Raw genomic sequence first — 1,153,433 nt, 5'->3', positions numbered from 1 at the left:
GAGAAGAAATGGACCATTTAAGTCTCCCAACAACACAGACTCCAGGATTTTTATCCCACTGTTTCTCGCATTGTATATTCCATGATAAATCAAAACCCCACTAATAGAATAATGTCCAAGTTATGCTATAGCTAGTCTTGGCCTGGTCATGTAGACTAATCATCTTCAACTGTGTTTTGTACCCTTCCTCAAAATTTCTTATTGATTGAATGAAAAGCAATTAGAAAATACCTACTAGCTAAAAGAACAGAGGAAGGGTACTGAAGATGCAGACAGTGTGATTTTTTTTCATAGAACTGGGAGAAGTGTCATTGAGTTATCTGATATTTTTATTCCTATTAGAGATGAAACAATATGACAGGCTTAGTAATCCCAATTTCATGCATCAAAATGACATCATATGATGCTTGAAATAATGTCAGGGGCAGCAAGAGGTGCCAGCCCAATGGGGTGAAATAATAGCGATTCAATAAGACATGGTTTTAATTTATGTAAAATGGACACTTCCAAAGAAGGTCCAGGGGTGAGATTTAAAGATAAAGGAAAACCAGTGACATTGGTCTAAGAAACTCACAAGTAGTTTGAAAGTAAGACAAAGCCAGCAGTTTGAAGGAATGGCTAAGGTGCCACCGTGCTCACAGCATACCGAGCAGAGAACAAGGCACTGTTTTTTTTGTGTGTAGGAAACATTCATCTCAGTGGCTGATTAGGGGGTATCTGGTGAGTCTGTCCACCAGATATAATCATCACCTCAGGGACAGCAACCTGTGGTACTCATTTATGATCATCACCAATTTCTAAATACAGGATCCAGGAGTTTGCTAAACAAGTTGAGATTCAGTTGGAGCTCAGAAGAGCAACCCACAGTGTGAGTTCATTCTCACTTAGTGGCAGAGGGAAGGCAAATGTGGATTTACACAAAGTGAGAAGTTCTGAAACTGCAGAAAATTCCCTTGCCTTAGTCTTCAGGCTAGTGGGGGACAACCCCTATGTGGTGATCTTCCCCCTGTCTCCTACCCCTCCTAATTAGTTTATCCAGACAAGTACTGCTCAATACAGGTTATTAAAATGCTAAGTTTAATGTTTTGTTGTTTAGCCGTCCTTGAATAGTTGTCCTGGAAAGTCTTTCTAAAAATGGGCAAAATGTTTGGTACGTTTCTTTCTCACACACGTAACTCAGAAGTGTCTCAGTAGACTGTTGGTTTTTTTTCTGCCAAAGTTCTCCAAGAAAATTGCCTTTGGTCAAATACTAAGCATGGAAGACTTTGGCCAAAAAGTCTGATATTTCGTAAAGTTAAGGGATTATCATGGAAATTACTTGATAAACTATGCTAAGATTGATATTAATGATGTCAGCTATAACCTGTCAGTGTCACAGGTGTGGTTGGTAGCACCGTCTGCCCCTGTTTTGCCATAATAAGTTTGCTTTTCTTTGCTTTATAACATTGACAAACTTACACAATTTGGGCTGAAGATTTCCATGTCAGGTGTCTGCCCAAGGCTGATTATTTTGAAAAACTCAGTTCAGCCATTCCCAAAAATAAGACTAGAGGAGAATATGTTGGTTCTGACCATGCCTAAAAAGCTGTGGCAAACTTTTCCTTGAAAAGCTCTAGAACTCCAGTGCCTTAAATGACAGATGTAGCATTTTCTGGGGTGATGAGGCTGAAAGTAGAGAGGAAAAGCTTCATGTCAGTAGTATCACTTCTGTGGTTTCACTCAATGCTGAGCACATACGATCAAGTCATAAGCCTCTAGGAGAGCACATTTTGCATGGGTTCTGAAAGGACCTACTTAAATGCAACAACAGTTACATATTCCCAAAATCTACCTCTGTACAGGCGATTTTGCACCTTGGGGTTTGACAAGACTTTTTGCAACTAGAGATGTGTGCCATATCTGATCTAGGTAAGGGCAAGGAAAACAAAGAGTTGAACCTGTATGGGGACAAGGGTAAAAGATTGAGCAGAGGAAAAATAGTAGGGCAGAGAGAACATAACTGTTTTTAAGCTTGTGACTGGGGGGTGCAAAGACCTGTAAAATCACCAACATCAAACCTGATCAAAAGCTGAAAAAACAAATTACAATCTAGGTTTTCTGACTCACATATGAATACACTGACAGCAGTCAAAGTAATCAGAAATATCATCTGAAATATCTGCTATTTCGAGGTGGTGGTTGGCCTTTGACCATTTTAGTTATTTTTTGATAGGACAGAGTGGGAGTCTGTGTTGTGAAGAATCAGAAGGAAAGTGGTTGTAGGGTTGTGATCCACTACTTCAGGCATGGGTTTAAAAATCGTATTTGCCATTAAAAATAAAATTAGTAAGAAATAAATAGAATAGCAGTGACATTAAATTTCAGAATTAGATTGGAATTGGTACCTAACCAAATCTTGAAGTAGGTGGACCACTCAATTTAGAGACAAAAAAGTCCAAGCCCCTACCCTCTGGGAAAATTCAAACCTATTTCCATAGTGTCTGGCTGAGGCCAATGTCTATAATACAGTATTTGCCTGTAAGCAAGTACATGTAGGAGAGAAGGCTGAAAGGGAGATCCTGTTTTGTTACACCAGAGATATCTGGGGTAATTCAAGTGAAGTAGGAAGAACCCCGTTTTTACAGCTGCATGACTAAGTGAACAATGTCACTAAGTCCATCATCTCCAGAGTATATAAAAAAATAAAAAGTAAATGAGGACAGTCTCTTGAAAGTTCTCCCTGTTTTTACTATTGAAATTATATAACACTTAATAATCCCTTCTTTATTTTCAGACTTATTTGCTAGGTCCAAGAATTATTATTTCTTCTTGGCAACAGCAAATCCATCATTCTCTAATTTCCCCACCTTGGAAATTGCATTTTTTATTTTATAGTTGGCATCATCCTCAAAAGAAAACAAACAAGCTGCTAGTCAGTGAAAGAAAGGAAAAGAAACATTAAAGAAATGGGAAAAAAAAGTCTTCAAAACATGTTTAGTCCCATCTGGCCCTAGAAAAACATGGAAATGGCTGATCAAGTACTGTTTCCAGGATGGGCTGCCTTTCAAGGGAAACAAAATCTAGATATTTCTATGTCTAGACCACAGAAGAAAAAATGCTTTGGTGCTAATTAACCCATCAGTAACTTACAAACCCTGAGTGCTGCTCAGCAATATATGTAGGGAAGTTAGCAGATAGTTGCCAAAGGAAGTGTGGGAGAGTTCAAACTGGGAGTCAGGAGATCTAGGTCCTACTGCTTACTCTGCCCCTGGGTTGCTCTTTAATTTTAGGTGCTTGAACAGCTCAGCTTGTTTCTGCCTCATTTTTCCTCTCTGTAAAGCGGGGTTATGGCATTAGTGTCCCTCCAAGAGGTCTCTGATACTGAGAGATAAAATGCTGTGTAACAAGTGCTAGATCTTGCTCTCTTATATGGTATGTTATTTATCTGGCTATTCCCTAAATAGAAACCACAGTCTGTAAGGTTGTATGTTGTAGTCAGAATTTAAACAGTCACTGAGTAAGCACTCCTTTAGTAACAGCTATATTGCTGAAAGGGTATATGTATCAGAAAACAGTATATTCCTTGCTTCTCTCACACCGCATGTGCTCAGATAGGAAAATAATATGTTTGTTTCCAAGGGAGGTTTAAAGGGATGTACTGATATGAGCCCCTCAGAAATGTATTAATTATGCTTTAGGCTGATTTTTTAATGACTAAAGCCTGCATACCATGAGCATGTCCTTAAAAAATATGTAGTTTCAGTGTGGATGAAAATTAAAAAGTAGAAATAATATTTCACCCTCAGGGAGGTGCTGTCTTTGATTCTTCCCGTGCTTTTCAGCCCATCCCTTCAACCACCTGCCATTCTGCTGGTTGTGAACAGAGTGGAAATTGTGCCCATACGGCTGCTTTGGTCTAGAAATAAAGTGATCATCTGGTATCTGAGTTTTACCTCCTGCTCCCCTGTCAGCTCCCTCTAATGCCTTGGCAACCCTCCCATTCCTCTGTTACCACAGCTGCCAGCTCAGGCCTAGCTGTATCAACTTCGCTGACTGCATTACCCCCTTTCCCATTTGGAAACACATGTTCCTCATCTGTTTACATGCCACCTTTTTTCCTGGATTGGGATGACCTTTCACAAACTGGGGATTCCAGAAACTGCTAGGGAGGAAAAAGAAGTTGGTGAAGGCTTTTTCTTAGTGATGGCAAAGGGGAACTCTGTGTTGCAGCTTCAAAACTTAGATGAATGTTCAGTAACACAGCAAGTTAATTAATGTGTACTCAGGGAAGAAACCTGGGAGAGAAGGTTCAGCATCTCTGTACCAGGCAGAGAGCAGCTGTGAAGTATCAGAGCATTCCTGTCCCTCTGGATGGACTGTTGTTCCTACAGAACAGTACCATGGTGGCAGTGTTACCTGTTTATCAGAATTGGCAGAGAGAGGAGTAAGGGATGGGGAAATATGGATTAGAACAGGTGGAAGCAAGAGCCAGAATATGTGCAGTCTTTTTCAGACCTCATGCAGATTTCTCTACTTTCTAGAATTTAGCGTTTCTTCCACATTTCTAGACATTTCACATTGGTAAATTAGTTCAGTGTATTCCTTTCACCCACTGATGTTTAGGTTGTCACCCGCTTGATGGGTAGCTTGAGAAGTGCCCAAGCAAAACTTTACAATCCCACCAGGCTGACTTGTCAGTTCAGTGAGAATGCTGACTTAGATGTTTAAATAAGTAGTGGTACCTTGAAGTTCTAGGTTCGCCTGGTCAAATCTACCATGCTTCTCTCTATCTTTTTTTTCCTTTATATTGCCTCTTTTATTCTCTCTCTGTCTTTTTAAAGCGTATTTTTATCCTTCATAATGTAAATCTGTATTTTCATTCATTCTCATTCTGTATCTCTCCTCTGCTTCCATGCACCTGCATCTGTTCCTACCCATCTTTGTCACTGAATCACAGAGTTGCACAGAGTAGCTGAGGTTGAATATGTCTGAAGGTCTCCAGTTCATTCTGCGTGTGTCCTGGGTTCAGCAGTAGCAGTCAGTTTTTCTCCTTCTCAGTAGCTGGTGCAGCTCTGTGTTTTGACTTCCAGCCTGGGAACAGAGCTGATAACACAAATATTTTTAGTTGTTGCTAAGTAATGTTTACTCTGACCAAGGACTTTGTGAGTGTCATGCTCTGCCAGGGACGAAGGGAGGCCAGGAGGAAGCAGAGACAGGACACCTGACCCAAGCTAGCCAAAGAGGTATTCCATACCACAGCACATCATGCCCAGGGAGGTAACTGAGAGTTACCAGGAAGGGCACGGGCTCTCTTCTAGGAGTCGGACTCGTTTCAGCAGGTGGTATCGTATTCTCTTCTCTTGTTATTTTCTCTTATCATTATTATCATTGGCGGTAGCAGCAGTGGTTTGTGTTATACCTTAGTTACTGGGATGTTCTTATCTCAACCCGTGGGGGTTACATTCTCTCGATTCTCCTCCCCATCCCTCCAGGAGCGGGGAGGAGGGGGGGAAGGAAAGAAAGAGGGAGAAAGAGGCGGTGTGAGTGAACAAGCTGCGTGGCTGGGTTTAAACCACGACAATCTGTTCAAAGCAGGGTCAGCTAGAGGAGGCTGCTCGGGGCCGTATGTGGTTGTGTTTGCATGTATCTAAGGGTGGAGACTCCACAACTTTTCTGTGCACCTTTGCCAATGTCTGACCACCCTCAAAGTAAAAAAAAGATTTTTCTTACATTTTAATGGAACTTTCCACATTTTTGTTTGTGCCCGTTGCTCTTTGTTCTGTCAGTGTATGCTTCTGAGAAGAGCCTGGCTCCAACTGTTTTGCTCCCTTCCATCAGGTATTTATACATACTGGTAAGATTCCCCCTTTCCTTTGATAAGATCCTCCTTTATTTTTTATTCCCTTAGTTGGTTATCATATCAAATGAGACAGTGAGAGGGCCACTGCAATAAAAAAGCCCAAACTACTGGCCGACTACAAGATAAGACTGCCTGGAGTCATAAGACCGTCTGTGTTTGGGAGACAAGTGCTCCAAGGCAAAGGGGAATTGTCAGGGGAGGAAATAGGCTGAGCAAGGGCAGAAGTTCTCTGCTGGACTTCTCTGACAGTAGTGACAGGGAATTGAACTCCGTATTCAGCTTAGTATTGGCTTGAAGCTGCAGAAAAGGACGCAGTACTAGAAAAAGTCTTCTCGGAGAAAAGAAGCACTAGACATAAAGGCAAATAGCTTAGAAGGGAACAGGGTTAAGCGTCTTCTTGTTTGAGAGAAGAACAGAACGTGGGTTGTTGTTTCCATAGAATAGGTTACTGCAGCTATCTGGACAGTGGCAGAAGTTTGTAGTTCATTTGGGGGACACAGGGAGAGCAGTATCCAGATCCTAGAACATACTCCTCTGCTGACAAGAATTTGAAGGGAGCTTTGATAACAGAACTTTGATAAAAAGTGGCATTACAGGGTGCAGAAATGGTGCAAAAGGGTGTAAAACACCAAGCTGCAACATTTAGGCTTAACTTTACATCTACTGCTATAGTGTATTTCAGCATTTCATACTATCTCTTGAAGCTAGTCTCCTGTCTTAAGATATGAGAATTATTTGCCCTCTCCAAGGACTTTGTAAGTTCACAGCAGTGAAACCTTTAAATCATATCCTGCTAATACTCATTCCAGGAGTGTGAACAAAGCGTGAATTCCAGAAGAGACAGTAATAAGGGAAGTCAAGTCAGCTGACCTTTTAAATCTGGTAAGCAGATTTTTAAAAACATGCTAAAATTTGATAATATGAAGGAACTTGTTAGGTTTCAGAGTTTTGTTGTAACTTATTTTAACTCCTGAGACAAATACAGCATACCAGCATATTAAACTAAACCTGCATAAAGCCAGACTGTCAAATTAATGGTGATTTACAATCTGCAAGATTATAAAATCACAATTAAAGAAAATACAAAGTTTGAACAGTCCAGCTGTGAGTTCAGCTTTGGTCACTCAGAAAACTGACTTTTGTTCTTATAATTCCAAAAGCATTTTCTTGTCTAAATGAGAAACATTTGTCTTAGATTAAGATTGAAGTGTAAAACTTCGTAGTTGAAAATGGAAATGTTTTGTTATTCTTTGTATTTGGAGAAGAGTGGAAAGACCATCTATTCACAGTGTGTTTGTGTTTGTAGTATGTATATATTATGAATGTAAACCCTCACAGATTTCCTCCAGCCACGATTGTGCTAACAGCTGATTTTTGGTTCAGTAGCAGAATATTTTAAAAGCCAGATCTAAACTGAATTTTCAATTTCATTAAACACCCAATGTGAATAAATGATGGGGGGGTTGTAGGTCAAATTAACATTATCACAGCATTTTAAAGGAATAGGTAAGCTGAGCTGAATGACTAGACTTGAAGAATGTGGACAAAATCAGCGAGGAGGAAGCTTTGGGCTCTGAGATAAAAAAGGAGTACTCTCCCTTTGGCTTTTTCTTTGCCTTTCGTACAACTGTCACAGAATGCAGCGTTCTGTTAATGCTCAAATTAAATGTTTGAAAATGAAATGCAGGAAAATAAATATTTTCTCTGGTTTTCCCTCTAAAGTAAATGAATTCCTACTGACTAGCTTTTAATAATTTGAGTGGAAGGAAGAAGATCCACCAAGCAACAGCAGTCAGTAGTGATTTCCCAACTATGTACAGAGAGCTGGTATTTGATATGTGGTTGAAGAAGCCTCATTAAATATCCCATGTCCTAGAAACTTAGTATTTCCTTTTTTTTCTCTGAAAATACAAGTTATACTATGCTATATAACTTTGTGGCATCATTCCTATTAATGTTGTATCTCATTATTATAGAACATGCAGCTGTATTTTAGAAGAATATTTTTTTTTCTTTCCAAAAACTGTTAAGTAGTCACAGTGAAATTAAGGAGACTACGTTAAAAAAATGAAGTTACTTCATCTGATATTGAAAAATACTGTGTTTTGCTCATGTAGGGTTATTCTGTTAGCTAAGTAAAAAGGTGAGCAATTTCTTTCATATAGCAACCCTGCTCATAAATCCGTTTTAGCAACAAGTTTGTGTAGGTTTATCATTTCCTGAAAGATGAAAGCGTATTGCAGAAGAATTTGGAAGACAGGTTAGAGATTGTTTAAATGGTTTGGTAAGTGGCATTCTAATCTGATGATTCCTACTGATTCTGTTGGAACCAGATTTTGTTGGAAGTAAAAATAGGCAGATTCTGTTCCAAAAATATTTTTAATATCTGTTTAAACAAAATACAAAATGTTACACAGAATTCATGATGCCCCCTATTAGTATTCCACCACTGTCTGTTCAAACCAAGAAATCTGGAGGGGAGACTGCTGAACAACATCATGAATTGTGAACATACATATGTATTAGAATTCTCACCAGAATTATTCAGATCTCACTTTCACATGTGTATGTTTGGAAGAATTATCTGTTTGACCAGTAAGGTGAAACCATGTGACTTGGGCAACCATCACAGTAGGAGGAATGCAAGTGTAAAGCAGTAATTTCAAATAGATTGTGACCAACTTACAGGTCACGTAAATTTGCCTAACTTGTTCATGACATTGAAGGTCTCTACAACATGTAAACAGACAAAAAGTGCTAACTTAGTTTAATTCATAGTACTTTGTAAATAGTCAACAGAATCATAGAATCACAGAATGGTTCAGGTTGGAAAAGACCTTAAGATCATCGAGTTCCAACCTCCCTGCCATGGGCAGGGACATCTTCCACTAGACCAGGTTGCTCAAGGGCTTGTCCAGCACTTCTGAATGAAGACCAACGTTCAGCCTCATCTGTGCAGGCTGATAAAATCTTGCTGGAAACTGTTGTGGCTTACTTACTATTTACAAACTCAGGTCCTTTGTGTAGTTCTGATTTTCCTCTCTCACACACCTCACCAGTGAGGTGCTGCAGTTACTTTGTGAACTACTGAAACTGAGTAGCCAATTTCTTAGTACTCCAGGACCAGCTAACATTTGCACTTCTCTCATGTTTTCCTGAGTGCTAATGTCTATTTTTCTGTTTTAAATACACCCAATGATTGTACTGTATAAGACTCGTTTAAGTCACATTAGCATCACTAACAGGGACCCCTCCATTTTACATTAAGTAGTCTGTCATTAACTTCTTGAGTACCCAGGTGCTGCAAGGAGTGTGGTTTGTCTTTTCACTTTTTTGGTCTGTAATGTTACTAATTTTATTTGTGGTGTCTGGCAGAGGTTTAGAAGTTGATAGGATGTAGTTCTGTTGAAACAACTTCATGCTTTCAGTAGTGTGGTCCAGCCATTTTGTATCTCTTTATGATGTCCATTGGTTTCTTTCCCCTACCCTGCCATTTGCATACCCCATTCTATGAGTCTATGATTTCCGTTCGTAATGTAAATGGCGTGCATTTGTCTGAGAAAAAAATTCTTTACATAGCCATGGCTCTGTAAAATCACCATGTTATAGTTCATAGGTAGCAACCCTGTTGTGAAATGCTGTAGAAATATACAAATGCTACTTTGGGATTTCGCTACACTACTTACTGAACTGTTCAGGATCTTTGCCTTTCTACTTGAATAACAATTTCTGACAGGTTTGGCTTTTTTTTTCTGGCTTTCTGGGAGATAAGGAGAGAAAGACAGCATGCAGAGGGACTCGAAGGACTGAAGTCAAAATGATTTTTCCAGTCCTGGTTCACTTGGAGGCTGTGAGGATGCTTGGTTGATATTGCCATCGCATTTCCTAAGGCACTCCCACTGCAGAGTTGCTGAATCTACTGTATTAAGATGGTTATCTAGTTCTAAAGGAAATTTTAAGCATCTGAGTTTAGGTTTCAGTTATAATATAAAAATGCTTGTAGAGAAATAAACACTGCAGAGCAAATTACCAGATGGTTATTTATCACTCAGCATGCTGAGTTATACATCAGTGGTTTGCATGGGCATTTCTGCCTTTGAAACATTTGTTTTGGAAACTCTTGCTCCATTTTGAAACACAGAAAAGCACATAATCCTGTTTCTCATTATTGCATATTCTTTGGCATTGTCATTAACACTGCTTGAGTGCCACAGTGTGGCTGGTGCCCTTCTATCATGAGGAAAAGCAGTTCTGGTATCATGCTGTACCACATGTTTTCTCAGTGGTCAAACTACTCTTTTTCTCTGTCTCTCCTTTGTATTTGTTGTTTGGGCTCTCTTTGTAGCCTCTCAGTTGCACCGGTATTCTCTACAAAACAAAGAGTGAGGTCCTGGGCTGCTTGAAGCAGCCAGAAGTTTTACTTAGATGTTAAAGGATGTGTGAAAGAGGATTTTTCCCCATAGGGAGAAGTCCTAATAAAGTGCACTTATTTTTGTTCCTGTTATGACTGTAGGGTAAGATTCTTTCTGGCTATCCTGTGGGACTGGGATAGTGCAATGGAAAAAGCAAAGAAGTAGAGTAAGATCTGGGGGAAAAAAAAAAAAAAAAAAAAAAAAAATTCTTCCTCTGTTAGTGCTGAGGAGGACAAAATAGGTGTGTGGTCAACCTGAGGAGGTTTGTGCATGAACTATCAAGGCTTCTAAAGAAAGCAAGCTCTGATAGCTGCACAGCATCTCACTGAGATTGTAGGTCTGACAAAGATGTGTAACATTTTGCTACTCTTGTGACATAGTACCACATCTCTGGCAGAGATATTCTCACAGACTTTTTGGTAAGCTTATTTATCAGAGATGCCAGGCTGGGGGCTGTGAAGCCAACCTGAATCAGAAACTCATGGGTTTTCTTGAGTTCCTCGTGGGCCACTACTGAGCTATTGTGTGTAAAATCTCTAGGATCCATAACTCTAGATCTGCTACATTGTACCAAAATGGACACCAGACACAAAATGTCTGTCACATTTGGAATTTCCTTAAAATCTTGAAGACCTTGTTAATTTGTTTGTTTGGTTGGTTGGTTGTTTGGTTGGTTGAATTTGGGGTTTGTTTAGTTCTAGGCTTTATTAGAACTCCAGATAGGGTTTGCCACCATAATAAAGACTACACCCCACAGTGATTATTTTGCAAGATAAAAACTATCTAAGATAACAATTATAATAAAATTATAAAAAAATATTAAACCCCAGGTAATTTTAGTTCATTTTGACTTATGACAATAGCTAAAAAAGCACATTCATCTTTATGTAACTATACTTCAGTGTGGCAGATGTGCAAGGAGTGGTCATGGTATCTTGTCTGACTGACTAAACAGTTCACTTTGTTTGCACATAGAATAAATAAAAACAGTTTTGGCCCAAGATGAAAATGGGTAGAGCACAGACTGATCTGTTGCCTTTTCTGCAATGGGATGTTACTAATAAAAAACAACAGTTAGAATTACTCAACATTGCAAATTCACAAATATTGGTTGGATAATCTTAGTTCCCATTAAAATGTGCCCTTAACATCATAACACATGCATTGGAATTCATTGGTAAATAAACACTTATATGTGATTAAGCAAGCCTACAGGAATGTCAGTCTACCTTTCATCATATTTTAGATTTTCCATAATAACATTTTGGCAAGTAAAAGTTGATTTTTGTCTCCATAATTAATGTGCTTTGGGATGATTAAAGGCATATGAAAATCTCTGATGAGAGCAGTCAAACTTCCCCTGTTTGTTTGTCCAGCTCCATAATAGATTGAGGAGAACTCGCAGATCCATGGTCACTGTGTTCTGGCGGAGGCTCACAGCACAAGTCTTAACTATCATGGCTTATGCTCACTTCTAGGGTTTACTTTGGTGGCCATTTTGATTATATCCGATATTGAGCCTATATTTTTATTCCACTTTTCAGCAGTTTGTCAATCGTAGCAAAATAAATATCTGACAATTCAGAAAAGCCTGCAAGTCTTCCTAGAGGTTGTAGGTACATCACAGACCCAGATTCCTGCAAGGACTGCTGCATCAGGAATGTCTGCTGTTGTAGCAGGACAAGAGAGAGGAACTGCAAAAAAAGGCTGTTGCTTGAGAGGCGAACAACAGAGAAATTCCGGTGGGCATACCAGCACCTGATATTAATCACATAGAACTAGGTGAACAAAACCAATCAAGCAATGCACTAAGAGAGAAAGATGCAGGCACACTTCATAAATCTGTAATTCAAAAATTAGTTCAGCATGCATTCTAGGCTGACATTCAGGCCAGCTTATTGTATTCAAAGCTTTTTCTCTCTCTTAATCTGTGCCTTTGTAGGGTTGTGTTCAGCAACCACTGATACAAACAAATGGTTAAGGTAATAAAATAGCTTGGACTAAGCTCATCCTGTAAAGGAACTGCTGATGCTTAGTCTCTGAGAGTGTTGAGAGAACAGAAAATTGGTGGGATGATAGGTTGGAGGAAGACACAGGATGCCTGTTGTGTGTATTGCTTCCTACTCAAGTTCTCAGCTGGATGCCATATCAGGAATGTACTTTTTCAATTGGCCAGGAGAGTCGGTCCATTTTTCGTCTGCAAGTAGTTGTTGGCATGTGAACCTGAAATCAAAAGAAATAAAATGGAAGAAGCCAAGTACTGCATGTAAGATTCAAAATATAGTGCTACAGACACGTACAGCATTATATAGTTAAGATATTTTTGCAGTGTTCTTATAATACAATAGAGAAAAATAACTGGCCCACACAGTTACCAACTCTGTATCTGTTGTTAGGATTTGGTGGAAGAAGTGCAGTTATCCATCAGCAACCTGATTCTGCTTCCCCTGAAGTTGTATGGAGTTTTGCCAATGGCTTTAGTAGGTGGAAGAACAGCATCTGGGAAGCTACAGATGAGGAAAAGCCAGCATTTGAAAAGTTATTGGATAAATGCCACTGTCTAAAGGGCGGTGGGTGGCCCAGAGAGCAGGAGTTTCAGAGAAAAGAGGTAGAAAATGGATACATATAATTTTGGGAAAAAGGTCTTGTATAAGAGGAGGGTTTCTGAGGGACATGGTATGTCTGATCTTCCTGTTGACTAGTGACAATGGAAGGGCCCATTGTATAAGAAAAAAAAAGAAAAAAAGAAAAAAGTAACAAAGCCTAGGTCTGAGTTTTGAGGTGTGTTGTTTCACAAAGTGTTGGTATCAGAGAAATGCACCAAACAAATGAAAATGGATTTGGATGACCAGCTGATGTTCACAGCTGTTGGCTCAAAGGAGCCAGACCTGAAGTAGGGGTGTAGGAAAATAGGTGCCTAGGAGGTTTTTCTTCATATATCCTTGTTTCAGGAAAAATAACTTTCAATCCCTGTAGACTGTTAAGTCAGGTGACAGTCTCTGTCACTTGGCATTAAATCGTTCCAAGAGGACTGCACATCAGTACTCTCCATAGCCCTGTCTTTGTCAGTATTGACAAACCACTGCATCAGCTTCCTTGTTGCCATTCCCAGGATCATGTGTAAGAGCTCTTGCAAGCATTTGGAAAACTGGCATCTTAATGTGCTCCCCACTGAGAGGAAAGTGATGCTGTAGTTATCATCCTGACAAGGGGGCATAGTAGGTGGGGAAGGGGGTATATGAGAACAATTCACACATAAACAAAATGGAATCATATGCTTGACTGTTCAACCATCTTCACTGATTTCCATTGGGTGGCCTGCTAAGAATATCAGGAATAGTGGTATATCAATTTAGGGTATGTTTTCTTTCATTTGCAAACGAGAATTTCTGAAATGGGTACATCAGGAATGTATCAAGGCCATGTTAAATTCTTCTTGTCTGTGATCCATGGAGACATAAGGGAGATACCTGCTGGATACACATAGTTTCACTAATCTTCACATAGTAGTCAAGACTCTATTAGATAAGGACAGGGAGACCTGAACAAGTCTGGTCTTTGCAGCAGTGCTGTCGCCATCAGAAAAATCTGCTACATTCACTTCAGATCCTGTATGAGAAATCATGGATAGGCTGTATTCATGCAGTTTGTATATCTTAACTGCTATTTTCTTCTTACTGTGGTAAAAATGGGCAATTGATTACAAGTGCAGTCATCAACATGAATATACACAGTATCATCATGATGGGAATGGTATAGGGTAACACAGCTCCTGGAGTACCATTATTAGATATGTGAAAAGAGACTTGAAGGTGCTGAGTATAACAGTGGAAGCCTTTGAGAAAGCAGAAAGAGACAGGTACTTGTATAGTGCAGGAGCATTATATCGGCAACCAGGGAAATTGACAGACTTGAAGCCCAGCTCTGCCATTCTCCTTTCTAATGCTTGGATGCACTATTCTACATGTACATCTCATTTTTTTTTAGAAAACATAGCGGTATCTGTTGTTTCTGAAGTCTTTGTATTTCTAGTTTGTGAATCCTGAGATAAGTGGGTATGATACAAGTTTTGAGGTGGGTCTGAAACTGTTGTTTTAACAGACAACCTGCTTAAAAAAACAAAGCAAAACCAGCATCTCATTCACACTGGGCTGTTGGCTTCCAACATCTTCAGACATGCAGTGAATTAGAGAGGCCAATATCATAGCAAGGTTGAATCCTTTATGGTTTCAACCAGGGGTCAGATGGCAAGATCAAGGTCTGAAACCTAAGCACTCTGCTTTTCTGATGTTTTCCTTTATTTCTTTTTGCATGTTTGAATGATTTCATGTTATGTATGTCTGCTGGCAAGGATTCAGGAAGAGATAATCAAATGACAGAGCAGGCAGTAGTACTGCATTATCCTTCTCAGATTAAGCTGTTTGGAAATAGCAATATATATTACCACTTGCAACAGGAGAGGTAAGAACACAGGATACAAACTTCACACTCTTTAAAGAAGTACTGTATCAGTCCACAAAGCTATGTGCTAACAGCAGAAACTCCTAATTCACTTTTTCAGCATTCACAGAGTGGGATATGTGGAGATTTATGTACCAGACGACCTAAATTAAGTGATAGTCTGTTGTGGTTTAAACAAAGCCACACAGCTCGTTCACTCACTCCCCCCCCCTCACCCCCCCTTTCTTTCCCTCCCTCTACTCCTGGAGGGATGGAGAGGCGAATCAAAAAGATTTGGCTGACTTTGTTTAAGCCATGACACAGTCTAATACCTCTGAATGGCCTCATGCCTTTCATTAAACTGGTGGATCACTGAAGAGCTTTCTGTATATCATCCCATTATGCTTATCTGCCAAGAAGCTTGGCTAATATATCAACCAGTTTTATAATGGAAAATCAGTTTGTATATGGTAAAGAATGTGTGTTTTCTGCTTCCCAAATGTTTTGAATATTTACAATTAAAAGGTATGTATCTCATCTGCAACCTAGAGATCAACCACAGCTGGGTAGATGAGCATAACAAAAAAATTGGAAGGAAGGGGGACTTCTATCTCCTTTTGGGATCCTTCCAGGAAACACACATCTAAGCACTTCTATAAACCTATCGTATCAGAAAAAATATCAGCACCAATTGCATTTCAGCCTCTTCTACAACCTAATAATTGTGCTTTTTTAGGGACTTATGAAGCTCTTTTTCAACTTGTAGTCACTGTTTAATATGGCTTAATAGCTTTTCCAATTTGTCCTGGTTAAATCTGATATTTGTGCTGTGTGTGAACTGCAGATACACAGATTTCATACTGTGTATGCAGCTTGTTAAAGAGCACCATCTTGCAATACTGACTGCAATGTTGCAAAAGTCCTGTGTTACACCAAAGAGTATGGGAAATGCTTTTGCTATGAAGTCTCAGCTGTCTAGGTTTAGATGCACAATGCACACAGTTAAGGCAACACTGAGCACGAGAAACATTCTTTATTCTTTACAGACATGCCTCCTTCTTGAAAGCTGTTTGCTCCATGGAGTTTACCATACTACTTTGGCGCCACAGTGGCTGCCTGAGAAGTAAGTCCTCTAAACTTACTGATTTGCAGGTATACACACTAATTAGGGAGAAGTGCTAAGAGAGTGAAGTCCACATTTTGCTGCTCTTGGTGATGTCCTGCGCTGAGCAAATAATCTGTTCAGCCGGCACAGAATTGGCTTCGCAGATACATAGTGTCAGAACTGTATTTGCTTCTGCAAGGCAACCGAAACTAGCACCCTAACCCTGGTTTGGTCAGATTGTATGGATGATTTCAGGCTTTTCTCAGTTTAGTTCTCTTACTTCCCATAAAAGGTTCACCAAGATAAACTGGAATGAAGCAGAAATATATCACAATCCAGAGTTTTAATTTGTTTCCACAACCAAATTTAAGTGCTTTTGAATTCTGATGCTGCACCAGGTGTCCTGAGAATGGTACAGAGGGCTAACGGTAGAAGGACCGTGTGAGTATCCCTGGCAACCGCTCTCTTGTCAGTGTATTCTTCTGTATATCTGCCTGTGAGGAACTGTGCTATAAACAGCATAGCTTTCATACAGACTAATCCTCTTCTCTTTACACCACCTGTGCCGAACATGCCTTTATGCACATGCACTTTCACAGGCCAACTCAAGGTGGATTAAAAAAAAGTTAAGACCAAAACAATCATTATTGCTGAAAAATGCTAATCAAGATTATCCAGATTAGCCAAATTGAAAACTAATCTAGAATAGGAGATACATTTTGAAATAGAAAGTTTAATATCCTTTTGAGTCAAAGTGACAACATATTTGGAAATATAACCTAATTATTTTAAAAAATAATACATTGCAGACAAAGCTGACAGTGCTTCAGGTCTTGGGTGCTTTGTTTTGGGGTTTCTTCTCCCTGCTTTATTTGGTTTTTGTTTCCTGTAAACCATAAAAATATTCTTTTTTTTTTGCAGTTGTGTTTAGTGTTTGCAAAAATACATATTTAAAAACTCTTTCAAGAAAAATGGGAACTGACAGCAGCATATCCAGGAGAGACATACTTGGTATGTTAGGAATTATTTATTTTTGGTGAATTGTAGTTGTCCATGAAACTAAACACAACTTACATTCCATCTAATACGGTTTGTACTTTTTAAAACAGTGAAACTAAGAATATCAACTTTAGGATAGAAAGGCATGGCTTTATATTAAAAATAAAATGTCAGAATGTTTATATCTCAATAGGAATGTAAATTTTGCCTTGTGTGAAGAGTCTTCCTGCAAAACAACATGGTAAGGGTGGGTGTAGTTTACATGGTCCATAAGTTTCCTTTTTACCTTTCTCAGACTCCAGAGCAGCAGTTCAGTTGCTTTAAGTTCATAGTCTGAAAATAAACAGAACCTAAGAGTAATATTCATTACAGTATTTGATTTAGCATGCCCAATATTGACAAATTAAATTATGTAGTGTCCCTGAAGACCATCTCATGAACTATTAATGAAAGTACTACAGCACTACAGCTAACACAGTGGTATAATGACCTAGACTGTAGTCTCACGTACCCCCCTGTTTTTTTTTAATTTGAACCTCCCTTTACTGTAAGGGTTTGAAGCATGCATCCATTGTTTTCCACTGAAGAGCCATGCAAACACAGTATCCAACCACACATACATGTTCTTTGGTTCACATATGAAACATATGAAGTTGGATTCATTGTTTTTGTTCCCTGGGTAACTTCCACATGCATTTTGTTCTGTGAGGTCTGAGAGGAGGGGTTGTTGAGGGAAAACTGGAAGCAATACAGTGTAAATGTGTATTATAAAGTCATATTGCAAAAAAATTGTATGTGGCAAACAGCAAGTTCCTTGAAATTATGCTTAGCTTTAAGCACATGAATAGTTTTTCATACAAAATGACCTATATCTGGTCTTACACGAGAGGAAAAAAAAAAGATGGACCCCAAATTAGTAGCTAAATTTTGCTTTATAGCCTAGAATACTTATTCAGATGCCAAGTCTGCTAACTGTACCCCACCTTCAGTACTTGGCTGAAAACATTGATAAGCACTGCAAGTAGAAAGTTTTATGCCAAGCAACCCAGCCACAGCTTAAGGAAAAAGGAACCTTAGAAAGGGATAAGTAGAACCAGACTCTGATCCTATTTCAGTCTCTGCTTCAGAGCTGTGCATTTCTCCAGGAATTTTAAGACACTGTATATGACCTTATTGCAAATCAAGTACTGTGATTAAATAAATAATAACTTCAAGTCTTTTTGTTTCCTTTTTTTTCAGTGAAGATGAAAAAGAATCTCATAAAAAAAGAAACTCCACACACTTGATAAGGTGAGGGGAAAGCCTATCACTTGACTAAAATTAAGACAACTTTCTACTGGTCTTTACAATGGCTTTGATTTTTGCTTTTGTGATGAATGAAGAAGAAATTTGATTTAGCTTTTCCAACCTGCACTGCCAGAGACTTATGACAAAAACAGACTTTCAGGAACCCATTTGAAGGAAGTATAATCCACTGGATCCGTAGGATTTCTATGGTTTGACTGAGAAACTGGCATTTGCTGAATAAATGGGAGCATAGACTCTTCTATGGTCCAGTGGGAAGAGTCACATTCTTGAGTGATTCAGTGCTTACCTGTGAGAGCCAGACAAACACCTGGATGCCAGACCAAATTAACAAATGAGCACAGTTTATACAGGAAGATGAATTTACCCTCCTTGTTTTAAAATAATTTCCTGGCCAAATAGTATATGGAAACAGCAATATTTAATCAATACTGAGGAACAGTGGGGAGCACTGGCTAGCAGGTTTAAGGGTCTGTACTTACCTGTTTGTTGCAGGGCTTATATGGGCACATGTAGTTTGCCTGATTTAGATTCTAAGTTTTATTCATCCAGCTGGGAAGCAGACATGTACAGTATTATTAGGGTCATGGAGTAAGGAGGGACTGTAATTTCATTGTCCTAAAATTCAGACTTTTCTTTCATTTCCTTTTCTAACCTAAGGGGCAACTGACAGACCTCCAAATTTTACAGGAGAGAGGGAATTCATTTGAGCTTCATTCTTTACCACAAAATTCACTCATATTATCACAAGACATATCTCAGACTCTGGTATCAATTAGCAGATCATTGCTGTGGTTTTTAAGGAACCTCTGTCCACACTAGATGCAGCTGACTGGCATTTGATGTTGGTCAAGTGCTGCTGGTCTAACTCTTACAAGAATTACTCCTCGGAACTACTTGAACTGGGGCCAATAGCTTCTTACTGGCTTCAGCTGAGAGTGATCTGATTTTTATCTGTCTGCTTTCACTGCAGTGAGAAAAATCATGGTGCCCTGGCTAAAATGGCTCTTCCAAGATTTAACCACTCTAGTAATTTTCAGGGATAGGATTTAGGGATTCACTGCTTTCTAAAGAGAAGGGGGTCAGTAAAGTTTTGCCATTTCAGGGTAGCCAGGTGCTATGCAGAGACTACTTCATTTTTGTTGCTTCTAACTCCCTTTGTAAGACAGAGTAAAGATCCTTAATAGCTTCCTGCATGCAACTAGAGAGGGAGGAATCAGGTTTCCGAGATGACCCACTCGCCATACCCAGTGTGCAGGGGATGTTACAGTTCTAAGAATGAAGAGCATCTCTGCAGTGGTTTGATTCCCCAGTACTAATTGCTTGACTACATGTCCCACTGCTTAGGTTATGTGCTGGGTACCAGAACAGAGGCATTTATTTCTAACACATTAGAAATAAAATACTTTTTTTTTCTGGAATATTCCTGTAATGTTGTGTGAGTCTCCCAGGAAACTCAGTAGACTTGTTTTATGTCAGTATGTCCCACCTGGTTTTCCTCTTCAACTGCTGTGTGATGGAGCGATTCTTTGGGTCAGTCCCTTTTGGATAATCCTTCAACTGCTTTCAGGTTTATGTTTCCCATGGCACATATTCTGGGCTCATAACTTCTTTCCCCTCTAAATATTTTTATCTTCTTTTGTGCATAAGCAAAAAGATAAGGAAACATTTAGCTCTGACAGTTACTGGAATTTCTTGCAAATGCATTCCGCTTAATACCTAATGCATTTCTAGGTGATTTGCCTGTGAAGATTTTTAGTTGTTTGATGGAGTGTATCTGATAGATTTTGAGGTTGCATGTTCATCTTTTAAGATGGAAATAACGTTGCTGGAGAATCCTACTTCTAGGTTTTCAATAATGGAAAGAAAGTGCTTCTAAGCCAACAAACACAGCTAGTGCATTGCCAGTTTGTGGCATTATTTTCTTCTAGACTGAAATTCTTACTCATGCAGATTACTGCTAGTAATTAAAAACTGCCTCCTTTATTTCCTTTGCTTTTAAAGTAATGGTTGGCTTGGGGTGTCTGAGGTTTTCACCAGACTTGTCTTTATTTTGTCATTACTAATTTGTTTTCTTCTAAGTCTGGACAATCTTTTATTTCTTACCTGCAGATAGATTGATCTTAAAGAGGCCATACAATCCACAAAAAAATGCATAACACGTTGCTGTGACGCTTCTTATGCAGAGTCATTATACTGGGTTTATGTAGACTTTTATTACATGCAAGGCTGTTAAATGCCCCCCTCTTAAATTCAAGGTTTCCTAAGAGATCCCTTTATAAGGCTCTATTTTCATTTGAATTAACTTTGCCAAATTTGAGCTGTTTATACGGATATTTTCCATGTCTGTCTTAGCCTGAATTTTTTGTTTTAATGTTTCAGATTAAATGGCACAGATGTTTCCAAGAACAAGATTAGGGAAAACTGCATTGTTTTTCTCTGTTGTTTATTTTTTCAAAAGTCCACCAGGGATCTCTAGAGTCTTTCATTCTCTGGAGCAGAGATTTGAAACATTAGGATAAGAGGAAAGCCATGAGGAGGAGGAGGTGCAAGAAGAAATGAGATGGAAACAAGCCCTTAGGGATGAAATAGTTTATCTAAACAATGCTCTCCTGAATGTTGCTTTGAACCTGTGAGCCCCAAGTGTTTTTTTTCCTATGCTCTCAGCAATTAGTTCTGAGACTTTTTGGAAAATTATTATCAACCTCTTTTAGGGTCATGCTGGTGTCACCTGGGCAGTCTTCATTCTGGTGTTTCCTGCTTTGGTTTTTGGTGTGTTTTTTTTTTTTTTTTTGTTAGGTTTTTTTTGTGTGTGCGTGTGTTTTTTTGTGGGGTTTTTTTAGTGCTTTGAATTATAACTAACATGATTTCAACTGTTTTTCCTTTTGTATGGGTATGCATGTAGTTTATATCATGAAGGTATTCCAAATGCAGTTAATGCAGTGCAAAGTTGAAAAAAGAAATGTACTTCTGTAGAAAGCTTATGCAGGTGGGTTTGGAACTAGGTGATATTAAGGACCTTTCCAATCCTAACCAATCTGGGATTCTATGATTAGTGCAAGGGCTGAAGCAACACAAAAAGAATAGTAGTGCAGAAGGTGGCAAGGGCAATACAAAACTAAACAAAGGAGAGATATAAAATAATTGTTAGATTTTCTTAATATAAAGCTATTATATAGCTATAGACTCTGTAGAAGGCAAATGGAAGACTGAAAGTAGGGCTGATATGGGGAGTTGTTTTCAGATGGCTCTTTCCAGCATAAGGGGTTGTAATGTCATCTGTAAATCAAACTTTCTAATTCCTGCAACCACCTCTGACCAAAAAAAAAAAAAAAATTCTTTTTTAAGCTCTGACTTATGCTAAGTTAACAAACCCCAGTGTGTATCATTTTCATAGGGGACATTTTCTTACACTGAGTTTTCAGAACAAAGAATCTTTATTCCTTTGCAGGCAAAGACTTTGTATTTTGCAACGTCACATATTCTAGTCAACAGAATGCCACTGTGTGTGCAGAGCTTGTTATTTTTCTCTGGCAACTATGAGTGATACACATGGTTCAGTCTTGTACCCTTCACTAATTAGAGTTGTCTTCCAAAATAAATGTCAAAGCATTAGCCAGGGAAAAACAAGATGGAGAAAAAGCCCTGTTCTGTAGTTCAGTTTTTAGGATGAATAGTGTAATGGTAAATAAATTTGTCAAAGAAAATTGTTTCACAGATCTAAATAGATCAATAATACAAAGACAATTCGGGGTACTTATTTGTTTAGAGCCCAGGAACTTCATTGTTGTTACACGCTGTAGTGGTTTTACCCCAGCCGGTAACTCAGCACCATGCAGCCGCTTGCTTACACCATCTTTTCCCCCCACCCTGGGTGGGATAGGGAAGAGAATCAAAAGAATATAAAACCCACAGGTTGAGTTAAGAACAGTTCAATAACTAAAATAAAGTAAAATATAGTGATAATAGAAAGAATACCAGCAATAACAATAATGATGATAAGAAGAAACAACAAGAGAAGACATGAAAGCTCAGAAAACACAATTGCTCATCACCCACTGACCTATACCCAGCCTGACTCGAGCAGTGATTAGTCCCTTCCAGGTAACTTCCCCCAGTTTATATCCTGGGCATGACGTGCTGTGGTATGGAATACCCCTTTGGCTAGTTTGGGTCATGTGTCCTGTCTCTGCTTCCTCTTGGCTTTTTGTGCCACTCTTCACTGGCAGAGCATGAGACTGAAAAGTCCTTGATCAGGGTAAGTGCTTCTCAGCAGCAACTAGAACATTGGTGTGTTATCAGCATTATTCTCAGACTTAAGCCAAAACATAGCACTGCACCAGCTCCTAGGAAGAATGATAACTGTTACAGCTGAAACCAGGATACACACATCTGCTAACTTTCTGCAACCTTGTCTCACATAGTTCCACATGACTGTGGGGAAGAAAACTGGTGCTTACAGAACATTTCCCCTTCATGTAGTCCAGTGTATTTCACAGAGCTGCATTGCCACAAAGCACAGCCAAAGGTCAGTAAAACATATTTCCTGTGAGGAAGATCTCTGAGTCTGAAAGAGGTTCAGGAACACATGGAGGCCAGAGTTCACACCTATTGAATACTATTTACTAAATCAGATGCAGAGACAGGACCTGCAGCCCTAAGAGCATAACACCCGCAAGCAAAACAGTTGTGTTCCATAGTTGCAGTAGAGCAGCTGCTCTCAAAGTTGCTCAGCCTAAGGGTAGACTATCTAGATGCAGTGAAAAAGACAAGCCTGAAAAACCCTAAAGAAGGAAAGCAAAAAGGCTGGGAAGAAGTCATACTGAGAAAGATGAGGCAAAAGGCAGGAAGATTGAGGAGACATGGCAAAGACTCCATACTAGTCCCAAGAAAAAAAGATAAGATCACATAACTAAGCGTGCTGTCATCATGCATATGCAGAACCAGACCAATTTTTTTATTATTATTTTTATTCATTTTGGAACTTTACACACATGTAGTAGAGAATGAGCCAAACATTCAGTAGAGTGTGTAGAAGGGTGTTTGTTGCATTGGGTTGACATACATGTACATGCAAGTCGTATCTGTAATATGCATTTTCAAACGTAAGATTGGAATGGGCGTAAAGTGGCAAAAGTGGAATATAATGTGATTTTTTGTGATTTCATCAGGAAAATATCTTTATTTGTACATTTGTCTTTATGCTTTTGTACAAATATCTTTATTTGTACATTTACATATTCTTCCCCATGCTCTGTAAAAGGACAAAATAGGCTGAAGGTATATTAAAAAAAACACTTTCTAGTATGACAAGCAGGAAAGGTATCTGACCACTGCAGTTAGGTGTAACACCATCTGAAAGATAACGTACCTGGGTAAAAAGCACAATGGGATATTCTGGAAATGGAGGAAAAGGCAGGCTATTGGGGCCACCCTGTTTGCTGCTTCTGTCTTGTCCATCTGGCATGGAGCATGGTTAGTTTCAAGTCCTAGAATACTAAGTACAACACAGACTCATCCTGTAAAGCTGTCTTGCATCATCTGCTGTTGCTCTGCTCTCATTCTGGTTGAGTAACTGAGAAAAAGCAAAGAAGTAAGGAGTGTGCTTGCTTATCTCCAGATCAGCTCCCTTGCCTGTTTTTGTATTGGATTAACTATCTAGGAAGATGGACTAAGAATTTAACTCATCAGAGTTAAAAATCATAGGGCAGATTTTGCTTTTAAATCAAATATATCTCTTTGGCACAGAATGCTATGTCTCTTAAAAGGATCAAGATAAAATGCAAGCCCATTCCCTCCTCCCATTTCCTTCTGTCTCTCTTTTTCTCTTTATAACTTACTAAAATGAATACCAGACAGTATCCTTTGACAAACGGGCAGAGCTTCCTGTGGGTCATTTCAGAAGCAGTTCTCAAGTTCTCATGGGAAAATCAGATTGCAAGTGAGCAACAGTCCACATAGAGTCTAGTATTTAAATAAATTCTTAGCATTTTGTCTTAACATTAGTATCTAGCAAATACAGTAAGTTATTAAAACAATATGGAGAATTTGAGACTGAAATTGTTTGTTTATAGGGAGCAACTTTTATTTGGTTTATCATATGCAGGTACTGTTAGTGTGTGAATAAGAACTAAATTTGCAAAGGGAAATGGGTGCCAAAACCCTTTTTTATTGAGATTTGAATACCTTAAACTCAAATTGAAATTCCCAGCCACAGTTCTTAAATATATTGGTTTTGTATATAAATGTTAAAAGATACTCCAGAGTTTTTAATAAAGATGTATTCCTCTAAAGCGATAAAGGATCTGGGTGTAGGGTAGTAATATGTGTTCTGTTCAGATGTTTTTCCCCAAACATTTAGGAGCAGGAGAATAGCACTCTCTAAGCCCCAAATTGTTCCCCCTTCCAATCCAAGCAGTCCCCACTCCCTTCTTCCAGATGAATATACAAAAGTTCACATCCAGGCTTTTTTGCCATCCATCAACTCATGACAGACAGTCTAGAAAATAGTGTGCCCTAAATGTCATGTAAATGTTAGTCTTAATCAGGCAGCCAAATTCAATATTGTGCTACAGCTAAAAATGAATTAAAGAACCTGCCACACACACTTTAAAGAATTTCCATAGAAAGGAAGGTTTAGGGAAAGTTCAAATGCACAGTATAAGTAGAACATAGTCATAACAGGATATGCCTTTTGTTAACTGAAAAAAATGAGGAAGAGTCAACATCCGAAAGAAATTACACTTGTTTAGAATGTTATAGTGGGGGGGAATCCATTGATACTAGGTGAGAAGGCCTACCTGTACTCCCTGGGGAACATGGAAACAGGATAAACAAACAAACAAAAAAAAGACCACAAATACAACCCAAAAGCCAGAACCATCTCCATGGCACATTATAGGAAGCTAAGAAGGCTTGACAACTCAAGGCACTGTGAATAAAGAGACAAAGTAACAGGGAAAGCCTTTTCTATGATTTCACTTCCACATTATCAGCAATTCCCTTTGACAAAAATTGGCCACAACCACCTTTTCCTTTATCCTTACCCTTTGGCACTGTGTTAGTGATGAGTGGCTGGCTGCTTTCATAGTAGAGCTACCACTGTAGCAGTTAAATCATTCTCTGTTTCTTAATGGTCTATACTGAACTTTGCAAACAACTAAGACAGCTGTCTTAGAAATAATTGTACTATATTCTGAGCAACCCAATGGTTATCTGAAGGGGCAGGTTTTCTCGTCTAGCAATTTGCAGTTCCAGCTCCAGAGTGACAACAAACAGCACACTGAAAGTCATTTATTGTGTCTCATTAATTTCCAGGTCAAAGCTCCAGCTGACCTGTTACTGAGTATGTTTTTTCAGTGTTCCCCATAGTCAGCTCCAAATGCTTTTGTGTGGCATGCATGACACTTCACCCTTACTATGAACTGTTAATCGTGCAGTGTGATGCCTTTCACTTGTCTTCCAGTCAAATCTACTGGCTGGTTTTGGTTTGTTATTATTTCCTCTTTATTTACTTTATTTCCTCCTGGTACATTGATAATTAGGTGACATTCGGTACGTCTGCTGACCGCTTTTACTAGCTCTCTGGATATCACTATTATTTACAAACTGTTTTGGGAGTGGAGCTCAACAGCCTTGCTCTGATTATAGCTTGAAGGCTTTTAGAAGGTTCATTATCTTTAATATGTTCAGTACAGATGGTAATATATTAGCCTGCCAGCTGTCTGAATTCATACTTCTTTTTTAATATAGGCATTTAACTAAATATCTAAACCTATTATCATACAATTTGTTTTTGGTAGGGAAAATGAGAATTAACAAAGTGATTTCGTTTTGTAAAGAAAGTTGATATCCCTTTTTAAATGCCAGCAATTAAGAATTAAAGGTTCCTACTTGTTATTTCCATTTGGCAAAAACAATCTGATGGTGGTAGGGTACATATTTGATGCAGTCCTGCTTATGGATAAAGGACATACCTAAATCTTGTTCATCTGACCGTATTTGAACAAAAGCAGTTATTTGGCCTGTAGCTCCATGCCTGTCTTTCTGGTAAGCTGCAATCTAAAAAGCTGGTGCTTTGCTATTCTGTTTGCCTCCTTTCTGTTCTTCTCCTTGCTGTTTACAGTACACACCTAGGGCCAAATCCATCTGCAAATCCCAATGTTTTCTTTTGTTTTCTTTCTTAATAGAAGGCCACTGAAACTTGTCTGCTTTTGCCTGGAGTGTAAGTGGCCTCTCCCAGTTGATTAGTTATAGAGAGGTTTGTGATTTCCTTTAAATCACAGACTTACCATGTAGTGTCTAATCAACCAGTGGTATTCTGGGCAATTGTGAAAGGGTTTGCCTATCAGTTTCTTCCTGAAGCCCAGACTGACACAGATTTTAGATTTTCTAAATGGTTGAGTTGATTTCCCACATAATATAAGGACTTCTACCACTTCTAATATCTCTTCAGTATCATGTAATTCCAGAAGGAAAATTAGGTTCCAAGCCAGGATCCCTTCCAAATAATTCGCTACCTTTCAGTCAGAGAGTTGTTTTGGGATTTCAGCAGTCAAAGGAGCTAGTCATCCAGCTCACTCAGTCTGGGAATAAAGTCACCATCACTTTTTCTCTGCTTTCTGGCTATAATAGTGTCAGAGATAGAATGGCAAAATACAGTGGCAAAAGGCAGGTTTGTTTCCAGGTCCTTTTAATATGGATCATTGACACAAAAGGCTATAGCTCTGGCAGTGCTTCAGTGCATCACATTTGTATTACATTGGCAAAGCTGACAACTCCCATGAAACTACTAGGCTTATATTTGTGTCATCCAAGCTGTGATAAAGTTAACTCCATCTTAGTGTAGTCCTTCCAGGCAATAACTGATAAAACAGGTCATTAAAAAGTTCAAAGCACCTATTTTTTACTCAGAGTAAATAAGTACCTATTTTTTACTGATGCTTGCATTAAAAATACTTATTTTTTTACTTGATTCAAGTTTCCCAGTGTAAATGATACTGATATTAGGTTGAGAATATATTGCTGTTTTGAGAGAGGTGGGAAAGAAGTAAGAAAACTTACCAAGTATTAATTTGGCAATTCAGATTTTAAGTCTGGATGCAAATATTGACTGCCTCCTGTTACTTGCTACCTATGCTCAGCCTCTGAATACGAAGTATGCTTATCCGAAGTTTTTTATGCGATGCATATAATTGTGTGCAGTCATAACTTTCCTCTTTGTATTTTGTGAATATTTTTACTGTTTATAATGCAGACCTGAAACTCATCCTTATTTCAGCTGATACATTCAGAGGTTTGCCTCTTGGCTGAGATGTATGATATATGATCAAAAGCTAGCTTCATCCACCTCCAGCCATTGGGTTGTTCAGTATTGTCCTATAGCCCTGCCAGTAGCAATCATAGCTCTTCCTTGCCCTCCTAAGAAGACTTCAATAAAACAATACTCCAGAAGCAATTCAGAGCCACTATTGGCCTAATTCCTGGTTTATTTAGGGGGACTTTATTCTCCTTTGATAGAGTGAAGGGTCACAGAGAATCAAGGTAAGTTAAATTCACTTTAAGGTTTCTTCCTAGTTCTTGAGGGTCATCAAAAGATTTGCAACTGGATTATTCTCACATGCCTTGTAGCTCTTAGGAATCAAGTAACTTCTCTGTTTTCTCTGCCTGAATAAGAAAGATGGTGCAGCTGTGTAGACTAACAATATACCAGGATACTTTTAATAGCAGAGTATGAGAATTTGCACTTAAATGTGGATTTACACCTGTCTGCAGTTAGCCACATCTCTCCCACTTCTGACCTTGTGTCTAGTTGACACCATTTTGTAGTTACAGATACAGAAGGCAGTAAGGTGAAGCAATGAATGAATCCTGAGTCTGGCCAATTTCCCCCTGGTTCTCTTTTTCCTCTTTCTTCCTTCTCTGCTACTGGTCCTGCTCAGCTAGCATGATCTTGAGCTAGGCCTTCCTAATCCCGGTACTGCAGTATGGTAACTATCTTTGTCCTCACTAGAGAAGAAAAAGCGTAAGGATTTTGCCTTACGCTAAACCCCACTTGCTTCTGATTCCCTTTTTCTTGGCTTCTGACTGGTCATGGGTCATACTACTTAACTCTACTTGTAGACCTGGAATCTTTGTACTTTGGTGAAGCTGTCAGTGTTTTCCTGTCCTGTGGCTGTTCCATTACATTAACCACGAAGTTAGGCAATATCTAAGAAGATGAAGAAATACCAAAGAAAAAACCTTATCAAAGCTCTGCATGGGTGACTCATCTAGACACCAAAACTATCTATGGAGAATAACAGGCTGAATAACAGGAGAGTATCTGCTGTCAGTGAAGCAGAAGTGGGAGTTGCACTTGTTCTTGCTAAAAGGCAAGAACAGCATCCCTTGCTCTGGCATAACCTGCACAATAGTAGATTTATTAGTCCTCTCTTTGCCCACCAATGTTCATATGGCAGTTCTGTCTTGACGTGCAAGAAATGGCATGACAGTTGCATTCAGAAGATTCTATACAACTGGAATCACAACAAGAAGGAGGCACAACAGCTATGTTTTCTCCTGAACATATCTTTTTCTCAAATTGTAATTTCCTTTTCTGTCCTTGACTCCTAATGCTTGTGCCTCATAAAAGCGTTGACAAGGTTTGAGAAAGACTTGTGTGTTCTGGTGTAGGAAGACATTATCTGATTGGCAAAATAAGTTAACAGTAGAATATCTAATTGCAGGACCCCCATCACCCAACATTTTTACCATACACAGTACAAACGAGATTTGTTAATCTCTCTCTTACAGGATCCTTCTGGAAGCAGTAATATTGTATGAGAGGTTCAGTGTGAGTGACTGTGAAAACTACAGCAGTGCATTCCTTGCATTTTGAAGAGATCCCAGTTTGCTTGAATTTATTATAGAGGACTGTTTCTGATGGCACATACCATGAGTCCCATTAGGCGGGCCATCTGTAATAAGCTCCTAGGAACTGATAGCTATGAACATTACAGTTTCCAAAGCAGAAAGTTCTTCCTGTTAGTTAATACATTTTTAACACAAAAGGGCATTTGTTACATGTGAGCCTTTGGCAGTAACTTCTTAGCCACCTTTTCCTGAACTTCTTTCAGTTAAGAGTTGCTTTCTCAGACTAAGGCTAAATTACTTATGAACACACAAACAGATATTTTGTTAATGCTTTGGATATTAGTGTGAATAATACCATGGCCGTAAGCAAATTTTTTGTTGGGTTTTAGACGTGTGAAAGAACAATAAGACCAATGATTTAAAAAGAGCTTATTTATTGTAATACTTACGTTGTGTCTTTGCAGAGCTTGCTATTTTTGCCAAATAAAAAGCAGGGAAATTCTCAAAAGCAGTTTAAAATAATAAACTTGTCTTCAGTCAGGAACAGATCCCATCAGCATATTGGCTTCCACTTCTGTTTGGAAAGGAGCATTGCTGTACCAGCTGCCATTCTTCGGATATGAGTTTCCCATGAGTTTTCACTGTCGGCAGTCTGTAAGTTTTGACCAGATCTTAGACAGTGACACTTTTGAAATTAACAGCTTCTGGAAGAGTCCTGAGGAACAACATTTACATGCTTTACACCTTGTATGACAGATTAGCATAAAATCTTGACCTCCTAAGGCTAGCTGTTTTCTTCATTCCAGCAGAAGTCACTGAGAAAGGAGAGAGAAGGTTAAAAAAAAACCCCAAAACATATATGTATATGGGGTATATATATACACACCCCCATTTCAGACTGTGTTGGTCTTTTTCTCCCAAGAAGTGAAATTGTCTGTAAGAATTCACGTAATGCATGTACATCATTTCTTGACTTCATATTGAGAACTTGCATAGGATGGAAAACAAAGTGCGCATCTGTGTTAAGAATGTATGCTTGTCCTGAGGAACTTTGTCACAGAAAGAACCTTCAGCAGTGTTTGACATGGATGTGAGCTTGCTCTGCAGTGTATGCTTCCCCAGATGGCATTTTGCTGCTGTTGCAGTGCCCCTTGGATTCTGTTTTCTTGGACCTTAACAGGTTTACCACAAACACGTCTGACAATAAAGCAAGCCACTTGGATGTAGAGGTGTCCCATGCTTGAAGGCTACCAAGCATCTTGACAAAAGTGCTTGGTATAAAGAATGGTAAACAAATTCCAGAAATGTGAGCATAAAAGATGGTCTCCCAATAAGGTTTGTTTTGGGCTCATGCCAGGAGATCTGCACACATCTGAAGCACTGCAGCCATATTCCTGTATCTAACATGTCAGTTACTACCTTGTTGCATCCCATCTCTAGCAATAGAGAGCAAAACATGATGACTACAGGAACCTCAGCAGCATACTACCCAGAAAGTGGGATGTTATCAAGAAAGTGGGATGTCACCTATAGTGCAAAAAAAACCTGCCTTCACTTTCTTCCTGCCTGGAACAAGTGGCATCTTATCACAACTAACTTGCTGTTCCCCTTCAGGATAGCTCAGTAGAGGATGTTGCAGATTTTACTTCCTGTCTGCGGTGCTGTGTCAGACTTCATACAGAAAGATTGCTGTCCCTAACTACCAGAGATTCAGACGTAACTCAGGCTTAGAGCCAGATGGAATCTCTTTGTTTCAGTCTGAACCATTAGTAGGGCTCCAGGGTGAACTGTTCTCTCATAGACATGTGCCGACTCTTTTTTCCTTTATCAGATTGCAAACAGGCTCAAAACCTTGAGGAATTACTACAAGAATGATATATGAAAAAGAAAGAAACCACAGGAAAATGTGCATGTGCACATTGGCAAAATTGCTTAGAAATGGAAGATCAATCAAAAATGCAAAATCATACAGTGACAACTTTTAAGCCATTTTTCAGCAGAGACCTACAATACTCATTCCTCTTCCTTCTGGGATCAAGCCAGGTATGGTGAGCAGAGCAAGCTGACTTAGGGTATGGACTCCTCAGTTCTTTTCCAGAGCTCAGGAAAATCCTCAGGATCCTGCTGTTAAGCCAACAGCAATAGCACTACCCATGTATTTGAACAGAATATTTGGATTAGACCCCCGATGAGCTCAGCCAAATCAATTAGCATCTTTGCTATGTCTGATCTGTATTTGGTTCAGTAATACTTCTTATCAGGGAGTAATGATTAATGATCATAATGTGGTTTTGAAATTCTTGAATGAAAGCATTTGCATCAGTACAATGTCTAAATATTTTAATGAGTTTGTATTTTTTCTCAGTGCCAGTATTTTGTACATTGTAAACTCTTCAGCACAGCATGAAACTCCAATCCCATTAAATTTTATTGAGCAACTTAATAAAATGAGTTAAGTTTCAAAAAGAAAACAAAACTTAAGTATGAGCATAAAGAACAGTTTTGTAAGCCCTGTAAATCCATCCAAGAGTGTCTGGGTGGGTATGGAGCCCTCCTTACTTCATTAGTGCAGGCTACCCCTCTGGACACATAGGTGTTAGCCACAAAGAAATAACTACAAGAGAGCTTCTTATTTCCTGTGCAGCTTCTATTATAGCAGTAGTTTACTCTACCACAGGCAAACCTGCATTAGAAAGCACTCCATGTACCCAAAGCCTGACTTGCAAAGAGAGGTATCGAAGGCAAGGAATGTTAAGCGACTTTATGGCTCCTCTGGTGAGGTTGCCAGAGGAATTGTCAGCAATCCTAGTCTGTGAATGGCTTTTGCCATTAGAGTGTTTTGTGGCACAGAATTGGTCTGAGCCTACTGAGTCCGCATTAAGCCATCCGGCAGTATGCCAAGCAAATTCAATAGGTCTGGGGTCAGTAACCTACAGGCAAATACAAGTAGTGCTCCCAAGTTCAAGTGCAATATTTACCTTTTAGGAAGACTCCGTATCTCCTTCTGAGATAAATGTGAACAAGTAAAAAAAAGGTGTTTCATAGGTATGAACCTTTCCCAATTGGCTCTATTTTTAATACATAAACAGTCTCTTCTCATAGTTGCTTCTAAACTGTAAGATCACAGAATTTGTGGGCTTCTTTGCTCATAATGATATCCTGTGATACTTAGATAGAGGCAGAAACAGCTAAAAATAGTGGAACTCTCCTCTGCTCAGCCCTCTAGGAAAACATTTTGATAAGCCCAGGAAGCAAGCAGGAAGGCTTAAAAAGGAAAGTAAGACATACCTCTCTGGATCTGAATAAACATTAGGAAAGCATGGCTAAGAAACAGACCACGTTTAAGCTTTTATTTTATATTGATCAATTTGCCTATCCAATGTAAAACACATGTCATAATCCATTCAGGTAATAAGAACAAGGAATAATCTCTTTCTGAGATCTTGCTGCTCCCTCTGCACTCACATATGGCAGGTGATCAGACTTGCTTTACATTTTGTTGCTCAGCAGTATACATCAGTAAGTCTGCCAGGGAGCTACTGTTTTTCCTTCTAGCATTTCCACACTGAGACAGAATTATCTGGACACAAAACAACAAAAAAAAAATCAATTTTATATGGAGTGTTTATCGGTGCCCAAAAAAAAAGAATGTGCTGTGGCTCAGATTATCCAGATGCTCATGATTTTTGGGTGCTGTACCCTTAGGATGAGTAATATAATAACCGTAAGGTGGAGGAAGGGGTTAGAAATTGGGGAGCTGATTTTCTGGGAGTAGGCACTATTCCAGGTTGTATTTCAAGTGTGTTAACACCATCTAACTTCAGTATCTAGCTTAAGTGCTGTGCCTATTGGAAGTTTGGTGCCTACAATGTGGCAGAACTGTAAGTTTCTGATTACTTCTGCAAACCCTGTCCCACAGTTTTTGGTGTAGTAGTAAAAGTGAGAATGGACCCTTGCTTTGCAGCCCTTTGTATGTGTGGTGACAACACAATAAGAATTTTTGTACTTTGATTATTTTTGGTGGTATTTTATTAGCAAATTCTCTTCTTTAAATTTAGGACAACTTCCAGTGTCACAGGTGAAAACTGAAAGGTCTGTACAAAATCATGGCTAACTATGTGCATGTTAGTTCTGTGAATCACTGGGGTTTGTTTCCGTGGTTTATGCAGTGTTTAAATATTTATAAAAACAACAACAAAAAAAAATCCACACCAAACCAAACAAGTACAACCTAATTCTCAGAGTGATTTACCATGAGTACTGTGAGCAGGAGCACATCTACAGGCTAGTGCCCTCATTTTTCAGGCCTGCCTTGAGAAAACTTACTGTTATATAACTCAGGGCAAAGCTGGATAATGGCTTACCCGTCAGGAAAACACAAAATATCATACGCTTCTGTGAAGTTTTGGAAGGCTTCCCTTCCCTGTGTATTTTATGTTCTGTTTCCTGAGGAGCTCAAGTAACCAGATACCATGCCATACCTTGGAATGTGATTGTGCCAATGTAGCAAGCAAATGGCTGTCAGACTGCAGGCACTGTATTCCTTATAACAACCAAAAAACCCTAACCCAAACGAACAAAAAACAACCACCCGAACTCCTGAATTCTATCACAGTATTCTAAGGACATTTTTCAATATGATTGTTTTCCAACAGGCAGAACTGGAAAACATTGAAAAAAAAACCAAGTCAGTATATTTCAGTCACGGCTGAAGTAAACTTTGGTATTGCCCTGACACTGAGTCCTCTCCATAACTTCAGTTGCATATATGCTTCTTCACCTGGTTTCTTATCTGTCAAATGTGAAGCATACTTTCAAGGTGGTCACTCTAACACTTAGGGTTTTTTTAAGGATAAAATATATTTGCTAAATATTGCATGTTTAATAAGAAATTGAATACGAAGTGGTCTTAAAATACTTTTGACTGCATAGAAATAGCTAAGAGTTCCCAGTATAAGAGTACTCCTTAGGTCATGGCTATTATTTTGATCATGGAACATATGGAAAACTCATCTTCATGTATTCACAAATGCTGTAATTCACTGTAGCATTTGTATGGGCCTGGTACACTCTGTGTTTGGTCAGACCACTCATCTCGATTACATACCTTTTCTATAGTCTAGGTTGGTGTGGGAGAAGCATGCTTAACAGGCTGAGCAAAGTAAGGGACTGACTCAAGATTGCTCAGAAAAAAAAAAGCATGTTCAGAAAAGGCCTGGAGTAGAAAAAGCAGAGCTCTAGCCTACCTTTCCAAGAATTCTTAATGTCAAGTGAAGCCTGGAACTAGAAAAACATTTTAGTACCAGCCAGCCTGTTATATACTTAAAACTGTTATTTTACGGGGCATGAAATATTTTTGCCATATTTGTAGTCATTTTTTCTTGTTGGTGCCAATTCAAATACATGCTTCCTCTTCTGATCTTTGTTACTTACTCCTGACTAGCTCCCTGTTCATAGCTTTCCTTCCCCTAGCCTGCATTTCTCAGGGGCATCTCATTTTTTACTCATTTTTCCCCTTGATATTTCACTGATATTTTTTCCATAACATATAGATAATTTTCAAGTTATTGGTTTCATCTGTTCTTTCTTTCTGGTCTGTACTGACTTTTCATCACTTCCATTCATTTATTATGTTTTTTCTTATCAACTCTGTCTTCTGTTTTTGCCATGTGGAATCTGTATTTATGCCCTGAAGTCTCTCATTTAGTATTTTTCTACTCTGTCTAAGGAAAGTACAGTCACAAGATAAAAGGGCACTTCTGTCTCATACATTCCTTTCCCAGGAGACCAGGATTATTCCCATCAGTGCAGGACTTGACTTGTTCCTTTCTGATGTCAATTATATAACAAATTTTCAAGCCCAGTTTTCAATCCCTGAAAAAGAAAGAACAAGTCTCATCTCAAGTATGATTTTTTGGTAATGACCTAAGAATTGTTTGAGGTGGTCATCTCAGGTAATTAGTTGGTTAGTGGTTGATTAAGGGGGTAAAGAAAATTAATGGAAACTAAGGGATAATCTAGAGGAGTAATAGTCAAGAAAGCTGTTGACAAATAACTGTCATTTCCCTGGTGTCCACATGGACAGCTTCTGATTTCAGTAAGTTTTGTTTGGATGCTATTTTGCTACTGTGAAGATTTTGAAGCTGTTGTGCAAGTGTATTTTTATTTTAACCTACTGAAATGGGCAGCTTTGTGTCCCAAGCAAAAAACATCTGAGAATTCAGGTTCTGAAATTTATCCAGTTGCCCAATGTTAGTAATGATGATGACTGAAGATACTCATATCTTCCTTTTGTGTTTCAGAATCATAGAATCATTGAATGGGTAGGGTTGGAAAGGACCTTAATATCATTGAGTTCCAACCCCCTGCCATGGGCAGGGACACCTCACACTAAACCATGTCACCCAAGGCTCTGCCCAACCTGGTCTTGAACACTACTGGGGATGGAGCATTCACAACTTCTTTGGGCAACCTGTTCCAGTGCCCCACCACCCTCACAGTAAAGAACTTCTCCTTATATCTAACCTGAACTTCCCCCTTATATCCAGAACTTTCCCTGTTTAAGTTTTAACCCGTTACCCCTTGTTTTATCACTACAGTACGTGATGAAGACTCCCTCCCCAGCACCCTTGTAGGCCCCCTTCAGATACTGGAAAGCTGCTGCGAGGTCTCCGTGCAGCTGTCTCTTCTTCAGGCTGAACAGTCTGAACTTTCTCAGCCTTTCTTCATACAGAAGGTACAATCTTACTCAGTTGTCACAAATCATCTGTATTTCTTGTAATTCCAGTTATCTGAAAACATGTAGTAATGATGAAAGAATTAAGAATGACAGTGATTCCCTCTCCTTTCCATATGGCCTAGGAAACTGATGTTATAAGGAGGGTGAAGGAAATTGCAATAGAAGTATGTAAGAGAGAAAGTACATGAAAAGGGAAAATATTGCTTATGTTTAGAAGGAATGAAAAATCTCTCTGTACATCTCTCTGTGAAGTCATTACTGTAATGTCAGTATTACATGAAGCATTTTCAGAACTGCAGGACTGTAATTTTATTGGCACCATTGCAAATGCACATAAAAGGACCCACCTGTAAATGTTAGTTTCTTTTCTGGAAAATAGGCTACGTGTGCAGATATTTTAAAGAGTGCTGACAGAAGAAGGTTGTTGCTTGAACCTTCATCTACAATATGGAAGTGGCAGATCCTGGAATAAGTGTAACAGTAGACAGAATGCTCTAATTTGTGCTGATTCTCTTCTCTTACTGAATTCAAGGAGAGATGAACATATTCAACTTTAAGATGAATCCTGGAATAGAGTTTATGGGGAGGAAAAAAAATGCATTCCTCTCTGCTTTGTATCAGATTTTGTGGCAAGACTAGGGAGATGCTTAAGTATTAAGATGTTAATAGACATAAAGGATCAAAATTCATAGGTAATTAAAAAAATCCTTTTGCATCTGCTTCTGATGTTAGGCACACATAAAAGTTTACTGATCAAACATCTCCCAGAATATGTGTTTTCTGAAGTATAACTTAAGACTGTGTTTGTGTTGACAGAGGTACTGCCCTTGAGAGGTGCTGAAAGCCCCTTGGACTTGAAGAATATCCTGAATTTCCACTATCTTCAGGAAGAAAAGAGAATACGCGGCACCAGGTAAGAAGTAAAAGAGACCTGATTTACTGTACAAAAAATGATAAATCCTGAGATATATCAAGGGGGTTTGCATTTCAAACTCTTGCAAGTCCTTATGAGTTCAAAGTGAGGTTTCATTGTTCCTTAGGTAAAAACTCTGAGGAATATGCCTGTCATTAAGCCCTGAGTTAAATATATTTTATGAGACCGTGATTGTATTTGTATTAATTACTCTCTTGGTCTTACATATGTTCATGATGATGCAAATTATTCCTTTTAATTCCCCTACATATTTTAGTTTTAAAGCCTGCATTAGCAGAAGTGCAATGATAGGGCTTTAGAGACCTGAAATGACTGAATTTTACCCTTTCTACTCTTTTCACCTTGTGTATGTGATACTGCTAATATTGCTGACATTTATAGTAATTAAGGCAAATTGCTCCACATATTGGAAAATCTCCAGTGTGGAAGCTGGCTACATAGCTGACCTGTTCTTAGTAAAGGATGTGGAATTGCACCAACATAAATACTGATACAGGTTCTTTCAAATAAGGGCATCTGACAGACAGCAAATATTTCTTTTGTTTGTGGACAGAAATACAGCTCAAGAGTGTGTTAGGATTTCTGAATCTAAGTTTGGCTGTGTTTTGTCAAGAATCATCTCTAACAAAGTATGAATTATACACCAAGTATAAGGAGTTGCATCAGACTTTAGCCTGGAAGGGAGTAGCAAAAAGTATATTAAAAGCACTGGTAATTGATCAGTTAATGATAAAACATGTTTAGGTGTTAACAAAACCCTTTGGTTGTGGCCTAGCTAGCATGAAGTTAATCCACCAGTAGTTCTATACTTCATCTTACTGTAGAACCAAATTGCTGACATCCTAAAGCAGAAATGGATGTCAGAAAGGCAATTACATATGGCTGAGACCACAGTGTGTTAGAATTAGCTGGACAAAAAGCCCACCAATCTTAAACTGATGCAGGAAATAAATGCATAACTTTATCTAACAAGTGGAAAAATTGATGTTTATTAATCTGAATGTATCAGGAAGATGTGGTAGTGTGGTAGCTCTGTAGTAGAGGATTGGAACTGGACACAGAGGTCACAGGTGGTGTTGGCTGACACCTTGAATTCTGCAAGCCATTTGGGAAGTCCATGTATCATGCTGGCTCTTGCAACGAGGTGGGAGGGCAGAGCAGAACTGAATGATGGTGTGTGAAAGCTGAAGTCAGACACGGAGGCAGCAGAGCAAGTGTCTTTCTTGCATGGATAGAAGTCAGTGATGGCTTTTTGTTGTTGGTTTATTTGGGGGGTTTGGTTTGGTTTTTTTTTTTTTTTTGCTTGCTAGCATGAATACCAAATGTCAAAGACCGTGAATATAGAGGTAGCTGTCTATGGCCACTCCTGAATATGTAAGTAAATAGTAGTTAAGGATAAATGCTTGAGACCTGAAAGCGAACTAGTGATTCTTTAGTTAGTAGCGGTTCTTCGGCAAGTAGTTGATACTTTGCCTCTTCCCAGTAGAGACAGTGGAGGAAACATTGTTGTCTGTCCTGCAACCTGACCTCTCTTCATATTCCTTCCACACAGTCTGCAAGAACAAAACAGGCTGAGCCTGTAAATGGAAAAGCTGCTTTTGCATATCATCACTACTTGATAGAAATAAACAAAGCCTGTTCTCACTCACAAAAGACTTATGGGTATTTTCTGTATAACAGAGTTTACAGTGCATATGCATAAAAACCTAGCACCCATTTTTGAAATGCAGGTAATAAGAAACAAGTTTCTTTATTTGTGTCCTTAAGTCTCTAAGACACTTCATGAAGAGTCTCCAGTAAGTTGATTCACAGTAGCATAACAGAAACCTTCCTTTGAGCCCCTCAGGGAATTAAGAACTGCACTGAGAGTAATGAATAGTATTGCTTCCTATGGGCTGACATCTCTTCCTGAGAGATCACTGCCTCTAGGAGTGTTCTCCAGGTTTTCCAGGCAAACTCTCTTCCACACAATATGTGGTTACTGAAAGCTGTCCTCACATGGTCTGTGGGATTTCCCAGGCAGCCATTCCTGAAACTGAACTGGGATTAGGGAGCAGCTAATTTAAGAGCCCAGCTACTGTGTAAAATAAATTCAGTTCTGTCCCCAGTGCTTCCAATTTTAACTTTTACACTCAAGTGGTATAAATTATTGCCCCTACCAGCCGAGTCTGCTGTCATGCACCTTTGTGGTGCTTAAGAAAATAAAATAAAAAGGTAGTAGAGAACCATCACAGAACAGCAGGAAAATGTTTCTCAGAGCTCCACAGGTGTGGAAGCACATCATACCCTGTCCTGCCCAGCCAGCAATGGATCTAGATGATGAGGAAGATGTCCTTGGCATTGGCTCTAGGCTGCTGTTTTACATGTAACGGTAGCTGGCCAGTAGCTGTGACCAGCACTAAGACTGCAGCTCTGACTACATCAGAAGTTACAAAGACAAAGCAGTGAGCTAGGGATTTGAATAAGGTGGATAAAGTCATCCGTTTGGTTAAAAGATGGGTCAGCACAAGCTCTAGCACTTGGAGACTGTGCTACAAGGTGATTAACCTCTATGCTGCCTGAATGAGAAGAGAGCAACTGTGTTTATCTATGTTTGCACCTGATTACACCACAAGGAAAAATGCAGGACAGGCCTCGTTCACACCCTCTCCCCTTGCCTATACTCCTCAAAGGCCAGATGTGGCCAATCTTTTCTCCGTGTAGGATGAATCTGGAGGGTAGCTAAATAGAGCTGGAGCTCTGGAGTTCTGCTGCCCCAGTCCTGCCATGGGCTGGTGGGAATGTAAACAAGGGTGGGAAGGAGAGAGCTTCTGTCAGCCACGAATCTATTCTCAGGAAGGTGGGAAGTCTGAGAGCCAAAAATATTACAGCATTGTCTTTTGGAATTGACCAAACATGTGCAAAATCACTATCCTAATGATAAACAGTGTTAAAAATATTGGCACTACATGAATCCAGCCTCTGTAACAAAGGGGTTTCAGTTTTGTTTGTTGGGTTGTGGTTTTTTTAATAATTGAAAAAGCAGCTCATATCACATTTTTCTTTATCACATCTTTAAAGTCTGTTATCCTGCACCCCTCTCTGGATTGCTGTATGCTGAAAGAAATGGCTCTTAGCACTATTTTCTGTAGAACTGCAGTAGACATGAATACCAAACAACTTCACAAAACCACTAAATATTTGGCAACCTTCTAGTCTACTGTAATTTTTAAAAAATGCTCAAGACAAATGTTTATGTTAAGGGGGGAAAAATCCTGAGGATAGAGCTGTTAGTTAATGGATAATTTCAGCTTCCTTATATAACCCTGTTCTATAAGCTGTACTTCATAAAGAGTGATTACTCTTCTAATCAAACTTTCCTCAAACCTTAAAAAATATTTAATTGTGTATGGATGCTGCTCTGGCTTTTCTGGCATGTTACATACAGGACGTCTGGCCAGTTCTCTAGTCTTCTCTCAGATATTTTACTGATCCAAAATATTTTCACCAGACACCCTGAAGTGGAATCACAAGTTTGCCAATTTCCATTTCATGTATCTTCCTCTGAAAACTGAAAATTACAGCTCATGAGCACTGACGATTTGATTGCTCAACATCCAAACTTAACTCACTGGAACAAAATAACAACAAAGATCCAGATGATGACTGGCCTCTATGAGACAAAATTGCCTGAAAAAAAAAAAAAGTTCCATTATTTCCAGCTCAGAATTTAGGCTAATGAGGGAATTGGTGCTCTTAAACCACTGATAAAGTACAGGTCAACAGTTATTAGTAGGCCTTCATCAGCAAGATTATTACATTATTACACTGACATTTCCCTGAACCTGCCCAGGTCTCCAAAGCAGAAAAACAATTCTTGGTGTCTTTACACTGCGTAATTTTCAATTTTTTCAATTCTCTGAGCTCCAAGTCAGCATTTTCTTGAGAAATATATATGTCAGAAGAACAGTTCTCAACAAATGTCTCATATTCTGATTTCCTTGGACTTTACAGCAAGATTTAAAATGCTGTTGAAACTCCCCCAAAAGAAAAATGTGTGTTATAGTATTACAGATGATAATATAGTCCAGCCTGAGTTTTTAACTTCTAACCAGTGCTGAGAGCTTAAGCAATCTTATATTACTAAGCCAGGAAGTCTAGGCAGAGCTTTATGAAAATACGGCTGAATGACCTGTTACGGGAACCAGGCTCTGCAAGGGAGTGTTTGTCAGTTTGGCAATGTAATGGTCCTGCAAGTTGGTTCATTGTTCACTAAAGCTGTAGCCTGTGACTTGAACATCTTGTCCTCTGGAAAGGGATAATCTTACCTAGATGCCAAATAAGGTGTGAGGTCCTCATATTGAAAGGATCTGCTCTGGGTCAAGTAAAAGTCTTAAATTCCTTACCTATTATCCTCTCTTCCCAAATTCATTCAAGACAAATGCTGATCCACCACCCCAGCCAGTGGTTTCTAAGAAGCTTGTCCTTGTTCATTCCTAGATGGGGCTACATGTTCAGGCCATTTCTTTTCTTTCCAGAAAATCTTCTGGATGGAAGGAATATGGAAAATGGGAGAGATCTGTGGCTTTAGTAGTAAACCACACAGGATATATGATGCTAAGGTAATCTGACTCTGGATGATAAAGATCCAGTTGATGTGATGTTGCAAGAAGCCCTCCAGGAAGCTGGTAAAGATTATAGCTAGGCCAGGTCCACTACTCCGAATATGATTGCTCAGAATTACAGGATATTTAGAATTGAAGCCCAAGGAGGGACTGTTTTAGGAATCATTTCAGGTTTGTAGAACGGCAGAGTGAAGTGATAACCACATACAAGAATACCACATTGTAACTAAAGCCCAGAACTTCCTCAAATTCAGACTTTGGCTGACATCTTTTGTCCAAACTCATGCTTTGACTTGGAAGGTGCTGCAAATCCCCATGTAACTGTAGTCAGTGAGAGTTTCAGGAGCTGGATCTTCTAGGAACATCCCTGCTGGGCAAAGCAACAACAATTTTCAGGAAATAATACAGGAAAATGAAATACCTGTAGAGCTGAAAGGTGTGTCAGGTCAGGAGTGCACTCTCTGGACTTATTTATGGTAGTAGCCCAGCTGCCTCTGGCATTCATGAGCTCTTGCACCAACCCAGTTCCTCTTGAAGCCTGAAAACTTTTTCTCAGTCGTTGCTCAGTGTAATGTAACTACCCCACCAAGAAGCCAGGCAGGAATTGATAGTGAGTGTATGGGAGATTTCCAGTTATTGATATCCAAACATGTTCTGAATAGTAAGCTTTACATAGTGAATATTGTACTTGAAGAGGAATAATATGATGACTAGCGAGGGAGGGACTGTAAGCCCATGGGCAATCATCCAGAATTGGAAAGGAAGGCTTTTATAGTACTGTATATCAGTTTATAAATATCATCAGAGGGTTAAAGTAACTTCTTACAGACAGGTCATAAAAATAAGGGAGCCCTGAGGGGTTCCAGGAGCAGCTTTAGTCGTGGGAACCTAGTATTTTTATTTGTAATCGGATACAGTCTGCATTAGTACAGCAGCCTCTTCATTTTGTGCAGTATAAAATGGGAGGTGGACAGTGTCAGTTCTGTCTGTGTCATCCCAGCAGGTGCTCTGTGCTCGATAAAGGGCTGCAGTCCTAAAGACTACCAGCCCAGCACGTTTCACTGAGGAAAGAATGAGACACTACTTTAAAATGTTAAAAGCTGTTATTGCCAAAACATGATCTAGAGAACTATAACAGGCTCTGTGTTCAGGGCAAAAGCAAGATGGATACCCTGCATCCAGCTGTCTCCTTTTTCTGCTATTGTGAATTTCTGCAAGGTGTGTGGATGCAAAATTATGAAAGTATAGTACAGGCAAATTTATTATCTGGTTCCAGGTGGCCTAGCTCTTTTCCATTCAGTGAACTCATTCAGACTGATTCTTTGGCCCTGCTACTCCAAACTGTCAGCCTGTACCCCTCTTTGCACAGCTATCAGTGTCTGCGCAGCAGTGGAAGGTCTTGCCATGCTCCTACCCTGGCCAGCCTCCTGGACTGAGCTCCTGCTCCTTGCTTGAAGAGTGCACACAGGCAGGATCAGGCCGCCCAATAAAAAAATAAAAAAACAACAAATTGTATGGGGGATCATTGCAAAGCACCCAGCTGGAGGTTTGCAGCTACTAGGAAGCATTACTGTATCTCAGGATACAGTATTCGCATTGCGTTTACAAAGGGGTTTCATGAATAAAAGCAATGAGGATTTTTAAATCCGAGTCGGACTATTTCTCCCCCTAATCGCAGAACGGGCAGATTGTGCCTTCTCCCTCCCGCGTTGTTTCAGTCTCCACAGAGATGCCCGCAGGCCTATGCCGCGGGTGAAATCCTGCAGAGCGCCGGGGACGGGCGAGGCGGGCGGACCAGAGCCCGGGTCCCGGCCCCCCACCGGCCTTCCCCGGTCGCCCTCTGCCGGCCGCCTGCTAGCCTGCTGATCTTTGGCCGTTCCGTATTTCGCTGCTGTTAGCCATCAAGGGGGAAATTACACATTATGGGGAGGCCGGATGAGAGTCGGTGACCCTAAACCACAAAACAATGTATTTTAAAAGGGTTTTTAAAGCCAGAGCTTTAAAGTACACTGCCTGAAGTTAAACATTTAGATGCGTGTTTAGGCATCAAAGTAAACAGGGGGCTGATTTTTAAGACGTGTGGAACAACTTAAGGTTTCCACCCAGAGGCTGTATACTTGTTAATTTCCTCTCAAAATCTGGCAGCCTCTTTAGATCTTTAGGAATGGAGTTGCAGTTTCAGCAATCCAGAGAAGCCTGAGAGCATCCTTCAAATCTTTGCTGACTAAGGAACTCAGGGCTTAAATCCAGAAAAAAAACCTGAGGCCCCTATTCTGAAACAGCAGGCATACGGGTGCCTGTGTTCAGGAACAAGACAAAAACAAGCAAAAAACCAATCAAACAAAAAGCAGGTCCTCTCTATTTTCTCACTTTCCTGCCTTGCCAGTCTCGTAAGGCTTTCCTCAGCATTGGAGTTTCCACATCACAGCTAGATCCTTGAGGATGAGTGTACTACCTTGGGAGAAGACAGAAGTGGGCTCAAACCTCCTAGGCTTGTGGGGCTTCTCCTTTCTGAGCCTGTGTTCCAGTCCTTATGCTGCGATAGTAAACAAAGTATGGTTCTCCCCTTTGTCCTAAAGAAAACAATAGCAGTAACCCCAGTTGTGAAAAGTGACTGATCACATAACTAAAACCATGAGATTTCTGCTGCTGTTGCATAACTGTGTTAGTGGGGGGGACTGTAGCTGCTCCTCTCTTTTGATCATTTATGTTCACCTGGCTTAGGCAGCTCTTGCTCCCCTGGCCTCCTGCTGAAGGAAGAGTTTGCCCCCAGTAAGCGTAATTTCAGCAGAGCGTAGCATGAAGTCGTGGTGAAAAGTGTGCTGATTAAACCCACCACTCAGTAAGTTTTTTATTATTAAGGGTATGACTTCAAGGTGGGATTCAGTACTGCAGATTGTGCAAATGATGGGGTTAAGATCTGGAAACTAGGGGTGGGCAAGTGCCATATGGTGATGATGGCTGAGGCCCACAGGTGTGCCACATCTGGTTTCCTGCAATCACTGAGAAAGCTGCCCACTGCATAAGCAGAAATAGCATGAGAACAAGGCAGAGAAACACCATCAAAAATGCTGCCAACAGCAGCGCCAAACACACTAGACCTTGGCTTATTTGTATCACTGCGGAAGATAAAGTGGTTATAGAGCATTTGTCTAATTTTGTAGCATTTTGATATATGACCTGCATAAGAGATAGTGTGGCCAGGAGGGCCAGGGCAGTGACCATCCCCCTGTACTCAGCACTGGTGAGACTGCACCTCAAATACTGTGTTCAGTTCTGGGCCCCTCACTACAAGAAAGACATTGGAGTGGGTCCAGTGAAGGGCAACAAAACTGGTGAAGGGTCTGGAGAACAAGCCTGATGAGGAACAGCTGAGGGAATTGGGGTTGGTTAGTCTGGAGACAAGAAGGCTCAGGGGGGACCTTATCATTACACCTACCTGAAAGGAGGTTGCAGTGAGGTGGGGGTCAGTCTCTTCTCCCAGGTGACAAGTGACAGGATAAGAGGTAATGGCCTCAACCTGCACCAGGGAAGGTTTAGATTGGATATTAGGAAAAATTTCTTCACAGAGAAGGTGCTCAGGCATTGGAACAGGCTGCCCAGGGAAGTGGTGGAATCATTGTCCCTGGAAGTGTTCAAAAACTGTGTAGATGAGGCCCTCAATGACATGGTTTAGTGGTGGACTTAGCAGTGCTGGGGTAATGGTTGGGCTTGATGATCTTAAAGGTCTTTTCCCAACCTAGTTGATCCTATGATTCTATGATTTTTGGCTCAGGAACTTCTTGCTCTGTTGAGACATGAGTGAAACTTCAAGCAGTGGGAGCACCACTGAGTTGGGCCTTTACTCCACAGCAGTTTCACAAGCCTTGGATGATGAATGTGGAAAGATGAAGGATATTATCCACAAGCAATAACAAAAATGTCAGTCATGAAAATCTTTCAAAAAACTTACTAGTTTTTCAAAACTAATAGGTGTCAGATAATGAAAATAGATTAGCATAGCATTTACATACTTCTGTCTCTTAAAAAAATTACTGTAATAATCCTTTCGCAAAAAAATGCAGTGAAGGGTGTGACAGACTATTATATTTAGGTCACACATCCAGAATATCCTTCCATTATGTTGTATCCAAGTATATGATTAACACAATTCCCCATGTACCATACATAGTATGCCAGAAACAAAAGGTGTCCACCTCATGTTCTGGTTTTTAGTGTTAAGTTGAACTTCCCTGCAAGACAAGAGAAGGTGAAAATACATTATTTCTACCTTATTTTCCTAGGTGTCTTGGAGCAGTTCCCTGTTTGGTTAGCCCCTGGAATCATCTTCTGATCACTTTTCTTCTTCTACTCTCTCTGACTGAAACCTTTCTAGATGTCTCCAGCCCCCTGGTACCAACTTTTCTCTTATTAGACAGCTAGGTAGACCTCTGTTGCAATTCCAGGTTACTTCTGGTCTCAATGCCTGGTCTGTCTTTAGAGCCATGCCAGATATCACTGATGGATTTAGCCACAAAGTTTCATTTAAGCCATTTCATAAAGGCCTCAATGGAACCCAAGTACTTGAACCTCCCACAGCTGCTTTTCCAGATCTAGTAACAGCATATTAGCTTCAGTTCTCCCAGGGCAAGCATTGCTGATACAATGAGCATAGCTACAAAGATAACTGCATCGTCATGGCCCCTGTCATCTAGAAGGCCTCCTGGATACAGTTTCCAGTCAAGAAAGAGATCACTAATCCTTGCTGGGTTTAGCACTCAAGTGGCTCTCTTTTCTGGACACTGTAACTGTTAGCTAGCAGTGCTTCCATTCAGTGCTTCCTTTTCTACATCATCTGCATCCAGGGATACTGGGTGCCACACTAAGTCTAGCAAAATGGCTCCAACTATTCCTCAAAACTGCAATAAAGCTGAAACAATACAGCCAATACTTTGATGTTTCTTTCTTATTAAATCCGTGAAAATATGGCTCTTACCAGCACTGGAAATCTTCCCAACAGCCTTCCTGATAAAATGCAATATTTAATTGACTAACAATGTCGGCATTTTAAAAACACTTTGCAGAAAAACGTGAGAAGATGGAATGTCTTTTCCCATCAGTACAATTAGTTTCTAGGTGCCTAGAGATGACCTGTGTCTGCACAAAGAAGGATCATGAAAGGACACCTAAGAAAATGAAAAAATAGTGCATTTGTTGATCAAAATTAAAAAAACAAACACTCTTTTCTAGTGGGCCAAAAAGACTTGAGAGGCAGACAAAGCAAATAATTCCACTCATTCCTCCAAGACAAAATATAGATCAGTGCAGACATTGTGCTGAAAAGAAAGTTGTCCAGAAATATTTCAGGTTCATAGTTTTGTAGCATTCTCTCCAGTACAGGTTCCCTAGTGTTCATTGACTTAATGTTTTAGATTGATACTATGAATTACCAATCTTCACAAATTTTATTCTCCATAAGATGCTGCACTAAATTTCTAAGATCTTGCACAGCCCAGTTTGGTCCTGTATTTCTTTCAGCCTTGAAAGAGAAAGGATGACAGCTCTGGGAAGCTGTACTCTTAACAGCCACAGCATACACACTCAGAAAGACTTTTAGAAATAACATCTGGCAGCACTGAACTGTGCTGTATCCATCAATTCGTAGAATCTATCCCAAGACATGGAGACAGCAGAGACAGCTCAAGAAATGGGTGGTATATGTTGAGGACAAGACATAATAGGCAAGGAAGATAAGTTTATTCAAGAGATGTCTGAGCCCTGTACCCCTGCCTCTGCAGGTGGGAATTTCTCTTTAATTCTCCAGATTCAAACCAGAAAGGAGCATTTTGTCAGAGCCCCATGAAGACAGTTTGTGTGAAATCTTTATCCATGCCATGTGACTTCATGATCAGGCAAAATGCTTTTGATCTCATTCAGTAGAAACTCAGACCACACGATCTGTTAGATCCATTTTTACATCTCGCAAATGGATGATAATATGCCACCAGAAAAAAATATGACAAATCTGTATATATCTAGATAATAATAAAAGAATCTGTTGTGACGTGATGCATAGTTCATATTGGTATGGCTTTTACATTGTAATTGCTAAGAAGACTTCAAAAGAATATCCATGAAGAAGATACAAATTAAACCACTTTTGTTAGCCATTTGTGGTACTGAAAGGGCCACTTAGGAACTCTGCTTGTAATAGATCTCCCAAAAAGCTATGAAACCATCTGTGCCACATAAAAATACATATCTCAGAGAAGGAAAAGAGGAAGGCTATTTTAGAGAGAGATGTAAGTCCTTCAAAGGTTTTTATCTGGAGAAAATCTTGACGAAGTCATTCTGAAAGGCAATGCTAACAGTAAGAGTAAAATCCAGGTCTCATAATCCCCATGCCAAAACTGTACCTCCCGTATTTTTCATCCTCTTAGGCACTTTTAGTAGGTAGCTTCTGACTGTTACCTTGCTGATAGCTGGGCACTTGTAAACTTGGTAGAGAGAAAGTAGTCAGGCAATCACTGCTCCAAACATATTAGGAGAGTATCCGCACTAAAAGTAAGAGAGCTTGTTAGAAGATCTGAAAGTGATGACAAAGTTGATGTCTTACTTAAATCAATTCTGGAAGAAAGAATCATCCCTTGGCAATTACTTTCTTCTTGCTACTTTCAGGCACAGCATGAAAGAGGCAATTGGTTTCTGAGAGCCCCACACAAAAAATTTTCATCTCACAGTTTAGTTGTCACTTCAGATGTCACTTCTACAAGAGTACAAGACTGAGTGTGTTCTGAATACGAAAATGCATACTTACATGATGTTAAGATGATAGCTAATACCACCAGAACTACTGTTTCTACTGCTGTTCCTAAGAAGGTGTTTTAAAATCCATTGATCAAAAAAGCTATGTCTCTCTATAACCAATGCTATAAAGACCAGCTATCAAAAATCACTGTCCTTGAAATCCAGATTTGCTGAAGGGGAGACAGACAGCAATGCTGGTTTAGGAGGAGCTCCTTCCATCTGTGGAGGCCCTTTTTTCAATCTAAGTTGTTTTAGTACAGCCAGCATTTTTCATGTGACTTTCATGATACAGATTTCAAATAGCTCAATAGTGACATTTTAATAGTTTTTATCAGTAAGCAAGGGGATTATGGGCAGAACTTGTGGCTTAGTGCTGTTCCACACAAATTCCAGATTATGGCTAAAATTCTGTATTTCCCAGCACTAGTTTTAGCTGCTTGTATCAGTCATTAATGGGTTCTCTATAAAATCTTTCAGATTGTTTTCTGTTTGTCATGTAACTTTATCTTAAGGTATTAGCAATACTTTGCATGTGTATAGTGCTTTAATCAGCAGGCCTTGGGGTCCTTTGCTGAAAGATCAGTTTCTTTTGCTCTGAGAAATTGAGGTATTCTAGGACTAAGGCAATTGCACATCAGACAGTGAAGACAGAAATTCATTATTTTGCTTTAATAAAGCTGGCACCATCCTTTCTGTCTGTTGGAAGGAGACCATTTTTTGTGTGAAAAATATAACAGACGACCTAGGAATAAACTTTGCAGTAGAATGTATGCATGCAGAAGGGCCATATTCATATTGGTAAAGTAGCACTTGATTCTGACATTCTCTCACATTTTAGTCCTTGATTTTGTTGTCCTAATATTGTTATTTCTGGATATTTTCTTTAATCGAAAGTTCTACATACATACTGTGCCATATTTTCCTAGTTTTAATCCACTCAAGTGAATTATAACAGCACAAAACTGGAGCAACAGACCTAGACTGTACAAACAGATCTTTGTTTTGATGTCAGTGAGTCATAAAACAGTACTCAGAGGAAGTTTCAAAATATCATTTAGTTATTAGTTCAGTGTGCCACTGATAATTACCTAGAGACTTCTGAACATTTTCATAGTATGAAGCATCTCTTGATAGAAACTCCAGTTCAGGAAAATGTTACAGCATGTTCTTAAGTCCCACAGAAGACAAAGCACATGCTTTTCTGAACCAGGGCCAGAGAGACTGTCTCGTTCGCTCTTGCCCTCCCGTTCACAATCACATAATATCTGTGTACCAACTCGAAACATTGTATACATGGAAAAATGTGAGTGTTCCATTACAGGCAGTTAGGTATAAGTGGTTCTGTCCGTTCTGAAATAAATTAATCATCCTATGTTTTTGTTTCATTTGCTTCTCCCATCTGTTTTCTTCCTCTCTCTTCCAGCTTCCTCTGTTTTATCAGAGTTTCGTGGTTCAACTGAGATCAGAAGTTGGCCCAGCATGTGTTTGTAAATTTTATTGTATGTGTCTTAACATGGGTTTGTTCAGGGGTTGTTTTCTATTTTTTTTTTTTTTAATCTCTTTCTCTACAAATGGATGCAAGTCCTAGGCTTTATGGTCTCCCTTTTGTGGGAAGTTGTAGCATTTTTCCCTGTGGGTGGTCAAGTGAGGAAGGCCGTGTTAACAGAAACCTGACCGAAGGAGCTTCTCTGAGCTTGAGAATCCATTAAGCTTCCAATTTTGTGGGCAAGACCTGCTTGATAGCCAGCCACATTTAGGGGGCAGAATGTTGGGTCTTAGTGAGGCAAGACTTAAAGGCCTTATGCCCCCCATAGCTCCTACTCTAGTAGCTCCACCCTAGAGTGAACTTTGCACCATGGTCAGATGGGGCAGTTTTATTTGTTTTACTTAGGTATAGATACCCTATTCATGTAGCTCTGAATACAAACACTTGTCAAAATAAATTAAATAGACTAATGCTATCCACAATAAAACAAAAATTTTAAGTCAGTGTTTTCATGACATTTTTAATTCAAACATTTCCGTATGGCTTAACCTGTACAATAAACAACTGGTTTGCTTCTTTTCTTCATCTGCTATGAGGGCATCTTCAATATAAAGAAAAATGTAGCAAACCAGATATGTTATAATTCACTTGGAACATGATTTAAAGTTTCTGAAGGGTCACACATTTGTGCCCTGCTTGACTGTTCTTGCTAAAAATCTCCTAGTTCGCTGCACATGCATGACATTTGAGAACTGTTGTAGGTCTGTAGAGCAGCTTGATGTGTTCCAGAACTGAACACACTTGTAACCATCATATGCAAAGCCGTAAGTCTCACCAGTGCATTTGGAAAGCAGAAAGTTTTCCAGTCCAACTGAGAGATCTGATTCTGTTCATACTTCTGCTAGAAACTGAAAGTAGCTCCACTTAAAATCAGCAAAACTGTTACACTGGAGTAATATAAAAATCAGACAACAGTTTCTAGGCTTAACTGTCCTGGGTTCAGCAGTAGCAGTCATTTTTCTCCTTCTTAGTAGCTGGTGCAGTGCTTTGGTTTTGACTTTTGGCATGGGAACAGCACTGATAGCACCAATGTTTTTAGTTGTTGCTAAGTCATGTTTACTCTGACCAAGGACTTTCTGAGTCTCATGCTCTGCCAGGGAGGAGGGGAAGCCAGGAGGAAGCAGAGACAGGACACCTGACCCAAACTAGCCAAAGAGGTATTCCATACCACAGCACGTCATACCCACTATATAAACAGGGGGCAGTTACCCAGAAGGGTGAGATCACTGCTTGGTCAGGCTGGGTATCGGTCGGTGGGTGGTGAGCGGTTGTATTCTCTTCCCTTGTTATTTGCCTTATCATTATTATTATTGGTGGTAGCAGTAGTGGTTTGTGTTATACCTTAGCTACTAAACTGTTCTTATCTCAACCCATGGGAGTTACATTCTTTTGATTCTCCTCCCCATCCCTCTGGGACTGGGGGGCGGGGGGAAGGGGCAGGAGTGAGTGAGAGGCTGTGTGATTCTGATTTACGGCTGGGCTTAAACCATGACAATTCTTTTTGGCGCCCAACGTGGGGCACGAAGGGTTGAGATAACGACAGATCTGACTGGAGTGTGTCCAATCATATTTGTGATAAGCATTCATTGTTTCAGATTTATAGTCACTTGTCACAATGCTGATTTATTGGCTCTCAAAGTTATTGCTCTTGATCTCAACGTTTCGGCATGTCATACCTTACTTAGAGCTGGTATTTGCTGTGTTAGTGTTTATCAGCTGGGGGTCTTGGTCTAAGGTTCTTGTTTCATTGTACTTTATGGTAATGACTTGTAATTCAATAGACTCGTTGATCATGAAACTGATCTGGCATGTGTTCCCAGTTTGGTCACCACCTCTATGCTTTGGAAGGTATATAATAGAAGTATACAGCAATTACACGTCTTTTTTTCCCCTCCTCAGGTGGTCAGCCTGTGAGGGAGACATTCCCAAACACTCCTGCAACAAGTACAGCAGCTACACCAGCCCCAGTGACAACTACAGCAGCTACTCAAACTCTGACTACAACAGATAACACAGCTACTCCAACTCCAAGCACAGCAGCTACACCAACCCCAGCGACAAGTACAGCAGCTACTCAAACTACAACTGCAGCAGACAGTGCAGCTACTCAAACTCCGACCGCAGCAGACAGCACAGCTACTCCAGCTCCAAGCAGAGCAGCTACACCAGCCACAGTGACAAGTACAGCAGCATCATTTGAGAGTTCTGAAGGTTTTGAATGGCCTTTGGGTACCCTTGAGACCTGCCTGCTGATTGTGATGGGGATCAGCATGTTGGCACACACACAGAGTGTGTTTACCCACGACCATTTCGTCTGATCTTGAAAGTTAAGTAAGTTTGGGTCTTTTCTAGGATTAGACGACGATATAGGAGGACCATCAAGAGATTTTCCCTGGGGCTGGACAGTCATGAGTGGCAGGGTGTGCGGGATTGTATGGGCAAGTATCTAGTTCATTGGGCCCCTCCAGTGCTTTGGAAGCATCGGGGATGGAAGGCAGCTGTATGGAGTCACCAACGACAAGTTGCAGAAACTGCTGAAGTGGAGGGTGAATTATTTTGAGCCTGGTGGGCCCATGACACTTCAGGCCATCAGGGCAGAGATGCAACGTATAGATGGACTCATGATCGAGGGCTGGACTTCTCAATGGACACTATCATCCAGGTTATTCATGAGTGTGAAACATGCTGCAATTAAGCAACCCAGGCGGTTAAAGCCTCTCTGGTATGGAGAATGAGGGCTGAAGTACAAATATGGGGAGACCTGGATACTGTCCTGGGTTCAGCAGTAGCATTTTTTTCCTTCTTAGTAGCTGGTGCAGTGCTGTGGTTTTGACTTTCAGCCTGTGAACAGCGCTGATAACACTGATGTTTTTAGTTGTTGCTAAGTCATGTTTACTCTGCCAGGGAGGAGGGGAAGCCGGGAAGAAGCAGAGACAGGACACTTGACCCAAACTGATCAAATTGGTATTCCATACCATAGCACGTCATGCCCACTGTATAAACTGGGGGCAGTTACCCGGAGGGGTGAGATCACTGCTCGATCTGGCTGGGTATCAGTCGGTGGCTGGTGGGCGGTTGTATTCTCTTCCCTTGTTATTTGCCTTATCATTATTATTATTGGTAGTAGCAGTAGTGGTTTGTGTTATACCTTAGTTACTGGACTGCTCTTACCTCAACCCGTGGGAGTTACATTCTTTTGATTCTCTTCCCCATCCCTCTGGGGGCGGGTGGGGGGAAGGTGTGGAGTGAGAGAGAGACTGCATGGTTCTGATTTATGGCTGGTCTTAAACCACGACAATAGCATACTTCAGTTTTAGCAGTAAAACCATGGCAAAAACCCCTTGAAGGTCGCAAACCTTTTGTTTCTTGCCTGATTCCACTTGACCTTCTCTTCAGCCATTTTGACTCTTAATTCATCCAGACTCTTGCGGGCACCCAGTACTGGTTTCATTCTGTCATTAGAGTCAATGTTCTCAGCTATTATTTTTTATTCCATACTGTCCAGCAAATACCCCTTCTCAATTTGCTTCAGTGTGTTTCCTCTTCTATGCTGTTGGTTACTGCAGTCAAGTTATTAACAGCAAAAGAGAATCCCTACTTTAATTTCTTATACATAGTCTAGAATAATTTTGAGTTGCCGTTACTGTCCTGCCTCTAGTAAACCTAGTCTGGCTTGGCAGCACCGCCCAGCTAGTAATCAGTAGGAGCTGGGAGCAGTCTGGCCATGCTCTGTGGGGCAAGAGCCCCCAGAAATCATAGCTACTAGAGAAATCAAAGTTTTTACTATGTGCAAAATGTGTTTTTTAAAATTGCTTTCGCAAAGGCAGCAAAAAGGACTCCTGGCAGGATTAGTTCTTCTTCTGCCAAATTTTGTATACATGCTTTAAAGCAATAAACAAATTGCATACAAGAAATGGCCTCATATTTTTTATATGTGGGCAAAACTTATTTTCCCCTAACTTTCTTTTCAGAAACAACTGAACCATGACTCTTGAAATTTATAAACACATGAATAACAACAGCCTGGAGCAAACACCAGGCATGGAAAATTTCAGTCAAACTTGTAAAAGTTTAACTGAGTTATAACAGCATCTTATAACATGAAATGTCATAATGTCTCCTAATAACAATAGAATAATGGTGAAGCAAATCCAGTATTTCTGTAAAGGGTTGATTAGGGAATGAATAACATCACAGAAGGAATAAATGGAAATAAATGAATGGTGGATAGTAATAGGTAGTACACACATGTTTTCGAAAAGTTTAGCAATCACTTCAAAGTCTGCTTTAATATATTCTCTTCTAATCCTAAGAAATGTTACTGGTAGATTCAATAACCTTTTACCTAATCTACCCTTCAGAAAGAAAAATATAAACCACACTGGAATGTTGCAAAGTGATGATAAAGTGAGGAATGCGTTCAAACACCCAACTGTTTTCATGGGTAAGGGGTAATATCTTGGGTCATCTTTTGCCTTTGTCATTCCAGTCTTACATTTTTTTGTAAGCCAAGCTAATGTATGGCAGCTAACTCTGTGGCAGCCACTCCCATTGCAGTGGTAAAAGGTCCCATTCCTGTCATCCAAGGCAAAGAAAACTCCACTGCAAGAAACAATTGCCTGTTTCCAATGCATTGTAATATATGGTTTGTTATATATGATGACACTACTGGTGTACATCTGGCCCGTGGCACAGATGAATCTCTCTGAAATCCTCTCTTGCACTTGGTGTTCCCATGTGTTTCACCCATGGTAGGTGCATCCTCTAATCTGTTGCTGAAACATGAAGAACAGATTCCCTTTTTTTTCTCTCCAAAATGAGTTTTGTGTCAGAGTTAAAAATAACTAGTAATTCACAGAGTTTAATAGGCGCCAGCTGAAGTTCTTTGTCTGGCAGCCTATAAGTAGTCTTTCCTTCTGAGGGGCAACATGTGTTAACAAAGATGGGATAATCATTTACTCTCATGGTTTATACTATACCCACACTGTAGCTTATGAAAGGTCATCAGTCCCCGTGGCTGTCAGTCCATAAGCTACAAAACACTGAATTTGCCTGTTTCCTGGGACCTGCTCTTATCTAGGATTTGGGAGTAACACTTTACACAGATTTTTGGTCCCTCTTTATATCTGTCTGCAATGCAGATGACTCATATGGATGTGCATCTGTGTGAAAGAGACTTCGGCCTTCTCATTAGACAGTTCTTGGGTGGAATAAAGTAAACTTGGCATAGTGGTATACCTTCTTTCTCACCTGTTCTTGGAAGAGCTATTTTTGTCTTTAGAGGAGTATCAGATCAGGCTTGTTCTTTCCAACCATTCTGTTCTATCGGCCAAATTTGCTCCTTTACCCTGTAATGCAGGGTTTTCCCCAGATTCTAGAGCTTTATTTTAATGGACAGAAAAGAAAAAAGGCAGTAACACAAGCCTCTGTGCAAGCAGCTGTGAATCCAGCTGGACCTCAGAATAGACACTGGGGCAACTTTCAACATCTTCAGCAGTAAGAAGTTAGAACATACAACAGTATAAAATAAATAAATAAATAAATAAATTTCTTCTGTTGAAATAGAAAAGGAGTAAGATCCAGTCCACACAGGGTACAGTCCCTTATGCAACATTGCCTGTCTGAAAGTCTTTATGAAAGCTGGTGCTTTGTGGTATTCCAAATGCAGAACAATCTGACAAAAGAGTAGAAAAGCATATTCCAAGGAAAGGAATGTAGTTATATTTAATTCCCTGAGAATATTTCTCTAGGTTTGGGCTTAATTTGTCCTCCAATATACTTTTCCCCAAAAGGCTTAATTTAATTTCATACTGTCTTTAGCATGAAACAGTGGAATGCATCATAATATTTTCCCACTTGCCAAGATTTGCTTTTCCAAATATGTCCACTTATTGAATAAGGTAAAACCAGATTGCTGTCTAGTTGGGCAGCAGACATGGCAGATATGTCTTCAGAAACTGCCTGGTAAGTGGCTCAGACACTCTGAATCCTACATGGTCTAACATCCAAGATACTGAGGGAGAGACAATGATATTCTAAGGAGTATTTATCAATGGAGAGCTTCCAAAAAATGGGTTATTTTTCACCAGGCTGATGAGCTACTGAACTAGCCAGACATGACACAATACATTTCAACCCATCTTCCAGCCAAGATTTGTTAATTATCTCTCATTTATTTATACTATGATTTTTTATTTTTTTTTTTTTTACAATTGGACATGTTCTCACAAAAACCTGCATATCAGAAAAACAAGTACTTCATGTCAGCCAGTGTTGTTTTTTTCCACTGTCAACTGGAAAACTGCTTTTTCTGTTAAATATTTTAGTGTTATTTTCAACCTGATCTAATTTTTATGGCAGAGGGTTGTGTTCCTATTGTGTTTTGTGTTGTATAATTAAAAAAACCCTACACAGAGCATCAGGTGGTCTATACAGTAGTTGCTGCACACAGTCATTGTTAGTGATCACTACCATTTCAAGAGCTGATATCCTGACAGCCCTAAGGACTGCGCTTGATTTTACCCAAGGAAAAAGTCAGGGGAAAGGACTGTGGCTATTACTTAAAAAAACACAAACAAAAAAATAAAAAAAAAACCAGCAAAAAATCCCCAAACAAAACAACACAGTAGATTTAGAATAAGCAGCAATTATCATCTTGATTTTGAGCATTGGTTGGTCGAATTATTAACCTTAGTGCTTGTTTCTGCCTAAGGAAAAACATGGCTTCTTGCTGGAGAGTTCTGTGTATGTGCTTCTCTTTCACATTCTTTTAAAGCCTGAGGCCTTGCTTTTGGTTTCTCTTACATTTGGGTTTTACTCTAGCAGGCTAATTTAAAGAAATATACATCTGGTGTTAATGGGTCAGATTCACCTATGTGCACCAGGAACATCAAGCAGCCATTAATCCAGTATAAATTGTTATTTAACCCAGATTTACAGCTGCATATTATCAGTAGACTTCCCCTCTCAGCTTAGTTGTGATGCAGCAGTGTTTTTCGAAGTGAAGGTCATGGTCCCCTTGAGGGCTGTGGAAAGGATCAAAGAGTAGGTTGGAAGTTGCAGAAGAAATGTTGTTAATTACTACCAGCTCTAGCTGCGGTTCTACTGGTTTTGCTTTCACTGTGGTGCTGGTGCGAGTAGTCATCCTGTCCTTCCTCTCCGCTGTCAGCTCCTCTCCTGCACACCAGCCTCCGGGTGGCTTCAGTGTGAGCCTTTGGAGCCACACCACCATGAACCAGATTAAGGAGTCAACCTGGTTGATGAAATGCTCTGCCAAGCAAACATAGAATCATAGAATAGTTAGGGTTGGAAAGGACCTCAAGATCATCTAGTTCCAACCCCCCTGCCATGGGCAGGGACACCTCACACTAAACCATGTCACCCAAGGCTTCATCCAACATGGCCTTGAACACCGCCAGGGATGGAGCACTCACAACCTCCCTGGGCAACCGATTCCAGTGTCTCACCACACTAACAGAAAAGAATTTCCTCCTTATATCCAATTTAAACTTCCCCTGTTTAAGTTTTAACCTATTACCCTTGTCCTGTCACTACAGTCCCTGACGAAGAGTCCCTCCCCAGCATCCCTATAGGCCTCCTTCAGGTACTGGAAGGCTGCTATTAGGTCCCCACGCAGCCTTCTATTCTCCAGGCTGAACAACCCCAACTTCCTCAGCCTGTCTTCATACGGGAGGTGATCCAGTCCCCTGATCATCCTCGTGGCCCTCCTCTGGACTTGTTCCAGCAGTTCCATGTCCTTTTTATGTTGAGGACACCAGAACTGTGCACAATACTCCAGATGAGGTCTCACAAGAGCAGAGTAGAGGGGCAGGATCACCTCCTTCGACCTGCTGGTCACGCTCCTTTTGATGCAGCCCAGGATACGGTTGGCTTTCTGGGCTGCGAGCGCACACTGAAGCCGGCTCATGTTCATGTTCTCATCGACCAGCACCCCCAAGTCCTTCTCTGCAGGGCTGCTCTGAATCTCTTCTTTGCCCAGTCTGTAGCTGTGCCTGGGATTGCCCCGACCCAGGTGTAGGACCTTGCACTTGTCATGGTTGAACTTCATCAGGTTGACATCAGCCCACCTCACAAGTGTGTCAAGGTCCCTGTGGATGGCATCCCTTCCCTCCAGCGTATCAACTGGACCACACAGCTTGGTGTCATCGGCAAACTTGCTGAGGGCGCACTCAATCCCACTGTCCATGTCAGCGATGAAGATGTTAAACAAGACCAGTCCCAACACCGATCCCTGAGGGACACCACTCGTTACCGGTCTCTAGCCGGACATTGAGCCATTGACCACAACTCTTTGTGTGCAGCCATCCAGCCAGTTCTTTATCCACCGAGTGGTCCATCCATCAAATTGATATCTCTCCAATTTAGAGACAAGGGTGTTGTGTGGGACAGTGTCAAACGCTTTGCACAAGTCCAGGTAGATGACATCAACTGCTTTACCCTTGTCCATCATTTCTGTAGCCCCATCATAGAAGGCCACCAAATTGGTCAGGCAGGATTTCCCCTTAGTGAAGCCATGCTGGCTGTCACCAAGCGCCTTGTTGTTTTTCATGTGCCTTAGCATGCTGTCCAGGAGAATGTGCTCCAAGATTTTACCAGGCACAGTTGCCGGTCAATTGCTGAGCTGAGTAGCTCGAGAGAGGACGCCTTTAACACTGGAGCGGGGGAGAGCTCAGCGTCCAGGAGCCTCAACTCAGAGCAGCCAGAGCCACCGAGGGAGCCTCAAGTCCTCGACAGGACCTGCCCAGGAGCCGGCAGCTCCGCGGACGAGAGCCGCTGACTCACAGTGGGCGGAGCCAGGATCAACAGCACCAACCCTGAGTGGTTAAAAACCTGCCCCAGGGAGCGCGAATGAACAGAGCGGGCAAACAGAGCGGGACAAGGCAGTTCGTGCGGGCAGGCGAGCGGGATGGTGAGCACCCGTCGTATGGCCAGGGCCCGCTCTGGGAGCTCTGCTCTGGCTGCCCCGGATGTGGCCAGCGTAAGCACCCAGACAGAGCCGATGAGAGGGGAGGCTGCAGTGCAGAGCTCGGAGTGTAGAGGGTGCCTGCACTGGGCTTGTGAGGGAAAGGTGCACGATGGGCAGGGCTGTGCTCGGTGCTCCCTGGTGGAGGCCCTCCTGCAGCAGGGGCTGAGCTGTGGGATGCTATTAGCGGGCTGCAAGATGTCAGGGTAGCTGAGAGGAAGCAGGGCTGCTTGCTCCAGCCCCATACTGTGCGGGGCCCTCAAGCTTCCCCTCCAGTTCATGAAGGAAAGAAGGAGGCCACCAACCCGGGAAGTTGGGAATTGGTGACAAAGAAAAATAACAAAAGAAGGAGGAAAAGGACAAATAAAGGCAAGGGACTTCCTCCTAAATCTGTTGTCCCCACGCAGAACTGCTTTGCTGTCCTGCAGGAGACTAACGAGGAAACACACTTGCACCGCAAACAGCCGGATTATGCACGGGTAAAGATCTCTACTGGCGCTACAAAGAAAACGCGGCGGGTCATAGTAATAGGGGACTCTACTTTGAAAGGGACGGAAGCACTCATCTGTCAGCCTGACCCTGTCTCCAGGGAGGTGTGCTGCCTACCAGGGGCGCAGATCAGGGATGTTACAGAGAGGCTGCCTGCTCTAGTAAGTTCCACGGACTATTACCTGTTCCTGGTGATCCATGTGGGTGCTAGGGATATAGGTAGTAGTAGACTGGGGACCATAAAGAAAGACTACAGAGCCCTGGGAGAGGTGGTTAGGGGCTCCGGTGCTCAGATAGTCTTTTCGTCAATTCTCCAGGACACAGGGGAGGACCAAGAAAAAGCTAGGAGGACTGGCCAGGTCAATAGATGGTTAAAAGGGTGGTGTCATAGTCAGGGGTTTGGGTGTCTTGAACATAAGACTGAAGTTAGTAGGCCAGGTCTACTGGGAGCTGGTGGAGCTGCTCTGGTAAAGAAGGGGAAGAACAGTTTTGGTAGGAGGCTAGCCAGACTGGTCAAGGAGGCTTTAAACTAGATGTGTTGGGGGAGGGGGGCATCATTCCATCCCAACACACCCAGTCAGTTGCCAGCACCTACAATAAATGCTCGGAACAATGTAGATATATTCCAGCTGCTCCAGCCAACGAGCCGGCTTCAATTGGAGCTCGTCTCAGATGCCTCTATACAAATGCCCGTAGCATGGGAAACAAACAAGAGGAATTAGGGATGTGTACACATCTATGGGGGTATGATATAATAGGCATCACAGAAACATGGTGGGATGGCTCCTATGACTGGAGTGTTGGAATGGAAGGTTACAGGCTCTTTAGAAAAGCCAGGCCTGGCAGGCGGGGAGGGGGAGTTGCCCTTTATGATAGGGATAGGCTGGAGAGTATGGAACTCTGTCTGGGGACAGGTGAGCAGTTTACAGAGAGCTTGTGGGTCAGGGTTAAAGGGAAAACATGCACTCTGTCACAGCCAGATCTGTTTCCAAGCCCAGTTCACCATGCAGGCACAAAGTATGAAAGTGTCTGTTGGCTTCATGCAGTACAGGTAAGAACAAGCAGCTCTGCAGAGGGGAATACACAAGCTGTGGACAGCAGTTTAAACAACATAGCCACAGCTGGGAGCATGTAGTGTCAGATCATTCAGGCTGGGGGAAAGAGGATGCTGTTAACTACTTGCTGCAGTTTTTAGACTAGCCAGGAAACTACAAATGGACTTTAGTTGCAGACAGTTTGTCTGCATAGAGGATGTGAGTATTTAACTAATACAACATATATGAACAGCCATTCTGGGTCAGACCAGTGTTCTTATTAGCACTGTATCCTGCCTCCAACACGAGCCAAGAAGTACACAAAGAAAGCAAGCATGCATACTACTTTCCCTAAATACCCTCCCTGCTGCCAGCCACTTGCAGCTCAGGGGCTTTCTGAGCTACGTATAGTTGAATTTAGCAATCCTCAGTGGATTTCTCGTCTATGAATTTCTGTTTCCTCTTGAACCATGGAAAAGTTTAATATCTGCAATGTTCAAAGACAGATTATGCCTTCATGTAGTAACAGCAACAAGTCCTTCCTTCTCTGCCCTGGAGTAAATATCTGTAGCTCATTTATGGAGTTACACCAGGACAGATGAGCCAAAAGGTGTGGATGGGATTGCCACAGTTCTAGAAGGTTAAAGAAAACTGGTTTTATTCAAAAGAAGTAACCTGATCAGTGTGTACATGAGTAGTCTCTTCAAGAACTTGAAAGACCCAATTGTTTAGCTGGTGAGCATAGGCTTATCTTTACAGACTTCAATAACAGTAAATGGCAATTGAGCTTAGCTTTGTAAGTGGCTATCTACTGGCTTGTAATGTCTGCTTTTGCTGCTGGGTGTGTTTTGTTCAAGGGAAGTGAACAACAATTAATAATAATTGCTCCGTGCATGATCATCGTAAAATAAGAAAGCGCATAGCTTAGAATGGCAGAGCTCTCTGGTCATTGATCAAGTATTTCAATATTCAGAATTCACTATTTAACTTCTGCTCATTGGATCAAAGCTCTGCCAGCTTAATTTCAGCCACGGAGCCGTCAAGCTTTTGTGCTGACCACATGTTGCAAACAAGCTGTACAAATTCTTCCTACTGATGCATTTGTCACTTTCTAACAATGATTATTAATTGGATAGGTATACAGTTGTTGTGGTTTAAACCAGCCATAAGTAAGAACCACGCAGTCTCTCTCTCACTCCCCACCCCTGGTGCTCTGGGAGGGATGGGGAGGAGAATTGAAAGAATGTAACTCCCATGGGTTGAGATAAGAACAGCCCAGTAACTAAGGTATAACACAAACCACTACTGCTACCACCAATAATAATAATGATGAGGGAAATAACAAGGAAAGAGAATAAAACCGCTTACCACCCACCAACTGATACCCAGCCCGATCGAGCAGTGATCTAACCCTTCCAGGTAACTCCCGCAGTTTACATAGTGGGCATTACGTGCTGTGGTATGAAATGCCAATTTGGTCAGTTTGGATCACGTGTCCTGTCTCTGCTTCCTTCCAGCTTCCCCTCCTCCCTGGCAGAGCATGAGACTCAGAAAGTCTTTGGTCAGAGTAAACATTACTAAGCAGCAACTAGAAACATCAGTGTTATCAGTGCTGTTTCCAGGCCAAAAGTCAAAATCACAGCACTGCACCAGCTACTAAGAAGGAGAAAAGTGACTGCTACTGCTGAACCCAGGACAACAGTGTGGGCATAAAACCTGTCCCATTTAGCTTCCAGTTTCTATAGGTTGTTGATTTGGTTTACCAAGTGTTGGCTGAGGTACATCTTCAGCAGAATGTAGGAGCTTTCCTTTTGGTAAATTCACATCACAGCCTACATTCCTAGCTCACAGTAGCAAAAATATGCCCTTCAGAGGCTTATTTATTTTTTTTTCTCTTACAGTGTGTATCTAAGACTGAAAAGCAGTAGTAACCTACATGACACACTTGAGGTAAGAATCTGGGAAAGCTCAGAAATACCAGGCTGATGATTTCTAAGTGCATCTGAGCTGTGACATGATAGATGTGCATGTACAATGAGTACTGGAGAGGAAACATATACCATAACATGCACATCAGAAGGTGCTGTGGTTTAGCCCTGGCAGGCAGCTCAGTTCCATCCAGCTGATCACACACTCACCCTCCCTCTTTCACCCCAGCAGGATGAGAGAGAGATTTGAGAGGGCAAAAGTGAGAAAACTTGTGAGTAGAGATAAAGACAGTTTAATAATAAAGACAGTCAGCTTTTACTGCTGAGCATGGCACCATATAATCTGGAATATCCCTTGGGTCAGCTGAGGTCAGCTGAACTTGCTGTGTCCCCTCCCAACTCCTTGTGCACCTCCAGCCACTTGCTCGTGGGGCGGGGTAAGAAGCAGAAAAGGCCTTGGTTCTGTGTAAGCACTGTTTTTCACCACAAATCTGAAATATAGCACCATAGGATCTGCTAGTAAGAAAATTGACTCTGTCCCAGCCAAAACCAGTATAGAAAGTCTATATTTTCTTTGTACACTGGACTGGGAATGCATTGATACGCACATCATCTCTTAACACTTTGACCGCTGGGAGGTCAGTATGTATCTTAAACATTAAAGAGAAAAAAAATTAAAAAAAAGAGAAGTCAGTAGCTAGTGTTGGGTAAAAGCCATGGAAGTGTTAAGATGTTATCTTCACCACTTATCTTTTATCATCCAAGTCAACTAACTGATTCCTCAGTTTCACGAATACTTCCTGTGAGTATTCAGAGAAAGGCTCTTGGGGAGCTTTATGCAGAACATTGATGCTCTCAGTTGCTCTTAGAAGAGCTGCTCTGTCTGCTCTCATCAGGGGGAGAACCTAGGAAGGCCTGATGTTTTAGGTGTATATAGTCGGGCAGTTTTCCCCCCCTTTTTCAGGGGGTCTAAGTGACCGAAAATCAGAGAGATTCAGTCTCCATATTGATTTAAGCGTTTTCAAGATTGCATGTGTGTTTCCAATATGATATAGTTGAATTTAATCTGTGTAGTATGTCTGTGTTTAATGGCACTCCAGTTTCTCTATGTGATTAATATGCAGCACACTTCAGCAAGATACGTCAGAGTCCTGTAGTAGTGCACTTAATCTGTGTAATGGTAAAGTTGATAGTGGATTAGGGCACTAGAACAGAATCAGAAAGATACAAGTTATCTTTCCAGCTCTGCTGCTTAGCTACTGGGGGATAGCTGGAGTGTTGCTGTCCTCCCAGTGCTCACTTTGTTTTTCTTGTGTGTAGAGTTAGGGTAAGAAATGTGGAGCCATAACCCTTAGTGAAGTGTGATGATGGAAATTTGAGAGAATACTTTTGTGCATTGTGGACAATTTGCATAGGCTCTCTGTCATCTGGGATCTAGGATAACTTCTCATCTGTATGCTCCAGGTAGTACTCTCGCTGCATCCTGACTCCCAGTGATATACAATCACTCCTCCTTGTTAGAGATGCAGGGAACTATGGGTGTGAGGGATTCAGGCCCTTTATCTGATGGGTTGTGCATACAAAAAGGTAGCATCCCCTGCCATAGCAAACAGCTGTCCTTTTGGTAAGTATTCTGTGACAAGAGGAAGTCCTTATAACCTCTGGGACCCTGTTCATTCCAATTGTGGACTCTGAAGAGCAGTGCACTTGAAAAGGGCACAAGGTAACAAACCTTTTGGATGCTGGAAAATAATGTCTATCTACTGACGGTATATGCCTTTTTGTGTTTTTACCGCCTTTGGTCCTGTCAGTCTCCTTCAAGGACCAGGTCTGCCTTCTAAAACCTGAAGAACTTTCAAACTTATCTTCTAATCATAGACCTTTTCTTTCAGTCCTACCAACCTAGGATGTTTCACATGTGTTCACTTGCTCCAAACTGCATTGACACAAGGTGTAAGACAGACAATAAGCAGGTCTGCAGTTTTGAGATCCAGTGTCTCACCAGAGCTAGACATGGAATCTTCCCAGCTCTTTATGAGATATTTGATAGCATTCTGAAATCTCTAAGAACTCAAAGAAGGAGTTTATGAAAAAAAATGTTTTCTTGATTTTTTTAGAAGTTTCTAGACTGTTTTATCTGCAGATTCTATCTCTGTTTGAGATCCATAGTAGCAATAGGTAGGAGAGTAAGAAAATTTAAAATCCTCAGCACACTTCAGTCCATTTTCCTTTAAAATGCACAATACTCATGCAGAATACTTGATGGTTGGCGTGACAAATTGTAGATTTTAACCATATCTATTTGAGATAATTCGCATAACTTACATAAGGTTTGATAAATTCTATATACATTTGGGAGAATAATGATGTTTTTTTACTCTGTGCCTAAGTGGAAAAAGTTGAAGAAATATTATTTAGATTCAACTTGGAGGGCTCAGGAAAATAGAAACAACAGACAGGTGTTTTTTAATTACTCCAGGTGTTTCATTTACTCTGAAAGAAAACATTTGGATTCATTTGTTGTCATCATCATCATTTTATAACAAGGTTTTTGCCCTTCCTTACTTATAAGGTAGATCTTTCTAGTGAGTAAAGGGCATTTTAAAGCCAAAAGTAAAAATGTCAAAGCAGACCACTCTGGCTCTCCCAAAACAAATATTTCATATAAAGAGAACTGGAGAAATAACCTTCAGAGTTCTTTCATCTTGGCACATATTTTGGGTTGTTTCACTTCCTCCAGAGCTCCATTTCTTCTATCACACCTACTGCTCACTGAAAAGAAAAACAAATAAACAAAAAAAGAAAAGCCCAAATCTATTCAAAATACACTTGTCCAAATTCATGTCAGGAAATCCCTTTTACCTTAGCATTATGTTCTGAAAGCCTGCTCATGCAGGTACTCCATACCGTAATGATGTAGATTCATTACAGAAGTTGTTTAAATTGCTTTATCGTTGTCTATGTATATGGGGACATGCTCTGTGTGATGACCCAAAGGATCCAAACAGCTTTTCTGAAACTGCAGAAGTGTTTGTGCAGGAGTATGCAGCTGCTGCTTTGCACACAGGATCCACAGAGTTGCTTAGCCAAAGTTTTGCATCATGACTAATAGCATCAGGTAATCTACCTATCATCAGCTACCTGCCTATCTGCTACAGTCAATGACTTTGAATCAAGTGTATTTAAGGGAAGAACAAGTAGGACAGTAACATGCTCTGAAAGAAGCCAGCCTTGGACTGAGGGCAACAGCGTATGTTTTGCTTGAGGAATACACCAGCATTTCTAGGAAGATCCATTCCAGAGGAAAATTCTAAGGCACCTGGAAGCAGCTTGCTAGATCTGAGAGAAGACAGACCACAGGCTGTATAACTGGCTATTACTACTGAAACAAACCAGTTGTTATCACTAGATACTGTACCACAAATGTTTCTTAAGTTCTACCCTTATAAGTGCAGCTCTTAAAACTGCTATTTTTTCATGGAAGTGCCTGCTAGACTTGCCATATTCATGCTCTCCCATTTGTGGAGGTTGCTCCATGTGTGTGGAAGAAAGGAATCGGATAGGAAAGACAGGGATTTCTAGAATAATTAGTACTTTCCTGAGCCCCTATTAAATATGTGCACATTGTGCATCTCCTTCAGCTCTTGGCCTAAGATGAGGATTTCATGCTTCATTTACAAAGCATTAAAAGGCCCCCAGAGGATCAAAAATGCAGACATGTAGTTTGAAATAACTGGGAAACAATGATATTTTTTCTCATCTGATTATCTTCATTTTACATAATAAAATGAGAAAATGTTTTCAAATGGACTTATTTGGAATCAGAGTAGATGCAGAATGTGTCATTCGTCTGAGATGTAGAAACTTTTGGACTTACTTAGGAAAACATTGCTTTAAAGGGAGTTCCTCAGAAGAAAGCAAGTAAATGTCATTTAGGGGAAAAAAAGCATATTGCGGCATAAATGATGAAATATGATTGCAAAATGTATAGCTTTCTCTCGTGGATCTATTTTTTCTCGTTGGACCTTCTACACAGACCTGGACATATCCCGGACCACAATAGCTGATCTTACTGAAATGTGGGAAAGGTTGTAGTGGGTTTGGGTGTGGGAAAATACGTTCCAAAAAGGAGAACTTCTTGCTACTGAAATCAGACTTACAAAGTTCTGATCTGACTCAAATTCTCAAGAGTGAAAAACAAGTATATTGGAAGCCCATGAAATGAATGGCAGTCTTTCTTTTTACTTCACTGACCTTTAAGAATGACTTTGAGGTTGAAATCCTGCCCTCGTAACTTCCATGGTTCTTGGGTGAGGTCCACATAGAAGTGTTTACTACCTCTGGAACATTTCTCCAAAAAATGGGGAGCTTCCCTGTATTTGCCACATACTAACCCCATTGATGAAGTGGAAAGAGAACTCAGACAAATTTACACTGAATCAAATGTATTTATTGATGAAGGTACTTTGAGCAATCCCAGTGAATGTCTGCATCCCTCCTACCATAATCTTGCAGGTGCAGAGGGTTTTTTTCCCTGTGTTTAATTCTGCGTAAGGAATTTCTGCCCACCTCCTCCATGCGGCTATGTGCAGGCACAGCAATCCACATGGTTCACTGCTCCTCATAGGTCAGCTGTAGGTTGGAAAGGTGTCATGATGTTTTAAAAGGTAATGTGACCTGGTTTTTATGCTTTGGGGTGTGAGTAAAAACATGGATACTTTTTGTAGCAGTCAATTATTGTATAAAAAACAGAGACTGAAGGCTGCATTTTCTCTCTTAGGTTTAAGCAACTACAGTGGCAAACAGAAAGAAAACCTCTGTGCATACACTTTTGTTAGGTTCATTCCTTACCACTTCTGTGGCTACTACAGAGACCGTTATTTTTCTGGTTTCAGTACTGAAGCTGTACTTCAGAAATGTATTAAGGTCCTAAATATAAAAGCAGAAATGTGTCAGCCTCAGCCCTCCATTCACTTGATCCCCACTAGCTGAGACAGCGGTTCATATGCTTCCAGTGGTTGTGGTTAAAAATGCTTTTATTTCTATCTAAAGTTGCCACCAATAACACAGGGCCCTCTACCAGCACTGTCACAGGGTAGAAGTTCTTGGAAGCCATAATAACATGATTGTTTCTCTTCCTGATTGTATGATTATTTTAACCTTAATTATAGCTGTTCATTTATTAAAATAAATAGCTCAGGAATATAATAAGTTTTAAATTCCAGATGTTGAAACAGACCTTTTAGTTTCTTTGTGCGCATGGTTTGGTGGGCAATTTATTCTATCCATTTTCCTTTTTTTTTTTTAACTTAGACATGTGCAATATATTTTCCAGCTATGCTTGGGAACTATGCATGGAGCTGCCACTGGTTCAGTAGAAAGCCATAACAAAAAACAAACTTTGACTTTTCTTTAATAGCACAGACGACCTATGATATTTATTGTTTTCTGATTCAGATAATGATGGACAAAGTATGTGTGAGATTGCAGCTGTGCATCTTAATTTTCCACCTGTCCCTTCATTCTTTCTTTAGGGAATTGCCTGCTTACCTCTTTTCCCTGAACTTGGCTTAAATGCTTATTAGTGTCTTCTATGCCTTCTCCCAAAGGGATGCTACTTCAGAGAAACATCACAATCACTTTAACAGCCTCCTTTCAGTTAAGAAACCTCCAATACTCTTCCAGTTCTGAGGAGACACGGGAAAGGGGAGGCATTCTGCAGCAGCAGAGAGATTCAGCCATGTTAGTTGACATCCAGGGATGATCCAGAGCACAAGTTACACAAATGCATAAATCCTTATGATTTTAAACCTTTTTTATGCATTATTAACTCAGACTAGAAGGACAATAGGATTACTGAATCCAAATGAGCTCTTTTAAAATGAATTGTCTTTCTTTTGTAGTTTTGTGCTCTTTTGTGTTATCACATCATCTCACACATCAAACCAAGCTAATGGTTTTCTTGCATTCAGTGCTGCAAAACATATAATGAAGCCCAGTCCTAGTAGTAAGAAGATAAGAGACAAAGGAAACAATATTTTGCATCTGTGAGGGAAATGGGACACAGAAATATGAATGCCTTGATTTTCACTAGCATTTAAAGTTGGCAGTATACTTGTCTGGTCTTAAAGTGGATAATAGATCACTTTAAAACCCCACTTTAGTACTGGAATAGTGTAAAATATCCTTGTAAATCAAACTAAGGACAGGGTCTTTTGACCATTTGTCTTCTGACCAATACTGTAAAACTCTAGTGTGGCTTTCCTGGATGTCAACAGGTTTAAATAATCAGGAAGAGTGCATATAAGGTCTGCTTCAGATAGCTTATACATGTGAATGCCAGTGGACTAATTATGACATATAAATATTCCCGTATCCTAAAAATGGCAAAGCCTATTAATTCACTCGAAATCACCTTGGAATTCTGAGGCCAATTTCTGAAAGGAGCCAATGAGTTCTGCTTCAGGATTTAAAAAAACAAATGTGTTTCCTTTCGAAAGGAAAAAGAAAATCTTTGTGAAGGTGTGGTTGGTCACAGTACTACCCTCTCAACCTCCGACTCCTGCTTTTCTCTTCATGATGTTCTCCTGCACACAGACCAATTGTCAGCACATTCTGAGTGTGTTATCCAGGTTCCAGCATACTATAAAATGCTCCTAGAGGAAAACATAGAGGAAACTATAGCTGAACATTTTCAGACTCTGTTACAGAGCCTTCAAAACAGGAGAAATGCCAGTATGCTACAGTTAAATTGGCCATCCTATATTATGCACCCTGTGATCTAGACAGATCTGATCCACAGTTCACAAGGAGTCATACTGGGAGAGAATAGATTAAAGGCAAAAAACAAAAAGAGGCCAAGGGAAGAGTAGAAGCTTTCCTAGCTTTTGTTGAGGAATGGCTAATAGGAATTGTAAAAGCTGGCCTTGCTTCAGAAATGTTTGCTTGAAGTTCCAAATTGTGATAATGCTTCACGAAAAATATTTTAAGCCTTCTACTTAGAAGCAGTTATGTGTGTTTGTGTGTGTTTGTGTTGTGGGATCTACATTTTAGTTCTTCGCCTTGAAACAGTCCTGCTTATGAAGAACTACTCATATGGTAACAATATTGGTGTTAAAAGTGAGGTACTGAAATGCTTGTAACCTAAAATCAAAACTAAAATGTCTAGATATAAAGACAGGCAGAGGGCTTCTCTGAAAAAAATAAGAAAGTTACTCTGAATAATATCTAGCAAAAGATTCCCTTTCCACTTAGACAGTAAATAAACGAGAATGAAAATAGCTGCCACCCACAGGTATGGCAAAAATAACAGATTCCTGTGACAACCATGAACAGATGCGTAACGAAACCTTCTTTCCAGGGTTTGCAAAACACTGCTTTAGGGCATCAATAGCTATGCAGCCTGGAGTGGTTGCTGATGTTCTAATGAATACCACACAAGTGCTACCAACCACCAGGGAAGTTGCAGATAAAGTGATTTCGTGTGAATCCCTTCCCCTCCCTGTTTTGCACACATCAGCTGCATCCAGTCCCATGCAGGACTTTCTAAATTGCAATTGCATATTGTGCTTCCCCTGAAATGTGCAAGCCATCTGCCACAACTCTGGTTTTCAGCCATTTCTTTGTGAATAGGCACTTATCAGTGTCTCTTATTATTTGTACTTTGAGGTAGGCAATGGGGAGTCCAAGACCACCAACGCAGTCTTTGTCTGACCAGATGCATGCAGAATTATTTTCTATAAATAGCTGAAGAAGTTTCTGAAAACCACGTTCCTATTTATATTTCAATTGGATTTTTCATTAGTTCTGGCTTGTGTATTTGGTTTTTAATGTGTCAATAAATAAGAATAGTGAAGTATTGTAAGCATATCATCAAAAAAGTGCTAATGACTTCAAAGAAAAAAATCTAGTATAAACTAAGGGTGGAGACAGTTTGTAATTCACTATAAATGTACGCTAATGTTTTTAGCAAGTGTTTTGAAGTATGTGAAGTACTAGTAAGCAGTACTTTTTTCCCTCTGTGAACAGCTGAGATGGCCATCATTGATATATGGGAGGGCAAAGGACAGTTTAATTTTGTTTCTTTTGGTTTGGTTTTGAAGAAAACCATGCTAAAGAAATGTCCTTTTTATTCCTTTGGCCTACAATGGTTTAGGACTTCACCTGCTCTCCTATAAAGAATTCCATAGCCAGTAATTCTAATCCTCTAAACACTAACTGAAAACTGCCTAAAAGCCAAAATAAGTCTTTCTTTTCACATATTGTCTCAGTGGAGCACAGCTGCACTGTGTGTAGTGGACAGAAAGGTGATCTGATGCACATTTCCTTTGTTCATGAGCATAAATATATGCATCTACACCACTTTTTCCCACAGAAATTATCCTGAATATAGTAGAAAAATAAATATGCGATTCTCTCACAAAATGGAAAAGGTCTCAATAATTCAATAACGTGAAGTATTACATTGATAGAAGTGTCTGACACTTCCCTTTTGTTGTGGTTTAAACTCCATCGGCAAGTCTGCCATGCAGTCTATACGCCCCACACCCCAGCTCCCGGAGGGATGGACAGGAGAATCGAAAGAATGTAACTCCCACTGGTTGAGATAAGAACAGTCCAGTAACTAAGGTATAACACAAACCACTGCTGCTACTGCCAATAATAATAATGATAAGAGAAATAACAAGGGAAGAGAATGTGATACCACCCACCAAAAATGAGCCCGTCCGAGCAGAGAGTGTGCCCTTCTAGGTAACTCCCAGTTAAATCCTGGGCATGATGTGCTATGGTATGGAATACCTCTTTGGCTAGTTTGGGTCAGGTGTCCTGTCTCAGCTTCCTCCCGGCTTCCCCTCCTCCCTGGCAGATCATGACACTCACGAAGTCCTTGGTCAGACAAAACATCAGTGTTATCAGCTCTGTTCCCAGGCCGAAAATCAAAAACAGCGCTGCACCAGCTACTAAGAAGGAGAAAAAATGACTGCTACTGCTAAACCCAGGACAGTATCCACCCGTTATTCCATACCATTCACATCATTCTCAGATCCCACATTTTCAATAGACCATCGCTCTTACATATATGTACATCCACATACACACACAGACAGAGAGAAAGAAATCATTTCTTAGTGCATGGACCAATCCCTATAATGCTGTCGAGTCCATTCGGTCCATGATGTCAGGTTCCATCCCTTGTAACAGTCTTTCAGAGCACGAAAGGCTGTGTGCAGTGTTGGATTGTTGCCTGCTGATGCTGATCATTCCTTCACTGCAGAACTTGTCTGGTTCTATCAAAATTCATTCTCTGTTGGGATGATGGTTGGAGGGAAGTCAGGGCCAGTCGCTGGTGACCTGAAGACGTCTAGTTGTTGGGCTATAAAAGTATTACACAGCAGGCAACAGCACACAATTAAGTTCATTGGCTGTTTTCCCCTAAAATCAAATCCCCTTGAGGTATACATCAGATTTCCCCATCTTCCCGCATTACCCACCAAGTATATCCGGGTCCCTGAGCAAAAGCAATCCCACAGGTGGGTTTGCCTTTACCTGAAGCAGGCATAACCCAGACGGTCTTCCCCAGCAAATTCTTCATGTGCACCACAGGAACTTTGTCACCCTCTACAATATGTGAAAGTTCTGACTGGGCTGGGCCAGCGCTGTTGCAGATCCTCTGGTGTTGACCAACCAGGTGGCCTTTGGTAAATGTGTATCCCAACGCCTGAAAGTTCCCCCACCCATTGCTCTTAGTGTGGTTTTTAACAGCCCATTGTACTGTTCGATTTTCCCAGAGGCTGGTGCATGGTATGGGATGTGATATACCCACTCAATGCCATGCTCTTCGGCCCAAGTGTCTATAAGGTTATTCCGGAAATGAGTCCCATTGTCTGACTCAATTCTCTCTGGGGTGCCGTGTCACCACAAAATCTGTTTCTCAAGGCCCAGGATAGCGTTCCAGGCAGTGGCGTGGGGCACAGCGTATGTTTCAAGCCATCCGGTGGTTGCTTCCACCATGGTAAGCACATGGCGCTTGCCTTGGCGGGTTGGTGGGAGTGTGATATAGTCAATCTGCCAGGCCTCCCCATATTTGTACTTCAGCCATCGTCCTCCATACCAGAGAGGCTTTAACCATTTGGCTTGTTTAATTGCAGCACATGTTTCACACTCATGAATAACCTGGGCAATAGTGTCCATTGTTAAGTCCACCCCTCGATCACAAGCCCATCTATATGTTGCATCTCTGCCCTGATGGCCTGAAGTGTCATGGGCCCACCGGGCCAAAAATAATTCACCTTTATGTTGCCAATCTAAGTCCATCTGAGCCACTTCAATCTTAGCAGCTTTATCCACTTCTTGGTTGTTCTGGTGTTCCTCAGTGGCCCAACTCTTGGGTACATGTGCATCTTCATGGCGTACCTTCACCACCAGGTTCTGCACCCAGGCAGCGATATCTTGCCACAGTGCAGCAGCCCAGATGGGTTTACCTCTGCGCTGCCAGTTGCTTCGCTTCCATTGCTGCAACCACCCCCACAGGGCATTTGCCACCATCCATGAGTCAGTGTAGAGATAAAGTACTGGCCACTTCTCTCGTTCAGCAATGTCCAGGGCCAGCTGGATGGCTTTCACTTCAGCAAGCTGATTCACCTCCTTCAGCAGTTTCTGCAACTTGTCGTCGAGGACTCCATACGGCTGCCTTCCATCTCCGATGCTTTCCCACAATATGGCAGGACCCATCAGTAAACAAGGCATACCGCTTTTCACTTTCTGACAGTTTATTATATGGGGGGGCCTCTTCAGCACGCATCACCTCCTCCTCTGGTGACATTCCAAAATCTTTGCCCTCTGGCCAGTCCATGATGAATTCTAGAATGCCTGGACGACTGGGATTTCCTATTTGAGCTCATTGTGTAACTAGTGCAGCCCATTTACTCCATGTAGCATCAGTTGCATGATGTGTAGAGGAGACCCTGCCTTTGAACATCCAGCCCAGCATGGGCAAGCGGGGTGCCAGGAGGAGCTGTGCTTCAGTGCCAATCACTTCTGAAGCAGCTCAAACCCCTTCATAGGCTGCCAGTATCTCTTTCTCAGTTGGGGTATAACTGGCCTCAGATCCTTTGTATCCCCGACTCCAAAAGCCGAGGGGTCAACCTCGAGTCTCCCCTGGAGCTTTCTGCCAGAGGCTCCAGGTAGGACCATTATCCCCAGCTGCGGTGTACAGTACATTTTTTACATCTGGCCCTCTCCGGACTGGTCTAAGGGCTCCTGCATGAACTATTTCGCGTTTAATTTGCTCAAAGGCTTGTTGTTGCTCAGGGCCCCATTTAAAATCATTTTTCTTCCAGATCACATGATAGAGAGGGCTTACAATGGAACTGTAATTTGGGACGTGCATTCTCCAGAACCCCACAGCACCCAAGAAAGCTTGTGTTTCTTTCTGATTAGTTGGTAGAAACATTGCTGTTATCTTGTTGATCACATCTATAGGGATCTGGCAACATCTGTCTTGCCATTTTATTCCCCAAAATTGAATCTTCCTGTGCAGGTCCCTTGACCTTACTCCATTTTATGGTAAAACTGGCTTCAGCAGGATTTGGATTATTGCCCTCCCTTTCTCAAAGACTTCTGCTGTATTGCCCCACACAATAATGTCGTCAATGTATTGCAGGTGTTCTGGAGCTTGCCCCTGTCCCAGTGCAGTCTGGGTCAGTCCATGGCACATAGTAGGGCTGTGTTTCCACCCCTGGGGCAGCCGGTTCCAAGTGTACTGGACACCCCTCCAAGTAAAAGCAAATTGTGGCCTGCACTCCGCTGCCAAAGGAATTGAGAAAAATGCATTGGCAATATCAGTCATGGCATACCACTTGGCTGTGTTTGACTCCAGTTCATAAGGAAGTTCTAGCATGTCTGGAATGGCAGCACTCAATGGCGGTGTGACTTCATTCAGGCCACGACAGTCTACTGTTAGTCTCCACTCTCTGTTAGGCTTTTGCACTGGCCATATGGGGCTGTTAAAGGGTGAGCGGGTCCTGCTGATCACTCCCTGACTCTCCAGTCTATGGATCAGCTTATGGATAGGAATCAGGGAGTCTCGGCTGGTGCGATATTGCCGCCGGTGCACTGCTGTGGTTGTGATTGGCACTTGTTCTTCGACCTTCAGCAACCCCACAACAGAAGGATCCTCTGAGGGACCAGGCAAGGTGGACAGCTGCTCAATTTCCTCAGTCTCCAAAGCAGCAATACCAAAAGCCCATCGGTACCCTTTTGGGCCTTTGAAGTACCCCCTCCTGAGATAGTCTATGCCGAGGATGCATGGAGCCTCTGGACCAGTCACAATGGGGTATTTTTGCCATTTCCTCCCAGTCTGGCTGATTTCAGCCTCCAGTACAGTCAACTCTTGGGATCCTCCTGTCACTCCAGAAATATAAATGGGTTCCACCCCTTGACAGCTTGATGGCATCAGGGTACACTGTGCACCAGTATCTACTAGAGCCTTATACTTCTGTGGGACTGATGTGCCGGGCCATCTGATACACACAATCCAGTAAATCCGATTGTCCCCTACCTCCACCTGGCTGGAGGCAGGGCCCCTCTAATAGTCATTACAACATTGGACACATTAGTCTTGTTGAAAGGGATTATTCTTTGTTATCACAGGAGCTGGAGTAAAATCAGCTCTTCCGCTCCATCTGGGAACCTGCTCACCAGAGACTGAAGCCGCGGCTCTCATGGGATGATCAGCCTTGACCCTTGTTCCCCTCTTCAATTCACGCACCCATCCCTCCAAAGCTGAAGTGAGTTTTCCATCCCACTTCGTCATGTCTTCTCCGTGATCCCGCAGGTAAAACCCTAGGGTGGCCTGTGGCGTATACCTTCTGTATCTTCTCTCTTGAACAATAGGACACCTTTTGTTAATAGCTGAGACGTGTGTTGGTACACGTGAAGAGCTGGATAAATCAGATAGATCGTCCCTCAATTGTTTGAGATCCTGGGACAGTTTTTCCACAGCTGAGATGATGGAAGGGGTGAGATGTTCTTCGAACTCTTGGAGTTTATGAATCATTCCGTCCACTGATAGTGGTACTATGTCATTCCATGTTACTGTTGCCAATGAATGGGCATATGATGACGGTGCATTCCATGTACGTTTTCTCCACATGGGTCATGTACATTAGACTTCATCTGGGTCTATGGGTGTATCCTGGTTATTCGGCTTGATGTGATAGATCATCTCTACGATGGCTGATACCCTCAGAGACTGGATGCCTTCGTCTAAAGCAGCCCACTTGGCCGAACTACTCATAACATCGTCCTTGTATGGAAACCTTTCTTTCACAGCTGCCAAGAGCCGCCTCCAAAGACCGAGGGACTTTTTCTCTCTTGCAATTGCTTTGTCAATTCCCCCTCCTCTAGCAAGTGATCCCAGCTGCTTGGCTTCCCTACCTTCTAGCTTGTGACCATCGGCCCCATTGTCCCAGCATCGGAGCAACCAGGTGATGATGTGCTCCCCTGGTTGACGGGTAAAATCTTTTTGCATATTCCATAGCTCAGTTGAGGTCCGAGGTTGAGAAGTCACCTCTTCTTCTTCTTCGTCATGTGATGATGACTCCTGATCAAATGCAGGACCGGGTGGTGAATACATTGTTTCTTCATCTTGCTTCACACTTCTTGACTCTTTTTTGCTTTTCCTCTTGCGTACAGGGGCAAACAATATTGGTACAAATTGGCCCTCTGGTTTAGCTGCATTGATTATCGCTGTGGTTTGAGTAGCAATTGTACTTGTGGCTGGGGGTGGTGTAGCTGCTGTGCTTGGAGCTGGAGTAGCTGCACTGACTGTTGCTTTGCCCTCATATCCAGGGACATTTTTTGCCTTTTGAAGGTGCTGGGTGGTGTTGAACAAGGCCCTGTAAGCATAGGCCAAGCTCCAGCACGTTGCCATGATTTGTCCATCTCTGGTATGGCCAGACTGACCACACACCTCCTTTAAGTGTTTTACTAATTCTTACGGATTTTGCACTTGTTCAGTGGTGAAATTCCAAAGTACTGGAGGGGCCCACTGACCTAGATACTTGCCCATACTATCCCACACACCCTGCCACTCATGGCTGTCCAGCCTCAGGGAAGATTACCGTAAAGTACAATGAGACAAGAACCTTAGCCCAAGCCCCACAGTTGAAAAACACTACCACAGCAAATACTGGCTCTAAGTAAGGTATGATATACTGAAACTGTGAGATCAAGAGGAACAACTTTGAGAGCCAATAAATCAACGTTGTGACAAGTGACTATTAATCCAAAACAATGAATACTTGTCACAAGTACGATTAGACATACTCTGGTCAGATCTGTCGTTATCTCAACCCCTCGTGCCCCACGTTGGGTGCCAAAAAGAACTGTCATGGTTTAAACTCTTATGGCAAGTCGGCCATGCAGTCTATCCTTCCCCACCCAACCCCACCCCCCCTGCCTCCTGGAGGGATGGACAGGAGAATCGGAAGAATGTAACTCCCACAGGTTGAGATAAGAACAGTCCAGTAACTAAGGTATAACACAAACCACTGCTGCTACTGCCAATAATAATAGTGATAAGAGAAATAACAAGGGAAGAGAATGTGATACCACCCGCCAAAAACGAGCCCGTCCGAGCAGAGAGTGTGCCCTTCTGGGTAACTCCCAGTTAAATCCTGGGCATGACGTGCTGTGGTACGGAATACCTCTTTGGCTAGTTTGGGTCAGGTGTCCTGTCTCAGCTTCCTCCCGGCTTCCCCTCCTCCCTGGCAGATCATGACACTCACGAAGTCCTTGGTCAGACAAAACATCAGTGTTATCAGCTCTGTTCCCAGGCCGAAAATCAAAAAACAGCGCTGCACCAGCTACTAAGAAGGAGAAAAAATGACTGCTACTGCTAAACCCAGGACAGTATCCACCCGTTATTCCATACCATTCACATCATTCTCAGATCCCACATTTTCAATAGACCATCGCTCTTACATATATGTACATCCACATACACCCACAGACAGAGAGAAAGAAATCATTTCTTAGTGCATGGACCAATCCCTATAATACTGTCGAGTCCATTCGGTCCATGATGTTAGGTTCCATCCCTTGTAACAGTCTTTCAGAGTTACCAGCTCTGTTCCCAGGCCGAAAGTCAAAAACACAGCACTGCACCAGCTACTAAGAAGGAGGAAAAAATGACTGCTACTGCTGAACCCAGGACACCTTTGAAAGTTGCAGGTTTATTTATGTGTATGAAAATAAGATGAAAAATCAAAGAATCATAAAATAATTTGAGGTTGGAAGGGAGCTGTAAGAGCAGGACTGAATTTAAATTATTGCAGATTGCTCATAGCCTAATCTGGTTTAAATATCTCCAAAGACAGAGAACCCTCAACTTCTTTAGCCATGAAATACAGTTTCTTCATTCGCTTCCGTATTTTAAATGGGAATCTCCATGGCCAGATTAGTATTTCCACAGCGAATCTAACTTTTCATATCCATTACCAGAATAGCACAGTTCAGCTCCTTATTCAGTTAATTTGGATTTTCCTTTTTCAGACAACTTCAGAGGAAGTTATCATGTCAGGCAAATCCATGTTTATTAAACATAGTCACACAGATAGGCAATAGATGCAAACCTACAAGCTGAAGTATGACTAGTCAGACAGACTGATTCTAGAAAATACCTTTCCAAAAGTCTTCATAATTTTTAAAGCAAATTGTAATTTGCTTTTCACAAAAAATCGAAACTGTTCACTCAATTTTGTTCCCACTTGTTGGAAATATTTTAGTAAATTAACTTATTCTTTTGAAAAGGAAGAAAAAAAAAAAAGCACAGGAAATTAATTTAGAAGTTTTAGGCAGAAACTGAACCTGAGTTTTAAGGTTATCCCATGACTGTAATGCTCTGTCCAAAGAAATAAAATGTTGTACTTAACAGTTTTTCAGGTACTTCTTACCTGAGTGCAGTCTGGAGAACACGTTATTTTAGAAAATTACAAAACCAGGTTGGCTGCTTACTAAAAGGGTCATCCAGTTTCTCAGTATTTCTTTCTTAGCCTAGCAAGTGTATGATGGAATTACCCATGCTGGCATCCATCCAGCACCTGAAGGCTATAAAACCTATGATGTAGCTTGTTTCATTTAGCTGATACAGGACTTTTCTGTAAGGTATGTGAGTATACAGCATGGGATAGTTTGGGGCTGTATGTCTTATCCATAAAAATGTATGTAACTTTGCAAATAATAGTGATAATTTAGTAATAATCCCAAAGCCTCACTGTTCTTTGTTCTTTCACAAGCAGCCAGTTGTACTAAAACCTGCGAAAAGAGCAATAAAAATGAGAGAAATTTCCATAGATGTCTTGCCAGAGGCCTGCATGCGTTACAACTCAATCTGTGTTTCTGTAATCCGAAACAATACAATGCATGCCTCAGTAATACAAAATTAGAACCAGAGTAGCCAACAAAAGAGAAGATCAGTAACGGAAAAGTAGCCTGAGCCACATTTAGATGCTCACCTTCAATTTGTGAACTAGTCTCTTAATGAAGGTCTCATTCTTAATTTCCTCATTATCCTTAATAATATGTCAGGAATAATATTTCATTGTCCGTAATGAGGATCTTATTTATTAATTAATAAATGTTTCATGAATAGCATTTCTGCACATTTGCATTCTTTGTGTCATAAAATTTCCTGCAGTAACCTCAGCTCTGCCCATGTAATCTCTGATATATCCTTTGGAAAAAGCCAGCATTACTGTGACAAGTCTGGGGCTATATATGTTATCAGTAAGCATGTATGTACTCTTTGACAAGGTTTCTACAGTTAAATTGTATTATTGTATATATTGTATTATAATTGTATAATTGTATTATAATATGTATATTATAAGTTCTTCCTGCATTCTCTCAGAGTCAGCCTTCTACCTTACAGCAGTTGACATCAGCTGAAGGAACTTCATTACCTACCTCTCTTTGAATCTTGGTTGAAATCAGTCACAAAATTCAAGTGGTTGAGCTGGGCAGACAGACTCATAGGCCTAAAACCCAAAAATTTTTCAGTTTCTGGGCTTGCAAGAAGACAACTGAATCAAGTTCTAGGTGTGTCCAGCTGAAGGCATGGCTTGGCATTCGTGTATGCATAAAAATTGATCTCAGATGTTATAATGCTGACCCCATAAACGTCCTTCTGTGCCATCATGATTCTCCTCTTTTAATTTGGAATGTCCCTGCCTATGAAATAAAAGCAATATAGAGGAGTAGCAGCTCAAGATTGTGACAGCCCAGAGGTAAAAACTTCATGGAGTTTCGTACTAAAATGTCATGTATGAGTGAATAATTCCTAATGAAAATCTTACCCTTCCTGTTCACTTAGTGTGAGGTAATATAGTTCAGGCAGGAAGAACTTTGATTTTTTTTCATCAATATAATTTTTACAGACTCTAAAAAAATCTGGTCTGATACTCTTGACTAGAAAAATCAGTTTCCTCACACACCCTCAGTTTGGGTGCCTACACCCAGAACTGCTGAGCTTGGAGCGTGTTGAAAGCCTCAAGTATCTTCCACTGTTTCCCCAGGTCAAAGAGTCTGGACAGGTTCAGAAAGCATCAGATCTCCAAAAGTAAAGATCTTTAAGTTTCAAGTTTACATGTGGCTTGTTTTAAACCCTACTGCTATATCCTGTAAAACTAGATGTGCTGATACTTCTTTATTGGCTTGTAAAACTTTATTATCCCTCCCAAATCCCAAGAGTGCTGTTTACTAAGCTACTAGTTCCTACTTTGCAAAAGACACCAGACACCTATAAGGAAAATTCAGCCTAGGAACCAAAGTTTGTCAGCTTATTCTGAAGTTTTGGCTTGAATTATGATGGCAAAGAAGATGCTGTTAGCATCAAAACCGCTGCAGTTTAACTGCTGATTAAGAAGCCAGTGGCATCTGTTCAAGCACCACCTCCATTCATGTTACTGTCATTTACTGTTACTACCTACTCATCTGTGCTAAAACAGCCTATATGTTTGCAGTGAGAGGATTGTTATAAAGTTGATTTCCTGAGGGCTTCTAGGGTTGTTTCTGATGTTTTGGAGGCATAATTAAGGACAAGATTCAAGTTAACACAGGCTTACGTGGTCATTAGTGAGGATTTTGATGAGTGATAAATCCAGGCCTTCCCTAGACTTAGTCAACAAAGTACAAGTTATCAGAGTACTAGAGTACTCATGTGACTACTGCCAAATTCACTAGTGCTGGCCAAGGAGGTGAAATAGAGCTGTCCTCCACCCCCAGGCAGGACAATCAAGGAACAATCAGCATCACAGGCTGAAAAGAGATATAGGAGCTGAACAGCTGACATGGCTTGATTCTAACATGGGCTGATTCTGAAAACAGCATTGCTTTTAACAGGGAATATGATCCAAAGCAGATAGGAGTTTACGCTATTTGGCAAAGCAAAGGAGGTAACAGTCCCTAATGTTGGGAGGTCAGTTGTCCAATAGCAGTAGTTTCAGATTTATCTACCAATCTGTTAACTTGTTAGAATGTAAACTTTCTCCAGGTACTTCCTTTTACGGGCTGTATTGTTATCCCTTTGAAAAATGGTCTTTGCTGCAGTCTGGAGGAATCTGTAGGAAGCAGAATACAGGCTGAATGTTTTAGCAGCAGAGAGATGTGGAAAGTTTGGTTCTTTTGTCAAACCTTAGCTTTTCGATGCTGAATTTGAGTAATTTTTGTTATGTTTTGACTTCTCTGACATTGTTTTTTAGGTGTTTTGTATTGCATATACTTGAGTTGCTGGTGTGGCTGAAGACTCAGTCACAATAAAAATCTAATGGTTTGATCACAATATCACAGAATGGTTGAAGATGGAAGCACCATTGGGGGTCATCTAGTCCAACCTCCCTGCAGGGTCACCTACTCAGGATTCTGTCCAGGTGGTTCTCATCTCCAGGGAAGGAGACTCCACAACCTTGTGGACAAGCCTTGGTAGTCTTTCCATGACATGTCTGATTTGAGCCCCTGCAGACAACAAACCTCTCTAGACAAGTGGTTGGGTTGGCAGATGAGGTGTCTCTGCCTCTGGAGCAGGAAGTCACCCACAGCAATCACTTGCCGCTTCTTCCATTGACCTGTGTGTCTAGGGTCCAGGATGCTGGTCACCAGGGACATCAGGTTTCCAAGAGCCATTTTTTTTAGTAGCCAACACCTTTCTTGGCCGTAGCTGTGCATCTCTTGGGGCTGATGTGCAGAGACAGCAAACATTCTCATAAAATGAATGTTTCCATTCTTTTCAATGTGGACAGAAATGGTGAATAGACTTCATTAAACTTCTAAATCTCCCAGTATTTTTTAGAGCATGATTCTCTTTAGAATGTTGTAAAGTTCTGTTCACCAAAAACAGTAATAGTAATTTTTATTCCTTTTACCACCTTTCTTCCCATAGTGCTTCAGAGACTGATAAACTAGATGCAACGAGTAACCACAACTGAAATGCAGCCAATTCTGACGTGAAACACAGCAGTTATAAAATGGCAAACAGTAACATTTACAAATGGGTTAGGAGAGAACAGAAGGAGTAATAGTATATGCAAGTGAAAATTCAGGAGGAATGTAAGAATACAAACCAGGAATTTGGTCAGTATATACCGTATTTAAAGCTTATACTAAAAATAAGAATTGCAGGGAAGTGTTAGTAACTAAATGTTCTCTTAATGCTACATTCAACTGGTTGACAAGTGTGCTCAGTTTGTGATGAAAGCAACTGAAATGTTTGACCAAAATGTGAAACATTAGGATTTTGTTTCACACTACACCTGTTTTTAGGAAATTATCATTATTTTTACCAGGAAGAGCTATTCTATGCAAAATAAATAGCTATCCAGGAAAAGAAATAGTCTTGAGGAGTTCCATCAAGTTCAGGCCAAGGAGGACTGTGTGTCAGTGAGCACTCTTTTTCCCTGTTGCACCTCATCCACAGAGAGCGGGATGTGACACTAACTTATTGATACTAGGGCACACAGTGTCTTGATGGTTTTCTATATTATACCTCACTATCCTTTAAGGAAAATGAGGTATTCAACCACCCATGCTTTAATTTGCAACTCTTACTGTAAGAGGCATTAGAGCTAAGGTTTCTTTCAGTAAGCTCTGCCTTGTCTGTATTCCCTTATATCCACTTGTGATTTCCCTGCAGTACTCTTGGGCAACATAAACATCTCCCTGTTCAGCCTGTGAAATCTCCCATTTCCCAACAGCCTCATGGAAGTGTGTTGGGTTTAATTATTTTCAGCAAGGTAACATTGGGGTTTAGACAATGTAGACCCAACTGTATTGGTCTTTTCCTGACAGTTCTGCTTTAACCACTTATCACGTTTTTGAGGTAATGTTTTGCAGCCCTGGTGTAGGGCCCAGTGATGCCAGCCCATGTACAGACGTCCAGATCACAGGCCCCATTCATCAGTAGGTCTGTTCCAATGGACAGAGTAAGCTTTCCAAACTGGTGAAGGAACCTGGCAGCAAAATGATGCCACGTACAGCAAAATCTTGACTTCAGGTTGAGGTAAGACTTTCCAGGGTTGTACATCCATCTTAGCCTAGGTCGGGCTCAGCAATAGAAGCAGACCTGTACCCCAAGCAGTTTTTCCTGAACACCTCAGGGCGTTAAGCCCAAGGGAAGGCACAGTGCTGTGGAAGGGAGACCAGGGCTGAGCATAGCTGCTCCCCTCCCACATTCATTACCCACCTGCCTCTGCTATCAGTGGGGAGTCCACTAGGTACTCTATTAGGGAGAATATCACAATTCCTATGTTAATCTCTCTCCTCCTGTCCTCTGAGCTGGCATTGTCTCTGGAAGCTGAGGAACACCTCCAGAGCTGGCCGGGGAGGGAGGGTGAAGACGGGAATTGCTCTACTGCTGATGCAGGGTTAAATTTTGCCATTATCTGGGCTGAGGACAGAAAAGGATTTTTTGGCTTTGTTCCTTCCCTCCATCAATAGGACATTTAATTTTGCATATGTTGCTATGAAATCTGGAACTAGCTTTCTCTAAGCACTAGATCTTTGTGGTTTTTTTAAGTTCATGATATTGTTTAGCTCTCGTGACAAAAAGCTGGTGTAGTGTGTAGCCTGAAATTCAGATGGATACTTCATGTCATTAAGATTATTTTGCTATTAGTCCAGCTAAAATGTGAGGAAGCAATTTAGCCATTTGACCCATATTAGACCTTCTGATAGCCATTATAATCTCCAAACCCAGATGTCTCAGACCAAATAGTTTAGCAGATGAACATGCATTTCACAGGAAAAGCATATTGTTCAGGCTGTGTTGTAGGTGTGATGGGAAATGTGCTATTCTGGTGTCCAGCTAGCACAAAAGCCAACTTTGCTCTCTTTGCTGCATTGACATTCTTCAGCTTCTTTTCCACATTTTTTCTGTTTGTTCAGACAATGTGAATCTTCAAATGATGGAAGGATGCCTGCAGCCTGCTGGATAAACTGGTGTTGTTGGCAGTTGAGCCAAACACTTTGCTATAGCTTAAAACTGCACCAGGAATCCAAAGAACTCAAATGCCTGTACACTCCAGCCCAAACAGACATTGTGTAAATGTTTAGTCTGAGGTATTTTATTATCTTGTTTCTCTTCTATTTGAGAACCAACATTTAACCTGTCCTGGATTTTTTACTAACATTTTTTCTGCAGTGATTGAAAAATGTAGTGAAGTCAGTTTGCTGAGCCTCTGTCCTCCTAGTCACAGTGAAAGAATCAAAATTAAGAAGTTACCTAGGTTGAAGGGTTGGGAAATTGTTGCTGCTGCTGTGGAACCTGGGATTTGTGTGGGGAAAAAAAATAAAATCTTTCAGGCAGAATATGTTCAGATTTTTTTATTATTATTTTTAATTGTTGAGAATTTTATTCAATATGGACAAGAGAAAACATTCTTCCATGAAATGCTGGGGAGGTTTCAATGGGCAGCTGGGAAACGTTACAGATCAAATTAAAACCTTCTGAATTGGATTTTTCATGGTGGTTGGTGATTATTACTTATTACAGTACATGTTAAATTGCCATTGCTCACTCCTGATGATTTAGCTTACATATTCACTCTTGAGTAGCTGAAAGGTTTGAGCAGCAGAATTGATTCCACTTGGAAAGAGGCTTCTAGACTTCAGCATATGATGTATGTTTCTGGTCAAGTATTTCCTGCCTTGCCTGGCTGGAAGTTTTTCTTACAATGAGAGGGCTTGAAAAGAAGAACTCATTGTTATTTATTGCAGAGATGTGTGGGTGCTATTTTTTAGTTTTACTAGGTGACATAATGATGTCTGTCTTAAAATAAATTTTTTGAGAACTTCATTTTCACAGACATTTCAGATCAAATCCAGATGAATCACTGGGCCAGCAGCCACCCCTAATACCTGAGACCATTAATTTCAGGAGAATTGCATCAATGTTCAGTTTGCCCAGGAAGCAGAAGATTCAAGATTGGTAGCCTAAGTTAGGATGTTGAGTTGCTATTTAGGTTATTCAATTCCCTTATGGTGAATTACTCAGTGCCAGTATAATCGGAGTACCCAGCCATGTATCAGGGATCCAGTGAACCAAATCTCATTTGTCCATATTCCTCTACAGTGCATCCTTGTATTTTATGACTGTGGTGACCAATAGTACCGAAGCTCATGAGCTTTCGGCCTTACTTGAATATATATGTTACCAAGAGATCCAAAGGAGAGGAGCAGACTCCTCATTTGTTAGATTGCTATGCTAGAAGTGCTAGTGAAAAGAAAGGATCTTCAGCAGCATAGGTTCTGATGTTCATCAAGTCATTTATTCAATAGTTTGGGACTAGAAAGCCACAATTTGCATCACTAATGGCCTTTCACTTTGCTGTAAGGTAAGATTTGACAAATACTTCATCAGTACTGTTTGTTAAATCTGTATTTAACAAGTTGAGCAGAACTGCAGAAACTTATAACAAGTATTAAAACCAGCATAAGAATATTTTGAATCTTCAACCAAGGTGGATGATTTCTCTATCCAACAAAACTTTCCTATGGTATAAGAACAGGAAGGATTAAGAACATGAGCTTTTTATTTTTATGTTTACAAATAAGATGGCTCTTCCTTGTTACTCAAAACCTTTAACCCTCTAAACCTTACTTCTCTTAACATTGTAGAAAGCTATTTTCATTACCTAACTTACCAGAAACACAGAAGCTTTGAAACACAGGGGTGTTTTTCAGACAGGGTAGGAAAATTCACAGGCAAAGTACTGCCCTGTTGGGTTGAGAGAGAAAGGTGTTTAGCTCTGTTGCTATGTCACATGATGGAGGAGCATGAGCCACGTGTTTTAAGAGGATGCTAAAGCCTTTCTTGTTATCTTCACTAAGTAAATCCATGCTGCTAGCTTCTACTGCCAAGATGGATTACATTGCTAAAGTGTACTCATCTAGGTATTGACCCAAAGGTCTATTAAAACCAGAGGGTTCTCCATGTGGCCTTCAGGGGAAAGAAAATACATAAAAAAAAAAAAAAAAAAAAAAAAAAGTTTGAAAATTTTCTTTTTCCATACAAACCTGGTCAAATATTACAGAATGTGTTTTTTGAATTTTCTTCAAAATTTGTTAATGGATGCTTAATACAAAAGCAATCCAGATAGTTCTGTGCCTTGTTTTATGCTACATATGTTCAAAAATTCCCATAAAGCAAGGCTTAGTTACTTGTTCCTTTATAATCATATAGAACCTCCAAAAAATTAATATTCTTCCCCTGTTTGCCTTAGTTGTAATGGTTTTCCTTATGGTCTGAGAGTTAGGATATATGGCTGTGCATCTGGAAACTTTTTCTACTTATCTCCAAGATCTTAGTACAAATGACACTAACAGGCGACCAACCAAGGAAATTATGATGCTTGGACTGTGTCTTTGAAAAGGATGTTTTGAGTGATGCATGATTATAATTTTCCGGATAGCATTCAGATGTCAGAACTGGCAGTTGCTTCCCCAAACAGCAGGTGTTCAAGCTGTCAGACAAGATGGTAATAAGTACCAACAGAAAATTTAGTGAGGAATTCGGTATAGCACAATGTCCATGTTTGACAACATGCAGTGAAAGTTTTATTAAATCCACAGACTGATAATAACAGATACTGAACTCAGCACTGAATTTGGTAAAGTCAGTAAGTGTTATGTATGAATGCTCCATTATTCCTCATTAATATGGCAAAGACTTTCTCAGAGCAATCTCCATATATTTATCCCAGAGCTATTCCAAGTGGGCACTCTTGTAAACAGCCCTGAGACAATTATCTGTCCTAACTCCTAGGATTGTCTCACTGCAAACTAAAGTGAAGAAAAAGATTGCATCAATATCTGAACTGTTCCCCTGAAAAGTTTTGAGGCATAGACATGGGTACTGGAGGCAAGTTTACAATTCTATGTATTTTTAACCAGAGTAAGGTTACATCTGGGTGTAACCTTTTGTATTACAGCTCAGACAGAGATGTCATGGGACATCCCTATGTGAAAAAAAAAAATAAAAAAAAACCCACCAAGAAACCAACCCAAAAATGAGCTTTCAGGATGTCTCTGGTTTTAGATTGTAGAAAAAATATGGGTCTTGTTCTAAGCCGCTGATCCTTCTGACAGACCTGTGCTCCTATTCTGACACATACATATTCACTTAAAATATACATTGTTGAAATTTCTTCCAGGACAATATTAAGCTAAAAAGGTGAGTGATCCTGTCCTGGGTTTACCAGGAGCCGTTTTTCTCCTTCTTAGTAGCTGGTGCAAGCTCTGTGTTTTGACTTCCAGCCTGGGCAGAGAGCTGATAACACCGATTGTTTTTAATTGTTGCTAAGTAATGTTTATTCTGGTCAAGGACTTTGTGATTCTCATGCTCTGCCGGGGACAAGGGGAGGCTGGGAGGAAGCAGAGACAGGACACCTGACCCAGGCTGGCCAAAGAGGTATTCCATACCACAGCACATCATGCCCAGGGAGGTAACTGGGAGTTATCCGGAAGGGCACTCTCTCTTTGGGGGGGTTGAACTCGTTCGGCGGTGGTATCGTATTCTCTTGTTATTTTCTCTTATCAATATTATCATTGGTGGTAGCAGCAGTGGTTTGTGTTATACCTTAGTTACTGGGCTGTTCTTATCTCAGCCCGTGGGAGTTACATTCTCTTGATTCTCCTCCCCATCCCTCCGGGAGCAGGAAGGGTCGGGGGGGGGGGGGGCGGTATGTGTGTGAGTGGACGAGCTGATGGATCGGTGTAAACCACGACAGATCCAAAGAAAATGTGCTTGCTCTCCAAAATGCTGATTGTTCCCTCACTTCAAATATTGACATTTGTCTGGGTGCTTCTCGTTGTTTAGGTTGTCCACAGACCAATTTAGCTGAGGCTAGCTTGCCAAGAAATAGGACATTTCTCAGTAGGAAATGCTATAATTGTAACCACTCCTTAGTGCACACTTTCTGCCTCATTTCATTTCTTTATTGTAATCAGTCTATGTAACTTACAAATTGTCCTGGGTTCAGCAGTAGCAGTCAATTTTTCTCCTCCTTAGTAGCTGGTGCAGCTCTGTGTTTTGACTTCCAGCCTGGGAACAGAGCTGATAACACCAATTGTTTTTAATTATTGCTAAGTAATGTTTATTCTGGCTAAGGACTTTGTGAGTCTCATGCTCTGCCAGGGATGAGGGGAGGCCGGGAGGAAGCAGACACAGGGCACCTGACCCAAGCTAGCCAAAGAGGTATTCCATACCACAGCACATCATGCCCAGGGAGGTAACTGGGAGTTACCCAGAAGGGCACGGGCCCTCTTCTGGGGATCGGGCTCATTTGGCAGGTGGTATCATATTCTCTTCCCTTGTTATTTCCTTTATCATTATTATTATTGGTGGTAGCAGTAGTGGTTTGTGTTATACCTTAGTTACTGGACTGTTCTTATCTCAACCAATGGGAATTGCATTCTCTCGATTCTCCCCCCCATGCCTCCGGGAGCAGGGTGGGAGGGAGGGTGGGAAGGAAAGAAAGAGGGAGAAAAGGGGGGAGTGAGTGAATGAGCTTTGTGGCTGGGTTTAAACCACAACAGTTCTTTTTGGAGCCCAATGTGGGGCACGAGGGGTTGAGATAACAACAGATCTGACCTGAGTATGTCTAATTGTATTTGTGATGAGCATTCATTGTTTTCGATTAATAGTTACTTGTCACAATGCTGATTTATTGGCTCTCAAAGTTGTTCCTCTTGATCTCACAGTTTCAGTATATCATACCTTACTTAGAGCCGGTATTTGCTGTGGTAGTGTTTTTCAAGTGTGGGGCTTGGGCTAAGGTTCTTGTCTCATTGTACTTTACTGTAATGACTCGTAATACAATGGAATCATTCATCATGAAACTGATCTGGCTTATGTTCCCAGTGTGGTCACTACCTTTATACTTTGGGAGGTATGTAATAGAAGTGCTTAGCAATTACACATCTTTTTTCTCCTCGCGTGGTCAACCTGGGAAGGAGACATTCTTTTACCCTCCCAGCCCAGCCCCGCCTCCACCCCCACCCCCACCCCCACCCCACCCCCCACCCCCCCCCCCCCCCCCCCGTTTACAGCATCATTTGAAAGTTTTGAAGTTTTTGACTCTCCTGTTAAAACTGTTGAGACCTGTTTGCTGATTGTAATAGGGATTGCCATGTTAGCACGCATAGAGAGTGTGTTTTGCCCACGACCATTTCATCTGATTTCAGGAGTTAAGCAGAGTCAGGTTTGGGTCTTATCTGGGGTTAAACGGCGATATAGGAGAACCAAGAGATTTTCCCTGAAGCTGGACAGCCATGAGTGGCAGGGTGTGTGGGATAAAGCTGCTACCTGAATGTCACCACACTACACAGTTCTGCCTTCATACTAATGTTAAGTATGCATTTTTATTAATTTTTTTTACATTAATTTTCTTTTGATGTTTGGGTGTGCCTTACTAGATCAATATAGTTCAAAGATCTGTTCACTGGTGTGTTACTTGAGGGTTTTAATTCACTGCTATGTGCTTGGTGTCAGAGAAAGCCATTAGAAGCAGCATGTTATATGCAGATTACAGATCCATAGTCGGACAGAAAGTTTTAATTTTAGAAAAAGGTTTCTTTCAGTCTAGTTTTCACTGTAGAATGACTGAAATATCTTGAGAGAAGGAAAATTCTCAGAAAGACTTGCTAAACTCAAAACATATCTTAATCTGTTCTTATTGTGTGGTAACTTTTGCTTTATAATTGCTTTATAATTTCTATAGTTATGTTGTCATTTCAAGGGGCAGCTTAATGGCACAGAAGAATAGAGATAGCAAGGAAATTATGATTTGATTCCAGAAAAAGAAAACCAGAAACAGAAAGTGATCAAACACTGGAGCAAGATGCCTAAAGAAATATTAAAATATTAAAATCTTCATCCTTGGAAATATCCTAGATTTGGCTGGACATGATCCTGAACAACCTGTTCTAACTTCAAAGATGGATCTGTGTTTAGAGGAGACTTGGACTAGATGACCCCAGGAAGTCCCTTGCAACCTAAATCATTCTCAGATTCTGAGAATATTCTGCTCTTTTGTCTACAGTTGGATAAGCAAGTGCTATCATACAAAGGTTTATAAAATCTGACATTTTCAAAGATAGAAGTAAATTATAATCATAATTTTTTCTCTCTGAATGTTACTTACAGTGAAACATAACATAACATTTCACAGAGTTACTATAGACTTAATTCACTGTCATTTATTTGTACCAGGGAGGTCACTACTCTCTCTTCCTGGCTAATGGACCTAACTCCTTTGGCATTGGCCTCCACTTTCCACTGATTTTTCTGGCACTAAGCTAATTAAAATAGCATAGATGAACATCCTAATAAGTGGTTCTTTCCACCTCCCAGCACTGGAAGAATCTTCCTTACTGCCTGCTGATAGTGCTTTTCCTTGTCTCATTCTAAATCTCCCAAAAGACAAGATTTCCACTACTGCATTTGCCAATCTAATTATTAAACAAGAAAGAGAGCTCAATCTCATGAAGTTTTCCATAATCCTAACTTAAATTTTGCCCTCTTATCTTTTCCTGTTAATCTTACTTCTGTCTCACATATTATATAAATATACCAACCTCACTCTTTGCGTTTAAATATTTCTTGTTCTTTTAGCAGCTTATATGTTATCACCTTCATTTTCCTCTGGGTATTGCTCTTCCCAACTATTCTTTGCTTCTCTAAAGTCTTGCCATCTTTTTGATCACTGGGCATGTGGAACTAAGTAGCTCCTTCAAAGCCCATATGTACCAGAGCCAAGAAGAATTTAGGTTATTTTTCCCTTGTTCTGTGATGAGGTACCTCTGCAAAAACAGGACAGAAGTGCATTTAACATTCCTTTCCTGAATCACACTGCTGTAAAAATTTATCATCCACTGTTCCCATTAGGGTTCCTTCAGCATTGCTGGCTCCCCATGGAATAGTCCCACTCTGTAGGTATGCTCTGGGATGTCAGAGATGATCCTTTAAGACAGGTTGTAAAAATTACTAGGTTCATATTTCTCATTGGAAAAACAGAAACTGAGAATAAATGTAGTGAAATGCTCTATATGGATTTAAACCAGCCAAGACATGAGATCTGTCTCCAGCACAGCCTTCCTTTCAACCTATTTCGAACACTAATAGATGCTACCTCCATGCCATGCAACTGTATGAAAGTCCAGACTATACAGAGATTTTCATGCAGCTCTTAACTCTCATCATGTGTCATAAAAAGGTCACCTGATGGACATGGGACCAAATGAGAAATACTTCAAGCATGTGAAGCAAACAAGTGGAGAAAGAAAGAAGAGAATCAGACTCATTGTGGGAAGGAGGAGGAGGGAGCAGGCCAAGAAAATGGTAATTCCCTAATGTAAATGCCCTATATAGCACTCTCGCTCAAAGTTCACATAATTAACTAACAGCTATCCACATTCTCATTACCTTTCATCCTGCCAGTCTATACTCCATCTGGCTCCAGCCCTGAGGAGACCTGCTGGCTGTGTGTCTCTCTGTGTGTGCACAGAAGGACCATTTGTACCTCCTCATCTTTTGGGTACTTTCTTCATTCAACATTACCAGGAGTATGTTTCTGTTTAGCTAGGAAAAAAAAAAAAAAAAGTTATATTTCACATTGAGGGAAAAGAAAATAAATACATTTAAGTTGCAAGAAGAAAAAATTCCACTAATTCAAAATAGTCTGATGGCTCTCTAAACTCAAAACAGAAGCATGGGAGTTTTGCCCACCAGTACAGAGATGTGAGTCTGAATCACCAGAGAGGGAGGCCAGGATGCCAGCAAAGCTCTCACTACATCAGGAAAAATATGGAGCCCTGTGCTAACTGACAGTTCATCAGTCTCTGACAGTAATCCACCCACAGAAAAAAGTGCTGGGCATCTATGTTTTCTGTATTGGCTGCAGTGAGACACACAGGCAGTCTTGCAAACAGATAAATATCTTGCAGTCCACAGAGGATGTTACTACACAGTTTGAACTGTGAAACACTGAACCTAGTGTCCATGATTTAGAACCCATTTGACCTGCAAGACACTGAACCTAGTGTCCGTCATTTGGAGTCTGATCTATATCTGCTTCTGTTTATCATGAAACTTGACTGTAGAATCTATTAGATGAAACAGCCTTTATTAAACGTCTAAATAACCACTATGCTGCAGTAACAAGCCAGCCACGTCTGTCCAAAGCCTGGGAAAAGCAGTGCTCAGTTCAAAACAGTGCTTTTATTTCCAACTTTTTAACAGAGACCAGCTTCTAAATATGATATCTTTTTGCTAGTGTTTCTGGAAGCCAACCTTTTGACCATTTTTCTTTGGCATCTACTATTCCAGCAAAGAATGATCTTAATAATTTTGTATAGAGTTGGTTAGTTTTTCATCTCACATTTATTTGAAAAGCAACACTTGTGAATTGGTCAGTGTTTCCAATATATTTCATCCAACATTTGCATCTCCAAAGTTAAAGCAATAAGGATTTTTCTTGTGGCTTTTTATTTTTTAAATTCTTTTTTTAACTGGGCACATCTGAGGAACAACACAAATTTTGCACTTTAGCCTCCCTGTGTGCTCTTGTCCTGCCATATGTTTTCCATGAAGGTTTGCACTGACTTCTCTGCTTGGCCTTTGTGCTGAGTGACAGCAAAATGGCTTCCTGTCAGTGAGCAAACGGGTTGTGGTCTTTTCATTCTGTCTGTCATCTGTTCACAAATTAAAAGTCCATGAAATTGAGGGACAGATTTCATAAGTTGTACCAGAGCTCTAGACCAGGCTCCTAGGCTCTGCATCAGAAAATATACTAAGTAAGATTTTTAGAAAAACTTCTGCTGATCCTATATCTCTCAGGTTGGGTGAGGGGAAGGCATCATTAGGTACTCTGAATGAACTTGATTTTCAGGAAATAACAGATTCTGAAAAGGGTCTCCTTTAAAAATATATCAAAGTAGGAAATTCCATTCAAACACTTTTTTTAATAACCATTGTTTTTCTGTCTCTCTTTTGTCACTACCTGTTCAACATTACTAGCATGTTCAATTCTTCAGCTGTGGAATTTCCACACATAATATCTAAACATCAGGTGAAAAGTGATATCTAGTGATAGGACAAGGGGCAATGGGTGTAAACTGGAACATAGGAAGTTCCACGTTAACATCAGGAAGAACTTCTTTACTGTAAGAGTGACAGAGCACTGGAACAGGTTGCCCAGGGGGGTTGTGGAGTCTCCTACACTGGAGATATTCAAGGCCCGCCTGGACAAGTTCCTGTGTGATGTACTGTAGGTTACCCTGCTCTTGCAGGGGGGTTGGACTAGATGATCTTTTTAGGTCCCTTCCAACCCTTGGGATTCTGTGATTCTGTGAAAAGGTTATGTCTTAACAGGATCTTAAAAAGATGCTTTCCTCTACATCAAGTATCTCTGTGCTGTAGGAGTAAGCATCCTGATAATTGACATAGACATGAATGAACATATATTTTACTTATGAAACTATCATCTGAAAATACCAATACAATTTTTTATAAAGGAGTTGTCGTGGGTTCAGCAGTAGCAGTCATTTTTCTCCTTCTTGGTAACTGGTGCAGCGCTGTGTTTTGACTTTTGGTCTGGGAACAGCACTGATAACACTGATGTTTTTAGTTACCGCTCGAATGTTTTACTCTGACCAAGGACTTTCTGAGCCTCATGCACTGCCAGGAAGGAGGGGAATCCAGGAGGAAGCAGAGACAGGACACCTGACCCAAGCTAGCCAAAGAGGTATTCCATACCACAGCACGTCATGCCCAGGATGTAACTGAGAGTTACCTGGAAGGGCTAGTTCACTGCCGGGTTGGACAAGGTATCGGTGGATGCTCGATTGGGGTGGGGCGAGTTATCGGTCGGCTGGTGCTGAGGTCTTGTATTTTCTTCCCTTGTTATTTCCTTTATCATTATTATTATTGGTGGTAGCAGTAGTGGTTTGTGTTATACTTTAGTTACTAAACTGTTCTTATCTCAACCCATGGGAGTTGCATTCTTTTTGATTCTCCTCTCTGTCCCACTGGGGGAAGGGGGAGTGCAAGAAGCGGGGGAGTGAGTGAACGACTGAGTGATTTATGGCTGACTTTGTTTAAACCACGACAGAGTTATCTTTATTTCCTTGAGAATTCAATATTTTTTTTTTCAAAAAGATAATTGTCTAGAGATAAAAATCTTATTAAAGCAAGATTTTCCCATAGGTTGTAGTCTCTGTTATTATTTTTCTAATCTTTATCCTTTTGCCAAAGGAAAGTGAAATATCTGCAGTTTATCATCATGGAGCAACAAGCATTTGGTTGCTGGGAGTGGGGAGGGCTGCCTGGAGCTGCAGGGCAGGGTGTCATCAGGCCTTGGTCAATCCCATTGTTCCTAGCCAGGGAGCAGGCCAGTCTGGGAGGCATCTGGGGACATCCCCATCCCTGGGCATCAGGCACCTCTGTGGTGATATGACAGGTCCAAGGCCAAACTGGAAATATAATCCAGTGAGTAGGAGTCAGGATAAGATCTGGTGAGAGTAACTTGGGCCAAACACAGCCCAGTGATCACCAGACACATCCATTGTGATGGGCAGGCATGAGTCAACTTATGGGTCAGGGCCTGGGGACCATGGGCAGGCATAGGCTGTGATGTGGTGGAGGCCATAGCTCAGGCTGGGGCCAAGCAGAGCTTGGAACAGCACCTACAGGGAGGAGGTTCAGCTCTGGCTGAGTACTTCTCAGGATCAGCAAAGGATCAACTCCATTCTCTGTAAGTCAGTCCTGGGCCCAGCAGCCAAACCTACAGGATGAAATACGCTATCACGGCACTTACATTCTTTTTTCATAGATAATTGAAAATAGTATTTTTACAAACCAAAGAAATGTCTGTTTCTAGTGGAGACTGTTCATTATTATTCAAAGAAGATCTAAGGCTAGGTAGCCACCTTGATGGTTTTTTCAAGGGGTGACAAAATTAAAACAAAAGATTTCCAATTGCCTACAGTGCTTCTCCATGCAGCACCATGAGACACAACGTACGGAGACTATGTTGTCCTAAGGATAGATAATATTGTGTATTCCATATATCTTTTTAAAGAAAATGTTTCTGACAGGTCAGAGGGAAAGGATGAGATGGGCTGACTGATGTGGTCACACTAAAAGGATAGAGATTATTCAAAATTCCATAAGGAAGATACTAAGATTCTATTTACTACAGTTTAACGACCTCTGCATTGCTTACTAGATACAGCAGGCTCTTTCCCCTCTCAGTCTCTGCACTGAATTCTCAATTAGAGCATTTCTTGAATAAAACCAACAAGATTAATACTAGGGATTTGACTTTTCTACTGTCTTTTGTAAGGGACATAAACTAACATTCAGCTGGGCTCTTTGAAGCTGAGAAGCCCCACCTTGTTCTTCATAATTTCTTTAGTACAACAGAAAGGATCGCCATCAGTCCATGTAAAAATGAAATAGGGTCCTTACACACAGATATTGAACTTGAAATTGATCATTTCTGACATTAGCAACTTAGTGCTTATTGCAGCACCTGAATCTTTGCTGTGTTGAACATCTACCATTACAGTTGCCTCAAATATGTAAGCAGAGATCAGGCCCTAAAATAAAACAGAGACCCAACTATACTGTCCCCATCAGGCTCTGTTCTGTCCTTAGAAATGAGCTTGTTCTTTCTCATATTCTGTTTTCTCACTTCTCCGTCTTGAAAACTTTTCCATTATGAACTCAGATAATAAGTTTAAAATTGTGACTTCTGCCCAGCAATGACCTGTTATGCGCAGTCTCGCTGTAGAATGGGAATAAAAATCTCTCTTTCTGGAAGAGCAAATTTGATCTTTTTCAACTCATTGCCATATATTTTTTAGCAAATTGAGGCAGGGAGGAGTAGAAAGAAAACTATTTGTTCAGGCTTTTGTATTGTATTGTCAATATAGCAGGGGCCCTGGAAAGCTTAACTCCTGAGAGGTTTGCCAGAAGTATCCTTAAAGAAAACAGTGAAAGAACTAATGATGTCGTTTCATTCTGGAAATAAAGAGGCTTTGTGTTACGGTAATATGGCATCCTTATAGACCTGGAGATAATATTATTTATGGTAGTAAAACCTAGTTCTTACTTGGCATTTTCTCTGACTTGGTCTCTGTTTCAGAAACCAAGTCTCTCATGTTATTACCAGTTGCAGTTGGAATAACTGAGATACTGGCTGTAAACTGCTTGCAAAAGATTACACCAAACACTAGCAGTAGAGCCAGGACCAGAATTTGAGACTTGTGGGCACTACACTTTGCACAGAACAGGAAGCCATGCTGCCCCTGCGAGGGGATTGACACCACCATCTGAGAGCACCAAATGACAGGGTCTATTTCTCTGGGGTAGATTTTGCAGAAGCACTCTGCTCTCCCTCCCGCCAGCCACAGTTTTACTACTGGAGTCAGAGGGAGCCCCTATCTTCCATACATCTTCTGTGTAGCAGTATCTATTACTAGGGTGCCAGTTTGCCTTATTCACTGTGAGTGACTCCCACAGGATTACATCTCTGCAGCCGGAAGCCCCTTCTAAAATCCACTTTGGGATGAACTAGCTGCTTTGCAGGATGTAAGAGTCTCCACACTTAGAGGTAATACACCAATCCTGTTATACCAATAATTTATGGCTTATTTACAGAGCTGTGTTTCCTGTGCAAACAATCAGTCAAGGTTTAGTATATCTAGTTGTTGTGTGCTTCTAAAAGGGAAGATGGTTAGCTTTAGCGTCTCGGGTTTTTCTCCTGGCTTCAAAGTAGCCTGAATCTTCCCTACTATGGGAAGGTCAGAGCCTCAGTGAAGAACCAGCTAGCATGTTTTAAAATGCTAGAGAGGAAGACCTTTGAAGCTGTTAAATGTCTCATCTCCTACTGACAATGTCCAATACATGCCTTCCTCTCTGCTAAAAAGAAGTCATCCGCACAGCATCCTTTAAAAATAGGGATAACAAAAGTACTCAATACAAAATAATTGTTCTTAATAACAATTGTTACTGCCTCCCTTTAATTCACTGTAATTTGAACAGCTTTAGCCTTCTTTTCAGTCTTGAAGGAAGTAAATTTAAAATTACCTCTATCCTGACATTTTGCGTTTGGGGGCTATTTATGTTTGGAAACATGAGTGGCTGTATGACATTGAACTGAGTTGAGCTCTAGCTATTCCAGTATCTTGCAACCAAAAACTGACAAAAAATCAGATGTCTAGAGAAGGACATGAGAAAGGGGCAACTTCACTCTAATTGTTAGCATAGTCATGTTTTCTATCAGTTTGCAATTCAGAGACTGAAGCAGAGATGATACTTTGTTAAAGTTCTGTCAGTAAAGAGGGTTGAGGAGACATTTGGTCTAGATGCAGTGCAGTCACGTGACTAGTACATTCATTGCTTGATGCTATATTGCTTTCTGTTTAATTCATATATTTTTTTCTGCAGCTCATATAACTTTGTGAATTATTTTTCAAAGAGCCCATTCTTGTTACTTGGGCACGGTAGAGAATTTTACTACAGCATGAAGAATTTCTCTGATCTGATGTCACCTAACTCAGAAGTACTTTCCCTTTCATTCCAACTACCTATTAGCAATGTTTCCAAAAGATGCCAAAATCAAATTCTGTACATTTCATGCTTAAATAGTTATCAAACATCTCTTGAAAAGGAAAAAGCTTAATGGCAAATAAACACCTTTATGGTAAGTTCTTATCAGTATGTTCAGGTTTTTTTCAGGAGGACACTTCGATATTTTGCCAATTATGTATTATAATCTGGATATCCTGGGCTGCATCAAAAGGAGCGTGACCAGCAGGTCAAAGGAGGTGATCCTGCCCCTCTACTCTGCTCTTGTGAGACCTCACCTGGAGTATTGTGTGCAGTTCTGGTGTCCTCAACATAAAAAGGACATGGAACTGCTGGAACAAGTCCAGAGGAGGGCCACGAGGATGATCAGGGGACTGGAGCACCTCCCGTATGAAGACAGGCTGAGGAAGTTGGGGCTGTTCAGCCTGGAGAAGAGAAGGCTGCATGAAGACCTCATAGCAGCCTTCCAGTATCTGAAGGGGGCCTATAGGGATGCTGGGGAGGGACTCTTCGTCAGGGACTGTAGTGACAGGACAAGGGGTAACGGGTTAAAACTTAAACAGGGGAAGTTTAAATTGGATATAAGGAGGAAATTCTTTCCTGTTAGGGTGGTGAGACACTGGAATGGGTTGCCCAGGGAGGTTGTGAGTGCTCCATCCCTGGCGGTGTTCAAGGGCAGGTTGGATGAAGCCTTGTGTGGGATGGTTTAGTGTGAGGTGTCCCTGTCCATGGCAGGGGAGCTGGAACTAGATGATCTTGAGGTCCTTTCCAACCCTAACTATTCTATGATTCTATGAATACTGCAGGGGCTGCTCTTTCTTCTTCATAGTAAGACCTGCAACTGCTTCTCCTAGTTGCTTAAGAACTAATCCACTAAAATTGGGGCAGTATGTTAAAGTTAATGATATTCTGTGTGATTAACTTCCTGAATTACCTGACCAGAAGCACAGTCTAGTGGTAATGTGTCACCTATCTAAACAATCTCATTGGACTAGTGGCATTGCTGGGAGGAAAATCTCCATTCAGCTTAAATCTGTAGGAGTGACTCCTACCAGTTTGATTGTGGTGCCAGTAGGAGGCACCCAAAACCTGAAGAGAAGTTACAGGTCAGCAAAGGAGCACCTGAAGAGCAGCACAAAGGACTTCCCTTCAGTACAGCCAATAAGGCATGTGAAGGACTGAGACTTCCTACTGCTACAGCTCAGGAAGACTAATAACCTCCTGACAACAGAAAATGTTAAAAATACAAATACAGTTATTCTTCCATTTGATTTGATTTTCTTTGATTCTGAAATCAAAGCACCTGATTTAGGTGCTTTGATTTCAAAAAAATGTTATTTTCATAGCTGCCTTTTTAATATTACTCATTACCTTCCTGGCTGCTTTGCACATTGTTTTCCTTTTCATTTAAGACATATTGCTTACACTGGGAGAAGTTGTGTAGCCAAGTTATTTGAGAACAAGGCCAGATGGCAGGAGTTTCAACATCCAACATGCAGTTTGCCACTGATACTGTGTATGGCCTTGGATAAGTTAGCTAGTAGCCCTGCATATGAGATCCCACATGCATTTGTAGAAGGAGTAGAAACAATAAGAGTTACCCTATGGTAATATTCTGTGTTTCAAAGATTGCACTGAGCATAGAGTGCTCAGTGGTCCTTTGCAGGAGCCAAGTGCTTCTGACATTAGCAATAACAGAAAGTAGGACCCTGACCTCCCACAACATCACTGGTATACTGGCACAGTTACACACTGCAGCAGAACCATCCACCTTTGTGTTGTCATTGGATTCGATATGAAAATGTAGCATAGAAAAGAGAGATTAAGAAGAAAGTGGCGTAGGTAGGGAGTAAGTATCATGCTGGCCTGCTTCTCACCCACATCATTCTCCCTAGAGGAAATCAAACATGACTTTTGCAGACACTAGCCTCTTAGTTTAAGTGCCTTGTGGTAAGCTTCATTACAGCTGTTGTTGGATACCTGTGCTTAGGCTTTGCATAATTTTTTCCAATGGAATAATTCTGTAAGTAAAAAAATTAGAATGTTTGTTATATTTCTTGGAAGATTTTATATATATATACAATAAAAGTAAAGTTTTCTAGCTGCAACATAACCAGAAGCCAGATTGGTTTATACAGTCCTACTGATTTTTTTTAACTGAAATTATCTTCAAACTCAAAGAGTGTGGTGGGAGATTGGTCAGTGTCTGATGAGTTCTGCCAAGCAAGTGTCTTGTGCTTCAGCACAGCAGGTTTTTAACCTGAAGCACAGTGTTTTCCTCTGTGTATTATCCCAAAGCTCAAGTGACTCACAGAAATGAGCAGGTCATTTTATACATAGAGAACTAGTATGCAAAGATTATTGAATAAAACACTTTCTTTTTTATCTTAAATTTAAAAAGTGTATTCTTCGTTTTGATTGTAAATTGATCCACAGCACCCACATCTGTATAGCTGCTAACTAAAAGTCACCGAGCAAATATGAATTTCTCAGCATGAGGATGTTGTAAAGGTTTAAAGCTGAATTATTTTCCAAGAGAACCAGTCCGCCTTTCCCCAGAAGTATATATTGCAGTCCATGAAGTTTTATTAAAACATGTAACCAGCTACTTCTACTTGAAACTAAAAAAGAAAGTAAGAATATCTCTAGGAGGGTTGTTTTGGGTTGTTTTTTTTTTATAATGAGACTTTCCTTTAAACACAATTATCAGAAAAATAGTTTAAGGAAACATTTTCTTTTGTTCCATGTTATTTGTGCAAAGCAATGTGTTACGATAAACATCGATCAGAAAGATGAGGCAGGGAATCCTCTATGGTAACTTTCCTATGGGCTTTTTGCTCAGGTGCAGGAAAGGTAGTGCTTATGTTTTGAAAACACAATTCCCTAACTGTTTCAGAAAAAAACAAAAATCAATAGTTATATCAGATCCCTCTGCTCACATTGCTTATTTCTCTTGTAGAAGCACCTGTATTTAAAATCCACTCTGTGTGTTATCCCTGTGGTGAAGACAGAAGGATTAGTATTGGCAACATTTTCAAGCCTTAGTTGCCTAGATTTTTAATCATCTAAATATGTGGCTTGATTTTTGAAGTACTGGACACATGCACACATGCATACAGACATACACACAAGTCTTATTGAAGTCAGCTGGAGAAGCTGGGTCAAAAGCAGTTTAAAAAAATCAGGCCACTTATTTAACAGTCTAAATATGGATTTATGAGACTAACTTCAGACACACCCAAGTCTAGTCTTAGCTCTCACAGATACTAGTATATTGTCCCAGCACTGTGTGTGCTACACACATCAGACTGGCTAATTTTTAAGTCTCATTCCAGAGCCACACTTCTCTAAAATTAGGCTGGATGAAAAGAAAACTGTTCAGGAGAATTATTTCCATAAATTAAAACCAAGAATTATTATTATTGTAGTTCTAGGAAGGAAAGGGTATTATCTTCCCTCTGCAGTAACTGGAACCTAAATACTGTTAGCTTGTGAGAATTATAAAATCAGTTTTCTCTTTTGCTTCTTTTAAATGCTTACTGAAATCAGTGGGGCAGCCTATGATTATTTCTTATAAAGAGTGAGGGAATTGCCAGACAACCCCTGCTGTGCTTCTGCAGCAGTGCTTTCAGGTCCAGGCTTGAGATAAAAATGTGACCTTACCTGAGAGGCATTAAAATCAAGCACTGAAATGCTTTTTACTAAAATGTCCCTGTGAAAGCTGATATCCATGAGGTGCAATTCCATTGATTAGCACCTGAGCAGGTGTTTGTCTACCATGGGAGTTCATGCAAACATTGGGAGGGCAAAGCTTTCGCAGTGCCACAAAGGTTTGATTTCAGACCTTCTTTTCTATCTTCAAATCTGTGACATAAAGTTTGTGTCAGGAATGTGTAGAAAGCTGTTTCGGTCTATGCACATGTCTCATATAGTTCATGTATATTCAATGAACTATTTGTATCTCAGTTGACAGCACAAAATAGATGACATTGACTTCAAGAGGGAATTCTTGAAATTATATTTTGTTTGGATTTTAGCTTCAAAGCTTTTTTCTTCATCTAGCATCACACCAGCTGCTAATTCTGTTTATCAACCACTGGTGAAAAGCATTTCCTTTACTGATGATTTGACTTTGTCCACAGACACTGCCTAGTGTAGGACAAATTAAATTTCTTCTTCTCCTTCAGTGGAAGGATCTATGTGTTCTCAAAAACTAGCACAGTTCATAGTCGAAGGTGGTCCAGAAAACATACATAGGTTTGTGTGTTTTGATTTAGCAAGATATTTTATGGTTTAGCTTACTCTCAGCTACTTTTAGACCATCTTTTCTCTTACACTTTACTTTCTTTGTAATAGAGCATCTCCGGGAGGGCTGGAGTAGAACAAAACAATTTGGTGGAAGGTAAGAGCACTTAACCATGTAAAACTTAACAATGTTTTTATTCCTAACATTATCTTTTGGAGAGCAATTTCTAAAACAATTGCTCTGAGCTGGCAGACATGAAGATTATTTTAATAAAATCTGATGGCAAGGTCAGCTGGAAGATACAAAGTCATCCTGGACAAACATAACTATCTTTGTTCTTCTTTCATATTACAAAGGTTATAAATGTAGGGATTCAGCCCTTTTGAAACTTTACAGTGTAGAAATCTGTTATTTGGGATGGTATTAGTCTAGATTTGTACTAGTTAATGGAATGGAATCATGCACTTTATGTTCCACTGAACAAAGTGCAAATTCAGCTGTCATGACTAACTCAGATAAAGTTTGTGTGTTCCCTCCTTTTTCTCTCACCCCTTACCACAGAGAAGCTGGTCAAGGCAGAGGGCACCACAGGGCTTAAGGCAGCTGCTCTAGAGCTTTTGATCAGTTCTGAAATGGTTCTTCCACTCTCCCAAGGCAACTTTGTTTCCTCTGACTTTTCAGCACACCATTTAAAAAGCATGATCTAAAATTATATGAGTGCTGAAAAAATAAAAGCTAAAATACAAACCAAAGAAAGATTTCCGATGACTGAGTCCACACAGAAAAACATCTGTATGAATGTCAATAGTGTTTCATAGGCAAGCTCCTTTTAATGTCCTAATTTGCATTATAAAACATTTCAGATACTGTCAATTCCTTCTTTGTTTCTGAAAATTACCAGAAACGTACATCTAATATAGAATTTTCACTAACACTGATTTTGCTCCACTGCAGGATGGGTTTCCCTGCAATTATTTCTATTGTCTAGCTTTATCTTTCTCATCCTTTTCTGCAGTGCCTCCCTTCCCAGATGCTCCTTACCAAATCCGTAAACAATGAATGACTAAGTGGAGACAGACTAGTAGCCACTCTAGTCTCAGAAAATAAATAGCAGCAGAAACTAAATTTAGCTCTGAGAATAATAGAAGTAAGAAAATAAGAAGTGAAGAATGAAATGTGCATGCCAAGACCACAAAGGAAAACTGCGATTTTTTTCTCCAGACACCCAGTAACAAAAGCTTCAGTAAACAACAATGGGAGATTCCCAGTTCACTTAAACAGCAATAATGCCAGAGTCCAATTTTCTGGATAAAATATCAAAACAGTGGAAAAAAGGTACTTTTTCCTCTCTCCCAGATCTTAATTATTTTGAAAACAATAGGCGAGAACAAGCAAGGTGAACTATCAAACAAAAGGACTAAGGCACAGGGAGGTACGAGATTTTTGGCTGGCTTCCTACTAATGGCTTTCTGCTTCTAGATGCATAAATGACTTATCCTTTAGCTTCCTACCATGATTCAGTTTCTTCTTTTTTTTCTGCATCAGTTCACTCTCCATTCAGTGTCATCACCCTGCTACTTCCTTACAGTTATGCTGCCTTGTCCACAAGAATATTGACAGTAAGTATGCCGTCTGGTTATAGAAAACAGACACTGTCAAGAAAGTAGGGTGGACTCTATGGGGAGTATACTCCAAAGTGAAGAAGTGAAGAAGTGAACTTGGCAGAATGACGCTGATGGCACTCCGCAAAGAGTACAAGAAACCAAGGATGATACAATCAAACAAGAGCATGGGTACATGCAGAGGATGAAAGTCAAATTACTTTGAGTTTTTTCACTCATGCAAACAATTAACATATCAGTGTAAGGTTACCTCTGGTACTTTCCATCATCACATAAACAGGCTGTCTCACAGTCTGGGAATGATCTGGGAATCATCTGAAAAGCAGATCATTTAAAATAATTGTGCCAACACTGGACAGTGAAGCAATAAGAAAATTTAGATTTGTGAGGAAGGGAGGATTTTGAGTTAGTCACACTATAAAAGGATATTAAGCAATGCCTCAAAGATGCATAGGAATTGGAGATTGTGTCAGAAGATGAGATGCAAGAAAGGTCATTTGAGGTGAGAAACAAATCAACATTTTTCTAAGATCTGGAAGGATCTCACCAGGATTTTCAGTCCCTGGCTACCTTCATCAATAAGGATCCCACTAATATGGAATAAAATTTCACATCAGATATTTTTGGCAGCAGGACCGAGGTTATTCAGTCATAGGGACCTGCAGATCACATGCAGTACAAAGCCGTTTATGACATCTGCAGGTGAGGGATTTTGTTGTGGTGGTTTTCTTATTGATTGCTACAAAAAAATTACAAAATTGAGTATAACTGTTATTTAGAGAGTAAAAGAAATATGCACACAGGTAGGCCTATGTAAAAAGCTCTTGGACGATGTGGTGTAACTCCAGATTTGGGGGACAAGGTTGGTTACATATTTCCATGCTCACTGTTAGAAGCAGAATTGGTAGTAGATGCCCTGCTTATGGGCACACTAGGTTTGGTACAAACAGAGAGAAGAAAACATTCCTTCTTCAAAAAGCCTTAAAGCTTTGGGTTTTGTTCCAGTTATAATATAGAAGGTTCTTGAACACATTTGAAGTTAGGCAAGCTAAAGCCTGTTTCTTACAGGCTTAGCAGCTTGAGTTTTCTATGGGGGTCTTGGACAGTGTTGATGTAAATTTACTCTAATTTACTCCCCTCTTATACGGTGATGTGGTAGAAAAATGCTTCTCACCATCATCAAAAAGTAGGCATATAAAACTATCTGCCTGTCCACTTACTCAGAGCAGTATACTTTGATTTCTCTCCTAATCTCCCCTGAATCCCCAGCAGCACACTTCAGCAATGTCATTCTTTCCTCTGTTATTTTCTAAAAAGTATATCAAGTCTGGACTTCAGCAATATAGTGTATTTGTATACTTCAGTATATAGTATATTTGAATCCTGAATATAAATATGGGTGAATCAACTGATTTTTCTCATACATATGAAGAAAAATAGAAACCTTTACATTAAACTATATAGAACAATAAATCAAGTAAGCTTGTATTGTTTTACTGAATGATTACATGCAGATCATGCTAAAAATTCTGGGTTCCTTCTTACATGAATTTGGTTTTCTGAATAATATTTACTTGAATTGCTTTTATCCAGAGCTTTAATTCATACAGTGCTTGGTCCTTTTCAGAAGTCATTAAGAAACATCTGAATCTGAAATTTCCTTAGTTTCCTTAATAGTACCAACCAAAAAACTCACAAATTGCAAAGGGCACCAGCTTCTTTCTTACCAGCTTCAGGGAGAGTCCACCACTGTTCCTGTATTTTTTTCAGCATCTCTGGGCTGATGTCATCATGTGTGATGGTAGCGAAGAATAGTTTTTCTCTATCATGTAATGCACTCTAGCATGGTAAAGTTGAGGATTTTAACACTGAAGCTTCATCTATGCTTGGGAATAGTTTAGTAAAGGGATTTGCTTGATCTTCCATGAAATGGAGTGCTTCAAGGATCAGCTTCTTCTGGGGAGAACAGTGATACCAATCTTCAGCACAGACCTTGCAGCAGATTGCATGCAGAAGGCAGATACATGGCAAAGAGATGTTATTGTGCACACCAGCTGAAAATGCACCTACTTGTCAGATGAAAAGAGGCCTCTTGCCTTCATTGTGTGCTTTGTCAGTAAAAGAATAGTTGACGTTGATGTTATATAAAAATGTGAAATTACTGCATGTCAAATGTCAAAGTTATTGCTTGTTTGAGAGGACACCAGAAAATCCATATGTTTCAGTCTCGGGCTGCACATGAATGTGTTGCCAAACTTGTAAAACACACTGCTGATGGTGTTTTGTCAGCCAGGGATCCTGTAGATACAGGATTCCATCCTGCTCCCACTAAAGTTGGAGTTTGGGTCATTTACTTAAAGGCTGAACAGTAGCACCAGGATATCATGACTTACATGGGGTTTTGAGATAGCACTAAAGTATTGTTCATGACAGAAATACAATTCTGTCCCACCCCTGCACCTTATTCTGCTTTCCTGTGATGCAACCTTATACAATTCCTACTTGTGTATGTTCCTGCACTTCCTATTGCAGGAATTTATTTTTTATTGTGCTTTAAGGGTGTCAAGCAAAGGGCTCTGAAAACTCATTTCCTTTGGCTTAGCAGTGGTTTAGAAAAGCATAACTATATGAGCATGAACAGAATTTGTCCTGATTTACAGATGATCTGGCCTAGTAAGTAAACTGCACTGGAGTTACACCACACTCCAGTAAAGCCGGTGGAGTTGCATCAGTGTAGTTGAGAAATGAATGTTCATTTATCATTCCAGCCATATTTTTCATCTACTGCTGCCTCTGAGCTGTCAGCTCTTTCTGCCTGGGAATGTTTAAATCCTTTGTTTTCCTGAGTACCTAAACAGCATCCAATGAGCAACACATTTTCCCACAGATATTTAATATTGATTAGGTAACTCAATTTAAATTTTAGAACTATGAAAGTTTGGAAACATCTGCAGACATTGAATAAAGTCTGTTTTCTCTTCCATAGTCTGCTAACAGCTGGAATCCTCAGCCTGAAAAGCCTTCTTTGTTCCCCAGGTTTCCATTACACATACACACTATCCAGGCCTATGAAGGAGGGACAATTCTTATTTTTGTAGAATATGTTTGCCATTTTCCATTTTGCTCTTTTCAGACCTCTCCTTGTCCAATAAATGTTACGTTGTTAAAAACATTCTTATTTTTCCCTCTGCAGCTGTATTTTTAGTACAGATACTGGGCCAAAGTTTGGTTTTGCACCAAATTTAATCCTGTCACACAAAATTAGCTTCAGCAGGGTTTCTCTAGATTTGTATTGAGGCATTAACTTGTTGTTCGTCTCTCCCATGGAAGCTGTAGAACAAATCGGACATGTATTAACCACAGTACCTGCTCATAATTTTATCAGTAGCACTGGTGAAGAGCTGTATATTCCCTTCTATACCCCTCACCCTCTTATCTGTAAACATAAAGTATGTTAAGTGAAGATTTATAGACCTTACTCTGCAATCTTTTATTGACCATAATTATCATCTTGATATGTAACTTCACTGATGTTCCTCTTATTTTCCATGAATAGGCCTATCAAAAACTGGTCTTGCATGCTGGGCATGTTATTAGTGCATGAAATTCTTCAGCAATTTATATATTACATAGAAAACATTTGCTTTTGAGTATTTATCAATAGTCTCACCCTAAATCCTTGGAATAATAGCAGTGTCTGGTCAGTGTCTGTCTTATTTTCACCAAGGAAGCAGAATTATTCTCGACATGTAGTACTTGGTTAAGGAATCACTGAGTATAGATAAAAATGTCTATGAAACTTAATGATCCCCACTTCCTGCAGATATATGACAGTATTCCCAAACCTGGTACTAAAATCAAAAGATTGAATCACAATGTGTAGATATTCTTTGTTCTCTCAATTCTACACTTGTATAAAAAAAAAAAAAAAGAAAGGGTCTGTAGAAGGTTGCTTAGTCTACCCTTTACCAAAGGCAGGAGGAACTCTACTCTACCCTGCTCTACTCTACTCTACTCCACTCCACTACAGTACACTTCACTACACTACACTGCATTATACTACCCTACTCTAGACAGCACAACACTACACCACACCACACAACACTGTGCCATTCCGTACTATACCATACTATACTATACCATACCATACTATATTTTAAGTTATTCCTGACAAAAAAAAAAATCCAGCTTGATACTGAAAATGTTCCATGAAAACTCTGTGGCTTTCCCATGACATGTGTTACAGGGTGAAATAAGTCATGTTTTGAAAAGATAACCTGTGTCTTCTCTGAACCTCTGCCTTTTTTCCTGCCACAGTACACTGTGGAGAACAACATATACATCTCCTCTTTGTAACAACTTCTCACTTTTTGGAGGTTGTGCCTTCAAAACATTTTTTGTTAGACAGACAAAAAGATAGTGATAGTCAAGGCATTTTGACTGAAATGCGGAGCAACCTCAATTTAAAGAACTGCCTTTAGGAGACTGCGGTGAATTATTATAGAAAAAAACCAGAACAAATATAAGTGGAGCATTTACCTGCGCCATGCTTTTAGTCAGACTTCTCCACAACCTGGAAAATTAGCAACTATAGATTGACTAGAAGGAGATCTTTTTAAGGACAGACAAATCTGGATCACATGGGCAACAATGTGCAAAACTGGTACTGAAAAGTGCCTCAAAGTCATGTGTCTAATTAAAAGAGTGGGAGATCAGAAGTAGTCCTACAACAAGGGATATTGATTAACTCAGGTATGTAAATTTTTCTGGAATGACACCACCAGGAGCAAAATAAGAATAGCATTCACTGATGGCCAAAGCAGTTAAAAGGCAAGTTTCCTAAATCTTAAATCTGTTTCCACTGAGGGTCCAGGTTAAGGACAAGGTTCTAAGGCATTTTTTATCAGTGTAGAACTAATCTTTGCAGAAATGTGTTTCCATTAAACCCTTGCCTTTCAGTTTGTGTACACAATCCCTTAATGGAATGACTGCTTATCAACTAAGCTCAAGCACAGATTTTAAAAGCAAAGCTACTTCTTTACTATCAAGTGGATATGTTGTATGAACATCACATTTGTCCTGCCTTTCAGGAGTATGAGATAACTCATTTCAAAGTGACATATTCAAAAAGATTCCTGTGTTAGCTATTTACATACATTTAATTTCCTAAAGCTTCCTCCTATTAATTCTAGGTATTGCCCCTCCTCTACCTTTTTACATTGACAGTATTTTTCTGGGTCATAAGCAGAAACGTGACATCTCTGGATTTTATTTTATTCCAGTCAAGAAGAGCACAGGAGCACAAATAAATTATAACTCTGAATAATACTAGTTATAAAAGAATGCCAGAGCTTCTTGGCGACCACATTTGTGAGCCAGAGCCAGAGAACCAGAAACTAATGTCTAGTAAAAGATGTCAGATTCAATTCTTGCTGCCAATGTCTGGCACGAAAAATCTGCTCAGTAGATGGTTTACCTCATATGACCCAGTTGGCACTCAGAGCAAGAATGCCTAATCATCAGGCAGATAGTGCAGGTAAATTGTAAGGAAAGCAGGTAGTACTTCCCATACGTCCCATTTCTTGCATACTATTGTTCTCTGGATTTTAACACTAGCCATTTATCCATAGAAGTACTGTCAGGGGTTTATAGAAACCTCAGTCTGCTTAAAATAGTGAAATACTTGGGATTTGAATCATTGCTGGCAGTGGATGCTAGCCCAGCGGATTCAAGAGAGCTTCTGCTCTTCTTCACTGACACTGTATCTCTTTTACTTCATTTTCATAAGGGTGTATAATTGTAAAGTGCCTGTATTTCTGTGAAAAGAGTAAACTCTCTTTCCCTCTGGCTTCCCCAATTACAGATGAGAGACCTTTTTAGAATCATAGAATTGTAGATTGGTTAGGGTTGGAAAAAGACAATCTAGTTCCACCCCACCCCACCCCACCCCCACCCCCCCCCGCCACAGGCAGGAACACCTTCCACTAGACCAGGTTTCTCAAAGCCCCTGTTTTCCTGGTTTGCTATCTCCTGAAGGTGATTTAAACTCCACAGAGTCTGGAGGGGAGTTCTTTCTGTCTCCCCAAAGCCACAGAGACCTGGGCAAGAAAGTGATTTAATCTGCTGCACCGGTTGAAAAACGTATGTGTAACAATACTCCTCTAAGGGAAAAAGGCCAAGGGAGGATGCTGGTCCACCTTTTGTAAGTGCAAACAAGGCTGACCATTCTCATGATAGCCAGCCAATGCCTGAGTGACACTGTTGTGTTTTAATGGATGTCTGCAAAGATGATTTACTCTCTGCCTGGTAATTGTGCCCCCTACTTCCAGAGCCAATGCTGAATATTGCCAGAGGACCAGAGAGCAGGAGCTGCCTGGGACTGACTGCTTCTAGTCATGGAAAAGGTCAAGAGAAGAGGGAGCTGGAATGCATTTTCTTGCACCATCACCGTTGCCATAGAAAGGGGCTGGACAGAGATGGCAGCTTAGACATGCATAAGCCTCAAAGCCCACCATAAGCTGCCAGTGTGCGTCTTTCATTGACTCACATAGGCACGCCAAGCAGTAGGTCTGTGGCTGCATTGTCATCTCCCAACACTTTGCTAACCTAGGCAACTATGTGGCCTGTACCAGCAGCAGCACCAGCTCTGAAGCTGAGCAACGAAAGCTGTATATTGAATTGGACAGTGTCATTTTAAGGGTCAGAACATACGATCTCTGTCAAATACATGAAGCATAGTTAGCCACATCTTAGCTCTTGTTCTAGAAAGTTGGGAGATTGTGTGCTAGATTTTGGTGGCCTATTGGAGCTATCATTGTTCAGCCCAGAAGCAGCATTGAGTTGGTCCTTACCTGTACTGACTGTGATGGAATGGCTTGAGAATAAAACTGGCTAGCAAGTTTATCTGATGAGTGGCTAATTAGCTCTTCATCAGATAGGCAGTAACAGGAGCTCATATCCTAGAACTCTGACACCAGTACCAAAGTGGTATCTATGAGTGTATGCCTTAGATGGCCCAATAAATTAAGATGGTATTTTTAAAATGTCATTTCCCTTGGGCTACATAGAAGCTATTCCCTGCACAATAAGCTCAGCATGCATGAACTGTTAGAGCTTGGCAACTCCCCCAAAAAGTCTGACAACAAATTAAGTCCGATCTTCACTACTTACTCCTGAATAGATCTCCATCAGGCACTGCATTACCTTGGCTAGTGAGGCCAATCAGATGTAGTTGGCTATTTTTAAAAAGCAGATACCAGAACATCTGTCTTGCCCTTCTTGACAAAAGAAGGAAAATGAAGTGCAAAAAAAAAAAAAAATATAATTCCTGGACCCTTGGTAAAGTAACAAAACAAGCAGGTAGAAATTTATACCTACTTAAAAGCCCAAATAATACCACCTGAATTCTCTGAATAGCATTTCATTAACTTTCCAAGGCAGCTCTAGTAAAGCCAAGAGATCAAATCAAAGCAAGAAAAACATCCCCGAAATGAAGCAGAAGTCTGACCAGTTAACACTGACTGGCAAAATATTAATCAACATCAAGTTGCTCAGTACTTGTATTGGTCAGCAGGGTACCATTCAAATAATTTCTCTATGATGTCCAAAATGTGCTCTGCTTTGGTATCAGCAGCTTCTGTGGTCATAAGGGAGGCCAGTCCTCATTAGGGCTGCCATACTGTCCTGGGTTTACCAGGGGCCGTTTTGCTCCTTCTTGGCGGCTGGTGCAGGCTCTGTGTTTTGACTTCCGGCCTGGGCAGAGAGCTGATAATACCGATTGTTTTTTGGTTGTTGCTAGGTGGTGTTTGTTCTGGCCGGGGACTCTGTGGGTCTCGTGCTCTGCTGGGGACGAGGGAGGCCGGGGGGAGGCGGGGACGGGACGCCTGACCCGGGCTAGCCAAGGAGGTGTTCCATACCATAGCACGTCATGCCCGGAGGGGGAACTGGAAGTTACCCGGAAGGGGCAGGCTCTCGCTTCTTCGGGGGGGTCGAACTCGTTCGGCGGTGGTATCGTATTCTCTTGTTATTTTCTCTTATCAATATTATCATTGGCAGTAGCAGCAGTGATTTGTGTTATACCTTAGTTACTGGGCTGTTCTTATCTCAACCCGTGGGAGTTACATTCTCCTGATTTTCCTCCCCATCCCTCCGGGAGTGGGGAGGGTCGGGGGGGGTGAGTGGACAACCTGTGTGGATTGGTTTAAACTATAACACCAACACATTTAGTCCAGCTGGCTGGAAACATGCCATTTGTAAAAAAAAAAAGAAAAAGAAAATGTTTTCAGTGCTGGTTGCAGTGTTCACGCCTGACGACATTGCTGACTGAGTTTGCAACTCCCAGATAGCAGAGACACAATTTTCAGTTTATAAAATCTGATGAATAAGCTGTCCCCTGGGGTTTGGCAGGACTTACTAACTGCCTGAGATCTGCTGTAACTTTCTCCACTTGGCCTAAACTCTTTGATACGGGATGTTTGCAAGTTACGCAACTAAAACCCATCTTTAACCACTCAAAAAAGCAGACTTGTTTTAGAGACTCTGAAAACTGCAATTCTATCAGGAGCATATGGGGACACTTGCCATGATAATCAAGCCATTGTCATAAATGAGTGCTCTAGGCACAGAGGTCTGGGGAAAAAAAGGCCAATAAACTGAACTGTATCATTTGTAAATGACCTGCCAGTGGCATTAAGTTGAAAGCTAGGAGATAGCAGTTTGGATTTCATTCATTAAGATTTGCATGCAACTATTTTTCCCATCTGCTGTTTAACATTATGGAGCAACTGCAAGAACTGTTTTTAATTAGTTTGGGCTCTATACTTTGAGTGCATTTTTTATGAAGCATGTGTTTGGCTAATAGTTGCAATTTCATCTTAGCGGCCTCTTTGATGACATGCGCTTTTGAAACAGATGCTTGTGCTGATGGAGTGACATGTTCCAGGGTTAAGTGGACCCTCCCAGACATAGCTCAGGCTGCTGCTGGGGTCACTAAACTACTTTAGTGGTTTTATTTTAGCTCAGTGAATGACAACCCTTCTGCTAGGGTTAGCTTCAGCCACATTCTTTTGCTTCCTAAGAAACTTTTCCTTACTTTACCATGCATGCAGAAGACAATGTTATAACAACTCAGTCTTGACTAGTTTTCTTTTTTTCAGAGCCATTATAATTAACCATATCCATAGTTCAAATGTTGGTCTGATTGCCAAAAAATAATACACAGCAGCAAGTGAATATTGTTAGTCAAATTTTCATAAGGCAGAATACTCTCCTTGTTTGCAGCCATCTCTCATGAAGAGATGGATGCATCTCCATTCAGTACTTAAGAAAGCTTGCAAGAGAAGAGCAGTCCAGCTGCTTACTCTCAAGTCTCCAGGGACTGGTGTTCAACTCAGTTTATCAAGGCCATATTCTTATGCTGCTTTGTCATTTGATCTGTTGGTGCTTCAGATGCCTCTCTATATAATGAGAATACTACAGCCTCCCTCATCTTACAATCTGTTAAAGTGTAACTTTTCGAGGACTGGGAGGCACTCTAATGGTAGGAAGTACTGTAATTTTACTCCTGTCTACAATCTGGTTTGTCTATGCTTATGTATATCTCACTTTTAAGCAAACTTGCTCCTAAGGAGTAAAAAGTGTCATTCAGAATTAGCAGTTATCTGTCTCCAAGGCTGCAAGGAAAACTCACCATTTGCCCTCCAGGTATTTGTCTGTTCCTCTTCAAGTCTTCCTTTCAGGTTGTTTTGTATGAGAATAAGATGAAAACATAGCCATGTAAGTCTGAGGTCCTTGTCATTGTCCACTTTGTCACAGTGTACAAGTGCTGTATTTCCTAGAATAGCTACCTTTACTTCACTGCTGTAAAGCAGGTAATAGCTAGTACTCCTTTCACAGGTAACATTACTTACTGCTTATGAGGTGCTTTTTGGCAGTGGCTTTAGAGGAGCACTAAAAAAGTTTCCTCATTTAGCAAAGGAAACAAAGAAAAGAGTACAGATCAAGAGCATAATGCCCATTTTTACCTCTTAAGTAAGATTTAAATAGAGTATAGGTGCCAAGTCTGGGTGTGGAATCTTTGTTAAGCGCTCACATCTCTAGCACTTCCAAGAAAGGGTGTCCCAAGTGCTAACCCTGTTTCTGTATATGCTCAAGGCAACTTCTGATTTGGCAAGGCTCATCCAACCCTAGATCTGCTGTTGAGGAGTTCAATCTGATGTCTCTGACAGTTCGTATTGTAGCCTTCTGCTATGGTCTAATTCATCTGTCATTTGTAAACTGGTTTTGGTAGGATTTATGTATAGCAGGTCAAGCCAAATTGTAGTGTTAATAATGCTACTGTAGAAGCATTAGCAGATCTCCCAGGTTTACTCCTGAGCAGTTCATCTAGTTTACCTGAAATTCTTGACAGAACACGTGTTTCTTCTACTCCTAGTTGATGTCCAGATATCCTTTTGGCAAAAGCAAAACATCTGGATCTCCTGAAGATATTTTCAGTATCTTCTCACCAGACAGGCATTTCTTCCTGTAGGGCAAAAATACTACTGATTAATTTGTCCTTATGCAAGGCCACAAGTATTTCTTGGGAACCAGAAGCCACCCATCTGCATCAAAGAAGACACAGAATACATTTGGAAGATAATGAGCATACGGTTGTAGAAATGGCAGGTTTTAAGATATAGAAGGCATGAGGCTTTGTGTCAGTACTTCAGGAGATGGAAACGAGGGGTCAGAAAAGAAAAGGAGGTGTTACATTCCAGTTCCCTGTAACAAGCAATAAATAAAAAAAAATAAAAAATCTGATGTTCAGGTTACCCTATATTTGTTAAGTGTGGTGATCAGTAAACTACAGATACAGACTGAAGACTGACATTTTGAAATTCACTCAATTTATTTAGAGAATGAGTAAAAAATACTCTTAGTCCCAGCACCTGCTGTTGAATTCCCCTTGTTTTCTGCGGTTTTACTATTACATTTTCTAGTTTTAAAAGAAGCGAAGCAGACTAGGCAGAAGATATTGTCTAATGCTCAAGGTAAATAAACTGGGAATATTTTCCCAAAGTGGGAAAATTATATCTGATTTTCTGTAATAGCAAAGAGACTAAATTAAGTAAGGCTTCTAACAGGAAAAGTAAAAAGTTGAATAGTACCCATTTAAAGCAAGTGTCCAAAATGTCCACAGAATCGTAATGGGAGTTTCCCCTCTCTGGAGATATTCAAAACTCACCTGGGCACATTCTTGTGTAACCTGCCTTAGGTAGCCCTGCCTTGGCAGGGGGGTTAGACTAGATGATCTCCAGAGGTCCCTTCCAGTCCTAACAATTCTGTGGTTCTGTGAATCTTTTTGTTTTATTTCAACACAGAATATGGAATATTTGCCATCCAGAGGGACCTTGACATGCTTGTAAGGTGGACTGATGCCAACCTTATGAAGTTCAACCATGACAAGTGCAAGGTACTACACCTGGGTCGGAGCAATCCCAGGCACAGCTACAGACTGGGCAGAGAAGAGATTCAGAGCAGCCCTGCAGAGAAGGACTTGGGGGTGCTGGTCGATGAGAAAATGAACATGAGCCAGCTTCAGTGTGAGCTCGCAGCCCAGGAAGCCAACCGTATCCTGGGCTGCATCAAAAGGAGCGTGACCAGCAGGTCGAAAGAGGTGAACCTGCCTCTCTACTCTGCTCTTGTGAGACCTCACCTGGAGTATTGTGTGCAGTTCTGGTGTCCTCAACATAAGAAGGACATGGAACTGCTGGAACAAGTCCAGAAGAGGGCCACGAGGATGATCAGGGGACTGGAGCACCTCCCGTATGAAGACAGGCTGAGGAAGCTGGGGCTGTTCAGCCTGGAGAAGAGAAGGCTGCGTGGAGACCTCATAGCAGCCTTCCAGTATCTGAAGGGGGCCTATAGGGATGCTGGCGAGGGACTGTAGTGACAGGACAAGGGGTAACAGGTTAAACTTAAACAGGGGAAGTTCAGATTGGATATAAGGAGGAAATTCTTTCCTGTTAGGGTGGTGAGACACTGGAATGGGTTGCCCAGGGAGGTTGTGAGTGCTCCATCCCTGGCGGTGTTCAAGGCCATGTTGGATGAAGCCTTGTGTGGGATGGTTTAGTGTGAGGTGTCCCTGCCCATGGCAGGGGGGTTGGAACTAGATGATCTGGAGGTCCTTTCCAACCCTAACTATTCTATGATTCTATGATTCTATGAATATGAATAAATCTTAATTTATGCAGTAGATTAATTACACATTTTTAATGTGAATCAGATCTTTCAGTTTCTGTACTTACAAAAATCACCTTTATTGGCCCCACATGAGACCATGGTGCCAAGACCACCCAGTGATATGGCTTCACTTTGAAGAATGGGGGAAACTGTGTAGTCTTAAATTCTCGTGTAAATGCTGATTCTCAAATTTCTAATGTACAGAATAGGAAGATGGAAACTTATAACACTTTACAATAAAAACACCCTTTGCATCTAGAAGAGAAAAAGTCACTTGTGAAGTCCCTTCTGGATTTCCTTATGCTTGCCTGGAATGTCCTCAAAAGGGAACAAAATCTCTCTTATCTTAAAGGCAATTATCATATATCCACAACTTCCAGCCTAGGGCATTAGGTGCTTAAGAAGCTACGTCATTGAATCCATTCTGCTGTTCAGGAAGGGAAAGACCTAAAACAGGAAAGGAGGCTAGTACCATGTTAAACTACTTAAGAGGTCAAGCAAAATCTGACTGCAGCCAGCAGTGTTTGGATTTTTCCTTTGGCTCAGAGAACAAGCTGTAAATCCTCCAGCAAATGTGTACCCTACAAGGGGCAGAGGAAAAAACATCTGCCCATACTGGCAGCCATTTCAGTCTGCTCTTGTTGCCAAGTTCCTAAAAAGTGCCCAGAAGTACCTAGTCTGATGCACAGGTCTCCTGCTTTTCCTGGGCTAGTGGTTTCATGTCCACCCCAGACCCTTACATATTAATAGTGACATGGAATATGCAGAAAGAAGTAGAAGAGCACTCAGGAAGCATTTGCTTGTCTTTGTCCTGACAAAGCTGCACCTCTTATGTTAGGGGTTTTATCCCAGCTTGAAGGAGACTGCGGAAACCTTGAGAGGGAGAGCAAGCTCCCCACTCTTTGCTGGTTTGTGTCCAGTCCACAGGCTGAAAAATCAAGTATGTTCTAGCTTTACCCTGAAGACAGTTTTTCTACTTGCAAGAAAAGGAGATAAGACTCTCAACGAAGAGCATAAAACCAGCCCGTTTCCACTGCATTCAGTCTCTGTAGAAAAGCCAGCAAAGCAGGAGGTGATGAAACTTCCCTGGAGAGCATGGCAGCATTGGAAACGTACATGGCATAGGGAGGGGTGGTTGCGTTAAAATTTGCTGACCCGTGTTTTTCCTGTGACTATATATCAAAATACAGACATAGATTTGTGTCTGTGTATTTTTCAGTCTCCAAAGCTACAGAAGTACAACATTCATCAGTAACAACAGGGATGGACTTTCAACAGAATCAGCTGTTCTGAGACAAAATGGACTCATGTCATAGATGTGGGGGAAACTTTTTCACTTTCATATACTTGTGGCTGTACTACAGAATTCAGCTAGGGCTGAATTCTGACAGGGTAAAGCAAACAAATACAAGAACAGCATGGTGCACTGAACATACTGAACTTTACAGCTACCTGCACTCATGACATTTTTAGTGTTTCAATATGGTCTGAGATGGCAGCAAGCTGCAAAAGGGATGGAAGCGGTTTTTCATTTTCCTCTGAATGTGCTATCTATGAACCTGACTTTACAGCAAAGAATTTAGATTGGAGCTAGTGCAGGTATTTGGCTAATACACTGGCTTCCTGCCTTCACCTTGGGCTTTTTTTTCCCCTGGACTTAGGAAAACTCCGCAGTCTGCTTAAAAATAAAGAAGTCGTGACACCTAGCGGTGAGTTAAACACCAATAACTTCTAGCTCCTTCAGAGTTCACTCTTATTTTCCATAGGCATGTCGTTCTAAGTCAGATTGTGATGTGAAAGGTGTGGCCATTACCCATAAGGGTAATTACCCATGAGAGTCATAAGACTCTAGACATTTAGGCAGCCCCTCACCTCTTTTATAGTCCCATGCAGTGTGTGTGTATGTGTGTGTCTTGTAACAGACTCCTGTGATTCTGTGCAGAAACCCTCACTCCTTAAGGCCCCGTGTCCAGCCCCTGGTTATGCTCCTTTTTGAACACGACATTTTGAATAGCCATTTATGCTGAGATCAGGTTAAGTGCTTTGACTTTGGAGAGAAAGGGAGCATGACAGAATGCTGGCATAAGACCAAGTGGGAATTTCAGGCTTATTTTCTTGTCAAGTAACTATTAATCAATGCTGGTTTTAGAAGGTGACTCAAAAATGTATTGTATGGCATGCAGCAAATTCCTGGCAAGCAATTTAAACTGACTCAGTTGCTGGCAAATTCTTTTGCTATTGAAGACTACTCAGAGTCTGCCTTTGTCAGCAGCAGTCAAAAAGTACATACTGGCTGCGATACCATGACAAGAAGTCACACTGAAAAGCAGTAAACCAGTCTAGACATGTGTAAAAAAGTTGCAGGTTCTTTCCAAACAGTGGCAAGCCTTAGAGATGTTTGGTTTTGTTTGGCTGGGTTGGTTTTTTTTTTTAGGGAAGCAGAACAGTGATGAGTTGTGCTAGTGGTAACTAGGCTGCAATCACCAAATGGCAAGCTTTCTTGGCTTGTTGAGCTGGCTGTTTGGGGACCTGCCATTTTTTTATCATAAGAATGAGCATCAGTGAAAGAAATTTCAAGTCAAAACATCACTGCATGTTGTTGGGAAATTGGGTGCATGCTTCTTTGCATCTGTAAGAGCTGTTAGCAGTGCAGCCAACCAGTTTCATGTCCATATTTGTGCATGCTATATCAAGCATACTTTCCATTGCCTGCAATGAGACAAACTCCTTCCTCCTTCTCCTCTGTCTTTCAGAAGAGATGCATGATAAAACTACGTACTGTAAACAAAAAATGGAAACTAGATTACTTGAATATGCATTATTTTCTTCACCTAAAGATTCATTTTACCACATATCTACATTTATCAGTACCTGTAACTTTCCCAGTTGCTGTTTTGGGTATAATTAACACTTCTACCACCAAAGTGTCTGGATATAAGGCAAGTGAATATAAAAACATCAATTCTGTCCATAATGTTCCAGTTTCCACCCCTTGAATCATCAGCATGTGACCTATTCTCTGCCAACATTAATAACCATTGCTCATGGCTTTCAAACAACTTAAACTATTTAAAAATTGATTCTGTGTACAGTACCTTATAGAGGAAGTATTTTGTGTAAGAGAATAAGTCAAACTGACTAGTGGCTACCCACAAAATATGACCATCCAGTAACAAAATTAATCATTTAGAACTAGTTGGCAAATAATGGACATATTGTTGGAGAAAACATTAAGTGGAGATCAGATCCAGCAACTGGGAGTCCTGGGTTCTCTTTTGTGGCGTTTCACGACACGGACTCAAGTTGATGCAGAGACTCAAATCCTCGTTTATTGTTACAAAGCCCTTTTTATCCCCTTGTTTGGTACTTTCCAACCTGCACATACGTACCACGTTCAATCTCTTTGGCCCCTGTGAAACCCTCCAGGTAAATAGTCCAATCATAATGTTGCAGACCCTCTCACAACCCCCACATCCTCTAGCCTCCATCTGAGATTCCCGCCACAGCTACATCCGGGCCCATCCTCCCGAGGCTTGCTCTTCGACCTTCCTTGTCCTTCAACAACCCAGCTCATCGGCCCAGGGCTTGTTAAGCACTAAGGCCTCAGAGCTCACTCCCAAACTGTTCGCCTTCACTCCCCACACTCTTTCCACTGTGCCATATCTTTCCCATGCTGCTCTGACATCAGCAGGCCTACCTGCAGTGGTGTAGGCAGCTGCAATCCCCATCCATCCCAAAGCACACCATTTACTTTTTCATAGTGGGCTGTAAGCTGTGGAACTGAAGTGCCCTGTTTGGTTGTCACTCCTAGAAACACTTGCAGTCATGAGTTGGAGCCCATAGGCTTGCTAGTTTATGCTTTGCCTTTGTTTTGCCCTCTGTAAAATGGAGATGGCCACCAACTGATGCATGACAAACTTGTTTGAATCCCTGATATGGGCCCACGGCTAGTATTACTTCAGTCTTCACTGCCGCTGCCATTGCTGAAGAGTAACAACACAAAATGGAAAAACAGTACTAATGCTGGCAGCCCAATAACCTGAAATATGTAATGCAGTCCTGGACAGAACAAGTACAACATCTGGTGCAGCAGAAAGTTAGGTTCTGCTAAATCTTTGAGTGCAGCTTTTTCCATTTTGCATTTGTCATTGCTGCTACAACTCCAAACAGACCCACAACAGTCAGAAACAGCAGTAAATCTTTCTGCTTCTAGCCTTTCTCTATAAGAAATATCTTGACAGGTTTATAAAGGAAGGGAACTTGCACAGAACTTAATGTGGCTGTGCTAGCCTGTGAGGCAAAGTTTTTGGACAGCCAGGCAGAAGACATGATTTTGGGCTGTAGGTCCAACAACGGTGATGTGTTTGATCATTTTTGTGCCAGGCAGGACATTGTGCTACTGTCTGTGTTACATGGGTACACCAGAATCTCTGCTATCTCTTGTTTCTGCATTTCCACGATTCTCCTTCTGACAGATAGGGCATGACAAGAGCTGTGAGGTATAAAGTAGCTGTCAAAGTCAGCGCTGAGGAGTAAATATCTAGGCAATATTCACTCGCATAGGACTTAGAATATTCGTCTAGGATGTGCTTTTTAAGATAGTCTCTGTATTGAGTGCAGAGGAGATAGGTACGGTAAATCTTCAGTGTATCAGACTCACTTGCATGACTAAGCCTGCAATCACAGAATCACACAATGGTTAAGGGTGAGAAGTGACCTCTGGAGGCCATGTAGTCCAAACCCCCTGTTCAAAGCAGGCTCAACTAGAACAGATTGCTCAGGACCGTACTCGGCTGGGTTTCTCCAAGGATGGAGACTCACAACCTCTCAGGGCAATATATTTCAGACCTGCATCACCCTTGCAGTTAAAAAAAAAAAAAACAAAACAAACAATCAAAAAACAACGAAAAAAAACAAACAAAAACCCACCAACTTTCTGATGTTTAAATTCTTTCAATTTGTGCATTTGTGCCCGTTGCCTCTTGTCCTTCCACTGGAACCACTGAAAAGAGTCTTGGCTCTATTTTCTCTACACCCACCATATCAGGTTTTCATATTTAAAAATTCCCTCTTATCTTTCTCTTCCCCAGGGTAAATAATTTCTGTCCTGTCTCTCCTATGTCAGATGCTGCAATCTGTTTGTAATTTTCGTGACCCTTCACTGGACTGGCTCCAGTATGCTCATGTCTCCTTCATACTCAGGACCAGTACTGGACCCAGCACTCCAGATGTGGCCTCACCAGTGCTGAGTAGAGGGCAAGTACCACCTCCTTAGACCTACTGGCCACACTCTTCCTTATGCAGCCACCGACGATAATGGCTGCCTTTGCTGGAAAGCACATTGCTGGCTCATGTCCAACTTGTCCACTGAGACACACAGGTCCGCTATTTGACATCTAGTTGCATATTAATGGCTACTTCCAGCTGTAGTTTTCTTCAGCTTCCTGGATTTAATGGTTTGAACTTCTTTCTAATAAATGGATGAACATGCCTGGTCTGTTGAATAGCATGGATGGTTTCTGCATCAATGCCATCTAATTATCCAATAGCCCTGAGAAGTCTCATAAGGCCTCCAGACTGCTGACCAGTTTATCAGACTGGATGTATACTTAACTGCCTAGAGCGAACAAAAGCAGCAGCAGGTTACTGTGTTTTCTGTTGAACCAGGGTGATACCAAACCTCTTGCTATGCCACAAGCTTTAACATCATCCTAACAACTGCAGAACAACTTAAATTGAGGGAGGAGCTGCTTTTCCTAGTAATCTGGTTGTTGTCCTTCTTGTAGACCAAACAATGACGTGTTTTCTGCATAGGCATTTGGGCCATCTCTCAGGCCTACATTTCTTAGCCCTACTACAGCAAGGAAAGCTCGCCCTTTCACTAGTAATGGAGTTAAATTCTTCTGCAAAACCACAATTGCATTCTCCAGAGAGCAACAAAAGTGGGCACAGTGGGTTAATACTCCAAACCCAGCAAATATCCCTAACCAATGCTCTATGTCATCACATAACCTAGATTTCTGTCAAGAATTTGGGTGTTGTTTTAGATAACAAAATATGTGTTCGTCACTAATCTTCTTGAACATTTGTTTAGCCAGAAACTGTCTCTGATCAACCCTTCATGTAAATAGGTCTATGCTTCAGACAGAAGTGGTTAAGATGTTATTCCAAGTACTTGCATTATATGGAATCTCCCCTTCACTCTAACAAGATAAATTTAATGACAGGCTCAGTATTGGTGGCTGTACTTCAAAGACACTTATATTCAGTTTAAATTTCAAAATTAAGTAAAAATTTATCTTGAATCAAAGAGGAAAAGTATTACCTCTAAAAATCTACCATTTGTTCCTACTCTATTTGAGGTTTCAATATCAAACACTTTTGCATCTGGCTAGCAAAGAACTGAAAGGTTTTTCTTCTTTCATTACCAAATGACAGCTGCTGCACTCATTGCAGCTGAACACCCTGGAAAGGTTTCCATTTATCATTTAATTTTTTACAGGTATAGAATCATAAACAGCAATGAAAGAAAAACAAAAAGAGAAAAATAAGCTTTTATTTAAGGAAAATAAATGCTGCACTGTATTTTCTGAGCTACTTCTGGGCACAATTAGTACATTTCATTTATGTTTGAACATGCAGTCACATACACTATAAAAAAATTTATGTGCAGAATATTGGTGGAATAAGTTAAAACATGCAGTATCGTACTTCTTCTCACAATAGCTGGTCTCTTCATGCCTTTTTGTTTCAGAACAAAACAACAAGAAAACACTTTCAGTCCTGCCAGTCCAGGGGCAGTGCGTGAGTGGGGAGCAAGACTCTCTCAGAGTTATCACTGCAGCTACTTACTGGCTGTGAATCTTACCCAAAGTTCTTTGTCTCCATTTTCTCATGTGTGAAATGTAAAATATAGCTAAGAACTAGCCAACAGCCTAATACTTACTCACTGCTGGGGAAGTTAGTTCTTCACAATCAAAAAGACTTAATGCCTTGATTGCTTGAAGGTTAATCCAAGACTTTAAACTGTCTGATAGGAATCAGACAGATACAAGGAGCCTCACATTTGCAATAAACACAGCCATTAGAAATATTTATCATCGAGTTAGAGCATTGAAGATTAATCTCAACTGTGCCAATTCCAGAACACAGTATCTTAATTGTATTACATATTTTGGACATTGTCCTGAAATGCTTCTGAAGATTGTTAGAGATATGAAAGAGTTGAGATATGGTTTGGGGTTTGATTTTTGTTTGGGTTTTTTTTTAATCTGGCTTTCAGTTTACCCATGACAATTGTTTTAAGAATTTCTTACAAAGTCCTACATTCAGTAGCTGGGAAAATGGTACAGAAAAGGCTGTTGATAGACATACAGAGTAATAAGAAAAGGACAGAAGCTAGAAGGAACAGAGTAAGGGGAAAACAGACAACTGCACTGCCTCTTAATATTTCAAATGCCTGGAAAGCTGAGAAGAAAATACAGCTTCTTTTATAGGCGGACAGAGAACTTGGTAGCTTTAGAAAGGTGACAGCTGCTATAAATGGCATGGCAGGTGCTGCTGCTTCTTCTCTCTCTTCTTGACAGAAATGTTCCTCTCAGCAAACATGCCGCCATTCAGCTGTGTTTTAATGGGTTTAATGTATTTAATGTAGCTGTATTTTAATGCATTTTAAAGCCAGACCTGCAGAGATTGCAGCCAGAGAATCAGAAATGCTGACAAACAAAATGAGCTAAAGTCAAGCATCCACTTCCAACTCCAAAAGCCCTTTTCAATTTGGACTTAAGTCCTGGCATACTGGAATAATGACTGATTAAGTCCTTTTTTCTGCCAAGTGCTGTTCTGCAGCCACTTCATTTATGCAGTTTGTTCTGCCACGCTGCTGTCATGACAAAGTTTCATTTAGAGATAATATCCTATTAGTATCTACAAGTGATTGAAATCCATAGAAGTCTATATTGGTTGTCTGGAGTTGTTGGAAATAAGAAAAATCTAGCATGTTACATAAACTTGTTTTGAAAGCAAAAAGAAATTAGAAGCAGATAGGCTGGCTGATATAAAACAGGTTAAAACAGTTGTGACAGTGAGTATTTACATCTATTGAAGTCATGCAATGATTAGAACAAAAAAAAAATGGGAGGAAATGTTTGTAGCTGGAGCCACCAAATGTGTCTTAAGTAATGTTCATGGAATGTGGTTGTCAGCTTTCATGTTTTTCGCATGAACAAAGGATCACTGAACAGGGGCAGAGGAAAACTGACTGGGAAAAGCTAATGTCATCATTCTACTGTATCTCAAAGGGATCCGCCATTATCCTAACATGCTTCCAATAGAAGCTTGTTCTGGTGCTAAACCTGAATTTTGAATGGGTATACTCACTGAGAAAAACTCACCTGGGAGCCCTCATTTCTTGAGTCACACTCTGGAGCATATTCACAGACTTAATATTTAACAGCTTTGGGGAGAAGAATGCCAAAGGTACCAGCAAGTAAGGTGTTGAACATTTTTTTTCTAAAATAGAGCTAAGAATCCGGAAAGCTTCAAGGCTCCTTTTTAGGATCTGAAAACTCAGTCTTCCAGGATTCAGTATTTCTAGACTTCAAATATATGTAGAAATTTAAGAAGGCAAACAGAGCCAAATACCTCCAAGTCTGCAGTCAAGTTACTTTTGTTTTGCTACTGTCAAAATGTAACATTTAGATTCTGGGGTGGTTTTATACTTACTTTTCCAAAGCCAACTTCAGGTTTCCTTCTGAGGTGGTATTATTTAATTTCTCCTCTTCATTCCATCACTCTCTGTCGTGGTTTAAACCCAGCCACACTGCTCGTTCACTCACTCCCCCCCTTCTTGCCCTCCCCCTACTCCCACAGGGACAGAGAGGAGAATCAAAAAGAATGCAGCTCCCACTGGCTGAGATAAGAACAATTTAGTAAACTAAGGTATAACACAAATCACTACTGCTACCACCAATAATAATGATGATAAAGGAAATAACAAGGGGAGAGAATACAACACCTCACCACCCACCAACCGACACCTCGCCCCACCCCGACCGAGCACTGACCAATACCTAGTCCAACCCCACAGTGCACTAGCATTTCCAGGTAACTCTCCATTACATCCAGGGCATGACGTGCTGTGGTATGGAATACCTCTTTGGCTAGTTTGGGTCAGGTGTCCTGTCTTTGCTTTCTCCTGGCATTCCCTCCTCCCTGGCAGAGCATGAGGCTCAGAAAGTCCTTGGTCAGACTAAAACATTTGTGTTATCAGCTCTGTTCCCAGGCCGAAAGTCAAAACACAGCGCTGCACCAGCTACTAAGGAGAAAAACGACAGCTACTGCTGAACCCAGGACACTCTCCGATTTCCATCCTAAAGAAAATCATGACTGTGAAAAGCTCCATAGTTCAGCAACATCCGAAGAGTAGAATTGCCCCAGAAGGTCCAATAAACTGATGTTGTAGAAATGGGATGGAAGAATCTGGATTAGTTGGAAATAGGAAATTGACCATGAAAAAACTTCTCTACAATGGAAAGAGAAGTAAGCTGGACAATGACCAGTTACTTTAAATATTCTTCGTTTTTTTCTGAAGTATAGTTTGTTGGGTTTTTTCCATTGTCTGCTCTGTAATGGACAGAATTTAATCTACCATGGTTTTCATAGCAAGCCTACATCTGGAGGACTGTGTAAGTTCCAGTTGCTCTGGATGTTACTGTTTCAATGAGTAGATATCTACAACATATTTATTAAATTTCTGTTAGTTTCAGTGTGGTTTATGAGGGAACCAAAGGAGTTATATGATTTTAGAAGGGGATGGGGTGGAATATTTACTTACAGTAGTACTGAGTGTCCTGCAAAAAACTGAAGTGTTGTTAAATACAGACCAACCAGACTGGACCTGAAACTGTTTACAAACAATTGCTACTAAGGTGGAGGTTTGAAGTGGTCAGTGCTCAATGTGGTCTTGGTATGGGGGACACAGTGTGGGAAAGTAATTAGTTTTCTCTTCTGTAATGGATGTTATATGAATTTATTTCACATTTGTTCTGTACACAGTATTGATAGTAAAAATATGAAAAAGCTTGATACTGTATTTCTAAGGACCTAAACCACTGGCCATTTCTAAGTATCTTTTGAGTATTCAAGCTGCCTGAAATCTGACTATGCATCCAGCTTTTTCAAAAGGGCCTGTCTCTCCAATAAGCCTCTCTTTCAGTGATCCAAACCAAAATCCTGATTCCAGCTGCCCTTGTTTTAAGGACATTTCCATGTCAATAACTGAATTTTGCTGCATTATCTTGCCCACAGAGGCACACGATCATGTCTGTCTACTGCTTATAGTAGGCACTTCAGTTTCTAGGAGCTGTGCCTGTGTCAGAGGGAGCAGCCAGACTGTTCTCAAACTGTGTTCAGGGTCACACTGAGGAAACACCTTCTTGGAAGCTGCCTGCCTCTTTGTTCCTTTCATCAGTCTAAAATAAATGTCACTGAAAATGTCTCATTCCTCTTTGTGTATGCAAAGACCACAGGAGCACTTATAAGTCAGCCTCTTTCAGATACCGCGTACAAAACCAGAGGAAATAACAATGTTTGGGTCTCTCAAGAAAATCCAAAATATCCAGATTTCTTTGGCAGACGTTCTTACTTTGTTTTTTCAGGCTGAGAAGCATGGAAGTACCCTTTCCACCTCTTTCCACTTCCCTGCCACTTACAGATTTGAGGCTGATGATGCTTGGACTCAGATAAAATTTAGAAATGAGTGGAAAAACACATCCAGCTGACCCAAAGGGAAATTACATCCTCTACCTGTTACTGTCTTCCTCCCCATGTTTACCTTCTTTCTGCAGGTAAAGTGACTCACTACATTCTTTTGCCATTTACTTACCTTCTGTTTTCCCTGTGTGCACAGCAGATCTCTGATGTTTGTGGGACTGTTCCAAGTTCAATAACATTTAATTTTCTGGTGGTTATAAGGTTCCTCAAACTCCAGTCAAGATCTGGAGCCAAAAGTGGGGGAAGTTTGCATAAAATCAAAGCTCTGCCACAGCCAAGTGACCCGTAGAGCTCATTAATAAAGTTCTCCATCATAAAGTGTGATTTTCTATGTGGGAAAAGTCAGCTTAACTGACTATAAACTGTTGCTGAAATTTTAGCTGGAATTATGCACACAGTCCTGGCTGGTGTAAGCAGAAAATATTTACACAGACATTCATTGTCCTGACCCACAGACAGAGTTCAAACAAACACTGATGGGAAAATGAAATTAGGAGAACAGGATATTGTCCTTCATTCTCTGCATTCAGGCTACTCAGATGGCAGAATCTGAATTTTATATGGCTTTTTTTTTTTTTTTTTGGTCATAAACAAGGTCAAAATGATTCCAAGGTTGGATCTGAAAAGATTTCATACATGGATGTTTAATATTCATAACATTTGCCAGAAGGATGACCCTAAATGTTGAAACTTTGCATTCATCTACAAAATAAGGAAAGCAACGGAGGTGAACAATGGAAGCATATGCAGAGTACCCTGTTAACATGCTTCATGTGCTCCTCTGTGTTGTGCTATGGTGATACAGAAAACAGCTGAAGTGTTTACTTTCACTAATAGTATGGATGATTCTATTTTTCTCTTTAATTATTTTTTTATCTTCATCAGCCTCCATGCAGGAAGTTAAATCTGGTATGGCAAAAGAATTTAGAACTATAAAAAAAGTTTTTGGCTTAGTTGGGTGTTGTGGTTTAAGCCCAGCCACTCAGCCGCTCGCTCACTCCCCTCAGAGGGATGGGGAGGAGAATCGAAAGAATGTAACTCCCATGGGTTGAGATAAGAACAGTCCAGTAACTAAAGTATAACACAAAACCACTACTGCTACCACCAATAATAATAATGATAAGGGAAATAACAAGGGAAGAGAATACAACCGCTCACTACCTGCCGACCGACCCCTACAGACTGAGCAGTGATCTACCCCTTCCGGGTAACTCTCTGTTTACATCCTGGGCATGACGTGCCGTGGTATGGAATACCTCTTTTGTTAGTCTGGGTCAGGTGTCCTGTCTCTGCTTCCTCCCGGCTTCCCCTCCTCCCTGGCAGAGCATGAAACTCACAAAGTCCTTGGTCAGAGTAAACATCACTAAGCCACAACTAAAAACATTTGTGCTATCAGCGCTGTTCCCAGCTCAAAAGTCAAAACCAAAGCACTGCACCAACTACTAAGAAGAAAAAATGACTGCTACAGCTGAACCCAGGACATTGGGCAAATGGAAAAGTTAGGGAGAAAAATTTATTTTGGAAAACTTGACATGGAAAATAAAAATGAGGGTTAATGTAAGCATTTATTCTGTCTCAGCTAGCATTATTTCATTCAGTGTTTGGTTTAAAAACATTTTTAACATTATAAGTATATGTAGATTTCAAATTTAAAAGAAAGAATATAAATATTTCTTTTTAAATGTTCAAATGAAACATGCATGAATAAGGATGAAACATTGGCAATGCTATATACCAGCCTTACAAACAGCTCAAACCTGTGATTTCTCACTTGCTTTCTTTTCTTTATAGCAAATAATTCTATCCAGTCTCAAAAATAATCTATAAAGGGATCACAAAAGTATAACCTTATCCTTCATCAGACCCCTGTTAGCACCTGTCCCTCTCAGAAGGCATATATTCATTCCAAAGTCCAGTCCCTATCCTATCCCTCCAGAACTGGCAGCAGTACATTTCTTCATATCCTCTTTTCCATCCATACTTTCTTGATGTCAGTCTTCATCTCAGTTTCATAGAAACCCATGTTGATCCGGGACCAATTAACAATTTAAAATCTTGTCCATAGTCTTATTCGTTCCTCAGTTTCTGTCACATAATGACATACCTGCTCTGCACAATTGAAAAGATCAACAATGAAATGGGAATTATTGGTCTCCCGGAACCCAGCAGCAGGAAAAACTTTTCAGACTTTGTTTACCTGAAACATAGCAGCAATCATTGCTCTCCTCTCAGTAAAAACCTTCCTCGCCCATGTAGAAAGCATGCAACTTTCCTAACAGTAGCTTTCATCCTGCCCTTCAGAAATGACCAGCTGACCTTTGCAGCCCCTGCTTTCCTGAACTGCAATTTTAACATTAGGTCTAAATTTCTTCATAAATTCCAAAAATATCATCTCCTGTGTTGAACAACTCCACGCCTCAGTGCCCTGCAAGAAACCACACTAATATTTGAATTTTGCTGCACGGATCCTTTTCAGTCCTGTTGATCACCATGTCCAAAAGCCATTCAACTTTCCTGCCATGCAATTGCTTGTCCATTACTCACAGGTAGGACCAGCCTCAACCTGTTAGGATCCTGCAAGAAACTGAGTATCTAAATTCAGCTTTTTTTGCATTAAACCTAAACACAACTTTAGCCAATAAACAAAATCCCACTAGCTAGGACACCCAAAAATTAAGTCTGGAGAGAAACACACAGCTCACTACAAATAACAACCCACATGCTATTACATGGGACTTAGTAGGTTCACCTATCAACATGCTCTTCTACTCTCCCCTTTCCTCGACTGCAGCATAAGCTTTAATGATAAGGATGTTTTCTAAATATAGTACTGATTTGTACTAAAGAGTTCATACTACGATGACTCACTTCTCTGACACCAAAGTTTGATCTTCTTCCTTAGCTTCTTCAGGAACTAGTGTAAAACCAAGACTTTAACCATCTTTTACCAGACCTGTGATCCTAAGGCACACTAACCATTAACATTCTAACATCCTTAGCCCAGTTACTGTTTTCTGTCACAGGATGAGTTATACATTATTCATTGCTAAGAGAACTAGTCCTGAAACCAGAACCCGAGGCTTGGTAGGATCCGCCAACAGGCAGCTCTACTTTCCAAACAGAAACCAGATACCCAGATATGGTCTTCACTTTCAGGTAATCTTACTCACCCTGTCCTAAACCAATACTATCTAGCTGTTGTTGACCTCTCATCCCTTCTCAGATTGATAGAATCCAACACTCAGTTTATCTCTCTATGCTTTCTTGCACAAAAAAAAAGGAGCACTACCCTTATGATAGGCTTCTGGACAGACTAATAATGGCCACAGACTTCCAAATTAATGCTAAGCTAAGTAGCTTTCTATCATCAGCCCTGTTTGTGTCTCTAAATTCTGTAAGACCAATAAATTCCGGTCTTTGTCCTCTTCTACCTCAAATTCTGTCTGTGTAGCTGCCCGATGCTTTATCTGTAGTCCTTTCACACCTTAATCATTGACAGTTCATTGCTGGAAAATCACCCCTAAATGAAAAGTAAAAGGCTGGTATGATTCAGCAATAATTTTTTCTTTACTTAAAGCCTGATACTTCACCCAACCCTAATCTTGATAATATCATAATAATAATACTACCCATCCTCTTTTCAGTGCTATAGTATACAGACTACACTCTTCCTTGCCAACCTCAGCCCCCCCACAATGAACAGGATTCCTTAATACTCCCAGTTCTCTGTCCTTTCTTCCTCCCTAGCTCCAGCCATTTGTTTCATTACAGACCTATAAATTCTTGTGACAAAGCCAATCATCTTCTCAGACACCATGACAACCTCCAGGACCCCACATTACAAGCAGATGTCCCATCTTTGCCCTCCAGAATCCTAATCCTAACCACAACCAATACAGTCACCTTCATTATAGTTAGTCACTCCCATTGCCTCTAGGATGCATTATCAGATCTTCACTCCTGGAAAAAAACATCTGAAATATGGGCAATCGTGATACAATTCTACAGACTGCTTTTCTAAGTCCAGACCGTGTATCCAACCTCTATACTGCCTTTAATAATAACATTCTTGCCACCAGTTCCCATCACAACTAGCCAGAAGGCATAAGTCCTTGCCATCATCAGCCCTCATCCTAGACCCGCCACATTGACAAGATCTTGTAGTAAAGGTATTTCTCTGGTTTTTCCTTCCCCAAACTTCAACTGTAGCTACACAGCTCATTCCTCCACTCCAGAGCATCAACCCTAATCCCAGCCGTAAATGTAACCTTAACTGTAACCAGTTGCTTCTCTCTACCAGTGAACTAATCACCTAGAGACTAATCATCTCTCCACTGCTAGATGGACAATCCCTGAAATTAGGTTTAAATGACAAAATGCCAATACAAGAAAGTTGTCTTCCAGTGATATGTTTTGTTTGTTTGTTTGTTTTTAAACCATTGCTTGAAAACACATTTTTAAAGGTATCTATTGTCAGTTTTAACTGGGGTTTTGCTTGGAGCAGTGAGCTTTTGTTTTAGTGTAGCTTCCCAGCACTTTAACAAACCCTGGGCTAACAGACAACCTTTGTTTTGTGGCTTACTAGAGAAAGGGAAAAATGTAAAGGCTTCTTCAATATAAGGAATGCTATGCAAGGGTAAATACACAATCTCCACTAAGTGTACAAATGCTTTTCCAGATGTAAGCTGTATAGAGCTTTGTAGGATGGGACTTTATCTTTCCTTACATTTACATGTGTTGGAAGATACTTTAATGTATTCCAAAAGCATTGAATAAATTGATTTTAATCTGTAAAATTCTGCTAGGAGCACTCATTCCTTTAATCTAGTGCTGACTAAAAACTTGTGATTCACATTACTTTTAACAGGCACCAGAAGAAACTGCAAACGAGTACCCTATGAAAGTAACAACATGACGAAAAAATGTCTCAGAATTAACATTAACATTTCTGTCTATACATACATTTTTTCAAGAGCAATTGACTGGAGAAAATATACGCCACAGGTTTTCCTAATCATATTTCTTTTTTGGTAATGCAAAAAGTCATTCCCCAAGGGCAATGTCTTGTTCCCATTCAAGTCAAAGATAAAAAGTCTCTTGCGTTTCATGGGAACAACAGTATTCTAAAAATAAAAATGTTCCCCTGATAACCTCTAGTGGGTTTGTTGGGATTTTTTCCCCAAAACAAACACAACAAAGACAATGTTTTCATCATTTCCATTTCTGGCCTCAGGGTGTAATTCTGTTCCATGCAAACACAGCTTAGGGATATGTGAAGGCCCTTTATGTCATCTCATGCACCCTCTGGATTGCCCTGAGGCTAAATTGTCCCTTTCTGGTGGCAATTTACAGCTGTTTCTAGCCAGTATTATAGCTCAGGAGCCTTCATATAAGTAGGGGGAAAAGTTGGTAGTGTTGTACTGCATCACAGTAGGGGAAGCTCTTTCTTGGACTCTTGCAATTTCTCATCAGCCCTGGTATGCTGCCATGATTACCGCAGAAGACACTCTAAGTCTGTTCATAATGACTATGAAACTTTCCTGAGGATGGCAAGAAACAGGGCTGCCACAGAGAAAGGTAGAACACAGTACTAAACTTGTATTCCAGCTGCAAGCTGAAAGTCAAAAAGGAATACCATTACATGGATTCAGCAACTGGTCTACTAAGGCCACCGTGCTTGACTATCTAGCTGTAAATACTTCAGCTCTGTGCAGAGTCCCACAGAAGACTTTGTGACCCAGGCCTTCCAGGCAAGAGGGGGATGGATGTTTAAACTTTCTAGATCTCGCTTTAGGTAAAACAATGAACATTCCATTTGTGATAAAAGCGCCCTGTGTGCCATGGCCTTCTGTCTCATCTTCAGTTTACTCTTGCAGTTAAACAAGGCACTGAAGGACATTTCTTAATGTCTTTTGGAGACTTACTTTTCGTTCTGCATGAATATATAGTACTGCTGTTAGAGTACTTAGTGAGGCACTTAGCTGGGTGACCGTGCTGGGCTCAGCAGACACCATTTGAATCGGTGCTCCACAATTTGCTTAGTTATGTACATGAAGTGAGGGAGGGACCACACAAACACTACCTATACCTATAGAAGAGTATTGTCAGCCTTTCCTAGACTAACTTTACAATCATCTCTGCTTAAACAAATGGGTTACTTGCTGAGACAGAAGCTGAAACAGAAAGAGGTGTTTGCTTGTGTAGGTACCATACTGTTTCATTTTTTCTGTTTTACTTAAGGTGGATTGTCTTTCATAGCTGATTTTTAAATCAAAGTAGTGAATATGTGGGCATCCAGATTGCAGCAGATATTACAAGACCTGGGACACTCAAAGTAGGGTAGTTTCACAGCTGGCAAGGAGGCGTTGTGGTAGACTACAGGAAAAAGTGAAAGTCTAAAGTACTTTATGCAAGAAAAGAGAGGACAGGTGCTACCTCCCCAGCTTTTTGGAGAAGCCTTGCCCCTACCAGCTGGGCAAATTCTGGGAAGAACAAACCCCTCCACAACTCATAACTACCAGCACCCCACTTCCTCCTCAGCAATTTGAGCTCACAGGGCCTGGAGCATCCTTGTGTGTTAGCCCACATCCTCCTGTCCTCCCAGAAGGCCCTGTTGTTGGAAACAGAGCTTGGTGACAGACCCCCTGTGCTGACCGTACATTCTTGTACCCTTCTTATGTCTTGTGGGCACAGTGGAAGGGCAGAAGAGAACCAACATGATGGGAACTCGGATCCTTATAGAAGAAAATCTTGGCAAGAATTTCTTCCTGACTTTACAATGGGGGCACCAGAAGCAAAACAACTCTGTGTGAAGGACCTGTCCCTGCAAGAGACATGACCAGTGTGAACAGGCACAGGAAGGGCCTTGTACCTGCATGCAGCCCTGATGGAACCACATGTGTCTGAATGGGGGGAACACCATAGCTTGGTAGGACAGCTTTTCTCCTCCAGGGCCTTCAGGCAAATAACACAAGGTTTCTCCATCCTGGTATGCCTGCACTGTTTCTACTGGGTTGTGGTCCTGGCAGAAACACTTGAGGTGAAGATGGAGGAGATCAGCAAGGTCTGGAAATGCTGAGTCCTTCCAAAATTCTGGACAAGGCTACCACAAATGCTGCAGAGGCTGAAGCTCTGGGCAGCGTGCCCATGTCCCTCTTCCCAGCCCCTTCTTTCCTGTGTACCTCCCAGGCAAGGGGACACAAGGCTGGGGTAGGCTGGAACAAACATGGGTGTTTCCAGGCATTTGACATGTTTAGAGATTTACAGAAAAAGATATAAGAAATTATTGGCCACTTGGCTACAAAAATCAAAAATACTAATGCTCTTAACTTTGCCTGTCAGCTAGTTCAGCCATGGCTCTGTAAGGCAAAAACTCAGTTATTATTTTACCCAATATAAAATTCTGAGTATTATATTTATCATCCTCACCTTAAGAAAGACCGAATCTCTAGGATCTGAAATTATTAAGGGTGTGAATTCAGACCAGATATAAGGAAGAAATTTTTTACCATGAGTATGGTGAAACACTGGAAGAGGCTGCCAAGAGAAGTGGTAGATGCCCCATCCCTGGAAACATTCAAGGTCAATTTGGATGGGACTGTAAGCAACCTGGTCTGGTTGAAGATGTCCCTGCTCGTTGCAGGGGAGTAGGATTAGATGACAATTAAAAATCCCTTCCAACCCAAAGTATTCCTTAATTCTATGATTTTACGACTATCCATCTTTAAGTAGTTGAAAGCACCTGTCATGTGATAAATAAAGCAGCAAATATATATGATTTTAGCTGTTACTAAGGTAAACCTCTGGGAGCCCTTTTTCAAACATTCTTCAACATGGCCTATAAATTTGCAGCTAAAATTCAGGCCATTCAATTCCCATTCAAGCAAAAATTCATGGGATTTTCTATAAAAATAGAGAAAGGAAGAAGGAGAGTTAATACAACTGTGAAACATTTTCCTGCGTATACAGTAATGGCAGAATGTTTACATTAAGCTGCTGCATTTACTTGAGGCAACTGAAGTTTGAAGACAAAATCAAGTTTTTAGACACATACAAAAGTTAAATTATATGTATTGAATTTTAATAGTACCAATATATTGGTTTGTATAGCTATTACAGCTTTCGTTTAATTTAAAGTTTATTAAAATAGCTCGCATACCATTCAAGCATCACTTACACAAGTGCCCGGGCACTTGTAGGTCGGTATGTGTTCTTCACCAGTAGAGAGCAGCACTAGCCTAGGTATTCTCCCAAAGCAAACGTTGCTCTACTTCCACTAAAGTCAATGGAAGTTTCCTTCCCTATGTTTTTTAACTGTAAGACCTGGTCTCATTACTGAGTGTTTTGCAGTGAAGTAAAATTTAAGCGTATGTTCATTGCTGACAGAAATCTTTAATGACCACCCCATCACAAAGCTGCTGTTGTGCCTGTTTTATTCCTTCCAGGGTACCTTTTACTTGGAGACCCTCTAACATTTCTCACAAGATGCAGACAATACAGAAGTTAAATGTGAGTCTGACAGGCAGATGAACACGCTGTGTTGCTTACAGTTTGCTTTTTCTTTTATGTTGCTCTTCCATGGACTGACCAAGATGGGAATTGGGGAACTGCACTGAGTGGATAGGATTGTTCAAAGAATCACTGTCAGAAATTTATACAAGTGTGATTCAACATAATTCAATGGGAAGGTTCACTCTAATACATACAAAGGAAAATTGTCAGAATTTGTAATTATTTATACAGACCTGGGCTGAAGTTATTTACACAGTATTGGACTAAAGTGATGTGTACAGAAGCTGGGGGTATAATGGAATAAGGGAGGCCCTTCTGTTGAGTCATGAAGTTCAGAGTGGACCCCTTTGCTTTCTGAACTCCTTAGAGAGGAGTGTAGGTGTGGTTTGGGACTTCTAGTCCCAAACTTGGTCAACAGTTTATTTATGAGGAGAAGGGAGACCCTCCTTTTGAGTCATGAGGTTCAGAATAGACCCCCTTGTTTTCTAAAGTCCTGATGGAGCCTAGGTGCAGCTGAATCCAATCTTAGTCTCAGAGTTGGACAATGGCTTATGTCTAATACAAAAAATACAGGGAATAAGGAAATCCTTTGGCTGAGTTATGACGTTCAGAATATATCTTCTTGCTTTCTAAACTCCTTCTTAGAGAGGAGTCTAGATGTGGCTGCATCTAGTTTTAGTCTCAGACTTGGTCAATGGTATTCATCCAAAGGGTTACAAGTGTCATTTAGTAGCAGTTTGCAGTTTTAAGGTGAATTACAAGATTTCTAACAATTCTTGATTATTAAAGCTAACATACATGCTCTTGCAATCAAAAACCTAGACCAACACACACACACAAACATATATGTGTACATATGTATGCATATAAAAATATAGATAATATATTTTTACATTTATTTTAAAATTTATATTTTTTATATATTTATTTAGATTTTTATATGTATATATTCACTGCATCTTGAGTGCAGTGAAAATGCTCCTGTCAGCTTTCTCAGCGTTCCTCAGTGGGCGAAGGGTTGGGCAATGAGCAGAATTAAAGACCCAGGTAAACAGTCCCTCTGTTTAAACTCCCTTCAGAGTTTATGGGCCATTCAGAGGGAAACAACTGCTGAGGAGAGCTCAAAGGGTCTTTTTCTTGGGACCGCTATTTTTAGGGTCGTAAGATGACTGTCTTTAGTCTTCAGTGAATATCCATCCTGGCCTCAATTCTGTTTCAGTTGCACCAGCTGCACAACAGTTATGTCCCAGGTTGTCAGAGAATGACTGTTGGCCTCAACAGAGCTCCTGGTACAACTGGGGAGTCCCCAACTATCCAGATGTCTGTGTGTCTCTCCCTACCCTTGCTGGCCAACCAGAGGTTCTTGGTATGGCCATGGAATGCCCAGCCGTCCAGCTCCTTGCACCTGTGCAACGGCTGGGGCCTAACAAGAATTCCTGGGGAAAAAGAGAGGTCCAGGATAGGGGGGTGGGCGGGTGGCACCACCACACAGCCTTAGGAAGCACACAGGAAAACAGGGTCCTTGCCTTGAAACATATTCTATCTTACCTTAAACAAGTATGACCCATGCAGGCAGGTAGAGAATCGTGGCAAGGAGGTAAGCTGCAGATTCTGCACTGCTCTTCACAGAGGAGCATCATAGGAGGTGCCTTTTTCCTCCTTTCTACCTAGGGATTCACCAGCAAAACTTCCTTACTACCTAATTAAAAAGATGCAGTGAATTGCTCTAAATCCCTTGTTATTTCAGCTTTCACATTAATCCTGGCTTGTGTTCCTCAGACCAACTTCATCCCTATATATGATCCAGGCTCTGGGCTGTACCAGCCTCATCCTTATATATGACCCAGGCTCTGGGCTGTCCTTGGCTGGCCCTAGTTACCTCACTTGGGTTGCACGGGGCTGATAAGGTCTCTGCCCTACTGTCCTTGTTATAATGCTTGGCTCCCAGGTGTCCAAACTGTAGGGCACAGCCAGCCTTCACTGTGCCTTGACACTCACCCACCTCACAACAGCTCAGAATCTGCAGAAAAATGATACACAGAAAGATTTAAGTTTTCCTTTGTACATAGCCTGGGCAGTACTCTATCTCCCTGCTTGCATGAGTCCTTTTAGTTTAAGCTGTGGGGAGGGAGGAGTTGGTTGGTTTGGGGTTTTGTTTTTTTGGGGGTGGTTGGGGGTGTGGTTGGTTTGTTCAAGTGAGTGACAAGAGTTTTTCCAAGTCAGGCTGCTTTAACGAGAAGATTGTTTTACAAGTTATTCTTTATGTCACATGGTCTGTTCTGTGACCTGAAAAAAGTCTACTCCCACTATTTTATACCCAGAAATTCAAAACTGTAATAAACACTTTCTGGGCAAGAAGTAGTTATAGATTAGATGGCTTTCATAGCTTGGAAGCTGTAGTACCACTGCTTTAGCAGGTAGGCAGAGCTTTGTTAAGCCTTACAGGGAGTCTAGGTCTGGACAACAAAATGAGAGATTATAAAGATTATGATATTTTTTTCCACCAGATAGATCTGTAACTGTTGAGGTAACATCATTCCACTTACTTTGTTTTACTTCTCTTCTGGACTACAAGTTAGTTTACTTACAAACTTCTTAAACTGAGTTTTGTGCTCTAAAAGCCTTTGGTTTCATGAGACACATGCACAGATTTCCTGCCCCAGACTTTAAGGGTCGTCAAAGTTCAGCCTTCTTGCATTCTTACCTGGTAAGGGAATGCATCTGGCTAGATTCACTTTTACAGTTGCCTGCTGTGTTTCTTGCTAGTGCTGAGCCATGTCATTCTGTCACTTTGGATTTGGCTTATTATTTTCAATTATTGAGGTATATATAAAGACTTCCTAAACTTGTTGCATGCAACATCTTCTTCATGGGCACTGGCATTTCGTAGTGAAATTGGTCTTTCATTAAGGCTGTTTCTGGATTCTGGGTTGGCTTGTTGGTTGTTGGTTTTTTTTTTTTTTGGTTGAGAGATGTCAGCTCTTCCTTAAGAAAATAAGAGTGAAGTGTAGCAAATGAAAACTTCCTATCAGAAATTTGTTCGCTTAGAAATATGTCACCTTAACTTTTATGCTCCAGCCATGTCATTGTGTCTCCAAACATTTTTGGTTAACTTTTGTCCTCCTCAGCCTATGTGCCTCTTTTCTTACACAAGCAAGAAAAAAGCAAAAATAATTCATGGCAAGTGGGGTTTCAGACATGACTAGCATTAAGTTAAACCAAAGCTAAACATTTTTGGAAACCATACCAAATTGATTGTGTACATACACGCCAGTTATTTTTGTTTTAAAAAGTACCAGATGGCAAATCAAGAACTACACAGAATCAAAAAAATCGTAATTATTTATTGTAGAACAGTTTGGGGAGTTACCTTAAGTACAAAGAAGGTTTCAGTTCTAGCTGGGTCAGAACACTCTTGGAGAATGAAACACAGAAAAAAGACCAACTTCACACAAGCCAGTGCACTTCTTAAGAACACCATATGGTGAGTTACTGATATTCAAATCAACCCAATGCATACCATAGCATGTCAAACCACTGTATATCAACAGTTGAAGGTAAGTATTTAGCACACACAATCATGTTCCAGAAGGACATTGTAGCAGTTTGTAAGTGACCAGTAAGTATAATTTTAAAACAGAGTACGGTATAGTTTCTGCATAAAGCAGTATGTTTGGTAAGAGTATTTTGTCTATGGAGAAGTGTAACAGACATAACTTTACAGTAGATGCACATTACTGAGATTCTCTGAGGACCTATAAGGAATTAACACAGATGGTTTAGCCCAACCTTTCTGAGCACTGGCAAATGTCTTTTCTCTGGTTGGTGTTTCAGGCTGTTACCAATGATGGCTAATTCTCAGAGCCGTGTATATCTCTAAAGCACCCTGATAAGTGTTGCCTCATCATTGACGATATGGGCAGTAGTAGCATACCTTGAAGATGCCCCATCTCTTCCTCACATTTTGAGCTGTGTGTCAAGTATAGGCCCACTTTGCACTTTCTGTGGCCTCCTAAAAGTAATCCTAACAAATCATGATAGAAGGTTGTCCTGGGTTCAGCAGTAGCAGTCATTTTTCTCCTTCTTAGTAGCTGGTGCAGCGCTGTGTTTTTCACTTTCGGCCTGGGAACAGAACTGGAAACACTGATGTTTTTAGTTGCTGCTCAAATGTTTGGTCTGACCAAGGACTTTGTGAGTTTCATGCTCTGCCAGGGAGGAGGGGAAGCCGGGAGGAAGCAGAGACAGGACACCTGACCCAAACTAGCCAAAGAGGTATTCCATACCACAGCACGTCATGTCCAGGATGTAAACAGAGAGTTACCCGGAAGGGGTAGATCACTGCTCAGTCTGTAGGGGTCGGTCGGCAGGTGGTGAGCGGTTGTATTCTCTTCCCTTGTTATTTCCTTTATCATTATCATTATTGGTGGTAGCAGCAGTGATTTGTGTTATACCTTAGTTACTGGACTGTTCTTATCTCAACCAGTGGGAGTTACATTCTTTCGATTCTCCTCCCCATCCCCCCGGGAGCAGGGGGGGAGGAAGGGGGGAGTGAGTGAGTGGGCTGCGTGGGTCTGAGTTACTGACTGCACTTAAACCACGACAATGGTATACTGTACATTATACAACTTCTCAGGCCCACTTAGTCCAGTGATCTCTCTTCAGAGAAATAATAAAGACCTAGGAAGAGCTATAAATGGCTTCAAGGAAGTTATTAAAACTGTCAGCAGCTAATACACATTCAAAGGTCTGTTTGGGTTTTGTGAAGATAAAGCAATACCTACTCAGCATTTCCAATACACTGATTAGTCTGCAATGTGAGCGATTCCTATTGCTCTGTTAAAATAACAGTATCCTTTATTTTGAAAATCTGTTGCCTATGTATGTCATGGTTTAAACAAAGTCTCACAGCTCGTTCACTGCCTGCTCCCCCCTTCTTTCCCTCCCTCTACTCCTGGAGGGATGGAGAGGAGAATCGAAAAGAATGCAACTCCCACGGGTTGAGATAAGACCAGTTTAGTAACTAAGGTATAACACAAACCACTACTGCTGCCACCAATAATAATAATGATAAGAGAAATAACAAGGGGAAAGGATACAACACCTCAACACCAGCCAACCGATAACTCGCCCCACCCTGACCGAGCACCCACCGTTACCTCGTCCAACCCTGCAGTGCCCTAGGCCTTCCGGGTAACTCTCAGTTACATCCTGGGCATGACGTGCTGTGGTATGGAATACCTCTTTGGCTAGCTTGGGTCAGGTGTCCTGTCTCTGCTTCCTCCCGGCCTCCCCTCGCCCCTGGCAGAGCATGAGGCTCAGAAAGTCCTTGGTCAGACTAAAACATTTGTGTTATCAGCTCTGTTCCCAGGCCTGAAGTCAAAACACAGTGCTGCACCAGCTACTAAGAAGGAGAAAAATTACTGCTACTGCTGAACCCAGGACAGTGTACAAAAAGAATCTGACTCAATATGAGTATTTAGTGACGATGTTTATTGCATTCAGACACTCTGGGTTGGGTGGGGTATTTCTGAAGAGATTCCATTCTTAGCTTTATGCAAATGCTGCCTAATCACAGAGATGGGACATAGGTTCTTAAAACCATGAGGAAAGATATTACATTTTTATTACAATGCATCACTCTTCCCAGTGATGGAATCTAGCTGAGAAGAGCGTCTGGAAATTGCATAGCCTCCCCTTGGCTTTGGTTGTCTTAAGAAAACTCTGGGGTATATTGTAATCCTTGTCTGATGTTCCTTATGATATCTGAATTCTTTTGTTTTTGAGTAACAGTATTTCATCTCCTCTTTCATGATGGATATACATAAAATAATGGTTCTTTTTTTCTAGAAAGGAAAAAGAGAATGCCACACATTAAATGCTAGGCAAGTAATTGCCTATCTATAATGAGCAAGGACAGCTATTCCGCAAGTATTTTGCATTTTATTCTTTTCATAGGAATGCCTCTGCTCTTCCTTAAGGCCACCAGGCACAGCAGAATTTAGAAGTCTGTGCTATTTCTTGGAAATAGCATTCTTGCACGGAAAGGTAAATTTCTTGTATTACGGACACTCGTCTAAATGCTCTGATGTCTTGATCAAATGCCCAATAAAGCTAGAATTTCCATGGACTATTTGATCAGACCTGATAATAATATTTTTAGCTTGAAGGAATAAAAGCTAATAGCAACTCTTTTTTATGCAAGGCCATATATTTTCCTATATAATAAATAAGAATAAAATTCAACCTTATTATCAATGCAGTCCCATGTGTTTACCCCAACTGCCAAGCTACAATCCGTGGTACTAGGGTGATTTTTTCTTTTTTTCTTTTAATATTAACAGAGTGTTTATTTCTTTACCCTCTTTAAACTCTGCCTGATCACATAGTCCTTTGACTAAAGGAAATTACAGTCTGCAGGGAAATATCTGTGTTTTAATACTAGTTGTATGTCATCCAGGATCCCACTGGAGATTACATTATTGCTTTTCAATGGCAAGAGCTGGTCACATGGGAGGTGATGTTTCTATTATAATCAGCTGCAGAGAACTGGTGCGGGTGAGCTCATCTGCAGCTGAGTATGTTTGAACTTTTGCACCTTTCAGTACCTTTCTGTGAGCAGAGGAAACTCTCCAACTGGGATGTGTTAGAGAGTTAGTTTTCCTGTAAATGTTGAGCTCTTAGAAAATGGCCACAGGAAATCAACTTTTTAAAATTAAACTGAACTGGAGAATTACGTTGTCGATCACTGAACAAAGTAGTCTCATCCAGGTTCAATAGCGAAGGACTGTTTTGGTTTAAATATCCAGTTTGATTTTAGTCTTCTGTTCACAGAATTGCTCAAAAGACTATTAGAATTTATGTCTTATTACACAAAGCATATACCACTTACACTGTGGTCTACCATTATACTGGAAGTCTGCTGGGAGATGCTGAACACCCTCAACTCCTGTCTGAAGACTCAGGGATTGGTATTTAGTCAAAGCCTTGATAAACACATCACATCTGCTTCCCTGGAACAATTTCCAGGCGACATGCATTTTATTGAATTTCTGTGAGGAGTAAGTGAAAATCTAGTGGCACATCTGGTGCTGCCTTCAAATCGATTTACAGTAGTTAAATAGGTTTGAATTGGCACTCACTCACATGAGGAACCTGCTGTGCAGCTCTTTGCCCTCTTCACCCCAGTGACTAGTCTGTTAAACAATTGCTTTCACCCTAATGAAGATTTTGTTTGAAAAAAAAGATGACAATTTGCACATCGCTGAGCTTCAAGGCAGTTAATGAAATTAAAGCAAAGAACTCCCAGCACAGTAGGAAACCCAGACAACAGGAACAACCATTTAGGCAGCACATTTCTGTTCTCCCAGGAGCCCAGGCTAATTATCAGGGCCGGGTTGCATCGAGAGGGAAGAGGAGATGACAACACAGCAGTATTTTTCTGTACAGCTGCTCTAGTCAAATTCATTTATAATTTCTGGAGAAACAATGCTTTTAAAAAAGATTTATTCCCAGTGCAGGCTGGGAAGTGTAGATCATGGAGCCATGTAGTTGCCCTATCAAGTTTTCACAAGCATTTGCAGTGCTTGAAAAGCAGCCTAGGCAGTTTATCCAGTACCATCCATATGGGTCAACCTTGAGTAATTTTGGAAAAGGCTTACCAAAGAAAAAAAATTTTACAGAGGGAAAGGAGAAAAGCAGATCCAAGTCTGGAAACTGTCTCCACAATACAGACACTTTTTTCTTTCTCTTCTCCTCCCTACACCCCAATTTAAGTAAAAGCAAAATAACATTCCACAGTCATCAATGCATGTTCTCTTATCACAGTGTAGGCTTTGGGTTAACAGCAAACTTCCTGATCTTTCTCTATTGTCTTTACTAAACCAGATCATAAAAGGCAAGAAGGAGCAGTTTTGTCTAGAGCACTTTCATGAGTTAAAAACATTATTTTGTTCTTAAGGCAGTGGGCCAGATCTTCAAACATCTGGTTTAGTTCCTGCCTTTTCCATAAACTTCCTGTGTGACAAAATATATTTGCACTTCAATCCCCTATCTACTAGGCAGGGATTGTGGTGTTTTATTGCTTTATGGAGCTGGTCAGTTCATGGAGTCTTCGCAAATACCTGGTGGCCCAGTTCGGTGGAAATGGGACTTTAAGCTGTGGACAGTGGGTGATTACCTGATATTTTGAGTATCCAGTTCCAGCTCTATCACCGTTGTCTGTGGCTTGAAATTCTCTCTCTCAGTATTGCAGTCTGCAATATGAGAATAATGCTGCTTTCTTACTTCCAGTGGTAGCTGTGGGGTAAGCTCTTTGCAATGCTTCCTAGTGCTTAGACAAGAAATGTGCTGTAAGGGTTGGAAATTATTTCAATCACGTGAACCCCATTCACTAAGGTATCTTTTGTGTAAGAGAGTCCTTTCACTGTCAGTTTTGCTACTTCTACTCATGGAGCCTCTTCCCTGTTGTTTAGAGTATGAAAAAATTCATTCAGACTTCACACATTATTGTGTCCCAACTTTCAGATGCAAGATCCAGTTGCAACAGCGTGAAAGAGGAGGAATGAGTAAATGATGGTTGCAGTCTGATCTTGGCCAAATGCAGTTAAGATTTTATCTTAACAGTGGTTTTGGTGTCCAGGGAAAGACATTGACCTGTGGGAAGTCTTCCAGTTTGTGCCTAATTGGAATGCTGGCCTTTCGCCAGCAGTCCAACAGAAAGTTAAGTTGTGAAACAGGAGAAATATTTGAGTCAACTCCTGACTCAGTGTCAGACACATGGAGTGGTTGCAGGGAACTAAGTTTTCTTGCTATCCACCTTTCTTTTAAAAGATTTTATTGCTTCTGTGGCTTCCTGATAATTTTTTTAGCAAGATTATGATCTCAGCCCACAAAGCACTGGGAAAATCAGTCCTAGCTGAAAATGACATGATGTGAACTGACAAGTTTCCATGAAGTCTGCTTTTCTGTATGAGAGCTGATTGTTTGGAACAAATGCTGCAGACATCTCCTTTAGGCTGATAATTTCTGTTGTGGGTTAGTTGAAGAAAATGTTTTGAATTGCTATTCAGGACCATTACTTTCCCAAATGTAAATATGCTAGTTACCCATGTCTTCTAGCCATGTGAATCTTTCATTGAAGAACAGAAAGTATTTTCTCAAAGTTAGATTCAAATGTTGTAACAAACTGTTTATAACGTAGTATTTCTTTAAATGTGTGCCAGTCGTCTTCCTGCTGCCTTCTAACTGAAGGGGTATATTTGTCTGTAATGAAGGATTTCTTTTTCACAATAATGCAGGGTTCAGCAGTTCTGTGGAGCCCTGAGAAACAGCGTCAATATCCTCCTTGAGCCAAAAAACCAAGAGGAAATCAAGCAAGCAGGCTTTTGAGGAAGGATTTGGCTTTTCATTCCAGGGTTCTTAGAGCAATACGCATTCCAGAAGCCTGCCTGTTATAAATCAACAGAGCACACTCTGCTTTTTGGGGACAAGCATTTTCTAGTAATTTAAAGGTTAATATTTGGATTGATGAAATTATAAGCTTTCATCAATCAAAGTGTTTTGAAACAATGCATGAGACATCAGGAAATTATATGCATTATATTGTTATACTTTCACTAGAATCACACCACACAGTGGGGTTCCTCAGGATCTCACCCATGAGTACCCCAAAGTACTCTCTGAGACAAGAAATAATGAAGGCTTGTTTCAGGATTCCCCTTTGCCCTGGGGAAATAACCACTAATATTTTGTGGTGAGTTTTGAGAAGAAGATGATCAGATAATACAACACAGTACCTGCTTCTGGAAAGCAGAGTATGAAGAAAAGGTGGCAAAGAGGAAACACCAGGGACTGTGAATGTTTGAACAAATGCAGCTTGTATGTGATGGCAGACAAGAATCCCTTCACACCAGTCTAGCAATGCTTAGTAAGTAATTAAAGGGACAGTGGTCTGATTCTAGAGCAAACCATTGCTTAGGAGCTACCCTTAATAGACATAGTTTTTAGAAAATCATGTCTTTCACTAGAATATCCATTATAGAAGAAGCTTGTAATATGCAAACACGTGTGAGTCTTGGTAGCTGTATCAGCAGGTATAGAAAGAGATTACCTCCTTGCCTCACTTACAGCCTTAGGCTATTACTGCTACAGCCACGCTGCTACATTTTAATGCAGTTATGGTCTCCATAGACAAAAAGAGTAAAAAGGACCAGCTTGTGAAAAATCTATAAATCTCCAACAACTTTAGCAGTTTTTTCTGATTTATGTGAAGTGAGACTCAGGCCTGTGTTATACATCAAGTTGTTTGACTTGCACTGTAAAGTCTGGTGTAGAAAAAAGGAGAGGGTTTCATGAATTTGTTTCAGAACAATGATCCAGATGGCTAAAGAGATTTGGACATGCAAGAGTGGAGATTACAATGATGTGGAAATGTCTAAAGTGAAAAAATAAAGTAGCATCTTGAAAGAAGATAAAAAATAGTTTAAATAATAAAGCCTGGTGACAAATACTGTAAACAAGCAGTACTTTTACATCTGAAACTCAATGCAGAGAATTTCATTCTCAAATATAGGTCAGACTTCCAGATGCTTCCTGATAATATGGGAGTCACTCTGTGCCTGCATGCAATTCCTCACTTAGATAATGCCTAGGAAAAAAAATTATCTAAATTCCCAAGGCAGTTGACCCTGTGTGCAGTTGTGTAGGAACGAAATTATGTACAAAATACACAGATATTATCAGGGGCTTGTGTATATCGTGATTCCATAGTAATGGAATTTGCTGAAGAATTGTGGTCTTGACTCTTGCTTATTATTTGATGCTATACAAAAGCAAATGAGAAGGATTTTGGAAGTCCTCAGGGAAGTCTCTATGGTGGGCATTTTGCAGACATCTAGCAAGTGACAGTACTGTCCCTAAATGAACACAGACTACACACTGGGAAGATGCACCAGAAGGTATAGATCACAATAGTAGTTGTAATAGCTGTAACTAAAAGGAAAAAAAGAAAAAACGTGGGGAGCTATAGAGTGGATAGGTTTCTAGTCTGTATGAGTGTTAAAACACCTTTGAAAATGCCAGCCAAGTATAATCAGTGTACTAAGCTATGCTTTTAATGGTAGCTGTGAGAATGATGAATTCCTCATCATCTGAAATGGATCAAAGGTGAATTTGGAAAGGAAAATTCCATTTAGAAATGGTGCAATTAAGCATATCACTGCAGAGTAATTCTCTGTCTTCTACCCATGTTCATCCCACAAGCCCAGGCTGCCTTCCCTGAGAAGTACCCTCTGCTCTTTGGCTAGTTGCCAGAATTTCCAGCTTTTGCCATACAAATGTTGCCAATAGCTGAACACAACAAAGTATACAGAAGGCATAAAATTAATTTATAATGAGTATGAAACTAAAGGGCTTCTTCAGAGTGTTTGAGTTAATGCTCAAATATTTTTTTAGAAACCCTTCCTTTTTAAAATACAAATTAGAAACATGGCAGATTTCTAATATGCTGCTCCAGAACATCTCAAACCCAAATTCTTAGGTACACATAGAAAGTGAATGTGATAATTTTTACCTAATCATGGACACCAATATTAGTAACATAACTGAAATTTGGTAACATAGGTCATGTTCCAGAATCCTGGAAATAGGCCAGCCTATGCTGTGATGACATTTTACCTGGGAAAAAAAAAAAAGTGCTTTGTACAATGTTTTCCAGAAGTAATATGCAAAATAACAATCATGCATGTGTTGGTTTATGGCCCTCAATGAGTCCATAGCCTGAAGAGTTCTCTTGCATGTCCATGAGCTTATTTAAGTTGCACTAAACAGTTCCTATAGGGAAGTATTATGAGACCACAGATAAGACTCAAAATGAAATAAGCCTTTGCTATTTCTGAATAAGTGTATTAAAAAAATTAAAGTGATTTAAATTCTTGTGCACATAAAGGCCTAACAGTCAAACAGTTATTTCTGAGTTAAGAACTGGATCAAATCTGATGTTCAGTTTAAATCCAGTTATCAGGTCTAGGATTCATTCACACTCTGGATAATATTTTGTGGTGCTAACAGGGCCCCAGACCATTCCTTTCTCATTTTATTTCAATTTTTACATCTGTTTGTTGGTTACCTTTTGTATTGTACAGTTTCAGTGCAGAAACTGAAGAAACTGCAGCCACAGCATCCCACCAGAATACAAGTAGTCCTTGTGCAGAACCTGTCTGCAGCCCATGAAGAGGAAAATGAAGTCAGCGGCAACCTGGATATAAGTCAAGCACAGGACAGTCATGCCAAACAGAGTGGAAGTAAGTCATGTTAGTGGAACCTGCACTGGCATTCCTGTTTGGTGAGTTTGGCACTACAGTTTACAAGGGCATGCATTAAGGTTACTTTCCCAGTCTCATGGAAAGTGAACCTGTGGAAATATCCCTGCCTTATGCATGTTTGTCTGTATGTGATTTTATAAATCTGCAAAATGTTCAAATTTGACTGATAAGGTTTCACACTGGCACAACTCCACTAGATGAGTGGTTATCTGTCCTGCTATGACTGGGCTACTCTGTGTTTGGGGGTCACCTGACAGTTACGAAAAGTGAATAGAGTCAAGTTAAGAAAGCTAAAATTGGGGAGCAAATTATCTTGGGAAGACAAAATCCAAAGGTGCCTCTGATTTCATAGGCAGACCATGATCATACATTGGCAGAGCATGATCAGGTATCTTGTTAAAGGATTTCCAGACTCTTTCAAGATTGTACTAAGCACAGCCTAGTGCAAGAACTATTTGAGCCCCACCAGGAAAAGCTGAACCTAGAGGAGCACTGTAACAAGGACAAGGAATCCTACAGAATGAAGCAGAGGGGTATTCAAGAGTTAAAGAACAAATAGTGAATCAATTAGAGCCTGAGGGGAATTTAAACAGTACTTAAAGCTTTCTGAGGCCATAGGGAGTTTTCAGACTATCTATATGAAATTACGTTCCTCATTCTTGAACAGCAGTAGCAACTTTAAGGGTCTTTTTCCCTTCTTGGCTTTTTTCTTTACTTTGGGAGGAAGTGGCGAAAAAAAAGACTTGAGATTCTGTATAAAAGACTCGAGGTGCACAAAGTGCAATCTCCGGTTACGGCAAAAAGTCATTTAATAAAAATCTACTCACAAAACTTTTAAAATATAATTGGTCTTCTTGCACCTAGTACGTCAGAAGGCTGGTTTAGTAACTTCCTACTCTGCTCTTTGGAAACCTTCTTTTAGCTGTCATTTTGCCAGTATCATCTTTTGTATAATGAAGAACAAATTCCTCTTATCTATGAACTTATATAATTGCTCATTTGAACAATATATACTCTTTTAGGCGCCTTAGCATGATATGCTGTTTGTGAATGTAGTTAGTATCCAGTCTCCTGATAACACAAGTGTCCAGTGTATGAATGTGTTCTGTGCACTCAATCCAGATCAACTTAATTTATTTTTTTTTCAATGGTGAATAGAACATGACATTCTAGGGTATGTTTTATCACTTCATATAAAATGAACTTATCTCTTTTTAAATATCTTGACTCTCAGTTGAGGATCACATTTGTCTTTTTCATGTCTTCATGTCAGTCGTACCTCAAAGTTGGGCTATCAACCTAACATACAGGTCATTGCCCTCGGACACCTCCAGCTGATCAACTGCCAACTTTGAGAAATTCTGATTAGTCTTTACATTTTATTATTATTGATGTTCATTACATTTCCATTACTCCTGACTTGTTTCAGTCTTTCTTGTATGATAATCTGTTCTCTCCCCTTACACAATGCTTTGCTACTGTACTGAAAATGCCTCCGACTGTGTCATCAGCAGATTCCATTAATATGTTCCTAATCTTTATGCCAGTGCCATTCATGAGAATATCTTATATACTGAGTTCCATAAGCAGTCCTGGAGGTTTGTTTCTTAATCTTCCTTGAACATTCAGTGATAAACCCTTGTTCTACCTCTCCCTTACTCTCCTTGCCAAACCCTCTTATTATTATCATATTCATTTGTATTAATCCAGTTACAGTCAAATCCCTCCTCTAATGTGTTTCCCTTTTCTTGGGTTCAAGTTACAGAGGGTTTTTGTATCTCTCACTCACAAATTCCCCCAATTTTCTCGACATTCAGGAGTCTGACTTCTTCAGTCCAGCCTACTTCAATAAATAGTTCACTTTGTTTTATTAATTTTCTGCTTTTTGTTTATTTAAAATAATTTAATTTTTATTGATCTGATCTAACTCATATTCATTAGGCCCAAAATTATGCTGCTGTTGCTCTTCAGTCAGTTGGAGCAAAGACCTCAGTCTTTCCTCAGTAGCACTTCCCAGTATACTCGCAAGCTTTTACCTTCCCTGAGGTAAATGAAAAACATTACAACAGAAAAATAATGTATTTCTTCTATTAGAGCAGCACACCTTTCAGTTCATGTGATAGCAACTCTTTTTACCAAGTCTCTGATTTATAGCGTTGAAGAGGCTGATTCATTCAACACATAGTCTTTTCTTCCCAATGAAAAAACCTTAGTCTCACTGTACCTATTTCAGTGATTCCCACTTTTATTCTTTAAGGCTAGAGCCCTTGAATACTCCTGATAAATTTCCAATGGGGCAATTCAGGGCACAATTTCTGAGAAGACATAACAGAATCTGATCCAAAAAGAAAGGCAGTGAAGGTTACTGAGGGAGGTGAATTTTTATGTTATGAAGGGGTGTGCTAGTAATTGTGGGAAGAAATTCAAGTAAAAAATAATAATCAGGAAAAAGTATGCGGAGACCAAAATGCGCTACAGTCCAGAGACATCTTCCAAAGGGAATCTTGGAAGCAGAAAGTCCTTGTAGCTTTAAAAGAAGATTTGACAAAACAATATAATAGGATCTGCATTTTTAAGCTGGCCAGCAGAGATTTTTTCCATGTGTTTGTGTTCCCTACCTCTCCTCTTTCCCTGACAGATGTTCTACTCCTCATTAAATAAGGAAGTAACAGCACCCTTTACTGTTCCTAGGTTTTCACCCATAGTTTAACCCCAGGTTTCAAGTACTGATGCACTTCTTTGCACCTATTCCACTGAAAGTAATTCCAGCTAATTTCTGTCTTTTAGCTGCTTTTCCTGTCTGTGGCTCAGGAAAGGAGGGAAAGTAAGAAAAAATGTTACCTGCTGGTTAGCAGTTCTATGAATGAAAAGCTTATAGCACAGTTTGCAAGCTGTGGGTAAGACTCAAAAAAAAAAAAAAAAAGTTTTATTCATTCTGTTTAATATCATACACTGAAGTTTGAGGCACCAATGGTAGGTGATTGATTTTTGTAGAAATAGTTCCCGTATCTCTAATTTCTTTACAATCTTTCTGTGTGCATTTTTAGATTTACATATGTTCCCCCTTCAAACATTAGGCTGGAGTCATTCTTCATCTCCCAGGGTTAACTAATCCATCATTAGGTGGACCCATGCAGATCCGTATGAGATGTTTGCTTTTAAAGTCAAACTTTCTTTCATCAGCTTTTGACATTTTATTCACTCAGACAAGCTGATTAATGGTGTCAGCATTGTACATTTGCTTTGCAATAAATACCAAGCAGATGTTATACTGGCCTATTGCCCCATACTGAGCATGAATCCTGTGAGACCTTGCTTTTGATAGCAGGTCAGTTACCAAAAGGTCAAATAGTGTCCCCTAGCCTGTTTTATGCATGAATATGATATTGACTATCTTAGATATTTTGATTCAGGTCTTCTGGGGGGGGCTTTATATTAGAAGCACAGGGTCAAAACCTGACATGTCAGACTAGGCGAAACATCTGCTGACTGAAAGAGCAATTTTTTCTGTGAAGGTTTCCAGGTTGAGCCAATTGTCAGTTGCTGTCATTATACCTTGTATTTTCTCTCTCAGCAGGTATGCAGGCGAGGTCTATAGGGAGAACTAACGTCTTTTCATTGAGCCAATGGGATGGAACAAAAGAATGTTTCAGACACCAGGTCTCTTTAGGTCTGAAATGGAAATCACAAACTCCAAGCTCAATACAGACTGAAAAGGGAACAGTTCTTACAAAAAATCTGGGTAGAGTTCCCCTCGGATAACAGGAAATATTAGGAAGAGACAGTAAGCCATATATAAGCATTTCCTTCAACATGGGCTAAACTTGAGAAATTAACCTACTGAAGTAGAACTGCATCTGTTTGACACTGCCATAAGAGAATCAAGTTACGATGCAGATTTCAGAAATGGGCCTGTGCCACAAAGTTTGAGTCAGTTCTGAAGTATTCCAAGGTTCAGGAAGTCTTCAGATCAACTGCTCTTGGGCCTTTCTCACATAATTTACAAAATGGAGACTGTAAACCCACATTATCTGTTATCTTGGGGCAAAGATTTTGAATATACCATTCTTCCAGATAAAACCAGAGTTATTGTCTCCCTACCTTCTTAAAATCCAATAGAATTATTACTGGTATTTAATTTACTAGTGTATTAATTTTAATACACAAATGTGAAATTATTATTATATTAATTTTATATTCCCATATGCTTGGGTTTTTTTCCCTAAAACTCTTTATCCATTCTAGGTGAAAAGAAGACAGAAAATAGAAAAACTACACATTAATCCCATACATCTAAAACTTAATCTGTTTCAGTGGATGCAAGATATGAATATTTACAGTGCTCGCAGGTATTATAGCCATCTCTAAGGCTCATGGACTAGCTCCCAACTGAGTCTCTATTAATACTGAATATTTATGATATTTAAATACCAGAAGTGTGATATTATTTTTTTATGGCATTCAGTGTTTGAATGTAAGCTACTTTGGCTAGAATGGCACAATTATATTGACACAATTTTGCTATTCAAAAGTACATCTTCCTTTATGACTGTTCTTGTTCACATATTCCTGGGAGCTTCATTATTTAGCTTAAGTTGAAGAGAAAGGATTCAGCTCTGGAGTTCATGATTCACTCTGCTTTTGAAGGGTATGAGTAAAACTCAGTATTTCATTCAACTCTAAAAAGACAAACATAAAATGACAAAGAAATATAGATATAACTAGACCATCTTCTCTATTAAATATACTTTCTTGATAAGTAGACATAGGTTGTTTATATTTCTTCCCCTAATAACAGATGCTCTAGTAATTTGCATTTAATTAAAATAAGTCCTTCTCGGGCTTAACAACCAACACATTTTAAGCATGTTCATTTGAACTATTGGGAGTTTATATGCACAAAACCCCTAAAGGTAATAAGGCTTTTACTTATTGAACACCTTTCATATCCCCAGTGTGTCTTTCCCTGTGTAAGCTGAGTCTTAGTTGTGACTTAAAGTGTTTTCTGTCCAAATTCATGGCCTCCCTTTTCCTTGAAAAAGAATCTGCAAGCAAGAAAGCTATTGAAAGATCAAGGAATAAAGAGAAGAATCACCCTGAACAGAAAGGCACTTGTTCCTTCTGCCACTTCAAGTTACTGACTTCCTTGCAGTCTCCATGCATTCATTTGCATAACAGAGGTGATCATCTGGCCTATACTACAGCAAATTGAATATAAAACAGTTACCGAAATATGAAACATGTCCTAGGGAATTCTCTGAACACTGGCATACAAATGAAGACCTTAGTGCTGCCTAGGAATAATGGAGGTGACAAAAGAGAAATATTAATGTTGATGATTGACTCTTATTGTTACAACATGTATGAGAGGCTACAGCAGGATTTCACAGTCTTGGTGAAAGAAACATTTGCTTTAGTTCATCTCCCTTCTTCCATTGCTGTAAAGTTCTTTAAGAGACTGGGCTTCATATTTCAGTATATAACTTGCCACCAAAACCAGCCACATTTTTATACTGTCTTGGACTGAATTGGACTCAAAGCTGGGAGATTTCTGCTTACATTGAGATATAATCATGTACTTAACGACCTTATTTTTAAGCACCAAACCTCATGAAAAGGACCTCCTGATCTGCAACATTTTACTGGGCCATTCTGTCTAGAATATATTTCCAGTTTCCCTGGTAAGACACTATTTTCCTTCTCAACATAAAACCAGCTGCAGGCTTTTATTCCTAACATTTAGAAATGAACAGGGAAGTATCAACCACACTCCTACTCTATCTTTTTGAACAGGATTCCCCATCTTTCATTTTTGCTAGAGCAGGTTAGGACTCCATGCCTCTTCTGTCACTTAACAGAACTACTACACATACACACTAAGTCCAGGACTTCCTAGGAAAAAGGCACACATGTTACTGTGCTTGCTTTCAGAAAGCCTGTTAGTTACTGCTCTAACCACTCTAACCTTCCATTGTATGTTCAATACAGTAATCTCTTCCCCTTTAAGTTTGCCTGTAAGATACAATTTAGTGAATCTTATTCTTCTCATCTGCTGCAACTGGCTGTCCAAGTTCTCCATTACTCTCTTCAAATCAATTTTCTCTAACATTTATGTAAGTCACATCTCATTCACTCAAGGAGAGACTGACACTACTAGGTTGCGATCTCATCCAGCAACTAACATCTCTCTCATGAAGATGTCCTTAATGCCGTTATTTTAAGGACAAAACCTAACAAAAAGGCCCTCCTGATATGCAACATTTTGAGCCATTCTGTTTAGAATATATTTCTGTTTAGAATATATTTCTGTTTAGAATATATGAAGCACACTGGGGCATGAGTTGGCAGAGAAGCTGTGGTCTTGCATTCAAAGAGGAGTGTGTGTCATATTTGCCTCATATATCTGAAAATGGAAAGGGGCTAGGGAACTATTTCCACTCATAAATTTCAAAAAACACTAGAGCTGAAAACACAATGTTATTTTAAGAAGATGTGGGGCCAGGGAGTGCAAGTCTTTCTTCTATCTTTGGGGTTTATCAAACTTTCTGGTTGATTTGGGCCATATTTTAAAATTCATAATGGCCACATGCTTACTCTTTTGTAACATCTTTTATCTCTTTTTTTTTTTCAAATTTGAATTTTGATTCTTGTAAACTCTCACACAGTCATTGCTTGCCAGCATCCAAGTGCGGGCAACAACAAAACACAACACAAATTTCCTGGGTTTTATAGTAACTGGCGATGCTGTTCTCCAGGGATAAGTATTAGCCCTGTGCATAAAGCTTGGCTTTCATACAAAACAGCCCTATTTCTGCTTTAAATTTGATCATAATGCTCTTATTTTCATGTCTGTCTTTATTAGTATAGTACAATATTTCTTTAAAAGCTTTTAATATTTTCAGGCTTCCTCCCATTTAAAGTTATAATTCTCTGCTATTTCAGTTAAACTCTACACCAGTTTTCTTGAAGTAATTTTTGCCTGCAGTTCTAGCCCTTCATTTCATCAGCACCAGTTACGGCTGTCCATCAGCAGCACGTTACTTAAAGCATACAAAAGATATAATCAACTTTTTATCCTTGATCTGGTGTTTCTAGAATATATTTTCACATTTTGAGTCTCCCCTTTTCACTACAAATCAATTTACTCATCACAGTACTGATATGGTTGCAGCTCAGCTCAACTCAGTTTGCTTTGGTGGGACTACAACCAATCACACAAAAAAAATTAGGCTGCTCTCCAAATTCTTTATCTGGAAGAAACAGAGCTGATACCAATATGTTCATGCTCTGATTCACAACTTTAAGAGCAGGCAAGGTATAAACTCTTGAAAAAAATCAATTTATTTGCTATGGGGATTACTAGTCTCATTTGCAAACACAGAAGAATGACTCTATTTCTGATACAGAAAATTTTGCTTGAAGTTTTTCCTTTTGAATCTTCTAGACAGTCTTCCCAGGTCCCAAATTGTAGCATTATAGTCTCATATCAAGTTTCTGTTTAAATCTGAAGCTGCCCTGTAGACAGCATTAGGCACAAATATATTACAACTGAACATTATGTTGTTCCCTGATACTGATGTATGAACACAGTTTTTTCTTTAGGTTGTAAATAAAGACCTGGAGCATGTGACACTTAACTCCTCTCTTTCATCTTCATAAGGGTGAAAGAACAGGTCCTCTTAATTATTTTCCTAATTTCATAAATGTGATCTGTTCTCCTCAAGCATGTAAATGTATCAGTAAAGAACTGCATATTTTGAGGAGCCAGACAGCTAATTTTTTTCTAGTTACCACTGGTCAATGAGATTGGAATCAGAAATCAGTGTAAAATCAAATTATGATACAAACTGATACAGTGACTAAAGTAATTCAGAGGCAAGAATGAGTAAGGATGCGACCAGAGAATCAGAGAATAGGACTAGAAAAATATAGGCAAGACACAGACTTTGGAGGAGGTAAACAGATCATGAAAGGTTGTTTCAACCTGGGGATTGCATAGAGGAAACAAAGCTAAGAAAGGAAACTACAGTTCTGACAAAAATGTAAAATATCGAAAAGAATGTGGAGAACAATGCATTAACTGTAAAAGACAGAAGAAATGTATGGAAATAATGAAGCAGCAGATTCATGCTTCCTGGTTCAGCAAAATAGCTACAGACTTAAGTTTAAGCATTCTTTTAATTCCCACAGAAACTGAATCCTTGATTAAAATCCTGCCCATGCTTATGTGCTGAATTAATCCTATAGTAATCATAGTCTCCTCCTTCAGCTTTCACTGAGACATAGGATTCATTGCATCTAAAGTATTTAGACTGCTCAGTACTTCAAAATACTGCTTTTATGTAAGAGTATCAAACCTGTAGCTACAAGATACAATTCATCTTTAATATTTTTCTAACTGTTTTCATTTGAAGGATCTTAGTAGTACTGGGCATAGACCCAATAAACATGAACTTGTCCAAGGATAGGAGATGGTATGAGATTTGCCCTCATATTTTCCTTCTCTATATTACCATGTTGAAATAGGAAGAAAACAACTTATTTTTCCCCCCAGTATCCCTGAATTGTTTCACATATATAATGCAGTAAAATGTAAAAGAAAATTGTTCTTGGAATCTATGCCACCATTTTTTTCCTGATAATAACTTTACGCACATTAAAATTAGCAGACGCTTCTTAACAAAATAACCCTGAACTAAATGTTAAGTGTTTATTCTCATCTAAAAACATAAACCAATCAGCAACCAAATAACTCTACAGTGTCAAATAAATGTGCTTTATGTATAATCATGAGGTTCTTATCTGAGGTGAATTAAATATTAATCTTACATAAATATATTTGAGAATGAAGACCTTGGGCCCACTGTAGGAGAGGATCTGGTTCGAGACCATCTTAAAAATCTGAACGCGCACAAATCCGTGGGACCAGATGGAATCCATCCACGGGTCCTGAAGGAGCTGGCGAATGAAGTTGCTAAGCCACTGGCCATCATATTTGAAAAATCATGGCAGTCAGGTGAAGTTCCCGATGACTGGAAAAAGGGAAATATAACCCCCATTTTCAAGAAGGGGAAAATGGAAGACCCGGGGAATTACAGACCAGTCAGTCTCACCTCTGTGCCTGGTAAAATCTTGGAGCACATTCTCCTGGAGAGCATGCTAAGGCACATGAAAAGCAACAAGGTGCTTGGTGACAGCCAGCATGGCTTCACTAAGGGGAAATCCTGCCTGACCACTTTGGTGGCCTTCTATGATTGGGGGTGCTGGCGGATGAGAAAATGAACATGGGCCAGCAGCGTGCACTCGCAGCCCAGAAAGCCAACCATATCCTGGGCTGCATCAAAAGGAGCGTGACCAGGAGGTCGAAAGAGGTGATCCTGCCCCTCTACTCTGATCTTGTGAGACCTCACTTGGAGTATTGTGTGCAGTTATGGTGTCCTCAACATAAAAAAGGACATGGAACTGATGGAACAAGTCCAGAGGAGGGCCACGAGGATGATCAGGGAACTGGATCACCTCCCGTATGAAGACAGGCTGAGGAAGTTGGGGCTGTTCAGCCTGGAGAAGAGAAGGCTGCGTGGAGACCTCATAGCAGCCTTCCAGTATCTGAAGGGGGCCTACAGGGATGCTGGGGAGAGACTCTTCGTCAGGGGCTGTAGTGACAGGATGAGGGGTAACGGGTTAAAACTTAAACAGGGGAAGTTTAGATTGGATATAAGGAGGAAATTCTTTCCTGTTAGGGTGGTGAGACACTGGAATCGGTTGCCCAGGGGGGTTGTGAGTGCTACATCCCTGGCAGTGTTCAAGGCCATGTTGGATGAAGCCTTGTGTGGGATATTTTAGTGTGAGGTGTCCCTGCCCATGGCAGGGGGGTTGGAACTAGATGATCTTGAGGTCCTTTCCAACCCTAACTATTCTATGATTCTATGATTCTATAGCATAGTGGTTTTGTGTATGTTTCTGAGGATGAAATTAATTACATACATTGGCCTGAATTATATACAATCAATACCCATTCTGTAACTAGGACTTTGTTGTTATTCTTAAAAAAATAAATAAATAAAATGGGAACAAAGAAAAAAATGAAAGAGAGAGAGGAGTAGAAGGATTTTTAAGGAAAGCTATAACAAAACCTAGAAATCCCAAATGGGAAGAAACTGAGTAACCAAGAGCAACAAAAGCTAGATCCAACAGGTCTTTAGTATCATACATTTATCTAGTGCTACAAAGCGTACTACAGGATTCTGGAAGTGTTTGCAAGATCAAGCACCAACCATTCAGATTGGCTGTAGGTTAGCAGTAACAACAGTTAATAAAATCACGTTTAAATATCATGTAAACCACTGAAGCTCCAGAGATGTTTTCATTCTGTAGAAATCATGGTAACTTAAATTATGCACAATTTGTCATGGCTTTTCTTTGGCTATTTAATTTAAAATACTATGGAGCTATTTACTAAACTGAGTTTTCCAAAAAGCAGAATTGTGGCAAAGGAGAGCAATAACTTTTTCGACAGTTTCTGGTTTAAGTCAAATACTTTAACAATTAAAAATAATTAGGAAAATGTGGGGGTTAGTTCCAGTGTTGTTGTAGCTATTAAATTATAAAGCTGTATTTTCAATGAATAATATACTTTGAAGCCTGGACAGTTTAGAGTTGGCATGTTTTTTCCATGGCATATGTCAACCCTGCTTGCTGAGCTGGACCCAGAACCATGGGCAGGACACTGGAGCTATACATTCTGAGGTAAAAGGGCTACTTACCTAATGAACATGGAAGTTAAAGGTTTCCTTTAGCATTAAATGATCTTTTAGAGTAGCACCAACACATCCCTGTATTGTAAAGAAGTTTGCATTTTCAGTGTATCTGCTGGATGGTTCACTGTGTCAAGGAGTGTTAAATTAAACACGGCTTCACAAGAATACTAATAGGAACTAAAACAGAGCAGAAGAACTTATTCACTCTGGAGTGGACTTTACTCATGTTAAACTCTTGGAAATGCTAGAAAACATTTTGGCTGACAAGTATTCTGTAATTTAGTTTAGTTTTGAGTATTATATACTTCAAATTGTTTGCATACTTAAGTATGAATGTCTCAGCAGATTGCAAGATCTAACCTACATACAGGTTTTTTTAGAAAGCCCTTCCACAAAATTAATGTGCAAGTGAGGCATTTGTCTCTTGTTTTTCTGGTGTTAAGACCTCTACATTTATCAACCAAATTTGACTATTACTGCCGCTGTAGCTGTAATCTAAACAACTCTAAGAATATGTTTATTAAGCATATAGCATAGTTCTTTTGGCTGGAATTCCACCATAAGCAGTGGATTTTGTTTTCTAGAAAAAGAGGTAAAGTGATTTAATAATTTATTAGATAGCAGAGAGAAATTGTGAACCTGAGTACAGATCTGGACTTGCTCACAAGTAATTGTCTGGGAAAAGTGCTAGTAATAAACTTCAGGTGTCTGCTGACATCTAAAAGGAGACATAATTGGCCTTAGCTGGGTGGGGGGACCTTTGCATTTATTGTCACAGAAAAAATCTAGAGCATATGTGACATTTAAATATTTCAAGGATAAGGAGAAGGAGGTGCTAGCAAAGGCCTAATGTGTTAATATCATGAAGTCCATAATTTGTCTGCTTTAAATGCATTATTCATTTTCTTTATGTTCAGAAGCATCAACCTTTTCAGAATAAATTTTTATTTCAATTAGAGAACATGGGTAAGTAACTACAGAAAACGGAAAGTTGAAAATCTCTTTTGCTCATTTACAACATCTCCTGCCAACAAAGTCTCCCCTTAGCATTTTCTTCTCCAAGCTGAAGATGTCCAGCTCTCTCAGCTTCTTCATATGCATCATGTTCTCCACCCCTAACCATTTTGGAGGCCTTCTGACTGATTCTCTCCCATATGTCAATATTGTTCTTGTACAGGAGGGAACCAAAACGGGACACAGTACCCAGAAGTCTTATGAAAGATCACTTCCCTGGCACTCTTGTTAATACAGCTCTGGATACCGTCGGCCTTCTTTGCTGCAAGGGCACGCTGCTGACTTGTATTCAAATTGTCCACTAGGACACCCAGGCCCTTTTCTGCAATTGTTTCCAAATGATCCCCAGCCTGTACTGTTGCATGGGGCTATTCTTTCGCAGATGCGAGACCTTGCAATTGCTTTTGTTGGACTCCAGGAAGTTCACATCAGCCTGTGCCTCCAGACTGTGGAGCTCCCTCTGAATAGCAGCCCTGCCCTCCAACTGAGTTCAACTTTCAAAATATAACAAAAGAACGTAAAAGCTAGAGAGCCGTGGTGGAAAAGAAGCCCTGTGCATCAGAGGCCTCTCAAGGGAAATGAGAGAACCAGATGGAGATCATAGTTTCATTTACCTCTAGAAGTTACTCGCACTGGGAAGGAGACATTGCAGAAATGTTTAGTTGGCTAGGCATTTTTCTATCCAGCAGCAAGAAGTTGGTTTGATCATCTATCTTACCATCTTGAACAAAAATATTTGTGCTGATTTCTTAAGATGTGTTGGCAACTTGCCTTATGATATTGGCATCATAAGATGCTATATTTGCATTTGCTTCCCACAACACTTTAATTCTGAATGTCTTTTGATTTGATGACAGGGACAATTCTAAATCACATACTAAAATGGATTCTTTATTCCACAGTTGTGGTTCCCCCAGAGGAGATGCCTGGGACCTCTCACAGACAAAAATACGTAGTACTCTGCAGGTGGTCTATTTAAATTCATTTTGTGCTGAAATCTTCTGAGAAGAAGGAAGGTTCTGAAAGCCAAGGAGACCATCTGGATTTATCTAATTCTTCAGATTGTTTATGTTGCATAAAAAGCATGTAGCAAGACAAGCCATCCAAACAGCATTGCTAGTGGAACCATATTCCTAATTCTTTGGCTTTAGAGAGTCCATAAATCTTTAAGGCTTTTAGGGTGTATAACCTTTCATAGTTTGTACCATTTCTGTCAGGATGGTGTTCCCTTTGCAAAACATGTAACCTAGGGCTCCACATAAACCATTTGTGGTCAGCAAATATGGCTTTGGGACAAATGTCCAAGATAGATTAAGCAAATTTGGCATTTAGGAATTCTGCAAGTTTTCACACCCCTCTTAGAAATCAACCCTCTCACAGATGCAGATATCATTTTTAATGAACAAATAAAAACCTTTAGAACAGTCAAATCAAGGTAACAAAACACCCCACACAGCCTTCACAACAGAAAATAATGCAGGAGGAAACCTCTCTCACGTCAACCAGAGACCGCTATTGATTTATGTATTCAGATACTCCTGTTAATGCACCACACTACTAAGCCACAAATTATTCAAGGAGTGATTTTTCCAGTACACAACAAATGCCACTAATGATTAGTGATCTTAGGAATGTGCTCTCTCAAAAAGGATGTTATTGTAGTGATATAACTGCTTCATGTGACCTGTGGCAAGAACGTCTGTGTCTGGTGAATGGAAAACAAAGGAACACATAAACACATATAAATTACTTTCAATTCATCTTCCATTATGTGTTGCAGGGTGTCTTAGTGACCATTACATCTCACAAGTGGACTTAAACCAGCCTCAACTGAGATATTCTTCCATTATCTCTGCCTTCATTGGGGTCTCTTCGTCTGTTGCTAAAAAGATTACAAAAGGCGCAAAAATAGGAAATGTACTAAAATCCTCATGTTTAACTTTACCTAAATATATAAGAAAGCACCCCCTGGCAGCTGTGGCACAATTGTCGGCCAAATGAGTAAAAAGTGTGCGTCACAATTTTGCTCTCTTTAGTCTGAGCAACCAAATCTATTCTGGATTCTTCCATGATTTGTCACAAGTGGTATGGCTGGTATGCTCTGGCAGTGATATGGCTGGTATGGAAGGAGAGAGAATGCTGTGCCTGTTTCTTTGTGGGGAAAAAAAAAAACAAAAAACAAAACCCAAAAAAGCCTTAATAAGCTCTGAGCACAGACTTGGACATAGTTCAGTTTTCATCACGTTAATGAGGAACAGTAATGTTAAAAACAACTAGTAAACATCATCTACATAGTTCTTCAAGCAACTCTGTGGATTGGGAAAGACTGACTCCTAAGGTAGTTTTCCTGCCTTTTCAGTGGAGTCAGCACTGGACTTCACCACTGGCCAGGAAAGCAGTATCTATTTCACAGAGCTGTTCAAGAGAGGAAGGAGAGAATGATTTCTTCCTTAAGACACTTTACACAGTGGAACCACTAGAGCTGGCCACCACCAGGACATGGGGTTGACTTGCAATGGCCCTTCCACAGCAGAAAGGATGAACCATGAGGCCTGTACTGTCTGGGGAGGCTGATCTTTGGAAGCTGTGGAGTCCCAAGTCCCTTCTGCTTTGTGGTGAGAGTGGGTATGGTCACTGGAAGGCTGAGGAGGTTTCAATTCTGAAGCTGGCAGAAGTGTAAAATGGTGTCTGTGTGGGTGCTGCTCTTGTTCCCCAGGAGGAAGCAAGGCTGGGACTGTAGGTGTGTAAGCATGGACACAATGTTTCATCAGCATCTGAAAATTACATTTCTTTCATCTACCACCGAAAAACAGGTAACAAGGTGCTCCCTTCCATGATGACGATGATGTTACAAAGGTGATTCTTTGATCCTACCAGTGCTTAGGATGCTTTTCCCCCAAAAATATACTTTCTTGACAACCATGGGGAGCTATTTCAGTATGGTAACAGCTACCACACGTCTCTGCAAATGTACTATTTTGCTTTTTGTTATGATTCTAAGACTTGAAAATTTCTTTTTTAAAAAGTATCTATTCCCTATGGGTGAATTTATCCTCCTAAAGCAAGCCTCTCAATGGCATGCTATAAATGTTCAAAAGCTAGATAACAAGAACTAAAATTGCAGTGGCTTGGGACTTATCTACTAGCTGAATTCTCATGTGTATGCGATCTATGACGCCAGTTTATCCTTTTCTGTTAACAACAGCAATAGCTGTGCTTCCAGAAAGCTTTGCTTTTTCCAGTCAATTTTGCCTCACTTAATCTCTCCTTTCGGGGAAGAGGGAAGTTAAACACTCCTAGCCAACTCGTTAAGGAGGAGGGAGATGGAATAAAGAGAAGTAGGGGCCGCTTCCCAGGGACCCTGTTTCGGGGCCGCTAACCCCTACCAGGCCGCTCCGGGGGCACCGCCCGCCGCCCTGCGCACCCGTGCAGCGCCCAGGGCACGGCTGGGGCCGGGAGCCGCCCGCAGGCCCCCTCGGCCCCTCCGGCACCTGGGGCGGCCTCTCGGCGGCGGGAGGGGGACCGGCAGGAAGCGGGGCAGCGCCGCGCACCCGGAAGCGGTTGGGCCGGCGGCAGGGGGCGGCGGGCGGCGCGAGCTCGAGAGGTGGCTCGCAGGCGCGTCCCGCCGGCCGCCGCGGGGCTCAGACGCGGCCGGGCCCGGCCGCCCCGCAGCCCGCGATGCCCTCGGGCTGCCGGGTACGCCGCGGGGCATGGTGAGCCCGGGGCGGTCGCTCCCTGCGGGGACCCGGCAGGCGGCCTCGCCGCTCCGCCTCAGCCTCCTGCTCCTGCTGCTGCTGCCGCCGCGGGGCACCGGGGCGCAGAAAGGTGGGTGCGAGAGCGGGCGGGCAGGGCGGCGGCGGGCGAGGGAAGCCGACGCTCTGGAACATGGCTGCATGGCGAGGGGCGGGAGCCCCCATCTCTGGTCTGCCCCTCAGCGCGTGGCCCCACTCCCCGAGTCTGCTCCCTCACTGTCCAACAATGGGCGAAAGAAGAGCCCCGTTCTTGGCAACCCCCTTTTCTTCGTCCTCACTTCCCCCCTTCTGGGGCGGCCGCCCGTCGGGGAGTGTGGGGCTCTCCCAGGTGGGGGGTTTGACCAGCTCCAACCCCAGGGGGAGCCGGGGGCGGGAGGGCTTCACCCGGGCGGGGCGCTGCCGGTGGGGCTGGAGGCGCTGGGCTGTGGAGGTAGCTCGGGGACACAAGGGCAGTCTGAAAGCGGAGGGCGCGCTGGGGTTTGTCGTCCTGAGCCACAGCCAGCTGCTGGGGGTGGCTGCCCGAGCCGCTGATGAACCCTGGGTTCTTCCTCCGCAGGCTGTGTGTGAAGTGGTGTGAGCCAGGAGGGCTCCCCTTTATCAGGGGAGATTCTGATGCTCTGAAAATAAGTTTACCCGTGCCCAAGAGCATGTAGAAGTGTATATGGGGTGAGCGTCTGGAATGTGTGGTAGAAGGGGGCAGTTTGTTTGGCTTTTGGTGTTTTTTTAGGAGAAATCAGTGAGATTTGTCCTCCTCGGGTGGAAGCAGTTCGTTAGGCTTTAGCACTTTGAAAATTGTGAGGCACAATTTGGTCAATTCATGGCAGAAAATCAGAGGATGCCACAGTAACTGTCACTTTGATCATGCTTGGGAGAAAGCGGTGGGAGTAAATGTTTTGACAGCATCTCGAAACTTTCACTTGTTGAATACGGGGGTTAAAAGGAGAAATTTTATGGTTTTCGATTCCATTTGCTTCTTACACCGGTCTTGCTTCTTTTGGAAACTCAGCGCTTGTTTTTACATAACTTTCTATACATCTCAAAGAGAGATGGAAATGTCTTTGAATATCACGGACTCTGTATTAAAATGCACAAAGGGAATCAAAAAGTGTATGCGTTGTACTGTTAAACATATATTTCAGTTTATTTGAATGGAAAAGGTCAGAGATGCATCCACAGATCAAGCTAGTCAAGCTGACTTACCTTTTCCTCTTATTTCCAGCTAACTGCATTTAGTTTTAAGTATGTTCCTGTACACATATGAAGATATTGCTAATATGCATTTGACGTACCTGACTTTGTTTGTGTTTAATTTATGATGGAGGAGGAGAAGTCCCATTTGGTTTTGAGAGGAAATTGGGCAATTTTAACATTTAGCCTTTTGAAGACTGTGGCTGGGTGAGTCAGGTAGCAGCAAGGTGTTAGTTCATGCTGTAGGAGCATCACACTCCAAATACTAGTGCTGACCTGACACTTATCTGACCTTTCGGTGAGCAGACTGAGTTTGTTATTCTAGGAGAAAACTGAAAAAACTGTGTGGGGGAGGGAAGAGTCATAATTTTCCTCCACATTACTGAGTCAGATTGGCTCAGTGAGTAGTCAGAGGTGCACTAAAGGGAGTGGGACCATGCAGCAAGAAGTGGGATCGCATGGACAGCAGGCTTTTAGGTATGCTGTTCACTTTACCTTTCTGTACTCTGAGAAACTGCTGAAATTTCAATGTAGTGTTCCTTCTTGTTTGCACAGAAGTCTTGCTTTTGAGCAGGAGGGGAACCTCTTTATTGACAATCTTCATTTTGTTTGGTAACATAAAACAGAGCTTGTTTTAAGGTTAGGGTCTGCGGTGTTGTTAAATACAATGCTTTTCAGTATGAGAAACTGTTGGGACCTTCTAAGAAAAGCTCTGCTTGCGAGGGACTGTTTCCTAGCCAAAATGTTTTCATTTATCTTATTCCAGAGAATGTTGAGCACATATCCTGTATCTTTAAATGCTGGCATAGTTCTAATTTCATACAGAAATGAAACTGTTGTCTTGCTCATGAAGGGTCTGTCCAAAGCAGTTACTAAATTGGTGTATTAAATATATGCACAGGCTTCTAAAATAATGTGTTGATTGCCAGTGGAGGTACCCAAGGCCTAGAAAATTCCACAGTTAAAGTTGGTTTTGAGCTCTTTTATAAAAATGCAGTGAGTGATACTATGTAGGAACCTAGCCTCATTTGTTATGTTAGGGAGGCTGATCCTCTGTTAATAAGCAACTGTTCATTTTCTTTTCCACCATTGAGCAGTTCTAAGCCTCACATACTGCATGGTATTTAAATCTTGTTATGAAGATAGAGCATTTTCATTTCTCACATGCTTTTCTTTAGAACACCTCCCTAGTATGAACTAATTTAAAAATAACAATACAATATGGTTTTGGTCAATGTGAAACTTGTTTTGAATATTGGGTCAAGTGGTCCTCTTCCCCTTCCAGATAGCTGCAAACTAAGGAACGAAAAAGTCCAGGTACTGCTGTGCTTTCCACTTAGTAGCCTACAGTATTATCATGTAGGATTAGAATGCAGTTTTTTTCCAATCATGTTGAAAATCAGTGTATGTAGTTCAGCATTCTTTGGTCCATGTCTTGAACTTCAGTGTCTAGCTGTCTTGGAAAATACAAGCATTTTGTATGTGATTGAACACCTTCAGAAACACTGAAAAAGACTCAACAGCAAAGTACCCCATGCTGCGTTTCATACAGTCTAATGCATCAGGCACTGTCCAGCCAATGGCTGTGCAAGTCAGCTCTTGTGATTTTGATGCAGTTCTACAGTGACTTTGGCTCCTGGTTGCAATGAATTTGATATTTCAAAAATACTTCAAGTGTTTTATTTGTTTTACATGTAATTAAGCAAGTTGGCACCATGTAAGCTTCCAGATCTCTGTGGCTTGCATTTTGAGAAAGAGTGCTCGTAACAGAGGTTCAGCTATTGTCATAAATTTGGAATGGCCTTTTCGTTAGTTAAGTTGAACTTCTGGGGGGATTTAGAAAAACACAGCTAAAAGAAATGGCTGCTTAGCTTTCATCAAAGTAGAAGTTGAGTAATGTCTTAGTTATTCTGAAGGTATGAAGACTGTGGGGCAAAAACTTTGTCATCACACATGTAATTTGGTAGCTGTCTGTTGGAATTCCTAGTGGATACTGATTTGCATATAAAACTGGAATAAAGCCTTAAGTTACAAATAAACTTTACATTCTGTAGTTGATTCACAAGTGATTCAAAGCAGATTTGTTTGCAACCTTTCCTTTAAAAAAAAACCTAACTCCAAATGCTTGTTTTTGAATGTGATTCTCCTATTCTGTTCTGAACAAATACCAACCCAAGGAGATGTTATGTGCTCAAACCTCATTGAAGAAAGTACAAAAAAGTGATTCATCACTGTAGCTTAAAAATGTTTGCTTCAATGTAGCAAAGAATTTTTAAATGTGTGATGCTGGGTTACCATGATCTAAAAAGCTGAGTGAAAGAACTAATGGCTCTGTGCATGTTGAGCCTAATTAAATAGAATCATAGAATCATAGAATAGTTAGGGTTGGAAAGGACCTCAAGATCATCTAGTTCCAACCCCCCTGCCATGGGCACAGACACCTCACACTAAACCATGTCACACAAGGCTCTGTCCAACCTGGCCTTGAACATCGCCAGGGATGGAGCACTCACAACCCCCCTGGGCAACCAGTTCCAGTGTCTCACCACCCTAACAGGAAAGAATTTCCTCCTTATATCCAATCTAAACTTCCCCTGTTTAAGTTTAACCCGTTACCCCTCATCCTGTCACTACAGTCCCTGACGAAGAGTCCCTCCCCAGCATCCCTATAGGCCCCCTTCAGGTACTGGAAGGCTGCTATGAGGTCTGCATGCAGCCTTCTCTTCTCCAGGCTGAACAGCCCCAACTTTCTCAGCCTATCTTCATACGGGAGGTGCTCCAGTCTCTGATCATCCTCATGGCCCTCCTCTGGACTTGTTCCAACAGTTCCATGTCCTTTTTATGTTGAGGACACCATAACTGCACACAATACTCCAGGTGAGGTCTCACAAGAGCAGAGTAGAGAGGCAGGATCACCTCTTTTGACCTGCTGGTCATGTTCCTTTTGATGCAGCCCAGGATACGGTTGGCTTTCTGGGCTGCGAGCACACACTGAAGCCGGCTCATGTTCATTTTCTCATCGACCAGCACCCCCAAGTCCTTCTCTGCAGGGCTGCTCTGAATCTCTTCTCTGCCCAGTCTGTAGCCGTGCCTGGGATTGCTCCGACCCAGGTGTAGGACCTTGCACTTGTCGTGGTTGAACTTCATAAGGTTGGCATCAGCCCACCTCACAAGTGTGTCAAGGTCCCTCTGGATGGCATCCCTTCCCTCCAGCATATCAACCGGACCACACAGCTTGGTGTCATCGGCACACTTGCTGGGGGCGCACTCAATCCCACTGTCCATGTCAGTGACAAAGATGTTAAACAAGACCGGTCCCAACACTGATCCCGGTGGGACACCACTCGTTATCGGTCTCCAGCCGGACATCGAGCCATTGACCGCAACTGTTTGTGTGCGGCCATCCAGCCAGTTCTTTATCCACTAAGTGGTCCATTCATCAAATTGATATCTCTCCAATTTAGAGAGAAGGATGTGGTGTGGGACAGTGTCAAACGCTTTGCACAAGTCCAGGTAGATGACATCAACTGCTTTACCCTTGTCCATTAGTTCTGTAGCCCCATCATAGAAGGCCACCAAAGTGGTCAGGCAGGATTTCCCCTTAGTGAAGCCATGCTGGCTGTCACCAAGCACCTTGTTGTTTTTCATGTGCCTTAGCATGCTGTCCAGGAGAATGTGCTCCAAGATTTTACCAGGCACAGAAGTGAGACTGACTGGTCTGTAATTCGCCAGGTCTTCCATTTTCCCCTTCTTGAAAACTGGGGTTATATTTCCTGTTTTCCAGTCGTCGGGAACTTCACCTGACTGCCATGATTTTTCAAATATGATGGCCAGTGGCTTAGCAACTTCATTCACCAGCTCCTTCAGGACCCGTGGATGGATTCCATCAGGTCCTATGGACTTGTGCGCGTTCAGATTTTTAAGATGGTCTCGAACCAGATCCTCTCCTACAGTAGGCCCAAGGTCTTCATTCTCACAGTCCCTGCGTCTACCTTCTAAGAGCTGGGTGGTGCGGTCAGAGCCTTTGCTAGTGAAGACCGAGGCAAAGAAGTCATTCAGAACCTCAGCCTTCTCCAAGTCCTGTGTAGCCAGTTCTCCTGAAAGCTTCCTCAGGGGGCCTATGTTGTCCCTTGTCCGTTTTTTGTTTGCTACGGACCTGTAGAATCCCTTCCTATTATCCTTAACATCGCTGGCTAGGTTTAATTCTAACTGGGCGTTAGCCTTCCTAACCTGGTCCCCAGCTTCCCGGACAACATCCCTGTACTCTACCCAGGCCGCCTATCCTTGCTTCCATTTTTTATAAGCCTCTTTTTTCCTTTGAATTTTCCTGAGCAGCTCCTTATCCATCCAAGGAGGTCTCCTGGCCCTTCTGCCGCACTTCCTTCTAGTTGGGATGCAGCACTCTTGAGCTTGTAGCAGGTGATCCTTGAATATCAACCAACAGTCTTGGCCCCCCCTGCCCTCCAGGGCTATATCCCATGGAACCTTACTAAGCAGGCTCCTGAAGAGGCCAAAGTCTGCTCTTTTGAAGTCCAGGGCAGTGAGCTTGCTACACGCTCTTCTCACTGTCCTGGGGATCTCAAATTCAACCGTCTCGTGATCACTGCATCCAAGGCTGCCCTGTAGTACCACATTCTCAACAAGCCCTTCCCTGTTGGTGAGCACAAGGTCAAGCATGGCACCTCTCCTTGTCAGCTCCTCTATTACTTGCAGAAGGAAGTTGTCTTCCACACAATCGAGGAACCTCCTGGATTGCTTGTGCCGTGCAGTGCCATCGTTCCAACAGATGTCAGGGTGGTTGAAATCCCCCATAAGAACAAGGGCCTGCGAGCGTGAGGCTTTTCCTATCTGTCTGTAGAGTGCTTCATCCACAGGTTCTCCTTGATCAGGCGGCCTGTAACAGATCCCCACAGTCATGTCTCCCATGGCTGTTTTCCCTTTAACCCTGACCCACAAGCTCTCTGTAAACTGCTCACCTGCCCCCAGGCAGAGTTCCATGCTCTCCAGCCTATCCCTAACATAAAGGGCAACTCCCCCTCCCTGCCTGCCAGGCCTGTCCTTTCTAAAGAGCCTGTAACCTTCCATTCCAATACTCCAGTCATAGGAGCCATCCCACCATGTTTCTGTGATGCCTATTATATCATACCCCCGTAGATGTGCACACATCTCTAATTCCTCTTGTTTGTTCCCCAAGCTACGGGCGTTTGTATTGAGGCATCTGAGACGAGCTCCAATTGAAGCTGGCTCATTGGCTGGAGCAGCCGGAATAGATGTATATTGTTCCAAGCATTTATATACTTTTCCATGGCCTTGTGTTTTGTGATTGAACTGCAGTATTCCTGATCTGTTGTGTGTTCCTTGCTCCTCTTTATTTCCTCTGTGTGCCCTCCCCTTCTCTCCACAGTGGTCCTGCTCTCACCAGTGCTTGTCCATCTGGCAGTGCTACAGATTACGGTGGCTTTGGCTGTGGCCAGTCCAGAATCAGGCACGTGGTGATCCATTAGCCTAGCCTCTGCCTTTCTGTAGGACCTGGAATAGCTTGTGGTCATTCATGTGTTGGTGGCTGAAACAGACAACTGTGGCAACTGTTCCAACTTCCTGGCTACTGGCTGTACAGGGCTGTCTTAGTGCCTTTGTCACTGAAGTATGGCATTTTTCTCCCACTATGCTGAGTACAGATGTTCCTGGGACAGTTGAGAAGCCTAAAACTAGCTGTGTGTTTTTGTTAACTTTGTTTCCTTGAACTTTGTTTCCTTAAACATTGTTTCAACTTGCAAATAACTGTCTGTCTCTTTTGGTCACTAAGGTAACTTTCCAGTTGTGAACTTCCAAGTATCTAAGGGTGTCCTCTGACTATGGATTTGGAAGGGAGGTGTCTTGATTTGGGAAAAAAGAGAAGGTGGCTCTAGTAATATATCTATGAGCTGGGCAAGAAGGAGGGAAGGAGGCTGTAGCTTCTCCCTTGGTGTCCTGGAAGAGATTATTTCCTTCTGGAAGAGGGGACAGACAAGGGTTCGAGCTGCCAGGGTAGCCCATTGCAAGTGTCTTTTTTTTTTTTCTTGCTTCAGAGACTTCCTGGCGTGTAAATACAAAGTACCACCATAAAAACTTCTGCCATATGAGCAGTTTGCATGTATTGTCCTTCATGCAAGTGCTGTTTTCTACATTTGCTAAATTAGATTGGGTGGTGTCTTCTTGCCCTTTATATTCATTGTCCTTGGCTGGCCTCATCTTTGAGGAATAGAGTCACAGCCAAACCCATAAGAAATCAGTTTGATTAAAAAGACCCACAGCTCTTTAGAGGTTTATTATTCCTAAAATTAACTTGAGAATAAAGTGTTTTATGATGGGAGAGCAGCCCTTTGTTGAGCCATTTGGTTTTGCTAATAGGACAGTTTTACTTAAGAATGCAGACTGTTTTGATGGTGGAGTTGTGTGGAACTCTTGAGGATTCAGGGGTTAGGATTAGGCAGGAGTGCTGAGGCAAATCACCTTCATCCTTACTCTGAGAAGTATGGAAGAGTTTTTCAAGACTGCAGCTTAAAGTTCTGCTAGCTTAGCTGACATGTTGGATGATTCAGCTATTCTGATGCTTTTTTCACTTCCCAGCATTGTGTCTTGGAGGTAGAGGTAGTGAGGAGGAGGGGGAGCACTGTGTAGAGGAATGCTGTTCCTGGGGGGGAGCAAGCTGGTATTGGAAGTATAGATCTGCATCCAATGAAAATTCTTTCCTTTTGAAAACAGGAATCTCTGAAAAGTTATTTTTCCTCTTCCAATTAACTGAGCCTTATTTGAAGTGGTTAGGTTGGGTCTGCTGGGCAGAAGGTTACATCCATGTGTTCTGCAGAGCCATCCTTTCTGGGAGTTTGCTTGTAGTGCTGATTCTGATTCTAGCTTGCCTTTGGGAGCCTGTAGAGGTTGTGCTAGTCTAGTCTACTCCTCTAAAGAAAGCGGGAATTATCATTTTGTATAAATACTCCCAAAGTTCTCATACTTGATCTTGGAATGTATTACATTTTGCTTTGGATTTAAGCAGTACAATGCACATTGGTTTTATATATATGTATGTTTGTGTGTACGTGGCTATAAAAATTCTATCTGGGGTAATGGTAAAAAGGTTCTTTCAAAAGCTTGTATGCTGTTACTGTGTGCATCTCAAGATAGTGACCTTCTAGCATATTAGTGCAGTCTTTAGGAAAATTATTTTCGTGCTACTGAACAGAGAGGTTCAGCTTTCCAGATTTGGAGGACTGTTTTCTTATGTTCTTCATATAAGAGAAAAATAATCTGTCTCCTTTTTCTCCAGTTCTGTCACCTGCTTTATACTCTGGGAAATGATGCATTAGGTTTTTAATGTGATCACTGCTGTTCTGTATAGTTTCTGTCATCAGCTATTTAAGTGCTGCCTTGAATGCATCAGCTTTGATAGCTCAGATAATCTTCAGTATAAATGCAGTTCTTGTTGGAATTGCTGTTCAATGTATTTACCAATGTTTCTGCACTGGTTATTTTATCCATCTTACAAAGGGGTTTAAAATAAGCTATTGTGTGTCGCCCCCACTCTTGTAGCTGCACCCTATGCTTAGGGGAAGCAGTTAGGATTACCTGAAATTTGTTTTGTAGTCAAAGGATTTCCCCGTCCTCCTGTACTTTCTGGTTAAGAGTTGCTTTTAGATTGATTTCTTTATCAAATATTATTGAACATATGTGGTTCTTTTTATAAAATAGTGATATAGTTGAAACCATTGTCCAAACATAGACTGAATTTGTTACTAAACTGAGGTTTGGAGAGGGGAACAGTAGCAATGTGAACATAAAAGACTATGTAGTAGTTTGCATTAAAACAGGATCTTTAAAATTTTCAGTGCTGTTTTTTTTTATATAGAGTGATGTCTTTTAAGCCTTTCATTAATGTTTTAAGACTGTGAAATACCCAATTTTGCTAAGCTTCATGCTTTGCCTTCCATTATTTGAGGTGAGCAGCTTGAACTGTGCTGTGCATGTTTTATTGTTTATATTTGAACACTTTTTATGTTATTTGAATTAAAAATCGTACTTGAAAATGTGATAATGATTTGAGATTTGGACCACAGAACAACATTGTCTTTGAAAAAATACTTTTGTTAAAGAATTCTTTGTCTAGTGTTTGAAAAAGAAAACAAACCCCAGTCGCTGGATGAGTTTTAATAAGATAAATCCTTTTGAAGAAAAAGGGTTCTGGAAGCAGTATATGTGTATATGGGGGCTCAATATGTGCTTGTCAGATGTGCTTGCTGTTAATATTTGCTAATACAAAGAGGATGTTTTGGCCTCTTCACTGGTCTCTGTGAATGATAGATGTTCTGCATTTTGACTCAGTCATTATTTCTTACAGTTATTTGACTGCTGATATGAAGAACCTCTGTTCTTACTATCTTACCAAAAGTACTAAGTTTCAAGTTTTTTGCTGAATGAACTTCTGTCCTACTAATAGAAATTCCATGCGTCTAGTTTTTGACGGGTAACACTATGAGGAAAGTTCCAGTTCTGCACCACTATTATGATAGCACACATAGCTACTGCATTAGTAAATGTTTTTTTGTAAGCTGAATGAAGTTTATGGACCTAGTTGTGTCATTCTTGGCAGCAGTAGTATTGAATAATAAGGAATTCACCCATATGCCATAGATAAAGTAGGTGTAATTTTAAAGAATATCTTAGAAACAGTTGGTTTGGTGTGGTTTTGTTTTGTAAAATAGTTAAAAAATTTTCTCCCTCAAGATACCTCTCAATCAAGTCTGAAAACTTCCTTGAAAGTTAAATTTCTTGAAATATCCTAAATTTCATTTGGCTAGAATCATGACTAGCCAATTGTAAGTAGTTGTGGTATACAAGAAAACACACTTCAAAGGGCCCTTCTGTGAATCCATCTTTCTGTAAAATGGCCTATAAATTAGGATCAGAGAGGCTCAAACTTGCCACTTTTTTCTTTTCAAGTGGTAAAGTTTGGAGATTGTTTATTTATGTTGTTGGTTTGTTTGGTTTTGGTTTTTTGTTTGTTTTTTAAGGAAATGCTTTCTTTAAAGGAAATGCTTTCTTTAAAAGAAAGTTGCTTTCCTTATGCCAAAGTCTTCCACAGAAAGTGTATTCCATCAGTTTTGTTAATTGTAGTGTTAAAAAAAGGAAGGATATTTTCAGATTTTTTTTTTTCTGTTCTGTGTGGATGTCTTTGGTTTTGTTTAACATTTCTTACTGTTCAGTGAAAGTTTCGGATAAGTGTATTGCATTTTAACATTCCTGCATTCTTTAGGATGTGAAAAACTCAATTCAGCTCCAGCAAAATCACAGGAGACTACCTTATTAGCCATATTCCAGAGATGAGGCATCACTTATGTACTGAAAATGAAAATAAAATCAATATTCAGATCATCTGTATACAACTTCCCTTGTTAGTCCCCACTCTAAGCCTTCCTCCCAGATTTTTGAAGTTCTTTCCGAAGTTACTTTTTCAAGGAAGAGGTTTTGTCACCCAAGATTGGGATAGTATCCATCAGGACGAGGATGGCCAGCCACTGGTCAACAGTCTTGCTTGAATTCTAGGTATTGTGCATGAGGCCACATGAATTCTCATTTCAAACTTTTCTTCCTCACAGCTGTTCTTCATGTAGAACCATTTCTTTGAACAATACACTGTTTTTTTGGTTCTTTAACTGAAGTGCCATGGGAGATAACCATCTTATGTGTCCTTGAGGAACATTATTAATAGTGGGAAAAGTAACTTGAAAAGTTTGTTGTACTTCTGTAAGTGGTTGTGAGCAGATAACTCTTCCATTCCAGTTTCAAAAGTATGATGGTGTTAAAGCTCTCCAGTGTGATGCTGTCAGTTGCATTATACTAATACTGTTGATCTTGGTCTGGCATTTAAACAGAACTTGTAAATAAATGTTTTGTAACATTATTCCAGATTTGCAGAAGGTTGTTTTTCATCCCTGAATGTTTTTTTTTTTGTTGGTTTTTGTTGTTGTTGTTGTTTTGTATGGAGAAACAGGAATGAGGCAGTTGAAAGGTCCTCAGTATCTTGAGTGGAAAGTTGAATTAGAAAAGCAATGGAAACAGAAAGTGTATTGCAGTGATGCTGTTTCGCTTGGTTCCTTCTCAGAGTTAGGAGATTGTGACTGAAAGGATAGTTTACTGCAGTGAGCTAGCATGTATGTGGAGTGTGCTGTTCATGCCTGTTAGCCAGCAAGTCCACAAGGGTTTTCATAGTTGGCAGCTGTTGCATCTTTAGCAGGAGTGTAGCCAGTTAAAGTTGTATCTGGTCATTTTAACTTTGCTTCAGAGTGGTTGAGATGTGGGGGAAAAAGTCTTGCCTTGTTCAGTATGGTGGAATGAAGCCACACTGTTGCTTAATTTTTCTTTCACAAATCTGTGAGTTTTGTGAAACAAGGAAGCCCTGAACTGCATTATCTGTTAATTTCTATTTTTATGCCATTGTTCACAGGCGTCAGAATATGTTCTCTTATCACATGGGTGGAAAGAGAGATGACTTAAATTTCATGCTTTTGAACACACACTTATCAAGTCCAGTGGTGATCAGTTTTTGTTTTTTTCTCAAGTATATTTGAAAATACTCAGTAAAGCATTTCATTACTTAATTTTTAAAGAGCTGTTTTCAATGTCTCCAGTTCTATAACTCAAGGCATCCTTCCTGCTTTGAAGAAGTTATAGCAAGGCTGATGGGCAGGTTCAAAGTTAGCAGACTACTGACTTCCTACATACTTTTGTTACCCTTTTGTGGGATTTTGGCACTTAAAAATGTGTGATTTGAGTGTGTAAATTTAGTGTTGCCTTTCTAGTTAATCATCTTCTTACTCAGTAGTACATGCTGTTTGTTTTATTGTTTGTATTCATAGAGGGTCAAAAGTATGAAAATACTTTAAGGACATCTATTTAAGGCAAAATTAAGAATGAAGTTACCTTTCAGAAGAGATTGTATATTGTATTTCATGACTAGAATGAAGCCATGTTTTTCATAATGGGAAACCCCCTAACTGTCCCCATTATCATTTTGAACTTAGAGTTAAAAGTGGGTGTTGGAAATAAAGATGATGCTGTATGTCACCTACACAGGCAGTAGGAAATACTGGTGTAGAGATATGGAGCGTTAATTTTCATCAGTTGGATGACAAACTTTAAAGAAGGTTAGAAACTGATATTTAAAGTCACTGTTCTTGGTGCAGCTGCAGGGTGCCAATAATTCCAGCTGTTTTTTGAGATTTTGTTTTTGAAAGCATTGAGATGCCCCTGTGTTTTTTGTTAAGGTACCCAAATCTTCAGCTTCCTTCCTTCCAGCTTCTGTTGATTCCATGGTAGCTAAACATGATTTTTACCACTGGCTGCTGCTGTCTCTCCCTGTCCCTACCTTGTATCCTCTCCGTTGTGCAGGCTCCGGTGACTGAGACCCCTGTTGACCCATAGCTGTACCCTTACTCAGTAAAAGGCAGATAGGGTGATAACCTGGGTTATAAAACAGCTGTGCAGCTCAGCAGGAATTTGAGAAGCACCAGCAGTGCGCAGGGTGGGAAGCAGCAGCTGTCTTATAAGGCAGGATGGTACTGCAGCAGTGGTATTTAAATTGATGTATGCCACCATGGATCTGCAGTGTAGGCTGTGTGGTCTCATTTATGAACTGATAATGGAAGAGAGAAAAAGGTTACTATAGTGTTAATTTAGGATGTGAATTACTGGTACGATTGGAGAATTTTCTGCTTCTTTGTTGTCATATGGAAGACTTGTGAAATTGCATTTGGTCCTGGTGTGGTGAGGAGTGAGAAGACCTTACAAGAGATTCAAAGCTTGTTCTGACCATGACTGTTGCTTATCCTTGTTGAGTTTTGCATGACCATCTGTGGGTTATTTTTCATTTTCTTCATCAGCAGTGTTTCTGCTCTGTAGCACTTAGAGCACTGAAGCACAAGTTTATTTTTATGAAAGTGTTGGTACAGATTGCTAAGTAAATGATATGTCTTGGAAAGCAGGCAAGCTGCACATGTCAGACAAAAGACCGCATACAACATGTGCTGTCACTGTGATTTGGCATGGGCAGCAGATCAGGAGGGCTTCTGCATTATGGACCATCAAATGCAGAGCCCTCTTTCAGAGTCCTCGTGTAAATCATGCTGCACCATGGCTAGCCTGCCTTTGTAGGCTGCTTTTGCCTGCCTGCTGTGTAAATCATAGCTGTCCCTGGGGACTTAGTCACAGGCTCTGCAAAGGTCTTACAGATCTGATCGATCTTTTCTGTTTTGAAGTAGTTTGGTTAGTACATGACAGCAGAGGAGGCAAGTGCCTGTCTTACATGCTCTGATGATAATAATAATCTAAGATAATTTGTTTGTAAATGTTACCATATTTTGGATGTTACGTTCAGCAAGGCTAAGTGTTACTCTCTTTTGTAAAATTCAGCGTTGGAAAGCAAAGACTGCATTTCCAGAGATGGTGATTGGAAAGCTGTGTGTACAGATGAAAATGATAAAGTGCTAATTATGACTAGCCCAGCACATGGCTAGGATTTTTTATGAAAACAGTAAAATTTTGTTGTAATGGCATCTTAAATTTTGTACTTCTGCTGTGACAGCAAGAATCGGCCTCTATCTGGTCCCTCCGGCACTACTGAGCTGCCAACATTTGAAAGACAAACGGCTTATTGTGCTTTACCTTTCATATAGTTCCTGTCTTTGTTAAACTTCAACCTGTAATTCCATTACTTTTCTAAGGATGCTCCACAGCAAGTAAATCAATCCAGCTGTAATCCCACCTGCCCTCCTTGCAGTTGTACTGCGAGTTGCACAATGAGCTGCCTCAGACAGAGGAGCTGGCCGAAATCCAGCACTGTGCTGTAGGAATGGGTAGGGGCACTGGTTCATCTTCAGCCAGCTCAGTTACTGAAGCCAGTGTGTCACTTTTGTGTGGCTGGTCTTCCCAGGAAAGGGATGGGTTTCTACAGGCTGGGATTCAGAGTTGTTTAAAATGCAGATGCAAGCTGGCAGTGCTGGTGAAACCAGCAGTTGCTGATGTTCCCTTACTCCCACACTGTCCTGTCCCTCTGTCAAGGTAGGCATTGCTGTATGCAATGAACTAAATTAGGGGAGTGCTCTAAGTTAAAACTAACAGTTTGGTGTTTTTTTTTTTTAATCTCAAGTCCCTGGCCTGGTTTACCATGTGGCTGCAGAAGTGTTTACCTCCAGTACTAGGAAGGGTGTGAGAACAAGTGGCCAACAGCTAGAGGCAGACAAGGCTTGCTTTTGTCTGGCTGCACTAATTTAAAGTGCCTTCAAATGTTTATTGAGCAACGGCTTCACTTGTGGAAGTGTGGGGTATTTTATGTTGTGAAACATCTGGAATGGGGATGAAATTGATACGCGGATTGACTCCACAACTCGCTAAAGTTGTAAAGGAGGTATGCTTTTTATTCAGCGCTGAGGTGCATGGGGATAGCTCCTCCAAAGTATGCACAGCCAGGGTCGTTTTTCCCTTTACATTTATTCTCTTAAGGTATACATACGCATTACATTACGGATACGCCTATACATATTTAGTATCTATCCCCGCTTCGTATTATAATGAGCTAGAAGGTCCTTTGCGCCTGCACAGTGCCCCCCTCTGGTCATGGGCAGGGGTCTCAAGATGAAGTAAATGAGTCTTCCTCCTGTGGGCAGGGGTCTTCAAGATGAAGTAAATGAGTCTTCCTCTTCTTAAACTTTTCACCTTTTAATCTTCACACATGGCCTTAGGGTTTGGTCGGTATCCCAGCCATAAACCATCTGCTTCTCCCCCTTATTAACAGACTCAGGTGTCCGCTTTTCCTTGACAATAGTTGCTTACCAGTAGAACCAGACCTCTGCTTCTCCCCTTATCAGTAGTTTGTTCCTTTATTCTGCTTAGTAGGCATGACAGGTGTTTACAACAGACAATACTTTTGTTTAAGCAAGTGAATTCCTCTAACCCCCTTGTATATTGGTTAACCTTCTGCATCAAAATGATCAATTGAGTGTGTTACAGAGGCAAATAAATGGCATAAAGATGGACTGTGTGCTTGTGGGCTTGTTAAGAAAATTAATTCTGACAGAGGAGCTGATTCCTTTCTGAAGAACAGAAAGGATTCTGTAGATTTTGGTGGAAACAGCAATGATTTTGGAGAACTCAAATAAGGGCATTAGAAAATACCTGAAAAAAGCTGATTAGAATTTGATGTCTCTGTGGTCTTAATTCTCTTTACGGAACATTTCTGCTGGTCATGTAAACTTTCTTGCCCGCACTGAGGAAAGCAAAAAGTAGATGCAGTGTCTTATAGTTACACACTGATAAAAAGCAGGGAAATGCAGATCATAGGGGCTAAACAGAAGAGGAAAATTATAGTATTGTATTGAATGAGAAAGAATTGTGTATTTGGAGTTAAAATGAAGGCTTTAAAATATCTTTTTTTGCTTACATAACCATAATAGCTTGGGTTCTACTTTGTCATGGTTGAAACACAACCACAAAGCTCATTCAGTCATTCCCCCCCTCCTTTTTTTTTTCCTCCCTCTTTCTTTTCTTCCCCCTCTCCCCCCCCAACCCCCCCTGCTCCCAGAGGGATGGGGAGGAGAATTGAGAGAATGTAACTCCCACGGGTTGAGATAAGAGCAGCCCAGTAACGCTAAGGTATAACACAAACCACTACTGCTGCCACCAATGATAATAATGATAAGAGAAAATAACAAGAGAATACGATACCACCGCCGAACGAGTTCAACCCCCCCAAAGAGAGACCGTGCCCTTCCGGGTAACTCCCAGTTACCTCCCTGGGCATGATGTGCTGTGGTATGGAATACCTCTTTGGCTAGCTTGAGTCAGGTGTCCTGTCTCTGCTTCCTCTTGGCCTCCCCTTGTCCCCAGCAGAGCATGAGACTCACAAAGTCCTTGGCCAGAATAAACATTACTTAGCAACAATTAAAAACAATCGGTGTTATCAGCTCTCTGCCCAGGCTGGAAGTCAAAACACAGAGCTTGCACCAGCTACTAAGAAGGAGAAAAACGGCTCCTGGTAAACCCAGGACATACCTTTACTTACTTAAGAAACATTCAGTTACATCTTGTATATAGTCACAAAGTACAGAAAATCACAACTTAAACATAAATCTTCTCTGGAAACCCACTGGTTAAATTGAGTGTTCAAAAGACAGTGCCACATGTTAAAATTGAGATCAGTATTCTGATATGCGTCAGTTGTGCCTTATAGACTGTAACCTTCAACTGTCAGACGTCTCTATTTTAGCATTCTTCTCCAAGTAAGGAATGGGAAAGCATTCTCTAGTCTAAAAGATTAATTTTTAACATGTTTCAGTAGTGAGAACAAGATTAGCAGTTACTAACAGCAGCTGATCTCAGGGGGAAGAAGTTCTGATTAATTTACTTCAACAACTGTAGAGAATAATTAATCTTTTTTTTGGTGGGTATTAATAGAGCACTTAGCACCCACTCCTGCATGTGCAGTATCCTCTCATTTTACGAAATCTTACATTTTCTTTTCTTTTTATGTTTGTGTTGGTTCAAGTTCTGTATTTTGTTGATGTAAAGAACTTGGGTATGAGAAATCATTTTTAATCATCTGCTTGATCTCATCAGACATCAGTGAGCCATAGCTTGGGGGTCATATGTAATCTGTCTGAATAATTGATTGAGCCATTCAAAGGCTCCTGCAGAAGAGATGAATGGTGCTCCTGATTACAGTCTGAAAGCAGTCTGCTTTCTTCTGCCAGCTTCTTAAGAGGCATCCATGTTTCTAACACACATTTTGGTGAAAAGCTGAGCTTACTCATGTTTGCTGAGTGCATGGTCCTCAGGACACATGACACTCAATGCACATATGCAGACCTTCCAGCAAATATTAGGTGTAATGTGTATATGATCTGCTGCTTCTGCAAAGAGTTTTGTCTGTTCTGCAAGTGCAGTAGGTCTGTGGGGTGACAGAGGACTGAAAGAAAGCAAGACTCATTGAGCTCTAAACTGACAAGAGAAGTTGTCAGCTCATTCATGAATAATTGATTTAGGAATTGACATCTGTCTCTTCTGTGTGTTCTCAGAAACTCCACTCTCATGTACACAGATTAACAGAAACAAAAGATTCTGTGGTGCTTAATGACTTCAAAATAAATGAAGTAGCTAATGCTTCTATATATGTGACTATAGTGCTAAGACCTGTACTTTTTCTTGGAGAAATTGCTGAGTATTGCAGATTGCTCCACTGATAGAGGATTTATGTATGTGTCTCTGGAGTTGATTGGTGGTATTCATACAACTTTGCCAGAAATAATGAAGCATCACTTACCTAAAGAGATACCCTTTTATAGTACCAGTAAAATAAAACTAGGTTTCATTGTTCTGCAAGTTTCACTTGAACTGTGTTTTTTAGAGATTTCCAAATAGCTCCTGAATGATGCTTCTGCCCTTGGCAGACTGTATATTTCATGCCGGGTGTGCAGTGGTAATCTTTAAATTCTTCAGGCATGAAGTCTCTGGCACTTCTGCTATCACTAGCTGAAGTGAAACACACAACAAAATGAGATCTAAAATGTCCAGTCAGAATGAGCTGTTTTTAAAAATAAGCTTCAAAATAAGATGACGCTTGTAGATGCATTTAAGCACAACTTTTTTCCCCTTTCCATTTCTTTATAGTATGGCTTGACAGCAAGTTCTTCAGTATGGCTAGATTAGAGGAGTATTTTTCCTCACATATTCTCCAGAAAGCCTACAACAAAAGTGAGATTTGAGATTTGCATTTCCATTAAATTGTGTGAGGGGGGGTAGAAAGTTTTCCTTTCTAGCCAGTGGAAACAAGATGGATTGTTCCAAGCTACAAGAGGAAATTTGACATTTCTTAGTCATGTGTCTATAAAAGAAAAGTCTCAGTGTCTTCTTAAAACTTATAATATTTTATTTGCATTTTATCACCTCAGTATGGTTTTGGAGCTGTTTTCCTCATCAGAAAAGTGTGTCTGTTCCTCATACAAACGCAGAGCCAGTACTGTTTCATGCTTGAGACAGCCAAACAGGAAGCTAGTGAAGATGATGGTTTAAATCAGCAAACTAGGGAAGAGAATGGTTTAAGTGAATGTTAGGTATGGTCTTTCCTACTTTTAACTGGAGAAATTTACAGTTCAAGTACTACTATTTGGGACAAAGAAGTGACTCGGGCTCTCCTTTGTCTTTGACTTCCAGCAACATAGGCTTAAGATATAAAAGCTTGGGGGGTAATCAAAGATACATTATCAGATGCATTGTTGGTATTCCTGGTTGTAAGAAACAGCATTTGTGTGGTTACTGCACTCCAATAATAGGCACCTTCAAATGAGAAATAATTACCAAGTAATTATTCTACATCACGCAAGCATTTTTATTTTACTTAAATGCACTCAGAACAATGTATCTGCTTGTACAGGTGAAAGCTACTATGATTTCATGTTCAAAAGGGCACTTATTAGTGTATCTGTATAATATTTTCAATCTGTAAACAGTTGCTTACACCTGTCATAAGATAGGAAAAGCACAGAACTAGTTAACTGGCTCATAGTTTTTATTTAGGCCATAACCTAAAAATCACTGCTGTTTATGTTGAAAATCAGTTTTATATGTCTGCAGTATAAAGAATTTTGAAATACTAGCTACAAATATCACCATGAATAAAGAACTAGTATTTATTTGTTAGTTTTATTGTTAATATTAGTTCTGTGTGTTTTGTGTGAGTACTTGCTTGCGAAAAGCCAGTTTACTAGCAAAGGAATTGATATTTTTCTCGACTGTTAAGCATATTGTGACTAATAAGGAATCTGACATGTAAAGGTTAACTAACTAATAAGCCAAGGCCATGCAGGTTTTGAATGATAAACCTAAGAGCAAGTGAAAATTTATAACATGCCTTTGAGAAGAAACCAGGATTAAAATGTTACACAAAACGTAAGGTTTAAGTTACCTCTTGTAATATTGGACAATTGTTTCTCATCTATTAGACCAACAGTAATTTAGGAAAGTAATTTATCAGCCGTCACCCAAATGGAAATAATATTTGTCAGGGGATGGAACAGAGTGTTCTAAAGGAAACTGCAAAAATTTCATGAAGAAAAACATGGCCAAACAACAACTTTATAAATAGAAATTTTGATTTTACCAAAGCAGATACTCCAGTTACCTTTTCCAAAGAAGATTCATTATTTTAAGACTGCTAGCAAGAAAAAAAGCTGCAGTTTTGTCTGTTTGTGATTCTGTATGTACCAGCAGCAGTTTAGTGGTTAGAACATGGAGCTCTTTCAGTCTGCTCAGATTATAAAGAGAATAGGTTTTGTTAACAGCAATTAGATGCTTTTTCATTTCCCCCATGTGTGTTAGACTTACTTTTCTGTTCGGTCTTGGGTGAAGCACATTTAAGAATTTTGAAAATTAGTTATAAGTCTAAATATGTGTACAACTTTTGTTCCTAAAGTTTAATTTACCTTTTTGTGTTTAATAGAGGAACTAGACATACTAGTGTGCAATATGAAACACTTTCAGACTGACACTTTTAGCTGTCAAAACATGTCAATATAAATTACGTTGACCATTGTGAATTTCTGGTCATTGTGAAATCTTGACATGTTAAATCTGTTGTAATCACTTTGGAGGAACTGTGTGCAGAGGCATTTTGAAGGGTAAAATGGACCTACAGATAATAAGTGTATTTGGAGTGATGTTGAAGACGTCTTTTAGCACCATGTCTAGTCTGATTTTTGTCTTTCCTATTTTTGCTCACATTGTTCAAGATCCATTGTTCAAACATCTTTTAGAATAACATGTACAGATCGCAAAAAAAGAATCTCTGGACCTTCTTGTGTCAAATCTTGAAAATGATGATGTTGTTCCTGGCCTAGTCATTTCATGGGACTAAATAAATAGGTGTTTTAGCCTCCAGTGCTAACAAAAATCATTCAGAGATGTTATGAGGTGTATTTTGTGGGGCTTATGTTACTGCAGGTGTTAATTTTGATGGATGTGTCCTTGTGCTCTGGAATACTTAGTTGGATCGGTGTTGGGACCAGTCTTGTTCAACGTCTTTGTTGGTGACATGGACAGTGGGATTGAGTGCACCCTCAGCAAGTTTGCAGATGACACCAAGCTGTGTGGTTCGGTTGATATGCTGGAGGGCAGCAATGCCATCCAGAGGGACCTTGACACGCTTGTGAGGTGGGCTGATGCCAGCCTTATGAAGTTTAACCATGCCAAGTGCTAGGTCCTGCACCTGGGTCGGAGCAATCTCAGGCACAGCTACAGGTTGGGCAAAGAAGAGATTCAGAGCGGCTCTGTGGAGAAGGACTTGGGGGTGTTGGCTGACGAGAAAATGAACATGAGCCAGCTTCAGTGTGCGCTCACAGCCCAGAAAGCCAACCGTATCCTGGGCTGCATCAAAAGGAGCGTGACCAGCAGGTCGAAGGAGGTGATCCTGCCCCTCTACTCTGCTCTTGTGAGACCTCACTTGGAGTATTGTGTGCAGTTCTGGTGTCCTCAACATAAAAAGGACATGGAACTGTTGGAACAAGTCCAGAGGAGGGCCACGAGGATGATCAGGGGACTGGAGCACCTCCCGTATGAAGACAGGCTGAGAAAGTTGGGGCTGTTCAGCCTGGAGAAGAGAAGGCTGCATGAAGACCTCATAGCAGCCTTGCAGGATCTGAAGGGGGCCTATAGGGATGCTGGTGAGGGACTCTTCATCAGGGACTGTAGTGACAGGACAAGGGGTAACGGGTTAAAACTTAAACAGGGGAAGTTTAGATTGGATATAAGGAGGAAATTCTTTCCTGTTAGGGTGGTGAGGCACTGGAATGGGTTGCCCAGGGAAGCTGTGGATGCTCCATCCCTGGCAGTGTTCAAGGCCAGGTTGGACAGAGCCTTGTGTGACATGGTATAGTGTGAGGTGTCTGTGCCCATGGCAGGGGGGTTGGAACTAGATGATCTTGAAGTCCTTTCCAACCCTAACTATTCTATGATCTTGATAGAGTAATTTACAAAGAGCTGGTGGTGGTGGATGTTACTGAAAGGATGTTATTGCAAAAAGAACAGATAACTAATTAAACTTCTTGTACTACATAGAGACAGACACTCGTCCATATGTCCCATTCCACGCTTTTCGCCACCACCTCACTTGTATTCCCATTAACACAAGCGATTGCAGCCAACCCCAGGGCACATCTGTTCCATGGGGCAGTGATGATGCCCTGCGCAGTGAAGGGCATGGGGTGGTTTGCGAGGTCACCCCATAGCAGAGTCAGGGTGAGTCAGAGGGCTGCTCTGTCCTCAGGGGCCTCTGAGGGGCACATCCTGCAAAGCCCCACTGGGCAGCACCCTACATCTGTGGCGCTGTCCCACAGCCAGCTCTGCCTCACCTCCTGCGGCTGCAGGCTCTGAATCCCATTGAAGGGGTATAGCAGTGCTGGATCAACCTCACCAGATTTACTGTTGAGTAAACAGATTTATCAGTTTGCTCTTCATAATTTTATTTTGAGAATATACAATTTGTGCTATTTTTTTCCCATTTTTAAAGAAGTCTTCTTTAGTATCATTCCTGCAACAAAACAACGCACTAGATGTTTGATGGTGGTCATACTTGGCAGTTATTTTTCAGTAGAGTATTGGCTTTGTCTTTTCACTTTTGTACATTGTCTTTTCAATTCTGGTTTTTTTTCATTGTGCTGTGAATACAGTAACAGCTATAAAACTGATGTGCTCTTGTTTTATTGGCAGGCTTCTCCCTCCTTTTCAGAACCTGTTTTCTTTTGTACGTAGGTATTAAAGGAACATGAAATAGCAGCGACACTTCCCGTAATGTCTGTTCAATTTTTTAAGTGGTTATGGATTAATTTTATCTTGTTGAGGAAGTTGTAGCAGCTCTCTGGTCACCTATGGTGAGAAGCTAAACATTATGCAACATTGTTTGACTGATATTTCTCACAATTGCTGTTCCATCTGCATGTAATTTACCTTCGTGTTCACTTGCAATGTGATACTGCAGTTAAAAACCCAACAAATCCCATATCACTGCTGAAACCCAGGATGACTAAATCACCAGTGAAGCTTTGAAGATTAACGTGTGTATCTAATTTATTTTTGTTCTTTTGTAGGTGATGGATGTGGACACACCATTCTGGGCCCTGAAAGTGGAACTCTTGCTTCGATAAACTACCCACAGACATCTCCCAATAGTACAGTTTGTGAATGGGAAATTCGTGTAAAGCCCGGGCAGCGAGTTCAGCTCAAATTTGGTGATTTTGATATTGATGACTCAGATTCGTGTCATTCCAGTTACTTAAGAGTTCACAATGGGATTGGGCCCACCAGGACAGAGATAGGTAGGGGCTTTTATTATTGGTATTTGAAAGCTATAGACTGGTACAGAACTTGGATATACTGTTGGTACTTTTGTTTCTTCTAAAATTTCTCCTGTTTACCTGCTCTGTAGGTAAACTTACTGCATAGAGTAACTACTGCGTGTATAGTTAAGTACTTTTTCATAGCCCTAGAAAACTGTTGTCATTCAGTTGGATATTGGGCAGGGTAAGATCTTGCCTGAATATATCATACACTGCTTTGTACAGTGTGGATTTTGAGTCTTATGAGAACTGATGAAATTAAGGGTTTTTTATTTACAAGAATCCCCAATAAGGTAAAGAAAGGAATTTCAGTAAATCTGTAGTTAGAATTGTGTTCTTCCTGAACTTCATATCAAGGAATCATTGAATAGTTTGGGCTGGAAGGGACCTTAAAGATCTAGTTCCAACCACCATGACAGGAGTAGGGACACCTTCTACTAGACCGAGTTGTCCAAGGCCCTGTCCTACCTGGCCTTGAACAGTGCCAGGAATGGGGCAGCCACAGCTTCTCTGGGCAATCTGTGCCAGTGTCTCACCACCCTCACAGTGAAGAATTTCTTTCTAATATCTATTCTAAATCTACCTTCTTTCAGTTCAAAACCATCACCCCTTGTCCTATCATTAAATGCCCTTGTAAAATGTCCCTCTCCAGATTTCTTGTAGCCCCCCTATAGGCACTGGAAGCTGCTCTAACGTCTCCCTGGAGCCTTCTCTTCTCCAGGCTGAACAACCCCAACTCTTTTAGCCTGTTGTCACAGGAGAGCTGCTCCAGCCCTCAACATCTTTGTGGCCTCCTCTGGACTCACTCGAGCAGGTCCACGTCCCTCTTGTGTTGGGGGCCCAGAGCTGGATGCAGGACTCCAGGTGGGGTGTCATAAGAGTGGAATAGAAGGGGAGAATCCTTTCCTTCAACCTGCTGGTCGCGCTTCTTTTGATGCAGCCCTGCATAAGGTTGACTTTCTGGGCTGTACACTGCCAGGACACATTGAGCTTCTCATCAACCAACATCCCCAAGTCCTCCTCAGGGCTGCTCTCAGACCATTCTCCACCCAGCTTGTATTTGTGCTGGGATTGCCCTGACTCAGGTGCAGAACTTTGCACTTGGCCTAGCTGACCTTCATGAGTTAAGTGAAAATCTTTGAGGAGTGCTGTGCGTACCTTATCACAGTAGAAAACTAGACATCAGGGGCCAGTAAGTAAACTTACTATTGATGGTACTGCTAGAAAGAACAGGTAAGGAAAGATTCTCTTGTATGCCATGTAGGTCTTCTGTATGGGGAGGGAATACAGGTGCAACTGTAACTTTCTAAAAGTAAAGTGGTAAAGAAAACAGATGTCTGATTGTCTTTCACTGGTGACATGCTCATTTAAAATACACTTAGCATTGTTGCTCAGCAGATGACCTGTCTGTTTGGAATGCCAGAGTATTCCAAGTCACTGCTTTTTGTTTACTATTATTAAAGCATATGTAAATATCTGTCTTCTTGACACAATTCCTATATCCTAAAAAAATGATGTTGTGTAACAATGATAGCAGAACATCCTACATTTTGTTTGTGCATGCGAAAACTACATGATAAATGCAACACAGATCATATAATAATCTTCGATTCTTCAGACTTTCAAGGAAAACTCTCCTGTAATGTTTTTGGGCTTTTTTCTCAGACATTTCCCAATAGCTTGCAAAGGTCCTATAAACAGTGGAGAGGGAATTGCAAAACTACGAGGATCTTCATTAACAGAAAAAAAAAAAAAAAAAAGTTGTATATACGTGTTACCTGAAATGCCTTTCTTTTTATATGGAATTGTTCTGAATTGTTCATCTTGATGGTATTTTTACATGTCAGTCTTCAAAAGTTGTGCAGTTCAAATGTTCCCCATCTTCTGATAATGTCCATAGTTCACTGTTTGTGCTCGAGAGCAAATTGAATTTCATTACTATAAGGCAGGTTTTTTTTCAAATAGCAGTGTGACTTTATCATCTACATCAAGGTATATGTAGGGTTTAAAGGCCCTTGTCGGTTACTTTGCATAAATGAATTTTCATTCTTCCTTCACTAACGTTAGCTGTTATTGTACAGATTCGTTTTATTATCTTTATTTTTTTTTTTAATAAAGCTTTATCTGGGGAGAGAGAGAGAGATTTATTTCATCTAATTTGTTTTTGTTCCACTCAAATGCCGATCCACTAAACTGTGTCTTTTTATAAGAGGCCAGTGGAATGTTAGCTTTGTTAACCCTCTTTTCCAACTGTCACCTAGGTAAGTGCGTGTGAAAATAAGTATATGCTTGGAGCTGTTGAGCCAGACTTGGTCTAAAATAGGAAATACTGCAGTCCTTAAATGGCAAGGAATGTCCAGTTCTGATAAGTTTGTTATTCACTTTTACAAGTGACTTAGTGGGTTCGAGTAGGTTTTCTACTTCATTTGTCTCTCTTGACGTTCAGCTGTTCCCAGCTGTTGTAGTAGCACAGTATGTTGAGCAAATGTATGTGTTGTTCTGCTCTTAAAATTAAATCACAGAATAAACAGTGATAATAACAGTGTCAGATACAGATGATGCAGATTCTTGAATGTTCATGGTTGAAGTAAGAAACACTGAAGAGATTAAACAGTGACCTGAATTTGTTTGGAGAAAATCTAGATTTATTCTGAGTTTTTCCATTCAGGACTACTGACATGGTCTAAAATTAAAATACTTCTATTATGTAAAATCTGAAATTCCGTGATACTTACTTTAACCCAAAATGACTTGAAAACTGGCTAATTAGGTTAAAAAAAGCATTAGTAGTAAGTTAGTTCATTGATAAACAGAGAAGTTTTCTAATGAAGTTTTAAGGACTAGTTCTCATTGCAAGTCTTTTGAATATTTATCAATAAATCAAAAGAAGATACAAATCCATGATGTTAAGTTTGTCTCTAGTTTAAATAAGATCTAGAGGTGGTTTTTATTAGATTTCATCACAGTCCAGTCATTGTGCATCTACAGTCAGGTGTACTTATTTAATATAGACAGCGTAAGCCCAGACCTCTAGGAGCAGAGAATGTAAGCTACTGTGGGAATTCCCTCTTCTGCTGTAATGTTGCTGCACAAAAGTCCTTTAGTGGATTAAGTACAGACAAAATAGCAATATTACATCTTCTGCACACACCATGCAGTCATGTTTTGTCCATTTCTAGTGCCTGTTTTTTGAAAGGATTGCTAAAATTCTGTTGAGAGGCCAGGGGAGAGTTAGAAAATGATTTATAGTCTCAGAAGTATATGTCTCGCCATGAATCGAAAGGTATATCAGTTTACAGTTTGTCAAAGGCTGTATCTCCATGGCGCATGCACCACTGAATAGTTTATCCAAGCTAGATTTAAATGTCTTGCCTTGTGTATTTGCTTGAAGAAGGGTATAAATGCTGTCTTGAGGACAGTCTGACCTACCCTGAGAGCAGTCTCATACTGGTCAATTGTGTGACAAGATCCAGTGACTGAAAACAAAACTGAAAAAGGAGAAGTGGTAGTTGGAAAAATGACACAGTTCATCATAATGAATGCAGTTAATCACTGAAATATGATTTAAAGCAAAACATAGGGTCACTGTGGAGCCTTACTTCTTTGTTAACTGTTGCTGATAATCAGTTTAAGTAGTGAATCAAGGTAAAGTTATATTTGTATATTATAAATTTCATTAAACTATTTTATTTTTTTTCCATTAGAAAATACCCTTGCTATGTTCAAAAAATAACTGAATAAGTAATATTCAGAAAGCTCTGAATAATGATAGGAAATCATATTTCAGGTTTTTTAAAATTATATTAGTATTTGTGAGTGTGGTTCACTTTCTAAAGGAATTTGACATATCGTATTCATTTGTTATATTTGTATTTGTTTTGTATTATATTTGTTAAGAACTACTCCTGCAGGACAGCGTTATTCCATTCACTCTACTTTACTATTGTAATTTGCTTTTAGTTGAGAAGCGAGTCTGGCTTCTTTTTTTCCTATTTTATATTATAGTCAAATAGTTACTATGAAGAAAGCAAATAAATGGATGGCAAACTGAAACATATGCAGTGTCATTTGCTGCTGGTGATTATCCATTTGATTATCCACTGTAGAATTTTGATAGGGTTATAGATGGTTTACAGCATTGAGTGATCAAGGGAACCTATAGAACAGAAGCGTGGGGGGGTTTTTTGGTGGGGTTTTTTTGGTTTTGGTTTTGTTTTTCTTAATTGATTAATAAACTGATCAGTATTTTACTGAAGCTTCTAGTTAGTGGGACTGGGGAATTCATCCAGGTGGTGTTACTTGATAGTAATTTTAGGACTTTACAGAGCAAGTATTGTCAATATCTACAGACTGCAGCATCTCCATTTAAAATGTATTATTTTTGATCATTTTGGATGGCAAGAGAAGTATCCAGATGCAGAAGCTCTGTTAGATTTTAAAGATTTGATATAGATTTTATAGCAAAAAAGAAGGTGAACCAACTGGCAGTTTATATTAATGGTATTCACATATCCTTGTATGTTAATGATGAACTGGAGTGAATTGTGCTTGCTCTTGTCCAAAACTAAGGAAAATAGTTGATGGAAACCATGAAATAGTTGACAAGGAAGAAGTGCCCCAATAGCTGCAGGAAGAGAAGGGCTTTTTTCTCGCTTGCTTCTCATTGCACTAACTTGATCCTTTTCCTTGACAGATTTCTTGCAGTCTTTGAAGAACTTAGGGTGGGGGTTATGCATGCTACACGTGAATGGGATGTCACATTTATTTGCAAGTGTTAAGGGTCTGAGAGACACCTGTGGACAGTGGCAAAAGAAATGCATTACCCATATTCTACCATTTGCTTTAAATGGTCACTGACTACATTATTTAGTGCACATGTAGTTGTTTTTGACTATACACCAAAAGTAACATGAGCGTACTCTACAAATGAAAGGAGATGCTTATTACATATGTTGGTTTTGGTCCGTATCTGTTCTTCCACTTCTCTCTTTAGGAAAATACTGTGGGTTTGGTTTTCAAATGGATGGTTTAATTACTTCAAAAAGTAATGAAGTCACAGTACAGTTCATGAGTGGAACACATACTTCTGGACGTGGATTTTTTGCAGCTTATTCAACCACTGACAAATCAGGTATTTATAATCATTTGGTATTTTCCATGTGCTGGTAAAAGTAGAGCTAATAAGAAGCCAGAACTAATTTATTTATTTACACATTTTCACAAATTACCTTCTAAAAATGAAGACTTTTACTATGGTCTTCCTGGTACTACTGTGTAGGAAATTGGACTGTAAGTTACTGTAGCTTTAAAAAATTAGTATCAGACCTTACCATGGGTAGCAGAGGAAGAACAGAGTCATTTGTTATGAATTAAAGAGCTGGTTTAGATAAAGGACAAAATGCATTTATTTTTCAGGTAGTACTCAAGGTGGCAGATAAAGAATAAGTTTTCTTACCGAGCTGTATGTATTTGTACAGTCATGGAAAATTTTATTTCAGTAATGGTATTCTGTACTCCCTCAGCTCTTTAATTATATAATCTGCTGACTACTTTTTAGTCTTTTTGCCATTTCTGTGGGTTTTCTGATGCTTTTCTCTCTGTATTTTGCACTGTATATGCTGATACACAGTAGATGAAAAATGAAAGTATCAGCCATGGATGTAAGTAACATGTCACTCATATTTGTTCCCTATGCTGCCTAGTTTCAGTACTGTAGGACTGTTAAATGCTGAAAATGCAGGTCTGTTCAGTTAGTTTATAAATTTAATTTTTAATTTCATTTAATTTTGTGAAAAGAGCATAAGTTTGCATCTCTGAATTATCTTGGGCTCTCTGAGGTATAGCTATGAATTGAAACTAAGTTGCATAGAAAATAAATTTTTGTAGTATGTTCTTACCTTCTTATCTATGTCACTTTCTCAGTGGATTTCCCAGTTACTCAGGCAAATTATCAAGGTTATACAAGAAAATTTGGTAGGAACTAAACGTTTTTTTTCATTCTGAGACTTCTGGTTTTGTGTACTTTAAAAAGCCTACTCAAACTTGTTTTCTGTGTCATCCTCTTGACCTAACATGTTTTCTTTCCAGACCTAATTACCTGTCTAGACAATGCAAGTCACTTTTCTGAACCAGAATTCAAGTAAGACCTTTTTTTTTTAATCCGTTTCCCCCTCAGTCTCTTTAAGGAAGTAATTTTAGTGTTTCTGATTCAATGTTAGATATACCTGATGCAGCTTTGCTTGTCCAGAGAACTTAAGAAACAAACTAATCAGGGTTAGAGCTGGGTAATTTTGACCTTTGCACTCCTCCTTTCTCCCTCTGTCTCCCTTTTTTTGTTATTTACATGCAGTATACAGTAGAACTTTGTTAATTTGCATTAATGCATAGAAGCTAGTATCTTATTTCCATAGAAAGAATGTTGCTTTTATAAACATATATTACAGCAGGTATACACCTTGAATGCTGAAATTTATATTGCAGTTACCTAAGGAGCACTATGAAATGTGTTAAAAATTGCAAACCCATTTCACGGTTTGGTGTGAATTAATAGGGTTCTTTGAACACAGTGCTGTACCTTCTGATGGCAGAAGCTGAAGTCATTTCTGTGTTTTATCCTTCTCCATTTTCATGTAAAGCAATGGCAGTGTTTAAAACTGCAGACTTGTGAAGAACGTAGCTTACTTTTTGGAGATCCTAATCCCTGCAATGGTGAAATGTTTCAAAGTGCAACCTTTGCCTTTCTCTTTACTTTTCTGAAGTTCCAAAATAGGGCTCTAATTGTAGCTTCTGGCCTTATACCACATGTGCTTAAGTCTCTGAATCCCGCTATTTTCGAGGTACCTGCAATGTTGCTTCAGCTGTTGAACTCCAGTGAAAATGTTAATGGTTTACTCCAGTTCACTGCTAGATCTTGAAGATTTCTGAAGATCTAATAGTTTTTATATATGTAGTATGAAATGGCACCAGGACATGAACACAGGCTTGCATTAGAGGTGCAGATGTCTTTGCCTCTTGCTTTTCATGAGCTAGTGGTACTAACTGAATTTGGCCAGTTTTTTATGGTCAAAGCATTGCCAGGAATATTGTATAATAGCATTACTTTTCAGATGTATTAGTTAAAGATGCAAACCAAATAGAGATGCAGGTGTCTAGTTTATAAAATAAAATTTGTTAATATGGTTACCTATATGACTTTCAATTTACAGAAGCCATTCAGTCTTTATATTATAAAATGCTGGCATTATTATATTGAGACTAGAACTGTATTTTCAGATGAGACTTTTAAAAATCATCTTTAAATGTTCTGGTCTCCTCTTGTGTACTTCTCTTGCTGAGCATTTTTTTTTTTTTCTGCTTTGATAGGTCTTCAATCAGGATATATCCTTAAATAGTGATATATGAATGATAACAGTGTATTGTAAATCAAAAACACAGTGGCTTTTTTGTAGTTGCATGCATCTTTTTACTTGATATTTTGTTTTCTTCTAGTAAGTATTGTCCAGCTGGATGTGTGATTCCTTTTGCTGATATTTCAGGCACTATTCCCCATGGATACAGAGATGTGAGTAAAAATACTGTGGGCTCATGAGAGTTTTGCTAAAACACGCAGTGTATAATTACAAGTCGTTTATAGTTCTTCGTGTTAGTTCTGTTGCCTGGATTCTGGAATATGTTCCTCCTAAAGCTGAATAGCATGGTACTTGGTTTTTTTGCACAGCTGCTAAGTGCCCGGTGCTTCAGTTGTTGCAATCTCAAAGAAGTGATGTGGTAGAGACACTAAGGCCTGCTGAGAAAGGTGGATCAATCAAAACAATGTGTTCTACTTTCTCTTTGGTTTTGTTGGGTTTCTCAGGTTGGGAAATTCAGATTTATAGAGAACCAGTTCTATTAATGATGCCGTCTTGGTTCCGACAACTGTAATGCCTCTCTAAACAGAGGGTCACAGTGGTTTTCTTGATTTTTATTTGCAGCATGAAAGGTGAACTACTGTTTATGCTTGGCAGCTATAAAACCATTTTCAGAACAGAGTTAATGCTGCAACATTAATAGTTCTGTAAACAGGAAATTAAAATCTTTAATAATGTACAGTTCGCTTAGAACACTACAAAACCCTATATAGTGTTTTTCTGATGTAAGCTTCTACAACTGAATTAGCCTGCCGTAGGACTGGAGGGAGTTAGCTTTTTTTATTTCTAAGTGTTTTAAGAATTTAAGAATTTTGCTAATAATCTAATAAGATTACATTAAATCTCTTTGTTTACCTTAAAATACTCTTTTAGGAAGCCATTAGGTTTGACACAGAGGAAAGACAATTAAAAAACATTAATAAGCAAAAATTTTAATACTAAATACGAACCTGAAGTACGTGTCTCTGATTTTGTTTTGTCAAGCATTAAAATCGTAGGATGTCTGTTTAAATAATTACCCATATGTAAAAATGTCATTACAGCATAACTGTGTTACATGTTCTGGTCCACCGCATGTTCTTTCTAAATGGCTGTGAGGTAATTTTTGTAGCTAGTGACAAGATGAAGTTGATTCTCTGCCTAACATATTGGCAGTGTCTATGGGACTAGTGCTTGTTGGGATTATTTTTATTTTTTTTTTCCCAAAATCTGGGAAACTTTTCTATGGAGGAAAAAGGAAACCTAAGGAAATAAACATCTTGTGACTTTTCATATACTTTATTGCTGTGAATAAAAGGGCAGAGAATTTCGCAGAAGTCAGACTGTGTGGAAACAAATCAGATTGTCTGGCGCTTTAGACCACATTCCAGATACAAACTCTCATGCATCTCTTCCAAATGATAGCAGCTGCTTGCTACTTAAAAAATACCCTAAATCTTGATTCTTTTGTGTGTGTGACCCCAACGTCCACAGTCCTTGAGGATTTGAAGCTCTCATTGCTGACATCTTCTGGTGAGCAGGGAGAGGAGAGAGCTGCATCTACTGCTCTTATTTCCAGGGAACATAGGAAAGGAAAGAGGAGCTGCAGCACAAATGAGACAATTACATTTATTTAGAATCCTTTGGGGATATTTTGGGGGTGGGGAATAGGATTAGAGTTTTGAATGCGTAAATATACTGAGGAGAATTATGTTGGAAAAGTCTTGGTGAGCAGGTTTGGTTTTTTTTGCTGGTTAGCTTGAGAGATATGGGCATCCTCGCCTGCTGCACCATGCAGTTATTTCTAAAGAAGCCACAGTGGAGAAAGTTTTGTTTTTAAAATAAAATGAGAAAGAAAATCATCCATGAAGCCTTCCTTCCTTGGAAAGGACCTGCTGATTCCTTTTGTAGTGAGACTCTACAGCACCTAGTGGACTGGTTGGCAGAGCAGTGCAGCAGATGTGTTTACCAGCAACAGCTAGTAGTGGACTTCGTTTGCTCTCAATGGCACAGGTAGCCTGCAAGCCAGGGAAATGGAAGTGCCACTGTGACATTTGTTAGTGGATCCAGGCTAACAGTTTTCCAGTGAGAGCAGAAAAGGACAGGATGTCCTGCAAAAACTTTTTGTGTAACTGATGTCTATTGACCTTTACAGGCTAGGTAATCGGTTTCTTTAGAAGGAATTCATATATTTAGTGTGGGTTTGTGTGGATCAGAATGCTCTGTGGTTAAACCATGAGTTAAACAATATAACCCATCAGCTAACAGCTACAAAATCTGCAATGCATCACTCCTTAATTGTGAGGAAATGAATAAATATACTTTCAGTGTGCTTTCTATTAAAAAGTTGTCTATGTATTTATACATTCAACTTCTGTTGTCTAACATAGTAGATTTATTGTAGGCTGAAAGTCTGGCTGTCTGGCATTTTCAGGCTCATTCACCTTGCTGTTTGTTTGAGCTTATTTAATTAGACGAGTTATACTCCAAATACATCTGGACAAGGATGCATTGACATGTAGGACCTTCTTTTTGTGTTTTTATAAATTCTGTAATAAACTGAAGATGAATGGTTTCTAAATAATGGAGAGATGGTTAAATAAGAACAGTGTCTTAATGTAATAATAAAAAAGACTATGACTAGACAGTGTAGCATTTACAATATACAGTGTGGTATTTAACTTATTTACAAATCAGCATTGCATTTTCTTTTTCTCTCCTCTTCAAGTCATCATCACTTTGTATGGCTGGTGTTCATGCAGGCGTTGTATCAAATACTCTGGGTGGCCAAATTAATGTTGTAATCAGCAAGGGCATTCCGTACTATGAAGGCTCCCTGGCTAACAATGTCACCTCAAAAGTGTGAGTATATTTCCTATCTTCTCCTTATATGTAGCACCTTAGGTCGTGGTAGTGTCCAATTGTGGGATTAATTTCAGCTGGTGGAGCTGAGTGTTCCATGGACAGGTTTTCTTCTGGAAGCTTCTCGCAATGCTCTTTTGCTGTGGTGTGATTGTTTTATCACGTATTTTTAATCCCTACACCATAAAGATGAATTTTCCAAATTCTGCAAGGGGTAGGTTTTATCTTCCAAAATGCATGGCATGACCATAAAGTCCTAATGCTCTGTGGAAATACAATAATGTAATGACAACTTTCTAGCTGCAGGGAAAGAGCATGTCTTTTTATCTCGAAAGTCCCATGAATGAAAGCAGAGGAGATTGGTTCTTGTTATTGTGATTAGCTTAATTTAAAAGGGAAGCATTTTAATGAAGTCTTGGGTTTTGCTGGGCAGGTGTTTGTTTGAAAGCCTTTAAGTCTGATAATATCTCTGGGCTAGATTTCAGTTGGAAAGGTGCTTGTACTGAAAGTGCTGCCAACTTGATGATGGGAAGTGTTACTTTAATTGTGAAGTGCTTGTTTAGGCATTTCTGCATAGGTTTTGGTGGCAAGCAGTCAGGCAAGAAAAATACACTGAAGAATGGTTGTTTCATTTTTTTCACTGGCTACCACAGAACCCGTCTTCTTTTGTTCTCTGCAGGGGACTGTTATCGACTGGTCTTTTCACATTCAAGACGAGTGGTAAGCATTATCACATGTATTACATGTTGATACTTTCATACAAATTTTGTGAGTAGAAATAAGTAAGTGTGCAGGTGTTTTATTTCTTAATTTTTGCTCATTAGACTGCGTTCCTCACTAATGTGTATTTTTAATTACTTCCTCATTTGATGATTAATCATCCCTACATATATATATACATTGACGTATAAATTAAACCTTGCTTATCTGCAGAAAGAGATTCTTTCAGGTTATGTTTCTCTCTTATAGTCTGGTTTAAAGTGACTCCTGTACTTTAAACATATTGCTAAATCCCATAAAAATAAAGCATATTGTTAATCCCAAAATGATTCCTCAACTTTTTCCATTCCCTTTTACTTTTTCTCTTCCCATACTATTGCAGCTGAAAGCTATGAGATAGATTACTTATCTCTTGCTCAGGAAGGGCATCTCTTGGGCCTTGCTCTATGTGGAAGTTGTGTTCCTTCTTGACCACCATGTTTTTTCTGAAATATGTACCAGGTTGCTGATTGGTATAACAAGTGTTCCCCCTTTTTTAGGGCTTTACTGCTTTTCATGTTTTTACTTTCTAGCAATTTCCCTGGTTTATAAATAAATTAGGTGTAGTTTTCTAAATGAAAGGTAGCTTTTCTGTAAGTCACTTCTAACATCCATTCAAAGATGGCATTCAAAGTATAGTGAAATCAGTGGCCTTTCCTTAGTTTCTTTAACTAACAATATAAAAAAACCTTAACAAAAGAATTTTGTCTGTTTTCTGTAAGAATAAAGAGCAAAACAAAGAAGAAAGGGGGGAGGGGAATCATACACATACTCTTCAAAAGTAAACAAATACTTTTCCTAATATATAAATAAAAGAGATGCTGAATGGGGATATAGAAGCAGGAATCTGATGGGCAGGAGTGTTTGGAGATGGAAATGTATACAAACAAGACATAATGTTCAAGTAATTTCTCTCCCAGGCCCCTGTAAGAGCTAGAAGAAGGAATTGCATGTCTGGTGACCTTATGCATGGAGAATATTAAACACAGTGGTTGAGGCAAGGTTTATTGTTTAGTTGTCCTTTTTTTTTTTTTTGTCTGTCAGAATGTGATCTGATAGTGTATATAAAAGGAAATAAATGGCCTGGATATATGAAGAGCTAGGACAAAATGCTGAGCTAGACTATCTGGATTTCAGTCACACATTTGAAAAATTATTGACTACGACAGAGACAAGGTGCAGGTCTCGATTAAAATTTGTGTGTACTTGGGTGGCCTGGGAGTTTGCTGAAGGAGAAAAAAGATTCCATATTATGTTAAACTAGGTTGGGGGAGCTAACAGCAAAGGGGAAACCATGTTGGGTTGGTTGTTCAGGCTGGCGTACTGAAGGCAAAGATTGCTCTCTAGTGATATGTCTAGGGAATACATGTGTGAAGGGAAAACTGCTGTCACTACAGAACAAGATTTTAGCAAAAAGAAAATGGGATATCAAATAGCCACAAGGAAGTTTAGCCAGGAATTCAGGAATTTAGGAGATATTTTTTAGCCATCAGCAGGACGTGACATGGGAAGAAACTTTTAGTAAGAATGGTGACAAAAAATACAACTGATTTCAAGGATGTGTTTGAGCTCAAGGCCACGATTATACACAGCTTCCTACATGCTATGGTGTATTGTTCAAATTAACATTGTGATACCAAGGTGGGTTTAAAAACCAAAAAGTTCTGTGACACTAAAAAGGAATGATCCTATCCCTTTTTCAACCATACATGCTTCTAAACCATGACAGCTCCCCCAAAGCTTCTTGTGTAGTGCTCTGTGTGGGTGGTAACTGAGAGAATATCCACATGCTCTTGAGCAGACATAAATCATAGAACAGTCATGACCCCAAGTTTGGTTCCAGCATCACTGTTAGAAAGAAGAAAACTGTGTTTTGTTGGTAGTGTTATTATGGAATAAACTTAGATGGCAGTTTAGAATTTGCATGTAAAGTCTTAAACTCCAAGCAGGTAAAATCATTGAGTAACTTGAATTTTCATTTTGAATCCTCTTTTTCTCTTGCTCAGGTTGCTATGGGACACTGGGGATGGAATCTGGAGTAATCCCTGACTCCCAGATCACAGCATCATCTATTCTTGAGTGGCCTGACCGAACAGGACAAATGAACATCTGGAAACCTGAAAATGCCAGACTAAAAAGGGTTGGTCCTCCCTGGGCTGCTTTTATGAGTGATGAACACCAGTGGTTGCAGATTGACTTGAATAAAGAAAAGAGAATAACAGGTAAGTGAATCTGATCTGGCTTTTAAGCAGCAAAAAGTTTGGTTACTGACATCCTTTTTTCTAGTGCTTGGTCTTAGATAAACTCCAGGTGACGTTTAATTATAATTACAGAAAGTTGGTTCCATGTCTTAGCTAATACACTGGAGCCTGGAGTTGAACAGGTGGAGTTTCATAGTAGAAAACACCTCTTCCATCAGAATTTTTTGAAGTGTTTCTTTATTGGATCCTTGATGCTTCCCCTGCTGACTGTCTCCTTGGAGGTGCAAATCCATATCCAGTCAGTCCACTGGTACCTTTGATGCAGGTGTACTGCCTTATATTCCTAGGTTTTCTGTATTGCCCAGCGCGGCTGTAGTGAATCCAACAGTGGAATAGGAGCAGATGCACTGCAATGTGAGAGAGCAGCAGAGTGAAATGGCTGACAGGCTCCCTGTCACCTCCTTGCCTGAAGTAGAATTTGGGCTGAGAGCTGGGGATGGTGGGCACCTTGCCAGTCTATTGTGCTTTCCCTCAGCAAATGGACCCAACAGTGCAGACTGATACAGCCAGAGTCTGGGTTAGGCTCTGCTCCTTCACAGCGATTGTGGTAGACCATGACTGTAGGAGAGACAACTGGAGGTGCTGTTTCCCAAATCTGTTCTGGTTTGCTTCACATTTTGGGAGTTGTGTAAGCTCATGGTTTCCTATTCCTGTTGATGGCAATGTGGTCCATGGCAAGTAATGAAGCACTAGGCATTTATGTTTTGGGTTTAACCTCAGGGGTAGCCTTAAGTAATGGTAGTGCAGCTACTGCATCTTCTGTGTTGCCGTTAGTGTTTTCTGTTTTAATTGTCCAGAGGTGATTCAGTGTTGTTAATGGGCATGTTTGCAGTCTGACTTAAAGTGACTTTAGGTAGAGTGCTTCATAGAGTCCCAGGCTTTAAGACTATTGTGAAACATCCTCCTTTGATCAGTTTGTCTCTTTCGCAAGTGCATGAGTTGGTCTCTAAGCTCAGCTGCACACTGTGCTATTAGCAGCTTGGCTTCCTGTCATTAAGCAACTTGGGTTCACCAGCAGCCTTTGTTATTACCTCCCTGGGGACTGCTTGGATTTTACATTACTCCTCTAATTCCTGTACTAATAAGCTTTTACAGAACAGCTTTCCTGTGTGAATCATTGTGTGATGCTGAAGTGTGGGCTTTAGGAAGCTATGGTTCTTTCAGTGGTGCTTTGTGGGTGGCAGTACAAAAGCAGTGAGGAGCAGTACTGGAGACAGGAAGTGGGCCATGGTCAAATGAGCAGGCTGTTTGTATTAAAAAATAGGAGAAAAGTGCTTAGCAAGGTTGTTTCATGAGAATTGAAATATAAAAGTAAGTAAAATGACTATTAAGTTTTAGTCACTGTAGAAGTTTCAGACCCTGGCACTTTGGATAAACTTTTTGAAATGTAACTGGGCCAGTGGAGTTTCCAAGTGTGTAACTCTGGATTCAAAAGCTGATCTATTAATTTTTACAGGCTGGTACCAGTTTTTTGTCTAATGGAGCACCTTCATTTTCACAGGTATTATAACTACTGGATCAACCTTAGCAGAGTACTACTATTATGTGTCAGCATACAGAATTCTGTACAGTGATGATGCACAGAAATGGACAGTGTACAGAGAACCTGGCATGGATAAAGATAAGGTAAAAATACCACACACTTTCTAGGTATGTTCTATGGAGATTTCACGATTGTAAATAAGACTAATTCTGGTATGGTGAGGAAACATTAAATAACTTCCTTTTCCATATAATTTTGAATTATAAATGGCATCTGCATAGAAGAAAATATGCAAATATGTAAGAATTTGAACAGTCCTGAAATTCAGAAATTATTTTTATTAGTATTTGGGCATGAGAATATTCTGTACAAGAAACTTCTGTTGTCAGTGGTAGGCTGACTAGTAGTGTGTCCTTTTTAAGAATAATCAGATTTCTTTCAAAAGAGGTTGTATATTTTAAAATTAAGGCTTACTTTCTTATTCTCTTGTGGTTACAGAATAAATATTAGGGGCTGTATAATTTTATGTCTTCTATCAGTCTTGCTTTTTGACCCAACCTGACAAAGTTTTTTCTTGTATAATAGAACAGCCCTTGCAGAGCAGAGTTTTCTTAAGAAATGGAATGGGGTGTTCAGATTGCAACTGCTTTGCCACATAGAAAAACTACCTAATGTTACTGGCAAGATAAGATTATCTTCTCTGTGTTTACAGTTTTGCAGTATTTAATAGTAAAAATGAGAAGATTAATGTCCTGTGTGGTCTTCCCCATGGTTTGGGGGAGATTTTCTTGAACAGATGGGAAGGTTTCTTGGTAATCTGACTGGAACTTGAACTTCCTTCTTTTTCTTAAAATTCTTGGATGTAATTTACCATACTTCTATAGGCCTGCCATACAACATACATGTAAGGGTAACCTGGTAACTTTTTAGAAACTGGGCTTAAGCTGGTAGCTCTTTAGCTGTACTGGGTTTTCTTCCCTTTGCTGTGCATTATAATGTTTCAAGGTATAGGATGTAGCATCCTGTGGTGAAGTGAAAGGTTGAAGTATCTTCTTGTTTGTTATATTAAGAGGTTTTTGAACCCTGAACTTAACCACAGTAGGAAGCTTTTCTGAGAGGAGGAGACTTTACTGTTGGGGCTGGTTTGTCTCCTCGAACCTGCATGGTAACTAACAAGACTTGGTATGAAGTATTCAAAGGGAAAAAAAAAAAACCAAAACTCGAACCAAACAATCCAGGTCTTTTGCTAGTTTTGGAGTGCCCTCTTGTGACCGTAAAATAAAATACCAGCTTCAGCTTGTGAGCTGCCCAGATCTATTGAGATTTCTTGTTTAGTTTCATTGTTTTCTTAGAAAACCTCTGCAGCTGTTGCCTTTTAGGGTTTGTTTGTTTGTTTGTTTGTTTTTGTTTTGTTTGAAGTTCATGAAATGAAACACATTATGGAGCCTGAAATTGCAGGCAAAAGCTCTTCTTTGCACTCTTTGTAGTGTTAGGTACAACACATGAAGAATCAACCATGCATACCCACTAAGTGCCAGCTGTAGTCAAATGGCAGAATAAAAGGTTCAGTCTGGTTGCTGTCTTAGGCTTCAAAATAGTGGATTTTTCCTCTGTCTGACATGATCTTGCTTGACGCAGGTTTGCTTTGGATGCATGTGCACACAGGCTTTTCTCCCTTTGAGTATTAAGTAATTGCACACCGCACCAACCAGAAGGTGCTATTCCCTGTTTTTCTGAAAGATACTTGAAATTCCTAACATTGTGCAGGAGACCAGAAGCTTTTCCAGGGTTTTCCTGTAGTCTTCTTTGTAATTGAAGCCTGTCAGTACTCAAGAAAAGTTTTTCTTAAAATTTTCATATACGAGAAAAAGAATAAAATGCTTGAATTGGGGAAAGTACAAAACAAAGCTGCAATGTTGGAAAGGTTTTGTTTGACAGCACAGAGGCAAACAGGAGAGAGTTTGATTGTAAATGTAATTTCTCATGAAATGCTTGCCCTGTATTGAGCTCAGAAGCAAACTTTATGCAAAAAACCATGGCAGGGGGGTTGGAACTAGATGATCTTGAGATCCTTTCCAACCCTAACTATTCTATGATTCTAAAAAAAATTAAATGAACAAAAAATATCAAGCTGCAGGTAAAATTAAGTTACTGTTGTAACACTTGACATCAAAAGCTTGACTAGTAAAAGGCTGGAGTAAAGAACTGCTTTACTGTTACTTTCTTGAAAATTGCCCTTATTTAGGGGAAAAGTGGCTCTAAATTGGAACCTGCTCTTCCATGGTGTCCTGGGTTCAACTGACTGCTTTGTATTCTTCATTTATTTCCAAAACAACCCCAGCAGACTTATCCCTGCATTCAGTCTGCCTTTGTTCATTGCTAGTAAATGTATTTAAGAGCACTAAGCTTAAATTCAGAGTGGGACAAGTATCACTGAGAGCCACAGAACCATAGAATGGTTTGGGCTGGAAGGGACCTTAAATATCATCTAGTTCTAATCCCCTTGGCAGGAGCAGGGGCACCTTCCACTAGACCAGGCTGCTTAAAGCCCCATCCAGTCTGACCTTGAACACAACATAAACTGTAAATCTGTGCTTGTAAATCTGCACTGCAGTAGGCTGGGCAAGAACAGAGACTATATACTTTAAAGGCAAACACCTTGTGTTTGCGTACCTAGATTTTTAATATCATGAATGGGTCAGCAGTTAGTCTGATAGTGCTGCATTTGTATGTATTGATAAATACAAATGAAAATGCTGGTTACTAATTTCAGATGTAGAATCTCCAATACACTCAGACATGAAGTACTGCATTTAAATTACCAAATAATTTATTTTTGCATGCCTAACTAAACTGAGGTATGTGTCTATTTGATCAGTTGGTGCTTGAAAAAAATGCCTGTGGAAGGACAAACCAAAATTCTTAGGTGTAAGCAGCAGTAATGGGGTGTGTTTTTTGAGAATGGAGACACATCGTGTATGTGAGGAAGGCCTAGGCATGAGCTACTGCAGTCGTGTAACATTATGTTTATCTCTTTTTCTTTTTTTTTCCCTTTCTTTTCTAGGTATTTCAAGGGAACACTGAATTGTACCAGGAAGTTCGCAACAACTTCATTCCACCCATTATTGCACGCTTTTTTAGGATTAACCCCTTAAAATGGCACCAGAAAATTGCAATGAAAGTAGAACTGCTAGGATGTCAGTTTAGTATAGGTAAGGTGACTGAAAACCTTTCAACTGTGCAAGACAAGTAGTGAAATAATTTGGCAAATATGATATTGGGGGTATATTTTAATGGGGAAAAAAGCACATCTTAGCTGCATAATTCTTTTGTAACTGACACCTCTGCATTTCTTCCAAAATTATACTTAACCTGGAAAATAGCTCATTCAGGTGTAAACTAGGTAATTTAGAAAACTGATGTTTCAAAAGACACCAATCACTTGCTTTCCATGTCATTGATTCACATGGGGAATGGGGTTCCTCATTGTATAACATGAACAAAAACCTTTAGAGCAAACTGTTGCAGCTGTCTTCTCCTGAAAAGGAAACATGGAAAACTAGCAAATCTAACCACTTTTTTATGAAACTCTTTTCTTCTAAAGGCCGTGCTCCTAAAATCACCCTGCCACCTCCACCTCAGAACAAGAATGACAACAAAAACAGTGAGATCAGTGATGACATCATTAATTCAGTGAAGACTTCGTTGCAGACAGATAAAACAACTTTCACACCTGAAATAAAAAACACCACAGTGACTCCAAGTGTAACCAAAGGTATACATGGTTCAGCAGTAAAAATCTTTGGGAACTCCTTACAGTACCCTAGCATATATTAAGTGTGCTTTCTGAATTTAAATTTTCTCAACACGTAATAGATGATAGCAAGTTATCAGTCTTTTCTTTTTAATATTTACCAGTTTTAAATACACCTGTGATAAAAAATGAACAGTTGCATACTGTATGCAGAAACAAAACTAATATAAGTCATTCGCCTGGTTTCAGCTGGTATAGTTAATTTTCTTCCTAGTAGCTGGTATGGTGCTGTGCTTTGGATCTGAGAACAGTGCTGATAACACAACATTTTAATTTTTGCTAAGTAGCACTTAACCTTGATCAAGGACTTTTCAGTCTCTGATGCTCTGCAACTGAGGAGGAACACAAGAAGCTGTGAGGGAGCAGAGCCAGGACAGCTACCCCGAACTAGCTAAGAACCGTATATACTGTAGAACACGATCAGTGTAGAAACTGGGGAGTTGGCTGGTAGGTTCTGGTTGCTGCTTACAGGCTGGGCATTGGTCAGCAGGTGATGAGCAATTATACTATGCATCACTTGTGTTTCTTGAGTTTTATTTCTCTCTCCTTTTGTTGTTTCCCTTTTCATTACAATTATTATAATAATAGTAGTAATTTAATTTATTAAGTTTTTCTTATCTCAACCCATGGGTTTTATTTTCCACTGATTCTCTTCCCCATCCCACCAGGCAGGGAGTGAGCAAGTGGCTGTGGGGAGCTAATTATAAGCTGGGATTAAACCACGACAGTCATATTAAATATATAAATTCTGTCTTTCAAAACTTGTTCAAACCAAGTTCAGCTTCTAATTACTGAATAAATTTTGTCAGGAGAAGTGGCAACTCAGAGTTATTTAATTTGTTAAATTCTTAGGACAAAACACTTTTGACATAGCTAATATTTTATGGAGCATGAAATTCGAAAAACACCATCTAGCAGCATCTTGTTTATTATCAAAGAAAACAGTCAGAAAAGGGAGCAAGATCACTGCAGATGCAGGCACTGGTCCTTTAGATGGCAGGGGACAGGCAGACCCAGCATGGGCTGCTTCTGTTAAGGTATTGTAGTGACTTCTTATAGGAGGTTCAAACTTCAGCAGCTGCTCTTGATTTTCCTTGTTAATAATAAAATATATTGTTCTAACACAAACACCTCACTTGTAGTAGAATGTGTTGATTTTGATGACAAACCTTGCAAAAATAGCAGCTGTAGAAGAGCTAGATGCTAATAACATTTACACTGGGAGCATCCAGCAGGGTAGCTTAGCTGGGGGAATCTGGTGCAATGGATGCTGTACATGAACACTATATGCTTTACACAAGTAATTTGCAAATTAAACACTGATCTATGAGAAGCTCTTCTGTCTGACACCACTTAATTTAATGGCTTTCAGATGTGGCATTGGCAGCAGTTCTGGTTCCAGTGCTGGTGATGGTCTTCACTACTCTGATTCTTATCTTAGTTTGTGCGTGGCATTGGAGAAACCGGTAAATGACAAGATTAATGAAAGTGCTTTATATGAATGTTAGTGTGGTGTGGGGAATGCCGTGCTGCATGTATTGCTGTGGGAGCTACGCGGTCTGCCCTTGTTGTTCAGAACTGTATTCTCTGTGACTCACAAGGGCAGTGAAAATAGCTTTTTGTAATGTTCTCCTTACAAGTGCTTTTATTGAAAACTGGTTTCTCCAGTAGCAGCACTGGTGATGACAAGACAGGTTACTGGTGCTTCCGTGTTAAATCTGAGGACTAGCTACAGCCAAGGTGATAGTTGCTGAGTGTTAATTAATGCACCTTCTTATAAATACATGAGGTAAAACACCTCCTTTTTCTTCTTTTTCACAGCAAGAAAAAAACTGAGGGCACTTATGATCTACCTTACTGGGATCGTGCAGGTAATAAAACGGTTTTCTGAAATCCATTACATTTTTTGTTTGATATGTATTTCAGATTGCAGCAACACTGACAATTTCCACTAGCAGAAGCTTCTCTAATGCTAACTGATGCAGGCCTAGTGAGCACTGAATTTCTATTCTGGACAAACTAAACTGCTTCAATTCTCTGGATTATTACTACTTTTCCCAAAAATAGAAAAATGCTTTGTCTCCTGCTAGAGCTTACAGCTTCATATCTCCTTTAAGAAACAAACTACAGAACCTTTTCATTACACACATGAGGGAAAAAGTAATTTATGAGAATGTCTTTCTACATTTGATAATCATGTATTTGGTATTTTTTTTGTCCTGGAAAAAAAACGTTTCATCTTAGTGTATAAGGTCTCTCAAGTTTTGTCTGTCTTCATTGCCCTATGAAGCAAGTGGGGTTGTCTGCAACCCCTTTTATGCGTATCTTCCATCCTAGTGTGTTGTGCTCCATTAACTTAAGATCAGACAATTCCACCAAGCAGCGCTTAGCAAGTGTTCTGAAAATGCTTGTGCTACATACAGCTTGAAGGGCTGCTGCAGCACTTGGGGTTGTACTGTCTGTATGACCAGACTATACTTCCCTGTCCTCATGGTGAAAGTTTCCCCATAAGTGTGCTTGCTCACTGCAGTTTTAAGTAGGCCTTATCCTTTAGATGAGAAACTTTTTAATGACCTTATTTTTATTTATGACATGTCTGTTTCTGATAGGTCACAACATTGTTGTCTTAGAATAATAGACTCAAAGTGTCTTATATTTAAGTCATAATGATGGACATGCCAGGCTTTTTTTCCTATTTGCTTAAATTTAAATGTTCAGTATGGAGATCTGCTTAAAAGCAAATCTGTCAAAATCCACTATCATGATGTTGCTGAGCTTCTCCGTGGAACCTCTGTCCCCTCCAATCGAGCACCTCAAATTTTGTTAAACAGTGTTCTGCAGTTTTGAATCTCCCATTTCTTAAGTTTTACCTACAGGACAGTCTCTTACAGCTGGAATGAAATATGCTAATGGACAGCAAAACTAGAATGGCTCTGGCTGCTGGGGGGAGGGATGGAGGAATCTAGCACAACCACCACTCCCTCACTTCTCTCAAGGAAACATTCATGACCACAGTCACACCTTTTTGTTTCCACTGAAGTTAAAAACCTTTTTATTCAGGTTTTTGCAAATATTCGCTCATCAACTATTTTTGACAACGTAAGTTAGAAACAGGACATTAATAGCAAGAAGCCACGTTAATTAAATGTACCCTTGAGGTTATAACTGAGATTTATCAAAAATTTTATGTAAATATTCAATTTACAGATTGAAATAATGGCTGGCTTTAGTATTTGCTGTGTTGTATTTTATGAGTTTATTAATGTGATGAGTAACTCCAGCACTGCTGCTAATGGACGCTGGGGAGTAGACTCACTAGACTGCAGCAGTTCTACAGGCATTTGAAGGGGGAGCAGTCAAGCAGGCTGTTTGGGTGAGAGTAATGCTGTCACCTCAGAAAATGTTAAAATACCTTGTAACCTGGGGTTATGCAAATACTGGTAATTGCTGTAAAAATATTTTAGCAGCTTAAAATGCAGTATATATGCAGGCCTGGGTGTTGGTTTTTTTTTTAATCCCTGTGAAGGATGGTGGAAAGGAATGAAGCAGTTTCTCCCATCCAAGTCAGCAGAACATGAAGAAGCACCTGTACGCTACAGCAGCAGTGAAATAAGTCACCTAAGACCAAGAGAAGTCCCAACGATGCTGCAAACAGAGTCTGCAGGTACATTTTAGTGGTTTTGCAGGCCAGGAAACAGAAAACTAACTAGACATGCTAAAAAATGTCAGAAACTGGCTACATTTAATTATTTCCCGTTTGTTTGAGTAAACATAGGAAAAATGAGTAGTTCTGTTGGTAAGCACACTTAAAATGCAGGCTTTTTCAAAGCTGTTCTCTGAGTATCAAAAAAAGAACAGATTAATTGACTTGAAGTGTTGTAAATAACACTTTCTCAAGTTAATGCAGTAATTTTACCTGTATTTGGTCTTAAGCCCCATAAAAGGTTGAAGGATATTTTTCTTGCACTGGAAGCAATTTCACCTCATTAGTTTTATGCACACACACGAATGTGGCACTTGGTTCCCTACACCAACTGTATGGCTTATGTAATTCTTTTGATCTAGAAAAGGAGGAGTTCCTGATAATGGCATGTGCCCTACCCCTGGTGAACCAGTCATTAGGGGAAGATGACTGACACTGCCATCGGTTCTGTCCTTACATACTGATGCATACAGTGCGCAGGCGTGCAGGAGTTACAACTTCACGGCAAGGAGAATTACGTAGAATCATTGGGGTTGGAAAGGACCTTAAGATCATCTTAAGGTTCAACCCTCTGGCATGGGCAGGGACACCTGGCACTAAACCATGTCACCCAGGACTCCATCCAACCTGGCCTTAAACACTGCCAGGGATGGAGCTGAGAGGAAGAATTTCTTTCTTATATCCAATCTAAACTTCCCCTGTTTAAGTTTTAACCCATTACCCCTTGTCCTATCACTACAGTCCCTAGTGAAGAGTCCACTCCTTTTTCTGCCTGATCTCTGTTTTTACCCAGCTAGCAGGTTTCTCACTTTTCTTCAAAAAACTGACTTTGTTTTGAAGCAGATTTACAGCATGGGAAATTGCAGCTCACATGGGAAGAAGTGTAAACCTGAGAAATTGGGGTATTGCGGCTGTCCCCAGTGGCTTTATCTGTTGGGTGAAATGATCCTTTTTTCCAAAGCAGTTGCCACTGGCAGACAGACGGATTAACAATGTCTGTGATGCTACTGACTGATAGGTTGTATTTAATGTCACTGCAAAAAAGTAATTCCTTTAAGTGTGTTTTTATTTTGTTTTGCTGGGGCTTGCAACGCAGAGTATGCTCAGCCACTGGTAGGGGGACTTGTTGGCACACTTCATCAGAGATCCACCTTTAAACCAGAGGAAGGAAAAGAAGCAAGTTATGCTGATTTGGACCCTTACAGTTCACCCATCCAAGAAGTTTATCATGCTTATGCTGAACCACTACCTATAACTGGACCAGAATATGCAACTCCCATTATCATGGACATGTCCAGCCATCCCAACATACCTCTTGGCATTCCTTCTATTTCCACCTTCAAAACTGCAGGGAATCAAGCTCCTCCACTGGTTGGAACTTGCAATAAACTCTTATCTAGGACAGACAGCACATCCTCAGCACAGGTGCTGTATGATACACCCAAGGGGCAACCAGCGCCAGGTACCACTGACGAACTGGTGTACCAGGTACCACAGAGTGTGGCCCACGCCACTGGGAGTAAGGATGAACTCAGCTCATGAGTAAGGTAGAATGATGGCTTGTTTTTAAAAGCCAGTTTCATAAAGCTGATAGTTACATTTTTTAATTGCATTGTTTTGATTTTGTTAGTCTTAATACAATGCTGAACCAAAAGATGTGATATTCAAGGTCAGGAAAGCTGGTAATCCTGCGTTTCCTGAAGCTGTACATATAATTAATAGCTTGTCTCCTGGAAAACCATGGACAGTTTTATTACTACTGTACAATTGTCTGTCAGACATGAGAGAAGAACTCTTCAAGATTAGCTTCAGTAATTCATAGATGTGAATGATAAATTGGGAGAAACAGTTTAAAGTACAAAAGCCAGTAATTTCTTGCTAATGGTACTGTGGAGAGGCGGGGGAGTTGATGGGACCAATACCCAAAGCTTCTAACTTTCTAAGAGCTATATGCAATCACTGTAGTGTCCAGAATTTATTTTACTTTATTTAATGCCTGCACAACTTTGGACTTCAAAAATTACTGTCAGGACTGATGGCAAAAATCCTATTAATGGCATAACAGGGGTTTGATTCTGAATTAAGTTATTTCAGCTTTTGTTCACAGGATTAGGAGTCATCACCTGTGTGTTCCTCAGAAGGTTCCCACCATTTTCATTCACCTTCCAGAACCAGAACCTACTGCCTCTACAATCTGTTTTCTGCCTCATCTCCTTAAGCCCCTCAGTCTTGTTCCTTCCTAGGGAGCCAGGAGACATAAAACCATACAAGCAAACTGCATGGCAACTGCTTTTACATTTTTCTGTACTAAGTAAAGGCTATTCTGAATAGTGTCTGCCTCCAATTTAGGCTTCCCCGAGGGTCAGTGTGACTGAGGTGTTCGGGGTGACCAAATTCATAAAGGTTCCCTCTGTCCCCCAGTCTGCCTGTGCCAGAGTATCGGTTGCTGTGTGTTAGGATGTTAGCTTATATACAAAGAATGATATGTATATAGTTTCGTGAGTGCTTAAGGAAGCACACAAATATTCTAATGGTGCACAATTTGTGTTGTCATACACACATTTAGCACATATGGTATGTTTTAGCACAACTGAAAAACTTTAGCCTTAGGGCTTGTCTTATGATTATTCTTATTAGAAGTATAAAACCTTTACAAGAGAACCAGTACTGTTCCAAAGAGCGTCTGTCAATTTCAAAAGCATTACGTGGAATTTGTATTCTTTCAATATTCTCTGCTATGAAAACTTTGGGGTCCATCTTCTATTTGGGATAACTAGTTTTAGCTGGGTAATCATGAAAAGGAAACAATTTGAATGTCATATTTGCCATTTTTTATCTTGTTAGAAACAAAGCACAGCTTTTGAACCTAAGTAGTGGAAAAAAAAAAACCACTATAAAAATGCTTTATTTTAATTGTAACAGCACAGTTGGGAGGATGCTGAATTAATTTATACATGCGAGCCCCCCTACCTACACATTAGCCCAGTTTTATGGACTTCAGTGATTACTCTTTGTTTCTGTACAGTAATTCAAGTCAGCCTTACTTAACACCCTGGGTCCTTAAATCAGGTGCAGAAGAATCAAATCAAAACTCAGCTACTGTTCAAGAAGGCTGCCACCATTGTCTTACACCAGTACGGTATCCTACCTTATCACTTAAAGATTTGGTTGCATAGGAGCTATATGTAAACTCAGTAATCCAAAATTACTTGTGGCCTGTTATTAACAGCTAGAATGTGTTACTACATACTCTGTGCTGCCTTAAAGCCTAATTCTACAATTCTTTGATAATTCTCATTCATTAAGAATTATTTTCTGTTTGTTTGTTTAGAATTGGGTGTCTTAAGCCTAAATGTGAATATAAGTAAGGGTGGTAATAGGACCCATTCATGAAAAAGCAATTCCTTCCTAGGAATTCGTATTTTGATGATAGCACAACTTTTCCTGCTTGATAGTGCTAGTCTGCAATCTTTCTTTGTTGTCTTGCCTAAACAGGTAAGTAAGTAAGTGTTCTTGTCCATCAGCAGCAACTATGATTTTGAAATTATCTGAGCTGATTTTATTTGAAAGGTGTGACATACTTATTCCATTCAAGTTAAGAAAGCATTGCATTTTCAGACTGTACCAGGCTTAGGAATGTTAATCTACCATAAAAATAAATGGATGTGTTTAAGTCAGTAAATAAATAATGCTCTTTGATTTAGTATTTTCTGTAGGCCAGGTACAGTAGAATTGTGGATATACTGTAGGCTAAGATGGTGTCAGAATTAAACAGTTTCTCTACAGGGGCTTATTTTATGAACAACCATAATGCAGTTTCATTACCTGGGCAGCATGAGCTATTAACAGGAATGGGTGTTCTTAAGATTTTAAGTCCCTTTTTTGAAAGAAATTGGTCCCAAGCTTTGTTCCCTGCTGTCAGCTTTGAAAATGTTACCTGCTAGGGTTAAGCAAGTTTGAATGTGTAATGGTTGGGTTTAAAATGTATGCCACAAACTGTAAACACTGGTTCCCAAATGTAAGTTGTATGACACATTTCAGCTTAGAATTCTCCCGTGTACAATACAAACAGAGGTGCATTTAATGGGTCTCTTTTTCACATGTGAAGACATGTGGATATCAAATGTATGTCAGTCTTGTTTGGCTTGAGTATTCTCCCAGAATGTATGTTCTTACCTCAGCATGTATTGTAGTTGCTCAATATTTGTATATGTTGCTAGAACTTAGACTGTATAAATAGTGAGGGGGTTTTATATGTATGTTAAAAAGTATTTTAAATAAATTGTACATACGTATTACTTGGTATGTTTGCATTTAACACCCACCCTGTATCTAAATCATCTGTATTTTGGAAATGCAAGGGTAATTTATGAGTTGCCATATTACAACAGGGTTTATGCCCTGCCCTCAAGAGTGACCTTAAACCATTTCCTGGCAGCCATCCCTGGTCCCTGCTTCATCTCCCTGAGGGTTAAAAGCAATAAACTGACAGTTATCAGAGCCCTCCTGCAGGCTGGAGTCTGCTGCAAGGGCAAGTGATATTGACAGGAGAGAGCTTCTCTGGCATTGCCTGCTGCAAGCAGAATGTCAGGTCCAGACTGCTGTGTGACAAGAGGCAGAGGCACAGCGCAGGCAACTGCCCTCTTAATGTAATGAGAAAGTTGGGCTCCTGTCCAACATAACCCATTGCTTAGATGCAGAGACTTCCTAACTCCCAGTCAGCACAGCACCAGTAGAGGGACTGCTAGCTGATTCTTCAACAGATCAGGGCTACTTTCCAGTTACTAAAAAGAAGCTGCTTTTGCTTGCAAAGCTTTCCCCTGCTTGATCTTAATTCTAGTACTGCTAAATGGCTTAGTCCTCTGCTTGTCAAACAAGCTTGTCAAACAAATGTAACATGACAAGCAGACATGTCCAGAAAATGTGTGCCAGTGTGCCTGCAAGCATCCCTGCTTTAGCTGACCAGTGTTCCAGATGGACTGTTGTCAGGTGGGACAGCCAGCTGCGTAACACAGGGCACTTGCTGCTTCCTGATCTGTTTCTGCATCTTGCTACACATACATTGTGAGTGAAATGCAACCTGGCTGAAATAGTGCTGCTTGGGCTGGGCATCTTTGTGTTTTTCACATCATAGGTGAGGGAGGGGAGTTAAAAACCAACTGAAGCAAAACTATCTAGATTTCTGAAAATCTTTCAAAAGCAGGAACCACCCTTCTTTTACACACCTTAGTGTGCATAAAAGTCTCCTGACATACTCTTTTTTATTACTTTCTCACAGATTCTGTACAAAAATAGTGACAGACCATGAGAAATGATTAAGTTAAAAGGAGAAGTATTCTGTTCACTACACAAATACCACATTATTTCTACAAAGAAAAGTTCCTGAAAATATTTTTGTGTTAATAAATGAAATTTGTCCTTCATCCATAAAAGTAAGTGTTCAGCATTTGTACTCTTTGTGTTCTATTCTGATGAAAACATAACATACCTACTTACACTTGTAGTAAACTCTCTTCTGCAGTACTGGGCAATCACAGCTGTCTCATCGCAAGCTCTAAGAAACTCCTGCTCTGCTAAGACACATCAGATGTTTCTGTGCATTAAGACTTCAAAGAAATGCATACTTAGAAGGGGTGATGCTGACCTGTGAGGACACTAGCACTAGGGAATTTTACTGTGAAAGTCAGCTTTGGAAATTCTCTGTGCAAACTTTTCCTTAGGTAAGTCTTAAAACAATTATGGATAGTGTAATCAAATATACCATGGTTCAACTTTGAGAGATGCACAACAGTCACCTTCATGAAACCAAATCATCAGTAAGCAAATTCTGATTTTAAAATGACATATAGAGCTTGAAGCTGGTGTCAGTTTTCAGCACAGCCAGAAGTTTATACCAAAAACTGTCTCTGCTGTCATGTAAAATGAAAAGAAACACTATTGTTTTGCATACGACACTGGAAGAAAGATTCCTACTTATGTTCACATTTAAATGGCAAATGACTAGAACAGCTTTTAAGAGTAGCATCTGCATGCTGAACGTACCTAGAGTAACTACACAAATGGCTCGATGGTCAAATTACAGTAGAATCACAGTCCACCTTAATAGTGTTGTGATTCTTTTGGCTTTTTTACCTTTGTAAGTAGCTTTAAGCAAGACAAAGTCCAAAAGTCAGGATGCAATTGAAGGGGAAAGTGGAAGTTCACAGGTCAGGTTTCACACTAAAACAATGCCACAATATATAAAAATTATTTATAGACTATTATAAAATCTTACATTATTTTTGCAGTTCACTTGCCTTGCTCCTGAACATGCTGCAGCTTCACAGGGGTTTGGCACCAATGGTCAGAGTGCCAGTGCCAGAATCCATTTTGCTCAGGAAGGCTCCTTCATATGAACTATTCTAGTACTTTAGTCTTTCTGAAACAAAGGAAGAAAAAAAAAAAAAAGTTGGATTTTACTAGTAAAACAGAATCCATGCTTTATGTATCAAGCATCTGATACACATCTAAACCAGCTGATACAAAGGCATGGACAGCTAATTAAAATATTCCCTCTCAGTCACAGAAGTAGGTCTAGCTCAGGCCATTCTGTAGGTTTACTTTATAACCTCTCAAAAGTAGATTCAAAAATACAGTCTGTATTGCTGTGCCTTCAGGAACTGCGTGAAGATAATTTTTGTCTGTATAAAAAAAAAAACAAACCACAAAGGCAGCCTTGTAACTGAAAACAATGCTTTGTCACTTCACCCACCTCTGAGGTAGACCATACCACTTACTTACTTACATGTTTAACTGCTGTAATTATTATAAGGAGAAATTGCCAAAAAGTAGGATCTGGTAATGAAGTTAAGCTAATGCTCTTGCATGGAAGAATGGTCAGACTTTTGGTTTAATATCTCACCTGGAAAGCAGGATGCCCAGCAGCACAACTGCCTACTGCTGCTGTGGCTTACTGGTACATCCACAGTTAGTAGTGACCCCATTCCCTGTGTCTGGAAACTGCCAGAATCCTGTTGTAGCATCTCCAGGCACAAGGAACACAAGATGGGCTGTGCCACACTGCCTGGTCACCAGCACCAAAACAGGCACTCGGCACCACCACACACTTACTCAGGGAATCATGCAAAAGGTTTCATTTGCTACCACAAAAAGCTTCAGCAGTATAAAACCCACTACCAGTAATCAGTGGAAGTTCTTGCACCAGTGATTACTTCATTTCACATCAAGGAAAAAAACAACTTTAAGCATGCATCTTACACTGCCTCTTGCACACTGGGGATTACTTTCTTATGGTTGCTACAAGTTCTTGCATTATTTTTTTTTTCTGTTGTACCAGTAGAAGCACCGCTGCTGCTCTACAGAATATTGTAACACAGGTGTTAGTTCCCCCTGTAGCGGAGAAACCACCTGCAGATGGAGCTTTTGTGTCGAAAAACTGTTAACTGATGGAAGTATTTTGCTGTGAAAGGACATTAGCTGTTAACATGTAAGATAATACATACAAAATATTCTCCAAGTATAAACATTTCAAAGAATGAAAACTAGAGCATGTGGAAAATTAGAGCTATTCTTCCCTAGAAAGTAGCTGAGGTTTTTGTTTTCCCAGAAATCCCTGACTACGCTGACAAAGCAAACTGGACACCTGAGCTGTTTCTCAGCATGAGCAGCCGTGAGTCCACATTATTTTACTTACATGGTATATATACTCATGTATATCACGTTTCTCATGAATCTGCTCAGGAGAGGAGAGCAGGTGCAAAAGGTTCAGTGGAACAACTGTCAGAGTGCACAGGTCGACATTAATAGCTTTGAAAAGTTGGTCACAGTCCCTGGCCCGTCAATGACCGCAAGATTTTGCAGGCCTGTTTTCAGTGGAGGTTTGTAAGATGTAGTTGTTTAAAAGGTAAACCTCATTTAAACAGTTAAACGACATTCCTTGGTTGCCAAAGTCATGTAAAGCTATCTGGTTTGCATTTCATGAACTAAAGAGACAAAGAGTTTTTGATGGCAATTATTAGGAACAAATAAAGAATGTCTACAAAGAAAATAGAGCAGAGGGAATTTCAAATACTGAGGACCTTTAACACAGCAGGTTTTGTAGTTGAAGTAGATCAAAAGGCAGACAAGTTTCACACATATCTCTAAGAGGCAATAAAGTAATTAAGAGCCTGATGCAAATAAACCCAAAAGGGCAGTAATATTTTATACTCCCTCATACTTCAAGGGAAGCAAAAACTGAACCTTACTTTTACTTCTGCCCATAATGAACTCAATGTAAAGGAAAGCTGAAAATTGGACAAACCACTGAAAAACTCCTCAGTACAAGTAAGAGAACTTAAAACTGGTGTGGACCTTTGTACAAAACACACTCTAAAGAAACTGACCAGAAAAAATAAGAACAAAGGCCTTTTACAGTTATCTATGATTATCTGCATTTCAAGTTCTACCATTCAAGCTAAGAAAGGGTGCTACAGAGACAACAGGCTCCATGCAGAGGAGCAGACAGGTACCACCACAACACAGGAATGGCAAAGAGACTCTTCCTACAGGCTAGAAGGTGTGAAACCCAGGCAGCACTGAAACCAAGTCTAATAACTAAACTGAAGCCTGACACACCACAAGAACACATGGGATTTATCAAGTCTACTTGTTTTGTCTGATTATTTTTAATTGAAAGGCCTTTCTGCTCTTCAGGGAGCTCACTGTAAGCAGAGGTCCAGAGAAATCTATCACAAAGCTCCACCCCACAGTGGATCCTATCATAAAGCTACAGAATTTCCATGGGAATTGAAACAGGAACTTATAATTTACAGTCCCTAGCAGGTAACAGTGCTAGACAAACAGGAGTACATACAGATGTGAAAGTAGTACCTGTCTTAACTGGTATTTGATGTATTGTTCAATCTCATAACACAGAAATGAAAATGTCTGATTCAAAGGAATCTTGCTGAGATTCAGGATTTGGTTTTAGCTCCTTCTGTGAACCCGAAGTAATATTCTCTATCAGAAACAACAGCACTGTAAAACACACACACACACACACACACACACACAAAAATAAACTCATCTGTGTATGTAAAACAGTGATCATAGAATATACTCAGGATTCATTCAGGATTGCATTTGCAGAACAAAAATTAGGATATTCTCCAGGCACTGAAACAAAATACTGCAAACAAGCCTCTGCTTTATTTTTTTTCTTCAGGTTTTATGATGACAATTTTGGAACAAAAACCAAAATGGGCAAAGAAAATTAAATCCCAAAGGAAGTCCCTAAGCCATCTATACTAAAAGGTAATTTACTCCAGTGTCTCCTTCTGCCCAAGAAGATTGATTCACTGGGATAAAAAACTTGCATATTTCAGTAAACCTCAAATAAATTTTCATAACTTGAGGAGATTTCCCGGCCACAGTTTAATGCAACAGAAAAGCATTGTACTGGTCCAAAAACTCCTTAATGTAAAAAGGCAGCCAGAACAGGGTTTGTAGTTCTCAACCCATGTATGAGCATTTTAGCGACAATTCTGGAAAGTTATCTTCCTTCAGACAAGTAAGCAAAAAGAGCTCATGTTACTGTCCTCAAAAAGTTTTTCAGCATCCTGTCTTAAGTCATACCTGGCACCATACACACCACAAAAATAAGCATGCACCATATGTTTAAAATATACCATATTTGATCATACTGGATTAAATTCACTGTCTTAAATTATTCAAGACACAAAAATATTTCAGAGATTCAAACACTAATAATAGTTCTTTAGTCACTAGTGAAGAGCAGCTTTCCAAATACCTGAACAGTCTGTCAATATAACAGCAAAAAGCAAGTGCCCCCCTCCCCTCCTCCTGCATCCACGAAATTTCTGAGGCTTCAAATAAGTGACATTTCCGATGAGGACATCCTCTCTTCCCACAGCAGCTAAATCCCCAACATAATGTCAGGTCCCAGTTTTGCAACTAGGTTAATGCAGGACAGCATCCATATTAATTTTGGTGGGGCAAGGTCTAGCACACTGCTGGAGTAATTAGGTCTCAGAATCGGCCCAGACAATGTACGGGCAGGGGCTGTACTTAACAGCAGGCTCTGTTGTAACATCCACAAGGGATTTTGTGTGTGGTTTTGTTCTTTGTGGGTTTTTTAACCCTGCTTGCTAGATCCTGGTTGGTTATTATCATCACTCCTTCTTCTGTACCTATCTAACCATCAGTCCTGCCATTATTAACCTGGACAGCCAGCTGCGTAACGTATTCTTTTACATTCCTAGAGGTATTTATAAGTATGTATTACATAGCTGTAATAAACAGTGAGGCACTTGGTTAACACCAAACACTTAAATGACCCCTCCAGCACCATGGACTTCCAGAATTTTCAGAGCTGTCTTCCAACCCGGTTTTTTTGGTACTCACAGCAAACCACAATGCAGTGTCATTTTGACAGTTATCTTCATTTCCCAAAATTAAATGGATCAAAATCCAATACTTTGATGTGAAGGAAAAAAACCCAACATCTTAACAAAACTCCATTTCCTACCAGCAGATTATAACCAATGATATTTCAATTATGTTTTCATGCCAAAATAATTTATGCTTCTACGTGTATTTTATAGCATCTTTTTTAACACAGTAGGAGAAGATAAAACCATGTACACAAAGAACTGGTTTCTTACATAAAGCAAACAAAAACCAATGCTGATTATTAAACCAAGCCTCTCTCATAAAATTAGACCACTGGCAGTACTCCCACTCCAAACAGTGGCAGATACTAAATTTGTCAGTATCAAGAAACTGATATCATTACTCATTCCTTTAACATTTTTTGCATCTGTATCAGATTTTAAACTCATAATGAAAGAGCCACATGATATCCAGTAATAATAAGGCTCCTGCAAAAATGAGTTCCCACTGAGTTGACTTCAAAGACCAACTTGACATACAACTATATTACTATTTTCAAAACTTATACATACTTCCAAATCTGTCTTTTTATAAGGCATGTGTATGCTTTGGTTAGCATTAAATAATTGTAATAATATTTTTTTATAAGTCATGATACCAGCCCTCTAATACATTTTAAAAATATCCTCCCATACTCTTACAGCTGTAGATGATGTTATCAACTTTTCATTTTCTGGAATGCCAGCAGACTTTGGACACCAAGAGACTCTAACATATATTGGTACAGCGAATCATTTATTTGTATAGCTTATCTTTTCCCTTAACACCTATCTGTGCATTTGAGACATTTTTCTGTCAGTCTCCACCACCAATGACTTCTCTGATTTATCAGTCTGCAGGATCATTGCCTAACAGTCTAAATGACTAGGTCCAGCTCTGTACCAGTTGAATCCTCCTCCACAAATGAGTTTAGAAACTCTCTCTAGAGATGAATGCCTTTGTCAGTTTAAAAAGAGAGGGGTATGAGGAAGCTGCTTTCCTGTGAGAACAACACTATTGTACTTTAAGGTGGGTGTTTTTAGGAAAAATTATCTAGTTATGAAATGTCAGATTTCTGCAGGATCTTGGAAGCAGGACTTCTCAGAGCCAGCAGCCCAACAAATTAGAGTTCTGAGGAGCTGTACACACAATTTTGCACAATTTCGAGTTCCTCTTTCATTTTTCATTGTAAGACATATTTGACAAATTCTCTATTATCAAGTCCTGCAGTTCAAACACTAATATTTTCAGATCTTCATTCTTATAGTTTAAAAAATGCTTACCTGGCATTCCTCTTTGCTTGACTTCAGATGCTGAGTACAACCCCAGATGATTTGCATGTCTTCTAATGAAGAATCTTCATCCAGAACCAAACAGAAATTTAACATTAAAAAAAAAAGTTAATTTTCATTACCTGATCATTTACCTACAAACACATGCACAAAGAATGTATTTACAGTACTTGTTCATATAGTTACATGTAGCTATATGCAGTTCTGTATCAAGATTGTATTATGAAATTTTGCATAACAAAAACAAGACATGTATCTCTTATCACTTGGTGAAAAACAGCACATGAAACAGCATTTTTTTTCTGTACAAACCAATTATATAAAAATACCACTGTTTTAATTGGGTTTTCTCTGGTACACCTGCAATCAGTTTTGCCATGAAACAAAATTCATTTCTTCACAGCATTGACAACTCCATGGAAATCAAAGAAGTGGATTCTATTACCAGCTACTTTGAGGCTAATTAGCAAAGTACTTGACAGTACAATCTAAATATGCAATGGTAAATACTTAAGAAAAACCCCTACTGAGTCATATGTTAAACTGACAGAATTCTGAGGTTATTTCAGCTTTAAACAATAAAATTTTTGCTTATATGTCAAGTGAGGCATTATTCAGCCCAGAATCTATTCCAAAAAGCATTTTACACTTATATTATTATTACAAAGCATTACTGCACATCTTTTTAATAACATAACTATTTTCAGATTAAACCTGTATCCAAAAGGCCTCATAAAAATGTGAACCATGGACTTCCTGTCTTTTTTACTAGAGAAGGGAAGTGCTAGTGCCTAGTAAATGCCAGGATCAATCCAGCATTTTCCTCTCAGACACTTTATGAATCAGTGAGGATCACACATTATGTGTGAACTGGAGGGAAGCTTATGTTTTTTAGGCTTGCAAAGTGAAATTATTTCCCTAATTCAGTTCTACAAAAGAGTAAATTGTGTTCAAATGTGCCTCTTCCATATAAAGGCATCCAAAACAGCTGAAATGGATGCAGACATGTTGACAGTGATGTAAATCTCAGTCTGAAAAAGATCAGACAGGGTACATCAACTAGGATGCATTTGTTGTTTTCCCTTAACACGTATCATATCACCTTCTGTTAACCCCTTTTTTTTTTTTTTTTTTACTGTTTCCTAGTTCATGGGTGGCACTGGTAGAGAGTACCGCACTAGATGGACCCATTCAAGGCTAGGTCCATATATGTTAATAATTTTGTCCAGTGTCACCTGTGATTTGGGACTCTGGTCTTGATTTTGCAGTGGCTGTGTGTGCACAGAAGGTCAAAACCCCCTTGTTTTCTGACCATACTAACAAATGCAAAAAGAAATAAACTGTACTCTCTTTACTCAGACGCAGCACTGAAGCAGGTTTGATGCAACACTAGGGTCGCTTTTAAGGCTACGACTACCAGATTCCTGTGAGGGAGACCTGCGAGCCCTGTCCGTAAGTGCAAAATGTTTAGCATCTTACAAGCGCTCTAGAGCAGGTGCAGCCCACGCCCAGCTGCCAATCGCGCAGGCAAAGGTAACATGCAGAAAGCACCACCAAAAGCACCAGCTTCAAAGCGCGCTTTCTGCATCCACTGTGAGGCGGCAGCGCTTGCACAAATCTACGCCCCTCCAAAAGCCCACAAGGAGCACGTTAAAGCCCTGGGGCGCGGCAGATGCGATCACCAGCTGGCCCCGGCCCGGCTACACACACAGCTCATCCCTTCACCTGGTGATGGCTGCCGGCGGCACCGTACCCTCGCCTCGGCCCGGCCGAGCAGAAGGGGCCCGCGCAGCCCCCCAAAGACCGCTACGGCTCCACACGACGATTACCCACTACACCGACCATCCCCACTTGTTTGAGGTACGGTGCCCCAGAGCCGCTGCTATGTGAGGCAAGTCCCGCCCTACTTCCAGCTCCTCAGGGCCCCATTGGCTGCAAAGAGCAACACTCCTTCCGCCCACTGCTCACCGATTGGCTCAGGTCCCCGCCGATCAGCACGAAGGCCAGGTTCCTGTCGACGGGGCCGCAGCTGGGCGGGCAGGGTATGGCCAGTTAACCAAAGAGATGTGCTGGTCAAACCGGTGAGAAGCAGCAGGGTGGTGGTAGACCCAACTGCCAGAAACGTGGCCGGGCTGTGACAGAGGCACTGGCAACAGACAATCTGCAACTCACCGCTGACAGGCGGCAACGACAGGACACCCTGCTCCCGGCGGCGGTGACGGCCAGCCGTGCCTCAGAGGAACGGAACGAACGCCACTTGGCCACAGCTCCTGCATGTAAGTCTTTAATCTGACAAAACCTACCTTGCAGAGAGGAACTGAAAAGATCCCAGTGTCTTTCCCGCTGTGATGTCCGTCCCATTTAAGAAAGTGTAAGTTTTGGACAAGGCCAGCATCAACAAAACACCGTGTTTCCGAGTACAAGAGCAAGTGTTCTAGCACAGTGCTGAGGACCTGAATATGTAAGACTTGCCTTTTACCATCAATTTCTAAGGAAATCGTGCTCTGCCTGCCTCTGCGTTCCCCCACCGTAACTTCTGAGTAACGTCTGGCTGAGGAAAACCTGCCAACCTGTCAATGATGTTACAAGTTTTATGAAACCAGAAGTGAACAAGAGAGAGTGCAGACAATGCTACAAACACACAGCTTAGGCTACCTATGTATGAGCCTTCTCGCTTAAGATCTGCTAGTCCACAAAAGAGATAAAGCCCAGGATCCAAAGTGGGGACTCCACTGACTTTCCGCTCTGCAAAGCCAGAAATGGCAGAGGATGAAGAAAGCTTGTTCAAAGACTTTGCGACCACTGCTCAATCTCACATGAGTATTGGCAACGGTGAGCTTAAAACATGGAAATCTGACTGTAAGCACTGATTTTTTTTTTTTCTTTACTAAACTCAGCAAATAAACCCCTGTGCTTTGTTTTGCTCAGTCCAAACAGGCATGGCTGACTCCAAAACAACATGTGAACCCCACTGATGTTTGTCAGTCCTGGGTTCTAATGGCCAACCTCCAGGCATGGTTTATGAGTCATCAGAAGATAACACAATGAAAGAAATTAGATGCAGAAACCCATCTGCTTTATAGGCTTCTAGTTCTTGCAAGGTGTAGCTGATGACTCACTGATTATTCTTTTATTTTTGCTTTTTAGTGACTTTAATTTAAAGTAACACTGCATACTAGACAGAGCTTCATCTCTGCCTCAGTAAATCTGGGGGGACAGTGGTGACCAGTGTTTGTATGCTCTATCTGATGCTAGCTCATATAATGCAAGTCCTTCATGTATTTATTGTCTTCAGATGCTCTATGGTTTGTGGGATGATTTATTTGCTTCTGTCTAGTCTTGTTTATTTGTGCAACCTAAAAATGTTACAGGGAAGAGAACAAACATCAATCCTGTGTTGGGGCACCAAACTTCTTGGCTTACAATTACATTCACTGCAGGAGAAACACTTGTACAGAGCATCTGCCTTCGCAGCCTCTGTCTCCTTGTGGGGGATATGATCATCCTCTAGAGCAACCTCTTCAGTGATGGGGAGGCTGTGGGGTGTGTGGCAGCCTGGCTTGGCAGAGCTCTTCAGCATTAACGGCATCATTTCTTTTTAAAGGAGGAGCTGTGGAAGATTCAGGAGAAGCTGGAGTGTTACTTCGGGTCTCTGGTTGGATCCAATGTTTACATGACTCCCCAGGGGTCCCAGGGCCTTCCCCCTCACTATGATGATGTTGAGGTAGGGCAGCATAGTGCTGGCTGTCTTTTTCTTTCTTTATAATTAGACTGATACCAGTGAAAAAAAAGCATGAAACAAGGCTTCAAATGCTGCAGTACAAAAAAAAAAAAAAAAAAGTAAATTGTTTCTCCTGGGAACTACCTTCAAACAGAAAGTTGCTAATAGAACCACAAGTAAGTTTAGACTTCCTGCCTGAAGTGCTAAGACAGTACAGCCATAATCATCGCTAGAAGCATGTGTATGCCAAAGAAAATATTTCTTTTACAGTTCAGTTCCATTATACAGTAGCTGTTGTAAAAGAACCATAAAATGAGCAATCTCAGCTGCTGTTTTTAATGTAGTGTTTAGAGGAATGTGGATGCAGAAGAGTATACAAGTACCTTTAAGGTAGATTTTGCAAGTGTGACTTGGTTTGCTTTGGAAAGCTGGGTCTGGGACCATGTCAGTTGCATTGGAATTTAATTGGTGAGGCTTACAGTGGTTGTTTCTGATAGTAAGTCATAGTAACAATGCATGTCACATTTATACAGTTTTGAGTTGCTGAGGTGAGTAGCTCGAGAGAGGACGCCTGCAACACCGGAGCGGAGAGGGGAGAGATCAGCGTCCAGGAGCCTCAACTCAGAGCGACAAGAGCCACTGAGGAGGGAGCCTCAAGTCCTCAACAGGACTTGCCCAGGACTCGGAAGCTCAGCTCCCGCGAGGGGCTGACTCACAGGGGGCGGAGCCAGGAGGAGCGGCACCAGCTGGGTGTGGCTAAAAAACCTTCCCAGGGAGCGCGGCGAACAGGGCCGGCAAACAAAGAGCGTCGAGGCAGTTCGCGTGGGCAGGGAAGCGTTCCAACCGCCTCATCGAGAGGACTCGCCTGGAGTACAGGAGGGGGAAGGGGTGCTGAGAGACGTAGGCGGATTGATTGACCAGATAGATCATGGTTACAACACGATCGAAAGCTGTAGTGAGTACTAATGTGGGTATCCAGGCTGAGCCTTCCTGCAGACATGCAGCTGTGCAGGTCTCTGGCTGCAGTGAATGTCTGAGCCTGGCACTTGTATTGGAGGGAGCCAGTGACACTGCTTGTGTTCGCTGTGGGCAAATAAATGATCTGCTCAGGCAGGTGGCTGAACTGAGGGAGGATGTTGAAAGGTTGAGAGCCATTAGAGAGTGTGAAAGTGAAATAGATTGGTGGAACCACACCCTAAGGCAGAGGGAAGTGGTTCAACAAGCTATGGATCCCCTTCCCTCCTACCATCAGACAGAAGGAGAGAGCTTAATGGACAAGGATGGGTGGAGGGAGGTGCCTCCTCAGAGAGGTAAGCGAAAACCCTCACAATCCCTTCCTCCCTCCCAATTGCCCTTGAATAACAGGTACGAGGTCTTGGAAATTCAGGGCCAGGTGAATGGAGATGGTGAGGCAAATCTATCTAGTGAGTCACCCAGGGCTTGTCACTCACCCAGGGCTTGTCACTCACCCACATGCCTCAGAACTTCCCCAACCAAGAAGAAAAGAAGAGTAATTGTGGTGGGTGACTCCCTTCTGAGGGGAACAGAAGGGCCCATTTGTCGACCGGATCCACCCCACAGGGAGGTCTGCTGCCTGCCTGGGGCTCGGACTAGAGATGTTAAAAAGAAACTCTCTGAACTGGTGCAGCCGTCTGACTACTATCCACTGCTGGTTTTTCAGGTTGGCAGTGACGAAATTATTACGAGGAACGTAAGGGCACTGAAGAGAGACTTCAGGGCCCTGGGACGGCTGGTTAAAGGGTCTGGAGCGCAAGTGGCGTTTGCCTCCATACCTGTTGCAAGCGAGGGTGAAGGGATATATAAGAAGACTCTGCAGGTTAATGTATGGCTACGTGACTGGTGCCAAAGGCAGGGGTTTGGGTTTTTCAGTCACGGGCTGCTGTATGGGACACCTGGTTTGCTGGTGACAGGCAGGATACACCAGTCCCAGAGAAGAAAAAGGGTTTTGGGGCAGGAGTTAGCAGGGCTTATTGACAGGGCTTTAAACTAGTTATGAAGGGGGGAGGGGATTTAACTGGGCCTGTTGGGGACAAGCCCAAGAGGAACATGCTAGGGATTGAAGGATGGCGGGCTAAGGAGGACTATCAATCTCTTGTTTCACTTGTGGGAAAGGATAGCTTTTTAGACCCTGTCCCGCAGGGGAAAAAGGGTACTAGGACTGGCTCCCTGAAATGCCTGTACACCAACGCACGCAGCATGGGGAATAAACAGGAGGAGTTAGAAGTCTGTGTGCAGGCTAAAGGTTATGATCTAGTGGCAATTACAGAGACATGGTGGGACAGTTCACATGACTGGAATGTGGTCATGGATGGCTATGTCCTTTTTAGGAAAGATAGGTCAGCGAAGCGAGGTGGTGGAGTTGCTCTTTACATGAGAGAGCAACTAGAATGTATTGAGTTCTGTCCGGGGTCGGATGAGGAGCAAGTGGAATGTCTGTGGGTACGAATCAAGGGGCAGACTGGCACGGGTGATACAGTTGTGGGTGTCTATTACAGACCTCCTGATCAGGACGAAGGAGTTGATGAGGCTTTCTACAGGCAACTGGAAGTAGCCTCGCGACTACATGCCTTAGTCGTCGTGGGGGACTTTAACTACCCCGATATTTGCTGGAAGACTCACACAGCCAGTCATTCACAGTCTAGGAGGTTCCTCGAGTGCATTGATGATAATTTCTTAATGCAAATGGTGGACGTACCAACTAGGAGAGCAGCGCTGCTAGATTTAGTTTGGTCGAAGTGGTAACGGTCAATGGCAGCCTTGGCTGCAGTGACCATGAGATGGTGGAGTTTAGGATCCTGTGTGGGAGGAATAGAATACCTAGCAAAGCCACAGTTCTGGATTTCCGAAGGGCCAACTTTGGCCTCTTCAGTCAACTGCTAAGGGAAGTCTCATGGGAAAGTGTACTAGGCGGTAAAGGGGCTCAAGATAGTTGGTTAGCATTCAAGGACCGCTTCTTCCAAGCTCAGGATCGGAGCGTCCCAATGAGTAGGAAATCAAGTAAGGGATCTAGGAGACCGGCGTGGTTAAACAAGGAGCTGCTGGGCAAACTCAAGTGGAAAAGGAGAATCTATGGATTATGGAAGGAGGGGCTGGCCGCTTGGGAGGAATATAGGACAGTTGTTAGAGGATGTAGGGAGGCAATTAGGACAGCTAAGGCCTCCTTGGAACTCAATCTTGCTAGTCGGGTTAAAGACAATAGAAAGGACTTCTTCAAATACATAGCAAATAAAACTAACACAAGAGGCAATATAGGCCCACTGCTGAACGAAGTGGGTGCCCTGGAGACAGAGGATATAAAGAAGGCAGAGGTGCTGAATGCCTTCTTTGCCTCTGTCTTTACTCCTGCAGACTCTTCCCGAGGGCCCTGGATTTCTATAGCCCCAGAAGGAGTCAGGACAAAGGAGGAGTTTGCTTTGGTAGATGAGGATTGGGTTAGGGATCAGCTATGCAATCTGGACATCTGTAAATCGATGGGTCCGGATGGAATGCACCCACGGGTGCTGAGGGAGCTGGCGGAGGTCATTGCTAGGCCACTTTCCATCATCTTTGGTAAGTCGTGGGAAACGGGCGAGGTGCCTGAGGATTGGCGGATGGCAAAGGTCACACCAATCTATAAGAAGGGCAAGAAGGAGGACCCGGGTAATTATAGACCGGTCAGCCTTACCTCCATCCCTGGAAAGGTGATGGAACAACTTATTCTTGACTCCATCACTAGGCATATCAAGGATGAGGGGGTCATTAAGAACAGCCAACATGGTTTTATGAGGGGGAAGTCATGTATGACCAACCTTATAGCCTTCTATGAGGAAGTGACTAGGTGGAGGGATGATGGTAGAGCGGTAGATGTGGTTTTTCTTGATTTCAGTAAGGCATTTGATACTGTCTCCCACAGCATCCTCATAGATAAGCTAAAGAAGTGTGGGCCTGACGATCAAGTAGTGAGGTGGATCGAGAACTGGTTGAAAGGAAGAAGGCAGAGAGTTGTGGTCAATGGCGCAGAATCTAGCTGGAGGTCTGTGACTAGTGGAGTTCCTCAGGGGTCGGTGCTGGGACCGGTGCTGTTTAATATTTTCATCAGTGACCTGGATGAGGGAACTGAGTGCACCCTCAGCAAGTTCGCTGATGACACAAAACTGGGAGGAGTGGCTGACACACCAGAAGGCTGTGCTGCCATTCAGCGAGACCTGGACAGGCTGGAGAGTTGGGCGGGGAGAAACTTGATGAAATTCAACAAGGGCAAGTGTAGAGTCTTGCATCTGGGGAAGAACAACCCCATGTACCAGTACAGGTTGGGGGTTGACCTGCTGGAAAGTAGCAAAGGGGAAAGGGACCTGGGGGTCCTGGTGGATAGGAGGATGACCATGAGCCAGCAATGTGCTCTTGTGGCCAAGAAGGCAAATGGCATCTTAGGGTGCATTAGAAAGGGAGTGGTTAGTAGGTCAAGAGAGGTTCTCCTCCCCCTCTACTCAGCCTTGGTGAGGCCGCATCTGGAATACTGCGTCCAGTTCTGGGCCCCTCTGTTCAAGAAGGACAGGGAATTGCTTGAAGGAGTCCAGCGCAGAGCCACAAAGATGATTAAGGGAGTGGAACATCTCCCTTATGAGGAGAGGCTGAGGGAGCTGGGTCTCTTTAGCTTGGAGAAGAGGAGACTGAGGGGTGACCTCATCAATGTTTACAAATATGTAAAGGGTAGGTGTCAGGATGATGGAGCTAGGCTTTTTTCAGTGATATCCAGTGATAGGACAAGGGGCAATGGGTGTAAACTGGAGCATAGGAAGTTCCACGTTAACATCAGGAAGAACTTCTTTACTGTAAAAGTGACAGAGCACTGGAACAGGTTGCCCAGGGGGGTTGTGGAGTCTCCTACACTGGAGATATTCAAGGCCTGCCTGGACAAGTTCCTGTGTGATGTACTGTAGGTTACCCTGCTCTTGCAGGGGGGTTGGACTAGATGATCTTTTGAGGTCCCTTCCAACCCTTGGGATTCTGTGATTCTGTGAAGCAGCCTTGTTTGGATTTACATACATTTATTTCATGTCCTAAGAAATACTGAATGCCATTACTGTATGTAAATATTTTATGCCTTGCATAGTATCTGCCTGAACAGGACATGTTTTGATGTGTCAATTAATATATTTGTTCTGGTAAAATAAGGCTTTCTATTTACATTGTGGTTTAGCTTTTTTTCTTATACAGTTAATATTTTAAGTAGGTTAGGCTACATCCTGGGGGAGAACTGTGTGTTTTACTTTGAAAGCACGGAAGTACAACCCCCATATTTATCTGAATTGAATGTGACTACTGAGGTAGAGGATAAGAAAGGTGTGATAGTTGGCTTGATAAGAAGAGCTCATTTCTGAACAGCACAACACGTGCTGTATAAGAACTGTCTTACCTAACTGCAACAACTCAGTTCATGATATCATTATTACAGTTGGATTTTTTTATGAGAAACCAAAGTTCCAGGGTCGGAAGTATGTACTAGAAGGAGAGACTGTTCTGGATCACCTTTGGGATCTCCCGGGCGTGAAACATCATCGAAGAAACCTCACAATTGGTTCAGTCAAGCATGTAACAAAGGTATAGACTTCATTAATAATATACTTGCATACATAAATAATTTCTGTTGGCCATGGTGGTATGCTACTAGCAATGGACAATGTGTATATGCTGTGTTTCTGATCTTAATGAAATTTGCTATGAATCACTTCTTTCACTTTCAAGAGAAATTCTAGGGATTTTGCTATGGTAAGTTTCCCTTTCATTCTGAAGATAATGAGCAGATGGATTATCTTTATTTGCCACCAGCGTTACCTGACACAGTAAAGGTAAACCCTTTTAGATATTTACCTGTCCAGCTAAATTAATTTAAATGGAATAAATTAATTTTTGTTTTGTTTCTCAGAGAAGTGTTTGGCTGCTGTTTCAGAAGTTAGTAGTTGAGTTTCCAATCCCATTTGTACAGTGTAGCCTCCCAAAATTACTGTCGCTCCCTCTACAACTTCGTGCTGTCGGTAGGGTGTATGTGTGGACAAGTGGTACACCTACAGCATCTGGCTCTGAGTACAGCCAGAAGTTAAAAAAAACACTTTGTTGAAAAGATGGGAATCAAATGCCTGAAGCTAACTATAATGCATCCATTGTTATGCAGTGAATGAGGAATATATTTACCAGATCTTGTGATTTAAGAAGACTTAGTGCTCTTGTTTAGCATAACATTCCAGTTATTCTCAGGGTAATGGTCCTTTACTGCAAATGAATTGTTATTTGCATCACAATGTGAAGAGTTGTTCAGAAAAAGTAGGCTTTCTCTGTTCTCTGCTGGTATAGAGGTCATTTTAAAATGAAGACAGCCTTTTTGTCATCAATACAGGGCATAATGCCAAACAGTTAGAAGTGCTTTTTAATTCCCTTATAGAATTAATAAATAAATTCAAAAGAGGGTGACTGGAAGCATCAGTAATGAACTTAACATTTATTTGAGCTAAACAAATTAAAAGTATTTGACCAATATGGAATCTGAATGTTGATCAATAATGTGGAAGGCAGCTAAATAAAGAAATGCCACAATAACACGTGGAACTATGGTCTGAAGCCAAGGGAAGCTGGGTGTGTCTTGGGTATCAAAGAAAACCCTTGCGTAGAAATGACGCTGTGGTGAGCTTTGTCGTGCTTGCTACAAGCCTTTGTAATACAGCTGAGTAGGTTTGAGCATTGTTTTTCTTCCAGTATGGGGTTCATTTGTATGGAACACAGATGGAAAACTTTGTTACAATACACTAGTTCAGTAATCAACACTGTTTCTCATGTAACTTAAACCTCTATTGGGTATGGTTGGCTGGGAGGACTTACTGTCCATAGGCCTGTGTGGAGCTAGTGTGGGTGTGGAAGTTACTAAGCTGGGTTTTACCCTGTAAACCCTGATTTGTGAAAACATCCCTCTTTTTTCAGCTTGTAGTTTAGTAGCTGCTGTGGAACTGCTTTTAGAAGGCCGTTTGCCAAAGTGCTACCTAATCTATTTTTTTGTGGAAAATATAGGCATTGTTTTTAACTGACAAATAGCTGTGAACTTTTCAGGCAGCTCACATGCTTGCAGTCTGCAGGATCACGTGTTTTACTGTCATTCCCTTTTTCATATGGTGGGTAGCTCAGTGGCTTTTTTCCCCCTACCTACCTGGGTCATATTGCCTGTGTGTCCATGCTGTCTGACTTGTCTTCTAATTCTTCAAGTGGCTTTTTATGGTGCTTGGTTTAATGACTGCTCAGATGCCTTGAATTAGCAGATTTGAAAATTGGCTAAGTATTTGAGAAGAAAATGGCTTGCCAGGAAGAGAAACCCAGATGTTTACTAAAGAAACTGGAGGAGGTACATTTAATATCATTTTTACTTTTTACTGGTGGATGCTAGTGAGCTGAGAAACAGTCTGCCAGTAGCTTTATGCTCTGATTTGGCTTCAAGCCTCCACAAAAAGCAGAGATTCTGTTAGCTTTGCGGTTAGCTTGTGGCTTGACTTACTGTGGATATGCATTAGATGTATGCATGTGTGTTTAATTTTAAGGAATTGGGAAGAGTAGGGGGGAGGTCCCAAAGGAACAGACTGTGTAACTAGTAAAGCAAAGACCTATTTGAAGTAGAGTCTGAACCTCTATTAAGGCAAGTCAGCATGAGCATAGGCTAGCAAAATCTGCCTGCACATACAGATTCAATGCAGCTCCAGCAGCACAGTCTGCTTAGCCAAGTCAGTTCTCTGGTCTATTGCAAATGCATGTATTAGTCTTATGGAAATGGATGACTTTCTACCTGATTCTAGAAGACCGAAAGGAGTGCTTAATGTTACTTACCCAAAAACAAGGGCTGAGAAGAGTTGCTGATGTTTGCATTCTGGAGTAATCTTGTAAACCACCATTTTGGAAGGCGACAAGAGATCTGAAACAGCAGTTTATAATTGCTGTCTGCAAGATAGTTAGGCGGGGAATAACTGGATTCCTGTTGGACTCTCCTTAAGCAAAGTTCTTTTGTAATGGCAGTGTTCACAGTGTTCCATAACGGGCGTGTTTCATTTGTATGGCTTGCTATGTGGAAAGTTATTAATTCAAGCAGGGACTACTTTGTTAGATGCAATAGGAAGACACCCAGCAGCTTCAGATTGTATCATTTGCTAGTTGGTATTTATAAGACAGTAATAACTGATTTCCTTAATATTATTTTCTTTTACTTCCAGCCCTGTGGTGTTTTGTAGTTTGGTTTGGTGGTGATGGGTGGTAGCAAGAGTAGTACAGAGCAGGAGCACTGGGAGAAAGAATTACGAGTGAGTAAAAAAAGGCTGGAGGACCAACAGAGTAAGACTTAAAATAAAGAAATGCTTCAGAAGCTGACATGTCATAGGGACAAGCTGTGTATCAAAAGTAGGGTGAATGTCTAGACTGTATTAAAAAGCAATTATGTGGATACCAGAAGTAATTAGGCCTGTTTTTTAATAGACTCTTCTGTCATCATTATTTTCATATTCAGCTTAAGAAGCCATGCTGCAGTCATTCTTTGTCCTGGTGTTGACATAAAAGGCTACCTCATGTAAATAGGCTATTTTGATCATTTCTGTCAGCAGAGCTTTCAGGTCCAAGGAGAAGACCTAACAGTGATAAAATTATCTAGCCCTGCTAGTCTGTTAGTCCTGTGACCCTAGATCCAGAAGAAGGATAAACAGCCAAGACCCCCTTGAGAGGGCTGAAGGCTTTAGGTCTGTTGCTTCTGATGGAGCTCGTGATTGCCCTAGAAGAATGTCATGCCACCGAAGAGTAATATTTCACACTAAAGGTCTTGAGGGTCTTCTTAACCCTCTTCCGAGGAAGCCTTAACTTTTCTGCTGATCACCGTGTTACTGTTTTGCAAGTGTCTGTTCTCTATGAGCTAGCATGAGTATTCCCCATGCTTTTTTAAGCACCTCTGCTCCCAAAAGACCATGAGGGAAGCACAGGCACTGCTGGTGACTCTGTGGGAGGTAGGAGGAGAGTACCACAGAGTGAAGGAAGACAGAGTGTGGTGCCTGGAGGCTGTGACCTACCTGAGCATCCGCTGGTTTTGTATTAGCACTGGAAATGAACAGATAGCTAATCTGTTTGCTATGCTTTTAATTCTGTTTTTGCCTGACGTGTCAGTAGGGTAATGAATATGATATGAGTTTTGACTGCATGTGATGGGGGTGGCAAGGCCAGGGCGGTTATAGAGAGAAAACTTTCCAGTTTGGAAACACTGTCGTAATAATTTTGCATGTGAGTATCTTATGTCAAAATCTTGATGCTTTGCAAATGAAAGGGCTTCAGACTGAAGGATCTAGTTCTCAGCCTGAACGCTATCATATTTGTGTGGTTGTCATTTGGTTTCTGAAGATGGTGGCTTTATTAGGAGAGTTAAAGAAGCCTCTGGAAATAATGATGCCTATTAAATATGTTCAAACAAATATGAACATGCTAGGGCAAATATTTACCAAGCTAAAGCTCACATGCTTAAATTATATAAATTAATGGCATAGTACTTAAGTGTACATCTGCAGATGTATAGTGTTCACCTCATACAGAAATCCTAAATTTTACCTTTTTCTACAGTCTGTGAATTAACATATGTAAATTGAACTCAGTATTTAAGTCAAAATGTATATTTGTGACTTTATTTTCTAAGCACATTTTTTTAAATGTAATTCTTGCTGAAACATGTTATTACCTTTAAAAATATGCATTTGAATAGCTTTTGGTGACAGCCTCAGCTTACTGTGTGGCACTTCATGAAAGGACATTGTGGTCTTAATCTAGTGCGCATAAAAATACCATAAAAATGAGTGGGGTTTTTTTTCATGACTGTCAAAATCCAGCTTGGGAGAGATGGTGATAAATAGGAGAGATCTTAGTATGAGTGCTTGTGCTTTACCTGCCCTTTGGAGAACTGCTACATTCCTCATCTCTTGAAGTGGAGCCTGCCTCGTAAGCTTCCAAGTCAGGAGGGCAGGCTTGAAACGGAGAACACAGACTGGCTTTTCTGCAGACTTCAAATGAGGGGGGAAAAACCCAACCCACGAACCAACCAAAACAAAAGAAATAAATTCCTACTGAATTAAAATTACACATCCTCTGTCTCATATTCTGTCTGAGCCCACAGGCAAAGATACTTTTTTGCTACTTGTCTAGGTGTGTAGGTACTGTGCTTCAGAATTTATCTGAAACTATTAAGAGTCTGGAGTCATAAGTTGTGGAATTCTTATAGGTGCAACTTATAGTTTTCTGTATCAAGCTTTATTGTTGGATTCATGGGTTTCAGCCATATTACATATCAGGTATTAGAAAAAAACCCAAACTTCATGTCTTTGTAGCTTATTAAATTGCAGTTAAATATGTGAAAACTATGAAGAGATTTTCTCTTTTAAACTGTTTTAGCATTATACTTAGAGTTGAGGAATGCTGTTCCTTAGCACTTTGCATAAAATAGCATTGCACTAGAAAGTCTTTTTTCCTAGTTTTTCTGGGTTTGCTCATCTTAATCTGGTATTGCAGTTTTTGTTCTAAAAACAAATGATGTGCATTGTTTGCAAGGTACATACAGAGGAAACACAATTGTGCATAAGGGAAGGTTGCCAAAACAGTATGCTGTGTTACTTCAGGTCTCGTGGAAAGTGAAGTAATATCCTCAAGTCCATCTATTATAATTGCCATATTTATTGTTGGCAGTTAAATAATTACTGAAAGAACTTTGCTAACCAGGAAGAGGTGTGTTTCTAGGTGGGATGTTACTCCATCATTTGAAAGCTCCACCCAATACCTATGTGAAAAAAGAGAGCATGAAGGTGGTGTCATGAGATGAGGTGCTCTAACTGTAAGAGCCTTTGTGCCCTGTTGTTGGGTTTCTCTGCAAGCCCTTGTGTTCTGCCCTTCAGGGTCTGGAAGAAGCTGCAGGCCATGTAGGATCTCAATCATGCACCGTGCCTGGGTCCTCGACAAATTCAGTAACCACATGTTTCTCTGAGTGCACCCTCAGGGACAGCTTCTTATCCCTCTTCTCTAATGCACATGTGAAGGGCATCTTCCTCAAGACACATTTAGCAGGTCTCTCTATGTTGTCCAAGCCCTTCGGCCTAATGCAAATGGGCCTGTGTGTCAGAAGGGTAACGGGAATGGTGCTTTGAAGTTATCACTGAGAACTGAAGGGGTCCAGCTACAGCTGAGCAAACTATAAGCACATGAGCTGCCTTTCACTGTAACAGGAAGACTTTTCTGTAACACACTGCTGAAGCACGACTGTATAGAAGGTCCTCATTGATTTGTGATATATTTGAATGAAGTATTGGTAATGCATTTTATATAAAGTTTATGAAATCAGTTTGGTTCAATAAAATCCCTGCAAATTCTAGAGAAAATAACACATTCAACAAGTTGTTCTCCAACATGGTATCTATCAGTAGAAAACCCTTGCTAAGATAACAGAGATTGCTCCATAGTAACAGGAAAATTGCTAAAGTGTCTACTTAACAAAACATTTTCTGTTACTGATCTTTTTCTTTCTTTGTCTAAAATCCTGTAGATTTATTTAGCATGACAGAAAATTGAACTCGTATGGCTTGAAACCATAGTCGGATACATACAGAACTTAATTAGCACTGAGGGAGGGAGGTGAAAATGTAGTAGACATTTCTAGAAAGTTTTAGTTATGCATGCTTGTGGTATGTGTATTATGGAAGCACTGTCTTTAAAAAACTTGGTATATTATATGCATGGTTTGTCTGTCATTGAATATTGTCAAATCCTTTACTTGGAGAGTGTTTAAACTGAGGTTTTTGAAAGTAGCCCAGCAGGCATAAATGCACAGTTCTTCGAAAGTTAATGGGAGCTGCAAATTTGCTTCCCTTAGCTTTTCTAAAAGTTCAAGTCTTCACTTAAAAGAAACTAAAACCTGTACATCGTGTGAAGCCTGGAGTTAAATTAGAAGGGTGAGAAAATGGGGAAAAAAGAAGGAAACATTACTGGTTATTCTCCCATTGCAATGGGGCAGACTCTGTAAGTGCAGATAAGACTTACCCTTTGATTTCTTTCCACCGGACTGTGGCATTCCAGAGGTAGAGTTCTGCCTGGCAGCTGGTAGTACAGAGGGACTTCCTATCTGCATACAGGGTGCAGTTGCCAATTTAGAAGAACTGGATGTTGAGAAAAACCCTTATATAAAAGTCAAATCAGGAGTGTGAGTACTGAATGTTTTTAGTAGCATTTTGCCAGCAGGTAGAAGAGTAACATCATGGGATGAAAATCAGTTGGTGATACAAACAATATTTAGGGGATTTTGCTACAGATCAGTAAACATACACTATATATTCTCAGCTCTATGCTTCAGCATTGTGCTGTGTGGGCTCCTAGGAGTGGAACCAAATTTTTGAAAGCATTTTTACTCTAGTTACTGGCAGTTTTCTGTAATTCCATCTTTCAGTGGCTTTATAAATAGAAGCAGCAGCTCAGCTATAATTAGCTTTATTGGCGAATAGATACTGTTTCCCTAGTCACCCACCCTGTTATAGCTATAACACTATGGCTATACCAGAAAATTAATACTACATCATCCAAGCATTTCTCAAGCTACATCCATATCCTGACTTTCTGGAGAGAGGTGATGCAGTATGATACAGGCCCCTTGGTAACCCACCATTTCCTGTATTGAGCAGAATAATCTGTTTCTTGGGTAAATGGCCAACACTTCACAGTTCCTGAAGTTTGGGAGTTCTGTGCCTCTTCTCATAAATGGTTTCAGAATGCCATTATCTGTTACGAGAGTGTTGAGTTTGCTTTTCACGTGAGACAAGCGTCCTTTCTATAGTCTCACAATGCTTGTGAAACTTGAGGTGGTGAAGGAACTAAAAACATTCTTAGTTTAAGTAGAACTTAGTATAACTTTTAACTGCTTGTGGCTGTGTGTTAACTTTTAAAATAATTTTCTATATAGATCAATGCCTTTTCCTCCCTTCCTTATTTGGTTGACTTAACCATGTGCCCAACTTTTACATTCAGCTTACTTTTTGATTTAAAACTGTCTGAAGGAGTCTCAGCATTTTAAATCTTAATGTCAAAATTACAGTAGCCTGCTTTCCAAAGCAGTGTTGTAAATCCTCATATGTTAATAATTGAAAAAATTAAGTGGGATTGATGTTAGAAACCTTTTTAATTCCTAAGGTGACAATTCTAGGTAAAATTTGATGCATCTCATCTTTAGTACTGACATTGGTTTTGTATACTCACACTGTACCAAACTGGCTTCTTAAAGTAGGTGAACAAATTGCTAATTTTCTTCTCTTTCATTTATGTTTAGCTTGGAGTGAGAAAAAGTATTTGAGATCTTCTTAGCATTGATGTTGCCAATGTGTTTAGATATAGCTTTGTTTTGATGTGCTGGCAGTATCTAGAACACGTTATCTAGCTCTTGTGAGTACAAAAAGGAAACTTATTAAAATAAGATCTTTGTATTTGTAATTTATCTAATGAGATTAATAAGTCCTTTGTCCTTATTGTTGTAGATGGCTTGCTTACTCAGACTCTAATTACAAGGGAGAGATGAAGGTCTTGGAAGAATGTGATTCACCATCTGAAATTCCTTTGGCAGATGTAAAATCTCTGCATCCCTTAAAAATGGTGAGGCGTGCACGATTCCTAAGAAGTTGTGTGCCTTCCTTTTCCTATAGTTGCTCCCCTGAAGGTTTTGACTGAAATACAACTTGGGTTCTAATGTCCTTTCAGGATTAATCCTTACACATGTAACACTTGTCTCATGCCAAGGTGTATTTGCAGTGTTGTTATGGCATGGCAGTCACTATGGCTTGCTGGGCTTCTGTGTCTGCCCAAGTAAAACCAAGTAGTCAGAGGGAATGACTGATTAACTAGGTTGTATTTCTGGGAAACTGCTCTTAATGAGTGGAAATCAAATCATACAGAACTGAGAGGGATAATAAAATATGAGAGAGGTGTGGAAGGGTATAACAATTCTATTGTATACATAGCAAGCCTACAGAAAGAGAGTTTAAAAGCTACAAAGGAGAAAGATTGAACAGCTGTCTCTTTAGTCAGTCATAGGACGTAGGTGTCTTGTTCCCTCACAGAACATCATGCACTAACATTTCCAGAGGAAATCCATTTGTTACATTTGCTCTTTGACCACAGACATGAATATGTCTGCCTATATTTTCTCTCTCTTCTGGTGTTTATAGTTTCTTAGTATTCTACCATCTGTTCTTAAGAAATTGAAATATATACAACAAAGCTTTAAATTTTAATTTAAAAATTTGGTCAATATGAATTAGTTTAAAACAGTAAATACTTGCTTTAGATTTCTAAGACAGCAAAGGAATATTTTTAAGTTGCTTGCACCACTGCAGGCTTGTCAATGCACTGATTAGTTTGCAGGACACAGTAGTGTCCCTGGCCTTTATGAATTATCAGTGCATTTAAACTAGTATTTCATTTAGCCAACTCTGAAAGTGGTGAGTGTAATTACAAAGACTTTTGTGCTGTGAAAGTACTAGAAGTGCTATAAAATACATGTCAAAGCATAATTTCAAGTTTTATATAAATGTGTTTATTTCCTCCTTTCCCCCGTCTCTTTTTTAGGGTGGACTAAAGGTACAAATGCCAATGAATGTCAAGGTAAGCACTAAAGATGTTGATAAAATATGCGCACGCTGGAAATACAAAACCTTTATTTAAGCTGTTTTCTTTTTGTTGGGTATATGAGGTTTGATTTTAAGAATTCAGTGTTTGCTGCTGAAGAAAAAATCACTGATGCTGTGTCAAGCCAGCTTTCTTACTAGTGTTTTATGAGTTGCAAAAGTAGCAATAGCCTGATTTTCACAAAATAGAATGTGAATTTGCTGAAGAATTGTGAAACTTACACAAAATATGGTGAATTTTCCTGACTTGATACTTCAGTCACTAATGGGTGGGGATCAGGAGAGATCTTCCTGTTGAACATACCAGATTTAAAAAAAGGGAGGGTAAAGGACAGGAAGGGGCACAAATAGGACCCTTCCTTCCTATACCCAGTCCCAGTTATGGGAGTTATGAGAGGGACCACGATCCTTTTGTGATTTGACCAGCAGAAAGCTAATCCAGAGTTGCTGCTCCTTTTCCCTTCTTTTTCTCGGTCTCCACAAGAATAGTAATGCTTTAGGTAACTTTTAATGATACAAATACATGCAAGACAGAGGCATTTTTCTAATAAATATTGCAATAAATGTTAATACTGTTAATTCCTGGTATGTGTGTGCAGCAGATGAGCCACCTTAAGAAGGTGTTAACTGCAGTCACCAAAATAATTTCAGCAAAGTACAGAGAAAGACCTCTTGTCTGCTTGTGAACGATTAAGCTCTGCGTGTCTAGCTGTGACCATGTAGGATTCACTGAAGGTTAATAAACACTGTCCAGGCACAGGATTACAGGATAAATTACAGCCATATAGCTGCAGAGTGCGTTTATGTATGTACAATTGTGTGGATAAGTATCCTTCTGTGGAAATGTCTGCAAATAGCCTGACAGGCCTGTCTAAATCCAAATAGTGTCTTTTCAGCTTCTAGAGCACTGGAGAATCAGAAGGGCTTAGGAATACAACCCTGAATTTTCTTCCATAGTGATGGAAAACATGTCTTCCACACCCTATAGCAGTGCGCACATCTAAACTTCAAATTACTGTTCAGGGCATACTCAAGGCATTGTTCAATATCATATTTTCTAGATAATAATATATGAGAAAACCCACTTTGGAGGATGGTCCAAAGACTTTTTCAGAAAACATCAGTTCTGTCCCAGCTCTGTTTGGTAATGAAGAGGAATTTAAGGAAATTGGATCAATACGTGTAATTGGTGGAGTGTAAGTATATTTCACTTTTATATTGACTTACTTTCAAGTGGGAAATCATAACTGAATGCCAAGAAGTGCAAAGTGATGATTAAAATCACTAGTAAAATATTTCTAAAAGAATATATTTTCCTTTTGTTGATTATCAACCTTGGGTAAAACCGCTTCTCCACAGCGTCAGTATTATGGTATCATAAAGATTTGGGTTAGGGTTCAGAGGGCCACAAAGCCTACAGGTCCAGAGATATTGGGGCTGTAAAATGCATGCTAAGATGAGTACAGCACTGCACCAGCATTGCTCCTTGCACACCCTTCTCATGTGGGACACCCATGGTGCTGGAGAAGTGAGCCTCAGTTCCGTGGTGCCATTCAGGTTAGGGCTCAGGGAGCCAGAAAGCCAAAAGGTCCAGAGACATTGGGGCTGCAAACTTTATGCATAGGGTAGTATGCCACTGCATCAGTATTGGTCTTTGGACACCTTTCTCATTGGCCACCTGTAGTGCCAGGGACCTCAGCCTGTTAGAGAAAAGGGCAAAATTTTACGATAACTAAATATTAGAAATGATTATATTTGAAAATTTATAAATCAGTAGTGTGGGTTTGGAAATACTGTAATTTTCCAGTACTGTTTGTAGTTTTGTACCAGAGTTATTCAGTAACCAATGTTAACAATGGTAGGCTAGGTGGCAAGAGCTAACATAATTACATATGGTAAAGGGCATACAGGTGGATTTAAAAAGTATTGTGAAAGTCTATCGAAGTAGAAATTAATGGACACACCAGGGTAGTCAAGTGAGAACAAGACAATGCTGGTGTCCACACAATGGTTGGGATATATCCAAAGAACAGAAAGGTGAAGAAGGACAGAGCGAGGAAGACTTCTTACTTCATCTGAGGAAGACTCCTTACTTCATCAATGCGACCACCAGAGGAGGCTGTGCAAGCGCAGAAGAGGCTGATGTCGTAATAGACTGATGTGGCAATCCTTGATACATATGTATTAGTTAATGATGCAATCCGTGTTGAATATGTATTAGTAACCAAATTTTTAGTGTATAAATTGCGAACGCGATGTGACGAGGTCGAAGCCAGATTTGGGCGAGTGCCCCTGGTTTCCCAGCGCTGCAGTAAAGCACCTCATATAACCATTCCGGTGGTTATGTGTTTATTCTTATGCTAACAAGCCTGAGCACCAAGATGCCATTCAGATGGGGTTAGTTCAGATAGCCACAAAGCCTACAGATATAGATATGGTTTATCTATGTAAGGGAATATAGGAAGATAAAACTAAATGTGTGAGGTGTGAAGTTGGTGTTTACCACTTGGATACTGATAAATTAGGCCACTTTGTTCCTTAATGACAGTATTCCCACAGACCTTCAATTTAATATTGCTTTATACTTCTGATAGTCTGTACTTAATCTGCCAAAAGGACCTTGGGTAGGTGTGGTCGCTCTTCAATTTGACATTTAATGCCTCTGAAGTCTATAAACTGTTTTATTGTCTTAATGGTTTTCCTTTGCCACCTGTTGCGTGTTCTCTGGAATTAAGAATCTACCCTTATTTTCCTGCATTGAGGCCTCAGATTGATTCTCTTTTGCCCTGCAAGACACACGAAGATGCACAAAAGGGGCTGTGCAATGCCGTCTGGTCACAGGGTAGACTCAGAGCCAACTATTGCCAGCTATTCTAGCAAGCTACCAACCCCACACATTATTCTTTCAGCCTTTCCTGAGACCCAGCAGGATAGGACTCCTTGAAGTGTGCAGGATGCTTGCTCCTGCCAAACAGCTTAGCAACAAAATAGTTTTCAGATTCTTTTTACTGAAGGGATTACAATATAAAGATCGGATAACATACATCCTTTCAGGCTGTTGTCAGAATCTTACAAGCACTAAATTCAAACTAAATTTAACTATGAATGTTCAGATAATCTGTTCATAAATATATGATATATTTGCTATCTGGAAAGCCTCAGATTATTAAAACTCATCTTTCTGTCTGTTGTGGCAGCTTTTATTTTCAATACTGCGGTAACTTAAACAGCTAAATTAATGTAAACCAAATGGTACTAAAAGTAAAGCAATCCCTGCCTGCCGAATTCCAGTGCCAACAGAATTTGTACAGCAGTTCTAATTCTTACAAGGCAACTTTAATGAAAGAAATGCTTACAAGAAGAAAGAGGGGGACCCACTTTTTCAAAATAGTTTTCAAGGGTGATGTGAAAGTATCTTCTTTTCATTGAGCCTTATCTGCTTGTTCAAAATACTTCAAAAACTTTTGTTCCCTCAGTGCTAAAACATATTCCATACACAATGTGTTGTATATATTCAGTTCACTTTTCTGTTCATATATATATATGTTTAGATTAGAACGAGAAAAAATATTAGAACATGAATTTTTTTTCAGTTGAAACCATTAATTTTGCTGCAAGCTCCAGCGTGGGTAGAATCTTGCCATTTATTAATACACTGAAGGGATGTGTTTGGTTTTTATCATTAATATTTGGTGGCTTACAGTGTTTTGGTCAGGCTCTGTGAAGCAAATACTGTTACTGGGAACATGGCTGACCAAGAGGAGGTACATGGAGAATCATTGCACAAATAAACTGTTGTAGGAGAAAGAATCACATGGTGGGATTTTGACCCACAAAGAACACTTCATGGGTGCTGTTGTGATTTCAGACAAGCATTGCCTTGTTTGCCGAGTCTGTGATACCCATTTCAGTGTTCTTAGGATATTCTCTTCCCCTTTTGTTACAGAAAATCCTGTGTGCAGTTGTTTTGCTTTTAGTTATTTCTCTTTCTTTTGTTGCACGGTTTGCTGTAGATGGGTTGCCTATGATAAGGAGCGTTACAAAGGCCGTCAGTACTTGCTGAAGGAGGGAAATTATGAAGACAGACACTCATGGGGGGGAACTGACAGTATCCTGTCTTTCCGGTTCCTTCAGGCTATAAGTGCTTCTATGAATTTCACACAAATTGTGCACAATTCTACACATAAAGAGGATGGTTATTCTTTGTATATGGTATGGCTGTCTTGGGTTTAAGTCATTCCATCTTTTGCCCAAGTTCATTCTCATTCTTTTCCTACTTCATGAAATCTGGACTGCGCTGTATACATTGCAAAGCAGAAACGGGTTCTAAATAGCCTTTATAAAGTTCATACAAAGAAGGTATCATGCAGAATTCCTTGTCTACCTGCCAGATTTGCCAGGTATCTCACTTCTGCCCTTCAAGATAATTCTGTTCTAGAGATACAAATTTCTTAGAAGTTGAATATGCAGAATTGTACAGTATAGCTCCTTATTAAAATAAAAATAGCTTTTCAACACAGCAGCTGTTTCAAGCCTTAGAACAGCATTACTCTGTCTCTGTGATTTTTGTGCCAGGAAATTTTGGCAGCAAAAATAATCATGGTGACAAAATCCCTGCTACTCAAATGTGCTTAGTGGGGACAAAGATGAAATAATAAAAAATATATCAGAATCCAGTATAGGAAACAAAGTTAGATTTTACAGTGACGGTGAAACATTGGATTAGAACTTCTTTATAATTTCCTTTGATTTGTGTTTTTCTTGTTTGTTTTGGGGGGAAGGTATTCATTCTAATTGAAATTCTGAGAGCTTTAAATACAGCTGATATTTATATTCACTCTGAGATTATTCAGTCTTTTACACTCAAATTACTCATCTCTTCATCTGAGCAGATGTGGTATTCTGGAGCCCAGGAATTTCGTGAAGTTTGAAGACAAGTGTTTAGAGCAAACTTACTGTCTCAGCAGTCATTATTAAAAAAGGCCGGGGGGGTGGGAGGGGGGGTATGGATTTACTGTGAACCCAGAAAGGCCATGCTTAAATTCACAATTTGCCATTTTGATTTTTTTGTGAAAGGCACCTAGTGAAAGCTGTATTTATAATCAAAATCTCTCATGTAACTTAAAATGAAGATAGAATAAGCTGAGTGGAAGAAAAATGTCCTTCCCTAAATAATTTATTTTTGAGTTTCTGGGAGAAACTGGCAGAAGTTTTCTGTAACTCCTCATTTTAAATGTGCAGAATGCTGTCAAATTCTTGAGTAATCTTACTTTTTCTTACTTTTTGTTTCTTTTCAAGCTATACATAGGATACTTGGACAACTTAAATTGATCTTTTTAGATCTTTCTCTTGGCGGAGGACATAATTACAAGCTTAGAATTGTGCACCAGCCTATTAGGGTGACCTATGCATGCATTAATTTGATTTGTGCCTAGAACAGTCCAGAATCTCAAGTCATTAACTTTTAAAACCATGTATCATTCACACTTGTGTATCATTATGTGTCATTTAAATTGGCATATAAATATACAGCAATGCATACGTATTGATAACAACAGTCTAAGTAATACTTCTCCTTAAACTGTACCATAACTAAAAACAATGAGCTATTTGCCAGTAAAATTACTAATGGCACTGGCATTTTGCTGTTCAGCTTGACCAACAGATTGACTGCCTCTCTGACATGCAGTACATAGGTCAGTGTTCAGGCTTGCCATATGCTCCCTTAGTGACTTTGTATATGATACTTAAGGTCAGGTTATTAAAAATACTTTAGTAACAAACTCTTGTTTTCAAGAGGATCTGGCCAGAAATCTAAAACTAGTGCTGTGTGCTTAAGGCCCTTCAGTGCACAGCAAATCATAGAGTCACAAAATGGTCAGGGCTGGAAAGGATCTTTACATCATCCAGTTCCAGCCCCTCTGCCATGGACAGGGATGCCTTATCCTAGACCATGTCACCCAAGGCTCTCTCCAACCTGGCCTGGAACACTACTAGGGATGGAGCATTTACCACTAATTTGGGCAACCCATTCCAGCACCTCACCACCCTAGATCTTCTCTGTTACCTCATAAATTCTGTCAGGAGAAATGCAGTAAAGGTTGTGATGGTCTCAGACTCCACAGAGGTGTTCCCAGGTATCAGATCTTTATTGTTCTTCCCTAGAACTTCTGTTTTAATCAGATGAATTCAAGACTTTCTGTAGAAGAGTAAGGATTTGGGGGAATGTAGCCAAGTTGCATTATTCATGGTCAGCTCAGGTAAGGAATGGGGATGGCCCTTTATAGGTACTCACTGGTGTGGGGTCATTTGAGGGCCTATCTAGCTAGGCTTTTTTCTTTCTTTCTCAGGCATGGCACCGCATGACCTTGACTGTGTTGGCTTTAAGGCCAGCCCAGACCTGAAAACAATTTAGCCTGGCTTACATGGCATGAAGCTGAAAGTAATGAGCCTGTGTACCTGCGTCAGCTCTAGGCAGAGTCAGATCAAATGTTTCTGTGCTGTGCTCCCAAAGCAGGGAGTGTGGTACAGAAGTATGTAAATGGCTCTGCAGAGAGCTAGGCTGGCTACGACGTGCCTCATTAACTTGTGTCAGTACCAGCTCTGTTAATGTGGCTTAGTACTATGCAAAGCTATTCAGATGTTTCTGCGCCACCATGTTCAACGTGACAGGTTCCACCAGAGCTTGTTAGTGCTAGGAAAATCCAACCCATGTTTCTGCACACATACCAGTGACTGGATGTACACATACCAGTGACAGGATTTGGAGAAGGCTGAGGTTCTGAACGACTTCCTTGCCTCGGTCTTCACTGGCAAAGGCTCTGACCGCACCACCCAGCTCTTAGAAGGTAGACGCAGGGACTATGAGAATGAAGACCTTGGGTCCACTGTAGGAGAGGATCTGGTTCGAGACCATCTTAAAAATCTGAACGCGCACAAGTCCATAGGACCTGATGGAATCCATCCACGGGTCCTGAAGGAGCTGGTGAATGAAGTTGCTAAGCCACTGGCCATCATATTTGAAAAATCATGGCAGTCAGGTGAAGTTCCCGACGACTGGAAAAAGGGAAATATAACCCCCATTTTCAAGAAGGGGAAAATGGAAGACCCGGGGAATTACAGACCAGTCAGTCTCACCTCTGTGCCTGGTAAAACCTTGGAGCACATTCTCCTGGAAGGCATGCTAAGGCACATGAAAAACAACAAGGTGCTTGGTGACAGCCATCTTCACTAAGGGGAAATCCTGCCTGACCAATTTGGTGGCCTTCTATGATGGGGCTACAGAATTGATGGATAAGGGTAAAGCAGTTGACATCATCTACCTGGACTTGTGCAAAGCGTTTGACACTGTCCCACACGACATCCTTCTCTCTAAATTGGAGAGATATCAATTTGATGGATGGACCACTCGGTGGATAAAGAACTGGCTGGATGGCCGCACACAAAGAGTTGTGGTTAATGACTCGATGTCCGGCTGGAGACCGGTAACGAGTGGTGTCCCACCGGGATCGGTGTTGGGACCAGTCTTGTTCAACATCTTCATCGCTGACATGGACAGTGGGATTGAGTGTGCCCTCGGCAAGTTTGCCGATGACACCAAGCTGTGTGGTCCGGTTGATACGCTGGAGGGAAGGGATGCCATCCAGAGGGACCTTGACACGCCTGTGAGGTGGGCTGATGCCAACCTTATGAAGTTCAACCATGACAAGTGCAAGGTCCTACACCTGGGTCGGAGCAATCCCAGGCACGGCTACAGATTGGGCAAGAGATTCAGAGCAGCTCCTGCGGAGAAGGACTTGGGGGTGCTGGTCGATGAGAAAATGAACATGAGCCAGCTTCAGTGTGCGCTCGCAGCCCAGAAAGCCAACCGTATCCTGGGCTGCATCAAAAGGAACGTGACCAGCAGGTCAAAGGAGGTGATCCTGCCCCTCTACTCTGCTCTTGTGAGACCTCACCTGGAGTGTTGTGTGCAGTTCTGGTGTCCTCAGCATAAAAAGGACATGGAATTGCTGGAACAAGTCCAGAGGAGGGCCACGAGGATGATCAGGGGACTGGAGCACCTCCTGTATGAAGACAGGCTGAGGAAGTTGGGGCTGTTCAGCCTGGAGAAGAGAAGGCTGCGTGGAGACCTCATAGCAGCCTTCCAGTATCTGAAGGGGGCCTACAAGGATGCTGGGGAGGGACTCTTCGTCAGGGACTGTAGTGACAGGACAAGGGGTAACGGGTTAAAACTTAAACAGGGGAAGTTTAGATTGGATATAGGGAGGAAATTCTTTCCTGTTAGGGTGGTGAGACACTGGAATGGGTTTGCCCAGGGAGGTTGTGAGTGCTCCATCCCTGGCGGTGTTCAAGGCCAGGTTGGATGAAGCCTTGTGTGGGATGGTTTAGTGCGAGGTGTCCCTGCCCATGGCAGGGGGGTTGGAACTAGATGATCTTGAGGTCCTTTCCAACCCTAACTATTCTATGATTCTATGACTGCAGTTGAGCATGAATATAATTTCTTGACAAATTAGAAATGTTAGACATCACACACAACAGAGGGGATTGTTGCAAGGCATCCCTTCCCATCTACTGGTGAAGGTGTACACACATGTAGGCATACTGCAAGAGCTCTCAGGTTTTGTCTGTCTTCAATATTTCTGCTGTGAACAGTCATAGAATCATCTAGGTTGGAAAAGACCTTTAAGGTAATCGAGTCCAACTGTAAACCTAACACTGCCACGTCCACCACTAAACCGTGTCCCTAAGCACCACATCTACATATCTTTTAAATACCTTCAGTGGTGGTGACTCCACCACTTCCCTTGGACAGCCTGTTCCAATGCTTGACAACCTTTTCAGTGAAGAAATTTTTCCTAATATCCGTCTAAACTTCCCCTGGCACAACTTGAGGTCATTTCTTCCTGTCCTATTGCTTGTTACTTGGGAGAAGATAAACCCTTTGCTACATCCTCCTGTCAGGCAGTTGTAGAGAGTGATAAGGTTCCCCCCTGAGCCTCCTCTTCTCCAGACTAAGCAACTCCAGTTCCCTTAGCTGCATCTCATAAGACTTGCGCTCTAGACCCTTCCACTGGCTTTGTTGCTCTTCTTTGGACACACTCCAGCACCTCAATGTCTTTACTATCTCCAGTGTGGTGATTTGAGGAGTGTTTTGAAAGCAGAGATAGGAATTACTTGCAGGATTGTTTTCTCCAAAGTACTTCTGACTCTGCTATCTGTATCTATATTGGACATGTTGGAGTCAAATGCAGGGTTTGTTCCTGATGGCAGACAGCAGTTTGTGCTGTTTCGGGGGACAGTTGTATTTGCTTCTTTTCTGCAGTGTCACATGAGAGAATCTGTGAGGCTGGGGTTTGCCTGTGGCTGTTGTGATCAGGGAAAGAGTGACATTTGAGTTTCTTTCAGTGGAGCAGATTAGATTGTCTTTGGAGCTTTCCCATTAATGTTTTCAAGTGTAAAATGAATTGCCTTGCTCTGAAAGTCTATTTTTAAGTTCTTCTCCTATTGCTTATTGTAAGAGAAAATTTAGGGAGAATAAATGATGTCTGAATTTGAAACGTATTAAATGTAATTACAATTGTGGGTTTATTTCAGTATTTTAAATTTAGTCAAAGAAATTATGTGTAGATTTGATCTAAATGGCTTTTCAGGAACTCTTATAAAGTCCCTTGCTCTACAACTTAAGAGTAGCTGGTTTTCTTTCTTCCCTACTCCTCCCCTCCTCCTTTTTGCATCTAAAAAGTAGCCTGAAGCTGCAGTGGTTCATAATGATTCTGCCTGAGCTGTCACTTGAATTTCTAGTGTATACATGAAGTAGTTGCATCTTTTTAAATAAGTGAAAGGAGGAGATGGTCAATGTAGTAGGAAGACCAGGTTTGCTAAAGAATTTGTTCTGTCACTTTTTACTGTCCTGTAAGCAATGCAGAGAAGTTGAGCCACATCAAGTGTTCATTCTAAAATAGGTTTTCATTAATTGTGATTGAATGCTGTACAAAGGCATAGTATCCTCTAAAGAGCTTGTTTGATGAACTGACCAAATGAATCTGGCTGCATGCTTGGCACAGTCTTAATTTCTATGTGTTTTTTGTAAGTCTTTGCTTTCTCAGTGTAGCCTTCAGTTTACTGCTCTCTGGTTGGTGCCTGGTGCTACAGCAGCAAGTATTTAGTGTAATAATTCCCACGATGGTGTCCTCATACATTTGTGAATCTGTGTCAGTTCCTTTATTTGCTTAATCCTTTTCTCTTGCTTGCAAGACCTACTTATTTTCAACTTACCATACAACATTGCTGAGTATTTCAGAAACACTGAAATTGATTTGAGTTCATGCTTTTTGATCAAAGTTAAAGGACTAAAGTGAATGAATTGCTGTGTTCTGTTCTCCCAAGCAGTGCCTGAACTTTGTGCCTAAAATTGCTAAGTAGTTAAAAAGCTGGAGATTTGAAACCCAAATTCAAATAAGCTGGAGCTGTGCAAGTAACCTGATTAAGTAGCTATGCAAGCTGAAAGTATAAAGCAGTGTCATGTGGTCATATAAAAGAGAACGTGACAGTGTCATGTGGGATTTATTTTATAGCTGTAGCGATTAATCATACAGTGGATGTATCCAAAAACTACAAACCTCTTGTGCTGGAAAGGTGATCTTTCCCAGTCTTTCCTCTTCATGATTGTTGCCTTATTGCTGGAAAGGATGAGGAAGGAGAGCTTGAAGTAATAGACTGTAGTCATAGTGATGCTTGGAGTGGTCATTTGTGAAGCTGTTGAAGATCAATGCTAAATACCCAGCCTTGAGTCTTCTGTTTCTCACACAGGCATCATTGTACTTTCAGTCATCCTTGTAGAGGAAAGGATGGTGCTCATGAGCAGTAGGTTCTTCTTCTCTTCAGTGGAAACCACTGAAGGCCATATCAGATTGCCAGGCTTCCAGCTGGACACTTCAATGCCAAAATAACTTGTAAATATCCCCACAAGGGACCTAAGTCCCCTCACTGCTTTATAGAATGCTGTCTTTCAGGCAACAACTCTTTTCCAAAATGTTTTGTGTTGTGAAGTGTCACTGAGCTATGACAGCCTGTCTTTTAACTCCTGTTCTGCCTCTTAGGATTTCATAGAGTCATCAGTGGCACTTTTTCAGTCTGATGATGAAGATGGGAAAGCATTAGATATCGTCAATGAAGAAATCCCTGATTTGGAGCAGGCTGGATTTGGTTCAGAGACGAGGTTGATTCTTGTGAGAAGTGGAGTGTAAGTCTGCTCAAATACATGGATTGAGCTATTAAGCATTTTTGTGCACAGCTGTGTTTGGGTTCAGAAATACGTTTCACATGGTGCAGGTGGTAAATATCTAGGGGAGAGCAATGTTTCTTTCCATTTACTTTGTTAATGGAAGAAAAAGATAATAATCTTAGGTTTTGTCTAAATCTCATGCCTACACCTTCATTTGAATCCGGGCATTCTTGTTACTACAGAAGGGTTATGATGTCCCTTCAGTGGTCTCACACACTGCAGTTTCATGATAGAGGAATTCTGGTAGTAATACAGAAAAGGGACTTTAGGTATGTTAAGAACTGGGGTACCTTTTGGGATATATACTTAAAGGATGAGCTGTGCCTTATTTGTAATAAAGTCAGGCTGCTGGCACTAAAAATGAAATACTTTTTAGAGAACTATTTAAACTTAAAGCAGGGGATTGAACTAACACATGTGGTAGAGTACCTGGTTCAAGATGATACAGCCTACGGGGTGGACTTGGCTAACTTGTTGTGTGCATATGTGAAGTTCAGGAGGAAAATAAACACCATAATTGCAATACATAAGGGAGATAAATTATACCACCTGCAGTGTCTGCTGATGGAGATAACCAGTACTAACTGGTGTGGCAAGGGCAAAACTTATAAGAGCTAGAAGCCTAAAAAATAGAATGGGGGAACTGGAATACTTGGGATGAAATAACAGCTCTGATAGAGCAGATTCTGCAGAAATTCACAGGAAGGATAAGCAGAGGAGCTACGAACCCTTTAGGAATGATGGAGTAGGCTATTATAGGCAAGGAAGTGGTACTGTACATGTAGAATGGTATCGAGTGCTAAAACCTAAAATACATTATGAGAAAAGAGCACTGTGGAATCATGGGTGGAAATTCCAGACTTTAATAGTAATGCCAAAACTGCAGTATTAAGATTGTCATACCTACCCTAATGATGATGATTATAGGGATCAGCAACCGTTAAGTGGCACTATAAAACATTCAAACTCTAGGACAAGTAGCAATAGTGGGTGTCATGGTTTAAGCCCAACAGTAACTATGTTTGTCAAAGTAGTGTTTGCAAAGTAAAAGTAGAAAATCAAGTGCGTGATAGTTATATGCTTCTCTTTGGGTTTAGTATTGCATTGTCTGTCAGATGCGCTTGCCAAGGAAGCTCCAGAGAAAATTGTTCCATTTAATTTGTTAGTAGTTTCATCAAACTACGTAGAAAAATGTGTTTTCAGTTTAATTTTTGTCTCATTCTCCAGGTGGGTTGCATATCAGCAGAAATACTTCTGTGGAGAACAATATGTGTTGGAGAAAGGAAAATACAAATGTTTCTTTGACTGGGGAGGATCTAGTAAAATCATCATGTCAATTCGACCTATTAAGTTGGTGAGTTACTGGAACTTGTTAAGGGGGAAACTTAAAAGAAATAAGACCTTTGGAGTTCAGAGTGTACAATAATGTTATAATGTGGCCTGTGCTGTTTAATCAATTTGTCTGTTTACTTGGAAACAATTCATATGTGAATGACATAAAGTGTCTGTTCAGGATGGAGACTGAAACGGACACTCTGGATCTTTCTATCTGTTGAGAAGAATTATCAGGGAAACTTCATAAGAGCTTCCCTTTGTCAGAATTCACTCATGGAAAGAACAATGTGGCCTGAAAGACTTAATTTGCCTTAAAACATAGCAATTTATAATGCCTTTATATCCACTATCGATGGATAGAAAAATACTTGAGAATTTACCTGACCAACATGTTGCTGTATAGTAGAGGTCTGACTTCTTTTTTTCAGTATTTATGCTAAAATATTTGTGATACACATAGGAAATACAAGAGATACACAGGAGATACACATAGGAAATACAAGAGATACATAGGAAATACACATAGGAAAGACAAGAGATATTTTTAATCCATTACTAAATCTAATGTAGTGCAACTTACCCAAATAGAGTAGTGCCAGAACTTCAAAACTCTATGCAAACCAAAGCCAGTTCTCTATAATAAGTATATAAGAAGTGATACAACTACACTGAAAATAGGAAAGGAACATTTAACCTTATTTTGGAGAGCACATGTTGAAAAAGTTGTCAGTCTTCTGTAGTTTTTTATTCTGTCTTTTTTTTCAAGAAATAGACTCAAAAATAAATGCAGAGGTATTTACATGGACTCTAAACCACATTATGTGAACTAATCAATGCTGATGCAAGTTCTTTGTGTGAATGGCACTGAACAGTCATGAGCTTACAGGCAACTGATGGCCAAGACCGGTGAGGAGAATTGTGCTGAGAGCCTGGGAAGTGTTTTTCTCTGTACTTGACTTGGTAATTAACAAATTTCAGGAACTTGCCTTGGCTTCTAGGAAACAAATTGCAATTAATTTAATTTATTTATATGTGTGTGTATATATTTATTATTGCAGGAGCCACTTGGAATGAATGAGCCTCCACATTTGGTATGTTGATGCTATATAACACTCTAGTACTAAACTATAGTTAATAATTAAATACAGGTAATCTTGAATGTCTTGCTTCATTACTTCAAATGGTATCTTAGTATTACCATTTTCATACTGTAGACCATTGATGGAGGAAATGGGTAGATGTATACCAGTTAAGGTTGCTAATGCTCTGCTGTTGCTGTATTCTAAATCATACTCTTTAATATTGTCCTCAAAAATGCAAGCAGTTCAGTAGGTTTTGAGTGACTCTGGATGGGTCTCTAGCTTTTTTCTTTCCTTCCTGTTCCTGGTAACTTGCTATCGCATGCATTTATCCTTCTCTATGGCATATTTTCTTTCCATTATTTTGCACTGTATCTGCTTGTCACTGTCCTGTTCATGTATGAAGTGAAGTAGAAAGTATAAACTGCAGAAAACTGAACTGCACTCTTCATACCTGCATATGCATCAACAGGGGAAGTTGTGGGTTTTAGTCTCATCTGCTGGTCACTCTGCTTCTCATAGTCTCTCAAGCATGTATAGCTAGCTACTCCTTAAGGAATAAGCACCACTTACTCCATGCTTCCTTTCTCCTCACAGTAGCATGTAACCATAATTGCACACATCCTGGTTATAATCAATCTGTGATAAATCTCTTTTACGATAGGTTCTGACAATTTCCCTGCAAGTTGTGTGTACTTTGGTGACAACTTACAAAAAAGAAAGCAATCTCTATAATTCACTTTTAGTCTCAAGAACAAGTTAGTTGGAAGTTTTACACTTTTGGTCCTTACCTTACAAGGTTAGATTCCAGTAATGTGCCTTTGTGATGCCTTTCTAAAACAAAAACCTGCTCTAAGTGTTTGTGCTCATCACCAAGTGTGGTCTATGTCTCCTGCAACATTGTCCCAACAGAGCTCTCCTCCATTCCTGCTTTAGTTGTTTGGTTTCTCTTTTTCTGTCCCGGAGTGTGCTGCTAGCCTGGGTGATGATCTCTGGTTATATTACTCTATGACATGCTTTTGATTAAGCAAATTTGAACAACTTCTTTTCAAGAAACAGGACATTTCAGACAAAAGAGACTTTAGAGCTCAGTGATTATCTCACAGAAAACTAAGTGTTTTGCCATCTGAACACAGTTTTGCTCTTTCTTTCTTGGATAGGGCATAATAGCCATAAGTGCATGGGAAACATGTGCATTGTGTTACTTAGCAGGTGGACCACAACCTGCTTTTTTTCTTCAAGTTTTCTAGTTCCACAATTTTATGATTAACCCAGGACTACAGGAAATGTTTCCTGTCTGAAGACATAATTGGGGTATTATTTTAGTCTTAAACACTTACTTCCTGCCCGACCTATTCATATGGCGGTTTGTGGCCAAATCCAAAGAGTTGGAAGTATGTTCACAGTAAGACCTTGGTAAATGATACCACATAAATACCAGATAATTTTCTCTCCATCTTCAAGGATTCTATTTTTTTGAGGATCTTCCAGAAACTGTTCTTTGAGTGCTTTAGTCCAGTTTTGCAGACCTTTAAGATAAATTCAAACCTTTGAAGTTTCAGTAAATTGTGCTTGACAGTCTTTATTTCCAGTAATGCATAAGACACAAAAAACCAACCCTGTGTGTGTATATGCACAATCACCTTTAAATACTGACATGTACTAGATAGTGTTTTGTCCTTTGTGTCTTCTGACAGCAGTCTTACCGCCATGTGCAAAGGATACTGTTCTGATGTATCATGATCCTGGTTTTCCCACGGTTCTGCCCCAAAGCTAGCCCCAGAAGGAGTCAGGACAAAGGAGTTTGCTTTGGTAGATGAGGATTGGGTTAGGGATCAGCTATGCAATCTGGACATCTGTAAATCGATGGGTCCGGATGGAATGCACCCACGGGTGCTGAGGGAGCTGGCGGAGGTCATTGCTAGGCCACTCTCCATCATCTTTGGTAAGTCGTGGGAAACGGGCAAGGTGCCTGAGGATTGGCGGATGGCAAAGGTCACACCAGTCTATAAGAAGGGCAAGAAGGAGGACCCGGGTAATTATAGACCGGTCAGCCGTACCTCCATCCCTGGAAAGGTGATGGAACAACTTATTCTTGACTCCATCACTAGGCATATCAAGGACGAGGGGGTCATTAAGAACAGCCAACATGGTTTTATGAGGGGGAAGTCATGTATGTCCAACCTTATAGCCTTCTATGAGGAAGTGACTAGGTGGAGGGATGATGGTAGAGCGGTAGATGTAGTTTTTCTTGATTTCAGTAAGGCATTTGATACTGTCTCCCACAGCATCCTCATAGATAAGCTAAGGAAGTGTGGGCTTGACGATCAAGTAGTGAGGTGGATCGAGAACTGGTTGAAAGGAAGAAGGCAGAGAGTTGTGGTCAATGGCGCAGAATCTAGCTGGAGGTCTGTGACTAGTGGAGTCCCTCAGGGGTCGGTGCTTGGACCGGTGCTGTTTAATATTTTCATCAATGACCTGGATGAGGGAACTGAGTGCACCCTCAGCAAGTTCGCTGATGACACAAAACTGGGAGGAGTGGCTGACACACCAGAAGGCTGTGCTGCCATTCAGCGAGACCTGGACAGGCTGGAGAGTTGGGCGGGGAGAAACTTGATGAAATTCAACAAGGGCAAGTGTAGAGTCTTGCATCTGGGGAAGAACAACCCCATGTACCAGTACAGGTTGGGGGTTGACCTGCTGGAAAGTAGCAAAGGGGAAAGGGACCTGGGGGTCCTGGTGGATAGGAGGATGACCATGAGCCAGCAATGTGCTCTTGTGGCCAAGAAGGCAAATGGCATCTTAGGGTGCATTAGAAAGGGAGTGGTTAGTAGGTCAAGAGAGGTTCTCCTCCCCCTCTACTCAGCCTTGGTGAGGCCGCATCTGGAATATTGCGTCCAGTTCTGGGCCCCTCTGTTCAAGAAGGACAGGGAATTGCTTGAAGGAGTCCAGCGCAGAGCCACAAAGATGATTAAGGGAGTGGAACATCTCCCTTATGAGGAGAGGCTGAGGGAGCTGGGTCTCTTTAGCTTGGAGAAGAGGAGACTGAGGGGTGACCTCATCAATGTTTACAAATATGTAAAGGGTAGGTGTCAGGATGATGGAGCTAGGCTTTTTTCAGTGATATCCAGTGATAGGACAAGGGGCAATGGGTGTAAACTGGAGCATAGGAAGTTCCACGTTAACATCAGGAAGAACTTCTTTACTGTAAGAGTGAGAGAGCACTGGAACAGGTTGCCCAGGGGGGTTGTGGAGTCTCCTACACTGGAGATATTCAAGGCCCGCCTGGACAAGTTCCTGTGTGATGTACTGTAGGTTACCCTGCTCTTGCAGGGGGGTTGGACTAGATGATCTTTTGAGGTCCCTTCCAACCCTTGGGATTCTGTGATTCTGTGATTCATATTGCTACAGTTCTTTTAGGAGGGGAGTTATTTTTAGTAAGTTTTGATGGGAAAACATTTAATTGCATAGAATGAGTAAAGGGTGGTCTTTTGGCTAAATATTCTCTATTCAGAGTATAATAAAAGTCTTTTAGGTTGGAAATTCAAATCAGGGTGTGTATGATCTGGCAAATCCTTAAGCATCCAAATGCTTGACCTTTGTATAAGCCATATACTAGTTATTTTGAAGGATATACGTTTTCCCACCTTTAATAAATGTAGTTCTGAGCTCAGGGAGCTGTTGTCACTGTCTACAAGATTGTGTCTTTTTGCACTTTTCAGAAACTGAAAAGCAACTAATTTCTCTTAAGTCTCTTGGTAAGTCCCCTGACCTTTTCCTCCTGCCATATAAACAAAGTACGTGCAATGTACGAATGCCTGAAATCACCGATTCTATAAAGCCATTTGTTTTATTTATTTAAAGTAAAACTTGGTTTTGCCCAGTAAGAGCAAAGCCTCTTTCAACAGCAGCTGACTTGTACAGATAATTCAGGAAGCAGGGGTAATTGCTGTGATAAGTTGCATTTGTATTTAACATGCCGTCTGTTGACTTTTTGGAAGCAAAACCTCATATAGTAATGTAAAATCCTGACAAAGTGGAGATAGCTACAGTTTGAGACTAATTCCCTGGATGTGTTTAGGAAATGTATAAACATGGTGCTTAGGGACATGGTTTAGGTGTGGACTTGGCATTGTTAGGTTTACAGTTGGAATAGATCTTAAGTGTCTTTTCCAATGTAAATGTTTTTACGATGCAGTGTTTTCACTGAAGAATCAGAACTTCACCCCACCTTTTGTTTAATTAAGACCATAATTCGTGATTATACATATTCTGCATAAAAATGAGTTACAGATCATTTTAAAAGCCTTGCATAGCACATGGCCTATGAAGACAAGACGGTATGCGTGTGCACATGTATGTACACACACACCTTTATAGAGTTTTGAGGTATATGGGCAGAAAAGACTATGTAATTACAGCTTAAATAGCTGCTTTCTGACATGGCAGTGCAGTTACATTTACAGAAAAAACAGACTTTATTCATTATATTGTAGCTGATTTGTGCTCTCTAGATTGCAGTTACAGCATGCGAGGCCAGGTTAAGCCTTTCTTGTTCTTTCTAACAGGAAACATATTTATTTCTTTTAAAAACACAGACTGAGCTTTTCCATAAAACCAGTTGCCGATATTTGTGTTTGGCCTTTTCTCTCTATACTGGCAAAGGTGTTTGATTTCTTTGGCAGGAAGCTAGGCCAATTTGGGGCATGAAGGGGGAAGTAGCTCTTGCAACAGCCATCCTGTTTTTCTTCCATTACAGACTATGAGCTGTTCTTTTGATGCAGTTACATTTTTAATTCTTTTCCAGCCTTTCTTTCAGTCTTTAAAGTGAAATTCACTTCAGTTACACAGTGGCAGCCCAAGGGTACAGAATTCTAGGCAACTTTGTTATAGATCATGGGTTATATCATACTATTTTTTTCTCCTTTTTTCCCTTTATTCTTTTACTGCAACCCTTTCAATCTTGTTGCTGTTTCAGGCTGCATTGATCACATCTTACCAGCAGGGTATGGTTCAGCATGGCTTGAAGTTCTTCACCGCAACATGTAAAAGCAGCTTAGCTTAACTTCAGTAGTTCATAGTGCATCTAGAAGGCTGCACCCAGTTCCCCCCAGAAATTCTCCTGCTAGTCTTAAATGAGAAGCTGTCTGTGATCACTGCAGTCACAGAAGATTTCAAGGCACTTTGTCAATAGTAGCCCTTTTTCTTTTGACCAACATGTCCGCATCCTGTTCTGAACACTACATTGTTGAGCTGTAGCAAGAGTTAACTGCACTGCAGTTCAGGGGTACTTTGGATGGAACATAACATCATTCAGTCCTAGACGTCTTTTTCTCTGGGCCCTTGCCTGCTGCAGTTGAACTTATGCTTGATACTGGCTGCCTTAGTATCACTGGGAAGCATCCTGTACTGGGCTCAGAGATCATAAAACACTTTATCTTTCTTAAAATAAAGCAGCTGTAGAAACATAGAAGATGCCTTTAATGAGAATTCATTCTATTTATTGTATCTTTGTGAATTGAATGGGTACTTCTCATTGTCCCTGCTCATTGCAGAGGGGTTAGATGTTCCCTTCCAATCCAAACTATTCTATGATTGATTCTCTAAGAGCACAGCTATCTCTGTTTACATTAATGATAACGCATTTGTTTTCCTTCTAGTCATTGGTTTTGTTTTGTTTTGTTCTTGTAGCTCAAAGCTTTCAGTAATACACATTTCCAAGGAGCATGTATAGATTTCACAGCAGAAGTTTCTGATTTTACATCATTCATACCATGTTCTTTTAAGGTTCTTCGGGGATGGTAAGTCTTGTTTTACATGCCACCATTTTAAGTAATAGGAAAATTGGTTTTTTTTTAACCATTACTAAATTTCAGACAGCTGCAAGTGCATAACACATGCCCATCATATTCCATCATGTATTAGACCCTTTGTCTTGCAGTGCATCTTAGTAACTCTTGTCCTGTCATTGCTTTGGGTAGTGCGCATTTTCCTTTCCCTGTGGGAAGTTTGCACAGTTACTGTAATTCTTATTTTTACTCCAGTTAGAATTTATTCCAGATTTTGAAAACTTGGTGCAGAAGAAGTGTCTGCATTCTGCTTGCGTCGTTTGACTCTGGAACTGAGATTTCTGTACCACATGATCTCATTTTTCCTATTGTGGTTGCTTTGTCCCATAGCCTTTCAAGTCACATTACTTTTAAGCTTAACAAGAACAAACATTTTTTTATTCCTTATTTCCTTAGCAAACATTAAATCTTGAAAGAAACTTTATAAGCTGCTGGGGCAGCTAATCTCTTCTGTTATATTATTCTTGCAGTTGGCTCCTGTATTACCAAGGGGAAACCACTGACAATCACTGTGTGCTGGAAGAAGGCCTCTATGTTGACCTCAGTTCCTGTGGCTGCCTGACTGCTACAATCAAATCCCTCAAGCCTATCCAATATGTAAGGACTTTATAGCACAAAAAAAAAGGAACCTTTTGGAACTCTTTTCCTAGTCAGATGTCTGAAGCAAGTGCTTGTGCTAAACAAACTCCCACTCAGGGAACAGAGTGAAGTTTGGTTTCTTGGCTTACATTTTTTGGGCCGGGAAGAAGCCAGGCTGCATGTATGCACGTACATGGTCACTTGTAGGGACATACTTTCGGGTGTTCTGGGCTCAAAGTTGCTCTCTTTCGTCCAAGTTGCATTGGTTGGCATTTTCCTGACTGCTTTTGTGGTCAGTTGACTCTGGCTGGGTGCCAGGTGCCTACCAAAGCCACTCTATCACTACACTTTCTCAGCTGGACAAGGAGAGAGAAAATGTAACAGGCACGTGGACTGTGATAAAGACAGGGAGAGATCACTCACTGGTTACCATCATGGGCAAAACAGACTCGACTTGGTGAGAAATTAATTTATTACGAATCAGATCAGAGCAGGGTAATGAGAAATAAGATGAAATCTTAAAAACACCTTCCTGCCACCCCTCCCTTCTTCCCAGGCTTAACTTTGCTCCCAATTTTCTCTACCTTCTCCTACATCATTGGCACAACAGGATGGGGAATGGGGCTTGTGGTCAATTCATCTCAACAACAAAACCAAACACTAAAGCGGAGTTTGCAAGTTTCAGGCAGAGAAACAGAAAACAGGTCTTAATTTAGACTGAAAACAGTTATATCACTGAAATGGATGGCATTTTGCAGCAGGGCAACAGAGGTTTGATAGGAGCACTGCTGCAGGGAGGTTCGCTGGCTTTCAACAATCCAAGCCTGTAGTTCAGTTCTGCTGTGGGTAACCTGTAGTCTTCCATGTTCTGTTCCTGTGTCCAGGTGGATTGCATACGAGGGATGTAATTTCTTAGGAAAGCAGATTCTGCTGGAGCCCAGCGAGATTTCAAACTGGAATGAACACAGTGGCTGGAAAGTGATTGGCTCCCTTCGTCCTGTGAAGCAGGTACTGTAGGACTATATGAGAACAGTTCTGGTTTTGGGCAGGGGTTAGCGCACAAGTATCAGTGCTACAACTAAGTATAATGGGGTTCATTGTGCTCCTTAAATCAGGTCAAATGATGACAGCCCAAAGGACCTACTGGAAGATAACCGAAGCAGAAAATTCCTCTGTTGGCAGTTAAGAGATCTATATTAGGCTCCAAAAGGGAAATAATTCCTGGTTCCTTTGGAGCCAAGCTTTGTTTTTCCTGAATAGCTCATTAGCATGTTCTGTAGCTGCTCTATTTTTATGTTTTTGCTATATAATGAGAACCAATTTTGCATTGGGTTGGTTCATAATGAACATAAATGGAAGAAATTTTATTGTGCTGTAGCCTAGATTTCCAAAAGAAGCAAAGCTTACACATTCCCACCAGGATTTCCCTCTCTGCCTCACCCCAAGCAATGCCATTTTCAGTCTCATTCAGAGATTTGGGTCTCAAAACCACACAGTGCTCAGGAGCTTTGGGAAAGATGGGTGGAGAAGCAAGACTTAAGATAAAAGCCCCTCACTGAAGGAAGAACAGGTACAATTCTGCCCCTTGGCTTAGCCAAGATGTCTCAGGATGCATCCAGACTAGTCAAAGCAAGTGCTGGTGTGTGCCCCACACACAGCTGTGGGAGGACAGTGTCCAGGTGGATAGGAAAAGGACAGGGAAGCACAGCAGGGCATGTGAGCAGTTGCTCCACTGGGAAAGTTTGTTTCTGCTCTGTTTCTCACAGACAACTTGTCTCCACTTAGTGACAAATTCTGCTTTATTTTTAAACACAAGATTCAACTGGGAAACATTGCAGTGAAGAGAAATAGCGGTCATGAGCACTAGTTATGCATTATCCATTACCTCCCCCCTTCCTGCAAGGAGTTTTTAGTCTAAGAAGCTGATGGCTCCCTGGAATTCTTTGGAAGTGATAACTTAGAGAAGGATGTCATTTTGGCAAATAGCAATGAAAATTATCTGTACTGATCTTAAAACCAGAATCCTTTCATCAGCCAGCACTCTGAAGAGCTTTTGTATTTGGTAGCATCTTTTTTCACACTGCAGCAGTTACCCAGCCTGCTTCAGCCACTTTGCTGGGTTTTCTGTGATCATTGCTTTGGCTTGGTTTTGGTTGGAGTTTGTGCAGTCAGCTGCCAGTGCCTGGCACTTCTGTGGGTGTGTAGTGTTTTGAGTGTTTTTGAGACTAGGGGGGGATACTGCAAACCTGCACTGCTTTATATTTCTTCCTTCCATCTCCATTTCATATTACAAAACTGGCCAAGTCAAGAGGTAGTGCAAGAAAAAGCAGAACATCTGAAACTTGTGCAAAACTTGTGCAAATACCCTCTGCTGTATATCGCAGTTAGCAGGGGTGGAAGTTGTTGGATATGTGACTCAGTTTTGTGTCCTGAGAACAGAAAGGTTGTGGAGTACAGCCCATTTACTGGCCTTGGAATGAGTGAAATGTGCTGAACTAGATATTTACATGCTGCAGGAATTAGTTCTGTAGACATAAATACATTGTTTTAAAACAGCTTATCTGCTATTGCTGCTTACAGCTGTCTGCATGTGAAGAACACTGATTGCTGCTTTACCATGCACATTTGTTTCCAACAAGAAAAACACTTTCTGAAACTGGAACTTACAAACTTTAGAACTGGTATAAGATGGAGGGGAACCAATCTCACATCAACATCCTTAATCCCTATGCTGTAACTACCTCCCTTCATGCTATTTCAGCCAGCAGTGTACCTCAGAGTGAAGAACTGAGCCCAAGGCAAATACCTGGCAGTGGCTGGAAGCCTGGCTGATGTAAGAGCAACATCAGTGTGTGCATCCCCATACAATGGCAAGAACACCCAGATCTTGCACTACTGTCATGGACTCTTCAAATCCAAGGTGAGTCTCCAGATGCTGAAGTGGGTGGGTTGTATCACTGGTGGTACTTTCACCTTCAATTCTTGCCTTTACCCTAGGCTAGCGTTAACACCAGGATAGCTTTTGGCCTCTCCCAGGTGTCTTAGACCAAAACTCTTCTAACCTACATCCTCCTGCTACGTAGAGACAGATTTGGTCTGTCTGCTTTCGCAAGTTGGGCTGCTTTTCACATCTATCCAAGGGCACTGGTGTTCCTGGAAGTAGAAACCTGTTTTCTGTCTGAAGTTGCAAGTTTAATTAACTTTATTACCTCTAAAGTTAAGAATTTCTCTAGAAAGTAGTAAGTGGTAGAAAGTAATGATTTTGTATTGATGCAGCTCTTGCTAGTCTGTTATTAATATAAAAAAGCTGATGATTTAACATAAGCAAGACCTGAGTTAACAAAGACCACCCCCTTTGACTAAGCTGATGGTCAGATGCTGAATGATCAGTTCCTAGCTTGCTTGCCAGGCTTGGTACCAGCTGCAAGAGGGTCACTGCAGTGTGCTCAGTGCCTGAACAGAAACAAGTCAGACACAAACACAAGGCTTTTGTGGCCTGGGTCTCATTTCTTTTCTCATGTCTTAGGCTAACGCCTGCCTGGATGTCACTGGGGGCAGAGACGTACCTGGGGCCAAAGTGGCACTCTGGGCAGAACATGGGAAGGACCAGCAAAGGTGGAGACTCAATGAGGATGGAACCATCAGTTCATACCTCAGCGAACAACTGGTGCTTGACATTAAAGGTATTTAAGGAACAAACAAACACACAACTAAACCTCCAAGAGCATTTTGTGATTGTTGTTAATTGCCGTATTTCAGCTCTTTTTGCACTGAAGGTTAAATACTTAATCCTGTTGTTCCCTGTTAGGTTTATGTCCAGTTGCTTGACAATGGGACAAGAAACAACAGGGTGGGGGGAACCTTACTCTTTAGATCCCAGAGGTTTATTTTGATCAGATTAACTGTTCTACTTTAGGGGGATCAGTAGCGCTCATGGCAAGAAATGAAAGTGACAGAAGACAAAATGGTGAAGGAAAAGCAACCTCAGAATAGGAGTTTAACCACCATTATTAATTCCTAGTTACTACAAAGCCATTAAATGGAATCAGGTGATAGTGGTGCAGCTCTTACAGTATCTGCAAGCTGTGCTGCCCAGATTACAGAACACAATGTTGAATGCTGGGGTTGTGTGATCCTGCTTAATAGCTCTTCAGAACTTGTTTCTTTTAGTCAATTGCTATGTATGGTATAATGATAAAACAATTCAGTGTCATTTCTATGCTATGTGTATTCAAAGGAGAGAAATCTTATTTTAAGGACCTCTTAAGTTTGTGGTTGAAACGGATGTGCTACACCAAATCATTACACATCTACTTGTGAATTTGTGTATTCCTTGTTAGAGCAGTATGTGCCTTGAAAATCCATATAGCAGGAGCTCAGTATCTGCTAAAAGCAAAGTGTCTGTAGGGGTGCTATTTCCGTGCACCAAGGTACATTTGTGGTACACTCTGCTTCCTGACCAATGGAGCCTCCCAGGGCTGAAGCTGACAAGTGACTATTTGAAGGAGACAAACATAACAGGCAGAGGGGCAGAAACAACTCCCTATCTGATAGAATTTCTGGTTTCCATCTGATTTTCCTACTTAAAAATCATATATAGGCTTCTCTGAGCATTTCTTTTTACGATTTTGCCTTCATGATTTTGTTTTTTAGGGGAAATTATTATGACAAGAATCATGTCATTATGAATCAGCTGGTAGACAACAAACAGTCACAAAAATGGGATATTGAAATATTGTAAAACTCACCACACAGATGAACCTTGTGTGTGTTATTAACACCTAGAGGGGAAGAACACCCAAACAACTACTGAAGTCACACACCACTGGAACATTAAGCAGCAACTCCTCTCTGCTTTCCTTCCTACCAAGCACCAGCTCCTGAAAACTGAATTTTGCACAAATACGGAAGATGGGAGGTTGGTATCATGTCTTTCTGCAGGGAAGCTGTGCTTTAGAGGCCACTCCTGTGAAGGTCACTTGTTATTTTTCATCTGGAGTATTAGAAGTAAAGGAAAAGAGACTACATGTAAGTTTTGCAGGATGTGAACTGCAAGGGATAATATGGGAAAGCCTCTTTAGAAATGTCTTTACCTTCCCCTCAAACTGATAGAAGCTCCCTGAAGAATGAAAGCAGCATGAAAGAGGTTGTGTTGGACTTCCATGTCCCAATTGAAACTGTTTAGGTTTCAAGTGACTGTGAAGCTCAAACCGTATCTCTTGCTAAATGCAGTTTACTTTGTTCATAAAGACAATGTTGAACTGGAATTACCAGCTCAGCATGTGAACTGAAGCAGTAGAGAAAGCCTGACTTCCCCCTGCCCCCATGTTACTGGTAGGTCTTTGTTTTCATTTGTTTTAGCACTACCAAATTTCCAGGTTCAGGAACTGGTTTTGCTGACCCATGGCCTGTTTCCAACCAATGAAATCACTGAAGATCACCTTCAACATGGAACCATATCTACACATATCAGAAGAAACGGTCCTGGGTCAGGCTAGACTTCTACAAGGGCTAGCTCCATTTAAAGCAATGTTAATAATTAAAGTAATGATTTTAAAGTCTAGCCAAAATTTGTTTTGCTGTATATAGATTAATTTAATGTAATTTAGTCTTGAAACCACATCTTCCTTCAGAAGATAATTCCTAGTAGGTATTATCAAAGATGCTAGCAGGCATTTGTTCTCTGGGGGCAAACAAAGAGAACAAATGGGTTTTCTTGCTGGTGAACTTTACACATTAAAAACCAATAGTTCCTGTTCTTAGCCTAAGCTACTGGAGCGTGCTCCATCTATACATTTAGATGTCTTCCACATGAAAGCATATAGACAGAGGAAAGGAGATACCACAGCACTGTGGTGTTACTGTGAGTAGATTCATCCAGTCACAGACCTGGCATTGCAGTCACTGGACACTAAGCAGCTTACCTGTTTTTTCCCAGTGCCTGTTTTCCCAAAGCTAAGGGAAGTACTTGGCATCAAAATATAAATATACTGCAATGACTTGTCAGACAGCACTACAACCCTGGATGTATAAAAAAAAATATTTAATAACAAGAATCAAGAGATTCTTAATGGCTAAGAAATACTACTTGTAGAAGTAGCTTTTCACAAAAGCATCAAATAACTTCAATTAGACATTCAGTCCATAGTGACAATGCAAGGTTTTCCTTCTCCTCATCTGAGGCAAGCTTAAGCTCTTTAACACTAACAGTGCTGCTACACCAAATCTGCTTCAGTGCATCCAAGTATGACAAAGGAAACCGCAGTCCATGAGTCTGCTGGGGGGAAAAGAAGAAAGAGATCTTTTAGCAAAACACAGTGTCCCTTATTACACAGTGTGTTAGGGTTTAGTTACTGATCAGCAGGTGCATGCTCCTTTCCCACATCACACTGGTGTTTCTAAGTGCATCTTCCAAATGATGCAGTATTATCCTACCACCTCTCAACAGAAAAATCCCTCACTTCTCTTACATGTACTAGCACACTTCACCCAGGAGCCTGGCTTCTACACTGAAGAATGACATAACACATTTAAATTTATATTCTTGCCTATTATCTTTGGATAGAAGGCAGCTTCCATATGCCACACATAACCTTTGGACACAGTAAGCAAGCACCACAGAGGACCTCCACTGCTGCAGCCAGAGTCTTTAAGCCAGGAAGGTATAGTCTAGGATTTGCACATGTTGTACAGGAGCCAGCATACAACATCATCTACCCCTCTTCTCTGCACTGGAGGACAAGTGAGATTTACCTTAAAAGGAAAGTAACTGCCAGCCAGAAAGCCTTGCTGTGATTACTGGGACAAGAACAGGCTCTGTTCTGTTTTGCCTCTACAGTGTGTTTGTGCAGACGTGTAGTCAAGTGGTTCAGAGCACAGACCTAAGACAGATCTTCTTAGTATCATGAAGGGGAACAAAACATTCCAAAGCTCACACCCACTCTTCAGGAGTGCTTATGTTTCCAGCAAAAGCACATTCTTACTCAGCAGGTACAATGCAGATGAACCACCTGCAGTCTTTATTAACAATATTAAAGTTCCTTCCTTACATTTCAGTAAAAGGAACACTCTCATCTTGCAGGATGGTTCAGATGACACAGAACCTAACAGGTTCAGCGTGGCATAAACATGTGCATGAGGCACAGTGTTCCCTGCTATGAGTGACCAGGCACTGGTGTGTTTAGTAGCTGTAATAAAGGATGTACTGAAGGACACAGCAGAAAGAGACACTTTTGGCCACTGCAGTAGCTTTGTTAGATAGGAATGAGGCATGTGCAAGAAATTCTGTTAATATATCTAACATTTAAAGCATGAGATTACATTCCTTAGTTTTACTGAACTAACTGCCTCTGTGTTGCAATGCAGCACCCTGCTACCATTTAGTCAAGCTCATCTAACACAGTAAACCACCTTTAGGTGGGTGGGTGTGGGCACAAACCTCGGGTGTGCCTTCCTCACTGGCTGTATCCTCTTCAGTCCCCATCATGTGAGTTTCTCTTTTGTTCTTTAAAGAATGATACACGTAAACCATCTCTCTGCGAATTTCATCCTAAAAGACAAGAAGGGAACAGTTAGTTACGTATGACCCACAGCCTCAAATTTAGCTCATTATAGTGACATCAACACCTTAATTCTGGAGTGCACTGCTGCATCACTGAAAGCAATTAACATTCCCAGTTGAGTGATCCAACAGCCATAAGGGAATCTCCAAACCCTCTTTGAAAATTTATGTACAACCTGTAACCTTTTGCTTTAACACTGCTTCCATCAGACTCACAGGACTGATGCTCTATAGAAAGCATAGCATTTAAGGTGCATCTCCCAGAAGGTCTTCATGAACAAGTGGGCATCAGTAAATTTCCATTCTGATCCTGATCTGTCCCTTGAAGAGTCATATGCCTGTTACCACTTCTTGGTCAAAGCTGTGCAAACCAATTCAGAGTGCTGTGGGCAGGTCTCACACCAAATCTGTGTCCAGAAGGCTTGCATGTGGGCTGTTATTCAGGGTTTATCTGACTGACATCAAAAGGCAAGGTGGCAAAAGATAACAGAAAAAATATCCAAACCCTACACAGTCTCACAGCAATAAGGACACAAACAAAACAGAGAGAAGTCAGAAAGTCACAGTATGTTTGCCTGGGAGGAAAATCTTCTAGATGTACAAAAACAGCCAATAAAAGTACAAGATAGTCTGCCCCATCCACTCTCACCCTCCCCTTTTCTGATTAAGACAACAAAAAGCACTTCTACAGTTCCATACTAATGAACTTCCATAACTAAGAATTAGTCCGAACACAATATACTACAAGATGCCAGCACCTATTTTGTAGGACAACTTTGCAGTACCACTGGTCCCTGTTTAGGGACAAAACTAACTGGGAAGTGAAGACTAAATGCAACCACAGTTGGGAGCAGCTGCAATCAAGAAAATTCCCTCTCTTGAAGAAACCTGTTTTTGTAATTTATTCATGCTCTCAAATACAAATACTAAAAAAACCCCAAAAATCCATTATCAAAAGCTACAGATCATTACAGATGCTAAATTGCCTCTATCTGTAATGATCTAGCCTCAGTTAAAAGCCTGCAGCTCTCCAGGAAGGCCTGTTGTCTCTGCTCGACAACAAGCCCACTGTCTCCTACCAAACCCTAATCGGATGCAGAATCTAAGCATTAACTGCACAACCCATTTAGACCAGTACAGAGCAACAGTTCACATACCTTGTGCTCCCCACTGCACACCCCCAAGCCCAGGCATAGAAGGCTGAGCTTCACTGTACTTACAGAGTTCTCTTGGTCTGGTTCCACTGTAACAATTGTGTGATCTCTGAACTGCAGTCGGATTTTGCTATCAATTGTTGGAAATTTCCCACCTATGTAAAAGAAATTCTTCATTAGAAAGGAAGGAAACCAGATGGACACCACGAACTGAGACCTCTGTGCGCTGCCCACTCTCTTGTGGTGCAATTGCTTTGCTAATCTATGTTTAAACACCCATGTTGTCAAACCCAGACAGCAAAAAGCGAGAGAGGGATTTTTTAATTCTCTCATCTTTATAGTCTACAGATAGCTCTAACAGCAAGGTAGAACATAAGGTCAAACTCTACCAGTTAAACAGTCTCAGTACACAGCAGTTTATTAAAGCTGCCAGTCTAGTACAACCTTTATTTCACTGGGAGAGATGTGTCATCTCTTCCGGCAGGTACAGGGCATTAACCACCTAGAATGTGCAAATGCACACGTAGAGCCTAGCACAACATGAGGCTGATGCTAGACCATGATCTCTGCCTACCATAAAATAACACAGTTCTAAGAGGCAGAGCTAGCAACAGCTGTACCATCTCATCAGCCAGTTTGGTAACTTCAAATCTACCTGGAGTCAAAGTATCAGAGTCACATCCCAAGCAAGGTGGCAGCCGGTTCATAATGAAATCCTTCTTCATGTCAGATGATCTCAGTTCTCTGGCATTTTCTAGGTGGTCTGCAAGCCGCCTCAAAAGGCTACTCAGCTTTTTCGTTGAGTCAGCTACATCCACCTGCTAAACATGCACGTATTACATGAATTTAAGCTAAACAGACTAGCCTAAAGAGGTGCAGTAACACAGTGAAAACCTGGACATTCCTCTCTCAGCTTTGCAGAGGCTAACATTTACTCCCAACACAACCCTTTCTTCTACCCATTCCCCATGAGCTATTCATGCACCAAAGCTGATGTTCATTTTCTCCCACTCCACAGCTACCTGCTCTGCTGAGACTTTCTAGTGTAGCTAAAAAAGGGACCTGTTCTTTCTGCGTGCTGACCAGCAGCACAACCGGACTACCACAACGAGATCACAGAACAATTTACAGCTTTGCTGACTTTTAAAGATTCAAAAGGTTGTCTGACAGCTCCAAAGCAAACACCATTACTTTTAGAAGGAAACAAGCTATACAAGGACACTGTGATACAAAAGAAAGGCAGTGCAAAGCAGCAGACGATGCTTCAGATGGAGCAAACCTCTGAACAGTCAAAGACTTCAAAAGAAGTGATTGTGCTACTGGACAAGATAGTGACTTTGCATTGAGCTTTCAAAGAAGATCAACAAGATACATGCTTGCCTCAGTGATGAAGTTCCAGCTGGATGCACTGTTATTCCCTTTAGTCCCACCTACTTACCATAAGCAGCTTCCTTGGTATGCTTGTCCGCAGTGCCACATCTTCTTTTGCTGTATCAAACACAAGGCCAGGAATTGCATCCAGTAAGAAATCTCCCCAAGAGCTGAAGGACAGGAATTAAAATAGTAATAACAATTACTAAAATAGTTGCACTGAAATGAAACAGACGAATGATGTCAAGAGCTGGAAACACAGTGCTCCAATTCCAAATCTGCTTCATGCCTTTAGCCTTTCCATTACCACTCTGTAGTCCCATGCAGTAGCTCACTCTCAACTGTATGTGCATCCTCACTAGTTCCAGGTCAGTGGCACAGAGGGAAGGGACTGGCTTGAGAAGGGTCCAGTTTGTTTTCATTCAGGCACTTGCCAGTTACCAGTGGATTCAGCTTCAAGCCGACCTCAGTGAATTAAGAAATTACTACCAGGGCCACTATTATCCAACTGCATGCACATATAGCCTCACTGCACACAATGAGGTGGTGGTGGGGGGGGGGGGGTGTCATTTAACATGCTTTTGACACACTTCTATTAAAGGAAGTAATGCACTCAGGGTTATCAAATCCTTAAATCAGCTTTTATCTTTACTACAGACTTAATTGTGACCCCAGGAACAAGACCCCTAACATAACTCTACAGCTATATCAGTGATACTTAACAGGCACCCTGTAGATGCCTTGGGTTAAACCCCCACTGTTAGCCTACATACTTTAAACAGCAACAATAAAATAAGGCCTTTGATACCTTGGGCTTCTGTTCCCCAATTGCAAGAACAAATGAGGAGGGGAGGGAGAACTACTGCCTGCACTCTCTGCCCAGCTTGAGTCAAGCTCATCAGGAACAGGTGTGCCGATCATGCAAAAGTGCTCTCTTGTCCACATGTGGCCTCTCTCCCCACCACATCCTCAGAGGCTGGTTTAACAGGCAAACTAACTTGGGCAAATGCCCAGTATCCACTGCTGTCAGCAGCCTCCACAAAACTAGGGCAAGGAGCAGAGCAGGGCCCATCCTCCAGCACATACTTCACCCTCTGCTCTTGCCCTCTCTCAGCACTCTCCATTTCCAGCACTGATCTCTGGACGCTACTTTAGAGGGCTGGGGTTTTTTTAAACACACCAGTTGAGTTTGCAGGTGTATCATTACCTTCCATATTAAAGTCTACCTCTGGTAAATAATAAAGTAGCAAATTAAAAAGCAATCAAGCTTGTGGCACAAAAACCTGGTAAACAGGTGGCTTCAAACAAACCCCTCCTTCTCCCAAAAACCAAGCCTTCAATTACTGCTACCTGAACACTAGCTTAGATTCTGTAACTTAACATCAGGGCACATACATAATAGTGGGGTACCAACATATATGCATATCATTATATCTCTGGGGCACAGGAAAACAAATCACACAAGGGCTAAATAGAATGAACACAGAGAAGAGCTAAGCAGAGCTCATTATAAGGGGGGGTTCATTTTAAGAAACAGGACATTGCTTCTCTGAAACACTGATTTCAGGTCTGTACTATTCACAAACATTATCTGGCAGAAAACCATTTCAGAAAAGCCATACTGAAAAAAAGCTAAAGAATACTTACTTGTTTTGGTAGGTACTGATGGTCACGTGTGTAGAATAGAGGATCCCAGGAGGAGTGTCAGCTTGGTGAATAGTCCCTCTTGGGAAGTACAGCAAGTCACCTGGCTGCAAGAAAATGAAGGAGAATTGATTCAGGGCACCTGGTCAAACCTAAATGTAGTCATTAGACTGACTACATCTGTTCTTTAAAAATCACAAAATAAGAGACCTGCCATTGTACACTTTAATAACACAGAAGCTAACAGAAACTAATAACATAGAAACACTCTTAAGCCAGAAGTCCAATACCTTAAACTTTCCAACTTACTGCCAATATTTACTATACACCAGTCTGAAAATAGGAAGCAAGCTTTCACCATGATAGAACATGCACACCCCAACTCAGCTGCATAAAGGAGACAAGCAGCTGAGATGAACCTGCTGACAATACAACATGTTAGCAGAGGAGCAATACAAAGTGAATTTGGTAAAATCACGTTAAAAGGTCAATATCCCACAAGAAAAGCCAAATATTCTATTAAGATGTTAATCTGTTACAATACTGTTGTCTGAAACTTCCAGTTAAAACACATAACCAAGGACAACCTTCCTCTTACCTATCTTTCTTCTCACCTACCTAAATTAAATCTCCACACTGATAAAAATTTAGGTCCAGGGAAGTCAAGATAAGGGAGAAGTGCAAAGTACACAAAACTGCCTCCAAGAAGGAAAAATCGGTTTACTTACAGCTTCTCCTATAAACATTTATATAGTTGGATAGCACAGTCAAAATCCACAAAGCAATAGTGGTGAAATCTGATACCATTTTAATTTTACCAAATTCAGTCACATCACCTGCTTAGAGCCCAGGGAACTGTAACACAAATACATTTCAAGTGAATACTACCTGAGTTTGCACTGAAAGGTCTCTTTAGATTATGAGGCGTCACAGGACTTGGCAAGATCAAGTCTCCTCATCCATTTCTCATAAGCTGTAAAGCATCACAGATCAGCTTTGTATGATCTACTTGCTCTGAAGCAAGCCTGTCTCTGTTATTAATAAACTGCCTTCCTTACCAGTGCAGGGACTACACTAACCAACTAAGAGTACTTTTAATTCTCTTCATTTGCTATGCTGCACATCCTCAGTAAGAAAATAAACTGGAGGAAGGGTCACACAGGGGAACAGCAAGAGCCCTGAACATCTGCCAGAGTGGTGACAAACTGGTCTGCAAAAGAAGTTATTTCATACTGCAGCACCCTATGCCTACCACTAAGAAGCGAAGATCATGATTTTTCCAAGCAGTCTTCGCTGCAAAGTCCAGCTCTTATCAATCTTATCTGCTGGACAATCTCATCACCACCATTCACATGAACCAGCAATCACAACACTCTGCCATTAAAATAACCAGGATCTTCAGATTCCAGGTGGCAACACCCAGGCTGAGGGAGGACAGAGCATGTGACAAGAGACAATGCAGGATCACTTTGCTGCCTTCTTACTTCTTAACTGGAGGAAGGAGGGGAGAACAAGGGAGAAGTACCAGGAAATCAAAATGGAAAACCATATAGAAAAAAGGATAGATCACCTCCTGTCAAATAAGCTGTGCTTGATATCAGTAAAAAAACAGCCACTGCCACAGCCTGCTGGAATCTTATATACAAACCAACATGCTCTCACCCACCTACCAGGTGTTTTGGTGGGATGGGAGAACACCACCAGTACAGTCTCCAACTGGTCCGTTTGTTCTAAACTGCCCAAGGAAGACAGAATGCAGGCAAGAACACAAAAAAGGAGAAAGGAAATATTCTAGCAAGATGTTTGGGCAGGGAATCTGAGAACATCCCTGTCAGAGACAGCTCCAGACAAACAATGAAAATCTGACAGAAAAAAATGGGTCATGGGAACTGTAGAACATCAAACAGAAGAAAAATAACCTTAAAAAAAAAAAACTTTACATCATTCATAAGCCCTTTCCAGAAGCAAGCACTGTCACCCCATTAATGCCAGTAAAATGGCATGTGAGAAACATCATTATTCCATAAAAATCAAAGGCATTGAAGTCCAGCCCAAAAAGTTCCCAGAATTAAAAATGAACTTGTAATTTACTAGGCTTTGCATCACCCAATAGGTCATGACAATTGTAAACATTACCAGCTGTCAAACTACACAACTCATGATGTCAGTATCATATCAAATGTGTCATACAGAAACTACCTACAGCCAAAGGCAGGACTGAACAATGGGAAGAGCAGAGACCTTGCAGAGAGAGGCCCTACAGACAGGCCACAAGGCAGAGTAACTAATGAGGCTTCCAGCAGTGCAGCGCTGTCTGCAGGATAAACACCATGCTTCAAAAGCACAAGCACATAGGGCAGAACAGGACAAGTATCAGATGCCTTGCTGTCAAATGGGCTGCATTCATTCATCTTCATGAAATGCTCTTTTTATTCCAAATAAAAAATAATAGTCATACTGGTTTTGGGTTTGGGAAAGGGAAAACAAAAAAACCAAAACCAATTAATACATAAAATTAATATGGGGTTTAGTTCATGCTTTTGTTTAACAGTCAAGGGTAAATATCTAAAACTGATTCACCAGAACGGTAACAAACTTTGGTAAAGCAGTAAGTCTCAGTGCATAGAAGGATTAGCCTGATGGATTACAGACAGGACGTAAAAGCATTAAAATGTTTCATAACCATATACAAGGCTAGGGTTTTTCATGCACACAACTCCACAAACATGATCCAGGAGTCAGGATGCCCAGCTTGGAGAATACTGGAGAATTTCCAGAAATAACTGGTTTCTTGGTCCATGATTTAAGTACTACAGCAAAGGAAGCCTTTGAAAAAGGACAGGTTAGACAACTGGCACCCAGATCTCTTGTGCTCATGGCGTTTTGTGCACCAATCCTCCCCTCAACTTCACAACCACCATCATTCAGAATACTGCCTTCAAGAAACAGACCATTTCAAATGTGCCTACTTTTCTGGCAACCACACCCCAGGCCATGTAAAACAATTCAGTTATAATACCTTTAAGAGGAATTCATGCGTGGGATTCCCAATTCTGTCTTCCGATTCAACGTTATATTCCCGAGCTAAATGTACTGTCGGTTTATAGAGCCGCCAGTGTTTCTCACCTTCCAGCTGAAGGATAAACACCTGCAAAAGACCATCAATCCAGAGGAGGCATTGCTGCCCCTCACACATCCAACTGATCAGGAATTCCGAATCATCTTCTGACTTGGAAAGTCTGTAGAATCATGCCAGAAATAAGTAAGCAAACCAAAGTAACAAAGGTTGCTTTTCTGACAAGAGAAACAGATTTTACCTTCCCTGCTCTCAGCACCTCCATGGCACAGCAGGATTCCTTTCATATTACTTTATAGACATCCACAATGCAGAAATTTACATTTGAACTATTTCTTTAGGCTCTAATTAGAGAGCAACAGAGAGAAGAGTTGTGAAATGTGATCGGTTTCATCCTAAGGTAGGCATTCCCAAATCACTGTTTCTCTCCAGTCCCTTAAATAAGTGCCAGACAACTAACTCAAACGTAATGCCTACCACAAAGATACTCAAAATCTCAGGTGAGAGAGGTCTTGCCACCATTCGCTGACAAACAAAGCATCAGAAACATGCTGTGAGCATCTGGGGTTGAAAACATACACCAGAACATCCAGACTGTGGGGCTGCTGAACAGCAAGCATAAGGAAATCAAAACTCTAGATGTATTTAAGGGAAATTAAAATAATAAAGAGCAAAAAAAGTAAATGTAACGGGAGTGGGAAACAAATTATCTTTTCATCTAATGGAAATATCAGGTCTGGAAAGCACAGTTCACATGACATTACCATTAGATATACTATTTTCAGTAAAATTAGAGAAGAAAAATTACTATAAGCACTTGCAACCAACTACTGTTAAGTTTTCAGTGGGAAAAAAAGCCAAATATTTTTTTTTGGGGGGGGGCAGGGGTAAAAAAAGGACATATCCACTGATACTAGCAAAAGCCCATGCAGTGTCTGACAGCCAGCACTGTGCTGCCCTACCTCAACATCATCGTAGTGAGGGGGAAGGCCCTGGGACCCCTGGGGAGTCATGTAAACATTGGATCCAACCAGAGACCCGAAGTAACACTCCAGCTTCTCCTGAATCTTCCACAGCTCCTCCTTTAAAAAAAAAGGATGCCGTTAATGCTGAAGAGCTCTGCCAAGCCAGGCTGCCACACACCCCAAAGCCTCCCCATCACTGAAGAGGTTGCTTTAGAGGATGATCACATCCTCCCCACAAGGAGACAGAGGCTGCGAAGGCAGATGCTCTGTACAAGTGTTTCTCCTGCAGTGAATGTAATTGTAAGCCAAGAAGTTTGGTGCCCCAACATAGCATTGATGTTTGTTCTCTTCCCTGTAACAACAGAAGTGATAATTTAAGAAGACACAGATACATAATCAATTTTGTGCATTTCTCTTTCTAAACTTGTATGTGACAAAACAGAAAACTGCTTTGACACATAAACTAAAAGAATACTTGGTTTTATAGCACAAATAGATTTTGTTCTTACTAAAGAGCACTGAATCATGACGGGCTGTGCAAAACTATAAGTTTAAATTACTACAGTTCATGTATGGATTTCAGCCGGTCACCGCTGTCCCCCCAGATTTACTGAGGCAGAGATGAAGCTCTGTCTAGTATGACTGAAGCAAAGCATATCACATTATAAAGCATGCATTGATTTTATTCAATTAAACAAACCAACCTTAAATCTCTGAGGCTGATGAAATTGTATTGTTGCCTTTTTCTGGTCAAAATCCTTCTTCAGCTGCATGTAGTCCACTTTGCCTTCTTTATTTAAAACTTTCTTTTTCCCATTCACGCATCTGCAGATATTTAGATCCCGCCCATAGTACAGACCCCGGCCACACAGTTCCTTCAGATCCGACAACTGGAACAGGGACTGGTAGTAGGCAGCCAGCAGAGGATTGTTCCTCTGAACAAGCAATGGTTTTTGCTCCCAGTACTCCCTGAAAAACACCTCTTGTTTGATGGGAGAGATCAAGCTTCCAAAGAGGCTGTCCGGGTTCTCAAAACTCATGGCTGATGGCGAACAAGCTGCTTCCACCTTTGCTCGTTTACACCGTGTGGGCCCATCTTTTCCCATGTCAGCATGCCTCCCTCCTTTCTTGGGCATGTTCCTGTTGAACAGGAGAGAGAACCAAAGCAGTCAACCAGTAACAACCTCACGAGCTCATGGGCCCAGAGCAGCTCCTCTTGACTTATCCAGTGGGATAATCAGAGCAAGCTGGGAACAGCTCTGCTTTCTGATGCTCACTATGTGCTCCCAGCAGCAGAAAAACAAAAGCTCACAACAGGCCTCCAATCCTCTCTCAAACCTCAGCAAACTCCAAAGGCTTGATCTGGAGCCATTGTTCACAGAAGCTCAAATCCCACAACTGAGTTTATACTAAAGAAGATGCAATGAAACCCAATTGGCACACAACAGCTCTTTACAAATGCTGGAATCCACCTACCCAAAGAACACGTGGTAGACTGGTCTTCTGTAGCAGATGCAAATTGTTAAAAAGAATCAGTCAGCTTTAAGAGGATTTAATGACAACATGCAGGAGGGGGTGGAGAAAGGGGATGGGATCAGAAACTTGTACCCTATTACACTTCCTTGAAATGCATTAATATTTGGGGGGGGAAAAAGGCACAATGAAGACTTCCCAACAACTTTCTAGCCAGAGCACAATGGAGCAGGATGTATGGCATTTCAAGTGCAAACCCAAACAGTTCAACCCAGTGGTTTGTTGTGGTGTGTTCTATGCTAAGCTCTCCTGGCTTATACAGCACAAACCCAACATCCACACAGCCATATAGTTACCAGCCTAAAGCTTTAACAGGACCTACAGAGAAGGCAGCTACTGCAGTGAGGGAACACTGACACTGGTACAACAGCATGCACTAACATCTACACTACCCAGCGAGCAGAAAACACCAAGTAAAGGGGCACAGAAAGGTGGAGGCCAAGTGACACAGTAGATCACTGTGAGGGAAGGAGCAGTAAGAAACCAGGTTCAGTGGGTGGGGATGATTCAATTGGCAGGAGGGTTACAGCAGCTGCCAAAGAAGTAGAAAAACTCAGAGCAAACTCCCTGCAGGTGAAGCAGGCTTTAAGCACATGAAGTAAAGACACCTGCTTGAGGTCTCAGGCCCTGGGAACAATTTTAGTGCCAGGCACCTAGCCGTGCTCACCACACAGTGGCAGTGGACCACACCTCAGCCTCTGAAGCAGTCTCCATACTCTATCATGAATGACCATGCTTAGCAAAACTAAGTTTACAGAAGAGAGGGAACATTGTTAGGCCTTTCTGTTGATGCTACGCAATTATACCAAAAGCTAAAATCATAACGATTCTGCTTTCATTTCTGCCAAGCTGACAAACTTTATGGCTTATGTAGCACAAAAAGAATGTTTTCATTCATTTGATTTTAAGGTTGGAAGCAATTAAATTTCTTTTCCCAGGTAGATAATATGCCTGGTCCAACATGTAGAAATAAAAAAGTTAATTCACAAAGGGTTTAGCTGCCAAGTTCTCAAGAAAGTTAAGGTACAAATCAAGTAATGGTAGGTCCAACACCATAGTATGTGCAGACATACTTGCCGTAACTTTTAAGTCTGCACCAGCATTTCATCCCCCAGAGTGGCCCAGAACACCAGGCAGCAGTAAAAGCCTGCCTGAGAAGCTGAACTAAGTATCCTGACAACGACCCAGCACCAAGTCCCCTAGCACAGCAGCTTGCCTGCTAAGGCTGGGCTGGCCAACTCAAACTGACTCTGGGCATGTCTGAGCAAGTCTGTGAAGCCAACACAAGGAGTTACAGTATGCTGATGCCTTCATTTTGAACTAAGAAAAATAAATAATCTCAGCTTTACTCCCAAAAAGAAATGCTCTCATTTATTTAGATGCTTTTACTTACACAGATCCCCTATCATGAAACTTATACTCCAGTTCTGGTATTTACACAGAGTACTGTTTCTCCTGCACAGCACTATGCAGGTCCCTCACTGATCCACTAACTCTTGGGCACTGTTTTATCAGTAGTTCCTGCAACACCCTGTACCTCAACAGTAACCTGCAGTCTCCTTCATGCTGCAGGAGCGGATCCACATCACCACCTTCCTAATAGAAGGCACATTCCTGGCTGCAGCAAGCTACAGTTTTCTGTGAGGCAAGAAAATGTTTTTTTAAAAAAAACCACAACCAAATAACAGGAAATGAGTCCCCAGCTGCCAGCAACACCTGAAGATGATGCCAAAACCAGTATCTACAACTGATATCTCCAAATGCCAACACCACAAATGCAACCAACCCCACATTGCCAGTTTCAAATTCCAGACCTAAATCCTTCCTATCAGCTCACTCACACTGTATTTAACAAATTCAGATATGTACTATTTAAAGAATGCACTTACATGATGTGCTGTTCTGCCCTGTTTTGTTAGTTGTAACAAGTGTAGAACCACAGAATGGTTTGGGTTAGAAGAGATCATGTAGTCCAACCCCTCCCATGGGCAGTGACACCTTCCACTAGACCAGGTTGCTCCAAGCCCCATCCAGCCTGGCCTTGAACACTGTCAGGGATGGGGCAGCCACTGCTCTGGGCATCCTGTGCCAGCACCTCAGCACCCTCAGCAGGAGAAAAGAATTATTCTTGTATCTAACCTAAACCTACCTTCTTTCAGTTTAAAACCGCTCCCCCCTGCCCTAGTAGAAAGTCCCTCTCCAGATTTCTTCTCGTATTTAACTACTGAAGGGCTGCAATAAGGTCTCCCTAGAGCCTTCTCTTCTCCCGGCTGAACCAGCCCAACTCTCTCAGCCAGTCTTCACAGCAGGGGTGCTGCAGCCCCCAGTCATCTCTGTGACCCTCCTCTGGACTTGTTCAAGCAGGTCCATGTCCCTCTTAGATCCCAGAGCAGAACACAGTGCTACAGGTGCAGTTTTGCCAGAGTAGAGGGGGAGAATCACCTCCCTTGACTTACTGGTCACGCTCCTTTTGATGCGGCCCAGCACACAGCTGGCTTTCTGAGCTGTAAATGCACATTGGGACTCATGGCCAATTTCTTATCTACCACTACCTTCACGTCCCTTCCCTGCGGGCCTAGAGAAGAAACACATCAACAGAAGGGACCTGCTCCACACCGGAGTTATTTCACATCAGTGTTTTTGACTCGCACACCACAGGCACCCGTTCATGACCTCAGGCCTCAGAACTGGCCTAGCAGCGGCAGAGCTCTCAGCTCCCTCCGAAATGACTGATGGGAAGGAGGATGGCCACAGGGACTCGGAGCCCACGCTCCTGCCCGCACGGCCGCACCACGCTCTAGCCAGCTTTTCCAGAAGGGAACACCGCATGAATCCCTGCTGCGAGGAGCAGCCAGCGCTCCTCGCCCCCCAGCTAGCCTAACGGCCACGCTGCGCGCAGCCGCACCGGCCGCGCACACGGCGACGGTGCCTCAGCCGCTGTAACCCCTTCAGAGCCCAGCCGTGTCAGCCACAGCGCGCCCCGCACGATGGACGCTTCCCCTCGCGACCCAGAGGGGTACTGGGGCTGGCGGGGCGGCGGGCGGCCCGCTCCTCCCGCCGCCATTAGCCCCCCTTTACCACAGCAACGCCACGGCGCGCACTCACCCAGGAGGCGGCCGGAGGAAATGGCGGAGGAGGCGGGGTGGAAGCGTCACGGGAGGCGGGGTTTCCGGGCGCCGGCGGCAGCACCCGGCGCGGGTCCCCTTGAGAGTCGGGAGTGGGTGTGTTCTCGAACAGCTCCGGTTTCCTTCGGAGCCCGTCGGCGGTCCGTGACTCCGCTGTGGAAGAAGTGCCGCGCCGCTGCCCGCTGCGGCGGGAGAAACGCGGTGTCCCGTGGTGCTGAGGTTGCGGAAGCGGCGGCTCGAAGGACGCCGAGCAGGAACGGTGCTCGCCGGTAACGGGGGCTCGTGTTTCGCGCCGTTTAACCTCGCGGAGTGGCGAGATCGCGATGTTATCGCTCCCAGCGGATGAAGTCTTAAAGCAATCGCCGCCTGAAAATAATGAGTGCAAGATGTTTTTCTTCTTCGTCTGCCCAAGTTATTTGGCTATTATGCGCGCGAGAGGAAAGTACTCCTTTATTTCCCAGTATTACACACCCGTATCTCCACTGACGTTGGAGATAACAGGGATTAGATGGGATATACTGGTACGCAGATAGACTCCACAACTCGTTACAATTGTAAAGTAGGTATGCTTCGTTCAGCGCTTAGACGCATGGAGGATTGCTCCTCCAAAAGCATGCGCACCTTTGCCACAACGTTTGTTTGTATTACATCCAGTGATTACATGAACATGAGATTGCTGCACGCCTAATACATATGCAAAACCTATTCCCGGCTAGTAGTATAATTAGTTTTCTGGCATTCGTCCCATTGATGAGCCTGCGCAGTGCCTCCTGGTGGTGGTCGTGAGGATGAAGGCATGTAGTTCCTCTTCACCACCGCGAGTAACCTCCTGTTTTCACGCACGCTCAGTAGGGTTTTCGCTGCTCTCCAAACCTCAGGCTCGGTACAAGCCGGTTTTATGTATCTTAAAGCAGAAACTTGTCAAGTTTGCAAATCTTGTTACTTTAGTTATCTTTTGTTCCTTTTCTTTCTATAAATATTATTTAAACAAGAATGTCGTCCATGTTATGAATCTTTCTACTACAATTCTGCCTAGCAGCTGTAACTCATAGAATCATAGAATAGTTAGGGTTGGAAAGGACCTCAAGATCATCTAGTTCCAACCCCCCTGCCATGGGCAGGGACACCTCACACTAAACCATCCCACCCAAGGCTTCGTCCAACCTGGCCTTGAACACCGCCAGGGATGGAGCACTCACAACTTCCCTGGGCAACAAATTCCAGTGTCTCACCACCCTAACAGGAAAGAATTTCCTCCTTATATCCAATCTAAACTTCCCCTGTTTAAGTTTTAACCCGTTACCCCTTGTCCTGTCACTACAGTCCCTGACAAAAGAGTCCCTCCCCATCATCCCTGTAGGGCACCTTCAGATACTGGAAGGCTGCTATGAGGTCTCCACGCAGCCTTCTCTTCTCCAGGCTGAACAGCCCCAACTTCCTCAGCCTGTCTTCATACGGGAGGTGCTCCAGTCCCCTGATCATCCTCATGGCCCTCCTCTGGACTTGTTCCAGCAGTTCCATGTCCTTTTTATGTTGAGGACACCAGAACTGCACACAATACTCCAGGTGAGGTCTCACAAGAGCAGAGTAGAGGGGCAGGATCACCTCCTTCGACCTGCTGGTGACGCTCCTTTTGATGCAGCCCAGGATACGGTTGGCTCTCTGGGCTGCGAGCGCACACTGCCGGCTCATGTTCATTTTCTCATCGACCAACACCCCCAAGTCCTTCTCTGCAGGGCCGCTCTGAATCTCTTCTTTGCCCAACCTGTAGCTGTGCCTGGGATTGCTTTGACCCAGATGTAGGACCTTGCACTTGACATGGTTAAACAAGGTTGGCATCAGCCCATCTCACAAGCGTGTCAAGGTCCCTCTGGATGGTATTCCTTCCCTCCAGCGTATCAACCGGACCACACAGCTTGGTGTCATCGGCAAACTTGCTGAGGGTGCACTCAATCCCACTGCCCATGTCAGCGACAAAGATGTTGAACAAGAACAGTCCCAACACTGATCCCTGAGGGACACCACTCGTTACGGGTGCCAAGCCAGACCCTGAGCTGTTGACCACAACTCTTTGTATGTGGCCATCCAGCCAGTTCTTTATCCACCGAGTGGTCCATCCATCAAATGGATGACTCTCCAATTTAGAGACAAGGATGTTAATTAAATGAACAGATCCCTCATCACATACTTTTAACCTGCCCTAGATGTATTTGATAGTTTATTCCCATGCAAAATCTAAATTTCAGGCTTATGCCACAAAACTCACCTGATTTTATAATGGGTAAGGCAGCAATATTTAGGGTTTTCTTTTTAAACAATGGTATCTACCATCCTATTGCCCCTCTCTGCAACCAAGCGTACAAGCCTTACTGCAGAAAGAATACAACTCGTAACTGCCAGCCAGAAAAACACACAAACGCTACAAAAGCCTACAGTTTAATCAGAAATTAAATCATTTGCTACTACACAGAACTGCATTGGTTTTCTGTCAAAAATGTCATTAAATTAATACATACACCTCGAAGGCAATCATTAAGATGTGTAAATGTATAACAGGTCTACGTGGTCAGTGCAAAGCACCACACAAAGTACATAGAAAGTCTGCTCATGAATAATAACAATTTAGCACTAGAAAAATATTACTTTAAAAGGCATCTTTTATTAAGTTATTCAGTTTGTCCAGGGCTGCTGGGGTTGTTCTATCCCTACTGTATTACGGCCACCTGACTCTTTCTCCAAATCCTTTTACTTTCTGAAACAAAAGGCTACATGTGGCTGGGATCTGCCAGACTGATTGCTGCTGCTACTGCTGCTGAGCAGCCCTGATTAAAAGCTGTTCTTTTCTGTCCATAAGAGTACTCCAAAGCAAGTTCCTGTAATAAATTAGCTCTTGAGCAAAATGATCACTAGTGGGTGTAGGTCTTTAAAGTATACCCGAAAGCCAGTAAAATGGGGTAGAGTTGAAGGTACTTTTAATTAATTTAGGGTCAAACAGCTTCTGGGGTGTCAAAGTGATCTGTCACTATCATCATTCCCCCCAGTTACACCTGCGAGAACCAGGTGATTTCGCAGCAGGCTCGGCTGTGGGAAGTCTCTGGGTGCAATGCTGCTATGTAGTTCTCCAGCAGAGCTTGGAGTGGCAGGAGTGTGCGTGCTACATGCACAGGTGGGAAAGTGTGACCAACAGCTGCTGCCCACAGGCTTCTCAATGCTGCTGCTGTGGGTGCCATGGAGGGAGACGGAAGGCCGACTGCAGGGCCCAGTTGGGTGTGGAGATCCGTGTGCAGGCCAGGGATGCCCTTGTGCCACCCCGGCTGCTCTTTCTGGGGAGGTTTAGGAGCCCTGGGAGCTCTGTCCTGCCACAGCGAGGGGGAGTTGTATTTCCCTGCTACAGGGGCCAGAGAGCCACGCGTTGGCCATGGCTGTCAGGGTGAGGAGTTGCCATGGGGTTGTGGTGCCTCTGACAGCACAGAGCGTGCCGTACGGTACAAGCAACAGCGGCACTTCCCCTGCAGTATAGCTCAGGAGAGCAGTGAGTGGGGCAGGCAGGGAGAAGGCAAGGCTGGATGAGGGCAGGGGCACAAGTGCCAGGCCACGGAGGGCTCTCAAAGGCCGGGGCGAGGGTGCAGGCACCGCAGGAAGCTCTCCCTTGACCAATTTTCTCCCTCCTCCTGCAGACCATGGCTCTGGGCATAGCCTGTATCCTAACCAGGATGAGCATCCTAACCGGGATGAGCATCCTGCAGTACGTACTGAGGGGTAACGAGCAGCCAGGCCTCATCACACGAACCGACCTGCAGTGGTATGAGGCACAGCAAGCATAGCAGAAGCACTGGATAATGAGCATGGAGCAGCAGATAGAGCACAAGAGGCAGGAGCCACGCGGGCCCTATGAGGAAGAGCAATCACAGCAGAAGCAGTTGCAGATGTGCTTCCAGAAGCAGACAGAGAAGAAGCAGGAGCCATGCAGGCCCTATGAGGCAGAGCAAGCACAGCAGAAGCAGTTCCTGATGTGCCTGCAGCAGCAAACTGAGAATAGGCAGGAGCCGCGGGGACTCCATGAAGTTGCGCTCCTCGCTCACTGGCAGAACTGCGAGTTTTGGCTCGCTGCCGACGCCCTGCTCATGCCCTTGGGGCTCTTGTTGCTGCGCAGGAAGAGGAGAGCGGGCGCTGGCAGGGGTAGCCACCAGGGGAGCTCCGGCCCTGTGGAACAGAAGCCGGGGCAAACAGGACGAAGGGCCAGGCAGAGCACAGGCACACGGCGAGGCCAGCCTGCTGAGGGGTTTGCCTTTACCCCTTCTCTCCATCGTCCTGCAAACCATGCCTCTGGCCATCACCCGCATCCTGATCGTGCTGAACATCCTGCAGTACGTGCTGAGGGGTAACGAGCGGACAGACCTCATCACACGAATTGACCTGTGGCGGTATGAGGCAGAGCAAGTGCAGCAGAAGCAGTGGATGATGTGCATGGAGCAGTAGATAGAGCAAAATATGCAGGAGCCGCACGGGATCTGTAAGGCAGAGCAACCGCAGCAGAAGCAGTGCATGATGTGCATTGACCAGCAGATATAGCACGAGGCAGGAGCTGCGCGGGCACTATGAGGCAAAGCAAGCTCAGCAGAAGCAGTGGATATTGGGCATGGAACAGCAGATGGAGCAGAAAAGGCAGGAGCCGCAAAGGATCTATGAGGCAGAGCAAGCGCAACAGAAGCAGCGGATGATGTGCATGAAGCAGGAGATGGAGCAAAAGAGGCAGGAGCTGCGTGGGCTCGATGAGGCAGAGCAAGTGCAGCAGAAGCAGTGCATGATGTGCATTGACCAGCAGATACAGCACAAGAGGCAGGAGCCGCGCGGGCACTATGAGGCAAAGCAAGCTCAGCAGAAAGAGTGGATATTGGGCATGGAACAGCAGATGGAGCACAAGAGGCAAAAGCTGTGCGGGATCTATGAAGCAGAGCAAACCCAGCAGAAGCAGTGGATAATGTGCCTACAGCAGCAGATGGAAAAGAGGCAGGAGCCATTTGAGTCCACGAAGTCGTGCTCCTCGCTCTCTGGCAGCACTGTGGGTTTTGGCTCACTGTCGACACCCTGCTCATGCCCTTGGGGCTCTTGTGGCTGCACAGGAAGCAGAGAGCGGTCACTGGCAGTGGCAGCCAGCAGTTGAGCTCCGGCCCTGTGGAACAGAAGCTGGGGCAAACAGGAGGAAGGGCCCGGCAAGGCAGAGAGCAGGCACAAGCCGCATCCAGCCTAGTGAGGGCTTTGCCTTTACCCCTTCGCTCCATCATCTTGCAGACCATGGCTCTGGGCATCGGCTGCGTCCTGCCTGTGCAGACCATCCTGCAGTACATGCTGAGGGGCAATGAGTGGCCAGACCTCATCACACAAATTGACCTGTGGCGCTATGAGGCAGAACAAGTGCAGCAGAAGCAGTGGATGATGTGCATGGAGCAGCAGATAGAGCAAAATATGCAGGAGCCGCACGGGATCTGTAAGGCAGAGCAAGCGTAGCAGAAGCAGTGCATGATGTGCATTGACCAGCACATAGAGCACAAGAGGCAGGAGACATGCGGAACCCATGAGGCATAGCAAGCGCAGCAGAAGTGGATGATGTGCCTGCAGCAGCAGATGGAGAAGAGGCAGGAGCCGCGTGAGTCCACGAAGTTGCGCTTCTCGCTCACTAGCAGCACTGTGGGTTTTGGCTCGCTGCCGACGCCCTGCTCATGCCCTTGGGGCTCTTGTGGCTGCGCAGGAAGAGGAGAGCGGGCGCTGGCAGCGGCAGCCATTAGGGGAACTCTGGCCCTGTGGAACAGAAGCTGGGGCAAACAGGAGGAAGGGCCTGGCCAGGCAGAGCGCAGGCAAAAGCCGCATCCAGCCCGCTGAAGGCTCTGGCTTTACCCCTTCTCTCCCTCCTCCTGCAGACCCTGGCTCTGGGCATCGCCTGCGTCCAGCTGCTGCTGACCGTCCTGCAGTACATGCTGAGGGGTAACGAGCGGCCAGACCTCATCACACGAATCGACCTGTGGTGGTATGAGGCAGAGCAAGTGCAGCAGAAGCAGTGCATGATGTGCATTGAGCAGCAGATGCAGCACAAGAGGCAGGAGCCGCGCGGGCTCTATGAGGCAGAAGAAGCGCAGCAGAAGCAGTGGATATTGCGCACGAAACAGCACATGGAGCACAAGAGGCAGGAGCCGTGCAGGATCTTTGAGGCAGAGCAACCGCAGCAGAAGCAGTGCATGATGTGCATTGACCAGTGCATGGAGCACAAGAGGCAGGAGCAATGCAGGATCTATGAGGCAGAGCAAGCGCAGCAGAAGTAGTGAGTATTGGGCATGGAACAGCATATGGAACAGAAGAGGCAGGAGCTGCGGGGGCTCTATGAGGCAGAGCAAACGCAGCAGAAGCAGTGGATAATGTGCCTACAGCAGCAGATGGAAAAGAGGCAGGAGCCATTCGAGTCCACGAAGTTGCACTCCTCGCTCACTGGCAGCACTGCAAGTTTTGGCTCGCTGCCGATGCCCTGCTCACGCCCTTGGGGCTCTTGTTGCAGCGCAGGAAGCAGAGAGCGGCCGCTGGCAGTGGCAGCCAGCAGTTGAGCTCTGGCCCTGTGGAACAGAAGCCGGGGCAAACAGGAGGAAGTGCCCGGCCATCCAAAGTGGCGGCACAAGCCGCATCCAGCCTGGTGAGGGCTTTCCCTTTAGCCCTTCACTCCATCTTCCTGCAGACCACAGCTCCGGGCATCGGCCGCGTCCTGCCCGTGCAGACCATCCTGCAGTACGTGCTGAGGGGCAATGAGCGGCCAGACCTCATTACACGAATTGACCTGCGGCGCTATGAGGCAGAGCAAGTGCAGCAGAAGCAGTGGATGATGTGCATGGAGTAGCAGATAGAGCAAAAGACACAGGAGCGGTGCGTGCTCTATGAGGCAGAGCAAGCGCAGCAGAATCAGTGGATGGTGTGCATGGAGCATCAGGTAGAGCAAAAGACGCAGGAGCGGTGCGTGCTGTATGAGGCAGAGCAAGCACAGCAGAAGCAGTGGATGATGTGCCTGTAGCAGCAGATAGAGAAGACGCAGGAGCCTCGTGAGTCCACGAAGTTGCGCTTCTTACTCACTAGCAGCACTGTGGGTTTTGGCTCACTGCTGACGCCCTGCTCATGCCCTTTTGGCTCTTGTGGCTGTGCAGGAAGAGGAGAGCGGCCGCTGGAAGCAGCAGCCAGCAGCAGCAGCCAGCAGTTGAGCTCCGGCCCTGTGAAAAGAAGCTGGGGCAAACAGGAGGAAGGGCCTGGCCAGGCAGAGCGCAGGCAAAAGCCGCATCCAGCCCGCTGAAGGCTCTGGCTTTACCCCTTCTCTCCCTCCTCCTGCAGACCCTGGCTCTGGGCATTGCCCACATCCTGCCCATGCTGAGCATCCTGCTGTACGTGCTGAGGGATAACGAGAAGCCAGACCTCATCATAAGAATCGACCTGCGGCGGTATGAGGCAGAGCAAGCGCAGCAGAAGCAGTGGATGATGTGCATGAAGCTGGAGATGGACCAAAGAGGCAGGAGCCGCCCAGGGTCTATAAGGCAGAGCGATCGCAGCAAACACACTGGATGATGTGCATGGAGCAGCAGATGGAGCACAAGAGGCAGGAGCCATGCGGGATCTGTGAGGCAGAGCAAGTGCAGCAGAAGCAGTGGATATTGGGCATGGAGCAGCAGATGGAGCACAAGAGGCAGGAGCCGCAAAGGATCTGTGAGGCAGAGCAAGTGCAGCAGAAGCAGTTGCTGATGTGCACACAGCAGCAGATGGAGCAGAAGTGTCAGCAGCCGCACAGGTAGGGTAAGTTCCCCATGTCTTACTCAGAATCATAGAATCATAGGATAGTTAGGGTTGGAAAGGAGCTTAAGATCACCCAGTTCCAACCCCCCTGCCATGGGTAGGGACACCTCCCACTAAGCCATGCCACCCAAGGCTCTGTCTAACCTGGCCTTGAGCACCGCCAGCAGTGGAGCATTCACAGCTTCTCTAGGCAGCCCATTCCAGTGCCTCACCACCCTCAGATTTAAAATCTTCTTCCTTGTATCCAATCTAAACTTCCCCTGTTTAAGTTTACACCCATTAACCCTTGTCCTATCACTACAGTCCCTGATGAAGAGTCCCTCCCCATCATCCCTGTAGGGCCCCTTCAGATACTGGAAGGCTGCTATGAGGTCTCCATGCAGCTTCTCTTCTCCAGGCTGAACAGCCCCAACTTTCTCAGCCTGTCTTCATACGGGAGGTGCTCCAGCCCCTGATCATCCTCATGGCCTTCTCTGGACTTGTTTCAACAGTTCCATGTCCTTTTTAATAGAATCATAATACATAAAATTACATAAATATATAAGATAATGGAGCCTTTCATATTTAAAATACCCGTTCCATTTCCTCCCTTTATCTGAAATGGGCTCCCCCTTGCTGTGTAGTTGTTACTCACACAGCAGTCACTCCTGCTTCCTGGCACTATGTTGAACTTTCGAAACAAACTAAACGTGATTCCAGCGGGTTCCGCATTCATGGATGTAGGCAGCAAACTCCCACGTGCTGAATACAGAGATAGGCAAAATGCAATAAATGGGAAAAGTGGATGGAAGAGATGAGAAAGCAAACAGGCTTGGTCCTGTTCAGTCCTTGTTCCTCTAGCAGCTGGACCACTGTGGTCACCAGCTGACCTGAAGCACAGGTTAATCAGCATGTGGGTGGGTTACCAGGGGAGAGGTTTTGCCAGAGGTGACCCTAAAGTCATCCTAATTGCACAAATGTGCACAAATTAGTAAGAGTTCTCAATATTTTTCTTTCATTGAGCTGTGACTTCCAAAGAAAAAGAAGACATTTACTACTTTATAATTCTGAGTTCATCACAATGTTATTCAACATTTAAGAGACTGCAAAATTTTGACTAATTTAGTGTAAAGACTGCAACAGTTGGGATATTCAAAGGTGTACCTTTGTGTAGCTCTCTGAAAAACAGGTTGCTGGCATGAAATTCTGCTTACTTCTTCCTTTACTACTTTCTTCTTTACTACTTCCTTTACTTTCTTACTTCACTACTTAAAGCTTTGAAGAATAAAGTAGTCCTCCAGACTTAAAAGTTTGCATCACCTACATCGAGACTTATAGAATCATAGAATCATAGAACAGTTAGGGTTGGAAAGGACCTCAAGATCATCTAGTTCCACCCCCCCTGCCATGGGCAGGGACACCTCACACTAAATCATCCCACCCAAGGCTTCATCCAACCTGGCCTTGAACACTGCCAGGGATGGAGCAACCCATTCCAGGGCCTCACCACCCTAACAGGAAAGAACTTCCTCCTTATATCCAATCTAAACTTCCCCTGTTTAAGTTTTAACCCGTTACCCCTTGTCCTGTCACTATAGTCCCTGACGAAGAGTCCCTCCCCAGCATCCCTATAGGCCCCCTTCAGGTACTGGAAGGCTGCTATAGGATGTTTTCTTACTACAGATGGGTGTAGCAGCAGATGCTAAAAATAGGGAGGCCACATCCTGCACCTCAGCTGGTCAGAGAAATCATTACAAGCTGTTATTTCTGTTCCAAAAATCCACAAAGTATTCTCAGCATAACTGCTTGAATACCACTAGGATAAACAGCCAAACAAGTATGTATTTATGTAATAGCCATGATGGTTTAGCTTTTAGTAAACACTCTGCGATGTAAATTCTATACTTTTGAGTGGCTGCAAAACCAGCCACAAGTAACAGGAATGGAAAACACACTTCCATGCTGGCTTGTGTAGACAAGTTGAGTACAAGTATTTATTACCATCCTTTTCTAGAAGATAGTACAAGGCTCAGACAAGGGTTGCATGTTTTTTTGCCAGCCCTCCTGCACCCTCTAAACAAGAAATAATGTATTTAAATACCGTTTGCTATTTTTCACTATTTATACAAGCAACAGATTTTTGAAGTACAGTTGATCCTGTTATCATCCCTGTCACTGCATTAAGAAGATAAAAATTATAAGCTTTGCTGTAAAAGCATGCCGTTAAGTTTCATCATCATGACGTGCAATCTTATAACTTGCTATATGCTATCTGTTTTGCCAATGGTTACATTCACAGTTGAAAATAACTGACAGTTTCTTCCACCAAAGCAATCTGTGCAGCTTTCAGGCACCTGTACAGGATGTGCCTGGAAGGTAAATACAGGCAGGAATCTCTTCTCCTTCACCGTTCCCTGTGTGGGCCTGTTTGCTGGACAGCCTACATGGAGCTTGGGTGCTGCCTGCAGGGCTTCTGTTGCTGCAGGTCCTGTAAGAAATTTGGAAGAGGGGACTGGTTAGAGTCAAGAAACACAAGGGGAGTTTTGTCTTTTGGAGGCTGAGGATCCGCTGTTGACTACACAGCAAATACCTCTGCCTGTAAGGTAGATAATAAAAGCTATGTGAAAACACTGTTGTGATCGGTGATGAGAAAAGTTTAGGACACATTACACATCTGGAGCAATTAGACGGGATCTTCTCAGGCAATGTGGAACATCTGTGAAGGATGCCTCCATAATGGCAATGCAGTAACAAGAATGTCGTAATTTTTTTATGCATCTACATTACACATTTTCTCAGGTTGAGGTCAAAGTGCGCTATTGCCAAAGCCTGTGTGTCCTTTGGCTTTACATTCCCAGCATTGTCATGCCTCATACTGCTTTCCATGACAGGAAGAGTATCAAAGCTGTCTTAGCTCTGACTGTTTGTCTGGCTGCCAAAGTCCCCATTCCATCAGATTTCAGTCACCTGGCATGCAGTGTGTCACCAGCTTCTCCAGCTCTGTCAATCCAGCTTGGTAAATGCAGCTTTTAGAAGCAGTGATGAGCAAAGCAATACTGGAGCAGGAAAAACAAATAAACCAGAGTGTGGTCCAGGCTTCCAAATTTATTCCCATTTCCTAATCTTGACCAAGCAGTGACCAAACTTTGACCTTGTGACATTTTTTGCTACCACGAATTACCATTTTGACCTGACTTGGTAAATATAAACTCACTCCATTAAATGACAGATGAACCCAAGGAATGTAAGTGGAAAATGCTCCTAATCTGGGAAAGCCACAAAAATGATCTTGATTCTTTTCTGAAGCAGTGTACACTTTTTGTGTGTGTTCCTGAACATTCCTAACTCAACCTCCTTAGCTTGAACCTAAGGATATTTCCATGCAGGATTCATCTGGGACCAACAGGATTCCTGTAAAGGGCACAGCTGCTTCCTTTTATTTCCCATGTGCCTCAGTGTGGTATCCTGAATAGTGCTGGGGATCACTGCTGCAAGCAGGTGTATGCAGCTCCTCCTCACTGTAACATCCAATCTCAAAAGCCAAAGTGAGGGGCAATGGGGTAGAATCCCAAGCTCACATATGCAACATAAATCAGAAGAACCAGGTTCTGCTGAAGATGTGGTTGGTTTGTTTTCTTGACCAAGTTCCCTACAATCTCTGCCTGGATAATACCTCAAGTGCAAGATGCTGTCTGTTCAGGTGTGTGACAAAGGGCTCCCTTAGTGAGCAAACTGCTTCTACGTTACTGCAGTAGTAGCTTGTGCATTGGATTGCTCCAATGGAGCGTTGCAACAGTCCAGTTGAAGAAGAAACTGGACTCCTGGGAGTTTTTCATTAACAGCTTTGCTGCTAACCAAACCAGCCTTGGTATGATGCAGAAGTCAGTTTTGGAAGCTTTTAACCCTTCCCTGTACTTCTGTTGCATTGTTTTTAAAGCACGATGCTACCCTCATACACAAATTACTGTCTAGCTTATAATCAGCTTTGTTCATATGCACAAGCCCTAGTAAAAATGTTGAACAAGATATACACACTGGGGAATATAATCCTGGAATATATATCAATAACATGACTGTTCCGTAATATAATCCTGCCCACAGTTCCCTTCATAGATCTCTTCCTCTTTATGTGAGTTGTGTTCACATTGGAGACACTGTCTGCATGTGCCCGTGTCTCATTCTCTTCACAGTGGTCTGGGAAAGCAGTCAGGTCCATGTCCACATCAGTGTCGTGAAAGAAGCCATCGAAAGCCATTGCTTGCACTGCATCAATACTATACATTCCTGAAGCCTGGCAACAAAGAATAGTTATTCTCTATCTAGCAGGAACCATGTTAGTAAATCAGAAATAAATAAACCAGAAAACAAAGCAAGCTTTCTCTTCAGTGTTGTTCCTTCTGTGGAGAGCATATGGAGAACAGGGCTCCCTCACAGTATTACTATCTGTAGAGTCTGCCCCACAGACAACAAAAACTTTGTGGTTTTAACTGTGATATTTCAACAAAGGAGTTTCCATGAGCGGATATTCTTGAATCAAAGGTTTTAAGTGAGTGCTTCATAGAAAGCAAACATTTAACTTGTGCACATTTCTGCTTCAGGCATACTTTGCTAAGAATGACCTTGTCATTCTTCTGGTCTTGGGACAAAAAAGCGTCATTAAAGTCATCGTCATAATTGAAAATGGCAAAGCAGAAGGAAAAATGCACTCTGCTTCACAGGAAATGGGAGCGGAAATCACATGACTGCATTCTGTGGTGTATTTCGGAGAGAAGAAAACCACTTTGATCGATAGGTATTTGAGAAGAGAATGAAGATCACCTTCCTCTGGGGAGAGGGAAATCAGGAAGTGAACTCCCTAACCTCTGCCACAAGAAAAGGAAGGGAGAGAAAGCACAGCTTTCTCAACATCTCAGACAGGATGATAGATTTCTTCCCTTCAGCCAAGTAAAATAAAGGGAGATACAGAATGAAGTCACAGACATGGCTACTGCACTGCTCTCGCAGTAGTCTATCAGATTACTCTGTGGCTTCTATGGTGCTTTCTGAAGGCAACCAAACACAGAGAGGATTGTACCTTGCCCTGTTTTTCAGTTGCTTTCTCTCTTCAGTTGTGTGAGATAGTTCACTGGTACATATTCGATGACAGACAAGAAGACAAAAAGGCAGCTGGTCCATAAATACACATCCACAGTGTTTACGTAAGACACTTGAGGCATTGAGGCATTCCTGTCATGAATGTAAAGTAACACTGCAGCAGCCAAAGCAACACACTGAGCACAGAACCAAGGCAAGATCTGAAGCAAGGGCCCTCTTTCACAAAGTGACTGTACTTCAAAAGTCACTTACTGCTGAAATTCTGTTTGTAAATAAAATTCACAGGATCTGTATCAAGACAGATCAGCAAAAGCACTTGTGCCACCACCTGATTTCCCCATGGGCTGCTTTTCTTGTGACTCTTATCTCATTTTGTCTGCTTCCAAACCAGACAAACTGCACACAGCACTACCCCAGTTCTTCTTGCTCCCTTACTTTTCTACACTTCCACAGTTTAACTCTGCAGGCAACTCAGACCACTATAGAGGTTATAAGTGCAGCAAGCACAAAGACGTCCTGGCAGGGGTAGCAAACTCCTTCTGGATGTTCCCCACACCTGGATGGCACAATGCAGGTCAGCAAACACTAACCCACGCGGGGACTGCAACCAAATTACACAACTGCAAAACACACTCTGCCACCCACCAGGATGAAGCACTGCCAGTGCCCTTCCTGAGCATCCAGCGTTAAATCACTGCTTTGCCCAGCACTGGGGGACATGGTTCCCTTGTCCTCTGCCACATTTCTCAGCACGTGCACTGCAGGGAGGAGTGTTATTAACTGCAGATGTTATTACTGTCCTGAGCTGTCATGAAGCCTCTCTCTGCACTGTCAAATAGCTGCCACATTTCACTTCAGAGGCAAGTGACAGTGGCTCAGTACACATCCCCCAGATGTTAACTTCTTATGACAACTGGGGCTATGGGCAGATACTACTTCCTTCCTTTTTAATTTAACCATTCTGGTTTATTTGACACATTTTTTTTTTCCAGTGTTTTCAGCTTATTGTCACTAATAATACAGTCCATAGAAAGCCCAGGGATTCATACAAGTTATCTGAGAAACCTCAGGAACTTTTAACCTCATCTTAGATCCAGTATTATAACTGTGTTAATAAAGCTGTTAATGGAACAAACTGTTCATTACACAACATCATGGAGAAAAAGGCAAATAACTTTGGGTAGCTGGGTCTGACACAGCAGAAAACCTCATTTTTTCACAACTTTAATTGTTTCAGTTTGAAAGAGATCATTTTAGGCACTTTAATGCAAAGAGACAATGGCAAAGTCAGTGGGAGTGTAACTAAATGGCGTTTTTTTATCTTGTTTCATGCTGTATGTTTGTCAACAGAGCGCACAGTGCGTATGTGGTAGATACACAGATATTTTGATTAGAGCTGTCTGAAATAAAAGCTTTCCAGGGCATGAGCTGCCATTCTTCACCTATGGCAATTACCATTTGATATAATTTAAAAATTGACTCTACTTGCACTGGGCTGGTATCAGCCCAATTATCCTTCTCCTGTCCTACTTGGCTATATGGGGAAACGGAGACAACTTTTTCCATGTACTCGCAAACATAAAGAAAAAGCCAAACAAGCCCCACTCTTCCTACCTGGCTTCCTATAGCCCAGGTAGAAAACAGGACACAGAGCCAACAACAAATATTCCACAACTTCTCTCTTGCAAACAGGAGGCCACCAAAGCAAAGGCAGCTGCCCAAGGGACTCCCAGCTCATAACAAGTTGTTCTCAGAATTGTAGGGAATAATGCAATTAGAGAGAATTGAGTCAAAACACCTTAGCTCAAAAACTATGCACAACAGTTCAGAGAGTGTGAACTTTCTATTGAAAACCAAGCAGTTTACTTGACTGCTCCCCAGAATCATATGGGTTTTCCAGACCCCATGTCAGGATGCACTGTCATCTTAAGCAGCTCAGCCAAATTCTTTTGCCTTGGTACCCAAGGGCAGAAGCAGCACTTTGCCCCTTTCACCATTCTCCCTCCTACTGCAGTTACATTTATTTTTTCAAAACAGCTCTGTCTCTCATACCATACTGCTCCAACTGAGGAAGAGAGCATCTTCTTATCATGCAACAAGCAACTGCTTTCTCCTATTTTAGATCTAAACTTAAATCCAAACTGGTATGTAACCTCTCTTTGCATTAACAAAACTTTCCAAGCCCTCCCTTCCCTGAACTGTTATTTTGGTTACTTTTGTATTAGTTTGATTTCTCAGAAGGAGAGAAAGCTTTTACACTGTAATGTGTTATTAAAATACATGGCACCCCATCCAAACACTATTATTAATAACCTCCATGCAACACAGCTGTTTATATAAAACAGATGCAGCATGTGACCAATTTTTCCAGATTCTATAGATCTGTGAGCATGCAAAACTCTTTCACATGAAGGACTCATCCCTTTATTTTTAGATGTGATGAGTTAAGCATATGTCTATGTTTAGAACATAGAAAAACCAACCAATGCAGACAGATACTGCACATATATGCATGAAACTGTAAAGCCTGAGGAAGATTTGGAAAACTTCTGTAACTGAAGTGCTACTGAAATATCCTGTAACTCCTGCTTCACTTTAATGTCTCCCTATATAGATATAGAATCCGTTAATGAAATGCAATCCTAAATGAAGCTGGCAAAAGTAGTACAATTTTTGTTATTAAAATACAGCGCTCTCTTATACCTCCCTGTAATTTAGAAATGAGATTAACATAGTATGTAAGTTTTTCGTAATAATGGGATCTTTTGATCTTCAGATATTTTTGCCACTGTTAAAACTGAACTACAGAACTCCGGATGATAAACACTGTTTGTCATCTTCAAAATTACACATGGAAAAATGTATTAAAAAAAACAAAACAAACCACAGAAACTTACATACCATTTAGTTCACCCGTTTTAGTCCATATTTACCATGTAAATTCAGATTACTTCTATTAACAGGAATCCTTTGTCCAGTTTTCCGTTTATTAATTCCGTTTATTTATATACATAAGAAAAAACCCCATAAAAATGTCCTTCATTTATCTGTTCTAAAAGAAAGAGAAAAAACCCCACACTTTCTAGTACTTTAAGCATCCATTAGAGTCCAGCATACATAACACCCATTTCTGACATACATCCTTCTTTTTTTTGAGAGTGAAGGAAATAGGCAAACTTCCATCAGCTCAAAGGGACTGAATATACAGCAATGATGCAATAGATGGCTTTAAGTAGCAGTAACAAAGGAAACAGCATTTTGCTTTGAAAGCAAAAAAGTATTTTTTTCAGTGTTTTGCTCTTTTCTGAAGTGCTGGCATCTGTAGGGAAGGGATTAAACGACTTTAATAACTCTGATATGCCAAAATACTATAAATAGTTTCAATAAATTTTCTATGGCTTAGTGACGTAGCACTCACAGTGATGCTGTTGACCCACACTTCCACGTTTACCAGGTACACCTCTTAATTTTTTTCAGCAATCTTAAACCTAGGCATCTTTGCACTGAATGGATAAGTCTACATATGTTAATCTCTCACAGAAAGAGGCACACTTACTATCGGTGGAAGTATGCTAATTAAAAAATTCAAGTTTGAAAGGTTTTACCAAAATCCTTTTTTTTTTCTCTACCTAAGATGCACAGTCTTAATTCATATTATCCAATGTGCAAGGCAAAAGCAGTGCTGTGCCTAAGATGCAGTACTGGTCATGACACCCCATGAATTTTAAAAGCAACGTGTACCTCAGGAAAAGTGCAACATCTCTGGTTCCTTCATACCTCTGTTCTCCAAATCTTGGTATGTTTTCCCTGATCAATTTGATTTAACAATTTCTTAATAAGCAGAATAGATAAATTCAAAGTCACACTGGATTTTTTCTAGAATCATGCCTCCTGCTGATGTATCAGCAGCTGACATAAGGAAACAATCCCAACATATGCCACAGCAAAGAGCATAGCTTTTGCTATCATTCTGTTACATTAGGCTGGTCCTTTAGCTAGAGCTCTCACTTCTGTTTTAGCCCCTGCACAAGAGGGAATAAGGTGGCAGCCGCAGTAGCGTAAAACAATCCAATAAACATTTCATATAGAATATTTCCCACAGTGGGCACTAAGGAGAACATATCTACAACATTTTCTTGAAAAGGCATGTTCATGCAAGCTCTGGCACAAGGGGCAGACCAGCCAACAGCATAGCCATAGCACTAGCACAAAAGGCACTGTAAGGAGGTTGCTAAAACTTTTTTCCATGCTTCTGAGTAAGACAGATTCCATCTGCTGGGAGCAGTTCACCTAAGCTGCTATTCCTGTTGCTCTGGTCTGGGCAGCATAATCCTGAATGATAAGGCAAAGTTACTCAGATTTAGCAACAGTAACTGCTGGAGTTCAAGCAGCAGCTTCCAAGGACACTGTTCAGAGGGTACAAGAAAGATGTAAGATGTGTTTAAAGCTGTGGTAAGATGAAAAAGATGTTTGGCATTTATAAACAAAGGCTTTGATGATTTCAGGAATAACAGAAAGATTTGTTTGAAGATAGGTTTTCCCTGAAGAGGGGTTTGAAGACAATGCACATTTCATGAGAAGAGGTTCTTGCACAAACCTCTGGGAGATAATTGGCAAACTGTTAAGCACCACTTACTAGACTTAACAAGATTCTTTTCTGGTAGACACTGACTCACTGAAATACATGCATCATTATCATCATTATTCAGTCTCCTTTTACTAACATTTTTACTAGGTACTTCATGAAGAATAAAATCAGTCGCACTGTGACTTAACCTCTCAGATGACATAGCATTTCCTGAAAGGCAGTTTCTTGGAGGATTTAAAATAAAAAAAGGGGGGGGGGGGAAGGAAAAAAAAACAACAAACCAAAACAACAAAAAACAGAGCCTCCTGTGGTCTGTTTGGAGCCAGAAATCCTAAGTTCAGCTTTGGCAGCAACTTCCATCAGGGCTTTCCAGAGAGCTGCATGGGATTCCATTTTCAAAAGGACTTAAGTTTTAGGCGCACATCTCATTGTTAGAAGTGATTTAGACTAATGAGCTGAAGCACTGCTACATGTACTGCTTCATTCTCTGTTATGTCCAGTCCAGTGAGAAGCAGGGTTCTCCCCCAGCTCCTGACAGATTTAGAAGTAAGGGTTTGAAATACTGGAACCTCGTTTCTTACAGCTTTCTGGTGAGGTGACTGGCCCTGATCAGGAAAAGTGGACAAGAACACTCACCTTGGCCCAGCAGGTCAGCATAAACATTAATGAAGCAAGACTGTATTAGTAGGCCAGGCTGTAAACTTCTGCTGCTCATGGCACAACTATGAAGCAGAGATTAAAGGAAACAGTACCTGCTGTGGCTGCAAGAGATTCACCAGAGGCCATCTGTGAAAGGTCACAAGCTCCCAAGTGTCCGAGACGCTTTTAAAAGCAGATGTGGGTGCCCTTGACAGTGGCTCACAGACTGTGTGCCACATTCCCTTCTCTTGTTGTAGTCTGTGATTTTTATTTGGTTTAGTATGGAGATTTTTTTTAGGGGAGGATGAGGTAAGGCACCCAGAATTCTTATCAAAGAATAAATTTAAAGTTTTTTATTCCATTTGCAACAGACATATTATTTAAAAAAAATCAGATGTACCACAGTATACTTGATCTGAATGCTTCAGTGCTGTTTCTACATTTTGTGAGAGACTGGAAATAACTCCTAAATGTGTAACATTTTGATCATGAAACACAGAAACTTGTAAGCCTATTCATGAGCTGCAGTGTTTACTTTCTGATGCTTTGTTTTCTGTTTACAGTAAGTCACTGCACCACAGAAATGGGGGCTTGAAAGGGAAAAGGATATGTAAGAGTCTGAACTTTTGTGTGGAAGGGTTGAGTAGGTAGGAGTGCAACCGTGGCCCAAGTGTTACATTAGGTAGATGTTTCTGTTAAAATATTTAGTATTAAAGGAGATTTTAATTTAAACTTCCCTTTTAAATCATAATTAAAATTGTAAGTCAGTGTTTTGATGCCCTCTAGCTTTGCAGGTTAGTCTCAGTACCTAGGTAAAACCAATCAGCAGGCAAGTCCCAGGGATACCCAAAGGCCATTCAAAACCGTCAGAACTCTCAGATGATGCTGCTGTACTTGTCCCTGGGGCTGGTGTAGCTGCTGTGCTTGCCGGCTCTCTCACCACCAGCTTCTCTTTCCCTGGGTGCAGCTCTTCCTCCTCTGCCATGCTGGGAAATGCCACGTGGGCTCCTGCGTCCTCCTGGGGCTCGGCGGGCGGCTGCTGGGGGACGCTCTCGGCCGTCGCGGGGCTGGGCTTGGCCATGGGACTCGGCTCCTCGGCCGCCTCCTCCCGCTGCTCAGCAGCCACCTCCTTCCCGGCCTCCGGTCCCACTCCCGCTGCCGCCTGGTCCCCGGGGCTGCTCTCCCGGGCCGCTTCGGCCGCCGCTGGCTCCTGGGGCCGCTCCCCCTCGGCTCCCCGCAGCCTCACGAAGACGGAGGCGAGGACAAGGGCCAGGGCGGTGAAGAGCAGCGGGACAGCCAGGTACACGTCCACGGCCGCGTACATCCCACCCTGCTGCCGGAGCCCGCCCGTATTACAAGTCATTGCCATAAAGTACAGTGAAACAAGAACCTTAGCCCAAGCCCCACACTTGATAAACACTAACACAGCAAATACCAGCTCTAAGTAATGTACAGCATTCTGAAACTGTGAGATCAAGAGAAACAACTTTGAGAGCCAATAAATCAGCATTGTGACGAGTGACTATTCATCCGGTCAGATCTGTCATTATCTCAACCCCTCATGCCCCATGTTGGGCGCCAAAAAGAACTGTCGAGGTTTAAACAAAGTCAGTCATAAATCACACAGTCGTTCACTCACTCCCCCACTCCTTGCCCTCCCGCTACTCCCGGAGGGACAGAGAGAAGAATTGAAAAGAATGCAACTCCCATGGGTTGAGATAAGAACAGTTTAGTAACTAAGGTATAACACAAATCACTACTGCTAACACCAATAATAATAATGATAAAAGAAATAACAAGAGGAAAGAACACAACACCTCAGCACCAGCTGACTGATAACTCGCCCAATCCCACCCAACTGAGCCCTGACCGATACCTACTTCAACCCTGCAGTCCACTAGCCCTTCCGGGTAACTATCCGTTACACCCTGGGCATGACGTGCTGCGGTATGGAATACCCCTTTAGCTAGTTTGGGTCAGGTGTCCTGTCTCTGCTTCCTCCCAGCTTCCCCTCCTCCCTGCAGAGCATGAGGCTCAGAAAGTCCTTGGCCAGACCGAACATTTGAGCAGCAACTAAAAACATTGGCGTTATCAGCACTGTTCCCAGGCCAAAAATCAAAAACACAGCGTTGCACCAGCTACTAAGAAGGTACTGCTAATCCCAGGACAAACTGTGATGAATATGCTGTGCTAATTTGGTTGCTTTTCCAGGATAGCTGAAAAAGGTATATAAAACCTAAGCCAAGCCAGTCAGCCCACATTTGGCCATCAAACAGATTTTAGCACCGAGTTCTACCTGCTCAAGCTTTTTGTTGTATCAAGACTACACTTTTTACCCATTCAAAGCTCCATTTAGGTCAAGAGAAATACTTTCTGAATTAAGGGCTGAGTAAGAAATGAATACAGACCCTTACTTCTGGCCAGACATTAGTACCACATGATTTCTTTGCCATTGCAATTTCAACCCAGTATACTATCTGTTGACTGAAGTCCATCTCACTAACAGTTTTCTAGAAGCACACATAGATTATAATAAGAATGCAGCCTCCGGTAAGTTTGGTTCTGGATGATGGAACAGCCCTCAATTTGCCTATGTTCATCAAACCTGTTACTGAAAGAGATCCAGCGCTCAGTGGAAAGAATGGAAGGTCGGTGCTGCATGTTCCTCTCTCACAGCACACCTTTGCCTTTGTTCAGAAAGCTAGGGAGCCTTACTACTTCTGATAGTATGTTTTCCTTTTTCTGAGCTTTAAGTGGATAGCAGTTATGACAAAACCTGCCAGGGCTGCTGCTGCGCCAGAAACCACATAGGCAATTCCCAGGAATGGGTTACTTCCTCCACTCCATACCACAGTTGAAAGAATCACATGCTTCCTTGCCTTGAATTTGGTAACAGGGAAATCTGATAGAAGGATGTTAAGGTTTCACGAATGAGGTTTACATTATTTCCAGGAGAAAAAGTGGTAGTAAGTGCTAAAAACCCTTTCCAAGGCATAAAGAGCCTGGAGATCCGCATTTGCTGCAAAAATTCTTGTAACTGATCTGTGATGTCTCTGCTATTCTGGGTCCAAAACTCTGTAGCAGCTGGTGGTAAGAAAGCCAGTTACTTTAAATATAGTCTCTGTATGAACATGGAAATACTTTTTTTTTTTTAACATTATAAATTCCCGTTTCATAATTTATGTAACTGGTACTGTGTTAATTTGTATGAAAACCCAGTTGAAAATTAGCCTTTTTGGCAGCTTAGCATGACGATTGGAACTAGATGATCTTTAAGGTCCCTTCCAAACCAAATGACTAGATAATGATGGTGATCCACATATTCTCATTGAGGGGAAGTGCTCACCTCTACCTAATATATTATCTGCCCAAAATGTTGCATGATTTTACCTTACATCTCTCCACGTGGAAACTTTCAGAACAGAAATGTGCTATAGTACTTAAAATCGTAGCTCTAGTGGCTGAGACAGAAGAGAAATTTATATTCATCTCGACATAATTACTGCTGACAAAATAAGTGTTTTAATTGGAAAAGTTTGTGCTGTTTGGAGCGAGAGTGCATTTTCAGCAGCACAAAAGTTCCTGTCAGTAGGTGGCCCAAATCCAAAAACCCAAAGTCATATGTTCCCATTTGATAACATGTCCTAGCTCCACCTGCACAGGCCAAAGAAAATCTGTTTATAGTGTCTCATTGCCTTAAAAACTAGGTCTTGTCACAGTGATTTAGTCTGGGCTGTTTCTCTCAGTTTCTTTGCTGTTTTACTATATAAATACCATCCACTTGCATCTTGTAACTATCTAATAGTCTTGGATAACATGAAAGGATACTGTAAGAAATATGAAAAGTGTAATTCCCTGCTGGGAGGCCATCTGCGAACTGCCTTATCCGTCTGACACGACGGTAAAGATTTCTGAAGGTAGCAAAGGCTGACACTCGCATCCAGATAATGAAGTCGTCATTTACATAACCGTTGTTCCTTTCATCTTCCTCGTCTAACAAATATACTGGCTTCTGCCAGTAAGGAGGTCTTGATGTCCCTGATAAAAAAGGAAAGAAACCAGGAAAGACAGACTGTCAGTCATTGGTGACTTCTGGGCTTTCTCACAACCAACATATGAAATATGAGACACAGGACTCTATCCGGTACTGAAGAATTATATGTGCTAGATGATAACACTTTTCAACCAAACATTTCACTCACCTCAAACATGAATGAACAGAGATTACCAGTATCCAGGGGTTGCTACACATCAGAAAATTTAAGCTCAGGAAAAACAAAGTGACTTGCACAAATGAAAATACTGTTTAGTCTATATTCTTGCCTCTTCAGCAAGCAACATGCTCTATAATGAGGAGCTTGCCTTCATTTTTGTACTTTAATTTATTCCTGTACAACCAGAAATGCACCTTTCTGCAGTCTAATGGCAGAGGTTATGCTATTTAGAGTCTGTCATATGAAAACTTAGATAATTAACTCTTGCATATGGCACTGTGTACAGTTCTGCCCTGATCCACAATAGGGAAGTTTTGGCCTCCTCTGTTCAAAACAGATCAACCATAAGAAGGCAACAGCTATGAAACAGCTGTTTTAAAGAACTAGTCCCACTAGTTTTAAAGAAGGCAGTCCCACTTGTCTAACAACTGCCTAAGAATCTGCAAAGACATGAAGGAAAGATGTGACACGCAATTCTCCTTCATTGATGTTTTCAATAGGAAAAAAATAAAGTGGACTGCATCCTTTCTTTTCCTGAGCAGATTATGCGTTACAAGAAACTGTGCAGAAGGGTGTTGACAAGGGGTAACTTCAGTCTTCTGAAACCACTTTCTTCCAGTTCTGTGGTCAGTGATGAAAAAAAATAGAATAAAATAGAATAAAATTCTACGGTCAGTGATTAAAAAAAGTGATATTTTGGTTAAATCTGTCTTCTGCTCTCAGTCACCCTCTAAAGCTGCTTCTCCAAACTGCTTTGGGAAGCACTTCTCCCAAAGACAACATCTCAGAATGGGAGACCCTCACACAGGGGAGAAGAGGTAGGGAAGCCATTGAAAAATAAGGAATACTAGTGGAACCATTATTACCTGCAAATGCAGAAGAGAGATTGTATGATTTTGGATTGCGAAATTTCACATTTTTATCTGTCCACCAGCTGTTTCCAGTCTTCATCAGTGGTACTTGAATAACAGATGAGTTAAGATTGTAAAAAAGATCAACAGTATCTGCAGGAAATACAAGAAACAATACGTCTAAGTAAAGGACAGTCATTCTAATTGCCAGCATCAATAACAAAAACTGTCACACTGAAGTATCTTTCAAGCGAATAAAAAATAAAAAAAAATTAAAATGGTGCTTAACCATGATATCCCTGTTTCAGTGGGCAAAAAGCACTTGTTTTTATCCATTATATTTTCCTACTTAGATTAGTTTAACATAAGGCAAAAACATTATAGGTCTCATTAACATCTATGCAAACACTTAGGCAGCCAATGAGATGACAGGCAGGGATAGCTGGATGACACAGATGGGGAGGGGCTGCTTTTTAGGAAACATGAAAACCACAACTCAACTGCACAAGCATCAGTGAAAACATTATTTTCTTTATCCTGCTACAAAAGCTGTGTCATGCAGCTCCTTCAGGCTCAGACACGCTCTTCTAAGTGATCATTCTGTGTACTACTACCTCCCCAGCTGTTTGCCTCTAGTTTACTAAGAGCAGTTGCAATTCTCTGAGGCTCTGCCTACTTATCGGCTTGTCTGACTGCTCTCTTTACTGCTAGCTTCAAAAACCTTAAAAACCTTTCTCATGGCAGAAACTTTTCTCATGGCAGAACTTGGCTATCTTCCTCATTTTACAAAACAGTATAACAGAGCAATTAGACAACTAGCTAAGACATCAAAAGTGAACGGGAAGCATCCTCTTTTACAGCAGAGGGACAGAAATGAACCACCAGAGCAGGATTTCGACATCAGGCCCTTCCCGCACATCACCAGCAGCTGGAACCTTTCATCACACTGTCCACCAAGGACAGATGCAAGGCAGACACTGAGAAGTTTACCCTCAGCATTTTAAAATTGTAATATCCCTAGTTCTCTCAGGGAGCATTCTGTCCTGTGGCCAGGGCTCCAAAACACTGTGGGCTGCAGGAAGGTAGCTCTGCTGGCCTAGGTCTGAGCCCAGACCAGTGAATCAGACTTCCAGAGGAGTAGGTGGGTAGGCAGATGAAGATCAAAAGGATCTAGAAGTTACAGAACACAGCTGCCCTTCAGAAGTGCTCTGGTGTGGGTGGCTCAGCTGCTTAAGAACTGCTGCTGCATTGTTAAAAACTGCTGAATGGAACAGGTCAAAAACCCCAAAACAACAGGCAGGGGCAGATAAAAAGGATGGGGTAAGTGAGAAAAGTTGGTAGACATTTTTTGTCTCCTTTCCTCCCAAAGAAATCCATTCTGAAATCTGCCAGTATTCATGGCTAAGAGCCCTCTGCATTTCAGCTTAAATGTACTCAATAGGCAGGTGATGTCTATAAAGGTACTATAAATAAGATCAAACCTGGGATCAAGTTAAGTAAGACTATGTATACTTCCAGCATTCAAAGAACAAAATGCAACTATGCAGATCTAAAGATCCAAATCAATGTGAAGAATATGCCACATCCTAAGCACAACCCTGTGGGAAGTGCTTAGAAGGATGCACAGGCTTAGTGCCTGTGGGAAGGTAGAATCTGGGCTCTCCATCACTGCACAAGAATGTGTGGGGTTTTTTAGCAAGGAAGTATGCTAAATCACCATTCCCTATTTCACCAGGGACTCAATTCCTCAGTCCTGTCATATAGTCACATTGAAGAGGGCCTTACTAAATGAAAAATCTTTCTCAGTTTCAAAATGAGGGGCAAGTTATCAAGCAGAAGGAAGGAGAGCCCCCTGTTCACTACAGCAGCACTGCTAAACAACTTCTAGTGGAAGAAGACAGATTTTGCAACATCAGGACTCAGCTGGATTGCGGTAATCACAGAATCACAGAATCACAGAATCCCAAGGGTTGGAAGGGACCTAAAAAGATCATCTAGTCCAACCCCCCTGCAAGAGCAGGGTAACCTACAGTACATCACACAGGAACTTGTCCAGGCGGGCCTTGAATATCTCCAGTGTAGGAGACTCCACAACCCCCCTGGGCAACCTGTTCCAGTGCTCTGTCACTCTTACAGTAAAGAAGTTCTTCCTGATGTTAACGTGGAACTTCCTATGTTCCAGGAGTGGAACATCTCCCTTATGAGGAGAGGCTGAGGGAGCTGGGTCTCTTTAGCTTGCAAAAGAGGAGACTGAGGGGTGACCTCATCAATGTTTACAAATATGTAAAGGGTAGGTGTCAGGATGATGGAGCTAGGCTTTTTTCAGTGATATCCAGTGATAGGACAAGGGGCAATGGGTGTAAACTGGAAGATAGGAAGTTCCACGTTATGGAACAGTTTTAAGTGTTAAGTAAGTGTAACTTAAGTTTTAAGTGTTAAGTTTTAAGTAAGGCAGATGTGGAATGTACCTACTTACCATTGAACATGCTGTTGGCAATAGCGCCGCACGGAGCCATGGGTGTCCCATTTTTGTAGGTTGTGAAGGGTGCGCAGTAACTATTCTCAATCTGCATTCAAGGTCACAAAACAATCAGGCACAGAACCTGGAGGTTTTGATGTAGTTAGGTGGTGTTAATGTTCTCCTCCCATTCCTTCTCCTGAAACACCACTGAATAATTAACTCTCCAGCCCATTTTGGTCATATTAGATACATCCAATTGAATATGTTGTTGACACCTTCTGTGCTACACCACTGTGCATCACAGTAAGTAAACCTAATATCTTCACCAAATTCTGCTGTGGACTTGCCATCTCCAGACTACAAAAACTCATTTTGGGATCTGCTACTGTAACACAGCTACAATTAAAAACGTTCCAGTGAAGCTCTGGCTTACCCTTGAACATCTTATTTTACCTTCTTTTTAATTTTCACCTGGGTTGCTGCAGTGGTGGAGAACAGCAGATGCAGTTAGCCACATTACTGCAGTTCTATGTGGGGAAATCTTGACGTATGAAGACAGAGCAAGAGAAATAAAGGCCCATCTCAAATTTAACACATCTCTCCTAACACAGTTCATGAGAAACTATAAATCTGCATGTTTAAATGCAGAAACATTTTAAAATAACTCTAATAAGCTGTGTATCTGATTGGTACAAAAGCCAAAACTGGTTGCACCTGGGTGCAAACAAGCTGACTGGACACCTGGAGAAACAGATGTTTAGGGAACATGTCTTGAGAGCTACAAGAGGCATTTTATAGAAACAACAGATTATTATGGCATAATCATTACATGTACTGGGAGGACGTGTGTGGACTGTGTGTATATAAATGCTGCTTTTAAGCCAAAGAAAACATGTTTTAGATTTGTAAGTAAAAAACCTGAATGCAATGAATGCATTCTCCAATTTTCTTATGCAGGCCTGTTGCAGGTGATGCTTGTCTAGCCTCCTTTTTAGACCTCTAAGTTGCATTCTTAGAATGCTACATGATCACCTATTTCACCATACACCTTTTCCTGCTCCTTGTTCACTTCCAAAGCCAGATGGCAAAATGGAAGACTCAGAATCACTTAATTCCCTAACCTTATAGTAAAAGCACAGCTTAAAACACTTCTGGCTAAGACAACTGAAAACACCAGGAGGAGGTTTATTTTATAAAGACAATGTATTTTTAGTTAGCATCCCTACAAGGTGCAGGTTTGAGAAATGCAACCCTGGACTGACACCTTTTATTTATCCCCTCATTTTTCTTCTTTTTCTTACTTATTAGACATAATGGCCCTAACAATCACAGAAGCAGAGACCAAACACTGAAAAATTCTGTACCTTATTATTATTCCTTAGAAGCAGCTTAACACGCAGTTACACATAGTTAGCTCTCTGTATGGTCAAAGATGCACCTGATGGAAATACTGCAGATCTCATAATATAAAGAGGAAAACTTACATTTACATTTTGACCCAACAATTGTGCATCACTTCTTGATATCACATATCGACGGTGATTTTGGTAGAAGTTTTGGAGCCCATAGTACATAAAAACATCACCCTAGAATTCAAGAATATATCCCCTCAATAAGATGAGTTCATGCTGACAAAGAGAAATCCTATTACTTGCTAAAAAAGAGAGGGGAAGAGAGCACTCAGTTAATATTTAAGTGCTGGTAACTTCAGGCTAAGCAATTACTTCAGTGGACACTGGCTACAATCTAGTCTTTATCCTAATTAAAAATTCTAGTATAAAACTAAACATAATTTAAACCACCAAATGAAACCTAAAATAAAAATGCTTATTATTCTACTCAAGAGGGCATGGCTGGCCATGAATCTGCAATGACTGAATAATTTAATGGAGACAAGACACTTATTTTCCATAGAACAAGATGCACAAAAACTTCAAAAAGCACCCATTAGCTCTTAATTCCTTCAGATTTTTTGAAAAATAAAGCTGCCTCTCATAAATTATTTGAACCCTTTGAGAAGTTTAGTGCCGTGATTCAAAGTAGAATGCTAGGCAGCCAAATACAATCAGTAAAGAGGATTATTAAACTATTAAAAACTTTATTAATTTAAATAAACTTCTAATTGTATTTCAACAGCCTCTTCAGTACCGAAGAACCAACCCTGAAGTGACTTTATAATTTAAACTGCATTGTAATTTTAAGTGATCATTTAGGTAATACTAAGCATAAGATCTCTTTGGTGGAACATGAAGCATTTTAACAGTGTCAGAAACATGCCCTAGTAGGTCAGGACAGGAAATGAAGGATGCTTTTACCAAAACTGCAGAATGACATTGCTAGACTTGAATTATTCAAGGACCTTGGGGATTAACAGCGTAGCCCTCATAAAAAAGATGACAGGGATTTACTGATGACAAGTGGTCAGAGCTTCAGATTTCCTTCTCATTTGACAGCTCAGCAGTGCAGCAACAGCTAACCCCAGGCAAAGGGGAAGGGTTTGCTACTGACTCAGAGGGATACCGAGAGACGTGACCTCCACAAACAAATGCCATTTCCTTCATCCCCATCTTCTCCTTGGACATCTCCCAAACAAGGACAGAGTTAGCCTGATCTTGTTCATTTTTAACATGTACCAAAATGTATAGAAAAGGCAAAAGTGTAAAATTTTGAGTATTTCATGTTTTTAAGAAGTACAAAGAAAATTTAGTCAAGGAGCTCTACAAAGCAGTAGCATATTTTATCATATAGGGATATAAGTAATGGGAGGTACTAATCAACTTGAATTGGCTTCTTGCATCCACTTACCAATATAGCTTCCTTTAGTGTGAAATTAACAGAACAGCGGCATTCCTTACTCCAATTAGATGAATTTTCACGGAGTTTCGAACAATCTAAGCATTTATCTGAATAATCAACCTGTCAGAGAAGTGAACAAGCAGAGGTACTGTAATAAAGGACATGTACATAGGAAAAGGTTAGTGTTTTAGCTCCAAGACTTTTCAGAGCAGTTTTCTTCTAAGTGACTCTGGACTGCCAAAACATTGTTAAAAACCAACAGCAGAGAATCAGGACTTGGCCTCAATGAATATTCACAAATTTTATTCCTAGTTTAAAGATGTTTTAAAGCCTTTTGATGACTGTTGCAGAACCTTCATGGTTTCTCCTCTGCAAAGGAGTGCTAAGTGAAGAACACTTCTGCAGCTTTGTCTGGCTGACCAAGTAATGCTTGACAAATGCCCATGCGCACTACGGCCCACCCCGCTCAAACAGCCTGGATTTAGTGCTGCGTGTTGGCTCCAGCCACCACAGGTCTAACCAACATTGCCTCCAGGAGGCATTTAAACATCAGATCTCAATGCATTTTTAAGATTTTGCCACAGCAAACATTTAAGTTCCTCTAATACCAAACACTATCAAAGGGATTAGCTTATTTTTCTTCAAAAAACCCAGGAAATGATAGCAACATTTCAAATATTACCAGCAGGGTCAGAAATTACCACCCATATTTTAGATATTACCAACCAGTTAACCACTCAATGCTCAGGTTTTATTTGTGACCAATTATTTATGAGGATTTTCGCAGGAATGCTAGCTGCAGGACATGTATCCAAGGCATGAAGCCACTGCTGCCATCTTTATCTAGAAGCAAAAATACAAAGCCTTTTTCCTCTGAATGTAGCCCAGTTTCCTTTTCATAGCATACGTAACTCCTAACAAACCTGGATTTCTCTGATGCTGTTTGCAGACAATATGAGGCAGACTCCCACAGAGAGGCAGAACATGCCTGTGAGAAAGAAGGTGGAGAGCACAGCCGTGAGGGTAAGCTGGGGCTTCCAAGCTGGTAGTCTCTGTTGTCTGAACGCACTGTTATCCGGACACCTGGAAGGACATGCTTCTCCTTCTTGCTGGAGAAAGCTCGTCTTGTTTTTCATTTTCTTCTTGGTGAGAGGAAGAAGTAATGCGCTGGAGAGTGTTTAGGCTGAGATACTGTCCTTACTGTTGCAAGACTGTGCTGTTTGTTCAAACCTGCATTATGGCCAGGAATTACTTATTAACTGGATCTCTTTCTTCCTCATTTTCTAAAGTTGTGCCTGGATCCCCATAATCAGCTTGTACCAATCAAATGACCCTGTACTTTGGTCAGGGTGTCCATCTTATGCATACTGGAAAAGCCTTAAATATATTCTTCCTGGTCCACAATTCAGTAGGATTTGTTAAGTCTTATTAATTTGCCAGCTATACTGGAACTTCAGTGTAATCTCCCTTCACTTCCATAGCTGCCCAGCTAACAGGCATGGCATACAATGAAAGGAGCTCTACTCTAATTCCATGGGATGCCCCTGGGGAGGACTGCAGGTACTGAGACAGCACTGGACAGAAAACATTGTTTTGGAAGACTAAATAAATCAATTTTCTTAACCTACTACACTCACTGCTGTTGATTCAGATACAATTTAAAGTTGTAAAAAAGTTACATGTTCTTTATCACAAAAGGGCAACTCATTCTCAAAACATCTAATTTGGATCAATGGCTTTCCAAGATGCTGATGATTTGCTCACCTCTATACATCTTGTCCTCTGGAAAAAAATCCATCTATTTCCTAATATCCACAAAAGACAAAAGAATCACCCAGGGATCATCTCCTTTTAATTTAAATGGACAAACAGGAGAATATTTTGTGCACACTTCACCAGTTTAATAAAAAATAAAATCTCAATATAATATACAGATCATTTATCATGTAATAGAAAAACAGAGCATTTGGCCAGCTCTAGAACAGATATTTTTCACCTATCTTTTTGGCAAATTACTGAAATTCATACAACCTTTTCAAAGACCCTTGAAGGCAAGAACGAGATCACCACTCTCATGAGAGAAGTAAATGTCTCCTTTAGGACAGCAAGGCGAGATAACAGAAAATTGAGCTGTATAAAGGCTTTCAGACACAAGTGTGCTCATCTTTGAAGTCTTAGAAGTGACATATAGTAGTAGTAAATCTAGCAGGTGAATGTGATGTAACTCTCATTTCAATATCACATTGTTCCTACAATAAAAATAATACTAAAACTACAAGCAAAACTTCTGTTTTATTATTAAAATAAAATTCAGAAAAAGTTGCAATGGGCATTCTTTCCATATTGATAGACCTCTGAAAAGTCAAACTTCTTCATTCCACCACCTGTTAATCACTTTCCAATTGCAGGAAATATAATAGTAAAATGCAGCTGCAAATTATTTCCTTGTTGGTAAAATCATTAAAAGAGTCCCAGCTTCACAGACCCCTCTCTGCACAGCTTTATAATACTCATCTCCAGTAGGTCAATTGTTTCTTTCTTTATCTGAAAACAAAAATCAAAGAGAGGATCAAAATTTACTGCTAATGCTTTAGCTAAGTACCAGTATTTATTTACTCAGGCATTTACTGTAGGACTAGAAATTAAAGAAGTGGTTCCCATACAAGGACCTGAGTTCTTAAATGCTTCCATTTTGTAAAATCTCTTAGCATTTGCTCTGCAACCCTAAAGTACAACTATGGCTCCTGAAGTCCCATCTAACATGGCTACAAAAAAGTTGCTGATAAAGCATGCCATAGCAAGAGGTCTGTCCTGGGCTGCAAAATCCCTAAGGACTTTCCAGAGTATCAACCGGTACCAAGTAGTTCAAGGGCAGTACTACACCACAACAGCCACAACTGCATTTGTGTCTGACACATATCAATGAAAAACAGCATGAAGGTCAGGTCTACATGCAAAGTACTTTGGTTTGTAACATGTATATGGCTGTAGCTTACTGTTTATCTAAAGATAAAAGACAAGTGTATTCAAGAGTAAATACTGACTACATATTTCAGCAGGAACACAAGATTACCCTCATGGTTAGTACATAAATAGCTCCCTCTTCCCACTTACAAAGAACCTATTTGCATGTTTTCTCTGAGGATTACATCCTTCTGAGCCTCCACTTTGCACAGGAACAAATGATGTGACAAAGCCTGAACAATTTCTATTCCACACTGGATGTGCTACATAAGGGTGAAAACATTTGTCTTTCTATCCCAAGTCTGTTTCTGACAAACCTTTTTACTTTCATGAGGCCTGAAACTTTCTGTATTTTCAAACTTCCTCAAGTCTCAGTGTCTGTATTGTTTGCAGACAATACAATATTGTGTTGGGTTTTAAAAAAACCCTCCATTTGAATTTACGAACAACTAATCCGAGGAGTTGAGACACCTCTGTATTGCCATCAACCTCTCCACACAAAGATTTCACAGCTGTATCCTTTGGTCAGATCAGAAAGTATACAATCAATTTTTATTTAAACCATTATATATTAGTGTAACTCCAGTGTGCTGAGAGAGCCTGATAAACTCATTCATTCTCCCTGGTTTCTTTGTATTATTTCCTTCTCTCTATTGTTTGGCATGAATGAAGTGGGAAGCAGAAAGAGGGAGAAGAAAAATCCAACAGCATTAACTAATGACATGTTGAAGCAACTGAGGTTGCAGTGGATCAGGGCACCATTCATTATGTGGGTATGATGGGATACAGGACTGCCATGTGGGAAGATTCATGTGTTTTTAATTTGATATATTTAGCAGAATATACGACTGTGTACACAATTCTCCACTGAACATCAGGTGAATACAAAACCAGCAAGTAGAATGGACACATGCTTCCAGCTGTTCTTGCTTTCTGTGTAATTACAGTGAAATTTAGCAATGCAACACCTTAGATATGCAAAGAATTATCAACAATTGATGTCACTGAAAATAGCATGACTATGACTTATTTCTCATTTTCAGGGTACAACTTTGCCTCCACAATTAAAAATGTGTGAAAGAAATTAATACATCAAATTGCCAATTCTCTAAATTACACTTTTGGTACTATAATTCCCCTCTTCTTTGAGAAAACCTATGACTATTCATAGGATGTATTTACAATTCTTATACAAGTAGAATAGTAAGATCCTCTGCTCACTAGGACTATTACATATTTCAGGTCTGCAAGTTGGCAAAATATCCCATTGGTATCTACTCTGTTAAGATGTCTTGTCTCCAAAACATTACTTGGGTATCTTTTATTGCTGAAATTCCTTATAAATAAATTTCAGGAATCTGCCTGATGTCTGCAGCAGGACAAATAGCTGCAAGACGCTCCACTTACATGGCTCAAGATGTCAAAAACCTTCCTGTATGTTGTGTTACCTGAGTCAAGTGCAGGTTTGAACGCTCTTCTGTAATCACATATTCACTGTTCTGTAACCAAGCATAAATATCTATTCCTTATGTTCACAATATATATGAAGGTGTAACATTCCTTCTTACTTGGTTTTAACATGAACCAAGCCAAAACATTTTATGCTAAGAGAGCCTTAAGATTTTGCTTTAAAAAAAATCATCTGGAGTCCTATAACTTTTGGCCTATATTCATGCAAAAATGCTGTGATGCCGCCCACAGAACTGAAAGGGAGAGCTCAGGTTTGCAACAGCCCAAAAGAAAATCTTAGCACCGTATCTTCAGGTTTTTGAGGTGGATCACCTATAGTCTACTGTATGTATATCTTCTTCAGTCGATTTAAAAAATCCATTCCACTGCAACCAGAACTTTTTGTACTGCTGTGTCTGTGAATTCATGTTCTCTGTTCTTTAAAAAACTTACACGTAAATGCGACCACCATACAAAAAGCCTTTTATGTATTCACCACAAGAGGGAGCCTCCTAGCTGGTGTTTGTGCTACTTCACTTCTGCTATGTATTTTTTGCGGGGTGCTTTATCTGAGATTATTAGAAATACGTCTCTTTGTATATATGGGACTGTACAATACAGCACATTCAAACGCACAGACAAGCGCAGAGAAGGATTAATGACTGATGATTTGTTTCACTCGTGAAGCAGCTTAATGTCTATATTCAAAAAATCTTTCTCACGGGAGATTCTGCATGTCAGCCTGCTCCAAACGTGCAAAAAAGCAGAAACAATTTGCAGGAAATTGAGAGCTTTACAACAAGTGATGGAGGACTCTGCCTCCTTCATTCTCTCTGGGTAGATACCAGCTGATGTCCCACAGCATATAGTAAACATGCCTTGTCACAGCAATAAATGTGAAAGCTGGATTACAGAATTGAGAAGAATGGGGAATTATCTTACAGGGAGTTTATCAATGATGGATGGCTCTACATAGTTCGTACCCTACCTCTTGCCAACCCCCACCCAATCCCCAAAGGATAGCTATCTGTAGATTTACTCACAAGAAGTCACTTGCTCTCAGATGGAGATAAAAACTTCTCCCAAGTTTTCTTTAGTTTTTGAAGAAACTTTTGCACAAAGTCCTCTTACTGAACTTTCTGAGAACAGGTAGAACAACCATTTAGCATAAACAGGAGAAACTGGCAGCACAACTGTGGAAGTCACAGCTGAGACTTGTAACAAAGAAGGAAGAAAATCTTTTGAGAGTACAGATTTGCCAGTCAAATGTTGAGTTCTTGGCATTTCTACACCACTAAGGTCAGTTTTAGAGAAAGAAAGCCTTACTGATCAGGATCTGGGCATTAGAATAAAAAGTAATGAATACATAGTATATAATATACACAGGTGCTTATACAATACCTCAGGTATATCCATCATTCTCCTTAGTTTCTGATCTCTCCAGTTCCAATCCAGAACCATGTATTTTGTGGAGTCCAAGCACAGGCCATCTAAAACGGCAACATAAATTTTACTACTAAGATACTGTCTTGGGTTCAGCAGTAGCAGTCATTTTTTCTCCTTCTTAGTAGCTGGTGCAGCGCTGTGTTTTGACTTTCAGCCTGGGAACAGTGCTGATAACACTGATGTTTTTAACTGCTGCTCAGTAATGTTTAGTCTGACCAAGGACTTTCTGAGTCTCATGCTCTGCCAGGGAGAAGGGGAAGCCAGGAGGAAGCAGAGACAGGAGACCTGACCCAAACTAACCAAAGAGGTATTCCATACCACAGCACGTCATGCCCACTATATAAACTGGGGGCAGTTACCTGGAAGGGCTAGTTCACTGCTCGTTCAGGCAGTCAGTATCAGTCAAGGCATCAGTCGGCGGGTGGTTACCAGCTGTATTCTCTTCGCTTGTTGTTTTCCCTTATCATCATTATTATTGGTGGTAGCAGTAGTGGTTTTGTGTTACACCTCAGTTACTGCACTGTTCTTATCTCAACCCGTGGGAGTTACATTCTTTCGATTATCCTCCCCATCCTTCTGGGAGCAGGGGGGGAAGGGGGGGAGTGAGAGACTGCGTGGTTCTCACTTACGGCTGGGTTAAACCACAACAGATACTATGACGTCCTTATCAAAATTACTTATGGCTTTTATATCTTTTGCTGTCTGTTTCCAAGGAAACTAATCTTTGAACACTTAAGTATTACATTTGCTGGTTGGAAAACCAATGCACTGATACTGCAAACTCCCTTAACTGCATAAACCCATGCCTTTTTGGAAGATAAACACAAAAGCAGAACAACTACCATTGCCAGGCTTGTCAAGAACTAACATCCTGCCAGAAAATAATTCCTCAAGCTTCTTCTTGATGAAACCTCAGGAACTGAATTTCCACAGCTGATGAGGAGCTGGTAAGTTACAAGGACCCTAGCCTGAAAACTCCTGTTAATGGGAATTGACAATGCTTAGCAATTTAGAGGACTAGGTGCTACATAAATGTGAGTCAAGTCAGTCGCACTGCTGAACACTTCCTTTATCCTCCAAATAAATGATGGTGAAAGAAGAAAACTGGCCCTCCAGCTGTTCTATCTTTCCCTGGTCTTCTGGTGATGGCCACAACTTTTTGTATCACAGTTTTGACTATTCTCCATTCTCTAGTGAGCTGTTACTCTACACTAAGGTGTCAAAAAAGGAGCAGATCTTGAGATGAGATGATATGCCTTGTGTCCCTGCCACAAGCTGCCTCCACACAACATGGAATCATGGAATGATTTGGGCTGGAAGAGACCTTAAAGATCATTTAGTTCTAACACCCCTGCCAGGTGGGGACACCTTCCACTAGACCAGTTTGCTTGAAGCCCCATCCAACCTGGCCTTCAACGCTTTCCAGGGATGGACATCAACAACCTCTTCCAATGTCTCACCACCCTCATGGCAATGTGCTGATGTGCTGAGCAGTAATGATTTAACGTCAATAGAGGGCAGAGGAAGCAACAAAAGTATGTTACTCCTGTGCCGCTCTGGAAAGAGCAACAGACTTCCAATCCACAGCCAGCCTGTGGCCTTATCATCTTGTCACTTTGTTTGTTTTCTTAGTGTACATAATGTCTACTGAATAATTAAAAATACTCAAAATTTAGGAAAAAGAGATTTACATAGCATAATTAATTTCACTACAGGCAAATCAGAAATAAAATCAAATCATCAAAAAATCTTTCATTCACCCCTCACAAAAGCTTACACTGAGCTCACAGTGACATATGATACAATGACTTCTGCCATTATTTCCTTTTGATTGCTTGCAGTGTTTGGTTTCCTGAAGCTTTGTATCTTACACCATGGCTTTGTAATCACTTTCAAGTCAGTATAAATCAGTATTTCTGCCAAAAGAGGAAGTCCCCCACCTCTGTCTGCTCGTTACCTGATTTTGTGTGCACACTGGTTTTGTTTTAATTGGGATCAGTTCTAATTGGGATCAGTTCACTGAGCTGCCAAACAGACTCTTGGGCTAGCACAAGAAGCAGGAAGCAGGAATAAATGGGCACTGACTAGGAAGGAAGAGAAGTATTACTCTGCCTTTCTCTGCTAATACTGATTTATGACAGCTTAAATTGATCATAAAATCAACTACTAAAATCTTGACATAATTTTGACTGACATAGTAGAAGTGAAGAAACAGAACTGTACAGTTTAATGCCCAAATTCACAGATTCATGTCAACCTCAGCACTTCAAAACCAATTTAAGTCTCGCTTCTCATGAGTCCAAGTATAAGATACCTTCGGAGAAAACCCTCCTTGCTCTCCTACCTTGCTCCACTAGCGCTTTTACTCTCCCAGGAGTTCCAACCCCAATGTGGAACACGCCTTTCTCCAACATATTCAACTGTTCTTTAATCTAATTTGGAAAGAGAAAGACAAACCACAGTAAACCCATGACTGTTTTAAAATTTCTTTGCAAAGAGCTGGAAATAAATTCAAAATCTCACAGTATCTCATTCTAGAACACCATCAAATATCAAATGCTATTCATCTTTCAAACTGTCAAACTGATACATCTGGGAGAAAGTTCAAGAAATCTAACAGCCATCTGAGCATCACACTTCTTTAGAAGATCAGTCATTTTCAACTTTGAAAATCTGCTAATGCACCAGCTATTTTTGGAGGTGAGAACAGTATGCTTCCTTCAGCATCTAAACAAAGTATCTGGAAATATCTGGAAAACTGGTAAAGCTGAATTAGCTCTAAACTGTAAGATGAAGACACTGGAAAAGGGTGAATTAAAGCAAGTGACATTTGTGTGTTTGACAGCATTTATATCAAAGGCCAAATGTTCACTCATTACTTACAGCATCCGCACAATGTGTGCCCTCCAACAGGTATGCATATTGGGTATCCAGGCATTCAGTGGCAGAATGCAAATGTGGCTGCTAGTACAGTTTGCTTCTACAAACCTATGTGTGAGAACCTTCTATTTAAACAGGCAAAAGCCATTTGAATGAGTACTTCACAAGCATGTGGAACATCTTTAAAACATTGCAAATGCATAAGCATCTACATTCTGCATAGGATTGCACCAGAGATATGGGAGATGATATTTGACTAGATCGCTCAAATGGCAACCAATGTTACTAAAGAACGCTATATGAAAGGCACTATTGCTAAACGCTTTAAAAAGAAAATGGTAACATCACTAGTTAGTCATTTAGTTATTCTATCAGAATTCCCTTGCAGCTCGCTTACCTTTATGTGCTTTGCAAACAACTTGAGAACTCTACAGTCTCCTTTAAATGCTGTCATTGACCTAGCAATAAAAATATGGAAAAAGGAAATGCAAGCATCAGGGCTGAGATTAAGACCACAGAGAGGGAAGGTAAAACTAATTGGCGTTTCTCAGTGGGCTTGAGACACTGACCCCTGCTTGTACTTTAAACACTACATACATTCCTGTTTGCTATTTGATCAATGGTCATCAACAACTGGACAAACACAATAGAAGATATCAGTAGGGGGCAATATTGTTAAGATAGCTTTTCAGATATTTAATAATTATGGCCTGTGCTTTCATAGCTAACTTAGTTCAAAACTGAATAATCCACAAATTTCAATTAAAAAATATCTCAGCTAGTGAGATATAGGCATGAACAAACATGCATGTGTGTGCACAAAAGGAAAGATCTGTGCATGGACCAATCTATGTTTTAGAGTCTTCCTGCAGCGTGGCTGCTGGGGAAACATAGGCTGCTACAGTCCTTACTGCAGAGATCATTCCAATTCCAGTTAACCAAACCTCATTTGTCAGAAAGCCTCACTTATGTTTCTGACACTCCATTTTGGCACACAGTAGCAAACTCTATGTTCTGTATTAATCAAGCAGAACACAACATACTCAGTACTTAATGAATGCCATTTGAGACAGCTTTGTTTGCATGATTTTTGCAGTGCATGTAATTTTAATTTTCTCCTGTGCAAAGCTAAAAGTTTATACACAAGTATACATATAAACCACTTAAGTCTCAGAGGGCAATATCTGCATGCAGGGGGTAAGCACTACTAACGCATCTGCTGTATATACGCTTCCATCTGTGGCATGGAGTCAAACTTCCCAACTATCCATCTTCCGCTAAACTGACAGAAAATCACAGGAAATGGGGTCAAGACACAAAAGACAATGGTGAAATTTGTGGGGTATACATTAATTCATCAAAGCCATCAAGACTCCTGGAATGAGAAGGGGGAGGATAAAGAAAGGGAAAGAAGAGGACAGGGCACACTGAAAATCATCTCTGCACAGAAGTTTTGCCAGGCTGAGCTAGCTGAGAACCTGGAAGCATTCAGTCCAGATGCATGCATTGGCACTTGATGCCCCGGAATTGCATGTCCTCATTGCCTTTAGTGCAAAATCATGATTTCTAGTGGCGGGTCATGATGTTTTATGGGTTTACTCTGTTCCCAGATGTAAGATGTTGCATGTTTCCCCCAAATTGGTTACACTTTATTTTTTGCTTTTAATAAAAATAGCACTTCTATGCAACTGAAGTACTGTTACTTCAACCTAAAACCAAACACCAGACTCCCACAGTTTAAAGAAGCAAGGGATATTGCATTAGTTCAAGTCAGTGAATTTGTTGGCTAGCAGAGGACAGTGGCCCAGTTTTGCCTTTATGTCTGTGGTTCCAAGACAAAACCTCTGACTGACTGCCAACCTCAACATAACATTTGCTATTGACATACTTGATGAGTTCCAAGGAACGAAGGGCAGAACTGCAGATAACCAGCATCACCACCGACTTCTTCTCCTTGTGGTTTTTACGGAGTTTTGCCCATTTAGGACAGACTGCAACGAAAAAGCCCGTGTACACATACACAGAATGTATGACATGCCACAATTTTAAATTACAAGAGTACATGATGAATGGTAGCCAGGGAAAGAACACACATGCTGACTCCTATGAGGTCTGGATCTCTGGCAACAATTTAGTCATGGCTGAGAAACTGGAAAATAAAATGACCAAAATAAAATCCAGAAATATCACATAACTGAACAAATTAGATAAGCATTAAAAATCAACAGTTTGTAAGGTGACACTGTCTTTATTTGCCACATATGGCAATTTTTATCCCAGAAAATCAATTGCAGGAAACATTTACCAGACCAGAAGTTCTATATAAATAAAGAGAAGAATACAAATTCTCTTGATTCATGTCAGCAGACAGCTGCAGGATTTTTACTACAAGACAATACATACACCTATTTATGAAGCCACAATAAATTACTGCCAAGTAATCCCTAGCCATCAAAAGAAACTCTACAAAATTTTGATACAAGAAAAGTGAGAGTTAAAAAAGAGCCAGAAAAACAAGACCTGTCATGAAGAAAAGAAAAAAGCAAACCCTTAAAGTCATTAATACTTAATAATTAAAAATATTTGCAGGTACAGATAAAAGAATCAATAATATTGCATTAACTATTTTCCATACAACTTTCATCTCATCCAGACCAACATTTTAACTCACTTTCCTTCAGGTATGAAGAAAAACTGTGGGTGAGATCATTGGCTGGCAAAAAGCAGGAATCTGAAAACATAAAGGAAAACATTGTTCTGTTGATGTATTTTTAACAGGAAAAGAAGCACATACTTTTGCAGGATAACCACTAGTTATATTAATGAAATCACAAGTGTGTTGAAACCCATCATCAATAAATTACCATTTGTGAATCAAAGGTTAATCTACCTATGATGCAATAAATCTGCAGATCACCCAAACAATTCATAATGTGTAAATGCAAGAATCTGTCAATAATCTACCTGTCAGTAAGTTTGTTCCTTTCTGGCCTTTCATATTGTGATAATCTACCTATGTTGACCCTAATCATAACACCTACACTTCATTTTAATGCCTTCCTCTTCCTTTATTTCCCAATGACTGCCTATCTTTTAAGCTGGTCACTATGTTAACCAGTTAAGTCTTACAAGCACTCTGTGGCAGGCATTTAAAGCTTCGCACAGAGGCAGTGGAGAAAGACAAGGTCCTAACATGTTCTTTGGAAGGTCCTTTCTCCAGTGTCTGTCTAGAAAAGTCTACGTTCTTAAGAAGGTGATTAAAATTAAATTGTCTGAAAACTTGCCATTGTTGTCAAGGGTCTTTGCCTGATGGAACAATATGCTCCCATAGAGCATTAACAATTCTGTCTTCAGGAACCTATGTATTTGGCATCATTTTGCATGAAGCACAGCACCTCAGGGTGCCTGTCTATGGATGTCTGCTGACATATTTTAACTAAATTATAAGGTTTCCCCAGACGTTATTCATGCTCACATGCATGGTGCACTGTACCAGTGCTGGCAGCATCAATCCATGATTTCCACTGGAATAGACAATGTGACAAACATTGGTCTGTAGTTTGTAGCTGATGCCTAGCTAAAGTCCTGCCTGTGTAGTTTCTTGAGCACAGCCACTCTACATCACTGTATCTTCCATTTAACAGGTGTTGTCTTGCTAAAACTTTTATTTTGCATTGATCCCTTTTATTAAACTCAGAGATTGACATTTACTGGAACTTGAGCTCCAAAGGGAACGAATGTACAACTGAAGAATGAGCAGCTGATTTACTTGTAAAATTGTGTTTAAAATATGCACTTGATGCTGGTGGCTTCTAATAGATCATTTCTGAAGGACATGAGCTTCAATCACTGACTTTTCACTAAGAGTCTAACAACACTTCAAATTAACAATTTTAAATGAGTTTCAGAAAGAGGTAAAAAAACACTCCAGACTGCAGTGAGAGACCATGCTGTCTACAAACCTGACCTTTTCACCATGTCAGTTAATAAGAACACACAGCTCCAAGCAGTTGCTTGTTACTTGCTCAGTGCTTTGACATGAAGGACTTGACAGCTGTAGAAGTTTGTAAACTCCACAGCACTCTAGGCCTCCAACTCCCAGCATAAAAAGAAAGAAAAAATATCTCTATCCAGCTCAAGAGCTAATCCATATGGAAATGAGCCATTTCACTAGCCTAAAGGGCTCTTTTAGTAAGAAAGAAACCAGAGCGATTTATTATTTGCTAAAAACCCTAAAGGTCTAAAAGTACTTAACACAAGCTTTTCAAAGCAATCTGTATGGGACTTCTCCCGGTTTTCTTGATTCAACAAGAAAGCTGAACTTGCCCTATAGAAAAAAAGAAGGGTCAACCTAGAATCACAGATGTTAAGGAGAATATTTACCTAGAAAGACAGGCTTAAATATTAAAACAGAGAAATCACTGCCAGGCTAGAAGGCTCCTATATTGGGCACAGGTCACTAAGAGTTCAAGTATCAAAAGTATGTACGTAGGTTAGTTAGCAGGCTATTTGCTCTTCATGATTACTACTAGAAAATAATGGACAGTGCCTGTCAAATGACAATGCCTCCTCATCCACAGTCTAAGCAGAAAAGTTCATTGTTATCTTCATCTCTAATGCAACCGCCAACTGACAGAAGCTAACCCTGCTCTACCCTGCTTTGCCTTTTCTATCACAGGCTTTTAACTGGAGACAAAATACAGGAAACCAAAAAGGGTCCTCGTCATGGTTAAAACCTGGCCACTTTACACCTGGACCAAAGCCATCATGTCATTTCATGCCACTCCTTGAAAAACCATTCAACATCTCAGTGATTCTATGATCTCAGCCACATGAGAATGATGTCTCATTACTTCTTTGTCTACTCCTATTGTCAGTCCTCGTATTGTGCATCTAGATCAACTGTGATAAACTTAGAAATAAAATACATTTTCAGTCTCTCAGCATCTTGGAAGCTATTATTAGGATTCATATAATTCCTATTAGAAAACCAAGCTCCTGAGATTAATACTTTGCAATAAAAGGACACATTTAAATAATGTTCCTTTTAATTTCTGTAACTCCAAGAAACCTTACTTATTCTAAAGAAACTAACATCTCTACTTAAATATCAAATTAATGTATCGTATAAGAATATATTTCCATAAAAAGTACAACTCAAGATCTGTCCCCAAAATCCTCTTTCTTCTGCAGAAAAAGAGCTCAACAGTACCATGAAAAAACAGTATTTATCTATTAAACACAGCGTAAAGTTACCTGACAGCTTTAATTCCTCTATTTCAATCACTGAACGGTTTTCACCAAAATGTTGGCTAAGCAGATTTTGCAGATCTGCAGGAACACCAGGTTTTGGAGTGGATTTTTCCAAAATATCAGAAATTTTCTTCTATAAGAAACAAATAAAATGGGTAAGTATGGCATTTTTGTAATTTCTGCTCTTTGGCTAACACCACTGCAAATAATTGTTACTTGATAGCTTTATACAGTTACAATGGTTTAATTACAGCTTAATTAGAAAAACACAATGGGACAAGATTCCTGTCATCATGAGAATGCAGACTTCAGATGTAAGTTCAGACACTTTGATGAGATTGACCTTGAGCCGGAAGACAAAACTCTTGTGCACTCAATGAACTGAAAGCTGGTTTGTGAGTTTTGTTATTTTTACACTTAACTCTCAGTTGGAAAATTCAGGGGGTTTTCATAATTTATTATTTTTAAAGCATAACAACAGGCATCATGTGGTTATATGTGTCTTGATTATATTTTGATTAAAACAAGATAACTACCTATCTATTTTGGAAGGAAAGATGGCTGGGTGTATTCACAGAATACAAAAAAATAGTGATGAAAATGAGTCATAGAGCTCACAAAACCAGAAGTCAACTAGAAATTGTTCAGCACCTGCTCTGTTCTTCCAAATGTGTATCTTGTAAACCAAACTAATAATTTTTAGAGCCTCGACATGAGTTCAAAATGATTGTGTTTTTGTCCTGGGTTCAGCAGTAGCAGTCAGTTTTTCTCCTCCTTAGTAGCTGGTGCAGCGCTGTGTTTTGACTTTCAGCCTGGGAACAGAGCTGATAACACCAATGTTTTTAGTTGTTGCTAAGTAATGTTTACTCTGACCAAGGACTTTGTGAGTCTCATGCTCTGCCAGTGACGAGGGGAGGCCGGGAGGAAGCAGACACAGGACACCTGACCCAAGCTAGCCAAAGAGGTATTCCATACCACAGCACATCATGCCCAGGGAGGGAACTGGGAGTTTCCCAGAAGGACATGGGCTCTCTTCTGGGTCGAACTCGTTCGGCGGTGGTATCGTATTCTCTTCCCTTGTTATTTCCCTTACCATCATTATTATTGGTGGTAGCAGCAGTGGTTTGTGTTATACTGTTATATTGTGTTACTGGACTGTTCTTATCTCAACCTGTGGGAGTTACATTCTCTTGATTCTCCTCCCCACCCCTCCGGGAGCAGGGGCAGGCAAGGAAAGAAAGAGGGAGAAAGGGGGGGAGTGACTGAATGAGCTGCGTGGCTGGGTTTAAACCACGACAGTTTTATACCTTAGGAATGTTAACAAATACCTGGGTCTGAATTTTAACTTAAGTGGAAGTGTTGCTGTATTTTTCCTTATAATTAAATGGATCATGGGAGTAGAACAGCCATGGGTTCCTGTTGTCTGAATGATCTGCCAGCATTTAAGAAAACAGTAGGTTTTAAAGGATTGCCTGGAGACAATGGCAAGAATGTGAAGCCTCTTATTCTCACTGAGAAGAGATTCCTTTGGGAAAGACCACAGTAAGGTTTCTCAGCTGTGTAAGCTAAACTGAACTTGCCTCATGAGGATGCATGGCAGTACAAGCTTAGAAGTGAAAAGGAGCAGGAGAGCGCGGCTAGCATGTAGCAAAAGGGCACAAATTTGGGAGGCAAAGTGAGATTACAGGGACAACTGAGGTGGGCCTAGAAGCATTTTTGGCAGCTTTGGAGGGGTGATGGGCACCTTCAGGGCAAATTCAGCAGGTTAAGGTCCGGGGCAGCAAAGATAATTGGAAATTTCGATGAAAGCTATAGCAGGAATTTCAACATAGGGGACAGATCTTCCATCCCTCTTTCCCTCACTCCACCCCAGCACCCACTCCCTCTTTCTCTTCCATACCTCAGCACTCTGTCTCTCCGTCTTGCACAATACACCTGTAATGACAGCATAAGGGACAGAAGGCTGAAGAGGGAAGAGCCATATGGGGGTTGCTGAAGACACTCCACACCACAGCAAAGGCTGCCTCTCCCAGCTGTCTGCCTCTTTGGCTACTGTCCATTTCACCTCTGCTAAAAGTCAACTGTGTGCTGCAAAGCCCCAAATGAATCTTTGACCATGGGATACACGAAAATGAGGTCCTTATGCCTTCCCCTCAGCCTGCCTTTGGCTTGGTACAAAGCCCTCTGCAGTCCCTGGAACACTTTCCACTGGACATCTGGCTGTTTGGCAGGTTTTTGCAGTGCCTGAACTCACAGCATCCCTTCCTTCCCAAGATACACTCTCATTTGGCACCACTGTATTTTTTGCCATGCAATAACTGTCTTCCCAAAGAATGACCAGAAGCCATCTGCAGCACACACAGCATTTGCATGGGGCCCACAACTGAACCTCTTTGCTGTTCTTCCTATGAACCGCTGCTCTTCTCCAGCCCCAGCTTCAATACCTGCCTCTTAAGCAACCCACGTTAGGGAACCTCTGATTTAGCAGACAGCAAAACAGAACTATCAGACTCATTTTAGTTGGTAATTCAGCATAAGGTGCTATTCTACAGGACCACTATGTCATTTGTTGGGTCCCTTCGTTCCTTCAGGAAAATTATGGCACCCTGGAGGGGAGAAACCTGATACTAATGAGGAATTCCCTAAGAGCAAGAGCAAGGACACTTGAGCAAACTCTCTTCCTTCAAGGAGGATGGGGAAATGAGGAAAGGTTTCTCATGCAGGATGTTTTATTATTCTTCTTGCAATTCATTCCAGATGCTTAAAAGCAGAGTGTTGGTTTACGGGTTTTTTCCCCCTTTTCCTTACTTTGAGAGAATACTTTGTTTGGAACCCACAGATCAACCTGATAAATACTTCCTGATTGATTTCTGACAGGCTGTGTATGTCAACTTAGTGGCCTAGCCCCACTGAAACCAAAGGTGTAACTAAGCGCCTATTGTTTGCCTGAGAATAGGGTCTATTTGTTAGGTCTGGTTCACCAATCTCAGTCTTGGGATGCTTTTGCTCTTGCAGCAGTAGAACAAGTACTGCAGTCACTTCTGCATTTAAAACAAAATCCCACTCTTCCCTCTTCCCATTTCCTAGATAATTGAGGCCTGACATAACATAAAAAGGCCACCTCTCAGCCTTGTGAAGGAGCCAACTACTTACAGTTCATCCTGAAGGACAATTAACTTTCCTGGTACTATATAATTTCCATCTAGACTGCAGAGTATATTTGTTATTGACGATGAGGATTAAACATGGCCAGAGAGACAATGCAGGGTATTTACTTATACAGTTATGCTATGAGGAGAAGAGCAAACAAGGACAGTTCTTGGCTTAAAAGATAAAACAGCAGTTGGAGCTTGATCGCACTTATGGAATGGGGCAGATTCTGCAGGAACTGAAATTCCACCTACCCCTGGTGCAGTTACATTTTCCCAGTATTCAATACTTGCAAGAACAGTGTAGACATATACAACCCTTGTGCAGAGTACAGACACGTTGCTCCAGTTCAGGTTGGGAAGGGGTATTTTGAATGGAGTCAAAAAAGTAGGAATTTGCATCTAAAAGAGGCTCCAACATTGTGACCATGTTACTTCTCATCATCACAAGGCTGTCCCAGTTCTGAATCTTGTAATAACACATACACCCACTGCCCAGTTCCCAAACACTCGCTAGGACATTCGTACCTTCTTTCTCTTCTTTGCCTTTACAGGAGTCTCTTGTTTTTCTTCTGGCTGACTTAGAAAACACTCGGTAGGCTGCAAAGCACATATTAAAAAAAAAAAAGAAAGATTCAACATCAGATATCTGATCACTGGGTGGGGGGAGGGGGGCGGGCGAAGAAAAAGCACCAAAGGGAGTTAAGAGGGGGTACAGAAAGTAAAATGCTGCTTCGAGAAATAAAAACAAAACCAAGCTTCCCCACCTACAGAAGGGATCATATTCTTACAGTTACATGTATCTGGAGTAACTTTGGAATTGAGATCTATGTTGATCTAGAATTGAGTAGAATAAAAGAACAGAAAGTTGAAACATCTAAGTTGTAGCCACAATTCCATAAAATGGTGAAAAGCACGTTTTGACACATCTAAAAAAGAAATCAAGAGGAAAACATGAACAAAAGGTTTCACAAACTTTGTATTTTTAACCTCTATTATTGTGTGTGATTGTTTGTCTAAACTTTGCCAATAGTGCTCTACAATAACTGGGTCTAAGGTGATCATCCAGACAGTGAAAGATGCCAGGAAACTGGGCAAGAATAATTGGAAACAATCATACCCTGGATTTCCTTTTACATTTGTAACACAAAATTTAGGAAAACATGTTTTTGAGTTTGTTGTACCTCATTCTTGCTTTGTCTCCCTGTCCTGGTTTGAGCAGCAGCAGTCAGTTTTCTCCTTCTTAGGAGCTAGTACAGTGCTGTGTTTTGATCTTTTGGCCTTGGAACAGTGGTGATAACGCCGATGTTTTCAGTTGCTGCTCGAATGTTTGGTCTGGCCAAGGACTTTCTGAGCCTCATGCTCTGCCAGGGAGGAGGGGAGGCTGGGAGGAAGCAGAGACAGGACACCTGACCCAAACTAGCCAAAGAGGTATTCCATACCACAGCACGTCGTGCCCAGGATGTAACTTGGAGTGACCCGGAACGGGTGTGGGACTGCAGGGTTGGAGGAGGCATTGGTCGGTGCTCGGCTGGGGGGAGTGGGGTGAGTTATTGGTCGGCTGGTGCTGAGGTGTTGTATTCTTTCCTCTAGTTATTTCCTTTAGCACTGTTATTATTGGTGGCAGCAGTAGTGATTTGTGTTATACCTTAGTTACTGGGCTGTTCTTATCTCAACCCGTGGGAGTTGCATTCTTTTCGATTCTCCTCTCCGTCCCTCCAGGAGCAGGGGGAGGGCAAGAAGTGGGGAGAGTGAGTGGATGAGGTTTGTGGTTGGGTTTAAACCACGACACTCCCCATAGCAGGCACGGTCAAATACACACAAGCAAAATACATGGTGCATTTCAGAATAATCTTCATACAGCATGTGTTGCTACCATTAACCCTCTTGTGTGCCTGAGTGAGCAGGTTGAACTGGTCCATTTGTACCAGAGTTCCTGTTCACATAAGCTAGGTTTAGGATTTGTCCTTAGATACCTAAAATGGTCCAAAACAGAGGAACTGAGGCACAGGCTTTCCTTGTTTTAAGCATAGTGATTCCTTTTAATTTTGCCTTCTTAGGGACTTCTGCTTCATGGAAATGCAAATTAATCTACATAGATGGGTTTTAGAGCTTAATAAGTGACTTGATAAAGAGCAATGGGACAACAGGTTAAGCTGCAGGGAAAAGCTCCTTAATATTAGGATGCATTTGGCTGGAAAAATCTGCTCCTGTGAGAAACAGTGGAGAAGTCTCATCACATGGAGCATTAAAAACTCAGGAACAGCAAATCCAGCACTGCTCCCTAGGGAAAGCCTGGAAAAAAAGTATCAGCAGAAAAGGGAGCCCAGCTGAAAGCCAGAGAAGCTGCTGCTTTGTTCCCTTGTGAGGGCAGTTTCAACAGGATGAAAGACAAGTTAACAGAAGTTCAGACTATATGAGCCTTTCTGAGTCCTCCTTGCACTTCCCTTAACAGAAGGACACTTCATGACAACTAGTACTATATGACCCTACCCAGTACTTTGTGGCTTTCCAAGCCCACTCTCACATCCTTATTAGGAACATTTTGTGGAGTTTAATTGTTCACATTATGCTTACATTTCCCTTTTACTCTCCACTCCCCTGGCTAATTTAGCTACAAAAACACAGGATACTATCATGCTTAACACAAATGACCTACTGCTTGCTTCTGCTTTCTGTACCATGATGCAAACACAGCCATTGCACTTTTAAAGGCAGCAATACTGTACAGACGTGGCCATTAAACTGGTTGAGATTTGAAATGGTACTTGGGAATGACCAGAGACAATTTGGTTGAGGACTGGCTACAGCCAGCAAAGCGCTCTATAACTAGGGCTGGATCAATACCTACCCATGAGAAGTGATAGGGACCATATCTTGCCTCAACAAGAGACACATGTCCCTGTGATTTTCTCGGGTATGAACAGATATTATCTTCACCAGAAATCAAGGGAATTACTGCAAGTAGAAACTCACTTCAACTAATAGTTGTTGCAAGGTTAAAATAAGCTTGTTTTATTTTTGCGTTCTTTCTTTTTTAATTATCTCTCTCCTGACTCTGATTCAAGTGCTTTTAAAACACCACCATACATTTTTTTTCATTCCTATCCCTAAAATTAGCACTCCCACACATTGAGACTGAAACAGAGGTTCTCTGCTTTCAATTCCTGCTCTACCCTTACACATCCCATCTGTCCATAGATAATCAAAGGCCACTTGCCAGGTGTTTTAATCATAAATTCCACATTCAACATACTTTATTCGGAGAACAAGTCTTTGGATTGATTTAGTCAAGGGATATTAACAAGCAATCAAAAAGGCAGAAAGGGGCCAACCTGAATCTCTTTCCTCCAGTAAAGGATGACATTTCTCTATCCTAGAAAGTGCTACTGCTCTTTCAGCATATTGAAAAATGTTATGCATTCACTTCAGGCCCATTTCTCCTTCCATATATATATAGTGAATTCTTTTACATAAATATGCTGAACACTCCCAACAGGCAGCTGCATGAGAAAAGAATAAAACTATGGCACAGAGCTGAAAAATATTCTCTAACAGAAACAAAATTTCCTCACTGATACCCCCTCATTCAGTTGTTTAATAGTACCATCAAATACCACAGCTTCTTTTTTGAAGGCAGTATGCAAGCCATTATTTCAACAGCAAGAGAAGTACAAAGCAGTCACAGAAGTACACAGCAGGCTTGTAGCCAAAGCCTTGCTTCTTCAGAGAAGCAAGTTAAGACTCAAAATTATCTCCTTTATAACAGCATATATATATTTAGGCACAGTATACTATTAGCCCAGCAATAATAAGTCCAGTGTATTACGACATTAAAAATAATGCCATAAGAAAAAGAGAAACTTCATGGTGGTGAGTGGTTGTAAGCTTACTTATCTTTGATGATCTGCAGTCTAAAATACTTGGGCATCTGATCTAGACTGAACTTCTGACCCCTATCGAAATGTTAGTTGCCTACCTACTCAGGCAATAGCTCTTTAAATACCACCCTTAAAAAAATGACATTTGCATGTTTTTCTTATGCAAGACACAGAGCAGACAATCAACTGTTTTCTGACATGGCTCCCTTGCGCTCTGTGTTTTTATGCTATTTTTACATAGAAGTTCTTAAAATGCAGAAAACAGGAAATTTGTGTTGAGACCAGTGATTTATGACCTAAAATGTCATAAATTCTTTGTTCGTTAATCATAGGCAGAACATAAAATATTTCCTGCATTATATTTCTAACAAATTTTTTTCTTTATGTGTTGCCAAGTTACTGCAAATTTGTATGTACAGTGAAAACATTCTTGCATGAGTGTGGAAGTTTACATTCTAGGTCAACCATATACTCTTGACTTTTAGTGTTTGACAAAGTAAGCACATCAAATGCTCCATTCAGTTTGGAGACGAATTATTCATTTCATTGTAAGCCTGAGGACAGCCTGCAAACTAAAAACATAAATGTTTGCAGTTCTATTTGATTGTCTCCTGACTGGCTTTAAGGTGCCATGTCCACTGTGGAACAGCTTCCAGCCTGTGAATAAGGCAGGGATGAATAAAAGAAGTTATGTTATATGCACCAAAACTACAAAACTACTAGCTTCCTGTAAACACATCTGATTTTGCAATTGTTTTGCAAACATGACGTCCATGACTTTAAGCTCCCATGAAGCTCCTGGAGTTTTGTGGCTAGACATCAAAATACCCAATTCCAAAATGCAAACTAGTATTTTTTATATGACAGGAAGAGCTGTGGCCTGTGTTCTGATATAGCTTAGCAGTCCCAGTCCACCCTGTCAGGATAACTTGTAATGGCTATTTTATGTTCTCATAGAAAGGAAAGAACAAAGCAACTTCTCCAAACAAATTGTCTTAACTTAGTTCTAAATGCTGAAGTGAAGATAATGAAGCATCCTCCTCGAGTTGAAGTCCTCAGCATCTGACCCCTGGTAGAGCATGTACAAAGGCAATACAGCTTTCTCCTGTATTGCTCTGTTCTCTCTTTCCTAATCAAAACATGGAACCAGTTCAGATATTTATTTATTTCACTTCACCTCTGGTTTCCTTGGAAAGATACCCCGAAGCATAGTAATTGCTTAACACTTCTCTGTTACCAAAAAAACCCCATCTCTGAAAATGGTTTTCACTTGGGCAGCTGCATTCACACTGTGAATTTACTATTGATGTAGAGGTCAAAATTAATATCCGTAACATCAAGGAGAGATAGTTTCCAATGTAATTTTAGCTGTTTGACAGCCATTCGCTTGGGTCTGCTGTACAGTATCAGGAAGGAAGAAGAAATTTACCTTCAAACAAGAGACTCTTAAAATCATCTGACCTCTAAATGACTCGTTTTTGCTGTAGCTGGAGTGATGCTGTATGTCAAAAACCTTGCTGCCTTTTGCTTGGCATATGCATTTAATGCTGAACAAGACAGTTCCTACTGGTTTTAAGGGAAGCTTTTATTAGCGAAAGGCTATGAAAATATCAATCCATGTAGAACTAAATTCCTCTTTACTGAGACCCTGCACTGAGGAGATTATTGGGTAGACATGCTGTACAGAACATAAATACAGTTTTCGAGACCTTGTGTGCGCAGGGAAAGAGAAAAGATTATATGGGAGGACACTCGGGAAAGAGAAAAGATTATAGGGGAGGACACTCGGTAGGCACCATCCAGGCTTTCACTGCTATGAAGTCATGCTGTAACAGACAGGCCTGGCACAAAACAAGAGTGAGTTTATTGAAATGTACTGGATTGTGATCAGTTCCAATTAAGCAAAATAATTTAATAAAACAATCTTATTACTTAAGAGATCAGACAAAGTGTGAATTAAACCGTCCCTTTCCTGAAAAAAAGGGACTATGTTTCCTTATGCAGTATCATCTCTGTGCTCTACACAATTGCTACATTTACAAACCTGCTTTCTTTTCTTTGTCACAGCAGATTTGGAATCTGAATCTTTATGTGTTGCTGTCCTGTTGTCACTTGCTTTCTCAACAGCTTCATCTTCTGAAGGATCTAAGGAGAAAAAAGAAGAGGTTTTGTTATTGTTTTTCAAATCCATCTCCTATCTTTGCATTCAAAAATAGGGACTATGGTCCATACAATCACTGTCAAAATATATCTTTCTTGCTAAGTTTTCTGACACTTCTTTCAGAATAAGTCATCTCCTCCTACTAAAACAAGTTGTACAGATGAAGGAAGAAAACAACCAAACACACACAAAAGTGCACACAACCTGAACTCCCAGCCTCCATCTAAAAGCTCCAAATGCCTTATTGCCACCAATCAACTAGAAGAGGAAAAACTAAAAGATTGGTATAATGTCCTATTGTATAAAAACACACGCAGCCCTTTTCTGCATGTACATTTTGTGTCTCTCCTACTTCAGTAATTATTAGGCAAAGGCACTATACCCTAAGTTTTAGCAGAATGTCTACAAGACTGAAAAAGGGTTATGTTTTGAGAGAAAACTAAATTAAGGTGTTTCTACTAATTTTATTCTTCATGTCTTTTATCTATAAAGAGACTTTGGGGGAAAAAAAAAATATCCACAGAAACATTTCCCTTTTGCTATATTAGTGCTTAATATCTGCTGAAACACAAAAGTTTCTGCTGGGGACTGAATTACTTCCCTGATCATTGTCAGAAGTATCAAGATCCATCAAACTGAATTATTCAATTTCTGTATCTAGAGTATTTCCGCCCAACTGGTACTTAGTCACTGTTGCAATCTCCTGCGTTCTGAAGTTCTAAATTCACTTCAGCTTCAAGATTATTTATTTTTAATGAAGAGGAACAGTACAATTTCTTAAGTATCACCTGAAGTACACATGATATAACTACATCTACGCAATCACTACCTGTGAGCAGTGTAAACTGATGGCCAGAGAACACATGAGAGAGAGAAAATAAATTATGGCTGGTATTTACTAATTCTATGTTGAAATAGGTACCTAACAATAAAAGGTAACTGAAAGGGTATGTGAAAGATATGTCAAAGAATTTAAGTGAAAGGTGAAGTAAAAGAATATGAAGGAGAAAAAAAGAGATCTTTATTCATCCATAGGTGCAATGTTATATATTATATGGCAATAAGGCAGCAGCTTTGAAAATCCTAATGCAACACAACAGGTAACAAAATGGGTACATACTTATGCCTGTAAAGAGAGATACCATCTTGTAATTCCTTTTCCCCCTCTGAAAGGCTTGTGTAACAGCATCCTAAAGTTGGGTTGTGACAGCTGTTAGACTTCAAAAAGGTTTGGCAAGTAGAAAGCTAGCAAAAAAAATCAGTGAGTGTTTTAGCAAGCTGGATATCATCTGTCATGAAATCTCACTTGATACAGGTTAGATTCTTGGCAAACTACAAGAACTTTAAAAACAGAGCAGCAACTGAGAAGAGAATTTCTGTCCAGTACAACTAAGAGACTCATAAGTGAAGGGGTTAGATAAGCATGTTAATGAACTTAGTTCAGACCAAAACAAACACCATGGAAGAAATGGCAGCACTCATTTGCATCTCAACACAGGATTAAAGCATATTCTGAAATCTTAAGGGAGCATCCACGAAGAAAAGCCTCTGCTTTCCAGATCTACAGCAACTGCACAAACATGCACCAAATGAACATTGCAGTTCTGATGATCTTCTTGCCTATTTCTCTTACTGGGAACAGCCACAAAATCAGCAGCTGAATGGAGAATAGCCACATGAGTCCTAGATCCCATGTGGGCAAGTGGCTGGTGGCAGGGAAGGAGCAGGGATGTCACTACTGGCAACCCTTTACCACAGGCTGTAACATTACCACATAACTGTAACATTAAGCTGCTGCTGTAATTCAACCTCAGAGAATACTAGGTAGGCAGCCATTCTGGGATCTCTTCTCAAAGTACATGAGTAAGGGAGGTGAAAACTCTGTATCTCAGGCTTACTTGCACACTAGGAAATATGTGGCACTGATCTCCATGAGTTGCCCTCATGAGCTAATTTCCCTGTCTTCTGAGGGACAAATTGAGACGACTGACTTTTCTTATAAGCTGCCATTTGGATCATGAGCAAGAAGAATGAACAACTGTCCCCAATACAACTGCTACTGTCCTAACAGTGTTCATCAGACAGCAGATGAAGGTGAGTTTTCTGGGAAAGTTCACTGGCCCCTTGAAGTAAAAAGTGGAGAGTATTCAAAAAATGTTTTTATTTTTATCACCATCAATGGGAATATAGGTTTACCTTATTATAAATTTATTATTAATGCACAAAAAAGTGTACCTAGCCCTGTACAGCCTTACACACAGCAGCAGGTAAACAGGGGAAGAGAGAATGCTGAAGGTTAACAAATTTATTCCTTACACTACAGCTCAAACATCTGTGCCAATATACTGGGTTCTTCCTTTCTGTTCTGAGAATGTTCAAGAGCTCCTGCATCATACCCTTGCTCCTGCACAGCAACAGCTCCTTCCACACAGCCTGTTCTTCTCCGAAGTCACTGACCACTTACTCCGGCCACTTTGAAATCTCAGATATGTTACTGTATTAGAAGAAGCTAAAAAGTTACATAATTCAGCATACTGCTCAAAGTTTAAAAGATGTTAGTGTTACCACTATGCATTACCATAGGCTTGTTTCCCCTCATATCACACTTCCTCTGGGAAATTTCTTGCGCTGCATTTTGGCAGCGCAGCTCCTGTTTGTGAACCCACCACTGACTTTTGCCTCTCTGCTCTAACTCCAGAGATACTGGAGGAGTGACCAGCTTTTACACACACCAGCCCCACAGCCTCAGGGGCCTGGATGCACTGCATTCAAGCAGGCTATGGAGTGATGATATAAATGAACTACATCAAAGAAATAAGAACTAATCACTTCTTTGTCCATCTTTCTCACTGTTCCAGGGCCTCAAATGCCCATTCCAGAGTATATCTGTGCATGTCCCACTGAACTGAATAGCTGAGCTAGCTCTTTCCAACATTTCACACTGGAAACAAATGAGAATTGCATAAAATAGATTCTGGAGAACCTGGAAGTGATCTTTAAACATTCCTTCTTAAATCCCATTTGGCATGCTCTGAATGGCAAACAGGAATTGCTTGAGTTTTAAATAACATGTTCTCTTTCTCGTAACTAAAAGACACACTGCTAGCAACAGCAATCTGAAACTGGACAAATGGTTTCCATGATCTGAAATAGCCTGACAATGTACCACCTGTTCACTGCCCAGCTGAGTTTTGGACTGCACCTTGTGATGCAACATCCTCTGCTTTCAGCAAGAAGTGAGAGAAGAGGGAACCAATGTCCAGCCCCAGACCCAAACAACATCTGTAAAACCAGTTCAAATTTGAACAACTTTCTGCAGTACTTGAGTATCTTTATTCTGTACACAGAAGAACTTTTTATCTGGTCACATCCCAGTTGAGACAGTAGCTAGTTTTGAGCTGTGAGTATTTGTGACACCATGTCAGTTCCCATGATGACAGGAAATCTTCATTGTGGGCATCAAAGCCTCACAGTCCAGATTCTGCCAACCATGTTCACTTTAAATAGTGTATCTTCCTCTGCAAATAGTTACCTTAACATCAGCAGGGTTATTCACAAAATAAATCATAACTTGATAAGAATAAATGCAGAAGCACTCAGCTCACAGATCCCAAACACATTTGTATCAGAGCAGCACTGCTTGCCCTGCTTTGAGGTGTCAAGCAGCCCAGACGACTCCTCTCTGCCAGAACTAGAGCATAAATCCTTCCTTAATAATAAGTCGGCACAAATGAAGAACCTAATTGATTAATATAACATTGACTTTCATCTCCCTCGTGGTGCAAGTGAGTAGGCAGGCAGGTACTGACAGAATATGCTGCTGAAGGGGTAATGTTGTTCAGCACAGCAACCCCTTTGCATGTGCTTTCCTGTGACATGGACCTTACGCAACCACAAGGTCATCAAAGACATCTGAATGGTCACGTAATGCTCTCAGTACAGAAACATAAATGTGAATTCCACAGCTCTTCACAGATTCACCTTTGGTATTACATCAGTGGCATGGCACGACACATACTAAGTGACTTCCCAGTCATTAAGTATTTCTATTTGATTTTATTTTGAATCACGCTGATATGGAAAAAGCCATTTGTGCTTAACACACATGCATACATATATATAAGACTCTCATTTATTATACTGATCATTATTTAAAATAATTCACTGCAATGGGTTTTGGAATGGAATTTCAAATTTAATATTGACATACAAAATATGCATACTAAATACATATACACATGCCTTTATTAACACATGCATATCTGCGTGTTCATACACATGCACAAAAATAAGCATACAGATATTTAGATAATTTAACTGGTTCCCTTCAGACATCTACTTTATTAGTATATTCACAAATAATGCACTTTTGCTTGGTTATTTATACTAGTATTTTTAAAGACAGGTAGCACCTTAAGGATATAGGAGGTAATTAACAAGAAAGCACAGATTTGAAAAGTATTCTTTTGTGTACATACCCAAAGATAACTGAGGGAATAATTTCCCCTTTTTTTTATCTGGAAGCTAAATGAGATCAGACATCTATTTGGTATCTAAAAGACTCCGAGTGACACAGGCTAGTACAGGATAAATTCATTTCTTACCATTAAGTTAATCTCTGTGCTTTGATTTGGAGGAAACTTGCTTTACAGGTCCATAAGGGAGGCTCCCTCAACTTTCATTTGAAGTATCTGGCACTACCCACACTCTGGAGACACACTCTGGATCAGAAGAGTCTCTGTGTCTGAAGAGAAATCCCTGCTCTCTCCCTTATGCTCCCATGAGGGTTACAATTCAGTACGAAAGTAGAATCACTTAAACAAAAACAAAGTTTGTACATTATTCCTGCCACACTCCACACACCACCCCCCTACCCCGACTTCCCTCTGACTCTTCTAAAGGCCTGTGGAAAGTGGGCCTACAAGAAAGCTGGAGAGGGATTTCTTACAAGGGTATGTCATGATAAGACAAAGCATAATGGCTTTAAATTGAAATAGAATAGATTTAGACTATGTAGAATGAAGAAATTCTTTACTGTGAGGGTGGTGAGACAGTGGCACAGGTTGCCCAGAAAAGCTGTGGATGCCCCATCTCTGGAAGCATTGAAGGCCAGGTTGGATGGGGCTTTGAGCACGTTGCTCTAGTGGAAGGTGCCCCTGCCTGTGGTCCCTTCCAATCCAAACCATTCTCTGATTCTATAGGTTTTATAGTTGTTACACTCTGCTTCTTGTTTCAGATGTAACAGGAAACTACGTGCTTGTCATTACTTTATAGGAGGGCATAGCTGGCTCAATTTGGGTGTGCTATGATGGATTAATTTCACAGGCTGCTTTGTAGGCTATGTTTTTATTTATTGGTTGATTAAACAGTACTGATCTGTGTTCATAAATCTGGTGGGAAAATATTTCTCTAGGCTTCCAGCTTTAAATTGAGCAGATTGAAAAATATTTGATGCTGAGTAAAATGCCAGGCCAAGTGTGCTGATTACATCTCAAGTTTCTTCTTAACTGTCATTTTAGATTTCTTTGGGAGGAAGACAGGAGTGGGGCAGAGAGGAGGTCAGAGAAAAGAATAAAACTGACGTCTGAGAATTCCTCATTGCTCTCATGGTTTTGCCGCTAAAAACTGGCCTAAGTCTTCAGTGAGTCAGATTACATAATCTTAATGCCAATGCACTACTTCAAATTTTTCTCATTGCATCTTCCGCACATGTTCCATCAGGTACATACAGTACAAGGTCAGTCAGCTTCTGTAACGTGTAACAGCTGTCAGCAAAATTGGCTCTCAGGTCCCTGTTCATTCTTGCTCAGTTGAGAGGCCTCCTCCTGCCTTCATGTTTGTGCTGATCACAGTAACTGGGCTAAAAGCGGCGATGAGAGTATTTTAACATACCACTATTGTATCACCCCTCCAGGCAGCAGAAAACACAAAGCTCAGGTGGGTCCTTCCATGCTGCCGACCAGTACCCAAGGGAAGAAAGAGATGAGGTCTTTTAAATGAAACAACCCTGGGTGTGCGGGCTGATTAACTAAGAATTAACATTTTAAATATTTTAAAGCATTCCAAGCTCAACTATATCCCTGACAAAAGGGAAAGGTTCTGCATAGCAGTGGGAGAAGCAGGTACAGAGGCTAATCAGGCACAGCAGCAACAGGCAAGCAGCAGCTCAAACATCTGGAGAGATCCCAAATTAGTCATCTCTGTGTCACCAGCACCGCTAATCCTGAAAGGAGGATCTCTTACATGTCTACCAGAACAATCATCTCTAAATTCCCTCACTGTAAGCAATGGACAGCTTTCAATTTTCCTGTTGAGAAGCCTAATAGTAGCTCAGATACCCTGGAGCCAATGGTGTAAAGCCAGCTAGCCAAGCAATATCTATGAAGCTGTTCTAGGCGCCTCCAGACCAGCCACATGGAATAGCTAAGAATGCAAATTTTATTATTAATATGGTTCTTCAGATCAGTTCCTAGCTATTCATCCTGACAATACTTTAGAAATTCCTAGTAAATGAGGTAAAATGTTAGCTACAAAAGTGATTTGTCCTTAGGGAAGGTCACCACGTAACTATTGCATCAAAAATAGTTAACAACAGTGTCAGTAACCTCTTCATTTCTCAAATTGCTCTGACTAAATCAGAAAGGGTCCACTGGCACCCCCTGAAAGATAAATAATTCTTCTCATCACAGGCATGAATCATCTGCAGTGGCATGACTGAGAAATCCAGATGACATTACAGAAAAGAACCACCAAACTCATCCCTCACCCCCCTGAATGAGGATTAGCTAAAACATTTAAAACAGTATCGCAAACCAAGATTTAGTTTGAGAAACACATACACAGTAAGAGAACATATTCTGACAGGAGATGAAAAATCTTTGATGGCAGGAAGAATGGCAATGTGGCTAAGCATGGAGTGCTGATTCAAAAATTAATGAAGATATTTCCTTCCTTTAAAAAAATTAATATTTTAGTATTTTAGGTTTTGCAATTCCAGTTTTAAAAGACTGATGAAGTTTTCATACTTTTCTCACTGGGGTCATGAATCAAATTAAGTGCCTTCACTCATAAGGCCATAAAATACTTGTGTATTTTGACCATTCTGAACTAAAGAGGAAAAACTGTGAATGAACTGGTATCTCTTATTGTTGTTAGGATGTAAGAAACTGCATGTAAAGCAACTACCAGTTGCTTACTCTTCCTTTGGTGACCTTCCCTGTCAGTTTACTGCAACACAGAGCTGCCTCCCTGCCAGGGCTGAAATAATCTCCATAGTAATTACATCTGGTACTAGCGCTCCATCATCCCAACCCAGCCCCCGTTTGGAGGTCACTGTTTTCCCTTCCCATTGCTATGAACTAAGGACTCCATTCCCAAAATGGGTCTATTCCAGCACAACAGTAATTTTTTATATCTGTGAGGATGCCTCGAACTGCAGACATCACCTAACAATGTACTTAAAAAAAAAAAATGTATTTTAAAGCGTACTTGTGAGGCATAGCTGAAGGACATATGATATGTAACTGAGCAAACACAGACTCAGTCCTACCAAAGAACCAAAAGAACTTCCATTTTGTTCCAGTAGACAACATTCAGATGGCATAAGGTCCTTCCTACTCCAATCAGCCTAAGGCTGTGCCAAACCAGTTTCTTGCTGACAGTCTGTAGGAATTCCCTATAATAGTTTCTAAGTATTGGCAATAGTTTGTGATACAAAGACAACATTCTTACAAAATGTAAAACCCTTCCCTGTGCAGTTCAACAGGCACATCTACCACAAACTTTTTTTCCCCAATAAAACTGGTGACAGGATATTCAGTTTACATTCCTCTTCCTTACACTGAATGTCAATTTAAATTAAAATCACTGCCTGTTCAAGCAAGAAAGAACAGGTCTTGATGAATAATATCAAATTCATTTTCACTATGCTCTGATGCGATAGTTTTTAGCACACATACACAGCTATCTTGCCACACAAAGGATCTCCCACAGAACATTTCTAACAATCTTCTCCCTTATTTTTAACACTTTCTCTTTAATATGCAAAATGAGTACTTCCACACTCACTTGTGATGCAACTTGCTGATTGGAAGTGAACCAAAAGACAAAATATTAGTAGTCTTGTAGTACAGCCTGTGGTATAGCTACAACCCAGTCCTACTCATAGTTTGTCTTTTTTACTACCTCACATAAGGAATAATGGCACCACAAAGGTGAAAATGGAGAACTCAATATTCAGTTAGACACTGTAGCTCTAAAACCCATGGTAATATAAAGCACAAACACCAAGATTTGACATGTCAGGAATATGATAGGCCCTTTTACCGTTTGCCATCCAACTTAATTTCTTCATTACAAGCCTGCCAATCAAGAGCAACCAGACCTTGAAGACACAATAATACACCAGCACAGAGTGGAAATCAGTTCTGTTGTTTGCTCTAGTATCCTTTGTCAATGACACCATGACTGAAGGCTCAGATGACAGCCACAAGCTGCTGCAGTCTCCTCATTTCTCCTTTTTTTTTTTGTACTCTCAAAAACTATCTGATAATCTCCTTAAGTCTCAAAATGCAATTTAAAAGCATTTCTAGAGATGGGGAAGTGGGAGACTTTTAATTTTTTGTAAGTAGCATGGGTTTTGGCTGTTTACAAATCTGCTGGATGCATATTTTAAAATTAAATACTTAACCTTATAAAAAGGGCTTCTCTTCTTGACACCTACAGTCACTTTAGAAACCACTCAAAAGGATGCCAGTAATAGTGTGCAACAGTTTATGCTTGTAAGAGAACACTCTATCCAACTCTGAAAAGCAGATGAATAGGGCAAGTCAGGATAATGTTGACCACACTGGAAACTGGCCAAGACATTATGGTTCACGTATCTCACCTTTTGAAATGCTCCATGGGATCTTTAAATAAGTGCCTAGGAATCTGGTGTTAATCAAAAGAAAAATCACTTCACAAATATTAGTTACAGAATGTATAACTGTACAAGGCAGAGCCCCAAAAGGCTATCTTGAAATAAGTATCATTCCAGAGGAAATGATACCAAAGAAGGCTGGGTAGTCAAAAACCATCCACAAAGAAGTGGAAAGACCATCCAGCATCCCAAGAAAAACACAAAATATGAGCCCAGGAAAAGCCAGGCACAAATCAGGGCCTGACTCCCTGCTACATCATCTTCTATCTTCTTGGTGGTGTGGACAGGAAACTCATGCAAAAGCAGTATTTAATGATGTCAGTATCCTTTACATTTTGAATTTCACTACTTACACAACGCCAGTATGCCACTCAACATACGTCTATCAGGAGGCAGACTCTTTCCTTTTTCAGGCCCTTCCTTTAAACACCAGCATCCTTCATCTGTTGCAGTATTCAATCCTACCAGACATTTATTCTTCTTAATGGAGAAGAAATACGTAAATTGGAAGGAAGGAGGAACTTGGATAAATCCATAAAACTACTTAATGTATCCCAGGTCTGAGTACAAGCAAGTTTTGCCCAGGAATGGTATGTCTCAGATGTGATGTCTCCCTTAATACTACAGGAGATTCATATTTTCTACTGTTCTCCCAACATGTTGGGAAGCAGCTGTGGCTCACAGCTGTAGTTCCTGTTGTGAAGGTAACAGAGTCTGGCTGACTCTGTGGACTTTGAGATGATAGATCGTGATAAAATTACACAGTGGAACTCGCCAAAAATAGTAGGCTTCAATTAAAAAAAAAAAAAAAAAAAAGCAGCACACTTTGCAAAAGCTGAACAGCCCAAATTACTGTTCACAGAAACACATAGCTACTTTAGTGACTACTGATATAATTCACACATCTCTGGTTCATATTTTGCAGGCACACGCATCTATAGTATAAACTTACCACAGTCCTGATGTTTCCTCAGGTTTTCTTTGAATATTGAAAACTGCATGGATGCATATAATATAGCACACATTTAGATAAATGTCACCAACAAAAAATATATCCTGTTGAAGTACAATACTGCAAATAATCTTTAATCCTAAATCTCCTAAATGTCTTAACACAGAATGTGAGAGAAGACATTTTGAGTTGCTCAGATTTCTGAAGCTTTTTTTATTCAGAAGCCTTTATATGACATAGCGGTATCAGGCCCCATTTGACAGAGTATCAGGTTGACCCATATCAAGTTAAACTCTCCTTCAGGTTAAGAACAAAATACCCTGACATACTGCCACACAGAGTTAGAGTGGCAAATTCCATGCATTATAAAACATCTGTTGAAAAGCAGGCATAAGGGTTATGTTTCTACACCTCTTATTCTCTTGCTTCCTCCTCTGCACACACTACACATTTCTCCACAGTTCGGTCTCTGATATTGCAAATTCCACTGCCCTTTTAAGCTACTCTAGAATCTCAAATTTATATGGTACCAGACTACATTTGCGGATTTAACTAACTTTTCCAAAAAGACTATAAAAGCAACTGAAAGGATAACTTCTCACAGACAGAAGCTTTTATGAAAATACTACACACTCTGCTGTGTGAAGGTTTTTGAGATGGGGAAAGGTGACAGGCATTTCATCTATGTCAGTGCTCTTTATTTAAGACTAGCAATTACAGTGCAATCGCTCATCCGTACAGGTCTTTTGTGAATTGTCATGCGGCTCATTTGTCTAAATGATCAAATAAAGCACATTATGACTCCATCAGTTGCAACTGCCATAAAAATAGAGCTCATACCTACATTAATTTGCTGCGAGCAGATGGTTGATTGCTTTTCTGTCTTCTTATGTTGCAGTCCTGCTCCCTTAGATCCTCTCTTTGTAAAGAGTGACATGCTGGGAGGTCAGTTTTCTGACAAGGTCATCTGCCTTCAGAGTATGAAGAGAACTGCATGGAAAGTGGGTTGGGCTATATTTAGAGTTTGCTCCAACTCCGTGCCAAGGTCCCCCTGCTGTCTCTCTCTTGCAGCACCGTCTCCTCAGGTCTATTCTTGCAGATTCTCAGCCCACAGAATATATGAGGAGAGGAAAGTCGCCCTAAGCTACTACTGGATCGAGGTTTTTGCAATTTGCTAAAACCAAGTGGCTCAGCAGCTCGGATGAGGACTCCTTAAATCCCTCACTCTTCTAGCATTTATTTTTGTGTATTCAAGTGGATTTTCCCTTTTCAAGTGAATAAGGAAAGGAAGCTGCCTGGGATATAGCAAAAAGAGTTTCCTGAGCTAAGGTAAGCTTGTTTCATTCTTGTATTGTCATCATAATTAGAGAGCAATTGCTGATGGCTTCGATCAGCTATGCTTTTCTGCTAGACCAGTTCTGCATGTCAGCATTAAGTATTTTTTTTGCTAATGACATTCTCAATTTCAAAACATCAATTTTCATTATTGCTATCTAAAGGAAATGGGAAAATAAAAGGATATCAGCATGTGCAGTAGAATATATATTATCTGATTGTACTTGTTCAAATTAACGTAAAAAGCAGACAGTCATGGCAAGAGACTGTATCGTCCTGAAAGCAGGAGAAAAACGGATGTGTGATGATATGCATGATGATGACATATATAGGCATGCACTAAGATGTGCTGAGTGATGTTTTATCCACATTATTTTGTATGATATAAGAAAGTATGGCTTTGGGTTTGCAATACAGGGATTGCTGCAAATAGCACATCTATTTAAAAAAGTGAATTAATTACTTGATGAACACATGCTCAAATCCCTTAACGACTTCAAAGAAGTTGCTCAGCTTCAGCCAGAGTACATGCAGGATTAAAGATCGTATTGAATATGGTCTCCTTTTTCCGTTGTATGCTTTACAGTGGGCCTGCACTGCTTCTATTTATGGCTTTCCTCAGCACCATTTTAAACTCTTGTGATTCCCAAGGTGGGGGGGGGGGGGGGGGGGGGGAAAGAAACCTAGACAGAATACAGCATTGCATGCTGTAAGGAGATCCTAACACACTTCAGGTCACATGGATATCATGATACTATGGAGTGGACTCTGACATGAGTAGATTGTTATCATGTAAAGACAACACTGAAGCCATGGATTTAGCACTGGCACACACACTGAAGCCATGGATTTAGCACTGGCACACACACACGCTCTCTAATGCAACATGACCATAGCTAACACACAAGAATGGCAACCTGAAGAAATAGGGTAGAAAGGTCCACTGATTCAAAAGTCCCAACACCAACAACACCAGGAAGTTCTTCAAAACATAAAAAATACATAAAGGTCTTATCAAAAACATTTGAAGAAAGGCAAATGGGTTCTGGATTAACAGTAGGCAAAGGGCAAGAAAGGTCACTAAGTCACTGGTTCATCTAAGCCAGGACAACTGAGTGAATTCCTGCACTTGTTTCAGGTCATCTTTTCTTAGTATACAGCTGGTTAAACAATATCATACATCAGGCAATAAAAAGTAAAAGATTACAAGGTAGCAAAAGTCCTACCTACTGAAGAAACTTCTGATTTTGGTTACTCTCAACTCTTTGTAAGATCTTCTGATCATCCTCTGCTTCTGATTCTTGATTAGTAATTTATGCTTGAAGTCTTAAGTTTATTTGGAGGATGTAATAACACTATCCATTTCACACAAAATACCTTCCTAGCAGTCCTAAAACTCTTTAACAAATGATCAGGCGGGCTGGAGCACCTCTCCTGAATACAGGCTGGGAGAATTGGGCTTGTTCAGCCTGGAGAAGTGAAGGCTCCAGGGCAAGCCTTATGGGTTCAGATTTAAACAGGGGAACTTGAGGTTAGATATAAGGAAGAAGCTCTTTACTGTGAGGGTGCTGAGGCACTGGAATGGGTTGCCCAGGGAAGCTGTGGATGCTCCATCCCTGGCAGTGCTCAAGGCCAGGTTGGACAGAGCCTTGGGTGACATGGTTTAGTGTGAGGTGTCCCGGCCCATGGCAGGGGTCTGGAACTCAATGATCTTAAGGTCCTTTCCAACCCTAACTCTAACTGTTCTATGATTCTATGACCTTAAATCAGCTTTGCAGTACCTGAAGGGAGCCTTACAAGAAGTTTGGATAGGGATTTTTTTGTAAGAGCGAGTACTGACAGAACAAGGGAGAATGGCTTTAAACTGAAAGAGATAAGATTTACGTTAGATATTAGGAAGAAATTCTTCACTCTGAGGGTGGTGAGACACTGGAACAAGTTGCCCAGAGAAGCTGTGGCTGTCCCATTCCTGGCAGTGTTCAAGGCCAGGTTGAATGGGGCTTTGAGCAACCTGGTCTAGTGGAAGGTGTCCCTGCTCATGGCAGGGGGGCTGGAACCAGATGATCTTTAAGGTCCCTTCCAACCCAAACCATTCTACAATTCTAGAATTTGGGTAGCATGATACAGAGTCAACTCAGGCTGTGTGACGTGGTAATTCAGATTAATCCAGAAGGTTTATATTTCAAGAACTCAAAGAAGAGGCTGTTATGGGAGGATCACTGAAGTACTGCAAATGCATTCACCAAGTCCATCAGCAAGTAAAAGTCTTCACAGTATAAAAGCAACTACTGTGGCCTAATATTGGCAACAACGTTTTATAAACAGTTGTTATACACTGACAGAAAAGAGGACACACGCATCTTTTAATTTTTTTAATATTCACGTTTTACCTAAAGTCACTGCTTAATGAATCAACTTAGTTCCCGTGACACTTTGGCACCTACTCTCCATTTGTGTGTGGGTAAATGTTATTTCTCCATCAGTGTTAAAAATATGAGGGTTGTAGAGTGTGGATTAAAAAAAAGCAGTACAGAATGTGGCTGTAGTTTACTAACACAGCATTCAAAATACCACCCTGGCAGAGGGGCTGCATCCCAGAGGTAGCCAGGGACTTGGCTTGTTTTGGAGGGAGCATTATCACACCTTCCCCACAGGAGCTGAGCCTAGAAGATCTCTGTCACTCAAACTGGTGGGAGGTTTATTGGCATATGGATGAGAGGATGACAGGAATGGAAAGTGGCAGTATTACTTCAATGATAAACAGGAGCGCGGCATTACTGGAAGAAGCTAGAAGGAAGCACATGTGAGTGAACAGCCCTCATTGTCCAATGCAGACAAACCTCAATCTACTTTTAACTTTTTTCTGGCTGGGGCCGATCCTGCTTCATGGATTCTCTTCCTATTCTCCCCTCTCCGTTAAAAAATTCCAGTACCAGAATGAGCTGGCTTCATCTTGCTAAGGTGTGACCTCCAATGGGCATGATGTGGCCATCCCTGTGGGGACCACCACGGAAGGAAAAATAAAATTAAAAAAGAAAGTAAAAAGGAGGAAAATATTTTTATTTCCTCCCATAGTGCCAGAAAGAAAGACTGAAACCCTTTGTTTCTATTATGGGGGCTCAGATGGGGCTGAAATCCACTTTCCTCACTGGGTGTGGGAAGGTATGTCTGTATATGTTGTCTGACATGCCCAAGGTTGTGAAGGAGGAGGAAGAGGAGTCTTGGCTGATGATACATGCTGCCAGCTGGCCAGGCAAACCTCCAAGGGGACATTCACAAACTCCTGGCTTTGGCAGTCACCTTTCGCTGACAGGCCTAAGCAGCGCCAGAGCCAGATGGCTAAATCCAAAGAGCGCCAGGGGGGATGACTAAGTCCCACCAACAGTCATATGCCCACTACCACTTGCTATATTTATGTTCCTGCTTGGGGCTTTCTCCTGGCGCAGCCAAACAGCAAACGATACTAGGATTTTTCTCCCGCCCTCCCAAACTGAACTGACAGAAACAAAGCTGGGGTTTAAAGCGGAGTCAACTCATACCTTTAGCAAGAGGCCCTGTCAGCATCATTGGCACATGGCTCTGTAGCCAGCCCACAGGACCCAGGACACAACTCCACCCACCACCAGCATCACATAGCTGTTGCTGCAGCCAACATCCAGGCAGGGACATCCAAAAGGGGATGGAAGAGTATGAGAAGAGTAAAGGTGGCATCTAGAGAGTAAGTCAGAGTACTTGGGTATAGTTCTCTGTGTGTATGCCTGTATGAGGAGGGAACACAATATTTGGTATGAAAACAAGTTGCTACAGATGCAGAAGCAGTTTTACCTCAAAACATGCATAAAAATTATCTTTCAAAACCTTTTGTGACTTGCCACAACTCCTGAATATACTTCCCAGGAAGGGACAAAGGATGATGTGCCAATACATGCTGTACAGGAAAGACAGATACTTACAGGCACAGAAAATCATAAAGCTATAGTTAAGCAGACAATTAAATTATTGTAGTCATTCAGCTAAAGAATATTTTCCCAACACCTGCCAGTAAAAGGGAAGGGGAAGGAAATCAAAGTTCATACTCGAAACAAACCACATAGACCAAAGCTTTGTCTGACCTGCTTTCACAAATTCAGCTCCCAAAAACAGGAGGAAAAGAAACCCCAACCACCCAACAACAGAACTTTTCCATAGGCTCCCCTACTGCATTTTGCTCTCTGTGCACCAGGGGTATAATGAAATCTTGTTGCAGAAAAAAAGCCTGCTTTGAGGTGAAAAATAGCCTCAGCAGTCTGCATCTTCTTTCATTCTAATCAGGACTAATGCAAAAGTGTTAGGATTAATGCAAAGATCTCCAAAGAGTGGAAAAAAATTTCTTTTAATGGTGGCAAATTCACTCTTGTCTACCCAAAGCACAATAAGGCTTCATGCTCACATGTAAGCAGAATAAGGCACAGAAAAAAAAAAAAGTCCATTTGAAGATCTAGACACTCTACAAGCCTGCAGTACCACACTGCTTTGCATCTGCAACTGCCAACTCTAGACTGCTGAAAACTGCAGGCAGAACACTGCCCGCTACACTCGGTGTCTTACTTCTTGCTCAGACATCTTTGTGGTTCCACTCAGTACAGTCTGATGGGTCTCAGCCCTTACTTCCGTGATTATTCAGGATTGATACACAATCCATTCATGTGGGGTAAGGTCTGTTGTGCAGAGCCTCCACATAAAAACAGGAACCTGCAGGGGAAAGGGAGACAGAAGGAGTGGCCACACATGACATCAGACATTGACCACTGGGGCAACTGGGGACACAGCAGATGCAGCCTGCTTTCCTCTGGTTGTATCTGTATCTCTCTTGAAGTCACACAAATGCACATAAAAATGTACACAGTTGCATACACATAAATTACAAAGTTGCAAGGGGTGGGGACCCCCTCCATCCATTAACAGCAAAACATAGTATTTTAGGCTAAGATGAAACATCTCCTTTGAAGAATGCATTTATTTAATATGGACTTGGAATTTGATCAGATAAAACAGAAAGCAACCATGGCTTTGCCTAAAAATGATGATAAGAATGAAACTGAACAACAAAGTAGTTTCCTTGGAATGTTATAAAATAGTGTGCAGGGGTATGAGACAGCATGAATATACCCAGAGCAGCAATAGTTTATCTATGCATTCAAAACTATTTAAAAATTGAGGACATGCATCTGGCCACCTGCAAGGATTGTTTTCTCATTTTCATAGAGCTGTTCCCAACTCCAAGTTTAGTGACAGCTACAGAAGTAAGCTGAAAACAGAGTGCTCCACTGGGGCACAGGTTTCTTACCCCAGTAATAGAGGTACATAGCATGCCCACAGAAAGACCTTTGCTCTCTCAGGGGAGTTTAGCAGGAGCTGGTAGACTGGGAAAGCAGTAGCACAGCAATAGCTGTGCTTTGCTGATGCAGTTTCTCTATGAATAGTGTGTTCATGGCTTTCTACTGCTCTGCGACGTGCCAAGGAAAAGGATTATATGTAAGGCTAGATTGTTATCAGTACGTTTCATTTGAAGATGAATGTGGTTAACTTTAAAACAATACCCCATGAAAATCCCACCTACACAACATGACATAGTCATGCAGGGAGAAATAGCTAAAAGTGGGATTATACAAAACTAACACAAGTTTCTCACCTTCCATTACATAAGTCTAAATTCTCTCAGTTGCAACAAATTCACAGTGACCACTACTGGGGCTAAAATGCCACTGAAAGTAATCCTACCTAAATTCCTCCGTCTCCAACATCAGTGAGTGAAAGTGCATATGCACAGCTGCAAAACTGCAAATTACAATTTTACATTAAATGAAACTTGGACTAAGCACAGTCCTGATAAAATAAATCCTTGGAGGTGAACTTTTCCATTTTTCACTTATAACCAGTTTTTTAGTACACCAATCTGTTTCTCAGATATCACAGGAGAACAGTGTCCAACCTCTAGCAAGCAAACAACATTTAAAAAAATCAGTATTTACAACAGTGTTGTATTTAGCACAGTACCCATGCCATTTTCATAGCCACTAATAATACTGCAGAAGAATATGAGAGCGAAGCATGAAAAGAAGGTAAAATAATCCCCAAATGAGTGGCAAATGTTTTAGATACTCCCCTTAAAGAGCTGATTTAAAAGCCATATGCAAAATATAGTGGAAAAATAGGCATTTTACATCAAGTCTTGTCTGTCTTTAAGAACACTCAATTTAAATAGAATATGTGTAGCAGCCTTTCTTCCTGCTACTATGTTTTATTCTGCTAACATAATCGTTAGAGTTGTCATCCAGTACAACTTGATGCATACCATCATAAGTCCACTTACACAATACTTGCCTAAAAGAGTGGAAGACAAGGAAATCCCACTTGGGAAGAAAGTGGGTTAGTAGAGGACAAGCCTGTCAGTATAGAAGAAAAAAGAAGGGTTGAGATGATGTACTGGGTCTCTTGTGCTTGAGCACATGCTGTTGCTGTGCATTGTCTCACACAGCCAAGCCAATGGGCTGCATGTGTGCTCACCCACCAGCCAGCACTGCCCCACTTAAAAGGCGAGACAGCTCAGGTTGCAGTGAAGTTTCTCAATATAGATAAGTCGACATCAAGAGACTGAAACATATGACCTCTCAACTCTTTTGCAACAGGAAACTTGAGACTCTTGAAGGGAGAAAAACGGATGAGGAAGTGACTAGGTGGAGGGATGATGGTAGAGCGGTAGATGTGGTTTTTCTTGATTTCAGTAAGGCATTTGATACTGTCTCCCACAGCATCCTCATAGATAAGCTGAGGAAGTGTGGGCTTGAAGATCAAGTAGTGAGGTGGATCGAGAACTGGTTGAAAGGAAGAAGGCAGAGAGTTGTGGTCAATGGCGCAGAATCTAGCTGGAGGTCTGTGACTAGTGGAGTTCCTCAGGGGTCGGTGCTGGGACCGGTGCTGTTTAATATTTTCATCAATGACCTGGATGAGGGAACTGAGTGCACCCTCAGCAAGTTTGCTGATGACACAAAACTGGGAGGAGTGGCTGACACACCAGAGGACTGTGCTGCCATTCAGCGAGACCTGGACAGGCTGGAGAGTTGGGCGGGGAGAAACTTGATGAAATTTAACAAGGGCAAGTGTAGAGTCTTGCATTTGGGGAAGAACAACCCCATGTACCAGTACAGGTTGGGGGGTGACCTGCTGGAAAGTAGTGAAGGGGAAAGGGACCTGGGGGTCCTGGTGGATAGGAGGATGACCATGAGCCAGCAATGTGCTCTTGTGGCCAAGAAGGCAAATGGCATCTTGGGGTGCATTAGAAAGGGAGTGGTTAGTAGGTCAAGAGAGGTTCTCCTCCCCCTCTACTCAGCCTTGGTGAGGCCGCATCTGGAATATTGCGTCCAGTTCTGGGCCCCTCTGTTCAAGAAGGACAGGGAATTGCTTGAAGGAGTCCAGCGCAGAGCCACAAAGATGATTAAGGGAGTGGAACATCTCCCTTATGAGGAGAGGCTGAGGGAGCTGGGTCTCTTTAGCTTGCAAAAGAGGAGACTGAGGGGTGACCTCATCAATGTTTACAAATATGTGAAGGGTAGGTGTCAGGATGATGGAGCTAGGCTTTTTTCAGTGATACCCAGTGATAGGACAAGGGGCAATGGGTGTAAACTGGAACATAGGAAGTTCCACGTTAACATCAGGAAGAACTTCTTTACTGTAAGAGTGACAGAGCACTGGAACAGGTTGCCCAGGGGGGTTGTGGAGTCTCCTACACTGGAGATATTCAAGGCCCGCCTGGACAAGTTCCTGTGTGATGTACTGTAGGTTACCCTGCTCTTGCAGGGGGGTTGGACTAGATGATCTTTTTAGGTCCCTTCCAACCCTTGGGATTCTGTGATTCTGTGATTCTGTGAAAAACGGAGCATTCACTCCCCCTCACACCAACTTCCACCTGACCTCCAGCTGTCTGAGGTGGACAACATGTAGTCTAATTACAGGTTTCTTGAGTCTTCCCAGAGACTGTCCTCTTACACAGGCAAAGAATCTCACAAATCTCTTTCAGAGCACAGATTTTCCTCCATCTTAGACTCTTCTTTTGCCCTGTAACAGACGTGCAAGGCAGTTCCCCATAAGGTTTGCTCCTCACCAGTGAAAAAGGAAGAAATGCCAGGTTTCATCAAGCAATGCAAGGTATGGAGTGACCATGGGAAAAGGCATGGCTACATTCTTTTCTCCTGTCCTTTCCTTTGAACAAAATGCAGAAATATCCATTCCCTTAATGCAGTGTGCTGGAGCCTAAACAACATCTGTAAAGTGCTACGGGATTCTTGAAGAAAGTGCTATAGTAAAATAAAATGATAGTTGTTTATTATATTCAGACAGAAAGGACATGAAGTCCTTTTCTCTAACCCTTGAAAAAGCATCAGTGTTTTAAAAAATATTTTCAATAATCCAAACCAGATGCATTCAGATCATTTAAGATGAAAAACAAACTTAATTTGCAGCTACAATTCTCCAGTCTCAGTATCAACAGCCACAGACAAAGGATTCTTTGTCATGTTTTTGCTACTCAGCAGCTTCTGGGAGAGTGTCCTGATGCGAAACAAGTGAGTGATAAGGCTTAGCCCTATCTAAAGGGCTACTACTGCATCCAGCTCGAGGACAAACTGAAGACAGACTATGTAATGCTAGGGTCAGAATATATATGGTATGGCAGAGACAGAAGCAGTGCTTTATCTAGGCCCTGAAGTCTCAACTCTGGAGACAGCCTCGTAAGACAGATGTCCTTTGGTATCCTGTACAAATTCACATGTTGTGAATTCTTCATTCAAGACACTGCTGGGAAATGTAGTCTCCTCCTGCTTGATTTACTGCAGAGCTGCTGATAAGGAAACCCCACTGTAGCAGAACACAACCACCAGCACAACAGGAATGAGACAGGCAGCACATCTGGGGAGGGGGAATCAGCATCTCAGCCAAAATTACAGAAAACAGCAACTGTAAGATAATCCAAGTCTTACTATATGGAAAACAGCACAGCCCTCAAATCAGAGATACTTTGTCTCTGTCTCTGGCAGCAGAAAGAATGGCCAAATACAATTAACTGTATCAAACAGAGCCCAGCATAGCAATAAAAAAAGTAAATCCTATGTACCATCATGGTAATTTTATCCTTTTGTTTGTTTTTTTAAACTGAACTAAGGAATTAGTTCAGTGTCCTGGGTTTACCAGGAGCCGTTTTGCTCCTTCTTAGTAACTGGTGCAAGCTCTGTGTTTTGACTTCCAGCCTGGGCAGAGAGCTGATAACACCGATTGTTTTTAATTGTTAAGTAATGTTTATTCTGGCCAAGGACTCTGTGAGTCTCATGCTCTGCTGGGGACGAGGGAGGCCGGGAGGAAGCAGAGACAGGACACCTGACCCAAACTAGCCAAAGAGGTATTCCATACCATAGCACGTCATGCCCGGAGGGGGAACTGGAAGTTACCCGGAAGGGGCAGGCTCTGGCTCTTTGGGGGGGTCGAACTCGTTCGGCGGTGGTATCGTATTCTCTTGTTATTTTCTCTTATCAATATTATCATTTGTGGTAGCAGTAGTGGTTTGTGTTATACCTTAGTTACTGGGCTGTTCTTATCTCAACCTGTGGGAGTTACATTCTCCTGATTTTCCTCCCCATCCCTCCGGGAGTGGGGAGGGTCGGGGGGGGTGAGTGGACGACCTGTGTGGATTGGTTTAAACCACGACATTCAGCAATGGTTGGGACTGGAAGGCTGCACCAGGACTGTAATGAAAGCAAAACTCTGGGGAGCAATTTTGATTATAGTAGAGGTTTCAGCTGACTACATTTTAATTAATCATAGTAGTACAGCACTCTGAATTTCCAGATATCCCGCTTCAACCTGCAGACTAACATGACTTGTTTTAGGGCATATTTTAACATTGTTCTAATAAATTCTTCAACTGTTCCTTTACATCTCAAAAGTTAATTTGATATCTTTTTTATTTTTATTATGGAGGCTTTCAATGGGCATTTCAATTACAAATCACTAAGATGATGTGGTTCCAGAATGCCAAAAATAGACTCAGAAACCAAATTTTCTAATTACAAAAGACGTTTTTTCAGATTGATAAACCGTTTTAATTTAAAATACGTCTCTATTATAATGAAGACAAACCACAGTAGCATTCAGTTAAAAAAGCTCAGTAAAGACCCGTAATATTAGCTAACATCCCCTATAGGATAAACACATGAGTTGTCAATTACAAGAGAAAAGCAGAATGTTCAGGGTTTGACACATGGTGCAGTGTTTACATTATCTGTATAATCTGACTTAAGCAAGGACTGACAATATGCATACAAATATATAGCAAATGAAAAACCAGATCCCAAAATAAGTAAGTTTTTTGCTCATACATAATTAGACCCATCAGATATGGTGTAATTTATAGCTTTAAATTCACAAAGCATGCACATTTTCCTTTGCATTCTTCTCCGCATCCTGAATTCACCAGTCATTTGCTACTGTATGGAGATGAGAATGTTAAACTGCCCAGCATCCTCCCAGTTTCTGTTGAGATGCTGCAGTCTCCAACATCAAGTAAATGTGACCCGCAGACTTGGTTGTATGCTGCCGCTATCCTACTGCAGTAGTAAATGACTGAATCTTCCTCAAAGAGTGATGTAAAACTAGGAAAAGATCCATACATTATAAAAGGACAAGGGGGAAAACCTGAAGACAGCCATCAACCAGAGAGGGCTAAACCTGAGAGAAGGGCAGAGCACACCACTGAAGCTAGTGGCAGTGGTGGCAGGAAAGGGTATGAGGGCAACAGATGTGGAGCTCTAGCCTAGCTCTGAGCCAGTACACTTCTCCATGTTGATCATGTCAAAAATGCTTCATTTTCTACGAATTGGGTAAGCCACTGCAGTACCTGCTCCATATCCATACGGTCATGGAGCTGTTACTTGGTCCCTGCATGGGAGACGGTAGAGGAGGTGACTCCTGCTGTCTCAAGGCACTGTCTCTCAGTTGTAGAAACATACTTGTTCCTACCAGCACCTACCCCTGCTAACGGGTACTGAGCCCTTCATGGCTACACCACTAGCCCAAATGCAGCCACCTCTGCCAGGTGTCCTCTGTTGCTATATAAACCTTTTGAGAAGACAGACGCCATAATTATGACTTTTTCCCTAAATAAGAAAAGGCTGGGGACAAGAAAGAGTAAGTAACTTCACATGGTCCATTACCCCAGTGTATCCATAAAGCTGCCAAAACCCAACCCAAAATAAGGTACCAAATAGATCAGTCCTGTGTAGGATAAAAAAGGGTAGCTCACCTCTGTGTTGAAGCATTGAAGTAAACATGATTTAAAACAATGATAATGGATTTCCTTTGACAACGGGACAGGTACAGACCTAAGCTCACATCTCTGACAAGGCATCTAGTTCAACAATCACTATTTTCTTTCAGTTTCTGCTAACCTAACAGTGCTACAGATACTCTATTTTACAGTCGTCATTACCACAAATACTGGAGGAATAATTTCTTACGCTGAATAATTACAGAACTGGGTAAAGGCCATGTCATTCTCAGGAGCATGTAAAATTGTTCCAGGTTGGAAATCAGTCATCCATGCCTAGCAGTAACTCTTTGTGAAACCAAAGCTTAGAGAGTTTGGATTGAAAATCTCAAAGAGGAAAAAGTATCAAATTATTGCCACAGACCAAGTCACATAATCTGACTTCATGATTTGGAGATGCAGTTTCTGCACAGATTTGCAAGCCTGAAGCATTTTTTAATCCATATTTTTTTTCTCACACTGAGCAACCGAATACTTAGTTCAGGGTTCAGAAGAGCTCAAGTGATGTATTTAACGCCTGCTGGGTATACTGCCACTTATAACATGTTCAAAACAGAAGGAAAAGAACAGCTGCTATTGCTCTCCCTGCCTCAGGTTAAGTATCAGGAGTGGGAACCCCCACCAGGAGGATGTGAAAGCACCAGCACTCACATGCTGCAGCCTCCAGTGATCTAGAACTCTCCTCCTCATCTTCACTCATGCCTTGTCTTTCAACTGCATCCAACAATGAGCAAAGGTAAATAACGCAGTACACTTTTTACCTGGGGCTGACCCTAAAAGCAGATTCAAAACTGCAAGCTTGGGCAGATCCTAGCCAGGATCTCTCCCTTGAGACTACAAAGCCGTATCACTCCACAGCTCTGAATTATACTCTGGCTGCTGAGCTCCCTGGCAGTATCAAGAGCGACTAATGTCCCAGGATTTTTCTACAGGACAGTCATTAAGAAAGTGAAGTTACATTAAAGGAAGGTGGGAAGCTGATGCATGCTGCCCTCTGGCCTAGGTAATCTTGACAGAAGTTAGGTTTTCTCAGCTCCTTTTAAGGTCAGAGCCTCAGGAAAAGTACCTTGGCAGGAGGTTTGCCCTCAGAAAATATGTTGTGGGTAAACCCATGGCTGTGTTAAAAGTCACCTACCTCTAGCTACTAGCCCTGAAGTCGCTGAATGCAAGGAGGGAGGCAGCATTATTTCTGAAAATGGGGAAGGAGAGCTTCCTCTAGGCAGAGCATTATTCTGTCTTTACTCTTGCACCAGTAAGAGTACCACTGCACCAGTACAGTATTACCAGTACACAGCACCAGTGCTTTATGAACATGTGTAGTTGTAAAAAAGATGCTCATGACTCCAAACTATAGTTATTATGAGAACTGCCCCAAGGAGGAAAGTGATAAAGAAAATGCTGCCTTAACACAAGCATTGGTTTCACTGGGTTGGTTTGTTTTGTTTTGGTTTTTTTTTTTAACTAGAGAATCTGTACACCTCCTTCTCCTTGAATTGCTTGTGCATGTCTTGGGAGTGGACACCACACATTTGAAACAACTGAATTGCAAGCATGCCTTCCAAGTAAGCCTTGCAGGGATGAGGGGGAAACCGCATGCACAAGAGTCTTCAAGCTGCCTATGCATACAACAGGTGCCTCCTACTGGGTCACTGGAAAAATCCATTCAGCCATTCCAGTAGCTTTTAAGAGTAACTAAAATACAGGCAATGATACAGGGAGGCCAAGGGGGTACCACATCTCAAAGCAATCTTTGGACAGGCTCGGGCAGTTTTTGGCCTATTCTAACATCACTTAAGAATGGCAGAATTTTTTTGATGTTAGAATAATTTCTGTCTCCACCATTTGAGGAAGCTAAAGATCATGGGTTCACTGCACAGACCAGCCTCAGTAGGACAGTAAATACGAGGTGCAAGACAGGTAGTCAAAAGTCTCCAACCTGTGTTCAACATGGAAAACACTCAAGAGATCAATCTCCAAATTCAAAATGGAAAGCAGAAGTGACTGCAGAGGATTTTAATTAAAAAACCAGCTTCTGTTTAGGTTCACTGGTCAAAACTGCTCTTAGCATGTACTTCAGGAAACTCACAGTATCCTTGTACTCTGCTATACATGGAGGAAACAAAGTTCCCTCAGCTGTATTCCTGTGTTCAATTATGGAGCCATTTTTCAAAAACAGTTTTGAAGTGTACAGAGCTATGACTTGGACACGATCAGAAGTCCATAGATCTGACTGCTATATTCAACACAGTCAACTTCAAGGTGGGAGCAACTTGCCTGCAGAACCAAACGGGAGTCAATCTGGCTGTTTCAGATGGTTCATCTCATTTCTCTCATCCCAACAGATTAGGTTCCATTCCCCCATGAAGCTATCTATACATTATTAATCTTATCTGAAGCAGACAGTGCTGACACCCAGCTTCCCCACTGTCTGGAAGAACACCAGCTGTCTCCAGCTTAGCCTGAGTAAATGGAGTGCGTGTATCAAGAGGAAATATTTCCTAAAAACTTTGCAGGATTCAGAATCCTTCCCCTAGTCTTTTCCCTACCTACTCTCACAGAAACTGCCTGGGATTCACCCCACTCCATCTCTCTGCATGCCCAGGTGCAACAGACTTGGTTTTACGTCATCTGCTTACAAGGTAACTGTGTCATTTCCTCTCAGACAAGGACCTGGCCCCAACACCCCATCCATTTGGGTTTTTTCAGAGATGGGTTACTGCAAGACTGTCTTTATCAGACCAACAGAAGGAGATGCTTAGATTACAGAGCCAGTGAAAGTTATGGTAGCACACTTCTCATAGCACAGGATCGGACACTAAAGAAAAAAACTGTACTCACCAGTTCCTTAGATTTTACTTCTTAGAAGTCTTTTGTGGGCTTGGATCTATGCCTCAAGAATCTATACGGTCTTTTTCTTCATTCATTAGCACTGGAGCATTACAGCCAATAGATACCACATACTTGCTAATGTTGTAAATACAGAAGTTCATTTCTACTGAAAGGCAACCAAATTGAGGAAGAACTTTCAACTTTGAACTTAAAAACTGGTTAGTAAGGGGTACTGGATAAGACTTGTATTCATCAGTCCTTCTTAAAAGTGGTTACAAACAAGTGGATAACAAATAACACAAAACCCAGGAAGAAAACAGATTTTTACTGACTTATAGACCTTTCAAGGCCTCTAAATATCTCAAAGGTGTTTTAATGGTTGTGTAGACATGGCATAGACTGGTGCAATACAAGCACATGGCTCAACAGGTAGATGAAGTCCCTAAAAACCAAAGAACACTAAGCAATGCAGCTAATTTTGCAACAAAAACTTATTTCTTGGACCAGTTTTGCATTTCAGGATGCAGTCCAGCAGTGAGTTGGCTTATGAACAATCACATCACAACACACATAGCTTGCATATCCCATCCTCCTATGAAAAACAGGGGTCTCTACAGTGGCAACATTACCTGTGAGGAAACACTATTTTTAAATAAAAGCCTTTCATTCTGGGGTAAATGATTTCCAAACAGATTTTGATGCCTTAAATCAGGGACCAAGACTTTGTGAGCAAGTAGGAAAGGGTTCTGCAACTTGAAATGTTACAGCCAAGCTGATGAAAGATAACTCAAGCAACTTTAATGGCTCACAAGCAGTCATTTTTACTGTAGAAATCAACACAGCATGTTCAGGTCCAATAAAAGCAAATTATTTGTTATTATGGAAAACACACAAATTCTACTCACTGTTTCCCACAGGTTTACGGTACTAATAAATCCAGATTTGTGTCATTAATCTCTAGAATTAGCAACTAGTAAGTGGTACAGTAAGTGGTGATTAAACCAATAGAAATGCCCCATAATACAGATATTATTGCCTTTGTGTGAGAAGTCACCATGAGGTAAGTAAATATTAACTTCAAAGATCCAGCTCATTTTACACAGTTGGGCTCTCTGATGAAAGTTGCACTTGGAGCATGTTAGTGTAATAACAAGCTCCCACCATTATTTTTTTATTTATTTATTTAAATCAGTAATTACAATGAAACACTACGGCTGAATAGTATTATTCTCACCCACTTACATCATCAAAACAACATGACAGTGTTACTTTTATTTTCTAAAGCTCGTTTTTGGCGAAGCAAATAATCTGTTCTCTCAGGTACTGTTTAGAAAGCAAGATTAGTATATTAAGCCATTTACCTCTTCAAGTATTGTGCTTTTTACATTGCCATATTTACAACACAGCTTCAAGCATGGCTAATAAAAGCTGTTTTAAATCTGCGATTGCCTCAGAGCTGTTTGACAGGGCTCTGTATGCCTCTTGGAGTTGGCCACTAGTTTTGCAGCATGAGTCCCAGGCTTAATCCTGAGTATAAATTACTTCAAAAAATATTGATTTTCAAGTAGAAGGCTGAAACATTAGACATCCATACTCAAATTCCAAAGGCGAACCTATTCATCCATAAGGAAGACCTGTTTATATGTATTTACGCAGCAAGAATGTACAATGGTATTTGATTGTTTATCATCATAGCAAAGGAAGACAAGATAAGCACGTGTATCTCACAAAATTAGATATTGCCTATAGTCTTCCCCATATTGAGATCTCGGTTTGACCCATGGAGCCACCTGTGTATTTCTATCAAGATATATTCACTAAGCCTACATCAGAAGGCAATGAAAATCAGTTTCCTCCCTTACCTGATTTCCAGTTAACCTGTGGTCTTAAGAGTCTGATGTCTCACATTATAATGTAAAGAGCTGAAGCTAGGAATGTCCATTTATATAGGACAGAAAGCAATTTAAATATACACTGATAGAATTTGATTTTAATTACATTAGACATGGTATTTGTCCAAGCAGAAGCACAAGGGGAGTCCACAAAAGAACAAAAAAAAACCCCAAAACCCTAAACCTGGCTGTTGAAAGAAAACCGTGGTCACATCTCCCATGTTAGAAATGCTAATAAAAGAGTTCAGAGCTGTTGCCAAGGTTACTGTTGTCCTGAATACATACCGAATGTTCAGAACCAGTCACAAGATCTAAAGAATAAAACAACGCTTAGTTTCAAATGGATCTGTTAATTCATGTAAAATTAAACAATTAAATTGTTTGCTTTTTTTGCTGTTTTGTTTTGCTAAAACCAACCACCATTCAGCATGGCTTCACTAAGGGGAAATCCTGCCTGACCAAACTGGTGGCCTTCTATAATGGGGCTACAGAACTGATGGACAGGGGTAGAGCAGTTGATGTCATCTACCTGGACTTGTGCAAAGCATTTGACACTGCCCCACATGACATCCTTGTCTCTAAATTGGAGAGACAGCAATCTGATAGGTGGACCACTCTGTGGATAAAGAACTGACTGGATGGCCGCACACAAAGAGTTGTGGTCAATGGATCAATGTCCAGATGGAGACCAGTAACAAGTGGTGTCCCTCAAGGATCAGTGTTGGGACTGGTCTTGTTCAACATCTTTGTCGGTGACATGGACAGCGGGATTGAGTGTGCCCTCAGCAAGTTTGTCGATGACACCAAGCTGTGTGGTTCGGTTGGTACGCTGGAGGGAAGGAATGCCATCCAGAGCGACCTTGACATGCTTGTGAAGTGGGCTGATGCCAACCTGATGAAGTTTAACCATGACAAGTGCAAGGTCCTACACTTGGGTTGGAGCAATCCCAGGCACAGCTAGAGGTTGGGCAAAGAAGAGATTCAGAGCAGCCCTGCAGAGGAGGACTTGGGGGTGCTGGTCGATGAGAAAATGAACATGAGCCGGCTTCAGTGTGCGCTTGCAGGCCAGATGGAAAGCAAACCATATCATGGGCTGCATCAAAAGGAGCGTGACCAGTAGGTCGAAGGAGGTGATCCTGAGCCTCTACTCTACTCTCGTAACACCTCACTCGGAGTATTGTGTGCAGTTCTGGTGTCCTCAACATAAAAAGGACATGGAACTGTTGGAACAAGTCCAGAGGAGGGCCACGAGGATGATCAGGGGACTGGAGCACCTCCTGTATGAAGACAGGCTGAGAAAGTTGGGGCTGTTCAGCCTGGAGAAGAGAAGGCTGCGTGGAGACCTCATACAGCCTTCCAGTATCTGAAGTGGGGCTATAGGGATGCTTGGGAGGGACTCTTCATTAGGGACTGTAGTGACAGGACAAGGGGTAACAGGTTAAAACTTAAACAGGGGAAGTTTAGATTGGATATAAGGAGGAAGTTCTTTACTGTGAAGGTGGTGAGGCACTGGAATGGGTTGCCCAGGGAGGTTGTGAATGCTCCATCCCTGGCGGTGTTCAAGGCCAGGCTGGACAGAGCCTTGGGTGGCATGGTTTAGTGTGAGGTGTCCCTGCCCACGGCAGGGCGTTTGGAACTAGGTGATCTCAAGGTCCTTTCTGACCCTAATTATTCTATGATTCTATATGTTTAGAAGAACACACATCTTTCAGGAGTCTTTTAATCAATCGTAACAATTTGTAAACCCATTTCAAAAATAAGTATTTAGAGCTCATGGAAGCAATGAACTCAAAGAATGGCTTATATCCAGGCATTGTATAGACCGAATGATGTGATCCTCCAGACATTTCTCTGCCCATGTGGTATCATCAAAGAACTTTGGTTTTTCTGTTATTGGGTAGTTTTGTTTTTTTTTAATAACATGACAAAAATTAAGAAAGATACAGACATATGAGGAACTAAGAACTATGAAATGAGACAGGGGTAATGCAAAAGGGGTCATATTCCACCACTCAAACATAAGCCAGCAGACAGGACAGAATGAGATTAGAAGAAAGGTCAGAGAAGCAATGGCAGTCAGGTCTTTTCTTGGAAAGAGCTTAAGAATGAAATTAAAACAAAAAACAACCTTCACACTTCTCAGTCATCACCTTCTCTCTGCACTCTCTTCTCACCGGTTTGGATAAGACTTTCACTAGACAAACTTTTTCAATTGTCCACTTGTACCCTGAGGTGTTTGAGAAAAGCGCTGAGAGCTCAGCTGTCATCCCAGCACAAAGTGCAGTTGGCAAAATACTCTGCTCCACTAATGACCTTCCCTTGATCAAAGAATTTCCAGGGGGTCAAGGAAAAGGGAAAGGAGAAACAACACCTTGCTGTTGAGAAATTATCTCCCATTTCAGATCAGAGGACAACTCTTTAGGAAAGTACCTCTGCTTCAATTCAGCAAGAGTGCAAGAGACTGAGGAACCTTCTGCTGATTTTGATGGCTATGCAAAAAAACCTTCTTCTCCAGTCTCCCCACCAACCAGGTCTCTGTAGCAATTAGCAGTAATGTATTTCATTGGGCTACTCCACTAAATTAGTTGCGGGTGCTTCTGTAGTAGACCTTTCCTTAGTCATGTGCTTCAGTAAAAATGAACTGGAAAAGTCTTCTTCACGGGCTCTGTATCAGCCACAAAAAGCTGCATGACACTATGAAGTCAAGCCCAAAGCCGCCCAGAGAATTCTGGAGCACCACTGTCACATCCCTATTTTCCAATTACATCCACTCAGCTGAAAGGATGTTTAAAATAAACATTTCTGTGGACAAAGAAAAATCTCATTTCATTCTTCTCTCATTACTGAAGTGTGGCTGAAACCTTCTATTCTCGGAACAGCCACTAATAAATACCTAACCCCTGGTACATGCAGGGAAATTCTAGTCTCAGAAGTGGAATTTCTCATAAGAACTTTTAAGCAACTGAAGATACAGAAAGGGACACTATTACTTACTCCCAGCTAGAGCAGTTGCTAACAAGATGATATGGGCCTGCCTTTAAAGTCTATTTGCACAAAAGGAGGTGAGTCTGTCACAGTAAACAGCAGGGTAACGTATCATCACACCCATAAATCTCTCTTCTAGAAGTGCCATACACCTGAATATCACCCATGAAAGCAGATCGCATGGTTGATGTGAATGCCATCTAAGGCCTCTTGTAAACTCAAGCTCTGTTTCAGATCCTGAGATGCTGTTTCTTAACAGCATGACACAGGCCATTGTGCTGGAAGTCACTCTGTTTCTGGGAAATGCCACTCCACTTCCACTTCTGACTTTTCTCCTTTCTCAGGTTTGCCCCTACAGTCAAAAAGCTTGTTTGGTTCTCCAACTAATCTAAACCTCAAGTTAAAATGTTAAACATTAAACCCTTAGTACTTCATTCTGAGTTTAAGGCTAAGATTGAGAATCTCATAAAACCCAGAATGCATAAGGTATGGCTTAAAACCACAAATCACAGCCCTTTTCCCAGCACCTTCTGTATTTATAAAAAAGAAAAATAATAAAAAAAAGTATTACAAAGCTTATCAGAAACAAACTTCAATACAAGTGGAGTGGGATTTCAGAGGACAGCCATAATCTCTATTGCAAACGTATGCCAGAGCACAGAACGTTAAGCTGATCTTCCTCAAATCACACACCAAGTTAATGGCAAAGACAGGAGCAGTATGTAAATCTCACTGACATGGTAAAACATCAACAAGCCCGTATGTGGCTTTTCTGTTTATTTACTGTATGTGTCTCTGCATCAGCTTATTTTTCACATGCTGATTATTCATGACTGAACTATGCTTTTCCCACACTTGGGGAAAATGAAACTGTTTACATGAAACTGTTCTCTATTTTCACTGAGTGAACTACCACCAGAGTAGAAGTCAGGCCTTTGAATAACCTTAGTTCAGTTAAAAACCCAAGCCTTTATGCTTGCTGTTACTGTATTTCTCTAATAGTTACTAGAAATACCACCACGTTTCTCTTACTTCTGAGAACTCCTTGTGGTTAAACAGGACAAATCCCTCCACACCCTTACTACTTGTAAGGCAGCCTCTCCGAGTGCCCACTGTGCTAAACTCCACAAGGATAAATCTGAGTGACACATTAGACTCACAAAAAAAAAAAGAGAGTCACCAAACATCACAGAATCATAGAATAGTTAGGGTTGGAAAGGACCTCCAGATCATCTAGTTCCACCCCCCTGCCATGGGCAGGGACACCTCACACTAAACCATCCCACCCAAGGCTTCATCCAACCTAGCCTTGAACACCGCCAGGGACGGAGCACTCACAACCTCCCTGGGCAACCCATTTCAGTGTCTCACCACCCTAACAGGAAAGAATTTCCTCCTTATATCCAATCTAAACTTCCCCTGTTTAAGTTTTAACCTGTTACCCCTTGTCCTGTCACTACAGTCCCTAATGAAGAGTCCCTCCCCAGCATCCCTGTAGGCCCCCTTCAAGTACTGGAAGGCTGTATGAGGTCTCCATGCAGCCTTCTCTTCTCGAGGCTGAACAGCCCCAACTTCCTCAGCCTGTCTTCATACGGGAGGTGCTCCAGTCCCCTGATCATCCTCGTGGCCCTCCTCTGGACTTGTTCCAACAGTTCCATGTCTTTTTTATGTTGAGGACACCAGAACTGCACACAATACTCCAGGTGAGGTGTTACAAGAGCAGAGTAGAGGGGCAGGATCACCTCCTTCGACCTGCTGGTCACGCTCCTTTTGATGCAGCCCAGGATACAGTTGGCTTTCTGGGCTGCGAGCGCACACACTGAAGCCGGCTCATGTTCATTTTCTCATTGACCAGCACCCCCAAGTACTTCTCCACAGGGCCGCTCTGAATCTCTTCTTTGCCCAATCTGTAGCTGTGCCTGGGATTGCTCCGACCCAGGTGTAGGACCTTGCACTTGTAGTGGTTGAACTTCATCAGGTTGACATCAGCCCACCTCACAAGCATGTCAAGGTCCCTCTGGATGGCATCCCTTCCCTCCAGCGTATCAACCGGACCACACAGCTTGGTGTCATCGGCAAACTTGCTGAGGGCACACTCAATCCCACTGTCCATGTCAGCGATGAAGATGTTGAACAAGACCGGTCCCAACACTGATCCATGAGGGACACCACTCGTTACCGGTCTCCAGCCGGACATCGAGCCTTGTCCATCAATTCTGTAGCCCCATCATAGAAGGCCACCAAATTGGTCAGGCAGGATTTCCCCTTAGTGAAGCCATGCTGGCTGTCACCAAGCACCTTGTTGTTTTTCATGTGCCTTAGCATGCTGTCCAGGAGAATCTGCTCCAAGATTTTACCAGGCACAGAGGTGAGACTGACTGGTCTGTAATTCCCCTGGTCTTCCATTTTCCCCTTCTTGAAAATGGGGGTTATATTTCCCTTTTTCCAGTCATCGGGAACTTCACCTGACTGCCATGATTTTTCAAATACGATGGCCAGTGGCTTAGCAACTTCATTCGCCAGCTCCTTCAGGACCCGCGGATGGATTCCATCAGGTCCCACAGACTTGTGCGTGTTCAGATTTTTAAGATGGTCTCGAACCAGATCCTCTCCTACAGTAGGCCCAAGGTCTTCATTCTCACAGTCCCTGCGTCTACCTTCTAAGACCTGGGTGGTGTGGTCAGAGCCTTTGCCAGTGAAGACCGAGGCAAAGAAGTAATTCAGAACCTCAGCCTTCTCCAAATCCTGTGCAGTCAGCTCTCCCGAGAGCTTCCTCAGGGGGCCTATGCTGTCTCTAGTCTGTTTTTTGTTTGCTGCATACCTGTAGAATCCCTTCCTGTTATCCTTAACATCCCCGGCTAGGTTTAATTCTAACTGGGCTAACCTAACTGGGCCTTCCTAACCTGGTCCCTAGCTTTCCGGGCAACATCCCTGTACTCTACCCAGGCCACCTGTCCTTGCTTTCCTTTTTTATAAGCCTCTTTTTTCCTTTGAATTTTCCTGAGCAGCTCCTTATCCATCCAAGGAGGTCTCCTGGCCCTTCTGCCGCACTTCCTTCTAGTTGGGATGCAGCACTCTTGAGCTTGTAGCAGGTAATCCTTGAATATCAACCAACAGTCTTGGCCCCCCCTGCCCTCCAGGGCTATATCCCATGGAACCTTACTAAGCAGGCTCCTGAAGAGGCCAAAGTCTGCTCTTCTGAAGTCCAGGGCAGTGAGCTTGCTACACGCTCTTCTCACTGTCCTGGGGATCTCAAATTCAACCGTCTCGTGATCACTGCATCCAAGGCTGCCCTGTAGTACCACATTCTCAACAAGCCCTTCCCTGTTGGTGAGCACAAGGTCAAGCATGGCACCTCTCCTTGTCAGCTCCTCTATTACTTGCAGAAGGAAGTTGTCTTCCACACAATCGAGGAACCTCCTGGATTGCTTGTGCCGTGCAGTGCCATTGTTCCAACAGATGTCAGGGTGGTTGAAATCCCCCATAAGAACAAGGGCCTGCGAGCGTGAGGCTTTTCCTATCTGTCTGTAGAGTGCTTCATCCACAGGTTCTCCTTGATCAGGCGGCCTGTAACAGATCCCCACAGTCATGTCTCCCATGGCTGTTTTCCCTTTAACCCTGACCCACAAACTCTCTGTAAACTGCTCACCTGCCCCCAGAATTCCATACTCTCCAGCCTATCCCTATCATAAAGGGCAACTCCCCCTCCCCGCCTGCCAGGCCTGTCCTTTCTAAAGAGCCTGTAACCTTCCATTCCAACACTCCAGTCATAGGAGCCATCCCACCATGTTTCTGTGATGCCTATTATATCATACCCCCGTAGATGTGCACACATCTCTAATTCCTCGTTTGTTCCCCATGCTACGGGCATTTGTATAGAGACATCTGAGCCGAGATCCAATTGAAGCCGGCTCGTTGGCTGGAGCAGCTGGAATATATCTACATTGTTCCGAGCATTTATTGTAGGTGCTGGCAACTGACTGGGTGTGTTGGGATGGAATGATGCCCCCCTCCCCCAACACATCTAGTTTAAAGCCTCCTTGACCAGTCTGGCTAGCCTCCTACCAAAACTGTTCTTCCCCTTCTTTACCAGAGCAGCTCCACCAGCCCCCAATAGACCTGGCCTACTAACTTCATTCCCGTGTTCAAGACACCCAAACCCCTGACTATGACACCACCCTTTTAACCATTTATTGACCTGGCCAATCCTCCTAGCTTTTTCTTGGTCCTCTCTTGTGTCCTGGAGAATTGACGAAAAGACTATCTGAGCACCGGAGCCCCTAACCACCTCTCCCAGGGCTCTGTAGTCTTTCTTTATGGTCCCCAGTCTACTACTACATATATCCCTAGCACCCACATGGATCACCAGGAGCGGGTAATAGTCCGTGGAACTTACTAGAGCAGGCAGCCTCTCTGTAACATCCCTGATCCGTGCCCCTGGTAGGCAGCACACCTCCCTCGAGACGGGGTCAGGCTGACAGATGAGTGCTTCCGTCCCTTTCAAAGTAGAGTCCCCTATCACTATGACCCGCTGCGTTTTCTTTGTAGCGCCAGTAGAGATCTTAGTAGAGCCGTGCATAATCCGGCTGTTTGTGGTGCAAGTGTGTTTCCTCATTAGTCTCCTGCAGGACTAACGCGGTTCTGCGTGGGGACAACAGATTTAGGAGGAAGCCCCTTGCCTATAATTGTCCTTTTCCTCCTTCTTTTGTTATTTTTCTTTGTCACCAATTCCCAACTTCCCGGGTTGGTGGCCTCCTTCTTTCCTTCATGAACTGGAGGGGAAGCTTGAGGCCCCCGCACAGTATGGGGCTGGAGCAAGCAGCCCTGCTTCCTCTCAGCTACCCTGACATCTTGCAGCCCGCTAATAGCATCCCACAGCTCAGCCCCTGCTGCAGGAGGGCCTCCACCAGGGAGCACCGAGTGCAGCCCTGCCCATCGTACACTTGCTCCTCACCAGACCAGTGTGGGCACCCCCTACACTCCGAGCTCTGCACTGCAGCCTCCCCTCTCATCGGCTCTGTCTGGGTGCCTACGCTGGCCACCACCGGGGCAGCCAGAGCAGAGCTCCCAGAGCGGGCCCTGGCCATACGACGGATGCTCACCATCCCGCTCGCCTGCCCGCACGAACTGCCTCGTCCCGCTCTGGCCGCTCGCGCTCCCTGGGGCAGGTTTTTACTCAGTCGGGGCTGCTGCTGCTGCTCCTGGCTCCGCCCCTGTGAGTCCCTGCTCGCGTCAGCGGAGCTGCCGGCTCCTGGGCAGGTCCTGTCGAGGACTCGAGGCTCCCTCGGTGGCTCTCGCCTCCCTGTGTTGAGGCTCCTGGATGCTGATCTCTCCCCTGCTCCGGTGTTAAAGGCGTCCTCTCTCGAGCTACTCAGCTCAGCAACTGACCAGGCAAGGAAGCCCAGCAACACAGAGAAGCTGCTGTATTCTTACTGCTTGCCTTGCATGTGCAAGATCCCCGTTTCTCAGGACACTATCAGCGACGCAGAGCCCACAGTGTGGCTCCCACTGCCCATCCCCTTTGTTTAGCTTCTTAGGGAAATGGAGCTTATACATGATGACCACAGTATCTGTGTGGGTATGCTTATGTCTGTGTGCTTATCCTGGATTTTTTTCCTTGGTCCACAGTCATTACACAAAGGCAGGGAGGCGATTCTATAATTACCTTTGTGGAAGGTGAGGTTGGCATGTGTGATCTCAGACAGAGGGGAGAATCCCAGCAAAATCCTCAACCATGGAAAAATTTTCAGCTGAGACTCACATTCAACTGGACAGAAAGCATGGAAAGTAAGCATGTCCAACCCCACTGCTCACAGAACTACTCATTTGTCTAGGCAGGCTCTGTAAAACATAGTCTTTTGAATGATTTATTCCATTCTTTCATCTAAGAAATCTTTCCCAGCACTGGAACACAAGGGAGCAGACTGGTGGGTGCCACACATTTGTTAGCACAGAAAAGATCTTCATAAAAGAAAGTTTTGTACTTTCCAAATTAAGAGGAAACAAGCCAGTGACAGGGTGTGGAAAGGGATCCTGTTTGTTTCTAAGCCTGTCTTTTCAAACACTTTGCACTTACATACCTTCAAGTACAGAAAAGCATCCACTTGGAAATAAGCAAGAGGGTAGAGCCAACGTATGTATTTTAGGCTAGCTGAGGTTTTTTTTCTCAAGGTCTGTATATCAGAGCAGAGATATCTATTATGAATATTTTAAGCATACACTGCAAGCCAGCACCAGCCATAGCTGCTTAAGTAAGGGGGGAAGAGAAATACTGACCCCCATTATGACCTCTGTTCAAGTCCTGCCCCTTAGCTGCCCATGCTGCAACAAACCACTCTGGCAGTGGCCCATTACTCATGCTGTTTACCACTAACGCTGCTCATGATGACGCCACAGAGCAAACACAAGCCACTCACCTGGCAGATCTGCAGAGGCACTTGTGGGAAACAGGCAGTGACCTTTTCAGCCAGCAAAAACTACAGCAGGAAGACAATACTTGAACAAACCTTATCATGCAACAGAAAACTTCCTCACTGGTGTAATAATGTAAAGGGAGACTATTTCCCACTGGCAGTTTTCTACATGAGGATGTAGCCCCAGTACAAAGGGAAGCATGAACTTCCAGGCTAAAATAGTTGTGACAGACCACAGCAAGCATACTCTTAGAATCACAGAATAATAGAATAGTTAGGGCTGGAAAGGACCTTAAGATCATCAAGTTCCAAACCCCCCTGCCACAGGCAGGGACACCTCACATTAAACCATGCCACCCAAGGCTCTGTCCAACCTGGCCTTGAACACTGCCAGGGACGGAGCATTCACAACTTCCTTCCAGTGCCTCACTACCCTCACAGTAAAGAACTTCCTCCTTATATCCAGTCTACTCTTCCACCTCTGGAGTAGTTCAGACCTGGCCAGGCACATATCACACTGCCTCCACAGCAGTACTCCTTTGAGAACCAGGCATGTAACAATATAGACAGCCCCTGGAATGAAGGCAGCACACTAGAGAGGACAGGAGACTCAGACACATGGCTTTCCTGCCCAGAGGGTCTCTCCGATTAGTGAGAATGGAGCTTTGCCACATTTTCTCTTGAACCTTCACCCTCCCAGAAAGTGAACAGACAGTACATCAGGAGAGCTGTTCACCTACCTCAACTGCATCAAATCTTCCTACCTAATACCACCACCCTCTCTCTACTCCACAGATGGCTTCCCTTCTTTTCCCCCATGAAGCTTTCAGTGCTTTTTTTTTTTTTTCAAGTAGAAATTACCAACATTGATAGAATTCTGATATAACTTTTTAATTTCAAAAAGCTTTCTACATCCACTAAATACATCTCTATCTACTCCAACCTTCCATAATTAAATCTCTATCTATAAATACTTTAATAGGATTGATTCCATTTATTTTCTAGTTTCCCAGGTGATGACATGACAGACCTTCAACCTGGTCTTGCACAATCAGCATAGGAGAGGTCACCGAATTGGCAATAACAAACTATTTGAGAGCCACCAACAGGAAGAGTAAGTTCAGATATTCAATGATAATGAACTAGCACAAATGCATGCTTTCCTCCTCAAAGACTCCAGCATAAGAAAAAGCTTTAGGAGCAGATCCTTCACACTGTAATCTCCTACACTGTTTTGATCTGGTGATTTAAGCAGAATTCGATTTGCTTGCCAGCAAGCAGCTAGTCTGCAACAGGGGCAGAGATCTGATGCCTGCAGTCTAGACAAAGGACCAAAATACAATAGTTTCTACACCTCTGTGAAACTTGCAATAGACAATCTCACAAGGACCTCAGCTTAATCTTTTTGCCTTGGTTTTCTCTTGCACACTCCCCAAGCGGATAGGCACTTCTCACTTTAGGAATTTCGGATGAACACACATTTCTTACTTCGCTGGGTTTCAGGCATACCTGTCACCACCAGAATGGGCACTGGGTGCCTCTTCCACAGCAAGCAATGGACAAACTGTTGCAACAAAATTCTTCTGCCAGGGCTGGGTCACAACAGTGGCAGTGAATATGGTCTACAGAGGGCTCCTGGGCAAGCCAGTTCCCTGCTGTGAGAATAACTGGTACAGTACAGAATTGAATGTGTTCAAGTACACTTGAATGAGGCAGGAGGATGGGAGAATGCTTCTCCTCAGTAACACTGAGAATTTGAAAAGGCTGGAGTCTGGAACAGAGAAATGCATAGGCTGCAATACGTTTTGTAAAAAACCCTCCTCCTGCATAGCAACGTGAGACTCCTCAATGGGAAGCTCAACAAAACACTTAAACTCTTTGCACAGGAGGGCCTGGTTAGCTCACCAGGACATGGCAATCTATGTGGAAGAAAAAAGGAGAAAATACTTTTAAAACATCAATTTAAATTCAGACCAGTTCCCCTTCTCAGAAAGGCCCAGTGTAGCTGTTCCTGTTAGCAAGGTACTGGAAGCGGTGATATTTCAGGCCTATTCTTCAGCAATGCTCTAAAATCCCTGGCTATGAAGCAAGCCTGACAATCAGCCACCTTGCTCTGCTTGCACACAGACCCAAGTCAAGTAACCTGAGGAGACATTAGCAACTCAACACTCACTGCAATTTCACATTATGGTCTGACCAAGTGGCACAAGCACTTAACCACAGCCTTTAACAGCATGCTGTGCACAGTAATCCCTCCTTGGTATTTCATGTAAGCTCCCACTGTGAATCAGCACAGACAGCAATGAATTTTGGCTTAACAGGTGGCCTCAACTGCACTTGCATTTTTTTAGAGCAAGAAAGGTTATCATTCCTACCTAAATTACATCACGATCCTGACTGCTGTCTACCAACCTCCTCCAAATGCTGCCTCTTACAGGGGCTAATGTGCAGCCAGGGATGTTGCAGCTGGGAGAGCCTGGGAGGCTCAGTCATTCCCTTTCAGGGAAAACACCAAAGGACTTGATGTCATTTACACCTTACCTGACTCTGATGAGCAACCTTGCTAGCAGCCAAACACGACATAACAGTGACACTTTAAAACAAGTGTTCAGGATGTGTTTTTCATTACCACAGTCAACCCAAACACACCATCCCCACCTCTGCCTTATCCCACTGCGCAACAAACATTAAGAAGCTAAAGCGATAGCAACACATGAATGATGAAAACATTCCACCAGCAGACTGGACTATGCTGAACACTGTGTGGGAACATCAAATTAGATATTTTCTGTACCCTGAAGTGGGTTTTTTTTTATGGAACATTAGACTTTCTGGTATATTTTTAATTCACAATTGTGCTCAAGCTCCTTGGGGGTTCTGTTTTGCAACATGGCAGAACTTCACAGGTGTGCTGGTTTTGACTGGGATAGAGTTAATTTTCTTCATGACAGTTAGTATGGGGCCATGTTTTGGATTTGTGCTGAAAACAGTGTTAATAATACAGAGATGTTTTAGTTATGGCTGAGCAGTGCTTACACAAAGCCAAGGCTTTTTCTGCCTCTCACCCCAACAGCTGGGGGTGCACAAGAAGTTGTGAGGGGACACAGCCAGGACAGCTGATCCCAACTGGCCACAGGGATATTAAAGGCCATATGGCATCATGCTCAGCTTGTAAAGCTAGTGGAAGAAGAAGAAAGGGAGGACATTCAGAGTGATGGTGTTTGTATTCCCAAGTCACAATTACGTGTGGTGCAGCTCTGCTCTCCTAAGATGGCTGAACCCCAGCCTGTTTCTCCTTGTGTCTTCCGATTCCCTTCTTTGCTTTAAAAATATGACAGTAGAAATGGGTAACCCAACAAATCAGAAATTCAGTAACATGCTGCAAAGCACTTACAGCATTAGGCATTGATATTGTAGGTTGGTAACACTAAATCTGCTCAGAAGAACTGCTGTGATCTTGCATAATCAAAACCTAACAGCATGAAATTTCTGATATATTTAGCGCATGAGAGGAATTTTAAAGAAGTAGTTCTGACCTCAGGTCCAGAATGAGGTGATGCCCTAAGGCAGTGTGGCACAGAAACATGTGCAGCCAACAGGGCATAGGAAAACTATTCATTTGACTTCCCCACACAGAAAGTCTAGGCACTTTGAGAGGTACCCATGGCAGTTACATCTGGCTGGTCAGAGGAAGCTGTTGACGACATTCGCCCAAAGCAAGACTCTTAAGTCACTCATCTAGGTTCGGAGCAAGTCTTTTAACCACCTTATTTAAGAGCAAAGATTTTGGAAGGATGACTGCTCTTGATGGGTATGCCAACAAACTAATATCTTTGCCAGCACTGAAGGAGTCAGTTATCTGAAGACATTGCACAGTGTCACTTCCAAAACAAAGTCAGTTATTTCCTTCCAACCAGTAACTGAAAGTTGCCAACAGCAATAAGAAAAGTATTCAAGAGAAAAAAATAAGGAAGCACAAACATAGGGAATAGTTGGAAAATTAGACTTTTTTTTTTTTAATTTATTACTGCTACTATTTTTAATTGAAAATGGAGTCAGAACACATTCTTCTAGTGACAATGTAATTTTAAGCAGTCTATTACTCAGTATCATGTCAAATCAGTGTTCTGCAAAACATTAACCTCTGTCCCAGGTTCATCCCCCTATCTCACCCCCAATATACTCATTCCAAAACCATACTATATTTAACCCAAAATATATAAAGCAGATAACATAAATGCTATTGCACTCAACTCTAGGGAATTACTAGCACAGTACTCTTGAGATCTCTAAGGAAACTCCTGCTGGGATAATATTTAAGGCTATAGTCCCCAAAGCAACATTTCTCAAATGACCTCAAGCCTAAAGCTACCCAAGTTGCATCAAAGCTGCTCAGGCATGTTGTTGCTGGCATTAGCTCAAGTTCTTTTAAAATATAGCCAAGACATGTAATAAATAGAGAACAGTGAAGTCACCACACAAGAAAGATTTTTAAAAGTTACCTATCAGAAAAAGCAAGGCAGATCTTGCATATAAACATGAACAACGGGTGGTTGAGTGCCCTTGTCACTCAGAGCTTGCTTGCGCAGCCATTATGATGTTCAAAGCACTCCATGTCTTACCCTTCAGCTGTGTTAAGATGCTATTGATCAGGTACCAATACACATGTTAATAAGTAACCTGTCAGAGGTGTTTGAAATTCCATCGGATCGTTGCCAAAGGGAAAAACTCCTCACCCTTATTACAGAGAGTAAAAAAATTACCAAATGCCCCCAAGCAGGATGGTTATCCCTCTCCAATATCGCCTTCCCTCACTGCAACACCATGAGCTCAGACGAACCATGAATTCTCCATACTATCTCCCCTTTCAATAGTGGCTTTGAACCAAGAATGTTGAAGAACAAGGACGGAAGGGCTGAATCCCAAGATAAGTAAGTGGCAGGGCTGACCTCATAAGCTGTACCCACTGGGATCACACGAGCTTCCTGGAAACAGCATATAAAAAACAGACATTGAGGTTTTACCATTCTTAGGCAGGAAGTAAACAATGTTTATTCAAAGAAATTTAAAACACAAAACCCACATACAAATCATGTGTGACTTAAATCCAATAAAGGAATAGAGCAGCAACAGGTCTGGCAAAATCCACACTTGTATTGTACACACTTGTGAAGGTACAGACAGAACCACAGATGTAGGTCTTTAATGCTCTTCAAGAAGCACGGCCACTATATTATAACAAAACAAGAATTACAGAAGCACTCAGTTTGCTTCAGATCCACTCCCAGAGAAGTTAGTAGAAAAAACAACAAACCCCTCCAAAACAAACAACCCACCTCAGTGTGAAGAAAATCAATCTATTGATGACCACTTCTGAAAATCCTCCCCGTCCTACTAATGAGCCCTGCTGATGGCAGCAAGCTGTGTGAGTTGTTAAGCATTTCAGCTTTTGTCCACTTTGAGGTCTGTCTCATGCAGAAGAGGCTCACACCTGTGTTTCTCCCTTTATATATGGAGGAAAATTGACTCACAATGAAGCACATGCTTCAAACACTCTCTAATCCTGAAGATAATTCTTCTGTTCTAACATGCCACAGACTTTCAGGGGAAATTAACTGGAAAACAAAACATTTGAGAAATAATAACAATACAGTAGAAAAAAAAAAAAAAAAGGCAGGAGATACACATGATGGGCCTAGAATTTGAAGCCTATCACTGCAGCAAGCCATGATTGTATATTCAGATTTCTTCACTCTTTTTTCTACTGTGATGCTACTTGTCCTCAAGGACTCAAGGACAAGTATCTCTAGACCTTAAAACACAGGCACCTCAGCTGCCTAAGCTGTAGTACTTTCCAGTAAGTTGCAAGTTGTTCTGAGCAGCTGAGGAAGACTGAACAGTCACCCAAAAGTCCGAGCTGAACATTTTTGAGTTTTCTTCCCTTAGAGGTAAATTAACCACTAAGGAGGAAACAATTATGGAAGTACAATACTCAGTGCTTATACAGTGTCTTTTATCAGCAGAACTCAAAGAGCTGCATATACTTTTTAATGCACGTATCAACCACAATTCCAGGAAACTGACTCAGTCATTCACGGAAGACATCAACTTTTGGGGAAAAAACCCAACAACAAACAAACCAAGATAAAACAAACCACTTTTTGTCTTTTTCACTACTAAAAAGCCATAGTTTTTAGGACCACAGGAAGATAAAAAAAAAAAAAACCCAGCTTTTGATCAATTCCATCTCATATGCAGCCAAAGTGTCACTCCCAGCTAGTAAGAAAAAATTACCTTGATGTAGCCAAGCTGCACTACACTGACATCTGGGTATTATCCTGGTGCTAGGACCATTTGATTCATAAAAATCTGGAATTCTACCAAAAAGCTGATGGCACACACAAATCTCAGGTGACAGGTTTACCATCAGCCCACACAGCTCTGAGTCCACACATTACAACATGTAAGCATCTGCATTATAGGTTCTGCAAGAGGACACATACCCCAGAGCATCCCAAGGCCAACTGACTGCTCTGTGTCCCTGGCTTTATAATTCTACAAAGAACAGAAACAAATCCAGCTCAAAGCAGGGTTCTGAAAACTAAATGTGCATATGAATGTTGTTCCATTCATATGTTTGCCTGTCCTAAGAGACAGTCATAAAACATGATAAAAATATTAGCAAGTAGGTTTTAGGGACTGTGTTCTCACAGATGAGAACAGAACAACTCCAACTAAAGTCAACGGAATTATACCCACTGACATGAAATCACAACACGGCATTCAAAAAATACCTTAAATCTTAAAATCCCCAGATGCAACATCTGTGGCTGACTTCTATATTAGCCACATGTGCATTACCCTGAAAGGAGGTTCAATTATTTTTATAGTGAGATAATGTTCCCTTGATGATCTTAAAGTCTTAGCAGCATATAACAATTAAATTTTGTTCTTGAGAAAACAATAGCATACATCTACAATTTTGAATCTATACAAGACTTAGCAATTTTTCCGTTTTCTTCACTAGAACAGTGTTCTCCACAATGACATAAAGCTACTGACAAGCTACATACAGGAATTTGAGGGGAAAGCAGGGAGAAGTCTTCTCCAAGGCCAAGAGCAAACTGGAAGTTTTACACTTTGCCAAGTTGCAAGAAAAATGGGAAACAAAACACTTCATTTTGTTATAATGTATCAGCTAACATATTTCGCAAAAGGAAACCTGCTCTTCATCAGCCAAATTCAACTTTCATCTGGTGAACTAAAAATACACCTGCAGAGGTTTGTTAATACAGTTGACCTCAAAATTTGGAACTTTCTGCCTTCCAGATGCAAAATAGCTCAAAATTTTGCATTTTCAGGGAAGGATCCAAAACCCCCTCAACCGTCTATTCCCCACTAAAGTTAATCACCAAGCATTAGTGAACACAGCCAGTCCTAGACAGTTTCCTAAGGAAACACTGCATCCCCACTTTTGGATAGAAAACTGAGCAACAAGTCTCTTCTGTGTTTTCTCTGGTATACTTTACAGCATGGCTATGCAGGGTGTAGCACACTGCATGATGCCACCACTGCTGCTCTCCTATGTTTGGTCCTGAACTATTAAAGCAAAGAAATAGAAATGTCAGGGCAGTGAGCAAATGTAGGTTTTTCTTTTCTCCTTCCCTTCTCACTTTTCTAAAATTGAGTGGGTGTTGTCTGTTTTCTGTGAGGTTTTTCTTTTTTTGTTTGTTTGTTTGGTTGGTTTGGTTTGTGGGGTTTTTTTTATGTTAACTTGAAAGTGCTATATGAAAACACCACTTCAAGCTTGTTTTGCAGAGGTAAAACAAGGAGGTGATGTATCTTCACCAGTAACATTACTACAGGTCAAGCCAAATGTTCACCTGAGCCAGACAATCTAAGTACAATTTGATTTGTCTGTGTTAGGAATCGAAGAAGAGATAGCTCACCCTTTTTTTGGTTTAAATAGAAAAAAAAATTGGTTACTGTCCCATAACTAAGGATTCCTTGCAACATGTCACCTTAATGCCTATCATGCCATGGCTGTGTGTGGAAATGGTCACTCAGGCCTGGTTCCTGTCAGGACTAGCAGAACTAGCAGCAGCATCTTCAGGCTTTATTCTGCACTACAGATATGTGATTCAAAGAACTAGTGGATCACACTTGTTACTCTAAAATGTACAACCCGTAATTTTCCTGGGGGCAAGCAGACAGGAAGGTTGTTAATAATAATAATAATAATAATAGGAGAATAATGGAAAAGGGGAACAATGTTTCTATCTTCTCTAAATGACCATTCAGCTGCATGGTAATGTTATGAGCGACCTCATCAGTATGTTTTTCCCCTGCCCAGCTCATCCCAAATAGGTTCCCCAACTCTCCAGCAGCACAGTGACTGCAAAGCCATGCTGCAAGCAAGAATTGAATCCCACTTGGCATCCCTTTCAACACTGCACAGCAGAGATGTGGATCCTATTAGCTCCTCCGAAGACTTACGGACCAGGAATTCTCATTTAGAGATGCTACTGGAGGTTACCCGCATTTATGGAAGGAATGAATCCCAATCCCCAGCAACAGCTCTACCCCAGTAAACTAATAACGACGTAAAAATGACAATCTGACACCCAATGTGACTACCTCTGAGCTGAGCCAGTGGTATATAAGGCCCTTTTTAAGCCAGAAATGCACAGTAATTCATTCTCCTATAGTTTAAACCGCTTGTGGGTGGATGGCGAAAACACCAGTAGTGTGGAAATTCTTCAGGCAAGGATAAAAATACCTGAAAAGAGGGGAAGGGACAAAAGACAGCAGCTTCATTTCCTGACCTGATGTGGGTCTTGACATGCACTTAAGGGAAGTCAGTCCAGGAGAAATGCTGCATCTTGTAAAGTATCTGAGAGAGCTCATCAGTAATTAGTGTCTTACCCACCTCAGTGTTACTTTTTTAGCAGAAAGGATAGCCCATCAAAAACCTAATCCTCTACAAACCAGAAGGAAGCAGGCAGCCTTGCACTCATTTTTTGTGAAACTGTCAAAACCCAATTAAAGGTGACGCAGAATTATCCTACTGCTCTCAGGAAGGGTCACCAGATCATTCAGCAGCTTAACTATAACCCACAGTTAGAGATGTAAAGACCTCAGTTTACAAGGCATTTCTGCATCTATATTAGCACAGAAGCTCACAGTATAACACAAACACAGAAAAAAATCACACCCCTTCAGACGTGGGGCTGAAGTGACCTCAAATTAACCTGACTCAGATTAAAGAGGCACCCTTCTGAAGTTCCAGATATTATTCTAGGACCCCTGGGTGACATGGATCCACTTCTGAGACACAAGAGCCAGTAAGTTTGGTTCTATACCCATGCCTTGTGGGAGCTCCACAAATAAGTCCATACCATTCGCACAAGCTAACATTCCTTATGCAGTGAACTTGTGCAAAGCATTTGACACTGTCCCACACGACATCCTTGTCTCTAAATTGGAGAGACAACAATTTGATAGGTGGACCACTCGGTGGATAAAGAACTGGCTGGATGGCTGCACACAAACAGTTGTGGTCAATGGATCAATGTCCAGATGGAGACCAGTAACGAGTGGTGTCCCTCAAGGATTGGTGTTGGGACCATTCTTGTTCAACATCTTTGTCGGTGACATGGACAGCGGGATTGAGTGTGCCCTTAGCAAGTTTGCTGATGACAACAGGCTGTGTGGTTCAGTTGATACACTGGAGGGAAGGGATGCCATCCAGAGGGACCTTGACACGCTTGTGAGGTGAGCTGATGCCAGCCTCATGAAGTTCAACCATGACAAGTGAAAGGTCCTACACCTGGGTCGGAGCAATCCCAGGCACAGCTACAGACTGGGCAAAGAAGAGATTCAGAGCAGCCCTGTGGAGAAGGACTTGAGGGTGCTGGCCAATGAGAAAATGAACATGAGCTGGCTTCAGTGTGCGCTCGCTGCCCAGAAAGCTAACCGTATCCTGGGCTGCATCAAAAGGAGTGTGAGGTTGAAGGAGGTGATCCTGCCCCTCTACTCTGCTCTCATAACACCTCACTTGGAGTACTGTGTTCAGTTATGGTGTCCTCAACATAAAAAAGGACATGGAACTGTTGGAACAAGTCCAGAGGAGGGCCACAAGGATGATCAGGGGACTGGAGCACCTCCTGTATGAAGATAGGCTGAGAAAGTTGGGGCTGTTCAGCCTGGAGAAGAGAAGGCTGCGTGGAGACCTCATAGCAGCCTTCCAGTATCTGAAGTGGGGCTACAGGAATGCTGGGGAGGGACTCTTCATTAGGGACTGTAGTGACAGGACAAGGGGTAATGGGTTAAAACTTAAACAGGGGAAGATAAGATTGGATATAAGGAAGAAGTTCTTTACCATAAGGGTGGTGAGGCACTGGAATGGGTTGCCCAGGGAAGCTGTGGATGCTCCATCCCTGGTGGTGTTCAAGGCCAGACTGGACAGAGCCTTGGGTGGCATGGTTCAGCATGAGGTGTCCTTGCCCATGGCAGGGGGTTTGGAACTAGGTGATCTTAAGGTCCTTTCCAACCCTAACTATTCTGTGATTCTGTAATTCCCTGAGGACACTGAATGAGACTGGCCAAGAACAGGAATTTAAAACAGGTTGCAGGACAGTGGTTTACTAAGAACAGGGTGGTTTTGGGACTGCAAACAGCCAGTCTACACGCAGGGCACAAGTACTCTGGCCAGTGGAGTCACAGAGAAAAGGGTGACAGGCTCCCACCTGCAGCAAGGCAAGGCTCCAAGCACTGACACAGCGCTCTTCAAAGACTTCAAAATGGTCACAGTGAACACAGGTCCTCCCTGGCTCATGCCAACTGAGCATAAGATGGACCTTAAAAGGTTTAAGGTATGAAGAACCAAGACTGCAGGCAGATGCAGATATGGAGGACGGTCTGTAGGGAAAACAACATCTCCTTCAAAAAAAAACCTTACTCCCTTCCAGTGAGTCACTAAGGTAGAAAAATACAGCTTTTGCTCTGTTCCTTTTGAGGAGGGAGCCATTTCAAGGCTCTGATTTGCCTCAGTGGGGATCCCCTCATTAGTTTATTATGAACCAGAGGTACTTTCTGTGAATGGTCAAACCACAGTGATGGAACAGATTTCTTTATGTGAAGCAATCCCTTGCCACAACATAGATACTATCAGCTAGTGTCATCATCCTGCATTTTCTTTGGTGAGTAAAGATGTTCAGTCTGACCACTTGTGCGTCAGAGAGACAGAAAAGGCCTTCTGAGAAGGAAGCTTTGGATCATTTCTTGGCAATGCACTCTTGGCCCTGGGCTCTAAACCCTGACACACCACATGTAAGCGGGTTATGTTCTTCCCACACCAAACAAGGAGGTGCATATCCTCAATGAGGAATGGAGCTCTCATAGCTTACATCTGCCTACAACTCTGCCAAGTAAGAAACATGAGGCTAGAAATTGGGCTGTCCCACAGCAAAAGAAATCAAAGATGATGATGCAAAAAAAGTTAAAGTTTGCAAAAGGAGTGATGAAAGTTAGAAAGGCTCAAGCAACCTCAAGCAAAGAGCATCAAATCCCAGGGAAGCTCTGGCTTGCCAAGGCAAGAGGGGCAACTGAGCGTGCAAGGGCGAGTGCTATCCACTCTAGCTCCCTTTATGAAGAATGGAGGGAGGACTAAGGAGGTGCATGGGTTGCCCTTTGCAGGCACCACTAGTGTTAAAGCTTCTCCAGCCCCAATGGCAACATGAACAAACATCAAAGGAGAACATACATCCTGACAGCCATACTGGAAAGTACACTTTTCCCCTACCAGACATAGTTTGGAGTTGCAGTTTCTTACCAAATTTACATGCCTAGCAACTCTACTAGGACAAATTCCTGTGACGAGCTGATCTTGCATTACTAACAACATAGGAATCATTCATTGTCAAGTGTCAGAAGTACCAGCAGGGTTCTCCACACACAGGGACACTAAGGGGTAGAACTCCTGCAACTTTTCTTCTAGGCTGACCCCTAACATTAACTCAACATAATGTGTTTTCAGTTACAACACTCCCAAATACATAACTATAATAATTTGACAGATTTTACTCTGTTCTGCATTTTTTTCTCCAAAGAATTTACACATTTGAGTATTTATTGTTTTTTTCATAACTTCAACATAGCTGCAGAGCAGCTCAATAGCCTTCCCCTCCAGTTTTGGGCTATATTTGCACAGTCCAGTGAAAGGATCTGCTATAATATGGGTACAGATTTCTAAGTTCAAATGAAACTCATGAGATCATACCTTCGATTCTCTAAAGAATTCCTCTAGCCATTTTGATATGTAGGGATGTATATATCATGAAACTTCTATTGGTGCAGGAGTGAGGAACAGGGAGAGTTACAAATCATGCAGTCATTAGTAATACAAGACATCTCAAAGACAAAATGAAACTAGATGGACCAAACTTTTCTATAGCCACTAACAGAGGAAGTGAGTATGGTTATGTAGAAATGCAGCCTCAATACAGCTATCACTCAGTGGATTAGCATTGAGCAACTCAGTTTTGCTGTGCTATTTAACTCAGAGCAGTAAGGCAGTCCCTCTACCTGAAAAATGGCTTGCATGAGCCAAAGACATATAGTTTTATGGTTCTTGCTTAATTGCTTCATTTTGAGGCCAAGTCTTGCTTGCACATTCAAACTACAAACGAAGAAAATTTATTCAGGCTATGTCTTGCCTATAGCTAACATCTATTTGTAGCAAAGCTGTTCCACTCTACTTTTAACTTGCTTTTAAACTCCAGTTCCTTAAGATGCCTTTGCAGGAAGAAAAGTTAGTAAAATGCAGACTGACTTGAGCTGATTTCCACTTTACATGTAAGCAGGAGCTCTTCACAGCTGACTCACAGTAACACCCTTTGGTCACTCCTTGGTAGACATTTGTAGAGATCCATCACTGCAGTTAGCCATGAAGAAACACGAGTTGGGAGAAAAAAACTTATAGGGTAATTGTTGTGGGGGTTTTGCCTATCTTTCATTCAGAGATGAAAAAAAGACATAGCTTATTATGCGAACAATAGTAACCAGCTGTGACCTGCTTAGTGTTAGCTGAAGTTAATGTTACATTACATTGACATGGCTGCAGAAAAGTAAGCACAGAAGAAATAAATTACATTCCTAAGGAAGCAGCAACTACCTGAAGACATGAATTAGCAGGTTGGCAACATCTTGCATTACAATGCTAGAACTTTCAGGTCATGAAGGCAGGTAAATGGGTAGAGTTAGGTAAACAGACGTCTCGTTTATGCTTTAAAATCTCAAATTAGATGACGTGTCACAAACCTTTTCCTAGTGTGACATTTTAATTGGTTCATCCAGTTAAATGGCTCCAGGATGAACCAGTGATACTGTAAAGGAAACAGACTGCTATCCTATTAGGAAGGATGCTAAAGACATGGGAGGAACACCCACAAATAGTAAAGGAAGGCCTATCTTTGCAAGCCTGTAATTGTACCGCTCTGCCCTGCTGTGTAATTTTAAAACCACTGGGCTCTTGTTTTCTCCTGAGTCTTTCTCTCTGAATCTGCCAACTTTTCCCATCCTTTAGCTGATCCTGATCATTCACACCTCTCTTACACCTCAAACCTATTAGCTTTGCTAGTCTACTGGGAGTCTTTACCATGCCTTTAACTTACACAAGAATTTTTCTGATAGTGCAAAGAAATCCTAATCAAAGTCTTCAAATAAGTCCAATACACATGCTTATAGCTAATCCCAACAAATCTGAAAACTGAACCAATACAGCAGTTAGATCAATTACATTTTCTTACAGTGACTAATAATTTCTTTTGTGTTTTAAAGACTTAAAGTCAACTGAAGCATGGGAAAATATTTAATGTAATTTTCCAAAGCACAGCATTTCTGAAGCTCCACCAATCATGTGGTAGATTGAACACAGCATTAGGAAGTATTCTCATGTGTAACCACAGTGACTCTACGATACAGGTTATTGTGAGATTCACTTATAATTCTAGGTAAAGTATTTCACTGGCGACCGCCCAAAGCTGCATTCCAAAATCTGAAGTGCGAATTTCATGGCCTCTAGCCCTGGCAATTCACATCCTATAAAACAATCAGAAATTTTTATCTTTTGCAGAATAGCTGGGATCCCATGCCCTTGCAGACAGTTTCTGTATTTTGTTCCCTAAGCAATAAAATATCACAACAGCTGCTAGCAGGTTGGAAGGAGATCAACAAAACTAGTGTCGGGGCTTTATATTTCTTCTCTTTTAAACTCCTTGGGGAGGCTTGATCAAAACTTAGCAAAATGCATAAGTATCTTGTGTAATAGGACTGTTAGATCTGTTGGCTTCATACTAAAAGGACTATAAACCAAAATTCCTATTATGGATATTTCTTGATGTTTGGTGGTCTGTCATGCATTCCCACTAAGGATAGTCATTTCCATCCTTGTGCACTTAAGATTTCTGATTAAAGAGCATTGCTGTAATACTTTGATGAAATTACTATTATTTTGTATTTTTACTTAAAAAAAAAAAAGTAACAGAATAATTAACCTATCAATTCTGATCTCTTAATTAACGCCAAAAGTGGAAAGGCTGAGTTATTAACCACTTGTTTGCTTTGGCTATTGACAACATGTTGGACACGCTTCTAGCATTTCAGCAATGCCAGAAGCCTGAGTTTTCCTCTAATTCTGCCTACAAAGCCTTGTCCAAATGGGCAATGCAGACTCACAGAAACATCTGAGATAAAGATGTGCCTTCCTAGAAGCATCTGAACTAACACTTCACTGCTGATCCACACAGAGGGAAAGCAGACAAATTCGAAGTATATTTTGTATTTGTGCTTAAGCAATTCTTGGGTGAATCTTACTAAGCTGGTTTTGATCTATGAAGTTCTTTGTATCTCTGTGCTAACTATAAGGAATGACTCGCCCTTCTTTCTCTGTTGGGGTGGCCTGAGACTTGTAATCAATAGACACAATCTTCCCAAAGCTTTACTTATCAAATGCTAAATGTCTATGGAAAGGTTTTATGCAGAGTAACCCACCACTGCGGATTAAGGCCAGTGGCCACTAAGCAGTTTAGAAGTTCCACCAGTATGACAGAGAAGAATCCAGCCTAAGTGCCATAAACATCATAAGACAAAACTTAATCACACACAATTCAATGGCAAACTTCCTACTGATTTTGTAGAATCCAAAATTTAGTTTCTTGCTACAGAAACTTATCAATTAAAAAACACAAAAGGAACCTGACATTAAACCTCCTCAATATATATAAGGTAAAGCATTTTGCTATGTTTTCACAAGTATCTAATGTTGAAAATACCCTTCCAAAATTTCTTACGAAGTATTCCAACTCCCCACTATCGTGATACTTCACAAGCAGGTTTATCAACATAAAACAGCACACCACATATAAAATTTATCACATATAGCAGACTTCTCTCAAAGAAGAGATCATAAATTTTGTGGGCAGTTTGGTAGTTTTTCCGCAGCACTTAGACCTACATATATAACTTGAGTATCATTTCTTACTCTGAGAAAATACCAGTACCTAACAAGCTTTATTAAAAAAACCAGACAAAACCACCATAAACAAACAAATAAACCCTAATTCCCCTCTCCCCCCCCCCCCCAAGAAAAAAAGGGTCTTAAGAACTGCATTTGGTTTTGTGTGGAAAAAAGAGGGGAAAATATTCTCAAAAAGGTTACAGCTGAAGGAAAAGAACTGAAGTGCTTACACATCTGCTAGAATTATGAGCATCTTACTCACTTAACTATTCAGTCTCCAGCTTATCTGACATGGCTCCATGAATGCGTCTCTCTGCCCCCAGCAGGAACAGTTAAAGATGTTTTAAAACTCTCTGAGGACAGTTTAAAATGAATAAAAAATGTAGAACCATAAACAAAAAAAGCCTCAAACAAAGTCTCTAATACACATGGAAAGATCAGAATTTGAGCTCATGAAAGACTGATTTTTAAAAACAGATGGTGATTTATTAGCTGTGAAAATGTTTGACTGGCCTGGATATTACCAAGGACCTTTTCATCCCTAAATAACATATTTTATCAAATGCTCTGTTTAAAACAAAACTACATAAACACTCCATGTGCTTTCCACCAAGGAGAGAGCAGCAGAAAATCCTTTTTCAAGACTGACTAGAAACATACTCCATGTGACACATGTGGGACATGTTTTCACATTTTCAGATAACACTATGAGAAGTAGCAGCTCTGAAGGTGGTGTGCCAGAAGCAGAACCACTTCACATGGGGGTAAACGGTAATCTGTATTCACCAAGGATAGGAATAACAAAACAGAATTGCTTGTTTCTTAGAAAGGCTTCTGGTTTCCTTTTTCAAGCCCCAGATGCATTCACTCAGCACAGCCTAGTACTGGCTACTGCTGCCTCTAATTCTTTAGGTACAGACACAACCACACCCACATGCATATTACAACCTCCCAGCTAATAAAAGCTAACCAGCAATAACCTTGTCCTGCCTTCCACAGTGAAAGGTAGATGTTATCAAAGTGAAGAAAAAGTGCCCCTGACAGCAGCTTCACCCTGCTCACTGTATGAGCTTCACTCTATGAGTTTCAACCCCCAGATTTTTTAAGTCAAGGTCTAAATAGAGTGGGATTGTATAAAGATGTGCACTGCAGTTCTTTTCTTGAATGGCCAGGAATACACTGGATCCTGAAAGTGTGGTTTCAGGATGCAAACAGGAGAGCAGCCTCTTTCTATAGACCTCCAACCCTGCAAGCACTGTAGAATGCCTGCAGTAGATCCAAGCTAAGAGCCAACCAGCAGCCCACCAACTCAGTTTTCATCAACCCACAGTACAGATGTTTCCAGCTGGTAAACATTCATATCCTTACCAAGCTACTGACCTCAACAAATACCAAGAAGAACAGAGATCAGGAAAGTGAGTTTTAACTGAACCTCCCCGAAGAGACTCCATTCGACTTCTACATGACTCAGATATACTGTGAGAAGCCCACAGCATATTTTCTTCTTCGTCAGCCTAGAGCCAAATAAAATCAACAACAGAAATCTCTGCTCATTAGCCTCAGTAAAACCGTATGCAGCATGCTTGCCTGTAATTGCTGGAATCTTACTGATCAAAACACTCTTCTTTAGAGGAAATATAACCTCACTACTTTCCACACAGCACTTTACAAATCCAAGCAACTGCTTAGTTCTCCTGATTCTGACTGTCAAACAATTGATAATAAAGCCTATGAACTGTAAATTCTGTTTGCAACCACCAACTGGTGGCCATATTGCTGAGCAGGTAGCTTTCTTGTATTGAAAGACTCAAAGCTCAAACATGAAACTAATTAAATTCCTAAATCCCTGCATGCAGCTACATGTCCCTCAAAGAGCCTTATATGCATCTGCAAAATATAAACAAAAAACAGATAATCCCATAACTATGGTTCCAGAATCTATGAGTATAATTTTATTACAAATATTGGACAGTTATTTGCTTACAAAAGAGGCAAATACTTAATTTGATGTTTCTTTCTGTAGTTTTTCCAGCAGAAAACAGAACACTCAATTTTGACGACTAGCCCTAAAAACTGGGATCTTTTATTTCAGTCAGTCAGGCTGTCTCTCTTTTGTGAAGAGACAACTAACATCAAATGTGTCAGCCACAACTGGGTTTATAAATTCAGGTTTTAACACACTGAAGGCAGAAGATCTTACATAGAACATGAAGAAAACAAAAGTTCAGGACTTGCTCCAATCAGATGTACCACATGTCTTAGATTTTACACTAGTCAGGGTTCACAAAAGCCCAGAATTGAAGTACACTCCTAATTATGCTGGCAAGTTGGGAAAAGATGACCAGAAAAGACTAAAATATAAATCAAACTAACCATATGTTAAATTAGGCTAAAGCACACACATGCTGTATTCTTCTTTGTTAAAAAAAACCCTAATGGTTGGATTTCTGTAACAAGCAAATGCAGTTTTATGGAGCAGCGGGCACCATAATTGCATTAGCTCTCACACCGCACTCATACCTTTCACAACCATTTGATGCATCAGAACGTGTAAGGAGAAGCTTTGGTCTTGCTAATCCAAAACCCAGATAGTCATCAGAGTTAAATAAGAGTTGACTAACATAACAAGGAGTTAACCCCTTAAATAACCTGTTTTAGGGCTCCCTCACAAGGGATTTCTCAATTGCTATGAAAACAACATTCAAATACAATTTCCAGTGCTTGAATGAAAACATGCTACAAAGAGTATAAGATGGATGTCTTCACACAGCCACTGAGGCAAATGATGGGATCTCACGTGCTGCTTCAGTTACCAAATTTAACAGTTTTAGTAAGCCCGTAAAGACAGGCTTCAAACTGATACTATTCCAGGGGTCATGGCTCACAGATTCCAGGCAATCCATCATCAAAACCCTTCAAAAGTAGCAGTGAAACTTAACATCAGCATCTGATGGGGTATTATTAAACAGACCTGCACCAAAGCATACCCACATAGGAGCTTACACAAAGCTCTCAAAAAATATGTGTTAACATAAAATATACTTAGTCACCTTGTTTGATCTCAGTAAGCAAGCATGGGTGAATTCACCTTGCATGGTGTTAAAATTAATGCTCCAGATCAAGTGCTTTACAAACAACACTTCTTTCTCCTAAAGTAATGATGAAAGCCTTCCTTCCTCCATATTCCCTCCTCCATAGAGTTCTTTAGGGTGTCATCTTCTGCTAAAGACATAGAACGTAAGTCTCATTTACACTCATTAAAATATAGGAACTCATCCATCTTCCCCCACTGCTAACCTGTCCAAATCCCAACTTAGATTGTTTCTGACTCTCCACATTTCCTCTTTGGCGACACCTGAGGAAGTAGCTGTATTTTCTCCACACAACTCAGTTTCTTCTGGTTTTTTTCTAATTGAACTGACAGAAGTTCTTCAAATGGAGGAAAAATCAAGCTAGAAATTTGTTCTTGGGCAAGAGAGCTGTTTTTCGTTTAACTTTAAAAACCGCGTGGTATACTGGTCATCCAAACCAGCAAGATTTTAAAATTTGAAGGAAAGTAACTGCAATTAACAGATGCTTTTACAAGAGCAGCGGTGAATAAAAACTAGCCATTGGGCAAATTCTAACAAGCCAAATTGGCTAATGTTCACGGAAAGAGGTGGTTGCATCCAGCTTCAAATTAAGCTGCATTATTTTAAAGAATTTTTTTAAAACAACCTTTGGAATTAACAGATTTTATTTGCATTTTCTGCAGTGAACTGTTATAATTATGTCCATCAAAAGATGGAAGTTAGGTTCTCATGTTACTGATCCTTTTATTAAAGCATTTTAGACACTGATTATAACCTTGCAAGGAATTGCCAAAATGCTATGGGACAGGAGTGAAAAAGCTCCAAAGAGCATCCTTTGATATGGGGAATGAAAAGGCTTAAAGGAATCACAATAGGATGTAATCGCTTAATTGTCAATGCTTTTGTGTCAATACTACTAGCTCAAAATCCAGCTGCTCGCCTGGTACTGTACAAGACCTAAAAACGTATATGGTTACCAGTCTAACATCTTTCAACTTGAATGTTCATGATTTATATTATTTCAGGTGGATCTCATTAGGAAAAGTAGGAGAATAGGCCTGATCTGACAGTCCAGAAGAAGTGAGGCTGCACAACTCCATGCTCCCACATGCAACCAGTAGCAAAGCTGAAAACGTATTCTCTGTGAGCACAGACCCTCTCAGAGCACATGCTCACACTGCGCACACAGAGGTGTGTGTATATATATGTATATATAGCCACCCCACAAATAACACACAGCCCCTCTCTGGCTGAAAAGGAAGAGGTCCACTAGTGAGACTATATATATTTAATAAGTATACACATGTATTTATTCTATGTCTGTGTATATTTATATATATACACACGTCCACACACATGGACAACACTGATCCCTTCAGCAGCTTGCTAAAGACAGCATGTCCAGTAACCTTCTGGATCCCAGTCCTCCCAGTTGCTGGCACCCGAACACATGAGCCCCCAGTGGCACTGCCCCACTCCAGCTGCAGGCACGGATTGCTGTACAAACATCCAGAGCTGCTTGGGACTCCCCTGCTCCATGCACATGCATGTACCTGGCTCCTTAGACCACTTCACCTACTCACTGGCCTGATCTTCGCTACTGCTTCCACAGCAAGGTGCACACCTGCACTTGCTCCAGGTGCTGCACCAGGGATGTATGTATGAATCTCTGGCCTCTGGTCCTTAGCCCTATATTTTCTCCACACTTGTTCCTCCCCAAATCACCTGAATGCCTGCCACTGTCTGCTTTTGATTCTTTCCTTAAACATCCAATAGTAAGTCCTGGGCAATCCCAAAATGCTCTTCCTCCGGTTCCCATCATATGTGCTATATACAACCTCTCCTTGGTCTAAAAGGTGCTCTGGCATTGACTCATCTTGATGTGTTTCAGGTCTGGACCCTGGGGCTGAGGCTCTCCTGGGACAGCCCTGGGAAGGGCCCAGATTGGGTGTCCCTTCCTCCCAGTCCTTAGTTCAGGTTTTTGCCTGCTATTGTGCCCCTTTGCACCTCTGGGCTTGTGGAGGTGGGCCTTTGGTGGGCTGACAGCCCCTGTGATGAGCCCAGGGCAGGGTACTAGTTGGGACCATCTGCCTTTGTCTACTAACATAACCTAGCAGATCTTCCCTTACAAGACTGACCTGGTAACTATAATGCCCTGCTCTGTCCCCAGCTTTCTTTTCCTTTGCAATTTTTTTTTTTTCCTAATTGGTGAATATTTGCTCTTCCTGTTGAGCATTTGGTATAGCTTAGAGGAAGAATGTAAGGCATTTGTATCAGAAACACAAACAGAGGCACTGTGATCAGACAAAACAATCTTTGCAGAAAGCATGAAAACAAATTCCAGCCAAATGCAAAGGTGAATTTTCCAAATTCCAGTACTCCTCTTTTTAGAAGAGGATGCACTAAGCATTTGTCTGTGATCTTTTTAAACTTTTAGTTTATTACCAGGCAAGGAACTCCAAAAATCTCATTTAACATTCACCCTGACTGGGGGTACCTTTAGCCTGGCCCACCCCAGAACTCAGGAGGTGGCTTTGACACATGGGATCCTTTCAGCTGGTCCAGCACATCATTCTGGAAGAAGAGGAGAAGTGATATCCAGTGCAGTAGACAGGCTTCCCTGGTCAACACGGGCATGCAGAGCAGGGCTGGTTGACCACACTTCCGCCAGAAGTTATCTTTGCATTGACTAAGCACTGCACGCAGCAGCCCAGTGTGCTTGTGGGGAACTGTAAAGCATTTCAACCAACTCTTTCCAAGTGTGGGGAAAATCACTGCTGCTTATGTAATTTGTCTTTTGCCAAATGTGAACCTGGGAGCTCTGCTGAGCTGACGTTAGTATTTCTTTAAAAAGCCAAAATATCTTTCAGTATGCTGTTCTTCTGGCTTCCGCCACTGACTATAGGTTCTGCTAAAAAGTTACTTCACAGTCCTAAATGCTGCCTGTTCCATTAGGATTAAGCGACATTTTTTTGCTTAAGGTACAGCTCAGAAATCAAGATTTGGGAATATGAGGGCTTATCCCTATGAAGGTGGGCTACCTTGCTGACTTGCAGCTCCGGGAAACAAGCAGCCCCAAGACTCTTCAGATAATTCACTTCCTTTCCATCTTGTTTCTTACACTGGAAACTTATTTAACCTCTTAATCGGCAGCACGTAACTGTATTGCTTTGCCTGCAGAGTCTGTTCATAGTATAACCCTTGAAGAAGTTAACTGAGTTTACTGGTTTTCTATACCACTTTATTATAATTATGTATCACTTAAAGAAGACATATAAAATAAGAAAACAGAGGCAATTAAGGATTCCTCTCAACAAAAACAACATACTGATTACTTGCAAGCCCAATTCATAATTTTTCAGGAAATGGCAGTGATGCTTATTAATTTCAAAATAATAAGCATTAAATAAATGCAGAAAACCAGCTGAAGAAAGGCTGTTATGAAAGCCTTTTACAGCAATAAACCCCAAATCCTGGAAGACTTAAAGTGGTCCAAGGCCACACATTCTTACCGAGTCCAAGAACTGGCTTATAAGCTACATGCAAATCAAGAACAAAACAATGGTAGTCTCATCTGCGATGAGAAATGGCTCATTCAAGGAAAGAACACCAAACCTCCTGCCTCTGCTGTGACTTCAGTTTATTCTCAGTGAAGTTTCTACTAACTTGAATGATAGCTGATCATATTGATGCTCAGAAAACCAATGTCACAAGTTTAGAAACTTAACTGTTGCATACATATCCAGGGAAAAACAGTCTCTTCTGTTCATCTCGCAATATCTTAAAAGATAACCCATGAGGGCATACCAATGTGAACAGGCATGACAGAGAATACTAGCTCCCTCTTCTTTAAATAGCTTTGGTTGGCAAAATGTAAAGCAGTTATCACAGACTTTCCTCCCTGTATGACTACTGAAAGATGACTTCAAGTTAGCAAGGTTAAGAAAACAGCTGAAAGCAGCAATTCAGTTTTTAACTATTATTAAATCAGAGGCCCCTAAACACTCCAACAAGGTGCAAATTTAAATTAAACACGAGGGATGGTGCTTCTGTGTTCCCTTTTCCTGATTAAAATTTAGGGACCCTGTGAAAAGGATAGTTGATTGGTACCACCCCCAATCAACCTCTGGGTCTGTCACTGCTGTAACTGAAAGGGGCAACTGAGTTTCTGTTATTCCCAAAACCAGCGTTCTGTGGCAAAAGATAATGCTTCTGAGGTTTTCTTATATCCACTGCTAATAAACTGGTCTACAACCCTCTGCTAACTTAGCATCAGCCATGGCTGTTTTGACAACCATGAGCTTCTTCCCTTTTCACCTTTTCCTCCAAAGCTGATCTATATTTTCAGTGCTTCCAGTGACTTTAATGAAAGCCACCAGCAACTCTTAAGGATGTTACTTTAAAAACAAAAATACCCCAAAAATCGGAACAAAGAGATGCAAAGGCAAACCAGGTTTGCTTTATTTGGTCTGGTTAAGCATAAAATAGCAAGATAAAAAGCCTACCTTAAAAACGGCTATAAAGTTATTGCTTCTTTCTATATTATATTTCACTTGAATCCTGCATGTAGGGGTAACAGTAAGACAACCTTATGACACTTCCAGACACCTTACTACTGTTTCTTCTGTGGTAAAGAGGTTAATGTCAGCCAGTATAACTCTGTGATTCTCAATGAACCAACCACAGGTGTTATTAAAGTAATGGGAGCCCACAGTAGGAGACAGCAGTGTCTCAGCACTGGTGTCAGCGGTGTGTTCAGGGCTGCTTTATACTTGACTCATTTCTAGATATTCCAGTATGCTCCAAATTGAGAAATTTATTTGGGAAACCTTTCAGACTTCCCTAAGGTTATTTCTGTCATAGCAAAAAGTAAAAGCTGAAGTACTGAGATATTTGATTTCAATCAGTGTGATGAAAAATCTTAGTATAGGGGAAGACGAGAAAAAATTGGGGGGGGAAGACATACGGTTAATTTTGGCTATGGTTGCTGCTGCTGTTGTTTTGCTGCACATTAAGTAAAGCTACATTTTTTAACAGTGACAGAGCTCAATAACATCTTATTAACTGTAACTTCTATAGTTAATCTTTGTTAGATTCTCCATCACCTGAAACCTTTAAATCTATATTAGACACCACCCCAGAAGATAAGCGGTCGCTCAGCCAGTTTTACTGAGCTGTGTAAAAACCTGATAGATTAGGCTCTGTGGTTTATGTTTATGTAAGATTGCAACCATGACGTAATGTCTCTAACCTTAAGTATCCATTAAGCTATAAAATACCCAAAATACAAAGGCACTAGGTGCTAACTCTAATAGACATAAAAGTGGACATGTAAAACAGACTGCTATATGACAAATGAGAAATAATCAAGTCCAGTTACTCCAGCAGTGGTAGGTATGGAAAAATACTGCAAGCATTGTTATGTGGCAAATACAGTGCTAAAAGTAAAAATTCACATAGTATGAAAGGATAAACACAACTACAGAACATATCTGTCTTACCAGTGCCATGGCAACGGTAAGAGAAAAGAGGCACACTGACCTGACACTGTAGCAACTTCATCCAATTAGAAACATTGCTTATTAAGCTTATTAAGGGAACAAGCAAGAGCCAGTGGCTAAGTATCCATAAAAGTTGGGAATGATTTCTGTTTCCAGACAGTGTTTCAATGCCTTTACTATTTAAGAAAAAAAATAAAAAAATAAAAAATAAAAAAAAAATCTGATCTGATACTCCCTGAGCACATGAAGATACCAGGCTGAACAGATGCACACTCCAGGGACTTCTGCTAATCCAAACCATCGTGTTTCCACCTGCCTTGGAACCTGCTGATAAATACAAACTCCCTTAACGCAGACCCTAATCCCACAGACTGATCTACCCCTTACACAAGCATCCCACTCCTTTCCCTCACCAAAAAGAAAATGATCTGCTCACACAAATCAGCTGACAATTTCAGAATGAAACAGCTGAATCTGCCCGATCAGGGATTAGCTAGCATTTCAGCCCTACTGAAGACCCTTTGCATTACTAAGGTTCATCATACTCTAAAGCCATTAACCACAGTGAATTTGTAAGAAATGCTATCCATAACTGGTTAGACCTTTAAAAATGATTTTACAAGACTGAGTCGAGACTCCTTCCTAAAGGAAATCTCTCATAATATGTTTTACAACTGTCTATCAGATATTGTCCCTTACCATTGCTGCCCAATTTTGAAAGAGAGAAATCCTGAAGATATCAAGCTCCTAAAAATCTGGTGAGAAACCAGTGCACAGCAAGGAGATTATAATCAGAACATGGAGGGCAAAGGAAGGAGCAGGGACAAAACAGGGTAACTGCCAGTCTAAGGCTTATTTGGTGATACAGCACCAACATTGCTCCTAACTGGATGTAGCAGACTCTGGTTATTGCTCCTCATTGAAACAGAGGTTTCAATGGAGAGCACAGCGTGAAGCATAGGTTACTGCAGAGTTGGAGGTACCCAAGCAGAAAGGGACACACATCTAGTCATTAGTATATCTCCAGGCTACAGACTGGATTCGATATTTAACCTTAATATCTTTTTCTATTAGGAAATGACAATGTATTTATATTTCACAAATTCTCCACAACTGAGCAAAAACCCAAACCAGAAAAACCTGCCTAGAATGAAGTACTGTTTACCACCCCCACAATAAATCTAACCATAACAGAAATAAGCTCACTCACATAGCCCATTGAACATTTAAATACTGTCTAGCAAGGAACAATAAGCACTAATGCATATAGCCCTCATGTCTTTACTGAGACTAAGAGAGGTAACAGCCTGATTTACAAGTACTTCAGGATTTTGTGAAAACAAGATTAACAAGGAAATGGTTCCACATCTCAGCAACCCATTGGAACCCACTCAATGCAACTGCTGTGCACATATTCCTTCCTAGTAATGCAAGGCTTGTAAACCTTCAAACGTGAAAGAAAAAGTGGCAAAACAACAGGGATTTTTTGCATTGAATAACCAGTAATAGTTTTGGACTGCCATTTTCCACCCTGACCACTGACTTTTAAAAAGCTGCCAGTTGAATGTCTAGAATACCTTATTGCTCATGACAACTTGACACAGTTCTCCAGTACGAAAGTCCTAACAACTGCTGCTGTTTGAAGCATTCAGAATGTTATTTGCACATACTTTATAAAAAGGGCATTTGCTAGTAGAAGCAGAGCTTTTAAAGTCTAGGGGAAAAAGTCTTGGGGTTTTCTTCTTCTGAGAGCTTAAAATTTTATGAGTGAACCTAAAGGACTGCCAGACTTCTAAAGTGACAACACATTATGAAAAAAATTCCTATGTGTTTTGCAAATTTCAAGTCATCCACATTTCACAACTGACATTTGCTAGGCCACTTTCCATCATCTTTGGTAAGTCGTGGGAAATGGGCGAGGTGCCTGAGGATTGGCGGATGGCAAAGGTCACACCAATCTATAAGAAGGGCAAAAAGGAGGACCCGGGTAATTATAGACCGGTCAGCCTTACCTCCATCCCTGGAAAGATGATGGAACAACTTATTCTTGACTCCATCACTAGGCATATCAAGGATGAGGGGGTCATTAAGAACAGCCAACATGGTTTTATGAGGGGGAAGTCATGTATGACCAACCTTATAGCCTTCTATGAGGAAGTGACTAGGTGGAGGGATGATGGTAGAGCGGTAGATGTAGTTTTTCTTGATTTCAGTAAGGCATTTGATACTGTCTCCCACAGCATCCTCATAGATAAGCTAAGGAAGTGTGGGCTTGACGATCAAGTAGTGAGGTGGATCGAGAACTGGTTGAAAGGAAGAAGGCAGAGAGTTGTGGTCAATGGCGCAGAATCTAGCTGGAGGTCTGTGACTAGTGGAGTTCCTCAGGGGTCGGTGCTGGGACCGGTGCTGTTTAATATTTTCATCAATGACCTGGATGAGGGAACTGAGTGCACCCTCAGCAAGTTTGCTGATGACACAAAACTGGGAGGAGTGGCTGACACACCAGAGGACTGTGCTGCCATTCAGCGAGACCTGGACAGGCTGGAGAGTTGGGCGGGGAGAAACTGGATGAAATTTAACAAGGGCAAGTGTAGAGTCTTGCATCTGGGGAAGAACAACCCCATGTACCAGTACAGGTTGGGGGGTGACCTGCTGGAAAGTAGTGAAGGGGAAAGGGACCTGGGGGTCCTGGTGGATAGGAGGATGACCATGAGCCAGCAATGTGCTCTTGTGGCCAAGAAGGCAAATGGCATCTTAGGGTGCATTAGAAAGGGAGTGGTTAGTAGGTCAAGAGAGGTTCTCCTCCCCCTCTACTCAGCCTTGGTGAGGCCGCATCTGGAATATTGCGTCCAGTTCTGGGCCCCTCTGTTCAAGAAGGACAGGGAATTGCTTGAAGGAGTCCAGCGCAGAGCCACAAAGATGATTAAGGGAGTGGAACATCTCCCTTATGAGGAGAGGCTGAGGGAGCTGGGTCTCTTTAGCTTGCAAAAGAGGAGACTGAGGGGTGACCTCATCAATGTTTACAAATATGTGAAGGGTAGGTGTCAGGATGATGGAGCTAGGCTTTTTTCAGTGATATCCAGTGATAGGACAAGGGGCAATGGGTGTAAACTGGAGCATAGGAAGTTCCACGTTAACATCAGGAAGAACTTCTTTACTGTAAGAGTGACAGAGCACTGGAACAGGCTGCCCAGGGGGGTTGTGGAGTCTCCTACACTGGAGATATTCAAGGCCCGCCTGGACAAGTTCCTGTGTGATGTACTGTAGGTTACCCTGCTCTTGCAGGGGGGTTGGACTAGATGATCTTTTTAGGTCCCTTCCAACCCTTGGGATTCTGTGATTCTGTGATCAGGGTTTTTAATATCAACTCTAATGAAATATAATTCTCCAATGACATAGCTGTGAAATAATAGCATTTTCATTTCACTAGCTGGCGAAGAAGCTTTGGCCTTATTATTTCTTACATAGAGCCAAAAGTGTTCTAGGCCCCGCACAGACATGTCTGAAGACAAGGCCTTTTCCTTTTATCTGCTGTAAACTCTGAAACCACAGGGTATTCAGCCTAACAGAAGAGGTTATGCATTTTCACATGACTGCAACGGCCAAGTTGTATGTTAGGACACAAAAGAGTATGAATACAGTGTAAGAAATTGCCTTCACCTTCTCTACAGCTTCAATTTCACTAAATCTCTTTGGATGGGATTGGACTGTTTCTTGTTTAGGGGAGTTTCACTGGTTTTTTTCTTTGAAAACCCTGCAGTCAATGAAGAAATTCCAGCCATCATCAAAACCCTGAGGGGAGCAGAGGGCAAGCTGAGGATTAAAATCATAGTGTTGCTTTTAAATCTAGGTCACACTTCTGCTGCTGAATGCGAGTGGGATATTTATTTTTAAAGTACAGGTACATGCACAGCTCGTGACAGTTTAACTGCATGTCAGGAAAAATCAGAAAGCTCTCATCTGCAAATGACTGAACTAAGCACACAACTGAGAAGAGCTCCTCCTTCCCTAATCCCTGACAATCCAAGCAGCAGGCACGGAGAAAAAAAACAAACTTCTTCCCTGAGGCCTAACCCCCTTGACAGGGATGAAATCAGAATAGAGCAGACAGCAGTTGGAAGGGGAGCCTTGCCTATCCAAAAGCCCCACAGTAGTTGGTAGGAGCACCTGACATGGGCACTCTTTCTTGAATTTGTTGCAGTGACAAGCAACAACAATAGCAATGTTCTACTCGCCACTTCACCTATGCATCCTGCTCAATGCACACACTTCTTCAGGACTCCGATTTATTAACTTTGAGAAAGAAACTCAACTTGGCAGTTCTTAAGACACTTCAGGGCTTTGGAGACTGCACATTGTGCTCTGGGACTCAGCAATAACCCTGGTGCCACCCAGTGCTGGTACTCAGGGACAACTCCACACATGATCCAGCTCCAGTTTAAGAGGGAGTTTACAAAGGGTATCTCATGGCAAAGTACAGTGACAAACCTAGGCCTGACCTGACAAAACATACACATAATGAAGAAAATAATAAGACATCCTGACAAGAACAAAGGCAAAGCCACTGTTGCTTATCTCAAGGCAACATCTCCTGTGGTGGTCATGAGTGCAAAGCAACAGGGCCCAACACCTCTGCCATAGGACTGACTCATACACACTCAGCTTGGGTGGGAGAAAGACCAAGAAACAGCATTTGGCGCATTAAATTGAGAGGTGGAGAGAAAAGCCTCCAAAAAATACAACGGACAGATGTCCGGCATGAGTTAACATTGAAGTGCATTTGTGGCATGTTGACCTGCTGTGTGATTCTTGTGGTAACACCTTTTTGGGTTCAAGAAATGTAAAAACAGTAAATCAGTAGCAACTTCCCCTTTAGACTGGACTCTAATTAAGGTAACTCAGTATCTATGCCCTCTTTTTGCACCTTTCTGAAATCCTCACGGATTTTTTTAATGGTGGCTTGTAGTACGCAAACAGCAGGCTAAACACAGTTTGAATTCTTACAGAACAACAGCTGCACGTCAGCTCCGTTTGACTCTACAGCAGAAGCTGAAATAAAGCTGTCTAATTTTTCTAGTTTGAGGGGCAGGTGAGGAGGGGAAGAGTCTGCATAATGCATTACGGCACAGCTTGCAGAGGTGGTTGTCTCTTTTGGTGCCACAGTTCATTTCCAGAAAGACAGCTGTGTAGGATGAAGTAAGTGTTATCCTTCAGCTTCCCTAGACAGCTGACAAACATTAGACTGGTCTCCAACTCTGATGAAATACAGAGCGAAAATACAGTGCATGACCTCCCAAAAATGGGCAAAAACCTTGGTTCTCTTTGAAAGATGCTCTGGGAAGAGGTAGAGGATAAATAGGGTCTGGCAGTCTATTCCAGCTCCACGTAACCAAGCATAAGTTAGCAACAACATACATCTCCCGCCTCTGAGGCACTACTTGAAGCTTGCAGTGAGGAGACAGCACAGTAGGGGAAAAACTCCCATGCATGTCTGCTCTTCACAGATCCAAGATATCACGGTCAGGACTTTCTAACACACTTGCTGGAGGCTTTGCCTCAGATGGAGAGAATCAAAACTATGCAAAGATGGCGGGGTTAGGACAAATTAGGCGCTGGCATTTATAATGGACAACAGAGTGTCACTGGATGCCTGTTACAGATATTCATGGTTTGCCTTTCACCATGTCATGCAACGATGCTTTGTTCATCCAGTAGTTCTTTAATTTAAATGACTGCATTTTCTACTCATGGGAAATGCTCTGCAATGACCATACCTAATAAGCTATTGTCCCACCAATCATATTTCTGTAATCATTTACCTCCATTTGTTTTAGGCATTGTATTTTAAGAGCTCTCTTGCTTCTATTAGATGACAATGTAAGTCTGAAACCAATGAAATACTCTTCTTCAAAGACAACACCCTTTTCATCAGGCACTGAAGCAATAAATAGCTTAAGAAGGGGGAAACCTAGTTAACTAGTTGCTAAATCTATCTAGAGCCCCTGTCTGTGAACTCAAAAAATACTATTTCTCACATAGGTCTAGAGTCTTAATATGCAAAGTTATACTAAAATGGTATTAAAACTTTTATGTCTTCCACCCACATAAATGGAGCAGTCCCCTCCTACCCCTCCCCAGCTTCCAGCCTCAAATATCCTGGCATAAAATGATCAGACAAAATAGGTGACTTATGTTTTTATTGGTTGCTCCAGACTATGACGACATTTCCTAAAACGCTGAGCCAGGAAACTATTAATGTCTCTGAAAAAGTGGAAAGGGTCAGGCTATTTCAAAGGGCATTTGTTTGCTAAAAGCCTTTGTAATAAATGTATAGGCCACTTAAGATGCGATTCAGAGCAACAGAGCTATTTAACATTCACACAGCATTTCTAGTTTCAAGGTATATTATGAACTCATTTGTAACACCTGTGTGTTAAGAAAGTACTACACCTCATCACCTTTTTGAGAATTAAAATAAGAGGGTAATCAGCTTGCCTAAGATTTTGTAAAGTTAATTCTGAGATCAGAATTCCCCACAGATCTGTATGTGCTTCTAATCTCAGATTGTTACTGGAGGGAGGAATGGAAATGGTCTGAACTCATCAACATGAAACAAAAATAAGACCACAAGATTTTCTAGATGATGTCAGCTACACTGGCCTGCATTTAGCAGCACAAGTCAGGTCAGGCATCCACAGGTGGGGTCAGAGATTCCTTAAACACCCACCAAACCAACTGGCATGCTAACAGCAGCATAGCACACTACATGCAGGGCAGAAAGAGGGATCCTACTGAGGCTCCACACAACCTTCTAATTTTCTAGAGCATACTACATGTATATACCTCTTTGGTTTGGCTCCTTTGTCAGGTCTAGGAATTACCAAGGGGAACACAAAGGACCTACACAAAAGCCTTGAAAGCAAGGGTGCTCCAAAGGCATCACCACTCCATTCACGGCCAGATTAATTTCACCCACTGACCCAGTTCTGATCCTGCCTACACTTGACTATGCACAAAATCCACAACACAGGGGTGCAAAGCAGACTTAAAACCAAGCTGCCTACAGCATATACAGCATTTTACACAAAAGAGAGTGCTGAGGCATCCTAAAATTACAAATAGCTCTACTCTTACTGATTAAAAACCTCACTCATCTGTCATGTCTCAAACAAACACGATCCAGTCACACGACAAAAGCTACAGGTAAAAATTCCCACTATTGTACAGTGCCATCTACTGGGCAAGCAAGACGGGAAACCCCTCCTCACACCTCCCTTCTCTTGCTGCATCCAACGCTTTAGCTTCCTTTCTCATGTGCTGGCAGGCCAGACATTACCCCTGTTCTCAAAAGGCACGCCATGAATTCACGGAAAGAAGAGCAAATTGCTTACAGCTCAAGAAATGTGAGACTTAGCAGCCCGCTCTTAAGAGAGGTGGTATCTGCACAGGCAAGCACCACACAAACCCACAGGATTAAATTCAATCTGGGTTGCTGGCTAATCATAAATTAGCAATCAGGGCTTCCTTTCAACATCCAAATAGGAAATGGGAGTGGAGGAGGTGAAAGCTTAATAATTTCTTGCATGTTAAAAAGTTACAAGAGCTACTCCAATAAAAAAAGTTTTGCTAAGTGAACTTAAGCCTAGCACATTGTCTGCCCCAGTGGCAAACATTTAGCTTTAAAACCCAGATGCAAACATGCCATTTGGTATAGCTCAATTTCCAGGATAAAAGGACATCGAGCTGTGAACTAATGGTGATGATCCTACTTTACTGTAATCACAAGTGTTGAAATTACAATCCTCAAACCAAACCAAAGGTGGTAATTCTGCCATCTCTCTTTAAAAGACCCAGCAAAAAAAAAAAAAAACCACAACAGGATTAGAAGCGTAACTTTCTAGTTATAAAAAAACTATTAAATTCATAACAGCCTCTGACAAAACAGCAAAAAAAAAAAAAAAAAAAAATCGGACATAATGTCTTAGCTTCATTTCTTTCCCCTATCTTTTAGGGCTACTGTACTTACTGGCTCTGCAGATCTGGTAACATCGACCTGGCCAGACAGTAACAGGTCAGGAAAGCTGGGGAAGAAAGTCCCTGTGGGACAATGAGAACCCTAAAAGGCCTGAAGGAGCAAAGGACTCTGAGGCCTCCATGAACATCTCTATCTTCATGTCACCACATTGCAGCCCTTGGCAAAAGTGAAAAGCCTGGCCCATTACACACCCATACCTTGGTCCTATCTTCACTGCAGGAGGAAGAAAGAAGGCTTTGTGCAAATGTTGAGAAATTCTCAAGAGTTGACAGCTGAGAAGCCAGTCTCTTGGTTGCCTGGATATTAGTGACAGAATTAAGATGATTTATAGGGGCGGATGCAGACTGATATTTTGAGGGAACAAAACTGCCCCAGAACCACAAGGTAGAACTCCTTGGGGCTTATGGATGTGTCCAGCAAAAAAAATAATATCACTTGGAAGAAGTTGTAAGACTCACCAGTACAGAAAGAGATGATTAAAGTGGGCTGCAAGGAGAACATAACAAAGGCAAAGGAATTTGGGGGGAAAAAAAAACCCAACCCTGCTGTCAATATATCCACTGCACAATCTCATTGTCTCCCAGGGACGCAAGCAAGAACAGACACATAGCATAGTTACCATGGCACACAATTAACAAGTAAGGAGCTAAAACTGCATGGGTGCATGCTCTTCGTTAAGGAGTGTGAAGGTAGTTTTTTTCCTACTTTCAGCAGCAGAGACATGGGTGATCCTAGTTCCAATGCAGCATTTACCACAAAGTGCTGTCTGCTGTAAGCCACCTCAAGGTACATGCTACACCACGCACATGGCTGGAAATGCAGATCCTAGTGTGGACTCTTGTATTATTGCAACAAGAAAGGGGAGAAAGTCTGTTTTACCTGTAAACTTCCCTCCTCGATCCTCCAAGGTCAGATGATTTTCGCAGTAGGCATTCCTGCTTCCAAGATGACAGAAGATGGATCAAATATTTGATCAGCTCAGGGTTTAGACCACTCATAAGCAAAAGCTCTTCAGAGGAAGAGTTTTGAAAGCTGAAAACCAATGACTGTGTAAGACTGCTGGGTCTGGTGGGGGATTTGTTTGTTTCCTTTTTAAGACTTATTAATGGGTAGTTATTACCTCTTTCACTACAGACACAGATACTCTTTCCAAAGGACTTGTATTGCTACCTTGCACTCCCAATACTCACAGTATCAGTCGTGTCCAAGCATTTACTTCTGTGGGGTTGGTCACTGGCTACTTTGTTCACTTCTCTATCTCCTAGGACGTTTGTATCCAGGGCAGTGATGCCACTTCCTACTATGTGAGAAAGACCATGACGATATTGCAGGACTGCTGCCTGCTCCGTTCCTAAAATGACAGCATCTGCCAGGACATTCAGGTTTCCAGCCTGTGATGCTTCCACAGGTTAGTTGATCTTCACTTAACGTCTATAGAAGGTACTTTTCCTTAAGCCAGAGATTTTCCTTCCCTCTCCTCCCAATGAGAAAGGTGAGAGCTACCAGACAAGGTTACTTGGTAAGGAGTGCTGAAGGGGCTATGCTGCTATGACTGTATCAACAATCCACCGCCAAAAAACGGAGGAGGAATGTGCTTGACAATTCTTAGTGAAAGACAAATTATGATCCATGTCCTCCTTTCCCTACATTCACACTACATCCAAACTCCCATGTTCTATTTGCTTAAATGTCTAAAGGAAGATATAGTTGTGACCAATTTCTCCAGACCAGAGAACAGGTAGCTGTTAAATAATATTAAGAATCATTTCACCATGATATGCTTGTACTGGATCTTGCCCCAGATTTTTTTATATATTGCTGATATTACTGTTTTGCTGCAATTGCTGTCTCAAAGGAAAGAAAGAACTTTGAAAAATATATGCATGAGATCATAGAGACGAGGAGACTCTGTGTTTGTAGAGGTGTGGTAATACTTGTCAAAATAGATTATCTTTTTCAGCCTGTCTTCCAAAATAAAGATTTTCTTGGATGATCAACTCGGGTATTCCCCGAGTTCTGTCTGTGGAGGGCAACTTAATGGGTGGAACATCAGGCTAGGTGCTGCACAACAAAAATCAATATGCATGACAGTGCAGAACAACTGCAATCTGAAAATCCCTCTGAGGGTCATACTTAGCAGCTTTCCAGGTCAGCCTGTGGGAACCCTCAACTCAGATACTGAATTCTTGCGAGGAATACCATTGATCCTTGTGGTGGTTTTACCTCCTCAAAGACACATTTCTGAAGGTTTTCTTTTGTTATGACTACTTGGCTCTGTGTTACACAAGCAGAAGACTGACAAGGCAAGAGCAGACATGCTATAACCCTTCCGTTTGTAATGTACTTGTAAACTCTTGAAAACTCAAAACAAGTGATAGTCTTTACTCAGACGGCCTACAGCTACAGAAGCAGCTCACACTATGTTCAAGTGGTGGTGGAGGGGAAGTGGCTCTTACTGCTTAAATCTTCAATAGACTTTAAAAATTTATTTTGATAGTCTGAGTGCTTGGGAAGGTAATGACAACTGTCATCACTCTCATTGTGGTCTGGTTATTTCCCGATGTGGTTCTTCTGTGCCACAAACATACACAAAGAGGAAATATTTCTGCCTGGCATTATCTCTGCAAGTAAGAGATAGCCTGCAGAAGGAAGAGTAACAGCTGTGGAGGTATACTGCCCTAACAGACATCAGCCTTCAGTCACATCTCTTCAAGTGGAGATGACAACTGTAAACACCAAAGATTTGAGCATACAACTGTGCCAGATGGCAATTCAATCATGGAAAAGTGAGATAAAGAAGACTTAAGACTTACAGGTGCACTTCTGCACTTAATACTTTCTGTGCATATTTTCAATGGCCTCTCCTTCCCAGCTGCAGAGATTCACAAAATAAGACATGTTAGCAACTTGTTCTCCAGTTTGCAGGGCTGGTAGGAAGGCTCACTCAGCTGGTATATCTGTGTCTCTTACTAACAAGACTGCAACTTACTTAACTTCAGGCAAATTAATGAAGAACATCTACCTTAGTCCTTTGGTACATGTAGGTGTAACAGAATTCCCTTCCATCAACAGAACCTGCTGAAGAATAAGCTGTAAGTCTGTCTTAGCAAGCTTTCTGACTTTTAGTTCACAGGTTTTGAGGTGAAAAACCACCAGTGAAATCAAGAAGCAAACAGATAAAAATCTCTGGAATGTCCTCTCTGCTCAGAGCTCAGAAAAGCTCTGCTATGTGGGGAGAACTGGCATCAGCCCTTGCTTCCCAAGACGCACGGGACTCCACCAGAGTGAGCTCCAGTCCTGAGCAAAAAATTTCTTTTGTTTCTGTTAGTCAGGCAGCCCTGCCAAAGAACATCTCTAATTCTGGGCAGGAAAGCACGTGTTGGGTCATGCACAACTCTTGTGCTGGTAGTGCCTGTGGTTGGAGGACTACTCCATGACAAGAACAGTGTTCTGCTATGGTTGGAGCACCCTTGTTAAAAAGGTCTCCTGTCAGTAGCAAGCATGACTGGCCGGCAGAGATCTGGCTTAATCGGAGCAACCTCTTTTTGCTCTCTATGCCACACAACAGCCGTGAGTGTTCAGAAATCAAGGCTCATGCTGCCCCAACTACCTGCCCTGTCTCCTGACTGAATAGAAGAAAAGTAGCTGCCTCTGTTGCAAAATGGGTGCGATCCGGGTTAAGCTGTGGGGGAATGTGATGGCCTCACGTTCACTGCAGGCACTCTGCCAGGTCTGGTCCCCGAGTCAAGACAACTATCAGAAAGGTGCTTAGTTCACATGGAATAGAAAGACCTAAGGAATATCACTTGTTTTTAGCTGAAGATCAGAAAGTGAGGACATACAGCAAAGTCACATAGCTGTGACAAAGGGTATGCCATGCAGCAGGTTTTCTACACTGCTACCAGCCAAGGAGGCTGCATCTGACCTGTGGTCTGTTTAAGAAATACAGCCTCCCTGTTTTCCGTGTTTATCTCATTCTGTTAAACAAGCCCGTCAGCCAATTGTTTTTACCACATGGTAAGTAACTAGCTTCATGTAAACAAAACAATTAATCTCCATAAGGAACTGCTTGCCATTCAAAGCTGAACTAAACATTGTATTTTGTTTTGGGAATCCAAATATGGTAAATTACTGACAGTTAACTATGACTATGGGATTATTCACTGCAGAGAAAGGGTAAGTGGAACAGGCAGCACAAACTGAAAAATCACCTTTCTTCTTTTTATCCTGTCATTACCCATCTTCAGATCCTCCTGGTCTAACTGTTAGCTGCCCTTGCTGAGTACCACCTTAGCATAACTAACTCATGGTAGAGAGATGAATAGACAGGTAAATTTCATATGCTGGCACAGCTGGCTCTAAGCTCCCCCTCTTCAGTGGCAAACCCATCAGGTTGTATCACTACCCCTCCAAGAAAATACCTCTGACCCATTAACTTCTTAACATATTTGGCATTAAGTGATAGCACAGCACACAACTCATTATTTTCTTACTAGCTGTATTCCTGTAGCATCTAAAAGCCCTAATCAGTATCAGACTGACAACATTCTGCTGGACAGAATGTGCATGGAGGAAGACAAGAATCCTCACACAGAAGCCTGGTCACTGTAAACCCAACACACATATCCATCTCAAAAAACCCACCTCTACACTGCTAATCTGTGTACACATTCAGCTTTGCAGGCTGAGTATTCTTATTTTAAATATTCACAGAATGCAGGAGTATTGAATGGACAGACTAGAAAAAAAAAACCCCAAACCAAAGCAAACCAACAACAAAACCAGAAAGAAAACATTATTAAATCTACGGGGGGAGGAGCAACAACACATTGATAAAGGCAAAAGTAAAAATGCATTCAGTTATAGTACCCACTGGAACGCCCACTTTTACATTTTAAATGTGCATGCTTTGCTCCCTTGCAAAGATTTAGTAGCTATCCCCAGTTATAGACCTGCATCACAGCTCTCTGCTGTGCCTGCCTATGTGGGACAGAAGCAACTGAGCTGAAGCAGGCATAAGGCTGAGGGTAGGACAAGACGTAGTAAGGTAAGTGTAGAGCCCCCAGGAAGAGAGCACACCAAGGGGAAAGACAGAGCTTGGAAGGTGATGGCAGCTTCTAGAATAAGTTCACAAGTTTCACACTGGAAATGTGGGAGTTAAAACCACAGTCATGGTGGAGATTCCAATTAGTCACGCTCTCCCAACCAACTCTGCAATGTGATATCTATGCCTATACTGCCTAGAAACATCCCAGCCTCCTGATGAAGTTACTAGATAAATTGCTAGTTTTGAAATACAGCTAGACAAAGGTTAAGAAAACCAACAATGGTCTATTATTTACTGTAGTACTGCAGCACACATCTCCATCTCGGATGAAGGGTGAAAGACACCTTTTTGTGCAACAGACTGGCAAAGTCAGCCACTGGGAGAATGAAATGGCCTGTTATGGTGGTATTATCCAAATGACATATAGCTATGGAACAGTAAGACACAGGCTGTGCAGACACTGTTATTAGTATACTAGCTGAAGAAGCAGACCCTGCACAAAAACACCAGACCAAAACACTCTAATTTGGTTCATTTTCTAAATCCTGGGTACCAATATGGGAGGGGGGATCAGGACAGAAAGGATAGATATAGCCTTAAATTTCTTCCTGAGCTTCACTTGCGATCACAAATATTGCTGGCTATCAGATTTTATTACCACTTAACTTATATATTCCTTGCAAATACTTATAAATACTTATGGGCATACCCTCAAAGCTGCTCATGTACAACAGAGGATTACTGAGCATCCTATATAGGAGGCAACAGAGCCAGGAACACACAGAAAGAGTCAAGTGGTTTTGGTCAGAAGTCTACATCAATTGCAGCTTCTCTGTCCTTCAGTTTTTTACTCTTTACTGAAGTGAATCCTTCAACCAGCAGATATGAAAAGGTCTAGAGCCCCTGAGATAGAGGACATAACTCAGGGCTGAAAATGGTGGGAAGGGATGCAAAGCTTGGACAGGGCTTATTTGGAGGCATGTCAAGGGAGCTGGAGAGTTTGGGACCATTAAGTTAAACCAGAAGAGTTAGTAAGATGTGAAGGGCTGGATTTCAAAGCCAAGGTGAGGGGTGTAAACGTAGGACACGCCACAAGACAGTAGCTGGCTCCTAGCTTCAGTGAGACTGGTGTCTACAGAAAGGTCCTGTCCCTCTTGCAGCTAATACAGGTGTGGTCTGCAGCTTTCATGTGATGGTGTGATCGCAGTATTAGGAATTCTGACTGTGAAGCATTTGAGATTGAGAAGGAAAAGGAAACCTGCTTCCAGACCCATGCAGAGACTTCGCTGCCAAAGCTCAAGCTTTCATCAAATGGGCACAATTACTTTCAGCAGGTTCTGCTTGTCCTTCCTCCTTTCCTTCCCAACATAACATTTCTAAGAAAGCTACTATAGGACTGCAGGTCCTGCATGGATTCAGGATGTACTCTCCAAAATGTGAAAATACAGCACAGGCAATAGGTTTACCTTATTCCTTTCTTAAACATTGTATTTCTCTCACTCCTCTTACCTTTGCATATGTTTTCAGAATCTTAAATCTTTCCTCCATTAACCATATACTCTCCCTTTTTCTGCTGTGCCCTTTGTCCTCTCTAGTTTTCCTCCTCTTCACTAAAACAGCCCTTCCTTCTTACATGTTATTTCCCCACTAACACGACAAAAATCATAACACTCATCTGATTTCACATGTGTAGCACAGCTGATTTTACTTTTTTATTACCCACACTTTTCCCTGCATTGACACTGTCCACAAGCCCTCTGGGACAAGGCCTGTTCAAATATGAACTGTGCTGAGAAAAACAGTACCCAGATCATTTTGTCTGCCCCTTCAGCATGCGCCAGACATAAAAAACCCCGAACACTAGTGGATAAACTTATTTCTTATAAAGCCACCACCTTATTCCACCTTAGGATCTGAAGTTTCAGGTCAATGCATCAATACTGTGTCATCCCATGCTACAAAACCTGATTCGGTTTTCATCAAGGTCAGTCACTTTGCCAGAAACTCTAAAGACAGTTGAGGAATTCCACCTCAGACCCAAGGTAAGAGGCAAAACTGCTGTATCAGGTAAATCTTTTCCGAGGTGCAGAGCAAAAGGCCTCTAAATACCAGCCTTAGTAATGCTGGGTGCCTACCCAGCCCTTGCCTCTGCAGGTCAGAGTGCTCAGTAAGCACTTGCTTAGAGTAGTGTTGAGCATGGCAGTAAAACCTAGACACACTGTTTAAACAAGCTAGAACTGCTCCTCAAGGCACCATTTTCATAACATATGACTGCTGCCAAACATTACAGTATAAATTTCCCACTGCTTAAGATGCAGTTGACAAATTAAAAAAAAAAAAAAAAAAAAAAAAGAATCTATATGTTGAAAAGTGTGGACTGGGTGACCAAGATTGTAGGTGGGCCTCTGTTATGTCCTGCTTACCAACGGATAGGCTGAAGCATGTTGTGCAGGCATGCATGCCCTATGAGCTGCCCTTCCCACTGCTTTGCTTGGCAGGCACAGAACAAGTCCTGGACAGGGTGATGGGTGCCCTCTAATGCTTCGAAGAAGGTGATGACCGAAGCACACTCAGCAGAGGCTAAGCCTCTCAGACAGCTGAAGCAACTCATTCCCACACTGTATGCAAACACCATGCACAGCTACAGGTACAACTTTCAACTTTTCTCCATGTCCTGAATGTCAGATGGACCCTGCTTGTGGCTACAGTATTATCCAATGCCTTTCACCATCCTTCAGAACTGATTTTATGGAGCCAATTTACTCTGGCAGATAGTTACCTAAAACTCAGATAATGCGATCATGACCAAAAACGATCACTTAGTGGTTAGACTTGTTACTTTTAAGTAATCAGCATCAATTCTGCTTCTTTCCAACCCTCAATGCAAGCATTTGAAAGTCCATCTGTCCATTCCACTGTCACTATTCATCTTCCCTTTTACAATGCCTATGTGCTAGAATTCACTGTACCATTGTGAAAAACTAATCATTAAGTTAGCACTCAGTGTCACACTGGTGAAAACTGCTATGTTTAGGCATGTGCCTCTAATAACTCAACATTTTAAGAATATATTAGGGTTTTTAATATACTTTTTAAACTGAAGATAAATGACTAAACGTCATATTGAAGATATATGACTATGCCTATATATATCCCACCTACTTACACCTGGAATAACATTCTTCAAAATGACAAGTGAAAATCTGTAATCTGTAGAAAGCATGCAGTATTTCAATCCCACACAGAAATGCTTTTCTATGCTTTCACTTTGGTAAGCAGACACAGCAAAGAACCATCCAAATAAAAATACCCGCTAGAAGACTTTTTTTTTTTTCATTTAGCACCTTAAATAATACAATGTTCTAACTTCAGGGGAATTAAAATACTTAAGAATTATTTTATGAGAGAAGTTGAGCACAAGAGCCCTGTTTCAGGTAAGCACCTGCATCTACAAGTTGTCCTAGACTGAAGGTCTGACATACCAAGGCAGCAGGTCTGATTTCCAGCTCACTTACTGATGTATCACTCTACAGTAAAGGGAGAAGACCTGTTTCAAAGCTCCTAACATCTGAAATCCTTCTGAAATGAGTACTTGCCATCCTAGTGGAAGCACTTCAGATGCACCTACTCTGCAAATTCCTTCTTATAAAACAGCACCATTAATAGGAGACAACTTGCAATCCACTGAACTGTCATAAAGAGACCAAACAACAAAGAGCACAATTAAGTGCTACTGCCTACCCAGTTGTTCTAGTTAGTTGTTGTAGTTTTATCATTACTGTGTTTCCCTTTTTCTTTTAATTGTTTTTCTCCACTTTCCTTACTGCCCGAGGGACACAAACACACAAAAGGTTTGCCTATCTAGCCATGCAAACACAGCAATGGCAGAGGATATGCTTGAAGAATGCCTGAAAAACTATTTCTAGAGTAAAAAAATGGATTATTTTTCCCCTCAAGTAGTCACAGCCATTACTTGTAACAGGGATATGCAAAAAACATTAAGGCAGATGTATGAACTTTAAGTTGATGATATGCCGTAGTCCATTACATCTGAGGAAGTGTTGTTACATGGAATGCTGGTGAGAGCATTTTGATACAGGCCACAGGACTGACTAACACCAGTTTCATTGCTCAATGTGGCATATTTTTCCTATTACGTAATGCTTATTGTAGCTATTATAATAATACATAGCTGAAAGCCATCAGTAAAGACTTTCACAAGGGACTGCACAATGATAAAGAGACAGCACTTGATCGTTTTTCCTTACACTCTTGTACAAAGGTACAAGAGTGGCTGTTGAATCAGTCTGTTCTGATCAGATCTCCCAACCTCACCTGCCTCACCTATGATACCATTTGTCAGATCAAATTTAGAAAGCAGCTGCTGGGAGAAGGGCTGCAGTCTCATCACCTGTGGAAGGTCACTAATTAAGAAGGGCAGAAAAGCGGGAAGGGGGATCTCTCCCAGTTCACTTCACATCATTACATGGTGTATAAGCACCATCTTTCACAGGATCATCTGCACATGCAAATTCCAAAATGGTTAGAAACCAGATCAACTAGCTGGGGTAATTACAGGGAAACCTCTCAAAATGAAACCATATTAGATGGCCTTTTTATTGACTACCTTAATTTAAAGTTTATATGTCATCAGGGCAGACTTGCAGAAATCCTCATGAATGCAGTGTAATCAAGTTTTTATTAAAACTAGTCAGACGTTTTTTCCACCAAAGCCAAGATTTCATTAGGAACCTTTCTCTGGTTACCCTGTTTAGCCAATACCTTCCAGGGTACTATCTGTCACCAAGAAAAAAGCACACTAATTTGAACAGTTTAGGGTATTCAGATCTTGTTTCTTTTCTTCTAAGAACTTCAACGGCGCTGATGATGAGAAAGAGATGAAAAAGAACTGCTTCCAATCCCAACTTCAGATATTATAATTGTATTAAATGATCATTTAATTAATAAAAGGAATAGAGCACTATGCAAATGGAAGTTGATAAACTAAACAGTTTAACATATAAAAATCCCTCATGTCACTGAAAAACTGCAGAGGTCTAAGCATTCACACCAACTGGAATTTTAATACAATAAACAGGTTTGATTTATTATTAAAAATTCGTATGAAATTAAATGAGTGAGTCCCAACTTCAAAGCAGCTAGCTATACAGTTACTCCACCAGTTTATTCATAAAACTATTTCTTGGCCAAATACTCTAAATTCAATGCAGTACCATTATGAACTGCCGATTTGCATGTAGAAGTCTGCCTATCACTTCTTTAAAATATTGCAATGAAGAGATGCTTATTCTAAACTTACTGTGCAAAATATAATTTTGGACCCTCCTATAATTCCACAATGAAATCGCCACAATTGGTCTAAAAATGCAGTATTTTGAAAAATTAATACCTCATATTTTGGAGAATAAAATATTGGTATCTTGCAAAGGGAGCGAAAGGCAGCCCAATCTGTCCTTAAAAACAAGCTTGTCACATAATGGGAAAAAAATGAATCCACCAGCTGCTTCAACCAAACAAAACACTCAACTACAAGCTGCAGTCCATTTTGGTACCTGGTCACTTTCAACGGCACAGATGCGTATTGCATCTGTAGTGCAGTACAGTGCAATGTGTAAGCTGAAGACATAAGAAGTTGCACATTGTCTCATATGGTGGAGAAGGGTTAAAACCTAGAAGCAAAACTATGTGGTTATAGCAGGCCTATATAATTCACTTGTTCCAGTTGATTCCTCGGTTTGCCTCTTCAGTGGCTTCTGGGCAGCTAGAAAGGCAAGTTCCCTCAAGTAGAGACCTCGGTAAGGTCATCCTGAACATCAAAGGCAGCAAGGACACACAAACAAGCATGAGAAAGGACATAAAAGGAGTCTGAAGCAGCTGTCAAGAATAAAGGAAGCAAGACTGACGCTGGGCAGACAGTAAGAGATCAGAGAAAGAAATGCTGGCAGATTAGCATCAAGCTGAACAGTGAAAGTAAAAAAAGCAAAATTTGCTATTGCTCTCCCGTGGAACGGAAAAGCAGTCAAGCAAAGAAGTTAGATGTTGTAGAGAGGAGAGCTGAAGGCCCCCACACGATACAGATGTAATTTGTGCAATTTGTGCCATGGAAGCCCAGAAAGAATTGATCGGTCAGGCTGCCTGGGGTGCTGCACAGGCTTTTGTGCATGAACAACATTTTAGTAAACAAGCAATTACATAAACATTCTCAGAGCTAGTGGGAGACAAAACTGATGGAAACATGAATCCTGACCCCAAATGGGCAGTGTCACAGGGCTGGTAGAAGGCTGAACCATTACCTCAGTTTTATCCCCAACTGGACAGTGTAACACAACTCCTGTTCAACCTATGCATCTTAAGAAAAAAAGCAAAACCCTATACCAGAATATAAGCAGTACTTCAACAAATACTCAGACCATCGTCTGAGATACATGTGTTCTGTGGCGGAGAAAGGGAGGAAATGAAATAATCAGCCTGAGGGTACACTACAGTATTTCTACAGTGACTTTTGTACATCAGGTCTTGCATCCTTCCATTGTCTCAACACTCAAGGCAGTTTCCATCATCTAAAAAGGGAAAAAAACCCAGCAGTTCATGAAGAGAATTATTTGGGCCTGTAGCTATTTGTGTTTAAACATATAATTAAAATTAACTGAACTGAATTAAAAAACATAGCTAATTTATGCTGTAGATGATGTCGTGCCTGGTCAAATACAAAGCATAGCCATGAGTCTTATTTTCTGATAGAAAAGCTTGGTCTTCATAGGAATTCAGACTCCAAGCCTAAATATTTTAAAGAGCTATTCAATTACATAAGACAGACATTCTATAGCTTTCTGTTACAGGGACTGAAAAAGTGCCAGTGAACTTCTGTGAGGACCACACATTGCAGTCATATTAGAAATGTGGCAACTGAATTTAGGAGCAGTCCTTGCAGTTTAACTCCATAATGAATTAGACTGAGAAAGTATTTGTTTTCATCTCCTAGACAGGAATCTGCAGTAGTTTCAAAAGGGATGAAAATGTCATGATAGCTTGCTCCTGAGCTACTGTGATGCAACTCAAGCATAAAGTAATTAAAATTTTGGGTCAAGAAGTGGACTTTTTACAATTTAATGATTTCTTACAGAAGGGACTGTAGTTCGTGTGTGGTTTATAATATTACATAATACAAATAGCATTCAGTTTAACAATTGCCTAAATGCACAAAGAATTAACCAATATAACGCCTCAAACATTACAATGTCCAACTGAAAAAAAAAAATAAAATCTTTTAAAAGCACACAAATGCAGTTACATCAGGAAAGCCATAAAAATCTACTTCAGTGATGCAAGAAGTCTAATCTGAACCAGGTGGATGAACATCAGTCCTAGAATGCTTAGATTCTGTGGGTTTATATTAAAAGTTGGCAGAGAAAAGAGAGATGAGACTCAATCTTTGCCTACATTCAACAAAAGAATTTTTTTAGGGAAACACAAGGGCAGAATTCATGGTAGTGCAGAAGATGATGTGGACAGGCCAACTAACTGCATCTCAACATGCTGCTCCACATCCAGCTTTCAGAAACTCTATCCACCAAAGACACTGGTCTCCTTCTCCCTCCCCCTTTTAGCCAAACACTGATGTGTAAGTGCAGGCAAGGTGAGATCAGAATGTTCCTAGTGAAGTGAGCTTCCAACTATATGCTATTCTCTTTTCTACTACTGCATTGTAAACTTGATTTTTTAAACTTTATTTAATGTACCTCATATTATCATATATCTAATGTGCATTATTATCCATTATAACATCACATAAACTTTCCCTGCTTGCTTCAAAATCTCTCAATGTACATTCCCTCATGTTTCTTGTGTTTCCATGCCCAGTTCCACTGAGCACAAATGTAGCTAGAAGTTTTCTTTCTCTCATGCACAAGGACTTTTTTATTTCTCCTCTGCGTTGATGCACATTTTCCTACTTTTTCTTAAAACAAAAAAATTACAATAGATTTTCCTCCTCTTCTCTTTCTACCCACATGTTAAAAGAGTATATTCACTTATTACATGACAGAGCAAATGACACAAAAATTAAAGAACTAGGTATTCTGCTTCAGTCATACATGACAGCTCAACTACTTTAACCCTTGCTTGTTCTCTAAAAGGAAGTTATTGAGGCTTCAGTTCATATTTAAATCCTTTTCTTCAACCAAAGACTGGCAAAGATTGGAGGAGTGTGAAATACAAAACAGGGGAAGAAAAACAGAAAAAGGGACAGATGTCCAGAACTGAAGGGAGAGAGAGACACATGGCAATACTGAGCTGTACAGTCCAAAGGAGATCACCAGCTCTGGGATTAAATCCCACAAAAACTTCCAGAACACATTCAGGTTTGTTCTGAAAATTGGACAGGTATACCAGAATTACAAATATGAATATTATAGAAGCAGCTAGTTATTTAAGTAAAAGATCAGGAAAGACAGGAGTCAAATGCCTGCCAACAATAATGGCAGGCTTGTCCATCAGGAAGAATATGCCTGATTTTGTTCTAAGTATCTGAAGAAGGCCAAAAAAAAAAAAAAAAAAAAAAAAAAAGACAGGACTACAGGACTGTTGCCTGTTGGGGTTGGAAAGCAGAGCAGAGCTGTGATAGTTTTAGTCTAGTTTTAGATGTGCAGTATGCAGAATTGACTGAAAATAGCTAGGCAATGATGCCTGTTGCATTCTCGAGATTAGGATCAGGCAAAGGCTTTACGATGGCTGCCAGCATTTGAATAGTTTTGAGACATTTCAGAAGATTATGTCATTCCAGAAGACCTCTTTTATTAAAAACTAGTAGGTGCTTTTAATAGATGTTGAGTACAGCCAGGCTTTGTTGGAGAAAGCACTGCTTATTCTAAAATAAGCAGGATCCAGACAAAATGCTTCATCAGTTCACTGCCTCCTAACAATATCTTTACTTAGGACCTCTAGGCTCTCATCTACCTGTTGTTTTGCGTAAATCCAACTTGAAAGAGAACCAGGGGAACCTAACTGAGAGCAAAAGCTGTCAACTAAATAGGCAGGGTATAGGTGATGCTAAATGAAGAGTCACACCAGGACAAAGCAGTGACCTGATACAAAGCTTGTACCTGGTTTCTGAGCTGTGAATATTGTCTGTCTTCAGCACGACCAGAACCTCATGCTAAAGTAATGAGGGGACTACTGTTTGTTCTCATTCACCTGAGCAGGATCCTCACCATGTGCAAATGACAGTCACAAGCACTAGGGGTATGCTTACGCTTTTGGCCAAGAGGAAATGAGATGAATCTGTGTAATTAAAAAAAAACCTGAACAACTCCTGCATTCCCTCCATGAGTGGTGACAACTGGATGGCTTCAGAATTCCAACCTAAGCTACACAAAAGCATCTGGAAAACTGACATGAGACCACAACACTGAACTGAAGACACCCAGTAGTCACCAGCTACAGCAATCAGATTGACCCTTCTTCCTTTCTTTTTCCTTTCCTTTCCTTTGTCAAAAATTGGAAATACCGACCGACTAGCTCTGTATCCTACAAATCCTACCCCATGCAAGGAAGTTTAATCATTTGGAGACACTCCCATCAATGCAGTCAGTTGAAAAGGCTTAATTTTTTAAAGGAAACTTGCGATTTTCGTAACATTCTCTTCTCGTACTGAAGTAAGCCATTTAAATCTCTATTACATGCTCCAGTATACCAAGCAGTCCAAACACAGAGAAATGTATTAGATAAACAGAAATATTTTTGTTATGACCTAATTTAAGGTCCTTAAAAATAACGTGACTACTTTAAAAACTGCAAGGCATCAAAAGGCCTAAAAATATTGCACAGACAGGAGAGTGTAAGGTATCTGGCAAGTATTGATAAAGTAACATTTAATTCAAATGAGAAACAGGAGGCATTCAAAGACACATGGTTACCATTCACGCAAATTTATGACCAGGGCATTTCTGTTACTGTAACACTCTTTGTACCAGGAGCCATAGGCAATGGCTCCCTCTCCTATGTGCAATGTCCATTTATGTCATATGGGTGAAAATTAGAGAAAGGCTTGAATTTGGAATTTGCTGGCTGCCAGTACAACATAAAAGATGAAGGTAGTACAGCTTCTGCTCTTTGTAAAAGAAATCAACAGCCTAGCAGAAGGAATCGTGTAGCTTTTACAAACAGTAAGCGCCAGAAGAGGTGGCTAGGAGACAAAAGTATACATGCCCCATCCTACACACAATTAACATCAGTCTACTAGAGATCCAAGCACACCTTTAAGAAAGGTGCCTAATGTTTCCATCAAACTAATGAATGCATTGCTTCCTTATCTTCAAAGTTCATTTATGCATCTGCATTAGTACTAAAATCTTAGTATCACAGCCTGTTCTGGAAGACACCTTTAGTAAGCCTTGTCTTACCACACAGTCAACGTTTTTCTGTTTCGTTGAACACAAATCTAAAGTGAACAGTGCAAAATACAATCTACAAAGTAGACACACAATGCCATCCGTACTGCAATTCCCCCATTAGTTTTATAGTTTATATTATCTTCCATATTACATTCCTTCTTACAGAAGCACTTAGACATCACAGCAGCCTGAGTAATAAAACCCCAAATTATAAATAGTAACAACTTCTCCTTATCAGGCAATAAGTGTCCAGGATCCCAAACATGGTAAAGCAATTCGTAAACTGGAGAAATAATGAGCTGTAGGCAAAAATATTCCAACTCTTATCACAAACTGTTTTTCCATAGGGTGTCTGCCTCTACCTGCACACCAAATTCACATCATTAAGATGGGATTGAAAGAACTTCTCTGCCACACTCTGTTCAAAGCTCAGTTTTTTGATTCCTGGGTATGATGTCTGACCTCCAATCATTCTTTATCCCTGGTTCGCCAGGTTTAGGACTCCTTCTAAAGGCAAACAAGGGTCACTGGGAAAACAAGGGACAAAGGAACAAAAAACAACTATGCCTAAATGCATACGAAATCCTGCTTACCCAGCCCTAATCCAAGCTTGTTTTACATTTTGCTGCTCCTTTAAATACCACCCTGTCTCTGCATCTTCCTGTCATCTCTTGTTCTCTGTTGTCATCTCTCTGAGGTTATTCACACAGCACAATACAGCACTGTAAATCCCTGAACAGGGCATCTGATGCACCTCTATGCCCATGCAACCCACAGGCATAAGGTACAGCGCTAGCCCACATTTCCAGTGTCCAAGTAAGCTCACTAAAAACTAGGTGAGGTATTTCTGCACAGCTTTACACTGTGCTATAGATTCAGGCTCTCTAATGAGGAAAAATTTTTCTGCTGTTTGCACAAAGCACTTTGTTTATCATCTACGCTCAGAACTAAAGCCACTAGGTGCTGCACAAATAAAATCCCCGAAAACAACAGTAGCAACAGAGCATTCTTGTAGATTGCTAAAACCCACAAGTACACTTAGTTTGCTGAGAGAAATGTGATAAAAAACATGCCAGTGTGGGTCTCTGCAACAAAGCATAGACCACAGCTCCACAGGAGGCCAAGCACAGGGGACACAACCCAGCCCAACACCTAGGAAAACTCCAACCTGAAACAGCAAGAAGAAAACTAGATGTTTTAATAACTCATTCCTATTTCTTTACCACAGTGCAGCCACGGCCACAAGCAGCAAGGCCACAGCTGAGGTTAAATCTAGACAAAAGTTTTCTCATCAGTAAAGGTTCTTCAAAGGGAGATGGGTTTATTAAATCAGAAACATTTTATTCTGTGACTTGGTGAAACCTCAAAAGTATTAGAGCATCACAGCTTCAAAGGAAAGCAAAATGTTTTCATGCAATATGCTTCTTCACCTAGCTTCCCTGGCCATTGCTTCAAGAATGTCCCATTTATCTTTCTACTGCTTTCTATATCTTGGTTTGCTTCTTTGTTCACTTGCTAAAAAGCCCCAAACAAACAACAAAAGGCATTCCTTCCCTCACCCCACCCCCCCAAAAAAAAAAACCCAACAACCCATGCACAAAAACTCAACAAAAAACCTCAAAACAAACAACCAAAACAACAACAAAAAACCACACACACAAAACAAAACAAAAACAACAAACAAAACAAAACAACAAACAAAAAACAAACCTGCTTGGGAGCATTATTCTTGGCAGGAAAAAAACCATACATAGCTCATGCATATAGCAGAAAGGTTACTGATTGTTTCACTCTGTTGGAATGCTTTACAAAACCCCTTACATCCCCATATGAGATAAAATGTCACAGCAGTTTTTGACACATCACCTGTATTTTACAAATACCAGAGTTAAGAGGTCATGTAAATTCTGCTCTCAGTTCTTCAGTGTGCTTTGGTCTTCCCATAGTATTTTTAAGGGAATTTTCAGATTATGGAGTAAACCAGATTCTATTTAAAGGACATGGATTATCAAACTGGTGAGTAAGGAAGAAAGGAGAGAAATAAGGTTATGTATCATATATAATGTTTTCAGAATTCCCTACATGAGTTACACATTTAATCCCATGCCATTTCATTGGGACTGAGAAGCCCAACATGACTTAGATGCTGTTCACATGCTAATAAGTGCCTGGACCCCCCCAACACATTAGCTACAGACTTCCAACCAGGGCTGTACCTTATTAAAAAAAAATATCAGCCTCGGACAATTCCTCTCACAATGAAAGTGTAAGGGTAGCGTTATCTATGTCTCTTGGCGTTAGAGACATCACAAATGCACACCACAGTTTGTTTACTTGAGGGGTTTTCACGATCATGGTTCAATTTCTGCCTAAGGCCCCTAAACGGAAAACAAACTTTTTAGGAAGTCAAGGCATTTGGAGACTTTTATGGGCCTGTTCTTTCAGTAACTACAACCATCTGAAATTAATAAGTGAAATATGAAAAAGAAACTTTCTGTTCAGCTTTCATCATTTGTGGAAATGTCTGGTTTTTTTCCATCGGCATCAGCAGCTGATAAATGAGAATTTCGGGAAGCTTGTAATGTTGCCATGTAAGACATTATCACCCCAAACCTTTAACAGTAGCTGAAGCACACTGTAAACTGACTGCAGTACACTAAAATTGGACAAGAGGGTCAGTATGCATCATTTGGGTAGGACAACTTAACAGTTTCACACTATTTGTAACCAATCTCTTGCTGCTTAAGTGACGCAATTAATGCCATTCACACTTCACAAAGAAAAAACCCCAAGGCTTCACTGCTTTTCCTAATGTGACTACCCCCTTGCTCTGTTATTATAAAGGCATTTCTATTGGTATAGATGACTGATGGAGGGTTTACAAATCGCTAATTCTCAAAAGCTGCTTTAAAGTTACATTTCACAGATTTTTTTAATTCAAGTTCCATATTAGAAGAGGGGAGTAGTGTCACTGTTATAGAGATTACTGCACATCAGTATAAAGACTTACAGAACTTTGAGTTGGTGCCATTGAAGCAGAGCACTGTGCTTCAGTACGGGAAACTGTTATCGCACTTAACAGCTCATAATATGTTCAGAAATGCAATAAACCAGAAAAAATCTCAGATTTAATTCATTATGTTTATATATTTAAAATAATGCATACAGTGCTTTACAATTATTTGCCCTACCATAAACATGGTGGTATTTTGACATTGAAGCAAAAGGACTGCTCTGATTTATTTGCAGATTAAGTTGTATTTTTGTGCTAAATGCTCAGCTACTCTGCCCCACAGATCAAATCACAACATTTGTTCATATATGGTTATTCTCAGATGCATGGAAAGAAAAAAAAAAAACCCAAACCAAGAAGTTACTCAGTTAAAAGCTCTCTCCATCTGCCTGGAGTTTTATTAATAACTCATCACCATGGTATCACAGCATCTTAAGGAAAATAAAACAGATAGTTGCTAGGCTCTTCAACCTCTAAGGATAAAAGGGAATACTTCTTAAGGAAGACTACGAGAAACTGTTTCAGTCTTGTTTCCTTATCACTCTTGAGAGTGAGCCTAAGGCAAGAGATGGGCCTCATATTGTGTTCTGAAAGCTGAAAGTATTGTGGCCATTGCTCAAATCTGTCATCCACCACCCAACTCTTTGCACTAGCACCTACATAAAAACCCAGAAATCCAAGCTGTGAAGGGACAAAGCCTAAGCAAAAGGGAACTGGATGAAGGAATGCACTGCTTTCTTTAGCACTCCCATTTAACCCTCAAAAGGACTCTCTGACCAGATCACTGTTGCCCCTATTCACATTAACTGAAAATGAGCTGTTTGCTGATATGCACTGAACTCCATTCTGCAGAAGGGGCTCCAGGATCAGCACATGGCACAGTCTTGCACTCAACTGAGGCACATAGTGTCATGCTCTAAATGTATCTGACATCAGTGGTGGGAACTAGGGAACAGTTCAGTGACAGGTCCTCTACCCAGAAGAATCTCAGCTATTTCTCACAAGTATTTTCAAAATTACTGAGTTTGAGAAGTGCCACCCTTTACCTGTAGCAGTCTCCCCATCAATACAGAGACAGAGGATGTCCCCATGCCTCTGCCAGGTTTAGGCTCTAGAAGGAACAAGAAGCCAGCTCGCACCTGTAAACATTATCTGCTTCAATAATTGAAATGGGTTCAAAATGTGCTGTAACATCATTAGAATCCTAATATAGAGAAGCATCAAGTTTAAATGCAGTAAAAAGCATATGGCAGTTTGTTTGCAGTCCACATTCCCTTTCAAAATGCATGTACTGCATGTTTGACTGTTGCCACATTGTTATTCCAGGAAAGAATGGAGCAGCAAAGGAAAACCTGTAAAAACAACATATAGACTGAAGGGTATGATATACAGACTGAAGTACTTCCTACTTACTGATAACCACAATACTGACTAAATTCATTCTAAGGCTGAAGAGCAATGCAGTCAGAAGTCACACCTTCACTTGGTATGCTATTCTGCTGAAGTGTCTCACCAGCAGGAAAGCTTTACAGAACCCTTATGTCTAGTGCCAGACAAGAAGAGAAATCCAGACCTGCAAACTATCTAGACTGCCATTTGTGAGAGATACAGTGAGTGGTTACACCATTTCCTTCCTTCTGCCCTGTTAAGATGAGAAAGCAGACAGGATTACAAAAATTCTGGGTGCAGCAGATTCATCTCCAGTGCCGTCTCCCTCATGTCCCAGCACTCAATCTTCCCATGTAAGCTTAATGCAGCAAACAGATCATGCAGCTCAAGGGGTAAGAGAAGACAAGAAGCCCTAGAGAAGTGCATTTCCCAACGAAGGCCTGACATGACACAAAATGCCAAAGCAGCAGACCTGCCCCACTCCTCAAGAGATGCTGCCTTAACTCAACAGACTTCCCTCTCAGAAGAGCATCATTCCTGTGTACTGTTTATGCTGTATTTTAGAAGGAAGAGAACTGCCCTTTAGCGCATGTTTTCCACACTCATATTACTGCACACTAAAGCAGAAATCTCTCACCTACACCAAGTATAAAATGCTGGTTTTTGATGTCTCAGGTGGCTTTATGTTAAATTTCTTACAGTTGCAAGAGAAGTTAAGCACAGGAGACAACTGTCTCCTTGTCCTTCAGTTGCTTGACAAATTTGTGCAAGCCAGGAAATCATCATCTCTTTGATATTTGTAGCTCTGAGAAAGCAATGATTCCTGCAACATGAAGCTGTGTTATACTTAGGGTCTTCCTTTTTAGGGTGAAAAAAAATCTCTGGAAGCAAACAATCACCCTGATTTATCCCTGCCTGTCAGGTCGGGTGCATTTTGTCTCTCTCTGTATCCAGAACATATACAACTAATCCTATTTTCTAGAACTGGAACTGTTGATTGATGAGTCATCTTTCCTGTAAATTTGTATTTTTTTTAATGATGTTGGCATTGTTCCTTGAAATTCCTCTCTGGCTATGTAATGGAAATTTTGACCTCACACTCTGGTTTCTTTAACATCACAGATACTGAGATTATGAGCTTAGGAAGACCAAACAGTTGAATAAAATATCCAATGAAGAAAATTTGTAGCTTAAAAAGAATGCAAGCTGTATAAAATAAACTCTCAAGTAAATATTTAGCTTCAAGGCCATTAGGTTATGTTCCTAATAACACAGCAATGCATTTATCATAATTAGTAATTCATGGTGGGAGGGTTGCTTCCCTCTTTCCCTTCCCGAAATTGTTAAAGTTGTTGGCAAGTGAAACTTAGCATATATCAAAGTTCAGTTTTCCCTTTTAATCAGCAACTCCCCATATTATGGTTTTGAAAACATACTGCAATTAGTAGTCAGAAAGTAAAAAGTAGAAAAATGTAAACCAGAGGAGAGTAGAAAGGAACCAAAAGCACCAAACAATTTATCCATGAGCTGGAACTATTGCATAGTCTAGCATAACACTTTTCAGATTGTAACCAGCAAGATGAGGGACTTTTCAGCTCTGTATTTTCCTCTTTTGGTAGCAATGTGGAAAGTACATATAGTAGCCCAAATTTCTCAGACATGCCAAGTTCAAAACACAGGGCAAAAGAGCTTACAATTTTGCATTTAGTCCCACCAAAAAAAAAAAAAAAAAAAAAGAATCTTTACAGAAAAAATAAAAATTGAACATGTTTGTGCACTAGTCTTATTTATGTAAAACTTCATCTAATAAATATAACAGAAACTCCTCGATCTAATCAGCCTGCATTCAGTCAGCAGGAAAACCCCACGGCACTCAGACACACTGCTAGCACCTGCTGGAGCCTCTAACCAGCACAATCAACCACCAAGAATCATCATGGTAAGCTAGATCTAAGATGTGGCACATTCACGGCTCACAAAGGCTAAGCCTATTCGAAATGAACTGACATTCCTGCCTATCTTCCGAATGCTAAGTGGGATAGCCAAGGGACATGACAACATGAGCTTCACGTTATTCTTGGAAAAACTCTGAAGGAGATTTCTCAAATGAGAACACCATTATCTCTCTGGCAATTCTTTGTGGTCATGCCAGAGGGCAGCCCACTCTATGCCTGCCATGTTTAGCTTGCACGACCAACCACCTTTCATTCAGGCCAACCAAAGGAGACAGTATCTGTCAATGAGCTCCACTGCTGCTCTAGTCACAGGGCAGCCCACAGCAGTCCCTTCACAAGTTTCATTAGACACTGACCAACTTAAGTGGCCAATTTAACCCATGAAAAATGCATCAAGTTTGAAACTTTGAAGACAGTCACTGCTCTTCCCCATCAAAATAGCACTCCAAATGGAAACTGTGCACCCAACAGTAAAGTAGCTCTGACTACATGTGCTGGGACACGTTAACTATGGTGGTGGCACCCCAGCCAGCCTTGCAGCTGCTTTCAGATTCATAGGACTGTCTGTCCTCAGTCTGTTGCAATGACAGAATGTTAATGTGACTCATACTGGTGTGATGACTGGCAAATACTTGTGATAAGATGCTACTGAAAACCAGTGTGTGAACACATTCCCAACTCCCTAATGAAGTTGAGTTCCCCAAAAAAGACACTGGGAGAGGAGAAGGAAGACAGAAAGACAGTCAATTAATCTGTTGGGGTTTTGGTGGGTTTTTTTTTACCTTTCCAGTCTCAGCAGAGAGCTGAGATAGCTGTATATTAGTAAAATAATATGCCTGTAACATAGGTGAAATACACAGGCTCCTTTACATAAAGCCATTAGTGGATACAGGAAAGAAATGGCCAAAAGCTTTCTTTTGTCAGGAGAAAATTCAGCAAATATCAGAACAGCTTCATTTTTACACACATAGTATTTTTTAATTGACTGTATGAGGCAACATGTTAAATATTTCGATCCACCTCATAAATAATATTGCATATCTAGGGGAATACCCTATTATCAACACAATTGCTAAAATATCTGAGGTCTGTTATTACACAGAAAAGGAGAAAAGTAGCTGGGCCAGAGGATCCTACTACTGAAAACAAGAATAGCTTGGACACAGGGTAGAAGAGAGAGAGAAATGCATTTGTCTTCCGTGTGATACGTTTATGTTACATGTAAGTGTACCTGATTTAACTTGGGTAACAATGCATGAAAACATAACTGCTGAAACCATCTGAAGCCAAAATCAGAAACATGGTAGCAGAAACATTTCAGAAAGCACTCTAATTTCTGTAAAATAAATTTATGTTGGCTCCATTCTCATCCTCACAGACCCTCTTCCGCATCAAGGCCACAAAAAGTAAAGGCTCACAAACTGGTTGGAGAGGAATGATAGCTCTTTCCCTGGGAAGAAAGGGAAACACACAGCCTGGGATCCTGACTGGGACCTGGCCAGAAGAGAAGAGTAGTTGGGCCAGAGGATGGCCTGACACTGACAAGGAGAAAAGTTTGTGCAACACAGGGCAGAGGAGTGTGTCACTATTAAGATACTACCGGTATTATCAAGAAAGAAAAATAAATGGGGAAGGGGCGAGTTGTCAGACTGCATCTTAACTTCAAATGTGAACCGCTTACAACTTGTACTAAGGAGAGACGATGGTAGATGCCCACTGCTCCATGAAGCACACCCATAGTCCACATTCCAAATGCAAGTTTTAACTGTTTTGAGAAATCATCTTCAATGTCTACAGTCTGGGAAAAAAAACAAACCCAAGGCCAAAACCCAAACAAAACGCAGATCCTATATCTCTTAGTAACTGTTGTCTGAAAACTGTTATTTCCTCTCATGCAAGAAATTGCTTCTGAACTAATGTTTCATTTAGCTCATCTTTGTAAAACATTCTCAACACCCTAGAAGAATCTCTTTTTAAGGAGTAAATTTTTAAAAATTTTAAAAATTTAATTTTTTTTTTTTTAAAAGTGGAGGACTTTCCATCTTCCACTGGAAAGCAGGAAACGCCCTTGGGCCAAAAAAACCCCAAACAACACAACAAAAAAAAAAACCCTGAACTTACATGACTGAATAACCTGAAATTCTCAAGTTATTTCATACATAGTGGATACAACCATTTATCCAAAAGTATTAGAAGTGAAAATATTTTTCAAAAACACAAGGACAGAAATAGCAACAGAAATAATGTCCACATAAATTACCAGAATTAAAGAGGGAAAGGGGAAGAAAACCCATTATTATTAAATGCACCTTTTTATCACGGAGACTGAAATCCTTCCATGAGGCCTTTGTTATACAGAATCATAGAATAGTTAGGGTTGGAGAGTATACACCTGGTACTGAAATGATCTTCAGCTGCTCAGTTACTGAAAATCCCCTTTGCTTATCACTATCATTGTATGTACTATTTGATTACACTTGGCAACAGTGAAAGTATGGCACTTGTACCCATCAGGAAAAAAAAAAAAAAAAAAAAAACATATCAAAACTTCTTATCCTATCATTTCCTATTTTGGACCTCAAAAAATTATCCTGAGCTGAAGTTTACACATAAGCAATATACAGAATCTTTGTATGACCTAAGAAGTCCAAAAGGAGGTATCTTTGCAAGACTGCTAGTGTAGTCCAGTTCATCTACTAGTCCCAATGATCACTAGTCTTAAAATGTGAAGGAATTAATAATTAATTATTCCAAACTCTCAAGATACTCTCCAGGCTTTTTACTTTCAGCTCGAAGTATTTTTCTAGTTATTTCCTAGGTATGCTGTACTACACTTTTCTACGTAATGCAGAAAAAAATACAATCAAGAGGTCAAAAAAAGCAAAAAATGTAGAGATCCATGTTATCTCTATGCTCCAGCTGATACAGTGGGTGACCCTGAGCAAATCACTTAGCCATATCCCACCAAAAATGGAGAAGGCTCCAGAGTCTGAAAAATGACTGTCAGACCAAAAAATGTTTACAGAGCAGCTTGCACTCATCAAACAGAGGGCTCTGCAAATGGAAAGTATTACAGCATATGCTATGTTCTAGCCATGATTAAAAAAAAAAAAAAACCAACAAACAGAACAGGAAAAAGAAGAACCTTTGCAGTCATGACTAGGCACATGTTCCAAACAGAAATGAAACTCCTGTTTCTTGGGTATAGCTCTTTGACTTTTTTCATTACTTACACTTGATAAAGACTAGGTATAGAAACAAGAAAAATAAACCAGAAGTTCATACGTACAGGACCATATGAAAGCTGCTGAAATACTTCACAAACTGCAGGTGCAAGAAGGTTCTTGGAAAGAGGCAGTTATCTATTCCTAGGCATAGTTTCCACAGTTAAAAGTCAAAATTCCAGCTACTAAAGCCCTTCTTCAGGATTCAGTCACCTTCATAAAGTAAGGGATAAAAGGAAAAGAAGCACTTTTCACAAAAGTGCAAGATGCAGAATGTAAAAACAACCTGTGTCACGTCAGGATGCAACAAAGCACACACCAACTCTTGATTTGACAGATGGAATGAGAAGCCTTTGATCTGTACCCAAGAAATCAAGATGTGTTGGTGTTTATTCGCAGGAAGAAGAGGGTTGCACCATCTGAAAGGAACCTAGCAAATATTTTTTTCCCTCTGCTTAGGCTGGTTGGTAAGATTTGGATAAAGGCACAAAGAAACCAAATGCCACTGTTTCCTAGCAAAATGCTTGCTTGTTCCATCCAAATGGCTGCTCCCCACGGAGATGGCAGTGGCAGAGTTTGCATAAGCTTCTTGTTGCAACATATCTCTCCCAAATGCAAAGACTTAGCAGCAGGAAAAATAAGAACTTAAAAGCAGACAGAGGCTCAAGCTGTAAACGTGTGACAATTCACTGGGCAAATCCTGTTTTATGGTATACACTGGCCAGTGTTACTGCCAGCAATCAGCTATGGCTATGAACAATGCTAGCTTGGACAAGCATACAGTAAGAAAAGATTGACAGTATGATTAGTTACTGTGCAGGAAATAAGAGGCAAAGATGCAATTCACAATTTTGACTTTAACATCTACATGAAGTAGGGGTAGTCTGATTTTCAAGAGTGTACTAATGGTACAACATGAGATTTATTTACATTTTTACAGGTTCACTTCTTGATTCTTATGCTTTAAATTAAGCAAACAAGCCAGTAAAAACTAATCAAATGGGATTACGAAGTACAAAGTAAGGGTGCAGACAGTTCATTTTCCTTCTTTATGCTCTTCTTCCACCTACCTTCACATGGAAGTATCACACAAAAAAAGGGAAGAAATACTTTCACTGATTACAAAGGCACTGCATAAAACCAAATCAACACACATTGTTGCCAAATGTATAGCATAAGCAAAGCAAATGGCTACCATCTTTCCCATAATTATATTTTACTTAAAAAAATACAAAATAAAATCAGCTACAGCCTTCATTCAACATGTAAATCTAAACAGACTGAGAATGGAAATAAGTGCTTGCTGTCCACGTGTGAAGTTCATGATTACTCTGAACAATTAAAAGCATTAGAATGACTAACACCCATTGGTTTCTTCAAGCACTCATCCATACTGCATGCCTGGCAGTGGCTTCAAAGAAAATGTGGATTAAATAACATGATTCAGATGTGAAAAGACTGACAATAAACAGTATTTTAGTACCGCTCAGTCATAAAACAGCAAGCTTTAGTTCTGCATGTCCACATTAGGAAAAATGAAACTGCTTCTTCCGAGAATAACATGCTGAGTGTTTGACCCATGTGCCCCGCCACGAAAACCAGAGGAAATTTGTTCTGATTTTCCTTGTTCCATCAACATTTAAAAGCAGCCTTATGTAATAGAGTATAACTACTAAAAAATGACCAACATTTCTTTAAAAATCTCATTAGAAAAATTTTTAGTTACCCACTTCCATCATTTTTAATAAAGCCGTTTTATTATGTTGTTGTCCTTAAAGAATAATGTTCCCAGAAGTACAAATAAAGTCATAAAATACTTTTCTTTAAGATCACTAAGCAGATCAGATGGCCTCTGATCAATGCAATGGCCATTAACTGCAAGCATGTCATGATGCTAACCTAAACGACAGGCCTGCCCAAGGTATGGAGGAAGCTACAGAGCCATGGGAAGAAAACACCAAGCACAGTGACTTCTTCCACGTTTTATAAGGGACTTCCTCATCTCCCGTCAAATCCCTAAGGAAAGGATTGTTTGGTAGTTTTCATAACCACTAATACCACTAAAATGGATAAAAGAAAAAAAACACACTAATTGGACTCACCACATTTCTGGAGTCTTCTAGGCTATGGTAGACAGATAACTTACCCTCCTGTAAAAGAAACGTCTCAAATACAAGTATATATCCCAACACAACATTAGCAGATGGTGATTATAAAATGTGTGTGAGGGGCTTGGGTGTGCTTAGTCATACTGTTTACCAGAAAAGACAGATTACTATGGGTATGAAAAGAAAGACTACTATGGATGGGAAAGGTAACAGGAAGGGATTCTATAGGTACACTGCAAATAAAAGACAGACTAGGGACAATTGGGGCCCTCTCCAGAAGCTGTCAGGAGAACTGACTACCCTGGATTTGGAGAAGGCTGAGGTTCCTAATGACTTCTTTGCCTCAGTCTTCACTGGCAAAGGCTCTGACCACACCAACCAACTCTTGAAATGTAGACACAGGGACTGTGAAAATGAAGACCTTGGGCCCACTGCAAGAGAGGATCTGGCTCGAGACCATCTTAAGAAAATGAACATGCATAAGTCCATGGGACCTGACGAAATCCATCCGTGGGTCCTGAAGGAGCTGGTGAATGAAGTTGCTAAGCCACTGGCCATTGTATCTGAAAAATCATGGCAGTCAGGTGAAGTTCCCAACAACTGGCAAAAGGGAAATATAACCCCCATTTTCAAGAAGGGGAAAATGGAAGACCCAAGGAATTACAGACCAGTCAGTCTCACCTCTGTGCCTGGAAAAATCTTGGAGCAGATTCTCCTGGACAGCATGCTAAGGCACATGAAAAACAACAAGGTGCTTGGTGACAGCCAGCATGGCTTCACTAAGGGGAAATCCTGCCTGACCACTTCAGTGGCCTTCTATGATGGAGCTACGGAACTGATGGACAGGGGTAAAGCAGCTGATGTCATCTACCTGGACTTGTGCAAAGCATCTGACACTGTCCCACACGACATCCTTCTCTCTAAATTGGAGAGACAGCAATTTGATGGATGGACCACTCGGTGGATAAAGAACTGGCTGGATGGCTGCACACAAAGAGTTGTGGTCAATGGATCAATGTCCAGATGGAGACCGGTAACGAGTGGTATCCCTCAGGGATTGGTCTTGGGACCGGTCTTGTTCAACATCTTTGTTGTTGACATGGACAGTGGGATTGAGTGCGCCCTCAGCAAGTTTGCCGATGACACCAAGCTGTGTGGTTCAGTTGATATGCTGGAGGGAAGGGATGCCATCCAGAGGGACCTTGACACGCTTGTGAGGTGGGCTGATGCCAGCCTCATGAAGTTCAACCATGACAAGTGCAAGGTCCTACACCTGGGTCGGAGCAATCCCAGGCACAGCTACAGACTGGGCAAAGAAGAGATTCAGAGCAGCCCTGTGGGGAAGGACTTGAGGGTGTTGGTCAATGAGAAACTTAACATGAGCCAGCTTCAGTGTGAGCTCACAGTCAGGAAAGCCAACGGTATCCTGGGCTGCATCAAAAGGAGTGTGACCAGTAGGTCGAAGGAGGTGATCCTGCCCCTGTACTCTGCTCTCATAACACCTCACTTGGAGTACTGTGTGCAGTTCTGGTGTCCTCAACATAAAAAGGACATGGAACTGCTGGAACAAGTCCAGAGGAGGGCCACGAGGATGATCAGGGGACTGGAGCACCTCCCGTATGAAGACAGGCTGAGGAAGTTGGGGCTGTTCAGCCTGGAGAAGAGAAGGCTGCGTGGAGACCTCGTGGCAGTCTTCCAGTATCTGAAGGGGGCTTGTAGGGATGCTGGGGAGGGACTCTTCATCAGGGACTGTAGTGATAGGACAAGGAGTAATGGGTTAAAACTTAACCAGGGGAAGTTTAGATTGGATATAAGGGGGAAGTTCTTTAATTGTGGTGAGGCACTGGAATGGGTTGCCCAGAAGTTGTGAATGCTCCATCCCTGGTGGCGTTCAAGGCCAGGGTGGACAGGGACTTGTGTGGGATGGTTTAATGTGAGGTGTCCCTGCCCATGGCAGGGGGTTGGAACTTGATGATCTTAAGGTCCTTTCCAACCCTACCTATTCTATGATTCAGTATGTTGCTACAATGATCCATAATTTCCAAAAGTCAAAATAGATAATTGAAAATAGATTTCAGAATAGAATTTTAGCAGAATTGCTGAAAACAGCAAGATTGGGGGGGGGGGGGCAGGTTAGGTGTGGGATGCTTTGTTCCTGTAATCTTTTTCTGTCTAACAGCTATGACTAGAAATGAGATACAGAGCTAGAAGGACACTGGTCCAACCCAACACACCTCAGCTCCTCAGTGCTCAGGAGAAGCCAGATACAAAGAAATGACAGAGTTTCTTAGACAATTTAATCATGCTAGTGATGGTGTGATCTTTTTATTACTTAATTATTTAATAGCAGTTCTATTGTTAATGGATGTGGTTTATGCACATCTTATCCACTACAGATACAGATATATAAGCCACTCAATTACAGTGCTGTAATTGGACATTGTTGACATGAAACTTGAGTAGTTTAGGAATCATCAGAGGCATGATGCCTGAAGCCATATTTTAATTTCAGCTCTAAAGCAGACTCCCTCTGCACCTTTAGACTACTCATCTCCATTTTCTCCTCTCTAAACATGCCTCCAAGGACAGTGCTAGAGGTTTAATTAATGAATGGGAATCATCTCAGCATTGCCTCCTGAATTCCAGATACAACCAATAATAAGCCAAAATTTTACTAAGGCAAAACTATAGTTCCATTTGAGGAAAAGCACACTTTCCACTATGCCAGTCAGAAGTGGTCCTGCAAAATACAAACCAAAGCTGTACTACTTTCAATCTCTGCCAACAAGTGCAGTAGTCTGTCTTCAAGTGTGCAGCCAGTTATGGTGTATTCATACAGCCTGCAGACTGACCTATGGCATCATGGCTTCTCTGCTAACCATGCTCAAGTTGGCAAGATACACATACAGCAAGATACAGTCGTCAGATGACTGTGATTACCTGCCCTTGAAACCCCCACATGTGGAGCAGACACCACCACTGGTCATGAGCATGTAACCTCTGCTAGAAGTCACCTCTCCTCAGAGGATATGTCTTCCCTTTCCCACCCACTGCCACAACGCATGTCAACATTCCTCAAGCTACCTGAACTGTTTCCATAATCAGTCCCTAATTGTTTCCACCCAAGAGAGGATACCAGAGATGACCTCCTTCAGCTTTTTTGGTTAAGCCTGCTCATTTCAACTGAAACAGGACACAGAACAATTGCAGCTGAGAAAGGGGAAATGAAGGGGTAGAAGAATATAGCAAGAGATGCATGGTAAATTCTTGTGTGTGACCACCACACCATTAATCAATGCCAAAGGACTTGTTCAAATTACATGGCTGCCAGATGTGTTCCTCCCTGTGCCTTCAAGTCATTCATACGACTTCACATTCATGAGACTCCCTGCGCATCAGATTTGAACACCTCTATCTCCCTGTTCAAGTATTTTTGTACACTGTAATCCCAGATGTTTTTTTGGCATTAGTATCAAGAAAATAAATTCAGGCACGTGTTATTGAAGAGACTGGGGTATTTTATGTGACACTGAACAGCCTTACATTTGTAGAGTAAAAGGAAAAGGAAGCTACTGGAAGTACCATAACTAGAAAGTGGCATTATTTTCCATCTGGTGACCTCCTGGCAATTCCAGAAGTATCACAGCAGGCACGTTCCTGTCCCACCTCCCTGTTTAGTTTCTCATGACAGCCATCATCACCCTCTTATCTTGTCTGGCCATTAGGATCACTACATCATACACCGCAAACTAAAGACCATCACTGAGTAGTTTTAAACCTATAACTTCAGAGATGTGAGACAGCTTGTGAGTGAACATCCAATCTTAATGACAAGACAAAGTGACAGAAACTGTTATGCCTCTCAGAGGCAAGCTGTTCCTCTAAGCTCCAAGTTTCAGCAAGTAAAAGTCAGGAAAAGAACTGCCAAAAGAATTTAAAAGTAATAATAAAAAAAAATTAAATGTGCATCAGTCATTTATTACACAGAAAAGAATCGAACTGCTGTTAGTCATATGTTCCTCGAGGTCTGCCTGTTTCTGTTTCAGTACCAAGTATATTGCCAGATCCATTAAAGAAAATGAGGACAAAACCAATGCCTGTGCATGCATATGACCAGAAACACAAATACAGTGGATGGTAATCACTCCTCTCAAATCTAACAGCAAGATCCATTTCAACTATCTGTTAACTGCCATCCCGGAAAAGGGATTATATTCAGATTTTATGACTGATAAAAGAAGATATACATGCGTTGTTAATGCAAGACAAAACAGGAACATCTCAATACAGAATTATCTGAAATCTACCACTTATTTTCATGTCATCAAAACAAGACAGGTGGTTTGCTCATCACCAAAATCTGGCTGTTCTCAAGAGATGTCAACCACTGTGAAAAGATGCTCAGAGGGTTACAATCAACCAAAGATGGAAACTCACTGAATGTTAAACTTTATTACATTTCTATTGGTATTATGTAATGATCAAGACATCACAGGCCCCCTGCTACTGACTGCAAATGGGAGACTTGAATACTCAAAGGACTAAGGCTTTCACCTTACTCGAATTTGTTAAACCTGTTTTCAGTTGGCAATCTTGCCAGATGAAAACAAGCAAATTAATATTTTTAGATATACTGAGTTCAGTACTTTTTGTAAACTGAACTCAGACATCAAATCTTTCTACTATACATACCATTTGCTAGGAAACACACCCATACATTCCATCCCTTTACATTCATTGCCACTGAAGCACAAAGAATGAACTCCTTTCCTCTCCCAAGGAGCATTTTCTCCAACCTTCATTAGCTAAACTGAAGCTAGTTACAGAATGACTAAAAGCAGTTAGAAATCTAAAACCAGTATGTTAGTCAACAACTGATTATATTAAAAATGTGATACTCATTTGAGAATACCTTTATAAAAAAACCCTAAGAAATCCCATGTCTTTTTATGAGTCTTTTAAGCTGTAATCAATTTAGAGCATAGAAACTGAGTCAGGTGCTATGTAATTAAGGCTCCTCATGAGAAGTATAGCTTTGCAGTGACTCAAGGGGCATTGTTCTCAACCTACGTGAGCCTGAAACACTGCACTCATTAACCAAGTGCAGCTCACTGAGTCTTCCCTTTAAAATCTGCAAGAAGAAATTTTCACCTTCCTCTCCCACCCAGAAATTCTTATTGCTGTGTTAGAAAATGGAGTCCACCTTTCTCTGCCACAGCTACTGCCTCCCAAACACAGTTTCCACCTTTTAACATTTAAGGGTAATGAAGCACCTCCACTATAAGTGTGACACCTTTATTCTTCTTCCCAGTTTGCTGTCAGGATCTGTCCTAGCCTAAAGTAGTCTTGATGCCTCCACAGAAAGATTCCCCCGCCCTGAAATGCCTGGTCTCTTCTTAACATGCTAGAAGAGGTTGGCAGGAGAGACTATACTCTGACCTAACTTTCAGTCCTTCCTTCCTTCACAGCCTGCTGTGAATTGTCTCTTTGCCCACAAGTCTAGATCAGAGATGCTGGCAGGAAGAGTTGCTGATCCTCTTCTGCAGAAGTGAGACCTCCTCTGTACGGAAATGCTGAAACCCTCCTGTGAAAAGCCTTCACTTTGCATTTGGAACAGACCAACCTGTGTTTAAAGGCAAATTTTCCTATTTAAATGGGAAATGAGCAGAAAATGCAACACATATGCCACACATAAAAAAAACGCATATGCCTGTAAGTTCCTGTTCCTAGTAAATAATTATTACCTGTAGCAACAGGCAGTGCAGATCCTTCCCCCCTCTCCCTGCCCTTCTTTTTCTTCAGTTACAGCATCAAAAGGAAACTAAGACTTTTTAAAGACATAAATGATGCATTCCTGCTCTAGAATGGCATCAGCATCTGGACACCTGGCAAAACATGGTTCAATACCCACCAATTCTCCGCCCCCCCCCCCCCCCCCCGACAGCAAGCATGAGTATTCTTGCCTTTCTTCTTATTTACCAACAACACTTAAAGGCAAGAGTGTTCAGAAGTTCATTTCAGCGGGTTTTGTTCTGGTTACATTATAGCAAATGGCTTTGATCTGGGGGATCTGGAGGAGGGAAGCAGAGAACATCTTCAGTTCACAAAGCCAAAAGCCAAGACGCACAAAACTGAAACATTCCAAAGTTAAAAATAATTGTCTTTAAACTGCAAGAGCAGAGCTGTAATTTTGAGCAGTACAGCATGACATCATGGTTTATATGGGGCCAGCTCAATAAATCAGGCTGTGCCTAATTAGAGATCCTACTGCAAATCTACATTATTTAGACAAATAATTAAAACAGGACAGTCCATAACACAAGCCAGATATGTTTACTAAAATATGTTCTTTTGAAACTTTAATGTTCACTACTGCTTACAAAGCTTTCACATTTAGTAAATTATAGACCCCTAAGCTTTTATTTTAGCCTGACTTCACTTTCAAGGAATTCTTCAATTAACTTTACATTGCTTTAAACTCTTCATCCAATGAGAAAATAATCTGTGGTTTCTTCCACTGCCAATGGCTGCCCTCCATGTTTGACTTGCAGGCTTACTGTCTTTTTAGAGCCAGGGTCTATTTGTCTAAAACTAGCCTAATTGCCACAGCACTTTGACAAGTCCTCTGTAAAAGGAGAACAAACTTTTGCGGTGGGTAAACTGCTAGGAACAATGAAGACTGTTCTCACAGTCTCAAGAGATGAGTACCAAATTGAAGGAACACTCGGCAATAAGCCCAGAGCTGAAAGCCCTGACTACCTGAGATATCCTTCTTTCCTACCTACCCCAATTTTTGATTTTGCAATTTCTGCTTTTCTCAGTTGTTTTTCCAAAACATGTGCTTTTCCTCAAATCTAATAGTTATGACATCTCAAATATTTACAGCCTAAAAAACCCAGTGCTATCAAACATTACTATCTGTAGATGGTCTGGATGCCTCTGGAATTGTTGAAAATGCCGTTGAGACTTTGACTATCAGTTACTTGGTAGATAATGTTAAATCAAGAGCCAAAGAGTTTAATCAAAAGCATGAGCTGAACAGAATGGACAGGGTTCATTCCCAAACTGCACATTTTTCCTCCTAAACCTTCAGAGATTTGTATGTAATTTTTTTTAATCTCAGATTAAATAGAGGGCGAGAGTGGGCAGCTTTTACTCCTTTTCCCTTCTGACATTTGACTTGGTAAACAGACCAACATATGAAGGATAAGAAAAACTGTAAAGACCATGACTGAGGAGCAAAATGTTTGACACTGTCAACAGAAAAGGACTACACAAAAAAGAAAGGTATTTCTGTTAGTGCAGTATTATGTTGTTCAAATAATTTTCTTCTATGGAAAACCAACCAAGCACAAACATGGAGAAAATATCACTCACCTCTTAATAAACAGGTTTTAGATAATATAATGCAGCAAGCTTTAAAGGAATCAAAACACATTAAATATTATATGCACTGCCTAACAATGTTCATAAAGACATGGTAAATGCTCCTCCCTCAACCACAGCCACCATGATCAGCATAGCCTTAAACAGGAATGCACCTTTCAGACCTCCATTTGAATTCTTCCTTACAATAAAATGCATCAAAATTATTGATTAAGATATTTTAATTTTTGTTTTTAAGACTTTGTGGACAGAAATATTATGACTGGCCTCACTTAAGTGCAAGCATTTGGAGCCACAGCCATTCCAATTCCCTTACATTCTCAGTGTGCAGCAACAGATTTCTCAGGAAAAAAACCCATTACTATTTGCACATAGTTTGGAAAGCAACAGTGAAAATTAAGAAAGCAGCCTTTCCAAAGAAGTATCTATTTTTGCAATGCGTGCTTTCAAAGCACAATGCATACGGAATGAAATATTTCAGTTCTCTTGTGTAAACTTGTAGATTGTTTGCTATTGATCTTTTGAGTCACATTTTGGCAGTAAACTGGTAGAAAATATAAGTACTACAGACCAAGTGATGTAATCTACATCTATATTTAACTCATTTTGGTTTTTTCTTTCCAAGAGGAAAACTCGGGAAAGTTACAAAAATCAAAGACAAGTGAAAGAAAGACCAAAACCAGAATATAGTAAATTTATAGCTTTAAATAAATAAATTGCACTCTAATTTTTTTTCCCATATTATGAGTTTTGTGATAATAAAAACCTTCAGAAGAGATAAATTCTTTGCTCTTTAAAGTTACAGGACAGAACTCAGATTAAAGTAAGCAGTGTTTCTACCTGTACTCAAGATGTAGGACTATAAAGCACTTTCTTAAATGAATGGCATAGTGACTCTATAAAACCAGGGCAAAAACTGATCACAAGGAATCTACATTTTTTTCAGAGTGGATTATTCTTTCCTCCCTGCCCCAAAACTGCTGTATATTCAGGAAAAGAAAATAAAGAAGAAAATTGCATTATAGAGAGGCCATCCATATGGCCCAGGCTTGTAATGCTGTGTGTGCAGTGCATGTAGACACTACACACTGATGCCACATTCCTTGTCTACTACTGTAGACAGAGCAGTTGCTAGAGTGTCCAGGTTTCTAGTCCTTTGTGGAGTACACAATACTGCATGGCAGTTTGCACAGAAGCTAGAAAAAGCATACAGAGGAGGGCAGCTGACTGAGGGAAACTAATGTAATGCTTCTCACTGGTAATCAAAGCTTTGCTCAACCTCAAACTCTCAGTTGTGACATGTCTTTAATCAGCTAAAGAAATTGCCGGGAAATGACAACAGTGCATGAGAGAAAGAATGCATGAGTGAGACCATGCGCAGGAGATGGAACATGTGTGCTTCCCCCAGGTTTCTCTCACCAGCTGAGAGCCACTACCCAAGGGCTCGAACCTCTTGCTCTGGGTTCAGCAGTAGCAGTCATTTGTCTCCTTAGTAGCTGGTGCAGCGCTGTGTTTTGACTTTCGGCCTGGAAACAGAGCTGATAACACAAATGTTTTAGTCTGACCACGGACTTTCTGAGCCTCATGCTCTGCCAGGGAGGAGGGAAAGCCAGGAGGAAGCAGAGACAGGACACCTGACCCAAGCTAGCCAAAGAGGTATTCCATACCACAGCACGTCATGCCCAGGATGTAATGGAGTTACCCGGAAGGGCTAGGACTGCAGGGTTGGACGAGGTATTGGTCGGTGCTTGGTAGGGTGGGGTTGGGCGAGTTATCAGTCGGCTGGTGTTGAGGTGTTGTATCCTTTCCTCTTGTTATTTCCTTTATCATTGTTATTACTGGTGGTAGCAGTAGTGATTTGTGTTATACCTTAGAAAATCTTAGAAATCTTACACCCGTTAAACCCTAGGTCAATGTTTTCTTACCCCTCTGAAGCAGAGACTCACTGATGACAGCTTTTTCATTTCTTTTCCTTACTCCTCACCTACCCTCCCCTCCTGTCACACTGCTTTCCACCTCTTCTACTCTGCCACCTGGGAACCAGTTGTGTGGGAGCTGTCAAGGTGATAAACACCATACACCAACTTCTGGGAAACTATGAGCTTTGTCTCTTGGAATAAAGCATCTCAAACTCCAGAGTTCATTTAAGAACACAACCAATTGCCTTTCAGATGGAATAGCAAGGAAAAAGCATATTTAAGGCTTCAGAAAATTAAAAATCACACAAATTGCACTGACTTCATTAGATGCTGAAACCCACGTAAATTCTGTTTTAATAATAAGCAAGAGAACGTTTGCCTTATATTACACAAAGGATCAGACTAGATGGCTACAGAGGGTCCTTCTGACTAGTTGTGACGATACAGATGCCAGGGAATTTTAAAGATCAGGATTATTTTCAGTATGAATTACACTATTTCTTGGTTTAGTTTTGATCTTCTGACAAAACCCAAAGGAACATTGTGGACACAGCAGCCCAGAGCCTGCCTTTAGATACTGTCCAAATGACATACTTCTTTGATCAGTGAGATAGCAATAACTGTTTCCATTAATTCTCTGTTAAGAATCACAGGATTCAAATTGCTGATTTCCAGGATTACCTCATACCCAGGCCTCTCACTGATTAACTAAAACTGCATACATATAGGAAAATGAGGAAGAAAGCAGAACTGCAAAACTATGAACCAAGAGTGTCCCTGATAAAAGAAATGGACTGCTGTTCTCAGCTCCTTTCCATAGGTTGATTGTGAGTTGTAACCAGACAAGATCGCCTTTTTCAAGCTTCCAGCAACTGGCAAACATGCATCCTGCACAGGAAGTTGTATTTATAATTGCATTACTCTCCACAATATACCAATTCTCTCATAATCAGAAGTTGTCTCTAGGCCTGCTAAATGAAAGATCTTTTTCCTTGGGATTGCAGCATTTAACAGGAAGCTTCCAAATCTACAGTGAGTAAGGGCTATGGAGGGAAAAATATAGTACAGTACAGCTCCCACGCCATTATTAGATAGTAAAGACATATCAGACTTCTCTCTTTTTTAAAGAAACCAAACAACTCTGGAATCATGGCATTGCAATTAATATATAATCTGCTGAATCATCATTTAACATGCAATATGTGTTTAACTTGAATATTTTTTGCTACCCAGCTTTAAATTCGTCCTGGGTATGGATAGATAAAGAAGTTACTACTACATAAGCTTCAGTATATCCTTGGACAGGGCCTTTAAACATGCAGATATTCCACAGGAAATCTGCAGCAGTGCACTCAGCTTCATTGAAGGAAAATCTATTTCAAACTTATGCAAGCAACTGTAGCTGACAGTTAATAACTTGCTTGTTAATTTGTTCATCTTACATATAGAAAATTATTAAGAAAGAAACCATGAACACCTACTGGAAATCTCCAAATTATCTTCCAACAACACTACCAGAGTATTTAAAAGCGCACAGCACTAGCCTGGGCCGAGGTTTTCCCCCTCCTCCCCTAAACACAAAGAATACCATTTATTAAGTAAAAAGAGATTAATACTTTACCAAAGGAGAAACTCTTCAAGAGCAGAAAAGCACTGCAAAAGTTGTTCTTACCTAAAATTGAAAGAAGAGAGAGATGGAAAAGTACATAAGACTAAGAATCATCCCTTGGAGCACTGTACCTTCAAAACACAAAGAATTCCCAAATAATATTTTACAGACATCATGACAGCTGTGGAACAAATCTAGAGAAAACAAGCTACACCACAACAGGAAATTGCAATTTCTTTGAAAAAATAATTAACCTTCAGAAGGAAACCACCACTAGTATAAACAAACAAGTAATAAGGGAAACTGTTTTACCACAGGGAAACCTGTCCTAAAGCAGCGGCACAAGGGAATATAAAAAGTGTTTGCCAGAAGTGATGGGTCTCTGAAGAAAATGGGAGCAATTCTGTAACAAGGATCATGCACACACAGACTTCAAATAAGTCATCTTCAAGTTTTCAAAGACGAGGCTGGACCACAGAAATTCAGTAACTTTTAAATAGAGGGCTCAAATTTAAATTGAAAGTAATCACACACTGCTGGCACTTATACATGATCAGGAAGAGTTTGAAGGATATCTATCAGGCTGAATTGCTTTTATAATCATAGCTTTTGATGCCCAATCCTTGTAATTATAATAACTACAGTTATATAAGCATCTTGGTGATTATTCCATTACATTAAGTGAGAATCAGAAATGGGAAAAGATGAAAAATCTAAAAGTTGAACCTTATTCAACAGAAGATGAGATTTTAATATTTTTTCCCCACAAGACACACAAACTGAAAACAGGTCTAATTTTTAGAACTTGGAATCTTAACTTTTTACATGAAAACCTCATTCTCAAATGTGATTTATGAATTTTTACTCCCTTTTACTGCTTACAATTCTTAAATAGTTGCCAGTGAGCAGTAGTCCTCTTGTATTTACTGATATTCCAGCGGGAGAAAAGAAGTTCATAGGAGTGTAAGAAAGCTGTAACTAAAATAAATACTAAAAATAGAAGCATTTTTTATTTCAGATGTTAGGTCAACTATCTGCAAATAACAGCATTTCAGACTGTCCTTATTTGTTCTTGTTTGTTACACTGGTGCCCTTTGTGGTTTCTAGTATTTTGGCAACTGGAACATATACAATAAAGCTAGCAACACAACAAAAGTTTAGCAAAGGCAACAATAATGTGATTTTAAAAAGAACATAGAACATACAACAGAGCAGGCAGTTCTACAAATAGTGGAACCAGCTTGATTTGGCTTCCTATGACTTTGTCTCCTATGGGGATTTGAAAAACCTTCAGTAGGTCAACAACCTCACACTAAAATTTCCCTCTTCTACCTGTACTTTTAGTCACTCAATTTATTTTTTCTTTTTTTTTGAAGCAGCATTTAACTAAGGAAAAGAACTCTCCTGCTCTCTGAACCAGTTTCTTAACACTATAGCAGTGTTAAGTTTTGTGACTTCTTGTTTTCTGATCCTCTTGTAGAGGATCAGTACAAGAAAAAAAACCTTTATACAATGCTAAAATAGATCCATGGTTAGCAAATTCCAATCCTTACGTACAAGGAGATTTTAGTAAAGTCAGAAAACACAATTTTCAGACAAATTTGTCTGAAACACAAATACACCACCTGTGTCTCACCATCCTCACAAGTGATGTTTGTTTCCTATCTCTCCTAAAGTGATTTGGGAAATGGAAATTTCCAAAGCTAGACAAACGGCAGAAAATAACATGTACGAATTAAGAATGTCACAGTGTTGCACTCAAGAAATTTAGGAGATTATCTCTGGAAGCACCCTCTCAAATTGAAAAATAGTGGCAGCAGCAATCGTGGGAGGTGAGGGAAAGTCAGGCCTACCTAAAAACAAGACATCCTTCCAGTTCCCAGGAGGAAGAGCAAGAATGAACTGCCGATGGTTTAACTGCGCATTTTTCTCATGCTGTTAAAGAGCATAGAGCATCCAGAAACCCTCTGAGTTACCTTGTAGCTACCCCTGCAGGGTGAGCTAACCAAGGCCTCCCACATAGCTAAGCTGCAAGCCAGAAAGCCCAACAGTCAACGACAACCCTGCATAGGGCTGTTTCAAGATACAGGCAGACCACTAACGAAACAGGAACAAAGGCTCTGCTTCTGCAAAAGACCTGACAAAGGCAGAGTCTCACAAGAACTGCAAGAAATCCCAAGGCAGAGACAGTGTCTGAGCCCTTCTCAAAAGCCAGAGGGAGCCAAAAGAAAGGCTCCGGGTGCAGAGCTCGGCTCTGCTGTTCCACTGTATTGCAAACATGAACCTTCTCTTTTTGACATGAGATGCCCTCATGGCACAACCATTGAGCATCATGCACACCCCCAAGATCATAATTTTCTTCAATTCCACTTGTTCCGTTCCTTTTTTTTAATCCCTGAGATTCTCCATATTCTTCTGGTATCTTCCAATAAACTTGTTGAAGTTATTCATGGATATGAAGAACATGCAAAATCTGAAAGCAGATTTGAGGAAAAATTTCTGCGTGCTCTCCCTGGAAGATAAGGTACCTACACCTGATCTAAAACTTTCTGTAGGCTTCCTATCGTCCTGGTGTGACTAATATACCCAGGTATATTTACACCAGAAAAGGCTAGAGGAAGAAAGGCATACACAGCAAATATAAAATACTAAATCTTCACAGTTTTGGAGACTTCACAGAGGCTTTTCTGAATATGTAGGACTTTGCTGTTGGCCTTTTGCACCCCCCCTGGGCATGGTGATCTTCAGCCAAATAGAAGATAAAAAATACTGAAATACAAAGATGACCACACAAAGCATTCGGAGAAAGCTACCTTGCTGCACACAGAAACAAAAAGTGGCCTGCAGTGTTATCAGACAAGCTGCCTGAAGCTTTACAACACACCACAAATGCCGACCACAGAAAAGCAGGTGCAAAAGTCACATTAATCCTTAGGTAAATTTAGATTTAAGTAGCCCAGTAATAATTAAACTAAGAAAGATAGTTCTGGCCATTTAAACCACTTAGCTATTTTGGCTTGGTACACTTGTTATCAGGCCACCTGAGCCAGGACACTACTGCTGACATCTGCTTCCTGCCCCTCGGGCCCTTCCTCCATCAGAGGTTTCCCTGGACTCGGAATTTGACTGAGCCAAGGAGACGGATGATGCTCGCCCACTCTCTGCAGACTTTTTGCTGCTTTGAGCAGCAAGAGGCAACTACAACTTGATATGAACTGGAGGGTGGGTGATGTCCTGCCTCATAAACCTGCAGAACTGAAGGTACAGATTTTACAGAAGTTGTTTAAAGACAGTTTCTTGTTTCACTTCTACTTCATTCAGTAAATTTAAATTTTGAGAAAGAAACTTTCAAGCTTTGTTCAATTCATTTTCTAGTTGAAAGTGCAGAAAAAGAGTGGTTTAGACAAAAAAAAAAAAAAAAAAAAAAAAAAAAATCAGTTCTCCAGCCAAGGTGCTGGCTATTTAGCTGGGAGAAAACAAAAGCCAGAAATACCATTTCACTGCTCAAGCTGAAAGACAGGTTCTAGTTGTACAGCTTACATAAAGGCGAGTGTCAAACAATATGCTTGATTTTTGCTTAAACACTGACTCACTGAATAAAATCTATGTTACTCTTTTATATAAACAGTTCCTTTAAAAGCAGCATAAAGAAATACAGACAGTATTAATCTGGACATGAGCTTCTGCTATCCTTATTGAGACGTGTCTATAATTGTAACTGACTCTATTACCGTACTCAAAATGTGCTGCATGTTGGCATTAGAGAACTTTACATATATATTAATTTATTATGTGCTTACTTATCTGGTGCACCTTTTGAGACTAGCAAACTAATCACAGAATTAGTTGGTTTTTCTTTAAGATATATTTGTAAAATGTAATCAAAAAGTGCATACAAAATTTTACCTCAGGCATCAGCATGGCCTTTATTAGAATTAGTCAAGATGTATGCCTTACAGAAATAAGTTGGGACTTTTTTTCTGCCTGATTCTTCACTGACCATTCTTTTCTCTTAAGGGAATGTTTCTTCCAAGAAATGTCACTTAGATAAGAATCAAGGCTGTTTACATTCTACACAAATGTTATGCTCTCAAGCTTTCATTTCTGAAAACGTCAAAAAGTAAGGGGGATGATGCTGTGCTTGTAAAAACATTCTTTATTAACAGAACAAGTCTCATGGCATTTTAGGTTTCCCACAAGATGTTTTTCTGTCTATCATTTTAGAACTTTTTCCCACACATCATGTTCCTGATATAGGCTTTGGCAGGTTGCAAGATATGAGCTGGCTCAAAAATGACAGCTTGTTTTCAGTATAACCTTCGACTGTTAAACATTAAGCACTTTTTGCACAAGGTAATTCAAACCAAGGTGCACACACAGAAAAGATGACAGTTTTAGTTGAGGAAAGCTGAAGTCCTGAAGGATGTCAATGATAATTTTATGAAGAAAACAAATCCTGAAACATAAATCAGCTTTTCTTGCAAATTCTGTATTGTCTTCATTCTGGTCTCCTAAGAGAGATTTGATAGCATTTAATAGCACACTTTCTTGAAAGTTTAGTGGAACATCAATACAGACATTCTACAAGGAACCTGTAGTTAAAGGACACACACAAATAGCAGAACAAATACTGATCTTCAGGTACAAAAAAGGTCACATTAGCTAGCCCACAACAACAAAATGACCAGGACTTCAAAGCATATCAGAGAACATGTTCACATGTTTTCTTGATCAATAAGATCAATTTCCCATCCACTCCATTAAAGAATCAACAGGTGGACTGAGTTTGAAGAGTTGTATTTGCAGCCCAAGGAAGTTTCAAAAGCTGGATACAGAATCACAAACTTGCCAGGTCTATTTTGTAAGCTTATACCGGCGCAAATACCCAAGAAGAAACAGGAGGCTTTGCTGACAGACAGCAACTGAATCATGGTCCTGTTGCAAATCTTACTGATGTCATAACACTAACATTGCTAAACCCATGAATGTGAAAAAGACTTTAGTTGATGAAAATCAGAATTCACGTAACGACAGAGAAGTTTCTAAAGCTGCCTGGACCACAGATATCTAATGGCACTTTTCATTTAGCATTATAGTCAGCTATCTGTTAAAGGCATATTTAATGTTTCATAAACATAAAGTTTAAAACAAAAGTGCTTCTAATCAGATCTGGCAGGAAAGGGAGAAATGCATACACAGAACGAGGTAAGTGTGATCTTGCCCAGCTGAAGAACAGGGAATGGCAGGGTTTCAGGCCATGACTCAGACACTAGAGAGCTACAGATAATTCTCAGGTAAACTTTGCATGAGCCACTACATCATCCTTCTCTATCCTTCCTGCATTAATCATGTCATTAGTAACCTGACACAGCCCAAGAAGAATGTCTGATTTACAGGAAGCATAGCAATGCTAACAGAACAAACACTTTAGCAGGTCAAAAAAGGAAAGACCAACCTAAATTTCATTTTAGCTTGAACCACACCCTAGAAGAACAAGAAAACTGGGAAAAAGTAAAAACAAAACCAAGAAAAGGTATCTTCCCACTATGAGATTGTATACTTCATTTAAAGTTCCTGATGAACCAGTTACTGAGATCACAAATATGAAGGATACGCAAGAGCACACAATAAAGAACCAGCCCAAACATGTACCTAAGCAAAGACAAAAAAAAAAAAAAAAAAACCACCCAAGCTTTCTTTTGAAGTTTTCATCATAGTTATACAATTTCCACATTAGTCTAGGTGTTTTTAAACAACTTCTACAGCATGTAGTCGTCAATCAATTGTATGGTGAACACAAAGAGTATTGTTAGGAAAGATTCTGTCCTAGCCAGGTGTCTTGGTTACTCCACTAAACTAAGAAGGACAAGGGAAAATACTTGGCCAAAACAAAAATGCAAAATTTCAGAATTGCCTTTAAAAATTATAACTCTGGATTGATAGCACTCACGGTAATAAATGTCGCTATAATCTAAAATACTGTATATGGCTAATTCACCTTAAACATCCAAAAAGTAATGGCCATTTGACAGGATGGCAGACAACTTCCGTTCACTCTGAAACAAATAAAACCCCCTGCAGATTACTTTAAAAGCAGAATGAAATTATCCTTAAATTTCTTGATGCAAAGTTCTCACCTAAAACATGCAAGGGATGCAGGGAACAGCAGTAGCTGCATTTAAAAAAGTCCACCGAGCCACTTCACAATAGCAATTCTCAGAAGAGCATCCACAGCAAACATGCGCTGAAGTCTCTCTAAGCATATGAAGTCTCTCTAAGCGTATGGAAAGTGTATGGTACTGCTTATGGGTTTTTTTCAGGTTCTCATTACTTCATCTGTTTCTAACTCTTGCTAAGTAGGGTGTCTATTATCTTAATGTTTCCTTCCCATAGAACACTCCCTTTTCCCTCACTTTCCTCCCATTTTATCTTAGCATTAATCCTGTGAACTGACAAATTGATTTCTTAGCTTCATGACTTTAAACCACAGGGTTGCAGGTCTACCTTCCATCATAAAGCAAAGCTCTAGAAACTGAAAAGCAAAGTCAGAAAAAAATATTTTCTCTCTTCCTTTTCTCTTTCATCTTCGACCAACTACAATAGCTGCTCATGAGCTACTGACACCTAAATGTGTCACCTAAGTTAAAAATTTGTTTTAATTGTAATTGCTTTGTTCTTACTGATTATTCATGGCATCCTTTTCTCAATATTAAAAGTAACATATTATCAGTTATACAGCTAAAAGTTAAGACAATATATAAAAATATTAGTGTAATGCAAAATAAAAAAGGAAAATACAATATTCATCTTCTGACACTGATTTGGAAAGTTTTTTGGTTGTGCCATGACAGTAGCCCTAAGTCTCTTATTAGAATTTAAACCAAGGTGCTTTGAAGATTTTCTCAACTTATGTCCCTTTCCTAGCTTCTTGTTCTAAAGCCAAGATTGACTTGAGAGAAGCAAAAAACTGTTTTGCCCATGGCTGTTCAATGTCACATGCAGAAAACCACTAGTAATCCCAAATTTGAAATAGGCAGTAATCTGCTATGCAACTATTCCCTTTCTCATCAGTTTTTTGAAGGTCACGTAAAGACAATACGGGCAACAGTGGAAAATCTCTCAGAAGAGTCCCCACCTACATAAACAGCATCTGTCAGATAATGGTAGGTTGGCAAGATTGATCTGTTTGTGCTTCATTCAGGAAAGGCGTTAAGGACAGTTTCACAACTTTGGTTTACTTTGGGAGGAACGGGGGTGCCTGGTTTGCTCTTCTTTAATTTTAAGACCTTCTGAAACCAAAGGAAAAATTTAGAGAATGCCACTAACTTAATGCATATTCTATAGTGTATATGAGCACCCTGGGGAAAATCTGCACTCTGACAGACTCCATCTTCTCCTGCCTTGAGGAGTATAAACCAGGTTCACAGTTTACATTTAATCTAATGGTGGCTTTCAAAACAAACACATTTCAAACATATCTAGCAAATACTCCTCTTCCCACACAGCATTCCAAGTTTCTCCTGAAAAAAAGGCCTTCCTTCCTGAGAAAGACTTCAAGGATATCTTCTAAACTTGCCAGTAGCTTGCATTACATAGCACACCTAAGAATTTTAAACTGACCTTTGTCCCCTCCAAGAAAGCCATCAGTCTGTTCCAAACGGCCCACGCACACTCAGCAGAAAGCCAAAGCTCCCAGAAACTTTCAAACATGTAATCTATCTGTCCCAAGGGATGAGACTCTGTGTGCCTCTTCGTGCACACAAAAGGGTGAAAATAGCTTTCTATAATCTTAAATATCTCACAGCACACATCTGGTCCTTAGAAGCCTTTCCCTACTCCTTGCTCTGTGCCACTGCTTCCTTCCATGTCCACATCTAACAAGGGTCTCAGAAATTTGCTGACAACTTGGAAGTAACATGCACATGCACTTTGCCAGCATAAGCTATAGAAAGGCAAGGAGGAGAAATACCCTCAACCCACTTATGCAGCACACCTATTATAGCGAGGCTACTAGGATGGAAGCATGCAGTATGAATACCTCCCCCAGGAATCTGCACTTCCCCCAAGGGACCATGCTGCAGCTTGCACGGGTGCTATATGCCCCATGCAAACGCCATTTTCCGGTGGTGGGAACTGAATTTGCTATCTCCTGCCAACTTAAATCTATCAGGAAAAACAAAAACAAAGAAACAAAACAGACAATAGCTACAGAGGTTCCAGAGGAATGTAATGACTATAACAAAAGGCAATAGCAGTAGTGTGACAAGGGTTTATTAATGGGTCAAAACCCAGGCTGAAATGACTCAGACACAGAATCAAACCCCAGCTGGATAGCTTATCTCCTTCAGAGATCACAGGCCTTTGTGCACTTTGTATTCAGGTTCTCTTGGGACCATTAAAAAGAAAGCTCTATCTGGTCTTTCACCTCTCAATCAGAAGGGTGTTCTCCCAAAGCAGAGCAGCATTACTATCATAGAATCGTAGAATGGTTGGTCAGGTTGCAAACACAAACCAGACTGCTCAGAGCCCCATGCAGCCTGGCCCTGAACACCGATAGGGATGGAGCATTCACCACTGCCTTGGGCAACCTGTTCCAGTGTATCACCACCCTCAAAATAAAGAATTTCTTTCTTATATCTAACTTAAATCTCTCGTGCATAAGTTTCAACCCATTACCCCTTGTCCTATCCCTTTTTAGCAGAGCGGAAACAGCAGAAGCATCAAGCTGTACCCTCTTAATGAAGGACAGCAAGTCGGAGTAGAGCACAAACACCACCTACCAAACTACCACTGGTGCAGTGCAAATGGTTTCCTTAAAGTGACTCTAAACCTACGGTAAGAAAACAGTAGTCCAACAGAAGTCCGTACAACTACTACTAAAAGAGCACATAAACAGACTATAAGCGTGGAGAGAGGTGACAACGCTGGAGTGACTTAGGTATTTTATCCCATTCTTTCAAGGGAAAGCATGTCTACCCATCTTAAATACCACCTTGTTCCTTCAGAACACTACCAACCTTTGCCACTATTAGGAAGTAGGACTTTCATGCATTCGATACACTTCAATATTTCAGCTTATCAATGCATATGTAGGTATCATTCCAAGTACGCAAGAGATAGCAGTGTGTCGTGATTCTGATCATATCTACATTCACATGTAGCTACTCATAAAATTGTCACATTCCACCCATCCATGCCAGGCCTTTTCTCAATTATCCACCTTAAATAGCTCAGTAACACAAAGGTTAAGACATGACATGGGAGAGGAGAAAATTCATCTCATCTAAAATAACAGTGTGAAAATCAACATAGCCTAGTAAAAGTTTAGTAACCTAAGAGTTCAAGAAAGAGTGACCTAGAACACATGAGCTAACCCAGACTAACTGGTGCCTTCTCCCTTTACTCTGTCATTATCTATCAGTAATAGGTGGTTTAATACTAGAAATGTATTATCTGGTTTTCACCCTTGGCAATAACTTCGAGAAACAGCAGGCAAATACAAAATATAATTCAGTTTGAAACAACTGTGGGTATATATTAAATGAGTTGCTGCCAGCAAATAATAATGCATTCGTGTGTCCAAGTAAACCCATTTTCCTTTCCTTTCTCTCCTGTTACATCCTTGGATTATCTTCTGAAAACAGATCATGCTTGTTTCACTCCTCAGCACATGTTAAGGCTGAGCTCAGTTCCATTCAGGTTTTCCTCCCAGGAGCCTGCCTTTATCGCCTCTTGCACCTTATCTGAGCTCCTTGGTCACATCCCCATTATAAAGACAGACTATTGCTACTAGACCATTCAATATCAATACTATGGCATTCTTTCCCCTCCTGCAGCTGCCTGGCTGTGGGCTACACTTTTCGAAGGGTCCTTCAAGATCACTGTCATAGCTTCATGAACCCGTGAATTCCCAAAGATTAAATTCTCTATGAAAATTCTAGCAGCTAGAATTTGCTCACTCCCTACCAATACACGCAACTATTTTTTAAACTACAGCAGAATACAGAAAAAACAAGTCTTTGAATGAAGTAAAATCAGATATTAAATAGCAGTACTTTTTATTCTTACAGGAATCTGCTAGACTTCATAACCGTTAATCAGAAGAGCACATTATTCACATGCAACTTTTTAAATGGTAGAAACGTTACTGGATCTAGTCTAATCCTTAATGAATTATTTTATACAAATGTATCAATGTACTCTTACTAAATTATTGTATACAATTTTATTAAGTTAATGCTGAAATAAGGACCTCTGAAGTCAAAAGAAATCTTTCAAGCAATAGTCACTTACGCTTGTTAAAAAAAAATCATCACCTACTTCTGAATTTTACTGCAGATTCATAATACAAGAGAGACAATTCTGGACACAACTAAGAAGAAATTTAGGGAGAACATCCCTAATATCAGCAGAAGAGCTCTGAACTGGTAGGAATCATTTTTATATGCATGTTTTTAAGTGGGTACTACTGAAAAGTATATAAAAAATATATAAGCTCATTTCTCGTGCACGAATTTCTCTATAGGATGAAAATAACAGGAACCTGCTTAGGTCAGTATAGGGCACTTTCTGCAGGTAACTTGGTAAACTCACTAGTAGAAAATGTTAACTCTTTTAAAAAAACCAAGCCATTCTTACTTTCTTGTCCAAACTTTGGAAGACTTTCTCATACTTTCTACATGTAGTTGCCATTGCTCCATTTATCAAATTCTTTTAAATTCTAAGTCATAGAAGAGGGTGGAGGGAGGAACTGATTTTGTTCTGCTTACTAAGGAACTCTCTTAGTTGATAAAATGTATCAAAAGCTTGTCAGATCTTAAGTCTTTTCATGTAAAGTAAATGTGAAAATCAAAGAATCATAGAATAGTTAGGGTTGGAAAGGACCTTAAGATCATCTAGTTCCAACCTCCCTGCCATGGGCAGGGACATCTCAGACTAAAACCATGTCACCCAAGACTGTCCAACCTGGCTTTGAACACTGCCAGGGATGGAGCATTCACAACCTCCCTGGGCAGCCCATTCCAGTGCCTCACCACAATTAAAGTAAAGAACTTCCTCCTTATATCCAATCCAAACTTCCCCGTTTAAGTTTTAACCCATTACTCCTTGTCCTATCACTACAGTCCCTAATGAAGAGTTCCTTCCCAGCATCCTTATAGGCCCCCTTCAGGTACTGGAAGGCTGCTATGAGGTCCCCACGCAGCCTTCTCTTCTCCAGGCTGAACAGCCCCAGCTTCCTCAGCCTATCTTCATACGGGAGGTGCTACTTGTATTTCTCCTGTATGTTTTCTAGTCAAAGCCCCCCCTTAGAAATAGTAAACAAAACTATTGAAAAAATATGTGAATCCTCCAGATGTTTAAAAAGTAGGTTCATATAGCCAGCGATGTCATATCAAATACATACAGTAGTTAACTCATCTGCTTTTGCCATCTGCACACTAGAACAACAAGCAACGGGGGTTTTTTGACCGAAATGCTGTTTCTGTAAACACGTTCTGGAATTTCACTCTTCCATTTAAATTAATATAGAACTTACAGTAAGTGGCCCTAGGAGAGAGCACACTTCTGATGTCTCTGCCTGAAACACGTGCCTTCCCGCAACACTTCCTGTATTGCACCCGTTTTTGGATATTATCACTTGTCTGACAAGAATGAGGTCAGCTAGGATTGTAAAGATACTTTACAGCAGCTGTCCAGCATTTCTTTGCAAGTCCATCAGCTTTTAACTCCTTAACTGCCCCACCAAAACAGACACTGTAGTCTTGCAGGAACACCAAAGAACAATGACTTTTCAGGGTGCACAGGGTGCTGGCCACTGAGCAGTCTAAAAGTGCTTAACTGGGGGATATAAATGACTAAACTTTTCATATGAGGAAAAAAAAAAGCTCATGAATGAGCCACATGATGTGAAATTAAGAAGCATTACCACCTTTGCAGCAGCCAGGACCAAAATGAGATGGGGAGGCAAGACAACATCATTTATGCAGAAGAAAGAGAAACACCGTGTTTGAAGAACAGCAGAGAAAGCCAGCCAAGTTTAACATAGTAAGGTTTATCAACACTTTCCCAAACGCACTTGGCTAAATCTCAGCAAGTAAAACTTTATTGGTCCAGTTGCTTTCAGGACCAATAAAGCTGAACTAAACCCGCATAAGCAGCAAAGAATACTCTGAATTTACACAAAACTTATAATGTGACACAATAAACCCATCCCCAAAACTCTCACAAAAGTTCTTGAAGTTTTAAAACTCTCCATCTTAGGTCACACAGGCTGTCAGAAGCCTCTTTAATTCATTTATGAAACTGTATTCACACAATCACTAGCATAAACTGTGTATGAATGAATCTTTCAGTAGCAAAAATTTGACCTGTATCAATTATGCCCGTATTTCCATTAAATGAGACAGAATGTGCACCCATGTTTTACTGGCTGCCGGAGGACAGATAGAGACATACTGACACTGACTGATGATATCTGGTATACGAGCTTTATCTGTATAAAAGTTAGTGTGTTTTGTTGGGGTTTTTTCAATAAAGTTCCACAGATGGTATAAATTTACTCCCAATCAGTTCAGTGAACTGCATGGCCACCATTTCCATTTGAGAAGCTTTAAGATGATACAAGCTTACCACATCACCAAACCAAACTTCTTTGTTGCTTTCTGGCACCCTGTGCAAGAGCTGTTGAGAAGACAAGGAGAGCAGCCTTCTATCACACCTCAGCCTCTCCAGCTCAGGTACCAAAGGAGGCTGTGAGAGAACAGCAGATGGGAATGCAGAGCATGTTTTTAAAAGGCTCAGTTATGAGACGGATGAGAGACAAAGACACAATTTCCACAGCTTCTTACTTTCCTTTTGCATGATGTGTTCACAGGTGCTGTGCATATCCGCCCTCCGTTTGTACAGTGAGCCTAGCTTACATCTTGTTTCAAGGATACTGCAACGATTTTGTGATTTAAACCATGATTTAGTTACAATATTACAGTTGGTATAGTTTCAAAAGAGCAGTGTTCCTCCTTAGGCTGCGTACTGCCCACACTTCGCAGGGTTTTGGCAGTGAGCAACTTAGCTCATCCATTATCATATTGTAACACTTCAGAGCACATACCAGATCTAAGAAAGCATTTACAAAACTGATTCTGTCTTGCAAAAAATCTCTGTACGCCCTTGGCTGCTTCTGTTCCCACCTGAGGTAGGGCGTATACACATGTAATACTTTATACATGTGCATGCAGGTCTACAGGGCAATCCTCTGTGTTTCCTTCCAAATGGCAACTTTTCAAAAAGCAGTTGCCACTGTGTACCTTACTGTGTACAGTAACTCAAGCAAAAGGCTGAGAAGCAAGACAACACACAAGAAATTAGTTCAGCTTTGCCTACAGTAAAAACCAAGCAACACAAATGCAAAAGTAAGCAATTTCCAACCACTCACCTGGCTCAAGAATGAAGTTATAGCTTCATAACACTGTACCAAGATGTGCTGCAATAAATATTATGCTGCCCTAGAGGAATTGTTAATGTCAACCTGGCATCATTGTCAGTAGATCTCTTCCTGTCCCCTTTCTTTCAAACTAGCTGGGTCTCCGTGTCAAACTACAGGTTGCCTCGACGTTCTGTTTGCAACAGACTCTTTGGATGAGTTAAAACCTGATAAACAGCAATATCAACCATATGGCTCCTTTATAAAATCCCATGTTTCTGTAGTTATGGACAACTAATGGGAAAACCCTGAAAGCTGAACTTAGTGTAACAGAAGTGAGATGAAGTAAGTTGTGTCTTTTTCCCCACAAGCCATAAACATGAACATCAAACGCAAGTTAGGACACTATAAAGGCCTAAGGGGGAACAGATAATTATCAAGATGGGTAGGACATGCTTCCTTTAAGCTGATATCATTATGTAGCATCACATTAATAGGACTGGAGTTTTATTTCTTTTTTGCTAGGTTTTAAAATATGTTATTTAGCACAGGGAAGAAGCAGACGGACTTGAGTAAGGAAAAACTGCTGTTCCCAAAAGCATTTTCAAATTAATTGATCATTACATATATTATTATGTATTTTAATGGATAAAATAATTTAGTGTCAAAAATCAGGTAAGTTTTGTGGCAAGCAAAAGATAAAGTAAGTAGTAACACTGTATTCAGTTATTTCTGGCATCTGACCAGTATATCAGATATATAATCAGTATATGTGCCACAAGAAGCTATATGAGCTGATAACACTCAAAATGAGAACTGGGCAAAAACATATCTAACTATATAGACAAAATTGTCCATTTTCATAGCCTTTCCCCCTCCCTTCTGTTCTAAGCAGAAGATAGCACATTTCTGCAAATGAGATGATGAAGGAGCAAGATCTACAGGCAAGCAGGCAGAGCACACAGATAATAGTGAATGTACATCATAGGACTCACAGAGCTCCTATCCAGCATAAGTTGTCAAATGCGGCCTTCCAGCCTGAATTTCCGAACAGATATTAAAAATTCATTTAGGAAGAAATTATTTCAGAAACATTATGCCAGAGTTAAACCTTCCTGCCTTTTCAGCTCCAGAAACCTAAAAGAACCGACTCTTGAGAATTATACATTTACCATAATTCTATCTTTGTTATTTTAGCGTAAAGGCGCACCCACAAAGTCAATGCCTTACAGCTTCTATTAGCTTATATTCCCCCACTTCACAGGGTAAAGTCAACCTACTACATATCTTAGGAATCAAGAAAGTATTTCCCAAAGCCAAGAATTAGAAGATGTGCACTATTGTGTACATTTGATTTCCAGTTGCTCTCAATTTCCTTCTTTTTCCATAGCTATAATTATTAGAATAATTATATATTTACCAGTTTATATATGTACATTATTTAAAAAAAAAGAAAAGAGGGAATTAATTAACATTTTGGGGTTTGAAACAATTGTAAAAGCTACTGTGTTCCTGCAGGCTCAAACAACATCTCAAATTAAGTTTCTCGTGTTCTATACACATTGGGACCGAACTGCTGAGACACAGGAAACATGTTCTTTAGGGACAAATTATCTTTGATGAAACGCGGAAAAATTGTCCAATCTCACATTTAAATGATTTATTTTAGCTTTCACTTACTGATGAATCACTGACTTGACCTTAATCTAGCTTTTTATGTCTATAATTAGCCTTTTCATGTGCCTATTGTAGGGCTTATGCACATGCACCTTAGTGTTAAAGGGGAAAGAGGTCAGGGAAAGGAGAACAAGGGAAACTGGTTAGAAAGATTTAAGGGATGCCAAGCATTGTGCAGAAAATCCAGTCTGAGAGAAACAAGAAGTACAATAAAAGAAACTAAGAGCTATTTCATCTGACACATACAGGTTAATTTAAAATGTTCACAGCACCCTTCGGCAGAGAGTATCACAATAACTATCCAAAAACACTTGTTATTTGAGGCATGCAGATGTTCACTAGTTTACTTGGTTAACAAAAGCAGACAGCAGCAAGAAGGATGCCTAAATCATTCTGCCATAGCTAACAGGAAGACAACCCCTCACAACTGGGGTCCAGATTCTGCTCTGGAAATCTAAGGACCAGGAAATATATATATATGAAGGGAAAGCTTCATAAAGTCTTATAAGGACTGCAAAATAATTTCCAAAGGAATGCAGAGGAAGTCTCATCCCTTGTGGTACCTAAAAGTAGATGGAACAAAACAGTGGAAAGAAACCCAAGGAAAAACCCAGTACTGGCAAGTTGACAGGCTGTATGGAATATATTTTTTTCTTTCATCTCTGACTTCTGTTAACATTCTTATGGCTCTACAGGCAGCCAGGTAGGACCCTTTGGTTTATACTCCGTAAACACAAGCCAAAAGCCTCACACAGTTCCATTTGGTAATGTCAGCTTAACATGCTCAAATACACACAGACTTCTGACAATGAGTCAAGTTCCCATTCAAACATATGACAAAAACCATCCAAGATTATTTCAACTAATAAACACTTGGTTAAAAAGCATGTCAAATCAACTTGGTCTTTACATCAATTTAATTGGCTTTTACCACAACCACTGCCTAAGCCACAGCGTGCTGCAGGAAGCACCGAAAGATAAAGGCATTCTCACAGCACTCCCCTGACTGTCATCGCTTCCCTGGTTACATAAAGCTATGGACTTTGCACTAGAAAAGAGATTCGCCAACAACCAGGCTTCTGTTGTGAAATATTTTTAAGGATGTCAACATCCTGACTTCCGGAAATTAGAATTTGGCACAAATACTGCACCAAAATTAAATTCTTAAAGGAAAGGACAAAGGCTTGTATCCTGTCATGGTACACAGTTTCAAAACCCTCTCCAAATGCTGTCCTTTGATTCAACCTTCATAGTATCATTCTTACAAAAGACATCTCTTCATAAGAAATACAACACTTGAAAATATGCACAGTGTTACCCCAAGTTTATACAGATGCTGTTCATTAACATATTTATTCTCTTTATAAAACTGAGACATTTGGACTTCAGATTTTTCCAAATTCCATTCCAACTCCCCTACTGCGTTTGTATACTGAGCATTAAAAAGACAACCAAAGCGAAAAATAAAAACAAAAAATTCAACACAAGAACACAACCAAAGTGCAAAGTAATTTGTGAGATGTTGGATTTACAGATCCTGAAATCACCTTCTTCAAAACATTTTTCTTTCCAGAATTTAATACACAGTTACAGTAATACAGAAAGCAGAGCTGGTGCGGCTAGCTCTTCCCCAAGAGACAGCATCTCTAACAGACTACTCTGACAAGCAATTAGAGAAAAGCAAGGCAAATTTCTACCAGACAGATGAAAGGAATACAGCAGACATGCATTTGACAGTTAAAACATTGATTGGAATAGCAGCAGCTATAAGCACGGAGAAAAAGACTGAAATCTCTTCAGAGACTCTTCTACCACACTAAAAGCTGCTTCGCCTGAATAGGACCAAGCCGCACTTGAAAGGCTAAGATGAAGTGTCCCTTTTACATAAAAAGCAAGCCTTCTTGCTTTACAAGTACCATGCTGAAGCTAGCCAAGAACAAATAAACACAAAATTCACTAAAAATACTTCAGAGACAGAAGTTCTTAAAGACAACTCAGTCCAACCGAAAACATGCATTCAAACATACTGTCCTGTCTCCATATGTATTTCCTCTTACAAAATGGTGACATGAGCTAAAATTCCATTCCCACTGTGAGATCTCTTGACGACTCATGAAAAGATGAATCACTATTCTCAATGGAAATAATGACTTATGACAGCTGTAACTTCTGATGTTTGAAGTATCACATGGGCAAAGTTAGAGTGACTCCTTGCTGTAAATAATTAGCGAATTGCAGCAAAATGTATTTTACTACCTAGCTTTAAAGGGTGATGGAGAATTAACAGTCTAGAGTCTCACCCATGCTACAGGATAAAGGCATGAGGAAAGCCAGAGTCTAAACTAGTTCCAAAACCTTTGTGACAGGGACCAAAAGCAGATGCTTGGACAAAGAGAGCAGTGGGAGCATCAACAGAGTGAGCCTTCTCCAAGCATGCCCTCAGTTGCCATTTAAGGATTTAAGCTGCCTCCAGAACATTCTGCCAAACTACCACAACCAAACTGATCTTCTGTGAATGTCCTTGCTGAATGCACTAATGCCTCAGGCCTTGGAGATAACCTGTGGCACTGACCTCTACAGTTTGACTACGTGCTGTGTGAGGAAGCACTTTGTTTCAATTTTGTGGGGAACTGATTCACTTAGTGTCCCTCGATTATCATGCATGAGAAAATAATTATTTCCATTTACCACATGTGTGCTGCTCAGGATATCGACGTCCTAAATCAGATGCCTCTTGTACATTTTCTTTCCCATTTGAACAGTCATGGCATAGTAGTCCTAGGAGATAGAGCACAGGTAATCTGGTAATGGAAACAGGGAATCGACTGCATCTAAAACCCGAAATATGTTTGCATGAATGCATAATAATGCCCTCTGGTTTAGCTTACTTGCTTTTTTAAAGCTCTCTGGTTTCTGACCAGTGCTAGAGACTGACCTGAAGTATTCCCACAACAAAGAGGGATCCCCTAACAAGCCCTCTTTGCTGAGTAACAGTTCCTAATAACTACCTCAGGACTTTTTCTTAGAGATATCATCAGAAACATCTAATTAAATAGGTCGATAAGCCATCTATTTTAATAATATTCCTGCTACAACCCTGGCATCAATTCTGCGGGGTTTCAGAATAACAAATTGTGGTATGTTGCACTGAAAAAGCAGTTCAATGTCTTTGAGAAGCAAACTGATTCCTTTCAGAAGAAAGAGGGCAAACAGGGAAGGAAGGAGTTTTCATACTTAGCCTTTTTTAACCGACCAGTCTCTTCACTCTCCTGCAACATCCCATGGAGAAAGCAGGGCTTCTCCTGAGTGAGAATCCAGCCTTAGATTTGTGAAAGTGCCCTTTGATAGCCCCATCCCTCTTCACTGCCTATAGCCAACTAGGCTAAGCTCATATGCACAGCTAGTATGCAAACCTTTCCACACACTCCTCTGCATATCTGAAAGCAAGTATGTATATTAAGAGATCTGATTCTGGACAAAGAATCATCTTTTTTTACAACATGTCATGGTCTCAGCCCTTACAATTTTCCCTCACAGTAGAGTAGGTCTACATATGTATATGTATATACTTAGATATTTAAAAAGATTTTTTTTAATATGTATGTATAAATATATAGAAGCGTTATTTCTGCACCACAATAGAGCACAGTGATATTCAGAGGCTTCCAGATGCTCTGTTCAGTTCAACCAGCATGCACGGCTTCTGCAATACACCATGAAATACCCACCTTGGCAGCCACTTCCCCAAAACTGTCATACACATGTATTGCCATGGGTTTCTTTCCTCCCTCCTGATATTCTCTTGTTCCTTCATCTTTCTAGGCCATTCTCTTGTTCCTTCATCTTTCTAGGCTATTCTCTTGTTCCTTCATCTTCCAGACCATGGTTAGGGGGTGCAGAGGTCCTCTGCACTCCAGCACCAAACTTGGAGCCAGGCTGGACTGCCTGCCCGGGACAGGGGGCACAGCAAGGGCCTGTGGTACCCCTAGAGCAGTGCCAGCAAACACTGTCATTCCAGTGGTTAGAATCATAGAATGACAGAATGGTTAGCGTTGGGAAGGACCTTAAAGCTCATCCAATTCCAACCCCACTGCAGGCAGGGACACCTCTCACTAGACCAGGTTGCACAAGGCCCTGTCCAACCTGGCCTTGAATGAAGGGATGGAGCATTCACAACTTCCTTGTGCAGCCTGTTCCAGTACCTCACCACCCTGATGGCAAAGAACTTCTTTATATCTAACCTGAATTTTCCCTGTTTAAATCCATTACCCCTTGTCCTGTCACTATAGTCCCTGATGAATAGTCTCTCTCTGGCATCCTTGTAGGCTCTAGTTGATGGCAGAAACATTGTCTTTGTTGTACCTGCCAAGCCATGAAGCAGATGACCAGGTCCATGCTTAACAAGGCAGCTGCAAATTCGACAAAGGTATTTCTTACAAATATTGTACAAGCCCTTTGGGAAGGCAGCCTTAAATCTGCACAGGGTTACGTCTTGCACAGGTGGCCTGTATAACTTCACAGGATCATGTTCTTAAATTTTTTTTCAAAGCCTGCTCACTACATTTATTACTGTAGTTCTGACTAAGCCTCCAAACTATTTTTACAGTCCCTGAACAATAGTAATCATTTAGGATCAAGTTCAACCTGCTAAACTGAATTGTACCTAGATCAGAGCCTTAAAACCCCACATCTCTGACAAATCCTGTTGATAACAACACATACAGGATATCAACTGGATAATGTTGATTTACGAGCTATATGAGGAACACCACAAGAACAAGAATTTGCTATAAGGTTTTGTCATCATTCAGACCCTTAAGAAATGCAGTGCATTTTAATACCCTCTTAGCAACAACTTAATTTTGAAATGTGCAATGCAGAGTAAGGTAAAGATGATCAGGTTTGTGAATAATGACTCTTATCAGTTTTCAGTGTCATTTAAGAAACCTGTCTAGAACCTAACAGCACATTATGAAGTTGTACATATCATTCTTCAAATAAAGTAACACTACATCTAGAACAGCAATTTGCAAAAGGCTATTTTCATTGTATCAAAAAAAGACTGAAGATTTTACTTAACTCCTCTGATGAACAGAAAAAAAAAAATCAAGATATTTGACTTATTTGAAGAGCAACTTAAAACTACTCAAATTTAATTCCATTTCCTGAAACAAGAGGCACTACTATTTACTGTTGAAGCATTTGTCCAGAGTCATATACACTGTAAAGAAATCACTAACTAACCTTAAAGAGATGGGTAAGTTTCAGCTCTGCAGCTCTACTTTGCAAGAAGCTGAAGTTATGACAAAAACAATTTCACTATGCAAATGATCTGAGTATAAACACACAGACTGTCTTCATCTCATGCCAGCTAAGAAATTAACAATGAACCTGTACAAAATAATGACAGCAATACCATTTTAAATACCAGTGTTATGAGCCACAATCTACCTCACAAAACCATATATATGCATTTCTTCCTCGTTTTCCTTCAGTTCAACCTTAAAAGCCAAACTGGGCGGTAGTTTTACTTTTCAGGTATGATGAATATACCTTTCCCTTTCCCACTGAATTTTATCTTTGTTGGGTTTCTTTGTGGGTTTTGATTGGTTGGGTGGGTTTTTTCCTCGTTCTCTTCTTTTCAAGGCTACATGGCAAGAAAATTATTAAAACTTGAAGTAAGGAGAAAACGTCTTGCTGTCTCTAGATCCGTTATTTTAATTAATGAATATGCTTGTGTTAACAACAGACCTTTAGAAATGCTACATTTTGTGACTGGCCAGACTATACTTAAAAGGAAAATGCATGTAGTCCGAGTTATACTAGCAGTATTGTTAACAACACTCCTTTAAATGATACATTTTGTGACTGGCCCTACTATACTTAAAGGAAAATGCATGTAGTCTGAGTTACACTAGCAGTATAACTAGCATATTAGTTATGTTATACAACAGTCCCTAACTCTGTAATCCAGTCTTACACATGCAGCCCCACAGACTTTAATGCACAAGGAAAGCTTGCAGAATCCTACCATATGCACTCTGATGTTCACCAGGCATTTGGTACTACATGATGCAGGACATATTTTAAAGCCTTTCATTTAAAAGCCTTTCCTTTCCTTTATCTCCAGAAATTTATATGAGCAGAAAACCTAACATTTTGGTGTCAGAAGAGTGTTAGGATCTCTGATCATTCCTCCAATAGAATTGCTTGCACATAGAGAGGAAAAACTAGCTATTCAGGGCTGTGTATTGTCTCAGTCAAGGTAAATTAACTCCACTGTTAACACTTTTTAAATACTTACTCATTTGTAACTTAAATACTTACTCATTCTCAAAACAGAATTGATTGGAAGAGTGCTAAGAAAAATTATCCTCTTAGAGAAAGAATGTAAACACTATGGGAACATAAGATCACTACACACACCTGCTGTGTGTTAAAATGACTCCTTTACAACCACTCAAAAATCAAACAAGGGGCTGCTCTGGAATTACTAGTTTTTTTGATGTTAAGCAAATGTTCACAAGCAAACTTACATGTTTTTTTTAAATGTGTCCTGGAGAGATGTGTGTACCTATATAACACAGAATTAGAAGGATATGTTCAGAAGATGAAGTACACAGGTACTTTAAGAAATGGCATTAACCCGCTGACTTAATGTATAACAAATTAGCACTATTCATGTGCAAAGTGTCATGGTGCCCTCATGGGCTAAATATTAGCTTCAGATTAATTTCAGTGAAGTCTTAATACATGGCAGCTCTAAGGAGGCCCTCTGTGCCTGCAGGATATGACTCACTGCTTCTCTAGGAAGGCCTTGCATGTTAAATGCAAACATTTATAGTCACCTGTCCATGCCCTCCCTAACACACCTAAAAAGCTGCAGACCTGTCCTCAGCTGCCAGAAAAACACCAGTAGAAACACAATAAAATTGCTACTGAGATTAAAAAAAAGCAACTCTAACACCACCCTCCTGGCAGATCAACCCATTTATGATGCCTGCTGTTCAGGGAACAGGCTCCTTCCCAAATCTTCCCATAATTCCAGGGCTAAAGAGAGGCAGCAAAAAGGTCCCTACTGCATCTCCTGTGTCCCACCTTGCCTCTGCCTAGTTCCATGCTGTTCGCCACTGGACATCACAGAGGCAGGTGGACAAGCTTTCTGCCAAGTCTCTCCAGCACCAACATGCATGTAACAGAGCTCCAGCAAAATACAGGACAACTGACGATAAACAAGTAAGCTTGGCAATACAAAGACTCTGCCTTAATGTTAACTACCATTCTTCCAAAAGGTTAATCAGGTGTTTGAACTGGGCTTTTCAGAGAGTACTTTAGAGGGGTGGGGATAGGGAAGAAGGCATCGAGGCTTTAGTGTTCCCTTAGGACCTCTCTGAACATCAGACCCTTGTAATATATTCATATACGTGCATCCATTTATGCCTGCAAAATCCCTTTCCTTGGCTGCCACTAGCCACTGGGCTAGCAACTGGCCACAGCTATATTTTATTTGAAGGTTTAAACCCTTATATTGAAGGGTTAAAACAAAGAGAGGAACAAATAACAGTATGTGCTTTAAGTCACCTCTCGAGCATGCCTTGCCCTTGCCCTTCCCCTCCAAGGACTCAGCTACAGTATAATCAAAACCAGGGTGAAGTCACAGCTGCAGACACAAATCAACATTTGCTTTTACATACAAACCTCATGTAGCAAAATGTGGGGTCCTTATGTAGCAATGAAAAGAATATATGACTTCTCTCCATTCATCCCATGCCAAAGCACAGATCATGGCCTCAAGACCAAATTTCAAACAAGCAGAAGATAGGGCTGAGGAGAAGAAAGCACAGGCAGGGACACAGATGAGGTACATCTACTTGGCTCACTGACCTCCATTCCACCACTCTTTCTGTCAGGAGGCAATTTAACTTGACTGCTTTTAAGAAATTTCCTATTAGAAAGCTGTTGTTTCCAGTGCATTTTTATTGCATTTGCCAAAGCTGCATCATCAGAACAGGGTATATTCCTATGGGAGCTGAAGGTCCAAAACTGTAAGCCATTATAATAAATAATACCAAATGCTGTGGCTAGTAAAACCTGTAATCTGAACATGTACAAAAATTAATTTCACTATGTACAGTTACTATTCAAACTGTGCTTTTCACATTTTCCTGGCAGACACATATAGCCACAGTTACCAATGAGCATGAACAGTATGAAAAAATAAAAAGCCACCACTCAAAGTCAGAATTTTACTTGAGCTTATTTAAGGCAATAAACAATGAAAAAAGATTCTTCAAAGAAATAAAGAACTACAAAGTTGACTTGAGAATCTACCTGGAAGCTCATGTTTCCTTTGTGCTCATTTGCGTGGAGGTGAAGAAGCACCAGGTAATGAAAAAAAACCTGCTGCCACAAAATCAACAGGTAAGAACAAGTAAGAACAGAAGAATAATTAAACACAAAACAACAAAAAGCCTCCAAAACAACAAAAAGAAATACACATTCCTGTTGGAAAAAGAGATTTTGTTTCAAAATACCAATGCAACACTGACCTCCACTTCCACCAAAGCCTAGAAATTAAAGTTTTCTAAATTTCTTAGGAGCACCTTGTGACTCTAGGGCACTCTTGTCAAAATCATGCAACTTGTCACCATAAATCACAGCAAGAGCCCACAGGCAGCATATGTAGAGTTAGATAAGTGGTTTACAAGGCACTGTACTGAGCCAGGACTCCTAGCTCAGAGGTGAGAATTCATGCCATTCACCCAGATGTCAGCATCCCTTCACTAACACCAGGAACCTAAAACCTCTGTCCCATAGGAAATAAGATCTTATCTGTATAGAAAGGTTACAGTGAGAGGACTGGAGATCTGAGAGAGATTTTGCTTCCATTAAACTCCTGGGAAAGAATGATTTAGGATATTTATTTGATTTATCCAAATTTTTCTCTTGGATATTAAATACGGAGAAAGTGGGTGTGGGGAGTGGGGAAAGGAATCTTCCATGGCCATCTACATGGAAAATACCAGAGCTGATTTCTTGCAAAACTAAATATTATCACAGTCAGAAAAAATGTTAGCCTGTTGTTATATACTTAGGTATTGCCATTAATGAGACAAGAAAGCAAGGAGAAAATGATGTGATACCACGCTGCTTTCGTACTACAGAATACAAAGAAAAACTCAGTATTTCTTCAACACAGGTACACAAAGTACCAAATTGCAGAATGCAATAAAGACCTGAACCTTAGTATATATAAGGAAGACCGAGTCCACAGCTAAAAGAAAACCGTAAAAAATAGGAAAAAACCCAGCCTTGAGTAATTTAATTTCTGATCAGAAAATCCAAAGATTACTGTCTGATTCCTAGATTGTAGCAGAATGTAATCATGTATGGGGACAGTATGAAAATGTCTGGCTTGAAACAAACAAACAACAATCAAAACCACCACTACCCCTCAAAAAAAAAAAGCGCCAAACAAAAACCTAACCCAACTCAGAAATCCTAGGTTTAGATATAAGCCTGAAGTCCTGCCTAGTCCTTGTTCACAGATGCTTTGTGCCAGCATGACAAAAACAGTAAAATTCTTCAAAACAGAAATGCTGTTCTCAACAGCTTCTATGAGCTAAGTACTATCTGATATCAGACAGCACTCAAAGAATTGGTCTGAAGTATAAAAGATGAAGCTCATGAAGGCAAACTGACATTAATGTAGGAAAGAAAACACAGGGCTTAGGAAAAAGAAAAATTAAGCTATTTTCCACAAAGCTGTCTAAAGGTGGGGAATTCCAGATCAGGGAGAAGTTCACGGACTTTCAAAGCTTGGCTAATATGTTTTCTGTGTTGCTTAGATGCAAAAAACAGACAAAAAGAGATTTTTGGACAAATCAAACTGATACCAAGCTAGCAAACAAGCAGACAAAAAAATCAGATCTACAATTGCTGTGAAAGCCTTATCTGGACATTTCATGTAACTCCAATAGCCACAAAAGAAGATAAAACTGTGTATTTCAAAATATCAATCAACTCATTCTTATAAAGAAATCCTAAAAATGGACTGCTAAAGACAACTGTCTGAAGTAGGGCTTCCCACACAATATAGTGGGAAAAATAGCAGGGTTGGTTTTGAAAAGTTATTTTATTCATGTCTGCCTTGGTAAAATCAGGGGCACCTGTGGATTCCCCCACCTCCTCCTCCAAACAAGGCATCTTCTTGGAGCAGGTCGCAAATGATCAAATCAATGGAATAATGATCTTGATTGTCCTAGCCAACTCCACAGACATGAGTTCACAAGAGAGGCAGCCATGCAGCTTCCTCAGACGTTAGTAGAGACTTTTGATCTTTCTTTGAAGAAACTGTTCTCAGGATATGTAAAAGTCTGTGGTTTATTTTCATGTGTGGGGAAAAGCAACACTGAGGCAAACACTCCCACACAAAAAATGTCTCAAAAAAGCTATGCTTGTCAGAAATACCCTTGAAGAAAATTAATATATACTCACTTTGAAGGTATACATTTTTATTCTCTAGTCCTCACTGTGGTTTCAGATGCCTATTTCATGACTCATGGATGTATGCAAACACCAAACAGATTAAAAAAAAGAATAAAACAGAAATGAACATGGCTGCAAGGGTTAAGAAATTTGGGTCCTGGATACCCAGATCAATTACTGTGGGATAAGAAATTAACTTAAACTAGGTATCATGTACCAGTTAGTCCTTGCTTACTAGCCATACATATTTCATTGAAAACAAAAACAAGGTACTTCAGCTGTGTGTACTACTGCTCTTTCGCTGAAAGTTTATAAAAGACCATTTATTTTGTATTTGCCACATGCATGAAAGCACGAAAGAATTAAACAGACACATACTTGGTACACAAATACATTATTTAAAATGTTATATGTGTGCATATGGAGACACACACAGAGTGAAATACAAGAACTACCATTGCTTTCTTCCTTCTCTTTCACCCCCAGCTGTACAGCTAATAATACCATAACATTCTATTTCTTCAATTAGATACTCTTTAGCGAATTGTGATTTTAGGCTGCTTTTCAAAATGATCTTATACTACGTTACCAGCATGCTTAAGGGCACACAAGAAGACTATTGGTCACAAGCACTTCTTTGCCAGAGACAATTTGTCTTTCATCAGAAAGGAGGGACCATATTATAATAGACACACTGGCCACTGAAGTGGCATTTGTATGCACGCATGTGTATGCGTAGGGAAAGTTAATAACTGAAGTCAGAAATGTAAGAATTCCACCACACTGTATGAGCTACTTTTGTCTTTTTTTTCTTACAGACTTCTCTTCATAAAATTTGTAGTTTGCTTCTCAATAATTTGAAAAAGTTTTAAAATTAAGAGATCTGTTATGCTATCAAAAACATTGTAAGAAAAACCTTTAATTAATAGTATTTTTAATCCCACTTAGATTATTAACATAGAACATTAGAAGTTCGCATTTTGGGGTGACAGGAAGGTCCAGGAAGTGGGAGGGAACACTATTGAGAAAAGGGACTTTTTTTTTCTCTTAATTATTTTTTTTTAATCTGTTATCACAAAACTCACCTTGAAATATTTATAAGGTTATCACACCTGGTAACCTTATAACCTGGTGATAGGATTTTGGCTATGTCAGGTCTGCTGAGGACAGCAAAGTAAGTATGGGCAACAGTGTAGATTACTGCAGGTTGCCTATCTATCAGAAGCATGTTCAAGCAAGGGCACATACCTGCCAGCTAGGAGACAAGCAAACACATTGCTTGTGAGCATTTAGAGAGCCTTGTGCACCAAGAAACTTCTCCTGGATTTTAAACTCTGCCAAAACTGTCATGTACTCGCACAAAAGCACTGTGCTGCTGAGCAACACTTTCAGATACGTTTGCACCAAGTTTGGCACAAGGAGATACTAATCGTGACCAGGACCTCTGTAACATTTTGATTAGTAAGTCTTTAGTTAGAAAGGGGAGAGCAAAAGCCAGAAATGGAAGTATTGAGAGGTGCATGGATCTCATATGAAAGAATCAGAAATGAGATAGAGGTGTGTAAAAGGTAGATCAGATCAATAACCTGCAGAACATAAACCAAAAGCCAGTAAAAATCCTCAGTAAAGTTGCAAGCCTCTCTGCCCCCACCCCAAAATAAACCCAAAACCCAAACTGAAATATCCCCCCAAACAAACCACAAACTACACCATTCAGTAGGCAGAAGGTGTGTGACCTACCATACAGTAAGTTTTGGTGTATCCTGAAACCCCAAACCTAAAACCACTTGGTTTTGGTTTTTTTCCTTTCTGTTTTCAATCTTGCATATTGTTATTTTACAAATAGATATATAGTCTCTCCTCAAGTCCTCAAATACCCTGCTTTAGGTATTGCCTGTGGGATTTACAGAAACATGTTATGTAAAATGTAAAAAAACTTTTGTTTCACAAGTCTAAATATGCTACCCTTCAGCTTCATGAACACCCCCACGACAGATGATTCTGGGAAAAGGCCAACTGAAGTTTCAAACAAGCCAGAGAGAGAGAACAAGATACTGACACTTCCACAGATTTTACAGAAACTGGTGCCTGCAGAGAGACTTGAGACACAGCCTCAGTGAGGAAAACTTACAGCAGCTGAATGAGAATTAAACCTCAAGCACTGTATTAAATAATGATAACTGTTTCTTCAGCTCATAAAAAAGGAAAATTCTATACCTGGAAAGTAAATTCATGTAACTGAAATCAGAGAAGCTGAGTTTTATTTCAGTGCACTTTACCAATAAAAATCTGTCATACACACAACTGCAAGGTAATGGCACTGCGGTTTACCTTTTCAAATAGTAAGATCTACCTGATCTTATAGTAACATTTTTTCACATGCAACAAAAATCTCTCTAGTAGAAATCATTATTAATAATCCACTTTTAGTGTCTAATTACAAACTGAATGTGAAGCATTTTACTTTAGAAAGAGAAAAATCCCCTAAATTCAAGGAAGCAGAGAAAAAGTTACCTATATTAATCTCTCAGAAGCAATTCAGTATAATTGCATAAAATTCCCCACAGCCCTCAACTTACAGAAGTAGAAAGTTAAAGAAATTCTAGCTATTTTGATTTCTCCTCCACCTTTTGAACCCATGGAAACATGGGATTATACTAGTGTTGCTGCCCTGCAGCAGCACATTATAGCAACCACGCATGTAAGTCTTCCAGCGCCAAAACCTGGAGAGGGACTTTTTACAAGGGCCTGTAGGGACAGAACAAAGGGGAACAGCTTTAAACTGAAAGAGGGTGGGTTTAGATTAGGTATTGGAAAGAAATTCTTCACTATGAGGGTGATGAAGCACTGGCACAGGTTACTCAGGGAAGCTGTGGCTGCCCCATCCCTGGCAGTGTTCAAGGCCAGGTTGGACAGGGCTTAAAGCAACCTGGTCTAGTGGAAGGTGTCCCTGACAGTGGCAGGGGATTCAAAGTGGGTGATCTTTAAGGTGCCTCCCAAACCAAATCAGTTTATGATTCTATATACAACTTCAGAGACACTTTCCAACTACAATTCAAACCTTAGCTGCACACTGTGTCCTTGAGGCATGTGTAGTACCTCACTGTCCTGGGTTCAGCAGTAGCAGTCATTTGTCTCTTTCTTAGCAGCTGGTGCAGCGCTGTGTTTTGACTTTTGGCCTGGGAACAGAGCTGATAACACAGATGTTTTAGTCTGGCCAAGGACTTTCTGAGCCTCATGCTCTGCCAGGGAGGAGGGGAAGCCAGGAGGAAGCAGAGACAGGACACCTGACCCAAACCAGCCAAAGAGGTATTCCATACCACAGCACGTCATGCCCAGGATGTAACGGGGAGTTACCCGGAAGGGCTAGGACTGCAGGGTTGGACGAGGTATCGGTTGGTGCTCGGTTGGGGGGGGGGGGGGGGGGGGCGAGTTCTCGGTCAGCTGGTGTTGAGGTGTTGTATTCTTTCCTTTTGTTATTTCCTTTATCATCATTATGGTAGCAGTAGTGATTTATGTAATACCTTAGTTACTAAACTGTTCTTATCTCAACCCATGGGAGTTGCATTCTTTTCAATTCTCCTCTCCATCCCTCTGGGAGTAGAGGGAGGGAAAGAAGGGGGGGAGTGAGTGGACGAGCTGTGTGGCTGCGTTTAAACCACAACACTTCACCAGGAAGACAAATCACCTCAAAGAAATCTACTGCATCTAACCTATTTGGTACATAAACTGTACACATATAATGTAATAAATATACTGTAATTTTCTTAAATGCTGGACCACAAACTAGGAGAGCTGAATTCCTGAGGATGACAGAGAAGAATGATTTAGCAGGAGGAAAAACTAATGCGAGTACTTCTGAGCGTTAACCATGGTAAGAAACTGTTCCAAGGTATGACCAGAGACAAGATAAAAATCAGCCCATGACAAAAAACTCTCGAAGTACTGATTTTTGAGCTGGAACCCCTGAAGAATCCAGGTCTCCATTTCAGATTTTCAGAAGAGCTACCCAGTCTTGAAAAAAAACAAAAAAATAAAAAATCGAAATTTTATGTGATACAGCAGGGAGGCCAAACTCCCAAACTCTTGAGTTTTCTTATGGATCGTCACAAGGAGGTGTAGTACCCAGACCACTTGGCTTTTACGGACCATCTGAAGAACCCTGCTTAGAAGAAGGTTTGACATCCCTCACTAGCAGTATATGTTCCTAACTATATTTTCCTAATATGAAAACTTCAAGTATGTTCCAAGCAAGCAACTTACGCTTTCAGGCACAACAAAGTGAATGGGCATGATTAAAATTGTCACAGTATGAACTCAAATATGTGGGAAAATACAGCCTCAGCCGGAGATGGGCTGAGATCAGTTAATCAGGAAGGGCTGAACTTGAGCTCAGAGCTGCAAAACTAGCAACTGGCCACATAGTGAAGGCTCTTTTCTCTACTTCCAGGAACAGTGTCCTGTGATGTGTGTGTGTATATATAGAGAGACATTACAAGAGTGAAGACCAGATCACAAATTCAAATGCCAATACTGAAATGACAGACAGCTGACAATGATGTCAATGTCCTTCTTCAAAGGACCTGGTGAAAACCTCCCACATAGATGCAGCCTTCTAAAGCCCGTACAGACCTCATATGCAAAATGTACTTGGGAAGGTCTTACCTAACCACAATCACTGCATATGTGCACAACACTACAGGACTGGAAGGGGAAGGAGGAGACAACAGGTGGTGGAAATTTCACAGCACCTTTACTATTAGCAGAGTAACATGACAACTCTGTAACACAGTTCAAAAGGCATCTCAGAAGAGGCTTCCTGTCTCCAAGGGATGAGAAATCCGAGTTGTGGTCAGATAAGCATAAACCACGACCAGCACAAAAATGACATCCGATTCTCAATCATGCACTTTTCCTGTCTGGGAGTGTTTACATTCTCAGTTGAATCCAGATTTTCTTCCTGTTTGAGATATTGCCATTCTTGCAGGATCCCCAAGCACCTCAAAGACAAACATTTGACAAGATCATGCAAGAGGGGAAACAGACTGGTAATTTATTTTCGTTCTCCTGCTTGACCCCCTGTAACTCCACATGCCAACAGATGCATCAGGCTACACAGGTAAGCACTCCTGCATCAGCCTTCCCAGATAACCTGCTTAATTTTGCAGTTTCCATGCCTGGATGGAAACACCTACTTATCCCAAGAGCCCCTGGGTGAGGAACCCGTTAAAGGAAAGAAGTCTTCTCTCATTTACTGCCCAGCCTATGCACTAAAATAGCACAAGGCCTGTATGGCCTCTTTAGAAGTGATGCAAATTTACAACAAAACAATGTATTCCCAGTCAGGGGAAAGATGAAAGTCTTAAACACATTCTGTCAGAAGGCATCAGTTCCAGAAAAGGCTCAGTGATGCTGTGAAATGGCCAGATCCTGGGATTCCAATTAATAAGACGACTTTTTCATCTTCTCCTGAGGTTCAGCACAGGTCAACTGCTGTCCCGCAGGCCACATCAGGACTACAGAGGGAGAACAAGACAAACCCGCTGCTTTCTCTGGTGAAGGACATGACATCGCCTAGCCAAAAGCCCCTTCCCATGCCTGGATACTACCTGGCACACAACCACACAAGAAAGCAAACACAGACAGGAGATTATTTTCTCCTTAGGCATGTATGTCTGTCACCAAGCTAAACATGATGCTTAAAAGTAGTTTCTGCTACACAGGAAAAGAAGAAAAGTCCTGTAGCCCTGTGGCAACTAAAGTGAGATCACCTTTTTTCTTGCCCCAACCACATTTGTAGTGATGGGAAAAGGGCTCCAAAAGGTATCATGTGCTTTGCATTCTCCCATTACTTTGGATGCTGAGCAATCTTAACTCCTTTTAAGTGTCAGTCTGTTGGAAGGAATCCCATCAATCTCAGCAAATCAAAAGGATTGTCAAATTCCTTTAAGGGATGTTAAAAACCAGAAAAATGTAATTCCTTGCTTAGTCACAGATTTTTGGAAGAAACTGCAAGTTCTCAACTATTCAGGATCCTTACACTGGGATTAAGGGAAGATTTGGTCCTGTGAGGGATTTTGTTAGCTCCTAAATCAATCACTGACTAAAGAGAAAATACTAAAGTGAAAAATGGATGGAAAAAAAGGGATGTCTCTTAAAACCCTACAGTGTCTGTGATGAAGTAATCTCTGAAGGATATTTCAGTCTTTCCCACAAAAGTGCTGGTATTTCTGAACCACCTGCTTGTTCGCTGCTCCCAAAGAGACAAATAGAGTTTCATCTCCTTCAGAATATGACTGAGAGGGTGGAGACCAAGTTAACATCATAGAAACATATGATCATTTATTCATCTGGCTCTTCAGAAAAGCATATTTTGATCCCTCACATTACTTGCTCATCACTAAGGAGAGGAACATTTCTCGTTTATATACAGCAGAACAACATACATGTTCAAAGATGAGCAAGCTCTCTCAAAAAAGAGAACAGAGAACTATTAAAAGAACGAGAACATGAACACTTAGAATAGATTCAAACTTTGTTGAATACGATACTTGCACTAAATTGATTTAGCACAATGTTTCAATGTAACCTACCCTTACTCCAGTTTGAATCTGGAACCAGTCTACCAAGCTACACTGAATCTGATGAGCCTGGGAACCAACAGCTCGTGACTTCAAGCAGCATCCCACTGCAAAATCTTTTCTTGAAAAAAGAATCTTGAAGTAATTTCAAATTACACTCTGTACATAACAACCATTTAAGGGCTTAATAACTTTGAAAAGCTCAGCATCCTGTGGACTACAGAATGGATCATCTTTTTCCCATAGTCCAAGGGCATGACAGAGCAGGTGATATTCTGTTCAAAATGTCAGGTGCACTTTGAGGGTTAGTCCCTTAGATGGTGCCACATTTAAGGGGTCTGTAAATTTGAAGGCAGTGAGGAGTTTCAAGGCAGGTGTATGGGATTTTTATTTTTGTCCATTTCTGAGTCTTTCTTGCTGCATGAGCAGCTACACTGTGGTAATCTGAAGTTATGAATTGTCCTTCTGTTACTCATACCTACATCCTCTGACAACCACATTAGCACTCACATCCTTATATAGACAGACAACACTACAAATAATAGACAATATACAGATAATAAGAAGGCTTAAATAAACCAACAGAGAAGGAATAATTTAATAAGGCAGCCAAAGTGCTTGTGTCTCTCTTGTCAGGAACATTCAAGTACCAATAAAAGAAAATTCTTAAAGCATACATTTAGTATGCCAATTCAATTGCTAACTGTTCACATTAATTGCTAATACAGATAAATATTTGCATCAGCAGATTCAACAGCAGGCACTGTCACTCAGGAAAGCCAGAACAGAATACAAGTAAAGCATACATAACAACTCTGCTCAACAAGAAAAGATGAAAAATCCACTCTGGGACGCTGCAAAGGTTCCATCTCCACAGCAGGATAACCTATTTCACAGGTCATCTGGCCTCTTCAGGGACTAAGTGCCTTTTGCCAGTACAAAAAGGACTGCTCTATCTGATTAAGAATTAGACAGGACAAGCTTAAAAGTGAGTCATAGCTAGGCCTCTGCAGCTGTGAAAACTGTGTGGCATGAGGCCCTGTAGCCAACAGCATGTGTACAGTGTAAGAGAAAACATAGGGGAGGGCATCCTTCGTGTCAAGATCATTGAGACTACTGTCCTTTCAAGAAGGTATGAACCTCTTCCTCTCCTGCCTACAACAGGCCATAGTAATTTTCTGGACCTTTCAGCAATTAGCTTTGCAGTTTAATAAGAGAAAATGTGCTTTACTTGTATTTGGAACATGTTTAATTTCACCTTTGAATCACATGATTCAGGCTTTTGTCTACTAGACAGCATCCATGACCTCTGTTTCCCTGTAAGAGTGGACTACAATCCATTCATACCTTAATCTGAGTGGCAATAAGCAAAACACAGCTCCTGAAGTTAATCAATATTTGTACAGTGTTAGTCATTTATCTGCAAAGGCATTACAGTATGTTTACTTAACAATGGCACTTCAAAAGGGCCTAGTTAGTACAGGTCTCCCTTCAGCCAGGTACTAATACCTCTAGAGTGCCAGCGTCTAGCACTAAAAAAGTAGTAAGGTCTCATATTTACAGTTATCGGAAGGCAACAGACACCATGAACATCAGCAAAGTCATTTGGTTTTGGGGTCGTGGTGGTGTTGGGGAGAGCATGTTTACCATGCAGTCTGCATGTGCCAACCCCTACATTTTGCCAAACATGGGGAATGCAACTGCACAACTTGTAGTAATGGAGGATCACTTTTGTCCACTCCCTTGGAAAGACTGAGAAAACAAAACATGGCTCAACACAAAGGGCTGAGACATTAGGAAATTGGAACAGAAAGATCTTCCTAGTGAAAAACTTCTAAACCTACATTTCCCCCATCACAGTAAGTGTCTACCTGAAAGGTGAGGTAGGCACTGTCTCTCAAATGAGAAACATGGTCGGCACTGATGTGCAGTGCAGTACCACTGCTAAAGCCGCTAACATTGTAAATACAAAGGAGAAAATTGTTACAACTGCATAAGACCAGTTAAAAGCTACTTCACTTAAGCAAGGATCACAGTCTAGTCTTGCTGGCTTACACAAGATTGTTAGCTTTTGTCAAATGACAGCCTTGTGTGGTAGGGAAAACTACCAGTCTGGATGGAATAATACCCACCATAAATTACGGTAATATTTTTATAGTCTCTGTTAATCAAAACAATTACTTTTTTCCCCACCTTCCTTCAGATTGAGAGATACAAACCATGCGTTCCAGAAGTAACAGCACAGAAAGTCCAACCAGACCAAAGCTGAGCCAGCAAAAGCCAAAAGACCACTATAAAGAAGAGGCTGGTTACAATGGGAGAGAAAAAGTGCAAAGAAGGCAGAAGGAGGACGATATAGCCCAAGCCAGTACCATCCTAAGAAGCCCTAAGGGGGAGAAAAGACAACGAAGTCCTTTCAAGAAAAGAGAGGATCTTTCTCGTGATGACTTGCTATTTCTTCTTAGTGTCCTCGAGGGTGAATTACAGGTGATGTTCTTATTTTATATTCCAGATTAAAACATGCTTCCTCCCCCCATCCCAAATTACTGCAAACACACATGGCTTTCATGTTAATACCCTGATTTCATACAGAAGGACAAATATAAACTGCAAAGTACATAAAAACTCAAATTATAGCTATCAGCCAGAAAAGGTGATCTTTACACCACCCCTAAATGCAAATAAAATTTATTCATGACCTGTATCATACTAAAACCACTTATGGTCCACTGTGAAGAATCGTAACTCTCAAAGTGGAGAACTCACAAAACTTTCCTTTTGTGCTGCCCCATTCTAGAGTACTTTGAATACAAAGTATTTGTCACTGTAAGATGTATACAGAGAACATTTTAGAGACCTTTTAGATTTGTTACCTAATTATTTCTTACCTCCCCTCTCCTATGAAGTCATGAGCTTTACTCCCTGTAAATCAGTATGGGCCACATAACAAGTAGCAGCTCAAACCCATTCTAACATCTTTTGCTAGAAAAATCAAAATAGCTATTTCACATAATATGAAGCCTGAATGTTGCATGCCACTTAACCCACAAGATACTGGATTTTGAAGAATGAGCATTTTTCTTCCTGGAAAAGGAGCCAGCTGCCAAGTGGTAAATGATGTCTAATCTTGTCAAGTGTAATTTCAGGAAGTGCGAGCCAGATTTCCAGTGAGCAAGGAGAATACTTCTGTGGCTGACTGCACTGAAGCAGTGGTGGCTGCTTAAAACTGCTCACAGAGGGAAGAGCAAACTCGCCAAAATAGCTTAAATCGGTGTATCACACAGTTGCAGAGTTTATTACCTAGACAGTATCTGGGTAGTTCTATTCTTAACATATGAGTATATATTTACATAATAATACATACAAGCTTAAGAGAACACACATGCAACACAAATATTTGACAGATGCCCCAGTCTCTTCAGGGTAGATCCAATGCAAACTTCTACAGAACATTTCATTGTGAAAACCAGCAATTTCTGTGTTTCCAAAGCACTTCTATCCAGCTCACCTGCCCTTTCTTTAGATTAAAATTCAGATGTCACACATTCCTCCAGAACAGTTCTCTTCCTCTCAGAAAAAGAGATGCTTGCTTATATATATTTATATTACATAAGTGTAAACACACACACATACACACTTCAATTCTGAAGACTTAAAACTGGAATGGAGAGAAATGAAAACCTGGAAAACAATGAGCTTGACATGAACATTTTAAATCACATCCAAAATTCTAAAGAAAGCATTAAGAATGAAAAATACAAGCAATTTTTTATTCCTAATTTTCCACCTCCTGTAATGCCAAGTCAAATCTCTGAAGATCTCAGCTGTCAATCCAACTAATATTGTTTCAGTTAGATAACATTACTGTCCTATTCCAGAACATTTAAGATGCACAAAGATCACTCTTCTATTTTTTTTTTTATGCAATGATAAGGATTAGAAAGATTATTTTATATTTTTTTTAAACACAGTCACAAATAGCAATACAGAAGTGCTTCAGCCAGTCAGGCTAAAAGTGTTATCCTTTCCTGATACATCCCTCTGATTTCCCCTCTTCCTATTCTACCCATCTAGTATAAGCACATACTTGTTTTTAACTGAGGTCACTGCAGACAGTGAAAGTTTTTGACAGTTCATGTAGTTATGTTACTGTAACAGAGGCAACCTCCACAACCAGAGGATGCAGGAAAAAGAGATGGACACAGCCAAAGGGAAGGAGGTGACCTAAACCAGTTCCCCTCCAACCCCCCATCCCAGTACAAAAATTCACTCAGATATTCTCAAGCACATTATCATTAGAAGTGGGACTTTGAGACAATTAGCATGATATTTGCAGCAGGTATTCTGTTCCCTCCAACTTAACATCCGGAAGCTAGTAACTTTCTAGCAAAGAATCATTCTTGATGGTTAGTTTGGGGTTGGGGTTTTTTTTTGTTTGTTTTTGGTGGGTTTTTTGTTTGTTTGTTTAGTTTGTTTGGGGGTTTTCTTTTGGGGTTTGGGGTTTTGTTTTGGGTTGTTTTAGGAGAAAAGAGAATCTATAGATCATTTCAAATATTACAGATATCTACAGAATGTTTCTCCAGCATAGACTTAGACATCAGTGCTGTATGATAAGAAAGTATGTGCACCTCCCAACTCAGGCTTTAGTTTCTGAAATACATACACAGAAGAACATTCTGAGAATGTACCTGAGAACATATTGTACCTACTCTTTGGTAACTTAAGACTGAAGAAACAAATGCAATGATATTCAAAAATTTTCAGGCTATACTACATAATTTTATGAAACCGGATTAACACCACCTTCTCTTAATCATTACCTTTTAAAATGCCTTTTTTTTAGCATGTGCTCAAAATCTGAGAATACCCTACAGCAGTTACTTCCAAAAAACTTGATGCTGCAAGGTTGCTTATTACTTGAGGACATGTACATGAGCATGTGTACTCCCATATGTCTATAAATACATACGACATGGTCTCACACATGCATTCAACATGTATACGTACATGCACACAGGACCCCACAGACAACTTAGAAAGCAGTCAATTGTCTTTTAAAGGACTGCCATCATTGAATGGCTTTGGGATGCGTGTTGCAAACGGTCACATCCCCAGCACCGCACACCTCACTACATTCATAACTAAAACAAGCTCAGTGTAACAACAGATGACCCCAGGCAGGTTTAAAGTACAGAAGCCACCTTTCCACCCAGAATATACAGAATATGAAACACTTCCAGGAGTCAGGAACCATCCTAACATCTTGCAGTACCAATTTAAAATCAGCTTCTACTACCGGAAGACGCACCTTGCCCTAAATTTTTCTATTGTGAATGCCACACCCTGGTCCAGAAACAGCAATATGATCTGATCACTAAGAAAGAGGCATTGGTGAGGGTTCTGAAAGTGTTGGAGTTTATGCAGAACTAATACAATACAAAGACCAATACTTCCCTCGTGCTATTTATCTGTCTTCATGTTACTATTTTATGTGCATAACATTCTTTACAAAGGTTTTAAGTTTTCTTAAAATCAAAAGCTAAACTATAAATACATGTATACAGTTTAACAAAACAAAACCTTACTTTGTGTTTCTGCAGGCTCAAGATGAAATTATAGGAGTACTTAAGGCTGAAAAAATTGACTTGGCTTTGCTTGAAGCACAATACGGCTTCGTTACTCCAAAGAAGGTGTTGGAAGCCCTCCAGAGAGATGCTATTCAAACAAAGGCTGACCATTGGCAAGAAGATATCTACGAAAAGCCTATGGGAGAGGTACGAATATATAATTGATATTTAACCACAGTTCTCACCAAATTCAACAGAAAACATCTCACTGACTTCAGGGGAAGATCTAGAATCTAACATGAGTGTGATAGCGAAGTCCAGGGTCAGGTGGGGTCCCCAATAAAAAAAAGTATCTAATGATCCTCATTTACACTGCACAAGGAGGCTTTAAACACAAACATATGTGATTTTGTGTAACTCAGACTTGATTATCAGCCTTATGTTTTTGACAGCATCTTCTTTCTTCCTCCTTCTTGCCAGCCACATTCACAATCCATACAAACTGATACCTCCCTATTTATCTCACTGAGCACATCTTACCAATGTCTGGTAAGGGACCACTCAGCAGTAATGGCACAGCTGTCTGTCTATTTTTACATGTACCAGCTCCCACTGGTTCTGGGAAAGGTACAGATATACCTGCTTGGTCTGAGTAGTTACTGTAATAAGCTGTCACTAGAAGCTTCATCCAGGCAGAAATATAACATTCTTAAGTAATTTTTAGTTTAATTACACTGCAGCAGCAGCCATACTTTCTGAACAATGTTAACCTAATTTCTGGCCTGCAGTGCAGACGCACTGGATATTTAAATCCCTTCATATCAGTATATGTGGGGTTTTTTCACAAGTAACTGTCTACTCTTGATTTTAAATAAACATGCTTTAATATGCTGCTCAGTATAAATAAAGGTAAAACTAGTAATTTTGAATAAAATTCTTCTACCAAATGTTTTCCAAGCATTCTGAACAGACATGTACCTACGGATATAGAGTTCATTTCAGAGAAAATGATGTCAGGCAAAAGGTCAGTCATTTCAGAGTCTCAAAGATTAAATCTCTGGCTATAATCTGAAACAGATAAAGTTCAACTGTAGAGGTTACTTTATTTTAGAATATTGTGGCATTATGTCACAGAAACTTTGAGCACAAATGGCAATGATCTGAGGTCTGAAAAAGTTTGAAAACACAAGTTCAGTCTGTTACTTTACATAAGTTTATACACACTTTTTCCGTCTTACATTTAATGGCAGAGAAACGATTTCTAACACCACTGGTTCCGGTAATTCCAAAAAGCAAAGGTAAACATGCACAGAACAACTGAAAGGCTAGAAGGACCACTGACACTTTGTACGCCTTGGTAAACCAAAAGATGCCATAACTGGCAGGCATTCACTTTCAAAATCCCCCCCGATTATCTTAGAGATCCATTTAGGTTTTGTTCAGACTTTTCAATAGTTTATAAAAACAGAGGGAGAGGTGGAACCAGCCACAAAGTGTGGGAATGGGCCATTTAAATTCCCCCTTTGCAACCAAGACAGCATACCTTTGTATCTGTCTACAAAATCTCTGCCGATCCAGTTCCTCTAGACTGTGTCTCACCCTTGACAATTTAGTCTTGTAGCCCTGAATACAGAGCATCTTCTCATAATTCAATAGAAAATACAGTGAATTTCAAAGAGCATCTGTAAGACTACTGGCCCTCTAACGTTCTCCCCCAACTCACTCACCTATCCTAAACTTTAGGAAGTTTCTCGGCCAGTTTGGCTAAGAATGTAGTGGGAAAATAGGGTGACTGGACAGCTTGACTCACTAGGAACAGGATTCATAGGTGCAAAATGTAGCAAAAGAGAAAGCAGTAGGAACATATCTTCCTTTGCAAAACCTGAGTGTGACAGACCAAAACCTTGGCTATGAGATCTATTTTTTTTTAAGCAGAGGGTTTTTTCAGACAAACTTGCTCTACAGCTATTTCTTTCTGCAATCTAACAAATGCCAGATAAGCACTCTTTTGTTCTTCACTACTGAGGATACAATAAATTGTTTTATGCTTAAATGGGAATAAAAGAAAAGAAAACAGACTTTTAGTTCGGTTTGCTTCACTGACACAAAGGCCTGAAAAGGTTTTTCATCATTGCATGGTTTATAAATTTAGACCAAGTCAGTTATTCACAATAAAAATCTAGATTCAGATCAATTGCTAATTCTCTTGAAGAGAAAACAAACTGTATTCAACATTCTAGGAAACACAGAATAACAGCATAAGGACCATTTTCCCAGATTCAAAAATAAACAAATAAACATTTATAAAGAATTAATAAAAAAACACTCAGAGAAGGTGCTGTTGGAGAAGAGATATAAAGAAGAAGATACTGCAGAATTTATGGTGCCTTTTTTCTCATGTTTCAAACTTGAGTGGAATTAGAAAGCCAATTCTGGCTTCTAACTCTCCCCCGCTTCCAATAACACAGTCAAAGATAAAAAAATACGGTGCATCACTGTTTGAAATGTGATGAAAAACACCTCCTACCACTTTGGGAACTCTAAAAGCAGCAAAACCAGAGGCAAGCCTACATTCTGCATCCATCAGGGATAATTCAAAACTGAATCCAAAAAGCCTAGTGCCAGTCAGCTTGGGAAAAGATGTATCCTCACCCGCCTTTTAACAGTCTACCTGATTACATCCTTAAAAACATCTTAGGTGTCCTGGGTTTACCAGTAGCTGTTTTTCTCCTTCTTAGTAGCTGGTGCAAGCTCTGTGTTTTGACTTCCAGCCTGGGAAGAGAGCTGATAACACCAACTGTTTTTAATTGTTGTTGAGTGGTGTTTGTTCTGGCCAAGGACTTTGTGAGTCTCATGCTCTGCTGGGGACAAGGGGAGGCTGGGAGGAAGCAGAGACAGGACACCTGACCCAGGCTGGCCAAGGAGGTATTCCATACCACAGTACGTCATGCCCAGGGAGGTAACCAGGAGTTACCCAGAAGGGCACAGGCTCTCTTCAGGGGGGGGTCAAACTCGTTCAGCGGTGGTATCGTATTCTCTTCTCTTGTTATTTTCTCTTACCGTTATTATCATTGGTGGCAGCAGTAGTGATTTGTGTTATACCTTAGTTACTGGGCTGTTCTTATCTCAACCCGTGGGAGTTACATTCTCTCAATTTTCCTCCCCATCCCTCTGGGAGCGGGGAGGGTCGGGGGTGGGGGGGGAAGGAAAGAAAGAGGGAGAAAAAAAGGGGGGGGGGTGTGAGTGAACGAGCGTTGTGGTTGGGTTTAAACCACGACATTAGGTCACAACTTGACAACAACTGCGGGGAAAAAGTAAGTCATTGGAAGAGGCTGGAACAGTAACAGTGGCAACATATCATTCAGGAAAAGCAAACCAGCATATCTACATAGAAATTTAGCTCAAATAGGGTTGAAAAAGACAAAGGAGGAACTGCTCCCACAATGTCCAGTAATCCTAAACTCAGAATTATACATTTATAAACAATGTCTGTGAGGCTATTGACAGGAATACTACTTTACTGAACTTTGGATAAAGAAATGTAACTAAACTGGATTTTATTCTGGCACAGTACCAAAACAGTCAAGAAAGAGGAAATCCAAAAAGTTCAGTTCCAACACAATGGATATGAGACATACCACCCTAGTCTGATTTCAGACACAAGTTGGTGGCAAAATGCATTTAAAGAATTAAATTCCTGTGAATTTTTAGCTTGCTGAACTATTCACAGTTACATAAGACCATGACTAATTTTCCGTTGTATTGTACAGTATGTTCAAGTATTAATTCTAGCAAAACGCCCATATGGTTAACCAAGAGCAAAACAACAAATCACTTAATTACGATTTTATCACTTTAATTTTCAACAGAAGACATTTATACCGATGCTTATTAGCCCTCTGTGTTTTTTAGCCAAGAACTGTATAGCTGAGTAAATGTGTGCATACACATATAAAAGGGTATTTCAAGGGCAGATTTAGTATTTGGACAGAGTAATTTGAGGAACCAGGGGCTGCTGGAGACTGCTCCTGTGTGAGGATCATGCACTAGCAGGGGTTCACACGACTCCTGTCTCTTCTCTGCTGGATCCGTGGGAGTTAGCCACAAGGTCTCACAGGGAAAACGCCAAGAGTCAAATTTGCTCTCCAGGGAAGTGCCCTTATCTTGCAGAAGGACATAAGACAGCTTCCAAACGCATCACTCAGAAGCGCAGCAACCCAGTACCAGACTCTGCTCTGCTTGATCCTGCAGGGAGGGAGAGGCATGTTGCACAACAATGCACACAAGTGTCACAAAGCCAAATGCCCATGCCCATTATGCAGCTTACATGCAGATCTCAAGTGTCTGCTTTAATCATAGAATCATAGAATAGTTAGGGTTGGAAAGGACCTTAAGACCATCAAGTTTCAAACCCCCCTGCCATGGGCAGGGACACCCTGCGCTAAACCATGTCACCCAAGGCTCTGTCCAACCCGGCCTTAAACACTGCCAGGGATGGAGCATTCACAACTTCCTTGGGCAACCCATTCCAGTGCCTCACTACTCTCACAGTAAAGAACTTCCTCCTTATATCCAATCTAAACTTCCCCTGTTTAAGATTGAACCCATTACTGCTTGTTCTAGCACTACAATCTGATATAGGACTTACTGCCTCTCCAATTCTCTATCACCCAACAGTACCACGAGACAGCCCCAGTACCTCTTCCCTTTTTTCCTGAGTGGCATTCCAAGCTTTCACTCTACACCTTGTACCTGCCCAGCCACAACACCCACGAGCCAGCTATGAATGCTCATAGTAGAACTGATTTGACAGTGCTCTTAAAAAGAAAACCTAAATGCAGCTGCTGATCTGAGCAACAGGAGAAAACGGCAACATGGAAACAGCTTTAATGCAGCAGCTTAGTTACTTGCTTAAGCCTTTCATGTTAGGAGGCATTCCCAGGACACTACTGTTCTACCCATTTTCAAATCCCTCATTCCACATCCCTGTCTTGAATACACACTTCACCCACGCGAAATACTAGTTTGTCATCCAAACTGTTTATTTCAACTCTAACAAAAGGACAACTGTGAAATGAAAAGCACTGGCATCATCCTTGAGAAATGCAAAAACAAAAACCTGGAGTTACTAAATTTCTTCTTGCATACATGCTGCTTGGATTACTCTTGTAGCCATTCAATGATACTCCAGAGCAAACAAAGTATACTGAACCCAAAAGATACTGCTGGCAAATCTCACATCCTTCACACCCAACAGGGCAGAAGCAGGACTATTTTCTATTTGGTTAATATGTTTGTGTTGATGACTAACCCTCACCTCCATCAGGCTTTTATATGTTTGGTATGAAGAGTCATTTGATTTATTCCTGTAGCCAGAAATTTCAGTGTTTTCTTACGACAGCAATTTATACATCTCCTCAGATTTATACATCTATTTTTGAAGTGGTGGTCCAGTACATTCATATGCACCACTTCCCTTCCTTAAACCCATCCACACAGACTGCCTGCCAGATGAAATTGGAAGTTCACACCTTTGCCTTCTTCCCCACCTGACATCGCACTGATGGCTGAGACCAGCAAGCACTATTATGCAAGGCTGACGCCCAGTTCCTATCCACTTAAGCAAGTCAGGGCTGTAACTGCCAGCAGCACTGAACTGGAATTGCATAAAATATACAGGCAGCAGGTTGCTTTCCAAAACCAGCACATATTCACCTGACAGCACAACCTCTAAAAGGGCAAGGATCAGAAACTCAGGTGATGGTGCTTCACACATCTGTGCAACAGCTGTTCCAAAAAATCCTCCAAAATCTTAGTGGGGAGGAAGGTTGATAAAAAACCCTGAAATTTTTTTCTCTCTTCCTGGTAAGCTAGTAACTGAGCAAAATATTTAAAATTCTGGAATTTCCACTTCTGGTGGAATAAAGGAGAGTGTGGAGAAATTAAAAATGGCCAGTCTTCTTCGACCTGACCTTTTATGGCAATTCAGTTTTCAACCTCTGTAGAAGACATAGAAAACACAGCCAAGAGATTACTGTATAAGGCAGCACTTACTTACTGAGAAAGCTTGCATATGCAAGGCTTTAGGTAAGAAATGTTTTCCCAAGAGAGGTCCTACTTTAGGATCACAATTCCAGAAAGCACTGACCATGCTGGTGTCAAAGCAGGCAAATCATCAGTGAACAAGGTGGGAAAAAAACTTAATCTGCTGTAAGTGCAGCACAAAGCCAGAAAGGAGTGTAATAAGTTTCTTTCCATTTTCTGATCATGCATGAAATGAGCTATGTCACAACCAAAACCACACTCTCTAACATCATAAACAGAAAAACCAGGCAATTTCCAAGCTGTCCACATTTCTGTTGGAATATTTGGGACTCAAACCATCTTCAAAGACCTGTCAATAGTTTCTTTTTCCTTAGTCATAGCAGTGTCACCAAAAAAAGTTAACAATGATTTAGGAGAAACATAAGAGAATATATAAAGCTTAAAAAGATGCTGAGGTAAGCAGGGGGAGACTCAGAAGCCCATGCAGAAATTGACTATATTCTCACTCATTCAAGAAACTCATGTTTAAGTATTCCAGCTCTTCCTGTCATCACTTCTACCGGCCAAACTGCGAATAAACATGAGGAAAAGATAATCAATCATACTGTTTGGAATTAAGTTGTCCAAAATAAGAAGCGGCCCTCAGAAGTGTTCTTGTGTTCTCAAGTGTTTCTTGTGGCACATGTAATTCCTTGTAGGGGAAACATCAGAGAACCAGAACCAGCCTTGCTTCCCACACTGCCCATTTGTGAATTCTTTCCTATTAATAGAGTGAAGCACTGCAAAGCAGCTTGACCTACTGGGGTAGACTGTGGTTAAAAGGAGGCACTGGGCTTTGAACTCAGAATTTCTCTTTTCCAAAAAAGAGATACAAAGATTCTTGTGTTGACCTCATGAGGGAGGCTGACTCCACAGCAAAAGGGGCAGGGAACAAAGCTTCTCACAAATACAGACTCTTTCCAGGTCTTGAGATGTCCAGGTCTTCAGATCCCTCCTGAAATCAGGATTAGATCAGTAATGCCTAAGAAGGAAAACCCCTTCTGGTTTCATACACACATGTAAGTTGCATAACATGTTGCATAACATACTGTATTCTTAAAACACTGTGTAAAATTATCCTCTGAATGACAGTTTTCTCTCAGTTTGTGGAAATCATTTTGTTTAGTAGCATAACTCCACTCAACAGTTATGCCAATACATTTGTGGTTTAAAAAAACCCTAAAAATGATTACCAAAACCTAAAATAGATCATTAAATTAAACTATCAGCATATAATACTATTTAGAAGCTCAGAAGAAACCCTTGGGGAAGGGGAGGGAATTTGATGCTAAGGATACCATCTGCAAAGCAAACCCCTTTACAACATATAAAAGTTGAGGAACAGAAATGCCACCATCAAATAAAAGTACAAATATTTCAAAATTTAGTAGTTACTTATTCCAGAAACCCAAAGCCATGCTCAGAGTAAGTACAAGAGACAGCACAGTTTTCCACTCTTGATTCTATCACACATTTACTGTGAAATTGCTTTTTGACCTACCTGTTTTGACAATTCAGTGCTCTCATTTCTATGCAGATACAAATGAGGAGTTATTTCTATTCAACCAAAGATCAGTCGTCTAATGTGTGAAGCAGAGGCTTCATCTGCCAAGACCTCTACCACAGTTACCAACGAGAAAAGCATAGTCCTGGGAACAGTAATTGTTAATTAGTAGCTGTTGAGGATCAGTCATGGCAGGAGGAGAAACAGAATGTGACTGAGGGTCCTGCAGAACAGTACCTTCATTTATTTTTATAATTTGTCAGAATTAAACTGAGAGAAATAAATAACCCTTTCTAAAGCTTATTTCCAAAGATACTACAGGACCTGGCCATGAGGCTATTAAATGCATTTTAAGTTTACTAAGGGTCTCTCAAAATCTTTCATTAATGAAAGTCTGAACAAGTGAGAGTTTCAAGAAGACTTCAGGAGTTTTTCCTTTTTTTGTAGCTTGATAAAGTTGTGGCGAAACAGAAAGAAACTCACAAACGAATGCTGGAACAACTTCTCATGGTAGAAAAATCACACAGACAGACACTGTATGAACTAGAGGAAGAAAAAAGGAAGCACAGCAAATACATGGAAAAAAGTGATGAGTTCACGAACTTACTGGAACAAGAATGTAAAAGGTAAGGTTACTTACAATTTAACGTTATGTCTAAGGATCTGTGTGCTTTCTTATTCTGCATCCACTAAAAATCAGAAATATCTGCAGAGATGTATTTTGAGAGTTCACTTTTTTTGTGAAAATGTGACTAATCCTATGCAACCGCAGTGACTAATCTATCAGCAGGTGAGATAGGTTGAACGGTTGGCAGATTCTTCAGTGCTGTGGCAGGATGACAGGTAGGATGCCCTACAGAGAATACAGGGAGATACGCAAATGTGTAAAGTTATAACCAACATGAAGCATGTGAACCCTTCACCATGTTTAAGATGCTGAGTGTACATTATAGTATGTAAGTAACAAAATATGAAACCATTCTCTGATGGCAAAGCAAAAAGACATGAGGAAAAATAAAAGGTGTTTAGACAGACCATAGAAATACAGAAAGAGGAAGCAAAGGCAGAGGATAACTTACAGAAAGCTTTAAAAATAAGAACATCATAAAGTTCTCATATCAGGACTGGCATAAAAACCATCAACCCAACTTTATTTTTAAGTGTAACCTAAAAGTGACACAACTTGTTTAAGCCCAGTGTGAGAGCTCCAATACCAATTCTCAGAAGAAGGATTAAGAAAAATTTGACATCATTTACTATCTTTAAAAAAGCCACTTTAACCTGTGGCTTCTCTGAATCTGCAGGAAAACTGAATACATCCTAAGGAGAATAAAAAAATATCTAACAACATTTCCTATTCCCTGGATAGATACCCCAGAAGATAGGAGAATATTGTCTTAGCTTCCTTTTGTTTAGGAACAGATGGAAATGTTTGGGTGTGAGAACACCAAGCCTCTTCTAAACTCACATTATGCATAGATAATTCTTGCTCTGCTTCGCCTGTAACATCACATTCCACGTATTTTGGCAGTGCTCACCCTTTGCTCTACACCTTTCTCCTGCACGCCTATCAAAGATGGCACACACACTTCCCACTGAGTACACTACCGTATTTATGGTTTTTAATTAAAGAGGCTGGGGAAGAAAACCCTTTGCTTCTCAGAAAAATGTGCACACATGCAAGCAAGCACAGTCACACACAGAGAAGCACATACAAAGCCCCCCACAAGGCACAGAACTGATTTTTTTCCTTAAGAATTGTTTTATGAAACATCACCATATCAGGGAACAAAACCTGAGATAAATATAAGTTTTCATCTCTGTAGTTCTTTTCTCAAAAACTACAAGACACTCATCTCTTAAGAGACAGAGCTAAACAACTACAGTTGTTAAAAGTGTCAAAATGTTACATCAGACACCTGTCCTCACACAGCATGAAAAGCTGCACAGGAGAAAACACTAAGCATCAGAGTCCTTGGATTTTTTTTTTTTTTTTTTTTTGTGGAAACAGGGTAGAGACAGGATTAAACCTCTCTTCCCTGCCTCTCCTCCAAGACTATAAAATATTTAACCACTATCTGCAACATTTCGTGTATCTGCCTAGAAAAGGGGGGGGAAGGAAAGGAGGTGGGAATAGTGAGGTGCCTAATGAGACCTTAGAGGATGTAGTAATAGATTTCAGATTAAGTCTCAATTTTTGTATTTTCTTTGGAGGATGCATTTTATGTGGAAAACCTTAAGGGGGTGTGATGTCACATGTTGAGTTGATTCCAAAACGTTTGCCAAGTAACGTCACCATGAAGAGCTCCACACAATTGCCTGCCATAACAAAAAAGAAACACTAAAACCCCAAACAAAACAAGAAAAAAAAAAAACCAAAAAAATACCTCACAACTGAAAAACAGGCACTCAGCAAGTTAAGGCACAGCAACTTCTACATTAGGCTGCCTGACTTCACATTCAGAAGACACACAACCCCCCTCCCCCCCCCATACTAAGGGAAGCGACCTTTTCTTCCATTTCAAAAACCTTAGTCCAATTCAAATCTTCTCAGGGTGTGAATTTCACATTTGGATTAAGAACAAATGGAACTCTGCTAAAAGTTTCATACATGAAGAAGTGACAAATTAATTTTGCCTTCTTCCATTAAACAAACAAACAAACAAAAAAAGGTCAGAAAAGCAGTAAGTATTCATCAATAAATTTTCTTTTTTTTTTTCAGCCAGAAGCAGTATCCTCTTCTAAGTGTGGAACTGTATATAGCAATCCCAACAATATTTCAGTTTCAAAGCAGAATCCTGAACTTCCTGTTCAGTTAGTCAAAAAAGTGTCTTGCTTTTACGGAGGACCAAGGTTACAGCCAGTGTATGCTAAACTTATCCTTCAGGAGTATAGAATGCATGCAAGCCAAAAAAGGTACCTGAACAGTATGTGATTATGTGATCAAAATGAAAAATAAAAACTCAGATGCTGTGGGAGAGTGACGCTGAAGCACTAAAAACTACTCATGACAGCAACAACAAACTATCCATCAGCTCCAACTCTTACATATGATTCTGAATATATTTTCAAATAAGGCAGAGAGAAAGCCATTTCCTTTTTCTTCCCTATGTGCTCAATAAAAACAGAACTGAAGAATTCTTAACTGAAAATTTTAGTGATGAACTAATTTATCTGATGTTCCATGGTTTAAAAAAACTAGGCAAGCCTCTATCAATAAGGGCTTGCTGCTGCCTTCCTCCCACCATACACGACATTCCTCATTAAGAGTGTTACAAAAACATGTTTGAATCCTGCAAAATATCAGCAGCCTTCACTGACAGAAAAAAAAAACCCAACAAACTCTTAATCATTTGAGAATCCATTTGACTTCACAAGCAAGGCAACAAGACTAAGGCTGGCCTCCACAATTGTACATTGCCAGATTGGGGAGTTTAAGCTTATGGCAGGACTAGTGACAGCTTTCTAGATATGGTAACTGGATTAGCATTTAATGTTACCTTTTTAGGCATTTCAAGCATTTTTCTTGTTGCCAGCGAAAACTAATTCTCCATAGTCTTGCAGTAGTTGAGAGACAAATATTGGTCTTCCAAACTGAAAAGAGCCTCAATACTTAGCACAGCAGACATTTACTAGTAGAAGAATGATATAATCATGCTACTATCATTACATTTACTCACCTTCAGTCATATGTACTTTTGAAGCATGGAGCCACTGACTAACCTGTCAGATAAGGCATAGTTTTGTGGAGAAAAGGAGGCCAATGGATAATGACTGGATAAGGTTTTCCCTGAACTTCAACCTGAAGCATACTCTGTATGTGTGCAGATCAGACAGGAACAGAGAGACAAACTACACGTCCAAGGTAGTATACTAGCCCAAGACTACTAAAGCCTAGAAGAGAAAATTTTACTGTACTGCTGAAGCCTGCAAGAATAGCAGCACCCAAACTCACAACTACATAGAAAAACTCCGGAAGCTAGATACAGAGACTACTAAGATCACCCAAAGAACCAGAGCATAAAAGCTATTGAGTTAGTTCAGAAGCTCTTGCATTTCATGGGGTTGGGAGATAGAAGGCAGGATTAAGGACTAGGAAGAATACTTGGTTCAGAATCAGATGCAGATTCCAATGTATCTTCCCTGAGGATGTAATCTTTCATCCAAATATATTTATCCACACTCCATATTTTTGTTGTACAGTTCAATAATAAAAGCTGCTGGTTTAAAAAAACATTTTACAAAGCTAAAATATGAAACTAGAAAGTTTTCCAGATATGTATGCTCCTGGTTTGAAAACACATGTCATACACATGCAAGTATTTATGTGTTTACATACTACTCCCCCCTCCCCACCCAAGGACAAAAAGAAACTAAAAAATAAAATAGTAAAATGATCAGCACTTACACAGCCCTTTTCACCTGCAAATCTCAAAGTTTTACATGCTACCTAAGCACAGTTATTCTCCATTTTCTGAATACGGGAAGGAAATGAAGGTATGAGTGGAAGAAAAAATTTAGAGGTACCTGAGGGTTAAAAGGGAGGAAAGGAAGTAATCTCCCAATATACAGGTGTGTCTCATCATCAAACTTTCTATATACTATATAGACTCTCAACTATACAAAGGGTAAAGCTTTATTATGAAGATACACTGGTTAAATAAGGGAATGTTCAACAGAGCAGGAAAAATACAGCTGTTTGCTAATAAGCAATGTAAATAGATTTTCAAAGGTATTTATGATAAATATTGCCCACAGGAATTCAAATGTTAGCACAAAAACTTGCAAGTTGGTATAACAGCAACTAGTAAGATCCTTAGTTTCAGATCATCTACTAAGATGAGGGTTTTTTTTCCATAGGGAGGAAAGCAGCCGTAAGTTTTTGCTTTAGCTCTGACTTCACACTCACAAAGGTCCTATAAAGATCCTAGTCCAAAGAAGAAAACACAACTGTTTACATATAAGATAATCCTAACATTTTCTAAAAGGAAATTTACCCCTTAGGCTCTAAGCAGACGGAAAAAAACTAAGCCAGCCAACCAAACTGTATTTCACTGTATCAGACATTTCTTCTAAAAACACAAAGGGCATTTTCATCTGAGGAGTCACTGTTCACCAAGCATAAAAAAAAATTGAACCTAACCTGCAGAAGTCTCACAACTGTAGTCTTTATCATCTAACAAAACACTGCTTGTTGCTCCAACTGCTGCCCCTCATCAAGGTCAGCCAGTTAAGATGATAAGATGTTGAGTGATACAGGTTAGAAGAGAGCTCTGGAGGTCACCAGCATAACCTGCTGAGTGCAGGGCTAACTTCACACAGATCAGGTTGCTCAGACCCTTGCCCAGCTGACTACTGAAGATCCCCAAAGAACAGTGATTCTGCTGGCTACCAGGGCTCCTGATGCAGTCTTTGCCATCCTCACCAGAAGACCCTTTCCCTCAGTTTTTCATGGTAAGCATCATTCTGGTTTGGCTTATGCCCCATGTTCAACTGAAACTGCTCTCATTAAAAGCCCAATAACTTCCCTTCTGGCAAACCTCTGAATCTAATCCATCTTCACTGTCTCTGACCTGTTGGCACCTTGGACACAAATGAGCTTTCAGTAGTTCCTAGCCATTTTACCCACAGAGCTCCTGTGACTCCAGCTGGATTCATTTCTCTAAGAGTTTCAACAGTGTACTCTGAGTCAAAAACCTCTCACTGCCCACCTCTGCTCTGTCCATAGGATCTCATAAGTATATTCTTTAGGTCTCTTTATCCCTTCACTCTCTGTGCTTCTCAAAGAAATTCAAAGCCAGTCATCATCTCTATGATAATGGCTCAAGACTATCCCAATCACCACTACCACAGCAACCTGCCATCATCCCCAACTCCATGAGACCAGAAGGGTACTCAGCCTTTCATCCGCCCGACCATGGTTTCATCTCTAAAATTCTCTAATACCTCAGATCTTAAAACTGGGATTACAAAATCATACTGCTTGTTGCTCAGTCTATCATATCTAGGCACATTTTAAGTACCAAAAATTCTTCTTCACAGCACCTCCAATAAAAACTAAAACCAACAAAATTAAATCAAACATATCTGTCTGCCCATCCACATAACCAAATCCCTTTCCAGGCCCTCACTTTAAAAATATTTTTTTTTATCATTTCCACATCATCTGTTTGATCCCTCTATGTCTCTTCACTGGATTTACTCATTACTGCATTGTTGCTTGCTTATGTTTACAGTCCACTTTTACCCTCTCTTGAAATGTTATTACATGAACTAAGCATCACACTAAAAATGTACCAAAATTAAATCATATTGTGGTATGATAGTGTTCCAGTTCTGAGTAGGTAAGAAATGTGATTTCATAAAACTGAGTACTCTAGGTTAAGTGGTTTGCTTTTGCTGGGTGTTGTTTTTTATTGTTGGTTTTGGGGGGGGGTGGGGGGAGTGGGGGGTGGAGGTTTTTTGAGTGTCAGATAAAAGTAATTGCTACACACCGTAGGTTAAATGAGCAATGCTTGAAAACTGGAACAGGGCATCAAGGAGAGAAGGAACCATTTCAGTTAAAAGGTGGAATGCTAGTATGTTGTCAACATAGAACAGCTGTACTTGAATTCTAACACATTCAGACATCACAATAGCAATATACTGCATGCCCAGCTGTGGAAAGTTTAATATTCTGTAACAGTGGGTACAGGTATAATTAGTATTTACTGGTTTTATTAATGAAGCCAATTAAATGCTGTAAGAAGCAGGATCTTATCTGTATAGAAAGCTATAAAGTAAAAATAAACATTGTCAACTTACTTATTCTACATGTGTTGCCAGCAGTTTTTAATTTCATGCACACTGAACTATTGTTGTAGATTGCATTGTACTCAAATGTAATCATTTCCTTTTAGCTTTCTGGCAATGAGTTATATATATTACATATGTTTGAGACTATGTCTTACAAGTTGTGAAATGGATGCCAGATCTCTGTACACTTGAACTTTTTCATGGGTATCTAGTCTTCTGTAGGTGAGTAAGAGAGACCCAACTCAAGCAAAACATTAGCATTCTTATTCTGCATTACACCCCAATGGGACAGTCCCATTAATAACACCATAGAGGCACAAAGACAGGCTCGAGAAAGTGATGTACACAGATTAATAACCTCATACTTCTACGTGGAAAACTATGTACCATTGCACTATGTAACTTTCAACAGATGTTGTGAAATCAAATCCCTGTCAAAATCCAAGGGTTCGAAGACTTCTAGAACAGTTTCTGTGCATGAAGGAACATAAAAATACTTCATCTTAGAGCAAATAAATCAATAGAATCCAGGTTAAAAATGAGGGATTAAACCCCCTAAATTATTAAATCATAGAATGGTTTGGGTTGGAAAGAACCTTAAGATCATGAGTTCCAATCCCCCTGCCATGGGCAGGGATGCCTCACCCTAGACCATGTCACCCAAGGCTCTGTGCAACCTGGAACTGAACACTGCCAGGGATGGAGCATTTACCACTTTTTTGGGCAACCTGTTCCAGTGCTTCACCACCCTCATAGTAAAGAATTTCTTCCTTGATATTTCTAACTTGAACTTCCCCTTAAAACTTAAGTTTATCACTAGAATCCCTGATGAATAATATCACATTATGTTTTTTCAAAACAAAGATTAAAAATAAATACAAATAGAAGCAGCTTCCAACTCTGTGTTAACACAACTGAGATCCTACAGATCCATGGTGCAATTCTAAATGATTCCACCTATTGTAATCAGCAAGCAGATGCAAGATCCAGGTGATAACCATTTCTCATGCAACTCTACTCAAATTGGTGGAGTGACAGAGAGAAGTGAGGCTCATACTTCAGTTTTTTTTTAATTCTGAGTACATAAGACATCTGTTCACTTCTTTAGGCACACTGTCAGGATTACCAATCAATACTATCATTGCATACTTTGAGGCTGGAGAGAACATGCTGAAAAACCTTAGCCAAACAATGTTCTCCTACACATGCTACCCTCTTTTCCCTCATGAACGGGAAAAGCAATGGTCATTGCCTATGCCCTTCCTTTAAGAGGGCATAAATTCTCCTTAAAGGGATGCTCGTGGAAACTGCCCTGGTGGTAGCTCTGGTCAGCAATTTTAACCATAGTGTCAGGGCTCAAAGGGAAAGATGATCTTTCTAAGCTGGCAAGTCTCAGTGTATTTATAGCTCTTGTAAATCAACACTCATTCCATATACCCTTTTTGGAGCCTAACCAGTGACCGACACTGGCAATGAAGCACTAGCCAAATATGCTCATGGTGAGGTGCTGCCCTCAGTAATGGGGCACTTGCTCTAGTCACCAATTTACACTTCCAAATAAGACTGAGCGCACCACTCCCTGTAGAGCACAACACAGCATAACTAGTCTAATCATAAGCAACAATAGAAGCAAATGACTACATCAAGACCTCTGACCAAAAAAAGACATGGCGCACTTCTGATTCACTGCTGGGTGGGGCTGTGAGAAACTGGCACAGAACTTTGTAACTGGAGCCTGAAAAGAAAACATAGAACATCAGACAGACAGAAAAAGCTACAAATCAGTCTCTGAAAGTTTGACACTATCATAATTTTCCAGAACACACCATTACTATGGGAAAAGTTATATTCCTGTTTGAATGTGGAGGAGGAGAAATCTCAATGAAGTTAAGATCTTTCTTGCGGCAGAAAAATTTAAGTGACTTACATGTGCTATAATTAGTTTCATATCTTTAGAACAGGGAAGAGAAGAAATGGTCATGAGAAGTGAGAATGCAGGTCACACACCAGTTATCAAGACCTGGGGTCTAAACTCATAACCAAGTTTCCCATGGCATACCGTGAGCTTCAATGCATTTATGCCCAGCTATAAAATCTCTGAGCATTATATACACATATGAAAGAAGTATCCGTGGGAGACTGAAGTAGTTTAAGAAAAATTTCACAGCCTTGGTCTCTGTGCTTCAACACTAATTTTAAAAAGAGAATAAACAGGAAAAATCAGTAGCATCAAGACAGTGAGCACACCACACACTCATACAGAGTAAGTGTCTGAAGACCAAAAGTGTGAACACGTTAGAAAAATACGTTTCATATTTTAATCTTTCTGCTAAGAAGACTGGAAAAAAGCCTCAGAATATGTAAAAATTCATAAATAAAAGGTCACGAGAGACATAGGAACTTTTGTTTTTAAAATCTCTGTTTCAGACTCGGGGAGTGGAGGGGGAGCCACAGGATGGGAGGAAGGCTCAGAATAAGAAATGGGAGTAATAGGAAGCAGATAGAAGAAGAACCATCTAGAATCACATAGAATCATAGAATAGTTAGGGCTGGAAAGAACCTTAAGATCTTCTAGTTCCAATCCCCCTGCCATGGGCAGAGTGACCTCACACTAAAACCATGTCACCTGAGCCTCTGTCCAAACTGGCCTTGAACACTGCCAGGGATGGACCATTTGCAACTTCCCTGAGCAACCCATTCCTGTGCCTCACCACAATTAAAGAGTTTCCCCCTTCTATCCAGTCTAAACTTCCCCTGGTTAAGTTTTAACCCATTACCCCTTGTCCTGTCACTACAGTACCTGATGAGAAGTCCCTCCCAAGCATCCCTGTAATCTCCCTTCAGATACTGGAAGGCTGCTATGAGGTCTCCACGCAGCCTTCTCTTCTCCAGGCTGAACAGCCCCAACTTCCTCAGCCTGTCTTCATACGGGAGGTGCTCCAGTCCCCTGATCATCCTCATGGCCCTCCTCTGGACTTGTTCCAGCAGTTCCATGTCCTTTTTATGTTGAGGACACCAGAACTGCACACAATACTCCAGGTGAGGTCTCACGAGAGCAGAGCAGAGCAGAGGGGCAGGATCACCTCCTTCAACCTGCTGGTCACGCTCCTTTTGATGCGGCCCAGCATACGGTTGGCTTTCTGAGCTGCGAGTGCACACTGGCGGCTCATGTTCATTTTCTCATTGACCAACAGCTTCAAAGTGCTTCTCCCATGCCTGCTCTGAATCTCTTCTCTAAATCTAGCACACTCTCTAAGAATCTAGCCTTATCCCTGGAAGCTGATGGCTGTTCTCCAGACATACTGTTGACAATTTTGCTTCTCATTTTACATGTCCAAAATACAGAAAGGTCTCAATGATGTTTATTGATTTTGATTTGATCGCAAATACATATCTGTGATCATGAGATGGACGAATTCGAGATCCTCAGGACAGTGAGAAGAGCATGCAGCAAGCTCACGGCCCTCGACTTCAAGAACACAGAAATCCAACCGCGGGTCCTGAAGGAGCTGGCGAATGAAGTTGCTAAGCCACTGGCCATCATATTTGAAAAATCATGGCAGTCAGGTGAAGTTCCCAACAACTGGAAAAAGGGAAACATAACCCCATTTTCAAGAAGGGGAAAATGGATGACCCATGGAATTACAGACCAGTCAGTCTCACCTCTGTGCCTGGTAAAATCTTGGAGCAGATTCTCCTGGACAGCATGCTAAGGCACATGAAAAACAACAAGGTGCTTGGTGACAGCCAGCATGGCTTCACTAAGGGGAAATCCTGCCTGACCAATTTGGTGGCCTTCTATGATGGAGCTACAGAATTGATGGACAGGGGTAAAGCAGTTGATGCCATCTACCTGGACTAGTGCAAAGCATTCGACACTGTCCCACACGACATCCTTCTCTCTAAATTGGAGCAATTTGATGGATGGACCACTTGGTGGATAAAGAACTGGCTGGATGGCTGCACACAAAGAGTTGTGGTCAAAGGCTCGATGTCTGGCTGGAGACCGGTAACGAGTGGTGTCCCTCATGGATCGGCGTTGGGACCAGTCTTGTTTAACATCTTTGTCACTGACATGGACAGTGGGATTGAGTGCACCCTCAGCAAGTTTGCCGATGACACCAAGCTGTGTGGTTCGGTTGATATGCTGGAGGGAAGGGATGCCATCCAGAGGGACCTTGACATGCTTGTGAAGTGGGCTGATGCCAACCTTATGAAGTTCAACCATGACAAGTGCAAGGTCCTACACCTGGGTCAAAGCAATCCCAGGCACAGCTACAGACTGGGCAAAGAAGAGATTTGGAGCAGCCCTGTGGAGAAGGACTTGGGGGTGCTGGTCGATGAGAAAATGAACACGAGCCAGCTTCAGTGTGCGCTTGCAGCCCAGAAAGCCAATGGTATCCTGGCCTGCATCAAAAGGAGCGTGATCAGCAGGTTGAAGGAGGTGATCCTGCCCCTCTGCTCTGCTCTTGTGAGACCTCACCTGGAGTATTTGTGTGCAGTTCTGGTGTCCTCAACATAAAAAGGACATGGAACTGTTGGAACAAGTCCAGAGGAGGGCCACAAGGATGATCAGGGGACTGGAGCACCTCCCGTATGAAGACAGGCTGAGGAAGTTGGGGCTGTTCAGCCTGGAGAAGAGAAGGCTGCGTGGAGACCTCATAGCAGCCTTCCAGTATCTGAAGGGGGCCTATAGGGATGCTGGGGAGGGACTCTTCATTAGGGACTGTAGTGACAGGACAAGGGGTAATGGGTTAAAACTTAACCAGGGGAAGTTTAATTGGATATAAGGGGGAAGTTCTTTACTTTAATTGTGGTGAGGCACTGGAATGGGTTGCCCAGGGAAGTTGTGAATGCTCCATCCCTGGTGGTGTTCAAGGCCAGGGTGGACAGGGACTTGGGTGACATGGTTTAGTGTGAGGTGTCCCTGCCCACGGCAGGGGGTTGGATCTTGATGATCTTAAGGTCCTTTCCAACCCTAACTATTCTATGATTCTGTGAATCCCTGTAGAGCTGTTCTATAAAAATTCTCATAAGTAAAATTACACTTTGTTATTAATTTAAAAATTATTTTTCTTTAACAACTCAATACAGTCCTTCCAAATAGGACTGTTACTCTATTGAAAGATTTCTAGGTACTTGGCAAAGACTGAAAAAGAACCCTAAGGGACACATTTTGCCCACAGACACAGCTGAGGTCCATAGCAGATAAAACCATAACATGAGAGTTTAAGTGGTCTGCAGCAAGATCTGCTCCTTCAGGACAACTCTGATTGGAGAACTGCTCACTCCCCTTCCAAGGTAGGTCTCAACTGCACACCCCTTGAGATGAAAAACCCAACACATCAACACCTGTGAGGCATGACTTGAAGCAACTCCAAAGACTGGGCAGACGGACCTAACCAGTGCCCGTAACCTTCCACAGAAAAGTCCGGGCTGGGGAACAGAACTAGTAAAAGCTAGACCTCATACAGACAATACTGACAACAGAAGTCTCCAGCACTAAGGCTCTTGAACCACCACTTGATCATCAACAGCATTAACATTCAAGCAGAAAAAAAAACCCAAAAACCAACAAGAGTTGTGATGGGGTCATCATGATGAGGCTACTTAAAAGGGAGAGGGGAAGCATATTACCATAGAAGTTTATTCCCCCCAAAATAGGAAATTAAATGTGCTAGAGGGGCAGTTACACTGAAAATAGCCAGGCAGCTATGTTATGTCTGTCAAATTTGGCCTAGCATCAGTTACCTTCTCCCAGACTCTACCTTTGCCAAGAGTGCTGGAAAAGAGAAGCTCACTGACTCCAGAAACATGGTTGTTTTCAAATGTGCTTATGAGCTTGACAAGATATACCTTGCGCAGGTCTGCTCTCATTCTCTGCCCAACATACTCTTAGCAGCATCAAGTTATGGCACTGCAAAAGAAAATCACTGAAACTGCTCTTTGGAACAATGCCTTATTTACATCCTTGCCAATACCTTTCAAGTCACACATTGTGCTTGAAATTATGACAGCTGATTAAAAACCTCAAACTTGCACAGAGCTCTTCACTTTTAAAACCAGTCTTGCCTCTTTAACACAACTGGGAAATTCTGTAGCCTCAGCACTTTCATTCAAGGTATCTTCAAGCCGCTGGGGAAAGACATATGCCTCACAGACACTGCCAGGGTATAGGTAACAAATTGGGCTTTTTTCTTGAACTATCCTTCCCTTTCAGTTAACTATAATTGTTACCGTCTCACTTGCATTTCCTATGTTAGCCTCCTTCCTCCTCATAACATGGGAAAAAAACTGAACAAAAGCAGACAATCCTGTGGAAAAGTAAATAAAACCCAGCAGAAATGGAGACCATGCACCCTCCTCTCTCTTCAATTTGATTTGTATGCCAAGAATGCTAGGGTTATCAAAAACTTCTTATCACTGTAAACCTTATTCTGACGTAAATTTATGACTACCAAGATGACTTTTAGGAAAGTTCAGATCCTAAAATTTGCAATTATGTCATTAGGAAATTGGGACATCGTTTATTCAAATGTTTAGACAAGATTTCACATGATTCTCATTTGAAAATTTTATCTTGCATCCAACTGGGGAACTAAGAAGCAACACACACTTCCTAAAATCCTCCCTTTTCTTCAATAGTTTTGCCAGCTAAACTCTGGATGTCTTTGCATTCTGTCAGACAGAAGAATGAGTCAGTCTGTCCCTAACTGGCCTTCTAAAAAGGAAACTGAGAAGTTTGATGACATATTTGGATAAACACACTGACTGGATAAAGTTACTTAACTTTTTATGTATCTTTAAGTTTGCTATAAACCTTCAAAACCCTTACAGAGTAGATTTAGGCAGAGCCAATAAAAACTACAGATTATAAATAAACTTCATGAAAGCCACTATATTAAAACTGAAAGGACCTCGTAAACATGCTCATCAAGGCTTCATCACTGTAATACAGCATCACGTCCATAAATCCACGTTATTAATTGCCAGGCATCCACATTCTTATTGATGTATCAGCCCTATATAGATCGTTGGTTCAGAATCCATTTTTCTCATGAACACCATTTAACAGCCAACACTGATGAAAGGAGCAACAACTCAACCCAGAGTTTATACAGTTCAACTCTCCTGAGAAGACAGTGAAGTCTATTATGATCTGTACGTTCTTTAGGTCTAAGTGTCATTTTTGGCCAGAAAATAAATTATTATAGGAATATACAGTATTGAACCTACATAAGGCACAAATACTGAGCTGATTTAGCCGCCTAAGCCCTCAGTTTACCATAGGGTAAGAAAGTTTAAAATACCATTTTGGAAGGCATTATTTCTTTCAATAGTTAACATCCAACTAGCAGTGTTTTATTAAAGGAATGTACCTTACAGATTCAAGATCCTGACTTCTGAATTCCCATTTTCTTTAGCTCTAGATTAGCTTCAGATGCAAACAAAGATTAGAAGACATTCCAAATAGAGCTTTTACTAGTTTCATAAAACAAAACATTTATTTTACCTTATTTATACATCAGGCTGTTTTCCATACATGCTTATAAGCATTATCAAATTTCAAGATTAGTCTGATCTAAATTTCTTGTCTGTAATCTAGCTTAAAATTAAGCTGCTATCGTATCAACTCAGATTTCACTCCAGCATTTCATTAAAGTGTGTTGCTTAACTTTTACATTTGCAAAGATCTGAGTCTCAATACAGCATACACAAATTTGCCCTTGGGTATTCTAATTATTAAATGCAAAGATAGTTGGGTTTATGATACACAGGAGGCATTCAGAGCATTTCTTGGAAGAAACTGAGAAGGAGCCATTCACAACAAAAATAACAACATATAGAAGCAATTTGCAAAGTGCTTGGAGGCAAAATTAGTTTTTTTAGACACCTGACAAGACTGTCTCCATGGCTACACCTTTGAAATGGTCCTAAGCAGATTCAGGCAATAAAGTAACATTTCAGTAAGCAGTTGAGAAAATGATGCAGGAAGAAAGGGTTCAGACAGGGAAAATCTCTCCTTCCTCCTATATCATCATCTAACCCCAGCCAAGGCCTAATCCTGACTCTGTTTAACTCTTGAAATCAGACGAAACGGTCGTGAGCAAAACACTCTGCATGCGTGCCAACATGGTGATCCCCATCACAATCAGCAAACAGGTCTCAACAGTATTTAAAGACCATTCAAAAACTTCAAAACTCACAGACTTTGGCTGCAAGACAAACACAGCCCAATACTGTCCTGGGTTCAGCAGTTGCAGTCATTTTTTTCTCCTTCTTAGTAGCTGGTGCAGTGCTGTGTTTTTGACTTTCAGCGTCGGAACAGAGCTGATAACACTGATGTTTACTCTGACCAAGGACTTTGTGAGTCTCATGTTCTGCCAGGGACGAGGGGAGGCCGGGAGAAAGCAGAGACAGGACACCTGATCCAAGCTAGCCAAAGAGGTATTCCATACCACAGCATGTCATTCACAGGGAGGTAACTGGGAGTTACACAGAAGGGCACTCTCTCTTCTGCGTTGGGCTCATTTCAGAGGGTGGTATCCTATTCTCTTCCCTTGTTATTTCTCTTATCATTAATGTTATTGGTGGTAGCAGTAGTGATTTGTGTTATACCTTAGTTACTGGACTGTTCTTACCTCAACCCATGGGAGTTACATTCTTTTGATTCTCCTCCCCATCCCTCGGGGCCGGGGCGGGGGGAAGAAGGAAAGAAAGGGGGGGAAAGGGAGGGGGGTAGTAGAAACTGTGTGGCTGACTGGGTTTAAACCACAACACTTTATTAGACTGTGGAAAGACTTTTGGAATAGGATGCACAAACTTCACCTAAAATAAAACAAAAATAGGCTGCTGGTATTTAAGTTTAAAATGAAGATGACTATGTAAAAAGATCAGAAAGTTGGCAGGTGCAAAACCATACACAGATCAGGATGACACATCAATTACGGATGCAATCATTGAAACTCTGTATTCTTGGAAATAAAGTATTAAAGTAATTAACAAAGTTTGACAGGAAATAACAAAGCTTGAAGAACAGGGGTGCAAGAGCTCCTATACAAATGCAAGTCCAAGAATCCAACATAAAAACTAACTGGTTTTAGATGCAAACATGGACAAAGTGTGTTTCTCAAAGTATATGAGAAGAAAACATTCTGAGGAATATAACTATACTTTTGGTAAAATATTTAGATCAGAATGAACTAATGGTGATGTAGCAGCTGTAACAAAAAATTACGTGCAGCTGTAACAAAAAAAAAGGAAGCAGAAAAGTGGAGTAAAATAAGATAAATATATTTTACTCTGTAAAAGCATACCCAAACTTTCTGTGTGTTGAACCTCATATACAAAGAGATAATCATATAAATGCTCAACTACTGACCATCAATCCAAAATAATGACATTTAGCACATACTGATGATAGGTAGGAATGACAGAAATAATGGGAATCTGCAGTTATTTTTACATGCTGGATAAATGTCACACTAGGGTATAACAGAGAATGGCTATTTAAATATTTGAACTTTTTTGTAAAGCATCAGACTATGAACTTCACTACTCAGAGCAAGTTACAGCTTTCATTTCAACTAGAGCCATGAACTAGTCCACACTATAAATACTGAAAAGCCTGAGATAAGTAAGTTCTCAAATTCAACCTGTTTGAGGTAAGAGGTAAGAAAACAAAACCCCTCACAACCCTATAGTATCTAGCTTTAAGTGGGATAAACACATAACACCAATGGAAACTTAATTAAAAAGGGCATCTAAAAGAATAAATCACTTGAAGGCAACACAAACAATTTAACAACACTGACAAAGCAAATTTCACGTAAATGTGTATCAGCAAATCAAAAGCAACTAAAATACTCTACCAAAGCAAACAACAGATTAACATAATTTAAATACAAAGACATCTTAAAACAGAAAATATGTGAAAACAAAGATAAAATACAAGAAATAGAAATGCTGGTATGCTAAAATCCATCAATTAAAAGTGTCAGGTCTGCATCCTACTCAAATTGCTGAACATGGAATTTCTCTGGACATCCTTCTCCTAAGAGGAGGCATAACATTAATTTTGGTTCATTTGCCACAACCTTAGCTCGTTCCCATTTGTATTTTTCCTAAGTGAAGCATTAGATTCCACTGTTTGGAAGCCAAGGAGGTTTTCACATTAGACTCTTCTTTATAGATAAAGAGTCCAGAAAGCCATGCGAAGCTGAACTGATAATAGAAAAAGCTTTAGATCAAATTTGTACAACACAAAACAACAAGCTTACTAGCACCTTACCAGGACTAAATGGTATTTAAGTGTTCAAAAAGAACTTACATAAGAAACTGATTAACTATTAGCTGGTGGGTAATTTCTCTCTTAAAAAAAGAGCCAGAAAACTATGAGGCAGCACTAGCTCTTAAGTAGAGATTCTAGGAATAACTCGCACAGAAATTAGGACCAATTCATTTAATTCACCAATTAGAAGAAACCATAGTAGAGCAGAGAACTGGCAGATATGAGGCAAACATGAAACAATCCAGCCAGTTGAGAGAAAAGCAGAATCATGTGCCAAGTCTGCTCACCTTCTCCATCTGTCCTTATATTGAGTAATTCTTTGCCCTTCTATCCTGTTAATCCTGGTATCTGCAATGAAGCAAGACAAACTGAGCTCACAGCAATTCATTTATCCCTTTCCCAGCATGAGCGTGTTTTTCATACACTTTGACGTGCGTAAAAACAAAACTCAAGGGTCTGACTAGTTACTTGGAATTGTTTGAAACTGTTTACAAAAGCCAATTTTTAACTGAGTTTCTTATGGCTGCATGCCTACCCATCATCATCTCATTTTCTCATCCCTCAGCTAATTCCAAACAAAATGCAAGATAGATGCAAAGACATCTAAATTATTAAATACCTACAGGGTTCTTGAAAACAGGTATCTTTTAGGGTCCAGGATATTAAGCAAGAGTCCAGTTTGACCCTGACAAAAGTACATTTCAGGAAAACTTTGTGTTCATCTTAACAGGGGGGAAAGCCTAGTAGCTTGCACATTATTGGACACTAAAAAAAATCCAGCCATGAAACAAACTTCCATAATTCATTGTGTTTCACTATACAAACAGATTTTTACCCCAGCAAATAATGCTGTTTTTACAAACCTTATGGAAACACCTACCTATTATTACTGCACCCAAATGAAGTCAGAATCATGATTTGCCATTGCAAAAGCTGAATATTTGGAGAGTCGGAGAACATCACAACCTTCACCTTTTTTACTTCTGAAAAATCAAAGAATGAGCTTACAGGAACCCATGCAGAAGTCTCCTGAAAATACCTATAATGAAAAATTTAGTCAAATTTTCAAGAAATAAGTACTAGCATGTGGGGTCATTGTTTCAAAAGAGGTCAGGCATGCAGCCTTCACCCTCTCAGAGAACTGTAGCCAGACTTCCCAATGCATTTGGGCATGCAGCAGTTTGTAACAACAACAGGGAGAAGAATAAAGATGCTGATCTCACTGGCACAGCTAGGCTTTTATTCCAAATAAAGCAGCGCTCTCCTACCTCCAACAAAAGAGGAGAGGCTGGGTTTTTTTAAAAGAAAAATACTAAAAATATCTTCAATTTCAGCTATCTTAAAAAAAGCTGGAGGACATGTCATTAGTCCTCTTCAGTCAAATCCAACAGAAAAAAAGTTATAAGGCAAAATGTATAAGATGAATGCTTAAGACACTGAAATACCTTCAAGAATTAGCGCATAGGAATACTTGGATCCCAATGTAAGATGACACTGAGACCACAAATGCAGAAAAAAATACCCTGAACCATTAGAACACCATTACCCTCTCTCACAGCATCTGGACTTTTACCTTAATTCTTTAAGAAACTTCTCCTCAAGTTATCTTGTTTGTTCAGCTGCTATAATTACAACAGGAAAGGGGAAAATTGATGATTTCTTGTATAACACTGAAGAAGTCATTCTACTTCCCTATTTAACACTAACTCCTTATTTACCTCAAGTGTAAAGATCAAACAATGACACAACACTAAGTCATTACTGGTGCCAAGTATTATCCATTCCCATTGCACTTAGGACAAATACGTGGGATAAGAGAGTATGTACAACTGTGCAAGTACAGAGAGATAAGAGAGTACATACAACTACAGATCATGAAGTATATACTGAAGCAGACGTTTCTCTGAAAGCACTGTGCATTGTTTTGGGGTTTTATTTTTTTTTTTTTTTAATGTTTATCCTATTAGTTCCATCTCTCCTCAGATACTTCAGTCATTAGTATTAAAATAATCCAACTTCATTTCCTTTTGGTTATTATCAGCAGCTCTACAGAGTACTTATTTCTGCACTCGTTATGCCAAAACACGTATTTTTGGTTGCAGCACAAAATGAATCCTAACCTGCACCTTCTGTTCAAATAACGTTTCTGTTTCTCCAATCTTAAACAAAGCATCCACACTATCTTACAATAGCTCTATTACCTCATCTTTTAGTAAGCTTACTTCACATGGAACAAATTTTGCCCTCCTAGCAATGTTCCCCTCTCTGCTTTCAACTCTAAATTACATTCAGAAAGAAAATGTAAACTTTGTTCCATGTTTGACACTAAAGCCATGATTCAGCTTATAGATAAAGATGTCTAAAGTACATGACGTTGTATGGATGCCTCTGTTGTGAGCCAGGCACCCAAGCTACCAGTGCTGTCCACGGAAATATACTCATGACAGTTCCACTCCAGCGACTGAAGACAAGTGCCTTCCCATGGTTTAAAATCCCACGCCAAAAGTGGTAATTTACAGATAAGTCAGCTAGGGTCACCACTCCTTTCTGTAACCTCTCTTTGAATAGGCAGTTTGGCTGTTTATGACATCTTTAAAGCAACCATTCGCAGCATGGTTTCTTGGACTTCTCCCTCATGTGCTGCTACTGAACACTGAATCTGACTCAGATTAACCATTTCACATTTACTGCATCTGCCCATTCAGATTTCTCACCATTCTACTTCTGTTTACACAATCAGACTTCGAATTTCAGTTAAGGGAAACAGCCTTTTGGAAGAAAGTTAATTCAGCAAGAGAAAGAAAAAAAAAATGTGAATACCAAAAGCCAAGAAATAACTGGAAATTACAGATTTTACAGAAGCCCAGTAACTTCTACGCTGCACTCTGGGTTTGGAGCAAGTGGAACACAATGAGTAGATATGCAGTGTATGGTAGAACATGTCAATTCTCAGAAGGATACACTTGGTAGTAAAAGACAAAATGTGTAGGAAAATGGTGCTAAACCCGCAAGGTTAAAAAAAGTGAGAGAGATAAAGAAAAAAACTCTTACTGATGTATTTTCCTTTTATTCAAGTTGGGACATCCCCATTTATCATCAAAGGAAAAGAAAAATACATAATGACATTTTCATGGAACGGGGAAAAAAAATACAATCACTATTTGGTTTCTGTCTGGCTAAGTTTACAGTTACAAAACATTTACCTTAAGAACCTGAGCTTTGTTTCAATGTTTACTTTATAAAGCCAGCTGAGAAGCCAGCAAAATAAACTGTGTATTATCATTGTCAGTGTAAACTACAGGTTTTGTTTGCCATAGCAACCAGATGCTGGCCAAGAGCCAAAGGAAAGTGAATAATTTAAAACACTCAATCAGTTACATTCTGAGAGAATTTGTTTAGTGTTTAATACACTCTCCAGGGATGGAGAAATTACTAAAGCACATTGTCTTGACATGAGCTAAAATGGTCCTCTCTCATCACAACATTTTTGGGAATTTGACATTAATGCATTAGATAAAGATAAGTCTGTACATATACACACACATGCATAAATACATGCTCGTATTTTTGCACCTAAGTATATTGAGACATTTTATTTGACAGGTTGCACATCTGATGGTCTTTACTGCATTCCATCTTTAACTGAAATGTGCATGTTCTTTAAAATTTCTATACACATTTATACATTCATTTATATATTCACTCATCCATCTACACTCTCTGCAGTGGCTCTTGTTTTACGTATTAAGAGAGGACACAATCAAATGTATCATGCACAGTGCACCATAAATGGAGTGTAAAGGCTGTCCAGGAACTGTTCTTTAGTGTATCTCACATTATGAAGCCTCTATTAACATAAAATTATGAAATTAACATAAATTATGAAATTAACATAAAATTATGAAGCCTCTATTAACATAAAAACATGATAACTCCAAAACTAAAATTATATCAAAAAGCTTGATGTTTCTTTCCTTGAGAAACAGGTTACGACATTTGCTTTTACCAGAGTTGGCCTTGTTCAACCTGGGGAAGAGAAGGCTCTTGAAGAAGTAATGGCAGCCTTCCGGTACCTAAACGGGTGAACAAGAAAGCTGGAGACGGACCTTTTACCAGGGCATGTAGTAATAGGACAAGAGAGAATGGCTCTAAACTGACAGAGATTTAGATTTGGTATTAGGAAAAAATCCTTCACTTTGAGGGTAGTGAAGCACTGCAACACGTTGCCCAGAGAAGCTGTGGCTGCCCCATCCCTGGAAGCGTTAAAGGCCAGACTGGATGGGGCTTTGAGCAGCCTGTGGCAAGGCAGTTGGAACTAGATGATCTGTAAAGTCTCTTCCAACCCAAACCATTTTATGATTCATTCTATGATTCTATGAAGTTTCTGAGCCCAAGAGTTCAGGAAATTCTGCTAAGCCTTTAGATGCAAAACAGAGACACTGAAATTAGAATCACAGAATAGTCCTATGGTGCTGCTGCACATGGAATGGTCCCTGGTGCTGCTGGGCACCATTCCAGAATGTGTTCCACCAGCTTTGGTATCTCTACCACGTGCTGCTTATCCCTCTCATGAAGAATACAAGAAAGTTTGACCTGTTGTTTCTCACTGAAAATATAATTTAGGAATCTATTAGGTGATTTTGCCATTTTTCTTCTTTTTCAATCAAACTAGATTTGATTTGGCTAAGCTTTATCCTAAGCTTTTTTGTGCTGTGCCACTTTGAACTGCTGCAGGTTACTGAAGCAAGTAAAAAAGTGAGGCACAGCTTGAATCCTATACACTTTCACTGTTTGATAAACAGGAGTTCTTACTGCAAGCATACAAAATAAAATGAAATAGAATTTCATCTCCAAGGATATCAAACAAGAAAAGACGCAGCCTCTAAAATATGAGTTGCACACAGCAATGTGCTGCATTTCTCTCTTAAAAACAAAAGTGTATTTCATACCTCCATTTTCTCTAGTAACATTCTGAAAAGACCAGAAAATCTCTATCTGCAATTAACAAAAAAGCATTAGGAAATATTAAAGTGAATTTTACCAAACTTAGTTTAGGTAATCTTTTCATTCTCTATTACTGAGTCACTGTGAAATGGCAATGGCTGTTGTTAGTGCCCTAAGTACATAAAAAAATATGAAAAAATTAAATTAGGATGTTTGGGATTCCTAGCAGGGGAATGGAGCAAAGTTAAAGGAGTTGGCGATGCCTGTTCCTGGACAGGGGGGGCAGATCAACCAGAAATGTTAAATTCCTGACCTGCTAACCATGAGCTCAAAGGTTTCGATAGCTGTCATCTATTTACATTGTTGAAATATTTAATTCATTAGAGTACATGTGAGCTATTTTTATACACTTTAATTTCTCCACACTAATTAGCTAACATCCTAGAAGTTTACATCTTTTTAAAACATGCAAACATTCTGCTTAAAATGAAATGGTACAAAATAGCAAAGACATTCTAGACTTTAAAAAACCTAATATTTACATAGGGTCTCCACTTTAATCATGTTGCATCCTCCTCTTAGAATATTTACAAACTCCAAATTATCATTTGCAACAAAGCCCCAAAAGCATTAGACTCGTTGACTCTTCAGTTTACACAGAGAGCTCTTCAGAGTATGCAATTCTGAATCATCTCTAGGCAAAATTTCAACACAGAAAAGACTCTACAACAGCAGCAGCAATCCAGGCCAGGATGGAGAAGAAAATAAGAAAACTGATTCCCCATACCCAGAGAAGAAACTCAGCCCAACAGAGTGAACCAACATAGCCTATATTAAATAATAATAATAAAAGCCTGAAGAAAAAAAAAAAAACCGAACACCTCCAATGACAACAGACAAAAGTGTTCAAGGCCAGGCTGGACAGGCTTTTGAGCAATCTGGTCTAGTGGGAAGTGTCCCTGCCCACGGCAAGAGGGCTGGAACTAGGTGATCTTTAAGGTCCCTTCCAACCCAAACCAATCTGTGACAGTATGAATTAAAGAACTCAAAATATTGAGGAAGCTCAAATCTAACCCCTGTTAGAAGTCTCAGCTGAGAGAACATCCCATCTTCTCAGCATTAGAAAAGGCAGGCTGAGCCCAAATGTTACTGTGATATTGAAACCAGTCAACTCATGATTCTACTGAGAATAGTTCATACCCTCTGCTGCACAGGTATGGCACACAGCAGGCAGGTTAGAACTGATTAATCATGCCACTGTTTTTAGAACCAGCTGAATTACTGGTGGTTGTCCTTACAATACATTAGAACTTTAGACATCTTCCTATATCCTGTAAAAAGATGCATCACACAAAGGTCAAAGTTTTCTTACGGAAGGTAGGGAGAGACAATGCATGAAGAGATTGCTCCATTTCAAATTCTGGGTGGCAAATTTAATGGAATTTCAGATCAGCAGGTCTGTAAGGGAAGGAGACAGCTACACTTCTGGGGAACACCCCACAATTCTAGTGCTGAGAAGCCAAAGGCAGACCAGGATCAGAAAAGCTTTCTCCCAGTACCCTGATGGCAAACCAGACAAATGCAAGTTTAATACAGGAAGAAGATACTAATTTTGTCAGCACCACTAGTTGAGACTACTAACAAAGTAGTCTACTGAAAACTGAGCACCAGACAGATCTTAATTCAGAGCATGGAAAATGAGTTCTCCCTTTCTTCCCCCTCCCACACACCCCCCCATCCAACTCTTGTAACAAATACCCAAACCAGCTCCTGAAGTAGTTCTGAGGAGTACAATTAGCCAGAATTTTCTCAAAAATTATGTATTCACGAACTTGAACATGAGCATCACTCCACTGATACTTGAAAAGATTATATACTTAAATTCTCTACAAAGTAGGCAGAAATTGGGCACATTTTCAGAAGTCAGAGCTACACACCTGCACACTTTTTTCAAAGCTTCAAAAATGTTTTAAGCAGCCAATAGCTCATAAAAAAATAGAGCAACTGCTATACTGCAACTAATTGGCAGGTCTGGTAAGAACAAGTTCCTAAAGCTCAGATGATCTAGAGAAGGATAAGTCATTGTATTAGGAGAAGGTAAGACTCCTGGTGGCATAAAAGTACAGATTTCAGCCTTCAGTCACGGAGGGATGGCAGCAGCCACTGGCTCTCATCCAGCATTCATTACTTCAGGGGACTGAAGTAACATGCAGCAGTAGAGTCACTGTTGGACATGTGAAAAGGAAGGGAAAAAAGGATGAGTTCACTTGTGCTGAAAGGGTTGTTGGCATTACATAAGAAATAACCACCCGTGCACATGTGCTCCACGTCCAGCAGGCAGCCCGCATACATCCAATTTGAAATTTGCTCTTCAGCGGAACAGCTGCCAGCCATGGCACACAGACATGCTGGAACCCTGTTGCTTAAAGAGGCTGCAGAAGCCATTTGGAGTGTCTCACGCCATATAAGTGTCACATGTTGTGACTGCAGTTTCATGGTATTGGAATACAAAGATGTATGAGCCATGCACTGACTCGACTCTGCCACATGACAGTGGCTATTAGTTAATATGTGTCAACGAACATTCTTAGGCAAAAAAACTCCACCTCAAACTGGACACATTCTCACAGCATTTTATGCCGGTATGATGGCCAACTCAAGGAAAAACTCCAGTCACTGAACAGTTTATGATATGAAATGTAGTTAACTCCTTAATGGTTACTCGCTCATAGAATAGTTAGGGTTGGAAAAGACCTTAAGAAACTGGAACTCAAACAAAACAGCAGAAGGACCAAATTTCTTAAAATGCGCTCTACAAATCCAATTCACATTTAGGAGGCAGGGCTCTACAATAACGATGTAAGTCCTTGTCCTTTCTGACCTGCATCACTCTAGTCCACACGTAACTAGTTACAAGATTCTGTGCACATGGAAGTGATTCCAACAAAGTCAACTTACTGGGAAAAAAACCTATGGGACAACAAAATGAGTTTAAACTTTAGTAGAATATGACATACAGAAGCTACCAAATAAGAGTATATTTAATAATTTTCTAGAAGCTTCTTTAGAAGTCTCCTCTTTCCTCCAAAAAAGTCATACATTATTAATTTTTGTTGATTAAAAAAAAGGAAAAAGAGCAGGTTTTCCACCACATATTTATAAAAAGGAAGAAAAAATCCCCTAACCTACTCCAGGGATTTCTACAAATTCCAGATGCATTTTCCTGGTTTTTGCTAACATGGGTGACAATCAATAGGTTTCCTTTTGAAACATTTGTTTTCGTTCCTTTTTCTGACAGTATTTGTGATTTCATCTACTCTGGTAAAGAAACTAGCTCAGATTTCTCAAGTTTTCGGGGTGTTAGTTGTTAACACAGTACTAATTATGGAAAGCTTTAATAAAAAATAAAAAAAGCTAGGGCTGCCTTTTTATCTATTTTTAGAAGTCCCACACAGCATACTTTCCAAATTTAAGTAAGATTGTAAAAGCATCTGTCCTCCTTCCTCTGAAAATAAGCTACGTTTGCTGGCATAATACAACCAACTTATAAATTAGGTTTTTTTATAATCTCACATAGGGTTTAGCATCTCAAAATTAAACTGCTAGACCATAAAATCCCAGAGCCAGGAAAGGTCAGAGAGAAGACTGAACAAAATTAAAATGTCATTTAGTCAATTTTCCTTTTCCATGCAAGGATTAAGATCCCCACAGAGTACAGGCCATAACATGACCGATCAGTTGCTGAGTTCTCCAAGGGCCCCACCACTCTTCGGAAAAGAGGCCATACTTCTGAAAGCAAATGTGGTGGGAGATAATTCTCACAGGTTTTGATAAATCATTTTTCAATAGAAAGAAAACCAACTGCTTTCCTCCTAAGCATTTTTTGAGAACATTAATCTCTAGACTGAACAATTTTCAGCTGCAGGCCAAATAAGTTCCAGAACAGAAGCCCTACAGGACCACATTCAATCCCGACCTTCCCAACACTCTCACTTTTAACTGATTATTTAACTGGAGGCACAAAATTAACCTAGGTAACAGAAAGAGGTACGTAAGTTTTCCCCACATCACATAGTTTGCTTACAGTTGTGTTCACAGGGCAGAAATGCTTCTATGACTACAGTTAGCAGGTTTCCTCAGCATGTACTTCACACTGGAAACACTATTTTGGATGACGCCTGTTTCCACGACAGCTATTCTTTTCACTAAGCAGTAAATCTTAAATTGCATTAAGCCATAAACATTCTTTCTAACTTAACATGTTAAAAAAATCCACAAAACTGAATATTAGAAAAGAGGAGGTTTTCAGTTTTTCCTCTTTTAAAATGAAAATATGAACAAAGGCAGGTTTGTGCTTTTGCATCCAGATTTCTCCCTCTATTCCCTGGCAGAAAGGCTCTGAACCTCTCACATCACCTTCCACTCCCTGCGAAAGCTCTTTGGACAGACATTATGAAGGAGCTACAAGATATGGGCTGCATATAGAAACCCTGAATAAATGGAGCACACATTTTTGTCTTTAAATAAATCAGTCCCTCAGAAGTTAAGTGTACCAATTATGTGGCTAACATTAGGGCAACAAATTTTCCCTTGCCTTCCTATTGCCATATGCCTGTCATCTTTTTCCTACAGTTTCTACTCACTGTTTCAAACATATGTTGCCACTTACGTGCCAAGAAAGGAATCTCTGAATTACCCCCTTCATATATGACGAAATGGCAGACTGAATGGAGCCAGAGAGCACACCATTAGCAGTTATTCACACTTGTGTTTTCTCTTAACTTCCTCTTCTCCAAAGTTTATTCCTCCTATGCAAGGGGATGTAGAACTATAAAGCCATCCATGACTCATGCTGCAAAATATATAGCTGCAGCCTCTACCAGAGCAGCAATTGTTTTATTTTTTAAAAGGCCACCTTAAATAAACTTTTCTCCTTTCAGTTTCCAGATGGAGGATTCTTTTGTGAATTGCTTACCGAAGCATCAACACTGGTGATCCAACATTCTTTTCTTGTAAACTCACTGCTCAGTTTACCAGTGGTTTGCAGCCTCTCTCTCTGCAACTCTTGCTTCCCAGGGTCAGCCTAGGTGCACACATCATAGATCCGGAGCAGCAGATCCCAAAAAGCATCTATAATACTACCTGTGGTCTTCTTTTTCTCCTCAAGAGAAGACCATGAAAGACGAAGTCATGCACATAATTCTTCAAAGGATGGAGAAGGGTGGGGGAAGAAATAAATCAGTAAAAGATTAATGGAAAGAAAAAACAGGATGCAAAAAAAACCAAAAAGCAGTTTGATGACTTAAATTCCCACAATGCCAGGGCATCCATGCTCCTGAGAGTGGTTCTTCAGGCACCCTGAAAATCCAGCTGAGTTCCATGAGGAAACAGCACCTTGAGCACTCTGATAACTCAGTAGGAAAAAAACTATCCACTGAAACTGATACCAGCAGCTACCTTTCAACCTTGCTAAAGTTAACCATGGGTAACTGGAAGTAAGTGCATCAAGAAATGTTTAACTTACATTAAAACTAAGTCAGTGTTTCAAGGAGTCATAGAATCATAGAATACTTAGGGTTGGAAAGGACCTCAAGATCATCTAGTTCCAACCCCCCTGCCATGGACAGGGACACCTCTCACTAAACCATCCCACCCAAGGCTTCATCCAACATGGCCTTGAACACCGCCAGGGATGGAGCACTCACAACCTCCCTGGGCAACCCATTCCAGTGTCTCACCACACTAACAGGAAAGAATTTCCTCCTTATATCCAATTTAAACTTCCCCTGTTTAAGTTTTAACCCGTTACCCCTTGTCTTGTCACTACAGTCCCTGACAAAGAGTCCCTCCCCAGCATCCCTATAGGCCCCCTTCAGATACTGGAAGGCTGCTATGAGGTCTCCACGCAGCCTTCTCTTCTCCAGGCTGAACACCCCCAACTTCCTCAGCCTGTCTTCATACGGGAGGTGCTCCAGTCCCCTGATCATCCTCGTGGCCCTCCTCTGGACTTGTTCCAACAGCTCCATGTCCTTTTTATGTTGAGGACACCAGAACTGCACACAATACTCCAGGTGAGGTGTTACAAGAGCAGAGTAGAGGGGCAGGATCACCTCCTTCGACCTGCTGGTCACGCTCCTTTTGATGCAGCCCAGGATATGATTAGCCGTCTGGGCTGCGAGCGCACACTGAAGCCGGCTCATGTTCATTTTCTCATTGACCAGCACCCCCAAGTCCTTCTCTGCAGGGCTGCTCTGAATCTCTTCTCTGCCCAGTCTGTAGCTGTGCCTGGGATTGCTCCGACCCAGGTGTAGGACCTTGCACTTGTAGTGGTTGAACTTCATCAGGTTGGCATCAGCCCACCTCACAGGCGTGTCAAGGTCCCTCTGGATGGCATCCCTTCCCTCCAGCGTATCAACCGGACCACACAGCTTGCTGTCATCGGCAAACTTGCTGAGGGCACACTCAATCCCACTGCCCATGTCAGCGACGAAGATGTTAAACAAGACCGGTCCCAACACCGATCCGTGAGGGACACCACTCGTTACCGGTCTCCTGCCGGACATCGAGCCATTGACCACAACTCTTTGTGTGCGGCCATCCAGCCAGTTCTTTATCCACCGAGTGGTCCATCCATCAAATTGATATCTCTCCAATTTAGAGACAAGGATGTCGTGTGGGACAGTGTCAAACGCTTTGCACAAGTCCAGGTAGATAACATCAACTGCTTTACCCCTGTCCATCAATTCTGTAGCCCCATCATAGAAGGCCACCAAATTGGTCAGGCAGGATTTCCCCTTAGTGAAGCCATGTTGGCTGTCACCAAGTACCTTGTTGTTTTTCATGTGCCTTAGCATGTTGACAAACACAGTCCAAAAGTAGGTGTACTGGATAGTATCAAGAGAAGTTACAAAAAAAACACCCAAAACTTTTGTGAAATAAAAAGCATTAGTAAACTAAAATAAGTTTAAACAAAACTAATACCTTCACTATTTTCTTTTTGCATGCTCTTGCACTGATTATCAGCATCAAAATTGCCCTGTGATAATACCGGACAGGGTTTTTATTTTCAGTTTGGGCTTTGGGAGGCACGTTTTTGTAAGGGTTTTTGTTTCTTTCTTTTTAATGTGAGAAGATACTGGCACAGGTTTTCCAAGGAAAAAAAAAAAAAGTGGAACCGTATATTTAATGCCAGAAAATTACACAACTGGAGGCCAAAGATTTAGCTTTTGTCTCCATTTAAATTCCCAAAGAGCATAATGAAACCAATAAAGATGCACAGCCTGAAACCTGGTACATTTTTCATTTCGTATAGTCATTGTTAGCTGCTTAAAGGCATGGATTTATGCTTAGAATGGAAACTATGCAATGTGTCTTACTTTTACACTGTGTTTTGTTATCTGACTCTTCCTGGCATGCTTGGTTATTTTTTCCCTAGTTTTTAAATGTAACTGTTATCCTGGGGTATCATGTTTGTTACTTCCAAGGTGTTCCATGAAACCAACTGCAATTCATGCAGAGTAACACTTTTCCCTAATTCTAGCACAATGGCCCCAAAGTGAAATGATGTTATGCTGTTCTTACTCCTCTTTAGGGCCACAGATTTCTGCCCTAACTGATATCAACCTCATCTTTTCTGTAAGTTAAAAAGCAATTAGTGTATTTCTTGTCAAACAGAACTATACTAGAGCATAGCTCAGACCCCCATATTTCTGCTGATTCAGTGGTGAAAAAATGGAGAAATCCTCACCATTTCCATCACTAGCATGAACAGAAAGGGCCCCACAACACACTTAATGTTGTTTTTAAATTGTAACTTTCTTTAAAAAGCTTATAAGGAAAAGAATAGTCAGCAGGGTAAAGCAGCAACTACTGGGACCCAACAAGCTTCAAATGACCCACTGTTAGTGAGGGGATGAAAAAGTTCTTGGGTTCTTTGCAGAAAAAGGAACATTCAGGCTTAAGCCAGAGAGGCCAAAATGTAGGAAAGTCACGTGCAAGCTCTGCTGCCAAAAGAGAGAAATCTCATGACTCTCTACATGAATAACTATTAGGGAGAAAATGTCACATATGTCCACAAACTTTTTTAAGCAGAACTACTGGTAAGTAAAGGTAAAGCAAGCTGGTATGATGCTGACCATCACCTATTGTTCAACCAGTGGGTAACAGTTGGAAGTTGCATTCATTTATTTCAAAGATTTTAATATTAACTGTATGACTTAAGCATACTGAGTACCCACCCATGGCTGTCCTGTGGATGAACGACACCCAAAAAAAAAAAAATGCAGTCTAAGAACTACACTGTCTGCTGCAAATGGATAAAAATACAATGAAGTTTTAAATAAGTCTTTGCAGTACATGCCTGCCTTCCCACTTGAGGATCTTCAGTATTACACTCACTTGTATCCCAGCTGTCCTTGAAGTATCAAGATGACTATATTGAGGCCAACGCTTTCAAAATCAGTATCTTATTTCAAGATTTTAAGGGAGCACTGACCACCTGGATTGATCTGGAGAAAAACTGTGGGATTCTGTGAAATGACCAAATCAAATTTATTATTGCTGAATATATGTTGGGAGAGGTACATGAAAAAAAAGTCACCAAAAGGTTCCCACTCTTCAGCAAATATATCTCAAAACCAAACTCAATATTGATGACTCAATACCTTAGTCTAGAAGCAGAGAAAGTGGGAATTGAGGAGCAAAATCCATGGCCTTGGGTTCAGTCAGTCTTTTCACTGAAATACACCTTCTGGTCTAAAAGGTACACGTATGCAAAGACTGACCAGCAGCTTTAATTTGAAAGCTTGGTGCAATTTTACCTAAAGCCATGCATAAAAACTATGATGAGGCAACACAGAAAATCACCTGCAGATCACCATAATATAAAGTCCAGACTTTTAAATGCTGGGGTTTTTGGTTTGGGTATTTTTTGTTTGCTTGTCTGGGGTTTTGGTTTTGTTTTTTGGTTTGGTTTTTTTCAGTGTGGTCTCATTTCCTGCAGAGTAGGGACTTGCATATTTATTTTACTTAAGATGAGGTTTATGAAGTCCAGGTTCATTAAAACTAGACTGAGATCACACAAAATACCATGACAATCAATAAAAGACCAAACTTTGGTATCACTTTCATATAGCTTGAGAACTATAAACTCTGCATCACACCTTCCACCAAAAAAAGGTCTCACTAAAAACCAGATCAGTTCTGAACTGGGCTGATTAAAGTTGCCAGACACATAAGAATAATTCTGCACATATGGTCCTTAACAAATGAATAACTCTAAAAAGTAGTTAAATTAGCTTAGAAATGTATATTTAATATTTCATAACAAAAAAAGTTTCTTTTCAGTATTTTTAAGAGGATCAGTTTCCAATAAATTAAAACTATAGACAAAGTGGAAATTGGTCTGCCTCCTTTGAATTCATTAACGACAAGAATTACACCACATGAAATTTCTGCTAACCAGTCTATAAACATAGCTGTAATACTCTTCTGGTTCTTCTTATTTGTTCCAATTCAGTTAAGTACATTTACAGAAAGAAGGTAAACTCTTAAGGAATTTGAAATCTTACTTTCTTCAGCTACACCTTTCCCAAGCAAATCCCACCCCACCCCATCTATTATTTCACTTTATAGTTGTTGACAGAATGGTTAGGAAATGGTTAATTTTGCACAATTACATCTTCCATATGCAACTGCCATTTAGCATCCCACCCTAAGCGTACAATCAACCAATACTTTGCTCTGATTATGTAATGCAGATATTTGATATCCCACTTGAGACATCTTTTGGATGTAAAGACAACTACAGCATAGTGACTTTGCAAATAAAATGATGTAATGCTACTTTGTAAGTAACAAAACATCTGAGCATGTGCACTGTGAACCACACAATTCAAAATCCTAAGTACATTTCAGTCTGAACCATTCAGCTGCTGGAGAGCTGTGTCTCCCTTTCTTGTTTGCTCTGCAGCTCTCACAAACTTTCTGACACCAAAAACAGAATCACAATTTTCTTCTGAACTAGTCACACAAAAAAAACCCAGAATCAAATTTACCCTCATTTAAAGTTAACACATTCTCAAAAAAAAAAAAAAAAAAAAAAATACTCTCCCAAATTGTATTTATGAGTAAGAACATGAAAAATGTTTCCTGGATAACTTTAATCAACGCATATGCCCAAAAGGCAGCTGTCAAAAGAACACATGCAAGATTTGTGCAATTCTTAAAAGTTATATGTGAAATCCAACTCACACCAATGCACCTATAGCTTAAGAGTTATGAAGATGTTTAACTTGAGATTGACATTCAAATGTTGCAAGTGAACACATACCCAGCAGGTTCATTGTTCATCAGTGTAGAAACAGTAACAGCTTATGCCTGTCGTAAGACCATGCACACATACACATACAGTTTTTAAAAGACTGTCCCCTTACGCAGTTTTATATAAAGCAGTTTTCTTATCTTGGAGGTCAATGAAGAAGTGTTTTTTAAAAGAGAAAAAAAGGTTACTGAAAGTAATCAAATATTCACTGGAAGAAACACACAACATAATAATAAAATTCTATTATCAACTCAGTTAAACTGCTGATGAGGTTACTATGAATAGTGAGAAAGACAAAACAATGTCAGGGTCAGAAGAATTAAGACAGACAAACAAATCAAGCCCAAAGCTCTACTGGAAAGCAAAGTGAACAATCTTTTCTATTTGTGAAAGAGGTGACTGTTTTCACTATCCTCAATGCTATGCAATTGACAGCAATAAACTGGCCCTATTTGAAATAAAAGATTCCTAAGATAAGTCCATGCAGAAATGCAAGACACTGACATTTTCCTTTCTAAACTCACATTAATGTAAAGTAAAAAGCATGCATTTAAGACTCTGTGTGGACTACTTCCTGATTCCAGACCAGAATTCCCTTTCCCATTTACCTCCCCGGGGAACAAAAGTGCAACCATAAGCCTCTCTGCATTCCAGTACAAATGCTAAAAATGCCTTTTAATCATTCCTTCCCAGCCACTTCATCAGACATTGGTATCTTCATACAGTCCTCCCTCCACCTTCCAATAATTCTCTCATGGATTTTCTTCCTTTAACATGACAACAGCAAATGGGAACACCACCTGGCAAAAGTTAGCCTCTTTCATTGCTTTTGGCTCCAAGATGAGATGAGATGAGCACAGAATAGCAAAAGAACAGAAAAGGCTTGTTAATATTTAGTGAAGTAGTTAAAGTAATAAAATCGAAAAAATAAATAAACCAAAACATAACTGCAGAGTGATTGATTTGGTCTCCCTGTTCCCCTGCAGTTATGAAAAACAAGTTATTATACTTGCAAAAGGATCCACAAACATGATTTCCCATCTTCCTTTTGTATTACTTAAGATACTAATGTTATTTCCTGAAGCCTGTAGGAATTCACTGCCGAAAATGGGCCACTTTCCTGCTTTTGAGAAATACCTCAAATAGAGAAGATGCTTCCAAGAAAGCATTTTCTGCAATACTGAAGCAAAATTAATGAGTCAAAGTTTGGTAAACAACCCAAATTCTCTGACATCAATACATGTGGAACACATACTGGTACGGCATTTAAAGCCAAGGTACCACAAACAGCCCACAGTCACTTCTAAAGAACAACTAGCTGGAAGAAATCAAAACCCTTTGGAACCCTTGTCCGTAAGAGCTTCAGAAGTATCCACAACCCCTTTGTGTGCATTCGCATATGCAAATTATACAGAGCAGTTCCCAAAAGGTCTGGAGGAATTTCAGAATTCAATCCCACTCAGGCCCTGTTCTCCTGAGCAAAGCCACTGATAAGGGTTTGCACAAGCTTCTGAGCCATGAGTGTTTCTGCTCCAGGGATATCTATTCCCCATCAGAACTGCCCCAAGAACGCTAACCACCCATCACACTGGCCACTGAGCAAACTATATATAGCAACATCTTTTGGGCATGACTTGAACTGATGTAGATATACATAGATAGCTGACAAGTTAAGGCTCCAAGGCTCCACTGACATTCCCAAGCCCGAAGGTCAAAGTCATTTTGTAACTCCCAAATAAAGCGTTTATTCTTGTCAAGCCCTGCATAACCTTATGTCACTCTGGACACACCTTAGGCTTCGAGCAAAGTAAATCCTATTTTAGTAGAGTTGGATCCACGTATACTCCTCTACTCAGCAGCAATACAAAAGTGGACTGTTTTATGTGAGAGTAGCCTTTGCTCATCTACTGTGTGGATTCTGAAATACAAGCAAATAAAATCAGAAAAATAAGGTTAACAAAAATGCAAAGCACAAAAGAAAAACAAACAACAAACCCAAACTAAAAAATCCCATGTCCCAAAACACAGGCACCTTAGAGTACTAAAAGCCAACCTGAATCAAACTCTTAAGAGGTCATGCACAACTGTGTCTTAACCAACATAACATACATTAGGGATTCAGAAAATACTTACTCTTTTGCAATTTCTAGTTCTAGGCCTCTATCATACATGGAATCCATACACTTCTTTACGTATCACTTTAAAAGTGAAAGTAAATAGTAAGTGTCACCTTCCACAAAAGGTTGCAAGTACTATCATAAGTACCATATCACAGGAACTAGAATTGCTTTCCTCCCTCTGCCACTGCTACTGGCCAGAGTTATGCACAAATATTAACTTATACATACAGTTATGTATTTACTGTGGAGGGGAGAGGGAAGACACATGGGGAATAACCCAAAGATTAACAAATTTACCATACTTAAATCTTTATTCTATAGCATCACCTAAGAGTACAAAGGTCTATGATGTATTGCTGTACTATCCTTGACAGGAAAAAACTGCTAAATTACAAAGATACATAAGAGAACAACCTGAAATTACATGCCCATTTAAGAAATCATCTTGTTTAATTTTTTCCTGAGTAATAACACAGCCTGCTTATAAGTTAAATTATTAACAATTAACAAATCCACCATAAGATTTCATAGCGGAAGAAGACACTTCGCCTCAAGATTTCTCTTATAAGAAACTGCATCACTGCAAGAAAGAATCAAATACGTCTACATTTAATCAATTCTACACAGTTCATGATTACACACTTAATATACATACTTTTGTGTGGACTGCAACTATCTTTTATCTAACTTATCTAAGTAATATTAATGTTTGTATTACGAGCTTCTTAGTTCACTAGCCACAGCAAACAGAAGCCAGAAATGATGCTTTGCCAGAATTCTCTAAACTAAGTCACCACAGGGAAGAAACACTGAAAGGAACAGAAACTTTATCCTTACAACTAAAAATAGGTAACGGAACAAAACAGATCAAAAATACAGTATCCAACAACTAAAAAAAACCCCACAAAATTAAGCAGACCATAGAGCGCTGAGGAAGGTTGCAGAGAAGACTGTTCAAAGAGCATAATATTTTTAGGTACAAAAAAGGAATTTGTCTTCTTCTCTAGGTGCTGGAAAAGAATTGCCTTAAATCACTACTTTGTGCTTGAGTAGAATTTTCAAGCATGAAGCAACCCCCACGTTATTCAAGCTTTCATCTCCTGAAAGACTTTCTTAGTAATAGTCCATCCTGTTGACATAACATTCAGAGACATGAGATCAATAAAAGGGTTCCCAGATAATGACACAGCTTTAGTAGTGCTGAGTTTAAGGCAACAGTTCTTAATGCTGACATGTCTCATGCAGGCTGCCAAAAAAAAAAAAAAAAAAAAGCCAAATTAATACCCTTTTGTATTTGTTCCCCTTCCTCAAGAGGGTTTTGTGAATTTTTTTTTGTTGCAGACTCTGGAGCTACGGGGTGTCTGAGTCTACTAAATACATTTTCCCAAGACCAAGACAATCCTTGAACAGTACCTGCTGTAGGCAAGACTAACACAAAGAACTACATGTGACTACACACTAGGAGATCATGAAATTCTGTAAATACTTTTCCAGACTAGAGAGTTGAACCACACAACTCAGTCAAATTTCCAAACTATGAATCTATCAGATAGCTCAGCAATTCTCACAAGTTACATCACATCCCTAGAAACCCACAGTCTAAAACAGCCTGTATAGGACACATTCGCCTCTGCATTATTTCAATTCGGATTCCTTGAACAAGTATCAAAACCACCAATATTTTCAAGTACTGTGCTTTAAACAGGGACTAGCGTATGGCTACTGAAGTTACAGAGAATAAGGAAAACCTTTCAAAATGTATTTTTACCAGGAATCCTAAGGTGGGGGGAGGGGAGGGAAGGAGGAAGGGGGAGAGAGACGGGGACATGATTTATCAAAGCAGAAAAAATGTCTTTTAATATGCAGGTTTCATAATGGAAGTGCCAGCATCCAGAAACCCAAAGAAGTGAAAATGGGCCCTTAGAGCATGTTTATGTTTCACTCAGCTATTGCAGGAAGCCCAACAAAAATACTTCCTCTTCTTGCAAAGTTTGCCTTCCTTAGCATCCACAGTCATTCTTCTACAACCTTACTGCCTTTCAGATAAGCTCTTTAACAGCTATATTTTCACTGGGTTAATCTGTAGGAGGCAAGAGAAGCCTACTCAAAAGAATTATAACAACGAAACATAAGACTTGCAATACTTTTTTTATCCTGGATTCTCTCTACTTAACCACTAAAAAGGAAAAGAAGTATGACAGCTTCATACTCCTCAATGTCTCCAGCTAATCTTCTTACAATTTCTAAGCTGCATTCAAGTCCACATTCACCTAAGCATGTGCCTCACAAGCTTGTGCTTTCAAAGAAGACCACAGCCTCAAGTATGTCCTTCAAAACTTTTAACCTCTAAGAAACACACTGATTATGAAATCCCTTCTAACACCGTGCTGGGCTACGCACTCCAAGGCACTGGTAGAACAGCATCAGACAGCAACAAGTGAAGAAACAACAGATGTGAAGGAAAAAGATGGTCAGTGATATGGAGGAACCAAAGGAACTTGAAGTAACTTGATCTACTTACAGAATCATAGAACAGTTAAGGTTGGAAAGGACCTCAAGATCATCAAGTTCCAACCCCCTGCCGTGGGCAGGGACACCTCACACTAAACCATCCCACCCAAGGCTTCATCCAACCTGGCCTTGAACACTGCCAGTGATGGAGCGCTCACAACTTCCCTGGGCAACCCATTCCAGTATCTCACCACACTAACAGGAAAGAATTTTCCCCTTATATCCAATCTAAACTTCCCCTGTTTAAGTTCTAACCCATTACCCCTTGTCTTGTCACTACAGTCCCTGACAAAGAGTCCCTCCCCAGCATCCCTATAGGCCCCCTTCAGGTACTGGAAGGCTGCTATGAGGTCTCCATTCAGCCTTCTCTTCTCCAGGCTGAACAGCCCCAACTTCCTCAGCCTGTCTTCATACGGGAGGTGCTCCAGTCCCCTGATCATCCTGGTGGCCCTCCTCTGGACTTGTTCCAACAGTTCCATGTCCTTTTTATGTTGAGGACACCAGAACTGCACACAATGCTCCAGGTGAGGTGTTACAAGAGCAGAGTAGAGGGGCAGGATCACCTCCTTCGACTTGCTGGTCACACTCCCTTTGATGCAGCCCAGGATACGGTTGGCTTTCTGGGCTGCAAGCACACACTGAAGCCGGCTCATGTTCATTTTCTCATTGACCAGCACCCCCAAGTCCTTCTCTGCAGGGCTGCTCTGAATCTCTTCTCTGCCCAGTCTGTAGCTGTGCCTGGGATTGCTCCGACCCAGGTGCAGGACCTTGCACTTGTCGTGGTTGAACTTCATAAGGTTGGCATCAGCCCACTTCACAGGCGTGTCAAGGTCCCTCTGGATGGCATCCCTTCCCTCCAGTGTATCAACCGAACCACACAGCTTGGTGTCATCTGCAAACTTGCCGAGGGCACACTCAATCCCACTGTCCATGTCAGCGATGAAGATGTTAAACAAGACCGGTCCCAACACCGATCCATGAGGGACACCACTCGTTACCGGTCTCCAGCCAGACATCGAGCCTTTGACCACAACTCTTTGTGTGCAGCCATCCAGCCAGTTCTTTACCCACTGAGTGGTCCATCCATCAAATTGATATCTCTCCAATTTAGAGACAAGGATGTCGTGTGGGACAGTGTCAAACGCTTTGCACAAATACAGGTAGATGACATCAGCTGCTTTACCCCTGTCCATCAGTTCCGTAGCTCCATCATAGAAGGCCACTGAAGTGGTCAGGCAGGATTTTCCCTTAGTGAAGCCATGCTGGCTGTCACCAAGCACCTTGTTGTTTTTCATGTGCCTTAGCATGCTGTCCAGGAGAATCTGCTCCAAGATTTTACCAGGCACAGAGGTGAGACTGACTGGTCTGTAATTCCCCTGGTCTTCCATTTTCCCCTTGTTGAAAATAGGGGTTATGTTTCCCTTTTTCCAGTTGTCGGGAACTTCACCTGACTGCCATGATTTTTCAAATATGATGGACAGTGGCTTAGCAACTTCATTCACCAGCTCCTTCAGGACCTGTCATGGATTCCATCGGGTCCCATGGACTTATGCATGTTCAGGTTCTTACGATGGTCTCGAACCAGATCCTTTCCTACAGTGGGCCCAAGGTCTTCATTCTCACAGTCCCTGCGTCTGCATTCCAAGGCTTGGGTGGTGCAGCCAGAGCATTTTCCAGTGAAGACCAAGGCAAGGAAGTCATTCAGAACCTCAGCCTTCTCCAAATCCTGTGTAGCCAGTTCTCCCTAAAGCTTCCTCAGGGGGCCTATGTTGTCCCTAGTCTGTTTTTTGTTTGCTACGTACCTGTAGAATCCCTTCCTGTTATCCTTAACATCCCCGGCTAGGTTTAATTCTAACTGGGCCTTAGCCTACCTAACCTGGTCCCTAGCTTCCCGGGCAACATCCCTGTACTCTACCCAGGCCACCTGTCCTTGCTTCCACCTCTCATAAGCCTCTTTTTTCCTTCAAATTTTCCTGAGCAGCTCCTTATCCATCCAAGGAGGTCTCCTGGCCCTTCTGCCGCACTTCCTTCTAGTTGGGATGCAGCACTCTTGAACCTGTAGCAGGTGATCCTTGAATATCAACCAACAGTCTTGGGCCCCCCTGCCCTCCAGGGCTATATCCCATGGAACCTTACTAAGCAGGCTCCTGAAGAGGCCAAAGTCTGCTCTTTTGAAGTCCAGGGCAGTGAGCTTGCTACAACACTCTTCTCACTGCCCTGGGGATCTCAAATTTGACCATCTCATGATCGCTGCATCCAAGGCTGCCCTGAAGTACCACATTCTCAACAAGCCCTTCCCTGTTGGTGAGCACAAGGTCAAGCATGGCATCTCTCCTTGTCGGCTCCTCTATTACTTGCAGAAGGAAGTTGTCTTCCACACAATCGAGGAACCTCCTGGATTGCTTGTGCTGTGCAGTGCCATCGTTCCAACAGATGTCAGGGTGGTTGAAGTCCCCCATGAGAACAAGGGCCTGCGAGCATGAGGCTTTTCCTATCTGTCTGTAGAGTGCTTCATCCACAGGTTCTCCTTGATCAGGCAGACTGTAACAGATCCCCACAGTCATGTCTCCCACGCCTGTTTTCACCTCCATCTGCATCAAAGCTTTGAAAGAAACATCCTTCACAGACACCAGGTTCAATACATGTCTATGAAAAATGTTGAGTCAATTTCACTCAAACCTGTGTGCTGATTATTCAAACAAGAACTAAACTGCTCAGAAACAGGTCTGATCACTTTGAACAAAATGACTGAATTCACAGCTTAGGTTAACACATACAAAAGATCTGAGACAGGAATTGATGTGGAGTGAGACTTGAAGCTCAAAATGTTTCTGTCAACACCATTTCCCTGAAGTTCTACATGAAGAGTCCTGCTATGACTGAATTTCAAAGGAGAAGAATGAAGAAAAAGTAGGCAACTAATTACACAGTGTTGCATATTTTTTCTGAGTGCTAATGACTAAAGGCCAACATTTAAAATGTGTTCTATTTCCAAGCATGTTCACAGACATGGAACTTAGCGTCTTCTGAAGTACCTCACCACAAGAGTCTTTATATGATTACAACTCACTTGTGCTATTGCATTAATACTGAAATGGCTGTCATGCTCCCAGAAATAGCCCAACTAGAAAGGCATACTGGGAAGGCAAGGAGTAATGAAAAATTCTCAGTGCTGTACACCACAAACAAAACAAACCTCCAAGCCCAAACTGCTTCATAAAATACAATATTGTGCACAGTTGTGCTGTGCAAAAAAAAAAAATCTTTTTCTTAAAAAATTATCTTGGTCAAATATACAAGAGGAAGCCATCTCATGAGGAGATATGGAGCACTTGCCAGTTCTCCTTAGGAGAGAAGTCATTAGTAGTTAAAAGGTGCAGTCATCAACTTCTTAAGGCGGTGCCCGACAAAAAGGGATCTAATTATACCCAATATTTGGCTAGGAGTTTTATTTGTATGTGCCAAAAAAAGGAGAATAATGGAATCTACAAACAATAGGAGAGTTTGGGAAAATATTTCTTCCGAAATGCCGAAAAAATTGAAAACACACAGTAATGAAGATATGAATCTCTCTCCATCCATGGTCCATAGTAAAAGACACATGAATCTAAAGAATGTTATCTTTAGAATTTTGCTCTGCTTCTCTCCCTTGCTTTCCACATGCAATTTATCAGTTGTCAGTGCATTTCAGACTGTCACTAAGCCATAATAACCTCTATATTTCTCTTTGTAATATTCAGAAATTAATCTATGCATAAGGATATAAAACACCAAAATACTCATTACTAACGAAATCTAAGAGATCGTCAATCACAATGCTAGAAATAAGAAAGTCAAATTGGACAGATATTTTTTTCAGGATGCTATCGATCCAAGAAAATAATCTAAGAGTGAGCCTTCTTCCACTGAGTTAATGTCAAAACTCCCACAGATTTCTGAGACAAGGCTGAGCATAGAGTGGGAAAAAAAAAAAATCCTTGAAGTCACAAGTTATTGAAACATTAAACATCAGATCCCATTTAGGCAAGTCATTAAAATTCAACTTGTCAGTCTTGCACGTGTTTCAGTTCCCCAGTATTACTTGCAAAGATTTAGCAGACCACCTCCAAAAAAGCAAATGGTTTTAAGTAATGTAAACTGCTAATAAAAGCTTTGACAGTATTTGTACTTCTATAGATGTCTATTTTCAGGATATAAAAGTTACCTAACAATTCAGACCCCACAGAGAATCTGAAAAGCCTGAGATGTGACCAAGAGCCTGATTCAGCCAAGGATTTTAATATATCATTAAAATCAGGCTTATGCTGAAGTCCTTTCCTTTTTCAACAAAAATACAAAAGACTATGATTTAAGTGCTTTGTTGAACTGAGGCCCAAGTTCTAATTTCCTTTATTTATATTAGATACAAAATGGCTACAGGAAGGGGTCAAATGCTGCAATAGATAGGTTATGGGTTTAAGGATACTTGCTGCTATGAATTGCCATGGGAAAAAAAAAGTATTTTAACAATGGAAGTAAAGGGAGGAATTCAGATAGTTTAAGATAAAGTCTAAAAACAACAGCCTCAAAGTCTTTTAGCTTATTTGTCCTTTCTTTTCCCTGCCTGCTACAATCTTCCATCTTTCTAGCTTCCGGTTTTTTCAAAGTAAAATCCTGAGAGAATGTGGGCACAAATAACAATATGTAATGATAAGCAGAGACTAGATGAAAGCCACCACAAGGAGGCTGCAGGAAGCAACCCTGCATTGCCAGGGATGCACCAAATGATCCAAAGTTTCTTCAGCTGTCACAATACTTGCAAATACACCGATGCTGAACAACTATGTCTAGTAACTAGGGAAACTGAGCTGATTTTAGGGAGCAATGGAGAGTAAGACAGGCATATGTTCTTGCCCAAAGGTTTTTTTTTTTTATTTACTGCAGGTTACCAGTGCCAGGATTCCACCTACAGATACTGGGAGGCACTCTAAGAAAGCAGTAAAAGAAGGCTTCTCAGCAACACTATGTGTTGCCTCACATATAAATATGCTTTTCATGCTATAGTAATCCAAAACTTGGAATTTCAATTATATAGCTCTTTAACAGAGCTTGGAATAGTACTGTAATGTCCTTTATTAAGCTGTGATAATACAAGAGAAGGAAGTCAGGCCATTACACATTTATCTGATGTTCTTTGATAAAGCTGTTTTGCAGAAGGTCACATATGTGTGCTTTTGTATCGTAGAGGAGAATTAATTAAGAAACTAGAAGTTTATGCTTTGGCCATCCCCAGATATAAACATAGACTTATAAACTGGAGGATTTGCATTCCCTATTCCCAGCTCTAGCCTGCCCCCAGACTGCCAATAAACTTATTGCTAGCACTATCTCAGCTGCATTTCTGAGCAGAACTGGGCTGTAAGGATGGATTTTTGATTACCAGCTCTTGAGAAGTCCTCCTCTTCAAAGCTGTTTATGGTCTACAACAACTGTTTCATGTGGGTGAAAGATTTTCGTATCAAGACGGACTACAGAGATAGGTTCTGCGCAGGTGAAGGGGAAGAGGCAATAAAATACCCCACAATTGCAAAGGGAACCAACTAAAACACAGAAACAGTAGTTTTCACTGTAAGCATTTGTATGCTTGTACACACACGTAAAAAGAAATGCATGCACATTTAATTCCCAGATACTTTTCACAGATCTACTTACCTGACTCCCCCCACCTTCAAATCTTAACTGGATACAGCATCCTCCACAGCCTAATCTAAGACAGTATCTTTGCACCTCTAGTTGTCCTTTCTTCTAAAACAGTCCTAGCATAAAGGGTGAGTTTGTAGCTGAAGATGAAGTCAACTTAATGTTGCCTTTACCAAGATCACCCAGATGAGCTTTTATGTAATTCAAATAATCTACACTTGCATAATGCTTTTGAGAAAAACTATACAAAATGTTGGTTCCCCAAAACATAGGAAATAAAATATTACCCTGGTCTATCCATCGGTATATTCATATAATTTTTTCTGAAACCATGTTGGAAGTGTCAGGATACAGGTACTGCACTATGAAAGAGATCTGGAAGTTTTGTAATCAAGCATCCAAATCTGAACTTCCTCAGAAACTTACAAGTGGGATCATGTGTACACACAAGTAGCACACTTGTGAGTAAGTCTTTACCCAGCCACAGTGCAAAGGGCTGGCTGAAATTTTCCAACTAAAAAATAAGTATTTTTTTCAGGGTCCATTCAAGGTAAATATGTGCAAGCAAGCTGTCTGTCTTTTTGATGAAAAGCAAACATTTTAATCATCATTTATCTTCATATCTACAGACAACATTCCCAAATAAACTGGCCTATGTTAGAATTATATTCAAGCATACTAAAACACACAAAAAGGAGGCAATAGGACAGCTTAAGCCATACCAAAGTTTACCTGAAGACTAAAATTCAAATGCTGCAAATAAATGAAATGTGGATGCATTTACTTTAACAGAGCTGCCCAAAATAGTGTAGAATGCCTTTCAATTGTCTCATTAATTTAACCGTTAGTGGGATTTCAACACATGTTCTCTGCCTATTTCAAGTATTTCTTCTCTGTGTTCTCAATGTTTATTAAGGGTGTACACTGAAGGACAGGGAATACAAGAGATACATTTTCAGCTCTTCAATCTAAATCCTATTTTGGCTTCCTGCCTCTTTCCTAAATATTAAAACAAAAGACTCATTTTTTTTGAGACCTTCTTACTAAAAATAGGTGGTGGGACTGCTTAATTGTGTTAGCTGAAGCACAAACATACGAAAAGGAAAGGGTTTTGTTGGAAAAACATTGAAGAGAAAAAAAAATAATCAGATTTCATCTGGCCTTCCCATCACCACTTAAGAGAATTGTTTTGTAGTTACATCATCAGGAAATAAAATACTACCCTCTGAGGACCCTAACTCTTTACAGAAAGAAAAAAAAAGAAAAAAGAAGGCTCAAAGTTCATATCACCCTCAGAGGAGCACAGCTAAATTCACAGCTTTTGTCATATAAAATAAAAAAAGTCAGAAAAAAGCTCCCTTAAAACAGCTAATTACAGGAGATGACCAGGAATTTAATTTTTCCCTTCTCAAATTCTAGGCTGTGAGACTAAGTGGAAAACATGATAACTAATCAGCTAACTTCTAACAACTTTATTATCAATAACAGAAAGGAAACGCCCTAACCCAAACCTTCCGCACATTCTTCTTGGCCATGAACTAGTAGACAAATCAAGTACTTCACACAGCCCTGAGCATCAGCTAGAGCCAGAACACATTAATGAGCTTTTTAAGTTCTGGCTATCACTAAAGTACACCACTCAGACCCGACGAGTCTGCACAACACGGAGCGCCTTATATGGCTAGGCAATGACGTAATGCTCCATAGGGTTGGGGCATGCAAAGAGCCTATCTCTCATTGTTTAGTGGGACTGCTGGAATGCTCACAGCTCTGACGGTACAGCTCAACGCCTCGCTCGCACCATGGAGCAATAGCTGACCCAGGATTTCTATAGTCCAGGAGCACAAGGTAAGGGAGAGGGTGGGAAGCAAACTTCTTCTGGCAAGCACTGACGCTTCTTGCATTTTCCTATTGAGATACTTCTTTTAAAAAGTCACTTCTGAAAAAAGGGGTGAGGACTGAGAAAGAATGAAATACCCCCAAAACAGCACCAGGAGATCTAGAAGGTATCTGGTTACTCGGAAGTAGGATGACTATTTCAATCGGTAAAGCTGTATTTTAAACGATTCCTACTGAGCCAAAGGATGAGGAATTAATGTTAAAGGAGGACGTACTTAGAATTACACACACTTTCCAAATGGCTGGATAAAATCACAACTGCATTTAAAGCTGTGGAAAGAGTCCAACAGTATTGTAATATATTAGGTAGAGCTACTGCCTCTTTTTATGCTGCATTTATATGCATATGATATATATTAGCAGACGTACGCACAGATGTCTCTAAGCATTTACTATACTTTTGAACAACTTTGACTACAGAGGGATGTATAAATTGCACAAACATTACTCTGAAATAAGATTATGCTATGTCTGACAGAAACAATCTTAACTAGTTTGATTACTAACAACTTCATCTCCTACACACTGCTTCCCTCTTCTGTGTCTTGTGTGCAAGTGCCAAATCACAAGAGGACAGAACTGTCAGATTTTGAGGAAAAAAAAAAGTTTAAATCCTTGTCATCAAACAAACGATGAGGCTTTCAAAATCAGAAAACCCACTGGTCTCCTTGAGGCTTATTCCACAGGGTGCTGAACAGTATTGCAGTTACTGCAATACAGGTAAGAGAAAACAGTTTTGACAAGGCGCTAAGCAACTTGAAAGATTAGACCTTAGTGTGCTTATAATTCACATGTGTGTAGTACACAAAATTATACTGTCCTCTCTGCTGATTAAGGACCAAACCCAGTCAAATCCCCACTTATTTTATAGGAACAACTTCAATTAAGTCAATTGTACTGTCCTACTTACAAATTCAAATTACTAAGCCCTCCTCTCCAGTCTTACATGCAACTGAAAATGTTAGAAAAGAGAGACTCCTTAAGACCTTTAAACTCAAATTCTTCTTAAAAGTAAACCATGGTTTTGTCATAGGTTTTCATTTTCCTTAATGCAAAATTAAATCAGCATTAAATGTTATGACACCAGAAAGAGGTTTTATTTTGTTTTCCTTCATTTGATGTTTTAAATCCCGCAAAATCCTTGTTCAGGTATATATTTAGGAAAAATCAAAGCTGATACAATCACATGCATTTGCTGTACTAGCAAGCATATATGGATTTAGAGACTCAGTCAAAATACCATGTGTGAACATTTTCATTACTTAAAAAAAAAAAAAACAAGAAAATATTAAGTAGTTATTTTCCACATACTTCTAAAAATGTAACTATATAGAGACACATTTAATTTCAAACATAATTCACGTATTTCTATATTAACCTTGGCATTTAGGTAAAGGTCACATCCATGTTTCCAAGATAATCACTACTGTTGCAAGCAAAGGTTACACCCCTGTTGATGCCTTGAGTCTGCCTAGCTACAAAATCAGGGAAAAGGGCACAGAATATTATATAGAGAATGAAAAGATTCCTAGCAACCAGAACAAATTTAAGTTTACCGTAGAAAACCAAAACCTCAGATCAGTATCCTAAGTCCCTTACTATGTCTTGCTCACTCTTCTGTCATATCTGTAGACTTGCAGTCTATGTGCTAACATACTTAGATCTCTTCACTGATAAATGATTACTTTGGTTTCTACGTATCCTATATCCAGTGGATTTAATGTTTAATAAATAGTAAAGTTATAAAGTGTATGTTAGCTACATTATGAAAACATAGGTTATGAACTAAAGTTAAGTAACATACTTTAAAGAATGTGTCTGAGTAGAAAGGATTAGCTGAAGTCAAAGGACTACAATATGATAAAAAAAAAAATCATACAAATGCAACACATGCAATAAACATCAACACTTGATAAAGGCAGTAACTAGAAACCTACACATAGGTAAGAAACTATTTCAGCTCCTCTAAATCCAACAGAGGAGGAGGGGAACATTCATCATTAACTACTGCTTTAGCAGTTTCCACAGTACTATCTGTGCTGTGAATGCCACTAGCCTAATATGAAACATAACATCTAGCAAAAGCCATAAGAACTCTATTTGCCACAGTCCATCCTTCCTAGATCAAAAGGGAAAATATTTATCACTTAATACCTACAGAACCAATTTTGCTCTCATTTATACTAACTGGTAAAAGAAGTCCACAATAATTAAACTGAATTATAATGTATCACTATTGCTGTATTGCTGTATATCAATATTGCTGTATACCATCACCTCACCCCAACCCCAGTATTACACACTCTTTTATCAGATTTCTTAATACGTATTGAGAGTATCTAATTTCAAGCAATTAAAACATTACCTTGAATCACCTAACAGTAAAAGGAGGCAGCAAAGGAAAAGAATTATCACATAATTCAGTCTTCAACAACTGTATTTCTCAACTTATATTTTTTTAGTAACTTTTAACAATATCCAATGTAAAGAGAAAGCATTTTTAAGAGCAAGTATATCCGCCAGAAATGAAAGTCAACTTCCTATCTTTGTTCCTTCCCCGCCATTTCCCTTCCCTCTACTGACAAACATCATGTACTGCTGACAGCAGAATTTTTAGAGATTTGATCCAGAAGAACAAGGGATATAACACACACTTATCTTCCCTGTCAGTACTAGTAAAATCAAGTATTATTTACCTAATACAGTGATGAATTACCATGCTTGCCATTGTCATAGGATAAAAAAATCAGCCTGTTTTAAATCCCAGTTTTCCCTCTGTGCCAGTTCTTAAAAGGCTGGTACATTTCCTCAGGAAAAATTCTTTACCAGGCATAGTTTGGCACGGGCAAGCGAGCAGCCATTGCTCCTCTAGACCTCTCCTGCAAACAGCTTCTCACAAATCCTGGGTGTAGTATTACCTTAATACAGTTCATTAAAGAAGCAATTAAAATATCTAAGTCAGAGAATCCTAAGGAGTTTACAGTGTAGGAAGACCTATCTTTAAAAAGCATCCTATAAATTTTAGTTTTGATTCATTAATAGTTCCCCTTAATACTTTAGTCTGCCATCAAGTTGATTTGAACTTAGAAACTATGCCTTAGCAATAGAAATAAATAATTTTCAATTGCCTAGGTTTGCGTTTCTTATATTGAATGGTTCTGCCATGGCATCCTTGAGGTTCATGTTGAGCTTTTTTGAAGTGGGTGAAAGCTTGGTTAGTTCCCCCATTCACTAAACTCTGTTACTCAGCTCCAAGACGTAAGAGGCATTGCTGAAAACTTCTAAATATAGTGCCCAGTCTTTTGATTTAAGTGAAGTAATGAATGTTAACTCTTAACACCTCTCAGTATGTTACGCTGATTTTGAGGTTTCCTGTGTTTTCTATCAGTGAGAGAGAAATCACTTTGATTGCATGTCCATGTGTTGTTTCTGGAAGGTCAGTAACAGCACTCAGGCTGATGCACCAATGGAGCACACTCAGGCATTCACAGCTCACTTTCCTCCAGTGTTCACAAATTCAGGGAAAATATATTTGAAGGTTTTCTGTGGCAGTCTGTAGCTTGCAGTTAAAAAACAGCACTAAACCAGACCCTCCCAATGTACTGCCTCCACACCAGAACAACAGAACTGAGGTGACAGTAAAGAAGTGGATGTTCATGCAGTAAATGAATGCTAGCTGAGCAAACACCCAGCAACATCATTGTATAACCCTCCTTTAATAATAAAATTGAAAGCTTGGGGGTGAAAGTTCAAGCCAACCTTGCTAGACAACATTTCAACACAAACTCAAAAGTCCTATAACCTTGGTCATTCAAGTTGATAAATGCACGTACTTTCTGCCTGATGTAGAAGTCACCCTTTCTGCTACAGCTCATCATGCATATCATGATGACGTAACCTAACTGCTTGACTTCAGCTTCAAGCTGGGCAGGGGACCTACGGACAACCACCAGAGAGTGGCTACTGAGGTAAATAAGCAGAACTTGAGCCATTTCGCTTCACACTGCATGCTCATAGAAGCTGAGCAACCACAGCCCAAAACCACCTAACTGCTCATGCTCAGGCTTCAAACAAACCTTCACAGTTGTACAGATAGGGTCCACAAAGCTCCAGTGAACATAACTGAAAATGTGGATAGAAAAAACAAAAAACTTCTGACAAAAAAAAACATTCATCTTGCATACATTTCAGGTAAATAAAACAACTCATCAACCAGATTTCATTGCCCTATATAGGTTTCCAAAAGGTTGGGAAGGAATATGGCAATCACACTTTAAAGAAATGATGGGTTAAAGTTCTCAAAAGACATGCCTTAAATCTAATATTCAAAGCGATTTCTTTCAAATTCATTACAGAGAGTGGATTTAAAACTTCACTTTTTTTATTGGAGACACAAAGCTTACCTAGTGTTTGCATTGCAACTACTGCAATAAGAGTGTAAGAGAAAAGGTGTTTAAAACTGAAATGAAGCAGCACATTGCAACTACCATGAAAAATACACACAAGGTTGGCTGTTTAAAAATGGAAAATAAAACTCACATTTTAATTACATATTGGATTTTAGCACATGGACAAAACCATATTAGAGAAAGTATAAGCTCACTGAATTCCATCAATTTTTTATGGACTTAATCAATATTCTGGTAAAATGTGCATGACTTTCAGTCACTAAGTCAAATTACGAAAATTAGGAAAATTTACCACCATTACTTGGCTTACCCCAAGCAGGACTGTATTCTGCTTGGCTACAGAGATGTTTCAGAAGCCACCTAATAAATGCCACAGTTGGTTTTGTTTTCAACTTCAAAACATTCCCACTAGCCAAGCACATTCTCAGCCTCAGCAGATCCCTTCTGTTTCAGATCCCTACATAGAAAAAAGGCAAGTGAATTAATTATATGAGTCTAATTGCTTTTTTAAATTGAACCTCAGGCTGTAACTCCTCCACCTTTGGGGCAGCCAACACATGACCAAAACATCTGAAATCCAGTGCTGAACATAGTAAGCTGGATGCAGGTAGGTGGGGGAAAAAAATTACATCCGTTAATGTTCAAAGCTGAAACATTCTCTTCACTTGCAAAATAGTACCATATACTCTTTCATGTAAAGAGAAAAGTCTTTTCACTAGCAGATCATGTCATTCCTAAATTAAATACTGAATTGGCTTCAACGAAAAGGCCACCATGAACCTTGGCAGGCTTAAGACTTCTCCTAAAACACTTGTTTCTAAAAACACATCTAATATACATATATGGGTATATGCATTTGCTTGCACACGTCTAAGCAGAGCAGGGAGATAAAAAGCCTCTGAAGCGAAGTCAGCAAGCACAGCTTCAATATAAGTCAATTCAAGCTAGATAAGGACTACCTATAAGAGGAAAGCAGGGATGACACCAGCCCCTGGCGGCTTGTGCTCCGAGGTGCATACATTGATTCCCTTCTGGGGAAAGCAGCAGACAACAGCTGACAAGAATCTTTAAACTTACATATTTTGCTAACACTCTATAAAGGAGGAGGGAAGAAAAAGTAACAATGGTATATGAAGAAGCAGCCGCTTTGGAAAGTGTCTGTTTGCCCTTGCTTTGTTCCTGTCCTCTGCTTAAAGCTCTAGATGTCATCTTTGAGCGTAGGAAAATATTCCTACTTCGATCAGGATTAACTGGGTGGGGGGAATCAGAATTTGACAAGGTAACATTTTATAACCTGCAAATTACCTTCTCATATATCTGGGCTAATGCAGTTAACCAAAGAAACTAGCAAGCTCTGTCTAGAGATAATTGTGTCTTTTTATTTTCAGCATTTCAAATCACATTATAAATTAATGATAAAAGCTAAAATGTATTACATCAGAAATATACTGTACAAGAGGGCATGCTACAGCTCCTTCATTTTCAGTGACATCTGAAAATAGAAAAATATAACCTAAACATCACAGACCATCAGCCAAGAGGCAAGAAAAGAGGTCAAATAGGGCATGTAGTCAAATGTCCTTCAGTCACATAACAGTACTGACTTATAAATCAATTTGGGGTACTGTAACAAGGCAGAAAACTTTTGACTGAATTAACAGTTGTTTGAAGAACAGGGAACACTTAGAGTCTAAAAGTCTTCATATGAAGGGGCAAGGGAAGCATACACAAATATGATGCTCCTCTTTCCTAAAAAAACCTTTTTCTCTCTGACAGTTTTTGAAAGGCAGAGCAAGTAAACTGGAAAACAACTAAAGATGGAAAAATAAGTACCCCTCTTGGCTTTAGGAAGATTGTTCAGACCAATTTTAAAAAGCTTTTAAGAAACCATTGGTCACAGAATAGCTAGAACTAGTTAAATCCATTTTTTTTTTTAATGGTAACAATTCAGGTTTTTTTCCAGAGACATTTATTTTCCAAACCAAGCAACAGCTGCTGAACTCACATGCAAGTACCTCATTCTAGAAACAAACTCTTACTGGCACATTGGGTGGACATACGACTAAAGGACCCACTTACGCTTAAGCAGGGCATTTGATCTTTAACACAGTGAACTACCAAGGCTGCAGAAGAACAGAAAAATCTTACTTTAACAGATCATAATTGACAAATCTGAGTAAAAGATGCTCTTTAGTTAAATAATTCATCACAAGTGAAGTGGGTACTTAAAATGCTATCTAAATATATAAATTAAATTATGAAGTAGACATTGGTTAGAACTATAATTGATACACAGATAGACTCCACAACTCGTTAGAGTTGTGAAGTAGGTATGCTTTTATTCAGCACTGAGGCACATGGGGATTGCTGCTCCAAAGGCATGCACACTTACCCATTACAAAATTTCTCAGATTATCATCCTTAGCTCTCCACTGGATCTTCCTATCCTGTAGTCTAAAACAATGTGTTGGTCCTCTCTGAAGATCAGTTTGTAGAACTCATGTTGACCACGTAAACTTAAATCCCAAGGAAGAATGCTGATGCTAAGGATTAATATGCTTTAAAAAAAACGTGCATTGACTTTGCACCTTTATGAGACTCACCAAGAACTCCCAGGTCAGTGTGGCCTGAGGTCCTACCAAGACAAGAGAAAATATAATTTCCAAACATCCCAAAACTCAAATCCCAACACATTCAGATATAGGAGACATACAAGAAGGACATTTAAAAGGATTTTATTAGGACTTATAACAAGAAAGTGAATTATCTCTCCACTAGCAAAGTCCTTGGAACTACAAAGCTTCAGTACCTAGAAGTGTACCCAGAAGCAATTTGTAATCTATCAGAAATAGGTTTTATACAATTTCTGAAGGTCACATACTGCAAAACAGGAAGCTAGCAGCATTCTGCACCACTTGTAGCTTCAAAGCCATCTTTACCTAGTTAACCATGCTGCAATTCATTACTACAACTTTTTTCACCTGTGTCCTCCAAGATGAAGTACAGGACAACTCCACCTTAGAGAAAATGGACACCCTCACATTATCAGATCTCCAGGAAAAAGATGCATATTTAGCTTCAAAGCAAAATCTCTGACGTATGTGTTATTACTGCTCTTACGCTCCCAGTCTTGGCTACTAGAAAAAGTTGTAAAGTAACTAGTAAAGGCAAACCTGATTGAAGTCTTTTGCCTATTTGGAAATCCTTAACTACATTACTTCAAGAAACCCTGCATCAAGGAAAAATTAAGTATTTTTAGCTAAATTTGCAGTAACAATTAAGGTTCATGTTTTCTGCCCCAAAAAAGGAACGGGGTGCCACCTAGGCCCAGTCTTCAAACACTCAGAGTTTATTATGCACAAAGCTACTTCAGGAACTAAGAACACCAGAAAACAAGCTCACTTTTGCCTGAAGATCTACGTATATACTGAAGATTTTATGGGTATGAACAGGACCCTCAAGAAGTCATGGAATTTATCCTCCTGCACAGGAGTGACACCACCTACATCATTCCTGAGGAATGTTTGTCTAATTGTTTTTAACTAGCCCCATTCCTCCAAATGACAGCAAACTCACAGCCTTCCCAGACAGTCCTGTTCAGTACTAAAATACTTTTATTCAACTTTCAGTGTTTAATCTATGTGGTTCTAATCACAATTTCCACACATAGATTCTTGTCACATGCATTGAGAGTATTAAAAACATTAAGTCTGCAGCCAGCCTCCACCTGTCTAAAAAACAAGTGGCCACTGTACAAGTGAGCAGCTTATCCAGGAGTGGCAGCAATAAGGATGCCTTCAGTTCAACAGAGGAAGTATGTATGGCAGCATGGAAAGTTCTAAATTCTACCACTGCTGATGACTAATAATATACAAATAAGGCCATAGTTAGTGTAAGAGATAGGCACAGTGCCTATTCTGCCCATGGATAAAAATGTGGCTGCAGACATTTATTTGTATATAAAATGTGTGTTAAGATCGTTTTAGAGAACATACAGTTCCTGTAAATGTTATGGGAAAATGACATTTACGACTAACCAGTCTCCTCTGAGTAACATGAGGTGTTATTGTTGGCTTAGTGCATTTTCTGTCACACTAAAAGTATTAACTAACTGAAGTTTAAAAAAGGTTGTACAAATGGGATCCTTGCACAATTATGCCAGCTCTGGTCAAGACAGCAGCACTAGCACTGCCCCAGGTGAATCAGACACCAGAAAAGCACCTATTTTCCCAAATGACCCCTAAAATAAGTATCCATAAAAGAGGTCCACCTTGAACCTACACACTATGATGTTATATACAGAACAAAAATATATAAAAAAACCCACAAAATAGAGACAGTATTTATCTATTTATTGAAATTGCTCACAGAAAACTTAGATTGTTTGCTTAATCTGAAGCAAGTATCTTTAAACTGAAAAGTGTAAAAAATGACTTGTGGGTTACAAACATACATGAGCTGAAGCAACTAACTCATTCAGGGAATCAGAACTTCTGCAAACTCCTCACTCACTTGAAGGATGCAGATTAAATAGCTAAGACAAAAACTCAGCTCTCCAAGTATTACACTTCCACCAACAGTAAACAGCATGGTAGTATAACTAAGTAGTATTTGCCTCGCACAAACTACACACACACGACTGGGGTACTCACTGCTACTGGCAGCCTGACCAGAATTTTCCAGAACTTGGGCAAGCTGCACTCCCTTGTTTGTGCCTAATCTTCCCATGGGGAATGGAGAAGAAACCATCTAAAAGATAGTTTTCAAGAGCTCAATTAAGTCCTACTACAATTCTTCAGTTGCTACAACCTAGCAACAGACTACAATGGTAGCGATTACTGACACTGACACTCCAAACAGACAATACAAACACATCACCTGCCCACTGTGTGGGGGAGGGGATTAGTGGAAAATCACTGTCCTGTTTATCTCCGTAGTACTGACTGTTTTATAACACTGGTGATTTTTAAAACATCTCAGTAACTGGTCAAGCAATAATGCTCTAGCACGAATGCTTGAACTATACATTTAAAACAAAACTCAGGTTCATAAAGACACAGGATCTCTCCCATCAATTTAACTTGTTATCATGCAGCGTCAAGTATCAACCTATCAAATGCAATCACTTCAATGACACTATCATTTAAAAATAAATTATAAAAAGCAGTTATTGTGTGTAGTTACTGTACTAAATCCTCTTTAGCTTAATACTCATTCTAAAAAGAATCCGTTACACTAAGTCAACGCTGCTTTTCCATTTTAATAAATCTGAAGTTCGGGCACAAAATTCTACTTGCTAAAGATGAAGAAAAGACAAAAGTGGGAGCTGGATTTGTAGCTGTGAAGTTCTGCCTCGCTCTTGTTGCTTTGACCCCTATACCACATCTCTTGTGGTTCATCTTTCCATTTCCTTCTGAAAGCTTTCCATCTGCTGAACTATAATTTCCTGGCTGATGTAAATTTGAAGAGTTCCAAATTCTGGTGTTGCATCTGAAATTACTTGCTTTATCTCCAACTTTACAGGCAATGTGGAGAGAGGGTGAGAGAGAGATAGGAAACGGGGGATGAATACAAATTATGGTAATATGAAAAAAACCCAAACTACTAATAAAACCCAAGTCGTATTCCATGGGCCAGTTAAATTATCAATGAGTTCAGATTCAAACAGAAGATCAACAGTCATGCTACATGTACAATTTTACTCCACTGAAATGCCAACAGTAATAGATACTAACTTCAAAGAATACCTGAAATAGCTGTTACATCTAGGAAGAGGGAAGAAGAAAGAAGAGTACATCTCAAAACCAGCGACACATTGGAGTCCAGCTCACAGTTTATTGTGTCATGTTTCTAGCAGCTGGACTCTGGGACCCAGAGTTTTTAAGGCTAATTTCAAGTAAAGCTCATTAATAATTGCAGTCTTCTCAGGTCAGCATTCATTTACAATTGTTTTTCAGGATACACAGTCAAGAAAAAAAACTAAAACAAAGTAAAAACCTGCCAACAATTTAATAGGATAGCAATTTCTTCATCCTCCCCTAAAAAACCTGCACTTTCCTATTATAATCTCAGACACTGAGGATGGCTACCATTACAAGATTAAAATTGAAAGGACAGAATTAATAACTATCACCTTGCACATTCAAACAGTTACTGCCACAGAAAGCACTCATATTTTTTTTACACAAGACTGATATGTAATTTCCAAGAACATCTGCATACGGAAAAAATATAGAATCATAGAAAGGTTGGGGTTGGAAAGGACCTTAAAATCATCTAGTTCCAACCCCCTCACATGGGCAGGGCCTCACACTAGACCATGTCAGCCCAGGCCTTGTCCAACCTGACCTATATAATTCAAGTCTGAATTTTATATTCTTAAACTGAGGTTTCATGGCAAAATAATACTGAATTCTAGTACTGAACTAGAATTAGAGCAACTCTAGGTGAATGATAATCCAGTCTTGAATATTATATCAACCAACATAAATTTGTTAAAAATTTCTCATGCCATTTACTGTCACCAAATGTACACAGGATTTTAAAACATTTATGACTGCCAATATCCATCCCTATATTGCCAGGAATAATTTTAAGCAGTTTAGTAGTTGTGAAATCATGGTCACAAACAACATTACTGCTCCAGATTAATTAATTTTTAAAAGACTGTATCATCTGCATATGTTTACTCAGCATCACAGCTAAATACATCTGGTTATCCATTTGAAATTTTGCCTGTTAACCCAGAACTGGCAACACCATTCATCATCTATGACTTCTATTAAGACTTGTAAAGCAACTCAGCATTTTAAGCATCAGATAAAACAATAATTATTCTTTGGTAGCCTGTGGAGTAATAAGCAGAACTCACATCCCCCTCCATGTAAATTCTCATTTTATAAAACAAATTTCCTTATCAAGAAATTGCCTTACACGCAGTCTCTTGCAGTTGAGACACCCTTTGTGGAGGTCCACATCCTAGTATAAACTAATGAATTAAAATGTACATATGCAAAAATACACTGGAAAATGCATTTTAAAGTAAGTGTTTGCATTCTGTCGGGAAGTGCTGACTGATTAAGATAAAGGCAACAGATTACACAACAGCTATGGTATGCTGTTGCTGCAGTAATTTCAAAGGCTTTTGACTTTCTTTGTGACAGCGAGAAAAAAGAAGCATTAATAAAGATAAGAGAGACCCATAAAAGTAGCTATAATATATGTCTTCATAAAAACTACACATCTATAAGTAGAATTGTAGGCAAAGGAAAAATGAAAAATAATAAAATGCACAGCCACCCCAAGAAACCCGTTTTAAGAAACCCAAATTTTGTTGCAATAAACTGTGGAAGGCACAGACAGACTGGCTGTCTTCCAAAACCAAATATTTAACTGCATTGCTGTCAAAAATTACAACTGTTTGCAAGATTCACCAGAAATGATGAAGCAGGTTTCTTCTCTCACTAAAGGCCAGGCCATGGCTTATTGCTAACTGGGAAGAATGCCTCAGAGGAAAAGGCATGACTTCATCTACATTTAAAAGCTTTCAGGTTAAGTGTTTTTATTTGCATCACACAGGGGGAAATTCAAGTACATGTTCAAAACTTTTAGAAGCAAGTCTCCCTCATGTTACAACCTGTAGAACCCTCTAGTCAGCTAGATCTTTAACCTGGAAAAGGATGAAGAGCACAAGTTAGATAGAAATATGTATCTTTACGATTTAAAAAAAGAAATAACCAACAAACAAACCAACAACACATTCATAATCACCATCATTTCTGCAGAATAACCTGATAAAAATAAAGATATTGATAAGGTACATATTAAAATCTCCTCAATAATTCAGTGAAAGGAATGTTTGAAGTACAGCTTAACAAACCAACACCTATTTCACTTGCATCAACAGCCTTTTCTAAAGCCATCATTTTTTTTTTCTTTAAGCAATCTTGTAAAGTATTGGTTTTATCCTTATTATTCTAAGATTAAGGATTCATTCTAGAACAAACTCAAAGCATTATAAAATAAGGGTCTCATGCTTTCTTGGGTTTCCCTGATACTCAGAGGGAAAAGTCATCCCCTTAGATTGCTCTAAGAACATAAAACAGCATTGATGTAATACAGGTCCCCCCATAACAACAGAAAACCCCAGTTAAAGACAAAATGATATCAATGACACCAAGACGAACTGTTTTCGGAGTCCCCATATCTTGTAGAGAACACATTGTCATTATGTTGCTAAATATAATGCAGTGTAGCCAAAGCTATATATACTTGGGGGGAAAAAAAACAAAAAACAAAACAGAAACCAAGAGACAAAAACAAAAAACCAAGCCAAAAGCAAAAAAACAAAATACTGTAAAGCAAGAAAGTACAGTTGGATGCATGGGATTAACATCAAGAAGCTATCGTACCCATACTAAGGAAAGTGATTACGATTAACAGAGGAGAGCTGACCAATACAGTGTTGTTACAGAAATAAAAAGGCAGGCAGCTGGTATTGTAAACCATCATGGCAGTAAGCCACTAAAAAAACAGTAATTTATAACAGAAGTTCTGAAGAAAAAGTAGTAAGATACTACCCTCACTCTGCATTAACTACCTAACGTTTATATTCATAAAAACATGAATGTTAGGTTTGAAAACTCACCTGGAGTATTGTGTACAGTTCTGGTGTCCTCAACATAAAAAGGACATGGAACTGTTGGAACAAGTCCAGAGGAGGGCCACGAGGATGATCAGGGGACTGGAGCACCTCCCGTATGAAGATAGGCTGAGAAAGTTGGGGCTGTTCAGCCTGGAGAAGGCTGCATGGAGACCTCATAGCAGCCTTCCAGTATCTGAAGGGGGCCTATAAGGATGCTGGAGAGGGAGTCTTCATTAGGGACTGTAGTGACAGGACAAGGGGTAACGGGTTAAAACTTAAAACAGGGAAGTTTAGATTGGATATAAGGAGGAAGTTCTTTACTGTGAGGGTGGTGAGGCCCTGGAATGGATTGCCCAGGGAAGCTGTGAATGCTCCATCCCTGGCAGTGCTCAAGGCCGGGTTGGATGAAGCCTTGTGTGGGATGGTTTACTGTGAGGCGTCCCTGCCCATGGCAGGGGGGTTGGAACATGATGATCTTGAGGTCCTTTCCAACCCTAACTATTCTGTGATTCTATGAAAACAATTCCCAATGCCTGGTTTTGCTGGCCTGGATTCAGAAAGAGTTCTTGTAGTCCTATGAAGTCAACTGCTTGGAATTACCTGTGAAAGCATTGACTAAATGATATACCTATCTTTGCCTAACATGAAATTACATGATCATGAAATTCAACTGAAAACAAAACCAATAAAAATATTTTATTAGATACGGGAGTGCCTGTTTGCCTGTTCCTTTTTTTTTTTTTTTAGCCAACTGTTTTTGACCTTTGCATATTTTTGGCAAAATTGGTCTCTCAAATACTCTGGATATTCTTCTTCAGAAAGACAGCATTTTGGATGAAGTTAACAAAAAATATTTTTATCTGTCACAGAAGTATCTAAAATGTCACAAAATGCTACAGTTACAGCACTTTTTCAATTAAACAAGTGATTTGCCTTAATTCAAATTATATATGTAATCAAGCCCTGACCTGTGCAACTCAGGTTCCCCTAAAATAGCTGACCAAAACCAGGAGATTAATTAAAAAAGACCAAAGACCCACACCACCAAAACCCCCAAAAATTTTAGTGTCTTTTTCCATTCCTAAGTGCATGCATACAGACACACTTGCATGACCTACTGAACCATGAAACAGAAATTCAACAGCCAAAGAAAAATTCTTCTGCAAATATTAATGGACTCCAGTTGACTCCTTACAATATCGGTCTCAACTCTGTCCAAGAAATCATTATCTATTCAGCACTCTTGAGGGCATTTTCTGTATAGGAATACATGAATAAGCATACAGTTAATCAAAACAAGTGCAAAAATTTCACTACACAATATACTAAAAGAAAAAAGAAAGGTAAAAAAATCCTTAATACATCACTTTTTTCATTTTAGAAGCACATTAAAATCCTTTAACTCACAGCTTCTGCACTATGCTCCATAACTTGACTTCACTGGAGTGATATTATATATAAGTTGTTTTTAAAGAAACAGATCTCTAGAAATATGTGCTTGCACTTCTGTTTTAGTCCTAAAACTGTATTTTTTCTTTTGATTGAAGGAAACATTTTCAAACACCCTAAAGTCTTTTCGCATGACCAAACAAACAGAATCTCTTGAAAATCCTTCTCAGTTTATACAATGAAACAGGTCAGATATCAGTAGCTCAGGCACTTGAATTTAAATAACCCTTACAACACAGACTTGATCAGAAATTGGGTTAAACTACCTCAGTCAAGCACACAGGTTGGGCTGGAATCTCATGTGCTTTGCTGAAACAAGTCTTAAGCATTAGAGATAGCTTGAGAAATGAAATTATAGAAGAGAAGACAGGAAAAAATATTGTACATACACTGATGCTCACTGGAAGGCCTGTTAGGATTATTCACTCAAACATTTGTCAACTTTATTATTTATGCACAATTATCTTATTTGCATCATAAAAAAAAATATACAGCAACCTGATGACGAAGTTTACAATTGTCATTTACTATCTGGTCTAAGAGTTTTCTTTGTAAAGCAATTTAAGGGACACCAGTCACTGGAGCATTACAGTTTCATTTGGCCAGAGAGACATCATCTAATTAACACGGAAGTGTTAGGTAAAATACTGATTAATTTAGGTATTAAAATACTCAGTTAAGTTTGTGTTACAAAATTAAATTATAGCGAAGCAAGCTAAAACAAATCAAATGCTAGTAAGTCCATGTTAACAGTATTAATATGTCTTAGCTTCATGCACACAAAAAAACTGAGTTCATTCCAAATGAAATTGTTCGTTATGTTTCTGTTATGGTTTTATATCCATGGCAACAATAAATCATCAACTGAACTTCACTACTCAAGCATTTAGAGACAAGGGTGGGGAGGGAAGAGAGATTTTTACACAAAAAGAACTCAAACTGAAAGTACCCATGAAAAGCAGACAAAAATTTATGTGCCAAAAACACAGTAAAAAGCAGCCTTTGAAGACAATGCAGTCTTCTCCCCAATTATTGTTCTGTCAACCAGCAGCATTCCTTCAAGATCATTTCGCAAACTTCTCCTTCTCCGCTTCTATTATTTCACATCTGTTTTCCCCATTATGTTAATTGACTGTCGCAAAGAATGTGGGGCTGCTTTAAGTCTTTGATATCAACTGTTTACTGCTACTTCCCATTCTGTCAATTTTTCATATAAAGCATTTTATTACTTTCAATATAGTGCAACTTAAGCACTAAAATAAAAACAGTGGGAAAGGTAAAGATGATGCAAGAAATTCTGTAGTCGTAGACTTCTAGACAACACCATCATTAAAACACGCAAGTCTGATGGGCAGTTGTATAATGTATAATGGCAGGGACTTCCTCTCTCCGTGCAGGAAAAGTACAATGCTGCCAACGGGTATGCTGCTGAGGCAGCCTCTTAAATGCCCAGAAATATACGCCTCCAGTCAGTCAACAACTAATGAAGAGCTGTGCAAAGGAGGCCTCTATCTAAGCTCTTCCTCAGCTGAAAGGATGGCTGTAAGAGGAACTTGTCAGTGGGAAGCCGCAAAGATGCACCACTTGGACAAGGGCATCACAACAGTGACCAGAGACAAATGTGGAACAGGAATCCTATGTTCAAACAGCAGCTTATAGAGAGTCATCGTATTTCAGGAGGAAAAAAAAACTTTAGGAAAAAAAAAAAAGGCAAGGGGTCCTCAGCTAATGAGCACCGAAGCAGTAATTTTGTGCAAATACAGCACTGAGATGCAAGAGTTCCCTCACGATCTACATACAACTGAATACGTATGTACAACAGTGAAACGTAAAAATTCTAATACTTCATTACTTCAATCTAGGCTTTTCAGATGTGTCTTTAATACCAGAATATACATTTAGGTGGGCATAATCTAATTGAAAGGAGGCAAACGTACTTGCCAAACCCAATCATACCTCAGACCAACTCCACAAGCATCTCCCTGAGAAAGAAACCGCTATAAAAGAACCTAATAATTTGAGGTATTAACAAATTAAGTATGTTGCATCTTGGGTAAGACTGAGTACTAATATAAACTTGTATAACTACGAAAACCTTCAAGCATCATGTACAAGCAGGGCTGCACCCAGGTGCATCTGCAAGTTAACAGACAGCAAGACATTTGGGCTTTCTCAAGTTCAAAAGGCACAACCTGAATACCTGTTTATTTGCTGAGTGCCTTTGTGTGTGTGTGTGATACAAGGCCACAAGGCCTGCATTTCTACTGAGAACTGACTTACCTGCAGTTTTGCTCTGATGTACTGCTTAGAAATTGATACCAGGCAGCCTGACTAACTGCCTGATGTGGCTACATTTCCTTCACGTACTTTAACATCTATGATGTTTAATCATAAAACATCAGGATGGTTTATAAGCAACTCGAAGTTATTAGGAGGTTTATGGTGCTGTAAATTATACCTGCCCTTGAGGGATGTACTGATTTAATTTCTCAACCACTATGATAATCACGTTTCTTAAATAAACACCTGCATGCACATACCTAGCCTCAGCCAACAGCCAAGATCCGTATTGTTCCAGTGCAGAATACCAATCAATTTCGTTCCACTGATACCAGTCAAAAGCTTAAAATGTAAACAAAGATGCATAATTATTGAAGTCGTTAAGTCTAAGTGATCATATTGAAGTGTCCATTACAACATAACTTCTGAATAGAAAGTAAGGCCTGCGAGCACTTTCTCATGATGCTACGAGAGGTCTGCTTGTAGTTACAAGTTCAAGTGGATGTTCATGCACATCTGGAAGAGATGTCATAATATTTCAAGTGTGTTTTTAAATGTCCATTAAAATGGCTACAAAATATAATATTATTTCCTCCCACAGATTGAAAAAGCTTCTTGAACAAGAAACAGCATATCAGGCAAAAAGAGAGAAGGAAGACAACAAGAAAATAGCTAAACTGAAAGAAGAACTGACTAAACTGAAATCCTTTACTTTAATGGTGGTGGATGAACAGCAAAGACTCACTGAGCAGTTGAATCAACAAAGTAAAAAAATTCAAGAATTAACCACTTCTGCAGAAGAAGCACATGAGAAGCTGTCATTTGCTGAAGCAAAAATTCAAGAAGAACAAAGAGCCACTAGGCTGAAGGGTGAACTTCAAGCCCAAAGCAGTAAGATTTCCCAAGACCAAGAAGCAATGATGGCCAAACTAACCAATGAAGAAGGTCAAAATCGTCAGCTGCAGTTAAAACTAACTGCTCTCAGCCGACAAATTGATGACCTGGAAGAGACCAATAAATCTCTACGAAAAGCAGAAGAAGAACTGCAAGACCTAAGGGATAAGATAAATAAGGGGGAGTATGGAAACTCCATGCTTATGACTGAAATAGAAGAACTACGGAAACGACTGCTGGAGATGGAAGGAAAAGATGAAGAGCTCATAAAAATGGAAGATCAGTGCAGAGAACTTAATATAAAGTTAGAAAAAGAAGCATCACAGAGCAAGAACCTTAAAGAGGAAGTTGACAAACTTAACAAAAGAATTATGGAGCTGGAGAAATTAGAAGATGCTTTCAACAAGAATAAACAGGAATGTTACTCCTTGAAATGCAACCTAGAGAGAGAAAAGATGTTAACAAAGCAGCTGTCCCATGAGCTGGATGGCTTAAAAGCTAGAGTTGGTGAGCTTGAAGCAATTGAAAGTAAGTTAGAAAAAACTGAGTTTACACTTAAAGAAGATTTAACAAAGCTGAAGAGTCTAACAGTGATGCTAGTGGATGAAAGAAAAACTATGGGTGAAAAAATAAAGCAAACAGAAGAAAAGCTGCAAGCCACAACTTCTCAGCTTCAGGTGGAACAAAATAAAGTGATTTCAGTTACAGAAAAACTAATTGAGGAAAGTAAAAAAGCACTGAAATCAAAATCTGATGCAGAGGAAAAAGTGTCCAGTGTTATAAAAGAAAGAGATGAACTGAAAAACAAACTGAAAGCTGAAGAGGAGAAAGGAATTGATCTTGTTTCCAAAGTGAGTATTCTAAGAAAAAGACTTCAGTCATTGGAAGGTGTTGAAAAGGAACTTAAAAATAAATATAAGGAGAGTACCAAATCCAGCACCTCCTTGCAGCAGGAAAACAACAAAATCAAAGAGCTTTCTCAAGAAGTTGAGAGGCTTAAGCAGAAGCTGCAAGAAATGAAGGCCATAGAAGATGATCTTATGAAAACTGAAGATGAATTTGAATCTCTTGAACGAAGATATGTCAACGAACGGGACAGAGCTAAGCTCCTATCAGAAGAGCTGGAGGCTGTGAAAATGGAAATGGCTAGATATAAATTAACAGAAAAGACAGAGTCCAATCAAGAGCAGCACCTTTTTAAGAAGCTCAAAGAGGAGGAAGTTAAATCAAGTCATCTTTCCAGAGAAGTAGATACACTGAAAGAAAAAATTCATGAATATACGGCAACAGAAGACCTAATCTGTCACCTCCGGGGTGATCATACAGTCTTACAGAAGAAACTCCTCCAGCAAGAAAACAAGAACAGGGAGTTAGCAAGAGAAATTGAAAGCCTCACAAAAGAATTGGAGAGGTACAGACACTTCAGCAACAACTTCAGGCCTGGTCTCAATGGAAGGAGAATTTCAGACTTGCAACTTTTTTCTAAGGAAGTCCAGACAGATCCAGCACATGATGAAGCGCCTGATTACAAAACCCTCATGCCTTTAGAGAGAACAGTCATAAACGGGCAGCTGCAAGAAGACAACAATAATAAGGATAAAGACAACAATGAGGAAGAACAAACAGTGTCTTTCAAAAGCAACTCATCCATTGCAAATGCCGTGAACAAAAAATTATGGATACCTTGGATGAAGCCCAAAGAGAGTCATCCTCAAAATGGAAAGATACATACAAAACAAAATGGAAACTGTGCACAGTCTGGAGACCTAGTGCTAAGCCATACACCAGGCCAACCTCTTCATATAAAGGTAACTCCAGATCATGGACAGAACACAGCAACACTTGAAATAACTAGTCCTACTACTGAGAGTCCTCACTCCTACACAAGCACAGCAGTTATACCCAACTGTGGCACTCCAAAGCAAAGAATAACCATTATTCAAAACGCCTCCTTAACACCTGTAAAATCAAAAGCAGCAGAAGATTATATAAGCCCAGAGCAAGTAATTTCTCCTGCTACTATGGCTACTTTTGCAAGATCTCAAACTCCTGAATCATGTGGTTCTTCAACTCCTGAAAGAACAATGTCTCCTTTGGCTTTACCAAGTTCAAGTTCTCAGGAACAAATACTCTCCCCGGAGCCTTTGGAAATGGGAGCCAAGCACACCATTTTCAGAGTATCCCCAGACAGGCAGTTGTCGTGGCAGTTTCAGAGATCTAACAGTACAGGATCAAGTGTAATAACTACTGAGGATAACAAAATCCACATTCATTTAGGAAGTCCTTATGTCCAAGCTCTCACCAATTCCAAGCCTATCAGCTCTTGTAATCCAGTGCAAGACAACAGAACTCCAGCACTAGTTAATGGCCTACCCAGTAAGTCCACCAACAAAATCACCAGCAGTATTACTATCACACCAACAGCCACTCCTCTCCCACGGCAATCACAAATTACAGTAAGTAATGTCTATAACTGACCTCCATCCATGCTGACACCCTTACCAGCAACCCATCTTGTTTTTCATCCCAGCAAGAATTATTTGGAACAGCCTCTTTACTTTGGGAGAGATCCATGCATGAACTATACAACAGTATATGTAACTAACGTTAAGTTTTGCCTGCTTAGTGTTACCAAGTGTGCACTTACTGTATACCTTCTCATTGAAATACAGTTATGTAAAATATTTAGTCTTGCACTTGTGTAAATGCATCTTCATGTATTTCCATTTTCAAAATTACTTTTAACTGCAACTTACCTTGGTGGAGTATTTTAACATTACAAAAACAGTAAATAATTGGTTACTTTTATCATTGCTTGCAGAATATTTTTGTTTGTTATGTATGGTGTTGGTTTGTTGTTGGTTTTTTTTTTTTGCATGTATGGTAGGATTTTTCGTTAAGCCATAATTTTGCCTGCTAACTTCAGATAAGACTTTATTCATTATTTTCCTTGTTATTTCCCAACTCCTTCTAGCCTTCTCATTTCAGATAATTATCAATACATCACACACTCAAAATATTAAGTATTGTATCCTATTACAAATTTATGATGCATATACAGTATATTCCAGAGCGCAACCATCACTTCTTCTCCCCATCTTTTTTTACACTGTTCAGTTAAAACTCTTTTTAAACTTTATTGCAAAACTTTCTTGTAAGTGAACTGAGTTCAGAAGCTTATATCACAAAATTATTCTTCCCAAACAAGGCGGAGTTTTTTCCAACACAACAGAAAAACTGCTATCACCAAGGTATGCTGGAATACATTGCTGAATGATAACTCAGAAGAATGTATTCACACATAATCCTCAAATTTTATCCAAGCTCCCAGCCATCAGTTTAACATACAATACAATCACACAGGTACCCTGAAGAAGAATCAAGATTATGGCATATCTTCATGTTTTTCAAATAACAGGCAGAGAAAGTTTGTCAGAAGTGGTAAGAAGTACACTAAAGAAGTACACTAAACCAACTCTCCAAACATATAGGCTTCTAGGACTAGGGTGAATAGGAGTACCATTAAGAATGGACAAAACAGATGAAGATATTTTAATGATGGAGTATTAGTTCCTAAGAAGAGGACAGAAATGTAAGCAATTCCACCCTTTACACATGTACCAAGCAGTCAATTCTGGCCTCACTGAAAATACTGCTAATAGTGGAACAACTTCACACCGAATGTCAATCAGCCCACAAAACCTGGAATGCACTTTAAATGTCTTTCTCAAAAGCTGTAAACCGCAAATGCAAATTGGAAAGGTTGCTCCTTATTCTAAAAAATTAAATGCCTATGTAACATGCTGGGAGGAGGGGACGGGAGATACCTTTTATAGCAGTTCAACCTCGTTACCAACAAGGAAGTTTGCAAGTAAGCAGAAAGTCCCTACTCACTAAACCTTTATCATTATGCTGCTTACATTATCTAGAGAAAAAAAAAAATAAATATGCAGTATAACTTAACAACCGATTCAGCAAAGGACTTTGGCACACGCATTCACATAAGCAGACTTCGTAAGTCCTTTTGATGGACAGGAATTTAAATTATTACAACTGTATGTAATAACTGATTATAGAAGGAATGGTTTCTACTGAAAAGCAAAGACCACTATCCATACACACTTCAGTGAAATTAACAGTGGGGGGCGGAAATTTGCAGAAATTTGTGGCAGAAATGGACATAACAAATGTGTTACAGTTAAGCAGTAGCAATTTTAAAAAACACAAAATGTGGATCTGCACAAGCTTAGCTTAACATCATTCATAACCTGATACAGCATCTCCTGAAGCTACCAGGCTTCATAAGAGGTCTCTCCTATCTGTTTTGTCCTGCTTTATCTTCAATGAAATGACTGCAAAAGTGAGATCTGACTAAGGTCTGGGTGAGAAGAAGTACATAGTGCTATCCTGCAACGCAAAGTTTAGCTCCCACTAACTTCAGCAAAAGTCACAGCTGCCAGCACTCAAGCAAGTCAAGATTATAATATTTTTTAAAGTGTTAATTATACAAACAAATTACTTAACTACATTTAAGTTACACATTCTTAACAGCAGAACACGTTGAAAACAAAAAAGTAATCCATTCAAAACATGTTCTCTGCAATCCTAGAACATGGTATACTGCATATCCTGTTGATCCATACCCAAAGTCTCTGCAGGGACACATTACAAGCATGGTACTGAATAACTGTGTCTGAAATATGCAATTGCCAGTGTACTAACAGACACCAGATCCTCCAAAAATTAAGGGATTAAGAGTTGTCGTCCAGGAGCACTAATACTTTCTTCAGCTGGACTTAAAAATCCTGTAGCAAAAAAAAAAAAAAAAACCAACAAAAAACCCAAAACGAACACACACCCCCCCCCAAAAAAAAAAAAACCAACCCAAAACCAAAACACACTTCACTTCATACCTGTGGTCCAAAATACACAGAAATGTGTTGATCATTAACCACCTGGCCATCTATTACAATGTCTTATAAAAGAAAAGCACAAATGAGGACACTTAGTCCTTTGGACAACTACCAAGCTATCTGAATAAGAACATTCAGAGTTTAAAGCTAAATTTTGAATACAAAACCTAGGTGAAAGTCCACAACACTAAGAAGTTTAATAATTAAACAGGACAGTACTTCTGTTGCTGTCTTAATTCTTATGATAGTTTACCAGTAACTGTTCAATTAACAAAAGACAAAGGAAGCAGCCGCTCATTACCATTAACTCCTAAATAAGAAGCATCACTCCTGCTTGTAAATGAACTTGCTATTTCCTAAAAATCCTTAAGGGATTGTTACATTGCCCTGCTGACAAAACAATTTGTGTGTAGATCTTAACTGACTTCACAGTGCAATTTTTGTCATTCATTTCAACAGATTAAAAATCAAATAATTACTCTGCCTGAAAACAGGTTTACAGAATAAAACAGGTCCACCCTATTCCAAGATTTATTTCAAAGCACAAAGCAGAGAAAAACATCTGGATCTATTAGTTGAGAGCATACACTTCACTGCTAGAACAGAAAAGTTAGCTGTGATCTTCTAATAAAATAACAAATAGGAAGCATATCTTAAGGACTCAAATTACCAATTTACAAATTAACCTCAAGTGTTCATACCATTGCTCCATATTTCAGATTATGTCCATTTTGCTGACTGGAATCATTCACCTACTTCCTTGGCAGACAAAGAGCAAACAGCAGAGCAAGAGAAAATTAAATTAATTGTCTGCAAATTGATTTAAACACTCTGAAGAAAAAAAAACAAACCACACACACACACACACACAAAAAAAAAGACCCACCAAAAAAAAACCCATCAAGCATAATCATATAAGAATTCAACCAAATAAGGCAGGGTTTTTAGGAATTTCAAGTATTCCATAAATGGTAAGTTATTGCTGTTAATTTGGAGGATGAGATACTTGTTTTCAGCATTTGCCCAAAAGCCAAAAATCTGACAATATGTAATGAACCACTTAAATGTTAAAGGGAAATATGGTCACAAAGCAAACAGCATATATCAGAGGGATTAAACTGTGAAAGAGAGCATAAAAGCAACTTTCAGCAGATCATAATATCAACCCTTCTCTTTTCCAAAACTCTTAGCAACCATGTCCTCTGAAGTCTAAAATCTGCCTTTTAGAAAGGGAGAAGTAACTGATGAAAAATGGCAGCACTTATCAACTTCCCTGCACCTTTTCAGTTTTATTTCAGTGAGTGAGCAAGGGCAGCTCAAACAGTTCAGTGATCAGCATTTTTAGTCATTCTTTTACTGTAATTAAATATTTCAGAAGAAATACTTGTAATTTTTGTTCTTATAGGGAGGATGCATGAGGAGAGGGTAGGAAAAGGAGTTAAAAAAAAAAAAAAAAGGCAATAGTTATATTCTGAGAGCAAAGAGCCCATTCTTCAACTTAGAGGTAGTATTCCAAGTTACTTAAAAAACTCCCTCAGGTAGCTAATTAAGAAATGGAACTGACAAAACTACAGAAGCAGCCAGCTAATTTTCGTGATCCAAAGCACAGCAGATAATAGGGTGTCTGGGGACAAAATGTAAAGCTGTAATAAGAAAAAAGATCTGTATGTAAACATCTCATTTGAGGCTTAAGGAGTTGTGTTCCCCACACCGGGAAAACAAATAATCAGAAACACAGTTGTACAGCACTACTTTTTGATTATAATAGAATGGATGCTGCAGGGTTAGGTGATGGAAATGGAGTAACCATGTGCAAGATGACTTTGTCCCTAGCAAACAGATCTTGAGACAGGCAAAACAAAACCTGACAACCACCTAAACTCCAAGCTTAAGCAAAGACTATCAAAACATTACCAAGAAACACTAGAGAAAAAGATCTTCTGGTTCAAGTACAGCACAAGTGGGTGTATAAAGACATTTTAAAATTGACAGCAAGTACTGTAAGTGGGAAATTGCTTAGAAAAAAGAAAAGACCAACCTTAAAAATTTAAGAAGCATGAAGCGTTTTCACAAACCTCCAGTCAGTGGCCCCAAGATGTCGCTGAATTCTGTCTGCCACCATGTCACGCAATGACCCACCATACTGCAGGCACCCAGAAAGCCTCAAATATCAGAGCTACCAACTAAACATGACTGTCCTCTATTCACCGATCAAGGTGCTCTTGGGATACAGATTTTGAAGACAAGAGAAAAGACCTGCTCTAATCAATGACTCTCCACTAGTCAAGCAGTGGTCTGCCATCACCGGGCCTTTATACGGGAATGGACAAAAGGAGGTCCCTCCCCTTTCTTACCCCTACCACATCTCATAGTCCAAAATGCTGCCATTTCAGTTATGCTGTCATCGCTGCTTAGGAAGACAGCGCCATGAACCAGGTCAAGAAACAAACTTGGATTAAAAACCAACCAAACAAACAAACCAACCCACAAAACTCCACAGCAAAACACCAAACACAAACCACCACACTCCACAAATAGTTATGAGAAAAGAAAAAAAAAAAACAAAAAGCAAAAACACAAAACCAGGATCTAATTCATAGTAAAGCTCTACAAAAGAGCTATATAACTGACAGGGCAAGCAAAAAGGATGAGCACTTTATGCCGGAATCACTGCCAAAGCTGTGGTCCCATCATCTTAGATGTTACCACTACTGCCTGAAGATTTGCAACCTAGCATGCAAATACATCACAAAGCACTCCAAATATACAGCAAGCCTTCATCTGTCCCATTAATGTCCTTCTGGGGTAGTAAGAAGAACTCACTCTTTCAGGACAGAAGTTAATTGGCTTGTGCAGAATCACAGTAAGGCAGCTTCAATTGTGACTAGAACCTTGACTGCTTCAAACTCAAAGCCATTATCCTTTTAGATATACCAATCCAGGCTGGACAAAAGATAGAGGGTTTTTTTTAAATATAATTTATATATACACATATGTATATATGTATATAAAGACTCTCAATAACACACCTTTTATGTGGCCTTCATAGAGGAAAACAGCCTGTTCCCAGACAGAGGAAAAGCCATGATGGTAAAACCAGAGGATTTTTTTTCCTTTTCCATGCAGAACAGATTTGGGCTCAACCTGGTCACCCCTGTAAGCTTCTTCAACATATATATTTACCAATGAGAAAAATATATTCAAACCTTTTGAAAAAATGATATTGATACTGAAAATATTTTTGTGTTAAAAAGGTGTATGAGTGCAGTTCCAAACACTGTTAAAAACTGCATACCCAAACACATATATTCTTATCTGCCCACAATCTGCAGAATAATACCTGCTGCCAAGAATCTCACTCAACAAATGGCAGCACAGCTTTAAACCAAGAGACTTAATGATCTCACGCAGATTTGTAAAATAATGTATTATATAAATACACTAACAGTTAAGCAACAGAAGAAATATTTAAGTGCCAGCACTACCCTCTCCCGGACAGAATTAATATCACAGTGTGTTTAGTATTTAGAAAGGATGAACTACTTCTCTTGGGGACTCTAGCCGCTCAACATGGTGCCTGAGGTCCTTCCTTGCTCCTACCAGCAAGGAAATCAGCCAACCACATGGTCATAGAATCATAGAATCATAGAATAGTGAGGGTTGGAAAGGACCTCAAGATCATCTAGTTCCACCCCCCCTGCCATGGGCAGGGACACCTCACACTAAACCATCCCACACAAGGCCTCATCCAACCCAGCCTTGGACACCGCCAGGGATGGAGCACTTGATCACCCACTTGTCCTTGTCCTAGCAGAGTTGACCCACAGCATAACCTTACCTTTCGCTGCATCTTGTCTCTTACCTATTAAAAATCAATTTCTAAACTATCTTCTGTTTAAATGATTATCACATTTCCCAGTAAAGACAAGGTAAGAGAATTTTAGTAAATAGGAATACAACTTCTGCCTCCAACTTTGCTTTTCTCCACTACCAGGAAGTAGATTTAAACTTTGTGTTCATGAAGATCATGGTGACACATTTGGGTACCTAAGTGCAAATCATGTTACATACGTGGAAATTATTTCTAATCTTGTATTTTTCTATCAAATAGGTCATATTATTGAAATCAACAGTCCTGTAATAGGCCAAGTATCAGCAGAAGAGTACAAATCACAGAAAATGTAGCTTAGAAGGGACCTCAGGACATTTTCTAGGCTATTCCCTTACTACAACTTTACTTAAAACTTTCCAAACAAATGCCCAGTTCATCCTGTTTTAAAAAACTTCTGCAATGACAATGTGACAGTTACTCCAGGAATCTATAACTGGGTTGAAATATCCTTGCCATTAAGAATCTTGCTAATTTCTAAACTAAATCTACTTTGCTGAAATTGTAATCCAGTGCTTGCTTTCTTATCCTGCCACTGGACTTAGAAAACTATTTTCTCTGCAACAGACTTTCACATATCATAAGACAATTATCATGTCCTTCCTCAGTTCTGTTTTCTCCAGCTTAAAAAAAACCCGACTGCTTTCCCACTTAACAGCTCAAGTACTACAACTGTACAGATTACAAAGCATTTTCCCTTTACAGAGCTGTTTATATTGGTGTGACAATGCAATGCCCCACGCCAGCCAATACGCTGCCTAAGATCCTACCAATGTTAGTAAGTAAGGATTATTTATACCACTCCTGCTTACACATCTTCATACAGTCACGCCCACAAGCTGGCTGCATGAAAGGAAATGCAGAGCAACGGAGAATTTTCCCTCTAGATTCCTAGAAGACAGATGCTAAGACCTAGTGAAAAGGAAATATCTGAATGCCCTGTGCAGCTGAGGAGGCCTAACCTGAAATTTCAGCCAAAGCTGTTTGGTTTGGAGATCAAAGGGAACATTCAGGTTTATTGCTTAATCTTAACTCGTTCTTACTCGCAGACCTGGCTTACGTTCTGACTGCAGACAATCATCCAGGTACAAACTTAAATGTACAAGCGGCAGGCTTGTACATATAGATACTAGACTTTTTTGTGAAGGGTCTTCAACACCATCCCCTGGCCATTTTCACTTAAGCTGAAAATTATACTCTCTGTTACTCATATGCCTTAAAGTAAACATTTAAACAGTGAAAAAAAACCTTATCTAAAGTTCTCTCTCCTAGATCAAGTTCTACACTGACTGTAGCAAGGTAGAGTAAGAAAACTCAGCAGAAGTACTGCTCCCTGTTTAAACAAATACAGTACAAACAGGAAGCAAAACACACATCAGATTTAAAGAGATTTTCTTAAAAAAGAAATTAGGACCAAAGGCAGGTCTACTTCAACAGCACATAAACAGACATATTTTTCTCCCCCTGACCACCATCCACACACGCATTTGCCTTAGACACTCCCCAGAAAGCAAGCATTGTATTGTGGTAAAATAGCTGGCAGCCCATATGATTAACAGATGAGCTTCCTCTGTATCCATGGGGAAAAATAACTGAAGCATGTATGAAATATATATATCATGATATTTCAGAGCATGCTTTCACAGTTGATTTACTCAAAGTAAGAAGGACCATTATCACAGTCGCGTGAAAATTACACATCTATCACCTGTGGAGTGTTTGTCCCTGTCCCTGAAGTACCTGCTGTCATTCACTATAAAATAACACAGCTACTGGGAGCAAGTTCTCATTCCTTCTCCTGCCAATTCTTATTACAGGTGATTGACATCTACTTCAGAAGTTAATTTAAAACTGAGGAAGTTAGATGATCCTTATGAAACTGCACCTTTCTTGATTCTCAGGTCATTACTTGCCTTGAAAATGAGCTTTAATTGCTTATTTCCACAAAAGTAAGCACTACTGACAAAAACATTGATATTTTTCCAAGTCCAACACCTTCAACTAATCAATGCTATTGTATTTCCAGACAGCCATACCACAATCTTCTCGTTTCAAAAATGTGCCTAGTTTAATGTCTTTGGGGTTGGTTGTCTTTGCTGCTGCAGTAATTATTTGCCAATGTTTACTTAACTGTGTTTAGACATTAAGTAAAGGGAAACTGCATGACTATTTAGGTAGCTCCTTGGCAACATTTTGTTTCTAGTGCTGCTAGAGAACACTGGTGGGAACATATAAGGGCTCTCCAGAACATGAAAGGCAGCTCAGCTTGGTTTTTGAAGGATAAACATGTTTTATTTCCTCTTCTTCACTTGGAAAGATAACAGATATACAATGTGGCCTACAGATGGGAACTCAAGGCACCATAACTAAATAGTAATGATAAACACAGAGCCAGCAAATTCAGAATACGAGTGTCAAAAAAAGAATGTGAGACTGAAACCCATTCACCTTGAAGGAAAAAACAGAAAGGCTACATACATTTGAAGATATTCTCGGTGTGCAAATACGTTTCCCAGACATAGATAAAAGTTTAAAATTATATTAAAAAAGACCACCAAAATATATACATAGGGCTTTTTTCAGTCACTCAGGTATACCCAAAAAATCAAAATGGACATCCCAATACACATGCATGCTATAGCCAATGTATTAGCCTACATGCCTCCAGATTAAGTAGTAGGGGAGGAACTGAAAGAATAGCACAGAAATTTTCAGTACACACAACTAACTCAATGCAGAAATTTCTATGCAGTTACTTCCAAGAGCTTTCCAGACAATTCCCACATAATGCCATTCCTTCTTTACTGGTATATCTTACAGCAGTTTAAGTACTGATGTAATCAACTGACCCAAAATGTTCTTTTTACAAGTCATACCTGAGATTCACAGTTTTTCAAGTTCAAAAACAAAGTTTTGCCCTCAGTCTAGCCAACATGTAATTAAATTAAAAAAATTAAGTGTCAGCGTTTTCCTTAAAGTTATTCAGACTTTCCTCTCTAGAATTTATCAGGAATGATGAAAAACAACCCAATTTTTAAATGTTGAATGGGGAGGAAGAGAACTAGATGGGCAGTTTGTTAAATCCCCCTCTGACAACCGAAGTTACAGCTATACAATTCTATTGATGCAGTCACTGAAGTGCAAGGTTAGTTGTCCTGGCACAGAAACATAACACTGTTATTGTTTATCTGCATAGGAAAAGAGCCCTATAATACAATTGTTATCCTAAAGTCTAAGCCTATGCCAGCAACTGCACCAGTTCAGTTACTGCAGCTATAAGCAAATGTAACACAAAAGAGAGCAATATAAACACTGTAATCAGACCAAACCTTGGCAAAGTCATCAGCTGTAACACAACTCTCAGCACTAAGGGATAATAATTCAAATGTATTCAATGCTGTCATTCAGAACTGCAAAACAGAACAGCATTTTGAATCACAAAAAGAAAATTTTGCCTGACATGAAATTTGAAGGCTCAGAAGGCCATATTGTAAATGGTGGTTTTAATGAAGTAGAAGCTGAAGTAAATTACAGGCCAGAGCACAGGAGTATTTTCACACCTAGCTTCCCAGTGACTTAGTAAGACTTTAGAGCCTGAATACCGGCTAGATGCACACCACCTGTAAAAATCTGGGCTTACAAATACCTTCTTGAAGCACTAACACTGCTACTCAATCAACTATGATAGAATCCTCCAACCTCTTTGTACCCTATGTAATTTCTGAACTGCAACACTTCTCAAAAACAACAAAACAAACAGAGAATACAAACCAAAACAATCCACAACTCTTTCTTAGAGATACAATCACACTTTAGCATGCAAGACTTCAAATATTTTTATCTCAATATGCTATTCAATATGCTACATGAATATGCAAATATTTATCTCAATATGCTTAGCAAATTATGGACAATCTAATTCTTTTTATAGTTAGAAAATTGAGGCATATTTTGTATTATCTCTTAAATTTACCTCAGACTGTAGCACTGCTAGGAATAGCCCACCCAAAATTTTATTCTCAACACTGTGCCTCATCTACCAGGCCATACCACATAGAAGGCGAACTGTTCCAACTCAGTACTCAAGGAAAGCCATGCAACAGGCACACAATTATCCCCTCCAACATTAACCCCTTCTTAACATGGTGCCTTTGGTAACTAAAGCAAAACACTTTCTAGTTCCTTGCATACTGACAAATGAGCGATAAATTTAAGATTAACATGAAAATTATGGTGGTTTTTTTTATTTAGCAATTAATGACAAGTTTCAGTTCAGTTTTAGTTAAAATACTGGGATGCAGCTCAAAAGAAAAACTTTGCTGCCACCTAAAGGTAAAATCTTCAAGGGACACATGGCAAAGAAAACTGCATCTCATTTTTCCTTACTCAATTTCAAAGCCCTGATGCTGAAAATTAAAACATAAAACTAGTTATACACATTCAGACCCAGGAAGGATTTATGTATCTCATCTTCGGCAGTAGCTAGCAGTAAATACTTATGAAAACCCCTCTTTTACATATTCTGGATTTCAATCCATTCAGATTCTTTGATATTCACCAATCAAATAGTTAAATTAAATACAAAGCTATATTCTCATTATTAAGGAAAGGAGGTTCAGACAAACAGTTCTAAGAGCAATGTGTTTAGTTTTACAAAGTGGAAAAGACACTGATGAGCTAAATACACAATTTGTCTCTCCTCACTAATGCATTACTTATTTTCTTGGTTTATTTAAAGATTACTGATGCATTCCGCCATTCAGCTCCAGCTCGGATCCCCAAACCAAAGCCTACAAGCACAACCAAAGTACCTGTCAGAATTCCTGTTGGACATCTCAGCAAACCACTCCAAGACAGCAGCTCTGGAAAGCTACGCATTGTAAGAACTGTGTCTAAAACCTGCCTTCAAAGCGGAGGGAGAAGGTAAATAATCTTCTATGATCTATGACATTAAAATGGATTTAAGCAATCTGAATCTCAGCAGTAGTTTCAATCGGGGAAAAGTCTGAAAATGTCCACATGATCAGCACATCAATGGTCACTTATCACAGGACAAAAGACATACAAATTCTTAGGAGCCAAAGGTTCTGCAGGGGCCAAGCTCTGCTCCTGTTTTTTTGGTGTAATTCCAGAATGTGGTCCTCATAGTAGAGAAGCACATAAGACACAAATAAGTTTCTACTATAAATTCAGTTCTGACATGTTCCACAAACAAGAATGCTAATATTGTCTCAACAGATGTGTAAAAATATATTGTCAATCAAGAAGAGTTGAAGAAGGTGCCATTTTGTTTTCAAAGTTGGTCTAGTCAAGAACTGGTTTAGTACAGGTATCTTATGTTTAGTAGCAAAGACAGAATGAAGAGAGGTATCGGAAAATCTGCTCTTTTATAATGCATAGAACTTTAAGAAATGCAGAGTTCCTTGTTATGCCAAGCATCGATTTCAAAGCATGATTTGAAAATGAACAATTCTCTCCCCAATGAGTTAACTAATATGATTAACCCACTACTATTTGTGCAGAAGTTAATTTTGAAAAATAGATAAAATAATTGACACGGATATTGTCTGTACTAGTTGTGTAAAGTTCACCATTTTATTTGGACTACTGTATTTATACTTGAATTCACTTAAACAGTACTTTGGAAATCATCAAAATTTGTGTCAAGCTTAACAGTAAGTTGTGGCTTACACAGAAGTGCAGTTTTGTTCCTGCATTCCTCCACAATTTCACCCTTCAACTGCTCACATTCAAGCAAAATAGGTAACAACCATATGCATAAATCTTCATGAAGGTTTTTTTTTAACCAAACTAACTCTTTGTACAAGTAGCTCAGTAGTTCTAGTTCACCCACGACAGAATTTGCCTTTTGCTTTTCTTAAAGCATAACTTTCTTAAAAAACTTGAAATTCACTCAGTTTCCTTTCAGCCATCGCACAAACCAATCAGAACAGACTACAGGCTCACTGTTTCCAATTTTCTGAAAAATAGCAATTGTTGCTCTGACAAGAAAATTTCTTGCTGTTCCACTTTAGAAAGTTAAAAATAACAAGACACTATTACTGCAAGGACCCCCCCCCCCACTCAGGAAACCTGTAATACCAACTAACACAAGTTACCGGTTTGGAATATAAAAATCAATTTATTTCCCTGGTATTAATGTCTTCCTCATTCTTCTTCCCCTAACAGAGTGCATTCCAACAGTCTAAATGGCTCAACTGATAATTTCTGGGAAAACTCCTTTCACACAGGTCTTTCTTTAAGAACTGTCAAATCCTAATTCCTAAATAAAGCAAAAGTTTGTGGTGATCACAGTGCCACAGCCAGAACTGCAACCCTTTTGCTGAAGCAAGGAGAGATTTTGATACATTCAGTTATCCGATTTTTCCCTTTTATTTCACAGCTAAGAGTTTATCTACTGAGACAGTATAACACATTAGCACTGCTGCATGACTATTTTTTGCAAACCACAACAGAAAACCAGGCTTCCTGCAACAACTCCACAAGAAAGTCTGTAGAAGTACTGAAATAAGGAAAAGTTTAAAAAGAACAGTCTACTGAGAAGTATTTCAGCTTGTGTCCTTTGACACAAGACACACTTATGTCAAAGTGCAGAAATTAAAAGAATGACTCTTCCGTATTAAAAAGAAAAGTCTTTGAGTTTTATTCACTAAATCTGCAGGTAACTATAAACCTTCAAGGCTCTCTGTCATGTATGCTCAGATCCAAATAAAATTCATTGAAGCACACCTTTGTATGTTCTGCAGCTTGCAGAATGAGGGTATGTAAATGTGAAGAAAAACAAATTTCTAACAGCAGCTGTTGACTTCGCATGCTTATCAGAGAGATCTTCAGTAGAAGAAGTTGTTTCATCAGAAGGGATAGTAACTCATGGATGAGCCAAAAAAGAGGAAAAAAGATACAAACCATACACACATCTGCCAACAGATCTTAGCTTCAATCAAGCAACAAACTCTCACTGAACATGCTAGAGTGAACAGTCTGATACCCAATAGTTGCAAATCACATATTAGAAATGGATGCTGACACCCTTTACTGCCAGTCTACAGAAAGAAAACCTCTGGCAAAAGAAATTAATTCCCACAATAGCATCTGTTGCTTTAGAGCCCACAAAGGACTCCACAAGTCTGTCAAATCATCCACCATAGTTCCATATTATACTTCTCACCTATTTGTACCACTATCATAGAAGAGTTTCCCTGTCTTTTCTCCTGTCTTGAAATGACATAACTACCTATGAGGGACATAGCCAACATAGACTTTTACTTAAGAACCTAAACAGATAAATGGGGATACTACACTCTTACAGGATGAAGGAAGACACAGAAAAAACATGGAGAATGAAAGACAAGGAGTGGTAACATAAAAGGAGGAAACTGGAAGAGGTTCTGAAAAATAGAAGTGCATCCGTCTCCTTCAAACTGCCTGGGAGATGTGGCATGCTGTCTATGGGCAAGATACAGACAATTATAGTACTGTGAGAAGTGCTCTGTCTGTTCATGGAGAGAAGAGCAAAAAGTTGGTGTCTTTCACCAACACTACACAATCTCCTTAATATTTCTTAACCTCTCCCTTATAGTTCTGAATGCAATATAAAAATCACATTTAAGACTGGACATAGCTGTGATATGAACCGGAAAAAGGGAGGGGAGAAAACCCTGCAGTTAAATGACTTTGGACACGTGTAACACTAAACACTGATAAGTAAACAATAATCCCTAACCACTCTCTCCACAGATCTCCTCTCAAAGCTAAAGGTTTACTGATGAAGTTATTGGGCAAGGTTCTTTAGTTTGTGTCAGGTGACAAGGTAAATAGAAAGCTAATCCCTTCTGGGATCTTTTCAGTTGGGTTTTTTGTTGGGGTTTTTCTGTTGTTTTGTTTCTTGGGGTTTTTTTACATCTATAAACCACATGCAGCAGGGTAAACATTCATGTCTCAGAGAGTAACTACCTTTAATCTTTAACCTGTATCCTAAAATAATGATTGGCCAAAAGCAAATTAAGAATTACTTTTACAAATATGTGTAAGGATATCTATTTTGTGTTTTCATACCCTTTAAGTAAGTCTGAACATCTTTCATGCACTTCATCTTAAAAGCAGCCTCTTCTAACTACGAGTTACTAAAATCTAGGACACTTGTGAGGGCTGGATTATTAGGAAGAATATTCCATTGGCCAGGACTTCTTCTAGGGCTAGTCTTAAAGGACTTGGCAAAAGATCAGTACCTAGAAAGTACATTTTAAATTCTGGTTTGTACTTAAAGTTGTGACAGAGATGCTTTTTTAAAACAGGTCAGCAGTAGTTGCAGAGTAAACTTTTTTTTTTAAATGAAACTTGTTTCACAGAAATAAACTTGATCAAGTCTGTCAAAAGTGCTCACTTTTGACAATTATTTTTCTGTATTGCTGCTTCTGTTGTACATTGGAAACCCTGATTTCCTATTTTATGCCAACTGATTTTAAAGATTTTATAGTATGCATAAGATGTGGTACAAATTAACCTTTGATTTTACATCTGTTGTACATGAAAAATAGCTACACAAAATAAAAGTTACAGATGGTCTTCTTACTTTACTCACGGCTTGTGTCAACTTAATACAGTAACAGCCTCCACATAAAGAACCTGCCAAGAAGTTTACAAAGGTGGGATATGTGGATCAGAGTACGTGGTCTGCACAACACTCACCTGTAATCATTACTCTCAACACATTCAAAGAATGTTCTTGGAGTAAAGTGTATATAGCACTTTTAATACAGGTCTGGATTAGACACAGTCTCATCTCAAAGTCAGCTGGTTTATCTCCCATGTCAAAAGTTTATAATCCCAGTCCTAATTTGTATCCCATTTCTAAAGGAAAGCTGCCAACATTAAAAAATCAGCTGACACTGATCACCCAACTTGAAACCTCTAGCTGGCAGAATGTGCAGGCTTTTAAGATATTCAGGACTCTTGACATTATATTGAATAAAAAAACCCTCCAAAACATATTAACAATCAATTAATCAATAAAATAAGGCACGATAAAACCTTAAAACTAATTTTAGTTGTTTTGATCTACCACACTAAATTCCATTACCTAGTTTTCCACAGTAAATCTCAACATACAACCACAGGCTGTAAAGTGCTTTAAGACACTCCGAAAAAAAGCCAAGTATAAGAGCCAGATAGTATAATCACCAGGCAAAGAGACAAATCAGCCATAGTACCATCCTCCAAAGAGCAATGGCTGGAGAAAAGCTGTTTAACTCCTGCCCTTTGACAGTAACACATGACAAAGGTGATGTTAACACACCCTAATGAGCACATGGGTGATGCTTTTCAAGTACCACAGGTATTTCTTCCCTCCAAAGGCCTTTTAGAACTGTAACTTAACATCAGTAACAGCAACCAACACACAGTATACAACACCCCTTCACCAAAGAAACTTGGTTTGGAAGAAAACACAATTTAGAAGCTAAATGAATGCAGGGGACAACTGAGCTCTGAACTCAGAGCAAGCGGCTTTCTTCCTTTCACCCTGCATCCCTGCCTTTTAAAATTCGCTTAGATGTATTTTTGTTGAGTGGGTTCCTGTTACTTAAGTATGTGTTATTTTCGTTTGCCGCTTCATCCCATAAATACCCCGGGTCTGAGGGTCAGAGATTAGACATCATCTGGATGCGAAGATTTTGTTTACGAGCAAAACCGCCATCGCTACCAAGCAGGGAAAAAAAGCAGGCACGGGAAGAAAAAAGCGGGTGAGAGGAAAACCAGGAGAAATAAATTAAAAGCGGAGAAAAGAAAGGCGGAGGACTGGAGGGAGCGGGAATTGGGAAGGAAGGATAAGGGAAAAAAATAAAACAACCCCACAAAACCAAACAACGAAAAGGAATGACGAGGGCCAGGTAGAAGGGGCTGGCCCTCAGGAAGCCTGTTCCTAGCCCAGCATGAGGAACAAGCTCCAGAAGGAATACCTGAACTATTGCCTGCCACTGCCGGGGGATCCCACCACGGCTCGTCCAACGTGTCGCCCATGCCGCTGCCGCTCCTACCACCGCCACGCGGGTAATCGGAGGCGGAGCAACGCGCGAACACAGCGCCTGCGCACTAACACCCCCCCCCTCCCGGCGAGAAGGCAGGACCAGTGACAGGATAAATCGTCCCTGCAACCGTTTCCCCACCCCCGACCGCGTTTTACCACTTGTGGCGTCCCGGGGGTAATCGGTTAGTACGAGCTCCCTCCCCTTGGGACCAGCGACCAAGCTCGTGATACTCTTGTGCTGAGTTAAGGTGAAACGACACCAACCAACTAGTTTTATGATTTTTAATGCAAAATGCATGTCGTTAGATATAACAACTGAACAATGACTACTTTAACTCGATAAGCAAGTGTTGTGCCATGTGTTTTTACTTAGTTCTAGTCAATATTCAATATAAAAGGAGGAGTGCACACACTCAGTGAACCTGAGCACGCTCTCAGCCACTGGGCAACTCCAGAGTCACCCAAGTTGGAAAAAGCTGGCAGAAACCAGAATTTCAGACCAAGAATCTGGTATTCATTTTACATTTAGAATCCAGATTCTGACAGAAGCTCTTTTCTGAGACATGGGAAGGCATTTACACCCCTCTAGACATACAACAAGCACACACAACTATTTATAACTATTTTTAGCAGGGCCTCTTGCAACAGGATGAGGGTAATGGTTTTAAACTAAAAGGGGAAGATTCAGGCTGGATGGGAGGAAAAAAAAATTACGAGGGTAATCAAATCTGGCACAGGTTGCCCAGAGAGCTGGTGGGTGTGCTATCCCTGGAGACATTCAAGGCCAGGCTGGATGGTGATTCTGGGCAACCTGATTCAGTTGAACATGTCCCTTCTCATTGCAGGAGGGCTGCACTAGATCACCTTTGAAGGTCCCTTCCAACCAAAACTATTCCATGATTCTAAGAGAGAAAGAGAAAGGGAGAAAAAGAAGTATCACTGCTTGTGGATCCAGCAGTATCTCACTAATCCTCTTCACCCAGGGTATTCTCAGTGGTGGGAGCTCACCCTCTGACCTAAGCCTTGCCCTTTTATGCTCATATTCCTTGGAGTGCTATCCATAATTTGCATATGAAGTATAGAGAGGTGTTAACTATGATAATGATGGGCATAGTTTAGTGAACACATACACAGTTCCAAAGTTGGGCTTCTGTGAGTGTGGTTGTTGCCCCTCATATTGTGGTGTCTACTATTTGACTCCATCTGAGTCAGCTCGAGGTAAGCATTTTTCACACTCCCCTGGTGGCTTATCAGCTTCAAAAAAAGGGGTCACACCAATCCTGCCTGTGCAGTATCAAGGGTTAACATCCTTAATGTTTGCTTCATTTGTGCTAATTCTTGCAAGGCCTCCCCTGGTCAAATGCAAATGATACCTGAGATAAGCTCAGTTTCCTGACTCTCACCCCAACCCATGGCTCAAACACTGCTGGGCTCAGTGGTGGATGTCTTCGTCCACAGTGGTTAAGGTACATATGATCAGAAGAAAGTATAGAAGTAGAAGAAATACATGTAATCATATATCACACAGTAGCTATACCATTAACAATATCTTCTTTTAACAAAAACATCCCTAAAGTTAATTCTAGAAAACTGTCCTGCGTCCAGCTATAGCAGTCATTTTTCTTCTTCTCAGTAGCTGGTGCAGTGCTGTGTTTTTGGCTTTCAGCTTGGGAACAGCACTGATAACACCAATGGTTTTAGTTGCTGCTAATTAATGTTTACTCTGACCAAGGACTTTTCTGAGTCTCATGCTCTGCTAGGGAGGAGGGGAAGCCAGGACGAAGCAGACACAGGACACCTGATCCAAACTAACCAAAGAGGTATTCCATACCACAGCATGTCATGCCCAGTATATAAACTGGGGGCAGTTACCTGGAAGGGCTAGATTGCTGCTCTGGTCGGGCTGGGTATCGGTTGTCAGGTGGTGAGCGGTTGTATTCTCTTCCCTTGTTATTTCCCTTACCATTATCATTATTGGTGGTAGCAGTAGTGGTTTGTGTTATACCTTAGTTACTGGGCTGTTCTTATCTCAACCCGTGGGAGTTACATTCATTCGATTCTCCTCCCCACCCCTCCGGGAGCAGGGGGAGGAAGAAGCGGGAGGAGTGAGGGAGCAGCTGAGTGGTTCTGAGTTACCAGCTGGGCTTAAACCACAAGAAAAACCTAAATGTGTCCCAGGCCAAGTTTGAGGACTATGGCGCTGGGAGGTCAGAGGAAGGTGACTGTCCAAAACGGCAATCACAAGGCAAACAAACGCATATTAAAGTAATAATTACAGCTATAACTAAAAGAATAATTGATCCAATATGAACTAACAGACTGTGTATGACATCTTGTCCTTTCTTATTGTGTCTCTTCTGGTGGTATAATTCACTGGTGGCTTCATTGTCTATATGATGACAGAGGAGTACCTTTCTGTGTTATTCCTGGGTCTCCAGCAATGCAAAGATGGTCACAGTTGTCAACTGCAGCTCTTGTGGTTAATGCAGAGGCTGATGGCCATGCTTCCCTGGTCCACTGGAGCTGGGATTCACATATGCAGTAATTAAACAGATTTCCACACCCTCATGTCAGTGAGGAACTTCCTCTGGGGGGATCTGGGTGGCACATGCATGGGTTTGGGACTGGGAACTCTCATCATGGATTTTTTCCTGCCTTGCAGTTCAGCTATTTTCTACCCACTAAGTTACAAGTGGGTCTTCTGGTTGCCTGGGAGGTGGCTCAATTATAGCATCATTATATGGTATTCATTTTTCTAAAATGTCCCTGGCCCAAGCCTAGGGAATTGAAATTGCTGTGTATCCTGATTCCTGACACCCACCTGGTGTGACGGTTCCACAGAGTAATAAGGTGTATCGCATCATGATACAGAGTACTTAGGTTCATAAAAGGTTGGATAAAATAATGGATTTTCTGTAGGATCCCATGACAAGGATCTACAACTTACACTGGTTCTAAATGCATTGTTCCCCCCCCAGGGCCTGGCATCTTTTCATCATTTAACTGATAAGTTTGCGAGGGAACTTTGATGGTCAAGACCACAGAGATTCGGCCTCTGTGGTATACATATCGAATTCTGTCTTTTCCCGCTCTGGGTGGTAGTAAGTTGCCCAAGATTCATTCATTAAATAGGGCATATACTCCCATATTGTGGTATTTTCATTAAAAATAAAGGACAAATTTACCAAAGATATGAAAAATTTCAGTCTTTCCTCAGAAGATGGAGGATATGCAATGCACAGGCCTTGGTCCAAAGAGTTCCACATTTGGGGAAAACCTTGAATCAGCTCCCATGCAAGATTAGGACTGCTACTTTGCAATCAATACTCCCAGGAGGAAAATGATCCCTCATGAACATTTTACAAACTTTTTTTCCTAATTAACAAAAGTAGGTGGTTAAAATGCTAGCTTTTTTGTTGCTTTGTTAATTTTTTAAAGTGAAAAATATCCATGAAGTGGGAAAAAGAAGAAAGGAATTAAAATTATTACCTTCTATTACCTTCTCCTTCACAATTTTTTTTTCAATTGCATCAATCTGGTTTTATACTGTAAAATACTTTCTTGATTAAGATTATTCATAATCTTTTCTGAGACACAAATAAACATAGTTTATCTGTATTATATGTTACCTTTGAATGAATACTCTTGACTCCCCGGGAGCAGGGTCCTGCATGTTAAGCGGGCGTGTATATTTTTCCACAGGAGCAGTCCCATTCGAAGTCCAGGCACTTAGGGACTGGAGCAGCGCTCCCCAGGCGAGCAGTGGAAGTAAAACAGACATATGTAAGGACATGAATTTACCGTAAGGTGGCACTGTTATTCCACGTATAAATTACTTGAATCGTTTTCCTGAAGTTTCATAGAGCATAGGTTTTTTTTCCTTTGAGGGTGTAGACGGGTGAGGAACGTGTGTGACCGAGAGCTTCAGTGGTATGCTGCCCAGGGTGGCTAAAGAATGCTACCAAGTGATTTTTAGGCCTTGGAAGCAGGGATCTGTGTAAAATTTCTGAATTTTCTCTGACTGGCCCAATACTGACTGTAGGGGAAAGTAATTTAATAATCAAACCTATTCATAGCAAAGCAGTTCATCTTTACGAAAACCGAATATACTCAGATTTTTCACAGAATTGCTTCCCAGCCGCGGACGCCTATTTCCAAGCGTATTCCTGATGAAGGCAGCTGCTGCAGACCTGAACTGGCTTCGGGGCCGTCCTCCACCACCGGACGCGAAGCAGCACTGGAGAGAGAGGGGAGCGCACTCCTCCTCAGCACCTCCCGCCGCGGGGGAGCACCAGCCCACCCCACAGAGCTGCCCCGGGAGCACAGACGGGGGAGCTCCTGCCGCCAGGAGGAAAGAGCACCGTAACCGTAACCTATCCCCAGCAACCGCTAACGACCCTCTAACCTGTCTTCCCACAATAAACCCCACCCACCACATCCCAGCTCCCGCCTCTTCTCCGCCGGCAAACACTACCTTCCTCCCATGCCAGGCTTCCGCACTTTACGGCCGGCGCCTTCACTTCACGACGGCACAGAGGAAGCGAGAACGGAAACCGGCGCGTAAGGAGGAGGGGTATTGGGGAAAAAAAGCGCACCACCCGACCGCGCTTTGAGGCCGGGTTCGGGGGCATGTCAACAGCGATGGAGGAGGAGGAGGCGCCGCCGCAGCCGTCGAGCAGCTGGTGAGTTACGGGGTGTCGGTGGCCTTCCTGGCTCTTCTTGCTCTCTGCAGCGGGGCTGGGGAGCAGAAGGCGGGAGGGGCCGAAATACCCTCTGCCTGTCGCTGCTTCTCCCCCGCCCTCTCCGAAGACCCGCCGCACTTGGCGTGTGGGGCTGGGGCCGCCCCTTGGGCGGTGGAGGAGGAGGCGGCGGTGGTGGTGGCTGTGGCCGCGGCCGCGTTGCCGTCGGGCGCTCGGCGTGGATGTGGTGGCTCGGGGAGTTACTCGGGACAGGGGCGGTCCCCTCTGCCCACCTGCTGGCCGGGGCCGGCGGCCCCAGGGCAATGGGAGCCTGGGACGAGCTCCGGGGCAAGCGCCTGTGGGCGCTCAGTAGATACCCGGTCCCGAAAGAGGAAGGGCCGCCGTAAAAACAAGAGACAGACGGGCCTCTGTCCGAGCCCAGCCGGAAGCGAGGCGGTTGGTCCAGTTTAAGATTATAGGTTTAATAGGCGCTAGGAGCTACTCGATATGTGTGCCTGCCTTCCTGCAGTGGAGTTGGTTTGTTCAGTTCAGCTTCCCCTTTCTCTGTGTACCCACTCAAGTACGGGTGACAGCAGTAGGTTCTGACTTGTTTTCTGAATGATTTTGCTTGCCAGCCTCCTCTAGAGCAGCTATTACTTGTAATAGATTTTACATTGAGCCTCTAGGACGAGAATAAACACTTTCTGGAGCATGTATAGGATCATTTTGATGGTAACAGTGACGTGATTTTAGTGTTTGTTGCATGTGTGCTTACTCAAGATTGCTGAGACTTAAATAAACGTTGTGTTTTAAACACTGAAGCTGTTCTTACAGTACCCCACATCTCCATTTCTGTGCATCTTCACTTTTTCTCTCTGCACTTCTGCACTGCATGTGATTTTCTGTGGCTCTGTGACACAACATTGCTCTTTGTCCTTTCCACGTGCACACTTTTTAAAACAATTATCTTACAGACTTGCTTTTTATGATCTTTTCTGATCTGATGTTTTTGCTGTTTGAACTCGCCACATGAAATAAATCCAAAGTTTTTTGCTAACTGTGCTCAATCTTCTTTGCACTTAGCTCACTATAAAAAAGCCAGAATTGACACAGATGCAGGTGGTATTTGTTCTTTGTCTAGTTTGGTTATACAAATACAGCTTTTGGCTAAAACAAATTAAGTATCATTTACTAACAAATGAAAGTGATTTGGTGTAATTTTTTAGCCTTTTTTGCTTTCAGTTACAGCTTCAGAATTTACGAAGCACTTTCTATAGGTACAGAGTTGCATAAGCATTATTTTTAAATACAGACCTGGCTACAGTTAAGGGCAGACTCATTGACAGTGCAGTCTTGACACTTTGAAATATAACCATGGATATCTAGTAAGAGCTGTGTTGAAATATCTCTGAAAAATACTTCAAACCTCTTTCATGACTAATGTGGAATGTTATGATCCCGGATCGCAACAAACTGCCAAAATTTCTGTTGAGAATGCAGCACAGTGCTGTTGCCAGATATATCTCAAGGAGAACTGTGCAGCGTTGCCATTCTGACTGGCAGCTTCAAAATGTAACTATAGTAAGTTTGATATGCTGCTACTGCTAGAAAAGGTAAACTGGAAGGCATTCCTTAGAAGAAGTTTTGGAAGTCTTTATGGGAACAGTTCAAGAAGTCGATGCTTAAATACTACATTAATATGCTGGAATACATCCTATTACTAGAGCTGTACCCTGTGAATAATGAACCTAAAGTTGAATTTCCTATTGCTTAAGAGCTTCTCATGGCTCTTTAGTTCTGTTGTGGTTTAGGTTTTTTGTTTTGCTTTGGGTTTTCTGGGGTTTTCTGGGCTTTTTTTGCTTTGTTTTGGGTTTTGGGGTTTTTGTTTGTTTTATTTTGCTTGCTTGTTTTTTGTTTTTAAGCCAGTTTCAGTGGAATACGTTCTTTTTCATTTATTGATTTAAACTCCCATCTTGTATACATACCTGAATGTTGTTGAATAGTTGTTTTTTTTAAGTATGGTATGTATCATTTCGGTATAAATTACTGTATTGTCATAGTTTTGAAGTATATAGGACTCTGCAATAACATTTCACATTTAAAAAAAAAAAAAGCCGAAACATAAAATGATGTGTATGTAAATCTAAACTCCTTTGGGAACAAAACTGGCAGGGCTGATTCGTTGTCCTCTATTCAGTTCCTTAGGGGGATCCAAAGGCAGAGGTAATTTTGTGTTCAGAGACTGTGACAGCACCTTGAGCATGTAGAATCTAGATATGCTTATTAACATAAAATGTCCTTTTTGTATTTCCTGGGTCAACATGCATGTCCGGGTGGAAGTGAATTGGGGGCACACACAGACTGATGATAAATTAAATCCCTCGACATCTGTACTGGCTGCTTGGTGGTTTTGTTCAGCAAAAACCAGGAAGATTTGCCACAGTACAATACAAATCAAAGTGAACCAAACCACCTCTATACCACCACCCCAAATTTATGTATGGAGTTATTGAAACATGAGATTATAATCTTTTTTGCTTCAGTAAACACAGGAATTTAGCAACAGTTCTGATTTTAAAATGAGAAAAAAAAATCTTAAGACCTTAGTGTTGGGTTTTTTTTTTTGCTATTTAGCATATTCTCAAAAAATTAATTTGAGAAATTGCTGGTGATATTTGATGCTGAAAAACATATCTGTGTCCAAAACTAAGAATGCTGTGAAACACAAAGGAGACGGATTCAGGCTCTTGTTCAGGTTCTCAAACAGATAAAGATATAAACAGTAACAAATTAATTTCTAAAACCTTTCTGCAGATGTTTCTTTAATACTTGAGCTTCAGGGAACTTGATCATGTAGTATTTTTTTACTTTAAGATATGTACTTGAAAGTCAAGACCTGAACTAACTAAATATAAGTGTAACCACAGATGGACTTTTCCTGTGCATTCAACTTTGCATTGGAGTAATTCATGTCAGAGGCCCCAAAATACACTCCCAACTGCTTCAGACAACAGGGTGACAAAACAAGTTACATATATATCTTTCCTGTGCTCAGTGTCGGGACTATTAGTGCTTCGAGTCATCATGTTTCTTCTGAAAGTACATGAACAAAAAAATCCTTTGCAGTTAAGCATTAGATTAACACACTTAGGAAAAAAAATAAAAGATGTCATTAAATTCATGTTTTTCTCCAAAATTCCATTAGAAGGAAAAGAATATTCAGTGGTGGTCTGAATACAATAGATATTTTGAGTGAATGTGAGGGATTGACTTTTTGTTTGTTTTCCGTAGAGAACAAATAATCAGTACTTTTTATTTAATACAGCTGTTCTTGAGGCTTTTTTCCAGTAGTTAGGGGAATCCTCAATTAAAAGCAGGAATCTGAGTAACCACATTATATAAAAATGTATTTCTGGGAGTGGGAGGAAGAAGCTTTTATACAGATAGTTTCCTATGGTGGGAAGTTGTGTTCTTTGCTGTGGGAAGGTTGAATAATGACTATAAAAATAAACTAATACTAGCAACTGACTTAGAAAATTTTCATGAGCCCTGTTCACTTGCCTGGTTTTCTTTTAAGTAAAGGTTTTTTGCTGTTACTGTATGTTATTGTGAGCTTTTTCAAGTAAAGTACTTTGCTTAAAATGGACCTTAGTTCAACCTTAGTTACAAAAATAATAAAAATATATTAGAATAAATTAGTCCAATCAGGCACTAACGTAGATACATACAGTCAGTCCGCATAATTGTGATGGCAGCATTGTGATATACGTGCCTGTCTTTGTGTGCTACACTTATCAGAAGAATATGAAAACTTGCAGACTGCATATGTTTGATGTGCTGGGAGACAGTGACATTGTAGAAACTGAAACTGATGATAAATCTTGGTAAGGAGTTGACTGGTAGCAGCCTTGCTTCTGATTTAGGGAAAACAGGAATGAAGTGTGAAGATGTTTAAGGCTACTTCTCACACTGGAAGTGGTGCTGGCCTACTAAAGCATCTAGTGAGCAGCGATGATGAGTGTGTCACTTGAGGAGTGTTGAAAAAGATAATCAAAGAAGTTTTTCAAGTGTTACATCAACATCACATAGTGGTCAGAATATGGGAAGCAGTTTGGTAAACTGTAAGTGGGAGTGTTTGTTTTAATCATCTTTTAGGCCACTGACTAATATCTTTCACAGCCAGTAGTAAATTCAGTGTATAAGAAAAAAGGGTGATCATCTTGTTTTGAACTGATAAGTGTGTTTTAGATAATGATTTCGGTACATGTAGAAGATACCCGTTGAGCTGTGAAAAAGACACATTAGTATTACAAGCATGCCCATCAGAAATTAAAACTTTAGTAGTATTTTATTTTGGAGTATTTTTTCCTCAAAAATGTACTTTGGCTTGGAGGAAGCAGCTCAAAGGGACCTCTCTTTCCTAATGGCAAATGAGCAGATGTAATGGACTTTAGCAGGTACATTTCAGACACTGTAATCTACTGTAATCTATAGTTTTCTTAATACTATATGCCTTTTCACATGTATTTGTAGTTTATTGAAACAATTCCATCTTGCTGTTCACATCCCCACAATTTTTAGTCCCTTTATTAGTATCTATAAGTGATTGTTATGAAGTACCTCATATATAAGTAAAATAAATAATCCTTTTTAAAAAAAAAAAAAAAGAAGCGGCTGAAACTGAATTTCCCATAGTTGATATTTTTTGTTATCTCCAGCTTTCTCTCACATCATAAGTGTTTTAGCTAAAAATAAAGTAATTGTGCATATCCATGATGTTTGTTACCTGTTGATTATAATATGTCACCAGAATGGCATGAGTTTCAGAGATCCTTCTGTAAGTATGGAAATTTACTCCAGATACACTAATAGCAACTGTGTGTATTTTGACATTTAGAACAGTATGTCTTATGGGAGCTAAACTTTCAGACAATGGCTTGGATATAGGCTGGAATGCTATGCATCTAACTAAAATTTTTAATACCATCCAGAAATAGAGAGTGTATCCATGGTAGAGCAGAAAGTAAGGATGTTCTGGTCTGGAGGAATTTCCACATAAAGAGAAGTACTGCATTTATTCCAAAGTAAGTGTAATAATTGTCCATAAGAACAGAAGACTTCCTAGTCTATCTTCACTCATGAAAGACAAGGATCCAGATTGCTAGCAGTTTACTGGAATATTTATAGTGCAACACTGAAATATGGTGAAACACAGCTGGTGAATGCGTGTTCAGGTATCAAAATCACTTTCATACTTTACAAGTTAGCGTGAATGTAACGTTTCTTAGAAAAGATTTTTCTTAGTCTTTGAAAAGTCCTTCCTATTTGTAAGCAGTCTTGGGAGTTGACAGAGGAAAGGAGTAGGTAATTGAATTGTAATAGAATAATGCATTTTTTTCCACTCCTGCTGTTATTTCATTTAACTCAGTGTTGGTGATGCATCACATCTCTTCATGTGGGAGAGGGGCTTATCAATTTCTTGCTTTTTAAGGTGAAGTAGGAGATATTTGCCTGTTGTATGTACAGTGTACAAAGTGTGAATGACAGTACTTATGCAGATTTTGCAAATAGCTATATATTATCAAACAGAGGAAGCACATATTTTAACCCATGCACAGCTTTTGAAGCTGTGAATATTAAGTACTAGAATTAATACTCTTGGGTCTGTGAAACATTCTTTGCAGGTGTGTTTTTTGTAGTTTACATACGTGTGGTTTTAAGTGTTGTTTCACGTATATTAAATTATCCTTCCTCCCCATTCCTCCTTCTCCAAATAATTTTCTTTGGAGGATATAGGAGCAAAATTTAAGTATTGCCATTTAAGACCTTTCTACCTGAAATACAACATGCATGTAGCTGTTGCATTCATCTCCACATGCCTGTTTAATGCTCAGATAATATTTGTAGCAACTAGTTGTATTTTGTGTGCTATAATTTAAGACCTAGTGGTTGCTCTCTATTCTGTTGTACATAAAGAGGTGCACAGAAACCTGTAATATATAACAGCATCTAGCTCTCTTCAGCTGATGTTTGATGTTGGCTTCTCTTGAAGTTGGGTCATCCCAGAGTCCACGAAATTCTCCTGAGTGCTAGATCTTTTCATGTAAATGTCCTGGAAATACTTGATTTTTATTCAGGTTGAACTGATTCGGTAGTTTAACTTCTCCAGTGTTGATTGTTATGTACGCAGTTGACAACAGGATAGGTGATGTAAGTGCAAGTGTGCATGGGTGCTCTCCTCCCGGTTTCTGCCTCTGGAAAGGGGTGGTTAGCTGTGCAGCCTGTAGTTCTAAAAGAAGCGAGCTTTGGGGTTTTTTTGTAAAGTACTAAAAGTACAAGAAAATGAAGCAAGTCACACTTTTTGTAAACTGTGTTTTCTTTCTTCTAGATCTTTAAAATTACTTGAAGAAAATAGACTTAGCTGTGCCCCAATGTATATTTGAAATATGCTTTTAAAATGCCTCCAAAAAGCACTGACAAAGAAACTGGCTGATACAATGCAAGCAAAAATGCTTGCTGTTTGAACTTGTAAATACTTTGAGAAGCCTTAAGCAAGGCTGTATCTTCTGGCTTATTGTTAAGTATATGCATACATTCTTACAGAATGGCAGTTTTAATATTTTGATCAGAAAGGGTGATACTTAGAAAATCAGCAATGAGTGTCTTAAGCTCTCAAGAGACCAAACTTGAGAACCTTCATATCAAGAAGTCAGTTGTGGATATATGCAAATTAAAGAAGTAGTCAAGAGCTCCACAGCTGACATGCTTTTTCTGTGGGTATTTGGAATTGACTACATAGTGTGCAATCACAGAATCACAGAATCCCAAGGGTTGGAAGGGACCTAAAAAGATCATCTAGTCCAACCCCCCTGCAAGAGCAGGGTAACCTACAGTACATCACACAGGAACTTGTCCAGGCGGGCCTTGAATATCTCCAGTGTAGGAGACTCCACAACCCCCCTGGGCAACCTGTTCCAGTGCTCTGTCACTCTTACAGTAAAGAAGTTCTTCCTGATGTTAACGTGGAACTTCCTATGTTCCAGTTTACACCCATTGCCCCTTGTCCTATCACTGGATATCACTGAAAAAAGCCTAGCTCCATCATCCTGACACCTACCCTTTACATATTTGTAAACATTGATGAGGTCACCCCTCAGTCTCCTCTTTTGCAAGCTAAAGAGACCCAGCTCCCTCAGCCTCTCCTCATAAGGGAGATGTTCCACTCCCTTAATCATCTTTGTGGCTCTGCGCTGGACTCCTTCAAGCAATTCCCTGTCCTTCTTGAACAGAGGGGCCCAGAACTGGACGCAATATTCCAGATGCGGCCTCACCAAGGCTGAGTAGAGGGGGAGGAGAACCTCTCTTGACCTACTAACCACTCCCTTTCTAATGCACCCTAAGATGCCATTTGCCTTCTTGGCCACAAGAGCACATTGCTGGCTCATGGTCATCCTCCTATCCACCAGGACCCCCAGGTCCCTTTCCCCTTTGCTACTTTCCAGCAGGTCAACCCCCAACCTGTACTGGTACATGGGGTTGTTCTTCCCCAGATGCAAGACTCTACACTTGCCCTTGTTAAATTTCATCAAGTTTCTCCCCGCCCAACTCTCCAGCCTGTCCAGGTCTCGCTGAATGGCAGCACAGTCCTCTGGTGTGTCAGCCACTCCTCCCAGTTTTGTGTCATCAGCAAACTTGCTGAGGGTGCACTCAGTTCCCTCATCCAGGTCATTGATGAAAATATTAAACAGCACCGGTCCCAGCACCGACCCCTGAGGAACTCCACTAGTCACAGACCTCCAGCTAGATTCTGCGCCATTGACCACAAGTCTCTGCCTTCTTCCTTTCAACCAGTTCTCGATCCACCTCACTACTTGATCGTCAAGCCCACACTTCCTTAGCTTATCTATGAGGATGCTGTGGGAGACAGTATCAAATGCCTTACTGAAATCAAGAAAAACTACATCTACCGCTCTACCATCATCCCTCCACCTAGTCACTTCCTCATAGAAGGCTATAAGGTTGGTCATACATGACTTCCCCCTCATAAAACCATGTTGGCTGTTCTTAATGAACCCCTCATCCTTGATATGCCTAGTGATGGAGTCAAGAATAAGTTGTTCCATCACCTTTCCAGGGATGGAGGTAAGGCTGACCGGTCTATAATTACCCGGGTCCTCCTTCTTGCCCTTCTTATAGACTGGTGTGACCTTTGCCATCCGCCAATCCTCAGGCACCTCGCCCGTTTCCCACGACTTACCAAAGATGATGGAAAGTGGCCTAGCAATGACCTCCGCCAGCTCCCTCAGCACCCGTGGGTGCATTCCATCCGGACCCATCGATTTACAGATGTCCAGTTTGCATAGCTGATCCCTAACCCAATCCTCATCTACCAAAGCAAACTCCTCCTTTGTCCTGACTCCTTCTGGGGCTATAGAAATCCGGGGCCCTCGGGGAGAGTCTGCAGGAGTAAAGACAGAGGCAAAGAAGGCATTCAGCACCTCTGCCTTCTTTATATCCTCTGTCTCCAGGGTACCCACTTCGTTCAGCAGTGGGCCTATATTGCCTCTTGTTTTAGTTTTATTTGCTATGTATTTGAAGAAGCCCTTTCTATTGTCTTTAACCCGACTAGCAAGATTGAGTTCCAAGGAGGCCTTAGCTGTCCTAATTGCCTCCCTACGTCCTCTAACAACTGTCCTATATTCCTCCCAAGCGGCCAGCCCCTCCTTCCATAATCCATAGATTCTCCTTTTCCACTTGAGTTTGCCCAGCAGCTCCTTGTTTAACCACGCTGGTCTCCTAGATCCCTTACTTGACTTCCTACTCATTGGGACGCTCCGATCCTGAGCTTGGAAGAAGCGGTCCTTGAATGCTAACCAACTATCTTGAGCCCCTTTACCGCCTAGTACACTTTCCCATGAGACTTCCCTTAGCAGTTGACTGAAGAGGCCAAAGTTGGCCCTTCGGAAATCCAGAACTGTGGCTTTGCTAGGTATTCTATTCCTCCCACACAGGATCCTAAACTCCACCATCTCATGGTCACTGCAGCCAAGGCTGCCATTGACCGTCACCACTTCAACCAAACCCTCCTTGTTGGCGAGTACTAAATCTAGCAGCGCTGCTCCCCTAGTTGGTACGTCCACCATTTGCATTAAGAAATTATCGTCAATGCACTCGATTGCAATGTGGAGTAATTGAGAACTATACAGATAACCCTTTAACATCTGTTACTCCATGTGTATAAATAGGTGTGTTATTCACAAGGAATGCATCTTCATACTTGAATGTCTGTCCTGGATAAACAGTCATGCTGTTGTGTTTTGCTCAGTCTATAAACCTTCTGGATGTGTATTTAACTTCTCAAGTATATGAAGCAAAGCCTTTCTTAAGGCATATGTCAGAGCTAGTAGATAAGAAATAAGAAAATACAGAAAGGGAGAAGTTTGCCTATGGGACCTACCTATGCATTACTGCCATTGCTGTTTTTCCAGTGAATCTTGTGTTTTGCCACTGCTCTGCTACATGATATTTAAATTCCTGAAATCATCAGGTGTGGTTGTCTCATTGACAGCAAGGAACCGTTGAAACAGTCTGCAGAAGCTGTGAGAGAAATTGCAAAGTAATAATTTCTGAATGTGTTCATTATCTATGTAGCGTATGACCTGTTTACTATGGCAACTTAAATGTCATTACTCTTTGACTGTCTTGTGAATTTGTGTATTTTGCTTTCTACACTATTATTAACTTTTTTGTATGTTTTAATTCAATCTTGTGTGTATGCTCACACTTGCAGTACTAGAACTAGTTAACTAAATCTGAGTTTGACTAAAAGGCTCTTTCCCATTTCAGAGAAGGATGGGGCTAAAGCTGAAGTCTGAAATAAGTTTCTGGCTTCTAGGTCATCTAATTTACTTTAAAGAACTCCACCATGTAATTTAGGTGTAATGATTGCTTTGAATGCATTGTGTGTGAGTGAAAAATTGCTATGTATCTCTTAAGTTGTGCACTACAACCTCTTGTATGTAAACTGAATAGAATTAGGAGTTGAACAAGCAACCTGAAAAATAAAGGACAAATAACATTTTGCAAATATATATTAATGCAATTCGGCAATTACTAAAAATATATCTTTGTGTATGTGTAGGTTTTGCCTGATAGTAGCTTCCAGTCTACACCTGTTTAATACATTGGAAAGTACTGTATAATTCATTTTTAATAAACATAAAACATGTTATTGTAGGGAAAAAGATCTTGCAGATGCTTTAGAAGAAGGTGGCTGTGATCTTGAAACTGTGAGAAACATTATTCAAGGAAGACAACTGCCTGCTGATCTGAGGGCCAAAGTCTGGAAGGTAAATATGATCTTAAATCAAGAACTGGGAAATACTTGAAGTTGTATTTGATTTGAGGTAAATTATTTAATTACCAGGCATATCTATAAGAAGGGCTGTAGGACTGGAATTTTAATATGCATGTATGTTGATTCAGTTTTAGAATATTTGGCTTTATTGAGCATGTTTAATAGATAAACTTGAAAAAGTAAGGGGATACCCCCACAAAACTCAGTACAGCAGGTGGGGGTTTGAGAAATAACCCTAAAACTGAAAACAGGAATCAATTTGGAAAAACTGGAAAGGAAACTATTCAGGACAAAAATGGCAGATAGACTTTTCTAAATAACCTAGGAAAGGAGGTTATCGATATTTGTTGGTATAGACAGACACTTTTTCAAGCTGGCCCAAAGCATTCCCTTGTAGGGTGAATAAGGTGAAACAAGTAATTAAAACACTATTAAATGGATTCAACATGTTGCAGCCAGAATGCAGTTTATGACCATGGTCTTACCTGATGGTGTCAGACAAGCAGCCCAGGAGGTTCCTCAATTGTGTGGAAGACAACTTCCTTAGGGACTGTAGTGATAGGACAAGGGGTAACAGGTTCAAACTTAAATAGGGGAAGTTTAAATTGGATATAAGGAAGAAATTCTTTACTGTGAGGGTGGTGAGGCACTGGAATGGGTTCCCCAAGGAAGCTGTGAATGCTCCATCCCTGGTGGTGTTCAAGGCCAGGCTGGACAGAGCCTTGGGTGGCATGGTTTAGTGCGAGGTGTCCCTGCCCATGGCAGGGGGATTGGATCTAGATGATCTTGAGGTCCTTTCCAACCCTAACTAGTCTGTGATTCTGTGATTGAGTTAAATTACCAAGTTCAGTAATTGGGTTAACTACAAAAGAACACAAAAATGTTCAGAGGGTTTTCTATTTTTGTTTTCAGATTGCGCTTAATGTTGTAGGAAAGGGGGACAGCCTAGCATCTTGGGATGGCTCTTTAGACCTACCTGAACAGAGCATAATTCATAAGGATTGCCAAGAGCTAATTGGTAAGTTCAGTTACGTTTAGATCATCTAGGTGAAAACTTCTGTATTCTCAGTTGTTTTAGGACTTTGTTATTTGACTTAAATAATCTGAATTATGTGTACATTTTGGAGGAAGCTTTCAGGAGGAAGATGAGAGAGCAGAGAAAATCAGTAAGAAATCATTAGAAAACAGTACTTTCCTATCTCTACTCTAACTCTGGGATGAGTGACATTATGGAAGTTTAGAGTGTTATCTTTTTAGTATGTATGGTCAGGAATCTTCAGGAGTTGAAAAATTTGTAATTTTTTTCCAAGCCGCATCTTTTAAACCAGACACTTTCGCTATAGTGTCCTTCAAGTTTTTAATTGTCTAATGACTGTTTCTTAATCTGAAAAGCAGATGTAGCACCAAAATGCGTATAACCTTGAAAGGGAGAAATATACTAAACATTTTGGACTTTAAAGACTATTTTTAAGGAAGGAATTTTTTTAATACCAATTCCAGCAAAAATGACAGGTTTTGGTTTTGAAAACAAGATGCTGGCAAAACACTGGAAATAATATTCCAGTATGTCTGTAAGGACCTGTCAGAGGATCTGGCTGGCAGCCAAAATGGCCAAATCCCTGCTACCAAGCAACAGCATTAATATCAGTGATGGAGTCAGTGCTGACTCATAAATAAGGATACTACTTCTTCTGGCATCAGTAGGAGAATCTTTTTTTATTGCCCATCATGATTTAATTTATTCTTGCGTAATTGAAAGTTAAGGCAGAGAGTGGAGTTATTGCATGCATACATGTCTACCCCTTTTAAAATGCAGTTCTATGTTTTATAGCTCTAGAATGGGGGAATTCTAGAGAGAGGTGAATTCCCACTGTGTTATTTAACCACAATGCCTTTTCAGGAATATGGAAAAATGTCCTGGTTAGTGTTTATAACATGCAAAATTAAGCACTTCAATGTTTGTTAGTTTTCCTTTTGTCGTTACTGGCAAATACTTTCTAATATGTAACAATATTAAATGAATGAAACTAATAAAATTGAAGTTAGTTCAGAATGAAGGTTCTGTAGAGATTTCAGTTTTGGGTTGGATTAAATCTCTCTATTTCAATGGTTTAGCAAAGCAAGTAGTACCTAAATTCAAAGTAAATCTTCAGATGGTATTTGACTTTTGTGTCCTGAGAGGTAGAGAAAAGGAAATGCCAGATATCGATTTGGTTTGATGGGAAAGTATTAAAGACTTCTGAATGAAAAACTTTACTAAAAGTAGTGAGACTCATAGGCTTCTTGTAATTGAGGGGGAAAATGTTCACTGGAAGTTTAATGCCACTGCATTAATGTAGTGTAGGCATCTGTCCCAAACATAACAAGGTTATTCCTTCTGTTACTGTAAGTCAGTTTAGCTGTAGTAAAATTGACATTATCTGGGTGGATTAAAATATTAATTTATTTATGCAATAAATAATTTGTAAGGATATTTAATATTTGTCATTTAAAAATCTCAAGGTGTTTAAATATTAATGTGAAAATCCTATGAACTTACACTAAAGTCTGTTTTGTTTCACTACAGTCTGTATAATAAATATCAGTGCACTTAACTGAAAATAAGCTAAGTAGTGATTTCATCATTTGGAGGAAGGCATAATTTGGTGTATGGTACTGACATGTTTTAGTATGCCTTTGATTCATTGCCTCAAGTGAGGTAGATGCCAGTACTTTTTCTGAAGTATTGTCAGCCTTTGAAATAAAAGTCTAGGTAGAAAGATGCTTTGAAACTAATTATTACTAATGTATGTATTCAACTCAATGATGACAGTATTTAAGAAGTGTTTAGCTCATTACCTTAATTACATAACTAGTTTTGTATCATTTTTTTGGGTCAGTCTTCATCCAAATGCAGCAGTATAAATTAAGGGCTCAGAATTAGTCTGTCATTAAATAGGGGACACCTTTGCCATAAACATATGTTTTATATAATGTTTATCTTCTGATTAGCAACAGTACCAAATCAAATTTAAAAGCTGGGTGTAGTTGTAAGTAATTAAATCCTTTCTCTTTTTCTAGTTACCCTAACAGCCCCAACTTTAAAATATTGTTAGGAAAATTAAATTGAAATAGGGATTAAAATTGTATTTTATATGCTAACATTAAAATTTAAGTCTGTAGGATGACTTGATTTCGAACTACTGGTTTTCATAAGTTAGCATTTCAGCGGACTTCTGGGGTATTGAAAGTATGCATTATTGGTCTATGTTGAAATTCAAAGAGGTTGTTGGAGAGTCAAACAAAGTTACGTGCTTAGCACATCAAATGGAGGGGCATTTTCTGCATTAAAAGAATCCACCTCTTTTGTTTCATATAGTTCCTGGAAACACCAGACTTCTTTCATTGTGGTGTTGTGATACTTAAATGCCTTATCATACTGGAGTTATAAAATCATTTGTGTTTTAATGCTTTTTTGGAAGCCATTCTGTAAGCATTTAATTCAAGCTGCTTAGTTTTTGTTGGTCTTTTTTTGCTGCCTTTTTTCTTTTTCCCGTTTTTTTTCCCCAAGCAGTCCCTATTGGTACAATTGTGCTATGAAATAATCTCATTCAAGTTCTCTGAAAGGCCATTAATACAGTTTATGTTGCTGTGCCTATTTCAGACCAATTGTCAGTGCCGGAAGAGGAGAAGTCAGTACTACTTTTGGATATTGAGTCTGTTGCTACTTTTTATTGTAAATCACGCAGTGTTAAATACAGTTCTTGTCTCGGCTGGATTTATCTACTCAAACCTCTGGTGCACCTTCATTTGACACGCAGTGATTTGTACAACTGCTTTTATGCTATCATGAATAAATTCATTCCAAGGTAAAGCTCTCTTTTCTTTTACCTATGTACTGTTTTCATTGGCATTAAAGGTATTTTCTGAAAGAGTGTGCATGTTGGTTTCAGCTAGAACAGCACTGTTAGTAGCAAGTTGTCAGATCCGTTTATATGCTGATAAATTGAACCATTTTCAGTACCTTACATTTTGAAGTCCAAGAGATACTGAGTTGGTTTAAGATGTAAAGAGCTAGCATATGACTGATGTAGACTCGATGTGCTTTTTGAAGAACAGCTGTTGTTTCATGCAATATCAAAACTAGTTGCTTAGGAACTATCTAATTGTATTTTATATGAAAGCAACTTTCTTTCTTTGCACAGCATTTTTCCTATGTAAAATGCTTCTGTTTCTGTCACTGCAAAGTATTTCGTTAAGCACTAATAAAGTCTCACAATTTCTTTAGAAGAAGTAGTTAATATTTTCCCTGTTTTCTACTGACTTGGGACTGAAATTATTTCTTTTTTAGGTTGTTATTTTATGAATAAAAAATGAAAATGGAGTGTCTCATGCTGTTGTATAGGTGCTTTCATTAAAATATTTTTATTTATGTTGGTGTAACACTACAACATTCCAGCAAGGCTACAGGGGCTTCTGGTTAACATGTTGTGAAATAATATATGGATAGTCTGCAATTAAAGGTCTTAGTATGAATCCTTGGAGAGGAGATTCTAGCCCAGCTACTGGATGTGTGCCCATAATATGGAAAGTGCACATTTGGTGCTGTGCCAGGAAGCGTTTTTCTGTCCTGTCACTTGACTCATTTAAAATACTATTGTGCTCTGTGAACTGTTTTAGGGTAGTGGCATTACGGTCATTGGCAATATGGTCAGGTAAATCTGATGTCTGTATTTTTTAGAAGGCTTTCAGAGTGTTTAGTATTTTGAGTTTCTCCATAAGAATCTAGGTGGTGTTTCAGCAAGATGTAGGCTGGTTTCTCTTCCCTCCCTCTGCAAAATGACTGGAAGCAAAAATGAAAGACATAGAAAAGCAATTTATAGCAGACTTGCAAATCTCCACTTAGGTCAATTTGATCTCAGTTTGATCTCAGTTCGATGTTTGACTGCTGGACCATCACTACTATTTGATAAAAGTTTCATTTTTAATTTTTTATGGGTTTTGTTTTTTAAATCATATACTTCTTAGTCACACTCATGTGTTTTGTTTTTTTTGGTGTTTTTTTTTTTTTTTTGTTGGTTGGTTTTTTTTTGTGGGTGGGTGGGGGGTGTTTTGTTTTTTGTTGTTTTAGGGGGTTTTGTGGGTGTTTTCTGTGGTTTGGGGTTTTTTTTGTTTGTTTGTGTGTTTTTGGTTTTTTATTTTTGCTTCCCTTTTGTTTTGTATCAGTCCTTCCAGTGGCTGAGCCTGCTGCCTCTGTGAGGCTTTCAGCATTGGAAGTAATGGATAGGTACAGGAATTCACAATTCTTGATACATGGGGGATTTTATTGGAATTTTTTTTTTTTTTGTGGGGAGGGTGGGAGAGGGGCTTGTTCTTGGTTGCTTGATTCTTGTTTGCTTTGTTTTTAAACTGCGTATTTGTTACGGGTGGTTTACTGTGGTAGGTCCCAGAAGTAAAATATTGAGGAAAAACAGTTCAGAAAAATGTCTAAGCAAGGATGTTCAGTTGTCAGCAGAAATTCAGAAAGATTCTTTTTAAGTTATTTTTGGGTATATATATATTCTTATTATTAAAAGGTGATAAAGAATGACTGACTGACTGGAATAATTGACCATAATGACCATTTAAACAAAGTAGTGTGCAAGTCTAAATACTTAGGCTAAATTTTTTTCTTTTCACACTTTAACACTTTTTGTCCTGTTAACTTAATGGAAAGTCAGAGTTCTTGTGATAATTTCAGAAAAGAATCCCCATATATAATTTGCTGTGAATGTTTCCATTTCACCACCCTTGTTTAAGAAAGTTGATAATTGTGTTTGGAGATCTGTGTGTCAGGTTTCATATTAGTTTGCTTAAGTTTTTAAGCACTTGAGATTTGTTCCTAGTGTCTTTAAAAAGCCATTTCTTAATTTTAAATACTGCTTATTTCCTGCTTAATGAATTGACATTTAATTGTTATTCATGTATGAAATAAGAAACTTTCATATTTCCTTTGGCTGCTGTATTAGAATTATTTATATGGGGGTTTTAATTCTATTTTTAGTTAACAATATTGATACCATGCAACCCTTGCTTATATATTCAGATCTGTTTAAGGTATTTTTGTATTATATACTCTTGTCAAGTAATGGCAGTGTTCCATTCTTTCTTCTACTTTATTAATATAGTGGGGATTTCAGTGTTTGTGGGTTTTTGGTTTGGTTTTTAACTTTTGAGGTAACTTGACTTCGTGATCAGTCCCTGTGACTTACAGGAACAATATATGAAATTACATAATCACAACCAATAAAGAATTGCTACTGGAAGTCTGACAATTGAAATGGTATGGAGAGGTTTATGATTATTTTCACTGCTATTTTTTAGGGATTGTTCTATGAAAGGAAGACCATTTCATCTATTTAGACTGCTTCTTCAGTATCATGAGCCTGAACTCTGCTCCTTTCTTGATACTAAGAAGATGACACCAGACTCATACGCACTCAACTGGGTAATAAAGTGAAAGTAGGGAAACGTAATGAATAAAATTTTTTGTTAAAATTTAAGTATAGGTTACCAGTTTGTGCAAGAGTGGTACGGGAGATTAGAACTGCATATATTGAAATAATTTGCATGTTTTAATGTAGTGTGGGCTTTTTGTCTTCAGTCATTTAATATAACGTATGAGGTCATGTTAAAGGCGTATTTTTATGGTTCTGGATGTTAATTGAGCCACTGATGTTAGTAACTACTTTGAGTAAGTAAGAATGAGAGCAAATGACACACTTAAAAAGTAAGCAGCTGTGATACTATTTTTCTTTCTAGTGGGCAGCTATATGGTTTTAGATATGGATAAACATGAGCCTATGAGGTCTTTTAAAGCTAAATTACAAATAGTTTTAAAAACCCCCCTGTAATAGATACATTTGAGTGCCTTATATGGTGCTGTGGCTTTTAGGATATAGGCACATATATTTTGCAACTCTTCATTTCCTCCTCACTTCCTCAAGCTAGGGTAGTTATAAAATTGCTTACCTCAATCTTTTATTTTTTTATTTTTTTAATAAAGTTTGGATAGCAGCTATAACATAAAGCAGCAAAAGTTTCACGTTTTAATGCTCCTTAGTATATGCAATACAAAATCATGATACAGTGCTTGCAGAGGCAAAGTGTGTAAATAAATAAAGACTGACTCATGAATTTTTCTAGGCATTTCTTTCATACCTAATGGCTTTGTAAAATTTTTTGTAACTCCATGTACATTCAATTTAAGAAATAAGACTGAAATAAATGAATAAACTGCATGTTTGTGCAGTGGGTTTTTTTTTTGTGGGGTTTTTTGATTATTGGTTTTGAGATTTTTTTAAGATTATTTTTTTAGGCTGCTACCAATTTTAATATAAAAATGCCTCCAGGAAGAATTTCCATATTCTCAAAATCTGCCTTTTGCCCATCATCAGCCTTTGAAAGAGGAATCGGTTCACTTTTACTACTGAATCTCCCCTTTCTTTATATATATATATATATATATATATATATATATATACACACACAATTTTTTATATATATAAATACAATATATATGTAAATATATATACAATTATATATATATATAAATAATATATATATACAGTTTTCCTTAGTGAATATGAACTTATTTGAAGTTGTCTATTAAAAGTTCAATGATTCAGTAGGAAAAAAATATCTTCCTTTGAAAGGCAGGTAGGCAAATGAGCTAGTGCAGCTGCCAGACCACAATGTCATGCTTTCTGGTGTGCAATCTTAAAAAAAATAAAAAAAAAAAAAAGGAAGATCTTCAGCATTGTTTTATGAGATTACATGAAGATTCCTTGTTTCATCTGCCAAAAAACTTAATCTATGTGGAGGTATTTCTAATGTGTAGCAAAACATAAGCAACATTCAGAGACTTGTCACTGCCTCATTGTTCAGGGACATTTTGTCTTCAGTTGCATTTCGCTCAGATTTAGATAGATCTTCTTACCTTTTGTTACAGAAGTATACTAGAAGTGCTGAAATATTCCATGATAGTGTTTAAGAACACATACCGAGCTTTTGAAAGCTGTAACTCTTTTGATACAAAATTAGTATGCATCACCACATTCGGTAAGACCTCTGAGGCCAGCTAGTATGCATTTGAGTTAGGTATGATTGCAGGTATTATCTGGCATGTATGAGAAGAAGTTCCTACCTTTTTTTTAATCCACTTTGAACTCTGCATATCAGAGAAGATGTGTTTTTAATTGGGAACATGGGAATGGGCGAACAGTTTATTAAATGGTAATGAAAATTTTCTATCACAAATGTTTAATTACTCAGCCATAAAGCATCATCATGTAATGTTCAGCAAGTGACATTGTCAAACTAGTGTGCCACAGTGTTCAATTAGCTTGATTATACTGTGAAAAATAAAGAATGTTGTTTACAGGATAATTTCTAAGTCCTATTTGCTAAACTAGTTGAATAAATACATTTTTTTATTATTGTCTCTTTGGAATAGTTGGTATTTAGCAGTGGCTATGAGCTAAACTGTATTCCAGCCTAATTGTGTTATCTCTGGTTGAATTTGCAAGGCTGATAGTTTACATCTGTGTTTGCCTTCACACTGGGCATATTTATTGACAGATAATCTGTAGTATTACTGCAGTGTTTCCATAAAAATGGGTTTTGAGGGTAGGACCATCTTTCAATACATTGTGCAAATGTATGGTTTAGCATAATGTTTTTGGCTTTAGTTTCTTTTAGATATCTTCTGTCTCTGTTTAAAATGTTATCCCAATTAGATTGTTCCTGGTTATTGCTTTTTCTCACACTATTTTCTGAATTTTTAGCTTGGAAGCCTCTTCTCATATTACTGTTCAGCAGAAGTCACCCAGGCAATATGGGATGGATATCTACAACAAGCAGATCCATTCTTTATTTATTTCTTAATGTTAATTATCCTTGTCAATGCAAAGTAAGTGTATAGTTAATTCTTTGGAACATTCCTTGCTGACACACTTTAATCCACTTTTGTTTCATTTTGGTTTTACTGACTTAATCTATGCTTGTGATGTTACTGTTTTCAGAGACGTCATCATAGCCCAAGAATCAGATAAAGAAGAAATGATAAGTAAGTACCTCTGTTATGTAATAGCTTCTCTTATTCAGCTGCTAGTGAAATATTTACCGCATAGTACAATCCCCATTATTATTTTTAATTACTAAATAACTGAATTATTTATTTCCCTGTGATTTTTCTGATTAATGAATCCCCTCACCTACTAATTCCTTACTATTCCTTTGCTGCACCATATTTACCTTGCCTTTAATATTCCTTTCTTGTTTCATTTTAGTACTCCCACACCTAGTTTTATACTTCAGTTTGGAGCACTTGAATCTGACTCTTTTAAGTCCAGAGCAGCAGTTTTCAAATCTTTCTTTAAATCTACTGCACTTGGTGCATTTTCCAGATTATCTCTGTATGCACTTGATTTGAGCCTAAGTCATTGTTCTTGCCTTACCTTCTTCAGGATTTTTGTAGAAATTACACTAAATTTCTTTTGAGCCTGTTTCACCTGCCTTTGGGTTTGTTGGTTAGTTTGGTTTTTACATGGCTTAATACAATATAATTAATAATCTCTAGTAGTTATAAACAAGCGTGCTTGGAATTTTGCATCTTTGCCATGTACTGCAGAGCTACACCCTTACCATCCTGGATCCATATAACAGTACTACTGATTAAGTGCTGTGCTTTAGGGGATTCTCTTGGTCAGTCCTCTTTAGAAAAAGCAGCTGACTTGGTATTACAACTGAAAACTAAAACTGTACAGATATAAGAGCATGGTAAAAGATAATCTGCATAGAAGGTCTGAACTTCTAGCAACTAGCATAGGTTTCCTATGGATGAGTATTTCCTCTATCTTCTCTTTCTACCTGGAGAGTGAATCGACATTCATGTTTAATCAAAAAACTCAGTTGTTATGCCTTGTTAATTATTTTATGATGTATGAAAATATGTCTGAAATAATGGTGCACTTATGTTGTTTATATATATCTCAGAGTTCTTAGAAACTTCACCAGCCAATCTTGATTTAGAAGATATAGAAGATCTCTTCTCTTTGGCACAATATTACTGTAGCAAAACTCCAGCTTCTTTCAGGAAGGTAATAAGAAAGTAGTTTTGAAATTCTTTTCTTTTTGGCATCTATTTAAGTTTCTGCTGACAATAACTTTGAATATTTCATTGTGATGTTATTTTAATATTTTTTTCTTTTTCATGTTACTCTGGTATTTAATGTTAGGATCTTTGAAAGATAAGAAGGTCAAGTGAAACATATTAGAGGGAAGCTTCCCTGCAATATTCTCACTTTATGACTGATGACCTTGTTTTGCAAACCAGGTTCTTGTAAGAACTGATGAAGCGAAAATGCCATACTGACACAACTGCTCTGTAGTAGACTGCACAGCAGTCCTAGCTGTACTTGGAACAGCAAACAGTCACTTTCTAGAGATAAAGCAGTGATCACCTGTGCTGTTCTTGCAGTTCTTCCTTACTCAAGATATCTTACTTCAGTAAATTCATTAAATGAAAGTAATTGATAGTTATTGTCATTTTATGTACTTTCTCTGATATATATATAGACAGTTATATGAGATCTTTGGGGGGATGAAAAAAACAAAAACAACCAACCAAAGAAACCCAAAAACCAGAGGTATTTCATGATGTTGGTATTGTCACTACCATGCTTGTGAACAAGTGTGTTTGTGATGGAAGGTCAGCCCTTGACATGATTTAAAAAAAAAAAAAAAAACTAAATCAGTTGATTAAATTTTTTATGATTTTGTGAACTAGTATTTGTGACATGGTGGATATAGCTTTGCTTTAAGCCTTCACATCTAAAGACAGTGGCTTCAGGTTTTTTTTCCTTGCCTTATTAGGACAACCACAGTCTTTTTGGCAGCAGCTTGCTGGGCCTCAAAGATGATGACACAGACTTGAGCCAAGCTCTCTGTCTGGCAGTTTCTGTGTCAGAAATTCTTCAAGCAAATCAGCAACAAGGAGTTAGTATACTGAATTACTATTACCCTTTCCTCTTCCCCCCCATTCTTATTTGTGTATTAAAAAATATTTTAAGTGCTAATAGCACGCATGAATATTTGCTATTTTAGGAAAAAGTATTCTTTTGAAGTTGTGTCCCTTGTAAATGATATGCATTCTGCAATGCGTTTATACTGTAGTAACTAGAGCTAAAGCACAGGGAGCTTCATCAGCTGATCTGAATCTGAGGAGTCGGAGCTTGAAGTAATATCTCACTAATTTGATTTCCTTTCCTAATGTACTTATTGTAGAGGAAAATTTAAAACCCATTATTCACAGAATCATAGAATAGTTAGGGTTGGAAAGGACCTTAAGATCATCAAGTTCCAACCACCCTGCCATGGGCAGGGACACCTCGCACTAAACCATCTCACCCAAGGCTCCGTCCAACATGGCCTTGAACACAGCTAGGGATGGAGCATTCACAACCTCCCTGGGCAACCCATTCCAGTGCATCACCACCCTTACAGTAAAGAACTGCTTCCTTATATCCAATCTAAACTTCTCATTTAAATATTAACCCGTTACCCCTTGTCCTATCACTACAGTCCCTAATGAAGAGTCCCTCCCCAGCATCCGTATAGGCCCCCTTCAGATACTGGAAGGCTGCCATGAGGTCTCCATTCAGCCTTCTCTTCTCTAGGCTGAACAGCCCCAACTTCCTCAGCCTGTCTTCATATGGGAGGTGCTCCAGTCCCCTGATCATCCTTGTGGCCCTCCTCTGGACTTGTTCCAGCAGTTCCATGTCTTTTTTATGCTGTGGACACCAGAACTGCACACAGTACTCCAAGTGAGATCTCACGAGAGCAGAGTAGAGGGGCAGGACCAGCTCCTTCGACCTGCTGGTCACGCTCCTCTTGATGCAGCCCAGGATACGGTTGGCTTTCTGGGCTGCGAGCGCACACTGCTGGCTCACGTTCATTTTCTCATCGACCAGCACCCCCATTTCCTTCTCTTCAGGGCTCCTCTGAATCTCTTCTCTGCCCAACCTGTAGCTGTGCCTGGGATTGCTCTGACCCAGGTGTAGGACCTTGCACTTGGCATGATTAAACTTCATAAGGTTGGCATCAGCCCACCTCACAAGCATGTCAAGGTCCCTCTGGATGGCATTCCTTCCCTCCAGTGTATCAACCGAACCACACAGCTTGGTGTCACTGAGTGTGCCCTCGGCAAGTTTGACAATCTCACTGTCCATGTCACCAACAAAGATGTTGAAGAAGACCAGTCCCAACACTGATCCCTGAGGGACACCAGTCGTTACTGGTCATCCATTTTCCCCTTCTTGAAAATGGAGGTTACATTTCCCTTTTTCCAGTCATCAGGAAATTCACCTGACCACCATGATTTTTCAAATATGATGGACAGTGGCTTAGCAACTTCATTCGCCAGCTCCTTCAGGACCTATCATGGATTTCATCGGGTCCCATGGACTTGTGCACGTTCAGGTTCTTACGATGGTCTCGAACCAGATGCTTTCCTACAGTGGGCCTGAGGTCTTCATTCTCACAGTCCTTGTGTCTGCCTTCCAAGACTTGAGTGGTGTGGTCAAAGCATTTGCCAGTGGGGACTGAGGCAAAGAAGTCATTAATAACCTCAGCCTTCTCCAAATCCAGGGTAGCCAGTTTTCCCGATAACTTTGGGAGACGGGCCTACGTTGTCCCTAATCTGTCTTTTATTTGCAATGTACCTATAGAATCCCTTCCTGTTACCTTTCACATCCCTAGCCAAGTTTAATTCTAACTGGGTCTTAGCTTTCCTGACCTGGTCCCTAGCTTCCCGGGCAACATCCCGGTATTCTTCCCAGGCCACCTGTCCTTGCTTTCACCTTTCATAAGCCTCTTTCTTCCCTTGAAGTTTCCTCAGCAGCTCCTTATCCATCCAAGGAGGTCTCCTGGCCCTCCTGCTGTACTTCCTTCTAGTTGGGATGCAATACTCCTGAGCTTGTAGTAGGTGATCCTTGAATATCAGCCAACAGTCTTGGGCCCCCCTGCTGTACTTCCTTCTAGTTGGGATGCAATACTCCTGAGTTTGTAGCAGGTGATCCTTGAGTATCAGCCAACAGTCTTGGGCCCTCCTGCCCTCCAGGGCTGTATCCCATGAAACCTTACTGAGCAGGTTCCTGAAGAGGCCCAAGTCTGCTCTCTTGAAGTCCAGGGCAGTGAGCTTGCTGCACACTCTTCTCACTGTCCTGAGGATCTCAAATTCAACCATCTTGTGATTGCTGCAACCAAGGCTGCCTGGAGCATCACATTTCCAATGAGCCCTTCCCTGTTGGTTATCACAAGGTTGAGCATGGCACCTCTCCTTGTCGGCTCCTCTATTACTTGAAGGAGGAAGTTGTCTTCCACACAATCGAGGAACCTCTTTGATTGCTTGTGCCGGGCTGTACCGTCCCTCCAACAGATATCAGGATGGTTGAAATCCCCCATGAGGACAAGGGCCTGCAAGCATGAGGCTGTTCCTGTCTGTGTATAGAGCGCTTCATTCACAGATTCCTCTTGATCAGGCAGTCTGTAACAGAGTCTGTAACAGCCCATAGTAATGTCTCCCATAGCTGTTCTCCCTTGAACACCCTGACCTACAAACTCTATGTTAACTGATCACCTGTTCCCAGACAGAGTTCCATACTCTCCTACCTATCCCTAACATAAATAGCAATTCCCCCTCCCTATCTGCCAGGCCTGGCTTTTCTAAAGATCCTAAATTCAGTACCTTTGAGAATAATGCTACTATGAAATTATCTGTCTTCTGTCAATTATAGGTTTAAACAAACAAAAATTGATTCACGCTATTTCTGTCATAGTTAACTGCAGACATACTTAGATGCAGGGACTTCGCTTTGAGTATTTAAGACCAATAGATGGATAATAGTGTAGCTAGATTACAATGTTTGTTATTGACTACTGGCTTTTTGTAGCAGTTTCCAGGCCTCTTTCATTATGCATGTTCTTCCCCTCTGCCCCCAGTCCAAGTCAAGTTAAGCATCTGTTTATATCCTGTTTAACTCAGTGGGATATAAAGCTATCTGTATGTGCTGTGTAAAGCAGTAATGGGATGTTGGATTGGCACTTCAGAGTTGTCCCTTCTGATGTCTTGTTGATGTGTGCCCTAATACCCACTATATTTCTTCTCAATAGAGGTGAAATAATTAAACTGTATGTATTGCACTTGAGTGACCCTTTATGATGTGCAAGCTGATATATTAATGGGAAATTGCTATTGGAATACTCTTGGTGGTCCAGTAACTGTAGAAGTTCAGATTAATCACACGAAATAAGGTTTTTCAGTAAATGTTAGCCCCTTTGAGTGGTTCCTGTGGTATTGGAATTAGTATTAAAATATATTTGAATTATATGCTTTCCCATCAATAATGACACGATTCTACAATTCTGTAATGGACAAAATCCTTCTCTTTCAGGAAGGAGTAAGGTTCTTTGTAGTGGATTGTCGTCCTGCAGAGCAATACAATGCTGGGCATTTATCAACAGCATTTCATCTAGACTCAGATTTGGTATGTATGCTTTTTATTTCCTTACTGATTTTTAAATCCTGAGTTAAACAGAAGGAGAAAGAAATGTCTGTCTTGAAAAAATAAACCAGCTTTGGTTTAGGCTCTGTACTGCAGTGTCTAGCAGTGTGATGAGGTTTCAAAAGTTAGCTTCCCTAAAGGAGCTTGGTAAAACCATGATTTTACTGAGAAGCTTAGTCCTTAATGACATTAGAACTTGGGATTCCAGACTGCCTGTTTTTTGGTTAGAAGTGGAAACCCATACTGCATAAAGCCTAGACATTGCTTGGAGGAGAAATCTTTTTAGCATTGTAATTTCTACTGAAAGGTGTCATTAATTTTAACAAGTAGCCTTTTTTAGTTTTATTTTCCCAGCCAGTCTTACTACAGCCTGCTTGTAAGGAGCACGTCTCGAAAAGAGTTTAGTTGCTCCTTTAAAATTTTTGCAGTGCAATATGAGAGAGGAAGTGCATTAATTTGTGAACTGAGATATACTACAGACTAATTACTTCATTAACAACTTTGCTGTAATTTCTATTTAATTATTAATTCTTAACTGAACATTCAATCATGTTTTTCTTTATTCTTTTTTTCCCCAAAATCATTTATGCTTCAGCTGTCTTACAGTGTATTCTTCACTTCTAGATTAACCTTCTACTACTCCATTTCAAGCAGCCTGTAGATGCTGCATGCAATGATTTCCATATATATATCCATAAAAGGCTTTTTTAACTTTCTTAGTTAAGAAACTCAGTTCTGCATCTATTATCTTTATCTCTCTAATTAAAATAATGCATTATTCAATATTCTTTGCACAAGTATAATTATATAGTAGAGAAAAAGAGGCTCAGGGGAAACCCTACTGCTCTCTACAACTACCTGAAAGGAGGTTGTAGCAAGATAACTGCCTAAAGTTGCACCGGGGAGGTTTATATTTACATTAGATATTAGGAAAAATTTCTTCACTGAAAGAGTTGTCAAGCATTGGAACAGGCTTCCCATGGAGTCACCACCCCTGGAGGTTTTTAGAAGACTTGTAGATGTGGCACTTGGGCGTGAATTTGCGGCAGAGAGTTGGCACTGTTAGGTTTACAGTTGCACTCGATGATCTTAAGGTTCTTTTCCAGCCTAAATGATTCTGTGACATAATGTTCCAGGTTTTAACATAGATAAAAAAATATTTTGGAAGAAACTTTCCCTGTCATATGAGGGTGTCCTGCTAGCCTTAATTGAACATCATATTCAATAAGGTGGAAATGAGCAATATAAATTATTAAATAGTTTAAAAACATAGTAATACATGAAAAATAAGTCCATGAAGACAATTCTTTAATTGGATGTGATTAGTTCATATGTATTTAAATTACATATTGGAATTAACTTCTGCAGTGTGTGAGTTGGTATGGTTAGGATCCTTCATGAATCATGCTGGATGAATGTTGCCAGGTTCATCTCTGGTTTTAGAAGTTTAATGCCAGGAAAACATTGTAGGGGGAATAATCTTTGAGATAAAAGTCATTAATGGAACTTCAGTGCATTTTATACACTTGTATGTGTGAAGTACACACAACTTACTTTAAGGGAAGGCAATGGGGAAAGCACTTTGGAATCCCATCTCATTTAAAGGTAGTCTTAGATGAAGTAGTGAGATTTAGCACCTGTGCAATAGAGCATTAGCATTCAGCTCTAGGAAAACCCCATTTAAAATTCAGTTTGACTTACTGATGGCTGGACTGTGTATTTGTTACTTTGTATTTAGTCATTTGATGCAGTGTAAAGGGAAAGTAATGGGCATTCCTCTCTTCCTTTTCCCTCCCGCAAATCCAGTTACAGGTCAATATTTCCTTGTTAATTTAAATTAGCCCTTCAGGACACCACAGCCTTGACTTGTTGAGAGAGCTAAGAATCCCAGCTATTTCTTTGTACTCCTGATTGAAGTTTTGTTTTTTCCAAGTCTTGATACGTAAATGAGAAAAATACTTAGCAGTGAGACAACAAGAGGAGGAGCTTACTGGCACCTAGAAATTCTATGTATTTTTAAGGGTTTCAAAACTGCAGAGTTTGATTGTGTTCTACTCAAGCATATGAAATAAGAAAATTGGTCCCTCTGCCATATTGCCAACTTAATGCAATGTGAAAATTGCAAAGACTTTTTCTACTAATATTTGGTGTTTGCAAAAATACACTAAAAAATTAGTTAGCTACATTCCTTTCCTGGGGAGAGCAACGTAGAGTGAGGGGAAAAAAAGGACCATTCTCACTGTTCCTCATGTAACATGAGGTCTCAGTCAGGCTTTTTGTGTGCATATATCTTGTACAATGCTGATACTGCATTCTTTGTGCTCAACAAATTATAACAATTTTTAATGTCTCTGTCTTTTCACAAGTGGTGTTACAGTATTCTGGTATCAAGCAGCACTTTTTATTTGTTCATTCCACAGATGCTTCAAAACCCATCAGAATTTGCACAGTCTGTAAAATCCCTATTAGAAGCACAAAAACAATCTATTGAATCTGGCTCCATAGCTGGTGGGGAGCATCTCTGCTTCATGGGAAGTGGCAGGGAAGAAGAAGATATGTATATGAACATGGTGCTAGCACACTTCTTACAGGTACAACTAAATTGCTGTTGATTCTAATAGCTGAAATAAAGCATGTCTGCACATAACATCAGTACTAAATGGCAAAATATTTTCCCCTTAAAATCTTAAGTGTTTTTACATTACTCAAGGTTGCAGTTTTCATGAAATGAACTCATGTGTCATTACCATGCTTGCAAAACTCATTTCACAGGTGTTTGCTTCAACCAAAAATGTCTTTTCTGTTGCAGAAAAATAAGGAGTATGTAAGCATTGCCAAAGGAGGATTTATGGGTAAGCTTATTAATAATGAGCTTTGGCTTGAAAAAACTTGATGTATTAATGCTGTTGATATTTTTACTAGGCTTTGGCTAAAAAACGGCTAAAGGAATAACAAATAGTTCTCATTTGTCAGTTTTTTGCTTTGTGCAAATCAACACTGTGCATTTGCACATTTGTGGTTAACTGCTATGGCTTACCCACATTTCTGAATGGAGAAAAATTTAATACAGGATGTGGGGAAATGCCCTCGTTCTAATTTCTTGTCCTTGATGTTTAGTCTCTGTAGATTGCAGATCTGTATGAAGATATTACTTCATAATTACTATTAACTTGTTTTTTCTTAAACCATCAGTTCATAATTCTGCAGTTTATGTTTCTGGAGTCAATCAGGTTCTACAAGTTCTACAGGTTCTACAACCTGATAGTGGAGAGATTTGTGCTACAATATAAGTAGAGACATTACTAGACAATATGTGCAGTGTCATAACAGTTATCTTTAGGATCAAATCAGTGATTCATTTTTAGTTGCTGCTTTAACTATTTTCTTTACTAAAATAAAGATTATCCTAATGCCATTTCACTACTAAAAAAAAGAAAAGTCAGGGATGGTTATAGTAGTATCTGGACTTACCTGTTTTATTAAATCATTTGAAGCAAAAATTGCTACTGATTAGTCTTGGATATACAGGATTTTCATCAACAGACTAGTTCCAGTGTAGTTCTGAATGTTTTTTTTAATGGTCTTTTAACAGCCCTCCAGCAGCACTTAGCAGATATCAATGTGGAAGGACCAGAAAATGGATATGGTCACTGGATTGCTAGTACCTCAGGCTCAAGAAGCAGCATAAACTCCTCTGTTGATGTAAGTGAATTTTAAGCTTAAGTGGTATAATGGGATGGGAGCTGCAGGTGTACTGAATTTTTTTATATTCCTCATTTTGTTCTGTAAAATAGATTGCTGCAAGTCATTGTTTTCAGTTATGTATTTAATTTCCAACTATACTCACTGTCTAGCTGGAGGTGACCAAAACATTTTTATCCTCAAGAGGAAAAGCTTGCTGTAGTCATGATCCAGCAGAATATGTAAAGGACAGTTCTTTTTCCTGTCTCCTCTTCACTCTGGGAATAAATTACTATAAAACTAGCATTAAGTTTCATGGGAAAGCTCAAAATTGTCTCTTTTCTACAGCTGATATGTTGTATGTAGAATTTGGCTTTTAATTTGGATAAAATTTATTGTTAATAGAATTCCTTCCTCTCTAGATTTTTGTAGCAGAGAGCTTAGTTAATAACATTTATTAAGCTTGCTTTACTTTATTGGATCATCTTTAGCTCAGATACATATTATTGCTGTCATTTGATAAAACTCTAAAATAATACTTACTGCTGTAATTAATGCTATACTCAATACCAGAAAGTAGGTTACTATTTTATAGCCTGTTTCCTTTCTTAACAAACTAGAGATGACATATCATTATTTTTATACGATTATCTGAGAGGAGTTACTTTCACAGGGTGATTCTCCTAATGGTTCAAGTGATGGAAAAGGAGTAAAGTCCCTGGTGAATAAAATGACAGTTGCTTTAAAGACTAAATCTGTGAACGTGAAAGAAAAAGTTATTAGTTTTATTGAAAATACATCTACTCCAGTGGACAGGTATGTCATTAGTATCTCGGTGTGAATTAGCAATGGGGAATGGGTTCCTGTTTCAGGCCGCTAATTTGTAAACGTGAAAACTGTGCTAATTAGGAAAAGTTATCTTCCAGTTTCAGCTTTTAGATTTCCTATCCTCCTCACAATTTTATCATGACACTATAAGGCTACTGCGCTTCCTTAGTATTGAAAGGCCACTGTGAGCAGCCTTTTCTCTTAAATGTGCATCTGGAATTTGTCACTGCGTGGTAGTTTGACTTCTTACAATGTGTCAGTTCTGTATTTGGCCTAAAAGTCAAGAATGATTTGATTTTCATTTCAGTTCCTCTTCATCCTTGACTCTTAGTGGATGAATAACAAAGATTCTGGACGGGATTTTTTTTGGTTGGTTGGTTTTGTTTTGGCTTTTTTACTGCCCCATCATGTCAAGTATTAGTTAACTTTTTTGAAGATCTTGATTTTTTTTTTTTTCTTTTTTTCTGAAGTCCTGATGTAAAGCTGCTTTTCAAACCCCAAATCCACTCTTGTTCATTTTTTGTATCTCCAAATAAAGCTGGGAAGAAGAATGTGCAAGCATGTTAGAAGACACTCAAAGTTGGAAGTCATCATTCCAAATACTTAGTAACAGCTTTCATCTGACAAAGCTTCACTTGCCTGTTCGAGAGTTCTTTAAAATGCAGCCTTTGGAGGTTTATGTTGCTAAGATATTGGTATGCAAGAATCTCACAGAGCTGGTGTAGGTACAAATTACTGCTTCTTTTTGTGTTGGAAAAGGATTTTTTAAAATTACTCCACAACTAGAGGCAAAAAATTCTTAAATAGCACTCGGTAGTAGTTTTTGTGCGCAGAATTCAAGTAAGGCTTATGTGTAAGCCATACATAGCATGAAGAACGCATCTTTTAGTGGAACATTTACAGGTATTTCTCAACCTCATGGCTAACTGTCATGAAGCTTTTATTTATAAGCATCCTCCTTGAGGAAGACACATTGCCAATATAGAGCCTTTCAATTATTTATCTAGATTTTTCCTTTTTTTTTTTTTTTTTTTTTTTGTTTTAATTCTTCTGTTTTGTCCTCTGCCCCAATGTACTGTAGAATACCTTTCAATATTCCCTGGCCAGACAGAGCAAGCCTGGAGCGGTAAGCTTGATAATTAAGCAGTCTGACTAAACCCACCTTTGTTGTACTCAGCATGGCATTGCAATATCTGTAAGCATTGGTTACACTGACAAAATAGCTCACATATTTTTATATTAATTTAGGGGGGTTGAATATATTAAAGCTATCAGTTTTTACAAGTACTGGTCAGGGGACTAGAGGTAGAAAGAAAATTATTGGCAGTGCTTTCTTTTCTTAGTTTCTGCTTTGTTATTTCTGTTCCTTACTATTGCTTTTTATGAATTTTTTTTGTTTTACTTGTCATTTCCCCATATACATTTTGTTAGTGACTTGTATTAGTGAAAGATACCAGGAGAAATCATTGAAAAAATTATGGCTTAAGGTCTTAGCAAGTGAAACTACAGCTAAGAAAAAGACTTGCTATAAACTGTTCATAAAGCATTATCAGAGCCTAGATATAACGGGGAACCCATACATAAATTCTGTCTGGAAATCTTAAAATTGTATGGTTATTATCACATGGTGATAGAACATGCTGATAGAAACAGAGGTTCTCATTACTGGGAAAATAGAAGTGCTGAGTTAATAATAAGCCTTGCAACTCTCCCTCATTCATATAACTACTGCATTTTCACAGAAATGTGGAGTCTCTTCACATTCATCTGGGATTTACTGCCTTATAATTGTTTCAGAAACAAAAACTGTGACTTGAGGTTATATAAAATTGCTTAGCTTTTGACTCTTATAGACTGAAAAGCATGAAGATTGGTGCTAGTAAAATTAATGAAGGTTTTAAATTTTCTTTGAGTTTTCAAGGATTTGGGACCAATTCTTTCAAGTAGTTTGCACATAATTTGACATAGGATTTACCATATGCATGACAGAATAGTGTTGTGTGAGCAAAACCAACAGTAATAATGTTAACCAGTATTCTTAAAAAAGCGGGAATATCCCAGTATCACGTAATATGTTTTTTTTTAATTTAGAAATCCTAAAGATTATGGGGATTTCCTCCCACATTTTATTGATCAGTTTTTAGAATATGGTTAACTTAAAACACTTGGTGAATGTATTCTGTAACTGAAAGACACTTGAATCTGTATCTGTAGCCAAGAAGTTTTGATATACTGAGATTTTATTTCACATAGCTTATCTTCTTGCCTTGGGAAAAGGAATATAGATCATAGATCAGTAGACCGTTCTCTTAAAACTGAAGCTCTTAAAAACCTGGAATGGCATTCTTTTCCCATCCATTCAATTAGATCCACTTTGTGTTTATCACCAATATATTTCATTTTGAAGGTTTGCCACTAAAAGGAACTGCATTCAATTTGTAACAATGTAATGATGGCATTCCATGTAAACAGGTTAAAGGAAACCCATTTCTAGTTTGACTTGAATAACTTTGACTTGTAAACACCAATAAGATCTTCTCTTAAATCCTCTCCATGTAATTCAATATAACACTATTTAGTTGTGCTTTCTTACTCAATTCATTACCTATTACTAAAGCATGTTTACAAAAGCCTCCGTATAGAAGCACTGCCCTTTTGAATTGTCAGTGTCATTGATGCTTATTGTCTTCAACACTAATGAGCATGTTTTTGTATGTTTAGTTTTTGTTTCATTGTAGAATGCATTTCTGATTTGGGTTTGGGTGGGGCTTTTCTTCTATTAAGTATTTCTTTGGTTTTATCTACGTTAGTAAAAACAAAGGTTTCTTTCTTGACTTGCAAGTATGCTCTCACTTGTAAATAAGTACTAGGATTCATATTACTGTGGTGGTTCTACAGTAGCATGTAAACTGGAGTTTTTTGAATATACTTAACAGGAACTAGGGCACATAGTTTATAGGAAGTAGGAATAAACATTATGGGACAGAAGGTTATAGGACTGAAATGGGAGGAAGGGACAGAAGTGTTTTGGTTTTGTTTGTTTTGGGTTGGTTTTGTTGGGTTTTTTTAAACTACAACATGTTGCCTGTTCTAGAGGCTAAAATAATTTAGCCTTTAGTAATTCTCTTCCTTTTTTTTTTTTTTTTTTTTTTTCTTTTTTCAGCAATCACCTTGTTTATGGCTCTCTGAACCTTTAGGTTTTTTCATATCCTTCAGGTATTCCCAGCAATTGAGGGCCAGAACTTTTAACCTCACAGCTGTGACCATGTAATCACAGCACTCTTGAGCTGAAGCATTAAAATATCTCAAGCTTTGCAACTGTTAATGACAAACACTAAGACTCAGTTGTGCTTTTGTATCATTTAATACAATTTATAGAAATAGGTTTAAATGTGACTTTTGAGGTCAGTATCTATGCAGAAATGTAGGAATTTGGCACATGCTGGAGAAAGTAATGGACAGGAAATCAGAATTCACACTACAAGGTGATATAATAACCCCACTTTGAAGTGCTTAAGGCATTTTATTATCTTCTGAGGAATGAAAAATTAGCTTCTAGACATGTTAGTTAATAGTTTTCATTTTCTCCTCCATCCCAATTTGGAATCCTTGTAAAGGTGTCTTGATTGTCCAGAGATGTTTCAATTTCATGCTAGAAACTTCATAGCATGTTGTCAGTTTTCAGGTCTCTAATGTATTTTGTCAGAAGTTGGGTTTTGGAGGGTTTGTTTTGGTTGGCTGGTTGGTTGGTTTGTTTTAAACAGAAAAGTATTTATTTTCATGTTCTTTATTACAACAGTAAGCCTTGCCAAGTAACTGAAAACATGCTTTCACTAACCAAATCGCTTGTTGGGTCAGTCACAGCTTCCTTGCAGGCAGCTGCACAAAATGCTCTCATCCTTCTCGGTTGCACAGTTGTGTTTACATTTTGTTAATATGTTATTGTATGTGTCAGACCATCAGTTTGCAACTTGCTTTTCTTCTCTCACCCCATGTTCTCTCCTGCCCATTTCATTGCCAACAGACACGTAAGCAGCAGTGACAGAGTAGGAAAACCCTACCGTGGTGTGAAACCAGTATTCAGCATCGGAGATGAAGAGGAATATGATACTGGTACAGTAGAAGGTTTTCCTTTTACCTAGAATAGCTTATTTAGACAAAGTTATTAAATTTGAGAGATAAGAAGAGCATTTTACGACTGGCTTACAACTTGACATTTTTCTGTCATGTTGGATTGTGTTTGTTATGGCTGTGCTTAGGGCACTATACTGAAAGTATAGTTGGAGCTAGACTTTAGATGGCTAATGTGTACGCACCTCTCCAGTGTTTTGGACTTTGTTTTTTAGCACTGAATCTATTAATAATTGATTCATCTCTTGATATGCATGTAAAATGCTGTGGGGAAAAACACTCAATTTTTTTATTTTTTTTTTTAATCTAGTTGAAAAATTACAAAAAGGACACAACAAGACAAAACAGGAATGTCACACTTTTCACAAAGAGGAGGTTATTTTTGAGACCAGTGCTAACATTAGAATGGCACAGACCTAGTGCTGTCCTGGTTTGTTCTGTTAGCGTTAGCTCACTCCAGCCATCGTCATCTCACAAGTAACTGTTCTGTGCCCAAAAGGCGTACTTGGCTTGTGTGTGAGAAACAAACAACTAGACTAAGAATCTTTGACTTGCAAAAGAAATAGTTTAGGAAGGTTAATGAGAGAGATTCATAGGATCTTGAGCTGTTTAAATAAGAGTGATGACAAACAGCTGATCATTGTCTGCTGTAAGAACTGGGAAGGAGCAAAATGGAACTATCAGGCAGAAGCTTTAACACTAATGAGATACTGCTCTAAATGCCATGTAATTAAGTTTGCACAGCTTTTTGAGCATCCATTATAGTGTTTGGCAAAGTCTATGTGAATTCAGAAAACCACGTCCTCAAAGACCTGTCTAGAACATGTTTTCAGAAATGGTTCTTTGCTAATTTCTATATACATTTGCTTTTAAAAGCACTATTAGTAAGTAAGCAGAATCACTGCAGTGATTTGAATAAGCAAACCCAATATATGTGAAGTAAAGTTCATGTTATTTTGGTACAGAAGAATGCAAAAAGTGAGCCTGTTTCTGTATAATTGTTTTTGTGAAGTTTAGTGGTTTTGGTTTTTTTTTTTTTTTTCTGTTATAGTAAATAATTGCAATTTGCTGTAAAAAATTGAAGCCTGCTCTAGGTGGCCCTGCTTTGAGTAGGAGAGTTAGACCAGGTGACTTCCAGAGGTCCCTTCTATCCTCAGCCATTCTGTGATTATGCAAAATGAGAATGGGCTTTATTCCATTCATTTAAATTTCTTTTTTTTTTTTTTTTTTTGTGAAAACCTTTTGAAAAGTGTGGCTTTAAATCTGAATTGCTTTGAAATAAATAATTTAACAAAGTGTAGAAAACTGAGTACTACGCACCCATGTAGTTAACGTGGTTCTGGTAGTCCTTGCCAAAAACCTATTGGTGTTGTAGATGCAAAAAGTTCACATGGCTGCAAGGCAAGTCTGGACTGCAAGTGTAAGAAATCCCCTGAGTTGAAAATAGTTGTCTGCTGAGAAAGAATTAAGGGCATACATATCTGATATTTCTCTTTTTTCTTTCTTCCCTCTGAACAATTGTTTATGGCTAGGTAGGCCTTGGCTTGAACCAGTGTAGCTGCAGTGGGTTTAAGTGAGTTGAAAAATTGTCTGATGTTGTGTTTGAAAATATTTTTGTTTTTATTTTTTTACTTCTACCTCTTCCCTTCAAAACAGATGAAATTGATAGCTCTTCGATGTCAGATGATGATCGAAAAGAGGTTGTCAACATCCAAACATGGATAAATAAACCTGATGTGAAGTATAACTTCCCCTGTAATGAAGTAAAAGAAAATGGACATATGTTTCCCAGGTACTGGAATTAGTTCTAAGCTTCATCAAAATGTCTGTCATGATACATATTTGAAATATATATATATATCTATCTATCAGCTGGTTAAGTTATTCTTTACATTAAACTAGGAAATAAAGGTGTAAAACAACCTAGAACAAAATGTTAACACTATATTTGCATTCTTGTATTTGCAGTGTTACAGAATGGTAATTATGTACAAAACCTAGTATGAAGTCTTACTTTGTAAAACAAGATAGTAAGAGAAGTATTCTCAGTCTACATAGGCTTATTTTTCACGACCAGGTAGACCCAAGTACCTGTGGCTCGTGTGTTTTTTTTTTTTTTTCTTCTCTACTTGTTTTTGCCTTGTAGTACGTACCCATCTTGCCCCTAAGAATTAGTGATCTTGTTAATCGTGCAAGAGCAGAATATGCTTTGGCTTCCCCAAAGAGTACAAACCCTGTTGAATCTGGGTAGCAGAAAATTATGATGGACTTTCTCTTGGTCATGGTCGGATTTGGGAACTTGCATCTGTCTCTCTTTAAGTAGCTTATTTGTAGAATTTAGCTTTCTAAAAAGCTGATATTTAGTTCATTAGCAAATTTAACATGTATTTTTCTTTTGCTTAAAGTCATCTCCTAGTAACAGCAACTCATATGTACTGTTTGAGAGAGATTCCATCACGAAAGGGACTGGCTTACATACAGTCTCGACAGGCACTCAACTCTGTAGTGAAAATCACATCTAAGAAGAAACATCCAGAACTGATCACCTTTAAATATGGAAATAGCAGTACTTCAGGCATAGAAATTTTGGCAGTTGAAAGGTAAGCCATTTCAGTAGCAGAGACGTTAACAATATCCAGAACACTGTCAACAGGAAATCAGGGGCATGCTATAATTCCCATAATTTAGTTGAAAAGTGTGAGGTTTTTATTTAGAAATAGATAATTCAAATGTGAACTAGAAAAAAGTCAGCAGAATGAGTAGAGTTTACAAGACCTAGCAGAGAGGAACTCCACGCAAGGACAGTTTCTGGGGATGGGATGCATACAACTGGTTTGGATTTTTGTTATATGTCTTAAATGAAGACAAAGCAGACAGTACTGCAGCCAGAAGTGTGGATTTGTGAAGAGTGGCATTTAAGAAAGTGGTGTTTCTTCTGTGTTGTCTTTTCTGGGACATCAGACTCTTCCTATGCACTGCACGAGGAGTCCAGAAGCCTAACCTCAAAACTCTGAAACCCTGAAACCTGGTTCCTTAAAGTTAGGTATTGTCATGTGCAGCATTTGTGTGCTCAAGCTGGGGGAAGTCAGAGGAATGGGTAGGTAGGGCTTGTTTTTTGCTGGTGTAGCCTGTTGTTTCTTGGCACTAACCAAGTTGGTGACACCAGCTGGACATTTTCTCATCCTTTTCTTTGGGGAGAACAGTGTGCAGGGGTGCTCTGGTTTTACAAGAAGTGGAACTGAGTTTCCTAGCTAACTAGAGAAGTTGTTTTATGCCTGTTGACCTCTTAGAATGAGATTAGTTGGGTAGTAGGTCAGACACAGATAAATGAAAAGGTTGCAGAGAACTTTGCTGCTTGTTGAATTACTTCATCACCACCTTGTTGACTGGAGCAAATCCAGAAGAGAGAGTATCATAAATAAATAATCTAGAGCTATCTATGAGAATTAAAATAAAAATAGAATACGAGGACTGCTGTGCTTCAGTCAGACAGTGCTGTCTATAGAGATCTTAACCTCACTGATCTATGCTACTGTCAATTAATGAAGAACTTTTCCTTTCCAGGATGGCCTGTGAAGTACTCCTCAACAGTTCTAAATTCACGAATGAAACCGTTTCATAGTATAAATGGGAATTAAATGTTACTTTCTCAGTAATTTTTCATCTCAATATATTCCCCTCCTGCCTCCCCCTAGGTTGTGCCAGTAGAAAAATCAAAGCAAGAATTATTGAATTAATGCTCAATAATTTTATAGTGAATTAATGATGGCTTTTTTTTTTTTAAGGTATTTGATTCCAAATGCAGGTGATGCTACCAAAGCCATAAAACAACAGATCATGAAAGTATTGGACGCCTTGGAGAGTTAGTAACTAAAGACTCTGTAGAGAATGGTTTATAAAGAGGCAACCAAGATACTGTATGTGGACACAAGCTGACTGTTTCCCAACTCAGTACTAATTTAAGAGAATTTTTCTGTTTGCTGATGGGAGTGCCTGAGTAGCAGGCTTAAGATAGGGTAAATTATTATCAACTTCTGAATGGGATTTTTAGTTTTTTAATTATATTGGTTTTGTTTTCAAGAAATGCTTATTATAAAGGTCAGTTTGTTTCAATTTTAATACAGCTTTAATGTGAGTCATCTGCATCTGCAAGAGAAAATACAGCTAGGCTTGCATTAAGTATGTTAAAGCAAAGAAGCACTGCCAGATACAGAGAAGCAGTTGAAAACAGAATGGATTTCAAATTACTGTTGCTTGAAAGTAAAATGTCTCCATTACATACAGTATATAAATTTGACTTTGCCTACTGGGTAGTATCAAGGACTGATTGATACTTGGGTTTATGAGCAGAATATAAAGATCCTAGCAGTACTGGATCCTTCTCATTAGAAATGGCTAAGTCCAGCTTGGGCTGCAGATAAATGGAAAAAATGCAAGCAATTTATAAAACTGACTTTTTTAAAAGTCTTATCCACTACTATGTTAAATAATTTGAAATGTTGGTAGGGTATTTTTAAATCCTAAAACGAAGTGTGGACCATAGGCTTTTACTACAGGGTTGTGATTTTTATTTTTTTTTTTAATTATGCAGTATTTTAAATTTCATAGGTTGAGGCTGTTTCTCTTGTAAAGATGAATGTGTGCATTGAAATGGAAGTTAATGCTTCTTGACAGAATGTGACAGTTGACAACAAGTTACCTTGCTCCTCAGAAACAGAATATGTAAGATAATAATTAGACCTTTAACAGCCTTCAGTTCAGCACAGAAGTATGTGCTGGTTGAAGGTGTTTAGCAAAAAAATGAGCACACAAAGTGAAGAGATGCAAGCATTATATGTCTGTCATAAATGTATTCATTACCTGTTGCCTTCATTGTTCCAAGCATTTTAACTAACATCATCTAAACTAGTAAATGTTTCAGAGACAGCAACTGTGTGATTGCTTATCAGCAGCTTTCCACTTGTTCCAAGAACTGCTCTCTTGTTAAGTAAGTTCAGTACAGGAATGTCCTTATGGCTGAGGCATAGCATCTTTAGAGGCTGATGTGGAAATTACCAAAATGAAAACCTGTGAATTGATGCAGCATTGGGAGGTAAAATGAAACTGATCTTTATAAAAAAAAAACAGTCATTCTAAGTTATTCTACTTGGAATCAAGCTGGGGCACCTTAATTCTGGGACTAACTCCTTTTTTATTTTTTTTTCTTTTTTTTTCCTCTTTTTTTTTTTTTTCTGTTTTAGTATCTGAATACACACCAATAGAACTTGAACTGTTGAAGATATTTGCATGAATTGCACCTGGGGTAGTGCTCACTTATTTGTAGTTTTGCCCAGAAGCTGTTGTATTCCAATTTCCTCTTCCTACTCCCTTCTGAAAATTTCCTGAAGAGTCTCTGACTCTGTGCCTACTTCAGCAATGAGATTTTTTTCATGGAAAGATGTTTGTGTTACTGTTTATAAACTACAGTTGTAAATAAACCAGTACAATTTGACCATAACTTGTTCTGCCTGAAAGCATTTAGTTGCATACTGTTTGAGTTCTCTGAATCAACAGTTTTTCCTAACGGTATTTTGTAACTGGAAGTGAATTTGATCTTTGGAGTGGAAGAAACTGATTATGGATCATAGGGAGCTACTGTCATTGACATCTTAATGTAAGTATTTTGGAATTCAGACTTTGACTAATTTCACTAAATACTTGTGGGTGAGCCATAGTAAACATTCATAGAAAGGTCAAAATGAGGTAACAAATGGTCAAATAGAAATGGTTGCTGCATAAATTCCAGGCTTCCCAGTGTATTTTTAGATTATAAAAATGTTGGAAAATGCATTCTGGTAGTCATTGGCAGGGTGGTATATGGAAAGTACACTCAGTTGTTAAACGGGTGTATTTGGGTATTAAATATGGAAAGTGGGTAACATGCATGCTTCTCTGAGGACAACAAATACAGACCTTTTCAGATCTACAGAAAGTAAAGCTACAGTAAATCAGTTCTTGAATCTCTTCTGTGTAAGAATGTATAATCCAAGCCAAGAATGTATAATCCAATTTGTAATTTTCTGAGACAGTCTGCAAGTTATCAACAGACTCCTGATCTTACAAAGCTCAGTCCAAACTACGAATAATTTCAGTGCTGTTTTATGTGTCTCTACCCACAATTTAAAGGCTACTCTTGCCTCGTAGCATGTTTATCTGTAGTTAGTGTGTCCGTTACAAAACCTGTATTGCTAAGCAGAAACTCCAATTATAGTACTGGAGTGACTGTTTCTGAAAAGAAAAAGCTCTTCTATGTCCTGTCCATCTTGGAGTAATTTTTTTTTTTTAATTGTTTTGCCAGAGGTTTGCAGCCCCTTGTTTTGTTGTGCATGCACTGCTGTCTGTGGTGGTGAATGTGAGATGACAGCTGCAGTGTTGCTGGGGGCTTGATTTTTATTTTAATCTGTTTTGCTGAAATAAAAATAAGGTCTGTAACAGGAAAAATCCACTCTTTTCAGAGTAAGCTCTCTTGCTAAATGGGAGCTCTTTTGTGTTTTGTAGCCAGGGTCAGTGCTTCTGCATTCACTGATGGCTCTTCAGTTTTCACAAATCCTTGTAGATTCTGATCTGTATGAGAATTCGTACAGAACTTCACATGTATTACCCACCAAAAATACTCGTGACTCTGGAGGTGCAGTTTTATTTACACTGCCTTCTCCAGATGTAAGATTACTTGCTGTTCTTGCAGTTTAGATCCTGTTAGGCCTTACCATGTGGGTTTTACACATGTGTAAGATACGGATCACTCTGGATTACTCATCTTTGCCCTGTCTGCTCTCATCTATTTTCAACTCGTGGAGATACTTTTGCATGAGCAGTACTGCCTCTATGCAACATGAACCTGCAGTTCTAACTGGCTTTTAAAAAGCTCAAGATTGTAACATAAACACACGAGGCAGCCGTGCTCTGTATTGAGTAAAGGGGAGCACTCTGTGTTTAAAGCTAGTAATAAAAACAGCATGGCAGTTAGCAGTTTTAGTAGTAGCTCAGGAGATTCTGTTCTCGTAAAGGAAGATGGTGATTCCCAGGTAAGTTCGCTGTAAACTCGTACAGACCTCTTGGAACGAGCCTAACACGTGCTCCGTGGAGCACCAAGAGGCTGGTGCTGATTTGGCACCACACCAGTACTCCCAACAAAGCCTCAGCGGCACTTGGGCCCCGAGATACGTCATCCCCTGAACCTTCGTGCACCGCTGCCTGACAAAGCTGCCGTGGGGAAGCGCTGCGAAATCGGGTCGAGGAACGAGCCGAAGTCTCAGGGCAGGACAAGGTCGGTTTTAACACCGGTACTGTGGAGGAAGCGCGCCTGCGCGTTTCCCGCCGGGACACTGGCGGACTACACTTCCCGGCAGGCCCGGCGCTGGGAGGGGGAGCCGGGACACTCGGGAATGCGGGCGGTGCGCGCAGGCATGGCTAGTGAGTGATGGCGGGCGCGGAGGGGTCTTCTGCTTCTCACACTGATGCCCGTCCCTCCCTACCGGCGGGGTAGGCACCGGCCAGCGGCGTGGGGGAGAAGGGCCGGGGTGGCACTCACTGAACCTGTCCCTCCGGCGTGGCGCCGGCCTCCCGTCCCAGGCCCCAGCCGGTCAGAGGCGCCGCTGCCTAGTGCCGGCTTCCCTGCTCGCTCTGGAGCTCTGCGGAGCCACCGCCTGTCCTCAGCCAGCTGGGGCCGCCCCTAGCCGCTGCCGGCGTCTTGTCTCCTCTGGGCCCTCACCTTCCGCTGACTGGACGCAACCAGGCGGCCGCAGACTTGGCGGGTGCTGCCGGAGCTCAGTCCTGCGGCTCAGTGCTGGGCGCTGCCCCCCAGCCTTGCTGGGGTGGGAAATAGCCAGAGGGATCTGCCCGCCTTGCTGCTGGTCAGTCCCGGAGCCGCTGTCGGTGCGTCTCCCGGCACTGGTGCAGTGATCCGCTTGTTGAGGGATGCGATCTGAAACAAGCGCGAGAAGCGTAGCTGCTGATGTTTTTAAAAACCCTGCTTCATGGTGATACAATTTGAACTATTATTTTACTCTGATACACTTTCATCTGGTTGTGGTTTGCACTGCTATAGCTTATTCTAAGAATTGCTTTTGAAGAAGTTTTTGAAGCAGCTTAGCAAGCCTGGAAGGAGAGCTCCTGGGCCTCCACAGCACTGTTGAATGTTTCTCTGTATTTGTTACTTCTGCATCTGATCGTTTTTAAACAAAACTATGGGCACAAAAGCATGTATTCTGTTGTGGCTGAGCTTTAATTTTGCCCTTTTAACAAACTCCAAAACTGAGGGGTAGGGAAAATAAGTTTCATGGCTTCCTGGTGTTTTAAACATTATGAGAAGGAAGTTAAGATTTTTCTTAGTAGATGGTTTGGGGTTTGTTTTTTTTTTTTGTTTGTTTGTTTGTTTGTTTGTTTTTTGTGGTTTTGTTTTATGTCCGTTTTCAGAAGTGAATTTATGCCAAAATTTAAATCCTTTTGGTGTCAGATTTCCCTGAACATGTGCAACAAATACGGGAAAGTTTTAGGCACATTCCCAGTATGGTTATCTAGGTCTGGAAGCCAACTATGATTACATCTATTCAAAATCTCAGTGAAGCTTTGTTTACTCAATAAGACGAATACTGAGAGTCTCACTTGATTCAGTTCTTCCTGTTTACCTGACTAGCGAGGTTGTGTGTTGCCTGCAGCTTTTTCTTTATATTATAGTGATCTCTGAGTGCATCACATGGGAGTTTTCCAGGGAAGAGAGGTGCTGTGAAACTGGGATACTTCTCTTTATGAAGCCTTTCATTAAAAAAAAAAATAAAATAGGCAAATGCTAGCAGCATTTTAGAACATGCAGTGCTCATCAGGGATGGGCACAACAAAAAGGCTCATGAAGCATGTAGCATGTTCTCCCTGTGTTAAGAGACTGTTTCCAGAGTCATAGGTGGACTGCAAAATAAGGTGGAAGTAGTTTATGCGTATGTCAATGTGTAAGTAAATCCGTTTTGTTAAATGCTCATTAGTGAACTGAAATTTTGAAGATTTTTTTTTCCTGGGGGAATTCTGCTGACCAAGTTTTTCTTTTCTGCCACTAGACTTCCGCCTAGCTCTTATTCAGCTCCATGTATCTGCTGTTAAATCGGAGAACCTTCAGCGAGCCTGTGGGCTGGTGAGAGAAGCATCAGCTAAAGGAGCTAAAGTTGTAGCTCTTCCTGTGAGTACAGATCATGGTCTATATAGTACCTGTAACTCAAACCCTTGGAAACCTCTTTCTAGTGTTACTAATGTATTATATATTCCCGTTTCTCTCTGGATAGCTTAGATGCTTGTATGAGGCTCCAAAATAAGAAAAACAAAAAAGAGCAGGGTTTCTGTCTAGAGGCATACTTAAGAGGGAGGGAGGAAGAAGAAGAAAGTACTGTCTTTTTTCTTGTGCTATAAGAATCTGGTTAAGTTTTTGCTGGTTTAAATCCCAGGTAGTTCTGTTACTGGTATGTTCTGGTTTCACCAAAGTGGCACTGTGGTTTGAGTCTTTGCAGAAGCCTTTTGTGCTACAAGTGTAAGGAAAGGCAATTTTCAGCTAAAGTATGTTGGTTTGAAGATGAAAGAGAACAGGTATGCAGCGACTCATTTTGCTGTAATTGTTCCAGATTAGATAGTACATGAGAAACATGATAGACATTTCTAACAGGTAAGTTGTGGCTGAATTATGATTAAAAAATATTTCTCTTGTGACTTCCTTTTGTGGGATCATAAATAGTCACTTAAAATTACTGATAATTTCTGATTTACTTTCTGGACTTCAGTCAGGATCACCTTGCTGAATTTTCACACAGATGAGGGTGCCTGCAGGGAGGCAACCTTCCCAGTGCAGCTTGGAGCTTTTTCCTCTCTTCCTGGGGGTACATGCATTACCCCTGTGCCCTGCAGCATCTGACTCAGAAGCGCAAAGTTCTTCTCTGAGTGAACTTTTAGTCTGAATGCTTTACAGTCAGAATGTTTTCCCCCTGCTGTCACAGCAGGACAAACCTTCACAGTTCCTCTGTGCTAACAGTTCTTGTGTTTCAAATGTGACCTTTGATTATTCTGGCAGAGCCAGAATAACCAAAGAGATTATCTGTTATTTGCTAGTTTCTTCATATGTACAAACATTGAGTTTTCCAGACCTATTTAGTTGAGATACTCACTTTGCCAATGATAATCTATGCTTGTAGAGTAAAACCTGTAAAGCAAGGGCAAGTTTTTCACAGGCTTTTGGGAGGTAAATTTTGCTCTGGCATTAAGATGTGGGCATGAAACGTTCTCTTCACTTTTTTTTTAAGTCACATTATAGAAAGAATAACTTGCACTGACTATATAATCTACACTTCTGCAGAGGCATGTGGCAGTTTTCCTGTGACATGTTAGCCTTGATGTGTTAATTTTATTTTATTTTTTAATTTCTGAAGCGGGAAAAATTTGTGAGAGAAAAACAATTTGTAATGGTTCTGGATAGAGAAATAAAAACAGAATACATTTAAATCTAGAAATTGATAGAAAGCCATTCAAAGATCTGTCCCTGTATTCTACCACTTTGGAGAGCACAGAAGTGGGTCATCTGTGCAGACATTCTACAGTTTTGTTCCAGCATCAGCTTAGGAGCAACTGCATGCACTGCTGCTACAAGCTTGCACAGAGCTCTGCCTGTCCTCTTGAGCCCATGGTTTCAGTCCCACCCTCACTGACACTGCAAGGGGCTAGATGCAGGTGGGGGCAGCTGGCATTGCTTTCACTTCCTTGGAGTTCAGGCCTGCATTTTCAAAAGCCTCGGGAGGTCATTTGACAACCTGCAGAGACTTCTCTTCTGCCTCTTCTGTGTACAGACTCTGCTGTGGGTGAGCTCGCATCTTGCTTGGCCTAGTGACTATATGTGGGGCAAAAAAGTCCATCCAATTTTGATTTAATTATTCAGCTCAGTAGAATCCTCTGCAGTTATTAGGAAGTTTGCCTGAGCAGTTAAGGCATAAATTTTTATTGTGCTATTCACAGCTTGATTTTTTTTTTTTTATTTTTTTAAATTTTTTAGGGGGCAGGTAGTGGTATGTGATGTGTTTTGTTACAACTTCCAGTGTGCAGAGGTAACAACTGAGGCAGATTCTTGGGCTGAGAATTGCTTGCCAAAGAGTAGGTGCTGGTACTGTTTCATAGCCTATCTGTGGCCTTAGCTTTACTCCCTTAGGGGACAAAAAAAGTGTTGGGGGGTGTCACACATCCTCACAGAGCTGCTAAATATAGTGCAGAGTAAAAGTTCTGGATATCTTGGACATCTCAAATAGCTTTTAGCCTTGTAGCTTAGACATCTAAACTGCTCTGTTAATCTTACTGTCTAAAGATTACATGCCTGGTTCTGAGGGATAGCAAATCTTTAACTTGAGCCTAGGACAGAAGACACTGTTCAGTTGTGACGAAATGGTGTTTGAAGGATTTATTTTATTATTTTTTTTTAGCAAAAGAATAAGTAATTTTGAGAAATGCATGCTTTTGCATAAGTCTTTTTATAAATGAAGACATCGTGGGCTGTGGGTGGACACGAGCATCTCAGTTTTGAGATAATTTATTTAGCTTGTAACCTGTCAAATAAGCTAGGTGGAACTTGGCTCATTGTTCTGATGAGAACATCCCTTGTGATCTTGCTGAGTCTAGACTGATAAATGTGCTAGTCTTGTTACTTGCAGCTTGCATGATACTCCTAGCTCACGTTCTGTTTGGCGTGCAGTCACACTAACAAACCTACTGCATTTTCTCTAATTCTTAAAGGTCTCTCTGGCCTCCTGAGATACTTTCTGGTTTGCTTATTGAGCTCCTGTAAACTAAACTCCTGTAACTAAAGATTGAATGAGAACAGTGATGAAGAAGAGTTAAAAAGATCAAGTACATATCTTTGCGGCGGTGTTATTGGATTTTTGGATTTTAACTGTTGGGGTTTTTTTTCCTGAATTCCAGGAATGCTTTAATTCTCCCTATGGAACCCAATACTTTAAGGAGTATGCAGAGAAGATCCCTGGGGAATCAACACAAAAGCTCTCAGAAGTTGCAAAGGAGTGCAGCATATATCTTGTCGGAGGTAGTTTACTCTTGGTAACCTGTCTCATTGAGGGAAAAAATGGGCCATGTCTATTAATGCCACTGGATCATAATTCCATATAATACATTGAGTGGAATCTTTGTTCTCATCTTTATAAAGGATCCATTCCAGAAGAGGATGGTGGAAAGCTATATAATACATGTGCTGTCTTTGGGCCTGATGGTGCAATGTTGGCAAAGCACAGGAAGGTAAAATAGCAGAATGTTGTCATTAGAAGGTTTCTCAGCAGTGTTACACAAATTATTTTATCTGTGCCTGAAGGTGATGGGCAATAGTAGAATCTTGCATTAATAATAAGCTGTGTACTGCCAGTAAAACTGCATGCGAATTTTATTTGGGACAAGTAAACACCCCTTCCAAAGGCAGTCATAAATTTGTTCTGGGTAAGGATGGCAAAATGAAGAAGTCATAACTGGCTTTTCCCAGATGCTGGGAAAACTGGGTTGGGTTTGTTTCGGAGGGTTGGGGGTGGTTGGGGAGGGTTGGGTTTTTTTCTCCCCAAATACCTTCAGACATGTATATTTCTGTAAAGAAAAAGCCTGCTTTAAATCATCTTTAGCAGATTTCACAATCTTAAGCAATGTTTAGTTGAGATCCTGACAAAAGAGAAGTCTGGATAATGGTAACTAGAAAACACATGCCCAATAGAAAGAGGCCGAAGTACCAAGAACAGAAATTGTTATTAATCATACTATAATTACAGGTTCATTTGTTTGACATTAATGTTCCTGGGAAGATACAGTTCAAAGAGTCTGAAACACTGAGTCCAGGGAATAGTTTCTCCATGTTTGATACTCGTGAGTATAAGACAAGCCCTTTCTGTAAGGACTTCTACCACAGAAACACTACAGGAGTTTTCTTCCCTGTCATGGATTCACTGTCAACCCAGCAATGGATTTTTAGACTAACAAACAGATTTACAGCAGGCATTTGAAAACCATGGCAAATACTGTTTAAGTTTGCTCCAAGTGCGTAGGTCACTTCTGAAACTGTTAGAAAGGCAGTGTTGTTTGGAGCAAGTGATTGCTGAAGGACAGAGTAGAAAGGGTTGAAGCATACATCATGGCACTTCTGTTAATAAATAACAGTCCTATTGACTTGCTAAAGAGAAGTTACTGTATTTTTTTTTTTAATAGCAGTTACATCTTTAAAATGGTTCCTATAGAACATGCCTTGAAAAAGAATATATGTAGCAAACAGCTACACTGGCAAATTGTTTCATGTGAGGATGATACAATAATGGAGACTGTAAATCCTATTCCAGCATTCTTGAATCAGCTACATTCTTTAGTCCATGAAGAGCAGCGAGTGCTTTTTTTTCTTGAGAAGAAAACAAATGGAAAACCTGCAGCTAAATCAGAGAGACATTACACACAGAGAGGCATTACACACAGACCTGCATTAACATGATTTTGTGGAAATGGCTGGTTTTGAAGGATAGACTGCTTCTCACAGTTTTCCTGTCATCATGAAGCATGAATTCTCCCCCACAAATAGCCAGTGCTTGTTACAGATAAGGATACACATTTAAATACAGCTTTTCTTGTTACTGTAAGACATGTAAAATAACAACTGGCAGGGAGTATTGATTGCTTTCATGTACTTCTGATAGTAATATGACTGTTGTCTCTTGTATTTTGAGAACAGCATACTGTAAAGTGGGCCTGGGCATCTGCTATGATATCAGATTTGCTGAGATGGCTCAAGTCTACGGACAGAAAGGTGAGGCTGGGTCACCTAATGGAGCACAGTTAGCCATACGGTCTGAACTGTGCCGAGCCGTTTCAGGGTGGTACCTACTGTATGTGATCAGGCACTCTTACCTGCACCCAGTAACACTGAATGTTTCTTGTGGCTGAGGGTTTGTTATTGAAATGAGTGTCTGTTCTCCTTGAGCAAATTAACAGCCATTTCCTGATACATGTTTGCCAATGGAGATGGGGATATCCCCACTTTCGGTAATGTATCACAGGGCTTTGCTGACATAAGTAACTACCTGTGTAAACATGGACAGGCTCTGGTTCCATTTTGGGCGATACTGTAAGAAACCTTGCCTTGAGTCTCAATGTGAAGGACCACTCTAGGGTACATCATCTTCCCCTTAATCATGGTTTGGTTCTAATTTTCTTTTACTAAAGGTTGCCAGCTGCTGATCTATCCAGGAGCTTTTAACCTGACAACAGGACCAGCCCATTGGGAACTGCTACAAAGGGGGCGGTAAGAACAAATAACAGCTTATCCTCCTGTTCCAGAGGGAGCTTTAGCACACAGAACCCAACTGTTGTGTTCCAAATCACACTATACACCAGGAGTGGTGCTGCAGGGCCACTCTGCTATCAGAGCTCTGCTGTTCCTCAAGCCTTGCATGGGACACCAAAACGATTTTGCTGTCAAGGAGAAAAGCAGTAAATGCTTATCCTTCACTCCTGTCAGCCTCTATGCAGTTACACCCTTTCAAGGGCCTTTTCCCCATGACTCTGTGAGCACCCCTCACAGACAAATTCTAGACCGAAGTGCTGATAACAGTTTGATAACTGGTCTAACTACAGATAGAAGTAGACTCTGAGATTCCCGAATGCAGTATTACTTATTCATTTGGTCAGCTTCAATCAACTTTGCTACATTCTACCCGCTTAACTCTGGAGCAGGTGCTAGAGTCTTCAGCTTTCTCTGACCATTATATCAATTACAATATTGCTACTCCTTAAAAGGATGTATAGCTTGTCCTTCAGAGTGAATTCTTTCTCTTCTGCTTAATAAATCGGTGGTATTTTTAAAAACATCTACTCACTTTTTTCTCCCCTTTCCATTATTTTCCTGTGAACACAGAGCTGTTGATAATCAAGTCTACGTAGCTGCCGTATCTCCTGCTAGAGATGAAAAAGCATCCTATGTTGCCTGGGGCCACAGCACTGTAGTAAATCCGTGGTAAGTTCAGAAAACAAAACAAAAACAAAACCCCACCTTTTCTTGTTTAAAAGGTAAGTTTTACCTGGTCATAACACTTCAGTGCCACATTTCCAATTACTCTTCAAAATGTCAAGTTCTTGGTAAGAAGTACCTAAGACTTAAGCCTATATTTTCAAAAGCAGGCTTTAAGACTGACTGAAAAATGAGAAGGAAACCGAAACTAGTTTAACAGTATGTATTCTTTTTGGTAGCAAGAAAGGTACTTAAATCTAGCATTTAGCATTAGTTAAATTGCTGACCTTTTCAACTTGTTCCTGAAGTTCAGTCCATTATGTACTATGCAGTATGATAATTCTCTTTGCAGAACTGAACCATCTTAAATTACTTACTTACACAAAACTATTCAGTTTCTCCAAATAACACTGCTTTGACATAAAAAAGAACGTCTTCAGCTAGGCAAGAAACGTATTCTGACTTAAGCAGAAGTCACACAGATGCCCAGGAGGTAAAAGTGACCAAATCTTCAAGCAGCGACTTCTCTTTCCAAAGCAATCCACTGATGATTTATTCTGTCCAGATGACTGCAAAGTAAGAAAAGCTTTATCTGTGTCTTGAACTTTTCACTTTGTATAATGAAAGCAGTCACAGAACACCTAGTGGGAGACAGGATAAATAACATTCAGTAGCTTATGCAGAGAAAAAGTATACTCCTCTTAAAAGCCAGCAGGATCTGAAAGGAGAAGAGGTTAAGTCTTTGCCACATGTGGTTGCCCCTGGTGAAGTTGTTTCTTGCCCCTTGAGGTATATTTCATGCTGACATGCACAGGGTCTTATAGTTACCTTTGTCATGATTCCTGATGCCTGGAAACACCCTTGTGTTAAGTAAAGTATGCATATGTCACATATAATATGTATCACACATGAAGCCTGAAAGCCATTTCCGTCATGCCAGACTCACGAAATGCTATTTCTAGGACAGCCTATCTTTACAGCTGTAGACATAGGGGAAGAAACTCCACTTTGTACAAACAGCTCCAACTGGACTGATGCCTTGAGGCCTCTTTTAATGCTGTGAACAAATGTGCTTCATTTTGCAGGGGTGAAGTCATAGCCAAAGCTGGGGCTGAGGAAACAGTTTTATACACAGATATAGGTAAGGGTAAAGGGTTTGGGTTTTGTTCTTTTTTTATTTCTCTGCTTTTTTTCTTGAGCACAGGTCATGAGACTAAGGAGAGACAGTTTTGTAAGGCTGTAGGCTTGCACATGCAGTTAAATGATGCAGTGCCTGATGCCTTCTGTGTTGCTAGATGAAAGCAAGAACAAGCAGACCTTGACTACCCTCTTCCTGTATCCTTCCTTATGAGGAAGCTGCCACCTCAGGAAAGAGCAAAGTCGAGGTTTCCTTCAGTCCTTCTGCCTAGCTGCAGTGCCCTGCAGGCCCATTCTCCATGAAAGCTGCTCTTTTCCCTGCCTTACCCCAGAGCAAGTCAGGAGTTGTCCTGTTTGACTGTTGTTCTAATAGCTCTTTCTCTCCTCCCCTGCAGATCTGAAGAAACTTGCAGAAATACGTCAAGAGATTCCTATTTTAAGCCAGAAGCGTTGTGATCTCTATGGCATAGAGATGAAAAAGTGAAGCTGGGTGAATGGGAGGATGAAGTTGGCAAAATGGCTGCTGCTTTCATCTTTGGAAGGCTTCCTTTATTACCTGTTCCACAATCTACTGCTAAATGTGCCAATTTAAAAATTAAAAAAACCACAACAAACCCAGAAAGAAACAAACCACAAAACCCCACAGCCACCAAAAACAGCCCATAAAACCAACCAGCCAACACAAAAAATTTGCATGTGTAATCCTAAAATTCATCCAAATACAACTTTTCTATCTCCTCTCGTACTCTAGTATTTCATAGTAGTTTACAGTTATGCTAAAGCTGGAGGTAAAATCAAAGATGGAGGTAAAATCAGTTCAACACAGTAGTAATTAATACTGCTTTTTACATATCACAGTATTTTAGTTAGCTTTTGGGGAGTTTTTGTGTGGAACATAGAAATAGGAACCTTGTCCTCTGAAGTCAGTCAGCTTTGGTATTATAAACATTTCAGTGAATTATCAAATAATCTAGAAGCATGATTCTTCCACCTCTCTCCTTAGCTGTATGTGCTTTAAAGTTCCCTGAATGCCCAACATCTATACTTGGAAAGCTTAAAATTTCATACACTAAGCAAAACAGGCCAAATCCGGTCCTGCATGATTTAGGGGTAACAATCCAAGAAGCTGCGAGACTGGAGTACTACTACAGAGGAATCTGTAACAGGGTTTAGCTCATCTTTCCTCAACTATATGTATTACATTCTCCTTACTGCAATTCTTGTTTGTTGCTGAAGTGGTGCAGGGTACTGTTTTCTTAAAGCGATTCACATGCTGGCACACCTTTGCTCTGTATACTGCTTCTTTAATACAATGTCTGACTAGGTTTTAATTCTGCTGCCTGGCAATCTTCACCTGAAAAGGGTGAGAGGAGTCAGTCAAAGGGTTATAAAACTTACTGCACTAAGTCTTTCTGCCTACAATCTTTAAGACAGGTACTTTAACTGCTCAGTGTTTAAATGCATTATTGCTACTAAAGGCCAGCTTCCATGAGCTGCATGGGAAACATTCCTCACATCATTGCTTTTGCTGAAGAGACTTAAACTGATTACTAAAGGTGGCTTTAAATGCTTAAAAACAGCCTTTACCACTAGGCTTTTAGTTTTTCATCAGCAACCATGGTAAAGCAGTGAGGCTAAAGGAGATTTCAGAATACAAAATGGAGAAGAGAAGGTTCTGTCTTGCTGTAGCTAACTGCCAGTTTCCCTCAAAACCACTTTACCTTTTTGTGTTTAGCCATCCTCCTCTTCCCACAGCTGCTCTCCTGACCTATTTTTTAATGTTCTTTTGGCTTCTCTGGAACAAGTCCGTGGTTTATAGAGGAAAATTAATGGTTAAATTAAGCCAAACCCTGAGGCTTCTTTCCCTTCAAAAGACAGGTCGCACCATTCCACCCCATGGCATTTTCTATTCCAGCAGGCATTGTTTGTTTGGTCTGTACTTTTTTGCAGCATTTTGGTGTACATACTGTGCTGGAAGAAACAAGCCCCAGAGCATGAAGTGAAATGAAGATTTATTTGTTGAAAAATAAATATTAAAAAAGCAACATTTACCATTTAAGTCAAGTTTCCTGCATTAGATTAGTGCCTCCCACATTCTCAGCCAGTAGCATCCATGATGGCCATCACTGGGCTCCAACTTCTGAATCATAGCAGCCATTACACATCCATGTTTCTGAACTACTCCGTCTTCCCCTTCCCTCCCCTCTTTATAGTAGTTTAACATGCAGCAGAGCAGGAGCTAAGTACTACCTTTGGAGAATTACAGTGCAGAATTCTCATGGGCTGATCACTGAATTTTAAAAATGCAAAGTGCAGTCTGCACAAGCAACAGAATACTTGGCCTGTGCCCTCCTCCCCTGGAATCTCCAGGGGAGAGTGCCTGAGAATCTCTAGCGAGCTACTTCAGTGAACTTGTCTGAAGAGGAGACTTCAGAACTTGTCTGAAGAGGAGTCTGAAGAGCTCAATCCTCTTCAGCCTGTCAGAACAGCTTCTAAGCACCTTAAGTTTAGCAGGATGTTTTAGGGGATCTCCAGTGTGACCCACTCAGAAGCAATACAGATGGGACTGTAAATTTTGTGGGCTTCAATGAAAAAAGGTACACTATCCATTATCAGCTAGGTAGTACTTGAAGCAGTCCCTACTCAATCTCTGTTGGCAGAAAACAGGCACTTTAACTATCTGTATTATAAATATGCACCAATATTCTGTAAGTATAGAAAAACAGCCAGTAACAAGCCTGAAATAGCTCCAGAATTTCAGCCTGCAAGAATTTAAAGTCTTTTTAAAGAAAAAACAGAAAACACTATTGTATCAGGCAGTGTTACTACCAGTGCAGGTGGGAACCTTGGTTAAAGCTCCACCTAAGCTGCTCTCAATAGTTCCAAAATAAGTTACAGTACAGCTCCCTAGTATATGTTAGTTCCCTCTTCACTTTCAATCTACAATTAGATCCTAGTAATTCAAGTCACAACTTCTAAGCTCTGCTTTGGCAAAGCTGTCTCCAAGATGAACAACAGGGATTTTACATGATCAGAATTAAGACACAAGGCAACTATGTCTAGAAGTGACTTCCCAGAGTGCCTGGACTACACCAGGCTTATCCACGCTTTCACTACCAGCTTCCTAAGTTTTGATAGATTTATTTTCTTTAAATAGCAGCAATACTTGTTTCACTTTAGCTCTCCATCCCTACTAAAGGAAGCATTGCTCACAGTTCCCATGCACACCTGGCTTCAAGTAAACCCTTAACTGTATCATTCATTCACTAAAGGGATTCACCGGCATACACTGATTAATGGGGTGTCAGCCACCAGACTCCCAGCTTTCCTGGCTGGATTTCCTTTTTCCCTGTAATATTCAGCTCTCAAAATCATATCTCTGTGGGTGATGGATGCAGTCACAGAGAAAAGACTTCTTAATTCCATGTCTCCTCATTTTTTCTTGAAGGTTGAAGTGGGAGAAGATGGGAGGGAGTCAGTCATCATTATTCTTCCCAGAGTCAGAGCAACCTCAAATAAGAACAGAGAGCACCACTGCAGAACACTTTCATCAAAACCTGTTCTTACACATGTCAGAGAGAGATACTTGAAGGTAATATTTATTTTTTCAGTTTACAGGTAATACATCATTTACAAAAAAAAAAAAAAAAAAAATTACAGACAATGCATCCTTTCAGTGCAGTTTCAAACTAGTCCAAGAACAGGCAAAAGTCTGTGATGATTTGGAATGCTAGTGTTCAACAGCACATGCTTTTTCCCCTTAATTGATTGGGGGGGATAAGGAATGGGGTACAGGTGGGGTGAGGAGGAGAAATGCCAATGTAAGTAAGGCCATGCAAATAAAAACTCCTCAGGAGGACACAAGTCAGTCTGGCGTATTTTTATTCTCAGGTCATCAGTGCAGAGATTGGAAGTTCCAGAAGACAGCTGACACTTGTTATGTGCAGTGTCCTTAGAAGCCACCAGTACCTTTTACTGACTTCAATTCTACACCAGTGCTGTTTCAGACCACCTACTGAGCTAGTTAAAATATAATGATTAAATCTTTATGTCTACACCATTTGAATTCTCGTTGTAGTTGCTGAGAGAAAGCAAGGTCAAGCTGAAAATACAAGCTGCTGCTATGTGGTGGCACAACTAAAGAACAACAGTTTGACCACAGCATGGTTCATTTCTTTAAAAGCTGAAATACAGTAGACAATTCAGCACAAGCAAACCTACGATTTCAGGATGGAAAGAAGCCCAAATTAGCATATAATAAATTAAGCTACATCAGTTAAGTACTGGCATGAGGTTGATCCCACGACATCAATCCAGGGAGAGGCAAGATGGACTGACTGGCTTCCACAGATCCAAAGATCAACCCAAAGCAGGAGAGCCCTCTGTGAAGTTCCCAGCTGGAGGGAAACAGTTTATACTGGTATTTAATGATTTCCTGATCTGCCACTTGCATAACAGTTGCTTCCTCTCTACAGTAATTGTCATCTTGGACAAGATGGAGCCTAAGGAACAAGAAAACCAGTACAGATTCTAGATCTATTATTTGAAGTTTTAGCCTATGCTTTGTTCCTTATCTCACTTAATCCTGGCAAAGGATCTGTTACAAGGAGCAGATCAGAACACTGCAGTCTCCAGACTGAAGAGAATTCAGACAGTGAATTAGCTGTTACATTTAAGCAGAAGTGTCAGAGATGACAAAGATCATATGCAAGCAAGACCTTACCTTGGGAGCAATACACCCAGCAGTGCTTTCTGTTCTTTAAAGTCCCTCTGAACCCTCTGGAACAATTTCCTGTGACATTCAAGTAAGGACTGCAGCACAGGAACAAGGCTTTTCTTCCAGTAAAATCTGCACTGGAGCAGTGTTACCTGATCTCTTTCCCCGGCCAACCTATTTCTTTGCTCTCGAATATACTATGCTAGGGCTTTCTGGGGTGAGCATAAGGACTATCAAATTAATTCCCTAATAGCTGCCACAGGACTATTTCTAAGTAAGGTGTGCAGAGGGTGGGAGGGGCTTTAAGTGAAGACTGTGCATGCTTGCATATATTTACAGGGATTCTCTCCACATCTGACTTAAAAAAACCCTATTATTAAACAGTTTCAAAGTTATTTTTTCCTTTTTGCAAAATTAAAATCAACCCTCAAAGATTAACTGCATATAAAAAAGAAACCTATTTTACAGCACTGACTAGTATTAACCTTTAAAATCAACAGGAAAACCCCCAACATGCTGTTATATTGGTTGATAAAGCAAAAACTGCCCACAACATAATCACCCAAAATGAACCAGTGTGAAGTTTTTATTTGCATGGCCAAAGTATCTTCCTTTTGTTCCCCTGCAACTTCATTTCCCTTAACACGCCTTAAGGTTTTTACTGCAGAAGGAACAAGATGCAACACTGCATACTTCCTTGAACAACCAATCCCACAACACCTAAACATTTAACAGATGTAGCAAATGACAACACCACAAACGGGAAAAAACTAAGTTCCACCATTCAACATGGTCTGCAACAGCATCTTTAGGGCTGGCTGAAGTGGGCAACTTCACTTTAGAAGGTCATTTCCTCCTAGTTTCTTTACAGTGTTGGTGGTTTCAATCCATACTTCTTTGCAACTTCTGTCTGGGCATAGGCAGCATCACAGAGTGAGTAGAGGTGGGCCATCTCCATTTCAGATTTGGCCAGGTTGATAGCTTTGTTGAACATTTCAATGGCTTTATCCAGATTACCCCTGAAATAAACCAAAATGTAGTCCCAATTAAGACCAGCATAACAAACTTTTCATCCCTACATCATCGTTTTTTCCTCTGACTTACACTCTCCATTACTAGCAGTTTAAAATGACTTTGGGAGGAACCACCACAAGAACTTGTGATCATGATGAGCAAACTGAGAGAAGTTGTTACCAAGTCTAAGCAACTATGACAGCTGTTATATAACTCCTCCTGAGAGCCCCCGTGGGTGGTACTGTGGGATAAAATGTTCTCTACAAGACACCAAGTTTACAAAAAATACTGATGGGACAGCTAAATGAACTCTCATCCTCCTTGAAAAAAGAGTTTGTATACTTTAGAGGAGAACTAGTACACAGACAAGAGCTCATATTATTTGATTAGGAAATGCTTACAAAATGTTTCACAGAAACAGTTTAAGTGTCTGTCCTTTTGGTGGCTAGACATGTAAAAAAACCAAACTTAACTATACTATCAGCTACACCCCAAACTTTTGCCTAACTGTAATATTCTGTTACAGAATAGTGCACATTAGTCTTTCCTCTTTGCCCTGTGAACTTGCGAACTGCAGTCCTGTTGGAATAAAACCCAAATTGTCAGACTTGAGAGTATAGCTCAAGATCCTCAGTACAAATGGTCCACTAAGATTGTGTTTAAACACTACATGAGGCATACAGGAAGCCTAATAATGATTAAGGAAGTCACTTTAAATGCAGGAAGTATGTGATTAAACATACAAAGAGTCATCTGCATGAAAACAGTGAACATGGGAACTTGTCAGATCATAAGCCATAGAGAAAGGAAGGCTTTACTCAAGAGTTACAGAACAGAAATCAGGACTCCAGATAAGAGCTGGCCTTGCACAGCACTCGGGAGAAGACAATCACAGAAGATCCTAAGTTGGAAGAGATCCGTAAGGATCATTGAGTCCAAATCCCTGCTCCTTGAAGGACTACCTAAAACTAACCCATATGATTAAAAGCATTGTCCAGATGCTCCTTGAACTCTAACAAGCTCGGTAGTGTGACCACTTCCCTGGGGAGCCTGTTCAACTTAAAATCCATAAGGATATCTAAAGGACTACTGTAAATTCAAAAACAACTAAGAACTCTTAACATTCCAATTCAACATTACCTTTGTACTTCAATAGTTCCCATGGTTTCATATGCAAAATCACATTTGTTATCGATTTCAATTGCCTTGCTTATGAGTTCTAACCCTTTGTCTAAATCTTGCTTCCACTGGAGCTGAAGTAAACTAGAAGAGAAAGGAAACTCAGAACAGACTTCACATACTCTTCCCAAAACCCTCATCATATAAGCAAAAATAAAAGCCCAACTGTATTTAAATCCTAATGCAGGGTAACAGTAACTTCGTGGCTTTTAAAAACATGTGAAAGTCAATTTCAATAGGTGATGTTACCAGTTCAATGACTCTAAAGAAAGGCTAATTCCTCTTGAGAAGACTGGTTACAAGTTAATTTATGAAAGGGAAAATTTCAGTAAAAAGTGAAATTAAGACAGGGCTAAAGTAGAAGCCAGATATACTTCAAGTAGATGTGTAATTAGGAATGAAACTTTCCTGAAACTTATTTCCAGTTCAGCCAAGAGAAACTGTAGAAATATATTCAACAACACTAAGTTGTTTTCACAACAAAACATTCAATTCAGGTTGATTCATCTAAATATGCCAACTGGCCTTGACCAAAAGGACCGCAAACTCAATACATACCCTTTATGAACATACGTAGTGGCATTGTCTGGCTCAAGGTCAATGCATTTATCATACATTTCATCAGCCTTGCCAAACTGCTGTTGATCAGTTAGTGCCTGCATCAGAATAGAAACTTGTATGTCAAAAAGCAGCCAAAACATGCTCTCTGTGGTAGGCTAATTCTAATTAAAATCATATTGACAATGCGAGATTAGAGATAGCTCTCTATCATCAAGCAGGCCAGGCACATCAGTTACCAGAGTTAAGTTTCAAAATTCAGTGCCTAGCTTTAAGTGCACAAATTACTGACCACAGTACCACCTGTAATGTTACACAAGCAACATGCTAAGCATACTGCAAGTAAAAACCATTCTGAAAATCTGTACCTGCAAGTCTCAACTTCTTCCTTTCTCAAACACAACTGTTCCAAAAGGAAGTGCATCTGTACTTACCCACCTACTTAAACTTGGAAGATCACATGCTCCATACTAGAACCAAAAGTAAGTTTTCTTATTGAAGAAATTACAGTCTCCAATACAACTAGACTCTAAACATTTCTACTGAACTCTGCTTGATCAGTACATGTCACTCATAGCAGACTGAAACTGTTACCCTAGCACCACACATTTAATTCCCAAATTACCTAGACAATCCCTGGCATCCATCAAGAGAGATGCCACACACATGCAGGAATATGCCAGACCTCTTGTTTCCTAATAACCACCCTTGACTCTCATCACTTATATTCTGCTCCACTGATTCACCCGTTACTTCCTATACCCCCAAACACCCACACCCGTAAGTTCAGGTAGCTTATTAAAACAGCATGTATTATCCCAGAACTTATTCGTAAAAATCTTCATATATTATTTGAAGAAATGCATGTTATCAAAGATAAAAGGTGCAAGAGAATGCAGCATTTTCTTTAAGACAGAGACAAATATACCTGAGCATAGAGTGCATAACCTTCAGCACACTTTGGAAATTTTTTAATGACATCTTCGAAGCCCTTCATGGCTACTTGCACAGGCAAAGCGTTACTTCCTGTATAAGCCTGGCGATACTATTCAAAAGAAAATAAAAAAAGAAGGAAAAAATGAACCACCACGACAAACCCAGGCTCACGAGACCTCTATCTGCTCTCCCATGAGATGCATGCATCATAACAATTACAAGTTCCAGAAAGTGGCATGCTTGTACATCTACCACATATGGTTTCAGGAACCTACCACATATCCAAGTATGTTTTACAGGAAAGAAAAAGCACCCAGATAACCAGCATGTTACCTACCAGAGCAAAACACTTCTGTGCTTGAGCCAAGGCAGAATCGGGTCGCAATCGGATACATTCATCAAAGTCTTCCACAGCTTCTTCTATTTGGTCAAGCAGGATTTTCAGCTAGCCAGAATGAAAGAAAATCCTATTTCTGCATTTAATCGGTGCTTCATACACTTAAGTGATAATTCAATTATCATTAGTTACTCTTTCCGTCTCCAGTTCAGGTGCAGAACTGCCTAGAAATCTACAAAAACCATGACTAAAAATCACTGCCATAAAGTAACACAGCCACCAGTGTGAAACCAGCTTCATACACAAAAAGGCAATGTGCATGTGCAAGGATTAAGAATGCCTGATTTCAGGCTGTTGCCATTACTGCTTTAGCATTATGTCCAGTTTCCAAAACTATGCCGTATTTTCCCAAGTTGCTTTGCCTTGCTGTAGTTAATGCCCACGGACTATTTGTATGTCACAACATTTTTGCTTTCCCAGCTTGCATTTCAACACTTTTTTTTTTTGACATTCTCATTCCTCCACAAAGGAGGAGCTCACTTCATCATTCTTTCACTTCATTGTCAAGCTCCTGTAAAGCACCAATTTGTAAGCTGCAGAAAACTTTAATTCCTCTCAATTACCACGTAACACCATTCATATTTCTGAGCATTAAAGTGATCTAATGAATTTATGCAGAGAGGCACTCAAGCCATAGAAGTCTTCCTTATGAATATGACTTAGCACATCTGCATATGGGAGTGTTTCCTCTTTTATTCCATCACCTCTTATATTACACGTCTGTGGAAGCAGGCCTGTCCATGTTCAGAAGTTAGTCAAAGACACAGCAGCATCACAAGCCAGAGAGGGATGAGCTGAACAGATGCAAGTCTAGGCCACAGTGCTAGAGATGCTGAGTTATCAAAGAACACGTTACATCTGCTGTAACAAAGCTTCTATGCAGATGATGCTCTGACGTATCAGCCCCTTCACTGGGCAACTTATATCTACTGTAAATGTATATAAGGCCTGGAACTTTTAAGTCAGTTTGTATTGATAGAGGGCTGAACCTCTGTTACTCTACAGCTACAGAAGTAAACTGTTTCTGCCTGACCAGAACCAGCAAATAAGACTATGTGTTTATTCTGCAACAGTCTCAAATTAGGAGTTCATGGTTTTCTGCCACAAATAGTATAAAGTGTCTCCAATGATATACAGATCTTTATTTTTTATTTTAGTATATACTGAAATATTCAGGTACTGGGATGAGACCTCTAATGTGCCTTACTTGTCCTCGATGGTGGTAAACATCTGCATTCTGAGGATCAATATCAGCAGCCATGTTGAAATCTTGAGTGGACAACATAGGTTGCTGCTGCTGCATATACATACTTCCTCGTTTGATCAGAGCATTAGCTCGGAGCTATAAAACAAGTTCAAAGAAATATCAGCCACTCCAGCATTCCCCCAGATTTAAGGCTTTGTTACAATTACAGTAAATTTTTCATTTGACTCATTTCTCCTACTGACAGATTTCACTCATTCTAAGCAGGAGTAAATTTCATACTGAATCTAAATGAATCAACTCCCTTGCTTAATTTCAAATATGTCAGTCTGTGCTTCCATCTCAGTGGACTTTCAAGCCTCCAAAAATACTTTCAAAAGACAGGTTCCCTATGCACCAACATTTTGTGAAGCAGTTCAGTATGAAAGTACAATTAACATTTTTCTCTTATCTACGAACCACTATTTTGGGCTGGGTAAGCCTCCAGTTCAATTCAAATTCTTCTGTTCTTTTGTTTGTACTACTTAGCACAGCTGTCTCAGAAAAATCAACAAATCTTTTGAAAAAAATAAGACAAAACAGTAAATAAACCAGAACACTCCCATTCAAGTATTTGAAAATACTTTGAAAAACAACTTCTTGCACTATAATGGAAGTTTATCATCTAACTTCTACATTTTCTCAACCCAAACTATAATCCAGATGTGACAGATTCTTACCTTCACATTTGCATCTTCCATGCTGATGACCTGATCTAGGTCTGGTTTGGCAGCATTTGCATTGCCAATAAGTAAGTAGAAAGTAGCTCGCAGAAGCAAAGCTTCTGCCATGTATTTTCCTTTTGCTTCAATTTCTTTTGTGCTTTCACTGATAATTTTGTCATAGTTCTCTTCTTCCATATATTGTTTTGCTCTCAAATAGCCAGAGCTGTAAATGATGTAAGAACAGTTGTGTATATATATATATATATTCACTGCAATTTCAATTCAGATTTTTCATTTAATCATAACAAATACTAACTTTTGCTATACTCTGTTACAACACCAGCATAATAAATAGTTACAAATATTCTTGGACAAGCCATCACAGACTGAAAACAATTCAAAAAATGGCCAAATTACATTTGAAATAATGAATAAAAAATGTTTTAAAGCTCTTGAACTTGAGCTTCATTTGTCCCCTGAAATTTTATTTCACATTAAGGGCAGCGATAATCTGCTATAAAACAAGAGGGTTGGATTGGAATTCCAGGGCAGAAAAGTGAAACATCAAACCTAGCAATGTGCTGTTTATACATGGAAGGAAGGATTTAACAGCAAAATTTATGGTATGCACTGCCTTGTCCTCAGCTAAGTGTTCTGCATTCAGTGGATCTGCCTGTAGATAGGGACATTCTATCTTACTTAAAAAAAAGTGAAATAAAAGAAAACTTAGCACTTTTTGTAAGGTTTTCCATACTGACAGCAGTGATATCTTCCAAAACTAAACTGGAAAGCAGCATAGTAAGTTAAAGCACCATTCACAAAGTTCTCAAGTGCCACTCAAAAAACAAAAAAGCTCAAGCTCTTCTTTGTCAGAACAAATCTCTCATTTATGTGCATTTTGATTCCAGAAAGTTAAAATGCCCTTGTAGTCCAAGCTGCTATACGTTCACAGTTTTAATTAATAAAGACCCTTTTCCTAGCTTGTCTTCTCTCTTCCAATCCAAACACTAACTTGCTCTCTTCCTGCAGTATAAAGCACTCCTTTCTCCAGAAGCATCATTCAGCACTCTTTAGTACTCCCATCTCCTAAAATTTACTGATACTGTTGTAAGTATTTAGTATATCTCCCCAATCTCATTGTCCTTTCTCTATTTAGTAGAGCTTTGGAACTAACTAGTCAGCTTTCATAAAAGTTTCATTTTTAATACTGATCTCATTTCATAGGCTCACTTTATTACCACAGGATTTCCCATGCCAAGTACTATAAAAACAGCAAGTTACACTGAGCAGAATGTAAAAATCACTGCAAACTTAATTCCAATACCAAACAACTCCCAACTGCACTGTACACTCACTTTTCTTTTACTTCAGAAGCCTCTCCCTCCTTATCCTTATCTTCATCTGATTTCTCACCCTTAAGCAAAGGTTGGGAGATTATATCATCTGTGAAAGAACTGAAGTAGGATTTAATGAACTGTGGTGAGGGCATCAGAGGCTCACGATTCTGAAACAGAGAAATGTAATTTCAAGTCATTAGATGGTAAGATCAGATGGCAAGTATATGGCAATGGATAAACAAATATTATTATAAAAATATCGTTCATGAAAGAAACAGTGTTTGAGTTTCTACTATCTCATTTGATAGTCTGATACTTTTGATTTGACAGTTTGACATTTAGCGATTATTTAAACTTCAGATCACAACATAACACCCATCACCACTAGAAATAAAGTGAAGATATTCAAGAGGGGGGAGATAGTAAATTTCTGCATGTGTGGCCAGAAATTAAGACTCTTAGGGTATTATAAGACATTGGGTAGATGTACTAAAGCAGTATGTGTGCACATAAATAAGGTGAAAAATGTGAGCTGGTGATTTAAGTATGAGCCTAAATTCAAGCAGATTCTGAATGAAATTTGCCCTTTTTCCTCCAACTTGCCCAAGAGAAGCTGCTGTCTATCGTTGCTATGAACACTAATGAGGCAATATCCTAATTTTATACGGAGATTGGCCCAGACACCACACATTTTACTTGAAGTCCCAGAAGTAACACCTCTCAGGTACAAAATCCTTTCTACAGCCAATAAACACTCCTTGCTCAAAACGAACACTGCACATGAGAATTACAATTCAGTCTTTCTTGCAAGAAAAGTCTGACCACAGTCTTCTCTATTAGTTCTATCATAATCCTGCCTATCTGAAACACGCCTATTTTGTGATGCTACCACAACACACTAAATAGCACAATTTGTTTTATTACCTCAACTGCATACATTTCTGTGAGTTTCTATAGGAAAGAAATTCAGCATCTCAAACCCAACATGGATTTTGGTATTCAACCACCAGCACAAAAAACCAAGCGAGAACATTTTAATATCAACTGAGAATGTTTTAATACCTATTCCAACTTTTTTTGTAAACCTACAGCCACTTAACATGACTGCTCCTTGCTACCCCTGTATTTGCATAGTTCTCTTTTCCACGGTTTCCAAACAGTAACACAAACACATCTGAATGCTAAAATAGGAAAGTACAGGTATGAGGACCTATTCACAGAAATGAAACAGAAACAGACTTGGACAAACTGAATGTCAGAAGTAATCTGTAGTAGTATTTCTTAAGACAGAATCGGGAAGTCTGCCCACTACTAAATAGATGTGACTTCACACTACATGATTTTTTCTTAAGCAATGCTTTTCTTCCTCTTAGAAAAGCTACCACCCCACCTTAAAAGAAGGTTATTTTACCACTTTCTAAAAGGTAGGAATTCTGCTGTCAACTTAATCCTTTCTGCATGAAATTTGTGTTTATTAAACCAAGAATAACCTGGGGGGAAAAGTCCTCAATCATAATTCCTCTCATTTTAAGTTATTTGTTATATATGGAACCAGCATTTTTATGCATTTTTTATTATGATGTATAAACCTTCCTATCTCAACACACATCCCTAACTCAGCCACCTGATATGCAACTGAACATTTGACTGCTGCTGTTCCAACATATACTGTTTCCATTATGTTACAAGTCTGGAAAAGACCCATGTTGGGAAGCACATTAACTTAGGGTGTGCTGAATGTCATAATAAATTTGATTATTAAAAGAAAACAGCTATTAGGAACAGCCATTCTACTGAGGTTTAAAAAACTTTGGACAGGTCCCAAAAAGAAAACAACACTGATACAATAGTAGCCTTGTACAAAACTGTGTTGATTCTTACTCTTGAACAGATGAAGACAATGACTTGCTTATACAGCACTGACAGAATGCCAACAACCAAAATTTCAACAACCAGTCAGGTGAAATCAGAATTTGTCAGCAATATCACAAGACCTACCTTATATTTCTCTTTGGCCTTTTCTTTTCCAAGAAGTTTAAGAACTTTATCAGCTAATAACATACTCTGCTGGTTTTGGAAGGCCTCTAAAATGCAGACTGCAGTGACATCTAGGAAACAAACAAAGAAAAAAAAAACCCCAACAACAAAAAAAAAATTAATCACAAAAGTGAGATTAAAAATAAATTCTGATAGTCACTGGAGTACACTAAAATATGCCACTGTTAAAATGAGTCTGCCAAACTAATACATGTCCTGTTCCAGGGTAAAAGCTTCTGCTTCCAATTTGCTGTATTTATCATGTTTTCCAAGATATAAATTTGTAACCAAAATGATCTTGTGATAAAAGGACTTCATGACAGTGAATTAAAAAAATTGCATTTATTTTTATCTTAATGGTTTTATCTAGAGACAAACACACTTAGATGAACAGTGAAAATGTGTACCTCCAGCTGAGGCTCTCACCATTCTGAAACTCTGAGGACAGTAATTATGTTCATCTCATGCTCACCTTAAAAGTGCTAACACAGCTTCTCTTCTGGGACTGGTCCTAACTGTCTACTCTTAAAATTAATATTCAGTCCCATTACATCTTGCTTCTTCCCCAGTTTAAGAAATCTTCCCATATTATGTCTCTCTTCCCCCCCCGCCCCATTCACTTACATGTCTTTGGAATGGACGAAGTTTAAGAGAGATACCTTGCTGGCTGGTTTAAAGTGCTAGGCACATCACTTTCAGTCACATATGGAAGCCTCTGCAAATGTTAACCCATTGTTACCTGAATCATGCTTTGCAGTGTGAAATGTGCTCTTATGGTACATTATTTCTCTGGATCCCCAAGTTAATGCAATACTACCACTGATTTTTCCTATTCAATTTTCACTTAAAACATCAGTGAATATGAACCGAGTTTGGACTTGAAATTCAAAAAGCGTATTGTTTGAATACATTTGAAAAACAAGTTTCTTACTCTGGAGTTTTAGTATAGTTCCTGTAATTCTAGGCTGCTGTACTATTATGGCATCATTTAAACATAAACTCCCCGCAACTCTGACACAGACAAGAAGCACACTGGAGTCCCCAGGAAAACACAATGTACTCATAAAGAGTGCAGTGACCTAAGTAATCCTTTTTTACTCACTATGGTCTTACAGGGCAGAAAGGCATTATGCCAGCAGACAGAATCATAGAATAGTTAGGGTTGGAAAGGACCTCAAGATCATCATGTTCCAACCCCCCTGCCATGGACAGGGACACCTCACACTAAACCATCCCACACAAGGCTTCATCCAACCTGGCCTTGAACACTGCCAGTGATGGAGCACTCACAACCTCCCTGGGCAACACATTCCAGGGTCTCACCACCCTAACAGGAAAGAATTTCCTCCTTATATCCAATCTAAACTTCCCCTGTTTTAAGTTTTAACCCATTACCCCTTGTCCTGTCACTACAGTCCCTAAAGAAGAGTCCCTCCCCAGCATCCCTATAGGCCCCCTTCAGGTACTGGAAGGCTGCTATTAGGTCCCCACACAGCCTTCTCTTCTCCAGGCTGAACAGCCCCAACTTCCTCAGCCTATCTTCATACAGGAGGTGCTCTAGTCCCCTGATCATCCTGGTGGCCCTCCTCTGGACTTGTTCCAGCAGTTCCTTGTCCTTTTTATGTTGAGGACACCAGAACTGCACACAATACTCCAGGTGAGGTCTCACAAGAGCAGAGTAGAGGGGCAGGATCACCTCCTTTGACCTGTTGGTCACGCTCCTTTTGATGCAGCCCAGGATACGGTTGGCTTTCTGGGCTGCGAGCACACACTGAAGCCGGCTCATGTTCATTTTCTCATTGACCAGCACCCCCAAGTCCTTCTCCACAGGGCTGCTCTGAATCTCTTCTTTGCCCAATCTGTAGCTGTGCCTGGGATTGCTCCGACCCAGGTGTAGGACCTTGCACTTGTCATGGTTGAACTTCACAAGGTTGGCATCAGCCCACCTCACAAGCGTGTCAAGGTCCCTCTGGATGGCATCCCTTCCCTCCATCATATCAACCGGACACACAGCTTGGTGTCATCGGCAAACTTGCTGAGGGCACACTCAATCCCACTGTCCATGTCAGCGATGAAGATGTTAAACAAGACTGGTCCCAACACTGATCCGTGAGGGACACCACTCGTTACCGGTCTCCAGCCGGACATCGAGCCATTGACCACAACTCTTTGTGTGCAGCCGTCCAGCCAGTTCTTTATCCAGTGAGTGGTCCATCCATCAAATTGATATCTCTCCAATTTAGAGAGAAGGATGTCGTGTGGGACAGTGTCAAACGCTTTGCACAAGTCCAGGTAGATGACATCAACTGCTTTACCCTTGTCCATCAATTCTGTAGCCCCATCGTAGAAGGCCACCAAATTGGTCAGGCAGGATTTCCCCTTAGTGAAGCCATGCTGGCTGTCACCAAGCACCTTGTTGTTTTTCATGTGCCTTAGCATGCTGTCCAGGAGAATCTGCTCCAAGATTTTACCAGGCACAGAGGTGAGACTGACTGGTCTGTAATTCCCCAGGTCTTCCATTTTCCCCTTCTTGAAAATGGGGGTTATATTTCCCTTTTTCCAGTCATCGGGAAATTCACCTGACCGCTATGATCTTTCGAATATGATGGACAGTGGCTTAGCAACTTCATTCGCCAGCTCCTTCAGGACCTATCATGGATTTCATCAGGTCCCATGGACTTGTGCACGCTCAAGTTCTTACGATGGTCTCGAACCAGATCCTCTCCTACAGTGGGCCCAAGGTCTTCATTCTTACAGTCCCTGCATCTACCTTCTAAGAACTGGGTGGTGCAGTCAGAGCCTTTGCCAGTGAAGACCGAGGCGAAGAAGTCTTATAAATAAATAAATAGATAAAATGTCCACACCTTATTTACCTTCTAATTTAGCAGACCTGATTCTTAGCTCTTGCACATACTTAACAGATCTGACAGCGAGAGCACTGCCATATTTTCTGTCCTTCTTTCATAGTGAGCACAGACGAAAGTTTCATTTGCCTTTTAACCTTACAACAGCAGGAATTACTTCACTTGATGAAATTTAAATGGGTCCTTTCAAGCAGTGTCCCTTAGTTTAAAAGGGTCCTCAGACAACACACCTGACCTGTAGCTCTCCATAATTTTCATGGTTTCTCAGTCACAGTTTCCCAACAGTTCAAAATGTATTCTGTTAGGAATAGTATCTGGAAGGATTTGACACAGTTTCTCCCAAATACGTATTGTTAATATTAGAATAAAATAGAATAAAATAAAATGTTAAATCTGTTCCAATTTTCATCACAGTTATATATCAAAACAAAATGCTAATTAAACTGTTTTCTCTTTAATACCTGCCAATGCATTTAAATGACTAATACTCTCGTTTCTGACTATATATCTCCACCTGCAAAACCACCTTGGTTTCTGTAGTAATATAGTTTCACTAAAATAAACAGGGAACAAAGTTTGCTTACTGTACGAAAGTAAACAACTGCTGTCTGCATTATCCACTAAGCATATTAGTTGAATTCTACTCTAAAGTATAGGAGCATCCTCAAAAATAATACCTTGAGTGGCAAGAGTAACATCAATTTCTCAGCAGCTATTTCAGATATAAGGAGATGAGAGCTTGGAAACTGGGAAAAGGTTTCTACTTACAAGCAAATAAAATCTAGTTGCAGTAGCCATGAATGGTTTTAAATAAATAATTCTGTATTACTATAGTTACAGAAGTAAAACCATCCCAGAAGTTGCCTCCAAAGCACCTGAACTAATTCCACTTTCAAGTATACACATCAAGAGACACTCACCTTCTAAACATTCCTTCTTATTATCTAGCTTCTCATGAGCCTTTGCGCGTCTGAAGAGAGCTTTTACATATTTAGGATTAAGCTCAACAGCCTTTGTGCAGTCTTGTGCCACCTCTGTCCATCTTTGCTGTGGGTAGAAAAACAACACAGTGAGAGAGGCCCCACTCAGCTGCATTATATTAGCTTTCTACTACCAACTCCAGGGTCATGCCACCTGATAGCAGCATCAGTTCCCAGGGCCCTGTTTCTACCTGCTTGCTTCTATTTCTACAAGTTTCTCAGTAGGAAACTGCCAGGCAGCACTGCAAGCCACCTGCACCAGATCAGCCATGAAACAGAAAAGGAATTCCTACAGAAAAACAAATCTAGGCAGTTGTACAAAGCATATGGGAGAAGACAATGAGCCAATTTGAAGAAAAAAGATGTAAACATAATGAAAACCAACTAACAAGTTCAACAAAGTGCTAAACCACTCTAAACAACAAACACACCCCTTGTTATTTCAATTTACTATGCTATGTTACTATAAATGGATGACGAATATGTAGGAGTAGAACTGGTCAAGGATATTAAGAATTAAAATTTCATTTATCTGCAAAATTGATTATTAAAACAGGTTTTTCTAATAATTTAAAAAAAAGGAACCACATACACTTGGGATTCATTATGGCATGCATTAGTTATAAGTAGTAGTTGATTAGACAAGATCCGTTTTGTCTCTCCTGTAACTTTCAAGACTAGATTTCTCTAATCACACAGTCTCTTACTTGATACTTCATACTTTACAGAGCCAACTTTTCCACTCCATTATACAAATCACCAACCTGACCTCATAAGCAAATCTAATAACACTGGCCAACTTCTAAAACTAGTATCAAGTATACTTAGCTATCAAGTAAATGTTACTTCCACACATGCAAAACTTAAGTCTTAGGCTTTAGCAGAATTTCTGGGATATTTGTTTAATTTTTGAAGTAGCATCCACTCAAATATTTGGCCTTTCACCTTTTAACCTAAGTTAAAGAAACACTCTAGTATACAGAAGCAAAATTAACTTCTATGCAAGAAAACTGCTCCAGAGGATAAGAAATTAAAAGCTTGTCTTACAAGAAAAGGACACACAAGAATTATATAACATAGATCGAGAAAAGTTAACAGAAGAGTTTTATTTGTATGTGAAAAAGCATGATGAGCTAGTGAAAAATAACTGCAAGCAAGAGCATCTTGTGAAGGCAGCAGATATCATCACCTGGGATCTTTCAGTGGACAAAAGTGACAAAATACACAATTTACATTGAAATTTTTTAAAATAAACACAACTATCTTTAATTGCTTACCAGTTGTTCATATGCAGCAGCCCTATTTTGATAGAAGGTAGAAAGATCAAGTTTTTTCTCAGGAGGGCACAGGCTGATAGCCTCAGTATAACACTGAATAGCTTGGTCATACTTTCCTGCTTTAAAGTATTTGTTTCCTTTGTTCTTAGCAGCTTGGGCTCTATCAAGAGGGCTCTGAAAAAGGAAGTAATAGGACAGTTCAAACAAGAAAAGCATCACTGCACACAAGCTACACACTGATCTTCAAAGATATACAATGGATCTGAGCAGTAAACTCTAGCCTAGACTGCTGAAAAATCTCAATCCTCCCATTTCCTGGAAAAACACAACCAATTTTCTTTTGCAAGTGTATCAGATAGGAGTCATCAACTTTTCAAAAGATTCACTGTAACGGTATTAAACAATGCAGTAATTCCTTTTTGGAAAGCTAAACAGGTTTTAATCTTACATGACTGGTGATCAGTAGAACCAATAAAGATACGTTATTTCTCCAAAGACTAAATATGCGAAGACAAAAAAGCCCTCCAAGTAATTCAAATAGGAAAAGTTTCCTACTCAAATACACAGAGCTTGTGAGACCAGAGCTGACTGAGAAGACTATGAATTAAACACAGAAAACACTCTGTGGAAAACCTACTGAACAAGAAAAATAAAACCTGTAAGGAAAACAAAGCTGTTCTGCCTTCTATACACTAGACAAACTAACTTTACAGCTAACTCCTCCACAGCTTCACCCAACTGCTAATACAAAGTGCTGGACCATCATAGTCATTCTTAGCTGAGGATGGAAAACTTGGCTAACTGGCCTATGACCCTGGTAAATGAATCTTTATATTCTGCACTGCCTGTTGATCATCCGCTTTTCTGCAGAAACTAACACTGCTACCTGTAACCCCTAGACTTAAAGAACAGTTATCAAATATTGTGGCTTATATGGAATTAGATGAAAAAACTTCTCTTTATCAAAGGGGTGTGAGTCACACTCCAGAAATATACAGCTGCAAAAACACCTAATATGTACCTTCTGGATTTCTGCTCCTCTTTGATAGCCTAGATTTCAGGATCAACATTTTGGGGCAGTTCAGGCTAACATGCCAGACCAAAATGAACAGAGAGGTATGAACACGTGTCATCTTACTAACCCCTCTGAGGGAAAGAATATAAACTGGGGGCAGTAACGCCTTAAATAGCTGCAGAATTCACTACATCTCACCTGTTGAATGACATGCGCTGAAAAGATCATCTATAACTTGTTGGCAATAGCCAATCCTGCTCTTTAACCATACTTCTGCCTCCTCTCTCACCTCATCCACTGCCAGCATCAAACTACACCCAGATTACTATAAGATAAACCTGAAAGCATCTTTGCATTTCATCAGCCTGTTTATCTTAAAGTCCACTCATTTCATGCCAGCCTGATCATTTTTAGCATTTAAATGATTTTTAAAACTGAAAACCTGAATGAAATCCAGGAGATGCTGTACAACCCCTCTTTAAAGGACTAGTTTCCAATCATGGAATGAGAGAATCAGATAACGGGTACTGGCATTAGTTTTTAAATAAAAATAGGCATCCAGATAGAACAAAGGCACTCTTGAAGAGAGACAAGTGAAACCATATAAGGGAGGGAATTTCTTAAATATTCCTACTGCCAGAAAAGCTCTTCTCACATGGGTCACCACACACTGGGAAGTCAGTCTGCACATCTCCATTGTTCACAGAACAGGATACAGGTTGGGCAAAGAAGAGATTCAGGCACAGCTACAGGTTGGGCAAAGAAGAGATTCAGAGGAGCCCTGCGGAGAAGGACTTGGGGGTGCTGGTCAATGAGAAAATGAACATGAGCCGGCAGCGTGCGCTCGCAGCCCAGAAAGCCAACCGTATCCTGGGCTGCATCAAAGGGAGTGTGACCAGCAGGTCGAAGGAGGTGACCTTGCCCCTCTACTCTGCTCTTGTGAGACCTCACCTGGAGTATTGTGTGCAGTTCTGGTGTCCTCAACATAAAAAGGACATGGAACTGTTGGAACAAGTCTAGAGGAGGGCCACGAGGATGATCAGGGGACTGGAGCACCTCCCGTATGAAGACAGGCTGAGGAAGTTGGGGCTTTTCAGCCTGGAGAAGAGAAGGCTGCGTGGGGACCTAATAGCAGCCTTCCAGTATCTGAAGGGGGCCTATAGGGATGCTGGGGAGGGACTCTTCTTTAGGGACTATAGTGACAGGACAAGGGGTAATGGGTTCAAACTGAAACAAGGGAAGTTTAGATTGGATATAAGGAGGAAGTTCTTTCCTATTAGAGTGGTGAGGAACTGGAATAGGTTGCCCAGGGAGGCTGTGAATGCTCCATCCCCGTCAGTGTTCAAGGCCAGGCTGGACGAAGCCTTGAGTGAGATAGTTTAGTGTGAGGTATCCCTGCCCATGGCAGGGGGTTTGGAACTAGATGATCTTAAGGTCCTTTCCAACCCTAACTATTCTATGATTCCAAGATAATCAGCATGGCTGATTTTTTGGGGGGTTAAATGATTCAGATTCAAACTGAAAAAGATTATTTACTTCACCTGTTTTCACACACTGTGTGTAACTCTATGGATACACAGATCAGAATTAGAGTGCACATATTTTTACTGACAGCCAAGTAACAATGTATTTGATAAGCTGTTTCTCTAAAACATAACCCAAGTCTGAAAAGGTTACACTTATTTCAGTAAGACCTAAATTTATCTCCTTATACAACAATGCTTCCCTTTTAATTAAGGGAAGGGTTAAGCATATGCAGCAAACTTAAATGCACGAAAGTCAGCTTTATTTTTCCTTCTGCATTTCTACAGCAAACCACATTAGCAATGACCTTCTACAATAATATAAAAAATTCAGTGCTGTTCAAACTTACTTGCTACCAAAAAGGAAAAAACACAAGATGTGCGCCATGTTGCAACATTCATACATGTGTTCTCAGTATGCAAATTATTTAAAACTGCAGAGATTAAGCCTACAGTACAACTAGATTACTACTTTATGATCACTGATAATTCCTTTAGCCCAGGAATATTTTACCCCTACGTGTGCCTCAGCCTGACCAGTCCATCGTCTTCACCCTGTGCACTTTGACAGCCCTGCACTAAAATCCCTGCATAAACACACATGCTACAGATGAGAACTACTGGATAATATCCAAATGAAATAGCTGCTCCAGTGTCAGGTATGGGATAGGAACTGTAACTGGAAGCAAGACATCTGTAGTTCTGGGGCGTGTCACTGGTGCTCTACTGCTTCTTGGGAAGCTTAAAGTCTTCAAACTAATCTATGTACATGCAACAAGAACCAAAAACTTTACAGAGTACAGGCATGGTGCCACAGGAAAGCCAATTAAAACTAGTAACTGTTATCACAGTAAGCTTTGAGTAACAGTAGCAGGACACAGACCACACAACCAACTATACAGAACTGAATCATCAAATAGATGCTAGCTCCATGGTTACTCTGCCTCATGCATAGTATAATTTGAGGGTAAAAAGTCAAGAGTTGGAGCACAAAATACTATCATGTAATAAAGTTAGCAGTAATGCCCATGGTAAGAAAGAAATCAACTGGGTTTTGTTTGTTTACGCTGCCTTAAACTAGATTCCTACTTCTTAGATGGTTTATCTCTGCAACCGAAGTATGCATGCAATACACTGTTGAATTGAATGGCCAACATTTTAAATTCAAAGGCTGATACAGCTCTATGTTCAATAACCCTATTCTGATAAGGACTTTCATGAAAGAGTCACTTAGCAGCTCATACCCATGACAAATGGATCCCACACAGGCTGTACAGAATTTATGCATTTAAATTAACAAAATATTGTATCTATATCTTGAAGCCCAAATGGTGATAAAACACAGATTTTAAACTCTAATTTTAAATTACTATTCTGATGAGATTAATTTTCTTAACAATCATGAAACTCTTTAAGGAGAAAATAGAGGATCAATTTACAGCTCCGGTATAAAAATGATCAAATTAAGGAACAAAACCAAAACAAAGTTTTTATTTTAATTTTGTGAAATTTTAAAGAATATTCATAACTTCTCCCCCCATGCTTAATAACTTCCATTTAAGTAACATATTTCAACTTGACTATCTGCAGTATAATCTGATGAAGCAAAACCCACTAAAATGCTGAATCTCATTAGTGTCTTCCTTTGGTACGCTTTTGTTTCTTATTGCTGGGTGTGGGGTTTTTAGCTGATGGCTTGGTTTGGCTTTTTAATTAAAGAACTCATGTCACATTATAGGCTGCAATACCTTTTCATAATAGCACAAATGGGAACACAAAAATTAATTCTTAGCAAAAAATCAGTTTCTGGAAGTTTTACAAGCCTGACAAAATGTTTTAGGCTGCTGCTTCTCATCTCTCAAGTCCTTCTCAGTTGCTGCATTGACAAGGTACACGAATAAGGAACTGATTATGTATGCAAACTTGATGCCCAAGTTTCTGCTTCCATTTTCTGGCAAATATAATAATACTCAACATTATTTTCCAACTTCACTGCTTCTCCTCACCTGACCCACTGCCTTTCTATGTGGTGCACTGGACATATTTTGTTCCTATGGTGAAGGTTAGACAAGAAAAACTCCCAGTTTGTCATCTTCTGGTCAAAAAATCTCTGCAACAAGCAAACCAGCTCAATAAAGTGAATCAAAGTCCACAATCAATTACAGTCAAGGCAGTATAAACAAAAATATCGGAAGTTATCTGCAGTCACATAAAAAATAACATCTCAGGACTGCTTTCAGCAACTGTTCACTAACTAGTCTTAAAACAGAGTTCAAGCCAAAGAACACTTGTGTACTTGAGAAGCCCTCCATTATCTAGGTAACTAAATAAGCAGATTGCTAACTGTCTAAAGACTAGATAGCACTAGCAAAAATTTCTTAACTGTTACTTTAACCTCAGCAAATGTGCTTTCCTCACAAAATGTTCAGAAACTGCATGCAAACAACAGCAACTTGATAGCAACAGACTGCCATCTGTGAGAGTAATAAAGCTTTACAGTAACCCTCAGCAACACCAGCATGGTTAAACTGGCAGTTCAGACCTTATATATTTGAGGGAGATTATTTTTTAAAACAGAACAAGAAATTTGCTGCCAGCCAATGACAAAAGTGATTCACAACAGAAGCACAAGCAGAGAGTTTCAGCATTTTGTTTTGGGTAAAAAGGATTTGTATGAGCCCTTGTCTGACAGATGACATGGAAGAGGACTATGCCTTTAGCCATCTTAACTCCTCCACATTCAAAGAAAAAATAGCCCCAGTCTGAATCTCTTGATGAGATCAAGTAAAATTTTAAAAAAGGCGTTGTTTTGACTAACATTCATCTCATTTCTTATCTCAGACCTATACTAAAAAGTCATTAAGAGAGTATAAATGGCTTTGAGATTCTTCTTAGCACTAAAACCACTATGAGAAAACTTACGTTCACATAAGCTTAAGATGTAAATTCAGAGCCCAAGCAAGGACGGATATAATTAGAAATAATTAAGCTCAAGATTACAGTCACCTTGCTTTTAAATGAGTTTGCCATTCATGCCTTCCATAAGTGAGCTGCCCATGAGCTGCTCAGAGTCTAACAATTGTTCTACTGCTATCATACACACATTTAGTTTTCCACACCTGTCCACTACAGCTTGCATGGAAAATAGAAGACTTACAGTAAGTCAATAGTGAGATTGATTAGGCAACAGGTGCATGGTACATGTCTTTTTACATACTTTGCTTAGATCAATTCAGAATAAGTATCGACTTAAATATATCTAGACGAAGAGGTTTAATTTGCTCATACACTGATCTAATGTCACAGCAGTGAGATAGGCAACATTTGGCAATTGCTGTTAAGATAGATAATGGAAAGAAGCCATACTAGTTGGCTGTTGATACCAATGTAACACCATACAAGCCAAGGAGTTTGGCCACATTCACCCATCACTGCACTCAAGGACTATATCCAGCTCCGAAGAAAATGTGCAAAGAGAGTGAAAAGCTATGAACCTAAATGGCTTTGTCTGCAATACACAATGCTGACTAAACAATTCAAGAATCATTGCCTGGTACTTCCTCACATACCAAAACCACAGCACTGCCCTATGGAACTGGTGAAACAGTAAAGGGGTTAGATTTGGGCTATCACAGACTTGCAAAAGGAAGTGATTTCAACTTAAGGAGAAAGAAAAAAAACCAAAACAGAACCAACCAACACACTGTCTCACTGACTAGCCAGTGTATGCCCCTGTCAAGACAAGGAGGGTATAAACTTGCTAAGTTTATCATAGAGTAAGTAAAAAACACCATTAATCAACTGGGTATCAATTAATACAATAAATGCAAAGCAGTTTACTACTCCAACAGGCTTAAGTTATGCAACATTCACTACAAACTAAGAAAGCATGTAAAAAACAACTGCTGTTACTGAGTAACTAAAGCATTGCATCTAAATTATAAGAAACAATGACAACTTCTGTAATTAACAGATGCAATTTGACTTCCCAACCTCTGTGAGTCATCCACAGACACAGTTTCATCATCAGCACTTAACTGGTCCAATAATACCAGCTGACTGTACTTTTGAAAAGCTGTGCGTACAGGAGACAGAATCTGAAAAGTAATTCAGCTCTTCCCAATATAGTACCTATGCTAAGGGCTTCTGCCAACACGTCAGCCACAGACCCCACGCTTGGTCAGCGCATCTATGCCAGGAGAATCCCCTACTGCAGGCACAGCCTGGGGAAAAAATGTGAGGCCTCTAAGGCATGTAAAAGAAAAGCTCAAACTGTATGCAAAATAAGTCTGAATAAAGAACAATTAAGATTTTAGACCCTAATGTATTTTCAAAACAAAACAAAAAATCAAGGTTATGTCTTCAAAACAGTGAACAGAGCATCAAATGGATACAAAAGCTGATTTACTGAATGCACAAAAATGTCTGAGCCCTAAGTTGTATTTATGAGTAAAAGCATAGTCACCTGACACACACATACACACAGCTGTTTGTAGCACATTCATTATTGACCTATATGTTTTATTCTAAGAGAGTTTCCTCTTATGTTCAGACTGTGAATTAGTGGCTTTAACCCACTGTACAGATTTGTATTTGAAATCCAAGTTTAAAAAAATACCCCACCACATTAGGAAGGCAGACCAATACAATGCACGTAGTTAAAAAGTAAGGCATTTCAGGGGTGGTATTTTTGATCAACAGCCTTATTAATAACATCCATAACTAATAAAATATATGTGGAAAAACGAAATCTACATGGCACCACCACTGAGTATGAGGAACGGGAAGTCAATCCTCCACACACACATAAAGCAGCCAAGGGAACTTGCAGCCACATTCAATTTCCTGCTGCGGCCATATTTTGACCAGCTAGACAGTTATCTCATGTAACCAGGTAAACCTGATACGTTCTTCTACAGGTTTCCTAAGTAATATCTCTCATTTCTTTATAGTATAAGCAATTACACTCTTCAAGGTACTCTGTACCATACACTCGACCTTATCCATATTCTTAGATACATAGTCTTCCAGTAATTTAATTTGTGATTCAATGTGAGCGAGCTAGACATACAATATTTTACATTAAGTGCTATATAACTGGTTTAATTGTTTGAAGTTCCTGATTTTGGTATAACTACAAAATGACTACAAACCACTTGAAAGTACATACTGCAATTCAGAAACACAACCAAGAAACCCAGACTTAACGCATCAATAGCAAAGTCACTGCAGCTACACAAAGGTCACGAGCAGCCTGCAAACCAGAGCTCACACGTAGCAAGCGCACTACCATAAATATGCCAGGTGCTGTTTGCAGCCACAAGCCAAAGTTACCACAGTAAACAATATCTGTATTTGTCCTCTGTACACCATTTGCTCAGTACTGTTGTCCATGAAGGAACAAATCACTGCCTTCAAGTAACTGCCTCCAGGTCCAGCACAGCTTTTGCAGCTCACTAGGCTTCCCTGAGAGTCCCTATGATTCACCAACTGGGCCACCCTCCTCGCCACTCCTGCATTCCTGCTGCTGTCTGCCCTCTTGGTAACACTAATCTCCATCAATCAAACGATCCAGGTTAAACCTGACCTTCCAATCTCTCAAAGTTGTTTGGTTTTGGGTTTTTTTTTTTTTTCATCTTCTGATCATTTCAGATGGGAAGTTTATGCCATGGTCTGACAGTTAGAGCATTTCAGGTGCTACACAACAACAGGGAAGACAATGCAGGTACATCCTAATGAGATTTTCTTATCAAAACAAATCAATTTGCCAAATTCATGTTTGTAATGTTTGTCAATTGTAACCTCACCTCAGCAATACAATGTGACTATCACGGTATGCCTGTGGCCGAAGATGTGTGGAAAGTGCATCTTTTGTATTTCGCTGGAAAATATTTCACTTTGAAAAGATTCGGACTGTGTTTTCTTAAAACTCTGCTGTATCCTCAGACTAATGCACAACAGACCACAGATTTCCTTTTCAAAATGCTATTACTGGAAGCAACTTACTCATCACTATAACACACCTCAGAAGCAGAAACACACCAACAGCACCAACAGCAGAACACCCAACAGCAGCACGTTGCCAGACCCATACTCACCTGACTGATGTACACTTCATGACAAGATGTGTTCAGCAACGTGCTTTTCCAAGTACCAGTACCAGGACTGGAACAAACACACATACACACTCTGAACAAAGTACTACCAACGGCAGCAAAACGAGAAAAAAAGCCGTGAATATCGTAACAGCCGGTGGCTACATCTCCGCGGTTACACGGGTCGCCCTCCCCGCTGTTTTACTCTGGGCACGAAGAGGATGCAGCCCGAGCTGCAGCATGGCTCTATCACCTCACTGGCGTCCCCCAGGGCCTGTATCTCGACTCTTGACAGCCGCTTTTTAGACGGGGCCAGTGGCCTGGCCTACCGGACTCTGCCGCCCGCTGACTGGAGACGGGCCACTCTCCGACCCCACCGCCGACGGAACACCCGCCCTCCAGCCCCTCGCTGCCCCAGCTGGTGAGCTGAGCCCCAGACCCCCCATGCCAGCTGAGGGCGGGGGAGGCAAGCCCCGTCTCTGGTGGTCAAAGCCCCGCTTTCTCCCCTCCCCGTCAGGGGGGCTAACGGCCGCAGCGCGTGGCGTGAGGTGGGGACCGGTCAGCGCCAACGGCCGCCGGCAAGCGCTCACCGTCTCTTCGTGGCCGGGCCCATCGGGCTGCCCGCCGCCGCAGGGCCCGGGGCTTGCCCGCCCCTCAGGGGTCTTCCTCTCGCTCGCGCCCTTGCCGCCGCGGCGGGCCGACCGCCGCCCCCACAGGTAGAGCGCGCCGGCGCCGAGCAGAATCGGCGCCCCCAGCACCAACGCCAGCTGCCAGCGAGACAGCCCCGCGCCGCCGCCGCCGCCGCCCGCCGCCTCCACGGGCTTCGAGGCGGCCATTACGCGCTCACACCGCCGCCCGCGAGAGGGCACGGGACAGGAGTGGAGGAAGAGGGTCACCGGACACCCGGAGCACGACGGGAGGGCACGGGTCGTGCAAGCACTTCCGCCCGCCGCAGGGCCAAGCCCGGCGTGGCCGCAGCCGCCTGCCTGCGTGGCGGCGCCACCTGCAGGAGCGGAGGTGTATCTGCAGAGTGTCCGGGTCAAAATTATCCTCGTTATAAATGTCTCTTTTTAATTTATTAATTGAATCTGTCATTAAAATAACTTAATATGCAATACTGAAATTTTATATATGTTGTATATACATGCGCATTATATATATGTGTGTGTACATGTATACACTTAGCATCCTTACTTGTAGGCAGAGGAAGCTTGTTTTTCTGTCTCCACTTATTTCCCTAGAGTACTCGGCTGTGGATGAAGATGAGTCCTCTGATACTTTTTATACTCAGATAAGTAGCCGGCTCAAGCCTAGAAATTTCATGTAGGTAGGAGGGAAGTGGAAGGAATATGTGCAAAGACACATATTTCACTGAAGAAAAAATGGACTAACAAAAACAGTAGTAAGGTTGCAAAGCAAATACCTCAGGATCCCAACTAAGATTTGCCCTGCTGGACTTTGAGTCAACATATCTTGGTGCCTGGTAAACAGTTTGAGCTGCTTCTTCCTTAGTTTATGGGTTATTACTATTTACATAAGCATTTTTTGTTAAGCTGTGGGACAGCGTTTCTCCCACTTCCCTGTCACCCGTCTCAGCACAGCAGAAGCATTTCCTACTCCACACAACAAGGCTGCAGTTCTGTGTCACATGTCAGAAAAGAAGAAACTTGAAACATACAATAGAAAATACATTCCAACAGGTTGATAGCTTGCTACTAGGACAGCCTAAATTCCATCCATGTGTCCCGCTAAAAGCTAGTGTAGACCTTCAGATGTACCTTGCCTGTACAGATTGGTAGCCTCAAGGACATAAGACAAATTTATGCTGTCAGAACATGGCCAAGAGTGCTCTTCTCTACCTTGAAAATCAGCCTATGTGACCTTTTTATTGCTTCAGGTGTCTTTTTTGCTGTGCTGTTTTGCATGTATTCCTCTTGCTCCTGTCCATCTGGGCCTCTGCACAAAAGCAGCTGGTTTGGTTGTCTCTCTAAGCTCTGATAGACAACACCTGAAGATCTGCCATCTGAACACCCATGTACTCCAGGTCCATCTGCTAATCACAGTCTTATCTGCCCTGGACAAGGTAAAAACTTGCACATCCGTGACTAACTGGTCCTTTCACATCTGTTACTCAGAATGAAGAGTCCTACATGAGAGTATTGTATAAATACAATAAAACCTCACACCTACACCCACACAAATGAAACTGGAGTTTTGTTGGTACATCTGTACTACTAAATAGGCTGGGGACAAGGAGCAAGGTTTAGTGCAGAACCATTGATTCTCTGTAATGCTAAATTGCCAGCAAGCTTTTTGGCATACTTCTGGCCAAGGCCAACTAGCATCTCTACAGCAATGCCTAGGCACCAGAAGAACACCTAAACACCTAGCACAAACCAAGGACTGCTTCCACTAAGAACTTAGATTTGGGTCTCTCCCTCCTGTGCAGTCTTCCAACACTATCCCAGCAGGCTCTACAGCCTCAAAGCCCTCCTCCTTTTCCTTCTGCCATGTGCCAAGGCATGTAACACATATTCCAGTTTCATGCTATACAATCAACAGTTTTGTTGGCCACAACAGAGTGGTTTGTTTTTTTTTTTTTTTTTTTGCTATATCAGACATACTGAATTTTAAAAAAAGAACACAAAAATTACAACAAAGTGTTACAACCACAGTGCAGTACATACAGCCTCAAGGAGATCTGCAGCACAAGTGCCATGTAGAGTAGACACGACCAGTCTAGCCACTTGGTCTCAGGAAACAGTCCCCAGCCCTATTCTGTTTTGTGGTATAGATGGGGTCTATATGGCTTACATCCAGGGCTGTTGAGGAGAAATCAGATGAATTTTTACTGTGTGCCTCAAAATGAGGCACGGTCTCCCATAACTCTAGTATGGCAGTGAAAAGCAGATGATACAAGTTCATGTTGGCTGCCATAACCCCAAAATGATCATCCAGTTTCTTCAGGGGGGCTTTCTTCCACCTAGACAGACCACATTTCCTGAATACCAAAGAATGAGCAGAGACAACAGAAATCAAGAGAGAGGGTGGCATGGAAAGAATGGGCCATTTGTCCTTCCTCCCACAGCACGAGCTAGCTGTGTCCATTTCTGGCCGCCATCAATATATCAGTTCTGCTTCTCAAAATCACAAACCTACTTTGGGTTCATGTACATACCTCCCAGGCATGTAACTGCAGGCAATTCTCCATTGGTATTGACAGCACTCAACAGCAACACACAGAGAGCAGCCAACACATTTCCCTTCCCACCAGCCCCCTGTGGCAGTGTCATATTGGACATCACTGTAATGGAAATGTTAAAAGAAACCTTGCTGAGAAGAGATGAGAAAAGATTGACTTAATGTTAAACAGTGCCAAGGGCTGCAGCGGGTTGGGCTTTTGGGGGATGGTGTGCAGAAAGACTGGTTGAAACTTTATCTCCATTTCTTCTTGTTGACGGAACAGTGTGAGGCTATCAGCTTGGTGGCAGCATTTGACCTTGCTTTTCCCAGTCTGGTTGGGAGACCCCCCCCAAGTTTGGAACACCTGTACATGGAATATGAAGAGGATGATGATATTTCCTTTGCAAAATGGATGAGCAGCTTCTGGGGCCACAACTTGATCGATGATCATGAGAAAGAGGGTAGAGGCCACAAGAAACATCAGACTCGACTCTTTAGTGAAAGAAGAGCCTCCCTTCCGGTAAGAGCTGTTAGCAGTTTTCTGTCTGTGTGTGTGGTTTATGTACAAATGTAAGTGCCATCCACTGGAGCCTGGCTCTACAGATGCATGAGAGTGAGTATGATATACCTTGCCAAGTCAGTTCAGTTCCTGCTGGCGGCAGTCAGTTGCATTTTGCACTTAGCTGCCTGCTAGGGTCAGGCCTCCAGTGCCTTTGGAATACAAGAAAACTGGCAAACTCCAAGATAAGTGATGATAGAACCAGAAATGTAAGAAGGGTGTAATAACTGCCTGACTATGTATCACAGTCTTGTTCTGTCTGCTCAGCATGGCACAGCAGAGGTAAAAGCATTTTGGCAACTGGCATACATAAACGTTGTCTTTAATGAGTCTGTTCTCATCTATAAAACTCGATAACCCCATATGTGTTCTTAAATCTTGGACTTAATTCTGCAACTTTACTACCCCCAGGAAGTTGCATGCTTTACTCCCTGGGATTTAGTTGTTTGCAGGTGTAATTTAAACCAGAGAATGTGGTTCCTGCTGTTTTGTAAACATCTGACTCAGAAAATAAGGATACAACACATAAGAAAGCTTATTATACTGTGAAGTACAATTCTAAGGTAGGAGCACATTCTTTATTCTTAAACAAACAAAATATCTGGGAAAGGGGTAGAGTTCACATGCACAAATAGGTTTTTAAGGCAACTCATAACTATCTAACTCATTATCAAAATGAAGTTAAACTAAAAACAGCTGTTCACAGGCTGCTCTTTACTGAAGACTGTTGCTTTTGTTTCAGCTCTAAAAAAATGTTTAGATTGTCCAAACCTGTCTCTTTTTTCCAGCTACATCTGTTGGCTTATCAAAGATATTATGTTTCATTTCAAACAATTTTTCACTTATAAACTGGTACGGCTGCAACAAAGCAAATGCTATTATACTGGGGAAAAACAGCTAAACTTTTCCAAACTTCTTTTTCTCCCATGCTATATTTTCATCTTTCAAGCTCCCCTCCACTGGATCTGCCATGTTCTAAGCTGTGGGATTTTTAATTTTCAAAAAATCTGGCTAAGAGAAACCAAACAGACCAAAGCCACCTTCCTACTCTTTGAATTCATAGACAGTCTGGAGAGGTAATCTTCATTCATTAGTTATGGACTGATCCGCCACATTTGTTATTTACAGTTATATTTCACCTTGGTCACAAACTGAGCTAAAGCTTTGCTGATAGGTTCCATCAGAATGCCTGAAAACAGGTTTATTAGTGTTTCTTTTTTATTAATTTTACTGTATTTTAAATTTGTCCTTCAGAGATTGACACATACGTGATTTCTTTAGTCCCCAATACAGACTGAAGTGTAAGAATGTACTTTAAATCACTTTCATTTGGCAAGCTGCTGATCACATCTTTGTATATATTTGTGTGTGCATTTGCATGTGTACACATATATTTCATTTGAAACATGTTTTTTTTTCTGTTTGTTCAAAAGCTATTTGTATACTTAGCTAATAACTATTCAAATACTTTGCTATAACTGCATCCCTGAATCCATACCTAGAACTTGGATTAAGTTAGCTGACAGAAAAATTGTGAATTTTGACATTACTGTTCAATGAGCTAAAGTTATCCTGTACACTTAATTATGTCTTACATTAATGATCTACAGAAATTTGTCTTGTTCCAGTAGTATTATACATGATATATAAATTTCAACTGCTTAGTTTCTCAGTGCCAGAAACTGACTGGAGGAATGAGAAGGGAAACATTCTTCAGGGATTTTATGATTTTAGGATAAAGTTTGAGACGAATTTTTTAAATTGGAAATCTCTGACTAGTTGGTAGTAAAGAGCACTAAAACATGTTGTCTTAAACCAAATCTAGAAGTTAGACAATTGGGCACTAGTAATTCCTTAGAAGTATCTTCAGAAAGAGCATCTCCTTGTTGAAAGAAAAAAGTTGCTATTGCTATTCCACCTGGATGTGTATTTTTTTACACAGCTATTACAAATTATAACTACTGTAAGATTCAAAACACAGTAGTGTTAGTTAAATATTGTTTGCATTTTATCAGAACAGTGCTATTAATCAAGAGGAATAACAACTGAGGTTAGAATGCATCTCTTCTGTAAGTTAGTATATCCGCAGCAGACCACATTATACCCTTTCTGTCTCAACACTGTAAATTATAAGTGCTGTCTGGATGAAAATCAACTCAGCAGGTTCTGACTGACACAGCTGTTGGCAGAAGTTCCTTGTGCAGATGCAACGGTACTGCCAAAGCAGCACTGCCAGCACATTTGACTGCTATCCAGGGCTGGTATATGGTGCATCAGCACTAATGCAGTTCTGCCCTCATGAACTGCATCTGCACCAGGAGCGTTTTGGTATTACATAGCAAAATGCTAGCAGTATAGCATAAAAGGTGGTTTTGCATAATGCTGGAAATCACTTTCAGCTCCAGACTGGTATGTTGGTCTTTGTAGCTTTTTCTGTTCTGTAGAAAGACATTCAAGCCACTCCTCTCACCCCAAACACAATGTTAAACTCCTGTGGCATCTTATTACGATAGACCTCCCCATAATATGGATAAAGCTTTGTAGAATAACTCCCAAATTAACAATACTTTTAATTATTTTTGCCTAATATCCCAGTATAACTCACAAACATTACTAAGATGAGCTTTGGAAAATGCTTCTACTGTTGTCATTCTCATTTTACAGAGGGAAACACAAAATTATATTTATCCTTCACTGGGTCACTGGCAAGACAGGCTGAAACTTTCAACTCCACTCCCCTGAAAAGGGTCAGAGTTGTACATGCTGCTGTGGGCCAACACTGAATGAGAAAGCTGCCGGGGGAGGACTAAGTCCTGTGTTTCCATCTCCTTCAGTTAGCTTGGTCCCCGGGGAAACTTTAGACACTGTGCATGCAGCATTAACTGTGATACCTTTTTTGAAGTCTCCAGCTGTGACTTTGCTTCACACATTTTAGTTATCCTCCATCAGTTTGGTTCAGGACAGTTTCTTAAATCCAAGACAATTTGTTGTGTGGAAAAGGTAGGAGGCAATGGAGAACTGATAAGAGCTTTACAGCCCTATAAATGTATTCACCTTCAAGTAGACATTGCTGCTCACAGGAAAAAATCTAACAAGAAACAGCTGAAAGAGCAAACAGAACAACTGACTGCTGTTGAAGTTTGATTTAAACATATGTTTTAAACTGGAGTCAGGCAGAATATTTACCACCATACTGTAACTACAGATCAGCTGGAGCCTAGGCCAAAACAGTTTTTAGGAATACATGCTTGGCTATAAGCTTCTTGGAAGGAAAGGAAGCTGTGGGACAGCATCTGAATGTCAGATATTCCAAAATATCCCTAAAGTACTGAGGTCACTGTGTAAACTTCAGCTAACAATGAACACTAGTGCAGACACAGTGAAGATTAATTTTCTTTACTGACAGCTGTGCAAGTCCTCAAATCAAGACCAAAAGATGGAAGCAATTATCTTGCCTACAACAGAAACTGGGAAAGAAAATAGGAAATTATATTGGCATCAATTTAATGAAGTATTTTGTTTATATACTTTTTGTGTGGTTTAGATGGGCAGTTAGCAAAAGATCAGCTGTTGTGTAAGTAGATACACAGGGCATGACTGGCCTTTACACAAAGGCTCAAGCAGAAAAAGAGGGTATTAAAGGGAGTGAGAAACAACCCCTGAGAATACAATTGGTATTTTTGGCTTTCCCGGTTGACATTGTTTAACCCCGTCCAGCAACTAGGCACCACACAGCCTGAGTGGGATGGAGGAATGAACTGGAAGGGTAAAAGTGAGAAAACTTGTGGGTTGAGATAAAGACAGTTTAAAAGGTAAAGCAAAAGCTGCATGCAAAACAGGAATCCATTGACCATTTCCCATGGCAGGCTGGCATTCAGCCATGGGAAAGCATAGCAGGAAGTTTCAGCTCCAAGAAAGCAAGGGCTCCATCACACATAATGGTGACTTGGGAAGACAAGCACCATCACCCTCAAGGTCCCCCCCATCTTTCTTCTTCCCCCAGCTTTACATGCTCAGCATGACACCATATGGTCTGGAATATCCCTATGGTCATTTGGGGTCAGCTGTCCCAGCTGTGTCCCCTCACAACTTCTTGTGCACCCCCAGCTATTCGTTGGTGGGGTGAGAGGCAGAAAAGGCCTTCACTCTGTGCAAGCACTGCTCAGCAGTAACTAAAACATTACTGTGTGATCAACACTGTTTCCAGCACAAATCCAAAACATAGCCCCATACTAGTTAGTATGAAGAAAATTAACTCTATCGCTGCCAAAACTAGCTAATCACCACTGGCAAAAATTACCGATTTTGATATAAAGGGACATTCACCGTTCTTCCTTCCATGCCTTTTTCCCTTGTTTCACCTCCTCCACGCTTATCCAGTTTAAGAACTAGTCAAGGTCTGATCCTAGGTGCCAGAGACCAAGGGGGTTTGCAAAGAGGCACCAGATACAGGCACAGGGCAGCTGCTAAGGCAAGGACTGGAGCAGATACTGGGGTTTGGAGACTTCTGGCAAGGGTGGACAGCAGCAGTGGGTGGACACCAGAATGTGCAGATACAGAGGTAATCTCTGTTGCCAGCAGCTGCTGAGATGGGAAGCATAGATTAAAGCAGTCTTTAGCAGCTCCTATTTACAGTGTTACTAGGCAATCAGTTTGGCACCAAACACACGTATTAAATGCATATATTAAATCCAAGGAACAGGAAGAAACCCAGATGGAATTTATGTAAAGTCAGTGCCAGACCTGCTTCATCACAGAGTTTCATTTTATGACTCTTTCAGTTCTCCACACACTCAGTCTTCAGTAAGACTACTATACTGTGCTAGTTACAAGACATGCAACGCTCATGCTTGAGCAGCTGTGTTAAGGCTCTAATCCTCTGTAGGGCTGTGTCCATAAGACAGCAACATGCTGACATGCACAAGCATGCTGTCCTCCTAGCTATGGTGGTATGTATCAAGAAAGGCACTGAGAGAGGAAGCACAACCACACTAATGTGACTGCATAGATCTGTATGTGTAGCTTTACCCTTAGTCCACTAAGGCAGATCAGAGGAAGACCTGTGTCTTTTCTGGACCATTGCTGCCACGTCAGTATGTGAACTGCAGTCTTTTTGTTAAGAACTTAACTATAAGTCTATCTGTGAAGGGAAATTAAAAAGCAACATCTTAATAAAATAAAAAATTTACAAATATTGCCAAAACAGAATTGACAGAATACCATCCCCCATTTCGGTTGTCCTCTTGGGTTTGTTTATTTTTAATTTCCTCAAACACTCTAGGAACAAATAGCAGTGATTTTTAGGGAGAAATAATTTTTATTTCCAGGAAACAGTGTTTGTTGATGGCACTAAAATGACACAGAAGACATTTAGCTTGTTGAACTTGACATGGCATGTGTCCTGCTGCCCCTCAAGCACAATGTGATTGCTTCGATGCTTTATAAAATAACAATACAATATGACCTTACAGAAATTACAGCTGTATTGATCTATTCAAAACCAAAGTAAAAATAGTATGGCAGAAATCATTACCAGTACTCTTGAAGGCAATCCATAATACTAGTTACTGAAGTAAGCTTATATCTGGAAAAGAAATTGAACCCGTACTGTATGATCTGAAAACCCTTCGGTATTTGGTGCTTCTGTAAGATTTACTATTTTTAGCACCTCTCATCAAGCCTGTTTAATGTAATGTAGTCACAAGCATATGGATGCATAGCCTTACTATCCAAAGAAAGGTTGCATAGGTCCCTGTTATGCTAGTAAACTTATAATAGCAGCTTGACCAGAGTAAATGGAAGTGTATACAGGAGATATTTCAGGTCCCTTGCAGTCCAAGGTTTGTAGATTCATGTGGCCACTATATCAAGTTGATTTAGTTTTACACTGTTGTTTGTTAAAAAATAAACAAAAAAACACCCAACCCCAAACAAGCTCCCCCTAATACCCTACTGTGAGTGTAGGATTTTCTCCTGGGTTTTCTTAGAAAGCATTTCAGGATCTATGGGACAGACCTTTAGTTGTTGTAAACAATCACAGGTCCCTTGAAGCCAGCAGAGCTTCTCAGGGTTACTCAGTAGCTGGCAATTTAGCACCAGGCTTATACAAAACATATATGCCTTCAAACATGTATGCAGCAGCTGCTTGCCTGGAGTGCCCTAACCTGACACCCGTGGGGGGCCTCAGTTTTGATACCTGCCACCCTCTCTCCCACAATTTTCACTACCTGCATCTTGTCAGTGGTCAACTACTCACCCAAAAAAGTATCAACAGTTAGCAGGGTTTGGGGCATGCCTGGCTCTATGTGATAGCCTTCTCACGCACTTCTTCTGCAGGTCTATTTCTAGACCTCCCAATACATGACTCCACGGGACACAGAAGTTCTGTATCAGTTTAACCTCCTTTACAGACATTCAATTAAACACAGCTGATGCAGATCAATAGTTTTTATCTGCATGTTAGGCCAAGGAAAATTGAACCACATGGAAACTAAACAACTATCTATTCCTTCCCCACTTTAGCCCTACAAGTGTAATTACAGGAAGTCTCTTTTCTACTATTTCTGTGGTTGGGATGCATCCCTTAGTGCCCTGAAGGCGCTCCCTCACCAGTTCAGGACAAATGTGCCCAAGAAACCATCAGAATATTCAGACCTGGACAATAAAGCATCTTGTCTGCCTATAGGCCATGCTGAAAATTTGATTTCACACAACTGGGCTAGAAACGGTCACTTACACACTCAAATGAACTCAAGCATTTGATAAGACCTGGAGCACCTCTGGGTCAGACACTGAATCAGGCTAATTTGGCAACAAAAGACTGGATCTTTGGTTTCTGAGAGTCCTGCCTAGAACCTGCTGCCAGATGTACGACCTGAATTTCTGAGGTCATGAAGGGTCCCAGTTTCTTTCAGTGTCAGTGGGCACTAAGAGAACCCAGCACATTTTATGTTTGAAGTGTTCATTTGGGTGCCAAAACTTAGATACTCAAAAACAGGAATAAAAGCAAACTCTGCTGCTGCCACTGGAAAACAAGATATTGGCAGTGCGATTCTCTTTAAAAGGAAAGATACAGAAGTCTAGGCAAGGTCCTTCATTCTGCACCATTGTTTGAAGACTACTCGGTGGCAAAAAGAATCTGCCTTGTGTGCTCAGTTTTAATACTCAATAATCAACACAGACGTTTTGTTTTTCAGGCCAGGCTTTCCTCCCTCCACACAACACGACTTCATGCTTCTACCAAAGGCTCATCTTCAGGCCATCTCAAGGGCTCCAAGGAATTTCAAGAGGACCGGGATGTCAAATGCCACTGCCACAGGAAGGCAAGCAGAACACCGTCAGGAGATAGCTCATGCCCAGAGACAAGATCAAACTCCATCCAGGAATTTGCAGAGTCCTTTGAAAAACAATTGCATCTCAAAAGCAAGCGCTCAGTTTCTTTGGTAGGTAACAACCAACTTAAGATCACTTCAGAACTAAAAAAACCAACCAAGTAACAAGTGGGCCAGCTTTATCCCTGATGTAATTCCTATGGCTTTTTTTGGAGGAAGAGCAGTGATGAACTTGAATTAGAATTTCTCAAATTACAGTGGAGCAAACATGTTTAAAGTGGTAGTATCATTTGCATGAGAATTCTTGATGTAGTGTTGTCACCTAAAGTTACTAAAAAAAATTTATCTTCAGATAAAATAAATAAAGAGACCCCACATTGGCTGTGGCAGTATTTTGAGGGGTTTCTACAGCTGTGCCCCTAAAACGTGACAATATAAACCCATGTTTTCTTCACTTTTGCCAAAGACCCAGCTCTCTTTCTCACTGCTGCCTACCTGGTTTAACCAAATACAGTGTCATCTGTAAGTGATGTTTGAGAGGCTTCTCTTTTACCCTTTGGGACTCCATCCATTTGCTTTCACTGGTGTCACCACACAGCTGCAGCAGCAGCCATTGCTATTAAGTAGCTGAACATATTTATATATAAGCACACACATGAACCTGTAAGAGCATGCAGCCATCAGGGGATTCTCCCCACATTTCATCCTTCTCTCCATCATTCTGTCCTGAGAAAAGTATGTCCTACATGGTTTGTGTTGATGAAGTAGCCAATAAGAGCCTTTTGTCTATGACACTTTAACACAGTTTTAGTACTAAGATATATAATATCTGGTGTATCATACAATGGAATGAAGAGTATTAAACCCTAAGTTGCTTTCATGTTCCAGAGGAACACTATCAAATTCAGTCACCCTATTGAAAAAGCTGTACTTGAATAACACTTGACATTAGCACCAAATAACAACAAAAGGAAATTTTTTTTTTCAGTTTGTTGACGCTGACAGTTTGCATGGGAGAGTAATTTTCAGCTTTCTTCACAGATCTTCTGTTCAGCAATAAGAGAGAATAAAAACCTCTCTTCAATAAGCAGAATAATTTCATGATCAGTCCAACAATTACAGTCTTTGCATGACCAGTCCTCTAAGAATATGCAGAATTATGGTGATGACAACTCTGTTATGCCATTGTTAAGATTTGAAGTTCATTCTCTAATCTTATTTTTCCCCTTTAGGAACTACTCAGAATTTATTTCATTTGGAACTCACATTGCCTCATATGCCAACCCTCACCAGTGGCTGCCTGGCTTATAATTTATCATTTATTAAAAGCGCCTATGGCTAGAAAGTCTGTGAGTGTGTAATAATTGTACGATAGATATAGTGAGTGTAAATACATCTTCAGTTCCAGTTAAAAACATGGATTCTGGTGCCCTTCTGTAATCTGCAGTGAGGTGTGCTGGACTGTATTTTAATTTACCTTTCAAGTAGACCAAATTGTTGTCATTCCCTCAGTCATCATTGACATCTGGAAGATGAGAAGGACTTAAGAATCTTGAAGAACTGAGCAATAGGTGTTAAGAGATCTGAAAGGAAATTTGGGAGTGGTCTTAAGCTTTTATCTCCAAAGGGAGCATTTTTTTGCTTTCAGGGATCTGTAGGTGCAATTCATTCACCATGACCCCACAGGTAAGGGAAAAGCTGGGGAAAGGTAATCCCATTTTATCTCCTTCCCTCCAGATTGCTTTTTTCTTACAAACCTGGCTTGGAGGACACTTCCTGACCTTCAGCACTTGTTTTCAATTAGATGTTTGCAGCTAGCACTGAACAGCCTTCAGGCACATAAAGATGGATCATGTGAAAGGACAGAAACAATAGTTCTAGGCTGAAATGTCAAAGCTCTTCCTTTTTTCCTTCCTGTCTGCTCTCCCCTTCAAGTCCTCTGCTCAGGTGACCCTCCTACCAAACGTAGAGCATAATCAAAAGCATGTTGCCTCTTTCTGAGTTTAGAGGTGACCTTCTGGGACCTTGAATTTGAACCCATCATGTCAAGGATGATCTTGCTGAGGTGGGTGACAGGAATATTTTATTATACATTAGTGGTGAAATAAAATAATGATTTTTATTTTGTTCATGTTGAAATTGCTTGTAATTCCCTGCTATTTTTTCCCTGTCTTTTAGCAACCTGAAGGTGTGAAGGAGAGAAGAGAAAGACTGCATTTGAAAAAAAGCAAGTCTCATAAGAGAATGGGAGAGAAATCAGAGCAAAGAAGAGAGCAGGAAGAAGATAAAGGTTCAGAAGCTGGACCTGCAAAACACAACAAACAATTTCCATCACAAGCAAGCACTGAGAAAGGATACTTATGCATGGGGAGCTAGAATGTGTTAAGATAATGAATTTTAACAATCCCCCTGAAGAGCAGAGGGAGCATTCTTCTTTTACTTTGACTAGAAGCGGCCTGTTAGGAAGAATAAACCCTAACCTGTAAAATAAAAGTAAAATTCAACTGCATCATTGACACCATTGACACCTCATTTAAGAGAAGACTGTGTATGTACTACAAGCTATGAGAAGTCATCTCAAGCCTTGTTTCTGTTTTAACAGAAAACACTCTTATTGCTAGGTTTGGAAAGGAAAAATTACGCATAAATGGCCACCTGCTTCCTGCCCCTAACATTAACTTAGGTTTGTCTTGGAAACAGGTATCTTTTTGCTTTGACAATCTCTTCATTCCAATTTTATGGAAGTAATAAAAGAGAAGCCTACATGTTCTCTTCTATATCCCAATTCTCTCTGCTTGCCCTATCACTGTGCAATATGACTCTTATTTCTCTTGTATCCCCTAAGCCCTCTCCTATGTCCTCAATCCCATTTCCCCCAGTCACAAAACTAGTTCTTTCTCTCAGCTTTTAATCTCATCATCGTGCTTTTGTGGCCTTTCCCCTCTCCATTTACTACTTCATAGTCCTGCCTTGTATCTACCAACCTCTTTCGCTACATCTTTGTTTTGCTTCATCAGAATTTGATCTTTGCTGAAAGATCTCCAGTAAAAACAGAGACGTTCTGCCTATCATACTTCTGTATAATCTCTTCAAGGGATTTCCACACATTCACAGTAAGTATTGGAACCCTTTTCCCTTTTTCTCTTTTCTAGAACTAGGGCCAAACCAAGGGAGTAAGAACTTGCTCTGACTATGGTAAGCAGGACTTAGAATAACTCTGTTTCCTCTGGCTGAAGATCCCCTGAACTCTGGTGTAAATCTCACCAACTATAAGTTAGATTTCCTCATTCAGGGATCATGCACCTCCCCATGCTCATAAACACATACACATCTCCACAACCTCCCCATGCCCCTTTTCAACATGTAAGTCTTCCCTGCGGAGAAGAATCCTGCACTCTTTGGGAATAATTTCCCCAGGCCTAGGTCAGAGAAAGCCTGCTTTAGATAATACAGTTAGAGTTAAGACTAATGAGGTCATGAGCAAAAGTAGAAGTTTGCTGGGTGTTCTTCCTGTGATTTTCTAAAATTAATGAAGACCTTACTATTTTACTTTGGAGTCTTAATTTTGAATGTTCAACCTTCTAAAAACTTAGGGCATCCTTAAAACTTTGTAACGCTTATGTCTATTAAAGGATTGTTTTTCTTTTTAAGTGAGTCTTTGGGAAATATGTAAGAAAGCAAATTGAATTGCTGATGCTTGTAAATTGCTCCTAATTGGTAACTTATAAACTAATAAATGATGTTATAAACTGAAAGATGGTGATCCTATGTGTAGTTCCTGTCCTCCCCAATCCAGACTGAATTTTCATTAAGTTCTTCTGCAGCTGAAACTTCTATGCAGATGGTTTTCCTTTTGTGGCCCTGATTTGAAGACTGCATTGCAATAGACCTGGGTAGAAAAGAACATGGCCAGCTGTGCTTGGCTTCCTCAGATAGAACATCTCGCATACATGCCTTTATGTAGCAACCTGCCCTTACAGCTCATGAGAGCTAAATGCCATGTCTGCCCCAGCTTTTTCTGGATTTCAGAGCATCAGCTTCTCCCTCCTCCTGTTTTCCAACTGGATTAACTCAACAAGCCCAGCTGTATCCCAGTAGAATTTCAAAAAACTTGTATTCATGAGACTAGCATGCTGGTTGCACAGCACACCTGATGATAAGAAACACCAAAAAGAGCTAAAATAGAAACCCCATGTGTGCCTGGCTCTGACTTGCTTTTTACCATCTCTATTGAAACACAGGCAACCTCATTCCCATAAAGGCAGCCTAGTAGGTCTGCCTCCAAACAGCTCCCATGTTTATCACTGAACCCCATCTCTCAAATGGGAGAGTCTGTAAGTGTTTATACCCCTGTCAGACTCTGGAAAAAAAAAAAAAACCTCTCAAATAATGTCCTCAACTGTCCTTAAATTGCTAAAAAATGTTTACTCAAAAGTGTTTAAAAGTGTTTTCTTTTGCTTCACATCATGTCTCATTGGACCAACAGTCCTTTTCAGTTTAGTCCCATATAGTCTGACACAACAGCATTACTTAAACTGCAATTCGCATGGTGGAATGAAATCATTCTCTGCAGAAGTTGACAATTATTCCATAATGAATCAGGCATTTGGGAAGTTAATCATCCAAAGAGGAATGCGATTGCAATGGTATGGCTGGCATTTCTATTTCCCCCAAAAGTGGAACTGGAATTTGCAAGTAGTCAGAAAGACTCCAGAGGGTTTTCATTTTCACAGTAAGTCACAAGTTTGGTTGTGACCTTTGGTTTTCATGTCAAGACTGACATGAAAAATAGCCATTGCTCTGATTCCTGTACCCAGTTCTCAGAGCGGCAGGGCTGGGTTGGCTGTGGGTGTTTTCTGCACACATGCCCATTCCTCTGCTTATGTTTTTGCTCTTTCTGCTTTTTCCAAGAATGGGATGGCTGAAAGTTGGATCAGAGTCCAAACCTTGGAGACAAAGGAGATCACTTAGTGGGAAGCAAAGACAAAGGGACCAAAAAATACCTTTTCCAAAATGCTCATTAAGAGGTAGTTTTAAAAACCTGGAACAGTTTTACAAGAGAAGGAAGCCAGCAGGCAGAAGTAGCCTGACACTCCCACTGCAGGCTGGCTATTGAAAGCTGATATGACTCAGAGGCCTGTGAAGGACATTTTAAACTTGCTGTGTCTCATGGGTGATGTGCTTTGGTAAAATGCTCCCCTCTGTGGATCCTTTCGAGTGCATCAGGCTAAATAGGAAGTTCTCCTGTGGGAAATATTTCAAGAGCATGATGCAGTTATACCCCAGTGTTTTCTGAGAGGGCTAAGAAGAGAATGTCAAGTGTGGTCACCTCATCTTTTAGGTGGCATTCCCAAAGCAAGATATTTATACTTGCATACTTCTGAGGTATAATTTAATTGCAGCATGGTTTTGAAAATGGATTAAGTTTTGGATACTTTTTAACATACCACATACTAATATATAAAATGACTGACGCTGCAAAGTCAAAATGAAGCAATATCTATATTTATGTGCATACCCACAACAATTCTTTCTAGTAAAAAAAGAGAAATATTTCAATGCATAAATAAAACAAAACAACCATGATGTTTAGCTGAACAAGGGTACAATACCCATTAAAAAAGAAACCTAATATTACATATGAAAAAATGAAAATGTTAACGTGTACTTTTTTGTTCTTTAGCACAAACGAAGGTATTTGGACAAGCACAATTCTGGAGCTCTGGCTTTGAATGAACAGGATAAAAATCACACAGAGATATAATCAAACCAGATAGCCAAAGTTATTCACAATTAAATTAATCATAATCACAGGACCTTGAGTTTATACAGGCATCTGCCAAAACCATTGAAAACAAACAAGTCTTGAAATACGTCCAGAAAGATATCGCAGCCAAAATCTAGCCATTCACTGAGAGAAATTAATAGTGAAATCCAACAAACTCCATAGATAATGCCCCACCTGCACTTGTTCTGCCAGAGCTTTTTGTAACTGTGTATGAACAAATGTTAAAATACGCCCACTAGGGTGCTGATTTTCATTTACTCTGTTGGTTTAGATTGGATTGACATATGATATTCCTCCTATTAGGAGGATCCCTCTGAATCCTAGCCCAGTCTTTCCTGTACTTTGGAAAAGGACAACTTCTCTCAGCAGTGTCTTGTCTCTGAGCCCAGACAGAAAAATAAGAGAAAGAAGTGAAACAAGAAGTATCAAAGACTAATAGTCACATTCGATTCATTCTTGTCCTTCTTTTGTTTGTCAAAATGCTTCAGTTAATACAATTTCTGAACTAATTGACTGAGAAGGCTCACCAAAATCTGTGACAGTTATATATGATTTTTCATTAAAAAGCCAATGGAGTCCTTACAGAGAGTCCTCAGCCTAATGAATTAGTCCTGTTTTGACACTGAAGTATCAAACAGGAGCCCTTTTTTGCTACAAAGCTTGATCAGAAGGATTCAGAGACTTCCCTGCAACCATATCCTGTTATATAAGGTGGACACTAAGATTTTCACCCTTTGGGAAGCAGCCCTTCCTGGATCTTTATGCAATGGATCTCAGTTCACGTTCTAGTCTTCCTATATGCACAAAACAAATTTTGAATGTCTTTCATGAGCATTTTAAATCTAGTGTGTCTACTCCCTGAGGACTCCTATACAGAGAATTTTGGCTGTGAGAAAGCAGCTAGGGTGTTCTTAGGTTAGCCTTCCCACAGCCAGCACAAAGTTACACCTGAGAGAGAGGAATGGTTAGGGCATTCCTTTACACTGATGGTCCCGGCAGCAATAAAAAGCCCAGGGTGAACAAAGTAACTTTGTGCTGCTCTCACCTTTGCAGAATTTTGTCAATCACAGGTTAGACCAGAATTTATAATGAAAAAAAATAAAAAATTCATAAACTCATTCTCCGTTGTACCAAGTTTACTCAGAGTTGGAGGCTACTCCAGACGACAGATTTTTCCATACCTTTAACACCTTTTGCATAGAACAAATGTAGACCCACAGTAGCATAATCCAGGTCGCTACTATATGGTCAACATATATCAACCATAATGTTCATCACACAGTCATGGTATCATGATGATCATCATGGAATCATTACGATCTGATTACCTAATGAAGAGCAATTCTGAGTTGATGTTGTTTAAGACTGATTAAAATTTCCTTTCACTTGAAGAGCAAGATTTGTATTTGTGTATTATTTGTCATGATGACTTGGAGACTGGCAGCAGCACAGAACCTTACTGCATGCACAGCTTTCACAGAGAGGTATCATAAGAAACTCCTAGGGCCTTGTTTTCTGTTACTTTTAATGCAGAGGGTAGAGGAAGGGGATCATATACCAAATTACTCAGACCTTGACTAAACCTCGAATGCTGGTGACTGAAAGAGATATGCCTGTATATTGAAACTGCTGCAGTAATCTTATATTACCAGATGCTACAAAGAAGCTGGGAGAACTCTCAGCATCAGTATTGCTTTTAGCAAAGTTTTATACTGATGGCTAAAGGTAGAAGATGATGGGCCACATTGGAGCTGTTGCATCATTCTTTAAATAACTGTATTAGTGGGAAAGCGAAACACAAGTGTTCTGAGGGAGCTGCAAGCAGCTGGGTTTTTCAATATCTGCAGTTCAGAGCTGGCACCGTAGTGAAGGGGTAAACAGTTCTCCTAATTCGCAGTGTGCACTCACAGCCCAGAAAGCCAACCGTATCCTGGGCTGCACCAAAAGGAGATTGCCCAGCAGGTCGAAGGAGGTGACCCTGCCCCCCTACTCTGCTCTCGTGAGATCTCACTCGGAGTATTGTGTGCAGTTCTGGTGTCCTCAACATAAAAAGGACATGGAACTGTTGGAACAAGTCCAGAGGAGGGCCACGAGGATGGCTGGAGCACAGGCTGAGAAAGTTGGGGCTGTTCAGCCTGGAGAAGAGAAGGCTGTGTGGAGACCCCATAGCAGCCTTCCAGTATCTGAAGGGGCTTATAAGGATGCTGGGGAGGGACTCTTCATTAGGGACTGTAGTGATAGGACAAGGGGTAACAGGTTAAAACTTAAACAGGGGAAGTTTAGATTGGATATAAGGAAGAAGTTCTTTACTGTGAGGATGGTGAGGTACTGGAATGGGCTGCCCAGGGAAGCTGTGAATGCTCCATCCCTGGCAGTGTTCAAGATCAGGCTGCACAGAGCCTAATAGTTTAGTCTGTCCAGCCCTCTCCTCTCCATAAATTATATTATATAGTTAGTGCCTATATTGATAACCTCAGGAACGATACTGAGGACTAAGTACTCCTCTCTTTGGAGCTTGTTTCTGTAGGTGGCATCTGTATATTGGTGGAGTGGAGCTGAGTGAGAGAAGTAGGTATAACTGCTATGCTATCTGTACTTTCAAGCACAGAACCTTATCTCAAGACTTTCTGGGTTGGTATCAAGTGTAGAAAGCACTGGATACCACATTCTTCTGGAAGACAATAATCTTGTGTCTGGTCTGGATCCTGCTGAAGTTGTTCTGATGATAGCAGGACTTAATCTAATAAGTATATCCTCATTTCCTTAATGTTGTTGATTCAGTAAATGTTTTGGACTAGGGATCTTAATTTCTTAAAGGAATATATCAGCTAGAGCTCTCAAAATTCCTGGGAAATAACAGGAATTCCTGTATTAAAATCCTGTTAGCTAGTGCTCTTTTCCACCTATATTTAGCAGTGTATTCAAAAGTGGCTGCTAAAGTAATCAACCGTCCAAACTGTTGTATCCAGGTGCTTCTGTAAAGTCAGTGGCAGACGTGTCTGTGATGAAGAAGTCAAGAAGAGAGGGTCCTTTAGGACTGTGGAAGGGGAATATTCAAGGCTTGATTCCAGTTACAGAAGAAGAAAGAAAACAAAACTTCACTCAGTATGCATTGTAATGCATTACAAGGTTACTGCAAATGTAGCTTTTTATACAGCTCAGAGGTGAACTTTGAAGACAAAAACTCTTACCTCCTTCTGCCTGTGTGTGTCATAGAACTATGCCAGTGTTTAGGGCAATACAATGCTATGGACAGTGCAAATCAAAAATACGAATTTGCTATAAAATATATTGTTCGCAAGCTACTTCACTTATTGTCATTAATAGCTGACATTTATAGCCATTTTCCAGCAGAGGGAGACTGTCAATATCGAGTGAGTGCAAACACAAGTTTGACATCAAAACTAGCTACAGCGCCAGTAGGAGACAACAAAAAAAACCCCAACAACCAAACCCCCAAACCCTAAAACAAACGAAAAACACCAACAAAACCAAAACACATAATCAAGATACCAAAATAGCAGGACTGCATGGTCAGATTTTGCCCTGTGTTATTCATATGCAACTTTTAATAATATGAAGGAAATCAACATAAGCTGATGTGATACCCATGGCAGAGTTTAGTCTGGTATTAGGGACTGCAGTATTTACCCCATGGTCAGCAGAAGACCTTGGTCTAGCTCTGGAGATCATATATTGCTGAATCACTAGTTGGCAGCTCCTCACTGCATGTGTTTCCCAAACTGTCCTCTTCATCTGCCGTCCATTTCCAGAATGCAGCCCACACTCCCCTGCTTTAACCTGCTGGAGACCTGCTGGTGTATTGTTGGGTGCCTCCACCCATGTGCATACTGAATGCTCAGGCTGGAGAGGAGAGATGAGCAGCAACCCCCTGGCTGCTGTTTTCCTGAGGGTCAAAGGGTGACCAATATCAGAAACAGCTCACTCAGCTCCTGCCCAAGGACCTCTTCTACAGCCAGACAGGTTTCTCTTCCCCTCTGTGGCTGTCTTCGGGTTCAGCAGCTTCTACCCTCCAGAAGTTACCCCATTTCTGCTACCACAGAAACCAAGGTGGTATTGTTTGCCTACACTTCTCTGAAATCTTTCTCAGATACTTGCCTATAGCTGGTGAGCTGCTCCTGTAGGCCAAAATGTCCCTATCATCACTACAGTATCTGCTGCTCCCAGTACTCTGTCTTGTTTTCCATATTTTCAATATTAAATACAGAAAAGCTTTGAGGAGCTCTCACCTAATCCTTACTACAGGAGAAATAATATATTTCTTGCCCCAGGTATATTCTGAAAGAATAGTTGTATGTGATGCCAGAAGTTTCTTCATGAGAAAAAGCAATAGCATTTTTTTCTTATAAGCAGCATATGCTATTCCATAAATGTACATATAGAAAGACTGATAGAAACCTTTGCATTTAGAAACAATTAAAAAAAAACCCAAACCCATCATTTTCCTTCCAGATTGTGTAAGTTACATTTAGCAGGTCTATGCAGGTTTCCATGAATAGTTTTATGACTTCTTTACTTGTCAGGTATGCAGTTTGCCTTTTCAAATCCAGATCTCACACTACCTTAACTAGCAAAAAAAACCTCCATTCCTCCTGTTCTTCTGTGTCACCCAGAAAAAAATAATCATTACCAGTGCTTTTCATATGCAACATAGCTGAAAATCAGCTATATTTTAGAACAAATTTCAAAACATCTCCATTCATCAAATGCAACCTCTCCTCCACAGCAGTCCATAGCAAAGTGAGAACATTTCAGTTGGTCCAGTTCAGAGTCCCACCGATGCATGGGGGTTGTTGAGCTTTGCTGGGCTGTAGACTGTGATGGCAAAGAGCAGGGATGCACTCCTGTCAGGCTGCTTTGCTCTAAGGGTACATTTGGCAGCAGGACAGAAATGAGAGGCTGTGAAGAGTCTTAAACCACTCAGGTTGTTTGCACAGTTAATGTGAGTTACAGTCCTTAGCCTTTCACTATTATTTCAGTGGAAATCAGGAGACATAAAGCCATACTGAACTTCATTCTTCAAATACATACAAATATGCTAATTGTGGGGGAATTACTCATTGTGAAATGAAGCACAAGTGGACATGTTGGCAAGATCAGTTCATGTGTTCTGCCAAATAAAGACATACTTTTGCTTAGAAACAAAACGGAGGTAAAAGAACTGAATTTCTTAAAACAATCAAAGTATATCACAGGAATGTCAAAAAAAAAAAAAAAAAAAAAAAAGCTGACAGTAGATTTCTCCCCATCCCCCTTTCTTTTTCAATTGAAAGAGGATGTTCTGTCTGGGAACTTGAGCAGGAGACCCAGGATCAGAAATTACCTTCTTTCCCTTTTACACCAATTACTGGCTTACTAAATTACCTGGTCATTTAATTTTTGCTGTGCTTGTTCACCAGGGTACCAAATATCATTTTACATATATGTATTTTATATATACTGACATGTACTGATGATTAAACATTTCTGCTCTGCACCTCCTGGGAGAAGTGTGCTGTACTGCAGGTTTCTATCTACCACTCCCTTTACCTGGTCACAATCTATTATTTTTTATGCTGCCCCTGGGTTTCTCTGCTTTCCCTCAACTTTCTTGCTCAGAAACAGCTGCTTCCCTACTATGGCCTTTACCTACAAAGCTGCTTAGCCTGTGATCCCATTACATTCAACATCACCCTGCAAGTTCAAAATCACATTCAAGCATATGTGTTTATAAGGTGCCTGTGCCATTATATACTAACTCAGGGGCCAACAGAAATTTCAGTGTTGTGGGAAACCTGGCAGAGAGGTAGGACTGAGTGGGAGTCAGCAGTGTGGAAGTGGCCCTGCCTATCCTGGCAGCCCAGCTGGGCTCCTGGATTAAAGCAAAGGGGAGGAAGAGCAAGCAAGTCAACACTGGAGCACCACTGCAGCTGAGACTTTGCAGCTGGCTTGGGAGCAGGGCTGGGAAGGTCAGTGACCAAGGGGAAAGTATTTGTCTCCAGGGAATACTGCACCTGGACACAAAGACTTCCATGATGCTAGGATGGGCTCCTTCCTATTACTGCTTTTTCTCTTTCATGTGTGTGATAAATGTGTGTATGGGGAGTTTTTTCACCAGAGATTTTCTGGCCCTGATGTCCCATGGGGTGAAGACTGGTACCACAACAGACACATACCCCTGTAAGGTGAGCAGGAAGACATTACCTGCCATGCTGCAGGACAGCTGGGGGAAAGAGGTCACAGGAGGCAATACTCATGCAGTGTCACTGGCTTTCTGACCTCCCTGCCCCTCCATGTTCACCTCCCACAGCTGTGCTCTTGCTTTTCTTGTCCTGAAAAAGCATTTTTACCTCTTTCTCCCTAGGCTGGGCTACAGCTGCTGCTTTTCATATCACTGCTCAGCTGACCAATTTTCCCATCCTCTTCTTTCTGCCTTGTGCCTCCCTCCAAAGGGTTGTTCACCCTGATGTTCTGCCCTGGCCAGCCCTCTCTCCTCACTCACCTGGAGTACCTGCCAAATGCAGCAAGTCAGAGAGACAGAACAAAAATTAACAAAGCAGTGAAGAAGACCAAAATAGCATCATAAAAAAAAGGTTGAAAGAACACCAGAAGGTTTGCAAAGTTAAACTCTCAAAAGGTGGAGAAATACACACCTAATGCTGCCTTTGGAAGTGTAGTTCAGCCCCCTCATCCCTTCCTCCACACAATGTGTATTATGTGACATGATTTAATCATCTGACTGCATATTGTTTTTCCCACAGGACTAGCGTCTCATTTAGTGTAAATGCAGGACAGCATCTGGGAATGAAGCTGGTCTCTACATTTCCTGGATAGATGTGTGACTAGAAGCCCCATTTATCACGACAAAACCCAGACAGTGTGCTGAATTCAGAGCTGTCAGCTTCTTCATGAGGTATCCTGGGGTAGGTTTCCTGCAGCATCTAAATGTTTTGCAAACATGATTATCATCACAGTGTGCATTAAAGGTGAGGAGATACTATTTCCAGGGAACTGGGAACTGCTTATCATGATCTGCTGCAATTTCTTGAATACTCCATTGGCTCTGACATTTGCTCAGGATACTTTATAACTTAACTAGGTGCTCCGATAGACTTCATTTGCCCTTCTGAGCGCTTGGTGCTTTTATAAATCTCTAACCTAGATGTCTCCTACCAGATGCCCCAAAATAAGAAACTATCAGCTAAACACAGGCATGCAGGTAACACATCTAAAAACAACCAAGGACTGATGAAGGCAGAGAGGGTTTCTAGTTCTTGCAGCCACCTTTTCTTTCCTCAGCTAGCAGAATATCCCGTTTTTCCACAGCCCTCTGCCTTAGGTTTACATGTCCCAGTTTCTACAGCTGATAAACTAGGACTTGGCTTGGTATTTGATCCCGAGTGAGTACACCAGATGAGCTCTCTATTGGCTGATGTTATTGAGAAGTTATGCTATTGTAGACTTGTTCAACTAATCTGTTGCTGACCATCCTCTACTGAAAAATGCCAGGTTAGTGCATGTCATTTTCACCAGTGTGAATAATCTCTTACTTTTGAATATGAAATTGGCTTCATGAGCTGAAGCATAGTAAAAAGAAATGTCGTTGCACGTTCCCAGAGGTGATTTTCAGGCTTCTGTGTTGGCACCTTGCAGCCTTAAAATCATCTTTGCTCTCATCCATGACAAGATGAGAAAAGGCAAAGATTCTTACTCTGCAATGTAGGGAGAGGGATCATCTTTTTTTGTACTTAATCAGTACTTAATTTCAAGTACTGATACTCTGAGAAGAAAAATATTCAGGATCTGCAAACTACTTCCTCCTAGTGCTACTTTTCCCGGATGTTTCTGTTCTGAATCATCATTATATGGAAATGGAGAAGTCTGAGGAGAAAATTCTTGCCATTAATATGCTTAACATTTCTGGCTTTATTGCACTAGATTCCCCATGCCAAATTGCTAGTTAGTTCATAGGACTATAATCAATTTGAAACATTGATTCAGGTATTGCATTTGTAGTCTTTGCAGTTCTTCTCAGTGAAGATAGGGGTAAGATGAGCTCTCCTGACTGTTTTTCTCTAGGACTGTTTTTGCATGTTCTAGACGAAAGACTTTCATAAGCAGATGCTACATTTTATATGATAGGAATCAGCTTGACAAATTACTGATTAATGCAATACAGAGGGTACAAACTCGAAGAAAAAGTACTCTTCACAGTTTCATACAAAGGTCTCACATGCTACTTGTAAAAAAAGGAAAAGTACTTCAAACAACAACATGGTTAATAATTATTACCATAAAGAAAAATTAGAATGTCATGTATAACTACATTTTTTTTTACTGATGGCAGAATTAGGACTAGAAATATTTTTAAACTTTACGGATTTAAACCTGTATCTTCTAAATTCACCCAAGAGGAAATATCCCCACCAGCACTCCAGAACTTGGGCTGTCATAAGATAGGTCTTTTTACAGAAATTAAATTTTTGTTTATTTTGCTTGTTACAAGTTGTATTTAAACCAGAAAGTCAATGTTTGCTTTTCCCCAAGTCACAGCCAATGCGTGTGTTTGCTCTTTATGCAACTGTTGCATAAACTTTATAAAGCCAGAACTATTTTTTAAATTTCTGGGCACTCTGTCTAGAGATAAGTTATTTTATCAGTGTCAGCTACACTTCTTGCTGCATTTCCTCAGCTATAAATCAGATGTGGTGCTATGAAGATACCTACAAACAGCAAACCTTAGACTTGAAGTATCCAGGGAAGTAGATCAACATTTCAATTCAGTTTTTACCCAGAAACTTGTCATGAATGTGTCCTGTTGGACTGGACTAGGCTCAGGAGGCCCAGGGTTAGCTTCATCCCCTGACTCTGCAGGGCTACAACATCACACATTTGTAATCTATAACCATGCTGGTGGCCAGGTGGCCTCCTCAGGAGGCCCACTGGCATGGATGCAGCTAGCCAGGGTAAGAACAGCAAAGGCCAAAGGCACAGAACAGGGATGTGAGAAACAGCTTGGAGATCAAGGTTATGGTGGCATTTGCTTCTACCATTTGCTAAAAGTACTGTTACACCAGGTTGACTAGACTGAAACTAACTCACCTGCCTCCAAGTGCTACCACTCACCTGAGCTAAACTGCAGATGTTACAGTAATCTTAAGCCATGTATAACTCTAATTAGTCTACAATGTGCTCACAGGTATTTGGATCGAAGCATAGATGTGTGACTGTGGGCAAGTGGTGAGGTACAGAGATAAAGATTTTAATGATGGTTGATGTAAGTGGCTGATACCTATGATAACTGCTGACGTAAAAGACCTAGATATTTTATTAAATGCAATGTAATAGACCTGTGGAGCTTGGAGCCACAGACATTTAGCCCTATAATGTTTAATTCAGGTAACTCCTGTGAAAAAATGGCTCAAGCACTGCTTCCAAATTCATCTTGCAGCATTCAGGCTCAGCCCTGAAGAAATGTTTTTATGACTTACTAAGGGTGCAATGCTCAATATCAGCAGTGAATAACCAAACAAATGCTTTTAAAAGGTCCCCTTTGGAAGCATGTTAGGGGCTCAAGCCCAATGAAGATTTATTTAAAGTGTGTTCCTTAATGATTTTTGTGCATGCTGTTTACTTTGACTCCAGCAAGAATGGAAGGATTCCCAATTAAGAAGGAATTTTCCAAGCAAAACGAAGAGGACACAAGAGCTTATGGAAATAATGTTTGTTTGGCAGACATGAATTATGCAGCTGGTCTGTATTGTTCAGAAAATCTTGTTTTACTATTTTAGAAACTACAGTTTATGCAGTTAATGTGAAACTTTATGTTTCACATCAAATTAATGCCATTCAAGTATTGAATGGTTGTCCAGTATCATTCATAGCACAGATGTAACACTTACTACAACATTAAGCATCTAAGATAATTGGGGTTTTTTGTTGTTGAGCACATTGAGCAGGTAGAAGAGTGGAATAGATCCAGTATGTTGTTACTTACAAACTGGAAAACTGGAATAAGGTAAAAAGAATAAAGGAAGGTCTGAAGTTGACTGAATGTGCTTTTGGCCTCTTGACCTTTGATAAAAAATTGCAAAGGATGCTCTGTTGTTTCTGTAGGCCATAGCAGTTTTATAGAATATTCTATGCACACACTTCTCTGTGGTTACTTAATTGCACACTGCAATGGTCCTTGCAGAAGTGCAGAATCCCTGCAGGGCTTCTGGGATAAAAACTAATTTGAACATTTGACATTGGCGACACGAATTGTTACTCAGAATCACTTCTAAGTCATCTTAGGTATGGATGTGAGGAATCCCAGAAAGTGATTTTTGCTCCAGTGACAAAACAAACACACCAAACCAGTGGTAAATAAATGAGGTAATTATAATTATCAGCTTCATTGACTGATTTAGCTCAGTCTACTGAAAACTCTTCTGCAACAGAAAGATATCCATCAGGTAGGAATTAATGCCATTATATGAGATGCATTCTGCCATCTAAAGCAATTGCAAAAGAAGTTCCTCAGACCAGAAAGGGGAGAAGCTGCCACAGAGGCTGGATTTCTGAAACATTGTGTACAGAGAGGTAGTCATTTTGGAAAATTTGAATTGCCTTTTTCTTTATACTCATTACATCACCCAACCTGCAAATGCATCTGCTTGCCAGATGCTGAAGGGTATTTGCTAGAGTACTGTTTATCTGATAGTGAAAGTGTCACTTTATACTAAAGAGCAAGACATGGACAGAGCTGTCTGAGAAGATAACCAAGGGTGAAAAGGTGTCAAACAGAAACAGAATCACAGAATCCACAGAATCACAGAATCCCAAGGGTTGGAAGGGACCTAAAAAGATCATCTAGTCCAACCCCCCTGCAAGAGCAGGGTAACCTACAGTACATCACACAGGAACTTGTCCAGGCGGGCCTTGAATATCTCCAGTGTAGGAGACTCCACAACCCCCCTGGGCAACCTGTTCCAGTGCTCTGTCACTCTTACAGTAAAGAAGTTCTTCCTGATGTTAACGTGGAACTTCCTATGTTCCAGTTTACACCCATTGCCCCTTGTCCTATCACTGGATATCACTGAAAAAAGCCTAGCTCCATCATCCTGACACCTACCCTTCACATATTTGTAAACATTGATGAGGTCACCCCTCAGTCTCCTCTTTTGCAAGCTAAAGAGACCCAGCTCCCTCAGCCTCTCCTCATAAGGGAGATGTTCCACTCCCTTAATCATCTTTGTGGCTCTGCGCTGGACTCCTTCAAGCAATTCCCTGTCCTTCTTGAACAGAGGGGCCCAGAACTGGACGCAATATTCCAGATGCGGCCTCACCAAGGCTGAGTAGAGGGGGAGGAGAACCTCTCTTGACCTACTAACCACTCCCTTTCTAATGCACCCTAAGATGCCATTTGCCTTCTTGGCCACAAGAGCACATTGCTGGCTCATGGTCATCCTCCTATCCACCAGGACCCCCAGGTCCCTTTCCCCTTCACTACTTTCCAGCAGGTCAACCCCCAACCTGTACTGGTACATGGGGTTGTTCTTCCCCAGATGCAAGACTCTACACTTGCCCTTGTTAAATTTCATCAAGTTTCTCCCCGCCCAACTCTCCAGCCTGTCCAGGTCTCGCTGAATGGCAGCACAGTCCTCTGGTGTGTCAGCCACTCCTCCCAGTTTTGTGTCATCAGCAAACTTGCTGAGGGTGCACTCAGTTCCCTCATCCAGGTCATTGATGAAAATATTAAACAGCACCGGTCCCAGCACCGACCCCTGAGGAACTCCACTAGTCACAGACCTCCAGCTAGATTCTGCGCCATTGACCACAACTCTCTGCCTTCTTCCTTTCAACCAGTTCTCGATCCACCTCACTACTTGATCGTCAAGCCCACACTTCCTTAGCTTATCTATGAGGATGCTGTGGGAGACAGTATCAAATGCCTTACTGAAATCAAGAAAAACTACATCTACCGCTCTACCATCATCCCTCCACCTAGTCACTTCCTCATAGAAGGCTATAAGGTTGGTCATACATGACTTGAGCTACATTTCAATCTTTACATGAGGTTAATTTCACCCATAAATTTCCCAAAACAAAAAGTTTTTTGGATTATGAAAAGCAGAAATCTTAAATTAGGGGTCTTGGGGGGGTCTCAGAATTTAGTCCAAGTTATGACTAACTGGTGCCTCGGATTGGCTATTCCAACAGCCAGAGGAGAAGGTTGGAACACAAGAACTTGGTGCTGACAGGGGTGGAAAGGGTCAGGGAGGCTTCTGGTGTAGTTTAAACAGAGCTTCAAGTCTGATTATCAAAACTTCCTGGCAAATACTTCAAAGGAAGATTTTTCTGTATGCAAGGTTTGAGGGTTTTTCTGGTGTTCTCTGCTGGCTAATTTAACTTAGGTGGTGCAGCATAAGATGCCTTTCATTATACCGTGACTGACTCAGTAATGTCACTAACACCGTTTACTATAGCGTGGTGTTTGTAAATGAAACTGTGGCTTCATCCTTTCAATTTTATTTTTAGACATTCTTCTTTTGGATTCAGGGCTCTGCCGTACATTCCTGTGAAATTACAGGGGCTATAGCCACGGGTGCTCATTTTCGTGGAGAAAACCACTGAGGGGGAATAAAGGGCAAATAGAGAAAAACCTCTGTTACATCCAGCGATCAAAGGAGAGTTTGTGTGTCAGAAAGTCACTCTACTTTTCTAGCTTTCCCCAGCTTGCCCCGGCTAGCGGCAGCCCCTGTCTCCGGCCGTGAGCTCCCCCGCCACTCTGCTCGCTTCCGGCTTCTTTCGCTGGAAAACGGGGCGGGAGCGGTGAACAGGCACCGGGAAGCGCGGATTCAGCAGAAGCCTCTCTCTGTCCCGAGCCCCTTTTATTTGGCTCTGCCCCGGGTCCTCCCCGGCCAGTGGGGGAGGAAACCGCCCGTCCCCCACGGGGCCGCCAGGGGAAGGAACATCTGGGCAGCCATCGGGGGCGGGCGCGGCGCATCCCCTGGATGGAGCAGCTGGAGGAACCCGAGCCGGCTGCGAAACCCCTTGGAGGGGGCGAGGGAAGGCGGAGGAAGAGGCTGCGAGGTAAGGGCAGCTCGGGTCTCCTCAGCCCCGGGAGACCGACGGGAAGGGATGGAGGTCTCCCCCGCGCAGGCTGCTCCTCCGCGCAGTGCGGGCGAAGCGGGCTAAAAGCAGGGCGGGCGGCGGCGGTAGGGGTGGGGGGTGTTTCATATTCCCTTGTGAAAGGACAACTGCTGCTCCATGTTTGCCTTAGCTCGGTCGGCGAGGGGCACTCCTGAGGTAAAAAGCCCTGACGCGACTTTTAAATCTGAAGTAGCTCTGAAGGAGGTTGCTGGTGTTAAAATACGTCTGGCGCCCTGGCGTATTTTACCCTGTGTGTGAGAGTTTTTGCAGCAGTAGTTCAGGGTCGTTAAAGGGGGAATTGTTAGGGGTGTGAGTAAACGTTTGGTTTAGAGTTTCTCCTGTGTTTTTTTTTAACTCCCTCCCTCCTCCTTGAGTTACTCAAATGGAAATATACATCCAAACAAATCTCCTGGCAAAATCAAGAGAATTTAAATGTAGCCATGAATATTTAATGTATGAGAGAAACCTTCAAATTAGATTATCTCAGCCTCTCTATTCTATTTCAAAACAGAGTATCCCTTGAAAAAACACTTTCAGTCCCTGGATATGTTCAAATTTGTTTCATTTTTTTCAGTGATAAACCATATTCTTCTCTCCTAATACCACTTATTACTTAACACAATATCAAATATTTATTTTTTCTGATATTTCAGAGCTTAGGAACTGAAGTGCTTAAAGCCAAAATATTTATGCTTCTTAATTTTTAAAATTAATATTTGATAATAACTATGCAATTATCTACCTAGAACTTGTGTTTTCTCCAGTATGTATAACTTTTTTTGCATCACCTTATATTACTGTTTCTGTAGACCTCTTTAAATTATGGTATATGTCATACTGTAACTCACCAGTAATTTGCACTTTGTAATTTGTTTAAGGAATGTATTCTATATCCATTTTAGATGAAAATTCATCACTGACTCTGGGATTACCTTGCTGAAGTTTGCTCAGGTATCTTTTCTGCTATTCTGGGTTGCTTATGTGGAATTTTCCTGTATGCTTCTCTTTAGAAATGGAGCTGGGTAAACCAGACTGATTTCTCTCAGTTGTGGAGAGTGTGGTTATAAATACCTGCTTGGAAAAGAAAGTCAAATGAACCTAAGGAGTGGCTTCAATAATCATGCCTGTGTTAGGTAAACTTCTCCCTGCTTACTCTTTTCTTGCACACCAAGCCTGCCTGAAAGTATCATTTTACTCAGTACTGCTGATGGCCAGTACAGCAGCACAAAAAATGGGCCCCTTGTTTCCATCTGAAGACATACATGAATCAAGTGTCAAAACTCTTGTCAACTGGCTCCTAGTCTACTTGTCAGATGTGTCCAAACACGCCCCTGCCCGCTTGCAATTGGCAGCAGTAGTCATTTTGGTTGTCTCTTCCTAGCTATGAGCAAGGCAGGTTCCTAAACCCAGAAATTATAAATAATTATTGTTTTTGAAAAATCTTAGTTTTCAGTAGGGTGGCACTCTACTATGGCACTCCTATCTTACTGTGCTGCATGAGCCAGACCTTCAGTTCTGGCACTGCCTTTTGCTCCAGAAGATAAAAAGGAGACTTAAGTCCCTCCTAATAAATTTCTGCCTAAATTAGGGCCTGCTGTAACATTTCAGTTCTATCTGAGCAAGATTCTAAAACTCTTGCTCCACATAACCTGGCACTTGAGACATTTCTAAGGTACAGAGTGTAGCATCTGTAAGACCAGTGGTTTTGGAAGAGGATATAGCCCCTTGTGCAGCTGCTAGCCTGAATTACAAAGCTCCAACTCCATAGCATTGTTCTTGGCCCCTCTATTAATTCTGTTGTCTGAGGGGCAGCAGGAACTGAAGCTGTTGCTATTGTAGCCTTTCATAAAGAGGACTCTTCAGTTTCTGTTAGCGTTGCATTAGCACTAACTGATTCCCATTTAGTGAGTATGAGGTGGTGCTGTAAAAAGGAACTATACCTCTTTCCCTGATGCCTTCCGATTTTTCTAGATGGGCTAACTCAGACAGACATTTCTCCCAGCTATTATCAATGTTTCAGACTGTCTTGCCAACGTCCCCATTAGTGTTTCTCTCTCTTTTCTGATCCACACAGCTTTCTGCTGTTGAGAGTGTGTTTCCCCCAAGCAATAGTTGATAGGAGGCAGTGCATTCAGTCACCTGAATGCAAACAGTATATCAAACACCCTTATCTCAGCAGGGTCAAAGACAAGTCAGCCAAGGCAAAGCTCAAGGTGCAGATCCCACCTGCTCTGTTGCATAGCCTTATGGAAATTACTGACAAGAAAGCTTTTAATTTTATTTTTCCATATCACATACAACATAATGTTATACATAATGTTGTAATCCTCAAGCACTCACATCATTCATTACAGCACCAAATCTAGGAGATTTATTTTGAATCTGTTTGCTGTATAAGAGCCCTGAGGACATACACTACGTAATGGTACACCACAGCCAGACCGGATGGCTGAAGTTTACAAACCATTTAATCAAATAACTTCAGAAAGTACAGGTTTAAGAAAAGTGACTGGGCCTCAGCAAGAGGAGACAGCAAAATGCACCAATTTATCACTAGAGGCCAATAATCTGGACACACGTACCTCTGGTTTCCAGTCTCCTCCCTAGCAGGGGACAGGAGAAGTATCACCTGCTTGTTGTCCAGGTATGAGCTGTTATGAGCATCACATTGGCTAACTGACCTCATTTGTAATTTCTTTTGTAAGAAAATTGAGCCCTTCCTGTGAACACTGTCATGGACTTACCAGTGCTCTTGCTTTTGCTGAGATGAGCTCCCTTCCAGTTTTTGTCAACTTGAGACTGTCTTTAAACTGAAAGATTACTAGTATGCACAGCACAGCATCACACTTCCGTTTGCCATATTTTATTAATGAGTCACCCCATTGTAATTCAGTCACCCCGTTATCTAGTACTGTACATAATGAAGAGAAATCTTAATGCCTTTTCTGCACAGTCACTGGTGGTTATGGTAAGAGAGCAACCCTTGCCACCAAAGAATTATAACCATATTGTGGTCAGACAAGTCCTTCTCCAGGAAAAGAATTCCTCACTTTTCTCTTTCAGATCTGGTTTCTTTTCAGGCAAAAAAATACATTTTTAGACCATTCAAACACTTAATTTTCTTAATAGACTTCCCTTCCCCTCTTTTTTTGGGGGGGTTTGTGTCTTGTTTTCATCAAGAAGGATTTGGAAACATAACAATTGCAGCAACTTCTAGCAGTCTGTAAAGTGCTCTGAAAGTGTCAAATGCAGAATCTTTCACAGCCTGGGTGGTTATCATCTCTGTTTATGACAAATATTTGTCATAGTCTGGTGGTCCTGTCAGCTTTGCTGTCTTACGAGATTTTTCCACTGAAGCCCTGACTCAATAGTTAAGACACTGTAGGTCCATAAAAGGGATGCCAATAAGGACCAAACCATATTTTATTTCTTTTCCCTAAATCATTAGTAGATATATCAAACTTTAGCTCTCTTGACATTTTCCTAGGCTGCCTATCAGGAAGCAAAGAACATGTAGTTGAGCACATCTGGAACTACAAGAAAGATCCAGGGATTACACCCTACAAAACTGTTTTTTGTAGGGTCTCCAAGGAGCAATCTTCTTACTGGTAGTGTGACCTCTGCTTGACTATGGACCTTCAAGAGTATCTAAGGTCCTGCACAAGTTGTTTATTGAAATGTCTCCGACTGTTTCAAGGACAATAAATGGAATTAACTTTAAAAAAGAGAGCATACAGGAATTTCACTAGCTGGCACAATTCATGTTAAAACCAGGAAGCACTAATAGGGGAGCCATTCTTGTATGTCAATGAAGCACTCCTGCAGCACAGCAGTGGGATGTCGCAGCATGTCCTTCCACCACGCTGTCTGCCTGGCAGTACTTAGCTGCTGCTGCACACAGTCAAAACCTTGCTCGAGTCTTCTGGTTTGGGAGGAGAACTGTGCTCCAGCAGCACCTCACCTTGAGGGCAGCAGTCTGCTCTGACCCTCTGTGGGGAAGGGAACTGCTGCTCTGCATGGGGGACAGTCTAGAAGGTCACCCTGCAGGAGGCAGAAGCTACCGCGGGGCTCCTATGGGCAGGGAAGTGGCTGTGGTGGCTGAAGTCAAACATCCATCCTGAAGGAGGTGGCACTCTCATAGCTAAAGTTTGCAGCTTTATTTACCCTTTTTTTTCAGGCAGTGCTAGGAAATACTAGGTTTTATGGCCAATAAAGAAACTATGAATCTTTCACAGGAAAACCCAACTCTTATGTATCCTATACAATTGCAAGATTTTATTTCTTTTGTGTGTTTTTTTGACTTGGTGATGATCTGAATAAAAGGCTCCAACTTGGCAGTCCTGAAGACAAAAAATTTCATATCCACAGACTAGCAGCTGCTCTGATACCAAGAGCCAAGGGTAAGATCATTAAGGAGTGTTTGTTGTCCCTGGATAACCCCTGGAGTTATCTTGGCTTGACTATGGGAGCAGAAAGAGAGTCAGCAGATACACTGAAAACATGGAAAAGCCAGAAAACTGAGGGTCATGAGAGACGAAAAACTACAGTGAAGATCACTCAAAGGGCTGAGAAGAACATGTATCTGGAAAGGAGCTGTTGTTGACAAATGCAAGGCACTGAAAAAATAGGGTAGTTCAGGTTGTGGGTCCAAACTCAGCACTATGAGAGATTGCCTCTTGGAGTCTCTCCTTTCTTAACCCAATATATAAATTTCTTGACATTACCTCTTTAGGATTTTTGGGTTTCATCTGTGTCTTGTAGGCCTAAAGATTTTACCAAGGGTTGAATTCTTCTCTTACAGACTTCAGAGATGCCTACTCGTGACTTACTTTTTTCTCTTTTTGTTTTTTTTTGTTTTAATCTGAAAATCCTCATCTCCCACATAATTAAGCCAAAAATATAAAGGCTGTACTGTCATTTTTTAGGATTTCAAGAAGTCTTGAGTCCTGCTTTCATTAGCTTTAGTAGTTAGTTCCACTTTAATTCTGAAAGACCTATAGGTGAGTATTTTCTTAACACCAGAGCAGTGATCTCATCTGGAAGTGTGGGGCTGCAGTTGCTGAAATGCTTTTAGTCATTACATTAAATCAGCACTGCATTTAGTGAATAAAGTAATTACAGCAGACATTGGTTTTCAGATCAGTGTTGGTCTCCACGAAATTTACAATTGCAGGGTAAAAGGCACATGCCTTGTGAATATGTCTTTAACTGCAAGTAGGAAACCTTGGTACTGAACTAAACTTATCTGCTATATTCTTTCTCTTAGATGCATTCAAGTTTGCTAGATTCCAGTTTTCAGTAAAAGCTGTATGAGACTAGCTTGTGCACTGATTAGGGAGTGTTTGTGAATGGGTTATTTCCTCCTCTTATCTGGGTGCATTATTCTCACTGACATCATGATCAGTTCCTGCAGGTGTTATGGATAAAAACATTTTCTATCAAATATTATAAATGCCACATAATTTTTTCCTAATCTAGCACAGTTTTACCATTGCAGTAAATCTTCGTGTTTAACTTCTGTTATCATATGGCTCCGTAGCAGAAATGAATCTGTTGCAGCAGTGTGAGTCTGTGGCCACATCACTTGTGTCATTTCTGGAAAAAAAATCCTCATTTCTGGTCAACAGTCCTCTTTAACATCCCGCAGAGCTTAATAAACACAGGAAATTGCAAAGCATATTGCTGTGGCAGGAGAATGTGTAGGGAAGGGTAGCTGCCTGCTGCAGGGCTAGTTCTTGCTGAGCCAACACTTGCGTCTCCATCCAGTGCAGGTTATGCTGCTTGAGCCTCTGGCTTTTTTTAAAGGGAGAAGAAGGAAAAGGGGAATTAATCTAGCTCTTCAAGAAACCATCTAAGTAGCCATAAGTTTCTTCATACCACTTGCAAGTTTTGCCTTAGTCCCCACATGGGTGGCCTTAAGAGATCAGGAATTAAACTTGTAGATGTTAGGAAACATTCCTCCCCAGGAAGTTGGGAAGTGTTTAAATCAATCATGTAAGTCTGTTTCTTGCCTGCCTTTCATGCTTCTTCCGGTGTAAGCGAAGTAATTTTCTGGATTAAAAGACAGCTTTTAATACCCACAAAAATGCACACCTTTTCTTGAATGCTCACTCAGAAACTGCCTTTGCGCATCATCCTGTCCATTGCCAGCAGATCCACTATTCGCTTCTGACCCCAGGGAGTAAGATACAGCCTCAGCTAAGGGATGAGCATCCCAGGTACACAAAGCATTACTGCTATATAGGGAATTTGTAGGCAAACATCAACAATCACATTTGGTTGGCAAAGCTGGAGTGTAAAGCACTTGTGCAATATTATGCAGCTTTCTAATTGCTGGGAAAGCCTCAATCATGCAGAGTTTTGTGTGTTTATTGCAAAAAAATCATACTTGGAGTTTTCACATGTGAAAAAACAAAAAGCATTTCACATTCTCAGGTAGCAAGTAGCTGTAAATTATTCTTTCTCCTCATTCCAATCAGCTGCAGAAAAGTTGCATGGTACTTAAGAATTTCTAAACTACATTGACAGTTTTGTTTATTGCCATATTTACACCTCATTACCTTTTTCTCCAGTTGCCTTGTGACCACGGGCCCCTGGGCAGGGATCCTGGGGGTGCACAGATCAGGTAACAGGGGCAATTTGATCAGCAATGGTCAGTATATGCTCCCTGGAAAGCCAAACCCTGTCATCCATGGCAAGGGCTGTGACTGCGTGATGCTGGCTGTCTATATGTCTCTTGTAGGCATCAGCACTGGCATTGCCTGGTGAGGTTAGGAGCAGGATTTGGATAGGGTTGAGGCTGTGCAAGCAGGTCACCCACTGCGGGTACTCATGCAGCACCTGGTATGACTGGATGGCTTTGAGGGGCTCATGGCACTCAGCTGTGGGGCAGACTTGGGATTTTCTCTATTTGAGTCTCTGGCAGATGATGCACTTTAGGGGAAGGTGGTGGGCAGCAAGGAAGGTTTGCTGCCGAGAATGTGGCTGAGGCTCTCCCAGCACCCCTGGCCCTGAAATCACTGAGGACAAAAGAGGGCCTGGGATTTGCACAAGTTACAGCTTTGGTCTTCCAGTGATTTGTTTGCTACCTTATGGGATAAAATTCTCTAAAAAAATAAACCCTCAAATTTAGTGAGGATTATCATAACATGCTGATGCCATCTTTATCCAATAAATAGCACCTGACGTACTGTAACAGGCTGGCTCCCTCAGTGTTACACTAAGCCCCCAAACTATGCAATATCACCTGGTTTACTTGCAGGCAAAACTTCTCAGTCACATAAAACTGTGGGTGGTGGCAGTTGACTTCTAGCCTCACCAAAATACACTCTTGGGCCTGATAAGAGAAAATTCATGAATTCAAAATTTAAGGCGATTTCTGTCATAATGTTTTCAAGTTTACTAAGAATTTAAAGTGTAATTCATGTAAATCCTTTCTGAAGCCCACTGTGCTGTGATTCAGTGTTCTAAGGTGTGCCACAGCAGCTGACTCACAGATCTGATATGCCTCTTTCTAGAGAGATCCCACAAATAATCTCCAACATTTCTGGACAAACTCAAACTGAAGTTTACACTCTCTAAAGCAAATAATATGTGATCGTATTGCTTATAGTAAAACATCAATTTTTCTGGTTCTGTTTTGTTTATATTGGATATGCAACAGTAGCTACTGTATCAGACTTCTCTTCCCTTGTTCTTAAAAGCAAAAAATAGTTTTAAACAGAGTATCCTGGTGGATTACCCAGATTTAGAGCAGAAATATCCTGCAGTGATTAGAGCTCTAGCTAACCCAGGTGTGAATTTACAGACTGAGAATTACTTTTGAAGTTTTCTATACTGTGCAGTACAAATGCCATTAGCACACTGTTGTTTATTTTACTCTTATTGCTGCTGTACTCTCCTAATGGGAGGCTTTTCATGGGTTTAATTTACCTTTTTAATCCAGTATCTCCCTTTGATGTAGGTGATGTGAGTTACAGGGTAAATCTTCCTATTTAAAATGCTCAGTAGCTGTGTTGAATAATATCTAATGAATAAAGTCCTTCTAAGGAACGGTATTCAGTGAGACCAGACATATGCTGAGGAAAGGCCGCTCTCTACTCTTCCCCTCTTCCTTTCATGCAAAGAAGGGAAAAAAACAATGTGCTACAATGCCTTCCAGGCCAGGAAGTTTAAGAAGAACCAGAAATTAAGGCTTATAAAGCAAAACAAGTATTTCAAAGTTTAAAACACAGTTTAGGCAACTGTCTAAAACTTTAGCTCCCATTAATATTGCCCTTTCTTGAGGCAAACTATGGTGCAGTGAGTACTGGCAGTGATGCACAAGCTGGGCAGATTCTTTGAGCTAAAGATGTCCCAGAGTGAGGTACCTCTTCAGTGACACCATGGGGCTCAGTCTAACATGAGGGGCTGAGCCCCGCAGCCACACCACATAGTGCCTGACTCTGCTATAGGCTGCTCAAGACTGAGGAGTGCTTTCCTCACCTGCAAATAAAACAGGCATAAACCTAGCAGACCTTTCAAGGTGTTGAGGGAGGCAGAGGAAGCAGAGAAAGGCTCTCCCAACCCTTGGACTGCCACCTCCTCCTCCTCCATTTCTCAGCCCACCCTGGGCTGGGACCGGAGATGCTCAGCTCACAAGCAGGCTGATTTAGCACCATTAACACATGCTCAGCCCCAGGGAGGTTTAGAGACTAATTCAGCATTTTGTGAGTGGGATGGAGGTGGTCATCACCAACCTGGTGGCTGGGGGCCCGTGCTGAGAGCTGCCTGCCAGGTCTGTCGTTGCTTGCTCCTCCTAACAGCATTTGCTGCCCTGATCGGGGTGGCTAGCCAGCCACAAGGTGAGGCAAAGCCTCCCACAACAGCTCTAGGCATGGCACCCCTGTTTTTCTACTTAACAGAAGACAAGTAGCATGCAGGAGCCCTTCCCTAGACAGCAGAAATCCCAAATAGAGTCGTCTACATTTCATAAGAATAGATAAACATGTCCCTCATTCTCTCTTTGGCTGCCCCATGGCTGCCAGGTGCTGCTTCCCCAGGAGCCTTCCCAGGGCTCAGTGCAGGCACCTCTGCATGATTTCCTTCCAGTATGAAGTAAAAGGTACGCTCAGATGCCAGCACTTGGCACCTGTGAGGACACATCCAGAAATGGGCTTGCTTGGGCAACCAATATCATGTTTCCCTTTTCTTGTACTTCAGTAATACTTCCGTAAAAATTAGCTAAGTGGAGTTTTATCCAGGGAAAGCTTTTAAAACTCACCCCTCCCCTTCTGCAGAGCTTATACTGGGATACATCAGCTCTGGAAGAGGAGGGGACAGGCAGCTGGGACAGGCAGTAGGGACAGGACATCCTTCAGCATCCCTGTTTAAATCACAGCCTGCCTCACGCGACACATGAACATTTGTATTTTTTTAATTCTCCTTTGTGGCTATATAGGTCACGTTTCCTCATGCAGTTGAGTAATAGTCTTATGGCAGCTTAAGGATCTGTGCAAGTTTCTCTTCTTAAAAAAAATTCAAAATAACGCTTTCAGTGGAGCTTAGACTCCAGAAACAGGAGAGAGCTCACGCTACGTGACTAGACAGCATTATGTGAACCATCTGCAAGTACTCTATGGCCCACAAGCCACAGTTTAAAACTTCTTACGCAGAGCTGACCATATGAAATACTGGAAAGAAAAATATAGCAGAGCCTCCATATTCTATTCACAAACATACAGCTACAGTGTAATGTGGCAATCAGATTTGTAAATCAGCTACAATAATAACAGAAAATACAGATTTCCAATGATTCTAAGGTGGTTGTCCTTTATTTTAACCTCTGCAAAGATTTAGTATGCCTTTGTGTTGCACAATAACTCAGTTTATAATAACTTAAAGAAAAATTGCAATTTAGTATTAGAACTGTCACTTTAATGAAGAAGCTATTGGAGCTAAGTTAACTTGGTTTTATTAATGGCACTGCTTTTAAATAACTGTATAACATTAGCTAATAACCTTATCACTCAGTGTACTTGGTGTACTTGATAATGTGCATCTAATTGTGGGTGCATAATTCACCTATCAAATACTGAGAATGGCTTGATGTTTGTAAATCATAACAAGACTTCAAATTGGAATACAAAATACAATTTATTAGTGAATAGCTACTCATTGTATCTTTGTACAACTTGGATTTCCTTCAGTCAGGCATTGTCTTGATTTCTGTTTGTGGAGTGAGGAAACAGAAAACCCCCTCTAAAGGTGAAAGAACCAAGTTGTGAATATTCATGTGTCTCTTTTGCTAGTATAACTTCAACAGCATGACATAGCGCACTATGGCATGTTTTCTCTCACTTTGCCAACTGCTAGTTCTGTATTTCAGGTCAGATGCCTTGCAGTTGGGTCTTTTACTTTGATTCTGCACAGCTATGAAACTGGGGATACTGGCTGGGTGTTTGGAATAACCAGTGAAGATTAGTACCCACATTGATTTTTAAATAGAGTGTGAGGGCTTAGTTCTATGATACTTTTTTTGACCTATGCAAGGAGATACGTTAAAATTATAACCCACAGAATTCTCCTGCTACTCCCATAATCCATATCCATTTGTTTCACCTTCAGGTGTTGCCTAGCAGTAAACCATGGGCAATTTCAAAGGGCATGCCCTCCCTGGAAGCTTTTTCCTTCTTTTTGGCTTGTGGTGGTCAGTGAAGTATCCACTGAAGTATGCCTGTCGAAAAAACAAGAATGCTTGCTACCTTGGTTCCAGGGCAGGATTTCAGCGCCTGGAGTTTTTAGAGGGGATCATCAAAGCTGTCTTTGCCCTGATCGGTAAGTAAGGTGGGCTGACAATTAAAAGGCTATGTCTTTTAACACCCTTTTTTTCTTTTTTTTTTTTTTCTCTGATAAAACATCTCATTGTGTTTTGGTGTTTTGTCTTTTAAACACCAATAATCTAAGAACTAGTGGGGCTACTGCTATTAATTACACAGTTATGACCATAAAAGGGTTTCCATCCATAGCACTTTTCTGGAGCTGAGTCTCCTGACAAGTTCACAGCTGGTCTGAGTGTTCATATGCTGTTCACTACTTCAGGGAGGGAAAAAAGATATTTAGGCAAGGGGCTCTCACATGCAGACTGGGAGCACCAGACTGTGGGGGCATTGCTCTGCTGTTTTGAATCCAACCATCTTAGATGTCGGTAGTCTCCACTGAGTTATTGATAAAATATGTAAATGCAGATGCTTCTCCACTGGTGTCATTTAAAGTGAAAAAATTCACAAAGAAAGACTGAACTCCAGATGTTATTGCTGCAGAACTGTTGCAACAGGGTGCTGGTGGAGGCCTGTTTCTCCTTCTGTTGTGGACTGGCCTGGGTACAAAGCCACAGGGATGGTTTAGTGAGTTGTGCAGCCAACTGGAAGTGCTTAGTTCTTGTTTATGTTCCAGCAGGCTGTATGTTAGCAATTTATCTTTCTAGAATAAGTAAGTTAAATAACAGGGGGCCTGGGGAGCTCAGCACATGTAGCTTTCAAGTTGAAAAGGATCTTTATTTTTAGTATTTTTAGATTCTACCTGTCTACTCTTCTTTAGAGTCAGAGTTGCTTGGTTTCTGACCAAGGTGCAGGCTGTGCCAAAATCTTTTTCTTACTCTTCTTCAAGATCAGCTTTGAAAAGGTACTGTGAGTACAGTACTTTGATATGCCTTAAAAAATTATAAAACCCTAAATAATAGCATTCATTTTGAGGTGTGAGCAGGGACGTTTTTCTTACAGATCTCCCAGTCAGTGTCTAGAGGTAGTTGGGCAGCTAAAATACTCATTTAGCCTTTTTATTTTCACCATGAAACAAAAAACTATTATTTTAACATATGGTAATTTCAGTTCACAAATGTGGACAAGAAAACCTGGTGAGGACAAAGAATAAAAGTAGCAGAAAGAGTAAACCCTGTTGTTTCTGTGTTAGGAAATTTGAAATAAAGTTGGAAAAGTATTGCATTTGCACTGCAGCATATCTACTTATACAGCATGATGCTAGCCTGTGCTTTATAAGCAATGTATTTAACTTAAAAGTTTTAAAGCGTAACACATTTTAAATCCTTCCCAAGCTTCACTGATTATATAAAGTATCTGAAAGCAGCTTTCCTCTTGCTGGAGTACTGCAGCTAGTTAGTAAGACACTGAGGGGGCCAAGGTAAGGGAGGCAATGGAGCAGCAATTCAAATACTAACTTGGTATACATTCTCATGGGATTTTTAATAACTGCATAGTGGAGGGATTTCCTTTTATGGCTTTATAGGAAAAATCCCCTTTGAACTAAGAGTCTGAACTCTGCCATCCTGCACATTGTAGGGGACTGAAATGGTAAATCTTTCTTTTGGGGACTTTAGCATGTGTTATACTCATGTTTGAACCACAGGAGAAGGCAGCTGAAAAATTCAGTTAGAGGACTACTACAATAGCAATTGTTAGGAAAAAAAACCAGCACAGAATAGCTGTTTGCTGCTGGAAACTGCAAGATGCAGATAGTCCAACCAGGAGCAGAGATGAAGCCTGGTTTTCCCTGGCTTTCTCTTCTCTGAATTACGTGATGCTTAATATATGCTATAGCTCACTCTGTGGTCTTCCCATCAGCAAAGCAGCTTATTTTGTCTCTCCTCCACCTACTGCCTATTTTCTTGTAAACTTATATAAAATTACTATCTTTGAGACCTCTGTGCATTTTCACTTGAATTTGGACATGTTAAAAACTTTATTGCAAATGGCTAAACTGGGCAGAAGGGAGGAAAACGTAGCAACCACCCAGAGCAATCCTCAGGCAGCCTGACTAAATCTCAAATTGACTGGTGTTATGCTGCATCAGAATATATTGTTTCCTCTATTGTTTGTATAAAGACTTATCAGCACCTTAAGCATCAGGACAAAAAGTTATACGTTTCATTTTATGTGCAGGAATGGTGGCTGAGCAGTTTGTTCCTGATGGACCTCATCTGAAGCTGTACAATTATGAGGAAAAGCACTGGGATCACCTCATGAACTGGCAACATGCTACCATGTACCTCTTCTATGGCATTTCAGGGTTGGCTGACATTGTGGCTCATGGGACCAGTGCACTGCCAGTGGCCATGGACAAGATGATGCTTTCGTTAGCAGTGTTTATTGAAGGTCAGTTTACCTCTCCCTGCAGAAGTGTGTGTGAAACTTGCACAGGGGAATGCATCTTGGGTCTCACATCAGTCTTAGAGAATGAGCCTGGAGGAGCTGGGTGTTTAACTCTCTGAAATGCCTAAGAAAGATCAGTCTTGGTCTTCCTTAAACTGCCCTGCAGCCCAGAGCATGATCACACATCCTAGAGCGGTATCTGTGCTTCCCAGCTGGCTTAGATAGCAACAGAAATGTTATAAAAGTAGCAGCACAAGCCTGTTTTGAATAAGTGCTCAGTAGCTCAGGTATGTGCTTCAATGTATGTACAGACATGGCCCACAAGTTAGAGTGCTTTTTCACTTGCACAGCAATCACATGTTGAAATTGCACTGGAGACACACTCATTTTGTGTTTTCTGTGCACACATAGATCCCTCTATGCTATGCTATGTGCACTGCAGGCACAGATGAATGACAGTTTTTGTTAATGTGTTTTAAACGAAGGGTGGCAGAGCTACAACTTCCCATGCAATTTCCTGGTCTGAACTGAAGAGTGGGAGTACACATTACTTAAGAATTAGTCTTAAAAATTGCTGTTAGTTCAACTAAGAAGGTGATATTGGCATGAAGAGAAATGCTAAAGGTTCACTGTTTTATGAAAACAAATGCAAGGAGATTTCAAAGGAAGAAAGTATCTTAAAATGATCACTTAATTTATTCCAGGTTTTCTGTTTTGCTACCATCTTCATGGGAGAGCCATGCTGGATGTTCACGTTCATCAGTTACTGCTGTTTGCTATCTTTGGAGCTGCTATCTGTGTATTTCTGGAAGTTTTCTTCCGTGGCAGTATTGTGCTGGAGATGCTTCGTACCAGCCTTTGCATATTACAAGGCAGCTGGTTCTGGCAGGTAGGTCACTTTTCTGCCTTAGGAACTTCTTCCTTCACCAAAATTAGTGATTCAGCCCTTTGAAGATGTTTCATAGGGGGTGTAATATGCCTTTTAAACACAGACCTAAAAGGACTCATAGAAAACAATGCACTCTTAATGTCCCTTTTAAGAGATAAAAGTATTTCTTCTATCAATTTTACAGAAGAAGAAGCAGAAGCTATTTTACTTCTTGTGCATTTTATCAATAAAAAAAGCTAAGGAGGTTTTCTTGAGCTCTCCCTTGTTCACTGACCATTCTTTCAGACCCCTGTAACGTCCCGTTCCAAATCCACAAGCCAAATGGCAGTGTTTTTAAGAGCCCAGCAATATATGCTGTTCTTTATGAAGACAATCTGTCAGCTGCTGGAACAGTGAATAGATGCCCAGCGGAGTACTGGATGGATGAGGCAATGCACTCATTGACGTTGCCCAGCTCAAAAGCTATTTAAGCTCCCAATCTGCATTAAGAAACTGGGTGATGCAAAGCCTCCTGCTTTTCCCGGGCTCTGGAAACTGAACAAAAGAAAAAACAGCTGAAACTGTGATATTTCAAGGATGTGGCTCCCAAAAGGACTCTTCAAAATGCAGCTTCCATGCCCTCACTTACTTGTGATTCTATCCAATTAACAGATATTTGATAGTGACCCTGTCTCTACTGTCAGAACAAGAGAAAGCAGCTCTGATTATGTTGTGTTGCTTGTGATCAGCCAGGCCCCTGTGCAGGAGCAGCAATTTAGGGGGGTTCAACAAACAAGTCTGATACCCCTGGGGCCTATACATGGGGTATATATATGTCTGCTGCCCAAAGGACCCAGCAATAAAGGTCAAAAAAACCCTAGAATAGGAGAAAACAGAAACAAACAGCTCATTCCCCTCATAACTAAAAGCTACAGATAACATTCCTCACTGGAAGTGGTGGAAGGCAACTTTCAACTCTCAGGCATATTTCTGAGGTGCCCAGTATGCCTGGAAATTTCTTCTAGTGGTTCATTTGGCGGTGTTCAAGGCCAGGTTGGACAGAGCCTTGGGTGACGCAGTTTAGTGTGAGGTGTCCCTGCCCATGGCAGGGGGGTTGGAACTAGATGGTCTTAAGGTCCTTTCCAACCCTAACTATTCTATGATCTCATAACAAAGAAATAGGAGCGCTAGTTCTGATGTGTGTTTCATCTTATAGTGGAGAACTGAGGTCACTCCAGAGAGTTTTCTTTACAGCATGTCTAGACTGGCTTCACTTTTTTATATACTGGCCTGACATGATGAAAAAAAATGTTTGCTGTTTCTTAGGAGAACTGGACACTCAGCACCAAATCAAATATCTAAATACTTGCTCTGGCAAGAAGACAGACCTCCTCAACGGCAGTATTTTTCTATAAGTGAACTCAAGAACCTGGTGCTGCAGCACTTCGTTATTTATTTTCTTGTTTGTACACTTTTTATTGGTGATTTAAGAAGCTTTACATAAGAGGAATTAGACACAACCATTTATTCTTTGTTGTCTGTCCAGTCTAATTTTAGAGCAAGTTATTTCTTTAGCTCTGGAGGCAATGTGTTTTTTGGTTCAAAGTGAAAAATCGAAGAACTAAAAATACAAGCAATTTAAGTGTGGCTTTTTTCACACCTGCAGGAGACTTCAACCATATGTGCGACTGAAAACCACATACTGGCTGCAGCATGACAGATTTATAAAAAGTAAAGGGGCCTTCTGCATCATCAGCTCCCTCATTCATTGAATTCTCTGCATGGAAATGCAAAATGCTCTCCTCCCATCCTTCTTCCTGTCTTCTTCCCAGCTCCTAAATTCTCAGCTGAACGGCTGAGCCATGACTCTGAAGAGTATTAGGCAGTACAGAGGACCAGTACTTGTCATGCAGACCCCTGTGTAGCCACAGGAATACTAGCTTCCCACCTTATGCATTAATATGAATTTGATCTTTTCCAACTCTGAATATACAAAATAGCTATGTATTTCACGTGGCCTTATAGCCTTGGGTGACAGCTCCATTTTTAAGTAATTTCAAAACCTGACCTTTTCCCTGGATGGCCCAGAAGAAATAGACTTATGTTCACCTTTACTTATTAATTTATTATTCATCTTCAGAACCATGTAGCACATTCCCAGACACTGTTGGGAAGAAGTGAGTCAGTGCAAATGGCCGGGTGGGCTTTCTTGTTGGTGATGTGTTTGCAGTTCAGACCACACAAGGCTGAGCACTGGCCCCTTTCCATACAGTACATAGCTGTGATTGCTATGGGACTTGTTGGGCAGGGTCCTTAATTCTCTGGGCAAGAGCAGGGGTTTCTTGGGACAGGCTCTGCATCTTCAAAGGCACTTCTGCACAGAACTGTGTAAAATCATCCATTGCATCTGAGTGTGACTGCAAAATTGTTTTTAATAATAACCACAGAAATAATCAGCACTTAGAAAAAAGCGATGTCTGCCTTGTGATAGGTAGCACAAAACATGATACAGCAAAGGATACACATCAGATTACTTTTGCTAAATATCTATTATTTTATTACAGATTGGCTTTGTGCTTTATCCTCCAAATGGGAGGCCAGAGTGGAATCAGATGGATCATACCAATATGATGTTCCTGACCATGTGCTATTGCTGGCATTATGCCTTTGCTTTTCTTATACTTGCAGTCAATTATACAATCGTCAGCTGGTAAGTTATTTGAAACACTAAAACTTTGGAAACTTGTCTATTTAGTCTAGCAGAAGCTTAGTTTTAGAAATGTCTCAGTGACAAATCAAGTTTTCTACAAAGTAATTAATTGTCTTTCAAGGTAAAATAAAAATAGGTATTGTTAATCAATGAAGACAACATGACTCACTGCTTCAGTAGAAAGGGGAAAAATATTCATGAAGTACAGCTCTGAAAGGATAATGCTTCTCACTTAAAAGGAGTTCTTTCTTAATAGTGTTTCATATATGTAAGTGCATATGAAGTTAGAAGTTTTTCTTCCTACAGCATCTTCTCTCCCAGTGATCATCTCTAATTCCAAGTGACTTAGTCAGCAAGCTTCATGACTTTGAAGGTTATTGGACAGGTGTCATTGCTAGCAATTCCTGTGATCAGACATGATTTCTTTTCCACTAGCCAGTTTCATCCCCCCATTTCTAAAGTTAGACTTTTTTCTCATGTTAATGCTGATAAAATTACAACCACAGTGTTAAATTAGTTATAAAAATGAGCCTGATTCTGCCACGTGTGATCACCTGCCTGCAGGACCTTACCAAGCCTTTGCCTGCACTGTTCTAAACATGCTTCTTACCCCTTGGTTTACCCTTACCATCCTAATAGCCCTATTTTATCAGGCTTTGGCTGCATGCAGTTCTTGAAGTCTTGCAAGATCTCAGTCTTGCAAGAACTGAGATGCCAGTTCTTTTTGGATCTTTTGTCTGAAAGGCACTGACATTCAAGGCTGGGTAACTGGTTTGTTGTGTAAAGAATGGCAACCGTAGAGTAGGTGACAGCAATCCTACATCCCTTCTGATGCTGGAAATGGCAGCTGCTGCAGCATGTCTTACAAACAGTATGTTCAGGTAGTATCATTAAATGTAGCACATACTAACATCATGGTACATGTTTGCATTGTACGGTTGTCACTCATGCTAACATACAGCTATTTACAATCAAGGCTTATGGTTAAATACTGCCCAGATTCTGCTTGAAAGCAGAAGCCATCTTTACAATGTCTTCCACAGTGGCCTGCTACAAGTCTTCATACACCAGTCACCCTAACTCCCTGATGAGGTGCAGGAGTTAAACAGTTTTTAACCATATAAAAATGGCCAGATAAGCCTTTGAGTTTGTCCTGGGTTCAGCAGTAGCAGTCATTTTTTCTCAGTCTTAGTAGCTGGTGCAGTGCTGTGTTTTGACTTTCGGCCTGGGAACAGCACTGATAACACCGATGTTTTCAGTTGTTGCTAAGTAATGTTTAGTCTGACCAAGGACTTGTGAGTTGCATGCTCTGCCAGGGAGGAGGGGAAGCCAGGAGGAAGCAGAGACAGGGCACCTGACCCAAACTAACCAAAGAGGTATTCCATACCACAGCACGTCATGCCCACTATATAAACTGGGGGCAGTTACCTGGAAGGGTTAGATCACTGCTCGGTCGGGCTGGGTATTGGTCGGCAGGTGGTGAGTGGTTGTATTCTCTTCCCTTGTTATTTCCCTTCTCATTATTATTATTGGTGGCAGCAGTAGTGGTTTGTGTTATACCTTAGTTACTGGACTGTTCTTATCTCAACCCATGGGAGTTACATTCCTTTCAATTCTCCTCCCCATCCCTCCGGGAGCAGGGGGAGGAAAGTGAGGGTGGGTGAGAGAGTGGGCTGCGTGCTTTTTTCTGGGTTGCCACCTGGGCTTAAACCACAACAGAGTTACTATTGGCAGCGCTCATTTTTTGTTGTTTTCAGGGCAGTTCGTTCAAAGGTTAAACAGTCCCAGTCCATGGAGATGAGATTACTGAAGACATCTGAACGAGATCAGGAATCAGAAGATGAAATTTAGTATGAATATGGCTTGACTAGTTTACCTGCTCTACCATTAGGCTAACTGATACCTCATTTATGGATTTTTTTTAACATCTGATTCATTCTTTACTACAACTTGCTATGCAAATATCCAAGAGTACTATCTACATCTGCACAGTTACATCTTTATTAGTGGAGGGTAAGCTTTGTATCGATTTGCAGCAGTTGCACTAATACCTAGCTTACCACGTGCTTCAAAGAAAACCAGACTAATATTAGACAGACTTGAACTGGATAAGGTGGCATGATGAAGTCTGTGTGTTTGCCTCATTAATAGCTAAGCAAAATGCTTTCCGGCTGCTGCTGAATGGACCCAAGTTTCCATAATTACAGTGTTCAAGTAAGTGTGTTTGTTGCTCTGCAAGTAACTGTGCATAAATAACTGTGCAGACCTGGAAGGAGTAGTACAAGATGAAAAATCAGAGTTTTGCAGCTGTCTTGTATAACACTTCTGTGTCTCTGCTTGTGGCTTTATGCTGAAATATAGTCTGTTGAAAAGCAGAGGTGCTCTCTCCTGTTGAAAAGAGAGGGTACTTTCCCCCGTGCTCACTGTTGTTTGGGATGTGCTCCAACCGTAACAAAAGGGAAATAACTGATATGGCAAAAGTCATCAGAAAATGATGTTGCATGTAAGCGCACTGCCTGTAAGGGGCAGACTTTCGCTCTAAATATGTCTTCAAAAGACTGCCATGGGCACCTTGTGGTACAGCAGCACTTAAACTCTGTTTTCCAGAGGATTGAGAATGGAATTCATGCTGGTGGCCAGCAGCCATTTTACACATGCATCAGTGATAAGGTGGTCATGGTAAGATGGTCATTCTGGAAAACGGCCTCTTCCCTTTAAAACTCCTTCTAAAGATACTATTTTCTTATTATTTTCTTATTATTTTCCGAAACAGGCTAAGGCAGGACAACAAATTATGTTCAAATAATGCCTGTTCATCAGGTTTGGTGTTGTGGAAGTGTGTTTCTTTTATTATTCAAACATTTCCAGATGCTCCTAAGGGAATGCAGAGCTGAACTCTGTTAGATGAATGAGATTTGTAGGATCTGGTCCCTCCACTTCTGAGCTTCCTTTAAATTTTTCCAGTGTGAACCAGAAAAATTAGTAGCATAAAATTACTAATTGCAGTGAGAATGTTGCTTAATTTAGCTAATAATATAGTTTGTAGCTCAAAGGGATCTCAGGACTCAGATTAAAAAAAGAAAAATTAAAGGCTTTTTCTAAAACTGTGTAACCTTCATTGCAACATAAGCATTCACTTCATTTTTAAGATCTACCTTTTATCTCCCATTTTTCAAGCAGTACCTTCCTTAGCTGCACATGCTATTAATGCTGAATTTTAGACTGCGAGATTTATCAATGTGTTTCCAAAATCAGTGGTGCTGTTTACTTTGAAGGACATCTTCAGAAAGTGCTTTGTTTCTTATATGCAGGATCAATGCAAGTTTCTTCACTGCTCTTCTTGATAAATATATTTGATACTGTACAAATATTAAGGTGCTGTATCTCTAAAATAAAGGGATAGCCTCAGAAGAGAAGCATAATAAACTGGCTGAGCTTTCTTAGAACACTTAGAAGACTTCAGTTGGTAATTCTTTAGATTATTTTAGATATTTGCCAAGTATTGTGAAATAACACTTGTAATCAGATGTCAAGCTGTCCACATGAACCTACTTTGGAAAGCAGGAATAGTTGGCTTACAGACATTTCCACATTTACAAATGTAAAATGGGAAACTGCTGTTTGCTAAGCAAAGATCACCACTTTTCTTAATAATTGTGGTGCTTTTCTAAGTACCTTTTTCTGAAGGCTCTTGGAGATTGTGGCGAACTTTAATGAAGTCTGTCTTAGGACACTCTTGTAAGCTAGGTTTTGGTATGGCATTTTTGTAGCTCCATGTGTCAGCTTTACAGTGATCTCACTATAAACTCTGAATTAATTTTTACTCCACTCTGCAAATCTAAGACTTGAGTTTCATTGCTGTGGTTCCATTAAAATTGGATTTTCTGTTGGCATAAGCAAGAGGGAAGATCCATGGCTTTGCTGAGGAGCTTACCTGTTAATTGCAGGAGGGATACACTGGTGAAATAGTGTGTCATTACACCCAGCTATAATCTTACCTTCATTACACCACATTATTCTTGTTTGTAAATTGTTGGGACTATTTTAAAGGCCAGATTTTTTTCTGGTTAGAATGGTTGGGGTACAAAGCTTCTGCAGTGCTGGGAGTGAAGACGATGGTTATGTACCAAAGAGAACTTGGGAATTATTACAGAAGTCTGTTGTGATAAGCCCAAATCAGTTGACAAAGTGAACCTCATGGGATTCAGTGATCTGAGTGAACATGGAGAGTGCTCAGCAAACGCTCCTTTCAAAAAAACTGCTTTTTCAGAAACAAGAAGTGCCAGTACTTGAATGTCGTGGCCAGAAGAGTGGCTGCCTGACACAATTCCCCTGTGACTGCCTCAGCCTGGTGGCTCTGGCTCTGTCCCTATTTATATCCAGCAGTTGCTGCAGGTGTGTGCATTTTCTTCCCAGAAAACATGAGCAGGACTCAGCCTCCTGAGAGGTATCGCCTGTATCTCTTTCGTCTCCCTGCTGTGAATCTCCCATAAACGATCGGACAACTGAACGAATAAGCCCATCAGACACATCTGCTGGTTTTGGTGCAACCATGCTTTGCAAAGATGCTTTTGAAGAAACTCAGCCTGGAGGCTAATGCAGTCTGTGACACAGAACTGTAGGACAGGCTTCTTACAAAAACTCTTTTTGCATTGAGGAAAGTGGTATTGCATTATTAAGGTTGAAGAAATGCAAGGAAAAACAGATCCTGAAGCCTCAAAGAAATTATAGTCTCTTGGATTTTATTTGTAATGCTTTTATGCCTGCTATATTTTTGGTGCCACAAGGGAAAGAAACACCCTGTTTCATGGTGGGTTTTTGCTATACAGAACACTTTACCCATTCTTCTCAAGCACTGTTCAAAAGAGATGCTCAGGAACAGTAAGGTAACTATTACAAGTTAGAAGGTACAACATTCAGCATTTCACTAGCAACAGATTTTGCTTGAGTTGAATGAGTGGAGGGAAGTCTGACAAGTTTACAAACACCACCCAGAAAAAGGTAGCTGCTCTCAAGAAAATTGAAATTATTGTTAAATATTGGTGCTTCTGAAAAACCGCATGGTGGTTTATAATAGACAAGATATGCCTGTAATATTATTTAAATAAAATTGATTTATTCATATAAGATGTCTCTCATGTTTCAGGGGAAAAAAATATGCATTTATGGGGTATGATAAACATGTTACTCTCATAGCCAAGCCAGACATTTGAGCAAGTTGCCCACCCAGACATTTGAGTGAGTTGCACTCAAATTCAGGAAAGGTCAGTGTTGCCTTGTCAAATTCCCTTGATTCTGTTATTTAATCATAATTTACAACACAGTTGAAAGCAACTCTTCTTAAGGTCTGGGGAGTACGATCCGTGAAAGTCAAATGCTATGGAAAAAGGAGGTCCCAGATCTGGACCTGGTCTCCTGTATCATACATAATGGAGCAGCCAGCAACCAAGTAAACAGAACTGCATGAATGGGATCTTTCTGTTTTGGCAAGCTTTATAATAAGAATATTTATGATTTTATTTGACTTTGCTCCCTTTTTCTTTTAAAGAAAAAAACAAAACAGTTTTTCTGCTGTAAGGTGAAAATGCATTCTGAAAGAAAAAAGCTGACATACTTGAAGAAATTTTGGCAATTACAGATTTTGTTCTTTTCATATTTTTCACCAATTTCTAAAATTAAGACTAGGGACTATACATGACAAAAAGTAGCTAATAATTTTGTCCACTCTCAGACTAGATTTTAGGGATAAATTCATTAAACTTTATAGTTCTGTGGGCTTGATACCACTTTGCTACATATTTGACGGTGTTTCTTAGAGTGGGATGCAATTACCTATATGTAAGAAAACGTTTAAATTTGTCTAGGGACAAGTAAGGGATAGAAAGTCAGCATGTCACAATTTCCCATTTCATCTAGTTGTTCACAAATCTGAAAGAGCTGCATAAGACTTCTGAAAACTATCAGTCAAAAACTTTAAAAAAACAAAAGTAGCTTTAAATAAACCAATTCGGGAATTAACCAGTTTGCATTAGAAAGTCAAATGTACCAATGTCACTGCACACCCACTGATTGGCTATCTACAGCCACATTGCCAGTGTGACTGTTTACTGTCATAGGCAACCTTGAAAATCTGGTGACAAGATACATGCCCCATCCCATTCAGGCAATCATGTTAAATGCACATTTTTGCATTGGCTCTGTGTGAAGATGAACTTCAGTGTGTGGCAGAAGCTTGGCTCACAATGGGAAAGTGTTTCCGCCTGTGTGGATGACTCGGGAACTCATGGTTACATTGGTATTGGGGTGCGGCATGGAGGGAGGTGCTTGTGCACTGTGTGGGGAGTCTGGTCTTGGGACGGCGCTGCCTGAGCTCAGGAAGTTCACTCAGTGTAGTCACTGGGCTGCAAAGAAGCCAGAAGCCCAACTGAAAGGGGGCTGAAACCACCCCCTGGACAAATAGGGAAGAAGATGTCTTTGGGGAAAAAAAGAGCATCTCCTAGCTGTCAGCATAAAGGCAAGGCTGCTCTTGTAGTTCCTGGGCCCATGACCACAACCAGCCTTTGCATTTTGATCTGGATCAACAGAGCACTTTGGATCTTACCCACTCATCTTAACTTAAATGCCCAGGTTTGCATCATGGAGTAGAGTCAGAGCATGGGATCTGGAGTCCCTTCACAGGAAATGAAGTTCAGTGGTGGTGTCCAGCATTGATCCTTGTTTGCTCCAAGCACTAATGGGGATCTCAATCCCTGGACAAAACCGGAGTTCCAAAATGTGTGAAATATTTGTGCTGTACAGGTATACTCCTTTGGCACCACTGATGTGTGCCTGACTCTGAGGCACATAGATGCATAAGGTGAGGAGTTTGTTTGACAGAAGGGAAGGGAACCTGTTTAAGTTTTATCATGATGGTTAAACACGGCTTTCTCTCATTTATGTTGCCTGTGTCTCTGCAACGCTTAGTGTCTCTGCAAAGCTTAGTAAGTGTGATATTCGTTTTATATTCTGTAAATAACTTTTTTTTTTTCCCTTATATCTAAACCTAGCTTGAACTAACAGTAAATTTGCAGCAAGGAATTTCAATCCTAGAGGCTCATTCACTCTTAAAACTGAGGCACAAGAACACTTAGGTTTATCTGGTACCTTAACGTCCTCCTTTCACATGATTCAGTTCCTCTGAACTAAAACAGCTGGGGGAGGAATTACTAGTACAGAAGCTGGTGGAAGAAAACAGAATATTTTTTTATCCAGAAAGCCCTTTAGCATGTGCTGTAGCATAAAGAAGCCTGACTAAGGACTGAGCAACAACAGCACGTCTGTGAAAAGGGATAGAGACAACTGGAAAACTGCTGGGCACTTGTTTTTAAGATCTATTCTGGATAAAAGATGTGCTTGCTCAAAATATGTCAGAGTAAAAAGCCTAATATTTATCCAATAAGGCATAATTTGTTGTTGGATGACTTTTTCAGAATAGTAATTTCTAACGCTTTGCTGTATAATTGTTACAGTTCACTGATTTCCATATTTGATACGCTTCTTAGAATGAAAATGCATTTAAAAAGTAGTTAAAAACATTATATAAATACTACAGAATACTTCAGTTTGATTCAGCAGAGCTCTTGCTTATAGATCAATACCATTTAATGGCAAAATATTCTGCAGGGGATGGTACCTTAGAGGTCACAGAAAGACATGAAATTGGAAAAGAAATGGTTGCGTCTACATACCAGCCAGTGCCTCCCTGAGGAGAAGAAATTAAAAATGGAAAATAGACTGCAGATCTATACAACTGAATAGCAATTAAGAAACTAGAAAACATTTCCAGCACTCTACAATTATGGGAGGGAAAGCTGCATTCATGGCATACAGCATTCCAATCTGCCTTCAGTGCTATTTATCAGACACAAGGTTCTCAGACACACTCTGGGATTTTTATGGCTCCTGTGTGGCAGGCGCAGAAGCAGTAATGCTGATCTCCTGCTCCTGATGGGAATGACAGCAGGAGTGAAAGCCTGCACTGCTGTGCTAGAATTTTACTGGTTTGTGACTCCAACTCAGACAGATGCAATTGAAACATAAAAAAAAAGTCAAAGATGATATTCACTGCTGGCATCCCACTTCATTCAGGCTCGAAAACAAATACAGAAAGGAAATAAGAAACATCTGGCTCTAATTAAGGCTTAAGAGAAATGGAGGAAAGCAGAAAAAACATATCTAGCCACTCAAGAATGGTTTGTCTCCCTGCAGCTGCATCACATATACAAATTTGCAGGTAATAAGGTTTTCTTTCTGTTTGATTATTCTATCATATAAACATGGCTTATTATTTTCATAAATAAAAGTGTATTATGCCTTAGGATGTATTTATTGATTTGTTTTGGTATTGCCATCTGGTTCCTCTGCTGCTTTTTTTTTCCTCTTAAGATTTACACAAAATGTTCATGTGAAGTTAGAAGTTCCCAATATTTTTAGCTCACAATCTTACTTCCACTTCCCAGCTGACAAAACTTGTCTTCCATTTGCAAACTTGGTCTTGCAAGCCAAGGTTTTGGACTCATGGTATTTTATATATATAAACACAACATGCTTCTCAAAGACATCCATGATGATGTTAGCTATATAAAGGAATGAAAGCAGGGATGTTATTTCCATTGAATAGAACGGCCAATTTCGGTAACCACAAGAATTAATTTATTTCTTTCCTACTTTGTAATTTAAAAATCTCTGCAAGAGATTTTTAAAAATGCAAAATGATCTAGCAGCATTTCTACTAGCAAAGGACCCAGACGTGTGATTCAGAAGCTAGGTATGCTTTTAATATACTGTAAACCTCAGGCTTGATGCCATATTGGATGTAGCTTAACTTAATGTTGCAGAACTATTCTGTGACTCAGTTTCCCCATCTGCAAGAACTAGTCTGCCTATGCTTGGTTCTGCTTTGCTCTGTACAAGTCCTGCACAGGGTCAGGCATCTTGTCTGTTTTGAACTCTTGGCCCTTCTAACCTCAGAAAGGCAAACATTTAACTGCTATGGCAAGAGGCTGTAAGGTAATTAACACGTGCAAGGGTACCAAGAGCTCTTGGTGAGTATGACAAGGAGGAGATCTTCCTCCCCAGCTGAGAATTGTAGTTGTTCATGGTTTAACAGCAGCGACATAGCTGGGTGGCCACACAGCTGTCAAGCTGCCAGGGCTTGCCTGGTTGACTCCGCAAATGCTTCCTAGCCCATGGAACAGCCAGGCAGTGGGATGCATGATGGGGCCATCCCTGGAGCTGTGCCACCCAGCTTCCACTCACTGCTACTCTCACCAGGCAAAGGGGGCACCTCTGCTGCCCTGCCCCACGAAGTCCCATTTCTGCCCCTCTGATGAAGAAATCCTGCCAGTGCTTGTGCAACCCCCTTGAGGAGGATTTGCAGTTTGGCGTTTTATTGAGTTAAAATGCCCAAATATTCCCTCTCAGCCAGGGAGATGTCTGTTTCCCCGCACCCTTGAACTCCCTCCCACCCATCAGCTGCATGCCACAGCCTCTGTGCCCTCGTTGTGTCTTAGTGGTGATCATGAAGGGGATGTTTCCCCTTTCTCTGTTTTCCATACTAATAAGAATAATATGGAGAGAGGAAAGATCTAGGACAAGAGACAGACTCTTAACCCAGTGCTACCACAGACAGGCAGGGAGATCCCCAGCTGGCCAGAGCTGTGCCCAGAGGGACAGCAAACAGCCATGTCCTGCCTGGAGCTCTGTCCCAGTACCAGTCACTGGTGTAGAGGCGCAGCCTGTTTTAACTAAAACCTCTGTGAGCAGACTGTTAAGATGTTAGGCTGTTCGAAGAAGCATATTAACAGTTTTGGAGCTCTTGTTTGTAAATCTAATTATTACTATTAAATCTAAATATTAAATCTAATATTAAATCTAATTAAGTAATCTAATGGTATAATATTAATTATTAATTAATTAGATATGTATATATGTTTAATTAAATAATATAATATTAAATCTAAGTCTAATAGTATTACTATTTAACTATTGTAAATCTAATAATCTAATTATTTCAGCATTTCCTCCAAATTTCCTATGTCCTATGTGCTTTCTTCCATACAGTGTGTCTTGATCACTAAAAATTAGATGTTTGGTGTTTTCTGCATTGATTTTTTGAGTATGAAAATTTTTGTGAATATTTTGCAGATTGCCACCAAGGAGATTAAATACATACCTTATCTTAGTTATCTTTTTTCTTGATAAAAGTAAAAAAAATCTTAATATTCTCTAAGGTGTTAAAGAAACAGTAGCATCTAGCAGTATTAGTACTATTTAGTGGTTAGACCACTGGGCTGCATCCCAAGAGACCTGAGCCCTTTCTTGACGGTTTTTTTTTTTTGTACATTCTTGGCATCAGTTTATTGAGTCCTGCTTCTAAAACTGAGATTAAAGTACTTCAGTAATTAAAAAAGCCAAACAAGCCTCCTTTCCTCACTAGTGAAGAGCACCATGTAAGAGCAAGGTACTGTTCCTACTCACACACAATGGATCCATCCACTGATCACTGATTATAAAAAATACAGTGTTTAGTCCAATTAGTTTTTTTAACAACTCTATTTGCCTCTTTACTTTGACTGTGATATTCACCTCTTAGCTTTTAATTTGTCAGAGGGAGACATAATAACATGCAGAAGATGCTGATTTTGGCAGTTCTGGTGGTGTAACTTTTCTTTCCACTTCACATTTTACTTGTGCCTTTTATCAATTTTCTTTTCCTTCCCCAATTCTTTCTGAATGAATCAGATGTCTTGGGAATCTGAAGTCAGAGATTTTATTCCTAGTTTTGCCAGTGCCTGCTGAGAGACCGTATTTAATAGTGGAGCTGCACAGAGGGCATGCAAGAAGGCTGTATGCTGCCTGTCCAAATTATGTAGTATGGAAATGCCATTTACTCTCTTGGTGCATGCCAAGTGCCTGATCTAGGCCTGTCCTAACACAGTCAGCATTTCCACCTCCTCTCAGCACAAGACAAATGTTGCTGCAGAGGAGAGACCTTATTCTCAACCTTCCACAAACTCCTCCCTGGGTCCAGCCTAGCCTCCCTGCTGCAGAGCCTGGTGGTTATGGCTGTGCTAGCAAGTAAGATGAGGCTACACAACAGGACTAATCCCTCAAGTGCTAGCACACTGCCTGACATGGTTTTGGCCTACACCATCCAGCACCTCATCAGACCATGCGCAGGTCTAATTTGAGGATTAGAGTCAGTTCCAGAAGGCTGCATATATGTAATATATATGCTTTGCCAAGAGGGAAGAAACATTCTCTGACATGGCTCTGAGCCATGCTATGCATTCAAATATCAAGCTCCATCCCTTACCAATATAAATGTAGCTGTCTGTCTGAGCTGGGACATTGTCTTACAGCAAGCAGAAGACATTCAATGTCTTGATAAGAGAAATGTTTTATTGGTTGGAAAATGATAGAAGTAATGGTGTGTTACTTTTTCTAAGTGGAACAGAAAGGGTTAATGTTTTAGTGGTAGACAAGTTAATATTTTATCCATCACAAGGTTACGAATGTATATTACCATTTTATAGTATAGCAGACAGTCTGCACCGCAATGTCTTCACTCCACTGGGACAGAGTATTGGTTGGAATTACCTGCTGTGTAGTGACCGCAACCCTTTGGGCACTGTGTATTTGACAGCTTGTCCTCAGGTTTAAAACCTGTAAGAAATATAATTCTACTCCATTGTCCTGGGTTCAGCAGTAGCAGTCATTTTTCTCTTTCTTAGTAGCTGGTGCAGCACTGTGTTTTGACTTTAGGCCTGGGAACAGAGCTGATAACACAAATGTTTTAGTCTGACCAAGGACTTTCTGAGCCTCATGCTCTGCCAGGGAGGAGGGGAAGCTGGGAGGAAGCAGAGACAGGACACCTGACCCAAACTAGCCAAAGAGGTACCACAGCACGTCATGCCCAGGATGTAACGGAGAGTTACCCTGGAAGGGCTAGCGGACTGCAGGGTTGGACGAGGTATTGGTTGGTGCTCGGTTGGGTGGGGTTGGGTGAGTTATCAGTTGGCTGGTGTTGAGGTGTTGTATTCTTTCCCCTTGTTATTTCCGTTATCATCATCATTATTGGTGGTAGCAGTAGTGATTTGTGTTATACCTTAGTTACTAAACTGTTCTTATCTCAACCAGTGGGAGTTGCATTCTTTTTGATTCTCCTCTCCGTCCCTCCGGGAGTAGGGGGAGGGCAAGAAGGGGGGGAGTGAGAGAGCGACTGTGTGATTTATGGATGACTTTTGTTTAAACCACGACATCCATTTAAGCTCTGTTTGAGCTCTTTGGACTCTTTTTCCTTTTAAGTATTTAAACACGATTGCTGATATGCATTATTACCTCTGTGCTGTAAGCTTCGTAGGTGGAATCATTTTTCTTCTTACGCTGATGTTTAAGGAAGTATCCAAAAAATTGCATTCTGCTTTAAAATAGAACAGGATGGCAAACACTCTCTAGAGTATTTTACTTGTAACATGTTTACACTGTACATTAGACTTCTGATAGAGCTTTGAGAAATGTCTTGATATTTTCTCACCCTTTCAGTAGAAATCTCATTTATTTTTCAAAAGACAAAAATAAACCTCTAGCTAATCTAATAAATTATGTTTTAAAGAGGAAATATTTAGCTTTATGTAAGTTTATGTTTGCATGCATATAAGCAAAACATGCTAAATAGTACCTGTTCATGTTTTCATTACAACTTGCATGCTAGAAAACTTTGTTGAAGGAGTATGGAAGATATTGCATGTCTATACCTGAAAATCAGCTAAATGCACCCTTGTAAGACACTTCTGTATGCAAATTTGTAACAGAGAACCGGCCAGTGTTTCCTTTCAAAATAATCACTATATTGACATGATACAAAATTACTACACTGACTACAAGAGATTTATCAGATGTTTGGAGGGAGGGAACATATCCATGCCCAAGAAACGACACATAAGTAAACGGCAATTATTTAACATATGTCAGTAGTAATTTACCTTGGCTAATATAAATGTGTGCCCAGTGCTTTGTTCAACTTGGTGGAGCTAAACCCAGATGAGATTGGAGTTAACTCCTATCACAACTCCTAGAGGAGTACCTCTGCTTATGCTTAGGATTTACACAACTGCAGGTAAATGAGCTGCTGGGAACTGGATGGCTGCTGGAACTACTGAAGTAGTGCATGTACTTCAGGGACAGAGAATACCTCCATGCCCATCTGACACATTGCTTGTTATGTATAGTGGTAGTGTTCATTCTGTATTGAAACTTCATTCACAAGTATTAGCATTAACAGTTTCAATAATATTTGATTAAGAAAACCCCAGTGGTTCATGATGACATAGTATTATGCAAGAATCTTTTAGTTTTAGTTTAAAAATGCATACTATCAAAATCACTGTGATTCTTGAGATGCTTAATGTCTGCAAAACTTCAAAGCCAAAGCCAAATAAAGAGATGTTTTCTGACTCTTAAGATAAAACCAGAAAAAAAAACATTATTTTAAGTCAGTGCCACAATTACTGAAGCCTGATGAGTTTTACTGTGGGGGGGGGGGGTATATGTGACTGCATTAGTCAGCTCAGGAATCTGTGTTTGTGAAAGACACAGATTCCTCTCTGCCTAAAAGAAGAAAGCTTTATAATGGTACATGAGACCTTGAACAGCAGCCTGAGAAAGGCTATCAGCAGACACTAACTAGAGCCACAGTTTCAATTAGTGTTAACAGATCCTGCGAGCATTACATTGTTTGTACATAAGGGCTCTTCTGGGAAAGGCAAAGGTAAGGCTGATGCTGTTTGCTGGCACCTGCTCTTTGTTGCAAGGGTGGCATGGCAGCTGTGTCTGTACCTCCAGCTGTGTACACTGGAGTTCTCACCCCGCAGCTTTGTGTTTTTCTGTTTTACTGCTCCCACAGAAGTGTCATCCCCGATCTCCTTTTCACCTTTCCCTTTCCTTGCACTCCTTTTGCACCCTGTGACTAACAGTGCCAGAGCCAGACTCTGACACCCCAGCTGGGCTGTGGAAGTGCCACTGCCATTGCTCTCATCCATGGCTGCTGCAGCTGGTCCCCTGTTCTGCCCCTCAGCAGGCAGCCCAAGGCCTGTGCATTTGAAGGCCAGGGCTGCTCTTTCCCAGTTTCCAGGCCGCTCTGTGCCAGATTACCCTGCTGTGTCACCTTCTGCCTGTCTGCTTCAGGCATGTGTTCACCAAGCAAGACAGAGGCTTGGAGCTGCACTGCAGGCTCCACAGTATTTTGCAGGTTCCCAAGCTACCAAATCCAAAGCAAGTGTCTTAGTCCCGGTGTGACTCCTCTGCCATGTGCCCCCATGTGCCACACTCATGTGCCTGGTGGGTGAGCCAGTGCTGCCAGTCAATGTGGCAACAGACGCCCAACCAGGCACTCATCTCCCCATGTACAGCCATTATCCACAGCTGCTTAGCTTGGGCTTCCTAGGTCTCAATTGCTGGAGGAGTTTCCTTTCTGTAAAATTTCCAACAAAGAGACAATGTGTTTTGAAAAGCTGATTGCTAGCAGAGACACTACCTAGCAAAACATAGATGCTATTCCATTATCATCATGGGCATCTGGCTGTAATGTAGCTGAGACAGCCTGAAACACAAATACTATATAGCAACACCATGAGCAAAAGCTGAGTGGTATGTTCCAAGAACAGAATTACCCACGCCACGTGGCATATCCCCTATAGTCTGCAATAATCTTCCAGTTTATGAATCTCATTAGAGAGTAAGAAGCTAGGCAATTTTTTTAGCTCAGTGAGAATATTAGAAATACACAATAGCACATGTGTTCCTGGCAGCAGGTTTTTACTTTTGCATTTTCTGGTTTTACTGTATTTGTCAACATCTCAAACACAGGCACTAAAATGTCAGATCAAATGACAGTCCTCAGCTCCAGTTTTCTGCCTTATTTCAAGGCACAGGTACACAATTTCCACCATGAAACTTATGGGAATGGATTCCAGCTCCATCCTTCACTTTGGGACTGTGCGAGGTTGACTGACATGGGGCATGGGGTTTTATCAGCTTTATTTAATAATGCCTGTCTTAAATGAGAGCATCTCTGTCTGATTCTTGGATGTGTGACTATCCATGTCCTTCTTACTGTTCTGGCTCCCTCAGCACTGGGGTTCTGTGGTCCTATTTTGCCTTCTTGCTCCTGTGAAATCCCACAGAAGTAATTTTGGCTTTTCATGGATTCAACAGCTTGTGCTTTGGCAGCCTGGCAGCCCACACCATCACTCCTGCTTGTCCAGCAGCTGCACAAAACTGTTTCCACCTACATTGTTGTGGGAACACAGACTCATGTTTTAAAGCTTTGACCCCACATTCATGCCACTGGTTTTAGGGTCAAGGAGGGATCAGTGACTGAGTACATGGGGGAGACTGTGGGTCACATATATTCTTAGTTGAAGTTTCAAATTAATCATGTTTGCTTCTTTCCTTCAGCAGATTAGATAGATGCGTGTTTTTACATTGCTATTCATTAATACATCTTGATTATTTATTTACACAGACTCCACAGAATCCGAGGTACCTCCGTGCTTCTGCCTAAGTGGTGGCATCTGTCAGGACAGAGCCTGCGCGTGCCCAGAGGAGTGGGTGGGATCTCTTTGTGAGATAGGTCTGTACAAGCCAGGCAGCATAGGCAGCTGGTATCATTTCTGGGAACCCCTCTGCTTTGGGAAGCCTCTGATCTTCCAATTTTGCTGAGACCTGCTGAGCAGGGTGGATTTGCAAACAGTGATATGGCTCTTCTTGCTAGGTGAGGCTGTGTCCTTCACTCACTTCTGTCACTCTTTCAAACGAGTAATGTATCTGGGGAAGACATTGCAGGTTTCAACTGTCTGTGGTCTCTTCCTAGCCAATTTGGTCTTTGAATTCCTCTGCTTGAAATTCACAGTGAGCTGAAAATCTGATTCAGACCTCAGCAGCCAGTATTGACATCTCTGGATCTACCAGTGTTTAAAGGGACATCATCCAGCTCAGCACTCTGCAGGACAGTGACCATCCTCAGTGCCTGCTACCACTGGCACTACTTTTGGATGAGTCACATTTCCTACGCCTGGCATAGCACTGGGCTGGTTGATTCCCATTTCAGTCCTCTGTGCCACGGCATGGCACTGCTGTAACTGGAGAGGGTGCTCCCAGCAGATTCTGTGAGGGCACTGGCTCACCGAGCTGCAGTATCTCCAGTGCTGGTAACATCCACAGCTCACACTTTCCAAGACAACAACCTACACTGTGGCCAGTGTGACACATGGATACGCTGCACCTTTGTAAAATGAAATCACACATTTGGTCAGAAGGATGTCAAAATATCAGCAAGAAGGTATTCCTGGTGAAGACTGCTAGGTAGATGGAAACTTCAGGTATCCCATGTAATTTCCTTAATACAGGATGGGTAGCACATCCAACAGACAATGACAGATTGGATGGGTTCATGATGGATTGGAACATTTGGGTAAAATGTTTTGGAGAAATTGGCTTAAACAAAATAATCATTGATGGAATTTCAGCACTGGAAACAAACTATTATGATGACTCCATAATTCCCTAATGTTCATTCCTCTGGTATTCTGTATTTGATTTGCTGCAAATTGCTTTAAAGAATAGATTTTAGTAACCATAGTTTTTAAAATATATGAGGTAAGAGTGTTTGGACTGGCATTATTAACTTGAAATAACCACAAGCATTATTGCATTTACCAAATCTGAATTTTATTCTGTTTCCCTGAGGACCGTTTATACTCCCCATCTGTTTGTTGTTCCACCTTCTTGGCAACTCTTCACTTGTTGAACATTTTCAACTAAATTCGCTAGATGGTTACAAGTCTTAGATTTTGAGATCTTACAAGTTTTTCACATATCACTAATTGGGTACAGAAGACCAACCCTATAAATACCTAACTGAGAAAAAGGCAAGGAGACTTCAGCTGGCATTGTGGAGGTGGGGACTGCGTGGCCAGTCAACCCAGGCTAGCCACTAAGATGCACAGCTCTAAACCATCCATGACATTTGTTTCCTCTCCACCAGCTAACAAAATAGAGATCTGTATTTTATGTATTGGGAATCAAAAGATGGATGTGAGAGACAGAAGTGAGGGAGGGGCTAAGACATGGTGAGGCATAACGAATGTGGGAACTTAGTGCTAAAGGTGTTGGGGAAGCTGGAAGGAAGTCCAGTTGGGTGCTGGGGGTATAAGAGAGGAGGTAATCTGGTTTGTTGCCAGCAGGAGAGAGTACGACATAGAGGTTAGTCAAATTTTGTAAACCAATTACTTTCTTTCAGTGGTGATGGAAAATTTCCACTTAGCTCATATTTCATTGCTTTTGTACGTTATGTCACGGTTACTTTCCTTTAAATATCATGACATAAGTGCCTGCTTTTCTTCATACTTGTGGTTTGTTTGGCTTTTTAAAAAGATCTGGAGCAATTCTGCTGAAGTCAGAATATTTGCAGTAATTTGAGATTTGCCTCAGTGGGGAAAAAACCACCAGTTTTATTTCAGATGGACTCTCTTTTGTAAGTCTAAACCCAAGAAGTATAGATATGCATATAAATCAACCCAAAACACTTTCAGATCACAGCCTGAATAACTAGAAAGAAAAATAAAGCTTGAATAGGTACTTGTGTATGAATGCATATTTATCATCTGTCAGATGGAAGGCAGGATCACCACAAAAGTACTCAAATCCACGGGTCTGGACATTATTCAATCAAAGCTGCTGAAAGACCTGGCTGATTTCACAGTGGGGCTGCTATCTGTCACCTATGGTGATCAAGGGATGACACAGAGATTTGAAAATAAGCCAATATTATGCCCACATTTAAGAACAGCAAGGAGGACTGTGGAAACCATAAGCCAGTCAGGTTTACCTCAGTCCTAAGAGTATTACAGAACATGTCTTCTTTGACATGTCCTCTTGGAGTCTATTTCCATGCATGTAGAAGACAAGAAGATAATCGGGAACATCACGGATTTACAAAGGGAAAATCATGTCTGACCAACTTGTCTGCCTTCTGTCTTCTTCAACAGAAGAGCATACCTTGATTTTAGAGATGCTTTTGCCACCATCTTCTTCAGCATTTTTGTTTGGTAGATGAATATATATGGGTTTGGTGAATGAGCTGGATTCACTAGCTGGATTGAAAACTAACAGCGAAGCTTAAAGGGTAGTGATCAGTGACTTGACTGGCATATAATAAAAGTAACCTGCTGGTCAGTACTAGGGCCAATATCATTTAATGTCTTCATCAAAGACCTGAAGGATGACACAGCATGCCTTCTTAGCAAATCTGTAGACAATACTAAACTTGAGGCAGGGCAGAGGTATTGTTGATACAGTTAATAGCATGGTCTCAATGCAGAACCATGAAAAACCTGAGGATAATGCCAACAGAAAACTCAGTGTCCAAGAAGGACAAGTGCTGATCTTCATGCCAGGGACACTGGCACAGGCCAGAAACTTGCTGGCTGAGGAGCAGCCCTGCTGGAAATTACCTGGGAGAGACGGTGAATACCAGGTTCAGTGTGGGCCAACAGTGTGTGCTCATCACAAACAAAGCAGAGCTGCTGTGCTTTTGGAGAGGGACAGGTTGGCAGACACTATTACCCCCACCTTCCTGGTACTGATGAGACACCACCAAGACATATGGGCTTGCACCCCAGGCTAAAAAGACATGGAGAAGCTGGAGAGGGTCCAGCAGCATGCCCTATTAAACACCTCCTGTCAAGCAAAGTTCAAGTATGGTGCTGTAAGGCAAACCTAATCTTTGCAGTCATGCGTCCTTATTTGTTTATAACCATTTCTACAGAAGAAAAGTATTATTGTGCCATGGGAAACTGAGACACTATAGAAAATACAACCCACAGAAAGTTATGTGACTTGGCAAGGAAGCTTGTGCCAGAACATGGAGAACACTCCAGGCCTCCTTAGCTCCCCTCAGGACCTCAACCATAGGTATGCTTCTCTGACTCAGTCCTGCTAATGGAACACAGTCAGCTGAAATGTGGTTCAAATTAACAAAAGTTAGCAAAAACAGGATGTTGCGAGTCATAAGAGCAAGCAAAACATTTCTGCCTGTGTATTACAGCAATTTCTTCAAGTGCTTGCCGCAATACAAGGTAAATTTGTGTTATGTTCTAGTGGTATGGTATGACACGAGTATGCAATAACCTACTGTACTGTGTTAGGTCCACTGAGCTCATCATCCTGCCTTTAGACGTAGACAGTACCAGGTGCTTAGACAAGGTGTGGGGCTTGGGGTGGCCACCCTGTACCGTTGTGGCAGGCAGTTGGGCAGTGACTTCCTGCAGCAGAAGCTGCATTGGACCCATCATGGTTCAGCGTCACCAAAGGACTGTCCCCCATTAGCTGTCCAAACCCCATGTGGAGCAAACTTGTGGTTTTGCCCCCTGCTATTAGGATAGCAAATCTGATTTCTGCTTGGGTAACAAGACCCTGGAAGAGAAGCTTTATAATCTTTTACAAACTTTGTAGGACCAAGGCAGTGAAAATAGGAGAGGTGGAAAAAAATAAGAGCATTAGGCTTTCAGTGACTTCATAAGAATCACTTGTAGCAACTCAGCAGCTTGCGTTTCGATGAGTTTTACTCAACTGCTTTTATTTCCCTTAGGGCAAAATATTCAGTGAGCTTCTATCTCAATACTATTTAACTTTTGAAAATTGGTCCTTGTACTAAAAATATTTGATTTGCATATATGCATATCAGTTAATTTCTGTGAAACCAGTACTTACACAGTGCACATTTCTGAAAGCATAAACAAAAACCTTACTTTTGACGGATTATAGTGAGTAAATATGGCAACTCAGAAGAAAAATGCAAACCTGACACTGTGAATAGTATATGCTTCTTTCCTTTAACTTCTACTTCCTACAAGTAAATATAAGGTTTGTGAAAGATGTTGAATTATTAGACCAGATGAGAGGTTGATGTTTGAAGCCAAAACAGCATAGCTAAGGCAGCAGGAGCACAAACCTTTCCAGACAGCTTTCTATCCCAAATGCAGAGAATTTAAGGCACACACCCTGAGTTGTATCCATATCTGTCTGGGACTGGGCTGTGAGTCAGTTAGTATCTGCTCCTGAACAGCCTTTTGACAGAAAAATAATCTATTCATTTCCTACTATTTAGCATTAGGATTCAGGATACTTTCCATCAGCTGGGGTTCCATGAACTGTCTCAGCTTCCAGAGACCTTGTAGGAGTAAGTTTTGCACAACTGCTCCACACACCCTTTGCATTTCTTTCAAGACATATGAAATATGTTTCTCAGGACATGATTAAAAGTCTTTCTGATAGCTCAGTGTTGATGTCTCTGCCTCCCATTTCAGAGATGTGTTTCTGCAGCTCTAGTGTAACTAAACCTAGCTGAATTTGGCATGAATAATATCAGGCACTTTGATAAGATTGTGTATATGAGTATAAAACACATGTTCAAAAAAGAATAAGAACTAAGTAAATAATTCATGGTCACTTTGAAAGGCAAATATTTTACATGCAAATAGAAAACAGCACTGGATAGGGTCTCACAGCCACAGTACAATTTTAATGCCTAATGAGGTCATGTGCATGTGAGTGCTTCTCTAGTAAATGCCCATCTTTCTGCTTTTACAAAATTACAGGTAACACTTCAATAGCAATCCGGATATGCTCCAGACAAGGGAAAACTCCTACTTTAGAGCCCCCCAAAGTTCTGAATTGTGATGAAAATCTGGACTCCCTAGGATCACAGGTAATCTTAAATTACTGTTTAAACTGTGTCTGAGATTCTGCATCATTCCAAGGGGGAAAGAAGAAGTGATAGGAAATTGAGGCAGGAAATACATATGTGTTACTTTTCTTAAAACTTTGCAGAAAGCAAAATGAAGTACCAAAGCCTTTTTCAGTGCCATTCTTGCCATGTGCCTACTTTGCAAATGGCCTGAATTTCCAGTGGTGGTGATTTTATTCTGATTTTGTCTGAATGTAGCATCCTATTTCATACTCCTCAACTGGCCTGTGATTTCCTCACTCAGGTTCTCATTTGACAGCAAACACCTCTGAATGGAGGAAGAAATCAATCATCTTAACTAAAATTACCATTACTGTCAGGTGTCAGCCAGGACATACACACCTTCACACCTACATATTGGAATAGTCTTTAATGGCACAGTTATACAGGATTTTTCCAGAATCCATTACTTACCCTCTGCATTGCTTAGAGGATAAATTGGTGTTGCCCTGAAGAAAAAAAAAGCAAAACAACCAAAAAAATCCCCCAAACCAAACCAAACCAAAACACAACCAAAAATACCCCAAAAAACCCAGCAGCTTGTAGCTCCTCTGCTTCATTTGCTGCAGAAGCTGGTGAATGTTGGGGAGCTGAGCTTTGAACACGAACATTCCTATGTCATACTAAAAATCACAAGTTTCAGACTGAGCACCTGAAACCAGCAGAATTGTCCTCAGTCTCTCTGAGGACATCACAGCACAAGAGTATAATGAAGCTGAAGTTTGTGGAGCACTTAGACATCAGAATTCTGAACATCATTCATATACAAGCCCACAGGGAAATGAATAATTCAGTCCACTCGCTAGGACTAGAAAATAATCAAACGGATATATCAGGTAGTCCTATACACAGCAGTGACAATAAAGAAAATACAAACGCTGAATAGCTCATTAACTGGTCACTGTAATTTCTTTTAACTGTTTCAGACAACGATCCTGTGCAAAAACAGTGTGATCAAGTAGATGAAGCCTTGAACATAACACTTTCCTCAAGAGAGGTAGATTAAACACACAGCTTGTCTCAATAAAAAATATGTTTCTTCAGTATTAAGTACACAATTATGACATTCCATGTCATGTCATTAGTCTCCCTTGATGATCAAATCAGAGATCAAATCAGTCTCTCTTGATCTTAAATAAAAAGTATAAAATCAAGAACAAATGTATATAAATACATATATATATAATATATATATTTATATAATCCAGGATTTTTGCTTCCTCAGTGTGCGCTCGCAGCCCAGAAAGCCAACCATATCCTGGGCTGCATCAAGAGGACCAGCAGGTCGAAGGAGGTGCTCAGGAAGGTTGTGAATGCTCCATCCCTGGCAGTGTTCAAGGCTAGGTTGGATGAAGCCTTGGGTGGCATGCTTTAGTGTGAGGTTTCCCTGCCCATGGCAGGGGGGTTGGAACTAGAGGATCTTAAAGTCCTTTCCAACCCTAACTATTCTATGATTCTATGATTCTATGAAATAGCCTTCAGTCCCAAGGTAAGCCCCAGTAAATGACTAGCAGCAGTCATAACTTCACTAAAACATTTTATTTTCTATGTGTAACCAGAAACACAAATTTTAGAAAGAAATCTATCTCTTCTCATAACTGATGCAATTTGCGTCCTAGGCCTTTCAGATCAAACATAAATATGCAAAGCCTTTGGAGTATATTTCTTACATTGGTGTTGGATTGTCCATGGCTGATGTGGTCATTACCATTTTGTTTCAAAAATTCACTAGGTAAGAGGGAAGATGTAAAACTGCAAGTATTTAATTCTAAGTTGCAATATTTTGCTTTTTATGTATTTTGAGTAAAACAAAGAGAATAGCGAGTTTGGAACATATTTGTCACCTACATGAAACTTTAACCTGTTTATGTAAATATTTTAATGTGAGGATACATATGTATGCATATATGTTTATTGTGCAATAAGTCCACCTTCAAAAATGCAAGCTTTGAAAAGAAATGATACCACAGAGTATTGAAGACTCCAGTATGGTGAAAGGCCAAGCCTTTCATAGGAAACACTGGGCATGGCCGCTGACAAGAAAAATCTTTCCATTGCTTTGACAGGGCTTTCTGTTACCTATTTGATAGTTTCGATGCTCTATTGCTTTCTGTTTATAAACTGTAGGGAACAGATGATTTCAAAGCACCATGATTATACAGCAATGTAGGTTATGTGCACTGCTTGTGCTACAGTTTTATTATGAGTGACTTAATTCAAATACAACTGCAGCAAATTTCCTTGATGGACATGCCTGTGATAAATGGTGTCATGTTATTCCCCCTTGAACAAAGAGCAAAGTATTGCCAGCGGAGTTGTAGTTGTTGTAGATGAATGCATGTTTCTCATTCTGCTTGCACTAATGTAGGTTTGGAGCAATTCCATCAAGGTCAATGTATTTAAGTTTGTAGGAGCCTCCAGACTCTGCCTTTTAAAAGCATTTATAAGACAGAGTTTGGCAGTGGAGGTTTATTATTCTCTTGGACCTTGAAGAGTGTTTAGAAATACTTGTCTTATCCTATTTCACCTCTTAACACTTAAGAAAAGGATTCTAAAAGGAGCAGTGTGGGAAAAAGAAAATGTATCCCAACTACTGTTGGAAAAGCCCCAGTCCTAAAACGTACTGGGTATTCTCTGTTCTAGCTGAAACTGGACAAAACTGATGGATTTATTAAGTTGTCTGACAGTAATGATGGTGTAAAATTCTGCAAACAAGTTATTGCTTTGTTTTGTCTCTGTATTAAAGACATACTCTACCCTGCTTTTAATATCAATGGAAATTAAGAAATATTTTACAGTTTTAATTATTTTGCTTTACTTTTTTTCTCTATATTCCTACCAATAGGAAAACTCGAAAGTCATCTGTGATGTGGATGTTAGTGAGTCTTTGTTCCTGTATGCTAATTTTTAACATCATCTTCATCACTGAAATTGAAAACCGAAATGCCAGGAATCACAGCGACAGTACTACCAGTCACTACCAGCAATACCTTCCTTATGACACTATCAGTAACACCTTACTCACATCTGACTTGGTAGATCCTCCCACAGACTCCTGGTGTACAGCTGTGGCTGTCCTACTGCACTATTTTTTGTTGGCGACATTTATGTGGTCAGCACTCAGTTCTGCACAGCTGTACTTCCTGCTGCTTACAGCCATGAAGCCCCTGCCTGAACACTTCCTTATAACCATGTCAGTAATCGGATGGGGTATGATTTAAAGTCATATGGCATTGAAAGTGATAGCTTGTTCACTGGCACAACAACACAAGTCTGTTGTGTGCTGGAGAAATTTTCACAGCAATTAAGGCCTTCAACAACCTGCTTCTGTGAACTAAGCAAAAACCCCTTTCAGATATGATCTTTGCATAGATGGACTCCAATCCTTCATTTAGATATCTCTGAGATTCCTCATGACCTCAAGCCAGAGTCTTGCATACATCCAAAAGCAAGGAGTGACTGGCATGAATTGGTGCATATTATTTATTAATAAGTAAAGAGCACATTCTTAAGTGAGAACAGCAATTAGCAGCAGCACTGCAAGCTGAAAAGGAACTACTTGGAGGGCTGAAGAATGCAGATAGATGCCCACTAGGTGAAGTAAAAATCCTCCACGAAACACTTCCAATACAGTGTATAGGAATGGTCAGTTGTCAGCTTGTGCAGTGTGTCATTTCTGATGGCACCTACCAACCAGTTTTAGATCCTGACTGTTTCATTATTATGTTTTGCATTTGGGTGGAGGTAGAACCAGTTCCTCTAAAACTCTGAGAATTCGGACTGCATATGCAAGCCAGCAAGTGTTCAGCAAAAGCTGCCTGGCTACGCATCACTGTGCTCCATTTGCATGATAGCACAACATTAGGCTCTTCACTGTGTCCTGTGACTAGCTGCATATGTCTAAACCAGCATGATTCTGACTCACTGCTTTTCAGATCTACTTTGAGAGCACAGCAAATACTTGGCAGTCTGAAAGATCTCTACTAGGGCTGAAGGAAGAACAGAAGCATGTTTATTTTCCAGCTCAAAGTGTGTGCAGGAGGCTCCTTCTCATGTGACGTGCTGCTTAGCAAACAGGTAGGCAGGAGACGTGGAAGACAGGAAGTGAAGCAGAGGCATTGAGGAGGCAAGCCCACACTGCCATGCTTCTCAAAGAGCAGAAGTTATGCTTTGTATCAAGCTGATATAAAATGTAGCAGTGAGTGGTGCAGAATTTTCTTAAATTAAGTTTCTCATTGCTTACAAGAAGGTAAGGTTGCACAGCTGTGGTAAGGGAGTCAGCTACACACAGGAAAGAGTTTGCTCAGTCACCATTGGTGTTGTCTCTGGAAGCTCTGTTGAACCTCTTTAACGGCAAAAAAATCAGCAAGTCCTGGATGTGAGTTGTCCTCAGAAAAGCAGCGCTCACAACCCTTGGTCCTGACTTTTCTCTAGGCTGTAGAAAATCCATGTAGTTTAGTGCAAGGCAGATGAAACAGAGCTCTTAAAATCTATGGAGTTTAGGAGGCCATAAGCTATTTGCATGCGCCCATGCAACCAACGGAGCAATAAATTGCTAATGTCTCTCTTATTAATTAATAATCCCTGCTGTAGTAGTTGCAATAACACTTGGAGATACTTACAGAGAAGGAAAAGCTTTAAACTGCAGGAAGGCAGGTAGAATTGTAAGTTCATGTGTTATTACAACACTTACTATCTCTCAGCTTTTGTGATGGCTCATTATTAGTACAATTCTAGATTTACTGTTGGTATATAGCTTTGTGCATATAAGTACTTAAAAGAAGACAGAACTTTTCATTCAAACTAAACATTCACTATGAGAAATTGCAGTTTCTCCTAACTAAGGATTTAGGGAACTGGAACCACATCTGCCTTGAATCCTACTGCAAGATCCCCTGTGACTTTAAATGGAAGCTGTAGACATCCTAAGCCTAACTGAAATTCAAGACCTTCACTTAAGTGCTACATTTCAGTACCTAAACTTAATCCTCCCATTTATTTAAAACCTTTCTGGCCAACTTAACAATACCCCTATTTACCCTATGTTTTTGGTATTGATATTCATTTGAGTGCCTACATACCAAAGCAGGCTACAGTGTGCCCTGCTGATAGCAGATGATACAGAACAAAGATAGACTTCTTTTGGAAATGTAAACACAAACCCCCTTTTACATGGGCTTTTTACACCCACTTATGATACTCATTTAGGGAGTGTTGATTTCTAATTTAAGATGATTTAGCAATAAAAATAAAAAAAAAAGATGTAAGGATTATTACAGGATAACCCTGTCCTTAAATTGCCCCTGTTTTTGTCTCAACCTTTGTTCATTAGGTTTCCCCTATTACTTTTCTCTTCAGCTCTATTATAACACATACTTTAAAGGTAAACTTGCATATGATGGCCAGATATCTATTTGGTTAGCTATATTGCACTGTATTGTATTTCTCTATGGAGTTAATTTTTAATAAATCATTTTGCATTCCTCAGAGAAAGAGAAGCATGATCGAAAGCCCTCAGTTCTCAAGGAATGGTTGCCTTTCAGAGACAGGTTAACCAAACTTAAGAAGTCCTATGAGGTCTTTCAGGATGAAAGTGGAATACTTTTTTTTTTTTTTGGTCTTCTGAATAATGTGTCTAACAAATCTTTTGAATTGGCCTCTCTTTATATGCTAAAAGTTGCTGGCTTGCAGCACTGTATCAAAATCAGAATTTCAGTGTGAAAAAGCCCATGCTGTCATCGTTCCTCTTGCCAGTAGCACTCATACTCCTGTTTAACATCATCACTTTCATCACAATCAGTGTCTCTGTGATATGGAAGTAGAACAAGAATTTGACAAGGTAAGACAGCATAGGACTCCTCAGATCTTTCAGCAAGTCCTTCTGCTCTGTCACTCATAAAATTCTTCCTGTTGTATAAATCAATGTGGGATTTTATTTCAAGGTCACCACTGAAAAGACCTTCCTGTCTGAGTGGCATCTCTTCTATCAGATCATAGATAAAATCATATTCAGAATGAGTATCAGGAAAAAAACTTCTCTATCAGCTGTGGGAAAGACTCCCAGGGAAGTAACTAGAACTTCATTGCTTGAGACCTTTCACAATGATCCTGGATAAAAGCCTACAGGAAAGCACCTGCCTCTGCCCACAGTCTGCTGGATTATTGGCTTTAGAGTCATATATGGCGTATGAAGTACAAAGTACATGGATAAATGGACCCTTCATTATTACACCACTGAATACATTCTACAAAATAGCTAATTGGAAATATGTGAAAATCCCCCCATACTAAAATGTTGTTTATTACCAGTTTGATCTAAGGAAAACTGAGGGCCTGTACACCAGTGTGGATCAGATCTGCAAACTCTCTGTGCAAAAAGTCCTAAAAGTCCTGAAGTGATTATTACTACACTGCTGGATGGATTACGCCCATCCTGATCATGATTCCTGTGTTCCTGGAATCGTGATCAGGGAACAGAGATCCTTTTATTTAGAACTATTTAGAACTATGAGCTTTTTTTTTTTTTTTTTTTTTTTAACCCCAAGATAATCCAATTAGTCCTTGAAATGAGAATTTATAAGAATAGAACAAGTATAGAAATTTTGAGTCCTGCTTCTACCCGTGGGTCTGATAGAAGTTCTGATGGGGCACACCAGCCACATTGTCGTGGTTTAAACCAATCCACACAGGTCGTCCACTCACACCGCCCCCGCCCCCCCCGACCCTCCCCACTCCTGGAGGGATGGGGAGGAGAATCAGGAGAATGTAACTCCCACGGGTTGAGATAAGAACAGCCCAGTAACTAAGGTATAACACAAATCACTGCTGCTACTGCCAATGATAATATTGATAAGAGAAAATAACAAGAGAATACGATACCACCGCCAAACGAGTTCGACCCCCACGAAGAGAGAGAGCCTGCCCTTCCAGGTAACTCCCAGTTACCTCTCCGGGCATGATGTGCTGTGGTATGGAATACCTCTTTGGCTAGTTTGGGTCAGGTGTCCTGTCTCTGCTTCCTCCCGGCCTCCCTCGTCCCCGGCAGAGCATGAGACTCACAGAGTCCTTGGCCAGAATAAACATTACTTAGCAACAATTAAAAACAATCGGTGTTATCAGCTCTCTGCCCAGGCTGGAAGTCAAAACACAGAGCTTGCACCAGTTACTAAGAAGGAGCAAAACGGCTCCTGGTAAACCCAGGACAGTATCCACCCCTTATTCCATACCATTCACATCATGCTCAGATCCCACATTTTCAGTATACCATCAGTCTTATCTCAGTACACTCTTAGTGCATAGACCAGTCCTTATAAAGCTGCTGAGTCCATTCGGTCCATGATGTCAGGTTCCATCCCTTGTAACAGTCTTTTCAGGGCAGGAAAAGCTGTGTGCAGTGTTGGATTGTTGCCTGCTGGTGATGATTGTTTCTTCACTGCAGAACTTGTCTGGTTCTATCAGAATTCATTCTCTGTTGGGATGACGGTTGGAGGGAAGTCAGGGCCAGTCGCTGGTGACCTGAAAACATCTAATTGATGGTCTCTAAAAGTATTACACAGCAGGCAACAGCACACAATTAAGTTCATTGGCTATATTCCCCTAAAATCAAATCCCCTTGAGGTATACATCGGACTTCCCCGTTTTCCCACATTACCCACCAAGTATATCCGGGTCCCTGAGCAAAAGCAATCCCACAGGTGGGTTTGCCTTTACCTGAAGCCGGCATAACCCAGACGGTCTTCCCCAGCAAATTCTTCATGTGCACCACAGGAACTTTGTCACCCTCTACAATATGTAAAAGTTCTGACTGGGCTGGGCCAGCTCTATTGACCGATCCTCTAGTGTTAACCAACCAGGTGGCCTTTGGTAAATGTGTATCCCAACGCCTGAAAGTTCCCCCACCCATTGCTCTTAGTGTGGTTTTTAACAGCCCATTGTACTGTTCGATTTTCCCAGAGGCTGGTGCATGGTATGGGATGTGATATACCCACTCAATGCCATGCTCTTCGGCCCAAGTGTCTATAAGGTTATTCCGGAAATGAGTCCCATTGTCTGACTCAATTCTCTCTGGGGTGCCGTGTCACCACAAAATCTGTTTCTCAAGGCCCAGGATAGTGTTCTGGGCAGTGGCGTGGGGCACAGCGTATGTTTCAAGCCCTCCGGTGGTTGCTTCCACCATGGTAAGCACATGGTGCTTGCCTTGGCGGGTTGGTGGGAGTGTGATATAGTCAATCTGCCAGGCCTCCCCATATTTGTACTTCAGCCATCGTCCTCCATACCAGAGAGGCTTTAACCGTTTGGCTTGTTTAATTGCAGCACATGTTTCACACTCATGAATAACCTGGGCAATAGTGTCCATTGTTAAGTCCACCCCTCGGTCACGGGCCCATCTGTATGTTGCATCTCTGCCCTGATGGCCTGAAGTGTCATGGGCCCACCGGGCCAAAAATAATTCACCTTTATGTTGCCAGTCTAAGTCCATTTGAGCCACTTCAATCTCAGCAGCTCTATCCACTTGTTGGTTGTTCTGGTGTTCCTCAGTGGCCCGACTCTTGGGTACATGTGCATCTACATGGCGTACCTTCACCACCAGGTTCTGCACCCAGGCAGCGATATCTTGCCACAGTGCAGCAGCCCAGATGGGTTTACCTCTGCGTTGCCAGTTGCTTCGCTTCCATTGCTGCAACCACCCCCAAAGGGCATTTGCCACCATCCATGAGTCAGTGTAGAGATAAAGTACTGGCCACTTCTCTCGTTCAGCAATGTCCAGGGCCAGCTGGATGGCTTTCACCTCGGCAAACTGACTTGATTCGCCCTCTCCCTCAGCAGTTTCTGCAACTTGTCGCCGAGGACTCCATACAGCTGCCTTCCATCTCTGATGCTTTCCCAAAATATGGCAGGACCCATCAGTAAACAAGGCATACTGTTTTTCACTTTCTGACAGTTCGTTATATGGTGGAGCCTCTTCAGCACGCATCACCTCCTTCTCTGGTGACATTCCAAAATCTTTGCCCTCTGGCCAGTCCTTGATGACTTCTAGAATGCCTGGATGACTGGGATTTCCTATTCGAGTACGTTGTGTAATTAGTGCAGCCCATTTACTCCATGTAGCATCAGTTGCATGGTGTGTAGAGGAGACCCTGCCTTTGAACATCCAGCCCAGTACAGGCAAGCGGTGTGCCAGGAGGAGCTGTGCTTCAGTGCCAATCACTTCCGAAGCAGCTCAAACCCCTTCATAGGCTGCCAGCATCTCTTTCTCAGTTGGGGTATAGCTGGCCTCAGATCCTTTGTACCCCCGGCTCCAAAAACCAAGGGGTCGACCTCGAGTCTCCCCTGGGGCTTTCTGCCAAAGGCTCGAGGTAGCACCATTTTCCCCAGCTGCGGTGTACAGTACATTTTTGACATCTGGCCCGGTCTGGACTGGTCCAAGGGCTACTGCATGAACTATCTCGCATTTAATTTGCTCAAAGGCTTGTTGTTGCTCAGGACCCCATTTAAAATCATTCTTCTTCCGGGTCACATGATAGAGAGGGCTTACAATTGAACTGTAATTTGGGATGTGCATTCTCCAGAACCCCACAGCACCCAAGAAAGCTTGTGTTTCTTTCTTATTAGTTGGTAGAGACATAGCTGTTATCTTGTTGATCACATCTGTGGGGATCTGGCGACGTCCGTCTTGCCACTTTATTCCTAAAAACTGAATCTCTTGTGCAGGTCCCTTGACCTTACTCCGTTTTATGGCAAAACCGGCTTTCAGCAGGATTTGGATTATTTTCCTCCCTTTCTCAAAGACTTCTTCTGCTGTATCGCCCCATACGATAATGTCATCAATGTATTGCAGGTGTTCTGGAGCTTGCCCCTGTTCCAGTGCAGTCTGGATCAGTCCATGGCAGATGGTAGGGCTGTGTTTCCACCCCTGGGGCAGTCGATTCCAAGTGAACTGGACTCCCCTCCAAGTAAAAGCAAACTGTGGCCTGCACTCTGCTGCCAAAGGAATTGAGAAAAATGCATTGGCAATATCAATTGTGGCATACCACTTGGCTGCCTTTGACTCTAATTCATACTGAAGTTCTAGCATGTCCGGTACGGCAGCACTCAATGGCGGTGTGACTTCATTCAGGCCACGATAGTCTACTGTTAGTCTCCACTCTCCGTTAGACTTTCGCACTGGCCATATGGGGCTATTAAAGGGTGAGCGGGTCCTGCTGATCAGTCCCTGACCCTCCAGTCTACGAATCAGCTGATGGATAGGAATCAGGGAGTCTCGGTTGGTGCAATATTGCCGCCGGTGCACTGTTGTGGTCGCGATTGGCACTTGTTGTTCTTCAACTTTCAGCAACCCCACAACAGAAGGATGCTCTGAGAGACCAGGCAAGGTGGACGGCTGCTTAATTTCCTCTGTCTCCAAAGCAGCAATACCAAAAGCCCATCGGTACCCTTTGGGGTCTTTGAAGTACCCTCTCCTGAGGTAGTCTATGCCCATGATGCATGGAGCCTCTGGACCAGTCACAATGGGGTGCTTTTGCCATTTCCTCCCAGTTAGGCTGATTTCAGCCTCCAGTACAGTCAACTCTTGGGATCCTCCTGTCACTCCAGAAATATAGATGGGTTCCACCCCTTGACAGCTTGACGGCATCAGGGTACACTGTGCACCGGTATCTACTAAAGCCTTATACTTCTGTGGGACTGATGTGCCAGGCCATTTGACCCACACAGTCCAGTAAATCCGATTATCCCCTACCTCCACCTGGCTGGAGGCAGGGCCCCTCTAATAGTCATCACAACTTTGAACACTTAAGTCATATTGAAAGGGATTATTCTTCGCTATCACAGGAGCTGGAGTAAAGTCAGCTCTTCCACTCCGTCTGGGGGCCTGCTCACCAGAGACTGAAGCCGCAGCTCTCATGGGATGATGAGTCTTGGGCCTTGCTCCCCTCTTCAATTCGCCCACCCGTTCCACCAAAGCTGAAGTAGGTTTTCCGTCCCACTTTGTCATGTCTTCTCCGTGATCCCGCAGATAAAACCATAGGGTGGCCCGTGGCGTATACGTCCTGTATCTTCTCTCTCGAAGAATAGGACGCCTTTTGTTAATAGCTGAGACGTGTGTTGGTACACGTGAAGAGCTGGATAAATCAGATAGATCGTCCCTCAATTGTTTGAGATCCTGGGACAGTTTTTCCACAGCTGAGATGATGGAAGGGGTGAGGTTGTCTTCGAACTCCCTGAGTTTATGAATCATTTCATCCACTGTTAGTGGTACTATATCATTCCATGTTATTGTTGCCAATGAATGGGCATATGATGACGGTGCATTCCGTGTTAGTTTTCGCCACATGGGTCGTGTACATTCGACTTCATCTGGGTCTATGGGTACATCCCCATTATTTGGCTTGATGTGATAGATCATCTTTATGATGGCTGATTCCCTCAGAGACTGGATGCCTTTGTCTAAAGTAGTCCACTTGGCCGAATGACTCGTAACATCGTCCTTGTATGGAAACCTTTCTTTCACAGCTGGCAAGAGCCGCCTCCAAAGACTGAGGGACTTTTTCTCTCTTGCAATTGCTTTGTCAATTCCCCCTCCTCTAGCAAGTGATCCCAGCTGCTTGGCTTCCCAACCTTCTAGCTTGTGACCATCGGCCCCATTGTCCCAGCATCGGAGCAACCAGGTGATGATGTGCTCCCCTGGTTGACGGGTAAAATCTTTTCGCATATTCCATAGCTCAGTTGAGGTCCAAGGTCGAGAAGTCACCTCTTCTTCTTCTTCGTCATCATGCGATGATGACTCCTCCTCAGATTCTGGACCAGGTGGTGAATACATTGTTTCTTCATCTTGCTTCACCCTTCTTGCCTCCTTTTTGCTTTTTCTCTTGCATACAGGGGCAACCGATATTGGTACAAATTGATCCTCTGGTTTAGCTACAGTGATTTTCACTGTGGTTTGAGTAGCAACTGTACTTGTCGCTGGGGGTGGTGTAGCTGCTGTGCTTGGAGCTGGGGTAGCCGTGCTGTCTGTTGCAGCCAAAGTTTGGGTAGCTACTGTACTTGTCGCTGAGGGTGGTGTAGCTGCTGTGCTTGGAGCTGGGGTAGCCGTGCTGTCTGTTGCAGCCAGAGTTTGGGTAGTGACTCCGTATGCGTGCCAACGTGGAAATCCCCATCACAATCAGGAAACAGGTCTCAACAATATTAAAAGGCCATTCAAGAACTTCAAAACTCTCAAATGATGCTGTAGCTGGTCTGAGAGGGGGGCTAGGAGGGTAAAAGAATGTTTCCTTCACAGGTTGACCACTCGAGAAGGAGAAAAAAGATGTGAAATTGCTAAGCACCTGTATTATATACCTCCCAAAGTATAAAGGTGGTGACCACACTGGGAACATAAGACCGATCAGTTTCATGATCAATGATTCTATTGTATTACAAGTCATTATAATAAAGTACAATGAGACAAAAACCTTAGCCCAAGCCCCACACTTGAAAAACAGTACCACAGCAAATACTGGCTGTATGTAATGTACAGAGTTCTGAACCTGTGAGACCAAGAGGAACAGCTTTGAGAGCCAATAAATCAGCATTGTGACGAGTGACTATTAATCCGGTCAGATCTGTCGTTATCTCAACCCTTCGTGCCCCACGTTGGGCGCCAAAAAGAACTGGCGTGGTTTAAACCAATCCACACAGGTCGTCCACTCACACCCCCCCCCCCCCCCCCCCGACCCTCCCCACTCCTGGAGGGATGGGGAGGAGGAGAATCAGGAGAATGTAACTCCCATGGGTTGAGATAAGAACAGCCCAGTAACTAAGGTATAACACAAATCACTGCTGCTACTGCCAATGATAATATTGATAAGAGGAAATAACAAGAGAATACGATACCACCGCCAAATGAGTTTGACCCCCACGAAGAGAGAGAGCCTGCCCTTCCAGGTAACTCCCAGTTACCTCTCCGGGCATGACGTGCTGTGGTATGGAATACCTCTTTGGCTAGTTTGGGTCAGGTGTCCTGTCTCTGCTTCCTCCCGGCCTCCCTCGTCCCCGGCAGAGCATGAGACTCACAGAGTCCTTGGCCAGAATAAACATTACTTAGCAACAATTAAAAACAATCGGTGTTATCAGCTCTCTGCCCAGGCTGGAAGTCAAAACACAGAGCTTGCACCAGTTACTTAGAAGGAGCAAAACGGCTCCTGGTAAACCCAGGACACACATGCAATGCTTATAGTATGCTCAAGCAGGTCTTACCTTCATCTTACCTAGCAGAGGTATATGATCCTGAGACATAGCTAATCCATTGCAATGTGCAAATGAGTCAACTATAGTTGCAAATCCATAGCTACATGGAATATCTTTACTATTCAAAGTACTTCTTGTATTTCAAGGTATTAATATCATTGTTAGTGGTTACTGAAAATTGTTTCATGGCTGCTTTTCAAGACAAATAATACTGACTAATCTTTTCTGGGTTTAGAAGGAAAATATTAACTCCACATTTTAATTTACACAGACTTCAGATCTGTATTCTCCACACTTTCAGATCACCATCCTTCAATAACGAAAGTTTCCAAGGTGTTTCCTTTTATTTGGGTGGCAAGGGTATCCTTGTATCTGCATTCAAAAACTTACTATGTTTCAAAAGCACAGCCTGCAAAACTCACAGGGAACTTCCAGATCAACACAGGCTTTATCAGAGAATATATCCTTGTCTACTTTCCCTAACAAAAGTTAGGAACCTGTAACTTGTGAAACATAATCCTGCATTTTTCATGGTTTGCTTTATGTAGATCTCACAGATATCTTGAACGACATTATAGTACTCCAACTGCAGGTAGCTTGAAATAGATCATAAGCCAAGATCACCAGGAGTCAAAAGCAGGACCACATATTAGCAAGACAGTGTGATGTGCAAGACAGTGCAGTGCTAGATCCTCTGGCTGCTACTTGTACTGCATGTCACTGAGGAAGGTCTTTGAAAGGAGCTGAGGTTATTACAGTTTTATATTACAGTACAGGTGTATAAAGATTGTGCTATTTATGCCCTTCTCATTTTTCAGGCCTGTTGAACATGTTTATTTAGCCTATGTGCTGTAGCTCTCCTCTCCCTTTTGTAAGAACAGTTTTAATTTAATTAGAAACCAAAATATAAATAAACAAACAAACAGCATAGTTCTTAGAGTTCTTACAGGCTCTGGGCCCAAATTCTATTTACTACTTCAGTAATACGTTGGCTTGGTCTTTCCAGAAGAAAATGGTTTTCTAAATTTCTTAGCTAAAACGTCTTTATTATAAATTGTAATTAGACAAAATATTCTGTTTTCATACGGCAAAGTGAAGAAAAAAAAAAAAGAAAGAGTGAGATGCTTGCAAAAACAGGCTAGGAAAGAAGTTCTTTGTAAGTATGAAACATAAAACCTACCACATCACCCCAGTGACGTATGATAGGAAGCCTGTTTGCTTTTGGAGGCATATGGGTGTTACCAGAGTAGCAGCTGGAGTGCGTGTTAGCACCCTGCTCTGAACTGACTTTTTTTTTTTTTTTTTTCTCTACGTCCTTTGGTTTCATGGAGACCTCGGAAGAGAGGTCTCTTAAACTGTGCATTAAGAGTTTGGTTTATAAACTTAAGCTACAAGTAAATACAACTCTCTCCCTGCTCCACCCACCTTTTATTGATACTATTCAGTACAGAAAGGTTGAAATCAATGTCAAAGGGAGAGCAGAGTTTCTGGATGTTGAAGTGAGGAGCAAGGGAGTATCCCAACCAGAAAGTAGTGCAGCAGGAGGGCCAGGAGACCTCTTTGGATGGATAAGGAGCTGCTGAGAAAAATTCAAAGGAAAAAAGAGGCTTATAAAATGTGGAAGCAAGGACAGGCAGCCTGAGAAGAATATAGGGTTGTTGTCCGGGAAGCTAGGGACCAGGTTAGGAAAGCCAAGGCCCAGTTGGAATTAAACTTGGCTAGGGATGTTAAGGATAACAGGAAGGAATTCTATAGGTACGTAGCAAATAAAAAACAGACTAGGGACAACATAGGCCCCCTCCGGAAGCTATCAGGAGAACTGCCTACCCTGGATTTGGAGAAGGCTGAGGTTCTGAATGACTTCTTTGCCTTGGTCTTCACTGGCAAATGCTCTGACCACACCAACCAACTCTTGAAATGTAGACCCAGGGACTATGAGAATGAAGACCTTGGGCCCACTGTAGGAGAGCATCTGGTTCAAGACCATCTTAAAAACCTGAACGTACACAAGGCAATGGGACCTGGTGAAATCCATCCACGGGTCTTGAAGGAGCTGGCGAATAAAGTTGCTAAGCCACTGTCCATCATATTTGAAAAATCATGGCAGTCAGGTGAAGTTCCCGGCGACTGGAAAAAGGGAAATATAACCCCCATTTTCAAGAAGGGAAAATGGATGACCCAGCGAATTACAGACCAGTCAGTCTCACCTCTGTGCCTGGCAAAATCTTGGAGCAGATTCTTCTTGTGGAAGGCATGTTAAGGCACATGAAAAACAACAAGGTGCTTGGTGACAGCCAGCATGGCTTCACTAAGGGGTAATCCTGCCTGGCCAATTTCGTGGCCTTCTATGACGGGGATAAGAAACTGATGGACAGGGGTAGAGCAGTTCATGTCATCTACCTGGACTTGTGCAAAGCGTTCGACACTGTCCCACACGACATACTTGTCTCTAAATTGGAGAGACATCAATTTGATAGGTGGACCACTCGCTGGATAAAGAACTGGCTGGATGGCCACATGCAAAGAGTTGTGGTCACTGGCTCAGTGTCCAGATGGAGACCAGTAACGAGTGGTGTCCCTCAGGGATCGGTGTTGGGACCGGTCTTGTTCAGCATCTTTGTCAGTGACACGGACAGAGGAATTGAGTGTGCCCTCAGCAAGTTTGCAGATGACACCAAGCTGTGTGGTTCGGTTGATACACTGGAGGGAAGGGATGCCATCCAGAGGGACCTTGACAAGTGCAAGGTCCTACACCTGGGTTGGAGCAATCCCAGGCACAGCTACAGATTGGGCAAAGAAGAGATTCAGAGCAGTCTTGCAGAGAAGGACTTGGGGGTGTCGGTTGATGAGAAAATGAACATGAGCCGGCAGTGTGCGCTTGAAGCCCAGAAAACCAACCGTATCCTGGGCTGCATCAAAAGGAGCGTGACCAGCAGGTCGAAGGAGGTGATCCTGCCCCTCTACTCTGCTCTCGTGAGATCTCACTTGGAGTATTGTGTGCAGTTCTGGTGTCCTCAACATAAAAAGGACATGGGACTGTTGGAACAAGTCCAGAGGAGGGCCACGAGGATGATCTCGTGGAGCACCTCCCATATGAAGACAGGCTGAGAAAGTTGGGGCTGTTCAGCCTGGAGAAGAGAAGGCTGTGTGGAGACCTCATAGCAGCCTTCCAGTATCTGAAGGGGGCTTATAAGGATGCTGGTGAGGGACTCTTCATTAGGGACTGTAGTGACAGAACAAGGGGTAATGGGTTAAAACTTAAACAGGGGAAGTTTAGACTGGATATAAGGAAGAAGTTCTTTACTGTAAGTGTGGTGACACACTGGAATGGGTTGCCCAAGGAAGCTGTGAATGCTTCATCCCTGGCGGTGTTCAAGGCCAGGTTGGACAGAGCCATGGGTGACATGGTTTAGTGCGAGGTATCCCTGCCCATGGCAGGGGGTTTGGAACTAGATGATCTTAAGGTCCTTTCCAACCCTAACTATTCTATGATTCGATGACTTTATGTTGGCTTGAGTACAATGGGTGCATGAAGTGCAAGCAGCTCCTCCCACTTGGTGACTGAGCAAAGTGGTAAGGCTCACTGCAGTGGGATCTTGTCTAACAAATGGGAATAGTTATGCTGACTCATCCCATTCTTGCCTGTGTGAGAAAAAAAACCCTGAGATATTTAGACATGTAATTTTTTTTTAGAAAACTTACTTCTTTATTCTGTCCTCTCATATTTGTATGTTTTGCTATGTCTGATTTTAATAATAATAACACATCGTTGAATTTTCAATAATCTGGTTAAGTGTTGTCAGATTTAACTCCTGCTTTCATTTTTTTTCTGAAAATGAATGTGGTGTCTTTTGAGAACTTCCAAGCTGCTCCAAATAAAGTCATCGCATGATCAAATGCAGTGGCTGAACATTTAACACCTCTGAATACAGTGGGCATCTTATATAAAACTTTCTGAGTATCTCCAGAGAAGTGTTTCAGCTGTCCTGAAAAGTTCTCTGCATCTTAAAAACACATGTTCTCCTTATGAAGCAGAAATTAAGTGTTCTTTATCATTGATAAGTCGCCAAAAAGTGCACTCACATCAGATACCAGGCTGAAGCTCATCACCACTGATTGAGAAAAAGCAAAGAAGGTAATTAAAAGTTATCTAGGAAGGGTAATTCATACTACTTTTTACTAGTTACATTAAACATCCTATATGTATTACAGATGTTAATAAAATGCTGTTATGACCAACACTGAGAATGTCTCGCCTAATATGACACATTTTCAGCATAAAAAAATCACATAAAACTCCACAAAATAAAATACATTTTGTTTGTTTGTTTGTTTGTTTGATTTTTTTTTGTGTGTTATTTTTTTAATCCAGGGAATTCTGATTTCAAAAATGGGACAAAAGAATATGATCTTTTTCTTGATATATGCTTAATCATCACAGGAACAATAGTTCAGCTCTTATCTACACGTGAAATACATTGAACCTAATAATGTAGCAAACTTTGGTATTCTTTGTGATGTGTAGGCTTTAAGGATCATGAAGTTTCTTCTGGTTAACACTTTAGAAACACTAGAGATGCCTGAATCATCAGTACAAAGGTATGAAATACGAGTGGCAGAGAGTGTAATGGATGGCAAAGTCCTGTTTTCCAGGTTGCTTTCGTGTATTTTTAGAAGCAAAGACACTTTTTGCATTGAAAATGACCTTATTATTTCAAAATCTTTTCTAAAACTTATCAACCTCCTTAACCACACGCCTCCTCCTCATCTTTAATAGGGAAAACTCGGGAAATCAGCTTCAGATTCCTGTTTTTCTCCCTTAGGTGGACAAGCTCCTGCTTACAAGGTGGGAGGCCGAGGGGGACAGCCGTGAGTGCCTGGAAGGACAGTCTGTCAGGGCAACGACTAATCGGTGACGGACACACTCTCAGCGTGATGCTGCCGGCATGTGGCGAGCATGCTGGAACTTTATCTCCGGTTTTCCATCCGCGCAGCGCCATCCTCTGCGGGCCCAAGCTCACGTTTCGAAACAAACGCCCTCTCACAGAGAGGCTTCACCCCAGAACCCGGCTCACATACACCGTCCACTCCCTGGGTGCCAAAGGCAGGCGCTCGGCCCGGTGGAGGAGGCGGGAGGGAAGGGCCGGCCCTCCCTGACACCCACCAAACGCCACCCCTTGCATGGCCACAATCCAGCCAGCGTCTGGGCTGACGCGGCAGTCCACAGAAGGGGGAGGCGGAGCCGCGCTGTTGGAACGTGCGCGGTGCGGCGCTTGCCGTTGGAGTGCGCATGCGGGTGGCTCGCGCAGGCCCGGCAGTTGCAGACGTTCCGCCAGGTCCTTCTTTTCTCTGCCACGTACGGGTGGCGGCGGCTGTGTCTGGGCTCTGAGTCTGCCGGGGCGGTGGGTGCCCACCGGCGGGACCGCGGAGAAGCCAGAGTAAGAGAATGGGGCTGCTCACCCTGCGCTGTTGCTGGGGGAGCCGTTGCCGCTTGTGCGAAGGCGGCGGGAGGGGTGGCTGCGGGCTGGGGGTGAGCCTTCGCCTCCGCCCCTCGGTTCCAAGGGCGTCGCGGTCCCTGGCAGAAAGGCGGGGAGACCCCTTCCTTCCCTTTGGGAAGCGTCTGAGGGAGGCTGGAACTGCCGCCCGGGCTTTTCGGCCTGGGGACACGGAGTGAGGGCTAGCAGGGGTCTCCCGTCGCTCCCTCACGTCGCAAGGCTCTTGCATGTCGACCCCTGCTCACCAAGCCTTGTTCCTTTTGAGAGCCAGAGGAACTGCAGACTCTTCCCTTACCGACAGGGAATAGCTGTGATTTCTACTCCCCACTGAGTCGGTCCTATGCTTTTCAGAACTGGAGAAAACCAAAAAGAGCTCTTCTTTCTGCTCCCATCCCCTTTACCCTTTGTCTTGGGAAAACTTATCACTCTGGCTAGTGGGGTTTGGGATGCAGTGTTGCTTGGCCCTGTTTCTGTATGCTTCGCCTTGTTCTTTTCCTTGTTTTGACAGAGGGGAAGGTGAAGCAGGAATGCCTGTTCTTCCCTTGCTTAGGCAAGGCTAGTTTTCTCGGCTGCAGTGCAAAAAGAGTAGTGAAATGCAACATGGTTATGATGTCACGGCTTAAGAAAGGATCATGAAGTGACTGACATAGATTGGGCAGTTGCTGTCCACACACACCATTTAGATTGGTGTGTGGTGTGAACAGAAAATGAGCCAAGAGGAGAGGAAACAATCTGTACCTCCAAAATGCACATGGTACCTCAGGAAGGCTAGAAAGATGTCAGTGAGATTCTTACAAAAAATAGGCTTTCTGAAACAGGAAAATGCTAGTGGATTATTTTTGTTTGTTTGGCGTTTTCCCCTCAATAAAGTAGATGCAGTGATTGGTTCTGTCAAAAAGCTCATTTGTGTGTATTCTGACTGTCTTTGCTGAAAAACTCGAGTCATCCATTCAGCTATGTCACAGTGAGGGAAGAAAAGCTTGAGCGCTGTGTAATTTAATAAGTAGAACATTGTACATACTTCCCTGTAACAGTTGCAAATAGTTGCAGTGTTTAGAATCTGTCTCTTAGGATCTGAATGCCTTCAAGCAGAATGGAGAACAGCTGGACAAAAAGAAGTGCATTTAAATGCAACCTTTTTGTAATCATTGATAGATACACAGTGGATTTCTGCAAGTAACATTGGTAAATAAGACGTTATAGGTCTGCAAGTACATTATAGTATTGGGTTTCCTTGCACAAAGATACAAACGATGCATTCAGTCTGTTGAAAGGCCACAGGTGCTCAGATGTGTCCACAGAAATGTGTATCTTTAGGAATTACAGATGAGGTTAAATTCTTACTGTTGTTGGTTTCCAAGTAGCTTACACTGTAATGCTAAAGAAGCAATACCAGTGCCCAGCTCTAATGCTTAACACAAGATGGTGGCTAAATGAACTCTCTAAGTTGAACCACTCTTAGGTGCATTATCTGTATCCTGTATTTATGCATTGCAGTAAATTTTACCTGGACCTGTAGTGAGATCTGGGTGAAAGAGGCATCATCTTCATGTATTACTCATTCATAAAAGATGAGTGAGGAAACAGAAGAGTAGTCTCTTCCTGTTCACCTGGTTAGTATGTCACAACAGTCTTGCCTTCTCCCAGCCAGGAGTGAGTACAGCTGTTTTTAAAGGTGACATTTCATACCTAGGATGAGGGGAGCAGCTGCCAGACTGTGAGAACCGGAGGAGAGGGGCTTTGTTCTCTGGGATTTGCTTGTCTTGTATGTCATGTATCTGTCTTCTGTGTCTGACTTGTATGTCATGTATCTTCTATGTCATGTATCTTCTATGTCATGTATCTGTCCCAGTTTACTTCCAGTGAAGTTGAAAGAGGAGAGCTGGGAAGGCCAGTTTAATGTGGATGAGAGGAACCTACTTTTCTTCTTTGATTATATATATATAATATATATATATATATATATATATGAGACAAGAGTGATGGTATATTGAAAAATGTGGGATCTGAGCATGATGTGAATGGTATGGAGTAAGGGGTGGATGCTGTCCTGGGTTCAGCAGTAGCATTTTTCTCCTTAGTAGCTGGTGCAGTGCTGTATTTTTGACTTTCAGCCTGGGAACAACGCTGATAACACTGATGGTTTTAGTTGTTGCTAAGTAATGTCTGCTTATTTCTGGAACAACCTTATAGACATTTGGGTCAAAGAACATGGCCAAAGAGTGGGTATATCACAACCTCTGCCAGGCACCAGTCTCTGGGAAAATCAAAATCCAATGGGGCTTCCCTGCACAGGATAACGACAAACGCACTCATGGAATTGCTTTTGCTCAGGGACCTGGATATACTTGGTGGGTAATGTGGGAAGATGGGGAAGTCCGATGTGTACCTCAAGGGGATTTGATTTTATGGTGAATGATCTAAAAATCATGTAATGGATATTTGAAATTAAAATCATGTCATGTATGCGAATTAGAGGCAAGAAGAAGAGTGCCAACTAGTGCCTGCTGTTTGGGAGGGAGGAGCACAATTACATTCTCCATTGGACTGCTCTGTTTACTAAATCATTGTTTTATAGTTCTGGATATTAAACACTTGTAGTAAAGAGGTGGATTGCAGAAACTTCATGCAGCCCATCACACTGGCTTTCTAGCAGAAAAAACACAAGCTGATTTCAGAGTAGGTCATAGTTTAAAGTGGTTATGTATTTTGGATTGCATTTCCTTCTTGCCCAGTTTGGTGGCTTTTCCTGTGGGAAGGGGGCATTATTAACTCCTTTCCTCTTGTCCTAATTCTTTGCAGACTTTCCTTGAAGACACATTATTTAATGCCACAGATGCTTCACCCTTAAGCTAAGAAATGAACTTCCAGATTTTTGTACTGCTAAATCAATGAAAGTTTATTTTACTTAACCTGGGGTTTTAAGATGAAGGCCGTACAAATGAGTATTTTGAGACTGCCAAAGAGCATTGTCCTGTAAAGGGACACTTACTGTTAGGAATTCCTACATGCAATTACAAAATTTAGGAAAAAAAACCCAAGCTTCTATTGTGAAATTAAAATTCTTGTTCAAGATCTCTGTTTTAATTAAACTTCAAACACTACGCTACTCAAAATGTGATTGTTACATTATGGATAAAACAGTGTTTTTTTAATCGTATATATTCATTGCAATGTTCTAAAGTGAAAGAATGATACGAAATAAAGTTTTTATTTTTACTTTTATGTAGCTTCCTGTTTTCTGGCACTGATAGTGCATGGCGGCTTATCCTAACTCAGTTCTGAAGTGAGGTGGAAAATCTGTCCGATAATCCAGCATCAGTAAGACTGGCAAGGTAATGGCAAATGTATGTTTTTGGAAAGGAGGTGAAAGAAAACCTGTGCATGGCTGCTGTTTTGTCTTTTTAATGCTTTCAATTTAAAAAAAAAAAAAAAAAGCCAAAACCAAACAAACATCTTCTGCAAAGCCCTATGCTTTTACAACCAACTTAGTGTTAATTAGATTGAGTTGATGTGCCTGCGGTCAAGACTCCTATGTTGCAAAACATGAATAATGTATTAGCGAGTATTAATGATACTATAAACTTCACTGTTTTGTTGGAATGTCTCAGCAGCAACATGGCTGTGTTAATTGTAGGTCCCTTTTCTCTGCAGTGAGGCTGTATCTGCCTACCTCCTGTTTTGTCTGGTTAGGAGAATGAGTTTTGTTCAATAGTTGCATGTCTCTTTTTTTGGATGTTGTCCTGGGTTCAGCAGTAGCAGTCATTTTTCTCAGTCTTAGTAGCTGGTGCAGTGCTGTGTTTTTGACTTTCAGCTTGGGAACAATGCTGATAACACCGATGTTTTTAGTTATTGTTGAGTAATGTTTACTCTGATGAAGGACCAAGTGGGGTACAAAGGGTTGAGATAACGATGCATCTGACCGGCTTGTGTCTAATCGTACTTGTGATAAGCATTCATTGTTTCGGAGTAATACTCACTCGTCATAATGCTGATTTAAGTTGTTGCTTTTGATCTTGAAGTTTCAGTATGTCATACCTTACCAACAGACAGTGTTTGGTGTTTTATTGTTTATAGGCTCAGGGGCCTGGGCTAAGGTTCTTGTTTCACTGTACTTTATGGTAATGACTTGTAATACAACAGACTCACTGATCATGAAAACTGTTTTGGCTTGCGTTCCCAGTGTGGTCGTCACCTCTGTACTTTGGGAGGTGTATAATGGAAATGTTTAGCAATTACACATCTTTTTTCACCCCCTCGGGTGGTCAGCCTGTGAAGGAGACAATCCCTTACGTTCCAAGCCTCCCCACCAGACTATTACAGCATCCTTTGAGAGTTCTGAAGGTTTTGAATGGCCTTTGGGTACCCTTGAGACCTGCCTGCTGATTGTGATGGGGATCAGCATGTTGCACACATACAGAGTGTGTATTACCCACGACCATTTCATCTGATCTTGAAAGTTAAGCAGAATTGGGTTTGGGTCTTGTCTAGGGTTAGATGATGATGTAGGAGGACCAAGAGATTTTCCCTGAGGCTGGACAGTCATGAGTGGCAGGGTGTGTGGGATAGTATGGGCAAGTATCTAGGGCCCCTAGATCCAGTGGGCCCCTCCAATGCTTTGGAACTTCACTGCTGAACAAGTGCAAAATCCAGAAAAATTAGTAAAACACTTAGATGAGGTGTGTTGTCATCTTGGTCATACCAGCGAGGGACAAATCATGGCTATGTGCTGGGGCTTGGCCTATGCTTACAGAGCCTTGTTCAACACTGTCCAGCACCTTCAAAGGGAAAGAAATGTCTCTGGATCTGATGGCAAAGCAATAGAGACAACACAGCTACTCAAACTCCAGATGCAGCAGCTACTCAGACACTGACTACAACAGGTAATGCAGCTACTCCAGCTCCAAGCACAGCAGCTACACCAGCCCCAGTGACAAGTACAGCAGCTACTCAAACTCTTGACTACAACAGACAACACAGCTAATCCAATTCCAAGCACAGCAATTACACCAACCTCAGCGACAAGTACAGCAGCTACCCAGACCACGACAACAGGTACTGCAGCCACTCCAACCACAGTGATAATCACTGTAGCTAAACCAGAGGACCAGTTTGTGCCAGTATCAGTTGCCCCTGTACGCAAGGGGAAAAGCAAGAAAGATGAAGAAAGATGAAGAAACAATGCACTTACTACACAGGACAGCATCTGAGCAGGAGTTATTATTATGTGAATCAGAGGAAGAAGAGGTGACTTCTTGACTCCGGACCTCAACTGAGCTATGGAATATGCAAAAAGATTTTACCTGTCAACCAAGGATGCACATCATCACCTGGTTCTCCAATGCTGGCATAATGGGGCTGATGGTCATGAACTAGAAGGTAGGGAAGCCAAGCAGCTGGGATCACTTGCTAGGGAAGGGGGAATTGACAAAGCAATTGCAAAAGAGAAACAGTCCCTTGGCCTTTGGAGACAGCTCTTAGCAGCTGTGAAATACAGGTTTCCATACAAGGACGATGTTATGAGTCGTTCAGCCAAGTGGACTACTCTAGAGAAAGGCATCCGGTCTCTGAGGGAGTCAGCCATTGCAGAGATGATCTGTCATAGGCCGGATGCCAGGAATGCACCCATAGATCCAGACGAAGTTGAATGTACATGACCCATGTGGTGGAAATCTACATGGAATGCACTGTCATCATATGCCCATTCATTGGCAGCAATAACCTGGAATGACATAGCACCACCAACCATGGATGAAATGATTTGTCAACTGTGAGAGTTTGAAGACAGTCTCACCCATTCCATCATTTCAGCTGTGGAAAAACTGTCCCAGGACCTCAAACAATTGAGAGATGACCTGCTTGACCTATCCAGCTCCCCACGTGTACCAGCCCATGTCTCGGCTATTAACAAAAGGCGTCCTACTGCTCGAGAGAAAAGATATAGAAAGTATACACCACGGGACACCCTATGGTTTTACCTGCAGGATCATGGAGAAGACATGAGGAGGTGGGATGGAAAACCTGCCTCAGCTCTGGAGGAATAGGTGCATGAATTGAAGAGGAGAACAAAGGTCAAGGATAATCATCACATGAAAGCTGCGGCTTCAGTCTCTGGTGAGCAGGTTCCCAGATGGAGTGGAAGAGCTGATTTTACTCCAGCTTCTAATCCCTTTCTACAAGATATAAGTGTCCAATGTTATGATCACTATTAGAGGGGCCCTGCCTCCAGCCAGGTGGAGGTAGGGGACAGTCAAATTTTCTGGACTGCGTGGATCAGATGACCTGTCACATCAGTCCCACAGAAGTATAAGGCTCTAGTAGATACCAGTGCACAGTGTACCCTGATGCCATTAAGCTTTCAAGGGGTGGAACCCATCTGTATTTCTGGAGTGATAGGAGGATCCCAAGAATTGACTGTACTGAAATCAGTCAATCAGGCTGAAATCAGCTTGACTGGGAGGAAGTGGCAAAAGCACCCCACTGTGACTGCTCAGAGGCTTCATGCATCCTCGGCATAGACTGTCTCAGGAGAAGGTACTTCAAAGACCCCAAAGGGTACCGATGGGCTTTTGGTATTGCTGCTTTGGAGACAGAGGAAATTAAGCAGCCGTCCACCTTGCCTGGTCTGTCAGAGCATCCTTCTGTTGTGGTGTTGCTGAAGGTCGAAGAATAAGCGCCAGTTGCAGCCACAACAGTGCACCGGCAGCAGTATCGCACCAATGAAGATTCCCTGATTCCCATCCATAAGCTGGGACAGACTGGAGAGCCAAGGAGTGATCAGTAGGACCCGCTCACCCTTTAATAGCCCCATATGGCCAGTGTGAAAGCCTCTCCTAAGTGGAGACTAACAGTAGACTATCGTGGTCTGAATGAAGTCACACCACCATTGAGTGCTGCCGTTCCGGACATGCTAGAACTTCAGTATGAACTGGAGTCAAACACAGCCAAGTGATATTGCCAATGCATTTTTGTCAGTTCCTTTGGCAGTGGAGTGCAGGCCACAGTTTGCTTTTACTTGGAGGGGTGTCCAGTACACTTCGAACCGACTGCCCCAGGGGTGGAAACACAGCCCTAACATCTGCCATGGACTGATCCAGAATGCACTGGAACAGGGGTAAGCTCCAGAACACCTGCAATACATTGATGACATTATCGTGTGGGGTGATACAGCAGCAGAAGTCTTTGAGAAAGGGAGGAAAATAATCCAAAGCTGGTTTACCCATAAAACGGAGTAAGGTCAAAGGACTTGCATAGGTGATTCAACTTTTGGGAATAAAATGGCAAGATGTGTATCGCCAGATCCCCACAGATGTGATCAACATGATAACAGCAATGTTTCCACCAACTAATCAGAAAGAAACACAAGCTTTCTTAGGTGTTGTGGGGTTCTAGAGAGTGCACATCCCAAGTTACAGTTTCATTGTAAGCCCTCTCTATCATGTGACCCAGAAGAAGAGTGATTTTAAATGGGGCCCTGAGCAACAACAAGCCTTTGAACAAATTAAACAAGATGTAGTTAATGCAGGAGCCCTTGGACCAGTCCAGACCAGACCTGATGTAAACAAGGTACTCTACACTGCAGCTGAGGATAATGGTCCTACCTGGAGCCTCTGGCAGAAAGCTTCAGGGGAGACTCGAGGTCAACCTCTTGGCTTTTGGAGTCAGGGATACAGAGGATCTGAGGTCAGCTATACACCAACTGGGAAAGAGGTACTGGCAGCCTATGAAGGGGTTCAAGCTGCTTCAGAAGTGATTGGTACTGAAGCACAGCTTCTCCTGGCACCCTGGTTGCCTGTGCTGAGCTTGATGTTCAAAGGCAGGGTCTCCTCTACACATCATGCAACCGATGCTACATGGAGTAAATGGGCTGCACTAGTTACACAATGAGCTCAAATAGGAAATCCCAGTCGTCCCGGAATTCTAAAAGTCATCATGGACTGGTCAGAGGGCAAAGATTTTGGAATATCACCAGAGGAGGAGGTGATGCGTGCTGAAGATGCCCCCTCATTTAATAAACTGTCAGAAAGTGAAAAGCAATACACCTTGTTTACTGATGGGTCCTGCTTTATTGTGGGAAAGCATCGGAGATGGAAGGCAGCTGTATGGAGTCTCCAGCGACAAGTTGTAGAAACTGCTGAAGGAGAGGGTGAATCAAGTCAGTTTGCTGAGGTCAAAGCCATCCAAAGTCAGTTTGACTGAGGCCAAAGACGAAGTCAGAGCGAGCTGGCCCTGGACATTGCTGAATGAGAAAAGTCGCAGTACTTTATCACTATACTGACTCATGGATGGTGGCAAATGCCCTGTGGGGGTGGTTGCAGCAATGGAAGCAGAGTAACTGGCAATGCAGAGGTAAACCCATCTGGGCTGCTGCACTGTGGCAAGATATCACTGCCCGGGTGCAGAACCTGGTGGTGAAGGTATGCCACATAGATGCTCATGTACCCAAGAGTTGGGCCACTGAGGAGCACCAGAACAACCAACAAGTAGATAAAGCTGCTAAGGTTGAAGTGGCTCAGATGGACGTAGATTGGCAACATAAGGGTGAATTTTTGGCCTGGTGGGCCCATGACACTTCAGGCCATCAGGGCAGAGATGCAGCATATATATGGGCTCATGATCGAGGGGTGGACTTAACAATGGACACTATAGCCCAGGTTATTCACGACTGTGAAACGTGCTGCAATTAAGCCAAATGGTTAAAGCCTCTCTGGTATGGAGGATGACAGCTGAAGTACCAATATGGGGGGGAGGCCTAGCATATTGATTATATCACACTCTCACCAACCCACCAAGGCAAGCATGTGCTTACCATGGTGGAAGCAACCACCGGATGGCTGGAAACATATGCTGTGCCCCATGCCACTGCCCAGAACAGTCTTGGGCCTTGAGAAACAGATTTTGTGGCGACACAACACCCCAGAGAGAACCGAGTCAGACGGTGGGACTTGTTTCCGGAACAACCTGATAGATACTGGGCCAAAGAGCATGGTATTGAGTAGGTATATCACATCTCCTACCAGGCACCAGCCTCTGGGAAGATCGAATGGTACAATGGGCTGTTAAAAACTACACTGAGAGCAATGGGTGGTGGGACTTTCAAACATTGGGATACACGTTTACCAAAGGCCACCTGGTTGGTCAACACCAGAGGATCTGCCAACAGGGTTGGCACAGCCCAGTCAGAACTGTTATGTACTGTAGAGGGGGAGGAAGTTCCTGTGGTGCACATGAAGAATTTGGTGGGGAAGACAGTCTGGATTATTCCTGCTTCAGGTAAAGGCAAGTCCTCTGGTGGTACTGCTTTTGCTCAGGGAGCTGTATATACTTGGTGGGTAATGCAGGAAGATGGGGAAGGCTGATGTGTACCTTGAGGGGATTTGATTTTAAGGGAAAACAGCCAATGACCTCAATTGTATGCTGTTGCCTGCTATGTAGCGCTTCTATAGCCTATCAACTAGATGTCTTCAGGTAACCAGCGACTGGCCCTGACTTCCCTTCGACCGCCATTCCAACAAACAATGAGCTTTGATGAAACCAGACGAGCTCAGCAGTGACCAGACGAGTTCCAATGGTGTCATCAGCAGGCAACGATCCAACACTGCACACCGTGTTTCCTGCTCTGAGGGATTGTTACAAGAGGTGGAGCCTGACATTATGGACTGGATGAACTCAGCAGCTTTATAAGGCTTGGTCCATGCACTAGGGAATAATATCTGTGTGTGTGTGTGTATGTATATATGAGACAAGAGTGACGGTATATTGAAAAATGTGGGATCTGAGCATGACGTGAATGGTATGGAATAAGGGGTGGATCCTGTCCTGGGTTCAGCAGTAGCAGTCATTTTTCTCAGTCTTAGTAGCTGGTGCAGTGCTGTGTTTTTGACTTTCAGCCTGGGAGCAACGCTGATAACACCGATGTTTTTAGTTGTTGCTTAGTAATGTTTGTTCTGACCAAGGACTTTTCTGAGTCTCATGCTCTGCCAGGGAGGAGGGGAAGCCAGAAGGAAGCAGAGACAGGATACCTGACCCAAACTAACTAAAGAGGTATTCCATATCACAGCACGTCACGCCCAGTATATAAATTGGGGAGGTTACCCGGAAGGGCTAGGTCATTGCTTGGGTCAGGCTGGGTATCTGTTGGTGGGTGGTAAGCGGTTGTATTCTCTTTCCTTGTTATTTCCCTTACCATTATTGTTATTGGTGGTAGCAGTGGTGGTTTTATATTCTACCTTAGTTACTGGACTGTTCTTATCTCAGCCCATGGGAGTTACATTCTTTCTATTCTCCTTCCCATACATCCGGGAGCGGAGAGAGGAAGGGGAGGGAGTGAGCGAGCGGCTGCGTGGTTTTGGATTGCTGGCTGGGCTTAAACCAGGACATATGCCATTAGGCTAAACAGAGGGATTTGCATGAAATGTTTGCTTTATATCAAGCTCATTATCCAAACCCCCAGAAATTGAATTGCAATCTAGAGATAACATCATACTACATCTTTTTAATGCAAAACATTGCCATCATAGCAGCAGAGTTAAATATATACAGGTGCATCAATGTATGATGTCTTAAAGGCTTTAGCTGAGTGTCTTATTTCTCTGGTAGGAAAGAAGTAATTCTCAGTGCAGTACTTTAAAAATAGACTGAAAGCAGAATTCAGTTTTCTCATAAAGCACTATGTTACAACACTGTTAAAGGTAGGCGAGAGATACCTCTACCAAGAATTCTTTTTGCTCAAGAGAGTGATCAGCGTATTGGCCTGCATGTGGCTTTGGAAATGCCAGTTTTGATGTGTAGGGCTGCCTGCAGTTAAGATCTCCAATATTTGTGCTTCAGATGTTAAGGTAACTGCTTCTTTAATTGCTCCTTATTCCAGATGTATTATTTTGGGCCTGTCCAAAACGGTGAAGAAGTGGACATTTGACTAGCTATCCAGATGTTTGTGGTTTTTATTTTTTTCATTCCTCTGCTCAGTAACTTCTCCGTAGTTTCTGATTTTCTTTTAACATATAGTCTTTGTGTTTTTTAACAAGAGGGATGCCTTATACAAAGTGATAATTTTTAAATTGCCTTACATAAAGTGTTAAAGGTATAACTGTGAAGTAGATGCTGTGTGCTGCTTTGGTACAAGATGGCTTTTTTGCACTTCTTTTGGGGTGGTTGTCCCCTTAAACCACGGAGTGTAAATGACTGTTCAGACTACTTGCATAACAAATCTGTGGCTCTTGAGTCTAATGAGTAGCTAATATGTGGTTTATTAAGCAGCTTTTACAAATCTAAAATCTTTGTTAAAACATCTCAGTCAAAATTTCAAAGAAAGGAAAAATTTTATCTTCCTTTTAGGATAGGAACCCTCAATTTATTCTAATCATGCTTATAATAAACCAACATTTAGCTCTTCATGTATTTGTTCATGAAATAGTGCATGATTCAACTTGATCCCCTTAGTAAAGCCCCCTTACTACCTGTAGTCATTGACATAAAATATTTTATTATGGCAGTCTTTTCTTAAATGGGGAAAAAAAAAGCGCCCTTTGCTGGTTGTCATAATTATGGGGAATGTAAAAATAATTAAAGAGTTGATAATGTAACTGATACAATATTGTAAGGCTGACATCTTTTGCTGGAATTTCACTTTTCCCATGAGAGATGTATGCATATATCTCAAAAGCAAATCCCAGGGATTATTAGTTCCTTTGTAGGTGTTTTTCATGACAGTTTACAGCTGATACCTTACAGAAAAACCCACTCAAGTTCGAAATTTCTAGATATCACACACATTAAAGAGCTGTATGACTTAAAAAAAAAAAATCTTTACTCTTAAATTCTGAGCACTGGGAACTGTGATAACTGTTCATTTGACGTGTTGGATCTTACAGAGTTGTTCTTTGCCTTTAAGCTCAGTTTAAGTATTATGCACTTTATTGTTTGGGAAATTCATGCATCATAGCATGTGTCTGAGAGGGGTTCTCTGGCGAGCTTCCTAACAGTAATGCTTTCCAAAGATGGAAGGCTTCATAATTGTCATCAGATACATTTAAATAATGAACAGTTTAGTTTTCTAAAATGCTTTTAATGTTTTATTGTTAACAGGTCTGCAGGTGCTAAGGAATTCACCATGAATGGGCAGCTGGATTTAAGTGGGAAGCTGATCATCAAAGCTCAGCTTGGGGAAGATATTAGGAGAATACCTATTCATAATGAAGACATCACCTATGATGAATTGGTGCTAATGATGCAGAGAGTTTTTAGAGGAAAACTTCTGAGCAATGACGAAGTCACAATAAAATACAAAGATGAAGGTAATACATGATTACTGCTGTTAAGGTTTAATTACTTCTCTTGCTCTAGTATAATCTGTCTATGGACAGAAACTCTGAAATTCACCTCTTCAGAATTGTCCAAATTCATTGGCAATTGCAAGTGATTTCTTGTGAAATTCTTTGAGTCAGATAATAGAAGCTGTATTTCTTGTGGTTATGCTTCCTTAAAATAGCTGATCTTTCAGAAATAATGGAGCAAATACTATCTGAAAGTTCATTTTTTGCTGTTATGGGAAGCTGGTGCTATCACAGCTTTTTGTCTACTCATTCTCTTTTGTTTTCAATGATAAAGTGGGTTTGAAGTAGAGGAGGGAATAAACACATGACTTAAAGCAAGCTCTTACAAGTCTTGGAAAACTTTGCTTCTGTAGTAGTAGTTCTTAATTACGTTTTTCCCCATCAGTAAAGATTACAAGACACTTTTAACCTGAAATATTTATTAAGAATAATCTTTTGCTTGAGTAATGTTTGAATCTGTTGGACATTGGTTGCTGCAAAGAAAATCATCATTAATGTTAAATGCAACCTTAAGAAGAGCTTCCACAGAATGAAAAGGGCCTTGTTTGAGATATGTAGAAAGAGAGTTGTAGATTGGAGGGTTTTCATCTTGGAATGTCAGAAGGGTGATATTCATAAAATGAAAGTCAGAATGAAGTAATAAAATCCCCAGTCTTTTATTCACTTCAAAGGCTGTGTGATGATTCTGCTGGTGTACAGTAAAAAAAGCTACATTACTGAAGCGTTCAGGTTCTTAATAGCACTGACTGTGGTCCTTAAATAACTTTTATTCATACATCTAGGCTATAAGATTTCACTTTGAGTGACTCTGAGACAGTTTTTTTGGGTTCATGAAGCTTTTGAGAAACACTGCTCAACAAAACTGATATGCAGTGAAGAGCATTTGGGGTCTGGATTGCTAGTGGGAGAGAGCTCAATGGATTTGTGGTAGTATTGGTTTTCTTCTTACCGCATTATCAATTTCTTTTTTCTTTCTGGAATGAGAAAAAGTGAAAGTAAATAGATGGGTGCTTTTTCATTTGGTTAAAGCTTCTAATTCCTGTTCTCTAAGTATAGTTCTCTGGTTTTGTGTATGCTTCTGTCTCCGTCTTCTTTTGAAGAAGATAATTACAGTCTCCATCATACACCATTATGGTGTCATTCTTCTGTTGTCTTTCACAACCTAGAGACCTTCTACTGTTAATTTTAGCTTTCTCAGAATGTGCTACTTCTCCACTGAGACGTGAAATTTCGGTGTATGTTATCCTGGCTGATCATCACTATTAAGAAAGTTTAAACATTGTTACTACCAGAGGAGGTTGCAAGTGATTAAGGAGAAAGTTAACAGAACTAGGCTTCAGTTTGACTGCCAGATGAGGACTCTGGTATTCTTGACTTTGTTTCAAGTACTAAAAGATTCTTCTTTAAATCTATTTCAGTTGTTAGAAGCATTGAAATGTATACATTGTAGCTACTTCTGTTTTGTTATTTATCCCTCCAGACCTGGAGGAATGTCTGTCCTCATCTGTTGTGAGGAGATACCTTAAGGTGGTCTAAGGATTTCCACTACTTCTGCAACCTCGATCCGAGTCTTCTCAGAATTCATGTGCCCACTCTTTAGGTGTTTAGAAGAATACTTAATCTATCCCTCCTGGCTTTGTTTCTTGTGTTGTAGCATGTGAAGCTAGTGATCTACAGGCCTGGATGTGGGATTTTCTACTTAAAATTTTGGCAAAATACCATGGCTTTGTATCTTCATCACACTGCCATTATTCGTGAATCTTAACACATTTGGGTTCCCCCCACCCCGAAACTTGTATGCTTAATTGGGGAAGCTAGAAAACTTTAAATCCCAGTCCTTTTGTCTCTGGATTTGCAGTCTAAGATAGTTGGAAGCATATTCTTAGGTTATATTTAGGTTACATGACACTTTTAGTAATTACTATGGAAAAGAAGTTTGTGTTAGATTACTACCTTGTAGAGTTAGATTTTATATTCAAGTTGGGCATCTTTCAGACTTCTGAATTAAGGAAATTGCTCTACTAGGTGTGAAAACATTTTCATGTACTGCTTAAGGTTCTTGAATATGTAGTAAAACCTGATGCCTGAAAAAAACCCCAAACCCAAGCATGCCACTGAGGACTGCCAGCAGTGAATTTACATGAATCAGAGAGTAGAAGTGCATCTTAAGCACACTGTGTTACTGAGTTACATATGCTAAAGGCCCTGTGGAGCTAATAATAGAAACTTTATGTTAGGCTTGAATTTCAAACTAGTGCCTAATGTGTGGTTGGCCTGTTCATTTTTGGTTTTGATCAACTCGCAGTAGAAGTTGGTGCCTTTGTCTCAGAGTTAATAATGAGTTATTAACGCATACTGCTAATCAGTAATGTCTCTGCCTTTGATAAACTTACCAAGGTGAAGAAAAACTACTTTTTTGGCAGTGGGTATTTTTGTATTTTTTGTATTTTTTTCCCAAGTGAAATAGGAAAAAAAATAACAAGGGAGATAAAGCTTTTTTTTTTCAGCTTGCTATCATGTGTGTTATGACTATTTGTACTGAAGCATTCATTTATTTGAAAACTTTTAACTTTTACACAGTTGAAGCTTTGTCACCATAAAGAATAGGTCAGAATTTTCAGGCAGTAATTTGTAATTAAAAACATGTTTCTGTGTCTGTTCACAAAGCCTCCTGTAACAACGTTTTAGAGAGGAACGTTGGTAGCCCGGAGTCAGCTTTGTTCCAAGCTATGTGTCATCTAACACTGTTGCTTCTTAATGTGAAGCTTCACTAGATAGGGTCTCATCTCAGTTTCCAGTTGCCAAGCTGTTCTGGAAGGAAGTGGCCTTGCTATCCCTTCTCTTTTCCATGTTTGCATGTCTATGTGTGTTTTCCTCATAACACTTTCCCACTCTTTCCTTTGTGCTGCTTAATTTGTGTTCATTTAATCTATTAATAATCTGTTGCATATGTTAAACCAGCATAAAATCTGTCCTGCCAAAGGTAATAGTCTTGTTTTATCTGTAATCTTGTTAAGTAAAGATGTTAATGTGGATTTGTCTTGACTGAGTATAAAAATTGTCAAAGGCTTAATGGGGGCTTGGTGTCTCCTTTGGGTATTAATAGTATTAAAGGTATTCAGTGGTTTATGCATAACCCTTTGTATCTTAAGAATAAAGGATCCCATACAGTTCTAATACAGTTCCTGTGACTGATGGCAGTGTGCACATTCGTTAGGATGCATTGGTATGGGAGTTACTCTGAAGCCTGACACACAGAAATAAATGACTAAGTGTTGAGGCTTCATGTCAGATTCCTGGTTTGAGAGAAAAGTTTTATTCTGGCTACTTTGACATCTTCATGTCTTCATTCCTATTTGTGTGTAAAGCTGATAGATATTTCTACTGTACATTTTTACACTGGAACTTTACTGTCATTCCCATGCTAAAATTCAGTCTTGCACCTCAGTGTTCTGAGTGGAACCTGAGAAGATGTTCTAGTCACTTAAAATTTTCCCTTGGTAGTGTGCATGTTTCGTATTTTAAAAATTGAATCGGGATTGCCTTGTGCCATGTACCTTCAGCCTCCTCCTCTCTGTACATGAACAGCACAGTTTTGGAGCCAGTTGGAACAGGCATATAACTTAACTGGCAGCATCATTCTTTCTGGTGTTGGACTTTGCAAACTTGTAGCTTCACTTTTTCATCCTGTATGTAAACAGACAAGAATGGTGAGTTCTATGAAACTTTCAAAGGGATAATGTCAGAAGACTCCCTTTTCTAGCCACTCACCCTTCTGTCTTACCTTCTGTGCATAAGTTCCCAGCACACTGATTCTTGGGCTAAAATAAACTTTTTTCCTAGTAACTTCAGAATCAAATAGGGAAAATTATTTTTGAGCAATGAAGTAACATTTCTGCCCTACCATGAAGGTCAGTAGTTAAAAGGCTTTGCTTTTAATGTAACTTTTTTTCATGTTCTTTTCAGATGGAGATCTTATAACAATTTTTGATAGCTCAGATCTTTCCTTTGCAATTCAATGCAGTAGGATACTTAAGCTGACATTGTTTGGTGAGTATAGAAGCTTGTCTCTTCTTTTAATAACGTTTATTAAAATTCTGGCAGTGGACTTCACTGGAAGGTACTAAAAACTTTCAGCTTTCACCTTAGAAAAATGAATCAGTAAATTAAAAATACGGTCTTAATACACGATATTCATTTCTCCGTTTCATATGACATCTGAACTATTTATAAGCTTGCTTAAGTATGTTATATGCATATTATATATTATATATATTATATATATTATATATATTATATATATTATATATATTATATATTATAATATATATTATATATATTATATATATATTATGCATATATATATGTATGTACACACACACACAGTGTTTTTTTTCTTAATGTTATTTTCCATGTTAACCCCACTCTAGCATTTGTGATGTTTTCTTCACCGGTGTGTGAGAAATCTAAGATGATGGTCATTCTGCAGTGTTACTAGTACACTGCTAAAAACTAACATTAATTGCTTAAAGCTGAATAGACTTCAGTATTTATCCATAAGCCTTTGTATAAAATATCCTTTATTTTCAAGCTACTATTGGTAAATTAGCATATAGTTCCAAGGAATAGCAAGCAGCTATTAACTTGGACACTGACCTTATTCATGAACTACAGCAGTTGTGTTTACATTAATTCTAAAGGCAGTTTCTAAAGGGACAGCTTTCCACAACCAAGTATGGTATTTGTATTGGTCAGGATATGTTCCTGGAAATGAGGAAACAATGCAGAAGACTTTACTCTGCAGTTCTGGCACTGTGGATTACGCTGAACTGAGATAATATTAAAGGAACAGTAAACTTCAGAATGAGTTCAGTCTGTGTTGAATAAACTTTAAAGTTTGTCACTTTAAAGTCCATGGAGGATGATGATGCTACAAGCAAGTAAAAGTTGGAATTTATTTTTTTTTAGCTGGATTTCAAAATATTACTGCAGACTTAAATTTATCTAATTGCTGTTTTGCAGTGAATGGACAGCCAAGACCCTTAGAATCTAATCAGGTGAAATACCTGCGTCGAGAGTTGATAGAACTTCGCAATAAAGTAAATCGTTTACTGGACTGTTTAGAACCACCAGCTGAACCAGGCCTTTCCACTAACCTGCCTGACAGTGGTAGGTAGCCTGGCAAAGCATTGTTTGGTTTGATTTGCAGAGTTGGGTGCTGTTTAACAAAGTAAAAAATGGAGTCTTGAATATTGGTTATGATCATTCATAATTGTTGCTTGGTGGTTCAGAACATAATTTTTAATGCTTTCTATTTGAGAGACAGAATTTTTATACAAATTACCTGGAGTAAAGCACGAAGCTAATTTGGGAATAAAACTGAAGTCTTGATTTTCTGTGCTATGTATGAAAATGCTTTAACTAACACTAGTGAGTCACAACAACATTTTGAGAGACCTTTGAGCTCAGTTAATAGCTTGTTGTTGCTGAAGAGTTCTTGCCTCCCAGCTTAGCACTCCCACTGCTTACTCTGGGCTAGCTCTGGTGCTTATCTTGTCATGTTGCTGAGACAGTTTGATTCACTAAAACAGTAAAAAGTGAATTCATCAAAAAATTATATCTACTTTCTTTGCCAGGTTAGGAAATTGAATCCATATATTTTGAGCTCAGACCAGCATCAGAGCTGTCTCAGGGTAAGCAGCACAAGTGTGCAGGTAGGGATGGGAAAGGCTTATAGGGGGAGAGGAGAATGGGAAAGGATTCTCCCAGTTATGAGGCACTGATCTCCTAGCTTAGGGCTGTTGTACTGTAAGAATTGTACCTCTGTGTGCTTAGCTACAGATTCTAGGTAATCTGGGCACAGAAAACAATGACACAAAGTCATGGAGTACAGCATTCTGAGTAAAGCGGCAAACCAAGAACTCCAAACTTTCTTTTAGGAAATTCTGCTTTTGTATTTTAGAGTGTAAACAAAGCTAGCCAGTCTAAACCCTGTCTGCACTTTTTTTTAAGAGAAAATATGGCACCCTACTATGTAAGGGGTTTCTGAGTGCTGCACTGCTAGGTGTACAATTGCAAAATGATAAACTTTACTTGTCAGTTTAGGAAGAATTCGGGGAGAAGGGGATAGAAGAAAAAAAGCTACTATAATAAACTGGAACCTATACTATAAGTTATCTTAATTTTGAATTCTCTGTAGGCAGGACATACCACAACAATGTTTGAAGCAGGAGCCTTCTGTCTTTGAATAGAGAGTGATACAAGATACTGATACTCCACAGTGTCAGTGTATCTTCAAGTAACTATGTAATGAAATTTAAACTCTCTGATTCAGCACAGTTTGAGGTACAACACTGATTCATCACTATTTTATTAACATAAGCATTTTAAAAGTTTTAATATTCCCTCACCCCCCAAATTATGCAATTCAAAGTTGCTGTAGTACAGTGCATACATATGATTATATTTCAGATCTTGGGAATTAATAACGGAGCATTTTGTTTTGTAGATGCTGTAGATGGAAGGGAAGAAAAGCCTGCTGCTGCTGACTCTAGTGTTAAGCCGTCTACTCAAGTCATAGCAGCAAGCATGTCTGCATTTGATCCGCTGAAGAACCAGGATGAAATTAGCAAGAATGTCATGTCAGCATTTGGCTTGACAGATGGTCAGGTGTCAGGTAAGAATATGTCTTACAAAAAGGAAAGCAAAGCCTGTTTGTAATCAGTGACTTGAATCTTGATTTGTAACAAAGTAGTTCATTTTGGATATATTAAGCTGTCTTCAGTATTCGCTATTTCTTTTCAGAATTCCAAAACTTGGTATGTTAAGGTGTTGTAACTGTGTTTGCTAACTTTTGGATACAAAATGTTGAAATGTTGCTTCTGTTTTTAGCAGTGTGCTTTAGCTTGGAGTAGAAAATGGCTTACATATTTTACTAAAAAAATATACTTATTTAAATTTATTGTGTAGACTAATTTAACTGGTATCTGCCAGTGATAGGAAAAGAGTATCCACTGCTCTGCTTTGGGTTTGACCTTACAGTTCATGTTCTTGGCTTATGATTTGCTGTGTGGGTCAGTTGGAATGTTTTGTATGACCCTGCCTTTTCTCTGTTCCATTTCAAAAGTAAATAGTGTTAACTTTTTTACTGTTAACAAAAAGGAATAATATACTTGTCTGAACTGTATTTATTCTTGAATAGCTGCATGACTGCTGGCCCTACCTAGTAGTAGAATGCTAAACATAGAAAAACTGATGATACTAAACAATGCAGTCAACTTAAGACAGGATAACTGAAGTTAAAAAAGCAATGCAGAATATAACTGGGAGTGATGCAGAATACAGAGAAGTGATTTTTTACAGAATCTGTGAGTCTGGCAAAGTTCAGTGTAGCATTGAAACCTGAAGATAAAACTGCTTTTAGCTAACAGGATGTGCTGTGTACTCTCAACTTTAGAGCAAGTGTATTTTATGTGATGTATGAAGTAATGATGCAGGTGGGTAAAGGAATAGCAACTGGAGCTTGTTTCTGCAGTATAGCTGCCTTGGCAAAAGTGTGTGGTGGTAGGAAAGGATCTGCACTGTGTGACTGCAACTGTGCAGGATCCAAAGTTGTACCCACAGACAGAGTGGCCGTCTTCAGGTTGGGGTATTGGTCTGTGGATCAGGCCTATTGCATGATCTGTTCCTCCATGGCACATTTTTTGTGTTGTCACAACGCAGTTATTTCACAAACCAAGTAAAGTTTTGATGGTTTTTGAAAACTTACACTGGGTTGTCTCTGAACAATGAAGTGATGAAATAGAGCATTCAGTATAACTAGCATAAAACTGGAGCTTACTGTTGAAGGAGTGGTTTTGTCTTGTTGTAAAGCCTCAGTGTCACCTCATGCTTCAATCACAGCTTCAGTGTTTATGTGTCTCCATAAATTTTTCTGATTGAGTGGGCTTGACCATGCTTCGAATTTACAAAGAACTTCACAGAGGATTAAGCAGGATATAAGAAATCCCATTTCTAAAGCTATAATCCTGCAGTTACATATATGAAGGCAAAACCAGAAGTAGGCAGATTTGATTCCTTTTCTCCCTGATAAGGGTACCATGAAAACACAATTAATGGCTTGTTGGATGCGTATTTATATTGTGTAAATATAACGTTCTTAAAAGTGAACTTGCGGCAATTCTAATGCTTGTGCTTAACTTTAGGCATGTATTTTAAAGTAGTGTCTCGTAGGTAGCATTCATGTAGCTAGGAGCCAGGAAGATCCGTGTGGACAACAGTAAAACTAGTGCATTTGAACAGTTTCACACAGCCTTTCAGCTTTGCTCCAGATGAGAAAGAGTAGGTACGTAGGTGCATGTGCTGTCCAAACATGGCAAGTCTTCAGTGGACATATGCAAGGTTAATGCTTGAAGCAGTGGAAGAAGCATGTTATGGAGGGGTTTATCCCACAGATGGGTCAGGTTCCTTGGAAGGATGAAATCTGAGTTGCCTAAAGACAGGTTGAAAATTCCTCCCCCCATATATTCACAGGCGAGTTTAGGTGTTGCAAATATGTGCAGTTCTAGCTTGGTTGTGACTCTCAGATGGAAATCTGTGGAAATCTGAAAAAAAAAAAAAGTTAAAAACTTTGCGAAGGAATGGTCTTGTGCAAGAGTTTTAATTCAAACTCTGTTAGTTTGAAGTGCTGTATGTTGTCCTTGCTCCTCTAGGACCACCTAGTGCCCCTGCAGAAGAGAGATCGGGGACACCGGACAGCATCGCTTCTTCCTCTTCTGCAGCCCATCCGCCTGGGGTTCAGACACAGCAGCCACCCTACCCTGGCACACAGCCACAGACTGGGCAGGTGGAAGGTAAGGAGCATGTTTTCTGCTGTGTAAAGCATGAATGATGGTGTCTGAATCTGAGGGATCAGCAGTTATAACTTCATATTAGCAACCCAAAGTCAATACCAAACCACAAAATCGTCCGTTCCAATAGGGAGAAAAACTTTTTTCCTGAAGTGCTGTTCACCATAGAAACAGCAGATGGAGCAATAGCTTTATGTACGGGTAGGTGATGTAAGGGGAGGAGGATTTTCAAGGTAGTTTTCTATTTGCATCTGTGCTCACTTTACTGTAAGTCAGATTTATATAAGCTGCACGATACAGCTGAAGATCACAGTTCCTATCATGCTCTGTGTGTTGAATGAAGCTTTTACTCAGCTAACAGTTTGTTGGCTTGTCTTCTGTGAATTAAAAATGTTGTTTACTCTTCATTTCTGTCTGACAAACCAGAGCCACTATTTCATTGCTTCTTTATTATGTACAGCTCGGTGCTAGTCAGATTAAAGCTTGTGACTGTCTCATTGCTTTATAGTTTTTCTGTGTAACCCTTGGGAGCCTCAGCTGGCTCTCCTTTAAGGCTTAAGGTCTTAACTCTGGTGTGCAGATTCCGTTATACTATGCCCTTTTACAGTTTTTTTTTTTTTTTTTTCCTTCTAAAAATAAACCTATTCAGAGGTTTGCTATGTTTGGGCATCATTGTTCTACTAATCTTTTTCAAGAGCACTGAGCCTTCAGGTCTGCATAGTTTTGGAGGAAACTGTCTGTGGAATGACTTTGGTATTTCTACCTCAGTATGAAGTACGACATAAAGTTGTTTCTGTGCTAGTGTAGAAACAAGTTGCAGCCTTCTGATGCTTTCTGTACTGACATAATGCTGAGACACTTCAGAGGCATTACTGAGGAGGGTCACGGTATCCACAGTCACTTGGAATGTGTTGGCTGAAGGGCACTGTTCTGACATTGTTGCAGAGCATTTGAACAGTTCTTAGTTACAGATAATATTTAAGCAGGCATGAATGCTATTGGTTGCAATAAAGCTTATAAAACACTTGTTTTGCTGCTTTTAGCTTTGGGATTTGGTTCTTGCTTTTTTTTTTTTTTTTTTCTTGCTTCCATATGAATTATTCAGGTGATGTGAAGAAACATCAAGAGACGTCTTTATAGCTTAAAGATACAGTTCTTCTGTCAGTAACAAGGAAGTTTAATATTCAAAATATATATGCCCTCAGTTACTGAACTTGCATTTTATGAATTTAGTCTTTTTACTTCCGTACAGTAACATATGAGGTTTTAAGTGTCGATGTTAAACTAGACTGAAACAAATGAAATGCTCTAAAGCACTACCAGCACTAGGTTGGAATCTTGACTGGCTGCTAACATCAGGGAAGGGAAAAAATACTTGTTTTAGCAAAACTCACCGTACTTGGGAAAGAAGTTGTCTAGGCTCATGTTTCAGAGTAGATATAATGATTTTTCTGAACTTGGATTGAGGAAAGTAGAGTGCTTTTTTTTTTTTTTTTTTTTTTTTTTTCTATTTTTAAACACTGAACTATGCTATGCCTTTGCCCAAGTCCTTTTTTATTTTTAGGTAAAAGTACAACAGCAATAATTGTGAAGGTTTTGGTCTGCAGCTTATGCAGTTCTTATTATTGCCACTGAATATGTTAAGTGTTGATTAGATTCACTCTATGAATAAAATAGGTTCAGTTCTTGAAGAGATCAGAAGTCATTATTGCACTTTGTTCATCAGCAGTACTAGTGGCAGTGCTTATGCTATGCCTTTATGTGCATGGTAACTAGTGGTCTCTTACCAAAGTTGGGTAATATGTGTGTAATTATCAACCTGAGATTTGATTTTTAATTAACTAAGTTGCTTTTACCCAAAATGTTCAAAGACTTTACTTTGAAACAGGGAGTAGCTTTCCACACTTAATTGTCTGATAGCACCGCAGTCCAGTGGTAATTTGGGGACCTGTGCTGTTCCATGAGAACCACTGTAGGACCATGGCCCAGACAGATCTTTGGCTAAGTTTTGATGGTCAGGTTTTCAGCAGGATGGTCTGGTTTTTAACAGAGCATGTTCTTGTTATAAACTGGTTTTAAAATATTAGTTCACTTTTGAAAAAAACCCAAAATACCCAAAGCTGTGCTTCTGCCCCATCTTCCCAGTATTTGCTGAGGAAACTTCAAGGGAAAAAAAGAGGCTTATGAAAGGTGGAAGCAAGGACAGGTGGCCTGGGAAGAATACAGGGATATTGTCTGGGAAGCTAGGGACCCGGTTAGGAAAGCTAAGGCCCAGTTAGAATTAAACTTGGCTAGTGATGTGAAAGATAACTGGAAGGAATTCTGTAGTTACATTGCAAATAAAAGATAGACTAAGGACAATGGGGCCCTCTCTGGAAGCTGTCAGGAGAACTGGCTACCCTGGATTTGGAGAAGGCTGAGGCTCTTAATTACTTCTTTGCCTCAGTCTTCACTGGCAAATGCTCTGACCACACCACTGAAGTCCTGAAAGGCAGACACAGGGACTGTGAGAATGAAGACCGTAGGCCTACTGTAGGAGAGCATCTGGTTCAAGACCATCTTAAACTGAAATCCATCTATGGGTCCTGAAGAAGCTGGCAAATAAAGTTGCTAAGCCACTGTCCATCATATTTGAAAAATCATAGCAGTTGGGTGAAGTTCTCCATGACTGGAAAAAGGGAAATATAACCCCCATTTTCAAGAAGGGAAAATGGATGACCCGGCGAATTACAGACCAGTCAGTCTCACCTCTGTGCCTGGCAAAATCTTGGAGCAGATTCTTCTTGTGGAAGGCATGTTAAGGCACATGAAAAACAACAAGGTGCTTGGTGACAGCCAGCATGGCTTCCCTAAGGGGAAATCCTGCCTGACCAATTTGGTGGCCTTCTATAATAGGGCTGTGGAACTGATGGACAGGGGTAGAGCAGTTTATGTTATCTACCTGGATTTGTGTAAAGCGTTCTGCACTGTCCCATGCGACATCCTTGTCTCTAAATTGGTGAGACATCAGTTTGATAGATGGACCACTCGGTGGATAAAGAACTGGCTGGATGGCCGCATGCAGAGAGTTGTGGTCAATGGCTCAATGTCCAGCCGGAGACCAGTAACAAGTGGTGTTCCTCAGGGATCGGTGTTGGGACCGGTCTTGTTCAACATCTTTGTTGTTGACATGGACAGAGGAATTGAGTGTGCCCTCAGCAAGTTTGCAGATGACACCAAGCTGTGTGGTTTGGTTGATACACTAGAGGGATGGAATGCCATCCAGAGGGATTTTGACACGCTTCGTGAGGTGGGCTGATGCCAACCTCAGGAAGTTCATCCATGCCAAGTGCAAGGTCCTACACCTGGGTCAGAGCAATCCCAGGCACAGCTACAGGTTGGGCAGAGGAGAGATTCAGAGCAGCCCTGTGGAGAAGGACTTGGGGGTGTTGGTTGACGAGAAAATGAACATGAGCTGTCAATGTGCACTTGCAGCCCAGAAAGTCAACTGTATCCTGGGCTGCATCAAAAGAATATTGACTAGCAGGCAGAAGGAGGTGATCCTGCCCCTCTACTCTGCTCTTGTGAGACCTCACTTGGAGTATTGTGTGCAGTTCTGGTGTCCTCAACATAAAAAGGACATGGGACTGTTGGAACAAGTCCAGAGGAGGGCCACGAGGATGATCAGGGGACTGGAGCACCTCCCATATGAAGACAGGCTGAGAAAGTTGGGGCTGTTCAGCCTGGAGAAGAGAAGGCTGCGTGGAGACCTCATAGCAGCCTTCCAGTATCTGAAGGGGGCTTATAAGGATGCTGGTGAGGGACTCTTCATTAGGGACTGTAGTGACAGAACAAGGGGTAATGGGTTAAAATTTAAACAGGGGAAGTTTAGATTGGATATAAGGAAGAAGTTCTTTACTGTAAGTGTGGTGACGCACTGGAATGGGTTGCCCAGGGAAGTTGTGAATGCTTCATCCCTGGCGGTGTTCAAGGCCAGATTGGACAGAGCCTTGGGTGACATGGTTTAGAGTGATTTGTCCCTGCCCATGGCAGGGGGTTTGGAACTAGATCATCGTAAGGTCCTTTCCAACCGTAACTATTTTATGATTCTATGATTCTGTTTTGAGGATATAAGTAAAATGGTGATGCCCATCATGTGATAATCATTCTGGTTATACCAGGGATTATTTTTTAATGGCATTTTTGCAAATAGATGACAGTGAAAAAGACATTCCAGCATAGTCCTGTCTCATTTGGCATGCCTGTGCTTTTGTACCACTAAATCCACTCACTGAACAGAATCTGTTCTGTACAGATGTTAATGCTTTTTTAATCTTTGCTGAAATGGATGTGAAGGTTATTCTTGTAAGCACTTCATGATCTTCTAGGGAAGAGAATATTGTGTGAATACATCTATTTGTCTGTTTTCCTGAATCAGGCTAAAATGGCTGTTTCAGTGCACGGGAACAATGGTAAATGCTGGCAGATCCTTGACTGTAGTAAGTGCTGCTTAAGTACAAAACCAGACACTGATGCTGTAGCTCATCTTGGGTTCAGAGTAGAACTCCAGTGAGAGGGAAAAGTGTGTGTTTAAGGACCAGTTGGATCCCTGACTGCCTTCATGGCTGTAACAACGACACTGGAACACTTCTCTGGTACTCGCTAAAGCTTCTACCCTGGTGAAGACACGCAGCCTTCTCAGCTTTGGAAAAACTCCCTGCTGTGACAGAGAGTTAGAGCCGGGCTGTCTTTCACAGCACTTTACTCGGAGCGTCCAGCAGGTGCCAGTGTGGTCATTGCCTTAGCCTGTAGGTAACCTGAGACAGGTAGCCTCTTGCTGCTTCTCCCAGAACATCCTCTTCACAGCTGAGTTTAAGCAACAGAAAACATACTTTCTGAGTCTCTCATTCTCAATTATCAAGCTAACAGGCTTAAATTCTTTCAAGCCTTGTGTTAGCACTCTCGTCATCACACAATAGCTGCACACCAAATAATATTTTGATCACTTCAGTGTGATTGTAAGATATAGTTGCTTTCAAGCTGCAAGTAAGACAGAGAAAAAAAAGAAATACAGAGTTCTTTTAAAGCAGTGTGCACAGGGTCTGGGAGGACTTGGAGCAGAGCTGAATTGCATTTGTCTTGGTGCAGTTTAGAAGATAGGCTTTACAGTGTATTTATACCTGTGCTGCTTTTTCCAGAATGAATAGCAGTAGAGTAACACTTGAAGTTCCTAGAGTAACAATGAAGTTTCTGTGTCTGCTCCAGCTCAGCAAAGCTTTAGTTGTGGCAAATAATTGATTTTGTTCTGTGACTGTGCCTATTAACTAAATTGAAAAAAGGCAGAAGCATAAAGCCTGAACAAGGCCTATAGGTGAAGTCTGAACAAATATTCTGCCTCTTCTTGCCAAGAAATTCAGAACAATGAGTTTAGGAAAACTTCACACTGAATTGGAATACCCAAGCTTAAGAATGATCTTATCTCTGCTTTAGGGTGTATGCCCCGGCTGTCTTCAAGAGAACTTGGCTTACAGCAAGTGAGATACTGAGAGACCAGATCTGGAAGATGTGGTCAGAATAAATAATGTACCACTCTGCTTATAATGCTTGGATGCAGAAATGGTCTTAAAACCCTAATATAAACAGACAGTCTGAGGACATGTTAAACTTTTGAAGTACTTTAATTTACCATGCAAGTTCTGGAGCAGTTACCAGGATGCTTAAAGATTCTTCCTGTGTTACCCACCAGAGTAGCATTGATTAAGCTGCATGTCTTCTGGCATCTTCTGAACATGTGAAATGGTCTCATGTGCTGAATTGGAACTATTTATTCAGTTGGAGATAGACAAGCAGCATTTAATCTTTAGAATAGCATGGTTCAGATACTAAAATCTGTAGACAGATTTCAGTTGGTAACTGCTACAGCTAACACTCAGGTGGAACATATATATTCAAACTTCACCCACAATGTTCAGGTTTCTTGAAAAGACATTTTTCATGTTTTAAGAGGGTTTGTTTCTGTGATTTTGAGTTGTTAGGGTGTTGTTCATGGTGTGTTTATAACATAGCTAGGGTGCTGGCCTTCAACTAAATACGTTTTTAATCCATAGGTCAGATGTATCAGCAGTATCAACAGCCTGGTTACCCTGCTCAGCAGCCGCAGGCTCAGCCTCAGCAGCAGTATGGTATGCAGTACCCAGGTAAGCAGCTCACTCAGTTCCTGAGCCTGTGGGGCAGGTGAGGGTGCTGAGCAGCCACAGTACCCATGGTTCTGATGGGAACTGGCACAATTCAGAAATCACTAGAAGAGAACACTGCAGCTGTCTATATTTTTAATACACATTTGAAGTTGTGGTGTCTTGATTCTACTTGGTTGTGACCCAATGTGGACTTCATTATTAATCAGTAGAATGTGTTGTTAGAAAGGTAGGCAAAATTAATCACCTGAAGTACGAGCCATTGTCAGGATTAACTTCTGCAGTCTTGGGATTCTGGCAACTGACTGAAAGATCCCAATTTAGCTAACTTAAATACCATAGGTATATAAAGATGGCCCTTATTTCTTGCATCTAGAATGATCTTCATGTACAAAATCTAGTGGGGTAAACACTGATTATAGCTGTCATTAACTCCTTAGCTATTATAAGTATTGTAAATTTGTGAGAAACTTTCAGGTGATAGGCTTTTTAGTTGACGATTTTGCTGATGCCTCAGGTAAAGGTGCCAATAGACTTTCAGCAGCAGTACTGAAAACTTTTGGTACACTGGTGGTTTATGTATAGTCAAATATGAAATTTTTGAATTTATTTATGAAGAAAATCTATTTCTTCATAAAGAAATATGTTCACTTATTTTGGATAGAAGAACCCTAGAAAACTTGGAACTGAAGGTTTAGGCCCCTGCCCTTGTTCCTGTGCACTGTGTGAGAGCTGATTAATTTGAGTCTCTAAATGGTACCTTGTTCCTTGCAGATTTCTCACCCCCCGTCCCCCATGTATAATTAGAAGACAGTGACAGACTTTGTGAAGTGTAATTAAGAAGTAACAAGCCTGTTGGAAGTAGAAGGGTCTGTCTGATGTTCTTTAGGCTTAAAAACTGAGAGGATAGTTTCCATCTGGTTTCTAGTCATATCCTACCATCACCTAATCTATTCTTTTAGTGGAGAAGTTTCTGTGAAAGCTGTAGCACAGGGTGAGATTCTGCATTCTAATCTACGTGATCTTCACCTAAGAATGAAACACCACCACAACTGATCTCCGTGCCTCTGCTTCTCATAACTTAGTTCACAATTAACCTGATCTTTCAGAAACAGTCTTTTTCCTTTGGAGGACCTACCGACAGCAGCCTTTGAAGATCTTGCCTCAAACGGTTTTTTGTTTGTTTTGCTGTTGTTCCCATGAGTATTTTCTCCTTTGAAACCCCTGTCCCCCGAGAATGGGATCTATTCCCACTCTTGTACATCTACCAGGAACAAAGTGGCAATTTACTCATGGTAGTAAAACCAGACCCTTAGAGGTTTGTCTCATGAGTAAATGTTGATCTGGGTTTCAAGGTGAGTTTATTTACTCCAGTGCATTGTTCAATCCTTACTCTTTCCGTTTAGGGCTGTGCATTCTTAATAATTCGTGTGTCTGGTGTTTAATGCTGACAGGATTCCAGTCACTGGAGAGGTTTCATTGCAAGTAGCTGCAGGTGTGTTTCATGGTGGATAAAAGTAGCTGTTTCTTCATAAAAGGAGCCGTGTCATTTTGAAGCTTTCAATAAGGGAAACTTCCTCTGGGAAGCTGCTTTTATGCATAAAAATCAAGTTTGGGACTTGATGTACATGTTTAAATGGAAGTTCTGTGCTGAAGTATTCTGTTCTGCACAGCTTTCTCATATTGAGCTCTAAAGAACTGAAAACACATATGATTTGATCAAAGGCATGACTTAAATTTACACCCCAACAATATTTTCATGACAGAGTAGTTTTGAGTTTTTATTTGGGGAAGGGATGCATTTTGCCTCACTTGCTAATGATGACTTTTATTTTTCATGTGATGTGATGGTAAAATACTATTGGTTGGGTTTTAATTTCTTGTCACTCATGAGCAAACCGTTTTGTAGTGACTGTTTCCAGTGTTGCTGTGCTGCCAGAGTAGGATCCCAACAACCAGGAAGTGTGCTTATGTGCGAGGCAGGAACAATTGCAGTTGCTTCTTGGTTTGCCTTCCCTGTGCTTCCTGCGTTGTTTTATGTTTGTCACTGTAAACAAGTGGAAAACAAAAGCTCTTTCTGCGAGTGCCGCGGTTCACCGCGCTATTACCACTTTGCTCTTTGCCTTTCCAGCAGGCTACAGCCAGCCGCAGCCCGCCTCGCAGCAAGCCCAGCAGTTCCCGGTCTACACCCAGCCCGCGACCCCGGCTGCGGCTGCGGCTCCAGCCCCGGCCGCCGCCGCCTTCCCGGGCCCGGCGCAGCAGGTGCCGCCGGCAGGGCCGGCGGCGCAGTTCGCGGGGGGTGGTTACCCGCCGCAGGCATATGGCTCCGCGCCGCCCGCACAGCCCAGCCCTTACGGTGGCGGTGGCGGCGGCCCCAGCTCCCAGGCAGCGGCCGGCGCCTACCAGCCTCGTCCCGGCTTCAGCCCCTCACCCAGTGGGCCCAACCCCTATGCTCGCAGCCGGCCGCCCTTTGGCCCCCAGGGCTATGCCCAGCCAGGACCTGGCTACCGGTAAGGAGGTACTGGCCTGGGCGCCTGTGACTCCATCCTGAGCTACTCCAGGTATTTCAGCTGAGGTTCCAAAACTGGACGAGGCAAAACTGTAGCTGTTAATTCAGTTCTGCTGGGGGAGGGGAACAGCCAAACCAATCTTTCCTGCTTCAAATTGTACCTGCTTCCTCATTTAATTTGGGGCTGGGTGGTTTTGGGGAAACACTTCCTAAGTGTCTGTAAAGTGATTGACATTCTAGCTTGCCTTTTGTGAAGGACAGGAACGGTAGCCCAATTACCAGGCTTGGTTTTACTAATACCATGATGTACTAAATTAGATTGATTCTGGAGGTAAAACTAGATGTATTATAAATTGTAATGCTCACATAGAAAACTAATAAAATCCCTGAATCTATTAAATGCCTGGTCTTGGTTTGAGAAGTGAGAATGCTGAACACGGTAACTGGGTGCATGGTGGGTCTGCAGCCACCAAGGTGGAGATCAGCAGTTCCCAGATTGGTAGGAGAAGAGACAAGAGTTGTAGGTGTGTAAATGGAGAATGGTAATGCCATTCTAGCGACTTGATTCTGACCCAAGAAAAAGCAGATCAAAAGCTGTAGCAAGTTCAGTAGCACATGTGACAGCAGACTGCAAAGCATTCTCCCAGCTAATATTTTCCATCTTATGGATTCTAGGAATACATAAAACTAAGCAGGGAATCTAGAAACCAAAACTGGAGTAAGCTGCTTGAACTCTCATAAAGACAACTTAGGAATTAAGGAGTGAATATATTTCCCCCCTTCAGGACCTCCCTGTTCCCCTGTAAGCTGCACCTCCTGCTGTTTGTGCTCTCCTCAGCCCTAATGCCTCAGGGGCTGGTCACACCAGTTCAGAGCAAACTGCTTGCTGAAGTAAGCAGCATGTGCCACAGGAGCTAGTATTTCTTTTAATGGAAAACACTGAAGAAAACCACTTGATTAAAAAATACTTTTATTAGGAGTACAGTGTACCTGCAATGTACTTTATAAGGCATTTTCTATAAATGACTATTTCTACTATATATATATATCTGGCTGTTCCTGTTCATATTTTTTCAATACTTTAGTAATGTAGTGAATACCATTAAAAAAACCTACATCTCTTTAGTTCATAAATGGTCAAGCAGTACAAGTAGCTTTGGGAGAGGTTTTAATTAACTGTAAGGCAGTTTTAAAGTTCAGTTATCACTATTTCTCCTTTGTCCCCAGTGAACACTTTCTTGTTTTAAATAAACCTGATTATGCTGTTAACAACAATAGCTTATTATTTTCCCGTTTCATTTCTCTTTCCAAGCCCCCTGTATGTACACTTAGCTTTTGAGCCAGGAAGTCTTAGCCTCCAAAAACTACATTCCTATGAAAAGCTGGAGCCTGGAGGGGCAGTTCCATGTTTGTCACTCTCTGTCCATAGGCACCGGCCTGCTCTCAGGTAGCCCAGCCACCCACTGCAGTCCAGCTCTGCAGCAAGGGGCTGAATGTGCTCTGCTGCTGGAGCTGGAGCCTTTGGAAAACCCACTAACCTGATGATGCAAAGCTGCATGTAGAGCAATCTCCCTCTGTGTGCTGGCAGGAGTATAAACTGTTTGTACAGGTAAGGAGACAACGATTCAAGTTTGCTGGTTGCAGGATATTAACAATCGTAGTGTTGTCTTTGTTTATGACACATCCATCTGGACAGGGAGCTTATGGCACTTGTGTTGTAGAAGACCAATGAATACTTGAGAACTAAAGCACATTGCATTCCATGACCAACTCTGCCATAACTGTGCCTTAAACATTTATTGCAACATTGTGATAAATAATAAACACACCGTATCTTTTAAAACACCATATAAACCATACCTCAGGAATAGGGAGCCAGCTTCCCTACACAGTGTCCTACAACATGGCCCTAGCCTGGTTGGAATTTATTTTTTAAATCTAAAAACAGGTCTGTAAAACTGGATAACTACATACAGTAAGCAGCCTACACTAGTACACAATTAATGTAGTATTGGCATTAAACTCGTATAAACCCTTGCACATCAGCAGACACACTGCAGTGCCAGGTCTACTGTGGACATTGCTATCTCTGAGCCCATGCTGGGCAGTCAGGTGGGTGGGAAGTGCTAGGCCTTGTTTCCATGTTCACTTTGCATCTACCATTTCCCAGGGATTGATGTTCCACACTCGTACCAGCGCACGTAGTTAATGTGTGTCTCCCCGCCGATTTTTCCAAATTTGACAGGTTCCTGACGGACGGCCCTGAAAAATCCTACAACAGAGAACAGGGTTGGGTTTGCGTAGAGCCATCACATGCCACCTTCCTTTGATTACCCTGTGATGTCCATGTGCAGCTCAAGTAAGGGCTACACTAGGTCCTGAGCTGTTAGCTTGCCTATCACACGCAGCACTGTGCTGCCCCTGCACTGAGAGCACGCTGGCATTTTCCACCCAACTCCAACACAAGCAGCAGCCCTTGGGATGGCTGCAGCATGGGAGAGGTGAAACCTCCCTCCCTTTGAGGACCCAGCACTCACCCATGGGTGGTGCTAGCAGGGCTGGGCCAAGACTTCTGCCTTAGTTCCCCCTTGGCTGCAGCTTCTGAAGGCTTCTCTAAACAAAGAGATGGTTCCTCCTCACAAAGTTATAATGATTAAATGGTTCCCACTGCAGCATCCTTAACACTGCGGTAAACCTAAATAAAACCTGACAGCTTGGGATATTTCACACTCGCCCCATCCCCAGGCGAAAGAAAGAGTACATATTCCAACTGTTCCATATGACAATTCACACGCTTGCCAGTCAAACAGTTAAAGTGAGCCATTAGTGCTGAACTTAACCTGATCATCAGGAATGTGTGTGTGGCTAAAGCATGCACCTGTGCTCACACACACACACAAATGACTGTTCTGCCACTAACACGCAACAGTAGTTATGATTCACCCTGCACTTTGGGCAAATGGGTGTAGTTAATTCCAGTTTGAACAGAACTCGTCTTGCTGCAGCCAGGGAGGAAATGCACAACAACGGACAATCTGTTCTTTCCTCTGTCCAGTTCATTGACTAGAAGACAAGCTATGGCAGAGGTAGGGGACTTCTGTTGGTTGAGTGTTTTTTTTTCTTTGTCTCTACAAAATGAATATAGCTGATGAATCCACTCGATAAATCCAGTCGCAGAAGACAAATCAGTTTTAAATGTCTGGCACAGATTCACTTAGATTAAAAAAACAGCTTAAAAGACATTTTAGACTGGATTCAGACAATCGCTTACAACAAAAAAAACACCTTTACAAATGAGCAACACTGACGGGGAAAGGAAAAGCAAAGCCCTCTTAAATAAAACAACCCCCCAAGTAAAAAATCCCATGAGCAAACCCCCTTCAGCTCATTTACCTAACTGTCTTTGGGAAAACTTGTGAGAGATTTTGGCACTTCAGTCTCCCTCATCTAAGTCAGCACATTCATGTACTTCCATAAGGTGCTTTATAAATCATAGAATCAACTGGGTGGAAAAGTCCTGCGAGATCATGAAGTCCAGCTGTTACCCCAGCACTGCCAAGACCACCCACTAAGCCTTGTCACTGAGGGCTTCATCTAAATGGTTTTTGAACACTTCCAAGGGGTAATGATTCCACCACTTAGCTGGGCAGCCTGTTCCAATGCCTGAGCACCCTCTCAGTGAACAAATTTTTCCAAATATCCAATCTAAACCTCCGCTGGCTCAGCTTGAGGGCATTACTTCTTGTCCTGTCAGTTGTTATTTGGGAGAAGAGACCAGCCACCTCCTTGCTCTATTCTCTTTTCAGGTAGGTGTAGAGACTGATAGGGTCCCCCCATGAGCCTCCTTTTCTCCAGACTAAAGAAACCCAGATCCTTCAGCTGTTGCTCGTAAGACTTGAAGCACTACCTTCAGGATGAAGCACTACCTTCAGGAAGGTTTGGACAACACACTGATACCATACCAAAATCCACTCTGCTATCTTCCTTGGTAAAATATTCCCTGACCCACTCAGCCGTGCACATCAATACTGCCTGTGTCCCTGCCCCTCAAGGGCATGGAACCCCTCACAGCAGCATTGCTGCCAGCAAGCAAGGCAGGCACTCAGCTGACAGAAGGACAATCTTCTTATGGTCTAGCCTCAGCAGCATGTGAACCATAGCCATAGGCATGGGGCAGGATGCATTTAGGACATCCAGCCCCATGCTCAGTCAGACCAGACTGGAATTCTAGGCACTCAGAATGAGTGCACACAGAATTACTGTAGCATGAATTATGTTTTCCAGTAATAAACTTTTGGTGTTTCATTAGGACTAAACAAAGCTGTTTAATGCCCAGCTGCTGGTTTACTGCACTTTAAATCAACCTTGCTAGTTTGAACATACCTCTCTGCAAACACAAATTTGTGTTTGGGTTTAAGTATGTAACACCAACTGTGAATAATCTGTTGGCATGTTTGAGACAGGCAGGAGGCTGTTTACTACCTGACAGAACCCGAGTCATAACAGTCTTTTAATAAGTCAGTGTTCATCTTCAAAAGCCTCTCAAGCCTGTTCTGCCTGCAAAGCCAGTCCTCCCTTTGCATCACCTGCCCTGGCAGTGGGCATTGCATCCACCATAGGAAAAAGAAACATGCAAACAAAGGAATTGCCAAGGTTTGTTACAGAGAGAGGCATAAGGAATTACCATCTTTGACTGGCAGATCTTCTTGCTGTCCTGTCCTTCCATCTAAGAATGAGTCTACAAACTGGCAGTGATCTTCTCCATGGCCCCGCTGGTCTCCTATGTTATAAAATTTTCCTGAAAGCAAACAAGCAGCAATGTTCAGTGAGGGCTATTTCCAACAACCACTGGAGGCCATGGGCTGTGCAATTTGCTCCGTGGGGAAGCCAAGGTGAATGCTATGATTCTTTTCCTCACAGGATCTGTAGCTGTCATTTGAATATTATGCACATACTCCAAGTACATTGCTCTTGGCTATAGAGAAAAGTGCTGAATTCATGGCCAAAGCCTATACCTGAATGCATTTTTTCCCCACCTTACATTCCCTACAGTAAACGGAATTCTGTTATTACCTAGAACCTCATCCTGATACTACAAAAAATAAGGTAAGTTTTGCTAGTGATTTCGACGTAAGACAGATTTGGTTCCCTGTCACAGAGCCCCCAGTACCTTCAAAGATGTTTTTGTGTCACCTTGTAACACAGCCAAGCCTGTTTTATAAATCATCACATTTTTACATATATGCGTGATAGCCTTTAAGAAATAGATGACCCCAGTATAGTAACTGCTACCCAGAGCAGGAAGTGTGCCCTTGTATTTATTTGCAGGATTGCTTAACTTGACTGCAACTGGGTAGAAAACTAGGTCTCAAATGCCACATGGGGAATGTGCTGACATTGTGGGCTGTGCTTACCCTGTTAACAAGAGGACCCACAGCGAAGGAGTTCTGACAGGGAGGTATTTTTACTTACTGATTCGGTTTGCTGGACATTAGTAATAACTTAGTTCAGAAGATGGAGGAATTGATGCTACACTCTCTTCCCAAGTTCAACCTTTGGCTGTGAGGTTGAAAGGAAAGGTGAGAGCCTTTAGATACAGGCTCAGTACTCAAGTATGAGCTAAGCAGAAAGTCCAGTTAGATGCTGGGTGTCTTGAATCTGCGCCAGCCTGGCCATTTGAGGGGTGGTGAGATGGCTTATGTTACTGCTTCTTAACGTGCAATTAATAAAGGAGCAGCCTACCAATAAACACTTTTTCTCATATTTTTGTGATCTGATCAGTGCTTTGCCAAGAATCCTCACCTCCAGCTGATGGTGTCTGTGCACACAGTTCTTCCCTAGTTTTAGAAAATTCATGACTATCCGGTTCTGGCTGCAGGCATGTTTTTTTCCATAGGAGAACTGGTTAGAGGGAGTTCCTTTCAGCAATTCTTTGGTTCGAAATGAAGAACATTCAGGCTGCCCAAAACAGCATTTTTTTTTCCATGGCTGTTGAAGGTCACACTTAGAATTTCTTTTTTTTCCTCCCCTTAATAAATACTTTTTTATCTTTAGGTGGCCTGCTTTTCTGGAATGCCTCCACTGACTGCTCTGGAGGAGTGTTAAATGAGGTCAGCAGTAGATGCTGGCTTATAGAACAGTCCTGGCATGTGTAGCGTAGATCAGTTTTTTCTTCATGAGACTGAATAAACCAGATATTTTTATGGCTAACACAAGAACCATAACTTTCAGATATGCACACACTCTCCTGGTCCACAGCATAACCTATGCATAATTCCAACAATTTCTATACATAAATTAGCAGTGTTCTCAGTGACTATTAAATTCTTACTTCCCAACTCTTTCCATAATGAAGGAACACACTTAAAAACATTTAGCTGACAAATGACTGGATTCATCTTTCTCATTGGGGGATAGCAATTCCAGCATAAAGTAAATTTTTCTTTTTTTCCGATGTTCCCATATGGGTGGTCTTAAGAAAATTAGTTACCATCTTTGTTTTATACATTATGAATTCTGCAACTCTAGACATGGAAATTCATGCTAAAACCAGTATGCAGTGATATGGTTGTTGGCTGCCTTGTACAACAGCATCTGCACAATGCACCCAAAGTTCAAGATCACTACGCTGCTTAAACAGCAAAGCACCAGAAGGTATTTTCAGCATATGGTGGGACTGGGGACCTCGATGCAGCCCCTCACTGCTGGCTGGTGCTGACAGGATTTCATCCCCTGGCCGTGGGGGCATGGTGAGATGAGGTGTGACAGCGAAGCACATCTGAACAGAGTCTGGCTTCAAGCTGGAAACTTCCTCTCTCACATACAGAGGCCCATTCCATGGCAGTCTCACTTAGGAAATGGGGGCAGAAACGGTTTTCCTTCATCATAAATATTTCAGTTCTTTCAAATATTGTGACAACTGGTCAACACGGGTTGTAACAATGCAAGTGCAAGAACTAGGATTAGCAAGTATAATGAATACAATGTGGCTACCATCATCTTTCTCCAGCAAGCTAAATCACCACCCTTCCAGCAAGAACAAAAGCAATCTAATGAAAATGGGAAAATGGGCTCCTAATACATTAAACTTTCCTTCTAAGAGTGAAGTAGCTTTCACTGCAGTGTTAACTCACTTGATTTAGGGCTAAAATTGAGTCCTGCTAGATTAGCACTGCTATTTCCTCTACTGGCTGGTTTTGTGATACGCTATGCCTCAGTGCCAGTGTCTGTCATTTGATCACAGTTGGTTAGTACAGCAACAGTTGAATGAATGATCTCTCTGTTCAAAACAGTCTATGTTATTGGCATAACTGCCAAGGTATTGTTTATGTATGAGGTATTGTACTTGCTTTCCTTCCTTGTCTGCTCATGAAGCGTGGTAGCAGATGCAAGGCTGTACAGCTTAAAATTTTATTGGCATGGGCTGCCCTACCCTCTCCTGCTCTTTTCCTTCCATGTTCCTGTGTACAGAGAGCAGAGTCCTGCTCCCGTGAAGTGCTGAGCTCCAAGATGGGGCAACTTTGGATTACAAAGCCACAGTTTCTCCTAGTTAATGTAATTTCAAAGTAATGAACATACTGCCTTTAACTTGCACTCAAAAGATATTTCCCATGCACAGTTATACATACTCCTCCTACTCTGGCTGACACACTATTATTGTTGTGATAGAGTTGTCTATGCAGCTCTGATAAAAGACTGAAGAAAGCCAGGATCTTGGGATGAATTATAAGAAGTTAACATATTTCTAAATATAGCTTGTACAATCTACATGAGCACAAAGTTCTGCTGAACTATCGCCTACTCTGAAAAACACTTCATAGGCTGTCTCCGCAGCTTATACACAGCATATGTCACCTGATTCAGGTCTTGAAGACATCACACTCCAGTGGCTTTAGACACTGAACAAAATTTGAGAAGATAAGGCCAGGAGGCTGCTGTTAGTAATACAACAGAAAGTGGCAGTGGGGTGGAGCGGAGAGAAGAGAGTTTATAAGCAAAACTACAGAATATGATAACAAAATAAAAATGTCAACACAGGTAAGTAAACCCTTGTTGACCAGAGTTGCAGCTATTTATTTATAAGTAATGAAGTAACCAGATGTTTGTCAAATGGGATAGGAATGACTGAGTTCAGTCCTTGTCTCAAATGAGGCCCTAATCCTCTAATTAAGAACTACTCCAGGCTACCCTTTAAATACGAATTTGGCACCTTCACTGGCAGAGATGTGATCTATCTCAATTTTCTGTATGACCGCTGGGATACTAACAGGTACTCAGATGAATAAAATCAAATGATTGTCACAGAGAAGTAACTCCTGAGTCTGAAAATTCAGTATCAAACACATCAGTGATTACTGAGCACAAGCAAACTACTGTGCTCAGTAGTCTGCCTATGGACCTGATTTAACACACATGATCACACTTCAGCAGAGCTGGTCTATGTTAAACCTCTTAGTTCTGGAACCATGATATCTGTAAGAAGTGTATCATGTGGATAACACTGATTTGAATGTCTCTTACCTGTAAGTGAATCACTGAGGTATATCTTGTATCTCAAAGAGTTACACAGCTGCACACCTACAAACTTCTTATACCAAGTCCTCTTTACGTATTGTTTCCCTTTGCATTCTGAATAGGTGTCTGAATTGAATGGGATTTCAGTCCAGATAGCATCTTTTCCCACTGCAGGAGAAGAAAAAAAGAGGCTGAAGTATGATGCTGCACACAAAATTATGTACAACAAATACATTCAAATAAATAGAATTAGAAACCTTGATGGAGCAGAATGCACGATGGCACCAGTCACCTGCATTTTGAACATGAAAGATCTGTCAGGGAAGCACCAAAGGCTGCAGATATGACTGACGCAGTGAACTGCTGCTGCTCTTTGTGTGTGGTGCCAGTTTGGAATAAGTTCATACTAGGACCTTGTTAGGGGGACAGTGTCTGTGTGTTGGCAAAACTCTCATTCACAAGGTGTGTGATACAGTCATTGTTTTTCAGTGTGTTCAAGCCAGGACAGTCAACTCACAGCAACTGTATGTGATTTAGCAAAAATACACATAAAAATTACTGTTATGAAGTACATGGAAAGAAATGAGTGTCTCAGTGTTTGTCGAAATGATGCCCATTACAAACGCAAAAAGCAGTCCAATTTGCTTGAGCAATCTCAGCTTTTCTTCAAAAGGTCCCACAAAAGAAGCGAGAGCCTCTTCTAAGTGTCCTAAAGCAGAGCTGGATCAAGCCTTCAGAAGTTGAAAACTTTTCTAAAGCACAATGGCAGATGTATAGCATCCTCTGAGTTGTGCTCTGTTAACTCACTTAAAAAGCATGGAGTATCTTACTCATTTTACAGAGCTTTCTTTTGCCTTAGTGACAAGGCTGAGAAAATACGAGGCTGTCTTTGGCTCATTTGTGTACATTGGTTTGAAGCCATCCTAGCTGCCACGGAAGCACCACATCACGTCGGTTGTGTTCCGCTCAGGTAAACAAGCAGCCTGGCATGAATTCCTTACCAGGCGTATGGGTGGAAGGAGTGAAATCATGTGTGAATGCTTCTTGATTCCGTCATTCATTTAATTGGTGCAGGGCAACCACCCTCCTCGTAAAATTATGCTATCTCATTTCTGACAAATTTCCTGATCAGAAGACACTATACTATACATAAAAGGCTTACTTGAAATTGGCTCGCTCACTCTTGGGTCCGCTGGGGGAAGAAAACAAACATTCAATCAGATGCTGTAAAATGAACTTTCCCAGTATTTCAATGGAAAAGCATTGATAAGTGTTTTTCTACAGTTGACCTAAGCTGTAATTTGTGAAACAGAGTTTTGGAAGAAAAGTTGATTTTTGTACCAAACTAAATTAAAGGGAATATATTTTTATGTGAAACTACAGTATCAATGGGCTTTTAAAAATTTCACCTAGGGGACAACACCAGTCAAACACAGTTCTAGTAAAAACAAGAGCTTAAACCCATAACCAGCAAAACCCATTTCTACTGCATCTTTTTTAAAATTTCACTTCCAAAACTCAAAATAAGAAAAAGGACCCCTCTGTAATACTTGCCACACAAAACTTGGCTATGAAAGCCCAAAAGTGAGAAATAGATGTGTGCAATTAAGAAAAAATAAAACTGACTGCATAATTCGTCCAAGCTAAATAGCAGACAGAACATAAGCCTTGTCATTCATGAAAACTACACTTGGCACAAACATTTTTTTCAGTTTTAACAATTTAAGATTACAAAGAGAGCATTCACAATTTTTAAGTATGTGTGGCATAGTCTGAACTCCTCCCTGACTAAGCCCTTGCTCAGCCAGAACTACCATCATCAGTGGACTAGATGAAGACTAGATCTAGCACTAGATGAGGACTATAATATTACACCTGGCTCAAAATGCAGACTGAAAAAAAGACTAAATCTACTTTGTGTTTTATACGGTCTTTAAGTACTACCAACCCATAAACACTTCTACACAAAATATGGTATCATGCTTGTATAAAGTCAACAAGTCAACTGTAGTTAGCCTTACTGGGATCTGGAACAGAGAAAGCAAAGGCAGTCTTCAGTTCTCACCTCTGAGTCAGACAGGACTTAACTTGGGAGCTACCTATGGTCAAAACAGGCTTGTATACACCTTTTTAACAGTTTCACAGGTGAGTAAACAGGACGGAAAGGGACATACTGGAACATCAGCTTTTCCCAACTGTTATTTCTCTATCCTTATTTTAGCCAAAAGACATCACTATTATACAGCAGCCTTATTGAACAGGTAGCAAAGGTGCCCATAAACACACCAGCCCAAAGAAAAACCTTATGTTCCCCATCCAGTAGTCATTAATAAGTTTGATAGATACAAAAAGGTCAGGAATATTAATCTTAAATGACTGAGTCTTCTCTGAGGAATTAGGTTTCTTCATAAAGAACACCAAACTGTCTGTGCTTGTGTTTGTTTCTCCTGCAGTCTGGCCATCTTACATCCTTACACAATACAGCCCTGATCTCAGCTGACCTTCCAGGCAGTACTGTAACATGTTCAGTAGTAAAAAGACAGTCTGGAGATAGCAAACAGCAAGACCAAATGCACAAAATGAAGCAAGAGAGCCTTTCATATATCCCCCAAACTTGAATACTAGAGCCACTGTAAATGACGGTCAGACCTTTGGAAGCTCTCACCTGATTCAGTACTGAATGCCACAACATTACTACTTGGACCTTCACCAAGAGGGTTTCTAGGCTTCACGTGGAATTCATAACTGCGGAATAAAATAGAAGAGATGATAATTTTGCAAACCAAGCATTCTTTCAGACTCCGGAGCAAGCAAACTGCCAACAGACACTTTGGTGCTACTTGCCTCTGGGAGAACACAAAAGCCTCATTTCTTGCTCTGAAAACACTGAAATAGTCTTTGTCCTCACTGTATAAGGCCTCTCTGAACATGTAATTTACCAGTCCTTTTGATAATTATTTGCACACATAATATTAACGTTTGATTTAATGCACCACTGGTTTAAGCTGGTCTCCTCTCACGCATGCAGTTTCAGCTCTGGCAAAGGGAGCAGTTCAGGTGAGGTCAGAAACAATCTAATAAATAGAGATTGAATAAAGCACATCATTGCTATTTATTTGCCTTTTTTTTTTTTTTTAACTCGTAAGAACACAAACCTCCAATTCAATGTGTCTCAGGCCCACCAACAGTGATAGACAAGGCCAGTGTTGAAATGGCATGTCTTCCAGGATAGGAGCTCAGCCGAGGCAAAGATCCAATTACTTGACTATACATTAATAGTAAATATATGAAGTAATGAGAGATTTTGTGCAGCAGCTCTTTCTTATCTCTTTATAGTCATGTCACACACCAGTCTGTACTGTAGATATCTCATAATGTCTTTACATCACAAGTCAAACACCGTGCTATGAAAAAGGAATAGAATGAAAAAGAAAATCCAAGCCAGGCTTCCCTGCGTAAGCTTCTCCCATGTCTTAATACTTTATTATAGTCATGGACAGGCAAGACAAGACAGCTTCCTACTGCAGCTCAGCTCTAGGTAAACAGCTATTGACAGACAGTTGCAAAGCTAAAAAATGTTACACAGAAGATACCAGACAGGTGAGTCAGAAAAGAGAGTTACCAGGGTGGACGCTGGACACAGCTGAGATCTTGCATCAAGGGCAGACCTGGAAACAGACTGTTTCCCCTTCCAGCAGACACTAACCCCAGCCAACTGTTTCTCAGCTCTCCTGGCTGCAGGCTGGCAGCACCTGGGATTTTCTCACTACTCAGCAACGGCTCAGTGCCTCCCTGTAGGACCTGCATGCCTTCTATGCCAAAGCACCCTGATGAGTAACATGTACACACACCCACCTAACAGTACCCTCTTCACACCCTCCCCAAGAGCTGTAAGCAATCATCTGTCCAACGCATGCCACTCGTAGAGACTTTTCATGTGCTTCGAGTGGGCACATGGTGAACATCTCTTAACACAGAGTGTTTATTCATCAGTGAGAGAGATCCATACGACACGAGTCATGAGGATGGTAGGTCTGTAAAATGGGCCCTGACTTATAGACTAAACACAGAGCAAAATGAGAATCCCAGAAGTGTGCAATTAAATATCCAGCTCGTGACTCATGAAGGATTCCTTACCAATGATAACTTCGTAGCTCATGACTATAACAGCATTGTAATGTATTGCTGAAACTGTTTCCAAACAGTAATTTTCTAAAGAAAAAACCATACCACTCTCTGCACACGGTTGGAAATTTGTAAACTCCATTTGCAAGTCCCTGCAAGAAACAGAATAATTCAATCCAAACTTTGGATTACCTCTTATTGCTTCTTGGCTCCTGCAAAACGTGAACAGCTAGCTAATTAATCTCAGTGGACTAATCATGCAGTACCAAGCGACTGTTTTCCATCCACAGTTCTTCTAAGACAATATTTAACTTTGAAATTGCTTACATAAGCAATTGCCTTTATTTCTAGAGTTTTCTTTTAAGGGAAATACTTACAAAATTTGGTATGCTGAACAGATGCATTGTGGATAATTCATGGATATTTCTAAATGAAAGATAAACTTGTTTTGAGCTTTAAAAAGTCTATTTGGAGTAATCTTACTATTTATTCAAACGTGCCACAAGACCACTTTGAGCAACTCTGATTACTGTGGAAGAGGGGCATTAAATAAACAATAAGTTCTAGACATAAAATTTTCTTCATGATCAACTTGTTTAAACAAATACATGTTTTTAAAAATTGGATTTGAGCCATTAATATCCACATGCAGTACAGTAACTATTTTGGTCAAGCAGTATTCTCATCTGGTAGGAAAGGTTGTTATAGAGAGCACTGTAGCAGGGCAGTTGGAAATTCCTCCTGAAGAATCACTGAAGCATAAATGAAGATTTGCTAATATGCTGGGTGTTTTAAAGTAATAAAAAGGATATCTTTTGGGCAGTGTATAAATAAATGCATGTCTAGAGATAAAAGACTCCAAAGAAGTTTTCGTGCTTCCCACACTTGGGAAAATAATGGTAAGACTGAAATAAAGAACTCTACATACAGAGATTTCAGTTCATGTAAACAAAATTGGAGAAAAGGAAAGTAATAAAGAAATGTCCAAATTTTAGCTTCATGGTTTAGGGGAGCTTCTTATTAATAATTTTAAATATGAATTTATAAAATTTTATAGTTTCATGGTAGGTATTTTTACAGATGCCCAATCATCATGGGCTCCTTTCCTCTGCCAAATTCAATCTTGAAACAATAGCAGTGGCTACAAATGTACAAGAAACGACCATTTTTGGAGATGAAGAGAAGTAACTAGTCGAGTGAAAACTGAAAGGGAGAGAAAGGAAAATTTAGACTGGGGTCACAATTTGATAGAGTTTACAGATCTAACTGTAATTTTAAAGCCGTGGTGTGGTTCTCTTAATATAAAAACATTGAAAGTCTCCCTTTTTATGTGTCAGGTGAAATGTCTGGAAAATAAAAACAAAATGGTGAAAAAGGGTACCTGCTTCCATATTATGCACTTACATACAAACCACAAGGGAGGAGAAAAAATGCTTAGAGATTCATGAAAGTATGTAGGGCAAAGTTAATAAAAGGAAATAGGAAAGCTATATAATGGTTATCCCATGTCCATCTCTTAACTAGACTTATTCACGGAAACCTGGAGTCTATATTGTATCTTTACGTATGTTGCCTATGATGAAAAAAAACTCTGCTACCCTCTAACACCTAGAAGATTGCTATCTTACAAAGTTTGGAGACTAGGCCTCCCAAATCCTCCCAAACTGCATAAGAAAATAAAAATCCTTGTGCAGATTAAATGGACTTGACTTCTGGTATTACTGTGCAGAGCATATTTTTCCACCATAGGAAATCACTATTCCACATGGAACTTCGGCAGACGCAGCTGCTCCTGCATTTTTCAAAGCATACAAAAGGAGAAGACTGAAGATTGCAGAACTGAAAATAGGTGAAGAGAGATTTTCACCATAATAGGAGGACTGGATCAGTTGAGTACAGTCCTGGGATTTCAGGTCATTGCTGGGAGGTGCTGGTGGTTAGATGACAATATCACACAGGGCTGTCTCAATGTATACATTGAACTTCTCTGTTTCTGCAGTGTGTTTGTATAGCAGGATTATCTGACATAGCAAATAAAACTAGGTTTAAGAAATGGGAGGGAGGGAGTGGAGGAGGGAGTGCTGGGCTTGTTTGAGGAGTCCTTCTCCTAATCAAGTTGGAAGAGGGGCCAGGAGAAATAGGAAATGCTTACCCATGATCCTGTCATCAACAGCAATTTAGTACAAAAATCTGTTACTACTGTAATAAGGAGTACAAAAAGCTCCAGCATTTTTCTGCCACTTTGCATTTTTCTGCATTGCTACTTTCACTGTAGTGCCCATCTCTTAACTGTTAACAAAAGCTAAGCTCTTTGCGTCAATAGATTTTTTTAACTTGTATGTGATTAGCACAGTTTAGATGCTAACTGCAATACAAACCAATGCTAGATAATGGTAATAACAGCAAGAGCTGTTGTTGTGAATTATTTATTCATATGGTATGAATTATTGTGTATAAGTGCACAAAAACTTATTCAGTAGAGGGCTGAAGACTTACTTGGTATGGCCTTTGAGTAAATTATAGCAACATTCTCTTTTTTTTTTTTCATACCTTTTGTAAGAAATATAAAAAAATTTTTGAAGGAAATAATCTACACACATTACAAAAGCAGTTTGGTACATGCATATATCCTACACATTTCACAAGTACTGCACAGTTCTGGTTGGTTGGTTTAATTGTTTGCTTTTGTTTTCTGGGGGCCTTGGATTTTATTTTTCTTAAAACATTTTTTGTTATTTATATTCCTTAACAGACCTCATGGCTGGAAATATACTTTGCCTTGGGACACAATTTAACCCAAAAATCCAAAAGAGACCACTCAAAATTATTTTAAAAAGGAGAAAAGTAGATTTGTAATCACCAAACTGCTTAACCAGGCAAAGGGTCAATATCTAAAGGGAGGTTTTACGAAGCTGTGCAATGCAGGAATCACAGCTCTTTTTTTCCTTATTGATACCTTTTTTCTATTAAAAAGCTACATCAGCAGGCTGGTGGGACACATTCTGTAATGGCTAACCGAACTTGGCACATCTCTGACTGCAGTCTTAGTATTTTTCTTTACTACCTTCCAATTACTGCCAACACAAACATGAATGAGAGCTGTTTTCAAAGCTATTCAGACACTTTTTGAAGGCTTGTATAGAAATTAGTGCTGCAAATCTTCCTGGACACTAGTGGTATGTGCTATGAACTGAACTGCCCTTAAACAAGCCACCAGAATGAAAAAGGAATTGTACACCTAATAAAAAAAGTATTTCAAGATAGTGCAGGGATACAGAAATAAAAACTACTTATTTTGTCAGAAGAAACAGAAGAAATAACATAAAAAGTTAAAATGATACTATAGCAGACAACTGGAAGACTTAAAAAACCAAAAAAATACTAATTTTCAGGAGTGAGAAAACTCCAAAACTAGTAAAAAAAAAGCCCCAACTTAAAATTCCTTTGGAAATGGGATAATAGAATTGGAAGCAAAAAAATAACATCTGCATTTAATATTCTAGTCTAGGAAAGGTCTGTGAAAAAAACTGCAGGACAGTGAAACTGATTTCAGAGGATGCAGATGAGCACCATTATTGCTACACAGGAGACAGAGTGAAGAAAACAAAACCCACAGGAAGCCTATTTCTATCTCAGGCCACTCAAGGTTTATTACAAACAGGCACTTCAAGGAGGGAAATACTGAAAATTGTGGATAATGACCTTACCTTGAATCACATGTGGAAGGTCTTGTTTGACTATTATCATAGGAGAAGTTACTGCAATACTTTCATTTTAAGGGCAGTTTAATGTAAAATTATGAATATACGAAGAGCACAGAGTCCTGAGTATGCCAATGAAACCAGGAGTTCCACTGTGAGCAGTGTGAGCAGCATTGTGAGGAAACTCAAAAACAAGAGACCTGTATGATGAATGAGATGAATTATTACAGGCTTCACTCCTCAAATGACTGCTTGGAAGCTAGATTGTAATTGCTCTGACCAAAATGATCAGTCCTGTAGCTTTGACTATTTTCCAAGTGGAATAAATAGTATATTTCCCTCCAAAACTGTGACAGAATCTCCATGTGGAGGATGAAAAATTAAACTGACAGATTAATTCATAGTGGTGCATCCCTTTCTCCCATTTTACTTTGCTAAGAAATCAATGGCATTTGTATTAACATACAAAACCAACGTGGACTGCATTAAAGAAAATGGGCAAAATTGAGATTTACAAGATCAGAAGCTACCTACAAAATACTGTGATACAATAATTTATGTTGGAAGTGACTTACGAAGGTCATCTGGTCCAGGCCCCTTTTCATGTTTATTTTAAAGCTACATTAGGTTGCTCGGGGTCAATCAACAAGCACAGTAGTTACACTCACTGCTTGAATAACAGTAAAAACTTAGTACCTCAGTGCTTGGTTCAAACTAACTACAAGAAAGAAGGATGAATGCAACTTAACTATTTCACTCATTTAACAAGTGAAGGACTAATGGAAGAATGAAGATGGCAAAAGCTGCAGAAAAACTGATGTGTGTTTAAGTGTGATATTGAAAAGAAGGCTGAGTGAAATGTGACCTGGATCCACTCTAAAATTCTTAGAAATAATGTAAAGGTAACAAAAGCTAACTACATCACAAAGTTGTAACCAACAGCTGCGAATATGTGATTATTAGATCACAGCAGTGCGTCTGTAACAGAAATGCTTAAGCAGAAGATGTTCATAAAACAAGAAAATGTTTGCCTTGTTGGGCAGCAGTTATATCAAATATATATCCATCCTATCAGGAAAAATCCTTTAATAAATGTGATATTGTCAACTGTCAGGCACGCCTTACTATGAGAGAATGACATGAATACAGCGTGCGTTTTCTTGGGGGAAAAAAACCCATAGGGATCTCAGCACTCCAACAAAATCAAGCTGTACAGGAGCCTTTAGAACCATAAAAAAACCCCTCAACAATACACAAAGAAACCCCTAAACCCAACAACAACAACATAAAAAAACCCAACAAAAATCCAAGCAGTTTTGTTGCAAAGCAACTGACTGTGCCCCACTTTTAAAGGGTGTATGTCCTTACAGATAGATTTTCAAATCACTATATTCTTCTCACAGTCTTGACTTCTTGCAGTCAAGTCACCAAGAACTTGATGCTAGCATATATATTGTAAGACAATCAAGATATATGACCAACTGCATTAATATATATAATCTTATTTGTTTAAAATTAATCCTCACAATTTTTATGCCTATGAAAGTCCATTTTTATTTCCATTTTAGCATGGTATGTGCTTGTTAAAACCAAATACTTGATAACTGTACTGAATGTCAGAACTCCTTTTGTTTTTCAGACAGTGCATTTTTAATGGATCTAGTCACCCTTCAGACAGCTAAATGGACACACAGAATACTACATGATAATCCTCTGATTCAGAGAAATTTGCATTCATTTAACGTTTATGTTTGTACTTACTGACAGCTGCAGTCATACATGCAATTTTTCATGAGACTGTAAGAGACTCTCATTGCTGCCACATCTCATCTGCTTTTTCCTTCCTTATGACCCTTCCAATGGTTCTAGCTAGGTCTGCCTGACTTCACCTTGCTTTCTTTCTGAAGAAACAGCAATCTAAATATACTTTTCTCTCAATATCAAGGCCTTTGCTTTGCTTTCATGTTTTTTCTACACTTAACCAAATTCATCCCATTTCTGTTACCATATGTGACACAGAGTTTGAGTGTGTAATGGAAAAGAATTTCACTAATAACACACAATTCTTATGAAGGATGCAACTGTATTATTTTAAAGCATTATTCAGAACTAAAATAAAAACACAAACAGTGCAGCCTGGCAAGTTTAGCAGCACCTACAGCATTTTGCGTTCACTACTCCAGAATTATATTGCTTTACAATGTATTTCTTCTAAGCTTTTTCAGCTGATTGATTGAGGAAACTGATGCTTGGTCTCCTATTGTATTGCCAACATATCGTAGTTGCCTCTTAACAAGACAGAACAACCTAGCTGCAGTTCACCCTTTCACAAGACATTTGACTTTAAGAAGTAAGACAGATATTCTTGATGCAATACACAGAAATGCTAGCCCTTCTTACGAGTTTTGGAGTCTGTCAAAGAAGCTGTTTTTGGGTATCACAGTTTCCTCTAGCCTTTCTTTTCCAATTCTCTTCCCTTCCCCTCCACTTTCTGCAACAGTTCGTCGTTCCTAAAGTACATGAGCTAAGAAACAGCACCCCAGATTAAACCACAAATTGCCTAAAAATAGAGGTTCAAGTTGGGTTCTATGCAGAATTTTGTGCTGTGCTTAAACTGTTACCAATTTAAGGACAGTAATAGAAAAGGGCAATTTATCTGAAACAGAAAAATCCAGTCACCAAAGCCAAATGGATGATTTTTCAGGAAGAAAAATGTGTCATTCATTAGCTTTCTGATGCAATCAATAAGCAACACAAAGAACAAGTGGTTTCTTCCCATCTCTGAATTTTACCACAAAACCAGAAGAATAATATTTTAAGAGATATTTTTTTTTTAAAAAGAATTATAATGTTTATTTGGACTGCATGAGATGCGCATCATCAATTAGAATTCACTGACCCATTTTTAACTTTCCAGGTGTTTCAAGACACTGAAAGAAAGCTACATACACAGCACAAATGCATCTTTCATTCCCATGTGCCATGCATAGTCAAACTTTGTACAGTGCCCAACTTGCATTGCAGTATTTGAATGAACATCTCTAAATAAGCAAGCAGACCAAGCCAGTTGCGCAAAGTCTCCTTAAACCCTGGAAAGAGACAACTGTACATATAAATGTTTATCTCACATATGAGGTTAATATTTCTTGTGTTCACCTTGTTTCTTTATCTGTCAAATGCAAGAGCTATGTTGATAAAAAGCAGTACATTTTCTTACATTGGACTGTTAATCCAATGTCTTTCTGATAGAACAGGTCACTTCTGCAGTTTGTCCAGACCATACTCTTGTAAATTTCCTAAAGATTCCTTAAATGCGTATTATCTGTTAATTTACAAGAAAGCAAAACAAAGCAGACCTTTTTCCTATCAGAACAGGAGCAAAACCAACTTGGTCTTATATATGTATGGATTTTCAATTGAATTGGCAGACAGCTTACAGTCAAAAGTACTTGGATTAACTTAGAAAATTATTTTATTTAATTACCTTGTGTCAGGTTTTAGGTTTTCCACAGTAGAATGAGTTTGATTTGTAGTGATAATCGATTTCTCCTTTTCACCATCAGTTGCTCCATTTTCAGTTGACACAACCTCATACTCTGGAAAAATACAGTACAGAAAAATGTGTTTAAATAACAGGTTACTTGAGCTTCTTCATTGTCTCTTTCTCATCTAATTCCCACTCCTACTGTCTAATAGGCTGTAAAGAAAACTTAGGTGAATCAGTCTGGACATTACTATGCTAAAATTGTTAGGAAAGAGATCCAATTCCAGATTTCCAATTGCCTAGTCCTTCATACTTCCTTATAATTCAGTTATGGGATGGAAGGTATTCAACCTCTCACCTATGCCCAAAGGTACAGTACTGACAAAATTCCAAACACAAATAAGTATTCTGCAGTTTGAATAAAAAGGTGTCAAAAATAAAAGTAGAGTTTCTAAATGCTTAAAACTTGATTAAGACCTAATCAAGACCTAATATTTTTAAGATTTCCAGAGGAAACTGCCCAACCAACTTGGATTGTGCACTTAGGGAATCTGCCAATTTAGAATGAAATAATTTTGCAGAAATATATTTCTGTATGTATATGATTTATAGGGTCTAACTACTTTCTTTTCATCTCACTGGGATGTATCATCAAGCAAAAGCCATGCGCTAAACAGGGAATTAACAACAGATGTTTGGGAAGAAGGTACCCCTTTAGTCGCAGCCCTGTCCAAGACACAGTCTCTAGCAGCAACCTTTGTACCAATTCATTAATAAACACACTGAGTATATTGCTTATTTTCCTCTCTTTGTAAAGAAATTCATGTCTCCAGTGCCTTCCTTTCCCCCTCTTAAAACTGGTCTATAATACCAAGTGCAGCTTTACTAATTGTAAGCTAGCAAAGGAGAATGTTTTCAAAGAACATTTGCAATGAGCATTTAGATCTACTGCACAATAAATAAAGCTGGTATTGCTATAATAAGGGTGGTGAGACACTGGAATCAGTTGCCCAGGGAGGTTGTGAGTGCTCCATCCCTGGCGGTTTTCAAGGCCAGGTTGGATGAAGCCTTGTGTAGGATGGTTTAGTGTGAGGTGTCCCTGTCCATGGCAGGGGGGTTGGAACTAGATGATCATGAGGTCCTTTCCAACACTAACTATTCTATGATTCTAATATTGTGTGTCCAAAGATAGAGACCATCTATCAACAGCTACAAAACCTCTAGAAAACTCCTGATTTTTTCTAATGATACTACTATTAATTTTTGAGCTCTTAGACAAATGCTAGCAAGCTGTAGGGTTTTTTTTTTTCTTTTTCCTAAAATTTTCAGTTCTCTGTACGAGGAGACCCATTTCTTGTCAACACAGATAAAACACCTGCAAAGGGATATAGTATTAAAAAGGTAAAAAATAAAAGCCTTTCTTAGTTGTTGCTGGACTCTCAGATCCTCACTCTTAGTAAGCGTAGGAGATGTATATGTTAATGAGCATACACACAAAAATTGAGCTGATCTTGATCTCAATTGTGCAGCTATAGCTTTCTTTACACTCTTCTATTCAAAAAGCAGCCATCAAAACCACTGGAGTAAATTATGTAAGACAATGCAATTAAGTGGAAGTGCAAAGCAGCCCTACAAAATTATGCTCTACTATTCCAAGCTTCTAGACCACAGCAATTCAATCTGAGCAATTATATACATGTATGCACATATGAATTTCAGATTTATTGCAGTAGTTCCAAAAGGGACTTCTACACTGCCTCTTTTTATACTACCTTGTATTAGACTCAGTTATCTAGAACATATACAGAGCAATGTAAAACTTTAAAATCGGGTTTAAGTTATGTCAGAAAGTTAACATGGAGGAAGGAACTACTGCCAATACTGAAGATTTCAAAATTTCCATGTTCAGAAGTCCTCCCCAACACAGTCACCCATGAACTACAAAAGACCAACCACTGCTTTTTAAAAAGAAACTCACAGACTTGCAGGAATGGGCATCTCAGATGAAGGGGGGTGAGCTGGGTATGTAGAGGGCTTTTACTTTAGGCTGTTTGTTCAAGTGGGATCCCAGTGTAATGATCAAAGACATAAGCATTAATAGTTAGTATCCATTTTGTATGCATTTTGTAAAACATACCTGGGTTTTTTCTCTGTGCATTTCCTTTTGGAAACAAACACTTTTTCCTATATATCCTCCAAGGGCTGAGTAAACCATGGGAAAAAAACAGCAAACTATGCAAAAGCCTTTATTTGCCCTAGTTAAGCCTCATTTGAGAAATTATTTTTACTAGGAAGCATGGAAGGGAATGTGGATATCCACTGCCTTAGGTACATCCAGATAGAGTTTGAGTAGGAAACTTCACAGGAATTCTATTTTGATGTGTTCTGCCTGCCCCAAGTCAATATGTCATGTGAATTTTTTAATTCACTTAAATTGGAATACACAGCACATGTGAACGGACAAGCAAACACGTGCACGCACACACACAAAGCACTGTTGAGCACATCTAGTACCTGCATGTTACTCAGTGCGTGAGTCTTGGTGCACAAGTCAACAAACATTTCTGTGGTAACACAAGGGTAGCAGAGAACCAGCAAAATAGTTTTTGCTCCTGACCTTTGCAGCCTTTATGAAAATAAGGATGTCAGCTTCATCACTGTTTGTTTTTAGGAATACCAATACAATGAAACCCCTTGAACATAGCTGAAAGTCAAGCAAGGTAACCAGCAAATGATGTTCTCTGTTTCCACAGTTCTATCTGAAACAGTGCATTAAAAAAAAAAAAAAAAAAAAAAAGTGATGTCTAAATCACATGATTGAAAAAACATGTATAAACTACAAAAATAAAAAGAGATGACAAAAAACTTGATTTAAGCCTGTCTAACCAAGTAATGTCATACTGGTGCCAATATGAAGTAATCACTGTTTTCAGAAAATGGGATTCAATGCCTTCTCTTGAATTCACAAAATGTCCTTGGATGAGTCATTAACAGAGTAATTTTTTGAAGTTAAAATGAAGGAGACAAGCTCAGTAAGTTTATTTGTAAACCACAGAGTTCAAACATTAGTATTACTCATTGAAGTTAAGAAGAATGAAGATGGTATTATGGGAAAGATGTTACATCTAGATAGGAAGATAGCTAGATTGAAAACTAAAGTTTCTCTCACTGAGGCAAAATTAATATTAGTCACATATTCTGCAGAAGGTTTTAATCTTTTCTGGTATGGGGAAGGGTATGCCCATGTCTCAGTTATCACAGAATACTCTTACAGAAGAGAAGAAACTTCATGGAAAGTTAACTTTTACAAATGCTGATTACAAATGAACAGAGAAAAGGTTCATATTGCATATGAACTGTGCATATTGCTTGCTCTATATTTCACAACACATATTAGAACAGAAAATGAATAGTATCAGAAGGCAATTAGGCCTTTGTCTCATCATTAGATGATGTGTGCCGACAGCTTTACCAGCTATAGCAGAGACATTTTTCTATTTTTGCAATACAAATGGTTATGCTGCGGTGGGTTCATTAACATGCTCAAGAAAAATGGCAGGTCTACTTCCAAGAAAACATGCAGACTAAATGCTGTTATCTAATCTAATCAAGCTAAGGACTGGTCTATGGAGGAGACAACAGCAGCAAAAAGCTTTTACTTGAACGAAAAGAAGCATTGCAGAACTGCCTGGAATATGAAGTGTTCACAGAAAGCCTTTACTCAGCCTTATTCTAAGATCACCAATAAGCTCACACTTCCTTTTCTTCCAGGATGAAGCACACTGTGGAAGACAAGCCAAGTAATCATTCTGTTTTATTGTTGGTACTTTTCAATTGCCTACCGTCTCTTTTTATTCTCCTTTTAATCCACCAGAAATGCTAAGTTTCTTCCTCTTTCCCAGAAGTAAAAAATTGAAGTTAATTTCTGTTTTGAGTGTCCCTTTGGTTTTGCATTTACTATTTTTCAAAAAGAAAGAATAGAGGCTAAACCTAGTAATTATTTCTAGAAAGTCAAGGAAGGACTAATTTGGGGAACAGAGTGGCCTTGCTTGTGACAGTCACCTGATTTTATCCCTGCACTGAAATCTCTCATGACATGCATATACAACATCTGAAAAAATCCCACTTAGAGGCTAAAGTGAATGGCTAAGATCAAGTCTTAGTCCTCACAGTTCCTAGCCTTACCTGTTCTACTCCCCGGTAAAGCAACACAGCCAAATCCACCTGGCCATGGCTGTGATAAACCAGTGATTTTGCAAATCAAAGTTCTATGTCCAGTGTAAAAAGAAGAAAAAAAAAAAAAGCACATTTTCCTAACGGGCCAGAAGAATCATAATTTTCAGTTGTTAATTGATAAACTTGTGTTGAGACATAGAAGATGACAGAAAAACTATGAATGGTCATCTTGCATGCTTACCTGTCTATGTGCTAATTCCTGCATGGCTCACAAGGGTTTATTCTCAATACAAAACATTTCTTTGAAAATGAAAAAAACAGATTATTTAAACATAGAGAACTTGGTGACCCTATGGTGAGTACTGCAAGTATTATACTGGCAGAGTTCTACTGACTTACTAGATGGATGTAAAGTTTCATTGTGTCTGACCCACTGGTCAACAATATCCTCAAGTCAAGAAAGATGTGTGTGTCTACATGATGTGTATGCATTTATGTAATAAAGACTACAGTCACATTCCTAGAACTTCTTGACTAGATCTTATCAGATTCTGTACACAGAGAAGCCAGAGAAGATACTGTAGCATCAAGACAGAGTCATACTACTTAAGTATCTTATTATGTCATCACTGACATCAATGATACAGTTGTGAAAATCTTGTTTTAGTCTTGTAGCACTGTCTCTACCCGCACTGGAGTTTACAGTAGCACAAAATAGAGGCACTGGGACTCCCTTGGCATTAAAGTATCTTTTAAATGGTATAAAACCACTGTGAAAGTACAAATAAGCTGGAAATACTGTATTCTGATACAATGGAGGAAAGAAATAAAACCAACCAGTAACGGTGTCATTGTCTGGTTTCTCCCAGTCTAATATGACGAAAGTTGGACAGCCCTCAACAGTCACCACTGTGAGGTTTGTTGGAGGATTTTGCGGAGGACGAGTAGGTTCTTCCTTGCTGTTAGCTTCCTCTTGTGGAAAATGTTCAAGAGAACTTGTGATTGAGCAAGGCACATCATCATCTTTCTTCATGTACTTGACATGGGGGGCTAAGGGCAACAGGAAAGAGCTGTTATTCAATACAAAGTGTTTTTACAAAATGCCAATGCCATTTTTCATCTCCGTCACAACTTCCATCTTGTGGTATAGATTTTTACTTGGTGCTCCAAGTCAAACATAAATGTTTAAGAATGAAAATCAAATATTCAATATTAAGCTGCTTGTTGGTTTTATTATTTTTGCTATACCTGGAATGTGCATTGCCTTCACCCCCCTCTCATTTGCACCAGTGACGAATTATCACTCTGAAGTGATTAGTGGCTGATATGCACTGTTTGAAAGAATTAACTTCTGTCATAAAATGAGATAATTATTAATAATATCTAGTAAAATGACACTACAATTAATTTGCAGCTTTTGAGTGCTATGCTAATATGAAGATGTAATGCCCATCATCACTTTGTTTCACCAGAAACAGTAGCAAGTTTAGTCCAGGGTCATCCCATCATTAAGCTTGCAGTTTTTAAAGTGAGTGACAAAATCTTCAACATTTTCTGTGGTACAGGACCAAAGCTTGAAACAAACTTTGAGGGAAACCTTGTTCTCAGCATCAGATATAGGAAGACTACTGAAGACAAACACATTAGTTCTAAAATTAAAACTTCTAATGTAAACAATATGCTCTTGGAAGAAAGATAGATAGTCTCCAGAAATGCAGTATCTTTTACCAGACAAAAAAAAAAAAAAAAAAAAAAAACCCACCAAAAACCAACCTGAAAAATCTTCTAGTACAAAAGCACTTCTTCTGTTGTCTCACCTCACTAAACTCTCTAGGTTAGTACAACAGCAATAACTTTATCATCTAGTCTACCATATGTTATCATTTCAGACTATCTGAATATGCACAGCCTGGAATGAGAGGTGAGGTATATATGGCGAGTCGACATCTCATGGTAAGTTGCACTGGGATTGCTTTTAAGTCCACAGGATGATTTTTGTTTGGTTTGGTGGAATGTGAACAGAGTGCTACTGCTAGTGTACAGGAAGAGCCACAACATGTTTGTGGGCCAGACTCCAAACTAGGAGGTGGTAGCAGAGAAGAAAGCAGAAGTAAAATTTAGTCAAGAATATGCTGATGGTCTGCACTACAGCCCTTTCACCTGACACTAAAGTGAAAAAGAATCAAATGGTGATTTGGCCTTTAAATAACCAAATAAGCTAATTTTGATGCAAGATAGGTCAGCTTTCATATATTCCCCCAAATACAAATACCATAGATATTAAAATCCTACCTTGGTACCTTGGTTTCCCTGAAGAATCTGTTTCTGATGTAGGACTTGAGCTGAAGACAGTTGCATCAACTGCGGGAAACATAGTTATAACTTAATTTGCAATAAATGAGACTTTTCAGTGTTAGAACTGTATCATTTCACAGTTCATTTGGCATTTTACATCATGGTAAAGCTATTTCATGGTAGACCTTTGCTGCCAGATCTGTCTTTTCCTTTTGAGGACTCCATTTTGGCTGTGATGCCAAGTAAACACCATACTTACCTGCTAGTATAAAGAGAGCCATAACCAACCACAGACTTAATGACTGCTGCTGGATTCAGTTTATGCAGTACATGAAAAATGCTCTTGACCTTTTGAAAAGGATCTTTTTGCACTGTAGTGGCTTTTCAGCTGGAAGCTTGTTTCATGTTCACAGATTATATAGCACTGTTACATTGGCAGATGAACTTCTCCAAAAATAGCAACAAGGAAATAAAAAATTCTGTCTCCAGAGTGTACAACTTCTACAAAATTTGAAGGAAACTGAAGGCAAATACACTGGTGAACAGAAATGTGCTAAAGCAGTCAGAATTCACGATACCAGTGCTGTATTGAGTAGCCACTATACTGAACATTACATATATATATATATATATAAAACAAACAACCCAAACATTACAATGGACTTGAACAGACAAATCACAACACGTTCACAAGCATTTCTTCATAGATCTAGTACCCAGCTTGCTTCACTGAGCACTAAGGGTCACAGTAAGTTCATGATCATTATAAGGAGACAAGAATTTCTGTATTACTATAAAGCCAGGAAAACTAGAAACAGCATAATTCATGACAATACACCTAGACCTGCATATCTTAGCTCAAAAATTTTAAGCACACCCTCCATCAAACCCATTCCTGTATGCTACTTTGAGGAGATTTAGGTTGAAACTTGTAAAGTTGCAAATTTATGAAGAGCGAATTAACAACTAACCACTATGTTTACGCCATCCCATATTTTTTCTTCTTAAATGGTGGCAGTTTGATCAGATATGGAGCACTATCAGTCACTGTCTAATAATAATTTGAACTTAAGATCTGTGCAAAAAGAGATGTCTAGGAAAAGAAGTGCCTTCTCTATTCACTTCACAGGTTTAAAGTAGCCGCTGAATAGTATTGAAAGCTTACTAAGCATATATTGATTTCTAAGAAGACGGAAGGGTTGCCATGCTCTCATTTACCAAGGTGTGTATCAGAAGACAGCCAGGTGAACTCAGTTAAGTTAGAAAAGTTGCAAAGTGGCATAAGGGAAATGAGATTCAACCCAGACAGAACATTTCTTGTATTAAATATACAATGCATAAATAGGGAAAAAAAGCAAAGGAAAACATGAAAATTTTTACATAAATGAAGAAAAAAAAAAAAAAAGAAGAAGAAGAAAAAATAAAAGAAACCAGAACTATCTTAATATGCTTACTATAATAGTCTGGAGTTGCAAAAGCTGTTGGTGTCTTATACAACGTTCCTGTCCTCACAGGTGTCGTTGGTCCAGCGGGTTTAGCTATAGCGACAGAAAGAGGAACTTGTGGCAACTAGGTGATCTTAAGGTCCTTTCCAGCCCTAACCATTCTATGATTCTATGGTAAAGGATGTATTGATTGTTTTCAAAGTAGCTGTAAAAGACAAGAACTGCATTCATAAAACATGCACATACCCCCAGATAACCAGTACATGACTGTGAAATCATAATCATAATGTAGTTACCTTCCCTGCATATATGATACAGAAGAATGTGGTAACTGAAGGCAGAACGCTGGTGAACCAAGTCTAAACCAACAAAAATCCCTATTGTCCATTAATTTCTTTCATAAAGTGAAAATTTATTAAAATTCTCATAGTAAAGATTCTCTCCTAATTTCCTTATTAAAGACGAAATTTATTAGGATTCTCATTAGAGTCCAGTTTCACCAAAGTTCTGGACATCTCTTTTTTCCCTTTTTCCATCCAGGAGGCTTTTAATGTTGGCATAGAAACCTTCCCATAATACTCACCCACTGCATTAGTAAGAAAGATACAAATAAGGAATTAATCACATCATTAATGGGAAAAAGAAACAAGATGGAATTATGAAAGGGAAAATCCAAGGACATTGAGGTAAATTTTTCCTGTTAGCACTGTGGAACAGTGTCTCCAGGGAACCAGAAGAAACTCAATTATGGTAATTAAAAATAAACTGGATAAAATACTAGTGAACACAGGGAGAAAGTGAAATCTGCCACTAGCCCCACAAGGAAGAACCAGATCATCTAACCAATTTATTCCATCTTGAATGCCTAGGAAGGTATAATACCACATAACCTGACCTCTAGTGTATGGAAAAAGGGTGAAATTTCAAAACACTGGTAAATTAATTAGACAATGTTGAAAATAAAATGTATCAAGTCAACATTATTTTCAATGCTACAGCTTAGGACTGACAATATCTTACATTCTGTTGTAACAATATCTTATGTTCTATTACTAAGGAAACATCATTGAACAACAGCAAGTATAGACATAACATTTCAATCTGCTGTTGAGTAAATCTCTGCTGTTGAGTAAATATACAGTTTGTTTCATCCAGTTTGAAGATTCTCGCTTCTAATCTGCTACAAAAAAAAAAAAATTAATGAATTATTTAGGCCTTTAGTGCCTTAATAGCATACAAGAACCCAAATGAAACAAACCAAAAAAAGCCAACAAGAAATACAGCAGAGCTGAGATCTTTATATTACCAGTGAACTACAGAGAGAAATATAAAGAGGGAAGCATTTCTCACGATGCCAAGCATAATGAGATAGTAGTTTCTGACTACCTGAAATAATGTGAGCCTAAGAATTCTTATATAGAATCCACAGACAAAACATACATTAGGATACTGAGTATCGGCTTCAGGATAAAATTAAAATAAAATAGGAAATGTGAAGCTCTCGATGTGTTCTTATACTGATACCAAGAGTAGGAATACTGTAGCATAGGAATGAAGCTAAACTCTGCACATGAAATAACTCAGCTTGCCCTGCCTCCCATGCAGTTAGTTTTCTAGGTGCCTATTAGCTCGTTATTTGTAGGGGTTAATGGATGTGTCATATATATGGGACAGAATTTCTTTACAAATAACCAGATGGGAGTATGCATTGAAGCATAATAGTTAATCTCTCCCATCTGACATGCACAGTAAGTAACTGCAAATGCTATTAGTAGACATGAAATGTTCTTAAGGTTGATCTTCTTAAAGGATGACTTGCATTACGCTACTTTGCTTTCAGCTCCCTTACTAGGGATGATTTTGACATAACTAGGTTAGGAAAATGAAAGGAAAACAGAGTTTATGTATGAAGACAAAAGACACAACACCTGCAGGTTCCAGAAGATTAATTTCTGCAGATATCCCAGATTAAAGAAGAATAATTTATACTATAAAATTTTCCTATACCCTGCTAGTCACTTCAGTATTCTCTCACACATAATATGATATTTACGCTGAAAAGGCTGAGATACCTGGCAACCCTGGTTTACCAGTAACAGTATTTGGAGGCAGAGGTTTTCTTCGCGTTTGTGTAGGCTTGACAGGAGGCATAGGAGGATGCTGAAGGCCAGGTGGTGTGGTTACTAAATGACAAGACAATATTATTAATTACTTAACGTCAAATTTCATAAAATCACAAACCCATTACAAGTTATGTTCTGACTTCTCAAACTATGTTTCATGTCTGATTTAGTATCAGAAGTGGAGAGGTGAGGTTGGAAGCTGTTGTAAGAGTTGTATTTTCAGCCTTAAATTCTTTGGGAAGTGTGTGCCATAGAGTGTTAAATCAAGCTTACACTGAAATTACGTAGCTGCTTTGGGATTTTGTACAAGTGTTTCAGTGACTCATTTTCTGTGTAGTTTATTTCTGTCAACAGTAATTTTTTGGCAGACAATAAGATACTTCTTCCCACAATAAATACCATCTCACTGTACTCAGAAACACCTTCAGTATCCTACTCACAGGATTTCTGATCTTCCGTACTTTCTAACAGATAAAACTGGTCATGCTCAGCTTGAAGTAAAAGATGTAGCAAAAGGGAAATTGTCATTAAGGACAGTTTAACCGGTGCTGTACATAAGTGAAAAATGAAGAAGCTGCTGTCACTTCAAGCATTGATATAGATAAAGGCCGTTACTAGTAGAAACTCCTGGAGCCCTCAACTAGGTTGGTTCAATGTGCATTTCCAGTCAATATCTATTAAATTTATCTGGCAAAGTCCCTTGACAGTGAGGAGGAAAGGAGAACCTAAACCTGAAAGGAGAACTTAAGCCTCTTAATTCATACTTACAAAACATATAATTGCCTATATTTTCCAGACAATTATGAAGGATTTTATTACACAAAGGAAAGGCAAAGATTTTTCTTCCATTATTCACCTTTGCACTTCTGAAGAAAAGGAGATATGTACAAAATATTTATGTAACAAAAGATTTCTTGTACCTTACAGGGGAAAATCCTTAAGAATAATATAATTCTTATAATGCAGCCAGTGTCAACAAATACGCAAGTTGCCTGATACTGAGTTACTGGCTACACAAAGTACTTTGGGTCCCATGTATCCTTAGTTTACTCTAAAAAATAGCATGACTGTGGACAAGAAGAGAGCAGATCTGAAGACTCATTGGGAGAGCCTTTTTAGAAATACTTAAAATATACAAACAGGAACATGTCCATCTTTCCATGTTCCCTTTTCCTTTTGGACTTCTGTAGTCACTTACATCTTTTTATTTTTATTTTTAATCCCTCAGAACCAGACAGGAAACAATGATCTGTCTATTTCAGGAAGATGTAATGGCTTTGAAAAGAGCATTTATAGGTTTCATATTCATTCTTAATCCCCAGAGGGAGATGAAAAAAATATGCCTAAGGACCTAAAAAAGGATAATGAATTTTTATATATACTACTACATGGTAGTATCTGATTAATTTTCCCTTTGACCATAGAGGACAGCATTGTCTAAGATATTTACTGGGTGAAAACATGCAAGTATTTACTCATCAGTGTTTTCTACCTAATCTTCTGAACAACACAACCACAATAGTTACATGCAAGCCAAAACTTCAAATTCAGTGGACTGTGTCACACTTGAATCTACTATACAGCACTCTGGAAAAACAGTAATCCCTACTCTTCGCTTCTACAAATTCCACAATGAATTGGGTAATGGTCTATAATGGTACCAGATATAATTAATAATGTGTGGAGACTCAACTTGTAACCTAGAACACACAAGAGAATTTAGGGATTTTGTGATAGTGTAGATTCTTGCAAGGACTGGTAAACTATTAGGATTTCTTTAATGTTGGGGTTCTTTGTGGATTGGGAAGGTATTTCCTTGACTCTGCCCCTCTTCATGAAAAAGGAGTGCATGCAGTCTGTTAGCACACAAGTGTCTTAACACATCAAGCTTAATTCTTCTCTGCTGTAAGCTATCTTTTTAATTTCTTTTAAGTGGTGTAAGTGTGGGTAAAACCAAAAAGACTTTATTTTCAGTCAATTTTTATGACAGTAAAAAAGCACAGCTAAAGCAAGCTCTATTCTTGGTGATGCTTATGAAACAATGGAATTCTCTACGTGGAAGGTTGTTTACATGTTTGTATGTATGTCTGTGTGTATACATGTGGTATACAAAAACTCTACAACTTTTCAGTTGAAACAAAATTTTTAAGAAGCTGACTAGGAAAAAGTGAAACGCAGAAAGTCTGTTTTTTGAAGGCCTCTTTGTGGAAGCTGTCAGTAAAAAGATATTGATTTGAAAATATAACTGCAAGACTTGAAAGAAAAATAAAACTGACAAGCCTGTTATAGCACACATAAAACCCCCTGTAATTTGTTATTATAACAACTGCATTGTTAGGTTTTTGGGGTTTTTTCAAGTCTAATTTTCCTAGCAATCCTAACACGACATCCTTGTCTCTAAATTGGAGAGACACCAATTCAATAGGTGGACCACCCGCTGGATAAAGAACTGGCTGGATGGCCGAATGCAAAGAGTTGTGGTCAATGGCTCGATGTCCAGCTGGAGACCAGTAATGAGTGGTGTCCCTCAAGGATCATTATTGGGACTGGTCTTGTTCAACATCTTTGCCAATGACATGGACAGAGGAATTGAGTGTGCCCTCAGCAAGTTTGCAGATGACAAGCTATGTGGTTCGGTTGATACACTGGAGGGATGGAATGCCATCCAGAGGGATTTTGACACGCTTCGTGAGGTGGGCTGATGCCAACCTCAGGAAGTTCATCCATGTCAAGTGCAAGGTCCTACACCTGGGTCAGAGCAATCCCAGGCACAGCTACAGGTTGGGCAGAGGAGAGATTCAGAGCAGCCTTGTGGAGAAGGACTTGGGGGTGTTGGTTGACGAGAAAATGAACATGAGCCGGCAATGTGCACTCGCAGCCCAGAAAGCCAACCGTATCCTGGGCTGCATCAAAAGAATATTGACTAGCAGGCAGAAGGAGGTGATCCTGCCCCTCTACTCTGCTCTTGTGAGATCTCACTTGGAGTATTGTGTGCAGTTCTGGTGTCCTCAACATAAAAAGGACATGGGACTGTTGGAACAAGTCCAGAGGAGGGCCACGAGGATGATCAGGGGATTGGAGCACCTCCCATATGAAGACAGGCTGAGAAAGTTGGGGCTGTTCAGCCTGGAGAAGAGAAGGCTGCGTGGAGACCTCATAGCAGCCTTCCAGTATCTGAAGGGGGCCTATAAGGATGCTGAGGGACTCTTCATTAGGGACTGTAGTGATAGGACAAGGGGTAACAGGTTCAAACTTACACAGGGGAAGTTTAGATTGGATATAAGGAAGAAGTTCTTTACTGTAAGTGTGGTGACGCACTGGAATGGGTTGCCCAGGGAAGTTGTGAATGTTCCATCCCTGGTGGTGTTCAAGGCCAGGTTGGACAGAGCCTTGGGTGACATGGTTTAGTGTGAGATGTCCTTGCCCATGGCAGGGGGGTTGGAACTTGATGATCTTAAGGTCCTTTCCAACCCTAACTATTCTATGATACTATGATACTCAACAAAACTTCCTCATAAATGGGAAGACAAATTGGTTACAAATTGGTTCCTTATCCTCCCTTTGCTATGTAGAAACTATTAGTATGAAAGAAGTCAATGCTTACAGTATTCTGGGTCTCATAAGGGTATAACACTGCTGGCTGTATTTTTTAATACATGGTGTATGTTAGTGACTAAGTAGTGACCATGAAATAGTCTTACTTTTATCTGTTTCAGTGGCATCTTGAAGTCAAGAAAAGGTGTACTGATGAGAATGATTAATAGTTTCTCTTTTTAATGGAGGTACTTTTTGTGTAGGAATGGCCATGTTTTTATTCTTTCATAACTGATAAAATTTGCTATATTGTCTTCTTTTATTAAACTTACCAGAATTTGCCTTTTCCCAGGTATCAATATATTCCAAAGGTTTTTGTACATCAATGCCAGTTTGTCTGGCAATATCCTCAGGTGAATGTGCATCATCTGGAAAAGAAAAGAAATGAAATAAATATCTACAGTGCAGTGTACCAAGTCATGGAATACTGATACATTGTATATGTTCAAAATCTATGTAACATTAAGTACAAAACTAGCATATATGACCCACCTATGTTTTACAGATTACTTATTGATATTCGTTATCTTCCTATTCAAGTAAATAGAAAGTGATCTGGGTCTAGAAAGTGTGCAATTAAATTTTTAACATTACTTCCAAAAAGTCTGCTTAGAAAGAGAACATTAGTAAGATTAAGAGAGAACAGATCAGTTAAACAAAGATTGTATGTGGAAAGATGGGTACAGAGAACATTCTGTTTTTTCAGCATACAGAATAGAATACCCATTGATACTTGCAAAGTTCTCCTTCTCCCATAAATAAGATCTTCAGTTTTCCTCCATTTTTAATGACTAGAGCAATTCTGAACCAAACATACACTGTATTTGGAGTACTGGAGGCAAAGTGTACATAAAATCAAGTTTGTGTATAAAAGAAAGTTCTACTTAAATGTTACATAAAGGCATTTTAAAAATACTGAAGTAAATGGCATTAAAAAGATAGCACAACTACTGCTGGTACAGAATAACTGTCTCTCATGATGATATTTATAGAACAGTCAAACTGTTATATTAATATGCTTTCCCTATACAAAATAAGTATATTTACTTTATACAAACTCTATATATGCTGGAGTGAGAAGATGCATTGCAATTTCGTCATGGTGCCAAGGGGGTAGGGGAGGAATATCACTCCTTCCTCTGACATATGAACCCCCCCTGAAAATTAATGTTTTAAGAGAACACCAACTAAACCAAACCTCAAATTTAAATTAATTATCAAATTTCAACATGATCTAAACCCTTCAACCACAGATTTCACAGGTTTATATTCTGGTGCTCAGTTTCTTTTGAGATTAAATTAGTATTTTAACATCACAAAGCAAGTAATTTTTCGGTTATTTTACTATTTGGCCATTCTTGCTAAGCGTACCTTAGGAATCCACAGTCTGTAGAATGGACACATTAAATGTTTTTCTTAAGACTGAAGTAATGAAACTTGTAGCGAGCTCAGAGCAGGATGCAGGTCACCTGATCCCTGTGACCAGTTTCCGAGCACATCATGTGGTTTTATATAACTGCAATTTGTCTTCAGGTAACTAAAGTGGTTAATTAGATCTTCAGATATACTAAGTACCAGAGTGCTAATTGGTGTTTCACATTATGATGTTTGAGGAAGAAGAAGCATGAGAAGACCAGCACCAGCTTTAAAAAGAAAAAATTACCTTGTACACCACAGGTCATAGTCAGAGTATTTAGTTTCATTAGCTTCATCTTGAAATAAACGCACCAACAAATATAGTAGCACATGAACTAAATCACACTAAATCACCCAAGTATCCATTACAACTCCTATCTAGCTTAGTCCGATCTTAGTGTCTATAGAAAAGCCTACCTCTAGCCTGCTCCTTACAATCTAATTTAGAATCATAATCTTTTCCGAGTGTCGTGGTTTAAACCGAGCCACAAAGCTCGTTCACTCACTCCCCTCCCCACCCCTTTCTCCCTCTTTCTTTCCTTCCCCCCCACCCCCCTCCCCTCTCCTGGAGGGATGGGGAGGAAAATCGAGAGAATGTAACTCCCACGGGTTGAGATAAGAACAGCCCAGTAACTAAGGTATAACACAAATCACTACTGCTACCACCAATGATAATAAGAGAAAATAACAAGGGAAGAGAATACAATACCACTATTAGACGCAGGGACATTTTTTTTCCTTTTGAAGGTGCTGAATAGTGTTGAACAAGGCCCTGTAAGCACAGGCCAAGCTCCTGCATGTTGCCATGATTTGTCCGTCTCTGGTATGGCCAGACTGACAACACACCTCATTTAAGTGTTTTACTAATTCTTCTGGATTTTGTACTTGTTTGGTGGTGAAATTCCAAAGTACTGGAGCGGCCCACTGACCTAGATACTTGCCCATACTATCCTACACACCCTGACACTCATGACTGTCCAGCCTCAGGGAAACTCTCTTTGTCCTCCTATATCATCGTTTAACCCTAGACAAGGCCCAAACCTGACTCTGCTTAACTCTTGAAATCAGACTAATTGGTCTTGGGCAAAACACACTCTGTTTGTGTGACAACATGGTGATCCCCATCACAATCAGCAAACAGGTCTCAACAGTATTAAAAGGCCATTCAAAAACTTCAGAACTCTCAAATGATGCTGTAAATGGTCTGGGAGGGGGGCTGGGAGGGTAAAAGAATGTCTCCTTCACAGGTTGACCACCCGAGAAGGAGAAAAAAGACGTGTAATTGCTAAGCACTTTTATTATATACCTCCCAAAGTATAAAGGTGGTGACCACACTGGGAACATAAGCCAGATCAGTTTCATGATCTATGATTCTATTGCATTACAAGTCATTACCAGAAAGTACAATGAGACAAGAACCTTAGCCCAAGGCCCCCAGCTGATAAACACTAACACAACAAATACCAGCTCTAAGTAAGGTACGATATACTGAAACTGTGAGATCAAGAGGAACAACTTTGAGAGCCAATAAATCATCATTGTGATGAATGACTATAAATCTAAAACAATGAATGCTTATCACAAATACGATTAGACACACACCAGTCAGATCTGTTGTTATCTCAACCCCTCAAGCCCCACGCTGGGCGCCAAAAAGAACTGTTGTGGTTTAAAACGAGCCACAAAGCTCGTTCACTCATTCCCCTCCCCACCCTTTCTCATTTTTTCTTTCCTTCCCCCCCACCCCTCTCCCCGCACCCGGAGGGATGGGGAAGAGAATCGAGAGAATGTAACTCCCACGGGTTGAGATAAGAACAGCCCAGTAACTAAGGTATAACACAAATCACTACTGCTACCACCAATGATAATAAGAGAAAATAACAAGGGAAGAGAATACAATACCACTCACCAAACGAGTTCAACACCTCGAAGAGAGCCCGTACCCTTCCGGGTAAGTCCCAGTTACCTCCCTTGGCATGATGTGCTGTGGTATGGAATACCTCTTTGGCTAGCTTGGGTCAGGTGTCCTGTCTCTGCTTCCTCCCGGCCTCCCCTCATCCCTGGCAGAGCATGAGGCTCAGAAAGTCCTTGGTCAGACTAAAACATTTGTGCTATCAGCTCTGTTCCCAGGCCGAAAGTCAAAACACAGCGCTGCACCAGCTACTAAGAAGGAGAAAAATAACTGCTGCTGATGAACCCAGGACACCGAGTTAAATCAGCCAGGAATGAACAAAATATTGCATACATTCTAGATGAAAAAAGTAGTTATCCATCTCTTTTCCCTGCTTTCTCCCCTCCCAAACTGGCAATGCTGTTCTGTCATTAGTAAAGTAGCAATGAAAAATACATCAAAGTTTCAGGGAAAATGTTGTTCAAACCACAGCACTTCCCTGTTGACAAAAAATCTCCTTTTTGAATGATTCATGCACTTTGAAGTTACATAAAAGTTTGTGTTTTCAGTGAAGGTCCCTCCTCTGTCAAGCAGCATGCTACATTTATCATAGTATTTGCCTTGTGCTAGCAAACATAATTTGCTTATTATAAGCATTTTGGCTTACCACATTCATCCTAGCTTTTAACAAAACTGAAAATACATTTATTACTTGCATGTGTGTTTGTGTCTTGTTTTACTTCTATCTTTTTTTCCTGAAAACATTCATGGGGGTCTGGAGCACCTTAAAACTAAGTACTGTATCTTTAATAGCAGGCATACAGTTAGAAGGGTGGATAATTTTAAGGGAAGAATTGGAAAAAGTGCCTTTGATAAAACAAATTGAAATACCTTAAATCTTGAGTTTCTCTAGAACTTGGCTATACAGCCACATTTTGAAAAATAAAGAAAATATAGCACAAAGTTCAGGGCTATATGACTGTAATGAAATCCAATCTCTCTTTCACAGGGGAAGTGGAAATGTTGCTCCAAACAAAAAGGTTTGCTTGCTGATGGTTGTCTGGAAACTTAATAGATCAAGAGCAGTTTTTAAATGCTTAAGATTAAATAAAAAAGTATCTCAGTTATACACACTAAGAGAAGTACGAAAAGCCATCTCAATAAAATGAACTAAATAAAATGGCTAAGACATGGTTGAAAACTAGAAGGAATGTTAATCATGAGGAGGCAATCACTGCCTCTTTCCCACAGTCAAGTTTACCATCTGGCACTATACCTAGCCAGGAGATCAAAAAGCCTGCCAGGAAACCAGTTACAATCCCATGTGCTGCTGCTGGAAAAAACAAATTCCACTGCTTATCATCTTGGCCTTGCAGCTGCCAAGCATACTCTGCATGGGTTGAAATGTCTTTGCACAATCAGGAAGAACTGGAGTACATTTAACAGCAGCGCCAGCCCAGCAAGGAACTGGTCTTGAAACAAGTGTCCATGGCTCTTCGGTAAATGTGCTTTTCTTCAGAGAAAGAAAAAAATGAAGTAATGTCTAAAAGTAAGTCTGAAAACATACTGTTCCTTAAAGTCCAATAAAGTCATCTGATCACATTAAGGGTTCTGATAAGTTAACCACAGAAAATAAGATACCATTTTCATAATGGAAGAAATCAATTTCCCTACACGAAAAAATCATCCAGATACCTTAAAATGTTAACATATTTATAAGATATCACCCACTGAAAAAGAAGTAAGATTTAGGTTAGTAGAGTTAGTAGAGTTCTCTTTTCCAAGTCTCTTCTGCAGACTCAGGAATTCTGTTTGCGATATGTAATTGCACATTGCTTAAGAGAGAGAGAGAGGTGATTTGATTGGTTACCTAAACTCCCTCATTTTGTGAAAATTTTTTATGAGCAGAGAGTCCTGTAGGCTCAGACACTGCATTTGCCACAATACTGTGATGTACCTGCTTTACAGAAGACTTGGGATTCCACTTATGGATCACCAAGGAAAGTAGACTGAGAAATTGTGAAAAGCTGCAGTCTTCTCTCAATGTCATGAAAGTATAAAATTCATTGGTGATTTCTCTACACTGCTGAGAAGAAAGGTGCAGACTCACAGAGAGCTATGCTACGTCAGGAGGGTTGGAAGAGCAATGGAAAATATTACTTGAAGTTATCATTTTCCAGAAGAATTCTAAAAGGCACTCACTCGCCTTTTAGTATACATGGTATGCACAGCAAGGCAGTAGTCTCGTGATGATCTTTGACATGATCTACCACAATGAAGCTCTAGTTCTTCCTGGCAATTTGCACTACTATAAAGACATGGAAATAATGAGAACTACAGGGCACTCCAACGGAACATTTGAAACAAGATTGCTTAAAACAATACTTTAGCAGTCACCCAAAAAAACATTAAGCACAATAAACTACATTTAGGAATTTATATGACTACTATTATGCTTATACTGCTGATTTACTTAGCATGATTTTTTTTTTCCTTCTTTTTAATCTACAGATGCCTCTGAAAAGGTTACTACTATATGGGAAAAGGGAAAAGCATAATATACTGTTTAACATAATTGTGCATTTGTGCATGATTTCATAAGGTGCTTTCAAAAGCCACCTACTCCTGGAGACCTGTGTGAGTTCTGCTTATCTTGGTTAACAGACATTAGGAAGCTCACTTACAAGCAGACTGCCAACACAATAAAAGAATAAAACTTTCTAACCCACAACTACTGACACAGGTCATTTAATACTGTCTCTGATGTCCTGGAACTTGATGGGCTCATTTTATTTATCAGAAGGACTATGAAATGTCAAAAAGCACATACCTCCAATGAAGGCGCCCACTCTGTATGTAATACAGAAGAGTTATGTCATGCTCTAAACAGGCTATTTTGAATTCAATTTAAATATTCAACTTTAAATATACAACCTCTTTTGAGATTTTGCATTTCTAAAAACATGGTGGGCTTCTCAGAAGTATGTACAGGAATGAGTAGTTCAAATCATACTGAAGTCAACAAGATGTATTAAATTGCAAAAGATACACTGGAAGAAGTACAAAGAAACATTATACGGATAAAAAAGGAATGTTTAAAGTAGACTGCACGTTGCTCGGGTTATCCTAACCTAGCTAGCACAGAACAATAATATGGGATAGTAGCACTGTTAGTAGTGGGTGAACAGCAAAAGGTTTTCTTTGAATATGCATTTTATTTATTTATATTATTTTTTAAGCCTGCATCATTGATGAAGAATCCCAAAATTCTTTATTTAATTAACCTTTGTCTGCACTAAAAAAAACAGTAATATTTGTATTGACAGAATAAATTAATGCTTTATGAAATAAAATGTATGAATTCATTATAAATTAGCACCAAAAACGTTATTTTAATTGGATAAAAAAATAAAGTACAATTGAAAAAGGCTGAATGATTTTTTTCATCAAACAAACCAGTAGTCTGAATAAATATTTGTGGTTAGGGATGTATGTTATCTGTGTGTGTAAGGACATGTAAACTGGAGTGTTAGCTCTCACTCTCCTCTATCATTCACCAACCTGGAACATTCTTTGTGCTGAAGTATTTAAGCCTGAATACTGCACAGTCCATATACTGCAGTCTGAATATGAGTAGATCTAACATGAACATACCATGTGCATAGCTAGTAGCTAGCAAGATAACTGGCCTTAAGGCTCTCTTACCAAGTCTTCTGACTTGGACTTACGCAACTGGGTAACCCTTTTCAACAAAGTGTTTTCCCATATTTACGTAAAGTACTCCTGAGGAATTAATTTCAGTAATCAAACACAATAAAATATTTTGCAGGGTTCAACATGATTTAAGGTTCTTGTCTTTAACAAGTTAAAAACCACCCAAAACTGCAGCTCTACCTGTTGCTGGCACAATCCACTTTGGCAGTCCAGATGCTTTTGTTCTAGCTGGTGCTAGTGTGGTTCTGCTAAGAACTGTGGGAGAGTTCAAAAAAGAAAATAAGTTCCATGAGAAGAAAACCCAACACACTTTTATGTGATGCCATCGATTCCACACTAGACAGGGAAAAACAACGCTTGGGTTCTTTTTTTTTTTTTTTTTTTTTTCTGATTTGGAAAGGCTTTCTCTCTGGACTGATTAATTGATAGAAAAATACTTTTTTTTTTTCTTTCTCCAGCAGCACTCAAAATTCTACTGAGAATAGGTGAAATTAATTAACTAATTAATTAATTAATTAACCTCCACCCCATCCTAAATTGAATAAACAATTATTACCTCGTCTGGTCTGTGATTTATCAGATGGCTTTGGTCTTGCAGAAGTGAGATGTGTTTTATGGGGTGCTAAAAGGAATAATGTTCAATTGAAATGTTTTGTGTCAACAGAACATCAATACTGCAGTATAATTTGCCAGAAAAGGCCCATGCACCGGTGAGATACAGCAAAATGGATGTATGAGAATTGTATGAGTTCCAATCTAAAATGCATACTGAAAATGCTAGTTTCTTTAGTGCTCAGATGACTCCATCATGCAGCCTGACCAGCCACATTTATGTTTAGGCTTAGGAAAATGTATAAAATTTTGACAGCCAGTTACCCAACTGTACATGGATATACAGTTAGCTTTGCAAGGTATCCATAGCCTTAAGACATTTAATTAGGTTCTGTAAAAAACAATCAAACAAAAAACCTCAAAATAAAACGCCAAACCAAACCTTCCCTGGATCAAATATTCAGATAAAAACATAACACATCGAAAACTGAGAAAACAACTGGAAGTATTCAGTGCAGAAAACGTGTAAGGCTGCTGAAACACAGTGTCATCATCAAGGTTAAAATCAGAAGCATTTAGCCTTTTCTTATTGTCACCTTTCACTTGCCAAATAATTTTGACATTGTAGTTGTTACAGAATTTGTGTGAATCACACTGAAAGCTGAAAGCATAAGTAGTAATCACTGACATCTTGTGCCAAATTATCAACCTCTGTAAGTCAACATTTTAAATAAATTGAGCTGGTTATTTGATATTCAAATCTAATAACCACTCTATACCCAACACTTAATGCAGTGTCAGAGAAAATACTTATGCAGGAAAGAGCATATTACTCATTTTTGACACTTAAATTTGGTAAAAGCGTTACAGATTTAGATTTACTGTTTTATAAAGAAAAAGGCAAAAGTCAGTTTCATCTATGTTTGCGATACTATACATCTGACGATCCAATACACAGCAGTAATAATGTTTAAAGTTTCGTATCATCTTTGAGGCAATAGTGATTAAACCTTGATTTTCAGGGCAATGAGTAAAACCCCCACTTAATAAGGGGAAAAATGAATTTTCGTTTTATATATTTGAAATTGTTTAAAGGTAATAATGAACAGACCATTAAACCTTAAACTATTCTGATTTTATTTAAAATCAACAGACTCTCAAGATAACAACTTAAGAAAGTCTTAAAAATTACCTGTACTGAAGCGTGGAATTTCAGTTGCTAAAGCAGTTTTGGCCTTGGGTGAAATCTGGTAAGTTTCGCTGGGAGCTGAAAGTGGAGATAGTATTGCTTAACAAATGCAAATTATTTCCTTTTAAACATAAGACACCACAGGGGGAAAGGGAAAAACTGTCTTTGTGCAGATTATAAACAAAAAGAATCAGTGCCAGAAACCTGGCTGAAAATCATGCTTCTATACAAATAAAAGACTTTTCAAGACTGGGAAGATGTAGTCGGACAAAGGAAAAAAAGATGAGCCGGCACTGCCTTGTACATGAAATACTTATTTTTAGAAAGAATTGTATGAAAGAAGAAATGGCTGGAAAATTAAAACTATCAATATTTTGTACATGCAGTGGAATGTGACTAACAAGTGAACACAACATGAAGATATATTAAGGTGTTTCTGTTGATTAAAGTGTTAATATAGTCATATAGCAAAATCAGAGGAACTCAAGTTTACAAAAAATAGACTGACATTATATTCTCATTACCCAAAGTCATTTTGGACCCATCAACAACATGAACTGTTACAAGGTTAATCGATCCCAGGTGTGTTGCTCTTGGAGCTACAAGAAATAGAACATTGCTCTGTGAGAAATGAAATCGAAAATGTTGGATTTCATTTAGGATCTGTGTTCTTTGTTTCCTAAAGAGCTATTGCTACACCTACTAAGACAATTTTAACAGACGTGAGACAGATACATGTTCTGATTAGGCTGGATGTATTTTCATGCTGACAGCTACACAGTGCAACTATTTTGCTGGCCTCCCCTCAGCTTCAGTAGAAATGCCCTGAAGGTGGAGTTCTGACAGTCTTTGGTCTTCTCACTCTGGTTATACTAACTTACATTTCCTAAAAATTGTCTAAAAGCTTATAGTAGTGGTTTTATCTTTCAGATAAATATCTTTTTTTTGGTTTTATCTTTCAGATAAATATGATTGAATTTAGTGAAAGATATCTAAGTTACTGGATTTAAAAGAGAGACTGGCAGCCAGAGGCACACACTACATATCTCTTTCAGAAATAAGGCTAAAATAAGGAAGCCAGAAAGAAACCTACTTAGTGGCGTAAACAGCAGTAGCTAAATAGTGCCATTTGTTTTTAACTACTTTCTTAACATAAGCAAGTTTGCTTATGCATTGTTATAATGATTTCAAAGTCAAAGAATAAAACTATAAATTCTGTTTTCTAAAATTCTTTACCTAAAATTAATTTTTTAGTGGTACCAAAACATGGCACTTGTCAGCTATGACATGACTGGATTATAACTATGCATCCCTAAATCTGCTGTAGTTACTGCAAAAATCACTGATAAAAAGAAGGTATCTATCTATACTCTTAGCATCTAGCTATCTTGAAGTAAGATTCTGACATCCTAGTTTCAAAAGCAATTGAGAACTTGAAGCAAATGTATAAAGAGTAATAAAATCACCCAAAAGAAAAGAACACAGGGAAGCTGGCTACAGCAGAGTATTTTTATTAAAATTAACCTAATTCATCGCATATTTCAAGGCTACTACCTACCAATTCAAGAAAACCAACCAACTTCTGCTCCCCATGGAAATAGATGCAATTCATGGGCATTCTCTTTGATATAATTTATTAACATACTCTGAGCTGAACAATGATGATAATTGCTGTCCACAAATCATGGATGTCACATGACCGCAGTACTGAATGACAGAAGACATTGTAACTAAAGCAGTGCCACAATAACACTTTTAAAGTTAAAAGCTTTAAATTACCAGGTTTAGTCCGTGGTTCTTCTGGCCCAACAGATGTTCTGGCTTTGGAAGGAATGAGCAGTGTTTCTTTTGGAGCTGAAAGAAAAGGAAAAAGATTATTATTGTATTTTTCAGGAGTCATGGTCCAATGTCATATTTAGCCCACAGAGAATTCATGCCTCAAATGCCTGAAAAAAGACAATAACAATTCCACGGCTTTCTGGAACCTGAAATAAAATTACTATCCAAACCACAGAAAAGTCTTAGTACAGTGCTGTAGGATAAATAGAGTTAGAGGCTAAAATTCTTGATCTAAAAGAAAAATTAGACCACTGAATTTGGTTGGAGATTTCACAAATAACAGTCTTCTGACCAGACATGAGCTGTAGGCTATTTCTGCTTTACTTCTAGGATAGAACTGAAACTCATCTGTATTAAGAAACATGCATGTGTGCAAGCAGAATGAAGTATATGTGGAATGATATTTCACAAAGTACCACACTGGAGCATGTTCTCTAGATATTTCTTCACTGAAAAATTAAGGATACCTGTGTCTTAACATTAAGAAAACTTATTTACCCATTGTTGCCCTTGAATGCTCGGTGGTAGTAGAAGATTTTGTAATAATTGGCTGTGGAGTTGTCTGATGTATTGCTGTTAAGGAGAGAATGTGAAGAATCTTAGAATATTAAACTGTAATAGAAACAAAGTAGAAATGCTACTTTAGAAATGCACTATTTCTAAAAGTTTAAAAATGCCCCAAATTAAAGTGTAGCAGAATACTTTAAAAATCAGCTGCTGACAGATATTGTTAACTTCTGTACATTCCTTCTGTAACAAAAATGCCAAGAGGCTCAGCCCCCTGTAACTATTTTAGAGACTTCTTTTCTTTCAGGATAGCACACAATGGCAGTTGTCAATTGTACAAGCACATTGCAAAGGAGTTCTGCTGCGTTTTATGGATGGAAACCAAAAAAGTGCACATAGAGTTGCATCTCTGATTACTAGGAAGTAATCAGAGAGAACACGGTCTATCCAGCCACTGAAATTTGTCAGCATCCACATTATTACATTTTAGTCATCATTTGCTGTATTTAACAGAAAGGAGGAAAACCATTTTCGATGCATACTAGAAATCGTCCTGTTATTTTTAGTGTAGTTTCAGCATATTTTGGATTAAGTGTAATGCCTTTGTTTGAGTACAAAGCCAGCTATGAACAGTTTCATTAAAAAGAACAAAACCCAAGGCTAAGGGAAGGAATTATTAAACACAAACACACAAAATTAAAGGAAGGATTCCATTACCAGGTTTGGTGTGTGGTACTCTTGGTTTTTCAGATGTTTTTGGTTTGGTATGAATGAACTGTTTTTCAGTTGCAGCTGAAATAAAAACAAACAGCACCCATAACAATAATTGAAACCCAAGCTTCTTTCATAGCACACAAGGAACGTAAGTACAATCTGATCTGTAATAAGGCAAATTATGTAAGGTTAAAGCTGAAAATTGAACAGCTGGAATTCCTGGAAAGAAAGGGAAATAAGTTAAATGGCCACTGACATGGACTTCATTATATGCAAATTTGTAGCTTTGGACGAAGCAGTGAATAATATAGTCACGAAGAGCATACAGTGATGGAACGAAAATAGACAGTTGCATCTTGCATCTTACACATCTGCCATACATGAGTATCTGAGGACAGTATCTGCTTTTCAGTGGACCCTTACTATCAGACTTGATTTATGAATTAAACCCTTTGTTTTTATGTGGGAACTATTTAATCTTGTCTTCATACTGCTCAGTTAAAATTGTTGCCATATAGGAATCATTTACTAGAAAAAGTTATCTTGGCACCAGGTAGTCTGATCTACACCAGTGGAAATGGTCTTCAAAATATTTGCCCTAGCCTGTGCATTCTTCACCTTCCTAGCTCTGACGAACCATTTTCTGCACATGAATATTGCATCAGGTAGCCCCAGATACGTATACAACAGAGCATGTAAACTTCACAAAGCTATACAGAGATATCAAATGAATATTAACCTAAGTAATTCATTCATACAGGGGATATATTGAAATAGAAACACAAAAGTTTTTTTTCCATTTCCTATTCTTCAGAAAGAAAAGGCATACTTCAAAGATTACTGAATGCCTATTAATAGTTCATTAGTGATACTATTTCATTCTCAGAAAATTGTGGTCAGCCTTGGCATCTGAAACTGGGGATAGAGAACTGATTATTAACAGAGTTTGCTCAAGCAATACTCCTGCTGGCCAATACTGCTTGGATTTATTGATCTTTATTTGGTCCACATCTGACACTTAAGAATAAAGAATTCTCAGCTAATATTTCATATAATTTAGTAAGTTTTCCCAACATGGATGACTAGAAGTTAGCAGAGAAGATGGATTTAAGAACTAGTATTTGATTTGGGGGGTCACATATCTGGTCCATTTTAGTATATGTTATGCTGTGGCTGATAACTTATAATTTCCTTGCAGTGAAGCAGAAAAGTATTTTAGGATGACAGTATCCATACCTCATGTGCAGAAGTTACAGGATTCACTACATACTCTTTAAATAACGTCTCCTTTTATTGCAAAATATGTGACATCTTAAAGAATTACACCATCCTGACTGGAAAGGCTATGAGATGAGGTAAAGAACCTTCAAAAGTAAATGAGCTCATGCATTATTACCCTTGTCAAGACCAGAGGGCAAGCAAGTATCTAGAAGCAGATCAAAACTTCATCATTAGTTTTTAATGTATGTAATGAGCACTCCCTAAGAAGATCTTCTTTAACAAGAATAGGAAATAGATTATTATTTATGAAATATACATTATTACCCAATGTTGCTTTTGTTCTTTCAGGGATGTGAGGAATCGTAGTAGTATCTGGTTCATGGAAGGCTGGAATGATTTCTGTTGGAAGAAATGTTGATAATGCTCAGAATAATAAAGACTCTCTGCCCGCTTCAAAAAACACTTCAGCACTATACTATGTACATCAGAAAAGGGATATTTTAAAACAACAATGGGCATTTACCCTCAGAGATTTATGGCTACAAAGAGTTCAGTTTTTTTGTGTTTTGTTTTGGGGTTTTTTTTAGATATTTAAAAAACAAGAATAATAGCCCTTCAGTGAAATCAGTGATTATTTTATACAGTTCAGTCACATTTATGGTGGGGAGTCTCCTAACTCGAATACAACTGAAGGGAATCCTTAGTCTGATCTGGATGAGTATACGCATATAAAGGAAAACCACTGCAACAGCTTCAAGAGGCTTCTCTCACAACAGGTTCAAAACATGGTGCAAACAACTGAAGTCTGTTGCACGGATACAAGCTGTGGATAACTTTTTATCATTGATTTAAACATACAGGTCACTACCATTTTTTCTTCTGGTAACATCAACATAATATGAAAAAAAAAATCTTGAATTGCTCCAGTTTCCATCAATGGTATGAGTTAACTGCAGCATTGCAGAAATATTTTTAAGTTACCCGGATACCCAGGTAATGGCAAATGCACTGTTGATAACTCCCCCCACTACCCTCCTGAAAGTATTAAATTATCTACTGCAGCTTGACAAAAAAATCTGATTATTTACCAGGCTTCCTGGGTGGAGCATCTGGGATGGGATCTGCTTTAGGTTTAAAGGGAGTATGTTGTGGTTCTTGAGGAGCTGAAAGAAAAATCCTGTTTTAAGGGTTTATAGTCTTCAGACATAGACAGGTTTCTTTCACAAACATTGCATGCCTTGTGCTTGCAAAGTAAAATAAGATCCTTACGTGAGTCTGAAAAATCGAGTGTCAGATGCATAGAGGAATTTCAAAAGAAAAGAAAATCCTGAATTAAAACATGGGTGGAAAATTGATCAAGTAAGCAAAATCTGGAGTCAAGCAACAGAACCTGAAAGAACACAGACAACTACAGTAGACATGTTTCCCACGGTATGTCAGAGCTCACAACTGCAATACCCATGACATGCTTGTCTCCTACAAGTGTCAAAGAATTACAGTGTGTATGAGAATGAAAGAAACTTACTGTGAAGACAACAAAACAGCTAGGAATCTTTCAATATCTAGAACACAGTAAAATTAAGATGGCATGTGAAAAACAGACTAATAATATATAATTGGTCCAAGGATCAGCAGGGAAAAAATAATGACCAGCCCAAGGTAACATCTTTACCTGTTGCTGTCTTTTATTGTTCAATTGTATATACAGTAGGTGCCAAAACTTCATAAAACGAGAATATGCACAGAATTAGCAATAAGTACATGCAAAAGGGTAAAAATATTCCCTTTTACATAACTGATTTCTAATTGGAACACATACTTAAATTTCTTTTTAAAAATTATTATTTATTGGTGGAATTAGTGAATATATACTCACTCCAAAGGAAGGTTCAAGTGATGCTTTCACAACCATCAGGAGTTACAGAGGTTTGGTGGTTCAGTACCAAACTATTAAAATCCCTATTAAGCATATACTTTTAAGTATCAAATTCTATTACTAAGGCACACAAACATAAAAGTAGTTTGATGTAGATATTTAGAGTCATACACAAAGGATCTCAAATATGTTTTTCTCTAAGAAATTTTGATTGGCACAAAAGATGCAATTTCTTCCAACAACATTCTTATAATGTTTGCATGTTTTCTACCACGATTTGCAGAGTATTCATCAGTGACAGCAATCATGTGGTTGAAAAGCATACACAACTCATCAAAACTCAGCCATTAAAAATACAAATCAGCTCTATCTTCCTTTAAACATGTGATCGTTAGAAAACCTATTTGTCTGTAATAAGAAGAGATGTTAATCAACACTTGATTCATTGAGGAAAGACAACTCAAAATAAACCCTGTATTTTCAAACACAACAAAACAACACTTCATTTACCAGTTTTTGTGTATGTTATGCCTGGACCTGGTGATGCTCTAGACTTGGAAGAGACTCGGCGATTTTCTTTTGGACCTGTAGATGTGCGAAGTTTTGAACATGTTACTGAGAATAACAATTCAATATAACCTTTTGATTTTCCTGACAGAAGATTCACTTTTGGACAAAAATTTTTTTTAGAAAGTATTTCCATTTGAAAGTAATTGCAAAGAGATCTCCTGACAGTGCTCATGCAGAGACTAAAGACAAAGTGACTGTTACAGTGCAGTGTTGGATTAACTCTCCACTCCTTTCAGCTCTATCACACAGAGCTTTTTACAAAGTAAACTGCTGTAGTTCTAACACTTAACCTTGTTGAACTTCTTAAGTGTTTCATATGCCAAAACCCGTTGCTTATTTTACTCAGCTATGCATTAAAAAAAACCTCCGGCAAAGAAGAAACTTGGAAATTTACCACTAATTTTCAAATGGACAGAAGTATTTTCAAAATTTTGGCAACAGGAAAGTAGCGTAATTCTACACTTGTAAATAAGTAACTGGAAAATGAAAATACTTCTGTCACATTTTGTGGAAATTAAGACACTAATTTTCTGATGTGCAAAGGCTCAAGATGACCGTTAACCCTCATTTCCCTACCATTCCCTGTGAGCTATTGACATGTATAATATTTAGCGGATTATCTTGTTCCATGACAGCTATATAGCAAAAACAATAATGACATTAAAGCACAGCATATGCAGTAATTACCTGTGTAATTTTAGAGAACTAGTAAATTTTGACAATTTTCAAACTGATAAAACTTTCATGCAGTAAAAGGCAAAATATTGATATGCTTACTTGCTCTAGTTGGAGGAACACGTGGACTGGATGATGTTTGAGGTTCAGAAGTCCCATGATGTATATCGTTAGGAGCTGAAAGAAAGAAATTCTGTTACACCATACTAAAATTTTCTGAGGTATCAGTGTCCACTACCACCTGTAACAGCTAAAAAAAGAAAAAAAGCAACCCAAAACCAGATAAAAAATTTAAACCACAGATATTCTATGGAAGTGATGCAGAAGAGAAGAGCTTTTTTAAATAAAATTGGTCTATAGGGAAAAAAGATAACTTTCTGAGGCATACTATCAACTAAGCATGTGACAGAATTACTGGTTCTATTTAAGAAAAGGACTTAAAATAACAGAAGAAAACAAGTAGCTTCAAATACAAAGACACCAGTAGACTGTAATGGAGGTTGTACTGGAATGATTTGCAGTAGCAGATTCAAATGATAAAAATGCCTTACTCAAAGGGATCTGCCTCAAGGAATCATATGACCCAAAGATCGCTGAAGTGATTCTTTTCCAGCAGTGGAATTGAGGTTTGAGTGAAGCAGAATTATTTTTCAGTCCTCTATGAAGGACTAAATATCATTTAGTAAAACTGGAGGGGAAAGGAAGTAGAGAAAGAAAACTTGCAACATGCAGCTCTGCTCACGTAAACTGTATGACTAATGAGAACAGTGCCACCTCTACTGTATGACTGCAAACATGCAAGTTATAATCCTATTCTGATCTGCCCTTTGCCTCTTACCATTAAATACTGAAGGAAATTGCCCTATGTTATGTGTATAACAACTCGAAAGGAAAGGATCCTCCTCAACTTGTCACACAAAGAAAGGTGACAAATTTTTGCAGGTCTACTCTTAATGATTTCTGTTGAAGAGGAAAGACAATATAACTGTTCAAGTAAGAAAATATCATTACCTACTATTGACTTTGGTTTCTCAGTTCTAAATGTGATTGGTTCCAGAACTGCATTAGTGTGATAAAAAAACCCAACCAAAAAACAACAAAAGCAAGTATTACCAAGAATAATCAAAACAATGACTACTTCCATAATGATCATACGACCATCCTGCTACAGCCAATGACAGACTGTCACTCCTCTCTGAAACTCAACACATGTCAGTATCCTCAGAACTGCCTCTGGTTCAAGGCAATAGCTGTAATACAGAACAGGGCCCAAATATCAATCTGAAGCTTTTATAATAAACCACAAAGAAATTGTGGGTGTTTTTTTCACCTTCAACTTTGTGCACTTTCCTGACTTATGTCAAGGTTTTAATTCAAGCAATAGGCACAGATTTACTGGGTGGAAAAAGAAACTTAGTTGTCATTTTTCTGCCCATTTCTCCAGCAGCACTAATACCACATATACTCTGGACACCTGTACTGGGTCTGGTTGGGACAGAGTTTACTTTCTTCACAGCAGCTCCTGTGGTTCTCCGTTTTGGATTCATGAATGTTGATAACACACCAGTGTTTAAGCTATTGCTGAATAGTGCTTGTTACAGCACCAAGGACTTCTTCATTTTGAACTCTACCCCCAGGCCAGTAGACTGGAGGTGGTAAAGATGCTAGGAGGGGACACAGCAGGGATATCTGAAACAAATTGACCAAATGAATATTTCACCTCACATAATGTCATGCTTAATAGCAAAAATTTCCAAAGGGCCCATTGCTCCTAGAGTGACACTGGTCTGCTAGTGGGATGTAGCGTGTGGTTACCTTTGTATCACTTTGGTTTTCTCTCTGTCCTTGTTGAATCTGTCTTTATCTTGAACTATGATTTTTTTTCCTCTGCTTTGCTCTTCTGATTCTCTCCAAGGTGGAATGATCAAGGGGCTAGTGGGCTAATGACTGGGGTAAACCCACCACACTACCTCATACAGTTGTTAGTGTGAGCTGTGTAACTTTCTTCCTTCATCTTTAATTAGCTCAGGGTTGTATAATGCTCTCTACCAAGCTGTGTAAACAACATTATAGAAAGTATTACACATTCTTAAATCTCTTAACATCATAAGGGAGGTGCAAAAGTGAACTGAAAAGTATAAATGAACAACTGTGCCTGATAAAGAAAAAACAAGTACACAATTTGAGAAATACAGAAAAAATCCTTCCCCTTTGCAATGACACACCTCCTTCTCACCTTCACTTTTCCCAAACCCAAATTCACACAGAAAAGACCTATTTTCATTGACAGCTGCACAGAAAATGCCCACGTTGCAGTGACTTAGTTGATTATAAATCCCCTGAGTGTATATGCTCCAACATGTACATCCAAGGGATACATGTTTATCTGAAGCTCCACAGTAGAGTAAGACACACATATAAGTTTAATAAGAAAAAGAAATAGTGTACTTGCCAGCTTTGGTTTGTGGCACCTCTGAGCCTGGTGATGTTCTAGGCTTGGAGGTAAAATGCTGTGTTTCTTTTGGAACTGAAATTTAATTAAAAAAAAGCGACTATTAAAATCTTTCAAGAATTGAGACTAAAAAGGCATAATATTAAAAAAAATACATGCCTCTGGAGCCCTCTGGAAACACGAAAAGCTTGCATGAGAAATGAAGAAGTATGAATGTCTGGTACACAGAGAAATAGTGCTGATGGAGAACCTCTGTAGCAGGGTAACATAAAGCAAGGCCAGTATGGATGAACCAATTTAAAAGATGAAGCAGCACAGGACAGAAACTCAGTACAGAGACATGTAGTCAAAGGAAGACTGTTGTGCTTCCATCCACTTTATAGAACACATTTGTGTAAGAAAAACCAAACAAGATGATTATGAATTGTTAGTGTAAAATCACACACAGCCCCCCTCCCCAACCTAAAGACTAAATTGAATAGCAAAAAATTATGACAGTGGAGCACAATGAAGATGTATTTGTGATGATCGGTGTATACTGAGAAAAAAGCTAAATGTGATGGTCTCTGTAGGTAAAGCTGTTACCTATTGCTGGTTTTAGTTGATCAGTTCTAAGTGTTACAGATTTCAGGACTGTATCAGAAACAAAACATAAAAGCTATTACAAAAATTGGAGTAACTGCATTTATAATTAGCATTACTTGTTCAATAACTGTATTTTGAATTATATAGTATGTACACAGCCTCATACAAAACCCCATTATATTAAATGAAGTCTCTGAGAAAGCAGCGTAAGCTGAAACATAATGCAAACGTAGTTCTCCCATGGGCTTCAATGAGATACACAATTTATATCACTCCCTTATTCACACGTCTTTTTAAGGACACAAATCTCTTCCCTTTGTGGTGTATTTCAAATGCAATTTATATATACAATTGGAATCACAGACCACTTGCTTTTTTACTGGATGCTATATTATTAAAGAGCATTACAGTGTATTGCATTGCATGATCATGTACTTCAGCTATAAACTGGTATGTATCTAAAATTAAACTGGGTGTTTAAGGGGCATAGGGATTTAAAGTTTATGCTGTTTTCTTACATTTCCCTCATTATAAGCAAAGGCATAATAGAAGTGGTACCCCTCTCTGTGTCAATTCATCTGCATAGGTGACAATTACCAAATCTTTTAAGACAATCACAAGATAAGTGGATGACGCTGTAAAAAAAGTTCTGTGTATTATAGATTATGAGAGAATAAGGATTTTTGACCATTTTCTGCATGAGGAAATCATATCTAATGCATAACATCAGATTTCAAAAATATTGCTTTATGTACAATTTACAGGTCTTCAGTAAAGTGGTTATCATGACTTTTTCACATTTACCAAAAGATAACTTACATTGATATTCAATACCCTTGTAATTTTCTGTTGACATTACCTGCACTCACATTTAATGATACAGTAGAAAAATCCATTTTTTTTAAATACAACATATATGACAATCAATGCTAAAAAATACCAATACTTATAAACAAATATTAGCTGTTTACTGAGTAATTTACTTGTTCATGCAGGAAATAATAATGTAATGAAAGTAAGTAATTGTGACTTAAAAAGAAAACGTATTTATTCTAACAAGACAAAGCAGTGTGAAAAAGAACTGTACCACCTAAGTAGCCATAATACACACTTCAATTGTTAGGTATTTCCTTTAGTTACCACTGTAATCTGAGTTTAACAATATTCTCTTTTTGCTGCCACGAAGTAGCAGAGATTTATTCTTCTGCATGAAGAAAAATATCTAGTGAATGCTACTACTCCTGAAAACTGCAAGCAAATCACTGAACACACAGCAGAACATAACCCCGTTATGTTTTAACTGTCTCAGTTACCTAAACAGCTGTTCGAGAAATATATTTCAATCCAATATAAACTGTATTAATCACACAAAGCAGTTTACCATCTTTGGCTTGTGGGATATGAGTTTTGGGTGAAGTTTTAGGTATAGAAGGAATATGCAGAGTCTCCGTTGGAGCTGGAAGAGAAAATGTGGGTGATAAGTTGCTTAAATTGCACAGTACTTAGTATCTGGTATGTTGAACATAGAAACCTCACACCTGCAACAGAGAAAAAATGGTTCTTCATAGAAAGTAGGAAAGTCAGGTAATACTCTCCATGTGTTTATAGCAATCTAAGCATGAGAGTGGAATTTTAGTAATTTTTGAAGCTTGGGTTTTATTTTTAAAAATAAAAAGCTGGGACAAGCACAGACAAGCAGAATTATAAGAAAGGTTATCCAGAGCTGCCAGCATAATTTTCTTGGGAAAAAAAAAAAAAAAAGAAAAAAAGAAGAAAAGAAGAGACATTCTGACTCTGAAGAGAGCAATACACCCAAGGGCCATGAATGTCAAGCAAGAGAATTACCTACAAGAAAAATGGAGTTTAATGAAACAATCCTAAGGCATAAGGTGATTAACTTCAGTGATGCTTTCTGCAATGAAAAAAGCAAATATGACAGCTTGCCAAGGAAACATCATTACCTATTGTTGACCTTGGTGGTTCAATTCTAAGTGTAATAGGTTCCAAGACTGCAACAGGAACAGTGTGAGAAGGTAAGCATGGAAGAACTAAAAAAAACTTTAAAATTACTCCACTGGGAAGTATAAAAGCAGGTGCTAATACTATACCACAGTGACACAGATCTTCAAATTAACTTTTTAAAACCATGGACAATTGAACTTCCTAATAATACAGGCTCAATAAGAAGAACATAATAGCACAAACTTGATGGTAACAGAAGCAAAAATGTTAATAGAAACCAGTAAATCCTAGAACAAGCAAGGGAAGAGAACACACATCTTAAAGGGAGCAAGGGACACTTCATGTACAAAAATGGAAAGTATCCTCAAACTGAGGTCTGCTACTCCTTGAAAGTGGCATGCTGACCATGACAAAGCACTTAAAACTTTCCACTAAGGTGCCCTTTCTATTTTCAGGTTGCTTCTGAAAAAGCAGTGAGTACTTAAAAGGAAAAAAATACTTAAGATATTAAAAATTAAAATAAATGTCTGCAAATTGTTTTCTGAAGCAATTTGATTTCTCTTTGTATAAATATTATCCCAAAATAATGAATGACTTCCTTCTCCCTCCTCCAGGAAAAACAAGTAGACATTTTAAACTTCTTTTACTTTCTGCACAAATAGCAAGCCTCAAAATAGACAATTTCAAAAGAAGCGCCCTGTCAGATTTAGCTTGAGGGTTATGGTGTTAGCAGATGATTTGGGCTTGAAATGTGTGGACTGTGATTTTGGACACTGGTTTGTAAAAACCAGTATTTAAACTGAAATTAAATGGTTTACCATAGAAGAATCACATTCACATTTAGTAATAAATAAATCTAGGAAATTACCGTCAGTATATATCAGAAATTACCGTCAGTATATATCAATGAATAAACACAGAAAAGAAATGATGCTATGGGTTTGACGCATTAAGTGTTACTGGTTATGGGTTAAACAAGCAAAGGGAATCTTTGAAGAAAGGTATAATCAAAAGTTGAATGCTATTCTGCAAGAAAATTAGGTTTGAAAATTTTAACCAAAAGTCAAAGAAAAGAGAGCTGAGAAACGATGCTTAGTAAACATTGCTACCTAATGTTGACCTTGGCAAATCAAGGTCATTGGAAGAGTTTTGAAAGTCATTTATGAAGTAGAACTTAAATTTACTGTTTCCAACTGTAGTGATTTGTTGCTAATTAACCAAACCAAATTGATTCTATTTAATCAAATCATGTAAGCACTTTAAACACAGAGTTAAAGCCATCTTTGTCCAGAAAAGTATCATATGTGTGATTAGCTTCATCCAGGTTTTAAGGAGCAAAGCTTATACCTCTTAAAACATCTTGAAGCATTTGGAGAGTACAGTCTGCACAGTAAATGCAAACAGTGACTCAACTGTTTGAATTAGATATAATATTTCAAGAATGACTGCAAAGGACATCTTTGTTCTTAGTCTACATTAAAACATACTTATTAAACACATCACCAAATATATACTCCCATACCAAAAAAGGTAGCTATCATGCATTACCTCATGTAAACTTTCCTCCTCACTAAAACTAGAAACACATTTTTTTCATCAATTCAACGCAAGTTTCCATGGATCAAAGGAAAAGATGAAATATTTTCCATAAATTTGAGAATTTATCAAAGCAATGCTCATTTATGTGCAACAAAGCACTTTCCCTTCTGCAGAAATCGTTCAGCAGTTTGTACTTGAAATATGATTTTTAGATTTCATAAAATCTTTATTGTTGTAATAATTCTTACACTTTCTTCTCCTAATGTAATTGAAGCTTCTAATCAGATATCTTTGAAGTGATACCCTGTCATTTAGAAGGCAGTATCTCCATGCTAGAGGCATGGAAAAATAATAAAGCACCAAGAGCATATTTCCATTGTTGGGTTTGGACCACATATGAATAAGCAAGATGACTACAGGAAATGATGTTTTCAACTGCACATATTATCAAACCAGTGAAAAGAAGAATGACTAAAGATGACTTGTAATCATTACCCTCTGGAGTCTTTAGACGTTCATATATGTAGGGACTCCTAGTAGTGACTGACACCGGAATAGTTGCTCATGGAATAAAGAGAATCTTCTTGAGCAAAGTACAGGCATCTATATCTATTTCTCAACTTCTGGTATGCCTCAGCTGCTCTCATTTCCCAATTAAAATCTGCCTCCTCCCCATTATTCAAATGGAAATGCTGAGAAAGTAATATATTTACTGAATGCTTTTAAGCAACAGTAGCTAGCCTGTGAGGCTTTTGCTGCTCTTTGAAAATAAAAGGTGCATTTATGCTAAAGGAACACCACCGGCAGAGGAGCTCCCTGAGTCTTCATCTTGTTTTCCTGACAATCTTTTTTTATTCTTTAGGGCTGTAGACCACTAAAAAGAAAGAGTGTCAGAGAAATCTGTTTTCTTTGGTAAATCTTTCTATTATTTTTCCTGAATTTCTTCCACAGTGTTCTTCCACAATAAAGGTTAGATGTGAAATACTTCAGGTGAAAATCCTAAAGATATTCTCGAAGTCTCTGCTACTGATAGTCCATTTAAAGTATTCACATTTGACGTAGACTTTTCAAGATTAAAAGGTAGAGATGGAAGGTGGATTTCTCAGAATGATGATGAGAGGGGAATAACATTGGGAGAAAAGAAAATTACTTTCAATTCCTTTGACCCTTCTGAAAGTAGAGCATCTAATTATAACTCCCAGACAATATAAGAGGAATTTGACATAAAAGTTACTCTTGATAGCAATTTATCAGATTACTGAGTTATAAGCACTGAGCAGCCAGGTAACCTAGACTTTGAAGGGCAGAAAATAGTAAGACAGACATGTACCAAGTTATCAAGCAGAGTTTTCATGGACTGAGAATGTATGGTTCTCTAGTATGACTGTATTTCTGAAGATGCATATTTAGAAGTCCCTCCAGGACCCTCATAGTCCTAGTAAGGGAGAGAAGATTGTAAAAGCAAAAACTACATATATGCACCGATCTATCTAACATTATGCTGTCTTTAGTACTGTGCTAAGACTGTGGAAGTTTACAGCCTTTAGTAAGTCAGCAATCAAATATAAATCTGGCACATATATTTCATTATTCAGATTCGCTGTTACGGAAAGGTAACAATCACTGTCATGATACAAGGTTAGAATTTAAACTGAACTCCCAAGTAGCCCTGAAATACAGAGGAATTCCTTGCTCTTTGACCATTTTGCCACCTATCCAAAAGCAAGGTTATCCCCATCCACTGCATATTTTGTGCCTCAGTAATTTCTGAACAAGAATATGATCATTTTTTTAATCAAACAAATCCCAAATTCACAACTATTACAGGAAGATCATTACAAGCTTAATTATGATTAAAAAGTGTTTCTCATTATTCCATCTGACCAATCAGTGAAACCACTAATAGGGAAAGGACAAACAAGAGGCATCTGTACAAATACAGAAGCATGCCAGCTCTTACATAGAAACTCGTTATGTAGTCATTCAGTGTGGTAACATCAACATACAGTGTTTATCTTGGCAGTTCAAGGCTGTACAACAATTTTATACAACAGTTTTCAAATGAGGGTTCTTTTTTAGTTTTTTGTTTGTTTTTTTTCTCTGCTGTTTCAGAAAACAACATGCAGGATTTGAATCTATATTCAGACACAGACATCTACAGCACAGTAATTATTCTAGCAATACAATACTGGATTTCCTACAATAAAATCTTGTAGGAGTTGTAATCACCATAAAAAACTAATTTTACACATTATTTTGAGACTGTTCCAGGCCATAAGAACCATTTAGTTACAAGCTGCACAAGGAGTTATTTGGTCTGAAGAGAGTAGTTCTCTTTATGCGCAAAAAAACTTCACAGAGAATCTGGAAAGAATTTACCAGTATTGCCTGATCCCTTCCAGGATTAAGTAATACATTCTTACAATATACAATCATGAATTTTTAAGATTTCTAGTTTCATTATAGACCATGCAGCCCTAAAATATTTTTGTAACTGTATTCACTTATTCTTCACATCCAGAAAGTGCTAGGTGTCTTTTATCTCAGATACACATCATAGATAAAATTCAACCCCAGTGCAAAGGTGCAATTTCGTTTGCTTTCATAAAATACGCTTTTACTAAATTCCAGAGCAGAAATTACTCACTCTTATTTTCACAGTTTCAGGTATGTCTACATATGCATTAATGATCACTGAATCAATACAAATCTTATTGTTCTAGTAAGATGCTACAACCATCAACAAAGGAGGAAAATTTGCATTTTGTGGTATCTGTGCTGCACTAAGTTGGAAAACTTGTTATTTTGACATGAAAAGCAGGAAAACAATTTGTTTCAGTGCCAGGCCATGTGACTTGGTGATTTGGGCTATAAAAGTTCAAAGCTTTCTGGTTTTGCTTCAGAATTTTTTGGTTCAATACAAAAATAGTACTCTTCAAGGAGTACAGTTCCCTCAGTGCCCATCTTTCTGATGGCTAATGCTGAGCTTCACAGAGAATAAAATTAAACTGAGGTATCTTACTTAAGTGATATAACAAATATTTGCTATGGAAGTCAGTTACCAGGTTTAGTTCGTGGCTTTTTGGGTCTACCAGATGGTCTACGTTTAGATGCAGACGGTTTGAGTTTTGCTTCTTTAGGAGCTGAAAGAAATACACTGGATTACAACATTATCCTTTCTACTGCATCACATGAAAATCATATTCTTCATGGCTGAAATGAAGCAACAGATGGCTACTGGGAACAAATGCAAATGGTGAAATCAGACTTGCTAAGAAGGCTTCTCAAAAATCTTCCTAAGACTTCATTACCACAGAGCAAAATACCTGCTTGTTCTTTGCTGTAGTAGTCAGTAAGTAAATTTAAAATACACAATTGTAGCTTTCAATCACATCAAAATGTTCCTCTCAGTAAGTTAGCAATTCATTATTGCAAGACACCTAACAGGTAAAATAATAATGCTGTTTATTCTTTTGAACTCCAGGTTGGTTTTAAGCATCCGAAAGACATATGTAGAAAAGCAAGCAAAAATGTCCTAAATTTTCAACACTGTAAAGAAATCACTGGTAGTTAGATGGAAGAACATGGACTGCAAAGAAGAGTGGCCAACAGCTACAAAAGCATGTATTAACTAGTGTTGTTTTTGGTTTTTCAACAGTCTGAGAAGTTTTAGGCTCCAAAAGTGGCGGTTTAAGGGCTAGAAAAGAAAAATTCGCGTATGATCAAACAGATCAATAGCCTTATCAGCAGTAAACTTTCGCATTACAAGGGTTCAGTGTGTGTATTTTCAAACCGGCTAGATAAGCATGCAACTTCCTGCTCTTACACATAATACCCTTTACTCCTTTTAGGTTTGTTTCCTATGAAATTACACACTGCATGCTTGTGGCTATGTGTGAGAGTCTGCTTCTGAGGCTCCTTCCCCATATTTACATCCTCAGGGCATTTTTAATCCATTGTTTGATTCAGTCAACAGACGAGGGCTCTGGCTGAAGAAAAGACTGCAGTCCATGAGAAATACCAGAGAATCTATACCAAAGAGGAAACCTCTAAATGCCAAAATCTTGCTGAGATGAGAACAGAAATATTTTCGTACTGCTGTAGTAATGCATGCAATCATATTTATTGATCTAGTACCTGAATCACTAAAGGAGACAAATTCAGGTCCCTTTAACACCCAAAAGAAGAAAATTAGTCGAGATATCTATTGTTTGATCAAAAAGCAGAAAAGGAAAAAAATACATGACATGTTGGTAATGTTCCCATGGTCAAAGAATGAATCGCATGTATATGAAAGTTTTCCCTTCTCCTATGAGAAAGCTCTCCTATCTCCGCTAAAATGGCAGTCCTTTCAATTGAGTTCCCTGCAGGAGGACTAACTGATCATGAGTAGTAGTTTACTTCAATCAACAGACTTTTGCGACTAGTAAAGATGCCATCTTTGCCATAGTATGCCTATGTGAAAAGGCAAGATGGGGACTGTCAAAAGAGATTATAGAAATAATAATCGCATATTTTTTTTTATATACGTGACATAAAAAAATACTTCTGTGCCACCCAGAAGTAATTTTTTTTCCCTTCAAGTCCTTTAAGAAGGTTAAAAAAACTAGAGAACTTATTTATATTTTTATCACTGGAACCAAATGAGTAGAAGTGATGAACTTGACCCTCATTCCTTTTGTCAGACAACATCAAATGACTGTTTATAGAATGCTGAGTTAGTCAAGATGTCCCTTTTAGGAAGTTCTGCTTAGATTATTTGTAGTGAATATACCTCTCTGCATACTAACTTATAAAAATGATGTGCAAAATTACCAGGTTTCACACGCTGCACTTCTGGGGTAGCAGATGGTTTCAGTTTAGAAGGAATAAGCGGTATTTCTTTTGGAGCTGAAAGAAAGAGCTCAGATGGCAATCAAGAATTGTTTAATAAGGGTTTCCCACAACAAACACCACATGCCATAAGTTTATACTGAAGAAAACACGACTTAGTATGGAATGCCAAAGACAACTGATTAAATCAGTGCGGAATGGAGATGATATTGAAATGCCATGCATTGATCAGAAATAGATTCTATGTCTCCAAAACAATGAAACTTTCCACAATGAAAGCTCTACATATCCCAGACAAAGACAGAATGTGTGTGCATGAATGTAAAAAGAGATAGACAGAACATTTAATAACAGGACGATGGTGGTTCTTGCGCAAGAGGCAAGTTTTACTTCTCTGGGGCAGTAAAACCATCCTGAACTATGTTCTCATTCAGAGATAAGTCACAAAGAATAAGTCTAATGACAATGGAAGAACAAAATTCTATAACCAGGATGAAGAATGATTATGTATGTGAAATGACATGCTAGAAGAAATGCATTCGTATGGATGAAATGCTCAAAACAAACACAGAGCTTTTCACTAGGCGAAAACAACAACATTACCTAATGTTACCCTTGGCCACTGAAAAGGATGAGGAGTTTTAGGTGTGAAAGATTCCAGAATGGATTCATTTGTTGCTGTTGAAGAAAACGGTGACAGACATAAGAGAGCAATGAGGTAATGGCAGAAACTTCTTTCATAAGCAAAACCAAATTTGTTTCTATAAGAACAACAAATACTTGAACTATGTTTGGACACATCATTTCAGTATGCATTAAACAGAAATTCTGTCTTTTGAACACCACAGAGCTTCCGTGACTATAAATCATCATATTTGTGAAGTGTAGAAATACTGGATGTTCATTTCCTCCTGCCTTCACTGCAACTGGTCTGGATCTCAATCACTGCCAAGTAAGATTTTAAGCTGAGCATCTGAAAATTTTGAGGTATCGTCCACCACTTAAGGGAGATGGTATAGTGTAAATTGTAGGAATTTAATATAGAGGACATGTTGAACAATCAATTATCAGATATTAAAAACAAACAAAATTCGGAGTAGAAAGCTGACAAGTGATACAACTGTGGTTTCAGCCCAAAAGCATTGAGTGTCTATAACTGTTAACCAATTTCATGCTTCGTATCCTTTCAATATCCAATTTCAATCCTTCATATTTGCAATAGCAGCAGAATGCAGCCTACAGCACACACAGAAGTATTTGCATCAGCATTACTGGACAAAAAATACTGTTTCCTTAATTATCTGTGGCATAGTTTTCAAAATACTGAAGGAGAACTATGTGACTATGAGTTACCATATGCAGTAAGTGTTAAAAAGCACGAATTTAAACCACTAACAGAAATATAAATCCAAATTTCATGTGTTAGGGTATTATTCAAATGTGCACTGAAAGCGAAGATTACCAGTGAACTCACTTCAGTGAGTTTAAGAGCATGGTTTGAGCTACTGAATTAAGAACAAGCTAGAGATTATTGTACCTGGTCTAGCATCTGCTATTTCAAGCTTACTAGGGGTCACACAGCTTGAAAGAACAGCTGAATACCATTGAAAGCTACAAAAATCCAGGTTACAGTACCTGTGATTACTAGTTCTACACATAGATTCTTCATTTTAGAAAAAAAGTAAAATGTTACAGGTTATAACATATTTAAATTTGCACTGAAGAGGTCAACCCACAGTAAGCATGCCTTACCTTGACAACGGAGCAGTACTGTTTAGAGGGGGAGCTGACAAATAAAACAGAAGTGTAACCCAACCAAAGCTAGTAATACTTTAGATAGCATGGTCCACATAGTTTAAAGCTTAAGCCCAGAAAATATAAAGGTAGAAGAACAAAAGAACTTCTAACACCATGCCTGTAAGAATGAAATGCTCCAAAAAAGGCAGAAAAAAATAACATACAAAACTAAAAAACACTGCAAATATATTTCTGTAAAAAATACTGTCTTAATTCTCCTCAGTGCTTTGTTTTCTCGTAAGATTTGTTAGTGAATTTTAAGGTATGTGTACATACGCACATAGAAAACAATGGTAAAATAAAAAAAAAACAAACGCCACTGCACAGTAAGAAATACTAAGAAGTTTACTATGCTGACATAAAAAACAGTATACAAATGTGTGTATCCATCAGTGTAATAATTAAGCTTGAAAGAAAAAAAAACCCAAGTAATTTTAAGATTTGTATCACACTTAAGGCATAACAATAATTAGAAAAAAATAAAATATTACTTCATTTAAGTATTCTCAGAATAGCCCTAGTAGAATTCTGAGAGACAAATGTAAGATCAGAAACACTATCAGGCGAGTTTCTCAGCAGTAAGTACAAGTTGTCATGTAAAAAAGGGTACTTTTTCTATACTGATGATCATGACTCAAGCAGAAAACTAGTATGGCAGATGATCAAAATATCTGGGATGAACAGAATTACCAAAATTGCTATCAAAAGACCAGAAGTAGTTTAACTGAAAAGCTAATACATTACTATTACCCGTAGCTGTTGTTAGCACATGAGGTGTTCTGGAAAGTGGAGACACACATTTTTCCAGGTCAGCTGAACTTGTAACTGCAGAAAAAGATAAATAACCTTGAAAGATAGATTCATATTGGTGCAGACATGGGGAGGAGGAGGGGTAGCAGGTGCGGGGGAGGAAGGCAGAAGCTGGAGGAGAGATCAGAAAAAGATTGCTTTACATTGATGTGAAAGATGGCAACACCACTACACTACAGTTTCAAAAGATTTCCAACTTGAAAATAAATGAACAAAACCCCCAAATTTTGAAAAAGTCACACATCGCTAACAGACACAACAGGACTCCCAACTGATCTGTGTATGTCTAACATCAAAAACACTGTGATTTGACTTCACCTGCAAAAGAGACCTACATATTTAAATTACATGCAAATATGAATTTCTACAACCAGCTATTGCCAACACTTCACTTGTTTCAGCTGAACAGATGTTAGTACTTTGAGTTACAGGTTTTACTATATTACTACACATCATGTCATTAAAAATAAATGGTGGCATTTTATATAATTGACATAACGTAAATTGACATAGATTTTGTAACATAGTGAAGAGCTAGGAAGTGACACAGAAAATTCAAAACAATACTACTGAAACACTGACTGCCAGGTTTAGGATAATTTTCCTTCACATCTTTTGCACATTAATATCTCGGCTGTGCATACAAATTTAATCTTAGGTATATATGAACCCAGTCAGAAAAGTTCCAAGGTGAAATAATAACACAAATTGAACAAAAATCTTAGTAACAGAGAAAACTGCAAAATAATGTGCGTAGTATGACTAACAAAATATTTCCCAGGGTAAATTGTTCCAGTCAAGAATATGTTTTCATAACTGATAATGACTCTATATAACTGGTGGACCTTATAGCTGACAGATTAAAACCACCCAAACCAATATTGATTCCTGTGGGTTTCATATTTGATCCTATGACACAGAATATCATCATGTAGCTATATAGCCTAACTACCAACACTGCAGGCAGCACCAAGCAACCAGAGCAAACAGCATGTAACTGTAACATCCTTGATACACAAATAAATTCTAAGCTATGGAAGAAACAAATACAATTTACCAGTCTCTATTTTTGATATTTCTGCAGATGCAGGTATTTGGGATGGGAAAGTAATATGATGAGAGTCCAGTGAAGCTGGAAAACAAAACAAAACAAAGAATTGTTTTTGGCATCATCTGAACCTACAGACTGAACTAATTTCAGGCCACTACTAAGGAACTAGGGACTTGAGTCAGGAAAAAATCTCTAGTGCAGATGGAATGGATTTTCTAATGTGAATGTGCAAAGATGCACTGGTGATGTAAATGATAAAGAAGCTGTTGCAAGAAAAATGAAGAAATAATCAAAGACATAAGACACCATGGTGGAAAAATATGAAAAAAGAACATGAAAAATACTGAAAAAGGGGGGGGGGGGGGAATGCAAAGAAAGATTGTTTATGCCTTGCAGCACAAGATGTTACATACAAAAACTTAGCTTGAAAACATTATTTAAAAATAGGGGTAACAAAGATGTACAATTTCTCAACACAGAAAATATTCTCCTGCAGAAGAGAAGGCAGAAGGATCATAAAAGGATTAACATAAGTAAAGAACCCCAGCATCATTGGAAAAGACCCTAAAGTACATGACGCACAGATAAAAAAACTATAAGATTTCTCCAGTGCCATAAAAACACACTTCAGAAACAGTTTCTGTCTCATAGGTGGAGACACCAAGAAACACTGACAGCACATCTCTACGATTCAGCTGCGTATCAGTGGGAAGGATACATTAATAAAGAAGGATACATTAATACAGTTAATTACATTACTAACTCGCACTTGACTTCGGGTCTTGGGGCTTACCAGACTGCTCATGCCAAGGTTTTGTTACCTCATGGGCCAAAAATTACTGCCAAGCTGCATGACTGGTCTTGCACACCTGCCAGTGTGAAAGCAGCTATCGCCATGAGTATCTCCACCCATTGCCGTCAACTGCCATATCCAATGTTTAAGTAAATACAGCTTTTCTGTGAACAGCAGTTTCAGCTATACACTTATGCTTCACACTTACATAGGCCAAAGAAAAACAACAGTTTGGCTAAAAGCACAACAATAGCTCCGGAGAGAGCACTTCCCGTCTGCACTGTAACCACTTCTGCAAGAAATGCAGCACGGTCAGGCACCAAAGGCTGCCGGTGTTTGGGAGAAACATGCTGTGATTCACCAGAAGCTGAAAAGAGGTGTTATCCTTACACCCTTACATCCCTGATGTGACCCCAAAACCAGCAGTACAGCAGAGCGCTCACACTCCCAGGTAATGGCAACATAAAGGCGTGGGCAGACGACAATGGGCTGCCTTCAAAGTCAGCAGTAAAGCAACCAATGGCTGCACCCTTGGACCTGCAAACACTGGTGGGCAGCTGAACCACAGAGCTGTCCTCTTGTGCCAACCCAGATCAGGACAGCCAGGATCTGCCCCTTAAGAATGCTGTCGTATTTGAATGCGTCAGAGAAAGGAAGGTCTGCTAGGAAAACAAATGAAGCAGGGCAATGGCAGACAAAGGCAAGGTGCAATAATGTGTTCTCTACGCAAGCTGCCACTCAGTCCCCACAGAAAATGCTTGTCAGAAATGGAGAAGCATGGGATGAAACAACAGAATCACAGAACAAGTGAGGTGAGCGCTTTGGCAAGCCAAGCTGCACCAAGTCTTTGTACTCTCCATGGAAGGTGAGACGGATGCCAGGTGTTTTGAGGTGGGAGGCATGATAGGAAGAGACAAAGGGGAAAACGGAAAAAGAAGGGGGTTTGCTAGTTACCCATCACAGTTTGAAGCGTTGTCAGGGAGGAAGGAGTGGTGGACTTCAGCCTTGGTCTTCGAGTAGCTAAGATCAAACACAGAAACCACCTTCAGGTCCTCACACAGGCTGTTGTTGCATGGCTCGTATCGAGACAGAGCTATAAACAAGGAAATGTGGACCTGCTTGGAGCAGGCTTCCATGTCACGGCATCACTCCCTGTAGTTGCATGATGCCATGTTTCAACTAGCATAGGCAGCCCGAGGCAACAGACTAAACCTAGAAGTGGAATCTCAGAAAAGGCAGCAGAAAGCTTACAAATGGAGCATTTTCTAATCAGGAGCCATAAAGGAACAACTGCATCATTGACCCACTCTTTTGGACACCAAAACATCTGAACTGGCTCACTGCTGCATTGCCAAAGTAATCGGCACGGGAAAGGAACCACTGACACTGACTATTTACCCTTCACAGTCCGTGTGGTTTTCAATGAAGCAGACGAGGTGGATTTCAGCTCCGGTCTCTGGGTTGCTGCGATCAGACACAGAAATGACCTTGAGACACACACAGTTTTGCCACAGCGGCACAAGCAGCACTAGCTCACAGCACCCCGCAAGTCCATATTTAGGTTAACACATCCCTTCCCCTTGCAGTACCTTGTGGCTCAGTGATCAAATCAGCAGGCAATTGTCTTGCTGTGGTTGCAACTAGCACAATACTGTTAAACTCAGTAGCTAAATGACTCTCCATCATCAGAAAAATATCTAAATGTCTACTTTACCAGTACACTTCTGACACTTTCCCAAAAGATGTTGCAAGACTGCAAGACCAGTTGTTGCAGACTGAACATGGAGCAAAGAGACCCACTTTTGGACTCAGATTTCAAGACGACAGGTCATACATACATCTCAAATGCAAGGAAATACAAATTCTAAATTCTTCCTTATTCCAGCTCTAAAGAATAAACTGCACATTATAATTTGAACACTCAGTCATAACTCCAACTCTCTTTGGAGCTCAATAACTTTGCCACAAGGGTTTTCCTTACTGTTCTTGTCACTAATATTATTATTATTTTTACAAAGAACAAACTATGTAAGTCCTCACCCTGAAAGGCTTCATCTTTCCCCATGTCATATAAAAGTTCCCAACCTTTCTTTAGGTTAGTCACCGAATCATAGAACCAACTATGTTGGAAAAGACCTTTAAGATCATCAGGTCCAAAAATAACCTGCCTATTCATCAGGCTTGAACTTCATTGTGGAATGAAAGAGGGAAAAATTGTTTATGTCCTGTAAGTAAACTGAGACAGCTATACCACATTAATAGCAAGACTAAGAGGTAATAAAACTATGCTGCTGATGTATTGGAATTTTTCATTCTAGAAAGAATTTTCAAAATAAAAACTGCATCTACAGACACACAGGAATTTAATGACAAATACTTTTCCTGCTCTGTCCCTGCAAAAAGTGATGGAAAAAAGCATAGGTTCTAACATCAGAATCACATCATTAGTATGGCAAGTGTTTTCGCAAGCCAAAGTGCATTAACAAACCTAGTATTGCTCAAAGCAGATGAAAATTTTGTCAAGTGATGGCAGTGGAAAAGAAAAAAATATAAAATACCATATTTACCCTCCAATGTTCTTTGACTTGCAAGGTAAGGAGAGGTAGATTTCAGCTTTGGTCTCTGGGTAACTAAGATTAAACCAGAAAAACTTGCCTACAGATGAACATTCTTTTTTCAAAGCAGTGTCAGTACAGAGTTTTAAACGAACGAAGCCCATATTCCATTTAGCTTTTACATAAATATTTGCATTCATTACATTATTTTTTTTTTTAAATAAGAGTGGCCTAGCTGAGTTAGTGTAGAATTCAAACAGTTAGCCTTTTAGTGAACTAGACCTATAAAGCAGAAAATTACAGAGAGGAACTGAGAAGCTTAACAATTAAGTATCTCATTCTCATAATTTGTAGAAACAACTGACCACTAACACATTGGGCATTGCCACTAACAGGGGGGGGGGGAAAAATCAAAAGTTATTGATTAAAATAATGGTTTTCATATATAAGTATTGCCAAAAAGAAATTATGCTGGAATATTGTTTACCCTTTACTGTCTTCCTGGTTTCCAGTGAAGAAAAAGGTGTGGACTCCAGTACCGGTCTTGGAAGAGCTAAGGTTAGAGATGGGAACTATCTTGAGATGTTAGGGCAGTCTCTCTACGACAGCATCACTTTAATCACATCCAAACAAATCAGTATTTAAATTGTGGCTTATCAGGTATACTTTTCCTACCAAATAAATCATACAGCAATTTTTTGTCACTCTCTATAACCAAAACCCCCAACCACTAGTTAAACACTGTTCCTAGAAGACAATAATGGCAATCATGATATTCCAGAGCTGCATTTTAACTGCAGTAAAAACAGACTCCCCAGCTAATTTTCAGGCATCAAATATTTTCAAACTATTAATTGAGAAGTGGTCAACAAATATGTAATGAGAATCCCCGCCTGCTTCAAAGATACTGTCAAGTTTTTGAAATGACCATCTTATTTTGAATCTGAAAAAAACCCTAACCCCCAAACTAAAACCCAACAGTTAACTAGCTCTGATTGCTATACTTTTCACTATCCTTAAAAATCTGAACTTTGGGGCTAAAGTAACATATGCCTGGAAAAAAAGAAACAATAGCTTCTCTGCAGAATGATGCATACAGAACAACTTCAGGATTTTCATCAAGAGCTGAGCCAAACACTAGAAGAAATACTTGTGCCTTCTTAACCAAAATCTGCATGAATCTTCAATGGAACAACAGGAAAACGATCTTTTTACAAGTTGGTATGAAAGACCGGTCTTTTAGCACTTTGTACCAAAAATCCTTTATAGCTGCTGATCAAGGAGTGGTAGACATGAAATAGTTCTTTAACAGGCTTGCCATTTAGACTCAGAAGACAATGTGTTCACAGAAGAAAAAAAGCAAGCAAGTGGCAATGTGATGAAAACCAAAATGTAATCCCACATTGCTCACCCATCACTTTTCGTCTAGTTTCCAAAAAGGGTGAGATGTAAACTTGAAGACAAATTGTTGTGTAGCTATATCATAATATGAAAGTCATAATGAAATAAGTAGTCTCTGCATAAGTGATAACACTGGTTTTAAAAGAAAAAAGTAAGTCTAGGTTGAAAGTGGTTTTCATTACTTGAATAACCACATCAGTTTTTTAGGTTCTGTAGAGCACAATATTAATCAGTCTTCAAGAGGCAGAGTTCAAACAGGCTTGAAGAACTTTTGCAAGTAAACATTTGCTAGAAACAATAAACAAGTGACCAACTAAACAATAGTTTTTTTAAGAGAGATCATTAAGTTCATTCAAGGACCCACTCCAGGGGAAATAACATATAAGCAGGTATTTCATTGCAGGCTTTACTGGGTGGCTGAGCAGCCTCACACTCCTTTAGTTGAAAGGTTCTATTTACTCTCTCTTCTCTTCCTTCCCTTTCCTTCCTCCCTGACATGCACATGCAAAACTAAACCCCAGAATTCCTTAGGTTATTCCAAGGAAGTCCTTTAAATACAAACAACACAACATACTAATGGTTCCCATCTCACACATACGTTAATTAAACATAATTATCATATTTAATCACATTTTTAACTCTCCTTCAAATCTGGGACTTATTTTTGCATGTTTACATTGAATTCCAGGCTAGATCACACACTATTTTCTCAATTCTCCCAAACACTGCAAGTGTTGGGAAATTGATCCCTCTGGTTTGAAAAGAGAGCAGTATAACTTTCTTTATTGGCAAAGCATGCAGAATAAATAATTGAACTTGGATGTGCTATTATACCGATATATAGAAAGCCATTACTGAAACTTTCTGTTAAGGCACTCGATTGTAAGTTATTGCTCAGTATGAAAGATGCATAATGATAAATACTTACTAAAACCTCAGAAGAATAAATGCATAAAACTTAACACATCTCCATTTATTCAATTTAAGAATATTTACTTGAATCAAAAAGCTTTGCCATTAACCCACAACTACAGGCGGTTGGACAGTTACTTAAATTTTCCTGTAAAATACCCATTTAGTCCACTTTTTACTGCAAAAGAGTTCTAGCAACAACTTGAAACAGACTTTGGATGGAATTATTATTGAAAAGAAATTAAATATTTCTTCATATAGAGCCAGTAAAAGCAGAACTGTAAGCACTGATAAAGCTGTATTTGTTCAGTGTCATTTTATAAGACATTGGTAAGTTTTAGCTTATTTTCTGAACACAGAAAGTAAAAGAATCCTAAAGAATAAATGTTGGCAAGGAAGAACAAGAAAATGATATAATTTAGATTATGATATATCAATAAGTGTAATTTAAATGTAAAAGATTACCATCTTCCAACCAGTTTAATTTTACTGGAGTCTGGTATAACACGTTTCAAAAGTGTGTTTGAAAAGCATCTCATCTACCATAGACGCACCAGCTCAAGATCAAGTTGCAAGTATTTTCCTTAATTGCAATGCTGTGCAGTTTAGTTTAAACAGTTGTACACATGTGATAAGCAAGCTTTTCTTTCTTTTAGCCTTTGACATATGCTGTTGCATTTACTGGCAGCAAAATATCTACCTTAAATAACTGCTTAAAATATATTCAAATGAAAGGACTTAAGGGTCCATTTTCCAGTATTTTGAAGCCTACATATTCACTGTTATTGATCCTCTTATTTCTAAGGGACATACTCAACACTTTCAACCATTAGAACAGTTTCATTGAGGGGTTTAAACAAAACTTATATTAGCTTTCACTCTTACCCATATGCAGTATTGCAACTTCAAAAATGAGAACTCTACTAGATGTAATAAGACACATCAAAGCCTATTATCATTAAACACAGCAATATAAACTTGTAAATATATTAAGAATGATAACCAAAATTAGAAGAGTGTATTTAGTCTGGTATTCGAGAGAGCAAATTAATTATGACAGTTCTATAGTTATTCTGATTAATTTTAAACTTAACTAACAATATACCATAAGTAAGATGAAATCTCTGTGAGAATTTCTATTTTAAAAGAACATTTTCAAGTATTACCAGGTACAACTGGTGGCATTTCTTGGATGCCGGATGTTTCAGATCTTGAAGAAATGTGCTGCTTTTCATCAAAAGCTGAAAGTAAACCTGGAGTTAAAATGTGAACTGACTTCAGAGCCACAGTATTTTGACAGCAGCTGTTGGGCAGTTCAAGACAGCACCAATGTGAGATCAAGCAAGATGTCAGCAGATTTAAGGATGAGCTGTGAAATGTGGTGTCAAATAAACAACATAAACACTGAAACTGGTATGAAATGAAGTAGAGTCAAATCTTCTATCTCATGCTAGGTAGAATTCTCAATGTTTTGGGAGGGGAGTTTAGCTGGTTTTTGTGGGTTTATTTGGGCTTTCTTTCTTTTTTTTTAAGTACTTATGCTTTGAAAAAAAAAAAATGCAACTACCAGAAGAAAATTAAAGGCAACATATGCTAGCAGAGGTCTTTTTTGTAGAGTATTTAGTCAATGTGGTAAGTTATTTTTCAGCTTTGATTAGACAGAAATGGCCAAGTTGTGGATGGACAGATGAACAAGACTAACATCAAGTAGTTTTCAAAGCAATATATCTAAATGAATCTTAGCATTATCCACAGCCAGTGGAAGTGATGGCAAGGGATGGAAAAGCTAATGGAATTACATGCTATTTACCCATCGTGCTCCCTCTGGTTTCCATGGAGAGATGAGATGTGAATTTCAGGCCTGGTCCCTGGGTGGCTAAGATCAAATATGAAAACAGTCTTGAAACAATGAGTGAGATCAGTCTTTAGATAAGACAATCTTTGGCCCTTTATTAGCAGGTCCAAAAGATCTAAATTTATTTTAGATTTCTTGTATAGTTAACTCTAACAGATATTTGTAGTAGCCTGCTCCATTCTTTGTTTTAGGGGTTGGTGGTTTTGGGTTTTTTTGGATACATGACAACTAATTTTGACACATTTACTACAAGGCCAGCTGGCTGCATCTGATTTCAAAATTTTGTCCAATAGCAGCAGCTGACTGAAATCCCCTTGCCCCCACACTCTAGTTTGCATGTTCTAGATAAGTCTTTTAAATAAGCAGCTGCAAATGCTTAATGCTGTTTTGATACAGCATGCCTTCACATTATAAATTAGTCATAAGTTATGAATCAGGGCTTACTTCAACCTGACACACCCACACACACACTTTATGCACATGAAGTTGGAAAATGTATACATCTGGAATGGAAAAAAGCCTGTAAATGACCTCTTTAGGCAAAGAAACAGAGTAAATTAACAGCTCAAATAAAAAGAAGCATTGTTTTGTCTGCACACAAAAGCCCACTATTTGACATCAAAGTTAGAAACTTTATAATTTAATTTCTAAACACATTTGATACAATGTGGGATTACACATTAAATCCAGCTAGCCTGCATTTTTGAAAGTCATGTGGGAAGAGTTCACTGCATAACAAAAGCAGGTGGTATCAACCTAAAGGAATATCACAGAATCAGTGAAACAGTGTAACTGAGGAGGGCATCAAGCATGCTGGATTCTGAAGAGAGCTCCATCAAATGAACATTTACAGTGCAAACAACCTGAAACAGCATGAACTTGTATTAAAATTTTCAGGTTTAGAAAGACACCATTCCATTCACACAAAACCAGAAAAAACATCAGAATCACGAAAAACTTGATCACACTATATATGCGTTCTGTAAAACATGAACTATTGAGATGCTTTAGAATTTTTCCTAAACCCTGAAACAAAAGAGGCTGAAGAGTAAGTTTTCACAGCCAGAAGTCGTTAAAAGAAAATATATTGGTGTTTGTCTGAGAAATTATCATATTAGACATCAAGAAAACATAGTAATTTACCAAGTTCCACTTGGTTGCAAAGGTATTTGAACAGTTACTGTAGAAAAACCTAACCAAACAAATACCATGTTCAGCTTGAACCTGTCAAATCACCCTTTATCACAATAATTATTTATGCAATCATAATTTTGAAGCATAGGATTTTAGGGAAATTACACTACACAAATAGGGTATTATGAGTGAAATAGTACTGTCATTTATTTATTTGTATAACTATCCACTGGTGGCTGCTGGTAGTTACACTGAATTCAGGGAATCTGTTGATATGGCACTTTTGCAAAATCATAGACTCATAGAATCATAGAATAGTTAGGGTTGGAAATCAGGATAAATGACCTGGGGCAGGGCTAAATACTGATGTAAATCAGTAATTATGAGTAAATTCATATTGAAGCAAATTACAAAAAACAATTATAATCTGAGTCATCTCTTAAAACTTCCAGAAAAATCATAATTTGTGTGTAATATAGAATTACAAAAAAAAAAAAAAAGCTATAATACTCCATTATTCTGTCATGAGAATCCTAAAAGCCAACTGTTTCAATGTTGTAATCCCCAATGCAGCAATGTATCACCTTCTTCCTGTAATAATATTAACCCCAAGGTAAAGAAATGCAAATTAACAATACAACCAAAAGCAGGACATTTCTTGTGAGAATTCCTAACACTAATAAAATTACATTTTCAAGAAACGTCATTACCAGATTTTGTTGATAGCATTTCTGGGATAGCAAATGTTGTGGTTCTTGAAGAAATAAGCTGTGTTTCATCAGAAGCTGAAAAAAGAATCTGAGTTTTAAAAATTGTAGTGGCATCAAAGCCACTAAAATACTATGCAGAAGCTGTTCTGTAAAAGGAAACAATACAAATACAAATCCAGACAGAAAATGGATTAAGAGTCAGCTGTAGGATGACTGATAGAACAGCAAACAAACTGACATCTCCTATGGCATGGATACAACATGAGTTTGATCAAAGTGGTATTCTCATATCTGTTACATTTCCAAGGCACAGAATTTGTATCCTTTGGAAGATCTTAGGTAGAGAAAATTTCAAATATGAACTAAATCTACATAAAATTGCCTACAGTAATACAAAAGTATGTTCCTCAGTTATTCAGTCAGAGAAGAGTGTTTTCAACTTGCTTAATAAAAAGAAATAATTGACATGAAAGTACTGCAAAAGAAACTCAAGAGACACATTTTGCTTTAAGATAATGACTTCTGGTCTTACATCACTGGCACAAAGCTACTTTGGTATAAACAGGATTACTGACAAAGACCACCCTTTGGTGGAAAATGGTTTAAAAATAACTTGATGCTTTTATGACAATATTTTAATGAAAACAAACACAACAAAATTCAGATTCTATCAGATAACTAAGACTACCATTTCCATTAGAAAAATTATGCAGCCAGCATGAAAGAAACATTCTCTGTTTCTACAGGCAGTGGTATATAAAAAACTGGAGTAGGTGCCCTTGATGTTAAGAGCACTTATGACTGATTAAAATCAGAGGACATGCAATAAGAAAATTAGCCCAATTTTTACATCAAGAGAGTTCTTGATGTGGTATTTCTGAGAGAACATGCCATGAAGAGCAGTAGTGCCACACTGACTAGCTGCTAAAAGTTTTCCATATAGTGAAGATGGTTTGAGTGAAATGACCTTGGACAAAATTTTCTCAGCTCTAAAAGGATACAAAAATATTGCGTTCATACAGAGGCAGGATAAATGTTAGCACCAACCATGGAAAATTAACACAGCTGCATCATGTTTGTGTTCAGTATGAATACCGCGAAAGATAAAAGCAAATACTTTTCTAAATTTATTTGTGATGAGAAATAAAAAGACCACTAAAAAAAGTTTAACAAGTAAGACTAGGGAAAACATGCATAGTTGTAATAAGTTATTCGCTAGATCACAAAAATCATTAATGATCATTTACCCAATTCCACTTCAATGTTGTCAGGTGTAATAGGTTTGAAAGGTGCTTGAATAGTTACTGTAATAGAGACATATTTTCATCTGTTAGGATTTTAGATCACATTGCCTTTCACAAATACGTTGTTAACAAATTCACTTTTCTGTAGCTGTTTCCTAATTTGCACTTAACCAATACAGGAACACATGCAAGAAGCTATCCATTTAGGAAGTCTTGGACTTATTAAAATAAAAAATCATCAGCACTAAGATGGTATGTAAAACTTGAAAGGACCAAAAAATATACATCTATTTTACACCAAAGAATTCAAGGTCTGATAAACCACTGCTTTGTGCCTTGGGCAGCTACTCAGCCCTGCACACAGTGGATAACCAACCAAACTGATTTCAAAGGAATTCATCCACCTATTCTACTAATAATACATCAACAAAATAAGAGCACAAAAGTGCAAGTGAGTTTAAAACCCAGGCTGGAAATAATATTACATTTACAGTATTATTCTACTTCAAACATTCTGATCAGTAAAATATAGACTTGCTATTCTTGATGTTATTTTGCAGTTTATACTTTAAGTGTGCACTTTTTTACATGCACACTTAAATGATGAACCATCACAACATGGCATCATCTGCAACCATAGACTTGACAGTTAAGTGTCTGAATAGTAAAGAACTGAAGAAACATAAAAATATCTTCTGCAAAATTTTGTAAAAAGAAGTTAATGTACAAAGATGTGTAAACACACACAAATATGATGCACAAAACGAAACAGAATGTCATGAGAAGAATGCAAAAACCTTTTGACGGTTAGTAGGAATGTAGGACTGAAAATGCGCAAAAACACTGGACAAAGGGAGGCAAAGGGAAAGCAAATTATCTAGATGATGATACTGAAAAAAATCTAATGTTAAAAACTGGCACAATTAAAAAAATGTAGAAAGTGATCCAGACATCACCAGACAGCAAAAGGGAAGGCAATACCTTTACACCAGTAACTGTATGAGTTTTATTATAAAAACAAGTATCCAATTTCTCCAACATGAAAACAAGAAAGTTAAGAAAAGTCCTTTAAGTAATGCAAGACAAGGAATGTAACTTCCCTGGAAAACACCATGAAGCGTGTGACACATCTAAGTTGAAAGGAAAGCAAGCTGCTACAGACAAAAGTGTCACAATAACATTGCAAGGAACTCAATATTCATTACAATTTTAACTTGCATCCAATTTCAAGTTTGGGGGCTTACCAGACTGCTCATGCCAAGGTTTTGTTACCTCATGGGCCAAAAATTACTGCCAAGCTGCATGACTGGTCTTGCACACCTGCCAGTGTGAAAGCAGCTATCGCCATGAGCATCTCCACCCATTGCCATCAACTGCCATATCCAATGTTTAAGTAAATACAGCTTTTCTGTGAACAGCAGTTTCAGCTATACACTTATGCTTCACACTTACATAGGCCAAAGAAAAACAACAGTTTGGCTAAAAGCACAACAATAGCTCCGGAGAGAGCACTTCCCGTCTGCACTGTAACCACTTCTGCAAGAAATGCAGCACGGTCAGGCACCAAAGGCTGCCGGTGTTTGGGAGAAACATGCTGTGATTCACCAGAAGCTGAAAAGAGGTGTTATCCTTACACCCTTACATCCCTGATGTGACCCCAAAACCAGCAGTACAGCAGAGCGCTCACACTCCCAGGTAATGGCAACATAAAGGCGTGGGCAGACGACAATGGGCTGCCTTCAAAGTCAGCAGTAAAGCAACCAATGGCTGCACCCTTGGACCTGCAAACACTGGTGGGCAGCTGAACCACAGAGCTGTCCTCTTGTGCCAACCCAGATCAGGACAGCCAGGATCTGCCCCTTAAGAATGCTGTCGTATTTGAATGCGTCAGAGAAAGGAAGGTCTGCTAGGAAAACAAATGAAGCAGGGCAATGGCAGACAAAGGCAAGGTGCAATAATGTGTTCTCTACGCAAGCTGCCACTCAGTCCCCACAGAAAATGCTTGTCAGAAATGGAGAAGCATGGGATGAAACAACAGAATCACAGAACAAGTGAGGTGAGCGCTTTGGCAAGCCAAGCTGCACCAAGTCTTTGTACTCTCCATGGAAGGTGAGACGGATGCCAGGTGTTTTGAGGTGGGAGGCATGATAGGAAGAGACAAAGGGGAAAACGGAAAAAGAAGGGGGTTTGCTAGTTACCCATCACAGTTTGAAGCGTTGTCAGGGAGGAAGGAGTGGTGGACTTCAGCCTTGGTCTTCGAGTAGCTAAGATCAAACACAGAAACCACCTTCAGGTCCTCACACAGGCTGTTGTTGCATGGCTCGTATCGAGACAGAGCTATAAACAAGGAAATGTGGACCTGCTTGGAGCAGGCTTCCATGTCACGGCATCACTCCCTGTAGTTGCATGATGCCATGTTTCAACTAGCATAGGCAGCCCGAGGCAACAGACTAAACCTAGAAGTGGAATCTCAGAAAAGGCAGCAGAAAGCTTACAAATGGAGCATTTTCTAATCAGGAGCCATAAAGGAACAACTGCATCATTGACCCACTCTTTTGGACACCAAAACATCTGAACTGGCTCACTGCTGCATTGCCAAAGTAATCGGCACGGGAAAGGAACCACTGACACTGACTATTTACCCTTCACAGTCCGTGTGGTTTTCAATGAAGCAGACGAGGTGGATTTCAGCTCCGGTCTCTGGGTTGCTGCGATCAGACACAGAAATGACCTTGAGACACACACAGTTTTGCCACAGCGGCACAAGCAGCACTAGCTCACAGCACCCCGCAAGTCCATATTTAGGTTAACACATCCCTTCCCCTTGCAGTACCTTGTGGCTCAGTGATCAAATCAGCAGGCAATTGTCTTGCTGTGGTTGCAACTAGCACAATACTGTTAAACTCAGTAGCTAAATGACTCTCCATCATCAGAAAAATATCTAAATGTCTACTTTACCAGTACACTTCTGACACTTTCCCAAAAGATGTTGCAAGACTGCAAGACCAGTTGTTGCAGACTGAACATGGAGCAAAGAGACCCACTTTTGGACTCAGATTTCATGGTCTGATCTCACTTTTCTCTAGCATCAAACAAGTCCTTCATTTTATGGGCCAGAAATCTCAGCCCCAGCTCTAATAAAGCACAGTGACTCTAGATAAATGCCTGCAAACAAGCGACCAAAGTGAATTTTGCTGTAGAATTCTAGCACATCTTTCAACCACTTACATTTGTGCAGCACATCATCTCATTGTACAATGAAGAACAAGTAACTTGACTGAAGTTACTTCCTCGAACTCTTATTGTAATTTTTCATGGAGAAAATGCACAACCTTATACATAAATGATTATAAATTTGAGTCTGTGTGTACTCGTTTGCACTGCACATCTTTGCTGTACCATGGGCTTGACTCCAGACGTAAGGGAGGCAAGACCGTCAGTGACAGTTTTCAAACCTGTACAAAGTTGAAGAAGTTGGTGGTAGTAAGGAAAAGGTGCCTAGTGATTTCTGAGGGATTTCTTGATATTGCCAACCTTTGGGCATTTAAATCCTTCTGTTCCGATCTCTTCTACATTACCCTCTTCTAGCAACATTTAATGATTCACTAATCAAATCAATAATTGGCATTTCCTGTGATTAAATATTCATGGAGTATTCTTAAGAACAGCAGCTAATTCTTTTTCCACCTATGGATAAGCTTTTGTATCCAATACAAAAGAACCAGATATGTATAAAAGTACCAGATTTGACATGTTAGCACTAAACCACTCGAAATAACAGGCCTCCATAAACATACAATCCTTCACAAAAAAAAAAAAACAACAACCCCACAAGACAACCTAGCCAATTGCTTACAAACATAAGAAAAAAATAATCTTGTCATTCAAACATTTCATTCTCAGCATCTCAAATGTTGCAGCAGATGCAACTGGTATCTCTCCAGTTACACTTTTATATAGAGCAACTTAGAGTAAACTGTCCATTTAGGAAAGCATCATTATGACTTTGAGAGACCGACTAGATGTCAGAACTACAGTGAAAAGAGATATCATTACCAGCTGAGATTGGTGACATTTCTGGCACGCTAGATGTTGTGGATCTTGAAGAAAAAGACTTCCTTTCACCTAAATCCAAAAAGAATCTTGTATTAAAAGGCTTAATTGCCTCAGATCTACTATGGATAGCACAAGACTCAGCAGACAAACGCTGCATTGGTAAAACTGAAGCACGGAGAAATTTGCCTGCAAATCAGCTAGGCATTACTATGTCTTATGAACCGTTAGGGGGTGTGGACTCAATGTGGAAATCATGTGACTGAATTATTCATACTAAAGAGGATCATGGAATGGTTACAGTTGGAAGGGACCATAAAGATCATCCAGTTCCAACCCCCCTGTCATGAGCAGGAACACCTTCCACTAGACCAGGTTGCTCCAAGCCTCATCCAACCTGGCCTTGAACACTGCCAGTGATGGGGCAGCCACAAGTTCTCTGGGCAACCTGTTCCAGTGCCTCACCAACCCTCACAGTGAAGAACTTCTTCCTAATGTGTAACATTGGAAAAATATCTTATTACTAGGAAAGAAATCTTATCACTACTTAATAATCTTAGCATAATAAGAATTATAAGTAGTAAGAAAACACCTTTTGATCCAGAAAACAGTCAGTGGGCCAGCCAATGTAAAAGCTAGTCAAAACAAACTTTTCACAAGATTACAAAAAAGCAATCTGTTGAGTGCTTATTTCCCTCTCACAGTTAAGTTCTCCCAGCATAAAAAACACCCCAACCAAACAAAACAACAACCCCCTTTCCCCCACCCCCTGAGAAAAAAAACAAACCCAAACCCAAAACTCAGAAAGGCAGGTACATGCCTGGGAACCTCAATAATGAGAAAACCAAACCCAAGAAACTAAAGTGAACCCACATCTATGATGCCAATCTTCCATCTACAAAGGTGAAGGATGAGTGCTGATGAGATCCTGCTTAGTGGAAGCAGTAAGTGGGAAGGAGGCCCAGTTAGAATTTCTAAGGCCCAGTTAGAATTACCAAGGCCCAGTTAGAATTAAACTTGGCTAGGGATGTGAAAGATAAGGAAGGGGGTTTGGAACTAGATGATCTTAAGGTCCTTTCCAACCCTAACTATTCTATGATTCTATGAACTGCATTGCAAATAAAAGACAGACTAGGGACAATGTAGGCCCCCTCCGGAAGCTATCAAGAGAACTGGCTACTCTGGATGTGGAGAAGGCTGAGGTTCTTAATGACTTATTTGCCTCAGTCTTCACTGGCAAATGCTCTGACCACACCACTCAAGTCCTGGAAGGCAGACGCAGGGATTGTGAGAAAGAAGACCCTAGGCCCACTGTAGGAGAGCATCTGGTTCTAGACCATCTTAAGAACCTGAACATGCACAACTCCATGGGACCTGATGAAATCCACCCGCGGGTCCTGAAGGAGCTGGCAAATGAAGTTGCTAAGCCACTGTCCATCATGTTTGAAAAATCATGGCAGTCAGGTGAAGTTCCCGACTACTGGAAAAAGGGAATTATAACCCCTGTTTTTAAGAAGGGGAAAATGGATGACCCAGGGAATTACAGAGCAGACAGTCTCATCTCTGTGCCTGGCAAAATCTTGGAGCAGATTCTCGTGCAAGGTATGCTAAGGCACATGAAAAACAAGGTGCTTGGTGACAGCCAGCATGGCTTCACTATCTGAAGGGGGACTAAAAGGATGCTGGGGAGGGACTATTCATTAGGGACTGTAGTGACAGGACAAGGGGTAACGGGTTAAAACTGAAACAGGGGAAGTTTAGATTGGATATAAGGAAGAAGTTCTTTACTGCAAAGGTGGTGAGGCACTGGAATGCGTTACTCAAGGAAGCTGTGAATGCTCCATCCCTGGCAGTGTTCAAGGCCAGGTTGGACAGAGCCTTGGGTGACATGGTTTAGTGTGAGGTGTCCCCGCCCATGGCAGGGGGTTGGAACTAGATGATCTTAAGGTCCTTTCCAACCCTAACTATTCTATGATTCTGTGAATTAGTGGGATGGTGATAACTAAAGCAATACAAAGCTTCCAAAACCAGCAGCAAGGATAAAAAAAAATTAAAAAAGATTACAACTAAATAGAGTCATCTTATCAATTTTATCCAGTGCTGCTTCTAATAAGTGAGGTTCTGCAGTAATTTTGGGCATGGATATTTCCAACTCAGTGTGTCTCCAGCTGCAGGGTGTGAAAGGGGGTAAGTAAATACACCTGAGAAATAATTTTATGTAAATAAATTCAGAAGGAATATGAGAAATTTTACTGTTGACTGCTCTGCAGAGTATTTTTAAAAATTACTCTTTATTTATTTAGGAAAGGAACCTTCTTTTTCTAAGTATTTTCAATACCTTCACTAACTACTTAGCTGAAGATAATAGTCTAGTTTTTGCATGTGTGCAAATGTTCACAAAAAGTTTGATAAACAATGTGTATATACTTTTACATGTACTTAAATAGCACCTGAAAAAACAGCTGTACAACTCATTGTACCACTTAAAACACATCTTTCCATGAAGTTAAGAATTCTTCAGAAAATTTAAGAAAAAAAAATGTCATTTGGGGAGACTAAAGTCTCTTGGTACCACTTCATTAACTCAACTCTCAATTTCTGTCCCAGGTATCCCATGCAACAAAATGAACTAAGTTGATTTAAAAATCATTGCCTGGGAATAAGATGCAGTGCAGCAAATCTGAACTCTTGAAAACTGTACTGCAATGCCAAGAACCAGTAGATTATACAGCAGAGAACTCAATAAACTACAGTTGCATTACTCAGAGTAAAGTTTTGGGCAAGGAACTGCTTTCCTTCCCCTTTCACCACCTCCTACCCCTTCCCCATTACCCTCACCTCTTCTGCACATACTTGTTCATATTCAAGCTTAAAAAAATTAAGCATCCTCAGATATCAAAGGTGACAGAAAAAAAACAATTACCTATCTTCAAAGCTGTAATCCAAAGTGTACCTTAGTCAGAAAAGGTCTGGACTGAGATGTGTTTACTTTCTTATTTCAAGATAATACATCAGAAAAATCACAGCAAAAATGTATATGGGCATTGAAAAACAGACAGAAAGAGAATGAAAACAATTTCATCAGTAAAAATTTGTAACAGTCTTAAGCCTTGAAAATTTTAAATCTTTTCCTGACACATCCATTTTAACAATACTACATTATTTAGGCAGTCTTGCTTTAAACCTGTGCTGTGAGGATGCTGTTACAGGGCTTGAAAAACTAACACATGGGGCAACACCCATTGCAAGCAAGAAGGAATAACTGTCTAAAATCATCAACATGGAAGTAGCACCAACCAACCAAACAGAAGGGTATGTTTCTGAAATAATAGCACTATAATTTACCAGTGCCTCGTATTTCTGAAGCTGTAAAAGTTTGGGGAGTAGAAGTAACATGAAGAAAGTCACGTGAAGCTGGAAAACAAAAAAAAATAAATCATGTTGTATTGTTTTGAAGTGGTAAGAACCATCATCCAACTGCACCATATTCTTTTACGAGATGAAGAAACTTCTAGTTAATATTTAGCACATTGTTTTCTGCAGAAGAATAAGACTCTGAAATGTACAATAACCAAGTAAGTATGACTTGAAAAAAAAATCCAAAAACATACATAAATGCACAGATACATAAGGCAATGAATTACCAAACTGTCAGCAGAATCACACAAAAAGAAGCTGAAATATAGAATTAAAAAGAAAAATACAAAGCTGCTCAAAAAAGAACAAATTACAAACAAATACTAGCAAACTGTGACTGCATGGATTTTTTTTCTAGAATTCCAAGAATCAAGAAGGAGGACATATTGGTGCTGAAACTGGAAAAGGATGACAAAGCAGGAACTGTACCAAATGAAACATACAGAATGTCTGTTGTCAAACATCAGAATGGCTGATAGTTGCAATCAATCTCTCCTTTACTAATGGATTTCCTTTAAAAAATAATTTCTTCCAAAAACTTATTCATCAGGCATCACACTAGTGGCATGCTAATGAAGTGAAATCTTTCCAGCTGGCTCTCATCTTACTTTGGCTTTTTTTCTTCTTTTGGATAACTGTCAGTGGCCCCAGGTAAATAGCTAGCTATTACAAACTCATCTATAAAATAAAAGAAACCCATCACAGAAATTACCAAAGGACCAAGTAGTCAGTGTCTGAATCTTCAATGACATGTTTTCATAGTGCTAGTTTTGAAACCTGGGAACTTACAATTGTGCCTATGCTTACATAAAAAGGCTAAACACAGAGCTGCATTTTAAAAAGATGTTAGAATTTCTGCAGTTTCCATTCATTTTTTAGGACTGAGTACTTCAGCAAATCAGGATATTACACTTATGAAACTCAGGTGCAGACAGGCCTATTTAAGTTTTGTATTTACTGTAAGCCCAATTGAATTTTAAAGCTAAGAATTACAGGCTGTAGCCAAACTACGTGTAAACCCCTCCAAACTACTAGTTCACTATGTCATATGCAATGTTATAAACAAACCTGCTATTTGATACAGCACTTTCATACCTGCTGTTACTCTTCATTTACTGATCAAACTGCCAAACTGAACAAACTGTTTAATGAGAGTCACTGTCTCTGAAAATTCCTATCTGTCAAGAAGATTATTCTTATGAGAAATTTTTACCAGATCTGGTTGGTTGCACTTCTATGGTACAAGATGTTCTGGATCCTGAAGAAATAGGCTGTGTTTCCTCAAAGGCTGAAAAAATAATCTGAGTTTAAAATGCTGAGACCTGTGATTTAATGGATTAACATCAAGTAGCTTAGTGAAGGCTGTCCAACTTCAGATGATGCTAATGCAAAGCTAAGCAAGATGGCAGATGGCCTGAGACACAAGACAATTGTGTCATGACAAGAAGACATGATGGCTTGCAATACAGACTTTGGGCCCTGGAATTTGACTTCCACATGCCTGAAGGAATTGTTATCGGCAAGGAATTTTATCTTATTAAATTTTCTGTGACCAGTTGCAGCTATACAAAAAGAAATAAGCTAACAGTGAGATATGACAACACGGTCTTTAAGCAGTTTTTAAACCAGTGACAAATATGTTTTTCAGCTGGTTACACAGACACAAGAATGGTGAATAAGCAGCTCTCTGTGAGTGTTGGTAGTCAAGATTCTAAAGCAGATCTCAAAATTACCATTTGCAGATCTACGTGATGCTAAGTAAATTGAAAAAAAGTCACGGAACTAATCTGCTGATTACCCATCTCCATCTCTCTGGTTTCTGAAGAAGGTAGAGAAACAGATTTCAAGGCTGGACTCTGAGTAGCTAAGAGCAAACATGAAAAAAAAAAAAAAAAAGAGATCATGATACCAAGACAGACACACTTCTTGCAAGTGGTACAAAAATCTTATTTTAACTGTAATGAGCAATTTTTTTGTTTGGTTTGAAAAAAAAAAAAAAAAAAGAGATCATGATACCAAGACAGACACTCTTCTTGCAAGTGGTACAAAAATCTCATTTTAACTGTAATGAGCAATTTTTTTTGTTTGGTTTGAAGGTCTCTTCTTTCTATTAATTTTTACCCTAATAAAGCTTTGGCATACATTATCTAATAAAGCTGAATCCATATTACTTAAGAGGTTTCTCTTCACAGAGGAGCAGCTCTGACCCAAACACTCCAGTCAAAACACATTTGGTCTTCACAGCAGTCACAGGTCTGTATAAACTGTTTACTTTTATACTATGTATAACTATTTTAAAAGGAGGTGTAATGGGAAGAGATAAAAATAGAGAGTACAATGAAGTCAGTGAAACAATCATGAAAGTAAACAGCGTCCTTTACCTGTTATGTTGTAATGACGATTACAAAGATCTTAACGGCTATTTCAGTTTGAAGTATGGATAACCTGAAGTGTGCTTTAATGAAAATAGTGAATCAAGGTGGAATTGGGCATTCTTATCTAAAGACCATCATGGATGTGTTTCCACCATGTGCCAGTTTTGCACTACTGTCTTGCTTCTAAGAAACAGATCCTATTCAAATGTGTGTACAGGCCAGTAAGTACCATTCTTTCCCATAAACTTATCAGCACCAGTCACTTATGCTTATTTAGGTTATGATATATTTGAAAGAGAAAATTTTCATCTTTGTTTTTAGTAGGTCTTTATCAAGATGAGTTTTTCTGAAAAGCAGTTATACCAGAATTTTAAAAATAAACTTCTCTGAATGCTTGGGATTGAGAAAAACATTCAAACAACTAGGTGTAGGGTTCATTTCTAACACAGGAATATAAATATAACCCAAAACATGAACAGACTTTTATTTCATGCACTGGATCTGCTTTCCTATTTACTTTCAATCCAGCTTATCACATTAACAAATAAGATCCCAGGTTACTACCCTGATATAGCTGGACTCAGCAGTTGGACCAGATGATCACTGTAGGTCCTTCCAACTGAAAATATTTTTTTCTGTATTTATAGAGAAAAAAAACCTACCAACTAAAGCTGTATGATTCACAGCTTTTGGCAAAAGCTTCCATTGATGCATTTATATCCAGTAAGAACGATGAAAGATCTCCCAAAGACGTCAGAGCATTAAAGGCATGTTAACAAAGCTACCTTTTCAAAAAGGACTGAATCCAAAATACACTGACTACACAGACAGTTTATAAAACAAAGGAGATGTCTCCCTCTGGTACAATCAAGATAGAAAAACAGAGGAAAAAAGCCATGAGGGGAACTAGGGCAGAATACAGGTCACACACACTTAAACTTCAGAAATTATATTTTGCTTTCTTTCCTGATTTCATGACAGCAGGTCATCAAGGCATGAAGAGGCAGAGTGCAGAGAAATCTAATCCATATGAACCCCACCTTCGATCTCACAAAATATCTTTGACTTCAGTACTGACTTCATGGGTAGCACAGATGCTCCAGCTGACGTAATTAAATAACACTTTTGCTAAGTGAAAAAAATTGGCAAAAATAGAAGACATGAAAACAAGACCAGAATAAACACTTGAATGAAACACGCACTGTGACTCAACTGTTACTATTTTACCTTTATCACTGAGACAAACACAGATTAGGTTATTATGCCTGGATTTGATCAAACTTCTTTCACCACAGTGAAAAAAAATATGTATCCCCATCCCCCCCAAACATATCTGGAAAAGAGCTGTTAAAAATTGCAGTAAATTTAAAAAAAAAAAGAGTTAAAAGAATTTTCACATTCTTGAGAATTTGGTTCAAATATTCATTTCAAGAAGTAACGGAAGTAAGGGTTCCTGAAAATTATTTTAAAATTTGGCAGACTGCAGTAAGTAAAAGTACGCTGTCTAATTAAACCAGCACTAGTACATAATAACTTCTTGACTAACGTTGAATGAAATATAAATCCACACTGATTCAAGGTCACTCCAATTCACTAGTGTAATAGCTATTCACATAGACAGCAGCAACAAGCAGTTTCAGTAGAATGAGACATTTAGGACTAACACAATGACTCAGCGAAGAGAAATAGAGGTCTGTTATGTAAGCACAGGTCTTGAGAAGGGGAGACATAGGAAACAGCATAGAAGAGTACAGGCATGGGATAATAGATGGGGAGTAGGAACTGGAGAACCAATGCCATAAACAACTCGGTGACGATCTATTAGAAAAACTGCACACCTGAAGCTGGACAAAATTTACTTTGGGTTAACAACAAGAACAGAGAAATAGCATCTAACATATACAAAAGGCACCATATATGCTAAAATCAGATGTAAGTTGTCTCTCAGCAGAGGGGAGAGGGAGAAATCATCAACATGAATGCCATATTCCTCCCAGCACAGGACTCCAGATGCTTATAACTGGCTGAAACATCACCACTAATCACTGACACAAGCATGAATGCACCAAGCTTAGGACCCAGAGGTGCAGTGGAAGGGTGAGAAAAACACCAGGAAAAAGGGTAGAAGCTAAGGAGGTTTTGTGTTACTGTTTTAACTATGTTACTGCTATTATTGAGGCTTTCTGTATGGAAGTACTCCACCTGCATTAATATTCTTTGTTTTACTCTAAGAATCAAATCTAAACTAATGATGATTGTTGAACTATATAGTCCATTAAGGTGTGCTACCTCTTTGCCCATAAGAAGATTTTGACCCTAACATTTTGACTCTAACACAGGTAAAACTATTTTGAAAATGAGAGCAGTGCCATACTTTCTCAAACATCAGGCCTTTCCAAAGTGTTCTGAAGTTCACCACCAAACAACTGATGAATAGAGAAATAAGCAGACTTATGCATACTTGAACCGCAACATCATCTACAAATTACGGCACTATTTAAACAGAACATACAAGTATTTGGCAAACTACATGAAAACCCACAGAACTCATGTTCACTGCAACAATACTCCAACTGTGAAACACAGTCTCAGAAGCTCATGGTGTAGGGTACATTACAAAACTAAAAGTACAGATTTTAGCTAAGTATAAATTGCCATCATCATACTGTAGATAAAAGTTACCCCATATTCTCACAAGATTTTGGTTGGTTGGTTGGTTTTTAAAATGAAACATTAATCTGGAGCATCCTGTCACAAAAATAAAGCAAAATCAGGCTTATAATGAAAGAAGAAATTTGCAAATTCTGTGAAGAAAAAGCTACAGCCTACCACATTTTATAGACAGAATATTATTGCAGCTGAAGAATTAAAACCTACTAACCACAGAAACAAAAGAATTAGATAATTTTCTGCTGAAGTTTACGAAGAAAGCAATTACCGAGCTTTGTCAATGGACTTTTTGGAGCATCAGAGATTCTGGTTCCAGAAGGAAGAGGCTGTATTTCATTAGAAGCTATAATAAAAGAAATAATCAAGACTTTACTTGATTAAGAATATTACAAGGCACAGCATGGATCTATACTTTGGCTTATAGACCACTCACTCCTGAAACCAAAGATATTTAATAAAAAAGAAAAAAAAGTAGTTCCAACCTAGGAAAAAAAAAAACCCCACATCGCTTTCTCATTTAAAAAGGTGTGTGGAATTTTGGAAAGAAATCATCTGTTCCCTAATCGCAATATTAAGATAATCAATCACAGGGATTTGGTAATGAACATCCATCACAAACTATGGTCACTTAGCTTGAAATTAATCAGTGACCCATCTTGATAAAATTTTGTATTTTAATCTTTAAAAGCATGGCAGAAAAACAAGCAAGGTTCATTATCCTTAAAAAAAAAAAGATCAAAGTTAGAAAATTTGATTGACCGATGATTTAGCTTCAGGAATTACTGAAAATCCACTTGGGACTGTAAAGGAAAAAAAGACAAGAGAATACGTAATTAACATAAATCAATAAGATTAAGGAAAAATACATTTATTGAGAAGCATTAGCAGTCCTCTTCATGGGAAGATCTGTATTTTGATCCTGCAAATGCTGATGATCTTTTCCTGTATCATGTATCATCCTGTGTGTACGCCATCTGGGCCTTAAAGAAATCTAAACAAAGTTTAAAAAAAAAAAGAAAAATACAACCTCAAGTTTAGATTTGTGTTCAGAATTTTACATCATTTTGGGGTTAAAATATAGGCAACAAAATCAACATTGGAGAATTTTGAATTCTGAATGCAAGAAGTAAGTAGATGCTGGTTCAAATCCCAGAACTAACAATACCACTATTTTGATCAGAAATCTCTCATTCTGAGACACTCTGAAAAAAAACAGTAAAGCTCTTTTTTCCTCCAGGAACAAATACAATTATATCATGTCATATGCAATACAAAACTTTACTTTTGCATCACTGTTGATGTTACCTAAATGAACCTGTCAACAGAAGAAAAACAAGGAGGTAATTTTTTCAGTTTAATCACTGAAGTTAATTTTACTGATGGAAATTTCATGTGATGTCAATCATGAAGACCACATAGACAGAAAGCATTGAATCACCCCATCAAATTTGCTGGTAATAATCGTACGTATAACAGCCACAGTTCAGCCAGAGCTAGATGCATCCTAATTTACATTTTGTATGTGAATTGCTGGAAACACAAAGGGAACCAGAAATCACTAATTAGGACTTCTTTCGGAGCAATAAAAAGGGGGTGTAGCAAGTATCAGATAAAGTGTGCTGAAGGGGTAATAAAGTGTTTAATATACAAACAAGGTAAAAAGCAGCAAAATTAGTTACCCAGTATGTTTTGAGTTTGCACCAATTTGGGTTTAGGAGTTGATTTAAATTCCTCGGGTCCATGTTTTTTCTCAGCTTGAGCTAGAAGAAAGAAGCTTTATTTACTTTAGAATACCTTTAAACTTTTCTTTACCTACTGGTGACCAGCATCAATATAGCAAAAAGTTTCAGTATTCATTCAGTTTAATAAAAGATCATTTTCATTTTGAGACACAGTAGAGGAGAATTTTGTTTTTTTCCAGCATGGTCTCCATGCTTTTTCCACAATCCACTGAACATGGTTTAAGCAACCGTATCCTGGGCTGCATCAAAAGGAGCGTGACCAGCAGGTCGAAAATGGTGATCCTGCCCTCTATTCTGCTCTTGTGAGACCTCACCTGGAGTATTGTGTGCAGTTCTGGTGTCCTCAACATAAAAAGGACATGGGACTGCTGGAACAAGTCCAGAGGAGGGCCACGAGGATGATCAGGGGACTGGAGCACCTCCTGTATGAAGACAGGCTGAGGAAGTTGGGGCTGTTCAGCCTGGAGAAGAGAAGGCTGCGTGGAGACCTCATAGCAGCCTTCCAGTACCTGAAGGGGGCCTATAGGGATGCTGGGGAGGGACTCTTCATCAGGGACTGTAGTGACAGGACAAGGGGTAACAGGTTAAACTTAAACAGGGGAAGTTTAGATTGGATATAAGGAGGAAATTCTTTCCTGTTAGGGTGGTGAGACACTGGAATCGGTTGCCCAGGGAGGTTGTGAGTGCTCCATCCCTGGCAGTGTTCAGGGCCAGGTTGGATGAAGCCAAAAAAAACAAAACCAAAACAACAAAGCAAAACAAAAACCGCAACAAAACCACCAAAAGCTAATACAGAAAGTTAGAACTCATTATTCTTTGGGTTCTTTTTAAAGGTCAGATGGCTTACACTCATAAGGCATGTCTCTTGTCAGCTAAGTTAGCTGACCAAGCTGAACAAAAAATAGCATGCCTACGATTGAGAAAAAAGAAAGCAAGCTCTCCTGTGTTCTGCACAGAACATTGTAGGGATGATATGAAATAACATGAGACATTTTTGTAAAAAAAGATACAAGAGGCAGAAAGTTTAGGATTTAAATGTAAAGAGAGAAATGCCTCTTTATTGTCACAGCATGGAATACAGCAAAAATGCATTTGGACAGCATTTCTTAAACAATTTTTCCTCTAACTTCTCTTGACCTTCTCATTCATGTTCCTCTTTTCCTCCACAACTAGAATTAAGATATTCTGAGGGAAGCAATAATCTCACTCCTTCTCATATGCCACATGAACACAAGGGGAAGCCTTCAGGAGCCAGAAGGACAATAGAAGGAGCATAACTCGGGAAACATGTCAACAAATGAATTATTGCCACTAAGCATTAACTCTAGATAACTTTTCATTTCAAGCCTATTCTCTATTTGACAAACGTATTTTGATAAATTTCTGATATAATCCCTTACATAAAGAAATAACTTGCTCTTTTATTTTTTTTTTTTAATTTTAAATAGTTCTTCCATGTCCTAGACAACTGTGCTGTTATTTCTAACTGTTATTTCACCTCAGTTTCCCTGTTAAGTTACTGAAAAGGCTCACAATTCAACTGAGAGAAAAAAAAGTAGTGGTAGTTTGAGTTATATTAGACAGCATTTTAAAGATTGAAGGGGGGTGGGGGAGGGGAAGCATTTTGAATTTGTGCTGTTTTGTTAAGGATAAATTTGTCCTAAGTGGAAAATATTGTAACAAGCCTGGAAAAAACAAAGCATGAAAGAGCTCACTAACCAGTCTTTCCATGGAAGTGCATGCCAAGGGAGGGGAGGCCTGAAATTAAGAAAATGATGGGATGCCTGGCTGACAAATACATCAAAACCAGTAACTGAACTATGTCACACCACAAAACACTCCCTTTGACAAAGGCCCAGTGGAATACAAGAGTGGCCCAGCTCACTGAACATTTCAGCTTGTTGAAATAGTTCAAGCTCCTTTCTTCCCTTCTTGCATGACTGATGACACAATGGCTGCTACAGCACATGGCTCCTTTTAAATCAGTGTTCCGTTGTCAATTCTGGCACCAGTTCTTAAACCTTTCATAGCAAATAATTGCTATGCCTTAACTTTCAAATAGTGAAGCCTGGATGAAATATAATGAAGTAGATCCTTCTACTAATTGTGCCCATGTATCACCCTGTCTCTCAAATACAACCCTTGCAAAATGCTGGTTTTCAGATCTCTCACTCAAAGTCTGGCTCAAATGCTTAAGTATTCAAGTCATTTTTGCATATGCAATGACCAGACTGAAATTACACTTGAAGAACTTACTTTGTCTTTTGAAGGATTTACTTTCACTTCTCTATTTCCTGCCACATTTTTTTTCTCTTTTACTGAAATATTGTAACCACAATGAACACATTCTTTGATGTAAATAGTGTGTCATACTCTTACATCAGCACTGTGATTAAGAAAGAATGACTGAAAGGAATGGTCACCACAGCAAAAGATATGGAAGCAAAACCACAGAGAAAGCATGGAGAGGAAGATGAAAATTATTCTAAACATTTCAGTAAACAAATAATGATATGATAGCAGTGACAATATATTAAATTGCAACAAATGTTTCTATATTGCTTGGCACTAAAAAGACAGTGCTTGCTCAATTATCATGCGTAATGAAACACACCAGCAACTTAATAAACATATAATTCTGTTTATGGTTAGAAATACTGCATGCCAGGTACATAAACATCATCATAGAACACAAAGGAAACGGAATGGACTGATTCTCTTCTCCCCAGGTGATATACCACTTCTGGCATCACATTTCACACCATTTACCTGATTAACCAGTAAATTCCAGCACAAGGAGTGATGTATTTTGATTAGATGAATGCATGCCTGAGGATTACAATTTTGCAGGAGGGCCAGTGATAAATTATCTTTTGGTTCTCATTTTCACAAAATGGCAAATTCTGTGAAATGTATTTGTAGATTGCAGTTACTCAGACAAGGCAATTAATTCAGTAGAATAACTGCAGAATCTAAGTCTACAAGAGATCACAAACTGTAAATCAAAAAACTTTGGGAAAAAAAAAAACTTTACAGTTTTTTAAAAAGTACCCACAGTTTCAAATGTGAGGCAATCTGTTTGTTACACAAATGCTAAACTTGTAATGTTCAGAGCTCCCTTTGAGAATATATTCTTTTGGGAGCATCTTTGTTTTCCTCTTAATAATTAGGTTGAACAGAAAAGAGCTATTCATATGAAGGTTCTGCAGGAAGTAATTGATGGTTAAAAGTAGAATTTAGCAAACACATATATACTGAATGAAAAATAAAATTCCACAAACATTTTCAGAGAAAAAAAAAAAAAAAAAGATGAGTTGTTTAGTCTAAAAGATGGTTGCCAATCATTACATGAGTTTGCTGCATTATTTCATCCTACACTTCTTTTACTCCCAAATATTCTTTGGGAGGGTTTTTGTCTACTTGTTTGTTTGCTTTAATTAAAGACTGAGTAGGTCTGATGGCATAAAGTATAGTATCTTTGATATACTTATGGAATAAAAAAAACACAGTCATGTTTAAGGGCAGTATCTGTGTGAATTGTGTGATATCATAGGAATAATGTGATACACCATTTCAACCAGCCAGGAAATACTTTCTAGATGGAATAGCATTAATGCCAGCAAGACAACATAATATGACTAAGCTAAACCAAAGCACACTGTCACTATATTGTTTCCACAAATTCTTTTTTAATTTGAAGCCTTGCCACTGTTTAAGCCTCCTTTCTCCCTTTCAGCAAAGAAGTTGACATAAGTCAACTACTGTCTCTAATGACAGCATAATCAAGACAGCAAGCATAATGAAGTCTCTGTTATAGGATAAAAGCCAGACTATAAAAAATTAAGGTAGGCGTATGACTACTTAAGCAATTCTAGAATGTGGGTTGATAAAGCAGATAGAGAGTCTCTCTTCATCATTTGACACAAAATAATCTAGTTCTGTCCAATCTTTTGCTCAGATCACAAATGTTAAGCCATGGGGCTATACTTGTCATATGACTTGATAAAGTAGTCTATGTTGCACTAACTTGTTTCCTAAGCAAAGGGAGCCAGTAGATTGTGTGAGTTTTAAAATATCACTTCATGTTTTTGAACAGTATAAGAAATCAGCATCTGAGCAAGTCCTTTTAAATAAATATTTTTTCAGCCACAAGTAGATGATAGAAAACTTCAGTCTTCAAAATATACAAGTTAAAATACATTTCACAGTCATATAACCTTGAATATGAGTCTATGACCAAATTTTATATCCCTTTCCCATGTATGTGAACAGCTTCCATTTACATTAATAAGACCAGTAAGTCCACAAAGACAGCGTGGTCAGGATTAATGTGTTCAAAACTGAACTTAAATGGATCATCATACTGTTATCCTCTAAGCCCTTGAGCTTGTTACTGTGATCATTCCATCCTAATGTCACGCATGCATTTTGCACAATCATACTATCATCCCTAATTTGCTTTTTCATATATTTCATGGAAGTTAGAAGTTCAAGGTGCATCTCCAGAAAACTTGTTTTGCCATGCTTCACAATTTCAAGGTATCCAGCACCCCACAAAGATACGATTGTAAGTTTTTTTATAAACCTAACAACTTTCCCATCAAATTCAGATTTTATTCAGATTTTTATCTACACCTGCCACTCATGGTTAATAATTCAGCCACATTATCCCCCTGTTTTCCCATTACCACCTTTAACTGCAGATTGAGAAACACAAAGATGAATTTAATTTTAGCTAATATAGTTGGAAAAAATATTCCACAGTTTCTAAAAACAGAATTTTCATTACCTGGGAGGGACTCTGGAGAGATTTCTTGAACTCCTGGTGTTTTGGATTCAGCAAGCCACACTCGAGTTTCATTCTTAGCTAAAGGGACAAAACGTAAGAGAGTAATTGCAAATCTGCTCTGTTCTACTACAGATTTATTTTTGTCCTGCTTCAGTTTGCCAAAGTAAAATGAAACGGACAAATGCAGAAAACTGAATACCTTTAGGAATCAATGAACTTCCACTGTAAAATCAGTACAAACATCTATCTAGATATGTTAAACACATGCTTTTTTGAATTTGTTTTGTTCATTAAAAGATTCCTTAAAAATAAAATTTACAGCATGGAATTTAATGCCTTACGAATCATTGTTTTCATAGTGCAAAATAGTTCTCAGTGTTTTCCATTTTCTAGCATTTCAAGCATTAACAGCAAAAATGCTTTTCAAAATTCAAAGATGTAATATAGCTCTAAACATTATAAAAGAATAGTCTAATAAGTTTTCAAATACAATGGAATTTGCACACTAGTCATGTCCTTATTTTCCTTTACATTACTTCTAAAAATTAAAGTAGTATGGCAATAGCCTTCTATTTCAACAAATAGAAAGATATTCCAGCAGTGGATATAAGAAAATTAATTAATTTTGACTTGAATAATACACTGGTGTTTTTTTTTTTCTACCAAGGACTAAGGCAATACACTTTGTATAGTAAGATTTTTACTATTTTTTATAGGAAAAAACCCAACAAAAACCCACAAACTTTAAGAATTCAATCAGTATGATATTCTCTGATGCATTATTTTGACTTTTCTAAATAATACAGAATTAGAGTAGTTGCAGTGTGTCAGCAAACTATAATTAGTCATAACTCCACACACAGATAAGCCTTATTGCGTTTTATTGTAGACATATATCATTCTCAGACATCAGTGAAAGGTATTTGTGTAGATTTGGACAGTATGTCTTGTCAATTATATTATACATTTAAACTCTTTCTCAGAGTACTTTTGCTTTACAAGCAATGATGCTTCCCTGTTTTACACTTCTTTGAAATCCAGTAGTTATTTGTGTGTATATAAATGTACTTCACATTCTCTATTAAGGAACACATAGTAAATAGAACAGAACAAAACATCATCTGTCTGCTCTGGTTATTTTCACAAAGGTGTCTGTGTAAACTACCATAAAAAGTAGCTCCAAATTGGCATTGCATCAGCTATGTATTTTAGACAAACCTGAGCATTCAAATTTAGAAGTCCAAGTTCTACAGTCAGCCTGCTGAAGAAGCTTGACATCTCTAGGTCAGCTGAAGTTAGCTTTGTCTTTTTTCCCCATCTTTTGCTCATTGTCACATTCTGTCATTTTTACTGTGCATACTTCGTATGACCTTATACCTTACACCTTCTTATACCTTATGACCCATCTGAAAATACAGTATTGTTTTCCTGCATAATATTATTTCTACTTCTTACTCAAACACATTCAAATATTTTCCTACTATCAGACTCTACCCTCACATGTACACTGTATCTTAACAGGAGCAAGCACCTCTGTTTAACCACTGCAAGGCAAGCCAGCCTGAGAATGCGCCATGGCCATCAATGGAGCAACAGAATAAATTAAACAAAGCAGAAATAAGAAAGGAAAAAAAAAAAGAAGAATAAAATCTGACTCAGTTGTTTGGAGTTCAAAACAAGTATTAAGCCAAACCAAAAGTCACCAGCTCCAGAACTCTAGTCTGTGAAAGATGTACTGGAGGCATTATTAAGGTTTGTGACGATAGTTGTCTGCTAGTTTGCAGATCTCAAGCAAAAGCCTCAATTAATCTTGTTCCTGTGGTTTTCAGGCATATTCAAAAGATCTACATGAAACCTGTACTGGAATGTTCTAATTTCTGGTTACTATTTTTCATTGATTTAATTACAGATAATAAATAAGAGTCTCTTCATGAAACAATTTCTCACATATACTCAAGCCAGGATTCATATAATTAAAATTCACTGAAAATCTGGTCTTTCAAAAGGACACACAGACTTCCATTTTTAAAGACACATATTGAAAGATATAACCTAGAAAAAAAAAATAAATAGGATAGACAGTAAAACAAAACAAACCCCCTGAAGTCTATAAAATAACTAGATTCCTCCTCTTCTCCATGGATCAAAACTATTTCAAATGGCTGTGAAATACCTTAAAAACCCATTCAGATGTTTTAATATAAGTAGATTTCTATGAATTTTTATAAGTGCAAGCTAATCATTAATTAGACAGATAGAAAAAAAGAAGGTAAAGGAGGAAAAAGAAGGACTTTTCTTTTTTGCGCATATGATCTCACTTTATTACACTTCTGATACTGCTCGTGAACAATACAAGCTTAGCTCATTTCTGCTTACCTATTTTTTTTGTGGATGCTTGAGGTATGTCATCTATTGGCAGGAGAGGGGGAAGTTTCTGCTGAGTTTCATTGAGACCTGGAACAATAAGATGCACTACACAGAAAGATGAGTGTCATTAATTCCAGAGGGATGAAAAATACAGTCTACCCTCTGAGATAGGTGAGCAAGTACTACTGAACCACTGTGAGTTTAGTCTGAGTATCTGTGATGATAGTTAGTCTTATTCAGTAATTATGAATCCCATTTGGTGCTATTTCCCCTTTATATCACTCACTGTATTACCATTTCACAATTAATCAGAATTGAAAACATTAAATCCTGGAGTACACAACCCTGGAGTTCTGCTGTGTAACAAATGCTTGGACATTCTGTCTGGTGGGCCTGGAAGACTCAACACCAAACATGGTTAGTGAGTATCTGAGTCATAGAAATACGTTAAAACTCTCACAAAGCAAACTTAAGCCAAAGTTATGCAGCTCTATAAAGTATGTCCGTATATATAAAGGACTAAACGCCTTCCTGAATCCAGGAATAAATTGGTCACGAGGAACATGATGCTGTGAGCCTTTCCTGTCTACTTCAGGCAGACCAGTAGCTCACCACACTAAGCAATATTATAGTCCTTTCCCTATGACAGTTTTTTCCCTATTTCTTCCCTGTTTTTTCCTATCTGTTCTTATAGGTCAAACACAAACAGAAAGCATGAAAATGAATGCCTTCATAGAAACAGTTATGGCTGAGATCTAACATTAAGCTCTAGTTAGGAGGGAAGTTACAATACACATAACTATAGCCTATATCAGTAGAGGTTTGTCTGTATGCTATCATACTACCTTAAAACCAAAAAGAAATAAAAAGAAAGACCCCTCATCTCAGTAAGATCTTTGCCACAGAACTTTACTTAAGTATGAAAGAAGTTCTTGGCTTAATCAATGATAATATCTTCTTTTAAATACGACAATAACATGATTCTATTTCCCTTAGGCTACATCATCCTTGAACCATCTGTACCACCATAAGAAATAACAAATACTGTCTGAACCAGCTGCAATATACCCTTTGATATGCAAGAAAAGAACTATCAAGATCAAGAAAATTAAAAGTATTTACACAGTTCTAATTTGCAGCCAAAGATGAGGAAAATAATAAAAATATCTTCTAGTCACCTAATATTGCTCCTGGGAGCGAAGAACTATCTGAAGTTTTTGACTGCGTTCGATTTTGAATAACTGTGGAGACAACATAGCGATATTAGAAGATAAATTTTAAAAACCAAAAACCAAGAAACAAAATCATACATGAGACAAGCTTCAGCATTCCAGAAATCTTCCTTTGACATAATAACTGCAGATGAGAACACCATCCTAATCTTGTCTGTATTTGCATTGAGTTTGAGGGACTTCAAACTGGTTTTCCTCTACATTACCTGTTAACTGTGCATCTCTCTCTCCCCTAGCATATCAGGTTTACATCCTTGCTGAAAAATGACATTCTATGCTTATATTAATATAGGGTCAGCTCCAGGCCATCTCATTACCCTGCCATTCACAAGTCTTCAAAAAAAAAAAAGATGTATGTATGCCAATACACATATTTTAGTCATATTTTAGTGGTAATACTGTATTTTCTTTCATTCCACCCTCCAGTGTTTTCCTTTTCCTGAACTGTCAACTACCTCCAAAGACAATTTGCTTGATTTTATTAATTAAAATTATTCTCTGTACAGTCTCTGTTACTAAGTTTTAATTGCAGTTTAGTTTCTACCAGCTATCTTTCAGTACTTAATTCTCAAAGATTACTACTATGCTACCTCTCCCTACTAGAGAAACAAGCGTTTCTAAAGGACAATATGTGTAAGTCTACTGTAGATATCTCCACTGACCAGGGAAAGAAGAAGAAGGGAGTCTAAGTCGATGACTTAGCTGAAGATACCCACAAAAAACCTGGTAGCATGAATCTTATCCATACTGCTGCCCTTCACACCTGACTATCAAGTTTTGCATATCTGGGAGATCAACATACCTGGACAATCCAGTTGAAAAATCAGCACTGATCTATATCCTTTTAATAACTCAATTAAGTCATTGTTTATAATGCAATGTAGTAGCTCACTTTATTAACACAGTTAGGTAACAGCTTAATAGTACTTCTGATTAAAAGATATGGTTATTTGTAATGTTCCACCCATTCTAAAAGGAAACTTTCATGACATTCACATCCAAGTCAGAGGTTCAGAGGTTTGGTTTGTTTTTTATTTTAATGCTAAGTTACTCTTGCACAGCATAAGAATCAAATAAACCCCCCCCCCACACACACAAAAATTTACCTTGTTTGATTATTGTGACAGGGACCAATCTCTTATTATCACGCAGTTTAAGCTGAGAGAAGAGGAAAGAAAAAAAAAAGCCTTGGGATAACTGACAGAATTGAACTTTCTTAGTAATAAAAACAGAGGGTTCCAATCCAACACCATGCCTGCCCCAAGTTAACACCAGATATGGCTCTCGCCCTGGCCACTGTTGCTGCAATTCCCATGGGCTAGTATAGTAATATAGCACTTTTTTCTCCTTTTTCAGCTTGAGATGTTTTGCTTCACAAAACCACAGTGTTTGACAGCTTAGGAATCCTGAATCCTTTTTTCTTTAAAGAATCTCTTGAACACTCACTGGGGAATAGACCAGAAGACTTTGAAATGCTGAAATTTTAACGACAACAAAACATCCGAAACATACACATATACAAATTTGGTCACAGGATATATACATATTCTCAGTAATATATATTAGAAAACAAACTATTCCAGAAACAGGTGCACATTTGTAAACTATCAGCACTCTTGGGTGCTTAGAGGAGATTAACTCAAAGTAATTTTATTTGGTGAAATTATTTCCAAAGCATAATTGGCCAGCCACCCATATTCTCACATTTTAATGCTAAATACTTGGACTGTTCTGCTGCTCTCTTGTCTTTGACCCAGATTACTTTTTGCTTAAGTGTGGATCTTTTCCAGCATTTACTACCACAAACATAAGAAACACATGAATGGACCCCACATTTATTAAAAGGAAGAAAACAGCTGTTCCCAAAGATTGTATATCACTGTTAACTACCACACATGGGCACTGGGAACAACTTCTGAAAGCTTAATAATACACTTGGGCGATGAGAAGAGGTAGACTGTAATGACAGCAATACAAAACTGATAAATACAATTACAGTGGATTTTTTTTTCTTTCCACTGAGTTACAAGAATGAAAGTAACTCAGACAGTTACCCTTCTGCGTTAAATGTACACCGCTAATGTCTGAATCAGTTAATGATCATTTTGGATTTCATGACATCAGGTCTATTTCATGTGAAAGAACATTTCCATGAAAATTAAGCATTTGAAGACAAAGCTTTAATTATTTACCTAAGGTTTACTATTTTTTTTATATGTATATGTATATATATATAAAAGCTTTAAAAGCAATGGCTGGGTACACATCAGACACATTGCAAAGTCTAAGAAGCTGGAAGAAAGCAAATCTCAACAACGTGCACAAGTCCATGGGACCTGATGAAATCCACCCGTGGGTCCTGAAGGAGTTGGCAAATGAAGTTGCTAAGCCACTGGCCGTCATATTTGAAAAATCGTGGCAGTCAGGTGAAGTTCCTGATGACTGGGAAAAGGGAAATATAACGCCCATTTTCAAGAAGGGGAAAATGGAAGACCCAGGGAATTAAAGACCAGTTGGTCTCACCTCTGTGCCTGGCAAAATCTTGGAGCAGATTCTCGTGGAAGGTGTGCTAAGGCACATGAAAAACAACAAGGTGCTTGGTGACAGCCAGCATGGCTTCACTAAGGGGAAATCCTGCCTGACCAATTTGGTGGCCTTCTACGATGGGGCTACAGAATTGATGGACAAGGGTAAAGCAGTTGATGTCATCTACCTGGACTTGTGCAAAACGTTTGACACTGTCCCACACAACATCCTTGTCTCTAAATTGGAGAGACATCAATTTGATGTATGGACCACTCGCTGGATAAAGAACTGGCTGGATGTCCTCACACAAAGAGTTGTGGTCAATGGCTCGATGTCCGGCTGGAGACCGGTAACGAGTGGCGTCCCTCAGGGTTCGGTGTTGGGACCGGTCTTGTTTAACATCTTCATCACTGACATGGACAGTGGGATTGAGTGTGCCCTCAGCAAGTTTGCCGATGATGCCAAGCTGTGAGAGTTTGGTTGATACGCTGAAGGGAAGGGATGCCATCCAGAGGGACCTTGACACGCTTGTGAGGTGGGCTGATACCAACCTTATGAAGTTCAACCATGACAAGTGCAAGGTCCTACACCTGGGTCAGAGCAATCCCAGGCACAGCTACAGGTTGGGCAGAGGAGAGATTCAGAGCAGCCTTGCGGAGAAGGACTTGGAGGTGCTGGCTGATGAGAAAATGAACATGAGCCGGCAGTGTGCACTCGCAGCCCAGAAAGCCAACCGTATCCTGGGCTGCATCAAAAGGAGTGTGACCAGCAGGTCGAAAATGGTGATCCTGCCCCAATACTCTGCTCTTGTGAGACCTCACCTGGAGTATTGTGTGCAGTTCTGGTGTCCTCAACATAAAAAGGACATGGGACTGCTGGAACAAGTCCAGAGGAGGGCCACGAGGATTATCAGGGGACTGGAGCACCTCCCGTATGAAGACAGGCTGAGGAAGTTGGGGCTGTTCAGCCTGGAGAAGAGAAGGCTGCGTGGAGACCTCATAGCAGCCTTTCAGTACCTGAAGGAGGCCTATAGGGATGCTGGGGAGGGACTCTTCATCAGGGACTGTAGTGACAGGACAAGGGGTAACAGGTTCAAACTTAAACAGGGGAAGTTTAGTTTGGACATAAGGAGGAAATTCTTTCCTGTTAGGGTGGAGAGGCACTGGAATGGGTTGCCCAGGGAGGTTGTGAGTGCTCCATCCCTGGCGGTGTTCAAGGCCAGGTTGGATGAAGCCTTGTGTGGGATGGTTTAGTGTGAGGTGTCCCTGCCCATGGCAGGGGGTTGGAACTAGATGATCTTGATGTTCTTTCCAACCCTAACTATTCTATGATTCTAAGTAGGACGGCCCTTTCCTCAGGGAAATGGAGCAAGGCTGCTTTTTCTCTGGAAGGCATTACTCTCTGCTGCCTAGTAATGGTTTCACATTGGCATGAACATGATATGAAATTAACTGGAGGTTTCAATCATTGACATTAATGAAGGATAAAAAAATAATCTTCCTTTATATTAGTTATTTTTCCTGTTAATAAACAAGGTTTATATTGCTATTGTGCCTTCAAATGAAAAAAAGCGCGCTGCAGATAATCAGCTTTAGAAGTAACCCTGCTTTTTATATGACTCAGAAGAGGGATGAAATGCATTTATCAGAAGAAGGTGTTCATTTTACTGTATTTATCATCAGAAACCCTATAACCAATATACAAATCAAGTCAAATAAACAGCTTTCAAGCTGTAGTGACATGAAATCCATTTCCACAGCTGATATTATTACATCACTCACTTGCACTAATCTGCAAGTGCTGCTTTTGAAATCTACCAATGTTTCAGCAATCCTCTCCTTTCTGTCTGCAAAAGGTGCCTATTTTAGATATTTCTATGTCTAATAAAATCTACTACTTGGACAAACAATTTCAGAAATATAAGCATGTCATTTGTAGGAATAACACTGTTACATACTATATAATTACATTATTTTCCAAATGGATAACATAAAGGTATTAGGAACAGTAGTTATCAATATTAGTGTGGCATCTCCACAAATGAAGAAAGATGGTAAGTAAGGTATTTATTAATTTCAGAGGAAAATTAGGGATGTAAATTATACCATAAATCAGGCATCTTAACTTCCGACCATAATCCTATGGTATAATATAAAGGACTGAAGTTCTCAGACATGCTCTCAAATGGCATATGGCAACATTACTTTAAGAGATACTTGTACTTTCTGCCTCTCATATCCAAATATCCACATATAACTGGCATACACACAAGAGAAACCTCAAGGAAGCATTATGATCAACCTGGATTGATTTAAGCTTTTGAAGGGTGGGCACGTTTTCTTCTAGAGTTTTACAACTGACACAAGCTATGAGTTCTGTTTTTTGGCTGGGGAAAAACATAAATAAACATATCCAAGAGGATCCCACCTTTCAAACTGACATTATGAAATTACAGAAACCTAATCAGACAGAAGAGGAAATAAATTTCTACTGCATTCTCCCCACCCTACCAAAAGAAACACAAGCTGATATGTGACCGATGTTGAAAGGGCAGAATGACTAGATAGGTCTTAATGTTGCTTTAATAAACACCTTTTAAAAATGTCTTTTCACAGAGAAGAGTTCAGACCATGCTGATAGGAGCCAGTTGTGTCTCTGGAGCAAAATAAGGCACAAACAAAGCTTGGCCTAAATAGCACTCATGCTGGCTTTGCACTTATGATGTGATTGCACCCCTGAAACATACCCACCTAATACCGTGGAAACTGAAGTAACAACATAACTTAAGAGCTGGCCAGTATCTGCTTCCCAGCCTCAGTTTTGTGGCTTTTTGTACCACTAAAGTGAGAAGGATAAGAGAATTTTTAGAATAATCTATGAAATGTTTTCATATTTCCATGGAGGGTGATAAAGCAGTACTGCTCTGGAGCTAAGCCCTGTGAAGCTAACTAAAAAGACTAGATGTTGGCTCCACTCCTCCTCTCATGCTTGAGCTGTGCAAATATTCTGAAAACTGTTTAAGCCTACTTTCTCAGGACTTCTCTTGCATAAGTAGAATCCCTGCTTCCACAGAAGCAGCTTAACAGAGTCAGCATCCTGGCACACAGGGATTGCTAAGAAGAATAAAGGAACTCAACTTGCACTCTGTACTTCAGAATGAATTTACCTGGCCTTAGGATGTTGTGAGTAACTTTAAATATGCTAATGGGACCAATGGGAAGAACAGTAAAGTTGATTTTATCACCAACATAATGAGATAAGCACCTTCTTGAATAAATAATCAATTGGCTTCATATTACTTAGAGATAAAAGAGGTTGTCTTGAGCATGAGACACGACTGTGCTTCCAATAACCCAAGAATTATGTTGCCCTAATGCTATATGTAAAGCTATAATCAAAGTATTACTGTCCTAAATAAATACCTAATTATTTCTACAAGAAAATGCATGTAATAGACTGTGATTTGATCCACAAAGGAATTACAGGTTTGATAATTAAAGGCCATTTACAATATTGTAAAATATGAAGAAAGAACAGTGAGAAACCATACAGGACCATTGCCTACCAAGAATATATTTGGAAAATTAGGCAGAAGGGAATTGTGAAGAACGGGTTGTTCCCTCATAACAATCATTACTTATGAGTCAACCCTTCAAAATGTCTGAACTAACAGGGATTTCTAAAACTTTCCTTGAGAAGTTATCCCATAGTCTAGTCAGGGACAGTACCTTAAAAACAAAGCAAAAAACAACAAAGAAACAAAACAAAGCAAAACAACAACAAAGAAACAAAACAAAGCAAAACACAGAAGATCAGCTGCTGGAATTTGCACTCTGATGAAAAATTAAGGAAAGGAAATAAGAAGAAATTTTAACCTCATAGTAGAGGCAGTAATGCTCAAAAGTTATGAATAAAATGTTTCTTTTTCACTGTATTAAAACTAGTCCACTAACAGGTTCAGCCGACATGCAGATGCTACATTTCTTCAGCTCTTGGAAGCGAAAAGTATCTGTGTGTGTGAATCCACAAACATATGAAAACCCACCCATGATTGCTTGATAGCTGTTTTGGCAAATGCCAGATGAGGGGGAAAAAAAAAAAGCAAACCAAAAAGGAGGAAATTAATAAATATAGACATTTATGTATTTATTTACAATAATTTTGGAATACTTTGATGAAACAGTTAAAATTCTACTTTGCCATTTGCAAGGATTTAGTGAACTGCTTACCAATTTTGATAAGAGCATTAAATTGCCTCTTCCAGCTTCCTCTGGTTCTACAGTTTCCTCACATGTAAAAACCACTAGTGAATCCAGTATGATGACTAAGGATTTCAGAAAATCTGAGTATTCACAAGATTACTCTACGAAATAAAACCACTACCTTATCACAAAACGGACTGACCACCACAAATACCAAAGGTTAACAAACCTGACTAGCACAAAGGGATAAGCAAATTTTTATGTTTAGAATTCACACTCAGAAAACCATCAGTTCCATGTTTGTTAAACTGGAATTGGTATACGTCATCATCTCAGCTGAAGTTCTCAATCATTTCATCAACTCATACATATAAACACTTCTTCACAGAGTTACCTCGTTTTAGATTTAATAGTTGGGTTTTTTATATCGGCAATCTGTGGCCAAAATGTCTTTCTCACTTTAACAGAGAAGCAAACATTTCACCATACAAAATACAAACATGGTATAAAATAAAAAAAAAAACGTTTTTCATACCTGTGTCTGGGAATTAGGTACCAACTTGTAAACATTCTGGAGCTGTCCGTTTACCTTTTTGCCTGATTTGACAGAAAGATAATTACACAGAATTATTTTTGTGTTGTCCAAAGCAAAGCAAACCAAATTTATTCACCTTTTTCAATAGCTAAGAAAGTTAGGAGGCTTAAATACAATGTATAAAAACACACTGTGCTCACACTAAACCATCCCACACAAGGCTTCATCCAACCTGGCCTTGAACACCGCCAGGGATGGAGCACTCACGACCTCCCTGAGCAACCGATTCCAGTGCCTCTCCACCCTAACAGGAAAGAATTTCCTCCTTATGTCCAATCTAAACTTCCCCTGTTTAAGTTTGAACCTGTTACCCCTTGTCCTGTCACTACAGTCCCTGGTGAAGAGTCCCTCCCCAGCATCCCTATAGGCCCCCTTCAGGTACTGGAATGCTGCTATGAGGTCTCCACGCAGCCTTCTCTTCTCCAGGCTGAACAGCCCCAGCTTCCTCAGCCTATCTTCATACAGGAGGTGCTCCAGTCCCCTGATCATCCTCGTGGCTGCTTGTAATGCAGATGCAGCAGAAACAGTCCCTCCCAGCACCTCTTATATGCCAACATGGTACTTCACACTTCATCTGCATCTTCCACCTTTACACCTTACTGCTCCTTTTGTCAATAGGCATGTAAAAACGAGTTAAGTTAAACATTACCGTATTTCTTCATAATTCCATCCAAAACAGATAAACATTAGGAAAAAATCAACTATAAAGAAATATCAATTGAAACGCACTTAAGTTGGCGAGCTATCCTGAAAAGGCAATATTTCAAAGTGCTTGATACTCCTCAGGAACTATTTGCTTAACCACAAGGGAAAGCTGACGAAAGTTTCACACTGATTTAATGAGAAAGTCACGCTAAGATGGTCAGAAATAAGACACTTTCATCTCCTTTGATAATTTTTGGTTAAGTAAATGTTGAACCTTTGCCACGCCTTTTATGTCTTCCTTTAATAATGAATTAAAACCAGATTCTCCTCCCGATTCCTCCCAACATGTTTAGTATATAACAAAAATTTGGCCTGTGGAGTCAATAAATACAAGAACATGCAAGAGGAATTTCAGTTTATAGTCATTTATATATTCTACAGTAAGGAAAGAAAATCTGTAGTGATGGATGTGTGGTTTAGGTTGAAATGCTTCTTAATATATGAAAAAAACTTGAATTGCTACATGACAGTAGTTAAAACTGGTTGAAAAATTGACATTTTTGCTGACTGGTAAGCTCCTATGCAGAAAGATGGCTACAAATGCATAATAAATATTCACTCTTTGTTTACTGCCTGCAGCTTCTTTACCTACTATGCACTGACAATATGAAAGGCTTGAATCTGAAAGCTGTTTACAACTTTCTGATTAGAAGATAATTTATCAGTAGAAAAGAATGCGACAATACAGGGTAATAGTAAGCTCCTTGGATTTAGTTTCTTCAGAAGCATCCACCAAATACACAAGTCTACATTCTAGTAAAAAGAAATCTCATCTACATGGAATATGAACTCTTACCAGAAAGTATCTTTCAAACAAACTGTCTCCATAACTTACAAGAACCATTCTTCTAGCCTATTAAAACTGTATAGTCTGTAAAAAATAGCATTTAGAAATACACTCTATACAAACAGAAGGTCTGTTGATGCCAGTGGACATTTCAATTAGTCTTGAACACTGTATTAAACTATAAACACAATGCACTCTTCACTGCCTCCTGCTCAAATATAGTCTAGCACTGAATGTACAGATTACTTTAAAATGTTTAAATGTAGGAAAACAAGCCATTTAGTAAGCCCTCTTTAGAGCTATACAGCAGAGTTCCTCCTTGTGAGGCAGGTATGGGGAAAGAACTTCTCCATATTAAGTTCATGGTTTAACAATGGCATTATTCTGGACTGCAAAAATGACTGAGTACTGAGCAGGTACTTCAAAGTCACAGGTTTCTAATTTATGAAGAAGGCCTGAAAAGTTCTTTATTAGGGAGTGTTGCAGTTTAAACCGATCCACACAGCTCATCCACTCACCCCCATTACTTAACAACAATTAAAAACAGTCGGTGTTATCAGCTCTCTGCCCAGGCTGGAAGTCAAAACACAGAGCCTGCACCAGTTACTAAGAAGGAGCAAAGCGGCTCCTGGAAAACCCAGGACAGGGAGTATGAGGGCTTTTGCAATATTACAACCTCTTATCACTTCTCCTCAAGTGTATTGAGCTGTGCAACTTGCCTACAACTTGAAAATGGAAACTTCATATGAATAACAGTCTCCTGAGAATTCCCATTTTTCACATTTTGAGTCAAGCTAGAAGTACCAAGCACAGGTTTTTGCAGCATCTTCTGACCAAGATCCTGCTCATAAATACCTTTATGTAAATGCCTGAGGAAAATAAATGAAATCAGACAGCATCTGTTAAGACACCTCTTCCTCTCATTAAAAGGGGGAAGCTGCCTATTTCCTCCAATGATAGCAGTGGTTCTTTCAGCAGTACATGATGTTTCAAGGGTTAATTTGGTGTCAGTTGGCCTTCAATGTCTTGGGACTTTGGAGAAAAAGTTTAAAATATGACTGAGAGAACAGCCAGAGATGCTGTACACAGTTTCTATGAAAACCCAAATAAAAACATGCATGACAGTGCACATTTCAAACTCAATTTATGTAATTCTGATTGAAAATTAGCTTCAAATACAACTTTCCAGCAAGGCAATAAAGGGCCCAATCTGCCACAGATAGTCTACTATTTGCAATGAGAAGAAAACAACTCTTCGAAGAGTAGCTGGCAGTTTTTCAAACACAAAATATTTCTAGTTATAGCAATTTCTAAAGAATTTATTACGGACATAAGGAATAGCATTTAAGCTTCAGTAGCTTACTCTACTGCAGTAGAGGTAAAAATACTGTCAAACTGAGTAGCTGTTTGATTAATTAATGTCAAATACTTACTAGACAGAACTGTCTTATGATTGAAAGTCTTGCTCCAAATACTATCTTCTAGATTGTCTTTAACTCCAAATTCATAAAGTGTGTTTGGCTTCAGATTGTCCACCACTGTCTCTGTAACTGGGCAAAGCTGAAAAACCCACTTCTTGTCTTTACCCTTTTCTCTGTAGCGAACTGTATAGAACCTGCTCAACAGAAAAATAAAATAAAAAATAGTATTCTGCACAAAGAAATGCATTACAACCATTTTTGTTAGGAATTACTAAAACAGTTTCTACCCATCATTGTTCTTGTTCTTTCTGGACCCTTACGGTTATGAAATATCAGAAAAGCCAGCATACCTTCCCTGCAAAAGCAGTACCACCCCAGTCATCTTCTAGATATATGTATGTTCCTCATGATACAGGCTCCAACAATATGGCTGTTATACAAAGAGCGAAAGAACAGTCTCCTTATTCACAAACAACCATGTGTGTGAGGTTCTGACCACCAACTGCAAGCTCATTTTGCAAGCAGTTCTTTTGATTCTGACATGATGCAGAACTAGTCAACCGAATCATGAGTCAAGTTAAGGACAGTAAGGAAGCCTCAACCAAGTTCTCAAAATCTTCTATATCCACCCAGGGGAAAGTGATCCCCTCAGAATTAGTCCAAAAATATACTGAAGGGAAAGCCAGTAATAGTTGGCATTTATATTATAAATGTGATCTCATTCTGTGATTCTGTTACGTACTGCCCACACTTCAAACAAGAAAGTAAACCACAACATTACTTTCAGCAGTTTAAATTAGTAACATGATGAATTGCTAACAGATCAGAAAATAAAAATATTTTTACAGAAATTTCCCAATTCAGTCAAGCAGCACCTCTCTTAAAAAAGTATGACTGCAATGTTAACCAGTAAATAACAACACGACATAAATGGTGAGAGTTATGGCACAAGAGCTCCTCCCCTTGCTAGCATCTCCCTTTCCATATACATGCTGAATCACTGCCAGAGTGAGGCAGAAAAAAATCTCAGAGAAGTTTGGCAACTTTTTAATCCAAGTATTACTGAAAATTTTTACACATAACTTTAATAAAGCATACCCACTGTCCATATCCATCTTATATCTACATCTGCTAAAAAAGAATGAATTCTATCCAATCGCATTTTTCCACACATCAATGGAGCAAATTAAGGCCATAAATCAAACACAACTCTAAACCACCAGATACATGCCCAATAATAATTCAGGAGCAAAAAGAAGAAGAAATTTGGCTTGTGAGATTTAAGACAGATATCATATAGGAAAAAACGTGTAGAGAAAGGGAGGCACTTTCAGAGAACAACAAAAACGTCCTGTAATCAACTCAAAAGTTATCTAAGGTCCAGATTAGAATGACTTTATGGACCAAACACAATACTTCCAATGCATAAAGCTGCTTTTGCCAAAGCTACAGAAACATGCCTCCAGAGTTGTGCGTAAGTGGAAAATGACTGTCAAGGACACAGAAATTCCTCCTTCATTATTAAAACACAACCTAAGACAAGTGCCAATCATGTAAAATAATTTCATACAAAAAGATTCACTTTTTTTACATATTTTATCTCATAATAGTCAAATTTGTTTTCTTGGCACCAAAAATACAGGTTCTCCTGGTTTAGTTGCTACAATTCAGCTCATTCAGGTATTTTACCAGGTCATGAAATTAATATTTATCTTGGCTTACACAACTCTTTTCATCAGCTCTACTATTTTGCATACAAACCAAGCCACAGTCTAACTCAAAACATGGAAAGGAAAGAAATATGACAAGTAGTGACTATCCTCTCTCATCTTATTAATTCCTGGGCTACCAAGTAGCACTTTGCATCCATATTTCAGTGGACTGGGATCTACTCACATTTCAGATGCCTATCTATCAGTTGGACTGACAAATAATCTTTAACAAGAAATTATTAGTAGCATCAAAACAAAAATTTCTTCTCCTTTATCCTCTTAATCTGCTCATACATAATCACACAGACATTAATAGACAAGAAAAGCATACTTGAAATCTCTGTCATTATCTTGCAAAGGATGTGACATTAATAAGCAAATCCATCTGCAACATAAATGCACCTTGCTGGACCTCATACAGTCTCTTGGTAAGGGGTTTAGAATAGGTAGACAGATCTATGATGAAAATGTGAATCACGAGTAGAAAAAGCTTCCTTCTCAGCTTTCCCAAAAGAGGAAATTTTACTTGCTTTCATTTTCATCTTTAGATTTTCCTCCCTGCTCTAGTTGAATGCAATAGAAATAAACTGATTGTATGTGATGGAAAGAAATCAGTGTACTGATCCATTTTGGTTATTAAACAGTCTAAACTACTAGGTGCATCCGAAATTATGAAGAAAAAAACCTGACCATAATGAATAGGCTTTTAAGTGGCTGCTCCCACTTGCTTCTACTGTTGAAGATATTGTATTTCACTGTCTCCAGACCTGCATTCTCCTTCTCCTTGTTTGTTTCTTGTTGGGGTTTTGTTTCATTTGTTTGAATTAAATAACTGAATTTAATTAATGAATTATAATATGGAGAACACCTGCATGTCAAAAAATGTATTTCATTACAATTCAAAACTATTAAAAATCTGACAAGATGTGCCACACTATGCCATTAGAAATAGAAACATATAGCATAGAAGAAATGTGCTCTCAACTCCAAGATTTCCAAGCCCATAAAAACTTCACCAAGGGTGTAATTATTTCGATGGAAGCTTGTCACCAATACTAAAAACACCGACAGTGATAACAGTTTCAATAAAAGCAACTAAAATGCAGTTCCATTTACCAACTTTCAGTAACAATCATTTGAGTATTAATAATATCCAAATTCTAAACAACATGCACTTTTGGGGAAATGCAGTCATTTGTTTATAGAGTATGAATACAGAAACGCCAATAGCAATTCGTTGTTAAACCTGACCAACAAGCTGCCAAATAAAGCTCAATTTCAGTGCCTGCCTGAGAACATTCTAGTGATTAAATTCTGTTATCATTTTAATTTCTTCCTTTTTCAAACCTTCCTTTCAGAAAAAAATACAATTTCAACCAATCAATACATATAAATGAACACATGAGAAAGTAATAAAATCCAGTTACATATTGCTACTAAGAGAAGCAAAATTCTATGGTGGATAAGCAAAACATCAAGTTTTCACGACACTGCCTTGATAAGAATTCCACCGCAATTTTTCCAATTCAACCAAATCTCTTTTTAGCCAGATTCCCAGAAAATGCTTGTACAGGAAAATATTTGGGCACAAAAATTAGGTACTGGAAATCTTATAAGGCAGATGGTTTTATGAGATTTCCAGAGTAGTTTAGTTTGTATAAATATCATGGGTTTATTTGGAACCATATCCAAACAAAAACTCCAAACAATTTAATCATGACTATTTTAGTCGCACATGACAGTAAACAAACAATTAAGCCTTGGAGATATAAGAACTTTCCTGTTCTGTGATTTTTTGTTGCCATAGGTAAAAGATTATAAAACTTATTTCACTTCAGTGCACAGGAATGTAATCAGACATATACACGCACATATTTATTTCTTTATAATTAGACTTCATTAGAAGCACAGTATCCATTTAGTGTTAGAAAGTACTAAAAGAAATTGTTCCAACTATGATTCTTCAGATATTGAGTGTTTCGCAAATTGGCATATGAATTTAATTATACCATTTCCTTTTTATTGCCAAGTTTACTTTAAAGTAACATATAAAAAGATGGGAAGAATTACATCACTGATGGCTACCAGTTAAGTCTCTAAAGCACTAATTTAGTTTTCACTTTTACATGATCTCTAACATTCACTTTTTTCACTTCTATTTTTTAGTAGAACAACTGAAATGAATAGTTAGAGGTTCTGAAGAATAAGATGCTGGCCAACAAATCTCCCCATGTTTAAACAAGCTTTTAGCATGTACTCCCACAACAGTAATTCAAAAGCATCTGAAACTCAGTTATCTGCTGCAGTAGGTTTTCCTTAAGGAATTCTGAGAAGTTTAAAGTACCTTTTCTGTGACATTTGCAACAGATATTGTGATTAATTTGGCAGCTGCACAGTGACAAAGATTTGCGGACAGGCACAAGAGGAGATGCATACCTTTCTGAATTTAGGGTTTAAAAAGCCCTACTTGTGTGCTGTGCAACATAAAGAATAAATATGGATTCTTCTGTCTTCCCTCTCCATTTTTCTTACTTTTTTTTGTTTTTTAAAGCCTCAGATATAAATTAAGTAAAACACAAAATCTGTACTCCTTGCAAATATTAGGACATGAGGACATTCAAATCATGGGCAAACAAATTTAAACAATATAAATGCAAATTTGCCAAAGTTCTTAACTAAGATGCATTTCATGAAAAAACAAACCTTCTGGTTTTAAATTTCTATTTCATATTTATTTGGAAGCATGTTTTTTCTTCTATACAATCCACTTGATAGAGTAAAATATAGTCTTCTCTCAACAAACCCTGGTTTTGTCTTGCATGGAAAAAATATCTTGTGCTCCTTCCCCCAGCTCTTACTCCTAAAGAATTGAAAGTCTGCTTCTTCAACACCCTGCCCTGTTTTGGGATCTGTAGAATTACTCTAACCTAAGCAAAGCCCCCCAAAAGCTTATGCAGCAGTCTATACTCTCTTTTTCAGACCTAAATGGACAGTAAGCAGCCACAGTATGTTTATTATGAAAGCTCTCTCCACTACTGGCTGTTTGAACGTTGAGAGAAAGAGAAGAAAGAATTTTACCTACTGCCTCAGAAATATAAAAAAGAGGAATGAGACTGTGCAGCAGGTTATTAACAACCTCATACCGGCATCAGAAAACAGAAGATGTGGAGAAAGCTAACTCCACATTGGTGGAGTCTTTCTGGTATTACATAATTCTCATCAGCTACATAAAACTAACTGCTTGAGGGTTTCTGTTGTTCTTTTCATTTTGTTCTGTGTTCTAGTACTAAGGTTCTGGCCAGGGATTATAGCCACTTCAAGAAGGCTTTAAAATTTCACACAAATAGCAGTGATTATCTTTGCTTCCACAAAGAATTAGGGTTTGGAGTTATCTTCAGCAAATACATAGCACTCTATTGGCTTATGCCTTTAATCTCTAGAGAGTTAAGCAACCAAAGAATGGTTTGTCAGAAAATGGGATGGGAACTTTTTCTTCATTGGAGTTTTGTGTAAAGTAATTCATAGGTACAGAATAATACAGAAATTATGCGTTACTTACTTAGCCAATAATTAAGCAGTAATTTGACTGAAGCAATAAAAGATACCATTGCTTTTTGGGAACATAGCACCATAAAATTCAAACCTTATTTCCTCACAAAACCAGATCTTCTGAGGAATAGCCCGCTGAGGTCAGATTCTCAGTAGACAAAATCTTGACCAGCATATCCATGCTGTTCCATGTGGTTTTAATCATCTGAGTCAGCAACACATTCAACTAGCTTACATTATGCAAGATTTGTACAAAAACCTAATGTCCATCCAGAGATGGTAGAATCTGAGGCTGAGAACAGTGACTCCATTTCAGGTACTGCAGAGTTACAAATCTAAAACTTGGTGGGATATTAACTGAAACAAGTGGTCATACATGCCACTCAGTACCAATGTCAAAGATTACAGGTCATGGCTATACAACAGTCTTAAGGATGATTAACAGTACATTTCAACAGGTCACAGTAAGGAGAACATGCCAGATGAAAAAGGATCAAGTGGACTGCCTCTGCAATAGATACAAATGTTGATGAATCTGTTATCTGACTTCAAGTCTTGTACTTTTCTTACCATAATCTGCATTTGACATTGAGTTTAACGGTATCAGTAGGAGTTTCATTATAAATACCAAAGTAAGCAGATACGTCTAAATTAGACAGACAGAAATTAGGAAAAAAAAATTAGAAAGATGGCAAAAAAAAGAAATGTTCTCAAGAATGTAAAGATACATTAGAAAAATAAAATGTGATAGTTGCAAACCAGATGTAGATGCATCCCAAACACGGGTGCACAAAGTTTCTTGGTTTTACAAAATCCTGCTGAGTTGAATGGAGCTTCACATAACATAAATGAAGAAAAAAAATCTCTTCTGTCATAAAAGGAAGAATACAAAGAACACCAAATGACAGAGCAGGGAAACATCTGTATTAACAATTTCAATAATGGCAGCAGATGAATTTTACTCATCTGCCAAGAACTGCCTAAAATGTAATGGTGTGCTGAGAAGCTACCCAGCACTATGACTTCTCTTGAAACTGCTACTTGGCGAGTCTTCCTGAGCTTCACACCTATTGTACCACTCATTAAATAAATTACAGCAACACAAATAATATTATAGTAGAAGAGATCTTATAATTAAAATAGAAAATTAATGAAATATGTACTGTATCAGCACCAGGAAAGCAATGCAGTGATAAGACCAAATACAGGAAACAAAAGTCAAATAGCATTAAAACAAGGCATAGTACAACAAAAGACTTACTTTATTTCTACTTGGCCAACATTAAACCGATAAATTTCCTATGATTTAAAAAAGTTTCTTTCAATTAATTCAGACACAAACAAAGGTAGAGCCAAAGGTATTGGTTTAAGAAGAACAAAGATCTAGTGTGAAATAGCAAGATTTGTATTTCAACATTTAGCTGTCTGAATAAATTTGCACTCAAGACAAGGAAAAACTTGTGAAACTAATACAAGTAAATGAGAAAACTTACTTCATGTTCAGAATATTGCTTCCAACTTCTTAATTTCCACTGTCAAACTTTTTTCAGCCACACCACGTAAGTACACCGATTTAAATTCTGATCATAACAAAAAAGGGTTTTCAGTTATGTTACCTGTCACTAGCACAGTTAGTAGTTGCTGTCCAGTCATGCTGAGGGTTGACTAGGATGCCCCAGGAGAGAAACACGGAGGTTGGGGTGAGAGTGCCAACTACCAGTTGCAGAGGCTTTTGATTCTTGGTCCGACCTACATAAGAAACATACAGTTCCAGCTAAAAGTTAGTTTCTTTCTCCTGCATTATGTAGGGTAAAGTTTTTGCAGTATGCTTAGCATAAGAGTAAGCTATACACAGATTAAGTTTGAAGCTCTGGCTGTCTTGGACTGCATCACAGAAAGCGTTGCACAGAGTTTAGGGCATCAGGAAATCTCTCTTTGAATGTGACAGAAATAGTAACTTCTTGGCAGGATTCTTAGTAGCACTGAAATTACTTCCACAGATAAGTCATGCTTTTTACAGCATTCTTCATCAAGGGTAAAATGGAACCTACAAAAATTCTTTTCCTTTTATGTCTAGGCAGATCTGAGTTAGTGTCTGGATCTAGGGGCATTTTTTTCTTTTAGCCACCTACTACACTGAAAATGTTCAAGTTTTGCGTGACACTTAACTTTACCTTTGCTTTGTATGAAGTAGCACAACTGTCATACAGAGAAAGAACTTTCTTTAAAGAAAGTTTAAAAGCTAACATTTGGAAATGAAGAAATTATCTAGAGCAACTATTTTGAACCTGTAGGTTGTGGACTGCTACAAGCTCAAGGAGAACCTTTGGTGTTTGGAAGATGATTAAAGGAAATTCCTATATTCTTCACAACACATTACATATCTCAAAAAATCTAAAGTATCTGTACCACCTCAAAATCTACAGGTGACCAGAAATTCCCTAAAAGTTTATAGGCCACTGATCTAAGGGTTATATTTTTTACTGTTGTGAAACAGATCTGACTTTCTTTTCATGCCTTTTGAACCCTAGCAGCTTTTCATTTAACAAGCCCCAGTGAAAGTCTGATTTGTACTTTCAACCAATGCGTTAAGTGTGTATTTAGAAATGGTAACCATGGGGGTTTTTACTTTATATTGATGATGAGTATGTTGACACCCCTCCCCAAACAAAACCAAAAAAAGCACTCTCCACCATTTAAAATACTGTGGAACATATGATATTTCCAGAAGAGCAAATGTCTGAAGAATTTTGTTTTCTGGACTAGTTCCTAGACTGTTTCTCCATTTTTAAAGAAAAAGTATAACCAAACAGCTTGGTCATTCGTCAAACTGTCAAATCTGCTATCCATAGCAAAATCCCTTTCTTAATCACTTGTTGAGGAAACATGGAAAATATGTGAGGTTTAAGGAAAATAAAATCCAAGCTCTCATGTAACTTGAAATACTGGCTTTTGGGAGGTCCTATGTATGATTTTGATTATGACTTATTACACCATTAGTTCCCACTTATACACTTCAATGATTTATACACTGTAAAAACAGGAATTACCTTGGTGATCATCTATGCTGGTCTGTATGAATACAAAACATACAACTGCTCTGTATTAATCACAGTATGAACTAGAGTGTCTCTTCCAGAAATGTAACCAGTTTTCATTTGTAAATTTAAAATTGCAGCAACTCAGAATCTACCACAAATCTTGGTGATTTTCACAGTGTAACTATTCTCACTACTAAAAAGACCTGCTGTATATGTAGCTAGCATTAAAGCAACAGCTGCTCTTACATCTTTGTCTGCTGGACTGAAAAGTCAATTATCTGAATCCTGTTCCACAAATCAGTTTCTGTCAACCGAAGATACAAAAATTAATAACATCCAAATGGGGGGGGGGGGGGGCAAGGGGGCGGGAAAGGGAAGATTTGTTTTGTTTTGGTTCAGGTTTTTTGTGGTTTTTGTTTTGTTTTTTTTTTTTTTTATATATGTATATATATATATGCACATGTATATGTATGTGTATATACACCTATATATATGTTGCATCTGAAAACTAATTCACCTTTCAAAATCTTTCCAGACATACAGTTTTACATCTGGCCAAGAGCAAGAAATTAATTCCAAGCAGTTACCAGGAACTAGAAAAAGGTCATCTAGTCCAACTCCCATGCAATGAGCAGGGACATCTTCAACTAGATCAGGTTGCTCAGAGCCCTATCCAACCTGACCTTGAATGTTTCCAGGGCTAGGGCATTTACAGCCTCTGGGTAGCCTCTTCCAGTGTTTCACCACCCCCACAATAAAAAAAAAATAATTCTTCCTTATATCTAGCCTGAATCTCCTCTCTTTAAGTATAAAAGCATTACCTCCTTGTCTTACTAAAACAGGCCCTGCTAAATACTATAATCATATAAACATCAGTTTAGTCTTCGCAACAGTCCAGTGATCCTGAAAGTCATCTCCATATTAAATTAAGGAATTAAAATCTAACAATATTAACAACACGATTGAGATAATACAGAAAGTCTTTGGAACAAATGAGAATCAAATCCAGATTTCTACTCCACTATGTACAGTTTAAACTAGAAACATCCCACTTTCCTTAACTCAGTGCATCAGCAAACTTAGTAGTAATACTGACTTACAGATATATACATATATATATACACACCCACACAAACACCCCCCACCCCCCCCGGTACCAAGAGAGAAACAAAGAGCATTAACATGTCCATTGATGAAGAAATCCTTACTGGTACCTTAGCAAGACTAGCTTCAGTACACCAGATCACTGTATGCAAAACTTTTACTTTTTTACCATGCACTTGTGATCTCTTTAAACATCAGAAATTAGTATTCTAAATTCAGTTCTCATTTGTAATAACTTTTTACAAGAACAATCTTTAGGTACCTCTTCATATTTTGAACATCACATTTTTGACTAATTACTAAGAAATACTGTCCTACATTTTATTTTCCTGCTTATGGAATTTGTGCATCCCAGTCAAGCATCTACAGTTACTAATATCTTTTCAGAGAAACCCAGTAAAAGATTCTGTTTTTTTTCAACTACTTTAAGAAAGATATGCAGTAATGGTAAAATACCTGAACAAGATTTCTTGTTACTTGAAACACGTGCTGGTCTTACTGAAACCAAATATCGTGGCTCAGCATCTGTAAATGAAGAAAGCAGCAATTAGTACAGATGTGCTATTTATTTAAGAAAGGGGTTAACCTATAATTAATAAGTCCAATATTTAGTCAATGCTTGACACATTATCCAATCTTTGTGATTTCCAGGCATGTTTGCTTTAAGCTTATTGGCCAATCATTCAGAAATACTCTAGCATTAGGAAAAATAATACACCCACTCACAAAAGATTCGGCAATTCTTTTTGACTGGAACCCAACAAACAGGTGAACATGGCAGGACATACATGTAACACTTCAACTCAACCATTATGTGGAAAGTGAATGGGAATGAAAACCCAGATGAAGAGGAAGACATCACAGAATCACAGAACAGTTTGGGTTGGAAAGGACCTTAAGATCATCTAGTTCAAATCCTCTGCCCTGGACAGGGACACCTCACCCTAGACAATGTTGCCCAAGGCTCTGTCCAATCTGGCCTTGAACACTGTCATTTACCACTTCTTTGAGCAACCTGTTCCAGTGCCTCACCACCATCACAGTAAAATGATACCAAAATAGAAAAGCAAAACATGAAAAGTAATGAGAGGGCAAAGCCTAAAGAGTACAACCGGAGATATCTACTCTCCTGACAGGAGCTGGAGGAACTTCTACAATATTTTCTATACTTTATTTCAAACCATACACCCTAGATTTCCAGTTGTGAGGTTGTAAGTAAGCAGGCTCTCATAAAGAGATGCCCTATTGTAAAAAGAATAAACAATATTTTAGGTATGCATACACCAATAGACCAATACTAAATAATTCAAGATTTGCATGATAGTCTGGCTGCAGGAAACACCACAATGTCATGTAAGTTTAACACAGTCTCCAAAATGGTTACTGGCTTATTTTACAATTAGGCTTACATACTTCTTCCAAGGACAATTTAGCAGATTAATTAGACTATTAGGTGCTTTGACAATTTTGAACACTCTTTATGAAAGCAAAATTATTACTAACATTTAAGAGCAAGGGATTTATATTTGTGTAAAACCCACAGAGGGCTGTGACTTTGACTGAAATCTGTGGTTACTGTTACACTAGAAATGATGCATGAAATAGGACAGCAACAATTTAAGTGATTTTCTTATTCAATAAATTAATCTCTGAGACAAATTGCAATTTTCAAACTTTCTGACATTTACACTTCTTTTAATTTTACCCCCTATTCATTTTCTCCCAGGAAAAATGAAACTTTGTAAAAATGTTTTAAAATTAATTAAAATAATAATTTAAATTATTATATCTATCTTAACTCCTGTCCAGATGTATTTGTGCCACTTCCCATAAGAGGTTCAATTGCTTCGCTACAAAAAGCTAACAAAAATGACTGTATTACACAGCAGGGAAAAAAAAAAGCCGAAACAAAACCAGCCCTACCAAAGAAGAATTTTTGCATTTAAATTCATTCCCATGTGAATCGTCACAGTTTCTTTAAAAGTACACAAGAACTGCAGCCATTCTAAAGGATGCAGAGTCATCGTTAGCTGGGTGTCAGTGTGAATCAGCTTGGAAAATTTCTGGCAATACTAGTCTTCATAGGAAATAATGAAATGAAGTAAACTGTGTTTTATATGAACTCTTACTACATTTCAGAGACATCGAATGCAGTTTGGATAACCCAAGCACATTATGGTAAGAGGATACAACCTCAGACACATTCCTGTTTCTGGCAATGAAAGGCACATAACTTCACCCTGCAACTTAAAATAAGAAATATTTTGATTAAAACAATGTTAAGATGGTGATTTTAGTTTGGGGAATTCATCTTTAGAAAGATCTTATGCTTGACATCAGATGTCAGAGATTTTTGTCCTTCTGAACTATTTAAAACCCAGCTCTATTCTCACTGAAGAAAGAGCAACACTAAAAGTTATAAGAGCTTCCAAAGATATATCCATGGGCAGAATTTGGCTCACCATATGTTCATCAAAACTGCTTCAGCTACATTTTTTTTCTAAGATTACTCTGTGTAAAATTCCTACATCTAGTTTAGACACATATATTTTCAGCTGTATCTATGGATCAGAGACTGGATTTCCTGTCTATCTCAGTGTAACAGATACCTTGAAGTCTACCAATTAAACAGAATCACTGAGAAATCATTCAAATATTTTATTAAATTCAGAAGCCCACTGTGTTTTCACACTGTTTGGTCCTCTTGCTAAGAAATGTATTTATTGATCATCACCACAAAATGGAAATTATTGGATGCTACCACAACTCAATTAACTTTCAGTGGCTTAAAACACTGCCTTTATCAAGCTGCAAGAACTATTTTCCTGTGTTCCTTTATGATGCCTATATATATGCATGATCCTCTTTATGGATCCATGCCTATAAGAAGCAGGAATCTTGGGGAGAGGTAATATGGAAGGAGAAAAAGAAAATGCTGTTGAATACTGAAACTTAAATAAAATCATAATTTAGCTTGCGCTACTTCATCTTAATGCTTAAGGGATAAATTAAACGGACTGCTGAAATAAAAGATAGGCAGCAGAAAGGTGACCATTCCAACCCATAAAAATACGAGGTTCTGACTGTATGTCATTATTATTCACAGAACATATCAACTATTTACACTGAAATATGTTTAGAGAAGTGCATTTCTAAAATAAAATTATGACCTGAGTAAAAGCAGATCAAACCACAGAGTACAGACAATGCTGTTTACAGCTGAGTATTTCCTATTTTGTATGAAGAGCATTCAGTAAGAAAATGATAATTACATAATTAAGGTTAATGTTCAAATACCACAAATTCAGATTCTGCTCCCTAAAATCATTTCAACATATGCCAGTATACAACAGAGATACATGATATAAATGCAAGATACAGATCTTTTTCTCATATTTTAAGGATCTAGAATTTCATAAATAAAGGATCCTTACAGAACAATAAGAACTTTAACAAGTTGAATTTGAAATATATTTGCAAATCGGCTTTGAAAATCTTAGCGGTTCCTTGCTCCTTAGCACATTCTTGAAGGCCTGCTAATGTAAGACTAACCTGCTACTGCCTAGTCCCCTTTATTAAGGCTGGAATGACAAATGTAATGGATAAGAGCTCTTTCAGCTGGCACACAACTATTGCTTTATAAACCCACTAAAGCTGCAGATCAGAAATAAAGACCAAATAGTGACAACCTTCAATTCTTCAGCCACAAAGTACTACAGGAAAATGCCCAGATTTACCAGAAAAGTGCTAGTCTACAAATCCATGACTAATTCTTAGTGCTATAATTCCTCAAACATAGGATTTTTTGACAATTCAATGAGAGGTGCCAATACAACTTGGGAATTGCTTTTCCAAGTTTAAATACCTGCAGCTGACTAAAGCAATGCCACTTTAGACCAAAGAACAACACTCCTGCAGGCACACAGACCTACCCAAATGATCTTGGAAGCAGAAGGGAAGACTAGTCACACCCTGAGGCACTAGTAATTGTAATGCAATAGTATTTCTTTCTATAGCAGTTGCTACATGCATCAGACACATGCATGTGCATTCAGTATATATTCTCACACCCTTTCCACCCACTTCTCAAAAATATTAGAAGCATTTAGTCATCTTGTTTTAGCTTTTAAACATCAAGGCTACTACAGCTCAATGAACTGTCACCAATTAGATGAAATATTTTTCTGAACTCCTTCAATACTCAGTATTTTTTTCACCTGGACAGGGTAAAACACACACTACATGTTCACACAGGTATGTCTACAACTTAACCACCGAAGAAAGATTCCAAAGACTGCAAAGTTGCACAGAAGTAAGCCAGTATTTTGGTGTCATTATAAAAGAAAAGAAGACTAAGATTCTGTAATGTTAATTACAAAAACTTATTAAAAAAAACTTTTATTACCCACCTTAACAGCTTCAGGTGGCAACCAGAACATAACAAAAATACATATCATTGACACATCAACCTAATATAGGAGAACTTACTTCCACATGCAATGAACTAGGCTATTAAATCAGCAGCAGAAGGCAACTAATATGCACTGCAAAATGCTAGCAATTTCTGCTTATATTCAAGCATACTATTTTAATTCAGTTTAATTTAGTTCAGCTAACACAGAAATGCAATTGAAAGCAAAAGAACAATGGACTAATGAAATAGAATAAATTTTAAAGGAAGGTGTTTTCTCCTTCCTTTAGAATTCAATAGACCAGCAGATTCAGAAATTAAAACAAATGATTTTTTTATCTTCAGGCTACAATTCCCTAATCGGAATTTAGGATTGCTAAAGACTTACTGCAGGATGCTGTTAAGGGCAAAGGCCAGCGGTGGAGAAAGTGAAGTATCAGAATTATCGTAGTGTAACAAACAAGGGAAAAGATACAGTAGGACATACGAGGCTGTTGTGAATTAACGTGCTGCTGGTCAGTACACTTAGCTATCTGAAAGTGCAGCTGCTGACCTCCAGGTCCTCCAGTCCACTAGGCTCAACTAACATTAGCCATAAGAATCTGGGTTTTCAGTAAGTTATTAGGAAACAAAATATTTCTGAATTAATGTTCACATTATTTGGCATCTTGAAAACCATGAGGTTAGTACACCTGCACATTTCTGCTAATTAGTTTGATATAAGAAACTGCACAGCTAGGTGTTTTAGCTAAGCACTGCTCTAGCACACATCCCTAAAATACACTTTTTGAAACATTTTCAAGGTGGCACTAGAATTCTTGCATATATATATATATACACACATATATATATGTGTATATATATATATATATATATGCAAAATTCACCCATCACTTACTATGGTTATTATAAAGCAGGATTGCCATTACATTCTCTTCTTGCACTGTACAATCTGGTACAAGGAGGCTGACTTGCAATCTTCCTAACCAAACCAGAAAAAAACTAGCACAAATTTGTCAAGGAAATACTCTTTCTTTATGAGTCATGCAGACTGAACAGATTTAGATAAAGGTTTACACCAAGCACAATTTGGATGGGTTTATTAACTTTACTTATTACTCCAGCTGAATTTATACTTTGATACATTTTGACACACTCTGAATACCTTCCACAATCGATAGTAATGTTGCTTACTGTCATGTAAAGTCATAAAGTACATTAAGCACAAGACACATCTTGTATCCTGATAGAGGCATACTTCTTTGAACCAAACTTTGATGCTGCTTCATAATTGTCATTTAGCCTTCACTGTGATTTGAATTCACCTATCTAGCAATGCACGAAGCTGGTCAAGAGTTTGTTGCCAGCATGAGCTCATCACAAGTTCAGGAAATCCAACAGTATCCTCATCTGTTTGTCCATGCCTTCTGCAGGCAGTTCCCAATTCATGGATAATGTTACACAATTGCTGGCTCGGTTATTCTATTAGTTGCAAAAGAAACAAAAAAACCAAATATTTTAAGACCAGAATCACTGCAGCGAGGTGCTAAACATTTTAATGGATGAAACATAGGCACATGTCACACTTTCTACAAAGCCATATATCTCTGCTGGAAATCCTAGAAAATGTCACTTCCTTATTAATTTATTTTGAAAAATTTGCCCATATACACATGTAATGTCATAAATTCATAAATCTGCTGACTTCAAGTTTATTGTTAACAGGGTCATAGGAGGTGTGTGACCCAGCAGAAAAACATGACAATGAATTTTATCTTAATCAACAGTGACAGGGCTGGGGATAAGAAAATCATGGGCTTTAGATCTATCTGGTTTTGTGTATATTATGTCATCTATTAAAAAACATAAGTTAGGCATTGCTTCATTCCACATGCTCCAGTTCCAACTGGGGACAGTTATCTCAAACAGAATACCGATTATGCTGCTCCATTAACAAAACCAGGCATGCAAAGCTAAATCAAGCAAACGTCTGCAATGCACTTCATTCTGTTGTGTGAATCTATGCTGTCTGTTAGAAAGAACACAGGACATTTTAAAGGACTGATGCATTTTAGGGAAGGAATCATGACTTACATGCAAAGTAGTTATTTTTTCTTACATTGGCTAACTACTAAATTATTAATGAAATAATGTTTTTTCTTTGAGTAGGTTCTACAGTTGGTTGCATATCTGTACCATTTTCACTTACAAATCTTCATGGAATAGACAATTTTAATTCTAACAGGAGATCCACTTTTGTCAAGATACAGAGATTCTCCTGAATCAAGTCACTCCCTTATGAGGTTATAGTCTAAAGCAATGTTTCTTAATCCAATGGGAAAACATACCTTTTAGTAACAAACAAATGTTAAATCCTAAAAATTGGATAAGCCAAAGCGTGAGAGGATCAAGGAGTTCTCAGGGTGAATGTGAATATTCCTGTACAAATCTAGCTGATCTGATTGTGGAAAAATGTGTGGAACCCACTGAAGACCTTTTGCAAAGTGACCATTGGTATTTGAATCACTAGAATATCTAGAACATGGGATACACAATTTTTATTGTGAAATTTCAAAAATATATTGGTTTAATATAAAGATATCATAGTAGGCCAACCTTATCACATACAAAATGCTCTCGGAGTACAAAGATAATCCAAGATTTTGCAGCAATAGGGTCTAGGGGTTTTGTATCTTTAGAAAGAATATTGAGAGCATTTCTATTGTTTCTCTACAATACCCTGTTTTTCTAACATCCTCATGAAATGTGTGCTGAGTCAAGTTCTCTGGCAGCCAGAATAAAACCTAACCATTGTTCCCCAAACTACAAACCATCCTGCAATTCCTCCAGTTTGTGTCAGCAAGTCAGTCACTGAAACTTGGCGGGGGGGGTGGGGTGGGGGTGGTGCTAGCAGTCACCACCATTGTCACCTCTGCCACCACAGCCACTCTAAAACAGAGCCAAAAGCAAACTGATGTTCTTGGTTTAGCTCATATTCTTTACACACCTGGCAAGTACAGTAAAAGCTGCATTTTAATGTGGTGTTTAATATTAATGAAATGGGAAAGATGATGCACTCACTGTTAAACAAACACAAAGAAACCCTGAGCAACAAGTCAATAAAAACAAGAATTAAGAAACCCAAAGGTTTATATTCTTACTGTCACTACATAAGTCATGACAACAATAGCATGCAAAGCTAATATGCCTTACCAAGTTCTGTTATGTAGTTTTTTCCTTCTGAAGGTAAAGGAATGTACTGATTAGAAAAGAAACTGCTTCCATAACCCAGGACAAAACCTTCTAGTCTGGTGTTTTGACTTGCTCGAAGATACCTCATGCAAATGGTGTCATCTGTTGCATTGATCTGAACTTTCAGACTCTGCCTTTTCACTGGGGAAGAAGTGAAAAAAAGAGAAGATCAGAATGTATAATACTGTAATCATATAATATAATCAGTAATGGACTATGACAATATAACAATATAGGGCTGTTTATTTTGCTAGTTGCAAGCAACTGAACAATTGCTTAAACATGGATTCTTCTGGAAGCTCAGTGTATTTAAAAAAAAGAAAACTAATAGTCATGTAAAATTGTGGTTTCCAATACATATATTTTTTCATTAGTTTAGTATTATCATTAGGTGCAACATCTTTTACAACTGCAGTAGTAGAGACGGAGAAGTGCATGAAGTAACTGGAAAAAAATACAAGTATTTTTTCCTTTAAATATTTAAATGTGAGACTTACAGTAAACCTAGCCAGTCATAGGAGACATAGGTAAAAAAAAAAAAAATCAAGTTTTTTTTTTCCTGTTAGTAAAAAACATAGATTTTTAACATTAAGCTAATCACACAGCGGAATTAGGGAAGAGGATAAGTAGTAACTACATCTAAATTAAAAGGCTACAATGTCAGGTTTTTTTTCCTCCCACATTGGGCTGAATGCAGTTGGAATTACAGCAGGACACCTCACCAGCATATATAAGGTACTCAAAATTACCAAGAAACCTTTCCTCTTAGAACAACACAGAATGACTTCATAACAGACTAATCAATTTTTTTTGGGCTACAAGAAGGTGTTTTGTCTTGTCTTGGTGGGGTGAGGGAGGATGGGATTTTCCTTCCTTGTACATACAATTTTAATATTCCTTTGTCTCCTGGTTTTGGCAGTTGTCACTGTTAGGCTTATCATATTTTCAGAATATGATAAACTGTTAAACACCAATGATTAAAAAAAGAAGTAATGACTTTCCCCCAAACTTATGACACTAGCACTAGAATTATATGTTTTGGGTTATTATTTCTCTTCTCATTCTCAAAATACAGATTTTTATTTCCAACAGATTTTCAGGCATCTCTCCAATCATGAGGGCTGAAATTAAGTTTTCAGAAAAAAAACAGAAATTTGCACAAAATCATTTTACTTCAGGAGCTAAATCCTGAAGAAGAACAATGAGATGTATGATCTGTCATTACTTAACAAGGGAGAGTGATGCTGAACTTCTTTGTCTTTTCCGTCCCTCACTTTAATCCCTTCTTTCCTTTTTGTTCTCTCTCTGTAATTGCATACTGATATTAAAAATTTCTCTAGACAAGTACATATTCACTGTCTGGTATCACCCCATACCCTCTCTTGTTTTCTTTTGGAGGAATTCCAGTTTCCGGAGTTGCCAAGAGGCCACAATCCCCAGTTTGTGAAAATGGCTTAGTAGTACTGTTGAGCACCTGCAGTTGTCTGCCTGCTAAATATAAAGACCCAAGCCAAACATTTTATGCCTCTTCCCTTTACAAAAAGAAGCATACAAGTAAAACTGATGGAAAACTTGTGCCTCCGATGAGATCCTTCTTTTATCTAAAGACTGATCAAGCAAAAGCACTCAGCCAGGAAACAGTCACAGTTTTCCAAAGGCAACTCTGCCAGGTTCCAGAAGACTGCAAGACTTCTATAAAACTCAACTCTCTGACATTTTCAGCAGTACAATACCATCACAGGGAAAGGCATGGCAGTTGCCTCGTTATCTGGGAGACATCCTCACTTCTTTTATATTCAGTATATGAAGCTGCTGTGGGTATGCAACTTTGGATATCAAGAAGGTTCCAAATAGCAAAACCAGGAAGAAAGCCCAAGACTTCAAAACCCTTTAATATACTTCATAAAGATGCCTAGTACTCCAACCTAACTTTGGAGAGCTGAGCATAAATGAAAAGATGGTCTCCTGGTTCCACTGAATATACATGTCTAAAGAACACAGCAAGACAGTACTCGATTCAAATATGATAATTTTATTCCTGTATTAAAACTCTTAAAACTGGATTTTTTAAAAAATATTTAAATTTAGAAAAAAATCAAGAGTTTGTTTTTGTTTTGTTTGGGTTTTTTAACACAATTGTTCCTATATACCTCAGCTGTACTTTACATTAATTTGAAGACTTAATTCTAATTCAAGATTGAATTCAACGAGGTTTGATTCCAATTAGATTGATACTGTGTTTATTCATATGTAGTCAATTCAAATGACAAGATGTCTTGACTTTTTTAAGCCTGAAAACTCTCCATGAAGTTTCTAAAACCAGAAATGGGATCTAAATGGGATCCAAAGATAGCAACAGCTTTGAGGTAGGATACTTTAGACCTTTTCTTTATAGCTAGCATACCAAAACCACCAAGACAGCTTTTAAACTCAAAGCCAGTTCTAGCAGAACATAAACAGGAATAATGTATTTTTAAAAATAGAGAATAAGGCAAAAAGAAAAGGAGATTAACTTAAAATACAAAACATAAATCCTTGTCCTCCCCACCTTGTCTTGACATGGCAGGTTCTTTTCCTCTAGTTCACTGTTAAGTACAGGATGTTTTCAGTGGATTTGTGGCCTGGATGGCCACAACTAATGCAGAGTCCCCAACAGTTTTTGGGAAAAAAAATCATATAATCACAGAATGATCAAGGTTGGAGAGACCTTTAGACTGGATATAAGGAAGAAGTTCTTTACTGTAAGGATGGTGATGTGGTGAGGCATGGGAATGGGTTGCCCAGGGAAGCTATGAATGCTTCATCCCTTGCATTGTTCAAGGCAAGGCTGGACAGTGCCTTGGCTGACATGGTTTAGTGTGAGGTGTCCCTGCCCATAGCAGGGGGGTTGGAACTAGACAATCTTAAGGTCCTTTCCAACCCTAACTATTCTATGATTCTATGAATTAGTGGGATGGGGATAACTAAAGCAACACAAAGCTTCCAAAACCAGCAGCAAGGATAAAAAGGGGAAAAAAAAAAAACAGAAAAAAAATAATTACAACTAAATAAAGTCATCTTATCAGTTTTATCCAGTGCTGTTTCTAATAAGGAAGGTGCTGTAGTAATTTTGGGCATGGATATTTCCAACTTGGTATATCTCCAGCTGGTGAGCATTGGTGGTATAGTGGTTAGCATAGGTGCCTACGGCCACACACCCTGCCACTCATGACTATCCAGCCTTGGGGAAAATCTCTTGGTCCTCCTATATCATTGTCTAACCCTAGACAAGACCCAAACCTGACTCTGCTTAACTTTCGAGATCAGCCAAAATGGTTGTGGGCAAAATACACTCTGTACATGTGCCAACATGGTGATCCCCATCGCAATCAGCAGGCAGGTCTCAAGGGTACAAAAAGGCCATTCAAAACCTTCAGAACTCTCACATGATGCTGTAAACAGGCTGGTGGGGGGGCTGGGAAGGTAAGGGAATGTCTCCTTCACAGATTGACCACCTGAGGAGGGGAAAAAAGATGTGCAATTGCTAAACACTTCTATTATATACCTCCCAAAGTATAGAGGTGGTGACCACACTAGGAACACAAGCCAGATATGAGACAAGAGTGATGGTGCATTGAAAATGTGAGATCTGAGCATGATGTGAATGGTATGAAATAAGGGGTGGATACTGTCCTGGGTTAAGCAGTAGCAGTCATTATTCTCCTTCTTAGTAGCTGGTGCAGCGCTGTGGTTTTGACCTTCAGCCTGGGAACAACGCTGATAACACCGATGTTTTTAGTTGCTGCTTAGTAATGTTTACTCTGACCAAGGACTTTTCTGAGTCTCATGCTCTGCCAGGTAGGGGGGGAAGCCAGAAGGAAGCAGAGACAGGACACCTGATCGAAACTAACCAAAGAGATATTCCATACCACAGCACATCATGCCCACTGTATAAAATGGGGGCAGTTACCCAGAAGGGCTAGATCACTGCTCGGGTCAGGCTCGATATCGATCAGCAGGTGGTGAGCGGTTGTATTCTCTTTCCTTGTTATTTCCCTTCTCATTATTATTATTGGTGGCAGCAGCAGTGGTTTGTGTTATACCTTAGTTACTGGACTGTTCTTATCTCGACCCGTGGGAGTCGCACTCTTTCGATTCTCCTCCCCATCCCTCCAGGAATGGGGGCAGGAAGGGGGAGGAGTGAGAGAGCAGCTGTGTGATTCTGGGTTGCCAGCTGGGCTTAAACCATGACACCAAGGTAGGAGAGGCCACTACGCTGAATCACCTACTATCTACTACTACTGAATCACCAGTGCTACAACAAAGGTTTTCTGTTGAAGTTAGAAGAACCCAAGTTTACTGGGAATCATAGCTGTTGAGTGAGAGCACTTGGGATCCAGAGAGTGAAAGGCTACATAGGAGACAAAACCAAAGAACAATGAGGACAGAAGGAAGCCAGCAAGCACAGAAAGTGTTCTCTGTCGTGGCAGAGTGACCACTGCATAATAGTGGACTCTTTGTAGGGAACACAAACTGCCTATGGATTCTTTGAATGGAATAACATCTCTCCACAAATCAGGTCAGTGTGCTACATAGTCACGAATCCAGATCTTCTTCCTGTCTAAAGATCAGTAGTCCAACATCTTCCCAGAAGCCATTGCACTCTTATAGCACCCCACTTTTGTGCCCACCTACACACAGTATACTTCTTAGCAACACGCTATAAAAATACAAACACTAAAGGATGTGAATCAACCCTCTCTTTTTATAGATGAGGACATTAAAAATAAATAGTACTTAAAAAAAAACAAAAAACAGTTAAAATGTTCCAGACTCAAGGAGGTCACATGATCACATGAGTTCAAAGGAGACCTGGACCCTTATCAAAAAATTCAAGCCTTTCCCAAGTCTAAAAGGAAAAGGCAGTTTTGTGCAGGAGACTGTAACTCCACTATGTTGATCTGAATTAAAAACAAACAAAAAAGCCTTCCATGAAAACATAAGAAATTGTAACTCATGTTAAGACCTTATGAGGAAGGCCCACATGGTCTCTTGCAATTGCTGGAGCAGCCAAGAGGAGTACACAGCAGTAGAGGGGCCTCTGCAGCCAGACGAGGAGGCCTCCACCTTGTGTGCTCCAAAGACACTGCCAGTCTAGTCAAGACAGGGCCAGCCTAAAGCAGTACAAATGTAAAGGACTTTGCATCAATTAGTTTGGTAAATGGGGACTACTCTCAGAAACACATTGGCAAGAGATTTTGCTTGTGTTCTGAACAACTAACAGGGAAAGCAGGTATTCCCATTCTGAGTAATATCTCTATCTTGGCCACCATTCAGAGAAACATTCATTAAATATGATTGAAAGGGCAAGGGAAGTCACAGGAATTCAACCGCTATGATTCTGTGATAAGAATGCATTTGATTTTGAGAAAATAACTTTGTCATATTATCATTTTATGAAAGAGTCGAATGATAAACTAAACACCTAATTCCAACATAAAGAGATTCTGAAAATACCTTACGAACTTCTGTTGTAGAACAATTGCAAGCACAGAACGAGGCAAGGGTAAGACTTCCTAATGCATTTTCACTTTTATTAGCTTTTGGCACATGTTACTGAAACTCTGGTCTTAAGTATTTGCTTTTGTAGCATAATTCTTACACATTGAGGCTGTCTCCAAATGCAAGTCTCTGGGACTCGTAGGTACCTCTGAAAAACAATCTTTCCCTTCATGCTTGCCAACAGAAATTCCACACTGATCTGCAAGTATTCTCTTCAACAAAAGTCAGTTGATGGCCAAAACCATCAGGACAAATGGCGCACAGCATACCTGAACTAAAAGCACTACACTGAGTTCATTAGATCACCTGCAGTATTAGAATCACTCTAAGGAAAGCACTCTTACAAGGGGAAAGGCTGTTAAGGACAGATTAATGAATCAGCTGCATCATAACGGAACCAGCCACCAATAACTCTTCATAAAGAATAGCTATAAATGGACTGAAGAATCCAGCTGGGAGCGTCACAGTTTGACGCTTGTTCAAGCTTCGGATCCACCAGGGATTATATGAAGTATCTTCTTTTTCTTATCACTTTAATCACTTTAACAGAGGAAGAGAAAGGAGAATTCATAAGTACTGCTGCCATCTCTGATTCTTGCTAGCTACTTCTAAGCGATGACTCATATTTAGCTACAAGGCAAACAGAGAAGTTCAGTTTTTAATTTCTACTTTCACACCAAAAATTCAGTCAAAGCCCTTTGGTTTAGGTCTAACATCCCCTAAGAAATCACCATTGCAAAGCAGACTGAAGAGGTGAAACAGTAATTACCAAGAAGAGATTTATATTATTCCTTTGATGCTTAATAAGTGAAAATAACTAAGGAGACGAAAAGAAATGGTTCACTAGCCTAGTTGCATTAAAGCACTATTTGTTCTGTAATTCATTGTTGGGGACAGCAGTATTTCCAATCTATATAAGCAAATAAAACCACCTGAAAGTTCACTTCCCAAAAGAACAAATAACAGAATTTTGTTTCAATAACAGAGATTTAAAGCCTTTGAAATTCTGTGTCCAGTGCACCACTATATCGTTACAGCATTGTTGGTAACTATAGATGTAGAGTTAAAATGGCCAGCTGATTTGATTTTCCTCTGTTTCAAGGAACGTGAGAGAACTTGGGTGATGAAGTGACTGGAATGTGGATTAACTGGCTCTTTTCTGTTTCTAACCAAACCCCAAAACATATCTTAGCCCTGTCAAATAAAGTATCTTCAGCTGAAGAACACTTTATTTCTTTATTCAGCTTCAGAAGATATGTCAACAGCTGGCTGATAATGTATCAGCTAGTAATTATCACATTCAGTAGCAACCCTGAGGTGTTGATATAGCAACAAATTTAAAGAATGAAGCACAAATGAAAAAGTCACCATGTTTTGTTCTGAAATAAATTCATCTTGGCAACTTAAATTTAGAGCTATCTCCTCATATGCTTCACTGAAGGCTCAGCAAAACTAATACTGGAACAAAGTCTTACTTTCACTTATTCCATGATTCTACTGATGTACTTTAAGTGTGTATGGTATCATATGATCAAATACTGTCCTACTTTTTGTTTTTACCCGTAGAGTGAAAAGCCTTGAATTCTGCCCACAAGACTAGAGGGTGAATACAACTGTACTGTATTACAGTAAATTTGGCTTTATCACCAGAATTCCTTTTGCCTTACATTGAAATTGTTTGTTTTTCACCATTTCAAAGATTTTTAGAGGGCATGAAGGCAAGAGCCAACATTGCCTCCCAGAGCGCTAGACAAATTAAGCGTGCCTTAAGAAAATTTATTAGCGACATCTATTTGGGAGCACCACTTCTCAACATTCAAATCGTTCACAACAGCGCTTTCATTTCCCAAATCCAGTGCCATTGTACCACCAGCCAAAATTTCAATGATAATCTAACACTACGTAACTTTTATTTTTGCCATTTCATACTTTTGTATTTACTTTGGCTCCCAAACATAGAGAAACGTTGGTTGTTTGGCTCAAAACCAAATATAGCTTAAAATGTGAAACATTTATAAACAGTTCTGTTTCTATGCAGTAGAATAAACAAGACACATTTCTAAGAGAGCCACAGTCACAAAATAATTTAGGGTGGAAGAGACTTCTATAAATCATTGAGTTCAACCCCCTGTTTGAAGCAGACCTAATCAGATCAGGTTGCTCAGGGTCATGTCTAGCCAAGTCTTGAACACCTCTAAGGACAGAGATTCTGTAATGCCTTTGGGTAACCTGTTTCAGTAATTCTCATCTTTGTGGTTTGAAAAACAAATTCCCATGTTCCAGCTTGTGCTCAGTGTCATATTGCTGTGCACTTCTGCTGAAAATCTGCCTCCATGTATCCTGCTGTCAGGTAGCTGTAGTCAATGTTAGATCATCTTTCTCATCACAGATTACATAAAACACCAACTAGCTACAAAATACACATTAATAAGTACTCTGAACAAAGAAAATAGGTGCCATATAGACCATGCCCTTAAAAAGGGCAACAAAGAATACCATACTAAGACAGCATAACCTAAAAGCATTGCACAGTTTTGTCATTTACAGCTGAAATTTCCCAATGAAATCTTTATTTTTCAAAATATTTGTATGCCTACACTGTGTACTCAAGTCTAACATTACTTCAGAAAAACAGTCTGTCAACATGCAGCAGTTAACTGGCAAAACACATACATGCACATCTATCTACAAAAGTAGCCTAACTCATAAGCTTTCAACTTACATTCACAGGATCTCTTTGCTCAGACAGCTTCCAAAAAAGATGGAACAAAAGCAGTGTTACTCTAACCTATGGACCAACATTTGATACACTGAGATCCACTGACACATTTTTAGAGATCAGCAGAGAAGTTTCAGCAGTACAACTCCTGGTCCAGTCCCAACACTCTCCTTAAGTTGAGTTTCTCTGCCCCCAGACTATTGATTCTGTTAATTTCAAAGCCATTCTGTTGATTCAAGGAATCAACTGAAGGAGCAGAAGCAGTTGTTTCATATTGAAATGCGACTTTTTTCACTTAAAATTGCACTGCTTAATATACAAATGGTAAATTCTCATTTTGACTATGGCCCTTGATAGACAAGATGAATAAAGCTTGTTATTTTGAGGCTTATTATCAAGGTTTATTACTGTATCAATAACCTGAAACTAGTAATTGATTCTGCCTTATTAAGTTTTGAAGTTAGCACTTCTTTTCAACTCCCACTGTAACTGAGTCGATGTCATAGCATGGTAAGCACAACCTGTCCTATAAATTGCAGTAATTTAAGAGAAGATATCATCAAAGAAAGATCTAGACAACATAAATTCAAACTATCTTCTGATGTCTAGTAAGAGAACTGGATATCTCTATGGAGGATCTGTGTGTTAAAGAGGTAGCCTCCTGTCGTGGTTTAAACCCAATCACAAAGTTCGTTCACTCATTCCTCCCCCTTTATTTTCTCCCTCTTTCTTTCCTTCACCCACCCACCCCGACCCTCCCCGCTCCAGGAGGGATGGGGAGGAGAATTGAGAGAATGTAACTCCCACGGGTTGAGATAAGAACAGCCCAGCAACTAAGGTATAACACAAATCACTATTGCTACCACCAATGATAATAATGATAAGAGAAAATAATAGAAGAGAATACAATACCACCGCCGAACGAGTTCGACACTCCCCCGAAGAGAGACCATGCCCTTCCAGGTAACTCCCTGTTACATCCTGGGCATGATGTGCTGTGGTACGGAATACCTCTTTGGCTAGCTTGGGTCAGGTTCCTGTCTCTGCTTCCTCTCAGCTTTCCCTCCTCCCTGGCAGAGCATGATGCTCAGAAAGTCCTTGGTCAGACTAAAACATTTGTGTTATCAGCTCTGTTCCCAGGCCAAAAGTCAAAACATAGAGCTGCACCAGCAACTAAGAAGGAGAGAAATGGCTGCTACTGCTGAACCCAGGACAGTATCCACCCCTTATTCCATACCATTCACGTCATGCTCAGATCCCACATTTTCAATATACCATCACTCTTATCTCAGTGCACTCTTGTCTTAGTGCACGGACCAGTCCCTATAAAGCTGCTGAGTCCATTTGATCCATGATGTCAGGCTCCATCTCTCGTAACAGTCTCTCAGAGCAGAAGAGGTTATGTGCAGTGTTCACACTCGTGAATAACCTGGTCAATAGTGTCCATTGCTAAGTCCACCCCTCGATCATGAGTCCATCTTTATGTTGCATCTCTGCCCTGAAGGCCTGAAGTGCCATGGGCCCACCAGGCTCAAAATAATTCACTGTCCCCTTCAGCAGTTTCTGCAGCTTGTTGCTGGGGACTCCATACAGCTGCCTTCCATCTCTGATGCTTCCAAAGCACTGGAGGGGTCCAGTGGACCAGATAATTGCTCATACTGTCCCACACACCCTGACACTCATGACTGTCCAGCCTTGGGGAAAATCTCCTGCTCCTCCTGTATCGTTGTCTAACTCTATGCAAGACCCAAACCTGACTCTGCTTAACTTTTGAGATCAGACAAAATGGTCGTGGGCAAAACACACTCTGTATGCGTCCCAACACAGTGGACCCCATCACAATCAGCAAACAGGTTTCAACAGTATTAAAAAGGCATTCAAGAACTTCAAAACTCTCAAATGATGCTGTAAATGGTCTGGGAGGGGGGCTGGGAGGGTAAAAGAATGTCTCCTTCACAGGTTGACCACCCGAGAGGGAGAAAAAAGATGTGTAATTGCTAAGCACCTTTATTATATACCTTCCAAAGTATAAAGGTGGTGATCACACTGGGAACATAAGCCAGATCAGTTTCACGATCAATGATTCTATTGTATTACAAGTCATTACCATAAAATACAATGAGACAAGAACCTTAGCCTAAGCCACACACTTGATAAAAACCAACACAGCAAATACCGGCTCTAAGTAATGTACCGCATTCTGAAACTGTGAGATCAAGAGAAACAACTTTGAGAGCCAATAAATCAGCATTGTGACGAGTGACTATTAATCCGGTCAGATATGTCGTTATCTCAACCCTTCGTGCCTCATGTTGGGCGCCAAAAAGAACTGTCATGGTTTAAACCCAACCACAAAGCTCGTTCACTCATTCCTCCCCCTTTATTTTCTCCCTCTTTCTTTCCTTCACCCACCCACCCCGACCCTCCCCGCTCCAGGAGGGATGGGGAGGAGAACTGAGAGAATGTAACTCCTACGTGTTGAGATAAGAACAGCCCGGCAACTAAGGTATAACACAAATCACTGCTGCTGTCACCAATGATAATAATGATAAGAGAAAATAACAGGAGAAGAGAATACAATACCACCGCCGAACGAGTTCGACACCCCCCCCCCCCCCCTTCCCACCCCACCCCGAAGAGAGACTGTGCCCTGCCAGGTAACTCCCCGTTACATCCTGGGCATGACGTGCTGTGGTTTGGAATACCTCTTTGGCTAGCTTGGGTCAAGTGTCCTGTCTCTGCTTCCTCCCAGCTTTCCCTCCTCCCTGGCAGAGCATGATGCTCAGAAAGTCCTTGGTCAGATTAAAACATTTGTGTTATCATCTCTGTTCCCAGGCCAAAATTCAAAACATAGCGCTGCACCAGCAACTAAGAAGGAGAAAAATGACTGCTACTGCTAAACCCAGGACAACACCTATGTCAGGAAATACAGAATTTCAATTACATCTCTGTGGAAAATGAACCAGAACAAGCTGTCACATGCTAACTTCAAGGCCAACAAAACCCCAGAACTCTTTTCATGTAACCCTCCATACCATGTTTTCTAGCTTCTCTTGATGCCAAAATTCTTTCAGCCAGTAAAACAGAAACACTTGGCCCATTTACTTCTGAACTACAGATCAGAACAGAGTTAATACGCTGTAGCTTGCTAATAATTTAGGATCAGTGAGGACAAGGCAGATATAAAGATGTAGTTGCCAGCAATTCTATGTATCTACCTAAAGCAACACACAAAAAAGTATTCATTACTTTGCTGTCAACTCTCTCATCTGTTTTCAGATCATTCAAGCATTGTGTTCTACTTCCATCCTTTTCACTCTCTCTCTCTCAAGGCTCCTTCCACATGTTGGCCTATTTTTTTTGTTTTTATTTATTGGAATAAGTACAGTAGGTATTTATTTTTAGGGTACAAAGCTGAAAATTTTTACATATTTAAACTCAGCATCCCACTTCAGTGGTCCAACCACCATTTCCAGCTTTAATTCTGCAGCTCATTTTCTGTCATTTATTAAAATGCTGAACAAAATTGAAAACAAGCAAGAAAACTGTTGTTTGAGAATAACCAAGTCTGTAGCTCTGATGGTAAAGACAACAGGAGTTCTTTGGACAGAGTTTGAACAAACTGTCCCTGGCTGCTGTCATAAGATATTACTTTCTCTTTAATCTTAGAAAATTCCACTCCTTTCTTTACTCAGTCATTTAACTGCTAAAATTTTAACTTAAATGAAGTCCGACTTAATTAATTTAAATAAAATTCAACACTGAGCAACATTTTTGAAGGATAGAGACAGAACAAAGCCTATCCATTATTTTTAACGCACAACACCCCCTGAAACTCCTTCAAGTTGAACCATTTTTTATAGATGCTCCTTTTCAAATCAATAGCACCTAAACCAAAAAAAAAAAAAAAAAAGAGGGGGGCGGGCATAATTTTTCCATGGAAAAGAAATCTTATTAATAAAAGGAACCTCAACCCCTTATTTTAATTTAAATTATGGCTACTTATTTGCACAAGGACAAAGCTTGATTATAATTACAATATCTAGGGCATTGTTCCCTTGGCTTCGTTCTCAGAGCTAGTTGTTGTTGTTTTCTTCCAGCCTTCCCTGGAATGTCTTTTTCTGGGCTGATGCAACTCTACCTGAATAGAGCCAATGACACAGCGACTGCAACTTGACCAAAAGAGCTGGTCTTTCTGATTGTGCTTCCTTCTCCTGCCCAAGGAAATAGGTCCAAGGCAACTCCACCCAGGCTGCACTATGAAAAAAACTGTAACTTGGCCAAGGAACCTGACATATTCTGCTTAAAGATATACAATAAAGGCATGTAGAAGACTCTGGGGAACAAGAACAGTCTCCCAAGTTTTCTGTTTTCTAGGCCTAACTCCCTTTTAAGCTTTCAAAGAGCACCATGTAATGCAAACACCAAAAGAGAAATGTGGTCTTCAGACATGGCTGCATACAGAGTAATCATATTTTAGGGATGATCAGCTGAAAAAAAGCATGGATTTTGTTTAACAACAGCTCCTCAATAGGGAATGCTCAACAAGATACTAAGGATTTAAGCAGGTGAGGAATTCAGATGCTGTTGGTCTGGCTCTGCCCACAGATTACAAATATATTGAAGTGATCAGCATTAAAGACTCTGGACATTAAAACAACGAGCTTCTTAAGAATATGTTCACTAACAGGCAGTGCCTAACACTACTGCCATTACGTATTCAATGGCAGGCAGTGTTCAGCATCACCACTCCCTCAATCCACTTCTCATCTATAAATAACAATGCATTTTTGAAGAATCAAAAAATCGAGGGCATAATGAAAAACAGTATATGAAACTACAACTGCAACTGTTTCTGAGAGAAGAGTGAACAAATTTTCTAAGGCCAGACTGTATCCGGCCAATCCTGCTGCCTTCTGTAATGCAATTACTGGCTTTGCATACAAGGGAAAAGCGGTGAATATAATTTACTCGGACTTTGACACTATCTCCACAGATATCTTTCCAGCCAAACTGGAGACATGGAGACTGGATGGGTAGATGACAAGGCAGACGGAAAACTGGGCTGAAAGAACAGCAGTTAGTGGTTAAAAGTCTGAAGTCCCCATTGATAAATCTTTCTGGTTCTTGAGCAATTTCCACAGTAATTCTTAAACTCACTTCGGTGAGGGAGAATGTTTTATGATCTGTGTACACTCGAGAAAAACTTTGTCAAATAAAAGAAGATGAGTTGTACAGTATAATCTGCTTTCCAGTTGAAGGGAAACAAACTATATTGAGACACCCATTCAGAAATAGGTACCCATCAAGCTACCTTCTGCAACTGGCAATATGGACACTGTTGCACACTTCACACACCAGTGAGTTTGAATGGTTCATTCCTCTGTCAGATTTAATATTAAAATAAACACATCCATACCCTCACATCTTGTGAGAACCACAGTTCAATCCGTGGTTTAGTTCACAAGTTCTCAGAAGATCAAATTAAAAGTATCTAAAATAACATATCCTTGAAGAGAAAAAAGTATTTCATCAGAAGGTAACATAATAATCTATTTCTTGCAGAAACATCTAGAAACAGAAAAAACCAATCTGCCCATCACATTGACACTGTATATACACGCACCATGCCCATGGCAGCACAAGACATTTATCAGTTCTTAAATATACACAAGCTTATAAGAAAGTACTTAGTACCTTATTACTGTCTTAAATTAATCCTTACTGGGTTTAAATTTCTATTTATGAATCCCCCATTACACTGTGTATAGTTGAAATAATATACAACAAAAGATAAAAACTGCACAGGCTCATCCCTTCCCCGCAGTCACAATGGTTTTTTTACTTCCAACATTGTAACCATTTTATGATCACACAAAGTAGCCAAGTTCTCTGCTCAAAATCACCTTCTAACATCCAAGACATATAGGAATTCAAATAGTGCAAGGATCAATAGCTTTGGATGTGCACCTGGCACCTGTACTTGCAATATGCTGTGTTTTAACTTCGGAGTATGTTCCCCACTTTTCAGAGGCAGACAGCTGATAAAACAATTAAATATCTGAACTGTACGTAAGAATTCTTAGGTGTTGCAGTATATCACATGCTAAACTCAGAATAAGCAAACTTAATCAGTTAACAAAACCAGTAGTCACATATGAAATGCTGTTATGCTTTGAGAACTGCAATTTGGGCTTGTCAATGTATTCAAGTCTATCAGTAAAGATTTTAACCAGCTTTTCCTATTTAGTTTAGAGAGCTACAGACACAAACAAAAAAAGCAAAAAGAGAATTGCTCAGTGTTTCCAACAGAACACTCAAAATAAAGTGGTTTTACCTAGTTCTTGGTCTCCAAACTGAACATCCTCACGCATGTCTATGACACTAGCTGGAGACAGACTAGTCCTATAAGGGCTGATCCCAACTGCATATAGTTTTTCCAGGTGGAAAATGTCTCTCATCTTGTACCATTAGATGAGATGGATCTCAAGACTGATCACCAGGCTTATTAAGAAAAAAAAGTAACCAATTAAGAAAAATTACAGGTGACCTTTTCATCTTCTATATTGCCCCACATTGTGAACTTGAAGAGATCAAAGGGAAGCTTCCACAATTCAAGCAAATGTCTGAAAAAAGAAGCAACAGACTTCCAGTAAGTCTTCAGTTAAAGAGTGTGAAAATAGAAACCACTAAGAAGATAAATACTTGATGATTTTAGGAATCAATAACAAATTCCAAAATTTGGCAGAAATTCTTTGTTTCAGCCCTGTGAACAATGTGTGAAGCAGAGGCATTGTCCACTTGTCTTCAGAAAGCTAAAAGATGAAATTGTTTTAAAACAATGGATTAGAGGGAAAAAAGGGAAACATACATTTATAGTAAGTATACAACATACAAAATAATAGCTATGTGTATGATTAAGGGAGCACTAAGATCAATAACAAATACTTACTCTTGCTACTAAAGAAGTGTTTCGTCTGTTCTCCCATCTATTTCCTTCCTACCCAGGATATGGCAGACAATATAGAATTTATGTTTTCTGACTATATATCCAAAGTGCACCCTCAGCAAGTTTGCCGATGACACCAAGCTGTGTGGTCTGGTTGATATGCTGGAGAGAAGGGATGCCATCCAGAGGGACCTTGACACGCTTGTGAGGTGGGCTGATGCCAACCTTATGAAGTTCAACCATGACAAGTGCAAGGTCCTACACCTGGGTCAGAGCAATCCCAGGCACAGCTACAGACTGGGCAAAGAAGAGATCCAGAGCAGCCCTGCAGAGAAGGACTTGGGGGTGCTGGTCGATGAGAAAATGAACATGAGCCGGCTTCAGTGTGTGCTCGCAGCCCAGAAAGCCAACCGTATCCTGGGCTGCATCAAAAGGAGCGTGACCAGCAGGTCGAAAATGGTGATCCTGCCCCTTTACTCTACTCTTGTGAGACCTCACCTGGAGTATTGTGTGCAGTTCTGGTGTCCTCAACATAAAAAGGACATGGAACTGCTGGAACAAGTCCAGAGGGGGGCCACGAGGATTATCAGGGGACTGGAGCACCTCCCGTATGAAGATAGGCTGAGGAAGTTGGGGCTGTTCAGCCTGGAGAAGAGAAGGCTGCGTGGAGACCTCATAGCAGCCTTCCAGTACCTGAAGGGGGCCTATAGGGATGCTGGGGAGGGACTCTTCATCAGGGACTGTAGTGACAGGACAAGGGGTAACGGGTTAAAACTTAAACAGGGGAAGTTTAGATTGGATATAAGGAAGAAGTTCTTTCCTGTAAGGGTGGCGAGGCACTGGAATGGGTTGCCCAGGGAGGTTGTGAGTGCTCCATCCCTGGCGGTGTTCAAGGCCAGGTTGGATGAAGCCTTGTGTGGGATGGTTTAGTGTGAGGTGTCCCTGCCTATGTCAGGGGGGTTGGAACTAGATGATCTTGAGGTCCTTTCCAACCCTAACTATTCTATGATTCTATATCCATTCCATCACCTGCTCCATTTCAACACATTGCCTTTTATCTACAGAGATGAAAGCAAGCAGTGGGGAATAATCTCAGTTTCTAACCTCTTTATGTCCATATTTACTTTTTTAAGAATTCTCCATTCAGTGTTTTATTAAAAGAAAACGAAAAATTACAATAAAGAAAACTATCAGCTACATAAAAGTAAGGCTTATGTTAATTCTGGGGCATGTGCACCTATACACAGACCCATCAGCTAGGCAATCTGTGCACAACTGATTTCTCATTTTTACTTTTTCTTCACTCAATTTACTTAATTCAATTGTTCATGGAGAATTTATGGTATGTAGAAAGTTGTATTTGTCTCATCACTATTCTTGTAACCCAGTGTGCAGTGAGAAGATTAATTCCAAAGGAATGTTCTTTGACTTAAGAGAATATTAAGTACATCAACACTGTTGAACATGTTTACAGAGTTTTAAAATGAGATCGTCTTTCCTGTGCCAGTTTTGTTTGACAACTGACAAATGTTTTAACACTACAAAAGCAAATTACTGAGGAAAAAAAAAAAAGCCAACCACAAAACAAACAAACAAACAAACAAACAAAAAACCCCACCCCAAATAACCTAGGAAAGCCAGGTCATGGAAAAAAATCTTCACAATACCCAAGCTTTCTGCACTGAAATAAGGCATAAATAAGAGTATCAGTTTCCTTTCTGTGGTGGAGCATCTGTAATTTTTCTATAGTCTTAATACTATAAACAACCTTCCATTCCCTTCAAATGAATATACTAATAGCATCTGATGTTCATTGGTAATTTCTGTAAGTACTTCCAAGTGGAACGGAACATAGTAAACATCTGTTACATTATTGAGAAACTTCGCTTTCTAAGAATTTGCTACTGCACATTAACAACATACTAACATTTCTACCAACTGCTATTTGACTGTGTTACTAGAACTGAGAGAGTACAGGGGGATTGATAAAAGCTTGGAAGACTAAACCAAATAAATTACTAAAAATGAATCCCACAGTGATTTTGTGTGCACATGCATGCCTGTGCGTGCTAGACAGCATGAAATTACTCTCATAACTTGCTTACTTGCATGCAAGTTTAGTTGAAGTATAAATCTTTCATTGGAGCGAAAATCACAAAACCTGTCCAAATCCAAAACAAGTTCTTTAGCTTAAAAAGTTTATATAATTATTGTTTCCATCTTTAAAAAAAAATCTTCTCTATGATGTTTACACAAGACTTGATAAGCAGACAACATAAATTACCTACTACACCATCACCAACTGAGTCACAGCAGATTTACCACCTACTAAGGAGCACTGAATAATCAACACTAACAAGGAAACATTTTTATTAGACTTGCCAGATTTTGCCTTCTGTGTTTCTTCCTGCTTTTTGTTTTAATTATGAGGAAAAGATGCAGTATTTATGCTTGTCATAGCATTGCTAAAGCTGGTTTTAATCAGTAGAGGGAGCAAATAACAGGCTATTAATATGGAGCAAGTTCATAGTTGTGTTCATAACAGTAAATAGCTGTTAAGAAGCTTTATGACAAAGGAAGGAGACCTACTGGCTCAAGCTGAACACACAACCCCCCCACTTTTACCTAAGACAGCTTTTCACCAAACTAAGAGAATCCACAGTTCTCAAACCTCACTACAGCCATTTCTCTACCTATGAAGCTATGCTTCAGCATACACTGTGCTATAAATAAAAACTCTGCCCTGCCATTTAATCTAGCCACTTCAGTGTTTGTGTGAGCCAGAGACAATGAAACTCAGCCAAAATTTCCAGGTCAGATAATACAGTTTTCTTCCTATTATTTCTATCCCAAAGCTCAATTTCTTACCACCTTTCATTTCTTCATTTTCAGCATATGCGTGTGGTGTAGACAAGAAAAGTAAATGGTAAGGTCTGAAGTCCTGCATTTTTCTTGTTGTACATTTTTCTTGTTCATATGTAGGTTTGAACTGTAGTAATGAGGGAATCAAGACTGTCAGAAAATACTTTCACTTCACAGAAAACAACCTTCTGGGACATTTCAAGTTAATATATTTTTATTTTTGAAACAAACACTGCTTTATGTGTTTTTTTATTACTCCAGACTTTCACATCATAGAAAGAAAAATTAAAGTGAATAACTAACATAAAACAGAGGCAAGCAGCTGACAGAAGGAAAAAAGGGTTTACCCCATGCAAGTTTAAAAATTTTATCCCATATACACTGCCAGTCCTTTAAAATTGGCCAGGTTTCCAAAGCATTAATTATGTAAACTCACATCAAGCAGTCTGTGGCCATTTATAGATTCACAAACTAATGGCACAACTGCTGGAGGCAGGAAAGAATATTACAGTCTCTTACTGCTTTATTGAATCATGCTTTTCCTAAGCAGATTTCAAGAATAATGCAAAAACTCAGATCTACACAAAAATGCAGAAATAACCCTATTAAAGTAATTCCCTCACACTTTAAGAATCCATTTTGTCATTGAATCTCCACCTTGAATTACAATCCCTTATTAAGTACAGCAGTAACACTGGTGTTAGCACACTACAAAAATACATAAGTAAAATCACATGCAGAGGTTTAGGTACTTCATTATGTGGGGATTTACTGAAGTGGATTTATTCACTTGGAGCCCTGCAGTCTTGACATATTTGTTGAAGGTAAACAGGACTTGTGCAAAAAAAAAAAAAAAAAAAAAAGGCTACAATTACCCTAAGAAAACATGGTAGATCCACTTGCCTCATTTATTCTCCCTCCAGAAACACTCTAAATAATACTAAACCATTATGGAATGATGGATCTCAGCAACTTGAAAGTATTTTACAAAACAGAGGTTACATTTTGTCTACCGACCTCTGAAAAAGTACAGCAAATGCTCCCTCCGGAGTGGGAGAAAACTATCTGCCTACTAATAAAAAAGGATTCCCTACCTCCCTGCCTTTACATCTTGTATCTCCTGTAGTCAGTGCCTCAACTCCTTACCAGCATTTTATTCAGCAACTCTGAAGATTCTGCGTTGATATATTTAATGTGACCATCCTTACGTAACTTTGCCTGGATATCTGCATATTCTAATGACATCACTTAGGTTAAGTGATAAATGCAAAATAATTTAATACTGGTGACCATAATTGCATTCACAACTTCATCAACAGTAGAAATTCACGTGGTGGTTCAAACCTTGACCTCTTTTTCCTTCACCTTGAAATAACCAACACTGGTTTGCTCAAGTGGGTAGACTAAGGGTTGATTTGGCCATATGACTGGTATGGTTTGAGGAACAGCTGTACTGGGGAAGTTAGCCCAGCCCTTGCCTAAACAAAGGGCATACATTCATGATGCTGCCAGATATCATTTTCATTAACACTATCATCACAACAAAGTAAGACAAATATATTTCAAAAAGCAAACTAGTATTACATATGCGCTGGCCTTTATTGGAAGATAACTGAAAATTTTCAGAGAGAAATACTTGGGAACATTAAAATTAAAATGAAGAGGCTTAAGGCTATACAGATTACCCAGCAGTGAGATCATTTTAGAGGCGTTCGTATGCTATGGAATGTAATTCTGGCAGAATCCACCATATGTATCACCACAATGTCACACCACTGCCTGTGCCAGTATAAAAATGGAATTCTGGTATTACAGATTGTCTTTGAACTCTGAAGCCTGACACTCAGTACTGAGTTTTGATATATTTTTGAGCAATCCCAGGACACAACTGTCTGTATGATAAATTAACTTTGATTAAATGAGCTGCTATAATGGCAACATTCTTATGGGTTGTTTTAATTTTCAGCGAAGAATAAGCCAAATTTGCCATATCTACTGACTGAAATCCTTTGCCACTCTGTTATACCAGTTAAAAGGATCCTTTTGAAATTTCTCATAGGACTTTACTGACATTTTTATGCCATTAAACATAAAAGAAGTATTTTGCACAAATCAAATTAATTTTGCACTTCTCTTTCCAGACACTAAAAAAAAAAAATGAACTTCAATAACTGGACCTGCTTCATTAGAATATATTTTTTAAAGGTTAATGCATTGTGTAATTTGAAAAATAGTTCCCAGAAAGATGTTCCATAAACCACAGAGAAAGTAACATATAAACCACATGTCATTTAACTCCTTTTGTGATATTTTGATATGCCAGCTTTATGTTAAAAGAACTCTCCAAGTTTCGGACATTTTTCCCTGTCTTATGATTTTTACCCTGCTATTCTACAGCTACCAAAGGGGTGCCTCTGGGGAGCTGGGTTGACAGCACACGAAAGTTTAAAGACTAAGGTTTGGCTGTTGCAGTATAGCAACTGAGATAGACTGGAATAACTCAATATTGTTTTAACTGCTTGACTCCAGTAAGTGAAAACACATGCCGAGTTTAACCTCTGCCTAGGAAGAAGTATTACATAACACAGCATAGCCAGCAAATTTAGCTGAGAATAAAATTAGCCTATTCCTTTCACAAATGTCAACAAAAGTTTGGAAGTATACTGTAAATACAGCATTCAGTCTCAAAGGGATGTCAGTTATAATTACCATAAATACAAATCTTAACTAGTAGTTACCTACAGTATTTTCTAACATTCTTGTATACTTACCAAAGAAACCAAAAAACCCTTATTATCTTTCCCACTTATCCCCACAGTTGACAACTGTAGAAACAAGAAAGTTTGTATCCGATTTTCCCTGCATGAGTCTGTAAATCAGGCTCTTTCGTGTGGTTCCATAAGGAATGTTTCCCTAAGAAGGCAGCTACTAGGAATAAAGTGAATTAAGTTTTCCTGAGCTCTTCCTGGAAAGTAGAACAGGACAGGCCTGAGTCCTTGAAAGCAGAACAAGGATGGACGCTAAATGCAATCCACCTGATGATTAATTCAAACAGTAGAAAACCACAGAGATCAAAGGGCGGGGGGGGGGGAGGTGGGGGTGGGGGGAAGGGGGAGGAAGACGAGGACGGACAGACACGACACCAAAAAAGTGAAAAAAAACCCCAAACCAGAAAAGCATTCAGACTCTTAACTGCAAGTTTAAAGATGATATCAACCCCAAATTCTTCTCTGCTCTAATGAAGAAAAACAGAACATGAAGATACACAAAAGCTATCAGAAAGAGATTATAGTGAAAAAAAGTTCATTTCTAGGTACATCTGGAAAGTCAAGTGGCAAACTCAAAAACATTAAATGCTGTTACCAAACACTAAGAATTTGTTCCACAACTGTTGCTTTCAACATTTGTATCAGGTCCAGCTGGAAAGATGCCAGTGAAACACAGTGTACAATCTAGTGGATTTTGTCCTGTAACATGCTTATTCTTGGTCTCTGCTTTGCTCTTTCATCTGTCTCTCAGATTCAGGATGGTCTGTTTACCAGTTACAGAATCACAGAATCACAGAATCCCAAGGGTTGGAAGGGACCTCAAAAGATCATCTAGTCCAACCCCCCTGCAAGAGCAGGGTAACCTACAGTACATCACACAGGAACTTGTCCAGGTGGGCCTTGAATATCTCCAGTGTAGGAGACTCCACAACCCCCCTGGGCAACCTGTTCCAGTGCTCTGTCACTCTTACAGTAAAGAAGTTCTTCCTGATGTTAACGTGGAACTTCCTATGCTCCAGTTTACACCCATTGCCCCTTGTCCTATCACTGGATATCACTGAAAAAAGCCTAGCTCCATCATCCTGACACCTACCCTTTACATATTTGTAAACATTGATGAGGTCACCCCTCAGTCTCCTCCAAGCTAAAGAGACCCAGCTCCCTCAGCCTCTCCTCATAAGGGAGATGTTCCACTCCCTTAATCATCTTTGTGGCTCTGCGCTGGACTCCTTCAAGCAATTCCCTGTCCTTCTTGAACAGAGGGGCCCAGAACTGGACGCAGTATTCCAGATGCGGCCTCACCAAGGCTGAGTAGAGGGGGAGGAGAACCTCTCTTGACCTACTAACCACACCCTTTCTAATGCACCCTAAGATGCCATTTGCCTTCTTGGCCGCAAGAGCACATTGCTGGCTCATGGTCATCCTCCTATCCACCAGGACCCCCAGGTCCCTTTCCCCTTCGCTACTTTCCAGCAGGTCAACCCCCAACCTGTACTGGTACATGGGGTTGTTCTTCCCCAGATGCAAGACTCTACACTTGCCCTTGTTCCTCCTCTAAAGACAAGACATTTTTGTCTGTCCTCAATTCCTGTCTAAAAAGACAATGATACATTCTTCAAAGATGAAACATTTCAGTTATGCAGAACCATAAAAAATTAGAGAAAGTATGACAAGTTATAATTCTGACACTTATGCAGTGTAATTGTTTCCACGCCTCATTAAAATATTTCAGGTTTAACAGTGCTGAAGTATTATATGTTGGATGGCACAAGCATAGTGGCATAATGGAAGAGACAAAAATAAGTACAAAATGTCCAAGTCTCTCTCCCTTCTGATGAAAAAAAAAGCTTTAGAAGCTGACATAGTCAAAGGGACAGTGACCCAAATACTTGATAAAAGACCATCCCCAATCTTACCATCACCTCTTGCCCTGTTCTGTGACTCTTCACAGTCTCCACAGGCCCCAACTACTGAATTTTCTTAGCAGCTGCTCCCTCAGAGACTCATGAAACACAACATAATTGGAAAAAGGCACTGTCTCCACAGTAAAACACAATACCCACCAAGCTCCCTTTCCAATTCCATTGCCTTTATTTGTATCTGTAAAATTTTAATGCAGAGAGTCAGAATTATGACACAGCTTGTAACTGCCTCAACACTTGTCATTTACTATAATGAATGTGACAACTGCAAGAGAAAGGGTGTTCACCTGCATTTAGGGCACTACACTAGAACCAGATGTAAGTAAAGACCTATTTTCTATGCAAGCAAAATTATTGTAATGCAGGATCTATAGAAGCAGCATAAAGTTCCTACTGGAAATTTTAACTGATATTTCCATGATTTTGACTCCGAGTCATGCTGATAGTGCTTGCAAATTATTCCCCCAACAGTGCCCTAATTTTTTAAGTCAAAATAATTAAAGAATTTAATTTGTTAATAAAGAACATTCTTTTGAGAACGCTAATAACATTTTCTTTGTCATTCTAGTCAAACACACACTTGTGGAAGTGAAAGTATAAAAATACACAGGAAAAGGGAAACCATGTGTGCTCAAGCCTCCTGAACAGCATACTTGTACACAGTCTCTCACACAGCTCTGGAAGTTACTGACATCCAAAGGGTGTGCTGGCTCTGTTCTTTTGCAGCTGCAGGAAGCAAGATGTTCTTTCCACCTTGGATCACTGAAAGGAAATCACAGTCCACAAGACCAGCAATCAGGGTGTTTCACCTCCTGGAGAGAAGACTTGAGAGAACTCCAAAGTGCTAGTAAGAAGAGTCAGATTTACATCTATAACCTGTTCACAGGAGTACCTGCACCACCAAAAAAGTTTGGCTAGATTGTTCTCTCTCAAGTTATGAAATCGATTACATGGTTCCCCTCAGAGCAGGAGTCACCCTCGAGCCTTGGTTACATAGTTTATGACTTAAAGAGCACAGGAATTCATTAAAGTTCGCTTAGCAGAGCAGAGTAGCCCTCTTAACAGAATACTACCGCTACATATCCTCATTTTAAAAAATAAGATACAAATATGCTCTTTTGCTTGTGAAAAACATCTGTATTCAATTTCAAACAAGAGAGTGTTGACAGAAAGACAATCCTCTGAACATTTCCAGGTAACAGCTAGGTTCTAATATATTTGCTTTTTCAATGCCGACCAATGTAAGTAATACTGTTAGAGGCAGCTCTAAACAAAAGAATTAGACTGATGTTTCAACAATGCAAAGCGGGAATCTTTGAAAAGCTATTTCACCGAAAACAAATGAATTTTCCACCTGCAGCTTTCTGCATTTGGCAAACAGAACTTCATTTCTGCAATGTGATTTTAGGCCATGAAAAAATGCTTCCCAGTGTTACTCCTCTACTGACTGCAGTGGATCAGTAGCTTTGTCTGAATTTCACAGTTAAAATAAATTTACAGCCACTATTCTACAGTAGACAAGCACTAGAGAAGTTCCTCCTTCAAAGTAGGCAATACATGAAACCATAGAATAGTTAGGGTTGGAAAGGACCTTAAGATCACCTAGTTCCACCCCCCCTGCCATGGACAGGGACACCTCACACTAAACCATGTCACCCAAGGCTCCGTCGAATCTGTCCTTGAACACCACCAGGGATGGAACATTCACAGCTTCCCTGGGCAACCCATTCCAGTGCCTCTCCACTCTTACAGTAAAAAACTTCTTCCTTATATCCAATCTAAACTCCCCTGTTTAAGTTTTAACCCATTACCCTTGTCAGTCAACTTGCAGTTGATTTTTGTACAAGGTTTCTCTCTGTCCTATGAAAACTGCTGTAATAGTTTACTCACAGGCTGCTTTTTCTTTTTTTTTTTTTTTTTTTTTTTTTGGTAAAACTAAGGTTTTACAGTCTGCTTGACTTGAAAAACTGCGTATCTGACTACACACGTTGCCCCACTATGAGCAGTATGCAGAAAACTCCACATTGGCTCAAGAAGAGGAGGTTAAAAGAAAGCCACCTCCAAAAGAACATCACCAAAGCAGTGGGAGGAGGGGGTGATGAAGAAAAAGAACTTTTAGGTTCCACATCTATGAACCAGAATCTCCTAGGAAGCCCTTAAAGTGCTGATTTCTTAATAAACGTTCTCATAAGGAACTAAATCACAGCTCCCTTTCTAAATGTTACTGGTTTCAGGAGACTGCAGATGTAAAATGCATTACTGTAAAATGCACTATAAAGCATAATGGATTCAGGCAAGCACTTCTACAAAGTGAGAGCAATACGTGCAGTACAGAAACAATTGTGAAAGTGCTGTTTCAATGCCAAAGTACTACGATCTAGATACACAAATATTCTTTTCATTTTAAGCTATGACTATTCTTCCTGAAGTAATGAAATACATACAAAATGTCAATGTGACATGGGTCACATTAGCAAGGAAAAGAACAGATCCCTGCCAGCTTTGCAAATCTACTGTACTTCCAGACTCCAGCAGAAAGGAATACTTAAAGAAATATTCACACAGGTTTGGAGGGTGGAAATTTCAATAAATGCATACAACCTGACCTACAAAAGTGAATTCCTACTGAATTGTTAAGGGTGGATATAAAGGGAAAGCATAAAAGTTATTTCAAGACAGAACTGAAATTTTCCAACAATAACACAGGATGCTTCTAAGTCACATTTTCTTTAAGATCTTAAACCACAAACCTGCACAATGCTGCCTACATCCTTACAAAATCATTAGATACAGTTATTTTGTTTCATGGTAACTTCTCACTAAAGTCACAAGATATCTGAAAACATTTGAGCTTGTTTTTTAAAGGGCTTTAAAGTTACTGTCTTGTACCTGCACCTTGCGCTGTTGACTGTTCTTTCATCTTTTCCATTATTTTTTATCATTCTTAACATGCTGAAAGTAAACTTCCATGCCAAAACACAAGCATTAAAAAAAAAAATCCCCACAACAGCAAAACAAACAAAACCCCAGAAAGTTGTCATAGCTACTTGCCTCTTGGCAATTTCTGAGCATTTCCCAGGTTTAGTGCAATATGTCCACAGAAAAGGAGAAAAACCAATCTTGACATCATGGTCACAAACCCAGCCTTGCACTGGGAATGATTCTGACAGGTAACACACAGAAGTACTGCAGCTGCATTTAAGTGAACTGTTCTCTCTGTGGCAAGAGGCAGCAACACTTTGACACGAGCTTAGTTTACACAGTGGGAGGAGACAGGATGACATCACTCACTCCCACTGGAAAAGGAGAATTAGCACTTTTTTAAAAAAAAGGAAAAAAGGATTATCAGGCTCCTCCTACAATAATCTTCTGGGGTTTGTTACAAGGTCCTTCCACCACTCAGGGTAAGAGATTACCGCTTTATGATTTAAATTTCACACAAATAAAACCAGGAATATCAAAACGTCTATTAACTGAAAACTGATGTGGGAGATATTTTCACTGTTTTATCCAAGAAAGCTGGACTTGAAATACAAAAATAACACTTGCAGTACTCAGAAAACTGTTTGCTGTATTGAACTCAGTATTTCCGCAATCTTGAGACTTTGCTTAAGGTTAGTTTGAGCTAGACATGGCTTTCATCCAGGCAAAACAATAACTACTTCCACTTGACATGACATCATAAACATATAAATATGCGTTCAGTAAAAGATCTGTGTTTAAAAAAAAAAAAAAAGTAATTTTTTCACTTGTATCTGATTTGGCAATTTAAAAATATTTTGTATTTTCCCCTTTTATAAGAGTCTGGTGAGACAATGAGCACAGTGCCCATGTGAAAGCAAAAAGGCAATACACCTCCTTCCAGAGGCTAGATCCTCTCACCACTTACATAACTGTAAATGAACAAGAAATTCCATTATTCCATTTAAAGCTGTTTCACTCAAATGAGTTGACCAAGCACAGAATTTGGTACTACCCACAACTGAGAAGGTGGGAATAAAGGGGTGAAGCAGAAGAAATAGGTTGCAACGGAATAAGGAAGAATTTAGACTTAGTATCTGGAAAACATTCCCAAAGAGATTACATCTATTCAGTGTGTACTCCCCAACAAACACCAAACCACCATGAAAAACCACATCAACAACCAAACCCAAACATATTCTCTGCTTGTAATACGCAAAGCTCTTCAGCACGTATGGTCTGTTCCCACTCCTCACTTGCCTGGGACCTGACATCATCCTACTTTCATACAGTGTTTTGTAATCAGAGAGAAGTCACAGTGTTAGTGCCTGCACCGGGTAGAAACAAAGTAATTTCAAATAAAAAGGTAATATATTAAAGCATACAGGAGTGTTTCTTAAAAAACAGATTAGTACTTTATTTAAAAGACCCCATGTACTCTATACTTCAGAAAGAGCTTCAAAATAGAAGCTGAGTAATGGTCCTAGAAAAAACAACCAAGGAATTTCAAGCTCTTCTAATCAATATGGAGAGTGCACAGCTATAACAAAACCATTTTGACAATGGAAATGTTTTCCAGCCTGATCACACCCTCTTAATTCTGACATAAGGGAACCTTTTTTTGATTCATTAACTGAAAGCTGGGAATAACAAGTTGGAAGTCAGTATTATTGACAGACCACAAAAAAATCCCCAAACACTATTACCTCAAAGGTCTTTGGGAGGATTCACATCCTGAGTGTGAACACTATGAACAGATACATGCAACAGGTACAATGTTTAAAAGGCCATAGAGCTGGACAGGAGTCTCCCAAAACACTGACTACACATGATGGCAAAAGAGTTTCAAATGACAGAAAACTGGATGCACAGAGCAAATGTGACATTCTTCTTTTCATGGTGAATACTGTTTTCAAAAATGCCCCAGAAAGCACACTCTATATTTTCCTCTTCAAAATTAAAAATAAGAAATCAAGCATTTGAAGAAGCAGTCTCTCAGGAGAAGTAATGGCAAAAAATACTTTTTGGTCACACACAGCTGTCTTTGTATTACTGTAAAGTGGACTCTTGGTTTGTCTTATGGCAAATTCACTCTCCTTTTTAAAGATCACACAAAACCTTTCAATAAATGTATACAAAGGCCAACTTTATTCAGAAAAACTTCTGTGAAACATTTTAATCATTTATTAAGAGATAGTAATATTCCCATTACTGCTTTCAGAAGCACTTGCTTGTCTGCTGCCAGTTACACCTTTCCTCTCCTTCCTGTGAATTTTCCAAACACTTCTTTGGTACACCATAGAGACATTTAGACTTTTCCTTGAGATCCTGGCAGACTATCCAGGTCCCTTTCCCTCTGAATATTCCTGTAGAAAACAGCTCTGCTCAGCCCAGCATTCAAAAATCCCCATCATGGTGCATTTCGCATTCTGTCTTATTGAGCATATGCTTCATCAGAGGCAATTATGGCTTGATAAGCAGATATAAGTGCAAAGACTCAAAAAAGTTTTAATATAAAATTCTCTTACGCTTTTCCAGTATACTCTCATCATGGAATCATACAACCATAGAATAGTTAGGGTTGGAAAGGACCTTAAGATCATCTAACTCTGCATCATCTTTGTCATCAATGATTTCATCCACATTCTTACAGGACTGACTTTTCCTAGGAAACCTGTTACACAAAAAAGGAAAAACAAACCAGCTTCTGCTTTCCTTCTTCCTAAAGCCTTCTGCTGTTCACTGGATACTGACTATTGCAAGCATGGGAGCAGAGGGGACTTCAAGCACTATCCTGCACTACTGGATGCTTCTGTAATGCTGTTCGGGTTTTAGATTTCTCCTTTTGATGAAGGGCCGCTTCACAATCTCCATTTAACTAGAGACAGCATTTGGTCTCAGTTCACAGAAATAAAATCTGTACATCACACTTCACAGCAGAAATTATCCAACCCAGAAGTTCCTCAGGTTTCTTTCATCCACTCAAAACTGGAATTATACTACTCATCTATTGTGGTTTAAGCCCAGCCGTAAATCAGACCATGCAGTCTCTGTCTCACTCCCCCCCTTCTTCTTTGCCCCCTCCCGGAGGGATGGGGAGGAGAAAGGAAAGAACGTAATTCCCACCAGTTGAGATAAGAACAGTCCAGTAACTAAGGTATAACACAAAACCACTACTACCAACAGTAATAATGATAAGGGAAATAACAAGGAAAGAGAATATAACTGCTCACAACCTGCCAACCGACACCCCGCCCAACCTGAGCAGTGATCTAGCCCTTCTGGGTAACTGCCCCCAGTTCTCATCCTGGGCATGATGTGCTGTGGTATGGAATACCTCTTTGGTTAGTTTGGGTCAGGTGTCCTGTCTCTGCTTCCTCCCGGCTTCCACTCCTCCCTGGCAGATCACGAGTCTCATGAAGTCCTTGGTCAGAGTAAACATGACTTAGGAACAACTAAAAACATCATTGTTATCAGCGCTATTCCCAGGGCTGAAAGTCAAAACCACAGCACTGCACCAGATACTAAGAAGGAGAAAAACGACTGCTACTGCTGAACCCAGGACACCATCCTTTGTCCCATTACAGAAGGAAAAGATGAAACAAAGAAGATTCAGTTAATGACAGTTTTGTGTTAGTATACTTTTACCTTAAAAGGCAAGAAAAACAGGGTAAGTGCAGTTATGAAAAATCTCAAACAGATAAAATTTGAAGGTAAAACCTCTCATACACCTAAATCCTCCAATTCAGCACCAAATTAATGCTTAAGTAACAAAGTCAAGTACTCAAAAGCTTACTTCCTTATATCAACTTCAACAGAACCTCTCTGGGGTAGATCTCAAAAGCAGAGACTCCAACAAGATAGTATCACAGCAAGTCTGGAAGCAGAAAACCATGTTTTTCTAGTTCTATTTTAATAATTATCAGACCAGAAAGTGCAGTGAAAACAAGAGTATGGGAAGGCAAATAAAATGTCAGAGGGGTGTGGGGGGAGAACAGAACAGAGGGGTTTGCATTTTGTTTCCAAACACAAATATGCTTTTGTTGAGATCTGGGCTCAGTTCTAATTCACCTGTCATTCCTGATTATTTTGACAAGCAAAAGCCAAGGTGAGTCAACTCCTTACTGTTCTAATTTAAAGCAGGAAGAATGTGTAAAGCATAATCTTAAAAATCAAAATCCTATTTTCACTCTTAAAAGCATAAAAATGCTCTATGGAGCTCTAAGAGTAAGGACATACTTGCAGTGCACTTGGTCTATCTTTTTTCACAGCAGTGCTAGTTGGCACTGTACCTTTCGACAGTGCTGCCAGTTATTTGAGAAATGCCTTTGTTTAAAAATGTAAATGTTAATAATAATTATCATTCTTCTGTGTGTGACTCAGTTATTGGACTCTTTTTCTTGTAAATGTCAGGGGATCTCCTCTAAAGGCCTTCAGGAAAAGACAGATGCCAAAGAACATTCTTTCAGATGTATTGCTTAAAAAAGAAAAGGAAGAAAAAAGAAAAAACTCTACTTTCTGAAAGTCTGCAATTGCTTCTTCTTTCCCACTCTCCCACTGTCAGTTTGATAAGCAAACATTTGAACTCTCATGCTATCAAAAACACAGGGTCGCATGCTAATCTATTAGTCTAAAGGTAAGGCATATTTCATTTGATACAATAAAATTGATAGACAATGTCAGTGCATTCCAATATCCTGATCCCAAGCTGAGTTCCAGATCTCCAAATAAATGGGATCAGAGACAAAGTGAAAGAAATCAGTCAAATGGATGGTCAGAAGAGGTTTTTTTGAGACATTTTGTTACATGGTTTGTCACACTGTTCTAGCACTCACTCATTTGACACCTGTGATTTCAGACAATGACATCTTTATTAACGCTCTGTACATCACACCAAAGCTCTCCTGACTGAACAAGTATCATCCCTCAGCCTGTCTGCCCTTCACTGGGCTTGCTCCAGTTCATTGACGTCTGTCCTGTATTTGGGGTTGGGGTGAGAGAACAATATTAGACACAACTTAAGCATGTGGTCCAGCAAGTGGCAAGTAGCAAGGGGCAATTACATCCTCCACCCACTGGCCAAGCTCCTGTTCATACAGGACACTGCTGACCTGCCTTGCTGCTAGGGCCCATTGCTGGCTCCTGTGCAGCCTTTTGTCCATCAAGATCCCCAAGTCGTTTTTAGCAGAGCTGCTCCCCAGGCCATCAAACCCCAGCCAGTATTGTTGCAGGGGTTATTCCCACACAGATACAGGACTTTGCAGTTGTCCTTGTTGAATTTCAAGAGACTCCTGTGAGCCCATTCCTCCAGCCTGCCTAGGTCCCTCAAGAATAGCCCTGCCCTCAAGCATATCAAGTGGTGACCTCAATTGTGTGTCACCTGAAAACTTGAAAGAGTCCACACTGTTACCTCCTCCTCCTATAGCAAAAGCCTAGCCTGTTGTTTGAAGCCATACATAACTACTCAATACTGAATACACTGCCATCTGCAGAAATATACCTTCATCTTTTCTATCATCAACACATCTGTGCCACATGAGATAATTAACACAGATACAGCCTCCCTATGACTGGATTACTCTGCAACATTCCTTCAAACATGTTCTGTCTATGCCTCCCCTGCCATCATACCTCTAAATACTTATCACTGCCTGTTTACACAGAATCTGACTAAGCTGAAATGCAGGCAGAGGCAGTGAGTAAAACATAGCAAGGCATGTGACAGGAATGAGTCTCCAAGACAGTAATTATACAGATAAAAAATATCTTAGTATGCATCAGTTTTCCTGGGATTAGAATGAATTTAGGATATCCTAAATTATTCTGTATTAATTCAAGCACTGGTTCTAGCTCAGATAGATTGCTTTGGAAGATAGGCTTCATAACCCACGCTGTACTAAGCCTCAGTCTTTCAATATTACATTACAGTCTTCCCCTGGAGAAGTCTGATTCTCCTGGTCTCTTTCAGTGTCCCTCCACAGTATGCTCTGATTCTTGAAAATACTACAAAATCACAGACCAGATTACAGAACTCAGATGTGAAGTCTGGAGTCTCTTACTACACACTAGGATAGGATACAGAATGTTTGCTTTTACATTTAGAACATGAATGCTGATGCCAATGGTAATTTCACCATGAAGAGGTGTCTGTCTTTAGCACAGATCAGCAGGAGTATCCATCTTGGAAGATAACAATGAAGCATTAATGATTGACTGCTCTGATGTTTCTTAAGTTATAGTATAACCGATTTGTACATGAATGAATACATCTCTCTGTTACAGATTTAGTTTATTTCAAATTACTGCCACTCCAACACTCCGCATTAGTGATTCCACTTTTCTGAGCTAGGGCACATGCTCGAGACAATTTTTAGCCACCCAAGCACCTTTTCCACACTCTGCTGAACTGAAACCACCCCTCTAATCAACACAATAATTAATTACACGGAAGTCTTTGAAGAGACCAAAGGTGAGTGGAAAAATAGTTCTCTCTGTGCCTGTCACCTCAATTCAGCACAGAAAAAAAACAAAACAAAACAAAACAAAACAAAACAAAACATCAAACCAAAACATCAGAGTTGAACTCAAAGCTTAACTTTTGCCTCACTACAGCTGGGGCACTAAATTAAATGCAACTGTACATTCCAGGGACAGCAGGCGCAGCCTTGAGCTGTGCTTATTTTCCTCTCCCCTACATCAATCATTCTGACAGAAAGCAAGGGGAAGTCCTAAAAGTAACTAGAGCAAATATTAAAAAGCAAAACTCTGTTAATTGTCATGAAGAGTAGTGAAGTCATCTCAAACTCAGGTGGAGGAAGACAACCACATTCTTAGTTTTATTAAAGGATACTTATTTTCTTGGCATAAGAAAATTACGTCTTTGGCTAGGATGTGGAGATCTGGTCAATGCATGCAAAGATAGGAGGGAAATAATTCATGTTTGTTCCCCTCACCTTATGAGTCATTTTGGCCTAAAACACATCTTCCAGAAACTTTTTGGCTGCATTTCTCTACATTAGTTTAAAATCAACACCAGCAGGCTTATCTATTTCAGAATACTGTGCATAACTTTGAAGTGTGACTGCTTGTAACAGTTTAAACATGTAAAAGACACTATAAACTCTACACTTCATTTTAAGTGGATAAAGGCAGCTATTGATCAACCTAACTACATTATTCTGAAGTACATAGCAAAATTCTTAAAAATAATTAATAATGTACATATTCACACCTTTAGTTGTCCTAATTATCTGCTGTACACAGGGACAAAAAAAAATAGAAGGTATATTATATGAAGATTAAACAATTTATTTAAAGCAAACTAAATCCAAGATTAAAGAATAAACTCTGCATGCAGACATTCTCTTTTAAAATCAAATTATTTGCATGCTGATCTTAGAGCAAATATTTTACAACTGTAAGTCTAATCAAAGCAACTCTAAAATATTGCAGCCTACATAATGACAAAGCATATTATCTGCAGAAGAAAGGGATTACATTTCACTTCACAACTGAACAGCAACTGCATAGGTAGTTTCCTGTTTCCAGCAGGTACCTCTCAAATGTCTGAAGATATTTTTTTAATGTCATAGAATCATAGAATAGTTTGGGTTGGAAAGGACCTTAAGATCATCTAGTTCCAATCCCCCTGCCGTGTGCAGGGATACCTCACACTAGACCATGTCACCCAAAACTCCATCCCACCTTGCCTTGAATACTGCCAGGGATGGAGCTTTTAAATATTTAATATCAGGAACAGAAGAAAAAAATGCATCATACATAACATTCTTGCTTTATGTTATTTCAGGAGACAAGGGGAATTACATAATACTAGTCTTAACCTGGTCCCATGGACCAAATGGCCACTAGTGGCTACAGTGGGTTTGCATACACATGTGGACCTTACCTTCCAATTCAGTTCTATCTGAAAATAGCTCTGGTTGTGCTATCCAAGACATCCCCATGACATCAACAAAAATATAAGTGGGGGTAATCAGGAGATTCTCTTTCAAGACATTGTCCTGATCTCAAATAAGGTATGAATGTACATATGTAAAAAAGAAACCAGACTTAATGTGAAAAGTAAGTATCTCTCTAGAGAACAGCCCTTCCATAATTCGTCAATCTAAAATACTATTAACAGCTAAAGAAAATCCCCTTCCAATGAATGAAGAAGTACCACATTAGACTGTACAATGCCAGATAGTTATAACATCACACATTCTAGAAGAAACCCCATTTGCTTACTGTGTAACACTGTTTAATCCTTTGTTATGCAATGATTTCACCCCAAAAATGCTATTATTGTCAGATGTAATGCGAAAAGCCGTATGTCAGGAAAAAGGGCACCTAATTCATCTCTTAGCATCAGTGAACTCACCAAGTTTAAACTTAACACTTTTTGCTTGACTTTGAATACCAATGAACTGAATTTACCAGTTTTCCTTCAAAAATTCTTAGTGTTTGGGAAACAGAGTTTGGGAACTGTCTCATAATGCAGAGTGCATTGAAACTGAATTCTGAATCATTTGTTTTTATAAAAAGCTTGTAAGATTTTATTTTTTTTTCCCATATAAAACTGGATTCTGTTTTGTGAAGACTGTAGAATGTCTTGAACCTACCTGCTTGTGCCTCAGCATCTTGAAAAACTATCAAGTAACATAAATAGGTATCCAAAGTGCAAGTAGTGCAAAGTTCAAGAGCTCAGAGAGTCTGTAAAAGCTGGGAACTGTGACAGATACATGGACACAATCTGGAGTACAGGCAGGGGTAATACTACATTTTGGAAGTCTCTTTTTTTTTGCAGGTTGGGGTTTTTAAAGAGCTGCTACTACTGTTCATCAAATACTATCAGCATCTATGTTTCTATTGTGCCAAACACAGGCAAACACACACAAACACGCACCCAAACTCACAGCTCATTTCAAAACCGTTTCTCTCAAAATCACTCTTTCTGTATTTTCAAGAGAGAGGTCAACAGGACAGAGCAAAACAGTTTTGGAACATTCCTGAATTAAACACAAAGTGCCAGATGACCCTCAATTATGAACTGCTGTTTAGTCACAAGACAAATACATTACTACTTCAATAACTAGTGTTCTGCCAGTTTGCATCAATCATAAAATGTAAGGATATTCTCCAAGACAAGAGACTTCTTCCAAACCATTAATCCTTGGTACCACCGCAGACAAGGTAAATGAGAGCTTGGAGCATCATGTATGTTTCAGTGTATGTTTGACACCTGTCTGCAGTTGCTATCAGTTCATCACAGACATGGTTGCAGAGGACCCTGAGCTGCTCTCAAATTAAAACAAAACACTGTAAAAACAAGTCTTCTGGATAAGATGACTTCTCATGAAATCCTCATTGCCAAGGTACAAAAAGCCACATAATCACTGCATATACAATTATTTCCTAACAAGAAAATGAGAAATTTGGAACACTTCATAGATGCCCAATTCCATTTATTCCAAATAAAAAATCAAACAACTTAATAAATTTGCATTAATATAAAAAAACCCACACAAGCTGGGTTTTGATGGTTTTTAAAATAAGCTCTGTATGTGCTACGCCAATGAAAGAGCACAAGTACTTCATGATGCGAAATAGCAGCTGAAGACATATGGACTAAACATTAACATATGCCTATTCACCATTGCACTGATTTTCAATTTTTATCTTTTTTTCTCATAAATAAGAGAGAACATGAAGCCAGTTCTGGGGTTTGATTCATTCAAGTGCTATCTTTTCCATCCCACATTACAAAGAGCTTGCTATACCCTGTCCAGTGGACTGGAAAAAGATTCTCACTTTTCATTTTAGTTAAAAGCTACTTATTAGTATTCTGTGAGAAAATGAATCTCTGAATCCAAGCTATGAAGCTGCACATTCTACTTGCATATCAGGAGCAGAAATAGTCCTAAACCAGCTCTACATCTCCCTTCACTCACAGCAACATACCTATGAATCTGGAACAATATTCTGATATCTCATAACCCATTGTTATCTTCACAAGCAGACATTAAACATGACTTTGAAAAAAAGAGCCTTAAAACTAAGTAAAAATATAGGAAGAAAGGACATTTCATATTTTGAATCTGATATAAGATGAACCATCAAAATTTAGGAACAAAAGAATATCACTAGGTAAGAAAACTCTTTGAGGACAGAAAAGGATTACAATACTTTTCTTAGCTTAATTGGATGAGAAAGAAACAAGACAGGTGTGAAAAATAATTGATATTCACAGAAATTACAATTTGTTCAAAGCAAATGGATCCCATTCTCATCATATTCCAAAATCACTTATCAATAAAGCTGTGTATGTGTTTCCTTATGGATGCAAGTTGCCCTAGCCAACTCACAAAAGCACTCAGAACTTCAAATACTATTGGGATGTGTCAGGCCTTTGGACAGTATCAGAAGAGAAAACAGCTGAACAGCTTGCATACCCCTGTATAATTTGTATCAACTCTGGTAATACCAGGGGATAATGAAAAATTTGGAACATAAAAGGCCATCAAAAACTGTCAGCAAAGAGAACTCCAGGAATGGTATAACATGTTACAGACCTAAATTATTAACATCAATTTTGCTACTGTACCGAATTACCACCCAGTCTTGACAACAGGGATCATTTAGTCAACAGAAATAAACTTGTGATCTACTATACACGTATAGAAGTACACCTCTTGTAACAGCCCTTTCCTGTAAGAGCTATTTTGTCATCTGTCACCTCCCCTAAAAAATTGCCTTCAATTTATAAAATGAGTCAAAGCATTTTCAGGGAAAACCCCACAGCACCAGTGGTATCATTAAACAACGTGTAAGCTGTACAAACACAGAATTAATCTACTGAATTAATTCAATCACTCAATTCATTGGCACACCCACAGTGAATCAGTGACAAGGAAACATGTGCTACAAGTGTAGTGTGGTCCCAAAAAAAGAAGGAAAAATAGGAGAAAGGCAGCTTCTTGATATTATCAGTGTATGCAGAAACCAAAACTAGCTCAGTAGCTCAGTCCTGGTTCAGAGGCTTTTCTCTTACTTCTCTGCCCCCCTCCCCCTTTTTCATTTTTTCTTCTGTAGAAGAACTGAGAAAAGTCAAACATGACATGGACTTTAGTTTGCAGAAATTCCTCAGGCATTGGTTATACATTTCCACAGATGTTAGATGTTTTCACATGGAAACTACAGTGTCAGACATTATTTTCTCAGAAAAACAGTTTTAAGCTCTTTTGATCAGAAGAGATTTAGCTCAGTTTCATATGAGTCAGGGTGAACAGTTTCTAGATGGCCCTCTGGGAACAGCATTTGGATGTGAAAAGACAAAAGCGCTTCAAGCAACATCTCCTGTAGTATGAAAGTAGGGGAAGGGAATGGTGGGAAGAAATGCATGAGGGCTATAGGGATTTTCCAGAAGAGCGCGTGAGAAAGCAGCCGATAAACTGACGAAGCATAGAACACCACTTATTTCCCAAACAGCATTTAGTCTCTATGGTACAAAAAAGAGTTTTCTAGCTTTCAAAACAACTAACAAAGCTGCCAACTGTTACTCAATGCATAATCAAGCTGGGGTGTGGGAGAGGAGAGAGACAGTGAAAGCTTTCATCTTCTACAGTACTGACAGTGAAGTTAAAAGTAAAGTTCTCTCCTGCAGGGCAGTGCATTGCTGGATGAGTATTAATATCAGTACATAAAAATGTGCATGAAACAAGTGCCTTGAGATCTTGGTAGCACAATTTTTCAAAGGTAAGATTATAAATGGGGTAGAAAGCCAGGGAGTGTCTGTGTTTTACCTTTCTAGTAACCGGACAAAAGAAACACAATACCTGGCTGAATGATGTTATGTTCATACCAGCACACTTACATCAATGGTGGAAGAAGTTTCTCAACAAATACATTGAAAGGAGGTGGATGGTTTGTTATTAACACTGGGCATGCCTGGTTTTGGTCAAATTATTATTCATTATAAATTGTTTTCTGAATTAATCTGAAGAGAGAACTACCAAAAAGTATTTCTTGGATATTTTTAAATGCTACATATTTTTATACCATTTATTCTTTAAAGTGTTTGCATATGGGATTACACATTTACACATATAAAAACAGAAGTATGCCATTAAAAGCCTTAGGCAGCTTTTTTCAAGCGAAAGAACGAATGATCAGATGGCCTATTAATTTAAAATGGAGAAAAACTATTTACAATATATAAATTATTCTGTCAAAGGTTAACTGATGTCCTTTCTCTCCTTTCACAGAAAGGCCTGGTACTATACAAGACCAAAGGAATCCTGATAACGAAGACCAAAACCAGCGACCAGGTACTGCAGAACCCACACGAAGAATACTGTTTCTTGCAACTCCTAGCTGATCATAACATCATACATTCAAAATTCCACTTGAACTCTACAAAGTTGAGAGCCGGTCAAAATAAATCTTCACATGCTCTTTGGCAAATCTCCTGATTTGAACAGCACCATCAGTTAGGGGCACTTAGCACTCGTGTTATTTGCCACCACCTGGACTCTGATTTTGTACAAACTTCGTTGTTACAGTTCAGTATTCAGAATATCAGGGATCAGAAAAGCCACAATCCTGATCATCACCTTTGAAAAAATATCCTTGTAAAGACACAAAGGACTTGAGGTTTTAAGTAAGTATAAGTCCAGTTATAATACAGGCTGCATAAACACAGGAATTGACAGATGTTCCTGCAAGCAGTTTACAGGCTGAAAGCCTCAGTATGCAGTCCCCTCCAGTTCTGCAGGAGGACCAGTAAAAAGGATGTCAACATCTTCCATAGCTAAGGATGCATGTATTCAGTGGCTTGCAGCTTTTGAGGGATGAGCTTATTCTGTACTTTTTTGCAACACCAAGAAAACCATTGATGATGAGCATTTCACAAATAAAAAAATGCAAAAGGAACTTTTTTTATCCATCTGGTTAGGTGATACCACATTCATGTTTTTCATTTATCTTCTTTCCTATCTAAAAACAAAGGAAAAAATCCATTTAGACACCAGTGTGTCCCCTACATGCTGTATTAACAGCATTAATTTTATGCTTGCTCTGCTTCATTGACATTATGGCAACAGCAGGTTTGTCCAGTTGTGAAATTTTTGCTACTTCCTTTTTAACACTGTGATGACAAAATTTAGTATAGTCACTGGATTTTCCACAAAATAATACTTAAAATGACCAAACTAAACATTTTAGAATATTGACCTTGCAAGTTGCCAAGAGTCAAAATTATCCGAACAAACTTCAATAAAGATTCTCCTGGTTTAGAATATAATGTTTAATTCCATCTGCCTTCATCCAATGAACTGTGTTTACAACTATACCTCGAATCCTGTGTTCAGTTCTGGGCTCCTCCCTACAAGAGAGAAATTGAGGTACTGGAGTGGGTCCACAGGAGGGCAACGAAGCTGGTGAAGGGTCTGGAGCACAAGTCTGATGGGGAACAGCTGTGGGAACTGGGGTGGTTTAGTCAGGAGAAGAGAAGGCTTGGAGGGACCTTATTGCTCTCTACAATTATCTGACAAGAGGTTGTAGTAAGGTTTGTGTCAGTCTTCTTGTAAGTAACAAGTAATAGGACAAGAGGTAACGGCCTCAGGCTTTGCCAGGGAATGTTTAGACTGGCTATTAGGAAAAATTTCTTTTTTCCTAATCACCCAGCAAAAGGGTGATCAGGCATTGGAACAGGCTGGCCAGGGAAGTGGAAAGTGTTCAAAAAATGTGTAGAAGAGGCCCTCAGTGACAAGGCTCAGTGGTGGCTTTGGCAGTCCTGGGGTAACAGTTGGACTTGATGATCTTAAAGGTCTTTTCCCAACCTAGTTGATGCTGCGACTCTGTGATTCAAGGCCAGATGATAAAAATTCACAACAGTTCAGCCAGTTTTCAGTTCACCTCACTATCCACTTATCTAACCCTTGTCAGGTTGTCTATGAGGATTTCATGTGAGACAGTGTCAAAAGCCTTACTCAAGTTGAAGTAAGCATTCACTACTCTTCCCTCATGTATCAAGCTGGTCACCTCATTGTAGAAGGCTATCAGGTTGATTAAGCATGATTTCTCCTTTGTAAATTTACATTGCATACTCCTAATATTCTTCTTGTCCTTCACAGTCTGGAAATGATTTCCAAGATTACATTCTCCACTATCTTCTTTTGGACTGAGAGGGGGGCAACTAGACTTCTGCTCCCTAGATTATCCTTCTTGCCCTTCTTGAAGACTAGAGTGGCACTTTCTTTCTTCTGGTCATCAGGAACCTCTCCTGATCACAGCCTTTCAAAGATATGCAGGAGTGGTCTTGCATCTTCATCAGCCAGCTTGCTGGATTAATTTTGTGATGTTCCGTGGACCTACATACGTTCAGTTTCAGTGTTCTCTTCCACTGAAAATAAGTCTTCCTTAGAAAGAAGAAAAAAAGACCACCATTTGGGATTCAAACAGTACCTGTACAGGACCTTGCCATTCAAAAAGCTTTCATTAAAGGCAATTTTAGAAAATTTAAATTATGTTACTAACATAATTTAACACAATTAGTATTGGTGTCCAGATAAGAAAGGTCACACAAGTTGTAACACTGCTTTTGGCTTTTACTTAAAATTGAATATGGCTTGCAATACACAAGAGGACTACAGGATGAAATAGTCTCTTGTCTTAGAGACCATATCACTACATAACAACCGTGATATTGTTTATCCTTTTTCGGCGTAACACTACTGAAATCCAGGATATATTGTGACTAAACTAGACAAATGCCAGAAATTCTTATATGAGATTATATGGACACATGACTCTTACACAGGCCCCTTACAGGAATCAGAATGATGGGAAAATTTTAAAAACAAAAAATAAAAGCAGTAACCATCTTGAGGAAATCTGAAAACAAAGGCAGCAAGACAGGGATACTACACTGTTTGCCAGGAAACTTTATTTATTTATACACACCCATTACGACATCAGCTGTTGTGCTGCAAGTCACTATTGATGAGCTTTGAGAACGGTGGTTTTGTCATTGACTGAGATGATTCCAAGCTTTAAAACATCTTTCTAATGTTAAACTGGTACTCAGTAGCTCTAAAATCCACGCATAAGAAAAACATCAATTGTAAGTCATGAACCTTATCAAGTTTACAGAGTGATTCAACCATCTGCAATTTTGTAAGGCAAACATTTTAAATACCAACACTTGCTTTTGTAGGCAGAAACTTGGTACCGCAGAGAAAGACTAGCAGCTATTCTAAGAAAGAAAAGAATGTATGAACAGCAAACATTATGCACTTGTAAAGCAACAACAAATTCTGTGGACAAACCTATCTAGGTGTTAAAAATAATCATTAGAAAAAATAATCAGTAGAAAAATTACACGATTCTTGGGATTAAATAGTGAGCACTTGTTTAAAAAGAAAACTAAGCTACAGGTATACAGCAGGTACGGCTGTTAGCATTTTCTTCAGAGAATCTTTACATTCAAGTAACCACAGGGAAAGAATAAATGGCAAATATTCAAGACTTTTAAAAGACCTAGGCACTTACTAAAGAGAAGGCAGACAACTAAGTTTTTTGAAAACAAAGTACTACAATAGTTGCTTGTTTCAAAACACTAGCAAGAAAAATTTATTTTTTACTTTAACAGCTGAAAAATCCCCAAATTAAATGCATGGCTGGGTAGTACAAGTTGCTCTAGTAATAGTCAAATGCAGCACAATCAGCACCCTACATTCCATCTCAATGGCACATCACTATCACTCTCATTTCCTGAAGTCTTCCTCTACCATAAAGTATCAAATTCATCCTTGCATCCTTTTTAACTTTTCACATGAAGTCGGAACTCTCACCTTTGTGCTGTGAAAAGCAGCACAGTTCTGTTGCTATTGCCAAACCACGTATGTGCTTACTGGCTGGCTCACTTCTAGGCATGCCTGGTATCTACTCATCAGGCTAAGTAATATAGGCAATTGCTTTGTTCATGTTGATGCCTATTCTTTTTGCAAAAGCATTAAATCAGTCTTTTCTTGCCTCAGTAGCTGCTTACTTTCACATAAGACACTTATTCAGAGACTATGAAATATTTTTACTTGTAAACAATAACTAGAAGTGGAAAATCATATATATGTAATGTATATGGCCAAATTCCCTCTTGAATGAGCTTCTGATGTGTGGATAGACTCCACAACTCGTTAAAGTTGTAAAGTAGGTATGCTTTATTCAGCACTGAAGCTCATGGGAGATAACTCCTCCAAAGGCATGCGCACCTCAGTGTCGCTTCCCTCTACATTTATTCTCTAAAGTTATACATATGCATGAGGTTGCACAACATGTCTATACATATTCATGTCCTATCCCCGCTTCGTATTATAATGAGCTAAAAGATCCTTTGCACTTGCGCAGTGCCTCCTGGTGGTCGTGGGCGAGGGTCTCAAGATGAAGTAAATGAGTCTTCCTCAAGCCTGAACTTTCCACCTCTAGTCGTTACGCATGCTCCCTGGAGGCTTGGTCATTGTCCAAATCGCAGAGCCAATTTCAGCTGGCTTGGGCGTCCAAAGGACAGGAACCAAGTCACGGTCCCTACCTCTTAACAATAGCCATGTCCTTACACCTTGTTCCAGCATGCACGGTGAGTACCATAAGCACGAACGAGCAGTAACATTGTCAGGCAAGGAGCTTAACCTACCCCCCTGTACATCAGTTAACCCTTCGTATCACTTCAAATAATCTTACCCTTCAGCAACAGTTTGGCATTTAAGTAAATGAATCAACCCGCAATAAAATCCCACTGGGAACAGCAATATTTTATCAGTCTTAAAATGATTGGTAACAGAGGTTAAAAAAACATAATAGAGAAAAATAGCCAGGAATTCCATTTGGGAAGTGGAGAAAAGAAAAAAAAAAAAAGATTTTTAAAAAAATTGCACTAGCAGACATGGTGTATTAATTACTCCTGATATAAGACAATAAAAATGCTTCTTCCTTCACATTTTTCTAGTACATTATCAAACATCAGATCTAGTGCTATGGTTACTTTTTCCATCAAAACATCCCGATGCTCATCAGCTGTGCATCTTTTCTTTTGAAGAGGTTATGCCTATGACTAGCAGAAGCAAAAGCAAGGGGGGCAAACGGCTTCTACATCTCCAGAGAGAGGCTGAAATCAGCTTTTCAAGCTTTTCTAACCTTACTCAGCAGGTTTAAGTGATAAACCTCCACACTCAATAATTTCTTGAACTAATTATCAGGGGGAAAGAGTGACATAAAAGACAAAAAAAATGCTTCTTGAGCAAAATCAGCCAAAAACCACAAGCATACTCCTGAAATGGCTAAATCATGAGCATCATTTATATATCATACAAGATAGACCAACCAGTGGCAAACACTGAATTTCAAATTATTGTTGAAAAATATTATTGCTATAGTTCTGTATTTCATGGCTCGCTACCAAATGCTTACAAAAGCTGCTTCACAGGCCATTTATTTAACATACCTCATTAATTACATGCCTGCTTAGGATTTTTGATTGACACTGTTTCTCATCCTGAGGCCACGCAATAGTGACAAAATAAGGTAATTATAAAATACAGGAAATCACGTCTAATCTATTGCCTCAGACGAAATGCATGCTTCTCCATAACAAATTTCAAAGTATAGTAAGATCCCAGCACTACATTATGGGCAAATCAAAAGTAAATTAGGAAAGTGACAATACATAATATAAATGAAAATATTTTTCCATGCAACAAAACAACATATGTATGCACAGTATAATTCTTGTGTACACAGAGGTAATAACAGCACAATTCTCAGATAAATGGACAGGACACTAGACAGGAATTTTGTTACACAAAGAGGTAAATTACTTAGCATTAGCTTGCAAAGCCAAGAAATTAGTATCTACAAGTCCTCAGCACCCTTTATCTGTCTAACCTGTATGATAGCCATGATTAGGTACTACTATTCTCACAGCAGTCCTGCAAACAAGCTCAAGAGGAAGATGCTACCTTCTTGTAACTCCCCAGATAGCACAAGACACATAGCAAAGCTTCCCAACCATTTTTTACCAAACTTCTGGAGAACAATCAGAAGTTGGCTCTCCCAGCTGTCAATAGGAGAACCTGGCTTGTAAAAATGCTGTACTAGACAAAATAGCATGATGCCATTTCTATGATGCATGGTATTAACAGTTGGTAAAGAGTTTTCTAATGATTTTTGATAGATTTTATATTAGAAAATGTCATCAGTCCCACAAAAACACTCCCAAGCCCCATTGACATTTTGGTATGCAAAATGTCAAAAAGGAGAAAACAGAGAAGATGGTTCTTACCATTTTAAGCCTTCCCTACAGGCTGCCAAACAATCAAAAAACTCCATTTAAAATCTTTCCAGAATTTTTCTGAAAACAGAGAAATGCTGTGGTTTTAACTGTCCACTACAGCTTCTTCACTTTCTTCTTCCCTCAAATATATTAAAGATATATATATTTCCAATGAGACATCTATTTTCTAAGCAGCTTTAAAAATGCAACCTATATAGACAGAAAGGAAGCAATGTCTTATTAGGCTGGAATTAAAGAAAGATTCTCTCTTCTTACAAGATACAAAACCAGCAGTCAGTCCTCCCCAGAAAAAATAGTCTCAATAAAAGGAAGCAGCACCACCAGTAATATTTCATAGTTATGCAGTCAGAAAGTGATGCCTGTCCAAGCTCATGAACATTTATTTCAGCATTATGTTATATAAATTCTATTAAAAAATAAATTATAATTTTTCCTATATTTCCAATGAATGCTGTATTACCACAAGAGAATTACTTTGTCAAGCCTGCTAGTAAATTCCATTACCTTAGCTGTGATCATAAAGCCACAAGATGTTTTTTTAGATGGTCATTTCATTACATGTGCTCTTCTTTCTTATCTTAGGCTAAAGTCATTTGGCATTGCAACAGTAAAAGTCAGGGTATTTTAGCTTACTGGAAATTATTCTAACAATTCTATTTTTTATTAACATACTTAGGGCTAAACATCAGGCTTTTAGCTGCTTGCACAATCCTTTAACCTGTGGCTTACTCATGCACAGTGCATATAATACAAGAGATTTATAACCACCATCCCCCTCAAGTGGTACAGAGCTGTCAAAAGCAAGGAAACTCATTTTAGAGCATCTGTTTATCTTCTTGACTCAAATGAATGTCTCAAATGATTAATGCCTAAAAGCTGAGAGTTTTTTAAAAAAAACCCAAAAAACAAAACACACACACACACAAAAAAAAAACCCACAAAAAAAAAAAAACACCACAAACTTCTACATTAGGCTGCGATATTTTTTTTTAATTATTAATTCTTTTCTAGCAAATACTTCTGGCACACCTACCTCTTCTACAAAGCAGATGAAAACCAATGGAAGAATACTGGATAATGTCCATCTTAATAAATCCTAAAAGAAGAAACAAAAGTAATTACGTAGTTGGAGAAGCAACAAAAGTAATTACATAGCTGGAAAGTCCGGCCATGCTTATCTGCTTGAAAGGTGCAGGCACTTCAGCGATAGCACTTTTTAAGTCCAAATACCAAAACAATCTTCATTACACAGACTAAAATACTGCTGAAGCTTGATAGAAAACCAGAGGATAAGAAAATTCACTTTGTTTTGCAGACATGTCTGCTTGCTTATCTGATCAGACTGTCAACAAATCTTGTTTAGTCTAGCATTAAACTCATCTTCTTGCCAGCTTGTGCTCAAGCAGTTGACCCAGATGCAATCTAAAAATTGCATCCACTATTAGACATAACACTCAAAAAAAAAAAAAAAAAAAAAGTATGGTGAAATGGAAAAAAAAAACAAACAACCAAAACCATTTCAATAATTAACATCTGAGTAACATTCAAATAGTTACCCACCCATATGAAAAAAAAAATTAAAAAATCTGTTTAAGCCTACAGAAAGCTGCACTTTTTAAAGAAAATGCTGAAAAGGAACTAGTCGTTGACAAAGGCCCACATTTTCACTGCATTCTGTGGACTGTAGTTCTGGTGTGCTAAAGGACCTTAACCCATGTGAAGTTTTGCCCAGAGACTAGACTCGCAAAATAAGGAAGAAGAAGTTATTTGACCTTAAAAAGAGGTGATCACCGAGTCTAGTGTTTCTATCTCAGAAGCTTGGGCTCCTTTTGGGTGAGCACAGATATGGCGTTTTGCTTCTTTCAAAATTTACTTTCAGGGCTAGTAACTACAAACACATCAGAAACAAATAACCAGTAAGATACTGAGACAGTCTCTTCAGAAAATATGAAAAAAGATACTTATTTTCTGTTCAGTAACACTGCATGACAAATTTGGGAAACCTGTGTTTTCATAGAATACTTTTAAAGTAAAGTGAGTAAATTTATCTTATCTCTGAGTAAAGCAGATTCACAGAAGACATTTTGTCTGCTTTTGCCCACCTAGCTTAGGGATCTGTTGGTTTGATTTTTATGCCAATTGTTAAGTGGAAAAAACCAACAATTCTACACCTTTCATACTTCTCAAGTAATACGTATGACAGAAAAGAAACAGTTTATAATAAATTAACAATTTTTATTTTGGAAACGTATTTTGCTTTGGGAAACTTGCTAGTGTGGCTCATTTAAACAGTGCATGATATTAGAAAAATTGCATTAAAAGTCCAAAGCAGTGGAACTACATGCATCAATTCAAAACACCACAACTTTTAGTCTGCCCTTTGCAGAGATAACAGCAGTTGTGTAAATCAGTGCCACTTCCACACTGAAACATTCATATCCTAGAGAGCAGAGTGCTGGATTCAGCTAGTTTTGAAGGTGAACTACCTATCCTGACTAGAGAAAATTTTCACTTATAAAGTTATCTGTAGGAACAGTCTAAACAAGTAAAAAGAAATGGTAAGCTCTCTGGCCCCACTATTCAGTACAAAGTCAGAATGTTCAGGGAGAAATTAAACTGCGGGGGAACCACATCTGCCAAAAAAAAGGGGCATCACTTTAGAGATTTTACATGCTTATCCAGAAAATCACATTTGCCTTCAAAGATACTGCGTGCAAGAATGACGATGTGTGTTTAAAAATTCCAAATAAATACACTAATTTATGCATGCATATAAAATAAGTATGCCAATAACCACATAGGTTGATTTCCCTCCAGCTCTAGGCTTGCATCAATAGGGCTTCTCTCCTTTTAGCTTGTCTCAACTTCCAACAGTTTTGTCTGCAGTAACCACATGTAATAAACCACAGGCACACACATCTAGATATAAACCACAATTTGATGATAAGAATATTGTTTTAATTATTTAATTTGAATTATTAATGCTAATTGCATCTAACTGTACATGGCTATTCTCTCTTTAAATACAGGTAGTAGTATCTCAGCAATTTTTCCTCATCACTGCTGCAGCAACTAGCATGGCCTACATATCACAGTGGAGAGTGCCCAGAAGTTTTTCACATCAGTGCTGTTAGTAGAAAGCTACAAATCTTCATTAATATTTCCTGACAGTACCAACAGCTTCAGTCCTGAACTAATAAGGGTCAATTACTAGACTAAACCCACAATTCAGAAATTATAACACTGACAACATAATTCCATTGCTATCCAACTTCCACATGAGAAAAGAAAGAACTTTTTGGCAAAGACCAAGTACTTTCCAGAGTAAAAGTCTCATCATTTACTTTCCCCCTTTCAGCTCCAGGCAGTTACCAAGCCTGCTATACTTGGACAATTGCCTGGTGGTTTACTCAGCCTGAGGCAAGCAGAGGTGCTTCAGAGCTCATTCAGATCCACTTGTGATAGCACAGTCATTGTTCATTTTCTACATAATGCACAACTGCCTTTTTCTTCAGTTCTATGAACTAGAGTGAAGTCTTCTAGCCACAGAGCAGGGAAGTAATTCTACTGGTGAGTCTTGAGAGAATTACTAAAATCATAATATGTCAAATCTGAACATTCATATGAATTAATTAAAGTATTTATTAGGATTCTAGGAATATATAGAGCCCTTTCAATGAATTTGAACATGTTTTGAGAAACACCATTCACAGTTTTTCTTTAAAACAGATCACACAAACCCAGCCGAGAACAACATCCCAATCATGCCCACCAGCCAAGTGCTGCTTTAACTCTGCGATCACAACTCTTCAGCCAGCACCAACTTGGTTCACGGTCAGTATAATGTGCAGGTTCCCAAAGAACTACTAATACAAGTGGAAAAATCACCAACATGGGGAGGCATGTGCAATGTGCCTCACAGACCACACCCTCACTGACAGAGTACACTGCGTTCACAACTTCTACAAACACTATCTCCCCTCAGAGCCTGCAATAATACTAATCCCCAAATAGCCAACACCCACATGAACTTTTAAACTACCTTTTTTAAAAACAGCACATTTACTACGAAGTTTTTGCCTTGCCTATTTCTAATGACTAAAAAAAAAAAAATACTAAATTAAACCAGGATGCAAGAAACATGACAAAGAGGAGTTACACTAAATGGATTACAAATTTCAATATGTAAGGTAAAGCTGAACACTACTGATATCAAGTGAAAATATTTAATACTTCAATGTCTATTTTAACCTGTTTAGATAATGTTACTTGTAGAAGTCTGCCCATCTTTTTTCCCGAAGTTAAATATCCAGATATGTGTCTCTTCAAAGTAGAATCAAAAAAGCCTGGAAAGAGGAACAACATGGGTTGGTTGTATTTTTTACGGGGAAAGAAAGTAATTAATTCACCATATGCATCTACCTGTCCTCCAGCTTGTACTGCTCAAAATACACATACGTCAGTTTGTGAAAAAAGCAAGCAAACAGCAGTGCAATAAAGTGTGCTGATGACCTAGTTACACAAATCAACAACAACAAAAAAAAAAAAAAAAAAAAAGAGGGCTGTGAAATATGAACTCACTCCTCTAAACAAGATAACAAAGTTTTCCAGGCACTAGCTTTTCTTATATCAAGCCTCCCCCCCCCTTGTTTCTTTTACCTTTACAAATTCTTTACCTTTACAAATTCTTTTGCAATGTGACTCCGTTTTGCTCAAGAGTTCTGACCCTTTTTAACTTGTTGTCTAATCTTGTCTTTAGCAAGCTTTGTTTCTGTTATTGTAAACTCGCACAGTTATATCCACATAACCACACCTATGATTTATGAAAGCCAATACATTTATGTGTTTATCACAATTCCCCCCTTTCTCTTAATCCATTTGGCTTGAGCCATAATTTTCATTTCTGGCTTTTCTCATTTGCTCATTTTTTTCAAAGATTAGTTTTGCCTCCTCAAACAGTTCATCATGAGACTGAATTTTTAACATTCTAATTTTTTATTCTGTTCCCTCAGGAGTAATTATTTCAAACCATAAATGCTCTACGGTCCTACGGACCATTCTACTCATAAGGGGAACAATACAAGGTACAACAAGTAAACCGGTTATTAGCAAAACAAAACCCAGCAGAATTCCTCTTAACCCCCTCCCAAGTTCCACCAGTTATTGTTCCACCATTTTTCCATATGCAAGTTAAACCCTTTCCAGGTTTGAATGGGAACATGTGTGATCTTTTTCATTTCAGTAGTTATCTTCTCAATAGCTTTTTCTTCATCATCTATCTGTAAACGACAGTTAGACTGAATTTCCCACACACACACCCTTTCTGCACAAAGAGGTAATCCAGGGCTAAGCGATTTTGATATACCACTGTACGAATTTTCCTGTTTTGTTTGGCTAATATGGTTAATGCATCACCAGTTTTGTTAGTCACAATTTCCAGGACTGCTAGCAGTGTAATTATGCGATTTAACATCTTAGATGTTCCAAAGTTTGAGCTATTGCGGTGATACATCTTCTCGCCTCTCCTCCCTCATAAGTAGCAGTCTCCTTTTGGGTTGTCATAAAAGGTAATCCAAACATCATTTCATAAGGAGATATCCCTAAATCCGATCTGGGCTGTGTTCGAACTTGTAACAATGCTAAAGGTAAACACTTTACCCCGGACATCTGGGTCTCAATCATTAGTTTAGTTAAGGTATTTTTAAGGTTTGATTAATTCTTTCCATTCTTCCCGAGCTTTGAGGATGTCATGGGGTGTGCAACTCCCATTTTATTCCCAAGGCTTGGGTTACTTGCTGTACAATTTTTGAGGTTAAAATATATTCCTCTATCTGAGTCAATTCTGCTAATAATCCCATATCTAGGGATAATTAGTTCCAAATAGGTTTTGATACTGTGTTCGCCATAGCTCTGACAACCAGAATTGCTTCTACCCAATGAGTTAAGTGATCTACTATTACTTACAGGAACTTCCACCTCTGCACAGGAGGGAGTTCAGTGAAATCTATTTGGATGCTTTGAAAGAGCCGCATTGCCAATTCATGTCCCCCGGAGGTAGTTTTTCTTATAATCTTTTTATTCACTCTTTGGCAAGTCATGCATTTATCAGTTATTTGTTTCTCTAACCCCAAAATTTCAATACATCCATACTTCCTTAAAAAATGGTCACATAGGGTCTGTGTGCCCCAGTGAGTCTTTTGACATATGTTTTCTAATATGTGTCTGGTCAGTGGTTTATTAAGGAGTTGTCTCCCATCAGGGAGTTTCAATTTCCCGTGTTGATCCTGTTCTCCTCCTATTTTACTCAACTTTTTCTCTTTTGACTCACTGAATTTTGGAATCTCCAGTTCCTCTTCCTCAGGTAACAGAACCAACATGACTCTCTCAATTCCGTTTACTGCTGCATCTCTAGCTTCTTGGTCTGCCAGATTATTTCCCCTTATTTCAGGTGTCATTCCTCTCTGATGTCCCCTAACATGCACTACAGCTATTTCTTCAGGTAATTTTAATGCTTCCAAGACTTCCAAGATAAGCCCTCCATGAATCAACCCGTTCCCTTTTGAATTTAAAAGTCCCCGTTCTTCCCAAATTTTCCCAAAGGTGTGCACTACACCAAATGCCTATTTTGAGTCAGTTGTCACGGTTTAAACAAAGTCAGCCATAAATCACTCAATTGCTCTCTCACTCCCCACCCCCCACCCCCCACCCCTTCTTGCCCTCCCCCTATTCCCGGAGGGACAGAGAGGAGAATCGAAAAGAATGCCACTCCCACGTGTTGACATAAGAACAATTTAGTAACTAAGGTATAACACAAATCACTACTGCTACCACCAGTAATAATAATGATAAAGGAAATAACAAGGGGAGAGAAATACAACACCTCACCACCAGCCGACCGATAACTCACCCCACCCGACCGAGCACCGACGGATACCTCGTCCAACCCCACAGTCCCTAGCCCTTCCAGGTAACTCCCTGTTACATCCTGGGCATGACGTGCTGTGGTATGGAATACCTCTTTGGTCAGTTTGAGTCAGTGTCCTATCTCTGCTTCCTCCCGGCTTCCCCTCCTCCCTGGCAGAGCATGAGGCTCAGAAAGTCCTTGGTCAGACTAAAGCATTTGTGTTATCAGCTCTGTTCCCAGGCTGAAAATCAAAACACAGTGCTGCACCAGCTACTAAGAAGGAGAAAAATGACTGCTACTGCTGAACCCAGGATGTTAGTATAAATAGTTCCCTTCTTATGCGTGAAACAAGGGGGACACTGATAAATTTTAAAATATAGATTATTAATTGAATGTGAATTGGAATATAACACTCCTATCTGGACAGTAAAGGAATATGATGGGAAAAGTTAAAAGTTGCAGATTGGTTCAAGATCTCAGGGCAATCAGCAGAACAGCAGAGGATATTCGTCCAGTAGTAGCTAATTCATATGACATTGACTAAACTGAATAATAATCAGAAATGGTTTGCCGTCCTGGATTTAAAGGACGCTTTCTTTTGCTTACCATTGGCCAAAGAAAGCCAAAGTTATTTGCTTTTGAATGGGAAAATCCTGACACAGGAAGGGAAACTCAATTAACTTGGACAGTATTACCTAAAGAGTTTAAAACAGTCCAGCAATTTTTGGAAATCAGCTAGCATGAGAACTAGAATCATGGAAGCCACCTACTCAGACGGGACTCTGTTACAATATGTGGATGACCTATTAACTGCTACAGAAACAAAGGCAGAATGTATCTAGTGGACAGTGGAATTATTCAATTTTCTGGGACTGAATGGTTATTGGATATCCAAATGAAAGGCCCAACTAATCCAAACCTGAGTTTCCTACCTAGGATATGAAATAGCAGGAGGACAGACAGAACTTGGAGCTGCTAGAAAAGAAGCCATTTGTCAGACTCCATGACCGTCGACCACCAAGGAGCTCCGGGCATTCCTGGGAATGACCAGATGGGTGCAGACTTTGGATCCATGATTATGGTGTTCTGGTAAGACCACTATATGAACTGTTGGAAGGAAACCCTCCCTCTTTAAAATGGACTGATACAGCAGAGGGGCTTTTAAAAATTTAAAAACAGAGCTAATGAGAGCTGCAACTCTGTGACTTCCGGATGTGACTAAATCCTTTAGGCTATATTCCTATGAAGAACAGAGAATAGGTTTGGGGGTCCTTGCTCAGAAACTAGGACCATACAGAAGGGCAGTGGCACATTTTTCAAAAAGCTGGCTGAAGCGAGCAAAGGATGGCCCAGATGCCTAAGGTCTGTGGCGGCGGTTGTCATGAATATTGAAAATGCTTGCAAATTCACCTTGGGACAGAAGATCACTGTGCTAGTGTCCCATGTGGTATCAGCAGTCCTGGAAAAGAAAGGAGCCCACTGGTTATCTCCTTCACGTTTTTTAAAATACCAGGCCACCCTTGCGGAACGGGATGATATAGAAATTGTGGTCACTAATGTTGTGAATCCAGCATCCTTTTTGCAGGAACAACTGACAGAACTACTAACACACAATTGCTTGGCCACCATAGAGGCTGTGTATTTGAGCCGACCAGACTTGAAAGAAAAACCTCTGGAAGGTGCTGATCCTTGGTTTACTGAGGTAGTAGCTTCACGAACGAAAGCAGGTGAACGAAAGGCAGGATATGCCATTACCACCACTTCACAGGTAATAGAAGCTAAACCTTTACCAGCAAACACCTCTGCCCAGAAGGCAGAAATAACAACATTAATGAGATCCCTGGAATTGGCTGAAGATAAAAGGATAAATATTTGGACTGATTCTAAATACACATTTGGTGTGGTCCATGCACATGGTGCTATCTGGAAAGAGCAAGGACTTTTGAACACACAAGGGAAACAGATTAAACATGCTACAGAAATTCTACAATTACAAGAAGCTGTTCAGCTACCTGAAGAAGTAGCTATTATGCACTGTAAAGGACATCAAGGTGACTCTGATCAGGAAATTGGAAATAATTTGGCCGATTTTGAAGCCAAACGAGCAGCTGAACAATCTAAAATCATGTCCTTAATCCCCGATGGCAAACTAACAATTGAGAAATCTAAACCTAGGTATTCAAAAGAGGATAGAAAATTGATTCAAGATCTAAAAGGACAGGAAAATAAAGAGGGTGGGGTTCAGATACCTGATGGGAGAATTGTAACCCCCTATAACCAACTCTGGAAGTTAGTTCAGGAGGAACATAATAAAACTCATTGTGATAGTAACTCTTTGTATAAACACTTAAATTGTAGGAAGAAATCTATATACTGTAAGTTCAATTAGTGACAAAACAATGTCAGCTATGTCTTAAGAATAATCCTAAAACTGAAAATAGAAATCAAATTGGGACAATTGTGAGAGGAAGTTATCTGGGACAGCAGTGGCAAACAGATTTCTCTGAATTATCAAGAAAAGGAGGTTATCGATATTAGTTGGTGTTAAAGGATGCTTTTTCAGGCTGGCCAGAAGCATTCCCTTGTAGGATAAATAATGCAAGACAAGTGATTAAAATATTATTTAACGAGATCATACCTCGTTTTGGAGTACCACAGGCAATTTCTTCAGACCGAGGTTAACACTTTAGTGCAAAATTGTTGCAAGAAATTAGCAGAAAATTTGAAATTGATTGGCAACTACGTGTTCCATACAGGCCTCAGGCCAGTGGGCAAGTAGAAAAGATGAACCATCTGATTAAACAGATTAGTAAAATATGTCAGGAAACAAATTTATATTGGTACCAAGCTTTACCACTGGCTCTATTAAGAATTCGAACTAAACCTTGGTCAAAAGAAGAGGTTAGCCCATTTAAGATTTTGTATGGAAGACCATTATCAGTCCCAGTTTAAAGGAGAAAGTCTTCAGGAAGTGGGGGAAGGCTATCTCCGACAGTTTCTGATCCATCTGGGAAAACAGTTGGAGGAGATAAAGAAGAGAACAGCAGGGACAAGAGCAAGAGGTCTGGATTATCCGATTCACCCTTTCAGATCTGGAGACTGGGTTTATGTTAAGAATTTTTCAGGAGATCCTCTACAGGAGAAGTGGAGCGAACCGTACCAGAGATTACTGACCACCTTTACAGCAGTGAAGATAAAGGAACAACCTGCTTGAATACATTACTCAAGAATAAAGAAAGCACCAGAGCCAGAGAAGACATGGCAGGTCAAACCTTCAGGACCCTTGCATATGAAATCTCATAATTTGGACTCATATGATAACTGGAGCACAAGCTTGGGACCAGAACTTATACCTGAAATTAGTGCAGAATGTCACTAAGGTTTTCAATCGTAGTGACTGTTGGGTGTGTGCACAGTTGCCTAAATCAGGAGAAAGCCTGGATCTCCCATTAATTGGAGTTCCAATTCCTAACACTGTCTCATGGACAAATTTGTGGGAGAACACTAGCAATCTGTATTCGAAGGAAAGGTTAAAATTTGGAATAGTTAATCCTAATGCAGGTAATAAATACTACACCTGTGCACAAAGATGTATTACACCGGGAACCAGGGCAGGAGATCATGCTTGTTTAAATGCCATAGATGTAGGTCACCATTCAATTTGCAATCACACTATTAATATAGATGGTATCGTAATTCAGTGGTGGCCCGTTCCTAAAGGGAAAGGATGGTATTGGTTATGTGGAGAAAATGCTTATAAGACTCTAGCCCCCAACTAGAAGGGGGCATGCACCTTAGGTGCTGTAATACCCAATTTTGCTAAACAGATTAAGCAAGGGTTTAACCCTATTATTGAACAGCACACTGCATTTCATAGTTTTGTAAGAGGGCTAATTCCATCTTTGGGAATAAGTGAATTATAAATTATAAATATCTCAGCAACCATAGAGGAAATGGAAAATAAAAACATTGATATAATCCAGGCAGAACGAGAGATAACTAGCCTATCTAAGGTGGTATTACAAAACCGAATGGCACGACATGTTATTGACATTACAAGGAGGGGTTTGTTCCATAATCAGTGAAAGCTGTTGCTCCTATATAGACCAAAGAGGCAGAATTGAAACAGATCTGGAGGAAATTTGGAAACAAACTAAGATATTTCATGAAATGGCCATGGATGACACCTCCTGGGGTTTTGAAAAAAAATATGGAAAAGGTTAACTTCATGGTTGCCTGATCTCTCCTGGTTGAGGCAACTGGTTGCAGGTATATTGGTGTTAATTATTTTAATATGGATTACTTGTGGTATGATACAGTGTTCTCTCTGGTGTTGTAAATGCTATGATAAATTATGAAGACTGGAAAAGGAGTGAAATTAAGCACCAAGTAGAAACGGGAAATTATTTCAAAAGACTTTTGATGGTAATGGTAATATATAAAATGTTGCAAAAGAATTTGCAAAAGGACAGAAAAAGGGGGGATTTGAAACAAGGGGGACAGAAAATCACAAAATGGAATATATCAACCTTTAGAATCAGTTTTAAGTAATGTTAAGTTTGATGGCTTTGTAACAGTAGCAATGGAAAATTACTAAAGTGCATGATACATAGAAAAAAAAAACCAGAGTGCAGCTAGAGAATACACTGAGCATTCTTGTACAAGATAAATTGTTATAGTTGACAGAGTTTTAAGAAAAACAGTCTAGAGGAACAGGACACAGGGATAAGGAGTATCTGGGAATGGCAGGTGTCCAGGATGGGCTACAGTTAAACTAACTGATAAGTAGGAGGATAGGAGGATTATTATGTCTCCTGTGCTAATGAACCAATTAAACTGGTATGAGCATCTACCGCGCGTGCTCCAAAGGCTGCCAGAAGTGATGAAGATTGTTGGAAGAAGTAAACGACCCTCAGAGACCACCACCACAATTCTGTACGCATGCGGGGAACTTTCTGGAAAATGACGTAATGTACGTATGACCAGGGACTATATAAGGACAGCTTGTAGAGCAACAGAGGGACACAGGTTAGGAGGAGCTATCCCCCGTGTCTCCCAGCACCACAATAAAGAATACCTGCTTGTCAGCTTGAAAACTTTGTTGGCAAGTTTGTTCCTGGAGTTTTCTCCGAATCATGCGCTAGGTATTCTAAAGCTTTTTTCAGAGCATATAGCTCACACGTTTGAGCAGACCAATCTGAGGGTAATTTCCCTTTTTCAATGATTTGCCTCTTTTCTCCGTTAACTAGCACGTACCCTGACATCCTTTTTCCCTGTAGACATCTAGACGATCCGTCCACATATATTCTTTCACCCTCCGGGAGAGCCTCTTCCATTAAATCTTCCTGAATCTTGGTGTGGTATTGTATAACCTCTAAACAGTTATGGGTTATATCTTCTTCTGGCTCCCCATATAGGAACTGAGCAGGGTTTAGACTTTTGTCCACCTTTAGTGTTAAGTCAGCATTATTAATTAGTATCGCTTCATATTTTAACATTCGGGGGTCAGTTAGCCATTTTTCAGCTTTCTGATTTAACACGTTTCAGACTGTACGTGGAGTGTATACCAATAATTTGCCTCCAAAAGTAAGTTTACGGCTTTCTTTCACCAGTATAGATGTGCCAGCTATCGCCTGAATACATATTGGCCATCCTCGGCTAACTGGGTCCAATAGTTTAGATAGAAATGCTACTGGTTTTCTCACTCCTCCCCATTCCTGGGCTAACACTCCATGTGCTATTCCCTCCTCCATATTTACATACAAATAAAAGGGTTTGTCCAGTGAGGGTAAACTCAAAACAGGTATTGTGGTCAGTTTAACCTTTAGTTCCTCTAATTTCCCCTCATCCTCCCTTGTCCAATTTATCTTGTCTCCCTCTGTTCGTTTTTCGTACAAAAATTTCACTGCTTAGGTATATCCCTCGATCCATAGTGGGCAATATCCTAACAATCCTAGTAACTTCCTAACTTTGCTTTTTGAAGATAGAGGGGGAAGAGACAAAATTCCTGCAATCCTCTCGGGATTTCTTTTTCAACTTCCTTTACTTATTAAATGCCTGAGATACTTTACCTCTTGTTCAACAAATTGTAATTTTCCGTTTGATACTCTCAAACCCTTTTCCCCTAGAAAACATAGAAATTTTATTGTGGCCTGTCTAACTTCAGCCTCAACTTCTCCTGATAACAAAAGGTCATCTACATATTTAGTAATTGTATCCCCGGGGGTATGGGAAAAGTCTGTAACACTTGCTCCAGAGCCTGTCCAAATAGATTGGGAGATTTGGTGAATCCCTGTGGTAATTTTGTCCATTTTAGCTGTTGTTTCCGACCAGTCGTAGGGTTTTCCCATTCAAAGGCAAAAATATTCCAACTTTCTTCTGCTAGTGGACAGGCCCAAAACGCATCTTTAAGGTCCACAACGCTGAACCATTGGTGCTGGGGGGGTACCTTACTTAAAAGCGTATATGGGTTGGGTACCACTGGATAACGGGTCCGGGTTCTTTTATTAATTTCTCTTAAATCCTGTACTAAGCTATAAGTCCCATCCGATTTTCTTACTGGGAGGATGGGGCTATTGTGAGGGGACATACAAGGTTCTAATGTTCCATCTTGTATTAATTCCCGTATTACAGGTTTCAAACCTTCCTTCCCTCTAAAGATATAGGATATTGCCTCATGCGTACAGGAAATTTTTCACTCTCAATAGCCGCCCTTATGGGGTTTATGTCTAATCCTCCCTTATTTCCTTTCCCTGCCCAAACTTTCTCATTAATCATTCTTTTGCCTTCCTGACGGAGTTTTAGTACTTTGGCTGTCATTTTCCCTTCCACAGGCATAAACCCTATTCCCAATTGTATTTGTAAGTCTCTTCCTAATAAATGACACCCTGCCCCAGGGACTAACAGAACATCTCCCATCCTTATTCTTGTTTCCCTTTAAATTATCACATCCTTGATTACAGGATCTTTAAAACTTGCCCCTTTTGCCCCCATCACTCTTATATTGTCCTGGCTCACATTACATCCTCTTGGAATGCTAGAGACACAAGTTCTTTCAGCCCCTGTATCAACTAAAAACTCCAATGTCTCCCCCTGGGGTCCTACTTCTAAATTTATCAAGCGCTCTAGATGGTATTTATTCCCCAGGAGGTAGAGCCCCTGACACCCCTGGTCTTATATCTCCTTCTGTTGAATTTCTTTGGAAACCTTTAGGTCCCTAATCCTCCTCAGACAGTCCTTCTTAAAGTGTCCCTCTTTCCCACAATAAAAACACATGCTATTTGGTGCCTCACTGTTACAGTAGGGTCCTCTATTCCTGGCTCCTGCCAGTGGTCCGGCTCTTCCCCTTCCCCTGTTCCCTAAGGTATGGTATTTAGGGATCTTAGTATTCGGAGGACCCACAGACTTGGGGGGGTTGACCCCCTGCATTGTGGTTATCATAATTTTTGCTTTAGCCTTTGCTTTTTCTTCATCTCTTTGCCCATGAACTTTCCGCGAAGCATATGTAACAAAATTAACTCTCAACAGCGCCTGGCCAGCTGGACTATTGGGGTCTATACCAGAGTTTTGTTGCATGTTTCTCCAGAGCCTCTCCAGCCATTCAGTAGGGGTTTCGTCTTTTCACTGCTGGCTATCAAAGGCTTTGCTCACATTCTGTCCTCGGGAGTGGCTTCCTTTATTCCTCTAATTATTAAACTGCAATAATCACTCATGTTCCACCCGTCTGCCGCATCATTGTGATGCCAATTAGGGGTAGCTATTGGCATTTTCTGGTCTCCTGGCGGACCCTGTCGGCTTTCTGTTTCCCAAATTCTCATTCCCGCTACTCTGATCATTTGTCTTTCCTCTGGTGAAAAAAAAAAATGCCCATTATGGATTGCATTTCTTCCCACATATAAATATTGGGCCCCAGGAATTGGTCAAATTGTTCTGAGAGACCTATGGGGTCCTCCAATAGTCTCTTAATCTCCTTCTTAAAATTCCTAACTTCTGTTGAAGTTAAAGGGGCATTTACAAACCCTATTACACCCCCCCCCCCCCCCCAGGTACCTCCCGAAGAGAGAACAAACTAGTTCCCTCAGTAGGATTTTCCAGTTCTTTTGAGCTCCTCGACTACTCTACCATCATTATAGTAGAAGTGTTCCTCTTTCTCTGACAAGGAGTGCTAGTGGGAGAGCTAGCTATGGATTTCTCAGTTCCCTTCACCAAATTTCCTCTGGTGTTTTTGCTTGGTCCCTCAATTGTTGGGGGAGCCATCGGGATGGGAGGGTAATGGGGAGGTAAAGTGTACAGAGGTTCCTGCTTCTTTTCCTCCTTATCCCCATCTGCAGTGACTTCAGTCACTTTGAAAGTGCCTACTCCTGCAGGCCAAATCTCTCCTTTCCAACAGGAGGCATATTCACTCTCCTCTGGATTAAGGGTTCTTTAGCATTCACATAAAGATTTAGGGCCTGACAAACCCAACCCTCAAACGACCCATACCTTGGCCAGTATAAATGATCTGGTCTAATTTCCTCTTTAGTCCATTCAATCATGCAATAATGAATCCTCTTTACCTGGTCCTTTCCTTTTGTACTTGAACCATATTCCCAGTTAGCTAACATAACCCCCAGTGGACTGTCCAGGGGTATATTGGCCAGCATTTCCTTGCTCCCTTTCTTCCCAGGACCTGGCTTACCTGCCCCTTGTCCCATACTTATACCCTGGGGGTCTTTCAGTCTTTCTTACTCGTTCACTTCGTCTCTTCACCAGCCAATTCCCTCGCGGGAGATTGGAACCATGGTTAGAAAGACTCTGCACTCGCTTCACAGATCCAGGCTAGCTGGTCTGTGTCTCATTCACACACCGATCACCCCCATATACCCGCCCAACCGAACAATACTTACAGTCCGTTTTCTTGTCCGGGTCTTCGTGCACGTGAATTACAGGCGACCACGGTTTTCCTGGGAGCCCTTCCCTGCTTTTGCTTTATGAGTCCCCTTCTTTGCCCAAGATATAACCTGCAAGCGCTGATGAGACCAGAAGAAACTGAGCAAACTGCCAAAATTGGCAGGGAGCGCCTTGCACTCAGATTCCTCTAGGCCCACAGAAGCAAAGCAGGTTTTATCTCGGATGAGCCCCCATTTGTGAAATACTGACTCCCTCCTCTAAACTAGATAACAAGGTTTTATTGAGGGACAAAGTCAGTAAAGCAAATTCAACAGCGCTGGGTGCATGACAGTAGCCAGGGGCGCAAGTGATTAGTATTTGTTACAGGTTTATATACTTTCACTATTACATTAGTTACATACATATTCATAATTCCCACATATAGGTGGGGAATATTATAACTAGCTCCAAGAACTTATTATCATAAGTCTCCTCCTCTTGGCGTCTGCGCACTGCTCTGCGGTGATTGTGTGCAGGGGTCTTGAGGATGAAGTAAACAGTCTTCCTCTTGTGAGTAGGTGTCTTCAAGATGAAGTAAGCAGTCTTCCTTACAGTATACTTTTCGCCTTTGGCACAGTTGGACGCCACAGTAATCACACAACTAGCTGAAACCAGCTATATCTATAATTCTTCTGATAACTAGCAAAGATTTAAAACAGTGTGACCTTCCTGCAAAATTTATTGCAGGATGGGCAGACAAGGAGTATCCCAAGCTAGGAGATGTTTGGGAGGCTCTGTCTCTAAACTAACTGATAAGTAGAAGGATGGTGTGAAATAACTCATTCATGTTCAGTGGGGCCACTAAATCCTGTTATCTCACCACAGACTTACAACACAAACACTGTTCTTTAAAACTAAAGATACTTTAGAGGACTAGTGTGAAACAATTAACTCATGTTTAGTGGGGCCACTACATTCCACAGACTTAAAAAATAAGCATTACTCTCTTCCTACAACCTAAGTTAAGCTAAAAAGTACTTCAACTGCATGTTTTCCAGGCACTAGCTTTTCTTGTATCAAGCCCCCCCGCTTCTTTCTTTTACCTTTACAAATTCTTTTGCTATGTGATTCCATTTTGCTCAAGAGTTCTGACCCTTTTTAACTTCTTGTCTAATCTTATGTCTTTAGCGAGCTTTGTTTCTGTTATTGTAAACTCGTACAGTTACATCCACATAACCACACCTATCATTTGTGGAAGCCAATACATTTATGTGTTCATCACAGGGCTGAATGAGTCAAAATCATTACGAAAGAAAGAGTAAACAAAACAAAGAACGTGACTGTGCTACTGTATAAAGCCAGCATGTAACTGACACAGCTGTGCACAGTTTTGATCCCTACACCACACCCCAATCTGAATAAAAGGGAGGTGGCAGAACTGGCCAAAACTTTTCAGCACGGGAAACAGGCACTGAAGGTTCTTAAACTAGACATATAAATCACTAGTGGAATAGAAAAAATGAATGGGAAGCAATTGTTTCCTATTTTCCCAAATGCAAGGCCAGAAAGCATTAAGTAACAAAGGAAGAAACCGATTATACTATTTGTTTGTTCTTCCTCTCGAAATACCTTTCAACAAACATGTGGGATTCAGTCACATAGGATGAATATAGCAGTTTCTCTCTGTCACTTGTTCCATCTTACTCTTTCCTCCTGTGCCGGCACACACTCCAGCCTTGTCCTCACCACTCGGTGTTCCCTCCGTAGCCTTGTTTTGCCAGTTTGGATTTTTCCCCTCCCTCTCCTCTACCTGGCTAGCATGCTCTGACCTTCTTTAAATAGGTTTTCCCAGAAGCACCCCACTGGTGGCCACGGGGTCCAGCCGTGCCCCACAGTCAGTTGCAGGAGCCAGCTGTGACCGGAGGGCACACCCTCCCCAAACCCCCTTTCTTCCCCGTTGCTATGCACAAGAGGCAAAATGAAGGAGTGTCCCTGGCAGGGGGTTGCCTGCTCTCTAATAAAATTAGAGCTTTGGTTATGGAGTTTCCTTAAGATTGTGGCCTCAAATGATGGATTTCTTATATAATTTCTCCAGATAATTCATGCTACAGTCCTTCCATACATTTCTTTCTTCCACTCACATCTTCATTTTCAGGAATCTTACAGAAACTTAGTACTGCTGACGCATGAAAGAAAACCATTGATGGACAACACATAAGCAAAATACATGTTCATAACAGCTGCATTTCCTTATGAAGCTGTTATGACTATGAAATCATAACAAAAAAGGTACATTGGTAATCTGTTGTCTCGAGTGCTTCAGATCAGTTTTTCTCCACCTGCTGTTCCTCCATACTCCCATCTGTTTTGAATTCAGGTGTACTATGGACCATGATGGTCTTGAATGCACTAAATACATTCTGCTCATATATCCATGCATTAAAACAAAAACACATGGCGAGGTGGGGGAGTCATGAGTAGATATGAGAAAATGTATTTTTACACATTGTTCACACTTTAATGGCTCCATGTTACATGTCTGCAGTAAAAGAGATTCAGAAAAAATTACAGCCAACATACAGAAAGAAAATAGGATTGTGAGACACAAAGCTGTAGGCTAGAGGATCTGAACAAGAAGAGGAGGGTTGTTTTCATACCCTGTAGAACTATACAAGGTGGGGTTTTACTTTTGTCCTTTGGGGATGGGAAGTGGAATGCAATCCAAAGAAAGCTGAAAAGAAAGTCTGAGAATGTATCATTTACCTAAACTAGAAAACAATATAACCAACCATTTTAAGCAACAATACTGATGATTTCAGTATGTTACATTAGAAAACTGAAAAACATTTATAACTATTTGTTGAATACACGCATGCGTCATTTTGAATTATTCCTTACTTTTATGAAGTTAAGGAATTAACTCTATCATCTCCCCTAAAAACACTTTCAGTTCAACAAATGTACATTATTAATAGAAAAGGAAATTTTCAAATATTCCTGAGAAAGCTTGGATAAAAGATTAGAGCATTACATATCAGAGAAGGGTGTTCTGGGTTCAGCAGTAGCAGTCATTTTTCTCCTTCTTAGTAGCTGGTGCAGTGCTGTGGTTTTGACTTTTGGCCTTGGAACAGCGCTGGTAACATCGATGTTTTTAGTCCCTGCTCAGTCATGTCTGCTCTGACCAAGGACTTTCTGAGTCTCATGCTCTGCCAGGGAGGAGGGGAAGCCGGGAGGAAGCAGAGACAGGACACCTGACCCAAACTAATCAAAGAGGTATTCCATACCACAGCACATCATGCCCAGGATGAGAACTGGGGGCAGTTACCCAGAAGGGCTAGATCACTGGCAGGTCAGGCTGGGTATCGGTCAGTGGGTGGTGAGCGGTTGTATTCTCTTCCCTTGTTATTTCCCTTATCATTATTGTTATTGGTGGTAGCAGTAGTGATTTCTGTTATACCTTAGTTACTGGACTGTTCTTATCTCAACCCATGGGAGTTACAGTCTTTCGATTCTCCTCCCCATCACTCCAGGAGCAGGGGGGAGGAAGCGGGGGGCAGTGAGAGAGCGGCTGCGTGGTTCTGAATTACTGGCTGGACTTAAACCACAACAAAGGGATAGTAAAAAGTAGTTTAAATAAAAGCAATACTTCACGGAAGAGATTCACAGAAAAGTAGCAATGGAAACTTAAATATAATGCAGAGCCTACTGTTACCTACACAGGAAGGTCTTTACAGAAGGGGAATATAAGCAAAGCAATTTTTTTATCCCAAAATGAAAAAAAACCCCTGTTCAATAACCAGAAAAACAATGTGCAGCAATAACAAAAGAGCAGGGTATACTACATGCTTGTTATAAATGGCAGAGACTTTTTAAAAGACATCACAGTTCCTTATTCACATGCATAGGAAAATCTTACTTGAGACTAGTGACAAGGACACTTGCCAGAAGCGGGACACAAACAGAAGTAATTTTTAATCAGACTGAGATTATGGGCTAATCAAAAATACCTCACCTTATAATTGTACTTCAAGTCATTAATGAATCATGAAGTTTGCTCATCTATGCAGCAGACACTTTAAAGAGCAGAATAAAAACTTGAAGATGCCTACCACCACCTCACACAGTACCTCCTGTCTAAACTTTTACGTAAAAATCCTCTTAATTGCATGAAGGGAATTTCATTCTAGAGAAGAATACAGTCATCCACTACAGCATTATTAACAAATAGATTTCACGTGCATAACCTTAGATTGATCAAACTACTAAGAACACACTAATTCTGTATGTAAATTACTGCTAAGTACTGTTTACTATTCATGACTTACTTACATTTTTATAGACAATCTATTTCGTGACAGCTGGAAGAATCAAGGGAAGGAAAAAGCTTGCCTCCTGGAAAAAAAAAGAACAATCCACACAACAAAAACAGAAACAAAAACACCCAAACCAAAATGCAAACATATTAAAGGATCTAGGGGGCATTCATGAACTAGACAGGAGGCAGACCTCAAAGCAATCCATTAAAAATAGAAGAGGAAATGGCAACAGTATATGATTGTAAAGAGATTTCACATGGAAAATTCTCTCTGCTCACTTCTATTTAAACAGGATTTTTTAAATAACAAGGAAAAGAAGAAAAATATAGTACCCTGCTCCCCATCTGCAATACCCAGAAAAATAATATTTTTAAAATTACTGTTAGGATTTAATCATTAAAGCAATTTTGCACCTGACAAAAGCTGCCACATTGGTAGGATTTTTACAGTACATTCAGAGTCCTCAGACACAGAAGTCAAGTTGCATGGGAGGATTTTTACAAGATGCTTGTAAGCATCCTTAGAGATTAACTGAATACATTATTTTGTAGGTGAGTTTTGTACCTAACAGTGTTAATTTATACATTCAATCTCCAAGTAATAATCCTAATAATCTAAAGGCCGTATTGCTTCTAATGTCAAAGGTAGTTGGTACATACAACAAAATGTAACTTGTAGCTCCTGATTCTTTCTCAGCATCTGGAAACCAGATGCTAACCTCAGAGAAGAATGTAGACAGAAAAGCAGTGCAGGTCATTTCACACTGAGAGAGAGATCTATTTTAATAAAACATCAGTTACTAGGGAGTCTGGAGACTCTTTCAATCTGACACCAGCACCAAAGACACAAAGGACAAGTTCTTGGAGAACACCAAAGTTGTAAAATAGAGTAGACTATGTCAGACAGAGTGAAAGTATCTGAGGTTCATATCCACATTTTGAAAGGAAATGAATTCTTGAAGACCTAGGACATAAAATGAAGGGGGAAAAATATAGTAATCTAATTGCAAAGAATATCTACTAATGCTACAAATAATCATTGCATTTTTTTCTCACAAAATGTACAAACACACATTCAATCTAAGCAATGAATCAATACCAGCTTTTACTTCAGAACATCTAAACCCAAAATAGATTTGTTGCCAATAAATAATGTTTATAAACATAACATGTGGCCTTACCACAGCAGACAGCACTATCCAAAAAAGCAAAAGTTGGAACTGACACATGAAGTAACAGAAAAACAGAACAAAAGGGAAGCCTTGCCCCAAAGAAAAATTAGGCATAAGAAAAACCGGGTTAATTTCAACAAAACCAGATACAGAAGTTTCAGGATGATAAGAGGTACAAATGTGAAACTCAACAAGACACCAAAAATAATTATCAGCTGTTCTTTGTATCAGATAAGGAGAACACATCCACCCATCTCTCTTTTTTAAATTAAGATAAAAACATTATGTAATCAAAGAGCAAATCAACTAAGCAGAAATTCCCCAGGAAATATTTAATTGTATCTTTCCTTTCCATCAGAGTCTGTTTTGTATTCATACTTATAGTGACTGGTAAAAGTCAACACCCACAACAATCAGCTTAACCTAGTCTGGAATTACAAACATATTATTGTTCTCATTATTGCATGGGGTTTGCATTATACAATCTGTACAAAGGAATAAGGCAGCTCAGAAAAGCTGTCTACTCGTAAGAAAAAACAGCTTTCAACTCTCAAAGTTCTGCTATCCCCAAACATATTCTTCAATTCACTGATCCAGGATTTACACAGATTATGTGCTTTCTTTCTACCTTCCTGGTAACACAAGCCTTTGGAAGGTAAAGAAGAAAATTTTCAGTTTTGTTTTATGTGAAGAGACACTTCTAGGAATTCAAAAGTATGGATTGATATATGCAGTCTTCTATAGCTTTTTAATGAGGGATTGCAGCCAATAGAAAACTAAGCAACCTAAACATATTATCTTTCATATTTTACAATTTTTTTTAACTTTATACGTGATTTTTATTATTGCTGTTTTAGTCTAAAGACTAAAAATTGGTCAGCATACCAAAATATCTTAACAGCTTGCTGGCACCCTCCTCAAAATCCGGGGTGGTGCAGAGGGACAATACATGGTCTTCTCAACTTGTGACTGAGATTTATCTGTTCAGTGCACTGTAACTACATAAGCTATCCTGAGCAGTACAAAAATAAACAAAATAACTATCAAAGATGAGAAAAAAACATGGTCCCTGCCATCTGTCATTACAATCCACCAATGTTGATAACTCAGATCACTTCTAAATTTAAACTCATTACACTTCCTACTTGGAACATAAACACTAGCTAAACAGTTTTTTCTGCATGTAATTAGCTAAGTCTGCAGACAAAGTCAATGTATTTTACAGTAAAGATTTCACTTACTGAATCAGAGAGATAAAATACCCTGCTTGACTCACATCTTTCTGCAGGAAAGTAAGTCAAAGTGAAGCATTCAAAAGTTTGGGGGTTTTTGGTTTGGTTTGGTTTTTTGTTTGGTTGGGGTTTTTTTTTTGTTTGTTGGGGGGTGGGGTGGGGGTGGTGTTTTGTTTTTTTTTTTTTTTGACAGCATTCCAGACTTTTAAAGACTAGTTTAAAAAAATAAAAAAATAAAAAAACCCTAAAACACCAAAAAACAAATACCCCCTTCACTTCCCCCCCTCCAAAAAAAACCCAGCAAGAATCCCAAAGCCATCCCCACTGTGCCAAAAGAGATTCTAGACTTGCCAAAACCATCTTTTTTGCACTATTTCCCACAGAATTTCTACACTGTCCTAATTCAGGATTAAAATAATTCTCAGAAGACAGAAAATGTGCTGTTTGAGCCATTTAAGAGCAGCTATAAAACAATAAACAATATACTTTAATAGCTAAACTACAGATAGATCACATATATAACCATTCAATCCTTTGCCATGCACTTCATTTGAAAGGTCTGTTGAATTATATTATGCAGGACCGGTGGAATCTGTTGGAGTACATGGATTAGCCTCTTTTTCCATTAATATGTTATGCTGAATATGACATTTGCATGAAGATACATATGCATGAAGATGCACACTTGAGAAGATACAGCAGAGAAGCTGACACAGAAAGAATAAATGCAGTGTTAATAAAAGCACTTCCAGAATATCTCACCACAGCACTACCTGTTTTACAGGTGAGCCAAGTTTAAGGCCCAAACCAGTTCAGCTCTTGATTACTTAGTAAAAGCTGCCAACAAAGATATCAGCACCAGTAGAAGTAGTTATTTATGCAGTTTGAAAGATTGCTCTCTGGGAGTAGAAATGATGCACAGACATTACACAGGTTATGAAATAACCATCAGTAGGCAGTTTTAGATATAAATTGGTATTTGCATGCAGTTACATGTATATTCATTGCTATTACAAGGCTGAATGGGATTTAAACACTCCAAGGTGTAGTAAAGCAAACATTAATAGTTAAAGCAAACATTAATAGTTTATGGAAGTTCACCATTATTTGGTCAACCAGTAACTGAGGAGGCTGAATTATTCCAATCTTTTAATCCATAATGCTTAATTGTATGAACATTTCTGTATTCTCCAATAAACGTACTCTCCATATCTATTAATCACACCTCATTTGCTCTCATTAAAATAGATGCAGTTAACAATGTATGAATGAACTCGATTAAGTTATTTTAATATTGTCTCCAAATCAGTGCACAACAACTTGTGCACAAACACAATACATAATGCAACTTTTACATGTGAAAAGCAAAAAACTCCACTATTACTGCCCAGGTTACCTTGTAGAAAGCTGTAAGTTTCTCAAAGGTTAAAGTCACTGAGGTCTTCAAGAGTCAAGAAGTCTGACCATTGCTGGAACCACATTACACTGTATCAGAAGAGTATAGTACAGCCCTATCTGGGGTGTAAACTAGCTACTATAAAGCCAGCAGAGTGAATGGAAGCTTGCTATTAGGTGGTGAGCTGACAAGTCTCAGCAGTCAGACATTCCACTTTGGACTGATCTCTCATCTTTCTAAAGGCTGCTACTTATTTTTTCAGGACTTTTTTCTATTAGTTCAGCATGTCAAAAGAACAAAGTTTAGAGCAGTAAGAAATAGCCATCAGGCTTTGGAACCTTGAGTCCTTCCCAAAAGAAACAAGATCTCTATGTTATTTTTTGATTGCTTTTATAATGAAATAACTATGCAACTTTAAAACAACACCCAGATATAATTAATATAAATTTTATATATATATATAAATTATATATATAAAATATAATTAAGAAAGCAAAAACAAAAAGAGCAAGCTCTTCACTAGTTCAATCAATACTCTAAGGGACTGACTGTGTGACAAGGGCAGTGTCCAAAAGCAGAAGAAGATATGCTATATGCATAAATCCCTCTGCCACCAATTCATTCTCACCCAAAATATCACAGTATTTCCCAAACACTGTACATCACCATATCATAATTTAATGGGAAATTGATTTATTACCTAAAACTGAGCAAAAAAGTTTTGAAGATACTGGAAAGCAAGTTGGAAAAACAGAAAAAGATGTCACAGCTTACTCCATTTAGAGCAGGGCATTAAAAACTCCAAGCTACAAAGCATGGCAAATGTTATTACTCCAATGTGGCCTTTTTTTAGTGTCAACATCTACCATTTCCTTTGCCACAGTATGACCCCAATTCTACTATTCATATATTACAGCCAAAAATATTACAACAGCCATGGTTTCATGGCTCTATTTCCTGAGGTTGAGTAAAGTATTCCAGAATTCACCCTCAAAATCACGGGCTGAAATAACACACAGAGTCCATAAAATAACAACTTTAAATCCAGCCAAAAGCACCAACCCGTAATAGAAAGAGGCAAAAAATATCTCTGCTTCTACCATTTTTTTTTTTCTTGATTCTTCCTTGTACTTCTAAACCCTGGACAGAAGTCATTCATTAAAATGAACTTTCTTTACTTGCAGCTTTGTCAAAATCTTGGTCAGATGATAGTAATATACTGCTTTACAGACTGTTTTGCTTGTTATAAGGGAATCCAAATGTAGGCATAGCATAAATGTAGGCATAGAGTAAATTTAACTCTGATTATTTAACAAGGAAAGAACAGAGAAAACCGAGTCCTTTCCCATCACAGTTTATGTATTACCCCAAGCATCATATACCATCTGTAGGTGAGAAGTATCAATGCTGTCACATCTTTGATGTCCAAATCTTGCTTGCAAGAGACAGCAGTTGGTAAATTCAGCTTGAGTGTATTAAAGCCATGAGGGTGCCGACGTGCACAATATTCTCAGAAGCAAGACAAAGCTCAGTAAATGCATTAAGAAGAATCTTAAGATGACTTGGCTCTTTTACTATCTTCCCTATCAACAACTGGGACATGCCAAAGACATTAGATTAATCATCTGTACTATATTTGTACAAAATGACTTCCCAGAGAACAGATGTTTTCTGTATTTGGCACGAGCTTTCTCAGCTGAACTAGCCAGATCATGCGTCAACAGACAAGCTGAAAGTGTTAGAACAGCATAGAAACAAGCAGGGTCCTTAGGTGTTCCTTACCTTTCCTGCTACTAATCCTTACAGGGTTTTTTAGCCTATTGTATTTTAAAAAGCAAAGTAGCACAAGCTAAAAGAAATAAACAAAACCCCAAACAATACAACAAACATCCCCCCTGCCCACCACCACCCCCCCCCCCAAAAAAAAAAAAAAAAAAAAAGTAAAAAAAACAGAACAAGTTAACTGGGCAAGATTTGTTTTCTCAGCAGCTCACAAAGTTAGTTTTTCCATCTCTACTGAGGGTACAAAGCAAAACTTAAGTCAGAACTCTCAATAGTCACTACAACACAGAAAATGATTTCCCCAACATCACGCAACTGTATGTCTCCACATCAAAATTTCATCGTACCTCATGTATGCCACTATGTTGCATTCCTGTTGAAGTGCTTCCAGCAGACACGTCTTATCAGTTACAGATTCTGGAAGCATGCTAAGAGGCATTGAAAATCTATTCAAGGTCATCAGAGGGATCTTGCTCTGTTCTGCCACTGTACCATACTCTTGAAGAAAGCATGTTACATCAACTTAAGGGTAGCAACAGCTGTATTTGCACAGTTGTTCCTGTGTTACTTCAGCTAATGAAGCAAGATGACAGAAAAAGTAAAATCATGACCACCTTTTCAAAGATTTCCATTAGTCGAATCACTGCTGCTGGCTCTGCCTCAAAGCATTGTGCCAAATGTAGAAAGTGACCTAGAAATTACTGCACCAAAAGTATTGTAATGCTGCCCTTACAAAACCTCCCTGCAGTGTACACTAGATCAACTGTTCAATTTTATGGTCATTTTAGAAACATTATAAAACAACTTCAGCTCTTTAATCCATTATAATGTTGTCTTAAGTATTATTAAAAGAAGGCAGTCTGGCAGTTCTGTGGTCATTTTTAGATCCTTGCAATCACCTTCACTAACCTTTTCATGTTGTTGCTAATAAATGAAAGTTATCATCTTTCAAATTTCATCCAAGAAAGAAACCACAAATCATTCTGAAACATCACTGATATAATAACTGAATAGACAAATACGCCAGTAATATAATCCTATGCCATGCCAGTATCAAATATCCCTGTGTTCTGCCAAAATATATGAGCTAGAGAGTTAGCTGGTTTTGCCAAAAAGAATAAAGAAACTGAATTCTGTTACTTGGAGAGGAGGAACTAAGTAAAGCAGTTACATCAGAGAAACACATATATGAAATAGCTGCAGACTGCCTCTAGATTGGATATAGGATGGAAAATAGACGACTAGTAAACACAACCGACAACATCAAATATTAAAACTGTCAACCAAGATGCAACCTCCTTTCACAGAGTACCAGTCAAACCTGACTATTAACAAACATATTTCTAGTGCCTCCTGCCAACTGGAAAACAAGGAACGATGGAGCACAACTTTAGTTGTTGCCCAATTAAGAAATTAATTTGCCTGGCACCTTATGAAAATCATTCCATGCACAAAGTTTCCTGGAGCAGCAACCACGTGCTCAGGAAAACGCGCGAAAGGTCAAAGATGCTGAACCCCGCCCAACTACATCATTTTACAAATAATAAGATTTCTTTCTACTATATACATACTCAAGCTTAATACTGTCACCAACAAGCACTTCATAGTAATTTGCCATGACCTGAGGAGGTCAGAAGAACACATCAGGCATGATGAGTTTTGCTTGTCTTCAAACCCAGCACATTCACACACAAAATACAATTTAACAAGATTCCCATTCGGTCAGGAGACACGTGCTATAAACAGACTTAATTAAGTTTTAATCACCTTAGAGCCTTTATTGTTGCTCAATATTAATAACAACATCTATAGAAATAGCTCTCACATCCCACTGGGAAAATACGCATTTAGAGATATGTCTCAGGGATTTCATCATTCTTTATATAGAAAAAGCTGCTGAAAAAAACAGCTGCATGTGGAGAAGCAGCCCTTCAACAGTTGATTACTTTAAGGTAATCCTTATTATGAAGCCCTAGTAGTGTACTTCCTCCACTTGCAAAGGAATCTTGCTATTACAGTACCATAATACTTTCAGCTTAACTTTTTAAAATAGATTGGACTCCCTAGCAATGAAAGCTCATGCAATATTCCTGTTAAAGAACTTACAGCAAGATGAAAACATTGTTGATCTTGGATCTAAACCTGTTTTTTCAGAAAAGAGTTTAGGTTTAATTCTGTCTAGTGGTATTTGAAACATCAATAATTTCATTTCAAACCACAGTATATAAATTCAAGAAATTTTCCCTCTTGCAGGATCATTACTATTTATGATTTAGAGTGTATATGAAAGCTATTCCAGTCATATTTCCTATTTTTGCTTCCATATTTCACCCTCTTTTATTGTATTACAAGCTGTGCTGTAGGGATTTTCCTGTTTGGTTTTTTTTCTTAGTGAAGCTGAGCAAGAAATAGATTCCTTATGTAAAGATGCATAAAAATGTTATGCAATCAATGTCACAGTTGCCTGAAATTGAGAGAAGAAAATGAAGGTCTAAGATGTGTTTTTTATTAAAATTGCATTTGTATGTAATTAATACATGCTCAGAACATTAAACCAGGAAATAGCCTGTATATACTGAATATTCTGAGTATCACAGTGCATTCATATTGATTATGTATATTCCAACCACATAATTATATCCTTACTTTTAATCCAATATTTTCTATTTGTGCTTGCCACCTAAAAACTAACTGTGGTACCTTTCAGTTCCAAGAACCTTTTAAAGAACATATGGACCTCTATGTCCAGCAGCATATAGCTCCTCAGGATACTTCTCACCAACTGTCCCAGTTTTGAATTGGTGCTGGCATATCTATGTAAGTCATAAAGTACATCAGGACAAATTATACATTTTCTTTCTCATTCACAAATATCAGGAGCTCCTTCTAAGCTCTATCATTGCCTTACAAGGTAAGTACTATTCACATCAGATTCTGGAACTGGGAAGAGAGAAGGGAGGGGAGAAAACCAAACCAACCAAAAACAGGTTTAAGTACATTGCTCCCTTATAGCTTGTGAGCAATGGCACAATGGCACAAGCCTAAACTTCCTTAGATTAAGTTAGAAGATGTGAATTGGACCTTTCATGCCTTTAGCAAACCAGATATTCTGGAAGCAAGACAATCTCCCAGAAGACAACCTTGTTCTCTTCCTTGTTCTAATGCAGAAACAGCCCAGAAGAGAAACCATCATTATATTCATGGGAAATACAGGACATACCACTTTTTCCTGTCTAAAACAACAGAAAGCCTCTTCTCTAAAGTCTCTCAGTCATTCTGCCCCCACCCCTACCAAAAGTTCCTTTCAAGGATGGTGAAAATGGCGAGATCTTAGTTTGAGCTTTTGAACAGGGTTGAATCAGAATCCATAGATGCAGAAAGAAAAAAACAAAACACTTCTCCTAACAAATACTAAACTTGCTGAGGTCCATCAAGGTCTAGCATAAACTATCATATGATTCAGCATCTATATGCAAAAGAGGAGACAGCAGTGGCAATTTCAGAGTACAAATAGTAGTAATAAGTAGTATTAACAGCTGCTCAAGTAAAGCCATGTTCAAACTAGCAATTGTTACTCGCATGCCTCTAGCAGATAAGAGTATTTCTCATAGATTACATAGCTAGTTTAAGTCATACAGAGCCACAGAATTTTGCCAATAAGTAGAAAAACAAGGCCTTGAAAGTTTACTCATTAACTTTCTGCCCACTTTCACAACTGCTAACTATAACAAGGTATTTGGACTGTCATCTTTCTGGAACAGGGAAGTGCACTTAAGTGTACTCTATCTTTTTTCAGGATAAACATGAAATGCAATTTGAGACAAAAGTGAAATTTATCACTATTTACTGGCAGTTAAATGGAATTTATCAAATGGTTTAGTGTCCCTTCAGATCTTTATCTACAATTAGCAATGCTTATAGTATTTGACCTCTATGACCCAAAGATAAGAACTATCATACAACATTTGTTCCAGCACTTCTAGTAGCCCAATGTGGAAATGGCAGATAGAACTCAGAATTAACTGCACAATATTTAAAAGGTTTGATCAGTGACAATTTGTTAAAACCCACCTGTTTCATCAATGTGTTTAGTAACTCAGCTGCCCAAACTACCAAAGAGAAACACATTTATGGTGTTTGTTTTAAACATTCTTATGAAATATTTAAGGCAGAGGCTTAAGGATTTAGTCTATTTACAGAGATTACCATGCTATAAACAAATTAACATTTGTATCCAGAATGAGTTCTTCAGTAGTTGATAGTCTAAGTCTCTGTTTTAGGAAGTATGTCTCCTCAAATTCAATTGCACACTTTGCATTCATTATGGTTGTCCTAACATTCCCCAGAAACTAACACATATAACAATGCTGAACAGCAACCTAGATTTAATGGCATGAGTTCAAGTTTGCTTATTAACTAGATTTTGAGTGTTCAATTTAAACAGAGTCGTTCTATAGAAGTACGGTATATACTAGACAACTTTCATCATGGCTGTCAACTTTATTAGGTACACAAGGTTATTAAACAGTGAGTTCACCTCTGACTCTAAAACTGTGTTTCCTTCTTCTGTGACAAACTTCTCAAGATTGTCACAAAATGGATAAACAGAAACGAAGAGGAAAAAACCAAACCCATACCAATTTTTTATTAACAAAAGTGCTATGTGCACTTTTATAACTAAGTACACAATTCTAAGTGAAAATAATGTGGATCATGTTCATTCAGTATCCTATTGTTAAAGAGTCAAAAGGACACTGAGAAAACCCAACATCCCTTAGGATGCTGACTCAAATGCAAAGACATGAATGGAGGAACAGATGAGTAGAATACATAGCAATGACTAAACCAATAAACAGCAGCTGTTTTACACGAAAGTAAAACTTTCATAAACTTAACACTAAATTGCAGCCATTCAGGCATGGCACTTACCCCAGTTAGTCATCCCTTCTACATAAAGAGCACTTTCCAGAAAACGGGCAGGGCAGTGACCCCTTCAGCTGTTCATACTGTAATGGAATAGAAGCCATGGGAAACTAACAAAACCATGTAATTCTAGATGACACCTTTCAAAGATTCAACAACAAAAATTTGCAAGCTGCTAATTGTAGATATAGAAGCAAAAGCACAAATAAACATGAGAAAAACAGAGGGATGTACAGCCCTATAAATAAAACTGATGAGATGCTCAACTTCAGAAACCATACCTCAATTATCCAGTAAATAAGGTGACACAAAGGGATGTTACATGTTACAGACAATCCATTATCAAGCTAAATGTTGGCATACTCTACCAAATGGAGAACACATACCACTGAGTTCAGCAGTCCTATCAATTTACTTGCAAGAGCTGTATGTAAACAGGAAAGAACAGCACATTCTGCTTATTTCCTTCACCAGCCAGAATAGCAAAAATGTTCTCTTAGGACCAGAATCTCTCACTTTTCATGCCGAATCCTTTCAATTCTTTTAAGCTCTGTCATACATTCATTTTATACTGCTGTTCTTTTCTTTTTCTGTTATATTAATTTTATCTCATACTCCAGGAAACACTTGTTTTGGTTCCTCACAGTATAACAAGATCAAGTTTTGTATTTATAGTTTAGTTTTACAAGTTTTGCCAGACAACCAATTTTTGAGGCCAAACACAGACACTAAAACAGTAGTATCAGAGAGATTTTATAGACTCTTTACAAACATTGCTATCCCCACATGCAATCATTACTGAGTTTAATTCTCATTAGGTAAAATAGTAACCTGAAGCACAAAATGTATTAAATTAGAACCTAAAGATAAACTACAGTCAACATTAGGACTACCATCATGAACACTCAGGTAACTCTTCTGCTAAGAAAAGGATTTGGGAAACACATTTTTCTGAAAAAACACTACTGTTTTGGTCTTCCCACACCCTTTGGTATCTGCATATTAATAGCAATATATTCATGGTGCTCATATAGAAAACAGTTTGTTGGTACATGCATAAGTAAAACCACTTAAGATTCCGCATTCTGTGATGCAATCAGTGTCTTTAAAGCAATTAGTTTGTGATAGAAATATGTACATCAGGTCATACAGAGAACTGGCATGAGGAAGACTGGATCTAAGAAAGCAGCATGATCATACACACTCTTATAAGCAAGCTTCTCTCAGAAACACCATGAAAATTTCAGAGAATAGTGAGGCACTAAGTTAATATTAAACTGCAGAATATTGAATATTCAAATAATAGTTTTCAAATAATTTAATAGTATGTTATCTACTGTTCCTTATATGGTGACAGCTGATGAACCAGATTAATCTCTGTTGAAGCAGCTTCTCTACAGTACGCAGTTCTGCATTGATGCTTTTCAGGTCACTCCCTCCAATTCATCTTTTTTGCAGTTTTAAAAAGAAAGCCCAGCACATTACAACCATCATAGCATTAGCAAGTATATTACAAGTCACTGCAGCTGAAGTGCCAGTCCTCCAATGTTCTTGTTTTTTCTTTCCAGTCTCTCTGAATGACGTTTCCAGTAAAATCTCGCACAGAGAAAAACGGAGCTCATCAGGTAAGTCATAGGTGCTTCTTTCACAATTCTGAAATTGTTCTGTGACTAATGCAGAAAACACTAAATCTGCATTACTGAAGTGATAAGGCAATTTTTCATACTCAACTGAATATAGGGTCTGTAGTACTTAGAAGATGCAGTCTGCAAAATAAAATGCAGACAAGTTTCCTTGGTGGAATTCATCTAAGAAACTACCTTCATAAAATATACTTGAAAATAGCCCATACCTGTAATAATTAAAGAGAGATCACCATATTTCAGTTATGGCAGGCACGACATTATTCGGGGAAAAAAAAAATGAAAAAGTTTAGTTCTCATCAAAGCTTCTCAACATTGCACTAACTAAAAAGAAGCCTTATTCATATATAAATATTATTTTTGTTAGACTGTTAGCACAAAACAAATGCCATCTTCAAGGCCTAACATTACCAAAAAAATATCACATAATAAGTCAGGTCCTGTAACTACTATTAGTTGATACATCTCATTCTGAGTTGATTCAAATCAGTTTTAGCAATAGCATTACTTTTAAAAATCTCTGCTGCATGCAGAAAGACACACTAAATGTCAGTCTTCAAAAGCCACCATGGCTGTACTGTAACTGCATTTCTACTGGTAATTTTTTAGAGCTGTTGCCTAATACCAGCCCCATGATGTTTGGGTAATAACATGATATATAGGCCTATGCAGTCTGCTAAAGGGAAAAGCTAAGGAGTTTTCTTCTCTCTATTTTCTCTATATAATTAAGTATAGAAAGCCATCCTACACTTCTGATTTAAGCCTTCTGCCAGTTTCTGGTATTTACATTGAAGAAAAAAAGTTTTACTGTGCTGCGTACTGTATCATGCCTCCACGAAATCCCTGCTAAGCGCTTTTGCAGTCCCAAAATAACAAAAAGGCAACAAAATTCCATTACATTATCGAATACAGATCCTCAACTGTTTTCCCCCTAAACTCAGTCCCTAATTCAGAAAGGCTTTAGATGCTTTGCAAAAACATATTTTATCCTCATTAACAAATGGCTCAAAAACTGTTTCTGGTCATTTTCAGGACTGGTTCTGATCAGTGGAGTGTTGTTGTAATCAATAAATCAATTTTCACCTTTGAGCTGGAAACACAGTGCAGCTCAGACATCGGTATTTTAACTTATGCCACAACTCTACTCACATTCCAGCTCTCAGTTTATTTATTAAAACTATTTTCATGATTCTATTCACAAAGGAGGATTAACTTTCCTCCAGATTCTAGCACAATTACTATAAGACTAGGTGATTCTACCATCAATGGTCCATTTCACCATGGCATTAGGTTCATGTCACCTAGAAAATTATAACACTCAGGAAAGAAGACTTCAATCTATTACACCTTTAACTTTATTTTTTTTTTCACTGAGAATATTCACAGATCTTGAGGCCCTGGGTGTTTAGCCTCACACAGACCCAAATGTAGGCTCCTACAACTCCTACCTCACACTTCCCTGGTCTATATGCACAGGATTGCCAGTATGCAAGTGACCCTTATTTTAAATAATATTTCCAGCATAAAATGTGTAATATAAATGTGTTATGTAATGTTAAATTAGGACAATGAAGACTGAAAGTTCTCACAGTACCTGATCTAAACCCCTGCGAAACACTACTCAGCTCTTTACCAGAGACTAAGGTATAGTCCCCCTGATATTTTCATTGAAGTGGTAATACACAAGCAACATCATCCAAGCAGTAGCCTCCAAGTGCCTTGTCTCCCTCATAGTAGCACCCAGAAGCTGGTCACTCCAGATAACTGGTTTCTTTCAGTTTTGTCATTGAAAATAAAACGAACAACATGACAGCAACAGCTTGCCTTTCTTTTTCATTAAAACAACTCTGTACCAACATAAAAAAAACCACAAAAAACAAGCCCACATAAAACTCACAGCTTTCTCACACTTAATATGTTGGTATGTGTGACGCGAACCACGGACAAGATGAGGGGCTGCCCTCACGGCCCGGGACGGCAGGCAGCCGCAAGCGCTGCGGAGGCGGGACAGTGTGGGCCCCGAGGGCAGGGGTGAGGTGGCTGTGGAGAGGCAGACGGGACGGCCATTTCCCAGGCAAGCGGGGACGCCCGCAGCGTGGCTGCAGCATACACTGTCACTGTCAAAGGGAGCGGGTGCGCTCTGTAGGGCCGCTTACCTTCGTAAAATACGAAAATCATGCTATCAGCCTCAGTTCTGAAACAAGTTTTCCTCGGTCTGCCATAATTTTGTCTGAGCTTTTCGCCATTAAGTGATCACCCACCGCCCCACTGCCATCTTGCTCATCCGCAGGGAGCACCACTTCCCCTTCTGCCCTTGGCCTATGCCTGTGCCCATTCCCGATTTAGCTTTCCACCAGGCAGGCCTGTGCTTTTTCTGTTCTCCCTGGCACTTTTGACAGACATCTTCCTTACAGCTTGAACAGGCTTGGGTGGGGTTAATAAATATGAGAACCAGGGTGAGCTTTTTAACACCTTGTGTAACTGATGACCCTCAGCTCATAGCTGGCTGCTGGAAGGACTCCATCGGACACCCTGCATTTGTTTTGAGATGTGTATGTCTGTGAAGTGGCAACTACCATCACTGGTATTCTTTAGGCACCATGGGGAGAAGAAAGAGAAGCACTCACTCAGCAGGTGGCAGGAAGTGGGTTTTTATGTGGTGATGCACCATCCTATGCTGGGAAGAAGATGGTCATGGTGCACAGGTAAGTGCAGGGTATGCTGGTGCTGGTTTTTTGTCCTTAGGGGAGTAATACTTACTTTTGTGATTGGTACAATATTTTCCTGGTTTCAGGATTACCAAACTGTTCCCTAGTCTCTCTTTTAGAAACAGGAGAGAGTGGACTCAGTTTGGAAAATGGGTGAGGAGTTGCATTTTTAATATGTTGTATATCATGTTATACAGTATAACTATGGATGCCAGTTTCTGTTGATGTTATAATTCTAACAGAAAAATATTTGTGAGTATTGCATCAGTGCAATATGATTGCTTATGATATGCTTGGGAAATCTGTGCCTGCTTGTTTTATTCCATATATCTGAGTATTATTTATATTAAACTTCCTGAATTTCCCTTACTTTGAAATGCTTTTTCACTTTCTGCTTCAAGTGTTAAAAAGCCAAACTGTTTTTACTTCTTGTGGTTGCTGTTCTCTGCGTTCTTTTTAAGAGGAAAGGTAATTTCCATTATGTTCATGTAGATGGAAACCAGGCTGAGTTTGAGATCATGTTTAGCTGCTTGGGGTGGAGCAGAGCCTGGGGGATTTGGAAAACCCAACTATATTGTATGAGAGGTGAAGGGAGGAAGAGAAACAAAAAGAAAGAATAAAAAACAGAGGTAGGGGTAGAGGGAGACTTATCATACTGCTAGAGTGTGTTTTGGGGAAGGAGAAACAAAACTGAGACCAGGTATTGTAAAAAGAGTTAAGTGACAAAACAGAAAGATGTGCCCTATGTGCCACCTCATAGGGGAGCTGCTTTCTCATCACCTACTTGAGAGGCCTCTTTTCTTTTTAAGGTGCATTTGCAGGCTGTATTTGAAATTTGTATGCATACATGTGCTTTCATGGTTGAAATGTAAAGTCATATTCTCATTGTACATATAAAAAAGAAACTATATAGATTTTTTTAAAACTCTTATTTTTCTTTTCCACCTGAATGCTACCATTTCTAATGCCTGCCTGTAAAATATTTATCCATTTTATAAAATGCAGGTCCAATAGAAACTTATATGAGAGTCTTTGAAAATAGGCTGTTACTTTATAATATAGATTGCAAATCTCATTTGGAAGACTAGTTCTTTGTTTGAATGTCTAAACAGGTAGTGTTTAAAAAAGTTGAATATACTGCTGTTTATGTATCTCGCAGTGTTTAGAGAGTCTGACTTCAGTCTTATGCAGGTCACTGGCATACCTGAGCTATTTTTCATGCTTTTCTTTGCTTTAGACATACAGAGTTTTAAGAGTGATTGAGGGTTTAAGAATCTTTACAAAAGTGTAGAGAATAAAGAGCACATTATTCTTTTTCTAAATATTAATAGTATCTTTTATTCATATTCAAATTATTTAGAGTATTTTATGTATTCTAAAGTAGATAAATATTTAAAAAAATAACTTTGTTACAGATATTTTAACAATGTATTTAAATTTTATATTAAAATCAGTTTTATTCTAGCAGCTTCTGTGGAGAGTTAATGGTCTAAAATTTTATGACAATTCACAATATGTAAAACCATTTCAAGCTGATTTCTGTAATGGAAATTAAGATCATGTGGAAGTAATAAAGATTTTATTTGGTTACTGTAGAGATAAGGTGAAAGACTTGTGCTGTTCTATAGAGACAATTTCTAGTGCATTCAAAAGCTCCAGTGGCAATGTCTAAATTATAGGAAATTCTGTTCAGCATCCCATGCGGTATGGCCTCTGCCAAAAGAACTCCAGGCACAAATCAATAATTCTATTCTAGGATCAGTCTGGTATTTCCATGCCACCAGATTACTGTATCAGTATTTTGCTTACAATTATTACCTTACCCAGTAAAAAGCAATTAATTTCCTGGCTTAATGTTGCTACCCTGTTATATTGTAACAAGGTGCTTCTGACCTACAGCAAAGGAAGGTGCATGAAAGTTGCCATACTGAGCTTAGCACTGTGTCAGGAGAAAGTCCAGCCTGAATTCCTGAAAGCCAGCCGCACTTTCAGAGACGTTAAAGCGAACAGCAAATTTGTGCTTTTAAATACCAAAACACTTTTCTCTGTGGGTTTGGTGGGGGGGTTGGGTTTTTTTGTTTCTTTTTGTTGTTTTTGTTTGTTTGCTTTGGTTTGGGGTTGGTTTTTTTTGTTTGTTTGTTTTTTGTTGGGTTTTGGTTGGTTTTTTTTAACCATAGTTTTCTTACCTGAGCTGTAGATCACTTATATTTTTGAACATGTCTTTTCTTTTATGTACCTTTTCCTGCTGTGTATGTTCCCAACTGGCAAACCAATGAATGCATGGTGTCTGGTACAGCGTAAGGCCCTTTGCTCTTGCACATAGCGAGTTAAATTCTGCATATGCAGCTCTTTGAGACCCCAAACTCTTATGATGCAAACTTAATAGCCTTTCTGCCTATAACATAATATTTATAATTAGCCACATTGTGCTTAATGTACATAGTTTTTGTCCACTGGGAAGAACAGACATGGATGTCGTTTGCAATCTTCAGAATAAGAGGAATACTTCATAAATGTGCTTTGCCTGCCAAGTGTTAGAATTTTGCACATGCATTATATTTTCACAAAAAATACAGAATTTACTACAATCCCATGATATCACTGCAATTTTGAAATGGCATTTAGTATTAATAAAAAACCTGTGCTTTATCAGAGGCTTCACAACTGCCTACATTGCCCAAATGTTGACACTTACACTGGCAGGAGCAAGCAATGCACAAACTTGCAAATTGTAGATGATTTATGGTGAATGAAATACATTTTAGAGCAGAACAGTTAATGAAATCTATGTTTTGGATTTATTATGAGTGAACTTATAGCTATTTTGTTGGAAAGATTATTATAAAACTTTTCAGCTGTGAATCACAACTACAGGCAAACAACGTAACGGAGCTTGCAGATGTCTGTGAATGATGATTCAATGTGTATAGGCTCAAATAACCAATTTTGTATTTCTTTGAACTTGCTCCTGTGCAGACTAAAAAGAATTCCCAAATGGGTGCAAGCAGTTAAAAAGTCCTATAAGGAAAAATGGGCTATGTGGCTTAACAACTCCAGCCATGAAGCTAATGCCCTTATCTGCAATTCTGAGAAAATTTCAGTGCTGAGCATTTCCAGAGAGGTACTGATGCAGTTTCAGAGAGATACGCACACAGATGTATACGTATGGCCTACATAGTTTATCTACCCACTGTATGTCTGAGAGCTAGTTGGTTGCTTGAGTGTGAAAGTTTGCTCATTACTTGTCAAACTTGATGGTAAAACTCCAAAGCAAGAGGAGATTTGAGACCAGTCTCACTTTGCTGTGACTTTCAACATGCCGCTAATCTGTTGATTTTCCCCTATAATATGAGGAAACCATCATCGTTGTAAATGGGCTCTGGCATGTCTCTGTAGCCTCCTGCTGGATGCTTTTTACTTCCACTTTATTGTATGGTGGATAAGCCTTTTCATTTGCATTGTGGTTTTCAACCAGTTTGTTACATGAGTTAGTTTGTATTACAGTTCTGTTAGGGGATAAACCTTAGCCCATCTAATTCACTGCAGGTTTTAGGAGGCCTCTTTTACTGACATGAATGCTTATGTTTTCACTGCCCTGTTTCTTCACTGTGATTTTACTGCTGAATAGTGTTTCATTTAAAAAATAATTTGATATGGAGAAGGACTTGGGGGTGCTGGTCGATGAGAAAATGAATATGAGCCGACAGTGTGCGCTTGCAGCCCAGAAAGCCAACCGTACCCTGGGCTGCATTAAAATGAGTGTGACCAGCAGGTCGAAAATGGTGATCCTGCCCCTCTACTCTACTCTTGTGAGACCTCACTTGGAGTATTGTGTGCAGTTCTGGTGTCCTCAACATAAAAAGGACATGGAATTGCTGGAACAAGTCCAGAAGAGGGCCACGAGGATGATCAGGGGACTGGAGCACCTCCCGTATGAAGATAGGCTGAGAAAGTTGGGGCTGTTCAGCCTGGAGAAGAGAAGGCTGCGTGGAGACCTCATAGCAGCCTTCCAGTACCTGAAGGGGGCCTATAGGGATGCTGGGGAGGGACTCTTTGTCAGGGATTGTAGTGACAGGACAAGGGGTAACGGGTTAAAACTTAAACAGGGGAAATTTAGATTGGATATAAGGAGGAAGTTCTTTCCTGTAAGGGTGGTGAGGCACTGGAATGGGTTGCCCAGGGAGGTTGTGAGTGCTCCATCCCTGGCAGTGTCCAAGGCCAGGTTGGATGAAGCCTTGTGTGGGATGGTTTAGTGTGAGATGTCCCTGCCCATGGCAGGGGGGTTGAAACTAGATGATCTTGAGGTCCTTTCCAACCCTAACTATTCTATGATTCTATGATAAGACAGTGAGGTAACTGTTACAGTATATTACTTATCTGTGTCATGTCATGATAAACAATTCCCATGTCATTTCCATGACACCAGAATGGCACACAATACTCCAGGTGAGGTCTCAAATGAGCAGAGTAGAGGGGCAGGATCACCTCTTTCGACCTGCTGGTCACACTCCTTTTGATGCAGCTCAGGATACGGTTGGCTTTCTGGGCTGCGAGCTCACACTGCCGGCTCATGTTCATTTTCTCATTGACCAGCACCCCCAAGTCATTCTCCACAGGGCTGCTCTGAATCTCTTCTTTGCCCAATCTGTAGCTGTGCCTGGGATTGCTCTGACCCAAGTGTAGGACCTTGCACTTGTCGTGGTTGAACTTCATGAGGTTGGCATCAGCCCACCTCACAAGCATGTCAGGGTCCCTCTGGATGGCATCCCTTCCCTCCAGCGTATCAACCGAACCAGACAGCTTGGTGTCATCAGCAAACTTGCTGAGGGCGCACTCAATCCCACTGTCCACGTCAGTGACGAAGATGTTAAACAAGACCGGTCCCAACACTGATCCGTGAGGGACACCACTCATTACTGGTCTCCAGCTGGACATTGAGCCATTGACCACAACTCTTTGTGTGCAGTCATCCAGCCAGTTCTTTATCCACCGAGTGGTCCATCCATCAAATTGGTATCTCTCCAATTTAGAGACAAGGGTGTTGTATGGGACAGTGTCAAATGCTTTGCACAAGTCCAGGTAGATGACATCAACTGCTTTACCCTTGTCCATCAGTTCTGTAGCCCCATCATAGAAGGCCACCAAATTGGTCAGGCAGGATTTCCCCTTATTGCAGCCATGCTGGCTGTCACCAAACACCTTGTTGTTTTTCATGTGCCTTAGCATGCCTTCCAGGAGAATGTGCTCCAAGATTTTGCCAGGCACAGAGGTGAGACTGACTGGTCTGTAATTCCCCGGGTCTTCCATTTTCTCCTTCTTGAAAATGGGGGTTATATTTCCCTTTTTTCAGTCATTGGGAACTTCACCTGACTGCCATGATTTTTCAAATGTGATGGCCAGTGGCTTAGCAACTTCATTCGCCAGCTCCTTCAGGACCCGCGGATGGATGGTAAATGAACATTGGGTTGAAGATTCCTCTGTCTCTCTGTTTGTTGTGTCCATTTAGATCTTTGTGTGAAGGAAACAGACTATGATACTGGTTTAGGAGATTTATGGAAAGCTGTGTAACTTCAAAGGCAATTTTTAAAAAAATTAGTCACTTTCAGAAAGTCAGACAATAATGTTTACCCAAAAGTGTTTGGAAGTACGGTCCTTGTTTGATGAACTGTTAACCACCAGTAGCGGCAACTGAGGACATTTCCTTGAGAGGGGCAGATTGTCACTCAGTGAAAATGGTATCTTTGTTGCAAAACAGTCGGTAGCACAGCAAGACTCTTACGGTTTCCGGAGTAATATTCACAGGGTCTTAGCAAGTCCGATCAAAGAAATCTGAAAAATTATATGTTCTCTCTTCTTACAATGCAGTGACATAATGACATACTCAAGATACATGCTTACCCTTAATGCTGCATGGAAATCCAGATGAAACAAAAATTGGGGATTAGTTTCTGTTCTTCATGAATAAGGTCTTGTATTAATAGTTAGAGAGCCAATTGAATTGGTGTGAGATAAGAAAGAAAGGGACAGAAGGGAAGAAACCTGCAAAAAGTTCCTTCTCCAGTATTGAAATGAGGGAGCAATACTGGCCCTTAAAGCCTGGGGTAAATATCCTAAAGAAAAACATATTTATATTATTCAGTTTCAAACATTTTAGGAACATACTCCTTTATTGTATGAAAGAGAATACTTGAAAACTCAGTCCAAATAAAGTAAAATACACAAGCTTAGTCAGTATTATTGGAGACAGCTATCTTTAAAGACATGTAAGGACAAATATGGTTAATAATTTTCTTTGTAAAATTACATTGTGCTAGTAAGTTTATTTTAAAAAATTTAAAGACCTAGGTTAGGGCTTTTGGATATTTGACCATCATTTATTTTGCTGTTACAATTTCCCTGTGCACTTGCATATCTCATCAGCGTTGCCTTGTTTTACAGAACAATTGCTTTTTTCTCTTGGGCAAAGCCCAACAGAACTCTGTTCAACATCTGCCTTACTTCACAGATGTTACCCCTGGAGAACTGGTTTTTATATTTAATTATGTTTATATTCTAGTCTTACTGTCTTTTTCTCTACAGCCGGTAGTTTTGAAATAAGTTAGTAGAATGGCATGAATGTAATAAAGCAGAATCCAGCTTTGTGCTATAGACCCAGCAGTTGTTCTTTGTCTACCTAATAACAGCTTCCTGGGCAGTTACAGCATTTGGCTGTCTTTTGTCACCTGAAGCTTTTGCTCTGTCATCTTAAGGTCCAAGTGTCAGGATGTAGGTCTTAGTATTGTAAGGTGTAGATCATGCATGTAAATGCAAACCTTCTTATGAAGAACTAGTTTATAGTTGGTGTAATGACTGTATCTGCTGGCCATATATAGTGTATCTGTCATTATTCTTGGATTTGTAAACTTACCTAAAATGAGGAGCAAAGAATTATTTGAAGTTTACTTACTAATACTTATTCTTGGCAGACAATTTTGTTACCTATAACTAGACTTCTTGAAGTTTTATAAATCTTCTTTATTTTCTAAACTAATGCTCTGACACAGTAATAGTGATTCCTAGCACCAGTTTAGGCTAACAATTGTGATATAGAATTTGGACAAATTAATATTAATTAAGTTCAGAACTACTGAAATTCAGGTTGTTCCTGGAGGTAAGCTTTGCTTCCTTACTGACTTGCCCCACTGGCATCAGGTTATCATTTAAATTTCAGATATAATTAGGAAAGACATTATTGTCAGTTCTTCCCGATTTCATTACTTTTCAGCCTCATAGTAAACTTCCAATCCAAACTTGCTCAAAGTAGTAGAATCCTTGGTTTATAATTGAGTTCAATATTCTGGTTATGAGAGGGAATAACAAACTTGTAATAAGTTTGTTGGGTTTTTTTCTCTCACCTTCAGTCTTGCCAGTACATTGTGTGTGCTTTACTTCATGCACTTCCTTTAATAAAAGAGCTAATGAAATACAAAAATATAACAGTCTTAATTCTTTGCTGAGTTTAGAATAAGCAAGTCACACATGCCTGTGATGGTTAGCAAAGATGGGTATGATTCACTTCAACTTTCACTTCTCTTAGGGTCCTCTTACTTTTATTCTTCTTTTACTTAAATTTATATTTTTATTTAAAGTTTATATTTATATGTATTTATAAATATAATGTAATTTATATTATAAATATAGTATATTTTATATTTATAAACTAATTTTTTATTTATATTTTTTATTCTTTTATTCTTACTTTTATTTAAAGACAGGGAAATAGTAAATTGATCATACTTCATAGTAGAGGATTTGTAGTTTGATAAGCCATAGAACTCGAGTTTTGCAGAATTGCTGAACTGTTGTGTAAACATATCAGTTTTTTGAAAGCCGTTTAAATATGCAAGTAAAACATTACAACCACAAACAAACTGCAGTCAGATAGAAAATTTCAGTTTCATGATTGGCTCCAGGATTTAAAATAAGCTGCATCTAAGGTTGTAATTATTTTTTCAGTGCTGTCATAACTGAATGATTTTCCAAATACTTTCTCAACTTAGAATTAAGAAAGTTGCTTTTTAGTCTGTATGGGAACCAGTAAAGAAATGCTTTATTAACACTGGTTAAATAAAAGGTCTGTTTAACTGTCTAATCCATGATAATTAAAATGGGCCATTGTAGGTGCTGATGCAGTAACTTTTTCTAACAATGTCTCTCTAATTGACCCCTTTTCTCTTAATGTATTTGTACATAGTATTTCCCTCTACAAATGCAAACAGGACTGCTCATGTATTTATGGTTAGTTCTCTCATAGAAGGCTGTAAATCATAGGGCTCATAACTAATAAATACTTTGAGTCTCCTTATGGAAGCATTTTTGGTTCTGATATCCACAGCAAGCTGTAAAGTGCAGCTGACAGTGCTAATGTTTGTTTATGGAAAGATCATTTACAGATTAATCTGATTCCCTCTACTCAGCCCTTAAATGAATAAATTGGAGGTCTTGTTATATATACAGGCCAAAGATGTTGCAAGTACTTGAAGGGAAACATTTTCAGCAATATTTTTACATTTTTTGAACCTAGTTGCCCTCTTTAAATAAATATCTAGCAAAACTATAATGGCTAAACATGTATTGATAATAAAATGTATTTAAGTACTATCTATTTCTCTATACTGATATTTCACTGATTTATAAGGAAATTAAAAGCAGAACTTCTTATTAGATGACCTTGCAGAAATCTGTTCCAAAATGGTTTAATGGTAATCAGCATATGTAAAATTGGGCTTAGTTACAACAGAATAGAAGGAAGAGTATCTGGCCAAGTATACTTGGCCATGTATGTATCTGGAAAACTGTCTTACACTAAACCTGATTGGTTTGGACAAAGGCAGTAAATGACCATCCCATCTGGTATAGTTTTAAAGAAAAACAAGCCCTGTCTTTTCTGAGCATCTGTACTCTTTTACTCAGTGGCAGGCACAAAAGGAAAGTAAGCAAACAAATTCAGTACTGGCAGGATTTTGGAAGAAGTAATGGAGATTCCAACATCTGCAGTATTTATTGAATCCGTTGAGAATTTGTATACTGCACTCGTGTTGTCCTTTCACCTTTACTGTCTTCTGCTACAGCCCTTCGTGTTCATTTGCCCTGACAAGTTGTTCACAGAAAGATGGCTGTGTATGATCAAATCAGAAAAGCAGTATAAAGAACTTTAATTAGAAGACAATATGATGATGGTAAATTGAGAAGATTTACCTTAGTATAGCTTTAAGTTTTCCACACTAGCTGAGAAAGCCATTGTAATTAGAACATTTTAAGTCCTTGGTTTAAGCCAGTGAAATTTTTGTGCTTATATTGAACGTATTATCAAGTGTTAAGTGTAGTTACAAAGACCAGTAGCCAATACTTGTGTTCTAACTATAATATTTAAGAAGGTTGATTTTATGTGATGGTAGTACCAGACTGGGCAAGTCTCACTTTGGTGCTAGGCAAGATCATGGAGGAGATCCTTCTGAAAGCTATGTTAAGACATATAAAAAATGACGAGGTGATTGGTGACAGCTAACATGGCTTCACTGAGGGTAAATCTTGCCTTCTATGATTAAGAGCAACTCAGCAAGCTTACTGATGACACCAAGCTGTGTAGTGCTGTCAACACACTGGAGGGAAGGGCTGCCATCCAGAGGGACCTTGACACACTTGAGAGGTGGGCCAGCCCAAGCCTCATGAAATTCCACAAGGGCAAGTGCAAGGTCCTGCACCTTTATCAGGGCAATCCCAAGCACAGCGACTGGCTGAGTGGAGAATGGTCACCATTCAAGTCATAAGGTTTTGTAGCTTATAACCCGTAACTCTTACTATCATGGACCAATGAGCCAAATAAGAGAATTAGCTACCTAGCCAGCAGTGAGAGTGCTCATTCCTCCTCTGTCAGGTTGCAGGCATCCCCTGTATTGCACCAGGAAGCATAAAAGCCTTAGCAGTCCAGCTGTTGTTGCATCTGTTTCAGAAGCTTTTTGGGTACCTTTTTTTTTTATACCCTCCAGCTTGGAGACTTGGTCTATACAGTTCGAGTAAGTGTGGATTTGGAGGAAACTGCTAGACAAAAAACAGTGTCTGACAGAGGCAGCAGTTTGCTGCTGATCATGGCTGTATAATGGCCCTTTTGCTCCTTCTGCACTTGGATTGGTCATGTGCCAGGAAAGAATGTTTGTGGGGCACCTCGCACCACTGCTGTCCTTGCATTCGAAGCCTGGAAGGAACCTGAACTGAATGGGCTGGGCTTGGCCAGGGCTTTCCAGAGTGTCCCCACACTTCTTCTCCAGCCCAAACCTGCCGTGCCTCTTTTGGGTCAGAGATGCTTCTTATTTTTTTCCCTTTGTTTCTTCAACATGGATATACAGGAATGTAATAACTAAGTATAAAAAAACAAGGGCACAACATATATAACTATATAACTTTTGTACCTGCAACTGGGGACAAGGGTATGAAATTTTATTTTTGATACCAGCAATTACTAGTCTATCAACAAGGATGGCTTCAGGTATTGCTAACGTTTTATGCTTAGCACAGGTTGACTCTAGCAGTAGGATTTTCACTGACAGACTGCTAGTATGTTGTTTCTGGCTTAATAGCTTGTCCATGTGAGAAAGACCAAGTTCTAAGGCTAATTCAGATTCTGACTTTGATAACTGAAGACTAACTGGACATCAATATACCTGATAGGTGGATTTAACACATTTTATAAGGTTATTGTCAGACCCACAGTCTGATTAAGCAGTTTTGAAGTAGACTAATAGATTGACAAACCCACACTGTAGCCCTAAGTAGAAGGTGAGGTCTGAAAACTAAAAATGACATTGTTTAATATGGTGGGGGAGCTGTTTGGTCCAGCTTTTCAAATAACAGTAACTCCTTCAGTGTCTCACAGTAACTATTATCTTCAGTCAGTCTTTTAATCTTTTATGGCTTCAGTCAGACCTTCAGTTCATGGGTTTTTATTGGGACGATCAGAAGCTGCCTGTTTAATCTGATTGGTGATTGGGACAATTATTTAAAGCAGAATTTCTAGGTAGGATTAAAGAATAGATGCATAATCTGTCTCTTAATAAGGTCTGCTTAACAACTTTCTGGCAGTTTATAATAATATGTAAGCTCAGAAAATTTATGAAGTCTTCTTTCAGTATCCACATCTTTGCAGAAAGATTGCAGGATTTGCACATGGCGATATTGAAGTTTCTTAAATGAACTATGCAGGGCTGACCCTGTATGAAAAAAAATTATTCTGGCTACACAGACCAAAGCCCAAAACATTCGCAATGTACAAACTGGGTCAGCCTAACTTAGAGGGCTTTTGTTTGTCTTTTTCTTACTTATTAAAAGCATTTTTATGGAAAGTCTTTATTGACAGAAAAGGCTGCTCTTGTGAAAGTGTTGGCTGCTTGGAATTCGATCTGGAAAGCCAGCTGACACAAGCAGGTTTCTGTTTCAGCATTTCTGTTAACAACTGTAAGACTTATATCTCTTGCAGCAGAAAAAATATCATCAAGTGTAGGTTCAGCAATATGGTTTCAATAAAATGTTTCTACTAATCACGCTAACAGCCACATAGGAAATTTATTTGAAGATTCACTTGAGGCATGCTTACATATATGAGTAATACTGTGACATAGTTATCTTGGCTTACTTTTAAAAGTATTTCAAGCCTGAAGTCAGGTGAGCACTGATAGTCTGTTACATCTACAGTTGGAATTGCACAAAAGACTTCAGAGTATGATTGTGATCCATTGGGTCCATTCTGGATGTGTTGCATCCTCCCCAAATAAGGAGAGTAATGTGTCATTACTCTGAGCTGACTATTGAGACCTATTGACTCTTAAGGCATCTTACCAGAGTCACCATGGTGAAAAATCTAGACTCTGGCTAAGTGAAATGAAACCTCAGTATTGCAGTTGTGTTACTTAAAGCCTTTGCAAAGGCCATCTGTACGGAAAAGCTATTTGTGAGCTAAAATGTCCTCAAGAGGATGTTTAAACATTTGAAATACCTTGAGTTGGCCAGGAATGGACTACAGCCAGTGTGCTTCTTGGTCCCAGTTCCATGAAGGGGTGGCAGATAGATAAATACATGGGTGTGCACAGGACTGGTGCTGGATAGGAAAAAAATAAAAATAGAAATAAAATTGCTGGGATCTACTGATACCAAGGGAAGTTTGAGATGCATTCATCATGGTTTTGTCCAAAATCAGAAGCTACAGTAGTTTCCTTCCTTGTCTCATGGAAGTAAATTGGGTTAACGTGATATCTGGCTGTTCAAAAGGAATTACGCAATGTCTATTCCTAGTGGTTTTTAAGACAACTTGGTATTAACTGCTTGAACTGGTACAGAGCTTTAAAATTTACTTTATAACTTTCCTGCACCCATTCTTAAGAATAACTCTATGGAAGGGACAATTAACTTTGGAACTAAATATGACTCAAATATGACTTGAGTAGGTACTCAATCGTTATTATCTGTAGGAGTCGGTGATATTTCCATTCGGTTGCTTTAAAAATGACCAGGAATCTCCTCTTCAGGTATTTGGGAAGGTTTTTGGGAACAGTGTAGTTCCACATCAAATCAAAGTCTTCTGACAAGCTCTGTGTTTTTAGCCATGTCTCCTGTCACTAACAACTAGAAGCATCTGGGTAAGAACAGAATAGAACTGAAGGTGCACAGAGTTTAAAATAATTGTGGGTAACCTTTTAATCACAAGTTTATTTCAGAGAGAGCAAGTAGTGCATGTTAAGAAATAACATTTGGTGCCCTGCGGTTGATAAAAGTACCTTAGAATTAGCCATGAGACCTGCTTCAGTTTAACTGAACAGGTAACAGTTTGGAGTAACATACTTGTATTTTTATGTATTAACTGAGGTGGATTTCAAAGCCAGTAAGCTGTAAGATCGTGTATGTTGACAGAATACTTGTGTGCATGCACAGTCAGGTGAATGACAATTAGCATTCATATTGAACATGCACAGACTTGATTCGCACAGAGGTGTGCATGTTAGAAAGTCTGGCTGCTTGAGCTGGGGCATAGCTTTACTGACAAAGATGTTTCTCTTAGTAATTTTTTACTGGAGATTATGGGCATGTGCTTCCACTTTTATCATTGCTAGATAAGTTCCAGTTGCAGATTTCTTTCTGTGACTTTTAAGAAACAAGTGAAAAATATTGTAGCTTGGCGTTCAAGGTCCTCTGCTGTAATTTTAGGGCTGCTTAATATGCATCCACTTGTAAACTGATCTAGTAAAAAAGCCATTAAGCAGGGAAGAGTAATGAAGTCCAGAACATTGTTCCAACTATCTTAGCAAAAACCCCTCAATGGTTTACTTGGTGAGGAAGAAGCAAGAAATAGCAGGTGGGTTGCCAAACACTCCTAGATGATGCCAGCTCTGACTAATATTAGTACTTCTTATCTTCCTAAAATGCCCAACTGTCTTCACAATTAATTGTTTCATCTGTAACTGTAGCCATGTAAGTATGTATTCATAAGCTTTGGAGGTCATGAAACAAGCAAGTGGAAACTTTGAGAAATGGTAATAGGATTATATAGAGGGGACTGTGTTTCAGTATGGAGAACACTTCTTCTCACAGACGCTGTGCAGTATGCTGCAGAGCTTCATTTTGGTGACTAATGACAAGTCAAATACAGCCCTATTAAACTAAGTCTGATGGAAGCATGGTGAAAGACAGGAACTTTTTTAGTTGTGTTAGTGGGAAAATAGACAGCTCTGGGAGGTGCCCTCACCTGCCTCCCAGGTGGGTATCTTGTTAACAAGTGGGAAAATAGACAGCTCTGGGAGGTGCCCTCACCTGCCTCCCAGGTGGGTATCTTGTTAACAATCTGATGACAAACTGTTTAAAAAGCAGCGTGCAGTTGAGGACTGATAGTAAGCCAGTGCAAATGCTGTTGGCTGTGGGCTTCCAAGCAGCTCAGCAGACAGCCTTTCTTGTATTTTTCTAGCAGGTCTATGGCTGTGGCGCTAAGTCAGTAACTTCCTAGCGTCGTGAGGGCTGTGAAGGGACTTGAGGATTGTGGACTAATTATGGTCCAAGATTTGTTTTCTTTCTGACACACATAGATCCTAAATAAAAGAGCTTTTTCCTCAATATTATTAGCAGTACAGGAGGACAGCAAGACAGGAGGAAGCAACTCTTTGGTAGATTGAAATAAAAGAATCTTCTTTACTAATTTATCCCTGTGTTATAGTGCTTTAGTGGGTGACTCTTTGGTAGGTGCTCTAAAAACATTTAAGATAAAGACGAGATTCTAAAGTCTTCTTAGAAACCTTTGCTTGTATAAGTGTATTCAGAACTGTAGTCGTAGTGGCAGTTTTTCTGAAGTCTGTGTGGTGAGGTTAGTTGCAATGGGCTCATAACAACTTCGGTGTTTCCATTCACGTACCATTTAATCTTCCTTTCCAACTTAGTGAGTGTTCATTTGTTACCTCAAAGAGAGTGTAAAATTAGTTAAAACAGTATGGATATAAATGTCAGTATGCCTGTGATGCTTGCTGATAAATCTGCATTAAGCTTCTAAAACACGCAGTAGTATAGAGCAATACTATACAAATAATGATTCTTCCCCATTGCTTCTTCATGAGTAACAAAAAAGCAAGCATTAATTGTTTCTGTTCATTCATTCATTCATGGAGATTCACTGAGATACGTAGCATCTTCCTTGCTCTTCCCCATCTGTCTTGAATAATTAGGTGCTGTCGTAGACAAACTACAGTTAATCTCTCTCTATACAGTGCATAGCACTTTAGCATGTAATGCAAAGCATTAAATAGTATATGGCATGCCATGAAGGCTTAATGTAAGTCTGTGAAATGCATATACACTATATTCTGAATTTGAACAAAACAGTTTAAAAACATGATCATGTTAAGCCTTATGCCTATTGAGAGATCTTGGGTTTGTTGTAGTTTTACCAACTTTAGGGTTCCTTTTAGGGCTGAGTAGTTTATTTCAGTATCCAGTTCTTACAAGGGGTTTATCTTACCTCCTTAAAGAGTATCAGGGCTTTCTTAGAACAAAACCATTGCTGGCTTTTGGTAAAACTTAACCATTGAATGGTTTTTTTTCCTAAAGTTTGGGATTATTAATTTGCTAAACTGTACTGCACCTTCTAGTTTCATAAATTTTAATTAAGGATAATGATACTAAATACTTTTTTTTCACACATTAAAGATCTATTCTAACTCTTCTGGGGTACATATGATTTTTGTTCATGGCCTACATGTCTCCAGTTTTCACATTACTTTCATGTCCTGAATAGTTCTTTAAAGATAAACAAATTTCTTGTATTTCATGCATGTTTGTTCCTGTTACCATATGGTTTTTGTAGGTGTCTCCTGTTACTTCTTTTGGTTTAAGTATCAACAGTAATAATAACTATTTAATTATAAACAGTAATATTAACATGAGATGTTGAATGAAGAATAGAATAATACTGCAGTTGGACTGGAACACATCTTCTGGTTTTACTAAAGAAAAAAAATGCTTAAATTTCTATTACTGTCAAGTATAAAAAAGAAAAAAAGCTGAACCTCTTTTAATGGAAAACTGGGCTTCTCAGATGAGAAAATGTTGGACAGTGTGCTTATTATTTTGTTTTGTCAAAATGAAAACTTCTGAGAAAAAAACTTGTTTTGAAAGGATCTGTCCCAATAATATTAGTCTTTTGACATTAGTAGTAAAAATGGTGCTGTGTAGTGTAAAATGGCCATCTGCTTTGTGAGATTTTTATTTAAAATGTCTCATGCCTATATTTCCTTCTGGATTTTCAGCCAACTTGAGTTCATTTTGAGGCAGACATTTTGGGGGTTTTGCTTTTTATGTCAAAGAAGCTGGTGAACAGGATGACAGGTTTATTTGTATCTAGTGCAGGTTTATAGTATCAAATTCCAAATGACTTCATGTCTGATCTCTGCTGTTTACATAGTGCTTTTATACCCCAAAAGGCTACTATGGAATCTCTACTATCATTAGAACCAGTGTTCATCCCCTATTTTTACATATGGATAATCCTGTTCATTTACTCCCTCTTGAATCTTTCTGGATGTTACCTGCACCTCTTCTGTTTGGTGTCTGTTTTCTGAGATTCTGCTGTTGGCCAGTCTCTGTCCTTCTCTAGTTCTTGCAGAATATTTTCCACTTTCTTTCCTCACTACTTCATCAAGAATTAGGTTTTTTATGTTTTCTTTCCTTGTGTTCCCTTCAAAACAGCTTGAATTCTTTTGAGGTCTGCCAATATGTGGTTATCACAGAGAATATGCAGACTTTATGAACATTCCTTTTTAAGACAGTCAATGTCTTTTTACTTAAATAGTGGCTTGTATTTAATGTGCAGGATGTCTTTGTGGATAGGAGATGAATATCTTCCTATCATCTACTGAGTGTCATGGCTGCCTATACAGAGCTATATCAACTGGACAGAAGTAATTTGTCTTCTGTCTTTCTGTATACCCAGCACTACTGGTTGTGACTGCTTGTTCCAATCTGTTGTCTTCCCTTAGTGTTGCTGAAACAACTCTCAAAGTTTCCCATTAAGTTTTCCGGTAAAAATGTAAAAGTGGTGTTTCACTCTTCTCCTTGTTTTATCTTTTGCTTTTAATACTGTCAGCATAGTATTCCTGAAATGTCGCATTCATTTTCTTGGCTGATGACTGTATTGTTTGAGTTTCTACATCTCTAATCACTCTTCAATCAAAGGATTTTATTTTCCTCCAATTTGTGTCACTTTCCAATACAAATTCAGCTTCCTCCTCTCATAACAAGTCATAGATTTACCTTTAGACCAGAGATCTGTGTCCGTGTCAATACTGAAATCTTACCCCATTACTTCATTAGTTTCTCATGAATGGGCCACAGAAACATGTAAAACCTGAGGTCTTTCATCCACTGCCTCTCTGATTGACAGCACAGATTCACTTTCACAGTTAGGGTATTTTTCTTTAGTGAAAACCTTTTGCCAGGACCTTACATCTAGGTTACATCTGTCATCTGTCCTTTATATACCCAGTCCCCGAAGACAGACTGAGAAAATTGGGTCTGTTTAATCCCTTTTAATCTGGTCTGTTTAAAATTGGGTCTGTTTAATCACTGTTTGATCCCTTTTAGTGGTGTCCTTCATTTGCTCGCACTCTGTAGTCATACCCAGGCTGCTTGTCTTCATCTTCATAGCCCTTTCTAGCTGGTTCTTGTGTTTTACTTAATTTTTAAAGTTTGTTTCCTCCTTTGGGAGTGAACTAGCCTAAAAATACAGTGATACAAGCATAGTTATATTACTATTGTAGAAAGTACACCTAATAACTATGCTAGTGAAACTTTTAAAAGTAGACTTGGCTTAGGACAATGTGGATTTGTGGAGGTGGAGAGAAACACAGGGAAACAGGCAGCACTGGTCAGCGTGATTTCATTAGCTGTCTGACCTAAGATTTAAGACAACCTGACAGGTCTTGTTGTTGGTTGTTGACTGGGTGTTTTGAATTAATCGTACAGGCTTTTAAGTGGGTGCCTAGTTAAGTTTTGGACCTTTGTGATAGGCAAATATGTATTTAGTTTTTGTTGCATAGGTGATTGATATATTTCCAACAGAAAAATTCCTAGCCATAACTTTCATTTTCACAATATTGAGAATTGGCTTCAGGATTCCAGTATGCTTTAATGCAAAGCACAAGCTTGGTCCTGAGTCACTTTTTTTTTTTTTTTTTTAATACATCTGAGCTGGGTTGGCCATGATTCTTACTGGAACAGCAGTGCTAACAGATGTTATCCCTTGTGTAATTTCCAAAGACAGCCACGGCGATTGACACTTTCAAATAATAAAAACAAAGCCAGTCGTGCTAAGTTGTTAGCCATCTTAAAACTGAATGTAACGCAGCTACATAGAGGGAGAGAGGTTTTCTTTAAGTATGCTCACATAATCTAATGGGAAGTTACTACAGCAATAATTTACTTTGGGGACAATAATTGTGTTTGCTGTCAGACTTATGGAATATCATAATAACAAGTTGTTCTCAGTAGTCATTCATGTTTATCAAGCATAAATAATGAAAGCACATTCTTTTTCTACATACAAGATGCTTTACACTTGTACAGCTGTGAATGTACTTCTGAAGGTAGATTTTTCTGACATAGAGATTATCTCTTAGGACTCAAAGTAAGCAGGGATCTGTGTCTGTATCTGTGAGGGTTTTGCTGTTTTTTACTGCTAGGTCCATATTTTCCTGAAATATTGCCCAGATTTGATCACTGAAATGTGAGGTTTCTGTTGTTTTCTGCTGATTTTCTGGTGCTGGCAATTGTCAGCCAATATTCCAGATTAAATAGCTCATTTCTATATTTATTTGTCTGTATCTGGTGTGGTAAATCAATCAGAAAGTAGTTTGGCTTCCAAAATACTATTCTAGCTTAAAAAAGAAACTGATCCTGTTCAGAGCAGACAGGAGTTTTTTTCCAACACTAACCAAGATTTGTTTTGGCTGCATCACTTTGACTGCATCACTCATTAAGCCATAGCACTTCTCTCTCAAAGCCACCACCTCAAGAACGTTCCTACCCGCAAGGAAGAGAATGATTTAAAGAGTCAGAATCATAGAATGGTTTGGGTTGGAAGGGACCTTAAAGGTCATCTAGTTCCAACCCCCTGCCATTGGCAGAAATAGCTGTCTTTCCCTACTTCCCATTGTGGGACAAACAATCTGTAGTTCATTGTGTGTAAAGCACCATTCTGTAGTTCATTGTGTGTAAAGCACCATTCTGTAGTTCATTGTGTGTAAAGCACCACAATCCAAGAAAATTCAGATTGAAAAGAATAAACCTTGCAGAAGGCTTATTATTCTGGAGTACTGCTGCAACTGGACTTGAGATTTCTGTGAAATTGCTTTCTTAACATCTGTAGGACAGGGTAAAGAGAGTAGTACATCCAGACAGCATGCCTAAGAAAGTAAACTGTCCTTTCTGTTTATTTACCTTTAAAACCTGTCTGCTAAAGTTCTGAGCGAATGCTCCTGTGATAGGTGTATTATAAGTAATACCTTTTTACATTTCTAGTCAAAATAGAATATGTCCTCACTTACCCTTTTCGAATTTATTCAAATGCTAATGTCCTACAGAAGCATGAAAGACCAAATTAACAGATTTGGAAAGTTGCTGACATTACCAATATTTAATGAAAAGGGTGAGTTTTGTGTTTAGTAAGGCCTATTCCTCCTGAGCAAGTGACATAGACAAAATCAAGTCCAGAGGAAAAGCCTGGCTGCTGTGATAAGTTAGGTGGAGAATTTCCAGTTCATACTTACAGTAATGCCCTCTGCATCTTGCCAGGCTAAATGTGCTGCACTGGAAAAGGCTTATAATGGTTAATACGGGAACACTTTATCTACAGCAGTTGGACTTGGATTGATACTGGCATAGTATACTCGAGCATATGTTGAATAAACTGAGCTGTGCCATTTTAACAAGCTGGTGTCTTTAGATCAGCAAGAAATAGTTGCTACTTAATCTTGCCTAAGTCACTTTGCTATTCTTGTTTTCTCTACTTTTGGAATGGAGAAAATACTGTTTGTCCATAAATCTTACAGTATTCTGGAAGCTGGTAAATATAGTAATGCAAAACTGCTGTCATGGCCAACATACAATAGCTAGACATGCAATGAAAAGAAACACCGTATTATTCAAAGAGGCCAGTTCCTCCCTCTTCCAACTCTTTGATACAGGCAACAAACTCAAACTCTGAGACAACGTGTGTTACATTTGGGAGGGTAAGATAGCCCTCTAGCAGTCTACCTCAACAGCAGTTTATATGAAAGTGTGAGGGGTTTTATTCTGCACAGATTATTTCTTTTTACAGAAAAGATGTCTAGTTCTTGATTGTTTTTTATCTGACTTGGCCCTTGTCAATATACACAAGTTTGTTTCTCTTTTGTAATAGAAGTGAAATAGACCTCCATCACCCCAGCACTGGTATAGTTACAGAGCAATGATGTATGTCCTACAGCTTATCTTTGCAGAAGAGAAACAAGCAATGTCATAAAAAGGCACTTGTCTTCATGATGATTGGGAGCTTCAGTCAGGAGAGGTGAACAGTCCCTTTAGTAGTACTTCCAATAAGGATGGCAACCTTGATTGGTTGCCATCTGGGTTTTTATACATACTCTAGGTTGCCCCCAGTGTATGTATAAAGAGCACATATTCTGAAGAGTGAGCAAGCAATAGGACTCTCAATACTATCCTCTGAACTGGGCAAAGGAATAACTTTGTTAGAGGTGTGGCAACTTAGTTAGCTGTCCTCATTGGCCAAACATGTGAAGTAGTGGAAGTTTTCAAGGTTCTTAAAACCTGAAACAGACTTCCTGTGTAAAACTCAGACGGTGAAGACCCAAAGACTAAGCTGCTTGTATGTTCAAAGATACTACAACTGGTTGTTGAAAGGTGCAATCTGGCTACACAGTTTTCAACACAGTTACCATTTGAGGTAAAACTCTACATTCCTGTGGAAAGTATGAGAGGTTAGGAATACAAATTAATGAAAAAAAAAAAAAGTTAAACATAATCCACAGCAATTTGTCTTTCTCCTTATGCTTAGCTGGTGAGCAGCTAATGAAGTGAAAGTTGTTTACATCTGAAGCTGAGCTGTATGTGTGCTAACAGAATTGTTACTTTCCATGGAGTGCAGAATGTCAGCCAAATTGTAGCAATTTGCCAGCATGCTAGGCAAGTGCACTGCGCTAGTTACCTCTCAATCATCACTCACAGTTTAAGCCTCTAATCAACCACTGAGGCCACGGGCAATTACTTGCATTTTATGTAAGGTTTTGTGCTTATTCTAATAGCAATTTTACAAAAATTCAGTGGGAGTCCATCCTACTGCCATGCAGCAGGATAGTAGAATAAAATGTACTCTAATCCATAGTACCTTCAGTCCACCATCATGAATGCAATTCAGCTGATATATATTGGCTATCTTGAAACCTCTGCCTATACTGTTTTTATTTTTACTGTAGAATGATACTCTGTTCATCTTGTGTTCTTGGACAGTGTAGTCCCTTTCGTACCAGAATGTAAAGGGTAATTTGCATGGTATTTAGCAGACTTGCCCTTGCCTGAGCCTAGTGCCAGATGGATGCATGCCAGCTCTGAGCAGAAGCAATACATAGCAGAGATGAACCTCAGCTAGCACACTCTTCTGAGAAGCAGGTGATAGGATCTCCGGCCATATGGGCGCACTAGGGTGGTGCTGGATTACAACATGCACCTGCAAATGCAATTATGTGCTGTGCATAAAATCCAAGGTCTGAACTTAAATAAGACATTTTATTTAGTGGTGGAACAAGGCTAGTGTGCAAGATGAATTTCTCCTTTGCCTCGTTTAATTTCAGTAGATGTTAATCTTAAACCACGATCCCCTCCCTACTATAAAGTCTTTCCTGGTTAAGTGACACAGTTGCTGATTTGAATTAATGTGAGTAGGGTTCTTGTCCAAGGGTTAACATACAGAATGATTGTTAAGTATTAAAGACATATGCTATAACTGACCAAGTTTCCAAAAGAGAGATAATGCAAAGAACGGTTAGAAAATCTAACTCTTGAATTGTGTTGTGTCCAGGTATCCTAATACAGCTGTTTCTTCAAGTAAAGTGACAAAAGCCTCTTTTTGGTGGGATCAGAAATGCCTAATGTTTTTCTGAAGTATGTGTGGGTTTGAGTCACCCTTTGTTTCTTCCGGATGATGGTAGTTATTACTTCTTTTTTGCCTGCTCACAAGAAAAGTTTTTAAACCTGACTGAAAAATAGTAGTTTAACTATGAAGCTTAAGCTGGTTTGGGTTAATTGACACAACTAAGATTATTATTTTCATTTATCTGGTCACTGCTTCTGTATCTATGACAGCTTGCGTGACATCTTCAAAAGATAAAACAAGAAGGAATGTAGAAAAGAAGATCAAGATTAATTCAATTTCATGTTAAACCTTTACTTCTTGTGTGAGAATATCAGGGTTACTCAGGACTGAGCATGGGATGTTTTTAAGCTTTGGTTTAACTGAAAGGGTTTAGAAATATATGGTATTCACTGGAGGGAACAGTTGTCCTCCTTTTTAAGGAGTAGTGAAGTGAAGGCTGAGATTTCCCTGACTTTTGTCTAATACCACAGCTTGGGCAACTCAAAATTGTGGTGTCTGCAAAAAACATTTCCTACCTTGCAAAGAGAATGAACTTAGTGTTCTTTTTTCAGCTGTATTCTTTTTTTTTAGCTGTCCTACTGCTACTGAGGAGGCTGATCTTTACAAATTACCACATACAGAGGAGATTCCCTTGTGAAACGTCATTTGAAGTGACATTGTGTATTTACTTGACAGCACTTCTTTCAATTCTGCTGTCACAGGTGAATGCATTGAGTAACTTATCCACATGAAGTTTCACAGGCGAATCAGGTTTATTTTCAGTTAAATATTTTCCATGTTATAAAAGAGTATGTATAGCCCATGTGCTCATTTGTGTACACTGAGCAGCAGTGCTTGATGTGATTTTTGCACAGGTAGAACAAATTAAGTAGAATTCTGTCCCAGACATAGAGAAACAAAGGTGATTAAATAGTAGTGATAGAAATATTATGAGGCTTGAAAGAATGAAAATATTGCAAAGAAACAGGAATACAGCTTTCTGGAGTTGGGTGACATAGTGGAGTGTATGTAGTCTGTGGCTGTTGTAGGAAGATAGGTAATGACTTTGCATGTCTTTATGTTGCAAAGACTTTTAGTCAGACATGAGTTAAGACTTCATGTCATTTTACTTTTTACCAAGGTAAATAACCTCTGGAGTTCAATGCCATTAAATACTTGGTGCCAAAAGTTTCTTATAGAAAAACTGCTCTGGAGCAGGTGGTATTGCCAAATGAGCGGGTAGGATAGGGAGTTGAAGTTTTGACTCCTATGAAAGCATGATTTCATGAGAAGTTATTAAATATATAGTAATTTTTTATAATTATGTACAAAAATTTATTAAAAGGTATTTTAATGTGTAGTTAATATGTAAGTATTGCTAGTAGTATTTACGTAATGCAGTATATTTGGCACTTTGCACTGGAAAAGACTTTTCAGCCCTGTGGCCGAGAACGTGGAGCTCCCTTAACCAGCGCTGCGTACCTTCCCTACCCTGTGCTGCGGGTCGGCCTCGTCCGCCCTCTGGCGACTGGAGCGCGGCACCGCAGGGCCCTTGCGGCGGGCTCGGCCCTAGGTGCGGGCTCGGCCCCAGGGCGGGCCCGGCTGCCGGGGGCTTGGTCCAGCCAGGCCCAAACCCCAAGGGTGAGTTTCCCCGTGGGCAACGTGCACCGTTGCTTGGCTGTGGGAGGTGGCAGCTGTCCGGCTGCCACCCCCTGCCCTCGGTAAGGACGGTTCCTGCAGGCCGAGATGACCAGGACGCTACAGCTTTTGGTTCAGGCTTGGCCATTCTAGGCACTTCTGTGTCAGTGTCTGATTCTGAGGACACCATGTTGTTGCTCCAGCTTTGTGTGCATGTTGTTTCTGCTTCAGAGATAATTGAAGCAGCAGTAATGAGGTGTGTGCTCAAGTGTCTCCAACACAGTCTGGATTGCACATTAGGAAAAGGTGCCTCACTGGGACTGTGGGTGGTCACTGGAGCATGCTCCCCCAGGGAGGTGGGCACAGCACCAAGTCTGTCAGAGTTAGTCAGATGGTTTAATTCTAGGTAGTCTTGTGAGGAGCTGGGATTTGGACTTGATGACCCTTATGGGTCACTTCCAACTTGAGCTATTTAGTGATTCTATTCCTAGTTAAAATCAAACGTGTTTCACCTCTCATAGCAGCACTGAGAGGAGCACAATCAATGTAGCAGAGGTAACTTAGGGAAGATTCTGGTGTTGGATGTGACTGGGGTAACCGCAAATGAAGAGAGGTCCAGATAAACTACAAGGTAAATTTGTTTTGCATGGCTGCCAGGTATACATTTGTTCTAACAAGTTTTTACCTGATAGGCATATATATATGTGTGACACTGTTCAATGTAGAGCATGATGAGAAGGCAAGAAGTAATTGGAACAGAACCTGCCAGAAACAAACCACTGGCCAATAATATAACAGGGCAACAGTACACACGTACGTTAATACCAGAATTCTCAAGTGCTTGTCATTCCAGCCTTTCTTGGTTTTAATCTTAGATTGGGAGAGAAAAAACAAGTTTGAAAAAACTTTTTTTTTTCAAAAAGAAAAACCAAGACTTTGGTTTAAGCTATCATGCTAGGAGTCATTCCACAGGAGTTTCCTCTCCAAGATTTTCTGTCACTCACGGGAATGTCACAGCTGGGTGAGGGATTCTCCTGACTAGTCACAGTCATTTAGGACTTTGTAGGTCAAAACTGCTAAGCATGTTGCACTGGCACTACATCTGACAACACTGTGGTAACCCCGTGCTGCCCTTCTTTTGACTTGTGTGAAAGTTACAGCAGTTTGAGCTCCCATGCTGTTTACACATTGGCTGAATCTCTTTTTTGAAATGCATAGGATGCACTGCTGACTTTCATACACCAATATGAAGAGTGTTTCTTGGTTCTGTCCTTGCAATTTGTCAAACATACCATCCTTGACTAGCTTGCAGTTGAGGTGAGCCTTACTCACTGAAAAGTCTCAGTGAAATCAAAGCAGGGATTCTCTTCAGTTCTATTTTGTTAAGTTTGGGTTTCTTGTGGTGTTTGTTGTTGTTTTTTTTAACCAGAATAAATGAAATTGTATCCATGCAGTGTCAGTACCAACACAAAGGGAATATTTTAATGAATGCAGGCAAAGTGAGAGTGATGGGTAATTCAGCTAATTTTAAGGGAAGAAAACAGGAAATAGCAAAGGCAGACACTTTTTCTTTTAATAGGGTGAACATGTTTGAGGTAACTTGTTTTATGGGCTGTCAAAAAAGCTACATCTGGTTGGGCTTAATACACTTCAAGAAGTTGCAGGGAGAAAGCATACTGCTTGCTGAGTGTGTGTTGAACACTTTTTTTCTTTTTTCTTAACTACTATGGCAAAATGAAGCTCAGCGAGTATGACAGAAAGACTCTTCATCTTTTTGTGGGAGATGTTAGAGCTTTGAGCCTGCAGAGGACAGAAGCTGGGTCAATAAACCTTGGAAAAGAATTTGAAGCAAACTTAGCAGTCTTGGAGCAGAGAGAAGGTAGTGAGAACAGTGGTGGTTTTGAGAATTACAACAGCATCTCTATATTGTAGGGAGGACAGTTAGAAGCATGAAACTGCATGGAACAAAAAGACATGAGAGTCTTTAAGAGAGGTAGCAGGAGTGGGACTTTGTCCCTTTATTACCATACTTCCAGTACACATGTATTTCTGAAGTCTCTGTCCCTGTGTGCAACTGGAAACTGTGTGAAGAAATTTCCCAGCACTCAAACATCTTCAAGTGGCCAGAACCAGGACTGATTTGTGTATTCTTCACATGAAGTTCTAATTCAACAAAACAAGATTGTTTGGTTTTGTCCTGAAAGCCTGTGCTTTTAATCCCTAATATTTGGGGGATTGGATTAAGCTCTGAATCATTAGGTTTCTTTTCTGTCTGGTGCTTTGCTGCTGCAGGCTTTTCAATGTGGGTAATGACAGGTGACTTGGTGAGTTGGGTCAGAGGCTTTGATCACTGAGCCTGGCTGAGTACCTGGCATCCCAGTAGGCATGAGTGTATCATGCTATGGGGGCACAGTGTTCCCCCTCAGGTGGAGACTGTACCCATTTTGGAGCTGGATGCACAGTCTCTGTTAGCCCTGGATGTTACACTCTGCTGTTCTGAAACTCTGTGCAGTCTCTCTGGGTGAGAGCTGCAGTCTTGTCATGGTACACCACCGCTTTGTCCAGAAGGGCCAGGTATTTCTGCACTGGGCTTCATTGTGTAGTACAGGCCTAGTGAATAGTCCAGTGAATAAGAGTCCTTTTATTGCCCTTGAATATGTAAAAATATGATCTGAGCCTCCTAAAAATCCCTTGGGTTAATAAAAAAGGGTGAAGCTTAAAGACAGGAGTCATTTTTAAATTACAAGAAAGGTGTAATGGAGTCCTTTGCCATACTAGGTTTTCCTGTTCTTTCAACTACAATGTGACAGCAAAATTTCTTGGTTGTTTGGGGGTTTTTTTATGTTGTGGGTTTATTTAATTATTTTTTTATATTTGTGTGTGTCAGTTACAAGAAGAATTCAGCTGCCAGAATTTTGAGGAAAACCAGCAGAAATGTAACCAGTATGAGGCTGTGGAGCAATCACTGCCCTGCTGTGTAATTATGTAGGAGCTAAATGCTACTTCTGTGTTGATGTTGGCCCTGAATGCCCAATAGACATGTAGAACTTCTTGGAAAGTAAAGTAAACCTCCCAGTTATCGTGGAAGGTAGATCTATAGGTCAGCAAGGCATTATCTCAAGTGCTACTTCAAACATATCCTTTTGAAATAATGACTACATTACTTGATCAGGGGCTTATACATTGCCAGGATGCCACATAGGCTTCCTAGGCTAGTGTATGATCGAAGTTACTGAACTTCAGTTTCTCGCATGAAATCCCTATCACAAAATTACCCAGGCTGATGACAGGAGATGTTCCTTGTAATAGATCTTTTTGCCCAGCCACTACATGATGGTCACTCAGACTGAGAATAAAAAGGTTAATGGTCAGTCTGAACTAGAAGCTTAGCTTTGCTTGAAAAGGATAAAACTCTTCCAATTGTTCTTACTTGTATGGCCATCAGACACCCACCTTCCACTCTCCTCTCAACTGCCTATCAAAGCCTATTGATGAGTGCAGCTTTGAGAACTGGTGGAAAGCACCCCACCCCCCCACCCCCCCCAAAAAAAAAAAAAAAAAAAAAAAAGAGGTGCTAAAAGAAAACAGAAAAATCAGCAATAGGACATGCACTTTCTACTTACGCTGCTGAAAGCTGAGAACATGTTACAGTCGACAAATCACATATCCCATCTTCTCAGGCTAGGAGATAGTTAGGACTCAAGTTCTCATGCCAGCATTCACATTTAAGTAAATCCTTGCAGTTTATACTTGTGCAGGTTAACTGACATCACTTGTTCAAATCCAGTATACCAGCACTCATCTCCCATACACACACTGTCATACCCTGCTATAATTAACTCAGTGGTTACAGGGTTTTTTACCCTACATGTTCATTTGATCCTCTTCAAATGCAGTAATTTAGTTTGACTGCATGCAGCCCCACAACTAAGATGCTGCTCTTAAAAGGAAAAGCATGGGTGAGGAGGAGGCTCCCAACTAATGGAAAGTATATACTGTAGTAATCCTAAAGTTACCTTTCTTCTAACAGATTAGAGTATTTTATAGAGGACAGGGAAGCTCCCATTTTGCTGTGATCTGAACGTCTCTTCCTTTTTTAATATATGCATTTGCTCTTTACAGCCTTCCCTCTTCTAGGCAGCAAAATGGGATTATTGGAAGAAAATTATGAAGACACTCCTTTTTTGTTATCCCATTTTAAAAAAATGCATATATGGACCAAGAACTAATCAATACATTTAAAAAGAAGTTTGAACTTTGCATGTCTGCTCTGGAATCTCAGGACATGTTCTCTGCAAGATATGAAATATCATTCAATAAAATAGTATGGGGAGTAGGCAGAGTAGGGAGAATACAAATTTATTGTTTGCATCAAACCAGTTGCTAATTCAGTAGAGGACTGAAAGATACATGTTTTCCTCTATAATCTACCTTGTTCTGAGTTACTGTAAATACATGATAGTTTTCTGGAGATGTGTTGAATTAGTTGTTCACCTAGTCTTGTTGAGGACCATGACACATCTCCAAGATGATCTAGTAATAGGGGAGTGAGTGATAGTAGCAAACTTTCTTCTCCCCACTCTTCCCCTCAGGTGTGGATCATGGTATGACATAAATGAATTAAATGAACACTGAATTAAAATGAATTAAATCTCCTAATTTCTCTGGGAAACTCTCATATCTAATATAGCAATTTTTTAACTTTTTCTTGAAAGGTGTCACTGAAGTGGAGTCTTCCATAGTAATGTAGAGATAGCACTCTAGGGGTAACAGTCTGGCCTGTGGTCTGTCCTTAAGGCAGTACATATTGACTACTTCCTTGAACTTTTCGTTCCCTGATGCACCCATACTTATGCTACTTCCTAGCTAAAATAATATGCTGGTTCTTTGAAGTGCAGTTACCCCACCTAAAGGCACTTCTGGGGCAAAATAATAACACTCAAAAATAAAAGACTTTTTATTATAATCATTACTTATAGAAGTATAAAAGTAAATTTCTTGGAGAAGAATGAGCAAACAGATATTGCAGTTTCTCAGTTAAGTATCAGGTCAGAAATTCCAGTGAAGATAACAGTGCTGTAGGTTATCTGCTTAAATACACTTGACAGCCAAGAAGTAGAAGCAGTGTTAGAAAGGCAGGTGAGTGTTTCTCTCTAGTCGAAAATGTAGAGTTCAGATAGTGAAGCATTACGTTAATGAATTATGCTCTGTATATACTCACATAAAAAATTTCTCGGAGAGTAGGCTTTGAAATAGTTTGAGTTTGTTAGTTGTAAAGTCATTCTTCTCAGCTACCACATATTTTTATTCAGCCCAAAGTAATAGAATAGATTCAAACATCATCATGTCAGCAGAGTTGCGCTCATTTAACTTCTTTCCTCAAGGTTACCCAGTTCAAAAGACTAAACTGATGAAATATGTGCTGACCAGAAGGGAGTCTCTTTCGCTTCAGTTACTTTATTGACTCTCTTTAGCTTATATTAATGATTGATTTTTGAATTATTTATTTTTTTTTATTTATTTTAGACATCAAAAGTTTCTATCAATGAAACCAAAATACTCTCAGTACTGTTAGGGTACCATGAAATATTTTACTATCAGAAAAACTGATCCATATTTGTCCTATTACCTTCCTAGTAGCCAAGAATAGTAATTCCTGGATGCCAGTCTGGCAGACTGGTATGCATTACATCAAACAGTCTTTACATAGAAATATTTTAGGCCTTCTGAACTGTATTTGCTTTTTAGTTTGCTGTCTTTGCCTGTTCACTTTGCCCAAAAAGTGAAAGGGGAGAGAGAAGCACAAAAAGTTAACATATTTCTACACAGAACTCCAGGAGAAGGCTCAAGTTAACAAGCCTTCTGTAAAAATAGGGAAGTTAGAGCCACTCCAAAAAAAAAAAAAAAAAAAAAAAAAAAAAAAAAGAACAAAACAAAAACACCCAAACAAACAAAACAACAAACAAACAAACAAAAAACCCACAAAGTCAATGTTTGCTTTCAATTTTTTTTTTACTGTGCTATCGAAAGAAGTCTCATATGCTTCACCAGCAGTCATAAGGTATTGTGGAAAAGCATCAGGTGATTAACTAATATTCAGATCAGTTGCATACCAGCATGTGTCTTTCAGTTTCACAGTTGCTTAGTCAGATGGCAGTCTATTTTTATCCAAGGTTTGTGGCCAAATGAGATAAAGGGGCTCATCTGACTGACAGGAAAGCTTAAATTTTTCCAGGCTTGTCTGGAAAACATTCTTGTAATAAGGGGAAACCTTGCAATATGCCATTTCCCCAACACACGGCTGGCAGGAGGTAAGACTTAAATAAATGGATCGGCTCAGCTCTCTTTACTCAGAAGCTGTGCAGAAATTGTAAACCATCTGCTCTCCTGCTTGTCCTTAAAGGATAAATGAAAATTGAAGAGAAGTTTGGCCAGGTTTGAGCTGGGTTTGTGGGAATGATGCAGAGTCCCTGGTACCTCCAGTAGCTCCTGGTTTATCTTTTGCTAGAGCAGTCCAAGCTTGTGGTGTTTTGTGGTCCTTTTTCAAGCAAACTTTGTCCCTTTACCTCTTTTTCAAGAGTCTGTCTAGTTTCAGCCAGCTTGTAATTGCATTTAAACATGTGTCAAATGGCTGGCGCTTCTTTTGTCCTTCTCCTGGGGAGGCACACTGCAGCAGTCCGTCAGCTGACAAAGAGAAGCTATTCATTTTGATGAGAGACAGGAAACCTGTCAGGACCGACAACTAAGGTTATCTGAAAGCAAGGCTCAAATTAAGCAGCCTTACCTTCTGTCTGTGCCACAAATACACAGAAGAATCTAAAGGATAAAGGATGTGGATTAAAATCTTAAATGGATAAGTGACAAGCAAACCCTGAACTGGGTTAAGTCTTTCTAGCAGGCAGAGACTGACATGACAGCATCTGCGTCTGTGAAATTCTGGTCCTTTTGAAATTCTTGAGTAACTGTTACACATTGCACTTATTTTCAGAGAAAGCATCCCTTGAAACCTTGGTCATTAATTCACCCAGGATTTGCCCTATGGTTCAGCAGCTGTGTAATCAGAAGCATACAAAAACCAGAAGCGAATGGAGAAGCTGTTGGAGAGACCTAGGTGCATACTATATTTGAACTAGGTCCTGGAGCTTGATCATTTTGAAGTGATGCAAACTGTTCTCTGTTGTATAGGGCAACTTTTGGCCCTGGATGTTTAGTGACATAGTGGTCGCCAATGCTTTATTTTAGTATGTGTTTATTTGGCAGAGAAAGGATAAAAGCTCAAAGAAACCTTGAATGTCTTATAGATGCATGAAAATTTGCCCTGGGGAGCCCTGACAGACAGTGCATCCAGACATGGGTGGTCAGACAGGGAGCTGATGTGACTGGTGTATGAAAAGACAAAATACGATTTGTAGGTTGATGCTTCTAGCAGATCTTTGGTTTAACAAATCTCTGTTATTTCTAGCTCTGTCTTACTTGAGTGTTAATCATACTGATAGAACAGTCAAGGGAGGAATAGTAGAAAGGCTTTGGTTTGTGTTCCCATGCCTTTGATCTGTAGCATTCAAAGTGTTATGTGGGGTAGTGAAATGAGAATACTTTTTGATTGTGAGGCTACAAAGCAACAGGTGCAGATTTGTCAAAGAAACTTGAGAGACTTCTCTGATGTGATTTGTGCTCCTGGCTGTGATGTGAAAGTAGCTGCATTCAGACTTAGCCAAAAAAACACTACTTCCTCCGGGATAAAAATAGAGCTTTAAAGAGGAAAACCAAATTATCTTCTGGCTATTCCAGTCTCCAGTTATTCAGAGAAGCTTCCATATGCCACTAACAAAGATAAGATGTATTAAAGAGCCAGTAAATTCTGCTATGCAAAAAGTCATTACCACATAAATTGAGAAGATGAAAATCAGACAATATTTCTTTACCTGTTGCTATTAACTTTAAAATTAATAGTAACTGCTTACATGCTTCATACGATACTACTACTACTAATAATAATAATATAGCCTTTCTAACTCGTAGGGAGAATTTGAAGCATGGGAGAGCATATTGATAAACCAAGTAATAGCACTCAGTATTCTGGAATAAAAAAGGATAATGTTCAAATAAACTCACTGAAGTATGGATGCCAATTACTACAGACTTCTTTGTTGAGATGCTAAATGTGAAATATTTTATAGTAGAGCTGTCATAGCAGTGGTGGTCTAAGAATATAATCAAAGTAAAGCTTGTAGGGAAGGAGAATATTGTTACACCTGCTGCTTCAGGGTGGGGAGGAAAGGGGGAGCAGCAGATGAGATTTTGATTTGAAAGCCATAAATCATGCTGTTCTCTGGAAAATGCTATTGCTGGAAACATGGTAGATCATATTTTAAATTCTGATAGTGGGTGGTGGTAGTATTTGGCATCCAGCTGTCCTCACTCCTCACATAAATAGACTATTTGTACTAGTTGTGGGGAAAGAGAAGAGTATTCTGACCTTCTTTAATCTCTCTACTGAGAAAGCCAACAAGACTTACAGTGATGGTGGTGGATTTTGTGCGAGTGTGAGAGATACAAACACCTGTTTATTTTCCATAATGTAATAAGTCACCAGATGGTAAAGGTTTTTAGCCAAGCTGTTCTAGCTGGATTTGTACCAGTAAGTTGGAGGTGAAAGGTGCCATAAGGTGCTGTTAATCCCCAAAGCATTCATTATTCCTAAAATAATTTTCAACACCTTTTAGTGCTGACATCTCTCTTTCATTAATGCCCATGCTTATTTATGTGGACAATGTTCAGATGAAGTGTAACTTAGAGTAGTTGGGTTTATGTTCCTTTTATGTGAGTGTTCCTGAAATGCAGTGCCAACTAGAAAATTAGTTGTCCTTGGATAGCAAGTTGGGGGCTTCTGTGAAATAAGTTGGTCATCTCATTGCAGTTTCCAGTGGATATGGACTGCCATTAGCAGCCTCTGCAGAGAGGCAAACTAGAGTTAAGTGTGATAACTTGGGAAGTGTCCTGGTAGATAACATCTAATCATTACTATAAAAATGTTTTACTGTGAATAAAGGCCAGTGCTTATTGGCAGTGCTGGCAAGAATCTGCCAGACTGGGTTGAGACTGTTCTGAGACTCTGGGAGCAGGGTTTGTTTAAGATACAGGATTGGACCTTGGTGACTGCTTGGGTAGGTGGCAGTTTTGGAGAGAGATGCTAAGGAAAAGATCAGCATTGAAGGAGTTCACCCAGACCACAAGATTTCTAGACTGGTCTGTGATCAACTCTGGAGCAATAGGACACATTCAGTGATTTAATGGCTGGATGTTCTTCAGGCTAGTAAATGTCCAGAGGGGGAAATTCAGCCAGCTTTCTGCAGAAATCATCCTGACTGCAACACACTGTCTCTAGAATGGGGCTGAAGCATGTTTAATTTGATCATAATGAGGAAATATTTTTAACATGACTGCATCACCACTGAAACAGCTTCTGCTTCAGCAGATACTGCAGTGGTAGCTGCAAAATACTAGTGTTTGAATTAAGACTGTATGGCTGAACAACTCTGTCTTCTGGGGAATGTTTTATATTATAAAAGCATAGTCATAAATACCATTTATGTGTAAAGAAACAGAACCAGAAGCTTTTAATCTTCAGAAACACGTTGCAGCAGGTATTTTAGAAATATGTCAGTATCTGAGTTGACATTAAAGTTGTTTATTAAAAGCTTATTAAAAGATAGGCCTAAACATTCCAGTATGATTTTATGAAATAATTACAAAGCAAAAAAATTGTCAGAGCTTATGCTGACACTTTGAATAGAACTGCATTTATTCAGTCTTCCTTTAAGAAACAAAGACTGTACTAGTAGTTAATGTCTAATGCAGGACAGCCAGTCATGGAAGCAGTTTCTGTAGTAAGCTATGAGGAAAGCTGTCCTCAGACCCTGAAACTAGAGAACACTTTTGTCTTTGTGGTTCTGTCTGCTCAGGAGAGACTGGAAAATGTCAGTTTTGCAGCTGCTGGTTCACAGTTACCATCCTTGGCAGTGAGCAGTGTCCAGCACCCTTCCAGCCTGCCCTGTCTGGAGAACCAGCACAGCACTGTAAGTTTGCCAAGAGCGAGTACCCACAAACATATAGCACCTATCAGAGCTAGGACACCACTTCCCAGCCAAACTGAACTGGGGAAACGGGCTTGGTCTCCATACTCATGGGAGGGCATAGATAAGGGCTCTTGTTGAGAGGACACCCACTGTCAGTGATAGTGCAATGAGGTGGATGCTGACTGCCCCATGGAGCCACCCTTTCCAGTCCAGCAGTTGCCAGCTGCTCCAGCAGTTACTGCCACCAGTCTGGTTTTCCAGAGCTCTGTAGCTGATCAAGGGAACGAATCATCACTGATGAAGCTGTTGCTTACATTGTCCTGTGTGCTCCCATGCTACGGACCTGGAGCCAGCTTTGCTGTACAGACTTAGCTCAGCACTGGAAGCAGCTCAAGTGGCCTCAGAGTCCATGCAGAATAGCTTACCCAAGAAGGCGAATTACCCTGCACTGAACTTCTGTGTGCTGCCCTGCACAGGATCTTTACCTGGATCATGGGCCTGAATCCAAGCTAAGCTAATAGTCTTCACTTTTAGTGTGGTGGTGACTACTTGTGGTTCGCATATTTTATGGCAGCTTTACTGAGCTGACAGTTGCTTGACAGGCTGCGATTGATTCTGGCTTTCTTGCTGATGCTCAGGAGAACCACTTATGTCCATATGGTATTTTGGAGACAGCTGCAAATGAGATTTAGTCAGTTTGAGTCAACCAAAAACCTTGTAACCGAAGTAGGTTGATACATCTCTTCTTGCTTCTTGGGATGTAGAGTGAGACTCCACACATGACTATTCGGTTACCTTTGGTACCATAAAAAGTGGACAAAGTGTAGTATGCCTTCCTCACATCAACAGGTGCAGAGTGTCAACCATTACCTTGAATTGGAATGAATATGAGAAGGGCTTCATACATCTGGCATCTCACATAGTTACTGACAAAACAATCCTGTCTTCTAGTGAAGTCCTCTGCTGCATTGTGATTTTAAAAATAAACCAAAACCCACTATACCTGCTTTGTAAAAAGCTCTTGCAATATTTTATTACAGAAAGATTGACCATGAAGACATGAGTGGATTGACAGAATGACATTCTGTTCTCAGCCTCTGGATAAAGGAAATGCAGAGGCAGAGTTGTATCTGGAAGCTGCTACAGATGAAAGGTTTGACATAGTGACATGCAGCATTGGAGTTTGGGGGTAGGTGTCTGAGTAGGTGGTAATTATGGATAAGGGATAATAAAACCAGCAAAGTTCATTTGGGAAGTTGAGGAAAGACTGTATTTTGGAAAATACGAAACAGTGTTTGTTTTTAATTTATGTATTCGTAGGAAAAATGTGGAAAGGTAAAGTGATTTCAAATTGTGAGTCTTGGCACTAGTAGGAAACTTGAGTGCTCTTCCCTGCAGCCCTTCCTCCCCAGTTTCAAGGTATTCTTTGCCTCGGTTCCAGTAAATTTCGTAGTTCATTTCAGAGGTTACATTTTTTTTAACTCCGGTTTTACCATGCTCTGGGAGTGGAAATACAGAGCAGATGTTTCAGTACACATACCAAGCAGACACAAAGTTGAAATAAGTATTCCCTAGTGTCTCACATCCCACAGTGGAGATGCCCCTCCAGGCTTCCTTCGAAGCTCAAGGAATTCTGCTCCTGCTCTTCCTTAGTAAGAGTCTTTCAAACCGGAGCTGGACAGGACTGCTTTCCATTCTACAGTTTCACTTACACTTTTGTCTCTGACTTGCTGCTGACCCAGACTTTAGCTAGCCTTTGTCTTTTGCCCATTTTTCTCCCCTTATGCCCCTTCTACCCACCCCCAAAAGCATCCTGAAGTGGGATCCAGCTGACACCTGTGTGGAACAGTTAATATTGCTGTTGCTAGTAAGCTGGGTTTAATGCTGCTTTAATTTGAAATAAATTCCAGTTAGGCCCTTCCAAGGTGAAGCCCTTTGATACAGTTTCCAGTAAGCAGAAGGAAGAAAGCTCAGAATGGCAGGGTTTTGAGGCAAGCACGGTGTCCTGAAGTGATCAAGTAACTCGGGCTTAGTGAGACAGCTGATGATCCTAGAAAAATCCCATCGAAGAGTAAGTAATTTATTTTGCTGTACCAGGGAGTGTTTTTCAGAATGAATTGCATGTAGGCTTTGTATGGTCTGATATTTCAAACTGTATACTTCTGGTTTTCAGGTTTGATCCCTGAATGTGTCCTCCATTTGCTGACTGATCATTGCTAGATTTGAGGTTTCCGATTTCCCAGAGTGGAACAGGGACTGTGCATGACTGTTTTGACATCATACATCAAGAAGCTCAGTTAACTAGAGCTGATTTTAAAAATATTCATGAGAGAGTCACACAAGAATTGAAGAATTTGCCTATTTCTTTTTCTGTATTACAGGGCTGAACAGATCTCTTGTTGCTGGGTTTTCACAAGAAAAGGTTGGGGTTTTCCCATGATCTGCCTGCTCAAGTTTTTCATGTTGTAAAATAAATAGTCTGGGTTTTGCACACAGTGAATAAATAAAGTGAGCAGTGGGAAGTTTTGTTGTATGTTTATGGAACATACTGGTCAGCAATGCTAATCGGGTTTTTATATCATGATGATAGGAAACTCTGCAATGCTCCACCTGGAGAGAAATGGTTGATGGTGTTTTCACAGACAGCTGGGAGTACTGGGTAGAAGACAGTTCTCGCATAGGTGCTGAGCAGTGAAGCTGCAGAACATCAGCTGTGCTTGGTCACATCCTTCACCAATATTTCAGAAGTAAAATTTTCCAGTTAACCTTCTTTGCCACGTACATATGCTGTACTTAATCCTTCATCCTTATCTCTGGATGTGGCAGTGGCAAGTTCCAGAGGGTCTCACTGGGCAGAGTGGTCAAAGTTCTGCCCTCCCCTCTCCAAAGCAATGTTAAGGATACTCAACAAAGAGTAGCTTATTGACTTGAACATATATCAAGGTGATTATGGGATACTTCTCCTCTTCCTTAAATAGAAACCTAAAAATAACCTGTTCGTTTACTTTGTTGCTCCTAACATGACTTTCTTTCTCCTTTCCATGCTCAGTGACTCCTTGTGATGCCTGCAAACCATGGACTAGTTCTCTGCTTTAAATGCCAGCAGCTTCCATTCCCTTTTTTTCTGGGCAGGTAAAGTGCAAAGCCATTATGTGCTTTGCCCTTTCAAAAATGTCAGTGGAGTCACGTAGTGTGCTGAGAGATGGCCCTGAAACACTTACTTACCATCAGCGTTTCTCTTCAGTTATCTGCACTCTGATTCTGCTTTCTGTTAGCTTGGTGTATTCAACGTTGCATTAAACATGACATGCCCCATCATGAGCTAGATGCATAATGCCAAAGATTTGACTCTTGAAAGGTCAATCTCTGCGGGTATGAGGCTTCCTGTCATGTTCACTGCAAGCCTTGGGGGAACATTTCACTGTGGGGTTGGTTGGGTTTTAAAGTAGTACACTTGAGCAGACATTGTAAGTGCTGGTGTGGTGGAGAGTGGGTTTCCATCTATAGCTAAGGGGGACAGGTAGAAAGCAAACCCAGAAAGAGTACATGTCAGAAGGTTGTTTTTTGGTTGTTTTGTTGTTTTTTTTTTTTTTGTTATGTTGTTGATTTTTGGGGTTTTTTTAATCAAAACTTTAAGAAATAACAAAAGAAAAAAAGATAAAAGAAAACAGATAAAAGAAAAAGCTGGAGAACTGTAGAAACCATTTTTGTGGATCAGAGCTCTCTGATCTTCCCATCTGAAAATAGGGATGGGAACAACAGCCACTCCCAAACTAAGCAGATGACTGGAACTGTGAACAGTGAACCGCAGCCAGCAGTTACCTGTAGGTCATGCTGGAAGACTTAAACCCCATGCTGCTGCTAGAAGTGCTTTGCATCTCCCTCCCTTTCTGGGACAAGAGATCATATAGTCACTGTGTAATCCTCTAGGTGGAGCTGAGTGAGTTCCCCTATAGCTGTCTCCCATGAATAGACAGAGGTATTTCACTCTTGGGATTGCTCACTGCTGAGAGTCCGCCTGTTCCCTTGCCCTCTTAAGCCAGCCACATGTCCGTGTTACTGAATAAAGTTTTGATGTACGGCCGTACCCATTATTGTTCCAGCTTTCATTTCTGTTAAAGCTACGTCATCCTTTCCAGAAAGGCATAGTTTCCCCATCTGGTAATCAGCTGTGGATATGCAATTGCAACTCCGGTTAACACTAATTCTAATTCATGTTCAATATGAGACTTTTGAAAAACATTTAAATCTCCAGCGATTCAAGACAGATAGGATTTTTTGTTGGTTTTGGTTGTATAAATGAGAGCTGGAGAGGAGGGGGTCCCCTTTAAATGGTCAAGCTTTAAGTGTAGGTTTCTCCAACTTCTATGTTTAATATAGAAACATACTCCTTAGACATAGTGATGGTAGAATTGATTTTTAAAAGATAATAAATGGGCATGCATACCACAGAATTCCAGTATTAAGGGTATTCTTCATCCTGAAACAAGTAAGAGTCAAAATCTGGTTTTGTGTTGAATCGGAAACTCAGTTTGATCTAAAAGTACAGGTTTTGAGGTGGTGTTCAGCTGGCTCCTTCTAAACACCTGTAGCACCTCAGGCAAGCTGTCATTTCAGTCCTGCAGCCTGCTGTCATCCTCCAGGCAGAGCTGCCTGCCATGAGTGCTTTTCCCAGTGGCTGCCCCAGCAAAGAGAGTGAGAAGCAGCACGGGCAAGAGTCCAAGAGGACAGGAATGCAACTAAAATTCCTAGGGGTCATTAATAATCTGGAGTAGGAGAGTGTTGAACGTGGCAAAAACAAAACTATCCGATTTGGGCTGACAAATAAAAGAATTTCCTTTACTGGCCCAGAAATATCTTTGGATATGTTTATATTTTTCAGTTGAAAACCCAAAGCAAACGGGTGGATGTTATATAGAAGAGAAAGTACCTGTTCCCAAACTGGATCAAGTAATGGAAAGACAGAACTCCTGCTAGTGTTATAGTATACTTCAAGTTAACTGGTTGAAGGGGGCTTTAAGCAACCTGGTCTAGTGTGAGGCATCCATGCCTGTGTCAGGGTTTTGGAACTAGATTATCATTAAGGTCCCTTTCAACACGAATCATTCTGTGATTTTATGATTCTAAGCAAAGTACTATGAAATTCCTGTGTGCTTTCTATTAATATTTAAAAAGCAGTAGTGTCACATCACATTTCTTATGCTATACAGTCACTCTGTCCTGCAGTGCTTACAGATAGACATGTACAATGGTATTGGTAAGTATTTTTGCTTTGTGTTTCAATAGCATGAATGACTGTCCCTGCGCTGGGGCTCCTGCACCTTAGCATGCCTGCTGTCCACACTCTGAGTGTGGAAGAGTACTCAGAATCCTCTCATGCTCTTTTTGCAGCCTTTCACAAGAAGGACCAATTCCAGAAGGTGTAATAAGGAACATGAGTGAAAAGTTTTGATTGTTGAAGGCTTTTTCTATTTTAGCAATTGTATCTGTGCTTCCTTGTTTCAGAGGACGTAAGAGGAAATTGTAGTTTCAGCTATCTCTGAAGACCTAAAGAAACCTGTTTTCTGGGACCAAGTTGTTACCCAGTGGTACACGAGCCACACAAAACTGATCCTAACAGAATAGCTAAAAGAATATCAGAGTAACTGAGTATCTTCTTGCTGCTCAAGGCTCTGTCCTTTGCTGAAAGCTATCAATCAAATAAAAGGTAAGCACACAGGTCCTGAAGCACTGTCAGTCTTTTAGCTCTGCACAGTTGTTCTTTGTTTGAATTTCCAGCTATGGTAGAATTCTACTGTGGACCGGTGCCTTGAGGTGTAAAAGGGAAGGCCTTGAGACACCCTAGAAATAATACAGGCAGAATTTATACCCAGTGGTTTGTGCAGTACATGGCACTGGGGTCCAGTATGGGTTTCTGCATGTTTGAGATCTTTTGCTAAAGATCTTTTTGCTAAAGTTGTTAGTGACCTGCAGGGTCTTGTTTTCAAGCCTTAAGGGGGGCCACAGAAGCCAACAGACTCATCAGTTTTCAGGAGACAGTAACTGCTTTTGTCTATGTTCTTAAATTAAGCCAGTCCTTCAAACTTGCACTTAGCAAGTGGAAAAACTGAATGTTAACTGATAACAAGTACTGGTTGATTCATACACAGAGCTAGTTTGGATTGTTGGGGTTTTTGTGGGGTTTTTTGTTAGGGTATTTAGAGTTCTTTGTCTCTGACTTGGATTAGGAAGGTGTCTGAGAAAGCAAGTTCATTAAGTGTCGCAAGATGGATCATCAGTTTAGATGAAGAGGCTTGAAGGGCATGGGGAATATGTGTTTTGTTTTGTTTGTTAACACTTGAAGATCCCCTAAGTAATAACATGTTTCAGCTCTTTGATTAGAACCAAAATATCTTCAAAATGGGCAGAGAGCTTAACTGAAAAGAAAGCATTCAGTTATGTGCTTTCCAGCATAAAATTTTCAGAATATAACCTTACAAGTGATAAGGAACTACATTTGGCACTTTGTCAGCAAAGGGGTTTAACAGCTTAACAAGCTGTTTAAAAAAAACCCACCCAAAAATCAACAAACTTTCTGATCCTACGTGCACTAATCATCATGGTTAAGATACCTTCTGTCTTTGTATCAAGCTCATAGTCTTGACATTAACTTTATAGAAAAAAATATTTTGGAAATATTTTTTTATTGTAGTGAAAATAAGATAACATTGTGCTCATACGTATACACACACACAAAAAAAATTAACTGTATATATGCACTGAAATACCTCATACTCAGTGTCACCAAGACCCTTCTCAGTTTGTGCACAGCAGATACTACAATACCTTTAAAACATGTTTGATACCAGCCACTATCCACCACTGTGCTTAGCAGGAGCAGCACCAAAGCTCCCAGGGCTGGCAGCCCAGCTGCACAGAGACAAGTCACAAGTTGCTGCCTACCCTGAGACCTTCTTCCCTGTGTTGTACAGTTACCATAATCACAGTCCCCAGTGCTCCAGGATGGCTTAGCTGTGCTGCTGCAGGACCAGGAGGCAGTGGACTGTGACTCAGAAACTCTGGACCAGCTGCTCTGAGAGTCCTTGGGTCACCCAGCAGAATGGGGGCTCTGGTCACAATGCTGTTTGGCAGCGCATATTATTTCCTGCTGTGTCACATTATTTGGGTTTGCAGTGGTTTATGTAAGCATTTCTTTGCCAGATGTTTGACTCAGATACCCATTCCCTGCCACTCAAGGCAAGAAGATACTACACAAGTGATGCAGTGAGGTTCTCCAGAAGATGTAGAAGAACTGCTTTGAAACATTCACTTGTTTAGCTAAGCTGCCCACAGACTAGTAATCAATTCTCACTATCACTTAACTCTAAAAGTATCAGGTGACTGTTGGCACGTGTGGGCCAAGAGCTAGACTGCAGAAAGAACAAACTTGGCCTTGTTTGCTAGCAAAAGCTAATGTGAGGCTATGAGTGTTCTAACCTTGACAGCCACATGAATGCCTTAAACAAGAGACACCGGATGACTGAACAGAGCCCACCTTAACAGGTGGTCAGAACTTGCTTTGTAACTTGAAGATAAAACTCCCTTTCTGTACCTCAGAGGTCCCCATCTCAATTCAGCTATTTTAAAATGCTTCAGGCTTTTTTGGTTTAAGGAATTCTACACTGACTTACACTAAGCCAATAATACTGTCATTTTTTTCCCTTCCCCATAAAAAGTGCTACCATCTACCAAATATACATACACTTCAGTGGTACAGCCTGATTTTGAAACACAGCTCATGGCAGGGTATTGCCCAGATGAGCAAATAAAATTCAAAAATCAGTTGGCTGAATTGAACACTGAGTCAAAACTAACATTTTTTTTAAAGGATGGGCACAGAGGGCACAAATTTTATCATTAAACTATCCATCTTTCTATATAAACTATTAAATCCAATACGAAGGTGAGGATAGGGAAACACACAACAAATAATAATGTGTATTAACTTAAAATATCAAACAAATTCTCCACATAAAAAAGGTCAATGTTAGTCACTTAAGCTTCACAGAACATTTTTTTTGATAGAAGCCCTCTATGCCCCAACTTGTGTGTCTGCCAGGAACAGCTGGAGAATCAACTGCCCTGGCTTTCAAAACAGGGTTCTATGCTGCAGCAGTACTGTGCTCCCTTGCTGGGGTGCCCCATGGGGTCACTGGCAGGCAGGGTGATGCTTCTTGTCAGAGCCTTTAGGAAGCCTGCAGGCTCCCTGCTGCACTCTGTTTTGCTAATGCTAGTGACAGAATGTACCTCAGGCATCTGTAGAAAGAAGAACTTTTCTGGTGAGGTTATGGCTGCATTTATAATGGGAATGCTTTAAAATAATGCTAACATAATTCTAGCACAATCATGCTCCCCTACAAATAATTCACAAAGTATTTCTTCCGCTAGTGCTGGATACATGTGAAATTGCTACATACCTGGATACCTGTGAAAGCCTCCAGTGAGGGGGTAAATGCCAAAGAGGGATTTTAAATGTGCATTTTATTTTGGTAGCGCATGTATCTTCTCTTACCTGATGAGATTTTTTTGCCTTGGTATACAAACTTTTGCTGTCCATTTCAGAGTTAAAGGAAAATGAACTTTCATAACCTCTACCACTTCTGATCACCTCTTGAAAACATCACTTACACAGAAAAGCCAGAAGTAATTGAGATAGACATCTGTACATTTTAGCCACTCATGCAAAAAACATCTGTATCCATCCCTGCAATGTTAAGACTATAAGTAACTTTGCAGTTACATCTGAGCCCATTGCTATGGCAACAAGGTAGTCTTTATCTTCCACATGTATTCTACTGATTTCTTTTTTCTTAAAGCAGCTTCCTGAAACAAAAAAACAGAGAAGAAATTATTAAGTTAGTCTCTTTCAAACACTGTGTTCAAGGCTTGTATGAGGCAGCCCTTACTACTTCCAGCTGTGGAAAATTTAGATGCTGATCCTTTTCAAGATGAAAAAATGAACAGCTGACAGGGGAACATGTGAACTGCTGTTAGTTTCAATCAAAAAAAAAAAGGATAGTGGATGATCTTAAATTTTTGCTACTGTAGCTATTTTTAAAAGGATCCCATAGTATCTTTCAGACTGCCCCAGTTAGCTGTAATTTGCTGCTTGCTACAGGGAGAGCAAAGTTCGTAAGAATGTGTATGCTACTAATTCATTCCTTGATGGCCTTTTCCATGATTGGCTCTCACCAAAGCACACAGCTCAGTTTGCTTAGATGTTTGGAACTGTAAGCTTTATGTTCTGGTAAGTGCCAGACAGGGCTGTACTACTGGTCTGTCAGCTTATAGTTAGTTACCAAGTCTTGAGAACTCCAGATAAACACGCTTTTAAAATTTCTATTTTAAATAGAGCACTGTGCAGTAGTAAGTACACTACAAGAGTTAAGAAGGTTCAATCTGTGCTTTCAAGGACATAAATTAATGTCAGTGCTTCTCCAACACCCCTTAATTCTGGGATTCCTCTTCAATGCTTTTAATATACCCTCTGGGGTTATCTATTTTTGACACTGATTATTTTAAGTACTTTCAAAGGATTTACCTTCTTCAGAAATAATGGTGAAATCTTAACCTCTAGTGCTCCATACTAGCATAGACCCTTGATATGAAAAAATCCAGGAATGTAGTAAAGGGCACATAAAAAACCAGCAAAGGAGTTAGTTATCCAAGTAAGACATTTCACTCACATCTGATGCTGCCTGACAAACTCTGCAAACTGACGGTCTTTAGCATAGAGCTCTATAATTCGAATTCTGTCCTGAATTTCCTGGAATACAAGAAACACACTGTAAGTAGATAACAGAAATTAGAATACTACTGAAATAACTGATTTATGGGTTTTTGAAAATAAAACTCCCATGTTTTGCTGTTTCAAGGAGTAGAGTTTGAAAAGGGGCACTCCCAGTACTAAAATTTGACTTTATGCTGTTTTCATTTTTAAATGAAGCACTTGGAATCAAGTAATGCTTTACTTTTAAATTGAGACCTAAGCTTGGACAGAGTGAGACGTATCAGCAGGCTGTTATAAACCATTTATTTCTCATAGATCCTTTGCCTACAAGCCCAGCTACAGGCTGGATTCACAACTTTCACAGTTGCTTAAGGTGTGGTTAGTTCTTAGATGCAAATCCCCTCTCTTTAGCAAATCCACTTTAGCGTAAACCCTGGATACTGTGTATACAGGAAGAAAGGAGAGGAGGTGATCTAACTTGCAGGTTATAGAAATATGTATACTTTAATAACAAAAAAACCAACCAAACAACGAAACTGTAGAAATGCCTGGATGCACAAGGTTCTCACTGTAATACTAGTCTTACATAAGGTAGTTGGCACAAACCTGGCCAGCTCTCATGAAGTCATTTAAGAAGTCAGTTCCCTCATCATGTGATATTTATTACAGTGGAGAACACACCCATTTCTTTCTCTGTCCCTAATAGCAAGTGGGGTAGGGAATCGTTTCTCTCTTCTCTTTAGTAGTTACAGTAGCCATAGTTCCAGCCTGTTTTTCCAGAGCATAGACTTTGGGAAAAGAGTGGGCCCACCTCTTGGGTTACAATTTTCCATGCCACCATGAAAACAATGCAATTTACCTCCTTAGTAAGCTCACTGTTTTCATAAATGTGCCTGATCTCTTCACTGCTGTAGTCTGTGGATGTCTCTGCACTGGTGGAGCTGTAGGCTGTTAGTTGTGGGTATCTCCGGTAATAATGGCTGTAGCCAGTCGTGTCACTTTCGTACATGGGGTTGTATTTAACTGCATTCTCAACGGATGAGAGGCTGTCACCCTGTCTGGGGAAGCAAGAAACAAACTGTGATCTTCTCTGCAGCCTGGAAGGGCAGCAGGCAGATTAAGGAAGCCTGGCATATGGAAGCACTTGTACATCCTATTATTATAGCACATGTGTTTTAAATTATTAGATGATGTCACTTACCCCTGTGAGTCCTCAGTGTCACTCTTTGTGTACTGGTCTCGAAGGGTCCTGGCCAAGAAGAAGATGACAGCAGATGCCACAAGAAGAAATCCTGCTACAGAAGCAATTGCAATACCCACAACCAGTGGCTCTGACACATATTCTTCACAGTGCTCCCCTCTGTACCACCAGTTCTCTCCCACACGACACCTGCAACAAGGAAACACGGGGAAATTAAACACCAGCAAAAGCTTTGGTTAATGTAAATGTATTTGACTTTCTGTATGATGTGCCCTCAGTTAAGGCACCTCAGTAAATACCAATATGTGTTCAAGCACTATCATACTTTCATTATTGTGAACAGCCTTTTTGGTATAGAATCATAGAATAGTTTGGGTTGGAGGGGACCTTTGTTATCTATGTTATCTAGGCCAGCCCCCCTACAACAGGCAGGGCCATCTTCAACTAGGTCAGGCTGCCTTGAATGTTGCCAGGGATGGGGCATCTACTGCTTTCAGGCAACCTGACAGTGTTTCACCCTTGTAAAAAAATTCTTCCTTATATGTAGTCTGAATCTACCCTCTTTTGATTTAAAACCATTACCCCTTGTCCTATTGCAACAAGCCCTGCTAAAAAGTTTGTCCCCACCTTTCTTCTAAGCCCCCTTTAGGTATTGGAAGGCTGCTCTAAGGTCTCCTGGGTGCATTCTCCAAGCTGAACAACTCTAACTACTGGATTGAGTGAAGACAGGTAAAATAATAAAAAGGATAATGCATTTGTGATGGAAGAAGCCTGTGGGGCTTTTTTTTGCAATTTAGAGTATCTTGTGATGTGTTAAAACTAGAAGGCGTTTAGCCTAAGTAAAAAGTTAGGCCTTGACTGAGCCTTGCACATGACATATGGAACACTGTAAAGGTAGAAAGCAAGTTGTCTTAAGTATCTTGTGAGGTAAATATAATTGAAGGTGTGTTAAACAAGCAGAATGTTTATAGTGTCATGAACTCCATGATAATTAGTTAAATAAAAACAGAAAATAAATTGCTAGAAAGAAGTGTGCGTCCAAGATTCGTATCCTTAGACAGCATTCAGTATTTTTCAGAGTCATATCTGCCTCTAGTGTTGAACATAAGAACCTTAATACTGACTTTAAATATACCATTAAAACCATATTTGCATTATAGAATCATAGATTGGTTAGGATTGGAAAGGACCTTAAGATCATTTAGTTTCACCCCCCTGCCATGGGCAGTGTCTGCCACACACTAAACCGCATCACCCAAGGCTCTGTCTAGCCTGGTCTTGAACACAGCCGGGGATGAAGCACTCACAACTTCCTTGGGCAACCCATTCCAGTGCCTCACCACCCTCACAGTAAAGAACTTCTTCCTTATATCTAACCTGAACTTCCCTTATTTAAATTAAACCCGTTACCTCGTGTCCTCTCTTCATGCAGTCCCTGATGAAGAGTCCCTCTCCAGCAAGTTTTCTATAAAAACTTAAGGAATTGTAAGGTGTTCTCACTATTCAAAGCAATTAACCTTATTAATAAGAAACATCCCTAAATTAAGTCTTCTAACATAAGTATAGAAAAGAGTTTCTGAGAGTAGTAAGCAATACTTATATACCCCACTATTAAGTGGGACCTCCACTCAGCAGCATAACATGAATGATAATCCTTATAATCTCACTTACTACACATAATCTTAGGGTATTTTGCACAAATCTCATAGAATGCTACAAGAGAGGAGACAGAAAGGGCTTTTCATACAGGCAGCGCATGCTTCAAGCAGTGGGATGACCTACCTGCAGATGGCCCCTTGCCCAGGGCTTATGTCGCACTTCCCATCATTCAGGCAGAAGTTTGGTTGCAGGTCACAAATGCTGTTGCATGGCAGCCCATCAATGCTTAAGTAGCCAGGATTGCAGACACACTCGGCTTCCCCACTCCAGCGATTTACTAAGCACTCAGAAAACTCATTGCAGGCCTGGAACTTGCAGGGATCAGCTTGTTCACCTGAGAGTACACAGAGCAGAAAATACTACTGCTAGGCGAGAAGCTTAACTGAGGCAAAGCACTCGCTGGCTGCTGCTGTTTTCTGTAATGGTCTCTGTTAAAATAGTCCCCCAAAATCCAGCATGTGTCCTTCTTGAAAAACGGAAGGTTCTGCTGAGGTGAACAAGCACTAGGGTGCATGCCTCTGTCCACATATTGCGTGTCTGTGTCATGGCTAAGACCACCCACGAGGCCAATTGAAAATGCAAGTATAAAGTGTTCTTTTTCTTACTGGAATGTGCAGTACCCCAGATGTTCTCTGCCTGCTGGAACTGTAATGAGTAAAACACAGCTGATCTCCAGTATTTCTTGCTACAGAAAACCTAGGCAATGTACAAGAAAAGGGCAAAGGGACTTTGGGCACTTGTCACCTCCTGTGCCGGCGTTTGCCTTTTTGTCTACTAGGAGCACAAACTTGTAGTATTTGAGATACCTCACTTGGACCAAGTGTAAGAGGCTGGCATACAGTTAAATGATCAATATTGGAAGATTTGTCATGCTAATTAAACCACCTGTATTGAAGAGCTACCTCAGAAGAACAGTTACCAATTGCCAACAGGTGAGCACTGCTATTTTTCTTTAACCTTAAAACAGGAAATATTTCTGAGTTGCCTTTATGGTAAACTCCTGGCCAACTTGGAACAGGGAAGAACTTTCTCCTTGTATCAGAGGAGGGAAATAAGAGGGCCTGTAACTTTTTAGTGCAACCAAGGCCTTGCCACAAGAATAAGGCAGCAGCTGTTGCCTGTGCAGATGCCCACCTGGCAGCTAAACTGGCTGCCACCTGTGGGAATAACCACATGGAGTAAGGTCAAACTGCACATGAAACTAAGCACAAGAGAGATGAACACCACTGTTCTTGCTGAGCAGCCTTCCTTCTCACTCCCCAGTGAAAGTGCAGTAGCATTATGCAGAGTATTACTTCAGTCAACTTTGGCTCCATATTTCTATGTGGGCCCTATACAGTTTGCTTAGCCTGGGTCCCACTTTGATTTTTATCTCTTTAGTCCCTTAACAGGGACTGTCCATCTCTCTGAATTCTGTCTTTCTAAAGCCTAGCCTGTGAAAAGCAGTTGGGCTGTGTCTGAAGTGCTGGGATCCTTTTAAGTCCTTAAGGACTTAAAAGTCCTTAAGGAAGTTGCAGAAGTTTAAGGAAGAAGCAGAAGTTGCTCTAAATCCCTTGCACTAAAATGCATTTCCCTTCCAACCTTACCCGATTCCACATCCAGGGAGTATTTATCAATGGCCAGATTCATGGTGTGATACGCAGTGTTGCAAAAGTCTTCCAGGATCATGTAGACAGCATTGGTGACATTCCGAGGCACAGGTTTGGCAAATTTCATCCGACTGTTCACCACAATGCTGCCATTTCTGAAGTTGAGGATTTCCAGATTCTGGAAGCCTGTCAGATTTGACTGGAGGTAGGGCACCAGCTGTAACACAGAGGACACAACAGAAAAGCTCACTCTTTGACTCTGCTCAAGCCAGTTGCATTGGTGTTGTGTCAGACAGCAGGAGCCTGAATTATTTTATCCAAATCCCACAGAGCAAGAGCATTAAAACTTTAGCCAGTTGAGGCCTGTGCTGGCAGCCTGCCAGAAACCCAAGTACTTCAGGAAGTTCTTAAGAGTATCCCAGTTTGCAGGCAGCTTCTAAAAAACCTACAGTTCAGAAATGCAGTTCTTGGGATATACAGAGTGCTCTCCCTTGGTCAAACCATTGGGCACACTTGCCATTTCACAGGGTATTTGCTTCACACAAGTCCCCTTTCCCTCTCTCTCCCTTGCTCCCTTCATCTCCTACAACAAAATGTTAATTTCCGTCAGAAGAGAGTAATTTCCTGGTTAAAAATTGACAATTGCAGTTCTATAACCCCTGTGGGGCTCTGCTAGCCATCAGCCAATTTAGGAATAGCTTAGTTCCCTGAACCTGACAGACTTGAGAGATGGGCCAGTGCAAATCTGATGAAGTTCAACAAGGCCAAGTGAAAGTGCCTACACCTGGATCCAGGCAATCGCAGGCACAGCTACAGGTTGGGCAGAGAATGGATTAAAAGCAACCCTCCAGAGAAGGACTTGGGGGTATCTGTTGACAAGAAGCTCACTGTGACCCGGCAGTGTGCGCTCACAGCCCAGAAAGCCAACCAGATCCTGGGCTGCATCAAAAGGAGCATGACCATCAGGTCAAGGGAGGTGATTCTCCCCATCTACTCTGCTTTCATGAGACCCCACCTGCAGTACTTCATTCAGCTCTGGGGGTTGGAACTAGATGAGCTTTAAGATCCTTTCCAACACATTCTATGATTTTATGATAACTACCTCTTATTTAGGATGGGTTGAAAGTTTTACAGGAAGTTACCCCATCACAGTCCAAATTTATTTACTTCCCTCTCCCTATAGACTAAATACAGAGGACTCCGGAAGCAAGTAAGGGAAGGGTTGTAGTGACTTCAGCTATACTGCTGCATTTATTAACAACAGCAGAATATCCAGCCCACAGCACTGAAAAGTTACACTTTAGAGAAACTACCAGCTGAGTAAAAGACATACAACACACCCCAGCCCACTGCCCATTTCCAGGCAGAATTTTCCCGTAGAGTGACACAGACGGTATCTCTAAACACCAGTCTTGAGTTGCTCTCTGCAAAAGACAGCCAACAAACTATTGTTTACCAGCATTTTTGTTCTACCTGGTAATAGGCATTTGGAACAGAAGTGGCCCTTACCAGTTCCAAGAATCGCTGCTCCAATGCTTTATATTCAGGGGAGTTTTTATTGAACAGGTCCTCTGAGAACATCATGTTGGTAACCCGAAGACTGAAAAACACCACTAGAGCTCTTGAGGGGACAGGAGTACTATAGCCATTTTCACGTGTGGCCCAAGCCACACTGGCCATCTCTGTGGACTGAACATGAGTTGGTAGTTCCACATGACTTTCAGTCATGCTCCTTCCCTCCTCAGTCAACTCAGGAGAAAAGTCGACAGGGCTCACATGATCCAGGTCCACTGAAACATCCAGGACGTTTGCAGTTTCATCTCCCAGCTTTGTTGAGGTAGCCACAGATGATGACACCGTGGATCCCACAGGAGGGAAATGGGAGGGAAGCTCAAGAGTGCTGCTTGTTGCACTCACATAAGAGTTCATAACAGTGCTGAAGCCCATGGTAACATCTGCACTGTGGTCTGTGCCACCCTGTCCAGCAAAGCCCTCTAGAGCAGTGGTCTGATCTATTACAGAAGGAACTGCAGTCACAGCTTGAGTGACAGGTGGCATTGCTGAATGTACTGTCTGATCTAGTGAGTTTTCTAGTGCTCTGTCAGTAGGCCAAACATCAGCAGGTTTCTTCACTGCTGACTCAGTAGTGTCTTGGCCTGCCAGTGATGAATCTAGGGTTTGCTGCTCTTCTGTGGAAGCATCAGTGTCTTCCATGGAAACATCAGGGTTGACTGTGGAAGCATCAGGGTTTATCATGGAGAAAGTTGCAGTGAGAATAGTTTCTGAGGAGCTTGTGTCCCAGTGGTCTATTGTAGCAGCTTCAGTTACATTTGACTGCTCCACTGTGAGTACTTCTTCTGTCATTGTCCTATCTTCATTCTGGTGTTCAGCTGCTTCAAAAATTATGTTCTGACCTATACTGGACTCTTCAGGCTGCTCCATACTGACAGTCCCTGTAGATGCAAGGAAAGTGTCTTCAACAGAATGACTAGTATTGTGTGGTGAAAGAGGGGCCTCTCCAGTTGGCTTGTCTACAAAGGAATGGTCCACTAAAGGCTCCAAAACCAAGGATGGTGTAACAAAAGAAATGTACTTGCTCAATGTTTGTGTCTGTGTAGATGGTTCCACCGGTGATGGTTCTTCTGTCTGTAACAGAGGTACCTGCTGAGTTGTAGTCTCTGGGAAGACAAATATTTCAGATTCATCAAGGAAATCTTCTTTTAGATTGGCCATACCTTCATTCTCCTCTTTGGAAGGACTGTTTTCTAATTTATTCTTAGAGTTAAGAATATAGTCTAAGATCATGTCTTCAGGAATATCATCAGTTCTAATTAGCAAAGACTCATTGGCATATTCAAGCCAGTTGTCAGCACCAGGGTAGAAAACTGGTTCCAGTGTTGCATCTTCCCAAGGCCAAATACTTGATTCCATTTCTTTTCCTGAACCATCAAAAGCTGAACCAGACCCATCTTCATATATATCTCTGTCTCCAAGATATATTCCGTCTTCCATAGGGTGGTATTCTAAGGGAAAAGGAATTTCTTCCACAGACTTGTGCAACACAGAGTCTGCATTGTTACTGCCTGCAGGACTACCCTGAGTTACTTCTTCCTTCTCAGCAGATTCTATTTCTTTAATACTAGTCTCTATGACTGAGGAAGAGGCCACTGTTGGTGCAGAAAGCAAAGGAACTGCATAATCATCTGTAGATGGAGGTTCTTCAGGCACGAGGTGAGGAGGACTCAAAGGCAAATGGTTTTCAGATAGACTAGTATCTTCAAACCACAAGAATAAAAATAAATTTCCAATTAGTTATGATAAATATGATAAATAATTTCCAATTATTGTGATAAAAAGTGTGAAATTACATTCATTTTACTGTTTGCACATCTGTATTCAACATGTTTCTGTGATACCTTGCCCATGGGAGGGGGATTGGAACTAGATGATCTGTAGATCCTTTCCAACCCTAATAATCATAGAATAGTTAGGGTTGGAAAAGACCTCAAGATCATCTAGTTCCAACCCCCCTGCCATAGGCAGGGACACCTCACACTAAACCATGTCACCCAAGGCTTCATCCAACTTGGCCTTGAACACTGCCTCACCACCCTAACAGGAAAGAATTTCCTCCTTATATCCAATCTAAACTTCCCCTGTTTAAGTTTTAACCCATTACCCCTTGTCCTGTCACTACAGTCCCTGATGAAGAGTCCCTCCCCAGCATCCCTATAGGCCCCCTTCAGGTACTGGAAGGCTGCTATGAGGTCTCCACGCAGCCTTCTCTTCTCCAGGCTGAACAGCCCCAACTTCCTCAGCCTATCTTCATACCAGCCTTTGTATGCCGAAGTCAGAAGGATACCTGATGACCTCTCCCACTTTTCATTCAGATATTCTATGGGCTAAGTGAAGAGATAAGAAAATACTTCTATGCAATTAAATATCATGTGGGTACCATTTCCTGAAGGGATAAACATTATTAGCTGTTACAAGCATTTTACCTTAGCATATTATTCTTGGACACATACATGCAGGAAAGGTAAAAACTATCAGGGAAAGACATGCAGTTTTTTAGACCTTTGTGAAAAGTCATTTGGTGAACTATACATTGGTGAGTATCAGAAAACACTGGCATCCAAATTTAAGCTTCAGTCAATAGCATTAACTTACCATCTAAAGAAGTGGAGGCTGAAAGCCATTCCAGAGAGTCCACAGAATCATGCCTTAACTCTGGTGCAGTGACCAAATGAAGAGTTAGATTTGCATCCTCTGAATTCAGCCCATCAGGCAAAGAAGTGATGTCAGTCTCTGAGGAGAGCAGAGCTTCAGGTGCCAAACTGGCTTCAGAGTCCGAATTTCCTGGTCTTGGCTGGATTTCATTGCTGTTGGGCTGTTCACTATCTGAAGTGGAATCTGGTTTGGTGAAATCAAAGGGCAATGTATTGCTGACAGTTGATTCATCTGCTGAAGGGCGTTCAGCTAAAAAGGTGCTGTCCTGGAACATAAACCCACTATTAATATTTCCACTATTACAGGGGAAGCATTGGCTGTCTGTGTTGGGCTGCACACACAGAGGGTGTTAAGAGCAGCCAACAGCAAAATCTGGTACTACTGCCTCTGTAAGAACATAATGGGCAGCAGCAGGAGGGGCTAAACTGGGAGGATTGGCAAATATACACCCTTCGCTAATCATGTGTAATGTACATGTGAAATGCACATCCTTGTAACATATATTTCATGTCCAGTCATGTCTACTAAAAAGGGAAGGAAGCAATTTGGATTGTTGGGAGTGCAGCTTCCCTTAAGGTACTAAGAAATTTACTGTCTACACCCAGCCCATTTCCTTTCCTTTACTGAGAAAATGGATCTGTCTGTTTCTAATTAAACCAAAGAGAAATGCCTGCTTTCCTAAAGCATAAAGAGCTCTTAACAGCTATTATTCATCAGCTGCATAATCAATACAGTAATTATAGTTATTATGACACATAAACCAGTTTAGGAACTGAACATGAATGTATGCATGCCCTGTGGTCATTTATTGCTGTCTTTTAGTATGTGGGTGCCAGAACCCAGGGGGGAAACAAAGCCCATAATGTAAAGAAGGAATAACTGGAATAACTTTAGTCTTGAAGCCAAGATGCCTGTACAGATAAATCATTTGTAAGCAGTAATGATGAAAAAAAAAGAACATGCACCATGACTTTGTGAATTGTTTGAAATGTGAAAAAAGAATTTGTTTGTAAATGTTCAATTTGCACACCATTACTACTCCATATCCCAATCATTATTTGGTTTACAGCTAGAATACTTGGCACATTTCATCTTTGAATATTAATCTGTCTCTCATGCGGGAATTATATTGAGAAAGAACAAGAATAGATTAAGTTATTTGGTTAAGGCTACAAAAGCAACCTGACAGCCTAAAACTGAGGGATTCATGTGGCTACCTGCCCAAGTATCAATGCTCTTTCCTTTACTTGACCAGCATGAATAACAGGAAGAATCCAAATACTTTTCAATTTGAAATTTTACTCCTTGTTGAAACATGGGTGAAACAAAATTTCAGCTTCATTCAAGCTGCATTTTAACGCTTTGGAAGCAAGTAATTTCACGTATCTTCATTAAATTATTTGTCTACCTGGATAGATCACATTTTTATAGCTGGTTATTATGCCACCACTAACTCCTCACATTTTTTAATTTATATGGTAACAATCAGTTGAAAAGTATATATGCACCATATAGACATGTGCTCCAGCAGTTACCTTTTCTTGCAAAACTGATCAATATAAAGCTGTAAAAAAAGTACTGTGCAAAATTAGAAACAAATTACACATATAAATTCCATAAAGAATGAATAAGGACAAGCAGCAATAGCTTCACAATACTTCCATTTATTAGGTGAGCATTTAGTTGCCAGGGATTGCACTTCATTTATTTCAATGTGGATAGATGTTCCTATGACAACTAACATTATTCAAAGATTCTTGTTACAGTGCAATATATTATATTAACAAGTTTAATATCATATTGGCAAGCTCTGGTTTTTGCTTATGTCTTTTGAAAGCCTTACAAATATGACAGAAGACTGCCAACACAGAACCCCCTCCCTGATTTTCCATTTTCTGCTGCCAGAAGGGCATTGTGTTTAGCAAGCCAGAGCATTCTACCTGTTACAGCTCAACAGAAATAACAATAAAATAAAGGTTTCAAAACTAGACTTGTTTTTTTCTTTGCTTTTTAAGAGAGTTGTACAACTCTAAGAAAAGAACTGATGATTAGTTGGTACCATCTGCTAGCAATCAGATGGTGAAGTCATGACAGCTCCACGTTATGTCATAAGTAATAGAAGTGTGATAATACAAATCCATTTATTCTCAAATCAGATAAGAAAAATAGCAGTAAATTTCTTTTTCAGAGATGACAGTTGTAGTTAACGCTATCTATTTGAGCCCTAACGGTTTGACTTCTGTGGAAGTAACTGACTAATCATTTCAACCTTGTTTAATCATGTTTATGATTTTCTTAAATATATCTGAGTTTACTTCCCAAATTATCTATGTATTGCAGTTTCCACACAGCAGGTTTTTGGGCATCTTCTACATAATTAAGAGGTTTTGTCTGAAGGCACAATGACATTATTATTCATAGTCTATGATTAGAAAACAGAAATGTTTCTTGTACATACTATTCCATAAAACTGGCTTAACATTTATTATTGCAAAGCTACCTCTGCTCTAAAATCTTCTTGCCTGCACATCTGTCAGAGTATCCACTGATAGAATGTGAAGATGGCAGACTTCTGTATCTTACTAAAATAAACACCTGCAACATTTCAATCTAGCTAGATAGCTCCATATAAGAGAAAGTCCTTTCCTCACTTTTAACCTAAATTCATCTTTATCCACACCATGTTTAAGCCATTATGGCTAATCCATATGAATCTGCATTTTAGAAATCAATGATTCACTTTTAAAACTTACGGAATACTGGCAAGAAATTAAGGATATTAATCTTGCAACCATTCTAACAAGAATATTTGGGTTCTTTGAAGTGACTATGAATTTTGCTTCCATAAAGATTTCAGAAGTTGATCTGAAATTAAATGTATTACATCATTATCTCATAATAAACTTGGTGAAAGTCTACCACCAAGCATAGCTGGACCTGGGTTTTTTGGCACCAGTTGAGCTCTTGGAAGCCGCATCTGTGTTACACAACAGAGTGCAGAACAGAAACCTCCTGCATAAATCCTTGAGCCCAGACAATGCTCCATCATTCAGCAGTTCTAGCTATTGGCAGACCAAGTTTACTTGATCTCAGTGTTGCTGGCACCTAACTTGGTATCTCTGCTTAAAGTCTGTTTGCATTGTGCAGACATGGTCAGGGATACTAAGTCTCCTGTCCAGCGGAGAACTCCAGTCTATGTCCTAGGTTGTTCCAGAGGTAGAGGAGATAATTGCAGATTCAGGGGGAAAAGAAAGAAACCACAGCCTACTATTGTTTCCTTTGCTGATGTTAAGGGAATGGATATAATTTTAAAACTGAACTGAGAATTTCTGTTAAAGCAATACAGTAACAAAAGGAGCATATGACACTTAACATTATATCTCTTATAACAATCAGCTTCAGTGCTTACATCTATTTCTCACTTTCCAAAGAAAGGTAGTGTTGTGGGAAGAATCATGTCTTTAGAGCAATTTACAGTCCAAACGTAAGAAGCAAGGCCTGGCTGTAGAGCTGGGAACACAGTACTGGCATGTAATATAAAATGATAACAGAAAACTCTTGTGCAACAGAGATCAAATTATCAGATGAGAGATTTCACCAGGTTTTACTCCAGTATAAGATGTGCTTTCATTACTACATATTCTGCATGAACAACAGGATAGAGAAATTCTGGGCGCTGACTGCATTTCTGCCTTGCTAAGTTATTCAAACATGTCCAAAGGCCACTCCTCAGAACCGTACTTACATCGAACTCTGGGCGCTCCAGCACAACTGAATGCTCAGTAATCCAGGATGGGTCTTCTGGTATAGGGTGTAGTATTTCTTTCACTGTGGAAATATAAATTCTTTCGATATAAAGGCTGCAGTAGCAGTGTGAGGAAGCTGGTTTGAAAGACTAACTGGAAAAACTTCCCTCATGTCAGATTCATGAGCAAAATCTTTTCAAACTGTTTTCCAGTGAGATTTCATTTCTGGAAATGCCCCCAGCTCACTAATAGGAAGGACAGAGTAGTTATGAGAACAGAAGGGTGGACAGCACTCCTCTGCCACTTTTTGCAGGATTGGTGAATATTCAACAGTAAATCAGGTATTTGCTTTGTGCTGCTCTAGGCTACTAAGCTAAAGGTCATCTTGGTGCAACATTCATCATGTGAACCATATTTCCCCTTCTATTCCTGTTAATTTTTGGAAATACTACTGATATTTCATACCACAAAATTCAGTGTCAAAGGAAAAGAAGACACTAGTCTAATGGAGTAAGAATTAAATACCACTGCCAATGACTTGCCCTGGTTAAAATCAGAGCAAAACAAGCTGCAACAAAGTTGTTTTATTGCTTCTTTTTAATTATTCAGAGGGCAGCTGAATAATTTACTCATCTGAGATTTACTTTATAAAACTTCAGATGTGTGGCCCACCGATGCATCATAATTAATACGCACCATTAGTAAGCTGGAGAGAGTTAGGGTCCAAAGACAGGGAAGTGTTTCCAAGCAAGGGATTTTTCTGGAGGATGTCAGCAATATAATCTTGGAAATCACTGATGCTGTACACAACTGTTGGATTATCTTCTATGTCCATAAAGGAGTTATCCTCCACCTTGTTGGAATGAAGGTTAATCGGGTCCCAGGTGGCATTGCTGATGGCTTTTCCATCAAAAGTAACAGCAAAGTGAACTACCACCTCACTTCAGTTGTACAGAGAAAGAGAACATAGATGAGAGATGCAAGGTTTTCTAATGTATAGCAAACGCTGTGATTTTTTTTCCTAAGACCCTGTGTCAGTACCTTTTTAATAAAAAAATTATTGCTTTAAAGGATTCTGAATAAAAATTATTTCTTCACACCTGTGTTTGGCTGCTTGTGTTTTCCACCATTGCAAAGTTCTCCAGAAAAGACTACCAGAACCTGACATCTGGTCTGGCTCCAGCCCTGTGTTTCTTTCTACTAGTGAATGATAGACAGAACACAAGAAGACCACAATGTTGATTTTCTCCCAGCATTATTAATTGGCCCGCCAGTGTGAGTGACGATTTTAAGATCATGCCAATGATGGGAATGGCTCTGAGGTATGAAAACAGCCAGGAAAAACAGGCTGTATATAGTAGTAATCTACAGTAGCAAGAGGGAGCCCTGATCACTGTCACTAAGCAGGGTCAACCTGCTTTACATTGCATCTTTAATAGCAACAAAATGGTATTTAATACAGCTTATAATTGGTAACATTTTTCTAGACCCATTTTTCTAGACTCATTTGATCATTTATTCTTCAAGTGTTGCATCTGTGTACAGCTTAGCTTCTCCACTTCCTTAATTTTCTTTTCCTTAATATGTCTGGATGGCCTTTTCTACGTGGCAGCATAGTCAGCAATCTGATTTTCCATACAATGGGCAAAAGCACGAGGGAGCTTTAGAAAATATAACATATTCTACTTGTACACAGGGCACAGCGGGAAAATGAAGTAATCTAGGAAGTGTTGAAAAATGTGCTCCAAAGACAGGTTTTCCTCATTCCACACAGCTGGTCTGGATTGCTAAAGTAATGGCTCTGTTCAGAGAAGTCTGCAAAGCCCTAGGCCCAGATACAATGGAGACATAATCAGCAAACACACTGACTAAAAGCAGGAGCCTGATGGAATTTTATTGCTGGCTCTGTCACTGAGATGAGCCAACTATAGGCTCACCATAGGCACTCACTGTCAGCAGAGGAAATAAAAAAGGAAGCAGTAGTGAAAAGGCAGGGCAAAGATGGAATACAGTATGCTCCTCAAAAGTAACTTTTAGATCTAATACAACTGTGCTGTCAGTTGCAGTTAATAATTCCTAACTAATAACTGCAACACCATCATCTGTCTAGAAAGGGCTACAATATCTGGTGCTTGGAACACAGTCTGTGTGAATAATTGCATGCATTTTAGCCTGCAGTAGTGTAGTAGAGTATGGCTTTAAGTCACCATTGTTTGTGAAGAGATTTGTGTTGTCTAACATGTATCCTGAAATTAAATGCTTGTTCTCTGTAAACTGTGAAAAATGGTTATGCCTTTGGAGAGAAACACACAAAACGAAACATCTGGTAAGCTAAAGGCTGCAGTTCATTTTCTGTCTTGTGAAATTGTTAAAATCCTAAAGGAGGAAAATTTTGGATGCTTAACCTGCATATGTCTGACAAAAACAAGTTCAGACTGATCCCATTTTCTGTAAGGAACATTTATAAAGCTACTGCTAAGATGTGCAGTAGCAGAGCCAACTGCCTTTGCTGGAGAACTGTGGCTTTTCTATCTACTGTAATTTCTATAACAATAATAATCTTGTATCTAGTCAAGACTTTCCTGCAGACTAAAAAGACCTTTAGTCATCATTAAGCAATTTTGTTCTCTTCACAGAGGAGACTCCTATGCCCAAGTTAGCCCGGTAGCTTTTTCCCCAAGTGCTTTTTTTTTTTTTTTTTTTTAATGATTAGGATTTAAATAAGCAAATTGGGTTAATCCGTAATCAAAACAGCTCAGTTACTTGCAGTTTCTGGTAGAATCCCCTCACATAATGTTTATGCTGGATAATTATCTTGCTCTACAGCCAAATACACTACAAATCCCCAAACCTGTATCCTCCAGCTAAACATGTTTTTCCATCTGTATTATAACAGTATCTATAAAAAAGTTGTCTTTACCTGTCCTCCTCAGGAAAGCTGAATATAAACACAAAACAAAACACAACAGCAAAGTATATTAAATCAATATTAATATTTCCTTTAAGTCTTCTAACTTAAAAAAAAAAAAAAAATTGCTTTTCTGTTTTACAGGGAACACAAATTTAAAAAAGCAAACAGCAAAATAGTTGTAAGTTGCATAGTTACTCTGCTACATACCAAACTGTTGTGCTTTACTGAGCTATTGCCTGTTGATCACAAGGAATCAGCAGAGCAGAGCTATCTCAACTTATTGCAAATAATGCAGTTACTTTGCTGTTGGCACCAAGAAAATCAAGGCTGACTAACTCTACCTGAAGGTTTAGTTCACAAACATGGTGGTTTTTGTCATGAAGAGCATAGGTCAGTGCTTTGGTACTTTGCCAGAAATATAAACCTTTTATTTGTCTTCTCAAATGAACCAACAGCTTGCAGATATGTTAGACTGCAGATACCAGAACAGAAGGTTTTGCGATCTTCCAGGCTGGAACTTAACACAGTCTAGGGTTCCAACCATAAAAACTTTCTCACCATGGCTGCTTTGTTACCTGCATGTTTACCAAGTAGGATACCCCAGCTAGTATGTTCTAAGAAACAGTTTACAAAGTCTTAAAAACTACACAATTTGTATTAACTCATGAACAGTCTCATTAGATTCTGAAAGTTATACTCAGGAAAAATCGTAACTTGTGATTGAGGTACCCCAAAACGCAGACATCAGATGTTTGATACATAATATGCAGGCTCTCTCTCCCCCCTGAATTAACTTAAAATGTAATTCTGAAGCACAAATTGATTTGAGGGAACTAATCTTTAAAAATAATATTATTTAGTAAATATTTTTATTAATTATTACATTTTTGTAATTTGTTAAATAACATAATTTATTAAAAAATAATAAAGAGAGTTAAAACTGCATATCATTTCTCAGATTATTCACCAATTTATGCTTTGATCAAGGAAAGACACATATCTCAAATACCAGTTTTCAGAGTCATCCCATATTAAGTTGGAAAAAAAATTAAATACACCACATTTTCCCCAGAAGATTTCTTTGTTCATCCTTGTTTAATACTAGGACATGTCAACAGTACTGAAGAAATATCAGATGCTAATTTTAAATTAGAAAATATCACTCTTAATTTTAGGATAGATGTTGAACAAGAATGCCTTGTCTTAAAATCAAGGCAAGCGTATAACAAGAGTTCCTCTGGTGGATGCCAGGAACAAAAAAGAGACAGTTCAGTATTTCTTTTTCAGCCTCTGTATAGAGAGGTACCAAATACGAAAGTACTTGTCCTTTGGTTAGTACATCCTAGGAATTCCAACAGACATGCCTGCCATTTTTCCAAGTATGGTACTAGCACATCACACCATCAGACATAACCAGTTTTAATTACCATGTATGCATCAGTATCTTTTTACCTGTAATCCAGGATACGGATGGTTTTGTATCCAGGTAGTCCTTCAAATACACTTTCAATCTATTTTGAGGAGAAAATAAAAAATTAACACAGAAAATCCTCCACCTTACTCATTTAGTGAAAAATAAGGAAGTATTTTCAACGTTTTCTAAAAATGTATCTGAGCTATTACATCTAATAGGAGAAAAACTGTTGAATATTCTCTCTCTCCTCATGGAAGAAGAGCTTTGGTAACATTGTTTCATTATTAGAAAAGGAAAATTATCAAGAACAGCATCCAGCATTCCCCAGGAACAGTATAGAAACACTCAAAGGGAGGGGAAATCCAAAAAGACTCTGCAAGGATCTGCACTGCCCATAGCAGAAGATATTTTTCCTCTTACCTATACAACACAAACTTTTCTCTGCTGAAAATGTTTCCATTACTTCCCAAACCTCTCTGGGTTAAAAAGAATTTAGGAAAATGCTTTGGACCTTAGCAAGTGAAACAAGAAGGGCAGTAGTCACTGTAGGAACAGGGACCAAAGCAGCACTAATGCATTACATAGTTAAAAACACACCTCATCTTTATTGCCCTGAATATACAAAGGTCTGAGGAGTGATTGGCAGTGCTACTCAAAAAAAAGACAAATGGGGGCAGCAAAATGGCAGCACATGCAGGCTTAGTTCAAATAGTCAACTGTGTTGTATAAGACAAAAAAACAAGAAATAGAATATTAAAGGTCCATGGTGGTTTGGGTTTGGTTTGTCTCCCTCCTAAAAGATCCTTGCCAGTTAAGGATTATTTTTTACTCCTCAAATTCTTCTTCCCCTCCCCAGTCTCCCTCTCTATTTTTAAACTTTCTAGTGAGACTTAATCAATCAAAGTGCTGCTGACTTTCTTTTTTTCAGGACCTTCTTCATCCAAGCACAGAGAAAACCAGGCAAGGGATCAAAGCAGTGGAACATCCATGTGGCAGGAGGCCTCTGTCCCATCTGGTGTTTCTTACACTCTACAGCATTGCTACTTGGCCACACAACTGGGAAAATTAAGATGTCTAGTCTATGGTAGCAACTTCTGACAGTTGCAGTAATGCTTTTTGGATGCAGTGAAGAGTACATCTCTTTCCCATCTGGCCTATGATCTGGCACAGGTTTAGCCCCATTAAAAGGTATTCATCAGAGAGCCCCGACTAGACGGGACTAAGAAGGAAGCAAAGCTAGAGAAAAGATAAGCCTCATGAGGCACCCTGGGTTTCTCTCTCAGGAGAAAGGAAAGACAAACTCTGCCCCAAGAAAATTACGGTAATTAGATTACAAAAATAGACAAAAAATAAAAATACAGGAAACAATAGGGAGAGGAAAGTTAGGAGACAGCAGTATGATCATATTTTAAATATGTTTTTGTGTATAGGTGGGCCAGTAACTTTGTAATTAAAACAGTAAATTTTAATTAAAATCAAATTAACTTGAAATCAAGTTTTAATCATGCATATATGTGTATATATATTTATATGTGTATGCACATATGTATTTTCCCTTTAGGTAGGTGCCTAACAGTCTAATCTATGGATCATTCCCACTGACTCCAGTGGGATTTAAGGACGTGTTTAAAAACTGGCTGGAGGATTTTAAAACGTGCTCACATGCATTGCTAATTCTGGGCATAAATAAGAAGCAAGAGGTGTCTTGGCAGCCTAAATTTCAGAGAGCCTCTCACTGCAGTGCAGCAACCTTATAGCCTTCTATGAGGAAGTGACTAGGTGGAGGGATGATGGTAGAGCGGTAGATGTAGTTTTTCTTGATTTCAGTAAGGCATTTGATACTGTCTCCCACAGCATCCTCATAGATAAGCTAAGGAAGTGTGGGCTTGACGATCAAGTAGTGAGGTGGATCGAGAACTGGTTGAAAGGAAGAAGGCAGAGAGTTGTGGTCAATGGCGCAGAATCTAGCTGGAGGTCTGTGACTAGTGGAGTTCCTCAGGGGTCGGTGCTGGGACCGGTGCTGTTTAATATTTTCATCAATGACCTGGATGAGGGAACTGAGTGCACCCTCAGCAAGTTTGCTGATGACACAAAACTGGGAGGAGTGGCTGACACACCAGAGGACTGTGCTGCCATTCAGCGAGACCTGGACAGGCTGGAGAGTTGGGCGGGGAGAAACTTGATGAAATTTAACAAGGGCAAGTGTAGAGTCTTGCATCTGGGGAAGAACAACCCCATGTACCAGTACAGGTTGGGGGTTGACCTGCTGGAAAGTAGTGAAGGGGAAAGGGACCTGGGGGTCCTGGTGGATAGGAGGATGACCATGAGCCAGCAATGTGCTCTTGTGGCCAAGAAGGCAAATGGCATCTTAGGGTGCATTAGAAAGGGAGTGGTTAGTAGGTCAAGAGAGGTTCTCCTCCCCCTCTACTCAGCCTTGGTGAGGCCGCATCTGGAATATTGCGTCCAGTTCTGGGCCCCTCTGTTCAAGAAGGACAGGGAATTGCTTGAAGGAGTCCAGCGCAGAGCCACAAAGATGATTAAGGGAGTGGAACATCTCCCTTATGAGGAGAGGCTGAGGGAGCTGGGTCTCTTTAGCTTGCAAAAGAGGAGACTGAGGGGTGACCTCATCAATGTTTACAAATATGTGAAGGGTAGGTGTCAGGATGATGGAGCTAGGCTTTTTTCAGTGATATCCAGTGATAGGACAAGGGGCAATGGGTGTAAACTGGAACATAGGAAGTTCCACGTTAACATCAGGAAGAACTTCTTTACTGTAAGAGTGACAGAGCACTGGAACAGGTTGCCCAGGGGGGTTGTGGAGTCTCCTACACTGGAGATATTCAAGGCCCGCCTGGACAAGTTCCTGTGTGATGTACTGTAGGTTACCCTGCTCTTGCAGGGGGGTTGGACTAGATGATCTTTTGAGGTCCCTTCCAACCCTTGGGATTCTGTGATTCTGTGAATGATTCATTTGAAGGAATGTCACTCCTGAGCAGAAATAGTGAATGAGTTTTGCTATTTGCCACTTCTTCTGATGTCCTCATCTATCACCTACTCTGGATAGACAGATTCTCTAGAATGATGCCAGAGTTTCTTCTGCAGTCCTAACTCCAGCCACTGCAATCATTAAGATGTCCTATATCCCATTTCAGATCATCTCCTATAGAAGACCCAGAACATGCTGTTGTTGTTTAAGCCCAGCTGTAAATCAGAACCACGCAGTCTCTGTCTCACTCCTGCCCTTCCCCCCTCCCGCTCCTGGAGGGACAGGGAGGAGAATCGAAAGAATGTAACTTCCACGGTTTGAGATAAGAACAGTCCAGTAACTAAGGTATAACACAAACCACTACTGCTACCATCAATAATGATAATGATAAGGGAAATAACAAGGGAAGAGAATATAATCGCTCACCACCCGCTGACCGATAACCAGCCTGACCCGCCAGTGATCTAGCCCTTCTGGGTAACTGCCCCCTTCTACACCCTGGGCATGACATGCTCTGGTATGGAATACCTCTTTGGTTAGTTTGGGTCAGGTGTCCTGTCTCTGCTTCCTCCCGGCTTCTCGTCCTCCCTGGCAGAGCATGAGACTCAGAAAGTCCTTGGTCAGAGTAAACATGACTTAGCAACAACTAAAAACATTGGTGTTATCAGTGCTGTTCCCAGGCCGAAAGTCAAAACCACAGGACTTGCACCTGCTACTAAGAAGGAGAAAAATGACTGCTACTGCTGAACCCAGGACACATGCCCACATAGGCAGATGCTGATGGACCTGTAGGCCTTCTCCCTGCACTCCATGTTGATGCTGTGCTATACCTGAATTGCTCAAGCTGCCTTCCAGCACTGTCCCAGCACAAGGTGATGGCTCTGAACTGCAGTCATTTCATGCCCTGGCATTTAGAATCATAGAATCGTTAGGGTTGGAAAGGACCTCAAGATCATCTAGTTCCAACCCCCCTGCCATGGGCAGGGACACCTCACACTAAACCATCCCAATGCTTCATCCAACCTGGCCTTGAACACTGCATCTCATACAGCCTGTGATGTGCTCAGCTTGGCCACGGAGCTTCTCTAATGCTTCTCTCTGCAGTGATTGTGTGAAGATGCAGGGTCAGAGACTGTTACCTTCGGCCCTGGACACACACAGAGACACTCTCTGAAAGAGTTTGACTTGTTTTAACTCTGCTTTGTACTTCCCACCTGAGGATTCAAATGTCATTTATACGATGCCTAATCATCTTTGGGGCAGCCACTTTCTTGAGTTCTCAGTTTCAGGAAGTGACATGTCTGTGACCTGTGTGGGTACCATTGCTGTCCACCCCACATCTTTCCATCACTCCTATATCTGCTTTCTCTGCAATTGTACGGAAAGGTACAATTTAACTGCAGAAGAACAGCAGTGCACAGAGCGATTGGCCAGACTGAAACATTTACTTAAGGCTGTTTGCTCATAGCATCCTTTCAGTCATAGAATCATAGAATCATAGAATAGTTAGGTTTGGAAAGGACCTCAAGATCATCTAGTTCCAACCCCCCTGCCATAGGCAGGGACACCTCACACTAAACCATGTCACCCAAGGCTTCATCCAACCTGGCCTTGAACACCGCCAGGGATGGAGCACTCACAACCTCCCTGGGCAACCCATTCCAGTGCCTCACCACCCTAACAGGAAAGAATTTCCTCCTTATATCCAATCTAAACTTCCCCTGTTTAAGTTTTAACCTGTTACCCCTTGTCCTGTCACTACAGTCCCTGATGAAGAGTCCCTCCCCAGCATCTCTATAGGCCCCCTTCAGGTACTGGAAGGCTGCTATGAGGTCTCCACACAGGCAGGCTGGTTTGCTAAGACCTTCAAATTATCTTTTTCACTCCCCAGTTTCAAACCAATTACATTATGGAAGTATTCAAATTGGACAATGAGGTTAGAAAGCACAGAAATAAACTCTTTGACAGACTAGTCACTAGAGAGATGTTAGATGCATCTTTAAAATGCAAGATTGTCAAGTCCTACAACTTTAAGAACTAATGATGTTGCATCAAGTGGCTAACAATCTTGTCACTTCTCTCTGGGTTTAAAAGCTCTACTGCAGTAGCACTGACAGGGGGAGGTGCTGAACATTTTTGAAAGGATAGTAAGGCCAAAGTTAGCCCTGGTAGAAATATATCTTTAAAAGGACTCAAGTAAGTGGAAAGGTTTTTCTTTTATTATTCTTTTGCTAACATGAGGCAAAGTAAATCAAGGAAATCAGAAAGGGGGGGGGGGGGGGGGGCAGGGGAGAATGAGAGAAAGAGCAGCAGTTCTTTAGAAAGGTCCTCTTTAGAGTATATCTCAGTTCAGGGGTTCAGCATAATTTGCTGAACCACCCAAAGCATTCTTTTACTTCTTTTGCCTGCAAAAATTATAGCATGCTATTTCGTGAGAAACACAAAAGGAAAACTAGAGTAATTGGTCTTTGGTGACTGGCATTGGTCATTGACGCCACACAAAGTATGCCACTCTGCTACTCCAAAAAGGTAGCATGTGAGAGCAGTCTATTCTCATGGTAGATGGACGTTTTCCAGCCTGCCTCAGGCAACAAAAACCCTCAGCTGGTTTTGCAGAGCCCCTGAGAAAAAGGCAGTCCTCACACAGTTGCTACTATTGCTTTGAAGAGCCAGCAATAAGAAAAAGGAAGCCAGGGAAGGTAATGACCTGTGAAATGATTTGTTCAGAGAGCAGCTGACGCCTCAAGGCAGTTGGATCCTTCAGCTCCTCAATGTACGTCTCACCAAAAAGCACAATGCTGAACTCAATCATCTGCTCAGTTACAGGTCTCACTAGCTTCTCATCCTGCTTCTTTATCTCATTATTGATCTGGAAGGGAAGAAAGAAGTGAGAAAAAGAGGTGATTTAATGCTTTTATTTTTGTTGTTGTTTTGCCCTTGTTTTTTTCCCCAAGAAATAAATCCTCATTACTTACCACAGACTAAATTCCTACCTGTCCTGGATTTACTCCATGTAAAAAGCATCCCTAGATCAGCTGCACAGGGTGCTGCAACATCTAGTGTAGGTCATGCTTCGCCTAGAAGGGTTGTACCAAGATGATCCTGAGGTCCCTTCAAACCCAGTATTCTATGATTCTATGATTGATTCTATGATATGAGTATGTACGTATGGTCTGCTATCTGTCAACAGCACACTACATTCCCAAGCTTCAGTCCAAACATCTTTCTTACATGGGCCTTAAACTTCTCCCACTACTGCACACCTGGAGGTTTCTCTGCCTCATGATGGGGAAGAAAAGCTAAGCCTTCTCTATAAAATGTATAGACAGGAACACCTGAGGGCACTACTGGTGGGCTGCACTGATGGTCATGGTACTTAATGACCTGAGAAAACCTCAGTCCAAAGCACAGCATGCTCACCTGCTTGCCTTGCACTGTAATGGAGTGCTAATGAAGCCTTAGGGACAGAAGCTGCAATTAATTATACAATCTACAAAGCAAAACCATTCTTAGAGAATTTGTGTATTTCAGATAATTCTGTTTTCCATTTGCACATCTTTACTCCAGTGTGAGGCCTTTTAGTTGACCTCAGCTACAGACAGAAATCCGGTTGTATGAGATGTTCATGAGGCAGTTTAATAGCGCAATTATTCAGACATTAACAGCAAACTTGAGCCCAGTCAGAGACTGATTTACCCGAAATTTATTCATTTATAACAAGGCTCCTACTTACTATTCCACATGGAAGACAAGTTACCTTTGCCAAGTTCTACATTCAGAACAATGTCCTGTGTTGTTCAACCTGAGCAAGTGAAGAATTCCCCTAGATATACACAACAGGCACTGGGAGATCTGCAGGGACCTCTGTTGAGCTGAAGTGATGGGCTTCAACTGATAGGTCAACAGTTGCTCAAGAAGCCCCCTAGCAGTGGCTGCCCAAAGCGTCAGGGAAGCATGTATCTACCAATTGTGCCTGCCACGGGCAGCAGTGAATTCCAAGTTTTAATTTTATTTGAATGAATGAGCAACACAGGAAGAGTACTTCCTGCTTAGTTCCCTAGTATTTTACAACTAGCGCAGTATTCCTTGTAGTATACTAAAAGACATGAGGAAAACCAGATCTTGTTTCATGGTTTTGTTCTAAAACAAAAAATTGCTATTTGTGAGGGAGGGAAGGGAAGGCTGGCTTAAGTTAACTTTAGCCAAATAGCCAAGTGTCTTTGGCTATTTACATGCAGTTATTGCTTTTTCCCTGTTAAAGAGAAAAAAAGAGAGCCAACAAAACAGACCTTTTTAGCAAAACTGCAGCCCGTTTTATGTATGGTGAAGGAAATGGAAAAACTTTTCCCCAGAAAGCTTATCAGCCACCAGTGAGCAACTTAGACATTGTTTACAGACCCTCTAAAAATTTTTAGTTAAATTCTCTCCTTCCCCTCCATCCCTTTTTTACTACACAACTTTTTAAGGACCATAATGACTGTTACACTACTTAAAGCTACTTATCATTTGAGAGATACATACTTAGCAGGCATATATGTGCTGCTACTATATAGCTGTTTGCAATACCATGTAGTTTCAATCATTTATCAGTCCTCCAAAACCAAAAGTACAGTCAACATCTGAGTGCAGAAGGTCTTTCTTGGTCATGTAATCTGCTATGCATTTTGGCTGCACAAAGCAACGATGAGGTGTGATGTAACTGTATAGAGTGAAAACCACTGTATTAGCAGAAGCAATCTGACTCTGATTTCTTTCTGATTTACTGAGTGATCCCATTCTCTGTCCAGGCAGAACCTGGCAGTTCTGTTTCAAAAAAGAATAGAGGTGTTCATGGGACCAAACCACAAGCATTCTTGGTACATAATATAAAGTCAGACCCTGGACTTGAGTCAGAAGCTGTCTGCCTGTTTCTTATTCAGTATTTATTCTTGGAAGCACAGTATCAGAGCTCCACAGTCAGCCCTGAAAGCTGTAGAAAAAAGGACAGTTTGGCCCACCTTTGTTTCATGGCCATAGCAAGTAACAGAACAGTGTACAGTGAAACCCAGTACCATAAATCAGCTCCTACTTATATGCAGCATCTACAGCTTTGTAACCTTCTCAATAATCCACAAAAAAATTCATGTTTCTAAGAAAACAAAAGCCAGCTGGTTCATACCACTGGTTTGCAAAATTTCCTTCAGTCCTGTAGGCCCATGAATGCTGCAGTTGGATCTAGAGTTTGGGTTTAAATGTAATTCAGAAAAGCTGTTTCCTGGAAACAAGTAGTTCTCTGGGACCTGTGTGGTGGTCAACGCTTCTGGAAGCCAACTCACTTCTGAAGAGACATTTTAAGTACTTGCTGAAGGTCTTCCCTGTGTCAGGAGGTTGTTTGAATATCAAAACAAGGGTGACTGTAAGATGAAAAATAAAACTTTGCCTATGTCAGCAGAGGAAAAGGAGCAAGAATCAGAAGGAATCTTCAAGGCTATTCAGGCGACCTCTCTGCTGTCCTACACAATTGTACCCCATGGACCTGAACCCCCAAAACATTATTAGAGCAATTAAAGGTGTGTTGTGTTTCCCCAGGAATAATAATGCTCTGCATTCTTCCTGGAGCTCACAGAAGCCCTAGACATTCCCTGTCTAGCCCTGTGTCACTAACAAAATCCTCACCTCCTAGCACAACTGGTTTGCTCTCTGTCACTGTTGGGGAAGAGGTATTGGAAAGCCTCTGCAAAGGAAAAATACCTACCCAGGAAATTATTTTAAAACTTTCTGAAGTTGATGCCCTTCTTTTATGAAATCTGTGTTAACATGCTATGCTAACAATACCTTTAAGTAGGAAATGCAAATAACCACAAACAGGATTATTTAGGGAAGGCAACAGAATGCTGAACCAAAAAAACTCAAACAAACCACTCACATTAGTGTATGCATCTTCGATCTCACGAATGGTACCAGCCGCAAGACTTTCAACAGAGATCTCATGAGGGGGAGAAACATTGGCAGCTGCATCTGAGTTTGAAAGAAAACAGTATTATTTTGTTCGGTTGTTTTTTATACCCATGTACCTGTATATACACACAGAAGCAGCTCAGCAGGCATAACTCAACAGTAAAATTTGATTCCTATTCCCATCATCATGACAGAAACAACACAGGAAACACCTGAAGAGTCTAAGGAAAAAGTATCAAATACACTAACTGGAATAAAACGCTAGCGTTCTGTCTAAGCAGATGTATTTTGGGGAACATGAAGTTAAGTGCAGTAAAAAGTTCACAGAACTAATTTCTCAAGTAGCATTTCTATAATTCATACAATAAAAAAATAATTTCAGCATATAAATTGATCTCCATATCACAAACAGCATTATCTGAGATGCAGAAATTTATGGCTCTTTCTGAAATCCAAACTCAACTGAATTTCTCAATTCTCTAGTAATTCAGAATCAGCCTTGACAGGAGTTAGGTAAAAACTGACCTCTCAGTGTAGTAACATCAGCATCCGAAGCTGGAGTTGGGGTCCCACTACTGCTAAAGAAAAACACAATCAGAAATTGAAGTTTGGACATGCTGAGATGGATTTATTAGGTTTTGATTTATCTGTGATTCTGCTGCCACCCACAAAAGCATATTTGCAGAAGAAATTTGTTATGGTACTACTTTGCTGATAACCTCATAAAAATTAGACTTTGCAATATATTTCAGTCCTGTTTTGTAACTTAGATATTGGGTCACTTGCATCACTCAACAGTGTGCCCCTGTGGGTTGGTGACCACCTTATATTCCAACTGACTTGGAATCCCACCCAAAAATACGTTTCGCCTCTTGCAGGTCTGTAAAGGAATCAAATGCAAAGACCAGAGATAAAATACAAAGATAACCTCTAATATGCTATAAAATGCTCAGTCTTTAAAATACTCTCCAGTGCACTAAAACATCATAACTGTACTGAAATCACTGCAAGAAAATGGGTTCTTTTCATTGTGACTTTTATTCTGCTTATTTAGAAATCTTCAAAAGGCGTCAGTTTCCCAATCCATTTATTGCATTCACACACACATAACACAACTCTAGGCCAAATGTGAAAAAGAAAAACATTTCAGATAAAAATCAGATGAAGACTGTCAGCCTGAAGAAAAACTAACAGCTTTGATATGGCTCTTACAGTAAACCCAAGCTCCTTGGTGCCAATTCTGTAAGCCCTGAGCAACTGTCAAGTTACCAAGAGTGGGAGGCATGCTCTGACAGAAACAAGTCTTTCCTGAATGAAGAAAAAATGGGTTTTTTTCAAGTTTGCCATATTTTTAATATATACAGCCCAATCTGTAAGATTGCAAGTTTAAGTATTGGACAGAAACTTCATTTCAGATTTCAACAAATCATTGAAATTCATTGCACTGAGATATTTCTCTCACTTCTAATGGAACTCCTTTTCTTTTAAGTGTTGTATTTGTGCCATAAAATAAGCACTGCAGCAAGGAATCTTCACTGCAATACATATGCAAGTGCTGATACCATGTGAGCCATGGTTCCTAGCCTTGCCAGCTTTGAGGTTTTGATTCACATGATAGATTACAGGGCTTGCAGTGTGTGCTCAAGAAAAACTCCACTGAGTTGATGGATACTTTTTCTCCTTCAGGATGTATTATCAGACTCTATATCACTGCAAAACCCAGATGTTTCGAGCACCAGCCAGACAACCAAATCCAAAGTTACATACTAGAGATACTGGGGCACAAGTATATGATCAAACATATGGTAGCTTCACTGAGTTAACATCTCAAAAACAGTTTCTTCCCCTGCCTCTCACAGACACATAACACTTGCCAATAAACAGACCTGAAGACAAATCTGATGAATTTTCTATTTGAGCCAAGAAACTTCTCACCCATCCTAGCAGGATCAAGAGTTTAAACAGTACCGTCATGTATTTTCTTGAACAACTCAATGAGCTCTATGCAAGATTTGAAATGTACAGTTACTTGTGTCTGCTTCCATCTCATGGACACCGGTACCTCTTTTAAGCCAGCACAGTGTAAAGTGACTCTCTACGGATTCTTTGGCAACCTCAGTAAATCTTGGAACGATTTTCAAAACTGGGAAGCCAAATTTTACTAGCAAGAATAATTTAGACAAGATATCATCTCTTATACTCTCTGCCACTGCTGTCACATGTATAAAGTCACAAGAAACTCATTTGAAATGCATCAACTTCTTTCTGCTAAAAAAACCCAACAAAAACAAACAAACAAAGCCAACACAACAAAACCCCACATTAAACCGGTTCTGGCTATATTCTGGAGGGATTTAGTTTCCTTACTCATTCACCATCTTAGAACTGAAATAAATACTATTGCTCAATTATTAATTTGTCAGATGAAATATTTTCCAATTAAATTCACCTAACTCCAAGGATGCATTACTCTTACCAACTGCAACAAATTACATCTATACCAGAGTCTCACCAAATGACATCAGTAAATAAAGCATTTTAGTGCATCATGGTTAATGATTGCTCAGCAGCAAATATGATTCTGCTTTTCAGGAGAGTTGAAACAACCTGGGATTTTACTTACTACGAACTGTTTCACATAACTAAGGTCAGAATAAAAACACAAAACAAAAGCAAAGTGATGTGCAGTGAAACAGATCTGCTACAGGATTTGTAATGTTCTGATCAGCTGAAGTGCTCAAACACATAAACATGAGCTAAGCCTTTTCTTTAGAAGGGACAGTGAGGAACTTGCTGTGGCAGGCTCCGAGTTCAACCTGAGACCCACAGGACTCAGTCCAGCTGCCCACAGGTTGGTGCCTGGTACACTTGGAGGGGCCTCCAGGCACTCCTGACCTCAGCTGCTGCCCCAGGGAGGTACCAGGCACCCATGTATCCCATGTCACCTCTGCCAGACTTCTGCAGATGTGTGGTGTAACTTGGGGCATCTCAAAAGGACCTCAATGACTACCTGAGCAACTGAATTGAGCACTCAGTTCTGTGGCAGAGTAGCCACAGGGTAAGAGGGTCTCTCCCTTCTCTGTAGGATGGGAGAAAACAGGATAAAAAAAGCTACTGGGTCTAGATAAAGACAGGAAGATTGCGTACCCATTACCTCCACTGGCAAAACATCCTCACCTTGACGAAAATGAATTTATTGTGCATCTAAGTAGGTTTGAGTAGTGGGAAACAGACAAACCTTGCAGCACCACCTCTCCTCACCCTTTCCCAGGCTCAGCTTCACTCCTGGTTCCTCTGCAGGTCAACAGGTCCTGCACAACTATGTCTTCCTGCTCCAGGGTGAGCCCTCCTGGTCTGCAGGGAACACCTGCTCTGCCATGGAGCACCACTTTGTCCTCTGCCTGGGACCTTTCGGTGCTCCCTGTACTGCCATTCTCATTCTTTCTGTTCTCTCCTCCTCTCCCCATGCAGTGTTTTTGCCCTTCCTTACACACACTTTCCTGAAGTCCTGCCTCCATGACTGCAGGGCTCAGCTGTGCCCTGCAGTGGGTCGGTTGGTTGGGTCTGGCTAGAACTGGCTGTGCCCAGCTAGGAGCAGCCCCAGCCCCTGGGTACCTGCACACAGATTGCTTCTAACTAAGTTGCTTGAGTTCTTTGAGGAAAAATCATCAAAGCAGGCAAGAAAAACCAGAGAGAATGTTATGGCATAAATCACACTTACAAACAAGGAGTGGTTTGAAAATGGAAAAGCCTGAAATTAGCTTTTTGGAGTGGAGTTCTACTTCTAGATTAGATAACTAGCTATATATGTATTGAAATAAAATTCTCTACGTTTCAGAGGTCCCGAAGGACTGTCTGTCACCAGCCCAAATGAGTGGCAGCTCTCCAACAAGGCACTTCAGTTTGTAATGCCAGCTAAGCACTGGGTAAACTGTATGGTAGCAACTATATGGCCATGCAGCCACCATGGGACTGCTGAAGAGCAAGGTGGGAAGAAGGCTGCTGTCATTTACCCATCACATCTCAACCAGCAACAGGCCATGGTCTTTGTCAGTGCCAGGTAATATACTCTTACTGGCACCAAGAGGCTTTTAAATCCATGCCTCCCAGAGCTAACCAGTTTTCTGCTCCCGGCTTATAGCTGGCTGAAAATTAAAAGCCAAAGGCTTAAATAATACCTCATAAAACCCTAATCAAACTAACGAAGTAAGAGCAGTCAGTATCAAATTTGGTCACATTAACAATTATCACTGTTTCTCAGGAGGATAAAAATACTGGTTTAAGACTCTGTGCTATAATCAACCTCACTTTATGAACAATATTGTTATTTCATTGCTTTACCAGAACAGCGGGGTTTGCTTTCTTTTTGTATCCATTTATTTCTGCCTTCTACTTCCCCTTAACATTTTAATTTTTCAAATACCCACTTCATTAATCTCCTGAACAAGTACTAGGTATCTCTATAGAAGTCACTCAAAATGCACTTGACAATGTATATACTGATTTGCCTGAACATACTGCTCTTCACAATAAACACAGATTCAAATTCCCCTTCAGTCACGCCAGTTAAAATATAAGGGGAAATACGAGATTAATTAAGGGCCAGGCTTTATTTTTAAGTATACCTACATGAGCAAGACACTGCAGGTGGAAGGACTATATTCCAACAAAAGCTTACTGTGGTTTTGAGACACATACATACAAAATGTAGTTTCTATTGTCCTACCTGCATGAGTGGTGCCCTGGACCACCTTGCCTGAGCAATAAGCTCATATATAAAAACACACATATGTATGGAGAGACAGGAAAGAATATGCACAAGCAGATGTCTAAGCAGCAGAACAAACAACACTGCACCATGTTTCCTTGGTAGAAACTACAGGTTTCAGAAGACACAGCTCTCTTAGACACCAGGATCTAGACAGGCATAAGACGAGGCCCATAAGGGCCTTAGAAGTTAATCTGAAGCAAAGAGTGCTTACAGACAGCCTGTATGCATTAACACTGCAAACACAGCTGACAGACAAACACAGCTGACAGACAAACACAGCTGACAAATGCAGCCTACATTCCCCCTTTTCAGACTCCATGGTATGTATTTCTGTGTGACATCAATCATGTCAGGAAGTTTCCAGTCCTCCAAAGCATATACAGTCCCATTGACTCATAGGCAACTGTACAGCCTAAACAAGTTCTTTATGTGCAGCCATACTGTGTTATTGAGGAGAAATAATACTCCAAATCTGTGAAATGGGGCACCAGTGATACCATTTCACTCCCGCAATGAAAATTTAATTAAGGTATTAATTACATTTTACTATACATTGCTTCTTAAGGTTCAACACAACCTCAACTCTGTGGTTGAAGGAGATAACATCCTCAGATTTGTACTGGATGCTCTGGACATCCATCAGTTTATCAGTGACTGATACCACTGTTTATCAGTCTCAGTGTCCTAAAGTCCAATTTGCTATGTCAAGCATTTATTTTTCTTAAACATTATTGTTTTAATGCTCATACTGCAAAATAAGGCTCTTAGTTTTCTACTGCAGCAATTTTGTGCTACCCCTTTGCCTTCAGTTATTCTTAAGATCTGCCTTTTGATCTCCTAGCAATTAGGCAAAACGACTGTCCTATTGTCACAAGACGTCGTACTCCAATGTTAAGAGAGAAAAATTCATTATGCACAGTCCCAGTGGCCTACTGAATAAAGCAATCATTAAAAGTCTTTAGCTGATTGTCCTGGGCTCAGCAGTAGCAGTTATTTTTCTTCTTCTTAGTAGCTAGTGCAGTGCTATGTTTTCATTTTTTGGCCTGGGAAGAGAGCTGATAACGCCGATGTTTTTAGTTGCTGCTCACATGTTTGGTCTGGCCAAGGACTTTCTGAGCCTCATGCTCTGCCAGGGAGGAGGGGAGGCTGGGAGGAAGCAGAGACAGGACACCTGACCCAAGCTAGCCAAAGAGGTATTCCATACCACAGCACGTCATGCCCAGGATGTAATGGGGAGTTACCCGGAAGGGCTGGGACTGCAGGGTTGGACGAGGTATTGGTCGGTGCTCAGCTGGGGGGAGTGGGGCAAGTTATCGGTCGGCTGGTGTTGAGGTGTTGTATTCTTTCCTCTCATTATTTCCTTTATCATTATCATTATTGGTGGTAGCAGTAGTGGTTTGTGTTATACCTTAATCACTAAACTGTTCTTATCTCAACCCGTGGGAGTTGCATTCTTTTTGATTCTCCTCTCCGTCCCTCCAGGAGCAGGGGGAGGGCAAGAAGGGGGGGAAGTGAGTGAACGAGGTTTGTGGTTGGGTTTAAACCACAACACTGATGTAGTGCTCTCGCACTTCCAACTGGGGCAAAACTCTGCTGTCCACTAGGCTGCTCTAGGCACATCTGGATTATTTCCCATGTATTACTTTTTCTTTGAGTTTTTCTCCTCAGTAGTACTTAGTTTAATCCTTAGTTCTTTTAAAGGCCAGGCTTCCTGAGCATTTAACTTGTGTGAATGTGTGCAGCCTTACAGGAACGAACTTTCATCCTGCTGTTACGTAATTGTCAGTAATACCAGATTGTGAGTTATTCTGGGAACTATATTACACAAGTAGAAGCCATCTTCCTGTAGGCTACACTATAACCATCCTAGCGTTTAACAAGTTGAAACTAGATTTTTCCAGATAGATAGAGACACGGTATTGATATCTAGGTAGGATTATAAGATGTATTAAATTAAGTCAATTCTTCATTTCTACAACTGCTTATAGCTTTCAGCACAGCTTTGCTTTAATCATAGTATCGTAGAATCACAGAATAGTTAGGGTTGGAAAGGACCTTAAGATCATCTAGTTCCAACCCCCCTGCCATGGGCAGGGACACCTCACACTAAACCATCGCACCCAAGGCTCTGTCCAACCTGGCCTTGAACACCGCCAGGGATGGAGCATTCACAACTTCCTTGGGGAACCCATTCCAGTGCCTCACCACCCTTACAGTAAAGAACTTCCTTATATCCAATCTAAACTTCCCCTGTTTAAGTTTTAACCCGTTACCCCTTGCCCTGTCACTACAGTCCCTGATGAAGAGTCCCTCCCCAGCATCCCTATAGGCCCCCTTCAGATACTGGAAGGCTGCTATGAGGTCTCCACGCAGCCTTCTCTTCTCCAGGCTGAACAGCCCCAACTTCCTCAGCCTGTCTTCATACGGGAGATGCTCCAGTCCCCTGATCATCCTCGTGGCCCTCTCCTCTGGACTTGTTCCAGCAGTTCCATGTCCTTTTCATGTTGAGGACACCAGAACTGCACACAGGATTCCAAGTGAGGTCTCACAAGAGCAGAGTAGAGGGGCAGGATCACCTCCTTCGACCTGCTGGTCATGCTTCTTTTGATGCAGCCCAGGATACGGTGGCTTTCTGGGCTGCGAGCGCACACTGCGGTCTCATGTTAAGTTTCTCATCAACCAACACCCCCAAGCCCTTCTCTGCAGGGCTGCTCTGAATCTCTTCTCTGCCCAACCTGTAGCTGTGCCTGGGATTGCTCTGCCCCAGATGTAGGACATCCAGAAAGATGGTTAAAATGACCAACAGATATCAAGGGCCTGTCTTGCATTCCAGATCAGCCCCAAACTAAGAAATTGTTTCACAGAAACAATTGTTACACAGTAAAAAAAAAAAAAAAAAAAAAAAAAAAAAAAAATTGGTCAAAGCTCATAAAAAGAAAATACTCCTTTAGTTTCTTGTGCCTTGGCTATGTTTTACAAACAAACCTACTGCAAAATTTCTTGTGTTCTCATCAGTGGGAAAACAGACTGAGAAATATGTCTACTGCTTGGCCTCTGAACTGAAATCACTGCTTCTGCACAATTATCAGAGCAACCAGAGCTCACCAGAAGCCAAGTCAGAACATTCCTGTTAGACCCCTGCTTCGAGACATCCTCTGGAGAAGCCTGTCCTTCCCTGACAGTGTGGGAGCCTCACCTAAACATCTCATCTAGATACCCAAAGTTGGTGGTTTAGGATAGTCCTGCCATCCCTTGAGACACAAGGCTAGCACAGTTCCCGGCTCTGACACAGGTGGCACAGCTGGGTGTCAAAACCCACATTCAAATCACAACACTGCCCTGCTCTGGACCAGCCTCTCTCTGCACATGTGGGTCAGCAGCATGTGACGACAGCACTGCCCGGGACATGCAGAACCTCACTAACATCTCCTTTTGCTCAGGAAGAAAATGATGCTGAATTTCCCACACTGTGGCTTAGGGATTGCTGTGATCCTGGGTTGGGACCTACTCTGACTTCTTACAAAACACTTCAAAAAGGTCTTAATTTTATTCTGATGTGCACTGGGAGGCCTAGCTTATTTTTGCATGAATTAATAAATGTTGGTTGTTGGCTCACTCAACAATGTTGGTTGTTGGCTTCCTCTTGACGGAAGAGGTCTGAAGTTAAATGAGACATCTTCTACCCATGACGGCCAATCATGGCTTTGACTTTATATGACCCTGGCTTACAAACCTCACATCTTAAACCATGGATGCTAAAAGATGTCCAGAACACTATTAGAAAAAATTTGGGATTTTTAATATTGCCAAAGTAATTTATAATCATTTATTCCTGATGCTCCATTATCCAGAGTAAATCTATTTCTGTCTCACTGCTCCAGTCTTGTATCATACTCTTTATGCTATAAAACAGTATCATATCCAAGCAGAAGACAAACAACTTTTAGGGGGAAAGATACAGTAAAACCAAAGTTTAAACTGACAATGACAACAAAGATCCCATTCGAAAGCTATGAACAATCTGAAGCAATATATACTGGGATAAAAGCAGTGTACTTTTGAGAGAGATGCAATACAGCCCGACAGTGAATTCAGTTGGGTAAATTTTGTCAGTTATCTACTGAAGTCCCTTTAATGCCTGTCATAAAGCACTTGATAAGATGGCTTCTCTACAAGTACAATAATCACTCTGATCCACCTTTCAATCAAATTTTGGGCTTTTCACATTGCTAAGTTGTTTAGCTCAATGTATGCAGTGACTCTAGATTAATTAGTGCTGACTCTAGTTCCTCTCACGTATCTCCACATTTTCTAATTTCCTGAATGATCACCTAGAGGGATACAGCAGGTTTTCAAACTCAAGCTTCTTCAGAAAGATTAATTTTTTCAGATCCTTCAACATTCAAACTGTATCTCTGAATTCACATTTTCTGATAAATAAGATGTGGTTCCGTTTATGTAAAGAGCCAGTCTATCTAGAGAATGGCTGCTGCTAACGAGAGAATAGGACTGGGTCCTATCCTTACACAGATAAGTTTTGTTTTGTCTGGGTTTGTTTTATTTTTTACTTAATCTCTCTTTGAAAAGAAAAGCATGTAAAGGTTAGATCAATGTTGCATTCTCAACAAAGTTCCAAACAAATGTATGCTAGCCAGTTGACCTGGAGGCTTCAGGGAGCGCCCCTGTCAGAGGAGTGTTCAGCTCAACAGGACAGTGACACACCAGTCTCTCAGGAATCACTTTTGCCCTTATTATGTTATTAAATTTAATAAACAATATTGTGGTCATGAAATCATTCTGAGGGTACCTAATTTGGGAAGATGGGTTATTTGAAACAATTACTCTTCTCAGTAAATTAATTTATCACAGCTTTATGTGGCCTGTAAAAGCAGGGAATTGAACCTGGCAATATTCCGGATGAGTTCAGCCCTAGGTTGTTTGCTTTTGAATTGCCCTAAAAAGAACAGATTAAATTCTGAGTAGGAATGGAGTAATAATAATTTGGATCGGTTTTCAATTCAAAAAAAAGACATGATAATAACAGGTCAAGTCCAGGTTTGCTTTGGTAAAAACAAGCCACAACTCAGAATAGTTTTCATTTTTACTGCCTTGTTAAAAATACGAGGAGCCCAAGCAGCCAATTCTCTTGTACTTGGTTTTAGATCACATCTCTCAACAGTTCTGGCTTCTTAACACATATCAAAAACATTGCCGTTTTTTACTTTTTGCAGTGATGACCAGGACTAACTTAAAGCCTTTGAGAAAGGTATGCAGGATAACTGGAATACTAACACAAGTAACTATGGATGCATCTCTTTCACATAATAGATTTAGCCCACTAAGCCTCTTCAGGTAAAGAGTCTGCATCTATGCCTGGCGGCCAACAAGCTGATGACATACTTTAAAAAAAGTACAAGTCCCAGATCAGCTCAGATATTTTGAGCATGCCAAGCATGCCAGGTCAGAGATTCACATGCAAGAACCACAGGATTTCTCCACCACACTTTTCTATATACTGTTTCGCACAAAGGAGAATTATGTTCATTTTCAGTGCACAAATCAACACCAACTGGAGAAAGGACCAAATCTGAAGCCTTTAAAAGAGGAAAATTACTTACCCACATGACCAGTCAGTGCAGAAGCTGACAAGAAAAAGAAAGAAAAGGTTACAAAATGTCATAACTCAGCCCCGTTGTTGTCTCCAGAGAGACTAAAAGACTAAAATGCAAGGCAAACCCTGATACTCACCTGCCCATTGCTTCTTTTGTATAGGACATTTTCTGGAAAACAAACAAACAAATTCTAAATATATTTACACATCATAAGGTGAAAGAAATTGAAATGCATCTTATATCACTTTGCTTTCTCCTCTGTGCCAAAATAATTCTCTTTTCTTTGTTCTGTGTTCATTTGTTAAGTTCAAAACTTATTTTAAAACTTCCTGCTGAAAAAAAAAATTGTCCCACATTTCCAAAATGCAACTGAAACTCAACAACAGACACTCCAAAGAGCACCAGGTTTATCAGGAGATGCTCTGTGTTTTCTTGCATTGTTCCCCACCTTATAGGAGGCTAGCAATAAGATCCCTTTCAGCAAGCAATCTTAAGAGATTCAATATTGCTTCTGCTACTCACCCATAGATTTAAAACCATCTTTTTGAAAGTACAGTTACATCTTAAAGTAACATAGTAAGATCAGTCTGATGACTTTGTTTACGATTATACAAGTGACAGGGGTGACGATTTTTCATTTACTGGTGTATAAAGACTAAGGCAAGGCCACTCAGATCACAATTTTTCATAAAAATTCTCATGGTATCAGTGCCATTGATTCTAGAGGAGAGTCATAGGAGTTTCTGTGAGGAGCCCCACAAGAACTGGAGGAGATCCTGAGCAGTTTGCAGCATGATAGCTGTTGAGGAGTAATGCTGTATCCTGCCACACTACTAATGTGAACAGAATATAAAATACTTATAGCAGATTATTGTCCAGCCGCAAAATTTCTTTTTCTTTCTGGTTTTGGGGGACAAAGGAGTTGTTTTGAGGTTTGTTTATTGGGCTGGCCTTCTTGACATAATCAATATAGATTTGTTTTTCAGTAAAAACTCAACCCAAAGTGGATCAACTCAAATATCTACTTTGAAGTTAAATTACAATTTACTTAACACATACTATTTCCACTTCTGAGACTTCTCAGCAAAACACCCATATGTATTTAGTGATCTAAGGACTGTCTCTCAAATCTACCCTGTTGATTCTTCTTGTGAAGGAGGGGTGAAGAGGCAAAGAGACTTTTTGAGCAGGTTAACCTGCTCATTCTTTTCACCTGTGTTTGTAAGCGTAGAAGCTCAGTCTTTATTTATTTGCAGCCATGTCAATGACTACCTTTCTCTTCTTTCCAAGACATCTGTGGACAGATAGAATGGCAGGCAGCTTGAATGTCAGCCTTGAGGAGGGCTTGCCAAAATACTAATTTCAGTTAGTTTGCTTTTCAGCATGTCCTTTGACAATCTTTATCATAGAAGCCCACTAAATGAAGTATTTGGAGGTATGTTAGTATGAAACACTAACAAGACACAGTAAGACCAGTTTAAGTGGCAAACAAAAAAATCTAGCAAATCTAGTTAGTCTACAGTAAAAAGTCCAACTCAGGGCCAGTAGAAATGGACTGGACTTTGGGTAGTTTTTTTAAGGGGTCATTACATAGCTTTATACAGTGCCTGTACTCAGCTTTAGTGTGCTGGGATCTGCAACGAACAGAGAGACTGATTCCCTTTCTACAAGCTTTTGGAAAGTTATATGTAAGTAGTAGCCCATGTAATAAATGGTGTTTGTTTATTAGAAAAAGAGACTTCAGTCAGTCAGTCAAGGCAGCTTGCAGGTGCCATTAAAACCAAACCTGGTTATTAGGGACCTTACACATCCTTTTAATACTGGTAGTCTGTACCCAGCAGCTTTACTCACTGGTACTCAAAGGCCATTGACAGCAGAGGTCAGCATAGTCCTGATCATTTCATACAGCAAGGAAACTGATATGCCCCAGTGATGGGTGCCTTGTCCAGAGCTCTGTTCTAGGGCAGCCTGAGGGGCTGGTTGCACCCACCTTTCCCCAGACTGGGTCCCAGAACTTAGCCACTATATCTTGTTATTTCCAAGTCTTCTATTCAATAGCTTACAAAAAGAATTTGCGAGAACCAAACCTTAAATGACAAATTAGTATTTCAATGGCCAAGGCCTACAAACATGACATACTGTCCTCACATCTACATTCTTTTAAAAAAGGCATCAAATTAACACATTCTCATCCAATTTTGTAGTAAGCTAGCAAAGCCTATATGATTGGCTTTGAATGACAGCCATAGCGTAGCTGGCTTATTCCTTAATTCGCCTAGTTCAGGACAGATGACTCTCTCTTCATTGCAAATCGTATCTTTCATGAAATAAAATAACTTTAAAGATTAAATACTTTAAATGACTGTTTAAATAACCTGACTTTTCACCATTGATTCTCAGACAAAATCTCCCACTGGGTTCAACAGCTTTGGGAAATACTGACAGTGTCACCTTTGCATTTGATTGCTACATAATGCCATGAAGCTATTGCAAAAACAGTCAAAAGCTGTAAATTACAAATGAGTTGCTAACAGAATTATCAGTCACCATTAAAACTCATATGCCAATGCAGCTTTATGTCGCAAGTAAAATCTTAGGGTTTACATTAATTTCTAAAGGAAAGTATGATCTCAATACCCAGTCTTCAGTTTCTTACAGTCTATCAACAAGGCTGAAAATGGATTTATGCATTTTCAATCATTCCATCAGGAAAAAAAGGTGGATGAAATGTCAAGAAGATCTTAAATAATCTCATATTAGTACAATCCTGTATGTGTAGGACTGGACCAAGCATGTTTGATTTACCACACCTGTACACATAATTTCCAACAGGAAAGTCATACCAAAAATTTATGCTCTCTTTGCCTGTCCTGATTCCCCAGCACAGTGTGTGGCAGAATCATGCTCTCACAGAGGCAAGACCAGAGCACTTGGAGGAATTCAAGGAAATGGATTACAATGTCCAGAACTGAAGCTGGAGGAAAAGGCCAGGATGCAGAAGAGTGCTCTGAGCCACAGACCTGACAGGTAAGGTGAAAATGATGGTCTACAGTGAGTAAGAGGAGAGATAGCAGGGAAAGCTTAGTGAAACAGAAATTGATTTAACCATGTTCAATTCAAAATGAAAGCTAGAGATCCAAGAAAAGGTGTCAGAAACAACTTAAGGGTCCAGTTTTTCCAGAAGAAATCATCTCCACAGTAGAGGTAAACTCTTAACATGGAAGTGATTCTTCAGTGTGTGTTAAGCAGAGCTATCTAGAAGCAAGGTGGAAAACAGGAAAAACAAGGAAGAAGTACAGCTTTGTAAATGAGCTGATCAGACAAGGATGATGAGGATGAAACATCGGTTCTGAGCTCTGCCTGGAAAGAGATGAGACAGGCTTCATGGCTGATAGTTTCTTTGCTGTGACAGGTGTCAGATACACTGAAAAGGAAGATTAAGGCTGGAACTGGAGGAGAGTGACCAGAGAGCTTAAGAGGTGAAAAGGAGATGAGACATGACCGGCAGAAGTAACTGGAGCTAATTACTCTATTTGCGTATGTCTGGTGAAGGTTTGGTGCGGTTTGGTGCTTTTTTGAATTGGAGGAGGCTTAAACTTGCAATGCAAAAAAGAACGAATCAAAGTCAACAGGATAATAATAAGTGTGGGGATAAGAAAGAGAGTGAAGGAAATCTGACATAATGGCTCAAAAGAAGACAACAGAAGAAATTCTTTTTTGCATCCATGAGGAGGAATCCTAGTCCCTGACACTGAACAGCTAGTCCGTGCTCTAAACACATTGAGAGAGAGCTGCTGATGGGTTGAACAGTCAATTCTGGGTCAACACAATTGCATGTTTTGTATCTTGTCCCAGGAGCTTTTTGCATTGACTGTTGGTAGGTGAGTACCTCCTGTCACAGTTTTGGGGATTCCCAGAGAAACTGTTTATCTTTGGTTCTTAGACAAAGCTTTACTACAAGCTCATTTCCACAGCTAACTCCCAACCTGCTGGTTCTCAGTGCCATGAAAAGGTGCACATGCCACAGATCTCCTTCTCACCAGGAACTGTTTCCTGAATATGAGAGATGGGACTAGAGCTGGTCTAAGCTCCATCTGATATGCAGTAAAAAGTATGTCAAAAGCAAGAGAAATTGATTTTTTATTTACATGAGCCTAAGCCATGCTGGAGAGGACATTGCAACACATCTAAGTGTGTGACAGTGATTACCGGGAATTAGAGGAAAGGGTAAGAAATCAAACCAAGAAAGAAGGCTAATAAAGTGTCATTTAATTACACTGCTCAAAACAGAAACTCCATGCTACCACAAAAAATAACCTGAGAGCAATCATTTTATCAAGTTAGAGAGCTGATTTTCAGATATGCTGAAGCCCTTTTGAGAGAGGCAATATTCATGGCATGCAGCACTTCTAAAAACTGAATTTCATATTGCCATCTACCACAAAGCAATACAGAAAGACACTAAGAGGTAGCAGATCAATGTAGCAGTAATAGCCAATATATACCAAAGTAAAAGCAGAAATACTTTGATCAGCTGCTGGCTCTAACTTAAATTTTTGAAATTAGGCACAGATGGCTCACAGACACTGGAGAGCAGCAAAGATTAGAAAGAAGTGGTATTTAATGAGGCATGTAATGGCGAGACAAAGAACTATGGCCAAACATAGTCAGTAATAGAGTTAGCAATTAAATCTGCACTCTGACCTATGTATTCAAAAATGCAACATACTCAAGGGTGGCTGACTGGGGGATGGGATAGAGAGCTGTTGCCTTCAGTCTTTGATTCAAATTTGAGTTCAAGCCTTTATTTCAAAAGGAGTCACTTGACAGATTCATGACATTTTTTGTGGAGCACAGTGGTGACAGCACTCAATCTCCTTTAACACAGACCAATCTCCCATCAAATCAACCCAACAACCATCAGCTTTTATCAACTGTGCTGAAAGCAAAGAGAAGGATGAACAGTCTTTTTCCATTATAGTGCAATGTTGAAGGGAATATATCCACCTACAGGAGAAAGGAAACCTAAATTACACATAAAGCATCTGACTAAATCACCAAACACAAAACACTTTATCTGATTCTGTGGTAATGCTGAAGTGACATACCCAAAAAGGTAAAGCAGCAGTGGGAGGTTAGATGCATCATCTTGCTTCCAAGAATTGTTTTGATTTCTTTTAATAAACTATAGATAATCTCACTGCCAAAATCCTTCATAAATCCCTAATACATTTACTGTGAATATATTCATGTTATTATTCAAATATTCAACTATTATTCAAGTATTATTCACTGTGAGCATAAAAAGGTCACATTAATTTTATTTATCTCCATCTTTTTGCCAAGTCTTCTAAGGACAAAACTACCATCAGACTTCACAGATGCAAACTGGCTAGCATCCACCTGTTGAGACTAACATGCAGACTCTGAAAAAAAACCCTCTCTCCATTATCCAGAACAGTTTTCATACTGATCCTCTAGTGCACATTCCTAGCATAGGAGTCCAAAAAAGGCAGAAAGGCAGAATGTCAGCATGTCCATACTCACAAAACATTACTGATTCTATGGGATCGTATATTTAAGAGTTATCATAAGTGTCATAAAACCACTCATCCATTAGTTTGCAAAAATAGAAGACATCGTAATCTTAAGATTATCCATAAATCACCATACATTTTAAGACAGCCTTTTATCCAGAGAAATTAAGATATCTACTGTATCTTACATGTGTACAAAGTTAAGCACTTAATTTGAAAATGCAAACTCCTGAGGAGACATCTTCATATTTCAGTTGAGATAGGCTTCTTTAGTTTAACTTACTATACTTTTTGTTTTAAGCTAAAATAAGCTTGTTTCAACTGAAACAGTAGAAAATATATGAAGATAATCAGCAATTTTAAAATTGTTTTACACTTGTACTTTGATCTTAACCTCTGCAGCTCCCTACAGTGACAATGTTATCAGTTGCCTTCATAGGACACCAAAGCTTTTTATATTCATAACCACACTTATTTCAGTCAGGCTGCAGCGCCCTAAGCATCACAAATCTACAGCAACTTACATCAGTCACGTAATTCTGCCATTTGTCTTGATAGCATCAGAAATACAGCTCATAACTTTGTGCTTTGAAGTGCATTTGGATTGAAGGGATCTCCATGTGCAGTTCAGAACAGGAAGGCTGCTACACACCACAGATGGCAATGCACCACAGCCTGCCTCATATCATGCTGCCTGCTGCCTTTTCAGGCAAGGAGTCTGGACGTCATCTACTTGTCAGGAACATACCTATTTAAGCCAACATTCTCTTTGTCATCGTTGCCTTTCTCTCTATTAGATTGCTAAAATTTGTTTTTGGAAATGGTCTCAGAACTATGGATCCAAGCACTGGAATTCTCATGCCTGTCCATTTTAAGGGCTCCCCATGTTACTGCCTGCGATATGCCAAGTTGCATGTTGCAGTGGGACATTATACCAAAGCTCATGAAAAAACACTAACCAGCTGCTGCACCCACCTTCACAATAAGATTTCGGTGCTCCTCAGACTGACTGAAGTTCATGCCCATTTCAAAGATACTCATCATTCCTTCCTCACACAGGCTCATCCAGGTGTGGTATTCTTCACGCTCTGGCAGTCTATCCCAGAACGTCTTGAACACCTCCCAGACTGTTTCCTGACACACTGACAGCACAAGAAAGGTCTGGTGTTAGTACAAAGAGAATGCTTCCACGGCTTCGGTGGTCCAGATAGTATTGTCCAAATGGTTTTTTGACAAACCATTTTGAAAACCAAATGGTTTTTAGACAAACCATATTGTCTATGGTTTTTAGTACATTAATACATAGAATGCAATGACTAGACAGCTAAATGCCTAAATAATTGATAGAATGCAGTGACTAGACAGCTGCAGCAAAATGTCCTATTTTCCACATACTACTTTCCTCCCTGGATTTTACTGAAAAGAAAGCAAGAGAGAGTGCACTTGTCATCTAAAAACCATCAAGAACAACAGTATTTTCACTGAGTGAAACTACTCTTGATCAGTGGGTCAAAGTTTTAGAAAACTAGAAAAAACAAATTAGTATGGCAAATATCCTCACAGAAAGTAGACCTGGAGCTTAACTTAATAAGAATTATAGTGGCACTGATCAAAGTTTTAGAGACTCAACCAGTAAATAATTCCTTTGGACTCACCTTTACACAGAACTTAAAGATTCAGAAATTATAATTACATTAGTCATTTGAAAAATGAGGATAATGACCCAATAACATGATATACAAATAAATAAGTTAATCTTTAACCCTACTATATGTATGCACTGACAAAGAACTGGGTATCTCTGACTGAACAGAGGGTGTGTGAATTAAGGGTTAGATTCTCTTGTACTATGCCAGCTGCTTTAACCTCCCAATCCTGCACATGTGCTCTTTGCCAGTCAGAGCAGTTGGTCACATAATGCCCAAAGAAGAACCTTCTATGACCCAGGATAACTGGAAGTAAGGAAGATTTGTAGGATTTTCCTTGTGTCCTGGAAGAGAAAAACATCAAAAGGAGAACAACTCTAAAAATCACTTGCAGAAAATGCCAGCCTGAAGTAGTGGCAGACAAACCTGCTGTTCAGCCTTAATCAGATTTCAGTTTTTATATAGTATATATAGTACGTTATACTATATATACTAGTATACAGTTATATACATAGTTCAGCGAAGGAATGCTTTGCATTCAGGGTAAGTCCTGACATTGCAAGCAAGACCCTACAGGAGACTGACCACAAATCTATCTTTAGAGAGTCACTTTCTTCAATCTGCTTAAAAATCAGCTCCAGGCTGCCAAAAAGCAGTACGTTACTGATATTTCTTCTTTATTCTCTGTGTTCTGAATTACAAAATTGGTTAAATGTACTTTCATAAAACTTAACACATAGAACTCACATGGAAACATACTTTCATGTAACCAAGAGATGAACATTTTTCTTAAATGCAAAGGCGTTATAAATAACAACCTTAAGGAACTGATTCACAGGCAGTAGCACCCATAAAGCTTCTCTGATTCTGGCACACTTGATTGCACCATACAGAAAAAGCTCTCTTTTCTCCACCCCTAATTTCAGTTTATCAGTTTATCAGTTGAGGCTATTTCTCCATTGTGAAATTCTACAGATACACAGGTATCTCTCATTTCCATGCCACACTCCTGACAGTTTTCCTACATGAAGAGCCTTGTAGCTCATTTGATATGTGTGACTAGAGAAGAATACAGACCTCAAACTCTGCATTATTAATTCTCAGCAGCATGTTACTGCTCTAGCACCCATCCAGCTTCCAGGTAGTTAACTTTATCTGTAATACACAGTAAGGAGTATTGGAGATGCTTCCAATCAGTTTTGCTTATGCATCTTTATTAATCAGAAAAAAATAGCCAAATTCACAAGCATCCATGCATCCTCTGACTTTCCGCCTCAAGTTATGCTTGCTTCCTCAGCAGCTAAGGAAGTAACTCTTTGAGGCATGGACTACATTTCTGTATGACCTCTGCACAGACCTCAGGCAATGAAGCCATAATCCTGCTCTGGATTTCTGGATCCTGCTGGAGTACTAATAAGTTTCCTGAAGCAGAATGAGATCTGTAGTATTGTCCTGGGTTCAGCAGTAGCAGCCATTTTTCTCCTTCTTAGTAGCTGGTGCAAGTGCTGTGATTTTGACTTTCAGCCTGGGAACAGCGATGATAACACCAATGTTTTTAGTTGTGTCCTGGGTTCAGCAGTAGCAGTCATTTTTCTCCTTCTTAGTAGCTAGTGCAGTGCTATGTTTTCATTTTTTGGCCTGGGAAGAGAGCTGATAATGCCGATGTTTTTAGTTGCTGCTCAAATGTTTGGTCTGGCCAAGGACTTTCTGAGCCTCATGCTCTGCCAGGGAGGAGGAGAAGCTGTGAGGAAGCAGAGACAGGACACCTGACCCAAGCTAGCCAAAGAGGTATTCCATACCACAGCATGTCATACCCAGGATGTAACCGAGAGTTACCCTGGAAGGGCTAGCTGACTGCAGGGTTGGATGAGGTATCGGTTGGTGCTCAGCTGGGGGGAGTGGGGCGAGTTATCTGTCGGCTGGTGTTGAGGTGTTGTATTTCTCTCCCCTTGTTATTTCCTTTATCATTATTATTATTGGTGGTAGCAGTAGTGATTTGCGTTATACCTTAGTTACTAAACTGTTCTTATCTCAACCCGTGGGAGTTGCATTCTTTTCGATTCTCCTCTCCGTCCCTCCAGGAGCAAGGGGAGGGCAAGAAGGGGGGGAGTGAGTGGACAGGCTTTGTGGTTGGGTTTAAACCACGACAAGTTGTTGCTTAGTAATGTTTACTCTGACCAAGGACTTTCTGAGTCTCATGCTCTGCCAGGGAGAAGGGGAAGCCGGGAGGAAGCAGAGACAGGACACCTTACCCAAACTAGACAAAGAGGTATTCCATACCAGAGCACACCATGCCCAGGATGTAAAACTGGGGGCAGTTACCCGGAAGGGCTAGATCACTGTTCAGCCAGGCTGGGTATCGGTTGGCGGGTGGTGAGCAGTTGTATTCTCTTCCCTTGTTATTTCCTTACCATTATCATTATTGGTGGTAGCAGCAGTGGTTTGTGTTATACCTTAGTTACTGGACTGTTCTTATCGCAACCCGTGGGAGTTACATTCTTTTGATTCTCCTCCCCATCCCTCTGGGAGTGGGGTTGGGGGGAAGAAGGGGGAGGGGTGGGGAGAGAGAGAACAGCTGCGTGGTTTTCTGAGTTAGGGCTGAGCTTAAACCACGACAACTATTCTCTCTACCATTACACTCATAAGGGCAGGGCATCCAGGAAAGACTAAATCTAAAATCTAGTTTCAAATCCAGAAGCCTACACTAAAGAGTATAATTTGCTTTCATTTCTTTTGGCAGTACTTGTATCCTGCATTCTGATTGATGGATCTTTCAATCCAGGTGCATTGTACAGCAACAATGCTACAATGAGATTATTCCCTGTGGCTGGGGTAAGTCTTCAGCAGGCTATCAGTAAGAGCTGAAGCTATGGCACTAGCTTGCAAACACATTGCAGTGGCACTGTCTAATCCCACAGTTTTCAAATAGCAACAGGCAAAGAACTGACTTTCCAGTTGCAAGCAGTAATTGGCAGTAATAATTGAAAGCAATTTTCCTTTATGCTCTGAAATGTTTAATCTCTTATATTAAAAATAAATGAGATGAGACAGTTTATTGCCTGAATACAAGCTGCTGCTCTATGAACAGTTGTCCCAGTCAGCTCCCAGTAGATTAAGGATTTGTTGTGGGTCCTTTCATTTGGAATTAGACACCTCACTAAATTCCAGCCCTAAAGGCTTTGTGCCATCTGTGGGCTCGAAGCTCATTAATCAGACCTAAGCTGTCAGAGCAGGGTCATATTTTCTGTGGAAGGAGGGAAGGGGATGTGGATAAGGAGTTACATTGTGTCCTCTTTAGCCTGGGTCCTATCCAGCCATTTCCATGGCCATGAGCAGTAACAAGCTGAACAACATGGTGCAAATGGCTTCAGTATTCAGAAGGAAAAGGTTGGCCCATTTCTTCCTCCTAACTAGTCTGAGAGTGGTGGCAAGGGAGTTTTTTCAAAGTTTCTTATCAACAGGTTCTGGAGAACTCCCATATAAGAAAAACATGTTTTTCATAACCTGATTATAAACATTGAGACTATGTAGACAAAACTCATTGACATTAAAATGTAAACAATGTTAAACAGCACTTGACTGGAAGCTTTAGTAAATAACTATATTTTACTGTATAAAAATAATTCACTATATTTCCATTCTGACTTTCCAGCAACTTGCCAGTATTTAAGCTACATATGCTATCTACATATGCTGACAACAAATGAAGTAACTTTTGACTAATATTTAAAATAGCAATTCATTTAAACAAAAATAGAAATAGAAGAAAATTAGAAGGGGAAAAGAGGGACAGACATAGGAACCAAACAAGTTTACCAGTAAGCTTTTTGACTAGCAATATAACTTTAAATTTTAAATATAAAATGTTTCAAGTAGATAGGGAATGGAAAAAAGTGCACTGTCAGAGCTTACAACAAACTGTCAGGAGCCCAGCAGTTCCAAGTTATGACTGAAGCTGCTTGCTTAATACAATGTGCCCTGTTAATGTAGTCACACTGTTACTATTAAGAAAAATAAATCTGCTGTACAGACTTTGTGTTATGATTTTTCCAGGAATCAGACTAGCTGCAAACCCCTTAAAAGCCAACCCACAGAGCAGCCAGCCCTGCCAGGATCAGGAAAGAGCTCCTGAGCAAACCCAGCAGTGCAAGCCATGTGCTACCTGAATAACCAACCAGCCCTCAAGGCATGTGAGAAAAGCCTGTCTTTATGGCTAGATCTCACACCAAACTTTCACCACCCTGCTGCAGGGATAGCCACAGGCACAGATATATAGGACAGCATTAGCAACATGAGGCCCTGGAGGAGACAGGATTTGTGATAAGGCCTCTAATCCCTGGCAAACAATACTGATTAAACGCATCAGAAAATCAAGATCAATCTTTTTAAGTCAGCAAGCTGAGAACCTTACCTTCCCCCCCGTGGGTGGGAAGGTAAGCTCCTCTAGAAAATTACTTCCTTCATCCCATGGCTGCAGTAATAAATAACCTGTATTTTAGTGTTATCTGGTCTCACTGTTACTCTGATACTCTGCAGTTTTCCCCTGAAGAATTCCAATGTTAACAAAATGAAGACTTACGAGATAAAGAGAGGCTCCCTGCTACAGAGATGCAATCATTCCAGCTCTCTACAGGAAAAGAAGCAGGCATGCAGAAGACATGTAACTGACTGACATGATAAACCAGAACTCAAACCAAGAATGAGAACCAGATGACTTGTTCTGCAGTTTTTCTCCAAAGAATATTATGCATGCATATACAACATTTTGCATGTAGTATATCTTGAAATGCCTGAGAAATGAGAAGTCATTTAACTCATCACTGAGATAGTCATCTTCAAGGTGAGAAAGGAGGTATGAAAAATTGAAAGATCAGCACGTTTGGCCCATGCCCTTGTGCAAACTTCCACCTGAGCAAGTGTTATAGACACTTAAGGTAGCCAAGGTCTTGACTTTTAAAGGTCGTAACAGGTTTCAAAGTCTGCCTCAGAAAGTCAGGCATGTAGGAAAAAACTGTGTCAATCCCAGCATATCTATTCTGGAAGCCAAAAAGCCCAGCCTTCAGGAACTTATTGCTTCAAATGAGGTGTTTACACTCAATTAATATTAATAAATAATAGAGAATATCCTGTAAAGCTCCAGATAAATTGTGGTTTAAGCAAAAAATATTACACACAGGCAGGCACAAGATTTTTCAGTCATATACATCTGCAGGAAGTGGTGAAAAAATCCTTTATTTGAAGCTTCCTTCTCTAACAACTTCTCCATTGTTTTCAAAACCTCCAGCTATGATCTGCGATTCAATGACCTCTCTCGCTCCCTCTTTCTCTCTGAAATTCTCCTGTATGGCTACCTTTCATGCACCTGGAGTGGATACAGTGTATCCATGGCTCCTGCCAGATTACCAGTCACGATGCACTTATCTCACATGAGAGACAATTAGCCTATTACAGTCAGTCTGTACTCACGGATTTCTGAGGTTAACAGAAGGAGCACCATATGACAGCACTGGGCACCTCGTAGAGGGCAGGGTGGATTTCTGGCCATTTGTGTAACTGGGCAGTGCTGGAGTTTAATCCCAGTTAAATCCTAGTTAAGAGCTGAAACATGTACAGTGACTAAGAGCACTGAATCAGGCTGAATATTCTATTTTGAGGCAACACGAGACCAACTCCTTCTCCTCTCTAACAATTTCTTCACAACTGAATGCCTTAACTGCAGTGAGTTTCAGTAAGGACTACAGTGACAGGGAGACTGACAGACACCTCCTAACAGATCTTTCTTGTAAAGACTTTGTTAGCACTCACTAAATAAATTAGTATACACACATGCACAGAAATCACTTCATCTATTCCTGAAATGCTGCTGTGTATTACCTATAACATAGCAACTCTTAAACAATATATACAACAAACCAGGATTTTAAATAATAATAGTAGAATGTGAATTAGCTAATCCACATGAAAGACTTTTTCCTTTGAAGTGTTTAAGAGAGTGGGTCACAGTAGGAAAAAATGCAAACAAAATTTAGGAAAGGTAGCCACCAGAGAATTACATCTCAGAGGCAGCAAAAAGCAGCAGCATTAAGCCTCAGCTATGGTGTCAAAATCCAGCAGCCTTTGCTTTACCCAGTTAAAAAGCATAGTATAGGGAAATGGTGCAAGCCATGCTACATTGCTTCTGTTTTACTGGCTACTTCAAGTTCCAAGTCTACTACAGTCCTCTGCCACCAGCATCTACCAAAGGAAATGAACAAATTCACTAAATTGTCTACAGAGGGTGACTGGTCATGACAGACTTTTGTTCTGAGAGGGCATGGCTATTTTTCATATAATAATTTTGATTTAACAGGGGCTTGGGCTACCATCTCACTATCAGCTGTAAAGAACACCTTTATTATGAATATTACTATATATAGTACACTCACTATCTGAAATCCTACAATTACATTTTCACAAAATCTGTTTTGTGAAATCTCCAGCTGCCCACTGAATACCATTACTTAGACTTTCATGTGCTGAAAGATGCTATTGATGTTTTAAGAAAATACCAATTTTTCTCCAAATCATTTTGCCTTCCTTTGATTTTTTAGGATGTATGATATATTTATCATATGTCTATATCTTGTATCTTTTTAAGGCTAAAAAAATCCAGATGTTGTAGTCTGAATAAAAAAAAAAAAACAACCAAAAAATAAAAAAAAAAAACCAAAACAACAAAAAAAAAAAAAAACAAACCCAACCAACAAAACAGCTGTACACTGTTGACCCTACAGTGATATGATATAGCCACTTGCTTGGAGCCTATGACAGAAATGGTTGTCAGTCAGTCTCTGACACTAATAGAGGCTTTAACAAGCTAGCAAAGTAAATAAACTAGGAGCTACAGATAGATAACTGCATTCCCATCTGTTTCCTTCTAAGGTAGATATAGGTGGAACAAATGCAGTCTGGATAATCAGCACATGCATACCTTTTCTGTTTTTCTAACGAGCTCTTACATCAAAACAGCAATCAACCTTTCCTTCCATGGTAGTGGTACTATTTATTGCTGATAGTAAAGTAAAACTAAGGAAATAATAGACTATATTGAAACCATCCTTTCTAGATAAAGTTTGGGATATTAAAATCATTCCTTAGTTCAGATACAGAACAAAAAGAAGATTCCAAAAGTGCAGACTGAGATTTAAAAATCAATAGATTCTGAGTACCTTCATATTTGTTCCCTTGTGGGATCATTTTTCTAATCACTGATAGTAGCTGGTCTCTGATTGATGAACAGTGACCATGCTCTTTCCCAAGACTGTTTTGTTGACAGTGCAGAGACAAGAAAGTCCATTTCAATATCATATCACTATGGTAATCCAGCTACCTAGTAAAAAGATGGTTTCAAGAAAAAGCTGGTATCTAAAGCGATAACACTTTGTTTGCTTTTAGACACTCAGAAACTCTTCATTTTAATTATTTTTCACTGCTCTAAATGAATAAATTGAGTTTCCAGTGGGAGTTTCTTTTATAGGCTATCAAGAACATCTCAATAAATATGAGTCTCTAAACACCTCTCCTTCTTCTATGACAGCAGCCATTTCCCAATTCACCAATTATGTGCAAACATGTTAAGACACTATGTGGCTTGAGTGCTACGATACACAGACACACAAATACCAGAAAGTACTGCACGACCTCAACACCCCATTCTATTTTGTTGTTAGACAGAAGGGTTTAAAATGTATCATATGCTGCAAAATTTCATCACATGGAAGAAGATTTTACTGTAAATATTTCAGCTATTCAGAAAAGCTCTGTCACACCAGCTTCTACATCCTAAAAGAAAGGTTTAATCTCTATTATTAATAATATTATATTTTTATTAATATTATTATTAATATATTATATTAATATTATTACTGCTAATAATATAATTACTAATTACTACAGCCTGATACACAAAGATTGGCTTTCTAGACAGAATATATACTACACTTTCCACAAGCAGCCTTATCAAAAGTCACATGGCTGAGACACTGATGTCTCAGACTTGATTCTTTTCTGAAAGATTCCTCAGTGAATTCTACTAGCACTGGAAGAACACTGTATAAAAACAAGAAGCTCTACCATTTAGCTAACCTGTACATAACATCTATTTTTCTTAGAATTCAAATTGTTCTATGATAAAGGATTAGTATTTATTAAACACTATCTGTGGTTTGAGGGACTGAGAGTTTTTATGACAGGAGTTTAACCAGAAGGTAGTTTTTTACAGCTTCTGCAGATTATGACAGAAAACTAAGTTTCTTGGGTAATAATGTATTTCTTGTGACGTGGTATTTTATTATGTTTAAAAGCTTCATCTTTTTCTTTTTTTTTTTTTTTTGTAAATTAATGTTCTTTATCAATTACTCATGAAACATACAGTCACTTACCTCTGAGCCTGAAATATTTCAGATGGTTGGCAATAGCCTGCTCAATAGATTCATCAGGGCAGATCTTAACTCCACTGGGAAACAGAATGGATCTCTTCCTTCTTAACAGCAAATGCATATTGACCTGTTCAGCCTCCATGATGCCATTAAGCTTTTTCCACTCAGGAGGCAGAGAAGGGTTTGCCAACTGCCAGTCACTGAGCTGAGGGGTTGGTGGAACATCTTTAGCCTGTCCTGCTTTTGTAGCTGAATAACCTTCCGCTGTAAAAATTAAAATGACACATAAATTTCTCAGATGAGATAATGATGCCATCTTATGTATCTTAATGCCATTGCTATGGTCTTTGAAAGACATAACTGCTTTTTTCTCTTAACAAAATCTGTCTGTACGACTGTACTATTATAGACAACCTTAAGCTTTTTACAGCATCCCATCAAATTGCAACACAACCTAAAGCTCTAACCTTTTGACTGCCAAATACTGCGTGTTTAATTTCCCTTCTGTGATTTAGTCTAAGCCAACGGGACTACACTTGTGAATAAACATGTATTTAGAAGCTTTCAGGACCAGAAATTACATAAACGATTATTTTTTATACTTTCTGTCCACATGAAACATTTATACCCCTTGGAAAAAGAAAGTTACTTGAATTGACAGCTAGCAGGTACACCTGTCCCCACCATGAGATAGGTCCCTGCATGAGTAGAGCAGCAAAATAAAGGCAGGGAAAAGGGCTCATAAGCCTTATTTTTTTTTTATTTTTTTTTTTTACATTTAATTTCCGCTTATAGTAGTTGTTCCACATCACTCCAGAGGAAACTTCACCTCTGAGAGGAGAATTTGTCTATTTGGTTTTAGTCCGACAGTCTAATTCTTTATCCTCCACAGTCAGCAGTCAGCTAACCTGAAATTAGTTAATTCAACTTTCTTCTTTTACTTTTTACCTGGAAATCATGCCTAAAGAAGAATCACAATGAATCATTTATTAGAGAAAGAACAATAATAAGTATATGGCATTTTTCATCCCACAGATTATGGGCTTATTCTGATACTTCAAAGTCAATAGCACCTTTGACTTTGATGACTGAAGGATAAAGAATGTGGTTATTTTTATGGTATGTTAATAGTCAGCTCTAGTGCAGAAGTCCACCATCAGATGGTACATCAGAAGGACAAGAGAACTTAAAAAAGTCACTAACGCAAAAGCTCAATCTTTACTCAAACTGATACATTTTCAGTGTCCCTCAGCAGAAGACAGAATCTCACTTTTTAAGATTTAATACAAAATTATTAGAGAAAATAGTAAAAAAATTACCAGTATTTAATGTCTCTCAAAGCTGGAAAAACTTGCCTCCTGTGGGTACATCCTACACTCAAAACAACACAAATGTACAATAATACCTCCTGGAAATCACTCCAAGTATTCCATATTTACACGGATATCATGGCATGGGTTTGACAAAATGTTTCTCTATATTAGCTCCCTTTGTTATAATTAAAGCAGAGAGGCATTTTTATTTCTACACATTGCCATAGGTAAACTTTGAAAACAAGAATACAAATGAGACTTCTGCATTACCTGTAACTATTTGAAGGTCGCCTTTGATTCCCAGAGCTGGAAGGCAAAAAAATATTTTCCAAAGGAAACCAAACATACTTGTGTAAAAAAAAAAAAAAATAAAAGAAAACCCAAACAATATGCAAGGAAAAAAAAACCCAAACCCTTTCAGCAGAAGAGCTGTGGTATTTAACGTGTCCAGGAACCAACCAAAAGCATTGTCCTTTTTGAAAATACCTTGATGTCACATATAATTACCTCTGGAAAAAAACATTAGGTAAAAAAAGTCAACCAAGACATCCTGGGCATGTTCTTTTCAAAGATAATATTCCGCTTTGGTGACGAACCAATGAAAGGTGATGGAAGTAAACTTCTTGGAGCTAGCAGATGGACCGAGACAATTTTTTAATTTTAATCTGGCCAGCTAAGCTCTTTACCAGAGCTTGTCATACCATTAAGAGACAATCCAAGCAAGGACAGCACCTTTCACATTTAATTAACCACGTTTTTAAATTGGCCTTTCAATTATGCCCTTTTTTTAAATCACACTGACCATGAAGTGTCAGAGGGAGCACGCTAGTCTCAAGTGCAAAGTCTCAGTGTGTTTTATCTTCTGCTTGTATGAATAGATGTATCTAATAAGGCAGTGACTCACTTAAACACTGGTGCTTACGTAGATAATACCAAAGCAACCTTTCTGTAGGACTGTTTCTTCTGGTGACAGAGCTAATAGAGCCCTGCTGCCCGAGTCTGTGCTAATGGAGAAAATCTCATGCTGTTACACCGCTGTCCCTCACATCCTAGAAGCAGTGCTTCACCCAGAGATAAAGCCTGGGCAAGCTGCAATTCTTTCATCTCTGTTCATGTATTATCAGACATAAGTAGCAGGAAGAAATTAGTACAGAAGTACCTGAAGAGATTTTCAGCTAAGTGCTGGAAAAAGGACAGAGTGAAGGAAAGAAGCAGCATTCTTAGCTCCCTTCCTGTCCAGGGTCAGCTCATTGTGGAAATGTGTATGGAAGCTGTCCTGCAATGGCAGCCTGCATTCAGACCACTAGAAAAACCCCATCAGGGCTCTCTCCTGGGTGGTGTTACTCAGGACTTGCTGGTTACTGACTTCAGATCACTCTGACCAAACTGCTGATTTGTCTGAAGGGGCTATTTTTGGTAGAGGTTTTGTGTGAACATTTCAGAGCTGGATTCCCAAGGCCTCAACAGTGATGGTCTGCAGAGCATTTGCACAGAGCTCCTTAGGTACACAGTGCCAACTCATCTCTTCTAGCTGCTCTGCTGAAGTCCCAGCAGTTCAGCTAACACGTAATTCCCGGTATTACTCACAGGACACACAGGAATCAAATAAACCTCCCTTTGTTTTTAGGCTCTGCCTCCTAAGATCTAATAGATTCTTGCTGGTATTTTTCAAAGCAACGACATATTTTCATTGGGTTTTTTCCCCCACAGGACTACTAAATTAACCTTGAAGTTAACCCACCAGGCTGCTTTAACACCCCCAGTGTTCTCAGAATCAGATATTCTGGATCTGTCAAACCAGTTAACTACAATACTAGCAGCAACACCAAGTGCAGTACACCACACAGGAGCTGTAAATTGAATGTCCTGATGGTATGAAGCACAGAACAACATTGCACTGGTGCCCATAACATTTTGGAGTCCTAGTCAGCATCTCTAGGTAGACAGAGCAACTTTTGAGGCTAGCATGGGTACCTGTATTACAATCCTGGATTCAATAACGCAGACCAGCCTTTACTGTTTTAAACCTCTGCAGAGACTGGTGCTTTCAATGTGGTGAATGTTTTTGCTCGTGTTACCCTGCAAAAAAATGAACTGCATCAAGATCAGAAATACTATACATACTTATAAAGGCAAACTCTAACTTACCTCAAGAATCATGCCAACTAATCCTTTTAGAGAAAATCCTCAGAATACATGTGCTTCGTGAAAATTGAAACCCAATTAAAAGTTTTCCTGGAGAATCTTCATATTTACAGCATTGCCGTTTTTTTCATATGCAAAGAACTCAAATGCATTCAGAATGTGAACAGTAGAAAAACTATCTGCTTTATATCTCTGTCAATGTTTTTCTTTTCTATGGTATGGCTATGTCAGCTTCTGTATGATTATGTATTTCAAACACTTAAATAATTCTTCATTTCCAGCAGCTAAATCATATCTGCTTTCAGAAAGTATTCAGGAAATTATATCCTTGCTAGGGAAAAAAGGTAAGTATAATCCTAGTGATGGAACACACCAAGATCACATGAGTACCTCCAAAAATAAAAAGGCAGCTTTCTGACAATTTGTGTCTGAAAAGGACATGCACTTTCATATTGCAAATGTGATAAGCTGAATTATAGTTCTATACAAGGTAATGGTCAATGAAATTCTGCTATAGAGCACATACTGTCCCAGATAATTTTTCAAATTCAACTTATTAAAAAAGCTAAATCCACTCATCTATAACCAAAAAATGCAAAATAAAGGTATACTTTACCTTTATGCAGACACTCCCTGCATTTCACCGTTACCACTTCTTGTTTATGCTCCTGGAGAGCTCTCTGCTGAACCATCTCCCATGGACAAGCAAGGTCCGAGACCACTTAGCCTTCCAGCTGAGCAAATTCAGCCCACCATCACTTGTTGTACCACCACCTCTTCCACCAAGTGATATTATTGTAAAGTATTCAGAGCAGAAAAATCAGGAAGTGAGGTCAGCCAAATTAAGCTAACACTAATTGAATACAATTCACTTCCTTGAAACCAAGATTACAGAGTGTAGGGTGAAGAGCTTTAAAAAGATCAGTTTGCTTTGAAGCATCATGCCACTCCACCATTTCAGTTAAACAGGGATTAATACAGGAAATGGAGGCACAGGATATGTGCAGAAAGGCCCTGATTCAGTCTGGTGCCTTATACATCCTAAAAGTTATCTTTGGGGAGTCCTAGCAAGGAAAAAAGGATGCATGAAGGTACCTGGAGTGTAAATTTTTCCAGAGACACATCCTAGCATTTACCACATCTCTGTTAAATGTGAATGGCTGAAAAGGAGTGGGTTACAACTCATGGGTCCAGGCATTTCCCAAGCTAGTCATTCAGACTGTCAAGACTGTTAGCCTACCTACAGAAAACAACTGTAAAGCTCTTGAGACAAAAAGCAGCCTTGCTTGCCACAAGAAGCTGTGAACTAGCTGTGTGCATTTATAAGGACTGGAGAACAAATACTCATAGAACCATAGAAGAGTTAGGGTTGGAAAGGAACTTAAGATCATCAAGATCCAACCCACCTGCCATGGGCAGGGACACCTCACACTAAATCATGTCACCCAAGGCTCTGCCCAACCTGGCCTTGAACACTGCCAGGGATGGAGCATTCACAACTTCCTTTTATGCTGGAGAGTTGATGAAAAGACTATCTGAGCTCCAGAGCCCCTAACCACCTCTCCCAGGGCTCTATAGTCCTTCTTAATGTTTTCCAGGCTACTGCTGTCTATGTCACTAACACCCACATGAACAACTAGAAGTGGGTAATAGTGGGACTTACTACACCAGGCAGCCTTTCAGCAACATCCCTGATCTGAGCCCCTGGTGGGCAGCACACCTCTCTTGAGACTGGGTCCAGCCAACAGATGGGTGCCTCTGATAAAAGGCACTCACTTTGATAGAAATTTAGGTTGAGACACATACTGTACATATACCCGAAAAGCAGTAAAATGGCCTATCTTCTGCTTAGCCCACTGGCTATTTATGGCAGCTAGGAGAAGAAGGATAAGAATCACATTCAACAACTTCTGGATATAATTTTAATATCAAATGTATTGGCATTTTCATAGCACATATCTAACAAATCTACAAAGGCAATCCTTTAATGTATAAAACCAATTCAGAAAAGTTTATACATGGATATTGCTTTTACATACCTATAAACAAGTCAATCTAAAAAAAGAACAAATTACTTTATGATAAAAACTAACTTTACCATGAGAAAAAGACCAAACTATTTTTCAAAAGGAAACACCGTAAATATTTATAACTAAAAAGGTGTAGAGAAAGGGCACACATTTCCACATTTTATTCTTCATCTGTCTTACAATAAATACACATATTATCCCTGTAAGTAATGCTCATGTTGTGATTTAGGTGCTGAAAGCCACAAAAATTCTGGGATGAGAGGGACAGATGGTGTGGGGATAGTGACAAAGTACAGAATTAAAGCAGAAGCAAAGACAAAAAACATACAGTAGTTGCACTAGGCTGCTCACAGCTATACAGAACGTAACTGCTCAGCAAATTATTTTGTTTTAAAATCATCTCTTGTCCAGAAAGAATGCTTCCTGGTTTGAGAAACAATGGTGGTGGGTTTTCTAGATGACTGTACAGAACCTGAAGTAATAACTGGATTTTCCAAATGCTAGGTTTCAGATTTGTATTGAGGGAAAGTGCCCTGAGAATTCTGCAATGCCGCAAAAATGTTCACATCTTTGGATTGCCCTCAATTTTTATTTTAACCCCCTAGCCTACTTTCAGCTTTAAGAGTTCTGGTTTTGTAGATATGTTTATGACACAGGTGGTTTTGGTGTTGTCTGATACATGGTCCTTATGAAGGGTGTGATAATACTTAAGTTTACTTACAATGGGGTGCTCCCCAGTGAGAAAGCATCGTCTTAAAACAGTAACCTTCTATCGTGCAGTAACTACAGAAAAAAAGTGTGCACATCAAAACATTATTAAAGTTTAATATGATTGCTGTTTGAGGAAAAAACTTCAAAAATACATATTAAGACAATGATAAACTTTTGCTACTTTATCAAATCAAGTCTGAGTTCAAACAAATATTCAGACATCTTTACTCAACTCTCCTAATGAAAGTATAAATCCTGATGTCTTATGTGCAAATTATGTATCTTAAAGATATATTATGTAGAACAGAATGACCTTTTTGAATTAATTTGCCTTACTTTTCAGTAAAACACCTCAAACTTTTAAGGTTGTTGAGTTACAACCTTCTTACCTTTCTAATGCAAGCGATGCCATAAGATTCATAAAAATAACTCCCCAAATCAAGGTGAATAGGATTAAAAATGTACTGCACTCATGTATTGCATTTGACAGCAAGATTTATTCTAAAAACTGCTAAGAAAAAATAGTAAGATATTTTTCATAAATCCACTCTAGACTTTGAAAGATTTTAATAGTCATTCTCAAGCAAATATTTTCCACTCATGAAGATGACTTTTCATGGTGAAAATGCTAGGGAGGAGAAAATATATAAATTAAAAAAAAAAAAAAAAAATCAAAACTCATCAGCCTCAAATCTTGACACATACAGACTACTTCTGTATATAATCAGAAAAAAAAATACATCTCTAAAGAAAGTCAATATTAGATCCTTAAATAAACCCAATACATTGTATTCACTGTATCTGCATGGGATGCAAAATCAAAAGAGATATAGGGTCAAAATCCTGTCTTTAAGCCTGACTCCTACATAATCATTCATGTTCATACAGAATTGTAAAAAGCAAGCTTCAAAAGATGAACATTTTTACCTCCTTGTGGTGCATACATGTATGCAGCTTTCATATGCCAAGTAAAGAATCAATTAGCAATCCATATGTATTAAGCTTATGTACTTACGCTTTTATCTACAACCTCTCCCCCACCCCTGCAATTCATTCCATGGCCACACTACCCAAATGGAAAAAAAAAAAAAAATCTTTAAATAAGTACACACTGAACAAACAAAACACTTCTTCACAGAATCACAGAATCCCAAGGGTTGGAAGGGACCTAAAAAGATCATCTAGTCCAACCCCCCTGCAAGAGCTTCTGGTTCTTTTGTTTTGTTTTTAAACTTGCAAGGCAGAAAGAGCCCAAATGCTGCTAAGTAGAGTTCCAGTTGCTTTATACAGCAGTGTTATTTGCCATGCATGGCTTATTAGATTTACTAGCTGCTGCTGCTGCCACCATGCTGTTGAAAGTGCAGTTGCAAGATCAAGTCCCGAATTTCTTCTCTTTTGCTTCTGATGAGCTGACGAGGGAACCACTTCTCCAGATGCAGTGGTTCTTCAAAGTTAACTATGGGATTCTGGTAACAAAAAAGGAATATGTAAAACATGAATTTCCTAAAGCAACCTTTTCAAGAAAACTCCAAACCCTTCCATTACTGCTGAGACCATGGAGGCATAAACAAGTTTTCATGAGACAGTGACACAGGCTTCAAAGTCAAATTCCAGCTCCTCCATGGTAATGACATATACACACACCCTTACTACAAGCTACTCATGATAAACACCAAACAGGTTATCACCACTTCTCTTAAAGATACACCAGTATCTTTATAAGCTCATATTCAAGGCAGGTTGCATGAATTCTGATACAGTTAGACATAATTTAGATATCTAACAAGGGACAGATGCACTTTGGTCACAACACACACATATACAATCGCACTATAGGGAAGGATCAAGCATACAGCAGATAAATATGCTGAGGTTTTGTTGCCTTAGACGTGTTTTTCTGTCATGAGCTGGTCTGTTTGATCAGAGACAACAAAGAAGCAAGAACACTGCTAGCAGTTTTAGCAGGACATAAAGAAGGGTAGAATTTGGTGGTTAAAAGTCCCCTACTGGGACCAGGGTCCTTGAACATGAGGCTGCTTCTAAGCTGTCTGTAAAAGGCCTCATCCACTTGTTCTTCCTGATCAGGTGGTCTACAGTAGATTCCCACTACTCTGTCACCCATATTAGTTTGCTCTTTAACAAGCTCTCAATTGGCCCCTCATTCAATCCTAGGCAGAGCTTCACGCATTCCAGCTGCTCTCTCATACTAAGGGCGACTCTACCTCCTCATCCTCCCAGCCTGTCTTCCCTAAAGAGCCTGTATCCACCCATCACAGCACTACAGTCATGTGAGCTATCCCACCATGTCCTGTGATCTCAACAAGATGACAGCCTCCAATTCCTCACATTTATTTCCCATGCTGTGTGCAGTAGTGTACAAGCACTTTGGAATGGCAATTTGTTCTACTATGGAAGTAAAATCTGTTCACTGCCCAAGGCCCTCCACACAGCTTTCCATACTCAGGACTCTCAGACAGACCGTGGACCACATGTATAAACATCAAAACTGCAGAGCTATTCAAAGGACAGAGCAAGAGGACAATGCACTGATCATAGAGAGGAGGAGTTGGGGACACCCTGAAAACCAATGCCAGAAGTCCAGCATCTGCAGTCTTTTAAAGGTACGTGCTGAACAGGAAAGAGTGCTCTGTGAATTCCCTTTGAAGGATTCCACCCTGCCTCTCTCTGCAGAATTTGCTGCCACAGAGCCACTCAATGCACAAGCTGACCACAGTTTTAGAGGCTACAAGACGAGATGCACAGAAAAGATGCCTTTGTAACACCTGTAGATCAGAAACGGGTAAACTAAATAGACCCCAAATACATCCAAAGTTAAGGATATTGAGTGTGTCAATATAAAAGCAACATTAAACTACGAGGTCAGAAATGTCTGCCAACAAACTCAGATAAAAAACTGTTTTCCACTTAAAAGACCCCTGCCACTATGGGTCTTATTGAAGAATGGGTTTTATTTCCTCTTTCTCAAATGGCTTTAGCACTTTTGAGGCTGAGCATCACAGGCTTTTGTGTCTGGCTATTTCCCTCAGAAATAGGTTTTTTGGGTTTAAGTTCATTTTGAGCAAAAGGGAAGGTAGTTTCCATTTGTACCTCAAAGAAGCTTTCCACATATTGCAGCAAATAGACCCCACAATCACTGCTGTTATCTTGTTTAGGCACTCTGGGATACAGGTCAATCATTGTTGATTTACTGAATTCTCGATGCATTTTTCGTTTAGCTTCCCATTCCACTTCAAGGTACCTACAAAAGATTTTGAAGATGGGATTGAAAGGGTCTAATTTTCAAAGGCAACAAACTTTTCTGCTGACTTTAGTCAGAGTTGCAAAGGCACAGAGCTTATCAAAAATCGAACATAACATCTGACTTAGGGAATAAAAAAATATACACATTAAGTCAGACCTTGTGTTGGACTTTTAAAAGCCCGAAGTCCTTATAACAAAAATTAGCTCAAGGAAACAGGAGGTCATGAAACCCCTGCATCAGTGTCCTTACACTGTTTCCAGAGTAAAACTGCAAACTGAAGGAATAAGAGGTCTGCTTCCCAAAATTCCCTGATCTCACAACTCCACCAATCACCCCTGTTTTCTGACTTTTCATGACATCTCTCTAAACTCCAGTAAACTACCCTCTCTGGAATTTCAATCCTAGGAGCAGCTTAAAGCATGGAACACTAGTTAATACATCCCATAGAGATTTAGAAAGAAACAAAAAAGAAATTAATTAAAAAAGTTGCCTTTTTTTTTCCCTCCCACGACACATACAGTGGGGAGGCCTCTCTAGGGAAAAGTGGCTTCACAAATATTTCTGATTCTCACCTAACCATCACTTAGCATTTTGAATAATTTACTTTTACAAGAAGGAGGTACTATTTGGTTTACAGATTTTTTTTCCTTTCAGAAAAGTGAATACAACAAAAAAAGAAAAAATCTGTTTAGCTTCAAAAATTTAATATTAGCAACTTTAAAAAATGTTAGTCATTAGGAGTGTGTAAAAGCAGTGAAACTTTGAAGACATTCTTCCAATACTTACAAACTTATCACATAAAATACTGAATATATATTTTACTCCCATGTTTCAAAACAAATACTACTGTTCCAATATAACTATACTGACACATCAAGCTTCTAGACAGCTTCAGTCTAGTTTCTACTTTTTTGTATATAGATAGGAGTGGATTTAACACTAATTCTGTAAGCTCCATCAAAGAGATGACGATCAGCCCTTTGAAAAATTAATTTTCAAAGTATTCAGTTTAAACAACCTGGTTTTCTACCCTTAAAAACACCCTCTATTACTGAATCAAAGGGGATTAAAAAAAAAAATAAAGTGCCACAAACTCCCTCTGCTTCCCCCCCCCCCCAGTTTCGGAAAGACTGTCCACTTTACAATTTTTGGCATTATATCTGTGCAGCAGAACAAAGACAGGCTTTTCACACAAGCCTCTGTATTACTATTACAATTTTCTTTGTTGTGACTATGGATTTTCCTTTAGCATCAGAAATGTAAACCTTTATACAAAAATTTTGAGCACAGAAATATCACCAGCAGCATCTGTTGCTAATAAATAGAAAATGTAGTTACTTACTCTCTCAAAACCTGAACTGTTTTCCGCACAGAAGCAGCTTTCAAAGAGTCTAAGATGAGTATACAAGGCCTGGACACAACAAAAACAAACAAATCAACAAATCATTGTGGTCTTTACCAACACAATTGAAGCAAATATTTTGTTTGAATACAGCTTAACAAGAGCATCAATATCTGAACAAATGCAGAAAAAAATTGGTAAGTTCCCACAGCTGTGGCTTTATGACACATAACGTACTCCAGAATTTCTTAATATAATTTAATGATACAATTTTAGTGTGAAAACAGAGACATACCTTTTACAAATCTGTCTTTTGGAATTGCTTAGGGAGATCTGGGAGAAAAGAAAATAAAAATAATATTAAAAAACCTTCAGCAATTATAAACCCTAATATCTCCACAGATTTAAAGGTAAAGCCAGAGAGGTTCCCATTTCAGAAAGGGAGAAACTAAAAAAATAATTTTTAAAAACACATGAAAGCATAGCATAAGCAACACAGACAAAGGAGGACTTTGGGCTAATTCAAAGTGCTTGCACATGTGTGGCAGCTGCTGCAAGAAAGATGATGCAAAATCACTTAGTCAATTCTCAGAGCCTTCAGAAATAGAGCAATACATGTTTCCTCTGTCAGTAGAAAAGTTACTTACTTTAGAAATAGCTGAATGCAGGACTGAAGCAGAAGCAGCAATTTCATTGCCACCTAGTTCAAAAGAACAAATTAAAAAGTCTTAAGAAAATATTTTCTACCTGAAATATTTCCATTTTCAAATTTGAAATTATTAGTATTCAAAATACAATAGTGAACTATTTTTGCTTCCCTTCTGAATGTTCAAATAGCAGAGTTACTGAGGGCTTGCCTTCCTGACAGAACTCTTGAAATCCAAGAACTTTCCACTTATGATGGGATTTGAGCCACTGATTTTACATGTCCCTTCCAGTATTTTCCATAATTTCAGACAGCAAGACTGCAGCACAGTCTTTGCTATGCATGGTAATACAAAAACAAATTACATCAATCTTGACACGAAAGATGCTTTTTTAGACATCTTATACCTCCTTCATTGATTAAGACAGCATAGAACCAGAAGAAAATTATGTCAAGCCATGTAAGATTACCTACCTTCAGAGGATAAATTTTTGTTAACAACTATTTCTTCTTCATCTTTGCAGTTACCAGGAATGGCCAACACCGAACCAGTTCTAGTGTTGTCACTCTCTGACCAAAGTGGAGATTGTTGTGGCTGGTGACATAATATACTCTGATGGGGACACTCCTCATACACAGCTTCTTCTAACCGAGGGAAACAGATAACTGCAATGTACCAATGAGACCTGCCCCAGCAGTGGAGAGAGGGGGGAAGAATTGTCAAAACAGTGTAACATTTGGTTCTGCAAAGGATATGAGAAGTTTTTATAACATTGAGAGCTCATGGACAACTGTTCTGTGACACATAACCACTGTTGCTATGTTTCTTCATGGCATCTCATACTTATCCTCTAATTCATTTTACTTTGCATTGTGGCATAACAGCAAAATTAAGTATCAGTTCCTTAAAAGAAACCCCAAAACAACAAACCCATCACTGGAGGGTGGGGGGAGAGTACTAAAATAATAAATGATCCCAGTTTTGAATATAACTGAAGGCAGGGCATGCTTCTAGCCTTATCTCTTTCTGCAGCTGGTTTGCACATGTAACTCTCAATGACTATTCAGTTTTACTGGAGCTGCCATCTGCAGTTCAGTTATTCAACCAGGCCAGGGAACAGAACTTGGAAGTACTACTCCTAATACATTAACACAAGTTGCTGTGATCTCTTTACAGAAACACTACTTTAGTGCACAGGAATCATTATAATGACACACAAATGATATTAAAAAAAAATCACATGAGATCATTAGATTTTGAAGATCTCGAAGAACAGGTGTGGAATTAGTAATTTTTAAGTCTCTTCAAAAGTTAGATTTTCTATTTAGTCACCTATTTACTGAAAACTGAATCATAGAACTATTCTATGATTCTATAATTCTGTGATAAATGCAGTTCTCAGTAAAACAAAAAAAAAGGTGCAAAGTTTACTGAAGGTGACTTCAAAAATCACCTTCAAAATGTAATGAACTCATGGGTTAATCTCCAGTGATCCAAACTTACGGACATAAATCTATCCAAACTTACAGACATAAATCTATCACCACAACATTCAAATATTTAAATCTCTAAATATCAGGTATGAAAAATACATAGACTTACTCCTCATTCACAGGCACAAAGATATAATCTTTACTGAAGATGTTTATATGACGAGTCCACGTTCTTACTCTTCTGTGTCTTCTCAGTGCCGCTCTGCAGAAACCAAATGACAACTGTTGCTCAGATTTGTTCTTTTTAGTTAAAGCAAAGCATGGGGATTAGTACTCCTACATCTTCCCCAATCCCTCAATAGGTTTTCCACTTACTCTTGAAATTTCCCTGACAGAGAAATAAAACAAATCTGCACACCGTTAAGCCCAAGTGACTAACAAGCCATTTCTGAACCATCTTAAACTCTTCTGGGAAAGAAAAATGAACCATCCATAGAATTGAAAGGATTTCTTGCAGTTACTTGACCAGTAAGTATTATTTTCTACACAAAATGCAAAAAATCTCATCTAAACACCAGCCAGTGTAAAACAGATCGACAGCAACTTACCAACATCCATTAATAAAAATTCACAGTACCACTTTGAAGGCCTGTCTAAACAACCTTATCTTTTGAAGGAAAAAGCTAAATACAGTCATGCAACACACCTGTAGCAAAGTCAGGACTGAAACAGACTCCCTCCAGTCCTGAGCTTTAAGTGAAGGAGCACATTTCATTTCCAGTCCTACAGACATAACACATGAGGACAGGATACTAGGAGAATAATAAAAAAATAAGAAGAAACCTAAATGTATATTTTCAACTTTCTTAGGTTGCACAAGTTGAAATAGAAACAGTTTATGAAACTTTGTTTCAGTATCATCTGAAAGCAAAATTTACTGTACTCAGGAGACATCCCTGTTCCCCCATTCTGATTCCATCTTGATCGGCAATTAAGAAAGGTAACTTCAGTGCAGGGTGAACAGGAGAAAATGAGTGAGTAATGGAAAAGCAGTGGGACTCTGGATGGGCCAGTATTAAGTGAAAACTTGCCACAGAAGCTTCCTCTGCTACATGACTGTAGGTGCACTGGGAATTGAAAGGGGAAAGCACCTATAGAAAGAATTCTCATCCTGCCTAAGCAGCATAAACAAAGGGAAGCAAAGGGTCTTTAAGTAGCTACATCAGCTGAAATTAATTTCATTTACAACAGTACAGAGCCCAATTTCTCCTACCCATTTATCAAAAAACTCCACAGAAACAAAAACCCAAACCACCTGTGATCACCAGGTAAGTATCTAAGCCCAAACACAAAATCAGATCTTCCAAAGCTATCTCTTGATCTGGAGCAGCTATAGTCCTTGAAGTTTGGGGAATTACAAGTGCCATTCCAGTTCCTTAATAAGGTTATGGACAGCCCAGCCTTGCTAGCAGAATCAGATCAAGCCACAACAGCAGCCTTAACATGGATAGTTTTGTTTCCACCTCAGAACATTCAAGGTCAGAAGACAGTAAAATGATGGAAGACATTCTCTCAAGCACAGCTCCCTGAATTTTTGAGACGTTTTTGAGAATATTACAGAAGTTGCATTCTTTTTCCCCTTAATAGCTTTCACCTAGCAGTGACTGCAACACACAAGATGGCACACCTCTTTGGGCAGGTGGCCATTGAGTTTGTCAGTAGAATGAAAAACCTGGGGAATAAAAGAAGACAAAAATGGGTAAAAGAAGAAAAATCAGTTCAGGGAGAAACAGGATGAGGGAAATAAAACAAAACAACCAACAACTCCGATAAACTGAATGATGAAAATGGAATGAAAGTTGCTGGCAGATCATCACTGTAAGTGAAGTGACAGTGCAAGCTCCACTCTCAAACATCAGTATTGAGAAGAAATGGAAAGTGTTCTAGAGATTGTTTTTATAGAATCTTAGCTGAAAAAACAAAGTGATACAGGGTTGTTGAGCTGTTAATGATACTTTTCCTGTGAAACTCTCCAATTCCATTATTCACAAGTGTTAAAAACCAAATGTGCAAACATGGTGTGTAAAAAAATCTTCTTAAAACTTCGGACAAGAATTTATTATCATCATGTATAATGAAATATGTGATAAATCTAAAAGTATTTTTAGAAGTGCAATTTCTTGAAATTATGCATACCTTGCAAAACTGCATATAATAAAAAGATCAAAATACATAAATAATTGTCTGAAAATTCAGATAAATTTGGAGAAAGGTGATAACATTTTCATTGCCATTCAATATGAACCACATGTGCATTTAAATGAAAAACATCAATATGCTTAAAATGAGAGTTACAACATTTAATCACTAACCCCTTGCAGAACAATGATTGCTCTTTAATGTGCTAACTAGAAGATGATCTGCAGAACTTCCAAGCGGCATTGACTGACAGCTTATTTCTGCACATAACAGTGTCTAAAATGAACTTACGGAACTTTGAGATCCCCCTCAGAATTTTTTTCTGTCCTGGTCAGGCACTTATAGAAGAAACTGCTAAAAATGTGTGTGCGGTCAGCAAGATGTTTTGGCACCTTTTCCAACAACAGGTATCTACCAAAAAAAGAAGGAAATTATTACATTCCTTTTCTAGAAAGTACCATTACTTTCTGATTTAAAAACAAAAAACAACCCCCCCCCCAAAAAAAAACAACATTCCCACCCCTCCCAGACCCCTCCCCCCCCCCAACTATTTTAATGAATTATTATGCTCAGGTTAATAATGCTTCTGAATTTATTTTTAGGGTTAGGTTTCTAGTCTTTGTTATCCTCTAGATAACAAGTTCTAACTGGCTTCTTCTGATTGCTCACAGCTACAGCAGCCATGCTGCACGCCAAGCAAAATGGAACTCTTGCAGCCTTCAAAAGAGCCAGAATTCTGCTTAGGTTTAAGTCAGCACAAGGAAAATAAATCTCAGCTTCAGGGAACTGCAGTCCACCATGCTGGTTCTGGAAAACTTGCTTTCACAAACAACTTCAGGAGGATGGCACAAAGCAGATATGCCAAGCACAGCTAACTCAAGAAACTTCCACAATAAGCTGTAGTGCTTTCTGCAGGAGTTGTACATCAGAATTCCTGAACTCTTGTCTGGAATATGAAAGGATGCTTCATTTCACGTGAGCTTAGTAAACAAACTACTAGTACAGACCCTCTACTTTGTTCAGCTGCCTGCTTAAACCTGCTCAGCACTTTCTGTTCTGTGAGGTCACGAAGAGGCTTTTTTCCCCACACTATTCTGTCTGGATGATACCACAGCCCTTTAGAGGGACAAGGGGAATGGAACTGAAACAACTGAACCTGCTGAGAATACACACATCTTTACAAGGAGTCCAACTTACAGCTTCATCATGCTGTTACTCTGAAATTATTGTATCATATTTAGAGACCAACATTACAGTAGTTCAAGTCCAGATCAGGTCACAGAAAGAAGGGTACAAATAAAGCTGTGATTACTTACTTAAGATAGAAATCAATAATGACATCATTGAGAAACTCTCCATATTCTAAGCACTCTAGGTCTTCTCTTGTGACTCCCAGTCCTCCTTTTGCAGGTGGGGGTGGATAAATAATTAAGCTAGAAAATACAAATCAAAATCACATTGTACGAATGACAAACTGACGTTTTTCACATGTAGAAGATTTTCTAGAAAACCTGTTAAAAATGGTGATTTTCAAAACTGTTGACTAACTCAAACATCCTTTACCATTTCTTACTCCAACAGTTGAGTTACAAATTAAATGCACACCCCAATGCACACTGAAATTTTGAGAAAAGTTTTTGAAAAGGAGATTATTTTTTTACCTTCATCTTGGTTTTTTTTTTTTTGATAGGAAGTAATTGACAAACGGCTATATAAAATGGAAATAAATTCTAGGGGACATATTCTCAAATGGTATTAATGAACAGTGACTTCTTGTTCATTAAGAGTCCAATAGGACTCCCATGTTTCCAAGCAGGCAACTTGGGTTTACGCACCATATGTACTGTAAGTAGATTGAAACTGCCCAAGTTACCTCTACTACTAGTATTTAAAATATATTTAAAAAGCTGCATATTAACAACCATATTACTTAACTGGAATGCCGAAATGAGCAGTTTTGCTGTTGCAGAAACATAAACAACTGCTATACTGTCAGTATAGCAGAAGGCAAGAGTTCTTAGGAGCAATTTTCTCCAGTAATGTCTGCTGTACTAGAAGCACAAAGGCTAACAGGCTAGTGCAGACAGAATTGATGTACATCAGTACTCTCCTAGTACCTTGCTGCATTACACACCTCTGTGTTCTCATTTTGTGTCTTTAGCTAACCAAGCTCCTGTACTAACTAGTATATTGTATGACAAGCTAGTTATAAATAGAGAGACAGAAGAGTAAAAGAAAACATTGTTTATACTAAAAAAGAAAAAAAAAAGACTCAGCTGAAGTTTAAAGTTTTGCCATGATATAGACTTAGATGGAAACACACAGAAGCCATGAGGTCCCTACCCTCCCATTGATGCATCCATGATATGAACTTGTGGTCACAGTTAAGGTATTCTGATTTCTGTGAGATTTTCTCTCATCCTGTAACACATCCATTTTGTCTGTTAAATATTAGGATGGAAACAGGAATACCTACATTCATACTCAGTGGTATTTTAGATTTCTAGAGCATCTTTAACATAACACTTTCAAATAAACTACAGAATAGCAGTTGAAGCCAAGGTTTTCATTCCAGCAATTTGTTTCTTCAATTTGTTATATTTTCATCTTCTCATTTATATGAAACATACATACTTCTTAACTGCTCCAGTTTCTCTTACTTCTTTCCATTCTTCATTCAGTGCAGAGGACAGAGAGATAGAATAGCAACCACTATTCTGCTTATTTGCAAGGGCATAACTGGGCCTGGCCACTTTTGGTTTTGATTCCTACCAGAAAAAAATCCAAACAATAATAATAGTAAAAATCATTATACAGCTTAATATGTAAAACAGAAAACACAAAAAACAAGCCTGAAGTCCACAGGAATATCCTGCATCTCTGAAGAGGAATCCTGCTGGAGAGCAGAAGTGTGAACATCACAATTTAGGCAAACATGCCACTAGTCATATAACTAAAAAAGTTATGTCCCTTTTAAAAAGATGACAGTTCTTCCTCTGTTCATAACCTCTCTCTAAAATTGTTAAAGCATATTCAGCCAACTGATACAGAATTTGTTTTGGGGAAGAAACTGGACCTGTTGGACCTGAATGGATGAAGTATCAGACTGTCTTAATAGGAGCTGTGAACGCTTGGAAGGTTTGAAAACCTAGTTCTTAACCAATCTGCCTAAAGATGCTACAGATTTAGGACATGCTAGCTTAATTTTTAAGTTCCCAGTTTCATAGCCAGATTGATCTATTGTCTGTGTTTTTTTCTGATGGGATCAAACATATGTAATTTCTGAAGTGACAAGGATGTGGGGTTAAGACATTACTCCTCAGAGGGAGGTGTATTAACACAGTACCTTGCACAGCTCCATCTTCCCAGCAGCATTAGGAATTATTTAGCATTTCAAGCTGTGACTGGCCCAGCAGTAGAGGTGTCTGGAATGAGCAAGGTACACAGCTCCTCCTCTGCTGCACCCCTTCACTTCCAGCTCAGCTGAAAAAATGGCTCCATCACTCAATACTTGATTAACTCCAAAACTGCTGCCCTGGAGACACCACAAGGGCAGAAAATCCCTGTGGTTCTAGGCATAATCAGCTGAACTAAAGCTTCGCTATTTGCCACTTACTGACGAGGTCTATACACTATCCCTCTGTGGACACAATCTAGTTTACTGCAAATCTTGCCCCATTGCGCAATAATAAGAGAAATAACATGAGAGAAATAACAAACATGATTGATTTTTTTTTTGAGCTATGGAAAGAAGGTGTATTTAAAATTTACTAAAATGTGCAAATGCCAACAGGTGGTGATGAATCAAGCAACTAACCTGAACCGCAGGTTCATGAGCATCTGAGATACTCTGTTTTGATACACCTTGCTTTAGTAGATCCTTACTGTAATTTATGAAAGAGCTCTCTTCAGGAGAAAGGTCCTTAAACAAGGACAGTGCTTCCTTCAAAGACAAAAACTCAAGAAGATCTGGTGCTCTGTTCTTCTTGCTCACACCTGTAATCACTTCAGTCAGTCTGTCTTCTTCCCATTCTGTGAGTGGTTGGGACAGTTCAAGAAATACAAATTCACTAGATTTAGCTGGAGAAAGGAGAGAATGGGTATTAACTATTAGGTTACATGATAAAAACTTGTTTGCAGACCCACGAAGGAGCATTGAGAGACAATGGTGGGAGTGGAAGCCAAAGTAATATGCTGCCAGCTTCCTCTCAGAGGCCATCAGCCAACCAAAGGCCCACCTGCATAAGCCCAGAGGAGCACAGGAGCACAATGGCTGGTAAGAACCCAAATTAAGGACTGGGAGAAAGGGACACCCAGTCTGGGCCCAGAGACCCTCAGGCCCAGGGTCCAGACCTGAAACCCATCAAGATGAGTCAATGCCAGATCACCTTTTAGACTGAGGAGAGATTGTGCTGAGGTGTATGGCACACATGATGGGAGACCGGGGAAGAGCATTTTGAGATTGCCCAGGACTTCTTATCGGATGTTTAAGGGAAGAACCAAAGGCAGGCATTCAGGTGATTTGTAGAGGAACAAGTATGGGAAAATAGAGGGCTAAAGGCATAAAAAGGACCAGTCACATCTAAATACTTTGCTAGTCAATACACTTGTCTGAAATGCGCTGCGCATTGATCAGCTGTCTATCCCATCTTCTCATTAAATTCCTTTCTAACTCTCTCCTGGGTGAACTCTCTATTTGATGGGGGGAGGGGATGTGTGGACATCTCTGAACACAGCAACTGAAGTGCAGTCATGCACAACTGCTAGTGGATCAAGCCGAACTAAATGAATAGTTGAAGTGTCTTGGGAGGCAGAAGGGTGAGCAATTTCCTAAGGGACAGCTCTCACTGTGGGACTCACCATGTATCTCTAAGGATGAGAGCACAGGGTGGGTCAGCTACTGGGACCAGGGGCATCCTGGCCAGCTATGTGCCTGTCTGTGCATGACAGCTTGTACAAGCAACTGGCACTGGCTTGTATACCGAGGTGCCAGCAATGGGAAGACTGAGATCCAGGGCCAGCAACTGAGCAGACAAAGTGTCTTTTAATAGCAAATTGCAATAATACAATCATAGAATCACAGAATAGTTAGGGTTGGAAAGGTTCCAACCCTATCCATCCCCTCCGCCACGGGCAGGGATGCCTAGACCATGAGGCCCAAGGCCTTGTTCAACTTGGCCTTGAACACAGCTAGTGATAGAGCATTCACCACTTCCTTGGGCAGCCTGTTCCAGTGCCTTACCAGCCTCACAGTAAAGAATTTCCTCCTTGTATCTAGCCTAAATCTCCCCTGTTTAAACCCATTAGCCCTTGTCCTGTCACTGTAGTCCCTGATGAAGAGTCCCTCTCTGGCATCCTTGTAGACCCCCTTCAGATACTGTAAGGCTGCTATGAAGTCTCCATGAAGCCTTCTCTTCTCCAGGCTGAACAGACACAACTTTCTCAGCCTGTCTTCATATACGAGGTGCTCCAGCCCCCTGATGGTCCTCGTGGCCCTCCTCTGGACTTGCTCCAAGAGCTCCATGTCCTTCTTATATTGGGGACACCAGAACTGCACACAATGCTCCAAGTGGGGTCTCACGAGAGCAGAGGGGCAGGATCATCTCCTTTAACCTGCTCGTCCACCTCCTTTTGATGCAGCTCAACAGATGGTTGGCCTTTTGGGCTGTGAGCACACACTGCCTGCTCATGTTAAGTTTCTCACTGACCAACACCCTTAAGTTCTTCTCTGCAGGGTTGCTCTGAATCACTTCTCTGCCCAACCTGTATGCAGTCTTGTCAAAGATCAAATCAACCTTTATCTGCCAACCCTTTCAACCAGCAGGTACTTTTCTCAAGAATTTATTTTAAAGGGGGAAATACTTTATACACAAGCCCAGTTTCAGAGAGCCTCCTCACACAGATTACAATTGAACTGTCTTTTTGTTAAGTAGAAGAAATTGTGAATCACATTGTGGGGTTTTTATTTCCCCAAGGACAACAAGGCATTTTAGAAAAGCAAATTGGCCAACTTATGATTAAAAAAAAAAAAACCAAAACTACAGGCTTTCTTCAGCATTCTAGAAACACAGCTGTAAAATAACTGCTTTATTGATACGCCATATATTTGATCTTTTTATTGCATTTAAGGAAAAAGATTACTTACATGGCTTGCTCATGACTAACTTTCCTAATTGGGTTTCAATCTTTTCTACATAATCCACAGACAACCAAAGGAAAATTATCATTGTTGAAGAACAGCCACCGTCACTTCTCCACATACCAAACCTTCTCAGATCCAGAGTATCTACTGTCAGGTTAATATTCTTATTAAGAGCCACTGTAGAAAATAAAATTTTAAATAACCGTACCTTTAATTGCCATAAAGTCATACATGTTACAGTAATTACACACTAAGACATAAATATGATCAAAGTGTATTAAAACAGTACTTGTAGATTTTATTCCTGGCATTACGTAAATTGTGAGAATCTAATACTTAAATAGGCTATATCAAACTATGTAAAATGAAGTTACCAAATTGTAACACCCAAAGCTAAACATCTAAATGCTACTCTTCATGGAATAAAAAATACGGTTTTTTTGCTCAGGATAATCACAGTTAATACCTACAAATATAGAAAAATTATTGCAAATCATGAATTCCTATTAGTCAATCCAATTCAGAACTTCTCACCTTCTCAGAACCTTCTCCTATGGGATACAGAAACCACACATCATCTTTGGAAAACGGACTGAATGAAAATCTACAGTTATATCCCTCCTAGCTTTACTCAACTTACATTATTGTTTAATAAATCTTAAGGATCTAAAATCCTAATCTGAAAAGACTGAGGTTTCACCTCGAAAACATATAAATATAGTCATATTTACTATAGTTCAACACTTAATATATGCAGGGATGTGGGAGGAAAGGCCATTAAAACTACAAATTCACCTTAAAAGTGTAAGAAGCTGCTAAGTTATTAATGCTTACACTATAGACAATAACATTTTTATTTACTGAAAAATGAAATTTTAAAAATTAATTCTTTGTGAAACAAAATTATAAATTACTCATAAGTAAATACTAAGTATTTTAACGTAATACTTTAATGATATAGAGTTAAGAGAAGGCTAAAGAAGAAAATTCCCTTACCCTGAAATGGGATCACAATATACTTGATTGTAAACTGAAAGATTTAAAAAAAAAAAAAAAAAATTAGCTTGCATTCTACAAGTTGATTAAAACAAAGTAGAATTGTTAATTATCTGCATATCTTTCCTTGCTGATAGCCAAATAAACTGAAAACAATATCACAGAATCATTTAGGTTGGAAAAAGACCTTTAAGATCGTAAGTCCAACCATTAAGCTAATACTAACAAGCCCAATATGTCTAGTATGAGAATTAATATTGCCTATTTGACCTAAAAGAACACTCCTATTGCAACACGTATTGCAGAATCTAAATGACAGCCAAGTAACTTCCAGAGGTGCTACGCACTGAGAAATAAGCAGAAAGTTGTGGAGAAGACTACAGGCTTCTTAAGAAGAAAAAAATCATTAACATTTCGGACAAAAGGAGGTTAAGCACCCTATGATCAAGACCACTACCTACACTATTTGAATCAAGGACACTACATAGAGAATCCAACACTGGGGTATATTTTGCTATTTAGATTAACCTTTGAATTAAAGGCCTTTGAACAGTCTGTTTACACCTCTGCTAAAAAGACCTGGCTAAATAAAGCAAGCTTTTCACTTTGACAGAAGGTTGTCATACACATTGAGGGGTTTTTTTTACGTTACCACAGTACGCACAAAGAATTATTTTTTTTTCCATGGAAAATTTTCACTTTTTACCTAAAAGCATTAACTCTAAAAATATTTCAACTCATCCCTCTAATTATTCTGGCATATCAATTCCAGAAATTTCCATGAAATGTTCTCACTGCTGGATGAGAACTACTGCACAAAACTGCTGTTTAGTGCAAAGCTAAAATTATTATTACAATCCAAGATTTCAAAATGTGTTACTGTAAGAAAAAAAACCAAAAACAAACAAAAAAACCCCATACATGTTCAAACATGTCTTTTTCTATTGCAATATACAGAACGAGTCTCACCAAAGACCTGTTGAAAGTCCTGCAGCTGGTACTTTATTTGAAGTATATTTCTACGCCTTGTGAGTAACACATTGCCTATGTACTAATGCTTTTAGTATTAGTTTTGTAGGTCCTTAAAAAATACAAAATAAGTATTTTCTGGCTATTATAACCAGAGCAAGGTCAGCACGTAGTATATATTTGAACTCTGATCCCTATGGACTACTTTATTCAAATATCTGTACTATTTCTGAGAAAAGTGATTGGTGTTTATTTCAAGTGACATTAATTCTGACATGGCCATTATTTTCTATTAAGATTCACTAAAAGCTTCATCAGTATAATTTCTGTTCTAGTACAGCGTTTTCACAGAACCTTTATCTCTGAAAACTGGACCCACAGATAATCCCTGTTAGCTTTTCAACTGACAGCAATCCAAACACACAAGGTAATGGAGTACATACTCCATGGTTTAGCCAAAGCAAAACTCAGTGCTTCCACACTAAGTACCACTAGCTTTGATTAACTAGAATTTTAATTTTTAAATATTCCCAAAATTTCAATATAATAAAACAACTCACCCTAGCAGGACCTGTTGATAGCCAGTTAAATTTCCCGATGTAAAGACTATCAAATTTCACTGCCAATGCTGGGTTTGTCTGTTTTCTAGGTGTGCTTCCAGAAAGTAAACTGATAGGATATTTATCTTCAATTGACTCTGTTATAAACTGAAGGGGAAAAAAAAAAAAAAGTATATTTACTAAAGGGCTTCAAATGAGATACTTCCCTCTTGAACCTCTGGAATTTTCTTTGCATGTTTGTAAGGATTTACTCCCAAAGCCAACTTCCATATAAAAATCCCATACTAAAAAGCTGTAAATATTATTACAATCATTACAATACCCTTAAGGGCCTAACAGTATCTTGATTCACCTCTAAATTTCCCATTGCAAGATATAGCCTGTGCTCTTTACTAATCTAGAGCCAAGTAAAACCTCAAACAACAGAGCAACAAAAAATATGCCTCTTTTGATATCAAAGGTACAGGATCCAATTCAGTGTTTATGATCAAAATGATGCACCTGTATGAAGAGGCAGCAATGGCTCTTCTGGCTTGTTTCAGGATTGCAGAGGTAACCCAAATCCAAGTCAAAGCCAAAATGGGGCAACAACATTTACGGCTAGTTTTAGATTCAATGCTAAGCCACACAGGAATGGGAACTTTACCCTATCTCTGTCTGCTGTCAACAAGTTCCTTGAACTCCATGCACTGAATTACAGCAGAGGACTGAAAGACAAGAAGAAACTACAGACTTGAACTTGATCAGTATAAAACATTGTGTGAAAAACTAAAACAAAACCCCCACCCCTTTTCACAGACATATCTTCATCATGGCTACCTCTAGCTCAGGTTAGTATTTGATCCTTCCTGTTTGTAGTATTAAACATTCCCAAATGTTTATTTTCAAACTATGACATACACTGTATGTTGCAAAAGCACTTAAGCGTCAGATCCAGACATCCTCTGAAGACTGTCCAGAATTCTATCTGTGAATTACTGCACTACTGTTTGTTGCTGGGACTAATCATACCTGCTCTAAGCATTTCACTTTTGTCCTAACATGCAAGAAAAAAATAAACACTGAAGAAATAAAGGGTTGTCATAACAATACATAGGCCAAAAACTGGAGTACCTGCTCTGTGTGACTTTCCATCTTGTCTTCCAACTGCTTTGCTGAGAAACTGAAGTCAGACTGTTGGTCTGTTTCTTTACTATCAGTGATATTATCCTGAAGCAGCTCAGTGCATTTTGGTTCAGAAGGTCTATCTTCATCATCACTGGAAAGGACAACTAAAGAGGAAAAAAGAAGTATGCACATGCTTCACAATGCAGACTTCGGAATATTTCATTCACTATAGATTTCAGATGAACAAAAAATTCTCTCTTGTATGTAATATCAAAATACATTGCTCAAACAAGTCTGTGTGCATGAAAGCAAACGCAACAAGTACTGCTTTGCATCTTTATTAACACTTTACCCAAGATCCTCAAAATTATTCAACTACTAAAAGAAAGAGGCCACAATACAGCTGCTTCAAAGAAAGAGTATTTTTTCTCCGTTTAAGCAACATTAAAAACTACAAGCTTAATTTTCCACAGCCACAAAATCAGCTGCAAAATAAGGACTGGAGTTTAAAAATCCTGCTGTCTATCCTGTTTCACAAGTACATGACCCTCTACACTTCAGTAGAGGACACTGGCACTAAGCACTGCTCTCTAACCTGCACAATGCATTAAAAACAACACGAACTCTGTCTTCAATCTTTTGTTTCTTATGTTTCTTATAACTAGTTTCTTATAATTAGTCAGCTATACATGAGTTCTCCTGGTACCTAAGTGTACCAGTAGTAATTGTCAGCAGCACAGATACAGTACATACTTGGATCAACTGAAACAAGTTGCCGATTACCCCTGTAGAGTCTGTTCCGCAGCTTGCTCAGGTACTGTGATGTGTCCATCTTTAAATTCCTGATGGTACTAACTTGCGGTGAAGCCACATCCCCACTGATGACAGAAAGCTGTTTCTCTGACAAGTTTCTGGATGGAGACTCTGAGCCAGGCTCCTCCAGGCAGCTGTGAGCAGGTCTTAAGTGGTTGTGGGTGGAAGCATCTTTATAGTCTCTCTCTAATGGCTGGGGAATACCATCTGGCACCAGAATTGCATTAGATCTGCAATCTTGTCCATCCTCACAGAGTGTGCTGATGCCAGGAGGCTGAGTTGAACTCAATCGTTGCTCTTTCTAGAAAACAGGTATCAGAGACAGGGCATATGCTTATTTCTTGACATTTCTATGATGGTTCAGATTAGTGACCACTGAGATTTAGCTATGTGCTAGGCAAAATAATTCTAGCTTAATGTAACTGCATTTAGAGCTCAAGTCAGTAATTTCTCCCCGTATTCCAAAGGCTGTTACATAATGCATGAGGGCCAACCTTTTAGAAGTCTACTATGACCTTCTTTCAAACTAACCAAGAAACTATTTGTGATTTTTTTAGCAGCTCTCACTGTCTGACACTGAAAGACCAAGCACCAGTGATGTTCATTACCTTGCAAATGTGTGGCTTGGTCATCTGGGCAAACGGGACCCAGCAACTGTCTATTTCTATGGGGTTTCAATTAGAAGGTTACAGAGATGCCTTTATTATATTCAAATGCTTGACTATAAATCACAGTTTGTACTGGTCTGATTGATTCCCTCAATCATTTCTATTTTTTTTTTTAACTCCTTCCTTTAAATCTTAATGACAGACAACAATAAAACTTTAGGGAAGAATACAACAGACTGAGGAGGAGGGAGAAAGATGACCTCTGCAAGATTTCCATAACCCCAGGTATACTTTGTAGTTTTTCTATCGAAATCCCTAATTAGTTCTACACCATCTGTGAAAGAAGATTCACTTAAGTAGCTAGATGCCTCATTTCCAAGATTGTTTTACTCCATGCTCCTGTCTAAAGAAAACATTCATCTCTTGCAACCTCTCTCTTACAGTGAGCTTATTCTGATGTTGTGGACAAAAGGAGTTACATATAATCGCTCTTCTTGATGCACCACTGAGCTACTTCCCCTCAACAGCTATGACAGCATCCCTGGATACCCTAGTTATTAGTACAATTCTTTTATTTCAGATGTTGCTACTGCTTCTACTGAAGTGTGTGTGCTTGTGTGTACACAAACACACATATGCAACTTACAGATAGTAGAAGTGATTTTTCTGGAATGTGCGCATTACAATCATCAGAAATATGGCCACTAGATCTTCTTTTTCTTTTCTCAGAATCAAAAGAACCCGATTGCTTCTGACTAAGAGTGGTGCTGTTCATGTTTATGCTCCTCTTTTTCAATTCATCATAGCTCTTGTTTTCTGTGTCAGAAAAAAAAAAAAAAAAAGAAAAAGTGATTTAATGGGTTACCTTTAAAATCCTTTCCATCTCTTCATAAATGTTATGTCTTAAATACAATGCACGGAAGCAGATACCTTCCACAACAGTTCCTTCCTTTTTTTAATTGTGCATGGCTGCCAAAATATATTCCCTAAAATAATTCAGGAAAGATTATTATTGCACCATTAGTTAAGGTAAGGGTATAACCAAACTCCTAGCTCCCTTTTGAGTATGAATTACCACTCCGTACTCAACAGTCTTTATCTTCTGCTGGATGCAATATTCTCCATTTCCTGTTCTAAATCTGCAAATATTACTAACCAGTATTAAAAGATATTCTCCCTGGAGACTCAGCCTAGAGTTTACCATTTTTCAGCAGTAAATACATTGTCACATAGCAAACATTTTAAAAAGGTTTACAAACCATTTGAGTATTCTCAGTGTATTACGTTCTTGAATATAAAAGACTTATAAAATCAGGATTATAATGGTGCACTAAGGCTGCCCTAAGTTTCCTTTCTCTTCCACAGATCTGATTCACCATAGCTGTATTCATATTTAAAATCAGCTATTCAATATATTTTACCATATCTATGAACAAACTCCACGCTTTTTGAGAAAACACATACAATGCATACAATAGCTATTTTATTTCTGTACTCTCCTCATAATACTAGACCAAAAAAAAAAAAATTTCTAACACTCTCCAGAATTGATATTTAAATCCCAGATTATTACTCACTACAAACCTTTCTTCTGCAGTTCCTGTCTTCTAGATGTGAGGACATTATTTTTTTCTGGTTCCTTAGAAGCCTTGGTCAATTTACAGAGATCATCATCTGTCTTCCTCAGGCAATGTTCAGATCTGTAAAGAGTATTAACTATGACTTATCTTTAATTTTGAAAGAATACTGAATAAAAATCCCAACAGAAACAACTGTTGGTTAGACCACAGACTTCTGGCTTTCTTGTAACCATGTGGAGCGTGGCAAATGAAGGACAAGCCAATTCAGTTCCAGTTGCAGAAATACAGACACTCTAACATTATTAATGAAAAGGATGCTTCTAAAAGGATGTAAAGTATGAAAATCTGACATGCCTGGCATCAGACACTGTAATATTATTTTGTAAAGCATGACTGCAACAAGAAAACATAACAAGATAAAAAGAGAACAATGTCAGTTGAGTGTATCTTTGGTTTTGTCATTAATACAATGGGAATGAGGCAATGTAGTACATTTTTAACTTAGATTTAGAATGGCTTATAGAATCCACTAAGTAGGTTCCTGCAACGAGAAAAGATTTTAAATAGAAATTCCTGATCATAACAGTAACTTTGAAGGAAGTGAGGGGGGACAGGACATGAATGAGGAAGAAACAAAAACTTATTACAGTACCAGAAACTAGGCACCCTGCAGGTGTTTAGCTGAGTCTGGAGTTTTATTCTAAGAAGGTTATGCAATAAAATAATCACTTGAGGGGGGTTGGTATTAATTTTATTAGTTTGGGGGTTTTGGGGGGTTGTGTTTGTTTTGTTGGGGTTTTCTTTGGTTTTTTGGGTTGGTTTTGGGTTTTGTTTTGGTTTGGTTTTTTGAATAAGAGAATATACTTGTAAAGAATATTAAGTGAATGGGGCTTTGAACAACCTGGTCCAGTGGAAGGTGTCCCTGCCTGTGGCAGGGTGGTTGGACCTAGATGAGCTTTAAGGTCCCTTCTAACCCAAACCATTCTATGATATTCAGGAGGTAATGATTGACTCAACAGTATGACATCCTCATATTTGAGGTCTGATCTTGTAAACATACTCTTCATTTTTCTGGAGGCTAGTTAGAGCTGACAAAAATCTATGTAACTGCATTTTGGTTTCTAGTGTATGCATTAGGGTAACATTTAGCTGTATGCTTATGTGATACTTTCTCACATGAACTTCATTACATTCAGTATGCAAGATTTCTAAAAATTTATCAGGGTTTCAAAATAAAATAAACTAACCCTTGTGACCTCCACCGCATTTTCTCTGAGACTTGGAAAATGAAAAAGAAAATAAAGAAGATCTCACAGATAAAGCAATTTAAGGCTGCTCTGGAAAATCTGTTTCATTCCTCCTTTTGTCACCTCACTTAATCCAAAGATTTTTTTGTTCTTTGTTTTGTTTTATAATGTGCCTAACTCAGAATGTTGCAGTCTCTAATTTGCAAAAACAGAAGCATCATGATCTAATTTGCAAAAAGATAAATCATCATGATGACTGAAATCACTGACAGCTGAGCTTGGACTCATGAAGAACATCACTGACTATGGGAAAGAACACTCTTGACATCACAATCTAGACAGCCAAAACTGTTGGACACTTTGTGAACAGGTGCCTGTTCTTCAGTGCCGTACCTGTAGATTAGAATATAGGTACTCTTTGGGAATACTGGAAAGACAAATAAATTCCAAGTCCAATCAAATACAGTGTTCTGACACCACAGTAATGAATAGTATATAAGAATTATGAAGAAATTACCAAAGAATCATTAACTGAAGAATCATTAATAGGCCAATATGCAGAACAAGTGTTTGGTAAGTGTTATTATTCATTCTGTATATTGAGCAACTCATAGAATAATAGAATAATAGAATAGTTAGGGTTGGAAAGGACCTCAAGATCATCTAGTTCCAACCCCCCTGCCACAGGCAGGGACACCTCTCACTAAACCATCCCACACAAGGCTTCATCCAACCTGGCCTTGAACACCGCCAGGGATGGAGCACTCACAACCTCCCTGGGCAACCAATTCCAGTGTCTCACTACCCTAACAGGAAAGAATTTCCTCCTTATATCCAATTTAAACTTCCCCTGTTTAAGTTTTAACCCCTTACCCCTTGTCCTGTCACTACAGTCCCTGATGAAGAGTCCCTCCCCAGCATCCCTATAGGCCCCCTTCAAGTACTGGAAGGCTGCTATTAGGTCTCCACGCAGCCTTCTCTTCTCCAGGCTGAACAGCCCCAACTTCCTCAGCCTATCTTCATACGGGAGGTGCTCCAGTCCCCTGATCATCCTCGTGGCCCTCCTCTGGACTTGTTCCAGCAGTTCCATGTCCTTTTTATGTTGAGGACACCAGAACTGCACACAATACTCCAGGTGAGGTCTCATGAGAGCAGAGTAGAGGGGCAGGATCACTTCCTTCGACCTGTTGGTCACGCTCCTTTTGATGCAGCCCAGGATACGGTTGGCTTTCTGGGCTGCGAGCGCACACTGCCGGCTCATGTTCATTTTCTCATCGACCAGCACCCCCAAGTCCTTTTCTGCAGGGCCACTCTGAATCTCTTCTTTGCCCAGTCTGTAGCTGTGCCTGGGATTGCTCCGACCCAGGTGTAGGACCTTGCACTTGTCGTGGTTGAACTTCATAAGGTTGGCATCAGCCCACCTCACAAGCGTGTCAAGGTCCCTCTGGATGACACCCCTTCCCTCCAGCATATCGACTGGACCACACAGCTTGGTGTCATCGGCAAACTTGCTGAGGGCGCACTCAATCCCACTGTCCATGCCAGCGACGAAGATGTTAAACAAGACTGGTCCCAACACCGATCCCTGAGGGACACCACTCGTTACTGGTCTCCAGCCGGACATCGAGCCATTGACCACAACTCTTTGTGTGCGGCCATCCAGCCAGTTCTTTATCCATCGAGTGGTCCATCTACCAAATTGATATCTCTCCAATTTAGAGAGAAGGATGTCGTGTGGGACAGTGTCAAACGCTTTGCACAAGTCCAGGTAGATGACATCAACTGCTTTACCCTTATCCATCAATTCTGTAGCCCCATCATAGAAGGCCACCAAATTGGTCAGGCAGGATTTCCCCTTAGTGAAGCAATGCTGGCTGTCACCAAGCACCTTGTTGTTTTTCATGTGCCTTAGCATGCCATCCAGGAGAATGTGCTCCAAGATTTTACCAGGCACAGAGGTGAGACTGACTGGTCTGTAATTCCCCTGGTCTTCCATTTTCCCCTTCTTGAAAATGGGGGTTATATTTCCCTTTTTCCCGTCGTCGGGAACTTCACCTGACTGCCATGATTTTTCAAATATGATGGACAGTGGCTTAGCAACTTCATTCGCCAGCTCCTTCAGGACCCGCGGATGGATTCCATCAGGTCCCATGAACTTGTGTGCGTTCAGATTTTTAAGATGGTCTCGAACCAGATCCTCTCCTACAGTGGGCCCAAGGTCTTCATTCTCACAGTCCCTGCATCTGCCTTCTAAGAACTGGGTGGTGCAGTCAGAGCCTTTGCCAGTGAAGACCGAGGCGAAGAAGTTATTCAGAACCTCAGCCTTCTCCAAATCCTATGTAGCCAGTTCTCCCGAAAGCTTCCTCAGGGGGCCTATTTTGTCCCTAGTCTGTTTTTTGTTTGCTACATACCTGTAGAATCCCTTCCTATTATCCTTAACATCCCTGGATAGGTTTAATTCTAACTGGGCCTTAGCCTTCCTAACCTGGTCCCTAGCTTCCCGGACAACATCCCTGTACTCTACCCAGGCCGCCTGTCCTTGCTTCCATTTTTTATAAGCCTCTTTTTTCCTCTGAATTTTCCTCAGCAGCTCCTTATCCATCCAAGGAGGTCTCCACAGTCTTCCATAGATCAGGCAGCTCTAGTTCTGAAACAACCTCACTAAAGAAAACTGGATTTTGGAACCCACATTTCTCTCTCAACTTACATATTTGTATGCATAACAGCTATCTAGATTTGACTACCTTAAAAGGACATACAAAACCATTATGTGTTTTTTAGCATTTGTTTTACAGCAACATCACAATTCTGGCATTTCATCAATAGCAAACATTTCAATAAGAATGTTTCAGCTAACAGGCTTCCATGCATATATTTACTTTATACACAAATTCTGCACATTTTATTTTCACTTCTAATCTTTGCTGATAACTCAGTTTAAAACGCAGGTAACGGATATATGCGTAACCTTAGAATCTATGTCATTATTTACTAAAGTGTTCTTAACAGCCATGAGAAACAACACCTTAAACCCCTGAATTTCTTTACATTTAAAACCTACCTCAAATTCATTAGTTACATTGATAAGTCAGTGGTGACTTAAATGCATTTCACACTCAGTTGCAACGAACAAGCAATGCAAAATCCAGCAGTTCTGTAATACCAAAAGCAAAAAAGGAAACAGGGAACTTGCAGCAAGTTCTACTGGACAGTGAAAGATTAAATTATTACCACCCTCTTGTGATTACACACAATGCTTTAAATTCCTTAATACAAAACTGGCACAATTTTCAGTAAAACAGAGCATGCATTCTAGCTACTTTGACGATACAGAAGAATCTCTATATGACCATGTACATACATATGCATGCTTATAAGGGGAAGCTTTTCCTCCCCTCTGAAAGAAGAGATACCAAAAGAATCAGTGCCAAGACCTTAGTTACAGACAGATGACCAAGATTAAGTCATGTCTATGTTGAAACAATTCCTAAATTCTCCATTTTCTATATGGTATCTATTACAACTTGCAGTAATGTGCTGGTCCCTGGGGATGGGTGGAAAATCCTGCTAATGACAAACTTCTTACTTAATATACTATAAAAGAACAGGAACAACATATTAATCCTTCAAACAATAAACTACTCCAAATCTAAAGCAAGTTGAAAGTACACCAACTACTAGAAAAATTGACTAATTGACTAGTTCAAACCATTCTTGTGCTTAATAAAAAACTCAATAGCCAACCTTCAGATATGAGCTTGAAAAAATATGCAACATTTTCTCAAATTTAGAGGGCTACATACATGAGTTCATGTTTTCCTCTTGAACAATGCACTACCTCCCATCATCCAGAACAACACCAAGTGGAAAAATAGGTTATTAACATTATATATCTCAAAGACTTTGTAGTAAAACAAAGAAAAACAAAACAAACAAACAAAAAAATCCCAACCAACCAAAACCATCAAAACCCACAACAATTCAAATTCCTCCCACTTCAGTCAGCCCAAAGTTATAGAGAAATATTTATTAGCAACAAATATAAAACTTCTAAAATGAGAGTGTACTGAACTGTTCTAAATCCCTCATTTAAATTGCTGCTTTGTCACATTAATTTAAGCAGCAATGGGGATCCCAACAGAAAAAAAAAAGGCGGGGGGGAGAAAAAGACAGGAATTCTCACTAATTTAGGTCCTCTAAAATGTTCGTGTATCAGAATGAGGAATATGAATTGCTTTTCTCAAGAATTTTTAAGATTTCTTTAACCTGGCATCTGTTGATTATTGTTGCCCTCACAAATAATTCTTTCTTTCCTTCCTCTTCCTATTTTCTTCCCTCAAATTTCTTGCTATTTGTTCCTGTGGCTACCTTGCTGTTGAGCAAAGAGGCAGCTATAAAAAACAAGAGGAAACAGCTTACTCTGAATTCAACTACCATCTTAGACTGAAATAAGCATTATACAATTCTAATACCTGATTTTTGCTAGTTTTATATGTCAAGCCTTACTCTGACACTCAATCAACCTAAACATAGGGAGGAAAGAGGAAAAGTAGATGTTACGCAAAAAAAAGTACACACAGCCCTTAAACAATGGCACTGTAGGATTGAGACCTCTGGTGGATCAGTGTGAAAATAAATGAACTATCACAGAGAGGAATATGTAGAAATTTTGCAAAAGAAGCTACTTGAAATCATGTCAGAACATATTAACAGTAACAGGAAAGCAAGACTTGGTTCTGGACACAAACCCAACTTAAACGCATTTGAATTACTTGGCCATCTCCACAGATTAAAACACTGATCTATTGTAAACAGAAACTCATTACAAGTAGACTATTAACATCAAGTACAGCATATCAGAACAAATGCAATATTAAAACTGCTCACTGGAGCAGGATGTTAGTTGTTAGTTTGCGTTCAGGAAACTGATCTCATGATTCAAGACAAGAATATAACAAAACTTGTTTCAGGGAAATTCTTTTCCATTGTGAAGTTATGTCATTTCAGGAAAACTAGCAAAATCAGCAGTAACATACCTTTCAGATAGAAAAGAACTTTCATGAGGAGAATTTAATATCTGACATGTCTGTAGGCTGACAACAGATGATGAGGGTAGTTGACCCGATTGTAATTTATCAGCAGCAGATAAATTTGCATCAATTATTACATGGCTGTCAATGTATTTTCTTCCAACTTTCGTCCTCAGGACATTCGTCAAGATAACTTTCGGTTGCCTGCCACATATATAACAGTAAATCATATATACTGCACTGCAATCTAGAGAAAGAAACTTGGTAATCATCAAACATCATTACTTGCAGTCCCTTAGAGACAAAACAAAATTCCATCAAGGAACTTAAATCCAAGGTAAGCAGATAAATACAAACAAAAAAAAAATAAGGCAACAAGAGACCAGGGTAAGAAAAACTAGCCATATTATTTCACCTTAGCCAGGTACAATTCATACTGCACATAGTCTCTAACACATAATTTTTGTTTAAAAACTGACAAATGTTTATCTCTAGCTTTCATGTATATTTAGCTATACGCATTTATTAGACCTATAGAGAAAACAGTCTTGATTTTCCCCCGAACAAGAAGCCTCCAGTAAAATACACTGAATTTTCTCAAGCACTTACACAAAAAGGTAGCATTAGATTTTGTTCCCCTCTTCAACTTTCAGATGGCATTCTACAGTACAGCAATAGCAAGGCTCAACAAAACAAGCAAGGGTTAGAGAAGACAAGCATCAACAATACGTTAACCAGAAATATGAAGATACAACTGCTCACTTGAGCACACATATGTAATAGCAGCACAACTTATTTTATACAATGCCAGTGCAGCCAGCTTGTTGTACAGCTCTTGATTTACACATTTAGTTTCTCATACTGCGATTTAAATTCTACCACTTTCATTGCAATTTATTCTGCATAAGGACGTAACATCATGGCCTCTTTGAATCTGTTGTAAACAAAACTGTTGTTTGGGTATTGACTGTGTAATTCTTCTGTCGTGTATAGTCACACACAAAACACACTCCAGCACAGACTGTGTGATGTCTGGAGAGCATTCGGATCTGCTCTTGCACCAAGATGTAAATTTACTTCAAATCAGGAGACTATCTTACAGACAAGATGTTGCAGAGGCACACAGGTGATAACCAATGAGGATAATGATTGAGAAGAAAGGTCGAATATAGAACACTAGTGTAGCCTGGATGTAACCTCCAATAAAGGAAGTCCCTAAACTGTTACCATTAGGAGCTCGGAGAGAAAACTCATTCGCAACAGCCATACTTTTCCCTGGTATCTGCAATTTGGCCACTGTGTGGAGGGGAGAAGGAGAGATACTGAACTCAATACACTTTTTTTCTGACCGTTTATGCCAGTTTTCCTATTTTCATGGAGTCTGAAACAGTAACAGTAAAAATACACTTTGATAACTTCTCTGAGAAAAGAGAATTCAAAGCAAGTGTATTCTTTTCACAAGATAAAAGAAAAAATAATAATAATAATTTGAGAGTCCAATGGCTAAATCAGAATTAATTGGTCCTGTTAGTACCTGACCACCTAGAAGCCTTTTTATAAAAGGACGCACTACAGCGTGCCTTGCACCATCTCTCTCAATGATTATCAAAAGGAACCAGTCCAAGGGAATTGAATCAAGTCAGATGACATGAGAATGAAAATATGGTTCATGAACAAGACATCTGTGGTACAAAAAACACTTTCTCATGAAAAAACAACTGCAAGGAAAATTATTTTTAGTGACACAAGGTGAAGACAACATACCTTTTAGACAGAAAAAGGCTTTGGAGAGTAGGGTTTAAAATCTGCCAAATCTTTATGCTAGCAGCAGACGATGAGGGTGGTTGATCTGACCGCAGCTTGACAGCATCAGAAAAATTAGCACCAGTTTTAGGCTGCATCTGTGTGTATTTTCTTCCTATTTTTGTCCTCAGGACATTCATCAAGATAACTTTGGGTTGCCTGCCATTTAATAATAAATTAATAATAGGGTGCTGAGAACTCCTAAAGTCACACGGATTCAACAACATTTTTCTATAAGTTTACTGTCTCTGCATCAGATCTTGTATCTTCACCAGAATTATGTTCACTTCCCTGACAATTTACAAAACAGTTCTCTTTGGAGAAGAGGAAACACAAACATCTCTTGACCAGGACAGCCTTCCTAGGTTTTTTCTTCTGGCATCTATGACTAACACATCCATATGTGATTCTGAAGAGGTAAATGTTCAGTGCAGACACATGGAAATCTTGGTGCATCTTTTTATTGCAAAATGTTAGAAATGGTGTCACTACGGTCTAAAAAACTGTCCTGAAAGTGTACACTTGAGCATTTGCAGGATATGAAAACAAGGACTCATATTGTAGCATCGTATTTGGTAATCATGATAAATATTGGTTCCCCTATCACAAATTACAGAATCACAGAATCACAGAATCCCAAGGGTTGGAAGGGACCTCAAAAGATCATCTAGTCCAACCCCCCTGCAAGAGCAGGGTAACCTACAGTACATCACACAGGAACTTGTCCAGGCGGGCCTTGAATATCTCCAGTGTAGGAGACTCCACAACCCCCCTGGGCAACCTGTTCCAGTGCTCTGTCACTCTTACAGTAAAGAAGTTCTTCCTGATGTTAACGTGGAACTTCCTATGTTCCAGTTTACACCCATTGCCCCTTGTCCTATCACTGGATATCACTGAAAAAAGCCTAGCTCCATCATCCTGACACCTACCCTTCACATATTTGTAAACATTGATGAGGTCACCCCTCAGTCTCCTCTTTTGCAAGCTAAAGAGACCCAGCTCCCTCAGCCTCTCCTCATAAGGGAGATGTTCCACTCCCTTAATCATCTTTGTGGCTCTGCGCTGGACTCCTTCAAGCAATTCCCTGTCCTTCTTGAACAGAGGGGCCCAGAACTGGACGCAATATTCCAGATGCGGCCTCACCAAGGCTGAGTAGAGGGGGAGGAGAACCTCTCTTGACCTACTAACCACTCCCTTTCTAATGCACCCTAAGATGCCATTTGCCTTCTTGGCCACAAGAGCACATTGCTGGCTCATGGTCATCCTCCTATCCACCAGGACCCCCAGGTCCCTTTCCCCTTCGCTACTTTCCAGCAGGTCACCCCCCAACCTGTACTGGTACATGGGGTTGTTCTTCCCCAGATGCAAGACTCTACACTTGCCCTTGTTAAATTTCATCAAGTTTCTCCCCGCCCAACTCTCCAGCCTGTCCAGGTCTCGCTGAATGGCAACACAGCCTTCTGGTGTGTCAGCCACTCCTCCCAGTTTTGTGTCATCAGCAAACTTGCTGATGGTGCACTCAGTTCCCTCATCCAGGTCATTGATGAAAATATTAAACAGCACCGGTCCCAGCACCGACCCCTGAGGAACTCCACTAGTCACAGACCTCCAGCTAGATTCTGCGCCATTGACCACAACTCTCTGCCTTCTTCCTTTCAACCAGTTCTCGATCCACCTCACTACTTGATCGTCAAGCCCACACTTCTTTAGCTTATCTATGAGGATGCTGTGGGAGACAGTATCAAATGCCTTACTGAAATCAAGAAAAACTACATCTACCGCTCTACCATCATCCCTCCACCTAGTCACTTCCTCATAGAAGGCTATAAGGTTGGTCATACATGACTTCCCCCTCATAAAACCATGTTGGCTGTTCTTAATGGCCCCCTCATCCTTGATATGCCTAGTGATGGAGTCAAGAATAAGTTGTTCCATCACCTTTCCAGGGATGGAGGTAAGGCTGACCGGTCTATAATTACCTGGGTCCTCCTTCTTGCCCTTCTTATAGATTGGTGTGACCTTTGCCATCCGCCAATCCTCAGGCACCTCGCCCGTTTCCCACGACTTACCAAAGATGATGGAAAGTGGCCTAGCAATGACCTCCGCCAGCTCCCTCAGCACCCGTGGGTGCATTCCATCCGGACCCATCGATTTATAGATGTCCAGATTGCATAGCTGATCCCTAACCCAATCCTCATCGACCAAAGCAAACTCCTCCTTTGTCCTGACTCCTTCTGGGGCTATAGAAATCTGGGGCCCTCGGGGAGAGTCTGCAGGAGTAAAGACAGAGGCAAAGAAGGCATTCAGCACCTCTGCCTTCTTTATATCCTCTGTCTCCAGGGCACCCACTTCGTTCAGCAGTGGGCCTATATTGCCTCTTGTGTTAGTTTTATTTGCTATGTATTTGAAGAAGCCCTTTCTATTGTCTTTAACCCGTCTAGCAAGATTGAGTTCCAAGGAGGCCTTAGCTGTCCTAATTGCCTCCCTACATCCTCTAACAACTGTCCCATATTCCTCCCAAGCGGCCAGCCCCTCCTTACATAATCCATAGATTCTCCTTTTCCACTTGAGTTTGCCCAGCAGCTCCTTGTTTAACCACGCCAGTCTCCTAGATCCCTTACTTGATTTCCTACTCATTGGGACGCTCCGATCCTGAGCTTGGAAGAAGCGGTCCTTGAATGCTAACCAACTATCTTGAGCCCCTTTACCGCCTAGTACACTTTCCCATGAGACTTCCCTTAGCAGTTGACTGAAGAGGCCAAAGTTGGCCCTTCGGAAATCCAGAACTGTGGCTTTGCTAGGTATTCTATTCCTCCCACACAGGATCCTAAATTCCACCATCTCATGGTCACTGCAGCCAAGGCTGCCATTGACCGTCACCACTTCGACCAAACCCTCCTTGTTGGCGAGTACTAAATCTAGCAGCGCTGCTCTCCTAGTTGGTACGTCCACCATTTGCATTAAGAAATTATCATCAATGCACTCGAGGAACCTCCTAGACTGTGAATGACTGGCTGTGTGAGTCTTCCAGCAAAATTAGTTTATGTTCTTCTTGTGGAAGAATCAAGAAGCTAGTACAATCTCCTAGTTCTGAAGCTCCAACTAATTTTTATTGAATTTTGGTGAAGAAACAGCATACAATTATGAATTACAAAGTTAGTAAAAACTCACTACACTACTGAAGTTCTTTAAACAAGTATCTATACTTTGCTGATACTGCTAGATTGGTATTCAAATCTTTGCATAAAGAATTAATTGTGCAGCATGACCAGTAATTTGGAAAGCTTCCTTATAAATTGGTAAGCATTATATATCATAGATAATTTGTAAGGATTGACTTTATTTTCAAACAGATGAGACCTGGAATTGTTTTTGCAGGGCTGGTCCTAAGCAGACACTGAAGTTCAGGCTCATTTGACGATTTTAAAAAATTGAGGCAAAAATTGCTTTTTGGATTGCATGCTTTGCTGTACAAACTGAATTGTTCATACTGCAGAGCAAGAATCCTTCCTTTATAGCTATAGAAAACCTTTTACTACATAGTTCTTACATGCATGCTACAGAGACATTTATTAAGCAAATTGCTGTTACTCTTCAGTGGATTGAAAGCAGTGTAAGCAACTTGCCAGAAATTACAGCTGTCCCACAGACATGCTGCATTCAGTTCAACAGCATGGTTATGTGGTACCTTGTGGTAAACAAATATAAGTGTAGCATAAAAACTGCTGGAGAACAGCAGGATACACCTGAACTTAAAAAAAAAAAAATCTGGAGCCACATTACTAGTGAAACACACCAAACTTGGGGAAGACATTTCACATCATCATTTACTTTGCTCTTTCATTAGTTGCAGCATGTTGAGATTTCTTTTCCTGTTCACTTTCTATGTTAACAAGACACATAACCCCTCACTGAACTTGAAAAGACAGCAAGGTTCCTATCCATAGCTTGGACAACCTGCATGTAAGATATGAATGCTGGTCAATCTTACTAGATGTCTGTATCACTTAATACCTTAACACGCATGCAATTAGCTGCTTCCTCTTTGAGCTCTGTTATGCATATCCTAGACCAGTGGTCTTCAAATTTCATTTTTCTTAATCATACATTTCTATCACTAAATATATTTCGAGCACGTAGCTTCAGTATGTTTAATTTTTATATAGATGTACTAATAATATACATTAGGAAATAAATAGAAATTTTTAAAAGGATGCAATAAAGACTAAGCAATTAATTGTGCAAAATATATTTCCTTCTTGCATCCCAATTGATTGTCTTGCACACACCACACCTTTGAGACCACTATCTAGACAAAGGACAATAAACCTAAATGGTTCCCATTCAAAGCTAAGTAACTTGAGTTTAAGTGAAGGCAGTTTCCTCTAATCTCTTTGACTTCTTCTAGAAGTTTTCCAAATTAAAACTAAGTGGCAAAGAGCTAAAACTTTGCTTCAATATAAAAATAAAATGCTGAGGGATTACTAAAAAAAAAAAAACCAAACTAAAAAAAACCCCACAAAAACAAAAAAAAAAAAAAAACCCACACAAAATACCCCAACCTAAATAAAGACAATCTGATGCCATGAATCTGGACAGAGGTGAAAGTGTTATATTACAGATTGGCCCTAATTAGCTGTTGTGAAAAAAAAAGTAATCCAGGGTTTCTGAACTGACTCTATGAAGGCAATGAGAAGCCACATGTACAAAGACAGTCTCATTAGACGACTGATCTAAACTACAGAACTGCTTCAGAAAGTTTTAGGCAGAGTCAGGAAAAGGCACATATACATTTCTTCTTTTGCCTATACCTGTTACTCTATAACTGCTAAATCCAAAATCCAGCTACCTAAGAACCTATTAGACCATTAAGAAAATCTGCAACTAGTAAAACAGTTAAAGGCTATTACAAGGTGAAAGTCATCAAGTCATGCAAATTCATCTTAAGAAACTAGACATTTACACTTCTGCTTTAATTTCCTCCTTAAAGATAAGGCCCAAACTACTTTAGAGGTCCAGTTACTGAAGAGCTATAGTGGAAAGACATTTCATCTTCTGGGGTACCAGAAAAGACAAAGCAATGAAAAACTAAGCCACATATTTCTCCTCTTCCTCAAGAAGGACTTAAAATTACAGATCAAACTTTGAAGTATTTAAACAGCATTTTTCAATTTTCCTCCAAATACAAAACAGTTGCAGAAGTGGGCCATACTAATAAGATGATGTGAATCAAAGTTTCTCCTTAAAAAGTAACCAAACAAAACCAGAAGCATTTTAAAATTATTCCTTTAGAGCAGTAAGAGACAACAAAACTGTGTTATTCTCTATGGAATACTTCTGTTCTCCTACCTAGAATCATGCTGAGCCCAATAGTTTATTTTCCAAATAAACTAAATAATTTCTGTTTTCCTTGTTCCACCTCATAGAAATGCCAGGTATTTTTTTTCTATTTGTCAAGCACAAGGTGTCATAACGAAATTTTACTAAATTTAGAGTGAACCTGGAAGGTAATTAGTCCAGTGGGAACATACATGGTTACAGAGTCTTTATTTTAATTGCATGATCAGGATTTGTAAAGGTAACATAAAAAAAAGATACCAACCTGTAGGGACTTTAATAACACCATTATGACAGAGAAAGCCCAAAGCAGGAGGTAAAGGAGTCAGACACAAGATTTCCAGTGAAACTGGATTTCATTACGTATAGTTTGTTCGCCATCTTGGAAACTCAGGTCTGACATTCTTTCCCCACATTCACATCAGCATAGACCTTGACAAGCTCCAGGGCTGAACATAATTTGGTTTATTTGATTGTTATTAGGTACAGAATTTGTAATGTTTCCCACTCCTTTGCTTTAAATGGATTTATACATGTTAAGCAAGTATCTTTCTAAAAATGATCTTAGAATTAAAACAAAACAAAACAAAAACACGTGCAACTAGCTTTGCAATGGAAATCTGTGCAAGGAGAGAAACTTTCAACAAACAAGAATGAAAACCATGTACAACTGGCTATTCTTAAAGATGTTACTGCCAGACTAAGGCATCACTTCTTATGTGGCATCAGTTTTTGACTGAAGAAGTTGACAGGACAACTGGTTACGACCTGATATCTTCAGAGCTTTACAGTGGCATCAGAGCTTTCAACGGCTTCCCTTTCTAAAGGGGGAATGACATCTGGCAGCATTTCTTGAAAAATCCTGACATTAAGACTGAGCAAAAAATAGATTCAGGAAAAATATCTACACTTGAACCAACCTGTACATATATAAGCAATGGCTGAGACAGAGATCCCTGAATTACCTGTTAAATTGTCCACTGAATAAAGTGAGCAAGTAACGCAAAAGACATTTCAAAAGACACAAATTAGTACCAAGCAGAAAAAAAGGCAAGCAAAGTATACATTAAAAGCATGTCCCACCAGCAGACCCAACAAGTAAACTGCACAAAATTAAGACTGGAGGCATCTTGGTAAAGAAAAAACAAAGGTCCCTCCTGCAGACTCTCCCCAAGGGCCCCGGATTTCTATAGCCCCAGAAGGAGTCAGGACAAAGGAGGAGTTTGCTTTGGTCGATGAGGATTGGGTTAGGGATCAGCTATGCAATCTGGACATCTGTAAATCGATGGGTCCGGATGGAATGCACCCACGGGTGCTGAGGGAGCTAGCAGAGGTCATTGCTAGGCCACTTTCCATCATCTTTGGTAAGTCGTGGGAAACGGGCGAGGTGCCTGAGGATTGGCGGATGGCAAAGGTCACACCAATCTATAAGAAGGGCAAGAAGGAGGACCCAGGTAATTATAGACCGGTCAGCCTTACCTCCATCCCTGGAAAGGTGATGGAACAACTTATTCTTGGCTCCATCACTAGGCATATCAAGGATGAGGGGGCCATTAAGAACAGCCAACATGGTTTTATGAGGGGGAAGTCATGTATGACCAACCTTATAGCCTTCTATGAGGAAGTGACTAGGTGGAGGGATGATGGTAGAGCGGTAGATGTAGTTTTTCTTGATTTCAGTAAGGCATTTGATACTGTCTCCCACAGCATCCTCATAGATAAGCTAAAGAAGTGTGGGCTTGACGATCAAGTAGTGAGGTGGATCGAGAACTGGTTGAAAGGAAGAAGGCAGAGAGTTGTGGTCAATGGCGCAGAATCTAGCTGGAGGTCTGTGACTAGTGGAGTTCCTCAGGGGTCGGTGCTGGGACCGGTGCTGTTTAATATTTTCATCAATGACCTGGATGAGGGAACTGAGTGCACCCTCAGCAAGTTTGCTGATGACACAGAACTGGGAGGAGTGGCTGACACACCAGAGGACTGTGCTGCCATTCAGCGAGACCTGGACAGGCTGGAGAGTTGGGCGGGGAGAAACTTGATGAAATTTAACAAGGGCAAGTGTAGAGTCTTGCATCTGGGGAAGAACAACCCCATGTACCAGTACAGGTTGGGGGGTGACCTGCTGGAAAGTAGCGAAGGGGAAAGGGACCTGGGGGTCCTGGTGGATAGGAGGATGACCATGAGCCAGCAATGTGCTCTTGTGGCCAAGAAGGCAAATGGCATCTTAGGGTGCATTAGAAAGGGAGTGGTTAGTAGGTCAAGAGAGGTTCTCCTCCCCCTCTACTCAGCCTTGGTGAGGCCGCATCTGGAATATTGCGTCCAGTTCTGGGCCTCTCTGTTCAAGAAGGACGGGGAATTGCTTGAAGGAGTCCAGCGCAGAGCCACAAAGATGATTAAGGGAGTGGAACATCTCCCTTATGAGGAGAGGCTGAGGGAGCTCGGTCTCTTTAGCTTGGAGGAGACTGAGGGGTGACCTCATCAATGTTTACAAATATGTGAAGGGTAGGTGTCAGGATGGTGGAGCTAGGCTTTTTTCAGTGATATCCAGTGATAGGACAAGGGGCAATGGGTGTAAACTGGAGCATAGGAAGTTCCACGTTAACATCAGGAAGAACTTCTTTACTGTAAGAGTGACAGAGCACTGGAACAGGTTGCCCAGGGGGGTTGTGGAGTCTCCTACACTGGAGATATTCAAGGCCCGCCTGGACAAGTTCCTGTGTGATGTACTGTAGGTTACCCTGCTCTTGCAGGGGGGTTGGACTAGATGATCTTTTGAGGTCCCTTCCAACCCTTGGGATTCTGTGATTCTGTGTAAAGCAAGCACCTATCATATCACTTCTTATCTACCTCCACAAAACTGAAAAAAAAAAATACCTAAGCAAAGGTAATGAAAACATACTTACACATGCGAGGATGGAACAGGTGAAAAAAAAAAATTATAAAAAAATGCTATTAGCTGCTCCTAACAAGTCAATGACAGGGAAAAAACCCAAGTATTGTCCTACCTTGCAAAGCAAGGGGCCTAAAACTATTAATTGTTTGTACCCCTTTGGGGAAAATGTTTGACTTCTATTTCAGATGAAACATGCTTACCTAAACATTTGAGATTAGCTCCTATCAATAAAGAATACTGTTATTAAAACAGAAGCCAATAGCAACTAGTAAATAAGTCATTAAGACTTATTTACTGCTTTTCATTGCAAATGAAAAAAGGAACAGAGAAACTTTTGCATTAGAAATATTCTCAGCATGCTAATTCACTCTTTCCTCTTCTGAGGAGTGTTACTAGTTCTGACTTTGGCTCAACAAACACCACCTCTTTAGAACCTGTGTGTTCTTTCTACTTACTAGGTCAGTGTGTTGATTTTGACTTAATGAGAAACACTGGGTACTCATGTAGAAAACTTAAAACAAAGGTTTTTTGCATATGGTAAATTAAGTTCATTTTATGAAGTACCTTCAGCTAGTCTCTAAGCACACATCTCTTTCTGAGGAAGTGAAAAATGCACAGGTTTGATATCTGAATGTTAACTGTTTTTTTACAGTCTAAATCATCTCTCACTAATGTGCTGGAAAGAATTTTGGTAAAAATGATGAAACATCTACAAATGCTACTTGAAATTCTCTCATCTCTTAACATACGTAACAGATCCAAAGGTAACTCAATGTTGAAAGGTCAGTTCAAAGCTTACTGAAAGGCCTTTAGAGATTCATATCAGGTATCAACCATTTCAGAGCATAATTAAAACTCAGGAAACTGCAATTAACATAGCTTTTATACTTGGCTAGGTTGAGCCACTCCCTCAATCAAAATTACTGAGAGAAGCATTTTGAAGTAACTACATGTTAACTAATAGCTATGCCTCTAAGGAGGTATGAAAAATAAATTCAGAATCTTTTATAACTTCAGCTCTTCCCTGCAACAGCTGGAAGCATTCTGAATATAAACATCAGGCTAAACAATGACTATTCATAGGTTGCAAAACACCAAATTCAGTGTCAAAACCATTTACTGTCATTAAGTATTTTCATTACCTGTGCACTTTGTTTTCAACAGCCTCTTAAAAAGAAATCACTTATAATCAAGTAATCTTCCAATCAGAAAATGGGGCAGAGAATGCACACTCTTCTTTGTTTAGAGTTGAATGATTTGTGAAATAAAAATTGCTTCGTTAAGATAACTATAATTCATTTATTCACAAAGTCATTATATTTCATAGCTGTTAATGAATCTAGTTCTACATTTTCATTTCTATTTGTCAATGTAGTTGACACTTGGCTTCAAAATTTTCTCAGATAAACAATAACTTAGTTGACAGCTTCACAGAAGATGATTTTGACTAATTTGTCATCCTCTCAAAGAAACAGAGATACCTGCTCTTGGCAACAAAGTATAAAGAAGTGGCATATCAGCAGTCTTATTTACTCACTTAGGTGTCTTGACTGTAACAAGGTGAAAGACCTCTAGCTTTTTATGGCCTTCCCCTACCAATCATCATATTGCTCTGGTTGTTGTTTATTTGTTTTGGTTTTTTTTAAGAGATGGCAAAGGCAGGTTAACATCTGTGGACTACAGAGCAAAAAGTGACAAGCAAAAGATAATCTGTCAAACTTCTTAAGTGTCCTAAATACCTAGGGCTAGAATGATAATTTACACTTAGTAACAAACACCTTTCAGTATTCCAATCAAGTCAACAAGCAGCAATTCCTCTAGTAAGTGTTGCACTAACATTCCAATGTAGCAGTCTTGTGTTACGTTAAAACAAAGAAAAAGTTACAGGTGCCATTAAATCACTAAAACATGATTCTCCAAAGGTTGAGTAAACAATGTGTGTGACACAACTAGCTAGAGAGCAGATACCCATCCTCAAGAAAGATTATGAAACTCTAAATATACATAGAACCAATTTTAAGATGACTTCTTACCCAATAAATTCTTCATCATTAGAGCTGTGTCTGTTGCAGTCCTTTTGCTTTTTTCCTTTTAGGTAATACTTTCTGTTGCGGGCACTTAATGTGCACTGAAATAAAACAAATAAAACTGGCAGGTTCCAATATGTCATAATAGGTGTTATATTAGAAAGAGGGAACAATGCCAGACATTGAAACAATGCAACTGATGCAGATAAGCAGAGCCACAATGAGTATATACAACGATTTTGGGAATAATTAGTTTGCTTGATTTAAAGCACCCACATACCACCTGACCTTGAATGGAACTTTCTTCTCCTAAAGAAAATTGACAATACAGAACAATTCAATTATATCCCTATTTAAACAAGAACTATGCTAAACAGGCACTTAAGTATTAGGCCTGTTTTACATAATCACAAATATGCAAGATAAATGCATGGAATCAAACAAAGCAGAGGTTAACCAAACTAGTTACATTCCACACAAAGATAAAAAATTCAGATAAGGAAAAGCAATTTGAATATTTGGTACTTTAGTGGCAAAAACCACAACAGCAAGACTTTGTTTTTTTCCAAATCCTCTTACCTTATCAGAATGTATTTACATTTTTTTCAAATTAAGTGATGCCCCACTAAGCCATATAGTTATTTCTGCAATTCCAGAAACTTCTCTCCCTCTGCCATTACTTTCTAATCATTCCTCACTTTTTTTTTTTTACATAAAAATAAACCAAACAGATGTTTGAAAATTATGCCAGTCAGGCTGAAAGCAAACTTATTTTCATTTCTGTTAAAGCATGGGTTGAAAAAGCACCTGAAAAATTTATGCCCATGCATAATTTACAGTGAGGCCTGAAAGGTGCATCCCAAGTCAATCTTTTCCTTGTCATATAGGGACTGACTCTAATGGAAAATACCCTCATTACTACAACAGCTAGGAGCAAGAAATTCTTTGAAGGTGCTCTCACCACCTCCCATCTTCAAACATTATCTAGTACACCTCATAGCACTGGTCTTTGAACATGTTAGAGACCTATATGCCCAAATCACTAAAAGCTGCACAAAATCTCTACGACAACATGGAGCAGACTCCAGCAACACTAAATACAGCTAGAACAGGCTTTATGGATAAACCAGCAATATTTATTCTAATTATGATACTTCATGAGCAATCTTTTTTTTTTTAAGACTAGTCAGTGTTTAAAGCATACAAAGCCCTCTATTACATGGGAAAATCTGAAACATATAGACAGAGGAAAAATGAGAAACGGAAAATTAGACAGTATACACAAAACAAGGAAAAAGATTTCTTTTTTTTTTCCAGTTCACCAGGTTTAATCACTGTTTTTATAGAGGCAGGGAGAAAGACAGGAGGAATTCCATGCAAATGCTGCCTGGCTCCGCCTAAAAGGCTGCTCCTTGTAACCACAGGAGACCTTACTTCAGCTTTAAAACCTGATTGTAATTGGATGCTCTGCTCACTTAAAGTATTAACAGTACAGAACCACACAATCAGTTCGTATTGCAACATGCTCAAAGGCCTACCTACCAAGAGACCTGAGTCACATTATCACCACTATCGTAAATAAAAAGAATTCCTAACTTCCCTCACTAGGTTTTTGATACTCCTCTGTAGGGGAACCTGTTTGTCTATTCCATGACTCTGAAATCACTAAAACCAACAACAACCAGCAACTCTTAATGCTGAGCTGAAGGACTCAAGAGTACCAAAATACATTTCCAAAACTTAGCATTTTAAAAATGTTTACTGTACCTGAAACACATTTATAGAATCAAATATTCATTTCCATAAGTGACTGAGATGATAAAGACACATATGATAAATAAATGCTAAATGCCATATAAGTACTTTTACAGTCTTTTGGTCTTAAAACCGAAATCAGCTACTTCTGTCACCTAAAATTCTGTCAAATATCATGCTTCCTATTTTCTCTTAATGCTTAAGCTCTTAGATAAAAATAATGATTAATTAAAAACTCAATGTAAAACATATTTCCATACCGTAACAGGAAGTTTGATAAGTGAGCTAAATATAACCTAAAAGTTCAGGAATCAGAAGACATATAACTAACTTTATATATATATATATATGTATACACATATATATCATTCAGTATTGAAAAAAAATCCATCCTGCAAAACAGAACCAAAACCCCATACAACATTCTCCTATGGACTTCATACTTCAAAGAACTTCTCTTTACCTCTTTTAAAGGGTAGTCCCAATGGTGGGAGTCTGTGAACCTTGCCAAAGGGGAGTGAACTTGGGAATCCTCTGATTTGGTTTTTGTTTTCTTCGTTGGTATATGAAACTGAAAACAGATGATATTGCACACAAGACGAAACTAAATTATCCACTGGTATTACGATCTGACATAGTGCCACGTACAAAGTTTCTTAACTGCCAGGCAAATTCACCAAGTTGCAAAGAAAGCACTGACCTATAACTTTAATTTAAATGCATGGCTCATGGATGCTTTATCCCCAAATCATGTGCTGTACAACATGAGGAGCTAGCTTTAACACATGAACTGTCTGAATAAGTTCTTATTTCAGTAACTTCACAACACCTTCAAATGAGTGCCCAAAAGGTGACAACCAATCTACTGGCACTGACAATTTCTTAGTTCCCTCTCATTTGTTTTCACTCGAGTTTAATCATCTCATCTTAAAAAATTACAAAGAGAAAACAAAGTAACTGAATGCTGTGATGAATGTCACGCCATGCATGTTCTCAAAAAAAAAAAAAAAGGAGAAATCAGGATGTAGAGCAAATATATTTTATAAGAGTGCAAGTATTTTGATATGATGATTTATCATAAATACACTATGTTCTCAAAATTGTATCAGCAATGGTATCATCTACTGTCATTGCCAACCTTTGCAAAAATGGAACCAGCATTTCAAAAGTAATTACTGACAGATAAAGCACTTAGTATTTGGCAGAAAACTGCCAATTCAGAGAAAATAGATAGGATAGAATGTTCATTTAATTCAGACCAAAAGTGGTCAAACTAAATTTCTACCAGTTCATCAAGACAAGGAGAGAGATTAAAATTTCCTATCAGCTAATTAAGCCAGATCAAATAGTATCAACTGAAAGAATGAAAGTGCAGGCGTTGCCATTTCTCCAGGTGTCCTGGAAAGCAAAACCTTACCTGCAAATACAACCAGATTAGAATGTATCACAACATGTGTATCTTTCAGATAACCATCTATCTCAGCCAGGAAAAAGCTGAAGCTACTCCATGTGACGGCCATTGTCAAGTGTACTACCAACTGACTTTGCAAGCCACCAAATGCCCTGCTTGTTACATGTAACAAGCAAGGACGCAAACAGTGACATGAACACAGAAACTGTGTTCATTATCTCTACAGGGAGTCCTTCAGACAGATCACAACTGAAACATACTGTACCATAATGAGATAATCCTTTAATTCTTCAGTTCGAATTGCGAATGCTCTTATTCCTCCTCTACACTTCTTTGAAACAAAGATTTAATGTTTTAGTAATTAGACCTGAATTTTCTACACAGTACCTCAAACTGCTTTTGCTTGTCAAATGCTGTAATAACGCCTTTAATAACAGATTCCTCAATTTATATAGGATGCAAGTGTTGTGCACAGGCAACAATTCTAACAGGAGTACCTCCTTTCCCTTTCAATCAACATTCAAAGATTAAAGTAGACATTTTTTTCTTTCAAGAACATCTACCATTAGATTGTTTGATTGTCATTTTGTTTTGACAAGTGGCCTATAAACAGGTTTTATCAGCCAGAATGCATTATTCTGATCTGCACTTTAATGGCCAGGTACAAATTTCTTACTTCAGAACTTCACCTGCTGCCCAAATAGGGGCTTCCACTATGAACTTTCTCAGAATATATTTATCCAAAATTTTAACATGTGTTTAAAGTTACAGAGGTTCAGATGACCTCTGTAATAACATAACAGATAACACTGAGAACAGATAACAGACACGCAAAAGATATATACAGATGGACAGACAGAAAGTGATAAAAAGCACAAGATACATTCATCAGCAAAATTCCCACTGTACAGCATCTTCCTAGTGTTCGCAGTCATTAAGAAGATGTTGGCTTGCAGTGCCTGCAATTAATTTATGGAACAAACACAAAGTCAAGAGGTAACCAACAGAGGTCTGTACGTATTGTAAGTGCAATTTACAGTTGCCTCAGCTTTCCCCTTATAGAAAGGGATCACCCCAACACATACACGTGCGTACGCACTTAGACTCCCCATCTAAACCAGCAGTACTTTTCTGAAGGTTCCCACCTGTAGGAACAAAGGTCAGAGAACACACATAAACAAGGTGCTGGAAACAGCCGATTTCTAGAACACTAGACAGTCCAAACCTTACCTGATCTTACCAGTTGCTGTGCCTACAGTTTGTTTCCACCAAGCTTTCACTGCTAGAAAACACTACTAATAGGGATAATTTAGAAAAAAATTAAAAAACAAAAACCTAAACACTAGCGTAAGAAGTCTGAATACATCTCTGCAGATAACAATGTTATGCAGCTCCTCTACTTTTAATTCTTTAGATGTTAGTTTAAGGTTTAAAATGTTCTCAAAAACACACATTCAACAGTAGACATTACTACTGACTGCTACTAGCATAAAGCATTTCTCTTGAAAGAGTGCTCCAACAAAGCAAAGGTAGGACCACTGGAGAATGAATTTGGTTGTGCAAATACATCAGAACATCCTAAGACACCAACAGCCCCAAAGCAAATTGCTGCAAATTGTAGGACACTTACACTGACATTACTTGAGGATGCTGTTTTTCCTTCCATAATTTTCTCTACTGAAAAAGAAAAAATATAAATAAAATAAGCTTAGCAATTTTTTGTTTATTTATTCAGAGGGAAGCAGGACCACAGTAGCAGGTAATAAGCAAGAACATTAAATTAATTTTTGAGCAAGCTAGTACAAAGAAATTCATTCATCGAATAGTTTGTGTTGGAAGGGACCTTAAAGGTCATCTAGTCAGACCCCCTGTCACTGGTAGGGACACTTTCCACTAGATCAGGTTGCTCAAAGGCCCACCCAGCCTAGCTTTGAACATTACCAGGGATGGGACAGCCACAGCTTCCCTGGGCTATTTGTGCCAGTACCTTTTCACCCTCATCGTAAAAAATTTCTTCCTTATGTCAAACATAAATCTATGTTCTCTCAGTTTAAACCCACTGACCCTTGCTCTGCCACTACAAGCCTTGGAAAAAAGCCACAATACAAGAGAAATATGTGACTAGGAAGTTCATATACTTTTATTCAGCTCAGCGGTTTTTCAGCTCTCAGCCTCATCCCCCTGGTGTGGGGAACAGCAACATCTACAGCCTGTTACAGGAAAGTGCTGCCTATTTGGAGACCTGCAAAGTGGAGAAACTGACAAGCGACAGCCCTCTGACAGCCCTGGGGGTAAGCAGAGGCCGCATCCAGGGGTGGCGCCACCAGGGCTGTCAAAGCAGAAGACCGCCCAGCCGCGCCGGTGGCTGCCGCCGAGCCAAGCAGCGGGGCAGAAGGCGTCTGCCCGACACCCCCGCTTCCTCAGCTTTCCCAACACTTCCCCAGCTTCCTCCTCACCCAGGCGTCGGCCTTTCCTTCTAAGTAGGGAACAGACTACTCACTAATAAGAGGCCAAGTGCTGAGCATCAGCAACTCCGCTGCCTCCTCAGCTTTCTCACAAAGCAGCAGCAACGCCGCCACTCCACCTTCCCTCTCCGGTATACCACAACTCACCCTCCCCCGCCTGCAGGCTTTGCTAGTCCGCAATAAAAACCCTGTCCAGCCCGGGTCCAGCCAGCCAGGACACTGTCAGCCAGCTTTAGTTCTGCTTTATCCCCGTCTCAGCACCTAAAGGACAAACACCCACACCACTCACCAACGCAGCTGCACCACCGCCGGTCTCGTTTACGCAGGCCCCGCCGCCGCCTGCGCAGCTTCCCCGGGTACTTCCGGGCTGGGCACCACCTCCGCTCGGTTCGGTAGAGCCGCCGGCCGCTCCGCCCAGTAACGGCGATAACCATCCCCCCTCGCTCAGGTCCGCCCTGAGGCGCTACCCGCGCTCCCCTCATGAGCTCCGTCGCTCTGCCGCGTCCCGCAAGCTCTCGCTCCACAACCCCTCCCACCCTTCTTCCCCTCACGAGGTTAGCCCCGCTTCCCTGCGCCCCCCTCCGGTTTTTAACTACTTTGAGTTTAGCTCGGTAATAAGCCTCTGAGGGAGAAAAACGTAAATCACGTGGAGTAAATGATAATGTTACAGTATGGGAGTCTTCCCGCAGCCAAGTGGAGACCAAGACCCATTTGTTGGGTTTTGTCGGATTTTGGTTGGTGGTTTTGGGTTGGTTTGTCTGTTTTCAGGGCAGCTTCATAATTGTAAATTCATTATGCAGCATTTAGAGCACCTGTAGAGCATCTAGAGCAATCTGTAACTGCTGCTTTTCAGTTCTGTAAATGGTATTATTTCAACAAAATCAGTCCTCCAGACTAAAAAGTATGTGAGCCTAAGGTGCTATTCAAGTGAATTCTTTAGTGATAAACTACTATAAATTACTTCAAAACTTTTAAGTTCATACCCTGAAGGCAATTTTAGGAAGGGAAGTCGTACCTATGTCTGATGTAACACTCTTGGTTTGTTCCTACCTCCTGAAATCCTCAGAAACCTTCCACAATGCTGTGTAAATTATTTCTTCAAGTAGATGTTCAATTTTACATACATAGATCTTCAATATTACATACGCAGAATTTAATTTGTAAACATGTATCCTTGTTTTGGTTTGGAACTGAAAAAGCAGTGTTGTTGAAGTAAGAGCATAGTAACTTCCTGTTCATAGTATATTGGGAAACTACAGCTTCCAACCTTTTAGGGGCGAGAAAAGGGCCCTGAGAAGTGCTGGACAGCATACCATTCCATGGGGAAACTGTATTTATCTCTTCCTACTTGTTATGGAATGCTTTCTCTGTGCTTCAGCTTAATCCACAGACATCTTTTATTAAATTGTGTCCACTTTTCTCCTACTTTACTGCATAGGGAAAACACCATGAATACGGGTAGCTTCCTCCCTACTAAATACGATCTCTTTTGTGTGAACTGGCTGTATTTCAGTGGTATAGCAAACAGACCGTCTCTGCCATCTCCTTTGTGTCTTCCATGCCTTCCCACAGAAGGAAAAATCATAGATAAACACATGCACTTGTAACTTCCTTGTGCTGTTTCCATTCCAAGAAACTGGCAAGACAGTAAATGGTTTAGCTACCATAGAATCTGATTTTTTCCCTTTTCTATATGTACTTATTTTATGAGATAAAAAAGGAGAAGGTACCATTTTCTAGCCTACTCTCTATTAACCAAAAGACAGGAATGACCTTGGAGAGATGACAGTATCTCTGCCCCAATGGAGATTGCTCAAAAGGAAACCTGAATCCCATGCAGGAGTTGATTTCCAACTCAAGTTGCTTACATGAAAATTTTCAGATCACTTTCTGTCCTCGTAACCAGCTTTACTGGTATAGTGAGTTTACTGTGTTCTAAAAAACTCTTGTTATTTCAGTAAGAAAAATTAAAAGGTATATAGTAGCTTGTACCAATGTCTTTGCCAAATATAACTTTATATAAACCATTTGCCAAAAAAAAAAAAAAAAAAACCAAAACCAAAAAACATCCAAACCTGTGCTAAGATGATAAATTAATTTTTAAAATTGTTATAATTACAGGAATTTGATTCTTGCAAGTATCTGCTATCAGGAAAAAGTCCTACAGCACAGGGATTCTAACCACACCAAAGTTTACCCCATGTTTACCATTCTACAGCCAGTGACAGTCAATAGTATGATGAAGAGTTATACAGAAAATAGGAGGTTATATGCTTAAGTTTTGAGTTGCATGGAAACCACTTCTAGGTATAATTCTTATCAGTTCATCAGTCATGTAAGCTGAAAAATGATCTTAGCTCGAACTAGAGATCTCAGTCTAATCTCATGAACGTTTGCTGCATGGACTTTATTGTCTCCTGTTCCTGGATGACCGTGGCTAGCTTATTCTGTCATCCATTGTACAATTTCCATGCGGCAAGTACTTTCAAAGATGAACAAGTAACTGAAGAGATTATTATTAATGTACTGCTGTTGGAGTTTAGTAACCGAAATCCATGAGAGCCGTTACAAGCAGCTGATTTACTACAGCCTACCAAGAAATAGCCAGTATCAATAAGTATTTTGTTTGTAACCACTTTTAAATCTGAATTCTTATACAATAGGTTTTCTTTATGTAGGTGTCATATGGAGGTCTATCACTATAGTAACATAGTCTTCTTAATTTGTAGTGGTTACAAATAAACCATGAAGTAAGCTTGAGGAACCTAATAGAGGGTTCAGAGTATCAAGAGGAACTGAAGTACGACTTCAACATAAAAGGGGAACTGAGGCATCTGGATCCAAATGAGTCCTTTGTTTTCAATTATTACAAGAATGCACATGAGCAGAATCATAAACGCTATCAAGTTTTGGGACACTTGATTACCCAATATGTTTATGAGCTCCTGGAAAGAGTCTGCATGCTGCAGAAAGTTTATATTCCTACTGATGCTACAGAGGATGAACCAAGAAGTTTCTTTTTCATGAGTGAGAATGCACTAACAAGTTCCTCTAGCCTAACTGTCCTTCAAGACCGTGGAATGTTCCGTGCAGGACAGTGGGGGCAAAGGATAATTATCAGCGAAGTCCTGGGGCATGGAACACAAACACCATTCATCAAAATGACCCTTGAAAGCCGTGGGGGGGTCATTGTACTGAATCCCAATGACAACTTTGTTGATTTGACGACTGAAAAGGAGAGGCTAAGTTTGTCTACCAGTCAAAAGGCACTGACTTCAATGGAGTCTACCTGGTGGGTCCCCAAGAGAGGCAGCTGCAACCCTGAGAAGCATACCATGTACGTATGGGATCACTTCATTTCAAAGAGTGCAGTCAAGAATGTGGCCTTCATTGCCCATGGCCATGGTGCCTTGGTGTTTGTTGACTTGCTAGTGCAGCGAAAAGGGGAGGTAATGAATAAAGTGTACTCTGTGGCATTCATTGACTCCACGTACAATGTGTGGCACCAGACTAGAAGTGATCCACAACTACAAGAATGGATACAGAAGCACTGCAGTGAATGGGTGTCAAACAGGAAGCCTCTAGATAAAGCTGTGGGTTCTGTCATGAAACTGAACTGTCATACTGTCTCTGCTGGGACAGAAAAGCATGGTTTAGCCCCCTCCTGCTGCTTACATTCCATCTTCAAATACCTAAAGAGCACTCTGAAAGCCAAGACTGCAACAGTCTCTAAACAATCACCTACCGCAACTAGAGGCAGAATAAATAAGAAGTGAGGCAATAAAGGTATACTGATTTGTTTTTGATAGTGATCTCTTCCTTTCATAACTGCCCCTGCACCTTTCAGTCATCTAAGGACCCTCATCTCACTGTGGAGCAACTTATAATTCTAAGTTTGAAGCTAGTTTGTTTCTTTTTGAGAAACACACAAATCCAAGTTAACTATCAGGAAATAAGCTCATTGTTGAAAGCTGTAAGCCACAATCCTTCAGTTAGCTGTGAAATTTAGGTTGTGCAAAATAAAGATGTTAAGGTATAGCAACTCTCATCTCTATCATTTAAAAAAATAAACATTCTGCAGTTATGTCTGCATAATCAGACTAGACTATCAGGAAAACACTTGCATAAGTACATAGCTTTCATTAAAAGGACAAATCTGCAATACCAAAAGCACGTAAAGGATCTATTTCCTTCTCACTATATACCGTAGAGTGTTTAAAATCTTTCAAGAGCCTGAACATCCACCCTCCTTCTTGAAACATTTACTGATAAGTTGAACAATATTTCAGGGAACTGCATACTACCACCAACTAAAAAAAAAAAAAAAGAGCCAACTAAACCAGCGAGATCACTGGGCATGAGCTGCTATTGGGAACACAACACTAGCAACCTGCTGTTACCAAGCTGATACAAAATGACATAGCTGTTTTCCCTCAGCTGTTTAATTTTACACAGAGGTGGGAAATAAGAAACAGTTTTTAAGTGACCATACTCCAGGTTTGCAATTTATACAAACAGAAGGTCAAATAACCTTTAAAGTGAATGTAAACAAAATGGTTATTTTGAATTTCTAGTTTAATCCTGTGGGAAATGAAAGTACTCAGTGGCTGAAAAAGAGCTCTGATGGATGATAAAACCTCATCCTACCCCTTCAGTTCTCAGCCAGAAAACCCAAAATGTTGAACAGTAACATTGGGTATCAGAGAAAAGAGTGTGTAAACTTCTCTTTTGTGATTATATCCATTTCAGATTTCAGTCACCTCTAATCCTGTTGGAAAAAGCTTCTATCCCATTGTCCAGTAATGGGTAAAAGCCTAAAATTCCATTGAAAAGGCAGTCAGCTGAATGCTCTTGAGAGCAAGCAAAGCTTTTTAATAAATATAAGTTTACTGTTACCGTATCTGATTGAAAATGTACTAACTAGATAATTAATAGACTATGCGGCGGCTTAGTTCACTTAAAGCTGTACTGCAGATGCCATCATAGAGGATGCATACAATCTGCTTGTTTTGTAGGTGCTAGTCAGCATGCAACTCAAAGAATAGTCACTTGTGTGAGTTCTAAGCATGAATGTGTAGCTTTATTCACAAGAGAAGTATGAGGTGACAGAATGTCTATCTTCAGAACGAGACCAATATGATCTGTCAACATAAATACTCAAACTGTCCCACGGTGCCAGAGGTGGCTAAACAGGCTTGAAGAAAAAATGGGTTCTAAAACATTCACTGTTTCCAGAATTCTTTATCTCAGGTGAATCCACTAAATTCCTTGGTAGAGAAGGTCATATTTAGGAATGTTATTGGGATCAATGGGACTTCTCACAATGAGCTTTCCACGCATGGCACCACGGTAAACCACTTCAATCAGATCTATAAAGTCTTGCTTTGTTTTGAAGCTTCCTACAAATTTGGTATGATCTGGAGACCTAAATGTAAGCATAAGATAAAGGTAGAATTGTAATGCTAAAGTATTCAAAGAAAAAACACCTAACAACAAGAAAAGATGTAGAGTGGCATCAGGGGCTCTGATGTGGTCATTCTGAAAGAATGAACAGCACTGGTAATGGCATAGCCAAATCAGGGGTATACTGCCACCACTAAAGTCCAAAAAGGTGCAGTGTCATGCCCAAGGCTTTAACCATACTATATTTTACAGTCAGGCATATTTCACAGCTGTCATCTACTTAATGCACCAGCATTTGAAATTTGAAAATACATCTTTCTGGCTTCCTACAGAATTCTCAGTGCAGATGATAGTATTACAACATTACAATTTTCAAACGTTACCTTCCCCTGACGCAGTAATATACAGAAAGACTAATAATTCTGAAAGTTATAATAAATAATGCCTGGTAGGATAACATACCCATAATCAACCTTCATGTGTTGTCCATTGAAGAAAAATACAGTAGATGGAATATAACTGATGTCAAAATACCGGGTGTACACTGGAACCTTGTTCGCATCCACGAGGTAAATCACTGCCATTTTACTTAGGTCATGAGCTGTCTTTGCAAGCTGAAAAGAGTGAGAAAATTCGATGACAGGCTGAGACACAAGAGGAAAAGGGTGGCAAGCTTTACAAAACCCATTTCTCTTATGTCTTACCAGCTCAATCAGGGCTACAGTATCATCCCTTACCTACTTCAAGAACTTTGTACACCTGCTACAATAACATCAATGTTTTCTTAATTTTCAAATAGCTTTATGAATATAGTATTATTTCGTATTAGATTTGTTATGAAAATTTTCATGAGACTCCATATTAGCCAAAAGCAACATATCACAGTCACTTGTATGCAACAGTAAAGTTTTAACGAACTAGTAGAGTTAGAAAAAAAAAAGAAAAAATATCTCTTACAATATCATCGAGCTGCAGACAGACAGCATCGTTATCTCTTCCAAACCGGAGAACCAAAACCTTCTCAGCCACGATTTTTATTGCCTGATCCACTTCCCTCTTACAGGTCAATTTGGGCAGCACAAGACTCATCCCAACAGGCCACGGCTACAACCGAAAACCCTACCTGAAAGGAAAAAAATCCAAACCCAAACCAAACAAAAACCCCGTCAAAAATAAGTGAAACTTTTCTATGCTATTTTAAAAAGAGAAATTCCTCACCACCCCACCGGGCTAACAACCCCTCGGGCTCAGGCGTTCGCCTCACGTCCCAGCACAGCATGGCGGCTGGCCCCGGCCCTATACCCGGCCCCGCACCAGGGCCCGAAGGCTCCCCGCGGGCCCCTGTGCAGTCCTTCCCCGCCAGCCCCGGCCTTCCTACGGGATCACCGTACTCCGCAGGGCCCCGCGCTGTAGGAAAGAGGAGAGAGAACCGGAACCTCAGCGTGCAGCAGCGGAACGCCGAGGACAGCCAACAAGCATAGCTCCACGCCCGGAAGAAAATGCGCAAAGGACTAGGCCCTTCCCGCGCACGCGTAGGCTGTTCCCCGTGAGGTGAGCACGACATGGCGGAGTTTTCGGTGCTGATGTAAGGCCACCGTTAGCCGCGTCCGATCGCCACTTCCTTTCCTTCCTTCCCTCCCTTCCCACGCGGGACGAGACGGACGCCAGGCGACTGGAGCGCGGCCGCAGCTCTGGCAGGTGCGGGAACAGCCGCTGGAGGAGGAGGCCTCTCTCGCCACGTGTTTCTCGCCACAGAGGGTTAAGGGCGAGAGACCCGCGGGCCTGGGGTGCTTGAGGTACCCCGTCCTGCGCCCCGCGGGTGATCTTGGGAGCGCCCCTTCGCTTCCCTGGCCTGTCGGGCCGTGCTACCCAGCCCGGCTGTCCCTGGCGGGCGCGGGTCAGGCCTGCGGGCGCAGCATGGGGAGCGGGGCGCGCCGGGGAGTGCTGTGGTGCGGACGCGGTGCTTGGAGGTGTCGCCGAGCCTGTCGCGGTTCGATTCAGCTGTAGGCTGGTTTACGAGTCGTTACGGTTGTTTATTCTCCACCTCCTGGTTAACTGTCACTAAGATCAGGTCTGATTCGGCTCCTAGTGCGGTGTGAATGCCGGCACTGCCGGGAACAAGGGTCTCACAGGACGTACGAGTAGCGTTGGTGGTTTCAGTGACCCGCACTGTGGAAAAGCAGAGGAAAAACTTTAGCGCAAGTTTGCAAATAAAGCTTTTCCAAAATACAGTGGTAGAAGCTAAAATGTGATCTTCTGTGAGACAGGATTGTTCTAAAAAATGTTACAAAATGAAGCGCCTTGTCCATTTTCATAGTTTAGGTAAGAGGCTAGCACCTCTGACCTGTATAAATATATTTGTGGTCTCCATGCAGCATTTTGATTGTGAAGGGGGTTATTTGTCAGATGATACAGATAATTTAAATAGATCTCAGACAATACGTAAAGGTTGTTTGACCACATTTTGAATTGCAGTAAGTGTTGCTGTTACAAGCAGCAGAGCTGACTATGTCTATTTGCAGCAGTGCCACAGACGCTGTTTTTATGTAGAAAATGGTAGAAAAGTAATAGTGGAAGCAGGAGTTTCTGGTATTCCCCAAGAAGTTGCTGTCTCTCAGTCTTACTAAGGATGAAGATCTGTGTGTGGTGGTGCTTTTCCTGATTTCTGACAAGATTTTTCCCCTCTTACTGTTGTTTTGCAGATGACCATTTGAACACAGCACATGTGTAAATATGCAGTCTGCCAATATGCTTCTGAAAAAAATTATCAGAAGTTCTTTCCTCCCGTTTGCTGCACAACATGGGATGAAAAAGCATTTGTTTCCACTCAGTAGAACTCTGAGTTTATCACTTTGCCTGAAGCAGGACAATTCATGCAGTCCCTCAGAAAAACTAGATTTAGATGCGTGGAAGAAGGTAATGAAATCTGGGTTGCAAGAAGAAGTCAATGGGACGGTCTCTGAGTGTAAGGAGCCTGCCACTTTGTCTGCTGCACGTGAGACGCTGGAGATGTGGAGACTAGCTGGCAAATCAGTTCCAGAAAATATCACCGAAGAACAACTGAAAACCTTTATGGAATGTACTTCCAAGTCAGCTAAAAAGAAATATTTAAAATATTTGCATCTCAAAGAACTTCACAAGAAAAATGACAAAAGAAGGATGGAAGAGAAAAGGGAAAGGAAGCTAGAAGCACAAGAGCAAGCTTCAGAAACTGGTGTGACCAAGAAGAATTCATTCATATGTTTGTGGGCCAACTGTATGGACAAAGTATGCAACTGGAGGGCTGCACAGTCGATGGTCTTTGGCCAGCCACTAGTATTTGACATGTCCTTTGAAAAAGATATGTCTGTCCGAGAAGTGGCAAATACAGTGAGACAGATAGTACTGAGTGAAAGTACCAATCGAAGATCTATCGATCCGTTCCACATTCACTTCTGTAACTTCAAAGACAATAGCCTCTATCATAAGGAATTTATCAAGCATTACAGGGAGGCATGGGGCAAACTGCTTATCACTGTGACAGACCAGTGCTACACAGAAGTCTTTCCAAAGGAAAAGCTTATCTATCTGACTGCTGATTCTCCCAAAGTAATGAAAACATTTGATCACAATAAAATCTATATTGTGGGGTCAATGGTTGACAGGAACATAAAAACAGGGGTCTCTTTAGCACGAGCAAAGCGACTGGGGCTGGAGACTGCGGCTCTTCCGTTAGAGAAGTACTTGCTCTGGAATACTGGTGCCAAAAATCTCACACTGGATCAAATGATGCACATTTTATTAACCTTGAAAGACACCGGAGACTGGCAGAAGGCTCTCGAATTTGTTCCGAAAAGGAAATACTGTGGCTTTGTAAACAAGCCTGTACATGAACTGAAAAAAACCTTAAGCCTGATCAACACTCTTAAACTTGGAAAGAGGCAGGAAGAAGTACGAAAGCAGTTTGCAGAGAACTACTCAAAGAAGCAAATGCAGAAGTAGAATGATGGGGAAGAGAATGATTTTTGTTGGGTTTTTTGTTTTTTTTTTTTTAAACAGGCAAACTGTGCCCTCGAATGCTCTGATGATTTCTCAGGACTTCTGAAACTGTATTCAGCTCTTTATCTCTAAACATGCCTTTGGTTAAGTTTGAAAGGACTGTAGTTAGGATTTTTTATTTAATTACCTTGGTGTTCCAGCTGTTTAAATGTATTCACGTTTGAAATTCTGTAAGAGAAATTACATGATCTGTTCTAAAAAACTGCTTTGTACAAAGGATATCAGTCTGTTCAGCTGGACCGTGCTGGGCCAAAGGTGAATCAGAAGGTGGTTCTTCAGAGAATGTCTCAGTGCTCTGGGTTTGCAGTGGATAGAGGCTACTCACAGGCTAACCTTATTCTGAAAGGTTAGTGAAGACAGAAGACATTTTTCTCCATTACTTCCTGAAGCCTCTTTTGGTGTGCAGATGAATTCACTTTTGACAGCTGAACTAAAACAACTGAAACCCAGCATGAGTTTGGGAGTTGCACAGCTTGTTTCTGAGGGTTCTGTCTGGCACGAATGGTTCTGTCTCCCCCTGGTGAGGGGGAGTTAGTCAAATATCTTGACCCTACCCTAATAAAAAAAAAAAAAAAAGACGTACATTTGTGTAAGACTTTTATCCCCTGAGTGCCTGTTTTCAGTCCATGTTCAGATTTCCCAAAGCACTGAGCTTATGAGATGATAAACAGTCCTATTAGAAAATACCTAGAGGAGCAGAGAGCCTTTTAGTATTCCTCACAGCAGAAAGTGTGTTGATGGGTGTCTCTGTGAAGATCTGCATTTAGAATGCAGAGCTACAATGGGCATGCTGTTCAATACATTTCTTTGTGCTGTCTGTAGAATACAGAGGGTTGTTTTTTTTATGGGTGCTTAAATGTTTTTTGAATTAGTCTGAGTGCCCTGATGCTTGAAGTTAATGATAGCAGGTGGTGGGGATTGTCAGGAAAATCTGAGCAGTTTTGAAGAGTAGACCTGAAGTATACGAGAGGTTGGTGGTGATCCACTGCCTGTCTCACGTCTTGCTACACAGGGTTGTGAGGAGGGGGTGGAAGGCAGAGGACGTGCTACCCCAGTATTGCTCATCACCACCTGTTAAGCTCGGGGCCCTCTAGACACAGAGAGCCCCTGGCTTGGAGAAAGACCCACTTCCTTTGAGCTGTACATGGTTGAGTAGTATGCAAAGCTACACCCCGACTAGTGCTTCAGGTGCTGCTGAGGGCAGCCTCCCCACTTCCTGCAGAACCCTGGGTGCAAGGACAGGCCACCTTTCTCAGGCAGCCTGTTTTCCTCACAGGAAGAAGAGACAACATGGAGGCGTGCTGCTCGAGCGTGCCTTTTGTTACTTGCTATTTCTCCATAACTACAGCCACTCCTGATCTGTGAACAGATTAGTGCTCTGGGGAGGAGGAAAACGCCACCATCGCTCACTGCAGCTCATGCTGTTTTCAGACCTTATCAACAGGAGTAAGGCTGGTATTGGTTTGATAGAAGACATCTGGCCCTCTGGTTGCATGCCTGCCTTATACTGAGAATCCCGTGGCCCTGTCCATCTATAAGTCTCTATATAGTTAAATACTGACTTGGAGAAATCTCCAGAACTTGCCAACAAAGTTTAAGTTAACAAGCAGGTATTCTTTATTGCAGCACCGGAAGACATGGGGGATTGCTCCTCCTAGCATGTGTCTGCTGAAGTGCTAAGCAATTGGTCCTTATATAGTCATTAAGCATACATATTATGTACATGCATATTCATGAGGTTACTTATATATTACATCATTCTCCTAGAAAGTTTCTCCCACATGCACACAAAAATGTGGTAGTGGTCTTTTGGGGTTGTTTACTTCTTCAAACAATATTCATCACTTGGCTGTTCCTTGAACTCATGTCCTGGCAGCCTTTGAAGCACACACAGTAGATGAATGCTTACGCCAGCTTAATTAGTTTAGTAACACCACTGACATAATTGTATGATTTCTCCCTGTCCTTCTACTTACCAGTTAACTCAGATACAACTCATCCTGAACATCTGCTAGTTTCAGATTATCTATACATTCTGTTTTGCTTACCATAAATTTCTTACAAGGTCCTAGAACTACGTCAGCTACGGTCATTTATCTTACACAAGGATGATCACTAAGCAGAACTAATTTACTTACTTATAATAGATTTTATTTCAGCCTATATTTCTCTATTTCAATACCCCTTTTTTCTATTCCTTTGCAAATTCCTTTGCAAAAGTTTCTTAAATCGTTCCGTTATGTTCTAGGTTTTTTCTAAAATATTCTCCAGTTTCTATCTGATGTTTAACTGTTCTCTTAGTTTATTACTGATTATTTGCAATACCAAAAGGAACACTGGACCATTACACATGTAATCAAACCCATTCCTATTATTACTAATACAGTTAAAAAACAACTGTCTCAACCAGGAGAGACTGGGTACCCATGATGTTAATTTTTCCCATATTTCCTCAAATCTCTACAAGGTGTCATCCTGCACCACCTTATGAAATATTTTCACTGATTACAGAACAAACTCCTCCTTGAGATGCTAACAGTGTACCTAATGCCACTCAATTTTGGAGTGCTACTTTAGACAGGCTGGTGAGACAAGGGGGGCACAAAATCACAAAATGGAATATAGAAACCTTTAGAATTAGTTTTAAGTAATGTTAAGTTTCATGGCTTTGTAACAGTAGCAATGGAAAATTACTGAGGTGCATGATACATAGAAAAAAAAATAGAGTGCAGCTAGAGAACATACTGAGAATTCTTGTACAAGATAAATCATAGAATCATAGAATCATAGAATAGTTAGGGTTGGAAAGGACCTCAAGATCATCTAGTTCCAACCCCCCTGTCATGGACAGGGACATCTCACACTAAACCATGTCACCCAAGGCTTCATCCAACCTGGCCTTGAACACCGCCAGGGATGGAGCACTCACAACCTCCCTGGGCAACCCATTCCAGTGTCTCACCACCCTAACAGGAAAGAATTTCCTCCTTATATCCAATTTAAACTTCCCCTGTTTTAACCCGTTACCCCTTGTCCTGTCACTACAGTCCCCGATGAAGAGTCCCTCCCCAGCATCCCTATAGGCCACCTTCAGGTACTGGAAGGCTGCTATTAGGTCCCCACGCAGCCTTCTCTTCTCCAGGCTGAACAGCCCCAACTTCCTCAGCCTGTCGTTATAATTGACATAGTTTTAAGAAGAACAGGACACAGGGATAAGGAGTATCTGGGAATGGCAGGTGTCCAGGATGGGCTACAGTTAAACTAACTGATAAGTAGGAGGATCACAGAATCACAGAATCCCAAGGGTTGGAAGGGACCTCAAAAGATCATCTAGTCCAACCCCCCTGCAAGAGCAGGGTAACCTACAGTACATCACACAGGAACTTGTCCAGGCGGGCCTTGAATATCTCCAGTGTAGGAGACTCCACAACCCCCCTGGGCAACCTGTTCCAGTGCTCTGTCACTCTTACAGTAAAGAAGTTCTTCCTGATGTTAATGTGGAACTTCCTATGCTCCAGTTTACACCCATTGCCCCTTGTCCTATCACTGGATATCACTGAAAAAAGCCTAGCTCCACCATCCTGACACCTACCCTTCACATATTTGTAAACATTGATGAGGTCACCCCTCAGTCTCCTCTTTTGCAAGCTAAAGAGACCCAGCTCCCTAAGCCTCTCCTCATAAGGGAGATGTTCCACTCCCTTAATCATCTTTGTGGCTCTGCGCTGGACTCCTTCAAGCAATTCCCTGTCCTTCTTGAACAGAGAGGCCCAGAACTGGACGCAATATTCCAGATGCGGCCTCACCAAGGCTGAGTAGAGGGGGAGGAGAACCTCTCTTGACCTACTAACCACTCCCTTTCTAATGCACCCTAAGATGCCATTTGCCTTCTTGGCCACAAGAGCACATTGCTGGCTCATGGTCATCCTCCTATCCACCAGGACCCCCAGGTCCCTTTCCCCTTCGCTACTTTCCAGCAGGTCACCCCCCAACCTGTACTGGTACATGGGGTTGTTCTTCCCCAGATGCAAGACTCTACACTTGCCCTTGTTAAATTTCATCAAGTTTCTCCCCGCCCAACTCTCCAGCCTGTCCAGGTCTCGCTGAATGGCAGCACAGTCCTCTGGTGTGTCAGCCACTCCTCCCAGTTCTGTGTCATCAGCAAACTTGCTGAGGGTGCACTCAGTTCCCTCATCCAGGTCATTGATGAAAATATTAAACAGCACCGGTCCCAGCACCGACCCCTGAGGAACTCCACTAGTCACAGACCTCCAGCTAGATTCTGCGCCATTGACCACAACTCTCTGCCTTCTTCCTTTCAACCAGTTCTCGATCCACCTCACTACTTGATCGTCAAGCCCACACTTCTTTAGCTTATCTATGAGGATGCTGTGGGAGACAGTATCAAATGCCTTACTGAAATCAAGAAAAACTACATCTACCGCTCTACCATCATCCCTCCACCTAGTCACTTCCTCATAGAAGGCTATAAGGTTGGTCATACATGACTTCCCCCTCATAAAACCATGTTGGCTGTTCTTAATGGCCCCCTCATCCTTGATATGCCTAGTGATGGAGTCAAGAATAAGTTGTTCCATCATCTTTCCAGGGATGGAGGTAAGGCTGACCGGTCTATAATTACCCGGGTCCTCCTTCTTGCCCTTCTTATAGATTGGTGTGACCTTTGCCATCCGCCAATCCTCAGGCACCTCGCCCGTTTCCCACGACTTACCAAAGATGATGGAAAGTGGCCTAGCAATGACCTCCGCCAGCTCCCTCAGCACCCGTGGGTGCATTCCATCCGGACCCATCGATTTACAGATGTCCAGTTTGCATAGCTGATCCCTAACCCAATCCTCATCTACCAAAGCAAACTCCTCCTTTGTCCTGACTCCTTCTGGGGCTATAGAAATCCGGGGCCCTCGGGGAGAGTCTGCAGGAGGATTATTATATCTCTGGTGCTAAGGAACCAATTAAACTGGTATGAGCATCTACTGCGTGTGCTACAAAGGCTGCCAGAAGTGATGAAGACTGTTGGAAGAAGTAAACGACCCTCAGAGACCACCACCACAATTTTGTACGCATGCGGGGAACTTTCTGGAAAATGATGTAATCCATACGTAGCCTCATGAATATGTATGTATGCCCAGTGGCTACATAAGGACAGCTTGTGTAGCAATAGGGGAAACACATGTTAGGAGGAGCTATCCCCCTTGTCTCCCAGCACCACAATAAAGAATACCTGCTTGTCAGCTTGAAAACTTGTTGGCAAGTTCGTTCCTGGAGTTTTCTCCGAATCACTGGTTATTTCTTCTTGTAATGCTAGAATAGCATCAGCAGTTCGATTTTCCATTTCCTCAATTGCAGCTGAGATATTTACAATCACTTTCTCTAATCCACTAACACCTACAGATGGAATAAGCCATCTAACAAAAAAAAAAAAAAAAAAAAAATAAAAAGCAAGCAGTGTTTCGCTCTGGTATGGGACTATATCCTTGTTTGATTCTTTTATTAAAACTACGAACCCAGGTTCCAGAGGGATGAATGTCAATTACTGTAAAGCTGGGAATCACTACTCCTAGTGTGCATGGTCCTTTCCAGTTAGGAGGCAAAGCCTTTTAGGCATTTTCTCCACGTAACCAATACCACCCTTTTCCTTCAGGTACATTCCAATAACCAGTTAAAGGTTTTCAAAGATGAAGTTGTAATGCCCACCTGCAATATGGTAATTTCTACTGACATGTTGCTTTGTGGTCACATTTAACTTCTGACATATTCAAGGCTTGAATCCTTAAAACCTATAAATTTGTATGGCTGTTATCGGTATAAACAGGATCTTGCCACAACCTATTCCAATTTGTCTTAAAGGGCATAAAGAAGCCAGTTAAAGGAATACCCGGTCTCTCTCCTGATTTAGGTAGCTGAGTACAGATCCAACAATCATTCTTGTTTAAGACACTGGTAACATTTTGTATCAATCTCAGATACAGATTTTGATTCCATGCTTCTACACCTATTATTATACAAGTCCAAATTAGGATAGACGTAGTCTCGTGTGGGTCCTGAACACTCGATGCACCATACTTTTTCTCAGTTCTGGTGTTTTTCTGGCTCTGGCTCCTTCTTAATTCTTGAGTAATGTATCCAAGCAGGTTGCTCTTTTATCTTGATTGCAGTGATCTATTCTGCTTTTCCTTAAGAGGATTACCTGTAAAGTTCTTAATATAAAGCCAATTTCCTGTCTTAAAAGGATGAATAGGATAATCTAAACCTCTGGCCCTGGTCCCTAACACTGCCATTTATTTTTTCTAACTGTTTTCCTAAGTTTACTGAGAACTGTTGAAGGTATCCTTCTCCTACTTCTTCAAGGCTCTCCCCTTTAAACTGAGATTGGTATGGCCTTCCATATAGAATCTCAAATAGGCTAATTCATTCCTTTGACCGAGGTTTTGTTCTGATTCTTAATAACGCCAATGGTAATCCTTGATACCAATATAATTTAGTCTCTTGACAAATCTTCCCAAGCTGTTGTTTAATTAAGTGATTCATTTTTTCCACTTACCCACTGGCCTGAGGCCTATATGGGACATGTAATTGCCAATCCATTTCCAATTTCTTGATGATATCTTTTTGCACTGAAATGTGTACCGCGGTCAGAGGAAATAGTTGCTGGTACCCCCAAAATGAGATATTTCATTTAATAGCACCTCAATCACTTGTTTTGCATTATTTGCCCTGCAAGGGAACGCTTCTGGCCACCCTAAAAAAGTATCTGTCAATACCAACAAATATCAATAACCTCCTTTTCTAGGTAATTCAGAAAAATCTGTTTGCCACTGTTGTCCTGGATAATTCCCTTTTCCAATTGTCCCTACCTGATTCCTATTTTCAGTCTTAAGATTATATTTCAGACATAGTTGACATTATTTTGTCACTAATTGCACTATGGTACAGAAATTTCTTCCTATGATCTGTTTGTTTAATTGTTTATACAAGGCATTACTTCCACAATGAATTTTGTTATGCTCTTCTTGTATGAACTTCCATAATTAATTATAGGGGATCACTACTCGCCCATCAGGTATTTTTATCCAATCCTTTTCATTTTCCTGTCCTTCTAAGTCTTCAATTAGTTTCATATCTCCTTTAGAGTACCTAGGTTTATTTTGCTCAATTACCAGTTTACCGTCGGAAATTAAGGACATCACCTCAACTCTTTCTGTTTCTGCCGCCTGTTTAGCCTCACAATCAGCCAAATTATTTACAATCTCTTGATCAGAGTTATCTTTTTGATGTCCTTTCTAATGTATGATAGCCACTTCATTAGGTCATTGTACAGCTTCTAACAATAGTAGAATTTCCGTTGCATGTTTGTCTTCCCTGGGTATTTGAAAGTCCTCGTTCTTTCCAAATTGCTTCATGTGCACGAACTACACCAAAGGCATATTTGGAATCAGTCAATATGTTTATCCATTTGTCCTTTGCCAACTCCAAGGCTCTAAGTCAGGACTATTATTTCTGTGTTTTGTGCTGAGGTGTTAGAGGGTAATAGTTTAGCTCCCCTAACTTTTGAAGTTGTAGTTATGATGTATCCTGCTTGTCGTTTACTGTCGTTAACAAAGCTGCTGCCATCGGTGAAGCAGGAATCTGCACCCTCCAGAGGTTCCTCCTTCAGGTCTGGTCAGCTCGAGTATACTGTCTCTATAGTGGCCAAGCAATCATAAACCAGCTGTTCGGTGGGAGTTTCCTGAAGGAAAGATGCTGGATTCACAACATTACTGACCACAATTTCCACATCATCCAGTTCTACCAGGATGGCCTGATATTTCAAGAAACGCAATGACAATAGCCAATGAGTACCTTTTTCTTCTAGGACTGTTGATATCATGTGTGGCACTAACACGGTGATCTTTTGTCCCAGTGTAAATTTTCAGGCCTCTTGGACGTTTAAGATAACTGCTGCCACTGCTCTCAAGCATCCAGGTCAGCTTTAACTTGGTTCATCCAGCTGTTTTGAAAAATAGGCCACTGCTCTTTTATAAGGTCCCAAATTTTAAGCCAAAACCCCCAAGGCTATTCCGTGTTTCTCACAGGAATATAGCCGAAAGTGTTTGGTTATGTCCAGGAGCCCCAGAGCTGGAGCTCTCCTGAGTTCTGTCTTTAAACTTTTAAACACCTCTTCAGCTTGATCTGTCCATTTTTAGAAACCTTGGATTTTTTTTAGCAGCTCATATAAGGGTCTTATCAGAACACCATAATCATGGATCCAGAGTCAACACCACCCTGTTATTCCCAGAAATGTCCGGAGATCTTTAACTGTGGATGGTCGTGGTGTTTGACAGATTGTTTCCTTCCGAGCTGCTCCAAATTCTCTTGTCCTCCTGTTATTTCATATTCTAAATAAGATACTCAAGTTCAAATTAGTTGAACCTTCGATTTAGATACCCAATATCCATTTAGTCCTAGAAAGTTTAACAATTCTACAGTCCATTGAACACATTCTTTCTTAGTTTCAGTAGCAATTAACAAGTCGTCAACATATTGTAGTAAAGTGCCTGTCTGGGTGGGTGCTTCCCAGAATTCTAATTCTCCTGCCAACTGATTTCCAGAAATGGTTGGACTGTTTTTATATTCCTGAGGTAACACTGTTCAAGTGAGCTGCATCCTCCTTCCTGTTTCAGGGTTTTGCCATTCGAAAGCCAATAAATTTTGATTTTCTTTGGCCGGGGCAGACAAAAAAATGCATCCTTTAAGTCCAGAAAGGTAGACCACTTCTGATTATTATTCAATTTAGTCAATAAGGCATATGGATTAGCTACAACAGGACAAATATCCTCCACAATTTTGTTGATTGCTCTGAGATCTTGATCTAATCTGTAACTTTTCCATCAGATTTCTTTACTGGGAAGATAGGAGTATTATATTCCAATTCATATTCAATTAATAATCTATATTTTGAAAAATTATCAATGATTTCTTTGATTTCCTTTTGATCCTCCAATTTTAAGGGATATTGTGTTATTCTAATTGGGCAGGCCCCCCTTTTTATTTCCACTTCAACAGGCAAAGCAATTTTTCACCTTACCTGGAACTTCAGATGGGCATACTCCCAGATATACCTGATTAAGGATTTCTTCTATTTCAGGGAGGTCCTCCTGTTTGCTTTTCTGTTGAATTAAATATAAACTCAAAACTGCAATTAATTGATCATTTTTAACTCTTGATTCCATTCTGCCTTCTTTAAGTGTTGCTTCTCACCCTAATAAAGACCTTTTTTGAGAATTTGGCATGTATAAAAATTTATGCGTTCCTATTTGTTTTCCCAGTTTATACTTTAAAGGTTTCAGAAAGAATGCCCTTTTTTTTTTCCCCCTTGGTGGCCAGTAGCTCCCACAACTGTAAGAAATTCCTTTCCCTCTGACTTAACACCGAATATTTTGCTCCTGTATCCACTAAAAATTCCATTTCATTCCCTCTAGTCCCTAGCTTTAATTTAACCAGTGGCTCTCCTAGGATAGATTCCCCAGGTCCCCGTCAGCTAGTTCTAACTCAGTCACTGGAGCCACCTTGTGGGTATTCCTTTTAGGGCAGTCTCACTTCCAACATACAGATTCCTTACACTATGCACACTGATCCGGTCCCACAGGAGAAGAATTCACTCTTTCACCTCTGCCTCGTTCTCTCACATTAGTCCCTTCACCAGTTTCCACTTGTCCCAAAGCAGCCACCGTAGCCATGGCTATAGCAAGACGCAGCTTTTTCTTTACCTGTTCCCAATTCCTATATGCTCTCCATGCTTCTTCCTTTATTTCTGTTTGTATTTATTCGATAAATTCTTAATCTCCTCGGGACTCTAGTATGTCAGTATGTCTGTTCTTACTTGTCCGTTTGCCCTAGTAATCATTTTACATTTAAACACAGGAGCTGCATGAGCTCCATTTTTTTGGGTGTGGTTTTTTTGGGTTTTTTTCAGTTGCTCACCCTGCTCTGCAGCAGCTGCAGATGCCTGCCTCTGCAACAGCACTTCTGTTTTAACCCTTTCTTAACTCTGAACATGAATCTGCTGCTTGTTGCCAGTGTCAGCAACTTAGAATCATAGAATAGTTAGGGTTGGAAAGGACCTCAAGATCATCTAGTTCCAACCCCCTGTCATGGACAGGGACATCTCACACTAAACCATGTCACCCAAGGCTTCATCCAACCTGGCCTTGAACACCGCCAGTGATGGAGCACTCACAACCTCCCTGGGCAACCCATTCCAGTGTCTCACCACCCTAACAGGAAAGAATTTCCTCCTTATATCCAATTTAAACTTCCCCCGTTTAAGTTTTAACCCGTTACCCCTTGTCCTGTCACTACAGTCCCTGACAAACAGTCCATCCCCAGCATCCCTATAGGCCCCCTTCAGATACTGGAAGGCTGCTATTAGGTCCCCACGCAGCCTTCTCTTCTCCAGGCTGAACAGCCCCAACTTCCTCAGCCTGTCTTCATACGGGAGGTGCTCCAGTCCCCTGATCATCCTCGTGGCCCTCCTCTGGACTTGTTCAGCAGTTCCATGTCCCTTTTATGTCGAGGACACCAGAACTGCACACAATACTCCAGGTGAGGTCTCACAAGAGCAGAGTAGAGGGGCAGGATCACCCTCTTCGACCTGCTGGCCATGCTCCTTTTGATGCAGCCTAGGATACGGTTGGCTTTCTGGGCTGCGAGCGCACACTGCCGGCTCATGTTCATTTTCTCATCGACCAGCACCCCCAAGTCCTTCTCTGCAGGGCCGCTCTGAATCTCTTCTTCCTCCTTATCAATATCAGATAGGACAGATGCAGAGGGTGTTCCTCTCGAAGGTACCTGTGATACGTAATTCTCCAACCTATCTTCCTGGTTAGTCTGGTTTTTTAACTTTAAACATCTTTCCCCACTATCACAGGCTGAACAACATCTCTCCAGCTTAGTTTTCTGTTTTCCCCTGTCCTTTTCCAAAGCCAAAATTAAGGGATCTGGCAGAGCTGTATTAATTTTGCTTTCCATCTGCCACTCCAGGTGGTTTCTTAAAGTGAAAAACATACCTGCATACATCACTCCATCCCATTTTCCTTATCGCCTTAAGAACAACATCCATTGTAACAATGTATTATAGTTCAGAGTTACATTTTTAGGCCATTTTTCCTGATCTTCTGAAGTATATAAAGGCCACCATTGATTACAGTATTTTATCAGTTTTCTTGTTTACCAAGCTCCCAGGAGACCCTCCCAGTTCTTTCCAATGTACCAAAATACACCCTAAAGGACTCTTTTTCAAGATTTCTCCACTCTGTTGATTTCCCATGATTAATTTCACATTCACACACACTAGTGATACGCGGATTGACTCCACAACTTGTTAAAGTTGTAAAGGAGGTATGCTTTTTATTCAGCACTGAGGTGCATGGGGATAGCTCCTCCAAAGTATGCACACCCAGGGTCGTTTTTCCCTTTACATTTATTCTTTTAAGGTATACATATGCATTAGATTACTGATACCCCTATACATATTTAGTATCTATCCCTGCTTCGTATTATAATGAGCTAGAAGGTCCTTTGCGCCTGCGCAGTGCGCCCCTCTGGTCTTTTGGGGGTCAGGGGGTCTCAAGATGAAGTAAATGAGTCTTCCTCCTGTGGGCAGGGGTCTTCAAGATGAAGTAAATGAGTCTTCCTCTTCTTAAACTTTTCACCTTTTAATCTTCATGCATGGCCTTAGGGTTTGGTCAGTACCCCAGCCATAAACCATCTGCTTCTCTCCCTTATCAATAGACTCAGGCATCTGCTTTTCCTTATCAATAGTTGCTTATCAGTAGAACCAGGCCTCTGCTTCCCCCCCTTATCAGTAGTTTGCGCCTTATTCTGCTTAGTAGGCATGATAGGCGTTTACAACAGACAATACTTTTGTTTAAGCAAGCGAATTCTTCTGACTCCTTTATACACTCCCCTGTATATTAGTCAGATTTCCCTGTATTATTCCCCTTGTACATTTGTTAACCCTGTATCAATCCCCCCTTTTCTATAAAGTAAGTAAATTCTTTTACTATATTATTTATGACAGAGCTATCCATGTTATTTCTATCGATTTATGAAGTTATTTCGATATACATTGTATTATGCAAGGTACAATCATTAAAAGGAGTAGTCCTATGGCTAAGATTAGAAGGTCTTGCTTAAATATTTCCTTGAACCATCCAGTAACTCCTAAGTTATTTAGCCATTCATCCAATCCACCTCCAACAATTTTAAGCTCTTGCATATTTTCTTGCAATTTCTGCAGCTTAGCATGAATTCATTCAGAATGGTCAGATAAGTTCATGCAGCACATACCTTCGAAATCCTCACAACCATGGCCCAATAATAAAAAAAATCAATTGCTGCTCGGTTTTGTAAAGATGCGTGTCTTACACTATCTGTGTCTGTGGCAAGTGAGGGTATCACATCTGAAGTTATATTTAATTGCTTAGCCGCCCAACATGCCAAACGACGTATACCTGCCAATGCTTTCCCCGCTGCTATATCTGGTACAAATAATGCCGCCAAAAACCTCACTGTGCGATTCCAGATTCTTAAAATGGAATCACAATTCGGGCCTAATTGCTCAATGGATTGTTTGTCTCTGTGGAGGCTGCCCTTCATGTCCTGGACTAAATGCCTTTTGGAGGCTGCAAACAGGGACAATTTACCTAGATAACATGGTCCTCCAAAGGGTTTGGAAGGGATTCCTGGCCATGCTCGGTCTCCACATATCAAGAAATATCCTGCAGGTAGAGTTTTGGGTATTTTATCGTTGTATCGTAATGTTGGAGATGATCCTGAGCAGTAAGCAGTTATATTATGATATCATGTCTTCCTATTTAGTTACACTGGTCTCAGGGACTTTGCTTGACCATGTATTAAAAGTTATACAGCTCTGATTAGTTCTGTCAGATCCCAAGAGCTGCATTGGGATAGTGGAACGATTTAATTTTTTTATTATTATACCCATTTGGGCTGATGCAACTGTCCAATTGGTCCCTTGAGCTCTCTTGACCATTGTGATTACTGTGGTAAGATCTAAAATTGAGTCATTCCTTACCCACCCTTGAAAATCAAAGGGGCTCAAGTATGGTATACCAATTAGGCACGTTTGGAAAGGATTTCCCACCTGTGCCAAAGTCAGACAGAAGTCAGTAACCTCAGCCTTGTTTGCCCATGTGAGCCAGACGTTTGTGTTTGACCCCAATATTGATGTTTCTTTTTCTATGGCTTGGACCATGGTATAGGTATAAAGGATTAATATCAATAACTGCTTCATTTTAACTATGCTACTTTATAATAATTAGGCCAAGCTTCATGTAATATGTGTAGCACTTGCACTACACTGTCCTTATCTCATATTCAGGTAATAAGTGATACTCGGATTTATATTCTGATTACAATTGCAACATTGTGTTGACACCTATGGATCACTCTATCTTTCGCGAGTTAGTTTTAATTTCAGTCTGTTATTATCACTTGATGTGATTTTCCAGGGAGCCTTTGGAGCCTTCTTGACTCAAGTATGATGAATCCAGACGTTTTGTTCTCTAATTTTGATAGCTGTGAAAGTTGTGAGTAGTACTTGGAACGGTCCTTTCCACCTTGGTTCGAGATCTTCTTCCCCTGTGGGTCTGAAAGATTTTATATACAACATAATCTCCAGGTTGTATATTATGTATAGGTCTATCCAGTCCTCTGTTTCGAGTTCCAGACACATATTTTTCAATTTTTCTGAGTTGTTTTCCTAACCCTATTATATAGTTATTCATAGTCTCTTCTCCCACTTGGAGAGACGTTCCCTGGTGGACTCCATATCGTCTTCCATACAGAATTTCGAAAGGGCTCAGCCCTTCTCGAGTTCTTGGTTTAGTTTGAGTTCTCAACAGAGCCAATGGAAGCGTCTGGGGCCAAGGTAGACTGGCCTCCTGACCTAATTTCGCAATTTGTTGTTTAATTAGATGGTTCATTTTCTCCACTTGACTGAGGGTGGTAGGGAGTATGAAGTTGCCAATCAATACCTAAATGTTTGTTAATTTGTTGTACCACTTTTGAAACAAAATGTGGTCCTCTGTCTGAAGGTATAGTGGCTGGAACTCCGTATCGTGGTATTATTTCCTGTAACAATATCTTTGTTACCTCTCAGGCCTGTGCGCTTCTAGTTGGAAAGGCTTCTGGCCAACCTGAAAGGGTGTCTGTTAGTACTGACAAATGTCTATAACCCCTTTTTCTTGGCAGTTCTGTGAAGTCAATTTGCCATTGTTGGCCTGGTCCATTACCACTGTCAGTCTGGCCTACTTTAAGTTTGGGAGTAATCTTGGGGTTTGTTTGAAGGCAAAGATCACATTGTTGAGTTACTTGTTGGATGGTAGCATATAAATTTCTAGCTATGATCTTGTTTATTAAGTATTTATATAAGGCATCCACTCCCCAATGTGTTTTCTGATGCTCATTTTTTATAAGGGCCCATAACAAAGAGGAAGGGACAATTATTTTCCCTTGCGGTGTGCGAGCCCATCCCTCTTTATTATTCCCTCCTGATCTGTGATTAATTTCGGATGTTCCTTATTGTAATTTGGCTTACCTTCTAAAGGAATGTTCCCATCAGAAATTAAGGCTCCTTCAATAATTACCTCTCTTTTTGCTGCTTCTTTTGCCTCTCTGTCCGCCAGCTCATTTCCTTCCTCTGAGCTCACCTTCTGGTGTACCTTGATGTGCATAACTGCCACCTTCTCAGATAGTTGGATCGCTTCCAACAGTCTCAATATTTCTTGTGCATGTTTAATGTTTTTCCCTTGAGAATTCAACAGTCCTCTTTCTTTCCAAATAGCTCCATGTGCATGCACAACTCCAAACACATATCTTGAGTCTGTATAGATGTTTATATTTTTCCCTTTTGCTAGTTCCAGAGCTCTAGTTAGAGCGATCACTTCCGCCTTTTGTGCGGAGGTGTTTATTGGTAGTGGTCCGGATTCTATTACTTCTCTGCAAGTGGTGATCGCATATCCAGCATGTCGTTTTCCACTGATGACATAGCTGCTTCCATCAGTAAACCAGGTTTCTGTGTCATCCAAAGGGGTATCTTTCAGGTGTGGATGGCTGGAATATGTGTCCTCAACGGTTTTCAGGCAATCATGATGTATAGGTTCTCCATCGTTTCCGCTGAGGAAAGAAGCTGGATTGACAATGTTAGTTGTTACTATTTCTATATCATCTTGTTCCACCATGATAGCTTAATATCTTAAAAACCTCTGATGGGAAACCCAATGCCCACCTTTTATCTCCAGTACTGCAGACACTGTATGGGACACCAGCACCATTATTTTCTGGCCCAGAGTGAATTTGCATGCTTCTTGGATATTTAGCACGATTGCCACTACGGCTCTAAGGCACCCAGGCCATCCTTTAGCCGTAGAATCCAATTGCTTAGAAAAATAAGCAACTGCCCACCAATATGGGCCCAAGTTCTGAGCTAGTATTCCCAAGGCAATACCCTGTCTCTCGTGAGAAAACAAAAAGAATGGTTTACACACGTCTGGAAGTCCTAGGGCCGGAGCTGACATAAGGGCATCCTTTAGTTGGTTGAAGGTCTGAGTAACTTCTTTTGTCCACTGAAGATCTCTGCTTCCATCAGCAATGAGTGCATATAGAGGCTTTACATGTAATCCATAGTTGTAAATCCACAGCCTACACCATCCTGTCATTCCCAGGAAGGTTCGTAGTTCTTTTATTGTCTGAGGCTTTGGGGTTTGGCATATTGTCTCTTCACGGTTCCGTCCCAAAGTTCGTTGTCCAGCACTTATCTCATAGCCCAGGTAAATTACTTTTTGTTTCACTATTTGGGCCTTTTTCTTGGATACCCTGTATCCCTGAAGTCCTAGAAAATTTAAAAGGCTTACTGTCCAGGCCACACAAGCTTCCTCTGGGTAGCGATTAAGATGTCATCTACATACTGTAATATTTTCCCTTCTTCAGATGGGGCCTCCTAGGATTCCAAATCTTTTGCTAGTTGTTCTCCAAACAGGGTGGGACTGTTTTTAAATCCCTGAGGCAGCACCATCCATGTGAGCTGAGTTCTGCACCCACTCCTAGGGTTTTCCCATTCAAATGCAAAAATTCTCTGGCTGGCTTCATGGTGAGGGAAGCAAAAGAAGGCATCTTTCAAATCTAAAACAGTAAACCAAGTTAGCTCTGGTGTCAGGCATGTTAACAGGGTATATGGATTTGCTACCACTGGGTAAAGATCCTCAGTTACTTTGTTGACAGCTTGTAAGTCCTGCACTATCCGGTATGTCCCGTCAGGTTTACGGACCCGTAAAACAGGGGTGTTGAAATCAGACTGGCACTCCTTTAATAGTCCCAGCTGCAAGAAGTTTTTAATTATCGGGCCGATTCCTTCCCTGTCTTCCTTTTTCAAAGGGTATTGTTTGACTGACTGACTGTTTTCCTTCCTTGAGCTTAATCTGTATCGGGGGTGCATTTTTGGCCTTTTCAGGTATGTTTGTAGCCCATACTCCTGGAAATACTTGGTCTAATACATCCTCTCTAATCTTTTCCCCTGTTTGATGTGTAATTAAAATTAAACTTAGCACTTCTATGTATTGTTGGTCATTTACCTTTAAGGTGATCTCGCCTTTATTGAAGGTGATGACTGCCCCCAACTGTTCTAATAAATCTCTCCCCAAGAGAGCCTTTGGGGAGTTGGGCATATATAAAAATTTATGAATGCCTCATTGTTTTCCTAATTGGTATTTTAATGTTTTGCAAAAATACACCTTTTCACTTTGGCCAGTTGCTCCTTTTACAGTAATATATTCACTCCCTAAGGGCATCAGGGCTTTATTTAAAACTGAGTATGTTGTGCCTGTGTGGACCAAAAATTCAACCTCTTTCTATTTATCCCCTAGCTTCATTATAACCAGTGGATCTGCTAGGGAAGATTCCCCGGTTCTCATCAGTCTTCTTTCACATGTGCGATCACCCTCCCCTTTTTTGTTTGCGCAGCAGTTTCTTTTATTTTCCAGACATTCACTCTTCCAGTGTACAAATTTCTTGCATAATGCACACTGATCTTTACCTGGTCGGGGCCCTTGTCTTTGTTCCCTTCTTCCCCCTTCTTCCACTACCGCCACTAATCTCCGCACTCCTTGTTTGTAACTTTCCTCCTGATTACTAAATACTCGCCATGCTTCATCCAAGAGGACTTCTAAATTTCTTCCCTCCATTGGTCACAATTTTTGAAGTTTTTTTGTAATATCCCCTATGGATTGTCCCAAAAAGAGAGATACTAATTGTTGTATTCCCAACTCTGAGCCCGGATCTAGTGGTGTATTATGGCGAACTGCTTCCCTCAATCGATCTAGGAATTTGGATGGTGATTCTAATGGGCCCTGCTTTACCTCGTACAAGACTGACCAATTTATAGTTTTGGGGATGGCCCTTTCTACCCCTTTAATAATCCATTCTTGGTATGCCTGCAATTTTTCTCACTCTGCTGATCGATTTGGGTCCCACTTAGGGTCTTGGAGCGGAAAAAACTCCTTTACATCTTGCTGCTTTACTCAATAGTAGTCCTTGGCTAAATTTCCTGCTGGTTTTAATATTGTTTCTCCGTTTCTGTCATTGCTTCTAGCAGCAACTGTATGTCATTCCAATCTGGATTATGTTGTTTCACTAGGAATTGCAAATGTTTTGTAACGCCTACAGGGTCGTTACGGTAATCCTTTGCAACCTTTTTGCATGTTTCCAGATCCAGGGTGGGAAAGGGTACTTTAATTAGCATCGTAGTTCCTTCGGGTCCTACTGCCTCTCTAAGAGGTGCCTGCAAGACAGGCTTCTGCCGGATTCGCGAGGAGACTGAACTCCCTGGAGGAGTAACAGCATCATCCGAATCCATATTCTCCCATCCTTTTGGTGGGGGTCTGAATATATCTATTAATTCCTGATCTGTATCTTGGTGAATTTTATCCTGTTTAGTGCACCTTTGACCAATATCGCACGATGAACAACATTGCTTGGGCTTGTTTCTATTTTCTCTCCTATCCCTTTCTAGGGCCAATACTAAGGGATCCTGGGGCGGTACCATTACACAGGCTCTGTGCCATTCTGGGTGGTTTCTGAGAGTGAAGAACATATCTGCATATGATATTTCATCCCACTTCCCCTCCCTTCTTAAAAATAACATTAGTTGTAACATAGTATTATAATCCAATGTCCCATTAAGTGGCCACTTCACCCTGTCTTCTAATTTATAGAGAGGCCACCATTGATTACAGAATTTAATCAGGGTTCTTTTATTTTCCATGCCCCTGGGGCCTGTAATTTCTTTCCAATGTACCAAAATACATCCTAAGGTGCTCTTTCTTAATATTTATTTACTTTGGTTTACTCCCATTTTACTTTCTCCCTTGTAACCACGTCTCCTCAAATTTTCTTTGCTAATTTTACAAACCCTTCCTCAGTTTTCCTTTTTAACTTCCCAGAAGTTCTCCGGAATTTTGTGGCTTTTCTCCACAAAGTAATCTTTTATTTCTGGTCCCAGGGAATAACCGATTGGATAACTATAATTTTCTACCTGCCAGTGTTTCGTAAGACACCCCGAGCAGTATCTGCCCCACCGGTACCCTGAGTGGCTATAAAAGTGGAATCTACACAAAAAGCACTGCCATAATATTCACGTGAAATGCCACCCGTCACATACAGTTACTCCCACAAGGCACACACTCCCACAGGGCACACACTCCCACAGGGCACACAGCCACAATATCCACGTGGAATGCCACCCATCACATACAGTTACACTCCCACAAGGAACATAGGGAATTCCCTTGCCCTTGTATTTCGTAAAGCTAACCACTGCGGGAGGGGTAGCCAGACCTTCCCCCAGTTTCTAAGCTGCTTAATGATTATATACAGACAAGACACAAGACAGAAAAACATGAACACTTCGTCCGTCTCCGGCTGCTCCCCTCGCGGAGACACGGAACCATGGATTAGGACTCCACACTCGCTTCGTAGCTATGCTACGTCTCAGTCACACAGAAACACAAACCCTTACACATGGGATCCCACACACTCACACTATGGTTCCGTTTACCCTTCTCCTGCTTCTTATGGTAGCAGGCCTGTCCTGGTTCCCAGAATCTGAGATGCAGCAGAGACCTGGTGGGTTCACCTACCCTTCACCTGCTTCCCTTAGCAGGTCCGTCCTGGCTCCCAAAACTTGGGAAGCAGCGAAAACCCAGGCTTGCCCGATCCGCCTTCAGGATCGCTCGTGGCTGCCCTATCGGTCTACGACCCCCTGCTTGCAAGCCCTACCTGCCAAGGGGAACGTCTCTGCATGCCTTACCAGCAGCCCTGGGCCATGCGTATGCCTTACAGGCCCCCTAAAGTACCTAAATTCCAAGCATACCATTTCTCCACAGCCTGCACAGGTTGTTGTCTGTCCCCACAGTGAGCAGACGAGAAGCGGAGCTCCTCCAGGCAAGTGGCCTGGAGTGCCTAGGATGTCCGCCCCTCATCCGATCCAGCGGCCGAACAGAGGCCTCCTGGCTGGCTCAACAAATTGATACACGGATTAACTCCACAACTTGTTAAAGTTGTAAAGGAGGTATGCTTTTCATTCAGCACTGAGGTGCATGGGGATAGCTCCTCCAAAGTATGCACACCCAGGGTCGTTTTTCCCTTTACATTTATTCTTTTAAGGTATACATATGCATTAGATTACTGATACCCCTATACATATTTAGTATCTATCCCCGCTTCGTATTATAATGAGCTAGAAGGTCCTTTGCGCCTGCGCAGTGCGCCCCTCTGGTCTTTTGGGGGTCAGGGGGTCTCAAGATGAAGTAAATGAGTCTTCCTCCTGTGGGCAGGGGTCTTCAAGATGAAGTAAATGAGTCTTCCTCTTCTTAAACTTTTCACCTTTTAATCTTCACGCATGGCCTTCGGTTTGGTCGGTACCCCAGCCATAAACTATCTGCTTCTCCCCCTTATCAATAGACTCAGGCATCTGCTTTTCCTTATCAATAGTTGCTTACCAGTAGAACCAGGCCTCTGCTTCCCCCCCTTATCAGTAGTTTGCGCCTTATTCTGCTTAGTAGGCATGATAGGCGTTTACAACAGACAATACTTTTGTTTAAGCAAGCGAATTCTTCTGACTCCTTTATACAATCCCCTGTATATTAGTCAGATTTCTCTGTATTATTCCCCTTGTACATTTTTTAACCCTGTATCACTAGGGATCTCAAAGACACACTCCACACAGTTACAATTCTTGAGACAGAGACTAAATTCAATCAAACAACAATTAATAACACAGTTACAACATCCTCTCACCAATACCAAAATCGTTACTACAACGAGCCACAAAATAAGTCAAATACCAGTAAAATCAAAAACCGCTTCAACAAGACAACCCCTGCATCTTGCAGGACCTAAACCACAAGACGCCCCCTGCATCTTGCAGGTGTATACCAAACGGCCGCTAGCAGCCGGGTATACACCTTTACCTACGAGATTTCCTACCTCAATTTATGGAAGGCTTCCAAACCTTGCGTACACTTACCAAACCAATTTAGTCTTTATGTAAGATGCCCCCCGCATCTTACAGACTATATAAAAGAATACCTTTCATAAAGAAGATTCTTGTCTGCTCCTGCAGCAATCCAAATGAGTTGAGGGGTCCCTCGGGGAGAAGTTCCCGAGGGCCCTAGGGAGTTCTGTCCTCAGCAGGTCCTGCAGCCTAGCAGAGAGAGTCCCATCCGGGGCGCCAAATTGATTCGGAGCAATCTCCAGGAACTCGCCAACAAAGTTTGGCAGTTAGTTGGCAGAACTCGAAACAAAGTTAACAAGCAGGTATTCTTTATTTCAGCACCGGAAGACATGGGGAATTGCTCCTCCTAGAGTGTCTCTGCCGAAGTGCTAAGCAATCCGTCCTCATATAGTCACTAAGCATACATATTCATTACCTATATGCATATTCATGATGTTACTTATATATTACAACATTCTCTTCCTAGAGTGTCTCTGCCGAAGTGCTAAGCAATCCGTCCTCATATAGTCACTAAGCATACATATTCATTACCTATATGCATATTCATGATGTTACTTATATATTACATCATTCTCCCAGAAAGTTTCTCCCGCATGCGCACAAAAATGTGGTAGTGGTCTTTAGTGGTCGGTTACTTCTTCGAACAATCTTCATCACCTGGCCGTTCCTCGAACTTTCGTCCTGGCAGCCCCTGAAGCATGCGTAGTAGATAAATGCTTATGTCAGCTTTATTAGTTTAGTAATACCACTGACATAATTGAATGATTTCTCCCCATCCTTCTGCTTATCAGTTAACTCAGATACAACTCATCCTAAACATCTGCTAGTTTGTTTTGCTTACCATAAATTTTGTGCAAGGTTACAAAGTCCTAGAACTACATCAACTACGATCATTTATCTCGTACAAGGATGATCACTAAGCAGAACTAATTTACTTACTTATATTTCATATAATTATATTTCTCTATTTCAATACCCGTTTAATTCAGTCTCAACAGGCGCTGTACCCGCGACCGCAGCTGGCCTACACGAGAGACACACATCACAGCAACACCACCTACCACCCTCCTCCGCGTTCCCGCTTTTCCGGCCTGCGAAGAGAGCGCAACTTCCGGCTGTGTCATTCCTGCTCCGCCTTGGAGAGCGGAGCCGGTGGGAGAGGGCAGTGCGGGACTGCCGCGGCGGTGCGAGTGCGCATGCGCAGCGCGGGAGGCGGAGGCGGGGGAAAATGGCGGACGGCGGCGCTGAGGGGTCGAAGGCGAAGTGGTCGCAGCCCGCAGGAGGTGAACATGTAGTGCCTCTCGCCGCGTAGCTGCGGGGTGGGCGGGGGTCTGGGTTGGTTTCCCGGCGTGGGAGAATCCTGGTATGCTGCTCGCGGCAGGGCAGGCCTGGGCCGGACAATAGCGGGTAGACGGGGTGGCCCGGCCTTAGGGGGCTGCGCTGGGGGGAGAAGCTGAGGATTGGCCCTGCCCTCTCCCAGGCCTGAGGATTAGCCTCAGCCCTACAGGATGTTTTTAGAAAAGGGGATGGTTCCTCCTTGTCTTATTTCTTTCCTTCCGAAAAATAAATTAAAATAAAGATACACGGAGTACTTATGCCGTGTATTGAGAGAAATTTGGTTACTGCTGTTGGCAAGGATGAAAACAGCGCCTTAAGGACCAGCTTTTAGCAGCTGTGGTACATTTTAAAAATGAGTACGGTGAATATTTCTTATCTGTGTCGTTTTAAGCATCCTGCGGTTTTTTGCTTGACATCAATGTGCAAGTTTTCTGTTTGGTTTTATAGTATTTATACTATGACTGCACATTCCTGTCATCTTCTGTATGACTTACTATGAGATCTTCTGGAATTTTTAATAATGTTTCTTTCCTTTCTTCCCCCAACTTAAAATCTAAATGGCAAATATTAAGGGTTTGGGTTTTTTTATTATTACAGTTTTATTGTTTTGTTTTAGAATGTTTAGGGCTGGAAAGGACCTTAAGATCAGGGTTACCTGTTCCAGTGCCTCACCACCCTCACAGTGAAGAACTTCTTCCTTGTATCTAAGCTGAACTTCTGCTGTTTGAACCCATTACCTTTTATCCTATCGCTGCAGTCCCTGATGAAGAGTCCCTCTCCATCATCTTTGTAGGCTCCCTTCAGATACTGGAAGGCTGCTATGAGGTCTCTACGCAGCCTTCTCTTCTCCAGGCTGAACAGAACCAATTTTCTTCGCCTCTCTTTGTATGGGAGGTGCTTCAGCCCCCGGTCATCTTCCTGCCTCTTTGGGTTTTGTTTGGTTTGGGTTTTTAAGTATATCTGTAGGCAGAGAGAACATTTGATCTGTTGAAAACTTAAAACAGGCTTGTAAACTGATTAGGATAGGCTCGACAGTTAATGTTATTAGTGATAATCCCAAAAACATGAACAATAATACTAAATTTTTTGTAGTTTCTTGACTCTTAGTTCACTCTTGGCTTTAATGGGGGTTTTTATGTGTGTTCTTTTTTATTATTTTTTTTTTTATTAGTAGTACAGCAACTGGACAGTATCAGTATGTCAGTTATCCATACTGCTTTGTCTGCTTGTTTGGTGTGCTGGAACATGGTCTTAATGAATTCTGGTCCATTAGATCTAAGGAGGGATACTTACTCCCTGATGATTTTGGAAAGCAATTGAGAGTGTTTAATGTAGACCCCACTGATTCTAGCAAAAGCCAAAATTAACTTAGTTGTGACTGGTTTGTTCCTGCTGCCACTAGTGGTCACACTCCATGGGGCGCTGTCAGTCTTTGCCACTTAAATGACCTAGACAGTGAAAGTTGTCCCCTTACATAGTTTTATTGAAACTCATCTGTGAAGTAGGACAGCTTCTTATTGCCATGATCCATGAAAAGAGCACTGGTCAGACTAGTTCTGAAATAGTGCTGGTGCTTTCCATAGGTGAAGTATCACCTCCTTAACATCTCTAGGAAATTGTAAAGAAGCCTTAATGTCTCGAAAATACATATGCATTGGCATGGGAAATGAGAAATATGTATGTAATGGGTAATACAGTCCTGCTTTTCTGTTCCCTGAAGAAATAGAAAGGCGCAATGGATCTCTCCCCAGCTACCCCAATTGTCCTCTGCCCTTTATAGCTCCTTCAGCAAGTATTTCTCTCAGCAGTCTACAGTTTGTCCTAAATGGAGCCTGATAGAAGTAACATTCAGAATGCAGTGGAGATAGGAGCTGGCTTTGAAAGAGAAGCTGTTTATTATTTTGGTAAGAAAACAGATGTGGGTAGCTTGTATTTGGCTTCATCTTGGGCTTAGCAATATTCTGGAATTTGCAGCCAAACAAGTAAGCTGTAGTTTAACTGGCTTCAAGCTAGCATTAGCATAGGGACCTGCACTGGTACAGTGTGCCCTGAGATATGGGCTGCTGTAAATTTTGTATCTTATGAAAAAGATCACTTTTAGGCTGATGGTCCCAATGCCTCTCAGGATAGTGAATCGTCTACCTGCCCTTGGATCACCTCACAGTCTCTAGTGCTGTAGGCTGGACTTGCAATTGAATATTCTTTTAATGTGATTTGATGGACTGCAGACTGCCGGTTTGGTTACTGTGCTAAGAAAACAACCAGTACCTAAGGTCACTTTTGTAAATTTTGCTTTTTTCTCTTTCCTCCTTTGTCACTTTTATATCTATATTTTCTGTGTCAAATTTCTAGTGGTGCAGATTAGTACCATTTTTCAATAGTGAAATTGATTGCAGGACGGGTTTTGGGTGGTTTGGTTTGGTTTTGTGTTTTGTTGAGGGTTTTTCTGTGATCTGCTGTATTTCCAAAGGTGACTAATCAGTTTTTGTTCAAATCACTTCTTACATTGGTAGCTGGTAGAGTGAGGTAGAAAGGTTATATTCTGTTGCTTATGATTTGGGAAATAGCAGAAAAATATATGTAGATGGTGTCCCAAGTTTTTTCTTTCTCCTCTTGTTTGCTTCCTTTTTTTTTTCTCAGAGCTACAATCTTGTTGACCCTGAGTTCAGTCTAGCTACTCTCCTACTGCTCTATCTTACTAAATAGGTTTTTGCTGTTAGAAAACAGCACAAAGACCTTTCTTCCCTGATGATCTGAATTTGCTGTGCATGGAGGGTCCTCTTCTCCACTTGGTACAATGAACTGGTGCTAGCTCCAGTTTTTCTTAGACTGATAGCGTGAGCACTTCCCTGTCCGTTCCCCACTGTGTTTAACCCCGTTCTGCTACTGCAATGATTTGCTTGTTGCAGCAGCAAAGAAATGTATTCTTGATGAAGCATTTGCTATGTTTAGAATGAGTTTACCTGGGACACCTTTGTCTCTTGGTGTAACTGAAGCCAAGTGTACAGGAATGAAAATGTGATTTGAGTGGGTTTTTTTTTTCTCTGTGGATCATTTTTCAGCTGCTATGTTTTCCATGACTTTAAACAAAACCAGAAAAGATGAAATCTATATATATGTTTTTCTAGTGCTGATTCCTTCCTCAAACAGAGCTTGGCAGATATATTACAGATGAGATGCAGACAAGCAGTGACTTGAAACATGACTGAGAAATCTGGCCTTACTGTAGTCACTTCCATCATTTTAGAGTTGTGCCAGACAAGCCTAGAGACTGGCATGGACATGTTTTTATAGAAATTCAGTAAAAATAATTGTAGCTTAGATTATCTACTCTAGATTTGGAATTGGGATTCCAATTATGAAAGCTTATCTGTAGCAACTTAAACCCTAAAAAGATTTAGTCATCTACATTTAATTTACTACATGAACTTTGACTTCCATACTAAATAAAGAGATGGTGCTTCAAGATTGCTCTCCTGGCTCATACACAAGAAATTCTTTACAAGTAGTGGAATTTTTGCAGTTTCTTCTTCTCTTTGTGTTTTGCTGTCCACTAGATGTACATTGGTGGAAACTGCTGTCACTAAAAACACCTTACCTATTGCGCCCAAAGTATAATGCTTTTTGAGGTTGCTGCTCCCATCAATCTGCTCAGTAAAAATAGCTCATCTTGGTAAGTTGTTTCGACTTCACCAGGACCTGAAGAAGAGGCAGAAAAACCTGTGAAAACTAAGACTGTTTCTTCCAGTAATGGAGGAGAAAGTTCGAGTCGCAGCGCAGAGAAACGGGCAGCTAATGAAGAAGCTGAAGACTTCACCACAAAGCCTGCTCCTGCCAAAATGTCCAAGTTTGGATTTTCCATAGGCAGTCAGACAACAAAGAAGGCATCTGCAATATCCATCAAACTAGGAGCAAATGTAAGTTGTCTGAGGCCTTTTTTAATTTTAGTAAAACTGAGGTAAAAGGGGAAATACTTTGGGGATGCTTCTTCACAGAAGGAAAGCCTTGAATTGCATGAAGGTAACTTGGGTAACATTTAAGAAAGCATTGCAGGGCCAGCTGGTCATGCCTGTGTAAGTACTTCAAGATAATTAATAGCAGGTCATTTGTCTCAGGAAGTGTAAGACTTGATTGAAATAAACTATAGATCTTCGACCATACAGAATAATCTTGTAATGAGATTTGATAGGTCTGGAATAATTTCCTGTGGGAAATGAGCAGGCTTGTTAATCTATTCAGGCTACTTTGAAATGAGTGCTGGGAGCTTCATTGCATAACCTGATTAAAGCTACAGGAAAGCTAGTACTTTCCTAGGTGGTTTAACAAGCCATCTTCCACTCCAAAGATCTTACTTAGCAAGGGGAGGTATAGTTTGTTTCATGACTTTGCCTGTTCTTTACAAGGTTAGTGTGATTCATTTATACTATATGCAAGAGATGAGGCTTTGTTACATAGGTTTCTAAGAATTCTGATCCCCTTTATTGTCCAGTATAAGATATCCTTGCACTTGTTCAGGTATGAATCTGATGCATGTGCCTTTACTATTGAAGTAGTCCTCTGCTAGCTTGGGCAAGGACAAGTCAGATGCTGCTTCTCTGTTTAGTACAGTTAATTTATACTTCCCACATAGCGCTGTGATGGATATGTTATAGATACTTGTCTGGATGAAATTCAGACTATAATTATGAAAGGCTTGTACCTGCAATGCCAGCATTTTAGAGATCTGCAGAAAATGAAGAGAATGTTCTGTTACTTTGAGATGGGAGGGAGCTGCAGACTGGCACATTCAGGGGTCTAAGTGCAAACGGGTCAGCTCGGACTTCAGAAAAATGGACAAAGCTGCCTTTTCTGAGCCACTGACACTGAATTGTTTTAAGCAGGAAAGCTGTTATCTTGTTAAAAGACAAAAATATATTTATCTTCCTGGCATTGACGGATAAGAATACTCCAAAAGAATAATGGAAACAGTGACATAGTGAAATTTTGAATATCGCAATTTATTCAGGTTCTGATTTAATTGCTCATGTTATGCTCCAGTGGCTGCATATGCCTGCAGTGTGCAAGAAAGTTACGGCTTGCTTATGGGGAATTGTAATGAGAGGCCTCAGCCTGCTGTTCAGAGTGTCTCTCACGAATAGCAGCTGTTTTCCTTTTTCATTAGAGAGAAAATGTTACCTGCCTGTTTCTATAACAAAAACACTTTCCCTCCCCCCGACATTGCGCATTTCAGTGAAGATGTTGGCTTCATTTTACCAAAATACCAAGGGTAGCTTTTTTGAGTTAGTAAACTTGCTTTACCTTTGCACTTGTTTTTTTTCAGAAGCCTAAAGAGCCCGTTCCAACCCTTGCTCCAAAAACCCTTTCCGTAGCAGCAGCTTTCAATGAAGATGAAGATGTGAGTAATAAGCCAGTGATCAACACAACTTGAAGTACCATTGGTGTGGGTTAGAGCTAGTTGGAGAGAGTGGGTCATTTAAGGTTCTTTACATACATGTCAGGGATTTTCAACCCAGAAACATCTCCTGTGTTTTCTCTTTAAGAATGTACAACTTTGTAGCTCTGCATTGGCTCAAGAAATCATTAAAGTGCTGATAACTTTTCCCTGAAAATGAGATGCCTACATAATTTGAATTAACACTTGCTTTCTTTGGTCTTAATAAAAGGGGGGGGGGGTAAGGAAAAGTTATGCTTCTTCTGGTTTGCTTAATATTTTATTGTCATGTTACTGATCCTTCTTAGGTAGAGGTAAGCAAAGGAACTTGTATTTCTTTATGTCAAACCTCTGTTTTGTCCTAAGTCATTTTGCTTTTCCATTCTGTACTCTTATCTTGTCAGGCATTTGAAATGTTCAAAAGGTAGTGCCCAGCCACACTTTAACCTCCTTTCTCTCTGTAGAGTGAACCTGAAGAAATGCCTCCAGAAGCTAAGATGCGCATGAAGAATATTGGAAGGTAGGTCAGCTTCTAACTGTGGTTTTGGGGAAGGGCGAGTGCGTAAAAATACCTCCTGCAGCATTGGTCAGATCTTGCAGATGGCTTAGAAATACAGGAAGGTAGACTAAGATCAAAAAGGTTTTCTCCAGAAGCAAGAAAATGTTAATATAGTTATTTTCAAATGTTCCACTGTAGGTTAAAGTAGCACATTTATGTTTGCACTTTGAATCGTATTTGCCTTCTTTTTGAGGAGGAAATTGATTCTATATCAAATAGATGCTTGTGTTCTTCTTGGAAAGGTGATGGGTGGGAGTTCCTGCTTGCTGCTAAACTTTGTCTCCTTCTAGTTGTCTGTTTTATGAATTGCCTTGAAGTAGGATAGTCTGGTCAGATTTTTAAACTTCTGTGCAAGGGGAAGATCAGAATCATCTCTTTTAGAGAGAAAAAGAATAACTTGTTTGCTTTTAACACAAATCAGTGTAATTCTTCTGCTTGTCCGTTTATTTTAGGATTGCTCCTGTACTGTCTCAAAATTGTGGTATTTTCAGAGGAGGCTTCACTCAAGTTAGGGATGAATTTTGAGCATGTATATTTTAAAGGAGTTTATCATGATAGGCTGCTTTTAAAGTCAGTCCCCTGGAGGTTCACTGCTGTTCAGTGGGATTTTTATTCTTCCTGAGCAAATTTGGATCCTCAATTTTTGTAGTGCCTGCAACAAATTCTTCAGAATCAGCAGCAGTTACTGCCCCTTCCACTTCCTCTGCTGACCCATCGCTTTGCTCTGTCTTGATGTGCCACATAAAGATCAGTTCTGTGGCCAAATTATAGGTGCTAATAGAGAGGACTCCTGATGTAAGGGAAAGAAATGCATAGTAGTTTCTGGTGGCAGGTTGGACCTGAAATTGGTGGTTTCAGTGTTGTGTTGCACAAACTACAGTAGTTGAGCTGACTTTCTTAACTGATCTTGTTTTACTTTCTACAGGGATACACCAACCTCAGCAGGACCAAATTCCTTCAACAAAGGAAAGCATGGGTTTTCTGACAACCAGAAGCTGTGGGAGCGAAATATAAAATCTCATCTTGGAAATGTCCATGACCAAGAAAATAACTAAATGATGTGGATTAAGAGTTGGGTGTTTGGGGGGAGGGGAGGGTGTAACGTTAAAGGAACAGTTTCCTTTTTTAAGAATGTTATAAGACTATCTTTGGAGCCACTTTTTTAAGAGTTTGAGTGGTACACTAATAAATGAGTTTGAAATTAGAGGTAATTTATGTTTTCTATACAGATTTCAAGGCATTTGCTAATTTTGTAGTTCTGTGTGATTAGTTTCAAAAGGATACAGATAATAAAGAAACTGGAGCGGTACCTTTTTAAGATTTTTTTTTTTTTTTTAATTCTTTTTTCCTGGTTTTGGCCAATGAGTAGTTAAGGTGGATGAAAAAGGTTACTGTCTCTTTAATCAGGTTAACATTGAATCCTTTTGCATTCTCACTTCTGGCACCCTCTTTATAACAGGGGAAGCAGTTGACTCTTTGCAGTACTTCTAAAGAGAGTCAGCATTGTCTTGTGCTAGAAGTGTTAGTGGACTATTAATTTGAATATAAACTTATGCAGGAAATAGAACCTGGATTTTTTCCTCCCTGCAGTCACCTTTTGTTATGTCTCTGCAAACTAGGAATTATGTTGCTCCAAGTGGTTCTGGTAACTTAGCTCTAATTTTAACACTTCATGTAGGATGTGTAACCTTCTGTGGCCTGTTTCATCCTCAGGATATGGGCCTTATCTGTATATTAGATACAGTCTGTAAAGAATATTCACTACAAAGGTAAATCAGTATTTTCAGTGTGCTCCTCTTAAATCATTAGCCTCAAGTAGTGCTTGTTAGCGTTTCCATGTGGTACACAAAAGCCACCACCAAAAGGACAAGCTAATGTACATTAAGCTTCACATTTGGTTGAAATATTTTTCTTTCTTTAAAATGCCTAGAAGGAATAAAAGCCACATCAAAAATCAGTAACTCACTGCTTAAGTATGAAAAAAATGAAAAGATGCACTTTCCCTGTCTTGCCATTTGAAAAAAAAAAAAAATGCCTTGATGCTGGTGACCACGGTGGACACTATCAGGTTAGGAAAGATTACTGTATTTGCAGTCCTAATGCTTCTAACAAGAGTCAACTTCAGAACTGAAGCTCTCGCCTTTTCCTACCCGCCTACCTTTTGTAGCAATTGCCAACGATGACATTAGTTTGCTCAGTTTAATTTCCTAGCTGTCATACTGCAGAATGGTGCTGTAGGATTTCAGACCTAGTAACAAGTGTACAAATTTCAGTCTAATTTAGATTGTATATTTTTAAAACATTTTACAAGCAGAACTAGTTAAATGGAAAGTTATCAACAGCAATAACACCCCCTTCTCTCCAAACAAGTATACGGTTCTTTTTTAACTCAAATACCTGATAGTGTCAACTACTAAATTAATTCCAGCCTGGAGCTGGTCATGGAATTAAATATGTTAATTTCTTTCATCCTCCCTCTAAAAACTTTCATAATGCTAAAGTTGAACCTGCGAGTGCAGAAAGGAAAGTGCATCTCGAAGTGTATTTTTTTACTTTTAGTATTACTATTTTAGGAAAGCTCTGACCGTTTAGACTTTTGAGTTTGTAAGTTCTAAAAAATATTTTTTTTGTATTTTTGTATTGTATGCATAATCTTTTTTCTTTTGAACTCTGATGCAGTTGAATACCTGTAACTATTTTCTTTTAAAGCCTTGTTATAACATAAAAATGTATACTTTTTTTTTTCATAACAGAAATCTTTGGTTTATTTAAAACAAAACCAAAACACACTCTCAAAACTGACTTTCAGGACTTCTGAAACTGATTTGGGCATTGCTGCAACTAGGCAAGGCAAAATGAAGCATTTACTTTTCACTTCATCACCTGTGGGTATGGTTGTCAAAATAAATCCCTTTAAGATAGTGGTAATTAACAGTGAATAACTATTTTATCTTGCTCCTTAGTAACTACGTGATGCTGTCTTGGTCACTTGTATTAGGAAAAAGCAGAACGGAACTTTGAGTAAGATATATATAAGATATATAATATCCCAAGATATTAGATGAAGATGTAAGTAGTTAGGCAGTAACCTTCGCTGTGTTACCCTGTAGCTAGGCTGCTTTTGAGCCTGCTGGGCTGCAACTGGAGCCAAACTCCATACTAACTGTATTAAAATAACGTAAGTAAATAACCCCCAAACCAGTGCTGCCAGCCACTAATGGCAGTATTTCAGACACTCCTAGGTGGAGCCCCTTGCACACCTCATTTCATTCATTTAAAAGTGTAGTGAGTGCGCTGCGCAGATTCTCGAGGTCAATATTTTACCAGCAGGAAGAAGTTCCCAACCAGCCTATCTGCAAAGTGGTGGATGCTATTATAATTTCATGGGCTTACTCCCCTGTCATAGATGACCTGAATACTATTGATATTCATCCAACTTTGACATAACCAACTACAATGCCCTAATGTGACCAGCACAGCACCAGCCACAGCTGCCTTCAGGCATGTTGTACCTCATCTCCGCCTCTGCCAGCTTTGTGGAGCACGCTTTGTCAGAACTGACATGGCTGTGCCCAGGGGGTGGCTTTACCAAAGCTGGCTTTGTGAGGAGATACGGAGGACACATCAGCTTTCAAGAAAATGATGGCTTCTGCTTTCTGAAGAGCCAAACAGGTTTTAAACTATAGGCAATCACTGTTGTAACTAGTATTCTTTGTAGGCTGCCATGAGATGAGAAATCTGGAAAAGCAATAGAATTCCCAAAAGGCTTTTTATCTTTGTAGTTAGTAGCCTTAGAAGGTTTTCTGCATGAAGAGGTTGGGTTGTTTTAATTCATTATAAGGTTACAAACTGAGGAATGCTGAGTCATTCTGCCCTTAAGCTGCAGAAGGGAAAGCTGCATTCTAAAATCACCATAATTTGTCTTATTTCCTCTGCCAAGAGATACTAGAATGCTGT

General features: G+C 40.0%; 22 protein-coding genes and 3 long non-coding RNA genes across 100 annotated transcripts; 13 read left to right on the top strand and 12 right to left on the bottom strand.

Moving 5' to 3' along the window:
- Nucleotides 1–162,207: 162,207 nt before the first annotated feature.
- DCBLD2 (discoidin, CUB and LCCL domain containing 2) lies at nt 162,208–212,657 on the top strand. Of its 2 annotated transcripts, none has more exons than XM_065676570.1 (15): nt 162,208–162,430; nt 184,710–184,937; nt 189,952–190,089; nt 191,046–191,097; nt 192,447–192,519; nt 195,072–195,205; nt 195,885–195,925; nt 197,971–198,186; nt 199,727–199,851; nt 202,773–202,920; nt 203,313–203,483; nt 204,895–204,988; nt 205,344–205,393; nt 207,049–207,186; nt 212,504–212,657. In XM_065676570.1, the coding sequence occupies exons 1-15, from the start codon at nt 162,316–162,318 to the stop codon at nt 212,518–212,520; spliced, it is 1,740 nt and encodes a 579-aa protein (XP_065532642.1). In that variant the 5' UTR covers nt 162,208–162,315; the 3' UTR covers nt 212,521–212,657. The 2 variants fall into 2 exon arrangements, with proteins under 2 accessions (XP_065532642.1, XP_065532641.1); XM_065676569.1 differs by lacking the exon at nt 212,504–212,657 and adding an exon at nt 208,322–211,523 and having other exon boundaries at nt 162,209–162,430.
- Nucleotides 212,658–213,437: 780 nt separating this feature from the next.
- LOC136013152 (uncharacterized) lies at nt 213,438–220,844 on the bottom strand. The gene is made up of 3 exons (XR_010612158.1): nt 220,674–220,844; nt 218,940–219,013; nt 213,438–213,643 (listed from the first exon to the last, which is right to left on the bottom strand). It is a non-coding gene; the product is annotated as an uncharacterized LOC136013152 (long non-coding RNA).
- A 10,806-nt stretch (nt 220,845–231,650) lies between these two features.
- Nucleotides 231,651–263,063, top strand: LOC136012739 (beta/gamma crystallin domain-containing protein 3-like). The gene is given in 15 exon segments (XM_065675802.1): nt 231,651–231,850; nt 236,232–236,346; nt 237,319–237,354; nt 238,439–238,483; nt 238,485–238,573; nt 241,391–241,515; nt 248,478–248,619; nt 249,889–250,015; nt 251,055–251,087; nt 256,767–256,876; nt 257,395–257,521; nt 258,388–258,511; nt 260,265–260,423; nt 261,030–261,186; nt 262,157–263,063. Coding segments are annotated over 12 exon segments (1,173 nt in total). The 3' UTR covers nt 258,412–258,511; nt 260,265–260,423; nt 261,030–261,186; nt 262,157–263,063.
- A 462-nt stretch (nt 263,064–263,525) lies between these two features.
- Nucleotides 263,526–277,991, bottom strand: LOC136013148 (ribosomal oxygenase 2-like). Of its 7 annotated transcripts, none has more exons than XM_065676578.1 (11): nt 277,913–277,991; nt 273,979–274,414; nt 273,272–273,391; nt 272,253–272,381; nt 269,237–269,340; nt 267,657–267,759; nt 266,874–267,039; nt 266,285–266,373; nt 264,942–265,052; nt 264,257–264,384; nt 263,532–263,780 (listed from the first exon to the last, which is right to left on the bottom strand). In XM_065676578.1, exons 2-11 carry the CDS (start codon nt 274,408–274,410, stop codon nt 263,735–263,737), a joined length of 1,428 nt encoding a protein of 475 aa, XP_065532650.1. In that variant the 5' UTR covers nt 274,411–274,414; nt 277,913–277,991; the 3' UTR covers nt 263,532–263,734. The 7 variants fall into 7 exon arrangements, with proteins under 7 accessions (XP_065532648.1, XP_065532649.1, XP_065532650.1 ...); XM_065676582.1 differs by lacking the exon at nt 277,913–277,991 and adding an exon at nt 277,886–277,893; XM_065676579.1 differs by lacking the exon at nt 277,913–277,991 and adding an exon at nt 274,751–276,157.
- An 18,397-nt stretch (nt 277,992–296,388) lies between these two features.
- On the bottom strand, nt 296,389–308,189 carry LOC136013149 (cell cycle control protein 50C-like). The gene is made up of 7 exons (XM_065676583.1): nt 307,296–308,189; nt 306,382–306,492; nt 305,061–305,162; nt 303,592–303,682; nt 301,131–301,268; nt 299,879–300,088; nt 296,389–298,952 (listed from the first exon to the last, which is right to left on the bottom strand). The coding sequence occupies exons 1-7, from the start codon at nt 307,506–307,508 to the stop codon at nt 298,765–298,767; spliced, it is 1,053 nt and encodes a 350-aa protein (XP_065532655.1). The 5' UTR covers nt 307,509–308,189; the 3' UTR covers nt 296,389–298,764.
- Nucleotides 308,190–308,645: 456 nt separating this feature from the next.
- Nucleotides 308,646–567,619, bottom strand: CMSS1 (cms1 ribosomal small subunit homolog). Of its 17 annotated transcripts, none has more exons than XM_065676587.1 (14): nt 567,299–567,530; nt 566,891–567,061; nt 566,454–566,560; nt 454,206–454,295; nt 436,433–436,483; nt 329,439–329,539; nt 324,042–324,113; nt 320,368–320,497; nt 317,783–317,842; nt 317,000–317,102; nt 315,509–315,569; nt 314,576–314,663; nt 312,187–312,275; nt 308,646–308,916 (listed from the first exon to the last, which is right to left on the bottom strand). In XM_065676587.1, exons 3-14 carry the CDS (start codon nt 566,536–566,538, stop codon nt 308,833–308,835), a joined length of 1,014 nt encoding a protein of 337 aa, XP_065532659.1. In that variant the 5' UTR covers nt 566,539–566,560; nt 566,891–567,061; nt 567,299–567,530; the 3' UTR covers nt 308,646–308,832. The 17 variants fall into 17 exon arrangements, 16 of the variants coding, with proteins under 16 accessions (XP_065532659.1, XP_065532665.1, XP_065532664.1 ...); XM_065676593.1 differs by lacking the exons at nt 454,206–454,295; nt 566,454–566,560; nt 566,891–567,061; nt 567,299–567,530 and adding exons at nt 482,382–482,594; nt 499,115–499,175; nt 499,708–499,810; nt 562,757–562,831; XM_065676592.1 differs by lacking the exons at nt 454,206–454,295; nt 566,454–566,560; nt 566,891–567,061; nt 567,299–567,530 and adding exons at nt 482,382–482,594; nt 499,115–499,175; nt 499,708–499,866; nt 562,757–562,818.
- LOC136013153 (uncharacterized) lies at nt 477,993–481,183 on the bottom strand. The gene is made up of 2 exons (XR_010612159.1): nt 481,089–481,183; nt 477,993–478,398 (listed from the first exon to the last, which is right to left on the bottom strand). It is a non-coding gene; the product is annotated as an uncharacterized LOC136013153 (long non-coding RNA).
- FILIP1L (filamin A interacting protein 1 like) lies at nt 526,154–546,785 on the top strand. Its single transcript, XM_065676568.1, has 2 exons — nt 526,154–526,250; nt 543,685–546,785. The coding sequence occupies exon 2, from the start codon at nt 543,800–543,802 to the stop codon at nt 546,452–546,454; it is 2,655 nt and encodes an 884-aa protein (XP_065532640.1). The 5' UTR covers nt 526,154–526,250; nt 543,685–543,799; the 3' UTR covers nt 546,455–546,785.
- Nucleotides 563,093–565,222, bottom strand: LOC136013154 (uncharacterized). Its single transcript, XR_010612160.1, has 2 exons — nt 564,198–565,222; nt 563,093–563,726 (listed from the first exon to the last, which is right to left on the bottom strand). It is a non-coding gene; the product is annotated as an uncharacterized LOC136013154 (long non-coding RNA).
- TBC1D23 (TBC1 domain family member 23) lies at nt 567,365–606,579 on the top strand. Of its 3 annotated transcripts, XM_065676572.1 has the most exons (19): nt 567,365–567,506; nt 577,741–577,852; nt 578,773–578,878; nt 581,504–581,708; nt 584,203–584,326; nt 586,665–586,789; nt 586,902–586,945; nt 587,875–587,978; nt 588,754–588,876; nt 592,332–592,424; nt 594,863–595,033; nt 595,252–595,294; nt 596,035–596,144; nt 596,797–596,939; nt 598,033–598,077; nt 600,976–601,064; nt 602,739–602,874; nt 603,488–603,682; nt 604,868–606,579. In XM_065676572.1, exons 1-19 carry the CDS (start codon nt 567,454–567,456, stop codon nt 604,947–604,949), a joined length of 2,103 nt encoding a protein of 700 aa, XP_065532644.1. In that variant the 5' UTR covers nt 567,365–567,453; the 3' UTR covers nt 604,950–606,579. The 3 variants fall into 3 exon arrangements, with proteins under 3 accessions (XP_065532644.1, XP_065532646.1, XP_065532645.1); XM_065676574.1 differs by lacking the exon at nt 588,754–588,876; XM_065676573.1 differs by lacking the exon at nt 598,033–598,077.
- Nucleotides 606,580–608,427: 1,848 nt separating this feature from the next.
- On the top strand, nt 608,428–619,318 carry NIT2 (nitrilase family member 2). Of its 4 annotated transcripts, none has more exons than XM_065676564.1 (10): nt 608,428–608,534; nt 610,172–610,290; nt 613,059–613,179; nt 613,300–613,388; nt 613,904–613,997; nt 614,848–614,922; nt 615,339–615,417; nt 616,030–616,128; nt 617,208–617,263; nt 617,655–619,318. In XM_065676564.1, exons 1-10 carry the CDS (start codon nt 608,507–608,509, stop codon nt 617,741–617,743), a joined length of 849 nt encoding a protein of 282 aa, XP_065532636.1. In that variant the 5' UTR covers nt 608,428–608,506; the 3' UTR covers nt 617,744–619,318. The 4 variants fall into 4 exon arrangements, with proteins under 4 accessions (XP_065532636.1, XP_065532637.1, XP_065532638.1 ...); XM_065676565.1 differs by having other exon boundaries at nt 608,513–608,603; XM_065676566.1 differs by lacking the exon at nt 608,428–608,534 and adding an exon at nt 609,017–609,100.
- Nucleotides 619,319–620,842: 1,524 nt separating this feature from the next.
- TOMM70 (translocase of outer mitochondrial membrane 70) lies at nt 620,843–645,991 on the bottom strand. The gene is made up of 12 exons (XM_065676563.1): nt 645,687–645,991; nt 636,464–636,637; nt 635,127–635,253; nt 631,304–631,413; nt 629,324–629,472; nt 627,984–628,191; nt 627,268–627,402; nt 626,001–626,108; nt 625,656–625,772; nt 624,728–624,825; nt 624,131–624,253; nt 620,843–622,995 (listed from the first exon to the last, which is right to left on the bottom strand). The coding sequence occupies exons 1-12, from the start codon at nt 645,930–645,932 to the stop codon at nt 622,842–622,844; spliced, it is 1,749 nt and encodes a 582-aa protein (XP_065532635.1). The 5' UTR covers nt 645,933–645,991; the 3' UTR covers nt 620,843–622,841.
- A 2,658-nt stretch (nt 645,992–648,649) lies between these two features.
- Nucleotides 648,650–658,545, top strand: LNP1 (leukemia NUP98 fusion partner 1). The gene is made up of 3 exons (XM_065675669.1): nt 648,650–648,799; nt 656,035–656,280; nt 658,348–658,545. Exons 1-3 carry the CDS (start codon nt 648,650–648,652, stop codon nt 658,543–658,545), a joined length of 594 nt encoding a protein of 197 aa, XP_065531741.1.
- A 16,234-nt stretch (nt 658,546–674,779) lies between these two features.
- Nucleotides 674,780–696,944, top strand: TMEM45A (transmembrane protein 45A). 5 transcript variants are annotated; one of them, XM_065676559.1, is made up of 7 exons: nt 674,780–675,034; nt 676,105–676,227; nt 685,700–685,909; nt 688,030–688,242; nt 688,944–689,128; nt 691,672–691,817; nt 693,575–696,944. In XM_065676559.1, the coding sequence occupies exons 3-7, from the start codon at nt 685,720–685,722 to the stop codon at nt 693,666–693,668; spliced, it is 828 nt and encodes a 275-aa protein (XP_065532631.1). In that variant the 5' UTR covers nt 674,780–675,034; nt 676,105–676,227; nt 685,700–685,719; the 3' UTR covers nt 693,669–696,944. The 5 variants fall into 5 exon arrangements, with proteins under 5 accessions (XP_065532631.1, XP_065532633.1, XP_065532628.1 ...); XM_065676561.1 differs by lacking the exon at nt 676,105–676,227 and adding an exon at nt 675,997–676,045 and having other exon boundaries at nt 688,156–688,242; XM_065676556.1 differs by lacking the exon at nt 676,105–676,227 and adding an exon at nt 675,997–676,045.
- A 6,472-nt stretch (nt 696,945–703,416) lies between these two features.
- LOC136013141 (adhesion G-protein coupled receptor G7-like) lies at nt 703,417–731,057 on the top strand. The gene is given in 6 exon segments (XM_065676562.1): nt 703,417–703,525; nt 707,383–707,490; nt 711,604–711,669; nt 711,672–711,734; nt 712,517–712,626; nt 730,713–731,057. Coding segments are annotated over 6 exon segments (549 nt in total). The 3' UTR covers nt 730,806–731,057.
- Nucleotides 713,375–718,028, top strand: ADGRG7 (adhesion G protein-coupled receptor G7). The gene is made up of 5 exons (XM_065679039.1): nt 713,375–713,501; nt 713,592–713,662; nt 714,285–714,397; nt 715,511–715,876; nt 717,245–718,028. The coding sequence occupies exons 1-5, from the start codon at nt 713,375–713,377 to the stop codon at nt 717,375–717,377; spliced, it is 810 nt and encodes a 269-aa protein (XP_065535111.1). The 3' UTR covers nt 717,378–718,028.
- A 113-nt stretch (nt 731,058–731,170) lies between the features above and the next one.
- Nucleotides 731,171–761,650, top strand: TFG (trafficking from ER to golgi regulator). Of its 6 annotated transcripts, XM_065676555.1 has the most exons (9): nt 731,239–731,327; nt 734,615–734,719; nt 743,472–743,680; nt 747,686–747,769; nt 748,742–748,888; nt 750,228–750,395; nt 752,431–752,571; nt 758,655–758,744; nt 760,873–761,650. In XM_065676555.1, the coding sequence occupies exons 3-9, from the start codon at nt 743,497–743,499 to the stop codon at nt 761,253–761,255; spliced, it is 1,197 nt and encodes a 398-aa protein (XP_065532627.1). In that variant the 5' UTR covers nt 731,239–731,327; nt 734,615–734,719; nt 743,472–743,496; the 3' UTR covers nt 761,256–761,650. The 6 variants fall into 6 exon arrangements, with proteins under 6 accessions (XP_065532625.1, XP_065532622.1, XP_065532626.1 ...); XM_065676550.1 differs by lacking the exon at nt 734,615–734,719 and having other exon boundaries at nt 731,172–731,327; nt 760,876–761,650; XM_065676549.1 differs by lacking the exon at nt 734,615–734,719 and having other exon boundaries at nt 731,173–731,327.
- A 553-nt stretch (nt 761,651–762,203) lies between these two features.
- Nucleotides 762,204–931,065, bottom strand: ABI3BP (ABI family member 3 binding protein). Of its 28 annotated transcripts, none has more exons than XM_065676519.1 (57): nt 912,267–912,451; nt 886,416–886,595; nt 879,248–879,316; nt 876,263–876,395; nt 869,398–869,579; nt 866,413–866,474; nt 860,256–860,307; nt 859,096–859,158; nt 857,927–858,022; nt 855,551–855,628; nt 850,699–850,779; nt 849,288–849,362; nt 845,773–845,838; nt 845,188–845,262; nt 843,903–843,971; nt 840,561–840,629; nt 839,147–839,212; nt 838,703–838,768; nt 836,508–836,564; nt 835,261–835,335; nt 833,372–833,437; nt 832,728–832,814; nt 829,736–829,801; nt 829,261–829,323; nt 828,092–828,157; nt 827,648–827,713; nt 825,907–825,981; nt 824,790–824,864; nt 822,846–822,920; nt 822,225–822,299; nt 820,472–820,552; nt 815,870–815,917; nt 815,290–815,364; nt 813,909–813,956; nt 813,324–813,398; nt 810,974–811,048; nt 810,137–810,211; nt 808,839–808,913; nt 808,075–808,149; nt 806,533–806,607; nt 805,807–805,881; nt 805,249–805,323; nt 803,994–804,068; nt 803,473–803,547; nt 802,285–802,350; nt 801,909–801,983; nt 794,980–795,075; nt 791,063–791,173; nt 789,000–789,083; nt 787,543–787,611; nt 786,088–786,300; nt 781,075–781,186; nt 772,430–772,509; nt 770,927–770,956; nt 769,771–769,932; nt 765,935–766,048; nt 762,204–763,522 (listed from the first exon to the last, which is right to left on the bottom strand). In XM_065676519.1, the coding sequence occupies exons 1-57, from the start codon at nt 912,343–912,345 to the stop codon at nt 763,407–763,409; spliced, it is 4,737 nt and encodes a 1,578-aa protein (XP_065532591.1). In that variant the 5' UTR covers nt 912,346–912,451; the 3' UTR covers nt 762,204–763,406. The 28 variants fall into 28 exon arrangements, with proteins under 28 accessions (XP_065532591.1, XP_065532592.1, XP_065532606.1 ...); XM_065676520.1 differs by having other exon boundaries at nt 832,728–832,802; XM_065676534.1 differs by lacking the exons at nt 845,773–845,838; nt 912,267–912,451 and adding an exon at nt 931,024–931,065.
- A 74,469-nt stretch (nt 931,066–1,005,534) lies between these two features.
- IMPG2 (interphotoreceptor matrix proteoglycan 2) lies at nt 1,005,535–1,064,445 on the bottom strand. The gene is made up of 21 exons (XM_065675794.1): nt 1,064,370–1,064,445; nt 1,060,299–1,060,559; nt 1,051,208–1,051,374; nt 1,044,832–1,044,863; nt 1,044,702–1,044,725; nt 1,039,039–1,039,068; nt 1,034,838–1,034,884; nt 1,034,281–1,034,372; nt 1,031,083–1,031,244; nt 1,025,428–1,025,486; nt 1,023,985–1,024,002; nt 1,021,761–1,022,005; nt 1,021,064–1,021,146; nt 1,017,259–1,017,583; nt 1,014,598–1,016,363; nt 1,013,086–1,013,305; nt 1,011,623–1,011,833; nt 1,009,841–1,010,029; nt 1,009,499–1,009,697; nt 1,008,596–1,008,675; nt 1,005,535–1,007,732 (listed from the first exon to the last, which is right to left on the bottom strand). Exons 1-21 carry the CDS (start codon nt 1,064,443–1,064,445, stop codon nt 1,007,720–1,007,722), a joined length of 4,299 nt encoding a protein of 1,432 aa, XP_065531866.1. The 3' UTR covers nt 1,005,535–1,007,719.
- A 1,216-nt stretch (nt 1,064,446–1,065,661) lies between these two features.
- SENP7 (SUMO specific peptidase 7) lies at nt 1,065,662–1,112,629 on the bottom strand. Of its 7 annotated transcripts, none has more exons than XM_065676512.1 (24): nt 1,112,407–1,112,629; nt 1,111,283–1,111,329; nt 1,108,705–1,108,812; nt 1,106,493–1,106,587; nt 1,096,194–1,096,391; nt 1,094,436–1,094,633; nt 1,088,157–1,088,272; nt 1,087,219–1,087,388; nt 1,085,905–1,086,265; nt 1,085,158–1,085,315; nt 1,084,045–1,084,191; nt 1,082,516–1,082,549; nt 1,081,523–1,081,696; nt 1,079,195–1,079,457; nt 1,078,012–1,078,145; nt 1,076,694–1,076,810; nt 1,075,669–1,075,788; nt 1,073,348–1,073,440; nt 1,072,219–1,072,430; nt 1,071,746–1,071,798; nt 1,071,394–1,071,431; nt 1,071,099–1,071,167; nt 1,069,603–1,069,753; nt 1,065,662–1,067,960 (listed from the first exon to the last, which is right to left on the bottom strand). In XM_065676512.1, exons 1-24 carry the CDS (start codon nt 1,112,597–1,112,599, stop codon nt 1,067,820–1,067,822), a joined length of 3,390 nt encoding a protein of 1,129 aa, XP_065532584.1. In that variant the 5' UTR covers nt 1,112,600–1,112,629; the 3' UTR covers nt 1,065,662–1,067,819. The 7 variants fall into 7 exon arrangements, with proteins under 7 accessions (XP_065532584.1, XP_065532585.1, XP_065532588.1 ...); XM_065676513.1 differs by having other exon boundaries at nt 1,085,935–1,086,265; XM_065676516.1 differs by lacking the exon at nt 1,112,407–1,112,629 and adding an exon at nt 1,112,265–1,112,343.
- Nucleotides 1,112,630–1,112,788: 159 nt separating this feature from the next.
- LOC136012724 (putative protein ARB2BP) lies at nt 1,112,789–1,115,988 on the top strand. Its single transcript, XM_065675792.1, has 2 exons — nt 1,112,789–1,112,851; nt 1,114,847–1,115,988. Exons 1-2 carry the CDS (start codon nt 1,112,789–1,112,791, stop codon nt 1,115,891–1,115,893), a joined length of 1,110 nt encoding a protein of 369 aa, XP_065531864.1. The 3' UTR covers nt 1,115,894–1,115,988.
- A 1,187-nt stretch (nt 1,115,989–1,117,175) lies between these two features.
- Nucleotides 1,117,176–1,143,166, bottom strand: TXNL4B (thioredoxin like 4B). Of its 5 annotated transcripts, XM_065676507.1 has the most exons (5): nt 1,142,223–1,143,166; nt 1,118,912–1,119,689; nt 1,118,478–1,118,643; nt 1,117,983–1,118,134; nt 1,117,176–1,117,542 (listed from the first exon to the last, which is right to left on the bottom strand). In XM_065676507.1, exons 3-5 carry the CDS (start codon nt 1,118,607–1,118,609, stop codon nt 1,117,377–1,117,379), a joined length of 450 nt encoding a protein of 149 aa, XP_065532579.1. In that variant the 5' UTR covers nt 1,118,610–1,118,643; nt 1,118,912–1,119,689; nt 1,142,223–1,143,166; the 3' UTR covers nt 1,117,176–1,117,376. The 5 variants fall into 5 exon arrangements, with proteins under 5 accessions (XP_065532579.1, XP_065532581.1, XP_065532580.1 ...); XM_065676509.1 differs by lacking the exon at nt 1,142,223–1,143,166 and having other exon boundaries at nt 1,118,899–1,119,678; XM_065676508.1 differs by lacking the exon at nt 1,142,223–1,143,166 and having other exon boundaries at nt 1,118,907–1,119,678.
- On the top strand, nt 1,118,999–1,122,140 carry TRMT10C (tRNA methyltransferase 10C, mitochondrial RNase P subunit). The gene is made up of 2 exons (XM_065676502.1): nt 1,118,999–1,119,218; nt 1,120,223–1,122,140. The coding sequence occupies exon 2, from the start codon at nt 1,120,254–1,120,256 to the stop codon at nt 1,121,499–1,121,501; it is 1,248 nt and encodes a 415-aa protein (XP_065532574.1). The 5' UTR covers nt 1,118,999–1,119,218; nt 1,120,223–1,120,253; the 3' UTR covers nt 1,121,502–1,122,140.
- On the bottom strand, nt 1,133,020–1,139,490 carry LOC136012721 (uncharacterized). Its single transcript, XM_065675789.1, has 4 exons — nt 1,139,299–1,139,490; nt 1,137,128–1,137,224; nt 1,136,179–1,136,769; nt 1,133,020–1,135,228 (listed from the first exon to the last, which is right to left on the bottom strand). Exons 1-4 carry the CDS (start codon nt 1,139,488–1,139,490, stop codon nt 1,135,056–1,135,058), a joined length of 1,053 nt encoding a protein of 350 aa, XP_065531861.1. The 3' UTR covers nt 1,133,020–1,135,055.
- A 157-nt stretch (nt 1,143,167–1,143,323) lies between the features above and the next one.
- PCNP (PEST proteolytic signal containing nuclear protein) lies at nt 1,143,324–1,152,404 on the top strand. Of its 2 annotated transcripts, XM_065676505.1 has the most exons (6): nt 1,143,364–1,143,431; nt 1,147,044–1,147,159; nt 1,147,235–1,147,403; nt 1,148,807–1,148,881; nt 1,149,382–1,149,437; nt 1,150,402–1,152,404. In XM_065676505.1, the coding sequence occupies exons 2-6, from the start codon at nt 1,147,104–1,147,106 to the stop codon at nt 1,150,529–1,150,531; spliced, it is 486 nt and encodes a 161-aa protein (XP_065532577.1). In that variant the 5' UTR covers nt 1,143,364–1,143,431; nt 1,147,044–1,147,103; the 3' UTR covers nt 1,150,532–1,152,404. The 2 variants fall into 2 exon arrangements, with proteins under 2 accessions (XP_065532576.1, XP_065532577.1); XM_065676504.1 differs by lacking the exon at nt 1,147,044–1,147,159 and having other exon boundaries at nt 1,143,324–1,143,431; nt 1,147,183–1,147,403.
- The last annotated feature ends 1,029 nt before the right edge of the window (nt 1,152,405–1,153,433 follow it).

Source organism: Lathamus discolor, chromosome 4 (genome assembly GCF_037157495.1).
Source record: "Lathamus discolor isolate bLatDis1 chromosome 4, bLatDis1.hap1, whole genome shotgun sequence".
Lineage (NCBI taxonomy): Eukaryota > Metazoa > Chordata > Aves > Psittaciformes > Psittacidae > Lathamus > Lathamus discolor.
This window is presented reverse-complemented; position numbering and strand designations above follow the sequence as displayed.

Coding starts and splice junctions, on each gene's coding strand:
- DCBLD2 (XM_065676569.1), top strand. CDS start 162,316: ATGGTGAGCCCGGGGCGGTCGCTCCCTGCGGGGACCCGGCAGGCGGCC. Junction 204,989..205,343: donor GCGTGGCATTGGAGAAACCG/GTAAATGACAAG, acceptor TCTTTTTCACAG/CAAGAAAAAAACTGAGGGCA. Junction 205,394..207,048: donor ACCTTACTGGGATCGTGCAG/GTAATAAAACGG, acceptor ATCCCTGTGAAG/GATGGTGGAAAGGAATGAAG.
- LOC136013148 (XM_065676578.1), bottom strand. CDS start 274,410: ATGCCCAAGAAAGGAGGGAGGCATGCTGACATGGGAAAAGATGGGCCC. Junction 269,341..272,252: donor CGCATGAATTCCTCTTAAAG/GTATTATAACTG, acceptor ATTTTCTTGCAG/CCAGGTGACTTGCTGTACTT. Junction 263,781..264,256: donor GCAGTTACTTTCCTTTTAAG/GTAAATCTCACT, acceptor TTTTCCCCCCAG/CAGACTCATGGACTGCGGTT.
- LOC136013149 (XM_065676583.1), bottom strand. CDS start 307,508: ATGAAAAACAAGACGAGCTTTCTCCAGCAAGAAGGAGAAGCATGTCCT. Junction 306,493..307,295: donor ACAGCATCAGAGAAATCCAG/GTTTGTTAGGAG, acceptor CTTCTCTGACAG/GTTGATTATTCAGATAAATG. Junction 300,089..301,130: donor TCTCTCTTCTGCATTTGCAG/GTAATAATGGTT, acceptor CTTTTTTATCAG/GGACATCAAGACCTCCTTAC.
- FILIP1L (XM_065676568.1), top strand. CDS start 543,800: ATGGTGGTGGATGAACAGCAAAGACTCACTGAGCAGTTGAATCAACAA.
- CMSS1 (XM_065676584.1), bottom strand. CDS start 566,538: ATGGGACTGCTCCTGTGGAAAAATATACACGCCCGCTTAACATGCAGG. Junction 454,296..566,453: donor TCAAGAGTATTCATTCAAAG/GTAACATATAAT, acceptor TCTATCTCCTAG/GACTACTATGCCATGACTGT. Junction 314,664..315,508: donor TGTTTGCAAAGCACATAAAG/GTAAGCGAGCTG, acceptor TTTCCAAATTAG/ATTAAAGAACAGTTGAATAT.
- TBC1D23 (XM_065676572.1), top strand. CDS start 567,454: ATGTCAACAGCGATGGAGGAGGAGGAGGCGCCGCCGCAGCCGTCGAGC. Junction 581,709..584,202: donor ATGAATAAATTCATTCCAAG/GTAAAGCTCTCT, acceptor GCTATTTTTTAG/GGATTGTTCTATGAAAGGAA. Junction 602,875..603,487: donor AATGGACATATGTTTCCCAG/GTACTGGAATTA, acceptor TTTTGCTTAAAG/TCATCTCCTAGTAACAGCAA.
- NIT2 (XM_065676564.1), top strand. CDS start 608,507: ATGCGGGCGGTGCGCGCAGGCATGGCTA. Junction 610,291..613,058: donor CTAAAGTTGTAGCTCTTCCT/GTGAGTACAGAT, acceptor CCTGAATTCCAG/GAATGCTTTAATTCTCCCTA. Junction 616,129..617,207: donor AGCACTGTAGTAAATCCGTG/GTAAGTTCAGAA, acceptor TTCATTTTGCAG/GGGTGAAGTCATAGCCAAAG.
- TOMM70 (XM_065676563.1), bottom strand. CDS start 645,932: ATGGCCGCCTCGAAGCCCGTGGAGGCGGCGGGCGGCGGCGGCGGCGGC. Junction 627,403..627,983: donor TGGAAGATGCAAATGTGAAG/GTAAGAATCTGT, acceptor CTTGTTTTATAG/CTCCGAGCTAATGCTCTGAT. Junction 624,254..624,727: donor ACTACGTATGTTCATAAAGG/GTATGTATTGAG, acceptor TTTCTCTTCTAG/TTTACTTCAGCTCCAGTGGA.
- LNP1 (XM_065675669.1), top strand. CDS start 648,650: ATGGAATATGAAGAGGATGATGATATTTCCTTTGCAAAATGGATGAGC. Junction 648,800..656,034: donor AAAGAAGAGCCTCCCTTCCG/GTAAGAGCTGTT, acceptor TTTGTTTTTCAG/GCCAGGCTTTCCTCCCTCCA. Junction 656,281..658,347: donor GCAAGCGCTCAGTTTCTTTG/GTAGGTAACAAC, acceptor CCTGTCTTTTAG/CAACCTGAAGGTGTGAAGGA.
- TMEM45A (XM_065676560.1), top strand. CDS start 685,720: ATGGGCAATTTCAAAGGGCATGCCCTCCCTGGAAGCTTTTTCCTTCTT. Junction 685,910..688,029: donor AGCTGTCTTTGCCCTGATCG/GTAAGTAAGGTG, acceptor TTTTATGTGCAG/GAATGGTGGCTGAGCAGTTT. Junction 691,818..693,574: donor AATTATACAATCGTCAGCTG/GTAAGTTATTTG, acceptor TGTTGTTTTCAG/GGCAGTTCGTTCAAAGGTTA.
- ADGRG7 (XM_065679039.1), top strand. CDS start 713,375: ATGAAGCTGAAGTTTGTGGAGCACTTAGACATCAGAATTCTGAACATC. Junction 714,398..715,510: donor TTGTTTCAAAAATTCACTAG/GTAAGAGGGAAG, acceptor TCCTACCAATAG/GAAAACTCGAAAGTCATCTG. Junction 715,877..717,244: donor ATGTCAGTAATCGGATGGGG/TATGATTTAAAG, acceptor TTATTAATTAAT/AATCCCTGCTGTAGTAGTTG.
- TFG (XM_065676549.1), top strand. CDS start 743,497: ATGAATGGGCAGCTGGATTTAAGTGGGAAGCTGATCATCAAAGCTCAG. Junction 747,770..748,741: donor ACTTAAGCTGACATTGTTTG/GTGAGTATAGAA, acceptor GCTGTTTTGCAG/TGAATGGACAGCCAAGACCC. Junction 750,396..752,430: donor GACAGATGGTCAGGTGTCAG/GTAAGAATATGT, acceptor TTGCTCCTCTAG/GACCACCTAGTGCCCCTGCA.
- ABI3BP (XM_065676519.1), bottom strand. CDS start 912,345: ATGATGTCAAGATTGGTTTTTCTCCTTTTCTGTGGACATATTGCACTA. Junction 860,308..866,412: donor TACCTAATTCCCAGACACAG/GTATGAAAAACG, acceptor CTCTTCTCTCAG/CTTAAACTGCGTGATAATAA. Junction 835,336..836,507: donor CAACATTGAAGTGGAATTGG/GTAAATGATCAT, acceptor TTCTTTTTTCAG/CTTCTGATGAAACACAGCTT.
- IMPG2 (XM_065675794.1), bottom strand. CDS start 1,064,445: ATGGTTCAGCAGAGAGCTCTCCAGGAGCATAAACAAGAAGTGGTAACG. Junction 1,034,885..1,039,038: donor CCAGGGCACCACTCATGCAG/GTAGGACAATAG, acceptor CTTTAGCAGTAG/TGGGACCCCAACTCCAGCTT. Junction 1,009,698..1,009,840: donor GACACTGAGGACTCACAGGG/GTAAGTGACATC, acceptor TTGCTTCCCCAG/ACAGGGTGACAGCCTCTCAT.
- SENP7 (XM_065676512.1), bottom strand. CDS start 1,112,599: ATGAGGGGAGCGCGGGTAGCGCCTCAGGGCGGACCTGAGCGAGGGGGG. Junction 1,076,811..1,078,011: donor GAAACTGGAGCAGTTAAGAA/GTATGTATGTTT, acceptor TGTATTTTCTAG/CTTAATTATTTATCCACCCC. Junction 1,071,799..1,072,218: donor CAAAAATTTATCCTCTGAAG/GTAGGTAATCTT, acceptor CTTTTGAACTAG/GTGGCAATGAAATTGCTGCT.
- LOC136012724 (XM_065675792.1), top strand. CDS start 1,112,789: ATGGGAGTCTTCCCGCAGCCAAGTGGAGACCAAGACCCATTTGTTGGG. Junction 1,112,852..1,114,846: donor TTGGGTTTTGTCGGATTTTG/GTTGGTGGTTTT, acceptor CTTAATTTGTAG/TGGTTACAAATAAACCATGA.
- TXNL4B (XM_065676507.1), bottom strand. CDS start 1,118,609: ATGAGTCTTGTGCTGCCCAAATTGACCTGTAAGAGGGAAGTGGATCAG. Junction 1,118,135..1,118,477: donor GTCTGCAGCTCGATGATATT/GTAAGAGATATT, acceptor CACTCTTTTCAG/CTTGCAAAGACAGCTCATGA. Junction 1,117,543..1,117,982: donor CACATGAAGGTTGATTATGG/GTATGTTATCCT, acceptor GCTTACATTTAG/GTCTCCAGATCATACCAAAT.
- TRMT10C (XM_065676502.1), top strand. CDS start 1,120,254: ATGCAGTCTGCCAATATGCTTCTGAAAAAAATTATCAGAAGTTCTTTC.
- LOC136012721 (XM_065675789.1), bottom strand. CDS start 1,139,490: ATGGATTCGGATGATGCTGTTACTCCTCCAGGGAGTTCAGTCTCCTCG. Junction 1,137,225..1,139,298: donor AGGATTACCGTAACGACCCT/GTAGGCGTTACA, acceptor ACTCATTGCTGA/TGGAAGCAGAGATCTTCAGT. Junction 1,135,229..1,136,178: donor TGGGAACATTCCTTTAGAAG/GTAAGCCAAATT, acceptor AAAATCTTTCAG/ACCCACAGGGGAAGAAGATC.
- PCNP (XM_065676504.1), top strand. CDS start 1,143,377: ATGGCGGACGGCGGCGCTGAGGGGTCGAAGGCGAAGTGGTCGCAGCCC. Junction 1,147,404..1,148,806: donor CCATCAAACTAGGAGCAAAT/GTAAGTTGTCTG, acceptor GTTTTTTTTCAG/AAGCCTAAAGAGCCCGTTCC. Junction 1,149,438..1,150,401: donor CGCATGAAGAATATTGGAAG/GTAGGTCAGCTT, acceptor TACTTTCTACAG/GGATACACCAACCTCAGCAG.